A 1,153,433-nucleotide genomic window follows, 5' to 3' on the forward strand; every position below is an offset into this window, starting at 1 on the left:
AGTGGCAATGCCACGTGCGGATCCATTGCGTGGCTTACAGCATCCAAACTCCACAAAAGTCTTAAATTGCAAAGAGGTTGCAGATTTCAGACTGGATAGGCTGGGTCTGTTTTCCTTGGAACAGAGGAGGCTGAGGGGAGACCTTATTGAGGTGTATAAAGTTATCAGGGGCATAGATAAAGTGGATAGAAAGGACCTATTTCCCTTAGCAGAGGGGTCAAAAAACCAGGGGTCACAGATTTAAAATAATTGTGGGAAGGTTTAGAGGGGATTTGAGGGGAAATTTCTTCACCCAGAGGGTTGTGGGGGTCTGGAACTCACTGCCTGAAAGGGTGGTAGAGGCAGGAACCCTAACCACATTAAAAAAGTACTTGGATGTGCACTTGGGATGCTCTAACCTGCAGGGCTACGGACAAAGAGCTGGGAAGTGGGATTAGGCTTTGTTGGCCGGCGCGGACACGATGAGCCGAAATGGCCTCCTTCCGTGCTGTAGTTTTCTATGGTTCTATGATTCTAGGTTGCAAAGAGTGTGATTTTCATATTGCATATAATCAAAACAGAAATTGCTGGAAATACTCAGCAGGTCAGGCAGCATCTAAGTGAATGACATCACACTTGCCTATATTGAAATACATTTTCCACAGTTTTGCCCATTCACTTAATCTATGAATATCTCTTTAAAGTTTTATGCTTCCATCTACACTGCTTACAATGCCACCTATCTTAGTGTAAACTTCTTTACTCAGAGAGTGGTGAGAATGTGGTACTCGCTACCACAGGGAGTCATTGATGTGAATAGTATAGATGCATTCTAGGGGAAGCTAGATAAGCTAGATAAGCACATGAGGGAGAAAGGAATAGAAGGATAAGCTCAACGTAAGCTCGAGGAACAGCACCTCATCTTTCGATTAGGCACTTTACAGCCTGCCGGACTCAACATTGAGTTCAACAATTTCAGATAATTATCCCTGCCCCCATTTTTCATGCAGTATGATTTTTGCCATTCCCATTTGCAACATTTTATCTTTCCTGCCTCTTACAAAAGTACAGGGTGTTCTTTCTATTCCTTCCTCCCCTCCCAAACCGCACCCCCCCCTCTGCACCTGCTTAATATCTGTTACATCTCCAGCTTTTTCCAGTTCTGATGAAGGGTCCCAGACCTGAAACATTAACTCTGTTTCTCTCTCCACGGATGCTGCCTAGCCTGCTGAGTATTTCCAGCATTTTCTGTTGTTATTTCAGAAGGATATGCCGATAGGATGAGATGAAGTAGGGTGGGAGAAGGCTCGTGTGGAGCATGAACACCAGCACGGGCCAGCTGGGCCAAATGGCCTGTTACTGTGCTGTACATTCTATGTAATCTGTGGAGAGAGTAACAGAGTTAACGTTTCAGGTTGATGACCTTTTGTCAGAAATGGAAAAAGTTAGAGATTTAACTGGTTTTAAGTAAATACAGAGGGAGAGGGAGGGGGAGGAAAGAATAAAAAGAAAGGTCTGTGACCGGGTGGAAGGCAGGAGAGAGTAAATGACAAAAGGGATGATAGTACAAAACAAAAGGAGATAGTAATGGGACAAGTAAAGAAAACAAAAGATGAGTCTAGAGGAGGTGTAAATGGGATTGGCAGAATCATCAACAGCTGCCCTGTGAAAAAATAGGGGCAGAGGTTATGGTCTGAAATTGTTGAACGCAATGTTGAGTCCGGCAGGCTGTAAAGTGCCTAATCGAAAGATGAGGTGCTGTTCCTCGAGCTTACGTTGCGCTTCGTTGGAACAGTGTAAGAGGCTGAGGACTAAGAGGTCGGAGTGGAGTGGAGAATTAAAATGACAGGCAACGCTTACAGACTGAATGGAGGTGTTCCGCAGTCACCCAATCTGCGTTTGGTCTCCCCAATGTAGAGGAGACCGCATTGTGAGTAGCGAATACAGTATACTAAATTGCAAGAAGTACAAGTAAATCGCTGTTTCTTTTCAGTCTGATTGCAAATTTATTTCCATACTTTCCCCAGTGTGAAACAAACCCATACAAAACAAGGTCTCGGGTTCTACTGAGTTAAGTAATCTCAGTCGCGGCAGTATTATTTATATGGACTGTGGTGTCAGGAACAATTGACCTATATGTTCCCAGGCACTATTAAAGAAAGAAAGACTTGTATTTATATAGCACCTTTCACAACCTCAGGACATTCAAGCACGCTTTACAGCCAATTAAGTACTTTTTGAAGTGTAATCACTGTTGTAATTTAGGAAATAGGGCACAGCAAGCTCCCACAAACAGCAATGTGATAATGACCAGATAATCTGTTTTAGTGATGTTGATTAAGGGATAAATATTGGCCAGGACACTGGGGAGAACTCCCCTGCAATTCTTCAAAATAGTGCCATGGGTTCTTTTACGTATACCTTAGAGAGCTGACGGGGACTCGGTTTAACATCTCATCTGAAAGACAGCAACTCTGACAGTGCAGCACTCCCTCAGCACTGCAGTGGAGTGTCAGTCTAGATTTTTGTGCTCAAGTCTCTGAAGTGGGACCTGAACCCAGACCTTCTGACTCAGAAGCATGAGTGCAACTAACTGAGCCATGGCTAACACATAGAAACATAGAAGATAGGAACAGGAGTAGGCCATTTGGCCCCTCGAGCCTGCTCCGCCATTCAATGCGATCATGGCTGATCATCCAAATTCAGTACCCTGTCCCTATAGAAGGGTACATCTTACCAATATGTTCCCAGACACGGTTGCATTGACCTGTATGTTCCCAGACACTGTTGCATTGACCTGTATGTTCCCAGACACTGTTGCATTGACCTGTATGTTCCCAGACACTGTTGCATTGACCTGTATGTTCCCAGACACTGTTGCATTGACCTGTATGTTCCCAGACACGGTTGCATTGACCTGTATGTTCCCAGACACTGTTGCATTGACCTGTATGTTCCCAGACACTGTTGCATTGACCTGTATGTTCCCAGACACTGTTACGTCTTTGAATCCTCAAGAAATTCAGCTTCCACTAATCAGTCAGTGATCAATTTCCAAAAGCAACTAATGTGGAAATTGAGTAATTCATCAAAGAAAGAACTTTGCATTTATACAGCACCTGTCACCTCCTCAGGACGTCTCAAAGTGCTTCACAGCCAATTAAGTACTTTTGAATTAAAGTCACTGTTGTAATGTAGGCAAATTACTGTGCATTTGCCTCAAAGAACATGCAAAATATGTTTATAAATCCAGGCGACAGAAAGATTTGAGAGTAGACTCCCCCCCGGATTAATGAGTTGATGCAGTGAACGTCTGAGTCACATAGAGCAGGTAGGTCGATTCAAGGTCTGTGCAGAGTTCTCTGCCATGGAAACAGTAGAACCATTACAATTACTGCACACAAAGGGTGGCGACTCAGGTGAGGTACCAGAGATCAGATGGTGCCTGAGCAACGCAGCACGAGTCAACACTTTCAGGAGAGGAGTCAAAAAAACTGCAGAGGATAGGAGAGATGTTAAGAGTGGAAAAAAAGTAAGCCTTGCTTGGCTCAACCAAAGCTTTCTTAAAATATCCACAACCTTTTATGGATGATGAGATACCTGTGTTTACACCTTTTGCCTTACAATCAGTGTTAATAATGTGGAAAAAATGCAGATGAATAAGAACATAAGACGTGGGAACAGGAGTAGGTCATTCGGCCCCTCGAGCCTGCTCCGCCATTCAATAAGATCATGGCTGGTCTGATCTTGGCCTCAACTCCACTTCCCTGCCCGCTCCCCATAACCCTTGATTCCCTTACCATTCAAAAATCTGTCAATCTCCACCTTGAATATATTCAATGACTCTGCCTCCACAGCTCTCTGGGGAAGAGAATTCCAAAGATTCACGGCCCTCTGAGAGAAGAAATTCCTCCTCATTTCCGATTTAAAAGGGTGCCCCCTTATTCTGAAATGATGCCCCCTAGTTCTAGATTCCCCCACGAGGGGAAACATCCTCTCTGCATCTACCCTGTCAAGCTCCTTCAGAATCTTATATGTTTCAATAAGATCCCCTCTCATTCTTCTAAACTCCAATGAGTATAGACCCAACCTGCTCAACCTTTCTACATAAGATAACCCCTTCATCTCCAGAATCAACCTCGTGAACCTTCTCTGAACTGCCTGCAAGTATATTCTTCCTTAAATAAGGAGACCAAAACTGTACACAGTACTCCAGGTGTGGTCTCACCAACGCCCTGTACAGTTGTAACAGGACTTCCCTACTTTTATACTCCATTCCCTTTGCAATAAAGGCCAACATTCCATTTGCCTTCCTAATTACTTGCTGTACCTGTATGCTAACTTTTTGTGATTCATGTACAAGGCCCCCATATTTGCACCATTTATTAACGGTAACCTTTGTACTAAATCACAGCCTCAGCTCAGTGGTACTTGCCTCTAAATCAGAGGGTTGTGGGTTCTAAGCCCTACTCAAGAGAGATGAGCCCATAATCTAGGCTGACACTCTCGTGCAGTACTGAGGGAGCTGTACTGTCGGAGATGCTGTCTTTTGGACAAGATGTTAAACCAAGGCCCCTTCTGCCCTCTCAGATGGATTTAAAAGAGCAGGGTCGTTCCCCTGGTCAACGTTTATCCCTCAACCAACATCACTAAAACCAATTTATCTGGTCATTTTGTCTCTCTGCTGTTTGTGGGACCTTGCTGTGCGCACGTTAGCTCCAGCATTTTCCTACATTGTAACAGTGGCCACGCTTCATAAAGTACTTCATTGGCTGTGAAATGCTTTGGAATGTTCGGAGGACATGAAAGGTGCTATATAAATGCAAGGTTTCTCTATGATACATCAAGTGTGACAGAAACAGCTTTTTCATGCCTCATATATTTTTGTAGAGTATATATCTATTTTTTAATGACTTTCAAATACTGTAGATCAAAATTGACTTCAGGTAGCTGTGGCTGAGACATAAAGCTTTTTTATCTTGGTGTCGGGGAGAAAAAGAATGCACGGAACTAAAAACAGCCGTTAGTTTCGTAGGAATGGGCCAACCGTTGGCTCGGTGTTACTGCCTGATCAGAAACTATTCCGATCATGTTTATTGGCAAGTCCGTCATGTCTTTGAATGTTAACATATGTGAACTTGCAAACTCCTGTCAGACATTTAAAGTGATTTCTGTTGCAGCCAAGTGTCACAAGCAAGCTATTCAAGGACAACCAAGAGACTGGTGTTCACACTTTATCTACTTAAGAGGCGGAACTAATTTATATTCGAATTGCCTGACTATTGAGTTGATCTTCAGAGGAAACCTGCCCTATGTGGGCCCAGAAGAATTGTATGCCTTTTATAAGACAGAAGAATTGTATGCAGAGTGGGTTTTCTGTGTATCTTCAGTTTCCTATTTAGTCTGCCTGTTTCCACACTCAGGCAGTGAAAGGGGCTCTGTGGTGTGAATTGTCCACATAGCATTTCATCAGAGACTCAATTCAAGTTATTGGAGTTGATTCCTAAAGATTGAGCACTTTTATTGTTTTGGAACAGTTTATGTAATAAGTCTACTACTAATTTCTTGCTGTGTGTTTCTACTTCTGTGTAGTTAACCTGCTTGTAATTAAATTCGACTTACTGGTTTAGCCCGAACACAACGCTCTGCCAATGTGGTATTTACCATCATTTTGAAATGAACAGGAGCATGTGCTGGGCAGAAATATTCCTACATTACAACAGTGACTACACTTCAAAAGTACTTCATTGACTGTAAAGCGCTTTGGGACGTCCAGTGGTCGTGAAAGGCGCTGTAGAAATGCAAGTCATTCTTTTTTTTTTCATCGTCGCTGGGTCAAAATCCAGGAACTCCCTCCCTAACAGCACTGTGGGAGTACCTTCACCACACGGACTGCAGCGATTCAAGGAGGCAGCTCAACACCACCTTCTCAAGGGCAATTAGGGATGGGCAATAAATGACACCCACAAAACATCATCTCTGGCACATCATATCTTGGTTAAAGGGTAATTGTTAGTCCTCCAGCAAGACACCCAGTCACACCACACATTAGGTTTCATATTATAATTGATAGGAAACCGAGTTTGCTTCTGGAAGCTATCTTGTTACTGTTCGAGACAAATATACGCATCACTGTTTATGTTGCAAGATTCTAAGGGGGGAAAATTGGGTCAATTTGCGCCTCTCGTTAGCGCCCCTAATGGGGCACAAATCCCCTAGTGCCCGGACTCGGCGCCACTAACCCCTCCCGCGAAATTCAGCGGGAGGTTAGCGGCGGCGGTAACCAGTAGTGCCCCATTGCGCTGTGCTGCCGGTTATGACGTCATCGCCGTGCGCAGCGCCCCGGCCGCAAACTTCCCTTGCACCCCCTGACCTATCGCCGGACGATATCTCCGACAGGATCAGGGGGCGTTTTTGCAGCGGCGGCGGCGGTAGTTAAAGGGGCAGGTGTCGGGCGGCCATTTTTATTTTGGCCGACTGCCAGCACCTGACCCCTTCCCCTTTTTTTTTCCCGGGGTGCCGGTCGCGATCGCTCAGCCCGGCACTCCTCTTGAATGCCGGGCTGTTTTCACGGCACCCCGCTCCCCGGAGGTCCAGCAGGGCCCCGGTGCGTGCAGCGCTAGGCACCTTTCCTTTAATCAGGGGGGTGGGGAGGCCTGTAATGACGCGGCACTACGTGTCGCCGCATGTGGCGCTGTTGCACGTAGCGTTGCGAACTTCAGTAGTGGTGCTCCACCTCCTGCTTGGGGCGCTACTACTGAATTTCCGGTGGGGGGGCGGCACTAACTTTTTTGGGGTGCTGGCGATGTTAATGCCCCAAAAGGGGTGCCACCTAATTTTTCCCCCTAAGAGAACAGTTTAAAGACGAAAAGGGTAAACCTCTGTTCAAAAAAGCCATTGGATTTCAATCCAAAATAGCTCAAATAGGGAGCCAGTTCTAACTTTTTAAAAATCCCTTAAATTCTTCTTAGTTTCAACATGGCACAGTTGGTAGCACTCTTGCCTCTGAATTGGACGTGGATTCATCCCGGACTTAAGCATGTAATCTAGCTTGGCACACCAGTACAGAAAGAAAGTAAAATATATTTCTATAGCACCTTTCACGACCTCAGGACGTCCCAAAGCGCTTTACAGCCAATGAAGTACTTTTTGAAATGTAGTCACTGTTGTAATGTAGGAAACGCGGCAGCCAATTTGCGCACAGCAAGCTCCCACAAACATCAATGAAAAAAATAACCAGATAATCTGTTTTAGTGATGTTGGTTGAGAGGTACATATTGGCCTAGGACACCGGGGAAAACTCCCCTGCTCTTCTTCTAATAGTGTCATGGGATCTTTTACGCCCACCTGAGAGAGCAGGCGGGGCCTCGGTTTAACGCCTCATCCAAAGACGGCACCTCTGACAGTGCAGCACTCCCTCAGTACTGCAATGGAGTGTCAGCCGAGATTTTGGTACTCAAGTTTCTGGAGTGGCAAATTAACCCACAACTTTCTGACTCAGAGGCGTGAGTGCTACCCACTGAGCCACAGCTGACAGCACAGAACTGAAGGAGGAGAGGTAGAGAGGCGGAGAGGCTTAGGGAGGGAATCCCAGAGCTTAGGGGCTAGACAGCTGAAGGCACGATTAAAATCAGGGATGCTCAAGAGGCCAGAATTGGAGGAGCGCAGATATCTCGGAAGGTTGTAGGCCTGGAGGAGATTACAGAGATAGGGAGGGGCGAGGCCATGGAGGAATTTGAAAACAATGTTGAGAATTTAAAAATGGAGACGTTGCTTAACCGGGAGCCATTGTCAGTCAGTGAGCACACGGGTGATGGGTGAACAGGATTTGGTACGAGTTAGGACACAGGCAGAGTTTTGGATGACCTCAAGTTTACAGAGGGTAGAAAGTAGGAGGCCAGCCAGGAGTGCATTGGAAGAGTCAAGTCTAGAGGTAACAAAGGCATGGATGAGGGTTTCAGCAGCGGATCAGCTGAGGCAGGGGCGGAGACGGGCGATGTTACGGAGGTGGAAACAGGCGGACTTAGAGATGGCACGGATATGTGGTTGGAAGCTTATCTAGGGGTCAAATATGACACCAAGGTTGCGAACAGTCTGGCTCAGCCTCAGACAGTTGCCAGGGAGAGGAATGGGAGTCGGTGGCTAGAGAACGGAGTTTGTGGCGGGGACCGAAGACAAAGGCTTCGATCTTCCCAATATTTAGTTGGAGGAAATTTCTGCTCATCCAGTACTGGATGTCGGACAAGCAGTCAGACAATTTAGAGACAGTGGTTATCGGCCTTTATGTAAAGACTGATTTCTAATGAAAGCAATTTCTATATTGGGCCTAATTAGCATAATTTATTTCATGTCATCTGTATTCGTACCATTTGAGCTTTATGAAAATAGATTATTTGAATTATAATTATAGAGAAAGTCTGTTTTCTAATTAACTCTAACTGAAACGTTGAGGTTAATTAGTATAATGTATTGCACGTTATCACACAGAGTAATCAGGCCTTTGGAATTATTGATGAAAATGTAATAAAGCTATGATATAACTCCACAACCTCTCACCGATTCCACTTCCCTCCACAGCTACTTGCTCAGAGTGAACCCAAAGGTGCACACCCATCACATCCTGCTTGGCCAAGCCCAGCTTCAAACCTCAGGTAAGAAAGGATAGACTTACATTTATATAGCACCTTTCACAATCTCAGGACATCCCAAAGCTCTTTACAGCCAATTAAATACTTTTGACATTGCAGTCACTTCAATGTAGGGAAATGCAACAGTAAATTTGTGCACATGATCCCACAAACAGCAATTAAATAAATGACCAGATAATCTGTTTTGGTGACGTTGGTTGAGGGAAAAATATTGGCTAGGACACTGGGAGATCTCCCCTGCTCTTCTTCGAATAGTGCCATGGGATCTTTTACATCCACCTGAAAGGGCAGGTGGGACCTCAATTTAACGTCTCATCCGAAAGATGGCACCTCTGACAGTGCAGCACTCCCTCAGTACTGCACCGAAGTGTCAGCCTGGATTATGTGCTACAGTCTCTGGAGTGGGACTTGAGCCCACAACCTTCTGACTCAGAGCTGAGAATGTTACCACTGAGCCAAGGCTGGCATCTACATTACCAAGACCATTTCCTTCCACCACTGGAATATTGCCTGGCTCAGTCCCTACCTCACCTCTGCCACCACTGAATGCCATCACCATGCTTTCATCAGCTTAAGCTTGAGCACTTCCGATGCTTGTACTAGTAAACCCGCATAAACTACAACTGATCCAGATCTCCTTGGCCTGTGTTCCATTCTGCACAAAATCCCACACATCACTCAACTGTCTCCCATTGTGCATCAGATCTTCAAATTCTTCCATGGTTTGCTCCACCTTTCCTCTGCAATGTTCTTCAGCCCTGCACCCCAGTATACAACATCTGCACATGTATGTCCAATCAGTCCCTCCACTCTGGTGGTGACGGAACATTCAACCACCAACCCTCTGAACTGACCTCTCTTCCTAGCTTCAAAAACCTCAAAACCTCTTTTTTAGATGCAACTGGGTGGCCCAGTTAGACACCGATCTTTCACCTGCGACCTGGGTTCAAATCCATTTCAGATCACTGGGATGGAATTCTCATCTGTCTCCTGGTTGTTAGGGTCGTATGTGACATTTGCCCAGTACGGGTACGGTAGCATAGTGGTTATGTTACTGGACTAGTAATCCAGATGGCTGGACTAATGATCCGGAGGCATGAATTAAAATCCCACCACGGCAGCTGGGTAATTTAAATTCAGTTAATTAAATAAATCTGGAATAAAAAGCTAGTATCAATAATGGTGACCATGAAACTACCGGATTGTCATAAAAACCCGTCTGGTTCACTAATGTCCTTCAGGGAAGGAAATCTGCTGTCATTACCCGATCTGGCCTATATGTGACTCCCGACCCACAGCAATGTGGTTGACTCTTAACAGCCCTCTGAAATGGCCCAGCAAGCCACTCAGTTGTACCAAACCGCTAGAAGAAGTATCACCACATGGACTGCAGCAGTTCAAGGCGGCGGCTCGCCACCATCTTCTCAAGGGCAATTAGGGATGGGCAATAAATGCTGGCCTTGCCATCCCATGAATGAATAAAAAGAAATGTCGGTCAACGAACACAGGGACGACGGGTGAATGGGACTTGGTGCGAGTGAGGATACTGGCAGCAGAGTCGTGGATGATAAGCTGGAAAGAGCATAGGCTTCGGCAGGTATTTCAAGAGTGTTTTATTCCCCTCTGGAATTTGGCACAGAAGAGTTGAAAGCATACAAGGACAACCACCGACACCCACCCCCCCCAACCAATCCCCATCCCCAGCAGACATGTCTGTCGGCAAGTAAGCTACTCAGCCTTTGCTTTTATGACAGAAGTGCATTCACCTGAACTGCGTTAAAGAGGTTGCCTGGCAACAGGCAGTGTGTGTCGAATAGAACAGGATGAAGTCATGCTCCAGTAGCACCATCAATAGGACAGTGACTGCACTCCTTACTAATGTCATCCCTGAATGAAAAAAAAATCTCGGTTCTTGATCGCTGCAGGGAACATTCCACACAGAACATCTGTTACCTGGTCAGTAGGTAACTAATGAATGAAGCGTGGAACAGAGGGTGAGAGAGACACTGGCAAGTGTACAGATATCTCCTTTTATGTTCAAGTAACTTGCCAGCCCCTGAGCTTCGCATTTGTAGCATTAAGAAGCCAATGTATTATTTTTGTAAGCATCGGGATGTCACTATTTACCAACCCCCTGAACACACAGCACCAAAAATCTAATTGGAGTTTTTGGTGAGGGGAATGGTTTCCTTTTTTGTCATAAAAAATAAATACTGCATTACTAAGAGCACTCACATCGCGAAGAGATCCCATAAATAATCAGTCACGCCACAGGGCTTGCAGATAATTTGCCAGGTGTTCCCACTCTTCACCGGGTTAGACAGGCTTGACAGCAGCTCACACTGGTGCTGAGCGAGAGGGGAGAACAGCAAAGACTGAGTGCTGCGGCAACACATCGCACAGGTGCTGGAATAAGAGGACCTGAATTGTGAATCTGATGGTTCAGTACAAGAATGAAGACTTGCATTTATATAGCGTCTTTTAATGACCTCAGGACGTCCCAATGACAGACAATTGAAGTGAAGTCACTGTTGTAACGTAGTAAAGGCAGCATGCAATTTGCGCACAGCAAGGTTGCACAAACAAGAATGTGATAATGACCAGGTAATGTTTTTAGTGACGTTGGTTGAGGGATAAATATCGGCCCTGCTCTTCTTTGAATAGAGACATGCGATCTTTTACGTCCACCTGAGGGGGCTGGCGGGGCCTCAGTTTAACATCTCATCCAAAAGACGGCCCCTCCGACAGTGCAGCACTGGAGTCAGTCTAGATTTTCTCTGGAGCGGGACTTGAACCCACAACCTTCTGACCCAAGGCGAGAGTGCTGCCCACTGAGCCACGTGTCTCAGGTGCTTCATGGACAGAAGGGCAATTGCAGGTCGCAAGATATTTTGTACTTTCTCTCGGCTCTTATATAGCGAGATGGGCTGACAAGGTAGTTGACATTCTAACTAGTCTCTCCCAATGTCACTCTGTATCAGTACTTCAAGTGTACAAGAGTCGCCAACCTTCCCTTCTTCTGGATTAAACACCTGGGCACAATCGGAGATCTGGGCGCAAACTGCACCTGTTTTGAGAAGTCTTTGGGTTTCCACTCAAACTCATTTGCATAAAACTGAGTCGGGGAAGAGTGGAAAATACAACAAGATCTTATATTTATATCGCGCCTTTAGCATGCTGAAACGCCCCAAAGCGCGTCACAGGAGCGTTATCAAAAAAACAAAATTGACACCAAGCCACATAAGGAGATATTAAGGCAGGTGACCCAAAGCTTGGTTAAAGAGGGAGGTTTTAAGGAGCGTCTTAAAGGATGAAAGAGAGGCGGAGAGGTTTAGGGAGGGAATTCCAGAGCTTGGGGCCGAGGCAGCTGAAGGCACGGCCACCAATGGTGGAGCGATTAAAATCAGGGACGTTCAGAAGGTCAGAACTGAGGAGCGCAAATACAAATATACAACAAATACAGGAGTTTTCAAGAGGAAGGGAAGAGATTTAAAACATTTTTTAAACAGATAATTTTGTAATGTTTTCCCCTTGTATTGTGAATTTTGTGCTCACCAAGGGGAGTCAGTGCTTTAGAATACTTCCTCATCTTGAAATAGTTTAAAACATGCTTGCCAATACATTCTACTCTTAATTCTTAGTTGCTTGATTAGAATTATCTGATAATTAAAAGTTTTCAAGCAGAAATACCTCCTCTGCAGTTTTAATTTCAATAGCTTAAAAATGAACTATTGGGTAATTCAATTTGTTTTTCTCCAAGCAAGATGACTTTGAATCATCAGGAGATGACTGTAAGGGTGAATTCTGCATCAGCGCACCCAATTCTCTGATCCAGGCTTCTGCTGAGTGCGGCTCGCAAAAATTTATCCCATAATTTCATCTGAGCAAAATATCCCCAACACGCGAGACATGCTGGTTCTGTGACTGGATTTAATTTAGAATTAATTACATCTCGTATTCAGCCAAAGTTAACAGCTCAGGTTCTGCACCAATTTACTTTACGACCGGGTTCACAGGATGATTATTTTAACGTTCAGCGACTGATCTCACACAAAAACCAGCTGCTTTACAGCAACAAGCAGCAGGTGACAGGTGCCGATGGGGGATGAAGACGACAAGCAGCAGGGTTTTTTTTTAAGTTGTCTTTTCCCTACAACTCCTGAGGTCCTCAGCCTCCCATCCTATGTGGCACAGCCTCCCCGAGTTGAGTTAGAACCGTGCTCAAATCTCGATCAGTGCTTTGTGTCTCATGACCGTCCCCCTCCACCCATCCCACCTCACTTCCACCCCCCATCCTAAGAATGCTGACCCTTGCTGGGTTACAATTCCCAGCTCACTCACATTGCTGTGCTTCATGTGTGAGGCCAGACTGTGAGTGTCCGCAGGCTGTTTGACTGGGGGAGGGTGGCAGAGAATCACCGCAGAGCCTGAAACTAACTCTCTCCTAGTGATCAGGAGCGAGAATCTTGGCGGATATATTTACCCACCCCCTCCCCAGGCCAGTTGATGAGACCAATTGTAACTCTCCAACTGCTGCCCCAGCGGAAATCAGCTCACTGTCGCTCTGGGAAGTGGCTGACAGGTGGCACACAAGAGTGAGCTATCTCTCCAATGTTCACCCCTTCCCTGCAGGGAAGTGCCTGGTATCTCCCCAGGGCTGCGAGTGAAAAATCCCAGACATCACATCCTAACAGTTAGTGGTGCAAGCTTGTGCTGGGAGCTCACTCGAGGCAGGCTTTGCTAAGAAACACCTTGGATTCAGCACGTATGCTTCAGCACTTTCTCAGCTCCACGAGGCGAGTTAGGTTTTCCTATCATTAGTGAAACATCCCAGTGCTTAAAAATAAATGCACCAAAGCATGGGGCCACCCTTGAAAAGAAATAACTTGTATTTATGTAACACCTTTCACAACCTCAGGATGTCTCAAAGCACTTTACAGCCAATGAAGTACTTTTTGAAGTGGAGTCGCTGTTGTAATGTAGGAAACGCAGCAGCCAATTTGCGCACAGCAAGCTCCCACAAACAGCAATGTGATAATGGCCAGATAATCTGTTGTAGTGATTTTGGTTGAGGTATAAATATTGACCAGGACACCAGGGATAACTCCCCTGTTCTTCGAAATAGTGCCCGTGGGATCTTTTACATCCACCTGAGAGAGCAGGCGGGGCCTCAGTTTAACGTCTCATCCGAAAGATGGCATCTCTGACAGTGTGGCGCTCCCTCAGCACCGCACTGGGAGTGTCAGCCTGGATGATGTGCTCAAGTCTCCTGGAGTGGGACCTGATCTTCACAACCTTCTGACTCAAGGGCGAGAGTGCTGCCCACTGAGCCACAGCTGACACTTGTAGTAAGAGGTGGGTGCTGCACCAGCAATCAGTGTCCCAATCTTGGCCAAAAGTATCAGCAGGGGAGGTGCCCAGACGCACAGTGCTTCATATGGAAGGGTGGGTGTCAGGAATCACGGGTCAAATCAATGCTGGACTCCTTGGCACAGCTCCTAGCAGCTTGTTACAGGACTGAACTAGCAGAGGCCTTGGGGTAGGTTGTCTGCTTGCCCTCTCTTACTTGTAAGGTGTTGACGTGGGGGTGGAGAGGGAACCTGCAATATTACAGAGAGAATAAGTGACTGCAGTGAAGCAGCAATCTCACAGTGCTTTACTTGTGCAACAGGTACTGACAGTATCGGAGGTAAGCAATGAATTACCTATATTTAGCAAACAAATCTACCTTCCAAATTGCATTACAAGATTTACCACTGTTGAATTATGGGTCAAACTGAAGCATAATTTATGCTCATCTCTTTTGAACCAACGAACATAGCCAAGGGATCACCCTGTATTGTTTTTAAGTTATTTGGCAAAGGTCACAAGCCCCTGACACTGCTTTGATCTCCCACTCCTTCACTTCATTCTAGCGCTGACTGAATGCAAGGATTTCCCAAAGCTTCAGAAACACAAAGTGGGCAGGCCAACTCTTCAAGCAGATCAGAGGCTGAGTGTCCAGGTTGTTTCTATTTACTCCCTTAAATTCCCTCATGGCTTCACCTCTCCGTATCTCTGTAGCCTCCCTTAAGCCACCTCTTTGATCAAGCCCCCTCCAAATATCTCCTCCTTTTGCACGGTGCCCATTTTTGTCTGATGACGCCCCTGCGAAGCAACCTGGGACATTTTACTACATTAAAGGTGCTTTATAAAAGAAAGACTTGCATTTATACAGCGCCTTTCACAACCTCAGGTCGCCCCAAAGCGCTTTACAGCCAATGAAGTACTTTTGAAGTGTTGTAATATAGGCAACATTGCAAATGTAAGTTGTTGTTTGTGGTTTCTTTGGGGAGGGAGGAGAGAGAGAGTTCACCTGCTCGCAACGTGACCAAAGACCCCTCAGTGAGCGACGAGAATTCCGTCGCCTGGGGAGAAACTGAGATGGGCCCAGCCACCCAAGGCCTTCTGGGCAGGGTAGTGATGGCAATGTGGATGGGGGGAAAGGAGGGGATCTGTAGGTTCCCACTGAAGGATGAGGAAGATGGAACAAACGACCTCCTTCGTCAGTACTGGGTGAACTGAAATTTAAGACTGAGATTGGTAGATTTTTTTTTAGGTAAGGGTATCAAGAGATATGGATCAAAGACTGGTAAACGGAGTTGAGGTACAGATCAGCCATGATCTGATTGAATGACGGAACAGGCTCAAGGGGCCTACTCCTGTTCCTACGTTATTTTTGTGAACTGTTGGTCGGCAGGATTATCTCACCAGAGACGGTGAGTTGCAACAGCCATTTCGCTCATATGGACGCCCCGCCCCGTTAACTAACAGACCAGCGCTCACACGCAACCCTCACGCCAGGTACCAAGGTGTGTGACCCAGGCAGCCCCTTGCACTCCAGCCTGGAAGCGGGGCATACACTCTTCCTTCCAAGCTTAAAGATCATCTTGATTGTCTTTGGCTCCATTTTGATGGATTTGTTTGGAAACAGAAGATGACAGGAAGTAAACACGGACCCCCTAGAGAGATGCCTGCCAACAGCCTCACAGCAGATGGCTTGATATATTGAACAATAATTTGATATAAAAATCAAATGTTACCTATTAGAGTGGCAGCCACTCCACGAGGTCACACCATCAATCACAGCAGAAGCAGAAACTTACTCTGTTTGTAAAACACAAACATTTTCGACCATTTGAACTTCAAAGTTTTCTTATTTGGTTTCACAACAATTTCAACTCAGTAAGAGCAGCAACAGATTAGTGACTGGGATCTTATTTCAGGACCGAGGTCATTTTCAGTCACTTTCCAAAGATCCAAAACTGAAGTCCCCATTTTCCTCACCTTCACCTGCCGTGCCTAATACTGAGGGGGAAGAGTGAGGATAAAGGGGCAGAGTTCCAAACAGACTGGCTCTCCGTCCCTTTACGTTCTGGGTCTGGCCTGCATGGGCTGAGCAGGGTCTTCACCTGCAGATTCAGTGTGAGGAGGTGTCCCCAGCTCAGCTCCCTGAACTTAAGATTATGGGGTACCCCGAAGAAACCCTGGTTGGGGCTTGTGCCAAGACCCTGTCAGGTTGGAGAGCGGGAGGGGGGCCAGGCCGCAGGTGGACGAGAAGCCCTGAAGGAGGTAGGGTGGGTTTAGCTGCTCCCACCAGTTCTTTGGGCCGCGCTGGTGGCCATGACCAAAGTTGCGAGATTCTCAGGGCTGCACCTGCGCTGCTGGTTCCCGGTGCAAGTCCCTGCCATGGACTGGGGTGCGGGGGGGGGGGGTTGGGGGGGGTGGGGCATGTTAATGTCGCAGGACACCAATATTGTAGGGGAGAGGGGCCTCGGTGGACACAGAGCACCTCGGACACACGAGGGATGATTTTAACTTTTGGCAATGACGGAAAGCAGGTGGAAATTGATCGGCCATTGACTTCAATGGAAATGAAAATTGAGTCGGGGGTGTGTAACGGGCAGCCGATTCGCTACCTTCTGCTTTCCACCACCGTTAAAATCAGCTAAGCTTGTGTCTGGCCGTGGGGAGCAGGAGGAGGAAAAAAAATCAGCCCTCTTGTATGTTTTGTAAATGTGCCGGGGTTTATTTGTCCATGTGACTCAGGAGCTGTGTTTTCTCGATGGGACAACTGATCTCAGTGAAGCAGGTGCTGGAGTCACTTATAGTGCCCTGGGCTAAGGAAGGGAAGAATCAGCCAGTGTTACCATTCCTGATCACAGTCACGGACTCCTGCTGGATGCGTATCCCTTCAAGTGTTGGGCAAGGCCAGAATTAGTAAAGGACGAGTATATGTGAGTGAGGGGTTTCGACTGGTTCCCAGGGCCTCTATTCCAGCCTTTCACACTCTTAATGATTCCAAGGGGCAGAATGTGCTAGGTTGGATATTCTCTACCCCACCCCCCAGTTCCCTGCATTAATAGTCTGGCCTTGTCTCCACTCTCAACACAAATTGACTACATCACATCTCCAAGGAGCTCCAGTAGAAATGCTTTAATGGTACAACCATTTGTGGCTCGAGTTATTTTTTCTGAAACCTCTCCAGGAACTCCAAGTAAACCTGTTTCTGAGGCGCAGAGGCAGGAACAAAATGTCCTCCCGGGTGAGTGAGAATGACAGGATCTACGAATAACGTGGACAGTTCCTGGCTCATTTCCCCAGGGATGACCCGGTCAGTGTCACCAAACACGTGCAAAGAAGGAAGCGTGATGGGCTCCTCGTAGAAACGGTCGTGAAGCTTGCACCTGCTCCTAAAGCCTGCGACAAGGATCGCAAAATCAAACTGGAATCTGGGGTCTCCCTGCTGCTTGAGTGCACAGATCATAGATACGAGAGCTGCTCCTTGGCTGAAGCCCATGATACCGTCGAACGGGCCCAACTCAACCATGGCTTCAGAGATGGTCTCCAGCGATTCTTCCAGCCCTTTGCAGGTCTCCACGTGGTCCAAGGCATTGAAACTCTCCTCACCTGGGTTTGAGAACCACCAACCACAGGCATTTTCCTCAGTTTCCCCCGCTTGAATCCCTGGATCAACGAAACACAACAGAATTATATGATTCTCATCGCGAATTGGTAGGCCAAAGTACAATTTTTTCTTGCTAGTTGTACTTAGGATGTGGGTGATGCTGGCAAGGCAGTATTTACTGCCCATTCTCAGGAAGGATATATTGGCCTTGGAGGGGGTGCAGCGCAGATTCACCAGAATGATACCGGGGCTAAAAGGATTAACTTATGAGGACAGGTTGCACAGACTAGGCTTGTATTACATTGAGTATAGAAGATTAAAGGGTGACTTAATTGAGGTTGTTAAGATGATTAAAGGATTTCAGAGAGAAACTATTTGCTCTGGTGGGAGAGTCCAGAACAAGGGGGCATGACCTTAAAATTAGAGCCAGGCCGTTCAGGGGTGATGTCAAGAAGCACTTCTTCACACAAAGGGTAGTGGAAATCTGGAACTCTCTCCCCAAAAAGCTGTTAAGGTTGGGGGTCAACTGAAAATGTCAAAACCGTGATTGACAGATTTTTGTTAGGCAAGGGTATTAATGGGTACGGAACCAAGGCAGGTAGATGGAGTTAAGATACAGATCAGCCGTGATCTAATTGAATGGCAGAACAGGTTTGAGGGGCTGAATGGCCTCCTCCTGTTCCTTCTTTTCAAATCCCTCCATGCCCTCACCTCTCCCCATCTCTGTAACCGCCTCCAGCTCTGCAACCCTCCGAGATCTCTGCGCTCCTCCAATTCGGGTCTCTTGCGCATCCCCGATTTTCATTGGTGGCCGTGCCTTCAGCTGCCAAGGCCCTAAGCTCTGGAGTTCCTTCCCTAAACCTCCTCGCCTCTCTATCTCTCGCTCCTCCTTTAAGACGCTCTTTAAAACCTACCTCTTTGACCAAGCTTTTGGTTATCTGCCCTAATATCTCCATATGTGGTGTCAAATTTTGTTTGATAGTCACACCTGTGAAACACCTTGGGATGTTTTACTACGTTAAAGGCGCTATATAAAGGCAAAAGTTGCTGTGGTTCCTATGTTCCATCACGAGTTACCCTGCGGATATTAAGAATCAACCCCACTCCAGAGATTTGAGCACAAAAAGCTAGGCTGACACTCCAGTGCAGTGCTGAGGGAGTGCTGCACTGTCGGAGGTGCCGTCTTTCAGATAAGACATTAAACAGAGGGCCCCGTCTGCTCTCTCAGATGGACATAAACGATCCCATGGCACTATTTTGAAGAAGAGCAGGCGAGTTCTCCCCGGCGTCCAGGCCAATATTTATCCCTTGATGATCAACATCACTATAACATTATCTGGTCATTATCTCATTACTGCTTGTGGGGGCTTGCTGTGCACAAATGAGCTGCCACGTTTCCTACATTACAACAGTGACTACGGTTCAAAGGTACTTCATTGGCTATAAAGCGTTTTGGGACGTCCTGAGGTGGTGAAAGGCGCTATAGAAATGCAAGTGTTTCTTTCTCTTAATGTGAGGACCAAAAGTCTCTTGTGGGCCAGACCAGCGGGGAAGGCCATTAGTGAACCAGTTGGGTTTGTTGGACGGAGCTCCCAGAGGTGACAGTCGGGGTTTGAAGGCCGCCTATCCCCGGGCTCGGGCAGGCCGGTTCCCAGGGCTTGTACTCACCGTCCCCGGCGGCGGCAGCGGGAGCCGGGCCCCCCGGAGGCGGCACCCTGAGCGGCGAAGACACGTACAGCAGCTCGGCGCGTTTCCTGAGCGCCTTCCGCAGGGAGCCGGTCCGCTCCCGGAAAGATTTCTCGTTCTGCCGGTAACCGTGAACGCAGAAAAGCCGCAGCGCCGGCGGCGGAGCCATTACACGGACGGCGACAATAACTGGCAGGATCCCGCGGCCAACCCGTCCGACCGGGCAACCGAGAGCCTGCTACAAAGTGCCCGCAGTGCGTTCCCTTGACATCACCACTTCCCTATTGAATTGACTCATTTCAAAACTATTGCTTTGTTACACGATCTGATTCCAACATCAATGATATGTTTTTTCTGTAGAAGTATGAAAGAGAAAGGATATTTTGCCAGATTTCTATTGCACTAGAGAAATATTTAAAGCTGCACATGAATGTGTTATTTATTTCCCCCTCCCCTCCTCACCCAAAGGCACTGAGAATTGTTGGGGTGGAACCTCTATTTCACTCACTCGGTGGGAAGGGGAACGGGCAGGTTGGGGGACCTCCTCGTAGGACTGCTCCTGGGCCTGGCCAATGTGCCGTCAACTGGTCCGGGCAGCGGGTGGTCGAGGGGTCGTTCGGGCCCGACTGCCTGCCTCTCGTCCGCGGCCACGTTCGCGCCCATGTGGCCCTGGAGATGGAGCACGCGGTGTCAGCCGGCACGCTCAAGGCCTTCCGTGACCGGCGGGCACCGCAGGGACTGGAGTGCTTCATCACCCCCGGACACCAAATCTTAATTTAATTTGTTAAGTTTCATTTGATGTATTTTTGTTAAATTACAGATTTTGTTTATTGATCGCACCAAAAGAGCAGCCCCTCTTTCACTCCAGGAGTTGAGCCAATGATGGAAGCTATGCTGATGCTGCAATGCAGTACTGGAATTCCCTCGCTAATCCTCTCTCCCTTTCAGACGTTCCATAAAACCTGCCTCTTTGTCCAAGCTTTTGGTCATCTGTCCTGTCCTAATATTTCGTGTGGCTCGGTGTCAAATTTTATTTAATAATCACTCCTGTGAAGCGCCTTGGGATGTTTTACTACGTTAAAGGCGTTGTATAAATGCAAGCTGCTGTTGTGGTACCCCACTAGTCACTGCTTTCTGAGTGGCAGGCAGTGACTAGTGGGGTACCGCAGGGATTGGTGCTAGGACCCCAGCTATTCACAATATATATAAATGATCTAGACAAGGGAACTAGATGTAATATCTCCAAGTTTGCAGATGACACAAAGCTGGGTGAGCGTGTGTGCTGTGAGGAGGATGCAGAGAAACTCCAGTATGATTTGGACAGGTTGGGTGATTGGGCAGATGCATGGCAAATGCATTATAATGTGGATAAATGTGAGGTTATCCACTTCGGTGGCAAAAACAGGAAGACAGATTATCTGAACGGCAATAGATTGGGAAAAGGGGAAGTGCAACGAGACCTGGGTGTCCTTGTGCACCAGTCGCTGAAGGTAAGCATGCAGGTGCAGCAGGCGGTTAAGAAGGCAAATGGTATGTTGGCCTTCATAGCGAGAGGATTCGAGGACAGGAACAAGGATGTCTTGCTGCAGTTGTACAGGGCCTTGGTGAGACCACACCTTGAGTATTGTGTGCAGTTTTGGTCGCCTTATCTGAGGAAGGATGTTCTTGCCATGGAGGGAGTGCAGCGAAGATTCACCAGACTGATACCTGGGATGGCAGGAATGACGTATGAGGAGAGATTGGGTCGATTAGGCTTATATTCACTAGAGTTTAGAAGAATGAGAGGGGATCTCATTGAAACTTCTAAAATTCTAACAGGACTAGACAGACTAGATGCAGGAAGGATGTTCCCGATGGTTGGGGAGTCCAGAATCAGGGGTCACAGTCTAAAGATAAAGGGTAAGCCATTTAGGACTGAGATGAGGAGGAATTTCTTCACCCAGAGAGTGGTGAACCTGTGGAATTCTCTGCCACCAATTCATTAAATATATTCAAGAAGGAGTTGGATATATTTCTTGAGGCTAAAGGGACCAAGGGATATGGGGAGAAAGCAGGGACATGGTACTGAATTTGGATGATCAGCCATGATCTCATTAAATGGCGGAGCAGGCTCGAGGGGCCGAACGGCCTACTCCTGCTCCTATCTTTTATGTTTGTTGTTGTTGTACTGAAGGAATGCTTTATTCTCAGAGGTACAGTCCTTTGGGTGAAGTCTCAATTTGCCAAAGCCCCATCTGCCTTGTTTCAGTGCTTCAGATTTGGCATTAAGGATTCCATGGGATTATTCAAAGACGTTCTCCCAGAGTCCTGGGTGACATTACTTCATGAACCGGTGTCATCAAAAACAGATTAACTGGTCTTTCATCTCATTATGTGTACTCAGGAATTTGCTGTGTACAAAATGGCTGCCAAATATGCCTGCATAACAACAGCCACTGCACTTCAAAGTGAGCCACTGTATATGAAACCCTTTTGGATGATTGGAGTAACGCGCACCGCCTTTTCATGGCAATTGGAAAGCGAAAAGATCCGATGTTACCGGATTGGATGATTCATGTTGAGCAGCCTTTTCTCCCCATCTCCAATATTTTTATAACTAATAAACAAAGTGTTCAAAGAAAATGAAAAACAAAACACAATTTTTTAAAACGCCAATGATTGTTCTCCCAGGTTGCTCGCAGCAGTGTCCAGGGGGTTAATCTTTCATTCCTGGAGGGTAGGCAATCCTATTGGAAGGCAAAACACACAAAAAGGTCATGACCTTCGGTTGCTCTGTGACAGGAAGTGTGCAACAGGAAACCCACTGAGCGTGTGGACTGAAGGCAAACTTTGATTCAGACAGAAGATTGTTTCACCTGAAAGCATTCTGGTACTTGATTGGGGACAGGACCAAAACATCAATAAAAGGTCATGGTCACAAACAGAACCAATAAGCAGATTAGAAGATGAGGAAAAAAGGCCTTGAAGAACTTTCATTACAGTACAGCAATGAGATACCCCTGCCTACCACAGGAGAAAATGAACCAAGGCTTTCTCTGCGGCACTCAGGCAGCACGTATTAATCGGGATACTTTTGCAAGGGGAAAGGGACATTGCAATTTACTGCATCCCCTCCAATAATGGCAGATCTCTCCTATGAAGGTGGAAAGATAAGAGAATGAGGAAGAATTTTGTATGGTTCTTTTATAATCACTGTGTTAGTCGTGGCTCAGTGAGTAGCATGCTCATCTCTGAGTCAAGTCCCACTCCAGAGACTTGAGCCCAAAATCTATGTCGACACTCCAGTGCAGTGCTGAGGGAGCGCTGCACTGTCGGAGGTGCCGTCTTTGGGATGAGACGTTGAACAGAGGCTCCGTCTGCGCTCTCAGGTGGACATAAAAGATCCCATGGCCACTATTTTGAAGAAGAGCAGGGGAGTTCTCCCCGGTGTCCTAGGGCCAATATTTATCCCTCAACCAACATCACTAAAAAAAAAAATTATCTGGTCACTATCACTGTTTGTGGGAGCTTGCTGTGCGCAAATTGGCTGGCACGTTTCCCACATTACAACAGTGACTACACTTCAAAAAGTACTTCATTGGCTGGCAAGTGCTTCGGCACGTCCTGAGGTCATGAAGGTGCTATATAAATGCAAATCCTTTTCCTTACAGAGATCACAACCAGATGGAACCATGTCATAGTGGGTCAACACAATTTATTTGAACTTAATATATTGATTCACTTGGCTACACATGCTGACATGCGTCCCTCGGCAATTGCTGCCTCACGTTGTAGGGAGACCTTCGCTGACTTTGTCAACTGGCCCAGACCCGCTCCAGCTGCAGAATTGCACCGCTCGCCGTGATCACAGTTATTATCTTAAGTGCTTTGCCTGACGATTATCAAGGCCGAACGGCATTTGCGACACCTCTCCCAGGCTCTCGGCCTCTTGGTCCGAGAAAATGATATCCAAATCGTTGGCAGGTCTTGATTTTCCACACACAGTTCAGTCATCAGAAAAGTCAATCAGTCTTCTCATAATCCGCATAATGAAAGGCTGAAGTCCAAGGATTGATCCCTGTGGAACTCCATTAATCACAGCTGCCCCACTCAAGTAATTCCCATTAATGGATACCTTCTGCTTCTTGCTGTCAAGCCAATTTTCGATCCAATTAGCAATTATACCCTTGATTCCATAAGGGCTTCATTTTTTTCGTGTGAGGGACTTAAGTGAGATGCTTTCTGAAGGTCACGGTTAATTTCCCTCATTCACTGACTTGGTCACGCCGTCAGAAAATTGAAATAATTTTTGTAACTGAGGACGAGTGCCACTTGTTGACTTCTCAGGCGGCTCCGTCCCTTCAATTGTGAAGCCACTTGAAAATACAAATTAGGAGGAGCTGTCCTGGAGGATTTCCCCTCTCCCTAGTTCAAGGACGCTGAGGCCAACTCTAGCACCAAGACCACTTACTTTGGTCTGCATGGCCTAGTACTACACCAGGCAGTCCATGTACCCCCCTAAACCAGCGGGCAAGCGAGCAAGGATCCTATTATTTAAGAGTGAAGTAGAAAGATGTTGCAGAGTACGGTAACATTATTTTATGATATATATATGTATCAGTATACATAGTGATGTTGGTTGAGGGATAAATATTGGCCCTAGGACACCGGGGAGAACTCCCCTGCTCTTCTTCAAATATTGCAGATTTATCTACAATCTTATCAAAACGGTCGCTGGGACTCTCCTTGGGCTTATCCGGATCGGTTGGTGTAACTTCAGCAGAAGATCAGTGGAAATCTCGTTTAGGTGGTTTATATATATCCCTATATACTCTCTGGAGTTTAGAAGAATGAGTGGTGATCTCATTGAAACATACAAGATTCTGAGGGGGATTGACAGGGTAGATGCTGAGAGGTTGTTTCCCCTGGCTGGAGAGTCTAGAACTAGGGGTCATAGTCTCAGGATAAGGGGTCGGCCATTTAGGACTGAGATGAGGAGGAATTTCTTCACTCAGAGAGTTGTGAATCTTTGGAATTCTCTACCCCAGAGGTCTGTGGATGCTGCATCATTGAGAATATTCAAGACAGAGACAGATAGATTTTTGGACTCTAGGGGAATCAAGGGATATGGAGATCGGGCGGGAAAGAGGAGTTGAGGTCGAAGATCAGCCATGATCTTATTGAATGGTGCAGCAGGCTCGAGGGGCCGTATGGCCTACTCCTGCTCCTAGTTCTTATGTTCTTATCCGGGATTTCCGCCGATCTTCCGTCAAAGTTATGGTGGCTGATCGGGAGAATCCCTGAGGAAATTCCCGGCAGGTATGTCCCAGTGGTATTTCCTGTCCGTCAAACTTCAGGTGTCACACTCAACTTCCTGTGTCACACTTCAAAGAAAAATATCATTTGACAAATAAAGTCTTAGAGAACAAAATACCAGGGCCAGAATATTTTCAGCCTCTTAATTGACAGCAGTATAAACTCACTTAGTGTTTACTGAACAGCAGCAGCCTCTTAATTGAAATAACAACAGAAAATGCTGGAAAAACTCAGCAGGCCAGGCAACATCCGTGGAGAGAGAAATAGAGTCAATGTTTCGGGTCGAAACCCTTCTACAGAACTGAGAAAAAGGGCAGGAAATGAAACAAAAGGCAGTTTGGGGGCTGGGAAATGGGGGAGGGGATGAAAGAAGAGACATTAAGAGATATTCAAGGCGAGACGAGATGGTAATAGGACAGGTAAAGAAACAGACAATGGCTCTAGATGAAGTGTGAAATGCGCTGGTAGAGTGAAAGACAGCTGCCATGTGGGAGAGAAACAAAGGAAAAGGCACAAACCGAAAGTGTGGATAAAAAATATAAAAATATAATAGGGGCCGAGGTTATGATCTGAAATTGTTGAACTTGATATTGAGTCCGGAAGGCTGTAAAGTGCCTAATCGGAAGATGAGGTGCTGTTCCTCGAGTTTACGGTGAGCTTCCGTGGAACAATGCAAGAGGCCGCAGACGGTGAGGTCCGAGTGGGAATGGAACGGTGAATTGAAATTGAAAAGCCTCTTAATTGACCTCTGTACGGACAGCAATTAGACCGTACATCTTAGCAGAGCCACACACCTGCACTTTGCATGACCACATTTGAAGTAAAGCACTTTGGGATGTCCTGAGGACATGAAAGGTGCTGTAAAAATGCAAGCTCTTTTACATGGTACCATGCTCCCGACTTTATAAAACAATGCGTCCTCTGACTTGTGCAAACAGCACCGCAGAAGATTTGCCGTTAACATAATAAAAATGCTATGCCCAGCAAGCATTCCTTGTTACTCTTCAAATCACAGTCAAATTTCTGTGTCACGCTGAGAAATCAACAACAACAACTTGTATTTATATCGCGCCTTTAACGTAGTAAAACGTCCCAAGGCGCTTCACAGGAGCGTTATCAAACAAAATTTGACACATAAGAAAAAATTAGGGCAGATGCAAAGAGGCAGGTTTTAAGGAGTGTCTTAAAGGAGGAGAGAGAGGTGGAGAGGTTTAGGGAGGGAATTCCAGAGCTTAGGACCAAGGCAGCTGAAGGCACGGCCGCTAATGGTGGAGTGATTATAATCAGGGATGCGCAAGAGGACAGAATTGGAGGAGCGCAGAGATCTCGGGGGGGTGGGTGGGGGCTGGAGGAGGTTACAGAGATAGGGAGAGGGCGAGAGGCCATGGAGGGATTTAAAAACAAGGATCAGAATTTTAAAATCGAGGCGTTGCTGGACTGGGTAAGAAACAAAGGCAGTTATTTGGAATGTACAGAGTCACTCTCCAGGAACAGAAAATACCAGAGTCAAAATATCTACAGTCTCTTGTTCTTACCGATAATACTTAAAAAACAGACAAACAGAGCTAGGCTTCTGACCTGAATGGCAATCAAACTCTGAATAAACTCACACAGTGTTTACATAGCAGCAATCAGACTTGTAGCCTTAAAGGAACACAACACCTTAGCAGCAGTCCAATATATTGTGTGTTAATACAGCATAACTCCCCTGTCCTCACAAAACAACGCATCCTCTAACTCACTATTAGCAACACCACAGGAGGTTCGTATGTGTGTGTTGTTATAGTCATATCACACACAGCTCCGGTAACACACTGCTTTGTATCTTCCAGACCTCACTCTCCTCTGCTTAAACCAGGCACTACTCCAGGGTCATCCTGGAGAGCAAGGTTAGCCCTAGCTTCTTTCCTCCATGACCAACCATCTCCTCTCCCCGGCTTCTCCAGCCTCACTGCTAACAATAAGTGCGAGGAGCTCATGCGATTCTTTGTTACCAAGATACAGACCATCCGTTCAACTGCCCTCGATGATTCTCCCTCTTTCACTTGCCCGCCAAGCCAAATATCCCCCCACTCCAGGTGCCCCCTTCCTTTGTCCTGAACCCCTTCTCTCTCTAGTTTCTCCCCCATCTCCCCTCATGCCTTTTCCGAGCTCATCTCATCCATGAGACCCGCCTCCTGCTCCTTTAACCTCATTCCCACTAAACTGCTGACCACCTAACGTCCCTTCCTCTGCTCCACGCTAGCTGACAATGTAAAAGGCTACCTCTCCTCTGGTGCTGTCCCACTCCCTTTCAAAACTGCTGACCTCATCCCTCTCCTCTAGAAACCCACCCCTGATCCCTCTGACCGAGCAAACCCCAGCCCCATTTCCAACCTCCTCTTCCTCTCTAACGTCCTTGAACGTCTTGTTACATCCCAGTTCCGGCCCCATCTCTCCCGCAGATCCATTTGATCCCCTCCAATCAGGTTTCTGCCTCTCCTTCAGCACCAAATCAAAGTCACAAACAACATTCGGTGTGACTATGACCATGGCGCTCTATCCCTCCTTGTCTTCGTCAGCTTCTCTCCAACCTTTGACGTGGTCGACCACAAAACACTCTTCCAATGCCTCTCTGTTATCCAGCTCAGTGCGATTGCTCTCACTTGGTTCCACTCTTACGTATCCCTATCATTGCCCGGGCATCTCTACCTATGGCCTCCTGTCAAGCCTCTGCACTGACACTTTGGGAGATCCCAAAGATCCATCCCTTGGCCCCCTCCTCTTCCTCATCGACATACTGCTCCTTGGCAACATCATCCACCAACATAGGGTCGGCCGATGACTTCCAGCTCTACCTCTCCTCCATTGATCTTGACCCCTCCACTGCTCCTGTGTTGTCAGACTGCTTGTCCGATATCCCCTCATAGATGAGTCACAATTTCCTCCATCCAAACATTAGAAAGACCAAAGCCATCATTTTTAACCCCTGCCACAAACTCCGTACCCTCATCACCCGCTCCGTCCCAGGCCACTGTCTCAGGTTGAACCCGATTCTTTGCAACCTCGGCGTTCTATTCGACCCTGAGCTTGGAACCCCATGTCCTCTCCCGTCACAGAGACTGCCTACTTTTACCTCAGTAACATCACCCGCTTTCACCCCCATCTCATCCCATTTACTGCTGAAACCACCATCGATACCTTTGTCACCTCCAGACTCCATTACTTCAGTGCACTCTTGGCCAGCCTCCCATCCCCCACCCTCTGTGAACTTCAGCTCATCCAAAACGTTGCTGCCCATATCCTGTCCCGCTCACCCTCGCCCCGGCCTACATTGGCTTCTAGTCCCCCACCCACCCCATGCCTCCAATTTAAAATGCTAATCATTGTGTTTAAATCTCCTTCATGGCATCACCTGTCCCTATCTCTGTAACCTTCTACAACACTCCAACTGCCCCCCACCCCCCCCAATAACTCTTAAGTTCTTCTGACTCTAACCTTATGTTCATCCTCTCCACCAATGGCGACCATATTTTCAGCTGCCTAGGCCCTACACTCTGGAATTCCTTCCCTAAACCCCTCTTTCTCTTTACCTTCCTCTCCGGCTTTATAGCCCTCCTTACAGCCCACCCCTTTGACCAAGCTTTTCAGCACCCCTCCTAATCTTTCTTTTTTTCGGCTAGTGGTCCATCTTTCTCTTTTACGCCTCTGTGAAGCGCCTTGTGATGCTGTTTAACGTTAAGGGCGCTATATAAATGTAAGATGTTGTTGCTGTTGATAAACTGCCTTCGGTTTTAACAGATTCCTTGGGAAGTCTGTGTGAATCTGGCTTGTTGTGACTGTTTGCCGTAATGTGTGAATGGCTGATGAGCATGCTTTAATTATCCTGCGGTGGCATCTTCACTTACAGAATTAGGCTGCGTGTTGGTGCTAAGCGTCTGTAAAACATTGCCTTCATTCTTTAAAAATAAAAATGATGCAAGTACAAGAAGCTCAGGGCCAAGAGATGGGGGCTTGGCTTCATCATTTAGGACTCATTGTAGCCATCTTCACTTCCCTCCTTATAAAATTCTAACAGGACTAGACAGACTAGATGCAGGAAGGCTGTTCCCGATGGCAGGGGAGTCCAGAACCAGGGGTCACAGTCTAAGGATAAGGGGTAAGCCATTTAGAACTGAGATGAGGAGGAATTTCTTCACCCAGAGTGTGGTGAGCCTGTGGAATTCTCTACCACAGAAGGCAGTTGAGGCCAATTCATTAAATATATTCAAGAAGGAGTTAGATATATTTCTTAAGGCTAAAGGGATCAAGGGATATGGGGAGAAAGCAGGGACAGGGTACTTAATTTGGATGATCAGCCATGATCTCATTAAATGGCGGAGTAGGCTCGAGGGGCCGAATGGCCTACTCCTGCTCCTATCTTCTATGTTTCTATGTTAATGACAGCTTCCATTCTCCGTGCATTCAGCAATATTCATCTCTTTGAATGGAAATACTCAGCAGATCAGGCAGCGTCTGTGGAGAGAGAAACAGAGTTAATGTTTCAGGTCGATGACCCTTCGTCAGAACTGAACCGACCTGAAACATTAACTCTGTTTCTCTCTCCACAGATGCTGCCTGACCTGCTGAGTGTTTCCAGCATTTTCAGTTTTTATTTCAGATTTCCAGCATCCGCAGGACTTTGCTTTTGTTTCATCTCTTTGAATGTTGACCAGTCGCTTCAACGCGGATTATCTGGTTACGTTTCCCCTTCCTGACAATCAGGCCAGTCTCCTCACCCAACGTGTCCATTCCCTTCATGAATTGACGTTTCACAATGTTACAGGCATTATATTAATGCAACCGGCTGTTGTTTTAAACTAACAAACCTCCCCGTGGCCAGGCTCACGGTGAGTTGCAGGGTATGACCTATGCTCAGTATATGTTATACATAGAACCGGTGAGTGATCAGGGCTGGCAAGCAGGGCTACGATTTAGACAGAAGTTTCTGAGAGATGTGCTCAGAGACAGTGAGGTAAGTGTTAAAGTGTTGTTTTATTTTTAACTAGTCAATGCGAAGCCTGATAGATTTTTTGTGTAGCATGGACACGTTTGAAGTAACATGCTTTCAAGCAAGAATGTTTAATATTTAATAAGATAATAGATAATAAATTTCACCCCCACTCACACTTGTCAATCCTCCCCTCCTTGAAAGCACTTGCTGAGGCTGAAGTTTGCTCCTGAATGTTGCAGGCTGCAGTGACTTGTATCTGTCAGCCTCACAATTGCAATAGGTTTTCTATTCAGTGGCTGATCACAGGGTAGAAAGTTCTCGCTTCCAGTTATCTCTCCTCCTCCCTTGAGTGTGTTTTACACTCCTTGATGGGGCAGCACTTCCACAGGTGCCTCGACCATCCCTCACCTCACTCAAGTTTCCAGAGTTCCCGTACGGCCTAGCTGGGTCAGGATTCCTGGTCTTCACCTACCCAGACGGCCTGGGTTTGAACTCCCGCTGTGTCAGGCTTCTCAACTGTCGGCCGTGGCTCAGCCTCTCGCCTCTTGAGTTTAGAAGGTCGTGGCGTCAAGTCCCACTCCAGTGACTGGAGAACCAAATCTTCAGTGCCAGTGCTGAGGGAGTGCCGCACTGTCGGAGGTGCCACCTTTCGGATGAGTCATTAAACCGAGGCCCCGTCTGCCCTCTCTGGTGGACGTAAAAGATCCCACAGACACTATTTTGAAGAAGAGCAGGGGCGTTCTCCCCGGTGCCCCGGGCCAATATTTATCCTTCAACCAACATCACCAAGATAACAGATTATCTGGTCATTACCTTATTGCTGTTTGTGGGAGCTTGCTGTGCGCAAATTGGCTGCCGCGTTTCCTACATTACAACAGCGACTACACTTCAAAAAAAAGTATTTCATTGGCTGTAAAGCGCTTTGGGGCGCCCTGAGGTCGTGAAAGGTGCTACATAAATGCAAGTCTTTCGTTCTTTTTTTTCCCCAGTGAGTGTCGACTGGGATTTTACTGTGGTGGGTGGGGGCATCACAGCGAGCCCGATCCCATCCTCCTCTGACATCCACACGGCAGGCTTTTCAGCAAGGGAGCTTCTAGCAATCAAGAGTGAGAAACCTGGCGGATTTCTTTCCCCATTCTAGGTGAGAAGGTCTAAGACCAATGGTTAGAAATCTACCACCGACCTGGTTGAGATCCATTGACTTAACACAGGTCGATGATTGGACCTGGGCCCTTTCTAATCGGTATGGCTCAGTAGCATTCTGGGAGCCACCTTTACTCACCGAGCCATACGGGGAATATTATATTTAATTCATTTATTTTGTTGACTTCATTTTAGTCTGTGCAATTGCACCCATGGAAGTCTCTCTATTAATTAGCGTATATTTCTAGTTCCCTGACTTTTAGACACTTTTAAATTTAATGAGGCGATGAATGCATTCCATCACTGTTGGCATGGGGCCTTACCGGTAACCATGGGCAACAGGGGCACTACCTACCTCAGTTCCTTCCTGAATTGCCTAATTTAAAATACATTTATATTTATGGTGCCAATGAGTCACAGAGATAGATAGTTAGACAAACGCTGTGAAAGAAACTATTCTTGGGACAGCCTGGGGCTGTGAAAACATCAGAAAATTAATCTCAGTCCACATACCTGAATAAATTATGTAAATGAAAATTCAACTTGTCTTTACCCCTACAGGCATAAATACAGGACACCATATGGGCCCTGGTGCGTTAGGATATTTATACGGATGTTCCTGACCGCACAACAGATGAGTTAACAGCTGGTCAGGTCCATGAGTTGTATAGATTTCTTGTCACTGAGGTGCTTTTCATGTGACTTTTTACTCTTTGCTAAGTGCAAAAATGTGAGCGTCAGCTGTTCCGATCTGGGGCCGCTTGTTAAAAAAAGAAAGGCTTGCATCAGGGCATCCCAAAGCGTTTTGAAGCCAATGAAGTACTTTTTGAAGTGTAGTCACCTGACAGAGTACCTTTCATCTGAAAGACGGCACCTCAGACAGCGCAGCGCTCCCTCGGTACTGCACCGGAGTGGTTTTGTGTTCAAGTCCCTGGAGTGGAACTTGTACCTTCTGACTCAGAGGCAAGAATGCTACCGGCTGAGCCAAGGCACAGTAATTGGTGACTTTCTTCTCCCAGTGGAGAAGCGGGAATTAATATTTTTTGCAGATCTAAGGAACACATAAAGCTTGGGATGAGAAAAGGCCATTATGGCCCATCAAGCTCACTCCTCCTTGCATAGTCCATGCATGGCCACCTCAATCTCGGACTCCACCTCTCCCCAACCCAAGCTCTTTACATGCTCTCCACATGAATCAAGCAGATCCATTAATCTCGCAATAACCCTCAAAATGCTTTCTCGACAGGTACTGATTCAGTTCCTTCTTAAACCATAATCAACGTAAAGAAAAGATCTGATTGGCTGTGTGGGCATAATAATGTGCGATAAAATCCAGCTGTTGGGTGGCTCAGAAGAATGTAGATCAGAGACATCTGGATTTTAGATTAAGTGACTAGTTAATCTGTTTTAATGATGTTGGTTGAGGGATTAATATTGCCCAGGACTGCTGAACTCCCCTGCTCTTCAAAATAGTGCCATGGGATCTTTTATGTCCACCTGAGAGAGCAGACGGGGCCTCGGTTTATCATCTCATCTGAAAGACGGCACCTCCAACAGTGCAGCACTCCCTCAGCACTGCACTGGAGTGCATAGATTATGTGCTCAAGTCTCTGTAGTTCAGCTTCAACCTATGACCTTCTGACTGAGGCGAGGTTGCCATCACTGAATCACGGCTGACATCAAGTGCAAAGTAAGAAGATTAAACGAGCAGCTTTAAGGCTGTTTCTGTACTGATTTTATTTCCTTCATAAGCCTGTGTGATAATTGCTGCTCACCTTTTCCTCCAGCATCATTAGTGCCACCAATGGGTTTCCCAATGGGAATTCTCATACACTTAAGGTTCTGGGAGGCAAAAGGGGAACATCGATTGGGGGGCAGGTCAGACTGTGCTGAGCCCAGCCACTGGTACTGTCACACCCGCTAATGTCACACTCGCTACTGTCACACTCGCTACTGTCACACCTGCTACATACATACCTGCTACTGTCACACTCGCTACTGTCACACTCGCTACTGTCACACCTGCTACTGTCACACTCACTACTGTCACACCCGCTACTGACACACCCGCTGCTGTCACACCTGCTACTGTCACACTCGTTAGTGTCACACCCGCTACTGTCACACTCGCTACTGTCACAACCACTGGAACCATCACACCCACTACTCTCACACCTGTTACTGACACACCCGCTACTGTCACACCCGTTACTGACACACCCGCTACTGTCACACCCGTTACTGACACACCCGCTACTGTCACACTCACTACTGACACACCCGCTACTGTCACACCCACTGGAACTGTCACACCCGCTACTGTCACACACATAAGAACTAAGATGTAGGAGCAGGAGTAGGTCATTTGGCCCCTCGAGCCTGCTCCGCCATTCAATAAGATCATGGCTGATCTGATCTTGGCCTCAACTCCACTTCCCTGCCCGCTCCCCATAACCCTTGACTCCCTTATCGTTCAAAAATCTGTCTATCTCCACCTTGAATATATTCAATGACCCAGCCTCCACAGCTCTCTGGGGAAGAGAATTCCAAAGATTCACGACCCTCTGAGGGAAGAAATTCCTCCTCATTTCCGATTTAAAAGGATGCCCCCTTATTCTGAAATTATGCCCCCTAGTTCCAGATTCCCCCACGAGGGGAAACATCCGCTCAGCATCTACCTTGTCAAGCCCCTTTAGAATCTTATATGTTTCAATAAGATCCCCTCTCATTCTTCTAAACTCCAATGAGTATAGGCCCAACCTGCTCAACCTTTCTTCATAAGACAACCCCTTCATCTCCAGAATCAACCTCGTGAACCTTCTCTGAACTGCCTGCAATGCAAGAATATCCTCCCTTAAATAAAGAGACCAAAACTGTACGCAGTACTCCAGGTGTGGTCTCACCAACGCCCTGTACAGTTGTAGCAGGACTTCCCTACTTTTATACTCCACTCCCTTTGTAATAAAGGCCAACACTCCATTTGCCTTCTTAATTACTTGCTGTACCTGCATGCTAACTTTTTGTGATTCATGTACAAGGACCCCCAGATCCCTCTGTACCTCAGCATTTTGTAATCTCTCCCCATTTAAATAATAATTTGCTTTTTTATTTTTCCTACCAAAGTGGATAACCTCGCATTTTCCCACATTAAACTCCCATCTGCCAGATTTTTGCCCACTCACTTAGCCTATCTATATCCCTTTGGAGATTCTTTGCGTCCGCCACACAATTTGCTTTCCCACCTATCTTTGTATCAGCAGCAAATCTGGCTACATTACACTCAGTCCCTTCATCCAAGTCATTAATATAGATTGTAAATAGTTGAGGCCCCAGCTCTGATCCCTGCGGCACCCCACTAGTTATAGTTTGTCAACCTGAAAATGACCCATTTATCCCGACTCTTTGTTTTCTGTTAGTTAGCCAATCCTCTATCCATGCTAATATATTACCCCCAACCCTGTGAGCTCTTACCTTGTGTAGTAACCTTTTATGTGGCACCTTATCAAATGCCTTCTGGAAATCCAAATACACGACATCTACTGGTTCCCCTTTATCCACCCTGCTCGTTACAATCTCACAGAACTCCAGCAATTTGTCAAACATGATTTCCCTTTCAGAAAACCATGCTGACTCTGCTTGACTACATTATGATTTTCTAAAACCCACTGGAATTGTCACACTCGCTGCTGTCACACCCATTAGAACTGTCACACCCGCTACTGTCACACCCATTACTGACACTCGCCACTGTCACACCTGCTGGAAATGTCACACCCGGATCCACGGACAGAGATGTGCATACCTCATTTTGCCAGATTGAAGAAGTAGGAGAATAAGATTTCTGTAATAACAACAGAAAATGCTGGAAAAACTCAGCAGGCCAGGCAACATCCGTGGAGAGAAATAGAGTCAACGTTTCAGGTCGAAACCCTTTGTCAAGACTGAAGAAGCACAGGAAATGATCAGATTAAAAGACCAGTTAGGGGGCTGGGAGAGAACAAAAGAGAAGTGAAGAGACATTAAGAGGTATTCAAAGCGAGACGAGATGGTGATCGGACTAATGGAGACAAAAGACGGCTCTAGATTAGAGAGTCATAGAGTCATAGAGTTATACAGCACGGATAGAGGCCCTTCGGCCCATCGTGTCCGTGCCGGCCATCAAGCCCTGTCTAATCTAATCCCATATTCCAGCATTTGGTCCGTAGCCTTGTATGTTATGGCATTTCAAGTGCTCATCCAAATGCTTCTTAAATGTTGTGAGGGTCCCTGCCTCCACAACCCTTTCAGGCAGTGAGTTCCAGACTCCAACCACCCTCTGGGTGAAAAAGTTCTTTCTCAAATCCCCTCTAAACCTCCCGCCCTTTACCTTGAATCTATGCCCCCTAGTTATTGACCCTTCTACTAAGGGAAAAAGCTCCTCAGTATCCATCCTATCTATGCCCCTCATAATTTTGTACACCTCAATCATGTCCCCCCTCAGCCTCCTCTGCTCCAAGGAAAACAAACCCAATCTGCCCAGTCTTTCTTCATAGCTGAAGCGCTCCAGCCCTGGTAACATCCTGGTGAATCTCCTCTGCACCCTCTCCAAAGCGATCACATCCTTCCTGTAGTGTGGCGACCAGAACTGCACACAGTATTCCAGCTGTGGCCTAACCAGTGTTTTATACAGCTCCATCATAACCTCCTTGCTCTTATATTCTATGCCTCGGCTAATGAAGGCAAGTATCCCATATGCCTTTTTTACCACCTTATCCACCTGTTCCGCCGCCTTCAGGGATCTGTGTACTTGCACACCCAGATCCCTCTGCCCCTCCGTCTTGCCTAGGGTCTTACCATTCATTGTGTATTCCCTTGCCTTGTTAGTCCCCCCAAAGTGCATCACCTCGCACTTTTCCGGGTTAAATTCCATTTGCCACTGTTCCGCCCATCTGACCAACCCATCTATATCGTCCTGCAGACTGAGGCTACCCTCCTCGCTATTTACCACCCTACCAATTTTTGTATCATCCGCGAACTTACTGATCATACCTTTTACATTCATATCCAAGTCATTAATGTAGACCACAAACAGCAAGGGACCCAGCACCGATCCCTGTGGTACCCCACTGGCCACAGGCTTCCAGTCACAAAAACAACCTTCGACCATCACCCTCTGCCTTCTGCCACTAAGCCAGTTTTGTATCCAATGTGCCAAGGCACCCTGGATTCCATGGGCTGTTACCTTCTTGACCAGTCTCCTGTGCGGGACTTTATCGAAGGCCTTACTGAAATCCATGTATACCACATCCACTGCGTTACCCTCATCCACACACCTAGTCACCCCCTCAAAAAATTCAATCAAATTAGTCAGACATGATCTTCCCTTGACAAAGCCATGTTGACTATCCCTGATTAATCCTTGTCTCTCCAAGTGGAGACTAATTTTGTCCCTCAGAATTTTTTCCAATAATTTTCCTACCACTGATGTTAGGCTCACTGGCCTGTAGTTCCCCGGTTTTTCCCTACTTCCCTTCTTGAATAATGGTACTACATTAGCGGTTCTCCAGTCCTCTGGCACATCCCCTGTGGCCAGAGAGGTCCTGAATATATGTGTTAGAGCCCCCGCAATCTCTTCCTTTGCCTCACACAGCAGCCTGGGATACATTTCGTCCGGGCCTGGGGATTTATCCATTTTTAGGCCTGCTAAAACCGCCAATACCTCCTCCCTCTCGATGTTAATATGTTCGAGCATATCACAGTCCCCCCGCCCTATTTCTATGTCTACATCGTCCTCCTCCATAGTGAAAACAGATGCAAAAAATTCATTTAGAACCCCTCCTACATCTTCCGGCTCCACACACAGATTGCCACTTTTGTCCCTAATGGGCCCTATTTTTTCCCTAGTTATCCTCTTACCCTTAATATACTAATAAAACATCTTAGGATTTACCTTTATTTTGCTCGCCAGTGTTATTTCATGGCCCCTCCTTGATCTCCTAATTTCTTTTTTAAGTATCCCCCTGCACTTTTTGTACTCCTCTAGGGCTTCCTCCGTCTTTAGCCTTTTGTATCTGCCAAAAGCCCTCCTTTTTTTCCTAATCCATTCTCGTATATCCCCTGACATCCAAGGTTCCCTGTGGTTTTTGGAACCACCCTTGACCTTTACGGGAACATGTTGCCATTGTATGATCTCAATCTCCCTTCTGAAAACCTCCCATTGCTCCGATGTGGATTTTCCTACAAGTAGCTGATCCCAGTCCATTTTGGCCAGATCCTGCCTTATCCTATTAAAATCGGCCTTCCCCCAATTTAGAACCTTTATTTCCGGCCCATCCCTGTCCTTTTCCATGACCACCTTAAATCTCACCATATTATGGTCACTGTCACCAAAGTGCTCACCTACTAGCACTTTTTCCACTTGGCCGGCCACATTCCCTAGAATTAGGTCCAGTACCGCCCCCTCTCTTGTAGGACTTTCTACTTGCTGGCTCAAAAAGCTCTCCTGGATGCACTTTAAGAATTCTACACCCTCTGAGCCTTTCACACTTTGACTATCCCAGTTAATATTGGGGAAGTTGAAATCCCCCATTATTATTACCCTATTATTTGCACATTTCTCTGAGATTTGCCTACATATCTGTTCCTCTATCTCCCCCTGACTGTTTGGAGGCCTATAGTACACTCCCAGCAAAGTGCTTGCCCCCTTTTTGTTTTTAAGCTCCACCCATATGGCCTCATTAGAGGAACCTGCTAATATATCATCCCTCCTTACTGCAGTAATTGACTCCTTAATTAATATTGCGACACCCCCTCCTCTTTTACCTCCCCCTCTGTCTCGCCTGAAGATTCTGTACCCCGGAATATTGAGCTGCCAGTCTTGCCCCTCCCTCAACCATGTCTCCGTGATAGCAACAATATCATACTCCCATGTGTTTATCAACACCTTCAGTTCATCCACCTTATTTGCAAGACTCCTTGCATTAAAATAGATGCCATCCAGCCTTGCCCTTATATATTTGCCCTGTCTACCAAGCTGACTTGTTTTTTTCTCTATAATTGGCAGCACATCACCCCCTATTTCAGCTCCCCTCTGTATCCCATCCCCCTGCCAAGTTAGTTTAAACCCCCCCCAACAGTGCTAGCAAACCTCCCCGCAAGGATATTTGTCCCGTTCTGGTTCAGGTGCAACCCGTCCGACTTGTACAAGTCCCACCTTTCCCAGGAGCAGGCCCAGTGATCCAGGAAACTAAAACCCTCCCTCCTACACCAACTCTTTAGCCACGCATTCATCTGCACTATCCTCCTATTCCTATACTCACTAGCACGTGGCACTGGGAGTAATCCAGAGATTACAACCTTTGAGGTCCTGCTCTTTAATCTGTTACCTAGCTCCCTAAATTCTTGATGCAGGACCTCATCCCCCTTCCTACCTATGTCGTTGGTCCCAATGTGGACCACGACCTCTGCCTGCTCCCCCTCCCGCTTAAGAATGCCCTGTAGCCGCTCAGTGACATCCATGACCCTGGCCCCAGGGAGGCAACAAACCATCCTGGAGTCACGTTTGCGGCCACAGAAGCGCCTATCTGTTCCCCTTACGATAGAATCCCCTACCACTATTGCTCTCCCACTCTTTTTCCTCCCTTCCTGAGCAGCAGAAGCGTCCCTGGTGCCAGGAAGCTGGCTGCTGCTGCCTTCCCCTGGTGAGTCATCCCCCTCAACAGTATCCAACTTGGTATACCTGTTTGAAAGGGGGATGTCCGCAGGGGTTCCCTGCACTTCCTGCCTGCCTCTGTTGCTCCGCCGGATGGTCACCCACTTTCTTTCTGCCTGTGCAGCCCTACCCTGAGGCGTGAACAACTCGCTAAACGTGCTATCCACGACCCTCTCAGCATCGCGCATGCTCCAAAATTCATCCACCCGCAGCTCGAGCGCCGCAATGCGGTCTACAAGTAGCTGCAGCTGGATGCATTTCCCGCACACATGGTCGTCAGGGACACTGGCAGCGTCCCTGACTTCCCACATGGAGCAAGAGGAGCAGAACACGGGTCTGAACTCTCCTGCCATGACTTACTCCTTTAATTAATTAAAAAATTTATTCAATACCCCAGTTACAGGTATACTCTAGGGCGCTTTATTTACCAACTGTCCCCACTACACCACAGAGACCCTAGAAATTTAACACCACAGAATTCAAGCTTGTATTGAAAAGAGAGAAATACTCACCAACCAATCACTTACCTGCTTCCTGCTGACGTCACACTTGGACTACTTTTTACCTCTCTCCTGGAACCTGGATTGGTATGCCTCTGACTGCTCCCTTTTAAGCTCCGCCGCCTCGGGCTGCTCCCGCGCAGGTCCGCTGCTTCTCCGGTCTCGGGGCTGTGGGCCTCGGTGCCTCTGACTGCTCCCTTTTAAGCTCCGCCGCCTCGGGCTGCTCCCGCGCAGGTCCGCTGCTTCTCCGGTCTCGGGGCTGAGAAAAAAAAAGGAAGGGGGGAGGGCCAAAATAAAGGTGTGGATAAAAAATCTAAGTAAAAATGTAATGGGGGCCGAGGTTATGATCTGAAATTGTTGAACTCGATATTGAGTCCGGAAGGCTGTAAAGTGCCTAATCGGAAGACGAGGTGCTGTTCCTCGAGCTTACGCTGAGCTTCCGTGGAACAATGCAAGAGCCCGAGTACAGTGAGGTCTGAGTGGGAGTGGAGCGGGGAATTAAAATGACAGGCGACCGGAAGCTCGGGGTCATCCTTACGGACTGATTTCTGTCCTCGGGGAGGATTTAGCTTTTCTTTTGGTGGTGGGGGGGGTGGTGGTTTTGGGGGCGGTTGGGGAGGGTAACCTCACAAGCTTCGTTGGGGTCAGCTCTGTAGGTGACCAGTGGGCACATCCCGGCACTCGCGCTGGGCAGCCCCACCCCCACTGTGGTTTTTTTCTCTCCATTATTTCATTCTACCTCCTACGATGCGTAGGCACCCTCCACCCTTTTTCCAGTCCTGCCCTGGCTGGTTTTTAGGTGTCAGCCGTGGCTCAGTGGGTAGCGCTCTGGCCTCCGGAGACTTAAACACATAATCCAGGCTGATGCTCCCAGCGCTGCACTGTTGGAGCAGCTGTCTTTCAGATGGGACGTTAAACCGAGATCCCATGGCACTATTTCAAAGAAGAGCAGGGGAGTTCTTCCCTGGTGTCCTCAACTAACATCACTAAAACAGATTATCTGGTCATTATCTCGTTGTTGTTTGAGGGATCTTTCTGTGCGCAAATTGGCTGGTGCGTTTCCTACATTACAAGTGACTACACTTCAGAAATGTACTTCATTGGCTGTAAAGCGCTTTGGGACGTCCTGAGGTGGTGAAAGGCGCTATAGAAATGCAAGGTCTTTCCTTTTTTTTTAAGCACTTGGCAAATCTGGGACTGGGATGATCTACACAATGAGAGAAACAGGACAGTCCGTCACCCTGCGCAGTGGCATTCAGAAGAAGAAAAATGCAAACTCAAAGTTCTTAACTGTCAACAGGAAGATATTCACAGGGTACCTGCTAGTGATAAAGGCTGCCCCTGAAGACGGCTGCCCCTGAAGACAAGTATGGTAATGATTCAGCAAAGCCTGACTAGGGGGCAGGGGACCCGGAGCTTAATTAAAGCTCTTGGCTTTCAGCCCTGTGATCCAATTAGCTGTGCGTCCCTGCTGCAGTGCTGAACCTTCACTGCATCCCCGTCAGCGATTATCAAATGTAAAAGCGACGCGACTTCTTCGCCCAGTAAGCTGCTCCGTTACGCCCGTGTTTTTACACCTTGTTATTAAGCGGCGTGCTTCGTATCAGTGTGCCCCTTATCGTCGCACTGAAGTGCCTGCGGCTGCTGTGGATGATTATTCAGCAGCTATAATGTCAGCAGCAGTGGGCCAGGTCTTGTGAATTTTACCGTGGCCCCTGGGACCACTCTGTCTATATAGTCTGTTAATTGCTCTACGCTTGCTGTAGTGGTTCGGATAACGGCACAGCCACCACAAAGAGCTTCATAGTATTCTCGCCCAATTTACAAGTGTTATTACTTGTCAATACTCTCAGTTACAGGCAGTGATTTTATTTCCCATTCTCTCCCCTCCCCCCCTCCCCTCCCACCCACCCACCTTCCCCTTCCTCTCTTGAAGGATTTTGGACTTGCTTTTAAGGTGTCAGCTGTGGCTCAGTGGGTAGCACACTTGCCTTAGGAGTCAGAGGTTTGTGGGGGTCAAGTCCCACTCCAGCGCAAAATCTCGGCTGACACTCCAGTGCAGCACTGTCGGAGGCGTCGTCTTTCAGATGAAATGTTAAACCAAGGCCCTGTCCACCACCTCTCAGGTGGCTGTAAAAGATCTCACAGAGACTATTCGAAGAAGAGCAGGGGAGTCCTGGCCAATATTTATCCCTCAACCTACATCACTAAATACAGGTCTTACATTAAATTACTGTTTGTGGGAGCTTGCTGTGCGCACAATTGGCTGCCATGTTTCCTGGATTACAACAGCGACTACACTTCAAAAAAAATTACTAATTGGCTGTAAAGCCATCTGGGACGTCCTGAGGTTGTGAAAGGCCCGATAGAAATGCAAATGATTTCTTTCTTTAAGGGAGCTGAGAATGAACTTGTTAAGAGGGCAGAACTTGGTTTAAGTTAAAGGAAAGAGCTCAGAACTGTCTGCTTGGCCAATACCATATGGACGATGGGTCATTGCTCACTGGCCAAGATGCCTGTCTTGTTTTGTCAGGAGGCGAGGACAGATAAGCAGAGAGTAACAACGAGCAGCTGCTTCGCCGAACTGTGAGAAACCATCCCTAAACAGCAGCCTGTTCTGCCCAGCCACAAACTTGGAAAAGAAGGTTGCTCTCCCACGCGGTTTCTCCTAAACTTGGAAAAGAAGATACATATACATATATATTTAAAAAAAGAGGCCACAAGGCCAGGGTGCAGTGACTGCTGCAGAGATAAGAGATCAGGCTGGACGAACGGTTAGAATGGAAAACACGGCCAAATATGGCATTCGCAAGCCTGAAGGAGAAAAACGTACAAAAACACTCAATTTACAATGATTTTTTTTAGGAGAAACCACGTGGGAGAGCAACCTTCTTATCTCCCAAAAAAAAAGAACGTGATCACCCCATCGTTCTCGAGCTGCACTCGCTAGAAAGATTGTATTCCGCTGGAGAGCAGTATTCTGCTGCTAAAGTGTAGTGGTGCAGCCCTTTAAGGGTGCAACGCTTCGGTCAGTCAGTCTTTCGTTTTCTTAAGTGTGATTGCTGAAGTCAATTAGCGGCCTCAGACATCCTGACTCTTGTCTCAATGAAGTATTTTCTTCAACTGCAGGAATTTCTCTGTAGGGTGCACACGATTCATTTTCTTACCTCTCTTTTAACTTTTTTTAACCTGTGACACAAATTTGCATAGATAGGTGTGACACTTATGCGTGACAGACAAAACAAGCACGAGGCGCAATGTAGCTTATTTAAAACACTTGCATTTATATAGCACCTTTCACCACGTCCCAACGCGCTTTACAACCAATGAAGTACTTTTTGAAGTGTAGTCACTGTTGTAATGTAGGAAACTCGGCAGCCAATTTGCGCACAGCAAGATCCCACAAACATCAATGTGATAATGACCAGATAATCTGTTTTAGTGATGTTGATTGAGGGATAAATATTGGCCAGGACATTGGGTAGAACTCCCCTGCTCTTCGTCAAAATAGTGCCGTGGGATCTTTTACTTCCACCTTGCTTTAACATCTCATCTGAAAGACGGCACCTCCGACAGTGCAGCACTCCCTCAGCACTGCACTGGAGTGTCAGCTGAGCTTTTTGTGCTCAAGTCTCTGGAGTGGGTACTTTATATATATATTATATATATAAAAAAACCAATACATTTGGCACCTGTTTGGTCTGTGTTTTTATATGAGAAGTAGAAGAGACTCAATTCTCATAAAATGCACACAGATACAAAATTACTAGTAGTACGATGTATGAATGACGCAACGTTAAGACGAATGGGTAGAATATGTCCCTGGAGATGAGCGTTATTGCCTTGGAAGAAACAGGTTTAAAGTCTCTAAGATCCCCAAGTTCATAAAAAGAAGCCATAGTTATAAATCAAATGCGAGTTTCTTTTTTCTAACTATATGACAGCTTTACTAAACCGTGACAGTTATGTCTCCACATATTCAATAGAAAAAAAAATGTCACAAGAGTTCATGTTTTTCGGTTGCCGCTGCCTGTTTACAATTTTCACTCCAGCTTCTTAATTAAGTTAGCGTGTCCACAGAAGCATGACAGACAATTCCCCGTGCACCCACTTTCACAGGAATAAAGACTCGGGTTAGCAGAAGCTGCCGATTATGTCTCGGTGTTGAGGTGAAAGTTTAACGTGTTTCTTTTGCTCCAATTTTCTTGACACAGGTATGGACGCTCTTGTCTCCCAACCCCTCCCCCACACCCATCGCCAACTCCGTGTGCGAGCACAGAATGTGTCAGTAAGCTATTCCACCATGGGGGGGGGAGGGGGGGGGGGAAGCGCCAGAGCTAGTCCTGATCATCTGAGGCCAAAGAGTCATACATTTTCTAAGAGGGTGCCCTGGATCAGTCGAGGAGCTCCTGGCTGTTTATCTTCTCCAGGGACCATAAGGCCAATCACAGTGCCTTTTATTGCTGCACCAATCGTGGTGCTCCTTATTTAGGGTTGCCAATGCTCCAGGATTGTCCTGAAATCTCCAGGAATTGCATGATTTATCTCCTTGACACTGCTGCGAGCAACTCAGGAGCAAAATCATAGGGGGCATTAAAAAAAATTGTACGTTGTTTTCATTTTCTTTGAACACTTTTTGTTTATAAGATATAAAAATACTGGAGGTGGGGGAAAAAAGGCTGTTTGGCCAGGCGGGGAGGGGCAGGGGGCGGTTGGAGGTCATGTGATGAAACGTCTAGGAATACGTCCAACCAGAGTTGGCAACCCTACCCTGTATTGCTGCCACCAATCACGGTGCCCCTGTATTGCTGCACCAATCACGGTGACCCTGTATTGCTGCACCAATCATGGTGCCCCTGTATTGCTGCACCAATCATGGTGCCCCTGTATTGCTGCACCAATCATGGTGCCCCTATATTGCTGCACCAATCATGGTGACCCTGTATTGCTGCCACCAATCACGGTGCCCCTGTATTGTTGCACCAATCACGGTGCCCCTGTATTGCTGCACCAATCATGGTGTCCCTGTATTGCTGCACCAATCACGGTGTCCCTGTATTGCTGCACCAATCATGGTGACCCTGTATTGCTGCACCAATCATGGTGCCCCTGTATTGCTGCACCAATCATGGGGCCCCTGTATTGCTGCACCAATCATGGTGACCCTGTATTGCTGCACCAATCATGGTGCCCCTGTATTGCTGCACCAATCATGGTGCCCCTGTATTGCTGCACCAATCATGGTGCCCCTGTATTGCTGCACCAATCACGGTGCCCCTGTATTGCTGCACCAATCACGGTGCCCCTGTATTGCTGCACCAATCACGGTGCCCCTACATTGCTGCACCAATCACGGTGCCCCTGTATTGCTGCACCAATCACAGTGACTCTTATTGCTGCACCAATCATGGTGCCCCTGTATTGCTGCACCAATCACGGTGCCCCTGTATTGCTGCACCAATCACGGTGCCCCTGTATTGCTGCACCAATCACGGTGACCCTGTATTGTTGCACCAATCATGGTGCCCCTGTATTGCTGCACCAATCACGGTGACCCTGTATTGCTGCACCAATCATGGTGCCCTTGTATTGCTGCACCAATCATGGTGCCCTTGTATTGCTGCACCAATCACGGTGATTCTTATTGCTGCACCTGTATTGCTGCACCAATCATGGGGCCCCTGTATTGCTGCACCAATCATGGGGCCCCTGTATTGCTGCACCAATCATGGTGCCCCTGTATTGCTGCACCAATCATGGGGCCCCTGTATTGCTGCACCAATCATGGTGCCCCTGTATTGCTGCACCAATCATGGTGCCCCTGTATTGCTGCACCAATCACGGTGCCCCTGTATTGCTGCACCAATCACGGTGCCCCTGTATTGCTGCATCAATCACGGTGACCCTGTATTGTTGCACCAATCATGGTGCCCCTGTATTGCTGCACCAATCACGGTGACCCTGTATTGCTGCACCAATCATGGTGTCCCTGTATTGCTGCACCAATCACAGTGACTCTTATTGCTGCACCAATCATGCTGCCCCTGTATTGCTGCACCAATCATGGGGCCCCTGTATTGCTGCACCAATCATGGGGCCCCTGTATTGCTGCACCAATCATGGGGCCCCTGTATTGCTGCACCAATCATGGGGACCCTGTATTGCTGCACCAATCATGGGGCCCCTGTATTGCTGCACCAATCATGGGGCCCCTGTATTGCTGCACCAATCATGGGGCCCCTGTATTGCTGCACCAATCATGGGGCCCCTGTATTGCTGCACCAATCACAGTGACCCTGTATTGCTGCACCAATCACGGTGACTCTTATTGCTGCACCAATCATGGTGCCCCTGTATTGCTGCACCAATCACGGTGACCCTGTATTGTTGCACCAATCATGGTGCCCCTGTATTGCTGCACCAATCACGGTGCCCCTGTATTGTTGCACTATTCACGGTGCCCTTGTATTGCTGCACCAATCACGGTGACCCTGTATTGTTGCACCAATCATGGGGCCCCTGTATTGCTGAACCAATCATGGTGCCCCTGTATTGCTGCACCAATCATGGTGCCCCTGTATTGCTGCACCAATCATGGTGCCCCTGTATTGCTGCACCAATCATGGTGCCCCTGTATTGCTGCACCAATCATGGTGCCCCTGTATTGCTGCACCAATCATGGTGCCCCTGTATTGCTGCACCAATCATGGGGTCCCTGTATTGCTGCACCAATCATGGGGCCCCTGTATTGCTGCACCAATCATGGTGCCCCTGTATTGCTGCACCAATCACGGTGCCCCTGTATTGCTGCACTAATCACGGTGACCCTGTATTGCTGCACCAATCATGGTGACCCTGTATTGCTGCACCAATCACGGTGCCCCTGTATTGCTGCACCAATCACGGTGACTCTTATTGCTGCATCAATCATGGGGTCCCTGTATTGCTGCACCAATCATGGTGCCCCTGTATTGCTGCACCAATCACGGTGCCCCTGTATTGCTGCACCAATCACGGTGACCCTGTATTGTTGCACCAATCATGGGGCCCCTGTATTGCTGAACCAATCATGGTGCCCCTGTATTGCTGCACCAATCATGGTGCCCCTGTATTGCTGCACCAATCATGGGGCCCCTGTATTGCTGCACCAATCATGGTGCCCCTGTATTGCTGCACCAATCACGGTGCCCCTGTATTGCTGCACCAATCACGGTGACCCTGTATTGTTGCACCAATCATGGTGACCCTGTATTGCTGCACCAATCACGGTGCCCCTGTATTGCTGCATCAATCACGGTGACTCTTATTGCTGCACCAATCATGATGCCCCTGTATTGCTGCACCAATCATGGGGCCCCTTTATTGCTGCACCAATCATTGGGCCCCTTTATTGCTGCACCAATCATGGGGCCCCTGTATTGCTGCACCAATCATGGGGCCCCTGTATTGCTGCACCAATCATGGTGCCCCTGTATTGCTGCACCAATCACGGTGCCCCTGTATTGCTGCACCAATCACGGTGACCCTGTATTGTTGCACCAATCATGGTGACCCTGTATTGCTGCACCAATCACGGTGCCCCTGTATTGCTGCACCAATCACGGTGACTCTTATTGCTGCACCAATCATGATGCCCCTGTATTGCTGCACCAATCATGGGGCCCCTTTATTGCTGCACCAATCATTGGGCCCCTGTATTGCTGCACCAATCATGGGGCCCCTGTATTGCTGCACCAATCATGGGGCCCCTGTATTGCTGCACCAATCATGGGGCCCCTGTATTGCTGCACCAATCATGGGGCCCCTGTATTGCTGCACCAATCATGGGCCCCCTGTATTGCTGCACCAATCATGGGGCCCCTGTATTGCTGCACCAATCATGGGGCCCCTGTATTGCTGCACCAATCATGGGGCCCCTGTATTGCTGCACCAATCATGGGGCCCCTGTATTGCTGCACCAATCATGGGGCCCCTGTATTGCTGCACCTGCTAAGATCGGTTAACTCGCCACAGATCAGGGAGGGAACCACCGGGTCCGTATGACTTCATACGGGTACTGCTACGTGCACCTGTCCACCGAGCCATTAGCAGCCATATCCACTTTCCATTGGAAGTTTTTTATTCTCTTACACTCCCAGGTGCCACGGCATGTGGAGACGAAAGTCTCAGTCTCTGAATACTGGGTTGTAGTCCAATACTTGCATCCAATGGGAGTGGAGTGTCCCCTCTTCCCCCCCCGCCCCCCCCCAATCGTAGCCCCAATGAGCAAGAGATGGGAGTTGCGATCTCCATCCAGTGGGGTACTCGCATCTAATGGGAGTCGGAGCACCCTCCCCGTCTTTCTCTGGTAGGGAGTTGTGTGTCAGGCTAAGAACCTGTCCAGGTAAAAAAGACGTAACTCAGTTACAGAAACGACCCAATTCTTAGCTACTGGATCTAAAGCAGTGGAAGAAATAGCTTGCCTCATGTGCTGTTAGGTACAGAAGAAGAGCAGAATTAGCAACCAGTCTCAGGTACACAAACCATCTGTCAGAGAGAGGGGTGAGGATACTCACCTATTGCAGTCACTCAGCTGGATGCAAGAGGAATGGAATGGAGGTCTTTGGGGGGGGGGGGGTGGCGAGGGGAGAAGTCACCAGTCGGAAAACATTTTGTCAGCACCGCCGAGGTGGGGGAACCCGCCACGTTAGGAATCGTGGGCGCAAGTGACAGTTGGAAGAATGTAGCCTGCGCCATCCTTGCATGTTCAGTTCTCACAGGCACTGGCGGAGTGACCAGATCACACTTCCACTTTTCCTTTAAAAACCGGCGTCTGTCTGACGTGCGGCAAACACACAAGTTCGGCAATTGTGGCCTTGTTTATTATTCAATACCAAACACGGCCACTAAATTCCTTCCCTGAGAAACACAGGGCTCCACATCTCTCAAGTCACTGAAAGGATTTTATTTTATTCGTATATGGGATGTGGGCGTCGCTGGCAAGGCCAGCATTTATTGCCCATCCTTAATTGCCCTCGAGAAGGTGGTGGTGAGCCGCCTTCTTGAACCGCTGCAGTCCGTGTGGTGAAGGTACTCCCACAGTGCTGTTAGCGGGGGAGTTCCAGGATTTTGACCCAGCGACGATGAAGGATCGGCGATATACTTCCAAGTCAGGATGGTGTGTGACTTGGAGGGGAACTTGGAGGTGGTGGTGTTCCCATGCACCTGCTGCCCTTGTCCTTCTAGGTGGAAGAGGTCGCGGGAAGAGGTGCTGCCAAAGAAGCCTTGACAAGTTGTTGCAGGGTATATATGAAAATCTGCTGAAGGATCCTGGACTTCTCAATGTGGACTTCTAATACTAATTCTTTTTTTTAAAAAAAGGAAAACTAGAAACCCTGGATTAGTTGCTCAGAGAGCAGAATTTGCTTAACAAAGAACACAGAACTTGGCTGCAATCAGAAGACATGCTGGGAAGTTGACCAAGTTTGAAAGGTATCATGGATATTATTATTGTTGAAGGCTTAACTGCTGTGTTCAAGAGATTTGCTGTACTTTCGGGGGGATAAGGACAATGTGAGAAATAAATGAACCATAACAAATCCGTAAGAGAGAGAAAGAGAAAAAAAACACCAGCAAGCTGTTGTGAAGAAGCAAAGAGAGATATAAAAGCAACAGATTTTATGTGATTTGGAGGAGACAGAATTGGAATCGGTCCACAGAAGATGCCAACAAAGACTTAACTGAGTTGTACTCCCGGATAAGGTTGTAAGCATTTTTATCTGTAAAACTGAGGTCTTAATAAAGAAAGACTTGCATTAACATATTGGCCCAGAAATTCGGGTCCCAACGCGTGAGTATGCACGGGGTACTCACGCGTGGACCCGATGGAAGTGCCGGTTTCTTGCATGCACTACGCATGCGCGGGAAACCGGCATTTCCGATCCTCTGAACCAAGGGGTTCAGAGGTCGAACGCGTGCGCGCAGGAGTCTGCGTGTGCGCGTTGAACTTCCTCTTTTTTTACAGGTTTGCCCGTGCGTGAAGGCCTCCACATTTTACACATTAAAAAACCAGACGTAAGGACTTCATTTTAAAAGGTAAGTGGTCAATTAATTAAAATTAGAACATTTTTTCCACAGGTTTATTATTTTTAAATACTTTACAGTAAGGTAAGTGTATTTTTAGCCCCGATTTTTTATAAAAAAATTTTATTCAAAAATTTTAATTATTGTTTAAAATAGTTATTTAATGTTATTTATAGTTGATTTAAATAGTGTGATTTTTTTTCAAATTTATTTTAAGGTTAAGTACTGTTTTGGGTGCCCGGAGTTTTCATGAGTTTGACAGTTCTTTCTGTCAAACTCATGAATGGACTTTTCCCTCCTCCGATTGGTTGTCCAGTGCTCACGTGATCCCAGCCGACGCATCGCACGAAGTACGCTGCTGGATCACGCAAGCACAGCGCGCCGGGAGCTGGACCGGGCCACAGACAGGAAATTCACGCAGGCCCAGGCCTCAACTGCCGGCGCGCTAGGTAAGTGTAGGTCGGGGGCTTGCACCCGCGCACGGGAAGCCCCCGACACGAATTTCTGGCCCATTGCCTTTCACAACATCAGGACATCCCGAAGTGCTTTGCAGCCAATTAAGTACTTTTTTGAAGTGTAGTCAATGCTGTAATGTAGAAAACGCAGCAGCCAATTTACGCACAGCAAGCTCCCACAAACAGCAATGTGATAATGACCAGGTAATGTTTTTTAGCGATGTTGGTTGAGAGATAAATATTGGCCAGGACACTGGGAAGAACTCCCCTGCTCTTCCTTGAAAATAGTGCCACGGGATCTTTTACATCTACCCGGAGGGCAGGCGGCACCTCTGACAGTGCAGCACTCCCTCAGCACGGCACTGGAAAGTCAGCCTAGATTGTTGTGCCCAAGTCTCTGGAGTGGGACTATGAACCCACGACCTTCAGACTCACCCACCGAGCCCCGGCTGACACGGTCAATAAATATAATGTCAATAAAACCAATGATTTAGAAATGTTTTTCTCAGCCCTCGGTTGATTCTGACCACTCGTACCCTAAAAAGTAGAGTTAAAAACTCGACACTGCGAAATTGGGTGGGGGGGTGGGGAAGAACACAGAACGTTTGCCTCTCTCCAAAAAAACGACAACTGCAAGTTGACAGCCTTGAAGGATTTCAGGAACCTTTGTGACATTCACAGCCAGAAAAGCTTCAGCAATGCTGGAATTAACAGCAGTAAAATGCTCCAGATTCGCAAAGACAGAAGCTGGAGATAGAAAGCAATTGTTATTGGCTTTCTGCAGTAGTGTTGACAGAGGCAGTCAGCATCACTGTCAAACTGCTCGATGTTAAGTGGCAGCTAATCTGAATAACTTTCAGAGCCCAGATATTCGCAGACAGAACACGCAGAGGGAGACTGATAAGTAAGTGTCGGCCATCTTTGCGCTCGCTCACCAGCTGCAGTTTCTCAAAGCGAAGTTCATGCTTCAGATAATTAACTCATTCAATCATTACTGCTCGCTGACATTAAGAGGTTAGCACAGACTCCTTTCCATACAGGTGTGATCTCCCCCTTCTGTACTGAACCACTCCCCTCGTTAAGGTGTGTTCTTTCCTTACACACCCCTCTATACAGCACTAATACCATTCGTGTAGTACATACACTCTTGTACATCTCCATCGCTCTCTCTATACAGTGCAGGGCCCCCTGTACATCTCTATCACTCTCTCTATACAGTGCAGGGCCCCCTGTACATATCTATCGCTCTCTATATGGTGCAGGGCCCCCTGTACATATCTATCGCTCTCTATATGGTGCAGGGCCCCCTGTACATCTCTATCGCTCTCACTATATAGTGCAGGGCCCCCTGTACATCTCCATCGCTGTCTCTATACAGTGCAGGGCCCCCTGTACATCTCTATCGTGCTCTCTATACAGTGCAGTGCCCCCTGTACATCTCTATCGCTCTCTCTATACAGTGCAGGGCCCCCTGTACATCTCTATCGCTCTCTCTATACAGTGCAGGGCCCCCTGTACATCTCCATCACTCTCTCTATACAGTGCAGTGCCCCCTGTACATCTCTATCGCTCTCTCTATACAGTGCAGGGCCCCCTGTACATCTCTATCGCTCTCTCTATATAGTGCAGGGCCCCCCTGTACATCTCTATCATGCTCTCTATACAGTGCAGTACCCCCTGTACATCTCTATCGTGCTCTCTATACAGTGCAGTACCCCCTGTACATCTCCATCGCTCTCTCTATACAGTGCAGGGCCCCCTGTACATTTCCATCGCTCTCTCTATACAGTGCAGTACCCCCTGTACATCTCCATCGCTCTCTATACAGTGCAGGGCCCCCTGTACATCTCTACTACTCTCTCGATATACAGTGCAGGGCCCCCTGTACATCTCCATCGCTCTCTCTATACAGTGCAGGGCCCCCTGTACATCTCTATCGCTCTCTCTATACAGTGCAGGGCCCCCTGTACATCTCTATCACTCTCTCACTGCAGTGCAGGGCCCCCTGTACATCTCTATCACTCTCTCTATACAGTGCAGGGCCCCCTGTACATCTCCATCACTCTCTCTATACAGTGCAGGGCCCCCTGTACATCTCTATCACTCTCTCTATACAGTGCAGGGCCCCCTGTACATCTCTATCGCTCTCTCTATACAGTGCAGGGCCCCCTGTACATCTCTATCACTCTCTCTATACAGTGCAGGACCCCCTGTACATCTCCATCGCTCTCTCTATACAGTGCAGGGCCCCCTGTACATCTCCATCACTCTCTCTATACAGTGCAGGGCCCCCTGTACATCTCTATCGCTCTCTATATGGTGCAGGGCCCCCTGTACATCTCTATCGCTCTCTCTATACAGTGCAGGGCCCCCTGTACATCTCTATTGCTCTCTCTATACAGTGCAGGGCCCTCCTGTACATCTCTATCGCTCTCTCTATACAGTGCAGGGCCCCCCTGTACATCTCTATCGCTCTCTCTATACAGTGCAGGGCCCCCTGTACATCTCTATCGCTCTCTATATGGTGCAGGGCCCCCTGTACATCTCTATCGCTCTCTCTATACAGTGCAGGGCCCCCTGTACATGTCTATCACTCTCTCTATACAGTGCAGGGCCCCCTGTACATATCTATCGCTCTCTATATGGTGCAGGGCCCCCTGAACATATCTATCGCTCTCTATATGGTGCAGGGCCCCCTGTACATCTCTATCGCTCTCACGATATAGTGCAGGGCCCCCTGTACATCTCCATCGCTCTCTCTATACAGTGCAGGGCCCCCTGTACATCTCTATCGTGCTCTCTATACAGTGCAGGGCCCCCTGTACATCTCTATCGCTCTCTCTATACAGTGCAGGGCCCCCTGTACATCTCCATCACTCTCTCTATACAGTGCAGTGCCCCCTGTACATCTCTATCGCTCTCTCTATACAGTGCAGGGCCCCCTGTACATCTCTATCGCTCTCTCTATATAGTGCAGGGCCCCCCTGTACATCTCTATCATGCTCTCTATACAGTGCAGTACCCCCTGTACATCTCTATCGTGCTCTCTATACAGTGCAGTACCCCCTGTACATCTCCATCGCTCTCTCTATACAGTGCAGGGCCCCCTGTACATCTCTATCGCTCTCTCTATACAGTGCAGTGCCCCCTGTACATTTCCATCGCTCTCTCTATACAGTGCAGTACCCCCTGTACATCTCTATCGTGCTCTCTATACAGTGCAGTGCCCCCTGTACATCTCTATCGCTCTCTCTATACAGTGCAGGGCCCCCTGTACATCTCTATCGCTCTCTCTATACAGTGCAGGGCCCCCTGTACATCTCCATCACTCTCTCTATACAGTGCAGTGCCCCCTGTACATCTCTATCGCTCTCTCTATACAGTGCAGGGCCCCCTGTACATCTCTATCGCTCTCTCTATATAGTGCAGGGCCCCCCTGTACATCTCTATCATGCTCTCTATACAGTGCAGTACCCCCTGTACATCTCTATCGTGCTCTCTATACAGTGCAGTACCCCCTGTACATCTCCATCGCTCTCTCTATACAGTGCAGGGCCCCCTGTACATTTCCATCGCTCTCTCTATACAGTGCAGTGCCCCCTGTACATCTCTATCGCTCTCTCTATACAGTGCAGGGCCCCCTGTACATCTCTACTACTCTCTCGATATACAGTGCAGGGCCCCCTGTACATCTCCATCGCTCTCTCTATACAGTGCAGGGCCCCCTGTACATCTCTATCGCTCTCTCTATACAGTGCAGGGCCCCCTGTACATCTCTATCACTCTCTCACTGCAGTGCAGGGCCCCCTGTACATCTCTATCACTCTCTCTATACAGTGCAGGGCCCCCTGTACATCTCCATCACTCGCTCTATACAGTGCAGGGCCCCCTGTACATCTCTATCACTCTCTCTATACAGTGCAGGGCCCCCTGTACATCTCTATCGCTCTCTCTATACAGTGCAGGGCCCCCTGTACATCTCTATCACTCTCTCTATACAGTGCAGGACCCCCTGTACATCTCCATCGCTCTCTCTATACAGTGCAGGGCCCCCTGTACATCTCCATCACTCTCTCTATACAGTGCAGGGCCCCCTGTACATCTCTATCGCTCTCTATATGGTGCAGGGCCCCCTGTACATCTCTATCGCTCTCTCTATACAGTGCAGGGCCCCCTGTACATCTCTATTGCTCTCTCTATACAGTGCAGGGCCCTCCTGTACATCTCTATCGCTCTCTCTATACAGTGCAGGGCCCCCTGTACATCTCTATCACTCTCTCTATACAGTGCAGGGCCCCCTGTACATCTCTATCGCTCTCTATATGGTGCAGGGCCCCCTGTACATCTCTATCGCTCTCTCTATACAGTGCAGGGCCCCCTGTACATCTCTATCGCTCTCTCTATACAGTGCAGGGCCCCCCTGTACATCTCTATCGCTCTCTCTATACAGTGCAGGGCCCCCTGTACATCTCTATCGCTCTCTATATGGTGCAGGGCCCCCTGTACATCTCTATCGCTCTCTCTATACAGTGCAGGGCCCCCTGTACATGTCTATCACTCTCTCTATACAGTGCAGGGCCCCCTGTACATATCTATCGCTCTCTATATGGTGCAGGGCCCCCTGAACATATCTATCGCTCTCTATATGGTGCAGGGCCCCCTGTACATCTCTATCGCTCTCACGATATAGTGCAGGGCCCCCTGTACATCTCCATCGCTCTCTCTATACAGTGCAGGGCCCCCTGTACATCTCTATCGTGCTCTCTATACAGTGCAGGGCCCCCTGTACATCTCTATCGCTCTCTCTATACAGTGCAGGGCCCCCTGTACATCTCCATCACTCTCTCTATACAGTGCAGTGCCCCCTGTACATCTCTATCGCTCTCTCTATACAGTGCAGGGCCCCCTGTACATCTCTATCGCTCTCTCTATATAGTGCAGGGCCCCCCTGTACATCTCTATCATGCTCTCTATACAGTGCAGTACCCCCTGTACATCTCTATCGTGCTCTCTATACAGTGCAGTACCCCCTGTACATCTCCATCGCTCTCTCTATACAGTGCAGGGCCCCCTGTACATCTCTATCGCTCTCTCTATACAGTGCAGTGCCCCCTGTACATTTCCATCGCTCTCTCTATACAGTGCAGTACCCCCTGTACATCTCCATCGCTCTCTCTATACAGTGCAGGGCCCCCTGTACATCTCTACTACTCTCTCGATATACAGTGCAGGGCCCCCTGTACATCTCCATCGCTCTCTCTATACAGTGCAGGGCCCCCTGTACATCTCTATCGCTCTCTCTATACAGTGCAGGGCCCCCTGTACATCTCTATCACTCTCTCACTGCAGTGCAGGGCCCCCTGTACATCTCTATCACTCTCTCTATACAGTGCATGGCCCCCTGTACATCTCCATCACTCTCTCTATACAGTGCAGGGCCCCCTGTACATCTCTATCACTCTCTCTATACAGTGCAGGGCCCCCTGTACATCTCTATCGCTCTCTCTATACAGTGCAGGGCCCCCTGTACATCTCTATCACTCTCTCTATACAGTGCAGGACCCCCTGTACATCTCCATCGCTCTCTCTATACAGTGCAGGGCCCCCTGTACATCTCTATCACTCTCTCTATACAGTGCAGGGCCCCCTGTACATCTCCATCACTCTCTCTATACAGTGCAGGGCCCCCTGTACATCTCTATCGCTCTCTATATGGTGCAGGGCCCCCTGTACATCTCTATCGCTCTCTCTATACAGTGCAGGGCCCCCTGTACATCTCTATTGCTCTCTCTATACAGTGCAGGGCCCTCCTGTACATCTCTATCGCTCTCTCTATACAGTGCAGGGCCCCCTGTACATCTCTATCACTCTCTCTATACAGTGCAGGGCCCCCTGTACATCTCTATCGCTCTCTATATGGTGCAGGGCCCCCTGTACATCTCTATCGCTCTCTCTATACAGTGCAGGGCCCCCTGTACATCTCTATCGCTCTCTCTATACAGTGCAGGGCCCCCCTGTACATCTCTATCGCTCTCTCTATACAGTGCAGGGCCCCCTGTACATCTCTATCGCTCTCTATATGGTGCAGGGCCCCCTGTACATCTCTATCGCTCTCTCTATACAGTGCAGGGCCCCCTGTACATCTCTGTCACTCTCTCTATACAGTGCAGGGCCCCCTGTACATCTCTATCACTTTCCCTATACAGTGCAGGGCCCCCTGTACATCTCTATCACTCTCTCTATACAGTGCAGGGCCCCCTGTACATCTCTATCACACTCTCTATACAGTGCAGGGCCCCCTGTACATCTCCATCACTCTATACAGTGCAGGGCCCCCTGTACATCTCTATCACTCTCTCTATACAGTGCAGGGCCCCCTGTACATCTCTATCACTCTCTCTATACAGTGCAGTACCCCCTGTACATCTCTATCGTGCTCTCTATACAGTGCAGGGCCCCCTGTACATCTCTATCACTCTCTCTATACAGTGCAGGGCCCCCTGTACATCTCCATCGCTCTCTCTATACAGTGCAGGGCCCCCTGTACATCTCTATCACTCTCTCTATACAGTGCAGGGCCCCCTGTACATCTCTATCACTCTGTCTATACAGTGCAGGGCCCCCTGTACATCTCTATCGCTCTCTCTATATAGTGCAGGGCCCCCTGTACATCTCTATCGCTCTCTCTATACAGTGCAGTACCCCCTGTACATCTCCATCACTCTCTCTATACAGTGCAGTGCCCCCTGTACATCTCTATCGTGCTCTCTATACAGTGCAGTACCCACTGTACATCTCTATCGCTCATTCTATACAGTGCAGGGCCCCCTGTACATCTCTATCGCTCTCTCTATACAGTGCAGGGCCCCCTGTACATCTCTATCGCTCTCTCTATACAGTGCAGGGCCCCCTGTACATCTCCATCGCTCTCTCTATACAGTGCACGGCCCCCTGTACATCTCTATCGCTCTCTCTATACAGTGCAGGGCCCCCTGTACATCTCCATCGCTCTCTCTATACACTGCAGTACCCCCTGTACATCTCCATCACTCTCTCTATACAGTGCAGGGCCCCCTGTACATCTCTATCACTCTCTCTATACAGTGCAGGGCCCCCTGTACATCTCTATCGCTCTCTCTATACAGTGCAGTGCCCCCCTGTACATCTCCATCACTCTCTCTATACAGTGCAGGGCCCCCTGTACATCTCTATCACTCTCTCTATACAGTGCAGGGCCCCCTGTACATCTCTATCACTCTCTCTATACAGTGCAGGGCCCCCTGTACATCTCTATCGCACTCTCTATACAGTGCAGGGCCCCCTGTACATCTCCATCACTCTCTCTATACAGTGCAGGGCCCCCTGTACATCTCTATCGCTCTCTCTATACAGTGCAGGGCCCCCTGTACATCTCTATCACTCTCTCTATACAGTGCAGTGCCCCCTGTACATCTCTATCGCTCTCTCTATACAGTGCAGGGCCCCCTGTACATCTCTATCACTCTCTCTATACAGTGCAGGGCCCCCTGTACATCTCTATCACTCTCTCTATACAGTGCAGGGCCCCCTGTACACCTCTATCGTGCTCTCTATACAGTGCAGGGCCCCCTGTACATCTCTATTGCTCTCTCTATACAGTGCAGTGCCCCCTGTACATCTCTATCGCACTCTCTATACAGTGCAGGGCCCCCTGTACATCTCTATCGCTCTCTCTATATAGTGCAGGGCCCCCTGTACATCTCTATCGCTCTCTCTATACAGTGCAGTACCCCCTGTACATCTCTATCGTGCTCTCTATACAGTGCAGTGCCCCCCTGTACATCTCTATCGCTCTCTCTATACAGTGCAGGGCCCCCTGTACATCTCTATCACTCTCTCTATACAGTGCAGGGCCCCCTGTACATCTCTATCACTCTCTCTATACAGTGCAGTACCCCCTGTACATCTCTATCGTGCTCTCTATACAGTGCAGTGCCCCCCTGTACATCTCCATCACTCTCTCTATACAGTGCAGTACCCCCTGTACATCTCCATCACTCTCTCTATACAGTGCAGTGCCCCCTGTACATCTCTATCGTGCTCTCTATACAGTGCAGGGCCCCCTGTACATCTCTATCGCTCATTCTATACAGTGCAGGGCCCCCTGTACATCTCTATCGCTCTCTCTATACAGTGCAGGGCCCCCTGTACATCTCTATCGCTCTCTCTATACAGTGCAGGGCCCCCTGTACATCTCCATCGCTCTCTCTATACAGTGCACGGCCCCCTGTACATCTCTATCGCTCTCTCTATACAGTGCAGGGCCCCCTGTACATCTCCATCGCTCTCTCTATACACTGCAGTACCCCCTGTACATCTCCATCACTCTCTCTATACAGTGCAGGGCCCCCTGTACATCTCTATCACTCTCTCTATACAGTGCAGGGCCCCCTGTACATCTCTATCGCTCTCTCTATACAGTGCAGTGCCCCCCTGTACATCTCCATCACTCTCTCTATACAGTGCAGGGCCCCCTGTACATCTCTATCGCTCTCTCTATACAGTGCAGGGCCCCCTGTACATCTCTATCACTCTCTCTATACAGTACAGTGCCCCCTGTACATCTCTATCGCTCTCTCTATACAGTGCAGGGCCCCCTGTACATCTCTATCACTCTCTCTATACAGTGCAGGGCCCCCTGTACATCTCTATCACTCTCTCTATACAGTGCAGGGCCCCCTGTACACCTCTATCGTGCTCTCTATACAGTGCAGGGCCCCCTGTACATCTCTATTGTTCTCTCTATACAGTGCAGGGCCCCCTGTACATCTCTATCGCACTCTCTATACAGTGCAGGGCCCCCTGTACATCTCTATCGCTCTCTCTATATAGTGCAGGGCCCCCTGTACATCTCTATCGCTCTCTCTATACAGTGCAGTACCCCCTGTACATCTCTATCGTGCTCTCTATACAGTGCAGTGCCCCCCTGTACATCTCTATCGCTCTCTCTATACAGTGCAGGGCCCCCTGTACATCTCTATCACTCTCTCTATACAGTGCAGGGCCCCCTGTACATCTCTATCGCTCTCTATACAGTGCAGGGCCCCCTGTACATCTCTATCGTGCTCTCTATACAGTGCAGTGCCCCCTGTACATCTCTATCGCTCTCTCTATATAGTGCAGGGCCCCCCTGTACATCTCTATCGCTCTCTCTATACAGTGCAGGGCCCCCTGTACATCTCTATCACTCTCTCTATACAGTGCAGTGCCCCCTGTACATCTCTATCGTGCTCTCTATACAGTGCAGTGCCCCCTGTACATCTCTATCCCTCACCATAGTGCCAAGCCATTGGGGGAGTGTGAGGAAGTTTGAAGGTGGAGAGAGAACGAGAGGTGGCGGGGGTTAGTAAAGAATTTCCAGAGAGTAGGATCGAGACAGCTGAAGGCCCTACAACTGTTTGGGGAGTCCAAAACTAGGGGCCATAAATATAAGATAGTCACTAATAAATCCAATAAGAAATTCAAGAGAAATTTCTTTACCCAGAGAGTGGTGAGAATGTGGAACTCGCTACCACAGGGAGTGGTTGAGGCGAATCGCATGGATACATAGAAAGATATGCTGATTGGGTTAGAGGATGTAGGGTGGGAGGAGGCTCATGAGGAACATTAACATCGGCACGGACCAGTTGGGCTGAATGGCCTGTTTCTGCGCTGTAAATTCTGTGTAAAGTACAAAGGTGGGCAGAGTTAGAGGATTCGATGTATATATTAGCCTACAAAGGGCTTGAACTAATGCTGGCATAGAACAATTACAAGGTCCAACAAAATAAATGAAATAATAAATTCAAAAGTAGCCGAGATTAGTCTAATTTTTTTCTGTTTTATTGCAGGTTACATTGTGACCCAACCCAACTCCCGCCCCCACCCCCCACCATCCACCCCAAAAAAAGGCTTTGGCTATTTTCAGTTGGCAGTTTATACCCTGTGACACCCTCACCTGACAGCAGGAGTGTGGAGATCCTTTAAATAGTAACGCCGAAACTCTCACACTGTGTGACCTTTGCACCCGCCATTAACCAGGGCTGAATGAATCTCAGGCCAAACTGAACTGTCCCAATGTCCAGGGGTGACACAGGATGCCCCAGTTTTTCTTGAATCCATTCCTTCTGTTGCATTAGCCTCACTTCTGCTGGCGTTCCCTTGGTGCTCGGGCTAGGACCCGTGACGTCACTGCTTCGGAGGGACAAGCTGTTCCTCGGATTGGCACTTGCCTGACTCCTCTTGCTGACAGCCACAGTCTGCGCACGTGTCTCTCACAGCTGACGGCCGTGTCTCCGCCGGCTTGCCCTGTATGGAAAAATGAAACCAGATCACGTTGCCAAGTCCGCAGTACAAAAACGCCCCACAGTTCACAACCTCTCTCAGTGGGTACTACTCTCGCTTCTGAGTCAGAAGATGGTGGGTTTAAGTCCCACTCCAGAGACTTGAGTATAAAATCTAGGCTGACACTCCAGTGCAGTACTGAGGGAATGTTGCACTGTCGGAGGTGCCGTCTTTCGGATGAGACGTTAAACCGAGGCCCCATCTGCCCTCTCAGGTGGATGTAAAAGATCCCATGGCACTATTGGAAGAAGAGCAGGGGAGTTATCCCCGGTGTCCTGGCCAACATTTATCCCTCAATCAACATCACTAAACCAGATGATCTGGTCATTATCATATTGCTGTTTGTGGGACCTTGTGCGTAAACTGGCTGTTGCGTTTCCTACATTACAACAGTGACTACACCTCAAAAGTACTTCATTGGCTGTAAAGCGCTTTGGGATGTCCTGAGGTCGTGCTAGGTGCTATATAAATGCAAGTCTTTGTTTCATTTTTTAATGCATAATTTAGGCTGCATTCCCAGTGCAGTACCGAGGGAGTGCTGCAGTGTTGGAGGGGCAGTACTGAGGCAGCACTGCACTGTCGGAGGGGCAGTACCGAGGGAGTGCTGCACTGTCGGAGGGAGGGTACGGAGGGAGCGCTGCACTGTCGGAAGGGCAGTACCGAGGGAGTGCTGCACTGTCGGAGGGAGGGTACGGAGGGAGTGCTGCACTGTCAGAGGAGCAGTACCGAGGGAGCGCTGCACTGTCAGAGGGGCAGCACCGAGGGAGCGCTGCACTCAGAGGGGCAGTACCGAGGGAGCGCTGCACTGTCGGAGGGGCAATACCGAGGGAGTGCTGCACTGTCAGAAGGGCAGTACTGAGGGAGCGCTGCACTGTCAGAGGTGGCGACCTTCAATTAAGATGTTAAACTGAGATCTCTTCTACCTGTTCCATTGGTACAGGTGGCCATTAATGATCTCATGGCACTATTTTGAAGAAGAGCAGGGGAGTTCTCTCGGTATTCCTCCCTCAACCAATACCATCATTAACAGATTAATTGGTCATCTATCTCAGTGCTGTTAGTGGGAACTTGCTGGCACCAAATGGCCTATAGCACCCTGTTGGCCTATAGTGACTGCAGTACAAAAACTAAACAACGTGTGAAGGGCTACTGAGATGTTTCACCGAGACACTATATAAATGTGAGTATTTATTTTTCCTTTCTAACTGGCAGCAGGTTAGCCAGTGTCACTCAGAGAGGATACAGGATGGCTGGAGTGGAAAATGGAAATGGTATAGTAGGGGGTGCTGTTCTGAAGTTGGGGTTAAGGCAGATTCTTGGGGTACAACCAGAGGGGAACTAACGCTGTGTCTGGGTATCGCATGTGGACCCTGGATGACAACAAGGGAAAAGTGCTCCATTCCCAGCATTAACACAGTGGCCTGGATTTTGCACTGAGAATAATGGTGAGGCTAACAGCACTCACCGTTATTATGGAGTAAATCGTACAGCAACTTCCGGAGTCCCCAGTTAAATGTGGAAATCCCTAAGTTGCTGTCTGATTTGCCCTAGTTCTCCACAAGCTATGCTATACCAGTACCCCGCCGATAGACTCGGCATTGAGATCAATGTAAGGGCGTGAAGTTGCGGTACTTACCCACTAGTTACCCACTAAAGACGCCAGAAAAGTTAGGGCTGCTGCATTTAGGTGTAAGTAAATTTTTAACAGCATGATATGTCTTAATTACTGCCAAACAACTTCTGGCACTGAAAATTTAATTTTACAAGTGTGGAGTCTCATTCCTTCAGAATTTAATTCATGTTGGAGATACAAAAAAAATTAAAATAATTTTTTTAACTTTTTTCTTTCTCACTCTTTTCTCTCTCTTTTAATCCCATCTCTCTTTCCCTCTTTATTTCGCTTTCGGTACATGATTTTACAATGAATTAAATATTCTAATTTATACTTCCTGGTTTGGACTGTGCAAGCCTCACTGAAGACTCTTCAATCTGATCAAGAGCTGTTGCTTGGCCTGCTCACACAAGCCACAGATCCCCTGTAGAGGGCGCCGTGCTGCATCAGACACCTGAAGACAGCAAGTTGATGCTCAAAAGCAGCTGTCAGCGAAATGAACGGCGAGCACCGTTCCTTCATCGCGAACCGCAAAATCCGGGTTACTGTCTCCTTCCTCCCCCTTCCCCAAATAAATAAACAACATCAACGAACAATAAGGTAACTATGAATTGGGATAAGATGAGAGAATTGAAGGCCTGGTGTCATCAAGGATGCAATTAGAGATATTCACACTTCTGTGGGACATGATAAGATTTAAAAAAAATTATATTCTGCCTTTCCCGCTTGATCTCTTCCTTCCAAGCCTGTTCTCCAGCCCAAATCTTACCTGGGTTAGACCACACTTGTCAGCTGTGGCTCACTGGGTAGCTCTCTCTCGCCTCTGAGTCAGAAGGTTGTGGGCTCATAGTTCCACTCCAGGCACTTGAGCACATAAAGCTAGGCTGACACTCCAGGTGCAGTACTGAGGGAGAGCTGCACTGTTGGAGGTGCCGTCTTTCGGATGAGACGTTAACCCGAGGCCCCGTCTGCCCCCTCAGGTGGATGTAAAAGATCCCATGGCACTATTTCGAAGAAGAGCAGGGGAGTTATCCCCAGTGTCCTGGCAAATATTTATCCCTCAATCAACATAACAAAAACAGATTATCTGTTTATGGAGCTTGCTGTGCGCAAATTGGCTGCCACATTTCCCACATTACAACAGTGACCACACTCCAAAAAGTATTTAATTGACTGTAAAGCGCTTTGAGACGTCCGGTGGTTGTGAAAGGCGCTATATAAATGCAAGTCTTTCTTTTTTCTTTCACACTTAGAGAAAGAGCCAAAAGGATTTACAAGGATGATACAGAACTGAGAGGTTATACCTATCAGGAAAGATTGAACAGGCTGGGGCTCTTTTCTCTAGAAAAGAGAAGACTGAGAGGTGACCTGATAAAGGTCTTTAAGATTATGAAAAGGTTCGATAGGGTAGATGTAGAGAAGATGTTTCTACTTGTGGGGGAAACCAAAACTAGGGGCCACAAATATAAGACAGTTACTAATAAATCCAATAGGGAATTCAGGAGAAACTTCTTCACCCAGAGAGTGGTGAGAATGTGGAACTCGCGACCACAAGTAGTTGAGGCGAATGGTATAGATGCATTTAGGGGGAAGCTAGATAAACACATGAGGGAGAAAGGAATAGAGGGATACGCTGATAGGGTGAGATGAAATAGAGTGAGCGAGAGGAGGCTCAGTTGGAGCATAGACACCTACCTGTTTCTGTGCAGTAAATTCCATGTAATTCGATGTAAGAGTGCCCACATGTGCCCTGCTGCTACCCTCTGCTAATCCCGCTGAATATCCAGACACCAGGAGGTGTGCGAAAGCAGGTCAAGGCGACCTTCGCTCCCTCCTTGATGAAGAAGGCATGGCTTCTGCTCAGTAAACAACATGGCTGAAATCAGGGTACTTGAGCCACTGGGAATCCAAGCAGAAACCCACATTCTACTGAGTGTCGATGCTGCACTATAGTCACGGTGTGTTTGACCATAACTGAGCTCCAAACTTCACACCCTATCCATTGATAAGATTGGCTCCATCTCTCCTGAATCCTCTCCCGCTCTCTCTGTCTATCTTTGAATCCTCTCCCGCTCTCTCTGTCTATCTTTGAATCCTCTCCCGCTCTCTCTGTCTATCTTTGAATCCTCTCCCGCTCTCTCCTAACTCCTCTCCTGCTCTCCATGTGCTAAATCCTCTCCCATTCCCTCTCTCCTAAATCCTCTCCTGCTCTCTCCTAAATCCTCTCCCGCTCGTTCCATCTCTCTCCAAAATCCTCTCCCGCTCTCCCCGTCTCTCCCATGTGAAGTATTTGGGCCATTTTATTATGCTATGGGCACTATATAAATGCAAGTGGTTGTTGTACTCTGTTGGCGTGACCTGCGGTTGTGTGAAGCCGGGGACTGTGAGTCACACGGTGCTGATACCCAAGTTGGCCAATGAACTCCACTCATCGGTGTGTTCACTGGAGCCTATCTCCTTGCAAGCAAGAAAAGAGTCAGGACAGGGGCTTTGTTCTATCTGAGTGGGTCAGGCAATTCCACAGGATGGGAGTGGACAGGAAAGGGGATCAGACACAATAGAATTCTACTCTTCAATCTAGTCTGCAATTTACCTGGAGTTGACTGTGCACGCTCATACTGAACCGATTCGCTGAACATGGCTGAACCTCAGTGCAACTTGCCTGTGATAAGCACATCACAGGAATTAAGGCTCCTTCCAACATACTGCCGCAGACAGATAATGGAGAATATGACACGCCGTGAGATTGCACAGAGAGCTGGCCTCAGAGATCATCCGTCCCTAAATATTATCAGTTACAGTGTTGCATGCAGCATTAGATTGGGAATTCCATTATGGAACAGGCTAAACGAGCCTCCAGCCAAACTGAACTGCCCCGTTGTCAGAATATCGATATGCTTTTACATTACTTTTATTTCTAACAAAGACAAAACAGTAATGTAGACAGAATTGGTTCAAATCATGTTCTCGTAACACTTGTTATTTTCTCCTCAATGATGCTGATAACACACGTAAGCTTTTAAAACCCTGGCTTTTCATCACAGCCGTGGGTTGTTTAAGGTTGTTTACAACAAAGCATGGCTCGGGGAAAAGCAATGATAGGAAGTAACAGTATGGTGTGAAAAGGCATATGGGGCCCTCTCATTTATGTTTGGCAATCGGTTCGGACAACTGGGTGGTCATAAAACATCGGATGGTATTGCATCCAGCAGGGAGAGGATCATAAAAAAGAATGGTATGAAGAGAGATGCCATGTTTTTACTTAGAAAGAAAGAGAGAGACGTGTGGCTAGGCTTGGAGAAGCCATCTTCACAGGCCCTCGGTAAAATCCATGAACGGTAAGTTTTGGACGTGAGGGTAATGTGCGATACTCGCTATGGATGGTTAGGGTGTTTCGGATTAATCTTTTGCCAATCATAAATGAAGTGAATTATCAAACATAATTTCTAGCTTCATGAATCTATTTTATGGGTAAAGGACTTATCCGAGCACCTGCAACCAATCTGAAACGGGACCAACATGTCCCTCAGTTTCTGTTGTAATGTAGGAAACACAGCAGCCAATTTGCGCACAGCAAGCTCCCACAAACAGCAATGACCAGATAGTCTGTTTTTAGGTGTTGGTTGAGGGATATATGTTGGCCCAGGACACCGGGGAGAACTCCCTGCTAGTCTTCAAAATAGTGGCTGTGGGATCTTTTGCACCCACCTGAGAGAGCAGACGGGGCCTCGGTTTGACATCTCATCCGAAAGACGGCACCTCCGACAGAACAGCACTCCCTCAGTACTGGCACTGGGAGTGTCGGCCTGTATTATAGCCTCAAGTCTCTGGAGTGGGGCTTGAACCCACAACTGTCTGACACAGAGTTGAGAGTGCCACCCACTGAGCTACGGCTGACACCTTGGGGCACTTTGAGACACCCTGAAGGCCTGATAAGGCACTATATAAATGGAACTTCTTTCTTTTGGGCTTTGCACAGAAGAGTGAAGACTTGTTGCTCTGCGAATGTTTAATATCACACTTGGAGTACTGTGCACAGCTCTGGTCTCCACATTACGAAAAGGATATAGAGGCACTGGAGAAGGTGCAAAAAAGATTTGCTTGGATGATACCAGAATTGAAAGGCTGTAACTATGAGGACAGGCTGAACAGGCTGGGGCTCTTTTCTCTAGAAACGAGAAGGCTGAGGGGTGACCTGATTATGAAGGGGTTCGATAGGGTAGATGTAGAGAAGATGTTTCCACTTGTGAGGGAGACCAAAACTAGGGGCCATAAATATAAGATAGACACTAATAAATCCACTGGGGAATTCAGGAGAAACTTCTTTACCCAGAGAGTGATGAGAATGTGGAACTCGCTACCACAGGGAGTGGTTGAGGCAAACAGCAGAGATGCGTTTAAGGGAAAGCTGGATAAACACGAGGGAGAAAGGAATAGAAGGTTATGCTGATGGGGTGAGATGAGGAGGGGTGGGAGGAGGCTCGTGTGGAGCATAAACACCGGCACGGACCAGTTGAGCCGAATGGCCTGTTCCTGTGCTGTGGACTCGATGTAATGTGGTTGAAGTGCCAGTTGCCGTCTGTGGATGGCGCTGTTTGCTTTGCAGTGAGCAGATCCCTGGCAGTGCAGGAGGGGAGAGAATAAGTTATGGCAGCAATATACAGTGTCGAGCCAATTTGGGATTTATTTCATAGCAATTAACAATAAAGCAAACACTACTCGAGACCTGAATAAATCTTTAAATGCCAGCAATTCTCCCACTCAACAGCTGCGAAATGGGAAAAATAAATAAAATCTCACAAAGTAGAGAGAGAACAGAGAGGCGAGGACAATGCCAGGGTTTTATTGTCTCCTGGTTTGCTTTCTCCTGCTCAGGTATGTTGAGTGTATCTGTTATGACGTGAATTGGCGCTGGTTTCCCCTCCCCCACCTCAGCTTGTTCCTATTGTCCTCACGCTGTTCAGCTCAATGTCAGACCCACTTTGTAGTTTTCAAAATACATTTGTTTCTGCAGCTGTTTTTTTTAATGAAATGTCCATTAACTGATGTTCCCAGCGTTCCTGTATCTGTAGGAATTCCTGCATTTTACAAGAGAAAGTAACCCCCCCCCCCCGATATGGGATAGGGAGAAAAATAAAGGAAAGCTTGTGGAAAGATTGAGAGAGAGAGAAAGAAAGAGGAGTGAGAGACACAGTGTGGAGAGAGGAAGGGGAGAGGGAAGAATGAAAGAGATAAAGTTGGGGGGCGGGGGAGAGAGAAAAAGTGAAGGAAGGGAGGGAGGGGTGGCCGGAGTTAGAGAGGGAGAGATGGAGAGAGAGAGAGGAAGAGAGGGGGAGGGAGAGAAAATAAAGACTGGAGGAAAGGAGAAAAAGGTAGAGGGGAGAAAGAAAAAGAGAAGCAAGGAAGAAGAGAGAGTGAAGGATATTGAAAGGGAGTGGGGCAGAGAGAGTGAGTGTGGGGGAAAGGGAAAGAGAGCGAGTAAGAGTGAAAGTGAGAATGGGGAGAGTGAGATAGTGTAGAGAGTAAGAGAGAATGAGATGCAGTGAGAGTGGGAGAGAGTAAAAGAGAGATGAGGAGGGGGTGAGGGGTTTGTAAAAGCAGATGTTGTCTTTGGGGGTCAATGTATTGGGAGACGAGGAGCCAGTGCAGATTAGCAAGTGGTGGTACCGGGGGGGAACTTGCTATGGGATGTGGGGTTGCAGACTGTGTCCGGACTGTATTCATCAATTGGCCTCCCACCTCCAACCGCCCAGCCCCCATACTCCCGCCACTGGCCGCTTGGCACGTCAATCCTCGCGGCAAACAGACCCTAATGGTGGCTACAATCCCCTGCACTCCAGAAACAGCTCTATCCGTGGCGTGGTTTTACTAGGGCCGCAGCCTTGCTGTTTGTTGCGAATCCGGTCGGCGCGAAAGGGGAACAGAAGATGTCCCGATGATGTTTCTCCCGGATTGTTCACAGGATCGTCCGGGATATTCCAGGACAATCCGGGAGGGGTTGGCAATCCTAATGGGATAAGGTGCTGGGAGCAGTATTTGGGATACTTTAGAGTTCATGGGATTTGGAAGGCAGGTGAGGAGAGAACTGGAGAAATCGAGCCGAGTGGGGCTGAGGCTTCCAGTAGCAGTGGGGTGAGGCAGGGCTAGGGGTAGGTGTAGGGATAGGGCGAGGGGCAGGGTTAGGGGTAGGGGGAGGGGGAGGGGCAGGGTTAGGGGTACAGGCAGGAAGGGGCAGGTGACAGAGGTATATATTCTTCTGTAAAGCCCGAGGAATTCCAGGTTCATCCCCAACCTGTGCCGAGTTGGCTGATTGCAGCACTCTCACCCGAGTCAGGAGGTCGTGCGGTCAAGTCCCACTTTAGAGACTTGGGTTGGAATTTTAAGCTCCAAAAACGGAAGGGTTTGGGTCAGGTGGGATGTAAAAGTTTTTAAAATCTCAAACCCGACCCCAACCCGCCTCCAATCTGCCCACTTCCGGTTTAACGGAGGCGGAACAGGACGGGGTGGGCGACCAATCCCCTCCCAGGAGGCGGGATGGTCGTTTAAACATTATAATGAGGCTGTGTGCCTCAGATTTAATTCCCATTTTAAATTTCATCCTGGGCAGCCGAGCTTCCTGGGTCTCTGGAAACCCGGCAGCTAAAGGGAGGCGCGAACTGCTGGATCTAGCTTACCTGTTTCCACCCTCTCCCCGCGATCGAACAACACGACGCTTCCAATCTCCCCGCCCTCCCCCCCCCCACCCACCACCTCCGGTCTCCGATCTCCCTCCACCCCAGCCTCCGCCCTCCCCGATGTCTCCGATCCCCCATGTCTCTGACCCTCCGATCAATCCAGGGCCCCTGACCCACGATCTCTCCCTCTGCTCTTCACTCCCAGGAGGAAAGGAAATTGGATGGGGGATGTTCTGACTGGGATGGTGCCACTGGGGCACTAGTGGGAGCCCAGGTCTTCCCGCCCGATAGACAGACAGCTTTTCAATCTGGCTGGTTGTAGCCGGACAACGGAGACAAAAAATGTTACTCAGGTCCTGCCGTTAAATTCGGCTGCCAATCCAGGCTGACATCCCAGTGCAGTGCTGAGGGAGTGCTGCACTGTCGGAGGTGCCGTCTTTCAGATGAGACGTTAAACCGAGGCCCCGTCTGCTCTTTGGGTGGATGTAAAAGATCCCATGTCACTACTTCGAAGAAGAAGATTGGGAGTTCTCCCCGGTGTCCTGGCCAATATTAATCCCTCAACAAACATGACTAATAAATATTTATCTGATCATTACCCCATTGCTGTTTGTGGGATCGTGCTGTGTGCAAATTGGCTGCCGTGTTTCCTACAGTACAACAGTGACTACACTTCAAAAAGTACTTCATCGGCTGTAAAGTGCTTTGGGATGTCCTGAGTTCATGAAAGGCGCTATAAATACAAGTTCTTTTTCTCTTTTGGAACAGAACACACTTTGATCAGGGTTCCTGGGGGGAGAGGAAACATTCATTAACAACTTTGCTGAGATTTTGCATCGTGACGACGCTGTGCTAAGAACTGTGCTTTTCTTGATTTTAAATTACAGCGCTCTCCGGAGACCCTACACCTGCAAGGTTAACTGTCTCTGCTTTACTACAATTAAATGTAGTAACAGAGTTTGGGTCCTGTACACACACTGTCAGTAATATACTATTGATGCTTCATGTGTATGTTTTCAATGTAAACTACCCCAGTGCCTCTGGGCTCTGGTGCTGACAGCAGTCAGACCATTCGTTGCCATTAGTGCCCCAGTGGCACCATGCCAGAGGGCGCTGTGCACCAACCCAGTCAGAACATCCACTATCCAAGTTCCCTTCCTCCTCCCCCTACCCAGAAAGAGGAACTGCAAACTCTGCTCTGAGTGATGGGGCTCAATCTACACCCTCCCACTGTACGGTGCTGTCTCTGTAACCTCCTCCAGCCCTACAACCCTCCGAAATAGCTGCGCTCCTCCAATTATGGCCTCTTGCACATCCCTGATTTTAATCGCTCCGCCATTGGTGGCCGTGCCTTCAGACCTAAGCTCTGGAAATTCCTCTCCCTAAACCTCTCCGCCTCTCTACTTCTCTTTTCTCCTTTTAAGACATTCTTTAAAACCTACCTCTTTGACCAAGCTTTTGGTCACCTGTCCTAATATCTCCTTACGTGGCTCGGTGTCAAAATTTGTTTGATAATCACTCCTGTGAAGTGCCTTGGGACCAATGTCCCCCGTAAGCTACACTGCCTCCTGTGCGGCCTGCCTCCCCCAATACGTGGCCCATTCAAATTTTTGTGCATGTGCGATATCTACAATGGGAAAGCCAGTGAGCGGCCTGCGCGGGACCTCGCAGATGACTGCGCGGCTTAGCGGGCACATTGCTTGGGACGTTTAACTTTGTTAAAGGCACTATATAAATGCGAGTTGTTGTTGTTGTTGGTTATGTCAGTGATTTTTAAAAAATTCATTCTCGGGATGTGGGCGTTGCTGGCAAGGCCAACATTTATTGCCCATCCCTAGTTGCCCTTGAGAAGGTGGTGGTGAGCCGCCTTCTCGAACCGCTGCAGTCTGTGTGTTGAAGATACTCTCACAGTGCTGTTAGGGAGGGAGTTCTAGGATTTTGACCCAGCGATGATCAATGAATGGCAATATATTTCCAAGTCGGAGTAGTGTGTAACTCGGAAGGGAGCCTGGAGGTGATGGTGTTTCCAGCGTCTGCTGCCCTTGTCCTTCTATATGGTAGAGGTCATGGGTTTGGGAGGGCTAAGCAGGGAAAAAATCAGCTGGGGCTCCTGATCCCGATCCGGTAACCACTGCCTGCCCCCCTCACCCCGTGTAAAAGACTTGCATTTCTACAGTGTCTTCAGGACATCCCTTTACAGCCAATGAATTGCTTTTGAAGTGTAGTCACTGTTGTAATGTAGGAAATACCCCAGACAATTTGCGCACAGCAAGCTCCCACAAACAGCAATGTGATAATGACCAGATCATCTGTTTTAATAATGTTGATTGAGGGATTAATATTGACCAGGACATTGGGGAGAACTCCCCTGCTCTTCTTCAAAATAGTGCCATGGGATCTTTTACGTCCATCTGAGAGAGCAGACGGGGCCTCGGTTTAACGTTTCATCAGAAAGACGGCACCTCCGACAGTGCGGCACTCCCTCAGCACTGCGCTGGAGTGTCAGCCTAGAATTTTGTGCTCAAGTCTCTGGAGTGGGACTTGAACCCACGACCGTCTGACTCAGAGGCGAGAGTGCTGCCCACTGAGCCACAGCTGGCACAGCACCGGTCTCGGCTGTGACACCCTCCAGAGTCGAATGACCAGCCGGCAATCACCGTCAGGGGTCCGCACGCGAAGGGTGGGCAGCTGGGGTGTGAGCCTGAAGATCACCGTCGAAGGGTACACCAGGACGAGTCTGAGCCCCCCAGAGGGGTTAGTCAGATACCGACTGCTGGACACAGAGTGTGTGGACAATCGCCCAGGGCCACAAGCGTGTTGTGGAAGATATTTATTCTCAAATTTCCTTTTAATTATTAAGACAGATGTGTTGCTTTATGAAGACAGGAGGGGATACAGACTTAGAAAGACTTGCATTTATATAGCACCTTTCACAACCTCGGGACGCCCAAAGTGCTTTACAGCCAATGATGTACTTTTGAAGTCACTGTTGTAATGTAGGAAATGGCAGCACAGGCCAACCTCTGACCCCGGGATCGCGCTCCCGTGAAGCGCCTTGGGGATGTTTTACTAAGTTGTTGTTGTTGACGAGTTGTTGTTGTTCAATCAGCATCCAAAGGTGACAGAAATTTGTCAAAGGGTTGCCCTTTTCACAAGAAGCGAGAACGAAAAGCTTGCTTTGAAAAGCTAACAACTCGCCCATTCCTGAAATTTTTTATGGCACCAATTCTTTTTCCAGCAATGCACATTTTTCACTAAATTGCCGCCTCTCCTCGTTAAACGTCTTTAAACAGAAGTGATAAATAAAGGCTAACGATGATGGGCAGACGGTGTGGCAGGAGGGCTGCCTGCGATTGGCGGGTCAGGGGCGAGGGGAATTTACTAAGAGCTGTATGTTTGCTTGTCGTTATGTTTTAAAAGGCACCCGTGTTCACACCAAAGCAATGAAGTATCTTTAATAGCTGAAGGGTATTGATTGCTTCGCCTAGTGTTCGTTGCAGCACTTGCTGTAAAATCTAAGAGATGCAGTTAAAAGGCACTCAATTCCAGCTAATCAGGAGTCTGAAGTGAAACATCCCAACAAAGGCTTTATTGATGAGCATGTTTAGAAACAGTTCAGGAACCGATGTGCCACAATTCATCAATCCCTTGGTACTGGGGGAAATCGAGCCCTCTTCACAGCAAATTAACACCACGCACATTATATGACACGGTCCCCCACCACCTAAAAGGTCCACATTTAAAACGGTCGGTCGCTTGTATCGGGCAAAATGCGATCACTATTACCCATTTGGGTAATCTAGGCTGACACTACAGTGCAGTACTGAGGCAGTGCTGCAACGTCGGAGGTGCTGTCATTTGGATGAGACGTAAAATATCCCACGGCAGTATTCGAAGAAGAACAGGTGTGTCCTGGCCAATATTTATCCCTCAACCAACGTCACTAAAACAGATGTTCTTGTCATTTATCTCAAAACTAGTTGTGGGACCTTGCTGTGCGCAAATTGGCGTTTCCTACATTACAACAGAGACTACACTTCAAAAGTACTTCATTGGCTGTAAAGTGCTTTGGGACGTCCTGAGGTCATGAAAGGCGCTATAGAAATGCAAGTCTTTCTTCCAAATAACCTACTAAATGTATCAGTGGGACAGTTTGGATGATATTTTTCATGGCTTGCTGAACCAGTTATGTACTGGAGGTATCTCATCGATGCTCAGACACTGAACACTCAGGGAACACTGTTTTTCTGGGGCTCCTTTACGTCAGCAGCTTCACGCCTGTGTCTGTGTCACAGGCAATCTCTGCAACCTGTCCCACCCCCACACCAGACGGACTGATGACAACCATCCCAGTCACAGCCCTGCTCTTTCGGTTGTGATGACGTGAAGAGCAATCGTGAGTGAGGTCTGGAAATAAACAGCCTGCTGGAGTTAATCTAGATAGAGTGGGGGCTGGTACTATTGATGCAGGGAGTAAATGCACCATGTGGCTCGGTACTGAGCCACACAGGCCGGAAGGCCCAGGTTTCAGGCAATGGCCTATGCCTAGTTGGCTGATCTCAGCGGGCTCTGAGCGCCACACTTAGCCTCAGCACCACTGGGCGCAGCTGGGGATGGTGGACAATGTTCCCTTTAATTTTTTTTGGGTGCACGACCCATTCAAAATACCGTGCATGCGTGGTTTTTCCTAAATAAAAGCCGGTGAGCTGGCTGTGCGGGAGCTGCAGAATGCTGCGCGGGAGCTGCAGAATGCTGCGCGGCTGCACAGCTTAAGGGGAACATTGGTGGTGGAATCAGTCAAGGATCCTGGTCCTGATCAAGTGAGTCTTGGTGGAACTGCAAGTTTGTGTACGATGGGTGAGGAGTGGGCTGAGCTGTGAAGTGCCTGATGGTTAAATAGCCTGCCACACACTCTGTGTACAAAACTGAGCCAAGGGCTGGAGCTGAACTAGGGAACTATACCCAGTATAGGGTCAACACCTTCAGATTTCATATCTCATAAAATGTTTCCACAACTGGACTAAAACTACGCTTAAACTATGCAAGAGTAGGAATAGACTGGATGTTGGGCGGTTCTTCATTTCCCCGAGAGTAGTGAGCCTCTGGAAGCAAAGAGTTGGAATAAACGGGTCGTTTTCCGAGTGGCAGGCAGTGACTAGTGGGGTACCGCAAGGATCGGTCCTAGGACCCCAGCTGCTCACAATATATATTAATGATCTGGACGAGGGAATTGGATGTAATATCTCCAAATTTGCAGACGACACAAAGCTGGGTGGGAGGGTAAGCTGTGAGGAGGATGTCATGAAACTCCAGTATGATTTGGACAGGTTGGGTGATTGGGCAGAAACATGGCAAATGCACTATAATGTGGATAAATGTGAGGTTATCCACTTTGGTGGCAAAAACAGGAAGGCAGATTATTATTTGAATGGCAATAGATTGGAAGAAGGGGAAGTGCAAAGAGACCTGGGTGTTCTTGTGCACCAGTCGCTGAAGGTAAGCATGCAGGTGCAGCAGGTGGTTAAGAAGGCAAATGGTATGTTGGCCTTCGTAGCAAGAAGGTTCGAGTACAGGAACAAGGATGTCTTGCTACAGTTGTACAGGGCCTTGGTGAGACCACACCTTGAGTATTGTGTGCAGTTTTGGTCGCGTTACCTGAGGAAGGACGTTCTTGCCATGGAAGGAGTGCAGCGAAGATTCACCAGGCTGATACCTGGGATGGCAGGAATGACGTATGAGGAGAGATTGTGTCGATTGGGCTTATACTCACTGGAGTTTAGAAGATTGAGAGGGGATCTTATCGAAACCTATAAAATTCTGTCAGGCCTGGACAGATTAGATGCAGGAAGGATGTTTCTGATGGCCGGGGAGTCCAGAACCAGGGGTCACAGTCTAAGGATAAGGGGTAAGCCATTTAGGACTGAAATGAGGAGGAATTTCTTCACCCAGAGAGTGGTGAACCTGTGGAATTCTCTGCCACAGAGGGCGGTGGAGGCCAGTTCATTAAATATATTCAAGAAAGAGTTGGATATATTTCTTAAGGCTAAAGGGATCAAGGGATATGGGGAGAAGGCAGGGACAGGGTACTGAATTTGGATGATCAGCCATGATCTCATTGAATGGCAGAGCAGGCTCGAAGGGCCGAATGGCCTACTTCTGCTCCTATCTTCTATGTTTCTATGAATACATTGCTGGCTGGTGTGGTGGGTGCTGACTCTGTATACCTTCAAGACAAGTTGGACCGGTTCTTGACTGGGGCAGAGGTCGCATCATATAGAAGCTTTTACAGGCGGAGCAGGCTTGAAGGGCCGAATGGCCTACTCCTGCTCCTATTTTTCTAATACTTGGTCCATGTGATCCCCTGGATTGGTTTCAACAGGCAATGTTCTCTTTAAGCTGTGCGCCTGCGCAGTGCTCCAGGGGACCTCCAGGGCTTGCCGGCTGCTCAATGTTAAAGCCGCGCATGCGCTGTGTTTTGAATGGCCTGTGCAACCCCTTGAAGGGGCCAAAAATAATTACAGGAAACATTGCTGAGGGGGTCAGAGAGGAATTTTGGCATGCACAATGTAATAAGGTACAGTTCAGGTCAGTCTCCTCTCTGCTGGCTGCTGCCATGAAATCATTTAAGGACAGTGTGAACCCTGCTGGTTTTAGCTCACAGCAGAAAAACTGCTCCTTAATTTAGCATTGGCACAAATTTGTTAATCTCACATAGAGGCTGCAAGAATGTCTAGTTGAGGAAATAGAGATGTCACGTTACATTGGGGGCACTCTTAGTTTGGGACACTGAGGGCGCTGTTCTCAGTTTGGGACATTGGGGGCGCTGTTCTCAGTTTGGGACATTGGGGGCGCTGTTCTCAGTTTGGGACATTGGGGGTGCTGTTCTCAGTTTGGTACATTGGGGGCGCTGTTCTCAGTTTGGTACATTGGGGGCGCTGTTCTCAGTTTGGTACATGGGGCGCTGTTCTCAGTTTGGTACATTAGGGCTGCTGTTCTCAGTTTGGTACATTGGGGGCGCTGTTCTCAGTTTGGTACATTGGGGGCGCTGTTCTCAGTTTGGTACATTGTTGGGCGCTCTTCCCAGTTTGGGACATTGAGGGCGCTGTTCTCAGTTTGATACATTAGGGGGCGCTGTTCTCAGTTTGGTACATTGGGGGCGTGGTTCCCAGTTTGGTAAATTGGGGGCGCTGTTCTCAGTTTGGAACATTGGGGGCGCTGTTCTCAGTTTGGGACATTGGGGGCGCTGTTCTCAGTTTGGTACATTGGGGCGTTGTTCTCAGTTTGGGACATTGGGGGCGCTGTTCTCAGTTTGGTTCATTGGGGGCGCTGTTCTCAGTTTGGTACATTGGGGCGCTGTTCTCAGTTTGGGACATTGGGGGCGCTGTTCTCAGTTTGGGACATTGGGGGTGCTGTTCTCAGTTTGGGACATTGGGGGCGCTGTTCTCAGTTTGGGACATTGGGAGCGCTGTTCTCAGTTTGGTACATTGGGGGCGCTGTTCTCAGTTTGGAACATTGGGGTCGCTGTTCTCAGTTTGGGACATTGGGGGCGCTGTTCTCAGTTTGGTACATGGGGTGCTGTTCTCAGTTTGGGACATTGGGGACGCTGTTCTCAGTTTGGGACATTGGGGGCGCTGTTCTCAGTTTGGGACATTGGGGGCGCTGTTCTCAGTTTGGGACATTGGGGGCGCTGTTCTCAGTTTGGGACATTGGGGGTGCTGTTCTCAGTTTGGGACATTGGGGGCGCTGTTCTCAGTTTGGGACATTGGGGGCGCTGTACTCAGTTTGGGACATTGGGGGCGCTGTACTCAGTTTGGGACATTGGGGGCGCTGTACTCAGTTTGGGACATTGGGGGCGCTGTTCTCAGTTTGGGACATTGGGGGCGCTGTTCTCAGTTTGGGACATTGGGGGCACTGTTCTCAGTTTGGGACATTGGGGGCGCTGTTCTCAGTTTGGGACATTGGGGGCACTGTTCTCAGTTTGGGACATTGGGGGCGCTGTTCTCAGTTTGGGACATTGGGGGCGCTGTTCTCAGTTTGGTACATGGGGGCGCTGTTCTCAGTTTGGGACATTGGGGGCACATTTTTTGGCACCTAACTGGTGTCACGGCTGACCTGGAATGTTCAATACTAAACAATGGGGTGATAAGGTAGGAAAATGTACCATTCCTCACTGAGATATGGTACTGAATTATACAGACCACGAAGTCCCCGATTCAATTTCTGGTCTATGTTGAGTTAGCTGGTCTCAGGAAGGGGTCTACAACTGGCCGAGTTCCCAAGCTGGATCACTATCTAGTGAACCTTGCCGGAAAGTGTAAGCATGAGTGTGGATGCTAAGTGAGGCCAGGATCAGGTTAAACAGCCCGCATAGTTGAATCATTGAGCGACTGTCCAGCCTACACATGACAATTGACCACTGGATTGGTCTACAGGAAAGATAGGGAAAATGGCAGAGGGGAGTGTGTATAGTGATTAAGGATGAAATCACTTCAATGATAAGAGAGAATATAAAGAGAGGTAAGCAGGCAGTGGTGACTTTATGGATAGAATTAAGAAATAGGGTTGGATTTAAGACTGTAGTGGGAGTTGTGTATAGGCCCCCTGGTAGCAGTTGTGAAGTGCTAGATTGTATAAATGCAGAGATTAGACAAGCATGTAGTAAAGGCAGAGTGGCTTTAATGGGGGATTTTAACTTTCATATAGATTGGGATAAGCAGACTAGCACCTGTCAGAAAGGTAGTGAATTTCTTGAGGGTGTCTGGGATAGTTTTCTACAATATGTCCCAGAGACAACAAGGGGGAAAGCCATATTAGATTTAGTAATGAGTAATTAGCCAGATTTAGTTAACAGCCTAACTGTGCGTGAACATTTATCCAATAGTGATCATAACATGATCGAGTTCAACGTAGCGTTTGAAAGGGAGAAACATGAAACAGCTACTAAGATTCTAGATTTAGGTAAGGCCGACTTCAACATAATGAGGCAGAGACTGTGCACAGTAAACTGGGCAAATCTGTAAATGGGTAAAACGACAGAAGTTCAGTGGGAGATGTTTAAAACAGAATTTAATGTGATACAGAACCAGTTTATACCCCTGAGGGGCAAGAGCTCTAGTTGCCCAAAAAAAGCCATGGACAACTAAAGAGGTAAGAGACAGCATAAAACTAAAGGAAAGGGTATACAAAAATACAAAAATAGCACAGATCCTGGCGAATGGGAAAGATACAAAGAACAGCAAAGGGTCACAAAACAGATAGTAAGAGCTACAAAAAGGGAGTATGAAAAGAAACTTGCAAGGGATGTCAAAATCAATACGAAGAATTTTTACAATTACATTAGGAAAAAGAGGGTGGTCAGGAACAAGGTTGGCCCCTTAAAAACTGAAAGTGGCGATATTGTCGATGACATTGGGGAAATGGCAGACATGTTGAATAATTACTTTGCGTCAGTATTAACAGTAGAAGAGGAAATCCCAAAGAAACTAATATTGTATCGGGGACAGGGACTCAATAAAATTAACGTAAGTAAAATAACAGTAATGAAGAAAATAATGGCACTAAAGAGTGACAAATCCCCAGGACCAGGTGGTTTCCATCCCAGGGTTTTAAAGGAAGTAGGTGAGCACATTGCAGATGCCCGAACTATAATCTTCCAAAGTTCTCTCGATTCATGAACTGTTCCTTTAGATTGGAAAATTGCACGTCACTCTGCTACTTAAGAATGGCGAGAGAGGGAAACCAGGGAATTATAGACCAGTTAGCCTAACACCTGTTGTCGGGAAATTGCTAGAATCTATAATTAAGGATAGGGTGACTGAACACCTCGAAAATTTTCAGTTGATCAGAGAGAGCCAGCATGGATGTGTAAAAGGTAGGTCATGCCTGACAAACCTGATTGAATTTTTTGAGGAGGTGACTAAAGTAGTGGACAGGGGAATGTCTATGGATGTTATTTATATGGACTTCCAGAAGGCATTTGATAAAGTCCCACATAAGAGACTGTTAACTAAGGTAGAAGCCCACGGAATTGAAGGCAAATTATTGACCTGGTTGCAAATTGGCTGAGCAGCAAGAGACAGAGAGTAGGGATAATGGGTAGGTACTCAAATTGGCAGGATGTGACTAGTGGTGTCCCGTGTTGGAACCTCAACTAGTCACAGTATTTATTAACGACTGAGATGATGGCATAGAAAGTCATATATCCAAATTTGCCGATAACACAAAACTAGGTGACATTGTAGGCCGTGTAGATGAAAGTATAAAATTACAAAGGGTTATTGATAGATTAAATGAATGGGCAAAACTGTGGCAAATGGATTTCAATATAAGTAAAGGTGAGGTCATCCACTTTGGACCTAAACAGGATAGAACAGGGTACTTTCTAAATGGTGAAAAGCTACAAACAGTGGAGGTCCAAAGAGACTTGGGGGTCCAGGTACATCGATCATTAAAACATCATGAACAGAAAATAATCAAAAAGGCTAATCTAGAGGACTAGAATACAAGGGAGGTAGAAGATATGCTGCAGCTGTACAAAACCCTGGTTAGACCACACCTGGAGTACTGTGAGCAGTTCTGGGCACCGCACCTTAGGAAGGATATATTGGCCTTGGAGGGAGTGGAGCGTAGGTTTACCAGAATGACACCCGGACTTCAAGGGTTAAGTTATAAGGAGAGATTACACAAATTAGGGTTGTACTTCCTAGAATTTAGAAGATTAAGGGTGATCTGATCGAATTTTTCAAGATATTAAGGGGGACAGATAGGGTAGATAGAGAGAAACTATTTCTGCTGGTTGGGGAGTCTAGGACTGGGGGCAGAGTCTACAAATTAGAGCCGGACCTTTCAGGAGTGAAATTAGGAAACACTTCTACACACATAGGGTGGTAGAAGTTTGGAACTCTCTTCCGCAAACGGCAATTGATGCTAGATCAATTGTTAATTTTAAATCTGAGATTGATAGATTTTTGTTAACCATAGGTATTGAGGGATATGGGCCAAAGGCGGGTATATGGAGTTAGGTCGCAGATCAGCCCTGATCTCTTTGAAAGGCGGAACAGGCTCGAGGGGCTGAATGGCCTCCTCCTGTCCCTAAGTTCCTATGATAGGGTACTGGAGGGTGTCTGGCATTTGTTTCCCTACATTACAACACTGACTACAATTCAAAAATACCTCATTGGCTGTAAAGCGCTTTGGGACGTCCTGAGGTTGTGAAAGGCGCTATAGAAATGCAAGTCTTTTTTTTGTGGATCTGCACCCCAAGAGGCACCAAGGAGAGAAGGGGAAACATGGTGGTATCAACAAGGAGAGTTTAAGATTTTAATCTTAAAATTAAAGCTAGGCCATTTAAAAGTGAAATTGGGAAGCACTTTTTCATACAAAGGGCAGTGGAAATCTGGAACCCTCTTCCCCCAAAAGGTTGGGGATGTTGGGGATCAATTAAAACTTTTAAAGACTGAGATCAATAGATTTTTGTTAGGTAAGGGTATCAAGGGATATGGTAAATGGCGTTGAGGTACTGATCAGCCATGAAGTAATAGAATGGCAGAATAGGTTCGAGGGGCAGAATGTCCTGTTTCTAAGGGGGACACATTCTGGTAAGACGTGTTACATGAATACAAACCTCAGTCTAGTCCTCCCTCCCCACACTTGATCCTATTTGAAAATGTGGCCAAAGCCCCAGTCACACCAGTGACCCAGGCCATTAATGAACTGTGAACAAGCACCTCAAATATAACCAGAGTGCACCTGCCTCGGCTCAGCAGTTCAAGCTTGCCATTGAAACTAAATAAAATATATGAAAATGATTTTTGTTTTGTTCATTTAATTCCAAACTGCGTTCTGTGACAATGAATAATGTTACATTACAGTTGCTAAAGGACACTGCAACAGTGTAATAGATATCAGGCAAGAGTCTGATGTGCTTTTTGCCTGTACCTGAATCTAATGGATGATAATTGCTTACTTATGGAATTCCTCTTGATTGCAGATCTATTATCCAAGCTCAGTGCTTGTGTTTCAATGCACAATTTCACAAAACGATGATTAAGTGGCCCGATCTGTGCTAAATGTCATTACACATTGTCCTTTCTGTTTTCTAATTCACTGTTTTCTTCCTAAACGCCCCTCCCTTTTTTGTGAGTCATTCCGAGCAGCTTGCTTTCAGAGGGAGGGTGATGTGTTGGAGGGAGGGTTCAAGCACGATTCTGGAATCCCTCCATGGCTTCGCCCCACTCCCTATCTCTGTAACCTCCTCCAGCCCCACAACCCTCCAAGGGTAACCACCTCGGGTTCTTTTGCCAATCACCCTAAACCTGTGCCCTCTCGTTATTGACCCTTCAGCCACTGGAAAGAATTTCTCTTTACTCTATCTAAACCCTTCATGATTTTAAACACCTCTATCAAATCTCCTCTTAGCCTTCTCTGCTCCAAGGAGAACAACCCCAACTTAGAACATAAGAATTAGGAGCAGGAGTAGACCATATGGCCTCTCGAGCCAGCTCCACCATTCAATAAGATCATGGCTGATCTTCGACCTCAATTCCACTTTCCTGCCCGATCCCCATATTCCTTGATTCCCCTAGAGCCCAACAATCTATCAATCTCGGCCTTGAATATACTCAACAACTCAGCATCCACAGCCCTTTGGGGCAGAGAATTCCAAAGATTCATAACCCCTCTGAGTGAAGAAATTCCACCTCATCTCAGTCTTAAATGGCCGACCCCTTATCCTGAGACTATGACCCCTAGTTCTAGACTCTCCAGCCAGGGGGAAACAACCTCTCAGCATCTACCCTGTCAATCCCTCTCAGAATCTTATGTGTTTCACTGAGATCACCGCTCATTCTTCTAAACTCCAGAGAGTATCGGCCCAATCTACTCAATCTCTCCTCATAGGACAACCCTCTCATCCCAGGGATCAATCTAGTGAACCTTCGTTGCACCGCCTCCAAGGCAAGTATATCCTTCCTTAGATAAGGAGACCAAAACTGTGCACAGTACTCCAGGTGTGATCTCACCAAAGCCCTGTACAACTATAGTAAGACTTCCTTACTCTTGTCGTCCAGCCCCCTTGCAATAAAGGCCAACATGCCTTTTGCCTTCCTAATTGCTTGCTGTACCTGCATGCTAACTTTCTGTGTTTCCTGTATGAGGACACCTAAATCTCTCTGAACACCAACATTTAATGGTTTCTCACCATTTAAAAAATATTCTGTAGAGGAAATGGAGTAAATAACCTCACATTTCCCCACATTACACTCCATCTGCCACCTTATTGCCCACTCACTTAACCTGTCTATATCCCTTTGCAGGCTCTCTAGTCTATCTCGCTTTCTAGCTTCTCTAGTCTATCCACATAACTGTAATCCCTCATCCCTGGAACCATTCTAATAAATCTCTTTTGCACCCTCTCCAAAACCTTCATGTCCTTCCTAAAGTGTGGTGTCCAGAATTGGACACAATACTTCAGATGGTGGACTGTTGCACACTTGCCATCTGTACTTGCTCTCAAACCCATACAAACCACCAACAGCATCAAGAGATAAAATACGACCCACTTTGAGTCTCAACTCACCTCTGTGGCCTTTTTCGCCCTCCTTACGGGTTGGTGGGTCACATGGTTGACGGTCCATGGACCGAGCGACTGATTGGCGTAAAAGTCCATCGGGTATTGTTGCTGCCACTCGACTTCCTTGAGAACCACAGCTGCCTAAACACAGAGGGAGGAAACCAGAACACATTGAGACCAGGAGCCCATGGGATACACTTGGTCACAACTCCAATAAAACTGCTGGCTTAACACTCGCTTCCTTCCCCTTGGATGTTTCATCATTTTTATCACCTACTGTCCCCAGGTGAGAGGTTGGCTGGGTCAGACTACCTGGCCCCAGACCTCAATAAAAGGCTACCTGGCCCCAGACCTCTATAGATAGTTACCTGTTCCTAGACCTCTATAACTGGCCACCTGAACCCAGATCTCTATAACTTGGCTACCTGTTCCTAGACCTCAATAACTTGGCCACCTGACCCCAGATCTCTATAAATGGCTACCTGGTCCCAGACCTCTATAAAAGGCTACCTGGCCCCAGACCTCTATAGATGTCTACCTGCTCCTAGACCTCTATAACTGGCTATCTGACCCCAGACCTATATAAATGGCTACCTGGCCCCTGTTCCCTATAAATGGGTTCATACTCCTGGACCTCTATCAATGCTGTTCTCTATCTAACTGCTAGGAATTGTTCTGAGGGTTTCCCAGGAGCTGCCCGTGCGGGGAAAACGCAGAACATGGAGCTTTCGCCACCACCATCCTTGTGCAGAATGTTACTGCATCGTCCCGAGCTGGTTTCACCAAGCAGACAGCTGCCCTGGTGTCCTGGGGAGACGCCTATTTTTAGGCCCTGCCGCACTTTATGAAGAATGGCTGCCCCTCGTGCTGGAGACGGCGAGTCGCGAGAGACGGTGAGAGCTCGGCATCACTGCGGAGGATTTATGGTGCTTATCTGATTGGATCAGGACTCCTGGTGTGACCTTTATTTTTAAGCAGCAGAAGCAGTAGATATAATGAATGAATCTGAACTCCTGGCTGCTCTCTCTCCTGGATAGCCTTATCTTGAATAATTGATATAATTAATCTTTTTATTTCATTTCCTCTCCGTGTGCGGTTAAAGCTTAATTATCAATTGTTTGTTGCAAATTACAATTGTGTTATTTCCCCCATATTATTTAACAATCGATGCTCTGCTTGCTGATTGATGTCGTGAGGCTGTGTTGCATTCGATCTTCCTTTTACATCTGTTTGTTTCTAAGTGATTTAAAAAAAAATAAAACATATATTTCTTTCCCTCTCTCGGTATCCTCTGGAATTTCCGCTATCCATTCTCAGATGCTACTGTGGTTCCGCCACCAACCAGCAGGGGGTTGCAGTGGTGCTACCTCGGTTACCATGACAGCACTGAGGCCGCAGGCTGCATCACGGCCTATGTGGAGAGGGTGGCCGCTCAGATTAAGGTTGCCGACCCTCCAAGGATTGCCCTGGAGTCTCCAGGAATTAAAGATTAATCTCCAGGACAACTGCTGCCAGCAAAACCCAGGAGAAAAATCATTGGGGCAATTTTTTTAAATATTCGTTCACGGGATGTGGATGTCGCTGGCAAAGCCAGCATTTATTGCCCATCCCTAATTGCCTTCGAGAAGGCGGTTGGTGAGCCGCCTTCTTGAATACAACTGAGTGGCTTGCTAAGCCATTTCCGAGGGCAGTTAAGAGTTAGGTGTCAACCGTGGCTCAGTGGGCAGCACACTCGCCTCTGAGTCAGAAGGTTGTGGGTTCACAGTCCCACTCCAGGGACTTGAGCACATAAATCTAGGCTAACACTCCAGCGCAGTGCTGAGGGAGTGCTACACTGCCAGATGTGCCGCCTTTCCGAAGAGACCTTAAACCGAGGCCCCGTCTGCTCTCTCAGGTGGACGTAAAAGATTCCATGGCACTATTTCGAAGAAGAGCAGGGGAGTTATCCCCGATGTCCTGGCCAATATTTATCCCTCAACCAACATAACAAAAACAGATTATCTGGTCATTATCACATTACTGTTTGTGGGAGCTTGCTGTGCACAAATTGGCTGTCGTGTTTCCCACATTACAACAGTGACTCCACTTCAAAAAGTACTTCATTGGCTGTAAAGCGCTTTGAGACGTCCGGTGGTCGTGAAAGGCGCTATATAAATGCAAGTCTTTCTTTTTTTCTTTCTTTCAATCACATTGCTGTGGGTCTGGAGTCGCATGTAGGTCAGATTGGGTAAGGACGGCAGATATCCTTACCTAAAGGACATTAGTTGAACCAGATGGGGTTTTACGACAATCCGGTAGTTTCATGGTCATTATTATTGATACTAGCTTTTTATTTATTCCAGATTAATTTTAATTAACTGAATTTAAATTCCCCAGCTGCCATGGTGGGATTTGAACACACGTGTCCGGATCATTAAAAGATTGTGTTTTAAAAAAAATTCTGTGAACATTTTTGTTTACTAATTATAAAAATATCAGACATGGGAAATAAGGGCTGTTTGACTGACAGTCAAGAATCATCAAATCGGGTAATGAGGCGTCTATTCGCTTTCCAATTAGTGAGGGAAGGTGGAGCACTGCGATGATGGGCGTGTCGGGTGACCAATGGCGGGAGTGCGGGGGCGGGGTGGTTGGTGGCAGGAGGTCATGTGACGCCACCTCCAGGAATGTCTCCAACCGGAGTTGGCAATGCTAACTCAGATCGGCAGCACAGATCCTCTGCGGTGACGCCGAGCTCGCACCGTCCCTTTGTGACTGGCAGTCTCTAGCGCAAGATACAGCCGCTTTTGTCGAATGGGCAATGTACCACATAGTCAGTCGCCATCTCAAGAGCCAGCACATACTTTGGGGGAAGGTGGGGTTAGCGGGTGGGGCGGGGAGTGAGAGAGTGTTGTCAATTCTGGTTGGATGTATTCCAGGAGGTTTCATCACATGACCTCCAACTGCTCCGCCCACCCACTCTCCCGCCATTGGTCGCCTGACATGTCCATCCCCGTGGAGTCCCAGCTTAAAAAAAAGAAAGACTTGCATTTATATAGCGCCTTTCATGACCACCGCACGTCCCCAAAGCGCTTTACAGCCAATGAAGTACTTTTTGAAGTGTAGTCACTGTTGTAATGTAGGAAGCGTGGCTGCCAATTTGCACACAGCAAGATCCCACAAGCAACCTTCCCACACCATTTGGAAAGTGAACAAACTCTGGTTGGATGATTCTTGGCTGATAACCAGCCTTTTCTTCTCCCCAACACATCTCCAATATTTTTACAACTAATAAATGAAAGTGTTCAAAGAAAATTAAAGAAACACACAATTTATTTTTAATGCCAGTTATGATTTTTCTCCCAGGTAAACTTGCAGCAGTGACCTGGAGATTAGTCTTTGATTCCTGGAGGGTAGGCAAGCAACCCTAGAGGGAGGGTCAGGGGGTCAGTGCAGGTTTCCCGACCCCTTCAGTTTTTGCAAGCGACATCTCAACCACCTCACGACAGCGAGAGTGGGAAGGGCACAGAGAAGGTTGCAGGACCCTCTCCCTACAGAGACAGGAAGCGCTGTCATCATCACCGCAGACGATGATGAGGGTTGAATCTCAGAGAGATACTTATCAGGCAATTCACATTATTGAGCTCTGAATTCCTATCACTTCTTTAATGGAGTTTCTGCCTGGAACAGAGAAAATTGTTTTTTTTTTCTTCATTGTAATAAGGGGGTTTGTTAGAATGAGGTTTGAACGCACTTTTTAAAAAGAACCGGACCTCCTTGGATGATCCGGCACATTTCTCCGGTCCGACAGGCCAAGATCGATCCCTGGTCTCTGCTAAATTAGCTGATCCCATCTGGTGTACCAACAGAGGGGCCACTGCTACTGACTTCAGCACCCCCTGGGCTAGGGAGGGGAAAATGGGCCAGGCTTCCCACTCCTGATCGCTGTCCCCGGCTGGTAGGTGTATGTGTGTGTGTGTGTGAAAGTCAGGTGAGGACAGGACTTGGCCCCCAGTGTGATGCCCCCAACAGCCAAATAGCTCCCTGTTTAGGTTCACACCCGGAGAATGGCCACTTGGGTGAGGTGTCGAAGGAGGGCTGCTGGCAACCACCCCAGAGGAAGAGTCAACAGCTTAAGGGAAAAGGAGAATAAAACAAAGGCGCTGGATCTGACTCCCACTTTGAAATGAATCACTCACTTCTCACTGTGATTGGGATCGCTGGCACAGACACGATGTGCCTAATGGCCTCCTTCAGTGCTGTATCATTCTATGATTACAATTCACTGATCTATGGCACCCACGGACTATCTCGGAACGCTGGGATCCTAGCAGGTCTCACCACCTTCTCCGCAGCCCGTAGCAGTTCCTGATCCCGTGGGTAGCTATCCCCTTGTTACGCCTGCAATATCCCAAACGCGCAGCTTCCTGTTTCATCAGGGCCGAGGCCGGCTGGTCACCTACCTCGTACGGAGTGAGCAGGGGTTTGGAAAAAGCCTTTCCCCAGTCGATGGAAAGCCTCGGACAGGCAACCTGCACCCACCTAGAAAAAGAACACAGTCCCACACTGAATGAAGGTTGCGTCAGCAGAACAGTGGCTGATATTATACACAAGTAAGAACAACTTGCATTTATATAGCACCTTTAACGCAGTAAAACGTTCCGGGACAACGCAATAACAGAGTGAGTTACGAGCTATGAACGCAAAGACCTTTATTAAAATTGATAAATTAAATCCCAATACCAGTAACAACTTGTATTTATATTGGGCCTTTAATGTAGTAAAACGTACCAAGGAGCTTCACAGGAGCGTAAATCAGACAAACATTTGACACTGAGCCAAAGGACAGGTGACCAAACGCTTGGTTAAATTAATAGCAAAATACTGCGGATGCTGGAAATCTGAAATAACAACAGAAAACGCTGGAAAAACTCAGCAGGCCAGGCAACATCCGTGGAGAGAGAAACAGAGTTAACGTTTCAGGTCGCGGGTGAAGGGTCCTTGACCTGAAACGTTAACTCCGTTTCTCTCTGCACGGATGCTGCCCTGGCCTGCTGAGTTTTTCCAGCGTTTTCTGTTGCTTGGTTAAAGAGTAAGTTTTAAGGAGCGTCTTGAAGGAGATGAGCGAGAGTCGGAGAGGTTTTAGGAGTGAATTCCAGAGCGTAGGGCCTAGGCAGCTGAAGGCACGGACCCCAATGGTGGAGCGAAGGAGGTGGGGGATTCAGGAGAGTCCAGAATTGGAGGAGAGCAGAGATCTCGGAGGGTTGTAGGGCTGGAGGCGGTTACAGTGATAGGGGACCCTCCCTCGCTGTAGGGTTATGGCTGCCTTGCACTTTGCCCCTCCCCCCCCGGATGTGGTTGGACCTCGGCGTTACACTCATAGAAACATAGAGGATAGGAGCAGGAGTCGGCCATTCGGCCCCTCGAGCCTGCTCTGCCATTTAATGAGATCATGGCTGATCATCCAAATTCAGTACCCTGTTCCTGCCTTCTCTCCATATCCCTTGATCCCTTTAGCCTTAAGAAATATATCCAACTCCTTCTTGAATATATTTAATGAATTGGCCTCAACTGCCTTGTGTGGTAGAGAATTCCACAGGTTCACCACTCTCTGGGTGAAGAAATTCCTCCTCATCTCTGTCCTAAATGGCTTACCCCTTATCCTTAGACTGTGACCCCTGGTTCTGGACTCCCCCGCCATCAGGAACATCCTTCCTGCATCTAGTCTGTCTAGTCCTGTTAGAATTTTATAAGTCCCACACCTCCAAGGCGCAGCAGTGTCCCAGCAAACAGCACCCGTTCCCCATTAAGACTCCCTGTCCTGAACTCCCCTGTGACTTTAGAGAGAGGGCTGTGAGGTTTTGCGGACTTCCCCACCCCCCCCCCACCTACCCCAACTTATTCCCCAGACGAGGGCAGGAGACGATGCTGAGACAGAGAGCTGGGCGGCTAAAATGGTCACGAATCAACCAGCTCCCTGCAGACACAAAATATTTCAGAGGCTAATTTAATGGTGCCAACTGTAATCAGGCAGTAAATCATTTTTAGTGCTACAACCTTGCGAGCAGGCAGCTCCTGAATATTTTATACCGACTGTCTGCAAAGGTCCTGGATAGGGAGGAAACACACAATATCCTGACTGTTTACCCTAGGGGCGTGGGCTTGCTTGATCCTTTATTGCCCAGTACTGTGTGTCCTGGTTGTAGCTGCACTGGTAGTATTTATGGGAGCTGTTAGGAGGAGATTATTTGTGTTTGAGTTACAGTCCTAATCCAGTGCTCCCGCACAGGGACCATGCATCTCAGCCAGAGCCAGTCAGTGGGGCGATTCATAAGAACATAAGAATTAGGAGCAGGAGTAGGCCATAAGGCCCCTCTAGCCTGTTCTGCCATTCAATAAGATCATGGCTGATCTGCTATCTCAACTCCACCTTCCCGCACTATCCCCATATCCCTTGATTCCCTTAGTATCCAAAAATCTATCTATCTCAGCCTTGAATATACTTAATGACTGAGCATTCATAGCTCTCTGGGGTAGAAAATTCCAAAGATTCACAACCCCACTGAGCGAAGAAATCCCTCCTCATCTCAGTCTTAAATGGCTGACCACTTATCCTGAGACTATGCCCCATAGTTCTAGACTCTCCAGCCGGGGGAATCAACTTCTTAGCATCTACCCTGTCAATCCCCTTCAGAATCTTATGTTTCAATGAGATCACCTCTCATTCTTTTAAACTCCAGAGAGTATAGACCTAATCTACTCAATCTCTCCTCATAGGCCAGCCCTCTCATCCCAGGGATCAATCTAGTGAACCTTTGTTGCACCGCCTCCAAGGCAAGAATATCCTTCCTCAGATAAGGAGACCAAAACTGTGCACAGCACTTGTCTCTTTTTATATTTTAACTTTGAAAATTCCCTCCCCATCTCTCTCCTGAAGTCCAGATTGGGGTGAGGTTCCACGGCTGCTCCTCCAGTACTCCACCCAAGTGGCCGTACTTCATGTACTGGATGCTAACTGGCTGTTTAACCGTGAAGGCAGCACCCGCTCTCGCTCGATATCCAACACACGCACTTTTCAGCAAGAGTCGCTGGATCGCAGTCAGGAGCTGGAACCTCCCAGATGATTCCCCGCCTCCCCCGCTCTTGAGCAGCAAAAGCAGTTAACTCAGTACAGAGCCAGGATCGAACCCGGCCCTTCTGGTCAGTCTGGCTTAATGTGATGCCTTTACCATCGAGGAGATCCATATCAGGAATCCCTTCATTTAAACAAAACTAAGTGAGGGTAATCCAAGTGACAACCATTGACGGATCGCTGTACTGTGCCACACAGTGTAGGTACACTGGCTCCCTATCTCTGTAACCTCCTACAACCAATGTTCCCATTAATTTTTTTTGGGCGCGCGGCCCCGTGGACCATTCAAAAAAGCCAGCGAGCTGTTAGTGCGGGAGGTCCAGAGAGACGCGCAACTGCGCAGCTTAAAGGGAACATTGCATACAACCCTCCGAGATCTCTGCGCTCCTCCAATTCTGGCCTCTTGAGCATCCCCAATTTTCATCGCTCCACCATTGACGGCCGTGCCTTCAGCTGCCTGGGCCCTAAGCTCTGGAATTCCCTCCCTAAACCTCTCTGCCTCTCTCTCCTCCTTTAACAACCTCCTTAAAACCGACTTCTTTGACCAAGCTTTTGGACACCTGTCCTAATTATGCTGTTATGTGGCTCGGTGTCAAATTGTGTGTGGTTACGCTCCTGCGAGGTGCCTTGGGACGATTTACTACTTTAAGGGCGCTGTATAAAGTTGTCGTATTTAGCAAGTTTCATCGGTGACCTTTGATTGACCTTCCTCTGTGTTTTGGTTCAGTCTAATAAAGGAATCGCCTGCCTTCCCTTTAACAATTTGCTGAAGGACGTCAAGCTGGACATGACCCGACCTTTTCCCCCCTTTCTGACGCTGACCAACCTGTTGTTTCCAGCATTTTCTATATTCGTCTCATTTCTGCTTCCTTGCCTGGCACATCAGACTGTATCTATGCAGTGTCACGCACGCCAGGCTGGTGAAGGTTCTGAGACAAGTATCATCCAGAATAAATAGTCAGCAGAGGCACCACGTTCCAGAAAGTATTCTCAGTGAAATTACAGGGCTTAACCTGGCATTAAGCTGCCCTGGCTCGCATGCCAATCTACACTCTACAAATGCCAAGTTCACTGGGGTGACTTTTCTCAGTGGAATTGTACAAATAGGACAATTTTTTTTGGACACAAGTGTAAAAATACAAAGCTACAGTCTGTGTGATGTGGTGTCACCTTGAACGTTGCCCTTGGCAACTGAGCTTTTAAGTGGCATGATGCTACAATTAACTCCTGTCTCCCTGGGCTAGAGAGAGAGAGGGGCGAGGGGACAGCCATGGTTCCCGCTCCGGATCCCTGTCCAGTGACACCTGCTGGAAAGGGGATGTGTGTCGATGTGGAGTGAGGAAAAGATTGAGATCTTTTGAGATTATTTTAATACGTAAAACGGTTAACACTGTACTCCCGTGAAGTGCAACACCAGGGTTAAGTGTTAATGTACGTTTGGAGGTTGTCATTATCCTCACCCCACATCAGTGGGGTTTTGATGTGTTTGAGCGTAAATTATCTTAATTCCAAGCACAGGTGGTGACGCTCTCTTCGGGCAGCTCATTGGGACTGTGCAGGAGTCGGGTTATAACAGACTGGGTGGAAGCCAGGTTACCCCACTGACTGGGTGGGCACCAGGTAATAGCAGACTGCCTGGGTACCAGGTAATAGCAGACTGCCCGGGTACCAGGTAATAGCAGATTGCCCGGGTACCAGGTAATAGTAGACTGCCCGGGCACCAGGTAATAGCAGACTGAGTGAACACCAGGTAACAGCAGACTGAGCGAACACCAGGTAACAGCAGACTGAGCGAACACCAGGTAACAGCAGACTGAGCGAACACCAGGTAACAGCAGACTGAGTGAACACCAGGTAACAGCAGACTGCCCGGGCACCAGGTAACAGCAGACTGAGCGAACACCAGGTAACAGCAGACTGAGCGAACACCAGGTAACAGCAGACTGAGCGAACACCAGGTAACAGCAGACTGAGCGAACACCAGGTAATAGCAGACTGAGCGAACACCAGGTAACAGCAGACTGAGCGAACACCAGGTAACAGCAGACTGAGCGAACACCAGGTAACAGCAGACTGAGCGAACACCAGGTAACAGCAGACTGAGCGAACACCAGGTAACAGCAGACTGCCCAGGCACCAGGTAACAGCAGACTGAGCGAACACCAGGTAACAGCAGACTGAGCGAACACCAGGTAATAGCAGACTGAGCGAACACCAGGTAACAGCAGACTGAGCGAACACCAGGTAACAGCAGACTGCCCAGGCACCAGGTAACAGCAGACTGAGCGAACACCAGGTAACAGCAGACTGAGCGAACACCAGGTAACAGCAGACTGAGCGAACACCAGGTAACAGCAGACTGCCCAGGCACCAGGTAATAGCAGACTGAGCGAACACCAGGTAACAGCAGACTGAGCGAACACCAGGTAACAGCAGACTGAGCGAACACCAGGTAACAGCAGACTGAGCGAACACCAGGTAACAGCAGACTGAGCGAACACCAGGTAACAGCAGACTGAGCGAACACCAGGTAACAGCAGACTGAGCGAACACCAGGTAACAGCAGACTGAGCGAACACCAGGTAACAGCAGACTGAGCGAACACCAGGTAACAGCAGACTGAGCGAACAACAGGTAACAGCAGACTGAGCGAACACCAGGTAACAGCAGACTGAGCGAACACCAGGTAACAGCAGACTGAGCGAACACCAGGTAACAGCAGACTGAGCGAACACCAGGCAATAGCAGACTGAGCAGGCACTAGGCAATAGCAGACTGCCCAGGCACCAGGTTATGGCAGACACTGGCAACCGCTTTCATGCGAAGAGGGGAAGCATAAACAGCTGAGATTTACAGAGATGAATAAACAGCACAAACATTTGGTTAATGTTCTTCGAACTCAGCGCTGTTGGATGTCTGTACTTTGCGTGTCTCCTGAACAGGAAGCAAGCTGACAGAGGCAAATGGATCTGTTCGAGCCCTCTGAACTATCGGGCGGGGGGGGAGGGCGAGGGAGCCTTCACTGAATGGGCTGACAACATATTGATTGAAACTGTGCTGTTAATTAACAGGAAACATGAGTTCTCTCTTCAGGTAACACAAAAGAATTGACCAAATTTTTTTTTACAAGAGCCATGGTGGCAACACAGAGCCGTGTCTGCCTTGTTCCTGTGTGATTTACCCGCTATACACAGTAATCGAAACTGAAACCCTGTTACACGTGAGCCCTGTGCTGTCTAAACAGCCTCAGCTTGGCTCAGTTGGTATTATCTTCGCCATTGAGTCAGTAGGTTTCTGGGTTCAAGTCCCACTATGGTTTTGAGCAGTTAGTCGAGGCTGACACCAGTACAGCACTAAGGCAGCTCCAGCACTGTAGGGAAGAAAGCAAGAAAGAACTTGCATTTATACAGGGCCTTTCATGACCTCGGGACGTCTCAAAAGCGCTTTACAGCCAATGAAGTACTTTTTGAAGTATAGTCACTGTTGTAATGTAGGAAACATGGCAGCCATTTTGCACACAGCAAGCTCCCACAAACAACGAGATAATGACCAGATAATCTGTTCTTTTAGTGATGTTGGTTGAGGGATAAATATTGATGCACTTCCTCGGTACTGCACTGGAGTGTCAGCCTGGACTATGTGCTCAAGTCCCTGAGTCAGAAGGTTGTGGGGTCAAGTCCCACTGCAAGAGACTTGAGCACATAACCTAGGCTGACACTCCCGTGCTGCACTGTTGGAGATGACGTCTTTCGGATAAGACGTTAAGCCAAGGCCCCGTCTGCCCTCTAAGGTGGATGTAAAAGATCTCGCAGCACCTTTTCGAAGAAGAGCAGGGGAGCTCTCCCCTGTGTCCTGTCCAGTATTTATCCCTGGACCAACAGCACTAAACAAAACAGATTAACTGGTCATTATCACATTGCTGTTTGAGGGATCTTGCTGCGCGCAAATTGGCTGCTGCGTTTCCAACACTACAACAGTGACTACACTTCAAAAAGTACTTCATTGGCTGTAAAGCGCTTTGGGACGTCCTGAGGTCGTGAAAGGCTCGATATAAATACAAGTTCTTTCTTTATCTGATACAAAAGTACCGTCCAACTATAATAGGAAACACAGCTCGATCTATCACGAGAGAACCTATGTCCATTTACGGGCTGGGTGCCTGGGGAATCAGTGCCTGCGGTCAGTGGGTTATAGGACCCAGTAGTTGTTTAACAGTCTGACACGATGGAAGCATCTAATAACATATCAGTGCTTTGACTAGAGAATCAGAAGACATATTGAAATTAGCCTGTGGATATTCTTTGACATGTTTGCTAGCTGCAACTAGCGAGTGGGCTGCACGTTCATTAAATCGCTTTCGGGTCCGGCAGAATCACAGGAAAATATCACGTCCAACTTTCGTTTCTAACAAAACATCTATTGCAACAGTGAAGGTCGTGGAGGCAGCAGTGAAGATATTGGAGGCAGCCGCGATGATCTTCACTGCTGTCTGCTCACCACTACTGCCTCCACTATCTTCACTGATACCTCCATGATCTTGACCATCCCTATCTCTGTATCCTCCTCCAGCCCGACAACCAATGTTCCCGTTAAGCTGCTGGAGATCCCGCGCAGGCCGATCGCCGGCTTTTCAGTGGGACAGTTCGCACATGCGCAAAATTTTGAATGGGCCGCGCAGTCCGTTAAAGGGAACACACACCCAAAAAAAAATTAGGGGGAACATTGCCTACACCCCTCCAAGATCTCTGCGCTCCTCCAATTCTGGCCTCTTGCACATCCCCGATTTTATTCGCTCCACCATTGGCAGCCGTGCCTTTCGCTGCCTGGGCCCTAAGCTCTGGAATTCCCTCCCTAAAACTCTCCACCTCGCTTTCCTCCTTTAGGAGGCTGCTTAGAACTTACCTCTTTGACCAAGCTTTCGGTCATCTGTCCTAATAGCTCCTTATGTGTCAAATTTAGTCTGATAGTCGCTCCTGTGAAGCACCTTGGGACGTTTTACTACGATTAAAGGCGCTATAGAAATGCAGGTTGTTGTTGCTGTATTTCTTACTTGGTGCTTCGTCCTATGACAGTTTGGAGGATTTGGAAATGGGCTTTCATGGTGCTGTTGCCTCATTGGTGGATAAATCCTAAATCAGAACGCCCAGATCTGTTAGTATCAGCGACTCACGATTTATACATCAGTGAGATGGAGATATAAATATTTTATGTGGCCGACGAATTAGCAGCCCAGAAAAAAAGCTTGGCACTCCCTGGTTTACAGTGAATTGCAACAGACAGAGGGGGATGTGCAGTCAGTGTAAAAGCACCGTTAATTTATACTGAGCACCACCATTTCTATGAAGCATGTGTAGCCATCCTTATCCACACTCACCTGGATCACTGAATCGTAGAACTTTAGCACACAGGAAGCCATTCGACCCATCGTGTCTGTGCCAACTCTCTGAATGAGCTATCCCTTATTCCCACTACCCTGCCCATTTCCCATTCAGGCTGCAATACCCGGTGGAACATAGGAACAGGGGGAGGCCATTCAGCCCTTCGAGCCTGTTCCGCCATTCAATTAGATCATGGCTGATCTGTATCTTAACTCCAATTTACCCGCCTTGGTTCCGTACCTGTTAATACCCTTGTCTAACAAAAATCTATCAATCTCAGTTTTGAAATTTTCAACTGACTGCCTCAACAGCTTTTTGAGAGAGAAAGTTCCAGATTTCCACTACCCTTTGTGTGAAGAGGTGCTTCCTGACATCACCCCTGAACGGCCTGGCTCTAATTTTAAGGTTATGCCCCCTTGTTCTGGACTCCCCCCACCAGAGGAAATAGTTTCTCTCTATCTACCCTAACAACGCTTTAATCATCTTAAACACCTCAATTAGTTCACCCCTTAATCTTCTATACTCAAGGGAATGCAAGTCTATGCAACCTGTACTCATAATTTACCTTTAGCCCCGGTATCATTCTGGTGAATCTGCGCTGCACCCCCTCCAAGGGCAATATCCTTCCTGCGGTGCGGGGCCCAGAACTGAACACAGTGCTCTAACTGGGGTCTGTACCATCTGAAAGAGCTATCCCTTTAGTCCGATTCCCCTGCCCTTTCTCTAGACCCTTTGAAGCTTTTCTTTAAAATATTTATCCACTTCCCTTTTAAAAGCCATTATAGATTCTGCTTCCATCAATATCCATTTCTGGTCAGACATTCCATGTCCTAATAACCCTCTGCTTAAAAATATTCTCCTAACCTCTCCCTTTATTCTTTTCATAATGATCTTAAATTTATGCCCTCTAGTTAATAATTAATCCACCAATGGAAATAGATTTTCCCTACTTGCCATCTCAAAAATCTCTCAGAAGTTTATATGCCTCAGCCATGGCTCAGTTGGCAGCACACTCGCCACTGAGTCAGAAGGTTGTGGGTTCAAGTCCCACTCTAGAGACTTGAGCACAAAAATCTAGGCCGACACTCCAGTGCAGTACTGAGGGAATGCTGCCCTGTCGGAGGTGCCATCTTTCGGATGAGACGTTAAACCGAGGCCCCGTCTGCCCTCTCAGGTGGACGTAAAAGAGCCTATGGCACTATTTCGAGCAGGGGAGTTATCCCTGGGGCCGATATTTATCCCTCAATCAACATAACAAAAACAGATTATCTGCTCATTATCACATTGCTGTTTGTGGGAGCTTGCTGTGCGCAAGTTGGCTGCTGTGTTTCCTACATTACAACATTGACTACACTTCAAAAAGTACTTCATTGGCTGTAAACGCTTTGGGACGTCCGGTGGTCGTGAAAGGCGTTATATAAATGCAAGTCTTTCTTTCTATCAGATCGCCTCTTCATCCTCTCTATTTCAGTGAAACGAGCGTCAATTTCTCTAGTCTCTTCTCAAAACTACAGGCTCTCAGACCTGGCATCATCTCAGTGAATCTCTTCTGCACCCTCTCCATGGCCTTGCCATCCTACCTAAAGTAAAGTGCCCAAACCTGGACACAATGTGGTCGAGATTCTGCCTGTTATATCAGCGCATGCCAAGCAAAATTGGCCGAACCAGCGTGAAAGATCGGGGAGTTTTAAACGTAAGCGACTGACGCCCAAAACCACTTACATTCATGTTTTCAATGATCCTTTACACTGGTTTAAGATTTAATTCACCCGGATCAGGCCCCGCCCACAAAGCTGGCCAACATTGTGAGATTCCACTGATGGCGCTGGTTCGGGAAGGCTCTTTAAATTGCGTTCGGTTTCTTAGGCGCACAGACACTAGAGTAGGCACGTTTTAAATTATTAAATATTTAATTTACTGTACACCAATGACACTATTATATGGTTCAGTATAGTTCCTTTTTAAGTCATTTTCAGTGATTTTAAATTGGGTTACTCACAGGTGGCGGACTGGACACTCTTATTAACAATGCTTATTTTTTGAGATAAACCCATTTTCAGCAGTATTAATAAAACTGCACCGAGTGTGTGTGAGGGTATGTGAGTGAGGGTGTGTGTGTGAGGGTGTGTGAGTGAGGGAGGGTGTGTATGTGTGACGGTGTGTGTGAGAGGGTGTGTGTATGAGGGTGTGTTGGTGAGGGTGTGAGTGAGTGAGGGTGTGTGTGAGGGTGTGTGTGTGAGGGTGTGCTGGTGTGGGTGTGTGTGTGAGGGTGTGTATGTGTGAGGGAGTGTGTGTGTGAGGGTGTGTGTGAGGGAGTGTGTGAGTGAGAGTGTGTGTGTATGAGGGTGTGTGTGAGGGAGTGTGTGAGTGAGGGAGTGTGTGAGTGAGGGTGTGTGTGAGTGAGAGTGTGTGTGTATGAGGGTGTGTGTGAGGGAGTGTGTGAGTGAGGGAGTGTGTGAGTGAGGGTGTGTGTGAGGGAGTGTGTGAGTGAGGGTGTGTGTGAGGGAGTGTGTGAGTGAGGGAGTGTGTGAGTGAGGGTGTGTGTGAGGGAGTGTGTGAGTGAGGGTGTGTGTGAGTGAGAGTGTGTGTGTGAGGGAGTGTGTGAGTGAGAGTGTGTATGTATGAGGGTGTGTGTGAGGGAGTGTGTGAGTGAGTGTGTGAGTGAGGGTGTGTGTGAGGGAGTGTGTGAGTGAGGGTGTGTGTGAGTGAGAGTGTGTGTGTGAGGGAGTGTGTGAGTGAGAGTGTGTGTGTGAGGGAGGGTGTGTGTGTGAGGGAGTGTGTGAGAGAGTGTGTGTGTGAGGGAGGGTGTGTGTGTGAGAGAGTGTGTGTGTGAGGGAGTGTGTGAGTGAGAGTGTGTGTGTGAGGGAGGGTGTGAGTGAGAGTGTGTGTGTGAAGGAGGGTGTGAGTGAGAGTGTGTGTGTGAGTGAGGGTGTGTGTGTGAGGGAGTGTGTGAGTGAGAGTGTGTGTGTGAGGGAAGGTGTGAGTGAGAGTGTGTGTGTGAGGGAGGGTGTGTGTGTGAGGGAGTGTGTGAGAGAGTGTGTGTGTGAGGGAGGGTGTGTGTGAGGGAGGGTGTGTGTGTGAGAGTGTGTGTGTGAGGGAGTGTGTGAGTGAGAGTGTGTGTGTGAGTGAGAGTGTGTGTGTGAGGGAGGGTGTGAGTGAGAGTGTGTGTGTGAGTGAGGGTGTGTGTGTGAGGGAGTGTGTGAGTGAGAGTGTGTGTGTGTGTGAGGGTGTGTGTACGACGTGTGGGTGGAGGTAAATGGGTCCGATGGTGGGAGTGCGTGTGCGGCGAGTGTGTGAGTAGGTATGTGTGAGGGTGTGTATACAGTATGTAGGTGGATTCAAATGGTTTCATTGGGGAGCGTGTGTGTGTGCATTGGTGGGTGTGTGTGTGAACATGTGTGAGCGTGTGCATGTGTGAGCACATGTGAGTGAGAGTGTGTGTGAGTGACAGTGTGTGTGAGTGAGGGTGTGTGTAAGTGAGGGTGTGTGTGTGTACGACATGTGGGTGGATGTAAATGGTTGCATTGGTGAGCATGTGTGTGTGCATTGGTGGAAGTGTGTGCGTGTGTGAGCATGTGTGAGTGTGGGTGTGTGCGAGTGTGTGTGTGACTGCGGGTGAGTGTGTATGGGTGTGTGAGTGTGAGAATGTGTGTGCGTGTGAGTGAGGGTGTGTGTGAGTGTTAGAATGTGTGTGTGTGTGTGTGAGGGTGTGTATGAGTGAGGGTGTGTGTGTGTGAGGGGCAGTACTACATCAGGCGGACTGTTCCTTTAAGACCCGCGTTGCGTCAGAAAATACTGCAAACTTTAGCGCTGATATAGGTCAAAGTTTATCGATCTGCAAGACAGCATGGAAAGGTTACTGGCAAAAACCAGCTGACAAGGATTGGTGTGCAGCGAGCGCTGGAGGGTCGGGAGAGTCTCCGGGGGTCTCACATTGGCACGGAGGTCAGAATGTGGAGGGTTGACCTTTGTATGAATGAACGGCAATCTGCTCTGACCCGTGATTGATACGGTGCGTTACACAGCCTGATAGTTTCATGCACATGAACGTAACTCACTCAGCAACAAAGTTTCCCCAAGCAATTTTATTCATTACAAATACCTCTCAATGTACTGAATAAATATTGTTAAGTCTTCAAGTACTGAACTAATCTTGACAACATTCATGATTTTATAATAACTGCCTGTATATTCCAGTTAAGTGGATCATTTTTTTTAAAGGGCAAGATGTTCCTCTTATTCATTTACACTACTGTAAGTACATAAAGCAGACTGATCTCTATTTTCACCCATAGCGTTAATTGTTCCTCTACATTCGCAATACACCGCCAGATCTTTCAAGGCCCATTTATACTGATGTCAGTGGCAAATACACAATACTCCTGCCACCAAGTACTGTCAGAAGCACAGAGAGCAGATGCATTCCTTCCGACTGCCAACGCCTATTCTTTAGGTGTCAGTGTGTCAGATAGGTGATAGGCGGTTTCCATGATACATGTGGACACGGGAATTTAGGGTGGAAATATAACCATGGAACTGAATGCATGTCTTTAAAATAGGGACTGAATTACGTCTGTGCAATGACCTCCACCCTCTAACCCCACTTCACCTGAAGGCGACACTTAGTCTTGACTCCCCGGGGTAGATCTTGACTTTGCGCGATAGTGTACAATGGGTGCTGGCGAGTCTGCAGCCCGATTTACATCTTTCCCGATTTTTATCTCCATCGAATCATTTCGCACAGAAGGAGGCCATTCGACCCATCGAGCCTATACCCGCTCTTTGAAAGAGCTCTCCAATTAGTCCCACTCCCTCCTGCTCTTTCCCCATTTGCTCTACAATTTTTTCCTTTGTTAAGTATTTACCTAATTCCCTTTTTGAAAGTTGCTATTGAATCTGCTCCCATCACCCTTTCAGGCAGTGCATTCCAGATCGTAACAACTCGCTGCGTAAAAAAAGTTCTCCTCATCCCCTTCCTGTTTTTTTTGCTAATTCTCTTAATTTTGTGTCCTCTGGTTACCAATGTTTCCTGTAAGCTGTGCTTTGTTCTGTGCGACCTGATTCTTTTAATGCACGGTCCCTGTAAATTTCTGTGCATGGCCGGTATTTACAATGTAAAAGCCGGTGAGCGGCCTGTGCGGGACCTTTCAGTTACCGCCTGGCCACACGCGTGCGCACCTTAGCGGGAACATTGCTGGTTACCGACCCTCCTGCCAGTGGAAACAGTTTCTCCTTATTTACTCTATTAAAATCCCTCATAATTTTGAATATCTCTATTAAATCTCCCCTTAACCTTTTCTGCTCCAAGGAGAACAGCCCCAGCTTCTCCAGTCTCTCCACAGGGGCAAGCCTGTGATGAGGAGGAATTTCTTCACCCAGAGAGTGGTGAACCTGTGGAATTCTCTACCACAGAAGGAGGCCATTCTTAAATATATTCAAGAAGGAGTTAGATATATTTCTTAAGGCTAAAGGGATCAAGGGATATGGGAGAAAGCAGGGACAGGGTACTGAATTTGGATGATCAGCCATGATCGCATTGAATGGCGGAGCAGGCTCGAGGGGCCGAATGGCCTACTCCTGCTCCTATCTTCTATAACTGAAGTCCCTCATCCCTGGTACCATTTTAGTAAATCTCCAATGGAAATAAAAATCGGGAGTGATGTAAAACGGCCTTCCGACTCACTATCGTCCGCTTTACACCATCGCACAAAGTTAAAATCTACCCCCCACCCCATGTGCTACATCACCGGAGATCGACTTATGTTTAAACAAAGTGTCGGATGAATGAATTATTCTAAAAAAAAACAGTCTGTCCACCTAACTGAAGTCCCTCATCCCTGGTACCATGCTAGTAAATCTCTTCTGCACCCTCTCCAGGGCCTTGACATTCTTCCTAAAGAGTGGTGCCCAGAATTGGACGCAATACTCCAACTGAGGCCTAACCAGTGTTTTAACAGGAAATAAAACCAGACGAACCACTCAGTGGATCAAGAAGAAGATCCACCACCACCACCACCGCCTTCTCAAGGATGAGCAATAAATGCCAGCCATGCCAGCGACGCCCACATCTCGAGAATGAATATTTTTTTAAAAATCCCTCATGGGGACATAACTGGTGCAGGTGTAGCTGTGGAACACGAGAATGGAAACCTGGGGCTGGCATATGATTTTTTTTTTTTTTGCTCCCTGACATTCGAGTGGTTAGGATTTGGAATGCTCCACCTGATAGGGTGGTGGAAACAGATTCAATACTAGCCTTCAAAAGGGAATTGGATAAATACCCGAAGGAGAAAAGCAGGGATATGGGGAAAGGGCGGGGGAGTGGGACTGACTGGAGTGCTCTTCGAAAGAGCCGGCGCAGACTCGATGGGTCGAATGGCCTCCTTCTGTGCTGTACTATTCTATGATTCTCTGATGACAGCAGCACCTGGAATCAAATCCCCTTGAGTGCCAGTGTTTTGGGAGGAGGGGCATGAAGAGGCAGAGGACAATAAACCTGTCACTCACCAGGTCAGGACTCCAGGTTGGGTACCGGGCAAAACCCACTGCTGTAACTGTGAACAGATACGCAGAGGAAAGGGGGGGCGGATGGATACAGAGCGGAAAAGGAATGAAAGGGACAGCGGCTGGCATTTATATAACGCCTTTATAACGTAGAAATATGCCCTAAGGCGCTTCACATAGGCTCTTAAGGTGGCGGTGGGGTGGGGGGGCGGGGGGAAGAGTCAGGGAGGGTTCAAGGGAGTTCCAGAGAGGTGGGACAAGCTAGCTGAAGGCTCTGCCACCAATGGTGGGGGTGAAGGGAGAGGAGGGGGCTGCACAGAAGGTCAGAGTTGGAGGTTTGAAGGGTGCAAAACATATGCACACAAGGGCTGAGAACAGGCAGAACCTGGGGGATGGGTAGGGGATGGGAGGAAGGCGGCACAGTGGGATACTGAACTTGGGCAGGGTCGCCGAGAGGAACTGCAGCAGCGAGACTACTTTATTTGAGGATTCTAATGAAGAATGTGTGGATGGAATTGGCAGCAACACTCCCTCTTAAGCTGCACGGCCTCGCAGCTCTCTGTCAGGCCCGCGCAGCCCGGATCCGGCTTTCCCAATGTTAAATTTCGCGAAACTGTGAATGGGCCGCACAGTCCCTTAAAGGGGCCGCGCACCCAAAAAAAAATTAGAGGGCAACATTGATTGGCAGGACGTCAATATACTGACCCAGGCCAAATTTGTAAGTGTAACTTTATTTTTTTTCTGATCCAATATTGATTGGGGCAGTACAGAAAATAAATAAACTGAACTATTCAGTCACTGAGTGTGGTACCTCAACAATTACCATGTGCAACACCTCACACCCACAAGGCACAGCACCTCATACAAGGCCTCACACTCACCACGCTCACACCATGCACGCATCTCACACTCTGTGCATGACAGCTCACACTTACCATGTGCAACACGTCACACTCAAAGCACAGCACCTCACACTCACCTTGCATGCACTAGGCACAACTCACACTCACCTTGCACGCACTAGGCACAGCAACTCACACTCACCTTGCACGCACTTGGCCCAACACCTCACACTCACTGTGCTCACCATTAGCAACAGAATTTCCCTTGTGCTTTATACCGGGAGAACTTAACAGCGACACTCCAAACGAGGCAAATTATTCCATTCGGGACGCTGCATATTAAGTCCATTAATTTCAAGCTCCGGGGAAACACGGCACTTCTTGTCACAGACTCAGTCTGCTTTACACAATGTGTGGAATTGGGCTGCGATTGGCTTTAACTGCCGAGCGTCACTTAAACTGGGACAGGGCTCATTCCAGGAGTGGCTAACTTACTCCGTCTTTTGAGAAAGGAGCCAGGTTTCTAGTTTTGCTCACAACTTACAGTCTCCACTTATCCTTTCCTTCCTTCCCACCACCCCCGAAAGAAACTTCACAATCTGAGGCCGTTTCCAAATCGTTCACTGGGCGTTAATGAGAAAAAAACAAATTGGACATCTTGGTTGTATTGTAATAAATGTATAATCCAACTGGCGAGACGTTAAACCCATTGGCAATGATTTTAATATGATTGCCTCAAAGTTATTAAAAAAAAAATCTGCAGTAAGCTCTCTTGATATAACTTGCAATTAAACGACTGCGTTATAAATCATTTTAAAATTAACTTCATTATTGTCAGTGCAGAATTTCATGTACTTAAGACACAGCTTGGACATTACACAGCCACTTAGATACCATGAAGCTCTTAATTTGATCAAATAAATATTTTTTAAAAGCCTCTAAGACACCGGAGTTCCTAAATGCCTGTAATTTGATCTTGCACTGCTCTTAACACCTGCAGCCTTCCCTCTATCATTAAGAACATTATACGATGCTAGTCAATCTCCTGTGGCATTGCACATGGGGAGTCAAGACTTGGTGAAAGCGGGTTAAAGGGCAGGGGGTAATTGGACCAGGGCGCACAGACATAACTCAGACCCTTGTTTCAATTCACTCATTCTTTATTTTTAATAATACTTGACAAAACCTACGCAATACCGGAAGCAATGAAGTAGAAATGGTTGGGGGGGGTATCAAAAACTGAGATGTTACAGCGCCACCACTGGTGGGAGGCTATAATCATACCATGACCTGTTTACATAGAAAGTCTCCATTATAAATCTGGACACAGGAATTTATATTGGAAAAAAGTTGACAGGAATTGTGCCCAGAGGATCCTCTGTCTGCTACTTTTAGCATTTAAATTTAATGGGCTAACATGGCATTACATTAGCACAGATTGGAATCAATGACAGTGCATTAAAGCCAACTGTTAAGCACCATTGGCCAAGATAATCGTGGTAGCAAAAGAACCATGACAACGGTAAGAAATAGGTTCCTGTATATTGTATAGAGGGTGTTTCAAGGCACCAAAATGGCCCAGGATTGAGGGGAGGCTGATAAACCTCTGGGGATTTACGATATACTATCACAAGGGGTGCTGCCGGCTTCCTGAAACAAGGGTTGCACAGAACTGGTGCGAACATCGAATGTCTCCCACACTGTCCCTGTCCCGTATCTCCCACACTGTCCCTGTCCCGTATCTCATGCCCTGTCCCGTATCTCCCACTGTCCCTGATCTCACGCCCTGTCCCGTATCTCACGGCCTGTCCCATATCTCACACTCTGCCACTGCGCCCTTTCAGATCTCACTCTCATAGATTCGGGACCCAGGGGATCCTCGGTTACTCCTGGAGCTCGGTGTTGAGAGAATCCAGAACCATGAGGCTGCATGGAACTCCCAGGTATTATCCCCCCAAATGATACAGCTTTCCGCGCACAGTGCCTCTTGCCCAATGGAGATCATGCATTTATGGCTTCTTGCAAGCGCTGGGATCTAAAATGCTCAGTAACACAACAGGGGGTCCTTTGCACTGCCGACCTTTTCTAAATATAGTCGGAGTGCAGATTGCAGCCTCGGCCAGTACGGCCCAGCACCCCTATTGCTCGAAGATATTGGCGGGCTTACAGGTGATTGTTTCATATTCCAATTTACAGCTGATGGACTGATGTCTCTTCATAAAACGCACAATCTCCTGGCAGTTCACTCAATGCCTATAAAACTTTAACTATCTGCTAGAATCTCCCACAGCGCAGTAAATCCTTCAGATGTAGTCTGGCGCGGTGCCTCGTAATATCTCCACATCATCATTTCTTATAACTTTATTTTTTTTATTTAATGGATATTGTTCTCAGAACCGGAAGGATGGCAAAGTCCAGGGTTAAAGGGCAAGTTAAACTCTCTCTCCGCACTCCGCAGTCTCCCGACCTGGCATAGCGTCACCTACTACTAGACTGTTCACTCCCGCCAGACACCCTCGTGGGGCCCTCAGCGTGAGACCCACAATGCTTGTGCTGTGGATACATAAGCATCAGTAAACGGATCGAGGCTCCCCCAAACGCCCAGCCATTTCATCTCAACCCTTTTCCCCAAGATTGAAGGGTCATTATCGTAAAAAGTAAAGAACATTGCACTTAGAGGACGCCTTTCACGACCTCAGGATGTCCCAAAGCGCTTTACAGCCTATGAAGTACTTTTTGAAGTGGTGTAGGAAATGCGGCAGCAAATTTGCACACAGCAAGCTCCCACAAACAGCAATGTGATAATGACCAGATAATGTTTCAGTGATGTTGGTTGAGGGATAAATATTGGCCAGGACACCGGGGAGAACTCCCCTGCTATTCTTTGAAATAGTCATAGAGGTCGATTTTCATTGACCTGTGGAGTCGGGATTGGAGGCGTGTGGGGGGTTAAAGTCCCGAATTCAGGGGTCCTGACACCATCCCGCCCCCAACCCGCCTCCATGTAAGTTTCAAAGGAGGCAGGTACCCGCCCCGCACTGGGATCCGCTTACCCGAGGCGGGAAGGGATTAGTGCCAATTAACTGCCTGTTAACAGGCAGTTTTTAGCCTAATCCCTATTTTAAACCTTGAAGTGTGGGATTCCCGACGGCTCCAAACCACGCCAAGTTAGAGGAGTCGGGCCATCGGCTTGTAGGACTTGGAGGGGTCAAGATGTCGGTGTTCAGGTGAGTGATGTGTGCAAAGGTAAGTGTGTTTGGTGTGTCTAAAGTGTGTAAAGAAGTTTAAATTACCTGTACTTACCTTTACAGCCTTCCTTCCTCTAGGTTTCGGGAGTCCATCATCTAACCGGCACAGAAAGCAGAATGGCTGCGATCTGTCAAAAGTGACAGTCTGCAGCTTTCTGTGCCGGTGAGATTTCTAACTGAGTCTGTGTAGAAGGACTCAGGTTAGAAGTAAGACTGTCAGTGTTTGACAGCTTCAACCAGCTGAGAAACACTGATATTTCATCTGTCAAAAGGTCTTCACAGATGAAATTTCAGTCTGTGACGTCACCTATTGCCGGGTGGCCCTTAATTGGCCCGCTGAGTGGGCTCAACAAGGTCAATCAAGTTAAAATCACGTGGATTGGCTGCATCTCGATGGAGGCGGGACTACAACCCCAAAAGTTGTAGTCCCGCCTCCTTCCCGACTTCGGAATGAAAATCACCCCCATAGAGTTATACAGCACAGAAGGAGGCCCTTCGGCCCATCGTGTCCGCGCCGGCCATCAAGCCTTGTCTATTCTAATCCCATTTTCCAGCACTTGGCCCGTAGCCTTGTATGCTATGGCGTTTCAAGTGCTCATCTAAATGCTTCTTGAATGTTGTGAGGTTTCCTGCCTCTACCACCCTTTCAGGCAGTGAGTTCCAGATTCCAACCACCCTCTGGGTGAAAACGTTTTTCCTCAAATACCCTCTAAACCTCCTGCCCCTTACCTTGAAACTATGCCCCCTGGTTATTGACCCCTCTACTAAGGGGAAAAGTTCCTTTCTATCTACCCTATCTATGCCCCTCATAATTTTGTGCACCTCAATCAGGTCCCCCTCAGCCTTCTCTGCTCTAAGGAAAACAACTCCAGTCTGTCCAGTCTCTCTTCATAGCTGAAGCGCTCCAGCTCAGGTAACATCCTGGTGACTCTCCTCTGCACCCTCTCCAATGCAATCACATCCTTCCTATAGTGTGGTGACCAGAACTGCACACAGTATTCCAGCTGTGGCCTAACTAGCTCCATCATAACCTCCCTGCTCTTATATTCTATGCCTCAGCTAATGAAGGCAAATATCCCATATGCCTTTTTAAACACCTTATCTACCTGTCCTGCTGCCTTCAGGGATCTATGTACATGCACACCAAGGTCCCTCTGATCCTCTGTCCTTTCTAGGACCATTCATTGTGTATTCCCTTGCCTTGTTTGTCCTCCCAAAATGCATCACCTCACACTTTTCAGGGTTAAGTTCCATTTGCCACTGTTCTGCCCATCTGACCAACCCGTCTATATCGTCCTGTAGCCTGAGGCTTCCCTCCTCGCTATTTACCACTCCACCAATTTTCGTGTCATCTGCGAACTTACTGATCATACCTTCTACATTCATATCTAAATCATTAATGTACACTACAAACAGCAAAGGACCCAGCACCAATCCCTGCGGTACACCACTGGACACAGGCTTCCAGTCACAAAAACAACCATCGACCATCACCCTCTGCCTCCTGCCAATAAGCCAATTTTGGATCCAATGTGCTAAATTGCCCTGGATCCCATGGGCTCTTACCTTCTTGATCAGTCTCTCATGCGGGACTTTGTCAAAAGCCTTACTGAAGTCCATGGAGACTACATCAACTGCACTACCCTCATCCACGCACCTAGTGACCCCCGCAAAAAATTCAATCAAATTGGTTAGACATGATCTCCCCCTGACAAAGCCATGCTGACTATCCTTGATTAATCCTTGCCTCTCCAAGTGGAGACTAATTCTGTCCCTCAGAATTTTTTCCAATAATTTCCCTACCACTGATGTTAGGCTCACTGGTCTGTAATTCCCTGGTTTATCCCTACTACCCTTCTTGAATAATGGTACTACGTTAGCTGTCCTCCAATCCTCTGGCACCTCCCCTGTGGCCAGAGAGGATCTGAAAATTTGTGTCAGAGCCCCTGCAATCTCCTCCCTTGCCTCACACAGCAGCCTGGGATACATCTCGTCTGGGCCTGGAGATTTATCCACTTTTAAGCCCGCTAAAACCGCTAGTACCTCCTCCCTCTCAATACTAATTTGTTCAAGTATATCACAATCCCCCTGCCTGATTTCAATGCCTACATCGTCCTTCTCCATAGTGAACACAGATGCAAAATATTCATTTTAAACCTCACCCTACATCTTCCGGCTCTACACACAGATTGCCACTTTGGTCCCTAATGGGCCCTACTCTTTCCCTGGTTATCCTCTTGCCCTTAATATACTTATAAAACACCTTGGAATTTTCCTTTATTTTGCCCGCCAGTGTTTTTTCATGCCCCCTCTTCGTTCTCCTAATTTCTTTTTTATGTACCCCCCTGCACTTTCTATACTCCTCCAGGGCTTCCGCTGTTTTTAGTCCTTTGCATCTGCCAAAAACCTCTCTTTTTTTCCTAATCCATTCTTGTATATCCCTTGACATCCAGGGTTCCCTGGGCTTGTTGGTCCCACCCTTGACCTTTACGGGAACATGTTGGCGTTGTACTCTCTCTATTTCCTTTCTGCTCTGATGTGGATTTTCCTACAAGTAGCTGATCCCAGTCCACTTTGGCCAGATCTTGCCGTATCATATTAAAATTGGCCTTCCCCCAATTTAGAACCTTTATTTCCGGTCCATTTTTGTCCTTTTCCATGACTACCTTAAATCTCACTGAATTATGGTCACTGTCACCAAAATGCTCTCCTACTGACACTTCTACCACTTGCCCGGCTACATTCCCTAGAATTAGGTCCAGTACCGCCCACTCTATGTAGGACTTTCTACATGCTGGCTCAAAAAGCTCTCCTGGATGCGCTTTAAGAATTCCGCACCCTCTAAGCCTTTCACACTCTGACTATCCCAGTTAATATTGGGGAAGTTGAAATCCCCTACTATTATTTCTACACTTCTCTGAGATTTGCCTACATATCTGTTCTTCTCTCTCCCCCTGACTGTTTGGGGGCCTATAGTACACTCCCAGCAAAGTGCTTGCCCCCTTTTTGTTTTTAAGTTCTACCCATGGCCTCATTAGAAGAACATGCTAAGATATCATCCCTCCTTTATAGTGCCATGGGATCTTTTACATCCACCTGAGAGAGCAGACAGGGCCTCGGTTTAACGTCTCATCTGAAAGACGGCACCTTCAACAGTGCAGCACTCCTTCAGCACTGCCCTGGAGTGTCAGCCTAGATTTTGTGCTCAACTCTCTGGAGTGGGACTTGAACCCAGCACCTTCTGACTCAGGGGAAAGTGCTACCCACTGAGCCACGGCTGACACCGGATAAGCCAGCCAAGGTTCTAACACACCTGTTCATTGTAGAGGTGTTCCAAAATATTTATTAAAAAGTGGAAGTTCTGCTCTTTAAATGTTCCATTACTTCTCTCCTTCCATCACTGTGATATTCGTTGTGACCGATTCTTCATAGATATCCGATGACGTGCTCCGGGAGTGGAGCATCACCGGCCGGGAGCACATATCAGGGAACTATAGCCGTGCTTCCCACGCTTTTCCATCCGTTAAGTAGAATGGACAGAACTGGACAGCACTTATCTCTCAACCAAAGTTACCAAAAACCAACCCACTGATCATTTATCTCAAGTCGCTGTTTGCGGGATCTTTCCGCGCGCAAAAAACAGTTGCTGCGTTTGCAATTCCACTAACCTTGAAGGTGGTGTGCGATGTCCCGAGAGTGCGAGAGGTGCTATGTCAATGCTTAGCCCTTTCTTTCTTTACATAGGTTATGAAAACAGCTACGTGAGAACTATAACTGGATCTCTGCTTGGCTGCAGCGGCAATTGGAGTGGGCTAATTGCCAGACTTCCCCCCCCGCCATCCCTCCCGACTCACCAGCCTCCAAACGCCGACTCAGTAACCCTCTCTGGACCTGCCACAACACAGTGAGGTGGCAGTGTCGCTCTGTACAGAACTAATGAAGGACTCAGGAGTCGGAACCGAGCCCCTTCCATTATTATATCTTCTGTTATCCCTTCTCTCAGATACATAGATGATGATGAAATTCTTCTGCCAGTTAAATTTAACTTTAAAAAATACCCCCTTACAGTTTTACATAGGATCATACAGCACAGGAGGAGGCCATTCGGCCCATCGTGCCTGTGCCGGCTCTTTGAAAGAGCTGTCCAATTAGTCCCACTCCCTCCTGCTCTTTCCCCACAGCCCTGCTAATGTTTTCCTTTTTAATGTATATCCAATTTCCTTTTGAAAGTTACTATTGAATCTGCTTCCACCATCCATTCATCCTACTTTAACTGCACCCCACCCCGCCGGCCTTGTCCTCCGCCAGGTGAGGGGGGTGAGGTGGTCAACATCGGGGCCTTTAGTTCGGGGTGTTCCAGGGTTGGAGTTGGCCAATGCACTGTACTACCCAGTCCCACCTTACAGCCAGCTCCCACAGTCAAACAAATAAACAGCAACAGACAGAAAAAAACACCTTCCGTCAAAGCTTGTTAGAACTATTTTTGACTTAGATTTTTTTTTAAACATTCCCACAGTGAGACTCCCCCTCTCAAACCTCTGCTCACGCTGCCTTGTGCCTATTTTAAGGCTGCAGTATTGGAATGTTTTCACATTTACAGCAACTTGGATTTTTGTTTCTCTCTCCCGTCTCCTCCTGGGGTTTGGGTTCACAGGTTCAGCTGCTCTCTGTTAACTCATACAGTGGCCATTCTGCAAACACAAGTCCGCTCAGTGAGTGTTGGCCGGCTATTTGCCCACATGGGCTATCACAGGAGAGCTTGATCCAGTTCTCACTCAACACTGCAGTGGGACTTATACACTTCAAAATAGTGTGTAATTGGCTGTAAAGCACTTTGGGACAGGCTGAGGTTGTGTAAGGCGCTATAGAAATGCAAGTCTGTCTTTCTTTTATCATGTGGTGTTATGTCATTTGGTGGTGATATCTGGGTTTGATCTGGACACAATCTGGATTTGATCTGGATACAATCTGGGTTTGATCCAGATAAAATCTGGGTTCAATCTGGATACAATCCGGGTCAATCCGGATACAGTCTATGTTCAATCTGGATACAATCTGAGTTTGATCCAGATACAATCTGGGTTCGATCCGGATACAGTCTAGATTTGATCTGGATACAATCTGGGTTCGATCCGGATACAATCTGAGTTCGATCTGGATACAGTCTGAGTTCAATCTGGATACAATCTGAGTTCGATCTGGATACAATCTGGGTTCGATCTGGATACAATCTGGGTTCGATCTGGATACAATCTGGGTTCGATCCGGATACAATCTGAGTTCGATCTGGATACAATCTGGGTTCGATCCGGATACAATCTGAGTTCGATCTGGATACAATCTGAGTTCGATCCGGATACAATCTGGGTTCGATCCGGATACAATCTGGGTTCGATCCGGATACAATCTGGGTTCGATCCGGATACAATCTGAGTTCGATCCGGATACAATCTGGGTTCGATCCGGATACAATCTGGGTTCGATCTGGATACAATCTGGGTTTGATCCAGATACAATCTGAGTTTGATCTGGATACAATCTGGGTTTGATCTGGATACAATCTGGGTTTGATCCGGATACAATCTGGGTTCGATCCGGATACAATCTGAGTTCGATCTGGACACAATCTGAGTTCAATCCAGATACAATCTGGGTTAGATCCGGATACAGTCTAGGTTTGATCTGGATACAATCTGAGTTCGATCCGGATACAATCTGGGTTTGATCTGGATACAATCTGGGTTTGATCTGGATACAATCTGGGTTCGATCCGGATACAATCTGAGTTCGATCTGGATACAACCTGAGTTCGATCCGGACACAATCTGGGTTTGATCCGGATACAATCTGGGTTCGATCCGGATACAATCTGGGTTCGATCTGGATACAATCTGGGTTTGATCCGGATACAATCTGGGTTTGATCCGGATACAATCTGGGTTCGATCCGGATACAATCTGAGTTTGATCCGGATACAATCTGGATTCGATCCGGATACAATCTGAGTTCGATCCGGATACAATCTGGTTTCGATCCGGATACAATCTGGGTTCGATCCGGATACAATCTGAGTTCGATCTGGGTACAATCTGGGTTCGATCCGGATACAGTCTAGGTTTGATCTGGATACAATCTGGGTTCGATCCAGATACAATCTGAGTTTGATCCGGATACAATCTGGGTTCGATCTGGATACAATCTGAGTTCGATCCGGATACAATCTGAGTTCGATCCGGAAACAATCTGGGTTTGATCCGGATACAATCTGGGTTTGATCCGGATACAATCTGGGTTCGATCTGGATACAATCTGGGTTCGATCCGCATACAATCTGAGTTCGATCTGGATACAGTCTGAGTTCAATCTGGATACAATCTGAGTTCGATCTGGATACAATCTGGGTTCGATCTGGATACAATCTGGGTTCGATCTGGATACAATCTGGGTTCGATCCGGATACAATCTGAGTTCGATCTGGATACAATCTGGGTTCGATCCGGATACAATCTGAGTTCGATCTGGATACAATCTGAGTTCGATCCGGATACAATCTGGGTTCGATCCGGATACAATCTGGGTTCGATCCGGATACAATCTGGGTTTGATCCGGATACAATCTGAGTTCGATCCGGATACAATCTGGGTTCGATCCGGATACAATCTGGGTTCGATCTGGATACAATCTGGGTTCGATCTGGATACAATCTGGGTTTGATCCAGATACAATCTGAGTTTGATCTGGATACAATCTGGGTTTGATCTGGATACAATCTGGGTTTGATCCGGATACAATCTGGGTTTGATCCGGATACAATCTGGGTTCGATCCGGATACAATCTGAGTTCGATCTGGACACAATCTGAGTTCAATCCAGATACAATCTGGGTTAGATCCGGATACAGTCTAGGTTTGATCTGGATACAATCTGAGTTCGATCCGGATACAATCTGGGTTCGATCTGGATACAATCTGGGTTTGATCTGGATACAATCTGGGTTCGATCCGGATACAATCTGAGTTCGATCTGGATACAACCTGAGTTCGATCCGGACACAATCTGGGTTTGATCCGGATACAATCTGGGTTCGATCCGGATACAATCTGGGTTCGATCTGGATACAATCTGGGTTCGATCCGGATACAATCTGGGTTTGATCCGGATACAATCTGGGTTCGATCCGGATACAATCTGAGTTCGATCCGGATACAATCTGGATTCGATCCGGATACAATCTGAGTTCGATCCGGATACAATCTGGTTTCGATCCGGATACAATCTGGGTTCGATCCGGATACAATCTGAGTTCGATCTGGGTACAATCTGGGTTCGATCCGGATACAGTCTAGGTTTGATCTGGATACAATCTGGGTTCGATCCAGATACAATCTGAGTTTGATCCGGATACAATCTGGGTTCGATCTGGATACAATCTGAGTTCGATCCGGATACAATCTGAGTTCGATCCGGAAACAATCTGGGTTTGATCCGGATACAATCTGGGTTTGATCCGGATACAATCTGGGTTCGATCTGGATACAATCTGGGTTCGATCCGCATACAATCTGAGTTCGATCTGGATTCGATCCGGATACAATCTGGGTTCGATCCGGATACAATGTGAGTTCGATCTGGATACAATCTGGGTTCGATCCGGATACAGTCTAGGTTTGATCCGGATACAATCTGGGTTCGATCTGGATACAATCTGGGTTCGATCTGGATACAATCTGGGTTCGATCCGGATATAATCTGGGTTCGATCCGGATACAATCTGGGTTCGATCCGGATACAATCTGAGTTCGATCCGGATACAATCTGGGTTCGATCCGGATACAATCTGGGTTCGATCTGGATACAATCTGGGTTCGATCTGGATACAATCTGGGTTTGATCCAGATACAATCTGAGTTTGATCTGGATACAATCTGGGTTTGATCTGGATACAATCTGGGTTTGATCCGGATACAATCTGGGTTCGATCCGGATACAATCTGAGTTCGATCTGGACACAATCTGAGTTCAATCCAGATACAATCTGGGTTAGATCCGGATACAGTCTAGGTTTGATCTGGATACAATCTGAGTTTGATCCGGATACAATCTGGGTTCGATCTGGATACAATCTGGGTTTGATCTGGATACAATCTGGGTTCGATCCGGATACAATCTGAGTTCGATCTGGATACAACCTGAGTTCGATCCGGACACAATCTGGGTTTGATCCGGATACAATCTGGGTTCGATCCGGATACAATCTGGGTTCGATCCGGATACAATCTGGGTTCGATCCGGATACAATCTGGGTTTGATCCGGATACAATCTGGGTTCGATCCGGATACAATCTGGGTTCGATCCGGATACAATCTGAGTTCGATCCGGATACAATCTGGATTCGATCCGGATACAATCTGAGTTCGATCCGGATACAATCTGGTTTCGATCCGGATACAATCTGGGTTCGATCCGGATACAATCTGAGTTCGATCTGGGTACAATCTGGGTTCGATCCGGATACAGTCTAGGTTTGATCTGGATACAATCTGGGTTCGATCCAGATACAATCTGAGTTTGATCCGGATATAATCTGGGTTCGATCTGGATACAATCTGAGTTCGATCCGGATACAATCTGAGTTCGATCCGGAAACAATCTGGGTTTGATCCGGATACAATCTGGGTTTGATCCGGATACAATCTGGGTTCGATCTGGATACAATCTGGGTTCGATCCGCATACAATCTGAGTTCGATCTGGATACAGTCTGAGTTCAATCTGGATACAATCTGAGTTCGATCTGGATACAATCTGGGTTCGATCTGGATACAATCTGGGTTCGATCTGGATACAATCTGGGTTCGATCCGGATACAATCTGAGTTCGATCTGGATACAATCTGGGTTCGATCCGGATACAATCTGAGTTCGATCTGGATACAATCTGAGTTCGATCCGGATACAATCTGGGTTCGATCCGGATACAATCTGGGTTCGATCCGGATACAATCTGGGTTTGATCCGGATACAATCTGAGTTCGATCCGGATACAATCTGGGTTCGATCCGGATACAATCTGGGTTCGATCTGGATACAATCTGGGTTCGATCTGGATACAATCTGGGTTTGATCCGGATACAATCTGAGTTTGATCTGGATACAATCTGGGTTTGATCTGGATACAATCTGGGTTTGATCCGGATACAATCTGGGTTCGATCCGGATACAATCTGAGTTCGATCTGGACACAATCTGAGTTCAATCCAGATACAATCTGGGTTAGATCCGGATACAGTCTAGGTTTGATCTGGATACAATCTGAGTTCGATCCGGATACAATCTGGGTTCGATCTGGATACAATCTGGGTTTGATCTGGATACAATCTGGGTTCGATCCGGATACAATCTGAGTTCGATCTGGATACAACCTGGTTTCGATCCGGATACAATCTGGGTTCGATCCGGATACAATCTGAGTTCGATCTGGGTACAATCTGGGTTCGATCCGGATACAGTCTAGGTTTGATCTGGATACAATCTGGGTTCGATCCAGATACAATCTGAGTTTGATCCGGATACAATCTGGGTTCGATCTGGATACAATCTGAGTTCGATCCGGATACAATCTGAGTTCGATCCGGAAACAATCTGGGTTTGATCCGGATACAATCTGGGTTTGATCCGGATACAATCTGGGTTCGATCTGGATACAATCTGGGTTCGATCCGCATACAATCTGAGTTCGATCTGGATTCGATCCGGATACAATCTGGGTTCGATCCGGATACAATCTGAGTTTGATCTGGATACACTCTGGGTTCGATCCGGATACAGTCTAGGTTTGATCCGGATACAATCTGGGTTCGATCTGGATACAATCTGGGTTCGATCTGGATACAATCTGGGTTTGATCTGGATACAATCTGGGTTTGATCCGGATACAATCTGAGTTCGATCCGGATACAATCTGGGTTCGATCCGGATACAATCTGGGTTCGATCCAGATACAATCTGGGTTTGATCTGGATACAATCTGGGTTCGATCCGGATACAATCTGGGTTCGATCCGGATACAATCTGGGTTCGATCCGGATACAATCTGAGTTCGATCTGGATACAATCTGAGTTCGATCTGGATACAATCTGGGTTCGATCCGGATACAGTCTAGGTTTGATCTGGATACAATCTGGGTTCGAACCAGATACAATCTGAGTTTGATCCGGATACAATCTGGGTTCGATCTGGATACAATCTGAGTTCGATCTGGATACAATCTGAGTTCGATCCGGATACAATCTGGGTTCGATCCGGATACAATCTGGGTTCAATCCGGATACAATCTGGGTTCGATCCGGATACAATCTGGGTTCGATCCGGATACAATCTGGGTTCGATCCGGATACAATCTGGGTTTGATCTGGATACAATCTGAGTTCGATCCGGATACAATCTAGGTTCGATCTGGATACAATCCTACAAAAGGACAAGGACTTTGAGCAATTGACCTCTGGGCAGTTATCACATCACCCAGTGGGCAGCACTGGCTGAGGGCACAGCCTGTCCTCTCAAGGAGTCCCTGGCCTTTGGGCTCATGGCTTTTCTGGCTGAGATGGAAATTCGTGAAGTGGGAAACCATGAGCGCGAGTTAGTATTCCTATTGGTCCTTGGCACGACAATCCGCCCAACCCTGGACTTCTGATCACTGATGGAGATTGGCAACGCTCCCTGAAGTCTGGCTGGGTGAATATACAGGGTGGCAATAAACCATATGGACCAGCCAGGCTTGGGCTTTCTGGGCTAACCTCAGCTGGTGGTGGGGGAGAGATGTACAGTTGACCTCAGAGCCACTGCGCGAAGGAGGGGCGGGGAAGGGAGCAGTGTTCCAGCTACTGATCGCTATCTGGTAACCCCCCCGCCAGAAAGTGCGCGTATCTGAGCATCGGGCATGGATGTGATGCTGCTACAGTCAAACAGCCCTGCTGACAATCACTGTCCAGGTTCAAACATGAAAATGGCTGTCTGGATAAGTAACACATATACTTGTCCTGGGTAACAATGTGGAAAGAGCTAACTGCGTGTGGAACGCTTCCAGCTCATGTACATCCTTGGGGATTGCCTACTCCTTATTTCCTTCATCTCCATTTACTGATGACTTCACCCTGTTTAAATCACCATTGATTTTTCCCACAGACTAATACAAATTTTCCAATTAAAACTGAGTCAGAAATTGAAATTTATAAAAACAAAAGGCAGCGTCTTCGTTTAAAAAAAAAAGTCCGTTGTTCTCTTTCTTGTTTGGGTTAGAAGAGATGGTGTAAGTGTCGTAGTTACAGGCCGGCACGGGCCCGATGGGCCGAACGGCCTCCTTCTGTGCTGTAAGATTCTATGATTCTACGATGAGTCATTCAGATGTAATAAACAAACAGAAAATGTTTGGGCCAACAATCTTTCATGAAGATTACGCTCCTTTGAATGCTTCTATAACAACTTTAACGCCCGGATCACTTAACCACAGCAACTAGGCTGAGACGTAGGGACATAGGAACAGGAGGCGGCCATTCAGCCCTTTGTGCCTGTTCCGCCATTCAATTAGATCACGGCTGATCTGTACCTCAGCTCCACCTACCCGCCTTGGTTCCATATCCCTTAATACCCTTGCCTAACAAAAGTCCATCGATCTCAGTTTTAACATTTTCTAATGACCCCCAGCCTCAACAGCTTTTGAGGGAGAGAGTTCCAGATTTCCACTACCCTTTGTGTGAAGAAGGGCTTCCTGACATCACCCCTGAGCGGCCTAGCTCTAATTTGACTAAATCCCCATATTCAACATGGTCGTTGCCCCAAACATTAGGCCAAACAAGACAGGGTTATGAGGTGGGGGCATTATCAGGCCAGAATAATGCCCTCCTAGAAAATAGGGGGAATTTTAACTTCCTCCGTCTGGCGGGAACAAGAGTTAAAATCGAGCGTCTCTTTCTGCTGCTTCCCTTCCCGCTACGCAGCAGGTGTTGTTTGCCAGCGGCTGAGCTGCCTGCCTGACTCGGAAAAGAAAAAAGACTTACATTTCTATAGCGCCTTTCACGACCTCAGGACGTCCCAAAGTGCTTTACAGTCATTGAAGTACTTTTGAAGTGTAGTCACTGTTGTAATGTAGGAAACGCGGTAGCCAATTTGTGCACAGCAAGCTCCCATAAACAGCAAACTCCCACAAACAGCAATGTAATAAAGACCAGATAATCTGTTTTTGTTTTGTTGATTGAGGGATAAATATTGGCCAGGACACCGGGGATAACTCCCCTGCTCTTCTTCGAAATAGTGGCCGTGGGCTCTTTTACGTCCACCTGAGAGAGCAGACGGGGGCCTCAGTTTAAAAGTCAGTCTTTGCCGCTTCACACAGAGCTTCACACTTTTCCCAGCAAGGCAGCCGAGACCAGGAACTTGACAGACCAGGAAGTGTTGCGTCAGCTTGGCTCAGTGGGTAGCCTGTGAGTTAGAAGGTGGTGGGTTCAAGCCCCACTCCAGAATTTGAGCCCATAATCTAGGCTGATGCCCTGCACAGTGCAACGCAATGTAACAGAGCACAAACCATGGAGTGCGCAAAGACAAAAGCTTGGACATCCCTCCAATACAACACCACGCAGTCCGATACAATACAGCACAGCCACATTTCAGCGCGTTACAAAATAGTGCAGCCCAAAGCACAGTACGTTGCACCTAATGCCCTGTACCCTGTCTTATGTGACCTAAGGTTTGGGGCAATGACTGGATGGATCAGAGAATTCGGTGAAAGAAAGAAAGAACTTGCATTTAGACAGTGCCTTTCACAACCTCAGGATGTCCCAAAGCTCTTAACAGCCAATGCAGTACTTTTTTTGAAGTGTAGTCACTGTTGTAATGTAGGGAAAGGCGGCAGTAATGAGATAATGACTGGATAATCTGCTTTTTTAATGATGTTGCTCGAGGGATAAATATTGGCCAGGACACTGGGGAGAACTCCTCCTGCTCGTCTTCGAAATAGTGGCCGCGGGATCTTTTACATCCACCTGAGAGGGCAGATGGGGGCCTCAGTTTAAAAGCCAGTCTTTGCCGCTTCACACAGAGCAACGACCCCGCAGGCACTCTTGACTTGGATGCCCACTAAGCACAGCGACAGAGTGAGACACAGACCCCAGCACAAACCCAGGGGCACATTATTAAAAACATCTAGGCTCAGGAAAGAGGGAAAGAATTCCTCGTTTTCCTTGTTTGTTTTTTTGCTAGTCCCTCTCAAATGCCATTAAGAGATAGATTATATACTTTACTCAGCCTGATTGGTTGGCTAGTGTTTACTAATCTTTACGGGTCCCATATTCTAAGAATGCTCTTTGAATTCGGAAGTGGTGCTCTGAGTGATACATCTAACTAATGCCTGCGGTGTCGACTCTGGCATGATCAAGTCTTCGAGAGGAGCCCTCTGAACAAATTAAAGAGCGGGGCTGCTGGCTTGTTCTCTAATCAGCCGTGTGGCTACTGGAGGCTGTGCCGGAACCTTCCAAAACTAAAGGCCATAAATGTAAGATTGTCACTAATAAATCCAATAGGGAATTCAGGAGAAACTTCTTTACCCAGAGAGTGGTGAGAATGTGGAACTCGCGACCACAGGGAGTGGTTGAGATGATTAGCATAGATGCATTTAAGGGGAAGCTAGATAAACACATGAGAAAGAAAGGAATAGAGGGATATGCTGATCGCGTTCGATGGAGTAGGGGTGGGAGGAGGCTCGTGTGGAGCATAAACACTGGCATAGAACTGTTGGGCCGAATGGCCTGTTTCTGTGCTGTAATTCTAAGTAACCTAGGACATCCTGTCCCAGGATCAACGTCTGCGCGTGAGACCCTTCCCGCACCTCCCCCACACACCACGGTTTCAAGCTGTTTTAACACCTTGTCCCAAATCCCAGGACCTCCTGTGCTGTCCTGATTTTCAGTCTTCACTTCATATCAGCCCATTCATCTCAAAAAAGAACATCTCAATTAATTTCCCTGCGATGTCAGCCATTTTCTCACATTCCGTGAACTCAACCCTACTCCTTCCCCTACCATGATCCTCTTCCCTGCCCCCGCTTCCTGCCAAGCTAGCCCAATTTCTCCTTTCTCTAAAAGAAAGACTTGCATTTCTATAGCGCCTTTCATGATCTCAGGACATCCAAAAGCGTTTTATAGCTAATGAAGTACGTTTGAAGTGTAGTCACTGTTGTAATGTAGGAAACGTGGCAGCCAATTTATGCACAGCAAGCTCCCACAAACAGCTATGTGATAATGACCAGATAACCTGCTTTTAATTATGTTGGTTGAGGGATAAATATTGGCCCTTGGACACTTGGAGAACTCCTCGGCTCTTCTTCGAAATAGTGCCATGGGATCTTTTACGCCCACCTGAGAGAGCAGACAGGGCCTCAGTTTAATGTCTCATCTGAAAGACGGCACCTCCGACAGTGCAGCATTCCCTCAGCACTGCACTGGCGTGCCAGCCTAGATTTTGTGCTCAAGTCTCTGAAGTGGGACTTGAACCCACAACCTTCGAACTCAGAGACAAGAGTGCGACCCGCTGAGCCACAGCTGACTCTAGTCCTGCCCAGTCACATTGCTTCCTCCACTAATTCCATCCTGGCTCCTCCTCAGGCCCCTCTCTGCTCTTGCATGGCCACATATCCCTCCCTCCGGAAGTCACAACCACATTCCCCCCACCCCACAGCACCACCGCCCCCCCAGCCTTAGTGAGGGAGGGAGTGAAGAAGAAAATAAATGAATGGAGTAGAAAAAAAATTATTTCAAGGACTTGTTTAAAGTGAACCCAAATTACAAGCAGTGCCTTTTTAAATGAGATACCCCAAATACTCTGATACATAAAATTACATTGAATTTACAGCACAGAAACAGGCCATTCGGCTCATCAGGTCCGTGCCGGTGTTTATGCTCCACACGAGCCTCCTTCCGCCTTACTTCATCTCACCCTATCAGCATAGAAACATAGAAGATAGGAGCAGGAGTAGGCCATTCGGCCCCTCGAGCCTGCTCCGCCATTCAATGAGAATGAATCATGGCTGATCATCCAAACTCAGTACCCTGTCCCTGCCTTCTCCCCATATCCTTCTATTCCTTTCTCCCTCGTGTATTTATCTAGCTACTCCTTAATACCTCAGCGTATTCATTTCTTAGTGGAGTACCACAAGGATCAGTGCTTGGGCCTCAGCTATTTACAATCTATATCAATGACTTAGATGAAGGGGCCGAGTGCAATGTATCGAAGTTTGCTGACGATACAAAGCTAGGTGGAAAAGTAAGTTGTGAGGAGGCTGCAAAGGGATATAGACAGGTTAAGTGAGTGAGCAAGAACATGGCAGATGGAATATAATGTGGAGAAATGTGAAGTTATCCACTTTGGTAGGAAAAATAGAAAAGCAGAGTATTTCTTAATGGTGAAAGATTGGGAAATGTTGGTGTTCAGAGGGACCTGGGTGTCCTTGTACACGAATCATTGAAAGTTAACATGCAGGTACAGCAAGCAATTAGGAAAGCAAATGGTATGTTGGCCTTTATTACAAAAAGGATTGGAGTATAAGAGTAAAGAAGTCATACTGCAATTATATAGCGCCCTGGTGAGACAACACCTGGAGTACAGTGTACAGTTTTGGTCTTACCTAAGGAAGGATATACTTGCCATAGAGGGAGTGCAACAAAGGTTCCCCAGACTGATTTCTGGGATGGGGGGATTGTCCTGTGAGGACAGATTGAGTAGACTAGGCCTATATTCCCTAGAATTTAGAAGAATGAGAGGTGATCGCATTGAAACAGATAAAATTCTTACAGGACTTGACAGGGTAGATGCAGAGAGGATGTTTCTCTTGGCTGGAGAGTCTAGAACCAGGGGTCAGAGTCTCAGAATAAGGGGTCGGCCATTTAGGACTGAGATGAGGAGTAATTTCTTCACTCAAAGATTTGTGAATCTTTGGAATTCTCTACCCCAGAGGGCTTGTTAGGCACGGGTATTTAGGGATATGGGACCAAGGCGGGTTAATACAGTTAAGATACAGATCAGCCATGATCTAACTGAACGGCGGAAAAGGCTCGAGGGGCTGAATAGCCTCCTCCTAGTCCTGTGTTCCATCGTGCCTGTGCCGGCTCTTTGAAAGAGCTTTCCAATTAGTGCCACGCTGTCCCCATAGCCCTGCAAGTGTTTTCTTTGTCAAGTATTTATCCAATTGTCTTTTGAAAGTTACAATTGAATCTGCTTCCATCTCCCTTTCAGACAGCACATTCCAGATATCAACTCGCTGCGTAAAAAGAAATTCTCCTCATCTCCCCCCAACAAGATTATCTGTGAAACCGCTAACGTACACCCTGCATGCTTACTTCTGCAAGGGATTCAGTGGAGAAGACTGCAGTAAAAGGCTTGTGTCCACTTGTCTGTTGCTGCAGTACCTGCGCTTACACAGACAGCAATCTATAAATACTCATTTTCTTCTCCAGTGTTGCTTTGGAAAGTAAGAAGCAGCCAAAACTCCATATGGTGCATCTTAACAGAATAAAGAGCACAGTGACAGTGCTGTGGATGCTCAGTCGTTGAGTATATTCAAGACAGAGATCGATAGAATTTTGGATACTAAGGGAACCAAGGGATATGGGGATAGTGCGGGAAGGTGGAGTTGAGGTAGAAGATCAGCCGTGATCTCACTGAATGGCGGAGCAGGCTCGAAAGGCCAAATTACCTACTTCTGCTCTTATGTTCTTTGTGTGCTCCTAATGAACCTTCTGAGTTACAGCAGATAGAAGTGATTTAGCTGTGTGTGTTGTTTCTGTTCACCTCATTCTACCGTGTGGATGCATCCATTTGCTTAATCACGGCATTAATTTAATTAACTAAATGGGTACATTACACACAAGAACGCATTCAAAAGGAAGAGGAGAGGAAAGTTCGATTACTGACATCTATCTAACTCAGCAGTGGAAGAAGTGGGAGACAGTTGTTAAAAATGTGATCTAGGTTGTGTGAAAAACAATCACAGCACTGTAGCGTCTCCAAGCAATGAGGGTCACAGGTTCCCCCCGTTAAAGGCATTTTTATTAGTTGCTTTTCAAAAAAATATTATTTCCCCAGTTATGCATGTGCTTGGGGAACAGCACAGCGAGTGATTGGCAAGCATAGACGGAGGGAAGTTAAGAGGGAAAATAGTCTGCGGAAAGAGCGCAGGAGAACATAGAGGGAAAACAGAGAGAGACAAAATAAGGAACAGAGAGGCAGAACAGAGAACAAAGAGAAAGAGAATACAGAGGGGAAACAGAGAGAGAGTGAGAGAGAAAGAGAGAAAAGAGAAAGCAAGAACATAAAGAAGGTGAAAATAGAGAGCAAAAACTGAGAGAGGTAGACTAGGGAGAGATATACAACACAGGAGGGCAGAAGAGAGAGAGAGAGAGAGAGAGAGAAGAGCAAAGCGAGGGATAATAGGGAAAGAACAGAGAGGGAAAACATGTGGCCTGGATTTTGTGTTGTGAATAATGGTGAGGCTATCAGCACTCACCGTTATTATGGAGTAAATGAGACGGCAACTTCTGGAGTCCGCACGTGCGCTGTTAAATGTGGAAATCCGGAAGTTGCGGTCCGAGTTATCCTGCTCCTCTACAGGCTGCGCTATAACAGTATCTCGCTGATAGACTCGGCATTGAAATCAATGTAAGGATGTGACGTTGCGGTACTTACCCACTAGTTACTCATTAAACATGCCAGAAAAACTTAGGGCTGGTGCATTCAGGTGTAAGTGAATTTTTAACAGTGTGATCAGTCATAATTACTGCCAAACAACCTCTCTGGCCCTGAAAATTTAATTTTATAAATGTGGAGTTTCATTCTTTCAGAATTTCACTACATACATGCTTCAATACATTTTAATTTTTTTTTCTTTCTGCCTCTTTTATCTCTCTTAATCCTCTTTATTTTGCTTTCTGTACATGATTTTACAATGGATTAAATATTCTAATTTATACTTCCTAGTTTAGACCCTGCGTGCCTCAGTGAGGATTCTTCACTCTGATTGGTTGAAGAGACACTTGACCTGCTCACACATGCCACAGATCCCCTGTTGAAGGCTCCACGCTGCAAAATATGTCTAAATACTGCAAGTGGCCCCTCAAAAGCCCGTGAAAAGTCTGTGGGCAGCTGTCAGAGTGATGAACGGCGTTCATCCAGGGCTATATCTTTCTGCAATGTAGTCCCTGTACTACGAGGGACACCTCAGACACAGCAATATAACCTATGTACTGCTCTCTACTGAACTACAATCCTCCAGGTTCCCTGATGGCTCACTGAGCCATACAGACTGGAAAGCCTCAGGTTAAATTCTCGGTCGGTGCTCAGTTAGCTGTGGGGCAGTGGGGAGCCCCACAATTAGATTCAGCCTCTCTGGGAAGGGACAGGGAAAAAAATCAGCTAGGGCCCCGTCTCCGGATTGCTTTCCAGTGCACCCTTTTTGGAAAGTGTACATGCGTTGATGGCTCGGCCGCGGTGCCTTATGTGGTCAAAGAGCCTGTTGACGGTCACCGTCAAAGCCTGTGCTTGATGGACAGCACGTTGGGTGAGGTGACAGAGGGCTGCCGGTATGACTGCACCTCAGAAATAATGTCAGTACTGCATCCAGAACAGGGCAGGGGAAAAAATTGAGGGGTGGGCCCACATTTGGTGATGCAAAGGGAGAACGTTTAATCTCTGCACCAGTACAAAAAGAGAAAAGAGCAAATACCTCAGGATGGGTCGACATCAATCGATCAAATCTCAAGACCTGTTTCACTTAACCGTGCACTACACACAAGCTACCACGCTACCCAGTGAAAATCATTAAACCTAGTTAATCAAACGCACATTACAGTGATTAAAACGCACGGAGATTGGAGAGGAGGACGCCTCGTCCTTGGCCAGCAACACAGAAAGGATGGTTTCGGAACATAAGTCACTGTCACTTGGAATCAATACGAATACAAGATCAAATGAGGCTGCTCAGATATGGATTGTGTGTGTGTGTGGTGTGTATGTGTGTGGGGTGTGTGTGTGTAGAGTGTGTGTGTGAGTGTGTGTGTGTGTGTGTGTGTGTGTGTGTATGTGTGTGGAGAGTGTGTGTGAGTGAGTGTGTGTGTGTGTGTGTGGATTGTGTGTGTGTGTGGAGAGTGTGTGTGAGTGAATGAGTGAGTGTGTGTGGGGTGTGTGTGTGGGGTGTGTGTGTGGTGTGTGTGTGAGTGAGTGAGTGTGTGTGTGTGTGGGTGTGTGTGTGTGGTGTGAGTGTGAATGTGTGTGTGTGTGTGTGTGTGGTGTGTGTGTGAGAGAGTATGTGAGTGAGTGTGTGTGTGTGTGTGTGTGAGAGTGTGTGTGTGGTGAGTGTGAATGTGAGTGTGTGTGGTGTGAGTGAGTGAGTGAGTGTGAGTGTGTGAGCGTGTGAGTGTGTGTGTGAGTGTAAGTGTGATTGTGTGTGTGAGAGAGATCATTGGACCATCTCTCTCGCACCGAGGAATCAAAAACCGCTGCATCAAACGTCTGGCTAATTTAATCAAGGTAAACTCAGAGCTGTGATTTACCTGCTGGCTGGGGTCTGGGAGTAGTGGGCACCTGCGCCCCCACACACACACACTGTCCGAGGGTGACTCGCGATTGATCAGAAACCGCAGGCGGCGCAGGTGGCGGGGTCTCCAGAACCACTGGTTCATGGTGGTTTCCAGCACTTCACCTCCATCCCCGCCTCCACAAAAAACAGGGTAGCCAGGGCAGTGCCAACATGGCAGAGTACCCAAGATCCGCACTACCAAGGGGCAAGCTGTGGGCTGGAATATGTTGATTTTCTGATTGTATTTATACAGTTGGAGGTGGGGCCGGGGGAGGGGAACACACTGGCTAAACTTGCCCAGACGCTAGGTTACTTTGTTCCCTTTACTTCTTTTTCCTAGGTTTTATCAGAGCTGTGCGCCATACACTGACTGAGCGAGAGGGCAATGCAGTACTCCCTCTATACTGCACTGATTGAGAGGACAATGCAGCACTCCCTCTATACTGCACTGATTGAGAGGACAATGCAGCACTCCCTCTATACTGCACTGATTGGGAGAGTAGACAATGCAGCACTCCCTCTGTACTGCACTGATTGAGAGAGGGTGCAATGCAGCACTCCCTCTGTACTGCACTGATTGAGAGAGAGGGCAATGCAGCACTCCCTCTGTACTGCACTGATTGGGAGAGTAGACAATGCAGCACTCCCTCTGTACTGCACTGATTGTGAGAGTAGACAATGCAGCACTCCCTCTGTACTGCACTGATTGGGAGAGTAGACAATGCAGCACTCCCTCGTCACTGCACTGATTGTGAGAGTAGACAATGCAGCACTCCCTCGTCACTGCACTGATTGAGAGAGTAGACAATGCAGCACTCCCTCTGTACTGCACTGATTGAGAGAGAGGGCAATGCAGCACTCCCTCTGTAATGCACTGATTGGGAGAGGGTGCAATGCAGCACTCCCTCTGTACTGCAATGATTGGGAAAGGGTGCAATGCAGCACTCCCTCTGTACTGCACTGATTGGGAGAGTAGACAATGCAGCACTCCCTCTGTACTGCACTGATTGGGAGTGTAGACAATGCAGCACTCCCTCGTCACTGCACTGATAGAGAGTGAGGGCAATGCAGCACTCCCTCTGTACTGCACTGATTGGGAGAGTAGACAATGCAGCACTCCCTCTATACAATTCAATTCAATTCAATTTTATTTGCATTATATGCAGCAGACGTGTGTACTGCACAATGAAATGTTGATTTTTACGAGTCCTCCCAACATTGGAATAAATATGGCATAACAATGATAAAATACTAATAGAAATGCAGTAATAATAAATAAAACAACAGTAATAAATAATAATAAATTATTCATTCATGAGTCTTATGGCCTGGGGGTAGAAGCTGTTTCGAAACCTGCTGGTACGAGACCGTATGCTTCGGTATGTCTTACCGGACGGGAGCAGGGCAAAGAGGTTGTGGCTGGGGTGACTCGCGTCTTTAATGATTCTCAGGGCCTTCCCCCGGCACCTCTCGGTGTAGATATCCTGGACAGCAGGTAGTTTAATTCCTATAGTGTGTTGTGCAGCTTTCACTACCATCTGTAGAGCCTTGCGGTTTGTGGCGGTGCAGTTGCCATACCAGGTAGTGATGCAGCTGGACAGGATACTCTCGATGGTGCACCGGTAGAAGTTGGTGAGAATCTGGGGGGCCATTCCAAATTTCTTCAGTCTCCTGAGGAAGAACAGGCGTTGGCATGCCTTCTTGGTTACAATGTCGATGTGATGAGACCACATTAAGTCCTCCGTAATGAATACACCCAGGAATATACTGCACTGATTGGGAGAGTAGACAATGCAGCACTCCCTCTATACTGCACTGATTGGGAGAGTAGGCAATGAAGCCCTCCCTCTGTACTGCACTGATTGAGAGAGGGTGCAATGCAGCACTCCCTCTGTACTGCACTGATTGGGAGAGTAGGCAATGAAGCACTCCCTTTGTACTGCAATGATTGAGAGAGAGAGGGCAATGTAGCACTCCCCCTGTACTGCACTGATAAGAGAGTGAGGGCAATGCAGCACTCCCTCTGTACTGCACTCAAGTGTCAGCCTAAATTATTTCCTTGGAAAGGGGCTCGAACCCACACCTTCTGACTCAAGAGGGGAAAGTGCTATCAACTGTGCCAAGCTGACATGGAGTAGAACAGCACCAGGGTTAGGAAACAGGAAGAGAGAGAAGACAAGGTCACTCGAGAAGTTATAATGAGGCAATGCCAAGCGGGGGAGTGCAGCAAGAAATGCACTGTACTCAGTAAGAGAGCACACACCATCGGGGAGCAACTGTACTGTACAGGCAGTGCAACAGGATGTGACCTGGAAGTAAGTCATCAGCACAGATCTGTTCCGGGATTAAGAGTATCAGCAGCAAGGGAAATGCTTTTTTTTGGGAGAGGAGGGAATTCTGAAATGGTTCTTATGACGGGAATCGACTTGAATGCACCAGGGCTAAATTTGTTTGTTTAGATATCTTGGGATGTGGACGTCGCTGGCAATGCCAGGTTTTTATTGCCCATCCCTAGTTACCCTCGAGAAGGTGGTGGGTTGCCACCTTCTTGAACCGCTGCAGCCCTTGTGGTAAAGACACTCCCACAGTGCTGGAGGAAATGCTCCCCAGGATTAACTGTTCCCACTGGCGGGCTGCCTAAAACTGGTGGTACATTCTGTCTACATTAACACGAGACGGTAAACCAAGTCTTGTCTGCCTGTTCAGGTGCATGAAAAAACAAAGCTCTGTCTGACTGTTCCGGTGTACGTAAAAGATCACACGGCACTTGTGATATCCGAGTGGTAAGGTCAGAAACTGAGAGAAGCGAGATATTAGGAACAAAACCCAACTGTTTATTTACCCGGAGTATGCAGAGAAACATCTCTTACAGGCTGCAAGCAAAACACACAATTCTTACTGCCCAATGGCAAGATGGAGGATTCACCTCTGAGTCATACCCATAATGCAATGCCACATTACCGTATAAACTGGTGTACCAGGACATTGAATACATGACCCATTACCTTAAATACTGGTGAATGTGAATCCTTAATATTTGGCTCCATCTGGTGGATAACTTAAACATTACATCCCAAATTACTACAGCACTATTACAAAATGAACCTGTACAAATGAGCAATCCCTCCCTGGCCTCGCTCCTCCCTATCTCTGTAACCACTTCCAGCTATACAACCCTCCGAGATCTCTACATTCCTCCAATTCTCACATCCCCGATATCCTTCGCCCCACCACTGGCGGCCGTGCCTTCAGCTGCCTTGGCTCCAAGCTCTGGAAATCCCTCCCTAAACCTCTCTCTTCCTTTAAGACGCTCCTTAAAACCTACCTCTTTGTCTGTCTTAATATCTCCTTATGAAGCACAATGTCAAATGTTTGTCTGATTAAACTCCTGTGAAGCACCTTGGGATGTGTTACTATGCTAAAGGCGCTATATAAATGCAAGTTGTTGTTGCTGTCCTGGCCAACATTTGCCTCTCGACCAAGATCGCCAAACAGAAATAGATTAACCTGTCATTTGTTGCTATTTGTGGATCTTTCTGCATGGAATGGCTGCTGTAATAGTTACCTAAACAAGTCACTACACTTCAAAAGTACTTAGTCAGGTGAAGTGCTCTGAGTCGCGATAAATACAAGTATTATTTTTAATCACAGTAGCCCTTCAGTCTACCATTCCTGCAGCTCCCCTTGCACTGCACGTACCGCGCACCTGTCAAGACCTGATATCTCCCCCACAACCCCCCTGACTCCACTCTTCATCTGATCTGACGCAGGACTGAAGATAGAGAGGAGCAGCACAACAGGTAAATTATACGGGCACCAGGCGTCAGAGTGCCAGCTTACAGCTATTAAAGGAGGGTAGTCATTTTAAGAGCGTTCCCTTCTCTTGTATAAATGGAATCAATGGTAATCAAGCATCGCAGATACAGAGCACAGTGCTGGGGCCCAGGGTCAGACTCCTCACCTCTTCACGCTCTATTTTTTTTTCCTGGCGTGGAGGCTGAGTGAAGGGGGGGGTAAATTACAGCTGGATTTCACAGTGGGACACAGGCACCATTCTACAGATCAGACACTCTTCTCGCTTGGATGCCAAAGTAAAATGAGACAAAGAAATCTTACGAATTCAGATCCAGTCCGAGAATCTGCAGCGCAGACGGAATTTTGTTGATTCAAAACAAAATCAAAAACAGCCTGGTGTTTGTGCAGGTTCTGTTCTCGGTGTTTGTGCAGGTTCTGTTCTCTGAACATGTTTCCCCCTTTATCTTCCAATTTTATAAACTTCCCTTCTCTCGACACATTTTTTTAATTCTTAAAGGAATACTCCAGGCTGTGTTGTCGAATGTGAGGCAACGGCAGCAGCTCACCCTTCCAAGCTTCCTTGGAGTTTTGCTTTCCATTCAGTTGTGAGGACTTTGTAAAGTTTATTGCCGATGACAACCGTGGATCCCGCCATTTGGTCCGAGTAAAATATTCTCCCTCAAAATGGCCGACGACTATTCCCAGGCTTAACAAAATGGCAGAATTAATGATCAACCCAAGCTACATTCCTTAGAAATTTCAATCTGTTGTTAAACAGGGGCATGACTATTAGACTCAGTACCCACGAGAAGGCAGAAGGTGGGGGAGGTGAATCAGCCAGTGCTCTTGCTCCTGATTGAAGGTTCATGTGTTTGGACATCAGGGGTGGACAGGATTGAGCTTGGCTCTGAGGGTCCTTCATAGTCAGGCAGTTTGCTGACAGTTTCAGCCAGTGGCTCAGTGCTTAACACTCTCGTCTCATAGTCAGAAGGTCGTGGGTTCAAGTCCCACTCCAGAGACTTGAACACAAAATCTAGACTGACACTTCAGTGCAGTACTGAGGGAGTGCTACACTGTCGGAGGTGCCATCTTTCGGATGAGACATAAAAGATCCCATGGCACTATTTGTAGATGAGCAGAGGCGTTATCCCCAGTGTCCTGGCCAATATTATCACTCAACCAACATTATTATAACAGATTATCTGGCCATTATCACACTGCTGTTTGTGGGAGCTTGCTGTGTGCAAATTGACTGCCGCGTTTCCTACAACAGTGACTACACTTCAAAATGTACTTCATTGGCTGTAAAGTGCTTTGGGACGTCCTGAGGTGGTAAAAGGCGTAATAGAAATGCAAGTCTTTCTTTTCTTTCTTTATCACTGTCTAGACTCACAGATGGAGAATGAACACTTGGCCAGGACACCAGACAACCGTCAATGTCCGTGGTACAGTTCCCCGGCAAGAGCCAACGCTTTAAGGAACGGCTCCAGGTTCAACTAGGGTTACCAACCCTCCAGGATTGCCCTGGAGACTCCAGGAATTGAAGATTAATCTCCTGGACACTGTTACGAGCAAAACGGGGAGAAAAATCATAGAGGCATTAAAACATTGTGTGCTTTTTCATTTTCTTTGAGCACTTTTGTTTATTAGTTATAAACAAAAATTGGAGATGGGGGAAAAAATGGCTGATTGACCATAGAGAGGTCATATGATGAAACCACCAGGAATACATCCAACCAGAGTTGGCAACCGTATAGAGTGTGATTTTTGATTCAGGAACTTACAACCATTATCAGTGCAGGATGTGAAGATGAATTTTAGTGCATAAATTATATTTTGAAATTAATAATTTGGTACAGTCTGCAGTGAGCAGATGGTAAAGGTGTGGGTGTTGTGCGTGACAAATTCTTCTCATTAATTGTCATCTGCTTCATCGATGGGATTCCTTTCTGGGCAGAGCCGTTATCTATCGGGCATTATGACTACCTTATATTTATGGTCCTAGTCCTGGTCTCCACGGCAAGTGGAAACATCTTCTCTGCGTCTACCCTATCAAACCCCTTCATAATCTTAAAGACCTCGATCAGGTCACCCCTTAGTCTTCAATTTTCTAGAGAAAAGAGCCCCAGCATGTTCAATCTTTCCTGATAGGTATAACCTCTCAGTTCTGGTCAGTCTAGTAAAAAAAATTTGCACCTTTTCCAGTGCCTCTATATCCTTTTTATAATATGGAGACCAGAACTGTGCACAGTACTCCAAGTGCGGTCTAACCAAGGTCGATACAAGTGTAACATAACTTCTCTGCTTTTCAATTCTATCTCTCTAGAAATGAATCCCAGTGCTTTGTTTGCTTTTTTTCATAGCCTTATTAACCTGCGTTGCTACTTTTAGTGATTTGTGTATCTGCACCCCCAGATCGCTCTGCTCCTCTACCCTATTTAGACACTTATTTTCCAAGCAGTATGTGGCCTCCTTATTCTTCCTACCAAAATGTACCACCTCACACTTATCTATATTGAAGTTCATTTGCCAATTATACGCCCATTCTGCAAATTTATTAATGGCTTCCTGTATTTTGTCGCAGTCTCCCTCTGTATTAACTACACCCCCCAGGCAACATCCGTGGAGAGAGAAACAGAGTTAACGTTTCAGGTCGAAGACCCTTCGTCAGAACTGGAAGAAAACAGAAAAGGGGATTGATTTTAAAGCAAGTAGGGGCTGGGAAAAGGGGGAGGCAATGAAAGAACAAACGGGAAGGTCAGCGACAGGATAGAAAGCAGGAGAGATTAAGAGACATTAAGAGACATTGAGAGATATTAAGAGATATTCAAGGAACAAATGGCCCTGGCAGAATGAAGGACAGCTGCCATGTGGGAGGGAAGAAAAAAGCCCAGACGAAAGTGTGGATTAAAAAAGGAGAATATATATATATATGTGATAGGGGCCGAGGTTATGATCTGAAATGGCACACTCCCACACACTTGCTTTAAAATCTATCCCCTTTTCTGTTTTTTTCCAGTTCTGACGAAGGGTCTTCGACCTGAAACATTGACTCTGTTTCTCTCTCCACAGATGTTGCCTGGCCTGCTGAGTTTTTCTCGCGTTTTCTGTTGTTATACCGGGGGTCGTACACAGCTTGTGGGAACCCTACGAGCTGGTGTTTCAGGGCAAGGAGTGGAGAATTAAAATAATTTTCTTTTTAGGAACAGTAAATAGAATGTACAAGAATCCAGAAGAGGAGTTGGATAAATCGCCGTGCAGGATTACATGTTGTCACTTCGGTTACCAGGCAAACTCCTCTGGAACTCTTGAACTGAGCTTTTGCAACGGGTGCTGGTAGGAATTGTGCCGGTCTTCGAAAAAATTCACTCACGCAGCAACAGGTGTCCACTGTAGCCTGCTGCTGGAATCCGCTCAGGTATCAGAAATAGAAACATAGAAAAATAAGGGCAGGAGTAGGCCATTCGGCCCTTCGAGCCTGCTCCGCCATTCAATATGATCATGGGGAAATCTATCTATCTCCGTCTTAAATATATTCAGTGACTTGGCCTCCACAGCCTTCTGTGGTAGAGAATTCCACAGGTTCACCACCCTCTGAGTTAAGAAATTTCTCCTCATCTCAGTCCTAAATGTCCTACCCCGTATCCTGAGACCCCTTGTTCTAGACTCCCCAGCCAAGGGAAACATCCTCCCTGCATCCAGTCTATCTAGCCCTGTCAGAATTTTATTCGTTTCAATGAGATACAGTAGAAAGGACTTGCATTTATAAAGCGCCTGTCGGATGAATCTCCAGCCAGTTGCTAGTGAGCATGAGACACAACACAAAACTGTCTCTGATTTGGCACCAATCCCTTCCTGAAACCATTAGCCAGTGTTGAAAGCATTTTGTTGATCTATCTCTCATTATATGTAGTGCAGAATCTGAGATGAAAGGCTGCAAGATGACAATTAATGTCAAGCCGCATGTAATAGAGAGAAGTAGCTGTTTAAAAATATAACAAGGTCTACCTTTACCAGAACTCCTCCAATTTATTATTCACTATCCTGTAATCTTGTATCACAATGCATGATATAGTATTGGTAGCACTCTCGCCTCTGAGTCAGAAGGTTGCAAATTCAAGTCCCACTCCAGAGATTTGAGCACATAATCCAGGCTGTCACTCCAGTGCAGTACTGAGAGAGTGCTGCAGTGTCGGAGGTGCCGTCTTTTGGAACAGAGGTTAAACCGAGGCCCCGTCTGCTCTCTCAGGTGGACGTAAAAGATCCCACGGCACTATTCGAAGAAGAGCAGGGGAGTTCTCCCCGGTGTTCTGGGCAATATTTATTCCTCAACCAACATCACTAAAAACAGATGATCTCACTGCTGTTTTTGGGAGCTTGCTGTGCGCAAATTGGCTGCCGCATTTCCTCCATTACAAAAGTGACTACGTTTCAAAAGGGCTTCATTGGCTTTAAAGCGCTTTGGGACATCCTGAGGTTGTGAAAGGCGTTGTATAAATGCAAGTTCTTTCTTTCATCTCATATTTGCTGGGCAAATAAAGACCAAGGTCCATCTCGTTCCACTTCTACCATCCCGGTAGTCGCATGACAAAATGATAATGGAGTTGTTGACCAATCACAGCAATCAATCTCTTATCAATGCTTCTACAACAGAGCCAGAAATGAGGTGAGGAAAACCCCCAGTGGTGGAGAGCTTTGGGAACCAGGGGTCCAAAGTCACCTGTTCCTCCCAAGCATGCTACACTCACCACACGTCATGTCTCAAATTACTCATTGACTGTATCACAAAATATTATTTTCTGAAAGAAATCTATTGAATTTGAATGAGTCAATACTAACTGCTTCCACGATCTCCCTAGGGAGCTTATTCCATAGATTAGACCACTCACTCACAGAAATATTGCTTCCACAGATTAGTTTTGAATGTCCTTTGGTTCTACTGTTCTGGACAAGGTGAAATAGCTTTCTTTGGTCAATATTGTCGAATTGCTTTCAAATCTTAAAAACAGCAATAATATCACCTCCGCCCCGCCCCCACCCCAGTGAGGTCAACTGACTCACTACAGGGTTCTGCCTTGTATGACTCAAAAGAAAAAGAAAGACTTGCATTTATACAGCGCCTTTCATGACCTCAGGACATCCCAAAGCGCTTTTCTTTTGAAGTGTCATCACTAGTGTAGCATAGGAAACGTGGCAGCAATTTGAGCACAGCAAGCTCCCACAAACAGCAATGTGATAATGACCAGATAATCTGTTTTTTTTAGTGATGTTGGTTGAGGGATAAATATTGGCCTGGACTCCGGGGAGAATCCCCTGCTCTTCTTTGAAATAGTGCCATGGGATCTTTTACGTCCACCTGAGGGAGCAGACAGGGCCTCGGTTTAACGTCTCATCCGAAAGACGGCACCTCTGACGGTGCAGCACTCCCTCAAGTACTGGACTAGGAGTGTCAGTCTGGATTGTGTGCTCAAGTCGCTGGAGTGGGACTTGAACCCGCGATCTTCTGACCTCAGAGGCGAGAGTGCTGCCCACTGAGCCACGGCTGAAACATGACTCAGTACTACCCCGGCGAGTGCACCTGTCCACCGAGCCATCGGAGACCTCTGGGAAAGCTACAGCTTCAGTGACATTGACCTCGCATCGCCCTGACGGCGGGAGGATTCCCCTTCTTCAACCATTAGCCTGAGTTGAAAGCTTTCTGTTGATCTGTCTCTCATTACAGAGCAGAATCTGAGCTCTGATGGGCTGCGAGTCAACAATTTAATGTCAAGCCGCATGTAACGGTGAGAAGCAGATGTTTAAAAATACAACAGGCTTTCCCTTTACCAGAACGGCTCTGACTTAATGTTATTGACTGCTCTGTAATTGTGCACTACAAATGCATGATATCATAGTTAACCCTCCACCTACTGGACTGTAACAGCTAGCGTTACATTGTGTAAACTAACGATCCCAATAGGGTGCTCATTGTTAGTGAGCGATAGCACTTTTGTCTCGTTGACTGTCCTGTAATCTTATATCACAATGCATGATATAGTAAACTGTGTTGGTTGCACTCTCGTCTCTGAGGCAGAAGGTTGTGAACTCAAGTCCCACTCCAGAGACTTCAGCACATAATCAAGGCTGACGCTCCCAGTGCGGTACTGAGGGAGCGCTGCACTGTCGGAGGTGCCGTCTTTCGGGTGAGATGTTAAACTGAGTTCTCGTCTGCTCTCTCAGGTGGATGTAAAAGATCCCATGACACTATTTCAAAGAAGAGCAGGGGAGTTCTCCACAGTGTCCTGGCCAATATTTATTCCTTAACCAACATCACTAAAATAACAGATTCTCTGGTCATTATCACACTGTTTGTGGGAGCTTGCTGTGTGCAAATTGGCTGTCCCGTTTCCTACATTACAACAGCGACCACACCTCAAAAGTACTTCATTGGCTGTAAAGCGCTTTGGGACACCCTGAGGTGGTGAAACGCGCTGTAGAAAAGCAAGTTCTTTTCTAGAGATGTCAGAAGAGATTTGCCTTTGCTATCTATACTCAACCAGGGAAGGCCCTTTGTTGGGAGTGAGCTCTTGTGGGATGATCATGCTGTACAAGCAGAAAGGGAGTCTTGAGATGTTGGAAGTTAAAGGAGCGCCAAGATCAATGACAAATGTGCGCAATCTGCCTGCCAAGCTGGGCGTCTATAAGTGACTGGACATCACGCAGATGGGTTGTTTTTGCAATCACTTAAGGTGCTCTGAGATCTCTGAACTGCTCCAATTCTGGCCTCTTGCGCTTCCCTGACTTCCTTCGTTCCACCATTGGCGGCCGTGCCTTCGGCCATCTAGGCCCTAAGCTCTGGAATTCCCTCCCTGAACCTCTCCGCCTCCTTTAAGCCGCTCCTTAAAACCTACCTCTTTGACTAACATTTTGGTCACCTGTCCTAACATCATCTTATGTGGCTCGGTGTCAAATTTTGTCTCAAAACGCTGCTGTGAAGTGACTTGGGACATTTTAGAACGTTAAAGGTGCTATATAAATGCAAGTTGTTGTTGTCGCTATGCCATGCAAGATGTGAGTGTGGTGTGGCTTTCAAATGTATGTCGCACCTTGACCGGGTGTCCACCCGAGGTATGGGTATGGGGCACAGTCAAAGAGATGAGGCAGTGTGAGGGCTTGGCATTGGTAGGGCGTAAAGGTGGGGCAGGTAATACTTTGTGGCATGCAATGGTAAGCGATCTGCCAAGTATACAGTGCCGCCAGGCAGACTTACCCTGCCAGACTCCGTAAAGTGCACCGTCATTTTATTCATCTATTCCCAGGTCCGACAGGGAGGACACACAGCACTGAGTCTGCCAGGAGTGGAGTGCTGATTACACAAACTAGAGTTGTATTCCCTGGAATTTAGAATGTTAGGGGATGACTTGATCGAAGTTTTCAGGATATTAAGGGGGTGCAGATAGGGTCGATAGAGAGAAACTATTTCCGCTGGTTGGAGAGTCTAGGACTAGGGGGCACAGTCTAAAAATTAGAGCCATGCCTATCAGGAGTGAAGTTAGGAAACACTTTTACAAGCAAAAGGTGATAGAAGTTTGGAATGTTCTTCCGCAAACGGCAGTTGATGTTGGGCCAAATGTTAATTTTACATCTGAGATTGAGAGACTTTTGTTAACCAAAGGTATTACGGGATATGGGGCAAAGGCGGGTATATGGAGTTAGGTCACAGGTCCAATTTCACAGATCAGCCATGATTTCATTGAATGGCGGAACAGGCTCGAGTGGCTGAATGGCCTCCTCCTGTTCCAAAGTCCTCTGGGGCGATGCCATGAAGCGCCAAACCGGGCAATCCTCGTTGCGCCCCTCTCATGTCACGGCACAACCATTTTGCCAGCCGTTACTTGCTCATAAAATAGTTACTGGACTGAAGGGTTATGGGGAAAAAGCGGGGAAGTGGGACTTAAAAAAAAAAAAAATTCTCGGGATGTGGGCATCGCTGGCAAGGCCAGCATTTATTGCCCATCCCTAGTTGCCCTTGAGAAGGTGGTGGTGAGCCGCCTTCTTGAACCGCTGCAGTCTGTGTGGTGAAGATGCCCCTACAGTGCTGTTAGGTAGGGAGTTGAAAGATTTTGTTCCAGTGACGATGAAGGAACAGCCGATATATTTCCAAGTCAAGATGGTGTGTGACTTGGAGGGGAACTTGGAGGTGGTGGTGTTCCCATGGGCCTGCTGCCCTTGTCCTTCTAGGTGGTAGAGGTCGCGGGTTTGGGAGGTGCTGTCGAAGAAAATTGCATAACTCTTTCAAAGAGCCAGCACAGGCACGATGGGCCGCATGGCCTCATTCATTCTGTGCTGTAAGATTCGATGTGTAACTGGGGGCAAAAAAAACCCGAAGCTGGAGGGTTCTGCTACTTGTAGGAAGATTTACAGTGTTTTCATTCGCAGTGTTATCATTGAAATTCAGACATTCTGCAATCGATACCACAACACCAGGAAGATGAGACACGGGATATGTCTGAGATTTTAATAATGATGAACGGCGTCTGATCTGGAGAACAGCAGCATTGTTTAACAGCCCTGTGCCCTTTCTGTGGATAACTGTGGTCCATTTACTAGAATGATACCGGGGAAATGAGGGACCTCATTTATATGGAGAGGCTGGAGAAGCTGGGATTGTTCTCCTTAGAGCAGATAAGGGGAGGTGTTCAAAATTAGGAAGGGTTTTGACAGAGTAAATAAGGAGAAACTGTTTCCACTAGCTGGGGGGTTGGTAACCAGAGTTCACTGACTATTCATCAAGAACAGGAGCCCAGGCTGATTTACCCGTCCCCACCCCCACCACCTAGGCACACTGAGGCTTACTGTTATACCCCAAATGCTGTCCCAGATGAGATCACAGACCCACGACTGATCCTGGGACCCTTCTGATCTGGATGGTTCAGTTCCAATCTTACAGCACAAGAGGAGGCCATTCGGCCCGCCATGCCTGTGCTGACTCTTTGACAGAGCTCTCCAATTAGTCCCACTCCCCTGCTCTTTCCCCATAGCCTTGCAATCTTTTTCCCTTTCAAGTATTTATCCAATTTCCTTTTGAAAGTTACTATTGAATCTGCTTCCACTGCCCTTTCAGGCAGCGCATTCCAGGTCATCACTGAGCAAAAAAAGTCTCTTTATCTCCCACCCTGGTTCTTTTGCCAATGATCTTAAATCTGTGTCCTCTGGTTACCGACCCTCCTGCCAGTGAAAACGTTTCTCCCTATCTACTCTCTCAAAACCCTTCATAATCAACATCTCCATTAAATCTCCCCGTAACCTTCTTTGCTCTAAAGGAGAACAACCCCAGCTTCTCCAGTCTCTTCACTGAAGTCCCTCATCCCTGGTACCATTCTAGTAAATCTCCTGTGCTCCCTTAAAAAAAAGTGTTTGACCTAAAAACAGAGGTGGCTGGATTGCTGGTGTGACACACAACCTTCTGACGCATGATTCAGCTCAGATGAGGACCTCCCACAGCCACTGTGTACATGAAGCCAAGCGTTCACTCTGTCTCATTTGATGGTGCAACCTATAGCTCAGCTCAAACTAAAATGTAAGGGCAGGGGGAGATTGCAGGGAGGAGAAAAAGATGTATAAAATGTTAGCACGCTCACCATTAGACCTGTCTGATCTCAGTTAAAGAATGTAATGGACTAACCCGGGGATAAACACCGTTAGCAGGAGCAACCAGGCAATGTCTATCAGTAGGGACAGGAATGGGGCACTCAGCCACTGAGCCGCTTTTCTTAGCCAAGTTAACTCTATACTTTCAATCCCAATTGCCAGCTTTTTTCTACATCCCTTCCTATCCCTACTTACCATGAAGGTATCGACCTCCTTTCTAAACATTTCAACAATTACGGCCTTCTGCGGCGGTGCATTCTACACTCTCACAACTCTTTGTGTGACAACATCTCTTAGATCTCTTCTTACCCACCTCCATTCTACTGAAAAGAGTCCCAGTTTGTCTAGTCTCTCCTCATTTACTAGATCTACTCATCTTTGCTATCATCGTATTATCCCAATATTTAGCCCTCAACCAACCATCACAAAAACAGATGATCTGGTCACTATCACATCACTGTTTGTGGGAACTTGCTGAGTGCAAATCGGCTGCTGCCTTTCCCTACGTTACAACAGTGACTACACTTCAAAAGTACTTCATTGGCTGTAAAGTGTTTTAGGATGTCCTGAGGTCGTGAAAGGCGCTATATAAATGCAAAACTTTTGTCTCCCTTACTTCAAAAGATTCTTAAAATCTCTCTGTCTGACCACGATTTTTTCTGTCTCCTGCTCAGCACATCCTCTGTCTCTTGTAAATTGCTCGCCGATGTTCTTTGACATGAGAAGCATTGGAAAATTATAGAAATGCAAGTTGTGTTTTGAAAACATTTTTTTGGCACAGTCTGGGAACTGCAGCCTGTTAAAATGACGCAGCCCCTGCTCTCACACGGTTTACCTAATGAGTCCTATCGCTGGTGCGCGCGGTAAACGCAGCTGTACTTACGCATCCACCTCCTGGAAAAGCCGGAGTTTGTCTGGGAAGATCTCGGATAACAGGACATTGATGTATGGCACTTTGAGAGCCTGGAGTTGGGACTCCAAATGCTGAAAAACAGGAATGGAAGAAGAGTCAAAAAATGGGCAGTAGCTGTACAACAACAACATTTATATAGCGCCTTCAACAACAACAACTTGCATTTATATAGCGCCTATAATGCAGGAACACGCCCCAAGGCGCTTCACAAGAGCGTAATCTGGCAAAAACCGACGTCGAGCCAAAGAAGGAGGCATTAGGAGGTGTGACCATAAGCTTGGCAGACATTTCCCTCTCCTCCCAATCACTGTTGGTAACGCTGGCAAGGTTACATTCACATGCCTAAAATCCACATGCTTACTTCCAGGGAGGTAAGCCGGGTGGGGCGGGGCGGGGGGTACTGCAGGGTAGGGATCAGGTGCAGGACTTTTTGTTGAGGCCGAGTGTAACACGTCCCAGCTATAACCAACTAACAGCATTGACCATGGACCAAACCAAGAGGCACCTTCTGCTCTGTATAGGTCCAAGCCACGCCAGGTAGTGCATTGCAGGTATGGTTGTGTAATGGGTCTGGTACTCCAGTGCAGTACTGAGAGAGTGCTCAGTTCGAAGAAGAGCAGGGAAGTTATCACCAGTGTCCTAGCCAATCAACATCACTAAATTAGATTATCTGGTCATTATCACATTGCTGTTTGTGGGATCTTGCTGGGCGTAAATTGGCTGCTGCGTTTTCTGCATTACAAGTGACTACACTTCAAAAGGTACTTAATTGGCTGTAAAGCACTTTGGGATGTCCTGCGGTCGTGAACGATGCTATATAAAAGTGGGTCTTTCTTTTGTTTTAACAACACAACCTCACATTCCATCACGGTGAAAGAACCCAGCATTTTAGAAATGACCTGGGATGTAACGAGAATCTTGCATTCACATAGTACCTTATCACATCCTTAGGATGTCCCCAAGCACCTCAGAATCAATGGATTACCTGTGAAATATTGTTGTAATGTAGGCAAACAGATGTACTGGGAAATGGGGGGGGGAGGAAGAGAAGAAATAACATTGCAAAGAAATGAGCTGTTTGGCCAAACGAGGCAAAATAAATTAAGAACTAAATGGAAACAAGACACAGGACGACATCTCTGCTCTATTGAAACTGACAGTTAATCGTCATTCATTTATTTGCACCAAGCAATTTCAATTAACCATCGTCTACAATACTGTATATAGGTCAGTGAACAGGACCCTAGCAGTCTATTTTTATTGTTAATTTTATTTTATTTTTTTAATTAGGAAAGGGAGGGGGAGAAATAAAGGGACATCTTCATGAAGGAAAGATGAAGATTTGTGTGACATTACAAGCAGACGGTTGGGCTATTTATGTGTGCGATTTATATATCGTTAAAAAAAATCCAGTTCTGACTTTCCTTCTAGAACTACACAGGATTTTACAACACAGAAACAGGCCATTCGGCCCAACTGGTCCGTGCCGGTGTTTATGCTCCACGCGAGCCTCCTCCCATCTTACTTCATCTCACCCCATCAGAATATCCTTCCATTCCTTTCTCCCTCGTGTGTTTATCTAGCTTCCCCTTAAATGCATGCTTAGAAGCTTCTAATTACTCAAGGAAGAGAGCCATGGGGAGTCAGTGGAACGATTCTGCGGCTCATTCGGAGCTGCTGTGAGCACTGAGTGAAGGAGCCTAGGTTACTCTCTTGAGGCACACTACGCGCATTAAAAACTGTGAGGGGAATGGACAAAGGGGGAAGCTTAATAAAGTCTTTATTTATAGAGAGAACAGGACAGCATAATAAATAGTAACGAGGCGGAGATGGGGGAGTGGGGCCTGACAAGGAATGGGTGAAAAGAAAAGAAAGACGTGCATTTATATAGCGCCTTTCACAACTCCCTGATATCCCAAAGTGCTTTACAGCCAATGAAGTACTTTTGAAGTCACATTGTAATGTAGGAAACGCGGTAGCCAATTTGCGCACAGCAAGGTCCCACAAACAGCAATGTGATAACCAGATAATCTGTTTTAGTGATGTTGACTGAGGGATAAATTGGCCAGGACACCGGAGATAATTCTTCTGCTCTTCTTCGAAATAGTGTCATGGGATCATTTACGTCCACCCGAGAGAGCAGACGGGACATTGGTTTAACGTCTCATCCGACAAATGGCACCTCTGACGGTGCAGCACTCCCTTAGAACTGCACTGAAGTGTCAGCCTCGATTTTTATACTCAAGTCCCTGGAGTCTGTCCCCGAGGATGGTAGATGTGTGGAATAAGCAGCCATGGAACGTGATGGATGCAACGAGAGTAAACTCACTGAAGACAAAGCGTGGCTCAGCTCCTTACAGCTGGAGGGCTTGGGAGACTATAAGTGTCGAGTAGATTAGGGTGAGGCAGTTGTCAAGGCTAAGGAGTTGGAAATAAATCAGAATTAACAGGATGAAGCACGGACAGGAAACAGAGATGGAAAGATGTGAGGCTGCACGGTGGGGTAGCCCACAGCCCTTTCAACCCCAAGACCCGGGTTCAAATCCAGCGGGGACCGAGGTCTTCCCTCAGAATGTGACATGAAGTGATTCTGGAGCGGAGCTGACCTTAGCTCCTGGAGGGGAGGAAAGGGGATTCGCAGCAGCGAAAAGCCCACAATCCAGCACACTCTCGCCAAGAGAGAGGCCACAAGGATGGTCAGCCTGGGAAATGGAAATGTCGCTCTGGCGAACAGTGGAAGCTTTACGCTGCGTCTAACTGACCTGGGGGTGCTTGACGCTGAGGCAGATGCCATTGACACCTCAACAAACTCAACAATTTGCCCAAAAAACACCCACCACACATGAATTAGAAGAGTGAGGAGGTACATGAAGGAAAAGGATCCAGTGTTTACGTAGCATGATGTGGCTTATTCCTCACTTCTGTCAGTGTTATGAAAAGGTCGGGGAGGCAGTGAGTGTCTGATTAATTGAAAGGAACTTGTATATTGATGGGAAGGCACTGAGACAGAGACCCGTGAGCCAAAGCCTGCTCTCTTCCAGGTTCAGCAGGGTGCTGCTGGGAGGTGTTGCCTGGGTTTGTCTGTTTCCACCAGCGGCTCTCAGGATGGCTAGACCCTGGTCATCACTGGAGACCAATGTTCGTGTTAAACTGTCGGTGTTTAAGTTGTCAGACTGCTTGTCCAACATACAGTTCTGGATGAGCAAATATTTTCTCCAATTATATATTGGGAAGACCGAAGCCATTGTTTTTGGTCCCTGCCACAAACTCAGTTCCCTAGCCACAGACTCGATCCCTCTCTCTAACATCTGTCTGAGGCTGAACCACACTGTTCGCAACCTTGGTGTCATATTTGACCCTGAAATGAGCTTCTGAGCACATATCCGCAGCATAACAAAGCCCGTCTACTTCCACCTCCGTAACATCGCCCGTCTCCGCCCCTGCCTCAGCTCATCCGCTACTGAAACCCTAATCCATGCCTTTGTTACCTCTAGTCTTGACTATTCCAATGCACTCCTGGCTGGTCTCCCACTTTCTACCCTACGTAAACTTGAGGTCATCCAAAACTCGACTGCCCGTGTCCTGACTCGCACCAAGTATTGCTCGCCCATCACCCCTGTGCTTGCTGACCTCCACTGGCTCCTGGTCCAGCAACGCCTCGATTTCAAAATTCTTATCCTTGTTTTCAAATCTCTCCATGGCCTCGCCCCTCCCTATCTCTGTAATCTCCTTCAGCCCCACAACTCCCCTGAGATATCTGCGCTCCTCTAATTCTGCCCTCTTGAGCATCCCTGATTATAATCGCTCAACCATCGGTGGCCGTGCCTTCTGTTGCCTGGGCCCTAAGCTCTGGAATTTCCTGCCTAAACCTGTCCACCTCGCTACCTCTCTTTCCTCCTTTAAGACACTTCTTAAAACTTACCTCTTCGACCAAGCTTTTGGTCACCTGCCCTAATTTATCCTTATGTGGCTCGGTTACAATTTTTTTGTCTTATAATTACTCCTGTGCAGCGCCTTGGGACATTTTACTGTGTTAAAGGCGTTATATAAATACAGGTTGTTGTTAAGCTGCGCAGGCCGCTTGCCGGCTTTACACTAGGAAAAACTGAGCATGCGCGGAAATTTGAATGGGCTGCGCACCCAAAAAAAAATCAGACGGAACACTGCTTGGGACAACTTCCTTTATATAGTTAATGCGCTGCGAGTAGCAGAGTCCCTGTCCCCGACAGCCCCTACCCCAACACCTTCTGCCTTCCCCTCCGACACTGGAGGGTTTGAGGGGACGGAAGGGAATGAGGGCTCTTGGAGGGGTGGGCTAAACATCCAGATATGCATCACAGGATTTTCTTTGCGAAAAGCTGAGGGAACGGCTGTGAAATGTGAAAGTCTTCACGGTGCAATTGAACAGCAAGAAGGGGCTTAGTGTGCAGTGTGTCGCCACACTGAGAATAAGCTGGGAGATTAATGGATTTGACATTCAGCCTTGTCCTTCACTCGTCTAGCCTTGATGCTCTGTGCACTGCTTCAGAAACACATTGCTGGGGGTCGGGGGGTCACTGTAGTTCTTGTCGCTCGGTACAAATTGCTGATAGCGAATCCGTGGCCCTATTTACACCCCGCCTGAGCTCCTTTCCCAAATCAGACCAGGTGTAAAACAAGCAGCCGATTCGCTAACGCCTGTCCTTCGCCCGACGGTTAACGTTCAAATTACCGCTAATTAGTGAAACGGGTGAGACTCACTGACAGAGCTAAGAGGAAAGATTGGATAGGCTGGGGTTGTTTTCTTTGGAGCAGAGGAGGCTGAGGGGAGATTTAATTGAGGTGTATAAAATGATGAGGGGCCTAGAGAGAGTGGATAGGAAGGATCTATTTCCCTTAGCAGAGAGGTCAATAACCAGCGGGCATAGATTTAAAGTAATTGGTAGAAGGATTAGAGAGGAGCTTTTCACCCAGAGGGTGATGGGGATCTGTAACTCACTGCCTGAAAGGGTGGTAGAGGCTGTAGTGTCCGTGTGTAGATAAAGACACTGAAGCCAGGAGTTGGTTCATAGGTATTTACTAAGCAAGTCTGGGGGGGGGGTTTCTAAAGGATATACACAATACACAGGCTTATATAGCCCAAGTGGCAATCACCGGCATTACGCACACCTGGGGCTCTTAAAGGCACATACACCACAATTGCTCTTAAAGGCACATACACCACAATTCCTCCCCTTCTAGCTAACTAGTACATCATATTTTAAGTAATTATTAATTACATGTTATATGCAAAATAATATACATTGCTGTATTAATTAATTATAAGTTAGTCTCTCAGGAGGCTTCCTGACTCGGTCCGGATAACGCCTCGGGGGTGTAGTAGTTTCTGGTGGTGTAGTAGGTTCTTCTGGCAAGGCTGATTCGGCTTGAAGGCCAGTGTCGGGTTCATCGGGCTCCAGTATCACCGGATCGTAGGTAGATATGGGTATCTCTACTTCATCGTTAGATGTATAGAGTGGTGGTGTAGGTTGTCCCTTTTCGGATGACTTGATGATTTGGTCAGCATGGCGCCTTATTATGCTGTCTCCGATGTCCACGGTATACATCAGTGGTCCTAATCGTGTGCAGATAGTTCCAGGCTGCCATTTCTCGGTACGGTAGTCCCGGGCCAAAACCGGTTGGCCTATCTGGAAGGCCCTAGTTGGCCTTTCATTCATGCCCTGAAACTGCTGGTTCTCCACGTCCCTTCGGATGTTGGGCTTGACCAAATCCAGCCGGCATCTTAGGTTTCTATTGTAGAACATCATGGCGGGAGTTTGGTTAGTAACCATATGCGTTGCATTCCTATATGCAAATAAGAAGTTATCCACCTTGTGCTGAAGTTTTATGTCTTCATTACCCATGGCCTTGATGGCCTTCTTGAAGGTCTGGACAAACCTTTCAGCCAATCCATTGGTGGCGGGATGGTATGGGGCGGACGTGTAGTGCTTTACCCCATTGTTCTTTAAGAACTTTCTGAATTCTTCGGACACAAATTGCGGTCCATTATCAGAACATATCTGCTCCGGCAGCCCATTCCTGGCAAATATGGTCCTTAATACTGTGATGGTTTTTTCCGTGGTGGTGGAGGACATCTTTATTACCTCCGGCCACTTGGAGTGTGCATCAACTGCGATTAAGAACATTGAGTCCATAAATGGACCAGCAAAGTCGATGTGCACCCTTTGCCAGGGAGATGAGGGCCACTCCCATGGATGTAGAGGGGCTTGTGGCGGAGCATTTTGGACCTTCTGGCATCCTAGGCAGCTCTTGGTCATGTCTTTGATGTCTCCATCGATACCTGGCCACCATACAAACGCCCTAGCTAGGTTCTTCATTTTCACTCCACCCAGATGCCCCTCGTGAAGCTCCTTTAGCACTTTATCCTGGAGTTTGGGTGGAATCACCACTCTGGATCCACACATCAAGGTTCCTCGGCACACTGACAGCTGTTCTCTTCTTTGCGAGAATGCTGGCAACAGTGGTTCGCCATGTGCTGGCCATCCCTTCACTGTTAAATCGTAGACCCGTGAGAGAGTAGGGTCATTTCTTGTCTCCCTTTCAATGGCAGAATTTGTCACCGGTAGACATTCCACTATGGTAGAGTGGAATATCTCTACTGGGTCTACTGTAGGTGCCTCTTCTATCGTTGGCAACGGTAGGCGTGATAAACCGTCAGCATTCCCATGCTGTTTTGACCCTTTGTATTCAATGTTGTATTGGTGTGCCCCTAGAAAAAGGGACCACCTCTGTAGTCTTTGTGCCGTCATAATGGGGACACCTTTTTTAGGGTTGAATATGGAGATGAGGGGTTGATGGTCAGTCAGCAAGGTAAATTTTTGTCCGTGTAGGTAATGGTTGAATTTCTTCACTCCCCATACCAGGCTGAGTGCTTCCCTGTCTATCTGGGCATAGTTACGCTCAGCTGAGTTCAATGAGCGTGACGCAAAAGCTATCGGCCGTTCCGAGCCATCAGGGAATCTATGGGACAATACCGCTCCTATGCCGTAAGGGGATGCATCGCACACCAGTCTGATTGGTAGTGATGGGTTGTAATGAGCCAAAATTTTCTCGGATGTGATTAAGTCTTTACATCTATGGAAGGCACGTTTACAGTCTTCGTTCCATTTCCAAATCACTCCTGTCTGTAGAAGATCATTAAGAGGGTGTAGAATAGTTGATAAGTTCGGTAAAAATTTATGATAGTAATTTATTAATCCCAGGAATGACCTTAAATGTGAAACATTTTCAGGTGCTGGGGCTTTTATAACTACTTCAATTTTTTCAGGTGACTTATGCAACCCTTCCTTATTAATTATGTGGCACAATATGATATCTGATTTTGGAAAAATTCGCACTTGGGGCGATTTGCTCGTAGGCCCCGTTCTTTCAGCCTAGTGAGCACCTGCTCCAAATTGGCAAGGTGCTCGTTGTCGTTTTCTCCTGTTATAAGGATGTCGTCTAGGTAGCATTGAGTCCCCGGAATCCCTTGCAGGACTTGCTCCATAGCTCTTTGCCAGATAGCTGGAGCTGATGCTATTCCAAAAACCAGTCGATTGTACTGGTACAGGCCTTTGTGTGTGTTTATTGTGAGATACTTTTTAGAGGTCTCCTCAACCTCCATCTGTAGATATGCCTGTGCCAAGTCAATTTTTGTGAAACGTTTCCCTCCGGATAGTGAGGCGAAAATATCTTCTATCCTCGGAAGAGGATACTGTACCGTGTGAAGGACCGGGTTTACAGTCACCTTGAAGTCCCCACAGATGCGAATTTTTTTCTGTTCCTCAGAGTTATTTTTCAATGTTTTTTTCATGACTGGAACGATGGGTGTTGCCCATTCGCTCCAATCTATTTTGGATAATACGCCTGCCTTTTCCAAATTCTTCAGCTCTGCCTCGACTGCCGGACGTATTGCGTATGGCACCGGTCTTGCCTTAAAAATTTTTGGAATTGCTGTATCTCCCACTTTTATTGAGGCGGTGATGCCTTTCAAGGTTCCTAGTTTCTCTTGAAACACTTCTTTGGCGTTGGCCAAGATGTCTTTTAATCGTTCAGGTATGATGTCATCATTGTTTTTTTCCTTACTGGTCACCGTCAGTGCCTGAATGGAGTGCCAGTCTAAACGTATCTTCCTTATCCATTCACGTCCCAACAACGGTGGACCACCATCTTGTAGAATGTATAAATACAACTTTTGTATTTCTTTGCCGTTGTATACCACAGGCACCCTTATTTTTCCTTTGGGGTAGACTTTCTGCCCCGTATATGTTTTTAAGATAATGGATGTGTCTTTTAGAGGTATATGCAAAAATAGCCTCTCGTAATCTCGTCGATTTATTACGGTTAGAGCTGATCCTGTATCTAGCTCCATTTTAACTGGGGACCCTGCTATTGTGAGGGTAACCCAAATGGTTTGGTAATCCTCTTTGGCAAGTACATTATGTAATTTGAGACAGCTTAGTCTCTTGTTTCCGGAGTCGCTATCGCTATTCTGGTCTTCGGAGCTATTGTCCGTCATCATTTGTACCTTCCTGTACTTTTCTTTATTGATTTTTTGTTTTCTGTCAGTGGATTTATTTTGTCCAGATTGGCATACCCGTGCAATGTGTTCAATCTTACCACATTGCCTGCATGCTTTGCCCTTGAACCAGCAGTCCCTCTGGTTATGGGTGGATCTGCCGCAGCGATAACATCTTCCGAACTCCTGTCATTTTATGGGTGCCGAAGTCCTGTGTCTCTTGTTGTATCTCTGCAGCTCCTTTTGCTGCTGCTTCGTATGATACAGCCATACTGAAAGCTTTGTCCAATGTTAAATCTTTTTCAGAAAGCAGTCTTTTTTGTGTTCCTTCACTTAAGAGACCGCAAACAAATTTGTCTCGAAGATAATCCGATAGTCCTGCTCCGAATTGGCAGTACTTTGATAGCTTTCTTAATTCGGTTAGGTAATCAGCGTTACTTTCATTCTTGTGTTGATTTCTCTTGAAGAACTTGAATCGTTCCGCTATCAGCAGCGGTGTTGGGTTTAAATGCTCCTGCAGGGTATCAACAATTTCTTTAAAAGTCTTGTCCTTTGGTTTGGCTGGAGTGATTAAATTTCGTAACAGCCCGTATGTCTTCGCGCCCATTAAGTTCAGAAGTACTGAAGCTTTTTTTTCATCTGTTATTCCATTTGCAGTGCAATAAACCTCTACTCTTTCCACGTATGTGGTCCAATCTTCTATTTCGCCATCAAAAGCCTCAATATTACCAGATTTAGGCATTTCAGAAAAGATATGGCGCTTCCCGCGCTTTTTTTTTTCTCTGTAGCAACGATATGGCGCTTCCCGCGCTTTCCCGCCGCTGCTACCGATAACAACGCTGTTTTACTGTGGTTTCCGTTTATTCACTGTTGGAGACTCGTTCCCAACGGAGGTCTAAACGCTGACCTGCTTGCCGCGCCGGCCGTCTCTCGAGTGCACCCTCCCAGTCCGTTATTGCTTGCCTCCGATTTCGCTGCCTGTCTCAGCTGTAGAGCCCGCCACTGGAGCTCCAGCCTGACGCCCAAGAAGGATTAGCGCAGTACCACAGTTTCTCTTACTTCCTTGAGTCTTCTGGACGCTGGAGGAATCGATGTCCTTGAGGTGCTGCCGAATTGCAGGTAAGTCCGTTTCCACTTCGTCGCCACTGTAGTGTCCGTGTGTAGATAAAGACACTGAAGACAGGAGTTGGTTCATAGGTATTTACTAAGCAAGTCTGGGGGGGGGTTTCTAAAGGATATACACAATACACAGGCTTATATAGCCCAAGTGGCAATCACCGGCATTACGCACACCTGGGGCTCTTAAAGGCACATACACCACAATTGCTCTTAAAGGCACATACACCACAGAGGCAAAAACCCTCAATGCATTTAAAAAGTACTTGGATATGCACTTGAAGTGCCGTAAACTGCAAGGCTACGGACCAAGAGCTGGAAAGTGGAAATAGGCTGGATAGCTCTTTTTTGGCCGGCGCAGACACAATGGGCCGAATGACCTCCTTCTGTGCTGTAAATTTCTATGATTCTATGAGTCTGAAGATGGTTAAACTCACCTTGTGTGCGCCATTTGTTCCCGATATGCCACAAGCTGGACCCATTGTGAGGGCCGTGATTTTGAGCGTGCACGTACTGATCTCAGCTGTGGTGTCACTAGGAAGTGGGGGAGGGGCTTACAGTTGCCCTCAGTGCCCCTGAGCTGGGGAATTGGGGGGGGGGGGGCTTGAATAATCAGCCTGCATTCCCACTTCCGACTGCTTTCCAGTGACCCTGCTAAAAACAAGTGCATGTTTGCGAAGAGAGGAGGACTGCCCACTGTAGTCAAATAGCATGTTACGTTCAGCGTCCAGTAAAAGGGTGGGGAGGTTGGAGGGGGCGGGGGAGCAGGAGGGGAAATTGTGCACGTGCCTCATTTGCAGATACAGCTTGAGTTCTCCCCACAGGGCAGTGATTAATGTAAATCTGCGAGAGACTGAATGGGTGCAAAACTGCCATGGATCTAATTAACAGGATATATAATCTGCAGTTAAGGGGAGCACGTTGTAAGATCCAATGCAGAAACTAATTAACAGAAAGGGCTCTTGTTCCTTTTCACTAACTAAATGGGTTTCGATGTGCCTGTATCTTTTCCCAGAAAATAGTGGACCTGTGAAACTGGCTGCCGTCTCGTGCGGTGGACACTGTTTCACTGAATTCCTTCAAGCGAGAGCTGGACCTGTTTCTGGCTGGGGCGGAGATCACCTCTTACAAAAGGTAGGCACTGCAGGGAATTCAGGGCCAGAGTGATCTCCTGGACTAGTTCCGATTGCCTAAATGGGTCGGAGAGGAATTTCCCAGAACTTTTCCCCCCCCAAATTAGCCTGGGTTTTTAATCTGGGTTTTTGCCTCTCCCAGGAGATCACCTGAGGTGGGGTGGAGCGTGTGTATGTTGTGATACACAAGGCATCGCCATCGTGTGGGACAGGCTGGGTGGACCAGAGGGTCTTTACTTGTCCGTCATTGTTCGTATCTATGTGTCAATTTTTTAAAATGAGCTCCTCAGAGGTGGGCAAGGCCGCATTTATCGCTCATCCCTCGATTGTTTGTACAACGCGAATGGCCTTACTAAGCCACTCAGAGGGCATTGGGTGTCACTCGATGTCGTGTGCGAGGGAGTCACGAGTAGGCCAGACCGAGTAGGGGCGATCAGCTGGGTTTTTAAAACAACAATCCAGCAGCTTTCCTGCTCACAAATAACTAGAATTTTTTTTTTAATCTAAATTTCACAAATTGCCACAGCAGGGTTTGAACTCATGACCTCCCAGTTTCAGCAGGGTTTCTGCCAGTCACTACAGGACCCACGGCAGGAGGCCTGTGTTTCTGTGCTTCGTATAAGATCCCATGGCCACTATTTCGAAGAGAGTAGGGCAGTTATCCCCGGTGTCCTGGCCAATATTTATCCCTCAACCAACATAACAAAAACAGATTGGGCCAGTGATTCCGGTCCCAACGCGTGAGTACGGACGGGGTACTCACGCGTGGGCCCATTGGAAGTGCCGGATTTCAGCATGCACAGCGCATGCGCGGGAAACCGGCATTTCCTCCAAGGGGTTCAGAGGTCCAACGCGTGCGCGCAGGACTCTGCGCGCATGCGTTGAACTTCCTTCTTTTTGACAGGTTTGCCCGTGTGTAAGGGCCTGAACTTTTTAGAAATGTAAAAAGGAGACGTAAGGACTTGATTCTTTAAGGTAAATGGTCTATTATTTAAAATTATAACATTTTTTCCACAGCTTTATTGTTTTTAAGGACTTTACAGTAAGGTAAGTTTATTTTTAGACCCGATTTCTTAAAAAATTATTTTTTGCAAAAATTTGATTAATTGTTTAAAATAGTTTTTTAAAGTTATTTATAGTTCATTTAATTAGTGGGATGTTTTTTAAAATTTTATTTCAAGTTTAAGTAGTGTTTTGGGCGCCCGTAGTTTTCATGAGTTTGACAGTTCTTACTATCAAACTCATGAATGAAGTTTTCCCTCCCCTGATTGGCTGCCCAGTGCTCACCTGATCCCAGCCGGCACATCGAACTAACTACGCCGCTGGATCAGGCAAGCACAGCACGCCGACAGCTGAACCGGGCCAGTGACAGGAATTCCAAGCAGTCCCAGGCTTCAGCTGTCGGCGCGCCGGGTAAGTGCACATCGGGGGCTTGCACGCGCGGCAAGCCCCCAAACCTAATTTCTGGGCCATTATGTGGTCATTATCACATTGTTGTTTGTGGGAGCTTGTCGTGTGCAAATTGGCTGCCGCGTTTCCCACATTACAACAGTGACTCCACTTCAAAAGTACTTCATTGGCTGTAAAGCGCTTTGAGACGTCCGGTAGTCATGAAAGGCGCTATATAAATGCAAGTCTTTCTTCTTTCTTTCTTCCAACAGCTGCTCGTCCAAGACCATAACCACTGGACTGACTAACCCATCTACTAAATGGTCACACCTTCCCTTTATCTCACAGTGCGTTGCATTTCTTCCCGTTTTCCATATGTATTTCCATACAGTGTCAGCCGTGGCTCAGTGGGTAGCACTCTCGCCTCTGAGGCAGAAGGTTGTGGGTTCACAGTCCCAGTCCAGAGACTTGAGCACATAAAGCTAGGCTGTCTCTCCCAGTGCAGTACTGAGGGAGTGCTGCACTGTCAGAGGTGCCATCTTTCGGATGAGACATTAAACCGAGGCCCCGTCTGCTCTCTCAGGTGGACGTAAAAGATCCCATGGCACTATTTCGAAGAAGAGCAGGGGAGTTCTCCCGGTGTCCTGGCCAATATTTATCCCTCAACCAACATCACTAAAACCGATGATCTGGTCATTATCACACTGCTGTTTGTGGGAGCTTGCTGTGCACAAATTGGCTGCTGCGTTTCCTACATTACAACAGTGATTACACTTCAACAGTACTTCATTGGCTGTAAAGCTTTGGAACGTCCTGAGGTTGTGAAAGGCAAGTCTTTTCATTTTTTTTATTTAATAGCTGCAACAGGAACCTAGGAATTGCTGGATGAAAGACCCAGGTCCACCTAGTTTGCCGTCTGCAATCCTGGTAGTCGCATGACGCAACGATAATGGAGTTTGTTGACTAATCGTGGCAACTAGTGACATCTTGTAAAATTTATAGTAATTATTCCATTGATTGGATGTCTTCAGGTAACTTGAGTCTCTTGATCGGGGCGGGGAGGGTGGGGGATGGTGGTGGTCTTATCTTCAGTGTTTGAAGGTTAGTTGCCTCGACCTCTATTTAGTTAACTCTCAGCTTTGTGTGTTACTGATGGCTTTTGGTCACCACTGTGTCAGCCAATGAGTTGGAGGAGGGGCAGGACTTGGCAGGACTCACAACAAAGTCTATTTTATGGCAAACAAAGTCTATTTACTCAGCAAACATAGTCTATTTAAACAGAGTCTCTACGAACTACAGCAAACAGAACTCATGACCAAAACTACAGCAACGTCTCCCGATAAAAGCAGGATTATTTCTCCAGCAAAATGCAGTGAGTAGAGGATAGTTACATAATGCAAACTCTGTGCGTAAAATCAATCCCGGTCATTTACAGCAGTGCGGTCTCCTGGCGTGATTGACGGGTGAATTACCCAATCATCTCCATTCTGGCCGGGAATCGTGGTGTCACTATAGGCAGCCTTTTGAGTCTCCTTTGTGGGAGATGGGTGGGAAGAAGAACCGGCCAAGGTTCCCACTCTTAAACACTAGGTGGCGACATCCTTCTGGGAACGGGCTTGTGCAGGGATCAGGTGACGGGAATGGGGCTCGGTTGTGAGGCCCCAGCTGACCACGGTCTAACACCACACTGACACTCAATGTCCAGGTCCACACAGGAGGAACACACAAAATTGGCTCAGAGGGTTAAATTATGAGGACAGGTCGCATAAACTTGGCTTGTATTCACTTGAGTTGAGGGTATTGGTGGGTGATCTGATGGAGGTGTTTAAAATGTTAAAAAGATTCGATGGGGTGGATACGGAGAAATGATTTCCTCAGGTGGGGGAATCAAGAACAAGGGGACATGATCTGAAAATTAGAGCTAGGCTGTTCAGGAGTGAAATCAGGAAACACTTCTCCACACAAGGGGTAGTGGAAATCTGGAACTCTCTCCCCCAAGGATGCTGGGAGTCAACTGGAGCATTCAAGGCTGAGATCGATAGATTTTAAGAGTATCCAGGGATATGGAGCAAAGGCGGCAAAATGGAGTTGAGGTGCAGATCAGCCATGATCTAATTGAATGGCAGAACAGGCTTGAGGGGCTGAATGGCCTCCTCCTGTTCCTATGAGGAATTGGAGGGATGGCCAGGCCTGGCAGGGGTCCGCACCCCAGAGGCATCAGCCCCTTGCAAGGGGGGGGGGGGGGGCAGGAGGAATTTGTTTTTAAACGCTAGATGGGGCAACGTCCTCTATCTCTTCCACAGCTAAAAAAGCCATCAGATGTTTGTTTTGTTTACCCCTGGCTTCACGTAGTGCAGTACACATGGAACTAGGCATCCACGTCAGCTGGAATGACAGAGGCCTAATGGTTTCTGTACCAGGCACAGAATTTTTTTTTAAAAACCAACACGATTCAGTGAAAACATTGTAAACTCCTTCAGGCTAATCCCAGGAGCTGATGCAGTTCAAACTCTAATGACTTACGCTGCAAATGTAGTGCGTCACGAATGTATAAGCAACAAACAAGTTGTGTTTTCACCTGTTCATTTCAGGCAACATCTTTCCAGGGGATTTTTTCCAGCGCTTGGCTGCTAATTGATTTGTGGCAAGTGTAATGCAGAGAAAATATGGCAGACGCTTCGAGCGGCTGAGATCCTGAAGGTGACGGATGATCCAACTGCCTCGTGTGCAATGTGCTCCGTCGCTTCCCAGCTGTATCACGGGTAGAAGTCCCGCCCCGCCACGGTCACAACATGGAGCCCCTTGTTTTCTCACTCCCTGCCCAAGGTCAGAGTCATGTTTCAGTGAGTCCCCCACCGTCCAAATATCTGAGGGACACAGAGAGAGAGCAAGGAAAATAAAAGAGGGGTAGAGAGAGAGTAAAGGGGTAGAGAGAAGAAAGAGACAGGTAGGAAGAGGAAAAAGAGAAGTAGAAAGAGGGAGAAAAGGGGTAGAGAAAGGAAAAAAGGGGTAGAGAGGAGAAACAGGTAGAAAGAGGAAAAAGAGGGGTATAAAGAGAAAGGAAAGTGGGATAGAGGTAAGACAGAGATAGTGGAGGTAAGAGGGAGAATGTAGGGAAGAAGATTGGTGTGGAAGAGCTGGTGGGGAAGAAGGGAGTGAGAGCAGGGAAGAGGAAGATAGAGAGGGAGAGTGCACAGTGAAGAGGGAGAGCAGGGGCGACGGAGAGAACATGGAGGGGGGAGAGAGGGAAACAGAGTGGGAAGAGGGAGAGAGCAAGGGGAAAAGGGAGAGAGTAGCAAAGAGTGGGTTAAGGAAGCAGAAATAAAGAGAGAAAGCGGGAGCGAGAGAGACAAAGACATAAAAGACAGGAGTAAAGTAAGAGAGACAGAAGGAGCGGTAACAGAGAGGGAGGAGGTGTATGTATGAAAGGGCTTCACGCAATCCCTCAAGTGGTTTATTTTAAATTCAAAGAATATAAACAAAAGAGGCCCAGCTGAAAATAATATTAAAATAAATTCTGTACTAAGGCATGAAATGAAATGCTGTGAGGAAGCTAAATACCTTTAGCTTGGGAAGAAAAGCTATTTTTTGAAGCCAAGTAAAGCATGTGCTCCAACCTAAACTACTAATTTAAATTCTTATTAAAATTATGCTAATAGATTAACAATCCTGAATACACACACACACAGTGTAATTTTTTCTATTATAAATTTCTAGGTCCACATTGTAAATGGAAATTGCCAATAAAAACTGTCATGCTGTATTCCCATGTTCCCAGTGGGGAAGCCGTGTTTTCCGGGAGTGCGGATCGGAGACAGGGCCGCAACAACGGAGCCCCGATTCCCTCGCACCCACTACTCCCTGTGAGCTCTGCTCCCCTCAGGCAGCACAAGGTCACGGAATCACCCCTACTGCTCACTTCAAAAATACAGGCGGGTGTAATTATCGACCCTCACCCCCCTGCAAGCCCCACCTCACCGACCATCAGCACCAAAGAATGAAAGAACTTGCATTTATATTGCCCCTTTCACAATCTCAAGGTGCGGCCTGACTTGAAGTCAATGGAAATGGAAATTGGGCAAGTTTCTACAACGATCTGCAACGCCAGCTTTATGCCCGACGGCGCTGTGAAAATCTACCCCATTGGCCCTGACATGAATCTTGTCATTCATGGGAAATGACTTATGAAATAATACTGGGCGGCCTGCTGGTGGCGCTGTCCAGGGAGAGTATAAATACTCGGGCATGGGCCCAGCTTGCTCAAGACATTCTTTAACAGGAACTAGTGAAGGACACAACTAGATCTCCATGTTGAAAAACAGTTGATTAAAGCCTTGTTTAATACTCAGACCAAGTGCCAAGTAATTTTATTACATCAGGCCCATGTTGGATTGGGTGTCACAGGTGCCGGCTCGCCCAAGTAGCCGTTAAGAGTGCTGATAGGCTATTTGACCACGGAGGCATTGCAGTTGAGCCCCAAACTGCCCCTCGTCTTTTTTTTATTATTCATTTTTGGGACGTGAGTGTCGCTGGCAAGGCCAGCACTTATTGCCCATTCCTAATTGCCCTCGGTTTAGTACAACTGAGTGACTTGCTGGGCCATTTCAGAGGGCAGTTAAGAGTCAACCTCATTGCTGTGGGTCTGGAGTCACATATAGGCCAGACTGGGTAAGGATGGTAGATTTCCTTCCATAAAGGACATTAGTGAGCCAGTTGGGTTTTTACAACAATCCGGTAGTTTCATGGTCACCATTACTGACACTAGCTTTTTATTCCAGATTTAATTAACTGAATTTAAATTTAAATTCAAATTTAAATTCCCCAGCTGCCATGGTGGGATTTTAATTCACGTCTTTGGATCATTTGTCCAGGCCTCTGGATTACTAGTCCAGTAACATAACCACAATGCTACCGTATATGTACATTGATGCACTGGGGTCACCAGGGCAGGGGTCAGGAGCTGGACTCAGTTGGCAGCACCCTTAGGGGTCAGCTAATTCACATAGGCCATGGCAATGGAAACTGGCACCTTCCTGTTCTGTATGGCTCAATAAAAAAAGAAAGACTTGCATTTATATAGCGCCTTTCACAATCTCAGGATGTCCCAAAAAGCTTTACAGCCAATGAAATACTTTTGAAACGCAGCAGCCAATTTGTGCACAGCAAGCTTCCACAAACAGCAATGTGATAATGACCAGATCATCTGTTTTAGTGATGTTGATTGAGGGATAAATATTAGCCCTAGGACACCAGGGAGAACTCCCCTGCTCTTCTTCGAAATAGTGGCCATGGGATCTTTTACATCTCATCCGAAAGACGGAACCTCCGACAGTGCAGTGCTCCCTCAGTACTGTACTGGAGTGTCAGCTTGGATTTTGTGCTCAATTCTCTGGAGCGGGACTTGAACCCACGGCCTTCTGACTCAGAGGCGAGAGTGCTGCCCACTGAGCCACAGCTGACACCGTGTAGCACTGCGTTTACCCGGTCAGCCCTTGGAGAATCTGGCAGACCTTATGCGTTCGCGGGAAAAATAATCAACCTGACTGTATGGTAAATCTGAAGTTACTGTAAATTGAATCTGAAGGTAAAATAGTCAAACACCCTCTAATTATGCAGTGTTATGCATGATAATCACAGTGCCTGACAGCCTCATACCTGTTAAATATGCACTCTGCAAGCCAACAGAAAGTGATTAATTACAGATCTAAGCAAGGGTTTTACAACAATGTAGTGTTTTACATTAACTGAAACAAGCATGATAAACTGGTTTTGTCTCTCTGCTCCCCACCCCTCCCCCCTTCCCAGGAGAATTAAATTAATCAGAAATTGTACTAGACCATGCCTTTGTTACCTCTAGACTTCACTATTCCAACGCACTCCTGGCTGGCCTCCCACATTCCACCCTACGTAAACCTGAGGTCATCCAAAACTTGGCTGCCCGTGTCCTAACTCGCACCAAGTCCCGTTCACCCATCACCCCTGTGCTCGCTGACCTACATTGGTTCCCGGTTAAGCAGCACCTCGATTTCAAAATTCTCATCCTTGTATTCAAATCACTCCATGGCCTCGCCCCTTCCTATCTCTGTAATCTCTTTCAGCCTCACAGCGCCAGGGACCCGGGTTCGAATCCGGCCTCGGGTGACTGTCTGTGTGGAGTTTGCACATTCTCCCCGTGTTTGCGTGGGTTTTCTCCGGGTGCTCCGGTTTCCTCCCACAGTCCAAAGATGTGCGGGTTAGGTTGATTGGCTATGATAAATTGACCCTTAGTGTTAGGGGGATTACATATGTGGGGTTACGGGGATAGGGTGGGATATGTGTTGGTGTAGGGGTTACGGGGATCGGGTGGGATATGTGTCGGTGCAGGCTTGATGGGCCGAAATGGCCTCTATCTGCACTGTGGGGTTTCTGTGATCCTGTGAACCCCCCAGAAATATCTGCGCTCCTCTAATTCTGCCACCTTGAGGATCCCTGATTATAATCGCTCAACCATTGGTGGCCGTGTCTTCTGTTGCCTGGGCCCTAAGCTCTGGAATTCCCGGCCTAAACCTCTCCGCCTCTCTTTCCTCCTTTAAGACGCTCCTTAAAACCTACCTCAACTGCCCTAATTTATCCTTATGTGGATCAAATTTTTTGTCTTAGAAAACTCCTGTGACGCGCCTTGGGACGTTTTACTACGTTAAAGGCGCTATATCAATACAAGGTGTTGTTGTAGAACATTCTGTTGGAGGGAACCTATACTCAGGAAAAGAACACCAAATTTACAGCACAGAATCAGGTCATTCAGCCCAACTGGACCCTGCTGGTGTTTATGCTCTATACGTGCCTCCTCCTATCCTGCCTCATCTCACCCTATGGACATATCCTCCTATTCCTTCCTCCCCTCCCCCCTTTCCCTGCTCCTACACTTGCTTAAAACTCTGTTCTATCTCCAACTTTTTCCAGTTCTGACAAAGGGTCATCAACCTGAAACGTTTACTCTGTTCTGACTGATCTGCTGAGTATTTCCAGCATTTTCTGTTTTTATTCCTCCTATTCCTTTCTCCCTCATGTGCTTATCTAGCTTCCCCTTAAATGCATCTATGCTATTCGCCTCAATACTCCTTGTGGTAATGAGTTCCACATTCTAACCATTCTCTGGGCAAAGAAGTTTCTCCTGGATTCCCTATTATATTAGTGACTATTTTATATTAATGCCCCTAGTTTTGGTCTCCCCCACAAGTGGAAACATCTTCCATACGTCTACCCTATCAAACCCTTTCATAATCTTAAAGACCACCCCTCAGCCTTGGTGCAATGTGACGTAAGAAAACTACGAGACACTTGGTCTAAGCGTTAAACAAAGCTTTAATCAACTGTTTTACAACATGGAGGTCTAGTTGTGTCCTTCACTAGTTCCTGTTAAGAATGTCCTGCGCAAGCTGGGCCCGTGCCCGGGTATTTATACTCTCCCTGGACAGCGCCACCCATAGGCCGCTCAGTATTATTTCAAAAATCTTTCTTTCATGAATGACTGATTCATGTCACACAGTACATTTGAAACTGCTATGAGGAAGAGCTTCTTTACTCCAGGAGTGAGAAATGTCTGGGATAATCGGCCAGGCAGAGTGGAAGAGACAAAAGCCATTAGGGACATTCAGAATTAACCATGATCTCAAGCTGGCACTTACACACACACACCCACACACCTAACACTCACACACACAAAACACACTGAGCCAGCACACAGGCCCACGCTCACACACACAGGCCCACGCTCACACACACGCTCACCCAACGCACGTGCGCACCCAACACACGCGCGCACCCAACACACGCGCTCACCCAACACACGCGCTCACCCAACACACGCGCTCACCCAACACACGCGCTCACCCAACACACGCGCTCACCCAACACACGCGCTCACCCAACACACGCGCTCACCCAACACACGCGCTCACCCAACACACGCGCGCACCCAACACACGCGCTCACCCAACACACGCGCTCACCCAACACACGCGCTCACCCAACACACGCGCTCACCCAACACACGCGCTCACCCAACACACGCGCTCACCCAACACACGCGCTCACCCAACACACGCGCTCACCCAACACACGCGCGCACCCAACACACGCGCTCACCCAACACACACGCTCACCCAACACACACGCTCACCCAACACACACGCTCACCCAACACACACGCTCACCCAACACACACGCTCACCCAACACACACGCTCACCCAACACACGCGCTCACCCAACACAAAACTCACATCCTTATGCGCATTTGCTATTTCTCTTCTTTCGATTGATGTCCTAACCGTACACATATGTGCAGGCAGCTGGTTAACAAAAGCTCTCAGCACATTCTGCTGCACACTGCAAACTTCATTATATTTCATTAATTGAAGAAAATGGAAAAAATAGAAAAAAGGTTAAACATTAGCATTTTGCACTCGAGAAGGAAATGGAACAAGGAGCAGATGAAATTGATTTCTGGCTCCAGAGGAGAACCTTAACCCTTGGTGGGTCAGAGAGGAAGTGTCCCTGACAGCAGGAAGACTCTGAAGCTGCAAGTGGTCTCCTGTTGACACAAGCCTGCGGAGTTGGCCATCTTTTCTACCCATCGAATGCCGGCTTTGTAATATTTCACCCTCCTGTTTTCTCCATTTTTTTAAACTTCAATTAAGAGCAGAAAATGCTTTGTCGCCAAGCACTCTCCTGCCTAACACTCGCACTTCCCCAGCCAGGGTTACATCACTCACAACAGGCCTGTCAGCCTCTGAGAGAGTTGGGTTGACGCTACATGGGGTAGCCCCTTCGGTAAAACAGTTCAGGCGAAGGGTTTCTACCCGAAATGTTAACTTGTCTTTTTCCTCTTACAGACGCTGACAGGCTGGGAAATGTGTGCGTGTTGTACGGTTTTCAGTATTGGACATGGAATGAGTCCAGCTGGGAAATGTGTGCGTGTTGTACGGTTTTCAGTATTGGACATGGAATGAGTCCAGCTGGGAAATGTGGGCGTGTTGTACGGGTTCAGTGTTGGACACTGACTAACTCCTGCTCCGTATGACTCAGAACCACACTGGGCAGTGCCTCTGGCAGCTCCACTATTACAGGAGCCTATTCCACCTTGTTTAACGATTGCTTCTTGTTCTCAATCTTCTTGTATGTGATTCATTTGCCATTTGCTTGCTGCCTTCGGTGCCCTTTCCCATTACTTTCCATCCATCTCTTTCTGTCCATTGTTTTTCTTGTGCTCTATAAATGTTTACCACAGAATATTGGCTCATAAAAAAGTAATAAGTATCTCCCTTTGGTTTATGAGCCAAGGTCCTTTAGTAGTTTTCAGAGTACAGGTATAGCGCTGACAGTGTAACAATAAAGCTATCCTTCCCTGGGTTCACTGCAGAAATCCATAATGACGTTGTTTTCTCTATTCCTGTAATCAAAAAAAAACCCAAAAAATCTTCTCTCGAACAGCCAGAAGGGTCAATTGGTAATCTCACCCACAGGAGGCAAATTAAAACGTCATACTGGTACAGTAAGAGGCGCTCTTCCCTTTTTTTATTCATTCACAAGATGTGGACATCGCGGGCAAGGCTAGCATTTATTGCCCAGCCCTAATTGCCCTTGAGAAGGTGAGCCTGCAGTCCATCATAGCAGCTTTTTTTGATATGACTGAGTGGCTTGCTAAGCCATTTCAGAGTGCAGTTAAGAGTCAACCACATTGCTGTGGGTCTGGAGTCACATATTATGTACAGTTGTGGTCTCCTTACCTAAGGAGAATATACTTGCCATAGAGGGAGTGCAACGAATGTTCCTGGGATGAGGGGGGGATTGTCCTGTGAGGAGAGATTGAGTAGACTAGGCCTATATTCTCTAGAGTTTAGAAGAATGAGAGGCGATCTCATTGAAACATACAAAATTCTTACAGGGCTTGACAGGGTAGATGCAGGGAGGATGTTTCCCCTAGCTGGGGAGTCTAGAACCAGGGGTCACAGTCTCAGAATAAGGGGTCGGCCATTTAGGACTGAGATGAGGAGAAATTTCTTCACTCAGAGGGTGGTGAATCTTTGGAATTCTCTACCCCAGAGGGCTGTGGAGGCTCAGTCATTGAGTATATTCAAGACAGAGAGCGATAGATTTTTGAATATTAAGGGAATCAAGGGATATGGGGATAGTGCAGGAAAGTTGAGTTGAGGTCGATGATCAGCCATGATCTCATTGAATGGCGGAGCAGGCTCGAGGGGCCAAATGGCCTACTCCTGCTCCTATTTCTTATGTTCTTATATAGGCCAGACCGGGTAAGGATGGCAGGTTTCCTTCCCTAAAGGACGTTAGTGAGCCAGTTGGGATTTTACAACAATCTGGTAGTTTCACGGTCACCATTAACTGCTACTAGCTTTTTATTCCAGATTTATTTAATTAACAGAACTCTGTTCTGAAATGGGAGCTGAGGCAGAGTAGAGGGTGCTCTCTGTGCTGTGCAGTTGAGGAAAATTCATTGTTCTCATTTAGAAGTTGCAGTAGAAACTGCGAGAAGCTGTATATAGGAACAGGCCATTCAGCCCCTTGAGCCTGTTCTGCCATTCAATTAGATCATGGCTGTTCAAATCCAGTTTGAAAACAACTTCATTATTGATTTCAAATGTGGACATTTCATCGATGATGTCTCGTTGTCTGTAATTGGAGTTACAGAGACAATGGCTTAAGGGTTTTTTTTAATTGGCAATTCAGTACATCGGTTGCTCTTTTCGTAGCCCTGCTCACTGCTACTCTTTAACTCTTTATGTGGCTCGGTGTCAAATTTTGTTTGTTAACGCTCCTGTGAAGCGCCTTGGGACGTTTTACTACATTAAAGGCGCGATGTCATGATTCCTCAGACAACCTGCAGCTCCCAACGCTGCTCAAGAACAAGGTTTCAATTCAGTTGATGATGATGTAGAAATAATACACAATGAATTTGAGGGAAACGCTGCTCGTGATGAAACGAAAGATTGCGAGACCGTTGAGGATACTGTGCAGAAATGTAAACAGACAGGGGCTGAGGGATTGGATGAAGAAAAATTGATTTGCTGGAGTATCTCCCGGACCTCACGGTGGTGGAGATCAGCAGGAAGCTTCCGGAACCATCCTGTGACGTAGACCAGTGCAAAATGCTGCTTTTTGATGCCATTGCTAAATATTACAGTCAAAGTTGTTGTTTCTAAAAATGATAACGATAAAATTCCTCCTGATGGTTGTTATGCTCCTGAATGAACACCAGCAGAAAGGGTTTGTGGGATATAAAACCCCTGCATTAAATGAGTTTAGCCCTTAGTGAGCAAAATCCAGCTCCGCAAAACTATGTAGAACAAACCCAAGGTGGTTGCTAAAGCAGCTTAACAACAACAACATCATTTATATAGTGCCTTTAATGTAGTAAAACGTCCCACGGCGCTTCTCAGAAACGTTATCAAACAAAATCGAGCCACGTAAGGAGATATTACAGCAGGTGACCAAAAGCTTAGTCAAAGAGGTAGGTCTTAAGGAGCCACTTAAAGGAGGAGAGAGAGGTAGAGAGCCGGAGAGGTTTAGGGAGGGAATTTCAGAGCTTAGGGCCTAAGCAGCTGAAGGCACAGCCGCCAATGGTGGAACAATGAAAATCGAGAATTGACAAGAGGCCAGAATTGGAGGAGCGCAGAGATCTCGGAGAGTTGTAAGGTTGGAGGAGGTTACAGAGACAGGGAGGGGTGAGGCCATGGACGGATTTGAAAACAAGGATGAGAATTTTAAAATCAAAGTATTGCCAGAGAACCAATGTAGGTCAGCGAGCACAGGGGTGATGGGTGAATGGGACTTGTTGCGAGTTAGAATAGGGAGCAGCAGAGTTTTGGATGAGCTCTAGTTTACGGAGGGTGCAAGGTGGGAGGCTGACCAGGAAAGCATTAATGTTAAATTTTTATTGGAGAGGGATGTCACAGACTCAAATCATTGGGCAATTTTCCCTGTGTCTGTATCACAACTCTCTAGGGGATTAAAGAAACTGTGGAGAGAGTCCATGACGGTGGTCTGTTGTCAGGAATGGGCCAAAAGACCTTTAGACAACTTGTACTGTATTCAGCTCTGGTCACCACATTGCGTAAAGGGTGTACATCCATTAAAGAGGGTGCAGAGGAGAGCACCCAATAGATCTCGAGGGTAAAGAGGACGAGTTGCGAGGAGGGATGAGAGAAGCACAGCTCTACAGTCAAATGGGACAGATAAATTCAACCCATCTTAAGAAAGCCAGGCAACAGGACCAGAGGACATCAGTTTAATTACACAGAATTATAGAGTTTATAGCACAGAAACAGGCCATTTGGCTCACTTGGTCCATGCCGGTGTTTATGCTCTACACGAGCCTCCTCCCACCCTACTTCATCTCACCCTATAGCTATATCCTTCTATTCCTTTCTCCCTCATGTGCTTATCTAGCCTCCCCTTAAATGCAACTATACTATTCACCTCAACCACTCCATGTGGTAGCGAGTTCCACATTCTAACCACTCTCTGGGCAAAGATGTTTCTCCTGAATTTCCTATTGGATTTATTAGTGACTATCTTGTATCTATGGCCCCTAGTTTTGGACTCACCCACAAGTAGAAACATCTTCTCTACATCTACCCTATCAAACCCCTTTGTAATCTTAAAGACCTCTATCAGGTCACCCCTCAGCCTTGGTGCAAAGTACATTTGAAACTGCTATGAGGAAGAGCTTCTTTACTCCAGGAGTGAGAAATGTCTGGGATAATCAGCCAGGCAGAATGGAAGAGACAAAAGCCATTAGGGCCATTCAGAATTAACCATGAGCTCAAGCTGGCAATCTCACTAGTGGGAAATGGGAAATGTCACGCTGGTGCAGTAAGTAGAGAGGGAGCTTTGCTCTGCATCTAATCCATGTTATACCTGCCATGGGAGTGAGATGTGAGAAAGTTTCCCAGTCCTCTTGGCACCGATACTTCTCTCCTCGAGAAACAAACTAACAAAAAAATAATTCCTGCCCTCCCACCTGCCAAAAAACATCACCACTGGTTACACAAAGTACAAGATTTTAGGTAATATTGCGGGAGATGCATTTTTTCTAAGCGTATCTATCTCATACATCAGTTTAGCACTCTGAGCAGAAAGGTTGTCGATTCAAGTCCCACATAATCTCGGCTGATGCTCCGGTGAGGGAGTGCTGCATTGTCGGATGGGCCTCATTTTGGATGGGACATAAAAGATCCCGTGGCACAATTTGAAGAAGAACGAGGGCAGTTCTCCTGTTGTGACTCTTGGTCAACATTCCTCCCTCAACCAACACCACCAAAAAATGGATTCTTTGTCTGCTGCATTTGCCTACATAACAACAGTGACTGTATTTCAAAGAGTAACTCACTGGTTCTGATGTGCTTTGGGAACATCCTGAGAATGTGTTAAGATGCTACAAGGTGTCAGCTGTGACTCAGTGGGTCGCACTCTCGCCTCGGAGTCAGAAGGTTGATGGGTTCAAGTCCCACTCCAGAGACTTGAGCACAAAATCTAAGCTGACGTTTCAGTGCAATAGTGAGGGAGTGCGGTACTGTCAGAGGTGCTGCCTTTCGGATGACCCGTCTGCCCTCTCAAGTGGACGTAAAAGAATCCATGGTACTATTACGAAGGGGCGTTCTCCCCACTGACCTAGCCAATATTTACCCCTCAATCAACATTACTAAAAAAAGATTCTCTGGTCGTTATTGCTGTTTGCGGGAGCTTGCTGTGCGCAAATTGACTGGCACATATCCTACATTACAACAGTGACTACACTTCAAAAGTACATCATTGGCTGTAAAGCGCTTTGGGACGTCCCGTGGTCGTGAAGGGCGCTGTATAAATGCAAATCTTTGTTTCTGAACTGAGACATCCTTTAATATGGCTGCCTCTCATTAAAAAAAAGACTTGCATTTATATAGCGCCTTTCATGACCACCGGATGTCTCAAAGCGCTTTACAGCCAATGAAGTACTTTTTTGAAGTGGAGTCACTGTTGTAAGGTGGGAATCGCGGCAGCCAATTTGCGCACAGCAAGGTCCCACAAACAGCAGTGTGATAATGACCAGATAATCTGTTTTTGTTATGTTGGTTGAGGGATAAATATCGGCCAGGACACCGAGGAGAACTCCCCTGCTCTTCTTCAAAATAGTGCCACGGGATCTTTTACATCCACCTGATAGAGAAACGGGGCCTCGGTTTAACATCTCATCCGAAAGACGGCACCTCCGGCAGTGCGGCGCTCCCTCAGTACTGCACTGGGAGTGTCAGCCCAGATTTTTGTGCTCAAGTCCCTGGAGTGGGACTCGAACCCACAACCTTATTGTGCCTCCAATTCATCAAGCGTATCCCTGGGAATCTCCAGTTGCTCGCGAACGTTCAAAGCAGCAGCTCACAGACAATAATTAAAGCAGAGAAAGTTTTCTTGCATATGGGGCAGGGGGGTGTGGGGGTGGAAGAAGAGAGAAAATCCCATCCAGTCGTGGTCAATAAAAAAAAAGGTTATCAGCAGCCGTAGAACTCGTCTGCCTGATGCTTGCCATCAACAGAGAGAGAGAGAGAGAGACTTTGAAGAGGTCACTTCAATGCACCCTCGCTTCATAAATAAGAAGAAAAAAAATTAATTGCGGAATTATCAAAGCGACAACGTGAAATGAAAGTCATCTCTCTGTTGAGCTGTTTTAATGAGAGCCAAGCTGACTGATCTCCACCCCCCCTCCCCCCCACCCCATCAATAAAGGGTTTCTGAATAGAAGCGTTTAGGCTTTTGCTAATTGTTTGGCTGCTCCCAGCTCTTGGGTGAGTGGCTAAATGAAGCCTGGAATGATTGGGCGTGCAGACTAGCAGAGACTAGTCATTAAGTCTAGTCAGGCAGAATGTAGCCAGAATTTAAAAAAAGACATATCAATTCCATTAAAGATCCACGAGCCTATATCTAGACTAATGAATGGGTTTTAAAATGTTTCCCTTGTGGGAGCGGGGTGGGGGGGAATCGCATTTCATAACAGAAATCGGAGATTAGGAAAATTATTATTTTAATTTTATCAACAGCTATTGTGTGGTTAAAACTGAATTGTGTGGTTTCTCATTTTTTATATATATATATAAAAAATTTTTGAAGTGCGATATCTCTTGGATTTGGAGCACAATTTAAGTCTTACATTCACTGCAGGGCCTTGCAAGACGGGTTATTCAATTACACAATATAAGTGTGTACACTACCGGTGACAGATCCCGTGCTTTTTCTCATTGGGTTTTATAAATGAATCACACAGCACAGAAGGAGGCCATTCGGCCCATCATGCCTGTGCCGGCTCTCTGAAAGAGCTGTTCAATTAGTCCCCACTCCCCTCCTTGCTCTTTCCCCACAGCCCTGCAAATGGCAGAGTTATCTGACAGGAAAGAATGGGGGAATCATAGAAAAAAGACCAGTTGGGCCGGATGGCCTGTTTTTGTGCTGTAGACTTGATGTAAAATGTGCCCTGTTCTGAAAGAAAGACTTGCATTTACAGAGCGCCTTTCAGGAGCTCAGGACGTCCCAAAGCACTTTACAGCCAATGACGTATGGATGGGCAGGTTAGATGGACGAGGTGTTCTCGTGCCCGAAATACATCACTACGTCAGCCAGAGGGGCAACCAACTCCCTGGGCCCCTCCGATGCCACTCCTGCTCCTCTGGCTAAAGGGGGAGTTGATCGCCCCATATACGTTCCCGTCTCCCCGTGGGCAAAAAATCCCTCGCTGTCACTCAGCACCTCTTCTCTAGTTACTGACTCTCCCAGTTATCTGTGAGGGTCCTGGTTGAAACAACTCTCGATCCTGCTCCTGGCGGGGGGGGGCGGAACACACAAGTCTGTAGTGTGCCTACAACTCAGCACCGATTGGCACTGTCACGCTTCTAAGGGTGGGGTTATTGGGACAGAGCAGAGGACACTTTACACTGCAACAACCCATCCTGTAGCTGATCTGGGAGTGACTGACATTGAGTTTGAGTTCCACACTAGGAGTATGAGCTATAATCTAAGCTGACACCAAAGCAGTACAGAGGGAGTATTGCATTCCCAGAGGGGCTGTCTTTCGGATGAGACGTTACATCGGGGCCCCTTCTACCTGTTGAGTTGGATGTCCAATTCTGGGCACCACACTTTAGGAAGGATGTGAAGGCTTTGGAGAGGGTACAGAGGAGATTTACTAGAATGGTTCCAGAGATGAAGGATTACGGTTACGTGGAGAGATTGGAGAAGCTGGGGTTGTTTCCTTAGAGCAGAGAAAGCCAACAGGAGATTTGATAGAGGTGTTTAAAATCATGAAGGGTTTAGTAAATTAAAAGAAACTGTTTCCAGTGACTGAACGGTCAATAACGAGAGGGCACAGGTTTAAGGTGATTGGCAAAAGAATTAGAGGCAACATGAGGAAAATCTTTTTTTTAATTCATTCATGGGATGTGGGCGTCGCTGGCAAGGCCAGCAATTTATTACCCATCCCTAATTGCCCTTGAGAAGGTGGTGGTGAGCCGCCTTCTTGAACCGCTGCAGTCCGTGTGGTGAAGGTACTCCCGCAGTGTTGTCAGGGATGGAGTTCCAGGATTTTGACTCAGCGATGATGAAGGATCGGTGATATACTTCTAAGTCAGGATGATGTGTGACTTGAGGGGAACTTGGAGGTGGTGGTGTTCCCATGCACCTGCTGCCCTTGTCCTTCTAGGCGGACGAGGGTTTGGGAGGTGCTGCCGACGAAGCCTTGGCGAGTTGCTGCGTTGCATCTTGTAGATGGTACACACTGCAGCCACGGTACGCTGGTGGTGGAGGGAGTGAATGTTTAAGGTGGTGGATACGCAATGAGTGGTTAGGATTTGGAATGCACTGCCTGATCGGGTGGTGGACACAGATTCAATACTAGCCTTCAAAAGGGAATTGGATAAATACTTGAAGGAGAAAAAATTGCAGGGATATGGGGAAAGAGCTGGGGAGTGGGACTAACTGGATTGCTCTTCAAAAGAGCCGGCACAAACTCGATGGGCTGAATGGCTTCCTTCTGTGCTGTACTATTCTATGATTCTATAAAGATTCCATGGCGGTATTCCAAGAGCATCGACTTCTCAATACCCGAGCCAATATTCCTCCCTCACAAGGTTACCAAACACAAATTAACTAATCGTTCATCTCAATGGTTCGTCCTTTGGCTCGGTGTCTGATGACATTCCTGTGAAGTGTCTTGGGGCCTTTCACTACGTTAAAAGCACAATATAAATGCAAGTTGTTGTTATTGTTGTTTGTGGGATCTTGGTGTACACAATACGGTTGCCACATTTGCCTCCGTAACAACATATCGCGGCACTTCACAGCACGTGAAGTTTTCCTGAAATATTTCTGACATAAAGCACCGTATAAAGTTTCCCTTTGCTTTCAAAAGTTGGTAAAAGTTCCATTCCCCAGAATTACGAACATACGAACAATGATGGACTGGAAAAGACCCTCTGGTCCATCCAGCCTGTCCCACATAGCTATTAGTACCTTGGGTATCAGGATATATACTCTCCCCACTCCAGCTGCAAGCTGGGGTTGTTGCCTTAGAGCAGAGGCGAAAGACCAGATACAAAACCCCAGACCAATGTGGGGGGGGTGGGGGGGCGAAAAAAATCTGGGACTTCCTCTCTGCCTCCCCCCCGCCCCACCATGGCGATCGAAACTAGCCCAGGAGATCACTTAGGCCCTGATTATTCTATACAGTATCTACCTTTTGTAAGAGGTGATCGCTACCATCACCACCATCAACAACAACAACTTGTATTTATATAGCGCCTTTAACTTGATAAAATGTCCCAAGGCGCTTCACAGGAGCGTTATCAAACAAAATTTGACACCGAACCACATAAAGAGATATTAGAACAGGTGACCAAAAGCTTTGTCAAAGAGGTCGGTTTTAAGGAGCATCTTAAAGGAGGAGAGAGAGGCGGAGAGGTTGAGGGAGGGAATTCCAGAACTTAGGGTCTAGCCAGCTGAAGGCACGGCTGCCAATGGTGGAGCAATTAAAATAGGGGATGCACAAGAGGCCAGAATTGGAGGAGTGCAGAAATCTCGGAGGGTTGCAGGTAATGTTCCCTTTAGGCTGCGCGACTACACAGTGGTCTGGAAGACGCGCAACCAGTTCACGGCTTTTGAATGGAAAAACCGTACATGAGCGGAAATTTGAATGGGCCGTGCACTCAAAAAAAAATGAAAGGGAACATTGGTTGCAGGGCAGGAGGAAGTTACGGAGATAGGGAGGGGTGAAAACAAGGATGCAAATTTTAAAATTGAGGCTTTGCTGGACCGGGAGCCAATGTAGGTCAGCGAGCACAGGGGTGATGGGTGAACAGGACTTGGTGCAAGTTAGGATACGGGAAGCAGAGTTTTGAATGAGCTTAAGTTTATGGTGGGTGGAAGATTGGAGCCTGGCCAGGAGAGCACTGGAATAGTCAAGTTTGGAGGGAACAAAGGCACCATCACTCTGATAAATCACAGATGGGGGGGAAAAAAAACTAGACCTTTATAAGGCTACATCTCAAAACACTACAGATACAACAGATGCTGCAGATGGTTTAGAGTGTCTCCTGGTGTTTAACCCTAAAGGCAAAACCTGCAGGACTTTATATACTGGCAACAGTACAAAGACATACTGAGAGAGGAAAGATCTCCTTCGTGCTGACTGACCTTTTTCTGAGATCAGTTGTAGTGTGGTACAGACTGCAAATCTGCGACATGTGTGAAAAACCATTATCTGAAAGACGAGACACATTAACGACCCAACTATCACAGGACTATTAACAAACTCATCCCTTCCTTTTTCTCCACCACTCCCCCCTCTTTTTTTAAAAGCTCTCACGCGGAAAAGCACGATCCCGAGTCACATATATTTTTTTTTGTACAGAGAATTTGGCAGGTGTACTTAGAACAGGCATGCTGACAGCTGCCTGCCTCTGCCAAGACTCAAGCTGACAGCCAGAGAGGTGTGAAGCTAGTAAAGGATCCCGGCTGTTCCGACACGAATCTGAGAAACTCCTAAAATAAGACTCTTTGCGCGCTCCGCATGGTCCAATGGGCCGGGGGGGAACGAGTCGCTCCGAAGGATCGATTGGACTGGTGAGGTCCCTATTCACGTCTCCCCGCACGGAGAGTTCCTGATCTCATACTGGTTGCTGGGGGCCAAGTGGGAGGGAATGGAAGAAAAAGGGAAAATGAGTTACATGCTCTCCCCCACCCCCCTGGCCTGGCCCCAACACCAGTTACAAGTGGCAAGGCCTGTGAGCTGGGGAGCAATGCTGGAGATCAAGCACAGAGAATAAAGAACACAGAAAACTGTCCTAACATGCTTTATGAGGACTGCACATTTGGACTTCCTAAAGCAATTATAGAATCAATTCTGAAAGCTATTCAATTGCCATTGAGGAAATGGCCTCCTTTCTACTTTTTAATCACTTCTCAGTGAAACACGAACAATGATTTTCTATTTTACAATTTCTAGCTTGCCATTTAATTTTAATAGAAGACTGTTTGAAAGCTGGATTGTGTCACATGGGCAGTAACTCATGGTTAACCTGATGTTGCTGAAGGCACAGGTGTTGCCACTCCTGAGGTCTGGGTACAGAACGTCTCAACGTTTAACTGTCTCCAGGAATACTGGATATATATATTGGATCTCAAAGACCGACAGAAATCTAGTTTCCTGCATCCATCGATGATCACTGAGGCAGATTGTTGGCCGAAATGGATCGAAAAGTTGTTCCTTGTACTAAGCCGAGGGTTTGTTGGCAACACGTTGGGATGTCCTGTAACTGCTCTTCGGAACATAGGAACAGAAGTTGGCCATTCAGCCCCTCGAGGCTGTTCTGCCATTCAATGAGATCGTGGCTGATCATCTTAACTCCATCCTCTTCTCCTTCTTAGGCAGTCCCTTGGAACCGAGGATGACTTAACCATTCACCCACTCCATCCACCCGCCTTGGCTCCATATCCTTGTCTAGCAGAAATCTATCAATCTCAGGTTTAAAATTATTAACTGAGCTAGCATCTACTGCTTTTAGTGGGAGAGAGTTCCACACTTATACCACTCTTTGTGTGAAGAAATGTTTCCTAACCACTCTCCTGAACAGCCTGGCTCTGTCCCCTTGTCCTAGATTCCCATCAGCGGAAAAGATTCTCTCTATCCACCCTATCAATTCCTTTGAAAATCCTAAAAACCTCAATCAAAATGTCTATATTCCAGGGAATACAAGCCGAGTTTATGTAATCCCTCCTTATAATTTAACCCTTGGAACCCAGTGCCCAACTAGATACCAATGGACAAACTCAACACGCTTATTATATTCGAGCAGCTTTGGAAAGACCCGGCGATCAAAGGATGGTTCAGTGAGCATCTTAACCTCTACACGACCAGGCTAATGGCTTCTATTACACAGTTCAAACCTCAGCCGTTGCAGAGCCCTTCGTACCTCCATGATCTTGGGGGATCCTTGCCGCCCAAGTGTTCCGAGAATCAGGCCCCACACCTTTGCCTTTGCAGCTGTTGCTATGGCATCCTTCCTGATTGCCTGCATCGCCTCATGATCGTAGTACTCACGGGAGAGGACTTTGCTGTAGGGATCGTACCTGCAACATCAGAGAACACATGTCAATGAGAAAGTGAAAGAGGCAAAGAATCCACTTCAATGGCCTGGTCCTTGAGCTTTCAATCATACACTACCCCCATTCTCCATTCCTTATATTATATCTAAAAGAAATAACTTGCATTTATATAGCACCTTTCACGATCTCAGGACATCCCAAAGCACTTTACAGGCAATGAAGTACTTTTGAAGTGTCGTCACTATCGTAATGTAGGAAATGTAGCATCCAATTTGCACATAGCAAGCTCCCACAAACTTAATGACCAAATAATCTGTTTTAGTAATGTTGGTTGAGGGATAAATATTGGCCAGGACACTGGGGAGAAGTCCCTTGCTCTTCTTCAACTAGTGCCTGAGAGGGCAGACGGGGCCTTGGTTTAACATCTCTTCCAAAAGACAGCACCTCCGACAGTGCAGCATTCCCTCATTACTTACCCGGTCTGGCCTATATGTGACTCCAGTCCCACACCAACGTGGTTGACTCTTAACTGTCCTCTGTTGTGGCCTAGCAAGCTAACTCAGTTGTACCAAAACCGCCACCACCTTCTAAGCACAATCGCATCCTGAGAATGAATTTTAGAAAAACCCTGTATTGGGTTGAGAGGACTGGTGGAATGATTTCCCGTCCCGCGAGGTTATGCGCCCGAATTCCACTCGGAGCAGATCAATGGGAAAGCCACGAAGTGCAGGAAAATCCTGCTCTGTGATAAGAGAGTTGGGAATGTGTTACACGCAGCATTAGTGGATTCCTCAGAGAGATTGCAACAACAACAACTTGCATTTATATAGCGCCTTTATCGTAGCAAAACGTCCCAAGCCGCTTCACAGGTGCGTTATCGAAAATTTTTGACACCGAGCCACGTAAGGAGTAATTAGGACAGGAAACCAAAAGCTTGGTCAAAGAGGTAGGTTTTAAGGAGCGTCCTAAAGGAGAAGATCGAGCGGTTGAGAGGCGGAGAGGTTTAGGGAGGGGGTTCCAGAGCTTAGGGCCTAGGCAGCTGAAGGCACGGCCACAAGTGGAGGAGCGATTAAAATCGGGGATGCGCATGAGGTCAGAATTGGAGGAGTGCAGAGATTTTGTAGCGTTGTAGGGCTGGAGGAGGTTACAGAGATAAGGAGGGGCGAGGCCATGGAGGTATTTGAAAAGAAGGATGAGAATTTTAAAATTGAGGAGTTGCCGGACCGGGAGCCAATGTAGGTCAGGGTGATGGGTGAACGAGACTTGGTGTGAGTCACGGTACAGGCAGCAGAGCTCAAGTTTACGGAGCGTGCAAGGTGGGAGACCGGCCAGGAGAGGCTGTAATCCGATCGAGGGGGTGTGACAAACCGTTGAGACAGAAGCTCGAGCGGTTTATAACCATCAGCTGCCTCCTCAGATGGAGCTTGCTGTGCAGCTGCGGGGATCTTTTCTTCTGGCCCTCTTCTCTTAGCCAGTTGTGGTGACGCCCAGCAGATGCTGCTGGTTAATGCCTGAGTCCCACCGATACATGGGACACCCACACTGAACGATTAACTCAATCTCTGCAGATTTATCCACTTACAATTCACAGCTGATTACTAGTAAACAATACGGTTAGTACTTATGGGGATGTGACAACATATACAGGAGAGTTACAGCTCCATGATACACACTATTGCTGCTTGTCAGACGTGGCTCAGTGGTACTGAGAGAGCGCTGCACTGTCGGAGGTGCGGTCTTTCGGATGAGACGTTAAACCGAGGCCCGTCTGCTCTCTCAGGTGGATGTAAAAGATCCCACAGGGTAATATTCTGAAGAAGAGTAGGGGGGAGTTCTCCCCAGTGTCCTGGCCAATATTTATCCCACAACCAACATCAGTAAAAAAAAAAATGATCTGGTCATTTATTTCATTGCTGTTTGTGAGATCTTGCTATGCACAAATTTCTGCCACCTTTCCTACAACAGAGACAACACTTCAAAAAGCACTTAATGAAAGATTAATCTCCTAGACACTGCTGCGAGCAACCCGGGAGAAAATATCGTAGGGGCATAAACAAAAATTGTGTGCTTTTCCTCATTTAAAAAAAACTATTTTGTGTATTCGTTATAAAAAGATTGATGAGGGAAAACAAGCCTGTTTGACCTGGTTGGAGTTGGGTGGTCATGTGATAAAACCTCCAGGAATACGTCCAGAGTTGGCAATCGTAAAACACACACACACTGCAAAGAGAGAAGTGCTGGGACATTAATTCCCAGCTGACCACTTCCAGTTGACGGCGATGATAACAGTGTAGATAACATCCAGTGTCCAATTATTATCCACCCACTATTATCTCATCCAGCTACTTACATTGATAGGAATACCAGAGGTAATGGTACGGGAGCGGGATGAGAAGCTGTTGCAGGTGATTCTCTGGCTACGACTAGATAGATAAGAATGGAACCAGGTGAGTGCAGTCCCACTCAGCTGGATGCCGGAGGAGAGACGTTGGAGGAGGATGGAGTGGTCAAACGTGTCAAAGGCTGCAGACAGGTCGAGAAGGACGAGGAGGGATAGTTTATATTTTTCACAGTCACAAAGGATGTCATTTGTGCGTAAGGGGCAGGACTGAGCTAATGGCCCAGAAATTCGGGTCGGGGGCTTCCCGCGGGGGTAAGCCCCCGACCTGCACTTACCTTGCGCGCCGGCAGTTGAGCTGTAGGGCCCCGTGGAATTCCGCTCCGGGGCCTGGTCCAGCTGCCGGCACGCTGTGCTTGTGTGTCCCAGGGGCGTAGTTAGTGCGATGCGTCCCCTGGGATCATGTGAGCCATGGGCAGCCAATCAGAGGAGGGAAAAGCCCATTCATAAGATTGACAGGAAGACCTGTCAAAACGTATAAATACTACGGCCCCAAAATAGCAGTAAACCTTCAAATAACTATTTTTTTTAAATTACACTTTTTAAATAAACTATAAATTACATTAAATAACTATTTTAAACAATAATTTAACTCTTTGGAAAAAATAATTTTATATTCTAACGGTGCTAAAAATAAACTTGCTTTAAAGTATTTATAAAAATAATAAACCTGTGGAAAAAATGTTTTAATTTTAATTAATTGACCACTTACCTTGTAAAAAACAGGCCTTACGCCTGCTTTTTACATTTCTAAATCCGGCAGGCTTACGATCCCTGGAAAACCTGCAAAAAAAACCTAAGTTCAAAGCGCATGCGCAGCCTCTCCTGCGCGTGCGTTCGACCTCTGAACCTCTTCGTTCAGAGGATCGGAAGATGCCAGTTTCCCGCGCATGCGCAGTGCATGCAGAAAACCGGCACTTCCATTCGACCTACGGGTGAGTACCCCGTGCGTACTCACCCGTGGAGACCCGAATTTCTGGGCCATTAACCCTGTAGAAAGAAATTAATTTAATTTAAAAAATCAACAAATCCTCCGCCCAGATTTTGGAAACAAAACAGAAATATTCCTCTCTCTGCCCCAACCCCCCGCCCCACTATCCCAACTCACATGAAGAGTGGCCAAAGACTGGATGACAGCTGGACTCCATCGAACTGTTGGCAAGAATCAGTAGGAGGCGAAGAATGTTTTAACAAAGTAAAAATCAATGCCTTTTTAAAAAATATTTTGCTAAATGGCCAAAGAAACATGATGTTTACACCTGTCAAGACTGCCCTGCCTCATTAAGCAGAAAGTACCACTTCAGTAATAGGCCCAATGCATTAAAATTAGTGATCAGTGAGAGCTGGGCAGATTCCTCTAGAGGATGCATATCCTGTCTTTCCATTTCATGCTCGCAATTTTGATACCACTAAAAGCTATTAATGGGTTGTTAATAGGTCTTCAGGACACAGCCTCTCGCTCAGTCTCTCTCTCTCTCTCTATTTGTCTCCCTCTATCTCAATCTGCCCCGCTTTCACATTTTGACTCATCGTCTCTCTTTTCTTTCTCTCTCTCTCTCTCCTCAGTCTCTATTTCTCTCTCTCACCTTACCTCAGTCTCTCCCTCTCTCCCAGTCTCTCTTTGTCTGTCATTCAGTCTCTCTCTGCCACTGTTTCAATCGCCCCCTCTTTCACGCTATGTCTCTCAGTCTCTGTATTTCTTTCTCTGTCTCTATTTCTCTCTCTTTAGCTCAGTCTCTCCGTCTCTCCCAGTCTCTCTTTGTCTGTTCCTTGCTCCAAGTCTTTCCCTCTCTCCGACTCTCTATTTTCCTCTCTTTCCCTATCTCCCAGTTTCTCTATTTCTATGTGTGTTTCTCTCCCTCCCTCTCAGCTGTAGCTCAGTGGGCAGCACTCTCGCCTCTGAGTCAGAAGATTGTGAGTTCGAGCCCCACTCCAGAGACTTGAGCACAAAATCCAGGCTGACACTCCAGTGCAGTGCTGAGGGAGTGCTGCACTGTCAGAGATGCAGTCTTTCGGATGAGACGTTAAACTGAGGCCCCGTCTGCTCTCTCAGGCGGATGTAAAAGATCCCATGTCACTATTTCGAAGAAAAGCAGCAGAGTTCTCCAAGGTGTCCGAGCCTGGATTTATCCCTCATCCAACATTGGCATGGACCTGCTGGGCCGAATGGCCTGTTTCTCCCTCTATCTCAGTCACCCACTCTCGCATGTAATCCTGTTGATTTTCATTTCACCAATTCTGTCCTGTTTTGAACTGGTGCTAACATCAGAAAATCCGGCACGGGCCAGGCGTCAGACCCAGCATTTCCCGCTGTGTGGCTCAGCACCACAGCATCTGGTGACTGCCAGCTCTCCTTACTCTTCCTAGAATCATAGAATAGGACAGCACAAAAGGAAGCCATTCGACCCATCGAGTCTGTGCCGGCTCTTTCAAAAAACAATCCAGTTATTCCCATTCCCCCGCTCTTTCCCCATAGCCCTGCAATTTTTTCTCCTTCAAGTATTTATCCAATTCCCTTTTGAATCTGTATCCACCACCCTATCAGGCAGTGCATTCCAAATCCTAACCACTCGTTGCGTAAAAAAGTTTTTCCTCATGTCGCCCCTGGTTCTTTTGCCAATCACCTGAAATCTGTGCCTCCGTTCAGTCCGTAAGGGTGACCCCGAGCTTCTGGTCGCCTGTCATTTTAATTCACCGCCCCATTCCCACTCGGACCTCACTGTCCTCGGCCTCTTGCATTGTTCCACAGAAGCTCACCGTAAACTCGAGGAACAGCACCGCATCTTCCGATTAGGCACTTTACAGCCTTCCGGACTCAATGTCGAGTTCAACAATTTCAGATCATAAGCTCGGCCCCTATTACATTTTTACTTATATTTTTTATCCACATCTTTGTTTTGGCCTTTCCAACCCCCCCCCTTTCTTTTTTTTTCTCTCTCCCACATGGCAGCTGTCTCCCATTCTGCCAGCGCATTTCACACCTAATCGAGAGCCGTCTTTTGTCTCCACTAATCCTATCACCATCTCGTCTCGTTTTGAATACCTCTTAATGTCTCTTCTCTTTTGTTCTCTCCCAGCCTGGCCTCTTAATCTATTTCATTTCCTGTGCTTCTTTAGTCTTGACAAAGGATTTTCACCCGAAACGTTGACTCTATTTTCTCTCCACGGATGTTGCCTGGCCTGCTGAGTTTTTCCAGCATTTTCTGTTGTTATTTTGAAATCTGTGCCCTCTGGTTATCGACCCTTCAGCCATTGGAAACAGTTTCTCTTTATTTACTTTATCTAAACCCTTCATGATTCATCACTGTAGACGTTACTTTAACATTTGGAAGACCTGCTGAAATGGGTTCGGGAGCCATGGACAGTATTCGTGATTCCACTGGAATGAGTCCCCCTCATAGTATTTGCTCCCAGGGTGCCTCAGGTGGTTGAACCACAAAAGCAGGCCATTCGACCCATCAAATCTATGCCAGCTCTTTGCTAGAGCAATCCAAAACTATTCCCACCGCCCTGCATTTTCCTCTGCTTCAAACATTTATCCAATTTTCCCTTAAAGGATGCAATAGTCTCTGCACAACTAGTTCCTGTGGCAATGCAATAGATCTAAAAAAAAGTCTGTTTAAAGAAAGTTTTTTTCTAACCTCTCTCAACCAGAGGAAATAGTCACTCCCTATTCACTCTACCAAAACACTTCAGAATTTTAAACACCCTTAAAAAAAATCTCCCGTTAGTCTTACTTAGCAGTGAAAATATATTCAATACCTCAAGTCCCTCGTCATAAGCCTAGTTTCCATCCCTGGAATTATCCTGGTGCATCTACGCAGCTTGCTCTCTATGGCTTTAATATACTTTCTATAATGGAGCACTCAAGACTGCTCACCATACTCTAACTGTGGCTTAAAGTAGCTTGAAAGCATAGACCAAGGTACAAAGGAAGGTCAGTGAGTGTGTACATTTCTCTCGCAATACCATTTGGGATTATACAGCAATTCGAATGAATATACACTTACCCTTTAACAATGCGATGCATTAGGTACAATGTACTGTGCTTTGTTGTAACGCGCTGAAATGTGGCTGTGCTGTATTGTATCGGACTGCGTGGTGTTGTATTGGAGGGATGTCCAAGCTTTTGTCCTTGTGCACTCCGTGGTTTGTGCTCTGTTACATTGCGTTGCACTGTGCTCTGTTACACTGTGCTGTGCTCTGTTACACCGTGCTGTGCTCTGTTACACCGTGCTGTGCTCTGTTACACCGTGCTGTGCTCTGTTACACCGTGCTGTGCTCTGTTACACCGTGCTGTGCTGTCAGCTGTGGCTCAGTTGGTAGCACCCTTGCCTTGGAGTCAGAAGGTCGTGTGTTCAAGTCCCACTCCAGAGACTCGAGCACAAAAATCTAGGGTGACACTCCAGTGCGGTGCTGAGGGAGTGCTGCACTGTCAGAGGTGCCGTCTTTCGGATGAGTCATTAAACCAAGGGCCCGTCTGCTCTCTCAGGTGGACGTAAAAGATCCTGTGGCACTATTTCGAAGAAAAGCAGGGGAGTTCTCCCCGGTGTCCTGGGCCAGTATTTATCCCTCAATCAACATCACTAAAAACAGAATATCTGGTCATTATCACATTGCTGTTTGTGGGAGCTTGCTGTGCATAAATTGGCTGCCGTGTTTCCTATATTACAACAGTACTTTTTTTGTGTGGTTGGCATGGCCCTCGACCGTGTCCGTTCCATTTCCCGCACTTCTGCTCTCACCCTTTCTCCCTCCCAGAACCACGATAGGGTTCCCCTTGTCCTCACCTTTCACCCCACCAGCCTCCACATTCAACGGATCATCCTCTGCCATTTTCACCACCTCCAGCGTGATCCCACCACCAAACGCATCTTCCCCTCCCCTTTCAGCATTCCGAAGGGACCGCTCCCTCTGCAACACCTTGGTCCACTCCCCAATCACCCCCAACAGCCCCTCCCCTCCTCACGGCACCTTCCCATGCAAGCACAGGAGATGCAACACCTGCCCTTTTACCTCTTCCCTTCCCACTGTCCAGGGCCCCAAACACCTCCTCCAGGTGAAACAGCAATTTACTTGTACTTCTTGCAATTTAGTATACTGTAGTCGCTGCTCATGATGCGGTCTCCTCTACATTGGGGAGACCAAACACAGATTGGGCGACTGCTTTGCGGAATACCTCCGTTCAGTCCGTAAGGGTGGCCCCAAGCTTCCAGTCGCTTGTCGCTTTAATTCTCCGCTCCACTCCCACTCTCACCTCTCTGTCCTCGGCCTCTTACACTGTTCCAATGAAGCTCAACGTAAGCTCGAGGAACAGCACCTCATCTTTCGATTAGGCACCTTACAGCCTTCTGGAATCAACATTGAGTTCAACAATTTCAGACTATAACCCCTGCCCCCATTTTTTCACATAGCAGCTGTTGATGATTCTGCCATCCCCATTTGCAACATTTAATCTCTCCTGCCTTCCACCCTAGCACAGGCCGTCCCTTTTGTTCTTCCTCCCCTCCCCCTTTCCCTGCCTCTGCACCTGCTTAAAACCTGTTACATCTCTAACTTTTTCCAGTTCTGATGAAGGGTCACAGACCTGAAACGTTGGCCCAGAAATTCGGGTCCCAACGCTGAGTACGCACAGGGTACTCACGCGTAGGCCCAATGAAAGTGCCAGTTTCGTGCATGCATTGCGCATGCGCGGGAAACCAGCACTTCCATTCCCCTGAAAGAAGGGGTTGACAGGTCGAACGCGTGCGCCGGAGAGGCACGCCTGCGCATCGAACTTACGTTTTTTTTGCAGGTTTCTCCGGGAGGGTAAGTCTCCAGCAGTTACACTTTTAAAAAACAGGCGCAAGGCCTGCTTTTAACAAGGTAAGTGGTGAATTAATTAAAATGAAAACATTTTTTCCACAGGTTTATTATTTTTAAATACTTTAAAGAAAGGTAAGTTTATTTTTAGCCCCGTTAGAAAATGTAATTAATTTTTTCAAAAATTTAAATTGTTTAAAATAGTTATTTCATGTAATTTATAGTTATTTTAAAAAAGTGATTAAAAAAAAAATTATTTGAAGTTTTAGTGATGTTTTGGGGCTTATAGTATTTATAGGTTTGACAGCTCTTCCTGTCAAACTTATGAATGAAGCATTCCCTGCTACCATTGGCTCTCCATGGCCCACGTGATCCCAGGGGACGCATCGAACTAACTGCGCCCCTGGGATACGCAAGCACTGCGCGCTGGCAGTTGGAGGAGGCCCAGGATCGGAATCCCACGCGGGCCCACAGCTCAACGGCCGGCGCGCTAGGTAAGTGCAGGTCGGGGGCTTGCACCCGCGGGAAGCCCCCGACCCAAATTTCTGGGCCGTTAACTCTGTTTCTCTCTCCACGGATGCTACCTGGCCTGCTGAGTGTTTTCAGCACTTTCTGTTACTTCAATAGTACTTCATTGGCTGTAAAGCGCTTTGGGACATCCTGAGGTTGAGAAAGCCGCTATAGAAATACAAGTCTTTCATTTATTGCACTGTGCTTTGCTCTGTTGTACTGTAATAGCTCTCAGTGAATATCAGCAACTACTGCAGCCCCTCTGCCTCTGATTAATATTTAAACACAGATGACTCTGAAGCTAGCTTCATCTGTCCTGATGCATCTGGTGAGTAACAGCAATTCCGTCAGTGACAACGCTGAGCTTGGATGGAAAATTAATCTTCCAGGCAAAGGTCTTCCAGGAAGTCATGAGGCTGCGGATTCACTTGCTGAGCAACAACTCGCGATTATACAGTGGGCCTTGCGCAACAGAAACGTTCGGAGCTCTTAACGAGGTGGAGAAAGGTGGAGAAGCAAAACAAGAAGGTGGAAAAGGTGGAAGACCATAGACGTGGTCCGCAGGGCAGGCTTTTAGGAGGCGGTTGAAGGCAGGAAGGAAGGCAGCAAAGCAAAGTGCTTTTAGCGGAGATTTCGAGAGGTCTGAATGAAGAGCGGGAAAGGTACAATTGGGTAACTGTGAGACCAGCACTAACTGGACTAACACTAACTGGATTGGGTAACTGTGAGACCAACACTAACTGGACTAACACTAACTGGATTGGGTCTTCTGGGCCTTGCCACCCCCGGAAGACCAGGTGCTCACTCTGTTGACCTCCGACGTAAGGGGTGTTCTACGCGGAGTGAACACACGAAAGGCTGCTGGACCGGATAGCATCCCTGGACGGGTACTCAAGGAATGTGCTGATCAGCTGGCTGATGTCTTCACCGCCATCTTCAATCTGTCATTGGCCCAGGCAGTAGTCCCTACATGCTTCAAGACTGCTACCATTATTCCTGTGCCAAAACAAACGGCTGTGACGTGCCTGAACGACTATCGACCTGTCGCACTCACACCCATCATAATGAAGTGTTTCGAGAGACTGGTCCTGGCTCACATCAAAGCCAGTGTTCCCGCCTCTCTTGACCAACACCAGTTTGCCTATCGTGCAAACAGATCAATGGAGGATGCAATCACAACTGCTCTACACTCTGCACTGAATCACTTAGACGGTAAAGAGACCTACATCAGAATGCTGTTCATAGACTACAGCTCAGCATTCAACACTATTGTCCCCAACAAGCTGCCCACCAAACTCCACACTCTTGGCCTGAACACTTCCCTCTGCAACTGGACCCTGGACTTCCTAACAAACAGACCCCAGTCTGTCAAATTAGGTAACCACACCTCCCCCTCCCCTGACCCTGAACACGGGGGCCCCACAAGGATGTGTGCTGAGCCCCCTCCTCTACTCCCTCTTCACCCACGACTGTGTGGCTGTTCATGGTTCCAACACCATCATCAACATTGCGGATGATACCACAGTAGTAGGCCAGATCACCAACAACGATGAGTCAGCCTACAGGGAGGAGGTCCAGCATCTCGTGAAGTGGTGCGCCGATAACAACCTGGCCCTTAACATCAAGAAAACCAAAGAAATCATTGTGGACTTCAGGAAGTCTAAAGGCGGAAGTCACACCCCCATCCACAACAATGCGGCTGTGGTGGAAAGGGTGGACAGCTTTAAGTTCCTCGGTGTCCACATCACGGAAGACCTCTCCTGGTCCCTCAATACCTCCTCTCTGGTGAAGAAGGCCCAGCAGCGCCTATATTTCCTAAGGAGGCTGAAGGGATGTAACCTGTCACCCCTGATCCTCTCTAACTTTTACCGCTGCACAATAGAGAGCATCCTGACGAACTGTATCACAGTATGGTATGGCAGCTGTAGCTACTATGACCGGAAAGCCCTGCAGCGGGTAGTCAAAACTGCCCAACGCATTACCGGCACCCGGCTATCGACCATAGAGCACATATACCAGAAACGCTGTTTACGGAGGTCACGGACCATCATCAAAGACCCTACCCACCCCAGCCACAGTCTGTTCGCCCTCCTGCCATCTGGGAGACGCTACAGATGCATTCGCACCCGTATGACCAGATTTAGGAACAGCTTCTTTCCCAGGGCTGTCATCCTACTGAACTCCACAAATAAACTCTAAAGCCTGCACATCTGCCAATGCACTTTATTATGGTTATGTTTATGTTAATGTATTACAAGCCAAATGTATGTTGAATGTTTAAATCTAAACATTCTAAATGTTTAGTGTCTTAATCTAAATGTACACTCTCGGGAGCCGCAAGCCTACATTTCGTTGTACTGCACTTGTGCACTAACAATGACAATAAAGTTGATTATGATTATGATAACTGTGAGACCAGCACTAACTGGACTAATACTGTACTAACTGGATTGGGTAACTGTGAGACTAGCACTAACTGGACTAACACTAAATGGATTGGGTAACTGTGAGACTAGCACTAACTGGACTAACACTAACTGGATTGGGTAACTGTGAGACTAGCACTAACTGGACTAATACTAATTGGATTGGGTAACTGTGAGACTAGCACTAACTGGACTAACACTAACTGGATTGGGTAACTGTGAGACTAGCACTAACTGGACTAACACTAACTGGATTGGGTAACTGTGAGACTAGCACTAACTGGACTAATACTAACTGGATTGGGTAACTGTGAGACTAGCACTAACTGGACTAATACTAACTGGATTGGGTAACTGTGAGACCAGCACTAACTAGACTAACACTAACTGGATTGGGTAACTGTGAGACTAGCACTAACTGGACTAACACTAAATGGATTGGGTAACTGTGAGACTAGCACTAACTGGACTAACACTAACTGGATTGGGTAACTGTGAGACTAGCACTAACTGGACTAATACTAACTGGATTGGGTAACTGTGAGACTAGCACTAACTGGACTAATACTAACTGGATTGGGTAACTGTGAGACTAGCACTAACTGGACTAACACTAACTGGATTGGGTAACTGTGAGACTAGCACTAACTGGACTAATACTAACTGGATTGGGTAACTGTGAGACCAGCACTAACTAGACTAACACTAACTGGATTGGGTAACTGTGAGACGAACACTAACTGGACTAACACTAACTGGATTGGGTAACTGTGAGACTAGCACTAACAGGACTAATACTAACTGGACTGGGTAACTGTGAGACTAGCACTAACTGGACTAACACTAACTGGATTGGGTAACTGTGAGACCAGCACTAACTGGACTAACACTAACTGGATTGGATAACTGTGAGACTAGCACTAACTGGACTAACACTAACTGGATTGGGTAACTGTGAGACTAGCACTAACTGGACTAATACTAACTGGATTGGGTAACTGTGAGACTAGCACTAACTGGACTAACACTAACTGGATTGGGTAACTGTGAGACTAGCACTAACTGGACTAATACTAACTGGATTGGGTAACTGTGAGACCAGCACTAACTAGACTAACACTAACTGGATTGGGTAACTGTGAGACGAACACTAACTGGACTAACACTAACTGGATTGGGTAACTGTGAGACTAGCACTAACAGGACTAATACTAACTGGACTGGGTAACTGTGAGACTAGCACTAACTGGACTAACACTAACTGGATTGGGTAACTGTGAGACTAGCACTAACTGGACTAACACTAATTGGATTGGGTAACTGTGAGACTAGCACTAACTGGACTAACACTAACTGGATTGGGTAACTGTGAGACCAGCACTAACTGGACTAATACTAACTGGATTGGGTAACTGTGAGACCAGCACTAACTGGACTAACACTAACTGGATTGGGTAACTGTGAGACTAGCACTAACTGGACTAACACTAACTGGATTGGGTAACTGTGAGACTAGCACTAACTGGACTAATACTAACTGGATTGGGTAACTGTGAGACTAGCACTAACTGGACTAACACTAACTGGATTGGGTAACTGTGAGACTAGCACTAACTGGACTAACACTAATTGGATTGGGTAACTGTGAGACTAGCACTAACTGGACTAACACTAACTGGATTGGGTAACTGTGAGACTAGCACTAACTGGACTAATACTAACTGGATTGGGTAACTGTGAGACTAGCACTAACTGGACTAATACTAACTGGATTGGGTAACTGTGAGACTAGCACTAACTGGACTAACACTAAATGGACTGGGTAACTGTGAGACTAGCACTAACTGGACTAATACTAACTGGATTGGGTAACTGTGAGACCAGCACTAACTAGACTAACACTAACTGGATTGGGTAACTGTGAGACTAGCACTAACAGGACTAATACTAATTGGATTGGGTAACTGTGAGACTAGCACTAACTGGTCTAATACTGACTAGATTAGGTAACTGTGAGTCTAGCACTAACTGGACTAACACTAACTGGATTGGGTAACTGTGAGACTAGCACTAACTGGACTAATACTAACTGGATTGGGTAACTGTGAGACCAGCACTAACTAGACTAACACTAACTGGATTGGGTAACTGTGAGACGAACACTAACTGGACTAACACTAACTGGATTGGGTAACTGTGAGACTAGCACTAACAGGACTAATACTAACTGGACTGGGTAACTGTGAGACTAGCACTAACTGGACTAACACTAACTGGATTGGGTAACTGTGAGACTAGCACTAACTGGACTAACACTAATTGGATTGGATAACTGTGAGACTAGCACTAACTGGACTAACACTAACTGGATTGGGTAACTGTGAGACCAGCACTAACTGGACTAATACTAACTGGATTGGGTAACTGTGAGACCAGCACTAACTGGACTAACACTAACTGGATTGGGTAACTGTGAGACTAGCACTAACTGGACTAACACTAACTGGATTGGGTAACTGTGAGACTAGCACTAACTGGACTAATACTAACTGGATTGGGTAACTGTGAGACTAGCACTAACTGGACTAACACTAACTGGATTGGGTAACTGTGAGACTAGCACTAACTGGACTAACACTAACTGGATTGGGTAACTGTGAGACTAGCACTAACTGGACTAATACTAACTGGATTGGGTAACTGTGAGACTAGCACTAACTGGACTAACACTAACTGGATTGGGTAACTGTGAGACTAGCACTAACTGGACTAACACTAACTGGATTGGGTAACTGAGAGACCAGCACTAACTGGACTAATACTAACTGGATTGGGTAACTGTGAGACTAGCACTAACTGGACTAACACTAACTGGATTGGGTAACTGTGAGACTAGCACTAACTGGACTAACACTAACTGGATTGGGTAACTGTGAGACTAGCACTAACTGGACTAACACTAACTAGATTGGGTAACTGTGAGACTAGCACTAACTGGACTAACACTAACTGGATTGGGTAACTGTGAGGCTAGCACTAACTGGACTAACACTGACTGGATTGGGTAACTGTGACTAGCACTAACTGGACTAACACTGACTGGACTGAGGAACTGAGAGACCAGCACTAACTGGACTAACACTAAATGGATTGGGTAACTGTGAGACTAGCACTAACTGGACTAACACTGACTGGATTGGGTAACTGTGAGACTAGCACTAACTGGACTAACACTAACTGGATTGGGTAACTGTGAGACTAACACTAACTGGACTAACACTAACTGGATTGGGTAACTGTGAGACTAGCACTAACTGGACTAACACTAACTAGATTGGGTAACTGTGAGACTAGCACTAACTGGACTAATACTAACTGGATTGGGTAACTGTGAGACTAGCACTAACTGGACTAGCACTAACTGGATTGGGTAACTGTGAGACTAGCACTAACTGGACTAACACTAACTGGATTGGGTAACTGTGAGACTAACACTAACTGGACTAACACTAACTGGATTGGGTAACTGTGAGACTAGCACTAACTGGATTGGGTAACTGTGACTAGCACTAGCTGGACTAACACTGACTGGACTGAGGAACTGAGAGACCCGAGGAATTATTAAACGCACAGCTGCATAGATCTCACAATCTTTTTCTTGTGTACTTATGAAGCAAGATAATAAAACTCTAAACACATCTGAATGTAGCTGCCACACACATTAAACTTCTTCCCCCTTTGATGGAAACAAAGAGCATTTAAGGAACTCTCATCACAATAAAATATTAACACTGAAGGGAGTAATTAAAACACCAGTAAAATGATGAAGAGCTGATGTTCCTTTTTTCCTAATTAACTCTCAACAAATGGCTTTTCAGTGGCAAAACTAATTTACTTTGAAGTATAAAAGCGTAATTTCTCTTTGATTTGTATAATTTACCACAAAAAAAAAACAATTCAGAGTCACTGAGAGGGACGGGCTGTGGCTCATCCCTTCCCTTGTAACCTTTGAGCTCGCCCCATGACCGTTTGCTGCCAACCCACGTGACTCTGACCTCAGTGTAGGTTCAATAAAGTTGAACCATCGTACAATTATTTTAGAAGTTGGCGGGGGGTGGGGGGTTTGAAGAGGGCTTTCAGCAAATTCATCATGAAAGGTTCTTATTTACAGAAGTAGTGGAGGAGCTTGAGTAAGTTACCTCAGTGCGGATAGCCTAATGGAACAAAATGCAGACATGCAACACCATCAAATTCAGTGATGAGGCTACAATTACCACTTGCAGATCTCCCGCGTGGCATTGCTCACAGTGAGTCCGATGATGCGGCGTTTTCTAAGGACACAAGTGTTGCGCCAAGTAACGCACAATGTATTATTCTGCTGCTAAGGTGAATCTGAGTCACTTTAAGGCCACAAAGTTTAACTGTCCAGTAAACACAGCTCAGGTCAGTCAGAGTTTAATTGTTGCATTGTCAGGAACTAGTCTAGATTGGAAAGGGCTTGTAAATTGCAGGTTTCAGGTCAATGACTAGCTTTTTTTTAAAGGTTGCTTTGAATCTTTCATAAAGTGTAATGTCTGGAGTATGATGGCTGTGATACACAATTTCTTTTTATATATAGTAGCAAATCTTTTGTGTGAGTCAGAGGATATGCTGCTTTACAACAATAGACATGTTACTAGTGAAGTGTGACAGGGAAAGTGTAACAGGAAGTAATTGCAACACTTACAGGAAGTGTGTATTTGTGCTTCATACATTACAACAGTGACTACACTTCAAAAGTCTTCATTGGCTGTAAAGCGGTTTGGGACATCCTGAGGTCGTGAAAGGCGCTATATAAATACAAGTCTTTCTTTAAGTCTTTTATCTGGGTCAAAATACTGAAATTCTCTATCCAACACCATCACCACAAGGACTGCAGCTGTTCACCATCTCAGGGCAATTAGGGATGGGCAATAAATGCAGCCTTGCCAGCATCCCTCACATCCCCAGAACAAATAACAAATATAGTTAGTTAAAAAAACACTTTAGATTGAGTTGAAACTTTTCCCAACTAACTTCTCAACTTACACTGTTACTTTTACATAAGAACATAAGAAATAGGAGCAGGAGTAGGCCAATCGGCCCCTTGAGCCCGCTCCGCCATTCAACAAGATCATGGCTGATCTGATCCTAACCGCCAATCTACTATCACAGAACCATCTCCTGAATCTAACATAATTAGACACACGAAATAGGAGCAGGATCAGGCTACACGGCCCCTGGGCCCGCTCCGCTACCCACAGGGCCATGTCCGACCCGAACCTAGACTCATGTCCAAATTCCTGCCCGCTCCCCGTAACCCTTAATTCCCTTTACTTCTACGAAATTGTCTATTTCTGTTTTAAATTTATGTAATGATGTAGCTTCTACAGCTTTTTGGGGCTGCATATTCCATGGACCTACCACCCTCTGAGTGAAGTAGTTCCTCCTCATCTCAGTTTTGAAAGAGCAGCCCCTTATTCTAAGACTATGCCCCCTAGTTCTAGTTTCACCCATCATCGGGAACATCCTCCCTGCATCCATCCGGTCCAACCCCTTCACAATCTTATATGTTTCAATAAGATCGCCTCTCATTCTTCTGAACTCCAATGAGTAGGGTCCCAATCTACTCAACCTCTCCTCATATGTCCATCCCCTCATCCCCGGGATTAACCGAGTGAACCTTCTTTGTACTGACTCGAGAGCAAGTATGTCTTTTCTTAAGTATGGACACCAAAACTGTATGCAGTATTCCAGATGCGGTCTCGCCAATACCTTGTACAACTGAAGCAATACATCCCTATTTTTATATTCTATCCCCCTAGCAATGAAAGCCAACATTCCATTGGCCTTCTTAATCACTTGCTGCACCTGCATACTAACCTTTTGAGTTTCGTGCACCAGGACCCCCAGATCCCTTTGTACTTCAGTACTTTCCAGTTTCTTGCCATTAAGATAATAGCTTGCTCTACGACTTTTCCTGCCGAAGTGCATAACCTCACACTTTCCAGTATTGTATTCCATCTGCCAAATCTCTGCCCACTTACTTAGCCTGTCTATGTCCCCTTGCAGGTTTTTTATGTCCTCCTCACTCACTACTTTCCCTCCCATCTTAGTATCATCTGCAAACTTTGATATGTTACACTCGGTCCCCTCCTCCAAATCGTTAATATAGATTGTAAAGAGTTGGGGACCCAGCACTGACCCCTGCGGAACACCACTAGTTACTGATTGCCATTCTGAGAATGAACCATTTATCCCAACTCTCTGCCTTCTGTTAGATAGCCAATCCTCTATCCATGCCAGAATATTACCCCCAATCCCGTGATTTTTTATCTTAAGCAATAATCTTTTGTGTGGCACCTTGTCAAATGCCTTTTGGAAGTCTAAATACACTACGTCCACTGGTTCCCCTTTATCCACCCTATATGTTACTTCCTCAAAGAACTCCAGCAAATTTGTCAAACATGACTTCCCCTTCATAAAATCATGCTGACTTTGTCCTATTAAATGATGATTATCCAAATGTCCTGTTACTGTCTCCTTAATAATGGACTCCAAAATTTTACCTACCACAGATGTTAGGCTAACCGGTCTATAGTTTCCAGCCTTCTGTCTACTGCCCTTTTTAAATAAGGGTGTTACATTAGCAGTTTTCCAGTCTGCCAGGACCTTTGCTGAGTCCAGGGAGTTTTGGAAAATTATTACCAATGCATCCACAATCCCTACCGCCACTTCCCTCAAGACCCTAGGATGTAAGCCATCAGGTCCAGGTGATTTATCCGCCTTGAGTCCCATTATTTTACCGAGTACCACTTCCTTAGTGATTTTGATCGTCCCCCCCCATAGCCCCCTGTTTGTCCAGTGTTGGGATATTCTTAGTGTCCTCTACTGTAAAGACTGATACAAAATATTCATTCAGTGTTTTTGCCATCTCCATATTTCCCACCATTAATTTCCCGGTCTCATCCTCTAAGGGACCAACATTTACTTTAGCCACCCTTTTCCTTTTTATATAACTATAAAAACTCTTACTATCTGTTTTTATATTTTTTGCTAATTTACTTTCATAATCTATCTTCTCTTTCTTAATCAATCTTTTTGTTATTTTTTGCTGTCTTTTAAAGTTTTCCCAATCCTCTATCCTCCCACTAGATTTGGCTACCTTATATGCCCTTGTTTTTAGTCGAATACTATCCTTAATTTCTTTACTTAGCCACGGATGGCTGTCTTTTCTTTTACACCCTTTTCTTCTCAGTGGAATATATTTTTTTTGGAAGTTGTAAAATAACTCCTTAAATGTACACCACTGATCATGTATCGTCTTACCCTTTAATCTATTTTCCCAATCCACTCTACTCAATTCCGCTCTCATACCTTCATAGTCTCCTTTATTCAAGCTTAGCACGCTTGTTTGAGATCCAACCTTCTCACCCTCTAATTGAATATGGAATTCAACCATGTTATGGTCACTCATTCCAAGGGGATCGTTTACTAGGACATTTTTAATTAATCCTGTCTCGTTACACAGGACCAGATCTAAGGTTGCTTGCCCCCTGGTTGGTTCAGTTACATACTGCTCAAGAAACCCATCCCTAATACACTCAATGAACTCAGCCTCAAGGCAGCCCTGCCCAATTTGATTTGTCCAATTAATATGATAGTTAAAATCCCCCATAATTATAGATGCTCCCTTATTACAAGCCTCAACTATTTCCTGATTGATACTCCGTCCAACATAGTTGCAACTGTTCGGAGGCCTATAGACTACGCCCACTAGTGTTTTTTTCCCCTTATTATTCCTTACCTCCACCCAAACTGTTTCATTATCCTGATCTTTTGACCCAATATCATTTCTCTGTATTACAGTGATTCCTTCCTTTATTAACATAGCCACCCCACCTCCCCTTCCTTCCTGCCTGTCCTTCCTGATCGTTAAATAACCTGGTATGTTTAATTCCCAGGCATTGTCACCCTGCAGCCATGTTTCTGTAATGGCCACAAGATCATACCCATATGTAGTTATTTGTGCCATTAACTCGTCTATTTTGTTACGAATGCTACGTGCATTCAGATAGAGAACTTTCAAAGATGTTTTGTGACACTTAGTTCCTGCTTTTGCCCTTTTTATTACTTTACCTTTTACTCCATACCTTCTGCCCCTTCCTGACACGCTCTGGTTTTTAATTTCCCCACTGCTACCTAAGTCTATGACCTTCTCTGTTGTCATTTTTATTATTTGCTCTCTAGGAACCTCCCCCCCACTAGTTAGTTTAAAGCCCTCTCTACAGCCCTAGTTATATGATCCGCCAGGACTCTAGTCCCAGCACTGGCCAAGTGAAGCCCGTCCCAACGGAACAGCTCCCTCCTGCCCCAGTACTGGTGCCAGTGTCCCAGGAAGCAAAACCTATTTCTCCCACACCAGTCTTTGAGCCACGCATTTAACTCTCTAATTTTATTTGTCCTAGCCAAATTCGCTCGTGGCTGTTACTTTTCCCAACTAACTTCTCAACTTACACTGTTATTCTCTTGATTACCTTTCTTTTTCTCTCCTTCAATTTATTGTCAACTCCCATCCATCCACCCGCTCCCTTCGATTTTTCTGTCAACGAGATTATTTACTTTGGCCCAGTTTTTGTCACATTACTCAAATCCAAAGTGCCAAGATTTAGGTCACATTCAATTGACGAGACCTAGATAGTGCTGGAAGTCAGAATTCAAACTTGTGCCTGGCTTCATCGGTTGTGCATCGAGATGCAGTTCTTCCACCACTTACTGCGCTTTGTGTCCTCTACCGTTTCATGGCTCGGGATTGGTGCAAACCATGGGGAGGACAACAAAAAGGCTTTTCGGATTAAAAGAACAGAAGAAGGAAGCAAGTTAAAGAGTGAATTTGGTGACATGAACCTCAAGAACATCAACAACTTGCATTTATATAACGCCTTTAACGTAGTAAAACGTCCCAAGGCATAATCAGACAAAGATTGACACCGAGGCACATATTGACCAAAAGCTTAGTCAAAGAGGTAGGTTTTAAGGAGCATCTTAAAGGAGGTGGAGAGGCAGAGGGAGGGAATTCCAGAGCCTAGGGCCCAGGCAGCTGAAGGCACGGCCGCCACTGGTGGAGCGAAGAAAATTGGGGATGCGCAAGAGGCCAGAGTTGTAGGAGCGCAGAGATCTCGGAGGGTTGTAGGGCTGGAGGAGGTTACAGAGATAGGGTGGGGCAAGGACATGGAAAGATTTGAAAACAAGCAAAGTAACAGAGTGGATTTGAGGAGGCAGTTGGGATGAATATAAACTGCCGTGCACTAGAAGAACAACAAGAACTTGCATTTATATAGCACCTTTAACGTAGGAAATTGTCTCGAGGCGCTTCAGAGGAGCATAATCAGACAAAAATTGACACTGAACCAAAGAATGAGACATTAGGACAGGTGACTAGAAGCTTGGTCAAAGTGGTGGGTTTTAAGGAGCGCCTTAAAAGAGGAGAGAGAGAGGTTGATCGGGTTCAGCTATGAGGATCTCCCATTAAGGAAGGCCACACTTGGGCCAGGCGCTGGAGTGCAAGCGGTGCATAAACAACTCTCGCCCAGCAAGGACCAGGCACCTTCGGAAGGGAGGGGAGCGAAACTGGGGAAGGGGAAACAATGGCGAGGATCTACAAGAAATGATCCAGTGCGGCCAGCGAGGAGGGGAGTGCATTGCAGGAAATCGCAGGTAGGCAGGACTGTGCTGAGAGTGCGAGATTGCCGAATCATCCCTACTGTGAAACACAATGTTGGCAACAAGGAAAGTAATTGAATTGCAATTTATTCAGGGTAAAATTAGAATAGGGTGAACCAGAGCTACACACTCAGCAAAACAAGGGGGCTGAGCTACTTTAATTACCATCGAGAAATACATTACAATCAATTCCACGCACATTGTGGTAAACAGGGAAATGAATCATCTGTGCAGCAGGTTTCATTAAGAGAGTGCGAGGTGATTGATTGGGGGATTTGTGTACAGTCTATTTGCAGCAAAGCTTCCCCCCCACCACGCCCCACCTCCGTCCCTCCCCGTTGCTTAGCTGCTGCAATCGAGTGAGCCCCCGCTTGTTACTGCTGCCAATGTAGAACAACGCAAATAGCACGTATCGTCACGGGGTCAGCCATGACTCAGTGGGTAGCACTCTCGCTTCTGAATCAGAAGGCTGTGGGTTCGAGTCCCACTCCAGAGACTTGAGCACAGAAATCTAGGCTGACACTCCAGTGCAGTACTGAGGGGGTGCAGCACTGTCAGAGGTGCCGTTTTTTGGACGAGACATTAAATTGAGGCCCCATCTGCCCTCTCAGGTGAACGCAAAAGATCCCACGTAGAGCAGGAGTGTTCTCCTCGGTGTCCTGTTCAATGTTTATCCCTCAACCAACATCACTAAAAAACAGGTTAACTGATCATCATCAAATTGCTGTATGTGGGATCTTGCTGAGCGCTAATTGTCTGTCGCGTTTCCTACATTACAACAGCAACTATAGCACTTCATGGGCGGCAAAGCGCTTTAGGACGTCCTGAGGTCGTGAAAGGTGGCTATATAAATGCAAATTCTTTATTTTCTCTATCATGTGACCTATCCATGGTCATTAAATTGGGGCATAAGGGGCCGACTGCTTGACAGAACGTAGCACAAGCCACATTTCCGTGAGGAACTGGAGTCCCCCGATCTGCACCAGTTAGCGCCTAGACACATTCACCGAGCGGGAACTAGGGTCCGACAGGCTGCACTGTATTCTCACCGATTTACTTTGGCAAAGTTAAGGGTCTAGCTCCTGAACGATCTTGGGTTTAAACTGTTTTGGGATATGTCTCTGATTAATGAAACTTGGTTTGTGTCCTCTACCATTTCGTGGCTCGGGATTGGTGCAAACCATGGGGAGGACAACAAAAAGGTTTTTTGGATTAAAGGAACAGAAGAAGGAAGCAAGTTAAAGAGTGAATTTGACGAGACAGTTTGAGGTGAATATAAACTGCCATGAACCTCAAGAACATCAACAACTTGCATTTATATAACGCCTTTAACATAGTAAAACATCCCAAGGCATAATCAGACAAAAATTGACACCGAGGCACATATTGACCAAAAGTTTAGTCAAAGAGGTAGGTTTTAAGGAGCGTCTTAAAGGAGGTGGAGAGGCAGAGGGAGGGAATTCCAGAGCCTAGGGCCCAGGCAGCTGAAGGCATGGCTTTTCGCTCCATTTCTCAAACAGGATGTTTCTGGATAACCTGCTACACAATTTATCGTATCGGGATTTGCTGGGACAGAAGCCATTAGGGTGGAACCCTGTGCATAAAGCAATTTTAAACACTTCATTGAGAAAGGCCGACACAAAAGGCCAGTCTTTCTGTTAAAGTATCAGTAAAAGGTCCCAGTTCTGACTCAAAGTACAGGAAACTTTTTTTAATCCGGCACCGACGGGACCGACGTGGTGCCAGTTCATCAAAAATTCCAGATAACCGAAAGCTATAGTAAAAGATACGGAGAGCTGACAGCTCCGTATAAAGCAACAAACACTGTTGCTTAGCAACAAATGCAGAACAATGGCCACAAGTTCCAAGCGTCTCTGTAGCTTAGCAACAGCTGCAGCCACACCCTTGCACAGCAACAGATCGAGGAAGGCAAGTACAATATGAAGTAAAACTTACCTGAACCTACTCCTGAATTTTTCCGGTTAACCAAGATTTCCGGTTATTTAGGTGCCGGTAAATCGAAAGTTTCTTGTAGCTCCCGGTAAGAGGATGGGACTGTACCAGGCACTAACTGGCACCTGTGGAACCATAGTGCAAATCACACCTTTGCGAGAGAAGTGGGGAAGAAATTCTCCATGGAACAAAGATGGTTCCTGAGCTGCTGGCACCGTGGAAACGTCACGGCAAAAGAAGTGCCCAGGGTCAGTGTAAGGGGAAGAGAGTTTACTTTCAATTGTGTGTCAGTCGTGGCTCAGTGGGTAGCACTTGGGCATCTGAGTCAGGAAGGCTGAGGGTGCAAGTCCCACTCCACAGTCTTCAGCACATAGACTAGGCTGACACTCTAGTGCAGTACCGAGGGAGTGTTGCACTGTCAGGGGTGTTGTCTTTTGGATGAGGCGTTAAAACGAGGCCCCGTCTGCCCTCTCGGGTGGATGTAAAAGATCCCAGGGTGTCCTGGCCAATATATGTCCCTCAACCAACACCCCCAAAAACAGATTATCTGGTCATTATCACAATGCTGTTTGTGGGAGCTTGCTGTGCGCAAATTGGCCACCATGTTTCCTACTTCAAAAGTAGCTGTACAGCGCTTTGGGACACCCTGAGGATGTGAAAGGCGCTATACTACAAACAAACAAAGTATTTACAACACACAGAAACTGACCATTTGGCCCCACTTAGGCAAGTTTGTTCTTTTTTCAATCCTAGATGACTTTTGGAACTATTGGTAAATGCCTCCAATTTAAAATTCTCATCCTCATGTTTAAATCCCTATATGGCCTCGCCTCTCTGTAACCTCCTCCAGCCCTGCAACCCTCCGGGAAAACACTGTTCTTCCAACTCTGGCATCTTGTGGGTCCCTTCCTTCCGGCCGTGCCTTCAGCCACCCTGTCCCATTGCTCTGGAACTCTCAACCTAAAACCGTCCACATAACCTCCCGCCTCCATCCACCCCACCGCCATTGGTCTACCGACATGTCCATTGTCGCGAGCCACCGCCTTCCCGCGGCCAATAGAAAAGTGAACAGCCTCTTCATTACCCGATTGGATGATTCTCAACTTCAATCAAAACAGCTCTTTTCCCATCTTCAATGTTTTCGAATAATAACTAAAATTATTCAAAGAAAATGAAATAAAAAGTGTTAAAAAAATCCCAATGATTTTTCTCCAGGATTGCGCTTAGCAGTATCCTGGGGATCAATCTTCAGTTCCTGGAAACTCCAGGGCAATCTTGGAGGGTTGGCAACCCTACTCTGGCCCAGGTTTTTTGGTCACCCCTCCCATTGTCTCCTTCTTTGGCTCGTCATCCATTTTCTGCCTGATGTGCCTCTGCGAAGAGCCTAGGGATGTTTTTTCTGCATTTAAGGTGCTATATAAACGGCAAGTCTGTCAGCTGTGGCTCACCGGGCAGCACTCTCGCCTCTGAGTCTGAAGGCCGTGGGTTCAAGTCCCACTCCAGAGACTTGAGCACAAAAATCTAGGCTGACACTCCAGTGCAGTGCTGAGGGAGTGCTGCACTGTCGGAGGTGCCGTCTTTCGGATGAGTCATTAAACCAAGGACCCGTCTGCTCTCTCAGGCGGACGTAAAAGATCCCCTGGCACTATTTTGAAGAGCTTGGGGAGTTCTCCCCAGTGTCCTGGCCAATATTTATCCCTCAATCAACATCACTAAAAACAGATTATCTGGTCATTATCACACTGCAGTTTGTGGGTTGTGCGCAAATTGGCTGCTGCGTTTCTTATGTTACAACAGTGACTACACGTCAAAAGTACTTCACTGACTGTGAAGCACTTTGGGACGTTCTGAGGTTGTGAAAGATGCTATATAAATGCAAGTCTTTCTTTTTTCCAAGTTTGTGTTGCACTAATTTCCCTTTGCAACACCAGCTACCCTGAGGAAATGCAGTTTATTATTAACACATTTTTTTTTTTTACTGTGGTCTCGACCAGGAGGTTAAACGCGTTAACAAAAGTAAAGATTTCAATTTCCTTCCTATATTGAAAGCCCCTCTGCAGGTGGCTGATGTAATTTGAGGCGCTGTATTGGGTGCAAATTATTATTTTTTTACATGAGGTGACAATGTGGGCAGCATTTGCATAAAATGCAGAGACACAAATGAACACAACGTGCAGTCAGATTCTAATCCTGAATTAGATCCGAAATGAGAGAAAGGCAAATTAAATTTGGCAGCACGATCAGCATTTCATTGTTGCCGTGGATCATGGGCCTGCAGAGCTGGCCGCTGTCTTTTTGATCTCTCCGGCCTCTCCCAGTTTCCCACAGCCAGCTGTCTCGCTAACGGAACACGGAGAGACTTCCTCCAGCCCGGGGAGAGTCTTGTCGAGTCTCCCCTCACTCGGCTAAAACTCTGCAGGGTTAAACTCAGCTGCTGCAGTTGGCGAGGGAGCTGTCCTAAGTGTCAGCTCCCTCCCATGTACCGGCATCAATGTACCAGCTCCCTCCCATGTACATAAAAACACAAGAATTAGGAGCAGGAGCAGGCCATACGGCCCCTCGAGACTGCTCCACCATTCAGTAAGATCATGACTGATCTTCGATCTCAACTCCACTTTTCTGCACTATCCCCATATCCCTTGATTCCTTTACAGTCCAAAAATCTATCAATCTCGGTCTTGAATATACTCAACGACTGAGCATCCACAGCCCTCTGGGGTAGAGAATTCCAAAGATTCACAACCCCGAGTGAAGAAATTCCTCCTCATCTCAGTCCTAAATGGTCGACCCCTTAACCTGAGACTATGTCCCCTAGTTCTAGACTCTCCAGCCAGGGGAAACAACCTCTCAGCATCTACCCTGTCAATCCCCCTCATAATTTTATACATTTCAATGAGATCACCACTCATTCTTCTAAACTCCAGAGAGTATCGGCCCAATCTACTCAATCTCTCCTCATAGGACAGCCCTCTCATCCCAGGGATCAATTCAGTGTACCAGCTCTCTCCCGTGCACCCAACACCCTCCATACTTTGCTCAAGTGGCCATTTCCCATGTATGAGTGCAGAGAATGATCAGCCGGGGGGACATCACACCCGAGTCCAATCCTGTCCTCGTCTGGTGTTTAAAGCTGAGATAGATAGATTTTTGGACTCCAGGGGAATCAAGGGATATGGGGATTGGGCAGGAATGTAGAGTTGAGGGCGAAGATTAGCCACGATCTTATTGAATGTCGGAGCAGGCTTGAGGGGCCGTATGGCCTACTTCTGCTCCTAATTCTTATGTACAGCATGTACTTTCCAACAGGGTCACTGCAGCAACCCACAGTCACGATTGAGCAAAAAGAGGACCTGTAACAATGATTAACCGCCTATGAAACGAGACCGACTCGCTACTGACAACTAGAGTTTTTACTTCTCCTAATGCCACCATCTATCAGCCGCCCAATTATACTTAGTGTTATTTGTGCTGTTTTACAGGTCCCTCCACTTAAAAACACAGAGTTAGAAAAAACAGTTACCATGGCTTTCATTTCTGAGAGACCCGCAATTACTGGGAGATTAATCTTGACAAGAGCAGCGCAGGTTAAAAGCAAGTTTATTTATTTCAAATTGGAAAATGATACCCTTTCAAAGGATTCAGTGCATGGCCACAGCCCTGTTTCTGTATTGGCTTTCGCTGATTTGTGAGGCAACAACAGGGGGCCCTAAAACTGTCCATGGGCTAGGGAGGAGAAACATCAGGGTTCCTGCTCCTGATCGCTATCTGCTGACCCCACACTGGGAAAGGGCCGGGTGTGTGTTTGTGTGTGTGGATGTTGGGTGAATTGAATGAAAGAACGAACTTGCATTTATATCGCGCTTTATACAACCTCAGAACGTCCCAAAGCGCTTTACAGCCAATGAAGTACTTTTTAAAGTGTAGTCACTGTTGTATTGTAGGAAACACGGCAGCCAATTTATGCACAGCAAGCTCCCACAAACAGCAATGCGATGATGGCCGGATAATCTGTTTTTTTTTAGTGATGTTGGTCAAGGGATCAATATTGGCCCAGGACACCGGGGATAACTCCCCTGGCTCTTCTTCGAAATAGTGCCATGGGATCTTTTACGTCCACCTGAGAGGGCAGACGGGGCCTCGGTTTAACGTCTCATCCGAAAGATGGCACCACTGACAGTGCGGCACTCGCTCAGTACTGGCGTTGGGAGTGTCAGCCTAAATTTTGTGCTAAAGTCTCTGGTGTGGGGCTCGAACCCACAACCTTCTGACTCAGAGGCGAGAGCGCTACCCACCGACTGACACCTAAAAAGGAACAGACCGAGGCCATACAGCCATGTTTGAACGACGACAGCCAGGCAATCCTTTTCATAAAAAAAGACAAAATAATCAACATAAAAATACAAGGGAAGTTAAAATGAAACAGAGCAGCAGAGGGCCAGGTAGTGTAACCAGAAAGTCATCAGAGACCCATTAATCGTGCCATTGCTCTCACAATGTACCTGCTTTAGTCAGAGACATGGCTTCAGTTTATTATTTTTTGACTCTGCTTTGCATCTCATTTATCAAGATTATCATGGTTTCTATTTATCACTCGATGATACAGTGAAGGTGTCATCATCACGGGATTTACATACTGTGATATATCAAGTGCAGGGCCCAAACCAGTTAATATCTTTAAAGCCATCGCTTGCCCAGGCACCAATTCATTCTGCCAGGGAAAGGAGGAAAAGTAATGGATTATGAGAACAGTTTGTACTAAAGGCTGTTCCTTTATTGGATCGATTGAATGTCAAACCCACGTCTGACCTATTACAGGATTAGTAGATGTAATTACTTTAAGCAGGAGTAATCACCAGTTTTATTTGTGTGGAGCTCAGCAATGTACAGTTTAGTTTTGGTTTATTCACAAACAATTTTTCCTATTTGCTTTCCTGATTTTTCCTAAGATACAGGGAGAGCAGAGAGTGGTAGAGGGAGATAGGGAGATGGGGAGGGGAGAGGGGCAGAGGAGAAATGGAGAGGGGAGGAGAAATGGAGAGGGGAGAGGGAGGGGGAGAGGGGAGGGGGACGGGGAGAGGGGAAGGGAGAGAGGAGGGAAGAGGGGGAGGGGGAGAGAGGGAGGGGGAGAGAGGGAGGGGGAGAGAGGGAAGAGGAGCGGGGTATAGGGGCGAGTGGGAGAGGGTGATGGAGAAGGGGTATAGGGGCGAGTGGGAGAGGGGGAGGGAGAGAGGGGAATTGAGGGAGGGTTAGAGGGGGAGAAGGGGAGAGTGGGAGGGGAGAGGAGAAGAGGCAGGGGGAGGGCAAGAGAGGGAGCGGGGAGGGGGAGAGGGGGTGGGGGAGAGGGTGCAAAGGGGTAGAGGAGGAGAGGGAGAGGGGGAGGGGAGAGGGGGAGGGGAGAGGGGGAGAGGGGAGGGGGGAGGGGAGAGGGGAGGGGAGAGGGTGTGGGAAGTGGGGAGGTGTAGAAGGGGGGAGGTGGAGAAGAGGAGAAGGGAGACAGAGAGGGTAGAGGGGGAGAGGGGAGAGGTGAGAGGAGAGAGGGGGAGGGGAGAGGGGTAGAGGAGAAAGAGGGAGAGGGGGTGGGGAGAGGGGGGCGAAGGAGGGATGGAGAGGGAGGGAGGGGAGGAAAGGGGGAGGGGACAGGTAGAGAGTTGAGGTGGAGAAGGGGCGAGGGGGAGGTGAGAGGGGGAGGTGGAGAAGAGAGGATAAGGGTGGGGGAGAGGGGGGAAGAGGAAATGGGGAGAGGGTGGAGGTGGATAAGGGGGAGGGGTTTGGAGAAATAGGAGGAGGGAGAGATGGGAGGGGAGAGGGAGAGATGGAGGGGGGAGAGAAGGAGAGATAGAGGGGAGGGGGAGAAGGATGAGGGGTGAAGGATGAGGGGGAGAGGGGGAAGGTGGAGAAGGGGTGAAAGAGCTATCCAATTAGTCCCACTCCCCCTGCTCTTTCCCTATAGCCCTGTATTTTCTTTTCCCTTTTCAAGTACAGACCCGATTCCCTTTTGAAAGTCACTATTGAATTAAGCGCCTTGGGATGTTTTACGGCGTTAAAGATGCAATATAAATGCAAGTTGTTGTTGTTGAATCTGCTTCCACCGCCATTTCAGGCAGTGCATTCCAGATACTAACAACTTGCTGTGTACTAAAATGTCTCCTCATCTCCTGATGGTGAGAGCTGGTTGGTCTTACTCATTGAGTTGAATTTGATGCTCATTTTCCTTTTCTTGGTGTCAGTCCTGATCGGTTGCTGGCAATCTCACTACAGAGTCAGAAGGATGCGGGACCCCAAGACTTGAGTACACGGGGTGAGGAATTCAGCTCACAACCGCCTGCTTTTCCCAGTGTAAAATTGGCGTTAAACCTGCTGAATTGCGTTCTGTGACTTGCTGCGCCGGAACTGCGACAGGCGCCATATTGGCTTGGGAAACTTTTACTCGTCCAGGGTACTCGCCTGATACAGGCATTAAGCTCTTTTAATATGCAAATCGGGAGGCTCCGACGCTGGTTGTAGGAACCCAATGGCAAATTCGGGTACAAATGGGCAGATCTTGTTCCGCTGAGTTGTACCAGGCATCGGGCAACCTAACCAGTGGCTATTAAAGGCCGCTCAAAAGAATTTTAAAAAAGGCCTGAAAAATTTTCAGCTTCTATTTTTGTGGGCTCCTCCTAGGCCCAGAAAAAAACTCCAGCCTGCTGCCGGCATGTTTGAGGCCCCCCCTGGGGTGGCCATGAACGTGAATCAGCGTCCTCAGGAGAGAAGGTTACATAAGAACATAGGAATTAGGAGCAGGAGTAGGCCGTATGGCCCTTCGAGCCTGCTCTGCCATTCAATTAGATCATGGCTGATCTTCAACCCCAACTCTACTTTCCCGCCCTATCCCCGTATCCCTTGATTCCAGTCCAGAAATCTATCGATCTCAGCCTTGAATATACTCAACGACTCAGCAGCCACAGCCCTTTGGGGTAGAGAATTCCAATGATTCACAACTATCTGAGTGAAGAAATTCCTCATCTCAGTCTTAAAATGGCCGACCCCTTATCCTGAGACTATGCCCCCTAGTTCTAAGAACATAAGAAATAGGAGCAGGAGTAGCCCATTCGACCCCTCGAGCCTGCTCTGCCATTCAATGAGATCATGGCTGATCTTCTGCCTCAACTCCATTCACCGGCCCTATCGCCATATCCCTTGATGCCTTTACTAGTCAGAAATCTATCGACTTCTGTTTTGAACATACCCAATGACTGAGCCTCCACTGCCCTCTGGGGTAGAGAATTCCAAAGATTCACCACCCTCTGTGTGAAGAAATTTCTTCTCATCTCAGTCCTGAATGGCCTACCCTTTATCCTGAGGCTGTGGCCCCTGGTTCTAGACTCCCCAGCCAAGGGAAACATTCTCCCAGCATCCACCCTATCAAGCCCTGTAATAATTTTGTATGCTTTAATGAGATCCCCTCTCATTCTTCTGAATTCAAGAGAATACAGGCCTAGTTTACTCAAGTTTAGTTCTAGACTCTCCATTCAGGGGACACCACCTCTCAGCATCTAAGGTTGTGGGCGATAGGAGGAAATATAGGTTCCTGCAGCACTGTAACAAAGGTCATCGACCTGAAACATAAACTCTGTTTCTCTCTCCACAGATGCTGCCTGACCTGCTGAGTATTTCCAGCATTTTCTCTTCATATTGCAGTTTTCCAGCATCCGCAGTATTTTGCTTTTGTTTTAGTGTGATGTTAGAGTCTAGTCATGCTGTTCCAAAATAGTAACTCTGGGAGAAAGGGAGAGAATAAAAGAAAGAGGGAGGACTGGTGAGAGAAAGGGATAAAGACAGAATGGGAGGCAGAGAGAGAAGGATAGAGAGAGATAAAAAGAGGAACAGGAAAGGAGAGGGACTTTTAAAGAGAGAGAAAGAAAGAAAGGAAGAGAGAGATAGAAAGAAGGAAAGAAAGGAAGGAAGGAAAGAAGGAAGGAAGAAGGAGGGACAGAAGAGGAGGGGAAGAGAGAACAGGAGGAGAGAACAGGGGCAAGGAGAAAGGGTAAGATTGGATTAGTGAAGCAGATTTAGTATTTGAAAAAAGACTTACTATAAATAAAGAAAAGCGTTTAACACAGATTATTCACGCAAGGTGTAGCTAGCAAATCATTAAAGTTGAGTGATTTTAATTGTGACCCATTAATGACTCCGTTGCAGTGCAGAGAGGGAAGGGTCATCACCTGCTGATGTCTGAACACTGAGACGGCATCATTTGAAGAAGTTGCTGATGGTGTTTGCTGAAAACTGATTAAAGTTTTTTTTTTAACGTTGCCACGGTAACAGAGTCATGCTGTCACACAGACATGCTCCAACATGGGCTCTGCAAGTGCAGAAGATCAACCGAGAACAGCACGAGGAAATTACCTGTCCAGTTTGGATAACATCCCAACAATGAGGAGAGGCAATGAGAATGTGTAAGCAGCATACGGAGTGTTGTCGTTTCCAACAAAACTGCAGGGGCTCCATTGCCTGATGACTCAGTGATGATGCACAGCACCTGCTGTGGTACTGACCAGCGTTGAACCATGGTCAGTGCCGAGTTAGCTGACGTCACAGCTGGGGGCACAATTGGCCTCATTCCCCTTGGGCTAGGAAGGAGTAAAGATCAGCCAGGTCGCCTCAACCTCCAGCAAACCCTCCGCTCCCCACCACCCCCTCCCCGCAGGCTGGAAACTGTGCCTGCCTCTTTGACCAAACTTTTGGTCACTTGCCCTAGTATCTCTTTTTGTGGCTCGGTGTCAATCTTTGTCTGATAAAGCAATCCTGATTTTAATCGCTCCACCATTGGCAGCCGTGCCTTCAACTGCCAAGGCCATAAGGTCTGGAATTCCCTCACTAAAACTCTGCCTCTCCGCCCCTCTCTCTCTGCCTTTAAGACACTCCTTAAAACCTACCTCTTTGACCAAGCTTTTGGTCACCTGCCCTAATTTCTCCTTATGTGGCTCAGTGTCATATTTTGTTTGATATCACTCCTGTGAAGTGCCTTGGGATGTTTTACTATGTTAAAGGTGCTATATAAATACAAGTTGTTGTCGTCGGTGCCATCTTTCGGATGCAACATTAAACCGAGACCCCGTCTGCTCTCTCAGGTGGACGTAAAAGATCCCACGGCCACTATTTCGAAGATAGGGGAGTTCTCCCCGGTGTCCTGGCCAATATTTCTCCCTCAACCAACACAACAACAAAAAAACAGATTATCTGGTCATTTTCACATTGCTGTTTGTGGGAGCTTGCTGTGCGCAAATTGGCTGCCGCGTTTCCCACATTACAACAGTGACTCCACTTCAAAAAGTACTTCATTGACAGTAAAACGCTTTGAGACGTCCGGTGGTCGTGAAAGGCACCATAGAAATGCACGTCTTTCTTTCTCCAGGCATCGTGGTGTGTGGGCCCGACTCGATGGACCAGCTGGTCTTTTCCTGCCCATCAATTTCATCTGATTGTCAGTCGTACGAGGCGGTCGGTATTGTCAAAGGAAATGAAGATTGAAGCTCATGCTCTCAGGTCACAAGAGGACTCCGTGGACAATCTCTATGATGGAAATGGGCCGGAGTCAAAGGATGGGACTGTGGATGTACCTCAATGTTACGTTTTAAGCCGAACCTCTGGGTTATACGACAATCCCAGGAACTCAAAGCTAGGACCCGAGATAGCTACAGAGCACTTGCTTTGTCCTATGGTCGCTATGAATGGGCACAGTGCTTTGTCCCGGGTCGCTATGAATGGGCACAGTACTTGGCCCCTGGGTTGCGATGAACGGGCACAGTGCTTTGTCCCGGGTCGCTATGAATGGGCTGGAATCTGCTGGATCTGAACTACATTCTAGCGAGTCGGAGGTGAAGTCGGCAGGGAAGCTGGGCTCCACCCCTTCAGTGCTTTTTGCTTAATTTTCTAATTTCCTGCTGGTTTTTCCCCATTTCCAGATGGAGCGGAGGTTAGGTGCTTATTTGGAGCATGCAGCCACAACGGCTGAACACATGCATCTTTAATTAATGACTGTCAAGAATATATATTCTACTGACAACTAGTGCACTGGTGGATTGTGACATGACTGGCTGAGATTTACATTTTCCCATTTCTGTTGTTTAACTCTTTGGAGGAAATCATTTCACACATGAAAGGAGCGTGCTTGCAAAGTATTTTTTTTTGCATGCGAGGTTGCTGAACCTGTCTCTCAGTTTTGCTGAGACGAAGATAACAGAGGCCGCTACCAGAAAGGAAGAAAAGGTGAGCTCCAATTCTCAATAACATCAACGACTTGCATTTAGATAGCGCCTTTAACGTATTAAAACATCCCACGGGGTTGCTTCACAGGCGCGTAATCAAGGCTAAAGAAAATTGACACCGAGCCAAAGGAGGAGATATTGGGACAGGTGACCAAACCGCTTGGTCAAAGAGGTCGGTTTTAAGGAGCATCTTAAAGGAGGGGAGAGAGGTGGAGAGGTTTAAAGAGGGAACTCCAAAGCTTAGGGCCGAGATGGCTGAAGGCACGGCCGTCAATGGTGGGGGGGGCGAAGGAAGTCTGTCACATGTAACCACAGGTGCCTTTTAATTAGAGACTGAACTGCTGAGCTGACCGGAGCTATGTCACGTTGCACCATCATGAAGAGAAAAGCAGTTACGAAGAAGCCAATTCTGATAGGCAAGATAGGAAGTATACTATTTCTGAACAGTGGCTGCTGTTTAAATCTTCCTTCAGAAACAGTGTTTATTCTGATGTTATAAGGGTGCGTACGCTTGTGTTTATTTTTTTTTGATTTCCTCGCCTTCCCTTGCAAGATTCAACTTGGTTTATTATTGCCACTCTTGCCTCTGCAAGGCACAAGGTTGTGGGCTCAAGCCCCGTTCCAGGACTTGAGCATATAATCCTGGCTTGACATTTCGTTGTAGTACTGAGGGAGTGTTGCATTGTTGGAAGTGCCACCCATTTAGAAAAGATGTCAAAGGCGAGGAATTGAATGTTAAGTCTAGGCTTACAAAGTATGTTAAAGAGAAGGGAACCTTTTACCTAATCTGGCCCACAACCGACTCCAGTCCCACACTATGTGATTGACTCTTATATGTCCCCTGGCTTGGCCTAGTAAAGACAATCGCTATGGAAGGTCCATCACTATCTTCTGAGGGCAACTAAAGATGGACAATAAATGTCAGTGTCATCCACATCACAAGAACAAATAATAATTTTTTTAAATGTTCTCCTCTGTAACTTGGGTGCTGCTGCCGATGGTAGCACCCCTTGCCACTGTCCCAGCTGTGTTCAGCTAATTTACCCTAGGCCAGGGATCTTCCTGGCCAGTGTGACCCACATAACTGACTGGATAAACTCACGCAGGTGAGATGTTAAACCGAGGCCCTGTCTGCCCTCTCAGGTGGAATGTAAAAGATCCCCATGTCACTATTTTGAAGAAGAGCCGGGGCGTTCTCCCCGGTGTCCTGGCCAATATTTATCCCTCAGCCAACCTCATTAAAACAGATTATTTGGTTGTTGTCACAATGCTGTTTGTGGGAGCTTGCTGTGCGCAAATTGGCTGCCGTGTTTCCTACATTACAACAGTGACTACACTTCATAAGTACTTAATTGGCTGTAAAGCGCTTTGGGACGTCCTGAGGTCGTGAAAGGTGCAAAAAAATGCAAGTCTTTCTTTCACTCAAGTATCATGGGAACATTCATTACTGTACACTGATCGACAGTGAAATCCATTTTCCATCTGCTTAATTTGCCCAGGTCCCGCTGATGTTGCCACTTTGGGCACTTAGTTTGGTGTCATCAGCAAATTTACAGAACATTTTCCGCGTCTCTCCTCCATCATTTATGAGCAGTGCAAACAGCAGCAAAAGACCCCTATGAGCCTTCGTTAGTTACTGCTTCCCTCCCGCCAACCCCCGCGCCCCCCCCCCCACTCCAGGATGGAGCTCTTTGTATTTATCATCACCTTCCATTCGATTGCCAAATCAGTTTTCAATCCAGTTACCTAATTTCTCATTAATTCTGCATTCTTTAATCTCCTTTGAAAGCTTCAAATGCTGACCTTTATCAAATGGCTTCTGAAAATCCAAGTAAATTACTTTCATTGGACAGCTCTTAAGAGCTAATTGAATTACCTCCTCAAAGAACTCCAGTAGATGCACGAGGCATGACCCTATTTCCACTAAAACTACAATGACTATCTCTTCTGGCCTCTGTACTCTGTCAATGAACACCAGCTCTGTAAAATATTTTCCTCGCTACCAATGTTAGACTCAGTAATTGGTAATTCACGGTCTTGCTCATTTTCTTCATGTCAGGATAATGTGTTTCTGTGGTAAACCACTGTTATACCTGTCTGTGTCTGTATGTGTATTCCACTAGGTACAGGTCTGGACATGCCTCGGCTGACTCCTCCCACTGTTCCAGGTATATAAGTGACTACCTCCCAGTCCCTTAGTATTCTGGACGGGTCGACCACTCGAGACAAGACCTTCATTCTTTAGTTAATAAAAGCCTGATTGTTACTCGCTCAACCTCAGTCTTTTGAGTAATTGATGGCGCATCAATTTTATTAACTAAATTTTTTATAATGGAGAAGACCCTCACACCAGCATGCCTGGACCTGGACAGTCGGGAAGCGGACGCTTCCACCAAGTTTCCTCACTGGCTCACGTGCTTCGAGACATTCCTGACTGCCTCCACTGCGGTCGAAACGGATGCGGACAAACTGTCTGTCCTGTTCTCCAAGGTGAACCACCGAGTGTACTCAGTCATCCGGGACGCGACCTCGTACACAGCCGCCCTCCAGCTCCTCAAGACCCAGTACACGCGCCCTGTGAACGAAGTATACGCTAGGCACCTTCTGGGGAGTCGCAAGCAACAACCTGGGGAATCGACTGAGGAATACCTCCAAGCACTGTCCGTGCTTGGCTGGGCCTGTGGGTGTAAGGCGGTAACGCCCACTAAGTACACAGAGGAACTGATCCGGGGTGCCTTCGTAGCGGGCCACAGGTCCAACTACACCCGACAGCGACTGCTGGAGCAGAGTGACCTCACCCTCGACAAAGCCTCCGACATCGCACTAACGCTGGACGCAGCCTTCCGGGGCATGGATGCCTACTCCTCTGCACCGTGGACGCCGCGGGGAACGACAACCTGGGACACGGTAGGACAGCCCCATGGCACCGTGCCACCCCAGCCACAGCCCAACAACGGCCCAACTACCGCAGCAGTGTCCCAAAGCCAGACAGCAGTATCCCAAGGCCAGAAATGCTACTTCTGTGGCCAGGCCAAACACCCCAGAGCGCGCTGCCCGGCGAAGAATGCGACCTGCTCGGGCTGCGGGAAAAAGGGACACTACGCCAGCGTCTGCAAGGCCAAAGCCACTCCGAACGCCAGCAGCGCCGCGTGTGGGCCGTGCGAGCCGCCATCTTGGGCCCCCAACAGCGCCGCGTGTGGGCCGCCATCTTGGGCCTCCCCAGCCATGTGCGAACCACCACAGCAGCAGCCATCTTGGACGACTCCAGCCACATGGGAATCATGGATGCCGCCATCTTGGACACCAGCCGGGACGCAGCAGACCGCCAACCCCCCCCCATCTGATACTCGCAGCGACACACCGACCCCTACGCTGGCCTCTGTGACGCTGGACCAAACGAGACCGCACCAGCTAGCTCGGTCCAAAATGGACGTTAAGGTAAACGGCCATGCAATAAACTGCCTTTTTGACTCCGGGAGCACAGAGAGCTTCATCCACCCCGACACGGTGCGGCGTTGCTCTCTCCCAGTCCTGCCTGCGCACCAGCGGATTTCTATGGCCTCCGAGTCCCAGTCAGCGGACATTGGCGGCTACTGCGTGGTGACACTAGTAGTAGACGGGACTGTGTTCAATAATTTTAAACTCCTGGTCCTGCCCGACCTCTGCGCTGCCGTTCTACTGGGGTTGGATTTCCAGTGCAACCTCAAAAGCGTTACGATGGCATACGGTGGCCCCCTCCCCCCACTCACAGTCCGCAGCCAGCAACTTCCAAATTGCCCGCCGCGCACCAGATGCAACCTCTCCACACTCAGAGTCACCCCCCCCCCCCACTGTTTGCTAACCTCACCCCCGACTGTAAGCCCATCGCCACAAAGAGCAGGCGATACAGTGCCGGGGACAGGGTTTTCATCAAAACCGAAGTGGAACGGCTCCTGAAGGAGGGGATTATTGAGGGCAGCTCCAGCCCCTGGCGAGCCCAGGTTGTGGTCGTTAAGACCGGCGAGAAACAATGCCTGGTCATCGACTACAGCCAAACAATAAACCGCTACACCCTGCTGGACGCCTACCCACTCCCCCGCATAGCTGACATGGTCAACCAGATCGCGCAGTACCGCGTCTTTTCGACCATTGACCTGAAATCAGCGTACCACCAGCTCCCCATCAGCCCTGAAGACCGCCAGTATACTGCTTTTGAGGCAAACGGCCGCCTCTATCACTTCCTTAGGGTTCCCTTCGGCGTTACCAACGGGGTCTCCGTCTTCCAAAGGGAGATGGACCGGATGGTCGATCAAAACGAGCTGCAGGCCACTTTCCCTTACCTAGATAATGTGACCATCTGCGGCCATGACTTGCAGGACCATGACGCAAACCTCGAGAAATTCCTCCGCACCGCCCAACTCCTGAACCTGACATATAACAAGGAGAAGTGCATATTCCGCACAGACCGCCTCGCCATCCTTGGCTGTGTTGTGGAACACGGGGTCATCGGTCCCGACCCGGACCGGATGCGTCCTCTTATGGAACTCCCACTGCCCCACTGCCTAAAAGCTCTGAAGAGGTGCCTAGGGTTTTTTTCCGACTACGCTCAGTGGGTCCCCTACTATGCAGACAAAGCCCGTCCGCTGATCAAGTCCACCTCTTTTCCCGTGACGGCAGACGCCCGCTTAGCCTTCCACCGTATCAAGGAAGACATTGCCAAAGCCACCATGCACGCAGTGGACGAATCCATCCCCTTCCAGGTGGAAAGCGATGCGTCCGACTTCGCTCTGGCCGCCACCCTTAATCAGGCGGGGAGACCTGTGGCATTCTTCTCACGAACCCTCCAGGGCCCGGAGACCAGACACTCCGCGGTCGAGAAGGAGGCCCAGGCTATCGTGGAGGCTGTGCGTCATTGGAGGCACTACCTGGCCGGAAAACGATTTACCCTGCTCACTGACCAGCGTTCAGTTGCTTTTATGTTCAACAACAAGCAGAGGGGCAAAATCAAAAATGACAAGATCTTGAGGTGGAGAATCGAACTTTCCACCTACAATTACGAGATCTTGTACCGGCCTGGGAAGCTCAATGAACCCCCAGATGCCCTATCGCGTGGCACCTGCGCCAGCGCGCAGATCGATAGGCTGAGGGCCCTCCACAATGACCTCTGCCACCCGGGGGTCACCAGGTTCTTCCACTTCATCAAGGCCCGCAACCTGCCTTATTCCATCGAGGAGGTCAGGACCATGACCAAGAACTGCCAAGTCTGCGCTGAGTGCAAACCGCACTTTTATAGACCAGACAGAGCCCACCTGATAAAAGCCACTCGCCCTTTCGAACGCCTGAGCGTCGATTTCAAAGGGCCTCTCCCCTCCTCCGACCGCAATGTGTACTTCCTCAACATCATTGACGAGTACTCCCGGTTCCCGTTCGCTATCCCCTGCCCGGACATGACCAGTGCCACGGTCATTAAATCTCTGAACAGCCTCTTCACCCTGTTCGGTTTCCCCAGCTATATCCATAGCGACCGGGGCTCATCGTTTATGAGCGACGAACTCCGCCAGTACCTGCTCGCTAGGGGTATAGCCACAAGCAGGACCACCAGTTACAACCCCCGGGGGAACGGACAGGTGGAAAGAGAGAATGCAACAGTTTGGAAGGCCGCCCTACTAGCCTTAAAGTCTAGGGGCCTTCCGACCTCCCGCTGGCAGGAGGTGCTCCCCGATGCGCTCCACTCGATTCGGTCACTGCTCTGCACTGCCACCAATGCCACCCCTCACGAGAAAATGTTTGTCTTCCCAAGGAAGTCCACATCGGGGACATCGTTACCGCCATGGCTGACGTCCCCAGGGCCGGTACTACTGAGAAGACACGTGAGGGCCAATAAAACGGACCCCCTGGTCGAGAGGGTCGACCTCCTCCACGCCAACCCCCAGTACGCTTACATTGCGTACCCGGACGGGCGGGAGGACACAGTCTCCATACGAGACCTCGCACCCTCGGGGACCGCTGTAACCCACTACGACACAGTCTCCATACGAGACCTCGCACCCTCGGGGACCGCTGTAACCCACTACCCATTACCACCCCCCCCCACGACCCGATATCCAACCCCAGCAGCCGGCTCGCCTTGGACCGTCACCCACGAGGACTACACTCCAGGACCCCAGCCTACACGGGATGCGACGCCGGAAGCTCCACCACCCCTGCCGTCGATCACAGCGGCAGACAAGACCTCCGGAGAGACTCCAATACACGAACTTTTAAATACACTTCACCCCGCCGGACTCATTTTTAAACAAGGGGTGAATGTGGTAAACCACTGTTATACCTGTCTGTGTCTGTATGTGTATTCCACTAGGTACAGGTCTGGACATGCCTCGGCTGACTCCTCCTACTGTTCCAGGTATATAAGTGACTACCTCCCAGTCCCTTAGTATTCTGGACGGGTCGACCACTCGAGACAAGACCTTCATTCTTTAGTTAATAAAAGCCTGATTGTTACTCGCTCAACCTCAGTCTTTTGAGTAATTGATGGCGCATCAGTTTCCTTGGCCCCGAAGTGCGTCCCCTGTATTTATGAACGAAGGCTAAACACAGCCTCAGCTATTTCCTTACTCAATTTCTTCAATGATGCTTGAATATATGTGGTAAACCACTTTTATCGTTCACTATCGTTACACTATAGTTATCACTGTTGTATTGTTATCACTGTTCTCACTGTTGTATCACTATACGAGGTCGCCTCTTGTCGCGCTGTTATACCTGGGCTGACCACCTCCGACTCCGTCCATGGCTCCACCTACCTGCCCAGGTATAAAGGTGGTCGACTGGCTGGTATTCCTCCTTGTTGGACCCGATCACCCACGAGGGTGGGCTCTGTTATTTAGTCAATAAAAACCTTTAGTTACGTTCCTAACTCGTCGCTTTTTATTGGACGAATTGATAGGTATATCAATATACATCTGCTGTTACTTCCCAAGTGCTTAATTCACCTAGCTCCCATTGAATGTTACATAAGAACGTAAGAGGTAGGAGCAGGAGTAGACCATACGGACCCTCGAGCCTGCTCCGCCATTCAATAAGATCATGGCTGATCTACCACAATTCCACTTTCCCGCCCTATCCCCATATCCCTTAATGGATGCTCAGTCGTTGAGTATAATCAAGACTGAGATCAATAGACTTTTGGACACTAAGCCATGACCTTATTGAATGGTGGAGCAGGCTCGAGGGGTCGTATGGCCTACTCCTGCTCCTCATTTTTATGTTCTTATGTCTACACTGCCAAAGTACTTCATTGATTGATTGGTTGTAAAGCACTTTGGGACGTCCTGAGGTTGTGAAAGGCGCACTATAAATGCAAGTCTTTCTTTCTTTCTTTTAAAGACCCAGGCCCATCTAGTTCACCTTCTACCATCCTGGTAGTAACATGATACAATGATAATGCAGTTGTTGACAAATCATAGAAATCAATCTCTATCAATTAGTCTACAACAGACCCAAACGTGAGGTGAGGAAAACCCCAGTGGTGGAGAGCTTTGGGAACCACAGGTCCAAAAGTCACCTGTTCCTGCCAAGCACGCTACACTTACCTACTCCTGCTCCTATTTCTTATGTTCTTGTGTTCTACTTGGATAAGATCAAGACTGGAAATCATCACGAGGGGGCACCTGTATCCTGCTGGTGGGAGGCTAAGTATTGGCGCACGCTACCCTCTCCTACCGATTTCTGATGCCCAAAATTAAGTGCAAGCTCTTTCTTCCTGCTGCTACAAAGCACTTGACTGTTCGGATTCAATTTAAGGCTGCAGAATCAGGCTGGTTAATGGGACTGCAGCCCTGCCTCAGACTCTCGGGTGTTGTGGGAACTACCGCTTTATATTGCAGGATTGAGAATGGCAGCAACTACTGAATATGAAACAGACATTGCTGGAGCCTAACGTGACCAGGTTAAGCAAGACAGGGGCCAGAGAGCTTCAGGGTCAATGTGAGAATGAGAGAGAGAGGGGGGAGAGAAAAAGAGTGGAAGGGAGAGAGTGAGAGGGAGAGAGTGAGAGGGAGAGAGTGGGAGGTAGAGAGTGGGAGGTAGAGAGTGGGAGACAGAGAGTGGGACAGAAAGAATGGGAGGGAGTGAGTAGGAATGAGCAAGTGGGAGGAAAAGAGTGAGAGAGATAGTGTGAACATACATACGAACAATGACGGACAGGTAAAGACCCTCTGGTCCATCAGTCTTGTCACACACAATGGCGATACCTTGTGTATCACAATATATACTCTCCACCCCACCCGAAACCATGTGATCTCCTGGGAGAGGCAAAAAAGCAAATAAAAAACCTGTTGTGTATGTAACCGTTTACCTTTAAGGGAACTATAGAATGTGACCGTTCGCCTTTAAGAGCACTACTTCAGGGTGGCACTATTTATTGGCTCATGTATACTGTAATACCGATAGTGACCACACCAGTATATAAGGGTTGTGATACGTTAACTAGGGCAGAAATCGCCCAGACCTCTGAATAGTAAAGACCTGTTTTGTTTGTACTTCTAAAGTCTCTAAAGTTATTTACTGCACAACCTACAGACTTTACAGTGGCGACGAGTCCGATCGTACCCTGCGGCAAGACTAACCAGTAGCAGAGAGCTTCAAAAAGAAAACACGAGGCTCCGTCTACTAAAAGTATAGTACTTACTGGAAGCTGGAAGATTAACAGCAAAGCTGCGGCAGCAACAGGCACAGATTACCCTGCTACCACATCTTGAGCGAGCCAATCAGCCTAAAACAAGGCGGCCAAAGAGACTGTGAGTAGTTAAAACAAATAAATTTTAAAAAAAAACGGGGTAGAAGTATTTGGAGAAGGGCAAAGCATTCGGGTCCAACGGCGTCGGGTGACAGCCGGGTCGCGGGCAATGTGAGAAGCCGTGCAGCAACCGCTGCCACGAAGCGCTGAGCCTGCGAGTAGGCGCGGGAGTGTCAGAGCCGAGAGCCGCGCGAGCGGGGGAGCCAGAGCCGAGCGGGAGGCGTTGCAAGCCAGCGATCGCATCTCCAGATAAGGGCCGAGAGCCGCGAGAGCGATCGGATCTACAGATAAGGGCCGGCAGCTGCTTCGCGATCCAGCGATCGCATTATAGATAAGGACCGCACTCGGGCTGACAGACGGCGTCGGGGGACCGGGTGAAGACCGCCAAGCGCGGGAAAACCGCCATTGAAGTGGGCGGGGAGAGCGAGAAGCGCGGGAAAGCCGCCATTTTTCGGGGAAAACCGCTGAAGAAGAAGGAAGAAGCGGGAAACCGCCATCTTGGAAATTATTAAGAATTTCAGAAAAGTAATAAGATTTTTCAGAAAGGCTGGTGTGTTCTCAAGAAGAGAGAAGAAAATTAATAATAAGTAAAGTAATACTTGTACTGTTCTCAAAAAGAGAAGAAGATGCCTAAGCGAGGAAATATTAATGACTTTAATGCAGAAATAGAAGACTGGGCCACGTATGTGGAACGCATAGAAATATATTGCGTAGCCAACGAAATTGAGGATGACAACAAGGCAATAACTTTGTTAAATTCGATGGGAGCAAAAACATACGGGCTTTTGAAACATCTAATAGCACCAGTTAAACCAGTGGACCAGACCTTCGAAGAGATCGTAACAGTGTTGAAGGATCACTTGAACCCCACACCGTTGATGCTGGCTGAACGATTTAAATTTTACGCCAGAACCCAGAGGCAAGATGAAAGCAATGCGGAATACTTAGTCGAACTACGTAAGCTAGCGAAATACTGCCAGTTTGGAGGGAATTTGACAGAGGTGCTGCGGGACAAGTTCGTATGCGGCTTGGCCAAAGAAGGAACGCAGAAGCGACTTCTGGAAGAAAACGACCTCACACTGGACAGGGCTGTCCTCATAGCTTCATCGCACGAAGCCGCAGCGAAAGGGACGGCGGAAATGCAGCTAAAGGCGGCGGCACTCGGGGTGGACCAAATTACAACAAGCACTCCCAAATGCTACCGTTGTGGAAAGACAACGCACGACCAGAATCAGTGCTGGTTTAAGAACCAAGAGTGCAGGAAATGTGGCAAACTGGGTCACATCGCGAAGGTATGCAGGTCCGGAAAGAAGACCAACAAGCAAAGGAAGCCACCACCACAAGGAAAGTACAACAAGGTGCATCAGGTGGCTGAAAAGAGTTCAGACGAACAAAATTCAGACTCAGACCCAAACAGCCAGGAGCTGGATAGTCTGAGAATCCACCATGTGGGTAAAGTAACTGATCTACAGTTGATCTGGGTCACACTAAAAATAGCGGGAGTCCAAGTACGAATGGAGCTGGACACGGGATCAGCTGTATCCGTCATCAACCAAAAGGACTATCACCGGCTATTCTCTCACATACCCTTAAGAAATACCAAATTCGTATTACAGACATACACGGGGCATCATGTATACCCCCTGGGAAAAATACGAGTCAAGGTGAGAGATAGGGGTAAAGAACACCCACGAATGTATCTGTACGTACTACCTGAGGGAGGACCACCACTTCTGGGACGGGAGTGGATCAAGAAAATAGACATGGAATGGCACTACCGACAAGCAATGACGAGTGAGGACTCGGTGCAGACAAGCAGCTCAGACTCCGAGCCGGAAGACGATAAGTCCAGCTTATGTATGAAAAACAAGATTAACATGAACTCACGGACTAAGGTTGGGAAATCGATGGCGTGCATAAAGACAGAGAATTCTGAGTCTGTTCAAGCTACAGACAGATGCATTACGGAGGAACACCGGGCTAGAACTCAACGTTATGTCAAAGTACAACGACAATTAGAACAGTTGAGTGCCCGTCTCCTACAAGAGATGGAAAAGGTGAAAAAGTTCTGGGACACCGAATGGGAGTCCCTGGAAAGACAACAGAGACAGCTCGCTCAAGCAGAGAGCGACCATAGAGCCATCGTGGCCAAGTACCAATCACATCTCCCTGAGGCTGTTCAGGAACTAGAATATACACAGAACGATCCAAAGGAAGAGGAATCTTCAGGAAGTCAGGATGGTATTCCAGTTCACCTCTACGACTTGTTGCAAGCAGAGTGTAACGAGTTGAAAGAACAGTATGAACAGGCTCGGACTACAATCCTGGAAGGGGTTAACTTGGCAACTTCCGAAAAGCTCGTGTTAGTGAAAGAACATGAACGACTAAAGGTTGACCATAAGCAAGAATTACAAAGTCTGCAGGAAATGTTTGATGAGCTTCAGGCCAAGGCTGACTCATCGTTAGGGATTCAATCCATGGAAAAAAAAATTAGTGGTGGAAGACATACCAGAACAGGGAATACAGGATGTCCAAGAACTCGTTAAATTATTAAAGGAAACACAAAATAAATATGAAGCGGCAATGGCCGAGGTCCAACGACTTGAAGAACAGATGCAACTGGAAATCTTTTCAGTGGAAGAAAAGGGAACTGTAAGAAACACAGAGACCGTAAGAATGGGCCATGAACATGAGCTTAAACCGTCAGAGGAGAAGGGTTTGGAGCTCTCAAAAGTTATTGAAATAGCCGAGGTTGCAACACAGACTGAGAAGATGGCAGCAGAGCAACCCTTAGATACCAAAAGTACGCTGACTCATGTCAAGGTTGAACAACAGAACGCTGAAACAACTGCTCCGGTAGAGGGATTGAATAGTCCGATCAATCAATCTCCAAAGGAAGTTGAAGTATTAAAATCACAAATGAGGTCATTAGTAAACAACTTGCTGAAAGCCCAGAAAAAGTTAGAGGAAGCGGAACACGTGAAGAAGTCTCTTCAGGAAAGATGTCTGGATTTGGAACAAAAGCTGGCTGACGTCCAGCTGGGTAGGGAGGACATAGAAGACCCTCTCGCTGGCCTAGCTCAGGACGACTCCGAATATTACTATGTCCTGTCCTGCCCAACTTGTAACTTCGACTCCCACCATACAGAAATCATGGAGGAGCACCGAAAGTCTACGGAACATCGGGAGAAATTGGCTCTACTACGGAAAAAGGAGGAAGAGAAGGAGGAACTGCGCATGCAGCTGGCAGCTGACAGTGGAGCCCAGAGAGTCTCCAAGAAGCAGAAAAGGAAAAGTCGAAACAGAAGATGACCCATCTGAACCATGATTACCTCTACCAGATCACACACGTGGTCCCTCCGAACGGAGCCAATTCAGTTCGGAAGTTCAAACTGTTAAACCCATGGAAGGACTATTGAATGAGTCACTCCAGCAATGTGAACCGACTACACCACAGAGACTGAATCTATGAACTGTTTTCCACAGAGACTGAATCTGTGATCTGTTTTGACATGAAGTTATATATGTTATTATGTTATGTTAAACATGAAGTTATATGACGTTGACTCCATCGAGAGTATATCTGTAAATTGTTATATGACGTTGACTCCATCGAGAGTATATCTGCAACCTGTTTATATAAAATTGAAGATTGTATGTTTAACGGGATTCTGTAAGTAATAAGCTAGGAAGGGAGGAGTGTTGTGTATGTAACCGTTTACCTTTAAGGGAACTATAGAATGTGACCGTTCGCCTTTAAGAGCACTACTTCAGGGTGGCACTATTTATTGGCTCATGTATACTGTAATACCGATAGTGACCACACCAGTATATAAGGGTTGTGATACGTTAACTAGGGCAGAAATCGCCCAGACCTCTGAATAGTAAAGACCTGTTTTGTTTGTACTTCTAAAGTCTCTAAAGTTATTTACTGCACAACCTACAGACTTTACAAAACCCAGGCCAATTGGGGGGGGAAAAAATCTGGGAAATTCCTCTCCGACCCATCTAGGTAATCAAAACTAGTCCAGAAGTTTATTTTTTTTAATTAAAAAAAAAAAAAATTTGTGGGCAAAAGAATGGGAGAGAAATAATGGGAGTGAGTGGGAGTGAGAGACTGGGAGGGAGAGATGACTGAAAAGGCATCAAGAAAGAAAGAAATAGTGTAAGAGAGAAAGAACAGGGGAGAGAGACGGTGAGAGTGAAAAAGAGGGAAGATGTAGGAGAGAGTGTGAGCAAGAGAAAGGAAAAGACCAGGAGAGAAACAGGGCGAGTGGGGAAAAGAGAGAAAGCTTGCGCAGTAGTTTGTAAATAGTACAGTAGCAAAATACTGCGGATGCTGGAAATCTGAAATAACAACAGAAAATGCTGGAAACACTCAGCAGGCCAGGCAGCATCTGTGGAGAGAGAAACATAGTTAACGTTTCAGGTCGATGACCCTTCGTCAGAATAGTGATTTGCTACTCTGTTTCTGGGTACTGTACCTCCTCCAGCGTTGGAGCAGGCCAGTGAGTGAAAAAGCTCATAACTGATCTACATTGACTCCCGGTCCAACAACGCCTCAAATTAAAAATTCTCATCCTCAGGTTCAAATCCCTCCCTGGCCTCGTCCCTCCCTAGCTCTGTAACCTCCTCCAGCCCTACAACTCTCTGAGGTCGCTGCACTCCTCCGATTCTGGCCACTTGTACATCCCCGATTTTAATCTCTTCACCATCGGCGGCCGTGCCTTCAGCTGCCCGGGCTCTAAACGCTAGAATTCCCTCCCTAAACCTCTCCGCCTCGCTCTCCGCCTCTCTACCTCTCGCTCCTCCTCTCTACCTCTCTCCTCCTTTAAGATGCTACTTAAAACCTACCTCTTTGACCAAGCTTTGGCCACCTGTCCTAGTATCTCCTTCTGTGGCTCAGTGTCTAATTTTAGTCTGATAACGTTCCTGTGGAGCGCCTTGGGACAGTTTTACTATGTTAAAGGCGCTATCTAAATGCAAGTTGTTGTTATTGTATCTAAGTTAAGGGCAGACAAACAATGTCATGATATGGGTCTGCCACGTGCATCTCCCTCATTCACGGGCTGTGTTAAGCATCAGCTTGGGTCAGTTAGTCGCACCCTCACTTCTGAGTCAGAAGGCTACAGGCGGTATATAAATGCAAGTTGTTGATGGATGGGGATGGGAGGGAGAGGGGGAATGAACCACACAGCACACCTGCCTGTGATGGCAATAACTGTTTGGTTATCAGGAATGGAACTGCCTCTGGAGGTGGTAGCCATTTCGTTCACCTTACCATGCCTCCGCTGTAGTCAAGACTGGTGCTGGCTGGAGCCCAGCAAAACAACGGCAGAATAAGTGACTTTGTACCCCTGTGTCCATAACCCACTGAAGATCACAGCTACAGCTAGCTATACCTGGTTAGACCTCATCTGGAGTACCGAGTACAGTTCTGGGCACCACACCTCAGAAAGGATATATTGGGCTTGGAAGGAGTGCAGCACAGATTCATCAGAATGTCACCAGGGCTCCAAGGGTTAGATTATGAGGAGAGATTACATAAATTAGGCTTTTATTCCCTGGAATATAGAAGGTTAAGGGGTGATTTGATTGAGATTTTGAAAGGAATCAATAGGGTAGAGAGAGAGAAACCTTTTCTGCCGGTGGGAGAGTCTGGGCCAAGGGGGCATAACATTAAAATCAGAGCCAGGCCATTCAGGAGAGAAGTTAGGAAATACTTCTTTACGCAAAGGGTGGTAGAATTGTGGAACTCTCGCGCACAAAAAAGCAGTAGGTGCTAGTTCAGTTAATAAATTTAAATCCGGGATTGATAGATTTTTGCTAGACAAGGGTATAAAAGGATATGGAGCCAAGGTGGGTGGATGGAGATAAGATACAGATCAGCCATGATCTCTCTTTGAATGACGGAACAGGCTCAAGGGGCTGAATGGCTTCCTCCTGTTCCTATGTAATTATCATGCAAGGGCCTCAAAGAACAGTGAAATGATTCTTCTTCCTCCCCGGCCCCCACCAAATAAGAAAAAGGCAAAAGATGTCAACCGCACAGCATGCTCTTTGACGCCTTGTTCTCTCCAATGCGGTGTTGAGACGAGCTGTCAACAATCTAATCAATGTCCCCTTGGGCTTTTACAAATTGACTGTGCTGTGTTTTTTACAAGTTACTTAAATGGAAGTGGCTTAACAGCAGTTTCCTCCTCTCCAACAGTTTTGAGGTCAATTAGCGCCAGAGAAAGAAACAAACTCCTGATCGGAGCCGTCAGTCAAGGCAATGGTTCATTGGGAAAGAAAGTCCGCCTGCACTTCAGAGGAACCGACTGTAAACAGCTGCAAAAAACGTTCAATATTAACTCTGGATGCTCAGCTCCCTGAGCCTGAAACATAATAGAACGTACTGTAGAAGATGGATGGCTGGTCCTAATGCAGGAATGATGTTATGATACAGCGAGGCACAACAGAACCGAGACACAAGATAAACCCATTTCAAATATTTTAGTGACTTGTCTTCTTACACTAAGAATGATTATTCCCTATTCCAATAGGGAATTCAGGAGAAACTTCTTTACCCAGAGAGTGGTGAGAATGTGGAGCTCGCTACCACAAGGAGCAGTTGAGGCGAATAGCGTAGATGCATTTAAGGAGAAGCTGGATAAACACATGAGGGAGAAAGGAATAGAAGGATATGTTGATGGGGTTAGATGAAGAGAGGAGGGAGAAGGCTTGTGTGGACCTGTTGGGCCAAATGGCCTGTTTCTGTGCTGAGGCAGGAACAAAAGGGACGGTCTGTGCGAGGGTGGAAGGCAGGAGAGATTAAATGTTGCAAATGGGGATGGCAGAATAATCAACAGCTGCTGCCTGAAAAAATAGGGGCAGGCGTTATAGTCTGAAATTGTTGAATTCAATGTTGAGTCCAGAAGGCTGTAAAGTGCCTAATCGAAAGATGAGGTGCTGTTCCTCGAGCTTACGTTGAGCTTCATTGGAACAGTGTAAGAGGCTGAGGTCAGAGAGGTCAGAGTGGGAGTGGAGCGGAGAATTAAAATGACAGGCGACTGGAAGCTCATGGTCACCGTTACGGACTGAACGGAAGTGTTCCGCAAAGCGGTCACCCAATCTGCGTTTGGTCTCCCCAATGTAGAGGAGACCGCATCATGAGCAGCGAATACAGTATGCTAAATTGCAAGAAGTACAAGTAAATCGCTGTTTCACCTGGAAGGGATGTTTGGGGCCCTGGACAGTGGGAAAGGAGGAGGTAAAAGGGCAGGTGTTGCATCTCCTGCACTTGCATGGGAAGGTGCCGTGGGGAGGGGAGGGGCTGTTGAGGGTGATTGAGGAGTGTACCAGGGTGTTGCGGAGGGAGCGGTCCCTTCGGAATGCTGAAAGGGGAGGGGAATATGCGTTTGGTGGTGGGATCACGCTGGAGGTGGCAGAACTGGCGGACGATGCTCTGTTGAATGTGGAGGCTGGTGGGGTGAAAGGTGAGGACAAGGGGAACACTATTGTGGTTCTGGGAGGGAGAAGGGGTGAGAGCAGGAGTGCGGGAAATAGAACGGACACGGTCAAGGGTCATGCCAACCACGGTAGAGGGGAATCCTCGGTTGAGGAAAAAGGAAGACATATCGGAAGCACTAGTATGGAAGGTGGCATCGTCAGAACAGATGCAGTGGAGACGGAGAAACTGGGAGAATGGAATAGAGTCCTTACAGGAAGCGGGGTGGGAGGAAGTGTAGTCCAGGTAGCTGTGGGGTCAGTGGACTTGTAGTGGATGTTTGTCGATAGCCTATCGCCAGAAATGGAGACAGAGAAGTCAAGGAAGGGAAGGGAAAAGTCGGAGATGGACCATGTGAAGGTGAGGGAAGGGTGGAAATTGGAAGCACAGTGAATGAATGCGAGAGCAGGAAACGGCACCAATACAATCAACAATGTACCGGAAAAAGAGGAGAGGGAGGGGACCGAAGTAGGACTGGAACAAAAATGTTCCACATATCCCATGAAAAGGCAGGCATAGCTAGGGCCCATGCGGGTTCGCATAGCAACACCTTTAATTTGGAGGAAGTGAGTGGAGTCAAAGGAGAAGTTGTTCAATGTGAGAACAAGTTCAGCCAGGCGGAGGAGGGTGGTGGTGGATGGGGACTGGTTGGGTCTCTGTTCAAGGGAGAAGTGGAGCGCCCTTAGGATGACCTGGTGGGGGATGGAGGTGTAGAGGGATTGGACATCCATGGTGAAAAGGGGACGGTTGGGACCAGGAAACTGGAAACTGTTAAAGTGGCGTCGGAAGAGTCGTGAATGTAGATGGGAAGAGGCTGGACAAGGGGAGAAAAAATAGAGTCGAGATAGGAAGAAATCAGTTCCGTGGTACCTAAAACAGATTATTTGGTCATTATCACATTGCTGTTTGTGGGAGCTTGCTGTGTGCAATTTGGCTGCCGTGTTTTCTATGTTACAACAGCGTTTACACTTCAAAAAAGTACTTCATTGGCTGTAAAGTGCTTTGGGACGCCGGAGGTCATGAAAGATGCTATATAAATGTATGTTTTTCTTTTCTTTGTTTGATCTCTTGGGTTGAACAGGATATTATGGTGTACCTGTGTGGGCGAGAGAATGAGACTGAGAGAGAGGGAAGGAAAGAGAGGGTCATAAATAAGACAGAGGAAAAGACAGCAACAGTGAGGAAGAGAGAGGAGAGAATGCGCAAGACAGAGAGAGAGAGAGTGCTCGAGACAGAAAGAGGTATACAAAAGGAGCGCAAAATAATCCCTAAACACATCAGGTCCATGTTTAAATGCCATTGTAACAGGTTATAGGTCTGTGTTTAAATAGCCCATTAACAGGTTATAGGTCTATGGTTAAATAGCCCATTAATAGGTTACGTCTCTGCATTAAAATTCACATTAGCAGGTTAATAGGATAGACTAAGTACCAGTTAATGAGTACTACATACAGTATATTAATGGTATACGACAATCAATATCCTGCCAATGGCGTATTTTAAATACACAGCTACAACTTGTTAACGGGTTATTTATACACTCACTGTGTATGAGTTCATCAGCTGGAGAAGAACGGAGTGGGAAGGGGAGGATCCAGTTGTTGTGGTCCACGTAGGAACCAACGACAAATGAGGAATGAGGTTCTGCTGAGAAAGTTTGAGGAGTTGGGGTCCAAATTAAAAAGCAGAGCCTCAAAGGTAATAATCTCTGGGTTGTTACCTGAGCCACATGCCAATTGGCATAGGGATAAGCAGATTAGAAGGTTAAATGCATGGCTCAAAGAGTGGTGTGGGAGGTAGGGGTTTTGCTTCATGGGGCACTGGCACCAGTACTGAGGAAAGAGGGAGCTGTTCCGTTGGAACGGGCTCCACTTAACCGGGCTGGAACCAGTGTCCTGGTGAATCGAATAACTAGGGCAGTAGACAGGGCTTTGAGCTAATGATGGGGGTGTGTGAGGATTCAGGAAAGTGTAAATTTAAAAACAGCGAGAGAAATGTCAAGGCTCTAGAGCAGAGCAGAGTTTTGGGTAAAAATAAGCAGAGTGGGTCAGGTAGGGACAGAGAGAGTAACAAAGGTAATAGGGCATCAGTGACTAAGGTGACATCAGGGAAAAATAGAAAAAGTCAAAGCTAAAGGCACTATATCTGAATGCGTGAAGCATTCGCAACAAAATAGATGAATTAATAGCAGAGATAGAAATAAATAGGTTTGATCTAATAGCCATTACGGAGATGTGGTTGCTAAATAACCAAGGTTGGGAACTAAATATTCCAGGGTACTATTAGAAGAGATAAGTCAAAATGGAAAAGGAGGAGGGGTAGCCCTGATAATAAAGGATGGGATAAAGACAGTAGAGAGAAAGGATCTTAGCTCCGAAAATCAAGAAGTAGAATCAGTTTGGGTGGAGCTAAGAAACAGCAAGGGGCAGAAAACATTGGTGGGAGTTGTTTATAGACCCCCAAACAGTAGGTGTTATGTAGGGCAGAGTATACATCAGGAAATTGGAGGCGTATGTAACCAGGGTAATACAGTAATCATGGGGGACTTTAATCTACATATAGACTGGACAAACCAAATTTGAAGTAATAGTGTGGAGGATGAATTCATGGAATGTATACAAGATAGTTTTCCAGATCAGTATGTTGAACCAACTAGGGGACAGGCTATTTTAGATCTAGTATTGTGCAATGAGAAAGGGTTAATTAATAGTCTTGTATTAAAGGGGCCCTTAGGGAAGAGTGATCATAATATGATAGAATTTTATATTAAGTTTTAAAGTGATTTAGTTAAATCCAAAACTAGGGTCTTAAATCTAAACAAAGTAAACTACGTAGGTATGAGCAGCGAGTTGGCTAAGGTAGATTGGGAAACTACATTAAAAGGTATGACAGTAGACAAGTCATGGCTAGCATCTAAAGAATTCATACATAATTTACAACAAATATACATTCCTTTAAAGCACAAAAGCCCCACAGGAAAAGTGGTCCAACCATGGCTAACAAGAGAAGTTAAAGATAGTATTAGATCAAAAGAAGAGGCTTATAATGTTGCCAAAAAGAGTAAACCTGAGGATTGGGAGGATTTTGGAATTCAGTAAAGGAGGACCAAGAAATTGATAAAGAAAAGGAAAATAGAGTAAGAGAGTAAACTAGCGAGAGATATAAAAACAGACTATAAAAGCTTCTATAGGTATGTAAAAAGGAAAAGATTAGCGAAAGTAAATGTGGGTCCCTTAAAGGCTGAGACAGGAGAAATTATAATGGGGAATAAGGAAATGGCAGAGAAATTAAACAAATACTTTAAGTCTGTTTCCACGGAAGAAGACACAAAAAATCTCCCGGAAATAGTGGAGAACCAAGGGTCTAGCGAGAATGAGGAACTGAAAGAAATGAGTATTAGTAAAAAAAAATAGTACTGGAGAAATTAATGGGACTGAGAGTGGATAAATCCCCTGGACCTGATGGCTTACATCCTAGAGTTTTGAAAGAGGTTGCTATAGAGATAGTGGATGCATTGGTTGTCATCTTCCAAAATTCCATAGATTCTAGGATGGACCCCGCAGATTGGAAGGTAGCAAATGTAATCCCACTATTTAAGAAAGGAGAGAGAGAGAAAATGGGGAACTACAGACCAGTTAGCCTAACATCAGTAGTAGAGGAAATGCTAGAGTCTATTCTGAAGAACATGGTAACAGGGCACTTAGAAAATAATAATAGGATTGGGCAGAGTCAACAAGGATTTATGAAAGGGAATCATGTTTGACGAATCTGTTAAGAGTTTTTTGAGGTTGTAACTAGCAGAATAGATAAGGGGGAACCAGTGGATGTGGTGTATTTGGATTTTCAGAAGGCATTCGATAAGGTGCCACACAAGAGGTTATTAAACAAAGTTAGGGCTCATGGGATTGGGAGTAATATACTCGTATGGATTGAGGATTGGTTAATGGACAGAAAACAGAGAGTGGAATAAACGGGTCATTTTTGGGTTGGCAGGCTGTAACTAGTGGGGTACTGCAAGGATCAGTGTTTGTGCCTCAGCTATTCCCAATCTATATCAATGATTTGGATGAGGGGACCAAATGTAATATATCCAAGTTTGCTGATGATACAAAGCTAGGTGGGAATGTAAGTTGTGAGGAGGATGCAAAGAAGCTTCAAGGAGATATAGACAGGCTAAGTGAGTGGACAAGAACATGGCAAATGGAATATAATGTAGAGAAATATGAAGTTATCCACTTTGGTAGGAAAAATAGTAAAGCAGAGTATTTTTTAAATGGTGAGGGATTGGGAAATGTTGGTGTTCAGAAGGACCTGGGTGTCCTTGTACATGAATCACTGAAAGTTAACAGGTACAGCAAGCAATTAAGAAAGCAAATGGTATGTTGGCCTTTATTACCAGAGGGATTGAGTATAAGAATAAAGATGTCTTACTGCACTTATATAGGACCCTGGTGAGATCACACCTGGAGTATTGTGTACAGTTTTGGTCTCCTTACCTATGAAGGATATACTTGTCATAGAGGGAGTGCAACGAAGGTTCCCCAGTCTGATTCCTGGGATGGGGGAATTGTCCTATGAGGAGAGATTGAGTCGTCTAGGCCTTCTCTGGAGTTTAGAAGAATGAGAGGTTATCTCATTGAAACATACAACATTTTTACAGGGCTTGACAGGATAGATACAGGGAGGGTGTTTCCCCTGGCTGGGGAGTCTAGAACCAGGGGTCACAGTCTCACAATAATGGATCAGCCATTTAGGACTGAGATGAGGAGAAATTTCTTCACTCAAAGGGTGGTGAATCTTTGGAATTCTCTACTCCAGAGGACTGTGGAGGCTCAGTCGTTGAGTATATTCAAGACAGAGATCGATATAGAGTTTTGGATATTAAGGGAATCAAGGGATATGGGGATAGTGCAGGAAAGTGGAGTTGAGGTAGATGATCAGCCATGATCTTATTGAATGGCAGAGCAGGCTCGAGGGGCTGAATGGCCTACGCCTGCTCCTATTTCTTATGTTCTTATACTTAATGTAATCATCACAATCAGGTTAAATTCGGCCAGAGTATGGCTGACAACAGTTTCACTCCAGTTCACCGAGTCATTGTGCGACTTTAGAACCAGTCGAGGAGTGGTTCCTCTGGGTGATGATTTTAAAGGATATTTGCCCCAGAGATGTCCCTCCATAGTACTATCCTCGACACACGGCATGCATAGAGTCATACAGCACAGAAGGAGGCCCTTCGGCTCATCGTGTCTGTGCCGGCCATCAAGCCCGGTCTATTCTAATCCCATTTTCCAGCACTTGGTCGGTAGCCTTGTGTGCTATGGCGTTTCAAGTGCTCATCTAAATGCTTCTTGAATGTTGTGAGGGTTCCTGCCTCTACCACCCTTTCAGGCAGTGAGTTCCAGATTCCAACCACCCTCTGGGTGAAAAGTTTTTCCTCAAATCCCCTCTAAACCTCCTGCCACTTACCTTGAAACTATGCCCCTTGGTTATTGACCCCTCTTCTAAGGGGAAAAGTTCCTTTCTAGCTACTATGCAATACTGGCCACCAAGGCTGGGAGAGATCCTTGAAACTCTTCTCACTTGGATGGAGCACCTTTTAGGCTGACACTCCAGTGCAGTACTGAGGGAGTGCTACTCTGTCGGAGGTGCCGTCTTTCAGATGAAACATCAAACCGAGGTCCCGTCTGCTCTCTCAGGTGGACGTAAAATATCCCACGGCACTATTTCAAAGAAGATTCCTTGTATAGGAAACACAGCAAGCAATTAGGAAGGCAAATGGCATGTTGGCCTTTATTGCAAGGGGGGTTGGATGACAAGAGTAAGGAAGTCTTACTACAATTGTACAGGGCTTTGGTGAGACCACACCTGGAGTACTGTGTACAGCTTTGGTCTCTTTATCTGAGGAAGGACATACTTGCCTTAGAGGTAGTGCAATGAAGGTTCACTAGATTGATCCCTGGGATGGGAGGGTTGCCCTATGAGGAGAGATTGTGTAGATTGGGCCTATACTCTCTGGAGTTTAGAAGAATGAGAGGTGATCTCATTGAAACATGTAAGATACTGAGGAGGATTGACAGGATAGATGCTGAGAGGTTATTTCCCCTGGCTGGAGAATCTAGAACTAGGCGGCATAGTCTCAGGATAAGGGGTCGGTTATTTAAGACTCAGATAAGGAGGAATTTCTTCACTCAAAAGGGTTGTGAATCTTTGGAATTCTCTACCCCAAAGGGCTGTGGATGCTGAGTCATTGAGTATATTCAAGGCTGAGAGCGATAGATTTTTGGACTCTAGGGGAATCAAGTTATATGGGGATCGGGTAGGAAAGTGGAGTTGAGGTCGAAGATCAGCCATGATCTTACTGAATGGCGAGGCAGACTTGAAGGGCCGTATGGCCTATTCCTGCTCCTAATTCTTATGTTCTTAAGAACAGGGGAGTTCTCCCCAGTGTCCTGGCCCATATTTATCCGTCAACGACCATCACTAAAACAGATTATCTGGTCATTATCACATTGCTGTTTGTGGGACCTTGCTGTGCACAAACTGGCTGCCGTGTTTCCTACATTACAACATTATTCAAAAAGTATTTCATTGGCTGTAAAGTGTTTTGAGACGTCCTTAGGTCATGAAAGGCGCTGTAAAAATGCAAGTCTTTCTTTTCCCAGCTTAGAACAGCACAGGCAAGACATTGGATCCAAGACCTGCCTGAGCTCCGAGGCTCAACGCCACACAGGGCGATGTATTCATACACTGAACCAATGGGGAGCTGCATTCTCCTGTTTTCCCTCATCAGCACCACCATCAAGCTGCATCTCGTTGAATTCAGAGTAAAGCCTTCTCTAACTGTGCCAGAGCATTATTTTTAACCCTAGCCTCAGAAAAATTGTCTGCCAAGTTTCTGGGGAGGGTTTTTTTGAACACTTTTCCACAGGAAGGAGCTGGAGGAAGGGTTACTTTGAACGCTGTATTTTACAAAAACAATGTATTCTGGTGAGTTTTATAAAAAAATGAGGCACTCAGATGGACAGCAGCTGTTGATGATTCTACCATTCTCATTTACACCTCTGCTAGACCCATCTTTTGTTTCTTTACTTGTTCCATTACCATCTCTTTTTGTTGCACCATCATCCCTTTTGTCACTTAATCACTCCTGCCTTCCACCCTATCACAGACCCTCCCTTTTGTCCCTTCCCCCCTTTCCCTGCCTCCGTACTTGCTAAAAACCTGTTATAGCTCTAACTTTTACCAGTTCTGATAAAAGGTCATTGACCTGAAACGTCAACTCTGTTTCTCTCTCTACAGATGCTGCCTGACCTGCTGAGTATTTCCAGCATTTTCTGGTTTTTGGTTCCGATTTCCAGCATCCGCAGCATTTGGCTTTTGCACCCAGATGAAAGGTGGTTAGTACACTAATTGGAAGTTGCTTCTCCCAAAGGCTATTGTTAGTTTGTGTATTCGAAAAGACACCTCTTACTATTGTGCTGGAAAACCCCTTCGATTTCTTGTCGGTTTGTGAGAGGGACTGGCTTTAAGGCAGATAGTAAGATGCTTTTAAGAACAGAACACAGAAGATGAAGAAGGGGTAGTTGGGCTTATGGAAACAGGATGCTGCATTGACAAGCAGCAAAAAGCTACAGAAGAAAGGGGACTTGTAGGGAAACTGATTTTGCCCTGGGCTGTAAGACAGGTTGCAGAGGAGTTATTTTTTTTAACCTAAACAAAAGATGACTCACTGAAGTGGGGTAGTGTTGCGTGTTCTTTATTTTGTACCTTCATATGAATATGCTGTACCGATTGAACTAAGCAACTCTGATCCTGCCTATTGCTCTATATATTTCACCTTACTGTTGAACAAAGCAGATTATAATTGAAATCGAACTTCACCTCCTAGTGTTAACTTGATCCACCTTCGGAAAGATTGAAGAGACGATGGGTCGAATGGCCTCCTTCTGTGCCATAACTTTCTATGATTCTATTATTCTATGCATGCAAGACAAATATCTGGTCCAGATCATGAGGGGATGCTATTATTATGGCCTAGAAATTGGGTTGTGGGCTCGCCAGGGCTGTAGCGCCAGAAATTTTGTGCCAGCGTTAATGCGGCAGCGCCCGACGAAAATTCGGTTGCGCCGGCCCCAGAGGGCGGCGGGCGCTAAAGGAGGGTTTTAGCGCCTGAAAACGGGCGTTGAATTGGGTTTCCCGGCGCTAATCCCCCGCTGCGGCACCCGATGCGGTGCGGCAGGCTGGGGAACTGCAGGCCTCCTCCTTCTGTTAAGGAGGAGCTGCCTGCAGCCGACAACTGTCCGGCGGATTCCCCCGACATCTGAGCCCGGCACCTCGGGGAAGTGCCGGGCTCGCAGCACACACTCATCAGGGCTGCGGGGGGGGGTGATGCAGGAGTCCGGGAAGGGAGGTGCGGGCAGGCGGCCGCCGGGAACGCAGCCGGCCGCCGCTCCACCTTTATGCGCCGGCGCAAAGGCGTGTAAGAACACTTTTCACATTCGTTAGTTGCGCCTGCCACGGGCGAGGCGGGCGCAACTGAATTTGGGCTTGGGGCCGGGTTACCACGGCAACCGGGACGCTGCGCACACCGATGACGTCATCGGTGCCGGCGCAGCGCTACCGGCTAACGCCGATGGTAAGGCCCAAGTCAATTTGCAAAACGGCTATAAGTCCGGCGCAAGGCCCTCTAGCGCCACTAATTGGGCGCTAAGCCCACTCAATTTCTAGGCCTATATCTCTATGTTATGCTAGCGTACAGAAAGATATAGGGATGTGTGATTTAGCTCCCAATGTAACATGCTCCCCTTAAGCAAGTGAACACCAGTTAACACGAGAATTCATAACATGATCCCTAATTAAAAGTATCAAAATGTTTTCATTTGAGAAAAGGAAATAAATCTTTAATGCACCCCTTGAGTTTTAGACTGGAGTCTCACACATGGAGACCTTTCAAAAGAAAGGACTTGTATTGATACAGCGCCTTGCACTACCTCAGGATGTCCCAAATTACTTCACAGCCAATGATTTACTTTGGAAGTGCAGTCATTCGTGTTATGTAGGCAAGTATGGTAGCCAATCCGTGCAAAGCAAGGTTCCACACATAGCAAATGAGGTGAATGACTGGGTAATCTTCTTCTCGATTTAAAAATTCTCATCCTTGTTTTCAAATCCCTCCATGGCCTCAACCCTCCCTATCTCTGTAATCTCTTCCAGCCCCACAACCTTCCGAGATCTCGGCGCTCCTCCAATTCTGGCCTCATGAGCATCCCTGATTATAATCGCTCTACCATTGGTGGCCGTGCCTTCAGCTGCCTACGCCCTAAGCTCTGGAATTCCCTCCCTAAACCTCTCCGCCGCTCTACCTCTCTTTCCTCCTTTAAGACGCTCCTTAAAACCTACCTCTGTTTTGGTCATCTGCCCTAATATTTCCGTATGTGGTTTGGTGTCAAATTTTGTTTGATAACGCTCGTGTGAAGCGCCCTGGGACATTTTACTACGTTAACGACGCAGTATAAATACAAGCTGTTGTCGTTGGTGGTGGTGTTGGTTGAGGGAGCAACATTAGCCAGGACACCTTGCTTTTCTTCTAGTAGTGTTGTGAGACCTTTAGTGTCCACCTGAACAGGTCAGCGAGGCCTCAGTTTAACAGCTAATCCGAAAGACATTGAACCAAGGCTCCGTCCGCCTATCTCACTTCGGGTAACCTTTTCCAAAAGGGGCGATGGTGTGTTTACAGGTTTATTTGGCAACACTTTAATATTCAGAAGAAACCTTGCTGCAATCCTGGCTGTGAATTGAAGCAGGGAACGAAGTTGGTTCCCGAAATAATGAGAGGGACGGCAGGCGGTGCTGCTCAGCTCCTCCTTTACATTTTGCAGGGGGATCTAATCACCACTGCGGGAACCATTAGCCTCCCTGAATAATGGAGAGGCTGCATGTGGTGTAAGAAGCATCAAAGTAGACACCACCACGGGGATCCTCACTTGTGCTGTTTCCAAATACGTTGCACCTTGTACAAATTCAGTTCGGTCATTCTGAGATTCTTAATTCACTTAAGCATTAAGCAAAAAAACAATTTTAACCATGAATTAATCTTTCAAACAATTCATATGATCTTTCTGCTAAGTGATTAACTTTTTATGGTTAAATGGTGTTATGATTGGCAGTTCCGTACAGTGGAGCTTCGACCCACTGTGGCACAGAGTGGGAAGGTTCATGCTGATTGAGTTAACAATTCACACAGTAGCTGAGCCTGACTCTGGCCTCATCCAACATGGACCCAAGGGGGGCCACTGGATGCTATTGCATTTATATTTCTTATTTGCTGACTTGTTCTGTTTGAATTTTAGAATCGTAGAATCAGAGAGTTACGACACAGAAGGATGACATTTGGCCCATCGTGTCTGTGCTGGCCGAAAAAGAGCTATCCAGCCTAAACCCACTTGCCAGCTCTTGGTCCGCAGCCCTATAGGTTACGACACTTCAACTGTTTTTCGAAGTACTTTTTAAATGTGATGAGGGTTTCTGCCTCTACCACCCTTTCAGGCAGTGAGTTCCAGACCACCACCACTCTCTGGATGAAAAGCTTCTCAACTCCCCTCTAATCCTTCTACCAATTCCTTTAAATCTATGCCCCTTGGTTATTGACCTCTCTGCTAAGGGAAACAGGTCCTTCCTATCCACTCTATCTAGACCCTTCATGATTTTATACACCTCCATTAAATCTCCCCTCAGCCTCCTGTGTTGCAAAGAAAACAACCCCAACCTGTCCAATCTTTCCTCATAGCTGAAATTCTCCAGTTCTGGTAACATCCTCGTAAATCTCCTCTCTACCCCCTCTAGTGTGATCACATCTTTCCTGTAATGTGGTAAATCACAACACCTAGATCTGTTAGTATCAGCAACTTGAAATCCATGCAAATGAATAAACCATGGATTTAAAGTTTATTTGGGCCCTCCCTCCTGGGTTCCATGGTACACACCCATGAAGACTAACAATGGGATAGCCCTGATGACACATCAATGGAGCACTGCAGGAGTGCTACATTGTTGGAGGCCCTGTCTGCCTGTACTGGTGATTCAGGGGAATGTTAAAAACTCTATAGGAAGAGGAACAAGGAAGTTTCCTTGTGCCGTGGATAGCATTCCTGCCTCAATCATCGCCACCCAAAGCAGATTCGCTGGCCACCCACCTCATGTGCTGTTTATGGGATCTTGCTCTGTGCCATGTTTGTCAACGCAATAACAATGACTGCACTTGGAAACGATTCAGAGCATGTGCAGTGCTTTGAACCATTTTTCAGACCTGATAAGGGGTTACATAAATGCAAGTTGTTCTTTTTACCCGTCAAGCCTGCAGTTGGTGTATGTCCAGGTCAAGAGAGAACAAAATCAAGGTTACCTCACTTCAAATTTAAATAAAACACGCGTGACAGTATAACATATAAAATAAGAACTGTAAAAAGTGCATCTTCTTTACTGAGGCCTGTACATAGAATCATAGAATGGTTACAGCACAGGAGGCCATTCGGCCCTTTGAGCCAGTGCCAGCTCTCTGCAAGAGCACTTCAAGCTAGTCCCACTCCCCCACCCTTTCCCTGTAGCCCTGCAAATTTTTTTCCTTCAGGTACTTAAAAAAAAATTCGTTCATGGGATCTGGGCATCGCTGGCAAAGCCAGCATTTATTGCCCATCCCTAATTGCCCTTGAGAAGGTGGTGGTGAGCCGCCTTCTTGAACTGCTGCAGTCCGCGTGGTGATGGTATTCCCACAGTGCTGTTAGGGAGGGAGTTCCAGGATTTTGACCCGGCGACGATGAAGGAACGGTGATATATTTCCAAGTCAGGATGGTGTGTGACTTGCAGGGGAACTTGGAGGTGGTGGTGTACCCCTGCGCCTGTTGCCCTTGTCCTAGGTGGTAGAGGGCGCGGGAGGTGCTGCCGAAGAAGCCTTGGCGAGTTGCTGCAGTGCATCTTGTAGATGGTACACACTGCAGCCACGGTACGCCAGTGGTGGAGGGAGTGAATATTTAACGTGGTGGATGGGGTGCCAATCAAGCGGGCTGTTTTGTCCTGGATGGTGTCAAGCTTCTTGAGTGTTGTTGGAGCTACACTCATCCAGGCAATCCCCTTTTGAAAGCCATGATTGAGTCGGCCTCCACCTCCCTTTCAGGCAGTGCATTCCAGATCCTAACCACTTGCTGCATAAAAATGTTTTTCCATATGTCGCCTTTGGTTCTTTTGCCAATCACCTTAAATCTGTGTCCTCTGGCTCTCGTTACAGCCCATGAGTGAGTGGAATGGATCAGTCAGAGCACTGCATCTTCCTGAGCGACATTCCCCAGATGGAGGGAAAGATAATGATTGAAGCATGGATTACTAAGGATTCTAACTGTGGGAACAGCGGGATTAAAACCGGATATATCATTCGCTTCCATTGGCAACCCACCTACTCACTACAGGCACTGCCTGTCTATTCAGACATCAACCTTGATGCCATTGCTGGCTTTGTTTGTTTAACAGCAGGTTGATAACCTACACAGACATCATTAGCCTGGTTAGAAGGGAGCAGCTTTATTAGATCAGTGGTTTAGGAGGCTGGTGTGCCCAGTGCCTGACTTGTTAACCTCTGCTGCCAAGCAAGAGGTTGCCATGATGGCAAAAATGGGCCACGGGATCTCGGGTGAACGACCAAACAGTTGGTGGGATTTCTGCTCCGTCTTTGAGTTAGCTGTCCATAGATTTCTAGAAACTTAAAAGGTCTCTTTCTTACATAGAATCATGCAATAGTACAGCACAGAAGGAGGCCATTCGGTCCAGCGAGTCTGTGCCGGCTCTTTCGAAGAGCAATCCAGTTAGTCCCACTCCTCCATTCTTTCCCCATATCCCTGCAATTTTTTTCTCCTTCATTTATCCAATTTCCTTTTGAAGGGTACTATTGAATCTGTGTCCACCACCCTACCCTATCAGATATATCAAATATAGAAAAAAAGACTTGCATTCATATAGCGCCTTTCACGACCTCGGGACGTCCCAAAGCACTTTGCAACCAATGAAGTACTTTTGAACTGCAGTCACTGTTGAATGTTGATATTGCTATACATCTATCATAAAAATATTGTCTTAACAATTTGCATCTCGTGTGCCCCCATCACACTTCAGACATGAAACTGTCACGCATGTATTTTTTATGTCGGTATAAAAGATGGAAAGAGAAGGAAAGCCAACCATTTCTTGCTGGTTTAGGTGTCAGCTGTGGCGCAGTTGGTAGCACTCTCGCCTCTGAGTCAGAAGGTCGTGGGTTCAAGACTCACTCCATGAGACTTGAGCACAAAATCCAAGCTGACACTTCCAGTCCAGTACTGAGGGAGTGCTGCACTGTCGGAGGTGCCGTCTTTCAGATGAGACGTTAAAAACCGTGACCCCGTCTGCTCTCTCAGGTGGAAGGTAAAAGATCTCATGGCAACATTCGAAGAAGACCAGGGGAGTTCTCCCCCATGTCCTGGCCAATACTTATCCCCCAAGTAACACTGAAAACAGATAATCTGTTCATTGCTGTTTGTGGGAGCTTGCTGTGAGCAAATTGGCTGCCGCGTTCCCTACATTACAACAGTGACTACACTTCTAAAGTACTTCATTGTCTGTGAAGCTCTTTGAGATGTCCTGAGGTTGTGAAAAACTTTATATAAATGCAACTATATGTGCTATATAAGAACATAAGAACCAGGAGCAGGAGTAGGCCATTCGGCCCCTCGAGCCTGCTCCGCCATTTAATGAGATCATGGCTGATCTTCTACCTCAACTCCACTTTCCTGCACTATCCCCATATCCCTTGATTCCCTTAATATCCAAAAATCAATCGCTCTCTGTCTTGAATATACTCAACGACTGAACCTCCATAGCCCTCTGGGGTAAAGAATTCCAAAGATTCACCATCCTCTGAGTGAAGAAATTTCTCCTCATCTCAGTCCTAAATGGTTGACCCCTTATTCCGAGACGGTGATCCCTGGTTCTAGACTCCCCAGCCAGGGGAAACATCCTCCCTGCATCTACCCTGTCAAGCCCTGTAAGAATTTTGTATGTTTCAATGAGATCACCTCTCATTCTTCTAAACTCTAGAGAATATAGGCGTAGTCTACTCAATCTCTCCTCATAGGACAATCCCCCCCCATCCCAGGAACCAGTCTGGTGAACCTTCGTTGCACTCCCTCTATGGCAAGTATATCCTTCCTTAGGTAAGGAGACCAAAACTGTAAAAAATACTCCAGGTGTGGTCTCGCCAGGGCCCTCTATACTTGAGATAAGACATCTTGGCCTAGAAATTCAGTTGGGCGCGCCAGCCGTTAGCGCCTTAGGAGGAGTAGATCTCGAGCGCTAGGCGCTTAGCGCCCGGGCGCAGTGTGATCTGCGCCTCGCCCCAACTTCAGTACACATTTAGCGCCGGCACAAAGTCTTAGCGCGCGCCCTGCTGCGCGCGCAGATCATGACGTCATTTACTAGTGCAACGCCCTTTGTGCGCCCCGAACCGGAACTTCACTCACGCCGGGCCATTGTGTGCCGGGCGGCCCTAACGACTGTGAAGTGGAATGGTACACAGCCGAGGCGGGCCGCGGGGAGCGCTAATTAAAGGGCACTTACCCTGCACTATAAAGGCCAGCCATTTTGCAGCATTCACTCTTGTGCAACGGTTTTTTGGAGAGAGACCAAGGAGCAGAGCTTACTGGTTTGGACCAACACTAGGACAGGTATTTTTGGCTCAGGCCAGAGCTTAGCAATTATCTTTGCCTTCATTGAGAGCTCATTATTTGCCAGCATATAATGGGGGCTGCATTGGGTGCCAACGCTGACTTTCAGCCTTATGCCAGAAGGGCTTACAGACGCCGTGAGAGAGTGGCAGCCCTGGCTAGACGCAGAGGGGGCAACAGGCGTCGCCAACTGAGGCCTTACCCACCCAGGGTATACCGCCAGCAGTCCTCCTATCTGACCATGTCTGCCGCGATGTGTGTAAGTAGGCTGCGATTCAGAAGGGAGGTGGTTGCAGACATCTGCCAGCTGCTTCAGAGAGATCTGCAGCCACAGCTGATGCGCAGGACGTCTCTGTCGGTGGCAGTGAAGGTGACGGTGGCTCTCAACTTCTATGCCACCGGCTCCTTCCAATCCGCTGCTGGGGACATCGCTAACATCTCCCAGTTCGCCGTGCATTGCTGCATCCGCCAGGTGACCGAAGCCCTTTTCAGAAGGAGACATCAATTCATCTCCTTCCCCATGACCCTGGACAAGCAGCAGCAGCGTGCAGTGGGATTTGCAAGAATAGCGGGCTTCCCCATGGTGCAGGGCGCCATTGACTGCACGCATGTGGCTTTGCGGGCACCTCTGGAGCATGCCGAGGATTACCGCAACCGGAAGGGCTACCATTCCCTCAACATACAGCTGGTGTGTGACCACAGGCAGCGCATCCTAGCTGTCAATGCCCGCTTTCCAGGCAGCAGCCACGATGCCTTTATCCTGCGACAGACAACTGTGGCTGACATGTTCCAGGCACAGCCTCCCCCAAGAGGATGGCTTATCGGGGACAAAGGCTGTCCTTTGTGTACCTGGCTCATGACCCTGCTCCGCGCGTCCACGACCCCTGCTGAAGAGGCATACAACGAGAGCCATCAAGCGACTAGGAACATCATAGAACAATCGGCGTCCTCAAGCAACGGTTCCGCTGTCTCGATCGCTCCAGGGGAGCCCTCCAGTATTCGCAGGAGCGAGTCTCCCAATTCGTCGTCGTTTGCTGCATGCTGCACAACCTGGCTATCCGCAGGACTCAGGCACTGCCACCTCACGTTGGACCCCCACCTCAGGAGGAGGAGCAGGAGGAGCATGAGGAGGAGGAGGACGAGGAGGAGGACGAGGAGTACCAGCCCAGGAGGGAGGCAGAAGGTCCAAGGGCTGCCCGTCGGCGGCTTATTGAACGTCACTTCTAGGCCCCCTGTCAGGGAATGGCTTGTGCCAATGAAAGAACATGATTGCAGCCGCTCCGCAAGCCCTCAGCCGGTTAAGGCAACAAACACTTCAAAGATCAAACATGGACAATGTTAATAAATGAAATGCTTTATTGTACAAACTCAGGGCCCTTCCCACATGAAAACCAAAAACAGACGAAACCCCCAAAAAACACTCAAACACATTACTCGCTCCCACAACCTGGAGAGGATTAACAAAACAGTGCAACTAAAATGGCCGTCATCCTCGGCCTTCGTAAAATACAAACATCACATCCTCGGCCTTCAAAAAACAAACATCCAATTCTCGGCCTCAAAAAACAAACACCCAATTCTCGGCCTCAAAAAACAAACATCCAATTCTCGGCCTCAAAAAACAAACACAACTGGCCACACATTCGACTTTTTGGCCCGCTAGGGCGATGCCTTGGCCATCTTTGTGTGGCCCCTGCCCGCCCTGCGGCTCCTCCTCAAAGTAAGGCCATTGGCTGCTGCAAGGCTGGGGGCAGGCTCCAGAGGGGCACATGTCGTGACGGCAGATGCCCTTGGGGGTCGGCCTAGTCGAGGTCTGGCCGTCGAGCGGGCGGCTGTTGAATGCTGCAGCTGTGGCTGGCCAGCATCAGTCGCTGCAGCAGCTCCTGGCAGCTCCACTGGGGGAGTGGCAGTGGCGGCTGGAGGAATGGGGGCAAGCTGGCGGATGGCAGGCGCTCGCTGGTCGCCTGAGACACTGGCACGCGCCCGGGCCAGCACTGCAGCATGCGCACCAATCTGCCGAGGGACAGACCGCTGTGCTGCTGCAGCGCGCCGGGTGCCCTGGTGATGCCTGGCTGACACAGCGAGTGTGGCAGCAGTGAGTGCCCGTGTTGACCTGTTCAGTGACCTCATCAGAGCACCCAGTGACTGCACGGCACCACTGATCAGCTGCCCACTCGCTGCCTGAGCTGCCCCGAATGCCGCCCGACTCGCTGCCTGATCTGCCCCGAATGCCGCCCGACTCGCTGCCTGCTCTGCCCCGAATTCCGCCAAACTGATGGCCTGTGAGGCCCCGACGTCGGTGACACTCCGAGAGAGGGACTCGATGGCCTCAGGCAACCGTGCCACTACCCCCATGAGCTCCGTGTGCCGGCACTCCGAGTCCGCGGACAAGTCCTCGAGGCGTTCCATCTCCTCGGCGAAGACCATCTCCGGACTGGAGGCCGGACTCTCCCTCTGGGGAGAAGGCCGCCGAGCTGGCTGACCCTTCCTGCGTTGCTGGACGCCGCTGGGCCCAGCAATTGGACTCCCCTCCGACCCTTCCCCCCTCTGGGGAGAAGGCCGCCGAGCTGGCACCCCCCTCCCGCGTTTCTGCAGGCCGCAGGTCCCATGAGCTCCCCTCCCCTCCGACACTTCCGCGACGCTCCCCTCCAGGGAAGACGTGTCCCCTACGTTGGCATGGGTTGCCACGGCTGAGGGTTCCCCTGATGGGCCGCCTTCCTCTTGCTCCTCCTCCTCCTCCTCTTCTGAGGGGCTGTCACTGGCAAGTTCAGGGACCTCCTCCTCACCATCTGAAAGCAGGAAGGCACAAGAGTAGCTTTAGAGTGAGGAGAGGGCGTCAGCGAGGGATGCATGAGTGGTGGCATTCAGCGCATTGGTCGGACAGTGGCAAAGGATGTAGATCTGATGCGCAAGTGGGACGAGAGAGGTCCAAACGTTGATGTCCTTACCATTGATGCCCAGAATAGGGTCGGCATCTCCACATGCAACGGGGCCAATCACCCGGCCACCCATGATGCGCTCCACGCGATGTTGCAGCTCGGTGAGCGGCTGGATCTGGGGTCGGCCTCCCCCGGTCGCAGTCCGGCTCTTCCTATTATTGGCCAGCTTGGCCTGCAAGAGAAAGGACGGCCTCTAAGTACAGTGTGTAGCCCTGATCTTGTGTGCACTGCCTCCCATGGTGGAATAGCCTGGCCAGTGTGTCGCCCTGATCTTGTGTGCACTGCCTCCCATGGTGGAATAGCCTGGCCAGTGTGTCGCCCTGATCTTGTGTGCACTGCCTCCCATGGTGGAATAGCCTGGCCAGTGTGTCGTCCTGATCTTGTGTGCACTGCCTCCCATGGTGGAATAGCCTGGCCAGTGTGTCGCCCTGATCTTGTGTGCACTGCCTCCCATGGTGGAATAGCCTGGCCAGTGTGTCGCCCTGATCTTGTGTGCACTGCCTCCCATGGTAGAATAGCCTGGCCAGTGTGTCGCCCTGATCTTGTGTGCACTGCCTCCCATGGTGGAATAGCCTGGCCAGTGTGTCGCCCTGATCTTGTGTGCACTGCCTCCCATGGTGGAATAGCTTGGCCAGTGTGTTAAGTGCAGAATGTGCAATTGATGTTCATGCCTGTCCCATAGCTCCTGGATGAGGGCTGGCCATTAGGGCTTTCAGGTCCCTTTGCCCATAATGTGAGGTGCACATGCAAGGATGAGGAGGTCACTGGAAAGGGTACTCACCCTGACAATCCGCGTGAGGTCATTAAACTTTTTGCGGCATTGGACACCGGTCCTGGGGACCTCGCTGTTGGCTGACACCTTGCTGGCGACATGCCTCCAGGCTCTCCGGTAGGCGCGGACCGGCGCCTTCCTGCCATTGTCCGGGTACAAAATATGGCGCCTCTTCTCCACACCACCAACCAGCACACTCAGATCACGCTCTGAGAAGCGCTGCGCTCGTTCACGGGCCTTCTGCATGGCTTCAGGCGCTATTTGGGTCCAGCAGCAGTGTTCAGGCCTAGCTGGAGGGCTCCACTATCCAGGGCGTGGCAGCAGACAAAGTCGACCCTTCCCCCTTAAGAGCTGGCCGGCGCCAGGGTGTCTGCTGTCAATCATGAGATGGCCGCACCTGCGCTGCGCCCGGCCTGGGCGCTCTCGCTCAGCACCTCCGGCTTAGCGCCTAAAGAGAGGCGTCCAGCGCCAGTTTTAGCGCTCGAGCAAACTCTTAGGGCGAAGCTAATGAATATCGGAGAAGTGGCCTCGATTTGGCGGCGGGCACAAACTTTAGCGGCCGCCCGACTTTACCGCCCCAAAAGTGGCTACAATGAATTTCTAGGCCCTTTACTCTTATACTCAAATCCTCTTGTAATAAAGGCCAACATACCATTTGCTTTCCTAATTGCTTGCTGTACCTGCATGTTAACTTTCAGTGATTTGTGTACAAGGACACCCAGGTCCCTCTGAACACCAACATTTCCCAATCTCTCACCATTTAAAAAATACTCTGCTTTTCTATTATGGATACCTTTAATGCGAAGCTTGGTGCCTTTAAGTTGAAGCTAGATAAGTACATGAGGGAGAAAGGAATAGAAGGATGTGCAGATAGGGTTAGATGAAGAGGGGTGGGAGGTGGCTCGTGTGGAGCACAGACGAGTTGGGCCAAATGGCCTGTTTTTGTGCTGTAAATTCTATGTAAGCCTAAGTAACTCTTTCTTGTTTCTGAGAGGAGCCAGGGATTTATAAGAAGCCAGAAATCAGCAGATAAACTTTTCTCAACCTCTCAGCAAATTACTTCTATTATATATAAGCAGAATATCCCTCACGATTAGCCTCTGACTGACTTCAGAGTGACTAGTCAGAGCAATTAAGCAGAATAATACATTAGAGGGCATAATAATCCTATCATCATAAAATAAGTAAAACCAAAACTAATTTAATTCACTGACTCCCACCCCCCACCAGTGAAGGGAGGTGAGGCTCAGTCCTCAGGGAAAAGCACCAAAGCTGCCCGACTCCGGCCCAGAAATTCTGGTCGGAGGCTTCCCGTGGGTGCAAGCCTCTGACCTGCACTTACCTAGCGCGCCGGCCGTTGTGCTGTGGGCCCGCGTGGGATTCTGATCCTGGGCCTGCTCCAACTGCCGGTGCGCAGTGCTTGGGTATCCCAGGGGCGCAGTTAGTTCGAAGCGTCCCCTGGGATCACGTGGGCCATGGAGAGACAATGGTAGCAGGGAATCTGTATTCATAGATTTGACAGGAAGAGCTGTAAAATCTATGAATACAATTCAGCCCCAAAACATCACTAAAACTTCAAATAAATTTTTTAAAAACATCACATTTTTAAAAAACTATAAATTACATAAAATAACTATTTTAAACAATAATTTAAATTTTTGAAAAAATTAATTACAGTTTCTAACAGGGCAAAAAATAAACTTATGTTTCTTTAAAGTATTTAAAAATAATAAACCTGTGGAAAAAATGTTTTAATTTAACTTAATTCACCACTTACCTTGTTAAAAGCAGGCTTTGCGACTGCTTTTTACAAGCGTAGCTCCTGGAGGCTTACCCTCCCGGAGAAATCTGGAAAAAAACCGGAAGTTCCAGGTGCACGCGTTTGCCCTGTGAACCCCATTCTTTAAGGGAATGGAAGTTCTGGTTTCCCGCGCATGCGCAGTGCATGCACGAAACCGGCACTTTCGTTGGGCCTACGCGTCAGTACACAGTGCGTACTCACCCGTGGGGACCTGAATTTCTGGCCCATTATACAGCAGTGCACATCACTGGCCGACAGGAACTCTTCCTCCCTCCAGTTTGTGTTGCTCTCTCTCTCTCCCCCAGTTTGTGTTGCTCTCTCTCTCTCTCTCTCTCTCGTCCGCCCCCAGTTTGTGTTGCTCTCTCTCTCTCTCTCTCGTCCTCCTCCAGTTTGTGTTGCTCTCTCTCTCGTCCTCCCCCAGTTTGTGTTGCTCTTTCTCTCTCTCTCTCGTCCTCCCCCAGTTTGTGTTGCTCTCTCTCTCTCGTCCTCCCCCAGTTTGTGTTGCTCTCTCTCTCTCTCTCGCCCTCCCCCTAGTTTGTGTTGCTCTCTCTCTCCCTCCCCCAGTTTGTGTTGCTCGCTCTCTCTCTCTCCCTCCCCCCAGTTTGTGTTGCTCTCCCTCTCCCTCCCCAGTTTGTGTTGCTCTCTCTCTCTCTCTCTCCCCCAGTTTGTGTTGCTCGCTCTCTCTCTCCCTCCCCCAGTTTGTGTTGCTCGCTCTCTCTCTCTCTCTCCCTCCCCCAGTTTGTGTTGCTCTCTCTCTCTCTCTCTCCTCCCCCAGTTTGTGTTGCTCTCTCTCTCCTCCCCCAGTTTGTGTTGCTCTCTCTCTCTCTCTCCCTCCCCCAGTTTGTGTTGCTCTCTCTCTCTCTCTCTCCTCCCCCAGTTTGTGTTGCTCTCTCTCTCTCTCCCTCCCCCCAGTTTGTGTTGCTCTCTCTCTCCCTCCCCCAGTTTGTGTTGCTCTCTCTCTCTCCCTCCCCCAGTTTGTGTTGCTCTTGTGATGAAATATTTCCATTCATCACTGCCTGTGACTGAGATCGGTTTCAGTGTCATTTCCCTTCCCCCAGACCTCATTGTATTGTGTACTGGAATGTGCTGTATTGTATACTGGAATGTGCTGTGTGTAGGGCTCCGCCCATACCTGGCCCCGTTTGTAAGCTAGCTTTCAGTCTAGCCCCCAATCTCCAGAAGGACGACATCTCTCTCGCTTACGTGTTTCGTTCTAAGTTAATAAAAGCCTTGTTTTGTTCTGCTACCTTCGAGTCTCGGAATTATTGAGGCACATCAATTTTATTAACTTATTTTCAACACTATGGATCAACTCCTGAAACCCGAACGTTTGGATTTGGATCAACATGCTCCGGACGCATCAGCACGCTTCGGACACTGGTTTGAGTGTATGGAATTCTTCCTGGACAATTCCGCAGCCGTCAAAGACGCTACGGACGCTGCAAGGATGAGACTCGGAATTCTGCGGAATTGGGTAAGCCACCGGGTTTACCCCCTGATCCAAGACGCCGAGACGTACCTGGCCGCCTGCGACATCTTAAAGGCGCATTACCAGCAGCCTACGAATGAGGTGTATGCTAGGCACCTGCTCGCCACCCGCGCACAGCGACCTGGGGAATTGGTGGAGGAGTTCCTAAGCACCCTGAAAATGCTTGGCAAAGACTGCAAGTGCCGAGATGTAAAAGCCGCAGTGTACACTGACGAGCTCGTTCGCGATGCCTTCATCACAGGCCTCAGCTCCACTTACATCCGGCAAAGACTGCTGGAAAAAACGGGGTTGGACCTGAAACAGGCTGCGGACACCGCGCGATCCCTGGATGTGGCCCAGAGAAACTCGGACGCCTACTCTTCAGCCCGCGCCGTCCACGCCGCCACGTGTGCACCGCCATCTTGGAAGGCATCTTCCCCGCCCGACAGCCCGACACCGGCTGGGCCCCGCTCTCCCCCCAGAAGCCCTACGACAGCCGCGACGCGTCAGGGACCCAACTGCTACTTCTGCGGGCAGCCAAAGCACACCAGAAACCTGTGCCCGGCGAAAGGCACCACCTGCTTTAAGTGCGGTAAGAAGGGGCACTTCGGGAAGGTGTGCAGAGGGAACCCCGCCGGAAAACCAACCGCCGGAAAACCCGCCGTGGGAGCGGCCATCTTGGACGCCATCTTGCCCGACCTCGTGGGGTCCGCCATCTTGTGAGCAGACAGCGTGGACGCCATCTTGTATCGATCAGGGCCCTACAGTGGCATTGGTCACAGTGGACCAGACCAGGCCGCACCCGCTATCCAGATCAATGGTGGACATCGAGGTAAACGGGTGCCGGGTTAAATGCTTAATTGACAGTGGAAGCACGGAGAGCTTTATCCACCCAGAACTGGCACAACAACTCTCCCTAAAGGTGGTCCCTACTCAGGGTACCATCTCTATGGCTGACAAAACCCAGACATCGACCATTCTGGGTTACTGCACGGTACAATTGTGCGTTAACGGAACTGTATATGATAATTTTAAAGTATTAATCATGAAGAACCTATGTGCGAGCGTGATCTTGGGCCTGGATTTCCAGTGCAACCACCAAAGCATCACGCTCAAGTACGGTGGGTCCCAGCCGCCCCTCACAGTGTGCGGTCTGGCTACCCTGAAGGTAAAGCCGCCTTCGCTATTCGCGAACCTTACCCCTAACTGCCGGCCAATAGCGACCAAAAGCAGGAGGTACAGCTGGGAGGACAGGCGGTTTATCGCGACCGAGGTAGACAGGCTCCTGAAAGAGCGCATTATTGAACGCAGCAACAGCCCGTGGCGCGCCCAAGTGGTAGTGGTAAGGGGTAGCGAGAAGAAACGGATGGTGATCGACTATAGTCAAATGATCAACAGGTACACCCTACTAGACGCCTACCCGCTACCCCGCATATCAGAAATGGTGAACCAAATCGCCCAATACCGGGTGTTCTCCACCATCGACCTCAAGTCAGCGTACCACCAGCTCCCTATCAGACCAGAGGACCGCCCGTACACCGCCTTCGAGGCGAACGGACGCCTCTACCAATTCCTCAGAGTCCCCTTTGGGGTGACGAATGGGGTCTCGGTCTTCCAGAGGGAGATGGACCGCATGGTCGATGACCACCACTTGCAGGCAACCTTCCCCTACCTCGACAACGTCACCATCTGCGGTCACAACCAGCAGGATCACGACTCGAACCTCGAGAGGTTCCTGAAAACCGCACAAAAACTCAACCTCACCTACAACGAGGACAAGTGCGTTTACAACACCACGCGCCTCTGCATACTAGGCAGCGTGGTGGAGAATGGGGAAATCGGACCAGACCCCGACCGATTGCGCCCCCTACGGGAGCTGCCCCTGCCCAACACTCCCAAAGCCCTGAAAAGGTGCCTGGGGTTATTTTCTTATTATTCCCAATGGGTCCCCAACTACTCCGACAAAGCCCGCCCCCTCTTGAAAGCATCCTCTTTCCCGCTCTCTGCTGAGGCCCACGCCGCCTTCAAAAGCATTAAGCAGGATATTGAGCGGGCCACGCTACAGGCAGTGGACGAGAACACTCCATTTCAAGTGGAAAGTGATGCGTCTGACTTCGCCTTGGCGGCCACCCTCAACCAGGCGGGGCGGCCCGTAGCTTTCTTCTCGAGGACCCTCCAAGGGCCCGAGATCAGACACTCCTCCATGGAAAAGGAGGCCCAAGCCATCGTGGAGGCAGTGCGCCACTGGCGCCACTACCTAGCCGGCAAACGCTTCACCCTACTTACCGACCAGCGGTCGGTAGCGTTTATGTTCAATAATAAACAGAGGGGGAAGATTAAAAATGATAAGATTCTTAGGTGGCGGATCGAGCTCTCCACCTTCGAGTACGACATCATTTACCGGTCAGGGGCCCTTAACGAATCCCCTGACGCCCTCTCACGAGGGATGTGTGCCAGCGCCACCGGGGATCGGCTACAGACCCTCCACAACGACCTCTGCCACCCAGGGGTCACGCGGCTGTTCCACTTCATAAAGTCCCGTAACTTACCCTACTCGATTGAGGAAGTTCGGTCCCTGACCAGGAACTGCCGCAATTGCGCTGAGTGCAAGCCTCGGTTCTACCGCCCAGATAGAGCCCACTTAATCAAAGCTACATGGCCCTTTGAGCGGCTCAGCTTAGATTTCAAGGGCCCCCTCCCGTCCGTCGACCGCAATGTTTACTTCCTGAACATTGTGGACGAATACTCCCGGTTCCCATTCGCCTTCCCCTGCCCAGACATGACCAGCGCCACGGTCATTAAATGCCTCAACAGCCTGTTCTGCCTGTTCGGTATGCCGAGCTACATCCATACGGATAGGGGGGCGTCCTTCATGAGTGAAGAGCTACGCCAGTGCATGCTGTCCAGGGGGATCGCCACGAGCCGTACCACCAGCTACAACCCCCGGGGTAACGGCCAAGTGGAGCGAGAGAACGGGACAGTATGGAAAGCAGTCACTCTAGCTCTAAGGACCAAGGGCCTCCCTATCTCCCGCTGGCAGGAAGTCCTCTCGGATGTGCTCCATTCGATACGGTCGCTATTGTGTACGGCCACTAATGCCACGCCTCATGAACGAATGTTTGTCTTTCCCCGGAAATCCACCTCAGGCGTATCCATGCCGTCATGGCTCTCCACCCCAGGTCCGGTACTCGTGCGAAGGCATGTGAGGGGCCACAAGACGGACCCTCTCGTGGAGCCAGTACACCTACTCCACGCCAACCCCCAATACGCATATGTCCGGCACGCCGACGGAAGGGAGGACACCGTGTCCATAAAAGACGTCGCCCCAGCCGGCATCGACAACAACCACGGCAATAGCGGCAACGACGATCACAGCAACTCTTACCCACCCACTACTCTTTCATCACCCCCGGAAGAACACCGACCAACGGCACCCCCACCAACTACCCCTTCAACAACCCTGGCGGCACCCCCGGCAGAGACCCAGGAGGCTACCGGGGACACCCAGCCGACACCCGCGGCACCGCAACAGCCACGTCGGTCGCAGAGGACTATCAAACCCCCGAACAGACTAAATCTATAGAAGGGGTGAATGTGATGAAATATTTCCATTCATCACTGCCTGTGACTGAGATCGGTTTCAGTGTCATTTCCCTTCCCCCAGACCTCATTGTATTGTGTACTGGAATGTGCTGTGTGTAGGGCTCCGCCCATACCTGGCCCCGTTTGTAAGCTAGCTTTCAGTCTAGCCCCCAATCTCCAGAAGGACGACATCTCTCTCGCTTACGTGTTTCGTTCTAAGTTAATAAAAGCCTTGTTTTGTTCTGCTACCTTCGAGTCTCGGAATTACTGAGGCACATCAGCTCTCTCTCTCTCTCTCTCCTCCCCCAGTTTGTGTTGCTCTCTCTCTCTCTCTCTCTCCCCCCAGTTTGTGTTGCTCTCTCTCGTCCTCCCCCAGTTTGTGTTGCTCTCTCTCTCTCTCCCCCAGTTTGTGTTGCTCTCTCTCTCTCTCCCCCGTTTGTGTTGCTCTCTCTCTCTCTCTCCCTCCCCCCAGTTTGTGTTGCTCTCTCTCTCTCTCCCTCCCCCAGTTTGTGTTGCTCTCTCTCTCCCTCCCCCAGTTTGTGTTGCTCTCTCTCTCTCTCTCCCCCAGTTTCTGTTACTCTCTCTCTCCCCCCAGTTTGTGTTGCTCGCTCTCTCTCTCTCCCCCCAGTTTGTGTTGCTCTCTCTCTCCCTCCCCCAGTTTGTGTTGCTCTCTCTCTCCCCCAGTTTGTGTTGCTCTCTCTCTCTCGCCCCAGTTTGTGTTGCTCTCTCTCTCCCCCCCCAGTTTGTGTTGCTCTCTCTCTCTCTCTCTCCCCCCGTTTGTGTTACTCTCTCTCTCTCCCCCAGTTTGTGTTGCTCTCTCTCTCTCTCCCCCAGTTTGTGTTGCTCTCTCTCTCTCCCCCCAGTTTGTGTTTCTCTCTCTCTCTCTCTCTCCCCCAGTTTGTGTTGCTCTCTCTCCCTCCCCCAGTTTGTGTTGCTCTCTCTCTCTCCCCCAGTTTGTGTTGCTCTCTCTCTCTCCCCCCCCAGTTTGTGTTGCTCTCTCTCTCTCTCTCGCTCCCCCAGTTTGTGTTGCTCTCTCTCTCTCGCTCCCCCAGTTTGTGTTGCTCTCTCTCTCTCTCTCGCTCCCCCAGTTTGTGTTGCTCTCTCTCTCTCTCTCTCCTCCCCCAGTTTGTGTTGCTCGCTCTCTCTCTCCCTCCCCCCAGTTTGTGTTGCTCTCTCTCTGTCTCTCCCTCCCCTCAGTTTGTGTTGCTCTCTCTCTCTCTCTCCTCCCCCAGTTTGTGTTGCTCTCTCTCTCTCTCCCTCCCCCAGTTTGTGTTGCTCTCTCTCTCCCTCCCCCAGTTTGTGTTGCTCTCTCTCTCTCTCCCTCCCCCAGTTTGTGTTGCTCTCTCTCTCCCTCCCCCAGTTTGTGTTGCTCTCTCTCTCCCTCCCCCAGTTTGTGTTGCTCTCTCTCTCTCTCCCCCAGTTTGTGTTGCTCTCTCTCGCTCTCTCTCTCCCTCCCCCAGTTTGTGTTGCTCTCTCTCTCCCTCCCCCCAGTTTGTGTTGCTCTCTCTCTCCTCCCCCAGTTTGTGTTGCTCTCTCTCTCTCCCTCCCCCAGCTTGTGTTGCTCTCTCTCTCCCTCCCCCAGTTTGTGTTGCTCTCTCTCTCTCTCCCTCCCCCAGTTTGTGTTGCTCTCTCTCTCCCTCCCCCAGTTTGTGTTGCTCTCTCTCTCTCTCCCCCCAGTTTGTGTTGCTCTCTCTCTCTCTCCCCCAGTTTGTGTTGCTCTCTCTCTCTCTCCCCCAGTTTGTGTTGCTCTCTCTCGCTCTCTCTCCCCCAGTTTGTGTTGCTCTCTCTCTCTCTCTCTCTCTCTCTCCCCCAGTTTGTGTTGCTCTCTCTCGCTCTCTCTCTCTCCCTCCCCCAGTTTGTGTTGCTCTCTCTCTCTCCCTCCCCCAGTTTGTGTTGCTCTCTGTCTCTCTCTCTCCCTCCCCCAGTTTGTGTTGCTCTCTCTCTCTCTCTCTCCCTCCCCCAGTTTGTGTTGCTCTCTCTCTCTCTCTCTCTCCCCCAGTTTGTGTTGCTCTCTCTCTCTCTCTCTCTCCCCCCGTTTGTGTTGCTCTCTCTCTCTCCCTCCCCAGTTTGTGTTGCTCTCTCTCCCTCCCCAGTTTGTGTTGCTCTCTCTCTCTCACCCTCCTCCAGTTTGTGTTGCTCTCTCTCTCCCCCCATTTGTGTTGCTCTCTCTCTCTCTCCCCCAGTTTGTGTTGCTCTCTCTCTCCCTCCCCCAGTTTGTGTTGCTCGCTCTCTCTCTCTCTCCCCCAGTTTGTGTTGCTCTCTCTCTCTCCCCCAGTTTGTGTTGCTCTCTCTCCCCCAGTTTGTGTTGCTCTCTCTCTCTCCCCCAGTTTGTGTTGCTCTCTCTCTCCTCCCCCAGTTTGTGTTGCTCTCTCTCTCTCTCTCCCCCAGTTTGTGTTGCTCTCTCTCCCTCCCCCAGTTTGTGTTGCTCGCTCTCTCTCTCCCCCAGTTTGTGTTGCTCTCTCTCTCCTCCCCCAGTTTGTGTTGCTCGCTCTCTCTCTCTCCCCCAGTTTGTGTTGCTCTCTCTCTCTCCTCCCCCAGTTTGTGTTGCTCTCTCTCTCTCCTCCCCCAGTTTGTGTTGCTCTCTCTCTCTCTCTCTCTCTCTCCCCCAGTTTGTGTTGCTCTCTCTCCCTCCCCCAGTTTGTGTTGCTCGCTCTCTCTCTCCCCCAGTTTGTGTTGCTCTCTCTCTCTCTCTCTCTCCCCCAGTTTGTGTTGCTCTCGCTCCCTCCCCCAGTTTGTGTTGCTCGCTCTCTCTCTCTCCTCCCCCAGTTTGTGTTGCTCTCTCTCTCTCCCCCAGTTTGTGTTGCTCTCTCTCTCCTCCCCCAGTTTGTGTTGCTCGCTCTCTCTCTCCCCCAGTTTGTGTTGCTCTCTCTCTCTCTCTCTCCTCCCCCAGTTTGTGTTGCTCTCTCTCTCTCTCCCCCAGTTTGTGTTGCTCTCTCTCCCTCCCCCAGTTTGTGTTGCTCGCTCTCTCTCTCCCCCAGTTTGTGTTGCTCGCTCTCTCTCTCCTCCCCCAGTTTGTGTTGCTCTCTCTCCCCCTCCCTCAGTTTGTGTTGCTCTCTCTCTCTCTCTCACCCAATTCAATTCAAATTGCTTTATTGGCATGACAAGGTACATCTTATGTTGCCAAAGCACAGAAAAAATGTATGATTGAACACGTAATCGCAGATCTAGACATACAGTGTATAGACAGATATATCCCTGTATACATAAATATACACACATATAATATGCATATAATCTTTTCTTAGATTTAATGGTTGTCCCTCTGCTTATGGCAAGCTGTAACATAGTTTGCCGCTAAAGTTACGCAATTTCTCTGTTCCTCTAATAGATATGGGAGTTTTTGGTGGTCATTCAAATTTTTGAATTCAGGGCATATTTTTATGCATTTTGGGTAGAAATTCCCCCTTATGTCCTGATAGTTTCCACAAGTTGTGAGGAAGTGCATCTCTGTCTCCACCACTCCCTGACTGCAGTGAGAGCATATCCTGTCCTCTCTTGGCAGCCAGGTCTGCCTTTTTCGATGGCCAGGCTATGCTCACTAAGTCTGTACATTGTCAAGGTTTTTCTCAGTTTGCTATCTTTTACCATGGTCAGGTATTCAGCTGTGGTGTATTGTCTGTTTAGGGCCAAATAGCAATCGAGTTTGTTTTGGGTTTTTGTCGTTTCTGTCCAATAGGTCAAATATTTTTCCTTTTGTTTAGTGACAATTGTGTTAGGTCGAATTCTCTGTGCTAGGATGTCACTGTCCTGGAGCTGTTTGTGTTGCTCTCTCCCCCAGTTTATGTTGCTCTCTCGCTCCCTCCCCCAGTTTGTGTTGCTCTCTCTCTCTCTCTCCCCCAGTTTGTGTTGCTCTCTCTCTCTCTCTCTCCCTCCCCCAGTTTGTGTTGTTCTCTCTCGTTCTCCCCCAGTTTGTGTTGCTCTCTCTCTCTCTCTCGTCCTTCCCCAGTTTGTGTTGCTCTCTCTCTCTCTCCCCCAGTTTGTGTTGCTCGCTCTCTCTCTCCCCCAGTTTGTGTTGCTCTCTCTCTCTCTCCCCCAGTTTGTGTTGCTCTCTCTCTCTCTCACCCTCCCCCAGTTTGTGTTGCTCTCTCTCTCTCGTCCTCCCCCAGTTTGTGTTGCTCTCTCTCTCTCTCCCCCCAGTTTGTGTTGCTCTCTCTCTCTCCCCCCAGTTTGTGTTGCTCTCTCTCTCCCTCCCCCAGTTTGTGTTGCTCTCTCTCTCTCTCACCCTCCCCCAGTTTGTGTTGCTCTCTCTCTCTCTCCCCCCAGTTTGTGTTGCTCTCTCTCTCTCGTCCTCCCCCAGTTTGTGTTGCTCTCTCTCTCTCGTCCTCCTCCAGTTTGTGTTGCTCTCTCTCTCTCTCTCGTCCTCCCCCAGTTTGTGTTGCTCTCTCTCCCTCCCCCCCAGTTTGTGTTTCTCTCTCTCTCCCTTCCCCAGTTGCTCTCTCAGAACTCATTGAGTTTCCAGGCGCACTTCATTGAGCCCGATGCCATCATCCTCACAACCAATAACGAAGCGGTGTGTTTCCAAATAACCAGCAGGGTCCAGACAACGCAGTTTGGCTGCAAGCCATGACAGCCACGTTACTGCACAAGTGCGAACCGCATATACAGGGACTGTTTCTCCTGAGCTGCCAGCAGCAACGCTTGGGAGACCAATCGCCCATTCCGGGAGACTCCCACCCAAAGTGGCAGGGTTGGGAACCCTAGTTGATTCACAGTGAAGTTCGTGCAGCCAAGTGTTTGTTTCAACAGCACTCGGTGCAGGTTTCAGTCCTTTTGCAATCCGAGCAAGTAGGGAGATGCTAAGGTTAAGTTCTGCGGTTACTGTGCTCAAGGGCAGAAGGCAAACCAGGCCTCGGCAATCCTCTAGCCGCTCCCGACAGCTGGTTTTACAAGGGCAGGCCCGTGCACTCTCCTCACTCTCTGTGCCAGGCATCAGGCCAGGTTGACACTGAACAGGGAATGAATTACTTCTGAACAGCAGTGACTTCTACACAAAGAAGCAAGGCGGCCCAGCAGGGGCTCACAAACAGCGCTGAGACGGACGGCCAGTTAACCTATCGTGGTGGTGCTGCGTTTCCCGGCCAAAATTCCTCCTTCACCCAAAATCACCATACAAAATGAATGATGAACTGGGCATTCATTTCACTGCTGTTTGTGGAATCTTACCGTGCACAAAAATGGCTGCCACATTTGCCTACAATAACCAGTCATCACCACACTCCAAAGTCATTCATTGTTCGCGAAGCGCTTGGGGATTTTTTTATTTTGAGAGGTGCTGTGTAAATGCCGCCCTTTCCTTTTTGGTACATTTTGAGCTCGTGAAACCCACACACTGAATCAAACCCAATGTGCCGGGAAGTTTTAAGTAACTAACAGGAAGAAGGGAAATGCAGCCTTCAGATGGAGGCCTGACAACCAGCAGAATGCAAGCGCTGTATCCAGATCCTGCGTTGTTGTGAAAGGGTTAACAGCAATACCGAGCTGAGTTGATGTGTTTCTTTTGAAAAAACATATTTCCCCACTTCCCTCCAACACCTTTAAGCCTTTAATGCAGGTGTGCTTTCACTCACCTGTATGCCTGGACGCCAGGGTTCGCTATCATGATGGATTCCAGGTGAAAGCGCCCGTCACCAAGGTAACTAGAAGGAGAAAAGGCACATGCTGAATTAGTGCTGGAGCGTGCCTCCGATCTGCTGCACAGGCACGCACATTAATCACTGCTGCTGCTGCATGGCAAAGTGTGTCGAGAAAACCAGGTCAACTTCACAAACAGCTCCACAGGCTCCAAACAGAGGCCTCACTGTGAGGCCAGCAGGGAGGCGGGGAGAAGAAATCTTCACACCCCCACAGATTAATGTACCATGCCTTTTTCTTCTCTTCCTTGGTATTTAAAATGGATTATAAATCGGCGGCTCCCCTGTTTTGCTTAGTGGTGAAAGTGCGCCCGGTGGTGTGGCGTTGAACCATACGGAACAGGAACGTCCCAGGCTCCATTCCCGGCCTATGCTGGGTCAGGGTGACAGCAGGGCCTCTGCTTCCTTGGAAGGAGGGGAGGCGGTGGTGTCGGGGGGGGGGGGGGGGGGGAGAGAATCAGTCAGGGTTTCTGCTTCTGATCGCTATCCAGTGACCTCTGCCAGAAAGAAATTGGGGAGGACATGGGGACATGCGTGTAAGCTAAGCTAAAGTAGGAACAGACTAGGTGTTGGGCTGTTCTTCTTTTCCCAGAAGGTAGTGAGCCTCTGGGATGCGTTGCCGGCTGGTGCAGTGGGTGCTGACTCTCTGCCTTCAAGAGGGAGCTGGACCGGTTCCTGACTGGGGCAGAGATCGCATCACCTAAAAGGGAAGTGGATGAATAGATAACACTCAATCCATGTGATCTCCTGAGGGGGTTGGAGAGGAATTTTCCAGAGCACCTTTTTCCTTATTGGCCCTGGTGTTTATTCTCTGTTTTCTTTGCCTCTCCCAGGAGATTACATGGCTGCGTGGGAGGGGGAGGGGATGGGGAGGCGGGGCGGGTGGGAGAGAGTGTCTAGTCATGATGCTCCAGTCATCATGAGTGTGGGGCAGGCTCAGTGGTCCAGCTGGTCTTTACCTGCCCGTCATTTTTGTGTGTTTGTAAAGTGAGAATGCGCTAACATGTGGAGACAGTAACTTATACTCTCGTAAGCCTTCACGCCCACCAGAAACCATTGTTACCCTATCAAGTGGCCATTCTTTACAAGTGACCCTAGCCAACGGCTGTTGCTGGGCTATCTTGACATCCACAAACTAGGGGGTAAAGAAATAGAGAGGACTGAAGTCGGAGTGAAGAAACAGACCAAAATTAAAAGCGATCTGGTGCGTTCGTTTAAGCTTTGCCTCTCATCTACCTGGCAGGTGAAATTCTGCGGCCCTTGACGATTCCATAGGTTCCCAGGAAGAAAATCCGCCAAAAACTCGAACCAGCCAGGCCAGCAGGAGTTTAAGTGATGGACGGCCCTTGAAAACTGGGCCAGGCTGCGGTTGGGGTTGGCGCTGGGATGACCCTCTCACCCCATCTATTCACCCACTCACTTCTGACAGTAATAATATGGGGAGTTTGTAGAAAAACGTATTTGGGTTGGGATGGGGCAGACACACACACAATTGATTTCACCCTCAGGCAGTAAACCACAGACAACGGCAGCTCCGCACTTCATTACAATTGCATTAAGATCCTTGTAACAAAGTTCTGCACTATCTGTGTGATGTACATGTAATTCCGGGAATTTAAATAGATGCATTTTACACCTCCTGTACAATTGAAGATTCCAAATGATATCTCAACCCTGGAGAATTATAGCTTCCATATGCCAGGGTCGCACATTTTACTAGCAATCCTGTTCTGACAGTTCAACAGAACAGTTAAAGAGTTTCCTTTGAGCTGCAGCGATGATCCTGCAGTTGACGAGTATAGTTCAGTGTGTTTGGACCGGGGCTCTGCCTGGTATCAGGCCAATACAATGCAGCAACACTCTGAATTGTCGGCAACTGTTCAGTAATGTGAATGGGTTACATTAAGAGCTCGAGTGGCCACTCTGCAAATCACCACCGTGTCAGCCGCTTATAGCTGACGGCTTTCTGCATGGTCTGTCATCCGTTAGAAGCAACTCTGCAATCTATCCTTGGAGGTTGGCAGCTCTTTATTTTAAAGTAATTACAGAGCAGCTCCATGCCTTGTATCATTTTACAGCCCCTTGATGCAACTCCATGCCTTGTATCATCACACAGCCCCTTTCCAACATTACAACAGTGACTACACTCCAAAAGTACTTCATTGGCTGTAAAGTGCTTTGAGCCGTCTGGTGATCGTGAAAGGCTCTATATAAATGTAAGTCTTTCGTCTTTCTTTCTTGATGCAGCGCCTTGCAGTGCACCATGAGAGTCCCTTGAAGCAGCTCCATGCAGTGCACCATGAGAGCTCCCAGTGCAACTTCATGCCTTGTACATTTAGAGTACCCTAATGCAGCTCCATGCCATTACAGAGACTACCAATGCAACAGGGGCTGCTTGTTTAAGTACACTCCAGTGCTTACAAAGCAGAACATGCGCTGAATACGACACCGGCTGGTTACTGCATTAGTTGCTCTTCCATCCAATAATGCCGCATTCAGCTCACAATAACTGCTTAACATGGGAGTTTTGAACTAAATGGCCAAGGAGCTTAGTGGAGTGCCTGCTGACACAGCAACGTGTCTCAGAGGCAGGTTCCGGACGGATCAGCAATGATACGCAGCATGGATTGCAAATTTAAAGGGGGCTGCTTACTCCCTCAAGCAAACAGTTGCACCTAAGAGATCAAAAGGGAATGGCTCAAAGCCTCAGTTTAATGCCCTCAGCCGTAGCTCAGCTGGTTGCACTCTCACAGAAGGCTGTGGGTTCAAGTCCCACTCCAGAGACTTGAGCACGAATATCTAGGCTGACACTCCAATGCAGTACTGAGAGTGTGCTACACTGTCGTAGGTGCCGTCTTTTGGATAAGACGTTAAACGGAGGCCCCGTCTGCCCTCTCAGGTGGACGTAAAAGATCCCACGGCTCTATTTTGAAGAAGAGCAGGGGAGTAATCTCTGGTATCCTGGCCAATATTTATCCCTCAATCAACATCACAAAAAACAGATTATCTGGTTATTTCTGTTTGTGGGAGCTTGCTGTGCGCATAATGGCTGTGTGTTTACTACATTACAACAGTGACTACATTTCAAAAGTACTTCATTGACTGTAAAGCGCTTTTGGACGTCTGGTGTTCGTGAAAGGTGCTATAGAAATGCAAGTCTTTCTTTCTTAGCGCTGGTGGATTTTCCAGTTTCTTCAGTCAGCTTTGTCTGACTGCAAAGGTCTACGAAATGCTGAATTTACTGTTTCCACAATAAGTGCTGGCTTGGTTTTCAGGATTCGGGTGACAGAGTTGCGATTGTCTACTGTAATTCCCTCTCTAAACCTCTTCGCCTCTCTCTCCTCCTTAAAACCTACCTCTTTGGCCAAGCTTTTGGTCACCGTTCCTAATATCTCCTTATGTGGCTCGGTGTCAAATTTTGTTTGATAATCGCTCCTGTGAAGAGCCTTGGGACGTTTTACTACATTAAAGGCGTTATATAAAGGCAAGTTGTTGTTGTAGGTTCTCTACAGGTGCAAGGAGACACACCTCTACCAAGCAGGTGAAGGGCAGAGAGAGTTGCTGCCCACATCTAGAACTGGCCTGAAACAATGCACCCAGCAGCTCTGGGAGCAAGTTTAATGCAGGGGTCACTTCACAGGTTAAGTGGTCATGGTGTCGATCTTCATCCAAGAACACAAATCACTCTTACTTCCAACTATATTCCTTCCTGAATGGGGAGGTAGGGATGAAGGTGGGTGATGCTATAGAGGTTGAAATAGGCGGTCTTGATGCTGGACAGGAAGTGCTACCCGTATCCTAACTCGCACCAATTCCCGTTCACCCATCACCACCCCCCCCCTCCCCCGCCCCCCAACCGTGCTCGCTGATCGACATCAGCCAACGACTGTGGGTGAGGACGGAGTGGCCGACTGTGTTAAAAGTTGCACAGAGGTGAAAGAAAACATCGTGGTTACAATCACAAAGGGTTCTTGTTGGCGAACTCGGTCTTGGTGCTGTAGGTGGGATGGAAACCAGGCTGAGGGGAGAGTGATATCAGCTCGACAGGATAGTAGAGCGGGGAAAATAAACCAGCTTCTGATGGCTATCCAATGACACTGGGGGAGGACAGAGATTGGGCTCGGCCCTGATGTTCCCCTCCACATTCCTCCCATCCCCGCACCACCCCCCCACAGACAATAACTTGCCGACACTCATCATCTAGGCTCACTCATGAGGAAAAGGAAAGAAAGACTTGCATTTATATAGCGCCTTTCACGACCACCGGACGTCTCAAAGCGCTTTACAGCCAATGAAGTACTTTTGAAGTATAGTCACTGTTGTAATGTGGGAAATGCGGCAGCCAATTTGCGCACAGCAAGCTCCCACAAACAGCAATGTGATAATGACCAGATAATTTGTTTTTGTCATGTTGGTAAAGGGGTAACTATTGGCCAAGACACCTGGGATAACTCCCCTGCTCTTCTTCGAAATAGTGCCATGGGATCTTTTACGTCCACCTGAGAGGGCAGACGGGACCTCGGTTTAACATCTTATCCGAAAGACGGCACCTCTGACAGTGCAGCACTCCCTCAGCCCTGCATTGGAGTGTCAGCCAAGACTTTGTGCTCAAGTCTCTGGAGTGGGACTTGAACCCATGACCTTCTGACTCAGAGGCGAGAGTGCTACCCGGTGAGCCATTTGGACGAGATACGGGAGGGCCACCTGATGCCTGAGTTAGCCATAGGGAGCCTTCAGGAGAGGGTCCTCATTGCTCACCAATTATCATTCGATGCAGGCAAGGTTCCCTGCAGTCTGCGTGCAGGCAGTCTGTTATCAGCCGGTGTCTGGGTCACGGGCTATAGAAAAAACTGGCGCAGTAATGATGTGGTGCTCTGGACCTCTTCGCTTGTAACGATGATGTATATGATTATAATATTTATTAAGTGTGCTACTGGCTGCTAGTGATCAATTTGCTAAATACGCCAGTGACATCGCGTGATCAATAGCAGTCGATCGATACCATGCTAACCTTTCTTTTCTTTTATTATTCTATTGACAGGCTATCCAATCTGCACACCTTTGATCTTTACTGTGCTGTCTAATTAGAATGTCATTCCGTGGCTCAGTGGGTAGCACTCTCTTGCCTCTGAGTCAGAAGGTTGTGGGTTCGAGCCCCGCTCCAGGAACTTGAGCACAAAATCTAGGCTGACACTCCTGTGCAGTATACTGAGGGGGCGCTGCACTGTCGGAGGTGCCATCATTCGGATTTTTTTTTATTCGTTCTGGGATGTGGGCGTCACTGGCAATGCCAGCATTTATTGTTCTTCCCTAATTGCCCTTAAGAAGGTGGTGATGAACCGTCTTCTTGAATCGCTGCAGTTCGTGTGGTGAAGGTATTCCCACAGTGCTGTTAGGGAGGGAGTTCCAGGATTTTGACCCAGCGACTATGAAGGAACGGTGATATATTTCCAAGGTAGGATGGTGTGTGAATTGGAGGGGAACTTGGAGGCGATGGTGTTCCCATGCGCCTGCTGCCCTTGTCCTTCTAGGTGGAAGAGGTTGCAGGTTTGAGAGGTGCTGTCGAAGGTGCCTTGGCGAGTTGCTGCAGTACATCTTGTGGATGGTACACGCTGCATGGATGATACTCACTTCCGGATGTGAGGTTAAACCGAGGCCCTCTCAGGTGGATGTAAAAGACCCCATGGCACTATTTCCTTGCTGCTCTACTCTGTCCCAATGGCTAACCCAATGGGTTTTTAATGGCATCAAAGCAGCAACAAATAGTTTTATTCTGCTTATTTGGCTAACAACGGCATTGTGGTCACACACAAAGGAATTTTAAGCTAATGTATGAAGCTCTAAGCTTGCCATTAAATTAAACCTCCAACTGTTTAAAAAATGCATTCTTGAAAGCCTGAGAGGCTTCATTCACTACAACGTGGCCTCTCATTGTGAAAAAAGGAATATTTTTGGAATTTTTTTTTCTTTGTTTAAGCCTTTATTTCGGGTGCTCGAAATTTCAGTTACTGAGAAAAAAATGGCAGCTGAGAAAAAAATTCAGAAAGTATTTTAAGCAATTTGTGGGCACTCGGTGGCCAGGTTGCACAATCACAGTGATGAATTTACACGGGTAAAATCCGTTACAATACTGTTTCCAATGGCTAAAGGGTCAATAACCAGAGGGAACAGATTTCAGGTGATTGGCAAAAGAACCAGAGGCGACAGGAGGAAAAACTTTTTTACACAACGAGTGGTTAGGATTTGGAATGCTCCGCCTGATAGGGTGGGGGGATACAGATTCAATAGTCGCCTCAAAAGGGAATTGGATAAATACTTGAAGGAGAAAAAAATTGCAGGGATATGGGGAAAGAGCAGGGGGAGTGGGACTGACTGGATTGCTCTTCGAAAGAGCCGGCGCAGACTCGATGGGCCGAATGGCCTCCTTCTGTGCAGTACTATTGTATGATTCTACAAGTGTGGACAAAAGAATATATAATGGGAAAACGTTAACAGAAGAAGCGTGACATCAGGAAGTCAGGCTGTGCAGACAGGAAATGCATGCAGATGTCGGATAGATATAGACGGTACGAAACATATGTCAGCTCTTATAAAATCTTGTTAAACTTGCTGCTGCAACGAGATCTGCCATTTCAGGTCTCCTCGATAGACTTTTGTTAGGCAAGGGTATCAAGGATTACAGAACCCTTCAACAGAATTAAGATACAGATCGGCCGTGATCTAATTGAATGGCGGAACAGGCTCGAGGGGCTGAGTGGCCGACTCCTGTTCCTATGGTCCTTTTCTCCTCTGATGTTGGGAATTACCAGCAGGAGCTTCATGAGCCCTGGGGAAGCTCCAATCCTTCAATCGGGGATTGGCCCTGGTGGCTGATCAAACCTGACCCTGGACTAGAGGAACATGATACCAGCTGTAAACTCAGGCAACATAGCCGGTCCCCAATTTCAATGATATTTTATGTTTTGTTGCTCTATTTTTGTTAATATAGCAGCGGGGAAGGGTTGAACGGGGAAGGTAAAGGCCCATATTTTTCATCCCTTTAAGGATACAGATCACTTGGGCCTGCCCGTAGGGTCGCCAACTCTGGTTGGACGTATTCCTGGCGGTTTCATCACATGACCTCCCACCTCCACCTGCCATTGGTCGCCCGACATGTCCATCCTCATGGCAACGCCCCCCCCCACCACCACATTCCCGTGCTAACTAAACCAAGGGATATGGGGATAAGGCGGGAAAGTGGACTTGAGGTAGAGGATCAGCCATGATCTTATTGAATGGCGGAGCAGGCTCGAAGGGCCCGCCGACTCCTGCTCCTAGTTCTTATATTAATTGGAAAACGAACAGACTCTTAATTACCTGATTGGATGATTCTTGACTGTCAATCAAACAGCCACCTCCCAGCTGCAATATTTTTATAAATAATAAATGAAAGTTTTCAAAGAAAATGAAAAAAAAAACCCCACACAACTTAATTAATGCCCCCCCGCCCCCACCATGATTTTTCTCCAAGATTGCTCGCAACTGGAGATTAATCTTCAATTCCCGGAGACTCCAGGTAAAAACCCTGGAACCCTAGCCTGGCCCTTGTGCCCTCACACTCCACTCTCGGTGCAGTGTCCTGTCTCGGCCTTGCGCAGGCCTCAACCAGTTCTGGAGCCTGCCTGACCTGTTGCAAGTTTTACTGCAGACCAGGAGTAGTCAAAAAATCATGGCTGTGGGCTCTTGACTATAAAGATTACAGGCTGTTCTTTATTTACAAGGCGCAGGTTCTATTAAAATTTTATGGCTTTTCATTTTGCAAGTGCGGTGGAGAACTTGCAGGGGGACAAGTGACGAAAGGATGATGTCGTCTTCCTAAATATAGACGCGCCTGCTGTAGTTTTATTGTACTTATCTGGAAGGAACAGTCCATCTGCCATAACTCAGGTTTTATCTTCACTGCTTTTCCAAACCACACAAAGTCTTGTCAGAAGTTACGTGAGGCGAGGAGAGTGATTTCAATAATTGAGCACTGGAAGGGTTCACAGTGATGAAGCTGCAGTTCATCCAATGTTACAAGGATTTTGACCCATGCAATGTTTCACAGATAATCTTCAGCGTCCACGCCGGTTTCCAGAACCCTTCTGCTTAATTAGATTCCTTTCACAAAGTCCGGTTGAATCTCATCGGGGCCCTCACTGCTCTTCTCACCAAGAACAGGACCGTGACCCAGCTTGCTGCAGGGTCTACAGTCCCGTGGGAGTTAGGGGTTGCCAGCCCGCCAGGATTGTCCTGGAATCTCCAGCCATTGAAGATTAATCTCCCCAGCATGGCTGAGGGCAAACACCCGGGAGAAAAATCGACGGGCTGTTACAAAATAAATGTGGGGTTTTTCTTCACTTTCTATGAAGACTTTTGTTCATTAGTTACAAAAAAATATTGGGGATGGGTTAAGTAAAAGCTTGTTTGACTGACAAATGATCTAATTGAGCAATGAAGTGTGCTTGCTTTTCAATTGGCGTCAGAAGATGGATGTGTGGGGCAACCAATGGCGGGAGTGTGGGGGAGGGGCGTCCAACCAGAGTTGGCAACCCTAGTGGGTGTTCTCTTCATCACTAACTTAAGCCATTCCTTCCGGCAGCACTCGCCCTGGTGTACTCCGGCACGACTATCAAGACCGCATGTCAAATCTGTGATGTCCAGCTAAAGTCTACTATAAGAATTATCACCGGTACGCTTTTATCGAGACCAACACCTTGGCTGCCCGTGCTTGCAAACATCGCACCACCACACCTACACTGTGAATATGCAGTCTCCAGAGAATACAACCACTACACCAGCAAAGGCATGCCGATCCAGGCCGACTTGACCAACCTACCACCAACCCGTCTCAAATCTAGAAGGCCATTTTGGACTGTCGCCTCAGCCTTGATGGCCAATGGTGAAATGCTTGGAAGAGCTGCGTCGTACCAAATGGGTTCCTTATAAAGGACGCCACAGTACAACCTGAAGGATCAAACCTTCCTCGCAAACAGTGGACAACCATCAACCGCCTCAGAACCGGTAATGGTCGATGCTGCCACCTTCTCCATAGATGGAAGATTAAAGCTTTCCCATCAAGCAACTGCGGAGCTCCTAATCAGACCCTGGAGCACATCACTGAACACTGCCCTCAGAGGAAATTCGCAGGCAGCCTACAAGATATCTACGCTGTTCCAGAACCTTTGGCATGGATATCTGACTTAGATATTGACATTTGATTTGTTTTTTGCTACTACCATACGAAAGAAAAAGGCATTCCTAAACCTTAATCATCCTATTAACTCATCGTCTGACGCACTGCCAGAATGTTATCAATGTAAAATTAGAATTTAGCAGCAGGCTCTTGCAAACCTAGGCTGAGGACCAGGGCTCATAGCACAGGGCATCAGCAGGGCCGAGGGGAGTAGGAGGAGACATGCCAATCCTACGATCATCCAATTCAGAGGCGAGAGTGCTACCAGTGATCCTAGCTTTGGTTTTAAAAGCCCATATATTGTAGGTGGAAAGGAATGGACATTACCATCACAAACCTTTAAAAAAAAATCATTCTCGGGATGTGGGCGTCGCTGACAAGGCCGGCATTTATTGCCAATCCCTAGTTGCGGTGGGCCTACTTCTTTAACCGCTGCAGTCCGTGTGGTGAAGGTGCTCTCAAAGTGCGCTTAGGGAGGGAGTTCCAGGATTTTGACCCAGCGATGATGAAGGAACGGCTGATATATTTCCACGTGAGGATGATGAATGACTTGCAAGCCAAAAACTACTACACGTAATCACAAGACCGATTTGGAGAAGATTGAAATGGAGATGCTTGCTTTTGAGTCAGCTGCAGTGTTCCAAAATGACTATGTTTCTAAGACAAATTCCTAGCTTTAGGGCTCTAGATCACAACTCTGCTGAAATGCTGAAGATCACGGTGATTACCTGACAAGCTCGTTTCACATTCATAGCAGTTCCTCTGCTTCTGAACTCGCTTGTTACGGACACGTTTATCCACCCTCACAAGAGACAGAAGATGTTAAAAGTTTGAAGGGAGATAACTGACTGGGGATTGTTTGCGCACTGCATTGGGGGATCACTGTGCGGAGCCACACCTCACGGGAGTGTGTGCAACAATGCATTGGAGGGTCACTGTGCGGAGCCACACCTCACGGGAGAGTGTGCAACAATGCATGGGGATCACTGTGCGGAGCCACGCCTCACGGGAGTGTGTGCAACAATGCATGGGGATCACTGTGCGGAGCCACACCTCATGGGAGTGTGTGCAACAATGCATGGGGATCACTATGCGGAGCCGCACCCCACAGGAGTGTGTGCAACAATACATTGGGGGATCACTGTGCAGAGCCACACCTCATGGGAGTGTGTGCAACAATGCATGGGGATCACTGTGCGGAGCCACACCTCATGGGAGTGTGTGCAACAATGCATGGGGATCACTATGCGGAGCCACACCCCACGGGAGTGTGTGCAACAATACATTGGGGGATCACTGTGCAGAGCCACACCTCATGGGAGTGTGTGCAACAATGCATTGGAGGGTCACTGTGCAGAGCCACACCTCGCGGGAGAGTGTGCAACAATGCATTGGAGGGTCACTGTGCAGAGCCCCGCTGTGTGGGGGAAATAATGCATTGGAGGATCACTCTGCACAGTCACGTTGAGTGGGGGGGGGGGGGGGGGCGGGGGGAGAGTTGGGAATAATGCATTGCAGTGGAGTCACATTGTGTTAATCCGAGGCCCCCGTCTACCCTGTCATGTGGACATAAAAGATCCCATGGCACTATTTTGAATTTGGTGTCCTGGCCAATATTTCTTCCTCAATTACCATCACTAAAACAGATTATCTGGTCATTATCACATTGCTGTTTGTGGGAGCTTGCTGTGCGCAGATTGACTGCTGCGTTTGCTACATTACAACAGTGACTACACTTCAAAAAGTATTTCATTGGCTGTGAAGCACTTTGAAACGTCTTGAGGTGGTGAAAGGCGCTTTATAAATGCAAGTTTTTCTTTCTTAGTTAAGCAAAATACCTGGAATCATTTAAGAAACAAGTGGATGGTTGTTTAGGTGGGGGGGGGGGGGGTTACTGACTGTAGGGTCTTTCTGGATGGGCCAAATGGTCCCCCTCATCCGTATGTATTTCGGGCCGGAAAGCAAATGGAGACACTCAACCTCCCCCCACAACCCACCCCCAGAAAAGGCAACAAAACAGGAAAAACAGAAACGCATCGAAATTGAAACCAGTTACAACAGACAGACGCTGTGCTAGAGATTGAATCTCTCCGTGAGTGACGCCAATGCGATCCCTCAGGTTCAGCGCGACACGGGGATTACTGAAAGGGTAACCTCTGTGCTGCTGGTATAATTCCCCTGAGACCAATCTCTCACCACTCCCGCTCCAGTATTGTAACGTTTCAATTTCTCACCTCGACAGCGCGAAGCCAATTGACACATTCACAGCAATTCTACGCTGTAGGCTCCAGTCCACTGGGAGTTGAATTCAGATGGCCTCAGAGTGTTAAGGCACAACTGGAGTCCCTGCCCATGTCTGAAGAGACAGCAGAATTCTATCTTAAAGAATTTATTTGATATGTAGACTGCTTCATTCTATTTCATTTTTTCACCCCTCTCCTAAGTTCTTCAATGGCCAGTAGTTCACATTGTTTCTAGTTTCCAGCACTCTAAATGTGGAGCAAGGGTTTTATTTGGCTTTCAATTGTTTTGTGCCAATCACGGTGAAGGGTGGGTCAAGCACCAATCCAGAGACTTGAGCACAAAATCCAGGCTAACACTCCAGTGCCATACTGAGGGAGCGCTGCGCTGTCGAAGGTGCCGTCTTTCGATGAGATGCTAAACCAAAGCTCCGTCTGCCCCCTCGGGTGGACGTAAAAGATCCCATGGCACTATTTTGACGAAGAGCAGAGTGTCCTGGACAATATTTATCTCTCAATCAACGTCATTAAAACAGATTATCTGATCATTATCACATTGCCGCTTGTGGTCAATGTTCCCTCTTATTTTTTTTTGGGTGCGCGGCCCCTTTAAGGGGCTGCACGACTCATTCACAGTTTCACGATGTGCGAAACTTTACATTGAAAAAGCTGGTCCCGGGCTGCACGGAACCGGCAGAGAGCTGTGTAGCCACATGGCCGCACAGCTATATCGAACATTGTTTGTGGGAGCTTGCTGTGCAGATTGGCTGCTGCGTTTCCTACATTACAACAGTGACTACACTTCAAAAGTACTTCATTGGTTGTAAAGCACTTTGGGACATCCTGAGGTCATGAAAGACGCTGTCTAAACGCAAGTCTTTCTTTTAGAGGATACAACAGTTAGCCACTCTTTGCACCCACTGTGAGCATCAAGTGCCGGTGGGAATTGTTAGCTTTAGCCACCTGTCCAATTAGCCACAACAGGAAGGACCAAAGACGCCCACCGGACCACAGCGTCAATGTAATAAAAAAAGGCAGCAAGGTTTGGCCATTAGGTGTCGCTAGCTCGCTGATCGAAGACTACAGCGGAGGATTTACGCTGTGTACAACAAAATTGTAACCAAGTTCTTTATGGTGTTGTTACACATAGTGTGTACAGGAAGTAAAAGAAAGAAAAACTTGCATCTTTGTGCCTTTCATGACATCAGGGTATCCAAATGAAGTACTTTTGAAGTGCAGTTACTGTCATAATGTAGGCAAAAACAGCAGCTAATTTGCACACAGCAATATCCCACAAATGCCAATGAGATTAATGACTAATTAAACTGTTATAGTGGTGTTAGTTGAGGGATGAAAGCTGGCCAGGATAGCGGTGATAACTTCATCGAATAGTGCCATGGGAGCTTTAACATCCATCTGAGAGAACAGATGGGGGGCCTCGGTTTAACGTCACATCCAAAAAAACGGCACCTCCAACAGTGCAGCACTCCCTCAGTATTGCCCTGGAGTGTCAGCCTGGATTATGGGCTCAAGTCTCTGGAGTGGGGCTCGAATCCATGACCTTCTGGCGCAGAGATGAGGATGTTACCCACTGTAAACTTAGAAATCCAGAGTTGCAGAAACGCTGTCAACATTCAAGATTAGATTGGATAGGTGGACGAAGGAAAAGGGTTTGAAGGGATATGGGAACAGGGTGAGTAAACATGATTAGAACCATCTGCTCGCGTGGAGGGTAAACGCCAACACGGGCTGGTTGGGCCAAATGGCCTGTTTCCATGTTGCAACTTCTATGCGCGCAAATTGCCTCCAACAGTGACTACGCTTCGCAAAGTCATTAATTGGTCGGGAAACATTTTGGGACGTCCTGAGGCCACGAAAGGTAAAACACTAGTTCTCTCTTTCTTGCAAGTTCTTTCCTTCTGAGTCAGAGAGAGCAGTGAGCTACACAATAAAAAAAACTAGAAACTTTTAGAAAGTATGGGGGGGGAGGGGGGAATAAATGAGTCCCAATTAAAAGTGAACATCTAGGAGAGCCAGGAGGCAGAATCTGCTGCAGGGCTCGCCCAACACTGTGGGCTCCCTCTACCTTGACGTGAAACTTACTGTACCTGTGGGACATCTGACTGAACGGCACAGGTGTGACTTGTCAGACGCCGGCGGAAATTCAACCATCCTACTCAACGGGACCAGCCACATAAATACTGTGGCTACAAGAGCCAGTCACAAAGCTGGGTATTCTGCGTCGAGAAACTCACCTCCTGGCTCCCCAAAGCCTTTCCACCATCGACAAGACACATGTCAGGAGTGTGATGGAATACTCTCCACTTGCCTGAATGGGTGCAACTGCAAGCTGCAACAACACTCAAGAAGCTCAACACCATCCAGGACAAAGCAGACTGCTTGACTGGCACCCCATCCACCACCTTGTACTAGCCACCTGATGCACTGCAGCAAGTCGCCAAGGCTTACAAAGTAGTACAAAGTATTTACAGCACAGAAACAGGCCATTCAGCCCAACAGGTCCATGCTGGTGTTTATGGTCCGCACGAGCCTCCTCTCACCCTATCAACATATCCTTCTATTCCTTTCTCCCTCATGTGCTTATCTAGTTTCCCCTTAAATGCATCTATGCTATTCGCCTCAACCACTCCCTGTGGTAGCGAGTTCCACATTCTCACCACTCTCTGGGTAAAGAAGTTTCTCCTGAATTTCCTACTGGATTTATTAGCAACAACAACAACTTGTATTTATATAGCGCCTTTAACGTAGTAAAACGTCCCAAGGCACTTCACAGGAGTATTTTAAGACAAAAAATTTGACATTGAGCCACATAAGGAAAAATTTGGGCAGATGACCAAAAGCTTGGTCAAAGAGGTAGGTTTTAAAGAGCGTCTTAAAAGAGGAAAAAGAGGTAGAGAGGCGGAGAGGTTTAGGAAGGGAATTCCAGAGCTTAGGGCCTAGGCAACAGAAGGCACGGCCACCAATGGTTGAGCGATTATAATCAGGGATGCTCAAGAGGGCAGAATTAGAGGAGCGCAGATGTCTCGGGGGGTTGTGGGGCAGGAGGAGGTTACAGAGATAGGGAGGGGCGAGGCCATGGAGGGATTTGAAAACAATGACTGCCTTATATATTTATGGCCCCTAGTTCTGGTCTCGCCCACAAGTGGAAACATCATCTCTACATCTACCCTATGACCCCCTTGATGTAAAAAGACTACTGAGCACTTGGTTTGAGTATAAAACAAGGCTTTAATCAACTGTTTCAAAACCATGAGATTTCTAGTTACATCACTAGTTCCTGGTTACAGAAACATCCTGAGCAAGCTGGGCCCACACCCGAGTATTTATACTCCTTGGACGGCGCCACCAGCTGGCCGCCCAGTGTTACTTCATGAGTCATGATAAAATTCATGACAACCCTTTCATAATCTTATGTCAGGCCACCTCTCAGTCTTCTCTTTTCTAGAGAAAAGAGCCCCAACTTCTTCGACAGCACCTCCAAAACCTGCGACCTCCACCACCTAGCAGTGCAAGGGCAGCAGGTGCATGGGAACACCATCACCTCCAAGTCACACATCATCCCGACTTGGACATATATCACCGTTCCTTCATTGTCGCTGGGTCAAAATCATCACCATCTTCTCAAGAACAAGTAGGGATGGGCAATAAATGCCAGCCTTACTAGCGACGCCCATATCCCAGGAATTAATTTTAAAAAACATCTCATACTGAAAAGAGATCGGAATGTGATTCTCGATAAAGGTTCAAAAACACACAGGTGTTTTCACCGGAGAAGCTTCAAACGCTTAGTAACCTGCACTTCCATTTTATTTTTATGGCCCAGCTCGGGGTTGATGAGATGCAAATTAAAACGCTGTCCCGTTTCCGCAGAAGTCAAGGAACCACTGGGCTTTTTAAAAATCTTTTCCCCGCAGGAATCATTCCCGTATTAAACATTCCAATCTCCACTTACAATTAAACCGTGAAAAAAGTTTTCCTTTAATTCCGAAACCCTTTTATTAAAACAAATGCTTCTCCAGACGTAGTCCCCGATGTTCCGACAACCAATTAGCCTGCCTCCTTCCAGCTCGGAGTAAACCTCCCTGATATATGTGGCAATTATTAGCTCCAGCAACATTGGGCTGGTCCCAAATCAGCACCTTCAGGAATTTTAATGTGACACCAAAGCCACTTAGAAACATAAAGCCATTAATGTGATGGATGGCAAACAAGAGGAGCTACAGCTGGAAAGGTTCTGGTAATATTATAACCTTCAAAAGCCGACTGGGGATTGAGCTAAAAGTTACTGTTACCAAAGTTCTGGCTCTCGCCAGGCTGCCTCTGAAACCTGCTGCCGTCTGTTGTCTTTGCCCAGCTGCACAGAGAAAATGCGAAATGAAAGGAAGGGAAGGGGAGGGAGGAAGAGAGGAAGATGGAAAGAAAGAAAGGAAGAGTTTCATTTATAGAGCGCCCTTCGCAAACTCAGGACGTCCCAAAGGGCTTTACAGCCAATGAAGTATTTTTGAAGTGTAGTCACTGTTGCAATGTAGGAAACACGGCAGTCAATTTGCGCACAGCCAGGTCCCAGATAATGACCAGATAATCTGTTTTTTAGTTGGTTGAGGGATAAATATTGGCCAGGACACCGGGGAGATCTGCCCTGCTCTTCTTCGAAATAGTGCCATGGGATCTTTTACATCCACCTGAGAGGGCAGACGGGGGCCTCAGTTTAACATCTCATCTGAAAGATGGCACCTACGACAGTGCAGCGCTCCCTCAGCACAGCACTGGAGTGTCAGCCTAGATTTTTGTGCTCAAGTCTCTGGAGTGGGACTTGATCTCACAACCTCCTGACTCAGAGTGCTACCATCCGAGCCACGGTTAACACCATCGCTGCCTTGGAGACAGGAGGAGGAAGACTCCGCCCCATTCATGCAAATCCGACTTCTAGGCATCAAACTGGAGTTCGTATTCCCTTCAATACAGTAATAAGATGGACTGTCACAGGGTAACAGAGCTGTGCAACAGGAAATCACAGAGGAAATCAATTCACAAATCGTCAGAATTTGCGTAAGGTGCAAACACAGACAAGGGGACCGGCCGGGGTGAGGTACAGTCAGACGTCACATACAGGTCAGACTGGGTGAGGGCGGTAGGCTTTCTTACCTAAAGGACATGAGTGGACAGGTTGGTAGCTTCCACCGGAGTGGTGATCGGTGGAACTAAAATCCAGTATTAAGAATGTTGCTAGTCAAATTTACAGACACTTGAAATAAATCACAAGCCAGTCTTACTGACTTTAATTAATCCATTATAGACTTCCTCACATGTATTGTGGTATTTTCTATTAGTTCTGCTTGTCTTTGTTATATCCACTGCTCACTACCTATATCTACAGCTACCTATATCCTTCAATTGATTTTTCAACCAAATGCCTGTTGAAATCCCTCCTAAAATGTTTGACGTTATTAGGCTTGATCTCCTCCCTGGACACTCCATTCTAAACATTTCACTTTGGATACACTTACATAGAATTAAACAGCACAGAGACAGGTCATTTAGCCCAACTGGTCTATGGGGGTGTTTATGCCCAACATGAGCCTCCTTCCACCTTATCTCCTCCCTCCCATCTAACCCTATCAACATATCACAGAAATCAATCACAGAAACCCCACAGTGCAGATAGAGGCCATTTCGGCCCATCGAGCCTGCACCGACACATATCCCACCCGATCCCCGTAACCCCTACACCAACACATATCCTACCCTATCCCCCTAACACTATGGGTCAATTTTTATCATAGCCAATCAACCTAACCCGCACCTTCTATTCCTTTCTCCCTCATGTACTTATCTAGCTTCCCCTTAAATGCACCTATTCTAATCATCTCAACCACTCCATGTCGTGGCTCAGTTGGTAGCGCTCTTGCCTCTAAGTCGGAAGGTTTACGGCTACCTGAGAGGGCAGGCGGGGCCTCGGGTTAACGTCTCATCCGAAAGACGGCAGCTCCGACAGTGCAGCATTCCCTCAGCACTGCACTGGGAGTGTCAGCCAAGATTTTTTGCTCAAGTTCCTGGAGTGGGAATCAAACCCATGACCTTATGACTCAGTGCTACCCACTGAGCCACGGCTGAGAGCCTGTCCCACTAATAGGTTGTTAACAGATGTAGTGATAATAACTGGGACACTGCAGAGTTTGTCAAACATAACAGGCAGGATGTCAGACATGTAAGCAGGCATCACACTAACAACACTCTGCGGAAGTGGCACTTATAGGTTAACAAGACACTGATCCACTCTCCACCGCATGTGGCGATCACAGATCTTTACTGTTTAGTAAAACATTGCGACAATTGGAGGGGAGTGAAAGGGCGGTCAGAAAAATTAGTTTTAGGAACATTTGGAAGGCAGGGAGGTAGGAGGTGAGTTGGAAGGTTTTAGGAAGGGAGGGAGCAAAGTGGCTGACAGCGCAGAAAGTGCAGGGAACAGGCAATAAGGTGGGGTAGGAAAAGGGGTGATGCATGTGGGGACAGGTGATGGTCGGGAATCTCAGAGAAGGGAGGGCAAGTTCATGGAAAGTATGATGGCTGCTCCACTCCTCTAGTCATTCCGCTTTGCTGCCCCTCTCCCCCAGTCAGTCTCTGACACTGTCCCTCTCTCCCAGTCCATCCCCAACACTGCCCCTCTCCCCCAGTCAATCCCCAACACTGCCCCTCACCCCCAGTCAATCCCCAATACTACCCCTCTCCCTGATTCTGTGTGCTACTGACTCTGCAAAAAGACATCTCAACAGAGACTTCAGCACAAAATCTAGGCTGACGTTCCCAGTGCCAGTGCTGAGGGAGCACAGCACTGTCAGAGGTGCCGTCTTTCGGATGAGACGTTAAACCCCGAGGCCCTGTCTGCTCCCTCGGGTGGACATAAAAAATCCCATGGCACTATTTTGAAGAAGAACAGAGGAGTTCTCCCTGGTGTCCTGGCCAATATTTATCCCTCAATTAACATCATTAAAACAGATTATCTGGTCATTATCACATTGCTGTTTGTGGGAGCTTGCTGTGCACAAATTGGCTGCCACATTTCCTACATTACAACAGTGACTACACTTCAAAAAAGTACTTCATTGTCTGTAGAGTAAAGCACTTTGGTATGTCCTGAGGTCGTGAAAGGCGCTATATGAATGCAACTCTTTCTTTCTCTCCTCTTTTGGAGGAAGCCATTTCATGTTAAAGCTCAAACAGTGACACCTCCATTATGGTTCTGAACCAGAGTAAATCCTTTCCTGCCATGGAAACATATCAGTATCACACAGTGACTATCTCGATTCTTATAAATGGGGAATTTGTTTGTTATTCTTATATTGTTCACACAGAATTACGAGAAACTGCACTTGGGATATTCAAATATTCACGTTGTAGGTGGGGCTCAGTGTCTGCAGACTGACTGTAAGTGTGGTTATCTGTATAATTAAATGGTGCGGGTAACATTCGATGGGTTGAGGGCGAGAGGCTGATCATTGAGAAATGAGGGCGAGATGGAAAGACTGTGTGTACGAGCACGACACACCTGATGCTCTCTTATTAGAAATGAAAGATCAGCACGCCAGACACTGCATCTGTGAAGTGGAGCCGAGGTCAGCATCTCATGTACATGAAACGCAGAGTTATACATCTTCAAAACCAATCAGACTGCTTAATCCTCACTGCTTACAACGTACAGGCTCTTAAAGCTTGGCGTCACCTAATCACCGCTCCCTATCTTCTGTGGCTCAGTTGGGAGCACGCTCACCTCTGAGTCAGAAGATTGTGGGTTCAGGTCCCACTCCAGAGGCTTGAGCACAAAATCTAGGCTGACACTCCCCAGTGCCAGTACTCAGGGAGTGCTGCATTGTCGGAGGTGCCGCCTTTCAGATGAAACGTTAAACTGAGGCCTCGTCTGTCCTCTCAGGTAGACATAAAAAAGCCCATGGCGCTATTTCGAAGAAGAGCAGGGCAGTTCTCAGCCAACATCATTAAAAAAAACAGATTTATCTGGTCATTATTACATTGCTGTTTGTGCGACCTTGCTGTGTGCAAATTTGTTGTTGCATTTCCTACATTACGACAGTGACTACACTTCTAAAGTACTTCATTGGCTGTAAACGCTTTGGGACGTCCTGAGGTCGTGAAAGGTTCTACAGTATATAGAAATGCAAGACTTTCTTTTTTCTCCTGGTGCCCTGGCCAATGTTCCTCCTTCAAAAAACAGATTAACCAGTCAGTTACCCCATTGTCGTTTGTGGAATAATTCCATGTGCATGATGGCTACCATGTGATTATACCTCAAAAATAATTAATTATACGTGAAGCCATTTGGAATGTTTCTGAGAGATATGATAAGGTGTTGAATGGTCTACGGCCAATTTTAAATCTCCATTGTGTGGTTACATTGCTAATTTCCACATTCTAAGGTACACACTAAAAGGATTATACGATCCACCCAAAATGGCGGAATGTGACAGTGGTGACCTGGGATTCAGTTCATGATTATGTAAGATTTTTATTTATTTAAAAAAAAATCAAGTTTAAAATTATACACAAGAGGTGCTTCCCCAAAGAGTCAGTGGATCTCCATCAACTCTGGTCAGATTGCACCTTCACTACTGTGTCCAGTTCTGGTCGTCGAGACATGGGGCAACAATCAGGAAATCAGAGGCACATGTAACAAGGGTAATACAGTAATCATGGGTGACTTTAATCTACATATAGACTGGGCAAACCAAATTTGCAATAATAGTGCGAAGGGCAGGTGACGCTGCAGAGGAGAGTCACGAGGTTAATCCCTAGCATCAAGAGACTGAGCTATGAAGACTGAAGAAATTTGGGCTTTTCAGTCTAGTCAGGGGCAACCAAGAGGGGACCTGAGAGGAGATCTAAGAAAAAAACAACTTGCATTTATATAGAGAGGCTCATCACATCCTCGAGATGTCCCAACCAAATAGTTATTTTTTCTGAAGTGGCGCCATGGTTGTTTTATAGGCAAATGTCCAACTTGCTCACGGCAAGGTTCCACAAACTGCAAAGGAGATCAATGACCAGGTCATTTGTTTTCTGGTGGTGTTGGCCAAGGTAAGATGTTGGCGAGGACACGTGGGAGAATAGTACCATTGGTTCTTTCACCTGATCACGCACGCCAATCTTTAGCTGAGTCTTTAACATCGCATCTGATGTGTCATACCTTTGACAACAGTTTTAGTGCATACCTCAGAATATGGAGATTAGCAATGTAACCATTTTATGTGCCAACCTAGATTATATATGCTAATGTCCTTAGTGAGGCTTGAACACGCAACCTTCAGACTCACAGTTGTGTGTCAGCATTGGCTCAGTTGGTAGCACCCTTGCCTCTGAGTCAGAAGGTTGTCGGTTCAAGTCCTACTCCAGAGACTTGAGCACAAAAATGTATGCTGATGCTCCCAGTGCAGTACAAAGGAAGTGCTTCATTGTTGGAGGTGCCGTCTTTTGGATGAAACGATAAACCAAGGCCCGTCAGCTCTGTCAGGTGGACGTATCCCATGGCAACTATTTCAAAGAAGAGCAGGGGAGTTCTCCCCAGTGTTCTGGCCAATATTTATTCCTCAATCAACATCACTAAAACAGATTATCTGGTCATTATCACATTGCTGTTTGTGGGATCTTGCTGTGTGCAAAGTGGCTGCCATGTTTCCTACATTACCACAGTGACTACACTTCATAAAGTACTTCATTGGCTGTAAAGCACTTTGGGATGTCCTGAGGTTGTGAAAGGCGCTATATAAATGCAAGTCTTTCTTTTCTTTCTTTCAGAGACAAGGGCGTTACCAAATGAGCTCAACAAGCTTTCAACAAGTTAGGAAACCGTATACAAAAGATAAATTCAGAGCATTATTTCAAGTTCAACGACAAAGTAGGACAAGGCAAATATAGAATTGCTGTCAGGAAGTTGTTCTTCACACGTTGAGTGATCAACAAATGGAATTGGACTATTTTATGTTGAAGAATGACAATAGGACGAGACACAGGCACAAACTCCTTAAAGGCAAGTTTAGGACTGATATCAGGCAGCACATCTTCATCAAGAGTGGTCTTTGGAGCAGGGTTGTAGAGGCAAAAACTGAAACAGTTTGAAAGAGCGTTGGATGCCAAAGTGGGGCAATGATGAGATTTCTGGCTGGATGAGCCTCTGCTCATTGTAAGCTGTATCTATATTGTGGGGCGTGGTACTGAGACCAGGAAGGTCCCAGTGTCTGGTCTGAGCTGAGTTAGCTGACCTCTGACAGGTCAGGGGGCAGGGAGGTTGCTAACATTGGCCTCAACAGAAGTTGAGGTTCCTACTCCTGCTCGCTAACTGATGCAGGTATGGCTGTCGGGTGGGGAGGGGCCAGAGCTCCTCCTGAGCCTGCAAAGACTCATTATTGGAGTGCATGTATTCAAATAAAAACTGATCGGACATAGCAAGTCCGCTCTGAACATGAAAGCAAAACTCTGCTGATGTAGGACTCCCTTCAGGTGAAAAGGTGGTATTGCAGTTAGTGGCACAAAAAGCCTCTGAGCAGGGCCCATTGTATCCTGGTACAGCTAATAACATTAGAACTGGGCTACCTGGAGGACAATGGGGCAGCACCAAGTTACAGGACACGTGCTAGCACCCACGATTCCCAATATAACTCGATCCCAATGTCAGTCAGGCCTCTTGACTGGAGGTGTGTGAATTACATAGATACATAGAAGATAGGAGCAGGAGTAGGCCATTCGGCCCTTCGAGCCTGCTCCGCCATTCAATGAGATCATGGCTGATCATCCAAATTCAGTACCCTGTCCCTGCCTTCTCCCCATATCCCTTGATCCCTTTAGTCTTAAGAAATATATCCAACTCTTTCTTGAATATACTTAATGAACTGGCCTCCACCGCCCTCTGTGGCAGAGAATTCCACAGGTTCACCACTCTCTGGGTGAAGAAATTCCTCCTCATTTCAGTCCTAAATGGCTTACCCCTTATCCTTAGACTATGACCCCTGGTTCTGGACTCCCCGGCCATCAGAAACATCCTTCCTGCATCTAGTCTGTCCAGGCCTGACAGAATTTTATAGGTTTCGATGAGATCCCCTCTCAATCTTCTAAACTCCAGTGAGTATAAGCCCAATCGACACAATCTCTCCTCATACGTCATTCCTGCCATCCCAGGTATCAGCCTGGTGAATCTTCGCTGCACTCCTTCCATGGCAAGAACGTCCTTCCTCAGGTAAGGCGACCAAAACTGCACACAATACTCAAGGTGTGGTCTCACCAAGGCCCTGTACAACTGCAGCAAGACATCCTTGTTCTTGTACTCGAACCCTCTTGCTACGAAGGCCAACATACCATTTGCCTTCTTAACCGCCTGCTGCACCTGCATGCTTACCTTCAGCGACTGGTGTACAAGAACACCCAGGTCTCTTTGCACTTCCCCTTCTCCCAATCTATTACCATTCAAATAATAATCTGCCTTCCTGTTTTTGCCACCAAAGTGGATAACCTCACATTTATCCACATTATAGTGCATTTGCCATGTTTCTGCCCAATCACCCAACCTGTCGAAATCGTGCTGGAGTTTCACGACATCCTCCTCACAGCATACCCTCCCCCCCAGCTTTGTGTCGTCTGCAAATTTGGAGATATTACATCCAATTCCCTCGTCCAGATCATTAATATATATTGTGAACAGCTGGGGTCCTAGGACCGATCCTTGCGGTACCCCACTAGTCACTGCCTGCCACTCGGAAAACGACCCGTTTATTCCAACTCTTTGCTTTCTGTCCGCCAACCAGTTCGCTATCCAAGTCAATACCTTGCCCCCAATCCCATGTGCCTTAATTTTGCACGCTAATCTCTTATGTGGGACCTTATCGAAAGCCTTCTGAAAGTCCAAATACACCACATCCACTGGTTCTCCCTTATCTATTTTACCAGTTACATCCTCAAAAAATTCCAGTAGATTAGTCAAGCATGATTTACCTTTTGTAAATCCATGTTGACTTTGTCCAATCCAGTCACTGCTTTCCAAGTGCTCTGCTATTACATCTTTTATAATGGACTCTAGCATTTTCCCCACTACCGATGTCAAGCTTACCGGTCTATAATTCCCTGCCTTTTCTCTCCCACCTTTTTTGAATAGTGGGGTAACATTAGCTACCCGCCAATCCATGGGTACCATTCCAGAGTCTATCGAGTTCTGGAAGATGACCAGCAATGCATCTACTATTTCTAGGGCCACTTCCTTAAGTACCCTGGGATGTAGATTATCAGGCCCTGGGGATTTATCGGCCTTCAGTCCCATCAATTTTCCTAACACCATTTCCCTACAAATACTGATTTCTTTCAGTTCCACCCTTTCATCAGACCCTATGTTCCCCGGCATCTCTGGGAGGTTATTTGTGTCCTCCTTTGTGAAGACAGAACCAAAATATGTATTTAGTTGGTCTGCCATTTCTTTGTTCCCCATTATAAATTCCCCCGATTCTGACTGCAAGGGACCTACGCTTGACTTCACCAATCTTTTTCTCTTCACATATCTATAAAAGCTTTTAGTCAGTTTTTATGTTCTTTGCAAGCTTACTCTCATATTCTATTTTCCCTTTCTTAATTAATCCCTTTGTCCTCCTTTGTTGAATCCTAAACTGCTCCCAATCCTCCGGATTATTGCTTTTTCTGGCCAACTTATATGCCCTCTCCTTGGACCTTATGCTATCCCTAATTTCCCTTGTTAGCCACGGTTGGGTCACCTTTTTTGTTTTATTTTTATGCCAAACTGGGATCAACAAATTCTGTAGTTCATCCATTCGGTCTTTGAATGTTTGCCATTACCTATCCACCGTCAACCCTTTGAGTGCCATTCCCCAATCAATCCTACCCAACTCACTCCTCAGACCATCATAGTTTCCTTTATTTAAATTGAGGACCCTACTTATTTATTGCCCATCCCTAATTACAAGCAATTAGGGATGGGCAATAAATGCTGGCCTTGCCAGTGACGCCCACATCCCAGGAATGAATTAACAAAAGACCGCAAGATGGTTTGGACAGAGATGGTCCTTTGGCTCATTTGATATTGTCCTTCCAGAATACCAACACTGCCATTCCACCACAGCTTTAACGCCCACCTGAAAAACTAGGCAGTACTCCATTTTAACGTCTCAGCCAAACAGGGTTGCCAACACTCCAGGATTGCCCTGGAGTCTCCAAGGAAGGAAAGACTGATCTCCACAACGAGTAACCCGGGAGAAGAATCATAAGGGCAATAACAAAACTGTGTTTCTTAAAAATATAAATTCTTTGGACACTTTTATTTATTCATTATAAAAATATCAGACTGGGGGCGGGGAAGAAAGGCTGTTTGACTGACAGTCAAGAATCATTCAATCGGGTATCGAAGAGTCTGTTCGCTTTCCAATTGGTGAGGCAAGGCGGGGCACCGCGAGGATGGGCGCGTGGGGGCGGGGCGGTTGGAGGCAGGAGGTCATGTGACGAGATCTCCAGGAATGTGTCCAACCAGAGTTGGCAACACCTACATCCAAAGGATGGCAACACTGGCAAGCTGCACGTCCTCAGTTCTGAAAGTAAAAAGACTTGCATTTCTATCGCGCCTTTCACAGCCACCGGACGTCCCAAATCACTTTACAGCCAATGAAGTATTTTTGAAGTGTCGTCACTGTTGTAATGTAGGAAACGCAGCAGCCAATTTGCGCACAGCAAGCTCCCACAAACAGCAATGTGATAATGACTGGATAATCTGTTCTTTTTGTTATGTTGGTTGAGGGATAAATATTGGCCAGGACACCAGGGAGAACTCCCCTGCTCTTCTTCGAAAGAGTACCACGGGATCTTTTATGTCCACCTGAGAGAGCTGACGGGCCTTGGTTTATTGTCTCATCCAAAAGACGGCACCTCCGACAATGAAGCACTCCCTCAGCGCTGCACTGGAGTGTCAGCCTAGATTTTAGTGCTCAAGGTCTGGAGTGGGACCTGAACCCACAACCTTCTCACTCAGCAGCGAGGGTGCTACCTACTGAGCCATGGTTATGCACTCAAGATGCAGTCGGTTTCAAACCGCAATCTTCTGACTCAGAGGTGCGAGTGCTGCCATAAACTGATCTAACTCCTCAGAGGGAGGTAAATCCAAATTGGCGTCACTCCCAGAGACCACATTGTCTGGGAGCAGGTGGGCTCTTCACCTTCCTTGGCCAGGGATTGATCGCCATGGGGAATCAGAGATAAAGAGACAAAGCAGCCTATAAAATGTCATGGTTATGTTACTGGACTAGTAATCCAGAGGCCTGGACTAATTATCCAGAGGTAGGCGAGTTCAAATCCCACCACGGGAGTCTGAGACTTTGAATTCAGTTTTAAAAATCTAGAAATAAAAAGCCGGTATCAGTAAAAGTGACCATGAAGCTGTCGGATTGTCGTAAAAACCCAACTGGTTTATTAACGTCCTTTAGGGAAGGAAATCTGCCGTCCTTACCCGGTCTGGGCCTACATGTGACTCCAGTCCCACATCAACGTGGTTGACTCTTAACTGCCCTCTGAAGTGGCCTAGCGAGCCACTCAGTTATATCAAACCTTGGGCAACTAGGGATGGGCAATAAATGCCGGCCTTGCCAGTGACACCACATCCCGAGAATGAATTAAAAATAAATAAAATGCTGGAACGGGTGCGGCAGGAGATGGGATGGCGCTACATTATAGAATAATCTGCTGCTGGACATAAGCAGCACAACTTAAAAATAAAAGGATATTGAAGCAGGCAGATTAATTCTGGTTTATCATTTTTAATTATCATATATTTATTTTCAGCTCGTGTCCCACTGGCTCACAGAGAGCCGCCTTGCTTTGATTTTGATGAGTTTCATCTTGCCTTCCCGTCATTTTAATTGTGCTCCGAGAGTGGTTTATGTAGCGTGAGGCACAAACGTCACCAGGTCAGTGTGAAAGCTGGTGTGCTGCAGCCGGGATCTGAAGTAGAGCTCCGCACTCCGCCCTCCCATACACAAGTGACACGTTGCTCAATCACGGCAGGTTAGCTCAGTTGCTCGGACCCTGAACCCTGGCTCAGGAGATCGTAGGTTCAAACCGCACATTAGAGCGGATAAATCAACAACCACTGCTCCCATTTTCTCGGACAGCAGTTGCTGGTAATCACAGAAGTTTACAGCACAGGAGGCCGCCATTCGGCCCATCGTGTCTGTGCCGGTGGAAAAAGAGCCATCCAGCCTAATCCCACTTTCCAGCTCTGTTTTTTTGTCATTTTCAGCTCCTCCAGGCCCATCTTTTGTTTCTTTACTTGTCCCATTACCACCCACTTTTGCCTCGCACCATCATCCCTGTGGTAAACCACTTTTATCGTTCACTATCGTTACACTATAGTTATCACTGTTGTATTGTTCTCACTGTTCTCACTGTTGTATCACTATACGAGGTCGCCTCTTGTCGCGCTGTTATACCTGGGCTGACCACCTCCGACTCCGCCCATGGCTCCACCTACCTGCCCAGGTATAAAGGTAGTCGACTGGCTGGTATTCCTCCTTGTTGGACCCGATCACCCACGAGGGTGGGCTCTGTTATTTAGTCAATAAAAACCTTTAGTTACGTTCCTAACTCGTCGCTTTTTATTGGACGAATTGATAGGTATATCAATTTTATTGACTAAATTTTAAAGATGTCTACTACTGACCAGCCAGGAGCCCTCCCAGAAGCACAGCCACAGCAGCTTTCAGACACCGGGCTACACCAGCCACACCAGCCGGCTTGGCTGCAAGCCCTCAAACCACCGTACCTGGATCTAAACCCACAGGCAGCAAACTCAGCCCTCAACTTCAAACACTGGCTGGACTGCTTCGAATCCTACCTGGAAGAATCCGGCGTCCCTCAGAGATCCAAACTAAGAGTTCTGAACGCCCAAGCGAGCCCGAGAGTATACGCACTCATCCAGGACACGACTACATACGAGGCCGCTATCAACCTACTGAAACAGCAGTACCGGAGCCCGGTAAATTACATGTACACCAGGCACCTCCTCAGATCCCGCCCGCAACAACCAGGAGAGTCTGTAGCTGAATTTTTAAGGGCGCTAAGAGCACTCGGCAGGAACTGTGACTTTAAAGCGGTGACGGCTATTGAAAATACGGAAGATAATATCCGCGATGCCTTTGTGAAAGGCCTACGGTCCGACTACTCACGGCAAAGACTGCTTGAAGCTAAAGACCTCGACCTGGACAAAGCTGAAGCCCTCGCTCTCTCCCTAGAGGTGGCCCATCAGGACCAGGAGGCGTTTTCCAGGTACTGCTCGCGACCCTGGGACTCGGGCCCGACCCCTACCGCAATACCCTTCGCAGCGCCGCCCCCGGGACCTACCTCAGCGTCGGCGTCCCGGACCCGACCGGGACCGCCACCCCCGGTACCGGCTCCGACATCGGGCACCCGCGATCGGGCCGCCGGCTGCTTCTTTTGCGGCCAGGAGAAGCACCCGAGGTCGCGCTGCCCAGCCAGGAACTCTACCTGCTCTACCTGCAGGAAGAAAGGCCACTTCTCTAAGGCCTGCAGGAGCGGATCTTCAGAGGCCAGCAGTGCCTCATGCGAACTGTGGGGGCGGCCATCTTCTTTCAAGGCAACTGAGGCCAGCATCCCCACACGTGAGTCATGGGGGTGGCCATCTTTGATCAAGGCAACCGACCCCAATAGTGCCTCATGTGAGCTATGGGGGCAGCCATCTTCTCCGCCATTTTGTCCTACCTCGTGGGAGACGCCATTTTACCCACCACGCCCGACTGCCACCGGGCCCCCGGACCCGACGACCGCCTCGCCCGTAGACGACAACGACTCGCTTACCTTCACACTAGCCTCCGTCACTCTGGATCAAGCCCGCCCACACCACCTGTCCAAGTCGATGATGGACATCAAAGTAAACGGCCACGCCACGACCTGCCTGTTCGACAGCGGAAGCACGGAGAGCTTCATCCACCCAGACACGGTGAGCCACTACTCCCTCCCTGTCCTGCCAACGCGCAACCGAATCTCGATGGCATCGAGGTCCCACGCCACGGACATTAGCGGCTACTGTGTTGTGACCTTGTCGGTTAAGGGTACGGAGTATAAAAATTTTAAACTCCTCGTCCTCCCCCAGCTCTGCGCTGCCATCCTACTAGGGCTGGACTTCCAATCCCACCTCCAAAGTGTAACCCTAGCATACGGTGGACCCCTCCCCCCACTCACAGTCGACAACCAGCGAATGTTAAACCGCCCACCGCGTAACACCTGCAGCCTATCCACCCTCAAGGTGCCGCCACCTTCCCTGTTCGCTAACCTCACCCCCGACTGCAAACCCGTCGCCACCAAGAGCAGGCGGTACAGCGCTGGGGACAGAGCCTTCATTAGCTCTGAGGTGCGGCGCCTCCTGAAAGAGGGCATTATCGAGGGGAGCAACAGCCCCTGGCGTGCCCAGGTCGTGGTCGTTAAGACCGGCGATAAAAATCGCCTGGTTATCGACTACAGCCAGACCATAAACAGATACACCCAGCTGGACGCATACCCCCTTCCCCGCATATCTGACATGGTCAACCAGATTGCACAATACCGTGTATTCTCGACCATCGACCTTAAGTCGGCCTACCACCAACTCCCTATCCACCCCGAGGACCGCCAGTACACCGCCTTCGAGGCGAATGGGCGACTATACCACTTCCTTAGGGTCCCCTTCGGTGTCACCAACGGGGTCTCGGTCTTCCAAAGGGAGATGGACCGGATGGTTGACCAGAACGGACTGCAGGCCACATTCCCCTATCTAGATAACGTCACCATCTGCGGCCGCGACCGGCAGGACCATGACGTGAATCTGGAGAAATTCCTCCGTACGGCCCAACGGCTGAACCTCACCTACAATAAGGAGAAATGTGTGTTTAACACCTCGCGCCTTGCCATCCTTGGCTGTGTAGTAGAGAATGGACTCATCGGCCCCGACCCCGAAAGAATGCGCCCCCTCATGGAGCTACCCCTCCCCCACTGCCCTAAGGCACTTAAGAGAACCCTGGGGCTCTTCGCCTACTATGCCCAATGGGTGCCCAATTATGCAGACAAAGCCAGACCCCTCATGAAGTCCACATCCTTCCCCCTCACGGAGGAAGCGTGCGCGGCCTTCTCCCTCATCAAGGGAGACATAGCCAAGGCCACAATGCACGCAGTGGATGAGTCCATCCCCTTCCAAGTGGAGAGCGATGCATCCGACTTCGCCCTAGCCGCTACCCTTAACCAGGAGGGGAGGCCGGTGGCCTTCTTCTCAAGGACCCTACAGGGCCCCGAGATCCGACACTCGTCGGTCGAGAAGGAAGCCCAGGCAATTGTGGAGGCGGTACGGCGCTGGAGGCATTACCTGGCAGGCAAACGATTTACCCTCCTCACCGACCAACGTTCGGTTGCTTTCATGTTTAATAACAAGCTGAGGGGCAAAATCAAGAATGACAAGATCTTGAGGTGGAGAATCGAGCTATCCACCTACGATTATGATATCTTGTACCGGCCAGGTAAGCTGAACGAACCCCCTGATGCTCTTTCACGAATTACATGCGCCAGCGCGCATATTGATAGACTTCAGACCCTCCACAATGACCTCTGCCACCCCGGGGTCACCAGACTTTACCATTTCATTAAGGCCCGCAACCTGACCTACTCCATCGAGGAGGTCAGGACCATGACCAGGAACTGCCAGACCTGCGCCGAGTGCAAACCGCACTTCTATAGGCCGGACAGAGCAAGCCTGATCAAGGCCACCCGCCCCTTCGAGCGCCTGAGCATCGACTTTAAGGGGCCTCTACCGTCATCTGACCGCAATGTGTACTTCCTCAACATCGTTGATGAGTACTCCCGTTTCCCTTTTGCCTTCCCCTGCCCAGACATGACCAGCACCATGGTCATCAAGTGCCTGAACGACCTCTTCGCCTTGTTCGGGTTCCCGAACTATATACATAGTGACCGGGGCTCCTCCTTCATGAGCGAGGAACTCCGTCAGTTCCTACTAGCGAGAGGTATTGCAGCAAGTAGGACCACCAGCTACAACCCCCGAGGGAATGGCCAGGTGGAAAGAGAGAACGCGACGGTATGGAAGGCCGTCCTCTTAGCCTTAAAGTCTAAGGGCCTCCCAACCTCCCGCTGGCAGGAAGTCCTCCCGACAGCGCTGCACTCCATCCGGTCACTACTTTGCACTGCCGTTAACGCCACCCCCCATGAACGAATGTTTGTTTTCCCCAGGAAGTCGACTACGGGAACCACTCTACCAACCTGGCTGACCTCTCCGGGGCCCGTCTTGCTGCGAAAGCACGTGAGGGCCCATAAAACGGACCCCCTGGTCGAGAGGGTGAACCTCCTGCACGCCAACCCCCAGTACGCCTACGTGGCTTACCCAGACGGGCGGGAGGACACTGTCTCCTTACGAGACCTCGCACCCTCGGGCACTCCGGAGACACCACCTTTACCCCCCCCCACCACCCCCCCAATTCCAGCCCAGGTAGACGGCATGCCGGAACCCCACGAGCCTTCGCCGACCACGCAGACACCAGCATTAACACCGGATAATGCAGCACCGCCGCTGCGACGATTGGAGAGGCTTACGAGGCCTCCGGACAGACTGACATACCAGAACTGGTAGTACACTTCACCCCGCCGGACTCAAATCTAAACAAGGGGTGAATGTGGTAAACCACTTTTATCGTTCACTATCGTTACACTATAGTTATCACTGTTGTACTGTTCTCACTGTTGTATCACTATACGAGGTCGCCTCTTGTCGCGCTGTTATACCTGGGCTGACCACCTCCGACTCCGCCCATGGCTCCACCTACCTGCCCAGGTATAAAGGTAGTCGACTGGCTGGTATTCCTCCTTGTTGGACCCGATCACCCACGAGGGTGGGCTCTGTTATTTAGTCAATAAAAACCTTTAGTTACGTTCCTAACTCGTCGCTTTTTATTGGACGAATTGATAGGTATATCAATCCCTTTTGTCATTTAATCTCTCCTGCCTTCCACCCTATCACAGACCTTCCCTTTTGTTCTTTCCTCCCCTCCCCTGCTTTCCCAGCCTCTGTACTTGCTTAAAATCTATTACAGGAAACTTTGGTTTATCCAGAGGTTGTATGTCCGGAATACTCGATCTAACGGCAAAAATCAGGAGCTGTTTTCTATAAGTTTTTTTAGTTCTCGTTCTTTTTTTTTCCCAGTCAGGCACTGCAAGGTCTGTAGCTATAGCAACAGCTTTAGCTAGAGACACTTGCAGCTGCAGCCGACTCTTTAGAAGCTGTTGCTAAGCAACAGTGTGTTGTTGTCCGATACGGAGATGAAAACCTCCGTATGCTTCAACATTAACTTTGTATGTCCGGCAGTTTTGATAGATCGGCAACACGCCGGTCCCGTCGGTGCCGGATATCACAAAGTTTCCTGTACATCTCTAACTTTTTCCAGTTCTGATGAACGGTCACCGACCTGAAACGTTAACTCTGTTTCTCTCTCCACAGATGCTGCCTGACCTGCTGAGTATTTCCAGCATTTTCTGTTTTTATTTCAGATGTCCAGCATCCCTAGTATTTTGCTGTTGCATACTGAAGCTCTGTCTGGTTGCTCGGACAGACAAAGAAGGTCTCGTGATCAACGTTCCCTCTAAGCTGTGTGGCTGCGCAGCTCTCTGCTTGTTCCGCGCAGCCGGGGACCGACCTTTCCAATTTAAATTTTGCGCATGCGCGAAACTGTGAATGGGCCTCACATCAAAAAAATATTAGGGGGAACATTGCTCGTGATACTATTCGAGAGCAGGGAGTCCTGGCCAACAATGTTCTCTCAAGCAACACCGGCAAACTAAATTAACCAGTCATCCAGCTCGTTGCTGTGCATAGCATATTATTAAATATTATAAAAAGGATATAGAGACACTGGAGAGAGTGCAGAGAAGATTTACAAGGGTGATACCAGAAATGTGAGGGTATACCTATCAGGAAAGGATTAACAGGCTGGGTCTCTTTTCTCTTGAAAAGAGAAGGCTGAGGGGTGACCTAATAGATATCTTTAAAATTATGAAAGGTTTTGATAGAGTAACTACAGAGAGAGCGTTTCCACTTGTGGGAAAGAGCATAACTAGAGGCATCAATATAAGATAGTCACCAAGAAATCAAATAGGGAACTCAGAAGAAACTTCTTTACCCAGTACTTGTAGAGAACCCTCCACACTTGGAGTACTGTGCACAGTTCTAGTCTCCATGCTATAAAAAGGAAAAAAAGCACTGGAGAAAGTGCAAAAAAGATTTACAAGGATGGCACCAGAACTAACCAGAACTAAGAGATTACAGCTATCGGGAAAGATTGAACAGGTTGAGACAATTTTCTTTAGAAAAAAGACTTAAAGGAGACCTGATAGAATTATGAATGGTTGGACAGAGTAGATGTGGAGAGAATGTTTCCACTTGTGGGAGAATCCAAAACTAGGGGCCATAAATACAAGATAGTTACTAATAAATCCAACAGGGAAATAAAGAGAAATGTCTTTACTCAGAGAGTGATTAGAATGTGGAACTCGCTACCACATGAAGTGGTTGAGGCAAATAGCTTAGACATTTTCAAAAGGAAACTAGAGGAGTACATGAGAGAAAAGGGAATAGAAAGATATGCTGAAAGGCTGTGATGAGGTAGATGGAATGGGAGGGGACTCGTGTGGAGTGTAAACACCAGCACAGACTGGTTGGGCCGCATGGTCTGTTTCTGAGCTGTATATTCGGAGCTATATATTCTATGTAATTCCAATGTAATCTTAGCCAGGGCAGAAGTCGGAACTCCACAGTTGGCCTCAGTGCCACTGGGTGAGAGAATGGTTGAATCTGCAAGGGTTTTCTCTCCTGATCTGTTCTGCAGTGATCCCTGCTGGAAGGTGAGTGCGAGAACAGGATCAGGCTCACCGGTAATGCCCGCCGGCCCCCCCCCCCCCCACCCATGGAGAGAATAGGCCCACAGTCTAGGCTCACACACAAAGGACTATTTGGGCGAGTTAGGAGAATGTGACCAGGAAACCTACTCCAGAATGAGGTCAATGCTTTAAGAAGTGAAAGGGAGGAGGTGGAGGAGAAGAGAAGAAGGGGAAAAAGGAGGAAGGGGAAATTGGAGGGAGGAAGGGAAAAGGTGGTAGTTGTAAAGTCTGTGGGTTGTATAGCGAAGTAATACACAGACTACAAGAGTAACTTAAACAGGACTTTACTATTCGAAGGTCAGGGCGAATCTGCCCAATAAATTCTGCCACAGCACTTATATACCGGTGTGGTCACCGTCGGTATTACAGTATACAGCAGCCAGGATAAAGTAGTGCCACACCTAAAATAGTTCTCTTAAAGGTGGACGGTTACATACAATAGTTCTCTTAAAGGTAGAACAGTTACATACACTACAATCCTCCCCTTTTAGCTTACAACATACTTATTCCCCATTAACATAACATCATAACATATCCAACTTCATGTTACAACAGTTCACAGAGGTAGTCTCTGCGGAAACAGTTCACAGATTCAGTCTCTGCGGGAAACAGTTCACAGATTCAGTCTCTGATCTTCTTGACTCGGTCCGGACCACGCCTCCGTGGTGTAGTCGGGTCACCTTGCTAGAGGGACTCATCCCATAGTCCTTCCCTAGACTTAACAGCTTTACTTCCATCACTACTGAACCAGCATTGCTGACTTTTTTAAAACAAACAAAAAACAGTTGGATTGCCTTGGGAAATTTTCCTACTTTCCAACTGATTTGGCTCCGTTCGGGGGACCACGTGCGTGATCGGGTAGAGGTAATAATGGTTCAGATGGTTATCATCTTCTGCTTCGTCTTTTCCTTTTTTGCTTCTTGGAGACTCTCGGGGCTCCATTGTCAGCTGCCAGCTGTAACGCCACCATCTCCCTATGTTCCGTTCCTTAGACTTTAAGTGATTCATCCTGATTTCGGCACTTTGGGAGTTCTCGGCACAAGCTGGGCAGACCAGGTCCTCGTAATATTCAGTGTCACTCAACAGATCATGGTAATATTCGGTGTTGTCCTGAGCTAGGCCAGCGAGAGGGTCTTCTATTTCCTCCTTACCCAGCTGGACATTAGCCGACTTTTGTTCCAAATCCCGACATCTGTCCTGAAGAGACTTCATCATGCGTTCAGATTCATCCCGCTTTTTCTGGGCTTCCTGCAAGTCTTTTACTAATGACCTCATTTGTGATTTCAATACTTCAACTTCATTCGGAGATTGATTGATCGGACTATTCAATCCCTCTACTGAAGTAGCTGTTTCAGTATTCTGTTGTTCTACATTGCCGTGCGTCAGCGTACTTTTGGCATCCAAGGGCTGTTCTGCTGCAGACTTCTCAGTCTGGGTTGCCACCTCAGCTCTTCCAATGACTTTTGAGAGCTCCCTTCCCTTTGAAGATTGAGGCTCGTATTTAAGTTTTTCCCATTTTAGAGTTTTATCCCTCAGCATATGAATGAGTTGGCTGACTGTTAACTCTTCTGCCATCATCCCTTTTCCATTAACTACAGGGCTGTTTATACCCTTGCCCTGGAGGAGTTGGCTGACTGTTAACTCTTCTGTCCTCATCCCTTTTCCATTAGCTGCAGGGCTGTTTAGAACCTTGTCCTGGGGCTCCCTTGCTGCTTCTACTTCGCCATCATCCGCAGCCCCCATCATTCGAATTTCCACAAATGAATCGTCCGGTGATGCTGCACCCAACTTCAGTAGGAGCTCGGAAGTCATGTCGACCAACTCAGCTTTTTCTGCCTGCAACCTGCTAACCAGCGCCTTCAGTTGCGGCACATCTTGTTCCACCGGATTGGAGCACGCCCCTTCAGAAGCCGAATCAGCTTTGATTCGTTTGGCCTCCTCGTGCAGACGGTTTGTGCGCTCCTGCTCCCTTTTCTTCCCCAGCTGCTTCTGTTGTCTTTCCAGATTCTCCCATTCGGTATCATAGAACTTTTTCATTGCTTTCATCTCTTGCTCGAGACGGCAATTCAATTGTTCTAATTGCTGTCGTAATCTGAAATAAGTTTGCGTTCGAGCTCGATGTTCCTCAGTAATATATATGTCTGTAACTTGAACAGACTCAGAATTCTCTGTCAAGCTATGTTGTTGTTGTTCAGAGGAATTCTGTTCTGAAGCTTTGTTCTCCCCTGGAGCATAAGCCTTTATGCGCACATTCGTTCTACCAACCTTAGTCAGCAAGTTCATTTTAGACTTGTCTTTCATGCTTGGGCTGGTCTTATCGTCATCCGTTTCAGAGTCTGAGCTGATTGTCTGCCCCGAGTCCTCACTCGTTATTGCTTTGAGGTAGTGCCATTCCATGTCTATTTTCTTGATCCACTCCCGTCCTAGAAGTGTTGGTCCTCCCTCAGGTAGTACGTATAAGTCCATTCCGGGGTGTTCTTTGCCCCTGTCTCTCACCTTGACTCTTATCTTTCCCATGGGGTATACTTTATGCCCCGTGCATGTCTGCAATACGAACTTGGTATCTCTCAAGGGTATATGTGAGGATAGCCGGTTGTAATCCCTTCGATTTATGACTGATAGGGCTGATCCAGTGTCCAATTCCATTCTCACTTGGACTCAGGCTATTTTTAGCATGACCCAGATAGTTTGTAGGTCAGCTTCCTTACTCACATTATGAATTCTCAGACTACCCAGTTCCTGGCCGCTTGGGTCTGAATCCGAATTCTGTTCATCTGAACTCTTCTCAACCACCTTGTGTACTTTGTTGTACTTTTCCTGTGATGGCTTTTTTTTTTGGTTGTTGGTCTTCTTCCCTGACCGGCATACTTTGGCTATGTGACCCAGTTTGCCACATTTCCTACAGTCCTGGTTTTTAAACCAGCATTGGTTCTGGTCGTGTGTTGTCTTCCCACAACGATAACATTTCGTTGCACCCGAAGTAATTTGATCCACACTGAGGACCGCTGCCTTCAGCTGCATTTCCGCAGTTCCTTTCGCTGCGGCTTCGTGTGATGCTGCAATAAGGACAGCTCTATCCAGTGTAAGGTCGTTCTCTTCGAGCAGTCGCTTTTGCGTTCCTTCCTTCGACAACCCGCACACGAACTTGTCTCGCAATGCCTCTGTCAGATTTCCTCCAAACTGGCAGTATTTCGCTAGCCTACGCAGTTCGACCAAGTATTCCGCGTTGCATTCCTCTTTCCGTTGCGTTCTCGCATAAAATTTGAATCGTTCCGCCAACATCAGCGGTGTGGGGTTCAAGTGATCCTTCAGAACAGCAACAATATTATCGAAGGTTTGATCCGCCGGTTTAACTGGTGCTAGAAGATGCTTCAATAGCCCGTATGTCTTCGCCTCCATCGAGTTTAGCAAGGTTATAGCTTTATCATCATCCTCTATTTTATTGGCCTCACAATATATCTCAATGCGTTCTACATACGTGGCCCAATCTTCTACCTCGGAATCGAAATCGTTGATGTTACCACGCTTAGGCATCTTCACCTCCCTGATAAACAACAACGAAATATTTCTTTAACTCTTTTTTTTTCCCAAGATGGCGGTTTCCCCGCGCTTATCTTCTTTCCCCGCCCCTTTCAAAATGGTGGTTCCCGCTTCTGTCTTTTTCTCCGCCTACTGGCGGCTTCCCGCGGTTTCCCGCGCTTATCTTCTTTCCCCGCCCACTTTCAAGATGGCGGTTCCCGCTTTGCTTCCCCTGGCAGGAGGGGTAAGCTTTTCCCTCGGGCGACGGCCGCTGGCTTTCGGGGTTCGCAGCCTGTGCTTTGGCTTCAGCGCGTTCCCTTCTCTCGGCCGGGCAACCGGCTCTGGGTACAACCCGTTGACGGCGAACAGTTTCAGCCGCTGGGCTGGATCTCGCTCAGTCTCCCTCGCTCGGGCTCTGTCTCTCCGGTGCTGGGTACAACCCGTTGACGGCGAACAGTTTCAGCCGCTGGGCTGGATCTCGCTCAGTCTTCCTCGGGCTCTGTCTCTCCCGCTCTCGCTCGCTCTCTCTCGGGCTCTGTCTCTCCCGTTCGCGCGGCTCTCGCTCGGGCTCTGTCTCTCCCGCTCGCGTGGCTCTCAATCGCGCCTCCCAGCCCTCTCGCAGTCCGGTGCTTCCCTCCCCGGCTGCGGCTGAGTTCTCCGCGATTTATTTATTTTATCTCTTCCCGCGCCTTACGATCCGGTCGCAGCGCTTCGTGGCCTCAGTCACTGTCTGGCCTTTTTCACCCCAATCGCGCCTCCCAGCTTCTCGCAGTCCGGTGCTTCCCTCCCCGGCTGCGGCTGAGTTCTCCGCGATTTATTTATTTTATCTCTTCCCGCGCCTTACGATCCGGTCGCAGCGCTTCGTGGCCTCAGTCACTGTCTGGCCTTTTTCACCCCAATCGCGCCTCCCAGCTTCTCGCAGTCCGGTGCTTTCCTCCCCGGCTGTGGCTGAGTTCTCCGTGGCTTATTTATGTTTATATCTTCCCGCGCCTTACGATCCCGGTCGCAGCGCCTCGTGGTCGCGGTATTTGTCCGGCCTTTTTCGCCGTCGCAGTCTAGTCGTCTCACGACGCTCCCCAGCCCGCTTGTACCGCGGCTTCTGCTCCACGCTGCCCCAGTCTCAGCGCCTCTGGGCCCGACTTCTGTCCGGCTCCTTTCCCCCTCGACCGTGGTCGAGTGCACCGCCCTTATCCTCCGTTTATTTGTTTCTATTTTCCCTTTACTCACAGTCACCGTGGCCGACTTGCTTCTCGTGTTGATCGGCTCACTCACCACCGTGGCAGAAGGGACAATCCGTGCCTGTTGCTGATGGAAGACTTCGTGTTTGAATCTTCCTCCTTTCTTGGTCTGCAGACTCGAGTTTTCTCTCAGCAAAACGACGAGGGCGGGTGCCTCTTTTCGACGCTCGTTTACTTCTTCAGAAGTATTGTTGCCGCAGGGTAAGATCGAACTCGTCGCCACTGTAAAGTCTGTGGGTTGTATAGCGAAGTAATACACAGACTACAAGAGTAACTTAAACAGGACTTTACTATTCGAAGGTCAGGGCGAATCTGCCCAATAAATTCTGCCACAGCACTTGTGTGGTCACCGTCGGTATTACAGTATACAGCAGCCAGGATAAAGTAGTGTCACACCTAAAATAGTTCTCTTAAAGGTGGACGGTTACATACAATAGTTCTCTTAAAGGTAGAACAGTTACATACACTACAGTAGTGAAGCGAGGAGGAGAAGGGGAGGGCAAGAGGGGAGGGGGAGAAGGAGAGGGCAAGAGGCGAGATGGGGAGAGCGAGAAGGGGAGGGCAAGAAAGAGAGGGTGAGAGGGGAGGGGGAGAAGGAGTGGGTGAGAGGGGAGGGGGAGAAAGGGAGGGCGAGAGGCGAGATGGGGAGAGCGAGAAGGGGAGGGCGAGAGGGGAGGGGGAGAAGGAGAGGACGAGAGAGGGCGAGAAGGGAGGGGGAGAAGGAGAGGGCGAGAGGGGAGATCGAGAAGGGGAGGGCATGAAGGGGAGGGCGAGAAAGAGATGTTGAGAGAGGTGGAGAAGGGGAGGGTGAGAGGGGAGGGGGAGAAGGAGAGGGGGAGAGAGCGGGGGAGAAAGGGCGGGCGAGAGGGGATGGCGAGAAGGGGAAGATGAGAGGAGGGGGAGAAGGGGAGGGCGAAAAGGGGAAGATGAGTGGAGGGGGAGAAAGTAGAGGGGAGAAAATTGGCAGAAAAAGGAGAAAGGAAAATAAATGAGTGAACTTCATTCCCGTTTACATTGCTGCGATCGATTTACTGACCATTTCTCTTCCAAATCAGCACCAGTATAGTGATGACCGATTTTGAATTTGTGAAATTGACCTGAAACTCACGAGTAAATCACTGGAAAGTGGCTTTTGCAGTTCTGTCACATCCCAGTACAGTACCCTGAGGAATTCTACTCAGTATCAGCAGCAAGTGCAACACCAGGACACTTTATAAATATGTCAAATTCACTCATCTGCAATTCAAATAAATGGAAGATGTGTGTATATTAAAGATGCTGGGTTATTTTTTTCCTGTTTTTTAAATATTTATTCTTCGTCTTTACATTCCCATCCTTTCAGGGATTGCAACATTTCCTGCCCATTGAGCCTTGGCAATCACCTGCGCCCTGGCAACTGCCTGTGACACCAGCCTCCATGTGGCGTCCCCAGGAATGCTGTCAGCCGTGGCTCAGTGGGTAGCACTCTTGCCTCTGAGGTCAGAAGGTTGTGGGTTCAAGTCCCACTAGAGAAACCTGAGCACAAAATCCAGGCCGACACTCCAGTGCCGTCTTTCGGATGAGACGTTAAACCGAGGCCGCCGTCTGCTCTCTCAGGTGGACGTAACAGATCTCATGGCACTAGTTCGAAGAAGGGCAGGGGAGTTCTCCCCGGTGTCTGGAGCAATATTTATCCCTCAACCAGCATCATTTAAAAAACAGATTATCTGGTCATTACCACATTGCTGTTTGTGGGACCTTGCTGCGTGCAAAATGGCTGCCGCGTTTCCCTACATCACAACAGTGACTACACCTTTAAAAGTACTTAATTGGCTGTAAAGCGTTTTGAGGCGTCCTGAGGTTGTGAAAGGCGCTATAGAAACGCAAGTTCTTCATTTAAGGGCCAGCAGTCTATTGATTTTCTCCCTCAATGTCTAGTTTTCCAACTCACTGCCTGCTGTCAGTTCGCTCAAGTCTAGGAACTCAGTGGTGGGGATCAGACAGCCAGCATGTTGGGCCCCAGTACACAAGGCTCAAAAGCCGACTGGGTAATGTGCGTGTGTGTCAACTTAATAGTTATAATGATCTGTCAAAGTCAGGTTAGGAATGCAGCCCTGCAAAAAAACCATAAAACATCACTTCATTCCTGACCCACTTTCAAAGCAGCACTTGCAAAATGAAAGAAAAGCTGGCGAGATTCAGTAATCACCATGGCTCATAGTTTTTGGTTTCACCGATCTTCACGTTCTGCCCTATTTTAAGACTCCCTTTCCAACCACCACCCCCAGCCAAGAGGAAAGATGTGCAGGTTAGGTTGATTGGCTATGATAAATTGACCCTTAGTGTTAGGGGGATTAAATACGTGGGGTTACGGGGATAGGGTGGGATATGTGTTGGTGGAGGGGTTACGAGGATCGGGTGGGATATGTGTCGGTGCAGGCTCGATGGGCCGAAATGGCCTCTATCTGCACTGTGGGGTTTCTGTGATTTCTGTGATTTCTGTGACAACCTCTGCCCAGTGTCATACTGTGATCATCCATCCAGGTGGGAACAAGTGACTCCCTTCATAGCAATACAAGGTAGGAGAAAGAAAATGCCACTCGTTCCAGGCAGCTTGCCTCCTCAGAGACCCGTCAATTTCCTTTTGAAACTTCTCAGCCAAGCCCACTTTCCTTGCGCTGGAGAGCATTCATAGGAACAGGAGGAGATCATTCAGTCCTTCAAGCCTGTTCCGCCATTTAATTAGATCATGGATAATCTGTATCTTAATTCCAATTGCCCATTCCATAACCCTTAATACCCTTGCCTAACTATCAATCTTAGTTTTGAAGTTTTCAATTGAACCCCAGCCTCAACAGCTTTTTGGGGTAAGAGTGTTCCTCAACACCTTTTTTGGGGAGTGTTCCAGATTTCCACTACCCTTTGTGTGAAGAAGTGCTTCCTGACATCACCCCTGAACGGCCTACCTCTAATTTTAAGGGTATGATCCCTTGTTCTGGACTCCCCTACCAGAGAAAATAATTTATCTCTATCTACCCTATTAAATCCTTTAGTCATCTTAAACACCTCAATTAGATCACCCCATAATCTTCTATACTTGCGGGAATACAAGCCTAGTCTATGTAACCTGTTCTCGTAATTTATCCCTTTTAGCATTTGTTTTAACAGATTAACATTTCAAAGTGTGTCTATCTTGTTCACATCTTCTTAGGAGTACTGTGCGCAGTTCTGGTCTCCACATCACACTTAGAGCACTGAGCACAGTTCTGGTCTCCATATTATTAAAAAGATAGAGAGATAACGGAGAAGGTGCAAAAACGATTTACAAGGATAATACCAGAACTGAGAGGTTATACCCATTAGGAAAGATAGAACAGGCTGGGGTTCTTTTCTCTCAAAGAGTGAAGGCTGAGGGGTGACCTGATAGAGGTCTTTAAAATTATGATGAGGGTAGATGTAGAAAAGATGTTTCTACTTGTAGGGAGACCAAAACTAGGGACCATAAATATAAGATAGTCACTAATAAATCTAATAGGGAATTTAGGAGAAACTTCTTTACCCAGAGAGTGGTTAGATTGTGGAACTTGCTACCACAGGGAGTGGTTGAGGCGAATAGCACAGATGCATTTAAGGGGAAGCTAGATAAGCATATGAAGGAGAAAAGAATAGGATATACTGATCAGGTGAGATGAAGTAGGGTGGTAGATATCTGTGCTCCACCAATTCTGGCCTCGTACGCATCCTCGATTATAATCGCTCCACCATTAGCGGCCATGTCTTCAGCTGCCGAGGTCCTAAGCTCTGGAATTCCCTCCCTAAACCTCTCTGCCTCTCTACCTCTCTTTCCTCCTTTAAGACACTCCTTAGAACCTACCTCTTTGATCTCCCCTAATATCTCCTGATGTGGCTCGGTGTCAAATTTTGTTTGATAACGCTCTTGTGAAGCACCGTGGGATGTTTTACTACCTTAAGGGCGCTATATAAATGCAAGTTACTGTTGGAGGAGGCTCGTGTGGAGCATAAACACCAGCATAGACCAGTTGGGTCGAATAGCCTGTTTCTGTGCTGCAAATTCTATGTAATTCTCTGTAAACTCTCCTGAAATTGGCACGACAGCACCTGAAGAGCCACAGATGGCGTGAGGGGCAGCACATGGACACAGAGTCCCATCAGGCCTCACAGAGAAAAGGGCAATCAGTGTGTGCTTTAGATGAATAATGAAAAAATAAATCTCAAGCGTTGAGGCAGGCTGCGTAGAGATGGTGATGCAATGCTCGTCCAATGACTTCCAATTAAAGGCCTTGGCTGCCAGAAAAAAAGCTGCAGGCACCGTCCGCCGGTTTGCTAAAAGCTCTCTTCGTATTTAAGCAAACTCAACGGGTAGCTTCTCCCTTCATTAGCTGTTAACGGCCGCTCTCTGTTTGGACTGTAACATTAGTTGGTGACCGTGTAGCAGTTACTATGTCCCAGTCGCACAGAGTTAGAGACCGGAATAAAATGTCTTTAGGTAGAGGGACGAGGGGGTCAGAACGCAGCATTCTCTAACCACCAACTGTTATTGGAGCAGATACTCTATCATCTCTTTTTGAAAGGAAATGAGATCTTTGCTTGATTAAAGACTATTAGGAGTGAGCAGGAGTGTGGGTCTAGAGTAGGTGGGTCATGCGGAGATAAACACCCGACGGGCTGAATGAGCGACTGTTCCTGTGCTATAACATTCTACGATCCTGGGTGCTCATTACTCAATCGACAAGGAGACCTCCACTGTGAAACATAAGTAATTACACAGGAAACCACACCAATTCTACTTGCCCAATCCCCCGTTCCAGAAGGCGTGGGTTCGGCGGCTTGCTGTGGAGAGAATGCGAAGCGGCCTCCTCGTCTTACTCACATCCTGGAAATACTTTTTGGTTTTTGTTTGGAATATATTTTGCCCGAAGGCGCCGCTTTACGGGCTGCGGTTTGGTTCCATCGGCAGCCCGTAGATGTCTCGCCCAATTCTTCATACCTGAGGCCAGACAATGGGTGTTGACAGCCTATTCAACTGTGAGTGGCATCATAACCCTACCTGTACCCATCGGCATCGGTAAGTATGCACTTTCTATGAAAGAATGGCTGGATAGCCATCAGGAGCTTACTGATTTCCCCGTCCGCCTCCCACCCCCAACCCTCCCTAGTCCAGGAATGATTGAGGCAATCGCAGCACCCCAACTGCTGCTCCAGCTCAATTAGCTAACCCTGGGGGCTAACCCCCAAGACCTCCCTGGTCTGTAAAGCTCACTATCACATCAGGCAGCACGGTGACCCCATGAACATTTTTTGATGAGTTGCATCATGTGCTTTGTTCTGCCGGAAAGTTGTGCAGATGTGGAGTTTCACGGCGTCCCAATTGCAACAGAGTTCCAGTTAGAACATACTGGACAAAAGAATGTGCTGGGATCAGTTAGGGGTTCGTATACTGATGTTGCTCTCACTCTGGTGCTCAATTCCCTCCCTGGCCTCGCCCCATCCTATCTCTGTAACCGCCACCAGCCCAACAACCCTCTGAGGACTCTGCCTTTCTCCAACTCTGGCCTCTTGTTCATTTCCCCCACTTCCTTCACCCCACCATTGGCAGCTGTGCCTTCAGCCCTCTAGGCCCTTAGATCTGGAATTCCCTTCCTATACCTCACCGCCTCTTTGTCCTCTTTTAAGGCCCTCCTTAAAACCTAACTCTTTGACCAAGCTTTTGGTCACCTGTCCTAATATCTTTGGCAAGGTGTCAATTTTTGCCTGATAATACTCCTGTGAAGCACCTTGGGGCCATTTTCATACCTTAAAAGATGCCATATAAATGCAAGTGATTATTGAATTTCTATAGTGCCTTATTACATAATCTGAAAAACATCTCAAAGTGCTTCACAACCAATTAATTATTTTAAAGTGCAGTGATCAGTACGTAGGCACACACGGCAGACATTTTGCACACAGCAAGATCCCACAAAGAGTAGCCCGATGAATGACCCGATTATCAGTTTGAGGCGGTGTTGGTTAAGAATGCTGGCCAGGACATTGGGTGAATTCTTACAAATAGTGTCGTAGGATCTTTAAATGCATAGCCAGGCTGAATCCAGCTAATGTGAATGCGTCAATGAATGGGAGAGTACTGAGCCCGAGGAAACTGAATCAACGTCAGCAGATTTGGCCATTAACTCAGCAGCTGTGTCATTTTAGTTGCGTTCGCACTACTTCAATCCCTCACACTGACTCGATGAGGAACTCCTCCCGGCCACTCCCCCCCCACCCCCAATGATCTCATTAGCACCCAAAAGCTAAAGACAACGCTGGCCAGACAAGAGAGGGGAAAGAAAACAATAAACCAAACAAAAAGGTTTCTGTGACTTTCATTTATACACAGCGTGCTGATGGCAAGCTTTGCTCTTTAACAGATGCTACACACAAGGTAATTACACTTCATAATATTATTGGAGCCCATTATTATTACAATGGCCCCGACACAGTATAAACGCTGAGTGCTGAGCTCTGTGTGAAAATGTTGCACAGCTACCAATTATTAAATCACCTTCCAATGGTATTAACACATGGCCTATTGTAAAGCCAAGATTCTCCTTGCAGCCTCCCGGATTGGCACTTGCGATTCCTTACGTGGCTACTGGTTGACCTTAGCTGCGATGCAAGTCCTTCGGGGGAGGGGCGAGCAACTTCAGAGAACGTTCAGTGAAGGAGCAAGACCCGTTGGGGAAAGGTTTTGAAGATTGAAAAGAAGATGATGAGGTCCATCAACAATCAGCGAGGCCAAGCCTAGGATCTAATCTGAGATGGTTCGAAAGAACGGGGGAAATGTGAGAAGCCCTTTAGTTAGAGGTCCAGGGAAAGGAGGAGTGGTGGGTGACAGAAGGAAGAAAGAAAAAAACATGATGGGCAGGTGAAGCCCGAGGGCAGGTGTTGCATCCAGTCCCTGGTGAGCCACTTCAGACCAGACTGGGTCAGGCACCTGGGACAGTTCACCCCATCTTCTCAATCAGGCAATCACATTGAATGGTCAAAAGGAAAGACTTGCATTTATATAGCGCCTTTCACGACCTTAGGACGACCCAAAGTACTTCACAGTCAATGAAGTACCTTTTGAAGTGTAGTCACTGTTGTAATGTAGGAAACGCAGCAGCCAATTTGCACACAGCAAGCTCCCACAAACAGCAATGCGATAATGACCAGATAATCTGTTTTATTGATGTCGGTTGAGAAATAAATATTGGCCCAGGACACTGGGGAGAACTCCCCTGCTCTTCCTCAAAATAGTGCCATGGGATCTTTTACGCCCACCTGAGAGGGCCGACGGGGCCTCGGTTTAACGTCTCATCCGAAAGGCAGCACCTCCAACGGTGCAGCACTCCCTCAGCACTGCACTGGCGTGTCAGCCTAGATTATAAGCTCAAGGAGTGGGACTTGAACCCACAAACTTCTGACTCAAGAGGCATGACCATTGCCCACTGAGCCACGGCTGACATCTAAACAAAAACTGGGAAAAATGTCAGAGAGATAAAGGGGGAAGGAAAAAGAAAAAGACGATTAAATGACGCAGAACCTGAATGGGAAAACCCGGGATAAACTTACAAAAGATTTTTTTCCATCAGATATTACTCATCGAGCATCTGGTATATTTAGACAATCTCCTGACCCAGGTTTAAATTGCAGCACCCAGCACAGGAGACAGGAGGACTACAAGCTGTCGAAACATGGTACCACACTGGCTCTCGATGCAAGCAGAACAAAAGAGGGGTTAAAAAAAATTAATGAAACAGTGGGGAGTGCCGGCATGTGCCGTGTCTTCCATCCCCCACTCTCCTCTCGAGCCTTTTTGTTGTCTTTTATGCTCCAGTAAAATACAATGCTCTCATCTAAATTGGATCATATTATAAAATATTCAATATGTAATTTGTTTTATCGGTGTTGCTGGTGGCTTGGAGATTTATTACACTCGAACAACATTGCATTTTCTTGCTGCAGATATGAATTAATGTGTTATTGACCAGCGCAGTGGCTTGTGACTGAGAGCGGCGAGGGGGCCTGAGTATTTCGAGTTGTCGTCTGGCAATGCGCACAAGGTCACCAAGGGCTGCTCTGTAGGTGGGCCCCACGAGATTGCACATTAGGGCCTCTCGCCCGCTTAAAATAAAATAAAACTGGCTATCGGAAAAACGGCATTACAGTTTAATACTTGCCATCAGAAACCATTAGCCGCTGAAAGTCTCATCTAAATTGGATATTCCACTTTGTTTAAAAATGGCATACAGTTCACAAGGCATCAGAGGCAGACTCAATCAAACCAACAATGTTTTTAATGGCCCAAACCCACTTGTGGATCACGAGAAGTGAATGAAAATGTCCTGAATCACTTTGCTCCCGCACACGGCCTCCAAAAACGCTCTTGCCACCTTTACGCTGCTTACCCCGATGATTCAGTGAGTGGCTCGGGACCCAGAACTGGGCAGACAATGCTCGTTTTGAACCGGTTCCTCCACCTATCTACGTGGAGGGAATCTAAAAAAATATATAACGCGGCCCTCTCTCTCACTCTTCACAGCGAAACCCACCTGAAGCAAGAGTCTAATGTAGTGCTGGGTCGGGCGGCCTTCATGTGTGGAAAGATAATGGTATTGATGGATTATGCAAAGGTTGAAACCTCCTGCTGTACTGGTGTGTAACAATTACGGCACTGATAAAAAGTGGGTGCTACGTTGGCCTTTCTTGCTGAGATAGATAGACAGTATAAGACCATATAAATGCATGTTGTTGTTAAAGAAATAGATGAATTGAACCCTGGTAATATGCTTGACCTTAAACCACAAACTGTACAAGGAACTCAGGCTCAGAAGAGAAAAGGTGAACAGACTGTCTGAATGTAATGACTTTACACAGAGGACGGTGAATATATGGAACACATTGCCCATAGAGGAGTATCGACGAATTCGAAAGGACAGATATTTGGGCAAAGAAAGAGTCTGAGGGGTACGAGAGTGTTTCAAACTTTGTGAGGCCACCCAGATGGGCCGTAATGGTCTCCACCTGGCCTGTACTTTCCTATACAAAACCGACAGCAAGACCTGCCCCCCTCACTTCCCACCCCCCCACCCCCTACAAAACTCTGCAACTATCCTTTCGCATCCACTGATCTTTCTGTGGAAAAGATCCGGGTTCAGAAGGGCAACTGCGGCAAACATTGAGTATGTTGGCTAGCGCAGTCAGGTTCATGGCAGAGACAGAAAGGATCAACTCATAATGGGCTAATTAGCCAGTCAGAGGAAAGCAGGACAGGGTGGAAGGTGAGCTAATGGTTGATGAAGGGATGCAGAGGAAAATGGGACCATGTACTGGACTAGGAAAGGCGATCTTGGCCCATATAGTCAATCCCAATGTCTAGGGGGAAAAAAACCACATCCCACGAGACTCCTCGTTCCTCTCTATCAAATTTATTGACAGGTACTTATTCAATTCCCTCATTGAGTTTGCTGATACAATCGGTCCGCACTGTCTCCCTGGGCATCTCATTCCACACATTCACCACCCTCTGCATCAAGTAGTTAAATCTAAACGGTCTTTTCATCCTTCCTGCTAAGTTTGAAGCTATGGCCTCTTGTAGAATCTGTGACTGTGTTAAACACATTGACGTTTATCTTGTCAATATCCTTTAGGTGCTTGAATGAATCTATCTAGAGGCCTGAAATCAAATCTGCCATTTTTGGCTTGTTGGTTGAGGCACAAACAGTTCACGGGAACTGGACTGGGACATTCACGGCCAATTAGGGTAACCAGAACTTTTCTTACTTTAAAAACGTTGCTGGGAATCGTAGGTCAGTGATCGGGGTGTTAAAATCCGCACCCGTCATGCGTGGCTGGGATTAATGCAAGTGGGCAATATGACTTCCTGTCTGCTTGCGCATTCCCAATTGTAATTGCTCCCCCATTGGTGGCCGTGCCTCCAGCTGCCTCAGCCTTAAGCTCTGTAATTCCCTCCCTAAACCTCTCCGCCTCTCTCTCCTCCTTTAAGACACTCCTTAAAACCTACCGCTCTGACCAAGCTTTTGGTCGCCTGCCCTAATATCTCATGTGGCTCGGTGTCAAATTTTGTTTGATAACGCTCCTGTGAAGTACCTTGGGACGTTTTACTACCTTAAAGGCGCTATATAAATACAAGTTGTTGCTGTTGCTTGCCCTGCACCAACAGGTAGAGATACCTGCGGAATGTTCCAGATTCAGCTGAGTGACGGTGCTCGCAAACCAGGTTAAATTTTATTTTTAAGGTAAGGCCTTGGAGAGGGTGCAGAGCAGATTTATTAGAATGGTACCAGGGATGAGGGGCTTCAGTCATGTGGAGAGACTGGAGAAGCTGGGATTGTTCTCCTTAAATCAGAGAAGGTTAAGAGGAGATTTAATAGAGGTGTTCAAAATTATGAAGGGTTGTGATAGAGTAAATAAGGAGAAACTGTTTCCACTGGCAGGAAGGTCGGTAACCAGACAGCACAGATGAAAGGGAACTGGCAAAAGAACCAGAGGGGAAATGAGGAGAATTTTTTTTTTTACTCAGTGAGTTGTGATAGAAACATAGAAAAATAGGAGCAGGAGTAGGCCATTTGGCCCTTCGAGCCTGCTCCGTCATTCAATATGATCATGGCTGATCCTCTATCTCAATACCATATTCCCGCTCTCTCCCCATACCCCTTGATGCCTTTTGTGTCTAGAAATCTATCTATTTCCTTCTTAAATATATTCAATGACTTGGCCTCCATAGCTGTCTGTGGTAGAGAATTCCACAGGTTCATCACCCTCTGAGTGAAGAAATTTCTCCTCATCTCAGTCCTAAATGTCCTACCCCGTATCCTGAGACTGTGACCCCTCGTTCTAGGACCCCAGCCAGGGGAAACATCCTCCCTGCATCCAGTCTGTCTAGCCCTGTCAGAATTTTATACGTTTCAATGAAATCCCCTCTCATTCTTCTAAACTCTAGTGAATACAGGCCTAGTCGACCCAATCTTTCCTCATACGACAGTCCTGCCATTCCAGGAATCAGCCTGGTGAACCTTCGCTGCACTCCCTCTATCCTTTCTTAGGTAAGGAGACCAAAACTGCACACAGTACTCCAGGTGTGGTCTCACCAAGGCCCGGTACAACTGTAGTAAGACATCCTTGCTCCTGTACTCAAATCCTCTTGCAATGAAGGCCAACATGCCATTTGCCTTCCTAACTGCTTGCTGCACCTGCATGTTTGCTTTCAGTGACTGGTGTACAAGGACATCCAGATCCCTTTGTACATCTTTCTGTTTTTCCTACCGAAGTGGATAACTTCACATTTATCCACGTTATACAGCATCTGCCATGTATTTGCCCACTCACTGAACTTGTCTAAATCGCCTTGAAGCCTCTTTGCATCCTCCTCACAACTCACAATCCCACCTAGTTTCGTGTCGTCAGCAAACTTGGAAATATTACATTGGTTCCCTCATCCAAATCATTGATATATATTGTGAATAGCTGGGGCCGAAGCACTGATCCCTGTGGTACCCCACTAGTCACCGCCTGCCACCCCGAAAAAGACCCATTTATTCCTACTCTCTGTTTCCTGTCTGTTAACCAATTTTCAATCCATTCCAGTGTATTATGCCCAATCCCATGTGCTTTAATTTTGCACACTAACCTCTTATGTGGGACTTTATCAAAGGCCTTCTGAAAATCCAAATACAGGAAACTTTCGATTAACCGGCCCCTAAATAACCGGAAATGTCGGTTAACCGGCAAAATTCAGGAGTAGGTTCAGGTAACTTTTATTAGTCCATTTGTTGTTGTGCAAGTGTGTGGCTGCAGCTGTTGCTAAGCTACAGAGACGCTTGCAACTTGTGGACATTGTTCTGAAGCTGGGTTTGTTGCTTTATACGGAGCTCTGAGCTCCGTATCTTTTACTATAGCGTTCGGTTATCCGGAATTTTTGATGAACCGGCACCACATCGGTCCAGTCCGTGCCGGATACCAGAAAGTTTCCTATGCACCACATCTACTGGTTCTCCCTTATCTATTCTACCAGTTACATCCTCAAAAAACTCCAGTAGATTTGTCAAACACGATTTCCCTTTTATAAATCCATGTTGACTTTATCTAATCCCGTTGATATTTTCTAAGTGTCCTGTTATCACATCCTTTATAATAGACTCTAGCATTTTCCCTACTACTGATGTTAGGCTAACATTCTCTGTAATTCCCTGTTTTTTCTCTCCCTCCTTTTTTAAATAGTGGGGTTACATTTGCCACCCTCCAATCTGCAGGATCGGTTCCATAATCTATAGAATTTTGGAAGATGACAACCAATGCATCCACTATTTCCATGGCTACCTCTTTTAGTACTCTGGAATGCAGATTATCAGGCCCTGGGGATTTATCAGTTTTCAGTCCCATTAATTTCTCCAGCACTATGTTTTTATTAATACTAATTTCCTTTAATTCCTCCTTCTCACTAGACCCTTGGTTCCCTAGCATTTCTGGGAAGTTATTTGTGTCCTCTTCCGTGAAGACAGAACCAAAGTATTTGTTTAATAGCTCAGCCATTTCCTTGTTCCCCATTATAAATTCTCCCGTTTCTGACTGTAAGGGACCTACATTTGTCTTCACTAATCTTTTTTTTTTTACATACTTGTAGAAGCTTTTACAATCCGCTTTTATGTTCCTTGCAAGTTTACTCTCATACTCTATTTTTCCCCTCTTAATCAATCTCGTGGTCCTTTTTTGCTGAACTCTAAACTGCTCCCAATCCTCAGGCCTGCTACTTTTTCTGGCAACTTTATATGTCTCCTCTTTGGATCTAATACTATCCTTAATTTCTTTTGTTAGCCATGATTGGGCCGCTTTTCCTTTTGTGTTTTTGCGCCAGAAAAGAATGTATAACTGCTGAAATTCATGCATTCGTTCCTTAAATATTAGCCATTCCCTATCCACCGTCATGCCTTTGATATCGAATGCGCTGCCTGAAAGGGCGGCGGAAGCAGATTCAATAGTAACTTTCAAAAGAAAATTGGATAAATACTTAAAAAGGAAAAATTTGTGGGGCTATGGGGAAAGAGTAGGGGGGGGGTTGGCGGGGGGAAGTGGGACTAATTGGATAGCTCTACCAATGAGCCGGCACTGGCACGATGGGCCGAATGGCCGCCTTCTGTGCTGCAAGATTCTACGATATTTTTTTTTCTTGCCAACTTTCGTCCCATCACTCCTGAAGCTGCCAAATCTTGTTGGGGTACCAGTGATCAGTTCCACTGGCACCATTGTACTTCACCCAATGGTGCGAGGCTGGACAGGCAATTCAACCAAGGGAGGGAAGAGGCGGGGTATCACAGCCCAATCACTCCTAGCCGCATAATCTAAAAACAGATGCACTTTCCAGTAGGAATCGCTCTATAGCGAACCTTGGTTTGGTTTTCCTTTAGGGGAACTGAACGCGGGATCTTACTGGTCTGTATGGCTAAGTTCGCAGGGCCATCGCAGGAGCTGAATGCGGCAGTTTTCAATCCATTAGCTGCAGTTGTAGTCACTGCTTTCATCTGACGATTGTACGTTTCTTCAATTATTTAAGGCGGATTTCTATTACTCTCTGCGCATCGCCGTGGGTCACGAGTTCACCAAACACTAGCGCATCGCCGTGGGTCACGAGTTCACCAAACACTAGCGGGCTGGATCAAAGTGCCGTGGATCACAGGAGAAACACTCAACCATCTGTGCACGTTTGCTGCTGCGTCCAGCTATCTGGGACTGTGCATCTGCCTCTGTGTAAATGTGCACTCTCGATGCTAATGCGACCTCATTAAAGCGTAATGCATGCAGATTCGAAGCTGTTCCTTAGGCCCTCCCACCGACCTCCGACCACCACCAAGTAGCAACTGTTCAGATAATGGAATGTAACTGGAATAAAAAAAAGCCTCGCGCTTCCCTCACAGGCTGCAACAAGCTGAGTGAATGTGGCTCTAGGGGAGGATGTTATCGAACTGGCTCACCTAAAACCCAAAACATTGAGTTTTATTTATGTGAAAAACGTTAGCACTCTTTTTCACGAGGACAATGAGATTGCTGGGAAGCTCATGAACAGCACCGAGATCAGAAGTGAAGTTACGCTCAAGATGCTGCTGCACTTCAATTTTTTTAAACCATTTAATATCTTTATAAACTTCACTGAGTTCACTGTGTTTGTGTGCATGTGCGTTTTTTTTAATAGCGCTGTTAGCCGTGGCTCAGCAGCACCCTTGCCTCTGATTCAGACGGTCGTGGGTTCAAGTCCCACTCCGGAGAGTTGAGCACAAAAACCTAGGCTGACACTCCCAGTGCAGTGCTGAGGGAGTGCTGCACTGTCGGAGGCGCCGTCTTTCGGATGAGACGTTAAACTGAGGTCCCGTCTGCTCTCTCAGGTGGACATAAAAGATCTTATGGCACTATTTTGAAGAGGAGCAGGTAGTAGTTCTCCCCGATGTCCTAGGGCCAATATTTATCCCTCAAACAACATCACAAAAACAGATCATCTGGCCATCATCACATTGCAATTCGTGGGAGCTTGCTGTGCACATTTGGCTGTTGCATTTTCTACATTACAACAGTGACTACATATCAAAAAGTACTTCATTGGCTGTAAAGCGCTTTGGGACATCCGGTGGTCGTGAAAGGCGCTATAGAAATGCAAGTCTTTCTTTCTAATACTAAGAGTATGTAACCTTTGCCCTTTTCCTGAGCTATCCAGAGCAGATGAACTTCCCAGGCCTCAGTGCATTTCGCCCCCAAGTGCTCGTCAGTTAGTTAACGACTAACTAGTGACTATTTTCTTTGAGGTGTGAAGCTCAGGTACATGGGGTCTCATTGGGGTTTGAGACTCAGGAGATGGCACACCTGGAAATTATTACCTAAAAACAGCGACTACACTTCAAAAGTAATTTATTGACTGTGAAGCACTTTGGGTCGTCCTGAGGATGGAAAGACACTATATAAATTGAAAGTTTTTTCTTTATTTAATACAGTTCCTACTGCTTACAGCAGGCGTGTTGGTGTTAACGTGCTTTGTCCGCTATACGCGGTGGATGGTAAAACCAAAAAGGTAAGTAATCAACAGGAATCTCACTTCGCAACTGCCTCTCCTAATTGTTAGCAGTTACATCCAGAATCTCATTACTAACGTAATCGGAATGTAACCAGGAGCGAACAGCTGATTGAAACTGCTAGAAATTCCAGGAGACCACAGTGATTATGATGCACATCGATCACTGCAGCAACCACGATCTCAGCCCGTTACACACAGACATGAACTAATTCAGATCGCCCTTTCAAAGAGCCGCCACAGCCACGATGGGCCGGTTGGCCTTCTTCGGTGCTGTATCGTTCTATGACTCTATACCTTTGTAATTTCTGCCCCGAGCCTTTTATTATCCTTTGACCTCGAGGACTTTTGCAATGGTCAAAGATCAACTTGAACCCAAATACCTTCAATAGTAAATTGTGCATCAAATGCACCTTTTTCTAGAAGTGTTAAGTTCTTGTTAACAAATATAACCATACCTCCTCCTTTCTGGCATCCCTCCTGTATCCCTTAAAGCCCATGAATTGGATTTCTGGTCCATCATTAATTACCCACCCCTTGCTATCCCACCCACTTTCAGATTGTGGGTTAAAGAAGATAAAGAGTGCCATGAAATATATTACATTCATCAATCATACAAAACTTCCCCAAAAAAACAATAACTGAGAAAAAGACTGGATAGGGACAGAAGACAGAGGCTCCGATCTATTGGAATCACAGGTTAATGCCAACCCAGAGGCAATTTGCTCAATCCAATCCATAACACAGCTGACGTAAGTTATACACCAAACTCTGCAGATAACAAGAGGATAATTAATTCTGTGTGCTTTGGGCACAGTACTGCATTCTACAGCAAGCCTTAGGAATAGAGGCACCAGAGATGGCCCTGTGTTCAAACTCCAGCCTGTGCTAGCATAGCTGTGACCTCAATCACGGCAGGAGTTAGGGACGGTACAATTGGGTTGGTGAGGGGTCCCCAATACTGACTGCTGGAAAGTGAGCGTTGGATGATGACAGAGTCAGGTTGGATTTGATCATTGCTCCTGTGAAGCACCTTGGGACGTTTCACTACATCACTACTGAGTCAGAAGGTTGTGGGTTCAAGTCCCACTCCAGATACTTGAGCATAAAAATCTAGGCTGACACTCCAGTGCAGTGCTGAGGGAGTGCGTCACTGTCAGAGGTGCCGTCTTTCAGATGAGACGTTAAACCGAGGCCCCGTCTGCTCCCTCAGGTGGACGTAAAAGATCCCATGGCACTATTTTGAAGAAGAACAGGGGAGTTCTCCCCGGTGTCCTGGGCCAATATTTACCCCTCAGAGAACATCACAAAAACAGGTTGTCTGGCCATCATCACATTGCAGTTTGTGGGAGCTTGCTGTGCACATTTGGCTGCCGCGTTTCCTACATTACAACAATGACTACACTTCAAAAAGTACTTCATTGGCTGTAAAACGATTTAGGATGTCTGGTGGTTGTGAGAGGCGCTATATAAATGCAAGTCTTTCTTTATTAAAGGCGCTATATAAATGCAAGTTGTTGTTGTATGCCATTATAAATGTGCACATGAAAAATGACGTGACACAAAATTGTAACAAACTCATGGCAACAGGAAGTCAAACAGCAGAGAGGAAGTGCACGCAGACTCAAGATTTTTAATTCACAAGCAGAAAAGAAATGGAGATAGGACACTGGGACAGGATACTGGGTCTCGTCCACAACCCACCATCTGATGAGGTCCTGATCTCAGTCCTGCGCCCTGGGGAGATGCTGAACAGTGGCCAGCCACTTCCTTACAGGGAAGATGTGACCTCTGGGCCTCTCACTCATGCATTAATGGAAGTTGTTGTTGTTTGAAGAGTTGGAAGGTGGAAGGTTCAACTTGGCAATTCCCTATATGGAGAGCTCTCAATCTTGTTTGTACTCTTTTATTTGGACCCCAAAAAAAACCAATTGGACTGTAAATAAACAAAAGTTCAACTAAAACTTAACAAATCAAATTAAAATTTGGTTTTCCGGGTTGATAATGCACTCCAGTCCCCGCGGCGCCCACCTCAATCTTGTTTGTATGGTCAGATGGAGGTTCAGAGTACAGGCTCAACACTAACCCCTAAGGGAACTCAGTCCCCTTACTCCCCCACGCACCTCCCCAGTCAAGATTCTCCAGAGATGGTTAGGGAAACTTTCATGGGGGGAGGTGAAGTCGCAGAAAAAAAAAATGAAATAAGGAGTAGGAGAAAGAAGAAAGGGAAAATACGAAAGTGATACAGGGGCCAAACAAGCAGCCTGTTAGGAATATCCATCAAGTTATGTGAAATATGAAAATGATAAGCCATATGGGTACCCATAGGGGACAAGTACTTTTTTTCCCAGTCTCCAGATGCATCGATCATCAAGAAAATTGAAGCTGCACGTCCCTGAGAGGGAGCCATACCACTGATTTACACTAACCCTTTCCGGAGAAACTGCATAAAGCAGTCCCTTTACTGTGACCTCTGATAGAACTCACTTTTTATGGCTGCCTCAATAATGGAGAAACTAAATCTCGAACACCCTTTTCCTTAAGGTGGCTCATGTAATAAATCCTGTTGTTCAATTGCAGCTCTCAGAGTTTCACGGAGCAGCTATCTACTGCAGCTGACCTACAATGGTCCCCGTCCGGCAACGCCTGGATTTTAAAATTCTCATCCTCGTTTTCAAATCCCTGCATGGCCTCGCCCCTCTCTATCTCTGTAACCTCTTCCAACCCTCCGAGATCTCTGCACTCCTCCAATTCTGGCCTCTTCTGCATCCCTGATTTTCATTGTTCCACCATTGGCGGCCGTGCCTTCAGCTGCCCGGGCCCTAAGCTCTGGAATTCCTTCTGTCATCTGTCCTAATATCTCGGATCCCCAAGGGTTGAAGCCTGCAGGAAGAAACAAAGGTAAGGAAACTTTTTCTAACACTTTACACTCACCTCTCCACACTTGCACCCATCGCTCACCTCCACAGCGGACCTTTCGATTCCTCTCACCCCCACAGATTGCCTCGCTGACCCTGGCGAGGTTCGCAGCCGTCAGGAAGCCCGCACTCGTGTGGGTAAAATGGGGATAAGCCTCTTAACTACCTGCTAACGGGCAGTTAATTGGCTGTAATCCCCTTCCCGCCTCGAGGAGATGGCCCCATGCGCGAATCGGGGACCCGCCTCCCGGGAAGATGGCATGGAGGTGGGTTGGGTACCTGCTCCCAGTTTCTGCCATTTTCATGGCAGTCCCACCTCCCCAGGGCTGGCAAAACTCACCCCTAAGGTTTTAATCTCCATTATCATTTGTCTGTTCTAAGCTTTTGTATGAACAGAGATGGGGATGAACTGAAAATGTCATGAGGTGGTTAGGACATGAAAAAGCCATTATCGCATCTCATCCCATCAATAAGTCAACTTAAGGGACCCAACTTGGGCTAGTTCCGTCTCCTTCCAGTCCAGCTCCAAACTCATTCCTCTCTACTACGTTGAATCAGGAAAAGGAACAATATGAACAGGAGTAGGCCATTCAGCCCCTCGAGTCTGTTCCGCCATTTAATTAGATCATGGCTGATCTGTATTTAACTCCATCCACCCATCTTGGTTCCATTCCCTTTTCAAATGCTTCATTGCGTCTGCCTTCACTGTGCAAGGTGGCAGTCTATTCTGTAGGGTAACAGTTCAATGTGTGAGATAGGCCAGTCCTTGGGCTATGTTCTCCCAAGGCCACATTACAAGGACTTCCTTCACTCACGATCCTGTCCTCCTGGTTCTATGAGTTGCCTCAGGACTTTTCTCTTCCAGTTTTATTTTATTCTTTACAATCCCCTCCTTCCCCAAAGGCCCACAGCCTCCAAGCACCTGACCCAAGCAGCCATTCTTCATGTGAGGGTATCAAAAGTGAACCCGATCCAGTCCTCAGTTGACATCTGCGCACACATTCACTTTCGAGCAACTTTCCTTTGTGATCTGGCTATCACTGGATAGCCAGATCACGGTAGCGTTCAGGAACAGGAAACTCTAGTTGATTCTTCCCCTCCCTATCCCAGCAGCACGGATATGCTAATGTTGGCACACCCCCTCACCCAGTGCTGCTCCAGCTGAGGTCAGCTAACTCAACACAGATTGAGGAATCTTTCCTCATGGTGTTAGGAGCAGAGACCCTTCCCCAACCAAACTCTTACAGGAAGGTTGTCATGTGAAACTGGCGACACGTGGGCTTGTGATTCTTTCCTACATCACATGGTGCAATTCTTTAGAAAATACTGCATCAGCTCGAGTGCAGCAGACTTAAAAACAGTTCCCTCCGCAGCGGGGCTTCACCAACAAAGAATAGGCTCGCTGACTACCTTTCGCCTGTCTGTGTTTAATGATGGAATGTTTTAACCGAGGTAACACACCGAGTCAAAGATTAGCGACGTTTTGAAATATAAAGCCTCGAACTCAAGCTAACAGGCCCATTTATGCATCCTACAAGCGCTGTGGAAGGGTGGCAAGCGATGCAGGGAGGGGAGGAACAGGCTGACATATGGTTTATCATTGCACAGCGCAGTGACAAGAGCCGGTCCCCACTGAACTCTTGCAGAGAAAAAAAACGAACGTTTCTAATTTTAGACGAGTTCAATATTTTGTGACAAATACCAGATAGCGGGGATGCAGAATACAGCATAAAATGTTTGCTCATCTGAAGTAGATATAAAAACAAGCCATTCACACCCTGTTCATCTAAGCTGACAGCAGCAAATGTTTGGGACACGAGAAGCCATTTAAGAATTGCTTCCAGAGCTGCCGTTTTTGTTTTTGGCCATGCATTAAGCAAACTTCATGTAGGCAGCAAGTACCTTCTGGCAACTAATGGGACCCAGATCATGAAGGAGAGTCGCAACGTTATGTGACCCCAGAGGCGATAATACCGGACTGCAGGCTGAGAAATTGTTCTTGGAACTGACCACAGGAGGGACCAGAGCAAGGTAGCTGGTGCGATCCACCAGAGACGCTACAATGACACATTGACCAGGAATGTTCCTTATAACCTGTCGAGAGCTTTAGTATAGGTAAGTGAATTGTGAATTTCACTAACTTTTGTTGGGGGGCGAGGGGGAGGTGAAGGATGCATTTTGGGGAAGAATTCTTTCACTGGACAAATGATTTGGTTACAGAGGTTTCTTATGTCTGGCTGCTGCAGCACTTGGAGTATATTTATGAAAATCTATTCTGTTACTTCCAGCACAGTTATAAACACTATGGCTTGGATTTTGCGGTGGTAATGACAACAAAATTGTCAGCATTCGCCGTCATTACCCCTCTGAAACTGACAGCAACTTAGCACAGGATTTAGCGCATGCGCAGTTAACCGCAGAAATCCAGAAGTTGCGGTCAGTCATTCCGTGCTCCGCCACAGGTTGTGCTGTGGAACTCCCCAGAGCCGGCAATTAATTCAAATCACACTGAAGGACAAAAACTTCTATTGCACTGGAATATCGCTGATAAACCCCGCCCCCCCCACCCATGAAAAAGTTGAGCCTTGTTAAAAACGGTGTAACTGGGCTTTTAACGGCGTATTGACTGCTGAACAACAGATCTGGCCCTGAAAAACTAATTTTATATTTGGGAATGTCAAATTTTTCCATTAATATGATTAAGAATTACATGGTTTTTAAAACAATATTTTTTTTTTAAAGTTTGTTTATGATATATCAGCTTCCACCTTAATCCTATGTGTAAGTCCCAATCTTTATTTCACTCTCTGAAAAATTTATAAAAAGTAAATTAGAATCTGTGCATTTTACTTCCTGGTTTGCTATCTGTGAGAATTCTTCAATGTGATTGGCTGCTCAGCCTGCTTGATGACATCACTGTTGCTGGAGGCTGGATATTCGCTTGATTTGACGCAAGATGCAAACTAAGGTCGGGGAGAGCTCAAATTCACGCCACAGAGATCGCTAGATCTTTGTGGGCAGCTTTCTCGGGGGTCAGCGGCGAGCGCCATCGCTTCGCCACTGACCGCAAATTCCGGGCCATTTTGTTCTTATGGCCCAGCTAAACATGTCCAAGAGGGTAAATCTGCACAAAAACATTTACAATGTCATTACACATAGTGACCAGAGGAATTCTATGGACACTCTATTAGGGTGGGAGTAGAGGGTACGCTTGAAATGGCCCTCCCAGTGATTGGAAGACTACCCCCTCTTCGACCTGCTCCTGCACACAAGACACAAGTAGCAGACGCCGTCAAGCTTCAGCTCCTTGACATGATACCCCACCTCCCTGCCCCGACACCCCAACCCGAGGTAAGCGCCAAATATGAATTCAAATGACGCAAGGGCCCATGGTGTCAAAGGCTGACTTGTGCACAATGGCCCTTGGCCTCTCAATGCGTCCAGCTGACTTTCCACTAGACAGCAGTGGGAGCCCTGGCTGAATTTTCCTGTTTCTAACCCTGGGACATGGAGGCTAATTGGAATGCCTCCTACTGCCAGCCAGGTTAAGAGCAGTTAACCCAACACAGACCAGTGATCCAACCTGGCAATTACCCTCCGGGGCTGCATGCTCATAACCAACTCTGTTCGGGCGCTGCTTTTTCAGTTCAGCCATGATCTGACTGAATGGCAGAACAGGCTCGAGGGGCTGAATGGCCTACTCCTGTTCTTATGTTCCTATTCCTGATTCAACAAAGTAGAGGGGAATGAGTTTGTAGCCAGATTGGAAGGAGACGAAAATAGCCCAAGTTGGGTCCCTTAAATTGACTTATTGATGAGGTGAGATGCGATGATGGCCTTTTCATGTCCTAACCACCTCATGTTGTTTTCATCTCTGTTCATACAAAGAATTAGAACAGACTAATGTTAGAGTAATGGAGGTGGAAACCTTAGTCATTCAAGAGCCTGTTGGATGCTATGATGGGGAAACTTAAGAATTTTTCTTTTGAAACCAAGAAGGGTTGAATGGCCTTGCTCATCTCTATCTGTCTTGTGATGAACGTATGCAGCTGGAGATGAGATGGGAGGTCTGGACTTCACTCACTGAAGTATCACGGAAGTGCTCAGCCTGACTCGCTGAGAGTGCGGATGAGATTGGACAGAGACCTGCATCCTAACTCACTACGGCGCCTCTAGTTTTATAGATTCCTAAACATTTTAAGGAATCTCATTTGGTAGAATTTTATAGCAAAGTCTTCTCTACGTAAATGAGAAGAGGCACAATTGGCAAAATTAGTTTGCTGTGATCACCAAGGTGCTGGGGAAGAGCACATGAGGTGTCAGCCGTGGCTCAGTGGGTTGCACTCTCGCCTCTGAGTCAGAAAGCGATGGGTTCAAGTCTCACTCCAGAGACTTGAGCACAAAAATCTAGGCTGACTCTCCAGTGCAGTACTGAGGGAGTACTGCACTGTCAGAGGCACCGTCTTTTTCGGTTAAACCGAGGCCCGCCTGCTCTCTGCGGTGGACATAGAAGATCCCACGATACTATTTGAAGAGGAGCAGGGGAGATCTTGCTGGTGTCCTGGCCAATAATTATCTCTCATCCAACACCTAAAACAGATGACCTGGTTATTTATTTAATTTCTGTTTGTGGGATCTTGCTGTGCACTGATTGGCTGATGTATTTCCCTACATTACAACAGTGACTACGCTTCAAAAAGTACTTAATTAGCTGTGAAGCACTTTGGAATGGCCCATGGTCGTGAAAGGCATTGTATAGATGCAAGTTCTTTCATTCTTTCTTTAACTATACCCGACACTGACACCGAGAGCTCACAGGTCAGCTACAGCACAGCCAGCTGCTCAGTAAAGCTCCCTTTACTCCAGCGATCATTCCCGAGTCCCCGCCACGAATCTCAGACGAGCATTCCCCCGCTGGACCAGTGAGAACTTCTCCATTCTCCACACCAGCTCATTAGTGCCGACTGACCACATAAAAAGACTTGCATTTATATAGTGCCTTTCACAACCACCGGACGTCCTAAAGCATTTTACAGCCAATGAAGTACTTTTGAAGTATAGTCACTGTTGTAATGTAGGAAACGCGGCAGCCAATTTGCACACAGCATGCTCCCACAAACAGCAATGTTATAATCTGTTTTAGTGATGTTGGTTGAGGGATAAATATTGGCTAGTACACCGGGGAGAACTCCCCTGCTCTGCTTTGAAATAGTGCTGTGGGATCTTTTACATCCACCTGAGACAGCAGACAGGGCCTCGGTTTAATATCTCATCCGAAAGACAGCACCTCCGACAGTGCAGCACTCCCTCAATACTACACTGGTGTGTCAGCCTAGATTTTTGCGTTCAAGTCTGTGGAGTGGGACTTGAACCCACAATCTTCTGACTCAGAGGCAAGAGCGTTACCAACTGAGCCACAGCTGACACTACCACTGTATAGTAATCCCCTCCAACTCTACACTCACGTGGGCTTTGCCACTTAAACCCATTTCACTCAGGGTCCTGAACAGTCTTCAGACAGAGCATAGGAGCAGGAGTAGGCAATTCAGCCCCTCCAGCCTGTTATGCCATTCAATGAGATCATGGCTGATCTGCAATCTTAACTCCATCCACCTGTCTTGGCTCCATATCATTTTGTACCCTTTGATGCGCCTCACGTCTGTCCGGGGGTGTGATAGTCCTCTGTGACCGACGTAACGGTTGCGGTGCCGCGGGTGCCGGCTGGGTGTCCCAGGTGACCTCCTGGGTCTCTGCCGGGGGCGCCACCGGGGTTGTTGAAGGAGTAGGTGGTGGGGGTACCGTTGGCTGGTGTTCTTCCGGGGGTGATGAAAGAATAGTGGGTGGGTAATAGTTGTTGTGGTTGTTGCTGTTGTTGTTGTAGTCATTGTCGTTGTTGCTGTTGTTACCGGCTGGGGCGAGGTCTTTTATGGACACAGTGTCCTCCCGTCCGTCGGCGTGCCGGACATACGCATATTGTGGGTTGGCGTGGAGCAGGTGCACTGGCTCCACGAGAGGGTCCGTCTTGTGGCCCCTCACATGCTTCCGCAAAAGTACCGGACCTGGGGTGGAGAGCCATGACGGTATGGATACGCCTGAGGTGGATTTCCGGGGAAACACAAACATTAGCTCATGAGGCGTGGCATTAGTGGCGGTACACAATAGTGACCGTATTGAGTGGAGCACATCTGGGAGGACTTCCTGCCAGCGGGAGATAGGGAGGCCCTTGGTCCTTAGAGTTAGAGTGACTGCCCTCCATACTGTCCCGTTCTCTCGCTCCACCTGACCATTACCCCGGGGGTTGTAGCTGGTGGTACGGCTCGTGGCAATCGCCTTGGACAGCATGTACTGGCGTAGCTCTTCACTCATGAAGGACGCCCCCCTATCCGTGTGGATATAGCTTGGCATACCAAACAGGCAGAACAGGCTGTTGAGGCATTTAATGACCGTGGCGCTGGTCATGTCTGGGCAGGGGAAGGCGAATGGGAAACGGGAGTATTCGTCCACAATGTTCAGGAAGTAAACATTGCGGTCGACGGACGGGAGGGGGCCCTTGAAATCTAAGCTAAGCCGCTCAAAGGGCCGTGTAGCTTTGATTAGGTGGGCTCTATCAGGGCGGTAGAACCGAGGCTTGCACTCAGCGCAAGTGCGGCAGTTCCTGGTCAGAGACCGAACTTCCTCAATCGAGTAGGGTAAGTTGCGGGACTATATGAAGTGGAACAGCCGTGTGACCCCTGGGTGGTAGAGGTCGTTGTGGAGGGTCTGTAGCCGATCCCCGGTGGCGTTGGCACACATCCCTCGTGAGAGGGCGTCGGGGGATTCGTTAAGGGCCCCCGGCCGGTATATGATGTCGTACTCGAAGGTGGAGAGCTCGATCCGCCACCTAAGAATCTTATCATTTTTAATCTTCCCCCTGTTTATTATTGAACATAAACGCTGCCGACCGCTGGTCGGTAAGTAGGGTGAAGTGTTTGCCGGCTAGGTAGTGCCGCCAGTGGCGCACTGCCTCCACGATGGCTTGGGCCTCCTTTTCCACGGAGGAGTGTCTGATCTCGGGCCCCTGGAGGGTCCTCGAGAAGAAAGCTACAGGCCGCCCCGCCTGGTTGAGGGTGGCCGCCAAGGCAAAGTCAGACGCATCACTTTCCACTTGAAAGGGAGTGTTCTCGTCCACTGCCTGTAGCGTGGCCCGCTCAATATCCTGCTTAATGCTTTTGAAGGCAGCATGGGCCTCAGCAGAGAGCGGGAAAGAGGATGCTTTCAAGAGGGGGCGGGCTTTATCGGAGTAGTTGGGGACCCATTGGGCATAATACGAGAATAACCCCAGGCACCTTTTCAGGGCTTTGGGAGTGTTGGGCAGGGGCAGCTCCCGTAGGGGGCGCAATCGGTCGGGGTCTGGTCCGATTTCCCCATTCTCCACCACGCTGCCTAGTATGCAGAGGCGCGCGGTGTTGAAAACGCACTTGTCCTCGTTGTAAGTGAGGTTGAGTTTTTGTGCGGTTTTCAGAAACCTCGCGAGGTTTGAGTCGTGGTCCTGTTGGTTGTGGCCGCAGATGGTGACGTTGTCGAGATAGGGGAAGGTTGCCTGCAAGTGGTGGTCATCGACCATGCGGTCCATCTCCCTCTGAAAGACCGAGACCCCATTCGTCACCCCAAAGGGGACTCTGAGAAACTGGTAGAGGCGTCCGTTTGCCTCGAAGGTGGTGTACGAACGGTCCTCTGGTCTGATAGGGAGCTGGTGGTACGCTGACTTGAGGTCGATAGTGGAGAACACCCGGTATTGGGCAATTTGGTTCACCATCTCAGATATGCGAGGTAGCGGGTAGGCGTCTAGTTGGGTATAGATGCTGACTGTTTGACTATAGTCAATCACCATCTGCTTCTTCTCGCTACCCCTCACCGCCACCACTTGGGCGTGCCACGGGCTGTTGCTGCGTTCAATAATGCGCTCCCTCAGGAGCCTGTCTACCTCGGTCGCGATAAACCGCCTGTCCTCCCAGCTGTACCTCCTGCTTTTGGTCGCTATTGGCCGGCAGTTAGGGGTAAGGTTAGCGAATAGCGAAGGCGGCTTTACCTTCAGGGTAGCCAGACCGCACACTGTGAGGGGCGGCTGGGTCCCACCGAAATTGAGCATGATGCTTTGGTGGTGGCACTGAAAATCCAGACCCAAGATCACGCTCACACATAAATCCTTCATAATTAACAGTTTAAAATTATTATATACAGTGCCTTTAACGGACAATCGTACCGCGCAGTAACCCGCAATAGTCGATATCTGGGTTTTGTCGGCCATAGAGATCGTGCCCTGAGTAGGGACTATAGTTAGAGAGAGTCGTTGTACCAGATCAGGGTGAATGAAGCTCTCCGTGCTCCCGCTGTCAATTAAACATTTAACCTTGCACCCGTTTACCTCGATGTCCACCATCGATTTGGACAGTGGGTGCGGTCTGGACTGGTCCACTGTGATCGATGCCACTGTAGGGCCCTGATCGGGACAAGATGGTGGGCCACACGAGGCCGGGTAAGATGGCGTTCACGATGTCTGCTCGCGAGATGGCGGACCCCACGAGGTCGGACAAGATGGCGTCCAAGATGGCCGCTCCCACGGCGCGCACGCGGCGGTGGCGGGTTTGCCTGTGGGGTTCCCTCTGCACACCTTCCCAAAGTGCCCCTTCTTACCGCACTTACAGCAGGTGGTGCCTTTCGCCGGGCACAGGTTCCTGGTGTGCTTCGGCTGCCCGCAGAAGTAGCATTTGGGGCCCCGATGCGTCGCGGCGGTCGTAGGGCTTCTGGGGGGAGAGCAGGGCCCCGACGGTGTTGGGCTACCGGGCGGGGAAGATGTCTTCCAACATGGTGGCGCCCTTGGTGCGTACGAGGCGGCGTGGGCCGCGCGGCCTGAAGAGTAGGAGTCAGAGTTCTTCTGAGCCACATCCAGCGATCGCGCTGTGTCCACAGCCTGTGTCAGATCTAGGCCCGTTTTCTCTAGCAGTCTCTGCCGGATGTAATTAGAGCTAAGGCCTGCGATAAAGGCATCCCGAATAAGCTCGTCTGTGTATACCGTGGCTTTCACGTCTTTGCATTTGCAGTCTTTGCCAAGCACTTTTAGGGTGACTAGAAAGTCCTCTAGCGACTCTCCGGGTCGCTGTGTGCAGGTAGCAAGCAGATGCCTGGCATACACCTCGTTGGTAGGCCGCTGATAGTGGGCCTTTAGAATGTTGCAGGCATCCAGGTAGGTGGCGGCGTCTTGGATGAGTGGAAAAACCCGGTGGCTCACCCGATTCTGCAGGATCCCGAGTTTCACATCTCCGGTGGCTCTAGAGGCTGTGACGGCTTCGGAGTTGGCCATAAAAAATTCCAAGCACTGGAACCAGTGTCCAAACCGTGCCGATGCATCCGAAGCATGCGGGTCCAAATCCAAGCGTTCCGGTTTCAAAAGTTGATCCATCGTTGAAAGTTTGCTAATAAAATTGATGCGCCTCAATAACTTCAAGGCTCAAAGTTAACTGGATAAAACTAGGCTTTTATTAGCAAAGAAAGATGCCTGTGTCTTCACCTAGCATTCTGCTGTTCTGCTGCAAGACAAGCCTGGGCTTGTCTTAAGTAGGGCCAGGTATGGGTGGAGCCGACACACCCAGTGGGGAGAAAGGGGCCGGTGCACTATATACAATACAAGGTAAAAACACAGGAGCAGGCAATATGATATATGTAGTTAAATACAGAGTCTGATGAATGACATATTTCATCACACCCTTGTCTAGCAAAAATCTATCAATCACTGATTTAAAATGATTAATTGAGCTAGCAGCTCCTGCTTTTTGTGGGAGTTTCACACTTCTAACACCATTTGCGTGAAGTGTTTCCTAACTTCTCTCCTGAATAGTTTGGCTCTGATTTTAAGGTATGTCCCCTTGTCCTAGACTCCTCTCACCAGCGGAAAAAGTTTCTCCCCATCTACCCTTTCAAAATTCTAAAAACCTCAATCAAATCACCCCATTAACCTTCAATATTCCAGAAAATACAAGCCTGGTATATGTAATCTCTCCTCATAATCTAACCCTTGGAGTCCTGGTAACATTCTGGTGAATCTGCACTGCACTCCTTCCAAGGCCACTATATCCTTTCTAAGGTGTGGTGCCCAGAACTGTACACAGATGTGATCTAACCAGGGCTTTGTACAGCTGTAGCAATACAGTGGAGAAAAACCCTCTGGTGTGTTAACACGGCCTGGAACTGACCTGGCGGCCCAGGGATGAAAGCCAAGTGTTTAACGCGGATTCACCCAGTCCCCCTACAAATTCCGAACATAAATATACAGCCGATAGGCTTGTCTTTATAAGTAGAATCATTAGAATAAAATGGACTCGCACAGCCCAGAAAGAGTCCATTCGGCCCATCTTGCCTGTGCCAGATCTTTGAAACAACTATCCAATTAGTCCCACTCACGCCTGCCAAAAGTAGTTTACTTTTTCTACATTAAAGCTGCTTAATTGTTATTTTAATCTTCCCCTCAACAAAAAACTCACTACATCCTTAGTTCAGTCAATGTGTGGAATTGGATAAAGGTTTCAGTGATTTTAAACCTGGATTATTTTTTAACTGAATTAAGAACAAGGAGATTAAGTTTCTCTCCATCCTATTAGATCTCACAGGTCAGGTTTAATAATATAACACTTGAATTAATACAATATATCTTACCAGGAAACGAAAGCACAGTTCCATATGTTTGAATGGCTTAGTGACCAGTCTCACTCTTTTGATCATTAATTCCAATCTTAATATTCCCCAATGTTGACAGCTCTGCTTCCTGCCTCCTCACTGCAGTCGGAGCAGCAATGTACCGACGGGCTGTTTACATCTCGCAAACAGGAACGCTTCGGTTTTTTTAGTGTCTGGTAGCAATTCCCTTTTGTTCCATTATTAAGAAAAGACGAGAGTATTATGTGGGGCTGATTTGGTTACAACGGCACGCATCGACACTGCACCCAAAAAAAAACCGCTAAGTACAATTCAGCAAGTCTGCAAAGGACAATGAAGCCTGTAACATAAGGCTTTTTAAAGTTTATTTCAGTTTGCAATTGCCAACTCAGATCTGTCATGATGTTTGTATAATTGCTGCGGGTTTGTGGTACACTATCACACAAAACAATTACACTCAGGAAGCAATTGATTCTACACCTGGGCTATCAGAACACAAACCTATAATTAAGTAGAACATCTGCAATCAGTGCTTATCAAATCATGGGTAGGGAGTTCCAGGAATTAGACCCAGCGACAATGAAGGAACAGCAATCAATATATGTGCAAGTCGGGATGGTGTGTGACTTGGGGGGTGATGGTGTTCCCATATACCCGCTGCCCTTGTACGAGAAAGAACCTGTTTTGGTGGGAAGGGAGGGTAGGACACAGATACATGCAAAAAACATACTGAGGGGAGAGAGAGAGCGGGCAAAAAAAGAGACAAATGCAGAAACCCAATGGAGAAGGGTGGAGAGAGGGAAGAGAGCCAGTGTTGAAGCAGAGGGGAGAGAGAGGAATTTTGGGGAAGAGGAGGTAGAAAAACTGTCTCTGCTAGAAGTAGAGACAGTTGCTGCTAGGCGTTTGTGGAGTCCAGCTATAAAAGAGCGTGCTCACGATGCAATGCTACAGGAGATCGAATTGTCTGTATTAAATGTAAACACAAAACTACTGGCTGCCATTTGGGACCAAGTATAATAACGGTAACGGTAATCTTTCTGAAGATCTTCCGAGAGGTCGGCACCTGTGTGGAAGCACAGCTGTAGGTCAATCTACAGACTAAACTAGCACATGGTAGGCAGGCAAGGGGAGTTGGATGGCCCCGTGGGTGTGAGACACTGCTCTTTTAGCTCTGGGTGTCAAATCCTGCCCAGACGGGACTGGGTGAAAGTCTCTTTCTCCTGTTGGGGTGGAGAACAGGGAGCTATCCCTCTTGTCACGTGCTTTATGGGATGAGGGAGCTGCTGATGCTGGCACGAGGTGACAAAAGCTGGGAGCACGTTGTAGCTCACAGCACTGACATCTCTCAGCTGGATAAATAACAACAACTTGCGTTTATATAGTGCCTTTAACGCAGTAAAACGTCCCAGGGTGTTTCCCAGGAGCGTAATCGGACAAAAATTTGACACTGAGCCAAAGAAGGAGATATTAGGACAGATGGCTAAAAGCTTGGTTGAAGCAGTAGGTTTTAAGCAGAGTCTTAAAGGAGGAGAGAGAGGCAGAGGGGTTTAGGAAGGCAAGTCCAGAGCTTCGAGCCTAGATGGCTCAAGGTACGGCCGCCAATGGTGGGGCGAGAGAAGCGGGGGATGGGCAAGAGGCCAGGATTGGAGGAGTGCAGAGATTGTGGAGGGTTGCAGGGCTTTGTAAGCATGAAAACTAATTCAGCAACTTTATTTTTTAACAATGTAGTAAGGGGAAAAAAATCCTTAAAGGGTTAGAAAATAATGGGGGAATCTTGAGTCGATGGCCCAGAAATTCGGGTCCCAACGCGTTACGCACGGGGTACTCACGCGTGGACCCGATGGAAGTGCCGGCTTCTTGCCTGCACTGCGCATGCGCGGGAAACCGGCAATTCCGTTCCTCTGAACGAAGGGGTTCAGAGGTCGAACGCGTGCGCGCGGGAGTCTGCGCGTGCGCTTTGAACTTACGTTTTTTTTTACAGGTTTTTCCGTGAGGGTAAGTCTTTAGATTTTAGAAATGTAAAAAACAGGCGTAAGGACTGCATTTTAAAAGGTAAGTGGTCAATTAATTAAAATGAAAACATTTTTTCCACAGGTTTATTATTTTTAAATACTTTAAAGGTAAGTTTATTTTTAGCCCTTTTTTTAATAAAATTATTTTTTTCAAAAATTTAAATTATTGTTTAAAATAGTTATTTAATGTAATTTATAGTTTATTTAAAAAGTGTGATTTAAAAAAAAAATTATTTGAAGGTTTACTGTTATTTTGGGGCCCATATATTCATAAGTTTAGACAGGTCTTTCTGTCAATCTTATGAATGGGCTTTTCCCTCCTCCGATTGGCTGCCCATGGCTCACGTGATCCCAGGGGACGCATCGCACTAACTACGCCCCTGGGACACGCAAGCACAGCGCGCCGGGAGTTGGAGCAGGCCCCGGAGCGGAATTCCATGGGAGCCCAGAGCTCAACTGCCGGCGCGCAAGGTAAGTGCAGGTCGGGGGCAGGTCGGAAGCCCCCGACCCGAATTTCTGGGCCATTCATTTATGATGAAAATTCACTTGTGTATGATTGATCAATTTACAAAATGCGAATACATAGATAGGCATGTGTGTAAATAGACTTTTAGTACCTACATCAGGCTGAGAAATACCAGGTGAATTCCAACCAAAATCCGTCACTCCTAAAACAGGAAATGCGAGTTGTAGGATGCAGCAAGCGAGATCCCACCCAGAACCACTGACTGTTCACAGCCTGTCAGCCCCACTAATTCGGAGCAACAGCAACTTTGAGCCGTTGGGTTCCAAAGCGTTTATTATATTAAAAATAAAGCCCCTTAAAATGCTGGGACAAGTGAACGCACCCACCAGCCGCAGGAAGCTGCTGATCATTGAATCATACAGCTCAGAAGGAGGCCATTCGGCCCATCCAGACGTGAGGGTGGAGGAGAGGTGGGGGGGGGGGGCGAAGAATGGGAATGCTTTCTCCCCTTCCTTGTGCAGGGGTCCGAGGCCACCTATAGCCATCTTGATGCTGTCTCAGCTAAACATCAGCACAGACCAGGTATCCTCACTGTCTCCGAGGCTCTGGGACACTCTGCACCCACCGAGTCATCAGGGGAGATGTAAAAGAGAGATGAGGAGGGAGAAAATATATTTAAGTAAGTGGGTCATAGAATCTTACAGCACAGAAGGAGGCCATTCAGCCCATTGTGCCGGTGCCGGCTCTTTGAAGGAGCTACCAATTAGTCCCACTCCCCTTGCTCTTTCCCCATAGCTCTGCAATTTTTTCTTTTCAAGTATTTATCCAATTTACTTTTGAAAGTTATTATTGAATCTGCTCCCACCATCCTTTCAGGCAATGCATTCCAGATCATAACAACTCGCTGTGTGAATTTTTTTTCCCTCATCTCGCCTGTGGTTGTTTTGCCAATCACCTTCAATCTGTGTCCTCTGGTTACCGACCCTCCTGCTACTGGAAACAGTTTCTCCTTAGTTACTCTTTATTTACAAAACCCTTTGTGTGCCTCTGCTTCACATGGCAGTGGCTGTAGGTTAAATTTACCATCAACGCTACAACAAGAAACACTCAAAGCTGCCACTTCAACTCCCGAACAGTTATCGGATTTTCAATTTATTTCATATACAATACGGGATAAATCTGCTGCTTCAATGGTGCAGTTTAATTAAGCCTCATTGTCAGAGGTGAGAGGATTTGTAAAGTGTTCACGCCGAGCTCTCAAACGAGGCGGTGAATTAAGAGCCGTGCGCGGAATTGGGAGGCTTTTGTGCAATTGTTCTCTGCTCAGTAATAGTTTGTCTTGTGCTGCTCAAGATTCAGCTCCCCTTCGTCACCGGACTATCCCTGAGATCTTCCCAGGAGCAGTCTCTCTCCCGCCCGCTCCCGTCCCACTCTCAAAACTGTGGGGAAAAAACGCATGGGAACATCGACAAGTTGGGAGGTAAATGTGAACTCTTCCTGTGCAGTTGGTGAATGATTGTGGTCCATGCAGTACAGTTCATTCCGTTGGGTTTTGGGTGAAAACATTAGTGTTTTAAGTGTAGCATGCTTGGGAGGGTAAGGGTAAAGGTGACTCTGGACCTATGGTTCCCAAAGCTCTCCACCATTTCCTCACCTCATGTCTGGGTCTGTTGTAGACTAATTGATAGAGATTGATTGCTATGGTTGGTCAACAACTACATTATCGTTGTATCATGCGACTACCAGGTTGATAGAAGGAGAACTTGATGGACATCGGAATTGGACGAGAAAAGACCAATGTTCCTAAGCGTTAACTGCGTGGGAATTACGGGTGTTCGAAAGGTCAACCTTGCTTCCCTTTCAGTCTCTTGAGATGGTTCTTCCAGGATGTAGAGAAGACGTTTCTACTTGTGGGGGAGACCAAAACTAGGAGGCCATAAATATAAGACAGTCACTAATAAATCCAATCAGGAATTTAGGAGAAACTTCTTTACTTAGAGAGTGGTGAGAATGTGGAACTCGCTACCACAGGGAGTGGTTGAGGCGATTAGCACAGATTTAAGGGGAAGCTAGATAAGCATGTGAAGGAGAAAGAACTAGAAGGGGTTAGATGAAGAGGGGTGGGAGGAGGCTCATGTGGAACATAAACATCGGCTTAGACCAGGTTGGGCCGAATGGCCTGTTTCTGTGCTGTAAATTCTATGTAATTCTATTGCAGGAGACTCATGCTGGGACGCCGGATCCCGATGTGCGGTAGAACTCACCAGGATGTGGCGGGAAAGACCCATGAATCTTGGCCAAGCTACGCAGGACCTGAACATTGGGAGCAGGCACCACTTATACAACAACAGCCTCCGACTCACTATTTGGAGTCTTCTCTACTTCCCTGCAGTTCTTCAGCAGTAGAATGCTAAGGAAGCCTGGAGGTTGGGAGTTGAAACAACCTAGAACTTTTCTAGCACCGTCCAGCGATGCCACCGGGCAATTATAGCAGTTCGGTACCAGTAAGCCATAAGCACTTAAACCAATACTATAACAGTATGCTCCTCGCCCGATACTCTTAAATAATCACCAAGAAGTGCTCCCACTACAAACACCACCAGAGAGAGACATGTAGACACTAGGATCTACATCCTGGTGGTATACTGCTCGCCAACATAATACAAAAAAAATTGCCTTTATTTAGTGCCTAATTGTGACTCTTGAAAATGTTTGAAGCGTTTCCCCTGCAATTAATTACTTTGAAGCGCAGTCGTTGTATGTAGGGAAACGTGGCAGCTATTTTCACACAGAAAGACCCCATCAGCAGTTCATGCGTTTTTGGTGGTGTTGGTTGAGGGAGGAACTTTGGCCAAGTCACTAGGAGAAATCCCTGCTCTTCTTTGAATAGTGCCGTGGGATTTTCAATGTTCACCTGAACTACCAGACAGGGCCTAGTTTTGACGTCACAGCCAAAGGACTGAATCTCCAATAGTGCATCACTCCCTCAGTTCCGCACTGGAAGTGTCAGCTTAGACTATGTGCTTTTATTGTGGAGTGGGACTTGATCCCAGAACCTTCTGACTCAAAATCAAGAGCGTTACCAACTGAACCAAGCTGAAAACCAAGCTGGAATTGTACTGCTGGGTTTTATTGCAGTTCAAGTGGACACAGGATGGAAACTTCATACGCCCAGCATTACACTTCACTGAGCGACAGCATTGAGGTATGGAATAAAGCAAAGAGCAATTCATTGCATGTAACTTTCAATCAACCGAGAAACTCACTCTCTCTACACCTAAAGATAGATATGAACGTTCAACAAATATGATCCGCAGTATCCCACAAGAATCACGATTCAACACTTGTTAAAGTTGTTCATTCGTTTTTGTGTACTTTCAGTTCTAGCTATGCATAAAGCAAAGACGTGTTAGTGTAGAGTTATGAGCCCGTCTGCCTCCTGCAAGTTTCGGATGAGACGTAAAACTATGAAGATTATTTATGTGCAACAGTGGAACTCATAGCACAGCCTGGAACTCACTTGTGGTCCACCTCCACGTCACCACCAGGTCCCATCGAGCTGCAGCTCTGTGCGTGTTTCTCTGGGCTTTTCACGGAGCTGGGACTCAGCACTGTTCCTTCCCTCAGTTGCTGCCCACAATAAATACCCTCACAGTGGAATCCGCTCAAACGTCCTAGTTGCCGTGGCGTCCTCACTGCCTAAAGTCACGCTGACAAAATGGCACCACCCCCACCCCGTGTGATGCACCTTGGAACCCCACCCAGCACCAGCCAGCGACGTTGGGAGGGGCCGGGCCAGAAAAAGGGGGTATCAGCTTCCGTCAGTGCTCATCAAACCTCTTTTGCTCGTTTGCCAAAGACGTTGACCTCTCGGTTTACATTGAAATGCGCCACGTCACAAATCACGCAAGTCACTCCAGCTCTTCCCCTTCCCAGTGTTGATGACACCACCTCTTTAAACACATCAAACAGTGCCTGTTAGTTTGGGATTTATAGCAGCCTGTGGATTTCCTTCACTGTAACCACTGACTTTCTGCAATTCCAATGCCAGACGTCATAGGGCCTCAAGGTCCATTGATTTTATGATGCGGGACTTCAAGGGATATTGGATTTGTGGCATAGAACACGTAGTATTATCTGGCTGCTCCTGACAGTGAGTTAGAGAAAATTCACTGCCTTGTATACATTATAAACAGGGAATATTGCCCTGATAGGGCAACATCACAAGACATTGCAGTCCATTCTGGTATCATCACTCATCGTGTGCCCAGTCTTGAAAAAGAATTTCTAATCTCGCCAACCAAACACTACTATTGACTTTAAAAAACAAGGAGTGAGTTACAACGCTGTACTCTGATCGAGAGGTTTAGATTACACGGGGAGATTCAAGCGCCATTACCATTATATCCTTGTTTAGATTTAAGTTACATCAATCACTCGCAGGTGCCAACCTCTATCCTTGTAACTCACTCCTGGAGCCCACCTCTATCCTTGTAACTCACTCCTGGAGCCCACCTCTATCCTTGTAACTCACTCCTGGAGCCCACCACTACCCTTGTAACTCACTGCCGGAGCCCACCACTATCCTTGTAACTCACTCCCAGAGCCCACCTCTATCCTTGTAACTCACTCCCGGAGCCCACCACTATCCTTGTAACTCACTGCCGGAGCCCACCACTATCCTTGTAACTCACTGCTGGAGCCCACCACTATCCTTGTAACTCACTCCCGGAGCCCACCTCTATCCTTGTAACTCACTGCCGGAGCCTACCTCGATCCTTGTAACTCACTCCTGGAGCCCACCACTATCCTTGTAACTCACTCCCGGAGCCCACCTCTATCCTTGTAACTTACTCCCGGAGCCCACCACTATCCTTGTAACTCACTGCCGGAGCCCACCACTATCCTTGTAACTCACTCCCGGAGCCCACCACTATCCTTGTAACTCACTGCCGGAGCCCACCACTATCCTTGTAACTCACTCCCGGAGCCCACCACTATCCTTGTAACTCACTCCTGGAGCCCACCACTATCCTTGTAACTCACTCCCGGAGCCCACCTCTATCCTTGTAACTCACTGCCGGAGCCCACCACTATCCTTGTAACTCACTGCTGGAGCCCACCACTATCCTTGTAACTCACTCCCGGAGCCCACCTCTATCCTTGTAACTCACTGCCGGAGCCCACCTCTATCCTTGTAACTCACTCCTGGAGCCCACCACTATCCTTGTAACTCACTCCCGGAGCCCACCTCTATCCTTGTAACTTACTCCCGGAGCCCACCACTATCCTTGTAACTCACTGCCGGAGCCCACCACTATCCTTGTAACTCACTCCCGGAGCCCACCACTATCCTTGTAACTCACTGCCGGAGCCCACCACTATCCTTGTAACTCACTCCCGGAGCCCACCACTATCCTTGTAACTCACTCCTGGAGCCCACCTCTATCCTCGTAACTCACTGCCGGAGCCCACCACTATCCTTGTAACTCACTCCCGGAGCCCAGCTCTATCCTTGTAACTCACTCCCGGAGCCCACCACTATCCTTGTAACTCACTCCTGGAGCCCACCACTATCCTTGTAACTCACTGCCGGAGCCCACCACTATCCTTGTAACTCACTCCCGGAGCCCACCTCTATCCTTGTAACTCACTGCCGGAGCCCACCACTATCCTTGTAACTCACTCCCGGAGCCCACCTCTATCCTTGTAACTCACTCCTGGAGCCCACCTCTATCCTTGTAACTCACTGCCGGAGCCCACCACTATCCTTGTAACTCACTGCTGGAGCCCACCACTATCCTTGTAACTCACTCCCGGAGCCCACCACTATCCTTGTAACTCACTGCTGGAGCCCACCACTATCCTTGTAACTCACTCCCGGAGCCCACCTCTATCCTTGTAACTCACTCCTGAAGCCCACCTCTATCCTTGTAACTCACTCCCGGAGCCCACCTCTATCCTTGTAACTCACTGCCGGAGCCCACCACTATCCTTGTAACTCACTGCTGGAGCCCACCACTATCTTTGTAACTCACTCCCGGAGCCCACCTCTATCCTTGTAACTCACTGCCGGAGCCCACCTCTATCCTTGTAACTCACTCCTGGAGCCCACCACTATCCTTGTAACTCACTCCCGGAGCCCACCTCTATCCTTGTAACTTACTCCCGGAGCCCACCACTATTCCTTGTAACTCACTGCCGGAGCCCACCACTATCCTTGTAACTCACTCCCGGAGCCCACCACTATCCTTGTAACTCACTCCCGGAGCCCACCTCTATCCTTGTAACTCACTCCCGGAGCCCACCTCTATCCTCGTAACTCACTCCTGGAGCCCACCTCTATCCTTGTAACTCACTCCTGGAGCCCACCTCTATCCTTGTAACTCACTCCTGGAGCCCACCTCTATCCTCGTAACTCACTCCCGGAGCCCACCTCTATCCTTGTAACTCACTGCCGGAGCCCACCTCTATCCTTGTAACTTACTCCCGGAGCCCACCACTATCCTTGTAACTCACTGCCGGAGCCTACCACTATCCTTGTAACTCACTCCTGGAGCCCACCTCTATCCTTGTAACTCACTGCCGGAGCCCACCACTATCCTTGTAACTCACTCCCGGAGCCCACCACTATCCTTGTAACTCACTCCCGGAGCCCACCTCTATCCTTGTAACTCACTCCCGGAGCCCACCTCTATCCTTGTAACTCACTCCCAGAGCCCACCTCTATCCTTGTAATTCACTCCTGGAGCCCACCACTATCCTTGTAACTCACTCCCGGAGCCCACCTCTATCCTTGTAACTTACTTCCGGAGCCCACCACTATCCTTGTAACTCACTGCCGGAGCCCACCTCTATCCTTGTAACTCACTCCCGGAGCCCACCACTATCCTTGTAACTCACTCCTGAAGCCCACCTCTATCCTTGTAACTCACTCCCGGAGCCCACCTCTATCCTTGTAACTCACTCCCGGAGCCCACCTCTATCCTTGTAACTCACTCCCGGAGCCCACCTCTATCCTTGTAACTCACTCCCGGAGCCCACCACTATCCTTGTAACTCACTCCTGGAGCCCACCACTATCCTTGTAACTCACTCCCGGAGCCCACCTCTATCCTTGTAACTCACTGCCGGAGCCCACCTCTATCCTTGTAACTCACTCCTGGAGCCCACCTCTATCCTTGTAACTCACTCCTGGAGCCCACCTCTATCCTTGTAACTCACTCCTGGAGCCCACCTCTATCCTTGTAACTCACTCCCGGAGCCCACCTCTATCCTTGTAACTCACTCCTGGAGCCCACCTCTATCCTTGTAACCCACGTCTAGTTACCCACTACTCCATTCAACTCACATTTGAATAGGAATGTAGCTCAGGTACCATAGTGCAAGCCACAGCCCCTAATGCATGTGCCAGCAACCAGGGTCCACCAACCTGCACTGGACCTGGACGTCTGCCAATAAGGGTCAAGGAAGGCACCACCACAAGCAGGAGCTGATTCACCTCCGGTCTTCTCTGGATAGTTTTTTCGGGCTGATATAGAATGTCTTGGTGTCCTGCTCCAGTCATAATGTTGCCAAGTAAGACTTGATAAGGGTGGAACTATATACATTCCACGTACAGTAACTGGGCCCTGAATATCTTGTGACAATACATTTGCCAGCGTTCCATGTTTCCCACATAGAGGGGTGCCTAACACTACATCCCATGGCCCCATTTTGCAACAGCTTACACCCTTAACTTTAAAGAGACCTTTAAAATTATGAATAGTTTTGATAGAGTAGACACAGAGAGAGTGTTTCCACTTGTGGGGAAGAGCAAAACTAGAGGCCATCAATATAAGATAGTGACCAAGAAATCTAATAGGGAATTCAGAAGAAACTTCTTTACCCAGAGAGTGGTGAGAATGTGGAACTCGCTACCACAGGGAGTGGTTGAAGCGAATAGTACAGGTGCATTTAAGGGGACGCTAGATAAGCATATGAGGGAGAAAGGAATAGAGGGTTATGCCAATAGATTTAGATGAGGAAAGACGGGAGGAGGCTCGAGTGGAGCATAAACACCGCATGGACTGGTTGGACCGAAAGGCCTGTTTCTGTGCCGTATATCCTATGTAACTAAATGAATCTGGAGGCCTATTCTACCTGAACGTTGCCTTTTACTATCACTGTATTACTACCAGCAGATTTACCCTGGCATTGCTCACTGTAGGATATACTCGTTCACATGTTAAATGGATGAGAAGGCAATTTGGGCACTGAAAGGATTTGGAAATAAATTTGTAGGAGATCTATTCAGAAGTTGGAAATTTCCTGGGAAATTTGAAGCACGCTGCATTTTCTGTGCTATGCGCATGGTTGATGTGACTGATGCGTGCTAATCCTAAAAAAATTATATATAATACTTGTCGAACTGCCACGCTGTTGCAAATGAGGAGTCAAGACTGAGTCTAGTGTTCAGGTGAAGCTGATTAAAAGGCAGTGGATAATTGGATCAAGGCACACAGATGTAATTCAGTCCCCTGCTTTAAAGTCACAGATTCCGACCTTATTTTTATGTATTTCCATTATAAATTCCTGTCACGGTTTTGATGGAAATTGTCTGTGTAATCCTTGTAATTACACCCCACTTGCTAACGGTGGCACTGCAGCAGCTCCACTGGTGGGAGGCTGTAATTACACTGTGACAAGTGTGCACAGGCAGTTTTTAAAATTTGTTCCTGGGATGTGGGCGTCGCTGTCAAGGCCGGTATTTATTGCCCATCCCTAGTTGCCCCTTGAGAAGGTGGTGGTGAGCCGCCTTCTTGAACCTCTGCAGTGCGTGTGGTGAAGGTGCTCCCACAGTGCTGTTAGGGAGGGAGTTCCAGGATTTTGACCCAGCGACGATGAAGGAACGGTGATATATTTCCAAGTCAGGATGGTGTGTGACTTGGAGGGGAACTTGGAGGTGGTGGTGTTCCCATGCGCCTGCTGCCCTTGTCCTTCTAGGTGGTAGAGGTCGCGGGTTTGGGAGGTTCCCATTATAACAACAACAACTTGCATTTATATAGCGCCTTTAACGTAGTAAGACGTCCCAAGGCGATTCACAGGAGCGTTAGCAAACAAAATTTGACACATAAATGTAGATGCTTGAATCTGAATGTAGGAATTTATAATGGAAAATGCATGCAAACATAAGATTTCTAATTCTTTATAGGTAGATAGCTGTTTCATTTTCACATAACGTCTGCTCGCCAAAACTGGTGGAGCTGAAGCACACCTCCGTGCCAGCAAGGCTGCCTGTTTATAGATTTTATCTGCAGCTTGCACTTAGTCAAATCATGAACTTTTAAATTGCTAAGTTTTCACTTGCAACCTTTTATTATTCAGCACTTCTTTAAAAAAAAATGTATGTCAAATAATTATGGTATCAATTGGGTAACACCCCTCTTGTTTACAAACTCAAGACACTGGACAATGCAGCGAGCTTTCACTGGAACTCTGTGAACTCCAATCTCAGACTCAGGCACAAAGCCACACAGGTACCAGAAGGCAAACATGCGGAAAGAAAAGGAAACGCCAAGAGAACACTCATATGAGCAACAGACAATGACGGGCAGGAAAAGACCAGCTGGTCCATCAGACACTCATTGAATGTCCATCATGTGCAGAGGAAAAGAGGCATACCAGTCCTTTACAAACGTGCTTCTTTTATTGCACTTCCTTCCTTCTGTTAGCTGACAAATTTAACTGGCAGGTAACTGGGAACAGGAGATGCAAAGTTAGCGTCTGAATGTCACTCGATCGCAGCGAATTCCTCTGTCAGTTAATTGACCGAGACTTGAATCCATTTAAAAGAAACAAGTTAACACCTCCGTGGCTCAGTGGGTAGGACCCTCACCTCAGAGTCAGAAGGTTTGTGGGTTCAAGACCCACTCTAGAGTCTGCTCCCTCAAGTGGACCTAAAAAGATCCCATGACACTATTTCGAAGAGCAGGGGAGTTCTCCCCAGTGTCCTGGGCCAATATTTATCCCTCAACAAACATCACTAAAACATTGCTGTTTGTTGGAGCTTGCTGTGTGCAAATTGGCTGCCATGTTTCCTACATTACAACAGTGACTACACTTCAAAAAAGTACTTCATTGGCTGTAAAGCAGTTTAGGACGTCCGGTGGTCGTGAAAGGCGCTATATAAATGCAAGTCTTTCTATTTTTCTTTTTCACTAAAGCTGCTGACCGAGGAATTTGGGTTTAGCATTCCTACGGTCATTTTGCACGTCATCATTTCAAGACCAGCGTCACTGGCCTACATTTTCCAAACTGCAATGATGACGATAAAAGCCATTAAAAATACAGTCGGAAAATCTAGGTCATTGTATGTGCCAGATTTGCTAATACATAATTAGACAAAGGATCTTCTTTGAAATGAATCCAAATGTGTGGCTGTCATACTGAAGCGAGGATTGCTGTACACTTGAACATTGCTCAGTACAGTCACCAATTGACAAGGCCTGGATCACATCAGCCAAGAGTTATTGCGCAGCAGTGCACCTTTTACTCCTTATATCCACAAGGCATGGTACTGTGATAAACCATGAGCAGTCAAGTAAGAGAAGTGGTGACAGGACTGTTTTTGAAATTGGGTCTTTATCCCCAAAATAATGAGCTTTTTTTAAGTGATGTTGGTTGAGGGATAAAACTTGAGCACATAATCTAGGCTGATGCTCCCAGTGCAGTACTGTGAGAGAGATGGCTGCACTGTCGGAGGTGCAGTACTCAGCTGCACTGTCGGAGGGCAGTACTGAGGGAGCGCTGCATTGTCAGAGGGGCAGTACTGAGGGAGCGCTGCACTGTCGGAGGGGCAGTACTGAGGGAGCATTGCACTGTCAGAGGGGCAGTACTGAGGGAGCGCTGCACTGTCGGAGGGGCAGTACTGAGGGAGCGCTGCATTGTCGGAGGGGCAGTACTGAGGGAGTGCTGCACTGTCGGAGGTGCAGTACTGAGGGAGCGCTGCACTGTCGGAGGGGCAGTACTGAGGGAGCGCTGCATTGTCGGAGGGGCAGTACTGAGGGAGTGCTGCACTGTCGGAGGTGCAGTACTGAGCTGCACTGGCGGAGGGCAGTACTGAGGGAGCGCTGCATTGTCGGAGGGGCAGTACTGAGGAAGCGCTGCACTGTCGGAGGGGCAGTACTGAGGGAGCGTTGCACTGTCAGAGGGGCAGTACTGAGGGAGTGCTGCACTGTCGGAGGGGCAGTATTGAGGGAGCGTTGCACTGTCAGAGGGGCAGTACTGAGGGAGCGCTGCATTGTCGGAGGGGCAGTACTGAGGGAGTGTTGCACTGTCAGAGGGGCAGTACTGAGGGAGTGCTGCACTGTCGGAGGGGCAGTACTGAGGGAGCGTTGCACTGTCAGAGGGGCAGTACTGAGGGAGCACTGCATTGTCGGAGGGGCAGTACTGAGGGAGCGCTGCACTGTCGGAGGGGCAGTACTGAGGGAGTGCTGCACTGTCGGAGGTGCAGTACTGAGCTGCACTGGCGGAGGGCAGTACTGAGGGAGCGCTGCATTGTCGGAGGGGCAGTACTGAGGAAGCGCTGCACTGTCGGAGGGGCAGTACTGAGGGAGCGTTGCACTGTCAGAGGGGCAGTACTGAGGGAGCGCTGCACTTTCGGAGGGGCAGTACTGAGGGAGCGTTGCACTGTCAGAGGGGCAGTACTGAGGGAGCGCTGCATTGTCGGAGGGGCAGTACTGAGGGAGCGTTGCACTGTCAGAGGGGCAGTACTGAGGGAGCGTTGCACTGTCAGAGGGGCAGTACTGAGGGAGCGCTGCACTGTCGGAGGGGCAGTACTGAGGGAGCGCTGCACTGTCGGAGGGGCAGTACTGAGGGAGTGCTGCACTGTCGGAGGGGCAGTACTGAGGGAGCGCTGCACTGTCGGAGGGGCAGTACTGAGGGAGCGCCGCACTATCGGAGGTACCGACTTTCGGATGAGACGTGGACCATTCAGAGGGACATAAAAGATCCCATGGCACTATTTCGAAGAAGAGCGGGGGAGTTCTCCCCGGTGTCCTGCGCAATATTTACCCCTCAACCAACATCACTGAAAACAGATTTTCTGGTCATTATCACAGTGCTGTTTGTGGGATCTTGCTGTGCACAGATTGGCTGTAGCGTTTCCTACAATACAACAGTGGCTACAGTTCAAAAGTACTTCATTGGCTGTAAAGCACTTTGAGACATCCTGAGGTCAGGACAGGCGCTATAGAAATGCATGTCTTTCTTTCTTTACACGTTTACTATTTCCCTGTAACTTGAAAGAGTGACAGTGACATGAATGGGAACTTGAAAGGAAATAATGGCAGAACTGATTTACTGGTGAAAAATAAGGAAAATCACAACCCCATGCCAGGATTGAGCTCATAATCCAGGCTGGCATTTCAACGCAATGCTGAAGGCGTGCTGCACAGTCAGAGGTGCCATAGAAACATAGAAACATAGAAACTAGGAGCAGGAGTAGGCCATTCGGCCCTTCGAGCCTGCTCCGCCATTCAACGAGATCATGGCTGATCATCCAAACCCTAGCACCCGGTCCCTACACCGACAGCCATCCCACCCAAGCCCTATCCCCGTAACCCCACGTATTTAATCCCCCCTAACACTAAGGGCCAATTTTTTATCAGGGCCAATCAACCTAACCCGCACATCTTTGGACTGTGGGAGGAAACCGGAGCACCCGGAGGAAACCCACGCAAACACGGGGAGAATGTGCAAACTCCACACAGACAGTCACCCGAGGCCGGATTTGACCCCGGGTCCCTGGCACTGTGAGGCAACAGTGCTAACCACTATGCCACCGTGCTGCCCATGTTGTTGGAAGTGCCGCACACTCATGGTGCCACACTTCAAATAAGCTCTCACCTGCCTGCTCAGTATTAAAAACCCCAAGGCATTACTTGAAGAGGAGCAAGGAGTTCTTCAGTCGTCCTGGCCAACATTCATCCCTCAACCAACACCACAATTAAACGGATAAACCGGCTATTTGATAACAACAACAACTTGTATTTATATAGCGCCTTTAACGTAGTAAAACGTCCCAAGGCGCTTCACAGGAGTATTTTAAGACAACAAATTTGACACTGAGCCACATAAGGAGAAATTAGGGCAGGTGACCGAAAGCTTGGTCAAAGAGGTAGGTTTTAAGGAGCGTCTTAAAAGAGGAAAGAGAAGTAGAGAGGTTTAGGGAGGGAATTCCAGAGCTTAGGGCCTAGGCAACAGAAGGCATATTTCTGGGGCATTGCTGACACAGAATTGTGGCTGCGCTTGCCGACATAACAATAGTGACTGCACTTCAAAGTAATGGAATTGTATGCAAAATGCTTTGGGACATTTCAACAATGATATAATTGTGATTGCGGAGCCATGGCGCTAGGGTGACCAAGACTGGGAATTCAACATCCAGGGGTATTCAATATTCAGAAAGGACAGGAAAAAAGGAAAAGGAGGTGGGGTAGCATTGCTGGTTAAAGAGGAGATCAACACAATAGTAAGGAAGGATATTAGCTCTGATGATGTGGAATCTGTATGGGCAGAGCTGAGAAATACCAAGGGGCAGAAAGCGTTAGTGGGAGTTGTATACAGACCCCCAAACAGTAATGCTGAGGTTGGGGATGGCATTAAACGGGAAATTAGAGACGTGTGCAATAAAGGCACAGCAGTTATCATGGGTGACTTTAATCTACATATAGATTGGGCCAACCAAATTAGTAACAATACTGTGGAGGAGGAATTACTAGAGTGTATACGGGATGGTTTCCTGGACCAATATGTCGAGGAACCAACTAGGGATCAGGCCATCTTAGACTGGGTATTATGTAATGAGAAAGGATTAATTAGCAATCTCGTTGTGCGAGGCCCCTTGGGGAGGAGCGATCATAATATGATGGAATTCTTCATTAAAATGGAGAGTGAAGTAGTTGACTCAGAGACTAGGGTCCTGAATTTAAATAAAGGAAACTATGATGGTATGAGGCATGAGTTGGCTAGGATGGATTGGGGAACGTTACTTAAAGGGTTAACGGTGGATAGGCAATGGCAAACATTTAAAGATCGCATGGGTGAACTACAGAATTTGTTCATTCCTGTTTGGCATAAAAATAAAACAAAAAAGGTGACTCAACCGTGTCTAACAAGGGAAATTAGGGATAGCATAAGATCCAAGGAGAGAACATTTAATTTGGCCAGAAAAAGCAACAAACCGGAGGATTGGGAGCAGGTTAGGATTTAGCAAAGGAGGACAAAAGGATTAATTAAGAGGGGGAAAATAGATTATGAGAGTAAGCTTGCAGGGAACATAAAAACTGACTGTAAAAGTGAATATATGTGTGTGAAGAGAAAAAGATTGGTGAAGTCAAGTGTAGGTCCCTTGCAGTCAGAATCAGGGGAATTTATAATGGGGAACAAAGAAATGGTAGACCAATTAAATACATACTTTGGTTCTGTCTTCACAAAGGAGGACACAAATAACCTCCCAGAGAAGCCGGGGAACATAGGGTCTAATGAGAGGGAGGAACTGAATGAAATCAGTATTTGTAGGGAAATGGTGTTAGGGAAATTGACGGGATTGAAGGCCGATAAATCCCCAGGGCCTGATAATCTACATCCTAGGGTACTTAAGGAAGTGGCACTAGAAATAGTAGATGCATTGCTGGTCATCTTCCAAAATTCTATAGACCCTGGAACAGTTTCCATGGATTGGAGCATAGCTAATGTAACCCCACTATTTAAGAAGGGTGGTAGAGAGAAAACGGTGAATTATAGGCTGGTAAGCCTGACATCGGTAGTGGGGAAAATGCTAGAGTCCATTATAAAAGATGTAATAGCAGCGCACTTGGAAAACAGTGACAGGATTGGACAAAGTTAACATGGATTTACAAAAGGTAAATCGTGCTTGACTAATCTACTGGAATTTTTTGAGGATGTAACTGGTAGAATAGATAAGGGAGAACCAGTGGACGTGGTGTATTTGGACTTTCAGAAGGCTTTTGATAAGGTCCCGCATAAGAGAGTAGCGTGTAAAGTTAAAGCACATGGGATTGGGGGTAAGGTACTGTCTTGGATAGAGAACTGGTTGGCAGACAGGAAGCAAAGAGTGTTAGATGATGTGATCAAGCTCTGGGAGATACGGTTCAAACCTTCTGACTCAGAGGTGAGAGTGCTATGCACTGACCAAGTTGACAATTGAGAAGGCAGAATAAAAAGCTTTCATACAATGCCTCACGAGTACTGGGGGTACGGTAGCATAGTGGTTATGTTACTGGAGTAATAATAATATGGAGATCTGAGTTCAAATCCCACCACAGCAGCTGGGGGGAATTAAATTCAATTAATTAAATAAATCTGGAATTAAAAAGCTAGTGCGCCAGAAATTCGGGTCTCCATGGGTGAGTACGCACGGGGTACTCGCCCGTAAGCCCAATGGAAGTGCTGGTTTCCTGCATGCACTGCGCATGCGCGGGAAACCGGCACTTCCGTTCCCCTGAAAGAAGGGGTTCAGAGGTCGAACGCGTGCGCAGGAGAGGCTGCGCGTGCGCATCGAACTTACGTTTTTTTTGCAGGTTTTCCCGGGAAGGTAAGTCTCCAGAAGTTAGACATGTAAAAAGCAGTCGCAAGGCCTGCTTTTAACAAGGTAAGTGGCGAATTAATTAAAATTAAAACATTTTTTCCACAGGTTTATTATTTTTAAATACTTTAAAGAAAGGTAAGTTTATTTTTAGCCCCGTTAGAAAATAAAATTACTTTTTTCAAAAATTTAAATTATTGTTTAAAATAGTTATTTCATTTAATTTATAGTTTATTTAAAAAATGTGATTTAAAAAAAAAATTATTTGAAGATTTAGTGATGTTTTGGGGCTTATAGTATTTATAAGTTTGACAGCCCTTCCTGTCAAACTTATGAATGAAGCATTCCCTGCTCCGATTGGCTCCCCACGGCCCACGTGATCCCAGGGGACGCATCGAACTAACTGCGCCCCTGGGATACGCAAGCACTGTGCGCCGGCAGTTGGAGGAGGCCCAGGATTGGAATCCCACGCGGGCCCACAGCTCAACGGCCGGCGCTGTCGGTAAGTGCAGGTCGGGGGCTTACAACCGCGGGAAGCCCCCGACCCGAATTTCTGGGCCAGTATCAGTAAAGGTGACCATGAAACTACCAGATGGTCGGAAAAACCCAACTGGTTCACTAATGTCCTTTAGGGAAGGCAATCTGCCGTCCTTACCTGGTCTGGCTTAAATGTGACTCCAGACCCACAGCAATTTGGTTGACTCTTAACTGCCCTCTGAAATGGCCTAACAAGCCACTCAGTTGTACCAAAGCGCTACAACAAAGTCAGCACTGTGCGAGTACCTTCACCACACGGACTGCAGCGGTTCAAGGCGGCGGCTCACCACCACCTCCTCAAAGGCAACTAGGGATGGGCAATAAATGCTGGCCTTACCAGCGACGCCCACATCCTGTGAACAAATAGGGAAAAACGGGACAGTTGATAAAGCGTAAAATTGGATGTAAATAAAATGAAAATAGCACATCCTCTGCTCAAAGCAGTTTCTTGTAACTGCTGTGAATTGGGAAATGTTCACTTGGGACTTGTATTCATGTAATTTGCCACTATTCAAAAGCACCGTTCCTTGCGATGCAAAAGGAAAAATATTCACAAGATGCTCAGATTCTAAATTTGAAGCCGCGTAAACTGTTCATGTCAGCTCCTTAACATGAAAAAAAACCTGCTTCCTCCACCCCCCCCCCCCAGACGCATGACACCATAGATTTTCTGGATCCCACACACACCACTACCTGCTGTCTGCTCCTGGTGCTGCTCAACACTGATGAACTCATCAGTACCACAGCGAGAAATGTTACGCTTGACTCTATAAACTGCCTGTTAAAAAAAATAAACAGAGTGACCCATTTCGTAGTATTCGCACCTCACTCAAGCTGCAGCAGAATCTCAATTAAAAGCACCTCATTGCACATCATGAGAGTTTTTTTTTAAACAAGTTGATAGTGGGTACAGGTACTGTAATAAAATGACTGGTGCGGTGAATCAACAATCTGCAGTTTGCTGAGCAACAGGAATTTGAATAAATAATTTCATCACATTTTGTGCTTGGTATTTTTGCCCAGATCAGAATCTCTACTTAATAGAAAGGATGTATTATTACTGTATTGGAATTCTATACAATGGAACAGGATTTGGTCAGTTGGAATTCTATAGTGACAGAAATTGAAAAACGACTGCAACAAATAAAAAGTGACCTGATAGAGGTCTTTACGGTTATGAAGAGGTTTCATAGGGTAGACGTAGGGAAGATGTTTCCACTTGTGGGGAATCCAAAACTAGGGGTCACTAATAAATCCAATAGGGAATTCCGGAGAAACTTTTTTACCCAGAGAGTGGTGAGAATGTGGAACTCACTACCACAAGGAGTAGTTGAACTGAATAGTATAGATGCATTTAAGGGGAAGCTAGATAAGTACAGGAGGGAGAAAGGAATACTGTAGAAGGATATGCTGAGATGAAGTAAGGTGGGAGGAGGCTCGTGTGGAGCATAAACACCGACACAGACCTGTTGGGCCCAATGGCCTGTAGCTATGCTGTCAAATTCTACATATATAGGAAAATAATTTGTCCATTTGACATCTCCATATAAGAAGTGAATGGGAATGGGTTTGGTCCATTGGGATTCTATACAGGGAGTGAATGGGAAGGGGTTTGGTCCATTGGGATTCTATACAGGGAGTGAATGGGAAGGGATTTGGTCCACTGGGATTCTATACAGGGAGTGAATGGGAAGGGGTTTGGTCCATTGGGATTCTATACAGGGAATGAATGGGAAGGGGTTTGGTCCATTGGGATTCTATACAGGGAGTGAATGAGAAGGGATTTGGTCCACTGGGATTCTATACAGGGAGTGAATGGGAAGGGATTTGGTCCACTGGGATTCTATACAGGGAGTGAATGGGAAGGGGTTTGGTCCATTGGGATTCTATACAGGGAGTGAATGAGAAGGGATTTGGTCCACTGGGATTCTATACAGGGAGTGAATGGGAAGGGATTTGGTCCACTGGGATTCTATACAGGGAGTGAATGGGAAGGGGTTTGGTCCATTGGGATTCTATACAGGGAGTGAATGAGAAGGGATTTGGTCCACTGGGATTTTATACAGGGTGTGAATGGGAAGGGATTTGGTCCACTGGGATTTTATACAGGGTGTGAAAGGGAAGGGATTTGGTCCACTGGGATTCTATACAGGGAGTGAATGGGAAGGGATTTGGTCCACTGGGATTCTATACAGGGAGTGAATGGGAAGGGGTTTGGTCCATTGGGATCCTATACAGGGAGTGAATGGGAAGGGATTTGGTCCACTGGGATTCTATACAGGGAGTGAATGGGAAGGGGTTTGGTCCATTGGGATCCTATACAATGGGAGTGAATGGGAAGGGGTTTGGTCCATTGGGATCCTATACAATGGGAGTGAATGGGAAGGGGTTTGGTCCATTGGGATCCTATACAATGGGAGTGAATGGGAAGGGGTTTGGTCCATTGGGATCCTGTACAATGGGAGTGAATGGGAAGGGGTTTGGTCCATTGGGATCCTATACAAGGAGTCAGTGGAGTGGGGTTTTGGTTCTTTGGGATTCTGTGGTTTGATGAGCATGCTTACAGTTATAGTAACAATAATGCCGCATTATTACGAGTGCTAGGCTCCAGCCAGACATCATTCACAGGGAGGCTGTGACTGATCTTGAACCCAGCTCTCAACAGTAACAGTGGTTCCAGCCTTTACTAGAACTTTCTTACACATTCATTAGCAGACATGGCAGAATGCCAGGTTATCACACAAGCCTTCCAGTCAGCCAGTAGCAAACATCAAGGCCCCATCTGAAATCCATGAGTTACTGAATGTTTTCTGTACAATAGTTTACCCCATTCCAAATTTGGCTGTAAAATCTGAGTCATGAACATAGGAATGTACAGAACCAAACTGGAGCCGAGGTTTTGATCTCCACTGACTCTCACTATAATAAAATGATTGGCAAATTTTAACCAAAGCTTTGCATGAGCTTGTCTACAAGATTACAATAGCTGAAGAGCTAGACCACAACAGGTGGACTGGGCCAAATGGCCTCCTTCTGTCCTGCAATTTCTATAATTCCATGACTTTGCCTCCACTACGCTTACCTAGAAGTTCATTCCATGTCTGATCACCTTATATGTGAAGAGCATCCTACGTTAATCCTAAATTACAGTTTGGCTAGTTTAAACTTATTCTCACGCTTCTGCTTGAAGAACTACTTTTTCAATACCATTTATTAGTTTATGTCGGGACGCTTCCACCAAGTTTGCTCACTGGCTCACGTGCTTCGAGACATTCCTGACTGCCTCCACTGCGGTCGAAACGGATGCGGACAAACTGTCTGTCCTGTTCTCCAAGGTGAACCACCGAGTGTACTCAGTCATCCGGGATGCGACCTCGTACACAGCCGCCCTCCAGCTCCTCAAGACCCAGTACACGCGCCCTGTGAACGAAGTATACGCTAGGCACCTTCTGGGGAGTCGCAAGCAACAACCTGGGGAATCGACTGAGGAATACCTCCAAGCACTGTCCGTGCTTGGCCGGGCCTGTGGGTGTAAGGCGGTAACGCCCACTAAGTACACGGAGGAACTGATCCGGGATGCCTTCGTAGCGGGCCACAGGTCCAACTACACCAGACAGCGACTGCTGGAGCAGAGTGACCTCACCCTCGACAAAGCCTCCGACATCGCACTAACGCTGGACGCAGCCTTCCGGGGCATGGATGCCTACTCCTCTGCACCGTGGACGCCGCGGGGAACGACAACCTGGGACACGGTAGGACAGCCCCATAGCACCGTGCCACCCCAGCCACAGCCCAACAACGGCCCAACTACCGCAGCAGTGTCCCAAAGCCAGACAGCAGTATCCCAAGGCCAGAAATGCTACTTCTGTGGCCAGGCCAAACACCCCAGAGCGCGCTGCCCGGCGAAGAATGCAACCTGCTCGGGCTGCGGGAAAAAGGGACACTACGCCAGCGTCTGCAAGGCCAAAGCCACCCGAACGCCAGCAGCGCCGCGTGTGGGCCGTGCGAGCCGCCATCTTGGGCCTCCCCAGCCATGTGCGAACCACCGCAGCAGCAGCCATCTTGGACGACTCCAGCCACATGGGAATCATGGGCGCCGCCATCTTGGACACCAGCCGGGACGCAGCAGACCGCCAAACCCCCCCCATCTGATACTCGCAGCGACACACCGACCCCTACGCTGGCCTCTGTGACGCTGGACCAAACGAGACCGCACCAGCTAGCTCGGTCCAAAATGGACGTTAAGGTAAACGGCCATGCAATAAACTGCCTTTTTGACTCCGGGAGCACAGAGAGCTTCATCCACCCCGACACGGTGCGGCGTTGCTCTCTCCCAGTCCTGCCTGCGCACCAGCGGATTTCTATGGCCTCCGAGTCCCAGTCAGCGGACATTGGCGGCTACTGCGTGGTGACACTAGTAGTAGACGGGACTGTGTTCAATAATTTTAAACTCCTGGTCCTGCCCGACCTCTGCGCTGCCGTTCTACTGGGGTTGGATTTCCAGTGCCACCTCAAAAGCGTTACGATGGCGTACGGTGGCCCCCTCCCCCCACTCACAGTCCGCAGCCAGCAGCCTCCAAATTGCCCGCCGCGCACTAGATGCAACCTCTCCACACTCAGAGTCCCACCCCCCCCACTGTTTGCTAACCTCACCCCCGACTGTAAGCCCATCGCCACAAAGAGCAGGCGATACAGTGCCGGGGACAGGGTTTTCATCAAAACCGAAGTGGAACGGCTCCTGAAGGAGGGGATTATTGAGGGCAGCTCCAGCCCCTGGCGAGCCCAGGTTGTGGTCGTTAAGACCGGCGAGAAACAACGCCTGGTCATCGACTACAGCCAAACAATAAACCGCTACACCCTGCTGGACGCCTACCCACTCCCCCGCATAGCTGACATGGTCAACCAGATCGCGCAGTACCGCGTCTTTTCGACCATTGACCTGAAATCAGCGTACCACCAGCTCCCCATCAGCCCTGAAGACCGCCAGTATACTGCTTTTGAGGCAAACGGCCGCCTCTATCACTTCCTTAGGGTTCCCTTCGGCGTTACCAACGGGGTCTCCGTCTTCCAAAGGGAGATGGACCGGATGGTCGATCAAAACGAGCTGCAGGCCACTTTCCCTTACCTAGATAATGTGACCATCTGCGGCCATGACTTGCAGGACCATGACGCAAACCTCGAGAAATTCCTCCGCACCGCCCAACTCCTGAACCTGACATATAACAAGGAGAAGTGCATATTCCGCACAGACCGCCTCGCCATCCTTGGCTGTGTTGTAGAACACGGGGTCATCGGTCCCGACCCGGACCGGATGCGTCCCCTTATGGAACTCCCACTGCCCCACTGCCTAAAAGCTCTGAAGAGGTGCCTAGGGTTTTTTTCCTACTACGCTCAGTGGGTCCCCTACTATGCAGACAAAGCCCGTCCGCTGATCAAGTCCACCTCTTTTCCCGTGACGGCAGAGGCCCGCTTAGCCTTCCACCGTATCAAGGAAGACATTGCCAAAGCCACCATGCACGCAGTGGACGAATGCATCCCCTTCCAGGTGGAAAGCGATGCGTCCGACTTCGCTCTGGCCGCCACCCTTAATCAGGCGGGGAGACCTGTGGCATTCTTCTCACGAACCCTCCAGGGCCCGGAGACCAGACACTCCGCGGTCGAGAAGGAGGCCCAGGCTATCGTGGAGGCTGTGCGTCATTGGAGGCACTACCTGGCCGGAAAACGATTTACCCTGCTCACTGACCAGCGTTCAGTTGCTTTTATGTTCAACAACAAGCAGAGGGGCAAAATCAAAAATGACAAGATCTTGAGGTGGAGAATCGAACTTTCCACCTACAATTACGAGATCTTGTACCGGCCTGGGAAGCTCAATGAACCCCCAGATGCCCTATCGCGTGGCACCTGCGCCAGCGCGCAGATCGATAGGCTGAGGGCCCTCCACAATGACCTCTGCCACCCGGGGGTCACCAGGTTCTTCCACTTCATCAAGGCCCGCAACCTGCCTTACTCCATTGAGGAGGTCAGGACCATGACCAAGAACTGCCAAGTCTGCGCTGAGTGCAAACCGCACTTTTATAGACCAGACAGAGCCCACCTGAAAAGCCACTCGCCCTTTCGAACGCCTGAGCGTCGATTTTAAAGGGCCTCTCCCCTCCTCCGACCGCAATGTGTACTTCCTCAACATCATTGACGAGTACTCCCGGTTCCCGTTCGCTATCCCCTGCCCGGACATGACCAGTGCCACGGTCATTAAATGTCTGAACAGCCTCTTCACCCTGTTCGGTTTCCCCAGCTATATCCATAGCGACCGGGGCTCATCGTTTATGAGCGACGAACTCCGCCAGTACCTGCTCGCTAGGGGTATAGCCACAAGCAGGACCACCAGTTACAACCCCCGGGGGAACGGACAGGTGGAAAGAGAGAATGCAACTGTTTGGAAGGCTGCCCTACTAGCCTTAAAGTCTAGGGGCCTTCCGACCTCCCGCTGGCAGGAGGTGCTCCCCGATGCGCTCCACTCGATTCGGTCACTTCTCTGCACTGCCACCAATGCCACCCCTCACGAGAAAATGTTTGTCTTCCCAAGGAAGTCCACATCGGGGACATCGTTACCGCCATGGCTGACGTCCCCAGGGCCGGTACTACTGAGAAGACACGTGAGGGCCAATAAAACGGACCCCCTGGTCGAGAGGGTCGACCTCCTCCACGCCAACCCCCAGTACGCTTACATTGCGTACCCGGACGGGCGGGAGGACACAGTCTCCATACGAGACCTCGCACCCTCGGGGACCGCTGTAACCCACTACCCATTACCACCCCCCCCCACGACCCGATATCCAACCCCAGCAGCCGGCTCGCCTTGGACCGTCACCCATGAGGACTACACTCCAGGGCCCCAGCCTACACGGGACGCGACGCCGGAAGCTCCACCACCCCTGCCGTCGCCACGTCGATCACAGCGGCAGACAAGACCTCCGGAGAGACTCCAATACACGAACTTTTAAATACACTTCACCCCGCCGGACTCATTTTTAAACAAGGGGTGAATGTGGTAAACCACTGTCATACCTGTCTGTGTCTGTATGTGTATTCCACTAGGTACAGGTCTGGACATGCCTCGGCTGACTCCTCCCACTATTCCAGGTATATAAGTGACTACCTCCCAGTCCCTTAGTATTCTGGACGGGTCGACCACTCGAGACAAGACCTTCATTCTTTAGTTAATAAAAGCCTGATTGTTACTCGCTCAACTTCAGTCTTTTGAGTAATTGATGGCGCATCAATGTACCTCTATAAGATCATCTGTCAGTTGCTTCCTTTCAAGGATGGCAAGCCCAAGCTGTCCAAGACTTTCTTCATAACTCCGATGCAATGGCAATCAGTCCTATGGTTATTCCTTGAACTGTCTGCAGGAACTGAATGTCTCAGTGACTGGAGGCAATACTCAAGGTGGAGTCCAACCAGAGCATGGCTTCCTCCTACTTATACCCAACCGCTCTGGCTAGAGTTCAGCATTATAAGATTGAGGTGAGTAAACAATGAAAAGTTCCTTTCTATTTTCATCAGAGGAATACTAACTTCAATGGCACATTTTGAATTAAAATTAGATGGTGTGTTTTTAAAAAGGTACTTTATCAATGTCACGAATTCTATCCAATTACTGCAACTCAGCAAGAAAGGCTCCACCATGCCCTCACAAGTCACTAATTCCATAACAGGAACTCTAAATGCTTTCATGACCTACATCACTTTGGAAGCTGCTGAGTCCAGTCCCTCCATATCTAGTCACCTGTCTGGCTCTCAACTGGGACTGCCTGGTTTTTGGGTGGGCTACCACAAACTTCTAAGATTGAAACTGGACACGGAGGGCGGAATCTCCCGAGACCCCCCCAGTCATGGAGAAGCGCATGTGTTTGCCCTGGAGTTTCCCGATAAGCTGGTTGTGGCATCAGAGGCCAGCGCAACTTGCCCTTTAAGAGAGAACTCCACTCTTTTCCACTTTGCCTCTCTATCTTACGATGTGAGCGACTTAGTCATAAAGGTTAGTCTTGGATTTTCAGCAGCAACAAATAAAAGCAACATCTTACGAGCAATGATCCCAGCCCCCTTGCCCCGTTTGGACTTGTGGCGGGGGGCGGGCGGTGTTGAGAATTTGGAGACTCGGTCGATATAGGCAGTGGATACAACAGGCAAAATACTGCGGATGCTGGAAATCTGAAATAAAAACAGAAAATGCTGCAGATGCTCAGCGGGTCAGGCAGCATCTGGTCGATGACCTTTCGTCAGAACTGGAAAATGTTACAGGCTTTAAGCAAGTACAGAGGCAGAGAAAGTGGGGGGGGCGGTGGGGAAGGGGAAGAGGCAAGAACAGCCCTCTGGACTCAACATCAAGTTCAACAATTTCAGATCATAACCACTGCTCCCATTTTCCAGACAGCAGGTGTTGGTAGTGATTCTGCTGCTGCCATTTACACCTCTTCTAGACCCATCTTTTTGTTTCTTTACTTGTCCCATTACTACCCCCTTTTGCCTCGCATAATCATCCCTTTTGTCATTTAAATCACTCCTGCCTTCCACCATATCACAGACCTTGCCTTTTATCTTTACTCCCCTCCCCACTTGCCCTGCCTCTGTACTTGCTTTAAAACCTGTTGCATCTCTATAACATTTTCCAGTTCTTACGAAAGGTCACAGACCCGAAACGTTAACTCGGTTTCCCTCTCCACACTTGCTGCCTGAGCTGCTGAGTATTTCCAGCCATTTTCTGTCACTACCCTCCAGTGGTAGATTGCCAAGCAAGTGTGAGTCCCAGCCTGTGGTCGAGTCCGATGTGTGAAGAGCAGTTATGTGGGCAAGGTTTGACAGGGCTACTGAAACCGAGCAAGGGTTAGAGACTTTAGGAAAGGGAGAAATCCAAATAAAATGCACAGGGTCATACTAATGACTAACACTCCTGTATCCATCACAGGTACTTTATAGGGAAGGGCCAGAAACTGCTTGTGCGGATGACAATGTCCAATTAATACCTGCACATCTTACCAGTGGCGCCTGATATTAATCCTTGGAGACCAAGAGCAGAAATAAGAGTCAAGCCCATCGAATATCAGGTAATTAATCAAATGAAATAGCAAAGCTTGCAATGTTCAAATTCTGTAATGTGATACAAGAGCCTCTGCGGTTATCGCTGTAGAGACGAACACCGTGTAATATTATGCTAACTGACAGCAAGATTAATTATTGTATATTGTATCATTTAATGATCCTCATTCTACTGAGCAGACGCACAACAGCAGACACACTGCCCGTCCACTCAAACACGTGGACCTGTTTAACCCTCTCCCAATAGAGATCCGAGAGACCAGCCCTCGGCAATACATATGACTGTACATAGTATTTTACATCATTGAAACCAGCCATTCGGCCCAACTGGTCCATGCTGGTGTTTATGGCCCGCATGAGCCTCCTCTCACCCTATCAGCCTAACCTTCTATTCCTTTCTCCCTCTTGTGCTTACTTAGCTTCCCCTTAAATGTGCCTATGCTATTCGCCTCGACGACTTCTTGTGGTAGCGAGTTCCACATTCTCACCACTTTCTGGGTGAGGAAGTTTCTCCTGAATTCCCGATTGGATTTATTGGTGACTAACTTGAATTTATGACCCCCCCTAGTTTTGGTCTTCCCTCCAAAAGTGGAAACATCATCTTTACGTCTACCCTATCGAACGCCTTCATAATCTTAACGATCTATGTTACTGGGGTACGCAATGCTCCCAACAATGTACCCTGAAACAAAGCACTCATTCGCTATGTTTAAAACACGTAGTGCCGATTCTCTCCTGGGGAGTGCGACATCCCTCCGGCACCTCACCCGAATGGCCATTCATCGTGAGGCTTTGACTGTGGAGAAGGGGAAATCACAGGCGAACCAGCTCTCACGTGAGGTGTGGGGGTGAGAGAGGAGAGGAGTAGGGGCACTGCACCGCAATCACAAATGGGAATGCTTTTCCCCCTTCCTTGTGCAGGGGTCCGAGGATACCTATAGCCGCCCTGATGATGTCTCAGCTAAACATCAGCAGAGACCAGGTATCCTCACTGTCTCCGAGGCTCTGGGCCACTCTGCACCCACCAGGTCATTGGGAGGGGCGTAAAAGAAAAAGAGAGACGGGGAGGGAGAAATGTATTTAAGAAAGCGGGTCATTGAATCATACAGCACAGAAGGAGGCCATTCAGCCCATTGTGCCTGTGCCGGCTCTTTGAAAGAGCTAGCCAAATAGTTCCACACCCCTGCTCTTTCCCCATAGCCCTGTAAATTTAGCCAATTCCCTTTTGAAAGTTACTATTGAATCTGCTTCCACCACCCTTTCAGGCAGCACATTCCAGATCATAATAACTCGCTGCGTAAAAGAATTTCTCCTCATCTCCCCTCTGGTTGTTTTGCCAATTGTCTTAAAGCTTTGCCCTCTGGTTACCGACCCTCCTGCCAGTGAAAACAGTTCCTCCCTATCTATATCGAAACCCCTCATAATTTTGAACACCTCCATTAAACATCCCCTTAACCGTCTCTGCTCTAAGGAGAATAATCCCAGCTTCTCTAGTCTCTCCGCGTAAGTGTGGGTATAAAAACTAAAAACGGAAAATGGGTGTGCGTTCCCCTTTAAAGGCTGGTGTGAAAATTTTGCAATTTGCAGCTGGAGTATTTAGGTTGAGGAATTGACTTGTAGAAGAGCGGCGCAGACGGTACTCACACGATGGCATCCACTGGCTTTTCGATGTGCGGGGAGGTGCAGCCTAGAATTTCACCTGGCGACAGCGGTTTACACTGCGGGACGCAGATGTCGTATTCTGATCGCAGCTCCTGGCTGGTGGACTGGACAAAGAGAGAGGGAGAGACAGACAGACATTAAGAGGCAGCGGAAGGGGAATAGTACTTCAGAACTACTGAAAGATTAACCATCGAAAGAGACACAAGTTACAGTCAAACCTCATTAGTTGTTTCCCACTGGGAGCAGCTGAAATGGGCCATCAATGGCAATCCCCATAACACCCAGTGACTGCTTCCGGTATCGCACTAGTATTTCCCTAAATTTTACAGCTAATTAGGTAGCAATTCTTTACATTTTTTCATCACCCTTCAGTAACGCCTTGCTTAATGATTATTAAAGTGGGAGTTTTTTTTCTTCAGTAAACCTGCTGTTGATAGCGATGCAGGTTTATTGAAGAAAAAAACCTTGCTGCGTATTTAAGGTGCTATAAACGGATAGAGAAACCAACCAAGTTGTCTCCACTCCCTCCCTTCCTTCCTCCTTATGGAGAAGCATCTGAGGTTGTGGTCTGCATCTCCCCGGCATGGCTCAGCTGAAACTGACCCTTGCTGGCTGGGGCATCCCTTATCTGTTTCTCTCATAGAAACATACAAGATTCAGAGAGGACAGTGACAGGGTAGATGCTGAGAGGCTGTTTCCCCTGGCTGGAGAGTCTAGAACTAGGGGTCATAGTCTCAGGATAAGGACTGAGCTGAGAAGAAATTTCTTAACTCAGAGGGTTGTGAATCTTTGGAATTAACGACCGCAGAGGGCTGTGGATGCTCAGTCATTGGCTATATTCAGGTCTGAGACGATAGCTTGTTGGACTCTGGGGCAATCAAGGGATATGGGGATCGGGCGGGAAAGTGGAGTTGAGGTCGAAGATCAGCCATGATCTTATTGAATGGCGGAGCAGGCTCGAAGGGCCGTATGGACCACTCCTGCTCCTAATTCTTACATTCTTAACCCTGGCGTAAATCTACGCCTTGCCAAGATGCCGCCAGAGTGCCAGCAAGCCGTGTCGCCACGTCAGCCCTACCTGAGCTACCCGTTGGCCAGTACACCAGGTGATTCAATTACATCATCGCAGACTGATCTCTGTAACGTCCTCCAGCCCTACAACGCCCCGCGAGATCTCTGCGCTCCTCCAGTTCTGGCCTCTTGCGCATCCCTGATTTTAATCATTCCACCATTGGCGGCCGTGTCTTCAGCTGCTGAGGCCCTAAGCTCTGGCATTTCCTCCCTAAATCTCTCCGCCTCTCTACCTCTTCTCCTTTAAGACACTCCTTAAATCCTACCTCAAGGACCAAGCTTTTGGTCACCTGTCCTAATATCCCCTTATGTGGCTTGGTGTCAAATTTTGTTTGATAACGCTCCTGTGAAGTGCCTTGGGATGTTTTACTACGTGTAAGGTGCGATATAAATTTGTTGTTGTTGACGTCAAAGACTAGACAACCTTGCTTTCGAATGAGAATTTTTGTCTGTTAAGTCCAAAGCAAGCACAGTCCCAGTGGCTGAGGTAAGGTCTCCATCTGTGAGCCGCACGGACCAAGCAAGATTTGCAGGTTTGAGCGTGGCAAATTAGCCGAATTCTGTTGTGGTGGTGCTGGTAAACTCACAGGGTCCATGAAACCCTGAAGAGTCAGCCGCGGCTCAGTGGGGAGCACTCTCGCCTCTGAATCAGAAAGTCCAGAGACTTCAGCACAAAATCTAGGCTGACATTCCCAGTGAAGATGTGGAGATGCCGGTGTTGGACTGGGATGGACAAATGTGAGAAGTCACCCAACACCAGGTTATAGTCCAACAGTTTTATTTGAAATCACAAGCTTTCGGAGCGCTGCTCCTTCGTCAGGTGAAGTCACTCCACCTGATGAAGGAGCAGCGCTCTGAAAGCTTGTGATTTCAAATAAAGTTGTTGGACTATAACCTGGTGTTGTGTGACTTCTCACACTCCCAGTGAAGTTCTGAGGGAGTGCTGCACTGTCAGAGGCGCCGTCTTTCGGATGAGACGTTAAACCGAGGCCCCGTCTGCCCTCTCTGGTGGATGTAAAAGATCCCTCGACACTCTCCGAAGAGGAGCAGGGGAGTTCTCACCTGTCTCCTGGCCAATATTTATCCCTCAACCAACATCACTAAAAACAGATGAACTGGTCATTTATTTCATTGCTGTTTGTGGAAGCTTGCTGTGGGAAAATTGGATGCAACATTTTCTACATTACAACAGTGACTACACTTCAAAAGTACTTCATTGGCTGTAAAGCGCTTTGGGATGTCCTGAGATCGTGAAAGGCGCTAATGCAAGTCTTTCTTTCTTTTTTGAATCAGGAATAAAACAATAGTTCGGCCCAGGTTCCCGGATCACTATACGGTGGCGATTACTGGAAGTGTGTGCCTGGGCGTTAAGTGAGGCCGTGATCAGGCTTGACCTATAGGTTCTGATGAAAGGTCATCGACCCAAAACGTTAACGCTGTTTCTCTTTCTCCGCAGATGCAGCCTAACCTGCCGAGTGTTTCCAGCATTTTTGTGATTTTTATTTCAGAGCTCCAGCATCTCGCTCTTGTGACCTGTTGACTTTTTTTAGTCATCAGACAGCCTCCCGACACTCGCTGCGGAGAAGGCTGCATGTGAACAGTGGCCACCGGGGGTGGAGAAGCAGAGCGCGTCTCCCTCCCCCTCGGATCCGTACCCCAGTGAGGGAGTCATTGCCTTCGGAAGAGAAAGAAAGACTTGCATTTATAGCGCCTTTCACGACCACCGGACGCCCCAAAGCGCTTTACAGCCAATGAAGTACTGTTTGAAGTGTAGTCACTGTTGTAATGTAGGAAACGCGGCAGCCAATTTGCGCTCAGCAAGGTCCCACAAACAGCAATGTGATAATGACCAGATAATCTGTTCAGTGATGTTGATTGAGGAATAAATAACGGCCAGGACACCGGAGCAAACTCCCCTGCTCTTCTTCGAAATAGTGCCGTGGGGATCTTTTACATCCACCAGAGAGGGCAGACGGGGCCTTGGCTTAATGTCTCATCTGAAAGACGGCACCTCCGACAGTGCAGCGCTCCCTCAGCACTGCACTGGAGTGTCAGTCTAGATTTTTGTGCTCAAGTCTCTGGATTGGGGCTTGAACCCACAACCTTCTGACTCAGAGGCGAGAGTGCTACCCACTGACACTAGAAGAGTGACTGGAGAGAGATGGGGGGGGGGGGGAGGAATAATAAGTGCACACCGACCCCTCTCTAATCCCGCATGACAACATCAATAGCGCATGCCGATAAACCCGGGCCCTACCCTTCATCCGGGGATAACCTCCAAATGATCACCTGTCAAGTGAAGCACAAGAATAATGGACTTCATCAAGTTACAAGGCAGACGGCTGATAAATGCCCAAAATCACCAGAAGGGTTTTGAGAAATATTCATTCATCTCTCCCAGTTTCCGTTCAATGAGGTCAGTTCAAACCAGTCGAGGCAATCTGTCAGAATGTCATTCTGTGAAGTGCTGGGTGGTTGGGGCCCTGGTGCTGAAAAATGCTGCTTCAAACACCATACCCCGTCCCGCTGTGACATTTCAGCAGCAAGTTTGCTCAGGATGCTGGAGCTAATGGAATGAGAATTGATCACATTGATTGCAAACATTACTGCAGCATTGTTGCTGCTTTGTGACAAAGGCAGAGGCCCCAGTTGTAAAAACTCTAGAAAACAAAATTTGAGCTGCGGCAGAGCCTGGATTTATCTACTGACCTCCAGCTGGCCTACAACGCACCTCAGAGCACAAACATTTCAATCGTACCCAGACGTCCCATTTTGTCTTTTGATCGAAATGCCTTTTGCAGTTCAAAAGGGAGCAGAAATAAAGAGGCACCGCAAAAAAAGAGAGAGGAAAGCAACAACTGTCAGGAAAGGCTGAACAGGCTGGGGCGCTTTTCTTTAGAACAGAGAAGACCGAGAGGTGACCCGATAGAGATCTTTAAAATCACGAAGGGGTTTGCTCGGGTAGACCAGAACTAGAGGCCATAAATATAAGATAGTTACTAATAAATCCACTGGGGAATTCAGGAGAAACTTCTTTACCCAGAGAGTGGTGAGAATGTGGAACTCGCTGCCACAAAAAAAAGACATGCATTTATATAGCGCTTTTCACAAACTCAGGACGTCCCAAAGCGCTTTAAAGCCAATGAAGTACTTTTTGATGTGTAGGCACTGTTGTAGTGTAGAAAGTAGTTGAGGCGAAGAGCACAGATGCATTTAAGTGGAAGCTAGATAAACACATGAGGGAGAAAGGAATAGGAGGATATGCTGATTGGGTGAGATCGTGTGGGGCATAAACACTGGCACAGACCTGTTGGGCCAAATGGCCTGTTTCTGTGCTGTAAAATTTGCTGAGTGAAATGCAACAGCAGACAGTTGCCGAGCCGCCCACTGGCCTCTAATCAGACTCCGTCACAGGCAGAGACAATGGCCTCGATTTTAACTGACCCATGGAGTCGGGATTGGAGGCGTGCAGGGGGTTAAAGTCCTGAATTCGGGGGTCCCGACACCATCCCGCCCCAAACCCGCCTCCATGTAAGTTTCAAAGGAGGCGGGTACCCGCCCCGCACTGGGACCCGCCTACCCGAGGCGGGATGGGATTAGTGACAATTAACTGCCTGTTAACAGGTAGTTAACAGGCAGTTTTTAGCCTAATCCCTATTTTAAAGCTTGAAGTGTGGGATTCCTGACGGCTCCAAACCACGCCAAGTTAGAGGAGCCGGGCCGTCGGGTTGAAGGACTTGGAGGGGTCGAGATGTCGGTGTTCAGGTGAGTGATGGGTGCATAAGTGCAAAGGTAAGTGTGTTTGGTATGTGTAAAGTGTGTAAAGAAGTTTAAATTACCTGTACTTACCTTTTCAGCCTTCCTTCCTCTAGGTTTCGGGAGTCCATCATCTAACCGGCACAGAAAACAGAACGGCTGCGAACTGTCAAAAGTGACAGCCTGCAGCTTTCTGTGCCGGAGAGATTTCTAACTGAGTCTGTGTAGAAGGAAAAGGGTAGAAGTAAGACTGTCAGTGTTTGACAGCTTCAAACATCTGTGAAACACTGATATTTCATCTGTCAAAACGTCTTGACAGATGAAATTTCAGTCTGTGACATCACCTGTTGCCGGGTGGCCCTTAATTGGCCTGCTGAGCGGGCTCAACAAGGTCAATCAAGTTAAAATCGCGTGGATTGGCCGCATCTCGATGGAGGCGGGACTACAACCCCGAAAGTTGTGGTCCCGCCGCCTTCCTGACTTCTGAGTGAAAATCACCCCCCGATGTCTGCGAGACTCCATCCCCCGCTCCTTTCTCAGGAGTTTTTTAAACTTCCAAAATATATTGAGCAACATTCAACAAGAAAAATAACTTGTCTTTATATAGTGCCTTTCTGATAGCAAAACGCCCCAAGGCGCTTCACAGAGATGTACTCAGACAAAAATAGACACTGAGCCAAAATTTAGGAGGGGAACTTGGGTCAAAGAGGTGGGTTTTAAGGAGAGCATTAAAGGAGGAGAGGGAGGTGAAGAGGTGGAAGGGGTTTAGGGCAGGATTCCAAAGCGTGGGCCCTAGACCCCTGAAGGCACGGCCGCCAATGGTGTGGCGAAGGAAGGGGAAAATGCACAGGAGACCAGAGTTGGAGGAGCGCAGAGTTCTGGGGGAGCGGGGGGGAGGTGTTGGGGTGGAGGAGGTTCTTCTTCTTAGGCAGTCCCTCGGAACCAAGGATGGCTTGCTTCCACATTAAAAATTAGTTCTCAGGTGATTGATGAGTCCAAGGTGGGACCTACACTCTCTGTCACAGGTGGGGCAGACGGTGGTTGAAGGGGCGGGTGGGTGGGGTGCTTGGGTTGACGTGCGCTCCTTGCGCTGGCTCCCAGCGAAGAGACTCGAGGTATTCGGCGCCTTCCCGGATGCTTCTCCTCCACTTTGTGCGGTCTTGGGCCAGGGATTCCCAGGTGTCGGTGGGGATGAGGATGGAGGAGGTTACAGGGATGGGGAGGGGCGAGTTTTAAATTGTCGGCGTTAAGGGGCCAGGAGCCAACCTGTCCTCGTAATTTGACCCTTTTAGCTCCTTACTGTTGCTGTACTGTACCATCTGAACGGCGGTGTGCTGAAGGGGTTTCTTCTTGCTGCCGTGTTGCAGGGGATGAATATATTTCCAAGGTAGTAACATGTTTGCATGGGATCGCTCTATTGACTAGGTACTGGCAGAAGTCTGGGGAAGTCGCATGAATTGAGTGGCTCAACGTGCAGGAGACCTTGAGAGGCTGAATAGAGCTTTGCACAAAGGGAGCGCCAGAATTGCTCTAACAAATCTTTTACTTTGGTCATCAATTATTGAGGCAATCGGTCAAATATTCAGACACACTAAACTTTCTTAAACGGTTTAGACTGGTAGACCCTGCGAGGCAGCCCCAGGTACCAGCGGTTTCAACAAACTCCTGCGCCAACTACATTTTTCTATTTGACGTACAAGGTGTCAGATTCCCAGCTAATAAATAAAACAAATTCCATGTTTGTTGTACTGGCGCCGACACTTCAATTTTTCTTGTTCCGGAGGAATATTTTGTCCTTACTGAGGTGAGGGGTGACAGTGCTGGATTGTACCTGTCTTGTTTCTCTGTCAAGCCCCTGGGGATGTTTTGCTGTGTGGTCGAGATTCTGTATAAATGCAACTGGGTGCTGAGAATAGAATGCCCTTCTCTCACCCTTTAACAGTTAATGCCCAGGTCAGGTGCCCATGACGTTGATATACAGTAAAGCTCCTGCTGCTCTGCCTTAGCGACATGCTTTACGTTTCACTCCAGTAGGACGCAGGAACATAGGAATTGCGAGGTAAAAAAAGATCACGGTCCATCTGGTTCACCGGTTGGGGGTGGGATTACGCTGGGATTACCCTGGGATAATGCTGGAGTTACGGAGGGGTAATGCTGGGATTACGGTGGGGTTAAGGAGGGGTAATGCTGGGGTTAAGATGGGGTAATGCTGGGATTACGGTGGGGTAATGGTGGGGTTAAGGAGGGGTAATGCTAGGATTATGGTGGGGTAATGCTGGGATTACTGTGGGGTTAAGGAGGGGTAATGCTGGGATTACAGTGGGGTAACCGTGGGGTTAAGGAGGGGCAATGCTGGGATTACGGTGGGGTAATGGTGGGGTTAAGGAGGGGTAATGCTAGGGTTATGGTGGAGTAATGCTGGGATTACTGCAGGGTTAAGGAGGGTAATGCTGGGATTACGGTGGGGTTAAGGAGGGGTAATGCTGGGGTTACTGTGGGGTTGCGGAGGGGTAATGCTGGGGTTACAGTGGGGTCACGCTGGCTGCTCCCTTACCTGCAGTGCTGCCACAAACTGGATGGTGCTGACCAAAGCGAGCGCCGAGCCCTTGGGGAAGTTGAATCGAACCGTGTCAACGAAGTGCGCGCCGTCGATTTTGATATCAACAAACACGTAGAGCATTTTTATTCCAGCCGTTGCGTCAATCGGAACTGAAAGCAAGAAGAACAATGGCAGGTGAGCCCACTGGAGAAAGTCTGAATACAACAACGGTGGCAACATGCACCATCGCAGAGCCCAGAACCAGGGAGACAGCTCACGTGATCCGTCCACCCTTCGAGATTTTCTTCAGTGCCTTAAGGTCCACCCAGCCTTCAAGGCTCTGCTGCCAAAAGCGCAGCCGCAGGGTCCTGCTGCTACCAGGAGGGGATCGGGGATTGGGGATCGGGGCCGCACCCCCACCGTGACTATGCCACCTGATCATCCCTCGCCTCCACCACAAGGCAACATCAGACTCTAATCAGCAGGACTCGGAGCTCCCACCTCGCAGCCTTCATTCCTTGACCAATTGATAGGGTGGGTAGAGAGAAACTATTTCCTCTGGTGGGGAGAGTCCAGAACAAAGGGGAATAACCTTAAAATTAGAGCCAGGCCGTTCAGGGGTGATGTCAGGAAGCACTTCTTCACACAAAGGGTAGTGGAAATCTGGAACTCTCTCCCCCAAAAGACTGCTGACACTGGAGGTCAATTGAAAATGTTAAAACTGAGATTGATAAGACTTTTGTTAGCCAAGAGTGTTAAGCATTACGGAACCAAGGCGGGTAGTTGTAGTTAAGATACAGGTCAGCCATGATCTAATTGAATGATGGAACAGACTCAAGGGGCTGAATGGCCTCCTCCTGTTCCTATGTTCCTTTAGGTTGAGTCTCACTTGTTGTCGCCGTTGATATATTTACAGGTTCCAAACCGCCTCTCCCACCTTCCCCGATGGCCCACGTTTGTTGCCCTGCGATCTCACGGGCCCCCGGGACACCCTCTTGCACCGTGACCCCACTGTAACCCCAGCGTTCCCTCGCGTTACCCCACTGTGCCCACCGGGTCCAGCGCCTGAGAGTGGGATCTGAGGAGTGACACCAGAGGGGATAAAAGGAGCAGCACCCGAGGCCCGAGACCAGCGGTGAGAGCGGGATCTGAGGAGCGACACCAGCGGGGATAAAAGGAGCAGCGCCCGAGGCCCGAGACCAGCGGTGAGAGCGGGATCTGAGGAGCGACACCAGAGGGGATAAAAGGAGCAGCGCCCGAGGCCCGAGACCAGTGGGATCTGAGGAGCAACACCATTGGGGATAAAAGGAGCAGCGCCCGAGGCCCGAGACCAGCAGTGAGAGCGGGATCTGAGGAGCGACACCAGCGGGGATAAAAGGAGCAGCGCCCGAGGCCCGAGACCAGCGGTGAGAGCGGGATCTGAGGAGCGACACCAGAGGGGATAAAAGGAGCAGCGCCCGAGGCCCGAGACCAGCAGTGAGAGCGGGATCTGAGGAGCGACACCAGAGGGGATAAAAGGAGCAGCGCCCGAGGCCCGAGACCAGCGGGAAGAGTGGGATCTGAGGAGCAACACCAATGGGGATAAAAGGAGCAGCGCCCGAGGCCCGGGACCAGCGGGAAGAGTGGGATCTGAGGAGCAACACCAGCGGGGATAAAAGGAGCAGCGCCCGAGGCCCGAGACCAGCGGCGAGAGCGGGATCTGAGGAATGACACCAGAGGGGATAAAGGGAGCAGCGCCCGAGGCCCGAGACCAGCGGGAAGAGTGGGATCTGAGGAGCAACACCAGAGGGGATAAAAGGAGCAGCGCCTGAGGCCCGAGACCAGCAGGAAGAGTGGGATCTGAGGAGCGACACCAGAGGGGATAAAAGGAGCAGCGCCCGAGGCCCGAGACCAGCGGCGAGAGCGGGATCTGAGGAGCAACACCAGAGGGGATAAAAGGAGCAGCGCCCGAGGCCCGAGACCAGCGGTGAGAGCGGGATCTGAGGAGTGACACCAGCGGGGATAAAAGGAGCAGCGCCCGAGGCCCGGGACCAGCGGGAAGAGTGGGATCTGAGGAGCGACACCAGAGGGGATAAAAGGAGCAGCGCCCGAGGCCCGAGACCAGCAGTGAGAGCGGGATCTGAGGAGCGACACCAGAGGGGATAAAAGGAGCAGCGCCCGAGGCCAGCGGGAAGAGTGGGATCTGAGGAGCAACACCAGTGGGGATAAAAGGAGCAGCGCCCGAGGCCCGAGACCAGCGGGATCTGAGCAGCAACACCAGCGGGGATAAAAGGAGCAGCGCCCGAGGCCCGGGACCAGCGGGAAGAGTGGGATCACAGAATCACAGAAAACCTCACAGTACAGATAGAGGCCATTTCGGCCCATCGAGCCTGCATCGACACATATCCTACCCGATCCCCGTAACCCCTACACCAACACATATCCCACCCTATCCCCGTAACCCCACGTATTTAATCCCCCTAACACTAAGGGTCAATTTTTTTTTTATCATAGCCAATCAACCTAACCCGCACATAAAAGGAGCAGCGCCCGAGGCCCGAGACCAGCGGTGAGAGCGGGATCTGAGGAGCAACACCAGAGGGGATAAAAGGAGCTAGCTGAGGGGGGGGAAGAATCAAAGTGTGACATCACAGGAAAGCAGGTAAGTGATTGGTTGGTGAGTATTTCTCTCTTTTTTCTAAACTTGTGCGTTGGTTTAAGAGCCAGGATTAAAAACTAAACATAGGTAATTGATATTTCAAAACTTGAAAACCTAATTAATTAAAAAAAATATAGTAGAGATGGCAGGGCAGGCAATGTGTTGCAGCTGTTGCATGTGGGAGCAAAAGGTAAATCATGCTTGACTAATCTACTGGAATTTTTTGAGGATGTAATTGGTAGAATAGATAAGGGAGAACCAGCGGATGTGGTGTATTTGGGCTTTGGTAAGGTCCCGCATAAGAGATTCACGTACAAAGTTAAAGCACATGGTTGGCAGACAGGAAGCAAAGAGTTGGAATAAACGGGTCTTTCTCCGAGTGGCAGGCAGTGACTAGTGGGGTACCGCAGGGGTCGGTGCTAGGACCCCCAGCTATTCAGAATATATCTTAAAATCTAAGACGAGGGAACTAGATGCAATATCTCCAAGTTTGCAGATGACACAAAGCTGGGTGGGCGTGTGTGCTGTCAGGAGGATGCAGAGACACTCTAGTACGATTTGGACAGGTTGGGTGATTGGGCAGATGCAGTATAATGTGGATAAATGCGAGGTTATCCACTTTGGTGGCAAAAACAGGAAGACAGATTATTATCTGAACAGCAATAGATTGGGAAAAGGGGAAGTGCAACGAGACCTGGGTGTCCTTGTGCACCAGTCGCTGAAGGTAAGCATGCAGGTGCAGCAGGCGGTTAAGAAGGCAAATGGTATGTTGGCCTTCATAGCGAGAGGATTCGAGTACAGGAACAAGGATGTCTTGCTGCAGTTGTACAGGGCCTTGGTGAGACCACACCTTGATCATTGTGTGCAGTTTTGGTCGCCTTATCTGAGGAAGGATGTTCTTGCCATGGAGGGAGTGCAGCGAAGATTCACCAGACTGATACCTGGGATGGCAGGAATGACGTATGAAGAGAGATTGGGTTGATTAGGCTTATATTCGCTAGAGTTTGGAAGAAAGAGAGGGGATCTCATTGAAACTTATAAAATTCTAACAGGGCTAGACAGACTAGATGCAGGAAGGATGTTCCCGATGGCGGGGGAGTCCAGAACCAGGGGTCACAGTCTAAGCATAAGGGGTAAGCCATTTAAGACTGAGATGAGGAGGAATTTCTTCATCCACAGAGTGGTGAACCTGTGGAATTCTCTACCACAGAAGGCAGTGGAGGCCAATTCATTAAATATATTCAAGAAGGAGTTAGATATATTTCTTAAGTCTAAAGGGATCAAGGGATATGGGGAGAAAGCAGAGACAGGGTACTGAATGACATGAATCAGTCATTCATGAAAGAAAGACTTATGTAATAATACTGAACAGCCTACAGGTGGCGCTGTCCAGGGAGAATATAAATACTCGGGCACGGGCCCAGCTTGCGCAGGACATCCTTAACAGGAACTAGTGAAGGACACAGCTAGACCTCCATGTTGTAAAACAGTTGATTAAAGCTTTGTTTAACGCTTTGACCAAGTGCCTAGTAGTTTTCTTACGTCACTGAATTTGGATGATCAGCCATGATATCATTAAATGGGAACAGGCTCGAGGGGCCGAATGGCCTACTCCTGCTCCTATCTTCTATGTTTCTATGACACCAGTGTGATCCACAGCAACCACATCTGCAGTAAGTGTTGGCGGCTTGAGGAACTTCGGCTCAGGGTTGATGAGCTGCAGTTCGAGCTTCAGACACTGCGATACATCAGGGAGGGGGAGAGTTACCTGGACACTGTTCCAGGAAGCAGTCACACCCCTTAGGTTAAATAGTTCTAATTTGGTCCGTTGTCAGGGACAGGAGGGTGTGACTACGAGTGAGGCAGGTATGGGGATCCAGAAGGTAGCATTGGAGGAGCTTCAGCCCTTGCACTTGTCCAACAGGTACGAGGTTCTTACTCCCTGTGTGGACGAGAGCAGGGGCTGCAGGGAGGATGAGCAAACTGACCACAGGGAGCCATTCAAGTTGGGGGAGTAAAAAGAAATGTAGTAGTGATAGGGGACAGTATAGTTAGGGGGATAGATACTGTTCTCTGCAGCCGAGAGCGTGAGCCCCGAAGGCTGTGTTGCCTGCCTGGTGCCAGGGTTAAGGACATCTCCTCTGGGCTGGAGAGGAACCTGGAGTGGGAGGGGAAAGATCCAGTTGTCGTGGTCCACGTAGGTACCAATGACATAGGTAGAACAGAGAAAGCGGTTCTGCTGAGGGAGTATAAGCAGCTAGGGGCTAAATTAAAAAGCAGAACCACAAAGGTAATAATCTCTGGATTACTACCTGAGCCACGAGCAAATTTACATAGGGTAAATAAGATCACGTGTGGCTCAAAGACTGGTGTGGGAGAAATGGGTTTAGATTCATGGGGCACTGGCACCAGTGCTGGGATAAGAGGGAGCTGTTCCGTTTGGACGTGCTTCACTTGAACCATGCTGGGGCTAGAGTCCTGGCGAATCGAATAACTAGGGCTGTAGAGAGGGCTTTAAACTAAATATGTGGGGGGAGGGTTCAGGTGAGCGGGAATTTAAAAAGTCAAAGAGAAAGGAGAAGGTAATAGAGCAGGTAAGCGATGGGGGTAATGGTAACCAGAGTGTGACAGGAAGGGACAGAACGTATAAAAATAAGAGTGCATCAGAAAGTGGGGTCAAAGCACGGAAAAATAGTAAAAAGACAAAATTAAAAGCTCTTTATCTGAATGCACGCAGCATTCGTAACAAGGTAGATGAGTTGATGGCACAAATAGATACAAATGGATATGATCTGATAGCCATTAGAGGCGTGGTTGCAAGGTGACCAAGGCCGGGAACTGAATATTCAGGGTTATTTGACATTTAGGAAGGATAGACAGAAAGGAAAAGGAGGTGGGGTAGCTCTGTTAATAAAGGATGGAATCAGTGCTGTAGTGAGAAATTATATTGGCTCAGAAGAGCAAGATGTAGAATCAGTTTGGGTGGAGATAAGAAATAACAAGGGAAAGAAGTCACTGGTGGGCATAGTCTATAGGCCCCCTAACAGTAGCTACACTGTTGGACAATGCAGTATAAATCAAGAAATAATGGAGGCTTGTAAGAAAGGTACAGCAATAATCATGGGGGATTTTAATCTTCATATTGATTGGACAAATCAAATTGGCCAAGGTAGCCTCGAGGACGAGTTCATAGAGTGTATCCGGGATGGTTTCCTGGAACAATACGTTGTGGAACCAACCAGGGAGCAGGCTATCTTAGATCTGGTACTGTGTAATGAGACAGGATTAATTAATGATCTCATAGTAAAGGATCCTGTAGGAAAGAGTGATAATAGCATGGTTGAATTTCAAATTCAATTGGAGAGTGAGAAAGTTGGGTCTCAAACCAGAGTCCTGATCTTAAATAAAGGTAATTACAAAGGTATGAAGGCAGAGTTGGCTAAAGTGGACTGGGAGAATAGATTAAAGGGCAAGATGGTTGATAAGCAATGGCAGACATTTAAGGAGATATTTCATAACTCTCAACAAAAATATATTCCAGTGAGATGGAAAAACTTCAAGAGAAGGGAGAACCATCTGTGGCTAACTAAGGAAGTAAAGGATGGTATCAAATTGAAAACAAAGGCATACAATGTTGCCAAGATTAGTGGAAGGCCAGAGGATTGGGAATTAAAAAAAAAGCAAAGGACGACTAAAAAAATAATAAAGAGAGAGAAGATGGATTATCAGAGTAAACTAGCAAGAAATATAAAAACAGATAGTAAGAGCTTCTACAGGTATATAAAAAGGAAGAGAGTAGCTAAAGTAAATGTTGGTCCCTTAGAGGATGAGGCTGGGGAATTAATAATGGGGAACAGGGCAATGGCAGAGACTTTGAACAAATATTTTGTATCAGTCTTCACGGTAGAAGACATTAAAACCATCCCAATAGCACATAATCAAGGAGCTATAAGAAGGAGGGAACTTAAAACAATCACTATCACTAAAGAAAAAGTACTCGGTAAAATAATGGGACTAAAGGTGGATATGTTCCCTGGACCTGATGGCCTGCATCCTAGGGTCTTAAAAGAAGGGGCTGCAGAGATAGTGGATGCATTGGTTGCAATCTACCAAAATTCCCTGGATTCTGGAGAGGTCCCAGCAGAATGGAAAATCGCAAATGTAACGCCCCTATTTAAGAAGGGAGGGAGACAGAAAGCAGGAAACTATAGACCAGTTAGCCTGACATCTGTCATTAAGGAAGCAGTAGCAAGACATTTAGAAAATCATAATACAGGTAGACTATCCCTTATCCGCAATTCCGAAATTCGAAAACCTCTGAAAACCGAAAGTTTTTTCGTGGAGCGTAACTCATGCGCACGACATGACCCGAGTAGCGCCAAACATGACCCGACGCGGCCGATGCTTGACCCATGCAGGTGTGAGGCGTCAGTTGTGTCTCAGCGTTGTCACACGTGCATCTGCTGCTCTTTGATATTTTTTGTTTTTTTGTGATTTGTGAAAATGTCAAAAAAAGCTGCAGATACCCCTATGGGTAACAGTGAGAAGCAGAAAAGGAAGCATCTCTCATTATCGATATCGCAGAAAGTGGAGTTATTGCAGAAGCTTGATCGTGGTGTGTCTGTGCGGCGTCTTACTGAAGAATATGGTGTGGGAACTACCACCGTATATGACTTAAAGAAACAGAAAGACAAGTTGTTGAAGTTTTACACTGACAGTGATGACCATAAACTAATGAAAAGTAGGAAAACATTGCAAACCAAATTATTACTGTACAAATAAACTGTAATACTATTTATAGTCTTTATTTATCCCACTCAGTGTGAATATTCATAAGGTTCGCTGCAGAAATATTAATGTGTTTGCTTACGGGGTGCTGCCCAGACCCCCGCTAGGGTGTTACATACTGATTCTGAATACCATTCTGAAATCTGAAAAATTCCAAATTCCGAAAAACATCTGGTCCCAAGGGTTTCGGATAAGGGATAGTGCACCTGTACAGTCAAGCAGAGTCAGCATGGTTTTATGAAAGGGAAATCATGTTTGACAAATTTGCTGGAGTTCTTTGAGGATGTAACGAGCAGGGTGGATAAGGGGAACCAGTGGATGTGGTGTATTTGGATTTCCAGAAGGCATTCGATAAGGTGCCACATAATAGGTTACTGCACAAGATAAGAGCTCACGGGGTTGGGGGTAATATATTAGCATGGCTAGAGGATTGGCTAACTAACAGAAAACAGAGAGTCAGGATAAATGGGTCATATTTGGTAAATGGTAACTAGTGGGGTGCCACAAGGATCAGTGCTGGGGCCTCAACTATTTACAATCCAAATTAATGACTTGGATGAAGGGACCGAGTGTAATGTAGGCAAATTTGCTGATTATACAAAGATAGGTGGGAAAGCAAGTTGTGAAGAGGACACAAAGAATTTGCAAAGGGATACAGACAGGCTAAGTGAGTGGGCAAACATTTGGCAGATGGAGTTGTGATGAAATAACTGTGTTCTGATATTTGTACTTGCACTTGTAATGTCTGGAATGTTCCACTAGGGGGAACCACTAATGCTCCTCCCTGGCCCCGCCCCTCTTCTGGTATGTTCTACCAAGGGCTCGGTCGATGATGGACTCTGTTAACTCTGCCATGATTCTTATTTAATAAAAGGCTTCTGTCTTAAGCTTTAACTTTGGATTCGGGCAGTTATTTGGCACATCAGGAGTATAATGTGGGACAGTGTGAGGTTATCCACTTTGGTAAGAAAAAGAAAAAAGAAAATTATTTAAATGGAAAGAGATTACAAAATGCTGCAGTACAGAGGGACCTGGGGGTCCTTGTGCATGAAACACAAAAAGTTAACATGCAGGTACAGCAAGTAATCAGGAAGGCAAATGGAATGTTGGCCTTTATTGCGAAGAGGTTGGAGTATAAAAGTAGGGCAGTCCTGCTACAACTGTACTCAGGGTATTGGTGAGACCACACCTGGAGTACTGCGTACAGTTTTGGTCTCCTTATTTAAGGAGGGATATACTTGCATTGGAGGCAGTTCAGAGAAGGTTCACGAGGTTGATTCCTGAGATGAGGGGGTTGACTTATGAAGAAAGTTAAAGCAGGTTGAGCCTATACTCATTGCAATTTAGAAGAATGAGAGGTGATCTTATTGAAACATATAAGATTCTGAGGGGGCTTGACAGGGTAGATGCTGAGAGGATGTTTCCCCTCGTGGGGGAATCTAGAACTAGGGGGCATAGTTCCAGAATAAGGGGTCGCCCATTTAAAACTGAGATGAGGAGGAATTTCTTCTCTCAGAGGGTCGTAAATCTGTGGAATTCTCTGCCCCAGAGAGCTGTGTCGGCTGGGTCTTTGAATATATTTAAGGTGGAGATAGACAGGTTTTTGAACAATAAGGGAGTGATGGGTTATGGGGAGTGGGCAGGGAAATGGAGCTGAGCCCAAGATCAGATCAGCCATGATCTCATTAAATGGCGGAGCAGGCTTGAGGGGCCAAATGGCTGACTCCTGCTCCTATTTCTTATGTTATGTTCACATGCCAGTCCAGACACTGTCTAGCTGTCAGTGTCAGCCGTGGCTCAGTGGGTAGCACTCTCGTCCCTCAGTCAGAAGGTTGTGGGCTCAAGTCCAACTCCAGAGACTTGAGCACAAAATCCAGGCTGACACTCCAGTGCAGTGCTGAGGGAGTGCTGCACTGTCGGATATGCCGTCTTTCGGATGAGACGTTAAACCGAGGCCCTGTCTGCTCTCTCAAGTGGACATAAAAGATCCCATGGCACTATTTCGAGTTATCCCCGGTGTCCTGGCCAATATTTATCCCTCAACCAACATCACTGAAAACAGATTATCAGTCCATTTATCTCATTGCTGTTTGTGGGAACTTGCTGTGTGCAAATTGGCTGCCACCTTTGCTACATTACAACTGTGGAAACAATCTAAAGGGGTTGTTGCTTGTGATCATTGTGCAGTATTTCTGCTAATATGCACACAGACATTGTTTGAAGACGGGATCAGACTTGGCTGTGGTCCCCCTCGCCCCTGACCCGGTCCAATAGCCTGTAGATGCTCACTTTTATTAAGTATGCACACGTGGGTGAGAATTTTTTTTATTTGTTCATTCACGGCATGTGGGCGTCGCTGGCAATTATTGCCCATCCCTAATTGCCCTCGAGAAGGTGGTGGTGAGCCACCTTCTTGAACCGCTGCAGTCCATGTGGTGAAGGTACTTCCACAGTTCTATTAGGGAGAGAATTCCAGGATTTTGACCCAGTGATGATGAAGGAACGGCGATATATTTCCAAATCAGGATGGTGTGTGACTTGGGAGGGGAACTTGGTGTTCCCATGCACCTGCTGCCCATGTCCTTCTAGGAGGTACTGCCAAAGAAGCCTTGGCGAGTTATTGCAGTGCATCTTGTAGATGGTACACACTGCAGTCACGGTGCGCCGGTGGTGGAGGGAGTGAATGTTTAAGGTGGTGGATGGGGTGCCAATCAAGCGGGCTGCTTTGTCCTGGATAGTGTCGAGCTTCTTGAGTGTTGTTGGAGCTGCACTCATCCAGGTAAGCAGAGTATTCCATCACACTCCTGACTTGTGCCTTGTAGGTGGTGGAGAGGCTTTGGGAGTCAGGAGGCGAGTCACTCGCCGCAGAATTCCCAGCCTCTGAGGTGAGGCACCAGAAGACTGTCTGCACCTGTTGAACCCTACCCTCGCAAGAGTGAGTAAATACAGGAGGAGGAGGGGAGGCGTAAATTGGGGGTGGGGGGGGGGGGGGCGTTGATGAAATTCAGTCATGCTGGCAGTAGAAAGAGACCCTAAGATATTGCAGGTGCAGAAATGGAGTGGAGCTCGAGAATCGGCACTGTTCAATTTTCTGAGTAAATAAATGTGGTTCGACCTGACCTTTGCAATTCAATAACTTTCACACTAATGGAAAGTGAACAAAAAATCACTCCGACAAATCGTTTCCGATTCACCTTAAAAAATGACAGCTTCAGCCAAATGCATCCATCAGTTGAAGGGACACAGAAAGGGTGACATACTGTACAAACAATTAAACACATGCACCTGCGCCTACACACACACGCACAAAGTGGTACCTCTATCAAAAGGAGAGGGAATAATGGATGTCTGTAATCTCCTCCAGCCCTACAACCTTCCCAAGATCTCTGCACTCCTCCAATTCTGGCCTCCTGCACAACCCCGATTTCCTTCGTTCAATCATTGGCAGCCGTGCATTCAGCTGCCAAGGCCCTAAGTTCTGGGATTCACTCCCCTAGACCTCTCTGCCTCGCTACCTCCATTAGGCCGTTCCTTAAAACCTACCGCTTTGACCGTGCTTTTGGTCATGTGTCCTAATATTAATAATATAAACAAATGCTGGCATGGACTGGTTGGGCTGAATGGCCTGTTTCTGTGCTGCATATTCTATGTAATATCTCTTTATGTGGCTCGGTGTAAAATTTTATTTGATAACACTCCTGTGAAGTGCCTTGGAACGTTTTACTATGTTAAAGGTACTATATAAATGAAAGTTGTTGAGTTACACACTGGAATCTAATCGAACGGTTCGGATGTTTTATATACAGATTAATGAATACCCGGGAATGACTTCCAGGCTTGAGTCCAAATGGTTTATGTGTAGAACAATGGATTCATGGGAGTGATGACAGTGTCCAATCTAATCAAGGGGTTCAACTGATATCATTGGCTATAAAACGCTGAACCTAAGATAACCTAGGTCTTTAATCACCCTCAAGCACTGTTTTGTTATTTTAAAATGTCAAAAGATGTTCCCATTTAACGGGCCAGTTCTTTATTCTGGTCTCTGTGAGTGCCAGTGGTGTTGGTGCATGTGTAGCCCACGAGTCTACACCTCGTATGTGCAAGCACGCACCACACAGTTAGTGACCCTGGCAGTAACACTGCAGGTTTATCAAGAAATAATAGCAAGAAAGATTTACATTTATATAGCACCTCAGGATGTCCTAAAACGCTTTATAGCCAAGTTGACGTGTAGTCACTGTTGTAATGTAGGAAACGTGGCAGCCAATTTGCACACAGCAAGTTCCCACAAACAGCAATGAGATAAATGACCAGATAATCTGTTGTTTTTAGTGATGTTGATTGAGGGATAAATATTGGCCAGGACACCGGGGAGAACTCCCCTGCTCTTCATCGAAATAGTGCCATGGGATCTTTTACGTCCTTGTATCTTTATGGGGCCTCCGTTTAATGTCTCATCCGAAAGACGGCATCTCCGACAGTGCAGCGCACCCTCAGTACTGCACTGGGAGCATATGCCTAGATTTTATGCTCAGATCCCTGGCGTGGGATTTGAACCCGTGGCCTTCTGACTCAGAGGCGAGTGCTACCGACTGAGCCATGATTGACACTGGTGATTGGCGGGGGAATTTCCAGCGTCGAGTCTGTCAGAGCTAGGGCGGGTTTAGACAGGTTAGGGAGGGAGGGTTTAGACAGGTTAGGGAGGGTTTAGACAGGTTAGGGAGGGCGGGTTTAGACAGGTTAGGGAGGGAGGGTTTAGACAGGTTAGGGAGGGAGGGTTTAGACAGGTTAGGGAGGGCGGGTTTAGACAGGTTAGGGAGGGCGGGTTTAGACAGGTTAGGGAGGGAAGGTTTAGACAGGTTAGGGAGGGAAGGTTTAGACAGGTTAGGGAGGGAGGGTTTAGACAGGTTAGGGAGGGAGTGTTTAGACAGGTTAGGGAGGGAGGGTTTAGACAGGTTAGGGAGGGAGGGTTTAGACAGGTTAGGGAGGGAAGGTTTAGACAGGTTAGGGAGGGAAGGTTTAGACAGGTTAGGGAGGGAGGGTACAATGCAGGTTGCCTCAGAGCCCTGGGGAAGAGAACATGCAAAGCATCAAGGTGCTTGTGTCCCGTTGCTATCCAGAAACACCCCCCGCCCAACTGAAAAGCGCCCTCCTGTGAACATCGGGCGAGCACTGGGTCGGGTTGTGATGCCACGTGTGGTCAAACAGCCGCCACTCCCTGTCCCGGTTCAAACACGAGAGATGGCTAGCTGGGTGTGAAATCAGTTGGGTACTGCTAGCACCGGTGGCCCAAGAACATAGGAAGAGGAGTAGGCCATTCAGCCCCTCGAGCCTGTTCCGCCATTCAATTAGATCATGGCTGACCTGTATCTTAACTCCATCGACCCATCCTGGTTCCGTAACTCTTAATACCCTTGCCTAACAAAAATGCATCAGGCAGCAGAAGAGGGAAGATTCGTGGAGTAAGAGAATACACTGGAAAAAAAACTCAACACAATTTAAACAACAATTGCAGTCTGGGTTTAGCCAGAGGAAACCCAGAAATACACAGCGTTAGTGGGTGGGTGAAGAAGTAAGAGGAGAAGAAAACTGAGATCATCAGTTGAAACCTTCAGATGCACAAGATATAAAAAGCTTCGAAGCTCTGGGAACCATCCTGAGTTAATAGCAGCCCTCAACCTGGACAGACAGTGTCGGCTGTTCGTGGGTGGGAGTGCAATTCGGCCCCACTGCGAGACCCTCCCCAATTAAACAGCTTCCCAAGTCTCACTATCTGGGTTTACAGATAAAGACCGGCCACTTGGGTAAGGTACCAGAGGACGAGTGAACACGTGCAGGAAGAGAGTTTAGAAAGGGATGGGGGGTCAGCACCTTCAGGAGGCAGAGAGAGAGGGGAAACAACAACAACTTGCATTTATATAGCACCTTTAACATAATAAAATGTCTCAAGGCGCTTCACAGGAGTGTTATCGAGGAAAAATTTGACACCGAGCAATTTGACAAGGAGATATTAGGACAGGTGACCAAAAGCTTGGTCAAAGAGGTAGGTTTTAAGGAGTCTTTTAAAGAAGAGAGACAGGTTATTCAACCTCAAAACTGAGCTTAATCTTACATAAGAAATAGGAGCTGGAGTTGGCCATTTGGCCCTTCGAGCTTGCTCCGCCATTCAATAAGATCATGGCTGATCTTCTACCTCAACTGCACCTTCCCGCACTATCCCCATATCCCTTAATTCCCAAAACTTTATCGCTCTCTGTCTTGAATATACTCAATGACTGAGCATCCACAGCTCTCTGGGGTAGAGAATTCCAAAGATTCACAACCCACTGAGTGAAAAAATTTCTCCTCATCTCAGTCCTAAATGGCCGACCCCTTATTCTGACTCTGTGACCCCTGGTTCTAGATTCCCCAGCCAGGGGAAACATTTTCTCAGCATCCACCCTGTCAAGCCCCTTAAGTATTTTATATGTTTCAATTAGATCACCTCTCATTCTTCTAAACTCTAGGGAACCTAGGCCTTGTCTGCTCAATCTCTCCTCATAGGGCAATCCCCTCATCCCAGGAACCAGTCTAGTGAACCTTCGTTGTACTCCCTTCTAAGGCAAGTATGTCTTTCCCTAGGTAAGGAGACCAGAACTGTACACAGTACTCCAGGTGTGGCCTCACCAATGCCCTGTATAATTGTAGTAAGACTTCTTTACTCTTATACTCTAATCCATTTGTAACAAAAGCGAACATACCATTTGCTTTCCTAATTGCTTGCTGTACTGCATGTTAACTTTCTGTGATTCATGTACAAGGACACCCAGGTCCCTCTGAATGCAAACATTTCCCGGTCTCTCACCATTCAAAAAATATTCTGCTTTTTTGTTTTTCCTACCAAAGTGGATAACTTTACACTTCCCCACATTGTATTCCATTTGCCATGTTCTTTCCCACTCAGTCAACCTGTCTAAATCTCTCTGCAGCCTCTTTGCATCCTCCTCACAGCTTACTTTCCCACCTAACTTTGTATCATCAGCAAACTTGGATACGTTACACTCATTAATATAGATTGTAAATGGCTGAGGCCAAAGCGCTGATCCTTGCGGTACCCCGCTAGTTACAGCCTGTCAACCCGAAAAAGTCCCGTTTATTCCTATTCTCATCTGATGTCCAGGAGCCTTGCCTGATTTGTTTCTCCCTCCCTAGCCAGGGTGCTGAGGCCAATTGAAGTTTCCCCCACGTTGATTCTGGACAAGACCAGTGCATTCAACACAAACCAAGGATTGTACCCAGGGACTGGTGAGAAGAAAGGAGTGGGATCAGCACCAGCCACACAGCAGCTCAAAACCTCGGGCATTTAATGAGGGTCATATAACACCAGGCAGATAATTGATCAACTTTATCTTAGGGAGGGGAAGGTTTAGCAGCATTAAACACAGTGGGGGGGGAACAATGAGGCTTGCTCCGGCACTGCGGGTTTAATATTACACAATAAACAGTACTATAAAGCAACTCGGACCTCACGTAGAGGACTTAATGGATCGGCTAATCAATATCAGGAAACGTCACGGGCCCCATTAACTCCTCATTACTACATTAGTAAACCAACATAATACTGCCAGGGCACAAATCAATGCAGAGCCCAGCACTGATGGAAGTCGAGTTCAAAGCTGAAAAAATGAGTTGGAAGAAAAATTTTGAGTTGAAAGTATTTCACACAGAAGGTGGGTATATTCTGACACGAGGCACAATTGGCAGCGGTGAAGGATCGGAGCAGCAGGATTGCGAGTTTGCGCCGATGATGTACCACGCAGTAAGTCTAAGGTGCCAGGATGACCTGTGCCACCCATCACCTCCCCCTGCTCTGCGGGTATGGACAGGGGGGAAAATAAGCAGAGGGCCAGTTGTGTCAGCCGTGGTTCAGTGGACAGCATTCTCGCCTCAGAGTTGGAAGGTCGTGGGTTCAAGTCCCACTCCAGGGACTTGAGCCCATCATCCAGGCTGACACTCCCAGTGGAAGACTGAGGGAGTGCTGCACTGTCAGAGGTGCCGTTAAACTGCGGCCTCATCTGTCCTCTGAGGTGGACGTAAAAGATTCCATGGCAATATTTCGAAGAGTAGAGAAGTTCCCCTCAGTGTCCTGGCCAATATTTATCCCCCAACCAACATCACTAAAAAACAGATAATGTGGTCACTACCACATTGCTGTTTGTGGGAGCTTGCTGTGCACAAATTGGCTGCCACGTTTCCTACATTACCACAGTGACTGCACTTCAAAAACAACTTCATTGGCTGTCAAGCCATTTGGGACGTCCTGAGGCCGCGAAAGGCGCTGTAGAAATGTAAGTTCTATCTTTGCACTGCCATGGAACATGCTGCACATCCGTGAGCCCAGACAGCCTTCCCCCCCTCCCCTTCACTGTACTGGTGTGACATTTCCATCCGGGCCTCATGGTCTCTGTGGGAGAGAACTGCAAAAATTAGTGTCAGATTTGAGGGCAGTGTCTGCACCGTGGACCCAGCCCCGCTGGGAAATGCACCGCGGCTGCCTGAACACATTTCACTTAGGATGCTTAGAAGCTGTCATGAGACAAGAATCCATAATCCCCCCATGGCCTGCGCTGAATCTGAAGCTAAGACGGCAGAGGTCACTGAAAGGTGTTTTAAAACTCCCTGGTACCTAACATATATATACATATATATAAAAAATATCTTCAAATTGTTCCTACTGGTGTGAACGAGATTAAGTTCAGGAATACAGACGGGTGAGGTCAGTAACCTTCACGCAGAAGCAGCTGGTCACCCCTGCCTGCCTGCCATCTCCATTTAATGAAACCTTACAGGGAGCTGTCTGAGCTCGGGGGGCAAGTGGTGAAGGACAGTACAGACACAGCCAGCGGATTGTTGTACCCCAGTCGGCTCCTTATGTTGCACTCTTTCCCCCCCGCACCCCCTCCAATCTTGCCTTATTTTACTGTGCCCGTTATATTATCTTCTAATTTACAACAGAAATTAAAACAGAAATCTTGAGGGCAAACGCCGGTGGCCACATATATTGCAACTGTCTAAAAGAAAATATTACTCTCAAAGGTCCTCCTTCCCCCCCCCTCCCCCCCAAGGAATCTTGGAAATTATAGCCAGTGCTAGATTTTCAACTGGAACTATCTACCCCTGTACCCTTTTATATTCTTCCTTTTCAAATACTTATCCTTTTAAATGCTGTTATAGGCTCTGCCTCAATGTCCACTTGTGGTAAAGCATTCCAACAATAACAACTTGCATTCATGTAGTGACTTAAATGTAGTAAAACGTCCCAAGGCACTTCACAGGAGCGTAAAGCAGACAAAAATTGACACCGAGCCACACAAGGAGATATTAGGACAGGTGACCAAAAGCTTGGTCAAAGTGGCAGGTTTGAAGGATGGCCTTAAAGGAGGAGGGAGAGGTTTAGGGAGGGAATTCCAGAGCTTATGGTCTTGACGCCTGAAGGCACGGCCACCAATGGTGGAGTGAAGGGAGTGGGGGATGCGCATGAGGCCAGAATTGGAGGAGCGCATGAGGCCAGAATTGGAGGAGCGCAGAGATCTACAGTCATACCGTGTAGCTACTGCCGCTGCATTCTAGGCTGGTCCACCCGGGGGTGGGGGGGGAGGAGGGAAAGTTCATGTAAAATGTAAAAGAAAAAGCTTCCCGATGGCTTAGCAGGTTTATCCAGTGAGCAGCTGAACCATACGGTTGACTATGGTTCAAGGCTTGATCCCCAGTCTAAGTTATCCCATCTTGGAGTGGTGGCGGCAGCAGCAGTACAATTGGCCTCGGCACCCCGGGGTACGAAGGGGAAAATCAGCATCAACCACTTCGAATCACCATCCAGTGCGCCCCTGCTGGACGAGGAAAGGACTGGGCTCAGCCTTTAATGGCCAATCCCCCCCCCCCGCAACCCCGTCCCCCAATACAGTCCAGTCAAATGACCCGCTAACAATTATCAAGGCTCACACTACAATTGTGGCCATTTGGGGCAAAGTATTGAAGGGTAGTCCAACGCCCAGCGCCGATTCACCAGAACGTTACCAGGGCACCAAGGATTAGATTACAAGGAGAGATTACATAAACTAGGCTTGTATTCCCTGGAATATAGAAGGTTAAGGGGTGATTTGATAGAGGTTTTTTAGAATTTTGAACAGAATCAATAGGGTAGATAGAAACGTTTCCACAGGTGAGCGAGTCTAGGACAAGGGGACATAACCTTAAAATCAGAGCCAGGCCATTCTTCACGCAAAGGGTGGTAGAAGTGTGGCACCCTCTCCCACAAAAAGCAGTAGATTCTGGGGCTCAATTAATCATTTTAAATCTGAGATCGATAGATTTTTGCTAGCCAAGGGTATAAAAAGAAATGGAACCAAGGCAGGTGGATGGAGGTAAGATACAGAATAGCTACGGCCTCACTGAATGGAAGGACAGGCTCAAGGGGCTGAATGGCCTATTCCTGTTCTTATGTTCCTATCTATACTCCAGCCATCGATTCAATGTCTTTAGGGTGGGGCAGGCTGGCATGGTGAAGGAAGTAAGAAAAATTTAAATTATTCAACCAAAAAACAAACAAAAATGTGGTCAGAAACCTGTGTACAGCTGCACAGATTCAGTAATCTGGTTGCTGGGGAGGAGGTTGTGAGGAGGGGATGTGACTGGCCATATTTTAGAGAAGGTCTTGGAGGATCCCCTTTTTTTTATTCATTCATGGGATGTGGGCATCGCTGGCAAGGCCAGCATTTGTTGCCCATCCCTAATTGCCCTGAGAAAGTGGCCTTCTTGAACCGCTGCAGTCCGTGTGGTGAAGGTACCCCCACAGTGCTGTTAGGGAGGGAGTTCCAGGATTTTGACCCAGCGACGATGAAGGATCGGCCAATATATTTCCAAGTCAGGATGGTGTGTGACTTGGAGGGGAATTTGGAATGGTGGTGTTCTCATGCGCCTGCTGCCCTTGTCCTTCTAGGTGGTAGAGGTCGCGGGTTTGGGAGGTGCTGCCGAAGAAGCCTTGGCGAGTTGCTGCAGTGCATTTGTAGATGGTACACACTGCAGCCATGGTACAAGCGGTGGTGGAGGGAGTGAACGTTTAAGGTGGTGGATGGGGTGCCAATCAAGCGGGCTGCTTTGTCCTGGATGGTGTCGAGCTTCTTGAGTGTTGTTGGAGCTGCACTCATCCAGACAAGTGGAGAGTATTCCATCACACTCCTGACTTGGATCCTGCTTTGTGCCTGTTCTGCTTTGCACATATTTAAGGCCTTATTTTTCTTTATATTCCCAAACATGAATACTTGAAAATCATTCCAGCGCCCACAGATATTCAAAAATTCGATACAAAACATTTGTTCCCTATTAAAAATACATTTTCAGTGACTGTATTTTCACACTTCTCTCTCACTATGGTGCCACATTACTAATGCAACCTGCCCACCTCAATATGGCATCTCAGGCATCCAATAATTGCTTGAAAAATGTTGTCTACACTGATTGGAGGAGTATTAAGGCAGGAACAGCAATGCCAACAGCCATTACAACACTGTTTTATCTATCTTAAATATATCTAAGGAAAAGATACTTGCACCTTCTTCTCCACAGACAAAAAAATTGACACCGAGGCACATAAGGATAAATTAGGGCAGGTGACCAAAAGCTTGGTCAAAGAGGTAGGTTTTAAGGAGCATCTTAAAGGAGGGAAGAGAGGTAGCGAGACAGAGAGGTTTAGGGAGGGAATTCCAGAGCTTAGGGCCGAGGCAGCTGAAGGCACGGCCGCTAATGGTTGAGTGATTATAATCATTCAATAAGATCATGGCTGATCTTCAACCTCAACTCCACTTTCCCGCCTGATCCCCACATCCCTTCCTGTCGAAAAATCTATGGATCTCAGCCTTGAATATACTCAATGACTGAGCATCCACAGCCATCTGGGATAGAGAATTCCAAAGATTCACAACCCTTTTGTGGCAGGGGTTGGGAGGGTGAATTCCAGAGCTTTGGGCCGAGACTGCTAAAGGCACAGCCGCCAATGGTAAAAGATAATTGGCAAAAAATCCAGGGGGGAAATGAGAAGAATTTTTTTGGAAACGCAGCGAGTTGTTGTGATCTGGAACGCGCTGCCTGAAAGGGCGGTGGAAGCAGATTCAACAGTAACTTTCAAAAGATAATCGAATACTTGAAAAAGAGAAATCTGCAGGGCTAGGGGGAAAGAGCAGGGGAGTGGGACTAATTGAAGAGCTCTTTCAAAGAGCCAGCACAGGCCCGGTGGGCCGAATGGCCTCCTTCTGTGCTGTGTGATATCGGACTATCCCGCCCTCACAGGAGCAGCCGTGTGGTAAAGAGCAGTTGAAGAGGCTCGAAAGATATAAAGCGAAATGGACTAAAACACACATGATACATCCCTGAAAGACACAACAATCGCTTTCAGCCTCCAGGTCGAAACCAGCGAGCAAAAAAATAAAATAAAATAATCTCAAAAAAAGTAGTGCTTTGTCACTTGCATCTGATGAATAATTAAAGGAGGTGAGGTCTGTCTACGGATTGGCAATTTCTTAGTATCTAATATTCTTTCCACTTTCACCTCTCGGCAGTCAGCTGCAAGAACGATCTGTCTCGCATGAAAAGGGCAGAAATATCTCGACTATCAAACAAGCTTTGTCATTTCGTAGGACTTTGCAGAAATTACCAGCAACATCAAACTGCATCAGTAATTTCACTCCCGAGCTTCAAAGTCATGGGCAAATAATGAACTGCTGATGCACAGCGACTGAGGAATGAAAAGTCTTGTCGACGGGATTATCTGTGGAGGAGTTTTTTTCTCCCATCCCCGTTAGGAGTATTTAATATTCAGCCACATTTTTTTGTTGTTGAAAAAAAGACACGCACACAACATTCAGCATTTAACAGTCTACTGTCGGGTTGCCAAGCCTCCAGGATTGGCCCGGAGTCTCCAGGAATTAAAGATTAATCTCCAGGACAACTGCCGCCAGCAAAGTCGGAAGAAAAATAAAATCCTAAGGGCAGTAAAAAAAAGTGTATTTTTTTAAAATTTTGGACAAGGGGGAAAAAAAGGGCCGTCTGACTGACAGTCAAGAATCATCCAATCAGGTAACGAAGAGTCTATTCACTTTCCAATCGGTGAGGGGAGGCGGGGCACTGCGAGGATGGGCATGTGGGGCGACCAATGGCGGGAGTGTGGGGGCGGGGCAGTTGGAGGCAGAAAGTCACGTGATGACAGCTCCAGGAATATCTCCAACCAGAGTTGGTAACCCTACCTCTGGCAGCTTTAGTGCAGAGGTACTCACTTTTGAGCTTCAGCCTTGCTCTCATGCTCCTACTATCAAGCACTTATTATTTGAAAGTTCTCTCACAATCTTTCCCTGTTTTTAAAAAAAAATTAATCTCTCATCCTCTTCCTCCCATCGCTGAATCCGAGGTGTCAGCTGTGGCTCAGTGAGCTGCACTCTCGCCTCCGAGTTGGAAGGTTGTGAGTTCATCGTCCCACTCCTGACATCTGAGCACATAATCCAGGCTGACGCAGAGAATCACCTGCAATGGCTTCTCTTCCCGCTCCCACATCGTTACCTCTGGGGTTCCCCAAGGATCTATCCTTGGCCCCCTCCTATTTCTCAGCTACATGCTGCCCGTCAGTGACATCATCCAAAAACATAGCATCAGTTTCCACATGTACGCTGATGTCACCCTACTCTACCTCACCATCACTTCTCTCGACCACTCCATGGTCTCTAAATTATCTGACTGCTTGTCTGACATCCAGTACTGGATGAGTAGAAATGTTCTCCAATTAAATATTGGAAAGTCCAAAGTCATTGTCTTCGGACTCTGCCACAAACTCCGTTCCCCAGCCGCCAACACCCCGACACCATCCCTCTCCCGAGCATCTGTCTGAGGCTGAACCAGACTGTTCACAACCTTGGTGTCATTTTTGACCCTGAAATGAGCTTCCGACCACATATCCACACCATAACTAAGACCGCCTATTTCCACCTCCGTAACATCGCCCGTCTTCGCCCTTGCCTCAGCTCATCTGCTGCTGAAACCCTCATCTATGCCTTTGTTACCTCTAGACTTGACTATTCCAACACACCCCTGGCCTCCCACATTCCACCCTACATAAACTTGAGGTCATCCAAAACTCTGCTGCCCGTGTCCTAACTTGCACCAAGTCCTGTTCACCCATCACCCCTGTGCTCACTGACCTACATTGGCTCCCGGTTAAGCAACGCCTCGATTTTAAAATTCTCATCCTTGTTTTCAAATTCCTTCATGGCTTCACTCCCCCCATCTCTGTAATCTCCTCCAGCCCCACAACCCTCCGAGATATCTGCGCTCCTCTAATGTATCCCTGATTTTAATTGCTCCACCATTGGTAGCCATGTCTTCTGTTGCCTAGGCCCTAAGCTCTGGAATTCCCTCCTTAAACCTCTCTTCCCTCCTTTAAGACGCTCCTTAAAACCTACCTCTTGTCATCTGCCTTAATTTCTCCTTATGTGGCTCGGTGCCAATTTTTTTTGTCTTATAATACTCTTGTGAAGCGCCTTGGGACGTTCGACTACGTTAAATGCGCTATATAAATACAAGTTGTTGTTGTTGACACTCCAGTGCAGTACTGAGGGAGCTCAGCTGCATTGTCGGAGGTGTTGTCTTTCAGATGAGATATTGAACCGATGCCCCGTCTGCCATCTCAGGTGGACGTAAAGCACTATTTTGAAGAAGAGCAGGGGAGTTCGCTCTGTGTATTTATTTATATTTATCCCTCAACCAACATCACTAAAACAGGTTATCTGGTCATGATTTCATTGCTATTTGTGGGAGCTTGCTGTGCGCAAATTGGCTGCCACGTTTCCTACATTACAACGGTGACTACACTTCAAAAGTACTATGGGACATCCTGAGGTCATGAAGGTCACTATATAAATGCAAGTCTTTCTTTTTTCTTGCATATGAGTCATCAGCTGAGGCCAAGAGACAGGTGTATCGGCCGATGAAAGGCCTCTGGTAGGCTACACACAAGCTTATTACTGGTACTGCTGTCTCAGTGGGTGTCAAATCAGCCACAGTTGCTACAAGCAACTTTTTTCTTTTAGAAAACTGGGCTGGTAGATGGCAAATGCAGTTTCACTACAGATAACTGTAAATCTCTGTGTAGAAGTAGAAGCAAGGAACCAAAATGGGTCTAATGAAAGGGAGGAACAGAATGAAATCAGTATTTATAGGGAAATGGCATTAGGGAAATTGACGGGATTGAAGGCTGATAAATCCCCAGGGCCTGATAATCTACATCCTAGGGTACTTAAGTGATGCGCTATCAATTACTCATAAAAGACTGAGAGTTAAGAGAGTAACTAAAGGCTTTTATTAACAAAAGAATGAAGGTCTGCCTCGAGTGGTCGACCGGTCCAGAAATACAAAGGGCTGGGGAGCAGTCACCTTTATACTCGGACTTGTGGGAGGAGTCAGCCGAGGCATGTCCAGGCATGTACACAGTGGAATACAAACAGTGGTTTACCACATTCACCCCTTGTTTAAAATTGAGTCCGGCGGGGTGAAGTGTATTAAAAGTTAGTGTATTGGAGTCTCTCCGGAGGTCTTGTCTGCCGCTGTGATCGGCGTGGCGACGGCAGGGGTAGTGGAGCTTCCGGCGTTGAGTCCTGCGTGGGCTGTGGCACAGGCGTGTCGTCCTCGTAGATGTCGAGCGGGTCGCGGGGCCCAGGCCTGCCGTCTGCTGGGGCTGGATATCGGATCGTGGGGGGGGGGGTGGTAGTGAGTAGTGGGTTACTGCGGCCCCCGAGGGTGCAAGGTCTCTTATGGAGACTGTGTCCTCCCGCCCGTCCGGGTATGCAATGTAAGCATACTGGGGGTTGGCGTGGAGGAGGTCGACCCTCTCGACCAGGGGGTCCGTTTTATGGGTCCTCACGTGCCTTCTCAGTAGGACCGGCCCTGGGGACGTCAGCCATGGCGGTAGCGATGTCCCCGATGTGGACTTCCTTGGGAAGACAAACATTTTCTCATGAGGGGTGGCGTTAGTGGCAGTGCAGAGCAGTGACCGAATAGCGCATCGGGGAGCACATCCTGCCAGCGGGAGGTTGGAAGGCCCCTAGACTTTAAGGCTAGCAGGGCGGCCTTCCAAACTGTCGCATTTTCTCTTTCCACCTGTCCGTTCCCCCGGGGGTTGTAACTGGTGGTCCTGCTTGTGGCAATACCCCTAGTTAGCAGGTACTGACGGAGTTCGTCGCTCATAAACGATGAGCCCCGGTCGCTATCGATATAGCTGGGGAAACCGAACAGGGTGAAGAGGTCGTTCAGACATTTAATGACCGTGGCACTGGTCATGTCCGGGCAGGGGATGGCGAACGGGAAACGGGAGTACTCATCAATAATATTGAGGAAGTACACATTGCGGTCGGAGGAGGGGAGAGGCCCTTTAAAATCAACGCTCAGGCGCTCGAAGGGGCGAGTGGCTTTTATCAGGTGGGTCCTGTCTGGTCTATAAAAGTGCGGTTTGCACTCAGCGCAGACTTGGCAGTTCCTGGTCATGGTCCTGACCTCCTCAATAGAGTAAGGCAGGTTGCGGGCCTTGATGAAGTGGAAGAACCTGGTGACCCCCGGGTGGCAGAGGTCATTGTGGAGGGCCCGCAGTCTATCGATCTGCGCGCTGGCGCAGGTGCCACGCGATAGCGCATCCGGGGGTTCATTGAGCTTCCCGGGCCGGTACAAGATCTCGTAATTGTAGGTGGAAAGTTCGATTCTCCACCTCAAGATCTTGTCATTTTTGATTTTGCCCCTCTGCTTGTTGTTAAACATGAAAGCAACTGAACGTTGGTCAGTGAGCAGGGTAAATCGTTTTCCGGCCAGGTAGTGCCTCCAATGACGCACAGCCTCCACAATCGCCTGGGCCTCCTTCTCAACAGCGGAGTGTCTGGTCTCCGGGCCTTGGAGGGTTCGTGAAAAGAAGGCCACGGGTCTCCCCGCCTGATTGAGGGTAGCGGCCAGGGCAAAGTCGGACGCGTCGCTTTCCACCTGGAAGGGGATGGATTCGTCCACTGCGTGCATGGTGGCTTTGGCAATGTCTTCCTTGATACGGTGGAAGGCTAAGCGGGCCTCTGCCGTCAAGGGAAAAGAGGTGGACTTGATCAGCGGATGGGCCTTGTCCGCATAGTAGGGGACCCACTGGGCATAATAGGAGAAAAACCCTAGGCACCTCTTCAGGGCCTTGAGGCAGTGGGGCAGTGGGAGTTCCAGAAGGGGACGCATCCGGTCGGGGTCGGGGCCGATGACTCCGTGTTCCACAACACAGCCAAGGATGGCGAGGCGGTTTGTGCGGAATATGCACTTCTCCTTGTTATATGTCAGGTTCAGGAGTTGGGCGGTGCGGAGGAATTTTTCGAGGTTTGCGTCATGGTCCTGCAAGTCACGGCCGCAGATGGTCACATTGTCCAGATATGGGAAAGTGGCCTGCAACGTATTTTGATCTACCATCCGGTCCATCTCCCTTTGGAAGACGGAGACCCCATTGGTGACGCCAAAGGGAACCCTAAGGAAGTGGTAGAGGCGGCCGTTTGCCTCAAAGGCAGTATACTGGCGGTCCTCAGGGCGGATAGGGAGCTGGTGGTACGCTGATTTCAGGTCAATGGTCGAGAAGACGCGGTACTGCGCGATCTGGTTGACCATATCAGCTATGCGGGGGAGTGGGTAGGCGTCCAGCAGGGTGTAGCGATTTATTGTCTGGCTGTAGTCGATGACCAGGCGCTGCTTCTCGCCGGTCTTAACGACCACAACCTGGGCTCGCCAGGGGCTGGTGCTGCCCTCAATAATCCCTTCCTTCAGGAGACGCTCCACTTCGGTTTTAATGAAAACCCTGTCCCCGGCACTGTATCGCCTGCTCTTTGTGGCGATGGGCTTACAGTCGGGGGTGAGGTTAGCAAACAGTGGGGGGGGGTGACTCTGAGTGTGGAGAGGTTGCACCTGGTGCGCGGCGGGCAATTTGGGAGCTGCTGGCTGCGGACTGTGAGTGGGGGTAGGGGTCCACTGTACGCCATCGTAACACTTTTAAGGTGGCACTGAAAATCTAACCCCAGCAGGACGGCAGCGCAGAGGTCGGGCAGGACCAGAAGTTTAAAATGATCGTACACGGTCCCGTCTACTACGAGTGTCACTACGCAGTAGCCGCCGATGTCCGCCGACTGGGACTCGGAGGCCATAGAAATCCGCTGGTGCGCAGGCAGGACTGGGAGAGAGCAACGCCGCACCGTGTCGGGGTGGATGAAGCTCTCCGTGCTCCCAGAGTCAAAAAGGCAGATTGTATCGTGGCCATTTACCTTAATGTCCATTGTGGAACTGGCCAGCTGGTGCGGTCTCGCTTGGTCCAGTGTAACGGATGCCAGCGTAGGGGTCGGTGTGCCGCTGCGGGTATCAGATGAGGCGGTGTTGGGGGCCTGCTGCGTTCCGGCTGTCGTCCAAGATGGCGGCGTCCATGATCCCCATGTGGCTGGAGGCGTCCAAAATGGCTGCTGTACCGGTGGTTCGCACATGGCCGGGGAGGCCCAAGATGGTGGCCCGCATGGCCCACACGCGGCGCTGCTGGGGTTCGGCTTTGGCCCTGCAGACGTTAGCGTAGTGTCCCTTCTTCCCGCAGCCCGAGCAGATCGCGTTTTTCGCCGGGCAGCGCGCTCTGGGGTGTTTTGCCTGGCCACAGAAGTAGCATTTCTGGCCTTGGGGCACTGCTGTCTGGCCTTGGGACACTGCTGCGGTAGTTGGGCCGTTGCTGGGGTGTGGCTGGGGTGGCACGGCGCTATGAGGCGGTCCTACCGTGTCCCAGGCTGTCATTCCCCGCGGCGTCCCCGGTGCAGAGGAGTAGGCATCCATGCCCCGGTAGGCTGCATCCAATGATAGTGCGAGTTCAGAGGCCTTGTTGAGGTCGAGGTCACTCTGCTCCAACAGTCGCTGTCGGGTGTAATTGGATCTGTGGCCCGCTACAAAAGCGTCCCGGATAAGTTCCTCTGTGTACACGGCGGCCTTTACATCCTTACAACCACAGGCCCGGCCAAGCACAGACAGTGCCTGAAGGTATTCCACGGTCGATTCCCCAGGTTGTTGTTTACGACTCCCCAGAAGGTGCCTGGCGTACACTTCGTTCACTGGGCGCGTGTACTGGTCCTTGAGGAGCTTGATAGCGTCCGCGTACGAGGTCGCGTCTTGGATGACCGAGTACACTCGGTGGTTCACTTTGGAGGTCAGGACATCCAGTTTGTCCTCGTCCGATTTGATTGCTGCGGAGGCGGTCAGGAATTTTTCGAAACACTTAAGCCAGTGAGTAAACTTGGTGGATGAGTCCGCCTCCCGATGATCTAAGTCCAGGCATGCTGGTGTGAGGATCTTCTCCATTATAAAAATTTTGTTAATAAAATTGATGCGCTATCAATTACTCATAAAAGACTGAGAGTTAAGAGAGTAACTAAAGGCTTTTATTAACAAAAGAATGAAGGTCTGCCTCGAGTGGTCGACCGGTCCAGAAATACAAAGGGCTGGGGAGCAGTCACCTTTATACTAGGACTTGTGGGAGGAGTCAGCCGAGGCATGTCCAGGCATGTACACAGTGGAATACAAACAGTGGTTTACCACATTAAGGAAGTGGCCCTAGAAATTGCTGGTCATCTTCCAAAATTCTATAGACTCTGGAACAGTTCCCATGGATTGAAGGGTAGCTAATATAACCCCACTATTTAAAAAAGGTGGTAGAGAGAAAACGGGGAATTATAGACCGGTAAGCCTGACATCGGTAGTGGGGAAAATGCTAGAGTCCATTATAAAAGATATAATAGCAGAGCACTTGGAAAACAGTGACAGGATCAGACAAAGCCAACATGGATTTACAAAAGGTAAATCATGCTTGGCTAATCTACTGGAATTTTTTGAGGATGTTACTGGTAGAATAGATAAGGGAGAACCAGTGGATGTGGTGTATTTGGATTTTCAGAAGGCTTTTGATAAGGTCCCGCCTAAGAGATTAGCGTGCAAAGTTAAAGCATGTGGGATTGGGGGTAAGGTACTGACTTGGATAGAGATATGGTTGGCAGACAGGAAGCAAAGAGTTGGAATAAACGGGTCTTTTTCCGAGTGGCAGGCAGTGACTAGTGGGGTACCGCAGGGATCGGTGCTAGGACCCCAGCTATTCACAATATATATAAATGATCTAGACGAGGGAGCTAGATGTAATATCTCCAAGTTTGCAGACGACACAAAGCTGGGTGGGCGTGTGTGCTGTGAGGAGGATGCAGAGAAACTCCAGTATGATTTGGACAGGTTGGGTGATTGGGCAGATGCATGGCAGACGCAGTATAATGTGGATAAATGCGAGGTTATCCACTTTGGTGGCAAAAACAGGAAGGCAGGTTATTATCTGAACAGCAACAGATTGGGAAAAGGGGAAGTGCAATGAGACCTGGGTGTCCTTGTGCACCAGTCGCTGAAGGTAAGCATGCAGGTGCAGCAGGCGGTTAAGAAGGCAAATGGTATGTTGACCTTCATAGCGAGAAGATTCGAGTGCAGGAGCAAGGATGTCTTGCTGCAGTTGTACAGGGCCTTGGTGAGACCACACCTTGAGTATTGTGTGCAGTTTTGGTTGCCTTATCTGAGGAAGGATGTTCTTGCCATGGAGGGAGTGCAGCGAAGATTCACCAGACTGATACCTGGGATGGCAGGAATGACGTATGAAGAGAGATTGGGTCAATTAGGCTTATATTCGCTAGAGTTTAGAAGAATGAGAGGGGATCTCATTGAAACTTCTAAAATTCTAACAGGACTAGACAGACTAGATGCAGGAGGGATGTTCCCGATGGCGGGGGAGTCCAGAACCAGGGGTCACAGTCTAAGGATAAGGGGTAAGCCATTTAGGACTGAGATGAGGAGGAATTTCTTCACCCAGGGAGTGGTGAACCTGTGGAATTCTCTACCACAGAAGGCAGTGGAGGCCAATTCATTAAATATATTCAAGAAGGAGTTAGATATATTTCTTAAGGCTAAAGGGATCAAGGGATATGGGGAGAAAGCAGGGACAGGGTACTGAATTTGGATGATCAGCCATGATCTCATTAAATGGCGGAGCAGGCTCGAGGAGCCGAATGGCCTACTCCTGCTCCTATTTTCTATGTTTCTATGAAATAAGGAAGTGTGTGCTAAACGGAACAGTGGGTCAGTATTGCTAGCTCTGTGACCTTCAACAGCCCTACAACCCTCCGGGAACTCTGTGTTCCTCCAATTCTGGCCCAATATTCTTCGCTCCATCATTGGCGGCCGTGCCTTCAGCTTTCTAGGCCCTAAGCTCTGAAATTCCCTCCTTAAACCTCTCTCTCCTCTTTTAAGACCCTCCTTAAGACTACCTCTTTGACCAAGCTTTTGGTCACCTGTCCTCATGTGGCTCAGTGCCAAATTTTGTCTGATAACGCTCCTGTGAAGCGTCGTGGGATGTTTTACTACATTAAAGGCGCTATATAAATACAGGTTGTTGTTATGCTGATCAGGAAGGTAATTTTGGGGGTTATTGAGAAGCAACTGTTGAAACTGTGATGATAATGTTACTGTATAATTCACTGCTTAGACCCTGCCTGTGCAGTACTGGTCTGCACATTGTATACATCCCTTGGGAAGGTGTAACACACAGCAAGCAAGGCAATCCGAAGGAATACCAACCTAAATTCTGAGCAAAGGTTGAGGAGGCTAGGCGGGCTTTTGTTTGAAAGGAGACAACTCCAAGGTAATCTGAGAGAAGTCTTTATAAAATGGAAACAGATGAACGAGTTTTATTAAGGCAAAATCATTTGCGGGTTCAAGAAACGAGGGGCGTAACCAAGGAAATTAGGAGCAAATGAGCAATTTTTTGGCGCAATGGGTCATGACATTTGGGAACAGGTTACCGTGGAAGCAAATAATGGACCAAGAGGTAAAGTGATGCGTTCCTGGAGACAGAAGGCATTGATGGAGATGGCTGGTGTTCTGGCCGACATTCATCCTTCAACCAACATCACTACTTGTCGCTAGCCATAAAGAGAGTGGGCGGTTTCTAAAAAAAAAACTTTACATCCCTACACCTGTAAGGTGAACGTTGCTGGTCAGCATTCCCTTACAGATATTTCAATCACACTGCTGCCCAGGGCAAATCCCCCCCAGGTCTAAAACCAGAGCTGGTTGCTAAGCTCCATGCGCTGTTGCAGGAAATGATGTCACACAAGCCCTTCTTCTGGCTCCCCAATTGGAGTGATTTCTATAAAGAATAGGAGGTGTTTCATATTTTATAAAAACAGCAAGTAAAAGAAAGAACTTGCATTTATATAAGAACATAAGAATTGGGAGCAGGAGTCGGCCATATAGCCCTTCGAGCCTGCTCTGCCATTCAATAAGATCATGGCTGATCTTCTACCTCAACTCTACCTTCCCGCACTATCCCCATATCCCTTGATTCCCAAAAATCTACCAATCTCAGTCCTGAATATGCTCAACGACTGAGCATCCACCCGCCCTCTGGGGTAGAGAATTCTAAAGATTCACAACCTTCTGAGTGAAGAAATTCCTCCTCATCTCAGTCCTAAATGGCCGACCCCTTATCCGGAGACTATGACCCCTAGTTCGAGACACTCCAGCCAGGGTAAACAGCTTCTCAGCATCTACCATCCCTCTCAGAATTTTATACGTTTCAATAAGATCACCTCTCATTCTTCTAAACTCCAGAGAGTATCGGCCCAATCTACTCGATCTCTCCTCATAGGGCAACCCTCTCATCCCAGAGATCAAACTAGTGAACCTTTGTTGCAGCGCCTCTAATGCAAGTATATCCTTCCTTAGTGCGCCTTTCATGCCCTCCAAACATCCCAAAGCGCTTCAAAGAATTACTTTGTAGTGTAATCGCTGTTGTAATGTGATAAGGTGCGGCAGCCAATTTGCGCACAGCAAGGTCCCACAAACAGCAATGAGATAAATGACCAGATAATCTGTGTTGTTTGAGGGTTCAATGTTGGCCAGGACACCGGTGGTGAGGGAGAACTCCCTGTGCTCTTCTCTAGTAAAGTGCCGTGGGATCTTATACGTCCACCTGTACAAGCAGACAGGTTCTTGGTTTAATATCTCCTCCGAAGCGCAGCACGCCTGACAAAGCACTGCTCCCCCAGTCAGTACCGCAGTGTCAGACTTCACCCTGTGCTCAAACACTGTAGCGGGGCTCGAGTCCACCACCATCTGATCGAGGGCGAGAGTGCGACCACAGAGACAAGCTGACACTTGCCAGTCATTACCAATCCCATCCGCAGATGCCTCAATGCTACACAGAGAGAGAAGGTGCACGCACAGCAACACATAACACACGGCAGCAAGCCCTATCAGCTTCACTAAAAATAAGGGCAGACGAGCCAAACCCAATGAATTATTGAGGCTGTAATGATACAATAATTGTGATTAAGTACAGTGTCCAAGCTGGGATAACGGGATCATCTGTTTCTGTCATTAGACTGGTAATCATGAAGTATGAGGTATTATAGCCAAACAAAGTGGATGGTGGTCTGAAGCCTCATATTAAGAAACTCTAATTCAATACATCTACACAAATGCTTTTACAGGAAGGGAGGGAAACAGTGCAAGGAACAGGTCCAACCCTTGGTTTTTAATGTATGTGAAGCGCATTGAGACCTTTCTGAGCAACGTTATATATATATATATATATAGATTCACAGAGGGACACAGAGAGGCCCCAAAGCCTGGGACTCCATTTAAACCGCCCGGCCCAAAACAGCCCTGGCAACGCCGGGCTCCCCCCAGCTAGTATATATATATAAAACCAGCTCTTGCTGCTCCAGTGCAGTACTGAGGGAGGGCTGCACCGTCGGAGGTCCTGTCTTTCGGATGAGAATTTAAATCGAGGCCCCGTCCGCTCTCTCAGGTGGGCGTAAAAGATCCCAGGGCACATTTTCGAAGGAGAGCAGGGGAGTTCTCCCCGGTGTCCTGGCCAATATTTATCCCTCAACTAAGAGCACTTAAAAATAGATGATCTGGTCATTAATCTCATTGTAGTTTGTGGGACGTTGCTGTGTGCAAATTGGCTGCCGCGTTTCTTACTTTACAAAGAAAGACTTGCATTTATATAGCGCCGTTCATGACCTCAGGATGTCACAAAGTGTTTTACAGCCGATTAACTACTTTTTGAAGTGTGGTTATGGTTGTAATGTAGGAAACAATGACTACATTTCAAAAAAAGTACTTATTTGGCTGTAAAGTGCTTTGGGGCGTCCTGAGATCATGAAAGGCGCGATATAAATACAAGTTCTTTCTTTTCTTTTACTGGTGATTCTGCAGGGACAGAGAGGCACTGGATTAATCATAGAAATTCTGGAATTGCCCCTCCAGCAAGGACTTGGAATGATACAGCACAGGAGGAGCCATTCGGCCCATCGTACCTGTGCCGCCTCTTTGAAAGAGCTCTCCAATTCGTCCCACTCCCCTGCTCTTTCCCCATAGTCCTGCAAATTTCCCCCCTCTCCAATTCCCTTTTGAAAGTCACTACTGAATCTGTTTCCACCACCCTTTCAGGCAGTGCATTCCAGATCATAACAACTCGCAGCGTAAAAATATTTTTGCTCATGTCGCCTCTGGTTCTTTTGCCAACCTCCTCAATCTGTGTCCTCTAGTTACTGACCCTTCTGCCACTGGCAACGGTTTCTCCTTATTTACTCTACCAAAACTCTTCATGATTTCAACACATCTATCAAATCTCCTCTTAACCTTCTCAGCTCTAAGGAGAACAACGCCAGTTTCTCCACGTAACTGAAGTCCCTCCTCCCTGGTACCATTCTAATAAATCTCCTCTGCACCCTCTCCAAGGTCTTGACATCCTTCCTAAAGTGCAGTGCGCAGGATTGCACACAATACTCTAGCTGGGGCTTGACCAGTGTCTTATAAAGGTTGAGCATAACTTCCTTACTTTTGCACTCTATGGGGTCGATTTTCCTGGAGCCGTCAGGCGGGGTTTTAGGCGTGTGGGGGGGAAATCCCAAATTCGGGGGTCCCGACACCACCCCGCCCAAAACCCGCCTCCACGTAAGTTTCACAGGAGGCAGGTACCCGCCCCGCACTGGGACCCGCCGACCCGAGGCGGGAAGGGATTAGTGCCAATTAACTGCCTGTTAACAGGTAGTTAACAGGCAGTTTTTAGCCTAATCCCTATTTTGAGGGGTGTCGTGTGGGATTCCCGACGGCTCCAAACCACGCCAGGTTAGAGCAGGCGGGCCGTCGGGTTGAAGGACTTGGAGGGGTCACGATGTCGGTGTTCAGGTGAGTGATGGGTGCATGAGTGCAAAGGTAAGTGTGTTTGGTGTGTCTAAAGTGTGTAAGGAAGTTTAAATTACCTGTACTTACCTTAACAGCCTTTCTTCCTCTAGGTTTCGGGAGTCCATCACTCAGCCGGCACTGAAAGCAAAATGGCTGCGATCTGTCAAAAGTGACAGCCTTCAGCTTTCATTGCCGGTGACCGTTCTAACTGAGTCTGTGTAGAAGGACTCAGGTTAGAAGTCAGACTATCAGTGTTTGACAGCTTCAAACAGCTGTGAAACACTGACATTTCATCTGTCAAGACCTCTTGACAGATGAAATTTCAGTCTGTGACGTCACCTGTTGCCGGGTGGCCCTTAATTGGCCTGCTGAGCCCGCTGGGCGGGCTCAACAAGGTCAATCAAGGGAAAATCACGTGGATTGGCCGGACGTCGATGTAGGCGGGACTAAAACCCGAAAGTTGTAGTCCCGCCTCCTTCCCGACAGCTTCAGGAAAATCGACCTCTATGCCTCTATTTATAAAGCCAAGGATCCCGTGTGCCTTTTTAACAGCCTTCTCAACTTGTCCTGCCACCTTCAAAGATTTGTGGTCAGACACCCCTGGGTCTCCCTGTCCCTGCACCCACTTTAAAATTGTACCATTTAGTTCATATTGCCTCTCCTCATTCTTCCTACCAAAATGTATCACTTCACACTTCTCTGCGTTAAACTTCATCTGTCATGTGTCTGCCCATTTCACCAGTCAGTCCATATCCTCCTGGAGTCTGTTACTATCCTCCTCACTGTTTACTACATTCCTGAGTTTCGTGTCATCTGCCATATCTATATGCAATACCATTAAAACTGTACAAACGGATCATGCCACAACCTTCAGCAAGATCTGGAAAGGCTTTGGTAACGCACTGAACACAGAGGAACAGAATTCAGCGCTTTAGGAAAGATGAGGGGTGCAGCAAGAAGCTGCGATTAAACCCAGGCACACACCCCGCCTCGGGAAAAATACCACAACCGGTGCCTGCCAAAGGGTTTGCTCATCCTGGCACTATTGCAGAAGGCAGTCCATTCGTGCAACTGGTTCTTCAAGTAGAGAGGAGCATCTCAAAGCACTTTGTAAGATAAGGGGCAGACAGACAGAAGGGAATGGGCGGGGTGGAGGGAGAGAGGGAGGGCGGGCGGGGGAAAGAAAGGGCAGGGGTCAAAGACAAGGTTCTCAAGGATGTTCTTGAAGGCAGGGACAAAGGGGTGACAGGTCGGAGGAGCTAGGGGATGGGTGTGCCAGAGGATGTTTGCCTAAAGGAGAATATATTGATGGTAGATTAGAGGAAATGGGGAACAAGGAGTAGGGAGCCCATGGGGGTTGGTGGTTAAAGGCTGTCCTGGAGGGTGCAGGAGATTGCTGAGGTAGGGTAGGGTAGGGTGGAGCGAAGCTATGGGGGGGCGGGGGGTGAGGGTGAGATACGAAAGCTAAGACCTTAAAGTCAACTGACTGGAGCCTAGGAAGCCTGATAAGGATGGGACGATGGAGGGGTGAGGTTGTGGACTGCAGTGCTTTGAATGAATTCCCCATCTGTTTCACACCAGCTTAGCAAACTTGGGATAAGACAGGAACTTGTCTATCCAGTTGGCATTTCTTACAATTAAGGACGAACCCCACTGAAACCAGACAGACTGGTGAGAGGCCGGACAGTCAGTCCTCCTACTGACCACTGCGCCCAGTAGACAGACAGTTTGGATTCACTTGTACCGAAACAGCCTGATTACACACAGAGTCCCTGGAACCCTACAGCTCTCTGTCGGGCAACCCATTGCTGTATTGACGTGCGAAGCCACCAGGGGGCACCCAACCCCACGAGCTGCTGGCACATTTGTTGAGCAGAATCTGTGTACAGTCTTTATTTTCATTCTTGCATACCTTGACCAGGAAACTCAAATTGTTGTGCAGGTTTTAACACCTGTTTCGCTGATCATCTCTCTGTAAAGTACCTCAAAACCTTCTTGTACGTTAAAGGCACTACCTAGATGCAAGTTGTTGTTAAACTGACAGGGGGTGAGAGAATATTAAGCTTAACGACGAGAGATGGAGTGCGAGTCCAGCAGTTGGGGAACACTGAAGAACACGATCCCTTTATGGCAGTGATGCAACACATTTTTCACCTGCTCAGAACGACGCAGCCAAGCCTCTAACCCCCTTGCTGCTTAATCCCACGGGTAGCAGTTGAGGGCTGTGTATTGACAATCAGTCCTGGCAATCTACAGGATTACGCTCCAGCCAGATGCAAATGAAAGAATTGCCATTTGCAACTCACAACATATAGGTGTCAGCCGTGGCTCAGTGGGCAGCACTCTTGCCTCTCAGTCAGAAGGTTGTGGGTTCGAGTCCCAACTCCAGAGACCTGAGCACAAAATCTAGGCTGACACTCCAGTGCAGTACTGAGGAAGTGCCGCACTGTCAGAGGTGCCGTCTTTTGGATGAGACGCTAAACCAAGGCCCCCTCTGCCATTTCAGGCGGCTGTAAAAGATCCCATGGCACTATTTCGAAGAAGAGCAGGGGAGTTCTCCCCGGTATCCTGGCCAATATTTACCCCTCATTCAACATCACTAAAACATTTTTGGTCAGTATCGCATTGCTGTTTGTGGAACCTTGCTGTGTGGAAATTGGCTGCCGCGTTTCCTACATTACAACAAGTAGCTGTAAAGGGTTTTGGGACGCCCTAAGATTGTGAAAGGCGCTATTTAAATGCAAGTTCTTTCTTTTTACTGCAATACTAACTCAAAGGATCTTTACTGACCTAAGATGTTTAGTGAAGGGCGGTGCACTTCATATGAAGCTTGCTGGAGAAGCATGCTGCACCTGGGGAGTGGAGCCCATAGAAGCTTTCACAGGGAGCAATGTTTCCTTGAAGCTGTGCGGCCACGCAGCGCTCTGCAGCTCCCGCACAGTCGGCTCACTGGCTTTTAAATAGGGAAAATCACGCCTGCGCGCTATTTTGAACGGGCCTTCTTCTTCTTCTTAGGCAGTCCCTCGGAACCGAGGATGACTTGCTTCAACATTAAAATTGGGTTCTCAGAGGACTGATGAGTCCAATGCGGGACCTACAGTCTCTGTCACAGGTGGGGCAGACGGTGGTTGAAGGGGCAGGTGGGTGGGGTGCTTGGGTTGACGTGCGCTCCTTGTGCTGCCTGTGCTTGGCTTCTGCTTGCTCCCGGCGAAGAGACTCGAGGTGTTCGGCGCCTTCCCGGATGCTTGTCCTCCACTTTGTGCGGTCTTGGGCCAGGGATTCCCAGGTGTCGGTGGGGATGTTACACTTTTTCAAGAAGGCTTTGAGGGTGTCCTTGAAGCGTTTCCTCTGCCCACCTGGGGCTCTCTTGCCGTGCCGGAGCTCTGAGTAGAGCGCTTGTTTTGGGAGTCTCGTATCGGGCATGCGGACAATGTGACCTGTCCATCAGAGCTGATTGAGCGTGGTCAAAGCTTCGATGCTGGGGTTGTTGGCCTGAGCAAGAACACTGACGTTGGTGCGCCTATCCTGCCAATGGATTTGCAGGATCTTGTGGAGGCAGCGTTGGTGGTACCTCTCCAGTGCTTTGAGGTGCCTGCTGTACATGGTCCATGTCTCTGAAGCATACAGCAGGGCGGGTATCACTACTGCTCTGTAGACCATGAGCTTAGTGCCGGGTTTGAGGTCCTGGTCTTCAAACACTCTCTTCCTCAGGCGACCGAAGGCTGCACTGGCACACTGAAGGCGGTGTTGGACTTCGTCGTTGACGTCTGCCCTTGTTGACAGTAGGCTCCCGAGGTATGGAAAGTGGTCCACGTTGTCCAAGGCCTTGTCATGGATTTTGATAATCGGGGGGCAGTACTGTGTGGCGGGGGCAGGTTGGTAGAGGACCTTTGTCTTACGGATGTTTAGTGTAAGGCCCATGCTCTCGTACACTTCGGTGAAGGTGTTGACGATGGTTTGGAGTTCGACCTCCGAGTGAGCGCAGACGCAAGCGTCGTCTGCATACTGTAATTCGACGACAGAGGATGGGACGACCTTGGATCTGGACTGGAGGCGACGGAGGTTGAACGGGCCATGCACCCAAACATCAACTGGGAGTGCATTCACTGATCTGTCAACGCTGCTGCACTCCCAACTCACTGATCTGCAGCTCCCTGCACGAGTCTTGCACAAATGGAATTTCATACTCTTGGAGCCGTGTGCTGAGGATTGAACCTCGCAGTAGGTTGGCGCGAGGCTCTCTTACCTTTCTGGAGGAAAGGGTTGGGGTGGTGGGGGACGGGAGTTGAACCCAGATCGAACAGACGAGATTGAAGTCTCTGCTCTGTGACAGCAGCTCAGGGTTCGGGAAATGAAATGAATGCACGGAGTCTCGGTGCAGCTAGTTCCCAGTAGATGGGAGTCAATTTAACTGAACTGCTCTCAGATGCTGCAGAATTGACATTAATTTGACAATTTGACTGAGGGAAGCAATAAGGACAGACAGTTTGGGAAAATGAGAAGTCAGACTGCTATAGTCTGTGCTATGGGTTAAACAGGCACTTGGCTGTCCATCAGTACACAAATCAAAAAGCAGATTCATACAATTATGATGATTTTTAATATCTCCTCTTTTTCCCTGGAGTTGATTTAAAACAAAAGGGAACATTAACCTTAAAATTAGAGCCAGGCCGTTCAGGGGTGATGTCAGGAAGCACTTCTTCACACACGGGGTAGTGGAAATCAGGAACTCGCTCCCCCCAAAGAAGCTGTTGAGGCCTGGGGGGCAACGTTCCCTATAAGCTGCGGGGCCGCACAGCACTCTAGAGGTTCCGCAGAACCGGTGAGCCAGCTTTTAAAGGCAAAAACCACGCGTGCATTGATTTTTGAATGGGCCACACAACACAAACAAACATTAGAGGGGACATTGCTGGGGGCGGGGGGGGGGGGCGTTGGTCAATAGAAAATTTCAAAACAGATAGATTTTTGTTAGGCAAAGGGTATTAAGGGTTGCGTAAGATACGGATCAGTCATGATCTAATTGAATGACGGAACAGGCTGGAGGGGCTGAATGGCCTCCTCCTGCTCCTATGTTCAACACCCCCAACCCCCCTGGGCAGCAGTCAGGGGCTGCCCGGTGCAGACGCTGGGAGACAAAAGCAGGAATGCGTTGCATACGCTGGCATTCCCATCCCTCGTCTGGACAAGAACACAACGCCCGGAAAAAGGGAAAGAATCGAGCCGCGTGCGCGATTTCACACGCTGCGGTTTAGATACACCTCAGCACTGTCATCCATCATCTTGACAAAAACAAACACAAACAAATTACAAAACTGATGAACAGAGCGTTTCGCGTTCTGCTTACAAAAAGAAAAAAAGATAAGGGGCATGTAAAACGTGTTATTTCTGCTTCTGATGTGCTCGCTTTGCAGTCTCATCTGAACTGACCCAATCCTCGGGGTCTGGTGAGCTCTCGACAAATTGAAACCCTGGGAGTCCCATTGCCGACTGCGTGCTCTTGATCTGCATGCTGTGCACGTGCCTTATCAACTCGCTGCACTTGTCTCCATCAGAGATCTTATCGCCAGTCCTCTGTGAGTGAAAACCAGCCCCCTTCTCTGCCATTAATGCCGCCTTTTGCAGATCGACGCCAGTCTGCCAAAGTCAGGAGAGTGCCCGCAGGACGGGAAACATCAAACAGCGATACCCCAACTATCACTGAGGCTTTCCAAGGACAAACGGTGCGTTACTAAAGACGGGCGGTGCAGTACTAAAGACGGGCGGTGCGGTACTAAAGACGGGCGGTGCGGTACTAAAGACGGGCGGTGCGGTACTAAAGACGGGCGGTGCGGTACTAAAGACGAGGGGTGCGGTACTAAAGACGAGCGGTGCGGTACTAAAGACGGGCGGTGCGGTACTAAGGACGGGCGGTGCGGTACTAAAGACGGGCGGTGCGGTACTAAAGACGGGCGGTGCGGTACTAAAGACGGGCGGTGCGGTACTAAAGACGGGCGGTGCGGTACTAAAGACGAGCGGTGCGGTACTAAAGACGAGGGGTGCGGTACTAAAGACGGGCGGTGCGGTACTAAAGACGAGGGGTGCGGTACTAAAGACGAGCGGTGCGGTACTAAAGACGGGCGGTGCGGTACTAAGGACGGGCGGTGCGGTACTAAAGACGGGCGGTGCGGTACTAAAGACGGGCGGTGCGGTACTAAAGACGGGCGGTGCGGTACTAAAGACGGGCGGTGCGGTACTAAAGACGGGCGGTGCGGTACTAAAGACGGGCGGTGCGGTACTAAAGACGAGCGGTGCGGTACTAAAGACGAGCGGTGCGGTACTAAAGACGAGCGGTGCGGTACTAAAGACGAGCGGTGCGGTACTAAAGACGAGGGGTGCGGTACTAAAGACGGGCGGTGCGGTACTAAAGACGAGGGGTGCGGTACTAAAGACGAGCGGTGCGGTACTAAAGACGAGGGGTGCGGTACTAAAGACGAGCGGTGCGGTACTAAAGACGGGCGGGGCGGTGCGGTACTAAAGACGGGCGGTGCGGTACTAAGGACGGGCGGTGCGGTACTAAAGACGGGCGGTGCGGTACTAAAGACGGGCGGTGCGGTACTAAAGACGGGCGGTGCGGTACTAAAGACGGGCGGTGCGGTACTAAAGACGGGCGGTGCGGTACTAAAGACGGGCGGTGCGGTACTAAAGACGAGCGGTGCGGTACTAAAGACGAGCGGTGCGGTACTAAAGACGAGCGGTGCGGTACTAAAGACGAGCGGTGCGGTACTAAAGACGAGGGGTGCGGTACTAAAGACGGGCGGTGCGGTACTAAAGACGAGGGGTGCGGTACTAAAGACGAGCGGTGCGGTACTAAAGACGAGGGGTGCGGTACTAAAGACGAGCGGTGCGGTACTAAAGACGGGCGGGGCGGTGCGGTACTAAAGAGGGGTGGTGCGGTACTAAAGACGAGCGGTGCGGTACTAAAGACGAGGGGTGCGATACTAAAGACGAGGGATGCGGTACTAAAGACGAGGGGTGCGGTACTAAAGACGAGGGGTGCGGTACTAAAGACGAGGGGTGCGGTACTAAAGACGAGGGGTGCGGTACTAAAGACGAATGGTGCGGTACTAAAGACGAGGGGTGCGGTACTAAAGACGGGCGGTGCGGTACTAAAGACGAGCGGTGCGGTACTAAAGACGAGCGGTGCGGTACTAAAGACGAGCGGTGCGGTACTAAAGACGAGGGGTGCGGTACTAAAGACGGGAGGTGCGGTACTAAAGACGAGCGGTGCGGTACTAAAGACGAGCGGTGCGGTACTAAAGACGAGCGGTGCGGTACTAAAGACGGGCGGTGCGGTACTAAAGACGGGCGGTGCGGTACTAAAGACGAGCGGTGCGGTACTAAAGAGGAGCGGTGCGGTACTAAAGAGGAGCGGTGCGGTACTAAAGACGGGCGGTGCGGTACTAAAGACGAGGGGTGCGGTACTAAAGACGAGCGGTGCGGTACTAAAGACGGGCGGTGCGGTACTAAAGACGAGCGGTGCGGTACTAAAGACGAGGGGTGCGGTACTAAAGACGAGGGGTGTGGTACTAAAGACGAGGGGTGCGGTACTAAAGACGAGGGGTGCGGTACTCAAGACGAGGGGTGCGGTACTAAAGACGAGGGGTGCGGTACTAAAGACGAGGGGTGCGGTATTAAGGACGAGCGGTGCGGTACTAAAGACGGGCGGGGCGGTGCGGTGCGGTACTAAAGACGAGCGGTGCGGTACTAAAGACGAGCCGTGCGGTACTAAAGACGAGGGGTGCGGTATTAAGGACGGGCGGTGCGGTACTAAAGACGGGCGGTGCGGTACTAAAGGCGAGGGGTGCGGTACTAAAGACGAGGGGTGCGGTACTAAAGACGAGGGGTGCGGTACTAAAGACGAGCGGTGCGGTACTAAAGACGAGCGGTGCGGTACTAAAGACGAGCGGTGCGGTACTAACGACGAGCGGTGCGGTACTAAAGACGAGCGGTGCGGTACTAACGACGAGGGGTGCGGTACTAAAGACGAGCGGTGCGGTACTAAAGACGAGGGGTGCGGTACTAAAGACGAGCGGTGCGGTACTAAAGACGAGCGGTGCGGTACTAAAGATGGGCGGTGCGGTACTAAAGACGAGGGGTGCGGTACTAAAGACGAGCGGTGCGGTATTAAGGACGAGCGGTGCGGTACTAAAGACGAGCGGTGCGGTACTAAAGACGTGGGGTGCGGTACTAAAGACGAGCGGTGCGGTACTAAAGACGAGGGGTGCGGTACTAAAGACGAGCGGTGCGGTACTAAAGACGAGCGGTGCGGTATTAAGGACGAGCGGTGCGGTACTAAAGACGAGCGGTGCGGTACTAAAGACGTGGGGTGCGGTACTAAAGACGAGGGGTGCGGTACTAAAGACGAGCGGTGCGGTACTAAAGACGAGCGGTGCGGTACTAAAGACGAGGGGTGCGGTACTAAAGACGAGCGGTGCGGTACTAAAGACGAGGGGTGCGGTACTAAAGACGAGGGGTGCGGTACTAAAGACGAGCGGTGCGGTACTAAAGACGAGCGGTGCGGTACAAAAGACGAGCGGTGCGGTACTAAAGACGAACGGTGCGGTGCTAAAGACGAACGGTGCGGTACTAAGGACGAGCGGTGCGGTACTAAGGACGAGCGGTGCGGTACTAAGGACGCTTGCTCATTCAGGAGCTGGTCGTTGTCCGGTGCATATATGGTTAGACCCTTGGCTGCTCCCTCAATGATCTTCCATTTTCGTCTGATTCTGTTCTTCGGACCTGCGCTGAGGGTCGATTCCACGGGCACAGGTTGGCCTCCAGCGAGCTGCATACTGGGAATGTTGGCCTAGATTTTTGTGCTCTAGTCTCTGGAGTGGGATTTGACCCCCTGACCTTACGACTCGGAGGTGAGGGTGCTGCCCACTGAGGTGCGACTGGCTCAAGCAGAATGCCAGGGGGGTTCTCAGGACAGGTGGTCGCACGACCCCCTGCCTCGATGTTTCAGACAGCCCTAAGGGGAATATTGTTTGTGCAGCAAATGGACAAGCGTCCCTGAAGTGAAATCAATTTTCCGCTGCTGTGACCTGTTTTCACACTTTGGCTGTTCGATTCATTTCTTCCCCCTGCCTGTTCTCCGCTCAATCCTTTGTCCTCCAAGGCAACAGGAGAAACAAAATAAAATCACCAGAAGCCTGGAAATGCACAGCAGGATGGGCAGCATCTGAAAGGGGATCGTTCCGATGACAAGGGGCCTACACCAGAACACGAACCAGGCTTTTCAGATGCTCGTGGTCCTACTATGCACATCTGGCGTCCTGTGTTTTTAGCCTGTGTCTTGTCTCCTCCTATCTGACTGCACGTATTTGTTATTTAGTTTACAGCTCAATGAAGATGCACAGAGGAACAAGGGAAGAAAGGAAAAGTAGGGTGAAAAAAAAATCTGAAGAAATGAGAGAGAACTGAAATTTAACTGTTACAGTCGACGAATTCAAGAATCCAACCATCCAAGCTCACCCATTCAGACAGACTTTATAATCCCATTCATCACAGCATCCAAAGGTTTCTTAGATACCTAAAAACAGATTGTCTGGTCATTATCACGTTGCTGTTTGTGGGAGCCTGCTTTGCGCAAATCGGCTGCCGCGTTTCCTACATTACAACAGCGACTGCACGTCAAAAAACTATATAAATACAAGTTGTTGTTGTTGTTTATTGGCTGTAAAGCACATTGGGACATCCTGAGGTCGTGAAAAGCGCTATAGAAATGCACATTCTTTCTTTTCTTTCTATTCCACAGTTTTGGCCTCCTCCGCCACTCCCTAGCTAACCGCATTGTGGGAGCACCTTCACCGCACGGACTGCAGCGGTTCAAGAAAGAAAGACTTGCATTTATATAGCTCCTTTCACGACCTCAGGATGTCCCAAAGTGCTTTATAGCCAATGAAGTACTTTTGAAGTGTAGTCATTGTAATGTAGGAAACGCGGCAGCCAATTTGCGCACAGCAAGCTCCCACAAACGGCAATGTGATAATAACCAGTTAATCTAGATTTTGAATGAGCCATAAATATTGGCCAGGGCACTGGGGATAACTCGTGTGCTCTTCTTCGAATTAGTGCCATGGGATCTTTTACTTCCACCTGAGAGAGCAGACGGGGCCTTGGTTTAACGTCTCATCTGAAAGACGGCATCTCCGACAGAGCAGCACTCCCTCAGCACTGCACTGGAAGAAGGCAGCAGCTCATCACCACATTCTCAGGCTGATAAGCCCAAGTTGCTCCAGTCGTTCCTCCTAACATAGACCTTTGACAATCAAGGGCTGAGCATGGAACACGACCACATTGCCTGCCCATTTGCAAGGAGCTTCCTACAAACAGCCTCCCTCTCCTCCTTTAAGACGTTTCTTAAAATCTAGCTCTTTGACCAAGCTTTTGGTCACCTTTCCTAAGGTTTCCTTACGTGGCTTGTTATCAAATTGATAATGCTCTTGTTAAGCATCATGGGGACATTTTACTACGTTAAAGGCGCTATATAAATGCAAGTTGTTGTTTCAAAAATAGAACCCTAATTGCAGCATTAGCAACATGCAACAAATACTTCAAGAGGATTTTTTGGAAGAATGAGAAGCATATTGGAATATGCCAATGATCAGTATAAAACTCTGCACAGCTGGATTCAGACCAGTTTCTCCTCGACAAAAAAAATGGCTATAACAATAAATAGCCTTTCAATTTACTCCTGGTTATAATCAGACTTACGATCCCTTCAGCGCTTATAATGAATACTTTAGCACTATGCAAACCCCTCATCACAGATAATTAACAGCTGCGATGATCAAACAACTTGAAAAAGGGGGGTTTTCGTAAATGAAGGGCGGGCAGCCTAGCATTTGGCAAGGTGCCAACTATTGGGAGAACGGAGAATGGGGAAACTTTGCTCTAGGTGGATATTCCACAGGTTGAGTTACCTTGTCAGGGTGATGCGGAGAGAGGAACAGCCTTGAGAAACCAGGTGTGCTGTTGGCGTGTATAGAGTAATGGGTTTGACCTGCGACCTTCCACAAGAACTTATTTATCTCATTGAATTTCTTTTGCCTCATTAGGCATTTTTCTCCCCCAGGACGGCGGTGGGGGGGGGGTGGGAGGAGAGGCGAGTACTTGTTTTTCACTTTCTTCTCTACGTATGGTATTGCCAACGTGACAGCTGGGTAGAATTAAATGTTCTGGTTGACTGCAGGAACGCGGCCAACCCTGAGAGAGGCTGGGCATTAGAAAGTAGGAATCCACCGCCCACAGGGAGTTTTTTAAAGCTAATGGTAGAAGCAGTGCCTTTCTCCCTGCAGATAACAGTCCTGAGTCTGTCCTTGTGGGCATAATCAGGAACAGTGGTATGAAACCAGGCCTTGCCTTGCCTGGGAGGGTGTGGAACTAATTGGATCGCTTTCAAAAAGCAGACACAGGCACGATGGGCCAAATGGCCTCCTTCTGTGCTGTCTGATTCTATGATATAAGAATATCTACACTGCCCTTCTCAATCAACAGGACAGGGTAATCCAGACCCTGCATATAACTCCACTAGGGGCACCTGTGAGGATTGTGATCAAGCAACTCAGCTTCTGATCTCAACAACAACTTGCATTTATATAGCACCTTTAACGTAGTAAAACATCCCAAGACGTTTCACAGGAGCGTAATCAAACATAATGTGACACCGAGCCACACAAGAAGATATTAGGGCAGGTGACCAAAAGCTTGGTCAAAGAGGTAGGTTTTAAGGAGCGTCTTAAAGGAGGAGAGAGAGGTAAAGAGGCAGAGAGGGAATTCCAGAGCTTAGGACCTCAGCAGCTTAAGGCACGGCCGCTAATGGTGGAGTGATGAAAATCACTAAGTGGACGATGGAGGGGAGGCGTTGGAGAAGGATGCTGTGGTCAACCATGTCAAAGGCTGCAGACAGGTCGGGAAGGACAAGGTGGGATAGTTTACCACGGTCACAGTTACATAGGGTGTCATTTGTGACTTTGATAAGGGCTGTTTCAGTACCGTGGCTGGGCAGGAACCTGATTGTTGGCGGAAATCTCCTTTGAGATTGGGGTTCCCCCTCCATCTCAGTAAAGCTCCAATATGAATTTTAGAGGAGGCTGGGATTTGGATTCAAGCCTAGTAGTGAACTAACCATATTGGTAAATGGTTATTTACTAGTTTGTTTATGTAAACCTTTTAACATAATTTTTTGTTGGGATGAGGGAAAGCGCATATTATACCCAAAGATTTACAGTGCTCAACTACCTTAATATGTCAAAGGGTCATTATCCGAGGATAACTTCCAAGTTTCTGCTCTCATCATTGCAGTGTCAGGGAGGCCTTTGGGACGCCCTGAGGTTGTGAAAAGCGCTATATAAATGCAAGTTCCTTCTTTCTTTGAGCAGCTGTGTTTATCCTGCAGTAAATAGGGAAACACTACTCCCGCAGGTCAGTCAGCGAAGTCGGTGACTAATGGCCTTAATGCCGAGTGGCCTCTTAAAATCTGTGTCACACTGTTGTTGCAGTTCATTGCATCACTTAAGTGTTTTACCTTCTCCAATATTAAAGCATTTAGAGGTAGTTGAAAACAATATGAGCTTGTAGTTTTTAGATTGGTGAATGTGTTTCTCCCGTGCAGCGAAATTTGATGGGAACAATATTTTGAATACATTAAGATAATTTAGTTGTTGTACCGAACCCAACATTGGTCTATTGGCATGGTGAGGAGATGTGAATACTCTTCAACTACTGGTTGACTGGAGGGGCAGTAAAAACAGCAGGCTTAGAGCCACCAGCATCAGCTGACTGAGATCGCAGCACTCTGATTGAGTGAGGCTCCCTCTGTGCAATGTAATGAAGAGCATTAGCATATTGTGCCAATTATACAGATCCCCATCAATAATGTATCAGCATTGGCCTAATTATTAACATAACGCAGCATAATGCCACTCGCTGTTTCGCAATTAGAATCTGCCTGTTGGCTGGATGAGATTTCCTGACTGCTGCACTGTGCGTGTTTGAAGCATTGTTTGGACAGTTTCAAATTGCCATTTTTTTCAGGGCAAAGCCCCTCCGACCGAAGGTCTTATAGTGGCTGTCGGTGGGAGGTTAGTGGAGAGAAGATGGTCTATTATTGGGTTTTTTTTGGAATGGGGGACATGGGGAGCTGCTGATGAAACCATTTCAGTGAGCAATGTTTTGGATCATTGTGATAATTTTATTCAAATATTCAAAGAGAGTGATGCAGCAGCCAGAGCACGAGGGGGACCTGAATCCAAATCCCTGCCTCATCTGAAATTAATATTGGAGCGTTGCGAAGGTGGGCTGAAGGGTTGGGGGCGGGGGAGCGTGGAGGGCGCCAATCTCAAGGGAGGTCACCAGGACAGAAGATCCTTGCCCACGATCCATCCGCACAGGTTCTCACTTGGTGGATCAACCTAGGTTGACACCTATGCAGTTGTTCCCATCTGGGCTACCTGCCCTGAGTAGGACAGTGTAGAGACACAGAGAGATAATGTGAGGAAAGATTGGAGAATAACATAAACCATAAACAAACAATATACTAGAAATGAAAAAAGAAAGGACTTTCATTTATAAAACCTCAGGACATTCCAAAGCACTTTACAGCCAATTAAGTATTTTTTTGACGTGTAGTCACTGTTGTAATATAGGAAACGCGGCAGCCACTTTGCGCTCAGCAAGGCCCCACAAACAGCAATAATGACCAGATTATCTGTTTTTATATGTTGGTTGAGGGCTAAATATTGGCCAGGACATTGGGGAGAACTCCCCTGCACTGGGAGTGTCGGCCTGGATTTTGCGCTCTAGCCTCAGAAGCGCGAGGGACGGGCCAAAACCTGGGGAAAGCTCCCACCCAAACATTAGCATGCCGTTTCCCTTCCAGTGGCTGACTTGACTTGTGCCTGGCTTTGAGTTTTCCAGACAACTTCAGCTGTGGCTCAGTGGGTAGCACCCTCGCCTCTGAGTCAGAAGGTTGTGGGTTCAAGTCTCACTCCAGAGACTTGAGCACAAAAATCTCGGCTGACACTCCAGTGCGGTGCTGAGGGAGTTGCTGCAATGTCAGAGGTGCCATCTTTCAGATGAGATGTTAAACCAAGGCCCTGTCTGCTCTCTCAGGAGGACGTAAAAGATCCCATGGCACTATTCCGAAGAAGAGCAGGGGAGTTATCCCTGGTGTCCTGGTCAATATTTATCCCTCAACCAACATCACTAAAAAACAGATTATCTGGTCATTATCACATTGCTGTTTGTGAGACTTTACCATGTGCAAATTGGTTGCCGAGTTTCCTACATTACAACAGTGACTACACTTCAAAAAGTGCTTTAGGATGTTCGGTGGTCATGAAAGGCGCTACAGAAATGCAAGTCTTTCTTTTTCATTCTTGGCTTGCAAACATTTGCAGTTTTGTCTTGCATCAAATGCTGCAAAAATGACATGGGCGTCGAACTGACGAGAGAATCTACATCAGCCTCCCCGTCACTGGGAGTTGGTGCTCATGTCCCTGATACTGGACCCACTCAGACAGCTGATTCATTTGTTTCATTCGCGGATCGTTTCGAAAACACAACCGGCTCCGGCCGAACTAAATTACCAAAGCGATGCCAGCGTTCCACCTGAACTTTATACTCCCCCCTATCTCCGACCCCCTTGTTCGTCGGGCTTGCTGCTACCGGCAGCAGACTTCAAAAGTTACTGACAGCAGGTTTAGTTGCCATGGTTACTGAAACACTCGCAGCGTAGTGTCTGGGGAACAGCAGAGCCTCTTTCAGATGCAGCTCCGACGAACAAGGCTTGCCGTCATATCTTACCCGAAATAAAAACAAAAGTAGAAATATAAGAGTCACGAATAAATCCAATAATGAATTCAGGCAAAATTTCTTTACCCAGAGAGTGGTGAGAATGTGGAACTTGCTACCACAGGGAGTGGTTGAGGTAAATAGCACAGATGCATTTAAGGGGCAAGCGAGATATACACGAGGGAGAAAGGATTAGATGGTTATGCTGACAGGATGAGATGAAGTGGGGTGGGAGGAGGCTCGTGTGGAGCATAAACACCAGCATGGACCAGTGGGGCCGAATGGTCTGTTTCTGTGCTGTAAGTTACTGTGTATTTCTACGTCATGAAACAACAAGTTGAACGTGACTCCAATTCGCACCATCAGAGCCAGTTCACCTCTCCATGCTGACTCGGTATCATGGCCGCATCATTCACCAAAATGCCCGCGATCGAAGGATATCGGAAGTGGGCGCCCTGACCTGAATTAGTCCTACCTGCGCCCCGCAAAAAAAAAAAAATCAAAAATACCAGCTTGAACTGAATAAAACATGAACTTCAAGTCACCTGCTCCCGTCAGCTCTGTGTGGCTGCTTCGCATCGGGAGTACCATCACACGCAGCAGTGAGCACATGAAAGATTCATGGGTTCAGACTGTGCGTTAATCTGTAGCCGGAGGGCAGCAGCCGAGTGCACTTTCCCCAAAATGCTTTTCATGCAATTTTAGGAGAGTTTCATGAAGAAGGAAGCAAGAGGGGTGGTGGGGCTGGGGGGAATAAATAAAAGGAGTAACCTTTATTAGCTCGGTAATAGACTGGTCATAAAACACGATTAACTGGCGCCGCTTAAAATGTAGTAATCAGCAAATATCTAGCAGCCAACGAGGGGCTATAATTGCCAGCACTGGGTGCCAACGCACTGTGTTATGTTAATAATTAGACCACACTGATGCATTATTGATGGTATCTGGATGATTGGCACAATACACTAATTACAAACATCTTCTTCTGCTGGCTCAAGGATGATTGGCTCGAGATTGTCGGAGCGCAGAAGGGCTGGAGCTGGACCTGGGATCCAGATCGTGATCTGGAGAGCGAGGCCAGGCTCAGGTGTGTTGGGGTAGAGAGAAAACTTGGGGAGAGAAAGAAATAAAGACTTGCATTCATATAGTGCCGTTCACGTCCACTGGACGTCCCAAAGCGCTTTGCAGCCAACGAAGTACTTTTTTTGAAGTGTAGTCACTGTTGTAATGTGGGAAACGTGGCAACCAATTTGTGCACGGCAAGCTCCCCCAAACAGCAATGTGATAATGACCAGATGATTTGTTTTAGCGATGTTGATTGAGGGATAAATATTGGGCAGAACACCGGGGATAACTCCCCAGCTCTTCCTCAAAAAAGTGCCATGGGATCTTTTATGCCCACCTGAGAGAGCAGACGGGGCCTCGGTTTAACGTCTCATCTGACAGACGGCACCTCTGACAGTGCAGCGCTCCCTCAGCACTGCACTGAATTGTCAGCCTAGATTTTTGTGCTCAAGTCTCTGGAGTGGGACTTGAACCCACGACGTTCTGACTCAGAGGCGAGAGTGCTACCCACTGAGCTCAGGTGTGTTGGTGAGAGAGGTCATGGTGAGATCGTGTGTTGGGGAGAGAGCTCGGGGTGAGCTCGGGTGTGCTGCATCGATAGCCTTTTGTTCTGCAAGGACATACTGGTGCTTAAAAGAACACAGAGTGTAGGCCATTTAGCCCCTCGAGCCCGTTCCGCCATTCACTGAGATCATGGCTGATCTACGACCGAACTCCATATACCCGCCTTTGGCCCATGTCCCTTAACAAGAATCTAGCAGTCTCAGATTTTAAATTAACAATTGTTCTAGCATCAATTGCCGTTTGCAGAAAAGAATTCCAAACTTCTATCACCCTTAGTGTGTAGAAGTGTTTCCTAATTTCATTCCTGAAAGGCCTGCCTCTAATTTTTAGACTATGCCCCCTAGTCCTAGACTCAGTAACCAGCGGTTAATATCCCTTAATATCTTGAAAACTTCAATCAAATCACCCCTTAACCTTCTAAATTCTAGGCAATGCAACCCTATTTTGTGTAATCTCTCCTCATAAATTAACCCTTGGAGTTCAGGTATCATTCTGGTAAACCTACGCTGCATTCCCTCCAAGGCCAATATATCCTTCCTAAGGTGCGGTGCCCAGAACTGCTCACAGTGCTCCAGGTGTGGTCTAACCAGGGCTTTGTATAGCTGTAGCATAACTTCTGCCCCCTTGTACCAGACTGTTCGCAACTTCTGCCCCCTTGTACCAGACTGTTCGCAACCTTGGTGTCATATTTGACCCTGAAATGAGCTTCCGACCACATATCCGTGGCATAACAAAGACCGCCTATTTCCACCTCCGTAACATTGCCCGTCTCCGCCCCTGCCTCAGCTCATCCGCTGCTGAAACCCTCATCCATGCCTTTGTTACCTCTAGACTTGACTATTCCAACGCACTCCTGGCTGGCCTCCCACATTCTACCCTACGTAAACTTGAGGTCGTCCAAAACTCGGCTGCCCGTGTCCTAACTCGCACCAAGTCCTATTCACCCATCACCCCTGTGCTTGCTGAGCTACACTGGCTCCCGGTTAAGCAACGCCTTGATTTCAAAATTCTCATCCTTGCTTTTAAATCCCTCCACGGCCTCGCCCCCTCCCTATCTCTGTGATCTCCTCCAGCCCCACAACTCCCCCCTCCCCCCCACTCCCCTGAGATATCTGTGCTCCTCTAATTCTGCCCTCTTGAGCATCCCTGATTATAATCACTCAATCATCGGTGCCCGTGCCTTCAGCTGCCTGGGCCCTGAGCTCTGGAAGACCCTCCCTAAACCTCTCTGCCTCTCGTTCCTCCTTTAAGATGCACCTTAAAACCGACCTCCTCATCTGCCCTAATTCCTTATGTGGCTCGGTGTCAATCTTTTGTCTTATAATACTCCTGTGAAACGCCTTGGGACGTTTTACTACGTCAAAGGCGCTGTATAAATACAAGTTGTTGTTGTTGTATTCGAGCCCTCTAGATATAAAGGCCAGCATTCCATTAGCCCTTTTGATTATTTTCTGTACCTGTTCATGATATTTTAATGATCTATGTACCTGGACCCCGAGTCCATTTGCGTACGGGAGTATCCAGTGTAGTCAATGTTTTGAGGGTGAGCTTCTGCCCAGTCTGATGAGCTTTTACATCTTCATGCGTTTCATTAAAAAAACCTTATTTTGGCCATAAAGTGTTCAGCCATGATGCTCCGGCCATCAGGGTGTGGGGCAGGCTCGATGGACCAGCTGGCCTTTACCTGCCTGTCAATTTTGTATGTTTACAACCGCAGCAATCAATCTCTATCAATTGGTCTATTACAGAATAAAAACCCCCATTGGTGGGGAGCTTTGGGAACCACAGGTCCAAAGTCACCTTTGCCCTCGCAAGCAGACCACAGGGAACGAGTTGGTCCGCGATTCAACGCCGTTAAAATGGCAAACAAGGGACATTCATACAAACGCATTACGAGCTCTTGGGTTAAAATCATACTTAGCCTCCAATGGCACTCAGGTGATGGAGCCTTGTATTTCACAGAACATGACTCAGGTTTATTATCTCTCTCTATCACACACTCACAGCTAATCTTAGCCATCATCTTGCACCCCTCTCCCCGCAAGTCCGAACCTTGACAGCCAAGCAATAGTGCTTATCTCACCAACCAAGTATTGAGGTGAACCTCGCCAACCAAGTATTGAGGAGTACCTCGCCAACCAAGTATTGAGGTGTACCTCGCCAACCAAGTATTGAGGTGTACCTCACCAACCAAGTATTGAGGTGTACCTCGCCAACCAAGTATTGAGGAGTACCTCGCCAACCAAGTATTGAGGTGTACCTCGCCAACCAAGTATTGAGGTGTACCTCGCCAACCAAGTATTGAGGAGTACCTCGCCAACCAAGTATTGAGGTGTACCTCGCCAACCAAGTATTGAGGTGTACCTCGCCAACCAAGTATTGAGGTGTATCTCGCCAACCAAGTATTGAGGAGTACCTCGCCAACCAAGTATTGAGGAGTACCTCGCCAACCAAGTATTGAGGTGTACCTCGCCAACCAAGTATTGAGGTGTACCTCGCCAACCAAGTATTGAGGAGTATCTCGCCAACCAAGTATTGAGGTGTACCTCGCCAACCAAGTATTGAGGATTACCTCGCCAACCAAGTATTGAGGAGTACCTCGCCAACCAAGTATTGAGGTGTACCTCACCAACCAAGTATTGAGGAGTACCTCGCCAACCAAGTATTGAGGAGTACCTCACCAACCAAGTATTGAGGAGTACCTCGCCAACCAAGTATTGAGGAGTACCTCGCCAACCAAGTTTTGAGGTGTATCTCACCAACCAAGTATTGAGGTGTACCTCGCCAACCAAGTATTGAGGAGTACCTCGCCAACCAAGTATTGAGGTACACCTCGCCAACCAAGTATTGAGGAGTACCTCGCCAACCAATTATTGAGGTGTACCTCGCCAACCAAGTATTGAGGAGTACCTCGCCAACCAAGTATTGAGGTGTACCTCGCCAACCAAGTATTGAGGAATACCTCGGCAACCAAGTATTGAGGAGTACCTCGCCAACCAAGTATTGAGGTACGCCTCGCCAACCAAGTATTGAGGTGTACCTCGCCAACCAAGTATTGAGGTGTACCTCGCCAACCAAGTATTGAGGAGTACCTCACCAACCAAGTATTGAGGAGTACCTCGCCAACCAAGTATTGAGGAGTATCTTGACAACCAAGTATTGAGGTGTACCTCGCCAACCAAGTATTGAGGTGTACCTCGCCAACCAAGTATTGAGGAGTACCTCGCCAACCAAGTATTGAGGAGTACCTCACCAACCAAGTATTGAGGTGTACCTCGCTAACCAAGTATTGAGGAGTACCTCACCAACCAAGTATTGAGGTATATCTCGCCAACCAAGTATTGAGGTGTACCTCGCCAACCAAGTATTGAGGTGTACATCACCAACCAAGTATTGAGGTGTACCTCGCCAACCAACTTTGAGGTGTATCTCGCCAACCAAGTATTGAGGTGTACCTCGCCAACCAAATATTGAGGTGTACCTCGCCAACCAAGTATTGAGGTGTACCTCGCCAACCAAGTATTGAGGTGTATCTCGCCAACCAAGTATTGAGGTGTACCTCGCCAACCAAGTATTGAGGTGTATCTCGCCAACCAAGTATTGAGGTGTACCTCGCCAACCAAGTATTGAGGTGTACCTCGCCAACCAAGTATTGAGGTGTACCTCGCCAACCAAGTACTGAGGTGTACCTCGCCAACCAAGTACTGAGGTGTACCTCGCCAACCAAGTATTGAGGTGTATCTCGGTAACCAAGTATTGAGGAGTACCTCGCCAACCAAGTATTGAGGTGTACCTCGCCAACCAAGTATTGAGGTGTATCTCGCCAACCAAGTATTGAGGAGTACCTCGCCAACCAAGTATTGAGGAGTACCTCGCCAACCAAGTATTGAGGTGTACCTCGCCAACCAAGTATTGAGGTGTACCTCGCCAACCAAGTATTGAGGAGTATCTCGCCAACCAAGTATTGAGGTGTACCTCGCCAACCAAGTATTGAGGAGTACCTCGCCAACCAAGTATTGAGGAGTACCTCGCCAACCAAGTATTGAGGTGTACCTCACCAACCAAGTATTGAGGAGTACCTCGCCAACCAAGTATTGAGGAGTACCTCACCAACCAAGTATTGAGGAGTACCTCGCCAACCAAGTATTGAGGAGTACCTCGCCAACCAAGTTTTGAGGTGTATCTCACCAACCAAGTATTGAGGTGTACCACGCCAACCAAGTATTGAGGAGTACCTCGCCAACCAAGTATTGAGGTACACCTCGCCAACCAAGTATTGAGGAGTACCTCGCCAACCAATTATTGAGGTGTACCTCGCCAACCAAGTATTGAGGAGTACCTCGCCAACCAAGTATTGAGGTGTACCTCGCCAACCAAGTATTGAGGAATACCTCGGCAACCAAGTATTGAGGAGTACCTCGCCAACCAAGTATTGAGGTACGCCTCGCCAACCAAGTATTGAGGTGTACCTCGCCAACCAAGTATTGAGGTGTACCTCGCCAACCAAGTATTGAGGAGTACCTCACCAACCAAGTATTGAGGAGTACCTCGCCAACCAAGTATTGAGGAGTATCTTGACAACCAAGTATTGAGGTGTACCTCGCCAACCAAGTATTGAGGTGTACCTCGCCAACCAAGTATTGAGGAGTACCTCGCCAACCAAGTATTGAGGAGTACCTCACCAACCAAGTATTGAGGTGTACCTCGCTAACCAAGTATTGAGGAGTACCTCACCAACCAAGTATTGAGGTATATCTCGCCAACCAAGTATTGAGGTGTACCTCGCCAACCAAGTATTGAGGTGTACATCACCAACCAAGTATTGAGGTGTACCTCGCCAACCAAGTATTGAGGTGTACCTCACCAACCAAGCATTGAGGTGTACCTCACCAACCAAGTATTGAGGTGTACCTCGCCAACCAAGTATTGAGGTGTATCTCGCCAACCAAGTATTGAGGTGTACCTCGCCAACCAAATATTGAGGTGTACCTCGCCAACCAAGTATTGAGGTGTACCTCGCCAACCAAGTATTGAGGTGTATCTCGCCAACCAAGTATTGAGGTGTACCTCGCCAACCAAGTATTGAGGTGTATCTCGCCAACCAAGTATTGAGGTGTACCTCGCCAACCAAGTATTGAGGTGTACCTCGCCAACCAAGTATTGAGGTGTACCTCGCCAACCAAGTACTGAGGTGTACCTCGCCAACCAAGTATTGAGGTGTATCTCGGTAACCAAGTATTGAGGAGTACCTCGACAACCAAGTATTGAGGTGTACCTCGCCAACCAAGTATTGAGGTGTATCTCGCCAACCAAGTATTGAGGTGTACCTCGCCAACCAAGTATTGAGGTGTATCTCGCCAACCAAGTATTGAGGTGTACCTCGCCAACCAAGTATTGAGGTGTACCTCGCCAACCAAGTATTGAGTTGTACCTCGCCAACCAAGTATTGAGGTGTACCTCGCCAACCAAGTACTGAGGTGTACCTCGCCAACCAAGTACTGAGGTGTACCTCGCCAACCAAGTATTGAGGTGTATCTCGGTAACCAAGTATTGAGGAGTACCTCGACAACCAAGTATTGAGGTGTATCTCGGTAACCAAGTATTGAGGTGTATCTCGACAACCAAGTATTGAGGTGTACCTCGCCAACCAAGTATTGAGGTGTATCTTGGTAACCAAGTATTGAGGTGTACCTCGCCAACCAAGTATTGAGGAGTACCTCGCCAACCAAGTATTGAGGTGTACCTCGCCAACCAAGTATTGAGGAGTACCTCGCCAACCAAGTATTGAGGTGTACCTCGCCAACCAAGTATTGAGGTGTATCTCGCCAACCAAGTATTGAGGTGTACCTCGCCAACCAAGTATTGAGGTGTACCTCGCCAACCAAGTATTGAGTTGTACCTCGCCAACCAAGTATTGAAGTGTACCTCGCCAACCAAGTACTGAGGTGTACCTCGCCAACCAAGTACTGAGGTGTACCTCGCCAACCAAGTATTGAGGTGTATCTCGGTAACCAAGTATTGAGGAGTACCTCGACAACCAAGTATTGAGGTGTATCTCGGTAACCAAGTATTGAGGTGTATCTCGCCAACCAAGTATTGAGGTGTACCTCGCCAACCAAGTATTGAGGTGTACCTCGCCAACCAAGTATTGAGGTGTACCTCGCCAACCAAGTATTGAGGAGTACCTCGCCAACCAAGTATTGAGGTGTACCTCGCCAACCAAGTATTGAGGTGTACCTCGCCAACCAAGTATTGAGGTGTACCTCGCCAACCAAGTATTGAGGTGTACCTCACCAACCAAGTATTGAGGTGTACCTCGCCAACCAAGTATTGAGGTGTACCTCACCAACCAAGCATTGAGGTGTACCTCACCAGCCAAATATTGAGGTGTACCTCGCCAACCAAGTATTGAGGTGTATCTCGCCAACCAAGTATTGAGGTGTACCTCGCCAACCAAATATTGAGGTGTACCTCGCCAACCAAGTATTGAGGTGTACCTCGCCAACCAAGTATTGAGGTGTATCTCGCCAACCAAGTATTGAGGTGTACCTCGCCAACCAAGTATTGAGGTGTATCTCGCCAACCAAGTATTGAGGTGTACCTCGCCAACCAAGTATTGAGGTGTACCTCGCCAACCAAGTATTGAGTTGTACCTCGCCAACCAAGTATTGAGGTGTACCTCGCCAACCAAGTACTGAGGTGTACCTCGCCAACCAAGTACTGAGGTGTACCTCGCCAACCAAGTATTGAGGTGTATCTCGGTAACCAAGTATTGAGGAGTACCTCGACAACCAAGTATTGAGGTGTATCTCGGTAACCAAGTATTGAGGTGTATCTCGCCAACCAAGTATTGAGGTGTACCTCGCCAACCAAGTATTGAGGTGTATCTTGGTAACCAAGTATTGAGGTGTACCTCGCCAACCAAGTATTGAGGAGTACCTCGCCAACCAAGTATTGAGGTGTACCTCGCCAACCAAGTATTGAGGTGTATCTTGCCAACCAAGTATTGAGGCGTACCTCGCCAACCAAGTATTGAGGAGTACCTCACCAACCAAGTATTGAGGAGTAGCTCGCCAACCAAGTATTGAGGTGTACCTCGCCAACCAAGTATTGAGGTGTACCTCACCAACCAAGTATTGAGGTGTACCTCGCCAACCAAGTATTGAGGTGTACCTCGCCAACCAAGCATTGAGGTGTACCTCACCAACCAAGTGTTGAGGTGTACCTCGCCAACCAAGTATTGAGGAGTACCTCGCCAACCAAGTATTGAGGAGTACCTCGCCAACCAAGTATTGAGGTGTACCTCACCAACCAAGTATTGAGGAGTACCTCGCCAACCAAGTATTGAGGAGTACCTCACCAACCAAGTATTGAGGAGTACCTCGCCAACCAAGTATTGAGGAGTACCTCGCCAACCAAGTTTTGAGGTGTATCTCACCAACCAAGTATTGAGGTGTACCTCGCCAACCAAGTATTGAGGAGTACCTCGCCAACCAAGTATTGAGGTACACCTCGCCAACCAAGTATTGAGGAGTACCTCGCCAACCAAGTATTGAGGTGTACCTCGCCAACCAAGTATTGAGGAGTACCTCGCCAACCAAGTATTGAGGAGTACCTCGCCAACCAAGTACTGAGGTGTACCTCGCCAACCAAGTATTGAGGAATACCTCGGCAACCAAGTATTGAGGAGTACCTCGCCAACCAAGTATTGAGGTACACCTCGCCAACCAAGTATTGAGGTGTACCTCGCCAACCAAGTATTGAGGTGTACCTCGGCAACCAAGTATTGAGGTGCACCTCACCAACCAAGCGCTGGTGCGAATCTTGGCTGTGAATCTAAGTCAGCAGCCAGTCAGAAAGAAGTAAAAGACGTGTATTTATATCGCGCCTTTCACAATCTCGGGACGTCCCAAAGTGCTTTACAGCCAATTAAGTGCTTTTCCAAGCGTAGTCACTGTTGTAATGTAGGAAACAAAGCAAGCTCCCACAAACAGCAACGTGATAATGACCAGATCATCTGTTTTAGTTATGTTGGTTGAGGGATAAAGGTTGGTCAGGACACCGGGGATAACCCCCCTGCTCTTCTTCGAAATAGTGCCATGGGATCTTCTACGTCCATCTGCGAGAGCAGACGGGACCTCGGTTTAATGTCTCATCCGAGAGACGGCACCTCCGACAGTGCAGCATCCCTCAGTACAGCACTGGGAGTGTTGGTCTAGATTATGTGCTCTGGAGTGGGACTTGAACCCTCATACCTTCTGACTCAGAGGCGAGAGTGCTGCCCACTGAGCCACGGCTGACACCTATCATCGATCTAGCCAGCCAATCGCAGGCCGGAACCTAGTCCGCTGACAATGGAAATGTATTGTCAGAACGTAGCTCCCTGCTTAACCTTTAACCCAAACAACATGCCAGGCTAAATGCCACGCACTATGCAGTTAGCTAGCTCTTGTAGCTAGCAGCTCACGCACTGCACTGTTTATAAAGGAAAAGCATTAAATAATTCAAGGAGAATTGCAACAATCCCCTTGAGATAGCTGTACTGATTCCATTATATTAGATCTGCCAAGTAAGAATAATATGCAAATAAGCCAAATGGATACAAAATTGGCTAAGAGACAGAAAGCAGAGAGTAGTGGTGAATGGTTGTTTTTCAAACTGGGGAGAAGTATACAGTGGTGTCCCCAAGGGGTCGGTTTTGGGACCACTGCTCTTTGATATATATTAATGAAGTGGACTTGGATGTTGGGGGCATAATTGCAAAGTTTGCAGATGACACAAAACTCGGAAATGTAGTGAAACAGTGAGGAGGGTCGTAACAGACTTCAGGAGGACATAGACAGACTGGTGAAATGGGCAGACACATGGCAAATGAAATTTAACGCAGAGAAGTGTGAAGTGATACATTTTGTAAAGAAGAATGAGGAGAGGCAATATGAACTAAATGGTACAATTTTAAAGAGGGTGCAAGAACAGAGAGACCTGGGGTGTACATACCTTTGAAGGTGGCAGGACAAGTTGAGAAGGTTGTTAAAATAGTATACGGGATCCTTGGCTTTATAAACAGAGGCAGAGAGTGCAAACATGAGGAAATTATGCTAAACCTTTATAAATCACTGGTTAGGCCCCAGCTGGAATATTGTGTCGAATTCTGGGCACCACTTTAGGAAGGATATCAAAGCCTTTTAAAGGTTGCACCGGAGATTTACTAGAATGATACCAGGGATGAGGGACTTCAGTTATGTGGAGAGACTGGAGAAGCTGGGGTTGTTCTCCTTGGGGCAGAGAAGGTTAAAGGGAGATTTAATAGAGGTGTTCAAAATTATGAAGGATTGTGATAGAGTAAATAAGGAGAAACTGTTTTCACTGACGGAAGGGTTGGTAACCAGAGGACACAGATTTATGGTCATTGACAAAAGAACCAGAGGGGAGATGAGCAGAAACATTTTTATGTACTGTAGTGAGTTGTTGTGATCTGGAATGCAGTACCTGAACGGGCAGTGGAAGCAGATTCAACAGCAACTTTCAAAAGAGAATTGGATAAATACTTGAAAAGAAAAATTTGCCGGGCTATGGGGGAAAGAGCAGGGGGAGTGGGGCTAATTGGATCGCTCTTTCAAAGAGCCGGCACAGGTACGATGGTCCGAATGGCCTCCTTCTGTGCTGTATGATTCTATGAGGCAATAGTGCCACGTGCCGCATCGTTTCCAATGATACCACATGGTCGGTCAAACAAACAGGATGATGTCAGGCGGGGCAGGTACCTTGTGGCAAAGCATTCCATGACCCACGACCTTCTGACTCGGAGGCGAGAGGGCTGCCCACTGAGCCACGAATTTGGGGTGTGGCCAACGTGGATTGTAGCTGGTACCAATCTGTCACAGGTGAATCAGCCAATTGATATTGAGGGGGAAAAAGGAGATCCGATTTCACCCGATCTCGGATCCGATATTAACCTCCACTTTAAAAAAAAAAAAGGACACACTATAGGTTCAAACCCCAAGATGGCTGATGCCACCCAGGACAACAGCTGAGATGCCACAGTGGGCTTTGGGGAGAGGGGGGAAAAGGGGAAAATGAGACTTCCACGAGGAGACTGGCCACTTGGGCCAGGTTCCGCCGCCCAGATCTCCCAGCCCGTTCCCCCTTTTGTTATTCATTCTCAGGATGTGGCCGTCACTGGCAAGGCCGGCATTTAATGCCCATCCCTAGTTGACCTTGAGAAGGTGGTGGTGGCCCTTCTTCTCGAACCGCCGCAGTCCCGTGCGGTGAAGGTACTCCCACAGTGCTGTTACGGAGGGAGCAATCTTCCCTTTAAGTTGCGCATCCACGCAGTGCTCTGAAGGTCCCGCGCAGCCGGCTTTTAAATAGAAAAACCGCGCATGCACGGAATTTTGAATGGCCCACGCATCCCGTTAAAGGGGCCGTGCGGGCCAAAAAAAAGTTAGAGGGAACATTGGCAGGGAGTTCCTGGATTTTGACCCAGCCACGATAAAGTCAGCATCTTCCAGAGAGGAAGGGAAAAAAACAGCGGGAAAGATAGGCAAGGTCTACAGGAGCAGAGGACTGAATGTACTGTGAAAGCAAACCTGCTCATTTGCCAGTCAGTCACAGCAGGCAGGCTGTAAAGGTTGAATATAAATCATAAACATAGCCTTAGCACCGGAGTTAAGCTGTCACTACAGGTACTATCGGAGAGGCTACACTGGGATTTGGCAATGCAGTAACTCGATTAAATTATATTAAATCAGGAGGGTTTTACACAAAATACAATTTACACGGCAATGAAAGCCTGCCCTCGCCACGTAGGGCTTACAGCCTCTCTCTCCGCTTCCCTGCAGCTACCCATGGAAGTGGCACACTCATCTGACACAGCAAGCCTTCAAAGAGCCCAGCTCCCTTCAGTTCTGGGTGGCATGGAGGGTGGAGGGCACCACCTCGGAGATTATCATCAGGAGAGCGAAGGGGGAAGTCAGAAGGAAGGTTCATGCAGGCAATGCTTTGCCACAAGTGGATATCAAGGCAGAGATTATAACAACGCTTAAAAGGGAATTGGATACGCATTTCAAAAGGATACGGGGCAAAGGTAGGTAAATGGGATTAGACCAGGCAGCGTCTGTTGAAGGGCTAGCAAAGGCTCAATGGACCGAATGTTTTCGATGATGCTAAGGCTCACCTGAATGTCCTAATCTAAAACCGGTAAACATAAAATTCAACAGCTTCTCTGAAGTGCCTGCTGATTCCGGACAACGACACTCGTTATACAGTCATCAGTGGCCACCTCAGTACCAACTCTCCCAGGCTCAGTCCATGTGTCCATACCAAGCCACTCACATAGACATTTCTGTTTCCTTGTCTCCTGAACTTCAAATATGCCTCAATGGATACAGTTTGATTTGTCAGAAGATGTGAGCGAGAGGGTCAAGATCAGATAAGAGAGTTAAGGTCAAAATAGTATTGGGGCATGGAATACAATGCAAAGGAAAGGAGCTGTAAGCATTTGGAAGATTGCACAGGCGGCTGCTTTTACGAATATGGCTCGCTGTCCATAATACACTGTGACCAAGTTCCCGCTAAGCTGCGTGGCCGCACAGCTCTCTGGAGATCCTGCGCAGGCAGCGTACCAACTTTTAGATGGGAGATTTTGCGCATGCGTGAAATTTTGAGTGGGCTGCGCAGCCCCTTAAAGGGACCGTGCACCCAAAAAAAATTTGGGGGGAACATTGACTGTGTATATTACACTCTGTGACCCTCCCGTGTATAACACATTGTGATGCTCTTGCATATAACACACTGCATTTTAACCCAGTATTTCAGCCAATTAGAATCCTGGACTCTGACTCACTGCTGTCAGGGTAATTTAAAGCCCAGGTACCCGACACCTCTTCACAGCCGCATTATCTTATACTTATGTTAATATCCAATCTTAAACAAAGCTATGCAGATTAGTGTGTAGTTGAAACCAGGCACATTATGAAATGATGCCAGGCCTGTCACTGTAGTTGAGTGAGTTGTCCACTCCTGCGGGGAGCTGACCACCATCTCAGTGTCGTTTGTTCGTCAGTTGACCATATTTGCTGCTGACCCTTGAACTTCAGTGACCTTGGGATGCCATGTGACTGGCAGGAAACCAACAAAGATGGATTATTTGAAGGCATGCCAACCTGAATAAATCTGTGTACAGTGAGACCTGTCCCTGTGAACAGTGCACAGTGAAACCTGTCCCCGTGTACAGTGTAGTGAAATCTGCTATGTATATGAAATTGATGTACAGTGAAACCTGTCCATGTAAAGTAAAATCCGCTCCTGTGTATGGCAAAAATATGTGTACTAGTGAAATCTGTGTACAGAAACCTGCTCCTGTGTCCAATCTTCCGCCCTCCATAAACTTGAGCTCATCCAAAACTCTGCCGCCTGTGTCCTAACTCGCACCAAGTCCCGTTCACCCGTCACCCCTGAGCTCGCTGACCCGTGTCCTAACTCGCACCAAGTCCCGTTCACCCGTCACCCCTGAGCTCGCTGACCCGTGTCCTAACTCGCACTAAGTCCTGTTCACCCGTCCCCCTGAGCTCGCTGACACGTGTCCTAACTCGCACCAAGTCCCGTTCACCCGTCACCCCTGAGCTCGCTGACCCGTGTCCTAACTCGCACCAAGTCCCGTTCACCCGTCACCCCTGAGCTCGCTGACCCGTGTCCTAACTCGCACTAAGTCCCGTTCACCCGTCACCCCTGAGCTCGCTGACCTGTGTCCTAACTCGCACCAAGTCCCGTTCACCCGTCACCCCTGAGCTCGCTGACCCGTGTCCTAACTCGCACCAAGTCCCGTTCACCCGTCACCCGAGCTCACTGACCCCTGTCCTAACTCGCACCAAGTCCCGTTCACCCGTCACCCCTGAGCTCGCTGACCCGTGTCCTAACTCGCACCAAGTCCCGTTCACCCGTCACCCCTGAGCTCGCTGACCCGTGTCCTAACTCGCACCAAGTCCCGTTCACCCGTCACCCCTGAGCTCGCTGACCCCTGTCCTAACTCGCACCAAGTCCCGTTCACCCGTCACCCCTGAGCTCGCTGACCCGTGTCCTAACTCGCACCAAGTCCCGTTCACCCGTCACCCGAGCTCGCTGACCCGTGTCCTAACTCGCACCAAGTCCCGTTCACCCGTCACCCCTGAGCTCGCTGACCCGTGTCCTAACTCGCACTAAGTCCCGTTCACCCGTCACCCCTGAGCTCGCTGACCCGTCCTAACTCGCACCAAGTCCCGTTCACCCGTCACCCCTGAGCTCGCTGACCCGTGTCCTAACTCGCACCAAGTCCCGTTCACCCGTCACCCCTGAGCTCGCTGACCCGTGTCCTAACTCGCACCAAGTCCCGTTCACCCGTCACCCCTGAGCTCGCTGACCCGTGTCCTAACTCGCACTAAGTCCCGTTCACCCGTCACCCCTGAGCTCGCTGACCCCTGTCCTAACTCGCACCAAGTCCCGTTCACCCGTCACCCCTGAGCTCGCTGACCCGTGTCCTAACTCGCACCAAGTCCCGTTCACCCGTCACCCCTGAGCTCGCTGACCCGTGTCCTAACTCGCACCAAGTCCCGTTCACCCGTCACCCCTGTGCTCGCTGACCCGTGTCCTAACTCGCACCAAGTCCCGTTCACCCGTCACCCCTGAGCTCGCTGACCCGTGTCCTAACTCGCACCAAGTCCCGTTCACCCGTCACGCCTGAGCTCGCTGACCTACATTGGCTCCCAGTCTGGCAACGCTTCAAATTTAATATTCTCATCCTCGTTTTCAAATCCCTCCATGGCCTCGCCCCTCCCTATCTCTGTAACCTCCTCAAGCCCTACAACCCTCCGAATTCCATCGCTCCATCATTGGCAGCCGTGCCTTCAGCTGCGTAGGCCCTAAACTCTGGAAAATCCTCCCTAAACCTCTCCGCCTCTCTTCCTTCCTTTAAGACATTCCTTAAAAACTACCTCTTTGACCAAGCTTTTGGACACCTGTCCTAACATGTCATGTGGCTTGGCGTCAAATTTTGTCTAATTACGTCCTGTGAAGCGCCTTGGGACATTTTACTATGTTAAAGGTGCTATATAAATGCAAGTAATTATGTACAGTGAAATCCGTGTACAATGAAATATAAGTATAGCGAAACCTATGTTCAGGTCCTTTTCCGCTTTAGTGTGTCAGCTGGTGACTCAGTTGGTAACATCCTCGCCTCTGAGTCAGAAGGTTGTGGGTTCAAGTCGCATTCCAGAGACTTCAGCACAGAATTCTAGGCTGACACTCCCAGTACAGGACCCAGTACAGGACTGAGGGAGTGCTGCGCTGTCGGAGGGGCAGTACTGAGGGAGTACTGCGCTGTCGGAGGGGCAGTGCTGAGGGAGTGCTGCACTGTCGGAGGGGCAGTACTGAGGGAGTGCTGCACTGTTGGAGGGGCAGTACTGAGGGAGCGCTGCACTGTCGGAGGGGCAGTACTGAGGGAGCGCTGCGCTGTCGGAGGGGCAGTACTGAAGGAGTGCTGCACTGTCGGAGGGGCAGTACTGAGGGAGTGCTGCGCTGTCGGAGGGGCAGTACTGAGGGAGTGCTGCGCTGTCGGAGGGGCAGTACTGAGGGAGTGCTGCGCTGCCGGAGGGGCAGTGCTGAAGGAATGTTGCACTGTCGGAGGGGCAGTACTGAAGGAGTGCTGCACTGTCGGAGGGGCAGTACTGAAGGAGTGCTGCACTGTCGGACGGGCAGTACTGAAGGAGTGCTGCACTGTCGGACGGGCAGTACTGAAGGAGTGCTGCGCTGTCGGAGGGGCAGTACTGAGGGAGTGCTGCGCTGTCGGAGGGGCAGTACTGAGGGAGTGCTGCGCTGCTGGAGGGGCAGTGCTGAAGGAATGTTGCACTGTCGGACGGGTAGTACTGAAGGAGTGCTGCACTGTCGGACGGGCAGTACTGAAGGAGTGCTGTGCTGTCGGAGGGGCAGTACTGAGGGAGTGCTGTGCTGCTGGAGGGGCAGTGCTGAAGGAATGTTGCACTGTCGGTGGGGCAGTGCTCAGGGAGTGCTGCACTGTCGGAGGGGCAGTACTGAAGGAGTGCTGCACTGTCGGACGGGCAGTACTGAAGGAGTGCTGCATATAGTACATATAAATGACACGTGGGCAGCCTGGGATAACCCGCTTCTCTTTTTGTCACAAAGCAGCTGGTGGAGCGAGATGGAACTGCTACAGACCACCTGTTGAAAGGCATCCCCACTACACCACCATCGCACGACAAGGAGTCCCTCACCTCCGTCTCAATGATATAATAGAAGGGAGCGGCAGATGGTCAGTAAATCTCTTCTGTCTCTGAGGAATTGTGACCTGTGGCATACTTTCCCAGGCATAGTTGACCCTGTCAGTTACCTTAACGTCATAGCGTTCAACTAGATGCACACACAACCCAAGAGAGAACGCATCTCCCTACACCCTTCAAGCCTGGGCGTTGATTAACCACCCTGAACACACACGCACACACAATATATGCATGTAAAGTATGTACATATAATATAGCAAGACTTTGAAGACTTGCATTTCTATAGCGCCTTTCACAACCTCAGGTCGCCCCAAAGCACTTTACAGCCAATGAAGTACAGTACTTTTGAAGTGTAGTCACTGTTGTAATGTAAGAAACGCGGCAGCCAATTTTCGCACAGCAAGCTCCCACAAACAGCAATGTGATACATGACCAGATAATCTGTTTTTGTTATGTTGATTGAGCGATAAATATCGGTCAGGACAACGGGGAGAACTCCCCTGCTCTTCTTCAAAATAGTGCCACGGGTTCTTTTACATCCACCCGAGAGCAGACGGGGCCTCGGTTTAACATCTCATCCGAAAGTCGGCACCTCCAACAGTGCAGCGCTCCATCAGTACTGCACGAGAGTGTCAGCCTGAATTTTTGTACTTAAACCTCTGGTGTGGGACTTGAACCGACAACCTTCTGACTCAGAGGCAAGAGTGCTACCAACTGAGCCATGGCTGACACACTATAATGCAATTATACACATAATATATATCATGAATATACATATATGATACATATTATGTATATATACATGATATACACATAAAATATAGACACATATATTAGACATATACACACACACAATAAAACAGCTGGGATCTTTCACCCAAAGAGTAGTGGAAATCTGGAACTCGCTCCCATAAAAGGCTGTGGATGCTGGGGCAATTAACTGAGATTGATAGATTTTTGTTAGGTAAGCGTATCAAGGGATATGGAACAAAGGCGAGTAAATGGAGTTGAAAAGCAGATCAGACATGATCTAATTGAATGGCGGAACAGGCTCGAGGGTCTGAATGGCCTCCTGCTGTTCCTATGACTCCTCCTGCCCCCACACGCAGAATCTGTAGGAAGACTAAGCATCCTACCACCAACTGCCCCCCCGCCCCATAAATACAACTCACTCCTCCTCGCAGTCCCCAACACATCAAGTCAAGGCCTCCCGTCTCCAAACACATTCACAAAATCCTCCCACCCAGCTAGGTTGTGACCCCGTCTTCGGAGTGTTATTTAAAAATTAGTATTTTCCATTTGGGAAGTTTGCAACAAGCAATAACACAGCAGCGCCATTTTCTTATGTAATGCTGAATAAAAGCATGCGTTTGATTTCCAACAGGATGCTTCCACTGTCCCCGTCAGCAACATCAACCGCTAGGCAGCAAAGGTTAATTATCATCTACCAGAAAAATTCCAGCCTATTTACGATCACTGTAAACCTTTGTGCTTTCCAGGAAGGGCCCATGATTGATTCAGACAAGAGTTTGCTTTACTACCTTAACCCGTTGAAATATTTATTCGCCAGCCCCTCTCACCTTCCCCCAGCTCAGGTAGGAGTACATAGGAGGCAAGCAACAAAAGCTGAGAGATGATATTGAAATTTGAAAGCCTCTTAGCAAATGAATGCCTAATTTATTTATATGAGTTTTCTCCGTCCGCTGTCTTAAGGCTCACCTGCACGTAATTGTGTTTAGTGTCAAAGTACGCCCACTAATATCACCAGCAGCCAACTCTAGGCCCGCTCTATTGAAGCAGATGCTGTGAAATACACACAAGTGACACAGGGCGCCTTGCATTCCAACAATCTGTCCTTCCCTTGGACAGCAGCCTCTGCACAAGCTCGCCCTCCCTCTCCCCCTTCTGATGGGTGAAAGATCCCAGCTATTTTTGTGTGTGTATGTCTGTATATATATATTTATATATGTATGTAGTATGTGTGTGTGTCCTGGCTGGCCTCCCACGTCCTACCCTACGTAAACTTGAGGTCATCCAAAACATTGGCTCCGGGTTAAGCAACGTCTCGATTTCAAAATTCTCATCCTTGTTTTCAAATCCCTCCATGGCCTCGCCCCTCCCCATCTCTGTAACCTCCTTCAGCCTCAACCCCCCCCCACCCCCCCCAAGATATCTACGTTCCTCTAATTCAGCCCTCTTGAGCATCCCTGACTGTAATCGCTCAACCTTTAGTGGCTGTGCCTTCTGTTGCCTAGGCCCTAAGCTCTGGAATTCCCTGCCTAAACCTCTCCGCCTCTCTTTCCTCCTTTAAGACGCTCCTTAAAACCTACCTTTGTGACCAAGCTTATGGTCATCTGCCCTAATTTCTCTATATGGCTCGGTGTCAGATTTTTTGTCTTATAACACACCTGTGACGCGCCAAAAGCTTGGTCAAGGAGATAGGTTTTAAGGAGAAACTTAAAGGAGGAGAGAGAGGTAGAGAGGTGGAGAGGTGTAGGGAGCAAATTCTAGAGATTAGGGCCTAGCTAGCTGAAGGCATGGCCGCCAATGGGGGAGCGATGAAAATCGGGGATGCGCAAGAGGCCATAATTGGAGGAGCGCAGAGGGTTGTAGGGCTGGAGGAGGTTACAGACAACACCACGAGTTACCCAGGCAACCAGAAAATACCGCACGTTAACTGGGCAACCGCAGATTAGCAAGGGGGCAAGAATCGAAAAGCAACGTGTTTCTCAAAGATGATGATGTTTCACAAAAGCAAAGAGAACATTTACAAAGCAGTGGCCTGGTTTCCCGCGGAGCGCACACACCGGTTTCACACTTGGAAATCTTTTTATCTGCCACATCACTGCTGCCCGCACATCTCCCTCGGCTCCTCCAACACTCTGCTCCATAGCAACCGCTCGCAGTGCACATCAGAGCAGGGCCACTATTTATTAACTTTTAAAATATTTCCTGAGACTCCTGATAAAAGGCTGGAAGTGAAAGCTCTGACTGTTCTGAAACGATTCCAAGAGCAGGAACAGACTCGTGACTCTCCATTCCTCTTCAAAGGGACAGAGCAAGCCTCTTCATTCATGCTGTCAATCTTCTGCCATAAATTTTAAATCACAGCTTTTAAACAAATGCTGCCCAATATATCTCATCAGTACAGCAAAACTGTCTTGACTAACTATAAGAGGAAAAAAATGTTCAGTCCAAAGCAAGCTACCTTTCTGAAGTGGATTATAATTTCGCAAACAATTTATAAAGAAAGGTGGTGCCATTCATTTTTTTTTGATTTATGCTCCTTCCAATCTTTTTACTCTCTTCTGCAGCCAGGAAGAGGGAGACAGAGAGTGACGGGAGAGAGCGAGAGAGAAATGCACACAGGAAGAGAGAAACAGAGAAACAGAGTGAGTGAGAGGAAGCAGATTTACAATTGGTGAAAAAGAGAAGACACACATTGTATGAAACGAGAGCAGGCACACACAAAGAGCAGATTTATAATCTGTGCGAGAGCAGGCTCACACAATCTATGAAAGAGAGAGCAGCACACACACACAGAGCAGATAGACAATCTGTGCGAGAACAGACACACACAGAAAGAAAGATGCACATAGACAGTTAACAGCTGTGCACACACATGCACAGAAAGTGACAAGTGCACACAGGCACAAAGTGAGAGACACAGTGTGTACCTAACCAAGAGGAGCAAGAACAAAGAATATGCTAGGAGCGTACAGAACAAAGATGTTGTAGCAAGAAACACTGTACCTGCAATAACTGAAGAAATGGACAGGGAAGAGACACGGAACACCATCAAAAATGGAATATGAAGAACGACAGAACAAGTTTTAGGTCTCAAAATAACACAAAGAAACATGAATGGATAAGGGAAGCGGTGCTGGAGTTGAGTGAAAAACGAAGAATGCTTAAAAGTTTATAAATTTAAAATGGCTACGGTGAAAGACCAAAATGTTCAGGTAATTGAGGACAAACAGGTTTTGAAGATCTGTACAGAGCATGGTGGATGAATCAGCTCTGGAGAAACCGCCCTGAACAAGTGGAGCCCCACAAGTTCACAACCCTCCGAGATATCTGCACTCCTCCAATTCTAGCCTCTTGAGCATCCCCGATTTTCGTCACTCCACCACTGGCGTCCGAGCTGTCAGTTGCCTAGGCCCTAAGCTCTGGAATTCTCTCCCTAAACCTCTCTGCCTCTCTTTCCTCCTTTAAGATGTTCCTTAAAACCTAACTCTTTGACCAAGCTTTTGGTTATCTGTCCTAATATTTTCTTATGTCGTTCGGTGTCAAATTTTGTTTCATGAAGCTACTGTGACGCACCTTGGGACGTTTTACTACATTAAAGATGCTACATAAATGCACGTTCTTGTTGAGTTGATGCTGGATTTCTTGAAAGACAAAGTGAAGATTTCTATTGATAGCTTGGAAAAAAGAACAAGGCTCCTGGTATCGATTATATAACGGCAGAGTTGTTGCAACAGGGTGAGGAACATACTGTGAAAGTGATGCAAGAGCTGTTTAACAAAACTAATGAAGAGGAGCAAGTACCCAAAGACTGGGGAGAGGCGACAATAACACCAACCTTCACAAATAAAGGAAACAAGAGCAACCGCAGAGGCATCAGTTTATCGGGTATCTCTGGTAAAGTATTTACAAGGACACTGGAGAGGAGAATGAAAAGACGTAGAGGCAGTACAGCATGAGCAACAAGCTGGATTTAGACCAGGACAAAGAACAATAGATCAACTGTTTTTGTGCTACCACAGATTTCAAAGAAATTTGCAGAACACAACATCCATTGTTACAACAACTTCATAAGAGTTGAAGCAGGCCTTTGACAGTGTATGACGAGATGGGATATGGCATGTCTTGAGGATGTTTGGTATTCCTGAGAAACTTGTTAAGACTGATAGAAAACGTCTATAACAAATCCCTGTGCGCTGTTAGAATGGATAGGAAACCAACATGTTGGTTTAGATCAACAGTTGGGGTGAGACAAGGATGCACACCATCGCCAGATTTATTTAATCTAGTACTGGAAGCAGTAATGAACCTCGCACTAAAAGATACATTTAAGGGGAAGCTAGATAAGTAAAAATAAAGCGCTTTACAGTCAATGAAGTACAAGAGGGAGAAAGGAATAAAAGGATACGTTGATAGGGTGAGATGAAGTAAACAGAGGGAGAGGAGACACGTGTGGAGCATAAACACCGGCATAGACCTGTTGGGCCAAATGGCCTGTTTCTGTGCTGTAAATTCGATAATATTGGAGGATTCTTTTTATGTGCCAAGATTTTAAGCAATCTCAGATTTGCCAATGACATTAACCTTATAGCAACATCTAAATCAGATTAGCGGAGACTAACTGACAAGGTGTAAGTGGAAAGTAGAAAATGTGTTACACATTAACATAAAGACAAAGGTCATGTCATTTGGGAAGCATCAGGAAGATGTGCAGATTATAGCAACGTAAGAACAGGAGGAGGACATTTAGCTCCTCGAGCCTGTTAAAAGAAAGAATTACTTTTTATATAGCGCCTTTCACAACCTCAGGATGTCTCAAAGCGCTTTACTGCCAATTAAATACTTTTGAAGTGTAGTCACTGTTGTAATGTTGGAAACGCTGCAGCTAATTTGCGCACAGCAAGCTCCCACAAACAGCAACGTGATAATGACCAGATAATCTGTTTTAGTGATGCTGATTGAGGGATAAATATTGGCCCAAGGATAATTCCCCTGCTCTTCTACAAAATAGTGCCATGGGATCTTTTACGTCCACCTGAGAGGGCAGACGGGGCCTCGATTTAACATCTCATCCGAAAAACGGCACCTCCGACAGTGCAGCACTCCCTCAGTACTGCAATGGAGCGTCAGTCTAGATAAGTCTCAGGAGTGGAGCTTGAAACAACGTCCATTTCACTATTCAATGAGATCATGGCTGATCTGTGACCTAACTCCAGATTACCCACCTTTGCCCCATATCCTTTCATACCTTTGGTTGACAAAAATGTATCAAGCTCAGTATTAAAATTAACAAATGACCCAGCATCAACTGCAGTTTGCGGAACTTCTAACCACCCTTTGCGTAACTTTTAGGTTATGCCCTCTAGTCTTAGACTCTCCAATTATAGTCGGAGGAGTGCTGTCAGACAGGTGGAGGAGTTTATACATCAGCCGTGATCTCATTGAATAGCAGAACAGGCTCAAGGGGCTAAATGGCCTACTCCTGCTCCTATGTTCCTTGGTGGGTTAGTGGCAGAGAATGGGGGTTGTGAAGGAGACACCAACAAAAGGATTGGACATGCTTCTGCTGCTTTTGGAAGACGGAGCAAGATATAGAAGGTTAAAGATACTTTGGTAAAATATAAGAGTTTTTGACGCAATGCCTTGGGGCTTGAACTCCCAACCCAGGGCAAGCCCAGAGCGGACAGTGCTACCTACCAACAACCGAGCCAGGCTGGCTCTCGGATCCCAACAACCATTCGGTCCTCTGGAGAACCAGCGGTCACTTCCAGCAACAACAACTTGCATTTATATAGCACCTTTAGCATAGTAAGACGCCCCAAAGCGCTTCAAAGGACATTATCAAACAAAATTTCCTTACAGCGACTTCTAAATCAGAGGCCAACTGACAAGGTGCAAGTGGAAAGTAGAACATCTGCATTACATATTAACATTTCCTCCCCATATTATTATACAGATCCGACTGCTGGAACATAAGAAAAGTGGATGGGCACAAGGTACCAACGGCAGAGATGAGTCGGTTGAGAGGAATACTAGGGTCTTTCCAGGAGGCAATGAATCAAGAATGGTACAATAAGAACATGGCTTGGACAAGAAAGAAGGCTTATACAGGAGGTCCAAGAAAGACTACAGTGATGGTTTGGGCACGTTTTAAGATTGGAAACGGTGAGAATGCCTTTTGTGGCCCTGCACACTGAGGTAGAACAACAACTTGCATTTATATAGCGCCTTTAACGTAGCAAAACGTCCCAAGGTGCTTCACAAGAGAGTCATCAATAAAAACATTTTTGCCAGAGAAGGCGATATCAGGGCAGGTGACCAAAAGCTTGGTCGAAGAGGTAGGTTTCAATGAGCATCTTAAAGGAGGAGAGAGCGGTAGAGAGGCGGAGAGGTTTAGGGAGGGAATGACAAAACTTAGGGCCTGGGCAGCTGAAGGCACGGCCGCCAATGGTGGAACGATTAAAATCGGGGGTGCACAAGAGGCCAGAATTGGAGGAGTGCAGAGATCTCGGAGGGTTGTAGGGCTGGAGGAGATTACAGAGATAGGGAGGGGGCGAGACCATGGAGAGATTTGAAGACAAGGATGAGGATTTTAAAATTGAGGTGTTGTCAGATCGGGAGCTAGCATAGGCCAACAAGAACAAGCAGCTGAGGAAGACCAAGGAAGAGCTGGATAGACAAGTGTCCAGAGTGAGTCGGCCCCAATGTCATTGCTGAGCTGACTGGACGGGGATTTAGTAGTACGGGTAGTATAGAGAACATAGAGATGCACAGAGGTAGAAAGAGAAAGAGAAGACATAAACAAGAGTGACAGAAAAGTAAGAAATGAGGGGGAATAAATCAAAGTGAAACAAGTTAGGTGGTCCTCACTTACAACTTTCTTACAATGTTTGATTTCAGTTGTTCTTTTATGTATTCCTTTCTATTCTATCACTTTCTTAATATATATTTTTTTAAAGCTGGGGTTAGAGAAGGGATGTGAGCGGGGGCGGGGGACAAAGGGGGCAGGAAATGCGGCACCGAGTCCTCTGCTTTAATGTTAATCAAACAGCGATAGAGAACAGAATTACTCCTGGTCTTAAAAAAAGGATCGTTAAAAAAAATTGACGGCTTTCATGAATGGTTAGCTCTTCCACGTGGGTTAGCTGAAGGACCTGCTACAGTACAGGCTCCATTATTCCATTGATGAAAGGTCATCGACCTGAAACGTTAACTCTGTTTCTCTCTCTCCACAGATGCTGCCTGACACGCTGAGTGTTTCCAAAATTTTTCTGATTTTATTCCATGATTTCACTCCCCTTCGGCTCCCCCGTCTGATCCTTACCGCTCTCCTTATTTGGGAGGCTGGGAGTTTCGATCTTGCGGGCTCTTCCGTGCTCCGCTCTTCGATTCGTCCCATAAGAGGCCGACGCACCTCGTCACGGGGAGCAGAGATCAGTTCCCAACTACAAAATAAACGGTAGAATATTCTGGAACGGCACAGCAGGTTTGTTAGCGTCTGAAGAGAGCAGAAAGAAAGAACTAGAATCAAGTGCTTTTTGAAGTGTGGTCACTGTTGCAAGGCAGGGAAAACGCGGCAGCCAATTTGCGCACAGCAGGATCCCACAAACAGCAACGAGATAATGAGCTGATAATCTGTTTTTAGCGATGTTGATTGAGGGATAAATTTAGGGCCAGGACACCAATCATAACTCCCCAGCTCTTCTTCGTAATAGTGCCGTGGGATCTTTTACGTTCACCTGAGAGAGCAGACGGGGCCTCGGAAAAGGGCAACATTTCTGGTGTAGGCCCCTACCACCAGAACTGTTACTTGTCTCTGCTCTTTTCAGGTGCAGACGGACCTTTGCTGGTTATTTCCAGAACGTTCGGTTTTTAATCCAGATGCAGTTTTTTTTATCATTAGTCGGTCTACTGTCTGAAACCTACACTAATTCCCCTTCATTTTTGATTTGTTTTTTCGTGTACCATCAAAGCAGCAGCTACTTGTCAGTGAAGTAGATGTAAATTCATGAGCGGCGGGGTGTGCTCGGAAAACCTGAAGATGCAGACATATAAAAAATACACTGGATTGTCAAGGCTCTTTACACGACTTCACCGATACAAAGATTACATTTTTCTGACAGTTCTCATGCTGTGGCTAATCAAGCTAGTGAAAAGCTAATTTGTTTCAGAGGTTAACTCGCCCATATGTCTAATACTCACAGAGCCAGCCAGCTAATACAGTACTGCACTTCCAAAGTCATCGTAGAATTTTTCACCCAATAATTCCTGCAATTGTAACCACATGAAATTTATTTTCTAGAGATCATATTCCACTCAACACTGAAGATAGCTGTCCGGGTAATTGAGGCCTTTATGAGATCCCCTGTTATTGAGAAGACACACGCACACACACTCATGCTCACACTCACATACGCTCGCTCACACTCGCACTTGCCCGCTCTTACACACACTCGCACTCGTACTCTCACACAGTATTCCATGGACAACTGTCTGCTGTCTGTGTAGGAACATAGGAAGACGAGTAGACCATTCAGCCCCTCAAGCCTGTTCCGCTGATGGCTGGTCTGCACCTCAACTCCACTTACTCAACTTTGTTCCATATCCCTTGATGCCCTTACCTTGGTGTAGATATCTAAAATATGGCTCTTCATGAAAGGTGCACAGAGACACCATTAGGTCCTGTCGTGCCATCTCCCCCACTGGAACTGCCTACTCTAATCCTACTCTTCGCTGCCCTTTCCCTGTAACCATTAACATTTTTCTCCTTAAGTGTTTATCTAATTCTTCGTTAAATCTTGTGATTAAATTGTCTTCAATAGACACGTAGAGTCAGACAGCACAGAAGGCCCATCATATCCATGCTGCCTCTCTGAAAGAGCTATCCATTTAGTCTCAATCTCCTGCCCTTTTCCCGTAACCTTTTAACTTTTTTTTCTTAAAAGCTTTTATAGATTTTGCTTCCAGCAGTTTCTGGTAGATCGTTGCACGTTCCGACAACCCTCTGTGTAAAAAAATTTTCCCCTAGCCTTTTTCGTATTCACTCTCGGGAGGTGGGCGTCACTGGCAGGGTCGGCATTAGATTCCCATCGCTAGATGCCCTGAGAAGATGGAGACACATTTAGGCTAGACCGGGTAAGGACAGCAGGCTACCTTCCCCTAAAGGACATTTGCGAACTAGTTGGGTTTTTATGATAATCCAACAGCTCTATGGTCACTTTTACTGATACCAGTTTTTTAGTTCAGATTTAAAAACAAACTGAATTCAAATTCTCAAATTACCACAGTGGGATTTGAACTCACGTTCTCTGGATACTAGTCCAGTTACATAACTGCTACACTGCCGTACCACTCCCTTCAGTCCTTTGCTGCTGCTCTTAAGTTTACACAATCCATATTCTAATAATGTTTTTAAATGAAAAAATTCCTTCTACCTCCCTCTTTTGTGCTTCTAGTAATTATAGATTCTTACAGCACAGGAGGTCGTCATTTGGCCCATCGTGTCTTTGCTGGCTCTTGGATAGAGCTATCCAATTAGTCCCACTCAATGCTCCCCCTAATTTTTTATGGGGTCATGCGCAAAATCTCCGATTTGAAAAGCCGGTCCCGGGCTGCGCGGGACCTCCATTCAGCAGTGCGGCTGCGCAGCTTAGCAGGAATGTTGGCCCCATTCTTCCCCATTGCACTGCCAAATTTTAACTTTTCAATTCTCTTTTGAAAGTTATTATTGAATCTGCTTCCACTGCCCTTTCAGGCAGCGCGTTCCAGATCACAACACGCACTGTGTAGAAGAAATTGTTCTCATCTCCCCTCTGGTTAATATATCCTGAATCTATGGACCATTGTTACTGATTCAACAACCAGTTCACTATCCTCCTTCACAAACACCGATTAGATTCCCACCTTAACCCGTTCTTCTCTGGTGACTACAGTCTTGAGTTTTTTTGGAAGTGCATTCAGTCCATAAAAGCACAATTGAAGAATTAATTTAATTAATTTATTGGGCACCACGTTCTCCTTTTTTGTCTGTTACTCTACTATAGTCCGAGAATTAACTTGCAATCAATCTGTTCATGCTCTTCCAATTTCCCCAAATAACCAGTAGCCCAACTCGAGACTGGTGAAACAGCTAATGACGCCAGTCGAATTTTAGCAGCCGTGGACATGATATCATGATTTCCGGTGACCAAGTTCAGCATCCTACAGCTGAAGCTACTGCTTTCTCAAGCAATGAATCTAATCTCACCTCACAGGTCATCCATCGCCTGCACAACATTCCTCTTCTCAGAGAGCAGCACAGGGGCAGTCTGGCAGCTCCATCACTGCCTGATTCAGTTTCAGCGTCCACTAACAAGAGGCATCGCTTTAGACTGGCAGGCTAGTCAGCACCACATTCAGCGTGGAGAGGAAGCTCTCTCAAGGAACAGGACCCGTTCACTGCTGTTGTCTGTACAAGGTTAAATAGTATAGCATTTTATTTATTCATTCAAGGGATGTGGGCACCGCTGGCAAGGCCGGCATTTATTGCTCATCCTCCTAATTGCCTTTAAGAAGGTGGTGGTGAGCCACCTTCTTGAACCGTGTGGTGAAGGTACTCCCACAGTGCTGTTAGGGTGGGAGTTCCAGGATTTTGACCCAGCGACAATGAAGGAACGGCCGATATATTTCCAAGTCAGGATGGTGTGTGACTTGGGAGGGAAACTTGGAGGTGATGGTGTTCCCATGCACCTGCTGCCCTTGTCCTTCAAGGTGGAAGAGGTCGTGGGTTTGGGAGATGCTGCCAAAGAAGCCTTGGCGAGTTGCTGCAGTGCATCTTGTAGATGGTACACACTGCAGCCACGGTACGCCGGTGGTGGGCTTGCCTACTGATTTTTTTGGTGGGGTGGGGGGGCGGAGTGGAAGGGGGAAGAATGAGTAAATGGTGGGCCAAAGGATGGTAGCATCTCTTCCGGGATTGGTTGAGGGACCTCGCCCTGCAAAGCCAGATCCAACAAGAATGAGATGACTCCCATCAGGACCTGCAGCTCAGCACTTCTGAGCTCTCGCCAAAATGTTATCCGGCCAATCGCAATATTGGAGTTACTTTTCAATACGAGGGGAAGAAAGGAGCCTCTAGTTTTCTACACATCAACAACTCGCAATTATATAGCGCCTTTAACATAGTAAAACATCCCAAGGCTCTTCACAGGAGCGTTATCAGACACAATCTGACACCGAGCCACGTAAGGAGGTATTACGATAGGTGACCAAAAGCTTGATCAAAGAGATTATTTTAAGGAGCGTCATAAAGGAGGAGAGAGAGGTGGAGCGGTTTAGGGAGGGAATGCCATAGCTTAGGGCCTAGACGGCTGAAGGCACGGCCGCCAATTGTGCAGCGATGGAAACTGGGAATGCACAAGGGGCCAGAATTGCAGGAACACAGAAATCTCGGAGAGTTGTAGGGCTGGAGGAAGTTACAGAGATAGGGAGGGGCAAGGCCATGGAGGGATTTGAACACATGGATGAGTATTTTAAATGCAAGGCATTGTTGGACCGGGAGCCAATGTAGGTCAGCAAGCACAGGGGTGACGGGTGAACGGAACTGTGCACGAGTCAGGATACAGGCAACGGGGGTTTGGGTGAGCTCAAGTTTACGGAGGGTGCAAGGTGGGAGGCCGCCCAGGAGTGCGTTGGAATAGTCAAGTCTGGTGGCAACAAAAGCATGGATGAGGGTTTCAGCAGCAGATGGGCTGAGGCAGAGGCAGAGATGGGCTATATTACAGAGGTGGAAATAGGCGGTCTTGGTGATGGAGAGGATACAGGGATTCACTAGCCTTCTTTCTTTACTGCCAGTGACTGCTAGCCCCATTAGAGACAGAGAAAGCGATGACTTATTCAATGTAATATTACAGGATGAACAAAACTGCATGTTTTTTCAGTCACTTGTATAATTTCTATCGGCCCCAGGTTGAGGGAGTGTGGGCTGAAACCCTGCACTGTACACATTCCACTCCGGCACCACCCTACTCCTCAACTCTGCCTTGTGCCAGAGCAAGTGAGTGCAGGTCCATCACTGGCCCAAACCATATCCGAGCCACTTCCACCGGGGAAAGGCTGCACGCTTGTGTGACATGTATTCCGTTTAATTTGCTAAATAAATTATTAAATGGGCTTGGAGGCAAAACTCTGTAAATTGGCTGTTTCAGTCTAGGTGATTGAATTCTTGACCAAATCGAACATTTCCTGGGAAAAACGTATCGCACATACTGACATCCCGAGGCATTTCTGTGCAGCACACCACTCCCCATTGGGATATCAATTGGAACCAAGACAGCAGTGTGCCTACTGGGAATTAAAGAGCCTGCATATATATATTTATTATAGCACCTTTCACTGGATGCCCCAAAGCCATTTTTTGAAGTGCAGTAAAATAGGCACAGACATCAGCCAAATAGCGCACAAGCTAGGTCCCACAGACAGCAATGAGATAAATGAACAGATCATCTGCTTTTGGTGGCATCAATTGAGGGATAAATATTGGCCAGGGCACCAGGAGAACTCTTATAAGAACATAAGAACATAAGAAATAGGAGCAGGAGTAGGCCAATCGGCCCCTCGAGCCTGCTCCGCCATTCAATAAGATCATGGCTGATGTGTAGTGCGAAATGTCTTCGAAATAGTGCCATGGGATCTTCTATGTCCATTTGGAGACGCTATAGATGCATTCGCACCCGTACGACCAGATTTAGGAACAGCTTCTTTCCCAGGGCTGTCATCCTACTGAACTCCACAAATAAACTCTTAAGCCTGCACATCTGCCAATGCACTTTATTATGGTTATGGTTATGTTTATGTTAATGTATTACAAACCAAATATATGTTGAATGTTTAAATGTCTTAATCTAAATGTAAACTCGCAGGAGCCGCAAGCCTACATTTCGTTGTACTGCACTTGTGCACTAACAATGACAATAAAAGTTGATTTGATTTGATTTGATTTGATTTGAGCAGCCAGACAGGGCCTCACCTGAAAGATGTCACCTCTGGCAAGGCAGCACTCCCTCAGTGGTGCCTTCAAGTGTCACCCTAGATTATGTGCTCAAGTCCCTGGAGTGGGGGCTTGAATCCATGACCTTCTGACTCAGGGGCAAGAGCATTTATGTCTGGGCCTTTTTTTGATGGACCAATAAGAGTGACACTGAGTTGCCTCAAGATCACCAAACAAGAACCATCACAAGTTACCCCTTTTAGGACACCACTAATATAGGAAAGAAACATATAGAATTACACAGAATTTACAGCACAGAAATAGGCCACTCGGCCCAAATGGTCCATTCTCCACACAAGTCTCCTCCCTCCCTACTTCATCTAACCCTAGCTGCATATACTTCTATTCCTTTCTCCCTCGTGAATGGATCTAGCTTCCCCTTAAAGGCATCAATCTATTCGTCTCAACTACGCCCTGTGGTAGCGAGTTCCACATTCTCACCACTCTCTGGGTAAAGAAGTTTTTCCCGAATTCCCGATTGGATTTATTGGTGACTATCTTATACTTATGGCCCCTAGGTTTGGACACCCACACAAGTGGAAACATCTTGACCCAACATGCTTCACAGAAGCTTTCTGGGGAATGGATACTGAACCACGAAGGAGCGATTAGGAAGGATCACCAAAAGATTGGCTGAAGAGATTGGTTTTAATGAGGTTTCTAAAGGAAGAGAGACGTAGAGAGGGAGGAACTGTACTAGTGAGAAACCTACTGTTGGGAGGTCTGGTACTATCAAACTAAAAGAAGCTAAAACAAGCAACAAAGTCCTAACTAAATCATAATGTTGTTATCAGTGTCTATAAGACACTCTATACCCTGCGGTGCTCATTTATGTCTGGGACAATGCTCCCTATTGGGACAAGAATTGGAACCGTGCATCTAGAAGGAAGGTATACAGACCGAGACAGCTGTGGCCATAATGCACCATGAGGTCAGCTCCAAGGGCCCTGGCTGTGAAATCATCCACACAGCATGCTCCATATGTGACATCGCCCATTATCAGTGTGTCAGCTCCCGTGAACCTGGAAAACAAGCCCAAGTTATAGATCGTGTTCACACTTCTCTGAACATCCGCACAAAGTTTCAACAATACTTACTGAAAGGAACCGCCTAAATCTCAGATGTCACACTATCAACAAGAACCAGTGCTGCACAAGATAACCTATTCTTATATACGTTGGATTAGGATTGGGTTTAATCTCATTTGATTAAAGTTTTTTTGATTTTTACTTGTAGATTTGTACTGTAGCTAGAAATAATGAATTGGATAAAGTTGTTCATTCCCAGGATGCTTTCGAATTTAATGTGTCCGGGTACAATTTAGCTGACTGTGCTGTTTAGCGTCTGCTGAGGTGCAGGACGTGGGTTGCAGGATGTGTGATTCGTGCCTGTTGACTACTTTTTGTGGCCACATTGTGAAACGCGATAGCCAAGACAGTCTTGAGATAGGAAGGGGGATAATAGTCCAGGATGGTGAACAAGTTGGCATCTGGTGTTTTGTAGGAAGTATCTCATTTCTGAGAGTCTTGTTCACAATAACACTTGTCATGCCATAATGAATCAGCAAGGACAGTGTTGCGTGACTAGAGTCCTATAAAGATCTTGAGCTTTCCTTAACAATTTGTATAGAGAGTCAGGATTGAAAAGATCGACAAAGGTTATGTCTCTTCCCAGGGTAAAAATGGGGTAATATCGTTTATTTCTCTGTATGTCTACTGTTCAGCGACATTGCACCCGTCAAAGACTTGGTCGAACACAATAAATTGATTACACTGCAACCATATTTGGTTTGTCAGATTCATATTTTCTTACAGCTGCACCTTCAACTTAGAGAAGCATATCATGGAGCTTCAGGGGAGGGACAGGACATCGAGCAAGGGGTTAGGAACATAGGAACAGGAGGAGGCCATTCAGCCCCTCGAGCTGGTTCCACCATTCAATTACATCAGGCAGATCTGTACATCAACCCCATTTTCCCACCTTTGATCCATATCCCTTGGTACCCTTACCTAACAAATATCTATCGACCTTATTCTTGAAAATTTTAATTGAACCCCCAGCATCCACAAGCTTTTTGGGGGGAGAGTTTTCCAGATTTCGACTACCCTTTGTGTAAAGAAGTGCTTCCTGACATCACCCCTGAACGGCCTGGCTCCAATTCTAAGATTAGAGGGGATAAGCAAGGCTTGGCTCAAAGAGATTGGCATCGAAGAACCTTTTGAAGGTGGGGATGGAGGTAGTGAGGTGGAGGGGATTCGGGAGAGAATTCCAAAGTACAGGGGAGTGATGACTGCAGGCTCAGATGTCAATGGTGCAGGAGTAAGGTGGAGGGAGGGGTACACAGTGCACCAGAGCCAGGAGAGTGCAGGGTGCAACCTGGGGGTGTAGGGTTGGGAAAGACTGCAAATGTAGGAGCAGAAAGGGGGGGGGGGAGGAGGAGGAAATACACTCCACCAGACTCTTAAGAACATAGGAATAGGAGTAGGCCATTCAACCCCTTGAGCCTGTTCCGCCATTCAATGAGATCAGGGCTGATCTGAATCTTAACTCTATCCACCCACCTTGGCTCCATGTCCTCTAGTACCCTTGGCTAGCAAAAATCTATCAATCTCAGATTTAAAATGATTAACTGAGGCCCCAGAATCTACTGCTTTTTGTGGGAGAGGGTTCCACACTTCTACCACCCTCTGTGTGAAGAAATGTTTCCTAACTTCTCGCCTGAATGTAAAATTAGAGCCAAACCAGTCGTGTCCCCTTGTCATAGACTCCCCCACCTGCGGAAAAAGTTTCTCTCTATCCACTTTACCAATCCCTTTCAAAATCCTAAAAACCTCAATCAAATCACCCCTTAACCTTCTATATTCCAGGGAGAGTGCAGGGTGCAACCTAGGGGTGTAGGGTGGGCGAAGACTGCAGACACAGGAGTAGCGAGGCCATGTGGGGATTTGTACACAAGGACGAGAATTTTGAAGGCAATGGGGTTTGGGCGAGGGAGGTGCAGTGGAGGTCAGCAAAGAGATGGGATGTATTATGGGATAGGATATGGGTTGGGGAAATAATGAGCACTCGAGAGCGATTTACAGGCTGGAACCGAATCGAAAGGATCACGTGACATTTATGACTCCCAAGGCTCAACTTCAGCCTCAAAGTCACAACCTGCCAACTGTGACAGATTTCTTCCAACCCCCTCCCCTCCTTTCCGGAACATTCTGACTGAAGCTGGGAGGCAGATCCACGGTTGCTGGAAACTCGCGATAACCACCCCCGCGAAGCTATCCTTTACATTCGAACCGCAATAGTCTACGATAGAGACCCCCTCAACCCCGGAGGGTCCGCAAGGGGACCCTAGTGTGACAGTGCCAATCGCTCGTTCTTGACACTAAGAGGATAGAGGCAGCAAGGCAGGGTCACCCTGAACCGCTTCACATTCCTATTAGAATAAATGGAGAGGAAAAAAAAGTGTCTATATTTACACAGTTTGGAGGATACGATCTTTATTATGCTAATAAGGTCACACCAAATATGCTGAGTGTGATTTACATATGGAAATCGGGCTAATTAACAGCTGGACTTTGCCCTTAATGCAAATAAAAAATAGTTAGACCTGTCTTTCTGAAACTTGCATTGATTCCCTACGCTTTTAAAAGGGAAATTTGCTGAGGGACGTTAGTGCCAGGGAAAGGAGCATGTCCTATACCGTGGGCATCCCCGCTCAGCATTGAGCATTGTCAAGTTTGTGTACGGCAGCCCAATGCAGAGTGAAACTCCCTCGGCACCTCCTCTTCAACGTGCCTCAGTCACAACCTCAGAGGAGCGTCCCCTACTGCACCGGTGTGGCATGTGCCAATTTTCCACTGAGAGGGGAGAATGGGCTAGGTTCAAACTTAGGCCCCGTGGAGTGAGGGGTGAAGCCTGCTAAAGGCCTACTTTTTTGACCGTGTTTTCGGTGTCCCCCGCCCTGCCACCCACTTAAAGTCTTTACTTCCTGCTCATCGCCTGCCTCTCCCCTCTGACTACTTCCAAAACTGAGGTGAATTTAGAAAAACATTCTGGACAAAATCAGATGTTGCCTCAGTTCTAGGATTTTAAAATTCTCATCCTTGTTTTCAAATCCCTCCATAGTCTCGCCCCTCCCTATCTCTGTAATCTCCTCCAGCCCTCCAGGATCTCTGCGCTCCTCCAATTCTGGCCTCTTGAGCAGCCCTGATTTTAATCGCTCCAGCATTGGCGGCCGTGCCTTCAGCTGCCAAGGCCCTAAGCTCTGGAATTCCCTTCCTAAACCTCTCCGCCTCGCTACCTCTCTTTCCTCCTTTAAGATGCTCCTTAAAACCTAGCTCTTTGACCAAGCTTTTAGTCATGTGCCTTAATATCTCATGTGGCTCGGTGCCAGATTTTGTCCAATAACTCTCCTGTGAAGCACCTTGGGACCAACATTCCCTCCAAGCTGCGTGACCATGCAGCTGTCTCTCGGTCCCGCGCAGTCCAGGACCGGCTTTTCCAATGTCCTAGATTCCCCAACCAGCGTTTCTCTCTATCTACCCTATCTGTTCCCCTTAATAGCTTGAAAACTTCGATCAGATCACCCCTTAACCTTCTAAATTCTAGGGAATACAACCCTAATTCGTGTAATCTCTCCTTGTAACTTAACCCTTGCAGTCCAGGTATCATTCCCTCCAAGGCCAGTATACCCTTCCTAAGGTGTGGTGCCCAGAACTGCTCCCAGTGCTCCAGGTGTGGTCTAACCAGGGTTTTGTACAGCTGCAGCATAACTTCTACCCCCTTGTATTCTAGTCCTCTAGATATAACCGCCAGCATCCCATTAGCCTTTTTGATTATTTTCTGTACCTGGGACATTTTGCTACGTTAAAAGCACTGTATAAATGCAAGTAGTTGTTGTTGTGGCTTTCAGCGCTGGTCATGCCCAAAATCAGCAGCTCAAAGGCCTCCAGCCCCACAGCCCCTATTTTTGTTAAGTAAGGGTATTAAGGGTTACGGAACCAAGGCGGGTAGATGGAGTTAAGATACAGATCAGCCATGATCTCACTGAAAGGCAGAGCTGGCTCGAGGGGCTGAATGGCCTCCTCCTGTTCCTATGAGTCGTGGGACCCGTACGGTAGATTGAAACGGTGTAATAGCAGCTTTCTGCCGCTGGAGCGGTTGCGCTCCCGAGTCCGAGCTCACTGTGGGCCCCTAGTGGCAGCCACTCAACACTGCAGCATGAGGCAAAAGCTCACAACTGGAAGACTTTCACACATTGGGAGTCTTTGCCCATCACACCCCGATCCATGCTGGGACACTTTGGTACATCTAGTATGCACGCACATCTGGGATGGCCGTCAGGCCCGAGATCCTGCATTTCAACATCATTTTATCATGTTTAATTGAGCAGCAGTCTCGTTCATCCCGGCTAAGCAGTGATTACTGAGCCCTGTCACAATTCCTAAAACAAACTAGTTTGACCTTGAGTTCAATGTATTTACCAAAACTCGGCGTTTTCCCAGCTAAATATGCACAGTGCAAACAAGAGTGTGTTTGTCAGGTTATGTTCCAGGCATGTGCCTGGAATGGCAGCTAGACTGCAATTATCCAACCGCCTGAAGGGGCTTTCCACTCCATTAATGCCGAAGTGAAGCAGGCATACTAAATGCTAACATTTCTGTTTCACAAGTGCCTCAAAGCAATGCAAGATTGGAACAGAAAAGCACCGACAGGACCAGAGAGACAGAGATATAGGCAGGGAGACAGAAGGGGAGACAATGAGAAAGAAAGACAGAGCGAGGAGAGAGACAGAGAGAGAGAGAGACAATGAGACAGAGAAAGAGAGACAGAGAAAAAGAGAGACAGAGAAAAAGAGAGAGGGAGACATAAAGAGAGACAGCGATGGAAAGAGACGGCAACTCGGAGAGATAGACAAAGAGAGAAACAGAATGAGATAAAGACAGAGAAAGTGTGAGAGAGAAAGGAGACAGACAGAGACAGAGAGGGAGAAAGAGAGCGGGGAAAGTGAGGGATGGCGAAAGTGAGGGGGGAATGAGATAAAGACAGAAAGAAGATAGGGAGAGAGAGACGGAGAGGGGAGAGAGATATGGGCTGAGAAAGGCGAGAGAGGTAGGGAGAAAGAGAAAGAGAGGAGGGAGGGGAGAGAGGAAGAGGGGAGGGAGAGGAAAAAGAGGAAGAGAGGGAGAAGGGAAGGGGAAGAGAGGGAAAGGGCAGACAGAGATATAGGGACAAACAAAGAGAAAAAGAGAGATAAATACAAAAAAAGAGCTACAGAAAGAGAATAGGGAGAAAACAGACAGATCTACAGACAGAGACAGATCTACAGAGTGAGACAGAAAGGAGGAAAGAATAGAAGGAAAGAATAAGAGAGACAGCAAAAGGTAAGAGAAACACAAGCAGAAAGAGACAGCGGCTGATAGACAAAGGAAGATGAACAGAATCGCAAAGACAGACACTGAGGCTTTGGGAAGCAACATCCTACACAGCAAGCGAGGGAAGGACTGAGTAAAGAGTGAAGCCTCGAAACAGCACCCCTCTCCCCCATTCAATGTTACTGTGACAGTGAAAGAAGTTAATTATAGATTGTGGTTAGTAGCCTGCTGAGAGCAGGTCATAATACTTGTTGACGGTTCTTGACTCTTGTTAATAAAGGAGTGTGGCTACACATTGATAATGAGAGTGCTGAAGAATTCCAGGAATCCGACTCAGAGGTTTTAATTTGATTCACCTACAGGTACAAAAAGCCGGGTTCCGCAGTCACATTAGGGCAGCCAAAAGGAAAGATTACCACAATCTACTGTCTGCAGCGTAATCGCAGGGGCTGTCTGTGCAATAAGTGCAGTGTTGTCACTGGGGGTATTCAAAGACCTGTATTCACGTGATTTAGGAAAAGTCACAATTAAATCAATACATTCCTGGTATGATGCTCCTGATTTATTGCCTCAAACTGCTACCATCACCATTCCCATGACCTGTGCCCACCTGTACTTCACCCCAGCATTACACGGCTCAAAATACTCTCAAATTAAAAAATAATAAAACAGCAAATGTTGGGAATCTAAAAGAGAAACAGAAAATGTTGGAAACACACAACAGGTCAGTCAGCGTCAATAGAGCACGTCGACAGAGGGCGGCGATAGAGAGAGTTGCGTCAACTGTCAGTCAACCGCCTTCCTTCTATGATTTGCAACGATACACTTTGAGTAAACACGAGACACTTGATGGCGGAGTATACGGTACATACGTGACTCCAGTCCGACACCAACATGGTTTATTCTTAACTGCCCTTTGAAGTGGCCGAGCAAGCCACCCAGTTGTATCAAGAAGGCGGCCCACCACCACCATCTCCGCTGGGCAGTAATTCCGGTCTCGTGAGCGATGCCCATATCCTGAGAATGAATAAAACTAACATCTAAGGGAGGCCCAAACCCATTCCATGGGAGGTAGCTGAGGCCTTGATTTTTAATTCTGCATTCAGCACCATCACTGGTTTACCCAAAGCCTCCACACTCCCTCCCAACAAACATTTTCCGCCATCTCAGTCTCTATCAGTCAGATCGCCATCATGTATAAATTCTGCTATAATCTGTGTGATCTGAAACTATTTAAAATTCACACCGTGTATTACTGAATAACAAAATCACAGTGATTTTAATCAGCTTAGTTGGACTGAACCAAGATGCATAAACACAGGAAGGGTGAGATTTAAAAAAAAAAATCTACATTCTGAAAATCAGTCAATGACATAGAGACAGTGACACACACAAATAGCCCAGACACACAGGCACACACACTCAGAGACACACACACACAGGCAGTCAGACACACAGGCAGTCAGACACACACACTCAGAGACACACACACACACACACACACACGCAGTCAGACACACAGACACACAGACACACACAAAGGCAGACAGACACACAGACACACACACTCAGAGACACACACACAGGCAGTCAGACACACACACACACACACAAAGGCAGACAGACACACACACACACACACACACAGAGGCAGTCAGATACAGACACTTAGAGAAACACAGACGCGCGCACACACACACACAAAGACATATGGGAACAGAAACACACTGACATACGTAGAGATGGAGACAGACACAGAAAGGCATGTACATAGATGTGAAGACACATACACTTGCAGAAGCAGACAGGCACACACACACACACACACACACACACACACACACACACACACACACACACACATAGGGACAGAGACACAGGCTCTGGATTATTCTGCTCCTTTGGTTGCTGGGAGCAGGCATATTATATTGGAAGAATCTCGGGGATTCAGCCTGTGACTTACACAGATGCAAAGTAATCAACACTGGTTTATCCCTCGCTGAATGTTTGTGCTGGTTTGCAAGAATCTCCTCACAGCGCCGTCAAACTCTGCACCAGTTTGTTAGCTGCCAGTGGCAGCGGGGGTCAGCTGGGGCTGCGTGAACACAGAACATTCCAGCAGAAGTTCGGGCTGGGCTACGAAGGAGGCAAGGACAGAACGGCGCAAGGTGCCACCGCCAAATGTAGCCAGCCGCCGGTGGTCAATTTGTTCTGGCTGTGGAGGGGCAGGAGCTCTCCAATCAGCGAATCAGGCTGGCAGTGCGGATATTATGTCGGTGGGGAGGGGAAGATTGGCACACAGCCACTTGAGGGTCAACTTTAACTTGGAGGGGGGTGATGGGGGGGGGAGTGCCAAAGCGGGCGGCGATCCATCTACCCGCCGAGTGATATTTTACCTCTCGGGCCTCATTTGAAGCCCCTGAAACTGGCTCCTGCCTCAAGCTGCCGGGAATGACATCAGCACCAGCGGGAAAGAGCAAAAAGTCACAGAGGGCCAGGTTGCCTGCCCTGGACGCTCGGAAACACTCCTCAGCAAGGTAAATGAAGAGGGAACATTGGGACAGAAGGAGTCCTGTTCCTCAGGAGAGTCGGTGATGGTGAGGTACACCGGAGGAGAGCAGGTGACGGTGAGGTACACCCGAGGGGAGCAGGTGACGGTGAGGTACACCGGAGGAGAGCAGGTGACGGTGAGGTACACCCGAGGAGAGCAGGTGACGGTGAGGTACACCCGAGGGGAGCAGGTGACGGTGAGGTACACCCGAGGGGAGCAGGTGACGGTGAGGTACACCCGAGGGGAGCAGGTGACGGTGAGGTACACCCGAGGGGAGCAGGTGACGGTGAGGTACACCCGAGGGGAGCAGGTGACGGTGAGGTACACCCGAGGGGAGCAGGTGACGGTGAGGTACACCCGAGGGGAGCAGGTGACGGTGAGGTACACCCGAGGGGAGCAGGTGACGGTGAGGTACACCCGAGGGGAGCAGGTGACGGTGAGGTACACCCGAGGGGAGCAGGTGACGGTGAGGTACACCTGAAGGGAGCAGGTGACGGTGAGGTACACCTGAAGGGAGCAGGTGAAGATGAGGTACACCCGAGGGGAGCAGGTGACGGTGAGGTACACCCGAGGAGAGCAGGTGACGGTGAGGTACACCCGAGGGGAGCAGGTGACGGTGAGGTACACCCGAGGGGAGCAGGTGACGGTGAGGTACACCCGAGGGGAGCAGGTGACGGTGAGGTACACCCGAGTGGAGCAGGTGACGGTGAGGTACACCCGAGGGGAGCAGGTGACGGTGAGGTACACCCGAGGGGAGCAGGTGACGGTGAGGTACACCCGAGGGGAGCAGGTGACGGTGAGGTACACCCGAGGGGAGCAGGTGACGGTGAGGTACACCCGAGGGGAGCAGGTGACGGTGAGGTACACCCGAGGGGAGCAGGTGACGGTGAGGTACACCCGAGGGGAGCAGGTGACGGTGAGGTACACCCGAGGGGAGCAGGTGACGGTGAGGTACTCCCGAGGGAGCAGGTGACGGTGAGGTACACCCGAGGGGAGCAGGAGACGGTGAGGTACACCTGAGGGGAGCAGGTGACGGTGAGGTACACCTGAGGGGAGCAGGTGACGGTGAGGTACACCTGAGGGGAGCAGGTGGCGGTGAGGTACACCTGAGGGGAGCAGGTGGCGGTGAGGTACACCTGAGGAGAGCAGGTGACGGTGAGGTACACCTGAGGGGAGCAGGTGGCGGTGAGGTACACCCGAGGGGAGCAGGTGACGGTGAGGTACACCTGAGAGGAGCAGGTGACGGTGAGGTACACCTGAGGGGAGCAGGTGACGGTGAGGTACACCTGAGGGGAGCAGGTGACGGTGAGGTACACCTGAGGGGAGCAGGTGAGGGTGAGGTACAGCTGAGGGGAGCAGGTGACGGTGAGGTACACCTGAGGGGAGCAGGTGACGGTGAGGCACACCTGAGGGGAGCAGGTGACGGTGAGGTACACCTGAGGGGAGCAGGTGAGAGTGAGGTACACCTGAGGGGAGCAGGTGATGGTGAGGTACACCTGAGGGGAGCAGGCAACGCTGAGGTACACCTGAGGGGAGCAGGTGACGGTGAGGTACACCCGAGGGGAGCAGGTGACGGTGAGGTACACCCGAGGGGAGCAGGTGACGGTGAGGTACACCTGAGGGGAGCAGGTGATGGTGAGGTACACCTGAGGGGAGCAGGTGATGGTGAGGTACACCTGAGGAGAGCAGGTGAGGGTGAGGTACACCCGAGGGGAGCAGGTGATGGTGAGGTACACCTGAGGGGAGCAGGTGATGGTGAGGTACACCTGAGGGGAGCAGGTGATGGTGAGGTACACCTGAGGAGAGCAGGTGAGGGTGAGGTACACCCGAGGGGAGCAGGTGATGGTGAGGTACACCTGAGGAGAGCAGGTGAGGGTGAGGTACACCCGAGGGGAGCAGGTGATGGTGAGGTACACCTGAGGAGAGCAGGTGAGGGTGAGGTACACCCGAGGGGAGCAGGTGACGGTGAGGTACCCCTGAGGGGAGCAGGTGATGGTGAGGTACACCTGAGGGGAGCAGGTGATGGTGAGGTACACCTGAGGGGAGCAGGTGACGGTGAGGTACACCTGAGGGGAGCAGGTGATGGTGAGGTACACCTGAGGGGAGCAGGTGACGGTGAGGTACACCTGAGGGGAGCAGGTGATGGTGAGGTACACCTGAGGGGAGCAGGTGACGGTGAGGTACACCTGAGGGGAGCAGGTGACGGTGAGGTACACCTGAGGGGAGCAGGTGACGGTGAGGTACACCTGAGGGGAGCAGGTGATGGTGAGGTACACCTGAGGGGAGCAGGTGACGGTGAGGTACACCTGAGGGGAGCAGGTGACGGTGAGGTACACCTGAGGGGAGCAGGTGACGGTGAGGTACACCTGAGGGGAGCAGGTGAGGGTGAGGTACACCCGAGGGGAGCAGGTGATGGTGAGGTACACCTGAGGTGAGCAGGCAACGGTGAGGTACACCTGAGGGGAGCAGGTGATGGTGAGGTACACCTGAAGGGAGCAGGTGACGGTGAGGTACACCTGAGGGGAGCAGGTGACGGTGAGGTGCACCCGAGTAGAGCAGGTGACGGTGAGGTACACCTGAGGGGAGCAGGTGACGGTGAGGTACACCTGAGGGGAGCAGGTGACGGTGAGGTACACCTGAGGGGAGCAGGTGACGGTGAGGTACACCCGAGGGGAGCAGGTGACGGTGAGGTACACCTGAGGGGAGCAGGTGACGGTGAGGTACACCTGAGTTCACATTCCCCAAGAATATAAGAAATTATAAATTCCATAACACATCAAATCCGCGTCATAAACATTTTGCAGAAATACAGCAGGAATTAAAACTTCAGCTTTACCAGGGCACCTGGACAGAAAAAGCTTCCTCTCCCGTCTCATCTATCAGCCTGATCATCGTTACATAAACATTCTGCCGTAATCGGGAGTGATCTGGAACTGTTTAAAATTCACACCATGTTTTACAAACTAACAACATCACAGCCATCTTAATCCTTTGAGGGTTCTTACTGGATGTTTGGAAACCCCCCAAAAAATTAAGTAAATAGGAGTGTTAGAATCGGTAATCCTTGATTGACAAAACATTTCTAATAACAGACAGAAACCGTCGCAGACAGGATGGACACAACAAGCGGTTACAGTTTACTGGGTTTTTTTATGAAGTGGATAAAGCAACTTGTAGTTGCTGGGATCGCACTAATCGGATTTAATCGTATGTAATACTAGGATTGAAAGACAATTATTGCACCAGATGCTATTTGGTATTATAGAGGAAGCGTGACAAGGTCTAAAAGCTAAAAATAACTAACCAGGCTCCCAAACTCCGCACTCCCCCGCCCCCTTCTAAAAACGTATAATGATAATCCCCGCTCTCAGTTATTCCCCACAGCGCTGATTGTGTCTTTGATTTTAATCAGACTGACCCTGACTTCAAACAGATGCAAGTTGTTGCGATCTGGAATGCACTGCCTGAACGGGCGGTGGAGGCAGACTCGATGGTAACTTTCAAAAGGCAATTGGACAGATTCTTGACGTGGAAAAATTTGCAGAGCGATGGGGAGCAGGACTAATCGGATAGCTCTTTTGAAGAGCCGGCACAGGCACGATGGGCCGAATGGTATCCTTCGGTGCTGTGTCATTCAATGATTCTATGCTTGCTATCCAGGGAAAGCACTTGCAAAGCAAACTGGGTCCTGGGATTTTTTTTTTTTTTTAAAGCGCTTGTCAATTGAACTTCACGGCAGCACTGCTGGCGGAGAATGTCCTATCATTCTGGGGCTCTTTTCTCTAGAAAATAGAAGGCTGAGAGGTGACCTGATAGAGGCCTTCGGAATTACGATGGGCTTCTCTACCTCTCTCTTCCTTTAGAAACCTCATTAAAACCCATCTCTTCAGTCAATCTTTTGGTGATCCTTCCTAATCTCTCCTTCCTGGTTCAGTATTCATTCCCCAGATGGCTTCTGTGAAGCACATTGGGACAAGATGTTTCCACTTGTGGGGGAGTCCAAAACAAGGGGCCGTAAATATAAGATAGTCACTAATAAGTCCAATAAATAGTTCAGGAGAAACTTCTTTACCCAGAGGGTGGCTAGAATATGGAACTCACTACCACATGGAGTGGCCGAGGTGAACAGCGTAGATGCATTTAATGAAAAGCTAGCTAGCGCATGAAGGAATAGAAGGATTATCTTGAAAGGGTTAGATGAAGTAGGGTGGCAGGAGGCTCGTGTGGAGCATAAACGCCAGCGCAGACCAGTTGGGCCGAATGGCCTGTTTCTGTGCTGTGAATTCTATGCAAGTGCTGGGGAATGGAACACTTCTCACTTCAGGCACCCGGAGTCAGCACAACGCAAAGCACCAGGAGGTCTCGGGGGTTAAATACCACTCCAGTGTGACATCCCACTGAAACTCTCTGTCTGGGGCTGACACGCAAAGGGTAGGTAAGGTACCCACAGCGCAGGCTGCTGGTCAGCACCCATCGATCTGGACTCGCGCACAGGAGGGGGGTGGGGGGGGGGGGGGGGGGGAGAGGATAGAAAATTGGGAGAGAGAAAAAAAATGTGAAAGATTAAAATGGATGGGAGAAGGGGCAACAGAGTTATCAGTCCATGAACAGTCTTTAAGCAAAAGGTTCCTGCGCAGTTTTGAATGTCTCGTTGTGCACTGACAATACAGTAGTAACTTTCAAAAGGGAATTGGATATGTACTTGAGAAAAAGACATCTGTAGGGTTATGGGGAAAGGTGGTTGGGGTGGGGGGGGGTTGTGGGACTAATTGGATAGTGTTTTCAAAGAGCTGGCACAGAAGGGCCGATTGGCCTCCTCCTGACTATGGAAACATTTGACTAAGAGTCTTTTTCATACCTAATTCAGAGAGAGAAAGAGAGTGAGCAAGAGAATAAGAGGGGGGAGATCAATCACATGATTGTGTGTGAGAGTGAGTGTGGGATTGAGAACGTGTGTTGAGAGAAAATGTGAGAGAGTACAGCATGTGAAAAAGAGAGCGTGAGAAGGGAGAGAGTTTGAGTGAGTGTGTGAGTGAGGGAGAGGAAAAACATGAGTGACAGAGTGTGCAAGTGAGAGAGAGAGAGATAAATAGGGAGAGCAATCGGGTGATTGTATGAGAGAGCGAGTGTGTGACTGAGAAGAGAATACGTGAGAGTAGAACCTTTGAGAGAAAGAGAGTGCGAGAGAGGGGAGGGAGTGTGAGTGTGCACCAGAAAGTGAGAGAGGGAAAAGAAAGTGAGTGACAGCGAGTGTGAGCGAGTAAAAGACAACGTGCAAAAGCATGAAAAAATGAGAGAGACCTTACAAAAAAGTAAGTGTATATAATCTGCATCCTTATAGAACTGTATTCAAAGTGTCTCTCTTTTACTCTTGCAATGGATCTTATTTTGTGTGCATCTTAAATTAACCTTTCAAAACACTGCTGAAGCTAGAAATGGTTTTATCGCCTCAATCCCGCTGCCAATGACAGCAAGTCGACAAGATTTATTACTGAGGCAACAAAGGCGGAACGCCTTCTGAACTCTCTCTGATAAAACTGCCTCGTCTCCCTGGCTGCGATTTAGGATCCCTGAACAAGTGGACAGATTCTCGGAGGGTTTGGGTGGGCTGCCCGATTTCAAAAAGGGGAGCCGAGCATGGGATCACAAGGAAGCCATTTGTCAAGATGGGCACGAGTCTGATAAAGATCAATAAAGGTCAGCACGTACAGGAGATATTCAGCAGGTGTGCAGTGACATTTTTTTCTGGGAAAGACTATTATTTTCAGCTTCCCCTCCCCCTCAGGTTAATCTCGGAGAAGTAAGCCGTCTGATTAATCAGTAAGTAAACGGCATCAGCTGTGGCTCAGTGGATAGCGCTCTCGCCTCTGAGTCAGAAGGCTGTGGGTTCAAGTCCCACTCCAGTGGCTAGAGCACAGAATCTAGGCTGACACTCCAATGCCAGTACTGAGGGAATGCTGCACTGTCGGAGGTGACGTCTTTCAGATGAGACATTACACCAGGCCCCGTCTGCTCCCTCAGGTGGATGTCAAAGATCCCACGGCAGCATTCAAAGAACAGCAGGGGAGTTCTACCCAGTGTCCTGGCCAACATTAATCCCGCAACCAACACCTAAAAACAGATGATCTGGTCATTATCTCAGTACTGTTCGTGGGACCATGCCGTGCGCAAATTGTCATTCCTTTTGACGTGTTCCCATGTCACTTGCTGCCACATGGTTTTTGCCCTTGGCTCGCACTGTGGGTGTCTATCAACACCGAGCTGAGAACGGTGGTCTGGTTGGGCCAGTGCAGCACTACGTATGTACATGCCGGGTAGACAGAGAGAGAGAGAGAGAGAGGCGAGTTACCAGGAGGGGACATAAGAACAGAAGAATTAGGAGCAGGAGTCGGCCATACAGCCCCTCGAGCCTGCTCCGCCATTCAATAAGATCATGGCTGATCGTCAACCTCAACACCACTTTCCTGCCCTATCCCCATATCCCTTGATTCCTCTAGAGTCCTATTGCCCCCTCAGTGCAATGCCTTCAGAAGACGAGGGAGATCGGGGGATAGAAAAAGTGCCACAAGAAAAAAAAATCAAGAGGAGGCTCAGTGACCAGAACACTGTGTTTTCACCTGTAAAATGCAATGAGATAGAGTGTTTTACTGAAAACTGTCATTGTTTTACTGGGTTATAAATAGAGGGCTCTGGGCTTTTCAGTTTTGTAAAATTCGAAGTCAGTGTTTATGTTGAAGGCACCATAAATTACACAAAACCCTAAAGGAACACTAGCAGGACAAGTTGTCCACAAAACCACTGGCCTAATTTTGTTTTTTAAATCCACCCTCCTAACCGGGCCCCCACTCTTCCCCCGGCACGAACGCACCAGGAAACGCCTGCTCAAGAGGTACATGGTGCTCAGCCGTGGCGCAGTGGGCAGCACCCTCGCCTCTGAGTCAGCAGGATGTGCGTTCAAGCCCCACTCCAGAGACTTGAGCACATAACCCAGGCTGACAGTCCAGTGCAGTGCTGAGGGAGTGCTGCACTGTCGGGGGTACTGTCTTTCGGATGAGATGTTAAACCGAGGCCCCCGTCTGCTCTCTCAGGTGGATGTAAGAGATCCCACAGCCACAATTCAAAGAAGAGCAGGGGAATTCTCCCCGGTGTCCTGGCCATTGGTGACCCTAGTCTACCAAGTTCGCTTGCTGTCAAGAAGTTTTTGATTTCCACCAGAATATCCGGCTAAAGTACTTGAGGCTGATCAAGGGCCCCGAGATTTAACTTGAGATGCCCAGCTTTCCACAACAACTGATGACTTGCAATTACTGCACTCTTCGCATTCTGAAGCAAAAGTAATAGAGGGACGAGATTTACGGACATGGCAGAGTACTGCAATAAAAAAAACACCCAGAGCAAGTGTTTTGCCACTGAAATGAAACGGCGCAGATTAACTCTCTGGAGTATTGAATGTCTTTTGAAATTGGCACATTTTCCAGCTGTAATCCTGAAACTACCAGGGTCATTTCTTAAAATGTGCAGCCAGCACAAGTCACAATTCGTGACCAGTGCGATTATTTTTTTCCATTCTCAGGATGTGGGCATCACTGGCAAGGCCAGCATTTATTGTCCATCCCTAATTGCCCCGGTAAGGTGGTGGTGAGCCGCCTTCTTACAGCTCAGTAGCTTGCTATTCCACTTCAGAGGGCGGTTAAGAATCAACTACGTTGGCGTGGGACTAGAGTCACACATAGGCCCACACCGGGTAAGGACGGCAGGTTTCCTTTACGACAATCCTGGCTTGGTGGGCACTTTTACTGGTTCCAGCTTTTTATTTCCAGATTTTTATTAAACTGAATTGAAATTCTCATACTGCCATGGTGGGATTTGAACTCTCATTCTCTGGATCATTGGTTCAATAATATAACCACTACACCACCGGACCCCTTCCTCAATGGCATTAGCAATGTCGGCTGTGAAATCCTAGGACCACAGGAACAGGAGGAGGCCATTCAGCCCCTCGAGCCTGTTCCGCCATTCAATTAGATCATGGCTGATCTGTATCTTAAATCCATCTACCCGCTTTGGTTTTGTAATAGTTAACACCCTTATCTAGTAAAAATCTATCTATCTCAGTTTTGACAATTTCAACTGACCCCCAGACTCAACAGCTTTTTGGGGGGGGGGGGGGGGGGGAAAAGAGTGTTCCAGATTTCCACTACCCTTTGTGTGAAGAAGTGCTTCCTGCTCCAGTATGATTGCTGTTGATTTTGTCACTCACTCAGCGCGTAAGCCGAAACGGAATTACTTCACAGTTTGCTGTTGAATGAGTCACAAAGCCAACGGCTCTCATTTCGTGAAGCAGTTGATGTGTAGCATCTCTTCACGGAATGTTTGCTCGGTGAAGAAGCAACTGGAAGGAAATGTGAAGCCGTACATAGGCGCAGGAGTAGGCCATATGGCCCCTTGAGCCTGCTCCACCATTCAGTAAGATCATGGCCCATCTTCGACCTCAACTCCACCTTCGCATTCTCTCCCCATATCACTTGATTCCCTTAGTACCCAAAAATTTATCGATCTCCGCCTTGAATATACTCAACGACTGAGCATCCGCAGCCCTCTGGGGTAGAGAATTCCAAAGATTCACAACCCTTTGATTGAAGAAATTTCTCCTCATCTCAGTCCTAAATGGCCGACCCCTTATCCTGAGACTATGACCCCTAGTTTTAGACGCTCAATCCAGGGACAACACCCTATCAAGCTCTAAGAATTTTATAAGTTTCACTGGGAAAGCAGTGACAGGATCAGACAAAGTCAACATGGATTTACAAAAGGTAAATCATGCTTGACTAATCTACTGGAATTTTTTGAGGATGTAACTGGTAAAATAGATAAGGGAGAACCAGTGGATGTGGTGTATTTGGACTTTCAGAAGGCTTTCGATAAGGTCCCGCATAAGAGATTAGCGTGTAAAGTTAAGGCACATGGGATTGGGGGCAAGGTATTGACTTGGATAGAGAACTGGTTGGCGGACAGAAAGCAAAGAGTTGGAATAAATGGGTCTTTTTCCGAGTGGCAGGCAGTGACTAGTGGGGTACCGCAGGGATCAGTCCTTGGACCCCAGCTATTCACAATATATATTAATGATCTAGGCAAGGGAACTAGATGTAATATCTCCAAGTTTGCAGATGACACAAAGCTGGGTGGGCGTGTGTGCTGTGAGGAGGATGCCGAGAAACTCCAGGATGATTTGGACAGGTTGGGTGATTGGGCAGAAGCATAGCAGATGCAATATAACATGGATAAATGTGAGGTTATCTACTTTGGTGGCAAAAACAGGAAGGCAGATTATTATCTGAATGGCAATAGATTGGGAGAAGGGGAAGTGCAACGAGACCTGGGTGTCCTTGTGCACCAGTCGCTGAAGGTAAGCATGCAGGCGCAGCAGGCGGTTAAGAAGGCAAATGGTATGTTGGCCTTCGTAGCGAGAGGGTTTGAGTACAGGAACAAGGATGTCTTGCTGCAGTTGTACAGGGCCTTGGTGAGACCACACCTTGAGTATTGTGTGCAGTTTTGGTCGCCTTATCTGAGGAAGGATGTTCTTGCCATGGAAGGAGTGCAGCGAAGATTCACCAGGCTGATACCTGGGATGGCAGGAATTACGTATGAGGAGAGATTGGGTCGATTGGTCTTGTACTCGCTGGAGTTTAGAAGAATGAGAGGGGATCTCATTGAAACTTATAAAATTCTGACAGGACTGGACAGACTAGATGCAGGAAGGATGTTCCCGATGGTCGGGGAGTCCAGAACCAGGGGTCACAGTCTAAGGATAAAGGGTATGCCATTTAGGACAGAAATGAGGAGGTATTTCTTCACCCAGAGAGTGGTGAATCTGTGGAATTCTCTACCACAGAAGGCAGTAGAGGCCATAGAAACATAGAAGATAGGAGCAGGAGTAGGCCATTCGGCCCTTCGAGCCTGCTCCGCCATTCAATGTGATCATGGCTGATCATCCAAATTCAGTACCCTGTCCCTGCCTTTTCCCCATATCCCTTGATCCCTTCAGCCTCAAGAAACATATCCAACTCTTTCTTGAATATACTTAATGAACTGGCCTCCACCGCCCTCTGTGGCAGAGAATTCCACAGGTTCACCACTCTCTGGGTGAAGAAATTCCTCCTCATTTCAGTCCTAAATGGCTTACCCCTTATCCTTAGACTATGACCCCTGGTTCTGGACTCCCCGGCCATCAGAAACATCCTTCCTGCATCTAGTCTGTCCAGACCTGACAGAATTTTATAGGTTTCGATGAGATCCCCTCTCAATCTTCTAAACTCCAGTGAGTATAAGCCCAATCGACACAATCTTTCCTCATACGTCATTCCTGCCATCCCAGGTATCAGCCTGGTGAATCTTCGCTGCACTCCCTCCATGGCAAGAACGTCCTTCCTCAGGTATGGTGACCAAAACTGCACACAATACTCAAGGTGCGGTCTCACCAAGGCCCTGTACAACTGTAGCAAGACATCCTTGTTCCTGTACTCGAACCCTCTTGCTACGAAGGCCAACATACCATTTGCCTTCTTAACCGCCTGCTGCACCTGCATGCTTACCTTCAGCGACTGGTGCACAAGAACACCCAGGTCTCTTTGCACTTCCCCTTCTCCCAATCTATTGCCATTCAAATAATAATCTGCCTTCCTGTTTTTGCCACCAAAGTGGATAGCCTCACATTTATCCACATTATAGTGCATTTGCCATGTTTCTGCCCAATCACCCAACCTGTCCAAATCGTACTGGAGTTTCCCGACATCCTCCTCGCAGCTTACCCTCCCGCCCAGCTTTGTGTCGTCTGCAAATTTGGAGATATTACATCCAATTCCCTCGTCCAGATCATTAATATATATTGTGAACAGCTGGGGTCCTAGGACCGATCCTTGCGGTACCCCACTAGTCACTGCCTGCCACTCGGAAAACGACCCGTTTATTCCAACTCTTTGCTTTCTGTCCACCAACCAGTTCTCTATCCAAGTCAATACCTTGCCCCCAATCCCATGTGCCTTAATTTTGCACGATAATCTCTTGTGTGGGACCTTATCGAAAGCCTTCTGAAAGTCCAAATACACCACATCCACTGGTTCTCCCTTATCTATTTTACCAGTTACATCCTCAAAAAATTCCAGTAGATTAGTCAAGCATGATTTACCTTTTGTAAATCCATGTTGACTTTGTCCGATCCTGTCACTGCTTTCCAAGTGGTCTGCTATTACATCTTTTATAATAGACTCTAGCATTTTCCCCACTACCGATGTCAGGCTTACCGGTCTGTAATTCCCCGCTTTTTCTCTACCACCTTTTTTGAATAGTGGGGTAACATTAGCTACCCTCCAATCCATGGGTACCGTTCCAGAGTCTATCGAGTTCTGGAAGATGATCAGTAATGCATCTACTATCTCTAGGGCCACTTCCTTAAGTACCCTGGGATGTAGACCATCAGGCCCTGGGGATTTATCGGCCTTCAGTCCCATCAATTTTCCTAACACCATTTTCCTAGAAATACTGATTTCTTTCAGTTCCTCGCTTTCATCAGACCCTATGTTCCCCGGCATCTCTGGGAGGTTATTTGTGTCCTCCTTTGTGAAGACAGAACCAAAGTATGCATTTAGTTGGTCTGCCATTTCCTTGTTTCCCATTATAAATTCCCCTGATTCTGACTGTAAGGGACCTACGCTTGACTTCACTAATCTTTTTCTCTTCACATATCTATAAAAGCTTTTACAGTCAGTTTTTATGTTCCCTGCTAGCTTACTCTCATATTCTATTTTCCCTTTCTTAATTAATCCCTTTGTCCTCCTTTGTTGACTCCTAAACTGCTCCCAATCCTCAGGCCAATTCATTAAATATATTCAAGAAGGAGTTGGATATATTTCTTAAGGCTAAAAGGATCAAGGGGTATGGGGAGAAAGCAGGGACCGGATACTGAATTTGGATGATCAGCCATGATCACATTGAATGGCGGAGCAGGCTCGAGGGGCCGAATGGCCTACTCCTGCTCCTATCGTCTATGTTTCTATGTAACTCTCAGTGTAGTGCAGAACCGAGGGATTGCTGCCCTGTCAGAGATGCCATCTTTCGGATGAGATGTTCAGCTTCTCGGGTGGATGTAAAAGATCCCATGGCACTATTTGAAGAGCAGGGCTTTCTCCTGCTATATATTCATCCCTCAATCAACACCTCCACAAATAGATTAACTGATCATGTATCTGAATGCTGTTTGTGGAACTTTGCTGTGCACAAGCTGGCTTCAGCATCTGCAACAGAACAACAATGACTACACTTCAAAAGTAATTAATTGGTTGCCAACCACTTTTGGACATTCTAAGGCACTAGCGCAGTGCTGAAGCAGACAGCACTACACAAACATTAACACAGACAGCACTGGAATCGATAGCAGCAGTGCAGTAATGGAGCAGGTGGCACGGTACAATATGAAAACATCTTAATAAGAAGCTGGATGCTGCTTTGGCCGACAGTACGCTTGATATTCTGATAAAAGATGAGGTCAAATGGGCTGATGGGTTTTCTTCATCCAGACCATCTTATGATCGTTTCTGGCGGGAGAACATCAGCACTGGCCGGGATTATAACACTACACTTTGGTGACCTGGGCTTCCCAGGGTCAAAGGCCAATGTTGAAAGATCGTGTTCCCAAATGAAAATCTTTACCAGTCAGAAAGAGACAGCAAAGAATCACTGGAACTACGCAGTATGATTTATTACAAGTACAATTTATGAACAACCTCTAAGTGATATGTAGACAGCTAGACTCCTTGGGCCATTTTAGCAATAAAATCAGTTCATTTATCCGATGTCAGAGGGAAACCTTTTCAAACTTAAGTTTGATTTTTTTAAAAATTGAACTGAACTGAAACTAGAAAGACTTGGATTTCTATAACGCCTTTCACGAGCACAGGATGTCCCCAAAGCGCTTTACATCCAATGAAGTACTTTATGAAGTGTAGTCACTGTTGTAATGTCGGAAACATGGCAGCCAATTTGCGCACAGCAAGCTGCCACAAACAGCAATGTGATAATGACCAGATAATCGGTTTTAGTGATGTTGGTTGAAGGATAAATATTGGTCAGGACACTGGGGAGAACTCCCCTGCTCGTCTTCGAAATAGTGCCGCGGGATCTTTTACGTCTACCTTAGAGAGCAGACTCTGTTTAACGTCTCATCCAAAAACAAACACGGGAAACTAGGAATCCTCTAAATACGCCTACATCTATATATATAAATGAGTCGTTCTGTCTGTCTGTCTATCTGTCTGTCCTTCTGTCTGTCTGTCCTCGGGTGTGCGTCTGTCCGGCTATGTGCTCGAAAGTTATAGAGCCTACCTACGCGTGCGTTACCTCCAAAGAAAGCTTACGGTTCCGGGACGGTCGTAAGCGTATTTACTTTTCGGTCGGACGAAAATTGTTCGCGCCTTATGCAAAAAACCTTCAAAATTAAACTCATTATCTGCTACTTAGCATTGATTGACTGACGTCAAGGTTCGACCAATCCTGTGCCGTCACGATTGACCAATCCTACAGTACGGTCCCCTGATGGTTGGCCAATCGGTGTGTGTGTGTGGGCGGGACTAATCGTTTTCATCTCAGGGATGTGGCAGCCATTGTTTCACTGCTTCCAGCTCAAACTACTTTGATCATCCAGCTTTGAAAAAGTTAGTATCTCTTTTAAAAATAACATAAGATTTACCAAAAACGTTTTATAAGTACTTTCACTTTCATCTTTCAAGGTATTAAAAGGTAGAAATGTTGCCCGGCAGCAGATTGAGAGAGGGACACAGACAGGGCCCAAAAGCCTGGGACTCGATTTAAAATGTTGCCCGGCAGCAGATTCACAGAGGGACACAGAGAGGCCCCAAGGCCTGGTACTCGATTTAAACCGCCCGGCCCAAAACAGCCCTGGAAACGCCGGGCTCCCCCCAGCTAGTATAGATATATATCTGTCACAGTTCAGAACCCCGATACACAGTCTCGTGCTTATTTCTGGGTCACACTTGGAAAGGTATTTGAAATGTACGGAGAAACTCTCAGCACACAAAGTATTGGAGCTACAGTATCTGCAGTCTCTTAATCGACCTGTTTAAAGACTCACCCAGTGGCAGATCAAGTTTTGTAGCCTTAAAATCACACACACTGGCACTTAATCAGCAGAAGAATGTATTGCATTTTACATGCTGTACTGCTCCTGCTCATATAAAACATCCCCTGACTTAGAATGATACAGCACAGAAGGAGGCCATTCGGCTCATTGTGCCTGTGTCGACTCTTTGAAAGAGCGATCCAATTAGTCCCACTCTCCCCTGCCCGTTCCTCATAGCCCTGCAAAAAAAATTCCCTTCAAGTATTTATCCAATTCCCTTTTGAAAGTTCCTATTGAATCTGCTTCCTCCACCCTTTCAGGCAGTGCACTCCAGACCATAACTCGCTGTGTAAAAAGAATTCTTCTCATCTTCCCTCTGGTTCTTTTGCCAATTACCTTAAATCTGTGTCCTCTGGTTACTGACCCTCCTGCCAGTGGAAATAGTTTCTCCTTATCTATTCTGATCAAAACCCCTCATAATTTTGAACGCCTCATCTCCCCTGAACCTTCTCTGCTCTGAGGAGAACAATCCCAGCTTCTTCAGTCTCTCCCCATAACTGAAGTCCCTCATCCCTGGTGCCATTTTGAGTACAGGAACAAGGATGTCTTGCTGCAGTTGTACAGGGCCTTGGTGAGACCATATCTTGAGTATTGTGTGCAGTTTTGGTCGCCTTGTCTGAGGAAGGATGTTCTTGCCATGGAAGGAGTGCAGCAAAGATTCACCAGGCTGATATCTGGGATGGCAGGAATGACGTATGAGGAGAGATTGGGTCGATTGGGCTTATACTCGCTGGAGTTTAGAAGAATGAGAGGGGATCTCATTGAAACTTATAAAATTCTGACAGGACTGGACAGATTAGATGCAGGAAGGATGTTCCCGATGGCCAGGGAGTCCAGAACCAGGGGTCAGAGGCTAAGGATAAGGGGTAAGCCATTTAGGACAGAGATGAGGAGGTATTTCTTCACCCAGAGTGTGGTGAACCTGTGGAATTCTCTACCACACAAGGCAGTTGAGGCCAATTCATTAAATATATTTCTTAAGGCTAAAGGGATCAAGGGGTATGGGGAGAAGGCAGGAACAGCGTACTGAATTTGGATGATCAGCCATGATCTCATTGAATGGCGGAGAAGGCTCAAGGGGCCGAATGGCCTACTCCTGCTCCTATCTTCTATGTTTCTATGTTTCTAAATCTCCTCTACACCCGCTGGAAGGCCTCAACGTCCTTCCTCCAACTCAGTGAGCAATGCCACAGGAGATCGGCTTATATATAAGGAATATGTTCACAACAACACTGATGTCAAGATGGCAGGTTAGCGGTGAAGAAATCGTTACATGGCGCACTCACCAGGTTTATGTAGCATACTGTAGGCAATGGGGGAAATTGCAATTAAACAGAGATGGTTCTTGAGCAACATTCTTAATTCATTACCTCCCAAGTACTCCCTCTGCCAGTGACAGAGCTGTAGCTGACAGTATTACACCCTGGTGTTTACACAGCTCAGAATGCTCCCTCCAGACACAAGCCAATTTTGGAAAGACAAAGTCTATAAATTTTACTGCTGGTTATTTTTCACAGTTCTAAGTGGACATAGTATGAAAATTTTATACGTCCAGAATTTGCGCTTTGTTGAAATCCCAGTGACAACACTAAGCTCTAATTAAAGCGGTAATTAAAGAAACTTCCTCGTTTCACACAGTGATGGGGAGCTGCACTCCTGAGTCCCGGCAAGTTCTATGCAGAGATGAAAGGAAGCCACTTTTGGAAGTGCGCTGTTCAGGCACAGAGCGCCACAGCATTCAAGGCAAGGAGGGAATCTAACTCACTGCAGCGGGGGGGGGGGGAGGGGGCGGCTGGTTCGGGATCAGTGGCGACGGAACACAGGGACCGGCAGCGAGTCTGATCCGTAGCCAGCAGGGAACGAGCTTCAAACCGGTTAGCAAAGCATCAAAGTGTTTTAGAGCTCGGCTCTCATTACTGCAACAGCTGGAAGCTCTCCTGGTATCTCCCAGCTTCCCAAGGCATTGTTGAAAGCTCTTCAACTGATAACATTTCTGACTGATGGATAGAAGTAACCTAGCTCGCATTGAATTTCAGCGGTGGTTTGCAGTCAACACACATGTTTTACTGTCCAATCCCACCAAAAAAAAAATCTGGGTATTTCCAGCATGGAATTAAGCAATAAAAGGCTTGCAGAGTCCAAAAAACCCTGTCCACGTTGACCTCAGATGTCAATCTGTAATAGGTATCAGGTTCCCAGGTTGCAGTCAGTATTGTATGCGTGCCAACTTTATTCAGTTGGCCTCACTCTTGCCTCAGAGTTGTAGGTTCAAGCCCCACTCAAGGACTTCAAAACAGGCCGACAATTCCAGTGCAGCATTATCAGAGGCTCCGTCTTTCAGATGAGACGTTAAACCGAGGTACTCTCTATCTGTTCGAAGAGCTGTCCTGGCCCAACATTCCTCTCTCAACCAACTCCACCAAAAATAGATTAATGGGTCATTCATTCATTGGTCCACTGCCGACACCCCCTACCTCACCCCCAGTGAAACCCCTCAGCCATCGCTCCAAATCCCAACCTAGAACTCTGCCGCCCATATCCTGTCCCGCTCAGCCAGTGATTCCATTCCTCGCTGACCTACTCTGGCTCCTCAACTTCCAGAGCGTAGAATTTAAAATCCTCATCTTCATATTCAAATTCCTCCATGGTTTCGCCCCAATAGGAAAACCTCCTCCAGCCTTATGCCCTTCAGTCCTCCAATTCTGGCCTGCGTGAACACCCAACTGTCTTCCCCCCACCATTAGGGCCAGAGCCTCCTTAGCCCTAATTTCTGAACCTTCCTCTCTAAATTCTCCCGTCTCTCTACTTTTAAAAGTCTTCTCAAGTCCACCCCTCCCACTCTCCTCCATCAGGGATCAGAATTCATTCTTGGTCCATACATGTTTTCCCCTCTGTGAAACACCTTAAGATATTTTTCTACATTAACGATATTATATAAATGCAAACTATTGCTGTTGTCAATGTTGTGGGGTCCCCAGGAGTGTATCAATGTTTTCAGGGGGTCCCCAGAGGCGTGTTAATATTTGCAAGGGCCCCAAACATAAACATTTGAAAGCCACTGCACTAGCACTATGGGATGAAGAAGATCAGCGTGTGGCAATCATTCAAGGAAGATGGGTACAGGAAATAAAAACACACACACACACTGAAATACACACACACTCACTGAAATACACACACATACACACACACTCACTGAAATACACACACACTCACACTCACTGAAATACACACAGTCACACACATCAACATGCACAATTGTAGAAATGATTAAACAAAGTATTTTTATTTTCCTCTTGAAGTCCTCCACTGGTCATGGGGGTGGGGGCAGGAAACACTGGTTTAGCTTAGCTGAAGCTCAAATCTCAAGAACATAAGCCCACCAGCACTTCCCAAATTACAAGACCAGCTGTCTTTCCACAGCAAAAGATCAGTCGAACAGCGAGGGATATCAGGCCCTGGTCTCCCTCACATGTCACCATAGGCCACACAACTCTTCTAACAATCTAACAAGGATGGCGAGGAGGGGTTGTTGTGGGGGGGGGGGGGGGGGGGGCGCGGCGGTGGTGGCAGTAACTCCCTGCTTACCCAATAGGGGATAGAATCACGCCAGTGCAACACTGCTCGGGTCAGCTTTCTCCAGCCCACACGACTGCACTAAGCTGCGGTCCGTACACGTGCCAGCTGGTGATGCCAGCAATCTCTCGCTCTTCTTGTTGTTTAAGGCAGAGCAGCTTATTAAGGATCATAACTGCATTTTCACGATCTTCCAGGATATTTATCACTAAGACGGCAGGAGTCCGGGAGGGAGGTGCAAGCTAACCATCAACGAATGACTGTCTCCGCTCTTTCATCATTAGGCATTCCCTGCACACCATGACCTAAATCAGTCTGATGTTTCTTTTTAAAAAATGGAACACATCTATTTTTAAATTCAGGCTCCTGTAGCAGCTTCCGAGCAGCAATGACCATTCTCTCTCATCTGTAACAGTGCCGCTCAGACAGACAGACAGAACTTGCATTTATGCAGCACCTTTCACCACCTCAGGACGTCCCAACGCGCTTTGCAGCCAAAGAAGTACTTGCTGAAGTGTAGTCATCGTTGTAATGTAGGAAACACAGCAGCCAGTTTGCGCACAGCAAGCTTCCACAAACAGCAATGCGATAAAAGACCAGATCATCTGTTTTTAGTGATGTTGGTTGAGGCATAAATGTTGGCCAGGACACCGGCGGGGGGGGGAGAGAACTCCTCTGCTCTTCTTCGAAAATAGTGGCATGGAATGTTTTATGCCCAACTGAGTGGGCAGATAGTTTAATGTCTCATCCAAAAGACAGCTCACCATCAGTTTAAGTGCTGACAGTGAGCTTCTCTAACCTAAAAGCTGGGCCTATATCACCTGCCGGCATTTGGAGCCTCAGTTATCCTAAACTGACATTTCTGGCGACTAAGCATTTGGGAGCGAGTAAAGAACTAGGATAAAGAGATCAATAAGGGCTCAACTGAGTGAGATGATTTACAGCTCCTATCAGCTGTGGCTCAGTGGGTAGCACTCTTGCCTCTGGGTCAGAAGGTCATGGGTTCAAGTCCCACTCCAGGGACTTGAGCACAAAATCCAGGCCGACACTCCCTCCCAGTGCAGCACTGATGGAGCTCTGCACTGTTGGAGGTGCCGTCTTTCAGATGAGACATTAAACCGAGGCCCCATCTGCCCTCTGAGATGGACATGAAAGATCCCATGGTACTATTTGAAGAAGAGCAGGGGAGTTCTCCCCGGTGTTCTGGGCCAACATTGATCCCTCAACCAACATCACTAAAACAGATTATCTGGTGAGTGTCACATTGGCCCAGAAATTCGGGTCTCCACGGGTGAGTACGCACTGGGTACTCACCCGTAGGCCCAACGGAAGTGCCGGTTTTGTGCATGCACTGCGCATGCGCGGGAAACCGGAACTTCCGTTCCCTTAAAGGGGTTCAGAGGTTGAACGCGTGCGCCGGAGAGGCAGCACGTGCGCATGGAACTTACGTTTTTTTTCCAGGTTTCTCTGGGAGGGTAAGTCTCCAGGATTTACACATGTAAAAAGCAGTCGCAAGGCCTGCTTTTAACAAGGTAAGTGGTGAATTAATTAAAATTAAAACATTTTTTCCACAGGTTTATTATTTTTAACTACTTTAAAGAAAGGTAAGTTGATTTTTAGCCCCGTTAGAAAATAAAATTAGAAACATTTAAATTATTGTTTAAAATAGTTATTTTATGTAATTTATAGTTATTTTAAAAATGTGATTTGTAATGCGTTTCCTACATTACAAGTGGCTACACTTCAAAAGTAGTTGTAAAGCGCTTTGGAATATCCTGAGGTCATGAAAGGCGCTATAGAAATGCAAGATATTTCTTTTCTCCTCGGCATGTCACCCCCTCAACCAATCAGCAAGGTGGACTTGGGGCAACAAGGGAAACAGAAGGAGGGTCTGGGCCTACCCTGGCCTTTCACTCTGCACCCCCGAGAGTTGAGTCAGCCCCACAGCTGTCCATCTCTTTGCCAAAGCCCTCACGCATGGGCCTAGCTAAAGTAATTGGTGATGAGTAAGCTTGGTAGGTGGCACTGGACTTGGAAGGCCAGTAGACGAAGGTGGTCGCCATGTCGCAAGCTGCCCTATGCAGACCCTTCTACCAGGCTCAAGTCCTGGAACAAGTTACCTGACGGCCAGCTATGTCATTACAAGTTCAGATATCCAGGGCTCAATGCAATTCTCCATTGGGTGGCAGAGGCCTGCAACCGTTGCTGAAACTGCACAACTGAAGCCTTCTGGATTTACTCTAAAATGGGATTTGTCCAGTATGGTGAGCTGTGCTGCTTTGCGAGGAGCTCCTGGTTTCTACTATCTGTCCAGCGACTAGTTGGAAAGCCAGACTTTCCAACTAATGACCAATTAGTGACCCCTCGTCTTGATGAGCTGTCTGGTTTGGGACAAAGTTATGGATTCTCTATAGGACAAGAGATCTTTTATTTTTGCAGTTTCCCATCAGAGTGCTAGCTTTCAGACTAAAATGTTATCTCTAGTGCCAATCAAGCATATTGGGTTGCAAGGAGAGGGGGGGGGGAGGAGAAGGTGTAGAGGAGGAGGAGGTGTAGAGAAGGGGGAGGGGTACAGGAGGGGAGGGAGGACAGGGAGGAGGAGGGGTAGGGGGAGGAGAGGGGTAGTGGGGTGAGAGGACAGGATGGGGAGGCAGGGAGGAGAAGTAGGGTGGGAGGGACGAGGGGGAGGACGGAAAGGAGGAGGGGGGGGAGGACGGAGAGGAGGAGGGGAGTAGGAGGATGGGGGAGATGCAGAAGGAGCGGGATGAGGTCCCCAGATCTGCTCCGGAATGAGAATTAAGAACCTCATGTCTCGGCGTTCCAATAGTGACCAGGAGTGGAAAACAGAAGAGAAACTCACCCCCATCGAGATGAGCTTTAGGAGTTTGGGCCTTCAGGGACCAGCTCATGCCATTTTCTGAGCTGGGGGCAGGGATGGAGGAAGGGTGCTGGTCTGGTGCTCCTCGAGTTCAGCTAAACTCCTCACCGGGGAACGTATCACCGAGGACAGCAGTCTGGGCGAGCGAGTGCCACATTCGGAGGTCGAGCATGTTTCAAATTCCATGCTAGGGAGGTGATGCCCCTTTCCATCCTGAATTTCTATTCCAATGCTCTGCTGGCCGGCCTCCCACCTTGCATCCTCCGTAAACTTGAGCTCATCCAAAACTCTGCTGCCCGTATCCTAACTCGCATCAAGTCCCGTTCACTCATCACCCCTATGCTCGGTAACTGTGCCCTAGGCTCCAGAATTCCCTCTGTAAACCTCTCCGCCACTCTACCTCTCTCCTCCTTTAAGACGCTCCTATTATACCTCTTTGACCAAGCTTTGAGTCAATCTCTCCGTATGTAGCTCGGTGTCAATTCTTGTCTGATTAAGCTCCTGTGAAGCGCCTTGGGAGGTTTTACTACATTAAAGGCAATAGATAAATGCAATTTGTTGTTGCTGTAATGCAGATAGATTTCAGATTACCAGAGCACCACAAGGGAATGGGTGCCCCACCATCCTCACCAGTGCAGGTTACAAGAAGGCAACATGAAGGATGGACGCCAGGGATTTGCACATCGTCTATTCTAAGGAGGGGGGGAAAAAATTGCAAGTGCAGCTACTTCAGCGAGTAGCTGCATTTTCTGATGAGACGTTAAACCGAGGCCCCGTCTGCTCTCTCAGGTGGATGTAAAAGATCCCACGCCCACTATTTCGAAGAGGAGCAGGGGGAGTTCTCCCCGGTGTCTTGGCCCAATATTTATTTATCCCTGAACCAATATCACTAAAAAAGATCTAGTCATTTATCACATTGCTGTTTGTGAGATCTTGCTGTGTGCAAATTAGCTGCTGCATTTACTACATTACAACAGTGACAACACTGCAAAAGTACTTCATTGCCTGTAAAGCGCTTTGAGACGTCGTGAGGTTGTGAAAGGCGCTGTATAAATGCAAGTCTGTCTTTTTCCTTTAATCGATGATATAAATGGGGACTTATTGTGTATTTGTTGAACTCGGAATAATTACACCGGCTGGAATTTAATCCATGCCAGTTTCAGTAACAGTGCTTCTCTGCTCCACTAAGTCAGACAGAAAAAGAAAAAAAAAAGACAAGCTCTAGCTTTTGGGAGCTGAAATCGAGTGGATTTTGTGTCGTTCCATCAGGCTCATTACAGGGCGAGTGTCGGTGGGGACTCAGTTCCAGGGAGCTGGGGGCTCAGCTCACTCCTGCTGTCAGTGTAAAGTAGGTCAACAGGCAAGAGTACAAGACCAACTTCACCGAGTCTGCGTTTGCACATCTATCTTCAAATCAGCCACCGATGGCTGCGGTGGAATCAATTCAGTGATTGACAGAAAGCAGCGAGTGGTGGTGAACATTAGTTTCTCAGCCAGTCCCCTTCATCTGCACACATCGGGGCTGGGTGCTGGATTGTTAGTTCGTGAAATTGACAGTAAACTGGATGAGGTTGGACCAAATCAAATCCCGTCACTTCACCTTATTGGGAAGATGTGAACGAGGGGGATGGTTCATCAACTGCTTTCACACGTCAGGTTCAGCCTGGGTAGAGCTGTGCTTTGAAGGTGCTCGGAATCTCAATCTTTACTTAAAGCAGCAATGTATCTTGTTTAAAGCAAATTTATATTCAAGAAGGAGTTGGATATATTTCTTAAGGCTAAAGGGATCAAGGGGTATGGGGAGAAAGCAGGGACAGGGTACTGAATTTGGATGATCAGCCATGATCTCATTAAATGGCGAAGCAGGCTCGAGGGGCCGAATGGCCTACTCCTGCTCCTATCTTCTATGTTTCTAACAGGCCCTCTGGCCTGCAAAATACAACCTCCCAATACATGGAGAGACTAGAGAAGCCGGAGCTGTTCTCCTTAGAGTAGAGAAGGCTAAGTCAAGATTTAATAGAGGTGTTCAAAATCATGAAGGATAGAGTAAATAAAGAGAGCTACATAAATGCAAAGTGTTGTTTTTGTTGTTGAAATAGTGCCATGGCATCTTTTACATCCACCTGAGAGAGCAGACGGAGCCTCGGATTAACATTTCATCCAAAAGACGGCACCTCAGACAGTGCAGCACTGGAGTGTCAGCCTAAGCTTTGTGCTCAGGTCTCTGGAGCGGGACTTGAACCCACAACCTTCTGACTCAGAGGCAAGGGTGCTGCCCACTGAGCCACGGCTGAGACTGAAGAACTTGACAGAAACCGGTTTAAGCCTCCGTAAGATATTACAGCAAGATTTCCAGGTTTAAATTGTTTACTGTCCACTCAGAAAAGTGCAGTCTGTGCACGTGAGGTAAACAAAAGAAAACAAATTCTGTATGGCTCAACTTTCAGGAAAAATGATCAAATCCTCTCCCCAAAACTTTTAGAAACCAGATATAAAAAAAATCCATAGGGGCAAAAAGAGATGACATTCCAGGTTATTGAGAAATAAATCATCAAATTCATATCGTCTTCAGACAGTGAAAAGTGACCCAATGCACAGGTAACTCGATAGTCTTTGAAACCAATCCCTCAATGCGCCACTAAATGTCACTCAAATGTCTCTAAGTTTTAACTGCTGCTTGGACAAGGCAAAGATGATTCCACCTCTTGACGAAGGGTTTCGACCTGAAACGTTGACTCGATTTCTCTCTCCACAGATGTTGCCTGGCCTGCTGAGTTTTTCCAGCATTTTCTGTTGTTATTTATGATTCCACCTGGGTCTGGCTGGTCGTCCTCAGTGTAGTGTATGTACCCGTCTATCTTTAAGGGAACTATTGAATGTAACCGTTCACCTTTAAGGGAACTACTTTAGGTGTGGCACTATTTGTTTGGCTTCTGTATACTGTAATACCGATAGTGACCACACCAGTATATAAGTGTTGTAGCAGGATTGCTGGGGCAGATTCGCCCGGACCTTCGAATAGTAAAGACCTGTTTGTTTGTTACTTCTGAAGTCTGTGTATTTATTAGCTGCACAACCCACAGACTTTACAGTGGCGACGAGTCCGATCGTACCCTGCGGCAAGATTACCAAAAGCAACGAAGAGCGTCGAAGAGAGACAACCGCCCTCGTCGTGCTACCAAAAGAAAACACGAGGCTGCAACAACAGAAAGCAGGAAGACTAACAACAAAAGCTGTATCAGCAACAGGCACTGACTACCCTTCTGCCACGGTGCGGAGTGAGCCGACCAGCAAGAAACAAGGCGGCCGAAGAGACTGTGAGTAGGGGAAGGTGTAGAAGTATCCGGAGGATAAGGGCAGAGCACTCGACCTCGGTCGAGGGGGAGCTGTGCCGGCCAAAAGTCGGGTCCAACGGCGTCGGGTGACAGCCGGACCGCGATCGGCGGGAAAAATCCGGGCAGCGACCGCAGCCACGAAGCGCTGAGCCTGCGAGTAGGCGCGGGAAGAGAAACCCAGCCGCAGCCGGGGAGGGAAACACCGGTCTGCGAGAGGGCTGGGGAGGCGAACGGGAACCGTGCGGGTGAGAGCCAGGTGCGGAGAGAGAGACTGCGAGGAGCCAGTCCAGCGGCTGAGCTGTTCTCCACCAACGGGGTACCCAGGGCCGGTAACACCGAACGTGCGGGTGAGAGAGCGACAGAGCCGGGTACGGAGAGAGAGACTGCGCGAGAGCCAGTCCAGCGGCTGAACTGTCCTCCGTTAACGGGGTGTACCCAGCGCCGGTAGAGCCGTGCGGGCGGGAGGAAAAGACATAGCCGAGTAAGGGGAGCTGTGCGGTAGCCAGCCAGCAGCTGAACCTGTCCGCTGTGGGGGAAGCGTACCCCTTCCACCGGGAAGAAACGCGGGAAGCCGCCATTAGGCGGAGAAGACGCCAGACGCGGGAAACCGCCATTGAAGTGGGCGGGGCGAGAAAGGAAGAGCGGGAAACCGCCATTTTTGCGGGAAAACCGCCATCTTGATTGACATACCGCCATTGAAGTGGGCGGGGAGAGAAGGAAAGAGCGGGAACCCGCCGATTTCGCGGGAAAACCGCCATCTTAGAAACAAACAAATAAATAAGAATACTTAAAGAAATACTGGTGCTGCTCCCAAGGGAAGAAAGATGCCTAAGCGAGGGAATATTAACGACTTTAATTCTGAAATAGAAGACTGGGCCACGTACGTGGAACGCATAGAGATCTATTGCGAAGCCAACAAAATAGAGGAAGACGACAAGGCGATAACATTGCTAAACTCGATGGGGGCAAAAACATACGGGCTCTTGAAGCATCTAATAGCACCAGCTAAACCAGCGGATCAGACCTTCGAAGAAATTGTGGCTGTGCTGAAGGACCACTTGAACCCCACACCGGTGATGCTGGCTGAACGATTCAAATTCTACGCAAGAACGCAGAGGAAAGACGAAAGCAATGCGGAATACTTGGTCGAGCTGCGTAGGCTGGCGAAATACTGCCAGTTCGGAGGGAATCTGACAGAGGCACTGCGGGACAAGTTCGTATGCGGATTGTCCAAAGAAGGAACGCAGAAGCGACTACTGGAAGAAAACGACCTCACACTGGACAGGGCTGTCCTCATAGCTGCATCACACGAAGCCGCAGCGAAAGGGACGGCGGAAATGCAGCTAAAGGCGGCGGCACTCAGGGTGGACCAAATTACTGCGAGCACAACAAAATGCTACCGTTGTGGGAAGACAACGCACGACCAGAATCAATGCTGGTTTAAGAACCAAGAGTGTAGGAAATGTGGCAAACTGGGTCACATCGCGAAGGTATGCCGGTCCGGGAAAAAGACCAACAATCAACGGAAGCCACCACAAGAAAAGTACAACAAGGTACATCAGGTGGCTGAGAAGAGTGCAGACGAACAGAATTCAGACTCAGACCCAAACAACCAGGAGCTGGGTAGTCTGAGAATCCACAATGTGGGGAAAGAGACGGATCTACAAACGATCTGGGTCGTACTAAAAATAGCTGGAGTCCAAGTAAGAATGGAGCTGGACACTGGATCAGCTCTATCAGTCATCAACCGAAGGGACTACCACCGGCTATTCTCTCACATACCTTTAAGAAATACCAAGTTCGTATTACAGACATACACGGGGCAGAACGTATACCCCATGGGGAAAATAAGAGTCAAGGTGAGAGATAGAGGTAAAGAACACCCAAGAATGAATTTGTACGTAGTACCTGAAGGAGGACCACCACTTCTAGGACGGGAGTGGATTAAGAAAATAGATATGGAATGGCACTACCTAAAAGCCATAATGAGGGAGGACTCGGTGCAAGCTATCAGCTCAGATTCTGAAATGGATGACGATAAGACCAATGCAAATATGGAAGACAAGGCTAAAAGGGACTTGCCGACGATGGGGAAGGAAACGCAGACATGCAGAAGGACTTATGTTACCAAGAAGAATAAAGCTGCAGAGCAGAACTCCAGGTTGACAGGGAATTCTGAGCCTGTTCAAGCAAAGGATTCATCCACGACGGAAGAACACCGAGTTCGGACTCAAACTTATGTCAAAGTACGACAACAATTAGAACAGTTGAGTGACCGTCTCATACAAGAGATGAAAAATATGGAAAAGTTCTGGGACACCGAATGGGAGAACCTGGAAAGACTACAGAGACAGCTAGCTCAAGCAGAGAGCGACCATAGAGCCATCGTGGTCAAATACCAATCACATTCCCCTGATGCTGTTCAGGAACTAGAATATTTACAGAATGAACCAAAGGAAGAGGAATCTTCAGGGAGCCAGGATTTTATTCCAGTTCTTCTCTACGACTCCTTACAAGCAGAGTGGGAGAAGTTGAAAGAACAGTATGAACAGGCCCAGGCTACAATTCTGGAGGGGGTTAACTCGGCAGCCTCCGAAAAGCTAGTTTCAGTAGAAGCTTATGAACAACTAAAGGTTGAACATGAGCAAGAAGTCCAAAGGCTGCAGGAAATTCTTGATGAGCTCAAGGCCAAGACTGACTCATCGATAGAAGCTCCATCCATCGATGAGAAATTAGAGGTGAAAATCATGGCAGAGCATGAAAGACAGGATGTCCAAGAACTTATAAAAACATTGAAGGACACCCAAGACAAATATGAGGCGGCAATGACCGAGGTTCAACAACTTGAGGAACAGATTCAACTGGGAATCCTTTCAGTGGAAGAACAGGACACTGTAAGAATGGTCCCTGAACATGAACTAGAGAGCATCAGGGCGCAACTTTTCCGAGCGCTGAAAGCCAAAGTTCAAGAGGAACGTAAGGTGGAAGTATTGGAGAAAGAGGTGGATGAAATGGAGAAGACTCTGATCCACCGTGTTCCCAGGGAAGAGTTAATGGTCAGCCAACTCCTTCATATGCTGCAGGACAAGACTCTGCAAGGGGAACAATCTGAACACGAGCTTCAATCTTCAGGGGGAACGAGTTCGGAGCTCTCAAAAGTCACGGAGATAGCTGAGGTGGCAACACAAATTTTACAAGGATGCCAAAAGTACGTTGAATCACGTCAAGGTGAACAGAAGAATGTGGAAACCGTTACTGCAGTAGAAGGGTTAAATAGCCTGATAACGCAATTACCGATGGAAAGGAAGGTATTGAGCTCACAAATGAGGTCCGTCGTGAAGGAATGGCAGATAACCCAGGAAGAGCGGGATGAATATGAATGCATGAAGAAGGCTTTTCAAGAAAGATGTTTAGGGAAGGAACCACCGTCAGCTAACGTCCAGACGGGTGAGGAGGAAGAAGAAGTCTCTCTAGCGGGCCTAACTCAGGACGAACCCGAATATTACCATGACCTGTTGAGTGACACTGAATATTACGAGGATGTGGTCTGCCCAGCTTGTGATGAAAACTCTCAAAGTGCTGAAATCCGGATGAAGCACTTAAGGTCTAAGGAACATAGAGAATTGGTGGCGCTACAGCTGGCAGCCGAGAAAGGAGCTCCGAGAGTTTCAAAAAGGCAGAAAAGAAAAAGAAGCAGCAGAAGATAATAACTGTCTAAAATATTAGCACTTCTACCATTCCAGGCGGGACATTACGAAAGGAGCTAAATCAGTTGGAAAACTGGAAAATGTCAAGACAGCCAGTTGGTTGTAAAAGTCCGCACTGCTGGTTCAACAGGACGAAAGTTCAAGCTGTTACGTCAAGAAAAAGGCTATGGAGGAGTCACGCTAGCCAGGTGAACCGGCTACACCAAAGAAATGTTGTTCGGAACGAGTCAAGATCAGAGACTGAATCTATGAACTGTTTCCGCAGAGACTGAACCTGTGAACTGTTTCCACCGAGATTATATTTGTAAATTGTTTTATATGACATTGACTCCACCGAGATTATATCTGTAATTTGTTTTATAGGAAGTTGAAGATATGTATGTTTAACGGGGACTCTGTAAGTAATAAGCTAAAAAAGGAGGATTGTAGTGTATGTACCCGTCTATCTTTAAGGGAACTATTGAATGTAACCGTTCACCTTTAAGGGAACTACTTTAGGTGTGGCACTATTTGTTTGGCTTCTGTATACTGTAATACCGATAGTGACCACACCAGTATATAAGTGTTGTAGCAGGATTGCTGGGGCAGATTCGCCCGGACCTTCGAATAGTAAAGACCTGTTTGTTTGTTACTTCTGAAGTCTGTGTATTTATTAGCTGCACAACCCACAGACTTTACACTCAGGACTGATGACTCTATCTGGGTCTGGCTGGTCCACCTCAGGACTGATGACTCTACCTAGGTTTGACTGGCCGTCCTCAGAGGACTGATGACTCTACCTGGGTCTGGCTGGTCGTCCTCAGGACTGATGACTCTACCTGGGTCTGACTGGTCCTCCTCAGGACTGATGACTCTACCTGGGTCTGACTGGTCCTCCTCAGGACTGATGACTCTAACTGGCCGTCCTCAGGACTGATGACTCTAACTGGGTCTGACTGGTCCTCCTCAGGACTGATGTCTCTAACTGGGTCTGGCTGTCCTCAGGACTGATGACTCTACCTGGGTCTGGCTGTCCTAAGAGGACTGGTGACTCTACCTGGGTCTGGCTGTCCTCCTCAGAGGAGGGATGATTTGATATCAGAAAACTCCAAAGATTTCATAGTGATCTTGGTATGTTAGATTTGCTTCTGCGTGATACTAATGTGTGTTGAGGGGCTGGATATCTGGGTCAGAATGAAGACAAACGGATCATGTCATTGCTCTCGACTGAGAAGCAATAACTCTGTCTGAAGCTCAATGATCAGGCTTCTCTTTAAGGCACCAACTCCTCATTGGGATATGGCTCCCAGGCATACACCAAACCCGGCCCAGTACATCGTCCAAGTGCCCATTCTCCATGCATGAACCTAGATGGTGGAGTGTTGTGGGCTATTTCATCATGGGGTGCACCACTGCTCAGCCCCATATTTTCCTGAACTGTTGTCCTCACATGCACACACTGAGTGAGGATAGAAAACATAGAAAAATAGGAGCAGGAGTAGGTCATTCGGCTGACCCTCTATCTCAATACCATATTCCCGCTCTCTCCCCGTACCCCTGGATGCCTTTTGTGTCTAGAAATCTATCGATCTCCTTCTTAAATATATTCAGTGACTTGGCCTCCACAGTCTTCTGTGGTAGAGAATTCCACAGGTTCACCACCCTCGGAGTGAAGACATTTCTCCTCATCTCAGTCCTAAATGTCCTATCCCGTATCCTGAGACTGTGACCCCTCGTTCTTGACCCTCCCTGCATCCAGTCTGTCTAGCCCTGTCAGAATTTTATACGATCAGGAGCAGGAAAACTGCCCGATTGTCTTGCCCCACCTCCCCCCATCCAAGCACAGGGGGCACAGATTCTAACTGCAAGAACCAGAGGACATAGATTTAAAATCATTGCCAAAAGATCTAGAGGGGAGATGAGGAAAAGAATTTTCACTCAGAGAGTTGTCAGTATCTGGTACGCTTGACCTGAAAAGGTGGCGGAAGCTGATTCCATCAATAATTTGAAAAGGGAGTTGGACGGGTTCTCGAGGATGAGGAACTCACAGGGTTACGGACAAGAAGCGGGGATGTTGGGACTGAGCACGACGGCTCTTTCAAAGAGCCGGCACAGGCACGACGGGCCGAATGGCTCCTTCTGTGCTGTAAGTTTCTATGATTCGCTACCCTTGGCTATTAGTTAACTTACCACAGAGTAAGGTAGCCAAGATGGGCCGGGGTGGAGACCACCTTTACATACATAAGAACATAAGAAATAGGAGCAAGAGTAGGCCAATCGGCCCCTCAAGCCTGCTCCACCATTCAATAAGATCATGGCTGATCTGATCCTAACCTCAAATCTTCTATCACTCTGCATCCACCCGAACCCATGTGATCTCCCGGGAGAGAAGAAAAACCAGATAAAGACCCAATGGCCAATTTGGGAGAAAAAAATCTGGGAAATTCCTCTCCGACCCATCTAGGCGATCGAAATTCTTCCAGGAGATCACTCTGTCCCTATTTTTTGTGAAGATTTCTAGACAGAGGGGGAGAATTATCCCCTCCCTCACCCTCACCCCCACCCCTCTGAGCAAATATCGATCAGGAGGGCCGTGTCAGACACTCACAGCACACCACTGAAACCACTCCATGGATCAACTAACTCTCAGCACCGGCCAAGACCAAAGACCTGGACTTTCCTGTCCTGTACGGCTCAGTACCACACTAAACCTGATGAGCAGGGAAACATATAAAGGAGAAAGAAAGACTTGCATTTTCTATAGCGGTTTTTATAACCTCAGGACATCCCAAAGCACTTTACAGCCAATGGAGTACTTTTTTTGAAGTGTAGTCACTGCTGTAATGTAGGAAATGGGGCAGCCATTTTGCACACAGCAAGATCTCACGCACAGCAATGTGATAATGACCGCCTGAGAGGGCAGACAAGGCCTCGGCTTAACGTCTCATCCGAAAGATGGTACCTCCGACAGTGCAATTTTTGTGCTCAAGTCTCTGGAGTGGGACTTGAACCCATAACCTTCTGGCTCAGAGGCGAGAGTGCTGCCCACTGAGCCACGGCTAACACAGCTCTCTGATCCAGGTACCACTAGCGAAATAGGGATTTGTTTTTGTTTTTTCAATTTACAAAGATACAATGAAGAAGAAAGCAATCCACCCATGCCAGTAGCAGACTCGTGTTGTTGAGCAATGATAGCAGACAGTCACAAGTCGCTAAGCAAGCATCTATGTGGGTTAATCCTGTTTTTTTTTAATGCATTTAGAATTTATGCAAATTCTCCAACTCTCCTCTCTCAAACTAAACTGCAGCCAAAACCCAGGAGACAGGAGAAATTTATATCAAATGAATTGAGCATCAGGGCAATAGCAGCTGACAGCAGCCAGACTGGGAGTGAGCACAATTGTATCAGCAGAGTCACTACCCGACCACAACAGCTATTCCTCATCCGACTGATAATTAGCCGCAATTTAATGGCCGTTTACGAACTGCTGCCTCTCACCTCAGAGAGCGGCACTCTCCCGCCCCTCCGTTGCCAAATTACAAAATTGAGCAAATTGCGCGCGTACTTAAATCGGTTTCAAAAACAAAATACTAAGTGCACCATGTACTTCAACACCGTCTAATTGAAAGCCAAGCCAGGTCTGATTAAATTCAAGAGGACTCTTTAGGGAGGTGCTGGCTCCGTGCCAAATCAAAACAAAAACGATAAAAAGTGCACAGGTTGATACCCAGAGTGGAGGCACTCGTGGCCAAGCTAAGCCCTAGCCTTCTCCAAGATTTGGTCAATGAAGAAAGGGGTTGAGAAAGAGGCTTGAATTTTAATAGCGCCAAATCTCTTCTCTCAGAAAGGCAGCAAAACCCTGTGCATACAATTAGGAACATAGGAACAGGAGGAGGCCATTCAGCCCCTCGAGCCTGTTCCACCTTTCAAGTAGCTCATGGCTGATCCTGTATCTTAACTCCATCCACCTGCCGTGGTTCCATAACCATTAATACCTAACAAAAAACGAACAATCTCAGTTTTGACATTTTCAATTGACCCCCCAGCCTCAACAGCTTTTTGGGGGGGCGGAGTTCCAGATCTCCACTACCCTTTGTGTGAAGAAGTGCTTCCTGACATCACCCCTGAATGGCCTGGCTCTAATTTCAAGGTTACGCCCCCTTGTTCTGGACTCCCCCCCACCAGAGGAAATAGTTTCTCTCTGGCTACCCTATCAACTCCTTTAATCATCTTAAACACCTCAATTAGATCACCCCTTAATCTTTTATACGCAAGGGAATACAAGCCTAGTCTGTGCAAACTATCCGCGTAATTTAACCCTTTTAGCTACACTGAAGCGCAGTAGGCAAATACAGCAGCACAGCAACAACAATAACAATAGCGCCTTTAACATAGTAAAACGCCCCAAGGCGTTCAAAGGACAAAATCAAACAAAATTTTACACCAAGCCACGCAAGGAGATATTAGGAAGATGACCGAAAGCTTGGTCTAAGAGGCAGGTTTTAAGGAGCGTCCTAAAGGAGGAGAGAGAGAGGTAGAGAGGCGAAGAGGTTTAGGGAGGGAATTCCAGAGCTTAGGGCCTAGGCAGCTGTAGGCACAACCACCAATGGTGGAGCGATTAAAATTGGAGATGTGCGAGAGGCCAGAATTGGAGGAGCGCAGAGATCTCCGAAGGTTTTAGGGCTTGAGGAGGTTACAGACATTGGGAGGGGCTTGGCCATGGAGGGAGTTGAAAGCCAGATTTCCCAAACAGTAATGGCCAGTTCATGTGTTTTGTTTTGTGCCATGCTGGCTGAGAGAGAATTTTTGCTCCAGACACCAAAGGACCTTCTTTCTCTTCTCTGAATGGTGCCATCTACCATAACAGGTAGAACACCAAAGCTTCAGCTCAACATCTCTGACAACAAAGCACTCCCCCTCAGTGCTCATGAATCAGCCTACACTGTGGGCTCAAGTCCCGGAGTGGGGCTTGAACCCACACCCTTCTAAACACAGAGGCACGAGTGCTACCAATTGAGCCAAGCTGACGTCGGTTAATTTATTTGCTCAGTTGTACAGAGTTTCGAGTCAGTTGGCACCACAGGCTCTTAAATCATGAGTCACTACGTGTTGTCAATTGGAGTTCAGTAAAGTTGGGCATGTGGGATTTATACTTTTGTCCACTTGAATTATGAAAAACACCCAGTGGAATATTCGGTATAGATTGCAGCCTTACACAATCGCAGAGGGCTTTCTGAGCTGTGTAACACTCGGCTGAAGTACAGGTGGTTACAGGTGAATCACAAGGCTAGTGGCGGTGGGAGCGATTTGAGGTGATCAAGAACATGACTCAAGTGTTTGGTTGAGTCTGATTTTTTCCTATAGCATTTGAGTGCCAATAGACTAAATAAGCTCAGTGATGTGCTGCTGTGTAGCTGTTAATTGAGCAGGGTAAGGACTAAAGGGTACTAAGGGTTACGGGATCAAGGGGGGTAGATGGAGTTAAGATACAGATCAGCCATGATGTGATTGAATGGTGGAACAGGCTCGAGGGGCTGAATGGCCTCCCCCGTTCCTGTGTAAAGCACTAACATGGAGTTTCTGTTCACTGAGAGAGGTAAGGACTGCAGTGTTAACTATACAAAGCTTCTGTTGATTTAAGAGATTAAAGGTGAGCACTTTCTAAGACATACGATGAACAAGATGTTAGTGACATCCCTAATGGTAACATCCTCTGGATGCACGAAGCACTCTTGTGGGACAGCAACAATACTCCAGGCTCTTGATCTTTTATGTGAAGTTCCCAGCGACGCACAGCAGGATGCAAAAGGCCATCTAAAAGCATCTCTTCCCCCCCGCCCCCCCTTGCAGAATAAAACGTGTACAAAAGCAAAATACTGCGGATTCTGGAAATCTGAAATAAAAACAGAAAATGCTGGAAATACTCAGCAGGTCAGGCAGCATCTGTGGAGAGGGAAACAGAGTAAATGCTTCAGGTCGATGACCCTTCGTCAGAACTGGAAAAAGCTGGAGATGGAACAGGTTTTTAAGCAAGTGCAGGGGCAGGGAGAGGGGGGAGGGGAGGAAAGAACAAAAGGGAAGGTCTGTGATGGGTGGAAGGCAGGAGAGATTAAATGACAAAAGGGATGATGGTGCGAGGCAAAAGGAGATGGTAATAGGACAAGTTAAGAAACAAAAAATGGCTCGAGATGAAGTGTAAATGGCAGAATGAAAGACAGCTGCCATGTGAGAGAGAGAAAAAATAAATAAATGGAAAAAAAATAGGGGCCGAGGTTATGGTCTGAAATTGTTGAACTCGATGTTGAGTCCAGAAGGCTGTAAAGTGCCTAATCGAAAGATGAGGTGCTGTTCCTCGAGCTTACATTGAGCTTCATTGGAACAGTGTAAGAGGCCGAGGACAGTGAGGTCTGAGTGGGAGTGGAGCGGTGAATTAAAGTGACAGGCCACCGGAAGCTCGGGGTCCCCCTTATGGATTGAATGGAGGTGTTCCGCAAAGCGGTCACCCAATCTGCGTTTGGTCTCCCCGATGTAGAGGAGACCGCATCGTCAGCGGTGAATACAGTATGCTAGATTGCAAGAAGTACAAGTAAATCGCTGTTTCACCTGGAAGGAGTGTTTGGGGCCCTGGACAGTGGGAAGGGGGGAGGTAAAAGGGCATGTGTTGCATCTCCTGCGCTTGCACGGGAAGGTGCCGGGCGAAGGGGAAGGGGTGCTGGGGGTGATAGAGGAGAATAAAACGTGTATTTAACACTTGTTACTCAGCGAAGAAGAGCGGTGGGCTCCCTCAGCGCCCGAATCTCCCAAGAAACTGAAGAGCAGCCCAGCTGGAGAAACAGCAGCATAGGGTAGATCCCAAGTGAACAGTCAGATAGCACTGAGCATCTGAAATCTCCAGGCCCCCACCTGCTACTAATGTTGTTGTCTGGTGTTGCCCAGCCAGTGCGGTTTGTCTCGGAGCCCAATCCTGTACAACTGCGACGCCAATCGTGACAGTGTCTGGCAGGAGGGCAGCACGCACTGACTAAGGGGCCGAACGTTTAATTGTGGGGCTGCCTAAAGACTGTAGCCGAGATGCACATCTATGCCACGTTACGTCATCACCCTGCAGCAATCTGTTGTGGCGTTCCTTAAAAGTCAAGTCCAAAGCTCATCGAATTATACGTCATTTCTGGTTGGGATTAGGAGTATCACACAAGTAATGCCATAGCCAGTTCACTAAAAATGTGTGTATTTCGCAGAGAAGGCCTATAGAACCATATTGGCCGCTATTATTTGAAGTATGGAGCGCGGAGTGTACAAAATTCATTCTCTCCCCCAACCCTCAAAAAAATTTTGCTGGCAAGTTTAAACTGTTGTGCAGTATTGTGACAAAAAAACAACACAGCTTTAAAACTCTCCAGCATTTTGACTTAGAAAGAAAGACTTGTATTTCTATAGCGCCTTTCACCACCTCAAAACGCCCCGAAGCGCTTTAGTCAATGAAGTATTTTTTGAAGTGCAATCACTGTTGTGATGTAGGAAACGGGGCAGCCAATTCGCACACAGTAAACTCCCACAAACAGCAATGTGATAATGACCAGATCATCGGTTTTAGTGAAGTTGATTGAGGGTTAAATGTTGTCCAGGACACCGGGGAGAACTCCCCTGCTCTTCTTCGAAATAGTGCCATGGGGTCTTTTACATCCACCTGAGACAGCAGACAAGACCTTGGTTTAACATCTCACCTGAAAGACGGCACCTCTAACAGTGCAGCACTCCCTCAGTACTGCACTGGAGAGTCAGCCTAGATTTTTGTGCTCAAGTCTCTGGAGTGGGACTTGAACCCACGACCTTCTGACTCGGAGGCGAGAATGCTACCACTGACCCACAGCTGGCACTCGGCTAGCAGGGCAATGGGATTGGTTCTGGATTACTCTAGCAAAAGAACCGGCATGGAAAAACATGCCGAATGGCCTCCTTCAAAAGACAGCACCCTCCGACAGTGTGGCACTCCCTCAGTACTGCACTGGAGAGTCAGCCTAGATTTTGTGCTCAAGTCTCTGGAGTGGAACTTGAGCCCACGGCCTTCTGACTCAGAGGCGAGAGTGCGACCACTGAGCCACTGGCTGACACGTAACAAAACAGAGATTCGTTCTCTTTGACTCTAGGTCTACTGCACTCTTATTCTTATGATTCCAAAATGCATCTATTGGGATGCACTGTATGAAGGAGAAGCAACTTCCCCCCCCCACCCCGCCTCCTCCCACCCCTCCCCTCGCCAGTAAAAGGAAAAATAAATGCGTTTGTATACAAGATGTGACTCTGGAATATTTTACACCAAGTCACAGGGCACAAGCTACCTACAACCAGGGGATGGCGTGGAAGGAAAGATGCGGAAAGCACATTTAGCTCCGGCTCATCGACATGGAATACCGTCACCTTAAGAGTACAGACAGACAGGGAATGTACATAGGGGAGGAAGACATGTTTAGCAGAGGACAACTCAGTCACACAGCATGTGCGCTAGGAAGTAGCAGTAGCAGAGCTTACTAAACATCTTAGTACCAATAGGTTATAGAGAAGAATAAAAATCACACTCCATCTTTAATGTTATGCAGTGCACGTCCTGTGTGATACCAGGGATGGGAAATTATAGTTATCAAGACAGGCTGAGAAACAGAGCGTTTCCAATGGAGTGGAGAAGGCTAAGAGGAGATTTAATGGAAGTCTTTAAAATGACGAAGGGTTTCGATAGGGTAAACGGAGAAAGACTACGTTCCCTGGTTGGGGAGTTGGTGACGAGGAGCCCTCAACATAAAATTGTCACGGAGAGAAAGGAGAGCGGTTAGGAGAACTTTCTTTATGCAGGGAGTTGCAGGAGCTTGAATGATTTGGCGCAGGGTGTGGTTAATGCAAAGACCATTGCATCTTTTATGGGGAAGATTGGATAAATATTTGAAGCAGTGGATGATACAAGGCTATAAAAAAGACTTGCACTTATATCGCACCTTTCGCGTCCTCAGGATGTCCAACAGCGCTTTACAGCCAATGAAGTACTTTCTGATGTGTAGTCACTGTCGTAATGTAGAGAATGCAGCAGCCAATTTGTGCACAGCAAGCTCCCACAAATAACAATCTGATAACCAGACAATCTGTTTTAGTGATGTAGATTGAGGGATAAATATTGGCCACGAAATCGGGGATAACTCCCCTGCTCTTCTTCGAAATAGTGCCATGGGATCTTTTACATCCCAGAGAGAGCAGACAGGGCTTTGGTTTAATCTCATCTGAAAGACGGCACCTCCGACAGTGCAGCACTCCCTCAGTACTGCAGTGCAGTCAGCCTAGATTTTGGTGCTCAAGTCTCTGGAGTGGGACTTGAACCCACAACCTTCTGTCTCAGGCGAGAGTGCTACCCACTGAGCCCCGGGTAACACTCAGACAGCAGGGCAATGGGATTAGTTCTAGAATGCTCTAGCAAAAGAGCTGGCATGGAAAATGGGCCAAATGGCCTCCTTCTGTGCTGTTAGCTTCTAATTTCATCTCCCTTCAAGTGGCTACACCAACCCCAGTTGCAGACCTTTACCCACCAGTGCTTCACCCTAATGTTATACAGTTCGAAACACGCTCTACAGGCACAACCCAGGTCTGGATGGGCAAAGTTAATAACTGCGCTGCCTCTCTACTGTTCAGGATGGTGGAGTGTGAAAATATCACACTTCATAGAAACCCTACTGGCAACGAAGAAGCGTGTCCTCGCTCAGAGCTGCCCAGAGCGAGGAAGGGTATGTTCTTTGTCTGAATAGAGAATGAGCTGGCCTGGGCTGCTATCGCCAGCCTGCTGTAAGGTGCCATTAGCAAGAGGCCTGGGAGTAAGCTGCCTGGTGGCCTGCCCTCTGCCACAAAGCTGGGCTGCTGGGGAGGGAGTGGGAAACATGCAGGAAGAACAGAGATGGGTGCAAGTGGATGAGATGAAAAACATACTGAAGCAAAACCTGATCTAGTCGTAGAATCATACAGCACAGAAGGAGGCCATTCGGCCCACTGATAGATGTTTGTTAGGCACGGGTATTAACGGATGTGGGACCAAGGCGGGTTAATACAGTTAAGATACAGATCAGCCATGATCTAACTGAACGGCGGAAAAGGCTCGAGGGGCTGAATGGCCTCCTCCTAGTCCTGTGTTCCATCGTGCCTGTGCCGGCTCTTTGAAAGAGCTTTCCAATTAGTGCCACTCTGTCCCCATAGCCCTGCAAGTGTTTTCTTTGTCAAGTATTTATCCAATTCCCTTTTGAAATTTACTATTGAATCTGCTTCCATCTCCCTTTCAGACAGCGCATTCCAGATATCAACTCGCTGCGTAAAAAGAAATTCTCCTCATCTCCCCCCAACAAGATTATCTGTGAAACCGCTAACATACACCCTGCATACTTACTTCTGCAAGGGATTCAGTGGAGAAGACTGCCGTAAAAGGCTTGTGTCCACTTGTCTGTTGCTGCAGTACCTGCGCTTACACAGACAGCAATCTATAAATACTCATTTTCTTCTCCAGTGTTGCTTTGGAAAGTAAGAAGCAGCCAATACTCCATATGGTGCATCTTAACAGAATAAAGAGCACAGTGACAGTGCACTTCATTCCTGGTACCGCCAGTCTGGACTCAGTACATCTACATTAAAGGTCGTCAATTTAAATTAGTTTCTCTTACATCTCCCCACCACTTCACTCTCTGAGCTCATCTTGTCCATGTCTCACAACAAAAACTTGCATTTATATAGCGCCTTTAACATAGTGAAATGTTCCCCAGGTGCTTCACAGGAGCGATCATCAAACAAAATCTGGCACCGAGCCACATAAGGAGATATTAGGGCAGGTGACCAAAAGCTTGGACAAAGAGGTAGGTTTTAAGGAGTATCTTAAAGGAGGAGAGAGAGGTAGAGAGGCGGAGAGGTTTGGGGAGGAATTCCCGAGCTTAGGGTCTAGGCAGCTGAAGGCACGGCCGCCAATGGTGGAGCGATGGAAATCGAGGATGCGCAAGAGGTCAGAATTGGAGGAACGCTGTGATCTCGGAGGGTTGTGGGGCTGGAGGAGGTTACAGGGAGAGGGAGAGGTGAGGCCATGCAGGGATTTGAAAACAAAGATAAGAATTTTAAAATCCCAGACCTGCAGCAACAAGAGGATGCACAAGAGACCCACGGACCCACCTTTGGCTGCCTTGACTCCATTCCCACTAAACCGCTGACCACCCATCTTCTGTTCCTTGCCCCCATGCTACCTGACATTGTAAACGGCTCCTCTCCATTTCAGAACTACCATCACACTCTTCCTTTAAAAAAAAAATCCTTGACCCCTTTGTCCTTGAACATGTTGTCGCCTTCCGTTCCCACCTTTCCCACAACTCCACATTTAAATCTGTCCAATCAGGTTTCCACCCCTGCCACTGCACTGAAACAGCCCTAAACATCCTCCCTGCAGCCTTTGAAACCTCCAATTTAAAATTCGCATCCCCATATTTAAATCTCTTCCTATCCTGTCACTGTAACCTCCTCCAGACCTACAACTCCCACCCCCCACCTCTCATTTATCTCATTGCTGTCAGTGGGAGCTTGTTGTGCACAAATTGGCTGTCACGTTTCCCTGCATTAAAAGAGTGACTACGCTTCAAAAGTCATTAACTGGCTGTGAAGGACTTTGGGACGTCCTGTGGTTGTGAAAGGCGCTATATAAATGCAAGTTCTTTCTTAGGTCATCAGGGAGGACCTGAGAAACAATTTAAGAACTCGAGATTTCAGCTGAGGAAAAATACAACAAAAATACTCTTTTCCCAGGATCTACAAAAATATCTTCTAAACTGCATGAATATTAACGATATTTGAGGTGATAAATTATTCATGATTTAGAAAACAGTTTCTAGATTAAAATTCCAAAACTCACTCTATTCATTATTCTTCCGAGTTTGGCAGATATTATTTAAGAATTGCATTTCTAAATAAAGTGTGGCAGGGAGGTTAGCTGTGATCCTCTCCTGTGAATGCTGCCACTTCATTAGGCAGCGGGTCATTCTACTGTGTGCTGTAATTTGGGAAATGTTCACAATCACTGGCCAAGCATTCCGGAGCTGCAGCTAAGAATGGGGGAGGAAAAGATTCACCCATTCCCACGGCAAACACTTAAGGCTTGGGAATGCCAAAACTAAAAACTAGCTATGCCTCAAATTAAAGGGACAAGTTAAGGGTAGGGGCGATGGGTAGGAGGGGAAAGGGAGGGGGAGGACTACGGTTATCTCTCCTCATCCTCTCTTCCGCCTTTGAAACCTCCAATTTAAAATTCTCATCCCCGTGTTTAAATCCCTTCTTGACCTCGTCCCTCCTAGTGTCAGCTCTGGCTCAGTTGGTAGCACTCTCGCTATGAGTCAGAAGGTCGTGGGGTCAAGTCCCACTCCAGAGACTTGAGCACAAAAATCGAGGCCGACACTCCAGGGCAGTGCTGCTCCGTCGGAGGTGCCGTCTTTCGGATGAGGCGTTAAACCGAGGCCCCGTCTGCCCCTCTCAGGTGGATGTAAAAGATCCCATGGCACTATTTCGAAGAAGATATTTATCCCTCAATCAACATCACTAAAACAGATGATCTGGTCATTATCACATTGCTGTTTGTGGGAGCTTGCTGTGTGCAAATTGGCTGCCATGTTTCCTACATTACAACAGTGACAACACGTCAAAAGTACTTCATTGGCTGTAAAGCACTTTGGGACATCCGGTGGTTGTGAAAGGCGCTATATAAATGCAAGTCTTTCTTTCCGTCTCCCTATCTCTCTGTAACCTCGTCCAGACAACACTTGGCTGACTTCGAACCTTGCATCCTCCTCCAGATTACCCTAGAGTTTCCAGGAATTGAAGATTAATCTCCAGGACATTGCTATAAGCAAAACCCAGGACAAAAATCATGGAAAAAATGATTTTTTTAAAATTAACTTTGGACACTTTTGTTTACTAGTTCTAAAAATATCAAACATGGGGAAAAAAGGGCTGTTTGACTGTCAATCAAGAATCATCCAATCGGGTAACGAAGAGTTTACTCACTTTCCAATCGGTGAGGGAAAGCGGGGCACCGTGAGGATGGCCGTGTCAGGCGACCAATGGCGGGAGTGGGGGGGTGGGGCAATTGGAGGCAGGTGGTCATGTGACACCATCTCCAGGAATACTGGCAACCCTAGAGTGGAGATGGGGCGAGTGGGATGAGGGTGGGGTAGGTGAAAGTAGAAGATGGTGAGGAGATGAGAGAAGGGAAGGAAAAGGAGAGGTGAGACCAAAAAAAAGTTCTTCGCTGAGCAATCAAATCAAATCACTTAAAAAAAAAACAAGATGGCAGTGGAGCTTTCAGAGAAAACGCTCAATTGTGCTCCACATGCTACCTAGTGTTCAAACTATGTAACTGCAGCATGACGTGTTTATATGGGCTCTCCTAGTCGGCCTCTCACCTTGCACCCTCCATAAAATTTAGCTCATCCAAAACTCTGTTGCCCGTGGCCTAACTCGCACCAAGTCCCGTTCACCCATCACCCCTGTGCTCGCTGACCTATATTGGCTCCCGGTGCAGCAACGTCTCGATTTTAAAATACTCATCCTTGTTTTCAGATCCCTCCATGGCCTCGCCCCTCCCCTTCCCATCTCTAACCTCCTCCAGCCCTACAAGCCTCCAAGATCTCTGCGCTCCGCCAATTCTGGCCTCTTGAGCCTCCCTGATTTTAACCGTTCCACCATTGGTGGCCGTGCCTTCAGCTGCCGAGGTCCTAAGCTCTGGAATTCCCTCCCTAAACCTTGCTTCCCCTCCTGCTATAAGGCGCAAACTTAAAACCTACCCTTTTGGCCAAACTTTTAGTCACCTGTCCTAATAGCTCCTTATGTGGCTCGGTGTCAAATTTTGTTCGATAACGTTCCTGTGAAGTGCCTTGGGACGTTTTACAACATTAAAGACGCTGTATAAATGCATGTTGTTGCTGTAATTCACATGCAGAAATAAAATGGAGATAGGACACTGGGACAGGATACTGGGCCTCGTCCACAACCCACCACCTGATGAGGTCCTGATCTCAGTCCTGTGCCCTGGGGAGGTGCTGAACAGTGGCCAGCCACTTCCTTACAGGGAAGATGTGACCTCTGGGCCTCTCACTCATGCATTAATAGCCCAGGAGCAAGCTGCTTCTTGGGGCAGGATACCCAGAGAATTTAACAGAGAAACAAGGCACGTTATCACACTGGAAATGTGTCACGGCTAACTGCTAAAAATAGAAACCAGGTGAAACCATCTCACAACTCCCCTCAGAAGAAAAAATCTCATTTTTCCAAATCCTGGCAACAAAGAGAATTTTCAGAGCTATTTTTAAGCCGTTGAAAATGGCAAATTAATTTTTTCCCCCTCTAACACTGAGAGATTGCATGTGTTGTTTATTCCCCTTCCTCCTCTTGTTCTCTCTCCTCTCCCCCAAGGCCCGAGTAGATGGGAGAGATACAGGGAGAGAGAGACTGCCAACAACACACAGCGGAGAAGCTGAATTATTTTTTGTTTTTTCAACCGTAGAAAAATGACACTTTCCGATCCGCTTCCCTCCGCCGCCGCCCCCCCCCGGGACACGTGAAGTATTCAAACACTTCACAGGCCCCCGAATGAAATACGCTCGAATGCCACTAACTCATATGGCTCTCATGTACAGCATGTTGCCTTCAGCTACAAGATCCACAGCACACAAAAAAACAAACATAACACAATGCATACTGTCTCGAGTCACAGAGGGAATGAACTACAAAGGATGGGGTTGGAAGAAAGAGTAGAAACTGGTCGAATTTATAATCCGGGTTGGTGAGCATTTTCCCCTTGCAGAATCAAGTCTCCCCCTCCCCTTCTCACCTATTTGATCCCTTCTGGTACTCTTGTGCTAATGGATGATGGTTTGTGCTAATCCATACACGTAAAAAAAGACTTGCATTTATATAGCGCCTTTCACAACCTCAGGACGTCCCAAAGCGCTTTACAGCCAATGAAGTACTTTTAAAGTGTAGTCACTGTTGTAATGTAGGGAACGTGGCAGCCAATTTGTGCACAGCAAGCTCCCACAAACAGCAATGTGATAATGACCAGATATTCTGTTTGGCTGAGGGCTAAGTATTGGCCAGGACACCGGGGAGAACTCCCCTCTGCTCATCTTCAAAATAATGCCATGGGATTTTGCACGTCCACACAAAAGGGCAGACGGGGCCTTGGTTTAACATCTCCTCCGAAAGACGTATTACAGCCATAGACGCTTACAGCACAGGAGGCCGCCATTTGGCCCCTTGTACCTGTTCCAACTCTTTTCTAGAGCATGCTAAAACTGATCCCACTTCCCCGCTCTCCTGCTGTGGCTCAGTACTGTATAATCTTCTGCTTCGAATATTCATCCGATTTTGCCATAAAAGATGCAATGGTTTCCGGCTCAACTACTCCTTGTGGCGAGGCATTCCTAGCTCCAACAACCCTCCGTAGAAAGGAATGTCTCCTCGCTCTGAGTGACAATTTAAAATTAATAACGACCAACCTGGGGGGGGGGCGGGGGAAATGGTCTTTATCTATTCACCTCGTCAAAATCCTTCAGAATTTTAAAAACCTCTATTAAATCTCCTCGTAGGCTTCTCCACAAATCACTCTAGTCATTACTCGGTTGTTACAGGAGGATACATTGGTGCACTTGCTCAGACAACTGGCCAATTAAGGGGGTCAGAATATCCCCCTTCCAACAGGCAGATGAACTTCACCCAGCGCCATAGATATTGCCTCCTCTGAGTTAAACACTGCCACTACAACTGCCTCCCGCCCCAGGTTTCCCCAGCAATGATCTCCCAACGTCTCAAAAGGCGACTCGTGGTTGTGGGGTCAATTCACAACACTGGAGGCTCAACCCTCCTCCTTTAAACTAGCAGGGTAGATAAAGGGGAACCAGTGGATGTAGTATATTTGGATTTCCAAAAGGCATTCGATAAGGTGCCACATAAAAGATTATTACACAAGATTAGGGCTCATGGGGTTGGGGGGTAATATAGTAGCATGGCTAGAGGATTGGTTAACAGACAGAAAACAGAGAGTAGGGATTAACAGATCTTTTTCAGGTTGGCAGGCTGTGACTAGTGGGGTGCTACAAGGATCAGTGCTGGGGCCTCAGCTATTTACAATCTATATTAATGATCTAGACGAAGGGACCGAGTGTAATGTATCCAAGTTTGCTGATGATACAAAGCTAGGTGGGACAGTAAGCTGTGAGGAGAGCACAGAGTCTGCAAAGGGATATAGATAGACTGAGTGAGTGGGCAGCAAGGTGGCAGATGGAGTATAATGTAGGGAAATGTGAGGGTATTCACTTTGGTAGGAAGAATAGAAAAACAGAATATTTTTTAAATGGTGAGAAACTTTCAAATGTTGGTATTCAGAGAGATTTGGGTGTCCTCGTGCAAGAAACACAGAAAGCTAGCATGCAGGTACAGCAAGCAATAAGGAAGGCAAATGGCATGTTGGCCTTTATTGCAAGGGGGTTGGAGTTTAAGAATAAGGAAGTCTTGCTACAATTGTACAGGGCCTTGGTGGGACCACACCTGGAGTACTGTGCACAGTTTTGGTCTCCTTATCTAAGGAAGGATATACTTGCCTTGGAGGCAGTGCAACAAAGGTTCACTAGATTGATTTCTAGGATGAGAGGGCTGTCCTATGATGAGAGATTGTGTAGAATGGGCCTATACTCTCTGGGGTTTAGAAGAATGAGAGGTGATCTCATTGAAATATACAAGATTCTGAAAGGGATTGACAGGGTAGATGCCGAGAGGTTGTTTCCCCTGGCTGGAGTGTCTAGAACTAGGGGGCATAGTCTCAGGATAAGGGGTAGGCCATTTAAGACTGAGATGAGGAGGAATTTCTTCACTCAGAGGGTTGTGAATCTTTGGAATTCTCTGCCCCAGAGGGCTGTGAATGCTGAGTCTTTGAGTATATTCAAGGCTAAGATAGATAGATTTTTTGACTCTAGGGGAATCAAGGGATATGGAGGTCGGGCGGGAAAGTGGAGTTGAGGTCGATGATCAGCCATGATCTTATTGAATGGTGGAGCAGGCTTGAGGGGCCGTATGGCCTGCTCCTGCTCTTACTTCTTATGTTCTTATGTAAATGGGAGGATAAACTGTCCCAGGTTGGGAAGGAAGGCGGGAAGCTGGTTAAATAGAAAAATCATAAGCCAACGCACAGCGCCTCCAACAAACATGCACGTGGACTGGGAAATAACCAGTGTGGCCATGTAATCATAGACTGTGCCAAGTAATACCAAGTTTAACATGAGCCTGGATGGCACCAGCCAGTGGGTAGCAGTCTCACCCTCTGAGTCAGGAGGTCGTGGGCTCCAGTCCCACTCCAGAGACTTGAGCACAAAAATCTAGGCCGACGGTCAGAGGTCCTGTTTTCCGGATGAGACGTTAAACCGAGGCCCTGACTGCCCTCTCGGGTGGATGTAAAAGATTCCACGACACTATTTCAAAGAAGAGCAGGGGGAGTTCTCCCCGCTGTCCTGGGCCAATATTTATCCCTCAATTGACATCGCTAAAACAAAAAATTGCTGTTTGTGGGAGCTTGCTGTGCACTAGTTGGGTGCCACGTTTCCCACATTACAGCAGTGACTACACTTCAAAAGTACTTCATTGGCTGTAAAGCGCTTTGGGACGTCCCGAGGTGGTGAAAGGCGCGGTATAAATGTGTCTCTTTTTTCTTTTGTTTTTTTGGTACACGCACACACAAATGGCTCCGCTTATTTCTACAGTACCCTTTAGCAGGGTCGACCCCCACTGATCCACCCACCACAATGCCCAGCGGGGCAGAAGGGAGCTGCAATCAACAGCTGCATGGATTCCGTTTGATGTTTAAACCTTCCTCGTCGTGCTCTGCTTTGCAGGGGTCACTCTCCTTAATGAGATATAGTTTGAAGTGTAATCGGCTACTGAATTGCAGTATTTCCAATCAATATTATTAATGGGAATATAAACTCCTGATGCAAACAATTCCTGACAACATCAAGGGGCTTTTTTTTTCTCACTTCGGTTGGAAAATCGAACTTTCTCTGACGTTGTGTTGCATGCTCCCACTTCAGAGAGGGTGGCGCAGAGGTAGGGTCGCCAACCCTCCAGGATTGTCCTGGAGTCTCCAGGAATGAAACATTAATATCCCAGGCACTGCTGCCAGCAACCCAGAAGAAATATCATTAAAAAAATTGGTGTTTATTTTTCATTTTCTTTGAATACTTTTATTACTTCTGAAAAATATTGGCGATATGGGAGGGGGGGGGGGGGGGGGAGGAGAGGTCTTGTGACAGAACCTCCAGGAATACGTCCAACCAGAGTTGGGAACCCTAAGTAGAGGGCAGGTTCCATCGGGCTGGGTCAGCTTGGGTCGCGAGGAAGATAGAATTGATCGTTGGGGGGGGGCGGGCGGAGGAGGAAATGACTCCCACACACCTTTTAAGACCGGGGAGGGATGAATGAAGGCACCCCTTAGAGGGGGTGAAACAAAGGTTCACTAGATTAATTCCTGGGTTCGAGAGGATTGTCCTATGAGGAAAGATTGAATCGAATTCTCTGGCGTTTAGAAGAATGAGAGGTGATCTCATTGAAATGTATAACATTCTTAGAGCACTTGACAGGGTAGATGCTGAGAGGTTGTTTCCCCTGGCTCGAGAGTCTAGAATTAGGGGTCATAGTCTCAGTATAAGGAGTCGGCCATTTAGGACTGAGATGAGGAGAAATTTCTTCACTTAGAGGCTTGTGAATCTTTGGAATTCTCTACCCAGAGGGCTGTGGGTGCTCAGTCATTGAGTATATTCAAGGCTGAGATCCATAGATTTTTGGACTATAAAGGAATCAAGGGATATGGGGATAGGGCAGGAAAGTGGAGTTGAGGTCGAAGATCAGCCAGGACCGTATGGCCGACTCCTGCTCCTAATTCTTATGATATTCTGGGACGCAAATCACCAAAGCGGCCCTCTTGGTCACATCACAGGTGATGCACTAGAGACCAGAGATGACAAAGCGGCTGAGATGGGGAGGGTGGCAATTCGTAAGTACAATCTATGGGGAGAAAAAAATAGCTTTTATTTTTTTCTGATTGCTGAAGTGATACCCTTAGAACTCTCAGGGGTACGATTTCACCTCCCAATCATCAGGATGTTAGAGAGCAAGCTTCATATTAGAGTGCTCTTTGTTCTTCTCACTGCCTATCCCGAGAGTGGCCACCATTGGATTTATGACAAGAGTTGAGCTTCCGACTCCCAGCAACCATGACAACTATAATCTTCTAATTCCCAGACCACTGAGGCTGTAAACAGTTCTCAAGGAAAAAAAACCTAAGCCTGCAACGCTGTCAGGCCTGTGGCTTTTATAGACTGTTTTAAAAGATGGCTAGAGGGTGTTAGAAATGTGGGTTACAGGGTTCACTGTTGGCAAGGAGGGCCTGGTTATGCAGGGAGTTGGCACCCAACGAAGGACCCCAGACGTCATTGCAACGAGAAAAAGGACCCTTTGTCTTCATCCCTGGCTCAGTGGGCAGCTCTCTCACCTCTGAGTCAGAAGGTCGTGGTTTCAAGTTCCACTCCAGTGACTTGAGTGCATAATCCAGGCTGACATTCTCAGTGCAGTGCTGAGGGACGCCGCACTGTCGGAGGTGCCGTCTTTCGGATGAGACGTTAAACCGAGGCCCTTGTCTGCCCTCTCAGGTGGACATAAAAGATCCCACAGGCACTATTTTGAAGAGCTGGGGAATTTCCCCCAGTGTCCTGGCCAATATTTATCCTTCAACCAACATCACTAAAACAGATTATCTGGTCATTACCTTATTACTGTTTGTGGGATCTTGCTGTGCACACACTGGCTGCTACATTTCCCTACATTACAACAGCGACTAGATTTCAAAAGTACTTCATTGGCTGTGAAGCGCTTTGGGACGTCCTGAGGTCGTGAAAGGTGCTATTTAAATGCAACCTCTCTCACATAAGCCTTTCAAACTCGGGTCCCCAACGGAACTTAGAAGCTGGTCGCTGTACAACTAAACGCTCTCCAGAACGAGCACACCGTTTCACTTTGGTTGATCTACTCTTTGGAAAATCAAGGCGGGAGGAGGTGGTGGGGGGGGGGGGGAATGGGGCCCTGAGAATGCGCTGGTATTAGCAGGGGATCCCCCAGCCCTGCAAGCCATGGCCATAGGGCAGTCTTGTCCAATACGTTAGCCACTAGCAACATGTGACTAATTGGGACCCCAGATGTAGCTAATTGCATTTCTGGTTAGTAACTAAAAAATGAGTAATGGACACCGTCGTTAGTCTGTGAAAGGTACCTGAAAGACGGCACCTCCGACAGTGCAGCACCCACCTCAGCGCTGCAATGAAGTGTCAGCCAGGATTATGCGCGCAAGGCCTGAGGCAGGGCTTGAACCCACAACCTTCGGGCTCGGTAGCGAGAGTGCTACCGAGTGAGGCAGACTGGCACGCGGTGCATGGAAGTAGAGTCTCTCGGTGTTGCGGTGACGCAGGTAATGATGTGAGGGATGCCTCTGTCCAGGGGATTTGAAGAACACAGCACGACCCCTCCTCTCATGTCTCATGCTGGAATACAGTCTGAAAACAGCGGTCCTGAGTAACCTCAGCAAAATGGCTGTTCTTAGGACGATAGGAACAGGAGGAGGCCATTCAGCCCCTAGAGCCTGCTCCACCATTCAATGAGATCATGGTTGATCTGTGACCTAACTCCATATGCCTTTGCCCCATATCCCTTAATACCTTTGGTTAACAAAAATCTATCAATCTCAGATTTAAAATGAACAATTGATCTAACACCAACTGCTGTTTGTGGAAGAGAGTTCCAAACTTCTACCACCCTTTGGGTGTAGAAATGTTTCCTAACTTCACTCCTGAAAGGTCTGGCTCTAATTTTTAGACTATGCCCCCTAGTCCTAGACTCCCCAACCAGCAGAAATAGTTTCTCTCCATCTACCCTATCCGTTCCCCTTAATATCTTAAAAACCCCTTAACCTTCTAAATTCCAGGGAATACAACCTTATGTTGGCTCCGTGCATTCGCACTCCTGAATTCCACGTCCCTACACGTCTGCATCGGTGCGGTTTAGGGCTCTGGCACCTGGCAGACGCGGGCTGCGGCTTTTGATGTCGCTCTTTCTTGCTGAGAAAAATGACTGCAGCTGTTGCGAGGCATTGTGGGGAGAGTAGGCAGTGGGGGCACTGGTGGGCAGATTCAGTAGCTAATCAGTCATTTAAATAAATGGTTAAACGATAAAGAGAGCATTCCAGCAGAGAACATTAACATTCCACCGTTAACGCGTTCTACAGGGGAAGCCTAGTTTGCCCTTGAAATCTCTGGCTTTTTACCTGGTTGTTCCTGTTTCCTGGGATCATTGGGGGTGGGGGGGGAGGGTGGGAAGGGGGGAGAAACGACCATGAGAATTAAGCCTTCCCCACCCATTTTTTTTGTTACATTGGTTCCCTACCAACCCCCTCACCCCAATCATTATTCTGGGTTGACATCCAGCGGGATACTTGCGTCCGTGGGTGTGGGTGGCCACCCCCCCCCTCGTATGGGTTGTGGGAGCCCGTAAAACCCTCCCGCCATAGGACTAACCACCCTAATGGCTGGTACGAAGATGGTTACGGTCACGGAAGGAGCCAGAAATTCTTCCACCACTTCATACAGTTCCCCAAAGGGAACACTGTGAAGACACGTATGACGACGACCCCAATCATTGACTTCAAGCGCCACATCCTCATTTACAAATCCCTCCAATAAGTTCATTCAAGACTTGAAGGGAAAAAATTTGCAGGGCTATGGGGAAAGAGCAGAGGAGTGGAAATTAATTGGATAGCTCTACCAAAGAGCCAGCAAAGGCACGGTGGCCCCGTCTGCCCTCTCAGGTGGACATAAAAGATCCCATGGCATTATTTCGGAAAAGTGTGTTGGAGTTCTGGCCAATATTTATCCCTCAACCAACATCACTAAAAACAGATTATCTGGTCATTATCTCACTGCTGTTTGTGGGAGCTTGCTGTGCACAAATTGTCGCGTTTCCTACATTACAAATGACTACACTTCAAAAAAAGTGCTTAATTGACAGTGAAGCGCTTTGGGGTGAACTAGATGGACCGTCGTCTAGCAATTCCTTCGGATTACCTGAATCAGACTCTTTGCAGTGCTAATGCCCCCTTCCCCCACCTTGAGTCTGACAGAAGCAGGCAGAGGCAGGAAGGGGTTAAACTATGAGCCTGACACTTGCAGAGAATCTTTCATCATGAGCAGCCAACCACAGGAGATCTTCAGTTACACAGAAGCCATCCCTGGACTAGCCTGGAGCGAGACCCAGCCTCTAACTGCAAAACATGACGGGAACATTAACTTTCAACAGGACGGCCTGTTGGACCCAAGAGCCTTATGGCCTGTTTCTGCGCTGTAAAATCCTGTATCATTCCAGGTATTATACACAGCTGATGAAGTTTACAGCTTTCACCTTAAGTCAAAAAAAAAATGCAGGGACGGACGGACGGAGCTGGAAAAGTCTCTTTAGCCATTCCATTAAACCATAGAATTCACAGCACAGGAGGCGGCAATTCGGTCCATCGAGTCTGTGCCGACCCTTTGCTAGGGCAATCCAAAACTAATGCCACTGAACTGTTCTCTTCCCTTAGCCCTGTCTCATCATTAGAATCAACTATTTATCTACATTCACCTAAAAATGTTCAATGCTCCTAAATATACAATGTACCCTTAATCATAAAATGACTCTATATATATTTATATATAAAATGAATTTATACCTATATACACACCTTTATGTTTAATAGCATCATAAAATATGTGTGTGAATTTACACCTATATCTACAATAGCTTTACTGAATGCAAACCTATATTCGAGAACCTAATTCTTTTTATATAGATATATATATAATGTAATGGTCTCTGCTTCAATTACTCCCTGTGGGTAATGCATTCCATGCTCTAACAACTCTGCATAAAGACATTTCTCCTAACCTCTCTTAATGACAATTTTAAATTGAAGACCCTAGTCACTGACTCCATTAGATGAAATAATCTTGCCGACCCTCCAAGCATACTAATCTTCTTACTGAAGCCCATCACTCCAGTACTCTAACTCATCCTTTGGAGCTCAATCCATGTAGTACGGAACTTTCTTTTAGGAGCCACCCCTCCAGTACGGAACTCTCCCTTGGGAGCCCACCCCTCTAGTACGGAACTCTCCCTTGGGAGCCCACCTCTAGTACGGAACTCTCCCTTGGGAGCCCACCTCTAGTAAGGAACTCTCCCTTGGGAGCCCACCTCTTGTACGGAAGTCTCCCTTGGGAGCCCACCTCTAGTACGGAACTCTCCCTTGGGAGCCCAATTCTAGTACGGAACTCTCCCTTGGGAGCCCAATTCTAGTACGGAACTCTCCCTTGGGAGCCCACCCCTCTAGTACGGAACTCTCCCTTGGGAGCCCACCTCTAGTACGGAACTCTCCCTTGGGAGCCCAATTCTAGTACGGAACTCTCCCTTGGGAGCCCACCCCTCTAGTACAGAACTCTCCCTTGGGAGCCCACCTCTAGTACGGAACTCTCCCTTGGGAGCCCACCTCTAGTACGGAACTCTCCCTTGGGAGCCCACCTCTAGTACAGAACTCTCCCTTGGGAGCCCACCTCTAGTACAGAACTCTCCCTTGGGAGCCCACCTCTAGTACAGAACTCTCCCTTGGGAGCCCACCTCTAGTACAGAACTCTCCCTTGGGAGCCCACCTCTAGTACAGAACTCTCCCTTGGGAGCCCACCTCTAGTACAGAACTCTCCCTTGGGAGCCCACCTCTAGTACGGAACTCTCCCTTGGGAGCCCACCTCTAGTACGGAACTCTCCCTTGGGAGCCCACCTCTAGTACGGAACTCTCCCTTGGGAGCCCACCTCTAGTACAGAACTCTCCCTTAGGAGCCCACCTCCAGTACAGAACTCTCCCTTGGGAGCCCACCTCTAGTACGGAACTCTCCCTTGGGAGCCCACCTCTAGTACGGAACTCTCCCTTGGGAGCCCACCTCTAGTACAGAACTCTCCCTTGGGAGCCCACCTCTAGTACGGAACTCTCCCTTGGGAGCCCACCTCTTGTACGGAACTCTCCCTTGGGAGCCCACCTCTAGTACAGAACTCTCCCTTGGGAGCCCACCTCTAGTACAGAACTCTCCCTTGGGAGCCCACCCCTCTAGTACAGAACTCTCCCTTGGGAGCCCATCTCTAGTACAGAACTCTCCCTTGGGAGCCCACCTCTAGTACGGAACTCTCCCTTGGGAGCCCACCTCTAGTACGGAACTCTCCCTTGGGAGCCCACCTCTAGTACGGAACTCTCCCTTGGGAGCCCACCTCTAGTACGGAACTCTCCCTTGGGAGCCCACCTCTAGTACGGAACTCTCCCTTGGGAGCCCACCTCTAGTACAGAACTCTCCCTTGGGAGCCCACCTCTAGTACAGAACTCTCCCTTGGGAGCCCACCTCTAGTACAGAACTCTCCCTTGGGAGCCCACCTCTAGTACAGAACTCTCCCTTGGGAGCCCACCCCTCTAGTACAGAACTCTCCCTTGGGAGCCCACCTCTAGTACAGAACTCTCCCTTGGGAGCCCACCTCTAGTACGGAACTCTCCCTTGGGAGCCCACCTCTAGTACGGAACTCTCCCTTGGGAGCCCACCTCTAGTACGGAACTCTCCCTTGGGAGCCCACCTCTAGTACGGAACTCTCCCTTGGGAGCCCACCTCTAGTACGGAACTCTCCCTTGGGAGCCCACCTCTAGTACAGAACTCTCCCTTGGGAGCCCACCTCTAGTACGGAACTCTCCCTTGGGAGCCCACCTCTAGTACAGAACTCTCCCTTGGGAGCCCACCTCTAGTACAGAACTCTCCCTTGGGAGCCCACCCCTCTAGTACAGAACTCTCCCTTGGGAGCCCACCCCTCTAGTACCATAGCTCTCCCATCAAAGCCCATCCCTCTCGAACCCAAACTCTTCCATCCAGTTGTATCCTGAACACCCTTGAAGTCTGTGGCTTTACTCTCCTGCCTGGTAGATTATTCCAGTTATTTCTCAGTCTTTGAGTAAAATTCTTCCTCATACTGATTCTAAACTTACGTTCAACAATATAAACGGATGTCCTCTGGGCCTGCTGCCTGGACTTAATCCAAAGTTAAATTCTGGGTTTAGCACATGATCCTCTCTCTAGACGAGAGCCTGAGCTTTTCTGATCCTTCCTCATCTTTGCTCATGGAACAAAATGTGGCAACAAAAAAAAGGCCAAAGTTAGCGAGAGAAAGAAAAAGAGAGTAAAACAAAGTGAGCAAAAAGTGAGGGGAGCGTGTGAAAACAGAGGGTAAAGCGAGAGCACAACAAGAGAGAACAAGAGAGAGGGAAAGGTAAGCAAACCAAAAAGATTTAAAGGGAAAAAGTGCAAGAAAGAAAAAACAAAACCAGAAAGAGGGAGAGAGGCAGTAAAGTAGAAAAACCAAGACACAGTCAAACGGGCAAGTAAGAGAAGAACTAAGAGAGCGAAAAGCAGCATTGGCAGAGAAACACGGGAAATAATGAAACACGAGGCATTTCCACGTTTAGTGCCCCTGTAGTTCAGATGACGGGACAGAGATGCTGCTTGCCAGCTCTTCCCAGCAACGCTGTTAAAATCAGCTTCCCTATCCCGATGGTGTGAGATTTCTGCACATTATCCTGATGGCAGAATCGCAGTCCAACAGAAATGTAAACACAGGGAGACCTGGCGCTGTCCCGCAAATGGGAGTTGTCCCGTGACCGAAACTGTAGAAGGCCCACGTGTTAAAAAACATCTACAAAGAAAGCGAGAACATGAACAAAACAGTGAGAGAGTAAGAGCGACAGAGAGAGGGAGAGAGAGAGACAGACAGCGAGAGAGGGACAGAGACAGAGAGAGACAGTGAGACAGGGGAAGAAAGAGACAGAGAGACATAGAGACAGACAGAGAGAGACAGAGACAGAGAGAGAATGAGAGAGACAGACAGACAGAGAGAGACACAGAGAAAGACAATGAGAGACACAGACAGAGAGACATAGAGAGAGAGAGAGACAGACAGACAGACAGACAGTGAGAAACAGACAGCGAGAGACAGTGAGAGACAATGAGAGTGACAGTGCAAGAGACAGAGATAGAGTCAGAAAGAGAGGGAACGAGACAGACAGCGAGAGGGACAGAGACAGAGAGAGACAAAGAGAGAAAGACAGTGAGACAGAGAGAGACACATAGAGAGAGACACAGAGAGAGAGAGAGAGAGAGACAAAAAATGAAAGGAAACCAAAGGAAGAAAATATATATTTTTTGAAAAAACAAACTGAATTGAAGTGCGGAGCCCTCACTGTTTGTAACAAGACCCAATAAATCTTGGATTGAGATACAGGGAGCACAGAGAGCAGAAATGAAGCTCGTAGCGCCTGAAATGTTAACGGCAACAAGTAGATTGAATGCGTGTGGAGTGGTCTCCATGAAATACCATTTTTCCCCATTTTAAACAATCCACTACCTGTGACATTAAAAAAGCAAACATATTTTAAATGGAGAAATAGATGTACAGGATTTCTTGTTTAAAGAAAAAATCAAAACCATTTTCTAAGGCCATCACACAGCCATTTAATCGACTTGTTACAGCTGACATTTAGACACTACCCGCAGCAGCTGTGCCAACCTGCTTTAATAGCATTTATTAATAAAGTCGGGCCCTCACTCTCGGCCCTTGTGAAACACAGATAAGTGGAAAAAACATTCTGAAACATGAATAGCCGTAGGTACATATACAGCACAGAGGCACAAAAACAGGAGAACAGCACATGCACACATAGTACACAAAACAGTGCGTATGTGCACACAGTATACACAAACAGTGCACACACAGTGCTCCCACTCCACAGTGCACACATCCCCCAAGGCAAGTGTGTGCGTCCAAATTTAATGTTGGTCTAGAGCCAGATGTGGTCTCAGTCCATGCTGTGGACACACCACCAACAGCGATTCCCTCCCTTCGGAAACGAGCACTCCTCGAGAGCTGTCTGAAACCAGGAGCCGATTGGGTGCTAGCTGGGTACGTGGGACACAGGGAGAGAAAGGAAAGGAACCCAGGTACCAACATTATGCAGTACCGTGCTGTAATCTCACCATTCAGCACCGTGCGATAATCTCGCTATACGGCACCGTGCGGTAATCTCACTATAGGACACCGTGCCGTAATCTCGCTATACAGCACCGCGCCATAATCTCGCTATACAACACTGCGCCATAATCTCGCTATACGGCACCGCGCCGTAATCTCGTTATACGGCACCGTGCGATAAACTCGCTATACGGCACCGTGCGATAATCTCGCTATACGGCACCGTGCGATAATCTCGCTATAGGACACCGTGCCGTAATGTCGCTATACAGCACCGCACCATAATCTCGCTATATGGCACTGCACCATAATCTCGCTATACGGCACCGTGCGATAATCTTGCTATAGGACACTGTGCCGTAATCTCGCTATACAGCACCACGCCATAATCTCGCTATACAGCACCGTGCCATAATCTCGCTATACGGCACCGCGCCATAATCTCGCTATACGGCACCGTGCGATAAACTCGCTATACGGCACCGTGCGATAAACTCGCTATACGGCACCGCGCGATAATCTCGCTATACAGCACCGCGCCATAATCTCGCTATACGGCACCGCGCCATAATCTCGCTATACGGCACCGCGCCGTAATCTCGTTATGCGGCACCGTGCGATAAACTCGCTATACAGCACCGTGCAATAATCTCACTATACGGCACCGTGCGATAATCTCGCTATAGGACACCGTGCCGTAATGTCGCTATACAGCACCGCACCATAATCTCGCTATACGGCACCGCGCCATAATCTCGCTATACGGCACCGTGCGATAATCTCGCTATAGGACACCATGCCGTAATCTCGCTATACAGCACCGCGCCGTAATCTTGCTATATGGCACTGCACCATAATCCTGCTATATGGCACCGCACCATAATCCCACTATATGGCACCGTGCCATAATCCCGCTGTATGGCACCGCACCATAATCTCGCTATACTGCACCGCGCTGTAATCCCGCTATACGGCACCACGCCGTAATCCCACCATTTAGCACTGGGCTGTAATCTCGCTATACGGCATTGCGCTGTGAACCCGCTTTACAGCACTGTGCTTTAATCTCACCATTCAGCACCAAGCTGTAATCTCGCTATACGGCACCACGCTGTGATCCTGCTATACGGCACCGCGCTGTAATCTCACACTATACAATGCGCACAAACGTGCGTACACACAGTGCTCCCACTGGGGGAAGATGGAGGGGGAAAAGATGATGGGGGAAGAGGTTAAGAAGATAGGAGGAGGGGGGAGAAGATGGGGGAGGAGTGTGAAGGGGGAAAAAAAAAATTGAGCTAAAACGGAAAGCCGGGCCTACACGTAGTGGGAATGCAGTGCATCCTGTAGCGTACTCAACACCCCATTCACGTATAATGTGAATTGTATATTTCTTCAGTCCTTTTCTGACATGTCATTCTGCGCCTGAATGAAGTACCTGCTGCGGCACATCCACCTGTCAGTTTATATAAATAATTGGTAACATAACACGGAGCTACTGAAGGTTTTCTTTGGGTTCCTCGGCCCGTTATTTATCTAAACTGACAGGATCACCCAGTAAGTAACTTTGTTGCATCAAGTGGCAGTATATAGTGCAGTTTTAATAAGCGCTCGGCGTGATTGTTTGCCGAGATGAAAGGGGGGGAAAGAGGCAGAGAGGCAATGCTCGAGTATTTTACTGCAAGTCTTGTGTTTCTGCTGAGCTGAAAGAGCCAGGGTAAGCACTTAGTAAAAGATTTTTTTTCCAAATGGCAGTTCGCGAAGGCTGCATGAGCGTGATGGGGGGGTCCGGTCCAGGTCAGCCATTTCCCTGTCACGCCAATTCCCGGACTCCAGCAGGAAGACCTGGCCGCTCAGACGCTCCCACACCCTCTCTCCCGGGAACGGAAGGAAGAAGTGGCTGGGTTAGTCGTCCGTTCTAAAATATGCCTTGGGCTGATCTGAGAACGCCTGGGTCAGGGTGCTCTGCCTACCCTGTCGTTGTCGGCGAATGGTGTGAGTGTGTGTGAGCGTGTGAGTGGGGTGTGTGCGTTGTGTAGGGTGCGTTGTGCAGGGTGTGTGTGTGGAGTGTGTGTTGTGTAGGGTGTGTGTGTGTGTGTCTGTGTGTGTGTGTCAGTGTGTGTGTGGGGTGTGTGTTGTGTAGGGTTTGTGTGTGGGGTGTGTGTTGTGTAGGGTGTGTGTGTGTGTCAGTGTGTGTGTTGTGTAGGGTGTGTGTGTGTGTCAGTGTGTGTGTGGGGTGTGTGTTGTGTAGGGTTTGTGTGTGGGGTGTGTGTGTGGGGTGTGTTGTGTAGGGTGTGTGTGTGTGGGGTGTGTGTGTGGGGTGTGTGTTGTGTAGGGTGTGTGTGTGTGTGTGTCAGTGTAAGTGTAGGATGTGTGTGTCAGTGTGTGTGTGTGTGAATGCGTGTGTGGGGGGGGGGGGGTGGGGGTGTATGTATCCACGCTGCTGGCAAATCAAGGCCCCCCCCCCACACCCCATCATTGCTCCAGTCTGGGAAATGCACCAGCCAGTGTGGAACAGAGCCACACAGAACAGGAAGGAACGAGGTTCGATCTCCCTTCTGGGCTGGGCTGGTGGTGGTGTTTGTCTTCGGGCCCTTGGGCTGGGGGAGCGGGGGAAAGAAAGAAAATTCAGCCAGGGCCCCCCATATGATTGACTCCTGATGGAAAGAGCAGGATGTGTGTGTGCACACGTGTGAGTGTGTGTGTACAGGCGTGTGGTGCGTGCACACAAGCATGAATGTAAATATGTATGTGTACCTCTCCTCCTTAAAACCTACCTCTTCGACCAAGCTTTTGGTCATCTGTCCTTATGTAGCTCGGTGTCAAATTTTATCTAATAATGGTCCTGTGAAGCCTCTTGGGATGTTTTACATGTTAAAGGCGCTATATAAATGCAAGTTGTGTGTGAGCAAGCATGCAAATGAATGTTAGGGAAGAACAGGATTGAGCTTATCCAAGATGTTCTCTTCCAATCCCCACCCGCAGATGAAATAACCACAAAAAAATGGTCACGATGGCATGCCAGTGACGACAGGTCAGATAGATAAATCCACCATGAGGTTTTTTTATCATCACTGCCTCAACCGATTCAAGCGACCACTCTCCTTTTTCCACCCCTGATCAGAGACACATGGCGCAAACAACCACTTGTACCTCCTTAGCAGACAAGGCTGCCGGCCCCTCTCCCCACTTTCAAGGATCCCTCTTTCTGCACTTTGTTGTTCTGCTCCATCTCCTCGGCAGTGCAATCAGGACAGGACGAGTAAGCAATTTTCACATCTGAAGCATGCCAATCCTTCTCCCCCCCGCACCCCCCCCCCTCCACTTGTGCTTTAAAGCAGATGCTTTGTAGAGAGTTAAAAGCTGTAATTTAATCTCATGCTCACAGGCCACTTGAACTGCACTCTGCTGATTTTGGACGTCACCTGAACCCCTCTATTGAATTACAGCCTTAAAACCCTCTGCACTGTATCCAGTAATTCGAGATTTATTAATTGGCCAGAGCCTCAGAGGTCCACACAAAGTGAACTCATAATAAGACAGCGAGCAGCAAAACAAGGCGAGAAAGTTTATGACATAATAAGTGGCGGAGATGGGAAGAGAGAACGAGTCTAAGATAGAGATATATATACACACAGAGAGGGAGAAACAGGGAGAGAGACAGAGGCAAAGAGGGAATGAGAGATAGACACACACAGAGACATGCACACAGAGAGATAGAGAGACAGACCAAGATAGAGAGACAGAGAGACCAAGAAATAGACAGAAACATACAGAGACAAATAGAAACAGAGAGAGAGAGACATATACATAGAGACACACAGAAAGAAAGAGTGATACACATACACAGGCAAAGAGAGAATCAAGTCAAAGAAACAAATACACAGAGAGAAAGTCAGAGAGAGCGAGACAGGCAGAGAAAGAGTCAGAGAGACTTATACATACACAGTGAGAAACAGTCAGAGAGTAACAGTTAGGGAAGTGTACACAGAGCGAAACAGAGAGAAATGTAGATACACCAGGAGAAACAAGACATAATAGGAGAGAGAAAGGAGGAAAATAGAGAAGGAACAGAGAGAATGAGGGAAACAGTCAGGGAGGAAAATAGAGAGGGGTAAACATTCATTCTTCTCCCTAAACCAGGAGTCTCATTACCAAAATGGTATTCACCACACACCATTCCATCACCAAAACACCAGGCCCGTGGTCAAACGCTCGTCTTTAGCAGGCTGCCCGGAAGTGCACAAGAGTGGGCCCAAGGGTGAATATCCTTCTTGCCCTGTCAACCAGAGCCTGGTGTCCCTTTAACACTTCCCCCTGCCCAGACTGGCCGAGGTAAGGAACTATGTGAGAAATCGCAGACATGATAGCACATCGTGACACTATTTATTATTCAAAATGATCCCATCATCTTCATGGTCACCGTGGCTCAGTGGGTAGCACTCTCACCTCTGAGTCAGAAGGTCGTGGGCTCAAGTCCCTCTCCAGAGACTTGGGCTCGTAATCTAGGCTGACACTCCCAGTACAGTACTCGTAATCTAGGCTGACACTCCCAGTACAGTACTCGTAATCTAGGCTGACACTCCCAGTACAGTACTCGTAATCTAGGCTGACACTCCCAGTACAGTACTCGTAATCTAGGCTGACACTCTCAGTACAGTACTCGTAATCTAGGCTGACACTCCCAGTACAGTACTCGTAATCTAGGCTGACACTCCCAGTACAGTACTCGTAATCTAGGCTGACACTCTCAGTACAGTACTCGTAATCTAGGCTGACACTCCCAGTACAGTACTGAGGGAGTCGGATTGCCGTCTTTCGGATGAGACGTTAAACCGAAGCCCTGTCTGCCCTCTTCAGATGGACGTACAAGATGCCCTGGCACTATTTAGAAGACGAGCAGGGGGAGTTCTCCCTGGTGACCTGGCCAATATTTATCCCTAAACAAACATATCTAAATAAAAACAGATTGTCTGGTCATTATCTCATTGCTGTTTGTGGGAGCTTGCTGTGAACAAATTGACTGTGGGTTTCCAACATTATAACAGTGATTACATTTCAAAAGTACTTCATTGGCTGTAAACTGCTTTGGGATGTCTTGAGGTCGTGAAAGGCGCTACAGAAATGCAAGTTCTTTCTTCCTTTCCCACTGAGCCATCAAACCTTTTCCAACCCAGAGCTAACATGTCCACTGAGTTGTGTGTCCTGGCTGGCCTCCCACATTCCACCCTACGTAAACTTGAGGTCATCCAAAACTCAGCTGCCCATAACCTAACTCGCACCAAGTCCCGTTCGCCCATCACCCCTGTGCTCGCTGGCCTCCATTGGCTCCCGGTTAAGCAACGCCTCGATTTCAAAATTCTCATCCTTGTTTTCAAATCCCTCCATGGCCTTGCCCCTCCCTATCTCTGTAATCTCCTCCAGCCTCACAACCCTCCGGAGATATCTGCGCTCCTCAAATTCTGTCCTCTTGAGCATCCCTGATTATAATCGCTCAACCATTGGTGGCCGTACCTTCTGTTGCCTAGGCCCCAAACTCTGGAATTCCCTCCCTAAACCTCTCCGCCTCTCTTTCCTCCTTTAAGACGCTCCTTAAAACCTACCTCTTTGACCAAGCTTTTGGTCATCTGCCCTAATTTCTTATGTGTCAAATTTTTGTCCGAGAATACTCCTGTGAAGCGCCTTAGGACGTTTTACTACGTTAAAGGTGCTACATAAATACAAGTTGTTGTTGTTTTGCCATCAGCATCGCAAGACGACAGGGAGTTCCATTGTAAAGTGTGTGAGGTCTTCTCACATGGCAGGAAGTGAAAGGTGTAATAAAAAGAAACAATCACATTTACCGAGGCTATAAGACGCTTGTAGATACTGTAACAAAGATCAGTTGTTTGCCAAGGAGTCTAGAATATCACACTCAGGGGCATCAAATGATTGCATAAACAGTCTTTAAACCCTGAGTTTGTTGCAGTTTAGAACGCACTTCCAACATTGTTTATAACAGGCTGCTCTGATGCTCCATAACATAATGACATTCCTTTTCCCATGCCAGCTGTACCTATGGTCCCTCTGACTGAGATAGCCAATTTAGTGTCAATTAGTGCAGAGTTATAGGCAATTTTGAGCTGTGTACTCGCGCCCATTAGGACTTGAAAGAGTTCAGGTTGCCTCAATCCATGCAGGAGTCTTGCAGCTGCCAGGGAGAGAAGGTTTGCATCCTTTCAGTGTTGGCTGAATTCAAATTCTAGCCCACAGGTAAAAATAAAAGTATTTAAAGCAATGTTCCTGTTAAGCTGTGCGGCTGGGCCACCAGCTCACCAGCTTTTAAATGGAAATTTGCATGGGCCACACAGACCATTAAATGGGACGCGCACCCGAGCAAAATGAAAGAACATTGATTTAAAGTAACCGTGCCACCTGGACTGAACCCAGTATCCACCCGTGACGTGCCCAATGCCCAGCTAATGTTCATCCAGACAGCACCCAGTGTCCACCCGAACGGCACCCAGTATCCACCCAGATGCAGCAGTTCAGGTTGGGTTAATTAGCTCATTTTTAAAACAAAAAGAAGCTGGCTGAATATCTGATTTGGAATGGTGTTTCAGGTTAACGATCGGCTCCTGTGCGGTCACGGAATATTCTATGCTGCAGAGCGCAGGATGCAAGGTCAGTTGGGTATTCTGGAGCTCTGCGAGGTGTATTGTTGGGGAGAGCAGTGACAGAACTGTTCCTCAGGAGCTGGGTTCGGGAGAGCACAAATTGGAGCAGACTGGAACTGATCGATGGACGGAAGGGATCAATAGCCCATCCTTAATCAGTGCTTTTGTATGTTAATTAGAGGCTGGTTACCGATCCTCATGAGTAATAGGGGCCTTGTAGGATTAGGAGCCAATATGATTAACTCATCTCCAATATCAGGTTTGCCTTGGGTGATACAAGATGATCAATGATCCCACTGAATGCCATGTGACTGGCCTACTGTATAGCAACCTACTTTTCAAAACAAAGTCAACTGTAATTCAGCTCCTGGCAAAAAGCTAGCCAGTTCTCAGCACAAAGGGATACACGTCCCTTTGTTTAATTCTGCACAAATTAAAGAGACTACGGATTTTGATACTTCAGTTAGACAACCTCACAGTGGATCGCCAATAAGAACTGCACCTGCTAAACAATTTCCAATAGAAAATACCCTAAAGAATTCTGCCTGAGAAAATGGTCCCATTACATGGACCTTGTGAGGAGAAAAAGATTGGTGAAGTCAAGCGTAGGTCCCTTGCAGTCAGAATCGGGGGAATTTATAATGGGGAACAAAGAAATGGCAGACCAACTAAATACATATTTTGGTTCGGTCTTCACAAAGGAGGACACAAATAACCTCCAAGAGATGCCGGGGAACATAGGGTCTGATGAAAGGGTGGAACTGAAAGAAATCAGTATTTGTAGGGAAATGGTGTTAGGAAAATTGATGGGACTGAAGGCCGATAAATCCCCAGGGCCTGATAATCTACATCCCAGGGTACTTAAGGACGTGGCCCTAGAAATAGTAGATGCATTGCTGGTCATCTTCCAGAACTCGATAGACTCTGGAACGGTACCCATGGATTGGAGGGTAGCTAATGTTACCCCACTATTCAAAAAAGGTGGTAGAGAAAAGGCGGGGAATTATAGACCGGTAAGCTTGACATCGGTAGTGGGGAAAATGCTAGAGTCCATTATAAAAGATGTAATAGCAGAGCACTTGGAAAGCAGTGACTGGATCGGACAAAGTCAACATGGATTTACAAAAGGTAAATCATGCTTGACTAATCTACTGGAATTTTTTGAGGATGTAACTGGTAAAATAGATAAGGGAGAACCAGTGGATGTGGTGTATTTGGACTTTCAGAAGGCTTTCGATAAGGTCCCACATAAGAGATTAGCGTGCAAAATTAAGGCACATGGGATTGGGGGCAAGGTATTGACTTGGATAGAGAACTGGTTGGCGGACAGAAAGCAAAGAGTTGGAATAAACGGGTCGTTTTCCGAGTGGCAGGCAGTGACTAGTGGGGTACCGCAAGGATCGGTCCTAGGACCCCAGCTGTTCACAATATATATTAATGATCTTGACGAGGGAATTGGATGTAATATCTCCAAATTTGCAGACGACACAAAGCTGGGTGGGAGGGTATGCTGTGAGGAGTATGTCGTGAAACTCCAGTACGATTTGGACAGGTTGGGTGATTGGGCAGAAACATGGCAAATGCACTATAATGTGGATAAATGTGAGGCTATCCACTTTGGTGGCAAAAACAGGAAGGCAGATTATTATTTGAATGGCAATAGATTGGGAGAAGGGGAAGTGCAAAGAGACCTGGGTGTTCTTGTGCACCAGTCGCTGAAGGTAAGCATGCAGGTGCAGCAGGCGGTTAAGAAGGCAAATGGTGTGTTGGCCTTCATAGCAAGAGGGTTCGAGTACAAGAACAAGGATGTCTTGCTGCAGTTGTACAGGGCCTTGGTGAGACCACACCTTGAGTATTGTGTGCAGTTTTGGTCGCCTTACCTGAGGAAGGACGTTCTTGCCATGGAGGGAGTGCAGCGAAGATTCACCAGGCTGATACCCGGGATGGCAGGAATGACGTATGAGGAGAGATTGTCTCGATTGGGCTTATACTCACTGGAGTTTAGAAGATTGAGAGGGGATCTCATCGAAACCTATAAAATTCTGTCAGGCCTGGACAGATTAGATGCAGGAAGGATGTTTCTGATGGTCGGGGAGTCCAGAACCAGGGGTCATAGTCTAAGGATAAGGGGTAAGCCATTTAGGACTGAAATGATGAGGAATTTCTTCACCCAGAGAGTGGTGAACCTGTGGAATTCTCTGCCACAGAGGGCGGTGGAGGCCAGTTCATTAAGTATATTCAAGAAAGAGTTGGATATATTTCTTAAGGCTAAAGGGATCAAGGGATATGGGGAGAAGGCAGGGACAGGGTACTGAATTTGGATGATCAGCCATGATCTCATTGAATGGCGGAGCAGGCTCAAAGGGCCGAATGGCCTACTCCTGCTCCTATCTTCTATGTTTCTATGAACATAAGAACAGGATTAGGCCATTCAGCCCCTCAAACCTGTTCCGCTATTCAATGAGATCATGGCTGATCTGTATCTTAACTCCATCCACCTGCCTTGGCTCCATGTCCTCTAGTACCCATGTCTAGCAAAAATCCATCAATCTCAGATTTAAAATGATTAATTGAGCCCCAGCATCTACTGCTTTTTATGGGAGAGAGTTCCACACTTCTACCACCCTTTGCGTGAAGAAGTGTTTCCTAACTGAATGGCCTGGCTCTGATTTTAAGGTTATATCCCCTTGTCCTAGACTGCCCCACCTGTGGAAATAAGTTTCTCGCTCTCTACCCTATTAATTCCTTTCAAAATCCTAAAAACCTCAATCAAATCACCCCTTAACCTTCTATATTCGAGGGAATACAAGCCTAGTTTATGTAATGTCATTATAATCTAACCCTTGGAGCCCTGTATCTTATAAATTGAAGTATCGCACAGTACGTAGTGGTACTGCAGTGTTGTGGTTATGGTACCTGACTAGCAGGGCCCATGAGTTCAAATCCCACAATGGCAAGTTGTGGAACTGGTCATCCATCAGCTGGTACCAGAGAGAGGGGAAAAAAATGACCATGAAAGCGGCTGGTTCCCTAATATCCGTCAGGGAAAGGAACCTGCCACTCCTACCCTGTGCGGCCAATTTGTGGCTCCAGCTCCATGCAATGTGTTTGACCCTTAACGCTCTCTGAAGTGGGTACGGTAGCATAGTGGTTATGTTACTGGACTAGTAATCCAGAGGCCTGGAATAATGATCCGGAGATGTGAATTCAAATCCCACCATGGCAGCTGGGGAATTTAAATTCAATTAATTAAACAAATAATGAAATGCACTGCCTGAAAGGGTGGTGGAGGCATACTCAATCGTGGGTTTCAAAAGGGAGTTGGCTAAGTACCCGAGGGGAAAAATCTACGGGGAAAGGGCGGGGGTGTGGGACTAGCTGAAGTGCTCCTGCAGGGAGCCGGCGTGGGCTCAACGGGCCGAATGGCCTCCTTCTGTGCTGTAACTATTCCATGATTCTATGGTGACCATGTCGTAAAAACCCATCTGGTTCACTAATGTCCTTTAGGGAAGGAAATCTGCCGTCCTTACCCGGTCTGGCCTATTCGTGACTCCAGACCCACAGCAATGTGGTTAACTCTTAACTGCCCTCTGAAATGGCCGAGCAAGACACTGAGTTGTACCAAACCGCTACAAAAAACATTACTGCAGTGGTTCACCACCACCGTCTCAAGGGCACTGAGGAATGGGCAATAAACACTGGCCTTGCCAGCAACACCCACAAACAAATAAAAAAAGTGAGGTAGCAAGCCATTCATTTTGTAACAATCTGGGAGCATCGTCACCACATGGACTGAAGCCCTGCAGTGGTTCAAGAATGCAACGCTCTCAGAGCACGAGGAATGGGCAGTAAATGCGGCCTTGCCAGCACCCCTCACAACACTAGAACAAACTAGGGGAAGGATATTCTGCAACACGTATTATAAACAGAGGGTACATGTTGAAGCGATTAATGCCCGTGTTATTCCACAGGTGAGACTGACCACAATTGGTAACAATTTGCCTCAGAACTGCATGCTGAGTGATAGTAGGAGCCAGTCTGAGAGCGGGGGCCCGTCTGACCAGTCAATCAGTGTGTTGACATGCCTGTGGCCAAATTCTCCTGTCCCTATTTCACAGAATCATACAGCACAGAAGTAGGCCATTCGGCCCATTGTGCCTGTGCCGGCTCTTTGAACGAGCTGTTCAGTTAGTCCCATTCCCCTGTTCATTCCCCGTAGCCCTGTAAATTTTTCCTTTTCACTGAAGGTGTTCTACATAGAATTACATTACATAGTGTTATCCTTTTTAATGTGCTAACTCTTCTGTTTAAAATAGTGGACGCAGGGATTTCATATGTACTCATAAATGTATTTATTGCCAATAATTGTTCAGTGTGTGTTCAGCCTATAGGTGTCAACATCGAGTGCCCTCAGGTCAGATACCACAAGCTGCCTCACCCCCAACCTCAGCAAGGCGCCCCCTACTGCACCGGTGTGGCATTTCTGACGGCCATATCGACTCCCAGTAGATGAGTCAAGACATCCCCACAAGACTCACTCGAGTCAGACAATTGAAGTTTTTGCGATTTGGAACGGTTTGCATTGTTTTTTTCTTATTGGGATAAAATTCAGGATTTTTCCTTTTGTCCTTTTATATCCATAAATAAATCTGGGACATTAAAACACCAGAGTGATAAACAGGTTTTACTGGATATTTCTTTAATTGCGAACTGGGAAAGAGAGTAAGAACATCAACACGGCACAGAGCGGTCAGGAAGGAAAAGAATTATAGAACGGGGAGGGGGGCTAGACTCAAGAAAGTAAAGAAAGACTTGTATTTATATAGCGCCTTTCACGACCACCGGACATCCCAAAGCACTTTACAGCCAATGAAGTACTTTTTGAAGTGTAGTCACTGTTGTAATGTAGGAAACGCGGCAGCCAACTTGCGCACAGCAAGCTCCCACAAACAGCAATGTGATAATGACCAGATAATCTGGTTTAGTGATGTTGATTGAGGGATAAATATTGGCCCAGGACACTGGGGAGAACTCCACTGCTCTATTTCAAAATACAGGTACACTATCCCTTATCCGAAAGCCTTGGGACCAGCTGAGTTTCGGTTTTCGGAATTTCAGAAGGTATTATTATAAGACTGGGAAATTTGTATTTAATATAAATTGTAAAAGTTCAGGCTACCTCTTGCGACTGTTCCGTGTCTCATTCCCCTTCCTGCTTCTCTGGAAAGCCGGATATCGGCTGACTCCTACTAAGCTGGCCCGCAAATCAGGTTGGGGGTCGGGTGGGGGCGGAGAAAAGAATATCGGACGGGCCGCGGTTCAGGTCGGGGGGGTCAGGAGGGAGTCCGTGGGGGGGGGGGGGGGGTCGGGTCGGGGGGGGAGAAAAGAATATCGGACGGGCCGCGGTTCAGGTCGGGTCGGGAGAAAAGAATATCGGACGGGCCGTGGTTCGGGTCGGGTCGGGGGGAGAAAAGAATATCGGACGGGCCGCTGTATTGTTGGGTTCACTCTCCCGGTACCTCCTTCACACTGCCCGGCTCGGCCTGCAATCTCCTACCCAGGAGGGAACTCTGTGACCCTCTGCCCTGCTCAGCGTAAGTCGTGCGCCACTCTGGTCATGTCGTGCGCACGACTTACGCTGAACAAAAAATCTTTCGGTTTTTTAGAGGTTTTCGGAAGTTCGGATAAAGGATAGTCTACCTGTAGTAACGTGGGATCTTTTGCGTCCACCTGAGAGCAGACGGGGCCTCATCTCATCCAAAACACAGCACCTCTGACAGTGCAGCACTCCCTCAATACTGCACTGGAGGACAGGGAAAGTACCCGAAAAGCTCACCTGGTATATCAGTAACTGTAGCCGTTTCCAACCTCCTTCCTAATTAAACCTGTAATTATTACAGGCCAGCTCTGGGATTAGAGCTGGGGGGTGGGGGGAAGGATTTTACATTTCAAAAGCAAATATCGACAGCTGCTGGGAAGAATGCCATTACTGAAAAAGTCTACTTGTTCTTAAACCTTTTTTAATTTGAATTGAATTAGAAATAAGAGTTTCAGGAAGTAATGAGTGCTGAGTAAATGCCACGGAACAATTCAAATTTAATTCAGACCATAACTGCTCCACTACATGGCGGCTTTGTCATAAAGAAAGAAAAGATTTGCATTTATATAGCGCTTTCCTTGACCTCAAGGTGTCCTAAAGCATTTTACAGCCCAGTAAAAGTACTTTAAAATGTAGTCACGGTTATAATGTAGGAAACTCGGTAGCTAATGTGCACACAGCAAGCTCCCACAAACAGCAATGTGATAATTGTGATGAAATATATTCCATTCATCACTGCCTGTTTTCTGTGTCTTGTAACTGCCTGCTTTCTGTGTCTTTTCCCTTCCCCCAGTCCTCATGTATTATGTATTGGAATGTGCTGGAACTGGTTGTGTGCAGGGCTCCGCCCATACCTGGCTCCTTTGTAATCTAACTTCAGTCGGGTTCAGCCTCCTGAAGGTAGACATCTCTCTATTTTACGTGTTATGTTCTGAGTTAATAAAAGCCTTACTTTTGTTCTGCTAACTTCGAGTCTCGGAATAATTGAGGCACATCAATTTTATTAACTCAATTTTCAACACTATGGATCAACTCCTGAAACCCGAACGTTTGGATTTGGATCAACATGCTTCCTGAACATTGTGGACGAATACTCCCGTTTCCCATTCGCCTTCCCCTGCCCAGACATGACCAGCGCCACGGTCATTAAATGCCTCAACAGCCTGTTCTGCCTGTTCGGTATGCCGAGCTATATCCACACGGATAGGGGGGCGTCCTTCATGAGTGAAGAGCTACGCCAGTACATGCTGTCCAAGGGGATCGCCACGAGCCGTACCACCAGCTACAACCCCCGGGGTAACGGCCAGGTGGAGCGAGAGAACGGGACAGTGTGGAAAGCAGTCACTCTAGCTCTAAGGACCAAGGGCCTCCCTATCTCCCGCTGGCAGGAAGTCCTCTCGGATGTGCTCCATTCGATACGGTCGCTATTGTGTACGGCCACTAATGCCACGCCTCATGAACGAATGTTTGTCTTTCCTCGGAAATCCACCTCAGGCGTATCCATGCCGTCATGGCTCTCCACCCCAGGTCCGGTACTCGTGCGAAGGCATGTGAGGGGCCACAAGACGGACCCTCTCGTGGAGCCAGTACACCTACTCCACGCCAACCCCCAATACGCATATGTCCGGCACGCCGACGGAAGGGAGGACACCGTGTCCATAAAAGACGTCGCCCCAGCCAGCATCGACAACAACCACGGCAATAGCAGCGACGACGATCACAGCAACCCTTACCCACCCACTATTCTTTCATCACCCCCGGAAGAACATCGACCAACGGCACCCCCACCAACTACCCCTTCAACAACCCCGGCGGCACCCCCGGCAGAGACCCAGGAGGCTACCGGGGACACCCAGCCGACACCCGCGGCACCACAACAGCCACGTCGGTCGCAGAGGACTATCAAACCCCCGAACAGACTAAATCTATAGAAGGGGTGAATGTGATGAAATATATTCCATTCATCACTGCCTGTTTTCTGTGTCTTGTAACTGCCTGCTTTCTGTGTCTTTTCCCTTCCCCCAGTCCTCATGTATTATGTATTGGAATGTGCTGGAACTGGTTGTGTGCAGGGCTCCGCCCATACCTGGCTCCTTTGTAATCTAACTTCAGTCGGGTTCAGCCTCCTGAAGGTAGACATCTCTCTATTTTACGTGTTATGTTCTGAGTTAATAAAAGCCTTACTTTTGTTCTGCTAACTTCGAGTCTCGGAATAATTGAGGCACATCAATAATGACCAGATAATCTGCTTTAGTGATGTTAGTTCAGGGATAAACATTGGCCGGACTTGTCACCTTTCTTGAAGATGGTCACGATTACGGCATCTCTGAGATCCCCTGGCATGCTCTCCTCCTTCCAAATAAGAGAAATGAGTTCATGTATTCGCGCCAGTAATGCTTCTCCGCCATGCTTTAGCGCCTCGGCGGGGATTCCATCTGCTCCTGAGGCCTTGTTGTTCTTCAGTTGTCGGATGGCCTTTTCAACCTCATGCCGGGCTGGGGTTGTGCTGAGGTGGTGGCGGGTAGCATGCTGCGGGATGGAGTTGAGGACACTCGCGTCGAAGACAGAGTCTCGGTTAAGGAGATCTTCGAAGTGCTCTTTCCAGCGGGCACTGACTGCGCCTCTGTCCTTGATGAGTACCTCTCCATTCTTGGCCCGCACTGGGGTAGGACCTTGGATGCTTGGGCCTTGGATGCTTAGATGGTCTTGACTGCGTTAAAGAATCCACGCATGTCGTGGTTGTCGGCTAGCTGCTGGATCTCCCGTGCTTTCTCCACCCACCATCTGTTCCTTAGGTCGCAAGTTTTTTGTTGGACCTCGGCCTTCAGGCGTCTGTAGAGCTGCTTTCTTGTTCTCGAGTTGTGTTGCTGTTTCCAGATCAGGAATGCCTTGCGCTTGCGGCTTACTAGCTCCTGGATCTCCTGGTCATTCTCATCGAACCAGTCTTGGTGTTTCCTGGTCGAGTGACCGAGCGTACGGACCGGGGTCAAGCAATTCACGTACAGACCGGGGTCAAGCAAGGCTGTGTCATCGCACCAACACTCTTCCTTGCTGCAATGCTCCATCTCACCCTCAGTAAGCTCCCCGCTGGAGTGGAGCTAATCTACAGAACAAACGGGAAACTGTTCAGCCTCCGTCGCCTCCAGTCCAGATCCAAGGTCGTCTCATCCTCTGTCATCGAATTACAGTATACAGACGACGCTTGCATCTCCACACACTCGGTGGTCGAACTCCAAACCATCGTCAACACCTTCACCAAAGCGTACGAGAGCACGGGCCTTGCACTAAACATCCGTAAGACAAAGGTCCTCTACCAACCTGCCCCCGCCACACAGTACTGCCCCCCGATTATCAAAATCCACGACGAGGCCTTGGACAACGCGGACCACTTTCCTTACCTCGGGAGCCTACTGTCAACAAGGACAGACGTCGATGACAAAGTCCAACACCGCCTTCAGTGTGCCAGTGCAGCCTTCGGTCGCCTGAGGAAGAGAGTGTTTGAAGACCAGGACCTCAAACCCGGCACTAAGTTAATGGTCTACAGAGCAGTAGTGATTACCGCCCTCCTGTACGCTTCAGAGACATGGACCATGTACAGCAGGCGCCTCAAAGCACTGGCGAGGTACCACCAACGCTGCCTCCGCAAGATCCTGCAAATCCATTGGCAGGATAGGCGCACCAACGTCAGTGGTCTTGCTCAGGCCAACATCCCCAGCATCGAAGCTTTGACCACGCTTGATCAGCTCCGATGGATGGGCCGCATCGTCCGCATGCCCGATACGAGACACCCAAAACAAGCGCTCTACTCGGAGCTCCAACACGGCAAGAGAGCCCCAGGTGGGCAGAGGAAACGCTTCAAGGACACCCTCAAAGCCTCCTTGAAAAAGTGCAACATCCCCTCCAACACTTGGGAATCCCTGGCCCAAGACCGCTCAAAGTGGAGGAGAAGCATCCGGGAAGGTGCCAAACACCTCGAGTCTCTTCGCTGGGAGCAAGCGGAAGCCAAGTGCAAATAACGGAAGGAGCACATGTCAACCCAAGCACCCCACCCACCCGCCCCTTCAACCACTGTCTGCCCCACCTGTGACAGAGACTGTAGGTCCCGCATTGGATTCATCAGTCACCTGAGAACTAATTTTTAGTGTGGAAGCAAGTCATCATCGGTTCCGAGGGGCTGCCTGAGAGAGGAACATTGGCCAGGACATGCAGCCCAACGACCTCCGAACTACTTTTTCTGCAAGGTCACTCACTCCAGTGTTGCAGGAAAGAGCGCTTCTTTAATGCATCCACAGGACAATTGGGTTATAAAGGACTCAAGATATGAAGAACAAGTTCTTCACTTACAAAGCCAAAATCGTTTGGATTAATGTCCCAGGCAGAGACAAATACACTAGAAGCATTCAAAATATAGTTGGTGCTAGGCTGAGATAGCTAGGGTTCAAGAGGTATGGGCTTCAATGGGAGAGTTAGGGTACTAGAGGGATGGGCTTTGATGGGAGAGTTAGAATATTTGAGGGATGGGTTTTGACGATAGAGTTAGAGTTCTAGAGGGATGGGCTTTGATGGGCAAGTTAGAGTTTGAGAGAGATGGGCTTCAATGGGAGAGTGAGGGTGATAGATGGGTTTCGATGGGACAGTATGGGTGATAGATGGATGAGTTTCGATGGGACAGTTAGGGTGATAGATGGATGAGTTTCAATGGGACAGTTAGGGTGATAGATGGATGGGCTTTGATGGGAAAGTTAGGCTTTAATGGGAAAATTAGAGTACTAGAGGGACAATGTGTCGAATTACCTTTTCTTGTTCTTGACTTTTTTTTCCAAATTATATAGTTTGTTTAAACAGCTGTCAGCATCAGGGGAACAGGTGTGAGGAGCTACTGAGATGGAGAGGAAGCCACAAACACATCACTGAAACAACACTCCAACTGACCCATCTCTGGGTGAGTGGCTTTAACTCCACTGACATTAATTACTTCCCATCAAGCTCAACCAATCCAGCTGATGCTATCAACGCCTACGTAAAACACAAATTTATATTTTGGAAAACAGCAACAAAACAAAACCCACTGTTAAAGCGCAGGATAATTCTCTGGGTTTGAAGATAAAAGGAAAGATGTTGACTATAAGAAATTGCGGTTGAGGGAGCGCTCACAGCCTATCCCAGATCATCCATCCTGAAAAGTGAGTTACAGCCCCACCCTCCCCCAAACAGCATTCAAGTATCTCAAATGATTCCAGGTTTTTTTCCTCCAATATCCTATCTCCAAGTCCATGCCATGTGTTGACAAGAACTTCCTAGCATTAGTCCTGAATTTGCCCTTCACCAATCAGTGGCCCCTTCTTCTACCTTGAGGTAAAAAGAAATAAAGGACTTGCATTCATATAGCGCCTTGCACAACCTCAGGACATCCCAAAGCGCTTTGCACACAATGAAGTACTTTTTGAAGTACAATTACTGCTGTAATGTAGGGAAATGCGGCAGCCAATTTGCACACAGCAAGATTCCACAAACAGCAATGAGATAAATGACCAGTCTTGGTCGGTTTTAGTGATGTGGGTTGAGCGATGAATATTGGTACCGGGGACAACTCCCCAGCTCTTTTTCGAAATAGTGCCGCGGGATCTTTTATGTTTGCTGAGGGGGCAGACGGGCTCTATACATTCACCTGAGAGGGAAGATAGGATCTACGGTTTAACGTCTCATCCGAAAGACGGTGCCTCCAACAGTGCAGCACTCCCTCGATAGGCCACTGGGAGTGTCAGCCTAGAATTTTGGCTGGAGTGGGACTTGAACCCACGACCTTCCTGAGAGGCAAGAGTGCTATCACTGAGCCACGGATGACACTTACCTTTTCTAGCACTATGTGCTATCTTATATGAGGTCCCTTCAGTCACCTCCTTGCGAGGATGAAGCGGTCAAGCCTTACCCCTAACTCCATCCTCTCTGACACTGATGGAGAGACTTGCTCTATAAGTACAGATTGTACCTGCTAAGTGCTTTTGCTTCCCCCAGGGCAATATCGCTCATTATTTATTACTCTGGATCTCGTCTCTTGTGTATAATTATGCAGGTAATTTCCCATCAATATCCAATATTGCTGCTCACAACCTGCATCCTTGCACAGCAACTTAAATCTAGTAATTGCTCACTGACAGTACTAATTCGTGTGAAAATTGCACTCCTAAGCTTTGCATCAACATTGAACAACTATATACTCTAAATATATTACACAGCCATTTCCAAGTAACACACCTAACTTGGCCTTCCACATGCGGGCAAAAATGCCACCTGCTGCCCACTCCCAACTTACTCAGTGGGTAGTGTCCAAAGGCCTCGATTCTTGCCGATGTTACAGTCCCACCCGTGTCAGCTGCCCTCCAGCATCTCAGACGAGTGGCCACATGTGCAAGACTAGGCAGAAAGCGTCAGCAGAGTGCTCAACCGCCGGGACGGGGACGGGGGCTTGACAATGACCACATCCGATACCCACACACACGTGGAACAGAACCACAGCTTGGGCAGCAATCAGGCACAGAAAACATGGCTGATCTCTTCGCTCTCCAAGCCCAAGGGCATGGAGAACAATTGTAATGTCCCTCCCGCTGGCACAGCCAAGATCACAAACCGTGGCGGGAGCTCGAGACTTGTTTGTGTGGCTCAGTACCACTGTGACAGTGCATTCATTCCCTGAGTTTTAATTGCTACTGATTATAAAAGAAAATGTAGGAGCTCCATTTGGACCCAAACACCATGCAAAGAGTGAACTTGCATTTACATAGCATTTCACGACTTCAACGCTTTACAGCCAATGAAGTACTTTTTGAAGTGTAGTCACTGTTGTAATGTAGGAAACGCGGCAGCCAGTTTGCGCACAGCAAGCTCCCACAAACAGCAATGTGATAATGACCGGATAAATGGTTTTTGTGATGTTGTTGGTTGAGGGATAAATATTGTCCAGGAACGGAGACATCAAGAAACATTGGCAACTGATCTATTGCTTTGGTTGAGGGGTGAGTGAAGGGGTTCAGGGGAAGAGACAAGTGAGGTACGCTGACAAAAAATTCGGAGAAAAAAAAATATTTTAGAAAGGATGATAATTAAAGCTGAAGTGAAATCTGGGCCCGAGATTCCAGCCTCAGCGTGATATATAGAGTCTCGAGAGGGTCGATGGTACTAAATCTGTAGCCAGTGCTGCGCCGAGTATTTAGACGGGCTCTCCAATTAGGAGTGTGCTGTTCAGAATCGACGCACCGCATGCTCACCCCCAGCAGCTGCGCGGTGCCATACACCACACACAACAAAACGAGAGAAAAAAAACAAAGATTACATAGAATTTACAGCACAGAACCAGGCCATTCAGCCCAACTGGTCCATGCCGGTGTTTATGCTCCACACGAGCCTCCTCCCACCTTAATCAAACCGAGCAACATATCCTTCTAATCCTTTCTCCCTCATGTGTTTATCTAGCTTACCCTTAAATGCATCTGTGCTGTTCGCCTCAACCACTCCCTGTGGTAGTGAGTTCCACATTCTCACCACTCTCTGGGTAAAGAAGTTTCTCCCGAATTCCTTATTGGATTTATTCGTAACTATCTTATATTTATGACGCCTAATTTCGGTCTCCCACGCACCCTTACCAAATGAAAACATGTTTCAACAAGAAAGCCCCGGAAGTGAATTCTGACGCAATTCTTTAAGAAGATGATATGATTGTCAGAGCTGGGCAGAATCCCACGACCTCTTTCCTGTTTTGGGCCATTAGCCGAAATCCGACATCTGTTTTCTATGGAATCTTACTCTTTTATCTTGTTCTAACCGCAGAAAGATTGGAGCCGCTACCTTGGGGAGAGTGGAGAACAGAGAAGAAGCCTGCAATTTTCAGTCAGGCAATCATTTATTTATGAATATTTTTATTCCAGATTCATTTGTTTTAAAAGAGGCATTAGTCGATCGGGCTGTGTGCCTTAAAATTATTTCTTGCCAGGTCCATCCAGAGTGTTAGTTGTAACGATCCATGGCGTCAATTCCAATGCTTGCAAGCAGGGCTCTCACTTCCCAAACGGTGCAGTGTGAATGATAGGCCCAGGACACAGATATGTGCCACAGTGTAAAACGAAGCAATGGCAGCGGGTCCCACATACAGCAAATGAGCTGATCAGTTAATCTGCTTTGGGAAATGTTGTTGTGGGAGAGTTCTCTATTCCTCCTTGAATAGTACCATGGGATCGTTTACACAAACACACATACATACATACATACACACACTAGCGTGCACACGTTTCTTTTCCCTGCACGACAAGTAAATCTTTGCATGGCCTGTGTCTCGTTCTTTAACATGATGAGTATTTCAGTGAAATCCCCCAGCCATCTCCCAGCAAAAGACACATTTGTTGAAACAAGAGCAGGCACTGCTAACCGGTGCCCCAGATTTCTGGCGTTTTCAATGCTTGGCTCACGTGACTTTCTATCGCTTTCCACAGTTATTCAGCAGCAGCTTTTTCTTCTCTTTCCCCTCCCTTCCCGAAAGTACTCCCGCAATGGGATGCATTTCCACGGGCACCAGGCACCCTCTGCAGCTCCGCCAAGACTCCGATATTCACGCGAGACCCCGGACGTGGAAGACATCAAGGTCGAGCCCGTTATCCACGCACACCAGCACCTGCAGCAGTGGTCAGGGCCGGGATACCCCTCTCTAACCAAAGGGCACTGCGGCCAATTGAGGTTGTCCTATGAGGAGAGATTGAGTAGATTGGGCCTTTATTCTCTGGAGTTTAGAAGAATGAGAGGTGATCGTATTGAAACGTACAAAATTCTTAAGAGGGCTTGACGGGGGGGGTGCTGAGAGGTTGTTTCCCCTGGCTGGAGAGTCTAGAACATGGGGCCACAGTCTCAGGATAAGGGGTCGGCCATTTAGGACTGAGATGAGGAGGAATTTCTTCGCTCAGAGGGTGGTGAATCTTTGGAATTCTCTACCCCAGAGGGCTGTGGAGGCTCAGTCGTTGAGTATATTCAAGACCGAGATCGATAGATTTTTGGACTCATGGGGAATCAAGGGATATGGTGATCGGGCGGGAAAGTGGAGCTGAGGTCGAAGATCAGCCATGATCATATTGAATGGCGGAGCAGGCTCGAGGGGCTGTATGGCCTACTCCCCTTCCTAATTCTGATGTTCTTTGTTGTATTAATTATAGCACCCCAACCCCTGCCAAGATCTGCTAACTCAGTGCAGACCAAGCTTTAAGAAAGAACTTGCATTTATATAGCCCCTTTCACAATCTCAGGATGTTCCAAAGTACTTTACACCCAATGAAGTTCGTTTTGAAGGGTAGTCATTGTTGTAATGTAGGAAACGTGGCAGCCAATTTACACACAGCAAGCTCCCACAAACAGCAATGTGCCAAGTGACCCGATAATATGTTATCTTAGTGATGTTGGTTGAGGGATAAATATTGACCAGAACACCGGGGAGAACTCCCCTGCTCTTCTTCAAAATAGTGCCGATCTTTAACATCCACCTGAGAGAGCAGAAGGAGCCATGGTTTAACATCTCATCCAAAGGACGGCACCTCCAACAGTGCAGCGCTCCCTCAGTACTGCACTGAAGTGTCAGCCTAGATTTTTGTGCTCAGGTCTCTGGAGTGGGACTTGAACCCACAACCTTCTGACTCAGAGGAGAGAGTGCTACCCACTGAGCCATAGCTAACACTGCTAGTATTGAACCAACCACTATAGTAGCTTTTGAAAAGCATTCCAATACCCCCTCACTCCCTCCCCTCCCAAACCCCTTCAACCTCAAACTTCGAATGGAAATAGAAGGTGACTACAGTGCTTTTATTGTAATTCATTTTTCCAACACACCCTCAGGGCATGAACATCTCATCTTCAGTTTCATGCATATTATTGCAGGCCAATGGGCAGTACATAAACCATAGGAATTGCAAATCAAGAAATGGGCACAGCAAATGTCAAATTTTAAATAGTAAAAAGAAAGACAGACTTGAATTTATATCGAGCTTTTCACGACCTCAGGATGCCTAAGCGCTTTACAGCCAATGAAGTACTTTTTTTTTGAATGAAGTCACTGTTGCAACATAGGAAACGCGGCAGCTAATTTGCGCACAGCAAGCTCCCACAAACAGCAATGTGATAATGACCAGATAATCTGGGTTTTTTTTTAAAGTGATGTTGGTTGAGGGATAAATATTGGCCCCAGGACACCAGGGAGAGCCTAGAGCAGAGACGGTTAAGAGGAGTGTTCAAAATTATGAAGGGTTTTGATAGGGAGAAACTGTTTCCACTGGTAGGAGGGCCAGTAACCAGAGGACACAGAATTAAAATAATTGGCGAAAAAGCCAGAGGGGCGATGAGGAGAAATGTTTTTACGCAGCTAGTTGTTATGATCAGGAATGCGCTGTCTGAAAGGGCAGATTCAATAGTAACTTACAAAAGGGAATTGAATAAATACTTGAAAAGGAAAAAATTGCAGGGCTGTGGGGAAAGAGCATAGGAAGTGGGACGAATTGGATAGCTCTTTCAGAAAGCCGGAACAGGCACGATGGGCTAAATGGCCTCCTGTGCTGCATGATTCCATGAACCATCCCAGAGGCAGCCCAGCTCCTTCATAGTACAAGCAGGTCAACCGTCCAGCTAATAAACTAAAACAAATCGCTCTCTATTCAATAATTTCAGTGCTATTGATTGCGTGTTGGGATTGCAAAGCTCAGTCAAGTCACTGCTTCATATCTTTACAGAATCCGGCGCACCGCTACAGCTGGGCAACCGACGTCAGTTTTATATTCAGCCTTTTAAAATTTCAATCGATAACGTTGATTGCTGCAAATATAAAGCAGGTAGCCCCACAGATTACGGTTAACTATTCAACAGCAGGGTTGCTTTAGGCATCTCAAATGAGGAAAACAATGGTTGGAGTAAAAACTATTCTATTTTTGACACGATACTCAAATTCAAGAAAGATTTGCATTTATGCAACACCTTCTCATGTCTCTCCGCTGGGTCGCAAAGCACTTCACACACAATGGATTACTCTGAAGTGCAGTGACTGTTGTAATGTAGGAGAACATGGCAGCCATACTGCTCAAGGCACCGCCAACTAACAATTCCTACGGTTTATGTGCTGCCCATTGGCCTGCAATAATATGCATGAAACTGAAGATGAGATGTCCGTGCCCTGAGGGTGTGTTGGTTGTGGGAAGAATGCTGGCCAGCACGCCAGGTACCTCTTTAAAACCACAGCGTTAAATCGGCCATGGTGATCGGGAACAGCAGAAGGAGAACAAAATCATACCGCACAGAAGGAGGCCATTCGGCCCATCGTGCCTGTTCTCTGAAAGAGCTATCACATCGTCCCACTCTCCCTGCTCTTTCCCCATAGTCCCGCAAAGTTTTCCTTTTTAAATATATCAGTAACTCGTAGCAACACTGGCAGTGCTTGGAAGGACATCTGTCCACCTTTCAGGTAGGAACTGTTTGCCGGGGGAATCTAAATATAGAACACAAAATGGAAACTCCATAATGGAATGAACCCATTGACATCACCCTCACAGTGCGTAACGGAACTATAACACAACAATTCCTGGGCTAACTACAAGACAATTCACAGAGCACACATAATGTAAAGAAAGATAGATCTTGCATTTATACAGCTCTTTTCACAATCTCAGGATGTCCCAAAGCACTTTACAAGCAATTAAGTACTTTTTGAAGTGTAGTCACTGTTGTAATGTAGGAAACACGGGAGTCAATTTGCACACAGCAAGCTCCCACAAACAGCAATGTGATAATGACCAGATAATCTGTTTTTAGTGATGGTGATTGAGGGATAAATATTGGCCCCAGGACACCGGGGATAACTCCCCTGCTCTTCGAAATAGTGCCACGGGATCTTTTACGTCCACCTGAGAGAGTAGTTGAGGCCTCGATTTAACGTCTCATCTGAAAGACAGCACCTCTGACAGTGCAGCACTCCCTCAGTACTGCACTGGGAGTGTCAGCCTAGATTTTTGTGCTCAAGTCTCTGGAGTGGGACTCGGACCCACAACCTTCTGATTCGGAGGCGAGTACTACCCACTGAGCCACTGCCTGAACTCAAGATTCAGTGCTTGCGGAAGAGGAGGAGACAGAATGAAGATGTCTGCAGTCTGAGGCTTTAAGTTCCTACTTTGTAAAAGTACAGAATGTCCATATGATCAACCGACGACTCCTCTAAACAGCACTAATGGTGATAACTGTATTAGACCAAATTAAGCACATTAATGTGGACAAGCTTTGTAAGCCACAGAGATCCCACTTTCAGACAGTGATGGTAACTTGAATTAATTAAAATTAAAACAACTCAGCCTTTAAATTGCCTGTTGCTTAGGAGAATAGGATGAGCATCTTGCTGGTTACCGTAATATGATGAAATTAATTGTCAATTCATTACAGCTCTCATCTCATTTTATTCACTTGGATTTTTAAATAAAATTAATTTCGGTTATATACCTCATGCACTAATGGAAATCTCAGCATGATGGCAGCTCCACTCCCCAAGAACTCTTACATTACACCAGCAGCTCTGGGGGTGATTTTGCCAGCCCTGGGGAGGTGGGACTGCCGGGAAAATGGCAGAATTTGGGGGCGGGTGCCTAACCTGTCCCCAACGCCATCTTCCTAGGAGGCAGGTAGCTGTCCCGCGCAGGGTCCCGTCTCCTTGGAGGCAGGAAGGGATTAAAGCCTATTAAGAAAATAGGATTATCCCCTCTTTGCCCTCACAAGTGCGGACTTCCCGAAGGCTCCAAAACACGCCAGCTCATCAAGGCGAGTACTGGGTCTGCGGGGGTTGGGGGTGCAAAATTGTGGTGTGAAGGTAAGTGATGGGTGTAAGAGTGTAGAGGTGAGTATCTGAGGTAAGTGCAAAGCGTTAGTAAAAGTGTACTTACCTTTGTTTCTTCCTGCAGGCTTCAGTCGGTTTGTATGCGGAGAGTCTCGGACCCCCGTGTTTCAGATGAGAGATGTCCATTGCATTCTCAGATGCAACAACCATCTAATTTCTGTGAAAGAAAGAAGGTTGATGAGGTCTTGAATGCAAGACCTCATCAAACTACACAGAATGTCACTGTTTGACAGCTTCATAGAGCTGTCAAACAATGACAATTCATCTGTCAAAATTTTTTGACAGATGAAACATCATACGTTGACGTTCTCTGCAACCGGCTTTCCCTTAATTGGTGGGCTTAACAAGGTCAATCAAGGGAAAATAGCGTGGGTTGGCCAGAAGTTTTTGGAGGTGGGACTGAAACCCGACAAGTGGGAGTTTGGGGGGGGGGGGGGGTAGAGAAAGATAAATTAGAGGAGGGAGAAAAATCAATAGGGAGAGGGAGAAAGGGGCAAAGAGAAAGAGAATGGCGGGAAAGAGACAAAGAAAAAGGCAAGAAAGGGAAAAATAAAGATGGGATATAGAAAAAGGAAGGAGAGAGAGAGAAAGGCAGGCGAGAAAGGGGGCGGGAAGAGACTAGCAACCTCAGAGGGTGAGAGTTCAAATCCCACCATCGTAAATTGTAAATCTGGTCATGTGTGAACGAGCACCAAAAAATAACCACAAAAGCTGCCATATTATTTTAAAAACCCAACATTAACATTTTTACTAATGTAACATAACACAATTCAGAAATTACAACTCATCGCCACGTAACAATACAAAATGAAGAATATACCAGGCTCCCCCACATCAATGGGTCATCTCACTTGACAAACAAGATGTTTGCTAACTGTTCCTCCAGCATATCTAACTTTTGAGGCCTGACTAAAGATTTTCACAACTCTTTAAAAGCCAGACTGCCCTTTTCTGCCTTCCTGTTTCAAAAGCCTGTCCCAGCCTCTAACCTTTTATCTCTCTCCGTTCACAGAAAGACTGGGTGTGAAGTTTTTTTTATTACCCAGACAAGCTAAAGAATTGCTCACTTATTTAATTTATGGAGAAAAACTTACATTTGCCATATTAACCACATTTGCCATATTAACCACCTCTCGTCTAGATCCCTTTTGCTTAAACTTATGAGAATACACATTCCTTTAAAATAAAAAACCTTGACATCAAAAGTGACTCCTATTTTCACATCCTTTCTTTGGCGAAATGGTCAAAATTTGACAGACAGCTACAGAGCAACACAGGTCAAAATCCTGGAGCTCCCTCCCTAACAGTACTGCGGGAGTACCTTCACCACAGGGACTGCAGCGGTTCAAGAAGGCGGTTCACCACCACCTTCTCAAGGGCAACTAGGGATGGGCAATAAATGCTGGCCTTGCCAGCGACACCCACGTCCCAGGAACGAATAAAAAAAATTTTTTTTTTAAATAGGTGCTGTGGGCGCAAGTGTCAGGCCAGTCCCACCAAGGGAAGCGCAGCAGCAAGGGAACAAACAGAGAAAATAATATTTTTTTTTAAATAGCAATTTGGGAACCTGAAGGTGGCTCTGAGGAACCTCAGCCCCAGTTGATTGCTCCTTGCACCCATTAAAGGATTGATCAGTCCCAGTAAGATCTCTCCTCGTAGCAGCCAACAAAACACAAAGACGTCCATCCCATCATAAACAATGCTAGACACGCATCCCTTTCCATCACCGCCCCCCCCTCACCCCATCCCAAGCCACCGCTTGGGATTCATTTCCTCATTAATCTCAATGACATCGTTTATGTAAACAATCTAGTGTGTGTGTGCGCTCGCTCAGAAAGCCTCCGGTGGGAACCATATCAATCTTCAGATTCCCCCTAGGGTAGGGCACTGTAAAATCAACCACATTAATGTACGGAAAATATCGCAACCTCTGGTTTCTGTTGCACAAATGTTTTGGGGGAAAGAAAAAAAAGAGGAAGATGCCCTCAATGGACCATAAACTGATGATATATCCTGCACATCACATCACGCACAGACAGAAATATATACAGGACATTAGATGCCTTTGGAGTGCAGTGTGCATTGACTTATGGGAGGAGGCATTTTATTTTTAAATTGAGAATACTGTGTGAAAAGTCAATGCTCAGAAGGCGAGACACCACCAAAGTGTTTTTTAATTCATTCTCCGGATGTGGGTATCGCTGGTAAGGCCGATATTTATTGCCCATCCCCAGCTGCCCAAGGTAGTGGTGGACCACCTTCTTGAACCGCTGCAGTCCATGATGGTACCTCCGACAGTGCTGCACTGGGAACGTCAGCCTGGATTATGTGCTCAAGTCTCTGGAGCGGGACTTGAACCCACAACCTTCTGGCTCAAGAGGCGAGGCTGGTACCAACTGAGTCACGGCTGACACCTAAACAAATTCATCCGTTTGGCGTTTTCTGTCCATTCCTGTTCATCAGACATTCTTAAAAAGGACAAGTTTTGATCTTAGCTATGGGGAGTGTGGGGAGCAGCCAAGCAAAGAGCTGTCCGAAGTGACCATAATTGGGCATTAATTGACAAGTCAAAGAAAGTGGCCGACCCACTGAGCCACGGCTGACACTGGGTAACGCTGCAGAAGTACGGCAAATGCTTTCAACGAGCTGTAGAAGTCGGGGCAGGAATGCAGCTGAAAATTTAACAAACAGTGAAGTGTGCGATGCTCCCGGCCAGATTCCCAATGCTGTGCGTGCAGAACAAAAGTTGCATAAATCATAAAGTCTGGTTACAGAAACATTTCAGCAACTGCACATGTGTAGCCGGGTGCCATTTTCACGTGTACATCCTTTAATAGGGGTTAACATGATTTCATCTGCGGCTATGCAAATTGAACGGAGGCATTTTTTGTTTTCTCAGTTCTCGCCCTCCTCCCCCATCCCCACCTACCCTCGTTAGTAATGCACACAAGAGCATCACACTGCATTCTGAAGAGATTAAAGGTGTTTTTTACAACTCCCAGTCGCTTCCCCTCCTGCTGAAGGAGAATATCCTCGGTCGCTGGCTTTCTCCGTTTTGATTTTTAAGTTCTGGGGGCGGGTGGGAGAAGAGGTGGGAGGGAGGGGGAGGAGTGGGTGGAGAGGGGCAGCTATGCGGCGCTCCATTGTAGAATGCAAAACATCTCAGGCGCTGTACCTTTAGAAATTACTTGCATTTATATACCATCTTATGCATCTACATCGCATCTTATGACATGCTTGGGATGTCCCAAAGTGCTACAGAAACAACAATTTACTGGTGAAGTGTAATAACTGCTGTGCACAAAGGTGGCAGCTAACTGGTGCACAGCAAGATCCCACAAACAGAAGGGAAAGGGAGGAGGAGGCCAGCAGCCCACTTTCACTTCACTAGAATAGAGTCCCAACAGCACAATCATAGACACCCCCAAAGGTGGGTCAGCAACGCTGTCGGCCCCAAGCATGGGGGGCATTTACACACTGGAGGTGGACCCCAGCCCTCCCCCCACCCCCCACCCACATCCATCACCACCCCACACGCACACATCCAATGCCCCAGCAACGCCCCCATCCCCCACCCGGGTGCATCATGTGATATAAAAGGATTCTATTTCTGGTTTCAACTTTTTGTTAACCTGCTTTACCTGCAATGGTCTCAGCAGCTACAGTACTTGAGGTGGGGAAGGGGAGGTGGGCAGAGGCGGATAGAGAACTGGAGTTATCGTCTTCATAAAACATGGTTGAGGAACAGGACTTCTTCTGTGTAGAGTCCGACCAAGACAACAAAAAGTTAATAGTCTTTCCCACCAGAGGAGGAGGGAGAGAATCTCTTTCCTGTGTCCCTCTATGCTGTACAATGCAGGTGATGGGCGGGAAGATTGTTCAAAACCCTACTAACCTCCGACAGAACAAAGTTCCGATTTTGACGGGTTCCCCTCCTAAGTAGGGCTCTGTCAAAATTGCCTTCCCATATCAGTGGCCGAGCAGCCAACTTACCGAAAGGCTGCTTCAGCAGCTACAGTCCTCAAATATAGAGGGCCACCGATACCTACACAACGCAGCCTCCTTGGTCGAGCAGGCCACTCAATAAATTGGCCAGCCAAAACTTTGGCATCACCCCGAGCCAGTGCCATCTGGTGCTGACTGAACCATTGAGCCAATGCATATGTCACTTGCCCGGCTAATAAAAATAGATATCTGTATTTGTTTCATTAGCGAGACAATGTCAACAGTCTTTCGCAGCGAGAGTGTGTAATCACGACCGCACAGTGCCCGCACCAGCTGGCTGTTTGACACCGTGATTACTCGGTTATTTAATTTTCTGCTGATTAAAAAATTGTTCAGCCCTTCTAATCAACGACATGCAGAACAAACACGCACTTAAGCAGCAAGTGGCATGGCTGCAATTCAAGCGAGGGTTTCGGGACACCTCAGCTCGAGTGTGGGAAGTGTACGACTATCACGCCGACGCTGAGGAGGATTCGACCAACTCTTCACACCTCCTCTCCCGCTGACTTATACTGGGTACAGCTCCCTTGGCTCCACCTGCCCTCTTGTTCCCCCTCACCCCCAAGTGCCCTTTCTTTGTGTGGGAGGGAAAGAAAGAAAGACTTGCATTTCTATAGCGCCTTTCACGACCTCAGGATGTACCAAAGCGCGTTACAGCCAACGAGTGCTTTTTGAAATGCAGTCACTGTTGTAATGTTGGGAGGTTTCCTTTGTTACCTCTAGACTTGACTATTCCAACTCCTGGCTGGCCTCCCACATTCCACCCTACGTAAACTTGAGCTCATCCAAAACTCGGCTGCCCGTGTCCTAACTCGCACCAAGTCCCGTTCACCCGTCACCCCTGAGCTCGCTGACCCGTGTCCTAACTCGCACCAAGTCCCGTTCACCCGTCACCCCTGTGCTCGCTGACCCGTGTCCTAACTCGCACCAAGTCCCGTTCACCCGTCACCCCTGAGCTCGCTGACCCGTGTCCTAACTCGCACCAAGTCCCGTTCACCCGTCACCCGTCACCCCTGTGCTCACTGCCCCGTGTCCTAACTCGCACCAAGTCCCGTTCACCCGTCACCCCTGAGCTCGCTGACCCGTGTCCTAACTCGCACCAAGTCCCGTTCACCCATCACCCCTGTGCTCGCTGACCCGTGTCCTAACTCGCACCAAGTCCCGTTCACCCATCACCCCTGTGCTCGCTGACCCGTGTCCTAACTCGCACCAAGTCCCGTTCACCCATCACCCCTGTGCTCGCTGACCCGTGTCCTAACTCGCACCAAGTCCCGTTCACCCGTCACCCCTGTGCTCGCTGACCCGTGTCCTAACTCGCACCAAGTCCCGTTCACCCATCACCCCTGTGCTCGCTGACCCATGTCCTAACTCGCACCAAGTCCCGTTCACCCGTCACCCCTGTGCTCACTGACCTACATTGGTTCCCGGTTAAGCAGCGCCTCGATTTCAAAATTCTCATCCTTGTTTTCAAATCCCTCCATGGCCTCGCTCCTCCCTATCTCTGTAACCTCCTCCAGCCCCACAACCACCCACCACCCCCACCACCAGAGATATCTGTGCTCCTCTAATTCTGCCCTCTTGAGGATCCCTGATTATAATCGCTCAATCTTCTGTTGCCTAGGCCCGAAGCTCTGGAATTCCCTCCCTAAACCTGTCCGCCTCGCTACCTCTCTTTCCTCCTTTAAAACGCTCCTTAAAACCTACCTCTTTGACCAAGCTTTTGGTCACCTGCCCTAATTTATCCTTATGTGGCTTGGTGTCCAATTTTTGTCTTAAAATATTCCTCTGCAGCGCCTTGGAACGTTTTACTATGTTAAAGGCGCTATATAAATACAAGTTGTTGCTGTTTCGGTGTCAGCAGGGCATTTGACTCCGGAGGTCATCACAGGACTGATCTTCCCGTCGCTCCTACATCAAAACCAACACTTCCCATGCATGTGTCACTGGGCACTTTTTTTGTCAACTTACTAAAGTCACTTTCATGGGTAGAGGAGACCGACATCAACATTTTTCAGTTGAGGCAGAAGATCAGCCATGATCTTTTTGAAAGGTGGAGCAGGCCCGAGGGGCCGGATGGCCGACTGCGGCTCCTACATCTTATGTTCTTATCATGCCTCGCAAAAATGATCTTCCTCAAACTGGCTGCCTGGTCTTACAGCGCCACGCAATTGGCGGGAGGACGGTTCCGAGAAACCGCCATTTTGATGCTGAAGATTAAAGTGAGCTGTACAAACGGCAGTATCCATGGATACTGCTGCCTGGCACACACCAAGTCCCAAACAACAACATAGCAGCCGTCTCACTCCAAAAGTAATTCTGTCTGTGAAGTGCTTTGAGAAGTTTTTTTGATGTGCTAAGGTGCTATAGAAATACAAAAGTGTTTTTAATCACCAAAATAGAAAATGTAATCCAAGAGGGAGTCCTTAAGCACAGAAAATTGAGGGGGAGATCTGATCAAGGTGTTAAAAATCTCAAAAGGATTTGACAGGGTAGTTAGAGAGAAATTATTTCCTCTGATGGGGAAATCAAGAACGAGGGAACATAATGTTATAATTAGAGTCAGGCAATTTAGTAGGGAAATCAGAAAGCACTTTTTCACACAAAGGGTAGCAGAAAATCTTTCTCCCAAAAGGCTGTGGATGTTGGGTTGGGACAATTGGAGCTTTCAAGACTGAGATCAATAGATTTTTGTTAGGTAAGGGTATCAAGGGATACGGAGCAAAGGCGGCTAAATGGGTTTGAGGTACAGATCAGCCATGATCTTATTGAATGGCTCGAAGGGCCAAATGGCCTATTCCTGCTCCTAATTCTTATGTTATGTTCAGGACATCCCAAAGCGCTTCACAGCCAATGAAGTACTTTTTAAAGTGTAGCCACTGTTGTAATGTAGGAAAGCACGGCAGCCAATTTGTGCACAGCAAGCTCCCACAAACAGCAACGTGCTAATGACCAGGAAATCTGATTTTAGATTTTAGATAATCTGGCGATGTTAGTCGTGGGATAAGTATTGGCCAGGACACTGGGGACAATGCCCCAGCTCTTCTTCAAAACAGTCCCGTGGGATCTTTTACACCCACCTGAGGGGGCGGACGAGACCATGGTTTAACGTCTCATCCGAAAGACTTATTAAGAGATCACAAGCAGAAGAGGGATTTCCCTACCAAAAGACTTATTGCAAGCAGAGAGATCTTCCGGCCAGCCATAGCTTGCTTCCGCCCTACTGACAATTTGCAACAAATGTTCAGGCATGCTTGGTCTTGAAATGGAGAGGAGGCCTTCAAGCCACTTTCTCATTTGTACTCCAAAATAAACAAGTGCTAAACGTTTGCCGTGACTATTAGTACATATCATTTCTAATAAGCTGCCACGACCCTGCATCCCCGGTTTGGAGTGCACATCTCAGAGCTCTCCACTGCAACTCTCAAAGGATTAACTCTTTCACCAGCACAAGCCCATATTTAGCCTGGAAAAAAAGCCCTTGGACAGCATTAACCTACATTTCAGTTTGTGCCGCCGCTTATTTTCCCCCCTTTTAAACTGGAGTTCCAAGCAATTACCAGCCGTGGAAAGCCACCAACCTGATGATTGGTGATAAGTCCATGATTGGGCAACAGGCGGAGCAAGTGAAGAACATCAAGAGTGAAGCAAGAGGAGGCCGTTCAGCCCAACAAGCCCCCCAAACAGTCACACATTATGGACAATCAGGGAGTCTGCCCCATCCATTTCATCTCCTGAGGGAATGTTTTCTATAAATACACAATGATCTCCAAAGGTAATAAAGTAAGACCCTTAAAAGAAAGAACTTGCATTTATACAGCGCCTTTCATGACCTCAGGACATCCTAAAGCGCTTTACAGCCAATTAGGTACTTGTAGTCACTGTTCTAATGTAGGAAACGCGGCAGCCAATTTGCACACAGCAAGCTCCCACAAACAGCAATGAAATAAATCACCAGATAATCTGTTTTAGGTGTTGGTTGAAGGGCTGGCCAGGAGGAGAGCTCCCCAGGCTCTTCTTTGAATCGTACCATGAGATCGTTTACGACCACCTGAGAGGCCAGACGGAGCCTCGGTTTAACGTCTCATTTGAACACCGGCACCTCCGACAGTGTAGTGCTTCCTCAGTACTGGCGCTGGAAGTGTCAGCTCAAGTCTGTGGAGTGGGACTTGAGCCCACAACCGTCGGACTCGGACGAGCGTGCTGCCCACTGAGCCACGGCTGACCTAATGTCTTCTTTGGGTCATTAGTTGGCTGACTGCACTTCAAAAAAGTACTTCATTGGCATTAAAGCGCTTTGGGACATCGTGAGGTTGTGAAGGGTGCTGTATAAAGGCAAGTTCTCTCTTTTTCTTTAATTCCTTGTCCAAACGCAGATGGTGCCCTCGGACTCGTGAGTTACGAGCCCATCGTCGCTCGGTGGTCTATGTTTCAGCCCCCTCGTGCCATGTCGCAGGCACACGCCAGCGCCTACTTACAGAATTAAATCACGTTGCGGTGGGCTCGCAACTTGCGCTCTTAAACAGCAACGGAAATAGCAAGAGGGTCGCCCAGCAAAAGAGCTGGGAGCTGACAGATGGATAGAAAGGGACCTTTTTAAAAAGACTTTGCAACAGCAGAATACAAATGCAAGCCAGATTTGTAAATTGTTGGTGCTGAGCTGAATAAAACAAAGACCTACACAGGCAGATGATAATTAAATACGTCCCAAGGGGGAGAAGCTCTCCTGTATTGATATGAAATAACAAAATGAGATGCGCTGCATTATTTTAGCTTTATAATCAGGTGCTTTATAACCGAACACGGTTCTGACAGCAGCACCAATGGGAATGCCTTTTATAATATTTCCGCCTTGAAGAAAATTAAAAGCAGCATCGCAAGTTAAAAATGAAACAATCTCCGCAGTGCCACAGAGTGTTAAGTGTGCGTGCCACAGGATGACTAGCTGCAGGTACAATGTCATGATTCAACAAGCTGCGAGCTGTCAATCTCAGCCGCCGTGCCTGGAAGAAGGGGTTAAAGAGCAGAGACTCAGCACCGACTGATCAGGAAGGGAGAGGTGACGGGGGAGGGGGTGGGAGAGGTGGCGGGGGAGGGGGTGGGAGAGGTGGTGGGGAGGGGGTGGGAGAGGGGGAGGGGGTGGGAGAGGTGGCGGGGGAGGGGTGGGAGAGGTGACGGGGGAGGGGGTGGGAGAGGTGACGGGGGAGGGGGTGGGCGAGGTGACGGGCAGGGGGCGGGAGAGGTGGTGGGGAGGGGGCGGGAGAGGTGGTGGGGGAGGGGGTGGGAGAGGTGGTGGGGGAGGGGGTGGGAGAGGGGGTGGAGAGGTGGTGGGAGAGGTGACGGGGGAGGTGGTGGGGAGGGGGTGGGGGAGGTGGTGGGAGAGGTGGCGGGGGAGGGGGTGGGAGAGGTGGTGGGGGAGGTGGTGGGGGAGGGGGTGGAGAGGTGGTGGGGGAGGTGGTGGGGGAGGGGGTGGGAGAGGTGGTGGGGGGAGGGGGTGGAGAGGTGACGGGGGAGGGGTGGGAGAGGTGACGGGGGAGGGGTGGGAGAGGTGGTGGGGGAGGGGGTGGGAGAGTGGTGGGAGAGGTGGCGGGGGAGGGGGTGGGGGAGGGGTGGGAGAGGTGGCGGGGGAGGGGTGGGAGAGGTGACGGGGGAGGGGTGGGAGAGGTGACGAGGAGGGGGTGCGAGAGGTGATGGGGGAGGGGGTGGGAGAGGTGGTGGGGGAGGGGGTGGGAGAGGTGACGGGGAGGGGGTGGGAGAGGTGATGGCGGAGGGGGTGGGAGAGGTGATGGGGAGTGGGTGGGAGAGGTGGCGGGGAGGGGGTGGGAGAGGTGGTGGGGGAGGGGGCGGGGAGGGGGTGGAGAGGTGGTGGGGGAGGGGGTGGGAGAGGTGGTGGGGGAGGGGGTGGGAGAGGTGGTGGGGGAGGGGGTGGAGAGGTGGTGGGGAGGGGGCGGGAGGGGTGGGAGAGGTGGTGGGGGAGGGGGTGGGAGAGGTGGTGGGGGAGGGGGTGGGAGAGGTGGTGGGGGAGGGGGTGGGAGAGGTGACGGGGGAGGGGTGGGAGAGGTGGTGGGGGAGGGGGTGGAGAGGTGGTGGGGAGGGGGTGGGAGAGGTGACGGGGGAGGGGTGGGAGAGGGTGACGAGGGAGGGGTGGGAGAGGGGGAGGGGGTGGAGAGGTGGCGGGGGAGGGGGTGGAGAGGTGACGGGGGAGGGGTGGGAGAGGTGACGAGGGAGGGGTGGGAGAGGTGGTGGGGAGGGGGTGGAGAGGTGACGGGGGAGGGGTGGGAGAGGTGACGGGGAGGGGTGGGAGAGGTGGTGGGGGAGGGGGCAGGAGAGGTGACGGGGGAGGGGCTGGGAGAGGTGGTGGGGAGGGGGTGGGAGAGGTGGTGGGGGAGGGGGGTGGGAGAGGTGGTGGGGAGGGGGTGGGAGAGGTGACGGGGGAGGGGGTGGGAGAGGTGACGGGGGAGGGGTGGGAGAGGTGGTGGGGAGGGGGTGGGAGAGGTGGTGGGAGAGGTGGCGGGGAGGGGGTGGGAGAGGTGGTGGGGGAGGGGGTGGGAGAGGTGGCGGGGGAGGGGGTGGGAGAGGTGACGGGGGAGGGGGTGGGAGAGGTGACGGGGGAGGGGTGGGAGAGGTGGTGGGGGAGGGGGTGGGAGAGGTGGCGGGGGAGGGGGTGGGAGAGGTGACGGGGGAGGGGTGGGAGAGGTGACGAGGAGGGGGTGCGAGAGGTGATGGGGGAGGGGGTGGGAGAGGTGACGGGGAGGGGGGTGGAGAGGTGATGGGGGAGGGGGTGGGAGAGGTGGCGGGGGAGGGGGTGGGAGAGGTGGTGGGGGAGGGGGTGGGAGAGGTGGCGGGGGAGGGGGTGGGAGAGGTGACGGGGGAGGGGTGGGAGAGGTGACGAGGAGGGGGTGCGAGAGGTGATGGGGGAGGGGGTGGGAGAGGTGACGGGGAGGGGGTGGGAGAGGTGATGGGGGAGGGGGTGGGAGAGGTGGCGGGGGAGGGGGTGGGAGAGGTGGTGGGGGAGGGGGTGGGAGAGGTGGCGGGGGAGGGGGTGGGAGAGGTGGTGGGAGAGGTGACGGGGAGGGGGTGGGAGAGGTGGTGGGGGAGGGCTGGGAGAGGTGACGGGGGAGGGGGTGCGAGAGGTGATGGGGGAGGGGGTGGAGAGGTGACGGGGGAGGGGGGTGGGAGAGGTGATGGGGGAGGGGTGGGAGAGTGGCCGGGGGAGGGGGTGGGAGAGGTGACGGGGAGGGGGTGGGAGAGGTGGTGGGGGAGGGGGTGGGAGAGGTGACGGGGAGGGGTGGGAGAGGTGGTGGGGAGGGGGTGGAGAGGTGACGGGGAGGGGGTGGGAGAGGTGGTGGGGGAGGGCTGGGAGAGGTGGTGGGGGAGGGGGAGGGGGTGGGAGAGGTGGTGGGGGAGGGGGTGGGAGAGGTGACGGGGGAGGGGGTGGGAGAGGTGACGGGGGAGGGGGTGGGAGAGGTGACGGGGGAGGGGGCAGGAGAGGTGACGGGGAGGGGGTGGGAGAGGGGTGGGAGAGGTGACGGGGGAGGGGGCAGGAGAGTGATGGGGGAGGGGGTGGGAGATCCAATCAGCCTCTTTCTTCTGCACCTCCAACAGTGCTACTATGAGCATCCCGTGGGTGCAGGAGTGTAGTGGTTAAGGGTGTCAGCCCAGGCTCAGTGGGTAGCACTCTCGCCCGAGTTAAAAGGTCGTGGGCTCACGTCCCACTCCAGCGACTCGAGGACAAAATCTAGGCGGATGTTCTCAGTGCAGTACTGAGGGAGTGCTGCACTGTCGGAGGTGCCATCTTTCGGATGAGATGTTAAACCGAGAGTCTGACTACTTTCTCAGTGGGACGTAAAAGATCCCACAGCACAATTTGAAGACGAGCAGGGGTGTTCTCCTGGGACATCCTGAGGTCGTGAAAAGTGCGATATACAGGAAACTCTTTTTTATCCAGCACCGACGGGACCGGCGTGTTGCCGGTTTATCAAAATTTCCGGATGACGGAGAGGGTTATCTACGAGGCTATTTTTAACAAAGAAAAATTTAAAAATCAAGAAATGTGCAGTATACAGTAATTGGGTACTCACCTACAGAATGTTGTGTTAAATGGATGGTGGAAGATGCTTGATTAAGTACAGTACTGCCAGTTGAGGGTAATGCAATGCAATGACTACCAGCAGCGTGGGAGACACACAGTACCCCTGTAAAATGGCGGATCAGAAGAGACTACCGACAGCGCGGGAGAGTCAGACTCCTGTTACAGGGGTATTGAGGTGTTCGGACTTCCGACAGTGCCAAGAAGCCAAGTAGTGGCAGTTTGGAGAACTACCCCCACTGACTAACTCGGCCACCGCGGGAGACTTGGCAACATTGCCGGTTATTGAGCTGTTGTTTTCGGAGCGAGAATTTTGCCGGTTAATAGAGAATTCCGGATATTTAGGTGCCGTTTAAATGAGAGTTTCCTGTAAATGCAAGTTCTCTTTCTTTCTTTAAGGTCCTCAGTTGAAATCCCACCAAGGCAAGTCATGAAACTGAATTAAATAAATCGGGTATTAGCTCTACCTCACTGCCACCTCTCTCAACCTCTCCACTGTCTCTAAATTGTCTGACTGCATGTCCGACAACCAGTATTGGATGAGCAGAAATTTCCTCCAACTTAATATTGGGAAGACCGACACCACTGTCTTCGGTCCCCGCTACAAACGCCATTCTCTAGACACCAACTCCATCCCTCTCCCTGACAACTGTCTGAGGCTGAACCAGCGTGTTCGCAACCTTGGTGTCGTATTCGACCCCTAGTTGAGCTTCCGACCACATATCCGCGCCATCACTAAGACCGCCTATTTCCACCTCAGCTCATCTGCTGCTGAAACCCTCATCCATGGCTTTGTTACCTCTAGACTTGACTATTCCAATGCATGCCTGTCCTGCCTCTCATCTTTCACCCTCCTTAAACTTGAGCTCTTTCCAAAACTCTGCTGCCCGTGCCCTAACTCGCACCAAGCCCCGTTCACCCACCCCGCTGTGCTCGCTGACCTAAATTGGCTCCCAGTTGAGCAATGCCTCGATTTTAAAATTCTCATCCTAGTTTTCAAATCTCTCCATGGCCTCGCTGCTCCTCCTCCATCCCTACAACCCTCCGAGATCTCTGCGCTCCTCCAATTCTGGCCTCTTGCGCATCCCTGATTTTAATCGCTCCACCATTGGTGGCCGTGCCTTCAACTGCCAAGGCCCAAAGCTCTAGAATTCCCTCCTTAAACCTCTCCGCCTCTCTACCTCTCTCTCCTCCTTTAAAACACTCCTAATATCCTGCCTCTTTGACCAAGCTTTTGGTTATCTGCCCTAATATCTCATGTGGCTTGATGTCAAATTTTGTCTGATAACGCTGTGAAGTGCCTTGGGACGTTTTACTAGGTTAAAGGCGCTATATAAATGCAAGTTATTGTTGATGTAGTCCACACTTGACTCTAATTGCCCTCTGAAGTGGCCAAGCCTACCAGTCAGTTGTACAAACAATCACTACTTGGGCAACAAGAGACAGGCAATAAATGTGGCCTTGCCAGGCTCGCCCGCATCTCACAAACCAACAGAAACAGGAACATGTGGTAGCGAGGGGGGGAAAGAGAAAACAAATAACAAAATGTAAGAGAGCGAGAGCAGGACATTGGCACAATGCTGGGGCATAGAGGAAGCCAAGTGGCTGACCCCTAATACACTAAACTACAACTCATTCATCACAAAACAATGAATAAACCATTCAGCACCGCAGGCCGATTCACACCAGTGAACAAGTGGCAGCTGGTAAGAGGCCCATGGCTCTTCTAGTAAGGTTCATATGTCAGAGCATCAAGCTCTGGCTGTTTTGGGATGCAAGTGCCTGAAGCCCTCTTTCTAATCACAACAACAACAACAAGACTCCCAGTAAAGAGGCGTGGATGGCAAGACACCAAACCAACCTGTATTAATTTTTTTGTGCAAAGCCAATGGTACCAACTGTCGCCTTTAGGTTGAGAAGTTAAATGCACCATAACCGCGCTCTCATATTCTGTCCCAACAGCATACCGTTACCCCCTACCTCAGAATACCTTTAAAAACACTGGTTTGGCCTCAGCTGGAGTATTGTGGGCACTACACTTTAGGAAGGATGTCAAGGCCTTGGAGAGGGTACAGAAAAGATTTACTAGAACGGTTCAAGGGATAAGGGACTTCAGTTATGTGGAGAGACTGGAGAAGTTGGGGTTGTTCTCCTTAGAGCAGAGAAGGTTAAGAGGAGATTTGATCCGAGATGTTCAAAATTATGAATAGTTTTGATAGAATAAATAAGGAGAAACTGGTTACACTGGCAGGAGGGTCGGTAACCAGAGGTCAGATTGAAGGTGATTGGCAAAAGAACTGGAGGCAACATGAGAAAACATTTTTTTACGCAGCGAGTTGTTGTGATCTGGAATGCGTGGGTGAAAGGGTGGTGGAGGCAGATTCAATAGTAATTTTCAAAAAGGAATTGGATAAATACTTGAAAGGAAAATTTTTTCCAGGCTATGGGGAAAGAGCAGGGGAGTGGGACTAATTGGATCGCTCTACCAAAGAGCCGGCACAGGCACCATGGGCCAAATGGCCTCCTTTTGTGCTGTATCATTCTATGATTTTACTCCCATCACACTACTGCGACATTTTTTATTTCCCACACCAGCTGCCTTTATAGCCATGGGAGGTCAAATTGTGCCGATGATGGACAGCTCTGTGCTGTTGGCCTGTGCCCATTGACACTGCTGTCCGCCCAAGCTTATGTCGCTTTGGACTTGGCAAAGAGAACAAAGACTTCCATCTCCCCAGTCTCATCTGGATTCATTCAAACTGTGTGCCATAGGTGAAAGGTCAGGGGACAAACCAATTGCACCAACTAGCTCCCAACACACACCAGTCTCTATGGTAAAAGAGAAATGTCAAGTCAGAGCTGATTTGAAAATATCTTGGGCTGCACTCCCAAAAGGAGTTACTCCTTAAAGTACAGGAAACTTTGTGATATCCGGCACCGACGGGACCGAGCTGTTGCCGTCCCATCAAAACTGCCGGACAAACCAGCGCTAATGTTAAAACATACGGAAGCTTTTGAGCTCCGTATCTAGCAACAAACCCTGTTGCTTAGCTTCTAAACAGTCGGCCATAGCTTGCAAGCGTCTCTGTAGCTAAGCAACAGCTTTAGCTAGACCTTGCAGAGCCTGGCTAGTGAAAAAAAAGCAACGAAAAGAAAAAAAAACTTACTGAACCGACTCCTGAATTTTGCCGGTGGCTCGAGCATTCCAGACAGTTAACCGCCGGATATACCAAAGTTTCCTGTATGTGACTCTCTTGATTCCAATCTGACCATTTACATCATTCCAGACAATTTGTTGTCAATATTTCAGAGTATCCATCTCCATTTAATAGAAGAGCTGAACCTCAGTGCCACGTTTGTTCTTTTCTAAGATTGAGTCCGCTTGAAGGTCTCAGGCCCCTTGTGCAGAAGCTAGTACAATTCGAATAGATAAAAGACCAGTTAAGGCAGATATAGAATCATACAGCACAGGAGGCCGCCATTTGGCCCTCCGTGCCTGTGCCAGCAAGGTAGTGGTGAAAAGCAAGAGTTTGCATTTATATTGTGCCTTATTAAGTCATCAAGACACCTCAAAGTGCTTCACAGCTGGTGAATTACTTTTTGAAGTGCAGTTATTATTTTGCAGACAATTTGCGCACAGCAAGGTCCCACAAACAACAAATTAGGTGAATGACCAGTCAACAGTTTTCGGTGGTATTGGATGGGGCGGTTGAGGGGGCAAATGTTGACCCGGACACCAGAACTCCTCCACTCCTCTTCGAATTGCGCCACGGAGACCTTTTACATCCACCTTAACAGGTAGAAAGGGGCCTTTTTCTTTGCAATGGATCATGTGAAACAACAGCACCTCTTACACGCAGTGCTGCACTGACGTGCCAACTTGGGAGTATGTGCTCAAGTCCTGGAGTGGGGCTCGAGTTCATAAACCTTCTGCCCTCAGAAGCAAGAGTGATGTTAGCCAAGCTAAGCTAACAGGCGGTAGATAGGACATTGAAGGGAAGTGTGGCAAAGAGCCACACAGTGTTAAGATTGCAGGGCGACGTAGAGAAGATGTTTCCACATGCGGGCGAGACCAGAACTAGGGGCCATAGATATAAGATAGTTACTAATAAATCCAATCGGGAATTCAGGAGAAACCTCTTTATCCAGAGAGTGGTGAGAATGTGGAACTCGCGACCACAGGGAGTGGTTGAGGCAAATAGCATTTAAGGGGAAGCTTGATAGGCCCATGAGTGTGAAAGGAGTAGAAGGGTATCTTGATGGGGTTCGATGAAGAGGGATAGGAGGAGGCTCGTGTGGAGCATAAACACCGGCTCAGACCTGTTGGGGTGAATGGCCAGTTCCTGTGTAAAAAGAACATCTTTTTCTGCTATCTTTGTAGGATCTGCATCGGGATAGTTTGCTTTACTTCATGCTAATATTATGCAAGACTTTCCGCTGCTCATAAGCCTGTATGATTTGTATATATTAAGTGAATGTGAGTGCGCCTTGTTTTATGTTAGTTAGCTCGAAAATTGAAATTTGAAGAAAAAAATGTAAGGGAGGATGAATGAAAGCACACCAGCTGATCCCTCAACATAAATTAATATCTCCAAGCTCCAACGCATTTCGATCGGTCACTAGACTGCACCTCCATTTAACTCCACCCACCCCCTACTTTCACCAAGATTGCTGCCTTCACTTTGCGCAAAAATAGACTTGCATTTATATAAACCACCTTTCACAACTTCAGGATGCCCCAAAGCCAATAAAGTACTTTTGAGGTGTAGTCTCTGTTGTAATGTAGGAAAGCAAGGTCCCAGCAATGAGATAAGGACCAGATAATCTGTTTTAGGGATGTTGGTTTTGAACTGCAGTCACTGTTGTAATGTGAGAAACGCAGCAGCCAATATTGGCCAAGACACCGGGGAGAACTCCCCTGCTCTTCTTCGAAATAATGCCATGGGATCTTTTATGTCCACCTGAGAGAGCAGAGGGGGCCTCGGTTTAATGTCTTCTCCAAAAGATGGCACCTCCGACAGTGCAGTACTCCCTCAGTACTGCACTGGGAGTGTCAGCCTAGATTTTTTTGCTTCTGTCCCTGGAGTGGGATTTGAACTGCTACCCACTGAACCACAGCTGACACCTGGAGTTGGAGGATGAACAGATACATGAACCCACTTCCCCTCCTCCTCCCCCAGCGTAACCCTGCCCGCTTTTTCCCTGTATATTCTGTGTCTCGCACTCAAAATTTTTGCCAATTTCACGAGCAGCAATAGACTGAGCAAAACGATATGTGTAACACCCAACTCAGGCCCACAGCTGCTCCAGTTTGCATGGGATCAGAACTTAAGAAGGAGATGCCGATTAGGGGCCTGATCCTTAAATCATTAAGATTACATTTCTATTTAAAACAAAGGGAAAATCCACAGAAACAGAGACTATGATTATTATGGCAAAGAACCATTCCAGTTTTTGAAACTGTACTCTCCTCTTACACACTCTTATACTCAGTTATCCTAACTACAATTCCTTGCTATAATTTGACATCTCGTATTGACAGTAAAGCTTTCCCATGTTGTATAGAACCATGGTTAGACCACACTTGGAGTACTTTGCACAGTTCTGGTCTCCATATTATAAAGAGGATATAGAGGCACTGGAGAAGGTGCAAATTCTTTTTTTTACCAGAATGATACCAGAACTGAGAGGTTATAACTATCAGGAGAGATTGAACAGACTGGGACTCTCTTCTATAGAAAAGAGAAGGCTGAGGGGTGATCAGACAGAGGTTTTTAAGATTTTGAAAGGGTTCATAGAAACATAGAAGATAGGAGCAGGAGTAGGCCATTCGGCCCCTCGAGCCTGCTCCGCCATTCAATGAGATCATGGCTGATCATCCAAATTCAGTACCCTGTCCCCGCTTTCTTCCCATATCCCTTGATCCCTTTAGCCTTAAGAAATATATCCAATTCCTTCTTGAATATATTTAATGAATTGGCCTCTACTGCCTTGTGTGGTAGAGAATTCCACAGGTTCACCACTCTCTGGGTGAAGAAATTCCTCCTTATCTCAGTCCTAAATGGCTTACCCCTTATCCTTAGACTGTGACCCCTGGTTCTGGACTCCCCGACCATCGGGACCATCCTTCCTGCATCTAGTCTGTCTAGTCCTGTTAGAATTTTATAAGTTTCAATGAGATCCCCTCTCATTCTTCTAAACTCTAGCGAGTATAAGCCCAAACGACCCAATCTCTCCTCATACGTCATTCCTGCCATCCCAGGTATCAGCCTGGTGAATCTTCGCTGCACTCCCTCCATGGCAAGAACATCCTTCCTCAGATAAGGCGACCAAAACTGCACACAATACTCAAGGTGTGGTCTCGATAGGGTAGATGTAGAGAAGATGTTTCCACTTGTGGGGGAGGCCAAAACTAGGGGCCACAAATATAAGATAGTCACTAATAAATCCAATAGGGAATTCAGGAGAAACTTCTTTACCCAGAGAGTGGTGAGAATGTGGAACTCGCTATCACAGGGAGTGGTTGAGGCAAATAGCATAGGTGCATTTACGGGCAAGCTAGATAAGCACATGAGGGAGAAAGGAATGGAAGGATATGCTGATGGGATTAGACGAAGAGGGGGGAGGAGGCTCGTGTGGAGCATAAACGCCAGCAAGGACCAGTTGAGCCAAATGGCCTGCTTCTGTGCTGTACATTCGATTGTAACGTCAAGTACAAGATCCGCTCCCCCGCCCTCCCCACCAGCAACAACCCCCACTTTCCACAAAAGAAAAATCGGAAAGCTGCAACAATCTATTTTTGTTCCAGCGAGCGGAAAATAAGGAAAGCAATTTCTTTTCCAGGTGCCTGGTTCGGCTGTCGATAAAGTCAGAGACTACGGGTTGAGGAACAGAGGACCGCCTCATTGGCCCGTCCACCGCACAGCTACCAAGATCAGTCTCCGAGAGATCGAAACTTGAATCAGCTGGCAAGGGACCGTTTTAGAAAAACACAAACATTTCGTCAGCAAGCTCTTGTAGTCTGAGGATTGATAAATGATGAGCATAATCGTGGGGCGTGCAGCTTTAAATACGTGCCTGTGTTTTTCTGTTAACTATCAATCATTGCTCTTTTATCCGTATTTAATCTCACCGCAGGGTCCTCCTCTAAACCAGCCACTTAAGGATAAATTAGGTTAAATGTTTAGAGACTTTGGGAAACTCTTTTTTTTGGAATTGCTCCAGAGAAAGAAGGGAAAGGAAAAGAAAAAAATAAAGAATGAAAGAACCAAAGGAAGGAAGAAAGGGAAGGAAGAACTTACATTCATATAGCGCCTTTCACAACCTCAGGACATCATCCCAAGTGCTTTAGAGCCAGTGAAGTACCTTTGAAGTGTAGTCACTGTTGCAATGTAGGAAATGTGGCAGCCAATTTGTACACAGCAAGCTCCCACAAACAGCAATGTGAAAATCACCAGATAAATTGTTTTTAATAATGTTGGTTCAGGGATAAATGTTGCCCCAGGACACTGAGGAGAACTGCCCTGTTCTTCTTTGGAATAGCGCATGGGATCTTTTACGTCCGCCTGAGAGGGCAGACGGGGCCTCAGTTTAACGTCTCAACCAAAAGACGGATAGGGTATCATGGAGTGTGATAGGGTCACATACGTGTACAGCATGAAGTTAAGGAGCGCTTTTAACTCTGTCCACTCGGTGAAAATCAGGCGGGCGGGCATCATTATCAGCAGAGGGACTCACCGCCACCGAAATCGCAGGCTGTGATTTTAATTTGCTCCTGAGCAGACGAGGACATCCAGAGGGGTCCTTTTTTTTTTAATGTGCAGTTTGGGATCCGATGATGTCATCAGGGCCCTGACTGCTCTCTTAACTTTGGGCCCGAGCTGGGGAAGCGATTGTGACCTTCTTGCCTTGCCAACCGAGTGGGAAGAACAGTCTGGGTCAGAAAAGACCCAAAATGGTAAGTCTTTTTTTTAAAACTTTTCTTGTGGGGTCAGGAGGAGCAGGAGTGTACCTCCAGGCCCCAGAAGGAAAAGTCTGAGCCTCCCCCGTCCCAGGCGTTCCCCCACACCTGCCCCCTCCCCAACTCTACCATCACTTTATCCCAGTGCCAGGGACCATTCCCTTGGTCTCGGCCAGCTTCTGCCATTCTGCTCCCGCCCTCCAGAGAGTTCCCACTTCCCAATTTCGCTGGTGTTGAGCGGCAAACTGATCAGGAGTGTGGGGGGAGGGGGCATGCAGGTAAGGCCTGGGAGGTAAAATTTCCCAGGATAGTTTGCCACCCACCTCAGCCCCTGTCCCTCCTGAGTTAAAATTGGGGCTATAGACAATGGCAAGATAAAGTAAGATGAGCACAATCAGGTACAATAAGGTTAAGAATAGATTGATAAATTGGATAGGTTGAGATAAGGAGGGTTAGAACATAATAAGAACATATGAAATAGGAGCAGGAGTAGGCCAATCGGCCCCTCGAGCCTGCTCCGCCATTCAATAAGATCATGGCTGATCTGATCCTAACCGCCAATCTACTATCACAGAACCATCTGCTGAATCTAACAGAATTAGACACACGAAATAGGAGCAGGATCAGGCTACACGGCCCCTGGGCCCGCTCCGCTACCCACAGGGCCATATCCGATCTGAACCTAGACTCATGTCCAAATTCCTGCCCGCTCCCCGTAACCCTTAATTCCCTTTACTTCTAGGAAACTGTCTATTTCTGTTTTAAATTTATGTAATGATGTAGCTTCTACAGCTTTTTGGGGCAGCATATTCCATGGACCTACCACCCTCTGAGTGAAGTAGTTCCTCCTCATCTCAGTTTTGAAAGAGCAGCCCCTTATTCTAAGACTATGCCCCCTAGTTCTAGTTTCACCCATCATCGGGAACATCCTCCCCGCATCCACCCGATCCAACCCCTTCACAATCTTATATGTTTCAATAAGATCGCCTCTCATTCTTCTGAACTCCAATGAGTAGAGTCCCAATCTACTCAACCTCTCCTCATATGTCCATCCCCTCATCCCCGGGATTAACCGAGTGAACCTTCTTTGTACTGACTCGAGAGCAAGTATGTCTTTTCTTAAGTATGGACACCAAAACTGTATGCAGTATTCCAGGTGTGGTCTCACCAATACCTTGTACAATTGAAGCAATACCTCCCTATTTTTATATTCTATCCCCCTAGCAATGAAAGCCAACATTCCATTGGCCTTCTTAATCACTTGCTGCACCTGCATACTAACCTTTTGAGTTTCGTGCACCAGGACCCCCAGATCCCTTTGTACTTCAGTACTTTCCAGTTTCTTGCCATTAAGATAATAACTTGCTCTACGACTTTTCCTGCCAAAGTGCATAACCTCACACTTTCCAGTATTGTATTCCATCTGCCAAATCTCTGCCCACTTACTTAGCCTGTCTATGTCCCCTTGCAGGTTTTTTATGTCCTCCTCACTCACTACTTTCCCTCCCATCTTAGTATCATCTGCAAACTTTGATATGTTACACTCGGTCCCCTCCTCCAAATCGTTAATATAGATTGTAAAGAGTTGGGGACCCAGCACTGACCCCTGCGGAACACCACTAGTTACTGATTGCCAGTCTGAGAATGAACCATTTATCCCAACTCTCTGCCATCTGTTAGATAGCCAATCCTCTATCCATGCCAGAATATTACCCCCAATCCCGTGATTTTTTATCTTAAGCAATAATCTTTTGTGTGGCACCTTGTCAAATGCCTTTTGGAAGTCTAAATACACTACGTCCACTGGTTCCCCTTTATCCACCCAATATGTTACTTCCTCAAAGAACTCCAGCAAATTTGTCAAACATGACTTCCCCTTCATAAAACCATGCTGACTTTGTCCTATTAAATTATGATTATCCAAATGTCCTGTTACAGTCTCCTTAATAATGGACTCCAAAAATTTACCTACCACAGATGTTAGGCTAACCAGTCTATAGTTTCCAGCCTTCTGTCTACTGCCCTTTTTAAATAAGGGTGTTACATTAGCAGTTTTCCAGTCTGCCAGGACCTTTGCTGAGTCCAGGGAGTTTTGGAAAATTATTACCAATGCATCCACAATCCCTACCGCCACTTCCCTCAAGACCCTAGGATGTAAGCCATCAGGTCCAGGTGATTTATCCGCCTCGAGTCCCATTATTTTACCGAGTACCACTTCCTTAGTGATTTTGATCGAGTTTAGCTCCTCCCCCCCATAGCCCCCTGTTTGTCCAGTGTTGGGATATTCTTAGTGTCCTCTACTATAAAGACTGATGTAAAATATTCATTCAGTGTTTTTGCCATCTCCATATTTCCCACCGTTAATTTCCCGGTCTCATCCTCTAAGGGACCAACATTTACTTTAGCCGCCCTTTTTCTTTTTATATAACTATAAAAACTCTTACTATCTGTTTTTATATTTTTTGCTAATTTACTTTCATAATCTATGTTCCCTTTCTTAATCAATCTTTTTGTTATTTTTTGCTGTCTTTTAAAGTTTTCCCAATCCTCTATCCTCCCACTAGATTTGGCTACCTTATATGCCCTTGTTTTTAGTCGAATACTATCCTTAATTTCTTTATCTAAGGAAGGACTCGAGCAAACTTTGAATTGCTGGTCTGATTTACTTACCAAAGTCATTTATATCCTTCATTTAATTAGCAGCATTATCCCTTCGACATAAAAATTTCGGCTTGCTCCATTGTATAGATTCTTGTTCGTTTAGCACAGGCTTGCAAAGTGTTCCGGAATTAGACTCCATGATATTTGGCACATCGGTTTTTCTTTTGTTAATTGTATATACGCATTAAACACTGTTAAACTTGACTGAGAATTTAATGGAGATTAGAAACTGGGCAACTGTTTTTTTTCCAGAATCCGATGCTCACACTGTGCTTGAGTGACGTGCCAGGACAAACCCATGCAGAATATCTGCGAGGAGAGAGCACCAACTGAATTTACCAAACAGAAACCAATCTTGGTTTGCCATTTATCTCACTCAATCTGAAGTCTCCTTACTAATTAAGTTTTTTTTAAATAGAATAGTTTCTCTCTCAACTATTTTACAGCAGATTCTGCACACAGAAATTGTGACGTAATAAAACTCACTACGCACTTGGTTCGAGTATAAAGCAAGGCTTTAATCAACTTGTTTCAGAACATTGAGGTCTAGTTGTACTTCACTAGTTCCTTGTCTTACAAAATGTCCCTGGAAAGCTGGGCCCACGCCCGAGTATTTATACTCCTTGGACGGCGCCACCAGCTGGCCGTCCAGTGTTATTTCACGAGTCGTTTCTTCATGCTGATGAGATTTATAACACATTGTCCTGTCCAACGTGCAAACTTTGTTTTTAAGTCAATAATCTGCCCTTTGTACAGGTGCATGACACAAGGGTTAATAACTGCACTACTTGCAGTAATTGGTTTGCTGAATTAAACGTATTGTCGAGTTATTCTGCTGCACTCGCTTTGGAATGTTCAATATTAAATTCAGATTACAATAAATATTAATTTACATTCAGATTGAGATATGAAATACTGAACATTCGGCAAAGACCGAACACAATTTTAAACATAAATACAACAACAGGTAAAGCCTGAAATAGGTTAATTATCCTTCGTAAGAAACAACTTAGCAAGTCTCTGAATGGCAAATTCTGCATCAAATCTACCAGGTTCGTGATAACTCATTAATTTCCTTTCCCAGGCCCCAGGATAGAAGAGGGAAGCCAGTCAAGGACACCAATGGCAGAGTAACTTCAGCTGGAGGCCCTTATAAATCAGCGAGTAATAGGAAATGAGAAATAGAAGCAGGAGTAGGCCATTCGGCCCTTCGAGCCTGCTCTGCCATTCAATAACATCATGGCTGATCAACCTCAATTCCACCTTCCCGCACTATCCCCATATCGCTTGATTCCCTTTGTATCCAAAAATCTATCAATCTCAGTCTTGAATATCTCTCTCTCTCTTAGGCAGTCCCTCGGAACCGAGGATGACTTGCTTCCACATTAAAAATGAGATCGCAGGTGACTGATGGGTCCAATGCGGGACCTACAGTCTCTGTCACAGGTGGGGCAGATGGTGGTTGAAGGGGCGGGTGGGTGGGGTGCTTGGGTTGATGTGCGCTCCTTGCACTTGGCTTCCGCTTGCTCAAGGCGAAGAGACTCGAGGTGTTCGGTGCCTTCCCGGATGCTTCTCCTTCACTTTGTGCGGTCTTGGGCCAGGGATTCCCAGGTGACGGTGGGGATGTTACACTTTTTCAAGGAGGCTTTGAGGGTGTCCTTGAAGCGTTTCCTCTGCCCACCTGGGGCTCTCTTGCCGTGCCGGAACTCCGAGTAGAGCGCTTGCTTTGGGAGTCTTGTATCGGGCATGCGGACAATGTGACCCGTCCATCGGAGCTGATTGAGCGTGGTCAGAGCTTCGATGCTGGGGATGTTGGCCTGAGCAAGAACACTGACGTCGGTGCGTCTATCCTGCCAATAGATTTGCAGTATCTTGCAGAGGCAGCATTGGTGGTACCTCTCCAGTGCTTTGAGGTGCCTGCTGTACATGGTCCATGTCTCTGAGGCATACAGCAGGGCAGGTATCACTGCTGCCCTGTAGACCATGAGCTTAGTGCCGGGTTTGAGGTCCTGGTCTTCAAACACTCTCTTCCTCGGGCGACCGAAGGCTGCACTGGTACACTGAAGGTGGTGTTGGACTTCGTCGTCGACGTCTGCCCTTGTTGACAGTAGGCTCCCCAGATATGGAAAGTGGTCCACGTTGTCCAAGGCCTTGTCATGGATTTTGATAATCGGGGGGCTGCACTGTGTGGTGGGGGCAGGTTGGTAGAGGACATCCGTAAGACAAAGGTCCTCTACCAACCTGCCCCCGCCACACAGTGCTGCTTGAATATACTCAACAACTGAGCATCCACAGCCCTCTGGGGCAGAGAATTCCAAAGATTCACAACCCTCTGAGTGAAGAAATTTCTCCACATCTCTGTCCTAAATGGCCAACCCCTTGTTCTAGACTCTCCAGCCAGGGGAAACATCCACCCAGCATCTACCCTGTCAAGCCCCTTAAGAATTTTTATGTTTCAATGAGATCACCTCTCATTCTTCTAAACGCTAGGGAATATAGGCCTAGTCTCCTCAATGGCCACTACAACACAGATAAAGTTGGGCAAGGTTACAGATCCTCTCTCAATTGAATGATCTAGTTCCTGACAGCCCTGAACTGATCTACTACAACCTCCATTTATATATAGAATTACATAGAATATACAACACAGAAACAGGCCATCCGGTCCAACTGGTCCACATGAGCCTCCTCCCACCCTACTCCATCAAACCCCATCAACATATCCTTCCATTCCTTTCTCCCTCGTGTACTTATCTAGCTTCCCTTTAAATGCATTTATGTTATTCGCCTCAACCACTCCCTGTGGTAGCGAGTTCCACAGTCTCACCACTCTCTGGGTAAAAACGTTTCTCCTGAATTCTTTATTGGATTTATTAGTGACCTATCATATATTTATGGCTGGAAACACTCAGCAGGCTAGGCAGCATCCGTGGAGAGAGAAACAGAGTTAACGGTTCAGGTCTGTGACCCTTCGTCAGAACTGGAAAAAATTAGAGATGTAACAGGTTTTAAGCAGGTGCAGAGGCAGGGAAATGGCGGGGGCGGGGAGGAAGGAACTAAAGGGACGGTCTGTGCTAGAATGGAAGGCGGGAGAGATTAAATATTGCAAATGGGGATAGCAGAATCATCAATAGCTGCCGCCTGAAAAAATGGGGACAGGGGTTATAGTCTGAAATTGTTTAACACAATGTTGAGTCCAGAAGGCTGTAAGGGGCCTAATCGAAAGATGAGGTGCTGTTCCTTGAGCTTACGTTGAGCTTCATTGGTGAGAGTGGGAGTGGAGCGGAGCATTAAAGTGACAAGTGACCAGAAGCTCGGGGTCGCCCTTACAGACTGAACGGAGGTGTTCTGCAAAGCGGTCACCCAATCTGCGTTTGGTCTCCCCAATGTAGAGGAGACCGCATCGTGAGCAGCGAATACAGTATATTAAATTGTTTCACCTGGAAGGGGTGTTTGGGGCCCTGGACAGTGGGAAGGGAGGAAGTAAAAGGGCAGGTGTTGCATCTCCTGCGCTTGCACGGGAAGGTGCCATGGGGAGGGGAGGGGAGGGGCTGTTGGGTGTGATTGAGGAGTGGACCAGGGTGTTGCGGAGGGAGCAGTCTGACGAAGGGTCACAGACCTGAAACGTTAAGTCTGTTTCTCTCTCCATGGATGCTGCCTGGCCTGCTGAGTGTTTCCAGCATTTTCTGTTGTTATTTCAGATTTCCAGCATCCGCAGTATTTTGCGATTATATATTTATGGCTCTTAGTTTTGGACTCTCCCACAAGTGGAAACATCTCGTCCCAACGTGCTTCACAGAAACCATATGGGGAAGGTACTGAACCAAGAAGGAGAGATTACAAAGGATTGGCTGAAGAAATGGGATTTAATGAGGTTTCTAAAGGGAGAGGGGGGGAACTGTACTGGTGAGAAATCTACTGTTGCGAGGTTCCGAAAAATATCCCTAGGAATACAACATGCTGCATGTGTTCCAGCTGGAATTTCACAACAACACCACTTTCATTTATATAGCGCCTTTAATGTAGCAAAACGTCCTAAGGCGCTTAACAAGAGCATTGTCAATAAAAAGTGTTGACACTAAGCCACAGATGACAACATCAGGGCAGATGACTATAAGCTTGGTCAAAGAGGTAGGTTTTAAGGAGCATCTTAAAGGAGAAGCGAGGTAGAGAGATTGAACAGTAGTCCAGTCCTTTTACTATCTGGAGGACATGCTGAACAGCTGTGCAAGTGGATTCTAGATTGGGAGCCCTGACTAGATCATCTAGATAGTGGTACAGATGGAGATGCTGCAAGCTGACTTTACCTTATACTGGCAACTGCCCTCTGGAGTTGAATCTGAGGAACTATGAATGGCGCTCCTGAATTGCAACTTGGAAGTACGGATCTCTCAGGTCTATGGAAACGATTACGTGACTCATATATCATACTGGAAGCGGCCTGATGTATTCCCCCTTCCCCCAAACGCCCTAAGCAACCTGCTTCGATCACTCCAAATTGCCACAACTGTGACTCACCCAAAGTGATGATAAATCTTGGGAAAATATTAGTCTGTAAGAGATTTTCAAGGGCTCTATTTTAAGATCAGGATCTCTGGATCTGACACATCATACATTTGACCATCTCCCATATTAAAGGCTTCCATATATTTGGGTTGGTTCCCAGAAACCTTCTGCTGGGACATCCTCCTGGTCTTTTATTCCACTTGGAAGTCCTGCTCCTCTACAGTGGAAGTCTCAACAGTGGCCACTGTCTGGGGTGGCATGGGTGCCCTCCCACAGGGGAAGCATTCCACTGATGGATTCAACCAGAGTGTGAAGAGATATGCCCAAAGAGATGATTTTGTCATGGGAGGTTTCTGTCCATTGGCTGGAGAAGATCAAAAATGGGAGACTAATGGGTCCAAATACTTATTGGACCAGGTCCTCACTTAACAAATCCAGTGGAAAGGGTGATTAAATACAGGAGGGAGCCAGTGGCGATGTCCACGCACATTGTAATAGTGAGGTGAGAGAGGAATGACGTCTTCCCTCAATCTATGACAGGAAAGAGTCTAGATTCCTGAAGATCCCAAGGGTATTTGGAGCCAAGGGGGACCATCATCTCAGTAGGGATTGGAAGATTTGGGGGGGGGGGCGGGAGGTATCATTCTCACATGCTATGGGGAGTCTCCCTGGGTGCAAATACTTAAACACTCACCAGAGTTTACACCTTGTTGGAGCCAGGTTGATACAGCTGGCATGTACCAGGCTCAGCACGATGATTCCACCTTTGTTTATTCTTGGTTACACAGGCCTTTGGTCCAGAGGGGGTATATATCCAGGGTAACAGATGGCTGAAAGTGACTTCCAATATAGCAACTCAATATTGTGCGACAGCAAGATTCAAATTTACATTGGATGCATACTCAAAAACGAATTGCCTCTAATTTGTTAATCTTACTCGCATAAGCAACATAATGGTTGGTTAGGGAAAATGAAAAAATGTCACACAATCAGGTAGTAGGGGGCACTCTTCTGATGATGGGCTGTTCTTCTGATGATGGGCTGTGGCGCATTGTTAGGGCAGCATTACTCTGCTTTACCTGACTTGGGAGTCCTCGAGACAGGTACTGGCTCCTTGAACAGGACCGATATCCCACACCTTGCTAAATATAAAATTCGGCGAAGAAAAATACTTTTAAAACTTTTTCATTCTACAGTTTTTTTTTCCTCCACTGGTGCTGTTTAACATTTGTTGTGCCATCCCATCACGGATTGTTTGCATTGCATGAAGTTTAATTTAGTGTGAAATCACAGAACAGTTAGGACCTTGTCAAGCTCTCAATAATACAACTGAACTAGCCCCCTGCGCGGTTCAAAGATGAGAACACGGTTTACCTTCAACTCAAGTTGTATTTTTCTGGCTGCTCCCAGCCCACATGTGGTTGCTGCAAATAGAGTTGAATCTGTGCTTTGTTTAGGGTTGCCAACCCTCCAGGATTGGCCTGGAGTCGCCAGGAATTGAAGATTAATCTCCAAGACACCGCTGCGAGCAATCCAGGAGAAAGGGCATTAAAAATAATTGCGTGTTTTTTTTTCATTTTCATCAAACGCCTCTGTTTATTAGTTATAAAAATATTGGAGATGGGAAAAAGAGGCTGTTGGGCTGACAGTCAAGAATCATCCATTTGGGGAATGAAGAGTCTTCACACTTTCCAATCACTGAGGGAAGGCAGTGCATCAGGAGGATGGCCGTGTTGGGCGACCAATGGCGGGAGCGTGGGGGCGGGGCGGTTGGAGACAGGAGGTCATGTGACACCACCTCCAGGAATGCATCCAACCAGAGTTGGCAACCCTGCTTTGTTCCTTACACCCATCAAACTAAAACAAACTGGAACTTACCAATTAATCCCACACCCCTGCTTTTTCCTCATAGCCCTGTGAATTTTTTTCCCTTCAAGTATTTATCCAATTCTCTTCTGAAGGTTACTATTGAATCTGCTTCCACCGCCCTTTCAGGCAGCGCGTTCCAGATGTTTTCCTCATGTCGCCTCTGATTCTTTTGGTAATCACCTCTAATGAGAACAATCCCAGCTTCTTCAGTCTCTCCACATAACTGAAGTCCCTGGTACCATTCTGGTAAATCTCCTCTGCACCCTTTCTGAGGCCTTGACATCCTTCCCAAAGTGTGGTGCCCAGAATTGAACACAATACTCCAGCTGAGGCCTAACCAGTGTTTTATAAAGTTTTAGCTTGCAGATACATATTGTCCAGCTTCACACTCGGGCAAGGTAGAGGAAAGGCAAAGGATACTTGTGGGAACAGGACCTCTTCAGGAGAGGTCTGGGTCAACAGAGGGGAGAAAAATAAGCCAGGTCAGTACATCCTGACCAGACAGCTACACAAGACATCAAGTCTCAAGTTGGAAAGGGGAAAGGATAAGGAAAAACAAAAAAACAGGGGAGGGAGCTTGCTTCTGCACCTTCAGGTGAGTCAACCAAGGCCAACCTCCACCTCTGAAGGCTGGACCTGGACCATCCCACCTACTTAGCAGCTGATTGGAGAGGCTCTCCCAAGGACAACAGTGAGGAGCTGAACCATACAAGCCAAGAAGGTCCGATCCTCAGTCTATGTTGAGTTAGATGATAAACAGAGGGATGGATTGGGAGAGAAAGAAGGATTCCAATCCCATATTACTATCCAGCGTGTACAGGTGTCCAGTGAAGACAGGATAGGGCTTAGCCGTATAGTAGAATAGCTTGCTGACATTCATCGGCATGGCAACAGAATGAAGAAAGGGCACTTGGCTGAAGAACTGGAGGACAACTGCCAGACATAGCAGGGAGCAGCAGGAGGGAGAGAAAACGGGGGGTGGGGGTGCGGTGGTCAGGGATAAGAACATAATAAGAACATAAGAAATAGGAGCAGGAGTAGGCCAATCGGCCCCTCGAGCCTGCTCCGCCATTCAATAAGATCATGGCTGATCTGATCCTAACCGCCAATCTACTATCACAGAACCATCTGCTGAATCTAACAGAATTAGACACACGACATAGGAGCAGGATCAGGCTACACGGCCCCTGGGCCCGCTCCGCTACCCACAGGGCCATGTCCGATCCGAACCTAGACTCATGTCCAAATTCCTGCCCGCTCCCCGTAACCCTTAATTCCCTTTACTTCTAGGAAACTGTCTATTTCTGTTTTAAATTTATGTAATGATGTAGCTTCTACAGTTTTTTGGGGCAGCATATTCCATGGACCTACCACCCTCTGAGTGAAGTAGTTCCTCCTCATCTCAGTTTTGAAAGAGCAGCCCCTTATTCTAAGACTATGCCCCCTAGTTCTAGTTTCACCCATCATCGGGAACATCCTCCCCGCATCCACCCGATCCAACCCCTTCACAATCTTATATGTTTCAATAAGATCGCCTCTCATTCTTCTGAACTCCAATGAGTAGAGTCCCAATCTACTCAACCTCTCCTCATATGTCCATCCCCTCATCCCCGGGATTAACTGAGTGAACCTTCTTTGTACTGACTCGAGAGCAAGTATGTCTTTTCTTAAGTATGGACACCAAAACTGTATGCAGTATTCCAGGTGTGGTCTCACCAATACCTTGTACAATTGAAGCAATACCTCCCTATTTTTATATTCTATCCCCCCATGGGGAGGTTGGGGGTGGGGTGAACGTAAGAGGTTTGGAGAAAAGCAAAACACGAGCGCAGAGGAGCAAATCTTCATCAATGAAAATCCACTGAAAACCACAAGGGGACTACATATTATAAACTCGGAGCTGATTAGATGGCCGACATACGCTTCGTTCCCCAGGTGAAATAGAAAGATGCACTCACAACATTATTCAATTACCCGCTGAGCAGAGAGAGAAAAAAAACCATGAATGCATCAAGGTAAACGTGACGCTCCGATCGGGAAATTATGCAGCAGCCCGTTGGTGCTCTGGGCTCCGACCAGCTCGGTGACTATCTGGATCCAAACCCCCCCACTGCGGTTCTCAAAGGGCAACGGCGATGCAAATTGGAAGGAGTTAGAGCAATATCAGAGTTCTTAGTAAGGTCACGCTTTGTCTGTCTTAATTGCTGTTTTGGAAAGGATGGAGTGCTGGGTAGTAGGCAGGGACTGCAAACTCACGAATGTTTGAGTAATTTACTTCCCATTTTGTGAAATTACTCATTAAAATTTGCATCCAGGGAATACTGGATTCTGAGTTTCGCTAATGAGCAAAGATATAAGGAACAGGGGCTGCATGAAATATGTATAAGTGCTGCTCTTAACCACTCTCTTTGGTGCACTGTGGGGATGGAAAGGCTGGCTGCAGCATCTATTCCAAGTTTCCCAGAGGAGGAATCCATGGGATGCTTCCTTCTCTTATATGTCTGCATGTCTGGGATTGGAAATATCCCTGAGACCGCACGGGTCCAGTCCGCTCTTCATTAGGATGAAGGTTTCGGTTCGGCTCGGCTCAGCGGGCAGCACTCTCGCCTCTGAGTCAGAAGGTCGTGGGTTCAAGTCCCACTCCAGAGACTCGAGCACAAAATCCAGGCTGACTCTCTCAATGCAGTGCTGAGGGAGTGCAGCACTGTTGGAGGTGTCGTCTTTCGCATGAGACGTTAAACCGAGGCCCCGTCTGCTCTCTCAGGTGGACGTAAAAGATTCCATGGCACAATTTTGAAGAACAGCAGGGGAGTTATCCCCAGTGTCCTGGCCAATATTTATCCCTCAATCAACATCACTAAAAAAATTATCTGGTTATCATCACATTGCTGTTTGTGGGAGCTTGCTGTGTGCAAAGTGGCTGCCGCGTTTCCTACATTACACTACACGTCAAAAGTACTTCATTGGCTGTAAAGCGCTTTGGGACATCCTGAGGTTATGAAAGGCGCTATATAAATGCAAGTCTTTCTTCTTTCCTCTCTCTCTCCCCACCCCTCGATCTGTTTCTGCACTCCACTCCAACCTCCGACATCCTCTCAACAACAGTGGAGGCTTGGTCTCCACCGGGAATCTTGCTCACTTTGTCTGCTTTCCCAGTTAATCATTAAACAATGAGAGCCCTATATGCCGTACTTACACAACCCATTACAGCCTCACTACAACAGCACAGGAGACAGATAGAAATAAAATTTAACTGCCCGGTGTTAAAAGACACACATGCACCTAATCTAAATCAGCTTTCCCAGATGCCGGTGTCCTTTTTTTTACATGGTGCACTGTTTCCCTTTAGCTTTTCCTCAAGTCTTCTAACATTTTATTGTACGTACCTCAAAAATAAAGGAGCATGAAATGTGGAGCCAATTAAACAAATACAGTACAACAATTGGTTAAATGTGTCGCCCAAATGTTTACTCAGCCCTTAATATCAATCAAACACTTAAATTCTGGCGGCAGAAGTTTGGAAACTGGGCAGAAAACAAAAGCAATCTAAAAGCCCTGTTGATTCCCTATTCTTTGCACCCCCTCCCCTCCCCATAAAGCCCTGGAATCTCTCATACGACTGGACCCATTGCTCGGACAACAGTAATAGGGCTACGATCAAACTGGATTTCAGCCATGCCTGCCGACATGTTTCTGTTGCCCAGTGAATTGTGGGGTCAACTGAGCAACATAAGTGCATCTTACCTCAGAGCAGACCGACGTACACACAAACACCCTCCCCCCAGCCCCCACAACACACTCATTTTCAACGGGACAACTGATATAAGCCACCCAAGTGACCTGATCGCCAAACTACAACTGTTTGTAGACATTTTTTCCCCCCAATTTAAATCAACTATGCAAACCTCACCCAACATACTAGGACATCTTTAATGGGAGGATAGAAATACAGGCCCCAACTTGTGGAATTTTCCACCCTGCTGTGGTTGGGTTTCCGCGTTACAAATCATTAGAAAAACTTGCATTTATATAGCGCCTTTCACAACCTTGGGTGTCCCGAAGCGCTTTACAGCCAATGAAGTACTTTTTTGAAGCGTAGTCACTGTTGTAATGTAGGAAGAATGCTTTTATAGGAACATAGGAACAGGAGTCGGCCATTTAGCCCCTCGAGCCTGTTCCGCCATTCAATGAGATCATGGGTGATCTGTGGCCTAACTCCATATACCCGCCTTTAGCCCATATCCCTTAATACCTTTGGTAACAAAAATCTATCAATCTCAGGTTTAAAATTAACAATTGATCGAGCATCAACTGCCGTTTGCGGAAGGGAGTTCCAAACTTCTACCACTCTGTGTGTAGAAGTGTTTCCTAACTTCACTCCTGAAAGGTCTGGCTCTAATTTTAGACTATGCCCCCTAATCCTCGACTCCCCAACCAGCGGAAATAGTTTCTCTCTATCTACCCTATCAGTTCCTCTTAATATCTCAAAAACTTCAATTCGATTTGAATTGAAATGTCCTTATTCATGACTACAAGACAGTAACTCCAACGAATTCAGTGCATATTTACCTCCCCTGCCTCACCTCCAACTCACTCCACCCGCCCCTTCCCCTCCCCATTAAATCCATGTTAAGTGAGCTTCTCCATGTTGGGAGGGGGTACTCAGCATCTCCTGCTCTGTCCAGGGGGACCAGCCCATGGATTACATCAGTGCAGCTCCCTGATCAACCTGGGAGGCAGAGCGAAAGGGGCATTTTGACCAACACTTGCACAACTGCAAAATGGAAGGCTAGACTATACAACAACAACTTGTATTTATATAGCACCTTTAACCTAGTAAAACGTCCCAAAGTGCTTCACAGGAGCATTATCAAACAAAATTTGACACACAGAATCATACAGGAGGCCGCCATTCGGGCCGTCGAGCCCGTGCCGGCTCTCTGCAAGAGCACTGCAGCTAGTCCCACTCCCCCGCCCTTTCCAAGTACCGAGCCACATAAGGAGATATTAGGACAGGTGACCAAAAACATGGTGGAAGAGGTAGGTTTTGAGGAGTGTCTCAAAGGAGGAGAGGTGGAGAGGCGGAGCGGTTTAGGGTGGGAATTTCAGAGCACAGGGCCGAGACAGCTGAAGGCACGGCCGCCAATGGTGGAGCAATTAAAATACAGGAGAGAAATGAGCTGTTCCAGCCTGTGAGGCTTCACTGGTGGCAACCGTAGGCCAAAGTTGGATAAGAGATGCTGGCCGTAACAAAAATACTAGTCAAGATTAGAAATGGAACTCTGCTCGTCCGTTTGGAAATTCAGCACAAATAGATCAAAAATGATCACTGTTTTTACAGATTTAATAGGAAATCTCACCATCAGTAACATTCGTAAAAAAAAATGATATAGATCCTGGACAGCTGCCGGTGATTTACAAGGTAATAATCCAGTTGAGAATATCGAACTGTTAGGAGTTTGAGTAGATTACATTCAGCATTTGAAGCCCAAGATGAAATGACTGTTTGTTTGTTGGCGCTGAAGTGTCTACCAGACACAGACCAGTGTCTTAACTGCAGATTATTCAGGAACTTTATCCTAGGGCTAATCAAATTAAACAAGGCCAAAATAATAATTAGGTATGCGGGTTAGGTAAGGAAGGTATGAATGGAAATTTGTCATGTTCTTCTATGTACCATTGCATCTTTGAAATGACTTGACTGACAGGTCTCTACGTTCTTTAGCCAATCCTTCCCTTTTACTCAACCTTGATGGTACCCTGCACTCAGAACCTTGGCCCTTTATCTAGGCTTCTCAAAAAATAATTGTAACTGACTGTGCCATTCTGCAGTAAGAAAGAAGAATTTGCATTTATATAGCGCCTTTAACGATCTCAGGACATCCCACAGCACTTCACAACCAATGAAGTGCTTTTTGTAGTGTAGTCACTGTTGTAACGTAGGGAAATGTGGCAGCCAATTTGTGCACAGCAAGCTCCCGCAAACAGTCATGAGGTAAATGACCAGATCTGTTTTAATTATGTTGGTTGATGGACACCAGGAGATCTCTCCCCTGCTCGTTTTCGAATAGTGCCGTGGGATCGTTTACATTCACTCGAGAGGGTTAATGTCTCATCGGAAAGACGGCATCTTTGACAGTGCGGCACTCCCTCACTACTGCACCGAAGTGTCAGCCTAGATTGTGTGCTCAAGTCTCTGGAGTGGGGTTTGAACCCATGACCTTTTGAGTCAGAGTGCTATTATGACAAAGGTGACAACAAACCAGCAATTTTACTCTCCATTTCCAACAAGCCAAAAACAAACAGATAACTCACAAAGCAAGAAAAGCCTAGAGGCATTGACTGTGATTCTTATACTCAATCAGAGATTAATCCTGGAGGCACCGAGTATAGTTGCTACACTCCATCCCGGACGGAGACCATGTGCTGGAGGCACTGGCTGGGGTTTGGACTCTGGGGAGCATGTCTTGTAGGTGGAGCTGCGGTTTCTAAGATTCCTATTACATGACCGTACATCCTAACATTCGGATTTGTTATTCTCTTTTTGTCAAAAGTCATCAATTTCCAGTTGAAACCCTTTCTAGGAATGGGATCATCCTGTTAATACTCTCCGAAAAACATCAATGGACAATTAATAATTCAGTTCCAGCTGGTAAAAAATCATTAAAGGCTTCAAATTGTGAATCAACTCCACTTTAGTGTAACCACGTGTTGAGGTACGCTGAGCACCAACACCTTTGCTCTGTCTTATCTGCCACTCTCTTTTGCTCGTTTAAAATAAGCTGATGCCTGTTTTTTTGGGCAGGGTTGCGGGAGCATTGCATGTCATCAATGAGTTGGCCGAGGTTGGAGGTAGCCTCTGGCGGTACAATCAGAGCGAGATGGAAACATTCCTCGGACTTTTATTAGTGACAGACTCCCTCTTTTTGCAGTCGCTGCTGGTGTGGGTGAATGACAGAAATTTGAATAATTGATCAATTTGCGCCCGCGGTGACGGGAAATGTGGAAATGTGCGAGTTGGCCACTTAGATCCTATTTCACTGACGGCTGCACATACCATCGCAGTTAACAAAAACAAAACCTGTAAGTTATTATTTGGGTCGTGATTTATTGGCTGGGCAGCTGAGAATGCACATACAGAAAATGTAATTGGAACATTTGAAGTGGCATTTAAAGACAATACGCCAGTGATATGGCTTTGCTGATGGCCAGTTGGAGGATACACCGTTTTATCATCAAGGTATGACAGGAACATGAAATAAATACGACACTCACAGGAAGCTCGTGCTAAACTCAAGACATTTTATATGTAAAATTGCTAATTTTGACAAATATTTCTCCCAGCACCACAGACTGTTCCTAACTGCGAGGACGGCCTGACAATCTAACACCACTCTCCTCCAACTTTGCTTTCCTCCTTGCACAGCAGCTCCCAGCCCTTGGCTCGCTATGTCTCCACGCCTGGGAGTATGGCCGAGACTGAAACCTGGTCAAATGGAGCATCGTGCAGGAAGCGGTGACTCTGGACCAATGGTATCCAAAGCTCTCCGACCCCTGGGGCTTTTCCTTGTGTCCTGTCTGGGTCTGTTGTAGATTAACTGATAAAGAGATCGGTCGCTATGGTTAGGCAACAACCTCACTACGGTTGTATCGCGCGAACACCAGGATGGTAGAAGGCAAACTAGATGGGCCTTGGGTCTTTTTTCATCTAGCAGTTCCTATGTTCCTTGGGATGCCACAAAGACTTTGGTGAAGTAGAACAGTGGCTGCAGGAATTTTTCCTACTCTGTCCACCTAAACAGGAAACAATCCGGAACCAAGGTACAATTTGAGACTGATAGAAAGAGAAATGTGAGCGCTAGGGTGAAGTACTGGTGGATGAGGTCCGTCACTGGGGGTGGTAACAGTGGGAATACTCTGAAGGGGTGAATGAGCAGTCAATGGAGAAGGAATCTTACAGAGATACATAAAGAGGATAAAAAAAGATACATCCTGAACACAACTTCAAACTAAACTGTTAACACTAGGGCAAAAGGTCACAGCTAAAAAAGAAAAGCAGAAGGCAAATTTAGGATTGATGTTTGGAAGTTCTTTTTAACACAAAAATTGGTCGATGTGTGGAATGGACTTCCAGATAAGAAAGTGGAAGAAAAACACTAGAATCATTTAACAGTTAGATGTTGTGACCAGAGGACTACTTCTGGATGGAGGAGCTAAGAGAAATAGGCTCGATATTAGGCGGTTCTTCCTTTCCCAGTGAGTAGTGAGCCTCTGGAATACATTGCTGGCTGGTGAGGTGGGTGCTGACTCTCTGTATATCTTCAACAGGGAGCTGTGATGGTCGAGCCATCGTGGTGTGGACAGGCTTGATGGACAAGCAGCATTTTCACTGCCAGTCATTTTCATATGTTCGTATGAATTGAATGGCCTTCCTCATGTGATATCTGAGACGGCAACTCCGACAGTGCAGCGCTCCCTCAGTACTGCCCCTCCAACAGTGCAGCACTCCCTCAGTACTGCCCCGACAGTGCACCGCTCCCTCAGTACTGCCCCTCCGACAGTGCACCGCTCCCTCAGTACTGCCCCGACAGTGCACCGCTCCTTCAGTACTGCCCCTCCAACAGTGCAGCACAACCTCAGTACTACCTCTCTGACTGTGCAGCGCTCCCTCAGTACTGCCCCTCCGACAGTGCAGCACAACCTCAGTACTGCCTGACTGTGCAGCGCTCCCTCAGTACTGCCCCTCCGACAGTGCAGCGCTACCTCAGTATTGCCCCTCCGACAGTGCAGCGCTCCTTCAGTATTGCCCCCTCTGACAGTGCAGCACTCCCTCAGTACTGCCCTCCGACAGTGCAGCGCTCCCTCAGTACTGCTCCGACAGTGCAGCGCTCCTTCAGTATTGCCCCGACAGTGCACCGCTCCCTCAGTACTGCCCTCCAACAGTGCACCGCTCCCTCAGTACTGCCCTCCAACAGTGCAGCACTCCCTCAGTACTGCATCGGAGTGTCAGCCTGGATTACGTGCTCAAATCTCTGGAGTGGGACTTGAACCTACAACCTTCTGACTCGGAGGTGAGAGTGCTACCCACTGAGCCCCAGCTGACAACTAACCACCAATTTCCAACTAGCCAAAAGAAAGCAGAAAAACTAAAAAAGAAAAGGATTATTTTTGATGCTTTCACGTAGCTGAATATTATTCAATTGTCGATTGATTCTGGTGTAACAACCCAATTTACAAAGTAGTGGATTGCTGCCAGTCCAACAAGCCAGTGACATTTATTTCCTATTCTACTCCAGTACTAAGGTTCCTGTTAACCTTTTGCTCTCAACAGGCGCTTGACATCAAACAGAATTTCTGCATCACTAAAACTGACCAGAAGTCTATTTATTCTTTAAATGCCATCTCTCGCTCACTTTACCCCTTTCAATATTTTACCGATACTACTATGGGCAGAGCCCTCGGAAAATTCTCTCTCGTTCTTCCCGAGTTCCAAATACCTCGTCCTACACCGACTTCCTCCTCCCTCCCTGGAAGATGTCAGCCGTGGCTCAGTGGGCAGCACTCTTGCCTCTGAGTCAGAAAGTTGTGGGTTCAAGTCCCACTCTAGAGACTTGAGCACAGAATCCAGGCTGACGCTCCAGTGTAGTGCTGAGGGGGTGCAGCACTGTTTGGAGGCGTCGTCTTTTGCATGAGACATTAAACCAAGTCTGCTCTCTCAGGTGGACGTAAAAGATCCCACGGCTCTATTTCAAAGAAAAGCTGGGGAGTTCTCCCCGGTGTCCTGGGCCAATATAAATCCATCAATCTTCTCTTCTTAGTCTTAGGCAGTCCCTCGGAACCGAGGATGACTTGCTTCCACATTAAAAATGAGCTCTCGGGTGACTGATGAGTCCAATGCGGGACCTACAGTCTCTGTCACAGGTGGGGCAGACGGTGGTTGAAGGGGCGGGTGGGTGGGGTGCTTGGGTTGACGTGCGCTCCTTGCGCTTGGCTTCCGCTTGCTCCCGGCGAAGAGACTCCAGGTGTTCGGCGCCTTCCCGGATGCTTCTCCTCCACTTTGTGCGGTCTTGGGCCAGGGGTTCCCAGGTGTCGGTGGGGATGTTACACTTTTTCAAGGAGGTTTTGGGGGTGTCCTTGAAGCGTTTCCTCTGCCCACCTAGGACACTCTTGCCGTGCCGGATCTCTGAGTAGAGCACTTGTTTTGGGAGTCTCGTATCAGGCATGCGGACAATGTGACCCGTCCATCGGAGCTGATCGAGCGTGGTCAAAGCTTCGATGCTGGGGATGTTGGCCTGAGCAAAAACACTGACGTTGGTGCGCCTATCCTACCAGTGGATTTGCAGAATCTTGCGGAGGCAGCGTTGGTGGTACCTCTCCAGTGCTTTGAGGTGCCTGCTGTACATGGTCCATCAACATAACAAAAACAGATTATCTGGTCATTATGTTATAACTGTTTGTGGGAGCTTGCTGTGTGCAAATTGGCTGCCACGTTTTCCCACATTACAACAGTGACTACACTTCAAAAGTACTTAATTGGCTGTAAAGCGCTTTGGGACGTTCTGAGGTTGTGAAAGGAGCAGTATAAATGCAAGTGTTTGTTTTTGCATCATATATCAGTATTGAAATCATCGCATCATCTCCTACAACTCATTCTTTCCCCAGAGCCTCAAAACTGTGGAGCTGCTGAGCTCCCTCAGTCTTCCTTCCATCCCACAATCATCAAGGCCTTTAAACTGCCAGCTCGTCACCACCACTTCCTGATTTACCTCATCCCTTTCACTCGCTTTAACCCTGATGGTGCCTTGCACCAAGCCCTCCATCTAGGTTTCTCAAATAGGAAATAATGAGTGTGCGTGCGTGTGCGTGCGTGTGCACATGTGTGCATGCGTGCGTGCGCGTGCGTGTGCGCGCGCCGATCTCCAGACATTTTTGCACAACAGCAAAATACAAGAGCGGATGCTGGAAATCTGAAATAAAAACAGAAAATGCTGGAAATGCATGATTTCAGAACTGATGAAAGGTCATCAACCTGAAACGTTAACTTTGTTTCTCTCTCCACAGATGCTGCCTGACCCGCTGTTTTTATTTCAGATTTACTCCATCCGTAGTATTTTGCTTTTGCGAAGGAATAGAAGGATATGATGATAGGGTGAGATGAAGTAGGGTGGGAGGAGGCGCGTGTGGACCAGCTGGGCGGAATGGCCTGTTTCTGTGCTGTAAATTCCATGTAATTATATGTAACACGTTATCTCTTGGCCAGAAATTATCCAGGTAACCAGATTAATCTAATGATATACAATGGGTAAAAGGGTGTTCTCTCTCTCCTCCTTTAAGTCGTTCCTTAAAACCTACCGCTTCAACCAAGCTTTTGGTCACCTGTCCCAATATCTTCTTATGTGGCTCGGTGTCAAATATTTGTCTGACTACGCTCCTGTGAAGCGCCTTGGGATGTTTTACTACACTAAAGGCGCTATATAAATGCAAGTTGCTGCTGTTGACAGCCCGTGCATCACGTGGTCCTCATACTAGACCTGTACACAACATCTGAATGAAATTTGTGCATGAGATGTGCTTCAGGGAAGAAAATTCAGGTCCCAATGACGGGGCGCGGTTCTTTTTTGAGGCAGAAAATCCACAGGACCTTGCTGAATAAATTGAAATGCTGCAGTGCCCGCCGTCTGACACTAGAGGGAGATCTGCTGTCAACCCTCACTCGTGCACTGGTCCCAAGGTTCACAGGACACCAGAGGTGCAAAATGACATTTTGGTGGGTTTGCTATTCTACAGGAGTGTTGCAGTGCCATTAGTACATTTGCATTCTGCTCTGCACAGTGTCCTCTGGCAACAACACAAAAAAAAATCACTTATTTAAAACTACTCCAAGAACTAAATTTGCAAAATAATAACTGTAATAACCTTATGCCATTTAAACAGACAACCACAGCATAATCTGATAAAAACATAAGGTTAGAATTCATAGTCATTTCTATATAATTAAAGTTAATTATAGATTACTAAGTGTTGACTCAGACACCTGCCCATCTCTGCATAAGTGAGACCGACTTCCAGCAGTGTAGACATCCTCAGCAAACTTCAGTTGATTAGGAGCGATTGAAGGGTCATTAGATCCAAATCGTGACAGAGACTGAGTTTAAGGACTGGCAAATAAAAGAAACTGAGAGCAGCACCAGAGCCACTAAAATGGCATCACATTAAGGGCAAGCGTACCAGCCACGAATGGAACTGGAGACCTCCTGACCCCCGGTCTGATAAGGCCTCGATTTTAAAATTCTCATCCTCGTTATCAAATCCCTCCACGGCCAAGCCCCTCCCCATCTCTGTAACCTCCTCCAGCCCCGCAACTCTCCGAGATCTCTGCGCTCCTGTGAAGCGCCTTGGGACATTTTACTACAGGAAACTCTCTCTTTACCGGCACCTAAATAACTGGAAATCTCTCTTAACCGGCAAAATTCAGGAGTAGGTTCAGGTAAGTTTTACTTCATATTAGTGGCCATGTAACCGGGGTTCCTGCACCTGTTGCCATGCAACAGGGACGCCTGGCTCTGTGACCGTGTACGGGGCTCTCGTACCTTAGTAACTATACCTCTCTGTAATCCGGACTTTTTGATCAACCAGCACCACGCCGGTCCCGTCGGTGCCGGATAAAAAAGAGTTTCCTGTACGTTAAAGGCGCTGTATAAATGCAAGTTGCTGTTGTTGACAGCCCGTGCATCACGTGGTCCTCATACTAGAGCTGTACACAACATCTGAATGAAATTTGTGCATGAGATGTGCTTCAGGGAAGAAAATTCAGGTCCCAATGACGGGGCGCGGTTCTTTTTTGAGGCAGAAAATCCACGGGACCTTGCTGAATAAATTGAAATGCTGCAGTGCCCGCCGTCTGACACTAGAGGAAGATCTGCTGACAATCCTCACTCGTGCACTGGTCCCAGGTTCACAGGACACCAGAGGTGCAAAATGACATTTTGGTGGGTTTGCTATTCTACAGGAGTGTTGCACTGCCATTAGTACATTTGCATTCTGCTCTACACAGTGTCCTCCGGCAACAACACAAAAAAAAAATCACTTATTTAAAACTACTCCAAGAACTAAATTTGCAAAATAACAACAATATTAACATTATGCCATTTAAACAGACAACCACAGCATAATCTGATAAAAACATATGGTTAGAATTCATAGTCATTTCTATATAATTCTGGCCTCTTACGCATCCCCGATTTTCATCGACCCTCCATTGGTGGCCATGCCTTCAGCTGCCTGGGCCCCAAGCTCTGGAATTCCCTCCCTAAACCTCTCCTCCTTTAAGACACTCTTTAAAACCTACCACTTTGACCAAGCTTTGGGTCACCTGTCCTTATGTGGCTTGGTGTCAAATTTTGTTTGATAATGCCCCTGAGTAGATTGGGCCTATACTCTCTGGAGTTTAGAAGAATGAGAGGTGATCTCATTGAAACATACAAGATTCTGAGGGGGATTGACAGGGTAGATGCCGAGGGGTTGTTTCCCCCTGGCTGGAGAGTCTAGAACTAGGGGGCATAGTCTCAGGATAAGGGGTCGGCCATTTAAGACCGAGATGAGGAGGAATTTTTTCATTCAGATGATTGTGAATCTTTGGAATTCTCTGCCCAGAGGGCTGTGGATGCTCAGTCATTGAGTATATTCAAGGCTGAGGTCGATAGAATTTTGGACTCTAAGGGAATCAAGGGATCAAGCTGGAAAGTGGAGTTGAGGTAGAAGATCAGCCAGACTGGGATGGCAGGAATGACGTATGAGGAGAGATTGGGTCGATTGGGCTTATACTCGCTCGAGTTTAAAAGAATGAGAGGGGATCTCATTGAAACTTATAAAATTCTAACAGGACTAGACAGACTAGATGCAGGAAGGATGTTCCCGATGGCGGGGGAGTCCAGAACCAGGGGTCACAGTCTAAGGATAAGGGGTAAGTCATTTAGGACTGAGATGAGGAGGAATTTCTTCACCCAGAGAGTGGTGAACCTGTGGAATTCTCTACCACACAAGGCGGTTGAGGCCAATTCATTAAATATATTCAAGAAGGAGTTAGATATATTTCTTAAGGCTAAAGGGATCAAGGGATATGGGGAGAAGGCAGGAACAGGGTACTGAATTTAGATGATCAGCCATGATCTTATTGAATGGCGGAGCAAGCTCGAGGGGCCGAATGGCCTACTCCTGCTCCTATCTTCTATGTTTCTATGATCGTATCAAATGGCGGAGCAGGCTCAAAGGGCTGTATGGTCTACTCCTACTCCTAGTGCTTATGTGAGGAGTGAGCCTTTGGCGCAGTGGCAGCATTCCCGCCTCTAGGCCAGCAGGTGCAGGGTTCGAACCTCACTCCAGAGTGTCCCGGCTTCGAATTCTGGGTTGACATCCGGCGGGGTACCCACATCCAGTGGGTGTGGGTGGCCCCCATCCCCCCCTCGCCTCATCAAATGGGTTGTGGCGCCCATAAAACACTCCCACCGTATAGGACTACCGGCTGGTATAAAGATGGTTATGATCATGGAAGGAGCATTAGGTCTCATCTAGAATATTGTGTTGCAATTCTGGCCCCCTAGCCTGATATTATTTAAAGGCCCTTAGTTACCACAATGGGCTTAGAGTGCTGGGGCTTTTTACTCTAGAAAAGAGGAGACTGTTGAACATGTTGGAAAGTTGAGTGTTAATAAACAAACTGAACTATAGTAACCATAACTGGGCGATAGACCAGCAGATTGTCTATGAAACACATGGAGAAATGAAACATGGAACATGAACAAAGGGTTCTCTTCCACTCCAGATGTCTGCTCATTAACTGGAATGCAAGGGCGTGCTGGCTAGAACAGATATCGCCCATGTGTGATTAATGTTGAACATTAATGTCGGCCACCAACTCGTGGGAAGGAGATAGAGGAGTAAATTTGCTGGCAAATTACAGAAAGATGCAAGAACTACAGAGTAGGGTTAATGTGGGAGCTTCAATTATCCTAATAGAGACTGGGATAGTAACAGTGTAAAGGGCAAAGAGGGGGAGGAATTCCTTAAGTGTGTGGAAGAGAACTTTCTTGATCAGTGTTTTCCCATCCCAATGAGGAAGGAAGCAGTGCTGGATCTAGTTCCGGGGAATGAAGTGGGGTAGTTGGAGCATGTTTCAGTGGGAAAGCATTTGGGGAACAGCGATCATAATATCACTGGGTTTAGAATAGTTATGGCAAAGAACAAGGGACAATCAAGCGTTAAAATACTTAACTGGAGGAGGCTAACTTCAGTGAGTTGAAAAGGAATCTGGCCCAGGCGGATTAGAATCAAAAATTGGTAGGCAAAACAAGAACTGAACAAAGGAGGGCTTTCAAAGAGGAGATGGTTGGGGTGCAGAATGGACACATTCTCACAAGGTGGAAAGGAAGGGCATCCAAAGCCAGAGCTCCCTGGACGACTAAAGATGTTAAAATAGAGTCATAGAGTTATACAGCACAGAAAGAGGCCCTTCAGCCCATCGTGTTCACGCCAGCCATCAAGCCCTGTCTATTCTAATCCCATTTTCCAGCACTTGGTCCTTAGCCTTGTATGCTATTACGTTTCAAGTGCTCATCTAAATGCTTCTTAATGTTGTAAGGGTTCCTGCCTCTACCACCCTTTCAGGCAGTGAGTTCCCAATTCCAACCACCCTCTGGGTGAAAAAGTTTTTCCTCAAATCCCCTCTAAACCTCCTGCCCCTTACCTTGAAACTATGCCCCCTGGTTATTGACCCCTCTACTAAAGGGGCAAGTTCCTTTCTATCTACTCTATCTATGCCCCTCATAATTTTGTACACCTCAATCAGGTCCCCCCTCAGCCTTCTCTGCTCTAAGGAAAACAACCCCAGCCTGTCCAGTATGGCCTGCTGAGTATTTCCAGCATTTTCTGTTGTTATCCCAGCCTGTCCAGTCTCTCTTCATAGCAGAAGCGCTCCAGCCCAGGTAACATCCTGGTGAATCTCCTCTACACCCTCTCCAATGCAATCACATTCTCCCTATAGTGTGGCGACCAGAACTGCACACCGTATTCCAGCTGTGGCCTAACTAGCGTTTTGTACAGCTCCATCATAACCTCCCTGCTCTTATATTCTATGCCTCGGCTAACGAAGGCAAGCATCCCATATGCCTTTTTAACCACCTTATCTACCTGTCCTGCTGCCTTCAGGGATCTATGTACATGCACACCAAGGTCCCTCTGATCCTCTGTCCTTCCTAGGGCCCTACCATTCATTGTGTATTCCCTTGTCTTGTTAGTCCTCCCAAAATGCATTACCTCACACTTTTCAGGGTTAAATTCCATTTGCCACTGTTCTGCCCATCTGACCAACCCATCTATATCGTCCTGTAGCCTGAGGCTTCCCTCCTCGCTATTTACCACTCCACCAATTTTCGTGTCATCTGCGAACTTACTGATCATACCTCCTAAATTCATATCTAAATCATTAACGTACACTACAAACAGCAAAGGACCCAGCACCGATTCCTGCGGTACACCACTGGACACAGGCTTCCAGTCACAAAAACAACCTTCGACCATCACCCTCTGCCTCCTGCCACTAAGCCAATTTTGGATCCAATGTGCCAAATTGCCCTGAATCCCATGGGCTCTTATCTTCTTGACCAGTCTCCCATGTGAGACTTTGTCAAAAGCCTTACTGAAGTCCATGTAGACTACATCAACTGCACTACCCTCATCCACACACCTAGTCACCCCCTCGAAAAATTCAATCAAATTGGTTAGACATGATCTCCCCCTGACAAAGCCATGCTGACTATCCTTGCCTCTCCAAGTGGAGACTAATTCTGTCCCTCAGAATTTTTTCCAATAATTTCCCTATCACTGGCCTGTAATTCCCTGGTTTATCCCTACTACCCTTCTTGAATAATGGTACTACGTTAGCTGTTCTCCAGTCCTCTGGCACCTCCCCTGTGGCCAGAGAGGTTCTGAAAATTTGTGTCAGAGCCCCTGCAATCTCCTCCCTTGCCTGGGGTACATCTCGTCAGGGCCTGGGAATTTATCCACTTTTAAGCCCGCTAAAACCGCTAGTACCTCCTCCCTCTCAATGCTAATTTGTTTAAGTACATCACAATCCCCCTGCCTGATTTCTATGCCTACATCGTCCTTCTCCATAGTGAACACAGATGCAAAATATTCATTTAAAACTTCACCTACATCTTCCGGCTCTACACACAGATTGCCACTTTGGTCCCTAATGGGCCTTGCTCTTTCCCTGGTTATCCTCTTGCCCTTAATATACTTATAAAACACCTTGGGATTTTCCTTTATTTTGCCCGCCAGTGTTTTTTCTGCTCCCTCTTCGCTCTCCTAATTTCTTTTTTAAGTATCCCCCTGCACTTTCTATACTCCTAGAGGGCTTCCACTGTTTTTAGTCCTTTGTATCTGCCAAAAGCCTCCCTTTTTTTCCTAATCCATTCTTGACACCCAGGGTTCCCTGGGTTTGTTTGTCCCACCCTTGACCTTTACGGGAACATGTTGGCGTTGTACTCTATTTCCTTTCTGAAAGACTCCCACTGCTCTGATGTGAATTTTCTTACAAGTAGCTGATCCCAGTCCACTTTGGCCAGATCCTGCCTTATCATATTAAAATCGGCCTTTCCCCCAATTTAGAACCTTTATTTCCGGTCCATCTTTGTCCTTTTCCATGACTACCTTAAATCTCACCGAATTATGGTCACTGTCACCAAAATGCTCTCCTACTGACACTTCTACCACTTGCCCGGCTACATTCCCTAGAATTAGGTCCAGTACCGCCCACTCTCTTGCAGGACTTTCTACATGCTGGCTCAAAAAGCTCTCCTGGATTCACTTTAAGAATTCCGCACCCTCTAAGCCTTTCACACTCTGACTACCCCAGTTAATATTGAGGAAGTTGAAATCCCCTACTATTACTACCCTATTATTTCTACACTTCTCTGAGATTTGCCTACATATCGGTTCCTCTATCTCCCCCTGACTGTTTGGGGGCCTATAGTACACTCCCAGCAAAGTGTTTGCCCCCTTTTTGTTTTTACGTTCTACCCATATGGCCTCATTAGAGGAACCTGCTAAGATATCCCTCCTTACAGCAGTAATTGACTCCTTGATTAATATTGCGACACCCCCTCCTCTTTTACACCCCCCTCTCTCTCGCCTGAAGATTCTATACCCCGGAATATTGAGCTGCCAGTCCAGCCCTTCCCTCAACCATGTCTCTGTGATAGCAACAATATCGTACTCCCATGTGCTCATCAACACCTTCAATTCATCTACCTTACTCGCAAGACTCCTTGCATTAAAATAAATGCTATCCAGCCTTGCCATACTCCCTTGTGCCGTTACATATTTGCTCTGCCTTCCAGGCTGACTTGCTTTTCCTCTATATTTGGCTGTGCATCACCCCCTACTGTAGCTCCACTCCGTATCCCACCCCCCTGCCAAGTTAGTTTAACCCCCCACCCCCCCAACAGTACTAGCAAACCTCCCCACAAGGATGTTGGTCCTGTTCCGGTTCAGGTGCAACCCGTCTGACTTGTACAGGTCCCACCTTCCTCAGAAGCAGACCCAGTGATCCAGGAAACTAAAGCCCTCCCTCCTGCACCAACTCTTTAGCCACGCATTCATCTGCTCTATCCTCCTATTCCTATACTCACGAGCACGTGGCACCGGGAGTAATCCAGAGATTACAACCTTTGAGGTCCTGCTTTTTAATCTACTACCTAGCTCCCTAAATTCTTGTTGCAGGGCCTCATCCCTCTTTCTACCCATATCATTGGTACCAATGTGAACCACGACCTCTGACTGTTCGCCCTCCCCCTTCAGAATGCCCTGCAGCCGTTCAGTGACAGAATGAGACAGAAAAAGGAGGCTTATGACATAAGAACATAAGAAATAGGAGCAGGAGTAGGCCAATCGGCCCCTCGAGCCTGCTCCACCATTCAATAAGATCATGGCTGATCTGATCCTAACCGCCAATCCACTATCACAGAACCATCTCCTGAATCTAACAGAATTAGACACACGAAATAGGAGCAGGATCAGGCTACACGGCCCCTGGGCCCGCTCCGCTACCCACAGGGCCGTGACCGATCTGAACCTAGACTCATGTCCAAATTCCTGCCCGCTCCCCGCAACCCTTAATTCCCTTTACTTCTAGGAAACTGTCTATTTCTGTTTTAAATTTATGTAATGATGTAGCTTCTACAGCTTTTTGAGGCAGCATATTCCATGGACCTACCACCCTCTGAGTGAAGTACTTCCTCCTCATCTCAGTTTTGAAAGAGCAGCCCCTTATTCTAAGACTATGCCCCCTAGTTCTAGTTTCACCCATCATCGGGAACATCCTCCCCGCATCCACCCGATCCAACCCCTTCCCAATCTTATATGTTTCAATAAGATCGCCTCTCATTCTTCTGAACTCCAATGAGCAGGGTCCCAATCTACTCAACCTCTCCTCATATGTCCATCCCCTCATCCCTGGGATTAACCGAGTGAACCTTCTTTGTACTGACTCGAGAGCAAGTATGTCTTTTCTTAAGTATGGACACCAAAACTGTACGCAGTATTCCAGGTGCGGTCTCACCAATACCTTGTACAACTGAAGCAATACCTCCCTATTTTTATATTCTATCCCCCTAGCAATGAAAGCCAACATTCCATTGGCCTTCTTAATCACTTACAAATGTAAGGTTCATAATACAGTCGAGAACCAGGCTGAATACAGAAAGTAGAGGAGAGCTAAGAAAGGGAATAAGAGGGGCAAAGAGAGAATATGAGAATAGATTAGCAGCCAATATAAAAGGGAACCCAAAAGGCTTTTACAAACACATAAATAGTAAACAGGTAGTCAAAGGGTTGATTAGGGACCAAAAAGGAGATCTTTTCATGGAGGCAGAGAGCATGGCTGAGGTACTAAATGAGGACTTTGCATCGGTCTTCACTAGAGAAGATAATGCTGTCAATGTAGCAATAAAGGAGGAGGCAGTAGCGATGTTGGATAGGGTTAAAATAGTTAAACAGGAGGTACTTAAAGGGTTAGCAGTCCTCAAAGAAGAACAGGATTAGATTTGATCCATGTGGGTTAGATAGATTAGGGAGGACCGGGGGAGTGGGTGAGGTGCGGCAGGAAAAGAACATGAATATAAGTTACGTGGTTACATAAACCGAGAGCTGGGTTCGGTGTCAGGAGGTATTTCATTTCGCAGAGAGTCGGCAATCAATGCAACAAGTTACTGGCTCGTGCAGTCAGTTCAGTGTTTAAAAAGAAGCTGGATGACTTCCTGAATGTGGCCAACATCACTGCTTATAGAGGGTACAGAATAAATTTACTAGAATGGTACCAGGGATGAGGGACTTGAGTTACATGGAAATACGAGAGAAGCTGGGGATGTTCTCCTTAGAGCAGAGAAGATCAAGGGGAGATTTAGTAGAGGCGTTCAAAATCATGAAGGGTTTTGATAGGGTAAGTAAGAAGAAATTGTTTCCACTGGCATGGCAGGGGAATCGGTAACCAGAGGACACAGCTTTAAGGTGATTGGCAAAAGAGCCAGAGGGAAGATGTGGAGACATTTTTTTATGCAGCGAGTTACAATCTGGGATACACTGCCTGAAAGGATGGTGGAAGCAGATTCAATAATAAGTTGCAAAAGGGAATTGGATAATTACTTGAAGGTGAGAAAGTTGCAGGGCTGTGAGGAAAGGGCAGGGGGAGTGGGACTGATTGGATAGCTCTTTCAAAGATCTGGTACAGGCACGATGGGCAGAATGGCCTCCTTCTGTGCTGTAAGAGTCTATGATGCTAAGGTAGATGGGGTACTGGGGGATGTGTCTCCTGCAACTTGTTTGATCACCTTCGGGTGTAGAAGAGTTTTTTTTCCCCTAAATTCGGCCAATGTTTTTTTCTCTCTTTCTTGTCTCTCCCAAGAGATTGTACGACTGATTGGTGAGGGGGGGATATCGAGGATGGGGGTCAGTGTGTGTACATTCCACCATGATGGTCTTGATGGACCAGCTGGTCTTTTGCCATCCTCCGTGTTTGAACATAGAAACATAGAAGATAGGAGCAGGAGTAGGCCATTCGGCCCTTCGAGCCTGCTCCGCCATTCAATGTGATCATGGCTGATCATCCAATTTCAGTACCCGGTCCCTGCTTTCTCCCCATACCCCTGGATCCCTTTAGCCTTAAGAAATATATCCAGCACCTTCTTGAATATATTTAATGAATTGGCTTCTACTGCCTTCTGTGGTAGAGAATTCCACAGGTTCACCACTCTCTGGGTGAAGAAATTCCTCCTCATTTCTGTCCTAAATGGCCTACCCCTTATCCTTAAGACTGTGACCCCTGGTTCTGGACTCCCCGACCATCGGGAACATCCTTCCTGCATCTAGTCTGTCCAGTCCTGTCAGAATTTTATAAGTTTCAATGAGATCCCCTCTCATTCTTCTAAACTCCAGCGAGTACAAGCTCAATCGTCCCAATCCATGAAGTTGAGCTCATCCAAAACCCTGCTGCCCATGTCCTAACTAAAACCAAGTCCCGTTCACCCATCACCCCTGTGCTCGCTGACCTACACTGGCTCCCAGTCCAGCAACGCATCAATTTTAAAATTCTCATCCTTGTTTTCAAATCCCTCTGTGGCCTCCTCGCCCCCTCCCTCCTCCAGCCCTACAACCCTCCGAGATCTCTGTGCTCTTCCAATTCTGGCCTCTTGCGCATCCCTGTTTTTCAACGCTCTACCATTGGCAACCGTGCCTTCAGCTGCGTAGGCCCTAAGCTCTGGAATTCCCTCCTTAAACCTCTCTACCTCTCTCTCCCTCTCCTCTGTTAAGACGTTCCTTAAAACCTATTTCTTTGACCAAGCATTTGGTCATCTGTCCTAATACTCCTTATGTGGCTTGGTGTCAACTTTTGTCTGATTGTGCTCCTGTGAAGCGCCCTGGGACGTTTTTAATATGTTAAAGGCGCTCTATAAATGCAAGTTGCAGTTGTTGTTTGTAGGAGCTAGCAGAGGGGCCATGGGCAAACTGTGTGCTGCAATTTCTATGAATCTATGAGCTTCCCGTTCCTATGACAACTGCCACATCTACTGGATTAATTTTTCTCTAATGTGCATTAGTAATGGATAAAATAAAGGTGCAGTTTCAGTGTTTTATACATCAAAGAGTTTTGAAGTGGAGGTTTTCAGGACCCTGTAGAAGCCAATACACATGGTGAGCTTCATCTCCATGGGATTCTCAATTCATACCACAGACTAATATTAAGTTTTTCTGATACATGTACCCCACTGGTTGCAATCAACTTCTTCAGAGGAGATTCACTAATAATGAAAAACAAAATAATTTCAGATAAAGTATTTCTCGCTGATAAAATTTAATTTTCTTTTGCTATTTCAAGAAGCTTGCTTTGAAGATGCATTTGGTGTCTGCATCACTGAATAGATTTGCCCTCCCTTCAAAATGGTTGATTTTTATCGAACTCTGCGGTTTGTTTGTTCCCATTTTCGAGCTGCTAATTGATGTTTTTTTTTCCTCTTCCAATGTCAATAAGGAAATTGAAGAAAATGTCAGGTGTGAGGTGGCAGGGGAATTAAGAGGAGAGACTCTCTCTCTCTCTTGATGGAATACAGAGTATGCAAAGCGGTTGCACGCTTGTGGAGTGTTGCACACTCGCGCTCTGTTCTCTTTGGAGCTGAACCTTCAGAATTCATCAGAAATATGAGCAGGTGTCGGCCACACAGCCACCCCGAGCCTGCTCCGCCATTCAATAAGATCATGGCTGATCTTCTATCTCAACTCCACTTTTCCGCCCGATCCCCATTTCCCTCGATTCCCTTAACTCAACACTTGATGGAACATCTTGGTTCAGTTGGCAGCACTCTCGCTTCAAAAAGCATCAGGCGATTGTGGTTCCAAGCTCCGTCACAGACTACAGCATGTCATTTGGGCTGACACTTCAGGGCAGCAGTGGGGCAGGACTACATTTTGGTGATAGGGTGAGATGAAGAGGGGTGGGAGGAGGCTCGTGTGGAGCAAAAACACCAGCATGAATCCACTAGGCCAAAGGGTCTCTGTTCCTGTGCTGTACATTCTCTGTAATTCTATGTAAATCAAGTCCCTCCCGTCACTTCCCCACCCACATGTGTGGTAGATGTAAATGATCCCATGGCTTTATTTGAAGAGTAAGGTGTTTTCCTGGTAGGCTGACCAACATGCCCCCCTCAACCAACATCAGTAAGAACAGATCAACTAATCATTCATTCATTTACTGTTTGTGGGACCTTGCTGTGCGCACATTTGCCCACAAGACCACACCTCCAAAGTAATTCATCAGCTGTAAAATGCTTCAGGACTTCCTGAGGACATGATAAAAGTGCTATATAAATATACGTTCTTGGTTTCTTAAGCGAAGTGGGGGGGCGACTTGTCTTCTAATTTTAGGGGTTCTGACGGCTACTCAATTGCAGCGAGTTTACAATTCGCCTAGCCCTCACTAGATCAATATCACCTTCCAGAAGATGGAAGAAACGTACACAAGACACATTTGAGATCACAGTATCCAGTACACAACGGGGTTGGGGGGGGGGGGGGGGGAAGGTCTTATTATTACGGCCCCCAGGTCACACTATGGTATGTCCAAACATTGGGCAGTAAAGGCGAAGTCCTGATCGTAGGGAACCCGAGGTCCACTCGCCAGATTGTCTGGTGACACTGAAACCGAATGAATATCTAGTGCCAACCCCGAATTTGTAGCAGGAGGGTTTGCGGAATATAGTGAAAGGGGGAGCTAGATAGGATGGATATGTCACAAAAGGGATAGAATTCTTGTTGTTGTTCTCATCCTTGTTTTCAAATCCCTCCATGGCCTCACCCCCTCCCTATCTCTGTAACCTCCTCCAGCCCTACAACCCTCTCCTCCAATTCTGGCCTCTTGCGCATCCTCAACTTCCTTCGCTCCGCCATTGGCGGCCGTGCCTTCATCTGATAGGCCCTAAAGCTCTGGAATTCCTTTCCTAAACCTCTCCGCCTCTCTATCTTTCTCTCTCCTCCTTTAAGATGTTCCTTAAAACCTACCTCTTTGACCAAGCTTTTGGTCACCTGCCCCAAAGTCTCCTTATGTGGTTCGGTGTCAAATTTTGTCTGATAACGCACCTGTGAAGTGCCCTGGGACATTTTAATACGTTAAAGGCGCTGTATAAATGCAAGTAGTTGTTGTCTAAGGGCCTTTATAGAATCATAGAATAGTACAGCACAGAAGGAAGCCATTTGGCCCATCTAGTCTGTGCCAGCTCTTTCGAAGAGGAATCCAGTCAGTCCCACTCCCCGGCTCTTTCCCCATATCCCTGCAATTTTTTTCTCCTTCAAGTATTTATCCAATTCCCTTTTGAAGGCTCCTATTGAATCTATCTCCGCCACCCTATCAAGCAGTGCATTCCAAATCCTAACCACTCGTTGCGTAATAAAGTTTTTCCTCATGTCACCTCTGGTTCTTTTGCCAATCACCTTCAATCTGTGCCGTCTGGTCATCAACCCTTCAGCCATTGGAAACAGTTTCTCTTTATTTACTCTACCTAAACCCTTCATGATTTTAAACACCTCGATCAAATCTCTTAGTCTTCTCTGTTCTAAGGCGAACAACTTGTTGCAAAAATTCTGATGACTCTTTGATTAGCTTTCCATGTTCCCCACAGTGTTGCAGCAGAGGACCTACAATTCCCCCATCGCTGCAGAGCGTGGCTCCAACGGACTGGCACAACACTGGCATCCTACCCCAAACCAATATCCCTTCATTCCTTGCTGAATTAGGAATCGATCCCAGCAGCTGCTGAATCCTTTTCCCAAATACACGTTGCCCCATTATCTACAAGCATGGGGGTCAGATTCGATGTGTATATCCATCAGACATCAAATCGTAGATAAGCCAATCTTGCTCCCGTTAAATTAGTAAAATCAAAACTGCTATGTTCAGTTCTCACCAGAGACTCCACACACCCTCATCTGATTCCACCCCCCTCCCACCCGCCCAATTCCCTGCTTGCCCAGTCAAGCTAAACCCCAATTCAGGATGACATTTCATCGCAGGAACAAGGAAGGGTGGCATTACCAGAGATGTTGTCCTTCAGGTAAGACGTTAAACAGAGGCACTGTCTGCCTGTTCAGGTGGATGTTAAAGATCTCATAGGACTATTTTAAAGGGAGTGCTCCAGGTGGTCAATATTCCTTACACTCAACAATTCATATCGTGTGTGGGAATTTTCTGTGCGTGCAAATTGATGTTTGCCTGTATAACATATTCCTAGATCAAATCAAATCAAATCAACTTTTATTGTCATTGTTAGTGCACAAGTGCAGTACAACGAAATGTAGGCTTGTGGCTCCCGAGAGTGTACATTTAGATGAAGACATTTAAACATTCAACATACATTTGGCTTGTAATACATTACATAAACATAACCATAATAAAGTGCATTGGCAGATGTGCAGGCTTTAGAGTTTATTTGTGGAGTTCAGTAGCCCTGGGAAAGAAGCTGTTCCTAAATCTGGTCGTACGGGTGCGAATGCATCTGTAGCGTCTCCCAGATGGCAGGAGGGCGAACAGACTGTGGCTGGGGTGGGTAGGGTCTTTGATGATGGACCGTGACCTCCGTAAACAGCGTTTCTGGTAGATGTTCTCTATGGTCGGTAGCCGGGTGCCGGTAATGCGTTGGGCAGTTTTGACTACCCGCTGCAGGGCTTTCCGGTTATAGTAGCTACAGCTGCCATACCATACTGTGATACAGTTCGTCAGGATGCTCTCTATTGTGCAGCGGTAAAAGTTAGAGAGGATCAGGGGTGACAGGTTACATCCCTTCAGCCTCCTTAGGAAATATAGGCGCTGCTGGGCCTTGAGCAGCTTTTGAGGGAGAAAGGTACAGAAGGATATGTTGATGGGGTTAAATGAAGAGGGGTGGTAGTGGGCTTGTGTGGAGCAGAAACACCAGCATGGACCTGTTGGGCCGAATGGCCTGTTTCTGTGCTGGAAACACTTTGTAATAGCGGTAGCACTTCAAAGTAAACGTGAAGCGCTTTCGTGACGTTTCTGACACTCTACTTCCGACTTTTCCTCGCTGCTCACGCGATGAGCACCTGCTTTGTCCCTGGTGCATACACAATAACCGTGGGGCTGGGATCGGGATGAGGATCGGGATCTTGTGTGGGGGCGAGGGCCTGGGGGGGGGGGGGGGGGGGAGATGGGGGGATTGAAACCACAGCCTAACTACAGTCAAAGCGCAACATAATGTTTTATTTTAATACACACGAAAAGTAAATTAACAGGGTGGTTAAATGATAGCTACACTTTAGTGACCCTATGTTCTGAGAGTCTGCCAAAGAAGCCAAGGTGCCTTCCTCCTCCAAAAAGGCAAACACTGAAGTTATTTTCTCTGTTCGGGAGACTGTAATGAAATAGCCTCGGTCTGAGCACAGATCGTTCGCTTCTGGTTAAAAAAAAATGTACCGTGACTGCCTTATTTCTGATGTCCTGCTTTTCGGGATTTTATGCTTGTATTACACTTCCCTGGGAGTGAATGAAAGCAAAATTTAGTTACTGCCAAAAAGACGGCTGCTTAGAATTAATGTGAACAGGGAAGAGCAGCTCGACAGCACAGACCCCGAGCAATGGCCTGCAGGCATTCGATTCTCCGTGCTTTGATTTCATTTGCACGTATTTTGTTAAATAAACCATTTCATTAAAATAAAACCTTCAAACCCCTCTCAATCCTCACAATCCTCCCCTTGTAAAGGTCACTCTCTCACCGTCCTTCTAGCTAGGTGCTATGCTAAATCTTTATACATCACTGGTTTGGCCCCAGCTGGAGTATTGTGTCCAATTCTGGGCACCACACTGTAGGAAGGACGTCAAGGCCTTGGAGAGGGTGCAGAGGAGGTTTACTGGAATGGCACCAGGGATGAGGGACTTCAGTTATATGGAGAGACTGGAGAAGCTGGAATTGTTCTCCTTAGAGCAGAGAAGGTTAAGGGAAGATTTAATAGAGGTGTTCAAAATTATATGGGGTATTGATAGAGTAAATAAGAAACGGTTTCCACTGACAGGTGGGTCGGTAACCAGAGGACACAAATTAAAAATAATTGGCAAAAAAAGCCAGGGAGGAGATGAGGAGAATTTGTTTTTAACTCTGAGTTGTTGTGATCTGGAATACATTGCCTGAAAGGGCAGTGGAAGCAGATTCAATAGTAACTTTCAAAAGGGAACTGGATATATACTTGAGAAGGAAAAATGTGCAGGGCAATGGGGAAAGAGCAGGGAAGTGGGACTAATTGGAGAGCTCTTTCACAGAGCCGGCACAGGCACAATGGGCTGAACGGCCTCCCCACCTGTGTTGTATGATTCCACTCTATGAAGGTGAAACGGTCCGAGATGCAGATTTCTTTGTGACTCTTGAGATGCGCGTTTCTTTCAGACACAGCGGACAGCAATCTTAGGGGGGGTGGGCGGGAGAGAAACTCAAAGTCTTTGTTCTACTCTATCCGCCCCCACAATGGTGCAGTTGCCAAATGCAATGGCCCAAGGTAGTATTAAACCACACCGACCATGAAGGATCCAGAGTTCACCCGCACTCTGCATTAAGTTAGATATTCTCCAGTGGGGGCCATCCTTCATCTAGGTGGTAGGGAGGGAAGGGGGTAGGGGGGTGCGGAGGGAAAGAAGGGTTCCTACTCCTAGTCACAATCCAGCTGAAGTGTGCACAAATGAGCAGAAATTTCCTCCAATTAAATATTGGGTAGACCGAAGCAATTGTCTTCGGTCCCCGCCACTAACTCAGTTCCCTAGCCACCGACTCTATCATCCTCCCTGACCACTGCCACGGCATCCTATTTGACCCTGAGCTGAGCTTTCAACCCCATAACCTCCCCATCACCAAGGCCACCTACTGCCACCTCTGTAACATCGCCTCGCCCCTCCCTCTCGCTAACCTCCTCCAGCCCTACAACCATCCAAGATCTCTGCCCTTCTCCAATTCGGGCCTCCCTGATTTCCATCGCCCCACCATTGGCGGCCGTGCCTTCAGCTGCCTGGGCCCTAAGCTCTGGAATACCCTCCCTAAACCGCTCCGCCTCTCTACCTCTCTCTCCTTTAAGATGCTCCTTAAAACCTGCCTCTTTGACCCAGCTTTTGGTCACCTGTCCTAAAATCTCTAAGTAGCTCGGTGTCAATTTTTGTCCAATTACGCTCCTGTGAAGCACCTTGGGACGTTTTACTACATTAATGGAGCTATATAAATGCAAATTGCTGTTGTTGTAACAGTGTGCGGGTGTGCGTGTGGAGGCAGAAGAGGTAGGTGGGTGTCAATAAATATCAGCCGCAAACTCGATATATATTTGGCAGAAAGAGAGCTTGAGGGGGGGAAGGAATGTGAGAGAGAGAACAGTGCAGTATTCTTCAAATATAGGAGGCAATGGTCTCTTCCCATCCCAGGGCTAGTACTATTGGGAGTAATGAATAGCGCTGTACAACAAGCACATTAAACTGCAATCTTACTCTGTGTGTTGGTTCTAATATAGCAAAATTAGCCCAGTGACCACAATGAGTCTGTACAGGATTTGACTGGAACAAGAAAGGTGACAGATTTATTTTTCTCCTCTCCCTCTCTTTAGGTGAGGTTAAGAGGGCAGCTCACTGTGACGTGCCACTAGCTAGTTCGAGCATTAACACAATTAGCTGTCATCAGTGGGAGGAAGGTTTGAGTGACTGGCAGCCCTGGCACTCGAACAATCAGGCCATCTGGTTGGGAGGCGGACCCCTTACTGTCTTGTACTCCCGGGCCAGCAGAACATTGTCACCGCAGAGGTGAGGGAACAGAAAACCCGATGCTTCTCTCAGAAACTAGGAGGAACAGTCAGCCGTCAGACAGTTAACAATGACGTACCCCGGCTGAAAGCATGCCAGGTGATGATAACACTGGTAGAATGTTTCTGCTATAATTAGGGAGCAGCTGTTCCTTGGTACTTGCACCAGATCCATGTGCAAAAACTCATCATAAATAACAAAACACTCCTGCCCGGCTTCTTTTCTCCGCTACCAACTATCTCCTTAAGCTCCGCTCCCCTGCCCCCTCACCTCCAATAGCAAACACAAGGAGCTCATGGGCTTCTCTGTCGCTGATTACAGGCCATCCATTCAGCTGCCTCTGTTCCTTTCCTTGTCCATCAAGCCCAATCTCCCTCCAGGCTCCCAACACCTAGGACCTGAGCCCACATCTTTCTCTAGTTTCTCTCCTGTCTCCCTGAGTGTCCTCTCCAAGCCCATCCTGTCCATGAGACCCACCTCATGTTCCATCACCCCCATTCCCACATATCTGCTGCCTAACCAGCTTCCCTTCCTGGCCCCCATGCCACCTCACATTGTAAATGGATCCTCCTCCTCAAAACCATCCCTTTCAAAACCACCATCATCGCCCACTCCTCAAAAAAACCTCATCTTTGACCCCTTTGTCGATACTGCCCCGTCTCCAACCTCCCTTTCCTCTCCAAAGTCCTTGAACATGTTGTCCCCACCCAAGTCCGTGCCTATCTTACCTGCAACACCATGTTTGAATCGCTCCAACTAGTACTTCATCCCTGCCACAGCACCAAAATGGCTGTAACTAAAGTCACAAATGACATCCTTTGTCACGGTGACAGTGGTAGACTATCCTTCCATATCCTGCTCAATCTCTCCACAGCCTTTAACAAAGTCGAGCACACCATCTTCACAAACGCCTTTCCTCCATTGTCCAGTCAGTGAAGATGGCCGGCGGGACTCCAGAGGTAACAGAGCATGGTCGGGAAGAGAAGCCATTGCTGGAGAAGCTGTGGCTATTATTGGATAGATAAGAGTGGAACCAAGTGAGGGCAGTCCCACTGAGTTGGGCAATTCAGTGCTGTAGTTTGCAGGGACAGTGTGGGTGCACGGTGCTTGTTTTTTTTGAGGGGGAGGGTGATGACAGGGGTACAGTTCTCTCAGTATTCTTTGTGGGCTTGACAAAGGGAAACCTAAGGGAGGAGGCACCGTTGTGTGGTTCAAATTTAATTCTACAGCCCGTAGTAACACTCAGCATTGGCACATAACTGAAGATCAACTTCTCGTCCCACCAATTTCTCAATGGCTCCAACTTAGGTTCCCAGGAGCCGAACCCATCAAGAACTCAAAACCAAACACAGATTCGGTTTCAATCCATATGAATGTTACCAAATTGAACTCTCAACATTTAAAGACAGACTTCCATTACATTGCGCCTTACCGCATCTCAAAATGTCCCAGAAAGTTTTAGTTACTTTTAAAGTGACTGCTGTTACGTAGACAAACGCACAATCCCACAAACGACAATCAGATGAATGGCCAGACAATCTGCCTTTTGGTGGCATTGGTTGAGGGAGAAGTGTTGGCCTGGACACTAGCAGAACTCCCTGTTCTTCTATGAATTGAGCCGTGGGATCTTTAATGACCACCTGAACCAATGGAACAGGCAGGTGGGCAATGTTTCACCCTCCGATAATTAAAAAGAATTTACAGAACAGAAACCGGCCACAAATATAAAAGCAAAATACGGCAGATGCTGGAAATCTGAAATAAAAACAGAACATGCTGGATATACTCAGCAGGTCAGGCAGCATCTGCAGAGAGAGAAACAGAGTTAACGTTTCAGGTTGATGACCCTTCGTCAGAGGAAAAAGTTGAGGTGTAACAGGTTGCTAAGCAAGTGTAGGGGCAGGGAAAGAGGGGAGTGGGAGGAAAGAACAAAAGGGAAGGTCTGTGATAGGGTGGAAGGCAGGAGAGATTAAGAGACAAAAGGGATGATGGTGCAAGGCAAAAGGAGATGGTAATGGGACAAGTTAAGAAACAAAAGATGACTCTAGATGAAGTGTAAATGCCACTGGCCATTTGGCCCAACGGATCTGTGCTGGTGTTTATACTCCACATGAGCCTCCTCCCACCCTTACTTCATCTACCCCTTTTCTGCATATCCTTCTATTCCTTTCTCCCTCATGTACTTGTTTAGCTTTCCCCTTAAAGCCATCTATGCTATCCGCCTCAATTCTGAGTAGTGCACTGAAGTGTCAGCCTAGGTTATGTGCCGTGGCTTGAACCCTCGGCCTTCTGCCGAGTTGGCACTTAACACCCACTCCCAAAATTCTAATCTTACAAAATATGGGATTTGTACATTCGATATGAAAGGTTACCTGTTTGGAATTCAGGAGCATTGACTGCTTAACCTATCTCAGAGAGTGCTGTCAGATCTACTACTTAATATGGGCTTCACGCTGCACTTGGGAGAGAATCAGAAGTTGCTGAAGCCCGCAGTGACTGAGGCACAGCAATATGTAAACTGGAAACAAGCGATTCCCAGCGTACCTACTAGACGGGGGGCCGAATCGGAAATTCTTCCTTCAACTCAGAGGGAGGCGAAGCGACGTCAATCACCTGGAAAACGACGGCCTTTGCACGTCGGAAGAGCAGTGTGAAGTAGAGATGTGTTTCAGCACTTGGAAGGTTAACGACATTCACGAGGACTAACTCAAATGTCAAGCTTACCGGATGTGGCGGCAACTGGGAAATGCTACAGCGGGGTGCACAGGGTTAATCGCATTCAGTCACCAAACTGACAAATACCAAACTTGTCACACTTGCTTGTTTCACAAGTCAGCTTTATTCATCAATTCAGCTGTAAGGATGCACTTCATTATCACTGGTTAACCAAGGATGTTAACACATCAAAGTTTTGTTTTTTGGGGGGCATGTGGGAGGATAAGAACTCCCTCCCTCTTTCCCCAAGTTGTTTTCTCCTCCTTGTCTCTCAATTGGCTCTCCTCCATTTTCATCCCTGGCCATAAAGAGCTGGCACAGGCACAAAGGGCTGAATGGCCTTGTTCTGTGCTGTAAGATTCTATCTGAGGCTTCTACCAATGTCGCAGGATTGAAAGTTTTGCATTTTATATAGTGCCTTTAACTACCTCAAGATGTGCCAAGGCGCTTTATAGCCAATGCAGTACTTTTCGAAGTGCAGTCACCATTGTAATGTAGAAAACGCGGCAGCAAAATTTTGCACACAGCAAGATCCCACATACAGCAATGGGCTAATGATCAGATAATCTAATTTTTTTTTGGTGTGGAGATGCCGGTGTTGGACTGGGGTGGACAAATGTAAGAAGTCACACACAAATAAAACTGTTGGACTATAACCTGGTGTTGTGTGACTTCTCTAATTTTTTTTTAGTGATGTTGGTTGAGGGATAAATGTTGGCCAAGACACCGGGGAGAACTCCCCTGCTCTTCTTCAAAATAGTGCCACGCGACCTTTGACGTCCACCCAAGAGGGCAGACGGCTTTCAGAAAGTGTGGGAGGCCACCCCTGGATGACTCTCTCCTTCTATGGTGGCTCCCGGCCTCTGCTGGCTGCTTCACTACAGCACTGAGAATGATAACAGTGAAGTGCTTGGGCATGAAGCCACATCCTACCCACTCTGTGGCACAGCACACAAGAGCCTCCAACACGCAGCCTACACATCAAAGCTGCTTACATGGAGACCTTGCTCCCTTCCCATCCTCACATCTCAATAGGTAAATGCACTGCTCAGCATGGTACTGAGCCACACAGACCAGGAAGGTCCCAAGTTCGATACTTAGCCAATCTGCAGTCTGGGTGATGGCAAGAGGGCTACAATTGTCAGCTTGGCTCAGTGGATAGCATTCTCATCTCTGAGTCAGAAGACTGTGGGTTTACATTCCACTCCAGGATTTGAATACAGAATCTAGGCTGACGCTCCCAGTGCTTTACTGTACTGAGGGAATGTTGCACCGTCTTTCAGATGAGATGTTAAACCGAGGCCCCGTCTGCTCTCTCAGGTGGATGTAAAAGATCCCATGGCACTATTTCAAAGAAGAGCTGGGGAGTTCTCCCCGGTGTTCTGGCCAATATTTATCCTTCAACCAACTTCACAGAAACAGATTATCTGGTCATTATCACATTGCTGTTTGCGGGAGCTTGCTGTGCGCAAATTGGCTGCCGCGTTTCCGACATTACAACAGTGACTACACTTTAAAAAGCACTTAATTGGCTGTAAATCACTTTGCGATGTCCTGAGGTCGTGAAAAGCGCTGGAAAAATGCAAATCCTTTCTTTTTTGTGTAAGAACTTGCATTTATCGAGCCCTTGGGACTTCTCAAGTGCTTTACAAACACTGGATTACTTATTCTTTGAAGTGGAGCCACTGTTATTTTGAGGGAAAAGATGGAAGCCAATTTGCACAGCAAGGTCCCACAAAGAGTTAATGATATGAATAGCCAGTTAACTTGTTTTTGGTGACGTTGGTTGAGGGTCGAATGGTAGCCAGCACACAGCAACCTACAACCTCCGACTTTGGTACTCTAATCTCCGAGTCAGAGGTTGTAGGCTGTCGTGTGCTGACCAACATTCATCCCTCAACCAACGTCACCAAAAACAAGTTAACTGACTATTCATATCATTGACCCTTTGTGGGATCTTGCTGTGTGCAAATTGGCTTCCATCTTTTCCCACAAAATAACAGTGGCTCCACTTCAAACAAAAGGTAATCCAGTGTTTGTAAAGCACTCGAGTACTACCCACTGAGCCACAGCTGACGCACTACATCTCTCAGCCTGATCCATACAATCAACGCACAAGGAGCTCGACATGTTTTTTTGTTAATGTTAAATGATGCTTAAATAACTTGAGAGATGGTTTTAATTTGTGCATAAACTTTTGAGACATACCCCATTTTGAAGAGGGTAGGGCTTCCCCCTTAACTTATTAGCCCATGCAGCTTCAATACAATCTGAAGAGTTGAACATTGGTTAGCTTGAAAGATTGACCAGGCAGGATGAAAGCATCCTTACCTCGCACAGTCTGACCGCACGCAGCAAGCACATTGGAAATGTGGAATGCTGCTCCTTGAACCCCTTAGGCTTTGCCGTTCTTTTAAAGAGCATTCAGGCAGGACCAAACCCTTTACTCTTTGTGGGATCTTGTGCGCAACTTGGCTTCCATCTTTTCCCACAAAATAACAGTGACTCCACTTCAAACAAAAAGTAATCCAATGTTTTATCATACTCATGCATTCCAGCAAAATTAGCCCTGAATTTTAAGTTCCACCATGCCACAGAACAGGAAAGCAAACTCTGACTGCACAAGTGCTGTCTCCCATGGTTAAGAACATAAGAATTAGGAGCAGGAGTCGGCCATACGGCCCCTCGAGCCTGCTCCGCCATTCAATAAGATCATGGCTGATCTTCGGTCTCAACTTCACTTTCCTGCCCGATCCCCATATCCCTTGATCTCCTCGAGTCCAAAAATCTATCGATCTCAACCTTGAGTATTTCCCAAGTTGCTCACTTACAAACCCCGGCACCTGACATCAGCACACCATCGACAGAGACATGGTGAAAGGTCAGCATTCGCTTCACAACCGCCGATGGTGCACACCGTGGGGAAGAGAGAAGAAGGAGTATGACCCCCCCCAGAAAGAAACAGTAAGGAACACACTGCAGGGCATTCACAGAACCTGGCTCTGTCACATGCCCATAGACAAAACAGAGCCTTTCACAACCTCAGGATGTCTCAAAGTGCTTTACAGCCAATGATTACTTTTGTCATTGTTACAATGTAGGAAACGCGGCTGCCAATTTGCGCACAGCATGGTCCCACAAACAGCAATGTGAGATAATGAACGGATCGGCTGTTTTTAACAAGATCCCAGCTATGCTGTACCTTAGAACTATCACTATTCTGTCCAAGATGCCTCGACTTTACTGGTACCTGATTTGGGATTTGCCCTGGTTTTACAACAGGACAGTTTGAACTTGGACATTTTTAAAGCAGACACTGAAAATGTCCACTCGTGCCTCGTAATGTGGAGGCATTATTTTTCTTTTGTTATGGACGGTTTTCGATGAAATTTCTCCAGCAGCAAAGCAATTATCAGAACTCAAATAGCAGCCTCACTCCCTGTCCTTGAGTCTGGACTCGGTAAAAGATGGCACCCCTAATTGGTACGCCTTCCCGTGCACATTACTTAGAGTGACATTCGCAGGGAGAGCGCGCATTCAACATTCTACTCACTCGTGCTCAAGAGTCTGACAACTAATTGCATTCAGTTCATCAATAACCTCAACAAAAAAAATGTTAAGCTGTCAAACTGAACAGGCAGGTGTAAAACCGATCCTTCAGTAATTAAGGGTTAACAGCGTGCTGTCAAAACACTGAGGAATGGTAGCTACGCCTTCCAACATCTCCGAGACCTGGCTCCAGGAACACTGTTGTTGGGGTTGGTGGACCAAAACAGTAAGAAACTACGTGGATCGGGTGGGTGGCTGTGATTTGGGGAAGGAGGGTGACGGCAAAAGAGGGAAGCAAGAGAATAAAAAAAGCCAAATACTACGGCTGCTGGAAATCTGAAATAAAAACAGAAAACGCTGGAAATACTCAGCAGGTCAGGCAGCATCTGTGGAGGGAGAAACAGAGTTAACGTTTCAGGTCGATGACCTTTCATCAGAACTGGGAGAAGTTAAAAGAATTAACAGTTTATAAGAAGCTAGGAAAAGCTATGGGGTGGGGGAGGGAGGCGGAGGAAAGAACAAAGGGAAAGGTCTCTGATAGGGAGGAGGGAAGGAGTGATTCAATGACTAAATGCTGACAAAAAGTTCTGATGAGGTGCCATCGACCTGAAACGTTAACTCTGTTTCTCTCCACAGATGCTGCCTGACCTGCTGAGTGTTTCCAGCATTTTCTGTTTTCATTATAACAGACTAAGTCGGGAGCAGCTCGTCAGACTACATCTACATCAACAGGTGTCGAGAAAAACAAAATTAAACATTCAAGAGTCAAGAACTTCAAAGACCAGATGGCAGGATCCGATTAGTTGAGAGTACAGAGGTGGCAGCACAATGACGGTGCATTTGGGGCTAGGTGTACAGAATTTCTCACGGGCATTCCCAGTGAAAATCCCACGTTTTTTTTTTATTCTCTCAAAATTGAAATAAGGTCCTTCACCTTTCGGTCGAACTCCCCACCACACCCCACACATGCAGCACCAAGAAGAACCGCTGATTTGAAGCTGAGTGGCTCTCTCTCCTATCACTTTGCATCAACAACAACAACTTGTATTTATATAGCACCTTTAACATATTGTAGTAAAATGTCCCAAGGCGCTTCACAGGAGCGTTATCAAACAAAATTTGACACCGAGCCACATGAGGAGATATTAGGAGAGGTGACCAAATGCTCGGTCAAAGAGGTAGGTTTTAAGGAGCGTCTTAAAGGAGGAGAGAGAGGGAGAGAGGTTTAGGGAGGGAATTCCGGAGCTTGGGGCCTAGGCAGCTGAAGGCATGGCCGCCAATGGTGGGGTGAAGGAAATCGTGGAAGCGCAAGAGGCTAGAATTGGAGGAGCGCAGAGATCTTGGAGGATTGTAGGGCTGAAGGAGGTTACAGAGATAGGGAAGAGCGAGGCCATGGAGGGATTTGAACATGAGGATGAGAATTTTTTAATTCAGGCATTGCCGGACCAGGAAGCAATGTAGGTCAGCGAGCACATCAGGGTGATGGGTGAACGGGACTTGGTGCGAGTTAGGACACAGGCAGCAGAGTTTTGGATCCCAGGTCTACTGATTATCAAATTTTAATTATAAATGACACAGTAAACTCAACCGCCCACATCTTTGGCAATTATACAAAAACAAGTAGCATGTTTGTAGTGAGGCAGGTTTCACACTATTTGAAAATTCAGCAGCTGCCACAGGGGATCTGGGGAACACACTTTCAAGAACTTAAGATTTAAGTTCAGCCAAGACCAATCTGTCTGCAGGCTGCAAGGGTCCGACACACAATGCTCTTGGGCTGTCTCAATTCACTCACTGCTGGGCACGGGCCACAGCACCCAACAACCCCGAATTGCCCAATAATCGCATTCAAAGAGGCCCCAGCACGCCTGGCGTGGGGAAAATAGTTACACTGGTGTAGGAGGGGTACTCTCCTAATATTCAAGTTGTCTCAACCTTAATCCCTTCCCCCCCTCCTTTGAAGTGAGCCCTAGCCACCTTGAATGAACCCAGCCCCCTCACGAAACATCCCTAACCCCAGTGTATAGAACTGTATAACTACATATACATCACATATTCCTGCAAGTGTTTTGAATCCTGGTTTTAGCATGAACCATGTCCTGAGAAAGATTGTAAACTTGTATTTAAAAAATGCCTGTCTGAATTAATTTCACACAGGACCCTTACAAGCTAGCAGCCGCAGGACTTTTATGATTGTGGGCTGGATTTGAGCCCAAGTTTTAAACTCTCCACCACCAAGTCCCTCCAGGGCTTATAGTGAGGGCTGGTTATAATGATGCCACTATTCCTGGCTAGAATGGAGATGATTGGGTAATTCCCTCATCAATGCACACAGTGCAGCTCATTGGCTAACACAGTGATGTCAATAGACACGCTTGGTCATGCCATTGGGAGGGTGGACTGAGGCTGATGATCACCACCGGTGCCCCTCCGTAACCAGCCTCTGCGGGGTGGGGGAATGGTTAGGGTGCATGAGAGTGGCCCAGAACTTTAACCTTACAAGTCTCCCTTTCTTCCAGTAGAGAAATTGCCTGGTCTCCATTCAGCATCTCTCAGGGAATCCTAGAAGCGACATAGAATCATTGAATGATACAGCACGAAAGGAGGCCATTCAGCCCATCGTGCTTGTGCCAGTTCTTTGAAAGAACTATCCAATTAATCCTACTCCCCCTGCTCTTTCCCGATAGCCCTGCAAATATTTCCCTTCAAGTATTCATCCAATTCCCTTTTCAAAGTTACTGTTGAATCTGTTTCCACCATCCTTTCAGGCACTGCTTTCCGGATCACAACAACTCGCTGCATAAAATAAAATGTCCTTAAGTTTCCATTCAGCCTCTCTCACGGAATCAATTGTGGGGGGGGGGGGGGCGATGTATACCCACACAGCCTTGTTACAGATCTTGCCTTCGATATCTTCATGGGTTCAGAGGAGACGGTCACTCCCCGAAGCGGATCCAGAGGCAGCCGCACAAGGCCCGATACTACTTATACAAGAGTGTAACCCAAGGGATGTAACAAGGCATCCCCCCTCCATCCGACATCCAAACTGGACATTGTGCCTTTCACATATGCACTCACGCACAACTCTTTGACCTTTTCAAACGTGGAACGCACAAACACTTGGCAAAACGAGGCCAGATATGAATCATTAAGCTGCTTTATTTCACATGCAGCGAGTGAACGTACACAGCATACGCTAGGATTGGGTTCATTTAATTCAATCAACTTGTCTGCAAGTAATACAAAATAATGAACATGCTACGCTTCCTCAGATGAGTAGGTTGTCTTACTTGATTTAAACAAAACAACTCCTAACTACACTCCTGCATGTTAAACGCCTGATCCTAGCCAAAGCTTTGCCATACAGCTTTCTGCTTGAAGATCTGACTACCTGTGTCTCTGTAGTTTTTTTAAAAATCTCCGTGTTCGCAGCCAGAAGAAAAGGCATGTCAGGCACCGGAACGTTAGGAACAGGAGAAGGCCATTGAGTCCCTCGAGCCTGTTCCGCCATTCAATCAGATCATGGCCGATCTGCACCTAAATCCCATTTAACCGCCTATGCTCCACATCCCTTGACACCCTTACCTAACAAAAATCTATCGATCTCAGTCTTGAAAATTTCAATAGACCCCCAGCGTCCACAGCCTTTTTGGGGGGAGAGAGTTCCACATTTTCCCCACCATTTGTGTGAAAAAGTTCTTCCTGATTTAGCTCCTAAATGGCCGAGCTCCCATTTTAAGATTGTGCCCCTTGCTCTGGATTTCCCCACCGGAGAAATAGTTTCTCTTTATCTGTCCCACCAAATACTTTGATCATTTTAAACACCTTGACTAGATCACTCTTCAACCTTCTAAACTCAAGGCAAAACAAGCCAGGTTTATGCAGCCTGTCCCCATAATTTAACCCCTTTTAAGCCCTGTCATAATCCTGGTGAATCTGCGCTGTACCAGATATATCTTCCAGCTTTCAAAATAAATAAATTGCATTCCCTTCCCTTCAGCTCACCTGCTCTTTCTTGGCCCTTACATTTCTGTTGGTATCAGAGCATCAATTAACAACACTGCATGTGCCCTGTTGTGTGAGGCTCTGCCGGAGGCTGACTACACATTGGCTACTGAGGCAACATCAGGCTGGAGGGGGTCCCGGGGTTGTCTGTATTGCTCCAAATAATCAATATTCTACTGCTAGGGGCAGTCTTGCCATGCCGAGATCACAGCTGCAAGCTAAATTATTCCACGGGGGGGGGGTTTGTCTTAGTAAGCAGTATGATTGATAATGAACAGGGCGCTCGGAAAGGAGAACGGCCCAGACATGTAGCAGTTTTCAGACCTTTGTTTCCACGAGGAATTATAGAGCAATACAGCACAGAAGGAGGCCATTCGGCCTGTCGTGCCTGTGCCGGCTCTTTGAAAGAGCGATCCAATTAGTCGCAATCCCCCTGCCCTTTCCCCATAGCCCAGCAAATTCGCCCCCTTCAAGTATTTATCTAATTCCCTTTTGAAAGTTGTAATTGAATCTGCTTCCACCGCCTTTTCAGACAGTGCATTCCCGATCACAACAACTCGATGAGGGGAAAAAAACCTCCCCGCCTCGCCTCGGATTCTTTTGCCAATGATCTTACTGGTTAGCGACCCTTCTGCCACTGGAAACAGTTTCTCCTTAATTTGCTCCCATCAAAACCCTTCATGATTTTGAACACCGCTATCAAATCTCCCCTTAAACTTAACAGCCCCAGCTTCTTTAGTCTCTTCATGTAACTGAAGTCCCTCATCCCTGGTACCATTCTAGTAAATCTCCTCTACACCCTCTCTAAGGAATGGGCAAGCAAGAGACTTCAACCGCACGGTGCTACTTTTTCAAGGAAAAAGTATCAGCATTGATGGACTCTGCACTGTGAAATTGCTTTTAATTGAGGTTTTTCTGCGGAGATGCTTCTTGTCTCGGTTTAAAGGTCGTCACGGTGGCTGCATCCAGTTTTCTATCCATCCCTTACAATGATGGCAAGAGGGTCGGGCTAGATAAATTCATTGTGCAGGCAGCCAGTGCTTTGTAGTGCAACAGGATTCAAAGTCAGATGCCTGCACAGCGAGCTCCTCAAGGGCATACATCATTAGCGATGGCACTGTGACAAACATGGGCTATTCTCACCCGTAGTTTATGTGTTTCCTTTCCGTATTACATTCCGTGGCTTAAAAATAGGTTCTTTTAAGACGGAGAGCACATTCAAAATGGCTTCTCATCCTTTGGCTTTGCGTGCAGTGTGTAAGGTGCCAGTCAAGTCAATACAGCTGATAACTGATAGACACCTGGAAAAACAGTAACTAAGCACACCAATGTGCTAGTAATAAATAACATGGATCACTGGGCTATTAATCAATGACATAATCGAATCAGGATAGACATGTGACACAACAACTTGCATTTATATAGCACCTTTAACGGAGTAAAACGTCCTGAAGCAAAACTTGACACCGAGCCACATAAAGAGATATTAGGCCAGACGAGGTAGGCTTTAAGGAGCGTCTTAAAGGAGGAGAGAGAAGCAGAGAGGTTTAGGGAGGGAATTCCAGAGCTTAGGGCCTAGGCAGCTGAAGGCACGGCCGCCAATGGTGGAGTGCTAAAAATCGGGGGTGCGCAAGAGGCCAGAACTGGAGGTGCACAGAGATCGCGGAAGATTGTAGGGCTGGAGGAGGCTACAGAGCTAGGAAGCGGGCGAGGCCGTGAGGGTTTTGAAAACAAGGACGCGAATTTTAAAATCGAGCTTTCCCAGACCGGGAGCCAATGTAGGTCAGCGAGCACAGGAAGCATGTCTGTGTGCATGTCTACTGTCGAGTAAGGTTCCTCAGTCTCATCCACTGACTTCGCAAAGCCAACACTGTACTTCAAATGTAAGAATCGGACGCGTCTGACGTACTGCTTAGTTACGGTTTTCACTGAGTCACAACAAACACAGAAGCAAATGTGCTGCTCCATGGGTGGGAGCACCTATGTAAGGACTGGGTGGCTACTCCACTTCCGAGAAGCATTTGCCCATCATTTTGAGAAAGATCTGCGAAGAAAGCCAAAGAAACTCGAGCAACATTTTTTTTTTCCTGTTCAACCCTTTCATGACTGTGTTATTTGGACTAACTTCAACAACTCTTTGTTACTGCTTGCTTCTGTAAGAGGCCATCTGTGAACAAACTTGTTTGTGACAATCTGTTACCAAACTTTTTTTTTAAATTAATTCTTGGGATGTGGGCGTCTTTGGCAATGTCGGCATTTAATGCCCATCCCTAGCTGCCCTCGAGAAGGTGATGGTGGGCCTTCTTGAACTGCTGCAGTCCGTGTGGTGAAGGTGCTCCCGCAGTGCTGTTAGGGAGGGAGTCCCAGGATTTTGACCCAGCGACAATGAAGGAACGGCCGATATATGTCCAAGTCAGGATGGCGTGCGACTTGGAGGCGGTGGTGTTCTCATGCGCCTGCTGCCCTTGTCCTTCTAGGTGGTAGAGGTTGTGGGTTTGGAGGGTGCTAATGAAGAAGCCTTGGCGAGTTGCTGCAGCGCATCTTGTAGTGTCTAGTGTGATTGATATTAGTTGTCTTCCGAAGTGAGTGGGTATGTGGTGGAAATTATACCTGTGAATCCAAGGGACAATAAACAGGTCTATTGTACTCCTAGGGCACACCGTCCTAGATTACTCTGGTTTTGCTTCAGTTCACAGCAGGCATGGCTTGCCTGTGGGAGCTGGCTCCAACATCCGGCATTAAGTAAAATGTATCTGGAGAAGCCTGAATCATAAAAGGTGCCAAGCAGAAAAGCAAAGGAGGGAGAAGAACTCAGAACAAATCACCCTTCGCTTTACCCTCCACCTAGCAGCAGCTAGGGAGTCAGTTGGAACAAAGGACCAGGAGTAGGCCATTCAGCCCCTCGAGCCTGTTCCACCACCGGCAGAAGCAGGACAACTTGTGTGGTGCAGAAAGCGAAAGGTTGGGGGTAAAGGAGGAAAGAATAGTTTCCATATTCTACTCCTCCAGTATCAGCAATGTGGCATTAGTAAAACGTTACGAGGGCAGGTGTGAGGGAGACTGAAAGGTATATGAATGTTACAGAGCTGGGATGATGAACGTACTCTACAGAACCCTGGTGACCTATGGAATATAACTGGCCAGGGTTTGATATAAAGGCTGACATGTTTCACTGATACCCTGCAGTTTTCAATCAAATCTTTTGGAGGCAGGGGGTCAGGGAGAAATTTTTGCAGCATTATCATTTTGCGATTTGGTCATTTGTAGTAATCGCGTCTCTCAGGAACTGAACTAAATTGCAGAATTCATCAGTGTACGGTACACAGGAAGAGGAAAAAAAGCAGCCACTGCTGGAAGTGCAAAAATACACACGGAAGATTCTGGAAGTGCGCAGAAGGTCCGTCAACAACAACAAAAAAGTTGTTTTTAAGTACAAACCTTTCAATGACCACCCCTCTCAGAGGTTGACTGACCTTCTATGCACTTCCAGCACTTTCTGTTTCATTACAGCGTAAATTGTACACAAGATCATTGGGGGGATTGAGCGCCAATGGACAAGTGACCTTTCTCCATTCCATACTTATCAATTCACCCATTGACAGGGTTATCAGTCCTGATAACTCTTCAAGGTTGGTAGTTCTGCTTATGAAGGGAATGTCTGGGCCCCACGCGGGCACATCCTCAGCGGCTGGAGAACAATAAACCAAAAACAGTCATCAATAACATTCTTCCAAGCGACAGCAGTTGCCGAACCATCGGTTACACATGAAAGTTTTCTGTGGAATATGTCCGGCAATTCAGATAAAGTGGCTGTGAGCATTGGGCTCCTGTATCCACTGCTCTGCAGTAATGGGTAACATTTTTGTTTTAATCCAACGAGAGCTGGACTCTTGATACGCAGGTTGGGGATTTGAAGTTGAACATGTGTAAAAAAAGTCAAAAGCAAAGTTTTGCTGCTTGCTGCTCCTCGGCAGCAAGTTTCCAATCTCAGTTGTACTGTCGAAGTAGATAAATTATGATGGGGAGGGAAGTCAGACAGGTCACCCCTCCCACACATCTCCCACCAGCTGGCTTAAGTGCAGGCGTAGTAGAGGCCTAAAAGTAGCCCAAAACTCAGCAAAAGAACGGCGCAAAACCATTTTTTAAATTCATTCTTGGGAGGTGGGTGTCGCTGGCAAGGCCGGCATTTATTACCCATCCCAAATTGCCCTCGAGAAGGTGGTGGTGAGCTGCCTTCTTGAACCGCTGCAGTCCGAGTGGTGAAGGTACTCCCGCAGTGCTGTTAAGGAGGGAGTTCCAGGATTTTGACCCAACGACGATGAAGGAACGGCCGATATATTTCCAAGTTGGGATTGTGTGTAACTTGGAGGGGAACTTGGAGGTGGTGGTGTTCCCAAGCGCCTGCTGCCCTTGTCCTTCTAGGTGGAAGAGGTCACGGGTTTGGGAGATGCTGTTGAAGCACCTGAAGAGCGGGGAGAAAATATATTTATACTTAATGTTACGTGTTGTGAAAATCTGTCTCTTCCGCTTCGTGGAAAAATAATTACTTTCCACTTTGGGTGGCTCAGTTGGTAGCACCCTCGCCTGAGTCATAAGGTTGTGGGTTCAAGTCCCACTCCAGAGACTTGAGCACAAAAATCTAGGCTGACACTCCCAGTGCAGTGCTGAGGGGTGCTATCAGAGGTGCCGTCCTCCGGATGAGACGTTAAACCGAGGCCCCGTCTGCCCTCTCAGGTGGACGTAAAAGATCCCATGGCATTATTTTGAAGAAGAGCAGGTGCGTTCTCCCCGGTGTCCTGGACAATGTTTGTCCCTCAATCAACATCACTAAAAACAGATTATCTGGCCATTATCACATTGCTGTTTATGGGAGCTTGCTGTGCGTAAATTGGCTGCCGCGTTCCCTACATTAGAACAGTGACTACACTTCAAAAAGTACTTCACTGGCTGTAATGCGCTTTGGGACATCCGGTGGTCGTGATTGTAAGTCTTTCTTTTTTTCTTTATAAGTCAACCTGCTAGTAATAGGCCTGCAGCAGGTAGGTTGCCCACCTTTTGGTTAACAAGAGTGTATATTGTTGGGGGGGCGGGGGGGGGGGAAGAAGAGAACCTCTGGAAAAACTAGACTTATTTTTCTTCACCATTACACAGATACTAGTGATGGGTGTCTGGCTCTTTAATTATTGAGGGGGGGGGAGCGGGGGGACAGATAATCCATCTTACAAAAATTCTAGCAGTGAGAAGTGTAGATGAGAAGGAAAAAATGGCAGGGCTATGGGGAAAGAGCGTGGGGGGGGCACGGAGAGTGGGACTAATTGGGCTGCTCTTCCAAGAGTCAGCACAGACATGATGGGCCAAATGGCCTCCTTCTGTGCTGTATCATCTTATGATGATTCTAATGCTCGTCTTACTCATATGAGTGGCTTTACGATCCTGACTTCATTGGTAACATCTGCTGACATGCTGCAATTTCCCTGGTTAACATAGGGAAGTGAGACTTCACCTGCACGTGTGAATGAGCGATTGTGATTTAATTGGCACATGAGACAGAGAGAGAGGAGAGGAGAAGGGGGAACTGATTATTTCGACAGTGTCTCCATATGGAGTGGGAGTGTGCTATATCTAGTCAAAGTAACACTGAAGGGGTGCGTTCACACATTTCTCACCATTTTCCTGTTTGTGGGGAGGAGGGCGAGGGTAGAGGAAGGGAGAAAGATTATCCAGCGTGGCAGTCATTTAATCATATTATGTCCCCTTGTCTCCTGTTAATTACTGTGAATACTTTTTTAATGCATCTTTATTGCTCTGGTGAAAGTGTACAGCACTCGCTAATTTAGGCCACTTTGGTTGCCATGGCATCATTTTCTGCTAATTATCATCAGTTAAATGATGTAATCGCAGGTTCTCAGTTGCTGTGTGAAGTCCCCTGCTCCCACCAATTACATCAGTTTCACTATTTAAAAAACAATGATGTCATGGACACACGGCATCGCATCGTAGCACTGATTCGCTAGAAGCCCCAGCAGCTGTGGCAATAGGACAAGGGAGCACAGGTTCAAAGGTCAGGACTGATCTCAAGAAGCTCACGACACAAAGAGAGTAATCAATGAACTTTGGGTAGGATAGTGCAGGCAAAACCTATGGAATTATTTAGGAGAAGGCTGGAGGGGGAAGGGGTCTGGATGGATAAGCCAGGATAGGCTGAACAGCCTGTGGCAAAAAATGTAGAATTTTTAAATCAATTTTTAATCTCGGTAGCATTTCCTTTCATTCATGCACAATATATACAGCGTTTAAATAGCAACTGCGTTCAAAATGATGACCCGAGACTAACTTGATACAACAACTTGCCTTTACATAGCGCCTGTAGCGTAGTGAAAACGTCCCAAGGCGCTTCATGGGGACACTATCAGACAAAAGTTGACACCGAGTCACATAAAGAGCTATTTGGACAGGTGCGTGGTCACAGCAGTAGGTTTTAAGAAGCGACTTAAAGGAGAGAGAGACGGACATCGTGAAGGTTGTCTCTGAGGGTAGAGGCCAGAGGAAGGAAATCAAGCCACATTCAAACATCCACACACTGTGTGATTTGCTCAATTAATGTGTATGACTGGCGGTTACTTCTGAATTTAGCTGGCAGCTATTCAAATCCATAACTGCTGGGGTAAACATTTATGATCGTAGACACATCAAATCATTTCAGTCGTTTGGAATGTTTGGAACTGTCAAGGACATAGGTCAGGCCAGCTAGGTCCCGCAGTTAGAAGGCAAAACAAGATTGTGTATATAAACAACAACAACGTCTCAAGGCGTTTCACAGGAGCGTTATCAAACAAGATTTGACACGAAGCCACATAAGGAGATTGACGTAAGAAAACTACTAGGCACTTGGTCTAAGCGTTAAACAAAGCTTTAATCAACTGTTTTACAACATGGAGGTCTAGTTGTGTCCTTCACTAGTTCCTGTTAAGAATGTCCTGCGCAAGCTGGGCCCGTGCCCGAGTATTTATACTCTCCCTGGACAGCGCCACCCGCAGGCCGCTCAGTATTATTTCATAAGTCTTTCTTTCATGAATGACTGATTCATGTCAGAGGTATTAGGGCAGGTGACCAAATGCTTGGTCAAAGAGGTAGGTTTTAAGGAGCGTCTTAAAGGAGGAGAGTGAGGCGGAGAGACTTAGGGAAGAGCTTAGGGCCTCGGCAGCTGAAGGCACGGCCGCCAACGGTGGAGCAACTAAAATCGGGGATGCATAAGACAACCAGATTTGGAGGCTTGTAGGACTGGAGGAGGTTACAGAGGGACGAGGCCATGGCCATATAAAGGTCAATTGTCAAGTAATAATTTAACGTAGAAATTGTGAATATTTATTACTTTCTTTTTAAGCAGTGACTTGATCCATATGTGAAACATACGTCATTACGATGGATATTTACAAACTAAAAGAAACCAGAAGGCAAACAAATCGAATTGCTCAAAATATTTTTTGACATCCTGGGTTCTCCGCTAAGCTGAGGGCTTACGATTGGAAATAAGGTTGGCAACATAATAAAGACATGAAAAATTAAAACATTTCCAAGAAATTCTGTGCCAAAACACTGCTCCAATTTTTATGATTGGAAAAAAGCATGGCCATTCAGTTTGTGCCAGGACTTGCTCCTTGTGAGGTGTGCAATATATCTACTGTAAATACAAATGCTCGATATCACTTATTTATTCGCCTGCTCATCTACTGTTCAATACATTTTACATTAATATCGGAAACTAGGTCAACTGTGATGTTCTGGCACCTTTCAAAGATGTGAAAACTATCCTGTGGAGGCACAGGATACATGCAATGACCAAAGAAAACTTTAAAGCAAGGTTTTCTGTTTGTTATCCTGGACACACCACCAAATCACAGCAAGACAGCAGGAGCTGGTGGCAATGCTCTCGAGAGGCTGCGATGAGCTAAGAACTCACCAATGAGAGAGAGTAAGCTAAAACACTGAAGCCAAAATATCTAAAATAAGTTAGAAAGGACCCAAAATAATAACATAGGTTTCCTTATCCATACCTACCCTGTGACCCCAGGCTAAATAAGTGCTCTGACCAGAGGAATAAGTAACAAAGAAATTCAAAGTATTCGTATCAGAAAGAATGATTTTGCCACTGGGTGCTTTAGGTCACCTGTAAAGGAGCACTGTAACTATTCCGCCCCACAACACCCCCTCCCAGTTTCCATTCGAAGAGCAGGCAGTAAACGGCGCACCGTTTTCGATATGGTGTCTTTATCTGTAAGTGGCACATGCATCATTACATTGCACATTTACAAACTGAAAACAAAAGCGAGAAGGCAAACAAATCAAATTGCTCGAAAAAAATGTTTTAAATCCTTTTCAGCTGCCATGCTGGGTTCTCCCCTAAGCCGAGAGCTTACTATTGGATAAGGTTTGCAACATAATAAAGACGTGAGAAATTGAAACATTTACAAGAAAATCTGTGCCTGAACCGCTTGCACTTTTATGATTGATAGCAAGGGTGGCCATTCACAGTGTGTGCCAGGACTTGCTGTTTGTGAGTCCCACCACTTCCTTTATGCCTTTGTAAGCCTCACTGCCTCCTACACTCTTCCATATTGATGAAAAATTACTACAGATGAAAACCTCCAGGAAATCCATTATTAGAAGCATTCGGTCATTCAATTTATCATTTTTTAATCAAAAACAAGGTACGGCATGAACACTAACTTTATCTGAGATAACTTTGAGGGCTAGAAATTGATTATAGCCCAGGAATGGGCGGTAGCTTTAGAAAAGTTTGAGAATAACTCGGGCGGTAGATAGGGCTTTAAACTAAATACGAACATAAGCGTGCACCAGCAAATAGTTTCAGAGTAGGTAAAAATGGTATAAAGAAAAAATTTAATGCTCTTTATCGGAATGCACGCAGCATTCGTAACAAGATAGATGAGTTGACGGCGAAATAGAAATAAATGGGTATGCTCCGATAGCCATTACGGAGACGTGGTTGCAAGGTGACCAAGGCTGGGAACTGAATATTCAGGGATATTTGACATTTCGGAAGGATAGGCAGAAAGGAAAAGGAGGTGGGGTAGTTCTATTAATAAAGGATGAGATCAATGCAGTGGTGAGAAATGATATTGGCTCAGAAGATCAGGATGTAGAATCAGTTTGGGTGGAGATAAGAAATAGTAAGGGAAAGAAGTCACTGGTAGGAGTAGTCTATCCTCCTTCTTAGGCAGTCCCTCGGAAACGAGGATGACTTGCTTCCACATTAAAAATGAGTTTGCAGGTGACCTACAGTCTCTGTCACAGGTGGGGCAGACGGTGGTTGAAGGGACGGGTGGGTGGGGTGCTTGGGTTGACGTGCGTTCCTTGCGCTTGGCTTCCGCTTGCTCCCGGCGAAGAGACTCGAGGTGTTCGGCGCATTCCCGGATGCTTCTCCTCCACTTTGTGCAGTCTTGGGCCAGGGATTCCCAGGTGTCGATGGGGATGTTACACTTTTTCCAAGGAGGCTTTGAGGGTGTCCTTGAAGTGTTTCCTCTGCCCACCTGGGGCTCTCTTGCCGTGCCGGAGCTCCGAGTAGAGCGCTTGTTTTGGGAGTCTCGTATCAGGCATGCGGACAATGTGACCCGTCCATCGGAGCTGATCAAGCGTGGTCAAAGCTTCGATGCTGGGGATGTTGGCCTGAGCAAGAACACGAACGTTGGTGCGCCTATCCTGCCAATGGATTTGCAGGATCTTGTGGAGGCAACGTTGGTGGTAGTCTATAGGCCCCCTAACAGTAGCTACACTGTAGGACAGAGTATAAATCAAGAAATAATAGGGAAAGGTACTGCAATAATCATGGGCGATTTTAATCTTCATATCGATTGGACAAATCAAATTGGCAAGGGTAGCCTTGAGGACGAGTTCATAGAATGTATTCGGGATGGTTTCTTAGAACAATATGTTGAGGAACCAACCAGGGAGCAGGCTATTTTAGATCTGGTAATGTGTAATGAGACAGGATTAATTAATGATCTCGTAGTAAAGGATCCTCTACAGAAGAGTGATCATAACATGATAGAATTTCACATTCAGTTTGAGGGTGAGAAACTTGGGTCTGAAACTAGCGTCCTAAACTTAAATAAAGGCAATTACAAGGGTATGAAGACAGAGTTGGCTAAAGTAGACAGGGAAAATAGATTAAAGGGTAAGATGGTAGATAAGCAGTGGCAGACGTTTAAGGAGATATTTCATAATGCTCAGCAAAGGTTTATTCCAGTGAGAAAGAAAGACTCTACAAGAAGGATGAACCATCCGTGGCTAACTAAGGAAGTTAAGGATGGTATCAAATTGAAAGAAAAGGCATACAATGTTGCGAAGATTAGTGGTAGGCCAGAGGATTGGGAAATTTTTAGAAACCAGCAAAGGATGACTAAAAAAATAAAGAGGGAGAAGATAGATTATGAAAGTAAACTAGCAAAAAATATAAGAGCTTCTACCGGTTTATAGAAGGGAAAAGAGTAGCTAAAGTAAATGTTGGTTCCTTAGAGGATGGGACTGGTGTGAGACTGGAGGTCTCCAGCGTAGATCCTGGAGGACGAGGTGGCGCCAGTACAGCCCTCATTAATGTTGCCAAGTGTAGCAGTTTGAATCTTTGAACAATAAATGTAGCCACTTTGCACTTGCCTGAAGACTGCTGATAAAAAAGCTTGAAATTACTCATACAAACTCATCCACTGGGTGAAACTGACAAGTAACCACTGAAACTAACCTGCCCTGACAGCTGCGAGTGATTAATGCTGATACCTTTAAATAGCGTCGCTGGAGCCGGCTTCCTGCAGCTGTGCGCCTGCTCTCTCTGTCAGTGTCTGGTTGAGGTGCAAAAGTAAGTGGCGACAATGAATTTTCCAGATCAGGCGCCCAGTCAGTGTTGCACATTCACTGACGACACGTTGAAGTCCCTGGCGGTACCTCGTACCGGCGGCACAACTGGGTGGGGTTGGATTTGCCGTGTGGCGGTGGATTCGCCTCGCCCCGGCGCTACTGCATCAGCGCCCCGTTACCGCCCTCTGCAGGTGCTAACGGGAGGCGTTAACCTACCGAATTTTTCCCCCTGAAAGTAGAAACGGTGTATATAATACACTGACTGATCCGCCACAAATATAGTGGCATAAGAGAGACGGAAAGAGATGCAGCTGAGAAGAAAATAGGCAAGTGGGGAAGAAGCAGACTCTTTATCTTTTGTAATGTATATATCTCAAATGATTACAGCAGCTGCTATTCCTTTTGAATTCTCATAGAATGATACAGCACAGAAGGCAGCCATTCGAACCATTGTGACTGAGCCTGGACACAAATTCAACACCGTTTCATAGACACAGTGGCAAATTCTGAAAGGTGGACTGTACTATTATTCAAGTTGGGTGGGAGGTTCTGAATAAAAGGCCTGATATATGGAATATTTTGGTAATACTAAGTACTATTGCTGAGATTTTTTATTAAATGGAAAATGCAAATTAGATTAATCTGAACTTGAATTTATTTATTGGCAACCTACACCACACGTTCATCTAAAATTTCATATTTATAAAACGGTAAAGTCACACCTAAGCAGATAGGAAACAGATAAAAAATACCAATTGGAAGCAGGCAAATTGGATACAGAAACTACTTTAAAAAAAAGTATGAAAACAATTAACAATGAGCAGCCAGCAAAACATCAGTAAAGAAAATAGATAGGTGACTAATGTATACATATTCTGTCACCTGCTTTCTTCCCTAAGCTGAAGAATTATTGCTGGAAATAAGGTTTCTAACTTAATAATAAAGACACAAATTACAACATTTACAAGAGGATTAAATTTAAAATGGCTCCCCCGGAAAGTCTGCATATGGACACTGGACTGGGGTTAGCTGTGGCGCTCCACACAACTTCTATTTATATACAGTGCCTTAAACGTAGTAAAACGTCACAAGGCACTTCACAGGAGCGTTAGCAAACAACATTTGAGACCAAGCCACAAAAGGAGATATTAGGGCAGGCGACCAAAAGCTTGGTAAAAGAGGTAGGTTTTAAGGAGCGTCTTAAAGGAGGGGAGAGAGGCGGAGAGGTTCAGGGAGAGAATTCCAGAGCTTAGGGCCTGGGCAGCTGAAGGCACGACTGTTAATGGTGGAGCAATGAACATCTGGGATGTGCAAGAGGACAGAATTGGAGGAGCGCAGAGATCTCAGAGGCTTGGAGGAGGATACAGAGATTAGGAGGGGACATGGACCACAGTCCACTAGGATTGTCACTTTCCCAAGCGAATCAAGGAGGTTTGTTCTGCCCTTTCTAAAGCAATGTTGACAACTGTTTGCTAGATGCTTTCAAAGACACCATGACTCCCAAGTAGTTTGCCATAACCATTTTGCTCCCATACCCCCAGGCACTTCATTCGTGAGGTCTTGGTTTTATACGCTAGAGAACCCCTAATTGCCTCAATCACCAGACAAGGTCCCGCCTCCAGAGGGACTCAACCGCACAGGAAATAAACTGGTACCTTGACAAATCTATAATAATGGCTTATCCGTCAGTGTAAACGTCATTGTGCATCAATGGCACAAAGCTCTAAAACAGTCACTGCCAGCAGTGACAGATACTAATGGCGTGAAAACAGACTCCCAACTTGAATTATAGGGAAAAAAATGCAGCTAACCCTGGAGGGATTTCAAGCCAATAATCTAATCTCAGAGCGCGAAGGCTGTTGTAAACCACTCGAGCTTCACTTGCGCAGTTTAGAATGTCATCTGGACCCTCTCGACAATGTGTGCGTTAACTCCCTGTAATTCACTGAAGATTGAATTCCAGCAATCTTGTAGCGATTACATCACAAATTGAATCCTTCAGTCATCGCACATCAATTGAATGCAATGCCCTGTCGACACGCTCAACACCCGCCGGCTGAGAGTTGGGGAGGTGAAATTGCCTTTCAGCCAGCACTCGGTAGCAAGAAGCCAGGCTTAATTGTTATAAATGACACTGGTGTGGATATATATCTATTCTATATAAAAAAAATAATGGGCGGGCGAGAAAGATCACAATGAAAATAATCTCATCTGAGTGTTCACAGGACAATAAACCGCTTGAGCTTCCCTTTCAGTCTAGACAGGAGAAGGATTACTGGGCAAAGCACTTGACTTTCACTAAGTTCTGCTAAGAGAAGTGGGGGAGTTTTATTGCTATCGCCATGGCAACAGCGTATCCTGGTTTCCTGCCATTATGCCCCTGGGGGAGGAGCTGTGAGCACAACTTGTGAACAAAAGCAAGGAAATGAATGGGTTTTTTTCTTTTTCAAACCAGTTCAGATTTAATGCCCAACCCTGGTAATCACTTAACCACTCGGATTTAATTTATCTCCTCTTCTTTTAGAAACCTAGATGGTTGTCCTGTGTTATAAAGCCTTGGCCTTGTCACCTAGGGTTCCAATTTAACAAAGCAGAAAGGTTTCGGACAAAGACAAGAGAGAGACGGGACAGAAGATGGAATGAGTTGGATTTGATGCTGTAAGAACCTGTCTCGAGGTGAAGCAGAGAGTTCCGGCAGACTGGAGATACCCAATATCTCCTCAAAAGCAGACAGGAGAAGGGTGACCCTCTTTGAACAGAAAGATTGAGTAGAATGGGCCGATATTTTCTGCAGTTTAGAAGAATGAGAGGTGATCTCATTGAAAAGTAAATTTGTTTTAAGGGCTTGACAGGGTAGAGGGGCTGAGACAACAACCGAAAACGCTGGAAACACTCAGCGGGTCAGGCAGCATCGCGGAGAGAGAAACCGAGTTAATGCTTCAGGTCGATGACCCTTCGTCAGAACTGGAAAAAGTTGGAGAAGTAACAGATTTTTAAGCAAGTCTGGGGCAAGGAAAGGGAGGTGGGGAGGAAAGAACAAAGGGAAGGTCTGTGACAGGGTGGAAGGCAGGAGTGATTAAAAGACAAAAGGGATGATGGTGCAGGGCAAAGGAGATGGTAATAGGACAAGTTAAGAAACAAAAGACAAAAGATGACTCATCTAGAGGTGTAAATGTCAATGGCAGAATCATCAACAGCTGCCATGTGAGCGAGAAAAGAAAACATAGGGGCCAAGGTTATAGTCTGAAATTGTTGAACTCGATGTTGAGTCCAGAAAGCTGCAAAGTGCCTGATCGAAAGATGAGGTGCTGTTTCTGTGGTTGTTTCAGATTTCCAGCATTTGCAGTATTTTGCTGTTGTAGAGAGGCTAAGAGGCTGTTTACTGCTGGCTGGAGAGTCTAGAACTAGGGGTCACAGTCTCAGGATAAGGGGTTGGCCATTTAGGACTGAGATGAGAAGAAATTTCTTCACTCAGAGGGTTGTGAATCTTTGGAATTCTCTACACCAGAGTTCAGTATATTCAAGACTGAGATTGATAGAGGGAATCAAGAAATATGGCAATAGGGCAGGAAAGTGGAGTTGAGATAGAAGATCAGCCATGAACTTAATGAATGGCGGAAATAACAACAGAAAATGCTGGAAAAACTCAGCAGGTCAGGCAACATCCGTGGAGAAAAATTAGTCAACATTTCGGGTCGAAGCCCTTTTTCAAAACTGGAAAGGAAATAAAATAGATCGAAGGCAGGGCTGCGATAGAACAAAAGAAGTGAAGAGACATTAAGAGGTATTCAAAACCAGACGAGATGGTAATAGGACAAGTGGAGACAAAAGACGGCTCGGATTAGGTGTGAAGTGTACTGGCAGGATGAGAGACAGCTGCCATGTGGGAGAGAGAAAAAAAAGGAGGGGGTGGAAGGGAAGACCCAAAACAAAGGGGTGGAAAAAAAATATAAGTAAAAATGTAATGGGGCCGAGGTTATGATCTGAAATTGTTGAACTCGATATTGAGTCCGGAAGGCTGCAAAGTGCCTAATCGGAAGATGAGGTGCTGTTCCTCGAGTTTACGTTGAGCTTCCGTGGAACAATGCAAGAGGCCAAGGACGGTGAGGTCAGAGTGGGAATGGAGCGGTGAATTGAAATGACAGGCGACCGGAAGCTCGGGGTCTTATGAAAGTGCAGGAGATTGTGAAAGATAAAGGCCCAGAAATTCGGGTCTCCATGGGTGAGTACGCACGGGGTACTCACCCGTAAGCCCAATGGATGTGCCGGTTTCCTGCATGCACGGGAAACCGGCACTTCCGTTCCCCTGAACGAAGGGGTTAAGAGGTGGAACGCGTGCGCAGGGGAGGCTGCGCGTGCGCATCGAACTTAGGTGGGTTTTTTTTTTAATACAGGTTTTCCCAGGAGGGTAAGTCTGCAGAATTTACACATATAAAAAGCAGGCGTAAGGTCTGCTTTCTACAAGGTATTAATTAAAATTAAAACATTTTTTCCACAGGTTTAGTATTTTTAAATACTTTAAAGAAAGGTAAGTTTATTTTTAGCCCCGATAGAAAATAAAATTATTTTTTTCAAAAATTTATATTATTGTTTAAAATAGTTATTTCATGTAATTTATAGTTTATTTTAAAAATTTGATTTTTAAAAAAATTTATTTGAAGATTTAGTGATGTTTTGGGGCCCATAGTATTTCTAAGTTTTGACAGCTCTTCCTGTCAAACTTATGAATGAAGCATTCCCTGCTCCGATTGGCTCCCCATGGCCCACGTGATCCCAGGGGACGCATCGAACTAACTGTGCCCCGGGATACGCAAACACTGCGTGCCGGCAGCTGGAGCAGGCCCAGGATCGGAATTCCACGGGGGCCCACAGCACAACAGCCGGCGCGCAAGGTAAGTGCAGGTCGGGGGCTTACACCCGCGGGAAGCCTCCGACCCGAATTTCTGGGCCAAAGAGTCTTCAAGGAGCAACCTGGCATTATAACTGCCCCATATCTGCCCCAGCTCAACCTGAATTCAGCTGGGCAAGACCACAGGCAACTAATGTTGGAAATCCACTCAACAGAAACTTCAGAGATAATTATGCAGCTTTAAGCCAGAGAGTTGAGCACACAAATCCAGGCCGAACATCCCAGTGCAGGTCTGAGGGAGTGCTGCACCTTCAGAGGTGGTATCTTTCGGATGAGATATTAAACCGAGGCCCCATCTGCCCTCTCAGGTGGATGTAAAAGATCCCACAGCAGTATTTTGAAGGAGAGCAGGGGGATTCTCCCCGGTGTCCTGGGCCAATATTTATTCCTCAACCAACATCACTGAAACAGATTATCTGGTCATTATCACACTGCTGTTTGTAGGGGCTTGCTGTGTGCTAATTGGCTGCCGTGTTTCAACAGTGACTGCACTTCAGAAAGCTTCATTGGCTGCAGAGTGCTTTGGGACGTCCTGAGGGCGTGAAAGATGCTATATAAATGCAAATCTTTCTTTCTTTAACACATTAGTACTTCACAGTTTAGCTGCACTTCAGTGTTTTGAAATTCCTGGATATCGCAATGCAAAAACAAAGCACAAGCTAGTTATTCTGCCACCTCAGAAGAGTACATACTGTATTAAGCTATGGACACAATAAGGCAACAGGTGAGAGGTTAAAGAATCCAGAAATAAGGGCATTCCCCTGGAAAAAGGAGCAGGTGCTTTTTTTTTATTAATTTCTTTCCCCCCCCCCCCACGATCCCAACCCACTAGTCATCGGGTTCCAAGGCAGAAATGCAAAGCCTGCCCACACCAGAGACGTTTCCATGGCTACTGTCATTGCCTCTCGGCAAGCACCCAGCAGGGGCCACAATTTCAGTGGAGCAAGATGCAGATCAGCATTTCCTCCATGCCATCAGTTAGGAATATCTGCCTTTCAACATGGATGCTCCACTAAGCAGCCAAGCTAAGAAGTGACAAAACCTACTACTACTTGATGATGGAAACATCAACTCCCCCACTCAAACATCGACACGCCCTGATTGGAACTCAACCAGTCACATTTCCTGGGCTATTCATCTGGACTACAGATAGATACACTTTACAGGAATGATTACGAGCTACAATCACAAGGCTATTTATGCATTATGGTCATTAAATGAACACTCCATGACGAGGTCCGACAACAGTCTCGTCCTTGAGCACTCACCTGAACAGCATCCAATTAAAAATACATTGCAAGCAGCTCCTCTCCTGGTCGACTGCCCTCTCTGAAACAGGGGCCAAATCTCCACAGCGTTTTCAACAACAAGGAAAGCAATAACCAACAGGGGTCCTTGGCACTTAAAAGCCCAGCAACAAAATGCCCTGACTCGGTACCTGGATTTTGCAATTAGGTTCTTCAAATATTACTGTGCAATGGCATTAGCACACTCTCGTGAAATCCCTTTGTCTGCTATTTTAATCAAAGGCATTAACCAGTTTATTTTAAACAAGTTAAAATAACGGGTATACAAACGCTCTGAGTTTTTGAATGCCATTAATTGAAGAACATAGTTTCCGACCACTGATCTCACTCGCCAAAATGGCGGAAACGTGATACGTCTTCACTGACAACATTCACTTGTTTTTTTTCCACATATAGAGGGATTTTTTTTATAATTAAAAACACACACATTTTAAAAAAAATATGAAACTTATGAAGATCATAGAATCATAGGATCGTATAGCACAGGAGGCCATTCGGCCCATCGAGCCTGTGCCGGCTCTTTTCGAAAAGCAATCCAGTCAGTCCAACCCCCCCCCCCGCCCCACCACTCTTTCCCCATATCCCTGTAATTCTTTCTCCTTCAAGTACTTATCCAATTCGGTTTGAAGGCTACTATTGAATCTGTATCGCCCACCCTATCAGGCAGTGCATTCCAAATCCTAAGCACTCTGATGTCAGGAAACAACAAAAAAATCACATGCCGGCCCCAGGTTTCCATTCTCGTGTTCCACGGCTACACCTGCACCAATTATGTACCTTCAACAATACGCACTGCCTCTCAGAGATATGTCCCAACAGGGTACAATGCCTAAAAGGTTCTCACGATGAGGATCATCCTTGTAAAGCAACAAAGTCTGTTTCTGCTATATTTCTAATTAGCAGCTGTGTATAAGAATATTGCGCTAATTATGGTTCCTGCACCGATTTACCTTCAGGTCCTGGGGGAGTCGGTAAATTAGTGGATGCATCTTGTTTGTTGCTACTTTTGGTCTTCTCTTTACAACTAACTGTTTGTGCGTGTGCCTTGCTTCCACCGCCGTGAGGGACGGGAGTGCGTGTTCGAGGCTGGGGGTCAACTGAACATTTCAAAACTGAGATTGATAAGGTTTCTGTTCGGAAAGGGTATTGAGGGTTTTATGGAACCCAAGGCGGGTGGATGGAATTACGGTACAGATCAGTCACGATCTAACCGAATGGCGGCGCAGGCTTGAGGAGCCGAATGGCCTGCTCCTGTCCCTACGTGCCACCTTTAGCCTCGGAAGCAGTGCGGAGAAGGGGCCACGAGATCAACCGCTAGTGTTAGGGAATCGAGTTATGAGGTACGGCTAGATTAAACTCAGGCACTTCTGCCTTGAAAGGCAGCAAAGGAGGGGGAACCTACAGAGGCATTTAAGACGGTGGAAAATGTGAACGCTGACCACTATTTTAAGTTAAAGGATGATGTCCGTACGAGGAGGCAAACTGGTAAAAGGCAAGCAATGGACTGATTGATGCCTTCTTCACGCACAGAGTGATTTGAACTTAAGAACATAAGAAATAGGAGCAGGAGTAGGCCATACGGCCCCTCGAGCCTGCTCTGCCATTCAATAAGATCATGGCTGATCTTTTACCTCAACTCCACTTTCCCGCCCTATCCCCATATCCCTTGATTCCCTTAGTGTCCAAAAATCTATCAATCTCCGTCTTGAATATACTCAACGACAAAGCATCCAGAGCCCTCTGGGGTAATGAATTCCAAAGATTCACAACCCTCTGAGTGAAGAAATTTCTCCTCATTTCAGTCCGAAATGGCTGACCCCTTATTCTGAGACTATGGTCCCTGGTTCTAGACTCTTCAGCCAGGGGGAAACAACCTCTCAGCATCTACCCTGTCAAGCCCTCTAAGAATTTTATGCGTTTCAATGAGATCCGCTCTCATTCTTCTAAACTCCAGAGAGTATAGGCCCATTCTACTCAATCTCTCATCATAGGGCAACCCTCTCATCCCTGGAATGGCCCACGGGTGGGGCAGTGGAGACAATGATGGCTGGAATCATTAAAGAGGGAATTACTGGTGGATGGGGGGGCGGGGTAACTGTACATGTCTATGGCCACCCTGACCTGTACTTATCTTACATAGAATCAACAGCACAGACACAGGCCATTCGGCCCAACAGGTCCATGCTGATGTTTATACTCCACACGAGCCTCCTCCCACTCTGCCCCTATAGCCCTCACGTATACATTGTCTTCTTTTTTATAGTTTATTTTGATGAGTAAGAAAATTCTACATTTTCAAAGTTGCAATTGTCAAAAAAATTGCAAAATATTCTATACATTTCTCTAATTTTAATTTGTAATGTTCTCCATTAGATATTTACCCGTCTCTCCCTCCTGCCCTTCTAATGTCACATTGGGCCGTAATTTGCGGCCCCTACTGAGGTGCGTATGCACCAGTCAGGGCCGCGCAAGTTCCAGGTTTAGGCATGCGAAGACAATTGCAATGTCATTTACATCTTGTAATTTGACAGGTTACAAGAAGTTAAGCGATTTAAAAATTTTTTTTTTTATTGGTTTCCATTGTAAGTTATTTTATTTCCCTGCCCCTCCCAACGATCAGATCTTCCGACTCCGATATGATTCAGCTTAGATTACTGTACTAAAGCAGATGATCTGGTCATTATCATGTTGCTGTTTGTGGGGCCTTGCTTTGTGTGAATTGGCTGCCGTGTTTCCTACATTACGACAGTGACTACACTTCAAAAGTACTTCATTGACTAAAGCGCTTTGGGATGTCCCGAGGTCATGAAAGGCGCGATATAGTCTTTCTTACTTTTCTTTCTTTCAGAAGGTTGCCAGTTCAGGTGTGCACACAATCTAGGCTGACATTGAGGAAGAGCTGCATGGTCTTTTGGATAAGGGGTTAAACCGATCTGGCTGTTCCAACGTTTCAGGTGGAGTTAGGGATCCCACGGTGCTTTTTGAAGAGCAGCAGGGAATTCTCCTGATGTCCTGACCAACATTCCTTCCTTAAGTAACACCACCAAAAAAAACCAGATTCATTGGTCACTCAACTCATTTTTCTTTGTGGGACCTTGTTGGGCACAAAATGGCTGTTATGTTTGTCTACATAACAACAGTGACTGCACTCGAAAACCGATTGGTTGTGTTTTTGAGATGCTTATGAGAAATCCCATAAGTCATTTGGCACAAGTTTCAGGTTTGCCTGAGATACTCTCTCAAGTTAAGCAACACTGGTCACTCCTGCTAGGCCAGTAATAAAAAATGCATCAAACTATACCCATTAGAAGGCTCACAACGCTATCTGGTCAGGCTTTTATCGTTTAATCTGGCGGTTCGCTCTTAAACAGGGAATCCATCCACCCCCGATTCCCTTACCGGATCAGCCTAGATTGTGTGCTCAAGTCCTATTCCTCATGGACTGGAAATTAGCAGCTGACCTCTGACCCTCTCCCTATCCCAGGGATTGGTCAGTCGGCCTGCCAATTAAACCAGCTGCTGCGCCCCTGGATGTGGTCCCCTAGAAACTGGCTCCTGCTACTCTCAAAATGGATGGCACCATCAGTGGCACAATAACAGCACTATATAAATGCAAGTTCCATAGTATTACAAAGTATTTACAGTACAGAAACAGGCCATTCAGCCCAACAGATCTGTGTCAGTGTTTATGCTCCACACGAGTCTCCTCCCACCCTTCTTCATCTCACCCGATCAACATACCCTTCTATTGCTTTCTTCGTCATGTGCTTATCTAGCTTTCCTTTAAATGCATCTATGGTATTCGCCTCAACTGCTCCTTGTGGTAGCGAGCTCCACACTCTAACCACTCTCTGGATAAAGAAGTTTCTCCTGAGTTTCCTATTGGATTTATTAGTGACTAGCTTATATTTATGGTGGAAACACTTTCTCTATGTCAACCCTATCAGACCCTTTCATAAGGTCTATCAGGTCACCTCTCAGCCTTCTCTTTTCTAAAGAAAATAGCCCCAGCCTGTTCAATCTTTCCAGCATTTATTGCCCATCCCTAATTGTCTTCTTGAATACAACTGAGTGGCTTGCTAGGGCAGTTAAGAGTCAACCACTTTGCTGTGGATCACATATAGGCCAGACCGGGTAAGGATGGCAGATTTCCTTCCCTAAAGGACATCAGTGAACATTACGCCAGCTTTTACCAGGCGTAAGAATTTCACAGGCATTTGCTGGGCAGAAGTTGGGCAAACAGCCCAACTCTCCGCCCGCGAATGCCCTTTTCCCGGGGATGCGTTGGATCTGCCAGGAAAATTCTTGACACATCGCAAGTTCCGAGTTTTCACGCTGCAGTACTGCAGGCCTTCCTCCCCCTGTTAAGGGGGAGGTGCCTGCAACAGCGCGATCCCCGATCGCGAGTGCCGGTAAATGAGCCCGGCACCAAGGAGAAGTGCCGGGCTCTCGGGAAACAGCTGGCAATGCTGCGGGGGGGGGGGGTGGTTAGGAGGCCGGGGACAGAGGTGCTGGCAGGCAGCCGCCGAAAAAGCGGCCGCCCCGCACCTCCACCTTAACTTGCGCCGCTGCCGGCACAGTAAGGCCCCGTGAACCGGGCGCAGGTAGCGAGCGGCGCAACTGCGCCGTTCGCTACCAAATATCGCGAACGGGGCACGAATGGGGCGCTGCGCACACCGATGACGTCATCGGTGGCGGCACAGCGCAAATGCCTAATGCCACCATTAGCGCCCCTACTGAATATCGGCGGAGACGCAGCCAGTGGCGCTACAGCCACTGACTGCCTCTTTAGGCGCTAACAGGTGGCGCTACTCACCCAATTTCTCCCCCTAAGAATAAAACCGGACGGACCACCCGGCATCGACCTCAGCACCGACTACGGACACAACAACGACAACCCTGCAAAGTCCTCCTCACCAACATCTGGGGACTTGTGCCAAAATTGGGAGAGCTGTCCCACAGACTGGTCAAGCAACAGCCTGACATAGTCATACTCACAGAATCATACCTTTCAGCCAATGTCCCAAACTCCTCCATCACCATCCCTGGGTAGGTCCTGTCCCACCGGCAAGACAGGCCCACCAGGGGTGGCGGCACACATGTATACAGTCAGGAAGGAGTGGCCCTGGGAGTCCTCAACATTGACTCCGGATCCCATGAAGTCTCATGGCTTCAGGTCAAGCACGGGCAAGGAAACCTCCTGCTGATTGCCACCTACCTCCCTTCCTCAGCTGATGAATGAGTACTCCTCCATGTTGAACACCACTTGGAAGAAGCATTGACAGTAGCAAGGGCACAGAATGTACTCTGGGTGGGGGACTTCAATGTCTATCACCAAGAGTGGCTCAGTAGCACCACTACTGACCGAGCTGGCCGAACGACATAGCTGCCAGTCTAGGCCTGCGACAGGTGGTGAGAGAACCAACATGAGGGAAAAACCTACTTGACCTCGTCCTCACCAATCTACCTGTCGTAGATGCACCTGTCCATGACAGCATTGGTAGCAGTGACCACCGCACAGTCATTGTGGAGACAAAGTCCCGTCTTCACACTAAGGACACCCTCCATCGTGTTGTGTGGCACCACTGTGCTAAATGGGATAGATTCAGAGCAGATCTAGCAGCTCAAAATTGGCCATCCATGAGGCGCTGTGGGCCATTAACAGCAGCAGAATTTTATTCCACCAAAATCTGTAACCTCATGGCCTGGCATATCCCTCACTCTACCATTACCATCAAGCCAGGGGACCAACCCTGGTTCAATAAGGAGTGTAGAAGAGCATGCCAGGAGCAGCACCAGGCGTACCTAAAAATGTGGTGCCAACCTGGGGAAGCTGCAACACAAGACAAGCTACAGGAAACTTTTGTTTAACCGGCACCTAAATATCCGGAATTCTCAATGATGGTGAAGCCCAGCATGTGAGTGCAAAAGACAAAGCTGAAGCGTTTGCAACCATCTTCAGCCAGAAGTGCCGAGTGGATGATCCATATCAGCCTCCTCCTGAGCCCCCCCATCACCACAAAAGACAGTCTTCAGCCAATTCGATTCACTCCACGTGATATCAAGAAACGGCTGAGCGCACTGGATACAGCAAAGGCTGTGGGCCCCGGCAACATCCCGGCTATCGTGCTGAAGACTTGTGTTCCAGAATTAGCCGCACCTCTAGCCAAGCTGTTCCAGCACAGCTATAACACTGGCATCTATCCGACAATGTGGAAAACTGCCCAGGTATGTCCTGTCCACAAAAGGCAGAACAAATCCAATCCGGCCAATTACCGCCCCATCAGTCTACTCTCAATCATCAGCAAAGTGATGGAAGGTGTCGTCGACAGTGCTATCAAGCAGTACTTATTCACCAATAACCTGCTCACTGATGCCCAGTTTGGGTTCCGCCAGGACCACTCTGCTCCAGACCTCCCGGATGCTTCTCCTCCACTTTGTGCGGTCTTGGGCCAGGGATTCCCAGGTGTCGGTGGGGATGTTACACTTTTTCAAGGAGGTTTTTAGGGTGTCCTTGAAGCATTTCCTCTGCCCACCTGGGGCTCTCTTGCCGTGCCGGAGCTCCAAATAGAGCGCTTGTTTTGGGAGTCTCATATCGGGCATGCGGACAATGTGACCTGTCCATCAGAGTTGATTGAGCGTGGTCAGAGCTTCGATGCTGGGGATGTTGGCCTGAGCAAGAACACTGACGTTGGTGCGCCTATCCTGCCAATGGATTTGCAGGATCTTGCGGAGGCAGCGTTGGTGGTACCTCTCCAGTGCTTTGAGGTGCCTGCTGTACATGGTCCATGTCTCTGAGGCATACAGCAGGGCAGGTATCACTGCTGCCCTGTAGACCATGAGCTTAGTGCTGGGTTTGAGGTCCTGGTCTTCAAACACTCTCTTCCTCAGGCGACTGAAGGCTGCACTGGCACACTGAAGGCGGTGTTGGACTTCGTCGTCGACGTCTGCCCTTGTTGACAGTAGGCTCCCGGGTAAGGAAAGTGGTCCACGTTGTCCAAGGCCTTGTCGTGGATTTTGATAATCGGGGGGCAGCACTGTGAGGCGGGGGCAGGTTGGTAGAGGACCTTTGTCTTACAGATGTTTAGTGTAAGGCCCATGCTCTCGTATGCTTCGGTGAAGGTATTTACGATGGTTTGGAGTTCGACTTCCGAGTGAGCGCAGACGCAAGCATCGTCTGCATACTGTAATTCGACGACAAGAGAACAACTGAGGAACAACAAGGCCTCAGGAGCAGGTGGAATCCCCGCCGAGGCATTGCGGAGAAGCACTACTGGCGCGAATTCATGAACTAATTTCTCTTATCTGGAAGGAGGAGAGCATGCCAGGGGATCTCAGAGACGCCGTAATTGTGACTATCTTCAAGAAAGGTGACAAGTCCGATTGCGGCAATTACAGAGGAGTTTCCCTGCTATCTGCCACAGGGAAAGTCATCGCAAGAATCCTCCTCAATCGCCTTCTCCCAGTGGCCGAAGAGCTCCTCCCAGAGTCGCAATGCGGATTCCGCCCACTAAGGGGCACAATGGACATGATCTTCACCGCACGTCAATTACAAGAGAAATGCAGGGAACAGCACCAACCGCTGTACATGGCCTTCTTTGATCTCACAAAGGCCTTCGACACTGTCAACCGTGAGGGATCATGGAGTGTCCTCCTCAAATTCGGCTGCCCTCAAAAGTTTGTCGCTATCCTCCGCCTGCTTCATGACGACATGCAAGCCGTGATCCTGACCAGCGGTTCCACCACAGACCCAATTCACGTACGAACCGGGGTCAAGCAAGGCTGTGTCATCGCACGAACGCTCTTCTCAATCTTCCTTGCTGCAATGCTCCATCTCACCCTCAGTAAGCTCCCCACTGGAGTGGAGCTAATTTACAGAACAAACGGGAAACTGTTCAACCTCCGTCGCCTCCAGTCCAGATCCAAGGTCGTCCCATCCTCTGGCATGGTTTATCATCATCCTCGCCTCTAAATCTCTCCCACCCTTTCTCCGTAACCTCCTTCAGCCCTCTGATTCCAGTTTCTTATGCAAACCCCCCCCCCCCCCCCAGCTCTTCATCCTACCATTAGCTGCAGAGCGTTCAGTTGCCTGGATCTTACTTGATGGAATTCTCTCCCTGCTTCTTTAAAATCTTCCGTAAAGCCCACCTCTTGAACCGAGCTTTTAGTCAGTTCCAAGTCTCTCACCCCTAGCTCAGTGTATTTTCTGTATGCTTCTCTGTGAAGTGCCGATTGATTTTTAAAAAATATATTAAAGGCGCCACGTAAATGAAGATTATGGTCGTAAGTTACAAAACCACCACCCACTTGACTCCGTCTGAGGTAGCAGTCTGCATTGGCTACAAGGACAGGTTGGAGAAGCTGAATTTTCTTTCATTAGAGCAAAGGTGGTTGGGGGGCGATTTGATAGAGGTGTACAAGGTTATGACGGGTTTGGATAGGCTAGACGGGGAAAGGCTGTTCCCACTAGTTGATGGTACAAGGACTAGGGCACATAAATTTAAGGTATTCGGCAAGAGATACAGGGGGATGTGAAGAAAAACTTTTTTTACGCAGTGAGTGGTGAAGACCAGGAACTCGCTGCCGACGGAAGTGGTGGAAGCGGAGACACTCAATGTTTTCAAGGGGAGACTGGATAGGCACTTGAGGGAAATAAACTTGCAGGGCTACGGGGATAGAGCGGGGGAATGGGACTGACTGGATTGCTCTGCAGAGAGCCGGCACGGACTCGATGGGCCGAATGGCCTCCTTCTGTGTCGTTATAACTATTACATTACATTCTACATTACAGCCTTGGTCCAAACATGGACAAAAGAGCTGAATTCCAGAGCTGAGAGTGACTGCCCTTGACATCGAGGCAGCATTTGACCAAGTGTGACATCAAGGAGCCCTAGTAAAACTGAGGTCAATGGGAATCGGGGGAAAAACTCTCCATTGGCTGGAGTCATACCTAGCACAAAGGAAGATGGTTGTGGTGGTTGGAGGTCAATCATCACAGCCCCAGGACATCGCTACAGGAGTTGCTCAGGGCAGTGTCCTCGACCCAACCATCTTCAGTTGCTTCATCAATGGCCTTCCCTCCATAAGGTCAGAAGTGGGGATGTTCGCTGATGACTGCACAGTGTTCAGCGCCATTTGCAACTCCGCAAATAATGAAGCAGTCCATGCCCGCATGCAGCAAGACCTGGACGACATTCAGGCTTGGGCTGATAAGTGGCATGTAACATTCACGCCACACAAGTGCCAGGCAATGACTATCTCCAACAAGCGAGAGTCTAACCACCGCCCCTTGACATTCAATGGCATTACCATCACCGAATCCCCACCATCAATATCCTGGGGGGTCATCATTGACCAGAAATTTAACTGGACCAGCCACATAAATAATGTGGTAACAAGAGCAGGTAAGAGGCTGGGTATTCTGTGGTGAGTGTCTCACTTCCGGACTCCCCAAAGTCTTTCCACTATCTACAAGGAACAAGTCAGGAGTGTGATGGAAAACTCTCCACTTGCCTGGATGATTGCAGCTCCAACAATACTCAAGAAGCTCGACATCATCCAAGACAAAGCAGCCCGCTTGATTGGCACCCCATCCACCACCTTAAACATTCACTCCCTCCACCACCAGTGTACCGTGGCTACAGTGTGTACCATCTACAAGATGCACTGCAGCAACTCGCCAAGGCTTCTTCGGCAGCACCTCCCAAACCCGCGACCTCTACCACCTAGAAGTCACACACCATCCTGACTTGGGAGTATATCGCCATTCCTTCATCGTCGCTGGGTCAAAATCCTGGATCTCCCTCCCGAACAGGATTGTGGGAGTACCTTCACCACATGGACTGCAGCGGTTCAAGAAGCCGGCTCACCACCACCTTCTCAAGGGGAACTAGGGATGGGCAATAAATACTGGCCTTGCCAGCGATGCCCACATCCCATGAACAAATAAGAAAAATTGGAAAATTTCCACATCGAGGAGAAGGACACCTCAGCAGCAAGAAAAGCAACGCTAAATGGTAACTCACCGTCTACTATACATTACAGACAAGTGCCTTGTGAACTGAAGGTAGCAGCTCTGTCTCCCGGGTTCAGGTATGACAAATATAAACCACTCAAAGCTTCCCTCTCGCAGTTTATGACACTGAACATGTAGCCCATTATCTTCTATTTAATTCCTTCAGCTAATTAGGAACCAAATTGAGTCATTGACAAAGCTGTGAATTGTAACATCTTGACCCATGACTGCTCTGTGAATTTGATGGAAAAAATAACCACCGAACCAAACACATCATCCTTAACAACACACAAACCCAAGCAACCGATGTCCTACATTCTCCACAAGTGCTGGATCTATTCAGATCTCCCTTAATTACTTACAAGTCCAAACTGGCCCTATGGATTTGGTGCTCGAAGCTGCTAATTTAATGAGTTGCTGTCTTACCTTTCTATGATATCAGCAATCGCGCAGGCAAACATCTGGAGTCCTTCAGGCATTTGCAGGGCAACTATACCAGACATGGAAAAGAAAAGAAAGCATGGTTGTTTTCTCTTGTTTTTTTTGTTATTTGGGGTGTTAGTTGGTGATCAGGGTCTGAGCGAGACCCTGCTGAAATGATTGATTCTTCCGCCCCACATTCTCACTGTATTCAAACCATCTCTGACTCTAACTGGCTCCTTCCCAGGACCTCAGAACAATAAATGCTGGCCATGCCAGCGACGCCCACACCCTGAGAATGAATAAAAATAAACTCTTGCCTCCAAGGGCCCTCTCATAGACCCCCCACTCCCAGGTCCCATGGACCTGTTCAAAAAGGCTTGCCACATCCAACCCAGATAAGAAAAGTAAAAGTAGGGGAACATCTAGGCAATAGTGACCATAATATAATACGCTTTAAGATAATAATTGAGAAGGACATAGGTATGACAAAGACCAGGGTAACAGATTGGAGAATAGCACTTGGGAAAATAAAATTGACAACAGTATTGGCAAACAATGATGTAGAACAGCAATGGGAAACATTTAAAATGGTGTTCAACAGAGTCCAGGAAAAATATATTCCGTTAATAAACAAGAACAAACTAAACACTAATGAGACATCGTGGATGAATAAAGCCATATGGGAAAAATTGAGGGTAAGGAAAGAGGCATACATTAAGTACATGGACAGCAGGGGAGAGCATGATAAAGGAGAATATGAAGGAATTAGGCGAGAAGTCCAAAAAAAAATTAGGAAAGCAAAGAGGAACTATGAAATTAAATTATTGTGGTAAACCACTGTTAACCTGTACATGCCTGTGTGGTAAACCACTGTTAACCCTGTACAAGTCCAGGCATGTCTCAGCCCCTGGCTCCACCCCTAAGCCCAGGTATAAAGGTGATTCACCACCCTTCCCCCGGGAGCTCTTAGGATGGATTCACTAGCAGAGGCATGCTCTAGTTCTTAGTCAATAAAAGCCTACTTCATATAAGTCCATTTCGTAGTCTTTGGTATTGTTGATAGCGCATCAATTATCAAGGAACATATAAAAAATAGTAAAATATTTTACAGGCACATAAATAAAAAAAAAGGTCAGGATGGGAATACAGCCACTAAGAGATGGGGAGGATAATACCACAGGCAGCAATAGAGAGATGGCAGAGATATTAAATAATTACTTTGCTTCAGTACTTACCAGGGAGATAGAACAGGTGGCGAGGACATCGGATGATGAGATTAGTAATGAGATAATGGCAATTAAAATAAAACGAGGAGATATACTAAATAAACTAATGAAACTCAAGAGGATAAAACCCTTGGTCTGGATGGATTACACCCGCGCATTTTAAAAGAATCTAGGGAAGAAATAGCAGAGGCATTACTACATATATTTAATAATTCGTTAGAAAAAGGTGTAGTGCCAGAGGACTGGCAGATAGCTAACGTAATACCTATATTTAAGAAGGGAGATAGAACATGTCCAGGGAACCATAGGCCAGTCAGCTTAGGAAAAATAATGGAATCCCTACTAAAGGAGAAAATAGAAGAACATCTAGAAACAAAAAATATAATAATAGTCAGCATGGATTTCAAAAGGGAAAGTCTTGCATGACCAACCTCATTGAATTTTTTTGAAGAGGTAAGAGAGAGTAGACAAGGGTAATGCAGTAGATGTACTTTATCTAGATTTTCAAAAGGCCTTCGATAAGGTACCCCATAATAGACTAATGAACAAGGTCAGAAAATGCGGAGTCAGGGGACAAGTAGCAAAATACAGGAAACTTTCGATTAACCAGCCCCTAAATAACCGGAACGCTCTATCCACCGGCAAAATTCAGGGGTCGGTTCAGATAACTTTTATTACTTTTTTTACTCCATTTGTTGCTGTGCAAGGGTGTAGCTGAAGCTGTTGCTAAGCTACAGAGACGCTTGCAACTTATGCCGATTGTTTTGAAGCTGTTAGGGTTTGTTGCTTTATACGGAGCTCTGAGCTCCGTATCTTTTACTATAGCGTTCGGTTATCTGGAATTGTTGATGAACCGGCAACACGTCGGTCCCGTCCGTGCCGGATACCAGAAAGTTTCCTGTAGCTAGCTAGCTGGCTTCAAGACAGAAAGCAGAGAGTAGGTAAAGGGTAGCTATTCAGAGTGGCAGAAGGTGGGAAGTGGTGTTCCACAAGGATCAGTGCTGGGATCACTGTTGTTCACAATTTATATTAACGATTTAGACTTTGGAATCAACAACACAATTTCTAAATTTGCAGACGACATCAAATTGGGGGGCATAGCCAATACTGAGGAGGACTGCAACAAATTACAAGATGATATTAATAAACTTGCAGAATGGGCATATAATTGGCAAATTAAATTCAACACAGATAAATGTGAGGTATATTTTGGTAAGAAAAGTAGGGAGGTCACATATTACTTGGAAAATAAGAATCTAAATGGGGTAGAGGAGCAAAGGGATCTAGCAGTACAAAATACACAAATCACTAAAAGTATCAACACAGGTTAACAAGGCCATAAAAACAAAAACCAAGCACTAGGGTTTATTTCTAGAGGGATAGAATTGAAAAGTAAGGAAGTTATGCTAAACTTGTATCGAACCTTGGTTAGACCACACTTGGAGTACTGTGTGCAATTCTAGTCGCCATATTATAAAAAGGATATAGAGGCACTGGAGAGGATGCAGAGAAGATTTACAAGGATGATACTAGAAATGCGAGGGTATACGTATCAGGAAAGGATGAACAGGCTGGGGCTCTTTTCTCTTGAAAAGAGAAGGCTGAGGGGGTGACCTAATAGAGGTCTTTAAAATCATGAAAGATTTTGATAGAGTAGATACAGAGAGAGTGTTTCCACTTGTGGGTAAGAGCAAAACTAGAGGCCATCAATATAGTCACCAAGAAATCAAATAGGGAATTCAGAAGAAACTTCTTTACCCAGAGAGTGGCGAGACTGTAGAACGTGAAGCAAATAGTATAGATGCATTTAAGGGGCGGTTAGGTAAGCATATGAGGGAGATGGGAATAGAAGGATGTTCTTGCCATGGAAGGAGTGCAGCGAAGGTGCACCAGACTGATGCCTGGGATGGCAGGAATGACGTATGAGGAGAGATTGGGTCGATTGGGCTTATACTCGTTGGCGTTTAGAAGAATGAGAGGGTATCTCATTGAAACTTATAAAATTCTGACAGGACTGGACAGACTAGATGCAGGAAGGATGTTCCCGATGGTTGGGGAGTCCAGAACCAGGGATCACAGTCTAAGGATAAGGGGTAAGCCATTTAGGACAGAGATGAGGAGGAATTTCTTCACCCAGAGAGTGGTGAACCTGTGGAATTCTCTACCACAGAAGGCAGTAGAGGCCAATTCATTAAATATATTAAAGAAGGAGTTGGATATATTTCTTAAGGCTAAAGGGATCAAGGGATATGGGGAGAAAGCAGGGACAGGGTACTGAATTTGGATGATCAGCCATGATCTCATTGAATGGCCGACTCCTGCTCCTATCTTCTATGTTTCTATGTTATGCTGGTAGGGTTAGATGAGGAAATTGGGAGGAGGCTCGAGTGGAGATTAAACACCGGCATAGACTGGTTGGGCCGAATGGCCTGCTTCTGTGCTGTATATCCTATGTAAACCCATGCCACATTTGACCTGGGATAATGTTTTGCCATCATTGATTGCAAAGAGAAAGCATGTGTCCCTCACGTTGAAATTTCAACTCAGTGAGATGACACTTAAATTACAAGGAAGACAAAGATTCACAACCCTGCATGGAATATTTAGAGCAGTGACACAGATAACAGTGTTGTTGTTGTTTGTTGTCAATCACCAACTCGTTTTACTGTATAATAACTACAATTCCTCGCTCTTCCCACCTCCTACAATAATTTGCATTTTGTAGCGCCTTTAACATAGAACAACATCACAAGACGCTTCATCAGATATGGATGCCAAGTCAAAGAAGGAGATATTAGATGGGGTGGCCAAAATATTGATCAGAGGCAGGTTTAAAGGAGGCTCTTAAAGGCGCAGAGGGAGGCGTAGAGGCAGAAGGGGTTAAGGAAGGAATTCCAAAGACTGGATCCGAGATTGCAAATGCCGGAAGGTTATTTGATTATTGAGAGCCACGTTTGCAGCAGGCTGACTGGATAGCGATCAGGATGGGAACCGTGGCTAATTCTTTCTCCCGTCCCCACCCCCCTTGCAAGGCTAAAGCCATTCTTGCTAATTGTGGTGATCCAACAATATACAGTATATGGTTAAGTACCACACTGTAATGATTTCTAAATATGTTTGTTTTATAAGGAAAAATTTGCCTGGGGTTGATCAATGAACTGACCTTGAAATTAAGATCCACTCCAATTCTGTCTGTATTTTACAAATGGTGCAGAAGGGTTTAGGGAGGCGATTCCAGAGTGCGAAGACTAGGTGGCTGAAGGCACGGCTGCCAATGGTGGAGCAAAGCAAGGGGGTGGGGGGGGGGGAAATATACACAAGGCCAGAGTCAGACAAACGCAGAGTTCTGTGGGGGTTTGTAGGGTTGAAGGTGGCTACAGAGATAGGGGAGGGCGAGCGCCTGAGGGGATTTAAACACGAGAATGAGAATTTTAAATTAAAGGCATTGGGGTCCAGGAACCAGTTATATGCCAGATAACTGTCTGCATCCCTTGGACTTCCGCGTGCCCTACCAACAACAACTTGCATTTATACAGTGCCTTTAATGTAGTAAAACGTCCCAAGCTGCTTCACAGGACCACTGTGGTGGAGGGAGGGGCAGCAACCTCTGACACTGCAGCCACATTACAGCGCTGAGGATTATGTGCTCAAGTTCATAGTGTGGCTTGATACCACAAAAAAACCTTTACTCTCTCTCAGCAGCCCCCACCCCGCCTCCAACCTACCTCTTTGAGCAAGTTTTTGGTCACCTGTCCTAATATCTCCTTATGTGGCTCGATGTCAAATTTTGTCTGATAATCGCTCCTGTGAAGCGCCTTGGGACGTTTTACTATGTTAAAGGCGATATATAAATGCAAGTTAAATGCACCACACAGACTGCAGCGGTTCAAGAAGGCAGCTCACCACCACCTTTTCAAGGGCATTTCGGGATGGGCAATAAATGCTGGCCTTGCCAGCGATGCCCACATCCCATGAATGAATAAATAAAATGTAAAAATTCAGTGGAGCGCGCATTATTCTTGAAGCACAATTTGTTCAGTCAGTATCAGCATCAGGGGTCACGCTGTGGTCACACATCCCTTGTGGTAATAGATCGAAACCGTGGTATTAACTCCATTACTGGCATAAACCTATATACAAAGTTTGAACAAAATGTCCCTAGGGTAGAGCAAGCCTATATTTAGGCTTGTCACCGTTACTTCCTATCTCTGTGCAATCAGTGAAACTTCACAATCACACGCCTGGACTGGAATTTAATTCTTTTTTTTCCATAGGTGGCAATTGTGAGCCAACGGTCATAGCTGTGACTGGCAAGTGTTATATCCTGGCGGTGAGAAACTGGGAAAACTGTACGGCATACAGGGGACACATACAGAAAGCCGCAATGGAACATGGGAGCGCGTATATAAAGCACTGCAATCGAATAGTACACACAATACCCTGCAGATCTACATGGGAGCACAGGCAAATGGTGTGTATGGTACGCTGCAGTATAACATGGAAGGAAGTATGCAATGACTATACAATACCCTATGATATAACATGGGAGCAGGAGAGCTAGAGGGTATAATATGGGAGTACAGGTACAGAGGGTATAACATGGGGGTACAGATACAGAGAGATTCCCCTCCCAAGTTGCACATCATCCTGACTTGGAAATATATCGCCGTTCCTTCACCATCACTGGGTCAAAATCCTGAAACTACCTCCCTAACCACACTGTGGGAGTACCTTCACCACACGGACTGCAGCGGTTCAAGTCGGCAGCTCACCACCACCTTCTCAAGGGCAATTAGGGATGGGTAATAAATGCTGTCCTTGCCAGCAACACCCACATCCCATGAATGAATAAAAAAAACATGGTAGTACAGATACAGAGAGGGTATAATATGGGAATTAGGAGAGGCGATATGGATACGAAATTGGCTCAGTGACAGGAAGCAAAGGGTGGTGTTGGAGGGATGTTTTTCAGACTGGGAGGTGGTTTACAATCGTGTTCCCCAAGCGTCAGATTAGGTCAGTTTTTATAGACTCAGGTGTAGGGAGCAGTATTATAAAGTTTGCAGATGTTATGAAACTTGGCAAAGCAGTAGATAGTGATGATGATAGTTATAGACTTCAAAATGACAGACAGGATGGTGAAATGGGCAGAAGCATGGCAAATGGAGTTCAATGTGGAGAAGTGTGAAGTATTGCAATTTGGGAGGACTAATATGGAAAGACAGTATACTATAAATGGCACAATTTTGAAAAGATGAGGAGAGACTTTGGTGTCCATATACACAAATCCTTAAAGGTGGCAGGGCAAGTTGACAATGTGATTAAAAAAGCATATGGGTAACTTGGGTTTTCAATAGAGGAATAGAATAGAAAAGCAAAGAAATAATGTTCAAACTTTATAAATCACTGGTTAGGCCTCCGCTGGAGTATTGTGGGCAATTCTGGGCACCGCACTTCAGGAAAGATGGAAAGGCCTTTGAAAGGGTTCAGAGGAGGGTTACCAGGATGTTACCAGTGATGAGGGACTTCAGTTATGAGGAGAGGTTGGAGAAGTTAGGACTGTTCTCCTCGGAACAGAGAAGGTTAAAAGATGACCTAATAGAGGTTTTCAAGATGATGAGAGGTTTTGATAGAGTAGAGAGAGAAAAACTATTCCCTCTGGCGAGTGGGTCAATAACCAGAGGTCATAGATTTAAAATCATTGGCAATAGATCTAGAGGGGAGATGAGGCAGAAACTTTTCACTCAGAATTGTGGGGATCTGGAACGCTCTGCCTGAAAAGGTGGTGGAAGCTGATTCCATCAATAATTTTAACAGGGAGTTGGACGGGTTCTCGAGGATGAGGAACTCACAGGGTTACGGACAAGAAGCGAGGGTGTGGAACTGAGCACGACGGCTCTTTCAAAGAGCCGGCACAGGCACGACGGGCCGAATGTTTCTATGATTCTATGAACATGGGAGTAAAGATACAAAAAGAGTATAATATGGGAGTAGAGGTACAGAGAGAGTAACATGGGAGTACAGATAGATACGGAGAGGGTATAATATGGGAGTACAAGTGTGCAACACGCTGCAATGTAACACGCTACTGGCCTGTGTGCGTTGCTTTCTTGTCTTCACGAAAACCGTGATCTGAATGGCCTCCGTGCCCCCAGGCCATGCGAGGAGAAGGGTGATCAGCCAGGGTTTACTTTCACTGTCGCTGTCCAGTAATGGGCTCATTGACATTTATGGACATGCAAGTCCTCATCCTACAACCCTCCGCGATCTCTGTGCTCTTCCAAATCTGGCCTCCTGCGCATCCTCGATTTCCATCGCTCCACCATTGGCGGCCGTGCCTTCAGCTGCTAAATAACAACTTGCATTTATATAGCGCCTTTAACGTAGTAAAACGTCCCAAGGCGCTTCACAGGAGCGTTTTCAGACAAAATTTGACACCGAGCCACATAAGGAGATATTACAGGACAGGTGAACAAAAGCAAATAACTATATCAATTTTTCTTTAGTATGGTTGGTAGTTATTCTGGTGACTGCCTGCACCTCTAGATGCCTTTCCATAGCTGTTCTGGAGCATATCCGTAGTTATTGCAGTTATACCCAGAGTAATCATAACCTCCATATTCAAGAGGTAGGTTTTCAGGAGCGTCTTAAAGGGGGAGAGTGAGGCGGAGAGGTTTAGGGAAGAGCTTAGGGCCTCGGCAGCTGAAGGCACGGCCGCCAATGGTGGAGCGATGGAAATCAAGGATGCGCAGGAGGCCCGATTTGGAAGAGCGCAGAGATCGCGGAGGGTTGTAGGATGAGGACTTGCATGAGGTGCCAGCACCCTGAAACCGAACTCCAGCAGGTGTCAGCACCTTCAGATGAGGAGGAGAGAGAGAGAAAAAGAGCGAGAGCGTGGCATGGGAAGGAAAGCCTCAAAGGGAGGTATAGGTATGTGAAGTACCAGACTGAGGTCCCAAAACTCAGCAAGTCCGCTCTCGAGTTTCTTTTGATGGGGGCCAGTGACTTGTTAGCCACCCGCTGTGGCACGGGCATTCATTTACAGCCAACGGATTCACGCATTTATCCCATACACAGACGTTTCCCTTTAACCGCGGCCTGACAGGCAATCAGCCAGCTCTCTCCCTCCCTCAATCCACTGAGCTCTCATTTTCAATGCGAGAAAGCCGAGGTGGCAGCAGATGCACCTCCCACCCTCCTACTCCAGGTAGTGACATTCTCTCAATAAAAATATAAACAAAGCTCCCCCTGATGGGCAAGTGGGGAAATACACTCAATACAGACAGTTCAAAGACCTATGTTTAATCCCAGGTCTGTGCCGGGGTACCTGATCAGTCAGGACAGCAGTAACTGTGCTATGTAGGTGTCAGTAGTGGCTCAGTGGGCAGCACTCTTGCCTCTGAGTCAGAAGCTTGTGGGTTCATAGTCCCACTCCAGAGACTTGAGCACAAAAAGCTAGGTTGGCACTCTAGTGCAGGGGAGTTCCCCCTGGTGACCTGGCCAATATTTATCCCTCAGTCAACACCACAAAACACATTATCTCATTGCTGTTTGTGGGAGCTTGCTGTGCGCAAACTGGCTGATGCATTTCCCTACATTACATCAGTGACTACACTTCAGAAGTGCTTCATTGGCTGTGACGCGCTTTGGGACATCCTGAGGTTGTGAAAGGCGCTATATCAATGCAAGTCTTTCTTTTCTTTTTAAACAGTCACCACAATTTATACCGCCCATGGTTAGTGTGGAAGACCGTTTACACTGGCCAACTAGCAGTAGTCGTTTGGCATTCCCGTAGATTTCAATTACAAAGGCACTGCTTGTAACGATTTAAAAGCTCCGGTTATTTCGGGCAAAGTCAGGTCTTCAAGCAGCTTTGATCAGCTTTTCGCACCTCGTGAAGGTGTGATTACCATAATTATTTAATCTCCTGTATTAACCGATTTAAAAGCTCTGCTTATTTCAGGAAAACTCTGGTCTTCCAGCAGCTGTTCAATCTGCTCTGCAAACCTCATTAAGATGCGATCGCTTTAGCTACTTACACTTGAGTCTGTTACCCATCACCCCTGTGCTCCATGACCCACACTGGCTTCCGGTCCAGCAGAGCCTCGATTTTAAAATTCCCATCTTTGTTTTCAAATCCCTCCATGGCCTCGCACCCTCCCTATCTCTGTAACCTCCCCCAGCTCTCCAACCCTCTGAGATCTCTGCGCTCCTCCCATTCTTACCTCTTTTTTAAATATTCGCTTTTATGGGATCAGGGCGTCGCTGGCAATGCCAGCATTTATTGCCCATCCCTAGTTGCCCTTGAGAAGGTGGCGGTGAGCCGCCTTCTTGAACCGCTGCAGTCCATGTGGTGATAGTACTCCCACAGTGCTGTTAGGTAGTGAGTTCCAGGATTTTGACCCAGCGACGATGAAGGATCAGCAATATACTTCTAAGTCAGGATGGTGTGTGACTTGGAGGTGGTGGTGTTCTCATGCGCCTGCTGCCCTTGTCCTTCTAGGTGGAAGAGGTCGCGGGTTTAGGAGGTGCTGCCGAAGAAGCCTTGGCGAGTTGCTGCAGTGCATCTTGTAGATGGTACACACTGCAGCCACGGTATGCCGGTGGTGGAGGAAGTGAATGTTTAAGGTGGTGGATGGGGTGCCAATCAAGCGGGCTGCTTTGTCCTGGATGGTGTCGAGCTTCTTGAGTGTTGGAGCTGCACTCATCCAGGCAAGTGGAGAGTATTCCATCACAATCCTGACTTGTGCCTTGTAGATGGCGGAAAGGCTTTGGGGAGTCAAGAGGTGAGACACTCGCCACAGAATACCTTGCGCTTCGTCGATTTCCTTCGCTCCACCATTGGCGGCCGTGCCTTGAGCTACCTAGGCCCTAAGCTCTGGAATTCCCTCTTTGAACCTCTCCTTGGTCAATGGCAGGCGTGTCATTATTGAAGCAGAGAGGAGGAAGCTTTACTCTTATCTGCTCACGCTGAACCTGGCCTGGGAGTGCTCAAGAATGACAAAAAGTTGAGAATTGTTCTATTCCCCATGGGCGACCCCTCACCTCAATAAACCAATATTCGCATTATATTTTTCTTAAAAGTAAAGCAACTTTAAACAAAATAAAAACAGAAAATGCTGGAAACACTCAGCAGGTCAGGCAGCATCTGTGGAGAGAGAAACAGAGTTAAGGTTTCAGGTCGATGACCTTTTCTCTGGGTTGTGAGTCTTTGGAATTCTCTACCCGAGCGTGCTGTGGATGCTCAGTCGTCGAGTATATTGAAGACTGAGATCGATAGATTTTTGGGCACTAAGGGAATCAAGGGATATGGGGATAGGACAGGAAAGTAGAGTTGATGTAGAAGATCAGTCATGATCTCATTGAATAGGGGCCATATGACCTACTCCTGCTCCTATTTCTTATGATCTAGAACTATGTGCTCGCCTGGAGGGTGAACGCCGACACGGGCTGGTTGGTCCCCAAGAGGGAAGACGGAGCCTCGGTTTAATGTCTCATCTGAAAGACGGCGCCTCCGACAATGCAGCACTCCCTCTACTGCCACTGGGAGTGTCAGCCTAGATTTGCTGTTCATGTCTCTGAAGCAAGGACCTGAATCCATGATCTTCTGACTCAGAGGCGAGAGTGCTGCCTGACCTGCTGAGTGTTTCCAGCATTTGCTGTTTTTATTTCAGATTTCCAGCAATTATTCAAATGGAATAACTCGCCCTGCTGTGGCAGATTGAGGCGCACAATCCGGGTTTCTCTCCTCCCACTCCAAAACTCTGAATCACCCACAATATCAACAGAGCAACAAAGGGGTTAAAAAAAACACAGAACATAATTTGTTCACTCAGGAAAAAAATACAGTTAAACCGAGATGAAGAATAAAGAGGCTTAATGGAATGCCAAAACATTGTGATTATCGATCTTTTGTAAAAAAAAATGTGATTATCTCCCTCCCTCCCCCCAGTCTAATCAAATAGAGAAACAAAAACACTACAACATCATCCCTGGAGCTTAGCGCTGTGCAGAAAGCACTTCAGCAAACACAACCCACCTGTGAACTTCACACAATCAGATGGCTCTTGACAAACCCATTAAATTCCTTCAGCAGCTGACACATAAGATAAGATGCAGATGGCAATCCGATTGTACAGTGTTGTATTAGGAAGGCCCAAAGAGACATACCGTGCCTGAATACCAAAATCCCCCAACCCCCGCAACACCAAAAACGTAATTAATTTGCTTCTATATTGAGGTGACAGCCGTGCCTCAGTGGGTAGCACTCTCACCCCTGTGTCAGAAGATTGGGCGTTCAAGTCTTTGCTGCAGAGACAGGAGCACAAAATCTAGGCTGACACTCGCAGTGCAGTACTGAGGGAGTGCTGCATTGTCGGAGGAACCGTCTTTCAGATGAGTCGTTAAACTGAGGCTCCCTCTTCCCTCTCTGGGACCAACCAGTCCGTGTCAGCGTTCACCCTCCAAGCGAGCAAATAGTTCTAGTACGTAAGTAATAGGAGCAGGAGTAGGCCATACGGCCCCTCGAGCCTGCTCCGCCATTCAATAAGATCATGGCTGATCATCGACCTCAACTCCACTTTCCTGCCCGATCCCCCCATCCCTTGATTCCCTTAGAGTCCAAAATTCTATCGGTCTCAGCCTTGAATATACTCAACGACTCAGCATCCACAGCCCTCTGGGGTAGAGAATACCAAAGATTCACAACCCTCTGAGTGAAGAAATTCCTCATCTCAATCTTAAATTGCCGACCCCTTATCCTGAGACTCTGACTTCTAGTTCTAGACTATCCAGCCAAGGGGAAGCAGCCTCTCATTATCTACCCTCTCAAATTTTGTACGTTTCAATGAGATCACCCCTCATTCTTCTAAACCCCAGAGAATAAAGGCCCATTCTACTCAATCTCTCCTCGAAGGACAGCCCTCTCATCCCAGGAATCAATCTAATCACAATTACCCACTCGGGTCCCATATCCCATCAATCCCTTTTTCCTCATTCAACTATCCAATTTAATCTTTGAACAGTGACATCGTTTCTGCCTCAATCACTAACCCTGGAAGTGATCTCCACAACTCATTGTGTAAAGAAATTTCTTCTGCCCACTGTTCTATGTCTCTTACATTTAATCTAGTATCTATGGCCCCTTGCTCTTGACCCCTCAACTACTAGAAACAGTCTGCTTCTACCTACCCCGTCCCATTCTTTCATAACTTTAAACACTTCTCATTTGCATTGTTCCAATAGCAAAAAACCCAATCTTGTCTAAGTATTTTCCTTGTATTTGTAGTAAGGACCATTGCTGGGATGGAGCATGGGGTGCTCAACTCCGCACTTGGCCTGTGCTACAGCAGTGCTCCATACTGGTATTGGGTAATGAAAGGAGAAAAGCATTGCCGTTCAGCCGTGGCTCAGTGGGTAGCACTTTCACCTCTGAGTCAGAAGGTTGTGGGTTCAAATGCCACTTCAGGGGACTCGAGCACTTGGCTAACACTCCAGTGCAGTACTGTCTTGTCGGAGGTGCCGTGTTTCTAACGCGACCGTGTCTGCCCACGGAAGGACGTAAAAGATCCCACAGCACTATTCGAAGAAAAGCAGGAGTGTCCTGGCCAATATTTATCCCTCAACCAACTTCACTAAATCAGAGTATCTGGTCATTTGTGGGACCTTGCTGTGCGCAAATAGTCTGCTGCGTTTCCCTACCTTACTACAGTGACTACACTTCAAAAGTTGGCTGTAAAGCGCTTTGGGATGTCCTGAGGTTGTGACAGGTGCTATAGAAATGCAAGTTGTTGTTGTTTGCCAACACTAACAACCCATGACTTGATAAGAACAAAAAGTAAATAAAGAGCACCGTACACAGCCCGTCAATTTCATGTCTACTATTAGCTTGCCATTGAAAAGCACGTGAGAGAGACAATATCATGGGATATGTGGAACATTCTTTGTTCCAGTCCTACTCGGGTCCCCTCCCTCACCTCTTTTTCCAGTACATTGATGACTGTATCGGTGCCGTTTCCTGCTCTTGACTGGAACTAGAAAATTTCATTCACTTTGCTTCCAATTTCCACCCTTCCCTCACCTTCACATGGTCCATCTCCGACTCTTCCCTCCCCTTCCTCGACTTCTCTGTCTCCATTTCTAGGGATAGACTATCGACAATCATCCACTATAAGCCCACTGACTCCCACAGCTATCTGGACCACACTTTCTCCCACTCCGCTTCCTGTAAGGACTCTCTTCCATTCTCCCAGTTTCTCCATCTCATCTACTCAGACGATGCCACCTTCCAAACTAGTGCTTCCGATATGTCTTCCTTTTTCCTCAACTGAGGATTCTCCTCGACCGTGTCCGTTCCATTTCCAGCACTTCTGCTCTCACCCCTTCCCCTCACTCCCAGAACCACAATAGGGTCCCCTTGTCCTCACCTTTCACCCCACCAGCCTCCACATTCAATGGATCATCCGCTGCCATTTCCGCCACCTCCAGCGTGATCCCACCGCCAAACACATCTTCCCCATCCCTTTCAGCATTCCGAAGGGCCCGCTCCCTCCGCAATACCCTGGTCTACTCCTCAATCACCCCCAACACCCCCTCCCCTTCCCAAGGCACCTTCCTGTGCAAGCGCAGGAGATGCAACACATGCCTTTTACCTCCTCCCTTCCCACTGTCCAGGGCCCCAAACACCTCTTCCAGGTGAAACAGCGATTTACTTGTACTTCTTGCAATTTAGTATACTGTATTCGCTGCTCACAATGCGGTCTACTCTACACTGGGGAGACCAAATGCAGACTGGGTGACCGCTTTGCAGAATACCTCTGTTCAGTCCGTAAGCATGACCCCGAGCTTCCGGTCGCCTGTCATTTTAATTCTCCGCTCCACTCCTACTCAGACCTCTCCGTCCTCGGCCTCGTACACTGTTCCAATGGAGCTCAACGTAAGCTCGAGGAACAGCACCTCATCTTTCGATTAGGCACTTTACAGCCTTCTGGACTCAACATCGAGTTCAACAATTTCAGATAATAATCCCTGCCCCCATTTTTCATGCAGTATGATTTTGCCATTCCCATTTGCAACATTTTCACAGCATATTCTTTCTATTCCTTCCTCCCCCCCACCACCCCCGTCTCTGCACCTGCTTAAAATCTGTTACATCTCCAGCTTTTTCCAGTTCTGATGAAGGGTCCCAGACCTGAAACGTTAACACTGTTTCCCTCTCCATGGATGCTGCCTGGCCTGCTGAGTATTTCCAGCATTTTCTGTTGTTATATCTTTTAGACTCATCTTTTGTTTCTTTACTTGTCCCATTACCATCTCCTTTTGCCTTGCACCATCATCCCTTTAGTCTTCTAACCTCTCCTGCCTTCCGCCCTGTTCTTTCCTCCCCTCCCTCCTTCCGCTGCCTCTATACTTGCTAAAAAATCTGTCACATCTCTAACTTTTTCCAGTTCTGACGACAGGTCATTGACCTGAAACGTTAACTCTGTTTCTCTCTCTCCACAGATGCTGCCTGACCTGCTGAGTATTTCCAGCATTTTCTCTTTTTATATGAGAGAGACAATTGACTGGACAGCTCACGTTCCCATTCTACCATTGAGTGGCACAGCACGGAGGAGAGGCAAGAGCCTGCCCCACAGCACCCGGCCCTGTAGTTTTCTTTCTTGCCAATTTTCTCCCCTTGGGGGTGTTGACGCCTCACTGGGTTCCAGTTCCAGAGGAACCACGACACTAATGTTCCCGCTAAGCTGCGCGGCGGTCTGGAGGCCCCGCGCAGGCTGCTCACCAGCTTTTATATGGAAGAAACCTCGCATGTGTGAAAATTTGAATGGGCTGCACAGCCAGTTAAAGGGACAGCGCACGGAAAAAAAAAATTAGAGGGAACATTGCATGACAACCTCAGGTGCCTCGCCCGAGTGCCAATTGCTCACCTGCAAGCCTTGCCGAAGAGTATCGGCAGATCATTAGACGGCGGGAGCCCAATCCAGACGTCATCCGTACATCCGCACTTCCACAGGGAGTCACCCGACCGAGAGCAGGGTCGGGAACCCTGATTAGTTTTAACCCTTCCTCTAACCCAGGAGCACAGGCCGGGTATAGGGCCCCTATCACCACTCTGGATGAGATCACGCAACGCAGCACAGGCTGGGAATCGAACTTGCGCCTGTGTAACTTTTATCACAGTTCACATGTTTACATAGGACCGCACATCCCTTCACACTTCCTGTGTTTACAGGCAGCACCGTTTGGGGGAGGGCAGGGGGAAACACCAATACCTCTCTTAGCTTCTGCTTGTTTTATTCTCCAGACAGTCTTGTATATCTCAAAGTTGTAGTTACTGGGCAGCGCTTGTACAGCCTCCTGTAGCTCTTTGTCATTTAGGATTTCTTCGGGAATCTGATTAGCTACCCGACGATGGGGACCTAATCCAAAAGAGAGGAAAAAAAAGTTAATGCTGTGTTTATCAACCTTTCCTCATCAGCCCTCCTGAATCAGTTCCAAATGTTTAGTGAACAGCTTTGTTATATGTTAATGAAAGCTCTATCGTACAGTCAGTACATTTAACCCTTGCACTGCTGCATAAACATTCGCACAACAAATTCCAAAACAGATGCCATTAGGATTTACTGCGTATCCTTATTTAGCATACATCATGGGTGCTTCTCTTTCTTTTGTTTTTACACTCATTCACATCTTCCACTGCCCACACCACCCCCCCCCCCCCCCCCCGCCCGACGCAGAGAGCAGGCAAGCCACCTACTCCGAGACCCCTGCATTTTTATACGATCTTTATAAATCAGCCTTGTATCACAGCACAGCTTCTCTCCCCTGCTCCCCGACAGTGTAGCAGGGAGCACTGCTATATCACTCCGTCTGTCCCCCACGCCGCACAGGAAAATGCTGCTCCAATGCAGCACACCTGGTAATCGGTGATACTTCATTGCAAGATGACCTGATGCCAAAAAAAATACTGCATGGCAGAATGAAATACACATGGGTCCCTGACCATCCAGTCGAGGTGCTTCAGCGCAGGTAACGTCACATGTTGGCCACAGGATAAAGAACATAAGAACATAAGAATTAGGAGCAGGAGTCGGCCATTCGGCCCCTTGAGCCTGCTCCGCCATTCAGTAAGATCATGGCTGATCTTCGACCTCAACTCCACTTACCCGCCCGATCCCCATATCCCTCGACTCCCTTAGTGTCCAGCCACTTATCCACTGGACGCTCTCCACATGCAAGCCCAATCGGCGGTGCCAGGCAGCGAATCAAGCCTGAGGCCTTCCTGCCCTGCTTGGCCCGCTTCCACTCGCAACGGCGCACTCACCAACTGAGCCAAACTGCTCGGCTAACTTAACTATCTTCAACGAAAGAAAGTACTTGCATTTCTACAGCGTCTTTCATGACCACCGGATGTCCCAAAGCGCTTTACAGCCAGTGAAGTATTTTTTGAAGTATGGTCACTGTTGTAATGTAGGAAACGCGGCAGCCAATTTGCGCACAGCAAGCTCCCACAAACAGCAATGTGATAATGACCAGATAATCTGTTTTAGTGATGTTGATTCAAGTCAACCCCTTCTTCCCTCCACCAATGCCAGCAGCCCTGCTGTGCCCCCACTCACAGATTGTTCAGCACTTTGTATCGATCATGAAGATGACACCGTCACCAACACTCGGTGCCCAGCGAGCTCCACTCCACATGGACAAACCATGCGCCATTGTGACGGAGAGACATGCATTTATATAGCACTCTATTATTTCCCTCAGAAATCTCCTACAGCGCTTCACTTAGGTGTCAGTCATGGCTCAGTGGGTAGCACTCTCGCCCGAGCCAAAAGGTTGTAGGTTCAAGCCTCACACACAAAAACCTCGGCTGACACTCCCAGTGCAGTACTGAGGGAGTGCTGCACTGTCGGAGGTGCCGCCTTGCGGATGAGACGCTAAACCGAGTCAGGTGGATGTAAAAGACCCTATGATACTATTTCTAAGAGGAGCAGGGGGAGTTCTCCCCGGTGTCCTGGCCAATGTTTATCCCTCAGCCAACATCACCAAAAAAACAGATTATCTAGTCATTGATTGAATTATGATTTGTGGAGCTTGCTGTGCGCAAATCCTACATTACAACAGTGACTACACTTCAGAAAGTACTTCATTGGCTGTAAAGCACTTTGGGACATCCTGAGGTCCTGAAAGGCGGAAGTATTTATGATTTTCTTTCTTTCACATATGATGACTATTTGGAAGTGTGGTTAGTTATGTAGGCAAAGGTGGCAGTCAATTTGCACACAGCAAGGTCCAACAAACAGAAAGTGGATGAATGATCAGGTAATTGTTTTTGATGGTGCTGGTTGTGTTGGAGGGGAAGGGGGGAGTGGGGGGGGGGGAGTGGGAGTGGGGGGAGTGGGGGGGGAGAGGGGGGAGTGGGGGGGGAGTGGGGAGTGGGGGGGAGGGGGGAGTAGGGGGGAGGGAGTGGGGGGGGAGGGGGGAGTGGGGGGGAGGGGCGGGGGAGTGGGGAGGGAGGGGCGGGGGAGTGGGGGGGGAGGGGCGGGGGAGTGGGGGGGGAGGGGCGGGGGAGAAGGGGGGAGGGGGAGCGGGAGGGGGGAGTGGGGGGCGGAGTGGGGAGTGGGGGGGAAGGGGGGAGTGGGGAGTGGGGGGGAGTGGGGAGTGGGGGGTGGGGGGGGAGTGGGGAGTGGGGGGTGGGGGGGGAGTGGGGAGTGGGGGGTGGGGGGGGAGTGGGGGGTGGGGGGGGAGTGGGGGGTGGGGGGGGAGTGGGGGGTGGGGGGGGAGGGGGGAGTGGCGGGGAGGGAGTGGCGGGGGGGAGTGGGGAGTGGGGAGTGGGGAGTGGCGGGGGGAGAAGTGGGTGTGGGCCAGGACACCGGCAGAACTTGCTGCTCTTCTCTGACTAGTGCCACGGGATCTTCACCATCCACCCGAATCACTGAAACAGGCAGACGGGGCATCAGTTCGAAGTCGGACTCAGAGGTAACTGCGCTACCAGCTGAGCCAAGCCGAGCTCCAACTACAAAGCAATGTGAACTACTCGCGCTCCTGTGAAAACAGACTGCCGCATCTCCCTTGGTGCAGTAATAAAGTGCGATAAGACACATGGGCCTAGGTTTACTGATCCTAACAAGAAAGGTAACCCATTCAGACAATGGGGAAACCCAGGCCCCGCAGTCTGCTCCTGATAATTCCGCTGTTTTATTGCCCTAAAACTTAAATATGAATTATCCAATAATTTGAATTAAGCAACGCAAGTAGCTAAAAAAAGATTTGAAATATCAGGTCATTTGAATTAAAAGCAACTGCAAGTTCACTCCTGTGTGTGTGTGCAGCCTCAGTACACAGTGCTTTCATTTCCTTTTGAGAGTACAGTTTTTGCACCTCTTGCACACAACAGACTTTCAACCATCCGATTTTTATCCCTTCCTCGCTGTGCACATTCACCGATACAAATCCTGTCACTGTTTATCCCAACACATCAATTTAACACCTTAGCTGTCAAGAGACACTAAGATTCTGCAGAACCTCCATTATAAAGTATTATAAATAAAACAGTGTGCTTTTAAAATCATTTGTTTTTCAAAGTTTTTTTTGAAAGTTAGAGAAAGCGCAGTTTTTTTGGTGGCTCTGGATCATCCAGGAAAAAATGTCCGAGATTTTTAAAGGTATTGGGAAAGGCAGGGAAATGGGACTAAGTGGACAGCTCTTTCAGAGAGCCAGCACAGGTGAGGTGGGTCAAATTCTATGAGGGTGCTGTACTCATCACTGCAGGCACAATGAAAATTACCATATTTTAAAATATTTTTCTCAATTGTTTAACTACAGCAGTGACATAAAAAGAAAAGACGGACTTGCATTTCTATAGCACCTTTCACCATCTCAGGACGTCCCAAAGCTCTTTACAGCCAATTAAGTACTTTTGAAGTGTACTCACTGTTGTAATGTAGGAAACTCGGCAGCCAATTTGTGCACAGCAAGCTCCCACAAACAGCAATGTGATAATGACCAGATAATCTGTTTTAGATAAATATCTCCCCTGCTATTCTTTGAAATAGTGTCGTGGGATCTTTTACCTTAGCGAGCAGACGGGGCCTCGGTTTAACATCTCATCCGAAAGACGGCACCTCCGACAGCGCAGCACTCCCTCAGTACTGCCCCTCCGACAGTGCGGCACTCCCTCAGTACAGCCCCTCCGACAGTGCGGCACTCCCTCAGTACTGTCCCTCCGACAGTGCGGCACTCCCTCAGTACTGCCCCTCCGACAGTGCGGCACTCCCTCAGTACTGCCCCTCCGACAGTGCGGCACTCCCTCAGTACTGCCCCTCCGACAGTGCGGCACTCCCTCAGTACTGCCCCTCCGACAGTGCGGCACTCCCTCAGTACTGCCCCTCCGACAGTGCGGCACTCCCTCAGTACTGCCCCTCCGACAGTGCGGCACTCCCTCAGTACTGCCCCTCCGACAGTGCGGCACTCCCTCAGTACTGCCCCTCCGACAGTGCGGCACTCCCTCAGTACTGCCCCTCCGACAGTGCGGCACTCCCTCAGTACTGCCCCTCCGACAGTGCGGCACTCCCTCAGTACTGCCCCTCCGACAGTGCGGCACTCCCTCAGTACTGCCCCTCCGACAGTGCGGCACTCCCTCAGTACTGCCCCTCCGACAGTGCGGCACTCCCTCAGTACTGCCCCTCCGACAGTGCGGCACTCCCTCAGTACTGCCCCTCCGACAGTGCGGCACTCCCTCAGTACTGCCCCTCCGACAGTGCGGCACTCCCTCAGTACTGCCCCTCCGACAGTGCGGCACTCCCTCAGTACTGCCCCTCCGACAGTGCGGCACTCCCTCAGTACTGCCCCTCCGACAGTGCGGCACTCCCTCAGTACTGCCCCTCCGACAGTGCGGCACTCCCTCAGTACTGCCCCTCCGACAGTGCGGCACTCCCTCAGTACTGCCCCTCCGACAGTGCGGCACTCCCTCAGTACTGCCCCTCCGACAGTGCGGCACTCCCTCAGTACTGCCCCTCCGACAGTGCGGCACTCCCTCAGTACTGCCCCTCCGACAGTGCGGCACTCCCTCAGTACTGCCCCTCCGACAGTGCGGCACTCCCTCAGTACTGCCCCTCCGACAGTGCGGCACTCCCTCAGTACTGCCCCTTCGACAGTGCGGCACTCCCTCAGTACTGCCCCTTCGACAGTGCAGCACTCCCTCAGTACTGCACTGGAGTGTCAGCCGAGATTTTGTGCTCAAGTCTCTGGAGTGGCACTTGAACCCATGACCTTCTGACTCAGAGGCGAGAGTGCTACTAACTGAGCCAAGCTGACACTGACATATAAAAACAAAACCTCCCCTAAAGGACTTCACAGCCAATGAATTATTGTCATTTATTATGTAGCCAATTTTCACACAGCAAGATCCCACAAACAGCAAATGTGATAAAAGGCCCTTTCTTCCCCCCACCCGTTGAGCGAGAAAACTGAGAGAACTCCTCTCTGCTTCTTCAGATATTGCCATGGGATCTTTTACCCTCATCTGAACAGGCAGACAGGGCCTCGGTTTAATATCTCATCCACCTCTGGCAATGTAGCATTCCCTCAGTGCTGGGAGATGATGTGCTCGAGTCCTGGAGTAGGACTCGAACCAACAGCCTTCTGATTCAGAAGTCAGTGTATCAACAATTGAGCCAAGCTGACAGTTTGGAAGGGTGGGGGCAGCGGAGATGGTTTAATAAGGTCATAAAAAAGCAAATCTGGGGTTGATTTCTAGAGGGACAGAACTGAAAAGCAGCGATGTTACGTTAAACTTGTATAGAACCTTGATTAGACCACACTTGGAGCACTGTGCACAGTTCTGGTCTCCGTATTATATAAAATAGATATAGAGGCATTGGACAAGGTGCAAAAAAGAATCACAAGGATGATACCAGAACTGAGAGGACATACTTATCAGGAAAGGCTGAACAGACTGGGGCTCTTTTCTCTAGAAAAGAGAAGACTGAGAGGGGACCTGATAGAGGTCTTTAAAGTAATTAAAGCGTTTGATAGGGTAGACGTAGAGAAGATGTTTTCACTTGTGGGGGAGACCAGGACTAGGGCCATAAATATAAGATAGTCACCAATAAAGAATTCTGGAGAAACTTCTTACTGAGAGAGTGGTGTGAATGTGCAACTTGCTACAAGGAGTACATAAGGGAGAAGGGAATAGAAGGCTGTGCTGATAGTGCGAGATGAAGTAAGGTGCGAGGAGGCTCGTGCGGAGCATAAACATCAGCATGGAGCAGTTGGGCCGAATGGCCTGTTGCTGTGCTACACACTCGATGTAGATCATACAGCAAATATAATGTGGGAAAGTAGATCTGGTAAAGCACTGAGTGCTTTGGATTCTGGTTTACAATCTGACCTGGTGATGTTTGGCTCAGCTGGAAACACCGACAACAGTCAGATAATTCAGAGTAATCCCGTCAAGCACTTTGGGAACTTTGAGAGATGTAATAAAGCGCTAGGTAAATGCAAGTTCTTTCTTTTAATGTGAAGGTGTCTTATTCAGTACTGAGGGAGTGCTGCACTGCCGGCGATGCCGTCTTTCGGATGAGACGTTAAACCAAGGACCCTGTCTGCCTTTTCAGGTGGACGTAAGGCACTATTCAAAGAGGAGCAGGGCAGTTCTCCCCGGTGTCCTGGCCAACATTTATCCCTCAACATCACAAACAGATTACAACAACATCTTGTATTTATATAGCGTCTTTAACATCGTAAAACGTCCCAAGGTTCTTCACAGGAGTGTTATCAAACAAAATTTGACACTGAGCCACATAAGGAGATATTAGGATAGGTGACCAAAAGCTTGGTCAAAGGGCAGGGTCTTAAAGGAGGAGAGAGGAGCGGAGAGGTTCAGAGACGGAGTTCCAGAGCTTAGAGCCTTGGCAGCTGAAGGCACGGCTGCCAATGATGAAGTGATTAAAATCAGGAATGCACAAGAGGCCAGAATTGGAGGAGCGCAGATATCGCAGAGCTGGAAGAGATTACAGAGAAAGGGAAGGGGCGAGGTGATGGAGAGATTTGAAAACAAGGATGAGAATTTTAAAAGAGGCATTGCTTAACCGGAAGCACAGTGGTGATGGGTGAACGGGACTTGGTGCGAGTTAAGATACGGGCAGCAGAGTTTTGGATGAGTTCATGGAGGGTGGAAGATAGGAGGCCAGCCAGCAGCACGTTGGAGTAGTCAAGTCTAGAGGTAACAAAGTCATGGGTGAGGGTTTCAGCAGCAGATGAACTGAAGCAGGGATGAAGATGGGTGCTGTTACGAAGGTGGAAGTAGGTAGTCTTGGTGAAGGAGCAGATGTGGTCGGAAGCTCATCTCGGGATCAAGTGCGACACCAAGGTTGCAAACAGTCTGGTGCAGCCTCAGTTGCCATGGAAAGGGATAGAGTCGGTGGCTAGGGAACAGAAATTATCAGGTCATTACCTCATTGCTGTTTGTGGGAGATTGCTGTGTACAAATTGGCTGCTGCTTTTCCTACATTACAACAATGACTACACTTCAAAAGATACTTAATTGGCTGTATCCTGAGGTCGTGAAGGGCACTATATAAATGCAAGTCTTTCTTTTATATTCTAAATGACCAGACCTCCAGGAGTTTAAATGACCCCAAAAATCTCCCTGGTACAGGCGGCTCAGCCTTTCTCCCACTCGGTATATCGAGCCAGGGTTGTAACAATTCACAAAGTATGCCCTGTCCGTGTCAGCCGTGGCTCAGTGGGTTGCACTCTCGCCTCCAAGTCAGAAGGTTGTGGATTGAAGTCCCAATCTAGAGATTTGAGCACAAAAAGCTAGGCTGACACTCCAGTGCAGTGCTGAGGGAGTGCTGCACTGTCGGAGGTGCCGTCTTTGGGACGAGGTGTTAAACCGAGGCCCTGTCCGCCCTCTCAGATGGACGTAAAAGATCCCTTGGGCACTATTTCAAAGAGCAGGGGAGCAGTGTCCTAGGGCAGTATTTATCCCTCAAATCAACATCAGATTATCTGGTCATTATCACATTGCTGTTTGTGGGAGCTTGCTGTGCACGCATTGGCTGCCGTGTTTCCCACAACACTACAACAGTGACCGTCAAAGTGGCTATCAAGTGGTCCAGGCAGCGGGTGGTCGAGGGGGGTCGTTCGGCCCGACTGCCTGCCTCTCTCTCTCTCTCTTCCGTGGCCACGGCCAAGTTCGCGCCCGGGTGGCCATGGAGACGGAGCACGCAGTGTCCGCCGGTACGCTCGAGGCCTTCCGCGACCGGTGGGCACCTGAGGGACTGGAGTGCATAATCACCACCCCCAGCAACCAAATTTTAATTTAATTTATTAAAGTTTCCTTTAATGTTTTAAGTTAAGTGACAGTTTATTTGTTTGCACCAAGTGAGCTACAACAGTGGCTGCACTTCAAAAAGTACTTCATGGGCTGTAAAGCGCGTTGGGACGTCCTGAGGTGGTGAAAGGTGCGAATCTGCCGGAGGACCCAGTGACCCGGCCGGGCCCGGGCCTCGCTGCCCGGCCTCCTCCACACGCACCTGCCGCTCTGGCTCTGCTTCTGTTCTTGGTGCCGGCGGGAACCGATAGCTCCAGGCCCGGAGAGGGAGCCCCCGGGCTCGGGCCCCCGCCATGAGCCGCCACTCCAGCCCGGGATCGCGCCGCTCGTTCCTCCGCCATCAGCCAGAGAGAGAGACCGCCGCACTCGCACCGCAGCGCCTGGATACAGGCCCAGCAACCGCGGCCGGCAAGGGGGAGGGACTGAGGGGAGAGGGGGAGGGACTGAGAGGGGGAGGGACTGAGGGGAGAAGGCTGAAGGGAGGGAGGGACTGAGGGGAGAGGGGGAGAGGACAAGGGAGTGAGGGGAGAGGGAGTGACTGAAGGGAGGGAGGGACTGAGGGGAAGGGACTGAGGGGAGAGGGGGAGGGACTGAGAGGGGGAGGGACTGAGGGGAGGAGGGAGGGACTGAGGGGAAGGGGGAGGAACTGAGGGACTGAGGGGAAAGGGGGAGGGACTGAGGGGAGGGGAGAGAGGGAGGGACTGAGGGGAGGGGAGAGGGGGCGGGACTGAGGGGAGGGGAGAGGGGGCGGGACTGAGGGGAGGGGAGAGGGGCGGGACTGAGGAGGGGGAGGGACTGAGGGGAGAAGGACGGAGGGACTGAGAGGGGAGGGACTGAGGGGAGAGGGGGAGGGACTGAGAGGGGGAGGGACTGAGGGGAGGAGGGAGGGACTGAGGGGAAGGGGGAGGAACTGAGGGAGGGAGGGACTGAGGGGAAAGGGGGAGGGACTGAGGGGAGGGGAGAGAGGGAGGGACTGAGGGGAGGGGAGAGGGGGCGGGACTGAGGAGGGGGAGGGACTGAGGGGAGAAGGACGGAGGGACTGAAGGGAGGGAGGGACTGAGAGGGGAGGGACTGAGGGGAGAGGGGGAGGGACTGAGGGGAGAGGGGGAGGGACTGAGGGGAAAGGGGGAGGGAGTGAGGGGAAGGGGAGGGAGTGAGGAGAGGGGGAGGGACTGAGGGGAGAGAGGGGGAGGGGAGGGACTGAGGGGAGGAGGTAGGGACTGGGGAGAGTGAGGGACTCGGGAGGGGTTTGAGGGATTGAGGGAAGGGGGAGGACTAAGGGAAGGGGAGGGAGGGACTGAGGGAAGGGGATTGAGGGACAGGGAGGGGATTGAGGGACTGAGGGGAGGGGACTGAGGAGATGGACGGAGGGGAGAGGAGAGACTGAGGGGAGGGGAGATGCTGAGGTGGGTGGGCAGATACTGAGGGGAGGGGGAGCAGACACACAGGGATTGTAGGCTCACTGGCAGCTATATAGTGTTCTGCAAACCTCAGAGAAGATAAAGATGATATTGTAGGAATTGTCTATTCCTAACTAATAACGGAGGTCGAACTCAGGAGAACAATCAAACAAGTCTTTAATGTAGGTTTAGATGAATTCCAGAAAACAACAAAGATCGATGCAGGAGAGCCATGGAGCAGGTCTTTCCCCAATGGGGATGCCACGAGGACTGACTAGGCAGTCCGGTCATTTGCGTCGTGACGTCATCGCGTTTACGTCGTGACGTCATCGTGTTTGCCAGCGTTTTCCCGTGCTTGGGTGGTCACATGATCTGCAGCGTGACGTCATCGCGTTTGCCCGCGCTCTTGGGCAGTCACGTGGTTGGCGACGTGACGCCATCGTGTTTACCCGCGCTCTTGGGCAGTCACGTGGTTGACGACGTGACGTCATCGCGTTTACCCGCGTTTGGGCAGTCACGTGGTTTGCGACGTGACGTCATCGCGTTTGCCCACGCTCTTAAAGGGGCAACGCCCCGTACATGCAAACTCTATATAAACATCGTTAAAGAGAATTATGTACAGTAAGTAAGGGACACTCGCTGGTACCGCTACATGCGCCCCCCCAGAATTCGCTTTAACGGACAAAGTCAAATGGTGAGATGGTCTGACGAGCCTGTCCGAATGACTCCTGTAGTATCGAGGCGGAGGCTACTGGGCGGCTGGCGGTCTGGCGGGCAGTAGCACTTGGTCTGCCGTAATGACGATGGGTGGCTGGTGGTCTCGGCGGTTGTGCTGTCTCGACGTGGCAGGCGAGGTCTAAAGGTGTTGGTTTTAAGCAGATCCGTATATGCGTCAGGGCGAATAAAACATATTCAGCCTTGTGAAGGACCGCGGAAACGTGTGACCTCTGCGGCCCGTGGCGCGAAGTGGGCACCGGTGCGAAACATCTGGCCGGTTGGCGGTCTGGCGGGTGGTCGCACCTGGTGTGCCGTAACGACGATGTGTGGCCAAAAGGCGGTGCTGTCTGGCGCGCGGTCAAGGTCCATGGCTCTGTCGATGATCTGCGGGGAACGCCGAAATGGGCGATCCTGGAGGTGTTGAACGTGGGTCTTGTCAGATCGGGAAACTCGCCGAGCAGGCGAGCACACTCTTCAGAAGTCGGGAACGCACAGGAGACGGTGCGCGACGTAGTGTTACAGCGGTAACACCAAAGAGAGTGACCAGTTGCTGCGTTGATCTGTGATCAGGGGTGGACAGCAATTGTCCCGCGTGGCCGTTCGCGGCCGCTGGATGCCCGTAGACCCGTACCTCAGTGGTTGCAGTGTCGGTTGTTGTTTCGTTCTTGGGGGAAACTGCCGGGAGGGCAGCAACGCTTCGATTTCGCGCCGAACTGCGCGCGGCAGAAAACACAATCCAGCAGGCTGACGAGCTGGGGCGGCGTCTGCGGGGGATGGTTCCTCGAGGTTTGCAAGGGATGAATCCCCGTGGTTTGTGAGGGGTGAGTCCCCGTGGTTTGCGAGGGGTGAATCCTCGTGTGTTGCGAGGCGTGAGTCCTCGTAGGCTGCGAGGGGTGAGTCCTCGTAGGTTGCGAGGGGTGAGTCCTTGTAGTTTGCGAGGGGTGAGCCCTCGTGGGTTGCGAGGGGTGAGCCCTCGTGGGTTGCGAGGGGTGAGCCCTCATGGCATCTCCGCGGGGGCGCGCTCCGATCTTGTGGGCCCGAAAACCTGCAGTACCCGCGCTTTGAGGGATTCATACTTGCTGTTCCGTTGGGGGTTGTTGAGAAGGCGGACGATCCGAGAGGCGGTAGAGCGGTCGAGTACGGAGACCGTATACAGGTACATGGTCTGCGCTGCATCGATGTTGCACAGGGCGAACGGGGCTTCTACCAGAATAAAGCACGAGGGCAGTTGTTGCTCCCAGAACTGCGGTAGCTTCAGCGAAACGGCTTTTGCTTCCATGGCGTGCTTCTTTTGTGAAAAAACGTTCACAAAAATCAGGGTCCGGCTGCACTGCTTTTGTGAAAAACGCTCACGAAAAAAGGGGTCACCAATGTAGGAATTGTCGTATTCCTAACTAATAACGGAGGTCGAACTCAGGAGAACAATCAAACAGGTCTTTAATGTAGGTTTAGATGAATTCCAGAAAACAACAAAGATCGATGCAGGAGAGCCATGGAGCAGGTCTATCCCCAACGGGGATGCCACGAGGACTGACTAGGCAGTCCGGTCGTTTGCGTCGTGACATCATCGCGTTTACGCCGTGACGTCATCGCGTTTTCCCGCGCTTGGGTGGTCACGATATCTGCGGCGTGACGTCATCGCGTTTGCCCGTGCTCTTGGGCAGTCACGTGGATGGCGACGTGACGTCATCGCGTTTACCCGCGTTTGGGCAGTCACGTGGTTTGCGACGTGACGTCATCGCGTTTGCCCGCGCTCTTAAAGGGGCAACGCCCCATACATGCAAACTCTATATAAACATCGTTAAAGAGAATTATGTACAGTAAGTAAGGGACACTTGGTGGTACCGCTACAATATAATCTGCTGCAAAAAAAATTATAGAAAATCTCCAAGTTTGGAATATCACTGGGATTAACATTAGAGTGGGATCGTGGCTTGCATTTCCCTCATTAGTGGCTTTTCTGCCTAAAGTGGACTACAGCCGTTCTTTGACCTACCGGTGTTATACTCCTGAGAACCAGCCCCATTTTCCTTAGCACACCTTCATTATCTATTCATGGTGGGCTGCAGGCACTATTAGCATATAGAATCACACAGCACAGAAGGAGGTCATTCGGCCCAGCGGACCTGTGTCGGCTCTTTGAAAGAGCAATCCAATTAGTCCCCACTCCCCTGTTCTTTTAGCCATAGCCCTGTAAATTTTCCCTTTTCAAGTTTATATCCAAATTCCCTGCTATTGAAGTTACATCTGTAGGCCGCCCACTTCAGAAGGGGGAGGACATTACAGACAGGGTTTTGGGAACCAATTGGGTCTTCCTTGGCCTTCTCTGCCTTGAGAAGGAGGAGGATCTTGAGGACCACCACTGAGATGCTGGATGAAAGATGCTGGATGTACCCTCCAGCCCCTACTCACTGTTGCTCACACCACTCTGTCAGTAGATCCACCTGGGCTACTTCGCCATCGCCCTGAGCATTCGCTGCCTAAGCAACAACAGAGTCATGCCAGCAGCCACAGGACATCTTTGGTTGACTAAGGCCTGAGCAACCTTAAAACAAAGAACCAAAGGCGACTTGAGGGGAAAAAAATTACGCAACGAGTGCTTAGGATTTGGAATGCACTGCCTGATAGGGCGGTGGAAACAGATTCAATAGTAGCCGTCAAAAGGGAATTGGATAAATACTCGAAGGAGGAAAAATTGCAGAGATATGGGGAAAGAGCGGGGGAGTGGGACTGACTGGATTGCTCTTCGAAAGAGCCGGCGCAGACTCGATGGGCCAAATGGCCTCCTTCTCTGCTGTATGATTCTATGATATAAAATAATGGTAAAAAGTACTAAAGGAAAGGTTCTTTTAAAACTTTACAAAGAAAAATTACAAAAACTTAAAAATAATTAAAAAATAAAACAATTTTAAATAATGCTGCAAAAAAAACATACTCACCTGGTCTCTCAATTGCCAGCAGGTATGGAGCAGTTTACGTAGTATTGCCAATGCTTCAGGATTGGCCTGGAGTCTCCAGGAATTAAAGATTAATCGCCAGTGACCCAGGAGAAAAATCATAGGGACATTACAATAATTGTGTGGATTTCTTTCAGACTAATTTGAACACTTTCGTTCATAAATCTTTTGGCGATTGTAGGGGTGGGGGGGAGGCTGTTTGATTGGACGGGGTGTTTGGCGGCAGGAGGTCATGTGACAAAACCTCCAGGAATACGTCCGACCAGAGTTGGCAACCCTGACCTTACGCCGACCACAAGTAGGCCCCAACACCTCTTCCTCTGAGGTGTGTGTTCACTATAGCCGAAAGTCACTGGGCTGCATTAAACCTTAGTAGAGGGGTCAATAACCAGGGGGCATAGTTTCAAGGTAAGGGGCAGGAGGTTTAGAGGGGATTTGAGGAAAAACCTTTTCACCCAGAGGGTGGTTGGAATTGGGAACTCACTGCCTGAAAGGGTGGTAGAGGCAGGAACCCTCACAACATTCAAGAAGCATTTAGACGAGCACTTGAAACGCCATAGCATACAAGGCTACGGACCAAGTGCTGGAAAATGGGATTAGAATAGACAGGGGCTTGATGGCCTGCGCGATCAGGATGGGCCGAAGGGCCTCTTTCTGTGCTGTATAACTCTATGATTCTAAACCCTGCCCACCTGCCACTATTTACATGTAGCAGGTCAAGGATGCAGAGGGCGAAGATGTCCGCCCACCAACATGGCCAGAGGAAAAGGGAATCGAGGGATATGGGGATAGTTCAGGAAAGTGGAGATGAGGTAGAAGATCAGCCATGATCTTATTGAATGGCGGAGCAGGCTCGAGGGGCCAAATGGCCTACTCCTACTCCTATTTCTTATGTTCTTAAAACGTGGCCCGTAAGTTTTTATGGTGGAAAGCTGCCCACTGAGCTTTTCCACCTAACTCTCCTCCATTGGCCGCTCTGGGCAAGCTTGAAAGTGAGGCAGCTCAAAGGAGGAAAATCCAGCCCCTGATGCTTGCTTTACAGTTTCATCATTTGGGCGTTTGATCTCTGTTAATAGTCTTTCCAACCTAAATACTGAACGCCTCGTGCATCACAATGCACAGAAATGGGGAAAAGCAAGGCTGCTTATTTCTTGGGGAGACCAAACGCAGATTGGGTGACCACTTTGCAGAACGCCTCCGTTCAGTCCGTAAGGGGGACCCCGAGCTCCCGGTGGCCTGTCACTTTAATTCACCGCTCCATTCCCGCTTAGACCTCACCGTCTTCGGCCTCTTGCATTGTTCCACGGAAGCTCAGCGTAAGCTCGAGGAACAGTACCTCATCTTCCGATTAGGCACTTTACAGCCCTCTGGACTCAACATAGAGTTCAACAATTTCAGATCATAGCCTCGGCCCCTATCACATATATATATTTTCTTCTTTTTTTTATCCACACTTTTTGTTTTTTCTTCCCCCCCCTTCAGCTGTCCTTCATTCTGCCAGTGCAATTCACACCCCATCTAGAGCCATCCTTTATTCCTTAACCTGTCCCATTTCCACCTCCTCTCGCCTTGAATATCTCTTAATGTCTCTCAATGTCTTACTCTCTCCTGCTTTCTATCCTATCACTGACCTTCCCTTTTGTTCTTTCATCCCCTCCCCCTTTTCCCAGCCCCCAAACTTGCTTTCCATTTTTTTCCAGTTCTGACGAAAGGTCTTCGACCTGAAACGTTGATTCTGTTTCTCTCTCCACCGATGCTGCCTGGCCTGCTGAGTTTTTCCAGCATTTCCTGTTGTTATTTCTGCTTATTTCTTTGCCCATTTTACATAAGAACCTAAGAATTAGGAGCAGGAGTGGGCCATACGGTCCAAAATTCTATTGATCTTTATAAAGCGCTGGTTAGGCCACAACTAGAGTATTGCGTCTAGTTCTGGTCATCACACTTTAGGAAGGATGTGAAGGCCCTTGAGAGGGTGCAGAGGGGATTTACCAGAATGGTTCTGGGAATGGGGGATCTTAGCTACAAGGACAGGTTGGAGAAGCTGGATTTGTTTTTATTAGAGCAAAGGAGGTTGAGGGGTGATTTGATAGAGGTGTACAAGATTTTGACAGGTTTGGATAGGCTAGACGGGAAAGGCTGTTCCCACTAGTTGATGGTACAAGGACTAGGGGACACAGATTTAAGGTTTTGGGCAAGAGATACAGTGGGGATGTGAGGGAAAACCTTTTTACGCAGCAAGCGGTGATGACCTGGAATTCGCTGCCGACGGAAGTGGTGGAAGCGGAGACAATAGGCTCGATTTTCAGTGTGCCGTGGAGTCGAGATTGGAGGCGTGCGGGGAGTTAAATCCCGAAATCGGGGGTCCCGACCCCATCCCGCCCCCAACCCGCCTCCATGCCAGTTTCAAAGGAGGTGGGTACCCGCCCCGCACTGGGACCCGCCTCCCCGAGGCAGGAAGGGATTAGTGCCACTTAACTGTCTGTTAACAGGTAGTTAACAGGCAGTTTTTAGCCTAATCCCTATTTTTAATCTTGAACTGTGGGATTCTTGACGGCTCCAAACCACGCCAAGTTGGAGGAGTCGGGTCGTCGGGTTGAAGGGCTTGGAGGGGTCGAGATGTCGGTGTTCAGGTGAGTGATGTGTGCATGAGTGCAAAGGTGAGTGTGTTTGGTGTGTCTAAAGTGATTAAAGAAGTGTAAATTACCTTTTCTTATCTTTACAGCCTTCCTTCCTTTAGGTTCGGGGAGTCCCTCATCTCACCGGCACAGAAAGCAGAATGGCCGCGAACTGTCAAAAGTGACAGCCTGCAGCTTTCTGTGCAGGAGAGATTTCTAACTGAGTCTGTGGAGAAGGACTCATGTTAGAAGTAAGGCTGTCAGTGTTTGACAGCTTCAAACAGCTGTGAAACGCTGATATTTCATCTATCAAAACGTCTTGACAGATGAAATTTCAGTCTGTGACGTCACCTGCTGCCGGGTGGCCCTTAATTGGCCTGCTGAGCCCGCCCAGCGGGCTCAACAAGGTCAATCAAGTTAAAATCGTGTGGATTGGCCGCATCTCGATGGAGACGAGACTACAACCCCGAAAGTTGTAGTCCCGCCTCCAACCCGGCTCCTGAATGAAAATCCAGCCCAATGTTTTCAAGGGGAGACTGGATAGGCACTTGAGGGAAATAAACTTGCAGGGCAACGGGGATAGAGCGGGGGAATGGGACCGACTGGATTGCTCTACAGAGAGCCGGCACGGACTGGATGGGCCAAATGGCCTCCTTCTGTGCCGTTATGACTCTATGTCTATCTCAGCCTTGAATATACTCAACGACTCAGCATCCACAGCCATTTGGGGTAGACAATTCGAAACATGTTGAGCATTCCCAAGCAAACCGCTCAAAAAACGGGCTGTCCCAATTCAAGATGAGAAAGGTGACTTTGCTGAATACCACAACTGTGAATTTCAACATCACGGTCACACCAGGGTCATGTCACTCTCACACACACACACACACAATCAGTGGTTTTTAGCACCTCTGTGTAATATATGTACATTCACGTAAAAAAAATCCAGATCACAATTTGTTCACTCAGAAAAAATCCAGTTAAACCAAGAGGAAGAATAAAGAGACTAATGGAATGCCAAAACATCGTGATTATTGATCTTTTTGTAAAAAAAAATGTGATTATCTCCCTCCCTACCCACCCTCCCCAATCTAATAAAGTAGAGAAACAAAAACAGACTACAACATCCCTAGAGCTTGGTGCTGTGCAGAAAGCGCTTCAGCAAACACAACCCACCTATGAACTTCTCGCCATCAGAAAGCTCTTGACAAACCCATTAAATTCCTCAGGCAGTTGACACACAGGATAAGATGCAGATGGCAGTCCGATCGTACAGTGTGTATTAGGAAAAACTGAAGAGACATACCGTGCCTGAATACCAAAATCTCTCCCCATTTACCCACCCCCAAACCGTGGCTCAGTGGGTAGCACCCTCAGCTTGGAGCCAAAAGGTCCTGGGTTCTCTTTAGTGCATCCCTGGCATTTTCTGTCCGTGTTAGCCGTGGCTCAGTGGGCAGCACCCCTCTCTTAGTCAGAAGGTTGTGGGTTCAAGTCCCACTCCAGGGACTTCAGCACAAAATCTAGGCTGACACTCCTAGTGCAGTACTGAGGGAGCGCTGCATTGTCGGAGAGGCAGTACTGAGGGAGTGCTGCACTGTTGGAGGGGCAGTACTGAAGGAGCGCTGCACTGTCGGAGGGGCAGTACTGAGGGAGTGCTGCACTGTCGAAGGGGCAGTACTGAGGGAGTGCTGCACTGTCGGAGGGGCAGTACTGAGGGAGTGCTGCACTGTCGGAGGGGCAGGGCAGTACTGAGGGAGTGCTGCACTGTTCGGAGGGGCAGTACTGAGGGAGCGCTGCAATGTCGGAGGGGCAGTACTGAGGGAGTGATGCACTGTTTGGAGGGGCAGTACTGAAGGAGCGCTGCACTGTCTGAGGGGCAGTACTGAGGGAGTGCTGCACTGTTCGGAGGGGCAGTACTGAGGGAGCGCTGCACTATCGGAGGGGCAGTACTGAGGGAGTGCTGCACTGTTCGGAGGGGCAGTACTGAGGGAGCGCTGCACTGTCGGAGGGGCAGTACTGAGGGAGTGCTGCACTGTTTGGAGGGGCAGTACTGAGGGAGCGCTGCACTGTCGGAGGGGCAGTACTGAGGGAGTGCTGCACTGTTTGGAGGGGCAGTACTGAGGGAGTGCTGCACTGTCAGAGGGGCAGTAGTGAGGGAGTGCTGCACTGTTGGAGGGGCAGTACTGAAGGAGCGCTGCACTGTTCGGAGGGGCAGTACTGAGGGAGTGCTGCACTGTCAGAGGGGCAGTACTGAGGGAGTGCTGCACTGTCGGAGGGGCAGTACTGAGGGAGTGCTGCACTGTCGCAGGGGCAGTACTGAGGGAGTGCTGCACTGTCGGAGGGACAGTACTGAGGGAGTGCTGCACTGTTCGGAGGGGCAGTACTGAGGGAGCGCTGCAATGTCGGAGGGGCAGTACTGAGGGAGTACTGCACTGTTTGGAGGTGCCGTCTTTCGGATGAGATGTTTTCTCAGGTGGATGTAAAAGATCCAATGGCACTATTTGAAGAAGAGCAGGGGAGTTATCCCCAGTGTCCTGGGCCAATATTTATCCCTCAACCAACATCACTAAAGCAGTTTATCTAGTTATTATTACATTGCTGTTTGTGGGACCATGCTGTGCGCATTTCCTTACAACAGAGACTACACTTCAAAAGTACTTCATTGGCTGTAAAGCACTTTGGGACGTCCTGAGGTCATGAAAGGCGCTATATAAATGCAAGTACTTCTTTTTCTGTTCGTATTCCCTTTTTGAAATTGAGTGACATTTCAGGCATTCAAAATTCAGGAAATCCCAGTAACTCTTTTTCCTGCTATATGAAGGAGCTTTTCTGCTCAAAAAAAAGGGTTGCTAGTTGGAAAATCCCATGGGAAGAGCAGTTTCGAAATGCCAGAGAAGCAATGAGGCTGTTTGAAAATCTCAGAATAAACATATTGATATTCCTGATAGACAGAAAGGAACCTTATCGAACACCTTCTGAAAATCCATATACACTACATCCAATGCTTTCCCTTTATCTATCCAATCAGTTGCCTATTCAAAACATTATTACATTTGTCAAAAACCACTCGCCTTTAACAAAGTATTGCCAGCTATCTATGATTAACCCATGCATTTTGTAGTAACCTGGGAGGTTATGAGTAACCTGATCCACCAGGTGGTGCTGTGGCAATTGGTCTCCTGTGTTAAGTCTGGTCTGTACTGGTTGTACTCTTTGTTTTTGCTGCCTCATTGCAGAAGCTTTTATGTGCAAGTGTTGATTAAACCATGTTACGGAGTTAACCTGTGTCCGTCTCCATCTATGGCCACCTCAAGATACCACATATGGCGATGAGAATAAAGGATGGAAAAGTTTTGGTGGATCAGTCATAGTTAGGGAGTATTTGGAAGAGCTGCTCGGGTTGGTTAGCAAACTAGTCTGAAAAGCACAAGGCTAGGCCGCGGGAGTCGAAACGGAGTTTGATTTTTTGGCTGAAGTGACCGGACTCCAAGGATGGCAGGAACGGTAGGCTCCGTGGCACCTTTTGACAGCAAGTCGCAGTCTTGGGAAGAGTATTGTGAAATACTGAGCCATTTCTTCATGGCAAACGAGGTGGACAGTGCTGAAAAGAAAAGGGCCATTTTACTGAGTTGTGTGGGAGCGTAAACCCATACACGGATGAGGAATCTGCTGAGCCCGGAGCGGCCAGGAGAAAAATCTTTTGATGAGTTGGTGAGTCTACTAAAGAATCATTTCAATCCGAAACCTAGTGAAATAGTACAGAGATGAAAATTCAATTCGAGGATTAGGAGGTCGGAAGAAAGCATTACTGAGTATGTGGAGGAGCTTCGGAAGCTCGCACAGGACTGTAATTTTGGAAATGCACTCACAGTCATGTTAAGGGACAGACTAGTATGCGGAGTTAACGATGACAGTATACAGCAAAGGTTGCTGTCAGAAGAAAGATTAACGTTTGAGACGGCAATTAAAAAAGCACAAGCCATGGAGGCGGCTAACAAAGACATTAAGGACTTAAACAGTATGAGCAAGGAGAAATGGAGTAAACCAGTGGGAGGAGCTGTTTTCAAGATGGAAGCTGGCGCAAAAAGTCCACCAGTCGGGGTTGGGGATTGCTACCGATGTGGCGGGACGAGCCATTATGCAAAGGACTGCAGGTTTGCAAAGGCAAAGTGCCACAATTGTGGAAAAATAGGGCACTTAAAGAAAGTCTGTAAAAGGGCAGTGAGTGAGAGAAGCAGTGCTAAAGGGGCAAAGCATGCTAAAGGGGGGAGGGAGAAGTACACAAAGCGGGCAAATTACATACAAGAGGAGGAAGAGTCTAGTGAGGAGGTTTTCACTATATACAGTATAGACACTTCAAGGCCCAACGTACCCCCTCTCACTCAGTATTTGATAGTGAACGGAGGTCAAGTAAAGTTTGAGATTGACACCGGATGTAGTGTAACCATAATGTCCTGCGACGCATCACCCTATGGAGTGGGGGCAGTGTTGGCCCACCGCATGCCAGATGGAGCGGAAAGGCCCATCGGGTTTGTTTCACGCACGCTCACAGCTGCGGAAAAGAACTATTCACAGCTTGATAAAGAGGGGTTAGCCATTATATTTGGAGTAAAGAAATTCCATAAGTACATATATGGGGGGAAGTTTGTAATCAGTACTGACCACAAGCCTCTTATTAGCTTACTGAATGAGATGAAAGTGGTGCCTCAAATGGCATCACAGAGAATAATGAGATGGGCAGTAATACTAAGAGCCTATGAATATGTGATCACATACAGAGCCGGCAAGGAAAACGGGAACGCTGATGCTCTCAGCCGCCTGCCCCCCTCAAAATCTCCTCGCAGTACTTCCCCTGAGGAGTACGTCCTGATGCTGGATCAGGAGATCAGTCCCCTGATGACTTCAGCGCAAATCCAGGGCTGGACAGCCAAGGACCCCGTTCTGTCAAGGGTCCGTGAGTATGTGTTGAAAGGCTGGCCAGATCACCGTGAGGGACCAGAGTTCGCGCCGTACAGACAGAGACAGCACGAGCTCAGTGTCCAAGATGGATGTGTGCTATGGGGAGCACGCATCATAGTCCCAGAGCGGGGACGCTCTACTTTGATGGAACAGTTGCATCAATCGCACCCAGGAATGACTAGAATGAAAGGACTGGCTAGGAGCTACCTGTGGTGGCCTAACTTGGATGCTGAAATTCAGTCAAAGGTAAAGTCATGCACTATATGTCAGGAACAGAGGAAAGCACCTGCCGGGGCACCACTCCATCCCCGGGAGTGGCCCAGCAAACCCTGGAGGAGAATTCACATAGACTATGCGGGACCTTTTATGGGCAAAATGTTTTTGGTGCTGGTAGACGCTCACTCAAAGTGGATCGACGTTTATCCAGTGAGCTCTGCAATGACTGATGCCACACTGGATTGTCTCAGGAACAGCTTCAGCACGCATGGTATTCCAGAAATGATTGTATCCGACAATGCACAGTGTTTTGTTAGTGAAGGGAGCAAAGAATTCATGGTAAGGAATGGAATCACACATGTCACCTCGGCTCCATATCACCCAGCCTCAAATGGGTTAGCCGAGCGAGCCGTGCAGACTTTTAAGGAGCTCATGAGGAAGAGCTCAGGTGACACCCTGGAGACCAAGCTCAATAGAGCCTTGTTTAGTTATCGTATAACACCCCAAGCTACCACGGGGCTTTCTCCGGCTGAGTTGATGATGGGGAGAAAGTTGCGGTGCACGTTAGACCTGATACACCCAGATCTCAAAAGCAAGGTTGAGACAAAACAAACAAACCAAAAAGCGTACCATGACAAACATACTAAAGCTCGCCATTTCGCCATAGGGGACTCTGTGTACACCCGGAACTTCGGCTATGGGCCTAAATGGATACCAGGACTAATCCAGGACATTACAGGACCTGTGTCGTACTCCGTGTTACTAGGGGATGGTCGAGGGGTTCGTCGGCATGTGGATCAGCTTTTCAGCTGGCAGCAGGGGGAACTGCCTCAGATGGAACAAAGGGCAGTAGAGGAGGCTGTTCCAGGACCCAGCACGGCTTATAAGGTGCCAGTGGACACTGGTACTGCCAGGCCACAGCGGGACAGAGTAAAACCAACATCAGAGACTACTCCAATCTCAAGTGCGAGTGAATCTGAGAATCCACCACAAGTGGAATTAAAACGTTCACAAAGGATTCGCAAGCAACCAGAAAGACTTATACAAACCTGTTAAATTAGTCAGGGGTTGACCATGGTTAGAGCATACTGGTTAATTAAAACGTAGTACCTAGTAAGGGTTATTGTTTAAGAATTGCATACGGCAATCTTAAGGGGGGAGGAGTGTAGTAACCTGGGAGGTTATGAGTAACCTGATCCACCAGGTGGTGCTGTGGCAATTGGTCTCCTGAGTTAAGTCTGGTCTGTACTGGTTGTACTCTTTGTTTTTGCTGCCTCATGGCAGAAGCTTTTATGTGCAAGTGTTGATTAAACCATGTTACGGAGTTAACCTGTGTCCGTCTCCATCTATGGCCACCTCAAGATACCACACATTTCTTAATTTTTCCTGGAATTTTGGATCCTAAGAGTTTGCGCACAACTGACGTTAGACTAACAGTTTACTAGAATCACTAAAACAGATAATCTGGTCATTATCATATTGCGGTTTATGGGACCTTGCTGCGTGCAAATTGGCTGCCACATTTCCTACATTAAAACAGTGACTACACATCATTGTCTGTAAAGTGCTTTGGGACGTCCTGAGGTCATGAAAGGTGCTATATAAATGCAAATCTTTCCAGAATGGTGCCAGGAATGATGAGCTTCAGTTATGTGGCGAGACTGGAGAAGCTGGGACTGTTCTCCTTAAAGCAGGGAAAGGTTAAGGGGAGATTTAATAGAGGCGTTCAAAATTATGAGGGGTTTTGATAGAGTAGATAGGGAGAAACTGTTTCCACTGGCAGGAGGGTCGGTAACCAGAGGACACCGATTTAAGATCATTGGCAAAAAAGCCAGGGCGGAGTTGAGGAGCATTTTTCTTTTAACTCAGCGAGTTGTTGTGATCTGGAATGTGCTGCCTGAAAGGGCAGTGGAAGCAGATTCAGTTGTCACTTTCAAAAGGGAATTGGATAAATACTTAAAAAGGATGAATTTGCAGGGATGTGGGGAAAGAGCAAGGGCGAGGGACTAATTAGTTAGCTGTTTCAGAGAGCCGGCACAAGCACGATGGGCCGAATTGCCTCCTTCTGCGCTGCATCATTCTAATATTACACTGTTTATTATTCTTCTCTCGAGTAAAGGTGGTACTTTGGCTGCTCTCCAATTTTGTGGCGCAATTTGCATATTTAAGGCCGGTTGAAATATTTTGGCTGCTTTTATCTCCACTTTGATTTCTTTCAACAGCCTTGAGATCTGCTCCTTTTTTGTGAACCAATTTCGTTTTTTTTTACAGTTTATCTCTAACAATTGTTCTCTATCCTCCTCCGGTACACCTACAGTCTCATTTCCACCATTATTTGTAAAAACGAATTCCAAGTATTTATTTATTAACTATGCCATACCTTCATCCTCCACAGTTAGACTCACTCCTTCATCCCAGAGTGGTGCGACCATCTCTTTAACTCTCCTTTCACTCTTCAATAGGCTTATTTGATGGGTACGGTATTGTCGTGGTTATGTTACCGGACTAGTAATCCAGAGAATATGAGTTTGGCAGTTTGAGAATTTGAATTCAGTTAAAAAGAAATCTAGAAATAAAAAGCTGGTGTCGGTAAAAGTGACGTGACCATGAGTGCTGGAAAAACCCAACTGGTTCACTATTGTTCTTTAGAGAAGCAAATCTGCCGTCCTTCCCCGGTCTGGCCTGTAAGTGACCCCAGTCCCAACTGCCTACTAGCCTATCAAGCCACTCTGTTGTATCAAGCCCCTATCAGCAATTTTTTTTTAAATTTGTTTTTATAGGATGTGGGTATCGCTGGCAGGGCCAGCATTTCCCATCCCTAGTTGCCCTTGAGAAGGTGGTGGTGAGTCGCCTTCTTGAACCACTGCAGTCCGTGTAGTGAAGGTGCTCCCACAGTGCTGTTAGGGAGGGAGTTCCAGGATTTTGACCCAGCGACAATGAAGGATCGGCAATATACTTCCAAGTCAGGACGGTGTGTGACTTGGAGGTGGTGGTGTTCCCGTGTGTCTGCTGCCCTTGTCCTTCTAGGTGGAAGAGGCAGCGGGTTTGGGAGGTGCTGCCGAAGAAGCCTTGGCAAGTTGCTGCAGTGCATCTTGTAGATGGTACACACTGCAGCCACGGTACGCCGGTGGTGGAGGGAGTGAATGTTTAAGGTGTTGGATGGAGAAGTTTGGGGCATTGGCTGAAAGGTATGATGCTGTGAGTATAACTATGTCAAGCTGTTGCTTGACCAGTCTGTGGGACAGCTCTCCCAAATTTGGCACAAGTCCCCAGATGTCGGTGAGGAGGACTTTGCAGGGTCGATTGGGCTGGGTGTGCCATTGCCGTGTCCATAGCCGGTGCCAAGTGGCCCGTCCGGTTTCATATTTATTATTTTGTTTTGTAGCAGTTTGTTACGACTGAGTGGCTTGCTAGGCAATTAAGAGTCAACCACATTGCTGTGGGTTTGGAGTCACATATAGGCCAGACCAGGTAAGGACGGCAGATTTCCTTCCCTAAAGGACATTAGTGAACCAGATGGGTTTTTGCGACAATCCGATAGTTTCATGGTTACCATTACTGATACTAGTAATTATTCCAGATTTATTTAATTAACTGAATTTAAATTCTCCAGCTGCCGTGGTGGGATTTGAACTCACGTCTCTGGATCATTAGTCCAGGCCTCATGGATGACTAACCCAGTGATAGTACCACTATGCTCCCGTTCCTGATTCACGAAGCAGGCCAATCACCACCTTCTCAGGGCAGCTAGGGATGGACAATAAATGCCAGCTTTGCCAGCGATGCCCACATCCTGAGATATGAATAAAAAAAAAAATAAAACCTGCTAGTATTTTTTCATATTCCCATTTGGCCCTTGTCACCTACACTTTCTACATATTCCTCAGCATTTTCTTTAGTATTACGAGCCATTGCTCTGCACACTGCAAGCTCAGGCTCCACGGCCTGCCTGTGAGTCACTGGAGATCCACTGCGATGTATAAATAAGGCAAAATGCAGTGACACTGAAATTAACCCTAACCCTAACGTTATCCTACTTAGTGCATGAAAGGCAATCCCAGAGCTTTACATGCACCGGGCACAGTGAAACACAGCGGGAAGTCAGTCACTTAAACATAAAAAGACTTGCATTTGTATAGCGCCTTTCACAACCACCGGACATCTTTACCGCCAATGAAGTACTTTTGAAGTGTAGTCACTGTAGTAACGCAGCAGCCAATTTGTGCACAGCAAGCTCCCACAAACAGCAACGTGGTAATGACCAGTTAAATCTGTTTTGGTGATGTTGGTTGAGGGATAAATATTGGCCCAGGACACTGGGGAGAACTTTCATTCTGCCAGCGCATTTCACACTTCATCTAGCACCATCCTTTGTCTCTTTACTTGTCCTATTACTATCTCGTCTCGCCTTGAATATCTCTTAATGTCTCTTCACCTCCCAGACCTTTCCTTTTATTCTTTCATCCCCTCCCCCATTTCCCAGCCCCCAAACTTGCTTCTTAATCTGTTTCATTTCCTGCTTTTTTCTCAGTCCTGACGAAGGGTCTGCGACCTGAAACATTGACTCTATTTCTCTCTCCACGGATGTTGCCTGGCCTACTGAGTGTTTCCAGCGTTTTCTGTTGTTATACCGGGGAGAACTCCCCTGCTCTTTTTCGAAATAGCGCCACGGGAACTTTAACGTCCACCTGAGCAGGCAGACGGGGCCTCGGTTTAACGTCTCATCTGAAAGACGGCACCTCCGACAGTGCAGCACTCCCTCAGCACTGCCCTGGAGTTTTGTGTGCCTGGTGCAACAGTAAGTGTGACCGACTCAGATTCCCTCTCCCTTAACCTCCGTCTCTGCTGCTTCTGTCGGCATCACGTGGCTCTGATCATATATTACCCCTGTGCTGCAGCGACTGCCAAACTCTGAGCACAAAAATCATCACAAAATCATTAAAAATTCATAAATTGTGGCAAAAGTTATGAGACTTTACAGTTGCCAAGTAACAGATTCCCTGCCCCTTTCCCCAACAACAACATCCTTCTTCATTTTGAAGTGTTTCTCCCGGGATTCTTTGGACTTACAGCTGCTTCTTTTTTAATGCACTCTTCATTTTTTTTTCCCCAAATTATTTCTACAGTTTTGCAACAGGGTGACGAGAAGTGAGATGTGGAAGAGAGAAGGATAAAGAGAGCGAGAGCAACAGACAGACAGCAAAGTACAAGGAGCGAGGAGATTACACAGTAAATTGTGCAGATGGGAGCAGGAAATTACAAAGGGACATAGACATAGAGTTCAATGTAGAGGAGTGCGAGGTCACCCACTTTGAATTGGAGAAAGACAAATCAGAATATTTTCTTAATGGCGAGAGACTCAGAGCTGTGGAAGAGCAAAAGGAGTTATGTGGCCAGGTACACAAATCACTAAAAGCTAGTGCATAGATACAAAAAAGTAATCATAAAGGCTAATGGAATGTTGGCCTTTATCTCATATGGGTTGGAATAGAGAAGTGAGGAAGTGATGCTTCAGTCGTACAGTGCCGTAGTCAGAGCCCATCTGGAGCACTGCATTCAGTTTTGTGCACCGCACTGCACTTCAGGAAAGATATATTCACAGAGGACGGGGGTACAGCGCAGATTTACCAGAATTATACCGAGGATTAGAGGGTGAAATTATGAGGACAGGTTGCAAAAACTTGGTTTTGCATTCCCTTAGGGGTGAGCTAATCGAGGTCTTTAAAATGATAAAGTGATGCGATAAGGTAGATACAGAGAAATTATTTCCTCTGCTGGGGGAATCCAGAACAAGGGGCTGCAATCTTAAAATTATAGCTAGGCCATTTGGGAGTGAAATAAGGAAGCACTTTTTCCCACAAAGAGTAGTGGAAAATTTCTCCCTCAAAAGGATATAGATGCTGGGTCAATTGAAATTTTCAAGACTGAGATCGATAGATTATCAAGGAATATGGTGTGTAACGGCGGGTAAAAAGAGCTGAGGTACAGTTCAACCATTATCTAATAGAATGGCAGAATAGGCTCGAGGGCAGAATGGCCTACTCCTGTTCCTATAAAGCAAGATGAGAGGTCTCCTGTGACATTGCTCATGGGTAGTCAGTCTTAGGCTTCAAATATGGTTGTGGTGATTAGCTGCTAACATGGTCTGTCCCTTTAAGGTAACTGCTCTAAATAGGCAAGCTGTAGCCACTTAGGGCTGGATTTTCTCAGCCCCGAGGAGGCGGGTATGGAGGCGGGACTGCCGGGAAAATGGCAGAATTTGGGGGCGGTTGCCCAACCCGCTCCCAACCCGCCTCCGTGCCCTCTTGCCAGGAGGCGGGAAGCCATCCTGCCCCAGGTCCCACCTCCTTGGAGGCGAGAAGGGATTAAAGCCTATTAACTGCCTGTTAAAAGGTAGTTAACAGGCAGAAAATAGGATTATCCCCATTTTTCGTTCCAAAGTGCGGGCTTCCCGACCTGGGGGAACCCCGACAGGGTGTAGGAACCGAGTAGGAGGTCTGTGGGGGTCTGAGGGGTCTGAAAGTGCGATGTAGAGGTGAGTGATAGGTGCAAGTTTGTAGTGGTAAGTATGTGAGGTGAGTGTAAAGTGTTAGAAAATGTTAACTTACCTTTGTTTCTACCTACAGCCTTCAGCCGCTGTGGAGCCGGAGTCCCGACATCTCCATTGTAGAGATCACAGACTGGCTGTTGCATCCTCCGATCCAACAGTCATCTGATTTCTGCAAAATAGAAAGGTTTGATGAGTCCTGAACATAAGGCCTCATCAAACTACACAGAATGTCACTGTTTGACAGCTTCACAGAGCTGTCAAACAATGACATTTCTTCTTTCAAAAATTCTTGACAGATGACACGTCATACGTTGATGTGCTCTGTTACTGACTTCCCCCTAATTGGCCTGCTGAGCCTGCTGGGCGGGTTTAACAAGGTCAATCAGGGGAAGATCCCACTGGTTGGCCAGAGGCTGATGGAGGCAGGACTGAAACCAGGCAAGCAGCAGTCCCGCCTCTAACACGTCTCCATTCATAAAATCCAGCCCTAAGTATCTGCTGAGGTTAATCAAAGGATAATAGTAACTGCTTATAAATAACTAGCTCCATATCAATAAATGTCTTTCTTCCTCATTCTTCAAAGATCGTTTTGCATCGATAACAAAGTCTGAGGTCTGGTATGTGACATTTGGAGTGCGACCAATGTTCCCGCTAATCTGCACGGGCGCGCAGTCATCTGCGAGGTCCCACGCAGGCCGCTCACCGGCTTTTCCATTGTAGATACCGCGCATGCGCAAAAATTTGAATGGGCCTCCACAGGTGGATATCCTGCCTCCTGGAATTACACGTGAAGAATAGCCAAACGAACAAGATGTCAGAAGACTGCAGGGTTAGCACCTTCAGGAGAGAACAGGGACAAAAATTTGTTGAAAGATGCACAAATTCATATGAGAGAGAAGATATACTAAGTACAGAAGTAGGCTTGGACCAAGGGAAGGCCACTCCTTCCACAATCCATCTACAGTCTCCTCTATCAGGGACTGATGTAAAAAGACTACTGAGCACTTGGTTTGAGTATAAAACAAGGCTTTAATCAACTGTTTCAAAACCATGAGTTCTAGTTACATCACTAGTTCCTGGTTACAGAAACATCCTGAGCAAGTTGGGCCCACACCCGAGTATTTATACTCCTTGGACGGCGCCACCAGCTGGCCGCCCAGTGTTACTTCATGAGTCATGATAAGATTCATGACAGGGACTGTACCCATGATCTAGGCTGACGTGTCACTGCAGTACTGCGGGAGTGCTGATGTTATACATAACAAATTGACAGGCAGGAAAAGACCAGCTGGTCCATCAAGCCTGCCCCACACACCATGATGGCCGGAGCATCACGACTAGACACTCCTTCCCTCCCCCATCCCCACCGCCAGTTAATCTCCTGGGAGAGGCTAAAAAACAGAGAAAACTCCCAGGGACAAATAATGGAAATAATACTCTGGAAAAATTCCTCTCCAACCCACTCAGGTGATCAAAATCAGTCCAGGAGATCGCATGGACCAAGTGATATCTGTAAGTCCAGTCAAGAACCAGTCCGGCTCCCTCCTCAAGGCAATACAAAGAGTCAGCACCCACCACACCAGCTGCCAATGTATTCCAGAGGCTACGCTGGACAAGGCATAAGAACATAAGAATTAGGAGCAGGAGTAGGCCATACGGCCCCTCGAGCCTGCTCCGCCATTCAATGGCTGATCTGCGACCTCAACTCCACTTTCCCGCCTGCTCTCCATATCCCTTGATTCCCCTAGAGTCCAAAAATTTATGGTGCTATAAACCGGAGCCAATATTAAGAACAAATTACTTAAGGAAATGTCAAATGTAATGCTGAAACTAATGTATTTTCTAACCAACAAAATGGCATCAATTAAAAATAGAAAATATTAGGTACTGCTTGAAAATAAATCCTTCCAGATCTGCTAAATTACAACTTACTTTATTAAGACGTTAAACCAAGGGCCCATCTGTCAGTTCTAAAGGTTCAGGTGGATGCTAAAGATCCCATGGCACTATGTGAAGATCAGGAGGTTCTCCCAGTGCCTCCATTGTCCATCAATCAACATCACCAAAACCAGATTGATTGGTCATTTATCTTCTTGTTGTTTGTGGGATCTTGCTGTGCATTTGCCTACAAAACAACAGTAACTGTACTATATAAATGTTCATTCTTTCTCTGGGGGTAATTTTCGCTTTAAGGCGGGCAGTAAACTGGCGCTTGGCGATCAGCCGCTCTTTATATGCCTGTCCGTTATATGCCCCGCTCGTTAATGCTCTGCCCATTATATGCCCCGCTCGTTATGTGCCCCGCCCGTTATATGCCCCAACTTTATATGGCCCACCCATTATATGACCCACCCATTATATGCCCCGCCCGTTATATGCCCCCCTCGTAATATGCCCCAACTTTATATGGCCCACCTGTTATATGACCCACCTGTTATATGCCCCGCTTGTTATATGCCCCGCTCGTTATATGGCCCACCCATTCTACGTCACGGCTGTTATTACTTTCCATTGATTACCACTGCGCCAAAACTGAAAATTGGCCTCTCTCACAGTTGACGTCCAATAACCTGGCTACCTCTAAACAACAACAACTTGCATTTATAAAGTGCCTTTAACGTGGTAAAACATCCCAAGGCGGTTCACACAGGAGAGATGGACACGAAGCCAAAGAAGGAGACATTGGGACAGGTGACCAAAAGCTTGGTCAAAGAGGTGGGTTTTAAGGAGTGTCTTAAAGGAGGAGAGAGAGGTAGCGAGGCGGAGAGGTTTAGGGAGGGAGTTCCAGAGCTTCGGGCCTGGACGGCTGAAGGCTTAACCAGTTTTGTCTCTCTGCGGAGAGAGCAACAAAGACCAGCGAGAACCAAAGGGAAAGTTGAGAAGAATATGGACTTTAAATGTTATTGTAATAAGTTATGAGCCAGTGATGATTAAATAGTTGGGAGTAGTGGGTGGAGGAAATTACAGAGCCAAATGGTGTAGGAGTTAGCTGATTTAAAGAAAATACTTTTATTTATATAGAGCCTTTGATGCCCCTAGGTGGTTTACAGTTGATGAATTACTTTTGAAATGTATTCACTGTTATATAAGCAAACATGGCAGCCAGCTTAAACACAGCAAGATCCCAGAATAACAAATGGATTAATGACATATGGTGGTAATTTTATCAATGGGGACGTGATGGAGGCGGGAAAGCTGCTTGTTGGGTTTTAGTCCCGCCTCCATCGACGTCTGGCCAACCCATGCTACTTTCCCTTGATTGACCTTGTTAAGCCCCGCCCAGCGGGCTTAGCCGGCCAATTAAGGGAAAGCTTGTGACAGATGACGTCAGCGTGTGATGTTTCATCTGTCAAGATGAATTGGCATCGTTTGACAGCTCTGTGACACTGTCAAACACTGACAATCTGTCTTCTAAGTTGAGACCTAGGACACAGGCTCACTTAGAAAACCTTCCTGAGCAGAAAGCAGAAGGCTGCTCCATTTAAGAATGCAGCGGCCATTCTGCTTTCTCTGCCGGTGAGATGAGGCAGCTCCACAGCCTAAAGGGATGAAGCCTGGAGGAAGAAGCAAAGGTAAGTAATCTTATTAAAACACTTTAGACTCACCTCACACACTTACCTCTCCACACTTGCACTCATCACTCACTTCCACACCGGTCATTTCGGCCCCTCCGACCCCCGCAGACCGACGGCCTGCCTCACTGACCCTGGCGAGGTTCGGAGCCGTCGGGAAGCCCACACTTGAGGGCTCAAAATAGGGATTAGCCAAAAAACTGCCTGTTAACTACATGTTAACAGGCAGTTAATTGGCACTAATCCCCTTCCCGCCTCGAGGAGACATGACCCGGCGCGGGTCGGGTACCCGCCTCCTGGAAAGATGGCACGGAGTTGGGTTGGGGGCGGGATGGGTACCCGCTCCCTGATTCTGCCATTTTCCCAGCAGTCCTGCCTCCAAACCCGCCTCCCCAGGGCTGGGAAATTTGCCCCCCCAGGTAATCTATTTTTGTTGCTGGAAGAACATTGGCCAGGACAACTTGATGTAGGAAAACTATTAGGCACTTGGTCTAAGCGTTAAACAAAGCTTTAATCAACTGTTTTACAACATGGAGGTCTAGTTGTGTCCTTCACTAGTTCCTGTTAAGAATGTCCTGCGCAAGCTGGGCCCGTGCCCGAGTATTTATACTCTCCCTGGACAGCGCCACCCGCAGGCTGCTCAGTATTATTTCATAAGTCTTTCTTTCATGAATGACTGATTCATGTCACAACTCACCTGCTATTCTTCAAATGGTGCCACGGGATCTTTTACCTGAGCAGACAGGACCTCCCGGTTTGATGACACAATCGGAAGGCAGCACCCCGCTTAGTACTGCACTGATGTGCCAGACTAGATTACATGCTCGAGTACAACAACAACAACAACGTGTATTTATATAGCATCTTTAGCATAGTAAAATGTCCCAAGGCACTTCACAGGAGCATTATCAAACAAAATTTAATACTGAGCCACATAAAGAGATATTAGAGCAGATGACCAAAAGCTTGGTCAAAGAGGTAGGTTTTAAGAGCGTCTTAAAGGAGGAGAGAGAGGTGGAGAGGCAGGGGGGTTTAGGCAGGGAATTCCAGAGCTTAGGGCCTAGGCAGCCGAAGGTACGGCCACCAACGGTGGAGTGATTAAAGTCAGGGATGCGCAGGAGGCCATAATTGGAGAAGTGCAGAGATCTCAGAGGGTTGTAGGGCTGGAGGAGTTTCTTCTTCTTCTTAGGCAGTCCCTCGGAACCAAGGATGACTTGCTTCCACACTAAAAGTGAGTTCTCAGGTGACTGATGAGCCCAATGCGGGACCTACAGTCTCGGTTACAGGTGGGGCAGACGGTGGTTGAAGGGGTGGGTGGGGTTGTCCATGAGGGTCCTGACGTTCCAGGTCCCGAACTTCATTTTAAAGGGTGGAAGATGCCTGTGCGTGAATTCTTTTAACGTGGGGTGGCCGTTGCACACCAGCTACCACACGGGCTTGACAGAGCAAGGTCTTGGTCCAATGGCAAGGGGATCCAAGACGATTGGAGACCAGGCTCTGCTACAACGGCCTAGCACTCACACACACACACCCAGTAGCAGTATGTTTGTGGAGGAGTTTACAGAGATAGGGAGGGTGCAAGGCCATGGAGGGATTCGAAAACAAGGATGGGAATTTAAAATCGAGGTGTTGCCGGATTGGGAGCCAATGTAGGTCAGCGAGCACAGGGGTGATGAGTGAAGGGGACTTGGCGCAATCATTTGGGGGCCTGAACAGAGAAGGTTCTAACTCAGAGGGAAGACTGCTACCAACTGAGCCAAGCTGGCACTATTAAAATTAGAGGCACTCCTAATATTGATGAAATAATGTAAGTTTTAAATGAATATTGATGAGACGGTTGGTAGGTGTGAAGTTACTGGGCTACAGTAACATACACAGGTTAATGACTGCACGTTTTTTAGTGTTATTTCAGCTGCCTTGAACTGTTGCACTGAGTAAGTTCCCCCAATCCAGTGACCTGGGTCAAGTCACCGTCACTCACTGATTAAGCAGAAGTATTAAAAAAAATGGACAGAAACAGATGAAATAAAAGGATGTTATAATGAATCAGGATTCTTTAAAACTATTTGATTTATGAAAAAAGCTTCTGATGAAGAGGCTTCCTCGTCAAATTGAAAGGATTAAAAATGAAAATCACAACATCTACAGAAACATGAAACGAGTATTTTTAGAACATGGCTCCTTGTTTTAAACATAAATATTAGATTGGTTTGGATAAAGAAAGCCTGTCAGCCATTTGATCTCAACCATTCAGAATATCAACACTTTCCCAATCCAGTTTCCCAATGCAACCAACTGAACAGGCAGACAGGACCTTGGCTTAATCTCTCATCTGAAGGGCAGGACCTTTGTTTGACCACATACCAGAGCCAATGCATAGGGCATGCTGAACACCAAAAGCGTCAGGCTGTAGACAGAGCTAAGTGGTCCCACAACCAATGGATCAGAGCGAAGCTCTGTAGCCTTACTAGATCCAGTCGAGAACGGTGGTGGACAGTCAGGCAACTAACAGGGGGAAAAGGCTCCATGAGTATCCCCATCCTCAACCATTGTGGAGCCTAGCACGTGAGTGCAAGAGGCAAGGCTTGAAGATTTTACAGCATCTTCGGCCAAAAGGGCTGAGTGGATGATCCTAGTAAGCCTCCTGAGATCCTCACCATCGTAGAAGCCAATTTGGTTCACTCCCCATGAGATTAAAAAGTGGCTGACTGCACTGGAAGTGACAGAAAGAAAAAGACTATGGGCCCTGACAACATGCCATCAGTGCTGAAACCATGTGCACCAGAGCAATCCGCCCCCCTACGGAAACTGTTCCAGTGCAGCTATAACACTGTCGTCTCCTTGATAATATGGAAGTTTGCCGAGTTATATCCTATCTACAAAAAACAGAATAAATCTAACCCAGCCAATTACCACCCTATCAGCTTCCTCCCAAATATCAGTAAAATTATAGAAGGAGTCAACAATAGTGGCATCAAGTGACACCAACTCACCAATAACCTGTTCACTGACACTATGGGCGTGATCTTGCCAGCCCTGGGGAGGCGGGTATGGAGGCGGGACTGCCGGGAAAATGGCAGAATTTGGGGGCGGGTGCCCAACCTGCCCCCAACCCACCTCCATGCCATCTTGCCAGGAGGCGGGTAGCCGTCCCGCGTCGGGTCCCGTCTCCTTGGAGGCGGGAAGGGATTAAAGCCTATTAACTGCCTGTTAACAGGCAGAAAATAGGATTATCCCCTTTTTGCTCTCACAAGTGCGGGCTTCCCGAAGGCTCCGAAACCCGCCAGGTCACCGAGGTGAGCAGTGGGACTGCGGGGGTCGGAGGGGTGCAAAAGTGTGCTGTGAAAATAAGTGATGGGTGCAAGTGTGGAGAGGTGAGTATCTGAGGTAAGTGGAAAGTGTTAGAAAAAGTGTACTTACCTTTGTTTCTTCCTGCAGGCTTCAATCGGTGGGTATGCGGAGAGTCTTGCACTTGCGCGGTAGAGATGACAGATGGCTATTGCATTCTCCAATGCAACAACCATCTAATTTCTGCAAAAGAAAGATGTTTGATGTGGTCTTGAATTCAAGACCTTATCAAACTACAGAGAATGTCACTGTTTGACAGCTTCACAGAGCTGTCAAACGATGACAATTCATCTGTCAAAAAATTTTTGACAGATGAAATGTCATACGTTGACGTTCTCTGCAACCAGCTTTCCCTTAATTGGCCTGCTGAGCCCACTGGGTGGGCTTAACGAGGTCAATCGAGGGAAAATAGCGTGGGTTGGCCAGAAGTTGTTGGAGGCGGGACTGAAACCCGACAAGTGGGAGTCCCGCCTCTAAAAGCTCCCCATTGACAAAATCACCCCTTAAGTGCAGGTTCCACCTGAAACACTTGGCTCCAGACTCCATTACAGCCTTGGTCCAGTATTGGATGAAAGAGCTGAATGTTAGAGGAGAGGTGAGAGTAACTGCCATCAACATCAAAACAGCATTCAACCAAATATAGCACCAAGGGGCCCTACCAAAACTGAGGTCATTGGGAAAACCCTAATTGGCTGGTGACATTCCTGACACAAAGGAGATGGCTGTGGTTATTGGAGGTCCAAGACATCGGTGCAGGAATTCCTCAGCTCAGTCATCTTCAGCTGCTTCCCCAATGAACTTCCTTCCATCATATGGTCAGGATTGGGGGTGTTCTTTGATGATTCCACAGTATTCAGCTCCATTCACAACTCCTCCATTAATGAAGTAGCCCATGTCAGCCTATAGCAGGACTTGGATAACATCCAGGCTTGGGCTGACAAATGACAGGCAACATTTGCACCACATAAGTACCAGGTAATGACAATTGTCTTCATTGTCATTGGGTCAATGTCCTGGAATTCCCAACTAACACCATTGTGGGAGGACCATCACCACATGGACAGTCGCAGTTCAAGGAGAAGGTCCACCACCACCTTCTCGGGGCAACTAGGAATGGGTAATAAATGTGGCTTTGTCAGCATCGCGCACAGTTCAGGAACAAATAAAAAAGTGTATAGATGGCCGAGGAGAATGGGCTTTGTGCTGTGATAACCCCCATATTTGAATAGCTGTATGCTGCCCATCAGCACTGCACTGCAGCATTAGCTCAGCTCATGTACTCGAACTCATGAATTTAGCTTTACAGGTGTGTTATCAGACAAAATTTAACACCGAGCCACATAACGAGATATTAGGACAGGTGTCCAAAAGCTTGGTCAGAGAGGTAGGTTTTAAGGAACGACTTAAAGGAGGAAAGAGAGAGATGGAGGGGCGGAGAGGTTTAGGGAGGGAATTCGAGAGCTTAGGGCCTCAGGCAGCTGAAGGCACGGCCACCAATGGGGGAGCGATTTAAATCGAGGATGCAAAAGAGGCCAGAATTGGAGAAACACAGAGATCTTGGAGGGTTCTAGGGCTGGAGGAGCTTACAGAGATAGGGATGGGCGAGGCCATGGAGGGATTTGAACTCAAGAATGGGAATTTTAAAATCGAGGTGTTGCCGGACCGAGAGTCAATGTAGGTCAGCGAGCACAGGGGTGATGGGTGAACGGGACTTGGTGCGAGTTAGGACACGGGCAGCCGAGTTTTGGATGAGCTCACGTTTACGGAGGTTGGAAGGCGGGGGATCAGCCAGGAGAACATTGCAACAGTCCTCCCTTAAGCAACAGAACAAAAGGACATCTGTCTTGTCATTGTTTCAGTTTGCTATTTGTGAGACCCGGGGGGTTATTTTGATGAAAGCGTGAAAACAGGTGCTGAATGGGTGCTGTGCTAAGACACGCCTGTTTTAAAAGGCTGGTTTTAGCACGCAGTTTTGGTCCTAATTGTTGATTATCATAATTTGAACTTGCCTGGAGGTGCTAAAATAGACACCTGCAGGGTGATTAGACACAGTTTTCACGGGGCAGTGTATGTGGGCTCCACGCATCCACTTCCACTGAAGGTACGGAGTGCACTGGCTGGCACACAGCGGCAGGTTTCAGGGACCGAGGGAGAGGGCGCACAGGTTCTCGGACGCAGCACTGGGGGTCCTGGTGGAGGAGGTCCAGAGGAGGAGGGATGTCCTGTACCAGCAGGGGGGAAGGAAGCCTCCTCGCCCTCCTGGCCCTCTCTCCTGCAGCAGCTGGTACTGCTCTGCCTGGCCTCATGTCCTCCTCCCATTCCTTGTCCAGACCAAGGGGTCCCCCGAGCCTGATGGCCATGACCAAGCACTCCCTTTCTCCCGGTGACTCCTATAAGGTAGAATAGCACAGCACTTGGTGAAGTCCTCAGAGAATTTTTGGAATAAATGTTGATAGTGTTGGTGAAGTCTTGACAAAGGGGGTGATTTTGCCAATGGGGATGTGATGGAGGCGAGATTGCTGCTTGTCGGGTTTTAGTCCTGCCTCCATCGACGTCCGGCCAACCCACGCTATTTTCCCTTGATTGACCTTGTTAAGCCCGCCTAGCGGGCTTAGCAGGCCAATTAAGGGAAAGCCGGTTACAGAGAACATCAGCGTATGATGTTTCATCTGTCAAGATTTTTTGACAGATGAATTGTCATCGTTTGACAGCTCTGTGAAGCTGTCAAACATTATCAATCTGTCTTCCAAGTTGAGTCCTTTACTCAAGACTCAATTAGAAAGCTTTCCTGCCGGTGAGATGAGGTAGCTCCGCAGCCTAAAGGAATGAAGCCTGGAGGAAGAAGCAAAGGTAAGTAATCTTATTAAAAAACACTCTACACTTACCTCACACACTTACCTCTCCACACTTACACTCATCACTCACCTGCACACTGGACATTTCGGCCTCTCTGACCCCTGCAGACCCATGGCTCGCCTCACTGACCCTGGCGAGGTTCAGAGCCATCGGGAAGCTCACACTTTAGGTGGCAAAATAGGGATTAGCCAAAAAACTACCTGTTAACTACCTGTCAACAGGCAGTTAATTGGCACTATTCCCCTTCCCGCCTCGAGGAGACGGTACCCAGTGCGGGTCGGGTACCCGCCTCCTGGGAAGATGGCACGGAGGTGATTTGGGGGGCGGGATGGATACCCGCTCCCAGATTCTGCCATTTTCCAGACAGTCCCGCCTCCATACCCGCCTCCCCAGGGCTGGGAAAATCTCCCCCAAAGTGTCCCAGAAAGTCTCCTGATGTGTTTCAAAAGACCTCTTCAAACCTCTAGCAGCACGTGAACAGTAAAAGGTGATATTGTGGGAGACTGCAGTCTCCCGCGTAAAGAAATAGGCAACACAGCGAGCTACAAGAAATAGGTCTTTACTCCAACTCTCACAATACAGTACTGAATTCGTAAAGCCTGCGAACCTGTGATGACTCACAGATTGGGCACCTGCTGGAACCTGATTGGTTTTCCTTCTCTCAGCAGCAGGCAAGTCTAAACATGCCTTATTCCTCTCAGCTTGCAACTGTCTTGCGGGGGGAGGGGAATACAGCAGTTAAAAGGGGATTATACAGGTTTATCTACATACACACAGTGTTTCCCCAATGTGGTAACGCCACATACGCCCCCCCAGAATCCTCGTTAACTGTAAAAGTCAGTCTCTGCGGAGGTTTGACCAAACGGCCGTAGCGGCGTGGCAGCCACTGGCATTTTTCAGCCGACAGCTGCGCAAGAACGAGCAGGCCTACAGCACATTCGACAGAGAGCTCCTGGCCCTGTTCCTGGCAATCCGGCACTTCCGTTTCCTCCTGGAAGGCCGGCCGTTCACTGCATTCGTGGACCACAAGCCGCTCACTTTCGCCATGGCCAAAGTAACCGAACCTTGGTCCGCGCGCCAACAGCGCCAACTCAACTTCATCTCGGAGTTCACCACGGACATCCGCCACGTCGCCGGCAAGGACAATTTAGTGGCCGACTGCCTCTCAAGACCCTCGCTCCACGCAGTGCACCTGGGCGTCGACTACGCCAGCATGGCGAGAGATCAGGCTGCCAACGCGGAGATCCAGGCCCTGAGGACGTCAACCACCAGCCTCACTCTGGCCGACATCCACTTCCACGCAGCCGGCACAACCCTCCTGTGCGACGTCTCAGTCCCCTCGACTAGGCCGGTCATCCCATCCGCCTGGCGCAAGCGAGTTTTCGACATCATCCACGGCCTCTCACATCCAGGGATGCGTGCGTCTCAGAAACTCATGTCCTCCAAGTTCGTCTGGCCTGGACTCCACAAGGATGTGAGAGACTGGACCAACACATGCGTGGCGTGTCAGCGCGCTAAGGTCCAGCAGCACACCAAGGTGCCATTGGAGTGTTTCCCGGTGCCCGAGAGGCGTTTCGACCACGTCCACGTCGATCTGGTAGGCCCCTTGCCGCCGTCGCACGGTTTCACACACCTGCTCACGATCGTCGACCGCACCACCAGATGGCCCGAGGCGGTTCCCCTCGCCTCCACCACCACGACCAACGTCGCACGAGCATTCGTCTCGACATGGGTGGCCCGGTTCGGCGTGCCGACCGACATATCCTCGGACAGAGGCCCCCAGTTCACCTCCCACTTGTGGAATGCCATCACCGCCGGCCTCGGCACCAAGTTGCACAGGACAACAGCCTACCACCTGCAGGCCAACGGGCTCTGCGAGCGCTTTCATCGTTCCTTGAAAGCCTCCCTCCGCGCCAGCCTGGCCGACACCAGCTGGATCGACAAACTACCCTGGGTCCTCCTGGGATTGCACACCGCGCCCAAAGAGGACCTCCGCGCCTCCGCGGCCGAGATGGTCTACGGCCAACCGCTCAGAGTACCAGGCGACTTCCTCCCCCTGACAACGGAGCCGTGGTCGGCCACCAGACAGCTTTCCCTGCACCAGGACGCGGCCCAGCAATTCTGTCCAGTGCCCACTTCGCAACACGGCCTGCAGCCGTCCTACGTGCCTCGGGACTTACGACATGCGGAGTTCGTCTTCATGCACCGAGACGCGCACAGAGGCCCGCTGCAGGCACCATACACCGGCCCCTTCTCAGTATTGGAGACGGGGGACAAAGCTTTTCTTATCGACGTCAGCGGGAAGCCGGACCTTATTTCGGTAGACCGCCTCAAACCGGTGCACCTGGACCTCAGCTTCCCGTTTCGTCCAGCTCTTCCCCCACGGCGGGGCAGACCTCCCGCGTTGGCGGCGGCCCCACAAGAGGACCAAGACACGCCAGAACCTTACTTCCCGGCCGCCGCCCCACCTTCACCGGCAGCCCGTCCAGCCAGCCCACTGGCAGACCAGCCGCCAGACCAGCCGACGAACCAACCGGCCGACCTCCCAGACAGCCCTCCTCACATGCCAGATGGCTACTACAGCCGCTACGGCCGTTTGGTCAAACCTCCGCAGAGACTGACTTTTACAGTTACCGAGGATTCTGGGGGGGCGTATGTGGCGTTACCACATTGGGGAAACACTGTGTGTATGTAGATAAACCTGTATAATCCCCTTTTAACTGCTGTATTCCCCTCCCCCCGCAAAACAGTTGCAAGCTGAGAGGAATAAGGCATGTTCAGACTTGCCTGCTGCTGAGAGAAGGAAAACCAATCAGGTTCCAGCAGGTGACCAATCCGTGAGTCATCACAGGTTCGCGGGCTTTACGACTTCAGTACTGTATTGTGAGAGTTGGAGTAAAGACCTATTTCTTGTAGCTCGCTGTGTTGCCTATTTCTTTACGCGGGAGACTGTAGTCTCCCACATTGGTAACCCCGAATGTCGGCGGCCGAAGCCCCCGACTCACGTAGCCCTACAGAGGCCAGCAACGACCCGACGGCAACCAGCAGCAGCCCGGTGTCGGCCGGCGCCGCGTCCTTGAAGCTCCCCACCTTCTGGGAACACCAAGCACCAGCTTGGTTCGCGCACACGGAGGCCCAATTCACCCTTCGCAGGGTTCAAGATGATGAAGAAAGGTACCTCCACGTAGTCTCAGCACTAGCAAGCTCCACCGCCGCCGAAGTTCTCGACCTGCTGGGGAACCCACCACAGACCGGCAACTACTCAACCATTAAGGGCCGCTTGCTGCAGGCTTACGGCCTGTCCGGGGAGGAGAGGGCCCGTAGGCTTCTTTCACTACCAGGCCTCGGCGACTCTACCCCGACCCAGTTGATGAGCCGGATGCTTGCACTCCTGGGCTCTGAACCACAGTGCTTCTTGTTTCGGGCCCTTTTCCTCAGCCTGCTTCCGCAGCAGGTACAGACTGCCCTCGCGGGGTCCCCGATCACGGACTGCATACAACTGGCAGCCGCGGCGGACAAAGTCTTCGCCGTCGCCCAACTCGGCTGTGCAGCCGCGAGGCTCCCCGACAGCACCGAGCGCGCGCCGCCACGCCAGGCCGCAGAACTATGCTACTACCACGCGCGTTTCGGCCACAAGGCCCAACGCTGCAGAGCACCCTGCTCTTTCGATCAAACCAAGATGGCCACCCGGCCCAACGCGCCAGCCCCGCGCCGCCATCTAGACCCGCTCGACCGCACCCCTGCCACCACGATGGCCATCGGCACTGCAGGTAAACTGCTGTACATAACCGACTCCCTTTCAGGGCGCAGATTCCTTTGCGACACCGGAGCCCAATGCAGCATAATTCCTGCCTCCCAGCTCGACATCCAGGCAGGCTGCAATGGCCCACCCCTCGTGGTGGCAAATGGCGCAGCCATCGCTACTTTTGGAAAGCGACGGGCTGAGGTTTGTTTCAACGGCCAGCGATTTACGTGGGATTTCGTGACGACCTCGGTGGCACATCCCTTGCTGGGCGCCGATTTTCTTTGCGCCCATGGACTCCTGGTCGACGTCCGCGACAGGCGCCTGATCAACGCAGCAACTTTCACTTCACTGGCCTGCCAGCAGAGCAACAGCCCGGCCCTCGTCGGGTCCTGCTCTGCCTCGGCGGATGACGACTACGCCCGCCTACTCACAGATTTCCCGAGGCTCACACAACCGACCTTCTCAGCCGCGGCAGCCAAGCATGGTGTCGAGCACCACATCGCCACTACGGGACCACCAGTGTTTGCCCGAGCCAGACGCCTGGACCCAGCTAAGATGGCGGTGGCCAAGGAAGAATTCGCCACGATGGAGAAACTGGGCATCATCCGCCGCTCGAACAGCCCCTGGTCGTCCCCCCTCTACATTGTGCCCAAGCCGGGCGGTGGCTGGCGCCCCTGTGGCGACTACAGACAGCTCAACGACGCCACCATGCCCGATAGATACCCCATTCCGCACATCCAAGACTTCTCGGCACACCTAGCAGGAAAGTCCGTCTTTTCCAAGGTCGACCTGATTCGCGGCTACCATCAGGTCCCCGTCCACCATGCAGACGTCCAGAAGACGGCGGTCATCACCCCCTTCGGACTGTTCGAGTTCCTGCGCATGCCCTTCGGGCTCAAGAACGCTGCACAGGCTTTCCAACGGCTCATGGATTCTGTCCTACGGGACCTGAGCTTCCTGTTCGTCTATCTGGACGATATCCTCGTGGCCAGCACCAGCAAGGCCGAGCACATCGCGCATTTGCGCTCTCTTTTCCAGCGCCTCAGCCAACACGGGCTAATCGTCAACCCGGCCAAATGCCAGTTCGGAGCAGCCCAAATTGACTTTCTCGGCCACAGAATCTCGCCAAGGGGAGCCATTCCCCTACCTTCCAAGGTGCAGGCGGTGGCGGACTTTCCCCAGCCCACCTCGGTCAAGGCGCTGCAGGAATTTTTGGGGATGGTCAATTTCTATCACCGTTTCGTGCCCAAGGCCAGGGGCAAAACAGGCAAAGAGCAACTCACCTGGTCCAGCGAGATGGCGACAGCCTTCCACCAGACCAAAAGCGCCTTGGCCAACGCCACACTACTGGCCCACCCCATCCCGGGCGCCAAGACCGCCCTCACCACAGATGCCTCGGATTACGCCGTCGGCGCTGTCCAGCAGCAGTGGGTCGAAGGCGCGTGGCAGCCACTGGCATTTTTCAGCCGACAGCTGCGCAAGAACGAGCAGGCCTACAGCACGTTCGACAGAGAGCTCCTGGCCCTGTTCCTGGCAATCCGGCACTTCCGTTTCCTCCTGGAAAGCCGGCCGTTCACCGCATTCGTGGACCACAAGCCGCTCACTTTCGCCATGGCCAAAGTAACCGAACCCTGGTCTGCGCGCCAACAGCGCCAACTCAACTTCATCTCGGAGTTCACCACGGACATCCGCCACGTCGCCGGCAAGGACAATTTGGTGGCCGACTGCCTCTCAAGACCCTCGCTCCACGCAGTGCACCTGGGCGTCGACTACGCCAGCATGGCGAGAGACCAGGCCGCCGACGCGGAGATCCAGGCCCTCAGGACGTCAACCACCAGCCTCACTCTGGCCGACATCCACTTCCACGCAGCCGGCACAACCCTCCTGAGCGCTAGCAGGCAATTTAAGTGGCAATCAGCCCCTTAACGACCCTCCAGGCGGCCGTTCCCAGTGCAAGCTTATACTCCTTTATCAAGATGGCGTCTTGCGTTAAACTGGTGTTTCAGGTCAAGACCCACATCTTGGCCACCTCAGAGGCTCTTTAGTGCCTGGAGGAGCCGTCGAAAATCACCCACTCAGAGTCGAAAGTGGAAATTATGACTCACAAAGCCAGTCTTATTTCCTCTCCCTCCCAAGTTCTTTCAGTCTGCCTCCCCAAGGCCATTATCGTCCATTTGAAGCCAATCACTATCCAACAAGCTGCTGCTGAAACGATGATTTTTGAGGCCGTTACATACAGAGCTTTCAATCGAGAGAACTCTTTTCTCATGGGATAATAGACATTTGATGCAGGGAAAAAAAAATTGGCAGTGAGTTATGGAACAGATGATACCAAGCACTGCGTGAAGTGCATAAGGTTTGAAAGGCATTGATATGTGAAAGACGTTCAAGGGTGTTTCCAAGTAGCCTTAACAGAAAGGACTGCCTTTTGTAATTTCACCACCCGCCGCTCCCCCGCCCCCACTCTCACTCTAATTTTACTTCCACTTTCTTTTCTTACCTTCTTCTCCAGAGTGACCATCCTGGGAGTTGGACTCTGCGTCAGTCATAGCCCTCCTGTTCCGGGTCCTCAAGCGGCCATTCTTGGATGGTGAGTGACAGCAGCATGCCCAACCTGCTCTCGCCTGGCATCAGTACACACGTACTTTCAGCAGGAGTCAGCTGGGACCCTGGCACCGAGGCCAAGGGGGGTTTCCCAGCTCCCTCGCTCCCAAATCGCAGCCTGAGGGCAGAAGTTAAACCTGAAACTATGACTCGGCCCTCACACCGCACTGTGCCTTGAACATAGGAACAGGAGGAGGCCATTTAGCCCCTCGAGCCTGTTCCGCCATTCAGTGAGATCATGGCTGATCTGCGGCCTAACTCCATATACCCGCTTTTGGCCCATATCCCTTAATACCTTGGGTTAACAAAAATCTATCAATCTCAGATTTAAAATTAACAATTGATCGAGCATCAATTGCCATTTGCGGAAGAGAGTTCCAAACATCTACCACCCTTTGTGTGGAGAAGTGTTTCCTGATTTCACTCCTGAAAGGTCTGGCTCCAATTTTTAGACTATGCCCCCTAGTCCTAGACTCCCCAACCAGCGGAAATAGTTTCTCTCTATCTAATATCTGGAAAACTTCAATTAAATCACCCCTTAACCTTCTAAATTCCAGGGAATACAACCCTAGTTTGTGTTGTCTCTCCTCGTAATTTAACCCCTGGAGTCCAGGTATCATTCTGGTAAACCTACGCTGCACTCCATCCAAGGACAATCTATCCTTCCTTGACCCACTGAGTCACTGTGTAGTGGAGGGGGTTGTTGTCTGTTTATTAAAAAAAATATAGGGGGTGAAATGAATGGAAAAGAAAATCAGGCAGGGTGTAAAATGGATTGCCGATTCACTATCACCCGTTTTACGCTCACGCTGAACACCAATTTCACCCTCATAGCCTCTTGCTCAATGCTAAACTGCAGATAGCTTCGTGCTCTGGGACGATATGTGTTAGAACAGGTTTGAGGCTCCCCAAATATGTTGGCCTAGAAATTTGTTGATGCTGCGCTCGTTCTACAGCCTAAGCATCCACTATGGAGTGCGGTGTGCGTGCCCACATTCCGCACCGGAAGTGCACCACCCACCATATTGGTAACGGCTGGAGTGTTGGCATCCAGAACCCAGGCCTGAAATAGGTTCTAGGCTTCTTTGTGTATGGAAATAGTAGGGGGGGGGGCCCTCAGCCTGTTTCAGGACCCCCTTCTCGAAGTTGGGTTGCCCAGATCTTTACAGGGACCGCTGGAGGCCGAACGTGAAGCCAGGAGGAGCCAGGAGCAGGAGTGCTGACCCCCCCCCCCCTCTCTCCCAGTACCTACCCCGAGGGCCGCTGCCAGCGACGCAGTGGCTTGAAATTTAAATCCGCCTCACCAGCGAGCTGCCTGGGGGTCGAGCAGCAGGCCTCTGCAGCTCACCAGTCTCATTTAAATTAAGGCCTCGGCCCAATATCCAGTGTGCTTCGGGCCTACCTACTCTGGCGCGGGATCGTTCCCTGCACCCAGTTTGCACTGGCAGGCCGGGAGCGATCCAATTTCTTCCCCATTGTACGCAAGACCTTTACTGTTGGCACAGGGAGAAGATTGTCAGCAGGCTTTGTCATACCGACTTCCTTCGCTCCACCTTTGGTGGCCGTGCCTTCAGTTGTCTGAGGTCCTAGGCTCTGGAATTCCCTCCCTTAACCGCTCCGTCCCTCTACCTCTCTCTCTTTCCTCCTTTAAGACGCTCCTTAAAACCTACCTCTTTGATCAAGCTTTTGGTCACCTGCCCCTAATATCTCTTTATGTGGCTCGGTGTCAAACTTTGTCTGATTACGCTCCTGCGTAGAGCCTTGGGACGTTGAACTATGTTAAAGGCGCTCTATAAATGCAAGTTGTTGTTGTTGGCACAGGGAGGAGATTGTCAGCGCAGTGGGGTCGATTTGAATCCAGAGGTGAAAAGACAAAGTCTAACCCACTGCACTACCAAATTTAAAAATCATCTCATTGCTAAACACTGATTTTAAGACTTTGTAAAAAAAAAAATACCCTGTGACATGGAGCAGAGAAGCTCTTACTTAATTTCATTCATTCAGATCAAACTGGTTTATTTTGGGATTGCTATCTGACAGATCTTGTGTGAAAGTTTTGTAATATCACAAGTGATAACAAGACCAGGGCCTTAGTCTGGCTCCCTCGACACTGAAGATACGATTTGACAAGAGTGGAATGGAGTTTCTTTTTGCTGTAATGGAATCTTTCACTGCAGGCAGGAGTTCTGCGGAGTAGCTTGGCACCTTCTGGATGGATATGTCTGCGGCAATAGAGTATCTTCTGATAATTGTATTCCACAGCAGCTACCGGAGAGCTCCATTGACTCTCCTTCCTACTTTGTTTAGTTATCAAGTCTCTGTCAAAGGTGATTTGGGGATTAGTGCATCGTCACCTTAGAATATAACATCAAGCTATCTGCCACAGTTTGGGCTATTTCCAAATGTATTTTTCATCATTAAAATGCCTCAACGGCATTTTGTGCCAGGGATCTCAGCACTTACCAATGGAAAACTTGCGCCTCTTTCTCTCCGCCCAACTGAGTTCTGGTAGCCCAGGCTAGCAATTAACCGCAGTCACAGTAAACAGCTTACTAGAGTATGTGTAGAATGCCCACTACAGTTCCTGTCCAATCAGGAAGATAGAAAATTCACAACACCACTTTGGACAACTATTGAACAAATTATTCACTATTAAAATGATTCAGGGAATCAGAAATATGGGCAAAATGTTATACAGCACAACTGGTACTTTACAATACATCCATTTTAGAGTCCATTGTTCTTGCAGCTTCTCCTGACAGGTCCCAATCTCTGGTGATAATACTTAAGAACTTGCTGACAGAGTTCAATACACTCCAATGCACAGAACTCCAGAGGACTAGAAGATTTTTGGCTTTGAAAGAAGTTACAAACTAACTTGTTTCTCTCTTCACAGATGCTGCCTGACCTGCTGAGTTTCTCCAGCATTTTCTGTTTTTATTACAAACGAATTCTTTGAAGGGGCTAAACGGGTTAGATTATGAGAACAGGTTTCACAGACTAGGCTTGTATTCCCGCGAGTTAAGAAGATTAAGGGCTGATCTCATCGAGGTGTTTAAGATGATTGAAGGAGTTGATAGGGTAGATAGAGAAACTATTTCCTCTGGTGGGGGGGGGGGAGTCCAGAACAAGGTGGCATTACCTTAAAATTAGAGCCAGGTCGTTCAGGGGAGATGTCAGGAAGCACTTCTTCACACAAAGGGTAGTGGAAATCTGGAACTCTCTCCCCCAAAAAGCTGTTGAGGCTGGGGGTCAACTGAAAATTTCAGAACTGAGATTGATAGATTTTTGTTGGGTAAGGGTATTAAGTGATATGGAGCAAAGGCAGGCAAATGGAGTTCAGGTAGAGATCAACAACGATCTAATTGAAGTAGCAAGGTGGAAGGGTGTGGAGAGGGAGTGCCAGGGAGTAGGGCTGAGATGCCTTTAGGTCTCATCACCAATAGTGGAGCAGAGGTTAGAGTAAGAGGGCCAAAGGTCAGAGGTTGGGATGTAGAGCTTGTCGAGGTTGCAGACTTAGGGTGGGGCGAGTTGTAAGCGAGCACAAGGATTGTGAATTCGATGTATTGAGGGATAGGGAGCCAATGCAGCTCATTGAGGAGGTGGGTGCTGAGGAGAGTGAGACTCGGAGCTCTACAGGATGTAGGTGGCAGAGTCTTGGATGAGTTGGTATTTCTGTAGGGTTGGAATGCAGGAGATAATTGGGAAATCAAGTCTGGAGGAACTGAATTCAGTGACCCTCTGCTACGAAGAGCAGGCGTGCAGATATTCAATGGGGATGGAATCGGGCTGAAATTGCCCACCAACATAAGATCACAAAATGGAATATGACTGAAGGTGGTGGTGGTGAGCTGCCTCCTTGAACCGCTGCAGTCCGTGTGGTGAAGGTGCTCCCACAGTGCTGTTAGGGAGGGCGTTCCAGGACTTTGACCCAGCAACGATGAAGGAACGGCCGATATATTTCCAAGTCAGGATGGTATGTGACTTGGAGGGGAACTTAGAGGTGGTGGTGTTCCCATGTGCCTGCTGCCCTTGTCCTTCTAGGTGGTAGAGGTCGCGTGTTTGAGAGGCGCTGTCGAAGAAATCTTCTCACTTGTTCTCTACTGATCTGGCCATATAAGTCAAGGTTCTAATTGCTTTTAGCATTGCTGTGCTGCAGTGACTGGACATATTAAGTGCTGATTTTACTAACACCCTCAGATCTCTTTCAACTTCACTGTGAGCTATTTTTCACTGTTAAGGCTCACACAGAAAGAATGGCCACTTTCGGGTGAGACTCTGGATGGAGGCCAAAATCCATGGAACCATAACCTGGCATTCAGCAAAACAATAAAGAGGAGATGTTGTCAGGAGAAATGATTATATACTCATTACTTTGTTGCAAAAAACACATCGAGATTCCCCTGGGAAGTTTTCTGCACTCATTATATCTTCACAGGAGACCTGTGGAAGGAATATTTAGTTTTTCTGGATTTGATCTTGATGTAACTGAAAATAGTTTAATAATGAATTAACGCAGGCATGGTGCCTTTTCGTCACAGCTTTACTCATGTGTAAATATGTCCTACTCACTTCTCCCCCTCACTGTGTGGAAATCAAGACATTGCATTGTCTCCTACTCCAGTTCATTCTTTCCCAGGACCCTGAAACTATTCTCCTGCCTCCCCCCACATCCCCCCATCCCCATCCATCCCACCTTCCCCCCCACACCCACCAACCCCCACAACCCCCATCCCTCTGTGCCCCCACCCTCCCATCCCCTCCATCTGTCCCATCCACCGACCCTCCCCCACATCCCCAACCCCCCACATCTACCATCCCCCCACTACCCCATCCAACCCACCCCCACCCCATCCACCCCCCTACTACCCCATCCCCCCCACTATCCCCATCCACCGCACCCCCTCCCATCCCCTCCATCTCTCCCATCCACCAACCCTCCCCCACATCCCCAACCCCCCACATCTACCATCCCCCCACTACCCCATCCAACCCACCCCCACCCCATCCACCCCCCTACTACCCCATCCAACCCACCCCCACCCCATCCACCCCCTACTACCCCACCCCCCCACTACCCCATCCACCCCACCACCACCCCATCCCCCCCACTACCCCATCCAACCCACCCCCACCCCATCCACCCCCCTACTACCCCATCCAACCCACTACCCCATCCAACCCACCCCCACCCCATCCATCCCCCTACTACCCCAGCCCCCACTACCCCATCCACCCCACCCCCACCCCATCCCCCCCACTACCCCATCAAACCCACCCCCACCCCATCCACCCCCCTACTACCCCACCCCCCCCACTATCCCCATCCACCGCACCCCCTCCCATCCCCTCCATCTCTCCCATCCACCGACCCTCCCCCACATCCCCAACCCCCCACACCTACCATCCCCCCACTACCCCATCCAACCCACCCCCACCCCATCCACCCCCCTACTACCCCATCCAACCCACCCCCCCATCCAACCCACCCTCACCCCATCCACCCCCCTACTACCCCATCCCCCCCACTACGCCATCCACCCCACCCCATCCCCCCCACTACCCCATCCAGCCCACCCCCACCCCATCCACCCCCCTACTACCCCATCCCCCCCACTATCCCCATCCACCGCACCCCCTCCCATCCCCTCCATCTCTCCCATCCACCGACCCTCCCCCAACACCCCCAACCCCCCATCCCTCAGCACTCCCACCCCCAACCCTCACATCCACTATCCCCCCCACTAGCCCCATCCAACCTACCCCCCACCCCATCCACCCCCCCACCCTATCCACCCCCCTACTACCCCATCCCCCCCACCCTATCCACCCCCCTACTACCCCATCCATCCCAGTTGGGTGAGGTGCCGGTGAATTGGCCAGCACCCATGGAGTCAGCACCTTCAGGTGAGGAGGAGGAAAGAAAGAAAAGAAAGACTTGCATTTCTATAGCGCCTTTCATGACCACCGAACATCTCAAAGTGCTTTACAGCCAATGAAGTACTTTTTGAAGTGCAGTCACTGTTGCAATGTGGGAAACGCGGCAGCCAATTTGCACACAGCAGGCTCCCACAAACAGCAATGTGATAATGACCAGATAATCTGTTTTAGTGATGTTGGTTGAGGGATAAAGATTGACCAGGACACTGGGGAGAACTCCCCAGCTCTTCTTCGAAATAGTGGCCATGGGATCTTTTACGTCCACCTGACAGAGCAGACGGGGCTTTGGTTTAACGTCTCATCCGAAAGACGGCACCTCCGACAGTGCAGCACTCCCTCAGAGACGGTGTGGGAAGGAGGTGCTGTAGGGCTGCAGGAGGTTAAAGAGCTAGGGAGGGGCAAGACCAGGGAGGGGCAAGACCATAGAGGGACAAGCAGAAAGTTCACCGAAAAAGGCCTTATAAATATCCCAACTTGTGAAGGCACTGTGCATCCTCCGAACAGATCGGACCAGGAGAGCACCGGGGCCGAGGATAAAAGGAGGAGCGAGGCGAGGCCCGACCAGATCGGACCAGGAGAGCACCGGGGCCGAGGATAAAAGGAGGAGCGAGGCGAGGCCCGACCAGATCAGACCAGGAGAGCACCGGGGCCGAGGATAAAAGGAGGAGCGAGGCGAGGCCCGACCAGATCGGACCAGGAGAGCACCAGGGCCGGGTATAAAAGGAGGAGCGAGGCGAGGCCCGACCAGATCGGACCAGGAGAGCACCGAGGCCGAGGATAAAAGGAGGAGCGAGGCGAGGCCCGACCAGATCGGACCAGGAGAGCACCGGGGCCGGGTATAAAAGGAGGAGCGAGGCGAGGCCCGACCAGATCGGACCAGGAGAGCACCGGGGCCGGGTATAAAAGGAGGAGCGAGGCGAGGCCCGACCAGATCGGACCAGGAGAGCACCGAGGCCGGGTATAAAAGGAGGAGCGAGGCGAGGCCCGACCAGACCGGACCAGGAGAGCACCGAGGCCGGGTATAAAAGGAGGAGCGAGGCGCGGCCCAACCAACTCAGCAGCGGGGAGAGAGGTAAAAAGTAATCGGAGTGTGACGTCACCACGGAGCAGGTAAGTGATTGGTTGGTGAGTATTTCTCTATTTTTTAAACTTTAACTCTGTGGTTTATAGTTGCTAAGGTCTTTCTGGTGTAGCGGGGACTGTTGGTAAACCATACAAGCGCCCTAGATTATATCTTTAACTGGTGGTATTGAATTAATTTAAATTAATTAAAGGGGTAAGTCATGCCAGGAGAGCCCAGCCCCGTGTTATGCTCCTCTTGCACTATGTGGGAATTCAGGGATGCTGCCAGTGTCCCTGACGACCACGTGTGCCAGAAATGCATCCAGCTGCAGCTACTAGCAGACCGCATGGAGGCGCTGGAGCTGCGGATGGATGGGCTTTGGAGCATTCACGATGCTGAGAGGGTCGTGGATTACACGTTTGATGAGTTGGTCACGCTGCAGGGTAGGGCTGCACAGGCAGAAGGGAAATGGGTGACCATCAGGCAGAGCAGTAGAGGCAGGCAGGTAGTGCAGGGGACCCCTGTGGCCATCCCCCTTTCAAACAGGCATACCAATTTGGATACTGTTGAGGGGGATGACTTACCAGAGGAAGGCAGCAGCAGCCAACTTCCTGGCACCAGGGGTGCTTCTGCTGCCAACCATAGAGCACATATACTAATGATTTGGAGGAGGGGACCGAGTGTAACATATCAAAGTTTGCAGATGATACTAAGATGGGAGGGAAAGTAGTGAGTGAGGAGGACATAAAAAACCTGCAAGGGGACATAGACAGGCTAAGTAAGTGGGCAGAGATTTGGCAGATGGAATACAATACTGGAAAGTGTGAGGTTATGCACTTTGGCAGGAAAAATCGTAGAGCAAGTTCTTAATGGCAAGAAACTGGAAAGTACTGAAGTACAAAGGGATCTGGGGGTCCTGGTGCACGAAATTCAAAAGGTTAGTATGCAGGTGCAGCAAGTGATTAAGAAGGCCAATGGAATGTTGGCTTTCATTGCTAGGGGGATAGAATATAAAAATAGGGAGGTATTGCTTCAGTTGTACAAGGTATTGGTGAGACCGCACCTGGAATACTGCGTACAGTTTTGGTGTCCATACTTAAGAAAGGACATACTTGCTCTCGAGTCAGTACAAAGAAGGTTCACTCGGTTAATCCCGGGGATGAGGGGATGGACATATGAGGAGAGGTTGAGTAGATTGGGACTCTACTCATTGGAGTTCAGAAGAATGAGAGGCGATCTTATTGAAACATATAAGATTGTGAAGGGGTTGGATCGGGTGGATGCGGGGAAGATGTTCCCGATGATGGGTGAAACTAGAACTAGGGGGCATAGTCTTAGAATAAGGGGCTGCTCTTTCAAAACTGAGATGAGGAGGAACTACTTCACTCAGAGGGTGGTAGGTCCATGGAATATGCTGCCCCAAAAAGCTGTAGAAGCTACATCATTACATAAATTTAAAACAGAAATAGACAGTTTCCTAGAAGTAAAGGGAATTAAAGGTTACGGGGAGCGGGCAGGAATTTGGACATGAGTCTAGGTTTGGATCGGTCATGGCCCTGTGGGTAGCGGAGCGGGCCCAGGGGCCGTGTAGCCTGATCCTGCTCCTATTTCGTGTGTCTAATTCTGTTAGATTCAGAAGATGGTTCTGTGATAGTGGATTGGCGGTTAGGATCAGATCAGCCATGATCTTATTGAATGGCGGAGCAGGCTCGAGGGGCCGATTGGCCTACTCCTGCTCCTATTTCTTATGTTCTTATGTTCTTATACCAGAAACGCTGTTTACAGAGGTCACGGTCCATCATCAAAGACCCTACCCACCCCAGCCGCAGTCTGTTCGCCCTCCTGCCATCTGGGAGACGCTACAGGTGCATTCGCACCCGTACGACCAGATTTAGGAACAGCTTCTTTCCCAGGGCTGTCATCCTACTGAACTCCACAAATAAACTCTAAAGCCTGCACATCTGCCAATGCACTTTATTATGATTATGTTTATGTTAATGTATTACAAGCCAAATGCATGTTGAATGTTTAAATGTCTTAATCTAAATGTACACTCTCGGGAGCCGCAAGCCTACATTTCGTTGTACTGCACTTGTGCACTAACAATGACAATAAAAGTTGATTTGATTTGATTTGATTTTGATTTGAAGGGAGGAAAAAGAGTGGGAGAGCAATAGTGGTAGGGAATTCTATCGTAAGGGGAACAGATAGGCGTTTCTGTGGCCGTAGACGTGACTCCAGGATGGTTTGTTGCCTCCCTGGTGCCAGGGTCAAGGATGTCACTGAACGGCTGCAGGGCATTCTGAAGGGGGAGCGTGAACAGGCAGAGGTCGTGGTTCACATTGGGACCAATGACATAGGTAGGAAGAGGGATGAGGTCCTGCAGCAAGAATTTAGGGAGCTAGGTAGCAGATTAAAGAGTAGGACCTCAAAGGTTGTAATCTCTGGATTACTCCCGGTGCCACGTGCTAGTGAGTATAGGAATAGGAGGATAGAGCAGATGAATGCGTGGCTAAAGAGTTGGTGCAGGAGGGAGGGCTTTAGTTTCCTGGATCACTGGGCCTGCTTCTGGGGAAGGTGAGACTTGTACAAGTCAGATGGGTTGCACCTGAACCAGAGCGGGACAAATATCCTTGCGGGGAAGTTTGCTAGCACTGTTCGGGGGGTTTAAACTAAAATGGCAGGGGATTGGGAACCTGAGCAAGGAGACAGAGGAAAGGAAAACAGGGATAAAAGCAAAAGATAGGAAGCAGAAAAACAAAAGTGGCAGTCAGAGAAATCAACGGTTTAAATCAAACATGGCCACAGTAAATAATAATTCTAATAGGCCTAAGAGCGTTAAAAAAACAAGCTTGAAGGCTTTGTGTCTTAATGCGAGGAGCATTTGTAATAAGGTGGATGAATTGGCTGCGCAAATAGAGGTAAACGAATATGATTTGGTTGGGATTACGGAAATGTGGCTCAAGGATGGCCAAGACTGGGAACTCAACATCCAGGGGTATTCGATATTCAGGAAAGATAGGCAAAAAGGAAAGGGAGGTGGGGTAGCATTACTGGTTAAAGAAGGGATTAATACAATTGTAATGAAGGACATTAGCTCTGATGATGTGGAATCTGTATGGGTAGAATTGAGAAATACTAAGGGGAAAAAAACATTAGTGGGAGTGGTATATAGACCTCCAAACAGTAAGGCGGAGGTTGGGGTGGCATTAAAAGAGAAATTAAAGAAGCGTGCAATAAGGGCACAGCAGTCATCATGGGTGACTTTAATCTACATATAGATCGGGCCAACCAAATTAGTAACAATACTGTGGAGGAGGAATTCCTGGAGTGTTTACGGGATGGTTTCCTGGACCAATATGTTGAGGAAGCAACCAGAGATCAGGCCATCTTAGACTGGGTATTATGTAACAAGAAAGGATTAATTAGCAATCTTGTTGTACGAGGCCCCTTGGGTCGGAGCGATCATAATATGATCAAATTCTTCATTAAGATGGAGAATGAAGTAGTTGACTCAGAGACAAGGGTCCTCAATTTAAATAAAGGAAACTACGATGGTCTGAGCGAGTTGGGTAGGATTGATTGGGGAATGGCACTCAAAGGGTTGACGGTGGATAGGCAATGGCAAACATTCAAAGACCGAATGGATGAGCTACAGAATTTGTTCATCCCAGTTTAGCATAAAAATAAAACAAAAAAGGTGACTCAACCGTGGCTAACAAGGGAAATTAAGGATAGCATAAGATCCAAGGAGAGGACATATAAATTGGCTAGAAAAAGCAATAATCCTGAGGATTGGGAGCAGTTTAGGAGTCAACAAAGGAGGACAAAGGGATTAATTAAGAAAGGGAAAATAGAATATGAGAGTAAGCTTTCAGGGAACATAAAAACTGACTGTAAAAGCTTTTATAGATATGTGAAGAGAAAAAGATTGGCGAAGTCAAGCGTAGGTCCCTTACAGTCAGAATCAGGGGAATTTATAATGGGAAACAAGGAAATGGCAGACCAACTAAATACATACTTTGGTTCTGTCTTCACAAAGGAGGACACAAATAACCTCCCAGAGATGCCGGGGAACATAGAGTCTGATGAAAGGGAGGAACTGAAAGAAATCAGTATTTGTAGGGAAATGGTGTTAGGAAAATTGATGGGACTGAAGGCCGATAAATCCCCAGGGCCTGATGGTCTACATCCCAGGGTACTTAAGGAAGTAGCCCTAGAGATAGTAGATGCATTGCTGGTCATCTTCCAGAACTCGATAGACTCTGGAACGGTACCCATGGATTGGAGGGTAGCTAATGTTACCCCACTATTCAAAAAAGGTGGTAGAGAAAAAGCGGGGAATTATAGACCGGTAAGCCTGACATTGGTAGTGGGGAAAATGCTAGAGTCCATTATAAAAGATGTAATAGCAGAGCACTTGGAAAGCAGTGACAGGATCGGACAAAGTCAACATGGCTTTACAAAAGGTAAATCATGCTTGACTAATCTACTGGAATTTTTTGAGGATGTAACTGGTAAAATAGATAAGGGAGAACCAGTGGATGTGGTGTATTTGGACTTTCAGAAGGCTTTCGATAAGGTCCCACATAAGAAATTAGCATGCAAAATTAAGGCACATGGGATTGGGGGCAAGGTATTGACTTGGATAGAGAACTGGTTGGCGGACAGAAAGCAAAGAGTTGGAATAAACGGGTCGTTTTCCGAGTGGCAGGCAGTGACTAGTGGGGTACCGCAAGGATCGGTCCTAGGACCCCAGCTGTTCACAATATATATTAATGATCTGGACGAGGGAATTGGATGTAATATCTCCAAATTTGCAGACGACACAAAGCTGGGTGGGAGGGTAAGCTGTGAGGAGGATGTCGTGAAACTCCAGTATGATTTGGACAGGTTGGGTGATTGGGCAGAAACATGGCAAATGCACTATAATGTGGATAAATGTGAGGTTATCCACTTTGGTGGCAAAAACAGGAAGGCAGATTATTATTTGAATGGCAATAGATTGGGAGAAGGGGAAGTGCAAAGAGACCTGGGTGTTATTGTGCACCAGTCGCTGAAGATAAGCATGTAGGTGCAGCAGGCGGTTAAGAAGGCAAATGGTATGCTGGCCTTCGTAGCAAGAGTGTTCGAGTACAGGAACAAGGATGTATTGCTGCAGTTGTACAGGGCCTTGGTGAGACCGCACCTTGAGTATTGTGTGCAGTTTTGGTCACCTTACCGGAGGAAGGACGTTCTTGCCATGGAGGGAGTGCAGCAAAGATTCACCAGGCTGATACCTGGGATGGCAGGAATGACGTATGAGGAGAGATTGTGTCGATTGGGCTTATACTCACTGGAGTTTAGAAGATTGAGAGGGGATCTCATCGAAACCTATAAAATTCTGTCAGGTCTGGACAGACTAGATGCAGGAAGGATGTTTCTGATGGCCGGGGAGTCCAGAACCAGGGGTCATAGTCTAAGGATAAGGGGTAAGCCATTTAGGACTGAAATGAGGAGGAATTACTTCACCCAGAAAGTGGTGAACCTGTGGAATTCTCTGCCACAGAGGGCGGTGGAGGCCAGTTCATTAAATATATTCAAGAAAGAGTTGGATATATTTCTTGAGGCTAAAGGGATCAAGGGATATGGGGAGAAGGCAGGGACAGGGTACTGAAATTGGATGATCAGCCATGATCTCATTGAATGGCGGAGCAGGCTCGAGGGGCCGAATGGCCTACTCCTGCTCCTATCTTCTATGTAACTGTGTGACCTCCTTTGTGTTGAGGTTAATCACGGGCCAAGACCAACCTTGACATATACTTTATTTAATTACTCAGACTACATATATATATATTTTTTTTAACCATCCACGAATTAATTTGAAGTGAATGCTCAAAACGTGAACATTCGAGACACACCACCGCTTAATGAGGCCTCGGCCTCCCCCTAGGTTCACCGGAACCAGGACCACACAGGAGTACAGAGCACCAGGAAGCCTGCCTTTCTTTTACCTTTTCACCTAATTAACGTTACCTAATTCTTACCCTAATTAATTTTTAATGTGTGGTAAAAAAAACAGAATAGATAATGAAGACCTGTGGGATATCATTTAGATTGCAACTCCTGCCGATGACCATTACATGGGGGGCCATCGGGCCAGTCCATTCATGGCAAGTATTTTCTATTTATCGTGTTATGCAGCCTATTCCTCAGTTAGAGCTGATTTCCATACTGTTTACTATAAATATATATATATTGGCCACCTTTTGGAAATTAATGCTGAGCTCAACTGGAAGCAATTCTACTGGCTATTAATGTTCAAAAATGTCTACTGGGCACAATTAAATATCAAAAAAGAAACATTAAGAAAACGAGTGATACAAAAAGCAAGAGTTTGCATTACAGGAAACTTTTTTTTTATCCGGCACGGACGGGACCAACGTAATGCCGGTTCATCAAAAATTCCGGATAACCGACACTATAGTAAAAGATATGGAGCTGAGAGCTCCGTATAAAGCAACAAACCCTGTTGCTTAGCAACAAGTTCAGAACAATGGCCACAAGTTCCAAACATCTCTGTAGCTTAGCAACAGTTGCAGCCACACCCTTGCACAGCAACAGATGGAGGAAGGCAAGTAATAAAAGTTACCCAAACCTACTCCTGAATTTTGCCGGTTAACCGAGATTTCCGGTTATTTAGGTGCCGGTAAATCGAAAGTTTCCTGTATTAGAGCATCTTTCATGACCTCAGGATGTCCCTAAGCACATTACGGCCAAACTACCTTTTGAAGTGTGGTCACTGTTTTAATGTAGGAAGCACGGCAGCCAATTTGCGCACAGCAAGCTCCCACAAACAGCAAAGTTGTTTTTTTACTGATGTTGGTTGAGGTTGATAAATATTGGCCCCAGGACCGCCAGGAAGAGCTCCCCCCCCACCCAGCTCTTCTTCCAAATAGTGGCCGTGGGACCTTTTACGTCCACCTGAGAGGGCAGACGGGGTCCCTCGGTTTAACGTCTCATCCGAAAGACGGCACCTTCCCTCAGCACTGGCACTGGGAGCGTCAGCCGAGATTGTGTGCTCAAGTCTCTGGAGGGAAAAGGAAAGCTCGTCAATCATTAAAATGACAGGATCTACAGGACCGGAGAAGCAGGCGGCAGGATCACAGAGAAAGCTGAACGGTAAACTCTGTATCAGAAACTGCTTCCTCGCACCGAGTTGTGAATGTGGGGAACAAGAGCACCATCGAGTGTCACAAATGCAGTCCGAGTTAAAGCATTGAGGCCGATTCCTGATACAGCAGGGAGTCGGTGAAAAATGATCCTTAAAACAGGAGCTGGATGACAGAGGTCTGATTGCTCTGACTCTCGTTTCCTCATTTCTTATGAGAAAGAAAGTAAATGAGGAGCAGGAAGAAAATGTCAGAGGCTGGTAGAGTGAAGACTAACGGCCCTCATTCTTCACAGGGCTGGTATCTGATCACAGCCAAGCCCTCGGCAGATGCTTTAGGCCAGTGGACTCCCACAGGAAAGAGTGGAAAAATCAGGGGACCAATTCATCATAATTCATTGGCCCAATTTTAACTGCGGGCCAGTTCCTTTGCGGGCGAGTTAGAAACTGATTCGCTGCTCCACCAATGTGGCCTGAGGTATTTTAACTCCCGGCCCCCATTTAAATCCTGCCGACTGACTTCCCACCCAAGTTGGCGGGAAGCAGCAGGAAAGTTGCGCGGCCCCCCGAGACCCGGTCAGTGGTAGGACGGGCTGTTGGTGCCGTCCGCGATGCTCTCACGATCAGGCAGGGGTGGCCTAAACTTTTTGTGTGGAGCACGGACGAACGTTCCTGCTCTCCCTGGCCCCAAAAGGAAAGTAAAACAAACAAAAAAAATAATAATTACACTTTTGAGCCTCTTCTGACCCCAATCCTCTTCCCGGCTAGGTTGGTCTGGGGGGAAACTCGCTGCGACTTCCCGCTCAGGCCGGCGTGTTAAAATTGCAGGCGGGACGGGCATTGTTGGAGGCCCCTGGGGGTGGGGGCTTGGGAAGGTCACCAACTTGAGAAAGGGGCAATGGGAGAGAATCTCGAAAACCGCAACTACAAGCGAGATAAGAAGTTTGCTAGCACAACGATGAAGAAAGATAGACACGGAATGTGGCTGGTAATAAAATAATGGACAGCCCGCCTGTCAGGCACGTGCATCAATAGAGAGCCTGGAGCCGCACAGACCCTCGGAGCTAAGAGCTTTAGAGGAACAGAGATTGCTCGCCATCGCTGTTTGAAGAGAATTAGCAACAACTATCCGGAGAGATGAAAAGTCCACAAGAAATGTAGGAAACCTGAAGGAAAGTTGATTTAGCAGAAAGTACAGCAGCTACTCAATGGAGTGAATAGCTTAAACCCACTCACCTCCTCCATGAGGCTGCTTCATGGTACTGACATGCACACAGCTGCTGGTCTGGGAGGGGTAGCAGAGCCATGGAAAGGGGACAGTGAATGATACCAGGAACAAGAGCTTATAAAGGAAAGCTCAAAAAATAGGACGCAGAAAATACAACAAAGGGTTTCACACTTTTGTTTTTCAGTCTTGGAAGGTTGGCGTTGCTGGCATTTATTGCCCATCTCTAGTTGCCCTTGAGAAGGTGGTGGTGGGCCTTCTCTCTTGAACTGCTGCAGTTCGTGTGGTGAAGGTGCCCCGCACAGTGCTGTCAGGTAGCTATGAAGGGTTTCAGAGGCATGATTGTTTGCACTGGTTGGCGAATTGGTAAAGGGAGGGGAGGGTGCAAAAGGGCATTAACACCAGAGAATGAAGGGAAAATCTAGGAGAAAGGTTTTCACACAGAAAGTTACTAGAACATGGAATGCTGTACCACAAGTGGACAGTGAGATAGAGATTATAACGTCATTTAAAAGGGTATTGGATAAGTATTTGAGAAGGAAAAATATGAAAGGATACAGGGGAATGGGATTAGAGTTAGGCAGCTTCAGCTGAGGAGCTAGCACTGGCATAGGCAGTATTGTCACAGTTGTAATGCTGGAAATGCGGCAGCCAAATTGCACACAGCAAGGTCCCACAAACAGCAATGAGATGAACGACCAGATAATCCGTTCTTAGTGATGTTGGTTGAGGGATAAATATTGGCTAAAAAACCCCTGCTTTTCTTCGAAATAATGCCATGGGATCTTTTTCATCCACCTGATAGGGCTTTTGTTTGATGACCCATCTGAAAGACAACACCTCCAGACAGTGCAGCACTCCCTCAGCACTCCCCTGGAGTGCCAGCTAAGATTTTGTGCTCAAGCCTCATGGAGTGGGACTTGAACCCATGACCTTCTGACTCAAAGGCAAGAGTGCTACCCACTGAACCAAGACTGACACCTAATGGACAGAAGGCTCTCTCAGAAGGAATTTCATTATGCCTGTAGAAGATTGGGGGTTTTGATGCAATTGAAAGCCCTGGCGCTGGGTGCAGTTACTCTTGTGATGGAGTGACCCAACCCTTCCAGATCTCCAAGGATATTTTACAAGCAAACAGCAAAACCCTGAAGTCAAGGGGGATGCACCCAAAAGTGCCTGCCTCCTGGTTCCAAAATATGAAGGCACCATAGGTACACTACCTAAATAATGCCACAACCTGGCATATTAACTGGTTTTATCTTTCTTTCTTCCATTTGTTTCATCCCCTGGTTGGAGAGTCTGGAACTAGTGGTCACAGTCTCAGAATAAAGAGTCAGCCATTTAGGACTGAGATGAGGAGAAATTTCTTCACTCCAAGGGTTGTGAATCTTTGGCATTCTCTACCCCAGAGGGCTGTGGATGCACAGTCGTTGATGTAGTGTATGTACCCGTCTACCTTTAAGGAAACTATTGTATGTAACCGTTCACCTTTAAGAGAACTACTTTAGGTGTGGCATTACTTGTTTGGCTTCTGTATACTGTAATACCGACAGTGACCACACCAGTATATAAGTGTTGTGGCAGGATTGCTGGGGCAGATTCGCCCTGACCTTCGAATAGTAAAGACCTGTTGTTTGTTATTCCTGAAGTCTGTGTCGTTATTAACTGTACAACCCACAGACTTTACAGTGGCGACGAGTCCGATCGTACCCTGCAGCAAGACTACCAAAGCAACTAAAGAGCGTCGAAGAGAGGCAACCGCCCTCGTCGTTATGCTGGGAGAAAACACGAGGCTGCAGCAATAGAAAGGAAGAAGACTTAGCAACAAAAGCTTCCATCAGCAACAGGCACTGACTACCCTTCTACCACGGTGCGGAGTGAGCCGATCAGCAGGAAACAAGGCGGCCGCGGAGACTGTGAGTAGGGGAAAGTGTAACGAAATCCGGAGGATAAGGGCTGTGCACTCGACCACGGTCGAGGGGGAGCAGAGCTGGTCAGGAAGGCGGGTCCAACGGTGTCGTGAGATAGCCGGACCGCGATCGGCGGGAAAAGCCGGGCAGCGACCGAAGCCACGAAGCGCTGAGACCGGGAGCAGGCGCGGGAAGAGAGAAAGTCAGCCGCAGCCGGGGAGGGAAGCACCGGACTGCGTGAGGGCTGGGAGGCGAACGGGAGCCGGGCGTGTGAGAGAGGCAGAGCCGACCAAAGGAGGCTGCGCGAGAGCCAGTCCAGCGGCTGAACTGTTCTCCACCAACGGGGTACCCAGCGCCGGTAGAGCCGAACGTGGGGGAGAGAGAGACAGAGCCGAGCAAGGGGAGAGAGACTGCACGAGAGCCAGTCCAGCGGCTGAACTGTTCTCCGTGAACGGGGTACCCAGCGCCGGTAGAGCCGTGCGAGCGGGAGAGAAAGACAGAGCCGAGTAAGGGGAGCTGTGCGGAAGCCAGCCCAGCGGCTGAACCTGTCCGCTGTGGGGAAAGCGTACCCCTCCCACCAGGGAAGAAACGCGGGAAGCCGCCATTAGGCGGAGAAGACGACAGACGCGGGAGACCGCCATTGAAGGGGCGGGGAGAGAAGGAAAGAGCGGGAAACCGCCATTTTCGCGGGAAAAACCGCCATCTTAGAAATAAATAAATAATAAATAAGAATTTAAAGAAATACTTGTGCTGCTCCCAAGGAAAGGAAGATGCCTAAGCGAGGGAATATTAACGATTTTAATTCTGAGATAGAAGACTGGGCCACGTACGTGGAACGCATCGAGATCTATTGTGAAGCCAACAAAATAGAGGAAGACGACAAAGCGATAACATTGCTAAACTCGATGGGCACAAAGACATACGGGCTCTTGAAGCATCTACTAGCACCAGCTAAACCGGCGGATCAGACTTTCGAAGGGATTGTGGCTGTTCTGAAGGACCACTTGAACCCCACACCGTTGATGTTGGCTGAACGATTCAAATTCTATGCAAGAACGCAACGGAAAGACGAAAGCAACGCGGAATATTTGGTCGAACTGCGTAGGCTAGCGAAATGCTGCCAGTTCGGAGGGAATCTGACAGAGGCACTGCGAGACAAGTTCGTATGTGGATTGTCCAAAGAAGGGACGCAAAAGCGACTACTGGAAGAGAACGACCTCACACTAGACAGGGCTGTTCTTATAGCTGCATCGCACGAAGCCGCAGTGAAAGGAACGGCGGAAATGCAGCTAAAGGCGGCGGCACTCGGGGTGGACCAAATTACCTCAAGTACAACAAAATGCTATCGTTGTGGGAAGACAACACACGACCAGAATCAATGCTGGTTTAAGAACCAAGAATGTAGGAAATGTGGCAAACTGGGTCACATCGCTAAGGTATGCCGGTCAGGGAAGAAGACCAACAGCCAAAGGAAGCCACCACAAGAAAAGTACAACAAGGTACACAAGGTGGCTGAGAAGAGTTCAGATGAACAGAATTCAGACTCAGACCCAAACAGCCAGGAGCTGGGTAGTCTGAGAATTCACAATGTGAGTAAGGAAGCTGACCTACAAACTATCTGGGTCATACTAAAAATAGCTGGAGTCCAAGTAAGAATGGAGTTGGACACTGGATCAGCTCTATCAGTCATAAATCGAAGGGACTACCACCGGCTATTCTCTCACATACCCTTAAGAAATACCAAGTTCGTATTGCAGACATACACGGGGCGTAAGGTATACCCCATGGGGAAGATAAGAGTCAAGGTGAGAGATAGGGGTAAAGAACACCCAAGAATGAACTTGTACGTATTATCTGAGGGAGGACCACCACTTCTAGGACGAGAGTGGATCAAGAAAATAGACATGGAATGGCACTATCTAAAAGCCATAATGAGTGAGGACTCGGTGCAAGCTATCAGCTCAGATTCTGAAACGGATGACGATAAGACCAACTCAAATATGGAAGACAAAGCTAAAATGAACTTGCCGACTATGGTGGAGAAAACGAAGACATGCATAAAGGCTTATGCTACCGAGAAGAATAAAGCTTCAGAGCAGAACTCCAGTTTGACAGAGAATTCTGAGCCTGTTCAAGTTAAGGACTTATCCACGACGGAAGAACACCGAACTCGGACTCAAACTTATTTCAAAGTACGACAACAATTAGAACAGTTGAGTTACCGTCTCGTACAAGAGATGAAAACAATGGAAAAGTTCTGGGACACCGAATGGGAGAACCTGGAATGACAGCAGAGGCAGCTAGCTCAAGCAAAGAGCGACCATAGAGCCATTGTGACCAATTACCGATCACATCTCCCTTATGATGTTCAGGAGTTAGAATATTTGCATGATCTAGAGATACAGCATAAAGGCAAACCACGCTACACTGAGGATTTTGTTCTGCAATTGGAGACGGAGCTAGTGCAAGCAAGGTTAAGAGAAGCTGAATCGTAGTGTGCACTTAAAGATATGCAGAAAAAAATCTTGGACATGGAAAAGAGAAACGCTTCTTTACCTGATGTGAATAATGTGGCCATGTTGCAAGAGGAGCTTATAGGGGCGAAACTGAAAGAAGCTAAGCAAAGGATGTTGGAACTTGAAACACAGAACCAAATCAGCAGTAACCAGCTATGTCGAGCAGAGAAGGAGTGCTATGGTCTACATGAGAAGGTGCAATATCTCTCAGCCCAGAATAAGGGACTACTCACTCAGTTAAATGAAAGTAATCGGAAAATGGCTGAGATAGACTGCAAGAATAAAGAAGATTTGATGGCAGTGAGACTTCGAGAGGCAGATAGCATAGCAGCCTTGGCTGAACTCCAACAGGAAATTGCGAAAGAAGCAAATGAAGAGGAATCTTCAGGAAGCCAGGATGTTATTCCAGTTCTTCTCTACGACTCCTTACAAGCAGAGTGTGAGAAGTTGAAAGAACAGTATGAACAGGCCCAGGCTACAATTCTGGAGGGGGTTAACTCGGCAACCTCCGAAAAGCTAGTTTCAGTAGAAGCATATGAACAACTAAAGGTTGAACATGAGCAAGAAGTCCAAAGGCTGCAGGAAATTCTTGATGAGCTCAAGGCCAAGACAGACTCATCGGTAGAAGTTCCATCCATAGATGAGAAATTAGAGGTGAAAGACATGGCAGAACATGAAAGACAAGATGTCCAAGAACTCATAAAAATATTGAAGGAAACCCAAGACAAATATGAGGCGGCAATGTCCGAGGTTCAACAACTTGAAGAACAGATTCAACTGGGAATCCTTTCAGTGGAAGAAAAGGAAACTGTAAGAAACACAGAGACTGTAAGAATGGTCCCTGAACATGAGCTAGAGAGCATCAGGGCGCAACTTTTCCGAGCGCTGAAAGCCAAAGTACAAGAGGAACAGAAAGTGGAAGCATTGGAGGAAAAGGTGGATGAAATGGAGAAGACTCTGATCCACAGTGTTCCCGTGGAAGAGTTAACGGTCAGCCAACTCCTTCATATGCTGAGGGAAAAGACTCTGCAATGGGAACAATCTGAACATGAGCTTCAATCTTCAACGGGAAGGAGTTCGGAGCTCGCAAAAGTTTGGGAAATAGCTGAGGTTGCAAAACAGACTTTACTGGGATGCCAAAAGTACGCTGAATCGCGTCTATGTGAACAACAGAATGTTGAAACAGCTGCTCCAGTAGAAGGATTGAATAGCCCGATCAATCAATCCCCGAGGGAAGGGGAAGTATTGAAATCACAAATGAGGTCATTAGTGAAGGATTTGCAGGAAACCCAGGAAGAGCGGGATGAAGATGAATGCATGAAGAAGTCTTTTCAAGAAAGATGTCTAGGGAAGGAACCACAGTCAGCTAACGTCCAGATGGGTAAGGAGGAAGTAGAAGGCCCTCTCGCTGGCCTAACTCAGGACGAACCCGAATATTACCATGACCTGTTGAGTGACACTGAATATTACGAGGATCTGGTCTGCCCAAGTTGTGAGGAAAACTCCCAAAGTGCTGAAATCAGGATGAAACACTTAAGGTCTAAGGAACATAGAGAGCTACAGCTGGCAGCCGAGAAAGGAGCCCCGAGAGTCTCAAAAAGGCAGAAAAGAAAAAGAAGAGGCAGAAGACAATAACTATCTAAAATATTATCACTTCTACCAGCTCAGGAGGGGACCTACGAAAGGAGCTAAATTAGTTGAAAAGTGGGAAATTATCAAGACAGCCAGTTGGTTATAAAAGTCGGCACTGCCGGTTCAACAGGACGAAAGTTCAAGCTGTTACGTCAAGGAAAAGGCTATGGAGGAGTCACACTATCCATGTGAACCGGCTACACCAAAGAGATGTTGTTCGGACCAAGTCAAGATCGGAGACTGAATCTGTGAACTGTTCCCGCAGAGACTGACTTTGTGGACTGTTTCCCACCGAGATTATATCTGTAAAGTGTTTTATATGAAGTTGAAGATATGTATGTTAATGGGACTCTGTAAGTAATAAGCTAAAAAGGGAGGATTGTAGTGTATGTACCCGTCTACCTTTAAGGAAACTATTGTATGTAACCGTTCACCTTTAAGAGAACTACTTTAGGTGTGGCACTACTTGTTTGGCTTCTGTATACTGTAATACCGACAGTGACCACACCAGTATATAAGTGTTGTGGCAGGATTGCTGGGGCAGATTCGCCCTGACCTTCGAATAGTAAAGACCTGTTGTTTGTTATTCCTGAAGTCTGTGTCGTTATTAACTGTACAACCCACAGACTTTACAGTTGAGTATATTCAAGATAGAGATTGATAGATTTTTGGATACTAAAGGAATTAAGGGATATGGGGATCGGGCAGGGAAGTGGAGTTGATGTAGAAGATCAGCCATGATCTTATTGAATATCGGAGCAGGCTCGAAGGGCCATATGGCCTACTCCTTATGTTCTTATGTTCAAATCACGCCTGCTCCTATTTTATTTTTAATTTTTTTTTATTCGTTCATGGGATGTGGGCGTCGCTGGCAAGGCCAGTATTTATTGCCCATCCCTAATTGCCCTTGAGAAGGTGGTGGTGAGCTGCCTTCTTGAACCGCTGCAGTCCGTGTGGTGAAGGTACTCCCACAGTGCTGTTAGGGAGGGAGTTCCAGGACTTTGACCCAGCGACGATGAAGGAATGGCCGATATATTTCCAAGTCAGGATGGTGTGTGACTTGGAGAGGAACTTGGAGGTGGTGGTGTTGCCATGTGCTTGCTGCCCTTGTCCTTCTAGGTGGTAGAGGTCGCGGGTTTAGGAGGTGCTGCCGAAGACGCCTTGGTGAGTTGCTGCAGTGCATCTTGTAGATGGTACACACTGCAGCCATGGTACACCAATGGTGGAGGGAGTGAATGTTTAAGGTGGTGGATGGGGTGCCAATCAAGCGGGCTGTTTTGTCCTGGATGGTGGCAAGCTTCTTGAGTGTTGTTGGAGCTGCACTCATCCAGGCAAGTGGAGAGTATTCCATCACACTCCTGACTTAAGCCTTGAAGATGATGGAAAGGCTTTGGGGAGTCAGGAGGTGAGACACTTACCACAGAATACGCAGCCTCTGACCTGCTCTTGTTGCCACAGTATTTATATGGCTGGTCCAGTTAAGTTTCTGGTCAATGGTGACTCCCCAGGATATTCTTATATTCTTACGTTCTCCCCTCCTCCTCCTCCCCCGTTGGAGTCGGCTCTATCCTCGGCCATAGTTCCATGAGGGCCAGATATCCTCCAGTACCCCACCTCCCCCCTCGAATGATCATCACTCATATATGTTTAGCACATGAGTGCCATCAGGGATATTCAAAGGAAGGGGAGCATCACGGCAGCAATTTCTGGATCTAGTACCAAGGCTTCTTCCCAATTGATTAATGCTTCCTAATATTCTTCCACACTAGTCGATCTCCCATGGCCTTCCACACAGAGGGGTCGATTTTCCTGAAGCTGTCGGGAAGAAGGCGGGACTAAAACTTTCGGGTTTTAGTCCCGCCTACATCGACGTCCGGCATATCCGCGCGATTTTCCCTTGATTGACCTTGTTGAGTCCGCCCAGCGGGCTCAGCAGGCCAATTAAGGGCCACTCGGCAACAGGTGACGTCACAGACTGAAGTTTCATCTGTCAAGAGTTCTTGACAGATGAAATATCAGTGTTTCACAGCTGTTTGAAGCTGCCAAACACTGACAGTCTGGGTTCTAACATGAGTCCTTCTACGCAGACTCAGTTAGAACTCTCAGCAGCACTCAAAGCTGAAGGCTGTCATTTTTCACAGATCGCAGCCATTCAGCTTTAAGTGCGGGCTGAGTGATGCGCTCCCGACGCCTACAGGAAGAAAGGCTGTTAAGGTAAGTACAGGTGTGGTAAACCACTGTTAACCTGTACATGCCTGTGTGGTAAACCACTGTTAACCCTGTACAAGTCCAGGCATGTCTCAGCCCCTGGCTCCACCCCTAAGCCTGGGTATAAAGGTGACTCACCACCCTTCCCCCGGGAGCTCTTAGGATGGATTCACTAGCAGAGGCATGCTCTAGTTCTTAGTCAATAAAAGCCTACTTCATTTAAGTCCATCTCGTAGTCTTTGGTATTGTTGATAGCGCATCAACAGGTAAGTAAAAGTTCTTTACACACTTTAGACACACCAAACACACTTACCTTTGCACTCATGCACCCATCACTCACCTGAACACTGATATCGCGACCCCTCCAACTCCTTCAACCCGACGGCCCACCTGCTCTAACCTGGCATGGTTTGGAGCCGTCGGGAATCCCACACGACACCCCTCAAAATAGGGATTAGGCTAAAAACTGCCTGTTAACTACCTGTTAACAGGCAGTTAATTGGCACTAATCCCTTCCCACCTGGGGTCGGCGGGTCCCAGTGCAGGGCGGGTACCCGCCACCTCTGAAACTTGCGTGGAGCGTGGTTTTGGGCGGGATGGTGTCAGGACCCCCAAATTCGGGATTTCCCCCCCCCACACGCCTGAAACCCCACCCGACGGCTCCAGGAAAATCGACCCCAAAGTGTCAAGACCAAGTATAGCATTCAGGTGAAGCAGGGTTAGAGGGTGTGCGGGGGTAATTGGATCACGGCACGCAGATGTAAATCAGTCGGCATTTTAAAAACATACATTCTGACCTTACTTTTATATAATACTTTGATTTGCTATCATTTTTATAGTTCAGTAGCAAAATGTACAGCAATTTGGGAAGTAGAGTTGGTTGGAGCATAAGAGTTTCTCTGCTGTATAGCCTGAGGAACTGTAAGGTGCAAAACTGAGACGCAACAGCACCGCCACTGATGGGAAGGTGTAACTGCAGCATGACAAGTTTACATAGGCCGTTCTATTACAGACTAGCTGGGGGGGCCCGGCGTTGCCAGGGCAGTTTACAGGGCGGCGCGGTTCACGGCCGCCCGCTGCCGCTCCCCTGCACTGTGTCTCGGGCCGAACGGTTGTGAGGCCCGACCTGAGTGACCCCAACTCACCTCCCGCTCTGGCGGGCTGACGCAGCTGCCCCGCTCGCTGTTGAGGAAAAGCAGGGGAAAAAATGGCGGCTACGTTTCGGGAGGCTGCAGGATTAGGTCCCGCCCGTGACACACCGATTGGTCAACCATCAGGTCACTGAACTGTAGGATTGGTCAACCATCACGTCAGTCAACGCTAATGAGCGGTAGGATTGGTCAACCATTAATGAGCGGATTTTTGAACGTTTTTTGTATACTGTCTGAACAATTTTTGTCTGACGAAAAAGTAAATATGCCTATGACACTCCCCTGATCATCAGCTTTCTTTTGATATAACATATGTGTAGGTACGCTCTATAACTTTTGAGTGTATAGCGGACAGACAGACAAACCAACTGCTTTATATATATATAATAAATAAATAAATAAAGATAGATGTGGACATAAGGTTTTATAATGAAGGTTTTTATTTTATATATATATGTAGATGCTTTGTGTAAAATACTATGGGTCACAACAGAAACATGATAGAACATTGCTCCCGAGGTGCAGTCAAGATTACAATGTGCAAGTTACGTGCGGGTGCATCAGATGTGAGGGGCGGGACGGAGGGGTGAGAGGGAGGGAGAGGTGGCATTCGTTATTAAGGCACTGTGGAAATCTCCAGATTTAGACCACACTCTTTTCTCATGTAGCTCCAGACAACAGTCATGAGTTAATTGTAGATTAGACATTTCTGGGACTCAAAAGACAGATTGACAAGTGAAATCCCGCTTGGCTGTGATGTATGGCACACAGTTTGATGTACAGCACATTCTCTGACCATGTAGATCTCTCTCAGCAAATTCAAAGATAGATGATGTTACATAAACGGATCCAAGGGCACTTTTATTTGGATAGTTTGAGTCCGTGGCTGATGCTAAAAGACCTGGGCTATTTCAGAAGAAGCAAAGACGGTGGGGGGTCGCGGTGAAAAGCTTCAAAGAGACAGGTCTGCAAGATGGCAAGAAAATGCGACACCGGGCTAGGTGATGCAGTGGAGTTCTGATTGTCTGTGCCTCCGAGTGTTCAGGAACAGATTCATGCTCCTGAGTCCCCACAGCGTCACGTTCCAATCTCAGTCACACCGTCGGGCAAAAGGAGGTGCAGATAGGGAGGGCAAATAATCCCTGGTCTTCTTGAAAAGAAAGGACTTGCATTTGTATAGCGCCTTTTCACGACCTCGTGAAAAGTATTTTTGAAGTGTAGTCACTGTTGTAATGTAGGGAAACATGGCAGCCAATTTGCGCACAGCAAAATGAATGACAAGATCATCTGTTTTTGGTGATGTTGGTTGAAGTGTATATACATTGGCCTGGACACCTGAGAGAACTCCCCTGCTCTTCTTCAAAAAGTGCCATGGGATCTTTTACATCCACCTGGGAGGGCGGACAGGGCCTCGGTTTTAACATCACATCGGAAAGACGGCACCTCCGACAGTGCAGCACTCCCTCAGTACTGCGCTGGAGTGTCAGCCTATGATGCTTCGAGTCTCTGGAGTGTGGACTTGAACCCACAAACCTTCTAGACTCAGAGGCGAGAGTGTGACCCACTGAGCCACGGCTGACCTGTCTTGTTGAACTCTTGGCTGATAGGTGGGCAGAGCAGGAATTTCAGAGGCTGGCGGCTGCCCTGCTCACTAAACCAAGGGACGGCGGGTGACTGACAGCGGAGGCCTGAATGAAAGGAACTGATTACAGGGAAATGCCTTGTAAAAATAATAAAACCCGTGGTGCTCCAATTCACACTTCTGAACTTTTAGCAGAAAACACGAGGGAGGTCACAATGACAAGATGAATAGTTTGACTCTCAGGGTGGACTCATAAACACCCTGGCCTCAAGAGTTATGGCAAACTAATAAAACGCTTTGACACACTGTATCTCGGAAGCTGGCCTGGACCTTTTGGAAATTGAATAGAGAGCTGCAGTGATCTCCAGATTATGGGAAAGATTGAAAGCGGGCAAGTGAGGCAGCCTCGGTGATTCTGAGCTCACAAATAAAGTCTCAGGCCTAGAAAGCGGACGATGTTGAGGCCATTTTACAGGAACGGCAAAAAAAAACAGGCGCCAAAGCGTCCAATATGGTGCACCCGCACGCATTCTAAGCCGGAAGTGCGGCGCCTGCCATATTGGCGCAGGCGTCAAAAAGAGGCGTCCAAGGCCCATGCCTGAAACGGGTGTTAGGCCCTTTGGGGGGAAAGATTGGGTGGCGCCCATTTTGGGGCGTTAACGTCGCCGGGGTGCTAATTTTAGCGCTCCGAAAAAGTTAGCGCCCCCCCCACTCTAAATTCAGTAGTAGTGCCCCAAGCAGGAGGTGGGGCGCTACTGGAAAGCGCTCCCCCCTTCCTGCTTGGGGCGCTACCACTGAATTTCGCGGCGCTACGTGCCGCCGCACCATGTCATTGCAGGCCTCCACCCCTGATTAAAGGGGAGGGGCCTAGCGCTGCGCGCACCGGGGGCACTAACAAGAGGCACAAACCAACCTAATTTTTCCTGAGGCCTAACACCCGTTCGATGCCTCCATTACTAAATTAGTTTGTCCTGAACGCAGGCAGCACCTGGCTGGGTGGGTTCAGGAAAGCCAGGTCTACATAGAATCACGGAACCATAGAATGATACAGCACAGACGGAGGCTGACATGAATCAGTCATTCATGAAAGAAAGACTTATGAAATAATACTGAGCGGCCTGCGGGTGGCGCTGTCCAGGGAGAGTATAAATACACGGGCATGGGCCCAGCTTGCGCAGGACATTCTTAACAGGAACTAGTGAAGGACACAACTAGACCTCCATGTTGTAAAACAGTTGATTAAAGCTTTGTTTAACGCTTAGACCAAGTGCCTACTAGTTTTCTTACATCAGAGGCCATTTGGCCCATCATGCCTGTGCCAGCTCTTTGGTAGAGCTATCCAATTAATCCCACTCCCCCATCCGGCCTAACTCGCGGGTCCTTAAAGGGACTGCTGCAGGCTCACCCACCCCATTCACGACCTCACCCCTCCCGATCTCAACCTCACTGCACTCGTGATCGGGGTCATGAATTCATCTCCCCTCCCCTCTCGATTGCGACCTTGCCTCGCCTCCTGATCGTGGCCTCATCCCCTCCCATTTCAATTGTTCCCCCCCCCCCTTCCTCCCAATCTCCTCCCTCTCAGGGACCTCCTGCAAATTAAAAAACTACCTGGGACCCCCTGCAAATATTAACACACTCCTGGGACCCCTGAAAAATGTTAACACACTCATAGGACCCTCTGCATGTTTTAACACACTCCTGGGTCCCTGTAAAAATATTGACACCCAGCCTGGGCAGCTCAAGAGAAGTGTTAACATCGCAAAAAAAGAAAAAGTTTAATTAAACGAATGTAGCAAACTTCCGAAATCAGCTGCAGAATATCTGGAGAGAAGTGTGATGACCCGAAAGGAATCCAATAATCCCCTGGCAGTCCAGCTAGAATCCAGTCCTCCCAGCTTGAAAACCTATGCGCGAAATGATTGGCCCACAACAACCAGACTGATGCACGCAAAGTTTTTAATGTCTATTAAGCACGTTAAAAAGCAGAAAGTGATTAATAATATATCCACCTGAACCAGCTGCTGTGACAGAACGAGACAACAAGCACTGACTTAGACATAATAAATATTTTATTTTAAAAAAAACACATGTTCAGCAGTTTTTTATTCCCAGAACTGAAACGCTGTCTCTTTTAATTTTAGTAAAGAAAGAACTTGCCTTTCTCTAGCGCCTTTCACAACCTTGGGATGTCCCAAAGCACTTTACAGCCAATGAAGTACCTTTTTTGAAGTGTAGTCACTGTTGTAATGTAGGGAAACGCGGCAGCCAATCTGCGCACAGCAAGATCCCACAAACAGCAATGTGATAATGACCAGATAATCTGGTGTTTTTTTAAATGATGTTGGTTGAGGGATAAATATTGGTCAGGACACCGGGGAGAACTCCCCTGCTCTTCTTCACAATAGGTATTTGTGATTCAAAAGTGGTACTTGGTCATCAGTTAGATGGCTGACCCTAGAATCAGATTAAGCATCCAGTGACAGCTGGAGGGAATTATGGATCAACTTATTATGAGATGATATTATGATTTTACTTCTGCCTGTGATTTCCGTAAAATTAAATGTCGCCCACCTAATGATTTTGTTTTTGTTGAATTTAGGAGTTTAAAAGAGCATGTCAGCTTAAACTGCCGATTGGAGCCTAAAAATAAAGCTTCTGTAAGTGAAAATGGTCTCAGTAGATTTAGCCATAACTTCTATCTGTCAGGTGTGTGTGAGGCAGTGAGCAACTCGCGGGCTGATTAAACGCTGAGCCCGCTGGCTTGGGGCCACAGCGGAGGATGAAATGCTCCATCAAAAGTACCAGGAACGTCAACTGGGACAATCTGCTGCTACGCTGTCAGTCCCTGTCGGTGTCGCAGAATTGACCCTCGAAATGCAGGACGAACGAACGACAGTGACGTTAGATAGAGGAAAGAAAGAAAGACTTGCATTTGTCTGGCGCCTGGTCCTGCTTGCTCAACAGCGACACCTGTTGGGTGAGTGTAAAGAAAAACAAATTTGCATTTCTATAGCGCCTTTCACAAAACCTCAGGAAGTCTCAAAGCGCTTTATAGCTAATGAAGTACTTTTTTTTTTAAGTGTAGTCACTGTTGTAATGTAGGAAACGCAGTAGCCAATTTGCGCACAGCAAGCTCCCACAAACAGCAATGTGATAATGACCAGATAATCTTTTTTAGTGGTGTTGGTTGAGGGATAAAGGCCCTAGGACACCGGGGAGAACTCCCCCTGCTCTTCTTCGAAATAGTGGCCGCAGAATTTTTTACATCCACCTGAGAGAGCAGATGGTGGCCCGGGTTTAACATCTCATCCGAATGACTGTACCTCCGGCAGTGCAGCACTCCCTCAGTACCTGCACTGGGAGCATCAGCCTAGATTTTGTGCTCGAAGTCTCTGGAGTGGGACTATGAACCCACAACCATTCATGACTGAGAAGAGAGGGGTGCTGCCCACTGAGCCACGGCTAACAGGGACAGAAAATGCCAGGGATGCACTAAAGAGTGGTCAAAGGAACACTTTCACTGTAGCACACTGATACTAAAATCCCTTACATTAACCCACATCTACTTTATGCTATTGCACTCTTCGATTTATGCTCCCTGTCAACAAGCTGAGACTGACAAAACTCAACTCGCTTTATGGCTACCCAACTTCCAGTGTAGAGCAGACTTTTATTGTAATTAATGAGTGTATATATGTATCACACACATTACATAATGCATTGCCTTGAATAATACATTGTATAATAGCGAGAGATGAACCGCTAATGCCTATTAAATTATTTTTTTTCCAAATAAACCCGCTTAGTAATCCTTTGCTGAAGTGTCAAAGCTCTCTGCTTGCATAAGACTGCACTTTTCTTTCTGTTTCTAGTTTGTTAAAATAATGAGCTCCTGGGGAAAAAAAAAGTAGAATAAAAGTCGAGTTGACTAATACCCTGAGCAGTGTCTGCTGCGTTTACCGCATAGATGAGGAAGATTCCAATCTCTGGTCCGTACTATGAACTGAATTTAGTTCGGGGGTGGGGGGGGTGGTGGTACGTGTTATTATCGGCCACAGTGTCTGTTCCCCGGCTAGGGAGAGGAGATAATTGCTCAGGATTTCAATAACAACTTGAATTTATACAACGCCTTTAACATATTAAAACGTCCCAACGAGCTTCACAGCGTTATCAAACAAAACTTGACACCGAGCCACATGAGAGGAGATTATTAGGACAGGTGACCAAAAGCTTGATCAAAGAGGTAGGTTTTAAGGAGCGTTTTAAAGGAGGAGGAGAAGAGAGGGAGAGAGGCGGAGAAGTTTAGGGAGGGAATTCCAGAGCTTAGGGCCTCAGGCAGCTGAAGGCGCGGCCGCCAATGGTGGAGTGAAGAAAATCGGGCTGTGCAAGAGGCCAGAACTGGAGGAGCGCCGAGATCTTGGAGGGTTGTAGGGCTGAAGGCGGCTACAGAGATAGGGAGCAGGCGAGGCCATGGAGGGATTCGAAAATATGTTTACCCTCCTAATCCCCGCCCATTGGTGCACGCTGGGCAAGTGTATGTTAATGGTCGGCAGGTGAGACAGTCGGAGTCCGACTGTCCCTGAGGGAATGTGTTCTGCCCCACCCTCATCCCCCAGGCACTGACTTCCTTTACCTCAATCGCTTAAAAGAACACTTATGAAAAAAAGTAACTGAGGAAGGCATTGCAGAAACAGGTCAGTGGAGCGTGTGAACAGGTGGAATACCCCCAGTGCTTGTGTGAAAGGTGAGTCCCACCTGCTTCCAACTCAGTTGTGTCAATACTCACTCTGTAAAAAATAACATAGGGGGGAATTTTCCCAGCCCTGGGGAGGCGGATATGGAGGCAGGACAGCTGGGAAAATGGCAGAAACTGGTAGCGCTGACAAATCATCTGTCAAAAAATTTTCGACAGATGAAGCGTCATACGCTGATGTCATCTGTCATCGACTTTCCCTTAATTGGCCGGTAAGGGCGGGCTTAACAATGCCAATCAAGGGAAAATAGCGTGGGTTGGTCAGGCATCGCTGGGGGTGGGACTGAAACCCGGAAACCAGAAGTCCCGCCTCCAGCACGTCTCCATTGATAAAATCCAGCCCATAGTCTCTTTTTGGGGAAGAGAGTTCCAGATCTCCACTACCCTTTATGTGACATCCTCACATCACCCCTGAACGGCTTAGCTCCAATTTTAAGGTTATGTCCCTTTGTTCTGGACTCTCCCACCAGAGGAAATAGTTTATCTCTATCTACCCTATCAAATTGCTTCGAACGCACTGATTGGGGCATGTTTGCCCATAATGACATCGAGGAATACGCATCCACAGTGCTATTCTACATCAACAGCTGCGTCGAGGTCGTCACGACCCACAAAAATATCAGGTCATACCCCAACCAGAAACCCTGGATGAACGGAGAGGTCCGCTCACTGTTGAAAGCACGCGACGCAGCATTTAAATCTGGCGACGCGGCGGCTTACAGTGCAGCTAGGACCAACCTAAAAAAGGGTATCAGGACTGCCAAAAGGAAACAGACACTGCGGATAGAGGATCACTTCCGCAACAACTCGGACCCCCGGCGCATGTGGCAAGGCATCCAATCCATCACTGACTACAAGGGCAAAAACACCAGTCCCCCGGTCAGCGACGCCTCCCTTCCGGAGGAGCTTAACAACTTCTACGCTCGCTTCGACAGGGACAACAAGGAGCCGGCTACCAAAGCCTTGCCACCCCCGGAAGATCAAGTGCTCACTCTGTCGACCTCCGACGTAAGGGGCGCTCTACGCAGAGTGAACACACGAAAGGCTGCTGGACCGGATAGCATCCCTGGACGGGCACTCAAGGAATGTGCTGATCAGCTGGCTGATGTCTTCACCGCCATCTTCAATCTGTCATTGGCCCAGGCAGTAGTCCCTACATGCTTCAAGACTGCCACCATCATTCCTGTGCCTAAACAAGCGGCTGTGACGTGTCTGAACGACTATCGACCTGTCGCACTCACACCCATCATAATGAAGTGTTTCGAGAGACTGGTCTTAGCCCACATCAAAGCCAGTGTTCCTGCCTCCCTTGACCAACACCGGTTTGCCTATCGTGCAAACAGATCAACGGAGGATGCAATCACAACTGCTCTACACTCGGCGCTGAATCACCTAGATGGTAAGGAGACCTACATCAGAATGTTGTTTATAGACTACAGCTCAGCATTCAACACTATCGTCCCCAACAAGCTGGCCACCAAACTCCAAACTCTTGGCCTGAACACTTCCCTCTGCAACTGGACCCTGGACTTCCTAACAAACAGACCCCAGTCTGTCAAATTAGGTAACCCCCCCCCCCCCGACCCTGAACACGGGGGCCCCACAAGGATGTGTGCTGAGCCCCCTCCTCTACTCCCTCTTCACCCACGACTGTGTGGCTGTTAATGGTTCCAACACCATCATCAAGTTTGCAGATGACACCACGGTAGTAGGCCAGATCACCAACAACGATGAGTCAGCCTACAGGGAGGAGGTCCAGCATCTCGTGAAGTGGTGCGCCGACAACAACCTGGCCCTTAACACCAAGAAAACAAAGGAAATAATCGTGGACTTCAGGAAGTCCAAAGGCGGAAGTCACACCCCCATCCACATCAATGGGGCGGAGGTGGAAAGGGTGGCCAGCTTTAAGTTCCTCGGAGTCCACATCACGGAAGACCTCTCCTGGTCCCTCAACACCTCCTCTCTGGTGAAGAAGGCCCAGCAGCACCTATATTTCTTGAGGAGGCTGAAGGGATGTAATCTGTCACTCCTGATCCTCTCTAACTTCTACCGCTGCACTATAGAGAGCATCCTGACAAGCTGTATCACGGTATGGTATGGCAGCTGTAACTCCCATGACTGGAAAGCCCTGCAGCGGGTAGTCAAAACTGCCCAACGCATTACCGGCACCTGGCTACCGACCATAGAGCATATATATCAGAAACGCTGCCTACGGAGGGCACGGTCCATCATCAAAGACCCTACCCACCCCAGCCACAGTCTGTTCGCCCTCCTACCATCTGGAAGATGCTACAGATGCATTCGCACCCGTACGACCAGATTTAGGAACAGCTTCTTTCCCAGGGCTGTCATCCTACTGAACTCCACAAATAAACACTAAAGCCTGCACATCTGCCAATGCACTTTATTATGGTCATATTTATGCTAATATACTGCAAGCCAAATGTATAAATGTATGTTGAATGTTTAAGTGTCCTAATCCAAATTGTACACTCTCGGGAGCCGCAAGCCTACATTTCGTTGTACTGCACTTGTGCACTAACAATGACAATAAAAGTTGATTTGATTTGATTTGAAATCCTTCAATCATCTTTAACACCTCAATTAGATCACCCCTTAATCTTCTATACTCAAAGGGAATGCAAGCCTAGTCTATGCGACCTATCCTCGTTATTAACCCTTTTAGCCCCGGGGAGGGACGCTTTGAGAGGCAGCCATATTATGCCATTCTCGAGGCACCCACTGGTGACGGCAGCGCACTACATGCGATCCTGCATTGCAGTGCGGAGCAGTTAGCTGAATATTAGTTTCATTGTGCAGTGAACCAGCCTGCAAAATAGTTCTGCACCAGCCATCTCATGAGTAGCACGCTCTGTGCACTAAGCGGAGCTGCTCGACAAAAAGAAGCGCCGTCTCAGTCAGGGGAAAGAGCAGGGGGAGTGGGACTAATTGGACAGCCCTTTCAAAGAGTTAGCATAGGCGGGATGGGCTGAGTGGCCTCCTACTGTGCTGTATCATTCTATGATTCTAACTCTTGGCAGATTATTGGAGTGGCGAAAAAAGGGAAGGCTTGCCCAGTGGAATAAAATATATTAAAAAATTTATTTTCACTGGAATTTTACTGAACTGTACATCTGAGACAAACATAGAAACATAGAAACATAGAAGATAGGAGCAGGAGTAGGCCATTCGGCCCCTCGAGCCTGCTCCGCCATTCAATGCGATCATGGCTGATCATCCAAGTTCAGTACCCGGTACCTGCTTTCTCCCCATACCCCTTGATCCCTTTAGCCTTAAGAAATATATCCAACTCCTTCTTGAATATATTTAATGAATTGGCCTCTACTGCCTCCTGTGGTAGAGAATTCCACAGGTTCACCACTCTCTGGGTGAAGAAATTCCTCCTCATTTCTGTCCTAAAAGGTAGCTTATGGAGAATCAACTGGGAGTCTAAAATTAAGTTGGGTTGTGACAGGTAGATCCAGAGAGCATTGGAATGTAGGTCTGCTCCCATGATTGTCCGATCTCTGCTGTGCCACCATCCAGGCGCTCAGCAGAGGCTTGACATCTTCCGCACGAGATGGGAGGAAATGCTGACAGCCAGAAGCCACCTCCCCCAATATCTGGACCCCTCTCCTGCACCTCCTAGTTACAGTCTAGGAAGCAAGGCTCCTGCTTCGACCGTCGGTCGGGAGATGTAGCACGAGAACAAAAAGGAGAGAAAATAAAACGCCTTCAAGATGGAAGTAGGGAATAAATTTTTTTTAAAAATAGTTTAACCTTTGTTGCATGCAATGGGATGAGTCTACCCATAAATAAAAGATGTATTCACAGTTTTTTAAAATTCCCACAGGCATGTCATTCTAATGAGTACTCTTGCACTAAAATAAAAATGTTGGGGTCACGCAACTGAAAATTCAGATGGAATAAAATAATCTCTACATTAGTATGTGTGCAATGTCTCTAAGTGTCCTTTAATAATTGGTACTTTATGATAAATGAATGCTGTACCTAAATAATATGAACAAAACCATTAGGCTGGTTAAGTCTTTTTGCACAAATACGACTAAACTAGATGAATGGCGCTAAATTAAGTTGTCAACTTGAGAAAGGGGCATTTATTTAATTTTGTGGTTTTTTAAAAACAAAATCAGGATATTTTACCATCTTTTTTTCTGTTTATATTAGAATCTGATTGGGTGCCCGCTCCAAGACACCTGTTAATGCCACTTGGAACAGATCGGGAGACAGGAGCCAAATGCAGCTCTGGGATCAACTCTTGCTCCTTCTTGATTGCATTTATACAGCGCCTTTTATCGACCTCACAACCTCCCAAAGCACTTTACAGCCAATTAAGTACCTTTTAAAATAAAAACAGAAAATGCTGGAAATACTGTACACCACAATGCGGTTGACGTGGTGTACATGGACTTCCAAAAGGCGTTTGATAAAGTGCCGCACAATAGGCTTGCCAGCAAAGTTGAAGCCCATGAAATAAAAGGGACAGTGGCAGCATGGATACAGAATTGGCTAAGTGACAGGAAACAGAGGGCAGTGGTGAACGGTTGTTTTTCGGACTGGAGGAAGGTATAGAGTGGTGTTTCCCAGGGGTCGGTAGTAGGACCATTGCTTTTCTTGATATATGTTAATAACTTGGACTTGGGAGTACAGGGCATGATTTCAAAATTTGCAGATGACACAAAACTTGGAAGTACAGGAAACTTTGGTTTATCCGGAGGTTATATGTCCGGAATACTCGATCTAACGGCAAAAATCAGGAGCCGTTTTCTATAAGTTTTTTTAGTTCTCGTTGCTTTTTTTTTTTCCCAGTCAGGCACTGCAAGGTCTGTAGCTATAGCAACAGCTTCAGCTAGAGACGCTTGCAGCTGCAGCCGACTGTTTTGAAGCTGTTGCTAAGCAACAGGGTTTGTTGATTCACACGGAGCTTTTCAGTTCCGTATCTCTCAACATTAACGCTGGTATGTCCGGCACTTTTGATGGTACAGGTAGACTATCCTTTATCCGAACTTCCGAAAACCGAAAACCTCTAAAAACCGAAAGTTTTTTCGTTCAGCGTAAGTCGTGCGCACGACGCCGACCCCCGCCCCCGACCCCCCGCCGACCCCCCGCCAACCCCCCCGCCGACGCCGACCCCCGCCGCCGACGCCGACCCCCGCCGACCCCTACCCCTGACCCCCCGCCGACCGCCCCGCCGACGCCAACCCCCGCCCCAACTCCCCCCCCGACCCCCCGCCGACCCCCCCACCGACGCCGACCCCCACCCCCGACCCCCCCGCCGACGCCGACCCCCCGGCCAACCCCCACCCCCGACAAATTTCCCAGTCTTATAAAGTACCTTCTGAAATCCGAAATTTTCCGAAAACCGAAACACGGCTGGTCCCGAGGTTTTCGGATAAAGGATAGTCTACCTGTACGGCACCAGCTCTGTCCCGTCAGTGCCGGATATCAGAAAGTTTCCTGTATAGTGAACGCTGAGGAGGATAGCGATAGACTTCAAGAGAACATAGACAGGCTGGTGGAATGGGCGGACACGTGGCAGATGAAATTTAATGCAGAAATTTCAGAGTGATACATTATGGTAGGAAGGACGAGGAGAGGCAATATAAACTAAAGGGTACAATTCTAAAGGGGGTGCATGAACAGAGAGACCTGGGGGTACGTGTGTACAAATCGTTGAAGGTGGCAGGGCAGGTTGAGAAAGCGTTGGGATACTGGGCTTCATAAATAGAGGCAGAGAGTACAAAAGCAAGGAAGTTATGATGAACCTTTCTAAAACACTGGTTCGGCCTCAACTGGAGTATTGTGTCCAATTCTGGGTGCCGCATTTTAGGAAGGATGTGAAGGCCTTAGAGAGGGTGCAGAAAGATTTACAAGAATGATTCCAGGGTTACGTGGATAGAATGGAAAAGCTGCAGTTGTTCTCCTTAGAGCAGAGAAGATTGAGAGGAGATTTGATAGAGGTGCCTGTTTGAACAAAAGTGTTAGCTGATAGCCCTCTCACCTCTGAGTCATTGAGGCTGTGGGTTCTAGTTCCACTCCAGCACTTGAGCATCTAAACTAGGCTGAAATTCAGGACTGAAGGAATGCTGCATTGTTGGAGGTGCCGTCCTTCTGATGAGATATTAATACAGGGATGTTAAAGATGTTGAGTGGAAGTTGAGGCAAAGATCAGCCATGATGTGATTGACTGGCGGAACAGGCTTGAGGGGCTGAATGGCCTACTCCCGTTCCTACAGACGCAATGGCCTCTTTCTGTGCTGTAATTCCTATGATTATATGAATGGATTCTACATGTTGCTGAACTGGTCTAATTTATGGGTTTTATTTCCATAGACGCTGGAATTCCCTGGTAATCACTGCCATCTGTCACTCAATAAACGGGCACTGCTTACAGCACAATTGTCAATGATCCAGTATTTGGAGTGCGCGGAATCTGTAACTGTACTGCCTGCTGTAGAACTGAGCTATCCAGGTTCAATTCCCCACTCTGTGCTGAGTGAGCTGATCTCAGCTAGGGTAGGAGCAAGGGGTCTACAATTGGTCTTAGCCACAGTTGGATAAGATGCTGACACTCAACGCTGAGCACCATGCGGGACTTCGGTTACGTGGAGAGACTAGAGATGCTGGGGTTGTTCTCCTTCGGCAGAGAAGGTTAAGGGAAGATTTAATGGAGGTGTTCACAATGTTGAAGCGTTTTGATAGAGTAAACAAGGCGAAACTGTTTCCAGTGGCAGGAGGGTCGGTAACCAGAGGACACAGATTTAAGGTAATTGGCAAAAGAACCAGAGGCAACAATAGGTAACGTTTTTTCACACAGCGAGTTGTTGTGATCTGGAATGCGCTGCCTGAAAGGGTGGTGGAAGCAGATTCAATAGTAAATTTCAAAAGGGAATTGGATAAATACTTGAAAGGGAAAAATTTGCATGGGTTTGGGGAAAGGGCAGGCGAATGGGACTAATTGGATAGCCCTTTCACAGGCATGATGGGCTGAATAGCTTCCTTCTGTGCTGTATCATTCTATGCTTGTGCCTCAAAGGTTGTCCACTTTGGGTAAGATACCAGAGGGCAGCTTGGAGCCTATAGAAATGTACCTACCAGGTGTCCTCAGGAAAGGAGAGAAGATTGGAGGGTTCTGTTTAAATAGACCGTGTTATTTCCTGGTTATTACTCGCTAAATGTCCCCGGGTCAAGTCAGAATCTTTGATCATCCATCAGCAAGAAAGGGAAGGACCAAGAATGGAGTACAGGCACCCTTAGGTTGATTGGCCATGATAAAAATTGGCCCTTAGTGTTAGGGGGGATTAAATACATGGGGTTACGGGGATAGGGCTTGGGTGGGATGGCTGTCGGTGTAGGGACCGGGTGCTAGGGTTTGGATGATCAGCCATGATCTCGTTGAATGGCGGAGCAGGCTCGAAGGGCCGAATGGCCTACTCCTGCTCCTAGTTTCTATGTTTCTATGTTATGCATTTCACAGTAATTAATCATAAAAATGATTTTAAAATATCATGAAATGATTTTAAGGCCGCATTCTCATCAAATGTGGGTCAGACAGAGCCTAAACCTTGCTCAGATCGCCTGTGACCAGCTAAAGGCCTTGATGAGATTATTGCCTTGTAATCACTCCCATGTGTTTATTATTCTCTATCTACTTAACCCTCAGATCTGAGGATTAAACTTTCATTTTTCTTTTTAATTATCTCATACATTCTTGTGCCCAAACTGCTAATGCAAGTTAACTTTCTATTTTCTCTTTCTATTCTCATCCTCGATTTCAAATCCCTCCATGGCCTCGCCCCTTCCTATCTCTGTAATCTCCTATGGCCCCACAACCGCACCCTCCCACCCCCTGAGATATCTGCGCTCCTCTAATTCTGCCCTCTTGAGCATCCCTGATTATAATCGCTCAACCATTGGTGGCCGTGCCTTCTGTTGCCTAGGCCCTAAGCTCTGGAATTCCCTGCCTAAACCTCTCTGCCTCTCTTTCCTCCTTTAAGTCGCTCCTTAAAACCTACCTCCTTGACCAAGCTTTTGGTCACCTGCCCTAATTTATCCTTATGTGGATCGGTGTCAAATTTTTTGTCTTAAAATACTCCTGTGCAGCGCCTTGGGACGTTTTACTATGTTAAAGGCGCTATATAAATGCAAGTTGTTGTTGTTCTGTTCTAATTGTTTTTATTACAAATGGTAACCCAGTACATACTTAATCATCAATTGTAGACCCCTTCTGCCTATGAACTCCCAGACTGAAGATAGGGTTGCGGTCATTAATGCAACAACAACTGCCCCTACCTTCCCCCTGCCCCCCTCCCCCCCCCCCACCCAGCAAATCTGAAATTAAAAGAGGCCTGCCAGCTTCCGCAAAGGAGGTGGGCAGATCGATGGGTGCGGTGTTAACCTGTTCCCTCTTTAGATACTGGTGGACCGCCATACATCTCCAGCACCTCCCCCTGAGCAAGTTCCACCTTCATCGCTGGTGGTTTGGATGGCCCGCCTGACGTAAGAAAACTACTAGGCACTTGGTCTAAGCGTTAAACAAAGCTTTAATCAACCGTTTTACAACATGGAGGTCTAGTTGTGTCCTTCACTAGTTCCTGTTAAGAATGTCCTGCGCAAGCTGGGCCCGTGCCCGAGTATTTATACTCTCCCTGGACAGCGCCACCCGCAGGCCACTCAGTATTATTTCATAAGTCTTTCTTTCATGAATGACTGATTCATGTCATCGCCCGTGATAAAACTCACCCCATTTTCACCTCCGTCCAAAATCCAATGGAAATGAAAATCGAGCGGGTTCAATAATGGCCGCACGAGTTTACCAGCCAAGCGTTGGAGGTGAAGATGGATTTTGCATGGGGTATGTTTGAAAAAAAAAAGAAAGGCTTGCATCTATATCGAGCCTTTCACCACCTCAGGACCTCCCAGAGTGCTTTACAGCCACTGAAATACTTTCTTTAGAAGTGTAGTCGCTGTTGTAATGTAGGAAACGTGGCAGCCAATTTGCCCACAGCAAGCTCCCACAAACAGCAATGAGATAAATGACCAGATCATCTGCTTTTAGTGATGCTAGTCGAGGGATAAATATAGCAGCCATGAAATCCCTGCTCTTCTTCGAAATAGTGCCATGGGGTCTTTTACATCTACCTGAGAGCAGCAGACGGAGTTTCATTTTAACATCTCATCTGAAAGACGGCACCTCTGACGGTGCAGCACTCCCTCAGCACTGCACTGGGAGTGTCAGCCTAGATTTTTGTGCTGAAGTCTCTGGAGTGGGACTTGAACCTACAACCTTCTCTCTTGAGAGACAAGAGTGCTGCCCACTGAGCCACGGCTGACACCAAGGTTCCCCCTAACCTGCGCGGACACACCTAAAATAAAAATTAGAGGGAACATTGGCTGACACTTTGACTGCACAATCCCATCTTCAACGTTCTTCCAGACAAAATGTTCCGGAGTAAATTTCTTCCCAACATCTCCCACCTTCTGGAAACAAAGGCCAACAGTCTGTGTGACATACAGTCACCAGCAGTAACAGCACGGCGGGAACATATACTTGACGTTAGTGTTGCTCTTATGAGCGTATTCTTCAGATTTGCAAGAAGACTGAAAGACAGCAAGGATCAATGGACAGTTCAATCCTCTTAATTGGCATCTCCTGTTGGATATTAACCTGCTTAATGTGTTTTTAATTAGCATTCTAGTTTTTATAACTGTTCCATTTTGAAGATGAATCTTAAGGTGGATGGGTAGCAATGAGTAGTACAGGGCCAGCTCACGGGGCCATGGGAGATGGTGGGGATTAGATGCAGATTTTTGTCCTGCTTCTCTCAGTTTGAGGTCTGGAACCATGACAGGCGAACATTGCACCATCTCCCTGCAGACAGAATGGAACATTGAGGGGATGTGGTGGGGGCTGGGTTGGGGGGGACCGGGGGTGGTGAACCAATGTTGCAACCAGGGATGTGGTGGGGGCGGGGTGGGGGGGACCGGGGGTGGTGAACCAATGTTGCAACCGGGGATGTGGTGAGGGCTGGGTTGGGGGGGGACCGGGGGTGGTGAACCAATGTTGCAACCAGGGATGTGGTGGGGGCGGGGTGGGGGGGACCGGGGGTGGTGAACCAATGTTGCAACCGGGGATGTGGTGGGGGCGGGGTGGGGGGGACCGGGGGTGGTGAACCAATGTTGCAACCGGGGATGTGGTGGGGGCGGGGTGGGGGGGACCGGGGGTGGTGAACCAATGTTGCAACCGGGGCTCCCCATATCAGCTCCTGGCAGCCAGCTACATAGGGCGATGGTATTGACAGCAGCCTTGGAGACGGGTGTGTGCTCACCCTCTCAGCTGCAGTAGTGGCTTCGCCAGAATGATACCGGGGCTAAAAGGGTTAAATTACGCGGACAGGTTGTACAGACTAGGCTTGTATTCCCGCGAGTATAAAAGATTGAGGGGTGATCTCATCGAGGTGTTTAAGATGATGAAAAGAGTTGAGTTGATAGGGGTGGATAGAGAGAAAATATTTCCTCTGGTGGGGGGAGTCCAGAACAAGGGGGGCATAACCTTAAAATTAGAGCCAGGCCGTTCAGGGGTGATGTCAGGAAGCACTTCTTCACACAAAGGGAGGTGGAAATCTGGAAAAGCTGTTGAGGCTGTGGGGAGGGGGGAGGTCAATTGAAAAATGCAAAACTGAGATTGATAGATTTTTGTTAGACAGGGTATTAAGGGATACGGAACCAAGGCGGGTAGATGAAGTTAAGATACAGATCAGCCGCGATCTCATTGAATGGCAGAACAAGCTCGAGGGGCTGAATGGCCTCTTCCTGTTCCTATGTTCCAGAGGGGCAAAGAAGAGGTCTCACCTGACCATGTTGTTCCCTGGCCAAGAGACGTGTAAGATTTCTGACACCAAAGGGGGAATTTAATCCCCAAAAACGGGTGAGTTTGGGTCGGGTGGGATGTTAAAATTTTAAAAATCTGAAACCAGCCCACTTCCTTTTTAACGGAGGTGTGACAGGGTGGGCAACCAACCCGCTCCTAGGAGGCGGGTTACTCATTTAAATATTATAATGAGACAGTGCGCCTCATATTTTATCTGTGTTTCAGGTGTAACCCAGTAACTAAAGGGAGGCGAGGACTGCTCCATGGAAGAGGTATGCGCTTTTCCGGCATTGCTTGTGGGCCAGGAGGAGCAGGAGTGCTTCCCCTCGGCTCTTCAAGCCGACCTGCTTCCCACCCCGTGATCGGAACCGCCCTCCCCCCGTGATCAGACACGCCCCCGCAATTGGACACCATCCCCTGCGATTTGACACCTCCCCAGCGATTGGACACCATCCCCCCGCGATCGGACACCCCCCCCGCGATCGGACACCCCCCCCCGCGATCAAACCCCCCCCCGCGATCGGACACCCGCCCCCACGATCAGACCCCCCCCAAGATTGGACACCACCCCCTGCGATTGGACCCCTCCCCGTGATCAGACACCCCGCCCCCGATCGGACACCCCACCCCCCCGCGATCGGACACCCCCTCCCGCGTTTGGACACCTCCCCGCGATCAGACACCACCCCCTGCAATTGGACACCCCCCCCCCGAGATCAGAACCCCCCCGACCCCCTGCGATCAGACACCATCCCCTGCGATTGGGCACCCCGCCCCCTGCAATCAGAACCCCCCCGACCCCCTGCGATCGGACACCCCCCCTGCGATTGGAACCCCCCCCCCGACCTGATCCCCCCCCAATCCCCGTGATTGGGACCTTCGCCCCGCGATCATATCCCCCTCGCAATCTCCGACCCCCCCAACACCCCATCTCTGCTCCCGATCCCTCTCCGACCCCCAACGATCAGCCCCTGACCCTCCAAGCCACGCTGTACCCAGCCCCACCCCTGCAATCTCTACCTCAGCAGCACGGACCTACCTGCTCCTGGGCTGGGGCCTCTTCTACAAAGTTGCTCTCCTGACGGATGCCAAGCCTATCAATCAGGCTGGCTTCCGGGCGGGGATCCTGTTGAAAAATAAACACACATGCCATGGAGTTAAAATTCCACATCGTTCAGGAAAACCTGGACTTCCGGGTTTCCTTACCAGAACTTCTCCCCCCCCCCCCCCCCCCCACTTGGAAATCCCACCCCAGTAAATATCGGGGCCCAAGTTTCTGCCAACAGCACTCCTGAGTCAGTCACTTGGAAGTGCACTGAGATGACTCAATCTTCGACTTTCGCTTTTTTCCATCTGGGGATAAAGCAAGTTCCCGATCTCGACCAGGCTGTTGGGGTTTGGGACTCACAATGATGAGTGAACCTGTGCCTTGGGCACCTCATAGTAGTCAATTGCTTCATTGGACTCTCCCTCAATAGCATGTCTGAGATCATCGTGTGGGGAATACAACTGCGAGCGTTCGGTGGCACTCACCATTAGAGAGCCAATGCACTGCGTCACCACATCCCTCTGACGTTCTTTTATTGGAGAATGAAGGGACCCAGAGAACCTCACAAGGCAGTAGACTGGACAGCAAGATGGTGTAGTGTGTTGGCACAAAATTGGGATGGCCATTAACCACAGCCTGCAGCCACCCTCCTCCTATAAGCAGAGTCCAGGGAGCAGGCCTCCAGAATGTCCTCATCATTAACCATCCCTAGAGACTGCACCATGACATGGTGGGTCGGCTTGCGTGCTCCTACGACCCTGAGAGCTATGCTGGCGGGAGTATAGCTCCTGGTAGGACCAGCCAAGCCAGACAGGTCAAAAGGTAGGGGCCAGACTAAAGGCCAGCCCACCGGTCCACCAGAGCGGGCGTTGTGAGTCAGGCTAACGGACCGTCCACGTAAAAACGCCTTACGTTACAGAAACAACCCAAAGATAAGACGAGTCTGTTACAGACTGGCCAATATGAATATTCATTGTGGAGAACCATACGCTGCTGCATGTAAGACAAGGCGATATTCCGATTGGAGTCTGTAAGGGTAACCGGAAGAACTTCTTCTCCCCGAGACGGACCCTCTGATATAAAGGGTCGACGTCCGCCTTATTCCCAATCAATCACTCGGAGTCCGGAGGTTCGTTCAGTAAAGCAACTTTATTTTACAAGTCGACAGGGGAGTCATCCATCCTGGGACGAATGCTCTCCGATCGCTAAGATCCCCTGCCTTATATACAGTTTTTTGTTCTAAGTCGTGGCTTACATCATACAGTTGATTTCAGGTGTAAATTCTTGCGACCCGTGTGCACATTTTGACCATTTACATAGTCCTGTGACCCCCATACGTTATCTTTACCACATTCCTCAATTAGTAACTAACGGTTTGTGCACTTTATTCAATTAGCAACTGATTGTTTGACCATTTGACCACATTACATCGTACTTCCCTATGGGACTTGTACATAACAACTCCTTATATGGTTGGATGTCTGCTCGGTTCCTCAATTCCCTTATTTTAGCCCTTATAACTCTTTCAGAGTCAAGTCTCTTGTGCTGGACAGATACCAGTGAAAGAAATGGGATGCCTCATGTGCCTCTCACTAACTACCTACCTCATCATTAAAATCTCTTCTAACTCCATGGCAATTGAATGGTCCCAAATAGCTCTAAAGAGGCTTCTGTGCCCAAAGCATTAAGCCGAGCTTCACCCCTTTTCAGACACCGACAGCCTTTGCTGTGCATTTCCTGTTTTTATTTCAGATTCTCACTGTGTTTTCTCGCTCTCTTAATCCTATGCTGCAGTCACTTTTTCTGATAAGGGAATCAGAATCAAGTACCCAATAGAACAGCATTTGCTTTGATCGACCATTTGATAGAAATTTCTTAAACCCTGAGGGTTCAATACTGCTTAACTGTCCCAATTGACAAGAATAAAGCTCAGTTTGATTCTCGCAGGTTGTCAGCCACTTTCCAGCTGCACCTTCTTACTACAGTCGATCATTGACTATTATGACTCTCACTCCATCATCTTAAAGAATCTGTAATAAGAGCAGCTAGGAGATTGGTGGAACTTCAGGTGAAACTGAGATATAACCAGGGCATTAAAAAGGCCCAAGTTTTTAGAATTGGTTTCTCTCAAAAGCTAAAATAGTGAAAATATAAGACAGATCAACATAAAGGAGCAAAGATGGGAAAAGACTAGATGGATCATTAATCTTGCCCCATCTAGACATGGTACAGCCATGTACACCATTGACTACCCTCACCCTGTCTGCCATGCGATCGCCTGGGAGAGGTTAAAAAAAAACCCGAGTGCAATGTAAGCTTAGGAAATGTGTCTCCAAATCTCGAAGACAATCAAGTAAAGCTCCAGTAGACTGCAGTAACCTATACATCCTTCCAACCCCAGAAAGCTCACAACTTTCCCTCTACAACTGGAAATGGATCTGGCTAAGGGGTCGGACAGTGCCAACTTGGTTCCACTGGTTTGAGCCCCGGTCCAAGACTTGAGTACGCGATCGAGGCTAACACTCCACGGCAGTACTGAGGTCTTGACTTGCTTGTTCAGATGGATGCTGGAGAGCCAGGGCAGTATTTTTGAAGAGCAGAAAGTTGTCCCAGTCTCCTGGATAACATTACTTCCTCAACCAAAACCAGTTAGAACATATTGATTAATCATGTTCTTCTTCTTAGGCAGTCCCTCGGGACCGAGGATGACTTGCTTCCACATTAAAAATGAGTTCTCAGGTGACTGATGAGTCCAATGCGGGAGCTACAGTCTCTGTCACAGGTGGGGCAGACGGTGGTTGAAGGGGGTGGGTGGGTGGGGTGCTTGGGTTCTGCTTGGCTTCTGCTTGCTCCCGGCGAAGAGACTCGAGGTGTTCGGCGTGTGTCCCATTGGTGCCTGTGGGATCTTGCTGTCCACAAGTTGCAGTTGCCCAATTAACAGCAGCCACTGCTCTTCAAAGTAATTCATTAAGTGAAGCACTTTGAGATGCTTTTGAGAGATGTTATGTCAACCCCAGTCTTTTTCTACACGCAGTTATGTCTCCTGTCTCCACACAATGAGCTTTTCTCAGTCTGGCCATCAATGGGGTGGGGATTAAGAGATCGAGTCAACCTGGGCGGCATCTGTGCACCCCCTGCTGGCCGATTACGGAGTGGCAACGGGAGCAGGGGTTGCTTTCCTGTGCTCTCAGCTGGAGAAAGATGTGACGCAGCTTAAAAAGTTGTCAAAAAATAACATGGGGCTCCACTAATGGCTCAGATGAGAAGTGCACCGTGTGCTGTGGCACTGTGGGAGTACCTTCACCACACGGACTGCAGCGGTTCAAGAAGGCAGCTCCCCACCACCTTCTCAAGGGCAACTAGGGATGGGCAATAAATGCTGGGCCTTGCCAGCGACGCCCACATCCCATAAGCGAATAAAAAAAAATCTAAAGCCATACAGCCAAGGAAAGCCCCAATGTTCAATCCCTGACCATAGGCTCATAGGGCACAGAAGGAGGCCATTTGGCCCATCGTGCCTGTGCCGGCTCTTTGAAAGAGCTTCCAATTAGTCCCACTCCCCTGCCCTTTCCCCAGAGCCCTGCAAAATTTTTCCTTTTCAAGTATTTATCCAGTTCCCTTTTGAAAGTTACTATTGAATCTGCTTCCACCGCCCTTTCAGGCAGTGTATTTGTGCTACTAAAATGCTTCACAATTGAGTACTCAATTGATCTACGCTGAAGTAGTTGTTCTCATCCATAATGACAGCGTGAACATACAATTAGCCTCAGTGCCTCCACTCTGCGAACATAAGAACATAAGAATTAGGAGCAGGAGTCGGCCATATGGCCCCTCGAGACTGCTCTGCCATTCAATAAGATCATGGCTGATCTTCTACTCAACTCCACTTTCCTGCCCGATCCCCATATCCCTTAATTCCTCTGGAGTCCAAAAATCTATTTATCTCAGCATTGAATATACTCAAATTCAAATTCAAATTCAAATTCAAATTCAAATGCTTTATTGGCATGAAAGTTTACAGAGAACCATATTGCCAAAGCTTACATAGCAAAAAGGTACATTTTCAAACATTCTGTAGGTGTCAATCGATTTGACATTTGTTGGGTACATACAATATTACTTTTAAACAATATTAATTTTAAACAGTCTTTGTACTTCAATGACTGAGCATCCACAGCCCTCTGGGGTAGAGAATTCCAAAGATTCACAACCCTCTGAGTGAAGAAACTCCTCCTCATCTCAGTCTTAAAAGGCCGGCTCCTTATCCTGAGACTTTCCTCCTTAGTTCTAGACTCTCCAGCCAGGGGAAACAGCCTCTCAGCATCTACCCAGTCAATCTCCCTCAGAATCTTATACGTTTCAATGAGATCACCTCTCATTCTTCTAAACTCCAGAGAGTATCGGCCCATTCTACTCAATCTCTCCTCATAGGACAACCCTCTCATCCCAGGGATCAATCTAGTGAATCTTCGTTGCACCGCCTCTAAGGCAAGTATATCCTTCCTTAAATAAGGAGACCAAAACTGTGCGCAGTACTCCAGGTGTGGTCTCACGAGAGTCCTGTACAATTGTAGTAAGACTTCCTTACTCTTATACTCCAACCCTGTAGCAATAAAAGCCAACGTGCCATTTGCCTTCCTTATTGCTTGCGTACCTGCATGCTAACTCTCTCTGTTTCTTGTACTAGGACACCCAAATCTCTCTGAACACCAACATTTAATCGTTTCTCACCATTTAAAAAATATTCTGTTTTTCTGAGGAAGGGCTACATCTGATTGCTACCCACTGACACATAGAATCATAGAATGAATGATACAACATCACAGAAAGAGGCCATTCGGCCCATCCTTCCTGTGCCAGCTCTTTGAAAGAGCTATCCTATTAGACCCAATCCTTTCCCTCCACCCCCGTTTTTTCCCCATAGCCCTCCACATGTTTCCCCTTCAAGTATTTATCCAATTCCCTTTTGAAAGTTACTATTGAATCTATTTCCACTTCCCTTTCAGGCAGTGCGTTCCTGCTGTAAAGTATGTGAGTGCAGACATTGGTCGACATTGGTGGCATAGTGGTTAGCACTGTTGCCTCACAGCGCCAGGGACCCGGGTTCAAATCCGGCCTCGGGCGACTGTCTGTGTGGAGTTTGCACATTCTCCCTGTGTCTGCGTGGGTTTCCTCCGGGTGCTCCGGTTTCCTCCCACAGTCCAAAGATGTGCGGGTTAGGTTGATTTGGCTATGATAAATTGACCCTTAGTGTTAGGGGATTAAATACGTGGGGTTACGGGGATAGGGTGGGATATGTGTCGGTGCAGGCTCGATGGGCCGAAATGGCCTCTATCTGCACTGTGGGGATTCTGTGTGATTCTGTGAACAGGATTGGCTTGGCTGTGATGCTTCTCATAGAGGAATAGCCTGCTGACACAAATTGTAGGGGGTTTTGATTTCATAATGTCGGTCCTAGTTGACAAATTCTCCCCAAGACCTGGCCCCACCCTATCTCTGCGAACTTCGCTATTCCAACACACACTCATTGCTCTCTCCTCCTCCACTCCACTCCACCATCAATGGCAGAGCCTTCAGCCATCGTATTCCCGCATTCTGGAATTCCCTTCCTAAACCCTTCCTCCTGACTGCATTTCTCCCTCCATCAAAAGCCTCCTCAAAACCGGCCTCTTTTTCAAAGATTTGCTCTAGTTTTTCTCCCAACTCCTGCTTTGGCGTCAATCCTCCCTCCCCTCTCTGCCACCCCTCCCCCCCCCCCCCGCCACCTTAACATGAATTGGGAGATATTGTTATGTTAAAGGCACTACGCGAGTGTAAGTTGTTATAATTCCTCACACAAGAGCATGGGAGGGCCACAGCACAGAAACAGGCTAATCAGCCCACAGTCTGTGCCATTGACTTTCTCCATGAGTCACCTATAGTCTGATCTCCCTCTCTTTGCTCCCCCGTGCCCTTTAATCTAGAAACAATTTAGTTCCCTTTTAAATGCAGTCTTGAGATGTTCCAGTTTAAAGATCGCATGAAGCATGGCCACTTTTTGCAAGGTAATGGAGAATTATTGATGGGCATGCAATCACACCTCAGCACGAGTCACTGCTTTCAGCAGGAGAAGGGAGGAACTTAAAAAAAGAATTCATACAAATATGAGAAGGAGTTGCACCAATCTTGGGTTGCAAACATATTATTATTAAAGTAAAACATTTTGCTTGCACAATTTGCATTGACAAAGTCCTTTATCAATCACTCTTTTAAAGTTTTTTCAGCAGTAGGAATTTATGGAGTTGCTTCTCTTTAAGGTCAAATTTTTACTGCAATAAAGAAAAGGCAAAAATTCTATCTCTATTGAATTCCCATTTGCTCGAGATAGGGATTTGCTATTAATCTTAATCAAACGATTCACCCAATCTGAAGAAAGTGCTTTCTCCCAGTTTATTTCCCTCTCTTTCAAATGGCCTTCGGTTGTTCTGCAATACCTTGGAATAACACTACTATCAAATATTAACTTGAATTTCATTCTCCACCATAATGAAAAGAAGCTGATCTCTGAAGCTGGATGCACCTCCCGCTATTCCTTCAGGGACAGACACATACGCTTAAAATGACTGGTGTAATCGCGATTCAATTAGATATAATGAAATCTCTCAAGATGCCATGCTACAATTTTTATTACAATCAATATAGTTTTTTTTTCAGGCTTCGGATTCCCCCCCCCCTCCATTTTCTTCCCTCATCTTAGTTCCACCCGCACTGCATGTTGTTCCTAAGCAAAGGGGGACACGAAGAGTGAAACAAACATGATAAGGAGCTAGGGGTGGAGCAAGGATGTCAGCAGTAATTCCTGGATTTGGAGCAGGGGCAGAGGGGAACACAACTCGTGCCTTGACCCTGCTTGACCTGCAGCCATAAGATTTCAGGGGGTCTAGAGTCAATGTTGAGGAATCCCAGAGCTATGCCCAGATGACTATATCCCACTATGCCCTCATCACTGATGGGTCTTTCCTCCCAGTCCTGGGAACTCCTGTAAATACTGATACACTCCTGTGGACCACCTGTAAATACTGATACACTCCCAAGGACCACCTGTAAATACTGATACACTCCCGAGGACCACCTGTAAATACTGTTACACTCCCAAGGACCACCTGTAAATACGGATACACTCCCGAGGACCACCTGTAAATACTGATACACTCCCGAGGACCACCTGTAAATACTGATACACTCCCGAGGACCACCTGTAAATACTGATACACTCCCGAGGACCACCTGTAAATACTGATACACTCCCGAGGACCACCTGTAAATATAGATATACTCCTGAGGACCACCTGTAAATATAGATACACTCCCGAGGACCACCTGTAAATACTGATACACTCCCGAGGACCACCTGTAAATACTGATACACTCCCGAGGACCACCTGTAAATACTGATACACTCCCGAGGACCACCTGTAAATATAGATACACTCCCGAGGACCACCTGTAAATATAGATACACTCCCGAGGACCACCTGTAAATATAGATATACTCCTGAGGACCACCTGTAAATATAGATACACTCCCGAGGACCACCTGTAAATATAGATATACTCCTGAGGACCACCTGTAAATATAGATACACTCCCGAGGACCACCTGTAAATATAGATATACTCCTGAGGACCACCTGTAAATATAGGTACACTCCCGAGGACCACCTGTAAATATAGATATACTCCCGAGGACCACCTGTAAATATAGATATACTCCCGGGGACCACCTGTAAATATAGATACACTCCCGAGGACCACCTGTAAATATAGATACACTCCCGTGGACCACCTGTAAATATAGATATACTCCTGAGGACCACCTGTAAATATAGATATACTCCCGAGGACCACCTGTAAATATAGGTGATGCGCTATCAATTACTCAAAAGACTGAGGTTAAGCGAGTAACTAACAGGCTTTTATTAACAAGAGAATGAAGGTGTGCCTCGAGTGGTCGACCAGTCCAGAATACAGAGGGACTGTGGAGCAGTCACCTTTATACCTGGACTCGTGGGAGGAGTCAGCCGAGGCATGTACAGACATGTACACAGTGGAATACAAACAGTGGTTTACCACATTCACCCCTTGTTTAAAAATGAGTCCGGCGGGGTGAAGTGTATTAAAAGTTTGTGTATTGGAGTCTCTCCAGAGGTCTTGTCTGCCGCTGTGATCGACGTGGCGACGGCAGGGGTAGTGAAGCTTCCGGCGTCGAGTCCCGCGTAGGCTGGGGCACTGGCGTGTAGTCCTCGTGGGTGTCGAGCAGGTCGCGGGGCCCAGGCGTGCCGTCTGCTGGGGTTGGTATTGGATCGTGGGGGGGGGTGGTAGTGGGTAGTGGGTTACTGCGGCCCCCGAGGGTGCGAGGTCTCATATGGGTACGCAATGTAAGCGTACTGGGGGTTGGCGTGGAGGAGGTCGACCCTCTCGACCAGGGGGTCCGTTTTATGGGTCCTCACGTGTCTTCTCAGTAGGACTGGCCCTGGGGACGTCAGCCATGGCGGTAGCGATGTCCCCGATGTGGACTTCCTTGGGAAGACAAACATTTTCTCATGAGGGGTGGCGTTAGTGACAGTGCAGAGCAGTGACCAAATAGAGTGGAGCGCATCGGGGAGCACATCCTGCCAGCGGGAGGTCGGAAGGCCCCTAGACTTTAAGGCTAGCAGGGCGGCCTTCCAAACTGTCGCATTCTCTCTTTCCACCTGTCCGTTCCCCCGGGGGTTGTAACTGGTGGTCCTGCTTGTGGCAATACCCCTAGCGAGCAGGTACTGGCGGAGTTCGTCGCTCATAAACGATGAGCCCCGGTCGCTATGGATATAGCTGGGGAAACCGAACAGGGTGAAGAGGTCGTTCAGACATTTAATGACCGTGGCACTGGTCATGTCCGGGCAGGGGATGGCGAACGGGAAATGGGAGTACTCATCAATAATGTTGAGGAAGTACACATTGCGGTCGGAGGAGGGGAGAGGCCCTTTAAAATCAACGCTCAGGCGCTCGAAGGGGCGAGTGGCTTTTATCAGGTGAGCCCTGTCTGGTCTATAAAAGTGCGGTTTGCACTCAGCGCAGACTTGGCAGTTCCTGGTCATGGTCCTGACCTCCTCAATGGAGTAAGGTAGGTTGCGGGCCTTGATGAAGTGGAAGAACCTGGTGACCCCCGGGTGGCAGAGGTCATTGTGGAGAGCCCGCAGTCTATCGATCTGCGCGCTGGCGCAGGTGCCACGCGATAGAGCATCCGGGGGTTCATTGAGCTTCCTGGGCCGGTACAAGATCTCATAATTGTAGGTGGAAAGTTCGATTCTCCACCTCAAGATCTTGTCGTTTTTGATTTTGCCCCTCTGCTTGTTGTTAAACATAAAAGCAACTGAACGCTGGTCAGTGAGCAGGGTAAATCGTTTTCCGGCCAGGTAGTGCCTCCAATGACGCACAGCCTCCACAATAGCCTGGGCCTCCTTCTCAACAGCAGAGTGTCTGGTCTCCGGGCCCTGGAGGGTTCGTGAAAAGAAGGCCACGGGTCTCCCCGCCTGATTAAGGGTAGCGGCCAGGGCAAAGTCGGACGCGTCGCTTTCCACCTGGAAGGGGATGGATTCGTCCACTGCGTGCATGGTGGCTTTGGCAATGTCTTCCTTGATACGGTGGAAGGCTAAGCGGGCCTCTGCCGTCAAGGGAAAAGAGGTGGACTTGATCAGCGGACGGGCCTTGTCCGCATAGTAGGGGACCCACTGGGCGTAATAGGAGAAAAACCCTAGGCACCTCTTCAGGGCCTTGAGGCAGTGGGGCAGTGGGAGTTCCATAAGGGGACGCATCCGGTCGGGGTCGGGACCGATGACTCCGTGTTCCACAACACAGCCAAGGATGGCGAGGCGGGTTGTGCGGAATATGCACTTCTCCTTGTTATACGTCAGGTTCAGGAGTTGGGCGGTGCAGAGGAATTTTTCGAGGTTTGCATCATGGTCCTGCAAGTCATGGCTGCAGATGGTCACATTGTCCAGATATGGGAAAATGGCCTGCAACGCATTTTGATCGACCATCCGGTCCATCTCCCTTTGGAAGACAGAGACCCCGTTGGTGACGCCAAAGGGAACCCTAAGGAAGTGATAGAGGCGGCCGTTTGCCTCAAAGGCAGTATACTGGCGGTCCTCAGGGCGGATAGGGAGCTGGTGGTACGCTGATTTCAGGTCAATGGTCGAGAAGACGCGGTACTGCGCGATCTGGTTGACCATATCAGCTATGCGGGGGAGTGGGTAAGCGTCCAGCAGGGTGTAGCGATTTATTGTCTGGCTGTAGTCGATGACCAGGCGTTGCTTCTCGCCGGTCTTAACGACCACAACCTGGGCTCGCCAGGGGCTGGTGCTGCCCTCAATAATCCCCTCCTTCAGGAGCCGCTCCACTTCGGTTTTAATGAAAACCCTGTCCCCAGCACTGTATCGCCTGCTCTTTGTGGCGATGGGCTTACAGTCGGGGGTGAGGTTAGCAAACAGTGGGGGGGGGGTGACTCTGAGTGTGGAGAGGTTGCACCTGGTGCGCGGCGGGCAATTTGGAAGCTGCTGGCTGCGGACTGTGAGTGGGGGGAGGGGTCCACCGTACGCCATCGTAACACTTTTAAGGTGGCACTGAAAATCTAACCCCAGTAGAACGGCAGCGCAGAGGTGGGGCAGGACCAGAAGTTTAAAATTATCGTACACAGTCCCGTCTCCTAAGAGTGTCACCACGCAGTAGCCGCCAATGTCCGCCGACTGACTGGTCGACCAGTCGAGGCACACCTTCATTCTCTTGTTAATAAAATTGATGCGCTATCAATTACTCAAAAGACTGAGGTTAAGCGAGTAACTAGCAGGCTTTTATTAACAATAGAATGAAGGTGTGCCTCGAGTGGTCGACCAGTCCAGAATACAGAGGGACTGTGGAGCAGTCACCTTTATACCTGGACTCGTGGAAGGAGTCAGCCGAGGCATGTACAGACATGTACACAGTGGAATACAAACAGTGGTTTACCACAATAGGTACACTCCCGAGGACCACCTGTAAATATAGATACACTCCTGTGGACCACCTGTAAATATAGATACACTCCCGAGGACCACCTGTAAATATAGATATACTCCCGAGTACCACCTGTAAATATAGATACACTCCCGTGGACCACCTGTAAATATAGATACACTCCCGAGGACCACCTGTAAATATAGGTACACTCCCGAGGACCACCTGTAAATATAGATACACTCCCGAGGACCACCTGTAAATATAGATACACTCCCGAGGACCACCTGTAAATATAGGTATACTCCTGAGGACCACCTGTAAATATAGATACACTCCCGAGGACCACCTGTAAATATAGATATACTCCCGAGGACCACCTGTAAATATAGGTACACTCCCGAGGACCACCTGCAAATATAGATACACTCCCGAGGACCACCTGTAAATACAGATACACTCCCGAGGACCACCTGTAAATATAGATACACTCCCGAGGACCACCTGTAAATATAGATACACTCCCGAGGACCACCTGTAAATATAGATACACTCCCGAGGACCACCTGTAAATATAGATATACTCCCAAGGACCACCTGTAAATATAGATACACTCCCGAGGACCACCTATAAATATAGATACACTCCCGTGGACCACCTGTAAATACAGATACATTCTGGGGGGCTCCTGTAAACGCTGATATACTCCTGGGAACCCCAGTAAATATTGATATTGTCCTGGCGACATCTGTGAATATTGATCCACTGCAGGAGAACTCTTGTCCTAAATTGAGGACAATCCAATAATTGCAGATTTTTTTTATTCGTGTGCCGCAATAGATTTTTTGCGCTAGTATGTCAACAAGCACAGAAGGATACAGATTACTCCTCTTAATTCAAAGTCACTTTATTCAAATCATCGGAATTTTTTATAGCACTAAATTCCCACTTTTCTGGGTTATTTTAGCTGTTTAATTCACACTATTGGGTAATTCTGGGTTTTTGTCACGCTAAGATACGATGAGTTACCAGGAGTAGATGGTACCAGAAATCTAACAATGGGCAAATCAGGAATTTGTTTGAATAGTTCCGTGAGACCCGAGAGGGCAGACGGGGTCTCGGTTTAACATCTCATCCAAAAGACGGCACCTCCGACAGTGCAGCACTCCCTCAGTGCTGCACTGAAATGTCAGCCTAGATTATGCGCTTAAGGCTTTAGACTTGGGCTTGAACCCACAACCTTCTGACTCAGAGGCAAGGGTGCTACCCGCTGAGCCAAGATAAGCTCTTCCTAGTCATGGTGCAGCCATGCAAATAATGAGTTCGGCACAGATGACGTTATCACTCCTAAATTCCAACATTTACGCCCGTGACCTGCCAATCGAACATACCACTACAAAGCCGGGATAACTTGGATCAGCGGTTCAGGAAGTTGTATGCTGGGACTTTGAAGTGCATTCCTGTGTTTCATTGTGCTTTTGGATAGAGGCTCATAAAATCATAGAATGATGCAGCACAGAAAGAGGCCATTCAGCCCATCGTGCCTGTGCCGGCTCTTTGGTAGAGCGATCCAATTAGTCCCACTCCCCCTGCTCTTTCCCCACAACCCTGCAAATTTTTCCCCTTCAAGTATTTATCCAATTCCCTTTTGAAAGTTACTATTGAATCTGCTTCCACCGCCCAGTGCGTTCCGGATCATAACAACTCGCTGCGTAAAAAAAAAAAAATCTCTTCATCTCCCCCTCTGAATTGGTCTTTTTGGGATTTTTTTTGTTCTTTATTTTGGAGGCTTCTAGCTTCATTTGGAAGTCACCCTTGAGTCTGTTTCTTGTTTGGGAAATTTCCCTAAAATATCGGGGAGGACTGTAATATCGGGGATGTTTTCTTCGTAGGTGTTCCCATCTTGATCATTTATTTGTTGGAGGAGGAACAGCAGGTTACCCAGGAAGTCAGGCTCATAAGGCCACCCACCATAGGAGATCCAGACCCTTCCCCCGATACCCAGCCACCGTGGTGTAGAGTCCCAGAGGATCTTATTGGAATGTCTCTCTGGAGTTAGATGTAAAGAGGCTGTGGCTCACTCCAGAAGCCCCGGAAAAAGCTTTGCTCCATCTGAGATTGACAAATGTCCTCCAGGAACAGGACAGTGGTTACTGTGGCTCAGAGTGTCACTGCGACATTTAATTTCTTGGCCACTGGCTCATTCCAAGAGGCAATAGGCAACTTCAGGTAGGTCAGACAGTTTGCTGTCCATTCTTGCATAAGGCAAGTCATTAATGCCCTGTTTGCCAGGGCTGCCCAGGTCATTACATGTGACACAGGAGAACACTAATTGAGTGAGCGGGCCATTAATTTTAATCAGATCGCAGAGTCACCATGAGTGCTTGGAGCTATAGGTTGTGCTGATGTGGCCATACGTGCCCCTACTGTCAGCCCACATTACATCAACAAAAGGGGATGTTCACCCCCTTATTATCCAATTAGTGTGTGATTACAGGTATAGGTTTCTGCGTGTCATTGTCCATCTCCTCTCCTGCCCCAGCTCATCTGCTGCTGAAACGCTCATCCATGCCTTTGTTACCTCCAGACTTGACTATTCCAATGCTCTATGGCCGGCCTCCCACCTTGCACCCTCCGTAAACTTCAGCTCACCCAAAACTCTGCTGCCCATATCCTAACTCGCACCAAGTCCCGTTCACCCGTCACCACTGTGCTCGCTGACCTACATTGGCTCCCAATCTGGCAACACCTCAATTTTAAAATTTGCATCCTTGTTTTCAATTCTCTCCAGGGCCTCGCCCCCTCCCTATCTCTGTAACCTCCTCCAGCCCCACAACCCTCCGAGATCTCCACGCTCCTCCAATTCTGGCCTCTTGCACATCTCCGATTTTAACCGCTCCACCTTTGGCGGCCGCACCTTCAGCTGCCTGGGCCCTGAGCTCTGGAACTTCCTCCCTAAACCTCTCCGCCTCTCTCCCCTCCTTTAAGGTGCTCCTTAAAACTAACCTCTTTGACAAAGCTTTTGGTCACCTGTCCCAATATCACCTTATGTGGCTCGGTGTCAAAGTTTGTTTTATGATACTCCTGTAAAGTGCTTTGGGACAATTTAATACTACGTTAAATTCACTGCATTGTTGTTGTTGTTGTATGCAGACAGCTGCCATGAATCATTCATCCTTTGGCAGACAACTGTCTGTGCATTCTTTCAGAATCAAGGGCAATGTTTTGGCTGGCTTCTTGGAGTCAAGAGGTATCCCATACTACCGCGGCTGCGAACAGCATTGCAGGTGGCCACCAGTGAACCAAGAGGAATGCTATGAGACTCACATACAAACGGAACTTCGAATTGAACAGGTCACTGGCACGCTGAAAGGGAAGATTTAGCTGCCTAGCTCGGTTTGGGGGCTCCTTCCAACGTGCTCCCAATGTTGTGGTGACCTGAAAAAAAGAAAAGAAAGACGTGCATTTCTATAGCGCCTTTCACGGCCTCAGGATGTCCCAAAGCACTTTACAGCCAATGAAGTACTTTTTGAAGTGTAGTCACTGTTGTAATGTAGAAAACACGGCAGCCAATTCGCGCACAGCAAGCTCCCACAAACAGCAATGTGATAATGACCAGATAATCTGTTTCAGTGATGTTGATTGAGGGATAAGTATTGGCCCAGGACACCGGGGATAACCCCCTTGCTGTTCTTTGAAATATTGACATAGGATCATTTACGTCCACCTGAGAGAGCAGATGGGGCCTCGGTTTTACATCTCATCCGAAAGACGGCACCTCCGACAGTGCAGCACTCCCTCAGTACTGCCGTGCCCTTCACAGCTTTGCTCTTCAGAATAGGGCCTGGAAATTGAGATCCCTGAAGAGGAGACGGAGTTAGAGCTGAACCCCCCTGAGACAGGGACTTGGACATAAGGAGGGCACAACAGGGTCACAGACGGCTGCTGGGGGAGAACTACAAGACAAACGTAGCACAGAGACTTTCAGTAACGTATGATTAGATTATTCCACATTACAACAGTGACTACACTCCAAAAGTACTTCATTGGCTGTAAAGCGCTTTGAGACGTCCGGTGGTCGTGAAAGGCGCTATATAAATGCAAGCCTTTCTTTTCTGTTATAGCTGTAGAATGCCTGTAACAACTAGGATGATCCACATAATTTACATGCATAACCCTTCAGAACACTCCATTCATTATTAAAAGAAAAAGTCCTATGGGGGCCCCCAAGTTGACAAAAATATTTTCAGTTTCCATTGCAACTTTATGTATTCACCCGAAAAACAGAAACATCACCTGCACCTTCGAAAATAAGAAACTGAATGGGGTAGAAGAGCAAAGGGATCTCAGGGTACAGGTGAACAAATCATTAAAAGCAGCATCGCAAGTCAGCAAAGCAATTAAAAATGCTAACAAAGCACTGGGATTTATTTATAGAATTCAAAAGTAGTGAAGTTATGTTAAACTTGCAGAGGACCCTGGTCAGGCCACACTTGGAGTGCTGTACACAGTTCTAGTCTCCATGCTATAAAAAGGACAAAGAAGCACTGGAGAAAGTGCAAAAAAGATTTACCAGGATGGCACCAGAACTGAGAGGTTACAGCTATCGGGAAAGATTGAACAGGTTGGGGCTTTTTTTCTTTAGAAAAAAGACTTAGAGGCGACCTGATAGAGGTCTTTAAAATTACAAATGAGTTGGGCAGGATAGATGTGGAGAGAATGTCTCCGCTTGTGGGAGAATCCAAAACTAGGGGCCATACAATAAGGGCCAACTAATAAATCCAATAGGGAAATGATGAGAAATGACATTACTCAGAGAGTGGTTAGAATGTGGAACTGGCTACCACAGGAAGTGGTTGAGGCGAATAGCTTAGGGGTACCGCAAGGATCGGTCCTAGGACCCCAGCTATTCACAATATATATTAATGATCTGGACGAGGGAATTGGATGTAATATCTCCAAATTTGCAGACGACACAAAGCTGGGTCGGAGGGTATGCTGTGAGGAGGATGTCGTGAAACTCCAGTACGATTTGGACAGGTTGGGTGATTGGGCAGAAACATGGCAAATGCACTATAATGTGGATAAATGTGAGGTTATCCACTTTGGTGGCAAAAACAGGAAGGCAGATTATTATTTGAATGGCAATAGATTGGGAGAAGGGGAAGTGCAAAGAGATCTGGGTGTTCTTGTGCACCAGTCGCTGAAGGTAAGCATGCAGGTGCAGCAGGCGGTTAAGAAGGCAAATGGTATGTTGGCCTTCGTAGCAAGAGGGTTCGAGTACAGGAACAAGGATGTCTTGCTGCAGTTGCACAGGGCCCTGGTGAGACCGCACCTTGAGTATTGTGTGCAGTTTTGGTCGCCTTATCTGAGGAAGGATGTTCTTGCCATGGAAGGAGTGCAGCGAAGATTCACCAGGCTGATACCTGGGATGGCAAGAATGATGTATGAGGAGAGATTGTGTCGATTGGGCTTATACTCACTGGAGTTTAGAAGATTGAGAGGGGATCTCATCGAAACCTATAAAATTCTGTCAGGCCTGGACAGACTAGATGCAGGAAGGATGTTTCCGATGGCTGGGGAGTCCAGAACCAGGGGTCATAGTCTAAGGATAAGTGGTAAGCCATTTAGGACTGAAATGAGGAGGAATTTCTTCACCCAGAAAGTGGTGAACCTGTGGAATTCTCTGCCACAGAGGGCAGTGGAGGCCAGTTCATTAAATATATTCAAGAAGGAGTTGGATATATTTCTTGAGGCTGGAGGGATCAAGGGATATGGGGAGAAGGCAGGGACAGGGTACTGAATTTGGATGATCAGCCATGATCTCATTGAATGGCGGAGCAGGCTCGAAGGGCCGAATGGCTTACTACTTCTCCTATCTTCTATGTTTCTATGTTTCAAAAGGGAACTAGAGGAGTACATGAGAGAAAAGAGAATAGAAAGATGTGCTGAAAAGGTTGGGCTGAGGTAGATGGAGTGGGAGGAGACTTGTGTGGCATGTAAACACCGGCACAGACTAGTTGGGCCAAATGGCCCGTTTCTGTGCTGCATATTCTATGTCATTCTAAAGGTTGTGACTGCTGCCAACAATATAAAGTAATTGTGCGCGTGTAGTTCCAGTGGTCTTTTGGTCGTTCTTGTTGGACTTCCCACAGACTGGTGAGAGAGAGGGGGGCGGGGGGGGGCGGAAGGGGTCGCTGCTGCCGAACTGAGGAGAAGAAAATAAAAATTAAAAGTTGAATTGGTGTCTCTATGGGCTTGTGAAAGTTAGGAAAGTTAACATTTACGCGCAGAATGTTTCTGCGCAGCTTTCAATTCGTTGGCAGCAGTTACAGCTGTACTCTCTAAAAACATCTTAGCTTTATTTCTGACAACAATCATACAAGGGTTCTGGAAGTTTAATAACTGAGAACTCAATTAGAATCATCACTGTACATTTTGTTTCTTCCTCATTGCTAGGCTAACACTTCTTCTCAGTGAATCTGAGGGTGCAGGCTTGGAGATGTGGACGGTTGCTGTATATGACTAAAAGCCTCTTGGGATGGAGGTGGCCTTCATCTCAGGACCAGATAAGTCCTGGGAGGGACTGCTGATAGATTGCTTTTCTAGCCTTGGAATTTTCTTAGCCTGCTGACTTCCTTCCAACTATGAGGAGACAGAGCAGTGAACCTCTGTCTTGCGGGAAGGCAGAAATATTGGAATATTGGATCTCCTGCTATCCCATTAGGGGGTGAGGTGAAAATATTGGTTGTCATTGATATGCAGGAGAACAGATCTTGTGGAAGTGCTTGTGTCTTTTAATCCCTGGGAGAGAGCATCTCAGAAATCCTGCTAACTCTCTGTATGTGTGTCCTGGACATCTCGGATTCCAGTGGATATTGGTCTCTCCATTCTGTCACCCAAGGTGCTGAGTCGCCTCCAGGCCTCTGTGATCCGTGTCATACAAACTAGGCTTGTATTCCCTGGAATATAGAAGGTTAAGGGGCGATTTGTTTGAGGTTTTTAGCATTTTGAAAGGAATTGATAGGGTGGATAGAGAGAGACTTTTTCTGCTGGTGGGGGGAGTCTGGGACAAGGGGACATAACCTTAAAATCAGAGCCAGGCCATTCAGGAGAGAAGTTAGGAAACACTTCTTCATGCAAAGGGTGGTAGAATTGGGAAATCTCCCCCACAAAAAGCAGTAGATGCTAGATCAATTAATAATTTTAAATCAGAGATTGATAGATTTTTGCTAGTCTAGGGTATAAAAGGATATGGAGCCAAGGTAGGTGGATGGAGTTAAGATACAGATCAACCGTGATCTCATTGAATGGCAGCGGAACAGGCTCGAGGGGCTGAATGGCCTCCTCCTGTTCCTATATTCCTATGTCATGCCAACAGAGACTTGTGCAGCTTCCAGTCCTTCCAAGCTCTTCTGCATTGCTGAGGAGCCCTCTCTGACACTACCACAAAGGAGGGCATTGGACGCTGACGCCAGCCCTGCCATCTGCTACACATTTTCGGAGAGGCTTTGCAGCGTCTTCATATGAGTTTGATGCTCTGGCAGCATCCTTCCTTTCACAGCAGGACTGCTGAGATCATCATCCACGCACTCTTGAAGCCAGGGGCTGATATTTCCTCAGCCTCTGTTCAGGAACATCCTTCTCCACTTCCACTACCTCCTCCTCTGGCTACCTTGTGTATCGTTCATCATCCAGTGTCCACGCCTCATCTGGACTATCTCTATCTGAGATGGGTTGGAGGGGAATTTCCCAAGTGGTTTTCTCCCAAATTGGCCTGGGTTTTTACCTGGTTTTGCGCCTCTCCCAGAAGATCACATGGTTTCAGGTGGGGTGGAGTGTATATATTGTGATACACAAGGCATCGCCATTGTATGGGACAGGCTGGATGGACCAGAGGGTCTTTACCTGTCCGTCATTGTTCGTATGTTCGTATCCAACCCTTCCGACTGACTCTACCTGCAAGCGAGAGGTTGGATGATGGTGTGGGCCAATTTCTGCTGGTTGACCAATTCTGTTTAGGGCCCTGCCATTGGCTCCCTTTCTCTCGTCTGCCTGCATCCAGCTCTTGTGGAAAGAAAAGAGGAGAAATTCAATGGCCTAGAAATTGCTGGGCGCACAGGAGAGGCAGGGGGTGGGTAGGGGTGGTGGAAAGGTGGGGCAAGGAACAATCCCTGCGCCTGAATGGTGAGGCCCAAGGTGCCTTCGATATTGAACCTCGGGCTTCATTTCCATCGAACCGGTGAACTGCGGTGAGTAACAGGCCGCTCACCAGTGAAGCATTATTGAAGATTGGGCTGGAGGGTGAACCAATCCCACAGTGGGGTCCTCGGCGTGGTCCTGCTCCTCCCGGCTCCACATTCAGCCAAGTGTTTTTTTTACAAACTTACCTTGTTGGTTGCGACCGGCAGTGGTCCCTTTAAGGACGGACCACCTGATGTAATAAAATTCACTACACACTTGGTTTGAGTATAAAGCAAGGCTTTAATCAAATTGTTTCAAAACATGGAGGTCTAGTTATCTTTCACTAGTTCCTGTTTACAAAATGTCCTGGGCAAGCTGGGCCCACGCCCGAGTATTTATACTCCTTGGACGGCGCCACCAGCTGGCCATCCAGTGTTATTTCATGAGTCTTCTTCATGGATCATAAGATTCATAACACCACCTGTTAGGCTGCATGTAGACTTGGTTTTCTTGAGTGAAGATGCTGCTGGCTGCCTCGGGGCAAACTAATCGTGCAGCGAGGGCCTCAAAACAAGCCTTAGGCCCCTTATTTGCATATGCAAAGGGTATAATGCCTGTTTCAGGCGTGGGCCCTGGATGCTGATTATTTGGCCTTTACCAATATGGTGGGTGACACAGCTCGGGTTTGTAATTAGCGTGCGCCTCCTACCCGCCATATTGGAGGCTTAGGAGGCGGTGCAGCCAAATTTCTAAGCCTAAGAAAGCTCCTTTTACTATCAAATACAAGTTGAAGTTAATGATCCAAACCACAGTGAGGTGCTACGTGGAGACTGTTGCACTGTGATCCAGAGGAGCAAAAAAATATCACCACAAAAAGATAGTAAACGATCCCACGGGCTTATTTCAAAGCTGTAACCTCATCTCCAACATCAGACATCCAGATGAGAATAACTCACATAATTGGTATCCCTCAATTAGATCTCCCTGGTGCCCTGGCCAATATTTATCCCTCAACCAACATCACTAAAAAAACAGCTTATCTGGTTATTATTATCACATTGCTGTTTGTGGGAGCTTGCTGTGCACAAATTGGCTGCCACGTTTCCTACGTTAACGCAGTGACTATGCTTCAAAGGTACTTCATTGGCTGTAAAGCGCCTTGGGACGTCCTGAGGCCATGAAAGGTGCTATAGAAATGCAAGTCTTTCTTTCTTTTACCTCCTTATAATGTCTCCCATGCAATGTTACATCAAGTTACATGTCCAAGGGTTAAAACTGTGCCATGAGAAAAATAGTAATCAGTTACCATAATTGTATACAATTCATCTGGCCACTATTTTAATGAAGATGGATCATGCCTTCAATAGAATAGTGAACAGAAGCATTTCATATCAATGCTTTTATACCATAATTACAAAAATGTCACAATGCAATTTCAACCCTCAAGTCTTGAGTGGATGGATGAGGTTCCAAGTGAAAATCCCAGAGCAAGGATTCAAACTGGCTAGCCTGTCATCCCTTTGCAGTCTCCTCCAGCCCTCTATCCCTCCTCGTACCCTGTGCTCTTCCAATGCTAGCCTCCCTCTCTCTGCTCTGCATCAGTGACAGAACCTTCAACTATCTTGCCCCCCACACACTCTGGAACCCCACCCGAAACCCCTTCCTATTACCATCTTCAAAATCCTCCTTAATGACATCCTCTGTGACTGTGACCATGGTGTACTATCCCTCCTCACCCTTCGCAACCTTTCTGCAGCCTTTGACACGGTTAACTACACCACCCTCCTCCAATGCCTCTCCTCCACTGTCCAGCTGAGTAGGACTCCCCTCGCCTGGTTCCGTTCTTACCTAGCCAGTCATAGCCAGAGAATCTCCTACAATGGCTTTTCTTCCTGCCTCTGCACTGTTACCTTTGTTATCCCCCTATAATCTATCCTTAACTCCCTCCTATTTTTCATCTACATGCTACCTCTTGGCGACATCATCTGAAGACATGACATCAGGTTCCACGTGTACGCTGATGACACCCAGCTGTACCTCACCACCACATCTCTCAACCCCTCTACTGCTTTTGTGTTGTCAGACTGCTTGTCCAACATCCAGTCCTGGATGAGCCACATTTCCTCCAATTAAACATTGGGAAGACCGAAGCCATTGTCTTTGGCCTCCCCCACAAACTCCGTTCCCTAGCCACCGAGTCCATCGCCCTTCCCTGGCCATGGTCTCAGGCTGAACCAGACTGTTCACAACCTCTGTGTCCTATTTGACCCTGAGCTGAGCTTCCGACCACATAATCCTCTCCATCACAAAGATCGCCTCCATCAACCTCTATAACATCGCCCATCTCCGACCCTGCTTCAGCCAATCTGCTGCTGATACCCTCATCCATGCTTTTGTTACCTCCAGACTTAAATATTCCAATGCTCTCCGGGCCAGCTTCCCATCTTTCACCTTCTATAAACATAAGCTCATCCAAAACTCTGTTGCTCGTATCCTAACCCGCACTAAGTCCCGTTCACCCATCACCCCAATGCTCGCTGACCTACACTGGCTCCCGGTCCACCAATGCCTTGATTTTAAAATTCTCATCCATGTGTTCAAATCACTCCATGGCCTCACTCCTCCCTATTTCTGTAACTTCCTCCAGCTCTACAACCCTCTGAGAACACTGCGTTCCTCCAGCTCTGGCCTCTTGCGCATCCCCCACGTTCTTCGTGTCACCATTGACAGCCATGCCTTCAACTGTCTAGGCCCTAAGCTCTGGAATTCAACAACAACAACAACTTGTATTTATATAGCGCCTTTAACGTAGTAAAACATCCCAAGGCGCTGCACAGGAGTGTTTTAAGACAAAAATATTTGACACCGATCCACATAAGGATAAATTAGGGCAGGTGACCAAAAGCTTGGTCAAAGAGGTAGGTTTTAAGGAGCGTCTTAAAGGAGGAGAGAGAGGTAGTGAGGCGGAGAGGTTTAGGGAGGGAATTCCAGAGCTTAGGGCCTAGGCAACAGAAGGCACGGCCACCAAAGGCTGAGCGATTATAATCAGGGATGCTCAAGAGGGCAGAATTAGAGGAGTGCAGATATCTCGGGGGGTTGTGGGGCTGAAGGAGATTACAGAGATAGGGAGGGGCGAGGCCATGGAGGGATTTGAAAACAAGGATGAGAATTTTGAAATCGAGGCACTGCTTAACCGGGAGCCAATGTAGGTCAGAGAGCACAGGGGAGATGGGCGAACGGGACTTGGTGACTACCTAAACATTTCTGCCTCTCTCTTCTCCTTCAAGACTCTCCTTAAAACCTATCTCTTTGGCGCTGTGTAAATTTTACTTGATGACGTTCTTTACTATGTTAAAGGCACTATAGAAATGCTAGTAGCTGTTGAACCTTGCTGTAGATGCAGGGAGGATGTTTCCCCTGGCTGGGGAGTCTAGAACCAGGGGTCAGAGTCTCAGGATAAGGGGTCAGCCATTTAGGACTGAGATGAGGAGAAATATCTTCACTCGGAGGGTGGTGAATCTTTGGAATTCTCTACCCCAGAGGGCTATGGAGGCTCAGTCGTTGAGTATATTCAAGACAGAGATTGATGTATTTTTGAATATTAAGGGAACCGAGGGATATGGGGATAGTGCAGGAAAGTGGAGATGAGGTAGAAGATCAGCCATGGTCTTATTGAATGGCGGAGCAGGCTCGAAGGGCCGAATGGCCGACTCCTGCTCCTATTTCTTATGTTCTTATGTTCTTCAGTAGTCCCTGTGGCCATATTTCAGTCCTATTCCTGCTGGAGTCTAACTGCCCCCCACCCCCCAATTGTGAAGTGCCTTGGGATGCTTGCTACAAAAGCCATGTGTAAATTCAAGTTGTTGTACAACACGGCTTGTGGCAAACCATTGATAGCCGACCACTAGATGTCCCTAGCTATTGTATTACAGTAGCTGTCCTCGTATATTTACAAAGCCTGACTAGCTAAACGCATCAATATTCAGTTTTATTCCCGAATCCATTTAATCTGTTACTGGTCCCGGAGCAGTTAGAGTCTCTGCTTTTGGAACCAGGAGAGATGCGAGCTCGCAACCCAGCCCGTCATCGATCCAATCACTGTGCCCAGGTAACAGTAATTCTATATTTAAAACCATGACTGTTAACCTGGCGAGCTATGAACATACTAATATGGAACGCAGTGGGGGCTGGATACAGGACTGTGGCAATCAGTTAGTCCATTTCAGATAACTTTCTCAACTTTTCTTTTTTTTTAAATTAAAAAAGGAAATTGCCTCTGACTGTCCCCTACATTCGCAATTCTTGAATCACACACACACACACACACACGCACATAATGTACCTCTCCCACAGTCACATGCCTGTGCGCAGGGTTCTGAGCGAATTGGCGGATATTTTGGAACTCTCTCCAGCCAGAAGCGACTTCTTCCCATAAACTGTAGATGGTGCAGATCGCGCGGAATATTAAAAGTGCTTGAGGTAGGGGAGCGGGACGGGATCTCTTTCTCTATTTCTCTCTTTCTCTCTCTTCTGTGCTCCCCTCCTGTCTTCTTTATTTTCTCTGTGCAGTGTTGGAGCAGTTTTTCTAATTTTTTTAATAGATATATCTAAACGATTATTGACTGTATTGGTGAGGAGTGGGGTGGAGGGCGCGGGTCTGGCCTGGGCTGCTGTTGTGGGGCGGGGGGGGGGGGGGGTTGTGAAATTCAACGGGTGGGGAGTGAGGTGTGTGTGTGTCTTTTTATATAAAAAGAGAACGAGTCCATCCCTCCTTATAAGGAAAAGCTTGCTATTTCTCCTTGTACCAGGCGCTGGATGCGCGTCAGCTGACCGCCCCCCCCCCCCCCTCCCTCTCCAGTCTGAATTAAACATTTCAACACTGAACCTTGGGTTCACAGTCCGGGGGAAGGCGTGTTACCAACCGCTTTTAATTATATATATATATATAAATATTTTTAATCTTTTTTTGTTGCAAAGAAGAGAAGAAATTGGGCTGGTTTTGCTGTACCAACACCCCCCCCCTCTCTCTCTGCCACTACCCCTCCTCCGAATCTAACAACCCCCGGGTCGGAGCCACCTTCTGTAAGCCGGGCTCGGTGCGTCTCCTGTCGGCTGCAGCTCTCTCTCTCTCTCCCTCTCCCCCTATCCCTCCCTCTCCCTCTCTCTCTCTCTTTCATTTAATGCTCTCAGGATGCGAAAGAGCTGGTTCAGGATATCTGTGCAACAACCCCAGGACTCGCTTCCCTCTCCCGGATCGTTGGTAATTCGAGGTGATTTATTCCATTAAAAAAAAACACCCGACAACTTTTATCTGGCTGGACAGGGGCGAAAATGAGCAGAAAAGGTAAGTCACATAATTTTTTTTCTCCCCCCCCCCCCCACCCCTCACCTCCCTCTCATTTGGTCGAAATTTTAATTTTAATTCTAGTGCAATTAAAAAAACCAGAAGCGGTGTATTTTTTTATTGCTCTTGCTAACACTGATTTTGCAAAAAAATATTCTTCCTATATCGACATAGGATTCAATGCATAAAATATTCATATATATAATACGTAACATTTATTAAATATAGCAAGCATCGCCGCAGTGCGAGTTTTTAAGATTGCGCGGAATGCTCTCTTTATATTTTGGATCTGGTTTTGTGAGAGATTGCGGACTTTTAATATAAGTTTTCGGGCTGTTTGAAGTGCCGTTTGGAAGCTGTTAATTGAAAGCGTCTAAAACGGAATCTTATTTCGGCAAGATAGACGCGGTGCTATTGTTTTTTAAAATATATATATTATTATTTGGCCGCCCTCTCGCCTTGTCCATCTACCTTTATCTCTCCTGGTTGGATTTCAAGGATCAAATCGGTAATGGTACTGATTTTTTAAAAGAGAAATAACATCGGCACCGTCTCTTATTCTCTCTTACTCCCTCCGCCTTAATAGATGGAGAGGTTTCAGCACCTCCACGGAGATCAGCTTTAGCCAGCAGATAACATGATCCTGAAGCTATTTTAAAAATATTTATGCATCGTTATTTGACAGTTGGTTTACTTTTATACCGAGAAAAGGGGGGTTGAAAGACACCACTCGATTCCTAACTCCCAAGTTTTTTCCCCCCTCTCTGAATCAAGGTGTCGCCGATCTACCAGGAAGTATCCCAGTGCGTGTGTGTGTGTTTAAAATGATGCCCCGAATGTTGTAGCTTTGTTGATGTTTGTCTCCCGCCTGAGACTCTCCCGGGCTGTGTGATCTGCTATTCTCTGCTATCGAGCGCCTTCAGTGGCCGCAGTGCTGACAAGGAGAGGATTATGTGGATGAAAGAAAGTTGGTCAGTGCGGGTGCCATCCTGGATGTCAACAGCCCACCCTGGTCCCCCTCCCCTCCTCTCCTCTCCTCTCTCACCCAAAACAAGAAACTGCCGGCCGCCAAACCCTAAGGAGGCTGCGAACCCACTGATCTCGGCCAGTCTGCAGACAGCAATAATAAATAATAAATAATAAATAAATTCACCAATAACCCAAATAAAGGCTGCCGTGTTTAACCCTTTAGAACCCAACAACCCCTCCCTCACAGCGTGAACTGGGGGGAGGGGGGTTACCAAAAAAAAACCCTCAAGGGAATCGCCTCGGTTTATGTCAATTAAGCTAAACTGAACCAATGTTGACAACAAAATAAATGCCAAGATAAGTTTGATATCAAGTAAATATCAGTGTGCGGCTGTCGCAGTTCCTCCAATGTGTGTCAGCCCAATATGGAATAGAAAGGTTGGGGGGGGGGGTAATTCAGTGATCCGGTTTTAATTACACTTTTGGATAACGATTGATATATATATATATTTTAAAAATTCCAAATTCTAGTTAAAACGTAACGTTACATTTAAGAGCAGAATTTAACACCTCCCCACACACACACAAAGAAAAAGGGTTCCTTCGATGAGAATAATCGGTTGTGGAAATGCTTTGAGTATCGATTTGTGATCGCCGATGCCTCCCTTTATTCAGAGATCTCGGGTTAAAAACGAAAGGCTGGTCATGGACTGGGGACTCCGTCAGAGACAAGAAGCTCACGCAACAAAAACAAAAATCCCAGCCCCGGAGTCTCGGTACTGACCAAACCAGGTGCCTGGTCAGCACCAGAAGTGTTTAATATTGGTCACTCAGACAGAAACCTGAAGGATCTCTCTCCCTCTCTCTCTAAAGGGTCTGACAGGGCTCCCACCTCATTATTACGACCCCAAATACGGCTCCGTGTCTTGCGGTTCACCATGTGGAGATTTAAACTTCCCTGGTGATTACAATTGCTGTTTCTACACACACCTTGGCCAAGATTGTAAGAATGAGAGCTTTAAAAAAATACTGTAATTTATAATAATGGGATTTAAAAAATATATAAGGCGGCTGTAGCCTTAAACCTTCCATAGTGTCAAGCCCGAAAGAACACATTGCTCTTGTCAAAAGTAAATCTTGATAGTGACAGCAGCATAAATATTGGTATGTATAAATCCAATACTGCAGACAGACCTTTAAGATCATAAGATAGATACGGGAGAGGCCCATCATTGCTCATCTATCAGGACAAACCCTACAGCCCCCTAACAGCATCCGACTCTGAATTTTTAAAAGAACGGTAGATTATCACGAATTGAATCTAAACAGTGCAAGGTGCAGACGGCGCGAATTGACAATGAGTAGAAACGATGCGAAGTTTAAATGCTCAAGTGTTTAAGAAAATCAGCTGCCGTATCCTCATACAAACTGCGATTTGGTAAAGAAGTGCCCGTTAATTTAACATATAATGTGGTGTAAAGCGGACACGGTAGAAGAGCTGGCTGTCTGTGTGACTCAAGAGTGGTGTCTGAGCCAATGGAGTTCTGATGATATAAACTGCAAGAGCGAAGTTCAACCATTTTTCAGAAAATTGAGCTTAAATCACCGGCCTGTATCTCATTACCGTCCTGTTTGTCCCTGGTATGTAGAATACATATCAGGCTGCGTTCATGTTTATTAAAGGGTGTTTCAGTTGGCTCCAGGCTTTTGTTTTGATGTCGCTAGTGTTCCCTTTGGGGAGTGAAAATCTTGAATGAGATGGGCGATGGGTATTACACACAGAATGGAGGTGGAAAGTGTTATGGGACTGCCGCTACAGCAATACTGAGAATTAACTGGAAGCAAAAGACAGGGCAATCTGGTTCATTATGTATTGGGTGGTATAGTAAACGTGGAGTGCAATGGACGGTGTAGACAATAGTGGAGTGTGTTAGATGGTGTGGGCAATAGTGGACTGTGTTGGATGGTGTGGGCAATAGTGGGGTGTGTTAGATGGTGTGGGCAATAGTGGGGTGTGTTAGATGGTGTGGGCAATAGTGGAGTGTGCTAGATGGTGTGGGTAATAGTGGAGCGTGTTGGATGGTGTGGGCAATAGTGGAGTGTGTTGGATGGTGTGGGCAATAGTGGAGTGTGTTGGATGGTGTGGGCAATAGTGGAGTGTGTTGGATGGTGTGGGCAATAGTGGAGTGTGTTGGATGGTGTGGGCAATAGTGGGGTGTGTTAGATGGTGTGGGCAACAGTGGAGTGTGTTGGATGGTGTGGGCAATAGTGAAGTGTGTTGGATGGTGTGGGCAATAGTGGAGTGTGTTGGATGGTGTGGGCAATAGTGGGGTGTGTTGGATGGTGTGGGCAATAGTAGAGTGTGTTGGATGGTGTGGGCAATAGTGGAGTGTGTTGGATGGTGTGGGCAATAGTGGCGCGTGTTGGATGGTGTGGGCAATAGTGGAGTGTGTTGGATGGTGTGGGCAATAGTGGAGTGTGTTGGATGGTGTGGGCAATAGTGGAGTGTGTTGGATGGTGTGGGCAATAGTGGAGTGTGTTGGATGGTGTGGGCAATAGTGGGGTGTGTTAGATGGTGTGGGCAACAGTGGAGTGTGTTGGATGGTGTGGGCAATAGTGAAGTGTGTTGGATGGTGTGGGCAATAGTGGAGTGTGTTGGATGGTGTGGGCAATAGTGGGGTGTGTTGGATGGTGTGGGCAATAGTAGAGTGTGTTGGATGGTGTGGGCAATAGTGGAGTGTGTTGGATGGTGTGGGCAATAGTGGCGCGTGTTGGATGGTGTGGGCAATAGTGGAGTGTGTTGGATGGTGTGGGCAATAGTGGAGTGTGTTGGATGGTGTGGGCAATAGTGGAGTGTGTTGGATGGTGTGGGCAATAGTGGCGTGTGTTGGATGGTGTGGGCAATAGTGGAGTGTGTTGGATGGTGTGGGCAATAGTGGAGTGTGTTGGATGGTGTGGGCAATAGTGGAGTGTGTTGGATGGTGTGGGCAATAGTGAAGTGTGTTGGATGGTGTGGGCAATAGTGGGGTGTGTTGGATGGTGTGGGCAATAGTGGAGTGTGTTGGATGGTGTGGGCAATAGTGGAGTGTGTTGGATGGTGTGGGCAATAGTGGCGTGTGTTGGATGGTGTGGGCAATAGTGGAGTGTGTTGGATGGTGTGGGCAATAGTGGAGTGTGTTGGATGGTGTGGGCAATAGTGGAGTGTGTTGGATGGTGTGGGCAATAGTGGAGTGTGTTGGATGGTGTGGGCAATAGTGGAGTGTGTTGGATGGTGTGGGCAATAGTGGAGTGTGTTGGATGGTGTGGGCAATAGTGGAGTGTGTTGGATGGTGTGGGCAATAGTGGAGTGTGTTAGATGGTGTGGGCAATAGTGGAGTGTGTTGGATGATGTGGGCAATAGTGGAGTGTGTTGGATGATGTGGGCAATAGTGGAGCGTGTTGGATGTTGTGGGCAATAGTGGAGTGTGTTGGATGGTGTGGGCAATAGTGGAGTGTGTTGGATGGTGTGGGCAATAGTGGAGCATGTTGGATGGTGTGGGCAATAGTGGGGTGTGTTGGATGGTGTGGGCAATAGTGGAGTGTGTTGGATGGTGTGGGCAATAGTGGGGTGTGTTGGATGGTGTGGGCAATAGTGGAGTGTGTTGGATGGTGTGGGCAATAGTGGAGTGTGTTGGATGGTGTGGGCAATAGTGGAGTGTGTTGGATGGTGTGGGCAATAGTGGAGTGTGCTAGATGGTGTGGGCAATAGTGGAGTGTGTTGGATGGTGTGGGCAATAGTGGAGTGTGTTGGATGGTGTGGGCAATAGTGGAGTGTGTTGGATGGTGTGGGCAATAGTGGAGTGTGTTGGATGATGTGGGCAATAGTGGGGTGTGTTGGATGGTGTGGGCAATAGTGGAGTGTGTTGGATGGTGTGTGCAATAGTGGAGTGTGTTGGATGGTGTGGGCAATAGTGGAGTGTGTTGGATGGTGTGGGCAATAGTGGAGTGTGTTGGATGGTGTGGGCAATAGTGGAGTGTGTTGGATGGTGTGGGCAATAGTGGAGTGTGTTGGATGGTGTGGGCAATAGTGGAGTGTGTTGGATGGTGTGGGCAATAGTGGAGTGTGTTGGATGGTGTGGGCAATAGTGGGGTGTGTTGGATGGTGTGGGCAATAGTGGAGTGTGTTAGATGGTGTGGGTAATAGTGGAGTGTGTTGGATGGTGTGGGCAATAGTGGAGTGTGTTGGATGGTGTGGGCAATAGTGGAGTGTGTTGGATGGTGTGGGCAATAGTGGAGTGTGTTGGATGGTGTGGGCAATAGTGGAGTGTGTTGGATGGTGTGGGCAATAGTGGAGTGTGTTGGATGGTGTGGGCAATAGTGGCGCGTGTTGGATGGTGTGGGCAATAGTGGAGTGTGTTGGATGGTGTGGGCAATAGTGGGGTGTGTTGGATGGTGTGGGCAATAGTGGAGTGTGTTGGATGGTGTGGGCAATAGTGAAGTGTGTTGGATGGTGTGGGCAATAGTGGGGTGTGTTGGATGGTGTGGGCAATAGTGAAGTGTGTTGGATGGTGTGGGCAATAGTGGGGTGTGTTGGATGGTGTGGGCAATAGTGAAGTGTGTTGGATGGTGTGGGCAATAGTGGGGTGTGATGGATGGTGTGGGCAATAGTGGGGTGTGTTGGATGGTGTGGGCAATAGTGAAGTGTGTTGGATGGTGTGGGCAATAGTGGGGTGTGTTGGATGGTGTGGGCAATAGTGGGGTGTGCTGGATGGTGGAGTGTATTGGAGAAGTAGCACTAGTGGTGCATTCAGAAGTATAGATCTTAGATGTAAAATGCATTAGGTAAAGTGCCATCATTCTGATGTGTATAAACTATTAGATGCTGTATAATGTAATAGATTATGTACAGTGCATTAAGTGGTGTTTGATGTTGGTGTGCATGGTGTAATGGAGCCCAGTCTCCGCCGATGAGCTACACGTGGCCCCTTCTCGCATTTCAGTCAGACCCCTTCCTGTGCATGATTCTTATTCCTTGGGTTGTCCTGTTTGGATTTCGTGGGCCCGGAGGTTTTGGAAAAGGACTGCTCCCAGCGCTGCCTCCTCGTCGGTGGATACATCCTAAATCCCAACAGCCAGTACTTGAGATATACACAAATTAGTGGGACGTTAAATCGCCGAGGCTCCACCCTACACACTTACGCTTCCTACAATGACCCTGGTGTATTTTAGATGGCTACCGTTTTTAAATGGTGTATATTTCTTAAAACTGGTATTGCTGCAGTTTCAGTTATGTGATGGTATCTGCCGCCAGATCATTGTCACTGCCAGTCCTGAGCTTATGGGTTAAGGGGGGAAAAAACGATTGTTTTCTTTATATTATAAGGAACAAAAGAATTTCTATCGATGGGTTTTAGCCAGTCGCTCAGTGTTGAGGTTCTGCTCGTGCTTATAAACCGCTCTATATTTACTGTTTACAGTTTATAACACCTGGCATTGACTGCTGTTGTCATTGCCAAACGTCTAGTGTCCTGTGTAGCTGCACATTCGGCCACTTTGAGTGTTTCTGTAAGCCTGTCGCCCCCAGGTTGTACATGCGGTCGACAGGCCCTCGCAACAGATCACCGGGACGTTGGCGAGTTAGTGCAGTTAATGTAGAATGAGTCCTTTCACTGGAGTACTGGAGACTATAGTGATCTCCGATTGTGCAAGTGTGGTTGGTGGGTGGGTGGTGAGTAGGTGCATGAGGTGTGTGTGTGTGTGTGGGGGGGGGGGGGGGCGCGGTAGGTGCTTGGTGTGTGGGATGGCTAGGAGGCATACTCTTTCTAGAGAGAACCAGAGACGGGTGATCTGACCGATTAATCTGCTCTGAGGAGAGAAAACAATCGGAAGGGAATGGTAAAAATGAGACTCAAGCAGAATACAAAGGGACGTCAATGGGCACACATTTTATATAATGATATTCATTGTATCGGAGAAAGAAAGCAAACAACACTTGGTGTTACTTCCTCACTGACTTGCAAAGATGTGTCTTTTGAGAAGAGTGCCATCTAATCATTTCGTTTACACAATGCAATTGTTACGAGCCTGCGGAACCGAGCTCCTCGCATAATGGGTTGGTGTCTCTGCCCATTGTTGTAAGAGTTTCGGCGAGGAAAGGGTTACAATGGATGAGTACGAGCAGTCTCATCTACACGGGTACATTGTGTGGTACATGTCGTCCGGTGCACAGGCACATTCTACAGCTGAAACCCTCCCTCCCCGCCCTCTTTCACCTTCCTCACTCGCCGCTTCCCCCAAATCACAGAATTGTCAATTTCAGAAAAACTGACCAGCGGCGGGAGCGGGTCCACCCAACAGCCGGGAATTAAGGGGAGGAGAGAGGAGGGACGGGAGAGGGGAGAGGAGGGAGGGGAGGGAGAGGAGAGGAGGGAGGGGAAAAGAGGAGAGAGGAGGGAGGGGAGAAGTGAAGAGGGAGTGGAGGGGAGGGGAGAGGAGAGATGGGGAATGGAGGGGAGAGGCGAGGAGGGAGGGGAGAGGAGGGAGGGGAGGGGAAGGAGTGAGAGGAGAGGAGGGAGGAGAGAGGGGGAGGGAGGAGAGGAGAGGGGGAGGGATGGGGAGGGGAGAGAAGGGAGGAGAGGGGAGGAGGGAGGGGTGAGGGGAGAAGGAAAGGTGGGGAGAGGAAGGAGCGGAGGGAGGGGAGGAGAGGAGGGGAGTGGGGAGGGAGATGAGGAGAGGGGAGAGGAGAGGAGGGAGGAGCGGAGAAGAGGGGGAGGGGAGAGGGGGAGAGAGAGGGGAGGGGGCAGAGGGAGGAGAGGAGGGAGGGGAGAGGAGGAGAGGAGAAGAGAGGAAGGAGGGGAGGGAAGAGGAGGGAGGAGAAGGGAGAGGAGGGGAGGGGAGTGGAGGGGAGGGGAAAGGAGGGAGGGGAGGGAGGGGAGAGGAGGGAGGGGAGGGAGGGGAGAGGATGAGAAAGAACGGGTCACCGGACAAAAACAACCAGCTCGGAGGCAGGAAACAATATTCGGGAGTTATTTATCCATCCGGACGAGCGCAAATGGGTCACAATTGGAACGAGTTTAAAGGCGTTTTAATACCTCCCAATTTTCAGGCACTATGTTCGTGTGTGAAACTAGGGCAGAGGGTCCCAAGGGAAGTTAGAAAATGCCCTCTCCCCTCCCCAACAGCTCCCGTCTCTCCTTTTTTTAAATATGGATGTCTGAAAATACTCCACACCCCATTCAGTGAGTAGATTTTATTTAAACTTTGAGAGAGAAAACAACCATGTTGAATTTCACTGTGAGACAGACAGCTGGCGGACCTGGGGTGTGTATTTTCTAGGGGAGGAGAGGAGCGGTTCTGCTGTGTTCACCTATCAAACCCCATAACCGACACTATTAATAAAACGATGTAACTATCGTGGGGCTGTTGCTAAGCCGGCGCAGGTTGTGATTTCTGATCTGAATGGGTGACAGCAGGAGCGATCGAGATAGAATGATGCATTAGTTCTAACAAGGTCACTTTAGAATGAAGAGAAAGGAGGGATGTTGAAATGAGCGAGGGACCCCTGTCTCCATCACTTGCATCGGTAAAAAAAAACCAGGCAGTTCTAATTATTTTCACGAAGGAAACATCAGGGCATCTAACCAGATCTGTGCTCTTTAATATGTAAAAAAAAATCTTTCAGCATAATTGACTTTTCACCAGGATCCACTGCCAGGGTTCAAACATCTGATTCCCAGGAATAAGTCAAGAGTTGTAACAAGAGAGTGGCTGCAAAGGCTATCAGGCTGGTTTTGTTTCAAATGATTTAGAAATCATTCCTAGAATGACCTTATTGTCTCTCCCCCTCCCCCTGTTTTGGTCTTTATTCACAAAAAAAGACTAATAATATTGCTTTTAATTCAAAGACACTTAATTCAAACTAACTGATAATTTGACAGCTTTTTCGCCCTAAATTCCCATTTTTGCTGCTTAATTCACATTATTGGATAATTTTATTTGTTTTTAGTGCAGAATATGACTTTCAATTATTGGCAGTAGACTGTAAAAGGTTTTTCTTTATCCCCTAAGGGATGGGATAAGAGGGGAGGGGTCCCTTGTTGGGGTGGGGGGGGGGGGGGAATCTCTCTTTCATGGTCCGGCTCCTGGCTAGTTGTTTAGGGGGCTCAGTAACTTAAATTGCACAGAAACAAGAAATCTACATAAAGACCTAAAGAATAGAATGATTCACATCACAGAGGGCCGCAGGAGCGATCTCCTCCACACTGGCAGCACCAGTTGTCATTATTTGTACAGCGCTGTTACATACCTTTCTTCATGACCTGTTTCCTAAGTGTGTTGTCTCATTGTCACCAAACCTGCCTGGGAAATGACTGGGGTGTAAGAGGAATGAAAGAGTCACTCAGGCAGAGGGGATTGCAGATGGAATCAGTGTCCTGATTAGATTTTTTGGGGGGAGTTTGGGGGAAGGCTGTATGTAGGTCAGACAAACAGAATACAGTCTCTGAAGCATACTTGCGGATTAGCTCGGAATCTTTAAAACTGAAGCTCTTGCTATATGGTAAAACTCCGCTGTGCGGTTTTTTTTGCAATTGGATTTTTTCCCTCCCAAACACATCGCTTGCAGCAATCACAGCAGTTTGCAGAGAGGGGCTCAGGCCACCTACTGACTCTGCAGAGATGGATTCTACCTCTTCAATGTCCAATCCTGCATCATCAGAAGATAGTATTTTCTCTCTTGCTGTACGCGATTAACATCAAAGTCGGCAATTACAGCAGGAAAAGAGGTACTAAACGTTGGCGCTCACAAGATAGACACAGAGGAGGAAGGGCATTTAGCTCAATTTAACTCACCCACCCTGAAAAACCCAACAGCTCCTCACCCCACCCCACGTCCCCCCATCACACGATACAACGGCTTCTTAAATGATTCCAAGGGTTTTACCTCCACTACCCTACCATTCCATGTGTCCCTTAATCTTTGAGTGGAGACCAACTTCCTGATATCACTAATAAATCTGCCTTTTGTTAGTTTGGACCCGTGTTCGCTTGTCCCGTTGTCACGGTTTAGTTTGAAGTGATGTTCTGGAATGGCCCTTCTCCACACCATTTATTATTGTCTCTACCTCGACGATATAAACAGTTAATATCTGGGATAAAGGGTACGCCATTTACTAACCCCCCCACACACACCAATTCCTTCTAATTGACACGCTGATTTGCTTTTTAATTAACTGCGTCCATGTAATCCCACACTGCTGTGTTTTATTTTACCATCTGCCTGACTGTCTATCTTTATTTGCATTTTGGTTTAAAAACACATTCGTCATTATTAGTGAGAAAGGTCGACCATCTTTGTAATTTTAAGTCCTGCGGTGTCTGTGAAACTTGCCCCCTACCACCACCACCACCCTCCCAAGCGACCATGCTCATTTTGGAGATCTGGGACGATCACTAAATAAACCTGCACATTCCAGGCAGGTACATCAGGATGCTGTTGGTTTCTCGAACCATTCTAAAACGAGCCATCCATAATCCCAGTCACTAACCGGTCTAGAGCTGCGCAGTTAACCTGCCTCGAGAACAGCGCCAGATTTATAATACTCACCGAACTCCGGACCTGCTCCAGATTCCCGCCGAGAACCAGCTTCAGAGAGCAGCTCATCCCACAGTGGGACTGTTCCAGATTTTGGAAGCTGGCCAGCTTCTGTGACAGTTCCAGATTTTTGCAATTGAACAGCCACTGGAACCATTCTAGATTATGTGAACTAACCCACCTCTGTAACCGTTCCAGATTGTTGCAGTGAACCCGTCTGTAGAATTGTTCCAGGTTTTTACAATCTCTGACTGCCCATTTTAAAGATGTGCGTTAAAAATTATAAACACCCTCGGGAATTTTTAAAGTTTTTTTTCCAAATCACTTGATTTTGTCAATTCTCCCCCCTTTTTTTTCCTGCAATGTTTTCCCTCTCTTGGCCAACTCGCAAGCTGCCACCAAGTAGCCCGGAGGCACTAGGGACCACCCAGAGGGGGCTCTCCAACTCCCAGCTTTGCTCCCCAGTGCAGGGGGATAACACAGCCTCCAGTTGGCAACTCCGCACGCATTGCAGCGCAAACCGAGTACGCATAAGATGAGGGGTATCAGGGCAATTCTGGGGATTTGGTCCATCGGGGGCGGGGAAATGGAGACAGAAACCCTTCCCAAAAAAATTGTGGGGGGGGGGCGCGGGGGTGGTGCTAGTGGTTGCAGTTATGGACAGCAGACTCCCACCTGCTTTGTGACACTGGGTGTTAATATATAATTTATATAAATAGTTAATATAATTTGAATTTATCAAATCAATCATCCAGCTGAAAGTTGGGAGATTGATGCTAAAAAGGGTGCAAGAAACTCGATGAGAAAAGAATAAATCTCAGTAACTTTCAAATAGTTCAATACCTGAACCAGCAACTCAACAGATTTCGACTTGGAGTTAGTGGATTGCTCGCACACCCTCAACCACAGAATTTGCATATGGGGTCCAATGTGTAGACCATTGGTCCATCCAGCCCACCCTTCCAAACCGCCCCGAAATTGAGCTCTTTCTCAAAATTTTAACGCTTTCAAAAAGCCAGCATAGGCACGATGGGCCGAATGGCCCCTTCTGTGCTGTAAGGTTCGATTCTATGACAGTTTCCTTTCCGTTCTTCTGCAACCAGTAGCCCTGGTGATTGTAGCTTTTCCCTTGGTAAATCCAACTGTTCACGCTCCCTGAGCCTCCCGTTCATTCCTCAAGTCAGGATTCCCCATCCCTTGATCCTCAGTTGTCAGAAACCTTCACCACGCAGGCAGGAGGTGGCGTAAATCTGCAAATCAGGGCAGTTGTAGGTCTGATTGCAATTTTCGGGTACCAACAGGCGGAATGTGTGCTTCACACACTCCACCTGCTTGTCCCAGCTGTTGAGCAGTGAACTTTCCTTCTTTGGCGAAAATTGAAGGCCCCACAGTGTCTTGCCAGCACCAGGACATGTGCCGTGCCAGAAAGCCTGCCAGGACTGCATTATTCCTTCATGTTTGTCTTGAAACATACAAAATTCTTACAGGGCTCGACAGGGTAGATGCAGGGAGGATGTTTCCCCTGGCTGGGGAGTCTAGAACCAGGGGTCACAGTCTCAGAATAAGGGGTCGGCCACTTAGGACTGAGATGAGGAGAAATTTCTTCACTCAGAGGGTGGTGAATCTTTGGAAATCTCTGCTCCAGAGGGCTGTGGAGGCTCAGTCAGTGAGTATATTCAAGATAGAGATCGATAGATTTTTGAATATTAAGGGAATCAAGGGATATGGGGATAGTGCAGGAAAGTGGAGTTGAGGTAGAAGATCAGCCATGATCTTATTGAATGGCGGAGCTGCCTCGAAGGGCCAAATGGCCGACTCCTGCTCCTATTTCTTATGTTCTTATGTTTAAAGTGAACCAAACCTCCATGCTTCTACACATTCCATGACCCTCCTGCATAATCTGCCCAATATGAGTTCGACCTGTCCAGTTTTGAGTGGTCGGGCTGGAAACCAGCCATCCATAGTCTCTCTGTTTTTAAAAAGAAGTCAGTTTTATCCCACTTACTTACGCCTCTTGTTATGTGGAGGCATTAATTATTAATTGTTGTGACTGTTGAAGCTTCCAATGAATTTTCCAAATTCAAATCCAAAATTGCAGCTGACCCCTTGGTTCTGGATTTGGCAAGAGCTGGTAAACCTACTAGGAACAGGAGGAGGCCAGTCAGCCCCTCAAAGTTCAAAGCCATTCAATTAGATCATGGCTGATCGGTATCTTAACTCCATCTACCCACCTAGTTTCTGTATCCCTTAATATCCTTGCCCAGCAAAAATCTAGTGATCTCAGTTTTGACATTTTCAATTGAAACCCACCCCGCACCGCCCCCCCCCCCTCCCCCAGCCTCAGCAGCTTTTTGGGGGAGAGAGTTCCAGATTTCCACTACCCTTTGTGTGAAGAAGTGCTTCCTGACATCACTCCTGAACGGCCTGGCTCTAATTTTAAGGTTATGCCCTCTTATTCTGGACTCCCTGCACCAGAGGAAATAATTTCTCTCTATCTACCCAATCAATTCCTTTAATCATCTTAAACACCTCAGCCAGCCATTTGTTGCTGATGTCAGGAATTCCACCTCCCTTACTTCTCATTTACTGAGCAGCTCAATGGGGCTGGGGTCCCAGTCTTGCAATGAGGTACTGAGCCAAGGTCTGCAGGGACCAGCAGATATGTTTTCATTTGATCATTATAGGAGCCAAAAAGACCGAGAATATTGTTATCACGAAAACTGAATGACCGCGAGACAAAGGTACGGAGGTCGTCTGAAAGTCTCTCATTCTTTGCTAAGGTAGATTTTTTAAAGGCATCATTGCTGGGCTTGGTTATTGTGATAACAGAGAAAACAACTAAAGCATGAAATATCAGTTGACCTGGAGATTGTGCGAGGGCCATCCTTCAAGGGGCTGGTGGTAGTTAAGATTTGTTTTTCATATAAATCCAACAGAAGAGAGCAAAGCTCATTATTTACATAAAAGAAATGGCTTCATATTTCATTTTAAAATGAAATTCGCACTAGAGAAAAAAATGTTCCAAATCTCGACCGGTAATTGTTAACTATGTCAATAAATAAGGAATATTATCTGATTGAATCTTTGCTATTGTACCAGTCAGAAGTGCCAGTACATACTAGGAGCAGTATTAATATATAGCAGGAGCAATATGGGTACATGTCAGCAATAGTGTAGGTACATATCTAGAGCATTAGGGGTACATAACAGATTTATTGATAGAAACCGGGAGAAGTATGGACACACACTATGTGATGTATGGACACACACTATGAGATGTATAGACACACACTATGAGATGTATAGACACACACTATGAGATGTATAGACACACACTATGAGATGTATGGACACACACTATAGAGATGTATGGACACACACTATGAGATGTATGGACACACACTATGAGATGTATAGACACACAATTTGAGATGTATGGACACACACTATAGAGATGTATGGACACACACTATGAGATGTATGGACACACACTATGAGATGTATAGACACACACTATGAGATGTATGGACACACACTATGAGATGTATGGACACACACTATGAGATGTATGGACACACACTATGAGATGTATAGACACACACTATGAGATGTATAGACACACACTATGAGATGTATAGACACACACAGGAGATGTATGGACACACACTATGAGATGTATAGACACACACTATGAGATGTATGGACACACACTATGAGATGTATAGACACACACTATGAGATGTATGGACACACACTATGAGATGTATAGACACACACAGGAGATGTATGGACACACACTATGAGATGTATAGACACACTATGAGATGTATAGACACACGCTATGAGATGTATAGACACACACTATGAGATGTATAGACACACACTATGAGATGTATAGACACACACAGGAGATGTATGGACACACACTATGAGGTGTATAAACACACACTATGAGATGTATGGACACACACTATGAGATGTATAGATACACACTAGGAGATCTATAAATACACACTATGAGATGTATGGACACAGTATGCGATGTATGGACACACACAATCAGATGTTTAAAATCTCGACTGGTAAATGTTATCCAAATGTTACACATTAGTAGATCTATGTGTGTGTCTATATATCTCATAGTGTGTGTCCATACATCTCATAGTGTGTGTCCATACATCTCATAGTTTGTGCCCATATATCTCATAGTATGTGTCCATACATCTCATAGTGTGTGTCCATACATCTCATAGTGTGTGTCTATATGGTCACATACTATGAGGTGTATAGACACACACTATGAGATGTATAGACACACACTATGAGATGTATAAGCACACACTATGAGATGAATAGACACATACTATGAGATGTATAGACGCACAGTATGAAATGTCTAGACACACAATATGAGATGTATAGACACATACTATGAGATGTATAGACGCACACTATGAGATGTATAGACACACACTATGAGATGTATAGACATAAGAACATAAGAAGTAAGAGCAGGAGTAGGCCATGAGGCCCCTTGAGCCTGCTCCGCCATTCAATAAGATCGTTGCTGAACAACGACCTCAACTCCACTTTTCCGCCCGATCTCCACATCCCTTGATTCCGCTAGAGTCCAAAAATGTATCTATCTCAGCCTTGAATATACTCAAAGACTCAGCATTCACAGCCCTCTGGAGCAGAAAATTCCCAAGATTCACAACCCGCTGAGTGAAGAAATTCTTCCTCATCATAGTCTTAAATGGCCTACCCCTTATCCTGAGACTGTGCCCCCTAGCTCTAGACACTCCAGCCAGGGGAAACAACCTCTCAGCATCTTCCCTGTCAATCCCCTTCAGAATCTTGTATGTTTCAATGAGATCACCTCTCATTCTTCTAAACTCCAGAGAGTATCGGCCCATTCTACACAATCTCTCATCATAGGACAGCCCTCTCATCCCAGGAATCAATCTAGTGAACCTTTGTTGCACTGCCTCCAAGGCAAGTATATCCTTCCTTAGATAAGGAGACCAAAACTGTGCACAGTACTCCAGGTGTGGTCCCACCAAGGCCCTGTACAATTGTAGCAAGACTTCCTTATTCTTATACTCCAACCCCCTTGCAATAAAGGCCAACATGCCACTTGCCTTCCTTATTGCTTGCTGTACCTGCATGCTAGCTTTCTGTGTTTCTTGCACGAGGACACCCAAATCTCTCTGAACACCAACATTTGAAAGTTTCTCACCATTTAAAAAATATTCTGTTTTTCTATTCTTCCTACCAAAGTGAATAACCTCACATTTCCCTACATTATACTCCATCTGCCACCTTGCTGCCCACTCACTTAGTCTATCTATATCCCTTTGCAGACTCTGTGCTCTCCTCACAGCTTACTGTCCCACCTAGCTTTGTATCATCAGCAAACTTGGATACATTACACTCAGTCCCTTCATCTAGGTCATTAATATAGATTGTAAATAGCTGAGGCCCCAACACTGATCCTTGTGGCACCCCACTAGTCACAGCCTGCCAACCTGAAAAAGATCCGTTAATCCCTACTCTCTGTTTTCTGTCCGTTAACCAATCCTCTATCCATGCTACTAAATTACCCCCAATCCCATGAGCCCTAATCTTGTGTAATAATCTTTTATGTGGCACCTTATCGAATGCCTTTTGGAAATCCAAATATACTACATCCACTGGTTCCCCTTTATCTACCCTGCTAGTTACATCCTCAAAAAACTCTAATAAATTTGTCAAATACGATTTCCCTTTCATAAGACTACAGGAAACTTTCGATTTACCGGCACCTAAATAACTGGAAATCTCGGTTAACCGGCAAAATTCAGGAGTAGGTTTTACTTCATATTGTATTTGCCTTCTTCCATCTGTTGCTGTGCAAGGGTGTGGCTGCAGCTGTTGCTAAGCTACAGAGATACTTGGAACTTGTGGCCATTGTTCTACAGTTGTTGCTAAGCAACAGGGTTTGTTGCTTTATACGGAGCTGTCAGCTCTCCCTATCTTTTACTATAGCGTTCGGTTATCCAGAATTTTTGATGAACTGGCACCACGTCGGTCCCGTCCGTGCCGGATAAAAAAAGTTTCAATGTATGTTGAATCTGCCTAATCATGTTATGATTTTCTAAGTGACTTGATACCATTTCCTTAACAATGGATTCCAGCATTTTTCTGATGACTGATGTCAGGCTAACTGGCCTGTAGTTCCTTGCTTTCTCTCTCCCTCCTTTTTTGAATAACAGTGTTACATTTGCAACCTTCCAATCTGCTGGGACCATTCCAGAATCTAGGGAATTTTGGAAGATCAATACCAATGCATCCACTATCTCTTCAGCCACCTCTTTTAGAACCCTAGGATGTAGGCCGTCAGGTCCAGGGGATTTGTTGGCTTTCTGTCCCATTAGTTTCTCTAGTACTTTTTCTCTACTTATATTAATTACGTTAAGTTCCTCATCCTGATTAGACCCTTGGTTCCCCACCATTCTTGGCATGCTTTTTGTGTCTTCTACTGTGAAGACAGATACAAGATATTTGTTTAACGTTTCTGCCATTTCCTTATTCCCCATAATAATTTCTCCTGTCTCAGCCTCTAAGGAACCAAAATTTACTTTAGCTACTCTTTTCCTTTTTACATACTTGTAGAAACTCTTACAATCTGGTTTTATATTTCTTGCTAGCTTTCTCTCATATTCGATTTTTTCCCTTTTTATTAATCTTTTGGTCAACCTTTGCTGCTTTCTGAAACTCTCCTAATCCCCAGGCTTACTATTATTCTTTGCAATATTATAGGCTTCTTCTTTCAATCTAATGCAATCCTTAACTTCTTTAGTTAGCCACGGTTGGATCACTTTTCCCTTGGAGTTTTTGTTTCTCAATGGAATGTATTTTTGTTGAGAATTATGAAATATTTCTTTAAATACTAACCACTGCTTATCTACCGCCATACCCTTTAATCTATTTTTCCAATGTACCTTAGCCAACTTGCCCCTCATACCAATGTAATTGGCTTTATTTAATTTTAAGACTCTAGTTTCGGACTTAGGCAAGTCACTCTCAAAATAATGTAAAATTCTATCATATTATGATCACTGCCCCAGAGGATCCTTTACTATGAGATTGCTAATGAACCCTGTCTCATTACACAATACAAGATCTAAAATAGATTGTTCCCTGGATGGTTCCATGATATATTGTTTAGGAAACTGTCTTGAATGCATTCCATGAACTCGTCCTCCAGACTACCTTTGCCAATTTGATTTGTCCAGTCTATATGAAGATTAAAGTCCCTTAAGATTACTGCATTACCTTTGTTGCAAGCTCCAACTATTTTTTGATTAATATTCTGTCCAACAGTATAGCTACTGTTAGGGGGCTTATATACTACTCCCACCAGTGTCTTCTGCCCCTTGTTATTCCTTATCTCCACCCATACTGATTCTACTTCCTGATCTTCTGAGCCGAGATCCTTTCTCGCTACTGTCCTTATGTAATCCTTTATTATCAGGGCTACTCCCCCTCCTTTTCCATTCTGCCTGTCTTTTCGAAATGTCAAGTACCTTGGAACATTTAGTTCCCAACCTTGGCCACCTTACAACCATGTCTCTGTAATGGCTATTAGATCAAACCCATTTATCTCTATTTGTGCCACTACGACACACTCTATGAAGTGTATGGACACACACTATGAGATGTATAGACACACACTATGAGATGTATAGACACACACTATGAGATGTATGGACACACTCTATGAGATGTATAGACACACACTATGAGATGTATAGACACACACTATGAGATGTGTGGACACACACGATGAGATGTATAGACACACACTATGAGATGTATAGACACACACTATGAGATGTATAGACACACACTATGAGATGTATAGACACACACTATGAGATGTATAGACACACACTATGAGATGTATGGACACACTCTATGAGATGTATAGACACACACTATGAGATGTATAGACACACACTATGAGATGTGTGGACACACACGATGAGATGTATAGACACACACTATGAGATGTATGGACACACTCTATGAGATGTATAGACACACACTATGAGATGTATAGACACACACGATGAGATGTATAGACACACACGATGAGATGTATGGACACACTCTATGAGATGTATAGACACACACTATGAGATGTATAGACACACACTATGAGATGTATAGACACACACGATGAGATGTATGGACACACACGATGAGATGTATGGACACACACTATGAGATGTATGGACACACTCTATGAGATGTATAGACACACTCTATGAGATGTATAGACACACACTATGAGATGTATGGGCACACACTATGAGATGTATAGACACACTCTATGAGATGTATAGACACACTCTATGAGATGTACAGACACACTCTATGTGATGTATGGACACACACTATGAGATGTATAGACACACACTATGAGATGTACAGACACACACTATGAGATGTATGGGCACACACTATGAGATGTATAGACACACACTATGAGATGTATAGACACACTCTATGAGATGTATAGACACACACTATGAGATGTATGGGCACACACTATGAGATGTATAGACACACACTATGAGATGTATGGACACACTCTATGAGATGTATAGACACACACTATGAGATGTATAGACACACACGATGAGATGTATAGACACACACTATGAGATGTATAGACACACACTATGAGATGTATAGACACACACGATGAGATGTATGGACACACACGATGAGATGTATGGACACACACTATGAGATGTATGGACACACTCTATGAGATGTATAGACACACTCTATGAGATGTATAGACACACACTATGAGATGTATGGGCACACACTATGAGATGTATAGACACACTCTATGAGATGTATAGACACACTCTATGAGATGTACAGACACACTCTATGTGATGTATGGACACACACTATGAGATGTATAGACACACACTATGAGATGTACAGACACACACTATGAGATGTATGGGCACACACTATGAGATGTATAGACACACACTATGAGATGTATAGACACACTCTATGAGATGTATAGACACACACTATGAGATGTATGGGCACACACTATGAGATGTATAGACACACACTATGAGATGTATAGACACACTCTATGAGATGTATAGACACACACTATGAGATGTATGGGCACACACTATGAGATGTATAGACACACTCTATGAGATGTATAGACACACACTATGAGATGTATGGACACACTCTATGAGATGTATGGACACACACTATGAGATGTATAGACACACACTATGAGATGTATGGACACACACTATGAGATGTATGGACACACACTATGAGATGTATAGACACACACTATGAGATGTATAGACACACACTATGAGATGTATGGGCACACACTATGAGATGTATAGACACACTCTATGAGATGTATAGACACACTCTATGAGATGTATGGACACACTCTATGAGATGTATAGACACACACTATGAGATGTATGGACACACTCTATGAGATGTATAGACACACACTATGAGATGTATGGACACACTCTATGAGATGTATAGACACACACGATGAGATGTACAGACACACTCTATGAAGTGTATGGACACACTCTATGAGATGTATGGACACACTCTATGAGATGTATAGACACACACTATGAGATGTATGGACACACACTATGAGATGTATGGACACACTCTATGAGATGTATAGACACACACTATGAGATGTATGGACACACACTATGAGATGTATAGACACACTCTATGAGATGTATAGACACACACTATGAGATGTATGGACACACACTATGAGATGTATGGACACACACTATGAGATGTATAGACACACACGATGAGATGTATGGACACACACTATGAGATGTATAGACACACTCTATGAGATGTATAGACACACACTATGAGATGTATGGACACACACTATGAGATGTATGGACACACACTATGAGATGTATAGACACACACGATGAGATGTACAGACACACTCTATGTGATGTATGGACACACACTATGAGATGTATAGACACACACTATGAGATGTATAGACACACACGATGAGATGTATAGACACACTCTATGTGATGTATGGACACACACTATGAGATGTATAGACACACACTATGAGATGTATGGACACACACTATGAGATGTATAGACACACACTATGAGATGTATGGACACACACTATGAGATGTATAGACACACACTATGAGGTGTATGGACACACACTATGAGATGTATGGACACACACTATGAGATGTATAGACACACACTATGAGATGTATGGACACACACTATGAGATGTATAGACACACACTATGAGATGTATGGACACACACAGGAGATGTATGGACACACACTATGAGATGTGTGGACACACACTATGAGATGTATGGACACACACTATGAGATGTATGGACACACACTATGAGATGTATAGACACACACTATGAGATGTATAGACACACACTATGAGATGTATGGACACACACTATGAGATGTATAGACACACACTATGAGATGTATGGACACACACTATGAGATGTATAGACACACACTATGAGATGTATGGACACACACTATGAGATGTATGGACACACACTATGAGATGTATAGACACACACTATGAGATGTATGGGCACACACTATGAGATGTATGGACACACACTATGAGATGTATGGACACACACTATGAGATGTATAGACACACACTATGAGATGTATGGACACACAGTATGAGATGTATAGACACACACTATGAGATGTATGGACACACACTATGAGATGTATGGACACACACTATGAGATGTATGGACACACACTATGAGATGTATGGACACACACTATGAGATGTATGGACACACACTATGAGATGTATAGACACACACTATGAGATGTATAGACACACACTATGAGATGTATGGACACACAGTATGAGATGTATAGACACACACTATGAGATGTATAGACACACACTATGAGATGTATAGACACACACTATGAGATGTATGGACACACACTATGAGATGTATAGACACACACTATGAGATGTATGGACACACACTATGAGATGTATGGACACACACTATGAGATGTATGGACACACACTATGAGATGTATAGACACACACTATGAGATGTATAGACACACACTATGAGATGTATGGACACACAGTATGAGATGTATAGACACACACTATGAGATGTATAGACACACACTATGAGGTGTATGGACACACACTAGGAGAGGTATGGACACACAGTATGAGATGTATAGACACACACTATGAGATGTATAGACACACACTATGAGATGTATAGACACACAGTATGAGATGTATAGACACACACTATGAGATGTATGGACACACACTATGAGATGTATAGGCACACACTATGAGATGTATAGACACACACTATGATGTGTATAGACACACACTATGAGATGTATAGACACACACTATGATGTGTATAGACACACAGTATGAGATGTATGGACACACAGTATGAGATGTATAGACACACACTATGAGATGTATGGACACACACTCTGAGATGTATAGACACACACTATGATGTGTATAGACACACAGTATGAGATGTATGGACACACACTATGAGATGTATAGACACACACTATGAGATGTATAGACACACACTATGATGTGTATAGACACACACTATGAGATGTATAGACACACACTATGAGATGTATAGACACACACTATGAGATGTATAGACACACACTATGATGTGTCTAGACACACACTATGAGATGTATAGACACACACTATGATGTGTATAGACACACAGTATGAGATGTTTGGACACACAGTATGAGATGTATGGACACACACTATGAGACGTATAGACACACACTATGATGTGTATAGACACACACTATGAGATGTATAGACACACACTATGAGACGTATGGACACACACTATGAGATGTATGGACACACACTATGAGATGTATGGACACACACTATGAGATGTATGAGCTATGGTCACAGACCCAGAGTTGGAAGTCCCACAGGTGCTTTCTGGAAGGATGCATATTGAATCATACAGCTCAGAAGGAGGCCATTCGGCTCATCGTGCCTATTCCAGCTCTCTGAAAGAGCTGTCCAATTAATTCCACTCCCCCACTCTTTCCCCCATAGCCCTGCAATTTTTTTCTTTTCAAGTATTTATCCAATTCCCTTTTGAAAGTTACTGTTGAATCCGCTTCCACTGCCCTTTCAGGCAGCGCATTCCAGATCATAAGAACTCACTGAGTAAAGAAATGTTTCCTCATCTCCCCTCTGGCTTTTTTGCCAATTATCTTAAATCTGTGTCCTCTGTTTATCGACCCTCCTGCCAGTGGAAACAGTTTCTCCCTATCTACTCTATCAAAACCCCATATAATATATTAGAATTGTCAATTTTTGCACCGTGCTGATGAAGGAGGTAGTGTGTGGGGGTGCGTTGGGGGTGCTGATCATGGCTTGAGTTCTGATGTTTGCTTTGCTGCTGATTAAAATTCATTGAAAACCTTAAGTACTTAATGCTGCCACGTTATACGACGGGGAAGTAAGCAGAAAAAAGGACTCAGAGTCCCTGAGCTAGTGAGAGAGAATAAAATATCAGCCCAGGTTCCTGCCCTGATCAGAATCCATTGCCTCACGTTAGAACGTGTGCATGTGAATGTTAGGCGAAGACTGACTCAGGTTTGCTCGTGATGTCCGCCCATAGTTGAATCGAGAAAGGGTGGGTGGTACCTGAACTGATACACTGAATGGAAAATCTGGGATGGTGAATAATGGCTGGTTGATCCAATATTGCCTGCTTTACACCATTTTTTTTACAGCGTTTTATATTCATATAATGTTTTAGTTACCTCCAGTCTAGACTTGGCTATTCCAATGCTCTCCTGACCAGCCTTCCATCTTCAATCCTCCATAAACTTGAGCTCATCCAAAACTCTGCTGCCCGTGTCCTCACTCGCACCAAGTCTCGTTCACCCATCCCCCCTGTGCGCACTGATCTACATTGGCTCCCGATCCGGCAATGCCTCCATTATAAAATTCACATTCTCATGTTCAAATCCCTCCATGGCCTCGCAACCGCCCCCCCCCCCCCCGCTCCCCCCTATCTCTGTAACCTTCTTCAACTCTACAACCCTCCAAGATCTCATCGCTCCTCCAATTCTGGCCTCTTGTCCATGCCCCACTCCCTTCACCCCAACATTGGTGGCCGTGCCTTCAGCCGTCTAGGCCTTTAGCTCTAGAATTGCCTCCTCAAACCTCTCCACCTCTCGCTCATCCTCCTTAAAACTTACCATTTGACCGAGCTTTTAATCACCCCTCCTAATGTCTCCTTCTTTGGCTCGGTGTCAATTATCGTCTGATTATGCTTTTGTGAAGCAGCTTGGGACGTTTTCCTATGTTAAGGGCGCTATATAAATGCAACTTGTTGTTTACCTATCACCCTGACAAAAAAAATATAACTACACTGGCTTTCCTTAACCATAAAACGTGGCTGTTCATCCACGCACTGAATTTTCTTCCCTCCTTTTGTGAAAATATTGACACCCTCTGGGGTATAATCAATGGGCCCCCGTGAGTCCTCCCTGTACCTGGCTCAGGTGGCCATTCTTCACGTGTCAGGCGCGATGGGAAGAGTTGAGCTATTCCAGCATGAGAGGGGGTTCACCAATGCACTTCTGATGCTTCTTGCCTTCGTCCAACACCCACGCATGTACACGTTACCGTGGCAGTCGCTGGACGGTGATCATAGAATCATAGAATAATACAGCACAGAAGGATGCCATTCGGCCCATCAAGTCTGCGCCAGCTCTTTCGAAGAGCGATCCAGTCAGTCCCACTCCCCACTCTTTCCCCATATCCCTGCAATTTTTTCTCCTTCAAGTATTTATCCAATTTCCTTTTGAAAGCTACTATTGAATCTGTTTCCGCCACCCTATCAGGCAGTGCATTACAACAGTGACTACACTTCAAAATGTACTTCATTGGCTGTAAAGCGCTTTGGGGCGTCCGGCAGTCGTGAAAGGCGCTATAGAAATGCAAGTCTTTCTTTTTTTCTCTTGTTTCCCAGATCCTAGCCACTCGTTGTGTAAAAAGGTTTTTCCTCCTGTCGCCTCTGGTTCTTTTGCCAATCACCTGAAATCTGTGCCCTCTGGTTATCGACCCTTCAGCCATTGGAAACAGTTTCTCTTTATTTACTCTGTCTAAACCCTTCATGATTTTAAACACCTCGATCAAATCTCCTCTTAGCCTTCTCTGCTAACAACCCCAGCTCCTCCAGTCTGTCCACGTAGCTGTAACCCGTCATTCCTGGAACCATTCTAGTAAATCTCCTCTGCACCCTCTCCAAAGCCTTCACGTCCTTCCTAAAGTGTGGTGCCCAGAATTGGACACAATACTCCAGATCTAGTTTCCTCTGGTTACCGACCCTTCTGCCGGTGGAAAGTTAGGAACACCAACCCGGAACGGCCTCTTTCCCTTCTCTCTGTCTCCCTCTCTGGCTTAGGAGCTTCGAGACCAATTACAGCGGCCCCCGTACAACCTGCCTTGTGATCAGTTCAGTCAGCAGCAGACCAAAGAGCAAATGAACCAGTGGCCTCGCTGATCCACATGGCTCAGTACAACACCGCATGGTACAGTGAACCCACTGAGCAGAACTGCCGCCAGGGATACTTTCTTCTATTTTGAAAGACAGCTTTAAAAAAAAAATACAACAAATTAGTATAATTCCTTCTGAAGCTGGTTGTGTTTCTCAAATCATCTTGTGTTTGCACAGAGATCGCACAGCGACTGACTCTGGATGTTTGAAACTAGCAGAACAAAGGAGGGGATCTACGGATAGAAAGAGGCTTTCAACCAAACCACAGTCTGGGGATTTTGTTTTGCTGTGCAGTATTATTTTTCCGACACGTTCCTACTGAGTTCCTTTCTCCAGTTGTAAACAGGCATGAGCCTGCTTAATATAATCAGGTCTGTGGCTCCGTCAATGCGGCAGATGGAGGAATTTGATAAGAACCCGTTAAGTGTTCCGTAGGATAACGCGGCAGGATTTACACAGGCAAGGTGCAAACATAGTGTAGTCTGACAATTAGTGAGTCGCCTGGTGAGAGTTCTCACACAAAGCAACACTGACTTAACACTGGGAAAAAAAACACTTGCAACACCTCAGCACCTGTTCTGTTATTGGTGAGGTCTGGAGTTTAGAAGAATGAGAGGTGATCTCATTGAAACATACAAAATTCTGAGAGATTGTTTCCCCTGGCTGGAGGGTCTAGAACTAGGGGGCATAGTCTCAGGGTAAGGGGTCGGCCATTTAGGACTGAGATGAGGAGAAATTTTCTCACTCGGAGGGCGGTGAATCTTTGGAATTCTCTACCCCAGAGGGCTGTGGAGGCTCAGTCGTTGAGTATATTCAAGACAGAGATCGATATATTTTTTGGATACTAAGGGAATCAAGGGATATGTAGATAGGACGGGAAAGTGGAGTTGAGGCAGAAGATCAGCAGTGATCGTAATGAATGGCGGAGCAGGCTCGAGGGGAGGTAAGGCCGACTCCTGCTCCTATTTCTTAACATTCTTATGTCTGAATTTAGGAAATTAGGAACATAGGAACAGGAGGAGGCCATTCAGCCCCTCGAGCCTGTTCCGCCATTCAATGAGATCACGGCTGATCCTGTATCTTAACTCCATCTACCCGCCTTGGTTCCTTAATCCTTAATACACTTACCTCACTAAAATCTAGCAATCTCAGTTTAGAAATTTTCAATTGACCCCCAGCCTCAACAGCTTCTGGGGGAGAGAGTTCCAGATTTCCACTGCCCTTTGTGTGAAGAAGTGCTTCCTGACATCACCCCTGAACGGCCTGGCTCTAATTTTAAAGTTATGCCCCCTTGTTCTGGACGCCCCCCACCAGAAGAAACTGTATCTCCCTATCTACCCTATCAACTCATTTAATCAGCTTAAACACCTCGATTAGATCAAAATTACAGCAAAATGTTTTTAAAGAAATGGGGGGAAAATTTGGTTGCTTTGCACCTCCCGTTAGCGCCCTAAGGGGGCGCTAACAGGGCGCAAAGCAACTCGCGCCCGGACGCAGCACCGCCAACGCTGCCCACGAAATTCAGCGGGAGGTTAGTGGCGGCGCTAACCGTTAGTGCCCTGTGGTGCGGTGCCGCCGGCGATGACGTCATCGCCGTGCGCAGCGCCCCGCTCGCACCCCGGCCATGATTTTTGGTAGAGCCACTTGACTTACCGCCGGACATTATGTCCGATGGGGTCAGGGGGGCCTACCTGCGGCCGGGGCGGCGCTATTTAAAGGCGAGGTGCCGGGTGGCCATTTTTGTTGGTGGCCGCCTGCCAGCAGCTGCCTCCACTGCCGTCCCCGGCCTTCTGACCCGTCCCCGCCACCCGCGGAGTGCCGGCTGCGCTCCGTGAGCCTGGCACTTCTCTTGCGTGCCGGGCTCTTTTGCCGCTAAAAGTTGCGCCCCGGCAAAGTTAGCGCCCCAAAGGGGGCGCAACTCAATTTTTCGCCCATAATGTCATGGGAAGTGCGGCCCAGTCAGTAAATAACACTGTCTGGCAGGGGACTGAGCCATTTAAGATTCTCAGCTCTGAGCACTGGCCCGTGCTGAGTCAACTGATCTGAGGCTGGGCAACAGTTGAGATGCTCCAGTTGATCTGGGATTGTGGGCTTAGGAGTGGGGGGGGGTGGTGGAAGAGGGAGGGAGAGAAAGAAAAAGAAAGAAAGACTTGCATTTATGTATCGCCTTTCCCGGCCTCAGGATGTCCCAAAGCGCTTTAGAGCAATGAAGTACTTTTGAAGTGTAGTCACTGTTATAATGTGGGAAACGCGGCAGCCAATTTGCGCACAGCAAGCTCCCACAAACAGCAATGTGATAATGACCAGATAATCTGTTTTTTTTATAGTGGTGTTGGCTGAGGGATAAATATTAAACCAGGACACTGGGGAGAATTCCCCTGCTTTTCTTTGGAATTGTGCCATGGGATCTTTTACGTTCACCCGAGAGGGCAGACAAGTCCTCGGTTTAACGTCTCATCAGAAAGACGGCACCTCCGACAGTGCAGCGCTCCCTCAGCACTGCACTGGGAGTGTCAGCCTAGATTTGTGTGCTCAAGTCTGTGAAGCAGGACTTGATCTCACAACTTTTGAACACAAGAGGTGAGAGTGCTGCCCACTGAACCACGCTGACACCAAAGGGCATGAAAATCAACCCAGGGTTCCCACTCTTGATTGCTATCTGGTGATTGCTGCCGGAGAATGCAGGAGTGCGGACATCAGGTGTGGACAGGATCACGATCAGGATCAACTGCTCTGCTCCTAACAGTCAAAGTTGAATCACACTTGGAATAATGTGAACAATTCTGATCGCCATATTATAAAAATGATATAGGGGCACTGGAGAGGGTGCAGAGAAGATTTACAAGGATGATACCAAAACGCGAGGTAATACCCATCAGGAAAGGATGAACAGGCTGGGTCTCTTTTCTCTTGAAAAGAGAAGGCTGAGGGGTGACCTAATAGAGGGCTTTAAAATTATGAAAGGTTTTGATAGAGTGGATACAGAGAGAATGTTTCCACTTGTGGGGAAGAGCAAAACTAGAGGCCATCAATATAAGATAGTGACCAAGAAATCCAATAGGGAATTGAGAAGAAACTTCTTTACCCAGAGAGTGGTGAGAATGTGGAACTCGCTATCACAGGGAGTGGTTGAAGCGAATAGTATAGATACATTTAAGGGGAGGCTAGATAAACATATGAGGGAGAAGGGAATAGAGGGTTACGCTGATAGACTTAGATGAGGAAAGATGGGAGGAGGCTCGTGTGGAGCATAAATGTTGGCATGGACTGGTTGGGCCGAATGGCCTGTTTCTGTGCTGAATATCCTATGTAATCCTATGTAAGGTTCACACAACATGAATGGTCACACGGACGAAGTGACAGAGGAGTTGGCAGTGCCAGTGGAACCACACCCCAAATAGATCAACAACTTCGGCAGAAAAGGGTTGAAGATGTGAATAAGCAAGACAGGTTAAATTAACTGAACCTGCGTTTTTGTGTTACAAATTCTTGTAACATAATTCAATATGTTGCCTTCAAAGAGGATTGAAGACGTCACGTGTTGTACAGTAAACAGGCTCGTATTGGAAATGTCACCGTGACCAAACTAACAAACACTGCACCATACTCTCAGCAAAGGAAATGATGTACATTCAATTAAGGGAAAAATCCATAACTTTATAGATTTAAATAATAAATAACACAAAGCAAATCAAAATTAATTACAAAATCCATTCAATCCGGCCATCCCGGCCAGAGAGGGCAATGAATAATATCTATCTGCAGGTGAATGACACACAGGACACTGGAGTTTAGGGTGTGTTTCAAGTCAGAAGAAAAACGCTGGGAATTGGAAATTAAAAACAGGCCCATCAGCATCTGAAAGGAGGGACAAGTTAATGCTTTAGATATGAATCCTTCATCTGTTCCCACCCAAAGCAACCTAACAGGGTCAACCTGGCTCAGTTGCCTCTGAGCCAGAAAGTTCTGGGTTCAAACCCCACTCTATACTCATTATCCAGGCTGCCACTCCAGTGCAGCCCCCGCAGGAGTGCTGCATTGTTGGAGGTGTCATCCTTTGAGTGCAATGTTCAATGGTTCGCTAGCAATGATTTCATGGTATACTATCTCAAGAGCAGGGAAGACTCCTGGTGCATGGACAACACTTGGCTCTCAAACAACTGGTTATTCAATTCTTTGCTGTTTGCAGGATCTTGAGTGTGTGCAACATAATTTCCTTTGCATAGCGCCTTATCGTGTCTCAAAGCACTTCACGTCATTCTGAAAAGCAATGAACTACGTTAAAGGCGCTATATAAATGCAAGTTGTTGTTGTGATCCAGCACCCCCTTGGTGGAGGCGCCCCAGTAAGAACTGGAGCAGACTCTGATGTCCTGTGTGTCATTCACCTGCAGATAATTGTTATTCATTGCCCTCTCTGGCCAGAACGTTTCCATTGAATGGATTTTGTAATTAATTTTGATTTGCTTTGTGTATTTTATTATTTAAATCCGTAAAGTTATGGATTTTTCCCTTAATTGAATGTACATCATTTCCTTTGTTGAGAGTATGGTGCAGTGTTTTGTTAGTTTAGTCACGGTGACATTTCCTACATACCAGTCATTACTCTTCAAAATGGTGTGAAGTCTTGAGGCGTGATAAGACGCTAGAGTCAGCCTTTCTAGCACCATCTGTTTTTATTTCAAGGGTTTGAGGTGACATCATAGACTACAACAGGCAAGCCCATGGGACTTCCTTGCAACATGGCGCAGTTATTTATTTTGTTCTTCTCCCCATTTTAGCCCCTTCCCATCCTTTCCTCTCCTGAAGGGGGTCACCTTCCTTCCTTGAACATGTTTCTACAGTCAGTGCTGGTCCTCAGGTGCCTCGCCCAGGTGGCCAGGCTTCATGGGTGAGCTTTGATGCGATGTGATATCAGGAGCCGATCTGACTGAGGCGGATATCAGCAGCTGAGCCTGCTCCCAACCTTACTGGGACACCTCCACCAAGGGGGTGCTGGATAACAACAACAACTTGCATTTATATCGCACCTTTAACGTAGTAAAATATCCCAAGGCGCTTCGCAAAATTATCAGACAAAATTTGATACCGAGCCACATAAGGAGATATTAGGGCAGGTGACCAAAAGCTTGGTCAAAGAGGTAGGTTTTAAAGAGCGCCTTAAAGGAGGAGAGAGAGGTAGAGAGCCGGAGAGGTTTAGGGAGGAAATTCATGAGCTTAGGGCCCAGGCAGCTGAAGGCATGGCCGCCAATGGTGGAGCGATGAAAATCAGGGATATGCAAGAGGCCAGAATTGGAAGAGCGCAGAGATCTCGGAGGGTTGTAGGGTTGGAGGAGGTTACAGAGATAGGGAGGGGCGAGGCCATGGAGGGATTTGAAAACAAGGGTGAGAATTTTGAAATCGAGGCTTTGACGGACTGGGAACCAATGTAGGTCAGCGAGCACAGGGGTGATGGGTGAAAGAAAGTGCTGAAGCAGTAATAGCCTTGACTGATTTTACCCTTCCCTACCCATGAGCGCTGGAGCCATTGATACCAGCCCGAGCTGAGACCACTAAGTCAGCACAGATCTGCAATTGAACCTGGGGCTTTCCTGCTCTGTATGCCTCAGAGTTGGGGACTTTACTCAGAACCATCAGGGATCCTGGCTTGTGCTACTTAAAATCGGGAATCTTGTGGGCAGCAGTTGGGGCAATATAATTGTCCTCAAGTGTCGCTGGGTTAAGCAGGAGAAATCAGTCAAGAGGTTCTTACTCTTCACTGCTACCTGGCAATCAATGTAGGCAAATGTGAGGTCATCCGCTTTGGACCTAAAAAAGATAGAACAGGGGACTTTCTAAATGGTAAAAAGTTAGAAACAGAGGCCATAGATCATTAAAATGTCGTGGACAGGTACAGAAAATAACCAGAAAGGATAATGGAATGCTGGCCTTTACAGCTAGAGGACTAGAATACAAAGGGGTAGATGTTATGCTGCAGCTGTACAAAACCCTGGTTAGACCACACCTGGAGCACTGTGAGCAGTTCTGGGCACCGCACCTTAGGAAGGATATATTGGCCTTGGAGGAAATGCAGTGTAGATTCACCAGAATGACACCCGGACTCCCAGGGTTAAATTATGAAGAGAGATTACACAAACTAGGGTTGTATTCCCTGGAATTTAGAAGGTTAAGGGGTGATTTGATTGAAATTTTCAAGATATTAAGGGGAACAGATAGGGTAGAGAGAGAGAAACTATTTCCACTGGTTTGGGAGTCTAGGACTAGGGGGCATAGCCTAAAAATTAGAGCCAGACCTTCAGGTGTGAAGTTAGGAAACACTTATACTCACAAAGGGTTGTAGAAGTTTAAAACTCCTTTGCGCAAATGGCAATTGGTACTGGGTCAATTGTTAATTTTATCTGAGATTGATAGATTTTTGTATTAAGGGATATGGGGCTAAGGCGGGTATATGGAGTCAGGTCACAGACCAGCCATAATCTCATTGAATAGCGGAACAGGCTCGAGAGGCTGAATGGCCTCCTCATGTTGCTATGTTCCTATGTAATCTATGCTGGAAGTGTGTGTGTGTGGAGAGGGTTTTTAAAAAAATTCTCAGGATGGGTGATGTTGGTCAGGCTATATTTATTGCCCATCCCCAGTTGGGTTGAGAAGGTGGTAGTGGGCCTTCTTTTAGCAATTGTTTTTACAACTATAAGTGGCTTTCTAGGTCATCCCATTTTCTCTTTCTTTCTTAGGCAGTCCCTCGGAACCGAGGATGACTTGCTTCCACATTAAAAATGAGTTCTCAGGTGACTGATGAGTCCAATGCGGGACCTACGGTCTCTGTCACAGGTGGGGCAGACGGTGGTTGAAGGGGCAGGTGGGTGGGGTGCTTGGGTTGACGTGCGCTCCTTGCGCTTGGCTTCCGCTTGCTCCCAGCGAAGAGACTCAAGGTGTCATCCCATAGGTCATTAAGAATCAACCACATAGTGTGGGACTGGAGTCACGTGTAGGCCAGAATGGGTAGGAATGACAGGTTCCCCTCCCTGAACAACATTAAAATGGTTCACAACAATGACCAGGTAGTTCTCATGGTCAGCTTTCCTGGTGCTAATTCATGGATTTATTGAATTTATTTTCACTGCTTGCTATGGTGGGATTTGAACGCAGGACCTCAGCTTCATAACCACGACACTACGTGGCCCAGCAGTGATGCATATGCAGTGGAATAGCCTGTTGCCATTCACTGCCGAGGCTTGCGTATGAATAAATGGCCACTCGGGCACAAGAAAAGAAAAAACTTGCATTTCTATAGCGCCTTTCACAACCTCAGGACGTTCCATAGCGCTTTACAGCCAATGAAGTACTTTTTTTGAAGTGTAGTCACTGTTGTAATGTAGGGAAACGTGGCAGCCAATTTGCGCACAGCAAGCTCCCACAAACAGCAGTGTGATAATGAGCAAATAATCTGTTCTTTAGTGATGTTGGTTGAGGGATAAATATTGGCCAGGACACCGGGGATAACTTTCCTGCTCGTCTTCGAAATTGTGCCATGGGATCTTTTAAGTCCACCTGAGAGAGCAGACGGGGCCTCGGTTTAACGTCTCATCTGAAAGACGGTATACTGGGAGGTTTCCGTGGAACTGTAACCCAGAAAATAGGATTTATTTTTAGTAACGGAAGGAGACAACTAGAGAGGGGGTGAGAATATCTTACCATTTGTAGCATGTCTGGATATAACCGGTAGTGCACGCACTTCGATTTTGAAAATGTGCCACACCGTTTGACCAGCAGTGCTATCGGGATTTATCACAGTCCAAGTTAGAAGGAAATAACATAACCCTTATCTGCTGTAAGGCATTAGTCTGGGCTTGGGTTCAAAAGGCGAATAGAAAGTAGTCAAAATTTGCTCCCGCAGTTCATGCTTGCTCACAAATTGGCTGCCGCGTTTCCTACATTACAGCATTGCCTACACTTCAAAGAGTACTTCATTGGCTGTGAAGCGCTTTGGGGCATCCTGATGTCATGAAAGGCACTATATAAATGCAAGTCTTTCTTTCTGTCTGGTTTTACAAATATATAGATACTGATTATATCTATATTAAAACATTTTACATCTGTGTGTACTTCCTGTTAACCAGTTTCCATTCTAAATTCCTATGCTCACACTTACAATGGCAAATTTCTATGTAAACTTTGTCCAATTGTAATTCCACCCTCCTCACAATAGAGGTCCTGCAGTGCCGCTACTGGCTGCAGGGTGTAATTACAGCTGCAGCACTCCTCCAGGACACCACCCAAAGGACCTTTCTTCAGGTGAGAGCCTGCACAGGCTATTCAACCACGGGGGGTATCACAACAGAGAGCCACCCGACGGCCACGTCCGCATACTTTCCAATGGGAGTCACTGCAAAAGAAGTCACCGACCAGAAATCAAGAGCAGAAATGTTGCGTTTGCAAAGATAATCCAGAGACCGTAAGCAGAGTTCAGTTCATGTTGCTTTTTAATGCTGCTCCACACACACGCTTCCAGGCAAAAGCAATCGAATACCTATACACAATACAATGATAACAGCACTATCAAACTCCATGTGCTCAGGCCAAGGCAATCGAGTACCTATCACCAATGTCAGACATAGCAAAAAACACTGGCCAATTTTCTATCTTTGTAGTCTAGTTGTAGCACTCCTACTTCTGTCAATGGCTAAGGCCACAAGCCAGGGATTAAAGTTGGGCCCTTCCTGCTCTGTATAGCTTAGTTTCATGCCTGCCAACTGAGCTAACTTTCTCCACTCCGTGCTCCTGCTCCTTCAGGCAGCTGCCTCCCACATTCCATTCTGCATCAGTGGCCCGAACTGCTCACATTGGCCTCCTCTGGTGAATTGCTTGCAGTGCCCAACACCCTCATACTCTCTGGCCTCCAAAAGCTGCTTCTCCTGCTCCCCACGCCTGCCGTGTACCTTCCTACCCAGCAGCATGAACGTGGCAAGAAATAAACCCTTATTCCTTAAGGGAATGTATATTTGTTGCGAATTAGGAATTGTTTCTTTAAATGTTTGCCATTGCTTATCTACCGTCCTATCTTTTAATGTAGTTTCCCAATCTACCTTAGCCAACTCGCCCCTCAAACCTACATAGTTTGCTTTGTTCAGATTTAAGACCCTGGTTTCAGGCTTAAATAAATCACTCTCAAACTCAATGTAAAATTCTATCATATTATGATCACTCTTCCCCAGAGGCTCCTTTACTACAAGGTTATTAATTAACTCAGTCTCATTGCACAATACTAGATCTAAAATAGCCTGTTTCCTAATTGGTTCCGTGACATACTGATCTAGAAAACCATTTTGAATGCATTCCATGAACTCGTCCTCTGCGCTATTACTGCAAATTTGGTTTGCCCAGTCAATATGAAAATTAAAGTCCCCACCATGATTACTGTATTATCCTTATTTAAACGGAGTAAATTGGACAGCAACTTCTGGCGTCCGCACATGCGCAGTTAAATGCGGAAATCCGGAAGTTGCTGTATCAGAGATACCCTGCTCCTCCACAGAGTGCGCTGTAACAGTCCTCGCTGATAGGCTTGGCATTTAAATCAATGCAATGGTGTGAAGCTGGAGCCCTTGCCAGCAACGCCCCTATCCTGTGAGTGAATTTAAAAAAAAGTTTGGGATATCCTGCAAAAGTGGTAAGGTGTGTTCCCTGTGCCATCCTTTGAACTCGTTGATCATTACTACATCCCTGTGACCAGTTCCCCGCCATATTTCTGTGCGCGATGGATTCCTGCGAGTCAGTTGATGTAGTGACTGAATAGTTAATCCTGACATCACAGTAGCTGCTGGATATTCAATCCGTGTAATTTCAACTCTGCGTTTAACGGTCATTAGCACTGTTTTGGTTTTATCCAGATCATATTATATATTACAACAAGAATAACGGATGATAAGGAAGGAGTAAAAGGCTGTAATTTAATCGAGGGGTTCAGATTTCTTCCATAAACCTGTCATCCAAGGACTCAGATTAAATTACAGCCTTATTACTTGCTCTGGATCATCAATAATCCTATATATACACACATTCACACACTCACATTCACACTCTCACACACTCACGCATTCACAGTCACACACTTGCACTCACTCACACTCACTCACACGCACACATACTTGCACACACTCACACACACTCACACTCACACACACACACATTCACACACACACACACTCACTCGCACACTCATCGACTCTTGCTGAGTGCAGTGCATGGGTCTTGACAACCCCCTGGTTCCTTAAGTTGGTTAGTTTTTGCACGTGTGAACCTAGACAGCAAGTGGCGTCTGCTTATTATATGAAAGACTGGGTGGGCTGGGGTGGGGTGGGTGGGTGGGATGGGTGGTTGCGGTGGGGTGGGTGGGGCGGGTGGTTGTGGTTAGGGAGGACAGCACAGCTGAACCTGACCCGACCCTCACATGACATCCACACATGCACTTTCAACAGGAGTCATTGGCTCGCGATCAGGAATGGGAACCTTGGCTGATCTTTCTCCCCTTCCGAGCCCAGGAGCCTCGAGAACAATTATAACGCTTGTTACCCTTGTGCCAGTTAACTCGGACCAGCAATTGAACTTGAGACCTCCTGGACTGAATATCTCAGTCACTCTCATTGGGGGGGCCTTTTTAACAAAAAAAATTAAAAGAACTCAAGTCTGTTTTGATTAAAGTCTTAAAACCTCTTACAGATTTGACAATACGGGTCCCGGCATCTTTCCCAAAAGTCTTTGCCAAAAAGTTTCCCCTCTCATTCGATTCAGTCTCCAAACCTGCGCCTCTGTTCTAGAGCTATCTCGGCCCCTGGGAGCTTTCTCCGATGTGTGTTGTTCTCTAGTTTATCCACCCCCTGGCAGAGTGCCTGAGCGCCACTCGCTGCAGCCAGGGCCTCATCGCAACCTGGGGGAACCAGAGTTGCAGACCCCACGGTCCACATGGGGTGTTAGCCATGGCCCAGTGGACAGCACCCTCGCCTCTGAGTCCACTCCAGAGACTTGAGCACAAAAATCTAGGCTGACACTCCCAGTGCAGTGCTGAGGGAGTGCTGCACTGTCGGAGGTGCCATCTTTCGGATGAGATGTTAAACCGAGGCCCCGTCTGCTCTCTCAGGTAGACACAAAAGATCCCATGGCACTATTTCGAAGATGAGCAGGGGAGTTCTCCCCGGTGTCCTGGGCCAATATTCATCCCTCAATCAAGATCACTAAAACAGATTGTCTGGTCATTATCACATTGCTGTTTGTGGGAGCTTGCTGTGCGCAAATTGGCTGCAGCTTTTCTTACATTACAACAGTGACCACACTTCAAAAAGTACTTCATTGGCTGTAAAGTGCTTTGGGACGTCCTGAGGTTGTGAAAGGTGCTATAGAAATGCAAGTATTTTCTTTTTCCCAATGAGCTGTTGCTGGGCGTTGACATCGATGGCTCCGTGGACTGGTAATGAATTGCTGATGTATCTGTGAGAGTCTAACTGTTGGAGGGAAGAAAATGACTCTTAAAGTCTTGGAAAAGATACAGTCGTATTAAGGGTACCAGAACACGACGTGATTGCCAGTAAATTGGGCTGCGTACTGCAACATGCTGCACATTTACCGCTCTTAGACATGGACTCCTAACAAGTCTTTAACGAACCATTGTTAAGAATTACTCATACAGTTAATAGGATGAGGTGTACCTCCATGTTACTTAAATTCCCGTGGGCCGCTGCAGATGTAAACAGAGAGCGTGGGCTTCACTGTGACTGAAATGAAAATTCTCTGCTAATTAACCAACTGTACGGACCTGTTGCAAAAACTTCTTCTGCACAGCTTCTTCACTGCTGCACTGTGGCCCCGCTGGTGAAGAAACACCCACGTACACACAGCCCACTTCGTGTTGGCCTTGCACTATTTGTAAATCCCTGGCCAACTCGCTTTCTAGTGAGGCATTCGGCTGAGATGCAGGAACACTGCCGAACCGAGCCAAGGGAGGTCAGTGGGGAGCGAGCCCTTTCCCAGTGTGCTGCACACTCCCAGGTCAGCTATTGTACAAGTTGCCTAATTAAAAAAAAGAAAGACCTTGCATTTCTATAGCGCCTTTCACGACCTCAGGAAAGTCCCAAAGCGCTTTACAGCCAATGAAGTACTTTTTGAAGTGGAGTCGCTGTTGTGATGTGAGAAATGCTGCAGCCAATTTGCGCACAGCAAGCTCCCACAACCAGCACTGTGATAATGACCATTGTTTTATTAGTGATGTTGGTTGAGGGCGGGGCGGGGGGGGGGTAAGTGGAGGCGGGGTGGGGGGTGGTGGGGGAGTGGGTGAACCAGCAGACAAAAGGCGGTGCCCACGCCAAGTCAATCGTTTCTTTAGAACCGGGAGGTTATAACTATCAGGAAAGTTTGTACTCGCTGGGGCTCTTTTCTCTAGAAAAGAGAAGGCATAGGGGTAACCTAATAGACATGCTTAAAATTAGGAAGGGGTTCGATAGGGTGGACGTAGAGAAGATGTTTCCACTTGTGGGGGAGACCAACGCTAGGAGCCATAAATATAAGATAGTCACTAATAAAACCCATAGGAAATTTTGGAGAAACTTCTTTACCCAGAGAGTGGTGAGAATGAGGGACTCGCTACCACAGGGAGTGATTGAGGTGAAGAGCACAGATACATTTAAGGGGAAGCTAGATAAGCACATGAGGGAGAAAGGAATGGAAGGATATGCTGATAGGGTGAGATGATGTAGGGGGGGGAGGAGGCTCGTGTGGAGCACAAACACCGGCACGGACCAGTTGGGCTGAATGGCCTGTTTCTGCACTGACGGGGGTGTCGTCTTTCGGATGAGACGTTAAACCGAGGCCCCGTCTGCCTGTTCAAGTGGTTCAGGTGGATGTTAAAAGGTTCCACGGCCACAGCTGAAAGAAGAGCGGGGAGGCGTCACAACCAACATTACTCACCCAAAAAAATTAAAACCCAATTGCTGACGGTGGAATTTGTGCTGTGTGCAAAATGGCCGCTGCCTTTGCCTGCTGTTCAGAGATTAAGATTGAGAATTAGTAAAGGAAACCATTTTAAGCAAAATAATCTCTTATGATAGGTTCCATTTTATATTGTGCAGTTAAATCTTAGAATTAAAAACTGCAAAAGCAACTAACGGTACAATATCTGTACAAGAGGCCAGGCTGACACATGCTTACATTTAGATTCGCTTCATCACTCTAAACTGGAGACTCAATATCGTTGTTTTGGTGGCGTGACCCCTTTTGTCTCACGCTGACCCTAAAACACCAATGTCTTTCTGTACAACTCGAGACCATAAGGTGTCAGAGTAGAGATCGGGAGCGGATAAGGGGGTTATGGAATGCAGATGCCTCGATGATTAGTGCAGCTCGAAGCGGTATAAATGGTGTAAAATCATAGCCGTGGGTCGGGAGATAAAGAAGGAAGGCAGCGGAAGGGTTGAGCTGCATCTGCTGTGGCAAAGCATTCCTTGTAACCTCGGGTGCTGGTCATGAGTGTGTGTAGTGTTTAATCATTAATAAATCTTCAAGCTTTTGACTGCATGATGAATCCATCCTTAGCTTATAGGCACAGGACTGCAGCGTCTTGTCTGCATTATTACAAGACGTACATTCCCAACACTACGAGGCAACTGTCACTGTAATTTGCTGCATGCAAAGTGATCCGAGATGTTTGGGAGATGCGATTAGACCCCGTACAGTCTGCTCCGATTTATCCCTCAACCAACATCACTAAAACAGATGATCTGATCATTATAAGAACATAAGAACATAAGAAGTAGGAGCAGGAGTAGGCCATACGGCCCCTCGGGCCTGCTCCGCCATTCAATAGGATCATGGCTGATCCGAACATAGACTCACGTCCACATCCCTGCCCTCTCCCCGTAACCCCTAATTCCCTTATCTGCTAGGAAACTGCCTATCTCCGTTTTAAATTTATTTAATGTTGCAGCTTCCACAGCTCTCTGAGGTAGCAAATTCCATAGATTTACCACCCTCTGAGTGAAGAAGTTTCTCCTCATCTCAGTTTTGAAAGGGCAGCCCCTTATTCTAAGATTATGCCCCCTAGTTCTAGTCTCACCCATCAGTGGAAACATCCTCACCGCATCCACCCGATCAAGCCCCCTCACAATCTTATATGTTTCGATAAGATCGCCTCTCATTCTTCTGAATTCCAATGAGTAGAGGCCCAACCTACTCAACCTTTCCTCATAAGTCAACCCCCTCATCTCTGGAATCAACCGAGTGAACCTTCTCTGAACTGCCTCGAGAGCAAGTATGTCTTTTCTTAAATATGGAAACCAAAACTGTACGCAGTATTCCAGGTGTGGCCTCACCAGTACCCTATATAACTGAAGCAAGACTTCCCTGCTTTTATACTCCATCCCCCTTGCAATAAAAGCCAAGATTCCATTGGCCTTCCTGATCACCTGCTGTACCTGCATACTAACCTTCTGTGTTTCATGCACCAGGACCCCCAGATCCCTTTGTATTGTAGCACTTTGCAGTTTCTCTCCATTTAGATAATAACTTGCTCTTTGATTTTTTTCTGCCAAAGTGCATAACCTCATACTTTCCAACATTATATTCCATCTGCCAAATTTCTGCCCACTCACTTAGCCTGTCTATGTCCTTTTGCAGGTTTTTTATGTCCTCCTCACTCACTGCTTTCCCTCCCATCTTTGTATCGTCGGCAAACTTGGATATGTTACACTTGGTCCCTCCCTCCAAATCGTTAATATAGATTGTAAAGAGTTGGGGTCCCAGCACTGACCCCTGCGGAACACCACTAGTTACTGATTGCCAACCCGAGAATGAACCATTTATCCCAACTCTCTGTTTTCTGTTAGATAGCCAATCTTCCACCCATGCCAGTATATTGCCCCCAATCCCGTGATTTTTTATCTTGTGCAATAATCTTTTGTGTGGCACCTTGTCAAATGCCTTTTGGAAGTCCAAATACACCACATCCACTGGCTCCCCTTTATCCACCCTGTTTGTTACATCCTCAAAGAATTCGAGCAAATTTGTCAAACATGACTTCCCCTTCATAAAACCATGCTGACTCTGTCCAATTAAATTATGCTTATCCAAATGTCCTGTTACTGCTTCCTTAATAATGGACTCCAACATTTTACCAACCACAGAGGTTAGGCTAACTGGTCTATAGTTTCCAGCCTTTTGTCTACCTCCCTTTTTAAATAAGGGTGTTACATTAGCAGTTTTCCAATCTGCTGGGACCTTTCCTGAATCCAGGGAGTTTTGGAAAATTACCACAAATGCATCCGCAATCCCTACTGCTACTTCTCTCAAGACCCTAGGATGTAAGCCATCAGGTCCAGGGGATTTATCCGCCTTTAGTCCCATTATCTTACCGAGTACCACCTCCTTAGTGATTTTAATCGTGTTTAGCTCCTCCCCCCCTATAGCCCCCTGTTTGTCCAGTGTTGGGATATTTTTAGTGTCCTCTACTGTAAAGACTGATACAAAATATTTGTTCAGCGTTTTTGCCATCTCCATGTTCCCCACCACTAATTTCCCGGTCTCGTCCTCTAAGGGACCAACATTCACTTTAGCCACCCTTTTTCTTTTTATATAACTGTAGAAACTCTTGCTATCTGTTTTTATATTTTTTGCTAGTTTACTTTCATAATCTATCTTCCCTTTCTTAATTAATCTTTTAGTTATTCTTTGCTAGCTTTTAAATGCTTCCCAATCGTCTATCCTCCCACTAGATTTGGCTACTTTATATGCCCTTGTTTTCAGTCGGATACTATCCTTTATTACTTTACTTAGCCACGGATGGCTGTCTTTTCTTTGACGCCCCCTTTTCCTCAGTGGAATATATTTTTCTTGAAAGTTGTGAAATATCTCCTTGAATGTACACCACTGCTCATGTACCGTCTTACACCTTAATCTATTTTCCCAGTCCACTTTAGTCAACTCTGCTCTCATACCTTCATAGTCTCCTTTATTTAAGCTTAGTACGCTGGTTTGAGATCCAACTCTCTCACCCTCCAACTGAATTTGGAATTCAACCATGTTATGGTCACTCATTCCAAGGGGATCCTTTACTAGGACATTTTTTATTAATCCTGTCTCATTACACAGGACCAGATCTAAGATTGCCTGCCCCCTGGTTGGTTCAGTAACATACTGCTCAAGGAACCCGTCCCTAATGCACTCTATGAACTCTTCCTCAAGGCTGCCCTGCCCAATTTGATTTATCACATTGTGGGAGCTTGCTGTGTGCAAAGTGGCTGCCGCGTTTCCCACATTACAACAGTGACTACACTTCAAAAAAAGTACTTCATTGGCCGTAAAGCGCTTTGAGACACCCCGAGGTGGTGAAAGGCGCAAAACTTCCTTTCTTTTCTTTTTTTCTCTTAATTCAAAGTTAGATAGTCAGTAATAAATCCAATAGCGAATTCAGGAGCAAGCCAGAGAGTGGTGAGAATGTGGAACTCGCTGCCACAGGGAGCGGTTGAGGCGAATAGCATAGATACATTTAAGGGGACGCTAGACAAGCACATGAGGGAGAAAGGAATGGAAGGATATGCTGATAGGGTGGGATGAAGTGGGGGGGGGAGGAGGCTCGTGTGGAGCACAAACACCAGCACGGTCCAGTTGGGCCGAATGGCCTGTTTCTACACTGTCGGGAGTGTCGTCTTTTGGATGAGACGTGAAACCGAGGCCCCATCTGCCTGTTCAAGTGGTTCAGGTGGATGTTAAAAGGTCCCACGGCCACAGCTGAAAGAAGAGCAGGGAGGTGTCACGACCAACATTACTCACCCAAAAAAATTAAAACCCAATTGCTGATGGTGGAATTTGTGTTGTGTGCAAAATGGCCGCCACCTTTGCCTGCTGTTCCGAGATCTAAAGGCAAGTTTGTTCATCTTTTCCTTTGTTTTTCCCCTCTTAATTCAAACTTCCTGCATTTAAGTTATCTGACGGTTGAATTTTTAATTAGGGCTAAGCTTCCACTTTGCTGTGTGATTTATATCGTGTGCTATTGAATAATTTTTAAAAAAATTAAAGGGCGTAAAGGACTTTGAATTATCAGGAGTGTAAATGCAAGTGTGGAAAGATAGAGCCAGTCTTTCAGCATGTGGATGGAAAAAAGACAGGTTACAGCATTTTGTGTGTGTCTGCGCGATCAATTCTGATGAAGGGTACGGGCTGAAAAGTCATAACCTGTCATTTTTCTTTTCAGAATCTGACTGACCTGTTATGTATTCCAAGTGGTTTCTATTTTTATTTCAGAGCTCTAGCAATTCTCTTTTTATCTTATTTATATATATATATATGTATGTATATTTTTTCCCAGTTAAAAACGCTTAATCGATTTTAAACGGTACATACTGTTTATATATTCTTGCAGCATTTCAGGTTTAAAATATGTAAGAGGATATATAAAAAAAGCCAAGAATGTCTCTTTAATAATTCAAAACAATATTGTTTGCTTCACAAGGTGCATGGAGCTGAAAGGTAGCAGCCTCCTGCGTGCTGACAGTCAGCAATATCTTTGCCGTTACTCCCAGTCTGCCTTTCACAAGGCTCTTGTATACAATCCCTCTGGCTTTTCGTCCGCCCCCCGCCAATCATCCTCTGCAACCCTGGGATGTGTGCAACAACAACTTGCATTTATACAGTGCCTTTAAGGTAGTAAAACGTCCCCAGGCGCTTCACAGGAGCGATTATCAAACTAAAATTTGACACCGAGCCACATAAGGAGATATTAGGACAGGTGACCAAAAGCTTGGTCAAAGAGGTAGGTTTTAAAGGGAAGAAAGACTTGCATTTCTATAGCGCCTTTCACGACCACCGGATGTCTCAAAGCACTTTACAGCCAATGAAATACTTTTTTGGAAGTGTAGTCACTGTTGTAATGTGGGAAACGTGGCAGCCAATTTGCGCACAGCAAGCTCCCACTAACAGCAATGTGATAATGACCAGATAATCTGTTTTTTAGTGATGTTGATTGGGGGATAAATATTGGCCAGGACACCGGGGATAACTCCCCTGCTCTTCTTCGAAATAGTGGCTTGGGATCTTTTACGTCCACCTGAGAGAGCAGAGGGGGCCTCGGTTTAAAGACTCATCCAAAAGGCGGCACCTCCGACAGTGCAGCATTCCCTCAGCACTGCACTGGGAGTGTTGGCCTAGCTTTATATGCTCAAGTCTCTGGAGTGGGACTTGAACCCACGACCTTCTGACCCAGAGGCGAGAGTGCTACCCACTGAGCCACAGCTGACAGAATTCAGGAATTCATCCTGGAGATTAAAACCGATTTTTATTTTAGGATATCGCCCCATTGTCTTTCCCTTGGGCAGCGTAATCAAGGCCAGGAACACGGCTGAACGGGATGGAGCAAGGCAAGGGGACAAATCAAACCTGCCTCTGGTCACTCTGAGGCTCCCTAATGCTACAGTGTGGCCACTCCATTGTCTCGTCTCACTCCTCCCTCTTCCTCACTCCCAAGACTATCTTCACCCGAGCTGTAGTGCTCCATTTTTCTTTAAATTTGATTCTTCGAGCATTTAAATAAACAACTTCTCATCCTTCCTGGTTCACCCCCCACCCCAGCCACCCCACCTCACCTCCACCAGGTGCTCTGCATCTCCAGTTCTCCAGATAGGAGTCCAGCTGTGTGACAGCTACTCTGGTAGCCAGCATATGCACGAGCAGTGCCGTTCGAGTCAGCCTTTGTTATCCTCTCCTCTTTTCCCCCCGCACCCTCTCTCATCAGGCTGACGTGCTCGAATTAACGACACAGCACAAACACACAGGTGTGACCCCCCTTCTATCCCCACACACGATGCCACAACCCGTTGCTTTGCCAATGCACATATTTTTAAGCGATTCCTCAGAGACGTAAAGTAATTTGAGAATAATTCATGCTCCAACTTCAGCTTGTCCAGCTATCTAAACCTGCCCGCAGCCTCCTGCAATCACATGGGCCGTGTGTACGGCTCCCAACTAAACACGTTTTTAAAAAAACACAACAAAAAGGCTTTGCAGGCGCGCAATGGCTGGTTTACCAGACTCCGATTATGAAGAGTACAGCTTGGTGCTGAGATTGCACAAATCTAGCCCGCAATCACCCTTGGAAAAAGAATTCTGTATTTTACAATAGAATTCCCTCCACGATGGTTCTGTGACTCAATGCATCATCAGTTGTTCTACTGAACCATACAAGACCCAGAAGGTCCCTGATTTGATCCCCACTTTGTGCTGCATTAGCTGCTTTTAGCCGGGTGTCAGTAAGGGGGGCGCTACAACTGCCTTGGCTGCACTGGACTAGGGAGGGAAAACAACCAATCAGGGTTCCCGCTCCCGACTGCGGTCCAATCACTATGAGCTGGAAAGTGGGCGTGTCAGCGTGCGGTGAAGGCAGGATTGGGTTTGACTTTGCCAGCTCCTCCCGTGTCAGCTGTGGCTCAGTTGCTAGCACTCTCGCCTCTGAGTCAGAAGGTCATGGGTTCACAGTCCCATTCCAGGGACTTGAGCACATAAAGTCTAGGCTGACACTCCAGTGCAGTGCTGAGGGAGTGCTGCACTGTCGGAGGTGCCGTCTTTCGGATGAGACGTTAAACCGAGGCCCCGTCTGTCCTCTCAGGTGAACGTAAAAGTTCCCACGGCCACTATTTCGAAGAAGAGCAGGGGGAGTTATCCCCCCCGGTGTCCTGGGCCAATAATAACCCCTCGATCAACATAACAAAAACAAACTGATTATCTGGTCATTATCACATTGCTGTTTGTGGGAGCTTGCTGTGCGCAAATTGGCTGCTGCATTTCCCACATTACAACAGTGACAGTAATTCATTAGCTGTAAAGCGTTTTGAGACGTCCAGTGGTCATGAAAGGCGCTGTATAAATGTAAGTCTTTCATGGTTGAATAAGAAAAGACTTGCGTTTAGATGATGCCTTTCACCTCAGGACGTCCCAAAGCACTTTAGTCAAATGAAGTACTTTTTGAAGTGTAGTCACTGTTGTAATCAAGTAAACACAGCAGCCAATTTACGCACAGCAAGCGCCCACAAACAGCAATGTGATAATGACCAGATAACCTGTTTTAATGATGTTGGTTGAGGAATAAATATTTGGCAGAAAGCTCCCCAAGCTCTTCTTCGAAATAGCGCCACGGGATCTTTTACATCCACCCGAGCGAGCAGACAGAGCTTCAGTTTAACATCTCAGCTGAAAGACAGAACTTCCAACAGTGCAGCGCTCCCTCAGCACTGCACTGAAATGTCAGCCTGGATTATGTAGACAAGTCCCTGAAGCGGGACTCGAACCCACAACCTTCTGACTCAGAAGTGGGAGCGCAGACCACTGAGCCACGGCTGACACTTAAGCCACTGACGCACACTGTCTCGGTTCAATTATGTAAGGCAGCTTTACAGCCTTCCGGACTCAATATCAAATTCAACAATTTCAGATCATAACCTCGGCCCCTATTACATTTTTATATATTTTTTATCCACACCTTTTGGTTTGTGCCTTTTCCTTTTTTTCTCTCCCACATGGCAGCTGTCTCTCACTCTGCCAGCGCGTTTCACACTTCATCTAGAGCCGTCTTTTGTCTCTTTACCTGTCCTATTACCATTTCGTCTCGTCTTGAATACCTCTTAATGTCTCTTCACTTCCCTTTTGTTCTTTCATCCCCTCCCCCATTTCCCAGCCCCCCAAACTGGCCTTTTAATCTGTTTCATTTCCTGCGTTTTTTCTCAGTCCTGACGAAGGGTTTCGACCTGAAACGTTAACTCTGTTTCTCTCTCCACGGATGTTGCCGGGCCTGCTGAGTTTTTCCAGCATTTTCTGTTGTTGTTTTGGATTTCCAGCATCCGCAGTATTTTGCTATCATGTAAGGAAGGCAGCTTAACCCGGATAAAATGTACGTGATGTAGGAAAACCTTGCTAATGGCCGACCCTTACTAGCTGTCGCAGGCCAGCCTGGAGAGGGTCCATTCCCCCGATGAAGGGTAACAGCCAAAGTGAAACAGTGGCAAGGGAAATAATAAGAAATACTTTCGTCGCCATTTAAATTTAACCTTGCTGCAATATGATCAGGAACATATCGGGTTGACTCACCTCCCTGTCAAAGTATGGCTGACCTTGGAAACTGAGAAGAAAACAATAGATAAAACCTGCTGGCTCCTGATGCGCAAGAATACCCTTTTTGTTCATAGCAAGCATAGGAAAAGGCTAAGGTTGAAAAGTGTAGGAATGGAAGACGATGCAAATTAAGAAGTAATAGTGAGATGACACGGAGGTTGGGCTTTAGATTCTGAAGGCCGGGGGTGGGGAGGATCCTCAATAGTTTTTGAAGTTCTAGGAAAGAGTTGGAGTAGGAGATGGTGAGAGAGCAAGAGAGAAAGAGATTGACAAACAGGGAAGGTTGCAATGGGGAGAGAGAGGGAGAGGTTGGAGGCTAGAGGTGAGAAGGATCAGGTATTAAGATGTCCAGGTTTTGCTGCATCTGCTTCACGAGTGTGTGATAAATGCTAGAGGCATGCCAGATATAACATATTTCCATTTTGATTCACCACACCATTATACTGCAATAATATAAATTATTTTTCAGGTGCTTTTTTCTGACTAGTTCTTAAAGCAACGTCACTTCATATGATCGGACTGTATATGAAGGATATCGTGACTCAACATGTGTGTTTTCTCTTTTTGCAGGGTGTAACCTCGAGCTGTTCCTGGTGTTGCTCGGATTGGAGCTCCATATTTCAGTCTCTTGCCCCAGACACTGTGTTTGTTATCCTTCTCCTATGACTGTCACCTGCCAATCGCATGGATTCACCTCCATCCCAGAAGGAATTCCTGCCGACAGCGAGAGAATATTCCTCCAAAATAACAGGATAACTCTTCTACTGAGGAACACATTCAGCCCGTCCACAGTCACCCTTTGGTTGTACTCCAACAACATCACTTTCATTGACCCAGAGGCCTTCCGTGGATTCAGTCTCCTCGAGGAGCTTGACCTTGGGGACAATCGATATCTGAGGTTCCTGGACGCAGAGACCTTCAACGGTTTGGAGAAGCTTCATGCTTTGCATCTCTATCGCTGTGGATTGACCTTTCTGCCCAATGGAATCTTTGAAGGCCTTCACAACTTACAGTATCTCTACCTACAGGAGAACCACATAGAGTATCTCCAGGATGATCTGTTCCTGGAGCTGGTCAACCTTACTCAGCTCTTCCTGCATGGGAATAAGTTATTGAGTTTGTCCCAAAACACCTTCAGAGGGCTGATCAACCTTGATCGCCTCTTGCTGCACCAGAATCGGCTTCATTGGGTTAACAAACGAGCTTTCCATGATCTTCGGAGGCTAGCCATTTTATATTTGTTCAATAACAGCCTGAGTTCGCTTCCTGGGGAATGTCTGGCAGAGCTTGGGTCACTTCAGTACCTCAGGCTCAATGGAAATCCTTGGGAATGTACCTGTAAAGCTCGATCCTTGTGGGAATGGCTCCAAAGGTTCAGAGGATCAAGCTCCAGCGTCATTTGCGAATCCCCCCGGGATCTACAGGGGATCGATCTGAAGGTTCTCTCTGCCCGGCTCTTCAAGAACTGCACAGGGTCAGAGTCGCTCAACCAGATCCGAACGAGCCCCAAGCAGCAGCACCCCCATCAAGCGGGCAAGGACGAGCTGGAGCCCGGGCACTCCTCGCGGGGCACGGCTCCGGGACCGGAACGCATCCCGCCCGGCAAGAACGGCACAAGCCAGCGAGACGACGGGCGGGCGGGCAAGGAGCACGAGCACCTCGACGGGGTGTGGGACAACGATTACCTGCCCGACACCGGCCAGAAACCGCAGACCATCCGCCCGTTCCCCACCCGGCGCCGGCCGCGGATTAAGTGCACCCGCCGCACGCGGTTGGAGCCCCCACCCGGGATCCAACAGCCCGCCGGAGGGGGGGGCAGCCCCAGCCCGTGGGCCGGATCGCTCACCCTCCTGGCGGCTCTAGTCCTCGTCGTCCATTGAGCCCGCCACCCCCAGTAATGAGAAGGGCAAAAACATTCTAACACTGCCGTCAATCCAGTAGGGACCAAAAAAAAAGAAAAAAAAACAACAAAAATTACAATTTTTTAAATTACAAGCGATTTAAAATTACTGTTACTATGTGCATAGGCAGACCACGGATTTGTTGGATGGCATTCTGTTTTGGACCATTGGAATATAATTGGAAATCGTTGGAATAACACACCCAATGGAAATGAATCGGCAAGACGGGACGACACGCCTAAGGGTTCCCTCACTACCTACTAGGCAGCAAGAAAAATGCATCGAAGAGAGTACTCGGAAATACTATGATTAAAAAAAAAAAATTTAAACTCCCAGCGTCGATTTGACATTCCTGTTGCTAACTGTCGCCCTGGGAACAACCCTAAAACTCTTGACCACACCATTGTTTCCCATGGAGGGATTCCGCTATCTTGCACGGATGAGCGATGGTAACCAAAGCAGTGGTGGTTCCAGAAGTTTTCTGCGTACACACGGGCAAATTCCTCAAACCCTAACAAAACCAAAGCTGGCATCGCCCACCTTCTAATAAGGTCTCATAAGATCCCAGCTGAATAATATGCATTGTATAATCGCAAAGGATGAACATGGTCTAAAACCCAGAGCTTGATTCATCCAAGTACCAAAAACTGGAGGCCAGATAATTGTATGAAAAGATTCGTGATGGAAATTTTTTTTTTTCAAGTGTCTACCTATCATTTGGACAATGTGCAGCCCTTATATTATTGACGTATATTAATTTCTGGAAGTATATGTTTACAGATTATATTGCTACCCTATTACAGCTTACGCTAAGATGTTTTTTTTTTCTCTCCGTCTCGAGGAGATGGTGGATGGTTTGTACACGAGCCACAAATCCAGATAGGATGGACGCAGGAGTCTGTGCTGTTCTGGTTTAACTCGCTGGCTTCCACTTTGTCTCTCCCTAGGTTCGGAGTCAACATTGAATGGAAATAAGACGCTACCCTTTGGTGTTCAGGATGTGGCTCCATTTGACGAGGAAACGAAATCCTCTCCATTTATTTTATGTTTTTCTGTACTAAATAGGAAATTTGTTGTACCTGAATTTACAGAATTGCTTTAAATATACATATATATATATAAAAAAACAGAAACATTTTTTGGAAGAAATCAAGGTAACAAGTGCAGTATCCCTTTTTGTCGAAACAGTTGAAAATGTAAATCTGCATTGCTTCTTTCAACACAGTGATGTTCCCACAAGTCTAAAGTACTTCCTTTTGGGTGGAGTGAGAAGGACTAAGCTTCAGTACTGAGGCAGTGCTTGCAGTGTGTATGGAGGGGGCATAAAGAGGACAAGATTTCTCTTCCCTGAAGCCAAGTCTAAATAATTACCCTTCATGTCAAATCCTAAACCTCAGCTGTATTAAAACAACATTGACTGGACTCACCTGTTCAATCTCATCCCTTTTCATTTCTAAAATCCCTCCATTCTAAATGGGCCATTTAATATTGCAGAACACACAGCGAGAGCTTGCGAACAGCACTAGATTGAAGATAATACTTACAGAAGCGTGGGTGGTGGGGAGCTGGTTGGCACAGTGGGATAGACATTGCTTCTTTTCACCTCTGGGAATCGAGGATCAAGTCCAGCCCAGGTTGCTGGGGATGAAAGCTCTCTCTCTCTCTCTCTCTCTCTCTCTCTATAGAAGCTTCAGGGTTCAATGTGAAATGGGGTTGGGCAGGCTCCACCTAGCTCAGCCCACTGGACATCTACCCCTAATTTGGTACAAACTGGTATCCTCACCAGGCAGACCATAATGACAGCCGGTGTGGGAAGTTGGGAAAAGCTCAGTGGTTCTTACAAGGCTGGGGATGATGCATCATTGGGGAGAACAGAGGGAGTGTTACTCTTAAATCTCAACATGCTATGCCCATGTAGCAGTACTTGACATTGTCATGGGGAGCGGGCAATTGCTCTGGTCACCCTGTGCATTGACATGCTCACATAGAATGACATAGACTGTACAGCACAGAAAGAGGCCATTCAGCCCATCTGGTCCATGCCGGTGTTTATGCTCCCCACGAGCCTCGTCCCACCACCTCCCCTCTTCATCTCACCCCATCAGCATAACCTCCTATTCCTTTCTCCCTCATGTGCTTATCTATGTTCTAAACATGTTCTTTCTCGATGCACTTAAAGACGTTGTTACACGTAGCGATCCTCCCCCTTCGGTAACAAAAGCGGTAATAAAAGGTTCCATTTTCCAGCACCAACGGTTCTGATAAATAAACATCTTCACCTTATAACAAAAATGACACAAGAAAAAGCAAGAGGTGACACCCGATTGCAGTAATGTTTTGATGTTTATTCTCTGATTTGATGGAATTGAAAGGTTTTAAACACTTTGATGAGGAGCCCCTTCCCCCAAATAAAGAGGGCTGAGGACTGTTACTACCCATGGAGCACATCCTCCCCCGTAACACTCTTCCAGTGAAAAGGTTCCACTTACCATATAATGAACAAACAATTTGTACAGCACTCGCCAAATAAAATGGTAGCGCCAACAACAGCCGTACCTAATTTTATTTACTGCTTATGCGGTTGGTTTTCTCTTATATATAAATAAAAGACCATAAAACGTTATTGGGCAGAGTAAATCATAGGAACTGGAGTAGGCCATTCAGCCTACTGGGCCTGCATTCAAGAGACTGTTCTCTGACATCCAGAAAGCTTTCCGAATATGTGAGATTATTTAATTTTCCCGGCACAAATTATTTCACGGCAGTTAACTTTTAGAGCAGAAAGGTTTTATTTGGAACGATTACATTTTAGTAGCTTGGATGGGCTGTTGATTGCTCAACCCGATAGCCTGGTAGGTAAGGGCATTCCCCCCTCCGATATAGTATGAAGCTATACAGACCAGGTTAAACCCTTGATCTTAGCTGGGGCGCACTCTACAGATAGCCTCAGCACACCTAGGGTTAGGGAGGGGATAGATCTGAGCCAGGGCTCCTTCTCCTGAGTGCCATCCATTAAGCTCTGCTGGAAAGCGAGTGTGTGTGTGTGTGTGTGTGTGTGTGGGGGGGGGGAGTGTGTGTGGGGGGGGAGTGTGTGTGGGGGGGGGAGTGTGTGTGTGGGGGGGGAGTGTGTGTGTGTGGGGGGGGAGTGTGTGTGGGGGGGGGAGTGTGTGTGTGGGTGGGGAGTGTGTGTGTGGGGGGGGGAGTGTGTGTGGGGGGGGAGTGTGTGTGGGGGGGGGAGTGTGTGTGGGGGGGGGAGTGTGTGTGTGGGTGGGGAGTGTGTGTGTGGGGGGGGGAGTGTGTGTGTGGGAGGGGAGTGTGTGTGTGGGGGGGGAGTGTGTGTGTGGGGGGGAGTGTGTGTGTGGGGGGGGAGTGTGTGTGTGGGGGGGGAGTGTGTGTGTGGGGGGGGAGTGTGTGTGTGGGGGGGGAGTGTGTGTGTGGGGGGGGGAGTGTGTGTGTGTGTGGGGGGGAGTGTGTGTGTGGGGGGGGGAGTGTGTGTGTGGGGGGGAGTGTGTGTGTGTGGGGGGGAGTGTGTGTGTGGGGGGGGAGTGTGTGTGTGTGGGGGGGAGTGTGTGTGTGTGTGGGGGGGGAGTGTGTGTGGGGGGGGAGTGTGTGTGTGGGGGGGAGTGTGTGTGTGTGGGGGGGGAGTGTGTGTGTGGGGGGGGAGTGTGTGGGTGGGGGGGGAGTGTGTGTGTGGGGGGGGGAGTGTGTGTGTGGGGGGGGAGTGTGTGTGTGTGGGGGGGAGTGTGTGTGTGGGGGGGAGTGTGTGTGTGGGGGGGAGTGTGTGGGTGGGGGGGGGAGTGTGTGTGTGGGGGGGAGTGTGTGGGTGGGAGTGTGTGGGTGGGGGGGGGAGTGTGTGTGTGTGGGGGGGAGTGTGTGTGTGGGGGGGGAGTGTGTGTGTGGGGGGGGAGTGTGTGTGTGTGGGGGGGAGTGTGTGTGTGGGGGGAGTGTGTGTGTGGGGGGGAGTGTGTGTGTGTGGGGGGGGAGTGTGTGTGTGTGGGGGGGAGTGTGTGTGTGGGGGGAGTGTGTGTGTCTGTGGGGGGGGGAGTGTGTGTGTGTGGGGGGGGAGTGTGTGTGTGGGGGGGGGAGTGTGTGGGTGGGGGGGGGGAGTGTGTGTGTGGGGGGGAGTGTGTGTGTGTGGGGGGGGAGTGTGTGTGTGTGGGGGGGAGTGTGTGTGTGGGGGGGGGAGTGTGTGTGTGGGGGGGGAGTGTGTGTGTGTGGGGGGGAGTGTGTGTGTGGGGGGGGAGTGTGTGTGTGGGGGGGGAGTGTGTGTGTGTGGGGGGGGAGTGTGTGGGTGGGGGGGGAGTGTGTGTGTGGGGGGGGAGTGTGTGGGGGGGAGTGTGTGGGTGGGGGGGGAGTGTGTGTGTGGGGGGGAGTGTGTGTGTGGGGGGGGAGTGTGTGGGGGGGAGTGTGTGTGGGGGGGGAGTGTGTGTGTGGGGGGGGAGTGTGTGTGTGGGGGGGGAGTGTGTGTGTGGGGGGGGAGTGTGTGTGTGGGGGGGAGTGTGTGTGTGGGGGGGAGTGTGTGGGTGGGGGGGAGTGTGTGGGTGGGGGGGGTAGTGTGTGTGGGGGGGAGTGTGTGTGTGGGGGGGGAGTGTGTGGGTGGGGGGGGAGTGTGTGGGTGGGGGGGGGAGTGTGTGGGTGGGGGGGGTAGTGTGTGTGGGGGGGGAGTGTGTGTGTGGGGGGGGAGTGTGTGTGTGGGGGGGGAGTGTGTGGGTGGGGGGGGAGTGTGTGTGTGGGGGGGGAGTGTGTGTGTGGGGGGGGAGTGTGTGGGTGGGGGGGGAGTGTGTGTGTGGGGGGGGGAGTGTGTGTGTGGGGGGGGGAGTGTGTGGGTGGGGGGGGTAGTGTGTGTGGGGGGGGAGTGTGTGGGTGGGGGGGGAGTGTGTGTGTGGGGGGGGAGTGTGTGTGTGGGGGGGGAGTGTGTGTGTGGGGGGGGGAGTGTGTGTGTGGGGGGGAGTGTGTGTGTGGGGGGGGAGTGTGTGTGTGGGGGGGGAGTGTGTGTGTGGGGGGGGAGTGTGTGTGTGTGGGGGGGAGTGTGGGGGGTGGGAGACATTGTTATGACAGGAGCAGGCTTGGGTGTGATGCCCTATGTGGTTGAATTACCTGCCTACACTCATGAAGAAAGGCCAATTGGGAAAAACGTAAAGGATACCCACAGAATTGTGGCCCTGGATGAGTCCAACCTTCAAGGGAGGTTCAAGAAAATTCAAGGGAGGGAGGAGAGCGAGAGAGAGAGTGAGTGGCTCGTTCTTTCAGCCTACAATGTATTTTGTGCTTGATTCATTAAAGAAATAAAAGGGATACTGCAACTTTAATCGTTTTGTCAGTGGTCTTTGCTGCAGAGTTAAGCAGTGACCACATACAACAGGTAGGCCTCCAAGCCAAGCAACTCCCAAGCAGTCTGGAAGTGCACTGGTAGCGCCCCCTGGAGGTTGCAGGGAAAAGAAAACCTAAAAAGTGGAGATGGGGAAATGGTCAAATCAAGATTGAAGCTTTATAACAAGAGAATCATCAAAACACTGTTAAAACAGCTAATTGTAGCTTCTTATTGGAAACAAGGCAAAAAAAAAATCACACTCAACAAAAAAATCTATTCTTTCATTTCTGCAAGACATCCTACTAAATTTCCACATGATTTTAAGGCACGTTTCCTATGAGCAGCTATTGGTTCAAATCTTGCCGGCTATGACTGAGAGAGTAGAGAGATACAGCTTAACAAAAAAAAAGCATTCTCCAAGAAGTACAAAAGACTCTCTCAAGTTAGCACACATTACACATTTCCATTATAGAATCCTGCTGGACCCTGGAGTTTTAACAAAGTATCTCTCCGCCATACCCCCACCCCTCTCTCTCTCTCCCAAGGGTGCTGACTCGCATGGCACAGTTCTGACAGGCACTTGCTGTTTTTCCAGTACTTCATCCAAGTAGCCAACCTTCATGTCCAAGTGAGTGGTCAGCGGGTCTCCTGACCGCAGGGGAGAGGGGAAAGGAATGGGGCCTCTTCAATCGGGTCCAATCCTATCCTCATCTGACATACAGCATTGGGTCACTGGACATTAATCAGGAGCAGCGAACACCCCCCACCTTCCCCTCCACCCCCCCCCCCGACCCCAGTCGCTTTCCACCCTCCCTTGCCCAGGTGCGCTAAGGCCTATCGCAGTATCCCACAGAACCTGAAAGGGTGTCGGCATTTTCCTTCTTCCTGCTCATCCCCAAAACGTCCTCCACCATCTTGGCATTGGGACAGTGCGAGCCACGGACCTAGATGCAACTACCACCACCACCCAGCTCAAATGGCCGGGGGGGGGGGGGGGGAACGGCTTGACCCTGGCAGAGCGAGTTGGACCAGTGCATTTATTTTTTTATTTAGCCTGCCAGGGTCCAGTTAAGACTGGGCATAAACTCATCCAATGGGGAGGTAGGGGAGTTTAGATGACAGGCAGTCCTCTGCCAGCCTGGACCTGCCACTGTCCGGTTTGGAGTCTAGCATGTTTACATTGCTGGGGGACCTCATCGTGCTGTTACATTTAACTGTCTCTGTGTCTTCAATGGCACTGTTACACTCCCTGTGAGTACTGAATAAAACATGTACCATAACAGATTTGACCAGTATATTGTGCTAGTGGTCTATCATTTGCCAATGTTTCATTCTTTAGTAATTTGCCATCACATGTTCATGTTTACTCCTGTTCGTTTTCTAGAGAGATTCAGCTGAAACCTGTCCTTTGAGCTTGGGGTTAAGGGTTAGAAAGAAATGGAGAAACTTGCATTCATACCGCGCGCTTTATCACATCGCAATGCCCTTGGGACATTCACTTTGAGGTCCATTGTTGTTGTGCCAGCAAAGGCAGCAGCCATCTTGCACACAGCAAGATCCCACAAAGAGCAATGCGACGAATGATCAGTGAATGTGTGTTTTTTTTATTGATGGTACGCTGGGTGAGGGGAGGAATGTTGACGAGGATGCTCCTTGCTCTTCTGCGAATAGCGCCGTGGCATCTTTAGCGCCCACTGTAACACCCAGACAGAGAGGGCCTCAGCTCACTATCTCATCTGAAGGTTGGCCCCTCCAGGCCCGCAGTCTCAAATTTAGCCCAGACAGAGGGACTCGAGATCGTTCTGATGGGGGACAAGGAAGAAGCAGGGCACTGGAATACGTCCTTTCCCTCTCTGGACGTTGGTTCAAATAAAGGCGAGACAGAAGACATGAGGGTCTCCTTTGTGCAGTGCATCGTAATGCTGTCCTTTCACCTCTGGGACTTGGGTCCACCTCCACCTCTTGTGAATGTAATAAGGGTTCCTTCTCTACTGTTCTCTGTTAATGATCCTCAGTAAAATTAATTCAATGCCATATATATATATATTTATGGGCAAAAGGAAAAGATGTGCTGCAATTTTTGCATCAGTTGACACTAGTTCCACGCTCATTCTCAATGCTTGTCATACAGGTATAAGTTTGAGCAACGAACATCTTAATTTGGTGGTAGAGAGCTCGATTTTCACTCTCTGCCTGGCGTTAGTGGGGCTGTAATGGTCTCAGAATGGGGTCGGAGGCCTCACCACCCCCATAACACCGGCGATGCGGCCAGCTCCATTTCAAAAGGGTCCTACCATCTGGTGCCTAAAGTGCACGCCTGTTTCAGGTGATACATCCCTTTTATTATGGGAATCAGGGGCCTACGATGTAAATTAGACCCCGACTGCCATTTTAAATTGGTACTGGTTAGAGCCTGCGCCAGGCACACTCCGGCATGTTCCGTGGGCGATGGAACCGAAAGGCTCAGCTGAAGTTCAGTGCCGAATTAGTTTTGCTAATCTCGCTACAATTACTGAGAACATGTGTCCGAGTCTTAGGAAGATAGGAACAGGAGTACATAGGATCTACGGCACAGAAACAGGCCATTCGGCCCAACCAGTCCATACCGGCGTTTATGCTCCACTCGAGCCTCCTCCCGTCTTTCCTCATCTAAATCTGTCAGCGTAACCCTCTATTCCCTTCTCCCTCATATGCTTGTCCAGCCTCCCCTTAAATGCATCTATACTATTCGCTTCAACCACTCCCTGTGGTAGCGAGTTCCACATTCTCACCACTCTTTCGGTAAAGAAGTTTATTCTGAATTCCCTATTGGATTTCTTGGTGACTCTTATATTGATGGCCTCTAGTTTTGCTCTTCCCCACAAGTGGAAACATTCTCTCTGTATCCACTTTATCAAAACCTTTCATAATTTTAAAGACCTCTATTAGGTCACCCCTCAGCCTTCTTTATTCAAGAGAAAAGAGACCCAGCCTGTTCATCCTTTCCTGATATGTATACCCTCGCATTTCTGGTATCATCCTTGTAAATCTTCTCTGCACCCTCTCCAGTGCCTCTATATCCTTTTTATAATATGGCGACCAGAACTGTACGCAATACTCTAAGTTTGGTCTAACCAAGGTTCGATACAGGTTTAACATAACTTCCCTACTTTTCTATTCTATCCCTCTAGAAATAAACCCTAGTGCTTGGTTTCCTTTTTTACGGCCTTGCTAACCTGTGTCGCAACTTTTAGTGATTTGTGTATTTGTATCTGAGATCCCTTTGCTCCTCTACCCCACCTAGACTCGCACTCGCCAAGTAAAATTCTTCCTACCAAAATGTAACACCTCACATTTATCTGTGTTGACCTTCATTTGCCAATTATTTGCCCATTCTGCAAGTTTATTGATGTCCTCCTGTAATTTGTTGCAGTCCTCCTCAGTATTGACTATCCCCCCTAATTTGGTGTCATCCACAAATTTAGAAATTGTGTTTTTGATTCCAAAGTCTATATCATTAATATAAATTGTGGACAACAGTTGTCCCAGCACTGATCCTTGTGGAACACCACTACCCACCTTCTGCCGCTGCCTTTTGCCCCATCTCTGCTTTCTGTCTTGAAGCCAGCCAGCTATCCATTCTGCTACTTGTCCCCTGGCTCCGCATTCTCTGACCTTGTTCATCAGTCTATTATGGGGTACCTTATCGAAGACCTTTTGAAAATCTAGATAAATTACATCTACTGCATCACCATTGTCTACTCCCTCTATTACCTCTTCAAATAATTCAATGAGGTTGGTCAAGCAAGAATTTCCCTTTTGAAATCCATGCTGACTATTTATTACTGTGTTTTTGGTTTCTAGATGTTCTTCTATTTTCTCCTTTAGTAGGGATTCCATTATTTTTCCTACCACCGATGTTAAGCTGACTGGTCTATAATTCCCTGAACATGTTCTATCCCCCTTCTTAAATCTAGCAGGTTCAAGGGGCTAAATGGAAGAGGCCATTCAGCCCCTCGGACCTGTTCCGCCATTCAATGAGATCATGGCTGATCTGTGACCTAACTCCATTTACCTGCCTTTGGCCCATATCCCATAATACCTTTGGTTAACAAAAATCTATCAATCTCAGGTTTAAAATTAACAATTAATCTAGCATTAATTGGTGTTTGCGGAAGAGAGTTCCAAACTTCTACCACCCTTTGGGTGTAGAAGTGTTTCCTAATTTCACTCCCGAAAGGTCTGGCTCTAATTTTTAGACTATGCCCCCTAGTCCTAGACGCCCCAACCAGCGGAAATAGTTTCTCTCCATCTACCCTATCCGTTCCCCTTAATGGTGTCATCTAAACCATTGCAGCTGACAGTTATAACTCTGCTCTACATGGCACTGTACCAGAAAGGTCTTAATCAGGGCATAAGATCTAACAAAGAGTATATAGCTCCTGATTTAGAAATTCTAAATGCAAGGTTAATCTACGCTGCCTTGGAGGGAGTGCAGCATTGATTTACCAGAATGATACCTGGACTCCATGGGTTAAATTACAAGGAGAGACAACACAAACTAAGGTTGTATTCCCTGAAATTTAGAAGATTAAGGGGTGATTTGATCAAAGTTTTCACGATGTTAAGGGGAAACTGATAGGGTAGATAGGGAGAAACTTTTTCCGCTGGTTGGGGAGTCGAGGACAAGGGGATATAGCCTAAAACTTAGAGCCAGACCTTTCAGGAGTGAAATTAGGAAACACTTTTACACACAAAGGGAGGTAGAAGTTTGGAACTCTCTTCTGCAAATGGCAGTTGAGGCTAGATCAATTGTTAATTTTAAATCTGAGATTGATAGATTTTTGTTAACCAAAGGTATTAAGGGATATGGGGCAAAAGCGGGTATATGGAGTTAGATCACAGATCAGCCATGATCTCATTGAATGGCGGAACAGGCTTGAGGGGCTAAATGGCCTCCTGTTCCTAATCTCCTCATCCATCCTACAAAGTGCAAAAGTGTCAAATTATTTACAGCAATCCTGTAAAGCTGTGCCGAGCCTACAGGAAAGGGAATGAGTGCGGGACATGGACTATGGGAGAGAGGGCAAGTTTTTTTTTACTAATTCCTGGGATGTGGGCATCTCTGGCAAGGCCAGCATTTATTGCCCATCCCTAGTTGCCCTCGAGAAGGTGGTGGTGAGCCGCCTTCATGAGTCGCTGCAGTCCGTGTGCTGAAGGTGCTCCCACAGTGCTGTTAGGGAGGGAGTTCCAGGATTTTGACCCAGCGATGATGAGGATCGGGGATATATTTCCAAGTCAGGATGGTGTGTGACTTGGAGGGGAACTTGGAGGTGCTGGAGTTCCAACGCGCCTGCTGCCCTTGTTCTTCTAGGTGGTAGAGGTCGCGGGTTTGGGAAATGCTGTTGAGGTATAGTACATGGACTATGGGAAGGGGGGAAAGAGTGTAGGACAGAGCCTATGGGGTGTGGGTGGCTGTAGGACAGGGTTGGAGTAAATGCCAATGCTCTTTGCTTAGAGTGACTTTTTTCCCTGGAAGAATGCAGCACGGAACTATTTTTCCATTTCTCAAAACCCAATCAACACAAACAGGCAGCAAGCAGATCCCAAGTCTCTGCCAGTGCTGTTCCTGCTCCTCTGGTAACCCACAAAAATAATCTGAGCCATCGTCACCCCAGGACCACCCCCCCCCCACAACTTACCCTGAGGCCTCAATCCGGTGAGCTGCATCGGGACAGCTGCTCACTAACCCGCTGCTCTCCTGCTGAATTTAAATGGGATCATAGAATAGTACAACACAGAAGAAGGCCATTCGGCCCATCGAGTCAGCGCCGGCTCTTCCAAAGAGGTCGAGGCTTCAAAATCACGGGGGTCAATCGGCACACTCCGCTGATCGGTGCCCCAAATCGATCCCAGAGAGTCCAGTTTTCCGGGTTTGGGAGAGAGGTGCATTGTTAGGAATGGGACATTGTCCCTGCACTGTATTTGGTCTGCACCTTGCTGGATGATGCCGAAGGAATACTTCACATATCCTTGGGAAGTGGATGAATGAAATGCTGCATTCCATTACTTACTGTGACAAATTGTCCAGCCTTTTCACTTCTGCCACCTGGGTTTGGATCCAGTGTGGACTGATGAGGTGAAGAAAGAAAGCTAAAGAAAGAAAGACTTGCATTTATGTAGCGCCTTTCACAACCTTGTCTGCACTGGACTAGGGAGGGGAAACGACCAATCAGGGTTTCCGCACCCAACTGCGGTCCAATCACTGTGAGCTGGAAAGTGGGCATGTCGTTGTGGGGTGAAGGTAGGATTGGGTTTGACTTTGATAGCTCCTCCATGGTTGAATAAGAAAGACTTGCATTTATACAGTGCCTTTCTCAACCTCAGGACGTCCCAAAGCACTTTACAGCCAATGAAGTACTTTTGAAGTGTAGTCACTGTTGTAACATAGCAGCCAATTTGTGCACAGCAAGCTCCCACAAACAGCAATGTGATAATGACCAGATAACCTGTTTTAGTGATGATGGTTGAGGGATAAATATTGGCCCAGAACAATGGGGAGAACTCCCCTGCTGTTCTTCGAAATCCCATCACAGGATCGTTCGCATTCACCTGAGAGGATAGACAGGACCTTGGCTTAACGTCTCTTCCGAAAGACGACACCTCCAACAGTATGATAGCAAAATACTGCGGATGCTGGAAATCCAAAATAACAACAGAAAATGCTGGAAAAACTCAGCAGGCCAGGCAACATCCGTGGAGAGAGAAATAGAGTCAACGTTTCAGGTCGAAACCCTTCGTCAGGACTGAAGAAACACAGGAAATGAAACAGATTAAAAGGCCAGTTTGGGGGCTGGGAAATGGGGATGAAAGAACAAGAGAGAAGTGAAGAGACATTAAGAGGTATTCAAAACCAGACGAGATGGTGATCGGACTAGTGGAGACAAAAGACGGCTCTAGATTAGGTGTGAAATGCGCTGGCAGAATGACCTCCAACAGTACATCACCCCCTCAGCGCTGTATTGGGAGTGTCAGCCTAGATTTTGTGCTTAAGTTTCATGGAGTGAGAGTTAAACCCACAACCTTCTAACAGAGGCGAGAGTGTTCCCCAACTGAGCCACCGACTGATACCTGCCCTGATGTGAAGGTCTCCCCTGCTGTGGTTAGGATCCGATGTGGAAGTGAGTTTGGGCAGGCTTAAGCCAGCCATCATTGGACAACAAAACTGTCCCTAACGTGGCAATGTCACTCAGTGAGGCCGCTGGATGGTTAAGTGTGGGAGTTGGGAAAAATGTTGCGCTGGCCGAGTACGTGGTCATCAGTTGAGATCGGAGAGAAGGAATGTTGTTGGCGCAGAATGGGGGGAGGGGGGAGGAAATACTTTGCATCCAACTCGTGCTATAGTTGACCTGGGATTACTTGGAAGTGTGAAATACTGAAACAGCAATCTGTTCCGTTTTAGGAGAATTAACATCCCTCAATCTTGATGAGCACAAAAATTAACACATTTTTATTCAGAATAGAGAAAACCAGCCAGTTTCTGAAGGCTGACTTAGAGTGAAACTTGTGGCTGCATTAGTGGTGTTGCTGCCAGATGCTGAACAGTAATGTTATCCCGCAAACATCTGCTGTTGTTTCGTGCTGTTTCTTCCAAACTCACTCTGTCTAATCAGATCAATCAACCCATTAATTCACGTCAATAAGTGTGGGATGTTGTGGGCTCCAGCATAAGGCTTCATTAAAAAAGATTATGCCGTGAAATGGAAGTATGGAGCTCTCAAAAGACTTTCCCTGACGATTGTTAATGAATATTCACGTGCGAGCAGAAATAGCCTTGGATGCCTTCATTTTTTCCGTGAACTTTTACGCTTATCAAGTCGAGGAGCGTTAGCGTTGGGACTATGGAACAGTTTGTCATTTTCTGGCTTCTAGCGTCAGCACCAAGCCAAGATCGGGTATAACACGTGTCTGATGCAGATAAAGCTCCTTCTACAATGCCCCAATAATGTATTTCAACCCCAACCTCGAAGAGTGCCCCTACTGCACCAGTGTGACTTTGTTCAATTCCCATTTCGGCCATCTTTGAGTGAGCCCACCAACTCAGGAGTTGAATATAGGGCGCTGCTCACCAGCTACTGCCTTAGCATTGCCTCGACCCATTTTACATAGAACCCTTACTTACATCACAGTGGTGACATGCCAGTCCAATCCCCAAGCCTCACCTTCATTTTTCTATGTTGTTTGAACAGCCATTTTATTTTGTTCTTTTTGCAGATGGACTTAACTTGAAGCTTAACTTTAAAAAAAGAAAATTAAATAACATTTCTTAAGTAGCAGAAAAGTGTTAGGGTCTTTCATTCACAAATCATACAGCGCAGAAGGAGGCTATTCGGCCCGTCGTGCCTGTGCCGGCCCTGTGGCAGAGCTATCCAACAAGTCCCACTCCCTCGCTCTTTCCTCATAGCCCAGCAATTTATTTCCTTTCCAGTATTTAGCCAATTCCTTTTTGAAAGTTACTATTGAATCTGTTTCCACCGCCCTTTCAGGCAGTGCATTCCAGATCACAACCACTCGCTGCGTTAAAACAATGTTTCCTCCTGTCGCCTCTGGTTCTTTTGCCAATCACCTTAAATCTGTGTCCTCTGGTTACCGACCCTTCTGCCAGTTTCTCCTTATTTACTCTATCAAATCCATTCATGATTTTGAACACCTCTAACCTCTTAACCTTCTCTGCTCTAAGGAGAACAACCCCAGCTTCTCCAGTCTCTCCACATAACTGAAGTCCCCCATCCCTGGAACCATTCTAGTAAATCTCTTCTGCACCCTCTCTAAGGACTGGACAACCTTCCCAGAATTGAACACAATACTGCAGCTGAGGCCTAACCGGGGTTTTACGAAGCCTGAGTTTTAATTGTGGCCTCAACTGCTTGTCGTCATTTGGCAAATTTCACAAGTTTATTAGCCGGGCCCAGTAGTAACAGTTAATTTCATCTTGGGCGGGGGGGGGGGGGGAATTGGGGAAAGAGGACCAATAGGGATGCTCTCCCTCGCTAACATAGAAACATAGAAACATAGAAGATAGGAGCAGGAGTAGGCCATTCGGCCCTTCGAGCCTGCTCCGCCATTCAATGTGATCATGGCTGATCATCCAAAAGAGCTTGCTTTGAACCAGTTAATTTATAGAGGGCCCTAATGGCAGCAGTGCAACTCAGACCTACCCTCGCATAGTCCCAACACTTCCACAGCGTTCCTCAGATGGCGGAAGGCGTCTCAAAGCACAATTCTGAGGAAGAGGGGCAGTGGAAGGAAGGCGAGGGACAATGAAGAAGGTTAGGGTGGTGGACCAAAGGCACAGCAAGGTAAGGTTTTGAGCAAATTTTCACGTCTCACAAAGAAAACATCAGAACTCGAGCCAAGGTCACCCTTTGCCCCATTCAGGTTTGAGAGCAGCAACAAGTTCCAGCACTGAGATAGGAGGATGTCCTGGTGCCCAACTCGACTGGGAGAATTACACAGTATTTAAAAAGTGAATGGGGGTAATTCTGACTTTGTGCGCTAGTGTAAAACTATGGGCGATAGCGGATAGGCCACCTGCTATACATCTCTCCAGATTGAAGCCAATGTAAGTGATCGGGAGAGAGGTATAACGAAGTATAGCGGCCCCTTTTACACCCAAATTCAAGTTGATCTCCCCCAATCTGCCCTGTGACCAATAGGGTTGGGATTTAACAACAAGAAGCAAAATACAAACAGGGGGCTCTAGGGGGGGAGGAACTAAATACGATTAAAATCACTAAGGAAGTGGTACTTGGTAAAATAATGGGACTTAAGGCGGATAAATCCCCTGGACCTGATGGCTTGCATCCTAGGGTCTTGAGGGAAGTGGCGGTAGGGATTGTGGATGCATTGGTAATAATTTTCCAAAACTCCCTGGACTCAGCAAAGGTCCCGGCAGATTGGAAAACTGCTAATGTAACACCCTTATTTAAAAAGGGTAGTAGGCAGAAGGCTGGAAACTATAGACCTGTTAGCCTAACATCTGTGGTTGGTAAAATGTTAGAGTCCATTATTAAGGAGACAGTAACGGGACATTTGGATAAACATAATTTAATAGGACAAACTCAGCATGGTTTCATGAAGGGGAAGTCATGTTTGACAAATTTACTTGAGTTTTTTGAGGAAGTAACATACAGGGTGGATAAAGGGGAACCAGTGGACGTAGTGTATTTAGACTTCCAAAAGGCATTTGACAAGGTGCCACACAAAAGATTATTGCTCAAGATAAAAAATCATGGGATTGGGGGTAATATTCTGGCATGGGTGAAGGATTGGCTCTCTAACAGAAAGCAGAGAGTTGGGATAAATGGTTCGTTCTCAGATTGGCAACCAGTAACTAGTGGTGTTCCGCAGGGGTCAGTGCTGGGTCCCCAACTCTTTACAATCTATATTAATGATTTGGAGGAGGGGACCGAGTATAACATATCAAAGTTTGCAGATGATACAAAGATGGGACGGAAAGTAGTGAGTGAGGAGGACATAAAAAACCTGCAAAGGGACATAGACAGGCTAAGTAAGTGGGCAGAGATTTGGCAGATGGAATACAATACTGGAAAGTGTGAGGTTATGCACTTTGGCAGGAAAAATCATAGAGCAAGTTATTATCTTAATGGCAAGAAACTGGAAAGTACTGTAGTACAAAGGGATCTGGGGGTCCTGGTGCACGAAACTCAAAAAGTTAGTATGCAGGTGCAGCAAGTGATCAAGATTCCAATGGAATGTTGGCTTTTATTGCTAGGGGGATGGAATATAAAAACAGGGAGGTATTGCTGCAGTTGTACAAGGTATTGGTGAGACCGCACCTGGAATACTGCATACAGTTTTGATGTCCATACTTAAGAAAAGACATACTTGCTCTCGAGTCAGTACAAAGAAGGTTCACTCGGTTAATCCCGGGGATGAGGGGGTGGTCATATGAGGAGAGGTTGAGTAGATTGGGACTCTACTTATTGGAGTTCAGAAGAATGAGAGGCGATCTTATTGAAACATATAAGATTGTGAAGGGGCTTGATCGGGTGGATGCGGTGAGGATGTTCCCAATGAAGGGTGAAACTAGAACTAGGGGGCATAATCTTAAAATAAGGGGCTGCTCTTTCAAAACTGAGATGAGGAGAAACTTCTTCACTCAGAGGGTGGTAGGTTTGTGGAATTTGCTGCCCCAGAAAGCTGTGGAAGCTACATCATTAAATAAATTTAAAACAGAAATAGATAGTTTCCTAGAAGTAAAGGGAATTAAGGGTTACGGGGAGCGGGCAGGAAATTGGACATGAGTCTAGGTTCGGAATGGTCATGGCCCTGTGGGTAGTGGAGTGGGCCCAGGGGCCGTGTAGCCTGGTTCTTCTCCTACTGTGTTCTAATTCTGTGTTAGATTTCAGGAGATGGTTTTATTCCTGTTCCTGGCTGGGGTGGAGATCGCCTTTACAGAAGGTAAGTACTGTAGAAAATATAGGGGCAGAGTGATCTCCTGGAAGAATTTCGATCACCTAGATGGGTCGGAGAGGAATTTCCCAGATTTTTTTCTCCCAAATTGGCCATTGGGTCTTTTATCTGGTTTTTCGCCTCTCCCGGGAGATCACATGAGTTCGGGTGGATGCAGAGTGATAGTAGATTTGAGGTTAGGATCAGATCAGCCATGATCTTATTGAATGGTGGAGCAGGCTCGAGGGGCCGATTGGCCTACTCCTGCTCCTATTTCTTATGTTGCTGCAGGGTGCTGCCGAGCTGAAATAAAAACAGAAAACACCTGCTCCTGCTCAGCAGGTCAGTCAGCACCGGTGGAGAGAGGAAGGTAGGGTTAACATTTCAGGTCAGTGACCTTTCATCAGGGTTCAGCCCTGAAACGATAAGCCTACACTTTCCCTTGGAGGGAATGCAGCATAGGTTTACCAGAATGATACCCGGACTCCAGGGGCTAAGTTACGAGGAGAGATTACACAAATTAGGGTTGTAGTCCCTAGAATTTAGATGGTTAAGGGGTGATTTGATCGAAGTTTTCAAGATATCAAGGAGGACAGATAGAGTAGATAGAGAGAAACTATTTCCGCTGATTGGGGAGTCTAGGACTAAGTCTAAAAATTAGAGCCAGATCTTCCAGGAGTGAAATCAGGAAACATTCCTACACACAAAGGGTGGTAGAAGTTTGGAACTCCATTCCGCAAACGGCAATTGATGCTAGATCAATTGTTAATTTTAAACCTGAGATTGATAGATTTTTGTTAACCAAAAGTTATTCAGGGACATGGGGCAAAGGCGGGTATGTTGGAGTTAGGTCGCAGATCAGCCGCGATCTCACTGAATGGCGGAACAGGCCTCGAGGGGCTGAATGGCCTCCTCCTGTCCCTATGTTCCTCTCGCCACAGATGCTGCCTGGCGCATGGGAGTGTTTCCAGCATTTTCTGTTTTTTTAACTTGAGATTTAATAAAGGTGTTGCCGATGTCGCAGAGTACAATGCGGCACCCAGAGTCACATATCACACACTCCTACCTCAGACTTGCAGATTGTCACGCATGTTAATCCTGACGCTCATGAATCTGCTGCAGTAGCGTCAGGGCTCAGTCTGGCATTAAGGAGGCCGCCATGGCAACTTAAGCAGGTTATTCAACCAAACAAAGAATCGTAAACCGATTTTATGCACTGAGCTCTGTAGAATTTAAATCATCTTTCATTCTTCAACCATTGGTATTATTTCTGAGATGATTACTCACCACCTGAAATTTGTTCTGGAAATAACTGGAAGCCACAACATGACCTCCCACTTCTCAGAAGATCCTCTGCTCTTGAAAGCCCCTTCAGCTAGGGCACTAAAAACATGCCTGCAGTATAAACTACTTCTCAAATAACAAGACGATGAATTGCATAGAATTACATACTACCTAGAAGGTGGAGCACAGAAACAGACCATTCGGCCCAACTGATCCGTGCCGGTGTTTATGATCCACACGAGCCTCCAGCCACTCCCTCTTCATCTAATGCCATCAGCATATCATAGAAACATAGAAAAATAGGAGCGGGAGTAGGCCATTCGGCCCTTCGAGCCTGCTCCGCCATTTAATATGATCATGGCTGATCCTCTATCTCAATACCATATTCCCGCTCTCTCCCCATACCCTTGATGCCTTTTGTGTCTAGAACTCTATCTAACTCCTTCTTAAATATATTCAGTGATTTGGCCTCCACAGCCTTCTGTGGTAGAGAATTCCACAGGTTCACCATCCTCTGAGTGAAGAAATTTCTCCTCATCTCAGTCCTAAATGTCCTACCCCGTATCCTGAGACTGTGACCCCTCGTTCTAGAACCCCCAGTCAGGGGAAACATCCTTCCTGCATCCAGTCTGTCCAGCCCTGTCAGAATTTTATACGTTTCAATGAGATCCCCTCTCATTCTTCTAAACTCTAGTGAATACAGGCCTGGAAGGAGTATCCTTCTATTCCTTTCTCCCTCATGTGCTTATCCAGCTTCTCTTTAAAGGCATCTATACTATTCGCCTCAACCACTCCCTGTGGTAGCGAGCTCCACATTCTCACCACTCTCTGGGTAAAGAAGTTTCTCCTGAATTCCTGAATTCTAAAACAGCTTATGGGCAAAAAAATGACACTGGACCCACGTGACTAAAGAAGGAACAGACGCACAAAACTAGCCAGCTCTTCATTTCAGTAAAACATGATCGGTAAGTCCATTGTCAGCAAATGAAATGCAAGATTCATTCTTGGCTTGTTACAATATGCCCCTTTAGACTGATGACTTTTCCGATATGAATGAACATAAAGAACACATGAAATTAATATTTATGAAACATCAATGTCTTTAAGCAAAAGGAAATAGCAAATTAAATATTCTAATATATTTAGCAGTGAAGAGTTCTGAGGTATGTCTCAAGGGCATTTGACTAGGAGTCGATAGAATATTCTAACCTCGTATAAATCACACCTGGAATACTGTATGCAGTTTTGGAACTCCCACCTTCAAAAGGACATTGATATATTGGAGAGAGAAGGAAGGAAGGAAGGGAAGAAGGAAGGGAGGAAAGAAGGAAAAAAGGAAAGAAAATCCTTCAGCACTGGCACTGGAATGTCAGCCTAGATTTTGTGCTCAAGTCTCTGGAGTGGGACTTGAACCCACGACTGTCAAACACTGAGCCACAACTGTCAGGACTGCCTCAAGGATGCCCTTGGACTCAAGCTCGAAGGCCAAAGTGACTGCACTCGGTGCAAACTCAAACTGGCTTGAGACGTCCTCCTGGAGGGAGCCTCCACTCACACGGCTCTGTGGCGTTCAGTCACCTCCTGCATTGTCCTGCTAATTCTGTGTTAATGTGGGCCCAGAACTGCTTTGTTCAGCTGCAGTTGTGAGGAGGGGCTCACGGAGCTGAATTTATTCTCACCGGAGAAAAAACAAAACGATTGAGGTGGGGAGGCAGGGGAGCGGGGTGGTGGCAGAGGGGCGGAGTCACAATCCAGGGATAGAATTCCCACACAGGTCCTTGCGATCTCCCGCCATGACTTTGGTGGAAGCCCTGCAGGAAACGCCATTTCTCCACCTTCACCTCATCAGGTTTGCACTGCTATTCCGCTGAAGTTACAGCGGGAGAGCGGGAGAACCCTCTTGGAAATTTCAGGCGATGGTTTTTAGAACGCCGGGAAGCACAGATGGTGTAGATGGAGGTGGGTCATTAGATGCAGACTGCAAGCTCAGAATTAGTGGGCACAGGTCCAAAACGAACAAGTCTCAAACAAGACTAGAATTAACGGGCACAGCGCCATAACCCAGGGCTTAACGGGCTAAATTACGAGCACAGGTTACCTAGACTAGGCTTGTATTCCCTTGAGTATAGAAGATTAAGGGGTGATCTAATTGAGGGGTTTAAGAACATAAGAAATATGAGTAGGAAATTCGGCCCCGCGAGCCTGCCCCGCCATTCAATAAAATCATGGCTGATCTGATCTTGGCCTCAACACCACTTTCCCGCCTGCTCCCCATAACCCTTGACCTCCCCTGTAGCTTAAATGTATGTCTATCTCCGCCTTGAATATACTCAATGACTCCACAACTGTTTAAGATGATTAAAGGATTTGATAGGGTGGATAGAGAGAAACTATTTCCTCTGGTGGGAGGAGTCCAGAACAAGGGAGCATAACCTTAAAATTAGAGCCAGGCCGTTCAGGGGTGATGTCAGGAAGCACTTCTTCACACAAAGGGTAGTGGAAATCTGGAACTCCACCCCCCAAAAAGCTGTTGAGGCTGGGGGGTGGGGGGGGGGTCAATTGAAAATTTCTAAACTGAGATCGATAGATTTTAGTGAGGTAAGTCAGATTCAGATTCCGATTCAGATTTAGATTTATTTGCCATATGTAACAAGTACAATGGAATGCTTGTTCCCCGTCGGGACGCATCAGCTATACATACAGCGCCGCATTCAGAGTCAATACAATGGCTTCCCGTGACAGTGGGAGCACGATGTCCCTCAGCCGCTCCGTCCTCCTCTTCACCGCGGCCTCCTCCTCACTGTTGCCGGCTCCACGTGTGGTGGCCTGCTTCTCCCGCTCTGGCCGCCATGCCCGGCTCCCATCCGGACTGCGAGTTACCCGAAATGGAGCTGCCGGCAAAGCGGGTAGATGGAGTTAAGATACAGATCAGTCATGATCTAATTGAATGGCAGAACAGGCCCGAGGGGCTAAATGGCCTCCTCCTGTTCCTATGTTTCCTACGTTCCTAGATGTGAAGTAGAAACCAGCAAAATATAGTTGAATATCCAATGGGAAGCGGAGATTTACCTCAATGATATCGGAGCTGAAAGGGTTAAATTATGAGGACAGGTAGTATTCACTTGGGTTTAGAAGGTTGAGGGGTGATCTAGTCGAGGTGTTCAAAATGATAAAAGGATTTGATAGGGTCGATTCAGAGAAACTATTCCCTCTGGTGGGGGGGAATCCAGAACAAAGGGGGCACAATGTTAACATTACAGCCAGGCCATTCAGGGGTGATGTCAGGAAGCACTTTTTCACCCAAAGGGTAGTGGAAATCCGGAGCACTCTCCCCCCAAAAGGATGTGGATGCTGGGGGTCTATTGAAACTTTCAAGGTTGCAATCGACAGATTTTTATTAGCTAAGGGTATCCAGGGATACGGAGCAAAGGTGGGTCAATGGAGTTGAGGTGCAGATCAGCCATGATCTCATTGAATGGCGGAACAGGCTTGAGGGGGCTGAATGGCCTCCTCCTGTTCCTATGAGAGACCGGAACTGATGGGGATAAGTACAGAGTGAGATGATCAAATACTCCGCAGGACATGATGGTTCTTTGTTGGAGCTGAAGGTGGGATTTAAGGGGTGGGGGGGATAGGAATGTTGTCTGTGGAGAGCAAGAGACCGGGGTTGAATAGTTTGGATGTGAGGATGAAACATATAAAATTCTAACAGGACTAGACAGACTAGATGCAGGAAGGATGTTCCCAATGGCGGGGGAGTCCAGAACCAGGGGCCACAGTCTAAGGATAAGGGGTAAGCCATTTAGAACTGAGATGAGGAGGAATTTCTTCACCCAGAGAGTGGTGAACCTGTGGAATTCTCTACCACAGAAGACAATTGAGGCCAATTCATTAAATATATTTAAGAAGGAGTTAGATATATTTCTTAAGGCTAAAGGGATCAAGGGATATGGGGAGAAAGCCGGGACCGGGTACTGAATTTGGATGATCAGCCATGGTCACATCGAATGGCGGAGCAGGCTCGAGGGGCTGAATGGCCTACTCCTGCTCCTATCGTCTATGTTTCTATGTAGGATGGGTGTAGATATTCAGGAGCTTTTCCATACTACTCCTGAGGAACAGAGAGTGTTTATGTCCTCCCTTTAGAAGAGTCAGCAATCTCGGGGAGGACCAGAGGCTGTTGTTTGCAATGTCACCACGTGAAGTTAATGAAAAGATTCACACACTGAATTATTTTTTTTGTGTGATGTCTGCTTTGTCTGGATGGTTTTTGGAGGAGCCGCTGGTTGGGAAAGGTCTGCTCCACATGGGTTTAAGGTGAGCACCTGGTTTAACACTTGAGCCACACAGACCACCAGCTCCAAGATCCTCGGTCGATGCTGGGCCAGCTGGTTTGGTGCTGCCTTTGGCTTCTACAGCCCTCATTCAGGGAGGGCAAAGGGCAGCCAGGCTTCCTCTTCCTGGCTGTTAATCAATCAGCGGGTGTGAGGGCCCGTCTGGCTTCAACAAGTTGTAAACACCACCACCACCCCACCCCACGGTCGGATTGCCGGTGGGCACTCACACTGCCCCAGGCTCTCCACCTAACAAGGGCCACTTGGGGGCAAGAGACTGGTAGCGAAGGTACACCATCAAGAGTCAGTGTCCGCAAGAAGGGAAATCCGGGAGAGAGAGAAAAAATACATAAATCATCACGGTCAAGGGTTCAAAGTAACTGTCAGTACATTAGAAATTGATCTGCGTGGACTAGGAACCGGTGTGAGCAACGCTAACAGCAGTCTGACGATACAAGGCAAGCTGAAAACCAAAATGTTGTTTCCAGGGACTGTATAGTGTTGGCCTTGTCCAGAGCAGCAGAACCAGAGGACACAGCCAGCACTTGAAGGGCGCTGGGGAGTAAATTCAAAACGAACCCGCGGAAGCAGTATTTCAGTCAGCGAGTGGTCAATCTATGGCAGGGGTTCTCAACCTTTCTGCTTCTGTGTTATAAAAATTCCAGGGACCCTCCCCCTGCAACACAGCACAAGTATTTTTAATGTGTAAAAAAATGAGTTATACAATTAAACATATTTTTATTTATTACTATTTTTTGTTTTACTTACTTAACGTGAAAAGTGTTGCTGGTGCTGAAGTTGAGACTGTCTCCGAGGTTGATAGAGTTCCGCTTAAGTTAGTAGACTGTTGCCGAGGTTGGTAGAGTTATACTGAAATTAATGAACTGTCACTGAGGTTAGTGAAGTGTCACTAAATGTTGGTAAAGTGTCACTGGAGCTGATAGAGCTGATGTGACCCTGACGCCGTCTGCTTGAGAACACTCCGTTGACCAAGAGCCTCTGAGACTAAGCAGCGGCTTCCAGTTCCTCGCGTCCAATGCGGCGGGCCGGGGACGAAGGGGATGCTTGCTTTGGATACTTGCTGGGGAGGTCAGTGGGCCGTTCAAAACATGGCCTACAGGCCAGGAGCTCTCAACCGTGGGTCCGCCGACCCCTGATCTATGGAGCACACTCCCTCGGGAGACTGCGGAAGGAATTAGTATTGACTCACTCAAATGCTAATTAGATAGATTCCTTTCGGAAAATAATAGAAACATAGAAGATAGGAGCAGGAGTAGGCCATTCGGCCCCTCGAGCCTGCTCCGCCATTTAATGAGATCATGGCTGATCATCCAAACTCAGTACCCTGTCCCTGCCTTCTCCCCATATCCCTTGATCCCTTTAGCCTTAAGAAATATATCTAACTCCTTCTTGAATATATTTAATAAGTTGGCCTCAACTGCCTTCTGTGGTAGAGAATTCCACAGGTTCACCACTCTCTGGGTGAAGAAATTCCTCCTCATCTCAGTCCTAAATGGCTTACCCATTATCCTTAGACTATGACCCCTGGTTCTGGACTCCCCCCATCGGGAACATCCTTCCTGCATCTAGTCTGTCTAGTCCTGTTAGAATTTTATAAGTTTCAATGAGATCCCCTCTCATTCTTCTAAACTCTAGTGAATATAAGCCTAATCGACCCAACCTCTCTTCATACGTCATTCCTGCCATCCCAGGTATCAGTCTGGTGAATCTTCGCTGCACTCCCTCCATGGCAAGAACATCCTTCCTCAGATAAGGCGACCAAAACTGCACACAATACTCAAGGTGTGGTCTCACCAAGGCCCTGTACAACTGCAGCAAGACATCCTTGTGCCTGCACTCGAATCCTCTCGCTAAGAAGGCCAACATACCATTTGCCGCCTTAACCGCCTGCTGCACCTGCATGCTTACCTTCAGTGACTGGTGCACAAGGACACCCAGGTCTCGTTGCACTTCCCCTTTTCCCAATCTATTGCCATTCAGATAATAATCTGCCTTCCTTTTTTTGCCACACAAAGTGTATTTTGCGATACAGTCAATGAGCAATTTGAGACATGACGTATGGCAAGTGAAGCAATGCTCGGGAGGAACAGGTGACTTTGGACCTCTGGCTTCCCAAAGCTCTCCACCACTGGGAGTTTTCCTCGCCTCATGTCTGGGTCTGTTGTAGACTCATTGATAGAGATTGATCGCTGTGATTAGTCAACAACTCCATTATCATTGTATCGTGCGACTAACAGGATGGGAGAAGGTGAACTCGATGGACCTGGGTCTTATTTTTTGTTCAGTGATTCCTATGTTCCTACACCCTTGTTAATCCCAGCACGCAGATCCAATTTCAAACACTCACCAACATACACAGTGCAAACACAATGGGCTGGGAAATGCTTTCGTTGCCACACCGCCTTATCTTTGTGCGTTTTTAATTTGAAAAATATATAATTTCACACCAGGACTCTGTGTAGATGTGGAAGCTTGCAGATGTGTTCTCCTGTTATCGGTTGCGTTTTTCAAACGGTGGTGCTTTGTCAAGAAGAAATCATTCTCCCAGCTCCAGCCAACTTTCTATCAGTCATGAAACTAATAGAATATCACCAGTGAACACTTTGAAGTTTATCAATAACCCACGGGAGCCAATTGTGAATCAAGAATAAAACTAAAATCCATTATATGTTTGACATTTTACACGAGAGAGCTGCTACCCCTTTATGTTGGCTCTCAGCTGCATATCAAAGCTAACGCCCCACACAGCAATCCTTGAAGAGATCAGAACTTTGAAATATTCAAAAATAATAATTAAACTCAATTTTGTCCCGCTCTCCCTGCCAACCAGCTCTCTGGGTAACTTCACTGCATAGTGCAGTATTGAGATGCACAGATTGGAAAAGAACCAGCTTGAACCCCCCAGTCTGTGTTGAGTTAGCTGGTCTCTGCTGGGAAATAATGGGGGTCTTCAACTGGCCTCAGCGTTCTCTGTGAAAATAATCAGCCATAGGGCTCCTGTTCCTGCTCAACAAGTGAGTCCTGTTGGAAAATGCAGTTGTGTGGCTATTGGGTGAGAGCAGGACTAGGCTGGGCAGGAATGGGCTGGGTTGGGGCTGAGCTGGGCTGGGCTTGGCAGGGCTGCGTTGGGCAGGGCTGGGCTTGGGATGGGATGAGCATGGCTAGGCTGGGCAGGGCTGGGCTGGGCAAGGCTGAGCTGGGCTGTGCTGGGCTAGGCTAGGCTGAGCTGGGCTGGGCTGAGCTGGGCTGGGCTGAGCTGAGCTGAGCTGGGCAGGGCTGGGCTGGGCTGAGCTGGGCAGGGCTGGGCTGAGCTGAGCTGGGCAGTGCTGAGCTGAGCTGGGCTGGGCTGAGCTGAGCTGAGCTGGGCAGGGCTGGGCTGGGCTGAGCTGGGCAGGGCTGGGCTGAGCTGAGCTGGGCAGTGCTGAGCTGAGCTGGGCTGGGCTGAGCTGAGCTGAGCTGGGCTGAGCTGGGCTGTGCTGGGCTAGGCTGGGCTGTGCTGGGCTAGGCTGGGCTGAGATGGGCAGGGCTGGGCTGAGCTGAGCTGGGCTGAGCTGAGCTGGGCAGGGCTGGGCTGAGCTGAGCTGGGCTGTGCTGGGCTGAGCAGGGCTGGGCTGGGCAGGGCTGGGCTGAGCTGAGCTGGGCTGTGCTGGGCTGAGCAGGGCTGGGCTGAGCTGAGCTGGGCAGGGCTGGGCTGAGCTGAGCTGGGCTGTGCTGGGCTGAGCAGGGCTGGGCTGAGCTGAGCTGGGCAGGGCTAGGCTGGGCAGGGCTAGGCTGAGCTGGGCTGTGCTGGGCTAGGCTGGACAGGGCTGGGCTGAGCTGGGCAGGGCTGGGCTGAGCTGAGCTGGGCAGGGCTGGGCTAGGCTGAGCTGAGCTGGGCTGAGCTGGGATGTCAGTTTTGACAAGCAGCCTAGAGCCAAGTTGCCAACATAAAGGGGTAGCAGCTCGCTTATGCAAAATGTCAAACAAATAATAGATTTTAGTTTTATTCTTGATCCACAATTGGCTCCCGTGGGTTAGTGATAAACTTCAAAGTGTTCAGTGTTGTTATTCCATTAGTTTCATGACTGATGGATATTTGGCTGGGGTTGGGGGAATGGTTTCCTCTTGACAAAGCGCCACCGTTTGAAAAACGGAACCAATAACAGGGGAAAACATCTGCGAGGTTCCACATCTACGCAGAGTCCTGGTGTCAAATTCAATTTATAATTAAAGACACACAAAGATATGGCACGCTGATTTCTGTCGCAACTGAAGTACATTCCCAGTCCGTGCGTTTACACTGAGTGTGTTGGTGAATGTTTGAAACTGATCTGCGTGCTGAGATTAACAAGGCTGTCCGGATTGTGTTGAATTGGGAACAGTTTCCAGCAATCCTTGCATGGTGAAACTGCTGTAAGCGGCTGCTCACACTGGTTCCTAGTCCGTGCTGACAGCTACTTTGAGCCCTCGACCACGATGTAGGTTTTTTTCCCCCAGATTTCCTTTCTTGCAGACACTGGGGATGAAATTCGATGTGGGGACGAGGGCGCAAAACATGCGGAATCGCATCTGCCGACCCTTATAGGACGTGGCCGATAGTCAGTTGGGAATGGAAGTGAATATTGGGCGCGGCGTATAACAGGCGACTGATGTAATTCCATCTGTTCTGGGTTTCTGGCCCATGTCCATGTCCCCAGTGACCCTGGTACCGTGCCCCAAGTGGCCATTGCCACGTGGCGAGCCTTGGACAGTGTGAGTGCCCGCGGGCAATTCAACCATGGGGGCGTCGCTGAGTCCGATCTTGTTGAAGCCTGACGGGCCGCACGCACCGATTGATTAACAGCCAGGAACAGGAAGCCTGGCTGACCTTTGCCCTCCCTGACCTAAGGGCTGTTGAGGCCAAGTGCAACGCCACCCAGCTGGCGCAGCATAGAGCGAGGATCTAGGGCCTGCTGGTTTGCATGGCTTAGTGCTAAACCAGGCATGCTCGCTGACCTACATTGGCTCCCGGTTAAATAACGCCTCGATTTTAAAATTCTCATCCTTGTTTTCAAATCCCTGGATGGCCTCGCCCCTTCCTATCTTGGTAACCTCCTCCAGCCCCACAACCCTCCGAGATCTCTGCACTCCTCCAATTCTGGCCTCTTGCTCAACTCTGATTTTAATCACTCCACCATTGGCTGTTGTGCCTTCAGCTGCCAAGGCCCTAAGCTCTGGAATCACCTCCCTAAGCCTCTCGGCCTCTCTTTCCTCTTTTAAAACGCTCCTTAAAACCTACCTCTTTGACCAAGCTTTTGTTCACCTCTCCTCTAATATCTCCTTATGTGGCTCGGTGTCAAATTTTGTCTGATAACGCTCCTGTGCAATGCCTTGGGATGTTTTACTACGTTAAAGGCGCTATATAAATACAAGTTGTTGTTGTTGACCTTAATCCATGAGGAAGCAGACCTTTCCCAACCAGCGGCTCCACCGACACCATCCAGGCACGTCAGAAAAAAAAACTAATTGAGGAAATTTTACCTTAAATTTGCATTACAACCAACTGACCCTGGGCTCCACTAGATTGCTGACTCCTACGTCAGTAGGATTCGCTGGACTAAAACAGCAAGTGGAGAAGACAGCGTCACTGGATCTGCAGATGGTAATAGAAAGAAAGAACTTGCATTTCTATAGCGCTTTTCGCAACCTCAGAACATCCCATAGCGCTTTACAGCCAATGAGGTACTTTTTGAAGTGCAGTCACTGTTGTAATGTAGGAAACGCGGCAGCCAATTTGCGCACAGCAAGCTCCCACAAACAGCAATGTGATAATGACCGGATAATCTGTTTTAGTGATGTCGATTGAGGGATGAATATTGGCCCCAGGACACCGGGGAGAACTCCCCCTGCTCTTCTTCGAAATAGTGGCCGTGGATCTTTTACGTCCACCTGAGAGACAGACAGGGTTTAATGGCTCATCTGAAAGGCAGCGCCCCCTCTGTACTGCACTGGGAGTGTCAGCCTCGATTTCTTGTGCTCAAGTCTCTGGAGTGGGACATGAACCCATGACCTCAGGAGGCATGAGTGCTACCTACTGAGCCACAACTGCCACCCGCCCCATTGTCCCAAGGATCATCTCGTGGCTGGTTGCGCCACTGCCCAGTTTCAATCCTCCCGGGGTGAGTTCCCAATCCTGCCTTGCGATGGGGAAGAGTGCTTATCAATAGGGAGTCACCCCAGGCCGCTCTTCCTGGGCTTTGCTGAGTTATCTGAGCTTAGGAACATAGGAAGAGGAGGAGGCCATTCAGCCCCTCCAGCCTGTTCCGCCATTCAATTAGATCACGGCTGATCTGAATCTTAACTCCATCTACTTGCCTTGGTTCGTATTCCTTAATACCCTTGACTAACAAAAATCTGTCAGTCTCAGTTTTGACAATTCCAATTGACCCCCAGCCTCAACAGCTTTCTGGGGGAGAGAGTTTCAGATTTCCACTACCCTTTGTGTGAAGAAGTGTTTCCTGACATCACCCCTGAATGGCCTAGATTTCATTTTAAGGTTATGCCCCCTTGTTCTGGAACCACCCCCCCCCCCCCCACCACCAGTGGAAATAGTTTTTCTCTATCTACCCTATCAAATCCTTTAATCATCTTCAATATCTGTCCATTTAATTTTAACAGATGGAATTGACAGTTCTTCCATGTCCGATAATGACCGGGAAAAGATGGTGAATATTCAAGCATGGGTGTACAAGCCTGACATTAAACACCACTTTCCATGTAATGAGGTGCAAGAGACGGGGGCCATATGTTTCCAAGGTGTGTAATGATCGATGTACCGGTTCAGGTGTATTTTAGGTGCTTTCAAATGGCATATAGTTGCAACAAAATCCTACTTAAGAGGTTTGAAATGTCTACATTCCTGAAAGGTTTGTTGCCTTTTCACCTCAGCCTTAATTTAGGTATTCCCGATATAGCATGAAAAAATCTGTTGGAACTCTTGATTATTAAGTTGCTCAATATGAAGTCTGGGGCACCGTCTTTAAAAAGGGCGTTGAAAAAAAAATCACGTCATTGGTCAAGTTATTTGGCAAACTGTCTGTCATTCATATTCAATGTTAGTATCAGTTACATTGCAGACCCTGGTCCCAGGAAAAATCTGGAGGATATCATTAACTTAGATATGCAGAATCGAGTCAATAAGACAGAAAGAAAAACTTGCATTTTTGTAGCGTCTTTCATGGCCACCGGATGTCTCAAAGCACTTTACAGCCAATGAAGTACTTTTTTGAAGTGTAGTCACTGTTGTAATGTGGGAAACGCAGCAGCCAATTTGCACACAGTAAGATCCCACAAACAGCAATGTGATAATGACCAGATAATCTGTTTTTTTGTTCTGTTGGTTGAGGGATAAATATTGTCCAGGACACCGGGGATAACTCCCCTGCTCTTCTTCGAAATAGTGCCATGGGATCTTTTACATCCACCTGACAGAGCAGACGGGGCCTCGGTTTAACGTCTGCTCTGAAAGACAGCACCTCTGACAGTACAGCACTGCCTCAACACTGCACTGGAGTGTCAACCTAGCTTTATGTGCTTAAGTCCCTGGAGTGGGACGTGAACCCACAACCTTCTGACTCGGAGGTGAGTGTGCTACCGACTGAGCCACAGCTGACTTCACAGTGAGCTTGTATGGTGAATTAATGGTGACCATGTAAATACTGGATTGTCGTAAAAATCCATCTGGTTCACTAATGTCCTTCAGGGAAGGAAATCTGCCGTCCTTACCTGGTCTGGGCTATATGTGACTCCAGACCCATAGCAATGAGATTGACTCTTAACTGCCCTCTGAAATGGCCCAGCAAGCCACTCAGTTTAAACTGCTACGACACACCACACGGACTGCAATGATTAAAGAAGGCGGCTCACCACCATCTTCTCAAGGGCAATTAGGCATGGGCAGCAGCACCCACATCCCATGAATAAATAAATAAAAATTTAGTTCGAGGAGCCTTGTGTCGAGCATAAACACCAGCATAGACCTTTTGGGCGGAATGGCCTGTTTCTGAGCTGTAAAATTCTAGGTAGTCTCAACTAAATCACCCCTTAATCTTCTATATTCAAAGCAATATAAGCCTAGTCTATCTTAGCTAGGGCGGTGGTAAGAAAGTGTAATTGGCTCCAGAGGGACAAATCAACAAGTGTCATCACTCCGAGCCCTCCTAGAAAGCGCAAGTGTGTGGACATCAACTGAGAACACAACTGGACTCGGCCGTCACGCTGCTTCAGGTGCCGCTAACATTCATTATTTATGCGCCCGTGTGAAGTATGACGACTTGGGTGGATATCTGGGCCAGAACCTTACCCCAGCAAGGAGTCAGTGCCATCACGAGGGAGGGAGGTAGGGAGAGAAAATTGGAAGGAGAGTTTGAAAAAGGAATTTGGAATGAAACAAAAGAAAAATCACCATATTTCTGGTTAATCGGGGATACCGAGAATGCAAAACATTCAGCAAGGTGACAAATGACCAGATTTTATTGATGTTGGTTGAAGGAAAGTCCCTTAGCTCTTCTTTAAAATAATTCGAAAAGTGGTCTTTTACAATACTGAGAACGCAAAACATTTTTAACACATCATTCTTCATTTTCCTGTGGCAAGTGTTGGAAGAGACAGTACCTGTCCCACACACTGTGTGTAGGTTCAACAAGGAAACCCAACATTTGAATTTGGGCAAGGTTTTGTGATTGTTTGACACAGATGTACTGACAGTTCCACTGTCTACTGGATGTGCAGGACATTCATGAGCTGCTACGTTAGAAGCGATATCCTATGTCATCCTTGCCTCGGTGGTAGCACTCTCACCTCTGAATCATGGGTACAAGCCTCACTCCAGAGACTTGAATGTATAATCTAGGCTGTCACTTTAGTGCAGTACTGAGGGAGTGCTGCACTGTCAGAGATGCCGTCTTTCAGATGAGACATTAAACTGAAGCCCTACATAGAAACATAGAAGATAGGAGCAGGAGTAGGCCATTCGGCCCTTCGAGCCTGCTCCGCCATTCAATGAGATCATGGCTGATCATCCAAATTCAGTACCCGGTCCCTGCCTTCTCCCCATATCCCTTGATCCCTTTAGCCTTAAGAAATATATCCAACTCTTTCTTGAATATACTTAATGAACTGGCCTCCACTGCCCTCTGTGGCAGAGAATTCCACAGGTTCACCACTCTCTGGGTGAAGAAATTCCTCCTCATTTCAGTCCTAAATGGCTTACCCCTTATCCTTAGACTATGACCCCTGGTTCTGGACTCCCCGGCCATCAGAAACATCCTTCCTGCATCTAGTCTGTCCAGGCCTGACAGAATTTTATAGGTTTCGATGAGATCCCCTCTCAATCTTCTAAACTCCAGTGAGTATAAGCCCAATCGACACAATCTTTCCTCATACGTCATTCCTGCCATCCCAGGTATCAGTCTGGTGAATCTTCGCTGCACTCCTTCCATGGCAAGAACGTCCTTCCTCAGGTAAGGCGACCAAAACTGCACACAATACTCAAGGTGTGGTCTCACCAAGGCCCTGTACAACTGCAGCAAGACATCCTTGTCCTTGTACTCGAACCCTCTTGCTACGAAGGCCAACATACCATTTGCCTTCTTAACCGCCTGCTGCACCTGCATGCTTACCTTCAGCGACTGGTGTACAAGAACACCCAGGTCTCTTTGCACTTCCCCTTCTCCCAATCTATTACCATTCAAATAATAATCTGCCTTCCTGTTTTTGCCACCAAAGTGGATAACCTCACATTTATCCACATTATAGTGCATTTGCCATGTTTCTGCCCAATCACCCAACCTGTCCAAATCGTGCTGGAGTTTCACGACATCCTCCTCACAGCATACCCTCCCACCCAGCTTTGTGTCGTCTGCAAATTTGGAGATATTACATCCAATTCCCTCGTCCAGATCATTAATATATATTGTGAACAGCTGGGGTCCTAGGACCGATCCTTGCGGTACCCCACTAGTCACTGCCTGCCACTCGGAAAACGACCCGTTTATTCCAACTCTTTGCTTTCTGTCCGCCAACCAGTTCTCTATCCAAGTCAATACCTTGCCCCCAATCCCATGTGCCTTAATTTTGCACGCTAATCTCTTATGCGGGACCTTATCGAAAGCCTTCTGAAAGTCCAAATACACCACATCCACTGGTTCTCCCTTATCTATTTTACCAGTTACATCCTCAAAAAGTTCCAGTAGATTAGTCAAGCATGATTTACCTTTTGTAAATCCATGTTGACTTTGTCCGATCCAGTCACTGCTTTCCAAGTGCTCTGCTATTACATCTTTTATAATGGACTCTAGCATTTTCCCCACTACCGATGTCAAGCTTACCGGTCTATAATTCCCCGCCTTTTCTATACCACCTTTTTTGAATAGTGGGATAACATTAGCTACCCGCCAATCCATGGGTACCGTTCCAGAGTCTATCGAGTTCTGGAAGATGACCAGCAATGCATCTACTATTTCTGGGGCCACTTCCTTAAGTACCCTGGGATGTAGATTATCAGGCCCTGGGGATTTATCGGCCTTCAGTCCCATCAATTTTCCTAACACCATTTCCCTACAAATACTGATTTCTTTCAGTTCCACCCTTTCATCAGACCCTATGTTCCCCGGCATCTCTGGGAGGTTATTTGTGTCCTCCTTTGTGAAGACAGAATCAAAATATGTATTTAGTTGGTCTGCCATTTCTTTGTTCCCCATTATAAATTCCCCCGATTCTGACTGCAAGGGACCTACGCTTGACTTCACCAATCTTTTTCTCTTCACATATCTATAAAAGCTTTTACAGTCAGTTTTTATGTTCTCTGCCAGCTTACTCTCATATTCTATTTTCCCTTTCTTAATTAATCCCTTTGTCCTCCTTTGTTGAATCCTAAACTGCTCCCAATCCTCAGGATTATTGCTTTTTCTGGCCAATTTATATGCCCTCTCCTTGGACCTTATGCTATCCCTAATTTCCCTTGTTAGCCACGGTTGGGTCACCTTTTTTGTTTTATTTTTATGCCAAACTGGGATGAACAAATTCTGTAGTTCATCCATTCGGTCTTTGAATGTTTGCCATTGCCTATCCACCGTCAACCCTTTGAGTGCCATTCCCCAATCAATCCTACCCAACTCGCTCCTCAGACCATCATAGTTTCCTTTATTTAAATTGAGGACCCTAGTCTCCGAGTCAACTACTTCATTCTCCATCTTAATGAAGAATTCAATCATATTATGATCACTCCGACCCAAGGGGCCTCTTACAACAAGATTGCTAATTAATCCTTTCTCGTTACATAATACCCAGTCTAAGATGGCCTGATCTCTGGTTGGTTCCTCGACATATTGGTCCAGGAAACCATCCCGTAAACACTCCAGGAATTCCTCCTCCACAGTATTGTTACTCATTTGGTTGGCCCAATCTATATGTAGATTAAAGTCACCCATGATGACTGCTGTGCCCTTATTGCACGCTTCTTTAATTTCTCTTTTAATGCCATCCCCAACCTGCCCCCTATGGGGAACGTAAAAGATCCCATGGCACTATTTGAAGAAGAGCAGGTGTAAGATATCCTATTTTTATATACATATATACGTAGGATTAGGATTTGGTTTAATCTCATATGATTAAGGTTTTCATTTTCTTTTCATTTATAAATAGTTTGTAGACTAGCTAGAAATAATAAAATGGTAAATTTGCTCATTCCCAGAATGCTTCAGGGGATGGATGACATTTAGTAGGAAAAAGCTTTGCCAGCAAGGAGAGGTTTTTAGTTAGCAAGGAATCATGAATAAGGATGATACCAGAAATGCGAGGGTACACCTATCAGGAAAGGATGAACAGGCTGGGTCTCTTTGCTTGAATAGAGAAGGCTGAGGGGTGACCTAATAGAGGTCTTTAAAATAATGAAAGGTTTTGATAGAGTGGATAGAGAGAATGTTTCCACTTGTGGGGAAGAGCATAACTAGAGGCCATCAATATAAGATAGTCACTAAGAAATTCAATAGGGAATTCAGAAGTAACTTCTTTACCCAGAGTGGTGAGAATATGGAACTCGCTACCACAGTGAGTGGTTGAGGTGAATAGTATAGATGCATTTAAGGGGAGGCTGGACAAGCATATGAGGGAGAAGGGAATAGAGGGTTATGCTGATAGAGTTAGATGAGGAAAGACAGGAGGAGGCTCGAGTGGAGCATAAACGTTGGTATGGACTGGTTGGGCTGAATGGCCTGTTTCTGTGCCCTATATCCTGTGTAATCCTATGTAATAAGGGGTCAAAGGTCTACCAGTTAAGAGGATAGCCTATATCACAAACAAACAAGACAGTGATCAAAAGATTAGTTAGGAAAACTGTCATAATGAATAATAAAGGTTACAAGGAATCATCAATGTTCCCTTTTTTTTGTGCACGGTACCTTTAAATTTGCTATATTTAAATTTAAATGCACGCGGTATCTTAGGGGGGGCAGCTTGTGAGCGGCCTGCCCGGTACCTTCTTGATTACTGCATGGGCCGCGCCTGCGCACAGCTTACCGGAAACATTGGATGGGTGTACTGACTAGAGCCCTATAAAGATCTTAAGCTTTCCTTCACAATTCGTAGAGAGAGACAAGAACAAAAGAATCGACAGTGGGTTACGTCTCTACCCAGAGTGAAAGTGGGTAACATCATCTATTCCTCGGTATGACTGTTGCCTAAGACATTGAATGTGCCAAGACTCGGTCGAACTCAATAAAGATTGTTCGCAAACCAAGGAATTGGTGTCAAGTCTAAGAAACTTTCACAGGGGAATTGTCCCCGGTGTTTATCCCTCAACCAACATCACTAAAAACAGATGATCTGCTCATTAGCACATTGCTGTTTGTGGGAGCTTTCTGTGCGTAAATTTACTGCCGCGTTTCCAACATTACAACAGTGACTACACTTCAAAAAGTACTTCATTGTCTGTAAAGTGCTTTGGGACGTCTTTCTTTGTTTCTTTCCCACTCGCCGGGGCTGTGTCGAATGTGACCTCAAACCAACCCTCCTGACTCAGAAGCCGGAACGCTGTCACTGAGCCAGTGGACAGGCTGTCCAGGCTGAGTCCCCCCGCCCCCGCCCGCTGGATGTCAACCCAGTATTTAGAGCTAAGATGGGTTCAATTTGCAAAAAAAAAACATACTGTAAATAATGTGCAGAAATTTCAGGTTTCAGAAAGGCTGACTGGTCACACTCTGTGCCACAGCTGTTATCTGAATCCTTGCAGTAAAGAAACCAATTTAAATATTTTAATCTCTTGCTGGTGTCACTCAAACATGAATGAGGAAAGGCACTGGGACATCAGGTCTAGTGCCGAGGTTAAGGGAGAAGCAGCTTTAATTCTTTAGAAAAGAACTTTACTATAAAGAACTTTAATGGGAGTTTTTAAGATTATGAAAGGAATTGACAAAGTTTCCCAAGCAAATTGTTCACCATGGTAAAGGGCTCAAATCAAGTGGAACGCTTTCACCCAAAGTATGAGGTAAATAAGCAAGATCCTGCAAATCCATTGGCAGGATAGGCGCCCCAACATCAGTGTTCTCACTCAGACCAACATCCCAAGCATTGAGGCTCTGACCACACTCGATCAGGTCCGATAGACGGGCCACATCGTCCGCATGACGATATGAGACTCCCAAAACAAGCGCTCTACTCGGAGCTCCGACACAGCAAGAGAGCCCCAGGTGGGCAGAGGAAATGCTTCAAGGACACCCTCAAAGCCTCCTTGAAAAAGTGTAATATCCCCACCGACACCTGGGAATCCCTGGCCCAAGACCGCACAATGTGGAGGAGAAGCATCCGGGAAGGCGCCGAACACCTCGAGTCTCTTCGCCGGGAGCAAGCGGAAGCCAAGTGCAAACAGCAGAAGGAGCGCACGTCAACCCAAGCACCCCATCCACCTGCCCCTTCAACCACTGTCTGCCCCACCTGTGATAGAGACTGTAGGCCCCGCATTGGACTCATAAGTCACCTGAGAACTCATTTTTAGTGTGGAAGCAAGTCATCCTCGGTTCCTAGGGACTGCCTAAGAAAAGAAGAAGAAGAAGAGGTAAATAAGCAGAGAAGGTTGCTGAATATGAGAAAGTTTGCAGTGACTAGTAGGAGTTTGACCCATCAAGGCCTGCTCCATCAAGAATATGTTTATTCTATCTTGGACTTCACAACCATCTGTTAATTTCTGTGAGGGTTTCTCCTAATCTCCGGTGGAATCTCCAGAGAAACGCGGTAAATGATTGAAAATGGCCCTGTTCGCTGTTTCTCCACAGGTTCTGCTGGTCTCCCATCATCAGCATCTCTTCCGAAAGACGGCACCTCCAACAGTGCAGTACTCCCTCAGTAACTGCACTAGAGTGTCAGCACTCCTTCAGTGTCAGCCTAGATTTGGTGCTCAACTCTCTGGAGTGGGACTTAAACACACAGGCCTAGAAATTGGGTTTTGGCGCAGCGACGGCTTTAGCGCCGGAAGTTAGTGCCGGAGCTAAGTCGCGCTGGGCGGGCCAAAAATTCACTACTTCTGCGCCCAAACGGCTGCCGGCGCTGCTGAAAGCTGTTTGCGCCTGAAAACTGGCGCTACACGCTGAATTGCGGCGCTATTCCGGCGCTGCGGCGCCCGCTGCGGTGCGGCAGGTTCGGGAAGTGCAGGCCTCCTCCTTCCCTTAAGGAGGAGCTGCCTGCACCCGGCCGCGGCCCGCGAAAATCATTGTAAAAATGAGCCCGGCACCTCGGACAAGTGCCGGGCTTGCATCTGTCCCGGGGGGGGGGGGGGGGGGGGGGGAGAAGTCCGGGGAGGGAGCTGCGGCCAGGCGGCCGGCGGGAAAGCGGCCGGCCGCCGCGGGGCCTTTAATGCGCCGGCGCAAAGTCCAGTAAGGCACCTCTGCCAGAACGTTGCTTGCGGCTGCCACGGGCGAGGCGGCCGCAAGTCAATTTCGGAGTTCGGGCGGGTTACCATGGCAACCGGGACGCTGCGCACACCGATGACGTCATCGGTGCCGGCGCAGCGCTAACGGCCTAACGCCGATTTAGGGACCCACTCAATTTCCAAACTGGCCATAACTCCGGCGCTAGGCCCTCTAGCGCCTCAAAAGCGGCGCTAAGCCTACCGAATTTCTAGGCCACAATCTTCTGAATCAGAGGTGACAGTGTTACCCACTGAGCTGACGAGGCCACGTCTGCCCTCTCAGGTGGACGTAAACTATCTTTGGAATTCTCTACCTCAGAGGGCTGTGGAGGCTCAGTCATTGAGTATATTCAAGACAGAGATTGATAGATTTTTGAATATTAAGGGAATCAAGGGATATGGGGATAGTGCAGGAACGTGGAGTTGAGGTAGAAGATCAGCCATGATCTCATTGAATGGCGGAGCAGGCTTGAAGGGCCCAATGGCCTACTCCTGCTCCTATTTCTTATGTTCTTATGTTCTTATCCCATGGCACTATTTCGAAGAAGAGCAGGGGAGTTCTCCCCGGTGTCCTGACCAATATTGATCCCTCAACCAACATCACAAAAACAGATTATCTGGTCATTTCACATTGCTGTTTGTGGGAGCTTGCTGTGCGCAAATTGGCTACTGTGTTCCTTACATTACAACAGCGACTACACTTCAAAAATAGTTTCAACTTGGGTGTGTGACTCTCAGCTTCCTTCCCTTTCCCACCACCAACCCCGTGCACCTAAATTAGCATCATGAACGAGTCACTTGTCTCCTCTATTCACCTTAGCGTTTTCAAGTCTGGTAAATAGAAGTAAAAAAATGCATGAAATTTACAAAGCAGGAAGTAAGCAGGAAGGACCTTGCAGACTCAACATAACTTGTTATTTCCAGTTAAAACAAGCCCTCTCCCTCTCCCCGAGTGTTATGTAATGGTAATTTAAGGGTATTTTTAAAGATTTCCTCTGGCTAGCAAATGTCTTTGAAAAGTACATGTTCTGGAATTAGCCATTAGAGGAAATGGGCTTAAGAAGTCGCTAGCACATACTGACCAGAGGAGTTTATCTTTCCTCAAAGATCATCCTATGCCACAGGCTATTGCTCGTTCAGAGGGCAGGCAAACTAGGGACCATAAATACAAAATAGTTACTAATAATTCCAATAGGGAAATAAGGAGAAATTTCTTTATTCAGAGAGTGGTTAGAATGTGGAACTTGCTAACACAGGAAGTGGTTGAGGCAAATAGCTGAGATGCTTTCAGAAGGAAACTAGATGAGTACATGAGAGAAAAGGGAATAGAAAGATATGCTGAAAGGCTGAGGTGAGCCAGATGGAATGGGAGGGGACTCGTGTGGCGTATAAACACCGGCACAGACTAGTTGGGCCGAATAGCCTGTTTCTGTGCTCTACACTCTATGTAATTCCATATAAAATGAACTGAGCCCCAGGCCTCAGGCAATGCTGTTGCTCGACAGGGCGTTGGGGAGCGCAGAGATGTTGCTTAGGCCGACTCTCCAATTTATCCTCCGAGGGGGGGCAGTGCCTGTCTTCCACTCTCACGGCAGCCCGGGTGAGATTAGAGAGGGGCACCAGACCACCTCCAACCGCACTGTAGCACAGCATCTTGGAACGGCATGTTAAAGATTTAAGGCAGGTAGGTGGAATTAAGTTGCAGATCAGCCATGATCTAATTGAATGGCGGGACAGGCCCGAGGGGCTGAGTGGCCTCCTCCTGGTCCTATGTTCTTAAAGAAGGTACTCAGGAGTCCAACTTGGCATACCTTGTACAAAAGCAAAATACTGCGCCTGCTGGAAATCTGAAATAGAAACAGAAAACGCTGGAAACACTCAGCAGGTCAGGCAGCATCTGTGGAGAGAGAAACAGAGTTAACGTTTCGGGTCGATGGCCTCTCGTCAGACTTGGCATACCTTGTATCCGGTGTAACGACCTGCATTTCCACCTTTCCACCGGTGTCTTTAGAAAATGTTGTTTAAAGAGGTGAACTGAAAATGCGATTCAAGTCTGTTAATGGCTTTTCGTGCTGCAATCAATCAGTGCAAGTTAGATCCTTGGAAATGTGTAGCTGGTTTGCCGAATGACTGTTTGCAAAACTAGGTGGAAATTATGCTGGGGGGATCAGGGTCTCTGTATAAAGGGAGTGAATGGGAAAGGTGCTTTCAAATGCAAAGCTCGGAACGGAATTATGAGTGGATTAGGTGTGTTATTACCAGTGCTAAATACATCCCTGACTTCTCAACAGCTGTTGCAGCTGTGTGTAATTCTTTGGAAATCTGGTGTCTAATCAGGCGAACTGATGCACTAATCCATGTCAGTAATCATGAGTGTTTGTGGATGTCACTTGGTGGATTAATTAAAATGGTGGATTGCATTTTTAAAGGGTATGAGCTGATCTTTACTGCTCTTTTATTATACCACCCCTGCTTAAAGCCGAAGAAGTAATTAATCACATGCACACGCAGGCTAAAACTAAACATGAACAAAAACCAAGGCTTTGCCCTCCATTGGTGTCACTAGTTTTACATGTTGGTTTTACATTCTTTGTTGTGTTTTTTTTTGCGAGGCGGGGTGGGGTGAGGTGGTAGTTAGTGAGGAATCAATTTTTGTGCTCATTGGAGTGGGGGAGCCAGCATTAAAAAAAATCCAGATTAGACATCCCACAATTTCCATATAGAATTAAGGTCCCTCTACTCGTCCCCCCAAAAATGTGCCGTTACTCCTTAAAAAGGATATAGAGGCCCTGGAGAAGGTGCAGAAAATGATTTAGACGGATTATACCAGAACCGAGAGGCTATAACTATCAGGAGAGACTGAACAGGCTGGGGGCTCTTCTCTCTAGAAAAGAGAAGGCTGAGGGGTGACCTGATAGAGCTCGTTAAAATTATGAAGGGGCTCGATAGGGTAGACGTAGAGAAGATATTTCCACTTGTGGGGGGGAGACCGGAACGATGATCCAGAAATATAAGATAGTCACTAAAAAATCCAATTGGGAATTCAGGAGAAATTTCTTTACCCAGAGAGTGGTGAGAATGTGGAACTCGCTACCACAGGGAGTGGTTGAGGTGAATAGTATAGATGCATTTAAGGGGAAACTAGATAAACACGTGCGGGAGAAAGGAATAGAAGGTTTTACGTTCTTTGTTAGGGTGAGATGAAGAGGGGTGGGAGGAGGCTCGCGTGGAGCATAAACACCAGTTGGGCCGAATGGCTTCTTTCTGTGCTCTATATTCTATGTACATTTTATGTCATTCTATGTACCTCTAAGCTCATCAGAGTACTTCCTACTACACCACTGTGGCATTAGACATTTCCAACAGCGAGCAGCATTGTGGCCTCTCTGAGTAAGGCTACAGATTTAGTGTTTTAGACTTGCATACACTATGGAATCAGTCCAAGCTGGCCAGACAGGTTGCTGTTGTTGTTACAGCATATCACATGACTGACTCAAGGTTAAAAATATTGCACAACCTACTGATACTGAAAGATCTCACAGTTATATTGGCAACACAATTTACCTACCACTTTTGAAAATTTGCTTAAGATGCACGGAAATTTGTGTTCCCCTCCACCCCCCTCAACCTCTTATTCTCAGTTACAGTTCCCACCACTTAAATCACCCGCGTTTAAATCAGGCAACTAACGCTAACCATTTGCCATTATTACCATTATAGTCAATTACAAAGTCTTAGTTTACAGTGTGTTAAGCATGTCACCAATTATGGGCCAGAATATCTTATTGACACCACTGTGCCAGCCGATGAGTTGCAGGCAGGGCGGGACTTACGGCAGAACTCATAATAGGCAGTCTATTTGACAGCAAACAATCTATTTACTCAGCAAACCTCGGGCTAGAAATTCATTACAGCCCAGGAATGGGCGGTAAAATTAGAAAAGCTGGAGAATTAGCGCCAGGCACTAATGTTTTAGACTGCACGCAAAATTAAGTCTCACTGCTCAAAGAAATGATTGGGGCGCTAATTCAAATCTTAAAGCCCAAGCTCATTGGCATTACACTCAAAGGGTGAACCAATATCTGGTGCAGTCTAATCGCTAGTCATCATTGCCACAGGCTTTTTCCAGTTCTTAAAAGGGAGGTTCATTGATGCTGCAGAATGTCATTCTCAGCATTGTCGGCTGTGCAACTGCCTCAGCAAGCAGCAGGTCAAGGAGAAGGAGCCGGACGACTCAAACAACTGTACTGATGGCAGATCCACGCCACAGGGAGAGAGCCCGCAGATTCTGCGATCAAGCATTGGAGGCGTTGGTGTTCGCTGTGGAGAGATGGAGGGCGGTGCTCGACCCAGCAAGTGGCAGGAGGCCCTCGCCGCAAGTCTTCCGCACATCTCAGGCAGCACTGTGGTCCCCAGGACCCACACACAGTGCAGGAAGAAATTTAACGACCTCACTCGGGTGGTCAGGGTGAGTCAATGCTTCAGCAAATGCTACATACTACAATCTGAACCACAGTCTGCACACACTGCCCAAAGCACCGCATACCCAGCACTCACCCACCAACAAGCTCTACCTACCAACACTCACACCCACATCTCACACCTTGCACACAATGACAGCTATTCAACTATGGCAGGTACATTACCCAAACACATTGCTCCACACTCACACACACACTTCCCATTCTCTTGCAGACCAAGGTGCCTCACAACAGGAGGGAGCAGGAGCACACAGGCGGGGGACAAGCCGACACCCAACCACTGTCTGCACTTGAGGAAAGACTGCTGCAGATTATTGGGTGCCAGGTGGTGGGTGCTGTGGCCACCGGCAACGTTGACCCCCTTGGGGACAACAACAGTATGTTCATCCCTACCCCCTGACATGAATCAGTCATTCATGAAAGAAAGACTTATGAAATAATACTGAGTGGCCTGCGGGTGGCGCTGTCCAGGGAGAGTATAAATACTCGGGCACGGGCCCAGCTTGCGCAGGACATTCTTAACAGGAACTAGTGAAGGACACAACTAGACCTCCATGTTGTAAAACAGTTGATTAAAGCTTTGTTTAACGCTTAGACCAAGTGCCTATTAGTTTTCTTACATCACCCCCTTCTTCTCATATCCCACTTCCCTCTCACCCCACAAGCGTTTCATATTTTCCAGCTAATCATGCTGTATGCATGCATTTCTCCCTTCCTGCCCCCCTCCCCTCACCTTAACCCAACTCTTGTGCCTTTATGCTTTCAGATAATGAGCAAGTACCTGGGCAGCCTGTCCCTGAGGGCACCGTTGAGAGCGAGGTGAGAGAAGAGGAGGAGGAAGAGCACACTGCATCACTGCATGTCTCACCCGCAGGCAGCAGCTCAGATACTGGCACTACATGTTCTTTAGAGGCTAGTATAGTAGCGGGATCTGCACAGGGTGAGGCATCGGGGATGAGTGGGCTGCAGCAAGGCCAGGGGGAAAGGGTCGCTCGGAGGCCAGCTCCCTGGAGGGCGAGTTTACACGTGAGTTCTGCTGCACAGGATTCAGATGAGGACCTCGATGGGGAGGCGTTTAGAAGAAGGGTGATGGGCATGCACGTGGAGATGGTAGGTGCAATGGTAATGGTGCCCAAGAGCCTCTCGGCAATGATAAGGAGCATGGAGGAGTCCGCCTCTAACATTGCACAAGGCTCTGCGCACACCATGGAGCCCATCATTTCCAGTCTGCAAAGGATGGTAGACTCCCAGAGAGACTGTGGCGCCCCAGATCTGATGCTGCGTGTGCTGATCGATCTGGTAGCTTCCATTGCAGCACAGGTGGAAGTGACGCAACATCTTAGTGCTGTAATGCAGTCTATACTTGGTGGCATCCAATCTCAGACTGCTCTCATGCAGTCTTATCTTGATGCCACGCAAGCTCTGACTGCTGCCATCGTGGCTGTGTTGACCACCGTCGACCAGGGCTTTCACGGTGCCGCAGCAGGCCAGCAATCTTTGCTCCAACAGATTACTAGGGATGCTGCCCTGGGGGAGTGGCAGGATGACAGCATTCCTGCTCTACAGCCGGGCCTTCCAGGCCCAGTGCTGGTCAAGGGCGCCCTGCAAGGCCATCTGAAGTCTCCCGCACGGACACTCAACAGCCTTCCACCAGCCCTGCTGCAGCCACTGGGCCAACACTTCGTAGGAGCACTAGAGTAGGCAAAGGCACAGTAACGAGAGGCACTAAGGGATTGCACAAGACTGAATTAAAATGTTGCACAATGTCAAACTGACAAGAAAGCACTGAAACTCCACTAACCTGACAGCTGCAACTCGTTACTCATGATCCCTTAAAATAACATCCCTGGAGCCAGCTTCTGCCGGCCTGATGCCTGCTCTCCCTGTCGCAGTCTGGTCGAGACGCAAAGGTAGGTGGCAAAAATCAATTTTGCAGATCTGGAACCCAGTGAGTGTTGCACGCTCACTGACGTCACGATCTTCCTGGCGTTGAAGTCCTCGGCAGTACCTCATACTGGTGGTGTAATGGGGGGGGGGTCTGGATTTACCGTGCGTTGCTGGATTTGCCTCACCCCGGCGCTACTGCATCAGCACCCCATTAGTGCCAGCTGCTGCTGCACATTGCTACATTGGAACATTTAGGGAACAGTGATCATATTTTTAGATTAGCTATGGAAAAGGACAGGGAGCAATCTAGAGCAAAAATACTTAATTGGAGGAAAGCAAATTTCAGTGGGTTGAAAACAGAACTGGCCCAGGTAAATTGTAATCAAAGATAGGCAGGCAAAACTGTAATCGAACATTGGGTTGCCTTTAAAGAGGAGCTGGTTCAGGTACAGTCGAGGTACATTCCCACGAGGGGGAAAGGTAGGGCAACTAAAGCCAGAGCTCCCTGGATGATGAAAGAAATAGAGAGTAAGATGAAGCAGGAAAAGGGCGCATATGACAGATGTCAGGTTGAGAATACAAGTGAGAATCAGGCTGAATATAGAAAGTTCAGAGGGGAAGTGAAAAAGAAAATAAGAGGGGCAAAGAGAGAGTATGAGAATAGATTGGCAGCCAACATAAAAGGGAATTCAAAAATCTTCCATAGGCATATCTATATATATAAAGTGGTACTTCTGTCATTCTGTCTGTCTATCTGTCTGTCATTTCCTGTGCGTCTTACGGGTATGCACTCGAAAGTTACAGGGCGTACCTACGCGCGCGTTACCTCCAAAGAAAGCTTACGCTTCAGAGACGGTTTTAAGCGTATTTACTTTTCGGTCGGACGAAAATTGTTCGCGCCTTATGCAAAAAACCTTCAAAATTAAACTCATTATCTGCTACATTGATTGACTGACATCAAGGTTCCACCAATCCTGTTCCGTCATGATTGACCAATCCTACAGTACGGTTCCCTTGATGGTTGGCCAATCGGTGTGTGTGTGGGCGGGACTATTCGTTTTCATCTCGGGGAGCTGCCAGCCATTGTTTGACTACCAGCTTCCAGCTCAAATGACTTCACCTTCCAGCTAAAACGACTTTCAAAGTTAGTTTCTCTTTTAAAAATAACATAAGATTTACCAAAAACGTTTTATAAGTACTTTCACTTTCATTTTTCAACCTTTTAAAAGGTAGACATACAGGGACACAGACAGGGCCCTAAGCCTCCCACTCGATTTATAATGTTGCCCAGCACCAGATTCACTAAGGGACACAGACAGGGCCCCAAAGCCATAAGTAGTTTCACTTTCATTTTTCAACCTTTTAAAAGGTAGACATACAGGGACACACACAGGGCCCTAAAGCCTGCCACTCGATTTAAAATGTTGCCCAGCACCAGATTCACAAAGGGACACAGACAGGGCCCCAAAGCCTGGCACTCGATTTAAACCGCCTGCCCCAAAACAGCCCCGGCAACGCCGGGCGCCCCAAAACAGCCCCGGCAACGCCGGGCTCCCCAGCTAGTAAATAATAAACGGGTAGTAAGAGGAGGGGTGGGGCCGATTCGGGACCAAAAAGGAGACCTATGCATGGAGACAGAGGGCATGACTGAGGTACTAAATGAGTACTTTGCATCTGTCTTCACCAAAGAAGAAGATGCTGCCAAAGTCATAGTGAAAGAGGAGGTAGTGGAGATACTGGATCAGATAAAAATTGATAAAGAGGCTGTCTAAACTTAAAGTTGATAAGTCACCAGGACCGTAAGGGAGGTTAAGGAGGAAATCGCGGAGGTACTCGCCATAATCTTCCAATCCTCCTTAGACATGAGGGTGGTGCCAGAGGACTGGAGAATTGCAAATGTTACACCCTTGTTCAAAAAAGGGTGTAAGGATAAATCTGGCAACTACAGGCCAGTCAGTTTAACCTCGGTAGTGGGGAAGCTTTTGGAAATGATAATCAGGGACAAAGTTAACAGTCACTTGGACAAGTGTGGATTAATTAAGAAAAGCCAGCATGGATTTGTTAAAGGCAAATCGTGTTTAACTAACTTGATCGAGTTTTTTGATGAGGTAACAGAGAGAGGGTTGATGAGGGCAATGCAGTTGACGTAGGGTATATGGACTTCCAAAAGGTGTTTGATAAAGTGCCACATAATAGGCTTGCCAGCAAAGTTAAAGCCCATGGAATAAAAGGGACAGTGGCAGCATGGATACAAAATTGGCTAAGTGCCAGGAAACAGAGAGTAGTGGTAAATGATTGTTTTTCAGACTGGAGGAAGGTAAACAGTGGTGTTTCCCAGGGGTTGGTTCTAGGACCACTGCTCGGTCGGGCTCTAGCCCTCCGTTCTCCGGGAAAGGTCTGCGCACTACCTGTTGCCAGCCCGTTTCGCTGGACCACCTCGACTGGAAAGCCAAGCCTGGCTCTCGACAGCCTCCCCCGCAATTCTCGAGTCTCTGCTGGATGACTGGGCGGTGGCCCGTGGTTGACGCCCGAGTCTCTGGCCTTGACCTCCAATCCACTGATCTCCAGGAATGAATCCCCGGGAGGTGATGCAGAGTTGCAGGTAGGTTCGAACTTGCCTCGTCGTCAATGTTGTGTCCGTGTATAATAAGATACAGACCGCAGCAGAAACGGTACAACAGGTGTTTACTCAACGTGGCTCACAGTTGAACTGACTGTACAGATTACTACTCAGTGCTATATACAGGTGTGGTCACTGCCGGTACTACAGTATACATGAGCTGTAAAAAGTAGTTCCCCCCCTTAAAGGTATATACATTACAATACTTCCAAGTTTTGTGTCATCTGCAAATTTTGAAATTGTACACCCAAGTCCAAGTCATTAATATAAGAACATAGGAACATAAGAAATAGGAGCCGGAGTCGGCCATTTGGCCCCTTGAGCCTGCTCCGCCATTCAATAAGATCATCGCTGATCTTCTACCTCAACTCCACTTACCTGCACTATCCCCATATCCCTTGATTCCCTTAATATCCAAAAATCTATCAATCTCTGTCTTGAATATACTCAACGACTGAGCCTCCATAGCCTTCCGTGGTAGAGAATTCCAAAGATTCACCATCCTCTGAGTGAAGAAATTTCTCCTCATCTCAGTCCTAAATGGCCGACCCCTTATTCTGAGACTGTGACCCCTGGTTCTGGACTCCCCAGCCAGGGGAAACATCCTCCCTGCATCTACCTTGTCAAGCCCTGTAAGAATTTTGTATGTTTCAATGAGATCGCCTCTCATTCTTCTAAATATAGAATATAGGCCTAGTCTACCCCAACGAAGCCAATGGAAAAGAGTTTTGAAGACATAGTAACGATACTACAGGAACATTTAAACCCCACACCGCTGCTGATAGCAGAAAGATTCAAGTTTCACAAATGGAACCAGCATAAGGATGAAAGCAATGCTGATTATTTAACAGAACTGCGCAAACTATCGAAACACTGCCAGTTGGGACAAGTTTGTGTGTGGGCTTCAAAGTGAAGGAACCCAGAAACGGCTTTTATCTGAAAAGGACCTTACGCTGGAAAAGGCTTTCAGCATTGCGGTATCATATGAAGCAGCAGCACGGGGCGCTGCAGAGATACAACAGAGACCGCAAGAATATGGCACAAACGAAATGTCATTTGGAACAGAGAAGTGCTATCGCTGCAGCAGAACAACACACGACCAGAATGATTGCTGGTTCAAAGACAACGTGTGCAGACAGTGTGGAAAAGTAGGACACATAGCACAAGTCTGCAGGTCGGGAAAGAAAACCAGCAATAAGAAACCTACCAAAGGAAAGTACAAGAAGGTACATAAGATGACGGAGAATAGTTCAGACGAACAAAAGAGTGACAACGACTCCGAAAGCAGGGAACTGAGTTGTCTGAAACTACATAATGTGATCACAACAGAGGATCACCGAACCATTTGGGTCACTCTCAAGATAGCAGGAGTCCAGGTAAAGATGGAATTGGGCACAGGATCAGCCCTAACAGTCATAAACCGACGGGACTACGAGCGGCTATTCTCACACATACCCTTGAGAGACACAAAAATTATTTTGAAGATGTACACGGGGCAAAAAGTCTACCCCAAAGGAAAAATAAGGGTGACCGTTATATATAACGGTAAGGAAACACCAAAACTAGACCTGTATGTATTGCAAGATGGAGGACCACCATTACTGGGACGTGAATGGATCCGGAAAATACAACTGGATTGGCATTCCATACAGGCACTGACTGTGGCTGACAAAAAGGATGACGACGTCACACCTGGGCGACTGTCAAAGATCCTAACTGACGTGAAAGAAGTGTTCCAGCAAGGACTCGGAACACTAAAAGGCATGACAGTGACGATTAAAATTGAAGAAAACGCAAGCCCAAAATTTTTTAAGGCCAGACCAATACCTTATGCGATCCGCCCAGCCGTCAAAGCAGAGCTGGAGAGTCTGAAACGTTCAGGTGTACTGTCCAAGGTAGACTGGAGCGAGTGGGCTACACCCATCGTCCCTGTGATGAAAAAGTCGTTGAGCAGCACGCCTGGGGAACCAAGGAAGGTTTGCATCCGTGGGGACTTTAAGGTAACAGTGAACCCGGTCCTTCACACCGTATAATATCCACTTCCGCGGATTGAAGATATTTTCGCCTCGCTATCTGGAGGGAAACGCTTCACTAAGATTGATCTGGCCCAGGCGTATCTGCAAATGGAGGTAGAAGAAGCATCAAAAAAATACCTCACAATCAACACCCATAAAGGTCTCTACCAATACAACCGGCTGGTATTCGGGGTAGCATCAGCTCCGGCTATTTGGCAGAGGGCAATGGAACAAGTCCTGCAAGGGATCCCAGGGACCCAGTGTTATTTGGACGACATCCTGGTCATGGGCGAAAATGACAGTGATCACCTTGCCAACCTGGAGCAGGTGCTCACTAGATTGCAGGAATATGGGCTCCGAGCTAACCGCCCCAAATGCGAGTTTTTTAGAAAACAGATCTCGTATTTTGGCCACGTTATCGATAAAGAGGGGTTACATAAGTCCCCAGAGAAGATTGAGGCAGTAGTCAAGGCTCCAGCACCGGAAAATGTGTCACAACTGAGGTCGTTCCTTGGGCTGGTAAACTACTACCATAAGTTCTTGCCAAATTTGTCTACAATACTACACCCACTGAACACCCTACTGCAAACTGGGGTGCCATGGAAGTGGAGTGACGAATGTAGATGAGCTTTCCAGAAGAGCAAAACACTAATCACATTGAAAGAGGTATTGGCCCATTACAACCCGGCATTACCAATTCGGTTGGCATGTGATGCGTCACCCTACGGCATTGGAGCGGTGCTGTCGCACAAATTCTCGGACGGCTCAGAGAGGCCAATAGCCTTTGCGTCACGATCACTAACCTCAGCCGAGCGTAACTACGCCCAGATTGACAGGGAGGCCCTCAGCCTAGTGTGGGGAGTGAAAATGTTCAATCACTATCTGCACGGGCAGAAATTCACCTTGCTGACTGATCACCAGCCTCTTGTCTCCATTTTTAATCTGAAGAAGGGCGTTCCGGTGATGACTGCGCAACGACTACAAAGATGGTCACTTTTTCTAGGGGCGCACCACTATGAGATTGAATATAAGGGCACGAAACAGCATGGAAATGCTGATGGGCTATCACGCCTGCCACTGCCTACTGCGGAGGAAGCACCAGCAGTGGATCCTGTCGAAATATTCCATTCGACTATAGTTGAATACCTACCGGTAACTAACGCTTGTATCGAAAAGGAAACCCGAAATGACCCGACACTGTCTCGGGTATATGATTTGACGGTGAAGGGATGGCCAGCACATGGCGACTCACTGTTGCCAGCATTCTCGACAAGGAGAGAACAGCTGTCAGTGTGCTGGGGGACCTTGATGTGTGGATCCCGAGTGGTAATTCCACCCAAGTTAAGGGATAGAGTGCTCAATGAGCTTCATGAGGGTCATCTGGGAGGGGTAAAAATGAAAAGCCTAGCCAGGGCTTATGTGTGGTGGCCGGGAATCAATAAACAAATCGAGGACCTGACCAAGAGCTGCTCAGGATGCCAGAAAGTCCAAAATGCACCACCATAGGCCCCTCTACACCCACGGGAGTGGCCCTCATCTCCATGGCAACGGGTGCATATTGATTTTGCTGGTCCATTCATGGACTCAATGTTTTTAATAGCCGTGGATGCACACTCGAAATGGCCTGAGGTCATCAAAATGTCCTCCACCACCACGGAGAAAACTATTACAGTCCTATGGACCATTTTTGCCAGGAATGGCTTGCCAGAACAGATTTGCTCCGACAACGGACCACAGTTTGTGTCAGAAGAGTTCCGGAGGTTCTTGAAAAAGAATGGGGTAAGGCATTACACATCCACCCCGTATCATCCAGCCACAAATGGATTGGCTGAGAGGTTCGTACAAACCTTTAAGAAGGCAATAAAGGCTATGTACAATGATAACATTCCGCTGCAGCACAAGGTGGACAATTTCCTGTTTGCCTACCGGAATGCGACACATGCAGTCACCAACCAGGCCCCAGCCATGATGTTCTTTAACCGAAGGTTAAGATCTGGCCTGGATTTGCTCAGACCAAACGTACGAAGAGATGTTGAGAGTAAGCAATTCCAGCACATCCATGAGAAGCCAACAAGGAGCTTCAAAATAGGGCAACCAGTCTTGGCCCGCGACTACCGAACAGAAAAATGGCAGCCAGGAACGATATGCACACGGCAGGGCCCACTAATGTACACAGTGGACGTTGGGGAGAGCATCGTGAGACGCCATGCTGACCAGATCCTAGAGTCACAGGAACAAGTCAACCCCATGCCTCGCCCATACGTACCTGGTGATGAACCCGACGTACAGGTCGCATCTACCCCAGAAACAGTAGCATCGGAAGCTGATGAACCAACCGACAACAGGGGGCCAGAATCGTCTCCGCACCAAGAGCAAGACACTCGGGAAAGGCGCTATCCAGAAAGGATCAGGAGGCCTCCCCAAAGACTGAATATATAAATAGACTATTTTCAGCTAATGTTGCATGTTAAAAGTGTTCATTGTAATTAGTTTGATATTTAATTGTTAAATGAGTGTTATGGTACTGTTAATCTAAAAGGGGAGGAATTGTAATGTATATACCATTAAGGGGGGGAACTACTTTTTACAGCTCATGTATACTGTAGTACCGGCAGTGACCACACCTGTATATAGCACTGAGTAGTAATCTGTACAGATCAGTTCCACTGTGAGCCACGTTGAGTAAACACCTGTTGTACCGTTTCTGCTGCAGTCTGTATCTTATTATACACGGACGCAACAAGTATAGTGAACAGTGAGGAGGATAGTGATAGACTTCAAGAGGACATAGACATGCGGGTGAAATGGCAGGTGAAATTTAACGCAGAAAAGTGCGAAGTGATACATTTTGGTGGGAAGAACGAGAAGAGGCAATATAAACTAAAGGGTACAATCCTAAAGGGGGTGCAGGAACAGAGAGACCTGGGGGTATGTGTGCACAAATCGTTGAAGGTGGCAGGGCAGGTTGAGAAAGTGGTTCAAAAACCATACAGGATACTGGGATTCATAAATAAAGGCATAGAGTACAAAATCAAGGAAGTTATGATGAACCTTTATAAAACACTAGTTCGGCCTCAACTGGAGTATTGTGTCCAATTCTGGGCACTGCGCTTTAGGAAGGATGTGAAGGCCTTAGAGAAGGTGCAGAAAACAGTTACAAGAATGATTCCAGAGATGAGGGACTTCAGTTACACGGAGAGACTGGAGAAGCTGGGCTTGTTCTCCTTAGAGCAGAGAAGGTTGAGAGGAGATTTGATAGAGGTGTTCAAAATCATGAGGGGTCTGCTAAAGAGTTGGTGCAGGAGGGAGGGCTTTAGTTTCCTGGATCACTGGGCCTGCTTCTGGGAAAGGTGGGACTTGTACAAGTCGGACGGGTTGCACCTGAAGCAGAGCGGGACAAATATCCTTGCGGGGAGGTTTGCTAGCACTGTTCGGGGGGGTTTAAACTAAAATGGCAGGGGGTTGGGAACCTGAGCAGGGAGACAGAGGAAAGGGAAACAGGGATAAAAGCAAAAGATAGGAAGGAGAAAAACAAAAGTGGCAGTCAGAGAAATCAACGGTTTAAATCAAACGTGGCCACAGTAAATAATAATTCTAATAGGTCTAAGTGCGTTAAAAAAACAAGCCTGAAGGCTTTGTGTCTTAGTGCGAGGAGCATTTGTAATAAGGTGGACGAATTGGCTGCGCAAATAGAGGTAAACGAATATGATTTGGTTGGGATTACGGAAACGTGGCTCAAGGATGGCCAAGACTGGGAACTCAACATCCAGGGGTATTCGATATTCAGGAAAGATAGGCAAAAAGGAAAGGGAGGTGGGGTAGCATTACTGGTTAAAGAAGGGATTAATACAATTGTAATGAAGGATATTAGCTCTGATGATGTGGAATCTGTATGGGTAGAATTGAGAAATACTAAGGGGAAAAAAACATTAGTGGGAGTGGTATATAGACCTCCCAACAGTAAGGCGGAGGTTGGGGATGGCATTAAAAGGGAAATTAAAGAAGCGTGCAATAAGGGCACAGCAGTCATCATGGGTGACTTTAATCTACATATAGATTGGGCCAACCAAATTAGTAACAATACTGTGGAGGAAGAATTCCTGGAGTGTTTACGGGATGGTTTCCTGGACCAATATGTCGAGGAACCAACCAGAGATCAGGCCATCTTAGACTGGGTATTATGTAACGACAAAGAATTAATTAGCTATCTTGTTGTACGAGGCCCCTTGGGTCTGAGCGATCATAATATGATCGAATTCTTCATTAAGATGGAGAATGAAGTAGCTGACTCAGAGACTAGGGTCCTCAATTTAAATAAAGGAAACTATGATGGTCTGAGGAGTGAGTTGGGTAGGATTGATTGGGGAATGGCACTCAAAGGGTTGACGGTGGATAGGCAATGGCAAACATTCAAAGACCGAATGGATGAGCTACAGAATTTGTTCATCCCAGTTTGGCATAAAAATAAAACAAAAAAGGTGAGTCAACCGTGGCTAACAAGGGAAATTAGGGATAGCATAAGATCCAAGGAGAGGACATATAAATTGGCCAGAAAAAGCAATAATCCTGAGGATTGGGAGCAGTTTAGGATTCAACAAAGGAGGACAAAGGGATTAATTAAGAAAGGGAAAATAGAATATGAGAGTAAGCTGGCAGGGAACATAAAAACTGACTGTAAAAGCTTTTATAGATATGTGAAGAGAAAAAGATTGGTGAAGTCAAGCATAGGTCCCTTACAGTCAGAATCAGGGGAATTTATAATGGGAAACAAAGAAATGGCAGACCAGCTAAATTCATACTTTAGTTCTGTCTTCACAAAGGAGGACACAAATAACCTCCCAGAGCTGCCGGGGAACATAGGGCCTGATGAAAGGGTGGAACTGAAAGAAATCAGTATTTGTAGGGAAATGGTGTTAGGAAAATTGATGGGACTAAAGGCCGATAAATCCCCAGGGCCTGATAATCTACATCCCAGGGTACTTAAGGAAGTGGCCCCAGAAATAGTAGATGCATTGCTGGTCATCTTCCAGAACTCGATAGACTCTGGAACAGTACCCATGGATTGGAGGGTAGCTAATGTTACCCCACTATTCAAAAAAGGTGGTCGAGAAAAAGCGGGGAATTATAGACCGGTAAGCCTGACATTGGTAGTGGGGAAAATGCTAGAATCTATTGTAAAAGATGTAATAGCAGAGCACTTGGTAAGCAGTGACAGGATCGGACAAAGTCAACATGGATTTACAAAAGGTAAATCATGCTTGACTAATCTACTGGAATTTTTTGAGGATGTAACTGGTAAAATAGATAAGGGAGAACCAGTGGATGTGGTGTATTTGGACTTTCAGAAGGCTTTCGATAAGGTCCCACATAAGAGATTAGCGTGCAAAATTAAGACACATGGGATTGGGGGCAAGGTATTGACTTGGATAGAGAACTGGTTGGCGGACAGAAAGCAAAGAGTTGGAATAAACGGGTCTTTTTCCGAGTGGCAGGCAGTGACTAGTGGGGTACCGCAAGGATCGGTCCTAGGACCCCAGCTGTTCACAATATATATTAATGATCTGGACGAGGGAATTGGATGTAATATCTCCAAATTTGCAGATGACACAAAGCTGGGTGGGAGGGTAAGCTGTGAGGAGGATGTCGTGAAACTCCAGTACGATTTGGACAGATTGGGTGATTGGGCAGAAACATGGCAAATGCACTATAATGTGGATAAATGTGAGGTTATCCACTTTGGTGGCAAAAACAGGAAGGCAGATTATTATTTGAATGGCAATAGATTGGGAGAAGGGGAAGTGCAGAGAGACCTGGGTGTTCTTGTGCACCAGTCGCTGAAGGTAAGCATGCAGGTGCAGCAGGTGGTTAAGAAGGCAAATGGTATGTTGGCCTTCGTAGCAAGAGGGTTCGAGTACAGGAACAAGGATGTCTTGCTACAGTTGTACAGGGCCTTGGTGAGACCGCACCTTGAGTACTGTGTGCAGTTTTGGTCACCTTACCTGAGGAAGGACGTACTTGCCATGGAAGGAGTGCAGCGAAGATTCACCAGGCTGATACCTGGGATGGCAGGAATGACGTATGAGGAGAGATTGTGTCGATTGGGCTTATACTCACTGGAGGTGAAACTTATAAAATTCTGTCAGGCCTGGACAGACTAGATGCAGGAAGGATGTTTATGATGGCTGGGGAGTCCAGAACCAGGGGTCATAGTCTAAGGATAAGGGGTAAGCCATTTAGGACTGAAATGAGGAGGAATTTCTTCACCCAGAGAGTGGTGAACCTGTGGAATTCTCTGCCACAGAGGGCGGTGGAGGCCAGTTCATTAAATATATTCAAAAAAGTGTTGGAAATATTTCTTAAGGCTAAAGGGATCAAGGGATATGGGGAGAAGGCAGGGACAGGGTACTGAATTTGGATGATCAGCCATGATCTCATTGAATGGCGGAGCAGGCTCGAAGGGCCGAATGGCCTACTCCTGCTCCTATCTTCTATGTTTCTATGGACAGAGTAGAAAGAGAGAAACCGTTCCCATTGGCAGAAGGGTTGAGAACCAGAGGACGCGGATTCAAGGTGATTGGCAGAAGAACCAAAGGCGACATGAGGGAAAAACTTTTTTACGTAGCGAGTGGTTAGGATCTGGAATGCACTGCCTGAAAGGGTGGTGGAGGCAGATTCAATCACGGCTTTCAAAAAGTACCTGAAGGAAAAAAAATTGCAGGGCTAGGGGGAAAGGGCGGGGGAGTGGGACTAGCTGAAGTGTTCTTGCAGAGAGCCAGCACGGGCTCGATGGGCCGAATGGCCTCCTTCTGTGCTGTAACCATTCTATGATTCTATGATATGCAGTCATTTTGGGCAGAAACAGGTGTTCAGCGAACAATTCGCACCTCATTAAGGTGCAATTACCTTAATCGCCTCTAAGTGGTGTCGGCGAAGACTGAAGGTGTTTGACAAATGGGTGAACAGGGGCAGCTTTCATGCCCCAGTTAGACTGGTTTTAATTAGTCACTAGTGGAGGATTTCACATGCTGCAATGATATCCAAAAGCCACGTTCACTTTCAGTGCTTCCCGACTCAAATAATTCTATGTTGAGTTTATTTATTGGCAGCGGTTTGCTATTAAAGCTACTCCTTTAGTTCCCCTCATTTACTCGCACAGAAAGCAACATGTCAAGTTTTGCATGCAATAATGAATATTGTGTCAGACGTCTTAGCTTAATGTTCAGCTTTATTAGGCAGCATGAGAAGCAAATGTGAGGAAATGATTCATCTGTAGCACTGTACAGGGTTATAAACAAACAACACAGATTCATATAAACCGCCCACCATGTACAGCGTGCAAATCGTGTTAGGGCCAGCATGCCCAGTATAAGCAGTGGGGACTTTACATTTTATCTTGTGGTTTACATTGCATGCTGGATTTACGGTACATGCTTAAGAAAGAAGAAAGACATGCGTTTCTTCAGCGTCTTTCACGACCTCAGGACGTCCCAAAGCACTTTATGGCCAATGAAGTACTTTATGAAGTGTAGTCACTGTTGTAATGTGAGAAACAGGGCAGCAAATGTGCGCACAGCAAGCTCCCACAAACATCAATGTGATGATGACCAGATAATCTGTTTTAGTGATGTTGGTTGAGAGATAAATATTGGCCGGGACACCGGGGATAACTCCCCTGCTCTTCTTCGAAATAGTGCCTTGGGATCTTTTACGTCCAGTTGAGAGAGCAGACGGGGCCTCGGTTTAATGTCTCATCCAAAAGACGGCAACTCCGACAGGGCAGCACTCCCTCAGCACTGCACGGGAGTGTCAGCCTAGATTTTTGTGCTAAAGTCTCTGGAGTGGGACTTTGAACACACAACCTTCTGACTCAGAAGCGAGAGCGCTGCCCACTGAGCCACGGCTGACACTTAAGATCTGGGTGTTATAGATTACAGTGAAACCTACAACTCCCATGATGCATGCTTCTTACACATGCACCAATGGCCCAAGCTCTGGGATTGAAAGGGAAACTCGGGCCCCAGACCCTCAGAAAGCAGGTTCGGCCTGTGTAGGCGAAATGTCTTACTGGCATTCCGAAAGTTAAATGACTTACTTTATGGGAACATTTAAGATAGAAAGTAGCTTGCATTTATATAGCGCCTTAAACATACTCAGAACACCCCAAATCCAATGAATTACTTTTGAAGTGCAATCACTGTTAGGTTTGCTTGATTGTTTGTTGTTCCTGCCACTGGACTCAATACGCACCCTCTCCACAAACGGCACACTGTGGCTGCAGTATGTACGGTCTACAGGATGCTACCAGGGTTACTTCAACAGGACCTCCCTCCCCTACAACCTCCAGCACTAAGAAGGACAAGAGCAGCAAAGCTGTGGTAACACCATCACCTCCAGGTTCCGCCCCGAGTCACACACGGACGTATATCGGCGTTTCTTCAACGTCGCTGACTCAGGATCCTGGAATTCCCTAACTAACATCGAACATTGATGACCATCAAGACAAAGATTACAGCGGCTCAAGGAGAAGATCTACCATCACCTCAGAGCACCTAGGGATAAAAGACAGAAAGAAAGACTTGTATTTCTATATGGCCTTTCACAACCTCAGGACGTCCCAAAGCGCTTTACAGCCAATGAAGTACTTTCTGAAGTGTAGTCACTGTTGTAATGTAGGGAACGTGGCAGCAGATTTGCGCACAGAAAGCTCCCACAAACAGCAATGTGATAATAACCAGAGAATCTGTTTTAGATGTTGATTGAGGGATAAATATTGGCCCGCAGACACCTGGGAGAACTCCCCTACTCTTCTTCAAAATAGTGCCATGGGGTCTTTTGCGTCCACCTGAGAGAGCAGACGGGGCCTTGGGTTTAACGTCTCATCCGAAAGACGACACCTCCGACAGTGCAGCGCCCCCTCAGCACAGCACTGGAGTGTCAGCCTAGCTTTATGTGCTCAAGTCTCTGGAGCGGGACTGGATGGGCAATAAATGTGGCCTCGCCAGCATCCCGAGATCAAAGAGAAAGAAATTGTAGGCAAATGTGGCCGTGAATTTTCACACAACAAAATCCCACAAACAGCTCATGAGGTAAATAATCAGTTAATCAGTTTAAGGGGGTGTTCATTGAGGGAGAAGTCTAGTGGGGTTTTTTCAAAATTATGTAACTTTGTATGTATTTGTTATATTATAAATATTATTATCGTTAGAGTTATCTTAGATGGATGTAAAAGATCCCTATTTCATAAAAGAGCAGGGAAGTTCTCCCCGGTGTCCTAGCCAGTATTTATCCCTCAACCATCATCACTAAAGCAGATTATCTGGTCATTATCACATTGCTGTTTGTGGGAGCTTGCTGTGCGCAAATTGGCTGCCGCGTTTCCCTGCATTACAACAGTAACTCCGCTTCAAAAAAGTACTTAATTGGCTGTAAAGCGCTTTGGGACGTCCTGAGGTTGTGAAAGGCGCTATAGAAATGCAAATTCCTTCCTTCGTTCTTATATGCTAACCCGAGCGAGAAAGGAAAATGGCGGCCTAAAGAAGTTTGGAAAAGATTATGGCTCAGAAATTCGGGTCCCCACGGGTGAGTACGCACTGTGTACTCACGCCTAGGCCCAATGAAAGTGCCGGTTTCGTGCATGCACTGCGCATGCGCGGGAAACCGGAACTTCCGTTCCCTTAAAGGAAGGGGTTCACAGGTCGAACGCGTGCGCCGGAGAGGCAGCGCGTTCACCTGGAACTTCCGTTTTTTTCCAGGTTTTTCCGGGAGGGTAAGTCTCCAGGAGCTACACTTTTAAAAAGCAGTCGCAAGGCCTGCTTTTAACAAGGTAAGTGGTGAATTAAGTAAAATTAAAACATTTTTTCCACAGGTTTATTATTTTTAAATACTTTAAAGAAAGGTAAGTTTATTTTTAGCCCCATTAGAAACTGTAATTAATTTTTTCAAAAATTTAAATTATTGTTTAAAATAGTTATTTTATGTAATTTATAGTTATTTAAAAAATGTGATTAAAAAATATATATTTGAAGTTTTAGTGATGTTTTGGGGCTGAATTGTATTCATAGATTAGACAGGTCTTCCTGTCAAATCTATGAATACAGATTCCCTGCTACCATTGGCTCTCCATGGCCCACGTGATCCCAGGGGACGCTTCGAACTAACTGCGCCCCTGGGATACGCAAGCACTGCACGCCAGCGGTTGGAGGAGGCCCAGGATCGGAATCCCACGCGGGCCCACAGCTCAACGGCCGGCGCGCTAGGTAAGTGCAGGTCGGGGGCTTGCACCCGCGGGAAGCCTCCGACCCGAATTTCTGGGCCTATGAGCGTAATCTGGTTGGTTTGACGGTAGTTCGTTCCTCGTGCTTGAATGGTAGTGGCAGCAATTGAGCAAGTCAGAATGCTTCATTCAGCAGATCTTATCCTGGTTATTATTTAAAACAATCACTAAAGTGTGACAGATGGATTTAGCGTGTGGCAAATTTAAAGTGATACCTGTAACCAATCTTTAAAGTGTGGCGTGTATTTTACGTGAGATGATCTCGCCTGCGGCAGTGCTGATCCAGTGACAGTCACCTCATGAATTTGAAGGTCTGTCGGTTTAGGAATGCAATGGCCGCAGGGCTGAAATGCTAAATTGCTCATTCTGTACAGGTTATTGGTTCTTCACTGTCACTTAGTGTTGGGGCATCCAAGACAGGGGCCTGCACGATCCTTTTACCAAGCCTGTGGATCCTATCTTCTTAACATGCTGTGTACAACGCCAACGGCTAACATTGTCAGCTGGGGCTCAGTTGCTAGCACTCTTGCCTCTGAGTCAGAAGGTTGTGGGTTCACAGTCCCACCCCAGGGACTTGAGCACAAAAATCTAGGCTGACACTCCAGTGCAGTGCTGAGGGAGGGCTGCACTGTCGGAAGTTCCGTCTGTCGGATGAGACGTTAAACCGAGACCCTTGTCTGCTCTCTCAGGTGGACGTAAAAGATCCCGTGACACTATTTCGAAGAACAGCAGGGGAGGTCTCCCTGGTGTCCTGGGCCAATATTTATTCCTCAATCAACATCGCTAATACTTTATTGGCTGTAAAGCGTTTGGGATGTCTGGTGGTCATGAAAGGTGCTACATTTTACAAGCCTTTCCTTTCGCTTTGTACCATCATCCCTTTTGTCATTTAATCTCTCCTGCCTTCCACCCTATCACAGACCTTCCCTTTTGTTCTTTCCTCCCATCCCCACTTTCCCTGCCCCTGCACTTGCTTAAAACCTGTTACATCTCTAATTTTTTCCAGTCCTGAAATCTAGAAAAAGGAAGGCAAAGAGTTAAATACATTAAAAAAAATATCTATTTAAAGGTCATTTGCATCATTAAAACCGTAAGTTTATTTCATAAACCCAGGCATAGATTTCTCAGACAATGGATACATTTATATTTTGTATAAAATATACAAACCAGAACCCAGCCTGACCATCTTGACTGAAGCCTGGATGCGAGTGATTTTTTTCGCCTGTTTTTGTGTTGCCCTTCCCAATTTTCTCCCCACCTCTCCTCTCCTGAAGGTGCTGGCTCCTGCCGGGACACTGCTCCATAAGCACCTTGTCCAGGTGGCCATCTTTCGTGTGCAAGTCTAATCTCTGAATGTCAGCACGCTATTCAACAAGGGGTGGCATCACTTCGGAGCCTGCTGCTGATGTCCTCCAATGCGCAAACACTCGCACGTTCCAGCAGGGAGTCCCCGGATGACAACGAGGCACAATCCCCTCCCCGATCCCTGCACGATGCTATAGGATGGTGAAATGCAGGCTTTCGCATGGGGGTTCCCCACGGAGTGAATTATCGACAACAATTTGCATTTATATAGTGCCTTTAATGTAGTAAAACGTCCCAAACTACTTTGGTGTTCCCAGTTTAAATTTGAATTGAAGTTCCCCACTAAATTGAGCACGAAAAATCCAGGCTGACACTCCCGGTGCTGAGGGAGTGCTGCACTGTCGGAGGTGCCGTCTGTCGGATGAGACGTTAAACCGAGGCCCTTGTCTGCTCTCTAAGGTGGATGTAAAAGATCCCACGGCCACTATTTGGAAGAAGAGCAGGGGAGTTATCCCTGGTGTCCTGGCCAATATTAATCCCTCAATCAACATCGCTAAAAAACAGATGATCTGGTCATTATCTCATTGCTGTTTGTGGGAGCTTGCTGTGCGCAAATTGGCTGCCGCCTTTCCTACAAGTGACTACACTTCAAAAAGTATTTCATTAGCTGTAAAGCGCTTTGGGATGTCCAGTGGTCATGAAAGGCACTATAGAAATGCAAGTCTTTCTTTTTTATTGTTTTCATATACCCGTTTTATCTCTTCATAATGTAACTTGTCTTCCTCCTCTTAACCTGGTGCTCTGTAACATACCCCTCCTGTTAACTTTGTCCTTTTCACATTTAAAGGTGTTCAAGCTGGGTCATTCATCGAGTAACTTTATAATCTCCCAGATGCCTCTAACATATAGGTTTCCACCAACTCCTTTCTATCTTTCCTGAACACTACGGGCTTGAATTTCCCAGGGCCGTGGAGGTGGAAATGGAGGCATGTGGGGGGCAGAATCAGGGGCACGAACCCTTCCTGCCCCCAACCCGCCTCCATGCCCGTTTCCCAGGAGGCGGGTACCCGACCTGTGCTGGGACCCGCCTCCCCGAGGCGGGAAGGGGATTAGTGCCAATTAACTGCCTGTTAACAGGTAGTTAACAGGCAGTTTTTGGCCTAATCCCTATTTTTAGCCCTGAAGTGTGGGCTTCCCGACGGCTCCAAACCACGCCAAGTTAGCGAGTCGGACCGTTGGGTTGAAGGGCTTGGAGGGTTCGAGAAATCCGGTGTTCAGGTGAGTGATGGGTGCATGAGTGCAGAGGTAAGTGTGTTTGGTGTGCGTAAAGTGTTTAAATAAGTTTTACTTACCTTTACTTACTAATGCAGGCTTCCTTCCTTCAGGTCTCGGGAGTTCCTCATCTCACCGGCACAGAAAGCAGAATGGCCGCGAGCTGTCAAAAGTTGCAGCATTCTGCTTTCTGTTCTGGAGAGATTTCTAACAGAGTCTGTGGAGAAGGACTCAAGTTAGAAGTCAGATTGTCAGTGTTTGACAGCCTCACAGAGCTGTCAAATGCTGATATTTCATCTGTCAAAAGGCCTTGACAGATGAAATGTCAATCCCTGACGTCACCTGTAACCGGGTGTCCCTTAATTGGCCTGCTGAGCCCGCTGGGCGGGCTCAACAAGGTCAATCAAGGGAAAATCGCATGGGTTGGCCACAAATCGATAGAGGCGGGACTACAACCCAAAAAGTGGGAGTCCCGCCTCCATTACGTCCCCATTGACAAAATCCAGCCCTACATCTCTGCGTGCTGTACTCACTGCATTATCAAAATTTGACACTGAGCCGCATAAAGAGATATTAGGATAGGTGACCAAAAGCTTGGTCAAAGAGGCCGGTTTTAAGGAGCGTCTTAAAGGAGGAAAGAGAGCGGTAGAGAGGTGGAGAGGTTTAGGGAGGGAATTCCAGAGCTTAGGGCCCAGGCAGCTGAAGGCACGGCCGCCAATGGTGGAGCGATTAAAATCGGGGATGTGCAAGAGGCCAGAATTGGAGAGACGCAGGAATCTCGGAGGGTTGTAGGGCTGGAGGGGGTTACAGAGATTGGGAGTGGGGGGCGGTGCGAGGCCGTGGAGGGATTTGAAGACGATGAGAATTTTAAAATCGAGGCGTTGCCAGATCAGTAGCCAATGTAGGTCAGCCATACTACCAGTTGAAGAGTTGTTATTCTCTGCCAGAGACAATGGGAGTGACGTTCAGACATCACCCAGGACTGTATCTACATCCTCTCTTATCTTCAGAGTGAGTAGCCTGGATTAGGATATTGTACATTAATCAGGAAGACTTGGAAAAGTCAGTGGGGGTTAAAAACATCAAACAGTCACCCTATTAAATACTCATGATGTTCCTGTATGATGGACCTAATAATGAGCCAGTGTGCCTTATTCTGAGTGTTGCTCCTACCATCTCTGTGGGAAAACATTAAGCCTTCATCAGGTCAAGATCGAGAATTCAGTGCAGTGGAGGGGAATAAAGGGCCAGGATTCCTACCCAGTGGCTCTTGCAGACATCATGAGGAGGGTGGATTAGCTGTGATGTATCCCATGATAAATTAGCCAGCCAACACCCACCATCTAGACACACATAAATAATGCCCTCTGAAGGTGAAGTATTGTAGTACTGCTGTTGCATGGGCACTGTGCCTCAGTACCTTCAGGGCTGGAGGAGGGGCACAGTGCCTCAGTACCTTCAGGGCTGGAGGAGCGGGACTGTGCCTCAGTACCTTCAGGGCTGGAGGAGGGGCACTGTGCCTCAGTACCTTAAGGGCTGGAGGAGGGGCACTGTGCCTCAGTACCTTCAGGGCTGGAGGAGGGGCAGTTAAAAAAATCAGGAGAAAAAAGGAACAACAACAACTTGCACTTATATAGCGCCTTTAATGTAGTAAAATGTCCCAGGGCATTTCACAGGAGCAATCATCAAACAATATTTGACACCGAGCCACATTAGGAGATGTTAGGGCAAGTGACCAAAAGCTTGGTCGAAGAGGTAGGTTTTAAGGATGAACTTAAAGGAGGAGAGAGAGGTAGCGAGGTGGAGAGGTTAAGAGAGAGAATTCCAGAGCTGTGGAGCCCAGGCAGCTGAAGGCACGGCCGCCAACGGTGGAGCGATGGAAATCGGGGGATGCGCAAGCGGCCGGAATTGGAGGAGCGCAAAGATCTCAGAGGGTTGTGGGGCTGTCAAGGGGTTAATAACTTGAGATTTCAGAAAAGCGTATCTCAAAATTCAAATTACGGAGTGTTTTCCTGTTTACAGCTTTGGCTCTGAGGAACTCTCTCAGGATTTAGTTATGCACTATAAGCTCTGTCTTGTTCCCAATTTCACAGTCACAATTGCTGAAGAGGTCTCTCCTCTCCAACAACTGTTCCATTTTCCTTTTAATTGTTCTATCCCTTACTGGAAGTAATTGTTACTATTTGTGTGCAAGAAGATACCCAGCGAGTTTGCTGTTTGCAAATATAGATTTAAAAAATATATATATTTGACACAATTTACTTTGGCAGTCAACACAGCTTCTTATAAAGAAATCCAACTGTGCTTGCAGTGTGAAGTCCTGATAAGAGACGGCTGCATTTTCATCAAAAAGGGTTAGTAATCTCAGTGGCACGGGACTTGATGTACAAACATGCTGTACTGTGGAATCACAGGCTAGCGTCCTTTGCCTGCAATTCCCCATACGGTGAGTTTCATTTGCCCTGAGCGTAGGGAAGTAGTCAGGAAAATAAAATCCAGGTATCCTGCGCTATCCCGTTTTTTACACTCCAGCTGCCTGTTACAGAATAGAAACATCGAAGATAGGAGCAGGAGTAGGCCATTTGGCCCCTCGAGCCTGTTCCGCCATTTAATGAGATCATGGCTGATCATCCAAATTCAGTACCCTGTCCCTGCTTTCTCCCCATATCCCTTGATCCCTTTAGCCTTAATGCTAGCAGATATCCGATTAGGATATCAGTTTGGTCTCCGAAATCGTTACATAAGAACATAAGAATCAGGAGCAGGAGTCGGCCACACGTCCCCTTCGAGCCTGCTCCGCCATTCAATAAGATCACGGCTGATTTTCGACCTCAACTCCACTTTCCTGCCCGATCCCCATATCCCTCGATTCCCCTAGAGTCCAAAAATCTATCTGTCTCAGCCTTGAATATAGTCAATGATTCAGCCTCCACAGCCCTCTGGAGTAGAGAATTCCAAAGATTCACCACCCTCTGAGTGAAGAAATTCCTCCTCATCTCAGTCTTAAATGGCCGACCCCTTATCCTGAGACTGTGACCCCTGGTTCTAGACTCTCCAGCCAGGGGAAACAACCTCTCAGCATCTACCCTGTCAATCCCCCTCAGAATTTTATTTGGGACAATTAACTTACTTCTTCAAGTTATTTTCTGCCTGTTGCTTACACTCATCTTTCTAGTCTCAACCCTGTATCTCAACCTGCAGGCTCCACTCTTCTGGACTATGAACGCCCCAGACTTTTTGGCCTTGCACTCTAGAATTTTCTCCCTAAGCCCTTCCCACCTTTGCTTTGTATCTCTGTAAAACTTACCTGTTCCGTTACCCCTTTGGTTATTTCCTTAATCCTCTCAATTCCTGCTTGGCATCCGATTTAGGAGGTTTTGCCACGGTAAAGGTTACATTACATCAGTGCAAGTTGTCTCACTCGACTGTGACTCAACTGCAACAACAGAGGAGATGCAAAAGCCAAATGCTGCGGATGCTGGAAATCTGAAATAAAAACAGAAAATGCTGGAAATACTCAGCCGGTCAGGCAGCATCTGTGGAGAGAGAAACAGAGTTAACATTTCAGGTCGATGACCTTTCATCAGAACTGGAAAAAGTTAGAGATGTAACGGGTTTTAAGCAAGTACAGAGGCAGGGAAAGGGGGGAAGGGGAGGAAAGAACAAAAGGGAAGGTCTGTGATGGGTGGAAGGCAGGAGAGATTAAATGACAAAAGGGATGATGGTGCGAGGCAAAAAGAGATGGTAATAGGACAAGTTAAGAAACAAAAGATGGGTCTAGAATAGATGTAAATGGGATTGGCAGAATCATCAACAGCTGGCATGTGAACAAATAGGGCAGAGGTTATGGTCTGAAATTGTTGAAATTGACGTTGAGTCCAGAAGGCTGTAACTTTAATTCTCCGCTCCACTCCCACTCTGACCTCTCCGTCCTCGGCCTCTTACACTGTTCCAACGAAGCTCAATGTAAGCTCGAGGAACAGCACCTCATCTTTCGATTAGGCACTTTGCAGCCTTCTGGACTCAACATCGGGTTCAACAATTTCAGACCATAACCTCTGCCCTCTGACCATAACCAATTTCCCTGTCCCTGCACTTGCTTAAAACCTGTTAAATCTCTAACTTTTTCCAGTTCTGACTAAAGGTCATTGAACTGAAACGTTAACCCTGTTTCTCTCTCCACAGATGCTGCCTGACCGGCTGAGGATTTCCAGCATTTTCTGTTTTTATTAAAGGTGATGCAGCCTGCTCTAGGACCTCTGCCCAGGCTGCTCTGGATTTACTACAGCAAAGTGCATGAAAATGGTCTGGTGACAATTCACCTCCTAGTTTTTCCTGTCCCCTTGTTGTAGAGAATCACCTGGTCACCTCCATAGGAGATTGGAGTTGCAAGCTCATGTCCTACCATTCCAAAGCACTATGCATTGATGTGCCAATGAACTGCAATATCCAACCAACAACAACAGCTTTTATTAATATAGAAACATAGAAACATAGAAGACAGGAGCAGGAGTAGGCCATTCGGCCCTTCGAGCCTGCTCCGCCATTCAACGAGATCATGGCTGATCATCCAAACCCTAGCACCCGGTCCCTACACCGACAGCCATCCCACCCAAGCCCTATCCCCGTAACCCCACGCATTTAATCCCCCCTAACACTAAGGGTCAATTTTTATCATGGCCAATCAACCTAACCCGCACATCTTTGGACTGTGGGAGGAAACCGGAGCACCTGGAGAAAACCCACACAAACACGGGGAGAATGTGCAAACTCCACACAGACAGTCACCCGAGGCCGGATTTGAACCCGGGTCCCTGGCGCTGTGAGTACCTTTTAACGTAGTAAAACGTCCCAGGGCGCTTCACAGGAGCGATTATCAAACAAAATTTGACACCAAGCCACATAAGGAGATATTAGGACAGATGACCAAAAGCTTGGTCAAAGAGGTAGGTTTTAATAAGTGACTTAAAGGAGGTGGAGAGGTTTAGGGCGGGAGCTCCAGAGCTTAGGGCCTAGGCAGCTGAAAGCACGGCCGCCGATGGTGGAACGAATAAAATCGGGGATGCTCAAGAGGCCAGAATTGGAGTAGCGCAGAGATCTTGGAGGGTTTTAGGGCTGGAGGAGGTTGCAGAGATAGGCAGAGGCGAGGCCATGGAGGGATTTGAAAGCAAGGATGAGAATTTTAAAATTGAGGGTTGAAAACCCAACTTAAAAGAGATGGGAAGTAGGCCGAGAAGCATTGGGGATCATTTTTACTTTTGCTGATGGTATAAAATGGGCGATATTGAATTGGCCACTCATTATACACTCCGCACGATTTTCCTTTCCACTGAAGTCATTAGGCAAGGAAAGCACTCAAGTCTTTTAATGCTATCTTTCAACATCAATTCACAGCAGCCAGAGCCTAATGTCACAGTAACAGATTTCTGACAAATCTAAGGGCCGATAATGGGATCAAGTCTACAAGATACTGGTTGGAGGTAGCGACTGAAAACAGTGCTTTAAAAAAAATTTGAAATCTAAGACCGAGAAGTGAATTCTCCTTCGACATAGTTGTGGCTCAGTTGGTATCCCTCTTGCCTGAGTCATGAAGGTTGTGGGTTCAAGTCCCCACTCCAGAGACTTGAGCACAAAAATCTAGGCTAACACTCCCAATGCAGTGCTGTGGGAGTGCTGCACTGTTGGAGGTGCTGTCTTTTGGATGAGACGTTCAACGAGGCCCCGTCTGCTCTCTCAGGTGGACGTAAAAGATCCCATGGCCGCTATTTCGAAGAAGAGCAGAGGAGTTCTCCCCGGTGTCCTAGGGCCAATATTTATCCCTCAATCAACATCTAAAGCAGATGATCTGGTCATTATCACATTGCTGGTTGTGGGAGCTTGCTGTGCGCAAATCTACTGCCACATTTCCCACATTACAACAGTGACTCCACTTCAAAAGTACTTAATTGGCTGTAAAGCACCTTGGGACGTCCTGAGGTTGTGCAAGGTGCTGTATCTTTCTTTTGACATTATCACCCCTTACTAGAAGCTAAAGGCTTATTGTAGTGTCCGCGTATCAATAACACACGGACTGCAGGAGAACAATAATAACAGGTATTTACTGAATAGAGGGTATGCTGAAACTGAACAATTCCTCCCCTTTTAGATAAACAGTACATAACATTCATTTAACAATTAAATAATAACTAATTACAATTACAATTTTCTCTGTACTATATACATCAACTGAAGTAATCATTTATAAATTCAGTCTTTGAGGAGGCTTCCTGATCCTGACTGGATAGCGCCTTTCTCGAGTATCCTGTTCTTGCGGCGGAGTCGATTCTGGCTCATTGTCATTGGTTGGTTCGTCAGCTTCCAATACCACTGATTCTGAGGTAGACGCAATCTGTACTTCGGGTTCATTACCAGGTGCGCATGCTCGTGGTATGGGTTTGGCTTGTTCCTGTGACTCTAGAATCTGGTCAGCATGGCGTCTCACGATGCTCTCTCCAACGTCCACTGTGTACATTAGTGGTCCCTGCTGTGTGCATATCGTTCCTGGCTGCCATTTGTCTGTTCGGTAGACGCGGGCCAAGACTGGTTGCCCTATCTTGAAGCTCCTGGTTGGCTTCTCATTGATGTGCTGGAATTGCTTATCCTCAACATCTCGTCTTATGTTTGGTTTGAGCAAATCCAGGCAACATCTTAGCCTTCGGTTGAAGAACATTATGGCTGGAGCTTGGTTGGTGACTGCATGTGTCGCATTCCGGTAAGCAAACAAGAAATTATCCACCTTGTGTTGTAGTGGTATGTCGTCGTTATACATCGCCTTTATTGCCTTTTTGAAGGTCTGAACAAACCTCTCAGCCAATCCATTTGTGGCTGGATGATATGGGGCAGGTGTGTAATGTTTTACCCCATTATTCCTCAGAAACCTCCAGAAATCCTCGGACACAAACTGTGGTCCATTGTCGGAGCAAATCTGTTTTGGCAAGCCATTCCTGGCGAAGATGGTCCGTAGGACTGCAATAGTTTTCTCCGTGGTGGTGGAGGACATTTTGATGACCTCTGGCCATTTTGAATGTGCATCCACGGCGATTAAAAACATTGAGTCCATAAATGGACCAGCAAAATCAATGTGTACCCGTTGCCATGGAGATGAGGGCCACTCCCATGGGTGTAGCGGGGCCTGTGGTGGAGTGTTTTGGACCTTCTGGCATCCTGTGCATCTCTTGGTCATATCCTCGATTTCTTTATCGATTCCCGGCCACCACACAAATGCCCTGGCTAGGCTCTTCATTTTTACCCCTCCCAGATGACCCTCATGAAGCTCATTGAGCACTCTATCTCTCAACTTGGGTGGAATTACCACTCGGGATCCACATATCAAGGTCCCCCGGCACACTGACAGCTGTTCTCTCCTTGGCGAGAATGCTGGCAACAGTGAGTCACCATGTGCTGGCCATCCCTTCACCGTCAAATCATAGACCCGAGAGAGTGTCGGGTCATTTCGGGTTTCCTTCTCTATACTTGAGTTTGTAACAGGTAAACATTCGACTATGGTCGAATGGAATATCTCAACAGGGTCCACTGCAGGTGCTTCCTCCACTGTAGGCAACGGTAGGCGCGACAGCCCATCAGCGTTTCCATGCTGTTTCGTACCCTTGTACTCTATGTCGTATTGATGTGCCCCTAGAAAAAGGGACCATCTTTGCAGCCGTTGCACCGTCATCACCGGAACGCCCTTCTTTGGGTTAAAAATGGAGACCAGAGGCTGATGATCAGTCAGTAGGGTGAATTTCTGCCCGTGCAGATAGTGATTGAACTTCTTCACCCCCCACACCAGGCTGAGGGCCTCCCTGTCAATCTGGGCATAGTTACGCTCGGTTGAGGTTAACGAGCGCGACGCAAAGGCTATTGGCCTCTCTGAACCGTCAAGGAATTTGTGTGACAGCACCGCTCCAATGCTGTAGGGAGACGCATCACATGCCAACCGAATCGGTAGTGTTGGATTGTAGTGGGCCAATACTTCTTTTGAAGTGATTAGGCATTTACATTTCTGAAAGGCACGCTTGCACTCATCACTCCATTTCCATGTTACTCCAGTTTGCAGCAGGGCGTTCAGTGGGTGCAGAATTGTAGATAAATTCAGCAAGAACTTATGGTAGTAGTTCACCAACCCGAGGAACGACCTCAGTTGCGACACATTTTCCGGTGCTGGAGCCTTGACTACTGCCTCAATCTTGTCTGGGGACTTATGCAACCCCTCCTCATCAATCATGTGGCCACAATACGAGATTTGTCTCCTGAAAAACTCGCATTTGGGGCGGTTGGCTCATAGCCCATATTCTTGTAATCTAGTGAGCACCTGCTCCAGGTTGGCAAGGTGTTCACTGTCATTTTCGCCCATAACCAGGATGTCGTCCAAATAACACTGGGTCCCCGGGATCCCTTGCAGGACTTGTTCCATCGCCCTCTGCCAAATAGCCGGGGCTGATGCTACCCCGAATACCAATCGGTTGTACTGGTAAAGACCTTTGTGAGTGTTTATCGTGAGGTATTTCCTAGATGCTTCTTCCACCTCCATTTGTAGATACGCTTGGGCCAGATCAATCTTCGTAAAGTGTTTCCCTCCAGATAGTGAGGTGAAAATATCTTCTATCCGTGGAAGTGGATATTGTACTGTGTGCAGGACTGGGTTCACAGTTACCTTAAAGTTCCCACAGATGCGAACCTTCTTCGGCTCCCCAGGCGTGCTGCTCAATGATTTCTTCATTACAGGAACGATGGGTGTGGCCCACTCGCTCCAGTCCATCTTGGACAGCACACCTGAACGCTCCAGACTCTCCAGCTCTGCTTCACCGGCTGGGCGGATCGCGTACGGTACCGGTCTGGCCTTAAAAAATTTTGGGTTTGCGTTATCTTCGATTTTTATCATTGCCGTTACTCCTTTTAGAGTCCCAAGTCCTTGTTGGAACACCTCTTTCGTGTCAGTTAGAATTTTTGACAGTCGCCCAGGTGTGACGTCGTCATCCTTTTTGTCAGCCACTGTTAGCGCCTGAATGGAATGCCAATCCAATTGTATTTTTCGGATCCATTCACGTTCCAATAATGGTGGTCCTCCATCTTGTAGTATATCACAGAAGTGATCACAGAAACCCCACAGTGCAGATAGAGGCCATTTCGGCCCATCGAGCCTGCACCGACACATATCCCACCCGATCCCCGTAAACCCTACATCAACACATATCCCACCCCTATCCGCGTAACCCCACTAACACTAAGGGTCAATTTATCATAGCCAATCAACCTAACCCGCACATCTTTGGATTGTGGGAGGAAACCGGAGCACCCGGAGGAAACCCACGCAAACACGGGGAGAATGTGCAAACTCCACACAGACAGTCACCCGAGGCCGGATTCGAACCCAGGTCCCTGGCGCTGTGAGGCAACAGTGCTAACCACTATGCCACCGTGCTGCCATGCAGCTACAGTTTCTGTGTTTCCTTGCCGTTGTATTTAACTGGCACCCTTATTTTTCCTCTGGGGCAGACTTTTTGCCCCGTGTATGTCTTCAATACAATGGACGTGTCCTTCAAGGGTATGTGTGAGAATAGCCGCTCATAGTCTCGTCGATTCATGACAGTTAGGGCTGATCCTGTGTCCAATTCCATCTTTACTTGGGACCCTGCTATCATGAGGGTGACCCAAATGGTTCGGTGATCCTCCTTTGCGATCACGTTGTGTAACTTTAGACAACTTAGTCTCCTGCTCCCGGAGTCATTATCACTCTCCTGATCTTCTGAACTACTGTCTGTCATTTTTTTTTACTTTCTTGTACTTTTCCTTAGTAGTTCTTTTAGTGTTGGTTTTCTTCCGCGACCTGCAGACTCTTGCTATGTGTCCCATTTTCCCACATTGCCTGCATACTTTGTCCTTAAACCAGCAGTCCTTCTGATCATGGGTTGTTTTGCCGCAGCGATAGCACTTTTCTGCTCCATATGCCATTTCGTTAGCGCTATATTCTTGTGGTTTCTGTTGTATTTCCGCAGCTCCCCGTGCTGCTGCTTCGTAGGATACTGCCACGCTGAAAGCCTGTTCTAGCGTCAGGTCCTTTTCCGAAAGTAGTCGTTTCTGGAGCCCGCAGACAAACTTATCCCTTAAGGTATCTGCCAGTCCTGCTCCGAACTGGCAGTGCTTCGATAACTTGCGTAGTTCCGTAAGATAGTCAGCATTGCTCTCATCTTTGTGCTGGTTTCTTTTATGGAACTTGAATCTTTCTGCTATCAGCAGCGGTGTAGGGTTTAGGTGTTCCTGTAAGATATTAACAATCTCTTCAAAACTTTTCTCCATTGGTTTAGCTGGGGTAATTAAATTCCGCAATAGGTCGTACGTTCTCGCGCCCATCAAATTTAATAATACCGACGCCTTCTTTCCATCGGCCGCCTCATTTGCCTTGCAGTACACTTCAATTCTTTCCACATACGTGGTCCAGTCTTCTATTTCGTTGTCGAAAGCAGTGATACTGTCACTCTTCGGCATCTTAGGTGGTTTAAAATGGCGCCTCCCGCGCTTTTCCTTCTTCCCCAATGGATTAAAATGGCGCCTCCCGCGCTTTTCCTTCTTCCCCAACGGAATAAAATGGCGCCTCCCGCGCTTTTCCTTCTTCCCCTTGCTGCCAACGCTGCTCCTAGCGTTCTACAGGGTAATGGCGGCGCCCCGCGGCTTCGGCAGTCTCTCTTTTCCTTCCCCTCGTTTTATTTTCTCTACGCTGCCCGGTTCTTGAGCACCGGCCGCGCCCTGTGCGCTCCACCCTCTCTCTCTCTCTTTTCCTCTCGACGACGCTGCACGGCCCCTTTGCAGAGCCGCTCGATCGAGTTCGAGCCCGCCGCAGTCCGGAAGGGTCAGCGCACTACCTGCTACCAGCACGATTTGCTGGAACACCTTGACTGGGGAGCCAAGCCCAGCTCTCCACAGCCTCCCCTGCGATTCTCCGAACTCCGATGGATCACTGGGCGGTTGCCCGCGGTCGACGCCCGTTGCTCTGACTTCGACCTCCAAGAAGCTTCTTTTCAGGGAAAGATCCCCGTGAGGTGATGCAGTACTGCAGGTGAGTTCGAACCTGCTCGTCGCCAGTGTAGTGTCTGCGTATCAATAACACACGGACTGCAGGAGAACAATAATAACAGGTATTTACTGAACAGAGGGTATGCTGAAACTGAAAGTACAGAAGCCTGCTACGGCTTTATATACAAGTGTGGTCACTGCCGGTACTACAGTATAAAATCAGTTCTCTCTTAAAGGTACATACACAACACTTATGAGCCTGCCTTTTTCCTTTTTCGCCAGGAAACGCGAGAAGATGATTTGCTCCAATCCAGGCTGTGCAGGCACTAGATAAACAATTAAAAGTTCATGCAACTCATTAGATTTCTTTTGATCCTAAAGGAATTAACTTCCCCAGGTTCTGCTAGCCACTTTCCAATGCTTTGCTGACATAATAACTTGTATTTATATAGCACCTTTAATGTAGTAAAACATCTCACTGGAATCTAGAACTAGGGGGGTATTGTTTCAGAATAAGGGGTCGCCCATTTAAGACGGAGATGAGGAGGAATTTCTTCTCTCAGAGGGTCGTGAATCTTTGGAATTCGCTACCCCAGAGAGCTGTGGAGGCTGGGTCATTGAATATATTCAAGGTGGAGATAGACAGATTTTTGAAAAACAGGGGAGTCAAGGGTTACGGGGAGCGGACAGGAAAGTGGAGTTGAGGCCAAGATCAGATCCGCCATGATCTTATTGAATGGCGGAGCAGGCTCCAGGGGCTGAATGGCCGACTCCTGCTCTTATTTCTTATCCCAAGGGGCTTCACAGGAACGTAATCAAACAAAAATTGACAGTGAGCCAAAGAAGGAGATATTAGGACAAGTGACCAGAGGCTTGGTCAAAGAGATAGGTGTTAAGGAACGACTTAAAGGAAGTAGAGAGGCACGAGCCCAGACAAGGCTGGGGGTGGCGGGGAGACGCAGCGGGATGACTAGCCACAGGAGCTCTCCCGCACGTCCGGCATAACCTTGGCAGGAGAGCCACAGAAACCCCGGGAAAACAGCGTACGGTCTGTTCAGGATTGGACGCTGTGGGGTCACCGCGGCCAACTCTGGTTGTGTCCACTTTCCCACGGGTGCCGTTGGACAGTAATTTAACACCACTCCCGAATCCAGGGGGCACTGATGTCAGTTGTGGCAACCCTGCCCCGCCCCCCCCCCCCCAGGAACTGAATCTGAGCCATTGCGAGGTGGCGGTGTGTTTACCCATAGGGCACGAGGGCGGAGAGGTGCCTCAAAAGCATGTTCCTATAGCTGGTTGATTGAAGCATTCAATGAGATCCAAATGACTACCTTCTTGACAGAGTCATATGTCATGGCATGGCAGGAAAAGGACGGGAGCCCTATAGCAAGCAAGGTTTCACTTGTCAGTCTTAAGAGTTGATTTTCTTTTTTTTTTAAAAAGCACCGTTTTCAGTCTCTGCCTCCAGTCCAGTATCATGCAGACTTAATCCCTTTATCGACCCTTGGCTTTCATGGAAATCTGTTACTGTGACACTGGGCTCTAGCTTCTGGGAATTTATGGCTGAGGTTCACTGTTGTTTGGCCCATGATTGATTTTTCTTTTCAATTATTTTCTTATGTCTTTGTTGAGCTGCGGCTATTTATTGTGCGCTCTGCCCTAAGAATATCACACAGACCAGATCATTTATTAGTCGCACATAAAAATAGCTGAAGTCTAAATGCTGGCTGGTGATCTGGAGTCATTTCACTGCGTCCCATTTACCGTGAGGAATCGGTTCATGGCAATAAGAGTAAAAAAGATTTTTCATTCCTCCAGTCATTCATTTGAGTTAAAACTGGAACTTTCTGTCGGTGTTACAGATTGTGTTCAGCTTAAACCCACACATTACACATGTTACATTCCTTATCTTTTAAAAAAAAATATCTGCGTCCACAGGGACAGTGTTAGAGGACACTGCTGACGGATAGTAGATAAAACTGACATCGTCTATTGCATTAACATGATCCGCTCCGTGGCTCTGACACCTTCACGTAACCTTCTTCTGTTACACTAGAAGCTACAGGCAGTGAAATCAACCACCGCAGGCCACCAGCATAAGGCGTGGCGACTCCAGCACGTTTCGGCTTCCTCTGGGGTAACTAACTCATTCCAATATGGAGTGAAGAGTCACCACTGCAGTGACGGACCGGCAGAGCTGGTGACTCCGCAGATCGGCTGCAAGCATCTCGCCTGAACGGTGGAGCTTCATCCCAAGGTCATCATTTCAAAAAAAAATTGTATTTCCAGTTTTCTCGCACCCGGTTCTTGCTGTCGCACCGTCCCACCGGCGTTGGTGGCCCTCCAGCACTACGTGAACTCGTGTCCTTATCCACATGAAGAAAGAACTTGCATTTTCTGCAGCGCCTTTCACGACCACCGGCCGTCCCAAAGCACTTTACAGCCAATGAAGTACTTTTCTGAAGTATGGTCACTGTTGTGATGTAGGAAACGCAGCAGCCAATTTGCCCACAGCAAGCTCCCACAAACAGCACTGTGATAATAACCAGATAATCTGTTTTTGTTATGTTGGTTGAGGGATAAATATTGGCCAGGACACCAAGGATAAGTCCCCTGCTCTTCTTCTAGTGCCATGGGATCTTTTACGTCCACCTGAGAGGGCAGACGGGGCCTCGTTTTAACGAAAGACGGCACCTCCGACAGTGCAGCACTCCCACAGCACTGCATGGGGAGTGTCAGCCTAGCTTTATGTGCTCAAGTTCCTGGAGTGGGACTTGAACCCACAACCTTCTGACTCAGAGGCGAGTGTGCACTTTTCAGTAGGGATCAATAGAGAGGACTAGGTCCACTGGTGTTTCTTTTCCCCGACGCAGGGTGCAGAGTAATTAACAGAATACAGACTGGGGAACAAACCTGGGGCTTTATGGCTCAGTAGAACACAGCTGAGCTAGCAGGGCGATCCTAGAATCATTTTCAAACACATTTGAGCTCCTGCAGCATATGAATTGATCAAACATGGATTTTTTTTTTAAGGCAAGAGTCCTTTTACTTTTCTTTGAAGGTATTTTCTCTTTTAGGCCTCCCTACGCCGTTTACAATATCCTGCTACGCTGGCAGATGGAGACACAGGCTTCTGGCATTGTCACCTTGAAACCGACTGCAAGCGGCATGAGAATGGCTTTCCCTTCCTAGCTGTAGAAAGCATCTGGGCTACCGATGGTAGGGATTCCTAGTGGGTGGATTACACTGGGTGTTATGTCCAGGCTTTATCCATGCCACACACCTGTGGGCACTATTTTAAACAAAAGATTACATGTGCGCTGAACACACAATGCAAGTCAACAAGACTAAAATGAAAAATACAAAGGTCAGGTACAGCAAATTCTGCTTCAAAGCATTATTGATTCACAAACTGTACAGCTCTTATTCTATTTATATATCCGTGCTGAACCTGTTGTTAAAAAAAATAATAATTCTAAAGGAGTTGGGTATTACATTGAACTGGACAGATCCTTTCACTGCTGAAATTTAGATTCAAAACCTGCAGGGATTGGGTCAAAGCTGAGGCGGAGTAGAGGACGTTTTTACCCTGTCCTGGGCTTGCTCTAACAATCAGTATCAAAAAGAGAGAATGGTTCCATTGTCCAATCACTACAGCCCCCTTCCCCGCTTATAAGAATTCTTCAGCCAAAGATGTTTGCACTATTTGAACTTTCCAAAAATTATACTCTTTCACATCATACAATGCAGAATGAAGGAATGTGAAACACACATACACAAACCAATACACTTGAATTAGATTAGATATGCAGTCATAAGCTTGTAGAGCAGAGATACCATATTGATGGCTCCCCTACGGTGCACTGCAGTGATAGATCATACTTCGATATTATGATGGTCTGTTGGGCCTCCAGCCATTGAATGTATCTATGACTTACAGTAAGGCACAAAATTCAGCCTGGAAATTGGTTATGTATTCAATTACCTGTTGGCATCTTAGTGACATTGCAAGTAGGAACACCAACGGTGCTGCAGGTTAATATTACTCACATGCTACCGCAGCACACTACCAATCTTGGGTTAGTCATTCGAGGGTGTGATAAGAACACAAGAACCTAAGAAATATGAGCAGAGTAGGCCGTGCGACACTTCGAGCCTGCTCTGCCATTCAATAAGATCACAGCTGATCTTCGATCTCAACTCCACTCCGATCTCCATATCCCTTGATTCCCCTAGCCCAAAAATCTCTCTCAGCCTTGAATATACTCTAAGTCTCAGCATTCACAGCCCTTTGGGGTAGAGAATTCCAAAGATTCAAAACCCTGAGTGAAGAAATTCCTCCTCATTTCAAGTCTTAAATATCCTGAGACTATGCTCCCTAGTTCTAAGACTCTCCAGCCAGGGGAAACAACCTCTCTGGAAAGAGAGAGGGACTCATTCCAGACCACTTTTGCACATATCCCAGTGACCAGTTCAAAGCAGTGCGAGCATTCCTCGGCACGTGGCCTGCAGGAACCAGAGGAGGGCAAAGAAAATATAATCTTCAAAGGCATGTTCATCTGAGGATTTCCTTAATACTGTAGTGTATGTACCTTTAAGAGAGAACTACTTTTACAGCTCCTGTATACTGTAGTACCGGCAGTGACCACACCTGTATATAACCCTTGAGCATGCCTCTGTACTGTCAGTCTTGAGACTACCCTACTCCAGTAAACACCTGTTGATTGTTAAGTTACAGCCTCCGTGTAGTTATTGGAAAACATCATACTTTAAGAATCACGGATTCAACAGTGGCGACGAGGATGGGATTCGAATCTGCCTGCAACTCTGCATTTCCCTTCAAGGATTTGCTCCGGGAGGGCGGTGGAAGAAAGTCAAGGCCAGAAGCACGAGCGTCGACCACGAGCAACCGCCCAGTCATCCGGCAGAGAGTGAACATCGCAGGGGAGGCTGTTGAGAGCCGGGCTTGGTTCCCCAGCCACGACGATCCAGCAACAGACTGACAACAGGTACAGCGCAGACCCTTCCCGGACAGCGGCGGCTGGAGCCGACCGACGGCAGAAAAAAAGCCGAGCAGCGTCGACGGGGTAAGAGAGAGGGTGAAGCGCACAGGGCGCAGCCGGGGGTTGAAAACCGAGCGGCGTCAAGGAAAAACAAAACAGAGAGGGTAAAGCAGCAGCCGGGTTCAGGACCGAGCGACGGCAACGGGAACGGCGCACAGGAGAATGCGCAGAGCACAGCCAGGGCTCAAGGGCTGAACTGCGTCCGTGGGGAGAAGAAGGGAGAGCGCGGGAGACGCCATTAAGCCGCGGCGAAGAAGGGAGAGCGCGGGAGATGCCATTTTTAGAAGCCGCAGCGGAGAAGAAGGGCGAGCGCGGGAAGAAAGGAAAGCGCGGGAGACGCCATTTTGAGCCAGCGGAGAAGAAGGGAGCGCGCGGGAGACGCCATTTTTAGACAGTTAAATCACACCCAGGGATGCCGAAGAGTGGTAGTATCACTGAGTTCGACAATGAAGTCGAAGATTGGGTGACATATGTGGAACGCATTGAGGTGTACTGCAGGGCAAATGAAGTGCCAGATGCTAGGAAAGCACTGGTTTTGTTAAATTCCATGGGTGCAAAAACGTATGGCTTACTGCGAAACCTAATAACCCCAGAGAAGCCCGTGGATAAGAATTTCGAAAGCATAGTAGAAATCCTACAGGACCACTTAAACCCCACACCGCTGCTGATAGCAGAAAGATTTAAGTTCCACAAAAGGAACCAGCATAAAGACGAAAGTAATGCTGAGTACTTAACGGAACTGCACAAGCTATCGAAACACTGCCAGTTTGGAGTGGGACTAGCAGATACGTTAAGGGACAAGTTTGTGTGTGGGCTTCAAAGTGAAGGAACCCAGAAACGGCTTCTATCAGAAAAGGATCTTACGCTGGACAAGGCTTTCAGCATGGCAGTATCACACGAAGCAGCCGCACGGGGCGCGGCAGAGATACAACGGAGACCGCAAGAATATGGCACCAATGAAATGTCATATGGAGCAGGGAAGTATTATCACTGCGGCAGAACAACACACGACCAGAAGGATTGTTGGTTCAAGGACCAAGTATGCATACAGTGTGGAAAAGCAGGACACATAGCAAGAGTCTGCAGGTCAGGGAAGAAAACCAGCAGCAAGAAATCTCCACAGAAGTACAAAAAGGTACATAAGGTGATGGACAGTAGTTCAGATGAACAGAAAAGTGATAGAGACTCCGGAAGCAAGGAGCTGGGTTGTCTGAAACTACATAAGGTAATCAAAATGGAGGATCACCAGACTATCTGGGTCACACTCAAGATAGACGGAGTCCAAGTGAAAATGGAATTGGACACTGGATCAGCCCTAACAGTCATAAACCAAAGGGACTATAAGCGGCTATTTTCACATATACCCTTGAAAGCTACAGAGATTGTCTTGAAGACATACACGGGGCAAAAAGTCTACCCCAAAGGAAAAATAAGGGTGAAAGTGATATACAAAGGCCAGGAAATATCTAAAATGGACCTATATGTATTGCCAGATGGAGGACCACCACTACTAGGACGTGAATGGATCCGGAAGATACAATTAGATTGGCATTCCATACAGGCACTGAAGGTTGAGGCCAAAAAGGATGACGACGTCACACCTGGACGACTGTCAAAAATGCTAACTGACGCACAAGAAGTGTTCCAGGAGGGACTCGGAACACTAAAAGGCATAACAGCAACGATTAAAAGAGGAAAATGCAAGCCCAAAGTTTAAGGCCAGACCGGTGCCTTATGCGATCTGACCAGCCGTCGAAGCAGAGCTGGAAGGGTTGGAACGTTCAGGAGTACGGTCCAAAGTAGACTGAAGCGAGTGGGCTACACCCATCGTTCCTGTAATGAAGAGGTCGTTGAGTAATACGCCTGGGGAACCAAAGAAGGTCCGCATCTGTGGGGATTTTAAGGTGACAGTGAACCCAGTCCTTCACACGGTACAATATCCGCTTCCACGGATTGAGGATATTTTCGCCTCGCTATCTGGAGGTAAACGCTTCACCAAAACTGATCTGGCCCAGGTGTACTTGCAAATGGAGGTAGAAGAAGCCTCGAAACAATACCTCACGATCAACACTCAAAGGTCTCTACCAATACAACCGGTTGGTGTTCGGGGTAGCATCAGCTCCGGCTATTTGGCAAAGGGCAATGGATCAAGTCCTGCAAGGGATTCCAGGGACCCAGTGTTATTTGGACGACATCCTGGTCACAGGCGAAAATGACAGTGATCACCTCGCTAACTTGGAGAAGGTGCTCACCAGATTAAAGGAGTATGGGCTACGAGCTAATCGCCACAAGTGCGAGTTTTTCCAGAAGCAGATCTTGTATTGTGGCCACGTTATTGATGAAGAGGGGTTACATAAGGCCCCTGAAAAGATTGAGGCAGTAGTCAAGGCTCCAGCACCGGAAAATGTGTCACAACTGAGGTCGTTCCTCGGGCTGGTGAACTACTACCATAAGTTCTTACCAAATTTGTCTACAGTATTACACCCACTGAACACCCTACTGCAAACGGGGGTACCATGGAAGTGGAATGACGAATGTAAACGAGCTTTCCAGAAGTGCAAAGAATTGATCACATCAAAAGAGGTGTTGGCCCATTTCAACCCAGCACTACCAATTCGGTTGGCATGTGATGCATCACCCTATGGTATTGGAGTGGTGCTGTCGCACAAATTCCCAGACGGGTTGGAGGGGCCAGTAGCCTTTGCGTCTCGGTCACTAACCTCAGCCGAGCGCAACTATGCCCAGATCGACAGAGAGGCCCTCAGCCTAGTATGGGGAGTAAAAAAATTCAACCACTATCTGCATGGACAGAAGTTCACCTTGCTGACTGACCACCAACCACTTGTCTCCATCTTTAATCCAAAGAAGGGCGTTCCGGTGATGACTGCACAATGGTTACAAAGGTGGTCCCTTTTTCTAGGGGCGAACCAATATGAAATAGAATATAAAGGCACGAAACAGCATGGAAACGCTGATGGGCTATCACGCTTGCCACTGCCTACTGTGGAGGAAGCACCAGCAGTGGACCCTATCGAGATATTTTATTCGTCAATAATTGAACGATTGCCAGTAACTAACGCGGATATAGAGAAGGAGACCCGCAATGATCCGACACTGTCTCGGGTATATGATTTTGACGGTGAGGGGGTGGCCAACACATGGCGACTCACTGTTGCCAGCATTCTCATCCAGAAGAGAACAGCTGTCAGTATGCCAGGGGACAGTGATGTGTGGATCCCGAATGGTAATTCCACCCAAGTTAAGGGAGAGCGTGCTCAATGAGCTTCACGAAGGTCATCTGGGAGGGGTGAAAATGAAAAGCCTTGCTAGGGCTTATGTGTGGTGGCCGGGGATTGATCAACAAATTGAGGACCTAACCAAGAGCTGCTCAGGATGCCAGAAGGTCCAAAATGCACCACCACATGCCCCTCTACACCCATGGGAGTGGCCCTCCTCTCCATGGCAACGGATGCATATTGATTTTGCTGGTCCATTCATGGACTCAATGTTCTTAATAGCAGTGGATGCGCACTCGAAATGGCCTGAGGTGATCAAAATGTCCTCAACCACTACAGAGAAAACGATTGCAGTCCTACAGACCATATTTGCCAGGAACGGCTTGCCAGAGCAGATTTGCTCTGATAATGGACCACAGTTTGTGTCCGAAGAGTTTCGGAAATTTATGAGAAGGAATGGGGTAAGGCATTACACATCCGCCCTGTATCATCCAGCCACAAATGGATTGGCTGAGAGGTTCGTACAAACCTTTAAAAAGGCAATAAAGGCCATGTGCGATGATGAAATTCCACTACAGCATAAGGTGGACAATTTCCTGTTAGCCTACAGAAATGCGACACATGCAGTTACCAACCAGACCCCGGCCATGATGTTCTTTAACCGAAGGTTGAGATCTCGTCTGGATTTGCTCAGACCAAATGTGCGAAGAAATGTTGAGGATAAACAATTCCAGCACATCAATGAGAAGCCAACAAGGAGCTTCAATGTAGGACAACCAGTCTTGGCCCGTGACTACTGAACAGAGAAATGGCAACCCGGAACGATATGTACACGGCAGGGGCCATTAATGTACACAGTGGATGTCGGGAAGAACATTGAGACGCCACGTCGACCAGATCTTAGCGTCACAGGAACGAGTCAACCCCATGTCTCGCGTACCTGGGGACGAACCCGACATACCGGTAGCATCTACCTCAAACAGTAGCAGTGGAAACTGATGAACTAACCCACGAAAGGGGGCCACAATCGCCTCCGCACCAAGAACAAGAACTTCAGGAAAGGCGCTATCCAGGAAGGATCAGGAAGCCGCCCCAAAGACTGAATCTATAAATGGACTATTTCGGTTTAATGTGCATGTTAAAGTGTTAATTGTTATTTGAATATTATGGGTACTGCTAATCTAAAAGGGGAGGAATTGTAGTGTATGTACCTTTAAGAGAACTACTTTTACAGCTCCTGTATACTGTAATACCAGCAGTGACCACAGCTGTATATAAGCCTTGAGCATGCCTCTGTACTGTCAGTCAGTCTTGAGACTACCCTACTCCAGTAAACACCTGTTGATTGTTAAGTTATAGCCTCCGTGTAGTTATTGGAAAACATCATACTTTAAGAATCACGGATTCAACAAATACCTTTGAATTTAAATTTCTGGACTCCTTTAATGGATGGGCTGAGTAGTTTTTTTTTGAAAACCGGTATCTATTAAAGTATGTCAGGTCGTGCTGGTAGGATACCTGAAGGGAAGTGTAATTACTGTAGAATTCAAGGAAGACGTTCTTCGTATGCCACTTTCATATCTGCTAAGGGGTCCTGTCAGTAAGATGAACAGGATCTTTCACTAATTTCAACTGACGGGCAGGTGAACAATCACTTACTCCAGGACCCGTGGAGAGCAAAGGAAGTGGAAAACTCATCCATTTGGTGAGGAGTTTGCTGGACGAAGACAACCTATTCTTGCCAATAAAACCAAATTTATGTCAGTCAAATATTTAATTATACCCATGAATTCAATTAGACAAAAAGTAGTTGTATCTGTTCCCCCCCCCCTAAATCAGCACTTCGATATTGTGCTACACTTCAGACAGCAACTTTGGATGCTATTCAAGGATGAGATTGATGTTCTCAAACCCTGGGCCAGGAGTCAAGCTGGTGTTAACTAGATGTTTTAGCTTTCTTGCTTCATTAAGGATCCTCAACAATGTGAAGAACGATAGGAAAGTGAGAGAAAAAGATAATTAACGTAGCAACAGGAGTAGACCATTCAGCCCCTCGAGCCTGTTCCGCCATTCAATTAGAACATGGCTGCTCTGTATCTCAACTCCATTTTATCCGTTCCAAATCCCTTAATATTTTTACAGTAGCAAAATACTGCGGATGCTGGAAATCTGAAACAGAAAATGCTGGAAACATTCAGCAGGCCAGGCAGCATCCGTGGCAAGAGTTAACGTTTCAGGTTGATGACCCTTCGTCACAACTGGAAAAACTCCTTGCCCAACAAAAATCTGTATCTCAATTTTGAATTTTTCACTACCTTTCCTCTCTTTCACATTAGTCTTCAGGAAGCAGATAAGTATAATGTACCAATGCAGCACCTGACTTAACTGAGAATATACTCACTGTAAACCAGTTTGTTGCCCCCTTCAAAAGGTGCAGAGCTTAACTCCCAAACTTCAAAATCAAAAAAAGGTAGTTAGGAGTGTCATACAATTTTGGAATTTGAATCTCTGACCTGCATCTTATGCTATCAGTTTTATATCCAACTCCTCTAAAAAGGACAAGTTAATTTTGAAATCAATCAGTCTCCATATAGTTTTATTAATACACAATTGAGACTCTGTCTCCTCTTTAAAAAATTGGGCACAAAAAAAATGGTGCTAACAATACCTTGAATGGGTTAGAACCTCCTTTTTACTGGTAGCTTCACCAAGAAACAGGAAAATCTAAAAATTGATAAAAGGTTATTCTCCTGTTGACTTGCTTAGATACAAGGGTAGAATCATTTCAATCCCATCAAATGCCCCTCAGATTGCAATTGACCCAAGTCTACTTGCCTTGGATGGCTTCCAGTTTGTTGTAACGTTTTTCATTAAGCACTTGGCACCATGTGCTCTTTGGCAAAAATAGACGTTATGTAAGTTACCAGATCATGGGACAGGCTTTTGTCACAATCAGAACATGAAGCCTGGTTTGACTAGTTCGCAAGACAAATGTCAGGTGCTAAATAATTCTGGTTCACTAATGTCCTTTAGAGAAGGAAATCTGTCGTCCTTACCTGGTCTGGTCTATGTGACCCCAGACCCACAGCAATGTGGTTGACTCTTAACTGCCCACTGAAATGGCCTCGCCTTGTTTGGACCCAAGATAAAGCTGCTTTTGAGAGGAGATATGAATCCTGTTTTGTAGTCTAGACTATGAAATTGAAGGACGTGCTCTGAACCAGCTACTAGTTGGAGTGTTGCGGTTCATGGAGGAAAATCCCTCCCATTGTTCCCTCTTCCAAATGGGGAGAGGCAACAACCTCAGACAGTGCAGCACTGGTGTGTCAGGCTGATGATGTGCTCAAGTCTCTGGAGTGGGTTTGAACCCACGACCTTCCAACTCGGAGGCAAGAGTGCTACCCACTGAGCCACCCGAGAGGATAAAGTTGAATACAGACAGACAGTGATACAGAAAGTCAGAGTAGGAAAGGAGAGAAAAATGTATTTTTGCTCCTTAAGCAATGCCACAGGAAAACAACTGCAAGTATTAAAAATAGGCTGTTAAACAGATAGTTTACATCACTGCATTGTCATTTTGATGTAGAATCGTTCCAACAGATACACTCAAGTCTCATAAGCTATTTGTCAATGTTTATTAGAATGAAGCACTGAAACGTTGTACAAGTATGAAGGGGGGGTGGAGGGGAAAGAAAAGAAAAATGGTTTTGCAGTCCACCCAGTGATTTACAATGTTACTTCACATCGGTAAACCATACCGTGGCAAGAAAGACTATATACAGAAACGCACACTTGTATTCAGTCTCATCATTCAACACATGTTGATTAGAATGAAACATCTCTAGCTCTCTAACCCTCACGGGGTGGCACTTCTATAGTAGCTCTTGAAATGCAGAATTCTGCAACTGATTCTAAGTTTAAAAACATCTTAGGTTTTCAAAGCACGATAGAAAGTGTTTTTAATTGAAGATCTAAAGCATCCAGTTTCCTCCAGTGCTCATTCTTCACGTCTACTCAGCATTCAGCAAGCTTGTGTAGCTGCATGTTTCCTAATATTCATTATCAGTCTCTTGCTGTACTCCTTATGGTCCACTGGTTTCACATCCATCATCGTCGCTTTGATGCGAGATTCATCCTGCAAATATGAACCAGAAACAATTAAAATCTGTACCACAGACTTGCTCTCTCTCTCATTGCCTTATTATCATAGATCACCTCCAGTTGTTCAAATTGCATTAAAATCTTTTTAATGCATATAAAAGATAACAAGTGGTAATTTTTTGTCCCATTCAATCCACTTCTAAAGAATGGCTGCTGGTATAAAATGTTCAGGCAAGCTGCAACAGCTTAATAAGTTTGACCTAAATCACTATTCATCTTAAAAACTTTTACAATTTCTGCACTTTGACTTATTCCTCGAGGTTAAGCTCCTATATCCATACTCTTACTCACTAGTGAGAATGACTCAGCCCATTTAAATTTTATGCAGACGCCATTCATGTCATCAATCAGCCTTCGGGACAGAGTCCCTGGAGGGCACAGGAACCAAGTCTATTCCTCTACCACCATTACACTTACGCTCGACCTGCGATATGGCACAATCAACATGCTGGCATGAGCTGTGGGACGATACTCAAACTGTGGCACAATCCTGCCCGTTTCGCCATACTGTATACACACACACGGCTAAAAACGGAACTTCTGCGAGCTGCAGTTGGTGCTGTATAAAGCAAGCCTCGAGTTGGAAAGTTATAATAGCCACTCTGCCCGACATTCCTACTACCCAACCCAGCCAGGTTGATGCTTAGAAAGAACAGAAAAAAATAATCCACCCCCCTTGCACCCCCTCAGTAAACATTGTGGTCATTCTTGTCCTTGCTTGGCCTGCAGATTGGTCCAAAAAATTGATACTAATTACATGTCCTTATGAGGTGCTATCCAAGGAATCATTTTTCCACTTATATACAATTGGACACAATTAGCAAGTAAAAGGGCAGAATGGAGATTTAAAGTCTCGTCTCCTGGTTTGGGAACAGGCTCTAGGAATAGATTGCAAGTTTAATTGCCGACATATTTTCTTCTTTAAGCTCTTGAAGATTAATTTCAGCAGAGCTGATCACTGCCACAGATATTTTCCATAACCCAAACAAACAACTGTGATTTAAGGCACCCCAGCAGTACAAGATTTACAGCAATGCCTGCAAATAATCAAATAATATTCGGGACAGATACTCTGAAAAGGTTCCAATAATAAACAATTATCAAAGCCCTGGAGATATAGTTATATAATCCAGTACGTCAAAGCACCTCCCAGCTGTTAAAATAGGGAGAAACACACAGTAAACAACTTGCATTTATATAGCACTCCATATGTTGGAAAGGCATCTTGGAAAAGTGCAAAGAAATGCATGCAAGATGGGAAGGGAGAACAAGTATGTGGAATTAGGCAACACAAGCAAAAAGGTTTGAGAAGACTCTTGAAAGCAGGTAGGGAGGAGGTAAAGCAGAGGGATTATGAGAGAGAGAGAGAGAGAGAGAGGGAGGGAGGGAGAGAGAGAGGGGGGGGGGAGGAGAGAGGGGGGGGAAAGAGAGAGAGAGAGGGAGGGAGGGAGAGGGAGAGTAGGGGCATGGTGATCAATGGAAGACAGGGAACACAGCAGATCAGTGTCAGAAAAGCTAGTGGAGGCATAGGGCTCAATTAAATCAGAGCTAGGTTAGGTTGAGGCCATAGAGGGAATTGAAGGGAAAAGATAAACGTTTTTTTGAAATGGATACAGAAATGAGGTGGAATGCATGGCTTTGAACGAGTAAGGATGTGGATGTTAGCAGCATTCGGAATGAGTTGCAATTTATGGAGGTGGAAGCAGGGGGGCTAGTTAGGAGAGCATTAGAGAAACAATCTTGGTGCTAAAGGCATGGATTAGAGTCTTGGCTGCAGTGGGGTGGGGGGAAGACGAGGAGGAGGAAAGGGAGAGATAGGAGCAGAGGCAGGCAATGTTTCAAAGATTAAAAAGGGCACTGATTAAACAGATGTGGGGAAGGACGCTAAGCTCCAGATTAAACAATAAGGTCCCAAACTAATGGGTTCAGTCCGAGATAGCAATTAGGGACACGGATGCAGTTAAGGATGGACACATGTAGGAGCTGACAGAAGGCAACAGGACAGCTTCAGTTGGAAGAAATGTTAATTCACCCAAGTCATTTGGAGAGTTGAGCAGCCGCCGTTGAATCAAAACAGGAGGTAGAAAGGTAAAATGCGTATCCGCATAAATCTGGAACCTGATCTCATGCTTCTGGGTGTCACCAAGAGGGTGCATTTGTATGAAGAGGAGGGACCCGTGACAAAAATGAAGTACTTTTGTATAACATACATCATGGCTTTGGCTTCTTTCTTTCAAAGTACACAAGGTTAAAATACCAGCTTCAACCACATTAACATATCCCAAGTTATTTTGATCAAATGCTAGATTTGCATGATTTTGTTTCAACTCAGCATCTGAAGCAGGGACCAAACCTTTTAATTCAAATACAAACATCACGTGGGATTTGTTCAAATAGGTGTTTGACTGGCACCTTTTCAAAGTTTAACAGACAATTATTTAAATCTGCTCAATCCCAGTTGGTTTTCTGGAAATTAATTCTCAGCCTGGCTGGTTCAAATGAGAGAGAATGATAGTTGGGCCAGATACAGCTTCCATGGACACAGAAAAACAACAAATGAACTGCCACTTAATACATATTTTGGTGCCGTAGTCACAGGTATTTTCTACTTGCTGAAGGAGCTAGTTACATTTAATAACTACTGTAACAAAAAAAATCTATGTTGTGTGAGTGTTACTGTTCAATAAATGTTTGACAGTTAAAGCTCAAGTCATGGTCTACTGTAGTGTTATTATGCTGCCTTCTAATGTCAAGGAAGATCACTCAAGGGCACAATAAATCTAGAAAGCCAAAATTACAGTGAAGCGAGTTCTCTGCTCAATTGTTCAGCATTTTATAAGCTACCTAGTAAAAACACTATGGGACGTAGGTCGGAAACCTTACCTACAGGAGGGGTCAAAGACACTGAACCCAAACGGCAAATATATTAAGAGCAAAAGCCCAAGAATGTAACGGAGACCAAGGATGGAAACCTGGAGTGCATCTATGGTGACTGCACAGGCAGGGGGAACAAAAACCCATTGGAAGATATGCAAGGCACCTTCGAGGCAGGCAAGAACAGAACCAGGAGAGAGCAGCACCACGTTGGCGGACTGCTGAGAGACATTGGAAGAAGATGGAAAGATCAATGGCATTAAAGGCATTGGAGAGATAAAGTACAAGGACAGCCGCAATCAAAATCAGCGGGTGTTATTAATGACTTTAGCCAGGTCAGCGCTCGCTATGGGCGGAGTGGAAAATACATTGCGGGGTCTCTTGACCTGTGAATCAAACAGCTGCCTTCCTCTGAATGGGGCATTTGAGGTCAAATGTGATTCTAAAGTCTATTTCTTTTCGTTAAATTCTGTTCAAGTGCAATTCCAAGGACAGCGACAGACACTAAACATTCAGCAGATCGCTCCAGTGAAATACAATCCAACGTGAGAAGGGAAGAGATTTCCCAGCAGGTGGTGGGAACAGTTTATATATTTCCACAGTGTAGTTTAAATGATTTTTTTTTGCACTTTTGATATTTTGTGCCAGAAATGTGTCCTGTTCTTGCTTCCCAAATCATGTCATATCAAAGATGTCCCTTTTCAAATAGGGTGAATCCCTAAAGGGAATGGGGGTAAATTTACCAGAGGCAAACACTATTACATTTCATTGGTAAGGCAAGTGATTTTGTGCAGCTTGACCTCCTGCAAATATTCTACATTCACGGTGGTTGCAGACAGAGTACCACAATTTTAAAAATCCAGACCCCATCAAAATGGCAATTTCAACAGCTTGCATTCATATAGCGCCTTTAAGCGTAAAGTATGTTCTTAGACACTTATAGAAGAAACTGGCACCAAGCAGTTGAAGAGTTAGGGAAGAGGCCATTTAGGAGTAAAAAAAAACCCCACTTTTTTCACACAAAGGGCAGCGGGAATCGGGAATTCTCTCCCCAAAAGGCTGTGGACAATGGGTCAACTGAAATTTTCAAGATCTACAGATATTTGTTGGGCAAGGTTAACAAGCAATGTTCCTGCTAAGGTGAACATAAGCTGTGCAATAATCTCAAAGATCCAGTGTAAGCCACTCTCCAGCTTTTACACTGTAAATACCTCGTATGTGTATAAAAATAAAGAGGCCACGCAGAACAAAGCCCAGCTTACAGGGAACATTGGTAGCAAGGGATATGGAACAAAGGCGGTTAAATGGAGTTGAGGTGCAGATCAGCCATGATCTAATAAAACGCAGAACGGACTACTTGTGTTCCTATGATTTGGGTGAACAGATGGGGTTTAAAAACAAAGAAAGTACTACAGATGCTGGAAATCTGAAATAAAAACAGAAAATGCTGGAGATACTCAGCAGGTCAGGCAGCATCTGTGAAGAGAGAAACAGAGTTAACGTTTCAGGTCGATGACCCTTCATCAGAACTGGAAAAAGGCAGGAAATGGAACAGATTTTTAAGCAAGTGTAGGGGCTGGGAAAGGGGGGGAGGGGATGAAAGAACAAAAGGGAGGGTCTGTGATAGGATAGAAGGCAGGAGAGATTAAGAGACATTGAGAGATATTCAAGGCAAAAGGAGGTGGTAATGGGACAGGTTAAGAAACAAAGGATGGCTCTAGATGAAGTGTAAATTGCGCTGGCAGAGTGAAAGACAGCTGCCATGTGGGGGAGAAGAAACGACAAACAAAAAGGTGTGGATAAAAAATATATATAGGATAGGGGCCGAGGTTATGGTCTGAAACTGGTGAACTCTATGTTGAGTCCGGAAGGCTGTAAAGTGCCTAATCGAAAGAGGAGGTGCTGTTCGAGTTTACGCTGAGCTTCCGTGGAACAATGCAAGAGGCCGAGGACGGTGAGGTCTGAGTGAGAGTGGAGCGGGGAATTAAAGCGGGGTTTAAAAAGCTTTTGAAGATAGGGAACGAGGCAGGATGACAAGTGAAATTTAGGGAGAAAATAGTCCCAAGACAGCTGAAGGCCTTCCAACAATGGAGTGGAGGAGAGAACGTGGAGGTACTCTGTGGGGAATCATGCAAGGATGGGAAAGAAAATGTTTGTAAGAGATGCAATGTCTACAATGGGATGGAACCAAGTGAGGGAAGTGCTATAGAGATGGCCCATGAAAGAACATCTAACCACCACCACGTGATCTACCGTTAAGAAGCTGGGCACTTTGGGATCTCTCGCTCAGAAATATCACAAGAGTGGAGCATTCTCCATTTAAAAGGCCACTACTTTTGGTGTCCATTTTAAAGAGACAGTAGAAATACAAACAATGATGGACAGAAAAAGACCCTCTGGCCCATCGAGCCTGTCCAACACAATTGTGATACCTTGTGCATCACAATATAGAATGGAGCAGCTGGCCATACTTGGAGCAGAGGGCAAAGAGCAATAATGATCCATAATCACGGTCACAAATGCACATCTTTGGCCAGGGTGGTTTCGGTGCGGTGGTCAGGGTGGAAACAGAACTGGTGGGATTCCAGCAGGGAATGTGGGAAAGGTAATTGCAGAGCTGGATGGTGACAGCGCATTGAAGTTAGGAAAGCAAGGTTAGAGAGCATTGCAGGGTCAACGATGGACTTTTTGAAAAGGGATTGATGACAGTAGTTTAAGAGAGATGACAGTGCAAATGTGAGAGGAGCCATTAACAAGGTCAAGTGAGCAAGAAAAAGGTATTTGTGCAGTCATGAATTGGGTCAGAAGGGGACCTAAGGAAGCAGAAAGGGAATCTCATGAAGTTGAGTCTAGTAGGCTGGGGGAAGAATAGAGGCACCAATCAAGGGAGAGATGGATCCAAGGAAGCTATTTTGAGCAGCCCCAGAGGCAGTGATGTATTGGCAGGTGGAGGGCCAGAAGAGGAAGCTCAGAGTTAAAGTGTGTTGGTTGGCAATGGCAGGGAGGAGAAAGAAAGTAAGTGTCCCCCCCCCCCCCGGTGAGGTTAGCGGGGTTGGAGGTGAGCACAGACAAGACGAGGGAAGACAAGGAAGTGATTAGAGATGGCCTGATCAGTGTAGAAACCTCAACAGGTGACACGGTGTGCAGAGTTACTGTGCAGAATGAAGTCGAGCAGGGACGGGAGGGCATAAAAACAGGAGGAGACAGGACTGGGTTGGGGCAGGGGCAGTAAATAATGTGAAGACTACAATCATGGACAATGTGGCTAAATTAAAAAAAATCTCAATGAAATCGTTAAGGGATTTGGGAAGTTGGTAGACAAGATGTACTTTAACAGAGCAGCAGGAGCAGTCAAAGATGGCAAGGTGCTGAGTATTCATGAGTCAGCTACAGCCTCCACGACCCCTTGTTGCATGCTTAACAGTGAGGGGGCCTGGATCTGATGCAGACTGATGAAATGTTAAGATACCCCATCCTCTCAAATGGCAGGCTTCAACCTCAATTGGGAGGCTAAACATCAGATGCAAGAAGTGAAGCACCTTTAAAGTATTTTTTTTTGTTTCCTAATTACTGACTGAGGGGTCTGTGGGGATGTGTCCTGGTGTCTTTCTTTGAAAGAAAAAACTTGTCCACATTATAGAATACCTACTCCAGATTAAGTCACTCACATTGTATGTTTCGAGTTTGACACGGATCCTGCAGATGTAGGACCGGAAGTTTGCATTCTGGAAGATTTCCTCAAAGGCTTGTTCGTTCTATGAAGAAAAGAAGAATCATTTTTTAAAAACAAATATTTTGCTGATCCTAGGCATGCAATTTCAGGTCACAAGCAACCCCCAGGGAGTTGAGCAGAAAGGTTACTTCATTCAACTGTGTCTTTAAAGACTTTAGGTATGGCGGCAAAGTCCCAGCACAATGAGCTCTCTAACTTTCTCATTGTCAACGTGACTTAACACTGTTCCCCTTCCACCCCCCATCCCCATGGGATGCGAGGAGAGAAGGAAAAGGGGGAAACTAGATGCACTGTGCAAATCCTCCAGGAATCTGCTCAAAAACACAAGAGGCTTATGAGGCCCACCTGTCCATCCGCTCAGGACAAGTAATGACATGTGGCTACCTAATATTTTTATGCACAGTTAAAAAGACTCACACCTCAGCCCTAAACCAGAAAACCATCACCAAGCAGCTGCATACGTTTCTCCAGCACGCACTACAATGCAATCGTATTTCACTTTAATTGTTTTTTATTTATTGCCATTTGTCATTTCTGCCTCATTGGTTTTGTGTTTATATGAGCATGAGTGCAGAAACTATAACTCAGGATCACACCGATGTCTGTTATTCCATACAGTACTGCTACCGAGCCAAAACACTCACCTGGACATGAGTAAACTGCACTGAACATCTTTTCCTGATTGTGCAAATAGGTGAAGGGAATGTAAAGTGCAACTTGGGCTAGAAAGTTTCACTCGCACACCTTTCTTTCCAGTTTTACTCAGCTATAAAGGCAAAGTAACTCACTAGCTAGCAAGCAATGTGAGCTTCTCCCTCCATCTTGGATCAATTGCTGTTTTCTCACCTTGAATCTTTTCTGGCCCATTACATATCTTACCCTTTCTACCTTCCCACTGCTAAAATGCAAACACACACCAGAAAGACTACAAACATAAGATCATACTGTGGGTAGATTGAACAAAAAAGGAAAAACATAGCGAGGGCGCAGAACACCCCAAAATTCAAAACACATTAGCTACCTTAAAAATTCAGATAAAGTTTGTTCATGGTGGGAGGGGGGTCTCATGTGACTTTGTAAGCTGTTCAAACAATGCTGTCGTTACAAGATCACCCACAATCAGGTTAAAAAGAAAAATACCAGATTTTGGAAATATTAAAACAAAGTGCCAGAAATGCAACACAGGTTAGTTATTATGTGAAAGAGAAAGACAGGTCAGCGTGGAACCCGTCGCTGGTACAGCCTTGAATACACTAAATTTTAAAAACTGTTCACTTGCCAGTGCTTCAGTTTTCATTACTACAGGTAGACTATCCTTTATCCGAAAACCTTGGGACCAGCCGAGTTTCGGATAAAGGAGAATTTCGGATTTCGGAAGGTGGGTCGGCGGGGGGGGGGGGGGTCGGGTCGTGCGCACGACTTACGCTGACGCTCAGCGTAAGTCAGTCGGGGTCGGCGGGGCCGGCGGTTGTCGGGGCCCGCCGGGGGGGGTCGGCGGTTGTCGGGGCTGGCGGTTGTCGGGGGGGTCGTCGTGCGCACAACTTACCCTTTATCCGAACTTCCGCAACCGGAACCCTCTAAAAACCAAAGGTTTTTTCGTTCAGCGTAAGTCGTACGCACGACTTACGCTGAACGAAAAAACCAAAGGTTTTTTTTTTTTTTTTTTTTAATATAGAGGGTTTCGGTTTTCGGAAGTCCAGATAAAGGGTAGTCTACCTGTATTAGTTTTTCTACTTGGCTATGTGACCAGGAAGAATGTTTTTAAGACAAAGAGAACTGGACAGGGGGCACTATAATCAGGTTAGTTGACAGGAAAAAATAAGGAGGATTACCAAGAATGAACACCATTTTACAGGAAGTAAATGCAGCGCAAGTGCAGCACTAGTGCCAGATATGTAGTCCCCAAGCCCTGGCAGTTCAGGCCGTGAAAGACCAAGCAATTCAGTCTCATTGCGCTGGTTTGCTCGGTTTGAATTTTATGGGCCTGGAGGGTTGGAAAGGGCTGCTGCCTCACTGGTGGATAAATTCTCAATTAGAACACCAATATCAGTTAGTATCAGCATCTCGAGCTATATGCAAATTAATATGTACATGAAAATAAACTTTATATATGGCACCTGATGCTTCATGGAATTCACCCAAGCAGTCCATAAAAACAAAAGCTTGTACAAAGCAGATTCACGTCAGTGAATGGCCAATCAAGGGGTTCAGAAAATGCTCAACTAGGAGATGCTCAAGCATTAGTCAGAAGCCCCAGATTGAATTACTGCCTTAAATACACCAAGCACACAGCATTTGAAATATACACGAGGGAATTTTCACATCAAAGCAAGTCTTGTGGTAACTCGCACTTGTCGCTACCTACATACTCCCATTTACATATTTTTCTTCCACAGCACCTGATTTCTGTAAAACTCAACTTTCGAAGTATTTAAAAATTGCAGAGATAAATCTGGACAAACCCCAGAAGTGTCAAAACCAATTATCTCTAGTGCAATGATACTGGCTTTTAAAAGCAAACATTTTTATTTCAAGAACCCCACTTAACTACATTTTGGGACTGAATAGTAATTGGAAAGACAAAGTTTCAACAATAGTGTTTAACTGTGCCTTGGAGACAGCAGGTATACTGGCAGCAAATGGTCTGTGACAATTTTACAGAAGTTAGGGAGCTGGAAAGGAAGACTAAAGATACAAAAATAGTAGAGAGAAGTTCAACTGCTCCTGTCCAAACCTAAAGCTGCAACAAGTTTAAGTAAACTAATAAACCACTTACCGAATCCTTCAGCTCTCCAAGATAAGTGGCATTCTGACCAAGGATTGCCTCGCCAGTCTCCTGGAAACATGTCACCCACTGGTTTTCTCCAAAGTCTGCTAGATTTATCTAGAGGACAAAATTGAACACTTAATTTTTTTAAAAAGTTAGACATTTTATTTTATATATTAAAAGTATATTTTTTAAAAATCAAAACATTACTGGGAAGAAAATGGTAAAATAAAGCTGTAAATGAAGTTTCACAAGCCTAATTCTAGACAATTAAAACCTTTAGATAGAGCATTAAGAAAAATTGCAACATACGGATCCTTTGTTAGTCGGTTTAAACTATTTTGTGCCGGTCTTAATGCAAACTTCCAGCAGTGGTTCTGTCGGACTAACAAAATGATAAGACGAAGCGTGCTCAGGAGCTACGTGGGAAGGGCACTGTGGTTTATTATTTTTTTTCAGCCTCCAAGAGACTTTCCAATCCAGGCCTTAAACACAACAGCTAGGCTCTAAAATGACAAAACATGAGCGAAGTCACTGAGCTGCTCTGTATACTCCACTGATTACTAGCATCCCTTTCAGTTCTGTACACCCATCAGGATGCAACAGGCTGGAAAGTTCAGAACGTGCTGTGCATCACAGGAATAAGATATTTAGTAAAACAGTTGAAACTAAATCTTCCGCAATGTTCTCTGATTGTACTTACCGACAAGATCATACGATATTTGAAGTTGGGGAACTCGCGATCACACTTTTCACACCTATAAAGGCCATTCTGTTGATCCACAACCTTCTTGTTGCACTCTAGTGTGGGGCAGGCCTGGTACATGCAGTTTTCCTTCTTCAGATACACAATTGTACCTACAGTGGTGTAATAGTCAGCCTGCAGAAAAGATAGATAAAAGTTATTGCACACTACAAAATGCTTAAATGTCAAGTTTCAGATCTCCATCATGACACCAGTATGGACCAACAGGAGATGCACACTTCTAAGGGTCTGACTATCCAGGTGCAACACTTCAAATGGCAGGCAATGCAAGTTGTCCACAGTTGCTCAGCTTGATCGGCAGTGCTGGATTCTAACTCTGGCCTTGGAGTGGAAAAACACACGCTCAGTGGACTCATTCTTCTTACATTCCCCTTCCATTTCATTTTTGAATGTTTTTGTTTTTCTTTCCCTCTTTCTCCTGGGCAACGGAGATCAAGGTAGGCAATCTGTTCGCATGCACTCATTATGCCTGAATCAATTGCTAGGTGTGCACCAGCTGCATGATTTGGCAAAATTTCAGATTTATCCTCTCTCCAGGAAGCACAACTAAAATTAGTACCCTTCTTGGGAAAAAACCCAATTAAAGTGGCGAGTTCAATCAGGGGAAGGGGGGCCACAGCACAAGAAAATCACATCTGCACACATTTCCAGTCTACAAAACGGTACTTCACGTTGTCCCATTATTGCCCTACTTTTGTATCAACTTTTGCCATTATAAATTCCTATGACCACATTTGGAGACCAGTTATGTAAAGTCGCCAACCTGCAAATGCACAGCCAGGCCAATGTGTGACACTATTATCCTTCCCCCCTACAAAGTCACTCAAAAAGAAATATTGGCCCGGACTTTGCGGTGGTAATGACAGCGAAACGGTCAGCGTTCGCAGTCATTACCCCTCCAAAACTGACCACAACTTCAGGATTTAGCTTGTGCGCAGACAAACGCGGAAATCTTGAAGCTGCGGTCAGTCATTCACTGCTCTGCCACAGGTTGCGCTGCGGAACTCTCCAGAGCCGGCAATCAGTTGAAATCACATACAAAGATGAAAACATCACTTTTTAATGATTGAATATCGATGTTTAAAAAAAACCCCCAAAACTTTAAGCCTGGTTGAAAGAGGTGTAACTGGGTTTTTATACAGCGCACTGACTGCTGAACAACCGTTCTGGCCCTGAAGAAGCTAATTTTATATGCGTGGAATGTTTTCCATTAATATGATTAAGAATTACAAGTTTTTAACATTTTTATAAGTTTATGATATTTCAGCTTCTAGTTTAATCCTATGTGTGTATGTCCCAATCTTTATTTTGCTCAAATTTATAAAAAGTAAATTAGAATCTGTGCGTTTTACTTCCATGTTTGCCATCTGAGAATTCTTCAATATGATTGGCTGCTTAGCCAGCATGATGACATCACTGTTGTTGGACACTTAGGATTCGCTTGATTTGGCACCAGATTCAAACTAAGGTCGAGAGAGCCAGAGATCACTAGATCTTTGTGGGCAGCTTTCTTCAAGGTCAGCGGCAAGCGCTGTTGCTTCACTGCTGAGCACACATTCCGGGCCATTAATATTTTCCATTTGCCATTTTTTGCCTTAGAAACTTAAGCTTCTAAAAAGGTCCTAAATAAGGGTTTATTCAAAATAAAAATTATATTTAATAACATGGTTAAGTTTAACAATTGCATTCATACATTTTTTTTTTTTTTTTTTTTTTTTTAAAACTTGGAGCAGTCTCTCCCAAAAGCCTTCATATTTTTGCCCAGAGCTAGGATTCAGGTAGAAGGTGCAGTCTGAGCATGTTACCATTCAGTAGCTGAACAGCTGTAATATTTTTCTTTAGCCTTTAACAGTTTCTGCTCAGTTGTTTTACAAAATTATTGGGAGAAAAGCTGGATAACAAATTTTAAAAGGTTTATTTGGGAAAAAAGTGAGTTTTCAGTTAAAAACAAGTTGCATGCGAGTGGAAAAAAAAGACTTGATTATATATTTATAACTTTTATTTTGCATTCTATAAACTTCAGAAAGTGCAATTAAGCCGAGTGAGTGAGCGAAAGTGCATGCGAGAGCTGGAGACAGACAAGCACACGAGATCCTGTGAGCGATAGCAAGAAACAAACAGACAACACACACAACCATAAATTAGTTGAATTTTGAAGCAGTTTTTAGTCACCTGGTTTTTGTTGATGCTAGAAAATGTAAACAATCCAATTACCAACAGCTGCCATGCATAGAGCAAAACTTTCCTCATCTTAATTTGAGTTAATTCCCTGAATTAAAAACAAAAAAAGGGTTGAATCTTGAATGCTCTAATTATGTTTTGTTGATGAAATTAGAATGTTTATATTCTCTAACAGCTGTCAGACAGCAGGAGAGACAGAGACACAGATAGGAACCAATCACAACAGACCAAGTTCAATATGTACAGAGCTCCCTTAGAAAGTCACAAACTAAGACTGCCAGCCATGGGATACCCGCCATCTAGAGCTGTCAAGCCCATGATCTGCCCCCATCTGTGCTGCTGACAAACTCCTGCTGGAAGCAATTATCAGGTAAAGATGGTCCAGTTTGACTACAAAGCTCTTTACAGTCAAATAGCCTGCAACACTCAGTTCAGACTCTCACACAGTCACTTAAGCAAGACACTTGCGTGTGCCAGGCATCCATGAAAATGTATTCCACAAACAAGTCAAGCATTTCGGTAGGGAAAAAGGGGCAGCAAGTTGAAGGGAGAGGAAGAAAAAAATAGTAGTTGGACAGCAGTGTTATGGGAAAACACAAGCTATTGCACTATACAAGTCCCCAGAAGTCCTGGGGATAAATTCTCAGCATGAAACCGTTAAGTGAAGTGAATATACCAATTCATTGATAATGTCAAGCTTGCACAGCCATTGTGGCCAGCTGGGCTACATGTCAACAATCAGCCTGGAATCTGAACTCACCTTATCTCCATGACCCAAGTTCCCATTTTTAACCTCAAGCAGCAACTTCCAGTTTGTGTTCCCTCCACCAAAGGAACCACCCTTTACATCTGAAATGGATGTCCCTTCGATCACTTGGCCCTCAGTATCAAACCTGCGTGACAAACATCACAACATATACATGAACCTCCACAGCATGAAATTTCCTAAATCCAACTTATGCCATCCAGGTCAGATGTAGGCACAGCAGGTCCCAGGCTGGTGTTGGGTCAAATGTTGGGCATGGCAGGTCTAGGATGGGGCAGGCAGATGAGGGGCAAGGCCAAGCTCGAGCTACACCTGATAGTCAGGGATGAGTGCAGGTGAGGGGGATGGGGAGAGAAAAAGAAAAGGCTCCTGGTTAAGTTCTGGCAGTTAGGCTGAAAGTAGAGAGAGGGTGGGCACCAATGTTCCCTGTAAGCTGTGCTTTTTTCTGTGCGGCCTGTTTCGTTTAGTGCGCAGTCCCTTTAAATTTCCACGCATGCACAGTATTTTCACTGGAGAAGCCAGTGAGCGCTCTGTGCAGGATCTCTCCCTTTACTGCACGGCTGCGCTGCTTAAAGGGAACATTGGTGGGCACAGACTAGGTCTGGTAGCACTAAATGTGGAATTAAATATGGTCAATAGAGGACAGCAACAACTTTAGCAGCGACCAATGAGAATATTCCATGAAGGAGTAGAAACCAATTACTAAGTTGTAGAAACCAATTACTAAGTTATAAGGGACAATGGGAGCTTTGGCACTCGCATGCTTCCACAGTCCAAATCAGATTGCTAGAAAAAGGGTAGACACGGATGGGCGTGGCTCTACATTTCTTCTTAAAAAGGCAGTAATTTCAGGCAACTTACTACTGGGGCCGGTGAGGACAAAAATAATTAACATGGCCTTATTTTTCTTGCCAATTTTCTCCATTTCCTTCTGAACACATGGACTTCTTACTGGGGCATGGTTCCACAGGCTCAGTACCTTGTCTAAGCAGATGTTCATGCGCAGGCCTAGACAGTAAAGACCAACTGCCTATTTGACTTCAGGAGCCTCACTGTGGTGCCCAATTCAGTCCTCACTCGACACCCACACCTTCAACAGGGGTGCATCAAATAGCGATCAGGACAGGAATCCTGGGGATTTTCCCCTCACTAAACCAGGGATATTCATGCCAACTGCTTGATACTGACAGTCACTCTGGTTGGGATCAGTCGAATCAGCACGGCCTGGGGGATGGAAGCTAAAAATTGCTGTCGTGTACGATTTCATTCTGAAAACCCACTGATATTGAGGAGCCGAGAAAAAGAAATTTAAAAATGAAAAACAGAACACATGCTGGGAGTAAATAGCATACAAAGTATTAAACTATTCCAGTCCTGATTCAAAGGTTTTATATGAGGGGGTGGTGAAGAGGAGATGACAGATATAAGCTACCAGCATAAATTCCAGGTGTATTAAACACATTTTTATAGATTCAAATACATTGCCCAGCAGACAACAGAAGTCCTCACAGAACCAGATGTTTGGATTCAGCATGTTAGACTGGATGGCATAAGCTGATAAAACAGGAAGTCTTTTACCTCTGGGAGGAAGGGCTTGAAGTCAGACCAGGTGGCACAAAATGTGTCTGGGGAGCTTCACTGAATTCCTGGGAGTCCACAACATAAAACTGCCCACAACTCAGCACCAATCTCCTGAGAAGGCGTAGGGCTGACTGATGTGAAAGAACGGTGCCACTGGTGGTACTTATTGAGGGCGGTGCCTCAGGCACCTTTGGAACATTGTACTGGGAGCTTTGCCCTGGATTTAGCATTTGTTGTACCTGATCTGGGAGTGCTCCAAGCAGCAAGTCAATGCGTACAAACTGGAACACCTACCACCAAACCCTTTACTAGCATACAAAATAACAGAAAAACATCTTTAAGCATAAGATATTCAGAACTATATATAGCTTTTAAAAAAGCTTAATTAATTCCAGTAACATTTGATATATAACCTTTGTGCTAGTTTACTTAATTCCAAAACAAAGCCTACAAAAAAACGCTATAGGGAAAGGGCACAGCTTGGTGCTTACAGCGTGGATAAACCTGCTTCACACTTCCATGGTCACAAGTTTGCATTCCGCAAAGAAGCTAGGTTCACATTAGGGTCATCTAAACGTTGAATTTGCTGGCTCAGAGGTATTAATGTTCTCTTTCAGTGCAATTTCCCAAATATGATAGCACAATTTCACAGATGCTCCTGTGTGTACCGTTAGGTTTCCATATCCACATCAGTCAATATAATGCATCTGTTATACAAACTGAAAACAATCTTCCTACCCCCACTATTGCATGCGAGCAATGGAAAAAAAAAAGAGGCTTGCATTGCGTGTCTGTAAGCTGAATTATTGATAGAGATCCTATAAAACTACAAGAAAGATTTTCACTGTTGACACCAACTGTCAGTTGGCTGCAGTTTCCTTAGATGTACTGGCAAGACAAATGGGTCCTCTGTAGATTAACATACATCTAATCCAAAACAGAATTTCAGAGAGTCAAATCAATTTCCCTTCACTCACTGTTTTAAAGATGCAATTTTCCCCAAGTTGCTGCAAAAGTATAAAAATAGACGTGTGTATATAATGCACCACTTTTTAAAAAATTCTTCCCAGTACCATTCACTCTGAAATGGGAGAGATCAATTTCAGAAATGTACGTCGCTGACCTCTGTTCTTTAGCCCCTGCTAGTCATAAAACCAGCTCCTGAGGGCAAAGATCTGAGGCCAGTAGGGCAAGTACGCATGCCTTGAAAATTAATCTTGTTCTGCAGGAAAACTTTTAACATCTTCATAATGACGCTGCAGATGCTGCTTTACCTTCAAACGTAGCAGTCAGTAAAATCAATGCGGCAACTGAGGCTCTGCACAGTTAAACGCACAAACTGTTTTCAACAGCTGCCACACGGTATCACGAGTTTGTACATTTGTGTAGAATAGGCATAAGATCTGCTCACATCTCTTAGCATCCTACAGCAACAAGTTAGGGATGCGCAATTTATTTTTCTTCCTTTTATGGGGTGAATGAGTTATGTACACCCAGCTCACGAGAGCAGTTGCAAATACTGGTAATTGCACGTTCATTCATACAAGTATAGCATCTGCGTGAAGCAGTTTCAAAAGTGCTAAACTTGTTTAAATCAGGTGTTGCAGCCCAAACTGACTACAGAGAGAGTCTCACTCTAGAGCCAGATTCAGGTTTCATTTATATTGGTTTTCACCAATGCTGCAGTTACAAGACTGTTTTGCACAGACACTATAGTTGTAGTAAAAAACAGAACATGCTGGAAATACTCAGCATCTGTGGAGAGAGAAACAGAGTTAACATTTCAGGTCAATGACCTTTCGTCAGAAGTATACTGTAGTTGTAGTGCCCATATACCCATACATACATGTACAGCACATTGAAGTTCCAAACACTATGCATTGGTTAGTTTCAGGGAGAGGGATCAAAAATCAAAAACAAAATCTTAACGCACCATGACCTCAGTTTGAAAGCCTCTGGAATATCAGGGTTGATCATTACGGTGCTGGATGACAAAACAGAGAGAGATCTGCCACCAAAATCTGAAAGACGGGCTCCTTTAATAGCCACCACCGGCTGCTCTGATCCATCAAATTTCTCAGCCTAGAAACAGAAAATAAGAGACAAGGTTGGAAGTTCTCTAATTCTCACTAAAGACCATTTAAGGCAAGAAATTTCAGCGTTCTCTGGCACAGAAAGCAGGCAGGCAGGCAACTATTCCAGGGCCTCGGCAACTGGTGGCCTTGAGCCGGGCACTCGTGATAAAATGGCCAAAGGTAGCGCTTATGAGAATCTGCCCCTTCCTGTCGGGTAAGCACCTTGCTACTGTTCAGTGTCTCTCCCAACAGTACAAGCCAGAAATCACAAAATTGTCACGTTAGGAATCAGATACAATACCATCTGCAAATCATAGAATCAATGTACTGACACAGCAACTGACCATCCAGCCTGTGCCAGTGTTATTCTGCACAAAGCCTCATCTCGCTCTTTTGCAGGCAGCCCATACCCTTTAATATTCCTCTTTTCAAGCAATTATCTAATACCCTTTTAAAAGTCTGTATGGACACTGCTTCATCAGTTTGTGGCAGAGATTGCCACATTCTAATCACTCCATTTTTTGTCCTACCTTTCGCTTGGAGTATTTTTAAATTAGTGCCCTTGTCACAATCTCTCTGATCAGTGGAAACAACCCATCACTGAGGAGCTTCATTAGGTCACTCCATAGCCTTCGCAGCTCCAACAAAACAAGACCAAGTCTTTCTTCTCAATTATAATCCCTCATCCATGGTAACATGTTAGTGAAACTACACTGTACCTTTTCTATTGCTTTTATATCCTTGCTATAACAGGATACCAAAAACTGCAACATAAGTTCAATATTACTTATCTTTATATTCTATGGCTTCAGAAACAAAACCGAGATATTCGGGTTGCCGTTATGGTCTTATCAACTTGTGCTGCCATCTTTAATGACCTGGGTATCTGCATACAAAGGTAACTCTGCTCCATTTAAAATCTTAAGGTGTACTTCCTTTCCCCATTTTTATTTTCAAAATTTGTTACTTTAAATCGGCACTTGCCACCTATCTGCCCATCCTGCTTGCGTATCCATGTGCTCCTGCAGTCTTTCACAATCTGTGATATCCCCAAATTGGTTCCAAAAAATCTTGATATTTTACTCTCAATTGCAAAGTCCAGCTTATCTATACATTAGCAGTGTCTTCTACCACTACCTAAAAAACAAATTAATTTGTCTGGATATTGCGGATACTGTAGTTGCAAACTGGTTTTATATCCATCTATTTCAAAAAGGATGACAATCTTCCAATTGTATGAAATTCTATAGCACAGAACCCACAAGATGAGATGTAATACACAAATCAAGGGTGAATTGATTGGAATACAGTGTTGGGATGATGACTGGGTGCTTCCTACCCTTGGGCTTAAATTGATGCAGGACAGGACACCTTACTTAGGCACACACAAAAGGGACAGTTAGAAATGTCTCAATAGTTGGCTGAAATTGTGTGAACTTAACGTCCAGTGACTGACTTTGCTGGGAAGGGCCCAAGGAAGAATGAGATGCAGAACACCACCCACCCTATCGCAACTGCACCTCCGAGGAGAGCACTGTATTGGTGTAAGCCACGATCAGAAGACTGATGCCCATTGCTTCCCTCCCAAAAGGCTGCAGCACAGAAGTATGCAAAGTTATCAGAATTCAGTCAATAGCCAATATAACCAATTAGCATAAACTCTGCTGCAAGAATATTCACACAATTTCAAGTACTGAAAAACTATTGATTCATTTGATCCAAAAAAAACTTACATATTCACCCCACAGCGTAGCACTGACAATTTTCCCAGTCATATCCAACAGATAAACATTTCTTTTGGATACCTCTCGATTGTTTGACCTCACTGTTATCTTAGTGACTTCTTCAAATGACTTGCAGACTCCGATAACATCTAGAAAGAGACATTTAAAAATTGACTAAAGGATATACTATCAGAACAGCACAGGAGCACAAATACAGTACAAGAACAAGTGAAATGCCCAGCGATTAGTGGCCCAGGACTAATCTGGGTTGAAAGCTGCTCACCCCAACTTCAAGTCACAACAGCACAGCCTCCTTTTTCTAAAAAAGAAGTTTTTGGTGCTCATTTTTATTTTGTTTTACAGGAAAAAGCTGCCAAATTACTAGGTACCACTTTAATCTACTTCCTAGTGGACAGATATTAAGTTGCACTAGCAGAGACTTAACAGGAGATGAGGCATCCAACACATTTCCTTTTTTGTTAACTAGTTTCCAGACAGCACCATCCAGTGACTAGAAGCAGTACTATAGCAATACGTTGCAAATTACTGGCTTGTACCAAACTTCCCCCTAAAAAAAAACCCTCACCAAGCATTGTATCTTTGTTCTTGTTTTCCAGCTGATCTATCGGTATAAACTCAAACTGGACTGTGGGCAAGTCATCTGCATCATCACAGGGGATCACAGTGGTTTCATTATTAAACGTCATCTCATAATCATTCTTCACAGATGTATACTGTTTGTTGGCAGTCTTCAATGATCCTTTCGACACAAAATATACCTGAAATGACAAAGCAGATGCAGCATTTCACTCCACTGCTTTTTATACCACTGACGAAGTTTGATCATCTCCCCGCACCAAATCGCACATTTAAAATCAAACTAAACCTCCACATGTAGGTCATAAATAAAACAGTTCAATGAGGTGAAGTTCGCCACTTGCACAAGCAGACCATAACTATTCACATTACTTGCTGCAGGCCTCACTTCTTGCATTTTATTTTTGAGAGCACTTCGCACCTCCTCCGAATCCTCAACATGCCTCTGGCCAAAAAAGCCCCTTCTCAAGAGGCACAACGCAACAGCTCAATGAAGACACCTTTCCTGATCCACTGAATGGCAGAACAGGCTCGAAGGGCTAAATGGCGTACTCCTGTTCTTATGTTCCACCTCCCCTAGTGAGCAGATGTCCAACTCTCACCAAATACTGGGGTGATAGAGAAATAAGGAGCAAAAAGTTTAGTGACCCCCCCCCCCCAAAATATGGTGCTGTAACATGCTTACTGCCACCTCATATTTAGCATTTCTCACTGCCAGTCTATATTTAAGCAGAAAATAAATGGACTCTGGACACTGATCTGATGTCTGAAGCATTTTCAGAGTAATCTATGGCTTTTGACAAAGGACATGACTGCTGTCAATGAAATAAAGTAGATGCGCCTGTGCCGCTGCAGTGGTTTTTTGGTTGTTCTCGCCAGACTTCCCAGATTGGTGAGAAAGGAGGGGAGGGAGTGGGGAAGAAGAGATCATTGCTGCCGAACTGAGCTGCGTTGGGGAAAGTGATCGTTGCTGCCGAACTGAGCCACGTCAGATGAAAAGTTGATTGCGTGTTTCTATCGGCTTATGAACTTTAGCATTTATGCGCAGAATGCTGCTGCGCAGCTTCCAGTTCGTTAATAGCAGCTTCTGGTTCATTGGCTGCAGTCACTGTTTGACAAAAGACAAGGACAGCACCTCTACCGGCGAGAGGGTGTAATTACAACGTGGAAAGTTTACACAGGCAGTTTTCGTTATGAATGTGGACTCAAGAATTTATAATGGAAAATGTTGACAGGAAGTGTATACAGATACAAAATCTTTCATAATATATAGATTTATACCCTAGTTCGAATAGGGACTCCAAAGCAGGCATCAAAAGTACGGCTTCAAAACTTCACCCCACAATCTCAACTTCAATTATATTGTTAAAATGGTCACAATCCACTATATACCATACCATATCCCCTTTGCTTTCTCCACACTCATATCACATTTAGACATTAGGACACAAGACAGAAGTATCTACAAGGTAGGGGACACAAAGTCTTCTCTAAGAGAGACATTTAATCCTGAACCTCTGATCTTCCAAGGAAGTCAATCAGCACAACTGTAGTGCTGGTGTGAAGAGTTTGACTTTCCAGTGATGCTAAAGTTGTCGTGAAAGTTCACTGTCAAGGTCCCAATGGACTCCAATGTGAAGTGGAGACTCTCACCCTGGGCAAGGGACTATTGCTACACTTGAGTCACCCGGACTCCAGATTTACATTATAAATTCTTAGCGTTGTTGCAAAGCAAAACTACTTTTCAGTTGCAAGTATAAATGAATTCCACAATATTAAAGCTATTTTCTTTTATATAAACGACTATGTTCCAGGCGCCATCTAAATAAAGGTAATCAACACCTTAGTACAACAGTATTATATAGAATTCACATTGAATATACAAGTACTCCTCCCCCTTCCAAGGTCACCTTCACTTTGGAAACAAACAGTCTGCACACAAATCTGCAGTTTCTCCAGGCCAGAACATGCATCATGAAATTATTTCAAGCTTAGGCTTAAGAGATTTTAGGAATACAGTCTAATGACCAAGTCTGTAGTTCTCACATATATTAAGTGTTGTGGTGCATTTCTACAGAATTATAACATGGGTCTCTTTACCTTATTCACTTCAATGAGTGGGAAGTACTTATCCACCTGCTCAGTGAAAACAGTGGCTCGAATTTCACCCTGCAAAACCAAGCAATTAAAATCAATAGGAATTCTGCATCGACTCAAAGAAGATTTCTACATTAAGATCAAAATGAATGAACTTTGATTGCAGCCAGCAATAACCACCAGCAAGCTCCGTGACACTCGGTCTCATTCGCCCCACCACGCTCCTCCCATTCGGTGGCCAGAACACAACTCCTCCATCAGGAACCTTCCCACAGGGTCTCCGCTGAGATCAAGAAATTACGGTGCAGGGAAGTCACAGGTGAGAAACCATGTTCCAATTGTGTCAGTGGGACAGTCTAACTTGTGCTGTTTTATGGTTAGTGCAATTCATTGAAAAATCAATGCTACCAAACTATCCCATTAAATCGTCAGCTTTGAGAAAAATCACTTCCATTTACTTTTTAAATGGAAGTTCATTGTATTTTAACAAGCAGTAGTAGAATCTATTTTAGATATTGCTGTTCTTTCAACCAAACAGCTCCTGATTATCTGTTGGAAGAAATTAACAAGAGAACAGAAAAAAATACAAGACTCAGTTTTACACAAAGTGTTTGTAGAACATTAAGAAATACCAATAGCTATCAAAAGAAGTGAAAAATTGACAGCTGAAATTGTAAGCACTAAGTTTCAACCAAAAAACCCTGCAACTTCATGCTCGCCGATCCTGCTACATAAGTGAAAGGACAATGTTCAGAAGTGGCCTTAGTGGATCTTCCTGTTAGAAGCCTTTGTTTACGGGTGGAGAGAAAAGAAGGGTCTTCGTAGCTGTAAGACAACATTACTGGATTATACAGATCCAAACCAACATTTCTCTGCACACAGAGTGTGTCACATGGGATCCACAACTGGGTGGAAAGTGGTCCAAAAGGAGCATCAGACTTTTAAAAACATCACCAAGGCAAGAATATTATGTTCAAGTAGCAAGAAAAGACAAATATGGATATGAATATAACAGTGCTCATCATGATAGATATACAAAAATTGCTGCAGTCAGAAATGAAGAATGGATTTGCAGATGCAAAATTAGCCTGCAATCATATAGAGATGAACAACATATATGGATGTAAAGTTAAAAGTATTACTAGTTATAGATGGATCAAACCAATACCACTCAGAAATGTTAAGGAGGCCATAATTTAAAAAAAAATAGCAGGAACAATTGAAAGTAACAGGTTAAAGCAAATGACATTACATCAGGATGGCAGCAACAAGAAGTCCTGAAAATCAGGCAGGTTTGATGAAGAGCGTGCGATCCATTCTTCCAGATTACAGCCCAGGCATTAAAGATGAAAATTCACACCATGTTTAAATGTCAAACTCGGACATAGCAAGGGTAAAAAAGAAACACAGCTCATGGATCCCTCACGGAGAAGTATTTAACCACCTTTGAACACATTTAGAGCGTTAATGCAGAGAGTTGCTTTAGGCCTACTTAGGTTCGGGGAGACGCACACCATAAGTATGCTACATTATTTAGTTTCTGCATGACTTGCGACTTATGTTACAACAACTGATCCAGGATGAAGCATACGGTCTGCGGCTTACAAGAGGTATGGACTTCAGAATAAGGGGGCATAAATATAAGATAGCCACTTACAAATCAAATAAAGATTTTGAGAGGAATTGCTTTACACAGTGGTGGGAATGTGGAATTCACTGCCACATGGAGAGGATGAAACAGATAAATTTGAGACAATTGAGGGGAGGCTTGATGCATACACAAGGAAGAGAATAGAGGAATATGCGAGTAGTGTGGAAAAAGGCCCCTTGGGGAGGAGCGATCATAATATGACAGAATTCATTAAGATGGAAAGTGAAGTCGTTGACTCAGAGAATAGGGTCCTGAATTTAAATAAAGGAAACTACGATGGTCTGAGGCACGAGTTGGCTAGATGGATTGGGGAACGTTACTTAAAGGGTTGATGGTGGATAGGCAATGGCAAACATTTAAAGGTCACATGGATGAACTACAGAATTTGTTCATCCTGGTTTGGCATAAAAAAACAAAAAAGGTGACTCAACCGTGGCTAACAAGGGAAATTAGGGATAGCATAAGATCCAAGGAGAGGACATATAAAATTGGCCAGAAAAAAATCAGCAAACCTGACGATTGGGAGCAGTTTAGGATTCAGCAAAGGAGGACAAAGGGATTAATTAAGAGGGGGGAAAATAGGAGAGTAAGTTTGCAGGGAACATAAAAACTGACTGTAAAAGCTTCTATAGATATGTAAAGAGAAAAAGATTGGTGAAGTCAAGCGTAGGTCCCTTGCAGTCAGAATCAGGGGAATTTATCATGGGGAACAAAGAAATGGCAGACCAATTAAATACATACTTTGGTTCTGTCTTCACAAAGGACGACACAAATAACCTTCCAGAGATGTCGGGGAACATAGGGTCTAATGAGAGGGAGGAATTTCAATGAAATCAGTATTTGTAGGGAAATGGCGTTAGGGAAATTGACGGCATTGAAGGCCGATGAATCCCCAGGGCCTGATAATCTACATCCTGGGGTACTTAAGGAGGTGGCCCTAGAAATAGTAGATGCATTGCTGGTCATCTTCCAAAATTCTATAGACTCTGGAATAGTTCCCATGGATTGGAGGGCAGCTAATGTAACCCCATTACTTAAAAAAGGTGGTAGAGAGAAAATGGGGAATTATCGACCGGTAAGCCTGACATCAGTAGTGGGGAAAATGCTAGAGTCCATTATAAAAGATGTAATAGCAGAGCACTTGGAAAACAGTGACAGGATCGGACAAAGTCAACATGGATTTACAAAAGGTAAATCATGCTCGACTAATCTATTGGAATTTTTTGAGGATGTAACTGGTAGATTTTTTTGACTTTCAGAAGGCTTTCGATAAGGTCCCGCATAAGAGATTGGCGTGCAAAGTTAAAGCACATGGGATTGGGGGTAAGGTACTGACTTGGATAGAGAACTGGTTGGCAGACAGGAAGCAAAGAGTTGGAATAAACGGGTCTTTTTCCGAGTGGCAGGCAGTGACTAGTGGGGTACCGCAGGGATCGGTGCTAGGACCCCCAGCTATTCACAATATATATTAATGATCTAGACGAGGGAACTAGATGTAATATCTCCATGTTTGCAGACGACACAAAGCTGGGTGGGCGTGTGTGCCGTGAGGAGGATGCAGAAAAACGCCAGTATGATTTGGACAGGTTGGGTGATTGGGCAGATGCAGTATAATGTGGATAAATGCGAGGTTATCCACTTTGGTGGCAAAAACAGGAAGGCAGATTATCTGAACGGCAATAGATTGGGAGAAGGGGAAGTGCAACGAGACCTGGGTGTCCTTGTACACCAGTCGCTGAAGGTAAGCATGCAGGTGCAGCAGGCGGTTAAGAAGGCAAATGGTATGCTGGCCTTCATAGCAAGGATTCGAGTACAGGAGCAAGGATGTCTTGCTGCAGTTGTACAGGGCCTTGGTGAGACCACACCTTGAGTATTGTGTGCAGTTTTGGTCGCCTTATCTGAGGAAGGATGTTCTTGCCATGGAGGGAGTGCAGCGAAGATTCACCAGACTGATACCTGGGATGGCAGGAATGACGTATGAAGAGAGATTGGGTCAATTAGGCTTATATTCGCTAGAGTTTAGAAGAATGAGAGGGGATCTCATTGAAACTTATAAAATTCTAATAACAGGACTAGACAGGCTAGATGCAGGAAGGATGTTCCCGATGGCAGGGGATTCCAGAACCAGGGGTCACAGTCTAAGGAGTAAGCCATTTACAACTGAGATGAGAAGGAATTTCTTCACCCAGAGAGTGGTGAACCTGTGGAATTCTCTACCACAGAAGGCAGTTGAGGCCAATTCATTAAATATATTCAAGAAGGAGTTAGATATATTTCTTAAGGCTAAAGGGATCAAGGGATCTGGGGAGAAAGCTGGGACAGGGTACTGAATTTGGATGATCAGCCATGATCACATTAAATGGCAGAACAGGCTCGAGGGGCCGAATGGCCTACTCCTGCTCCTATCTTCTATGTTTCTATGTTAATTAGAGCAAGAGGCAGCTTATGGGGAATATAAACACCTGCATAGACCAAATGGCCTATTTCTGTGCTGTAGATTCTATGTATGTAATTCTATGCCAATCTCTTATCCTATTGCATTAATCAAAACACTGCAGACTAAATTCCAGAATCTTGCATTGTAATAAGGATTATCCTACTGAGTTGCCTTCCTAATAGAAAGACTATGGCTGCACTCTAGATCCTTTTACCTTGTATGTGCTAACATTCAAATTACTCCAGGAAATGAGATTTTGTTATATAATTCATTGCAGTCTGTTATATTTTGTGATTAGATGACGCAGCAAGACCATACATAATTTATTGTTTAAAACCCTTAGTATAATAGAGACAAAATTATTGGAATCATGAAGAGTCAGGTACGAAATGCATCCCATACGATTCTCTCAAGTTGAGGTCAACTGCTTAATGGAGATCGTGATTTGCATAGTTAACTAAGTGCCTACTCTGCTGGGTATATAGTTTCTGTTCAATATTGCTCATTAAAAGTTATATCATCAAAATGTGTTGCAAATGCACTCAAAGCAGCCGGATAGCTTCAATGCTGCAGCACTGGGACTCCGAACTGGAGGCAACAAACCAGCTCCTGTTTGAGCAGCATTCTCACTTGGGCTTCAACAGCTATGGGCGGCAGGGGGGAAGAGACATTTGCCAGTTCTGGACACAATGTGCTGACAGGAGTGACAGCTGACTAGGAATGTGGAACAAGAAGTGGCACTGGATCAACAGAGCCTTAGAAAGTACAGCGAGTTACATTGAGTCTACAGCACAGAAAGAGACCATTCTGCCCAACTGGTCTATGCCAGTATTTACGCTCCACACGAGCCTCTTCCCACCCCTCTTCATCTCGCCCTACCAGCTTACTCTGCTACTCCATTCTCCCTCATGTGCTTGTTTAGTTTCCTGCTAAATGCATCTATGCTATTTGCCTCAACCATTTCATGTGTTAGCAAGTTTCACATTCTCACCACACCTCTGGGTAAAGAAGTTCCCCCTGAATTTCCTATTGGACTTATTTGTGACTATTTTATATTTATGGCCCCTAGTTTCAGTCTCCCCATCCCAAGTGAAAATATCTTCTCTACGTCTACCCCATCAAACCCCCTCCATAATTTTCAAGACCTCTGTTAGGTCAAACCTCAGTCTTCTCATTTTGAGTGAAGAGAGCTCCAGCCTGTTCAGCCTTTCTGGATAGTTATAACCTCTCAGTTTGTAGTGTGGACATAGGACGCTGAAGGAAAGCAATATATCTGGGGCACACAACCACTAAGAATTAGAGCACGCAGCGCTAGAGTGGGTGGGATATGGGTCTGACAGGCTCCAGCATCTCCAATGGGTGGGGAGAAAGAGGGGGAAAGCAAGAAGGAAAATCAAAGGGCAGTCAAGACTGAGCAACAGCTTGAGCGATGCCCCCTGGCAGGAGAGGCAGGGTGGAAGCAGACTGCCTGCCCACTCAGCTGCAGTGTTGTTCAAACTGTCGTCTCTCCAGCCAGAAGTCCCAGCGCTCTGGGATTGTAACAAGCAGTGGCGGCTGCTGATCTTTCAGACAGGTGAAGCACAGCTACATACCTAGCCATGCCAGCACGTTACCATGGCAACAGGCACTCACTGTGTAATCTCACCACCAACCTCATAAGCTGCAGATTATCTTTTTCTAACTGCATTGCTCAACGGTTGTTTTCTTTTAAACTTTTACATGCAGGAATGGACTTTAAAAAAAAAGTTAGTTTTTTTTTAAAGTTGGAAAAAACCGAACTGGAGTATCACCAGATTGCTTGGATAAGTTTAGCTGCTTGCGGTTGCCCAAAATACAGTGACAAACATACGCATCCTGGGAACTTTACTGTGCAACGTCATCCCTCACACTGCCTATTAGTCAGGAGAAGATGATCAGGCCAGCTGACAGGGCTTAAAACAGGACAGCCAATCCGCCTCCGCCCTGCGGTTAAAATTGAATTTAACAGAAGGGTCAGGATCTTTCCAGCGGGACATCCTCCCTCACATTGCCATGGTAACTCGGTTTGGGGGGGGGGGGGGGGGGGGGGGGAGGGCAGCGAGAAAAAAAAAAAAAAAAAAAAAAAATCGGGCGGTTGATAAATTTAGATACCTGGAACTTTGTCAGGAAGCCTGTGCAGGATTCTAGTGCCTGACCCGATGGGCCGCCTCTGGTAATAATCAAAGACCAGGTGGAGTTGAAGATAGGAACAACTGACACTAATGGCAATTCAGCACTTGCACTGAAAGTATGTGAGCCATACAGGGCAAGTTCCGTTCTCAGTCAGCAGAGTTAGTTCATCTCAGTTTAAATATCTTCAACACTCTTGGGCTGGGGGAAAAGACGGATATCTCCACTCTTAATCCTTACCCAGGGCAAGGACTGGACTGAGCTCAACTGTGATGCTTCTCCATGATCAAATAAGCCTGCTTACACTCACCACCATCATACATGGGTAATTGCTTGAGGTATCAAAAGGCGATGGTGTTTGCTCAGCACGGTGGCATAGTGGTTAGCACTGTTGCCTCACAGCACCAGGGACCCGGGTTCGAATCCGGCCTCCGGTGACTGTGTGTGGAGTTTGCACATTCTCCCCGTGTTTGCGTGGGTTTCCTCCGGTTTCCTCCCACAGTCCAAAGATGTGCGGGTTAGGTTGATTGGCTATGATAAATTGACCCTTAGTGTTAGGGGGATTAAATACGTGGGGTTACGGGGATAGGGTGGGATATGTGTTGGTGTAGGGGTTACGGGGATCGGGTGGGATATGTGTCGGTGCAGGCTCGATGGGCCGAAATGGCCTCTATCTGCACTGTGGGGTTTCTGTGATTCTGTGATATCCACACAATGAGTTAGCATTTTGGGTAGAGAGAAAAAAAATGGGGCATAACATTAAAAACACTTCAAATAATTATACAATTTAAAAAATAAAAAAAATCACATTTGTAAAATTGGTCTTGCATGTTGCCATTTCAGGTGAGGTAAGCACGCAGTTAACAAAGACTCACATTCCTGCAACTCCATGCATTCTGAATTGAAGTCAGTTAATATAAAACATTTTCACATAAACCACAAAAGATCCAGCAGCTGGGAACAATTCACCAGCCCACTTGTTAGAAAATGATGCAAAGGGCCATCATAAATTACACCATTGAAAACCTTTCTGATATTAGCAAAAGGGTCAAAAGCCTCATTTGCATAAGATAGCTGCCTTTAATTGTAGCATTCTTTGCAGCTGCTAAAACTACATTGTAAATTAGTGGGGAATATATAAATTCAGCATGTGCACTCAAGCCTTTGGAAAATGTTAACAGGTAGGCAACAGCACTGGATCAACTAACAAGACTTCGATTTTTTCGCAGATATTTTTGGCATGGCAATACGAAAATGATATCTGAAAGGCGGTTTGTCAAATCAATTAGAGAGTAGCTCTAAATCCCTCCGTTAAGTGCAATAATCAGGATAGTCTGAAACCTAATGTTGGATCAGTACTGGCTGTGCCGACCACAGAAAATCAGCTCATGGCAGGTCTTCAGAAAGCATGGGACAGTCTGGTGCCATGCTGTGAAATTTTTGACCTGCGCAGTGCTCTAACATACAAACAAGTATTTGAAAAACTATTACCAACAAATCATTTAAAATAGCATACTGGATTTTTTTCCTGAAAAAAAGCCTTAATGATAAACCCAACATGGCTAATACAAAAAATTAAAACAAATCAATACACAATTTTAAAAAGGTTTAAAAAATAAGTCCATCAACTCAATCAATAAGTTGACTTTAAAAATGCTCTAAATACAAACCGTCCTAACAAAGATGGATTGGTTTAGGTCACCATGTACAAGGATCTCCCTTAAGGTCTAGTCAAGCAGCAACTGAAGATTGCCCCCTGCTGACCAACACAAGGTTTGCTGCTGAAGATGAAGCAGTTTGCTGGGAACACCCCCTTGTGGCAAGTGAACAAAGCACAAAATTGAGTGCACAGAAACATTCACAGAAAGGATTCTTACACTCTCATCCAGCAGCTCCATGGAAAATAGCTTCCCTTCTCCACGGGAGTTGCTCCATGTTCTAATCTGACTCTTATTGGTAACACGAGCCCGGATGGTCCACCTAGGGAAAAGGCGAGATTTAATAGAGCCTTTTTATTTTGCAACTTAAAGCCAATTCAACAGAATAGACTCTGCAGAGAGATTATACCCGACAGCCTTGTTAATACTCTGGCACGACAGACAAAAATCAATTTGTAGAATATTCTAAAATGTTTAGCTACTTGTGAAACATTGCACTGGATTAATGCAATCAACACAAGAGAAGCAGGACTTCCTCAGGAGACAAAACAGAAATTCTTTATTCTGTGTGTCGCACATCTTGAAAACTTTCTTCAAAGTTACCCATGAACAAGCACTCTTGGAACACTGAAGCTGTCTGAGGTGGCAGCAATGCGATTACAAACAATTGGCGGGGGGGCTCTGCTCAGCCGATGCTTTTTCCCCACCCCCATGAGAACTTGAATACACGCACAAATATTTGAAGTCTGATCAAATCTTCAATTTTGTTCTGCCCGAGTACTCGCCACATTTAAAACAAAACATCCATTTTATTTGCTCATCTGAAAATTCCCCAAGGCCAGGTCAAACTCAGTCAGTAGCGACATTCCTGGCAGAACAGCATTAACATTCAGAAACATTCTTACACGTAGAATACAGCAACTTCTACATATTTTATGTTGTATCCGAGTTAATAAAGGCAGCAAATAATATACTGACTTCACCCCCCCACCCTCCCCCAATCCAGAGTGTTACCCAAAGAATCACTGCAATTTAGTGACAACGCCAGTGGCTGCTGTAAAGTACGTGCACAAATCTGTAGATGTGTGGAGGTGTCCTGAACTCTCCACAGTCTCTTCATTCCACCCCACCCCCACACACTTAGTTGAGAATGAGTTCTTCCTCGGAGGGAAATGGTTTTTTAATTATTTATTTTGTATAAAGTGACAACCAACTTGTTTGGAAATTGCACACATCCTAACAACGAGCTAAGAGACATTTACCAGAGAGCAGGTCTCCTGCCTAAATCAAATCAGGAGTAAAGGATCGTATGACACATCTCAAAAAAAAACCTTCCTCCTCTCTTCCCCTTGGTCTTAGACTCAAGAAAAACAGCCCTTTTGTTAAGATACAATAAAAGTCCTCCTTGATCTTGAAATGGCTCAATTACCTCAGTTTTGGACAAACTTCAACACAGGGCTTAAAGACAAAAATTATGGCCATTTTTCTTATGAGCGTAGTTCAGACACTCACTTCCTCTTACCCATCTTACAATTTTTCTCTGTTTGACATTTCTCTCCTCCATCATGTACCTCCAGCAGAGGGCCAGATGATATACACTCAGGCTTCTAAAAACAGCTACAAGGAAATATACAAAGGCAAGCAAAGTGACCTGCCCTGCCATTTTCAGTTGCTGTGGAAAAGTGCAGCCCTTGCTCACTGCAAAGTGATACCATTGGCGAGATTAAGTGTGTTGTTACTAGCTTTTTGTGGTATCACAGTATTATGCTATAGCAAAACAAAGACACACAAGGCAACATTCATCAATGTCGTTCCAATATACTTCTTACATATTACTATTAATTAATTAATCACCTCAAAATGCTCCCACTGCTACCAGCAACAGACCTGTAACCCCCAACTTCCTCCAGCCCTCAGAGTACTCTACTTTCCTCCAACTCTGCCCTCTTCAGCACCAGCACCGCGCCCCCCCCCCCCAGCACCGCCCCCTCCCAGCACCGCCCCCCCCCCCCCCACCCACAATCGGCAGCCGTGCCTTCAGCTGTCTGGGCCCCAAGTTCTGGAATTTCCTCCAAAAACCTCTGTCTCTCTCCTCCTTTAAGACACCAGTACCTCTTTGACCAAGCATCTGGCCACCTGTCCCAATATCTCATGTGGCTCAGTGTCAATTTTTGTCTGATTACGTTTCTGTGAATTGTCTGTTTTACTACATTAAAGGCGCTATATAACTGCAAGTTGTTGTTGTTTATGCTACATTTGGATAGAAGGAACTTTTAAGGTAGGGTGGTATACAGGCAATCTGGGGAGCCAAGCGGTTAACACAAAACCATGAATCAGCAATTTATTTAATATCAAGATTTGGATGGTGAAGGAGCTAATCTTTTGGTTTGTCTCTGTTGTGGCTCAATGAGTAGCACTCTGAGCCAGGAGGTTGTGGGCTCAAGTCCCATTCCAAAGATTTGAGCACAAAAATCTAGGCCGATATTTCAGTGTTGTACCACTGTGCTGCATTGTCAGAGGTGCAGTCTTTTGGATGTTACATTAATCCGAGGCCCCGTTTCTCCTCGTGTGTAAAAGATCCCATGGCACTATTTTGAACAGCTGGGAAGTTCTCCCCGGTGTCCTGGCCAATATTTATCCCTCAACCAACATCACTCAAAAAACAGATTATCTGGACATTATCTCATTACTGTATGTGGGACCTTGCTGTGTACTAATTGGCTGCCACATGTCCTACATTGCAACAGTGACTACGCTTCAAAAAAAAACGTACGTAAAGCGTTGAGATGTCCTGGGGTGGTGAAAGGTGTTATATAAATGCAAGTTCCTTCTTTAACAGATGCCTATGGCTATCCACATGGTAGGAGGAAAATTTCAAAGAAAAAAAAGTAATACAAGGTAAAAGGTTTCAAATAGAAATAACAAAGTGGAGAAGGGCAAGATTCAATGCTTTAAAGTATTAGGAATAAACTATTGAAATTAGGTTCATGGAACTGGCAGAGAGATATTAATGGGATCACAAACATGGCTGTAAAGGAGGATTAAAAAGTCATGGCACAAAATGTGATAATAGAGACCTATTACTAGCAGAGGTGTGACATTATTAAAAGCAACAGTGCATCTTTCAAAAAGGACAGACCCCAGAAGCAAAATGGGTAGATTAAACAATTAGGACAACAAAGTAATAACTTCTCAAAAGCATTTTGGGTGAGGTGCTGCAGACGTTTATCTACATTGGGAGTAATAAATTTGGCTTTAAAAGCAATAAATCATGGCTCAAATTTACTCGAATTCTTTGAGGTGGCAACTAAATTAGCAGATGATTATCGAGATTTGGATTTTCAAAAGGCATTGATGAAGATCCACATGCAAGATTGAGGCTAATAGAATTACCAGAAAATCAGCTAGTTGAACTGAAGACTAGCTAAATAGGATTCAGAAGGTGACAAAAGAAAAAAGTCTTCATCTGTATGGCTTGTTTTTTTTTTAAAACAAAGTGGGGAGTGTAGTACAAAAGTGAGGAAGTCGTCCATAGCCAGTGTCAGACCCCCATCTGGTGCACAGAGTTCAATTTTGAACATTAAACCTCAGGAAAGATGTATTGCCTTGGAGGGGTTACAGCGCATATTCACCTGAATGATACCAGGCTTTAAGGGTTAAATTATGAGGACCGGTTGCATTAATTGGTTCGTATTCCCTTGCCTTTGACGGGCGATCTAATCAAGGTCTAATGATAAAAGGATTCGATAGCTTCACTGTGTCTACCCTATCTCCTCTGTTGGGGAGTCCAGAACAAGGGGGCGCAGCCTTAAAATTAGAGCTAGGCCGTTCAGGGGTGATGTCAGGAAGCACTTTTCCCACACAAACGTTACTGGAATCTGGAACACGCTCCCTCGAAGGCTGTGGATGCTGGGTCAATTGAAATTTTCAAGACTGGAATGCATCAAGACATTTGATTAACATTAGTAAGTCCACATAAATAGTTCAATGGTAGGACACATTATCTTCAAAAATTACACCAACATATTAGAGGAGGCTCATGAAAGAGTGGCAATGAAGAATTTATTAATCAGGGCACAATGAGAATGACAAATACATTTCATCATCACTGGGGAAATATTGAGTAATGTTGGAAGGGAGGCATGATTCAGACCTTCAAAATGACAGGCAACGATGATGTAGTTGTAATTACATTATCTGGTGATATGGATGTTAATTTATTTAAATTAGCAGATCTCCCATGGTGCTGCCTACACTATTTTATAAGTGACAGCAGCATTGTGTCATGTTCCACACAATGCATTATATAACAAAGGATATATGTTTGTCTTGATAACCCTTTCCCAACTGGCATAATACCCTTATTACTGCTTTGGGGATAGCTGTCTGCTGCAAGGTGTTTAACTTGGCCTATTCCTTTAAGGCTACAAAGAGCCACAGGAGCACAGCAGACCAGACAAGTGATCTTCGAACTGCTATCTTACTCCCAGTGTAGAAATGCTCCAAATTAGGCACATTCCAAGCAATGTTCCTTTTTTTGGGTGCGCTGCCCCTTTAAACAAGCTGCGCAGCCCATTCAAATTGCCGTACACGTGCAGTTTTTCCTATTGTAAAGCCGGAAAGCGGCCTGTGTGGGAGCTCCAGACAGCTGCGCGGACTAGAGAGAACATTAATCCCAAGGTTAATTAGAGGCTGATTGCAGAGGGAAGTTTGTGTGCGTGTTTTAAAAAAAAAATCAGCAGCAGTTCCCGCTTTCCTCCCGATTCAGCAGGAAGGGTTCGTTCATTGGACCCTTGATGCTCGAGATCAGTAGCTGCTTGTAAATCCTCAGCATCTCCCTTTGGGCCGAGGCCAGGCTTTCCAGGTCAGCAGAAACCAGCAGCAAATAATTGGCTCATTTTCCATTTAAAAAAAGATTCAATTGTGATTTGTAGCTAGGTTATATGAATGCCTGATTTGGCCCAAATATCAAGTACGATACTTTCAATAGTGTAGGACGCATGTGACAAGACAGAGATTACAGAACTAGAGGACACAAGACTAAAAAAAACTTAAATGAAATCTCCCTCTGTTCAGGTAGTAAATACAGAAAGGACGCCCAGTAAAAAGCAGCGAATGCTAATTTGATTCTTAAGTGGATATATATTTGCTTAAGACAGTTTGAAGGTTATAGGGCCAAGTGTAGATAAAGGTGATCACATACTCCATGTATTCCTGTACTGCTGGGACGATGGAAATGTCATCTGTGAAATGCAACTTGCCATATTGATATCCTACAATTCTGCAAGATTACCCTTGGGAGTTAGAGATTAGCCACAGATGTTGATCTTCCTCAAATTTTTTACCTGTTATTCACATCCCTCAGGAGATTCAATAAGTAGCATACAGTCCATGAAAGAGCAAATTATATCTGGGCTATTGAAATAATGGGCTTGATGAACCAAATAGCTTCCTTTTGTGTCCTATGCTGTTATTTACGGAGATGGATTTTGCAACTTACAACGTATGCATGACATTTTACCATGGACAGAATTGTTAACCAAAACTGTAGATGTTGCAAAGCAGAAAAGTGTGGAGAATGACCTAGCTAAACAGATTACAATTTTAATGTAGAAAAGTACTGTAGTGGGATTTAAACATCCATCATCTAAACTGAAGACCAAATTAATTGTGCACTTGCTATCAACTAGGTTGCGTTTGAGAGAAGGCAAGACATTAATTATCAGATTCCTGTGAAGAAATGTGGACGTACCGTTAACCTCAGATAAACTGAACCCTAACCCAAGTGGTTTACCAGTACACTCTTAAGTAGGACCAAGCCACCCACCCACAATCATTCAATTTGGAACCAGAACAAGTTGAGCTCACTTACTTGGACTGGTAGGGGTTAAGGCAAGCGATGGGCACCACTTTCATCTGCAATGCTTCACTGCTGTTGGGTAGTCCTCTGATACCGCCAGGTTTGCTAAATATCCTGCTCTCACTTTTTGCTGGGGTAGTGTGGACTATAAAAGAAAAAAAGACTTGCATTTATATAACCACCTTTCACAACCTCGGGACATCCCAAAGCATTTTACAGCCAATTAAGTACTTTTGAAGTGTAGTCACTGTTGTAAGGTGGGAACAATATTTTGTGCACTTTATGCCATCCTTTTTTTTTTTCTTTTAACAGTTAATACTTATGCAAGGCTCTGGGCTGTGTTCATGGTCGATTTTAAAAATTCACATTCAACAAAATGAAGTGTGCTAAACAGCTGGAAGAATCGGAGCAAATTAAGACTTTCCTTTTAAGGTTTCCTCTTCATTATCATTTACTAATTAGAATGATAGCACGTTACAGCACAGGAGACAGCCATTCAGCCCATCATGCTGACTCTCTCCAAGAGAATTCCACTTACTCCCATTCTCTGGCCTTTTAATTTAATTTATTTTTTAAATACTACTTTTTAAAGTGAGGAGTTTGCGCTTATTAGGGTTAGGCTCCAAAATGTTAATTAAGCTTTTTAGAAAGGAGTTCCAACATATGTATCATTACAACCAGAAGTCAGCATTTGAAAAAAAAAAATAACCATGTGTCAGGTACCAAGAGGGGGTCAGTCGCAACCCAATTTACATTGGGAATGAGCCATAGTATAAAAGTCAATTATTCCAATTGTGCTACCCATTAATTCAGCATAAGCCTGTTAAACCTCATGAATAGGCCAGGATAGATAGCATGGCAACTGGAAATCTCACACCAGGAAGTGCTTGGGGAAACCATTAAAAAAAAGCCTCGCACTGCACCGAATAAATGCCTAATAGTAGGAGCTTGACACTATAATTTCTCACCTGAAGCAGCTTCAGATGCATATCCATTTTGCACTGGTTTGACGGTTGATGGGTTGACAGCAGCTGACTGCTGTGTCTGACCTGTGTAATCCAAAAATTAAGAGTGTTGGTGATCTACATCAATTAAGAATGAAAATATTCTCACAGCCTTGCAGAGACCAACCATTTTGGATCTGAAAATTTCCAAAGAAAAAGAAAGCACTTTGCTACTTAACTGTAGATTTACCTCATTTTAACTGGAACATGGCAAAGAAAGATAGAATACACACAAGTCGCACCGTTACATCATTCAATCAGAAGTTTCTTCACATGCCGAGCTGCTTTAAATGCGCAAACATGCTTTAAATGGGCCAACATCCCCAGCATCGAAGCTCTGACCACGCTCAATCAGCTCCGATGGATGGCTCATATTGTCCGCATGCCCGATATGAGACTCCCAAAACAAGCGCTCTACTCGGAGCTCCGGCACGGCAAGAGCGCCCCAGGTGGGCAGAGGAAACGCCTCAAGGACACCCTCAAAGCCTCCTTGAAAAAGGGTAACATCCCCACCGACACCTGGGAATCCCTGGCCCAAGACCGCACAAAGTGGAGGAGAAGCATCCGGGAAGGCGCCCAACACCTCGAGTCTCTTCGCCGGGAGCAAGCGGAAGCCAAGCGCAGGCAGCGCAAGTCAACCCAAGCGCCCCACCCACCGGCCCCTTCAACCACCGTCTGCCCCACCTGTGACAGAGACTGTAGGTCCCGCATTGGACTCATCAGTCACCTGCGAACTCATTTTTAATGTGGAAGCAAGTCATCCTCGGTTCCGAGGGACTGCCTAAGAAGAAAAAGAACCTTAACAGACTTGGGAGAGTGCAGGTTTAATCTCAGTTCTGTGCCAAGTGGCTGCAGGGATACTACAACTGGAATTAGCATCCCTAGGGTAGGGAAGGGAAAAGGGGTCAAAGCTCCGCTCCTGATCACCGACCAGCAAATTCTGCACAAGCTAAATGGGTGTGGACTTTGCGCAAAAAAATGGGATTGGCTTGACTGTAATAACTCCATAAATAGCCTGCCAACACTCAAGGGTCTAGGCTAGCCACTTGGGTGGAGTAGCAGCATGTATCCACAGAACCATACCCAGCAAGGAGTCAGTGCTTTCAAGAGAGGTAGGGAGGGAACTATATTCGAGAGAGAGAGAAAAATGAAAGCTCAGCTTAATTTATGATTTTTTGCATACATACACACCTATAATAAAAATTAAACTATGTGAAAAACATTCTATTAAATGAGACTTACCTTCATTGATTGGTACTGGATTACCAATTTTCCCGTTCACCTGATCGGCTGTTCTGATAACTTTCAAGTCAACGATCACCACTGCACGTCTAGAACGGAAACAAATCAAGTAATAATGACCTCTTGTTTAGCCTACTAAATTGCAAATATTTTAATTATATGGATAGTCACATGTGGTCATATTTTGAAACATTCCCAGCAAGAGGCGAGACAATCCAATCTACAGCAAAAGATTGAAATCCTTTTTATAACTACTTTAGAGGAATGTGAATTTTTAAAATAAAACTTGGCACGGAGACAGTAGGTTTCTTGCAGGAAATAAGGTAGCAATCTAATGGAATAGGTTTAACAAATTGGAGGAAAGTAATTTCAGAACTGAACCCCATACCATTAGCAATGTTAACTTACTAGATAAATCTCATGATATTGCCCACAGTAAATCAGAGGATAGTCAAGTCATTTTTGCGTCCCGAACGCCCTGTTGAAGCCACCTGCGTTGCTCTCATTAAATGCACTCTCGTCTGCTGCTTCTCCCCCCCCCCCCACCACATCGTTGCCCTGTTGCACCACTCGACCACTGCCAAGCTAATCGACTGCTGCCCCACAAGCATACTGCATTCTGTCCTACAATATCACCCATGTGCTGCCAGCTGTGTACTGTGCTTCAACATTCTGGTGTGCGCCACTCACCCCTAAAAACACTGCTCCACGGTTCGTCGCCCTCCAGAACATCACCCAGCCCCAAGATGCAACTCCTGTCCAATCTCCAACACATGACTTATTCCTAATGAGGATGTGAGGGTGTAATTACAATATGGCAAGCTTTCCATTAAGTCAAGACATAGGAATTTATAATGGAAAAGGTTGACAGGAAGTGTGTACAGATACAAGATTTTTAAATATTTTAAGAGGGAAAAAGGAAAGGAGAAAATGAAAATGAGGCAGATTGAGCAAAAAATGAAGAGCGAGCTTGCATTCATATACAGGAAACTTTGTGATATCCGGCACCGAACTGTTGCCGATCTATCAAAACTGCCAGACAGACCAGCGCTAATGTTGAAGCATACGGAGGTTTTCAGCTCCGTATCTGGCAACAAACACTGTTGCAACAGCTTCTAAACAGTCGGCCATACCTTGGAAGCGTCTCTGTAGCTTAGCAACAGCTTCAGAGAGACTTTGCAGAGCCCGACTGTTGAAAAAAAGCCACGAGCAGAAAAAAAACCTAACAAAACGGCTCCTGATTTCTGCCGGTGGATCGAGGTTTCCGGGCATACAACCTCCGGATAAACCAAAGTTTCCTGTAGTGCCTTTCACCATCCTAGGACTTTTCAAAGAACTTAACAGCCAATTAGCACACAAGATCCCACAATCAGCAATGAAATAAATGACCAGCTGATCTGTTTTACAATGGTGCTGGCCAGGACGCTGGCAAAACTCCCTGCCCATCTTTAAATAGTGCTAACTGAGGGGGCAGATAGGGCCCTTGGTTCACATCTCATCTAAAAGATAGCATGTTCAACAGTGCACCACTCCTCAGTATTCCACTGAAGTGTCAGCCAAGGTTATGTTACTCAAGTTCTGGAGTGGGACTTGAGCCCACGTTCTTCTAACTCACCAGCGAGAGTATCATCACAGATCCAAACCCGACCACTTGTAACTGGCGCTGGAACATTGTACAGGAAACTCTCTTAACCGGCACCTAAATAACCTGAAATCTGTTAACCGGCAAAATTCAGGAGTAGGTTCAGGTAAGTTTTACTTCATATTAGTGGCAGTTCCTGGATCGGTGGCTGTGTAACTGGGGTTCGTGCACTTGTTGCTAAGCAACAGGGACGCTTGGTCTGTGGCCGAGTTCCTGCACGTTGCTAAGCAACAGGGAAGCCTGGATTTGTTGCTGTGTACGGAGCTCTTGTACCTTTTAAACTATACCTCTCTGTAATCCGGACCTTTTGATAAACCGGCACCACGCTGGTCCCGCTGGTGCCAGATAATAGAGTTTCCTGTATCTTGTTCTCATTTCAGGTATTCGGCTAATACTGAGCCAAATGCAAGTGAGTCACAGCACTGAAAAGATTCCTAGGTGAGGATTTGACTATTTTCATCCTCGTCATAGGGCGTACTCTACTTTTGGGTTAGTCTCCCAATAAGGAATGTTTCATACTGGATACATTTGTTCTCGTCTAGTGGAATTATTTTTGGACTTTTCAGTGTTATACACTTATATGTTCCTGTAAATATGCAACTGGAAGCATTGGAACAGCACTGTTGAGAGACCAGTTTCATGAAGAGCCTGAGGAATCATTAGATTGTGTATAATATTGGCGACACCTGATGTACACAAAAGAGCTTTTGTGATCCAGTAGGATAAACTTGCAACAAAATGTGACAGGTTATCCAAGCAGTAAATAAAAGCAGCTTGTGGCATTTAACAGAGCAATGTATATTTAATCTTTATGGGGCGTGTTAGGTTAAGTGCTGTGTGTGGAATGGTGCATGGCAGCTAAAGAGAGAATATGATCCTTTTCTCATGTTTCAAATTGAGTTTGAATCCAGCATAAATTTTTTCATATGTGCAGTGTATATTAGAGCTAGCTATGGGCATGGCTAGATTCAGCACTGAGTAGGTAGTCTCCATTGTCAGTGGGTCTTTGTAGTCTGATACCAGGGCCTACTTCCAAGGGAGAGACAGCTACTCTCAGCACGATGGTGGTTCCTTCAAGCCCAAGTTATCTTTCTCCATTACAAGACTGGATATTGTACATTAAATGCAGCAAGACAGGTGTTGGAAGTTATGAAGTTGAGCCAGTGTCAACCTCTGAAGATGAAATGCTGCAGAACTGAACTTTGTCCTTTACAGGTTGGATAACAACATTATAATTGGGGAGTGTGGTGTGGTACAAGGTATGGAAGTTTTTTTCTGGCTGGGGGAGGGTGCAATGTTCACACTAAGCTGCGCAGCAGACTGGAAGTCCCACACAGGCCACTCACTGGCTTTTACATGGAAGAAACAGCGCATGCGTGAACATTTGAATGAGCTGCGCAGCCAGTTAAAGGGACCGCGCACAAACAAAAATTAGCGGGAACACTGGGTGGGCAGTGGTAAATGGAAGAACAGGGTTCAGATAAGAAAGCAATGAAAGAAGTTCACATTCTCAATTATGGCAAGTTGCTAAGCAACCATCACATTAACAACTGGCACAAGTAATCCACCAGTGGACTGGAGTGTTCTCCCTTACAAATGAATGTTAGCACAAGTCCAAATGGACTGCAAAATTGTTCAGTGAAATATAGCCAAATAAAAAGAAAATCAATGTCATGCTTGTTGTGGTTAATTAATTCCTGCTGTACATAACAATTCCCCCATTGTAGTCTGTCTGCTGCAGACAGCCAGCCCCATCTTCAATTTATCTGGGGCTGGACAAGTCCAACCTCCACTCGAGCAGCTCCAGGGAATTTCTCACTGACACGATAGATCAGTCATGGATGCTAAAATAAAGTTTGTACTTTTAGTATTAATTCTTAGCTACTCTCAGAAAACGGTTCATAATTTAAAAAAAAATATGTATGAATGGTAGTTGTCTGGGGCTTGTTCACTATTTTCTCCTTTTATTTGAGTGCAATAAGTGGTTAGGCTAAGACTATATTTTTGTTGGCTCTGGAAATACAGTATTGAGGAAGTTTGTTTTCATTGCTGTGTCCAAACTGAGAAAGCTGTCTCCAGAAACAGACACAATTACTTTAATGTATTGGTTTCAGACAGACATTCATTGGCTTCTCCAGTTTATCCAAATGTCTGGTTAAACCACATCTGCTGTAAGGCAGCTCACTGTACCTCTTGGCTCCCATCTTAAATAGTCTTAACTCCCTAGAGGCAGGTTTTAAAAAAAAAAAGATAAACTGAGATTTCAAATTGCGATTGCATATTTCATTCAAAGTTGAATATTGGAAATGTACAGTGCCACAACACATCAGCACTTCCAATGACAGGACATGTACCGTTTTATTATTTTGCAGCTCTTGTACTAAACACTATTATTTAAATCTTACCTGTCTCAGTGGGTTCAAGGCCTATTCCAGAGCTTGTGCACATAATTTAGGCTGACATTTCAGTGTAGTATTGAAGGACTGATGCATTGTCAGAGGTGCCAAAGACCGTCTGCCTGTGCAGCTTAAGAATCCATGGCTCCATTAAAGAGCAACAAGGGAGTTCTCCCAGTGTTTTGGGCAATATTATCTGTCAAGCAATACTACCAGACTAGCCGGTCATTCAGGTTTGTGGGACCTTGCTGGGTTTAAATTGGCTGTTGTGTTTGCCTGCATAACGGACTAGAAAGAAAAAACTTGCATTTATGTAACACTTTTCACGATCTCAGGATGTCCCAAAGCACTTTACACCCTTAAGTACTTTTAAAGTGCACTCATTGTTGTAATAATGGAAAATGCAGCAGACAATTTACACACAGCAATGAGATAATGACAAGATAATCTGTTTCAGTGAGTAGGTCGAGGGATAAATATTGGCCAGAACACCGGGGAGAACGCCCCTGCTCCTCTTCAAATAGCGGCATGGGATCTTTCACATCCGCCCGAGGGGGGGGGCAAACGGGGCCCGGTTGAACGTCTCATCCAAAAGACTGCACCTCCAATAGTGTACCACTCCCTCAGTACTACACTGAGTCAGCCTCGATTATGTGCTCAAGTGCCTGGAGTTGGACTTGAAGCCACAACCATCCTCAGAATGAGTGTGCTACCTCGAAGCTTTGGGACATCCTGGGGACATGAAAGATGCTACATAAATGCAAGTTCTTGCTTTAAACTTATTCGCAGATTGGATCCAGATGCACTGTCTCTGTCAATCTTCTTTGCTGTTCTTGAATCAGACATTAGGAAGTAAATTTGGCACTCATCCTCCAATTTTCTCCTCCTCCACTCCAGGTGAGAAGTACCCCATATTATATAGGGAATATCTCTACCATTTTAAGCATTAATGTATTTTTCACTGCTCACAAATACTACACATAGTCTATACATTGTACCTTCCATCTTTCATTGTATTACAGATGAACCGGTTGATCTGGCAGATGCAGTTTACGGCAATAAGGCCCTCATCGCCCATGTAGTTCAGTTGAGTTGCAAGTAGGAAAGCTAAAAGAACAAGGATTTTATTTCAAATCGATCATATCAATGCTTAATATCCAACTTCCCAATACATTGTAAAAGTTGCTGCCTCGCTAATATTTCAGGGGTATCTCTAACCACTCATCAATTTATCAAATGCTAATACTCTTTTCAAGTAATACTGTGCAGTGATTATATTAGTCAGAATTTTTATAGTATAATTACAGAATTGGATAGGAAGGGAAAATTTTGACTAACTATTTTTCATAAAATATTCCAAGTATTAGCAGGTAAATGTTCATAGGAACATAGAAGATAGGAGCAGGAGTAGGCCATTCAGCCCCTCGAGCCTGCTCCACCATTCAATGCGATCATGGCTGATCATCCAAATTCAGTACCCTGTCCCTGCTTTCTCCCCATATCCCTTGATCCCTTTAGCCTTGAGAAATATATCTAACTCCTTCTTGAATATATTTAATGTATTGGCCTCAACTGCCTTCTGTGGTAGAGAATTCCACAGGTTCACCACTCCCTGGGTGAAGAAATTCCTCCTCATTTCTGTCCTAAATGGCTTACCCCTTAGCCTTAGACTGTGACCCCTGGTTCTGGACTCCCCCGCCATCAGGAACATCCTTCCTGCATCTAGTCTGTCCAGTCCTGTCAGAATTTTATAAGTTTCAATGAGATCACCACTCATTCTTCTAAACTCCAGCGAGTACAAGCCCAATCGACCCAATCTCTCCTCATACGTCATTCCTGCCGTCCCAGGTAATTCATGCAATTCATTAACAATTAAACTTCTCACCAGTGCAAATTGCTCCATGCAGTACTTCTGTTAGAAGTATTGGTTACCATGATACATGTTAATGATCACCTTCCTGTTTTTCTTTGGAGTCTTGCAGAGCACCAATCTCCAACTAAAAAGGCCAGCAAAAACAACAACTACTACCACCAGTTAACGTATAAAACCGTCCCAAGATGCTTCACAACTGTGCAATCAGGTAAAAATGGACACCAAAACAAAAAAGAGATATTAGAGTAACCAAAAGCTTGGTCAAAGAGGTTGGTTTTAAGTAAGGATTTAAAGGAAGAATGGGAGGTGGAGGCAGAAGGGAATTCCAGAGCATGGGGCAGCTGAAGGCAAGACCACCAATGGTGGGGCGAATAGGGGTGCACAAGAGGTCAGAGTCAAGGGCTTAGAGTGATTTGGGACAGGGGAGTTAGAGATATGATAGGACAAAGCCATGAAAGGCTTTAAACACAAGGATGATAATTTAAAATTTGAGTCATTGGGGGACCACTGGCCAAATGTAGGTCAGCAAGGACAGGAGTGATAGGTGAGTGGGACTAACTGTGGGACTGAACATGGGTTGAGGCAATGTTGGGGGTGGAAGTAGGCATCCTTTATGATGGAGAGGACATGGGGTCAGAGGCTCAACTCGGGGTTGAATAGGATACCAAGATTGCGAATAGTCCAGTTCAGCCTAAGACACTTGCCAAGGAGTGGGATGGAATTGGTGGTGAAGGTATGGAATTCATGACAGAAACTGAAGACAATGAATTCAGTCTTCCCAATGTTTAACTGGACAAAATTGCAGCTCATCCAACACTGTCACATTTTTTGTCTTTTAATACTCCTGTGAAGCACTGTGGGACGTTTTACCACGTTAAAGGCGCTATATAAATACAAGTTGTTATTGTTGTTGGATAGCAGAACCAGCTCACATGAGCAATGCAGGTTGACTTTATCTTTGGCAAAGACTGGGAGCTCACTGCCTCTCAGCAACATTACCTGGAAACATGGTGCTCCCTTCCATATGTATATACTGATGACTTCCAACTATACCTTAACTACACAACTGCTGCCGCTCGCCAAACGTCAAGCTGTGGATAAGCCAGAATTTCCTCCAGCTAAACATTCGCCAGTTCAAAGCTAATTAGCTCAAACCATAAAAGTCCACACCCAGTTACTCGGTTAGGCTGAACTTGAAAATCCATGTGCAACCTCAGTGCTCTGCTCGACTTGGAGTCGAGTTTCAAACATCCAGTTATCACCAAGACCCTCTATTTCCACTGCCAAAATAAATCACCTGTACCGTCCCTACTGCACACCCACCATTGCTGAAACTTCATCCACATCGGTCACCTCAAGTTAGCTTTTTCCAAGCTTGAAGGTTCCACCTAACAAACTCCACCTCACCTCCCACCCTATTTTATCCCTCACAAAATGGCATTCATCCATCATCCCAGTCCCTGTCGAGCTGTGGCCGACCATCCTCTAGTGCAATGATTTCAAAACTGTCATTTACAAATCCTTCCACGTTCCATCTGCAACCCGTCCCTGCTCAACATCCGTTCTTTTAGGTTTGGACTATTGTGTGCTTCCTCCCCTCCATCCAGCTCCACTACAAGGCAGTCAATCATCACTGTTCTGCACTCAAATTACACAAAAAAAACACACTTGAGCTTGGCACATTTATCCCATTCTTTAAAAGCCTCCTCAAAATCTACATCTGCAGGCACGTTTTGTCATCAATTCCTGCTCCGTGTTTGTGAAGTGCCTTGTCATTATGTTAAAAGCATCAAAGTGGTGGAAGTAGTAGTTCCAGTTTAAAATTGCAGGAGCAAATCCATGAACCATTATTAGCATACTAATATGTTGCATAAAATTCAATGAATTGGTTGAACAATTAAATCATTTTTAGTTAGCTAATGCAAACAAATTCTGCTCTGCAATACTTACATGACAGCGTATGGATTCCATCACTCATTAGAACACGATACCTTGGGGGACCATTTGTAATTCGGCGGATACTCTATATAAAACAAGATAAATTGCTTATATGGTAGAAGCAATATTGGCTGTAAATAACAACTACATACTGAATTACAATTGATTTGCGCGAGAGTAGGCAGAAGGGGCCCTTTCCAATCTGCATATTCATCCAAACTAACTGGGATCACCAAAACTTAAGCAATTTAATGCTGCAGTTGCGGCAGGTGTGTTGGACCCCAATTTGGAGCCCACAAGCCAGAATCACAGGGGTAGAGTTTCTGCTGGTTTTTTCAGCCCAATTCTTCCGAAATAGGCATAACACGGACAAAAGATGGAGTAATTTTAAGCGCAAATTACGTTCAGCACGAATAGTTTCCACAATCGTTTGCACTAGTTTAAAAACCATCGCGCCAGAAGCCGGCCCCGCCCCAAGATGAAATAATCACCATTGGAAGTTTCTGCTAATTGCGCTCGTTTGGGGGGGCTTCGAGGAGGCTGTAAAAATTAAGCTGGTTCTTTTGGGTGCAAGGACACTAACAGGCACATTTTAACAGCTTTGCATGTAATTTTTTTTAATTTACTAAAAAAAAAGACAACTGTACCCCAATGTAACTAGCAAATGGTTGTGATTAGTTTTTTTGAAGTCCATTTTCAATCATTTAAAAATTGGGTTACTCGCAGGTGCTGGACTGACCGTGATTAAACATGCTTATGTTTTGTGATAAATCTATTTTCAGCTGTATTAATCAAACTGCACCAAGTTACCACTCAAATATACCAAGGAAATTTTTTTTGTTTTTGTTTTTTTTTTTAAAGCAATTTTTTTTAAATTACATTTTAAAACGCTGCCCAATTGCGCTGGTTCATGGCAGATTTTGCGTTTGCAATACGCGAATGAGTTTGAGCGGAAACTTGAGAAACAAAAAGAATTTCTCAAAACTAGTGCAACTTTGAGCGCAATTCGCGTCCGGATTGCCAATTGCGCCCAAAGCAGAAACTCTACCCCACAGTTTGAGGTCTATCCCCCCCGTGATGTCTCAGCTGCTCTAAGCTAGCCCACTCTGTTGAGCTATCTATGGTAATGAAAGAAAGACTTGCATTTATATAGCACCTTTCATGACCTCAGAACGTCCCAAAGCGCTTTACAGCCACTGAAGTACTTTTTGAAGTGTGGTCACTGTTGTAATGTAGGAAACGTGGCAGCCAATTTGCACACAGCAAGATCCCACAAACAGCCACGTGATAATGAGCAGATAATTTTTTTTTCTTCCAGTGATGTTGGTTGAGGGATAAATATTGGCCAGGACACCGGGAATAACTCCCCTGCTCTTCAAAATAGCGCCACGGGACCTTTTACGTCCACCTGAAAGACGGCACCTCCAACAATGCAGCACTCCCTCAGTACTGCACTGAAGTGTCAGCACAGCAGGGAAATATGAAAATAACTGAAGTTTCCCACAAAAAGAGGAACAAAAGAACACCCACACTCTGCTCATTGACCACAAAATATCTGCAGCAACAAAACCATTTTTTTAAAATAAGAGCATACTATCTCAAATACTTCTTTGTGGGCGAGGCGGGGAGCAAACAGGGCCTGCGAGGGAGCAGCGGCTGTGGGAGAAAATAAAGGTCGGTGATTTTCAGGCCCAGTGGAGCAGCGGCAGAATTCGAGAGTGACGTCACAGTACAGAAAGTGACTCCGGCGCAGGGGAAGAAGCTGATTGGCGAGTAGTGGGGGAGTGCTTTTTTCTCCTTCAATTTTAAGTTTATTTCTTTTAAGGTAGTTCATAGTTAAGGTAGTTCGGGAGAGCGAGAAACCAAGAGTTTAAATTTGAGGTAAGAGTTTTTTTTAATTTATAGTATGGCAGGGGACCTCAGTCCCGTGCATTGCACGGCCTGCAGCATGTGGGAATTCCTAGACGCTTCTTGCAGTCAGGATGACCACATGTGCAGTAAGTGCCAACGGTTTGGCCAACTTGAGATCCGGTTTTCGGAGCTCAAGCATCAGCTGGAAGCACTGCGGTGTATCCGCAAGGCTGAGAGTTACGTGGATAGCACGTTTTTAGACATGGTCACCCCGCAGCTTAAGAAAGTGAAGTCAGAGAGGGAATGGGAGACCACCAGTCAGAAGGGGGGCAGGCAGGTAGTCGGGAAAGCCCCAAAGTGCATCTCACTCAACAACCGTTTTTCTGTGTTGGAAAACGGTGAAAGTGACGGTTCCTCTGGGGAGTGCAGGCAGAGCCAAGTTCACGGCACTGTGGGTGGCTCAGCTGCACAAGGGAGGAGGAGTAAGAGTGGAAGGGCAATAGTGGTAGGAGACTCAATAGTGAGGGGTGCAGACAAGCGTATCTGCAGCCACAGACGTGACTCCAGGATGGTATGTTGCCTCCCTGGTGCCAGGGTCAAGGATGTCACTGAATGGCTGCAGGGCATTCTGAAGTGGGAGGGTGAAGAGTCAGACGTCGTGGTTCACATTGGTACCAACGACATAGGTAGAAAGAGGGATGAGGTCCTGCAACAAGAATTTAGGGAGCTAGGTAGCAGATTAAAAAGCAGGACCTCAAAAAGGTTGTAATCTCTGGATTACTCCCGGTGCCACGTGCTCGAGAGTGTAAAAATAGGAGGATAGAGCAGATGAATGCGTGGCTGAAGAGTTGGTGCAGGAGGGAGGGCTTTAGTTTCCTGGATCACTAGGTCAGTTTCTGGGGAAGGTGGGACCTGTACAAGTCGGACAGGTTGCACCTGAACCGGACCAACATCCTTGCGGGGAGGTTTGCTAGTGCTGTTGCGGGGGGATTAAATTAACTTGGCAGGGGGATGGGATACAGAGTGGAGCTATAGTAAGGGGGTGATGCACAGCCAAATATAGAGGAAAAAACAAGTCAGTCTGGAAGGCAGAGCAAATATGTAACGGCACAAGGGAGTATGGCAAGGCTGGATTGCATTTATTTTAATGCAAGGAGTCTTGCGAGTAAGGCAGATGAATTGAAGGTGCTGATGAACACATGGGAGTATGATATTGTTGCTATCAGAGAGACATGGTTGAGGGAGGGGCAGGACTGGCAGCTCAAGTATAGAATCTTCAGGCGAGACAGAGGGGGTGTAAAAGAGATGGGGGGTGTTGCAATATTAATCAAGGAGTCAATTACTGCAGTAAGGAGGGATGATATCTTAGCAGGTTCCTCTAATGAGGCCATATGAATAGAACTTAAAAACAAAAAGGGGGCAAGCACTTTGCTGGGAGTGTACTATAGGTCCCAAACAGTTAGGGGGAGATAGAGGAACAGATATGTAGGCAAGTCTCAGAAGTGTAGAAATAATAGGTTAATAATAGTATGGGATTTCAACTTCCCCCAATAATAACTGGGATAGTCAAGAGTGTGAAAGGCTTAGAGGGTGCGGAATTCTTAAAGTGCATCCAGGAGAGTTTTTTGAGCCAGCATGTAGAAAGTCCTACAAGAGAGGGGGCGGTACTGGACCTAATTCTAGGGAATGTAGCCGGGCAAGTGGTAGAAGTGTCAGTAGGAGAGCATTTTGGTGACAGTGACCATAATTCGGTGAGATTTAAGGTAGTCATGGAAAAGGACAAAGATGGACCGGAAAAGGACAAAGATGGACCGGAAATAAAGGTTCTAAATTGGGGGGGGGGGGGGGGAAGGCCGATTTTAATATGATAAGGCAGGATCTGACCAAAGTGGACTGGGATCAGCTACTTGTAGGAAAATCCACATCAGAGCAGTGGGAGTCATTCAGAAAGGAAATAGAGAGAGTACAGCGCCAACATGTTCCCGTAAAGGTCAAGGGTGGGACCAACAAGTCCAGGGAACCCTGGATGTGTCAAGGGATATACAAGAATGGATTAGGAAAAAAAGGGGAGGCTTTTGGCAGACACAAAGGACTAAAAACAGTGGAAGCCCTAGGAGTATAGAAAGTGCAGGGGGTACTTAAAAAGGAAATTAGGAGAGCGAAGAGGGGGCATGAAAAAACACTGGCGGGCAAAATAAAGGAAAATCCCAAGGTGTTTTAGAAGTATATTAAGGGCAAGAGGATAACCAGGGAAAGAGCAAGGCCCATTAGGGACCAAAGCGGCAATCTGTGTGTAGAGCTGGAAGATGTAGGTGAGGTTTTAAATGAATATTTTGCATCTGTGTTCACTATGGAGAAGGGCGATGTAGGCATAGAAATCAGGCAGGGGGATTGTGATATACTTAAACAAATTAGCGTTGAGAGGGAGGAGGTACTGGCAGTTTTAGTGAGCTTAAAAGTGGATAAATCTTCAGGCCCTGACGGGATGTATCCCAGCCTGCTGTGTGAGGCAAGGGAGGAGATTGCAGGGGCTCTGACACAAATATTCAGAGCCTCTACATGAGCTCCAGTAAGGCTTTTGACAAAGTCCCGCATTGGGAGACTGGTCAAGGTGGTAAGAACCCATGGGATCCAGGGCAATTTGGCACATTGGATCCAAAATTGACTTAGTGGCAAGAGGCAGAGGGTGATGGTCGAGGGTTGTTTTTGTGACTGGAAGCCTGTGTCCAATGGTGTACCGCAGGGATCAGTGCTGGGTTCTTTGCTGTTTGTAGTGTACATTAATGATTTAGATATCACGGTGGCATAGTGGTTAGCACTGTTGCCTCACAGCGCCAGGGACCCGGGTTCGAATCCGGCCTCGGGCGACTGTCTGTGTGGAGTTTGCACATTCTCCCCGTGTTTGCGTGGGTTTTCTCCGGGTGCTCCGGTTTCCTCCCACAGTCCAAAGATGTGCGGGTTAGGTTGATTGGCTATGATAAATTGACCCTTAGTGTTAGGGGGATTAAATACGTGGGGTTACGGGGATAGGGTGGGATATGTGTTGGTGTAGGGGTTACGGGGATCGGGTGGGATATGTGTCGGTGCAGGCTCGATGGGCCGAAATGGCCTCTATCTGCACTGTGGGGTTTCTGTGATTTCTGTGATATGAATGCAGGAGGTATGATCAGTAAGTTCACAGATGACACGAAAATTGGTGGAGTGATAAATAGAAAGGAGGGAAGCCTCAGGCTACAGGACGCTATAGACGGGTTGGTCAGATGGGCAGAACAGTGGCAAATGGAATTTAACCCTGAAAAGTGTGAGGGGATGAATTTTTGGGAGGACTAACAAGGCACAGGAATACACAATGAATGGTAGGACCCTTGGAAGGAGAGGATCAGAGGGACCTTGGTGAGCATTTACATAGATCCCTGAAGGCAGCAGGACAGGTAGATAAGGTGGTTAAGAAGGCATATGGGATATTTGCCTTCATTAGCCAAGGCATAGAATATAAGAGCAGGGAGGTTATGATGGAGCTGTAAAAAACGCTAGTTAGGCCACAGCTGGAATACTGTGTGCAGTTCTGGTCGCCACACTATAGGAAGGATGTGATTGCATTGGAGAGGGTGCAGAGGAGATTCACCAGGATGTTCCCTGGGCTGGAGTGTTTCAGCTATGAAGAGAGACTGGACAGGCTGGGGTTGTTTTCCTTGGAGCAGAGAAGGCTGAGGGGGGACCTGATTGAGGTGTACAAAATTATGAGGGGCATAGATAGGGTAGATAGAAAGGAACTTTCCCCCTTAGTAGAGGGGTCAATAACCAGGGGGCATAGTTTCAAGGTAAGGGGCAGGAGGTTTAAAGGGGATTTGAGGAAAAACTTTTTCACCCGGAGGGTGGTTGGAATCTGGAACTCACTGCCTGAAAAGGGTGGTAGAGGCAGGAACCCTCACAACATTCAAGAAGCATTTAGATGAGCACTTGAAATGCCATAGCATACAAGGCTACGGACCAAGTGCTGGAAAATGGGATTAGAATAGACAGGGCTTGATGGCCGGCGCAGACACGATGGGCTGAAGGGCCTCTTTCTGTGCTGTATAACTATGACTCTAAAAATCACTGGATTTCTCCATTCTACTTTGCAACTAAACAGAGATCTCAACTGGAACCATTATTAACATGGCACATTTCAAGCAGACCTGGGTGTTTTTCTACAGGGGTAAAGAGAAAAACACACTGAGCTGCTCAAGAACCCCAAGTACGAGTGTCAAGAGCACCACTGGCAGTGGGCTGGGAGTAGTATGCCTCCTCACCTTTTTCCTATGAATAGTATGATACTACACAAATGGGGGCGGGGGAGAAAACTAGAACACGCAACTCTAACATTTTATGACAAAAACTATTTTTCATTTCGTGAATTAAGTCCACTGCACCAAAAAGTGGAAGAAGTTAGCAGCAGGTTACACACTGGGCAAAAGAACTGTCGTGACGAGTGGTGTATTATTGTTCACACTCAGAATCCAGTATTTTCATTGCTTCTGGGACTTGGTTTTATGCTAAACTGTGGTACTGAGCTGCAAATCATGTTGCACACAGTTAACTGGAGACATTTACATGATGTGCAATGCCAAATCAGTTGACCTAATTATAAGGCAGTAACACGCAATAGAAAATAACATACTTACAATAACTTGTAAAAGTGGCTGTGAAGGAGTTCCACCTTGAACAATTGACTGTAAAACAAAGTTGAAGAGTTATTACTCAAGGGATGAGAGTTATCCTTTTCACAGGGATTACAAACTAACAGTCCTTTGAGTTGCCATAAAGATGTTTTAACACGAGATTATTCACAAACATTACACCTCAGTGCTTTAGTTGCTGCAGCATTTCTTTTCCAGTTAGGAAGGCACTGCCCACCCTTGAGCACCTCCCCCAAATCCCCATCATCAGAATTCAGATTGCAGACATGAATCGAAGTCTCATCACTGCATGCCACTGCAAAGCAGGGCATAAAAACTATTGCACCACTGCCCCTTTCATTTTCACAAGTATCTGGATTTTCACTCAACTGACACATGAAATTAAGTAAAAAGGTTTTCTGCAATGTGTTGTGCCTAAATGCTCTAATTAGAACTTTCAAATTACTGTACATTTATGGCTCCCATTTAGATTGCATTCACTAAAGGATTGTTGACATTTTCCTACAGTAATGTCCAGTACATTTTCAGCTTTTAACACTAGATACTTGGTTTCAGAGTGGATGATCACTCCCTAAGCAGACTTCACATCTCCTATGATCTGCCCAATGTGTCGGCAAATATAATGAGACACACAGATTTTGAACAGAAACCCTTGCCACTATTGCAGCTTACTGGAATATTTCACATGCCACTATTGCAGCTTACTGGAATATTTCACATGCCACCATGTGACATCCATGTCTTCATTAGGTAGTTGAAATTTCAGCTAAAAAGACAAATTTATTTAACACTAAACAGGTAAATGAACAGTGTCCCTTCAGCAACCTGGGCCCCAAGCTCTGAAATTCCCTCCCTAAGCCGCTGTCTCTCTCTACCTCTCTCCGCCTTAAGACCGACCTCTTTGACCAAGCTTTTGGTCACCTGTCCCAATATCTCCTTTTTTAAATGAGCTGACTTTTGTTCCTCAATATTTCAGAATCTCCCATCATGTTGAACTGGATAATTCTGTGATTGCTGTCCCCCCAAAGCTGCCACGACTTCCATTCCCTGGATGAGGTCTGGGCCACCTATTACCCAATCAAGGAAGCCACTAAAGGTGGTGCACTTGCATAGTTTCATGAAGCAGCTGTGCATTACATTTGCCAACTTGGACACCAAACTACTTTGGTATTCCCAGTTTAAATTTGAATTGAAGTTCCCCATTAAAATAACCTTACAGTTTTTATATATCTGTTTTATCTCTTCATAAATGTAACTGTCTTCCTCCTCTTAACCTGGTGCTCTGTAACATACTCCTCGTGTTAACTTTGTCCTTTTAAAGATGTTCAAGCTGGGTTGTTCATCGTGTAACTTTATAATCTCCCAGATGCCCCCAACATATAGGTTTCCACCAACTCCTTTCTATCTTTCCTGAACACTACATCTCTGTGTGCTGTACTCGTTGCGTTACCAAAATTTGACACGGAGCCGCAAAGGGGCTAGCTTCAAAGAATTGAGGGAAGAGCTTAAGCAAACTAATTAGAGATGGGGAAAAAGCTGGGGTGTGGGGCTAAATTGGACAGCTCTTTCAAAGAGCTGGCACAGATGTGACCGGTCAAATGGCCTCCTTCTGTGCTGCAAGATTCTGTTCTATGACCCTAAAAGTTTCTGAACAACAAACTCATCTTTCTCTTTCAGATACTTGACTAACCTATAGGGCCATAGAAGGTCACAGCACAAAATAAGCATATGCAGCCCATTGTATCTGTGCACGATCTTTGCCAGAGCAATCCGAAACTATTTACTATACCTTTGTGTGCAAATTGTCTGCCATGTTTACTGACATTAACAAGTGAGGACACTTCAAAAGTTCACTCACTTGTTATGGCTTTTTGGTATGTTGGGAAGTCCTGAGGACATGAAAGGCACTACAGAAACAAAATCTTTCTGTCACCTAGATTTTCCAATCAGAAACTCTTGTAGTTAACCATTTATTTTAAAATAACCCTAAAACAGAAAAATCTAGGCCTTTATCTACAATTGCATATTTTCTCATGCAAAAAAAGTCCAGCAATATTACTGGTGTGTGTTTTCTTTTTTAAAAAGTTTAACAGGAAAAACTGGAAATTCACAATACTTGTAAAAAGGAACAAAAAAAAACTTGCATTTCTATCACACCTTTCATGACTACCGGATGTCCCAAAGCGCTTTACAGTCAATGAAGTACTTTTGAAGTGTAGTCACTGTTGTGATGTAGGAAACGCAGCAGCTAATTTGCGCACAGCAAGCTCATAGAAACATAGAAAAATAGGAGCAGCAGGCCAATTGGCCCTTCGATATGATCATGGCTGATCCTCTATCTCAGTAACAAATTCCCGCTCTCTCTCCATACCCCACAAACAGCAATGTGATAATCACCAGAAAATGATAGGATTTATACCTGAAAGATTAACCTAATTCAAGAGAATTGTGAGGTTTTAAAGGTGATTAATTTTGGCCAAAATTAAACTCTTGCTGTGGCTGCTCCTCTGGGGCCTGGTGCAGAGGCTTCATTCGGTATCCGACCTCCCATTTACAGCAAGCAACAATAACTGCACCATTTTATAATGTTCTTGTGCTTTTTTTTAATGCCACCCCCTTCCCCTCTCTCAAAGCATCGGCACATTTGGCCAAATATTAATTACATGAAATACTAATTGCGACACCGATCGGTTACATGACGAAGTAATGGTGGAAATAAAACAACCGAACTGGATTTTTCTGAAGGTAAAATTTTTTTTTGCTGCGGACGGTACGCACCGCTATGGCTCCTTCTGACAGTCTGATCGCCATCCTTTCGCCCGCTTTGAAACTCCTCTCCTTCCAAACGTATTAAAAATTCTCGAGAGCGCTCTCACTTTCACTCTGGCGCCAAAAATCACCACCCCGACGCGCGCTCGAGCTGTCCGGCGTCGCACTCACTGGCAACGCGCAAGCGCACTGAGTCTTCCTGGCCGCCAGGTCGACTTCATTTCCTTTGGTGCGCATGTGTGGTGCCTATACCTCGAGGGAGGGGGGACGTACATTGCGTGATGACGTTTCAGCAGTTGGTGGAAGCGTGAGAGTTTTGCTCGACGTCATGTCTGAACTGTGAGAAGAGGAAAAAAAAACACAATTTTTCCCCATCTTTCAGTTCTGGTACCATCCTTGTAAATCTTTTTTTGCACTTTCTCCACTGTGCTATTTGACAGCTGTGCCATCACCCACCTAGATCCCATGTTTGAATTCCTCTAAACCACTCCACCTCTACACCTCCCTTAAACCCCACTTCTTTGACCAAGCTTTTGGCGATTCTTTCTAATGCCTTCTTTGCCATGGCATCTATTTTGGCTTATGCCTGGGTCATCTTTATGCATTAATAGTTCTTTATAAATACCAGTTGTTGATGGAGGCTCTGCTGATTAAGTAGGCAGTGTTGCTTCCCCCGCCCCCCATCCGCACCCCAGTTTTGTACTTATTGGACTTTAGTCAACAGTCAATTATTTATGGGGGAAAAAAGAAAACCTACCAATGTTTTACATTGTGCAACTTATTTTTTTTAATTTATTAATTCAAGGGAGGTGGCGTCGCTGACAAGGCCAGCATTTGTTGCCCATCCCTAATTGCCCTTGAGAAGGTGGTGGTGAGCCGCCTTCTTGAACCGCTGCAGTCCGCGTGGTGAAGGTGCTCCCACGGTGCTGTTAGGGAGGGAGTTCCAGGATTTTGACCCAGCGACGATGAAGGATCGGCGATATATTTCCAAGTCAGGATGGTGTGTGACTTGCAGGGGAACTTGGAGGTGGTGGTGTTCCCATGCATCTGCTGCCCTTGTCCTTCTAGGTGGAAGAGGTCGCAGGATTGGGAGGTGCTGTCAAAGAAGCCTTGGCGAGTTGCTGCAGTGCATCTTATAGATGGTACACACTGCAGCCACGGTGCGCCGGTGGTGGAGGGAGTGAATGTTTAGGATGGTCGATCGGGTACCAATCAAGCGGGCTGCTTTGTCCTGAATGGTGTCTTGAGTGTTGTTGGAGCTGCACTCATCCAGGCAAGTGGAAAGCATTCCATCATACTCCTGACTTGTGCCTTGTCGGTGGTAGAAAGGCTTTGGGGAGTCAGGAGGTGAGTCATTCGCCGCAGAATACCCAGCCACTGACATGCTCTTGTAGCCACAGTGTTTATGTGGCTGGTCCAGTTAAGTTTCTGGTCAATGTTGCTGGTGGGGGATTCGGCAGTGGTAATGCCATTGAATGTCAAGGGGAGGTGGTTAGACTGTCTCTTGTTGGAGATGTTTTTTGCCTGGCACTTGTGTGGTGCAAATGTTATTTGCCATTTATCAGTCCAAGCCTAGCTGTTGTCCAGGTCTTGCTGCATGCGGGCACGGACTGCTTCATTATCTGAGGAATTGCGAATGGAATTGAATACTGCAATCATCAGCAAACATCCCCATTTCTGTCCTTATGATGGAGGGAGCTGAAAATGGTTGGGCCAAGGACACTGCCCTGAGGAACTCCTGCAGCGATGTCCTGGGGCTGAGATGACTGGCCTCCAATAACGACAACCATCTCCCTTTGTGGTAGGTATGACTCCAGCCAATGGAGAGTTCTCCCCCTGATTTTACTCGGACTCCTTGGTGCCACACTTGGTCAAATGCTGCCTTGATGTCACTCTCAACTCACCTCTGGAATTCGGCTCTTGGTCCATGATTGGACCAAGGCTGTAATGAGTTCGGGAGCCAAGTGGTCCTGGCGGAACCCAAACTGAGCGTTGGTGAGGAAGTTATTGGTGAGTAAGTGCCGCTTGATAACACTGTTGACGACGCCTTCCATCATTTTGCTGATGATTGAGAGTAGGCTGATGGGGTGGTATTTGGCCAGATTGGGATTTGTCCTGCTTTTTGTAGACAGGACATACCTGGGAAATTTTCCACTTTGTCGGGTAGGTGCCAGTGTTGTAGCTGTACTGAAACAGCTTGGCTAGAGGCATGGCTAGTTCTAGCACACAAGTCTTCAGCACGACAGCCGGGATGTTGTTGAGGCCCATAGCCTTTGCTGTATCCAGTGCGCTCAGCCGTTTCTTGATATCACGTGGAGTGAATTGAATTGGCTGAAGACTGGCTTTTATGATGGTGGGGACCTCGGGAGGAGGCCAAAATGGATCGTCCACTCGGCACTTCTGGCTGAAGATGGTTGCAAACGCTTCAGCCTTGTCCTATTATTGGAACAAGGATGTGAAAGGCACTGTATAAATGCAAATTCTTTATATCAAATTGATCATTAGGTTCTCTGCCTGGTTGTCCTTTGAATTTATTAAACTAATGAGTGGTTAGGATTTGGAATGCACTGCCTGATAGGGTGGTGGATACAGATTCAATGCTAGCCTTCAAAAGGGAATTGAAGTAGAAAATAATTGCAGGGATATGGGGGAAGAGCGGGGGAGTGGGACTAACTGGATTGCTCTTTGAAAGAGCCGGCGCAGACTCGATGGGCCAAATGGCCTCCTTCAGTGCTGTACTATTCTGTGATTCACCAGGTCCACAAGTGGACAAAATGTAAGATGATGCAACAATGCTTGGTGATGTGGCATGGTACGCTACTTATTCACTGCAAAGCATAAAATAAGAAAAAGCCAGTTGGTCCATTCATCTCGCTCTTTGCACAGACCATTAATAATCTGCTGTATCATTAACCAAACCCATTTAATCTGAAGGCAACTTCTCCCAACCTTTGCCCAGCTGCAAAACTCAATCATTGCTATCTAACCTTTCATTCTACATTATTCATCCCTGACTGGTTGCCTTTCTTGGCGTGACATTTACATAGCCTCTGAAGCTCACCAACTGCACAGAATTGGGGTCCTTATAATCCTCAATCCTGTCCCTAACCTTTTAAAATTAACTGACACACGTTTAGCTGGGAATCTATTTTACATATCAGCCACGCCCCTTGGTACACTATCCTATTCCTTCCTCATCCGCACATCTACTGTCACCTTTTTCATTCTCGGTTCCCAAGCACCCTCTTAAATTTTCGAATGCCTCTCGTATTCTGCTACAACGTCCAGATTTGAGCCTACGTCGGCCTATTGTTTTGAAGTTACTTATGTCACAGGTTGCATGGAATGGGAGAAGTCGGGGCAATCCTATGAAATTTATCAATGAATTTTATCAATGTTTAGTGATTTTAGGGAGCACTGATGAATATTATAGTGTCAAACTTCCTGAAACTCGAGGGACTGTGTACAGCCTGTGAGAAGCGTACAGCAATATTTATTGTGTCTCTTCTCTCTCCCTTAGGCAGTCCCTCGGAACTGAGGATGACTCAGTTCCACACTAAAAATGAGTTCTCAGGTGACTGATGAGTCCAATGCGGGACCTACAGTCTCTGTCACAGGTGGGGCAGACGGTGGTTGAAGGGGCGGGTGGGTGGGGTGCTTGGGTTGACGTGCGCTCCTTCCGCTGTTTGCGCTTGGCTTCCGCTTGCTCCCGGCGAAGGGACTTGAGGTGTTCGGCGTGTAGGATTCGCAAAATTGGACTTTATATTAATAAGGGTCAAATGGCAGAAGAGGCCATGATTTTAAAGACTGTTTTAAAAGAAGCCCAGAAAAAGGGGCATACAAAATGGTCGCCATACCATGTGACCAGCTTATTGGGACACTTTAAAATGGTTCCTGCGCAACCTCAGACAGCTTTGTGGATTCAACCTACAGCAAGTTCTGGAAGCCGTTTCTGAGAGAACTGTGATGAAATATATGCCTTCATCAGCCCCTGTGTTTTACCTGCTTTGTATTGTGTGTACCGCCCCCTTTTTCCTATTGTGTGTATTGGCTACGCCCCTGTCTTTTGTCATATAAAGGTCTCAAGAGCTGTATGAGTCATTCTATCAGACGAACCCGATGTGTAAAGACCTGCAATGTTCTTAGTGATTAAAAGCCTTTAGTTGAATCCTTTAAACTCCTTGGCCTAGAAATTGAGGTTGCGCTGCGCCGGGGCTTAACGCCGGAAATTTAGCGCCGGTGCTAAGTCGTGCTGCGTGTGCCAAATATTCAGTAGCGCCGCGCCCAAACGGCTGCCGGCGCTACTGAAGGCTGTTTGCACCTGAAAACTGGCGCTACGCGCCGCATTGCGGCGCTATTCCGGCGCTGCGGCGCCCGATGCGGAGCGGCAGGCTCGGGAAGTGCAGGCCTCCTCCTTCAGTTAAGGAGGAGCTGCCTGCACCCGCCCGCTGGCCGGTTAAATCGACACAAAAATGAGCCCGGCACCTCGGGGAAGTGCCGGGCTCGCAGCCGAGAAGCATCTGTTCCGCGGGGGGGGGGGTGGGGGAGTCCGGGGAGGGAGGTGCGGGCAGGCGGCCGGCGGGAAAGCGGCCGGCCGCCGCTCCACCTTTATGCGCCGGCGCAAAGTCGTGTAAGACTCTGTTGCCAGAGTCTTAGTTGCGGCTGCCACGGGCGAGGCGGCCGCAACTGAATTTCGGCGCTGGGGCCCGTCACCACGGCAACCGGGACGCTGCGCACACCGATGACGTCATCGGTGCCGGCGCAGCGCTACCGGTGTAACGCCGATGTTGGGCCCTAGTCAATTTCAAAACCGGCTGTAAGCCCAGCGCAATGCCCTCTAGCGCCGCAAAATGGGCGCTAAGCCCACTCAATTTCTAGGCCCTTGTCTTTGAGGTTTCGATGGCACATCAATTTTAATCACTAAAACACCAAGATGGATCGACTCCTGAAACCAGAGCGCTTGGATCTGGACCCCCATGCCTCAGACGCAGCCACACAGTTCGGACACTGGTTCCAATGCTTCGAATTTTTCATTGCAAACTCATCCACCGCCATAGCAGCCGCAACCGCCACCGGAGACGTCAAACTGGGAATCCTGCGAAACTGGGTGAGCCATCGGGTCTCCCCTCTCATCCAAGATGCCACCAGCTACGGGGATGCCTGCACCATTCTGAAGGCCCACTACGTGCGGCCAATAAACGAGGTGTACGCCAGGCATCTTCTGACTACTCGCACGCAGCGGCATGGTGAGTCACTAGAGGACTTTATGCTAAGCCTAAAAGTACTGGGCAGAGACTGTAACTGTAAGGCCGTGTCTGCCATCGTGTACACGGAGGAGCTGATCCGAGACTCCTTTATTGCGGGCCTCAGTTCAAATTACATTCGGCAGAAACAGTTTGAAAAGGAGGGACTGGACTTAAAACAGGCTATGGGTATAGCGCGATCGCTGGATATGGCCCAGAGGAACTCTGAATCCTGTTCCTCAGGCCACGCGGCCCACTCCGCCTCGTGCGCGCCATGGGGGCCGCCATCTTGGAAGCCATCTTCACCTCCCAGGTCTCAGGCCAGCCCAGCACCATCGGCGCCCCAGCCCCACCCAGGAGCCCCACTACTGCCGCGATGCATCAGGGCCCGAAATGCTACTTCTGCGGCCAGGACAAACACTCCAGGCATCTGTGCCCAGCGAAGGGCACCACCTGTTTTAAATACGGGAAGAAAGGACATTTCAGCAAAGTCTGCAGAGGGAACCCCGCCTCCAACTCCACCACCGCCGCGTGCGCGCCGTGGGGGCGGCCATCTTGGACGCCATCTTGTCCACCCTCATGGAATCCACCATCTTGCCCCGATTACACGGACCTCCAGGACCCACTGGTGGCCTCGATCACAGTGGATCAATCCAGGCCGCATCCGTTGTCTAAATCGATGATGGACATAGAGGTAAATGGGAACAAGGTTAAATACTTGATTGACTGCGGGAGCACCGAAAGCTTTATTCATCCTAGCCTGGTAAAACGACTTTCACTAACGATAGTCCCCACACAGGGCAAAATCGCCATGGCTGATAAGACTCATACCTCAAAAATTACAGGTTTCTGCGCGGTTATGTTGTCGGTGAAAGGCACTGATTACAGAGATTTTAAACTATTGATAATGCCAGATCTCTGTGTGAGCGTGATCTTGGGTCTGGACTTCCAGTGCCACCACCAAAGTATCACGCTTACCTACGGTGGGTCCCAGCCGCCCCTCACAGTGTGCGGTCTGGCTACCCCGAAGGTCAAGCCGCCCTCTCTGTTCGCCAACCTCGCACCCAACTGTCGACCCATAGCGACCAAGAGTAGGCGGTACAGCTGGGAGGATAGACGGTTCATTGCGTCGGAAGTAGAAAGACTCAAGCGGGAGGGTATCATCGAATGCAGTACCAGCCCGTGGCGCGTCCAGGTAGTAGTAGTTAAGGGTAGCGAAAAGAAGCGGATGGTGATAGATTATAGCCAGACGGTTAATCTATACACCCAGCTAGACGCCTACCCTCTGCCCCGCATAGCAGATATGGTTAACCAAATCGCGCAATACTGGGTGTTTTCCACCATCGACCTAAAATCGGCATACCACCAGCTCCCCATTAGGCCGGAGGACCGTCCATACACTGCCTTCGAGGCGAACGGACGCCTCTACCACTTCCTCAGAGTCCCCTTTGGGGTAACGAATGGGGTCTCGGTCTTCCAGCGGGAGATGGACCGCATGGTCGATGAGAACCAGTTAACAGCCTACCCATACTTAGACAACGTCACCATCTGCGGCCACGACCAGCAAGACCACGACTCGAACCTCGCGAGATTTCTGAAAACCGCCCTCAGACTCAATCTCACCTACAACGAGGATAAGTGTGTCTTTAGCACCACGCGCCTCTGTATCCTGGGCTGCGTGGTGGAAAACGGGGAAATCGGTCCGGACCCCGACCGATTGCACCCCCTACGGGAGCTACCCCTACCAAACACTCCCAAGGCCCTGAAAAGGTGCCTGGGGTTCTTCTCCTATTACACCCAATGGGTCCCCAATTATTCCGACAAGGCCCGTCCCCTCCTGAAATCAACGTCCTTCCCGCTCACGGCCGAGGCCCACACCGCCTTCAACAGCATTAAACACGACATTGAGAAGGCCGCACTGCGGGCAGTGGACGAAAACATCCCTTTCCAGGTCGAAAGCGATGCGTCCGACTTCGCTTTAGCAGCCACCCTCAACCAGGATGGGCGGCCCGTAGCCTTTTTCTCAAGAACCCTCCAAGCGCCCGAGATCAGGCACTCCTCGGTAGAGAAGGAGGCCCAGGCCATAGTGGAGGCAGTGCGGCACTGGAGGCACTACCTAGCCGGCAAACGCTTCACCCTGCTTACCGACCAGCGGTCGGTAGCCTTCATGTTTAACAACAAACAGAGGGGGAAGATCAAGAACGACAAAATTCTCAGGTGGCGGATCGAACTCTCCACGTTTGAGTACGACATAATATATAGGCCGGGGGCCCTCAACGAATCCCCCGACGCCCTATCACGAGGGATGTGTGCCACCATCCAGGGGGACAGGCTACAGGGCCTCCACAATGGCCTCTGCCACCCGGGGGTCACACGGCTATTCCACTTTATAAAATCCCGTAACCTGCCCTATTCCATCGAGGAGGTCCGGTCTATGACCAGGGACTGCCGCACCTGTGCGGAATGCAAGCCCCGTTTTTTCAGGCCCGACCGAGCCCACCTGATCAAAGCTACACGGCCATTCGAGCGCCTGAGCTTAGATTTCAAGGGACCACTCCCCTCCACCGACCGCAATGTGTACTTTCTCAACATTGTGGACGAGTACTCCCGCTTCCCATTCGCCTACCCCTGCCCAGACATGACCAGTGCCACGGTCATCAAGTGCCTCGGCAACCTGTTTTGCACGTTCGGCATGCCTAACTACATCCACACTGACAGGGGGGCGTCGTTCATGAGCGACGAACTGCGCCAATACCTGCTGTCAAAGGGGATAGCCACGAGTCGGACCACTAGTTATAACCCCCGGGGTAATGGGCAAGTGGAGAGGGAGAACGCGACAGTGTGGAAGGCGGTCACCTTAGCACTAAGGTCTAAAGGCCTCCCCACCTCCCGCTGGCAAGAGGTCCTCCCAGACGTACTCCACTCGATAAGGTCGCTACTGTGTACTGCTACTAACGCCACTCCTCACGAGAAGATGTTTGTTTTTCCCCGCAAATCAACCTCAGGAGTGTCCCTACCCTCGTGGCTCTCCACCCCAGGGACAGTTCTATTATGAAAGCATGTGAGGGGCCACAAAACGGATCCACTCATGGAGGCAGTACACCTACTCCACGCAAACCCACAGTACGCGTACGGCAAGCACGCCGACGGGCGTGAGGACACCGTGTCCATAAAGGACCTCGCCTCGGCAGGAAGCGACGACGACCCATCACCACCACCCCCAGAAGAACCTCCACCATCCCCAGGCTCACCACCCCCAGAAGTACCTGCAACACCCCCAACACATGGGTATGCCCAGGAGGGCGCCACGGACTCCTGGTCGGAACCCGAGGTACTGTTGCGACGTTCAGGAAGGACTATCACACCCCCGGACAGACTAAATCTGTAGAAGGGGTGAATGTGATGAAATATATGCCTTCATCAGCCCCTGTGTTTTACCTGCTTTGTATTGTGTGTACCGCCCCCTTTTTCCTATTGTGTGTGTTGGCTACGCCCCTGTCTTTTGTCATATAAAGGTCTCAAGAGCTGTATGAGTCATTCTATCAGACGAACCCGATGTGTAAAGACCTGCAATGTTCTTAGTGATTAAAAGCCTTTAGTTGAATCCTTTAAACTCCTTGTCTTTGAGTTATCGATGGCACATCAAGAACGAAACCAGACCCACACGTATGCATATGGATTAGATGCAGATCTAGTCAAGATCGGCCTGGAGACAGAGGCCATCAAAATGTTGACCCAGACAAAAGGGGACAATTTCATATTCATGAGAACAGCACCCAGGACTAGATAACGAGATCAGCAGGACATTAAAAACAATGAAGGTAATTCCAGACCAGAGATGGGGGAGAGCAGAGGCGCGACTGGCGGCACTTAAAAGCGGCGGCAGCGAACGAGGCCTGACCAGAGAGCTTGGACCTGGGGGAGAGCAGAGGCGCGACCGGCGGCACTTAAAAGCGGCGGCAGCGAACGAGGCATACCAATTCAACAGCAGTGGAGAGAGGTCAAAAGTAATCCAAGTGTGACGTCACCAGGAAGCAGGTAAGTGATTGGTTGGTGAGTATTTCTTTTATTACAAGATTAAATTCTGCGGTTTATATTTTCTTGGGTCTCTGTGGTGTAGTGGGGACAGTTGGTAAATAAGCGCCCTAGAGTATATCTTTAACTGGTGGTATTGAATTAATTTAAATTAATTAAAGGGGTAAGTCATGCCAGGAGAGCCCAGCCCCATGTTATGCTCCTCTTGCTCTATGTGGGAATTCAGAGACGCTGCCGGTGTCCCTGATGACCACGTGTGCCAGAAATGCATCCAGCTGCAGCTACTAACGGGCCGTATTGAGGCGCTGGAGCTGCGGATGGATGGGTTGTGGAGCATTCACGATGCTGAGAGGGTCGTGGATTACACGTATGATGAGTTGGTCACGCCGCAGGGTAGGGCTGCACAGGCAGGAGGGAAATGGGTGACCACCAGGCGGAGCAGTAGAAGCAGGCAGGTAGTGCAGGAGACCCCTGTGACCATCCCCCTTTCAAACAGGTATACCAATTTGGATACTGTTGAGGGGGATGACTCACCAGAGGAAGGCAGCAGCAGCCAACTTCCTGGCACCGGGGGTGTTGCTGCTGCTCAGGAAGGGAGGAAAAAGAGTGGGAGAGCAATAGTGGTAGGGGATTCTATCGTAAGGGGAACAGATAGACGGTTCTGTGGCCGTAGACGTGACTCCAGGATGGTTTGTTGCCTCCCTGGTGCCAGGGTCAAGGATGTCACTTGAACGGCTGCAGGGCATTCTGAAGGGGGAGGGTGAACAGGCAGAGGTCGTGGTTCACATTGGGACCAACAACATAGGTAGGAAGAGGGATGAGGTCCTGCAACAAGAATTTAGGGAGCTAGGTAGCAGATTAAAGAGCAGGACCTCAAAGGTTGTAATCTCTGGATTACTCCCGGTGCCACGTGCTAGTGAGTATAGGAATAGGAGGATAGAGCAGATGAATGCGTGGCTAAAGAGTTGGTGCAGGAGGGAGGGCTTTAGTTTCCTGGATCACTGGGCCTGCTTCTGGGAAAGGTGGGACTTGTACAAGTCGGACGGGTTGCACCTGAACCAGAGCGGGACAAATATCCTTGCGGGGAGGTTTGCTAGCACTGTTCGGGGGGGTTTAAACTAAAATGGCAGGGGGTTGGGAACCTGAGCAGGGAGACAGAGGAAAGGAAAACAGGGATAAAAGCAAAAGATAGGAAGGAGAAAAACAAAAGTGGCAGTCAGAGAAATCAACGGTTTAAATCAAACGTGGCCACAGTAAATAATAATTCTAATAGGTCTAAGAGCATTAAAAAAACAAGCCTGAAGGCTTTGTGTCTTAATGCGAGGAGCATTTGTAATAAGGTGGATGAATTGGCTGCGCAAATAGAGGTAAACGAATACGATTTGGTTGGGATTACAGAAACGTGGCTCAAGGATGGCCAAGACTGGGAACTCAACATCCAGGGGTATTCGATATTCAGGAAAAATAGGCAAAAAGGAAAGGGAGGTGGGGTAGCATTACTGGTTAAAGAAGGGATTAATACAATTGTAATGAAGGATATTAGCTCTGATGATGTGGAATCTGTATGGGTAGAATTGAGAAATACTAAGGGGAAAAAAAACATTAGTGGGAGTGGTATATAGACCTCCAAACAGTAAGGTGGAGGTTGGGGATGGCATTAAAAGGGAAATTAAAGAAGCGTGCAATAAGGGCACAGCAGTCATCATGGGTGACTTTAATCTACATATAGATTGGGCCAACCAAATTAGTAACAATACTGTGGAGGAGGAATTCCTGGAGTGTTTACGGGATGGTTTCCTGGACCAATATGTCGAGGAACCAACCAGAGATCAGGCCATCTTAGGCTGGGTATTATGTAACGAGAAAGGATTAATTAGCAATCTTGTTGTACGAGGCCCCTTGGGTCTGAGCGATCATAATATGATCGAATTCTTCATTAAGATGGAGAATGAAGTAGTTGACTCAGAGACAAGGGTCCTCAATTTAAATGAAGGAAACTACGATGGTCTGAGGAGCGAGTTGGGTAGGATTGAGTGGGGAATGGCGCTCAAAGGGTTGACGGTGGATAGGCAATGGCAAACATTCAAAGACCGAATGGATGAGCTACAGAATTTGTTCATCACAGTTTGGCATAAAAATAAAACAAAAAAGGTGACTCAACCGTGGCTAACAAGGGAAATTAGGGATAGCATAAGATCCAAGGAGAGGACATATAAATTGGCTAGAAAAAGCAATAATCCTGAGGACTGGGAGCAGTTTAGGAGTCAACAAAGGAGGACAAAGGGATTAATTAAGAAAGGGAAAATAGAATATGAGAGTAAGCTATCAGGGAACATAAAAACTGACTGTAAAAGCTTTTATAGATATGTGAAGAGAAAAAGATTAGTGAAGTCAAGCGTAGGTCCCTTACAGTCAGAATCAGGGGAATTTATAATGGGAAACAAGGAAATGGCAGGCCAACTAAATACACACTTTGGTTCTGTCTTCACAAAGGAGGACACAAATAACCTCCCAGAGATGCCGGGGAACATAGGGTCTGATGAAAGAGAGGAACTGAAAGAAACCAGTATTTGTAGGAAAATGGTGTTAGGAAAATTGATGGGACTGAAGGCCGATAAATCCCCAGGGCCTGATGGTCGACATCCCAGGGTACTTAAGGAAGTGGCCCTAGAGATAGTAGATGCATTACTGGTCATCTTCCAGAACTCGATAGACTCTGGAACGGTACCCATGGATTGGAGGGTAGCTAATGTTACCCCACTATTCAAAAAAGGTGGTGGAGAAAAAGCGGGGAATTATAGACCGGTAAGCCTGACATCGGTAGTGGGGAAAATGCTAGAGTCTATTATAAAAGATGTAATAGCAGAGCACTTGGAAAGCAGTGACAGGATCGGACAAAGTCAACATGGATTTACAAAAGGTAAATCATGCTTGACTAATCTACTGGAATTTTTTGAGGATGTAACTGGTAAAATAGATAAGGGAGAACCAGTGGATGTGGTGTATTTGGACTTTCAGAAGGCATTCGATAAGGTCCCACACAAGAGATTAGCATGCAAAATTAAGGCACATGGGATTGGGGGCAAGGTATTGACTTGGATAGAGAACTGGTTGGCGGACAGAAAGCAAAGAGTTGGAATAAACGGCTCGTTTTCCGAGTGGCAGGCAGTGACTAGTGGGGTACCGCAAGGATCGGTCCTAGGACCCCAGCTGTTCACAATATATATTAATGATCTGGACGAGGGAATTGGATGTAATATCTCCAAATTTGCAGACGACACAAAGCTGGGCGGAAGGGTAAGCTGCGAGGAGGATGTCGGGAAACTCCAGTACGATTTGGACAGGTTGGGTGATTGGGCAGAAACATGGCAAATGCACTATAATGTGGATAAATGTGAGGTTATCCACTTTGGTGGCAAAAACAGGAAGGCAGATTATTATTTGAATGGCAATAGATTGGGAGAAGGGGAAGTGCAAAGAGACCTGGGTGTCCTTGTGCACCAGTCGCTGAAGGTAAGCATGCAGGTGCAGCAGGCGGTTAAGAAGGCAAATGGTATGTGGCCTTCGTAGCAAGAGGGTTCGAGTACAGGAACAAGGATGTCTTGCTACAGTTGTACAGGGCCTTGGTGAGACCGCACCTTGAGTAGTGTGTGCAGTTTTGGTCACCTTACCTGAGGAAGGACGTTCTTGCCATGGAGGGAGTGCAGCGAAGATTCACCAGGCTGATACCTGGGATGGCAGGAATGATGTACGAGGAGAGATTGTGTCGATTGGGCTTATACTCACTGGAGTTTAGAAGATTGAGAGGGGATCTCATCGAAACCTATAAAATTCTGTCAGGTCTGGACAGACTAGATGCAGGAAGGATGTTTCTGATGGCCGGGGAGTCCAGAACCAGGGGTCATAGTCTAAGGATAAGGGGTAAGCCATTTAGGACTGAAATGAGGAGGAATTTCTTCACCCAGAGAGTGGTGAACCTGTGGAATTCTCTGCCACAGAGGGCGGTGGAGGCTAGTTCATTAAATATATTCAAGAAAGAGTTGGATATATTTCTTGAGGCTAAAGGGATCAAGGGATATGGGGAAAAGGCAGGGACAGGGTACTGAATTTGGATGATCAGCCATGATCACATTGAATGGCGGAGCAGGCTCGAAGGGCCGAATGGCGTACTCCTGCTCCTATCTTCTATGTTTCTATGTTACCAGCCGTTTAAGACATTTTAAAATATAATAACTACCCCACTGCGCTCCCAGCCCGCCAAAAATAAAACAGAGACTAACCTGATTTTGGGCGGGAGACGGAGGTTTCTGGAAGAAAGTATATCTGGAAGACTTTTTCGGCAGTTGAAGGTCAGACACGCCGGGTTGGAGAGCTGGAAACACGCAGCTTGAATCCGGACACCCAGAAGAAGAAGCAGGCAATCGCAGGAGGAAGAAGAAAGCCAACATCGAAAAGGCCGTCTCGAAACCAGCGTTCCGCCCCAGGGAAACACATCGGGAGATCATCGACCATCCCCGGGCCGTTGCCGGAATGAGAGGCCATCGACCCAACTTGGGAGAAGAGACAAAAAAATGAAGGTCCCAAGCGAAGAAACCTTCCAGCCACCCCGGCTCGGGAGAAGAGAGAAAAGGAAACTGAAGAAGCGATGGGAGCCAGCCCAAGGCTCCTCTAACCAGGGTCGAGCTGACGATCCTCGACCCCGCCGACATCCAGGCCCGCCGGTGTCCAGCCGCCCCCGACCTCCACCTCAGGAGAGAGGTGTGGCGCAGCTCGCAGGGGCTCCATGATCCACGTGGAGACGAAACGCCTGAAAGGACCAAACACAGACTCGATTTCAAAACCTTGCACTTCCTAGTGGGATTGGTGAGCATGTTTCTGGCCCTTCACAATCAGATCTAGATAGGTTTAATAAGGGGGTGGATTTAAGGGTACAATTAACATGAGTTGTTGTCCCTCGATGTTCCGTGTGTTTCCTTATTTCATAATGATCTTTGTAGAGTATAAGATGCCTGTATTTGCCTTAGTTAGTACTGTGTCGTTATGATTTGTTTGTGTGTTTTTCCCTCCCATGTACTCCCTTATCTGCTTGCATTTGATTTGATATTTTTCCTTATGCAATAAAATTTCATTTTGTTTCATCAAACTTGGTCTACAAGAGTTTTCTCTACATTGTAGTTCCTGCCCTTAAGTCCAGAGTATAGAATCTAAGGGGCAAGTGGGTCGAACCACTCAAGGTTTTACTGTGCAAGAGAGAGAGGCCTCTGGAGAGAGAAACCTCAGGGAAATCTCTCAAGGAAAACCCCTTACAGGCGCCTTCCCGGATGCTTCTCCTCCACTTTGTGCGGTCTTGGGCCAGGGATTCCCAGGTGTCAGTGGGGATGTTGCACTTTTTCCAAGGAGGCTTTAAGGGTGTCCTTGAAGCGTTTCCTCTGCCCACCTGGGACTCTCTTGCCATGTCGGAGCTCCAAGTGAGCGCTTGTTTTGGGAGTCTCGTATTGGGCATGCGGACAATGTGACCCATCCATCGGAGCTGATCGAGCGTGGTCAAAGCCTCGATGCTGGGGATGTTGGCCTGAGCGAGAACACAGACGTTGGTGTGCCTATCCTGCCAATGGATTTTTTGTGTACCTCTGATGTAAGGAGCAGAGTTTTTAACACAATAAGGCAAAAATAATCTTGTCTCTCCCTGTGTAGGAAGGGGAATCAAACTAGAGCTTCAGGACTGAGCAGCAGAGTGACTAGGCCCTGGGAGTGAGCAGGTGCAGGGTTTGGGAGCTTGGGTTGAAATAATTCAATATATTGAACAGTTGAGTTGCAGTCCTTTTTTATAAAAAGGAAAGACTTGCATTTCTATAGCGCCTTTCACGACCACCAAACGTCCCAAAGCACTTTACAGCCAATGAAGTACTTTTTTTGAAGTGTAGTCACTGTTGTAATGTAGGAAACGCGGCAGCCAATTTGCGCACAGCAAGCTCCCACAAACAGCAATGCGATAATGACCAGATAATCTGTTTTAGTGACGTTGACTGAGGGATAAATATTGGACGCGACACCAGGGATAACTCCCCAGCTCATCTTTGAAATAGTGCCAATGGGATCTTTTACATCCACCTGAGAGGGCAGACGGGACCTCGGTTTAACGTCTCACCCAAAAGACGACACCTCCGACAGTGCAGCACTCCCTCAGCACTGCACTGGAGTATTAGCCCATTCACACTACACAAGTGCCAAGCAATGACCATCTCCAACAAGAGAGTGTCTAACCACTTCCCCTTGACATTCAACGGCATTACAATCGTCGAATCCCCCACCAACATCCTGGGTGGTCACCATTGATCAGAAACTTAACTGGACCAGCCACATAAATACTGTGGTTACAAGAGCAGGTCAGAGGCTTTGAGGGCAGCCAAATTTGAGGAGGACACTCCATAATCTCCTCAAATTCGGCTGCCCTCAAAAGTTTGTCACTATCCTCCGGCTGCTTCACGACGACATGCAAGCCATGATCCTGACCAAATGGATCCCCCACAGACCCAACTCACGTACGGACCGGGGTCAAGCAAGGCTGTGTCATCGCACCAACGCTCTTCCCGATCTTCCTGGCTGCAATACTCCATCTCACCCTCAGTAAGCTCCCCGCTGGAGTAGAGCTAATCTACAGAACAAACGGGAAACTGTTCAACCTCCGTCGCCTCCAGTCCAGATCCAAGGTCATCCCATCCTCTATTGTCAAATTACAGTATGCAGACGACGCTTGCGTCTGCGCACACTCTGAGATCGAACTCCAAACCACCGTCAACACCTTCACCGAAGCGTACGAGAGCATGGGCCTTACACTAAACATCCGTAAGACAAAGGTCCTCTACCAACCTGCCCCTGCCCCACAGTACTGCTCCCCGATTATCAAAATCCATGACGAGGCCTTGGACAACATCGACCACTTTCCATACCTCGGGAGTCTACCGTCAACAAGGGCAGATGTTGATGACGAAGTCCAACACCGCCTTCAGTTGCCAGTGCAGCCTTCGGTCGCCTGAGGAAGAGAGTGTTTGAAGACCAGGACCTCAAACCCAGCACTAAGCTCATGGTCTACAGAGCAGTAGTGATACCCGCCCTCCTGTACGCTTCAGAGACATGGACCATGTACAGCAGGCATCTCAAAGCACTGGAGAGGTACCACCAACGCTGCCTCCGTGAGTTCCTGCAAATCCATTGGCAGGATAGGTGCACCAACGTCAGTGTTCTTGCTCAGGTCAACATCCCCAGCATCGAAGCTTTGACCACGTTCGATCAGCTCCGATGGACAGGTCACATTGTCCGCATGCCCGATACGAGACTCCCAAAACAAGCGCTCAACTCGGAGTTCCGACATGGCAAGAGAGCCCCAGGTGGGCCGAGGAAATGCTTCAAGTGCACCCTCAATGCCTCCTTGGAAAAGTGCAACATCCCCACCGACACCTGGGAATCCTTGGCCCAAGACCGCATAAAGTGGAGGAGAAGCATCCAGGAAGGCGCCGAACATCTCGAGTCTCTTCACCAGGAGCAAGCGGAAGCCAAGCGCAAACAGCGGAAAGAGTGCACGTCAACCCAAGCACCCCACCCACCCGCCCGTTCAACCACTGTCTGCCCCTGTGACAGAGACTGTAGGTCCCACATTGGACTCATCAGTCACCTGAGAACTAATTTTTAGTGTGGAAGCAAGTCATCCTCGGTTCCGAGGGACTGCCCAAGAAGAAGAGCAGGTCAGAGGCTGACTCCCCAAAGCCTTTCCACCATCTACAAGGCACAAGTCAGGATTGTGATGGAATACTCTCCACTTGCCTGGATGAGTGCAGCTCCAACAAAACTCAAGAAGCTCGACACCATCCAGGACAAAGCAGCCCGCTTGATTGGCACCCCATCCACCACCTTAAACATTCACTCCCTCCACCACCGGCGTACCGTGGCTGCAGTGTGTACCATCTACAAGATGCACTGCAGCAAATCGACAAGGCTTCTTCAGCAACATCTCCCAAACCCACGACCTCTACCATCTAGAAGGACAAGGGCAGCAGGCGCATGGGAACACCATTACCTCCAAGTTGACCTGCAAGTCACACACCATCCTGACTTGGAAATATATCGGCCGTTCCTTCAACGTCACTGGTTCAAAATCCTGGAACTCCCTCCCTAACAGCACTGTGGAAGCACCTTCACCACACGGACTGCAGCGGTTCAAGAAGGCGGCTCACCACCACCTTCTCAAGGGCAATTAGGAGTTGGTAATAAATGCTGGCCTTGCCAGCGATGCCCACATCCCATGAAGGAATAATTTTTTTAAAGTCTTGTATCTAGCACACGTGTATCACACAACAGATGTCACTCTTCAATGTCTATTGCAAAGATGTGTCTGAGCAATCTGGTGCAATGTGCAAATTAGAAAAATAATTGTCACACGTTTGCTGCATTTGGCAATTAATTGCATTATTTCACTCTCCTGGAAATATGCCCCAAGGGAAGGCCACAATTAAAAAGAGAGCAACCAGTTAAAAGCAGACCAGTTGGAAGTACAGGAATAAATACAAGTGCGTCAAAATGCCGAATCCAGGATATAAAGGAATGGATTTTGTCCACTAGAAAAGTGTTTTTTGACAAAAGCTACAATTTCTGCTGCAGCATATTTACAAACTGTATCTATCACATAATGAAAATGACAGCAATTTAAAAAAATTCCTTTTTGCACCTATGTTGAGCTTCACAGAAGCATACCTAATGATACTAATGGAAATTGATCTGAAAATAGTCTAAATGAAATGTCAACAAATTTTTTTAAAACTCTCTCAGGCTTTTGAAAATTCTCATGCTTGTAAGTGGCAACGTTAGCATTAGCTGGAGATGCTGGTCGCGCTTTATCCACTAGGTGGCTTCTTTATTCGTGATCTTGGTTCCAGGGAAAAGACTGATTAAGACAAATTTTAAACTAGGTGCGTGCTCCTTTTATCCCTGTGTTTAGCTATGTTCTGTTCCTCATCCCCTAACCCTAACCCTCACCCCAAGGTCTCGCCGAAGCCAAATAACGTTCACTAGCTGAGAGGGCAGAGGGGTAGACGGCGCTGTTGTGTAATTGTTGGGAGGTCAGGGTTGGTCATAGGGCTCGATTTTCCAAGTCCCGAGGAGGCGGGCATGGAGGCGGGACAGCCGGTAAACTCGGAGAAATTGGGGGCGGATGGCAAACCCGCCCCCATCCCGCCTCCGTGCCCATTTGCCAGGAGGCAGGGAGATGTGCAGCTTCGGGTCCCGTCTCCTGGAGGCGGGAAAGGCATTTAATCCTTTTAACTGCCTGTTGACAGGTAGTTAACAGGCAGAAAAAAGGATTAGTGCCATTTTACCTTCACAGGTGAAGGCTTCCCGACCTCGGAGAACCCCGCCGGGTTGGAGGAGACGTGGAGGAGGTCTGCGGTGGTCGGAGACACCTGAAAGTAAGAAGTAGAGGTGAGTGATGGGTGCAAGTGTGGAGTGGTAAGTATGCAAGGTGAGTGATAAGTTTAAAAAAGTGTTCACTTACCTTGTTTTCCTTCCATAGCCTTTAGCCGCGGAGGATGGGGAGAGTGGACATCCTGCTTGTCAAATTCAGGTAATGGCTGATGGACCCTCCGATCCATCAGACATCTGAAATTTACTAATTTGCAATGTTTGATGAGTCCTCACCGCAGAGACTCATCAAACTAAAGAGAATGTCAGTGTTTGACAGTTTCACAGAGCTGTCAAACGCTGTCATTTCTTTTTTCAAGAAGTCTTGACAGATAGCACGTCTGACGTTGATGTGCTCTGTCAGTGACTTCTTCCCTAATTGGCCTGCTGAGCCCGCAGGGCGGGCTTAACAAGCTCAATCAGGGGAAAATCCCTTTGAATGGTCAGGCGAGGATGGAGGCGGGACATTGACATGACAAGCAGCAGTCCCGCTTTCAACTCGCCGCCATTCACAAAATCCATCCCATAGAGTTATACAGCACAGAAAGAGGCCCTTCGGCCCATCGTGTCCGCGCCGGCCATCAGGCCCTATCTATTCTAATCCCATTTTCCAGCACTTGCTCCGTAGCCTTGTATGCTAATGCATTTCAAGTGCTCATCTAAATGCTTCTTGAATGTTGTGAGGGTTCCTGCCTCTGCCACCCTTTCAGACAGTGAGTTCCAGATTCCAACCACCCTCTGGGTGAAAAAGTTTTTCCTCAAATCCTCTCTAAACCTCCTGCCCCTTATCTTGAAACTATGCCCCCTGGTTATTGACCCCTCTACTAAGGGGAAAAGTTCCTATCTATGCCCCTCATAATTTTGTACACCTCAATCAGGTCCCCCCTCAGCCTTCTCTGCTCCAAGGAAAACAACCCCAGCCTGTCCAGTCTCTCTTCATAGCTGAAGCGCTCCAGCCCAGGTAACATCCTGGTGAATCTCCTCTGCACCCTCTCCAAAGCAATCACATCCCTCCTATAGTGTGGTGACCAGAACTGCACACAGTATTCTAGCTGTGGCCTAACTAGTGTTTTGTACAGCTCCATCATAACCTCCCTGCTCTTATATTCTATGCCTCGGCTAATGAAGGCAAGTATCCCATATGCCTTTTCGGTGAGTGATCAAAGTTGGCTTTTCCTCTAATCCCCTTTCCTTTCCCTGGAGTGCCATGCTTACTTACATCTGCTGAATTCTTCTGATGGCCGGACTGAGTTCTGGAGTTTGCTGACCTGAAAGCTGTGAAGCCAGTGTTCTTAGCATCAGTTAAATGTTGAAAGACTCTGGCTTCTTGCGCAGCCCCCTCTTCCTTAGCCCCACCATTGGCGGCCGTGCCTTCAGCTGCCAAGGCCTTAAGCTCTGGAATTCCCTCCTTAAACCTCTCCACACCTCTCTCTTTCCTCCTTTAAGGCGCTCCTTAAAACCTACCTCTTTAACCAAGCTTTTGGTCTTCTGTCTCAATATCTCCTTATGTGGCTCGGTGTCAAATTTTGTTTGATAACCGCTCCTGTGAAGCGCCTTGGGACATTTTACAGTATTACATTAAAGGTGCTATATAAATGCATGTTGTTGTTAACTGAAAGTAGGTACTCTCTGATGGCTCAGCAAGTTTACCCAGTGAGGAACAACTGAGTAACAAATAAGGAAAGACTGGATAGGCTGGGTCTGTTTTCCTTGGAACAGAGGAGGCTGAGGGGAGACCTTATTGAGGTGTATAAACTTATGAGGGGCATAGATAAAGTGGATAGAAAGGACCTATTTCCCTTAGCAGAGGGGTCAAAAAACCAGGGGGCACAGATTTAAAGTGATTGGTGGAAGGTTTAGAGGGGATTTGAGGGGAAATTTCTTCACCCAGCGAGTTGTGGGGGTCTGGAACTCACTGCCTGAAAGGGTGGTAGAGGCAGGAACCCTAACCACATTAAAAAAGTACTTGGATGTGCACTTGGGATGCTTTAACCTGCAGGGCTACGGACCAAGAGCTGGGAAGTGGGATTAGGCTGGATAGCTCTGTTTTGGCTGGCGCGGACACGATGGGCCGAAATGGCCTCCTTCCGTGCTGTAACCTTCTATGATTCTATGAAACCGTACAGACCCAGAAAGGCCCAAGAAAGATTGAACCTTGGTCTGCGTTATATTAGCTAATCCTTGCTAGGCTAGCAATAGGGGTGTTTATAATAGGCCTGCAGTGCTTCAGGATTAGAGTGCTGGAAAATTGGCGAGTCTAGTGACCCCTGCTGGAAATGCACGTGTGTGGACCTTGGGAGAGAACAAGGTCAGGCCCAGCTGTGATGACCCCGCTGCTCAAACTGGCTATCCAGGTTCACATGTGAATAATGGAGTGTCAGCCGTGGCTCAGTGGGTAGCACTCGCCTCGGAGTCGGAAGGTTGTGGGTTCAAAGTCCCACTCCAGAGACTTGAGCACAAAAATCTAGGCTGACACTCCCGGTGTAGTGCTGAGTGAGTGCTGCACTGTCGGAGGTGCCGTCTTTCGGATGAGATGTTAAACCGAGGTCCTGTCTGCCCTCTCAGGTGGACGCAAAAGATCCTATGTCACTATTTCGAAGAAGAGCAGGGGGCGTTCTCCCCGGTGTCCTGGGGCCAATATTTATCCCGCAACCAACATCACTAAAACAGATTATCTGGTCATTACCACATTGCTGTTTGTGAGAGCTTGCTGTGCGCAAATTGGCTGCTGCGTTTCCTACATCACAACAGTGACTAAAAAGTACTTCATTGGCTGTAAAGTGCTTTGGGACGTCCGGTGGTCGTGAAAGGCGCTATAGAAAAATGCAAGTCTTTCTTTCTTTAGGTGATGTGCCAAACAGTGAACAGAGCCTATGGAACTGCATTTGATAAGAAGTCAATGCCTTTAGAAGGGGACGGGGGAAAGAAATAAAATTATGCTACAGAGCTGCTTTAATGCGGGTCTAGATATTTGTGATATCCGAGTGGTAAGGTCAGAAACTGAGAGAAGCGAGATATTAGGAACAAACCCAACTGTTTATTTACACGGTGTAGCAGAGGAACATATCTCTTACAAGCTGGAGGCAAGGCACACAATTCTTACTGCACGAGCCAAGATGGAGGATGAACCTCTGCTACACCATGTAAATAAACAGTTGGGTTTGTTCCTAATACCTCGCTTCCCTCAGTTTCTGACCTTACCACTCGGATATCACATATTGGCGACGAGGATAAACAGATCACATCTTGACGGAAAAAAAAAGGAACACTGAATAACGGATCATGGCTGCTACAGTAGGAAAGATCTCTGCTTTTGATGTTCAGACGCAGACCTGGGATGAATACTGCAAGGTGTTGATGCATTTCTTTGAAGCAAATGATATAAATGATGTTGGAAAAAGGAGAGCTATTTTGCTCACTTCCGTGGGAAGTCAGACATATAGTTTAATGAGAAACTTATGCAGTCCTGCAAAGCCTGGAGACAGATCATTTGCTGACTTAGTGGCCTTGCTAAAGGACCATTTCAATCCCAGACCGAGTGAGATGGTACAGCGTTTCAAATTTAATTCACGGAACAGAAAACCGGGAGAGACTGTATTGGATTATGTAGCAGTGTTGCGGAAATTGGCACACGATTGCAATTACGGCAACAACCTGAAAGACATGCTGAGAGACAGGCTAGTTTGCGGGATAATGGATGATCGAATGCAGTGGAGATTATTGTCTGAGACTGGGCTTACGTATGAAAAAGCGTTGGACCTTGCTCAAGCCATAGAGACAGCGAACCGAGATGTAAAAGAAATACAAGGTTCAGACTGGGCTACTACAAAGCAAGTTGCAGGTCAGGTTATTGTGCACAAGTTAAACATGCGTCAGAAACCACAACGTGAGCATGTAAAGGCATGTTATAGATGCAATGGCGATCACCTGGCGAGGGAATGCAGGTTTCTGGAGGAAAAGTGCCACAAGTGTGGGAAAAAAGGGCACATAAAACATGCATGCAGGGCAAAAGCAATCGTGGAGGAATACAAACCAAAAGGGGGAGGAAAGCAAAACCTAGGAAGAGAAGTGAAAAGACAGGGAGCACATCACATCAGCGGAGAAGCTGAGAAAGAAGACAACATGTTCATAATGCATAGTATGGTAGAGAACATTCCAAAAGTGGATCCTATCACTTTGCAACTGACAGTAAATGAATCTAAGGTCAACTTTGAAGTGGATACAGGATGCGGGGTAACCATAATGAACAGGGAGGAGTACTCAAAATTGTGGAACCGTGCAAAAGTTCCAGAGTTAAAGCCTTGCTCTATGCAGCTTAAAACATATACCGGTGAACGAGTGGCGACATTGGGTACAGCTACTGTAACTGTGCAACACAGGGACACCGTGGAACAGCTACCTGTAGTTGTAGTATCGGGTTCCAGACCAAACCTGTTAGGTCGGGGCTGGATACAAGAACTTAAATTAGATTGGGGTGCAATAAATCAAATAGAGGGAGGCAAACAGTTGTCTTTGCAAGAAGTGTTGATTGAACATGAGGACGTGTTCAAGGAAGAACTTGGCACATTTAATGGCCCCCCAGCTAAGATTTATGTAGACAAGGAGGCACTGCCAAGGTTTTTTAAACAACGACCTGTGCCTTATGCCATGAAGCCGAAGGTAGAGGCTGAGCTTGACCGTCTTTTGAGAGAGAACATACTGAAACCCGTGAAATGTTCAGAATGGGCAGCTCCCATTGTACCTGTTTTAAAACCGGATAATTCGGTAAGACTCTGTGGAGATTATAAATTGACAGTAAATAGGGTATCTAAACTAGAACAGTATCCTATTCCCAAAACAGAGGATCTCTTTGCAAACCTGGCTGGAGGGAAGAAATTCACGAAGCTGGATATGAGTCACTACTTGCAGATTACACTAGATGAGGAATCCAAGAAGTATGTAACCATAAATACGCACAAGGGTTTGTTTACCTATAACCGCTTACCATTCGGTGTCTCATCTAGTCCAGCTATTTTCCAGAGGACTATCGAGGGTGTACTGCAAGGGATCCCACATGTTTCAATCTATCTGGATGACATTCTGGTGATGGGAAGAACCGACCAGGAGCATCTGAGCACTCTGAGAGAGGTACTACAAAGATTGGATAAGGCTGGGTTACGGCTCAAGAGGAGTAAGTGCACTTTCCTGGGGAATGAGGCCGTGTTCCTGGGACACAGAGTGGATGCCACCGGGCTCCATCCAATCAAGGAGAAGGTACAAGCACTACAGCAGACCCCAGCTCCTACCAATGTGACTGAGTTAAAAGCTTACCTGGGACTGCTAAACTATTATAACAGATTTTTACCAAACTTGGCAACAGTGTTAGCACCTCTTCACAAACTCCTGCGCAAGGAGACACAGTGGCAGTGGGAAGAGGAACAGAGGGTTTAATTTGAACAGTCCAAGAAACTGATGCTGTCCTTGGATGTGCTGGTTCACTACAATGCAGAGAAAGACATCATTCTCTCTTGTGATGCTTCACCTTACGGGGTGGGGGTGGTTCTTTCACACAGCTTGGAAGATGGAACAGAAAGACCAATAGGGTTTATGTCTCGAACTCTGACACCAGCGGAAAAAAACTATTCCCAGTTAGATAAAGAGGGGTTAGCAGTAATGTTTGGGTTACAGAGGTTTCACAAGTACATATATGGCAGGAAATTCACCATATGCACCGATCATAAACCTCTTCTATCTCTTTTTAATGAAATGAAAGCAGTACCACAGATGGTGTCACCCCGGATCCAGAGGTGGGCAGTGACGTTGAGGGCATATGAGTATGTCATCATTTACAAAGCGGGCAAGTACCATGGGAACGCAAATGCCTTGAGCCGTCTTCCACTGCCAGGTACACCTATCCGTGCAGCTCCAGAGGACAGAGTTTTGATGTTGGAGGACACGGACACGGCAATTGTGACCGCAGAACAAGTAAGGACATGGACCGGTAAAGATCCAGTACTGTCTAGAGTCCGAGAATATGTGATGAGGGGTTGGCCACAGCATCTGGAAGGGACTGATTTCACACCTTACAGTGTCAGGAAGGCAGAGCTGGGTGTGCAGGATGGTTGCGTGTTGTGGGGAGCACGAGTGATTATTCCACAGCCAGCACGACAGTCTATCCTAGGGCAACTACATCAGTGTCATCCTGGAGTTTCGCGTATGAAAGCCTTGGCAAGGAGTTACTTGTGGTGGCCAAAGCTAGATGAGGAGATAGAAAATCTAGTCAAGACATGCAGCACTTGTCAAGTACACAGGAAGGCACCAGCAGCGGCTCCTCTCCACCCCTGGGAGTGGCCGGATAAACCATGGAAAAGATTACATGTAGATAATGCGGGTCCATTCATGGGAAAGATGTTCCTCATAATCATGGATGCCTATTCCAAATGGATGGATATTTATCCTGTAAATTCTGCTTCATCTACTGTTACTATAGACTGCCTGCGTAGGAGTTTTAGTAATCAAGGGCTACCGGAGATCGTAGTAAGTGACAATGCCACGTGTTTTGTGAGTACAGAAACAAAAGAGTTCATGAGAAACAATAGCATAGTGCACGTGACCTCAGCTCCATATCATCCGTCTTCAAATGGACTTGCGGAGAGAGCCGTACAAACATTTAAGGAGATGATGAAAAAAAGTGCGGAAGGGAGTTTGGCAGCCAAGGTGTCACGAGTTCTGTTCAGCTACAGAATAACACCTCAATCTACCACAGGACTCTCTCCTGCTGAGCTGTTGTTAGGACGTCGACTACGCTCCACTCTTGACCTGGTTCACCCAGATCTAAAAACGAAGGTGGAAAACCGACAAATCAAACAAAAGGAGAACCATGACAGAAGGACAAAGAGCCGCAGTTTTGGAGAAGGAGATGCGGTCCTTACCAGGAATTTCAGTTATGGTCCAAAATGGATTCCTGGTGTCATAGACTCAATGACCGGTCCAGTATCATATACGGTCATGGTGGGAACTGGCCAGATCAGATACCGACCAGACAAGGGGAAATCAAAATGGAGGTTCCAGAGGAGATGTCGGAGGACAAGTTGGCCCCCAGTTATCCAAATGCATCGGTGGTACCACCACCACGAACAGAGCCAGTTCCACCTGGACCCCTTCGTCAAGAGGAAACCATCGTAGCAGAGTCAGATACTCTGAGTACTGCTCAGGAGCAGCAGGTGGCTCTACCACAACCAAGCAGGGGCTTGACTGTAAGACGTTCACCAAGGTCTCACAAGCCGCCAGAGAGATTGATAACGACCTGCTAGATTCGTTCAGTATGGACTATCGTTAAAGAAGTTTCCTTATGGGACTTTTTAAGAATGTTGTTAAGAAATTAATGTTCAACTTAAGAGGGGAGGGATATAGTAATCTGGGATGTAATGTTTAAGTTATCCACCAGATGGAGCCAAATATTAAGGGTTCACATTCACCAGTATTTAAGGTAATGGGTCATGTATTCAATGTCCTGGTACACCAGTTAACACGGTAATGTGGCATTGCATTATGGGTATGACTCAGAGGGATCCTCCATCTTGTGCTCGTGCAATAAGAAGTGTGTGCCTTGCCTCCAGCTTGTAAGAGACATGTTCCTCTGCTACACCATGTAAATAAACAGTTGGGTTTGTTCCTAATATCTCGCTTCTCTCAGTTTCTGACCTTACCACTCGGATATCACAATATTGATTGTCAACTTTGGTCCGTGTTTTGGGGAGACCCAGACAGAGAAAATTATATACAGTATCTTCCAAAAAAAAGTAAGTGCGGTAACTAGTGGGGTGCCGCAAGGATCAGTGCTGGAGCCTCAACTATTTACAATCTATATTAATGACTTGGATGAAGGGACCGAGTGTAATGTAGCCAAATTTGCTGATGCTACAAATATAGGTGGGAAAGCAAGTTGTGAAGAGGACACAAAGAATCTGCAAAGGGATATAGACAGGCTAAGTGAGTGGGCAAACATTTGGCAGATGGAGTATAATGTGGGACAGTGTGAGGTTATCCACTTTGGCAAGAAAAATATAAAAGCAAATTATTATTTAAATGGAGAGAGATTACAAAATGCTGCAGTACAGAGGGACCTGGGGGTCCTTGTACATGAAACACAAAAAGTTAGCATGCAGGTACAGCAAGTAATCAGGAAGGCAAATGGAATATTGGCCTTTATTGCAAGGGGGATGGAGTATAAAAGCAGGGAAGTCCTACTACAACTGTACAGGGTATTGGTGAGACCACACCTGGAGTACTGCGTACAGTTTTGGCCTCCTTATTTAAGGAGGGATATACTTGCATTGGAGGCAGTTCAGAGAAGGTTCACGAGGTTGATTCCTGAGATGAGGGGGTTTACTTATGAAGAAAGGTTGAGCAGGCTGGGCCTATACTCATTGGAGTTTAGAAGAATGAGAGGTGATCTTATTGAAACATATAAGATACTGAGGGGGCTCGACAAGGTAGATGCAGAGAAGATGTTTCCCCTCATGGGGGAATCTAGAACCAGGGGGCATAGTTTCAGAATAAGGGGTCGCCCATTTAAAACTCAGATGAGGAGGAATTTCTTCTCTCAGAGGGTTGTAAATCTGTGGAATTCTCTGCCCCAGAGAGCTGTGGAGGCTGGGTCTTTGTATATATTTAAGGTGGAGACAGATTTTTGAACAATAAGGGAGTGATGGGTTATGGGGAGCGGGCAGGGAAATGGAGCTGAGCCCAAGATCAGATCTCATTAAATGGCGGAGCAGGCTCGAGGGGCCAAATGGCTGACTTCTGCTCCTATTTCTTAAGTTCTTTAAGATGCTCCTTAAAACCTACCTCTTTGACCAAGTCTGTCCTAATATCTCCTTATGTGGCTCGGTGTCACATTGTGTCTGATAACACTCCTGTGAAGCGCCTTGGGATGTGTTACTGCGTTAAAGGCACTGTATAAATGCAAGTTATTGTTGTTGTTGGGTGATGTGCATGTAAATGGAAAACAAGGGAGGTGGGTGAGCAGGACTTGGTGCAGATTAGGATATGTGCAGCAGTGTATTGGATCAGCTCAAGTTTATGGAGGGTGGAAGATGGGAGGCCGGCCAGAAGAGCTTTAGAATAGTCGAACTGGGGTTAATAAAAGCACGGAGGAGGGTGTCATTCGCAGGTGGGCTGAGACACGAGCCAAGTAGGCCCTTAAACCAAGCCAATCAGATCACAGAACCATCATTGCTAACTGCTTCAGTCACAAAAACATTTTTGTGGCGTGCAACCGCCATGAAAGGTTCCCACCTGGCCGACTATATACTCTTAAAAATAAAATTTATAATGGAATAAATGCACAAAAAAAATCAGCAATTCATTAAAGAAAAATCACAAACTTACTCATAAACCCGCCACTGCATAGTCTGGTCCTGCTCACGGGTGCTCCTGCAAGGCCATCTGAATGATACCCACCTCATCTCTAAATCACGTTGAACCAATTGGCTGTAACTATCTTCCCTTTACGTTATCCTGTACGATGATTTGGTAAAGAATTGAAAGCTGTCCCAAAAATGTCAATGTTATGTTCGCTTCAATGTAAGGGTTTAGATATCACTGAAAATGTGATGAGCTTTATAGAAGGTCCTTTAGTTAGTAAAACTGTAATGATGCATTTTAAATGAAGAGAGTAAATTACATTGATTAGTACCATAATAATGCTTATAAAACAGTTCTGACGAAGGGTCATCGACCTGAAACTTTAACTGTTTCTCTCTCCACAAATGCTACCTGACCTGCTGAGTATTTCCAGCATTTTCATGTTTTTATTTCAGATTTCCAACATCTGCAGTATTTTGCTTTTGTGCTTGTAAAACAGTTGTTTTTGAATAGGAGAGTGAGCAAAAAAAATCATAGACAAACAGATAAAGATATGACAATAAGAGAAAACGTTAGTTTTATAACTCGAGACGGAGAAAAGGGAAGTTGGACAGAGTGGGAGGTAAATGGAAAGAGAGCAGGAGACAGAATTAGTGAGTGGGAGACAAGCAATAAAAGGGGCAATATTTTCACTCTCTTTAGCAACACCACAGGAAATCAATGCTGATACTAATGAAATCAATTAAAACTTCAGTCATCATTAAACAACTGTATTCACATTAAAATTCACCAAGTGTTCTAATTACAGAGAGCTGTTACTGATACAGTACAGTGGTTAAACACAAGAAAAAATGAATTAACATTTATATCTAATTTTCAGAGAAGTGGGTTTTTTTGAACCTAAAATACAATCTTCATTTTACAGACCAGTGAGGAAACATAAAAAGGTTTTTGATGCATGTGTTTTAGAAAAATTACAGCTTGCAATTACCAAAATAAGCTCATTGACTTCTCGACAGTGAGGGCAGCCACTGATCACAGAACAGATGTGTTTCTTATGATTGACATGCTCAGTATTTGTTTTTTCATTGCTATTATTAACACAAACACCATTTTGCAAAAACTCTTTTTCTCTCTGCACCAGTACTGAACCTTGCCCTGCATGTGTCACACACATTTGTGTTTTTTAATATCCTTTGCTTTATATTAATACCTGCAGGAAGTGGAGCTGGGCGGTATAATACGTTGGAATGCTGTCCTTTTGCTCTGGGACTAGAGTTCAAAAAGCCGTGTCTCTCTTTTTACCAGCTGCAAGAGCCTTTGCTGTGTGAAATGAGTCTGGGCCAGTCTCTGTCCACGTCCCGAATGGATCTGGGTCACAGTACAAAGCTGGCAATAACTCTGCCATAAATTGGCGACCACATTTAAAATGCCACGGCGCTCCCAGGGGTGGGGAATGGAAATAGCGATGGTGAAGTGCGGGCACTCCTTTGAAGTTGGCTTGAGTTGCATTGTTGGGAGCAGTGCATTTAATGCTTCTTTTTTATAGGTGCAAATAAGAACCAAGTCAGCAGAAAAGAATTAGGTGGTTTTGTTTCTGTCGGTGACTGCAAACATCTTAAAAGTAGTCTCTGACATAAGAAAACTACTAGGCACTTGGTCTAAGCGTTAAACAAAGCTTTAATCAACTGTTTTACAACATGGAGGTCTAGTTGTGTCCTTCACTAGTTCCTGTTAAGAATGTCCTGCGCAAGCTGGGCCCGTGCCTGAATATTTATACTCTCCCTGGACAGCGCCACCCGTAGGCCGCTCATTATTATTTCATAAGTCTTTCTTTCATGGATGACTGATTCACGTCAGTCTCTTTTAGTGCATTTCGTTTATTCTAAAGGGGCTGCACTGAGAGATTCCCACCATTATAGATGCTGGCAGGTTACAACTTCTGAGTTTGGGATGACAAAAGAAACATGCTCTCTCTCTTGTAGCCTTTTACTGCCATTTAATTTGAATAGGACTCTTTTAGAAACCTCAACCTGGATTTTTCGATCAGCATCATTTTAATGCCAGTGCTGATTCATTTAAAATGTTAGCACCAGCTTTAAGATAAAGCCAATCTGAAAACCTAGGTAAAAATACTTTAATCTCTAACACGATTATTGGTGCTGAGAAGTCAGATTTTAAGCAGTGAGTACTAAAACTGCTGATGAGGGGATGCAACGAAGGTTCACTAGATTGGTTCCTGGGATGTGAGGGTTGCCCTATGAGAAGAGATTGAGTAGATTGGGCTTATACTCTCTGGAATTTAGAAGAATGAGAGGTGGTTGTTAGATCCGTGTATCTTAATGTTGTGTCCTTCAATAATCAGACAAAATACTGCAGGGAACGATCAACAGGTGTTTACTGAATGAGGGTTACTCTAGAACTAACTGTACAGATCACTACTCAGGGTTTATATACAGGTGTGGTCACTGCCGGTACTACAGTATACAGGAGCTGTAAAAAGTAGTTCTCCCCTTAAAGGTACATACATTACAGTGGTCTCACTGAAACATGTAAGATTCTGAGAGGGCTTGACAGGGTAGATGCTGAGAGGCTGTTTCCCCTGACTGGAGAGTCTAGAACTAGGGGGCATAGTCCCAGGATAAGGGATCAGCCATTTAGGACTGAGATGAGGTGCAATTTCTTCACTCAGAGGGTGGTGAATCTTTGGAATTCTCTGCCCCAGAGGACTGTGGATTGAGTATATTCAAGACTAAGATCGATAAATTTTTGAACTCTAAGGGGATCAAGGGATGTGGAGATCAGGCAGGAAAGTGGAGTTGAGGTAGAAGATCAGCCATGATCTTATTGAATATCGAAGCAGCCTCGAGGGGCCGTATGACCTACTCCTGCTCCTATTTCTTATAATCTTATGAAAGACAGGGAAGGTTAAGGGGGGTGTGATGGAAGTGTTCAATACTTTCAAAGGGTTTGGGAGGGTAAATAATGAAAGATTTTTTCCACTGATTGGTGAATTGATAACAAGGGGGCATAAATTCAGGATTAGTACTAGAAACATAATGGGGAAGGTTCGAAGAATATCTTTTCAGACAGTGTATGGAATGTGTTACAAAAAGTTTCTATTGAAACTGAATCATTCACAACATTTGAGAGGGAACTAGATACACACTGGAAGAAGAAAAATAGTTACAAATAAGGGGGGGGTGGAAAGGCAGGGAAATGGCATTAAGTAGTTTGAGGTTTGGATTATGCACTGGCGTAGGACTGATGGGCCAAAGGCTCCTTCTGTCTGAAACTTCTATGATTCTGTGATAGTCATGGGTGCAACCATTTCCTTTGCCCCCACGGACATGTTACCTCCTGCCTGCCCCCTTCCTCTGGTGAATCTACCCTGCAGGGTAAACAGGATGGTTTAATAGCCAGGAAATGGTACATCCATATACTTAACACCAGATTCCAAGTCTTAAATCTGCACATGACTTGAGACTGCGGTTAACTTGATAAAAAGAAATAGAACCTAAGATGCTCGACGCCATCCAAGACAATGCAACTCGTTTGATTGGCACCCCATCCATCACCTTAAACATTCACTCCCTCCACGACTGGAGCACCGTGGCTGCAGTGTGTACCATCTAAAACATGCACTGCAGCAAACCCGTGACCTCTTCCGCCTAGAATGACAAGGTCAGCAGGCGTATGGGAACGCCACCATCTCCAAGTTTCCCCCCAAGTCACACATCATCCTGATTTGGAAATATATCGGCCGTTCCTTCCTCGTCACTGGGTCAAAATTCTGCAACTCCCTCCATAACCACATGGACTGCAGTGGTTCAAGAAGTCGGCTCACCACCACCTTCTCGATGGCAATTCGGGATGGGCAATAAATGCTGGCCTTGCCAGCGACGCCCACATCCCATGAATGAAGAAAAAAAAGATGCCCCACATTGTCGAATAGTCTGCATATACTCACTGTCGAAACTCAGGTGCAAAAATGGTCACTTGAGCAAGGTAATAGAGGGTTACGAGCTTCCGTGCAAACATACACCACTGTGTTTTCAGGAGGGAAGAAAATTTGCAAAAAAAAAAGTTACTTTATTATGCAATCAATCAATGTCAGCTTCAAGACTTACAAGCCACTATGCAAATTTACAAAGACACTGTAATATTTGCTCAGATGCGCATGTTGAAAAGACAAATAATCCTTATTTGCTGCCTGATCACCTCTCTGTTCCCTCAGCTTGGATGGCATCAGGGGTCCCAACAAATGCGGAAGTGAGAAAATATTTAATGTCTCGCAAAAATAAATAAACTCTAAAAGCTCCAAAAGAGCAGCAGAAGGCTGAAATTAATTTCTTCTTGTCTCTGTGGTTCTCTCGTCGATTTTCTTCCCTCTTCTCAATGCATTAACTCCTCACTGGGGCACATCAGGCTCCTTTCCAGTACCTTGCCCAAGTGAACATTCTTTATGTGTGAAAGAAAGACTTGCATATATACAGTACCTTTCACCATCGCAGAACGTCCCAAAGCGCTTTACAGCTAATGAAGTACTTTTTTACAGCTAATGAAGTACTTTTGAAGTGTAGTCACTGTTGTATTGTGGGAAATACGGCAGCCAATTTGCGCAAAGCAAGCTCCCACAAACATGAATGTGATAATGACCAGATAATTTGTTTTAGTGATGTTGGTTGAGGGATAAATATTGGCCGGGGAGAACTCCCCCTGCTCTTCTTTGAAATAGTGCCATGGGATCTTTTACGTCCACCTGAGAGGGCAGACGGGACCTCGGTTTAACGTCTCATCCGAAAGAGAGTGAGGTCCAGATACACGCACTTACAGTCACACCTACACTTCCAGGAGGGATCGATCCGAGATCTGAAAGCCTGGCTGATTTCCCCTCTTCCTACCTTAAACCAGGAGTGCTGAGGCCAACTGAGGTTAGCTAGCTCAGCATGGACCATGAACTGAACAGGAGATTTGCTGTTTAACAGTAAACCGCGTTACTGTGACACTGTTGTATGTTATCTCTCTGCACTAGACCCATATCTGCCTTCTAGCCCCTGGCAAATCTGTTCCCACCAGTCAAGCTGAAATGAATTGTGTATTGCACATGCACTTATTTTGGTGCAGTAGGGTGCAGCTGGATGAAAATGTCTCATGAATTTATCCCTGGTCCTTGCTGGAAGCTCACAAAGACCTGCACAAATTCTACTAGGGTGGCAATGGGCAAGTCACTGATTTTCCACAGCCTAATGGTCCAGGAACCCTGGTTCAGAAAATGATGGTTAAAGCAACTGCTCCAAAGAGAAACTTGGGTTGGGCAAAGTGAAGGTGCATAATATTTTCTACAAGACACCACAAAAACTGTGTTTTCCCCTAGATTAGTATTTTAAAATCATGGGTTCCTGCCTCCACAATCAGCAAAAGTGTAAGAAAACTAGTACTTTTGCTCGTTACAATCATAGACGTTCACCATTCAGCCCATCATGTCTGTGCCAGCTCTTTGGTCGAGCAATCCAGAACTAATCCCACTATCCTGCTCGCTCCCCATGCTGCTGCACCTTCCTCCTCTTCAACTATTTATCTACTCCTCTCTTAAAAGATGTAATGGTCTCTGCCTCAACCATTCTTGTGTGGCGAAGCATTCCATGCCCTTAACAACTTTCTGCTTAAAGAAATTTCTCCTAACCTCTCCCGGTGACAATGGCCCCGAAATTAGGATCGGGGGCTTGCCGCGCGTGCAAGCCCCTGATGTGCACTCACCCGGCGCGCCGACATCTGAAGCCTGGGCCTGCTTGGAATTCCTGTCACTGGCCCGGTTCAGATGTCGGCGCGCTGTGCTTGCCTGATCCAGCGGCGTAGTTAGTGCGATGTGCCGGCTGGGATCAGGTGAGCACTGTGCAGCCAATCAGGGGAGGAGAAACTTCATTCATGAGTTTGATAGTAAGAACTGTTAAACTCATGAAAAGTACGGGCGCCCAAAAGACTAGTTTAACTTTAAATAAAATTTTAAAAACATCCCAATAATTAAATAAACTATAAATAACTTTAAAAAACTATTTTAAACAATTAATCAAATTTTTGAAAAAAATAATTTTTTAAGAAATCGGGTCTAAAAATAAACTTACCTTACTGTAAAGTCCTTAAAAACAATAGAGCTGTGGAAAAAATGTTATAATTTTAAATAATAGACCACTTACCTTAAAGAATCAAGGCCTAGAAATTCACTTGGGCGCGGGCAGCTCGCTCGCGCCCAAAAGTTAGCGCTGGGCAGGGAGGCATTAGCGCACGCCGTATATTCGTCTTCTGCGCCCCAATTCGGAAGCGGGCGCTATACCAGGGTGTGCCCGCCTCCGTTTGGGGCGCTGCAACTGAATATCGGCGCGCTAGTTGCCGCAGCGCCACCCGATGCGGTGCGGCAGGCTGCGGTACTGCAGGCCTCCTCCTTCTCTTAAGGGGGAGGTGCCTGCAACGGCCGGAGCCCCGATCGCGAGTGCCGGCAAAAGAGCCCGGCACAACGGAGAAGTGCCGGGCTCCACGGAAACCAGCCGGCAATGCCGCGGGGGGGGGTGGAGGAGGCCGGGGAAGGAGGTGCGGGCAGGCGGCCGCTGAAAAAGCGGCCGGCCGCACCTTCCGCTTTAAAGCGCCCCACTATGGCAGCAGGACGGCCCCGTTTTCTGGTCGCTGTTTGCGCCCGCTTCGGAGGAGGTGGCCGCAAATAAATATGGGGATCGGCGTGGTTTCGGGGCGTTACGGGCCACCGCGCACACCGATGACGTCATCGGTCCCGGCGCAGCACTAACGGCTACCGCCGCCAATACCGCTGCACTCAATTTCCGCGCTACCACCCCGCCAGCGCAAAAGACCTCTTTAGGCGCTAAGTGGGCGCAAGGCCCACTGAATTTCTAGGCCCAAGTCCTTACGCCTCCTTTTTATATGTCTAAAAAGTTCAGGCCCTTGCACACGGGCAAACCTGTCAAAAAGAAGGAAGTTCAACGCGTGCACACAGAGTCCTGTGCGCGCACATTGGACCTCTGAACCCCTTGGAGGAAATGTCGGTTTCCCACGCATGCGCTGTGCATGCTGAAATCCGGCACTTCCAACAGGCCCACGCGTGAGTACCCCGTCCGTACTCACGCGTTGGGACCGGAATCACTGGCCCATTATTTAAATCATAGAATCTTACAGCAGAGAAGGAGGCCATTCAGCCCATCCTGCCTGTGCTGGCTCTTTGCAAAAGCTATCCAATTAGTTTCACTCTCCTGATCTTTCCCTATAGCCCTGCAATTTCTTCTCCTCTGTCAACTACTGTATATATTACTGTTGAATCTGCTTCCACCACCCTTTCAGGCAGTGCATTCCAGGTCATAACCTTCAAACAAAGTAAAGAGCGTGTAATACTGAACCATAAAACGAACCCAAGAGACATTCGGAATGCTGACCACTTGTTGCTGCCTCTCCAGCCCTAGGAAGTAGTCTCAGTAAAAAGCAAAATACTGCAAATTCTGGCAATCTGAAAGCAGATCATTCAGCATCTGTGAAGAGGACAGACAGTCGACATTTTGGGTGCGTATACTTCAAAACACTTACCCTATCAAAACTCTTCATAATTTTAAAAACATCTATTAAATCTCCTCTTAGTATTCTCTGCTCCAATGGATATCGGCCCAGTATCTCAATTCGCTCCATATAACAAGTTTCTTATCCCTGGTATCATCCTGGCGAATCCGCATTGTATGCTCTCCATGGCTATGAAGTCCTTTCTATATTGCGGCCCCCAAAACTGCACACAGCATTCTGAGGTCTAACCATTGCCTTGCACAAGTTTCTTGTAACCTCTACACATTTATCATAACCTCATTGGAGGAAGTCCTATTTTAAGTGGACCAGTAAATTAGGGCCAATCACACAGGGGTACATCATTAATTGCCTCCTCTTGCAGCGAGGATGCCAATAATTACAAATGTTTCCCATCCTTTACCATTAGTATTCTTCAGGGAGGGTGGCTTGGTATTGGCAAGACCGTGGCTCAGTGGGTAGCACTCTTTCACCTTCTGAGTCAGAAGGTTGTGGGTTCAAGTCCCACTCCAGAGACTTGAGCACAAAAATCTAGGCTGACACTCCAGTGCAGTACTGAGGGAGTGCTGCACTGTCAGAGGTCAACAGTCACAGAAGGCATCCAGGGAGTCTCATTGGAAGAGGCAAACTGGCAACAGAAAATGGGGCAAGCAGAACAACTTGCTGTCTACTAAAACTTGCCTACATCTCTAACATTTTCCATTCCTGATGAACGGTCACCAACCTGACACTGCCACTTCTCTTCCACGAATGCCCAACTTGAAGAAGTTCTGCTCTTATCTCCGACGGATTTCCGTTTGTCTCATTTCCCTTGTTCACCTTCATTGCTTTCTGTTTCCCTTCTCGTGTTTGATCAGGTATCTACTAAAATTCGCTTACATCTCTAACATTTTCCAATTCTGATGAAAGGGCACCAACCTGAAATATTAACTCTGTTTCTTCTCCACAGATGCCTGACCTGCTGAGTATTTCCAGCATTTTCTGTTTTTATTTTAGTTTGCCATCTTGTACTTTCTTCACCCATTGTGGCAGAGGACCTTTAAAATTATATATTTTTTTGTTGCAGTTTACGTAAGAATATAAGAATTAGGAGCAGGAGTAGGCCATACAGCCCCTCGAGCCTGCCCCGCCATTCAATAAGATCATGGCTGATCATCGACCTCAACTCCACTTTCCCGCCCGATCCCCATATCCCTCGATTACCCTAGAGTCCAAAAATCTATCGATCTCAGCCTTGAATATACTCAATGACTGAGTATCCACAGCCCTCTGGGGCAGAGAATTCCAAAGATTCACAACCCTCTGAGTGAAGAAATTCCTCCTCATCTCAGCCTTAAATGGCCGACCCCTTATCTTGAGACTGTGCCCCCTAGTTCTAGACTCTCCAGCCAGGGGGAAACAGCCTCTCAGCATCTACCCTGTCAATCCCCCTCAGAATCTTGTATGTTTCAATGTGATCACCTCTCATTCTTCTAAACTCCAGAAAGTATAGGCCCATTCTTCACAACTTTGTGCTACTTCATCTTCTGAAAGTTGAGTTTTTGCCAGTGCTCTTTTTCAGCTCTATTTCAAATTATCCCAAATGGACCCCATGTGTCCGAGGTGGATTTCAGTGAATCTCTTTCTGATTAAAGTGATATGAGGAGCTGGATGAAGGAAAGCAGATGTACTCTTTATCTGAACCAGCTGTTTCACAAATTCCTGCATGTATCTGACTGCCATAACCATCAAATCTCCCATATATAAACATCAACACAGCAGCCGTTCCGCTTGGGTTTAGCTGGAGATCACTACTGTCTGATCCATAAACCACTTATACTCTCATGCTACACGGCGGTGATGTCTGTCTGGTTGTAGAGAGGAGACGGAGGCTGTTTCAGATTGGTGTTCAGCACAACCACGGTTTTGTTTTAATGTGTGCGTGTTGGACTAACAACAACAAGAGCAACTTGTATTTATATAGCGCCTTTAATGTAGTAAAACGTCCCAAGGCGCTTCACAGGAGTATTATAAGACAAAGAATTTGACACCGAGCCATATAAGGAGAAATTAGGGCAGATGACCAAAGGCTTGGTTAAAGAGGTAGGTTTTAAGGAGCATCTTAAAGGAGGAAAGAGAGGTAGAGAGGCGGACAGGTTTAGGCAGGGAATTCCAGAGCTTAGGGCCCAGGCAACAGAAGGCACGACCACCAATGGTTGAGCGATTATAATCAGGGATGGTCAAGAGGGCAGAATTAAAGGAGCGCAGATATCTCTGAGGGTTGCAGTGCTGGAGGAGATTACAGAGCTAGGGAGGGGGCAAGGCCATGGAGGGATTTGAAAACAAGGATGAGAATTTTGAAATTGAAGCGTTGCTTAACTATGAGCCAATGTAGGTCAGCGAGCACAGGGGCGATGGGTGAACGGGATTTGGTGCGAGTTAGGACACGGGCAGCCGAGTTTTGGATGACTTCAAGTTTACGTAGGGTAGAATGTGGGAGGCCATCCAGGAGTGCGTTGGAATAGTCAAGTCTAGAGGTAACAAAGGCATGGATGAGGGTTTCAGCAGCGGATGAGCTGAGGCAAGGGCGGAGGCGGGCGATGTTACTGGAGGTGGAAATAGGCAGTCTTAGTTATGCCGCAGATATGGGAGAATTCAAATCCAGTCACAGAGGTGAAAGGACATGTTCTTTTGAATTTTACTACCTAGCTCCCTATTATTTATTATTTCATATCCAGCTAATATCAGCAAATTAAAGACTGCTTAAAAAATAATTTAAGGCTTGCTAGAGGGAGTGCGGCGAAGGTTCACCAGACTGATTCCTGGGATGGCAGGACTGTCGTATGAGGAGAGATTGGGTCGACTAGGCCTGTATTCACTAGAGTTTAGAAGAATGAGAGGGGATCTCATTGAAACGTATAAAATTCTGACAGGGCTAGACAGACTGGGTGCAGGGAGGATGTTTCCCCTGACTTTGGGGGGGGGCCTAGAACGAGGGGTCACAGTCTCAGGATACGGGATAGGACATTTAGGACTGAGATGAGGAGAAATTTCTTCACTCAGAGGGTGGTGAACCTGTGGAATTCTCTACCACAGAAGACTGTGGAGGCCAAGTCACTGAATATATTTAAGAAGGAGATAGATAGATTTCTAGACACAAAAGGCATCAAGGGGTATGGGGAGAGAGCGGGAATATGGTATTGAGATAGAGGATCAGCCATGATCATATTGAATGGCGGAGCAGGCTCGAAGGGCCGAATGGCCTACTCCTGCTCCTATTTTTCTATTTTTCTATGTTCTATGATAACGTCGTGCGTCATTAACATGTCGTTATTTTTCCAGGAAGATTTGGCCCATTAGCTCTGCCCACGCCACCCCCTCCATTCAAAAGACAATTCCCAAATAAAAACAGAATATTGGAGCAGAACCAGAATCTACAGGTTTACATTGAAAGTTGAACAAATGATATCACCAGGTTCATTTTTAAAAAAAGAAAATGACTTTGGATTGTAATTTTCATTGATCTGCTTTGATTTTTACAATTACAGAAAAGATAATAAAAGTTGGAATGTTGAGGCTTGCTAGTGCCGCATTTCATCCATTTACTTTTACGGACAAGGTCAATCAGCGTCTGAAAGAGAAAGACATCTCAGCGTTTCTGGCAGGGCCCTTCCTTCAGGAATCTGAAATGTTAACCCATCTTTCTATTTCAGATGCTGATCAATCACCTGTGCATTCCTTGCATCTTTCGCAAATATCCCAGACCAGGTAAAGATAGTCTTGTGTTATGTTTCTGTAATGCAAGAAGGGCTGTGGATGCTCAGTCATTGAGTACACTCAAGACTGAGATCGATAGATTCTTGGGCACTAAGGGAATCGAGGGATATGGGGATCGGGCGTGAAAGTGGAGTTGATGTCGAAGATCAGCCAAGATCTTATTGAATGGCGGAGCAGGCTCGAGGGGCTGTACGGCCTACTCCTGCTCCTAATTCTTATGTTCTTAAGAATCTTCTTCGTATCTTGGTGCATGGAACAGGAAACTTGCATGAAGCAGCTGAATTTCAGGGTCCGCTCACGGGAATCTCATGAATCGTGTAGGGTTACTTTTCTATTGACCAATTTCCTCATTTTGACAATAATTTGAATTATGCACTTGTATGAGGTGGTTTCAATTTTTTTTAATACTTTTTTTTAATGATATGATCATTGTTGGTGAATGGAACATTAACCACTCTTTGCCTCGAAGTGTCTGCGTGAAGTGTTCCCAAGGTTAATGGTTGGGCGCAAAGCAGAGCTGCCTCTGCACTGCTCCAACAACGTGCCTTAGTCCCCTCCCAACCCCAAGACTGCACCCATAACACACCAGTGTACTATTTCCATTTCTCACACGACCCATCCTCCTGGCATCTCTGAGACTTATTGATGATTTAATTACATTTAGTCACAATTTATGCTTTGCCCATGGACTCTCACCCACTGGGATCTGGGTTTAGACTATCCAAAGCCATTGCATTTCGTACCATTGGAGTCAGCAGAGAGAAGCATTTTGTAGTGTATGTGCCTTTAAGAGCCCCATGTGTGCTGTAATGCCGGTAATGGCCACTCGGGCTATATAAGCCTGTATATTGTGTTAGATCCGTTAGTACCGCTCCAGACTTTGCTTAGTAAACACCTATGAACCAACTCCTGTCTTCAGTGTCTCTATCAACACACGGACACTACAGTGGCGACGAAGTGGAAACGGACTTACCTGCAATTCGGCATTCCTCGGGCGTCCAGAAGACTCAAGAAAGTGAAAGAAGCTGTGGTTTCACCAGCTGGCCAAGCTGGTGGCAGGTACTGCGCTAATCCTTCCTGGGCGTCAGGCTGGGGCTCCAGCGGCTGGCTCTACAGCTGGGACAAGCAGCGAAATCGGAGGCAAGCAATAACAGACGGGGAGGGAGCACTCGGGAGACGGCCGGCGCTGCAAGCAGGTCGGCGTTCAGACCTAGAGGGAAAGTCCGGCAGGAACGAGTCTCCAACTGTAAATAAATAAATAAATAAATAAAAAAAGAACGGAAACCGCGGGAAACAGCGTTGTCATCGGCAGCAGCGGCGGAAAAGCACGGGAAGCGCCATATCTTTTCTAAGATGCCTAAGTCTGGCAATATTGATGCTTTTGATAGCGAAATAGAGGATTGGACCACATATGTGGAAAGAGTAGAGGTATATTGCACTGCAAATGGAATAGAAGATGAAAAAAAAGCTTCAGTACTGCTGAATTTAATGGGCACAAAGGCATACGGGCTGTTACGAAATTTAATCACTCCAGCCAAACCAAAGGACAAGGATTTTAAAGAAATTGTTGATACCCTGCAGGAGCACTTAAACACAACACCGCTGCTGATAGCGGAACTATTCAAATTCTTCAAGAGAAATCAACACAAGAATGAAAGTAACGCTGATTACCTCACCGAATTAAGAAAGCTATCAAAACACTGCCAATTTGGGGCAGGACTAGCAGATTATTTTTGAGACAAATTCGTCTGCGGTCACTTAAGTGAAGGAACACAAAAAAGGCTGCTTTCTGAAAAAGATTTAACACTAGACAAGGCTTTCAGTATGGCTGTATCATACGAAGCAGCAGCAAGAGGAGCTGCAGAGATACAACAAAAGACACAGGACTTCGGCACCCATGAAATGACACAGGGTTTCGAAAGATGTTATCGCTGCAGCAGATCCACCCATAACCAGAGGGACTGCTGGTTCAAGGACAAATCATGCATGCAATGCGGAAAGATTGGACACATTGCACGGACGGGTATGCCGATCTGGACAAAATAAATCCACTGACAGGAAAAAAAAAATCAATAAAGAAAAGTACAGAAAGGTACAAATGATGACGGACAGTAGCTCCGAAGACCAGAAGAGCGATAGCGACTCCGAAAACAAGAGACTAAGCTGTCTCAAATTACATAATGTACTTGCCAAAGATGATTACCAGACCATTTGGGTTACCCTCACGATAGCAGGGTCCCCAGTTAAAATGGAGCTAGATACAGGATCAGCTCTGACCGTAATAAATCGACGGGATTACGAGAGGCTATTTCCGCATATACCTTTAAAAGACACATCCATTATGTTAAAAACATATACGGGGCAGAAAGTATACCCCAAAGGAAAAATAAAGGTGCCTGTTGTATACAACGGCAAGGAAATACAAAAGTTGTATTTATACATTCTACAAGATGGTGGCCCACCGCTGTTAGGACGTGAATGGATCAGGAAAATACGTTTAGACTGGCACTCCATTCAGGCACTGACGGTGACCAGTAAGAAAAAAAACGATGATGACATCATACCTGAACGATTAAAAGACATCTTGGCCAATGCCAAAGAAGTGTTTCAAGAGAAACTAGGAACCTTGAAAGGCATCACCGCCTCAATAAAAGTGGAAGATACAGCAATTCCCAAGTTTTTTAAAGCAAGACCAGTGCCATACGCAATTCGTCCAGCAGTCGAGGCAGAGCTGGAGAATTTGGAAAATGCAGGCGTATTATCCAAAATAGATTGGAGCGAGTGGGCAACACCCATCGTTCCAGTCATGAAGAAAGCATTGAATAATAATAAATCTGAAGAACAGAGAAAAATTCGCATCTGTGGAGACTTCAAGGTGACGGTAAACCCGGTCCTTCACACGGTACAGTATCCTCTTCCGAGGATAGAAGATATTTTTGCCTCACTATCCGGAGGGAAACGTTTCACCAAAATTGACTTGGCACAGGCATATCTACAGATGGAGGTTGAAGAGGCCTCTAAGAAATATCTCACGATAAATACACACAAAGGTCTGTACCAGTACAATCGACTAGTTTTCGGAGTAGCATCCGCTCCAGCTATCTGGCAAAGAGCTATGGAGCAAGTCCTCCAAGGGATTCCGGGTACTCAATGCTACCTGGACGACATCCTTGTAACAGGAGAAAATGACAACGAGCACCTTGCCAATTTGGAGCAGGTGCTCACTAGGCTGAGAGAACGGGGCCTACGAGTAAATCGCCCCAAGTGCGAATTTTTCCGAAATCAAATATCATATTGTGGCCACATAATAAATAAGGAAGGGTTGCATAAGTCACCTGAAAAAATTGAAGCGGTCATTAAAGCCCCAGCACCTGAAAATGTTTCACAATTAAGGTCGTTCCTGGGATTAATAAATTACTATCATAAATTTTTACCGAACTTATCAACTCTTCTACACCCTCTTAATGAACTGCTACAAACAGGAGTAATTTGGAAATGGAACGAAGACTGTAAACGTGCCTTCCATAAATGCAAAGACTTAATCACATCCAAAGAAGTTTTGGCTCATTACAACCCATCACTGCCAATCAGACTGGCGTGCGATGCATCCCCTTACGGCATAGGAGCAGTATTATCGCATAAATTCCCTGATGGCTCGGAACGGCCGATAGCTTTTGCGTCACGCTCATTGAACTCAGCTGAGCGTAACTATGCCCAGATCGACAGGGAAGCACTCAGCCTGGTATGGGGAGTGAAGAAATTCAACCATTACCTACACGGACAAAAATTTACCTTGTTGACTGACCATCAACCCCTCATCTCCATATTCAACCCTAAAAAGGGTGTTCCCATTATGACGGCGCAAAGGCTACAGAGGTGGTCCCTTTTTATAGGGGCACACCAATACAACATAGAATACAAAGGATCAAAACAGCATGGGAATGCTGACGGTTTATCGTGCCTACCGTTGCCAATGGTAGAAGAGGCACCTACAGTAGACCCAGTAGAGATGTTCCACTCTACCATAGTGGAATGTCTATCAGTAACAAATTCTGCCATTGAAAGGGAGACGAGAAATGACCCGACTCTCTCACGGGTCTACGATTTAACAGTGAAGGGATGGCCAGCACATGGCGAACCACTGTTGCCAGCATTCTCGCAAAGAAGAGAACAGCTGTCAGTGTGCCGAGGAACCTTGATGTGTGGATCCAGAGTGGTGATTCCACCCAAACTCCAGGATAAAGTGCTAAAGGAGCTTCATGAGGAGCATCTGGGTGGAGTGAAAATGAAGAACCTAGCCAGGGCGTTTGTATGGTGGCCAGGTATCGATGGAGACATCGAAGAAATGACCAAGGGCTGCCTAGGATACCAGAAGGTCCAAAACGCTCCACCACAATCCCCTCTACATCCATGGGAGTGGCCCTCATCTCCCTGGCAAAGGGTACACATCGACTTTGCTGGTCCATTTATGGACTCAATGTTCTTAATCACGGTTGATGCACACTCCAAGTGGCCGGAGGTAATAAAGATGTCCTCCACCACCACGGAAAAAACCATCACAGTATTAAGAACCATATTTGCCAGGAATGGGCTGCCGGAACAGATCTGTTCTGATAATGGACCGCAATTTGTGTCCGAAGAATTCAGGAAGTTCTAAAAAAACAATGGGGTTAAGTACTACACGTCCACCCCATACCATCCCGCCACCAATGGATTGGCTGAAAGGTTTGTCCAGACCTTCAAGAAGGCCATAAAGGCCATGGGTAATGAAGACATAAAACTTCAGCACAAGGTGGATAACTTCTTGTTCGCATACAGGAATGCAACACATATGGTTACCAACCAAACTCCCGCCATGATGTTCTTCAATAGAAACCTAAGATGCCGGCTGGATTTCGTCAAGCCCAACATCAGAAGGGACGTGGAGAACCGGCAGTTTCAAGGCATGAATGAAAGGCCAACTAGAACCTTCCAGATAGGTCAACAAGTTTTGGCCCGGGACTACCGTACCGAGAAATGGCAGCCTGGAACTATCTGCACACGACTAGGACCACTGATGTATACCGTGGACATCGGAGAAAGCATAATAAGGCGCCATGCTGACCAAATCATAGAGTCATCCGAAAAGGGACAACCTACACCACAACTCTATACGCCTAACGATGAAGTAGAGATACCCATATCTACCTCCGATCCGGTGATACTGGAACCCGATGAACCCGACACTGGCATTCAAGCCGAATCAACCTTGCCAAAAGAAACTACTACACCACCAGAACCTACTACACCACCGAGGCGCTATCCGGACCGAGTCAGGAAGCCTCCAGAGAGACTGACTTATAATTAATTAACTACAGCAATGTGTATATTATTTTTCTTATAATATGTAATTAATAATTACTTAAAATATGATGTACTGGTTAGCTAAAAGGGGAGGAATTGTAGTGTATGTGCCTTTAAGAGCCCCATGTGTGCTGTAATGCCGGTAATGGCCACTCGGGCTATATAAGCCTGTATATTGTGTTATATCCGTTAGTACCCCTCCAGACTTTGCTTAGTAAACACCTATGAACCAACTCCTGTCTTCAGTGTCTCTATCAACACACGGACACTACACATTTGGTCCCATATTTTTGAGCTGGGTTCAATGCCAGATCTTAGAGCTGAAAGGACAGTGCTCTGACTCAATTTATCACTCAGTTCCCCATTTTTCATTAATTTCCCATTGGTAATAAATAATGGTTAATTCTTCGACAGCACCTCCCAAACACGCAACCTCTACCGCCTAGAAGGGCAAGGGCAGCAGGCGCATGGGAACACCACCATCTGCAAGTTCCCCTCCAAGTCTCACACCATCTCAACTTGGAAATATATCACCGTTCCTTCATCCTCGGTGGGTCATAATCCTGGAACTCCCTCCCAAACAGCGCTGTGGGACTACATTCACCTCACAGACTGCAACAGTTCAAGAAGGCGACTCGCTGTCACCGGCTGAAGGGCGATTAGGGATGGGTAATAAATGCTGGCCCTGCATCCCATGAATTTTTAAAAAATTAAAAAGTAAAGAATTAAACATTTCAGATGAAGCACTGCCTTCTGTGCTTATTTTGTGACCCTCCCACCCTTATCTGGGTCTCTCCTCCTTCACCCCACCTTCTCCCCAACAGGTCCTCTCTAACTCTCTCTTCATCATCCCCCGCCCCCCCCGCACCCCCGCACATAGACACAAGGATGTTTGTGTATGTCTCTCTCATTCCCTCCTCAGCATGGTCTCTGTCCATCTTTCTATGGCCTTGTTCAAAATGGTTTGCGTGCTTTTGTCTCTGCACCTTCCCCCCAGTGGCAGCGGCTTTCTCTTATTGACCACCCCCAGCCGCCTCCAATTTGCTCTCTAGTAAAAATTGTTGGCACTGGTTCCGCTTCACTGAGGCCACGATATATATTATAGATAATGCCATAAACTGCTGGAGTTTCAGTGTTGTGTCTCCGGATGTCATTGACACACCAGGGCTTCTAAACTCTCAATGGCAGATGTTCTGCGATGGCATTTTCCAAGAAGTTGTTTTGCTAGCCAAAGCCCAAGGTCAACGTATTATTCAATAATTCTGTGTATTTGTCATCTCTCCATCCCACCTTTTGCCTGCAGCAGGGTTATTCTTCCCGCTCACAAAGAACAAGGTTTCTCCTGCACGTGTGTTAATTTATCTACGTGATGTTTCTGTTTTGTTATGTGCATGCTTAATGTCCATATATATTTTGTGTCTCTTATTTGTGTATGTTTTGTGCACGAATTTTTTCTGGATTAAAAAATGTATTAAAACCAATAGCAAGTTTATAAAAAGATCCTAATTCAAAAGCAAAATACTGCAGATGCTGGAAATCTGAAATAAAAACAGAAAATGCTGGAAATACTCAGCAGGTCAGGCAGCATCTGTGAAGAGAGAAACAGAGTTAACGTTTCAGGTCGATGACCTTTCGTCAGAACTGGGAAAATCTGGAGATGGAACAGGTTTTTAAGCAAGTGTAGGGGCAGGGAAAGGGGGGAGGGGAGGAAAGAAAAAAAAGGGACGGTCTGTGACAGGGTGGAAGGCAGGAGAGATTAAGAGACAAAAGGGATGATGGTGCGAGGCAAAAGGAGATGGTAATGGGACAAGTTAAGAAACAAAAACAGACCTTCCCTTTTGTTCTTTCCTGCCCTCCTCCTTTCCCTGCCCCTACACTTGCTTCCATCTCCAACTTTTTCCAGTTCTGACGAAGGGTCATCGACCTGAAACGTTAACTCTGTTTCTCTCTCCACAGAAGCTGCCTGACCTGCTGAGCATTTCCAGCATTTTCTGTTTTTATTATTAAAAGATCCTGATGCTTTTATTTTATTGTAGCGCCTGCCTTAGTCCATACACCAGACACTTAACATCAGTGCAAAAGAATTATGAATGCCTTCCTTGTTAATGAATGCTTTAAATTTTATACATAACTCACACACACAGCTCCTTTGCACGGGCATGCAATCAAACACATTTTCTCAAATCTGCTTTTTTTGTTTGTTTAATTCCCGTCTTGCCAAAATAGAAACTCAATTGGAATGTCAGAATTATTGGGGAATGGAGAAGACAATCACTGTGAGTGGCTGGCTGTGTGAAGCGCTTGGATTTTGTAATCTGGTCTCAACAGAATTGATGTTGGCTTCAGCTATTGTACCAGTGAATAAAGAGATTCAGCTTTATCACTGGTTCAGCTCACAGGTCACAGAAAGTGATGATCAGAGATGTTCATTTTTTTCCCCCCAGTATAGATTTTTTGTGGCTATTTTAGTTCATTGAATCATACGGCACAGAAGGAGGCCATTCGGCCCATCGTGTCTGTGCTGGTTCTCTGAAAGAGCTACCAGTTAGTCCCTCGCCCTTGCTCTTTCCCCATAGCCCTGCAATTTTTTTTCCTTTTTAAGTAGCGATCCAATTCCCTTTTGAAAGTTACTATTGAATCTGCTTCCACCGCCCTTTCAGGCAGCGCGTTCCAGATCAGAACTCGCTGAGTAACATTTTTTCTCATCTCCCTCCTGGCTTTTTTGCCAATTATTTTGAATTTGTTACCGACCCTCCTGCCAGTGGAAATAGTTTCTCCTTATCTACTCTATCAAAACCTCTCATCATTTTGAATACCGCTATTAAATCGCCCCAGAACCTTTGTTCTAAGGAGAACAATCTCAGCTACTCTAGTCTCTTCAGATAACTGAAACCCCTCCTCCCTGGTACCATTCTAGTAAATCTCTTCTGCACCCTCTCCAAGGCCTTGATGTCCTTTCTAAAATGTGCCTAGAATTGGACGCAATTCCCTAGCTGAGGTCTAACCAGTGATTTGTAAAGGTTTAACATAACTTCCTTGCTTTTGTACTCTATGGGCTGGATTTTCCAAGCCCCGAGGAGGCGGGCATGGAGGCGGGACAGCCGGTATATTCGGAGAAATTGGGGGCGGATAGCAAACCCGCCCCCATCCCGCCTCCGTGCCCATTTGCCAGGAGGCGGGAAGATGTGCAGCTTCGGGTCCCGTCTCCTGGAGGCGGGCAAGGCATTTAATCCTTTTAACTGCCTGTTAACAGGTAGTTAACAGGCAGAAAAAGGATTAATGCCATTTTACCTTCACAGGTGATGGCTTCCCGACCTCGGAGAACCCCGCCGGGTTGGAGGAGACATGGAGGAGGTCTGCGCTGGTCGGAGGCACCTGGAAGTAAGGTGTAGAGGTGAGTGATGGGTGCAAGTGTGGAGTGGTAAGTATGCAAGGTGAGTGATAAGTTTAAAAAAGTGTTCCTTCCATAGCCTTTAGCCGCGCTGGATGGGGAGAGCGGACATCCTCCTTGTCAATTTCAGGTAATGGCTGATGGATCCTCTGATCCATCAGACATCTGAAATTTACAAATTTGCAATGTTTGATGAGTCCTCGCCACAAAGGCTCATCAAACTAAAGAGAATGTCAGTGTTTGACAGCTTCACAAAGCTGTCAAACGTTGTCATTTCTTCATTCAAGAAGTCTTGACAGATAGCACGTCTGACGTTGACGTGATCTGTCAGTGACTTCTTCCCTAATTGGCCTGCTGAGCCCGCAGGGCGGGCTTAACAAGCTCAATCAGGGGATAATCCCTCTGAATGGCCAGGGGAGGATGGAGGCGGGACACTGACACGACAAGCAGCAGTCCCGCCTCCAACTCGCCTCCATTCACAAAATCCAGCCCATAGCCTCCATTTGTAAAGCCAATGATCCCGCAGGCATTTTGAACAGCTTTTATCAACTTTTCCTGCCACCTTCATCAAGTTATCAAGGTCCGGAAGTTTGTCAAAGTGCTAAAATGTTTAAGCTTTTTACAAAGAGCAGAAACGGCTCAGTAAATTAACAGCAACAAGAAGCACAATACCAGCAGCAGCAAAAAACTGAACTCAATAGGATTACACAGAAAATACAACAGAAACAGGGGGGGGCAATTTTGTGAATGGGGGCGCGTTGGAGGTGGGACTGCTGCTTGGCGGGTCAATGCCCCGCCTCCATCGATTTGTGGCCAACCCACGCTATTTTCCCTTGATTGACCTTGTTAAGCCTGCCGCTGGGCTTAGCAGGCCAATTAAGGAAAAGCCGATTGCAGAGAACGTCAACGTATGACGTTTCATCTGTCAAAAATTTTTGACAGATGAATTGTCGTCGTTTGACAGCTCTGTGAAGCTGTCAAACAGTGACATTCTCTGCAGTTTGATGCAGTCTTGCATACAAGACCTCATCAACCTTCTTCCTTTTACAGAAATGAGATGCTTGTTGCATCTGAGGATGCAATGGACATCTCTCATCTGCAACATGGAGGTCCGAGAGTCTCCACATACAAACCGACTGAAGCCTGCAGGAAGAAACAAAGGTAAGTACACTTTTAAAAACACTTTCCACTTACCTCAGATACTCACCTCTCCATTCTTACACCCATCACTTACTTTCACACCACACTTTTGCACCCCCCCCCCCCCCGCCCCCGATCCCCGCAGACCCAGTACTCACCTCGCTGAGCTGGTCCGTTTTGGAGCCTTGGGGAAGCCCGCACTTGTGAAGGCAAAGAGGGGATAATCCTATTTTCTGCCTGTTAACTACCTGTTAACGGGCAGTTAATAGGCTTTAATCCCTTCCTGCCTCCAAGGAGATGGGACCCTGCGCGGGACGGCTACCTGCCTCCCAGGAAGATGGCATGGAGGCGGGTTGGGGAGCGGGTTTGGCACCCGCCCCCAAATTCTGCCATTTTCCCGGCAGTCCCGCCTCCCCAGGGCTGGCAAAATCGCCCCCAGAGCTGTTTGACTCCACCAGTTCGTGTTGGCACTTATATAACACTTCAGTAAAATATCCCAAAGCGTCTCACATCGGCGAAAATAGCCGGACACTGAGAAGTGGAGGGAGATGAATTAAGGATAGTAGCTAACGTCAAGATCAGAGCTAACAACAGAAAACGCTGGAAAAACTCAGCAGGCCAGGCAACATCCGTGGAGAGAGAAATAGAGTCAATGTTTCGGGTCAAAACCCTTCTTCAGAACTGAAAAAAAAGGCAGGAAATGAAAAGATTAAAAGGCAGTTTGGGGGCTGGGAAATGGGGGAGGGGATGAAAGAAGAGACATTAAGAGATATTCAAGGTGAGACGAGATAGTAATAGGACAGGTAAAAATCAGAGAGGTAGGTTTGGAAGGGGGTGGCGGGGAGAGATATAGCAAGGCCACAGGGGTTTATGGAGAGCTTTCCAAAGTGGGGTCGAGATGGCTAAAGGCTGTACAGTCAAAAGTGGAGCCTTGGGGGGTGGGTACATGTATAGTTTAAATCAATATTCCTGTTCATTTGCACATATCTCAGGCTGCAGATAATAACAGATCCTGAATGAGGATTTATTCCACCAATGAGGCAGCATCACTAAGAGCAGCCTTTTCTAAACCTCCAGACGCTCAATTAAAACTGGACAAACCTGCGAATAAGAAACAAGTGCAAATAGGGCTGAGTTGCCCTCTGCTTTGTGGCCCAGATTGCCAGGGCTTGAGGGATGAAAACGGACCGCAGACTGCACTTTGCACCCCCCCCCCCCCCCGCCGCACGAAATGAAGCATCTGTGTTTTTTTTAAGTTAAAGTTAGAGTTCACCATTAAGATTTTGCAGTGTCCACTTGCATCATAGGCCCAGAAGTACCAGAATTATTCAGAGTTTGAGGTTTATTGTCAAAATATGATGATCTGTTGACTCAAAACATCAACGACACACAAACAGGCTAGAATTTCTCTTTATCATATTTATTGATCAGATTAAATGCAAGTTGAGAAAGAAACTAGCTCAATTGATTTAATTTAAATAGAGCCATTGATCCTTATCACAGAGTCTTTGGAACTAGAGACCGGGGCTTGCAGTGCCTCTTTGTACAACGAATTCTAGGAAGGCAGACATCTTAAATCATCATTGTCAGCTACAACTTTTTTTTAAATTTTAAAACTTACACAAAACATACATGAAAGTAAGTTCAAGATAAGTATTTAACAAGCAATACAAATACAGCCTCAACCGTAACCGGTTGCACGAATAAGGAAGTAAACTGAACCATGGTGGTCCTTGTCTAAAAAAACAGCAAACTGGATGTACCTAAGACACCAACTTGAACAGTTGTGCTGGCCAATCTCCCTGAAATCTATTCTCCTATGCTGTAGAATATATATATTTTATTAAACTAAAACTATGTATATTTTTGGACCGTACAAGTCAATAATGTGTTTTTCTTTCAAGTCATAGTTCTCTGGAAAGGTTTTACAATCATGGCTACAGGGCACAGACTGGTGTGGGTGATGCCAATCTCCCCTGGAAAGATACTTTAAAACAAAAAAAAGTGACGTCTGCAAAGTCCAGATGATTATCAAAGATGTGGGTGATGCAGTCAGGGCCACCTCCCTGGCTGTCCCGAGAAGCTGGTGATGGCCAATTGGTTTTGAACCACTGAATGGCTTGCTGGGTCATTTCAAAGACCATTAAGAGTCACCTACCTAGTGTGGAACTGGAGTCCTGTATAGGCCAGACCGTATAGGGGTGGCAGGTTCCCCTCCCTGAAGGGTATTAGTGAACTGGTTGGGTTTTTGGCTTTTCGACAGCTTTCATGGCTACTTTCCTGGTGCCAGTCCCCAAATCAGCAGATTTATTGAACTGAATTGAATTTCACCACTTGCCTTTGAGGGATATGACTTTATGACCTTTGGGTTGCTAGTCTAGCATCCTAACCATTACACAACCCATCTTCATAAGATGGTCAAATATCGCTGAAAAAGATTTGAAGCGATTGCATGTCTACTAGAAAGTCCACAAATTAAAAATATCAACAGCCCTTTGTAAGGAGTACAATATAGAAGGAATATACTTCAATACATCACATACCCTGTCCAAAACAAAGCTATTTTCCAGTTTAACTGTTACTCAATTGCTCCAAAGATTTGCCCAGATATTCAATAAAATATGAGTCTTAACTTGCAGGGACATGGTTGCATAATTGCTGGTAGCCCATTCAGTACCTCACCCAAGTGGACGTTCTTCAATCTGTGAGTCTACGCGGTGACCGTCAGCAGGCTATTCAGCCGCGGAGGACATCACAGGCAAGCTCGATGCTCTCCTCACCTGACATCCACACGCACACTCTTCAGCAGGAGTCACTGCACAGCAATCGGAAGCAGGAGTCCTGGTCGTTTATTACCCCTCCCTAGCTCAGGAGTGCTGAGGCCAGTTGTAGCACCCTAACTGCTCCTCTGGCTGAGATCCGATAACTTGTCACAGACTGGGAATCAAACCTGGGAGCTACTGGTCTATATGGCTTAGCACTACAGCAAGCAGTGTTTTTAATTAACTATATGACCAGAATAAAAACGCAACGAAAGTCAAGGGTGAGACGAGGACATTCAGCCCATCAAAGCTCATTACTTTAGTACCCTAATTGCCTCATCATAATATCTAACTATCTTGAACAGTCTCAATTTACCTTTACTATGCTGTCTGACAGATCATTCCAAAGAGGTATCACTTTTGAGTAGTAAGAAAGAGTTTGCATTTATACAGCAACTTGCACGACCTCAGGATGTCCCAAAGCACTTCACAGCCAATGAAGTTATTTTGAAGTGTGGACATATGTTGTAATATGGGGCAACACGGCAGCCAAGTTACGCACAGTAGTAATGTAAATGACCAGACCATTTGTTTTAGTGAGGCCGGTTGAGGGATAGGTGTTGCCCAGAACACCGGGAGGAACGGCCTTGCTCTTCTTCGAAAAGTGCAACGGAATCGTTTGCACCCGCCCGAGAGAGCAGACAGGGGCCTCGGCTTAACGTCTCATCCGAGAGACGGCACCTCTGACAGTGCGGCACTCCCTCAGCACAGCACTGGGAGTGTCGGCCTAGATTATGCGTTCAAGTCTCTCAAGCTTGACCTCTTGACTCAGAAGCAAGAGTGCTACCCCCGAGCCACAGCTGACACAAAAATAAAGAAATCCTTCCTAATATCTTTTACATTTATTTTTCATTAATTTCTATTTATGTCCTCTGGTATTACTCTGCCAGTTTACTTTGAAGTATTAATCTGTGTTCACTTTATGCATACCATTTTAGATTCTATATGCTTAAATGAAATCCATTCTTAACCACCTACCTTCCAGACTGTAAAACTTAAGCTCCTCTAATCTTTTCTCACAGCTCATCCCCTTTGGGATACATTTCTCCGTTGTGTTGCTGCATAAGCAGTCTTGCTTCACACTAACACTAAATTTGTAATGTAAATATGGAGTCAGGCTCGTTCTGACTCCTTTTTTATTCGTTCATGGGATGTGGGCGTCGCTGGCAAGGCCAGCATTTATTGCCCATCCTTAATTGCCCTTGAGAAGGTAGTGCTGAGCCGCCTTCTTGAACCGCTGCAGTCCATGTGGTGAAGGTGCTCCCACAGTGCTGTTAGGGAGGGAATTTCAGGATTTTGACCCAGCGACGGTGAAGGAACGACAATATATTTCCAAGTCAGGATGGTGTGTGACTTGGAGGTGGTGGTGTTCCCATGTGCCTGCTGCCCTTGTCCTTCTAAGTGGTAGAGGTCGCGGGTTTGGGAGTTGCTGCAGTGCATCTTGTAGCTGGTACACACTGCAGCCACAGTATGCCGGTGGTGGAGGGAGTGAATGTTTAAGGTGATGGATGGGGTGCCCAATCAAGCGGGCTGCTTTGTCTTGGATGGTGTTGAGCTTCATGAGTTTTGTTGTAGCTGCACTCATCCAGGCAAGTGGAGAGTATTCCATCACACTCCTGACTTGTGCCTTGTAGATGGGGGAGAAGCTTTGGGGAGTCAGGAGGTGAGACACTCGCCGCAGAATATCTAGCCTCTGACCTGCTCTTGTTGCCACAGTATTTATGTGGCTGGTCCAGTTAAGTTCCTGGTCAATGATGACCCCTAGGATGTTGATGGTGGGGGATTTGGTGATGGTAATGCCGTTGAATGTCAAGGGGCGGTGGTTAGACTCTCACTTGTTGGAGATAGTCATTGCCTGGCACTTGTGTGGCACGAATGTTACCTGCCACTTATCAGCCCAAGCCTGAACATCGTCCAGGTCTTGTTGCATGCGGGCATGGACTGCTTCATTATCTGAGGCGTTGCGAATGGTGCTGAACACTGTGCAGTCATCAGCGAACATCCCCATTTCTGACCTTATGTTGGAGGGAAGGTCATTGATGAAGCAGCTGAAGATGGTTGGGCCTAGGACACTGCCCTGAGGAACTCCTGCAGCGAAGTCCCAGGGCTGTGATGATTGACCTCCAACCACCACAACCATCTTCCTTTGTGCTAGGTATGACTCCAGCCAGTGGAGAGTTTCCCCCCTGATTCCCATTGACTTCAGTTTTCCTAAGTGAGGACGAACTCCTAGAGGGAGTTAGGTTGGACTCTTGACTCTGGAATTGCATGACAACTGATTAGTGTTGGTCCAAACCGAAATCCTTTCACACCAAGTGCTAGTTTTACAAGAATGATTCCAGGGATGAGGGACTTCAGTTACATGGATAGACTGGAGAAGCTGGGGTTGTTCTCCTCAGAGCAGAGAAGGTTGAGAGGAGATTTGATAGAGGTGTTCAACATCATGAGGGGTCTAGACAGAGTAGACAGAGAGAAACTGTTCCCATTGGCAGAAGGGTCGAGAACCAGAGGGCACAGATTTAAGGTGATTGGCAAAAGAATCAAAGGCGACATGAGGAAAAACTTTTTTACTCAGCGAGTGGTTAAGATCTGGAATGCACTGCCTGAAAGGGTGGTGGAGGCAGATTCAATTGTGGCTTTCAAAAGGGAATTGGATAAGTACCTGAAGGAAAAAATTTGTAGGGCTACAGGGAAAGGGCGGGGGAATGGGACTGGCTGAAGTGCTCTTACAGAGAGCCGGTACGGGCTCGACGGGCCGAATGGTGGTCTCCTGTGCTGTAACCATTCTATGATTCTATGAGCTGGAGTTTAAATGCAGCTTTACACTTGAGATCAGTTGTGTTGCTCTTCTGTTTACCCTTTTCTATAAATATATTTTTTTTTTGGGTCATAGTTTAAAAAAAATCTGAACACAGTACCATAGGTGTGGTCTGATGAGTGCTTGTAAAATTAGCACAGTTTCTATAATCTTGCATTCTACTGCTCTGACGATATCTCTTAGCAATGCATTAGCTTTTTTAATTATTTCGCCATTGTCTAGACACAGTGACATGTCTATTACCTCCATGCCCTTTTCTAAGCCTCCTGAAACCTAAGTTATTTGTATTCTGTGTGCCCAAATGCACAACCAATCCACATCCTGTTGCAGATCTTTAGCTGTGTCCTTTGCCTTTATGGTTCTCCCTATTTAGTGGCATCAGTCAAATTTCACAAACTAACTCTTCCAACTTCTGTTAAGCGTCCATTCAGCCCCTCTGCAAAATGCCTTGCGACCTTTTTGCTACATTAAAAGCAGCATTTCCATTTCCATTGACATCTGAGTTACAACTGCATTTGATCCAGTTTCATGCTGGTTGGTAGAACAGGAACATGTTTAATAAAGTTGCGCCTTTATGATTTAAAGTCCAAAGCCTGTATCAAGGTACAACATTCACACAGCGAATTTTGCATTAATTTTATCCTTTTTGCGGGGGGGGGGGGGTGGTGGAACTACTGATACGAAAGGCAGATCATTGCTCATCTTTCATCATTCGTTAATAACATAGGAACAGGAGTAGGCCATTCAACCCCTTGAGTCTTTTTTAAAAATTCATTGTGGGCATTGCTGGCAAGGCCAGCATTTATTACCCATCCCTAATTGCCCTTGAGACAGTGGTGGTGAGCTGCCTCATACAATTGAGTGGCTTGCAAGGCCATTTCAGAGGGCAGTTAAGAGTCAACCACATTGCTGTGGGTCTGGAGTCACACACATAGGCCAGACCAGGTAAGGACAGCAGATTTCCTTCCCTAAAGGACATTAGTGAACCAGATGGGTTTTTATGACAATCTGGTAGTTCCATTACTGACATTAGCTTTTTATTCCAGATTTATTTCATTAACTGAACTTAAATTACCCGGCTGCCATGGTGGGATTATGAACTAATTTCCCCAGATTATTAGCCCAAGTCTCTGGATTACTAGTTTCCTATGCCACTGTACTCTGGAATGGCCATTCAATGGGATCATGGCTGATCTATACCTTAACTCCATCTACCCGCCTTAGTTCTGTAACCCTTAATACTCTTTGCCTAACAAATATCTATCAATCTAAGTTATGAAATTTTCAATTGACCCCCCCAGCCTCAATTGCATTTTGGAGGAAGAGTTCCAAATTTCCACTACCATTTATTATTAAGTATATTCATTATAATTTTAATAGTTAATATAAATCCCCCTAACACAGATTAAAAATAATTATTAGAATTGATTTTTTTTTTAACGGTGTTTGAGCACAGAGGGGTCGGTTTTAGTCTTTGGGCGGCCGAATGGCGGAGCGCGTTGGCAGCCCGCCCGTTCCGGCAGCCACTTTAAGAGCCGGGCTTCTTTTAAATAGAACCGGTGGGTGCCAAAGGGGCGTCCCGCCAGATTTCAGGCCTTGCGCACTATTGGAGGCCGCCCGTTCCGGCAACGAGGTAAATCCCGGAAAAGTGGGGGACGCGGAGGCTTGGGGCAGCAGCAGCCCAGATTATTTCTGTGGGGGCCTGGAAGGGGCGCCCTTCCTCCCCCTCCTCCCTCCTGGCCCCACAAAAGTAATAGAAGTTTACCTGCACGGGGCCTCTTCTGCTCTGTCGCCAGTGAAAATGGTCGGAGGGAGCAGAGCACAGCACAGGCTCCCATCAGTTCTGGCCTAAAATGACATTCGATTGGCATATTTAAAAAGGGGCCCACTGCCCGAAACAGGCAGACACCTCAGCCACTTAGCAGTAGGCCCGTGTACTCTTTTTGATGGGGTGGATAAACAAGTTAGCTGTAAATCAATAAAACTTTAAATAAAACTTAACAAATTAAATTAAAATTTGGTTGGCTGGGGTGACGATGCACTCCAGTCCCCACGGCACCCACCGGTCGCGGAAGGCCTCAAGCGTGCCGGCGGACACCGCGTGCTCCATCTCTAGGGCCACCTGGGCGTGAACATGGCCGCGGAAGAGAGAAACATAGAAACGTAGAAGATAGGAGCAGGAGTAGGCCATTCGGCCCCTCGAGCCTGCTCCGCCATTCAATGAGATCATGGCTGATCATCCAAACTCAGTACCCGGTCCCTGCTTTCTCCCCATATCCCTTGATCCCTTTAGCCTTAAGAAATATATCTAACTCCTTCTTGAATATATTTAATGAATTGGCCTCAACTGCCTTCTGTGGTAGAGAATGCCACAGGTTCACCACTCCCTGGGTGAAGAAATTCCTCCTCATCTCTGTCCTAAATGGCTTACCCCTTATCCTTAGACTGTGACCCCTGGTTCTGGACTCCCCCGCCATCGGAAACATCCTTCCTGCATCTAGTCTGTCTAGTCCTGTTAGAATTTTATGTTTCAATGAGATCCCTCGACCGCCCGCTGCCTGGACCAATTGATGGCTATTTTGGCCAGGCCCAGGAGCAGTCCTATGAGGAGGTCCCCCGATCTGCCCGCTCCCCACCGCACCCGGGTGACCAAAGATCAGGAGCGTGGGACTGAAGTGCAGCCAAAAATCGAGGAGCAGCCCCTTCAAATAGTGAAAGAGGGGCTGCAACCTCTCATACTCCGTGTAAACATGAAACACGGACTCCTCCAGGCCGCAGAAAAGGCAGGCGGCCTGGGAGTCCGTGAACCTATTTAAAACCATATTGCACAGGACTGCTCCGTGCAACACCCTCCAGGCCAAGTCCCCAATAGAACAAGGGGGTAGGCCCGTGTAAAAAGTGGCTGCGGGCCAATCGGTGGCTTTAATCGGCGGTAAGTCTACTGACCCGACTTTGAGGCAGCGGGCGGTTGAGGGGGTCGTTCGGCCCGATTGCCTGCCTCTCTTCCGCAGCCATGTTCGCGCCCGGGTGGCCCTGGAGATGGGAGCACGCGGTGTCCACCGGCACGCTTGAGGCCTTCTGCGACCGGTGGGCGCCGCGGGGACTGGAGTGCATCATCAACCCGGTCAACCAAATTTTAATTTAATTTGTTAAGTTTTATTTCAGCTCGTTAAAATCAACTCGAGATTGCCTAAAAGGACCGTTTTTTTCAATCCTCACAGATAATCTCACGTAATTTGTAATGTATTGAACCATGCTGTATTCAGCAAGTTCAAAGTTAAATTAATGTTATGGGGATTAAAATAAAAGAGGGTCTCTTTTAATTTGCTTTTTGGGCTAGAGGAATACAAATGAGTAAATAAAAATGCGCCAATTGTAAAATACAGTGTAGAGCACTGAAAAGGATGTAATATAGAATAACTACTGAACAGAAGATTCTTTTTACCCTCCCTATCTTTGTAACCTCCTACAACCCTCCAAGATCTCTGTGCTCCTCCAATTCTGGCCTCTTGCACACTCCACCATTGGTGGCCGTGCCTTCAGCTGCCTGAGGCCCCAAGCTCTGGAATTTCCTCCCTAAACCTCTCCGCCTCTCTCTCTCTATCCTCCTTTTAAGATGCTCCTTAAAACCTACCTCTTTGACCAAGCTTTTGGTCACCTATCCTAATATCTCCTGCGGCTCGCTATCAAATTTTTGTTTGATAACGCTCCTGTGAAGCGCCTTGGAACGTTTTACTATGTGAAAGGTGCTATATAAATGCAAGTTGTTGTTGTTGTATGCCCACTCCAGTGATCTGTACGATGTTGTCTGATGTCCACTTCTTATACAGTCCACTCCTGTTAATTCAATGTTGTCTTTTGCTTGAAAGAAAAAGGGAATTATCCAGTAGTTCAAATTAAGCAATTTTAATAAAACAGCATATGAGGTGTTTTTGCAATGATTTCAATTCAAATTAACAGAATACTTGAGTTGAGCAACTTTAAATTATGAGGCGTGGACTGTATTCTCTATTTCCTCCTACTTTAACAATTTTATTTCTCATTTTCCTTCATTAAGAAGATGGGTAACTAAAATCAAAATCCGAGCTTGGCCTCGACTAACCACCACTTCTTGGTCTACCATATAAGGAGCTGGGCGCTTTGGGATCTCTCTGTTCCTCCCTCTCTTAGAAGTATCACATGAGAGTGGGGCATTCTCCATTTAAAAGGCCACCTCTTTCGGTGTCCATTTTAAGAGACTGATTGAGTAGAAATATGGACAATGACGGATTGCCACGCAATTGCGATGCCTTATGCGTCACAATATATGCACTGCCCACCCCACCTGAAGCCATGTGATCTCCTGGGAGAGGCGAAAAAACAGATAAAATAGCTTACTCTGCAAAATGAAAAAATGTTTGAATTATATTTGGAAATGTTCAAATGCATATACATGCATAGTGCATTTAGGGGCACTGGGGAGTATGATTAATCACCTGCATTGTCCTGTACAGCAGTGCTGGGATGCAGGTTTGGTTCCCCATTCTGAGTTTCCAATCTCAACCATTCTGGTGTAAAAATGGCCAGGTACCTCCTTTTAAGGTTTGGAAAATAAGAAGCTTCAGCAATGCAGCTACCTGGACATTGCCATCTGTTGTGAATGTAACATGGACATTAAGAATGGACAATGAAAAGTGAACAATTAAGTTGTATGGTGTTTAGTTTGGGAACTCGCTGGGCTCTGTATTTAACATAGTGTGCCTTTACCTCTGCTAGAATTTACATAACCACGTCTGTTGCCTTCTCTCTATTGGTTTAAAGGGTTCATCACTCGCCCCATGAAAAGCAGCGACTGGGTGTGATGCTCAAAGATGAGGAACAGGAACGGACGATCAGCCATAAATTTGGCCTGTGAAGAAAGAGGCATAAACCCAGAAAGCGAGACGGCAGCAACTTCACTTCCTTCTTCATCCACCTTCAGTGCAACATGTTGCTTCAGCTGTGGGACAGAAGGGAAACAAAATATGATGAATACATCATGTGGGCGAGGGTGAAGTCAGCCAGTGTTCGAACTGCATTCTCAGCTCACTGGATAGCCCAGCTGGTGCATATCTCTAACCAGTGAGGAACAGAGCTATCTGGATCAGGGAGGTGCCAGGTTCCTGAATTAACGCTTCTGAATTAACTAAACTCAGCTGGGACAGTGGTAGAACCCCTGGGCTAGGGAGGAGAAAAATTAACTAGGGTTCATCTTCCTCATCATAGAATTATACAGCACAGAAGGAGGCCATTCGGCCCATCGTGCCTCTGCCAGCTCTCTGAAAGAGCTACCAACTAGTCCCACTCCTCTGTTCTTTCCCCATAGCTCTGCCAATTTTTCCTTTTTAAGTATATATCCAATTGCCTTTTTGAAAATTACTATTGAATCTGCTTCCACCACCCAGGTTGTAACAACTGGCTGTGTAAAAAAAAATTCTCCTTAACTCCCCCATAGTTTTTTTTTGCCAATTATTTTAAATCTGTATCCTCTGGTTACCGACCCTCCTGCTAGTGCCTTCTGTTGCAAAGTGCATGCATGTGAATATCGGATGAGGATAGGGTCGGACTTGGCTGTGAACGTCCCCCACTCCCTTCAGCCAAGTAACCTCCCAACACTCATACCCATGTCCATAAGTGAAAGATAGCTACTTGGGCGAGTTAGCGGAGGGCTGCCGCCATCCATACAATCAGAGTGAGTCAGGACCTTGCCATGCAGGGAAGGTTGGGGCAGACTTCCGCCCTGTTGCATCTCATTGGAACACACTCCATCATCATTTACTTTTCCGTGAAACCTGACCAGCACAAACCATCCTACACTTAATAGCCTTCCCCCCCCCCCCCGCCCCGGCCATCGCAGGGGAAACTCGCCCCTCGGTGAATTGAAGCCCTGATGGTGAACTACTTCGTGAGCCCCAGGGTATGGCTATCAGTAGGATTCCTGAGTTGACAAATCACCTCCTCTACTTGGTGGAATTTGCATGCAGCGTTTGTATTGCCAGAACATATGGTGAAAGCACGACGGAAATACTCACTGAACTAACGCGCAGGTTCCCCTGTTCACAAATACCAGACAAATCTGCTTCATTGTGGAAGAGATCCATCACGCCCAGGTCTTGAAACATTTCAATTAAGTCATAGTTGCTATGTAGAGTGAACTTTGGAATATAGACCTCTCTTGTCCTGTGAAATAGCAGGCATAAATCACTCAGACATCAAACACTCATCGAATTTATGCTTTTGGTTAAAATATTTCATTTAATGAAAAAAATACACCATAAAGTTTTAATTTGTTCCTGAACCCTCACTCATCGCACCATCTCGTTTTTTTAAAAATTGCTTTTTTTGGTTCTTCTGTTGTTCTCTGTTCTTCATTGTCAATGTTCTCTGCCCCCTCCCCCACTCCGAAGGCACTGACTCCTTATAGTGGATAAAACTCCATCCGCACCAGGCCCCTTCCGAACCATTGCAAAAGAGGCTGTTATTGATGTCTGTGTCGTGGCAATGTATGAGGCAGTCTGTACATCAATATATCAACCATGCCTAATCGCACCAAGTCCCATTCACCCATCACTCCTGGGCTCGCTGACCTACAGTGGCTCCCGGTTAAGCAACGACTCGATTTTAAAATTCCCATCCTTGTTTTCAAATCCCTCCATGGCCTCGCCCCTCTCTATCTCTGTAATCTCCTCCAGCCCCACAACCCTCTGAGGTATCTGCGCTCCTCCAATTCTGGCCTCTTGAGCATCCACAATTTTAATCGCTCCACCACTGGCGGCCGTGCCTTCAGCCACCTGGGCCCTAAGCTCTGGAATTCCCTCCCTAAACCTCTCCATCTCTCTTCCTCTCTTTCCTCCTTTAAGACGCTCCTTAAAACCTACCTCTTTGACCAAGCTGACCTAATATCTCCTTATGTGGCTCGGTGTCAAATTTTGTTTGATAACGCTCCTGTGAAGCGCCTTGGGACATTTTACTACTTTAAAGGTGCTAAATAAATACATGTTCCAGTCCCCACCAGACATTTACACTTTCCAAGAGGGGTTGCTGGCTAGCAATTAAAAGCCGGAACCTAGGTTGATTTTTTTCCCCCCTCCCTAACCCAGGGAGACTGAGGTCAGTTGTAGCACTTCTGACACGGTGGCATAGTGGTTAGCACTGTTGCCTCACAGCGCCAGGGACCCGGGTTCGAATCCGGCCTCGGGCGACTGTCTGTGTGGAGTTTGCACATTCTCCCCGTGTTTGCGTGGGTTTCCTCCGGGTGCTCCAGTTTCCTCCCACAGTCCAAAGATGTGCGGGTTAGGTTGATTGGCTATGATAAAATTGACCCTTAGTGTTAGGGGGATTAAATACGTGGGGTTACGGGGATCGGGTGGGATATGTGTCGGTGCAGGCTCGATGGGCCGAAATGGCCTCTATCTGCACTGTGGGGTTTCTGTGATTTCTGTGATTTCTATGATTACTGTTTGAAATCAGCTAACTGAGCACAGACCCCGAATCAAAACACTCTTAACAGATTCTTGGCCAAGACCTCAAAACTGTCAAACTCCTTGGGCTGGATTTTCTCAATGGAGACGAGTTGGAGGCGGGACTGCTGCTTGTCGGGTCAATGTCCCGCCGCCATCATCTTCTGGCCAACCAGAGGGATTGTCACCTGATTGACATTGTTAAGCCCGCCCTGCAGGCTCAGCAGGCCAATTAGGGGGGAAGGTGCCATCTGTCAAGACTCCTTGAAAGAAGAATTGTCAGTGTTTGACAGCTCTGTGAAGCTGTCAAACACTGACATTCTCTGTAGTTTGATGAGTCCTTGTGTTCAGGACTCATCAAACCTTTCAACTTTGTAGTTAAGGAGGCATTGGCAGAGATCTGAGAGAAGTTCAACTAACTGGCTTCTTAGCCAGAAATGAGTAAGTTGCGCAGGAACATCTACTGATTAGTAAAAAAGCCATGGATCAGAAACATGTTGTGTGTTAATGTCTCCACCTATTGTATATTTGAAACCAGGGGGTAGTAGCAGTGGGCACAGGATACCATACAACTTACTCAGTTGAGCCACTTATTTAAAAACATCTTTTCAAATAAATGTGTTCTTGGGATGTGAGAGTCGCTGGCAAGCCCGGCATTTATTGGCCCGTCCCTAGTTGCCCTGAGAAGGTGAGCCTTCTCCTTGAATCGCTGCAGTCCTTGTGGTGATGGTGCTCCCACAACAGTGTTGGGGAATTCCACGACGTTGACCCAGCGACGATGAAGGAACAGTGATGTACGTCCAAGTCAGGACGGTGCGTGACTTGGAGGGGGCTCAGAGGTGGTTGGCCTTTTCTTAGACCTCTGCCAAAGAAGCTTCCTCGACACTGCTACTCTTGTCTTCCTTGGTTTGTAGAGCTCACAGGGGAGGGGAGGTACTGTCGAAGTAACCTTGTTGAGTTGCTGTAGGGCAACCTATACACACTGCCGCCACAGTGCGGGGATGAGGGAGTGAATCCAGTTGCAGCGGCACTGATCAAGTGACCTGCTCTATAACTTTGCAGACCTTTCAAAAGAAAAATCCAACATGTCAGCTAATCCAGAACCATTACCTAATGTCTCAATCTTTTGATGTCAGCAGTATACCTGAATCCACGAGTTTTGTTACCCAATTTGGACTGAAAGTCAGATGTGTCCAATAAATAAATCTGCGCCTTATACACTGGATAGTAAATTAAAAATCATGTAGTTCAAAAATACTGTTTTCAGATTTCTAATGCTACTCTGTTTTGTATTCCCCTTTCAGTATCTAATTTTAATGAGATGGTGCCTACATTTCAGTTTCTTGACAGCATCTAGCTGGTGAGTAATCCAGCCTTTGATGTTGTATGAGAAGATTTCAAGAACCAGGCAGCAGAATTCAGCTATAAATAAACTAAAAGAAAAGAAAGATTTTCATTTACATAGCACCTTACCAAGTCTCTCGGAAATATCTCAAAGTGCTTCACGTCATGCGTTACATTGACGTGTTGTGACTGTTATGTAGGCAAACGCGTCACTGGATAAATCTGTCAGCCTCTGGTGACTCCTTATTGAGAAGCAATTATGACAGGCTTAACAATTCCGGATGCTATCAGCTGGTTACAGAGTAAAATATCAGCTCTGAAGGATTGTTGCTCCGGTATTGTAATAAAATGAATATTTGTTATCATGACTTGGTGTTTGCATTCCCTGAGGGAGTTGCATGTTCAGTCAGTAATTCACCCAATAGGTCACAAGTTACCAATTTCTCAATGAGCACGAGATGCTCATCAAGGGTTCAAAAATGTGGAGGCTACCTTTTTGCTGGGGCTCAAGAGAACCAGTCAATTTCTGCAGTCTTAGAAAGGATGCAGAGGAGATTTACTAGAACTCTACCAACAACAACAACTTATATTTATATAGCGCCTTTAACATAGCAAAACGTCCCAAGGCGCTTCACAGGAGCGTTATCAATCAAAATTTGACACTGAGCCACATCTTAGAATCATAGAAAGTTACAGCACGGAAGGAGGCCATTTCGGCCCATCGTGTCCGCGCCGGCCAACAAAGAGCTATCCAGCCTAATCCCACTTCCCAGCTCTTGGTCCGTAGCCCTGCAGGTTAGAGCATCCCAAGTGTACACCCAAGTACTTTTTAAATGTGGTTAGGGTTTCTGCCTCTACCACCCTTTCAGGCAGTGAGTTCCAGACCCCCACCACCCTCTGGGTGAAGAAATTTCCCCTCAAATCCTCTCTAAACCTTCCACCAATTACTTTAAATCTGTGCCCCGTGGTTTTTGACCCCTCTGCTAAGGGAAATAGGTCCTTTCTATCCACTTTATCTATGCCCTTCATAATTTTATACACCTCAATAAGGTCTCCCCTCAGCCTCCTCTGTTCCAAGGAAAACAGACCCAGCCTATCCAGTCTTTCCTCATAGCTAAGATTCTCTACTCCCGGCAACATCCTTGTAAATCTCCTCTGTACCCTCTCTAATGCAATCACATCTTTCCTGTAATGTGGTGACCAGAACTGCACGCAGTACTCTAGCTGAGGCCTAACTAGTGTTTTATACAGTTGACATAAGGAGATATTAGGGTAGATGACCAAAAGCTTGGTCAAAGAGGTAGGTTTTAAGGGGCGTCTTAAAGGAGGAAAGAGAGGTGGAGAGGTTTAGGGAGTAAGTTGCAGGGGAATTCCAGAGCTTAGGGCCGAGGCAGCTGAAGTCATGGCTGCCGATGGTGGAGCGAGTAAAATAGGGGATGCTCAAGAGGCTATAATTGGAGAAGCGCAGAGATCGCGAAGGGTTGTAGAGCTGGAGCAGGTTACAGAGATAGGGATGCGGGACTTCAGTTACGTGGGGAGACTAGATCAAATGAGGTTGTTCTCCTTAGAGCAGAGATGGTTAAGGGGAGATTTAATAGAGGTGTTCAAAATCATGAAGGGTTTTGATAGAGTAAATAAGGATAAACTGCTTCCAGTGGCAGAAGGGTCAGTAACCAGAGGACACAGACGTAAGGGAATTGGCAAAAGAACCAGAGGCGAGATGAGGAGAATTTTTTTTACGCAGTAACTTGTTATGATCTGGAATGCGCTGCCTGAAAGGGTGATGGAAGCAGATTCTATAATAACTTTAAAGGGGAATTGGATACGTACTTGAAGGGGAAAACATTGCAGGACTACGGGAAAAGAGCAGGGGGGAGGGGGGAATGGGACTAATCGGAGAGCTCTTTCAAAGAGCCGGCACAGGCACGACGGGCTGAATGGCAGCCTCCTGCGCTGTATCATTCTATGGTTCTATGATAGGGTTGAGAGTATCAGAAGTTCGCTGTGATCCAGTCAGATGTTTGTTGTGATGGAGCATTCCCAGCAGTTTTTAATTCTCTGTGGTCTCCATAAACCTTGGCACAATTGGCAGCAAGAACACTACAGCTAATGGGGTCAGACTATAATCCCTTTTCAATGGCAGTCATGTGAAAGCAGAGTTCCATGATGCAAAATGTTGGTATTATGTTTTTTTCCTATGGAACTTAAGACTGGCCGGAATACTGAGAGCGCAAGAAGTGTCTTCAGGACATGGTATTGTTTTGAAATAATTCTTTGGGCTAAAAATTGAGGGGAGCGCTAACTTTGCCAGGGCGCTACTGGAAGCGCCCCGCATCCCTCTTGGGGCGCTGCGACGGAATATCGCGGCGCTACATGCTGCAGCACCACACGCTGCGGCACGTCGCGCCACGGTATTGCAGGCCTTCCTCCCCTTCTTAAAGGGGAGGGGTCTTGTGCAGCGCAACCCGGGGCCCAGCTAGGCCTTCCGGGATCGGGAGTGCCGGCAAAAGAGCCCGGCACTCAAGAGAAGTGCTGGGCTCTTGGAGCGCAGCTGGCACTCCGTGGGGTGGGGGGGGGGTGGGATTCAGGAGGCCGGGGACAGGAGCGCAGGCAGGTGCTGGCAGGCGGCCAGCAACAAAAATGGCCGCCCCACACCTCGCCTTTAAATAGTGCCTCTCCGGCCGCAGGTAGGTCCCCCTGACCCCGTCGGACATTGCGTCCGGCGGTAAGTCAGGGAGCGCTCCCAAAGATCGCGGCCAGGGCGCTGCGCACAGCGATGATGTCATCCCCGGCAACGCAGCACCACAGGGCGCTACTGGTTACCGCCGCCACTAACCTCCCGCTGAATTTCACGGGAGGTGTGGGCAGCTCCGCGCCCGGGCGCTAGTTGCTTTGCGCCCTGTTAGCGCCCTCTTAGAGCGCTAACGGGAGGCGCAAAGCAACCAAATGTTTCCCCCTTTGTCTTGTAACTTGGGAAACAAGACACTAAAGTGGAGGTGTAATAGCGCCAGACCATTTAGGTTAACCAGTTTCCCACAGTGCTGTACATTGCCTGTACTTGTATGTTAATAGCTTCAGAAATTCCCTCATGTATTTAGTATGTTAATGCAGGCGAGATTTCAGGATTATTATCTGTGCTCTACTAGCTGATCGATTGAGGATGGCACAGCTATCTGAAAGAAAGAAAGACTTACATTTATATAGCGTCTTCACGACCACCGGACGTCCCAAAGCGCTTTACAGCCAATTAAGTATTTTTTGAAGTGTACTCATTGTTGTAATGTGGGAAACGCGGCAGCCAATTTGCACACAGCAAGCTCCCATAAACAGCAATGTGATAATGACCAGATAATCTGTTTTTGTTATGTTGGTTGAGGGATAATTGTTGGCCCCAGGACACCGGGGTTAAGAACCTACTCTTCTTTGAAATAATGGCCGTGGGATTTTTTACGTCCACCTGAGAGGGCAGACGGGGCCTCGGTTTAACGTCACATCTTTTGGTCTTAATGGTGTCAAAAGCAGTGATATGCTGGAAATTTGTGGATCACTCTATCTGACTGAAAGGTAAATTTGATTAATCCTATGACTACACTTCAAAAAGTGCTTCATTGGCTATAAAGCGCTTTGGGACATCCAGTGGTCGTGAAAGGTGCACTCTCCTCACTAAGACACACACCACCTACCTGAATCCAGAGAGCTTAGACGTAGAGCTATCCCAAGTGTGCGTAGGGATACTGCTGGGGTTTAACAAGCTAAAATCAGGACAGAGTGCTGGTAAATTTCCTGCTGTCAAGCTAGGGCCACCCCATCAGTTAGGGAATTGGCTTGAAAGGTATCTGGAGAAGAATGGGAAGAATCCCAACCCCCCAGTGACCGGTCTACCCCTCCAGGCTCCATTAGTGAGCCAGGCTGACTGGTCAATTATCAACAGTGTTTTGGAGCACTGTGGACCTCCCTGGTGCAGGTTTCAGATTACCAGCTCTACCACAGGACGATCGACTTGGTTCTGAACATCCATTGCCAGACTTTTTATGTTGGAGACACCTGGACTCCAAAGAAACCCGCTTACATGAGGGGCAGAATATCATAAAATGCTATAAAGGGTAAAATCTATGTTTCCCCAATGGCCCATCGTGTAACTGCACTGCCGGGTAGGGTATTGAGCCATACAGAAAAGGGAGGTCCCAGGTTCAATGAAATTACGTTTCATTCATTATCTTGTCTCACAGGTAAAGAATAGCCGCTTGAGCGAGGTATCAGAGGGTTGCTATTCCCCATCGAATTAAGTGTCAGCTTGGCTCAGTAATTGTACTCTAGCCTCTGAGTCAGCAAGGCCAAGTCCCACTCCAGGACCAGAGCGCATACTCTAGGCTAACACTTCAGTCCAGTACTGAGGGAGTACTCGCACCAAGTCCCATTCATCTATCACCCTGTGCTCGCTGACCTACATTGGCTCCCAGTTAAGCAATGCCTCGGTTTTAAAATTCTCATCTTTGTTTTCAAATCTCTCCATGGCCTCGCCCCTCCCTATCACTGTAACCTCTTCCAGCTCCACAACCCCCCGAGATATCTGCGCTCCTCTAATTCTGGACTCTTGAGCATCCCCGATTATAATCGCTCAACCATTGGCGGCTGTGCCTTCTGTTGCCTGCGGCCCTAAGCTCTGGAATTCCCTGCCTAAACCTCTCCGATCACTACTTCGCTTTCCTCCTTTAAGACCCTCCTTAAAACCTACCTCTTTGACCAAGCTTTTGGTCACCTGCCCTAATATCTCCTTATGTGGCTCAGTGTTAAAGTTTGTTTGATAAACGCTCCTGTGAAGCGCCCTGGGACGTTTTACTATGTTAAAGGTGCTGTATAAATACAAGCTGTTGTTGGTGTGCTGCATTAGTTGAAGTGTCTCATCTATTAAACCAAGGTCCTGTCTGCGAGGAATTCTTCCAGTGTGGAGGTCCACATTTATCCCTCAATCAATACCACTAAAATAAATCATCCAATCATTTAATTTGCTGTTGGTAGGACCTCAAGTTTCCTATATAACAACAGTGACTACACTTCAAAAGTAATTCATTAATTGTGAAGCTCATCCTGAGGACAAGAAAAGCACTATATAAATGCAAGTTCAGTCTTTATACTTCCACATCAGTTGCTGTCTTGGGGGAGGGGGCGATCTTGTAAAGAAACACAAGAAGACCTATTGGGCTAATCACATGACTGATTTTAATAGCCAAAGTGTTTCTTTTAAATAGTTCAGGGAACTGAAGTAAAGAATGAAATTGCCTGTAACCATAAGATGAATTGTCTCTCTCTATTGCTCATCCTTTTCAAAAAAAAATGTTTAATAAAATACCTGCTCCTAGCAGCTTGATGTCGGCCTATTAAATTGAGTCCTACATTAGTATCTGTACCATTTTAAAGTAGGTTGTAAATGTTAATTGGGTTTTAAATTTCAATTGACTACTCTAAATTTTAAATGTTAAAATTATAAATTTTTTATTTATCCCTCCACAGGGACCTGCTGCAAACTACCTTACATATGAACAGTCGGGTTATGTGAATCTTTTGCTCTATTTCCACTGTCTCCAATTTTCTCGCGTCCTCTCCTGAAGGTGGTGCCTCGTAGAAATTCATCGTAGTGACAACACGGAATCAGGCTATTCGGCCCAACCAGTCCGCGTTGCCGTTTATCCTCCATGTGAGCAAATAGTTCTAATCAGATTTACCCACCCTGTTCCCATATCCCTTCAACTCCTTTTCCTTTCATCCACCTGTCCACTCTAGTTTCTGCCCACTCTAGTTTCTGCCTCAACCACTAACCTTGGAGGTGAATTCCACAGCCTCATAACTCTCCGTGTAGAGAAGGTTGAGGCCCAGTTCCACAGATTTGCCCATGTATGAATGAGTGCCGACAGACTATGCAAGTCATCAAAGCAGAAGCCAATCCTGCACTCACCCCACATCTGCACAGTGTGATATTTTTGTGCAGTCATTGAATACTGAAAAGGAGGGAAATTCCTGTCCCACCTCCTTAGTCCAGAGATTACATAGGATACACGGCACAGAAACAGGCCAGTCGGCCCAACCAGTCCATGCCAGCGTTTATGCTCCACTCAAGCCTCCTCCCGTCTTTCCTCATCTAAATCTATCAGCATAACCCTCTATTCCCTTCTCCCTCATATGCTTGTCTAGCCTCCCCTTAAATGCATCTATACTATTCGCTTCGACCACTCCCTGTGGTAGCGAGTTCCACATTTTCACCACTCTTTGGGTAAAGAAGTTTCTTCTGAATTCCCTATTGGATTTCTTGGTGACTATCTTATATTGATGGCCTCTAGTTTTGCTCTTCCCCACAAGTGGAAACATTCTCTCTCTATCTACTCTATCAAAATTTTTCATAATTTTAAAGACCTCTATTAAATCATCCCTCAGCCTTTTTTCAAGAGAAAAGAGACCCAGCCTGTTCACCTTTTCCTGATATGTTTACCCTCGCATTTCTGGTATCATCTTTGTAAAGCTTCTCTGCACCTTCTCCAGTGCCTCTATATCCTTTTTATAATATGGCGGCTAGAACTGTACGCAGTACTCCAAGTGTGGTCTAACCAAGGTTCGATACAGGTTTAACATAACTTCCCTACTTTTCAATTCTATTCCTCTAGAAATAAACCCTAGTGCTTGGTTTGCAAGTGGTAAGTGACCTCCCTATTCTTCCTACCAAGATGTAATACCTCACATTTATCTGTGTTGAACTTCATTTGCCAATTATATGCCCATTCTGCAAGTTTATTAATGTCCTCCTGTAATTTGTTGCAGTCCTCCTCAGTATTGACTATCCCCCCCAATTTGGTGTGATCTGCAAAATTAGAAATTGTGTTTTTGATTCCTAAGTTTAATCGTTAATGTAAATTGTGAACAGCTGTGGCCCCAGCACTGATCCTTGTGGAACACCACGACCCACCTTCTGCCGCTCAGATGCTGAGGCCAACTGCAGTGACCTTGGTTGAATTAAGCTATGGTGTTATAGTTTAGTGCAACCTAGGAGCATAGGAATAGGAGGAGGCCATTCAGCCCCTTGAGTCTGTTCCACCATTCAATTAGATCACGGCTGATCTGTATCTTAACTCCATCTAACCGCCTTGGTTCCATATCCCTTAATACCCTTGCCAAACAAAAATCTATCAATCTCAGTTTTGGAATTTTCAATTGACCCCCTGCCTCAACAGCTTTTTGGGGAGAGAGTTCCAGATTTCCACTACCCTTTGTGTGAAGAAGTGCTTCCTGACATCACCCCTGAACGGCTCTAATTTTAAGGTTATGCCCCCTTTTTCTGGACTCTCCCATCGGAGGAAATAGTTTCGCTCTACCTACCCTATCAAATCCTTTAATCATCTTAAACACCTACTGCTTGAACCACATATTAAAACAATGGTTAAAAGGTTTGGTTCAGGTACAGTATAGAGCTCCCCACGGAGATGGACAGGATCTGATAACTAGTGAAGGATATTCACATCAGCAGAGGAGAGAGGAGGTGTGGGGAAGAGAAAAACATACCAATTAAGGGCTACATTTTCAGACAAGTGACTGAGATTGGCTGCAAAATTAAGCCCGAATACAGACATTGTGTTCCTCTAACGCTGCTCTGCAGTTAGGTCACCATAAACTTCCCGAACCCGTACTTTAACTTGATTATCAGAACCGCTTAAGAGCTCAGGTGTCAGCCGTGGCTCAGTGGGCAGCACACTCGCCTCCGAGTCAGAAGGTCATGGGTTCAAGTTCCATCCCAGGGACTTGAGCACAAAATCTAGGCTGACACTCCAGTGCAGTGCTGAGGGAGTGCTGCACTGCCGGAGGTGCGGTCTTTCAGATGAGACGTTAAACCGCGGCCCCGTCTGCTCTTTTAGGTGGACATAAAAGATCCCATGGCCACTATTTTGAAGAAGAGCGGGGGAGTTATCCCCGGTGTCCTGGCCAATATTTATCCCTCAATCAGCATCACAAAAAACAGATTATCTGCTCATTATCACATTGCTGTCTGTGGGAGCTTGCTGTGTGCAAATTGGCTGCTGTGTTTCCTACATTACAGCAGGTGACTACTTCAAAAGTACTTCATTGGCTGTAAAGCGCTTTGAGACATCCGGTGGTCGTGAAAGGCGCTACAGAAATGCAAGTCTTTCTTTCTTTCTTTCTCACTTTCCCCACCCCTCTCTCATCTCCATCCATTTGTCTCTGGGTAAGACAATCCAATTATAAATCATATATAAGTGCACCGCACCAAACCTCCAGTACCACTGAGAGATTGTGAGGATAATGGGTGTGGGGATTGGAAAGCTAACAGCAACACTGTTCGCACTGCCCTTTAAAGGTTAGGAGTGAGGCGTATTGGGCTGGATTTTTACTGCTGCCGATAACTAGAAACGTGTTGGCAGCAGCAGGTTTAAGGTTTTCAATCTTGTAGCTGGCGTGAGCGTAAATCCTTCCACCGTTGGGAATTGGGTTCAAATCGAGCTCAGACCGATGAAATTGTTCTTGCCATGGAGGGAGTGCAGCGAAGATTCACCAGGCTGATACCTGGGATGGCAGGAATGACGTATGAGGAGAGATTGGGTCGATTGGGCTTGTACTCACTGGAGTTTAGAAGAATGAGAGGGGATCTCATTGAAACTTATAAAATTCTAACAGGACTAGACAGACTAGATGCAGGAAGGATGTTCCCGATGGCGGAGGAGTCCAGAACCAGGGGTCACAGTCTAAGGATAAGGGGTAAGCCATTTAGGACAGAGATGAGGAGGAATTTCTTCACCCAGAGAGTGGTGAACCTGTGGAATTCTCTACCAAAGAAGGCAGTAGAGGCCAATTCATTAAATATATTCAAGAAGGAGTTAGATATATTTCTTAAGGCTAAAGGGATCAAGGGATATGGGGAGAAGGCAGGAACAGGGTACTGAATTTGGATGATCAGCCATGATCTCATTGAATGGCGGAGTAGGCCCAAGGGGCCGAACGGCCTACTCCTGCTCCTATCTTCTATGTTTCTATGTTTCTATGTAAATGCAAGTCACTCATTGAAAGCTGCAGGGCACCTCAGTACCTGAATTTGGCCAGTTCCTAGGTGCTGTGATTTAAAACTAATCATGATTGGCAATTTCGCTCATAGAGACCATGAGGGTGGCTGGGCGAGAGAAACAGAAATGGGATAGAGCGAGGTGAGGTTGGGCATGAAGTACGCCAGTAGGGCACAGTAAAGGGAGCTTCAACCTACATCCAGCCTATCGTGTGGTTAACCTAGCTGAGAAAGAAAGACTTGCATTTCTATAGCGCCTTTCACGACCTCAGGACCTCCCAAAGTGTTTTACAATCAATCAAGTACTTTTTGAATCGTAGTCACTGTTGTAATGTGGGAAACGCAGCAGCTAATTTGCGCACAGCAAGCTCCCTTAAACAGCAAGGCGATAATGACCAGATAATCTGTTTTGATTGAGGGATAAATATTGGCCTGGGCACTAGGGAGAACTCCCCTGCTCTTCTTCAAAAAAGTGCCGTGCAATCTTTTATGTCCATCTGAGAGAGCAGACGGGGCCTCGGTTTAAGTGCACCAAGGATGCAAAAAGTGAAATATATTCCATCCCCCGGCATTGTTATTCCTCCGTTTATGAGTTCAAAATATGCACCAGCCTCCCAGGGGGAAAAAAAAAGGTCTCTGGAATCATCTGGAAAGTATAAACTTGCAGATACACGCACGGACACACAGATACATGAATGTCCCATTTTCTCAGTTATTAACATAGATCGTTTCGGGGAACAGACAATTGATGAGATCATTTAAAGAGAGTGCACTTTGAATGCATCCTGAACGCTGCCACGCTACCTGTTGGTCATGCCCTTGAGCCAGTTGTCAACCATTTCCCAGCTGAGTTCCCTCTCAATGTGCCTCAGGCCAGAGGTTTTGTAGGGGACTACGACCAGCATGCTGGCGTTGGCGCTGTAGGGGAGGCTGATGACGTCGCACTCGTGGGCGTGATCCGTGGTGGCAAGCATGGTCGCTCTGACGTACATCATCGGCACCTTCACCGCCGCCGCCTTGCCGGTGTGGAAATGGAGCATGGCGGTCTTGCTTTTAATAAATTTATGCTCCCACGAGCCTGCAAACAGAATGGATTTGCAGAGTAATAACAGAGTCTTGTACCATTGCACTGCGAGCTAAGATTGATGACAGCACCAAGGATGATAACGCTGTGGAAAATGATCGCATTAGTTACTGCAATGATCCAGATGATAGTCGAGATGTCTCAAAGCGCTTATAGTGTTCAAAAGAAACGGCTCGAGTTGCCATTACAATCGCAGCAGCCCATAAGCGTTTTTGAATTGTTTTGTGATACAAACCCCACCCCCCCCCCAATATTTGCACTATCAGAAGTACAGTTCTTGGTTGCATTAAGGTCCCTGCTTGGTGTTTTTTTTCCAAGTAAAAAGGAAGGCCCGTAGGGAAAAAGCGAGGGGATTGGGGCCAATAGGCTAGCTCTTTCAAAGAGCCAGCACAGGTACGATGGGCCGTGTTATAAATCTCATCATCATGAAGAAACGACTCATGAAATAACACTGGACAGCCAGCTGGTGGCGCCGTCCAAGGAGTATAAATACTCAGGCGTGGGCCCAGCTTGCCCAGGGATATTTTGTAAAACAGGAACTAGTGAAGGACAACTAGACCTCCATGTTTTGAAACAAGTTGATTAAAGCCTTGCTTTATACTCGAACCAAGTGCGTAGTGAGTTTTATTACATCAACCCCCTTGTGCGCTGTGTGATTCTAATTTTTTCTACATTTTCTCCAGTCCTATCCTGAAAGCTGGCAGCTCCCACAATGTCTCGGGGCACTAACAGCTCCCCAGTAACCGGATCCCGTCCCCGCCCCATCTCCAGACACTTTGTAGTCGGCGTCGCTGGATAGCAAGCAGGGGGTGGGAATTCTAACTCACAATTTTCACCGACATAGTCTGGGGACGTTGAGCAGCCAATTATTATCTCACTAAGGTCAGCTAATTCAGCACAGAGCTGGACATTGAACCTGGGGGGGTGGGGGGGGGGGTGGGTGGGAGTAGGGTCAGCCATGGCTCAGTGGGCAGCACCCTCGCCTCTGAGTCAGAAGGTTGTGGGTTCACAGTCCCACTCCAGAGACTTGAGCACAAAAATCTAGGCTGACACTCCAGTGCAGTGCTGAGGGAGTGCTGCACTGTCGGAGGTGCCGTCTTTCAGATGAGATATTAAACCAAGGCCGCATTTGCTCTGTCAGGTGGGCATAAAAGATCCAATGGTGCTATTTCAGATTATAGAAACATAGAAACATAGAAGATAGGAGCAGGAGTAGGCCATTCGACCCCTCGAGCCTGCTCCGCCATTCAATGAGATCATGGCTGATCATCCAAATTCAGTACCCTGTCCCTGCCTTCTCCCCATATCCCTTGATCCCTTTAGCCTTAAGAAATATATCCAACTCCTTCTTGAATATATTTAATGAATTGGCCTCCACTGCCTTCTTTGGCAGAGAATTCCACAGGTTCACCACTCTCTGGGTGAAGAAATTCCTCCTCATCTCTGTCCTAAATGGCTTACCCCTTATCCTTAGACTGTGACCCCTGGTTCTGGACTCCCCGACCATCGGGAACATCCTTCCAGCATCTAGTCTGTCCAGTCCTGTTAGAATTTTATAAGTTTCGATGAGATCTATTCTCATTCTTCTAAACTCCAGCGAGCACAAGCCCAATCGACCCAATCTCTCCTCATACGTCATTCCTGCCATCCCAGGTATCAGCCTGGTCATTATCACTTTGCTGTTTGTGGGAGCATGCTGTGCGCAAATTGGATGCAATGTTTCCTACAGTGCCTACAAAAGTACTTCATTGGTTGTAAAGCGCTTTGGGAAATCCTGAGGTTTTTCTTTTTCCTGATCTGTGTGCCTCAGTCTACCCACTGAACCATCAAGGAAGCAGGCTAAAAATATTTTTTTAAAGAAATCGTTTCAGAACTATTCTGTGGTTCTGGCACATAAATACGTATCTTATTGCAATCGGCATGATTAACGTTCAGGAAACAATTGCTGCAAATGTTTACATGATGGCAGTGTGGGTGGTGTCTTGTTTCGAAAGTTGCTGACAAGTCAGTAGGTCTGAGAGAGGGTGCAGAGCAGAAGTGCCAGAATTCTAAGAGGGATGAGGGACTTCAGTTATGTGGAGAGACCAGAGAAGCTGGGACTGTTCCCCTTAGAGCAGAGAAGGTTAAGGGAAGATTTAATAGAGGCGTTCAAAATTACGAGCGGTTTTGATAGAGTAGATAAGGAGAAACTGTTTCCGGTGGGGTGGCTGAAGGGTTGGTAATCAGAGGACACAGATTTTAAGATTATTGGTGAAAGAATCAAAGGGGGAGATAAGGAGAAATTTATTTAATGCAGTGAGTAGTAATGATCTGGAATGCGTTGCCTGAAAGGGTGGTGTAAGCAGGTTTAATAATAACTTTCAAAAGGAAATTGGATATATACTTGAAAAGGAACATTTTTTTTTGCAGGGCTGTGGGGAAAGAGCAGGAGAGCGGGACTAATTGGAGAGCTCTTCCAAAGAGGTGGCACAGGTACGATGGGCCGATTGGCCTCTTTCTGTGCTGTCTGATTCTATGAGGGTTTGAACGTGTTCTGTAAATGTTGTGAACAGGTTACCTCAGAACAGCAGGCAAACTGAGAATATCACCGGTTTACACCCGATGAAAACAAGGGGCTACTGTACTGGGACAAAACGTTTGAAAGAAATTTGCCACCCAAGAATTCTGTGAAATCTACTGTTGTGGGACACTCTGCCAGCTGTTTCCTGCCTCTTATCTTGTTGCTCTTAAATCTCCTCTTGCTTTTTTAAAACATTCATGCCTTGAAATTACACTGTGGGAATATTAATGCTTCAGGTGATCCCACACAATCCCTCTGCCTGCTATTCTCCCAGCGCTGAAGCCTCTGTTAAAACAGCAAACAATGGAACTGCAGACCGATGTGGTTTTTGTGTGTGGAAGCTAATAGTCGTGCAGCGCACAACATCAAGATATTGGAGTCAAAAAGAAAGACTTGCATTTATATAGCGCCTTTCACGAGCACCGGACGTCTCACAGTGCTTTACAGCCAATTAAATACTTTCTGAAGTGTAGTCACTGTTGTAATGTAGGAAACGCGGTAGCTAATTTGCACACAGCAAGCTCCCACAAACAGCAATGTGATAATCTGTTTTTTTAGTGATGTTGATTATGGGATAAATATTGGCCAGGACACCAGAGATAACTCCCCTGCTCTTCTTCCTAAATAGTGCCGTGGGATCTTTTACATCCACCTGAGAGAGCAGACGGGGCCTCGGTTTAACATCTCCTCCAAAAGACAGCACCTCTGACAGTGCAGCACTCCCTCAGCACTACCCTGGAGCGTCAGCCTAGATTTTCATGCTCAAGTCTCTGGCGTGGCGACTTGAACCCACAACCTTCTTCGACTACAAGAGACAAGGGTGCTACCCACTGAGCCACAGCTGACACAAAGAAAAATAAGCTCTTCCGTGGACCCACTGCTTGACGGCCTTACTGAGCCCTGCAGACCAGGAGGCCCCAGATCCTGGGCTGCAGGGTCTATGCTGAATTAGCTGTGTTCAGCCTGGGGCACCACAGTTAGCCTTTAGTGCTCTTCGACTCGGGAAGGAGAAGAAGAAAAAGGATCAGGATTCCTGCTGCTGATCGTTCTTTCCTTATGGAAGCAGTGGATGGATGTGGCAACACGATTGGGCACCAATACTGCATTGGGAGTGCCAGCCTAGATTTTGAACTTATGGAAGTGGGAATTGGAACCCACAAACGTCTGAGTTCAGAGACACCTAATTAAGGTTCCAGAACTGGTGATGCTTTTATTTATTCATTCATTGGCTGTGGGCGTCGCTGGCAAGGCCAGCGTTTATTGCCCATCGCCGATTGCCCTTACTGAAATGTTTCCCAGCAAAAGTCCATGCCTTTGGGAGAGAAGGAAATTAAATTGGAGATTAAAAAAAGAAAAAATGTTTTCAAAGTTACACTTTGTCCCCCATCTCGAGTTTATCAGAGACAGCACATAAATATATTGCAGTAACATCTGTGAAATTTGGACCCTGTCCAACAGTAATATATGATTAGAATTTTCCATGTTTCTCAGATTACACTATAAACAGATACGTTCGATGTGCCGCTGCCTTGTTCTCTACACCCATGTCCGTGTTTCTGGAAATAGCACTTTGTTTTAATTCCTCCCATTTGATGGCCCCCCTCTAGATAACATCGCACTGCGGCTGGAAGTGGCCCAGTAACGCGGATTGTAGACAGTGTGTCTCACAACAAGAATGAAGCAAGGCCGAGTGTCAGAACCTGCGCTTGTCCTTTAGACTAAGTTAAGCCAGTTCCTCTGCTGGTGAACGCAATGCGAAACTGAACCATGGGGACCAGTGCCATTTAAGTTGGATATCAAGCACTCCCCAAGTGTCAGGAAGAGACACTGTGAACCACACTTCTGCATTCCCTAATGGACATTACGACAACAGCAACAACAATTTACATTTAGGTCACACCTTTAGCGTAGTAAAGCATCCCAAGGCGCTTCACAGGAACGTAATCGGACAAAACGATTGACACAGAACCAAAGAAGGTGACATTAGGACAGGCGACTAAAGAGGTCAAAGAGGTAGGTTTAAAGGTCGCAAGGCACTTGACAGGAGCGTAATCAGACAAACATTGACACCGAGCCAAAGAAAGGAATATTTGGAGTGGGGTCAAAGAGGTAGGTTTTACGGAGCATCTTAAAGGAGGAAAGAGAGGTGGAAAGGCGGAGTGGTTTAGGGAGGGTATGCCAGAGCTTCGGGCCTGGAAAGCTGAAGGCACGGCCGCCAACGGTGGGGTGAAGGGAATGGGGGCACACATAGGAGATCAGAATTGCAGGAATGCACAGTTCTCAGAGGGTTATAGGACTGACGGAGGTTACAGAAATATGGAGGGGTGAGGCCATGAAGAGATTTAAACACAAGGATGGGAATTTTAGATTTGAGGCATTCAGGGACCGGGAGCCGATGTAGCTCAGTGAGCACAGGGGTGGTGGGTGAACAAGACTTGGTGCAGGTTAGGATACGGGCAGCAGAGTTGAGCTCAAGTTTACGGAGGGTGGAGGCTAGGAGGCCGGCCATGAGCGCGTTGGAACTGTCGAGTCTGGAGGTAACAAAAGCGTGGATGAGGGTTTCAGCAGCCGATGGGCTGAGGCAGGGGCGGAGACGGGCGATGTTACGGAGGTGGGAGTAGACGGTCTTTGCAATGATCCCAGCCCCCATTTAGATCTCCTTGTACTACCCATCCATACCTGCCCAATAGTGCAGGCAGGCACTGGCCTATTTCCAGTCTTCCACCATTGCTTCTGGAGAGCCTGAGATGACTCCTACTTTATTGTTTCTACTACGCCCTCACCCCTCCTCATTCCTTTCCCTGTGGGTAAAATGTCTGGCTTCTGCTTGGCATTTGATTCATTGCAAACATAGCCTCATGCACTGCCATGGGGCACAACATGTTGACACACTAATATACCATCATAATACTTGGAAATGTCACACGCTCCACAGTGCAATACATTTACTATGGATCCGGCAACCTTGCTGCATGAAAATGTTCCTGCTTTTTTAATAATGGGACGTAATTTGCTGTGGCAGGGCATCTAATGGCATCTGCCATTAGTTAGACTTGCCCTTGCACGTTTAGTGTTTTTTATAACATTTTCTTTTTGGCATGGCAAGTTGCTGAAAGTGCGAGCTGATACCGTCGCAGCGAGGGAAACACAACATCTGGGACCTGAGTGGACAGGGCAACTGTGTAACTCCTTAATCAATTGGATTGTGAAATTAACAATGCAAGGGCTGAGAAGGAAGTGTAAATGGGAGTGGGTGAATTCAATGTCAAATCAGATACAGAGAGAGAAATAGAGAGAGGGAAAGAAAGATTGGATTAAGAGAGAGAGAAAAAAGACAGAAAGGAAAAGGTAGGGGCCAAATTAAAAAACAGAACCACAAGGGTAATAATCTCTGGATTACTACCTGAGCCATGAGCAAATTTGGCTAGGGTAAATAAAATCAGAGAGTTAAATGCGTGGCTCAAAGACTGGTGTGGGAGAAATGGGTTTTGCTTCTTGGGACACTGGCACAAGTACTGGGACAGGAGCGAGCTGTTCCGTTGGGACGGACTTCACTTGGCCAGTGCTGGGACTAGAATCCTGGCGAATCGAATAACTAGGGCTGTAGCGAGGGCTTTAAACTAATTAGTGGGGGGGAGGTTTCAAGAGAGCGAAAAATAAAAATGTCAGCGGAGAAGGCAATAGAGCAAGGTAGCAGTAGGGGAATTAAAAACCAGAGCGTGTCAGGAAGGGACAGAATGTATATAAAGATAAAGGTAAAGTAGTAAAGGGGGTAAAAGCAGGAATAAATTGTCACAAAACATATTTAAAAGTTCTTTATCTGAATGCACGCAGCATTCGTAACAAAATAGACGAGTTGACGGTACAAATAACTACACATGGGTATTGTTCGATCCGTGATTCTGAGAGTATGATGTTTTTCAATAACCACACGGATGCTGTAACTTAACAATCAACAGGTATTTACTGGAGTAGGGTAGTGTCAAGACTGGGGTACAGAGGCATGCTCAAGGCTTATATACAGGTGTGGTCACTGCCGGTACTACAGTATACAGGAGCTGTAAAAGTAGTTCTCTCTTAAAGGTACATACACTACAATTCCTCCCCTTTTAGATTAGTAGTACCCATAATATTCAAATAACAATTAACACTTTAACAGGTACATTAAACAACAATAGTCCATTTATAGATTCAGTCTTTGGGGCGGCTTCCTGATCCTTTCGGGATAGCGCCTTTCCTGAGGTTCTTGTTCTTGGTGCGGAGATGATTCTGACCCCTTTTCATCGGTTCGTTCATCGGGTTCCACTGCTACTGGTTCGGAGGTAGATGCTACCGGTGTGTCGGGTTCATCCCCAGGTACGCAAGACATGGGGTTAACTCGTTCCTGTGACGCTAAGATCTGATCAACGTGGCGTCTCACAATGTTCTCCCCGACATCCACTGTGTACATTAATGGCCCCTGCCGTGTGCATATCGTTCCAGGTTGCCATTTCTCTGTTCGGTAGTCACGGACCAAGACTGGTTGTCCTACATTGAAGCTCCTTGTCGGCTTCTCATTGATGTGCTGGAATTGTTTATCCTCAACATTTCTTCGCACATTTGGTCTAAGCAAGTCCAGACGAGGTCGCAACCTTCGGTTAAAGAACATTATGGTCGGGGTCTGGTTGGTCACTGCATGTGTCGCGTTTCGGTAGGCTAATAAGAAATTGTCCACCTTATGCTGTAGTGGAATTTCTTTGTCGCACATGGCCTTTATCGCCTTCTTAAAGGTTTGTACGAACCTCTCAGCCAATCCATTTGTGGCTGGATGATACGGGGCGGATGTGTAATGCCTTACCCCATTCCTTCTCATAAATTTTCGAAACTCTTCGGACACAAACTGTGGTCCATTATCAGAGCAAATCTGCTCTGGCAAGCCGTTTCTGGCAAATATGGTCCGTAGGACTGCAATCGTTTTCTCTGTAGTGGTTGAGGACATTTTTATCACCTCAGGCCACTTCGAATGAGCATCCACTGCTATTAAGAACATTGAGTCCATGAATGGACCAGCAAAATCAATATGCACCCGTTGCCATGGAGAGGAGGGCCACTCCCATGGGTGTAGAGGGGCCTGTGGTGGTGCATTTTGGACCTTCTGGCATTCTGAGCAGCTCTTGGTTAGGTCTTCGATTTGTTGATCGATTCCCGGCCACCACACATAAGCCCTAGCAAGGCTTTTCATTTTCACTCCCCCCAGATGACCTTCATGTAGCTCATTTAGCACTCTCTCCCTTAACTTGGGTGGAATCACCACTCTGGATCCACACATCACTGTCCCCTGGCATAGTGACAGCTGTTCTCTTCTGGATGAGAATGCTGGCAAAAGTGAGTCGCCATGTGTTGGCCATCCCCTCACCGTCAAATCATACACCCGAGACAGCGTCGGATCATTGCGGGTCTCCTTCTCTATATCCGCGTTCGTTACTGGCAACCGTTCAATTATTGACGAATAAAATATCTCGATAGGGTCCACTGCTGGTGCTTCCTCCACAGTAGGCAGTGGCAGGCGCGATAGCCCATCAGCGTTTCCATGCTGTTTCGTGCCTTTATATTCTATTTCATATTGATTCGCCCCTAGAAACAGGGACCATCTTTGTAACCGTTGTGCAGTCATCACTGGAACGCCCTTCTTAGGATTAAAGATGGAGACAAGTGGTTGGTGGTCAGTCAGCAAGGTGAACTTCTGCCCATGCAGATAGTGGTTGAATTTTTTTACTCCCCATACTAGGCTGAGGGCCTCCCTGTCAATCTGGGCGTAGTTGCGCTCGGCTGAGGTTAGTGACCGAGACGCAAGGGCTACTGGCCTCTCCAACCCGTCTGGGAATTTGTGCGACAGCACCGCTCCAATACCATAGGGTGATGCATCACATGCCAACCGAATTGGTAGTGCTGGGTTGAAATGGGCCAACACCTCTTTAGATGTGATCAATTCTTTACACTTCTGGAAAGCTCATCTACGTTCGTCATTCCACTTCCATGGTACCCCTGTTTGCAGTAGGGTGTTCAGTGGGTGTAATACCGTGGACAAATTTGGTAAGAACTTATGGTAGTAGTTTACCAGCCCGAGGAACGACCTCAGTTGTGACACATTTTCCGGTGCTGGAGCCTTGACTACTGCCTCAATCTTTTCAGGGGACTTATGTAACCCCTCTTCATCGATGACGTGGCCACAATACGAGATCTGCTTCTGGAAAAACTCGCACTTGTGGCGATTAGCTCGTAGCCCATACTCCTTTAATCTGGTGAGCACCTTCTCCAAGTTGGCGAGGTGATCACTGTCATTTTCGCCCGTGACCAGGATGTCGTCCAAATAACACTGGGTCCCTGGAATCCCTTGCAGGACTTGATCCATCGCCCTTTGCCAAATAGCCGGAGCTGATGCTACCCCGAACACCAGCCGGTTGTATTGATAGAGACCTTTATGAGTGTTAATCGTAAGGTATTGTTTCGAGGCTTCTTCTACCTCCATTTGCAAGTACGCCTGGGCTCGATCAATTTTGGTGAAGCGTTTACCTCCAGATAGCGAGGCGAAAATATCCTCAATTCGTGGAAGCGGATATTGTACTGTGTGAAGGACTGGGTTCACTGTCACCTTAAAATCCCCACAGATGCGGACCTTCTTTGGTTCCCCAGGCGTGTTACTCAACGACCTCTTCATTACAGGAACGATGGGTGTAGCCCACTCGCTCCAGTCTACTTTGGACAGTACTCCTGAACGTTCCAACCCTTCCAGCTCTGCTTCGACAGCTGGTCTGATCGCATAAGGCACTGGTCTGCCCTTAAGAAACTTTGGGCTTGCATTTTCCTCTATTTTAATCGTTGCTGTTATGCCTTTTAGTGTTCTGAGTCCCTCCTGGAACACTTCTTTTGCGTCAGTTAGCATTTTTGACAGTCGTCCAGTTGTGACGTCGTCATCCTTTTTGGCCTCAACCTTCAGTGCCTGTATGGATGCCAATCTAATTGTATCTTCCGGATCCATTCACGTCCTAGCAGTGGTGGTCCTCCATCTGGCAATACATATATGTCCATTTTAGGTGTTTCCTGGCCTTTATATATCACTTTCACCCTTATTTTTCCTTTGGGGTAGACTTTTTGCCCCGTGTACGTCTTCAAGACAATCTCTGTAGCTTTCAAGGGTATATGTGAAAATAGCCACTTGCAGTCCCTTTGGTTTATAACTGTTAGGGCTGATCCTGTGTCCAATTCCATTTTCACTTGGACTCCGTCTATCTTGAGTGTAACCCAGATAGTCTGGTGATCCTCCATTTTGGTTACCTTATGTAGTTTCAGACAACCCAGCTCCTTGCTTCCGGAGTCTGTGTCACTTTTCTGTTCGTCTGAACTACTGTCCATCACCTTGTGTACCTTTTTGTACTTCTCCTGTGGAGATTTCTTACTGTTGGTTTTCTTCCTAGACCTGCAGACTCTTGCTATGTGTCCTGCTTTTCCACACTGTCTGCACACTTGGTTCTTGAACCAACAATCCTTCTGGTCATGTGTTGTTCTGCCGCAGCGATAGCACTTCCCTGTTCCATAGGACATTTCATTGGTGCCATATTCTTGCGGTCTCCGTTGTATCTCTGCAGCGCCCCTTGCGGCTGCTTCGTGTGATACTGCCATACTGAAAGCCTTGTCCAGCGTAAGATCCTTTTCTGATAGAAGCCGTTTCTGGGTTCCTTCACTTTGCAGCCCACACACAAACTTGTCCCTTAACGTATCTGCTAGTCCCGCTCCAAACTGGCAGTGTTTCGATAGCTTGCGCAGTTCCGTTAGGTACTCAGCATTGCTTTCGTCTTTGTGTTGGTTCCTTTTATGGAACTTAAATCGTTCTGCTATCAGCAGCGGTGTGGGGTTTAAGTGGTCCTGTAGGATTTCTACTATGCTTTCGAAATTCTTGTTCACCGGCTTCTCTGGGGTTATTAGGTTTCGCAGTAACCCATAAGTTTTTGCACCCATGGAATTTAACAAAACCAGTGCTTTCCTAGCATCTGGCACTTCATTTGCCCTGCAGTACACCTCAATACGTTCCACATATGTCGCCCAATCTTCGACTTCATTGTCGAACGTAGAGATACTGCCACTCTTCGGCATCCCTGGGTGTGATGTAACTGTCAAAAATGGCGTCTCCCGCGCTTCCCCTTCTTCTCCGCCGGCACAAAATGGCATCTACCGCGCTTTCCTTCCTTCCCGTGCTCACCCTTCTTCTCCGCTGCGGCTTCTAAAAATTGCGCCTCCCGCGCTCTTCCTTCTTCTCCGCGGCTCAATGGCGTCTCACGCGCTCTCCCTTCTTCTCCCTGCGGACACTGTTCAGCCCTTGAGCCCTGGCTGTGCTCTGCACTTTCTTTTTTTTTTTTTTTGTGCACCTTTCCCGTTTCCGCCGCTCGGTCCTGAACCCGGCTGTTGCTTTACCCTCTCTCTCTCCGTTTTGTTTTTCCTCGACGCAGCTCGGTTTTCAACCCCTGGCTGCGCCCTGTGTGCTTCACCCTCTGTCTTACCCCGTCGACGCTGCTCGGCTTTCTTTCCGCCGTCGGTCGGCTCCAGCCGCCACTGTCCGGGAAGGGTCTGCGCTGTACCTGTCGTCAGTCTATTGCTGATCGTCGTGGCTGGGGAACCAAGCCCGGCTCTCCACAGCCTCCCCTGCGATGTTCACTCTCTGCTGGACGACTGGGCGGTTGCTCGTGGTCGACGCCCGTGTTTCTGGCCTCGACTTTCTTCCACCGCCCTCCCGGAGCGAATCCTCGAAGGGAAATGCAGAGTTGCAGGTAGATTCGAATCGACACTCGTCGCCACTGTTAGATCCGTGATTCTGAGAGTATGATGTTTTTCAATAACCACACGGATGCTGTAACTTAACAATCAACAGGTATTTACTGGAGTAGGGTAGTCTCAAGACTGGGGTACAGAGGCATGCTCAAGGCTTATATACAGGTGTGGTCACTGCCGGTACTACAGTATACAGGAGCTGTAAAAGTAGTTCTCTCTTAAAGGTACATACACTACAGGTATGATCTGGTGGCCATTACAGAAACATGGCTGCAAGGTGACCATGACTGGGAACTAAACATCCAGGGGTATTTGACAATTAGGAAGGACAGACAGGAAGGAAAGGGAGGTGGGGTGGCTATGTTAATAAAGGATGGAATCACTGCAATAGTGAGAAATGATATTGGGTCAAAGGATCAGGATAGTGAAACAGTTTGGGTGGAGATAAGGAATAATAAGGGGAAAAAGTCACTAGTGGGCGTAGTCTATAGGCCTCCTAACAGTTGCAACTCTATTGGTCGGAGTATAAATCAGGAAATAGTTGTGGCTTGTAATAAGGGAACAGCTATAATCATGGGGGATTTTAACTTTCATATTGACTGGATAAATCAAATTGGGCAGGGCAGCCTTGAGGAAGAGTTCATAGAGTGCATTAGGGACGGGTTCCTTGAGCAGTATGTTACTGAACCAACCAGGGGGCAGGCAATCTTAGATCTGGTCCTGAGTAATGAGACAGAATTAATAAAAAATGTCCTAGTAAAGGATCCCCTTGGAATGAGTGAGCATAACATGGTTGAATTCCAAATTCAGTTGGAGGGTGAGAGAGTTGGATCTCAAACCAGCATACTAAGCTTAAATAAAGGAGACTATGAAGGTATGAGAGCAGCGTTGACAAAAGTGGACTGGGAAAATAGATTAAGGTGTAAGACGGTACATGAGCAGTGGTGTACATTCAAGGAGATATTTCACAACTTTCAAGAAAAGTATATTCCACTGAGGAAAAAGGGGCGTCAAAGAAAAGACAGCCATCCGTGGCTAAGTAAAGTAATAAAGGATAGTATCCGACTGAAAACAAGGGCATATAAAGTAGCCAAATCTAGTGGGAGGATCGAAGATTGGGAAGCATTTAAAAGCCAGCAAAGAATAACTAAAAGATTAATTAAGAAAGGGAAGATAGATTATGAAAGTAAACTAGCAAAAAATATAAAAACAGATAGCAAGAGTTTCTACAGTTATATAAAAAGAAAAAGGGTGTCTAAAGTGAATGTTGGTCCCTTAGAGGATGAGACCGGGAAATTAATGGTGGGGAACATGGAGATGGCAAAAACGCTGAACAAATATTTTGTATCAGTCTTTACAGTAGAGGACACTAAAAATATCCCAACACTGGACAAACGGGGCTATAGGGGGGGAGGAGCTAAACACGATTAAAATCACTAAGGAGGTGGTACTCGGTAAGATAATGGGACTAAAGGCGGATAAATCCCCTGGACCTGATGGCTTACATCCTAGGGTCTTGAGAGAAGTAGCGGTAGGGATTGCGGATGCATTGGTGGTAATTTTCCAAAACTCCCTGGATTCAGGAAAGGTCCCAGCAGATTGGAAAACTGCTAATGTAACGCCCTTATTTAAAAAGGGAGGTAGACAAAAGGCTGGAAACTATAGACCAGTTAGCCTAACATCTGTGGTTGGTAAAATGTTGGAGTGTAGGAATGGCTAGATTCCTAACTAAAGGACTGAGGTCGGGTCAGTCTATCTAACAAACGATGTTTAATACTAATCAACAGAGTTTAAAACGAAAACACAGGAGAACTACATTACAGGTCTGTACTCTTTGCTGGCTCCACGAGGACTGGCTAGGGCGGCTCCCCAGCCTGACGTCATGACGTCATCACGTTTTCCCGCCGCTGGAGGATCACGTGATCAACGTGATGACGTCATTGCGTTTGGTCTCATTCTTAAAGGGACCGCGCTATGTACATGCAATGATATGAACAAAGATACAGATTCATTCTGTAGCTAATAATTTGTTAAAGATAATTATGTACATTAGATCAGAGTCCCCTTGGTGGCTCCACCACATGTACCCCCCCAGAATTGTCTTTAACAGTAAAAGTCCATCGACTAGGAGGTCTGACAAGCCTATCAGAGCGACTCCTGTATCCTTGGAGTGGACATTGTTGAACAGCGGACGGGCTGGCGGATGGAAGCCTTCAGTCTGGCGTGGATGCAGCAGGAGGTCGACCACGTCGTGGTGGGTGTGCGGTCTCTACTGGCCGGTCGATGTCCAGGTGTGCCGGTTTGAGACGGTCAATGGATATGTGGTCGGGTTTACCACTGATGTCTACAGAGAAACTCTTGTCGCCTGTCTCCAGTACGCGAAAAGGGCCTGTGTAAGGGGCCTTGAGCGGATCCCTATGGGCATCATGACGAATGAATACAAATTCAGTATTCTTTAGCTCCGCTGGTACGTGTGAAGATGGAAGGCCGTGATGCGAAGTTGGGATAGGCGCAAAAGCCCTGGCTGTTTCCTGGCGGCTGCTGAGTTGGTCGGCTGCGGACCACGGCTCAGTTGGAAGCGGCAGGAAATCTCCCGGTACGCGGAGTGGCTGGCCATACACGAGCTCCGCGGCGGACGATTGCAGGTCCTCTTTGGGTGCCGTGCGGAGACCCAACATGACCCACAGAAGCTTATCCACCCATCCGGCGCCTTGGAGGCTGGCCCTCAGCGATGCCTTTAACGATCTGTAGAAACGTTCGCACAAACTGTTTGCTTGCGGGTGATAGGTCGTGGTGCGGTGAAGCTTGGTGCCGATAACCTGGGCCATAGCATTCCAGAGCTCGGAAGAGAACTGTGGACCGCGGTCTGAAGAAATGTCCGCCGGAACGCCAAAACGTGCGACCCACGAGGAGAGGAATGCTCTGGCGACATCAGCGGACATAGTAGACACCAGAGGAACTGCCTCTGGCCATCTAGTAGTACGATCGACCATGGTGAGGATGTGTGTGAACCCCTGCGACGGTGGAAGCAGCCCGACGAGGTCCACGTTGACATGGTCGAATCGACATTCTGGTACTGCGAACGTGGCCAATGGGGCCTTAACGCGACGTTGCACCTTAGACATTTGACAGACGACGCAGGTGTTAGCCCAGTCGCGGATATCCTTACGCATTCCTCTCCAGACGAACTTAGCTGACATTAATTTTTGAGATGCCTTCACGCCAGGATGCGAAAGCCCATGTATGGCGTCGGAAACTTTGCAGCGCCAGGCGACTGGAACGATCGGGCGGGGATCTCCCATGGAGACATCGCAGAGTAACGAGTTGCCTGCAGCGTGGAATTGCACATCGGTCGGTTGGAAGCTAGAGGTGTCGGTGCAATACGCCTGTGTTTCAGGGTCGGATGCCTGATCGGTAGCCATGAGGGCATAATCGATGCCCAGCTGGACCGCCCGTACGGTCGCACGAGAAAGGCAATCAGCTACCAAGTTGTCCTTGCCAGCTACATGTTGGACGTCTGTCGTGAATTCTGAAATGAAAGTTAGCTGTCGCTGCTGTCGAGCTGGCCACAGTTCGGCGGTCTTGGCCATGGCGAAGGTCAGTGGTTTGTGATCTACAAACGCAGCGAAGGGACATCCTTCTAACAAAAAACGGAAATGGCGGATAGCCAGGAACAGCGCCAGCAACTCCCGGTCGAAAGTGCTGTATTTGCGTTCGTTGCGCCGGAGTTGGCGGCTGAAAAATGCCAGTGGTTGCCACGTCCCGTTGACCCACCGTTCCTGCGCAGCGCCTATGGCATAGTCGGAAGCGTCGGTGGTAAGGGCGATGGTGGCACCTGGCAGAGGGTGCGCCAACATAGTTGCATTGGCTAGAGCGGTTTTTGTGTTGTCGAAAGCGTTGTCCATTTCGACCGTCCAGGCTATTGTATCCTTTCCGGCCTTGCCTTTGAGGACCTCATAGAGGGGCTGCATGAGTCGTGCTGCCTTGGGCACAAAGCAGTGGTAGAAATTCACCATGCCCAGGAATTCTTGAAGAGCCTTGGTGGACTGCGGCCTTGGGAATGCCGTAATTGCTTCGACCTTTGACTGCAGCGGAATTGCGCCCTCTGAAGTAATGCGGTGGCCCAAGAAGTCAATCTGTTGTAGGCCGAACTGACACTTGGCTGGGTTGATTATGAGGCCATGTTGGCTGAGGCGCCGAAAGAGGGTGCGGAGATGGCAGACGTGTTCCTCTTTGGTAGAGCTGGCTATCAGGATGTCGTCAAGGTAGACAAATAAAAAGGGAAGATCCCGCAGGACCGAGTCCATTAGTCGTTGAAAAGCCTGTGCGGCGTTCTTGAGCCCAAATGGCATCCGTAGAAACTCGAACAGTCCAAAGGGAGTGATGACAGCCGTTTTCTGGACGTCCTGCGGGTGTACGGGAACTTGGTGGTAGCCACGGACGAGGTCGACCTTGGAGAAAATTGAGTTTCCCGCCAAATGGGCGGAGAAATCCTGTATATGCGGGATCGGGTACCGATCGGGAGTAGTGGCGTCATTAAGGCGTCGGTAGTCCCTGCATGGCCGCCATCCACCACCGGGCTTCGGGACGATGTGGAGAAGCGAGGACCAGGGACTATTCGACCAGCGAATAATCCCCAGCCGTTCCATCGTGGCAAACTCTGCCTTCGCAGCCGCGAGCTTGCCGGGTTCCAGGCGCCGAGCTCACGTGTAAACCGGAGAGCCAGTCGTAGTAATGTGGTGTTCGACACCATGCGTGGTGGCCGAGGAGGAGAAAGTGGGCTTGGTCAGCTCTGGGAATGCACCTAATAGGCGAGTGAACTTGTCCGGCGAGGACAACGCGCAGGAGACAGTGTGCGACATTGCGGAACTGCGGAAGCAAGGGATGGAGTGGAAGGTGGCCGCGTTGACCAATCGACGATTTCTTACATCCACCAAGAAGCTGTTGGCGCATAAGAAATCCGCGCCGAGGATGGCTTGCGAAACCTTGGCTGTAATAAATTCCCACTGAAACCGTTGCCCGCCGAAGCACACCTGGACCCGCCGTTTGCCAAAGGTACAAATGGCCCCGCCATTAGCTGCCTCGAGGGAGAGGCCGTGCATCCCAGACTGAATATCGAGTGCTGAGGCAGGAAGGATGCTACACTGCACCCCGGTGTTGCATAAAAAGCGCCGGCCTGAGAGGGAATCTGTAATGTAGAGGAGCTTCCCGGAATTTCCAATCGCCATCGCGGCTGCGGAACGTCCCTCAGACTCGGTCCTCCTTTTCTGGAGTTGCTGCTGGTGTTGATGTCAGTTTTTTTTAGGCGTGAAACTGCAGGGAGGGCGGCAGCCTCTGGCTTTCGCGCCGAAACGGGCATGGTAAAAACACAAGCCGGAGGATGGAGGCGTCGGGGCGGCGCTCGCGGGGGAGGGGTGCCTCGTGGCGGCGCAGGTTTGCTGCGTGACCGCATAAATCGTATCTGCTTCTGCAGCAAGTGCTGCGCAATCTGTGGCTTCCGATCTGGCGAGGGCAGCCTGAACCTGCTTGGGTAGTTGACTCAGGAATAGCTCCCGAAAGAGGAAACATTGTGGTTCTGAGCCAAGGAGCGTGAGCATCTGGCTCATTAACTCAGATGGCTTGGAATCGCCAAGCCCGGGCAAAGCGAGTAGCCGGCGGGCACGCTCCGCCTTCGTGAGCCTGAAGACCTGTATTAACCGCGCTTTAAGAGTATTATACTTGCTGTCAACCGGGGGATTTTCGAGCAGGCTGATGATCCGTGAGGCAGTGGAGCTGTCGAGTGCGGAGACCACGTAAAGGTAACGGGTCTGATCCGCAATGATGTTTCGGAGATTGAATTGTGCTTCTGCTTGGACGAACCAAGAGGCCGCCTGTTGTTCCCAAAACTGTGGGAGCTTCAAAGCCACGGAGTTCGCTTCCATGTTTCGTCGCGCTTCGCTTCTTCCGCTAAAATTGTTCACGAAAATTCTGGGTCACCACTGTAGGAATGGCTAGATTCCTAACTAAAGGACTGAGGTCGAGTCAGTCTATCAAACAAATGATGTTTAATACTAATCAACAGAGTTTAAAACGAAAACACAGGAGAACTACATTACAGGTCTTTACTCTTTGCTGGCTCCACGAGGACTGGCTAGGGCGGCTCCCCAGCCTGACGTCATGACGTCATCACGTTTTCCCGCCGCTGGAGGACCACGTGATCAACGTGATGACGTCATCGCGTTTGGTCTCATTCTTAAAGGGACCGCGCTATGTACATGCAATGATATGAACAAAGATACAGATTCATTCTGTAGCTAATAATTTGTTAAAGATAATTATGTACATTAGATCAGAGTCCCCCTGGTGGCTCCACCACAGGAGTCCATTATTAAGGAAGCAGTAACAGGACATTTGGATAAGCATAATTTAATCGGACGGAGTCAACATGGTTTTATGAAGGGGAAGTCATGTTTGACAAATTTGCTCGAATTCTTTGAGGACGTAACAAACAGGGTGGATAAAGGGGAACCAGTGGATGTGGTGTATTTGGACTTCCAAAAGGCATTTGACAAGGTGCCACACAAAAGATTACTGCACAAGATAAAAAATATCACGGGATTGGGGGTAATATACTGGCATGGGTGGAAGATTGGCTATCTAACAGAAAACAGAGAGTTGGGAGAAATGGTTCATTCTCGGGTTGGCAATCAGTAACTAGTGGTGTTCCGCAGGGGTCAGTGCTGGGACCCCAACTCTTTACAATCTATATTAACGATTTGGAGGAAGGGACCAAGTGCAACATATCCAAGTTTGCCGACGATACAAAGATGGGAGGGAAAGCAGTGAGTGAGGAGGACATGAAAAACCTGCAAAAGGGCATAGACAGGCTAAGTGAGTGGGCAGAAATTTGGCAGATGGAATATAATGTTGGAAAGTGTGAGGTTATGCACTTTGGCAGAAAAAATCAAAGAGCAAGTTATTATCTAAATGGAGAGAAACTGCAAAGTGCTACAGTACAAAGGGACCTGGGGGTCCTGGTGCATGAAACACAGAAGGTTAGTATGCAGGTACAGCAGGTGATCAGGAAGGCCAATGGAATCTTGGCTTTTATTGCAAGGGGGATGGAGTACAAAAGCAGGGAAGTCTTGCTTCAGTTATACAGGGTACTGGTGAGGCCACACCTGGAATACTGCGTACAGTTTTGGTTTCCATATTTAAAAAAAGATATACTTGCTCTCGAGGCAGTTCAGAGAAGGTTCACTCGGTTGATTCCGGAGGTGAGGAGGTTGACTTATGAGGAAAGGTTGAGTAGGTTGGGCCTCTACTCATTGGAATTCAGAAGAATGAGAGGCGATCTTATCGAAACATATAAGATTGTGAGGGGGCTTGATCGGGTGGATGCGGTGAGGATGTTTCCACTGATGGGTGAGGCTAGAACTAGGGGGCATAATCTTAGAATAAGGGGCTGCTCTTTCAAAACTGAGATGAGGAGAAACTTCTTCACTCAGAGAGCTGTGGAAGCTGCGACATTAAATAAATTTAAAACGGAGATAGACAGTTTCCTAGCTGATAAGGGAATTAGGGGTTACGGGGAGCGGGCAGGGAAGTGGACGTGAGTCTAGGTTCGGATCAGCCATGATCCTATTGAATGGCGGAGCAGGCCCGAGGGGCTGTATGGCCTACTCCTGCTCCTACTTCTTATGTTCTTATGTAATTAAAAATTTAAAAATTGACATTTTTACATTAATTAAAACCTGAAGGAATGAGTCTGCACACTTGCAATAGTTAATTTACAGTGCCAGAGAGGTTGGCTGGTAAGTAATTAACACTTATCACGCAGTACTTAGACTGAAACGGACAAGACTTAACCTTGTGTGGAGAGTTTAGTTCGTATCTACCGCGCAAATACAGCAACCTCATGCCATTCAATGCATCTCAATGGTGAGCCAGGCGGCGAGAAAGTGGCAGAAAACGTTAGTGGGAGTGGTATATAGACCTCCAAACAGTAATACGGAGGTTGGGGATGGCATTAAACGGGAAATTAGAGACGCGTGCAATAAGGGCACAGCAGTCATCATGGGTGACTTTAATTTACATATAGATTGGGCTAACCAAATTAGTAAAAATACTGTGGAGGAGGAATTCCTAGAATGTTTACGGGATGGTTTTCTGGAACAATATGTCGAGGAACCAACCAGAGATCAGGCCATCTTAGACTGGGTATTATGTAATGAGAGAGGATTAATTAGCAATCTTGTTGTACGAGGCCCCTTGGGTCAGAGCGATCATAATATGATAGAATTCTTCATTAGGATGGAGAATGAAGTAGTTGACTCGGAGACTAGGGTCCTGAATTTAAATAAAGGAAACTACGATGGTATGAGGTGCGAATTGGGTAGGATTGATTGGGGAATGTCACTCAAAGGGTTGACGGTGGATAGGCAATGGCAAACATTCAAAGACCGCATGGATGAACTACAGAAGTTGTTCATCCCAGTTTGGGATAAGAATAAAACAAAAAGGGTGACTCAACCGTGGCTAACAAGGGAAATTAGGGATAGCATAAGATCCAAGGAGAGGGCATATAAATTGGCCAGAAAAAGCAGTAACCCTGAGGATTGGGAGCAGTTTAGGATTCAACAAAGGAGGACAAAGGGATTAATTAAGAAGGGGAAAATAGAATATGAAAGTAAGCTTTCAGGGAACATAAAAACTGACTGTAAGAGCTTTTGTAGATATGTGAAGAGAAAAAGATTAGTGAAATCAAGTGTAGGTCCCTTGCAGTCAGAAGCAGGGGAAGTTATAATGGGGACCAAAGAAATGGCAGACCATTTAAATGCATATTTTGGTTCTGTCTTCACAAAGGAGGACACAAATAACCTCCCAGAGATGTTGGAGAACATAGGGTCTGATGAGAGGGAGGAACTGAAATAAATCAGTATTTGTAGGGAAATGGTGTTGGGGAAATTGATGGGATTGAAGGCCGATAAATCCCCAGGGCCTGAAAATCTACATCCTAGGGTACTTAAGGAAGTGGCCCTAGAAATAGTAGATGCATTGCTGATCATCTTCCAAAATTCACTGGAATCTGGAACTGTACCCATGGATTGGAGGGTAGCTAATGTTACCCCACTATTCAAAAAGGGTGGTAGAGAGAAAGCGGGGAATTACAGACCGGTAAGCCTGACATCGGTAGTGGGGAAAATGCTAGAGTCCATTATAAAGGATGTAATAGCTGAGCACTTGGAAAACAGTGACAGGATCGGACAAAGTCAACACGGATTTACAAAAGGTAAATCGTGCTTGACTAATCTACTGGAATTTTTTGAGGATGTAACTGGGAAAATAGATAAGGGAGAACCAGTAGATGTGGTGTATTTGGACTTTCAAAAGGCTTTCGATAAGGTCCCGCATAAGAGATTAGCATGTAAAGTTAAGGCACATGGGATTGGGGGCAAGGTATTGACTTGGATAGAGAACTGGTTGGTGGACAGAAAGCAGAGAGTAGGAATTAACGGGTCTTTTTCCGAGTGGCAGGCAGTGACTAGTGGGGTACCGCAGGGATCGGTCCTTGGACCCCAGCTATTCACAATATACATTAATGATCTAGATAAGGGAACTAGATGTAATATCTCCAAGTTTGCAGACGACACAAAGCTGGATGGGCGTGTGTGCTGTGAGGAGGATACCAAGAAACTCCAGGATGATTTGGACAGGTTGGGTGATTGGGCAGAAACGTGGCAGATGCAATATAACGTGGATAAATGCGAGGTTATCCACTTTGATGTCAAAAACAGAAAGGCAGACTATTATCTGAATGGCAATAGATTGGGAGAAGGGGAAGTGCAACGAGACCTGGGTGTCCTTGTGCACCAGTCGCTGAAGGTAAGCATGCAGGTGCAGCAGGCGGTGAAGAAGGCAAATGGTATGTTGGCCTTCATAGCAAAAGGGTTTGAGTACAGGAGCAAGGATGTCCTGCTGCAGTTGTACAGGGCCTTGGTGAGACCACACCTTGAGTACTGCATGCAGTTTTGGTCACCTTATCTGAGGATGTTCTTGCCATGGAAGGATTCCGGGGAAGATTCACAAGGCTGATCCCTGGGATGGCAGGAATGACGTATGAGGAGAGATTGGGTCGATTGGGCTTATACTCGCTGGAGTTTAGAAGAATGAGAGGGGATCTCATCGAAACTTATAAAATTCTGACAGGTCTGGACAAACTAGATGCAGGTAGAATGTTCCCGATGGTCGGAGAGTCCAGAACCAGGGGTCATAGTCTAAGGATAAGGGGTAAGCCATTTAGGACAGAGATGAGGAAGAATTTCTTCACCCAGAGAGTGGTGAACCTGTGGAATTCTCTACCACAGAAGGCGGTTGAGGCCAAGTCTTTAAATATATTCAAGAAGGAGTTAGATATATTTCTTAGAGCTAAAGGTATCAAGGGATATGGGGAGAAGGCAGGTACCGGGTACTGAGTTTGGATGATCAGCCATGATCTCATCAAATGGCGGAGCAGGCTCGAGGGGCCGAATGGCCTACTCCTGCTCCTATCTTCTATGTTTCTATGAGATGCCGTTCTCGCGAAGCTAATGGCGGAGCGGCACAACTCGGACTTTTGGATTTCCACGTTTAACCGCGCATCTGCCCCTCACCTGAAGTTGCTGTACCATTTGCGCATAAATAACGGCGAGCACCATTAGGCTCATTGTTACTTTGATAACAAATTCTGGCCCAATATATATCTGTACAAATGTGTCTTAATGAATAGTTAGAGTGACGACTTGTATCCTGAAACACTGACCTTTGAAGTGAAGTGCCTGGTAGATGAGCATCACCGTTTGAGGGTCAATGTCCTCCACCACATCCTGAAGTCTCCCCTTTGTGACCTTGGAAATGAGTTGGTTGAACTTGGTGATGGTTTGGGGGTCCGAGAAGTCCACAGACTCTGCGTGCGCTCCGTAGTAATGTTTTAACCACTCCTTAAAGGTTTTCCTGATCTTCAGCCCTTCCTTGATGTAGACGCCGGAGAAATCTTTCAGCGTGTATCCAAAGTCGTGCTTGAAGAGCCTGTGGATGAGCTTGTGGAAGACATCATGCAGGATCTCGCTGCCAAACCCTGGCTTGGTGTTGACAAAATGATCAAAGCCGAGAGCTCGGGAGATCTGCTCCTGGGTCCTGTTACCAGCCCCCACCGTTACCATGGCCATCATGCTGGAGAGCCCGAACGGAGAGAAGACCACATTCTTGGCACCTGACTGGGACCTCAGCAAGCTCCTGTAGAAATTGAACGCAAAATCGGTGTTGACCAAGGACAAGCGCTGGACCCGAGATTTGCCCCTGAATTGTTTACGTATGGAATCTGAGTTCTTGGGAGCTGAAAATTGCTTCTTGTTTACAAACGCGTCTTCCGGAAAGCCATAGTTGTCTTCTTCATCTTCGTAGTCTTCAAATTCAGCGTAGTCATACTCTTCCAGTTCAGGGACGTTGAGCTCTCTGGTCAGAGTGTTGCTTTCTATCGGCCCCACATGCCCAGTATCTAGGCTAGCGGCAGCTGTTGTTGTGCTGAAGAAACACAGGCCACACAGCAGAAAGCAAAACCAAGTAAACGTCATCTTACTTTCTTCAAGCACTCACCGATCGGTTAGCAGCACCCCCGCTTTGTCCCAGGCTTTAAAGAAAAGAAGTCTGTAATTTTTGGGGAGAACCTCCTTTTAAATCCAAACAGCAGAGAGCATTCCACTCCCTCCAGCGTGGAACTGAACTTAAGCTCCACTTCCCAAATTATCTTGGTTTTTTTTTTAATCACAGCTGTTGCACAACATGAGGTGACCCCGTAGGCTAAATAAATCCCATAGGTTAAAGGCAGGCGCACAGGAATTCCCTAAACTGCGCCAAAAAAACTGAAATTAATTAAGAGCAGAGTAAGACCCTTCTACTCACTGTTTTGACAGAAAGAAGACTTCCTTACTTTAAAGTGTTTCTAGCATTTGGTGCAGGATTAGATAAAGTTGTAGGTTTCTTTTCCATCACTAACCGTTTCCATGTGTAGGGTGTAGTTACTTTCTCGAAACCAAAGAAAACAGCTGCCAAATGTTTTCTGCTTTGGCATAGCCTTGACAATCTCTTTACAACAAATGTTACTGAACAGAATTCTGTTGGCTGTTGGTTGTAAAGCACTTTGAAGTCCATGAAAAGCGCTATGTAAAATGCAAGTCTCTCTATCTTACTTTTTCTTGATTTTGAATAGTTTCCACGATATTTCCACTGTATTCACTAGAGTTTAGAAGAATGACAGGGGATCTCATTGAAACGTATAAAATTCTGACAGGGCTAGACAGACTGGATGCAGGGAGGATGTTTCCCCTGGCTGGGTGGGGAGTCTAGAACGAGGGGTCACAGTCTCAGGATACGGGGCAGGGCGTTTAGGACTGAGATGAGGAGAAATTTCTTCCCTCAGAGGGTGGTGAACCTGTGGAATTCTCTACCACAGGAGGCTGTGGAGGCCAAGTCATTGAATATATTTAAGAAGGAGATATAGATTCCTGGACACAAAAGGCATCAAGGGGTATGGGGAGAGAGCAGGAATACGGTATTGAGATAGAGGATCAGTCATGATCATATTGAATGGTGGAGCAGGTTCGAAGGGCCGAATGGCCTATGACGTAAGAAAACGACTAGGCATTTGGTCTAAGCGTTAAACAAAGCTTTAATCAACTGCTTTACAACATGGAGGTCTAGTTGTGTCCTTCACTAGTTTCTGTTAAGAACGTCCTGCGCAAGCTGGGCCCGTGCCCGAGTATTTATACTCTCCCTGGACAGCGCCACCCGTAGGCTGCTCAGTATTATTTCATAAGTCTTTCTTTCATGAATGACTGATTCATGTCAGCCTACCCCTGCTATTTTTCTATGTTTCTATGTTTTTTCTATGTTTCCGCAGTGACTCTGTGACACATCATATTGAAATAGAAATGGGCAGCGCAGGTCATGGACTCCGACTCACAACCCTCCACTAGAACATTAGAATATAAGAGCAATCGAATTAGGAGCGGGAGTCGGCCATACGGCCCCTTGAGCCTGCTCCACCATTCAATAAGATCATGGCTGATCTTCGACCTCAACTCCACTTTCGCCCCCTCATCCCCATACCCCTCGATTCCCCTCGAGTCCAGTCTGGGCCGTGTTGTTGCGGGGGAAACGATGGGCAGAACTGTCTGCCACTTCCTGAAGGGGAGGGAAAATAGGAGGTAGAGTTGTTCAGAGGAAGAGACATTCCTGGGCACTGCTTACACATAAATAGGTGATGCCCTTTGTAGCAGAACCGTTCAGGTCAAGATTGGGAAGGTTCAAGGTGTGAGAAAGAAAGATTTACTTGCATTTATGTGATGCCTTATCACGACGTTAAAATGTCTTAAAATGCTTCACTCAGCGAAGAGCTTTTTTTTACATAGAATGTACAGCACAAAAACAGGCCACTCGGCCCAACTGGTCCGTGCCGGTGTTTATGCTCCACACGAGCCTCCTCCCACCCCTCTTCATCTCACCCCGTCAGCATAACCCTCTATTACCTTCTCTCTCTCATGTACCCACCTAGATTCCCCTTAAATGCATCTATACTATTCGCCTCAACCACTCCCTGGGGTAGCGAGTTCCACATTCTCACCACTCTCTGGGTAAAGAGGTTTCTGCTGAATTCCCCAGTGGATTTATTAGTGACTTTTTGACGTGCAGTGGCTGGAGGCATTCTACACCAGTAACATCCAACAGATGTATGACCACTTAAAGTATATTCTGGTGGTATTGAATGAGGGAATAATGTTCGGCATGTACAGGAGGTCAGCCTGCTCTTCTTCCAGTGTTGCCGTGGTATCTCTGACATGGAACCTAAACATGCAACTAGGACTTCAATTTAATGTCTCCTCCAAAGGAACAATGGACAATACAGCACTCCCTCAGTACTGCACTTCAGTGTCAGCCTAATTTATGGCTCAAGTCTTGGTGTGTGCTTGGGTGGGAGGGGGATTGGGAGCTACTGCATCAACTCCACCATCTACCTGAGGAGCAAGCACGTTGTTAAAGAAGTAGAAAGAAAGAACTTGCATTTATATAGCACTTTTCTCGATCTTGGGACATCCCAAAACACTTTGCAGCCAATGAAGTACTTTTGAAGTGCAGTCACTGTAATGAAGGAAACGCGGCAGCCAATTTACGCACAGCAAGCTCCCACAAACAGCAATGCGATAATGACCAGATCATCTGTTGTTATTAGTGATGTTAGTTGAGGGACAATTATTGGTCAGGACACCCAGTAGAACTCCCCTGAAATAGTGCCTTGTGATCTTTCACGTCCACCTGAGAGAGCAGACGAGGCCTCGGTTTAACGTCTCATCTGAAAGACGGCCCCTCCGCGCAGCACGCCCTCAGTCCTGCGCTGGACTGTCAGCCTGGATTACATCCCCGAGTCTCTGGAGTGGGACTTGAATGCACGATCTTCTAATAACCAATAACTAACCATTAGAAAGATTGGTGACAGTAACCACTATATATAACCAGACCGGGTCCTTCTTAGATCAACGAATAATAAAAGTTAATGGTCGGGTCTGTCCGTGCTCTGGGCCACTCCCAGCTGTTTCCAGAACAGCAGCCAGTCCTTGGGCATCTGTTTTGGAATTTAAGTCGGAAAAATGTTTATTAATTGTGTTTCGTTGGATGGAGAACAAGAGTGCCTCATTTTTATAAAAATACCTTTTCTTTGTGAATTTGTGCTCTTCATGAGATCTGATGGGAGGGGAGCCAGCAGAGCTCAGGAAGGGGTTAATGATGATATTCTCCAGTGATTCTCTGTTCCACAGAAGGACGTTGCTGTCAGCTTCCCCCTGATGGCTTAATGGGTAAATGCACCACCTGGTGTGTTACTCAGCAATGGGAGAGCCCAGGTCTGATGCCTGGTCTGGGCTGAGTTAACGTACCTCAGCTGGAGCCTCAGTAAGGGTGATAGGGCTAGGGAGGGGAGAATCAGCCAGGATTGCCACTCCCGATTGTTCTCTGGTGACCGCTCCCCCTGCCCACCCCCCGCCACCACATAGTGTGTGTATGTGTGAGTTTTTGTGGTGCACAACTGTTGAGTATTTGTGTGTGTATATGTGTGTGTACATGTATGTGCGTGTGTGTGTGAATGTATGTGTGTGCAAGTGTGAGCGTTTGTGTGTGTGTATATGTGTGGGCGATTGTGGGCGTGTATGTGTGAATGTTCGAGGGTGTTTATCTGTGAGCGATTTTGTGTGTGCAAGTATAAGCATTTGTGCATGTGTGATTGTATGTATGTGTGCGTGTGTGTGTGCATGTGTGCGTGCATGTGTGTGAATGTGTGTGTGTATGTGAATGTTTGTGGGTGTATACCTGTGTGCGTGTATGTGTGCGTGTGTGTGTGTGCATGTGTGTGTGTGTGCGTGTGCGTGTGTGTGCATGTATGTGTGAGTGTGTATGTGTGTGTGTGCGTGTTTGTGTGTGTGAATGTTTGTGGGTGTATGCCTGTGTGTGTGCATGTTTGTGTGTGTGTGTGTGTGCATGTGTGTGCGTGTGCGTGTGCGTGTGTGTGCATGTATGTGTGAGTGTGTATGTGTGTGTATGTGTGTGTGTGCGTGTTTGTGTGTGTGAATGTTTGTGGGTGTATGCCTGTGTGTGTGCATGTTTGTGTGTGTGTGTGTGCATGTGTGTGTGTGTGCGTGTGCGTGTGTGTGCATGTATGTGTGAGTGTGTATGTGTGTGTATGTGTGTGTGTGCGTGTTTGTGTGTGTGAATGTTTGTGGGTGTATGCCTGTGTGTGTGTGTGCATGTGCGTGTGCATGTGTGTGTGCGTGTATGTGTATGTGTGCGTGTATGTGTGTGTGAATGTTTGTGGGTGTATGCCTGTGTGAGTGTGTGTGTGTGTATGCCTGTGTGTGTGTGCGTGTGTGTGTGCATGTATGTGTGTGTGTGTGTACGTGTGTGTGTGCGTGTTTGTGTGTGTGAATGTTTGTGGGTGTATGCCTGTGTGTGTGCATGTATGTGTGTGTGTGTGTATGCCTGTGTGTGTGTGCGTGTGTGTGTGCATGTATGTGTGTGTGTGTGTACGTGTGTGTGTGCGTGTTTGTGTGTGTGAATGTTTGTGGGTGTATGCCTGTGTGTGTGTGTGTGTGTGTGTGTGTGTGTATGCCTGTGTGTGTGTGCGTGTGTGTGTGCATGTATGTGTGTGTGTGTGTACGTGTGTGTGTGCGTGTTTGTGTGTGTGAATGTTTGTGGGTGTATGCCTGTGTGTGTGCATGTATGTGTGTGTGTGTGTATACGTGTGTGTGTGTGTGTGTGTGTGTGTCTATATCTATGTGTGTGTGTGTATGCATGTGTGTATTTGTGCGTGTATGTATGAGTGTTGGGTGTGGCTATGATCAGACATGACTGTGATGTCCCACCCCGCCTCTCGCTTACTGTCAGGGCTCACACACCAACAGCATCCGCCTGAATAAGGCCAGTGCCCATAGAACCACCTTCATGAAATGAGGAGAGAAAATTGAGGGGAGGTGAAATCCCTCTATTCCCGTGTGCTATAAATAACAGCGCACTCTAAGTTGTGTTCGATGGCAGTAATAAATCTTGGGGGTTGAGATCCCAGATACAAAGCAGACATCATCTCAACCTGTCAACATGTTATATTGCCTTGTGTCGGTCTCCAGAGTGCGTGTTAGCTGCATGTAGGCTCGTCTCCACATATCCATTACTCTCTATATAACTGGGCTTGAAGCTTAGCAGCTTAAGATGCATGGGCTGCGCGATAAGTGTTATCAGTCCAGCACTCAAAAGATTATCGATCCTGGCTGATAAAATACTACTGTATAATGAACTGTGCAGATGGCCAATTCGCTGTTTTTTCTGAAGCTGTTTTGAGCTGACTGTTAATTCAGTGGAAAAGCGATTCTTCTGTTTTTGTTCCCCTCTTATCCTGCAGCATCTGACTCTTTTTTTCCGCCAGCTGCACTTCTTGGCTGCTACTAATGGAATCTGGCAGCGCAACCGCATGAATAAATGCAGCACCGGGTTCTCTTGGGAGCGGTACTGAAGCCTAAGAAGGAACCTACTCTGTCGCCACAACGTAAAGGGTGATCATTCCATGTGATGGGGTTTATGCCTCGTACTTGCACAATTCCCAGCAGGAAGCACTGGATAGCCATCGGTAACAGGAAGCCAGTAGGATTTTGTTTTGCCCTCTAGCTAGCAGACACTAAGGCTAATTATAGTACTTAACTGCTGCTGGGGCAGAGATGTGTCAACAACTACAGTGCTTGCATTGGCCGTGTCAGCCGTGGCTCAGTGGGTAGCACTCTCTCTCCCTCGCCTCTGAGTCGGAAGGGCTGTGGGTTCAAGTCCCACTCCAGAGACTTGAGCACAAAATCTAGGCTGACGTTCCCAGTGCCAGTACTGAGGTTGTGCTGCACTGTCGGAGGGGCAGTACTGAGGGAGTGCTGCACTGTCGGAGGGGCAGTACTGAGGGAGCGCTGCACTGTCGGAGGGGCAGTACTGAGGGAGTGCTGCACTGTCGGAGGGGCAGTACTGAGGGAGCGCTGCACTGTCGGAGGGGCAGTACTGAGGGAGTGCTGCACTGTCGGAGGGGCAGTACTGAGGTTGTGCTGCACTGTCGGAGGGGCAGTACTGAGGGAGTGCCGCACTGTCGGAGGGGCAGTACTGAGGGAGCGCTGCACTGTCGGAGGGGCAGTACTGAGGTTGTGCTGCACTGTCGAAGGGGCAGTACTGAGGGAGTGCTGCACTGTCGGAGGGGCAGTACTGAGGGAGTGCTGCACTGTCGGAGGGGCAGTGCTGAGGGAGCGCCGCATTGTCAGAGGGGCAGTACTGAGGGAGTGCTGCACTGTCAGAGGGGCAGTACTGAGGTTGTGCTGCACTGTCGGAGGGGCAGTACTGAGGGAGTGCTGCACTGTCGGAGGGGCAGTACTGAGGTTGTGCTGCACTGTCGGAGGGGCAGTACTGAGGGAGTGCCCCACTGTCGGAGGGGCAGTACTGAGGGAGTGCCGCACTGTCGGAGGGGCAGTACTGAGGGAGTGCTGCACTGTCGGAGGGGCAGTACTGAGGGAGTGCTGCACTGTCGGAGGGGCAGTACTGAGAGGTGCTGCACTGTCGGAGGTGCCGTCTTTTGGATGAGGCATTAAACCGAGGCTCTACCTGCCCTCTCAGGTGGACGTAAAAGATCCCACGGCACTATTTCGAAGAAGAGTGGGGGAGTTATCCCCGGTGTCCTGGCCAACGTTTATCCCTCAAGCAACACCTAAAACTGATGATCTGGTCATTTATTTCATTGCTGTTTGTGGGACCTTGCTGTGCGCAAATTGGCTGCCGCGCTTCCCTACATTACAGCAGTGACTACACTTCAAAGGTACCTCATTGGCTGTAAAACACTTTTGGATGTCCTGAGGTCATGAAACGTGCTATATAAATGCAATTTATTTCTTTATTTATAGCTGTACAACACTCATGACTTAGAATAAGTCCCAAGGTACTTCAGAGAGGCGAAACAGACACTGAGTAATAACGGGACAGCTAGAGGACATGAACGATAGAAGGGTCAAAGAAGTAGAGGCTTTGAGGAAGCTTTTGAAGGTGGTGAGAGTGGCACCTCAAGAGGGAGTTCTGGAGAGTAGGGCCAAGACAGCCAAAGACTCTGCCACCAACGGTGAAGAGAAGAAAGGGCTGGTGGAGGTAGAAAAGCTATGGTGGGATGAGGCCATGCAGGTATTTGTAAATGAGGATGAGGATTTTGAATTCAGTGAGTCAGGCCAAAGGGTGACGGGAGTTTGGCGAGGCTGGCGATGAAGAGCGAGTGGGACTGAGTGTGGGATAGGATGTAGGCGGCAGATTTAGGTTGAGCTGGAGTTTAAGTATGCTGGGGACCAGGAGCCCATCAAGGAGGGAACATAGGAACATAGGAACAGGAAGAGGCCATGTAGCCCCTCGACTCTGTTCCGCCATTCAATGAGATCACGGCTGATCTGTGATCTAACTCCATATACACGCCTTTGGCCCATATCCCTTAATACCTTTGGTTAACAAAAATCTTATCAATCTCAGAATTAAAATTAACAATTGATCTAACATTAATTGGTGTTTGCGGAAGTGAGTTCCAAACTTCTACCACCCTTTGGGTGTAGAAATGTTTCCTAACTTCACTCCTGAAAGGTCTGGCTCTAATTTTTAGACTATGGCCCCTAGTCCTAAAATTCCCAACCAGCAGAAATAGTTTCTCTCTATCTACCCTATCTGTTCTCCTTAATATCTTGAAAAATTTGATCAGATCAACCCTTAACCTTCTAAATTCTAGGGAATAAAACCCTAGTTTGTGTAATCGCTCCTCGTAACTTAACCCTTGGGAGTTCGGGTGTCATTCTGGTAAACCTACGCTGCACTCCCTCCAAGGCCAATATATCCTTCCTAAGGTGTGGTGCCCAGAACTGCTCACAGTATTTCAGTTGAGTGTGGAGGTAATAAAGGTGTGGATAAAGGCTTTTCAACTGCGATAGGGGTATGGTAAGGGCAGGCATAGACAATGTTGCAGTGGTAGAAGTAAGTGGTCCTAGTGATAACTGTGATATGGGATTTGAAGCTCAGCTCTTAGTCAAATAGGACACCAAAGTTATGCACTGCAAGCTGGAGAAAGTTCCAGCTCAGTCATAACTTGATGTTGGACAAGCTAACTGACAGGCAATTTCTGCGGATTCGAGAATGTTTGCAGAGAGGTAGGGCAGCATGTCATTTGCATATATATATATATATATATGTAAACTGACCTCGTGCTTATCGTTAATATTGCCAAAGGTTACAAGCAGACGAGGAAAAAGAGGGGACCAAGGATAGACTGAGGCGACTACGTGGAGTGGGGTGGGGTGGAAAAGCCATTGCTTGGGATGTTCCAGCTACAGTGGGACGGGTAGGAGCAGAACCAAGCAGGAGAGGCCAACAGAGGATGTCTGGTTGAAGACATTAACTGGATACTGTCCCACCATTGCAATCATGGCGAATGCTGTGGTAACTTGGATCAGGTTGGTCCTGGTTCTGTGCACATAGGAGGGGGAAGGAAACCAGAGTGAAGGGAATGGTGAGAGGGTTGAACACAGAACTGGGTGATGGCGAGGTGCTCAAAAACCTTAGGAAAGATTTGGAGATGGGAGGTACTTTATAGAGGAATCTAGGGTGGGCTTTTTGAGCAGGGAAGGTGATGGTGGCAATTTTGAAGGGGACGGGAAGAATGTCTGTGCAAAGGGATCTCAGTAACCACGGGAGCACCAAGGGTAGCATTGTCAGCGGTTGCGTTAAAAGAACGGAGGTGGTCTGATGGAGGAAATGAGCCTGGTGAGAGCTGGGGAGAAGCCACAGAGTAACGTGAGGTTGAGGTTCAGACTGAGGATTGATTTCTGGGACTTCCTGGCAGTCTGTCTGTCTCAATATGAGATCACACGCCGAGTCTACCCACTCAGCTATTGGGGGAGGCCCCTCCAATTGGAGTTTTAGCGAAGAGCCAAGCTCCTCAAATGGCTCTGTGAACAAAGGCACTGCCTGGTGTAACCCCAAGCCAATAGATACCAGGAAGGTCCCAGGATTGATTCCTGGCCCATGTTAAGTTGGCTGATCCTGATCAGTCCAAGAGTTGGAGCGGTATAACTAGCCTCGGTGCCCTGGCTATGTGGAGGGGGGAAATCAGCACGGGTTCCTGTGGGAACGAAAGTTCGCATTACCTGAGTACCACAAATGTTCTTTCTGGGCAGTCTGTGGGATCAGCACAGCACGTGTTGTAAATTGTGTAAACAGAACTAAAAGCGAGGATATCTTCACAGGAAAGTAAAATAGTAGAATGTGTAAGAGTCATTCAGCCATATCTGTAATGGTCTGGAATATGTCAGCTTGGTCACTTGTGTTTAGGGGAATGGGAAGAGTTTATGACAGCAATCAGGTCACTTGTGTTTGTGGAAGTGCCTGTTTGTTTAGTTTATGTTGTTATTCTGTTGTCATGTATATGTGCTTTTGATGTACTATGATTTATTGGTAGTATGCATGGAATGTAGTGATCAAAGGTGACATTTGGTACAGGAAACTTTTTTTTATCCAGCACCGACGGGACCAGCGTGCTGCCGGTTGATCAAAAAGTCCGGATTACAGCGAGGTATACTTACTAAGGTTTCAGAGCCCTGTACAAGGCCACAGATCCAGGCATCTGTTAAGTCTGTGTGTTATAGTGAGAATTACTACACAGACCACAAGAGTAAACTTTAACAGGACTTACTAGTCGAAGGTCAGGGCGGAACTGCCCAATAAATCATTACACAGCACTTATATACCGGTGTGGTCACCACTGGTATTACAGTATACAGCAGCCAAGATAAAGTAGTGCAACTCTTAAAATAGTTCTCTTAAAGGTGGAACGGTTACATACACCACAATCCTCCCTTTTTAGCTTAACAGTATATATTCCCCATTAACATAACATAATAACATATATACACAACTTCATGTAAAAACAGTTCACAGATTCAGTCTCTCTGGAGGCTTCCTGACTCGGTCCGGATAACGCCTCGGTGGTGTAGTAGTTTTCGGTGGTGTAGTAGGTTATTTTGGCAAGGTCGATTCGGCTTGAATGCCAGTGTCGGGTTCATCTGATTCCAGTATCACCGGATCGGAGGTAGATACTATGGGTATCTCTGCTTCATCATTAGGCGTATAGAGTTGTGGAGTAGGTTGTCCCTTTTCGGATGACCCTATGATCTGGTCAACATGGCGCCTTATTATGCTTTCACCAATGTCCACGGTATATATCAGCGGTCCTAGTCGTGTGCAAATAGTTCCAGGCTGCCATTTCTCGGTACGGTAGTCCCGGGCCAAAACTTGTTGACCTATCTGGAAGGTTCTAGTTGGCCTTTCATTCATGCCTTGAAATTGCCGGTTCTCTACGTCCCTTCTGATGTTTGGCTTGATCAAATCCAGCCGGCATCTTAGTCTTCTATTGAAAAACATCATGGCGGGAGTTTGGTTTGTAACCACGTGTGTTGCATTCCTGTACGCCAACAAGAAGTTATCTACCTTATGTTGTAGATTTATGTCTTCATTACCCATGGCCTTTATGGCCTTCTTGAAGGTCTGGACAAACCTTTCAGCTAATCCATTGGTGGCGGGATGGTATGGGGCGGACGTGTAGTGCTTAACCCCATTGTTTTTTAAGAACTTCCTGAATTCTTCGGACACAAATTGCGGTCCATTATCAGAACAGATCTGTTCCGGCAGCCCATTCCTGGTAAATATGGTCCTTAATACTGTGATGGTTTTTTCCGTGGTGGTGGAGGACATCTTTATTACCTCCGGCCACTTGGAGTGTGCATCCACCGCGATTAAGAACATTGAGTCCATAAATGGACCAGCAAAGTCGATATGTACCCTTTGCCATGGAGATGAGGGCCACTCCCATGGATGTAGAGGGGCTTGTGGTGGGGCGTTTTGGACCTTCTGGCATCCTAGACAGCTCTTGGTCATTTCTTCGATGTCTCCATCGATACCTGGCCACCACACAAACGCTCTGGCTAGGTTCTTCATTTTCACTCCACCCAGATGCCCCTCGTGAAGCTCCTTTAGCACTTTATGCTGGAGTTTGGGTGGAATCACCACTCTGGATCCACACATCAAAGTTCCTCGGCACACCGACAGCTGCTCTCTTCTTTGCGAGAATGCTGGCAACAGTGGTTCGCCATGTGCTGGCCATCCCTTCACTGTTAAATCGTAGACTCGTGAGAGAGTCGGGTCATTTCTCGTTTCCTTTTCGATGGTAGAATTTGTTACTGGTAGACATTCCACTATGGTTGAGTGGAACATCTCCACTGGGTCCACTGTAGGCGCCTCTTCTACCGTTGGCAACGGTAGGCGCGATAAACCGTCAGCATTCCCATGCTGTTTTGATCCTTTGTATTCTATGTCATATTGGTGTGCCCCTAGGAAAAGGGACCACCTCTGTAGCCTTTGCGCTGTCATAATGGAAACGCCCTTTTTAGGGTTGAATATGGATACCAACGGCTGGTGGTCTGTCAGCAGTGTAAACTTCTGGCCCTGCAGGTAATGATTAAACTTCTTTACTCCCCACACCAGGCTGAGAGCCTCCCTATCTATCTGAGCATAGTTGCGCTCAGCGGAGGTCAATGATCTGGATGCAAATGCGACTGGCCTTTCCAAGCCATTTGGCAACTTGTGTGAGAGTACTGCTCCAATACCATAAGGAGAAGCATCACAAGCTAAACGAATAGGTAGCATTGGGTTGAAATGAGCCAACACTTCCTCTGAGGTGATCAATGCCTTGCTTTTGCGAAAGGCCTTCTTACAGTCCTCGCTCCACTTCCATGGTACTTCTTTCTGCAAAAGAGCATTCGGCGGGTGCAGCACCGTGGATAGATTTGGCAGAAAATTATGGTAATAGTTAATCAACCCTAGGAACGACCTCAACTGGGATACATTTTCCGGAGCGGGAGCCTTCACAACAGCTTCGATCTTGTCAGGTGACTTGTGCAGCCCCTCCTGGTCAATGACATGACCACAGTATGAGATCCGTTTCTGAAAGAACTCACATTTCTGGCGATTAACTCGAAGTCCATATTCCTTCAATCTGGTGAGCACCAGTTTCAAATTTGCAAGGTGTTCCTCATCGTCATCTCCTGTAATCAGGATATCGTCCAAGTAACATTGAGTGTTTGGAATTCCCTGTAATACCTGCTCCATGGCCCTCTGCCAAATTGCTGGAGCCGAAGCCACTCCAAAAACCAGTCTATTATATTGATACAAGCCTCTGTGCGTGTTGATTGTGAGATACTGGCGCGACTCTTCTTCAACTTCCATCTGTAAGTACGCTTGCGCCAGGTCTATCTTGGTGAAGTGTTTCCCGCCAGACAATGAAGCAAAGATATCCTCAATCTGCGGAAGCGGATATTGCACCGTGTGAAGCACCGGATTAACTGTGATCTTGAAGTCTCCACAGATGCGGACCTTCCCTGGTTCCCCTGGCTTGTTACTCGATGAATGCTTCATGACGGGAACAATGGGCGTGGCCCACTCACTCCAGTCCACCTTAGACAGTACTCCTGAACGTTCTAGCCCTTCCAGCTCAGCTTCCACAGCAGGTCGTATCGCATAAGGTACCGGTCTGGCTTTGAAAAATTTTGGGTTTGCATGTTCTGCAATCTTGATTTTTGCCTTAATTCCTCTTAGTGTTCCCAGTCCCTGTTGGAACACCTCTTTAGCCTCATCCAATATTCTGGACAATCGTTCAGGTTTGACATTTTTTTTCCCGGGATCTACCGTCATTGCTTTTAGGGAGTGCCAGTCCATATTTATTTTCCTGATCCACTCCCGTCCCAGAAGTGGTGGACCTCCCTCAGGTAGTACATATAAGTCCATTCCTTGGTATTCTTTGCCCTTGTGTATCACCTTGACTTTTATCTTTCCGATGGGGTACACTCTTTGCCCCGTGTATGTCTGCAATACTATCTCCGTATCCCGTAGGGGAATATGTGTGAATAACCTTTTGTAATCTTGCTTATTCATGACCGTCAACGCCGATCCGGTGTCCAATTCCATCTTCACTTGGACTCCTGCTATCTGCAGTGTGACCCAGATAGTTTGTAGGTCAGCTTCCTTACTCACACTGTGAATTCTCAGACTACCCAGTTCCTTGCTGTTGGAGTCTGAATCCGAATTCTGTTCATCCGAACTCTTCTCAGCCACCTTATGTACCTTTCTGCACTTTTCCTGCGGTGACTTTTTGTTGCTGGTCTTCTTCCCTGACCGGCATACTTTAGCTATGTGACCAAGCTTGCCACATTTTCTACATTCCTGGTTTTTAAACCAGCATTGGTTCTGATCGTGTGTTGTCTTTCCACAACGATAACATTCCGTTGTACCCAAAGCCATTTGATCTACGCTGAGTACCGTTGCCTTCAGCTGCATTTCCGCAGTGCCTCTCGCTGCGGCTTCGTGCGATGCTGCAATAGTGACAGCCTTATCAAGTGTAAGATCATTCTCTTCAAGCAGCCGCTTTTGTGTTCCTTCTTTCGACAATCCACACACGAATTTGTCTCTCAGTGCCTCTGTCAGACTTTCCCCAAACTGACAGTATTTCGCTAGCTTACGCAGTTCAATTAAATACTCCGCGTTGCTTTCCTCTTTCAGTTGCGTTCTCGCATAAAATTTAAATCGTTCCGCTAACATCAGCGGTGTGGGGTTCAAATGATTTTTCAGGACAGCAACAATTTTAGCGAAAGTCTGATCCGCCGGTTTAGCTGGTGATAGAAGATGCTTCAATAGCCCGTATGTCTTCGCACCCATTGAGTTTAGTAAGGTTAGTGCTTTATCTTCATCTGATATTTTATTTGCCTTACAATATATCTCTATGCGTTCTACATACGTGGCCCAATCTTCAACATCGGGATCGAAATCGTTGATGTTACCACGCTTAGGCATCCTCGCAATCTTCTTGAGAAACAAAAAGAAATTTTTCTTTTCTTTTTTTTTCAAAATGGCGGTTTCCCGCGCTTGTCTTCTTCCCCCCCCCCCACGAAAATGGCGGCTTCCCGCGTTTGCCTTTCTCCCCCGCTGGCTGTAATGGTGATTGCCGTATTGCTGCGTTCACCCTCCCCAGCGGTTTTCAAATCGTGCCTCCCAGCCCCTCTTGCAGTCCGGTCCTTTCCCCCCGGCTGCGGCTGAGTTCTCCGCGGTTTTTAAAAAAAATTTCTCCCGCGCCTTACGCTGACCCGGTCGCTGCGCCTCGCGGCCTCGGTAGCTGCCCGGCCTTTTTCACCGGTCGCGGTCGAGCTCTCTCTCGACGCTGTTGCGTCTCCCAGCCCGCTTGCAGCCCGGTCTTTTACACCGGCTGCGTTTGCATTCACCGCGGCTCCCGTGCCTTACGCTGCCCCAGTCTCAGCGCCTCTGGCCCCGACTTCTGTCCGGCTCTTTTCCCCGGCCGTGGTCGAGTTCTCCGCCCTTATATCCTCCGTTTTTCCCTCCCCTACTTCACAGCCAACGTGGCCGACTTGCTGCTCGTCGCTGATCGGCTTACCCACCACCGTGATAGAAGGGATGATCACTGCCTGTTGCTGATGGAAGACTTCGTGTCAGGATTCTTCCTTTGCTCTTCAGACCTGCGTCTTTTCTCAGCAGGATGATGAGGGCGGATGCCTCCTCTCAACGCCCGTCAACTGCCTTGGATGTATCTCTGCCGCAGGGTAAGATCGTACTCGTCGCCACTGTTAAGTCTGTGTGTTATAGTGAGAATTACTACACAGACCACAAGAGTAAATTTTAACAGGTTTTTACTAGTCGAAGGTCAGGGCGGAACTGCCCAATAAATCATTACACAGCACTTATATACCGGTGTGGTCGCCACCGGTATTACAGTATACAGCAGCCAAGATAAAGTAGTGCAACTCTTAAAATAGTTCTCTTAAAGGTGGAACGGTTACATACACCACAGCATCCCTGTTACACGGCCACTAATATGAAGTAAAACTTACCTGAACCTACACCTGAATTTTGCCGGTTAAGAGAGATTTCCGGTTATTTAGGTGCCGGTAAAAAGAGAGTTTCCTGTGTAAGAGATGTGAGGGAACGACTGTTCAGCAGCTCACACTGGAATCGTGAAGCGTAATGTCTCACAAAGTTCTCATACTGGTTTTGTGAAGTATGCAGTTTCAATAAAGTTCCGATCCTTCCTTGCTACAACTGTGAATGTGTGCAATCCGGCGTTTAAAGTAACGAGACAAAAAAGAACAAGGAAGCAGTCCAATGGATCCCACTCCTGACTGCTTCCCCCTTTGATGCCTGCTGGAATGTGTACACGTCTCGATGTTAGATGAGAATGGCATCAGCCTCGGCTGTGATCTCCTCCCGACAGTCAAACAGCCTGCCACAGTCTCGGGCCACACTTGAAGACATTTCAACTGGGGTGAAGTACCGGAAGGGGCCTAGTGCCCGTGGAACTGTACCCCTGCCTGAGTCAGGAGCAGAGGGGGTTGGGGGGAGGCTTTTTTTGGATTAAAAAAAAAAGAATCCTGCCAATTTGAATCTGTGTCAGATTATGCCAAGACTCTGACCTTTCGTGTGAGGCTGGGCTCATGCGGTGCTGTTTGAGATTGTGTGCTGGTGCAGTTATCTGTGTCAACAGAAGCAGGCCGCTGTCTCCAGTGGCTACATCCCCATCTGTTCCAACTTAAAAAGCACAGTGCAAGCAGACAATACAGACAAGGGCGATCTAGCCAAATCTGCTTCTCTGCTATAGATTTGGGGAAAGAGCAGGGGGGAGTGGGACCAATTGGATCGCTCTTTCAACGAGCCGGCACAGGCACGATGGGCCGAATGGCCTTCTCCTGCCCTGTCTGAAGGAAATACATTTAAAAATGGGAGAAGGTGGCATTTTTCTTTATTTTTCTCCCTCCCCCGCCTTGTGAAGGGGGTACAGCTCCATGGGTGTTGGCGGCCCGCTGGTATCTCACCCGCCTGGCCATTCTTCATGTGCGGCACACAGGAACAGGAGTAGGCCATTCAGCCCCTCAAGCCTGTTCCAGCAAACGTGCGTGTGCAGGCAGTGTGTGTTGGGTAGGGAAATATACACTAAACCTAGGGGGTCCCACCATTTCGGTGTTGCTTCTGGGTCACAGAGTAAAGAAAGAAAGACCTTGCATTTCTATAGCGCCTTTCACCACCTCAGGACGTCCCAAAGCGCTTTACAGCCAATGAAGTACTTTTGAAGTGTAGTCACTGTTGTAATGTAGGAAACCTGGCAGCCAATTTGCACACAGCAAGCTCCCACAAACAGCAATGTGATAATGACCAGGTAATCTGTTTTAGTTCTGGACTCAACATCGAGTTCAACAATTTCAGACCATAACCTCTGCCCCTATTTTTCACACGGCCGCTGTCGATCATTCTGCCATCGCCATTTACACCTCATCTAGACTTGTTTCTTAACTTGTCCCATTACCATCTCCTTTTGCTTTTTACTATCATCCCTTTTGTCATTTAATCTCTCCTGCCTTCCACCCATCACAGACCTTCCCTTTTGTTCTTTCCTCCCCTCCCCCCTCTCCCTACCCCTACACTTGCTTAAAAACCTGTTCCATCTCCAACTTTTTCCCAGTTCTGACAAAGGGTCATCGACCCGAAACGTTAACTCTGTTTCCCTCTCCACAGATGCTGCCTGACCCGCTGAGTGTTTCCAACATTTTCTGTTTTCATTTCAGATTTCCAGCATCCGCAGTATTTTGCCTTTGTAATCTGTTTTAGTGATGTTGGTTGAGGGATAAATATTGGCCCCAGGACACCAGGGAGAACTCCCCCCGCTCTTCTTCGAAATAGTGCCGTGGGAGCTTTTACATCCACCTGAGAGAGCAGACGGGGCCTCGGTTTAACGTCTCATCCGAAAGACGGCACTTCCGACAGTGCAGTACTCCCTCAGTACTGCACTGGAGTGTCAGCCTAGATTTTGTGCTCACATCAGAATAGATCACCTATTGCCTCGGCCCAGACCATAATCAGACTGGCCACACTAAAACTCCTTCTTTGTCTGTTTTCCCTCCCGCCTCTGGGATGGTTTTCTACATGAAAGGTGAAATTTAATTCCAAGATGCTGTTGCATCTTGTCCTTTGGCCCCTGGAATGTACTGGAAATTCCCTTTCCCGATCAGAGTGATTTATAATTCTAGCCATGCGATTCTGATGCAGGGACGTGGAGCCAGTACTCGACCCTGTTCTGTGAAGCAGATCGCAACAGGAAGAATTTGCTTATGGCAGGACTGCCTACACTATTGCAGTTCATGCATAAAGTATTTATTAGGACGTCGGCGGACTTGCAGAATTTTTGAGTCTGTCCAGATCTTTAACCGTCTGACATCCAGCTTCTGTTAGTGATGGAAGCTGAACACAGCGGAAAATGGCCCCATGGATATCTCAGTGCAACGTGTAGTGAGTTCTGATCTCAGGTATGACATTGCATGCAGTTGGTCTAGTTATATATAAATATTTTTATAGCAAGTCTCTCTCTCGCTCTCTTACTGTCTCTACGTTGCCCATGAGATTGCCTGCAGTCAATTGAGAATATGTTTCAGTTATACTCTAGATTGCGGCAGAGTACTGAGAGCGCTCTCTAGTGGCCAGAACCTGCAACTGCATTGTGACAGTCGACATAGAAAAATTGAATAGGAAATGTTGACATAGCCATTTACAATGGTAAAAGTCGACAGAAGCGTGTGACAAAAGAATCGTGACCAGAGGAAGTGGACGGGAAGTTGCACCCTGTACAATATATATAATAGGTCTCTCTCAAAATAGGTATATAGACAGTAGATCTCTGCACCATGCATTAAACCCCAAGGCTGTCTGCTTTCAGGCTGCTCACGATGCTGCTCTTTAGCTGGCTACCAGGAGATGCACGAGGCGAGCCGGTGATGAGCCAGTGCTCGCACACTTACTGTGTTCAGTTCTGGGCACCACGACTCAGGAAGGATGTTTTGGCCTTGGAGGGGGCGCAGCGCAGATTCACCAGACTGACAGCGGGGCTTAGAGGGTTAAATCACGAGGACAAGTTGCATAGACTTGGGTTTGTATTCTCTGCAGTATAGAAGATTGAGGGGTTGATCTCATTGAGGTGTTTAAAATATTGAAAGGATTTTACAGGGCGGATAGAAACTATTTCCTCTGGTAGGGAAATCTAGGACGAGAGGGAAAACAATCGTACAATTAGAGCTAAGCTGTTCAGGAGCGAAATCAGGAAGCACTTTTTCACCTGGCATTCTGTAAAAAGCTGTAGATACTGGAGGTCAATTTCAAGACTGAAATCGATAGATTTGTGTTAGAGATCTACTATCTATATACCTATTTTGAGAGAGACCTATTATATGTATTGTACAGGGTGCAACTTCCCGTCCACTTCCTGTGGTCACGATTCTTTTGTGACGCGCTTCTGTCGACTTTTACCATTGTAAATGGCTATGTCAACATTTCCTATTCAATTTTTCTATGTCGACTGTCACAATATAGTTGCAGGTTCTGGCCACTAGAGAGCGCTCTCAGTACTCTGCCGCCATCTAGAGCAAAACTGAAACATATTCTTGATTGACTGCAGGGGATGTGGAGCCAAGGCAGGTAAATGGAGTCGAGGTACAGATCAGCCACGATCTAATAGAATGCGGGGCAGGCTCGAGGGGCTGGATGGCCTGCTCCTGGTCCTATGAATCGCCCTCCTCCTCCTTTCCCCGACAACCTCTGGCTGACGGTGCAGCTGAAATCAGGAACTCGGCCCCGTGGGGAATCCTCCAACCCTTCCCGGATCTAGGGGCTTCAGCACAAGGAACGTGGCCACCCACACAAACGGACTCTCAGCAGGAGGCGGCATCCGCGGAGGCGAGCGAATAGCAAAAAGAGAAGGGATATAAAGCTATGGTGGTGGGGCACGAGGCAGGGCGGACAGGAAATAGCTAAATTAAATAAATAATTCAGTAGAATGAATTGGGACATGGAATGAAAACAAATGAAAGGAGACCGAGACTGTCTTTCAGTTCTTTGAGCATTGTTTGGTGAATGTGTCATTCATTTTGAATACAATTGTTAATCAGGAGGCTTTCTGCTGGATATTAGGGACGACTTGTCAGCACCACTAGTGTTAAAGCCTCAGCCCTTGCCACTGACGCTATTGAGCGACACAGCCCAAATACACGTTCTTTATAATAACCATCTAATTCTAATCTTGTTAAGGAGGACCTAGGTGTGGGTAAAATGTCCCCTCAACCAACATCACGAAAAAACAGATTGTCTGGTCATTTATCGCACTGCTGTTTGTGGGAGCTTGCTGTGCGCAAATCGGCTGCCGCGTTTCCTACATTACAACGGTGACTACACTTCGAAAAGTACTTCATTGGCTGTAAAGCGCTTTGGGACGTCCTGAGGTTGTGAAAGGCGCTGTAGAATTTGGAAGTTTTCTTTCCCTTTTAATAGGAAAGTCTGTAACTCTCAAAATTAATTGAGAGTCATAACAGCACAGAAGGAGGCCATGCGGCCCATTGAGTCCATGCTGGCTCTCTGCAGAGCAATCCAGTCAGTCCCATTCCCCCGCTCTATCCCTGTAGCCCTGCAAGTTTATTTCTCTCACGTGCCTAGCCAGTCTCCCCCTTGAAAACATTGAGTGTCTCCGCTTCCACCACTTCTGTCAGCAGTGCTTAAAATAAAATAAAAAGGAATATGGACAGATTAACTAAAATTACACAGGGCAATTCCAATCTCAAAATGTTTACAGAACGCTCATCCCTTACAGGGCATTCAATCTACTTTCAAGCAACTGATTTTGATCAGAGGACGTGACTTGCATAAGTTACCCCCACCCATGGAAACTGAGAAACGTGTTTGTCCTGTAGGTGGTGTGAGGCTGAAGCTGAACTCTACATCAACAGGATTCCAGGCCCTGCTCGAGGAATAAAGCAGAATACTTAGTGAACACTGCCACCCACTGGAGAAGAATAAGATATGCATGTTTTTAATCAAAAAAGTTGGTGGAAATGAGAACTTTTTTTATTCGCTTATGGGATGTAGGCGTCGCTGGCGAGGCCAGCATTTATTGCCCATCCCTAGTTGCCCTCGAGAAGGTGGTGGTGAGCCGCCTTCTTGAACCCCTGCAGTCCGCGTGGCATTAGGAAGGGAGCTCCAGGATTTTGACCCAGCGACGATGAAGGATCGGTGATATACTTCAAAGTCAGGATGGTGTGTAACTTGGGGGGGAACTTGGAGGTGGTGGTGTTCCCATGCGCCTGCTGCCCTTGTCCTTCTAGGTGGAAGAGGTCGTGGGTTTGGGAGGTGCTGCCGAAGAAGCCTTGGCGAGTTGCTGCAGTGCATCTTGTAGATGGTACACACTGCAGCCATGGTGCAAGCGGTGGTGGATGGAGTGCCAATGAAACGGGCTGCTTTGTCCTGGAAGGTGTCGAGCTTCTTGAGTGTTGTTGCAGCTGCACTCATCCAGGCAAGTGGAGAGTATTCCATCACACTGCTGACTTGTGCCTTGCAGATGGTAGAAAGGCTTTGGGGAGTCAGGAGGTGAGACACTCGCCGTAGAATACCCAGCCTCTGACCTGCTCTTGTTGCCACAGTATTTATGTGGCTGGTCCAGTTAAGCTTCTGGTCAATGGTGACCCCCAGGATGTTGATGGTGGGTCATCATTGCCTTAACAGAGCCTTTCACAACTTCAGGACATCATAAAGCGCTTTTCAACCAATGAAGTCACAACCAGACTGTTCACAACCTTGGCGCCCTATTTGACCCAGAGATGAGCTTCCGACCACATAACCGCTCCAGCACCAAGACCGCCTACTTCTGCCTCCAAACTTGAGCTCATCTAAAACTCTGCTGCCCCGTGTCCCGTTCACCCGTCACCCGCGTCCCGTTCACCCGTCACCCGCGTCCCGTTCACCCGCTGTGCTCCATTTTTAAAATTCTCAACCTTGTTTTTCCAAATCGCTCCATGGCCTCGCCCACTCCCTATCTCTGTAACCTCCTCCAGCCCCACAACCCTCCGAGATCTCTGCGCTCCTCCAATTCTGGCCTCTTGAGCCTCCCCGATTTTAATCGCTCCACCACTGACAGCCGTGCAGTCTGTGATGAAATATATGCCTTCATCAGCCCCTGTGTTTTACCTGCTTTGTATTGTGTGAACCGCCCCCTTTTGTTCCTATTGTGTGTATTGGCTACGCCCCTGTCTTTTGCCATATAAAGGTCTCAAGAGCTGTATGAGTCATTTCTACCAGACGAACCCGATGTGGAAAGACCTGCAATGCTGCAATGTTCTTAGTGATTAAAAGCCTTTAGTTGAATCCTTTAAACTCCTTGTCTTTGAGTTATTGAAGGCACATCACAGTCAGCTGCGAGCCCAAAGCTCTGGAATTCCCTCCTTAAACCTCTCTTTCCTCCTTTAAGACACTCCTTAAAACCTACCTCTCTGACCAATCATTTGGTCACCCACCCCAACATCTCCATATGGCTCAGTAACGCCCGTGAAGTGCCTTGAGACATTTCACTGCGTTAAAGGCACGATATAAATGCAAGTTGTGATGTAGGGAAATACGGCAGCCAAATTGCACACAACCGTCCCCCAAACATCAATTAAATAAATGATCGAATAATCTATTATTTTAGTGATGTTGGTTGAAGATTAAATATTAACCAGGAGATCTCCTCTGCTCTTGTTCAGATAGTGCTACTGGATCGCTTTTGTCTACTTGAGAGAGATCGGTGGTGTGCTGCCTAGCGACAGCATTCCCACCCAAACAGCTGCTGAATTATATTCTGGTTTAGAAGGCGAGGGTCTTGGCGTCTGCTCACTACCCCCTCCTGGTGGCAGAGCAGAGGTCCTACATGGCACACAACGCATGTCCCTGCACACTGGGAGTGACAGGACAGTGTCCAGTCCAAGCTCATCTTCAAGATCCTCAGGAGGAGCCTTGGAGAGGGTACAATGCAGATATCACCGGGGTTTAAAAAGTTAAACTACGAGGACGTAAACTTGGTTTGTATTCCCTTGTGTTTGAGGGGTGATCTAAACAAAGGTGTTTAAAATGATCAAAAGGGATTTGTTAGAGAAACTATTTCCTCTTGTGGGGGGGCAATCCAGAACAAGGGGGCATAATCTTAAATTAAATTAGAGCCTGGCCATTTAGGAATGAAAGACTTGCATTTCTGTAGCGCCTTTCACAACGTTGGGACGTCCCAAATCGCTTTACAACCAGTTAAGTACCGTTGCAGTGCAAGAATTTCAGCAGCCAATTTATGCACAGCAAGCTCCCACAAACAGCAATGAGATAATTAACCAGATCTATTTTTAATGATGTTGGTTGAGGGATAATTATTGGCCAGGACATGGGGGAGAACTCCCCCGCTCTTTGTCCACCCGAGGGGGCAGACCGGGACCTCGGTTTAAACGTATCATCCAAAAGACGGCACCTTTGACAGTGCAGCGCTCCCTCAGTACTGCACGGGGAGTGTCGGCCTAGATCTTGTGCTCAAGTCTCTGGAGCTTCTGATAAAAGTGCACTGACCGACACGCCTTGTGACAGCAGAGTCTAAAACTGGGCGGATTCTCACTAATGAGTTTCTGGATTACAATTGGGGAAAAAACAAACCAGAAATTATAACAAGTCACAGTTGGCTGAGCGAGCAGTCGACCTGAAAGATAAACAACTGCAGTCAACGATTATTTTCTTTTTAGATACATGTCAAGTTGATTTGTGCAAAGCTCAGTGATGGACGGAAGCTGCACTAAAGGCCGGGGGGGGGGTCCAAACAGCCCTTGAAGTCCAGCCAACTCCGTCCTTTCTGCTGCTTTGCCATGTCTGAATTCCGTATGTTTGTTTTTAGTGCTGTTGGTGGATAAATTGTAAAATCAGAACACCAAGATCTACTATCTGAGATACATTGAAATTTAATGGACAAGGTAAATCCTCAATAATACTTAAAAAAAAATGGCAGGACCAAGCTCATAAGCAGTGTGTTCCTCCTAAGGTGCGCAGCAATGCCAAAAAGAAGTCCTGCGCAGGCCAAGCACCGGCTTTTAAATTGTTAATCCCGCGCACGCGCAGAAATTTAAAGGGACCGCGCACTAAAAGAAACAGGCCGCGCAGAGCAAAGCGTAGCTCACTGGGAACATTGGTCATATTGAACGGCCCAATAAACTCGGATCAGATACTGGAAGAAGTATTTCTTCCATCGATAACTGTCTGGAATATTCCGCCTGTCCAAGTGAGAGTGTGAGAGAGAGAGAGATTTTCCGCCCTCGGACTTTCGAAGAGTTTGGATGCCAAGGCAGGAGAGTTGGAATGGGGACCGAGCGATCGTTCCTCACCTTCTCTCAGGGGGGTCCTTATTCCCACAAATCTTAGCTTCTGAGCTGCTGCACCTCCAATTGTTGCGTCCCGTTTGAGTCGCGTGTCTTTTGCCCAGAGAGAAAGAGAGAGAGAGAGAGAGAGAGAGAGAGAGAGAGAGAGAGAGAGAGCAGAGATGAATGAGAAGTGCTGGACAGGAGAAAGTGCGAGTGAGCGAGCGAAGTGAAATTCACGGGCGGCTTGGCTACGATCAGCATGATTCTGAATTCAGCTGCCCCACATTTACAAAAAAAAGTCTACTTAACAATACAGTGAGAAGTTATAAAATCAATAGGCTGCGATCCTAGTGAGGGACGGCTGGCCTTGGTATTTTTATATTACAAGTGAATCAGTGATTAAACCTTAGTAATAATAACCATAGTTCAAAAATAAGTGTTATTATTAGTTGCACAATCAAATTTAAATCAGATGTATATCAGATGAAGAAAAATTAGAGAAATTACAGCTTCGGAGGCAATTCAGCCCACCGTGTCGGTGCTGATGCTAACTCTTCAAATGGAGCCGCCTTCATCGGGCGAAGTGTGATGGGAGCTGGTAGTGGTTTACTGGGGCGCTCAAAATGGAAGAGTTAGGGTACCAGTGAGACGCACTTTGGTCAGAGTTTTCTGAGACCTCGGTTTCTCCCCATGAATCAGAGACCCTTGCACACGTCATCTCCTCCCAGGTCTCAATCGCAGCAGGTCAATGTAACGGAGTCGCATCGCTCATCACATGAAGAAAAGCTGGAAAAAAAAGATGCAGAATTAGAGAGAGTTGTTCTCTACCCACTGGGTTTATAAAGGGGGACCGTTTGTCCTCCTCTCCCGGATGGGTTAGCTTGTTGCTAGGCCACGACCCTCGGGTGCCTCACCCAAAGGGTCACTCTTCAGTCTCGAACCCAAGAGAGTGGCGGTCAGCAGACTCCTTGACCGTGGCTCGTCCAGCACAAGTCTCACACACACACAATGAGATAAGCAACTGCCACACTGCATTAGCCAATTAACAGTGTACAAGATCAACACGTAAATACCGGTCTCAGTCACGGCATCCCCTCCCTCCGAGATGCCAACTCAGATCAGTGGACGAGATGGCTGGGCCAACATGTAGTTTTCTTTGGTCCTGGAGAGGACCGTTCCATTTGCTACCGTCACCAGGAGGTCGATTTAACAACAAGTTTGGTGACCTTGGAGATGACATTAGTTGTGATCAAAGATCACGGTACAGGGTAGGCCGCAAAAGACGGTCACCTCGACATTCCACCTCAACACCCATCAAGAAAACCAAGCTTTGAAAGTCTCCTTTTGCATCGCAGAGGTAAACCATGCCAAAAAACCCTCCTATTTAGGAATCACACTTGATCACACCCTGTCATATAGACAACATCTCCAGAACCTTGGGAAGAGTAGGGTCATCTTGATCCAGAAACTGGCCGGATCTACATGGGGAGCAGACGCTCAAACCCTCCGTACGGCAGCACTCGCCCTGGGGTACTCTGCAGTGGAGTACTGCACTCCGGCCTGGCTATCGAGTCTGCAGGTCAAGTCCATTGCTGTCCAGCTGAATTCTACTATGAGAATTATCACCAGTACGCTTTTATCGACACCAATGGCTGCCCGTGCTTGAAAACATTGCACCACCACACCAACACTGTGAATATGCAGTCTCCAAAGAATACAACCGCTACACCAGTAAAGACATGTCGATCCAGGCCGACTTGAACAACCTACCACCAACCCGTCTCAAATCTAGAAGGCCATTTTGGACCGTCGCCGAAGCCCTTCAGCGATCTCCCCTCAGCCTTGATGACCGATGGCGAAATGCTTGGAAGAGCTGTGACATACGGAATGGATTCCTTATAGAGGACGCCACAGTACAACCTGAAGGATCAAACCTTCCTCGCAAACAGTGGACAACCATCAGCCGCCTCAGAACCGGCCATGGTAGATGCTGCCACCTTCGCCATTGATGGAAGATTAAAGCATCTCCATCATGTGACTGTGGAGCTCCTAATCAGACCCTGGAGCACATCATTGAGCACTGCCCTCAGAGGAAATTCGCAGGCAGCCTACAAGATATCCACACTGTTACACCGGAGGTTTTGGCCTGGATATCTGACTTAGATATTGACATCTGATTTACTTTGCTACCGCCATACGAAAAGAAAAAGTGGATGAGAAATCACCAAAGCAAACCTCTGTCCTCTCGCTTCCCAACACAGCAAAATCAATAAACCTTGAACAACATTCAGTCCACAAAAAAAGTCCACTTGATTGGCACACCCTCCATCACCAGGGTTTTGAGGCTACTGTGTGGACCATCTACAGGATGCACTGCAGCAGCCAGCAACCGCCACCACCTAGAAGGACAAGGGCAGCGGGCGCACGGGAACACCACCACCTCCAAATCACACACCACCCGGACTTGGAAATATATTGGCCGATCCTTCATCGTCGTTGGGTCAAACTCCCGACCCAACAGCACTGTGGGGAGTACCTTCACCACATGGACTGCAGTGGTTCAAGAATGTGGCGCACCGCCACCTTCTCAAGGGGCAATTAGGGATGGGCAATAAATGCTGGCAACGCCCACATCTAGAGAATGAATTTTTAAAAAACCTACCTTCATCGCTATGGCAACCAGCACTCCCAGTAACGCAATCGCAATGTGTCACATTTTCCCGCTTCCTCCGCGTTTCTTCAGCAGCCAAAGTACCCATTTTTGCTTCGACTCGGTGGCGGGCGCGTAGCGGATGCTATTCGCCTTTTCGAAGCCCAACGACTTCAACACGCAAGCACGGCGGTGGCTGAAAGTTTCGAAGCTGAATTTGCCATGGTACGCCCCAATGCCACTTTTACCTGGGATCAGGGAGAAATCAGAGAGAGAACACCGTATGAAACACCAGCATATCATCCGCGGTGTTGCCCCATCTGAAGGCACAAAGTATTATTATGCTGCTAAGCTGGAACTCTGTCCCTTCAGGGCCACAGAGCTTAATTGTTAAGTAAACACAGGCTCAGGTCAATAAGAGTTTCATTGGGCCAGGGTAAAGTGGCTAGATTGGAAAATGCCTCTAAGTTTCAGCCTGCGGGTCAGAAGTACCCAGCATTGGAAACAACCCGAGAGTCTTGCATAAGCCGGTTGGCTGGATCCTGTGATGGCAGCTTTGTAGGTTTTTTCTCTAGTTGGGCAAGCCACAATGGGCCGAATGGCCTCCCTCACCTGCGTTTAGTTTGTGAGCAGCTCTGTACACAGCCCGAGCCCGAGCCCTCTTCCGGGAAAATGGAATCGTCTGCTGCAATCAGCACATCCCCGAATGTGGGGGGAATATACACAACTGGACTGACGGGAGCAATGGCCCAACCACCGTCACTCGTCGCACCTTCTCAACCCGGGCCGGGAGGGAAGGTCAAACAGCTGAAAATATCTGGAGTAAAAGAGCAGCTTCTCATCCCTTGTATTGTTGCACAATAATCAGAAATAAATTGTAGGAATCAGAATCATTTTCTTCCTTTTCTCCTTGACCCAAGTGTCACACACACACACCATTATTCCTAATCGAGAGAGAAAAAAAGTAGTCACTGTTGTAATGCAGGAAACACAGCAGCCAACTTGTGCACAACAAGCTCCCACAAACAGCAATGTGATAATGACCGTATGAAATAAAGAGTAGATTTGAAATAAAGAGTAGATTTGCCTTTCTAAATCTAGGCTTTATTAACCTTAAAAACCCAGCAGCACATCTTCAACACCCAGTCCCAACCAAGGCTGTAGAGAACTGAATTTAAGATGGCCACCACAAATCACATGACATAAACTACCAATGAGTTTACAGCATATATCTCAAGGCAGGAAACAGGCAACCAATTACAACGCTTCTTACGACACAAGAATAATCACCACACCGTATAATCTGTTTTAGGTGTGGCTGAGGGATAAATACTGGCCAGGATACTGGGGAGAACTCTGCTGCTCCTCTTCAAATAGTGTACCCCAATAAATGAAAGAATTAGAGTGTTGTCCTATCCCTATTCTCGCACCCACCCACCCCCGCCACCCTGAGGCATTGCTCCCTTATAGCCCCTGGTACCAACATGGGGATCCAGCCCTGCAACAACATATTGGGGAGGTCTTCCTTGACCTCCTTTACTCCAAGGGTCTTTCCTTTTCTTCCCAACATTGTTCATTCAGTCCCACCTATCCCGTGGGGCGGAGAAGAACCTAAATAAGTGTTTTTGGAACTCACCCACACCCCCGAACGGCAGTGTGCCGACGGTGTAATGGATCATGCAGTCGTTGACGGTTACACCACCACTGGAGGTCTCCGCGATCATCTTCTTTATCAACTGCAGGGAGAGAGAGAGAGAGAGAAATAAACCTTGAGTTGTAACCTACCACGATCTGGTTACCCGGGGCTGTAGATGGCCAGTTGTACAGGTTTCCTCAACAAGATTTTCCAACTTGAACTCTACCACTGCATGATGAGGATTAAGAAAAACACCACCATGCATTTATTGAGCACCTTTGACATAGTAAAATATCCCAAGGGGCTGCACAGGAACGATTATCAGCCAAAGACTGACACCGAGCCAAAGCAGAAGACATTAGGACAGGCTTGGTCACAACAGTACGTTTTAGACAGACAGAGAGACAGAGCGATGGTGGGTATAGCCCCGCTTGGGGCGTTAGAATTGGCGCAGTGCAAAGTTTATAGCCAGATGCAACTTATCGCCACCTGGCGCGATATTGGGTTGCATCGCCCCTAAAGGTGATTGAGGCGCGAATTCAGGCATTACACGGGACTCCCAAGGCACTAAACTTCCGGCGCAACCCAATATCGGAGCGGACAGGCGCAGCGCAGGTACTCTCAATTACTGATGACCATGAGACTTCCAGGCGCCGGCCAGCTCTTAAAGGGGTAGGTCAGTCAGCTTCAGCATCCACACTCTGCGCCTTGCAGGCCTCAGAATCGGCGCAGGCCCTTCTCTGGTGCTAAAAACTTGGACCAGATGGAGAAGGTGAGACAGAGAGCAGAGCACTTCACCAATGAGGCTCTGGAGCAATTGGTGGCCGCAGTGGAGCGCCGTCGAGATGTTCTCTACCCAGACAATGGCAGGAGGCCGAATCATAAGGACTACCGACGAGCTTGGAGGGATGTATGCCAGAGGGTCAACTCCAGCAGCATGGTGACCAGGAGCCCTGTCCAATGCAGAAAGAAATTCAACGACCTCACTCGGGTCGTCAGGGTGGGTGTTGTTTCTGCAAACTTCTGCATCCCTTCATTTGCACCTGACTTTATGGCTACAGGGTGGCCTGTGCCCCATTGGCCATCTGCCAGCAAGCACCAATGGCCCTTTCTGGGCACACACATGCACATTTGGCTCAAGGCGTCATGTAAGGGCTCTTGCACCATGGGGGGCATGAGATGATCATTCAGGGCATTAGGTAAAATAACTTCCCCTCCTTTCCCCTGCAGTCCAAGCTGGCGAGGATTGGCAAAGACCAGCTTCGCACTGGTGTAGGACCTCCACAAGTGGTCACTCTCACGGTTCTCGAGGAGAGAGTCCACCAGATTCTTGGAGGACGTCTGAGTGGTCCTGTAACCACTGCAGCTGCCGACCCCATTGTCGACAGCGATGGTAAGGTTCTCACCTTTTACAACTGTCTCCTTCCACTTGTTCCCCCCGCCAGCATGCTTTCTCACTGTGGACCCATGTCATAGCCTTGCTGCAATCTGGCATCCCTTGCTGCCAAGCTGTCCTTTTGCTAAAGCCACTCTTCCACCTCCCTGCTTTCAGATGCTGCATCACCAGCTCGGGAGCCGGGCCCTCAAGCTGCCAGTGCCAGTGCCTCCAAAGGCTCAATGAGAAAATTACTGTCCAACAGAAGGTCAGCAAATCTCTCCAGCAACGATCAGAATGGTAGCCCAAATGGCTGCAGCTTTTATACTAGTGCTGTCCCCTTTAAATAGCGCCCCGAGTCCGAGAAGGGCCTGGGAACGCTCCATCCAACTGTCACTAATAGCGCCAGGCGAAAAGGTTGCGGGCGCCACCGAATATCCGGTCTGGGGCGCCAAAAAGGCGTTGCACTCTGAAATGATGTCATGATCAGCCTGCGCCCGCGGGCGAGCGAAAAGAGTTAGCGCCGGCGCTAAAAGGATACTCAATATGGGAGGTGGCGCTATATTCACTGCGCCCGCCCGAAAATTGGGTAACGCCCCAATTCTCGGGCTCTTTAGGCGCTAATCGCTGGCGGTACCAACCGAATTTCTAGGCCAATGACTTTGGGGAGTTTGTAGGGATAAAACAGGACCTCTAAATGGGCTTTTGCTTCACTCCTTTCCTGAAGTCATTCAGTCCTTGCTGGAATATAGTTCTCCAGGCACCAGACACCCAGTGGTATCTCGCCCATTCATTTGGGCTCCGACAGGGAGTCACCAGGTGACATGAATCAGTCATTCATGAAAGAAAGACTTATGAAATAATACTGAGCAGCCTGTGGGTGGCGCTGTCCAGGGAGAGTATAAATACTCGGGCACGTGCCCAGCTTGCGCAGGACATTCTTAACAGGAACTAGTGAAGGACACAACTAGACCGCCATGTTGTAAAACAGTTGATTAAAGGTTTAACGCTTAGACCAAATGCCTAGTAGTTTTCTTACATCACCAGGCTATTCAAGCATGGCTCACGCAGCAGGGATTAGGGGCAGGAACACTGGCTAATTTGCCTTTCTCTAACCCAGGGCCGCCGAGACCCACCAGGCCCGAGATCAGCTACCTCAGCACAGACCAGGGATCGATCCTGGGGCCTTTCCCTGGTCTGTCTGGGTTAGCCACTCACTGGATCAATTGGCTTCTAAATTGTTATCTTCCCTGTTTTGTACACACGCCACAGCAAAAGTTGGATCAAAGAAAACGTTGAAATACATGTTGTATTTTTAATCATAAAAGACGGCGGCTAGAGTGTTAGAGGTCTCGGAGACCAAGACGTGAAACACAAAATCGAAAGCAGCCAGTCAGAGAGGCCGCAATCCTCACCTTTTTGTTGTGAGAGAAGATGTAGAGAGCCAGAGGCTTGTCTCTCTGGTTGATGAAGCCAATGGCCTCGTCTGCACTACTGGCCGTGACTATAGGCAGCAACGGGCCAAAGATCTCCTCCTGCATAATCTTGGAGTCGGGGTCCACGTCAGTCAGGATTGTGGGAGCTGAGCAAATATTAACAAGAGGCTGCGTTTAGTAATGGGAAGGACCATTGATGACTGAAGGATCTAAAATCGACGACCTGTGGACTGAAATCCTTCTCGGGCCCACCTGTCCCCAGGCCTCTGCCAACTCCACCTGGGGTCAACCAGCTGGTTACATCTGCGAGTGGTTCAGAGATCTCCCTCGCTTCTCTACACAGGGAGCTTCTCTCCACTCGATGCCTCTCCACGACAGCTTACTCAGGACTGGGAAGTGAACGGATTGGGCCATGGGGACGGGGTGTGGAAACACCACAGCCCCTCCATTCAAATTCTTGACCTCGGTACGATGTTCATGGAGAACCCAACAAGCCAAGGACGGGTAATGGCCCATGGGGTGGGGTGGGGATAATGTTCAGCTAGCATTTTGACCAAGTGCATGCTATTGTACGATGTCCAGTCTCTACTCTTCCTCTTCCACCCCCTCAACCTCCCCGTTCCTGATCCACAGCCTAGCCCACCCTCAGCCTGTGCTCCAGTCTGCTCCCTGCCACCCCAAGCCTTGGCCCTGCCTCTGCTCCTCTCTCCAGCCTGCAGCACTGGAGAAAGGCACAAAGTTCATTCAGCCCGACTTTATTTCCAAACTCACTGCTGGCGAAATAAGGGCACAAAGTCGGGCGAAATAAATTCACAACGTGACTCACTTACTTCACCAATGCTGGAGCTCAGGGGGCTGGAGAAGGGAGAGAGAGACCCACAGAGATGGACACTTTCAGAGAGGCGGAAGTGACGTGGGCCCTTTGGGGGGTGGGGAAGAGAACGGGGATACTCTCAACTTGGGGCCAGAGAAAAAAAGTTGGGAGGATGACAACTGGGGTCATCTCAGCTTGGTAAGAGAATATTGACCTAGACTGCATTGTCCTGATATTCGAGCGTGGGGATACTGTGTCTACCCGGTGTCTGGATGTACCAGTGTCAAAGTCAGTGTGCAGCTGGGTCAATGGTTACACTTGACCTCCCGCAGCCACAACAAGTACCTATGTAGAGATCCGCTTCATCATTCTGACCGCCATACGCCACCTTCGCCCCCTCCAGCAGAGACATGACTCTCTGAAAATGCTGCAGGTTGACAATGCGCTCATAATCCGGGGATTTCTGGGGATCAGCTCCATAGAATTCCTGGAATGCACCGAGGCAAGAGTAGTCAGTTAGAGAACACACTTCAAAGGCCATCTCGATGCTACGACATGAGGAGACAGCGTCTAATCCAATGATCAATAATAAGGAATTATACACACAAGAGGGCAGGAAGTGCGGGCATCAGTAAAGCCTTTTCCCCTTTTAACAATATTAATCCTTTATATAAAGTGAAATCAACGGTGACCACACACATTCCAGATTTGTATAAAGTTGTTCAGTTTCTCTCAGCAGTTTGAGAGTTTGAATTCCGTGTAAAAGTTCTGGAAATAAATAAAAAGCTGGTACAGTGCCAGTAAAAGTGACCGAGAAGTGTCAGATTGTCGTTTTCGGGAAGGAAACCTGCCATCCTTACCCGGTCTGGGCCTACAGGTGACTCCAGTCTCACACCAACGTAGTTGACTGTTAACGGCCTTCTTGAAATGGCCTGGCGAGCAATGCTCCCCGTGAGCTGGGCTTTGCTCTGCGCAGCCCGTTTCTTTTAGCGCGTGGTCCCTTTAAATTTCCGCGTCCGCGCGGTATTTACAATGGAGAAGCCGGTGGGCGGCCTGCGCAGGACCTTTCCCCGTTACTGCGCGGCTGCGCTGCTTAGAGGGAACATTGCTGGTAAGCCGGGGAGTTGCATCAAACCGCTACTACCGGTTGAAGAATGAAGCCCACCATCACCTTCTCCGGGCACCTCTGGGTGGGCAATAATCGCCGGGCTTACCCAGCGACACCCACATCCCCGAGGATGAATTAAACAGAAACTAAAAACAAAAAAAGGTGCTCGTGGCATCGACCCCCTCCTCTATTCAAAGGATCCCATTTCCATTCAGATCCCTCGAGCTGCAGGAATGGGCGAGTGACTGGCGGCCATCTCCACGACTGCAGCACCAAGCAGTCCACAGATACTTGAAGAATTGGGGCCGTGTTCGCTGGGGTGATTGGATGGGAGATGTTTAAAATTATGGAGGGATGCGACAGGATCTAGTGGTTGAAGGTCTAGAACGAGGGGGCATCGGAATAAAATTAAATGCAATGATTTCGGGCAGAGCGATGGAGAAACTGTCGTTTGTTTTGCACGGATGGTTTTGAGGCTGTGGAATGCACGACTGGGGTTAGTGATTGAATCAGAGGCCACGTCAACATTGAAGAAGGTTACACAAGTGGTTGACTCAGAGACTAGGGTCCTGAATTTAAATAAAGGAAACTACGATGGTATGCGGCACGAGTTAGGTAGGATGGATTGGGGAATGTTACTTAAAGGGTTGACGGTGGATAGGCAATGGCAAACATTTAAAGATCGCATGGATGAACTACAGAATTTGTTCATCCCTGTTTGGCATAAAAAAACAAAAAAGGTGACTCAACCGTGGCGAACAAGGGAAATTAGGGATAGCATAAGATCCAAGGAGAGGACATATAAATTGGCCAGAAAAAGCAGCAAACCTGAGGATTGGGAGCAGTTTAGGATTCAGCAAAGGGATTAATTAAGAGGGGGAAAATAGAGTATCAGAGTAAGCTTACAGGGAACATAAAAACTGACTGTAAAAGCTTCTATAGATATGTGAAGGGAAAAAGATTGGTGAAGTCAAGCGTAGGTACCTTGCAGTCAGAATCAGGAGAATTTATAATGGGGAACAAAGAAATGGCAGACCAATTAAATACATCTTTTGGTTCTGTCTTCACAAAGGAGGACACAAATAACCCCCCAGAGATGTCGGGGAACATAGGGTCTAATGAGAGGGAAGAACTGAATGAAATCAGTATTTGTAGGGAAATGGTGTTAAGGAAATTGACGGGATTGAAGGCCGATAAATCCCCAGGGCCTGATAATCTACATCCTAAGGTACTTAAGGAAGTGGCCCTAGAAATAGTAGATGCATTGCTGGTCATCTTCCAGAATCTATAGAATTTTGGAACAGGTCCCATGGATTGGAGGGTAGCTAATGTTACCCCACTGTTCAAAAAAGGTGGTAGAGAGAAAATGGGGAATTATAGACCAGTAAGCCTGACATTGGTAGTGGGGAAAATGCTAGAGTCCATTATAAAAGATGTAATAGCAGAGCACTTGGAAAACAGTGACAGGATCGGACAAAGTCAACATGGATTTACAAAAGGTAAATCATGCTTGACTAATCTACTGGAATTTTTGAGGATGTAACTGGTAGAATAGATAAGGGAGAACCAGTGGATGTGGTGTATTTGGACTTTCAGAAGGCTTTCGATAAGGTCCCGCATAAGAGATTAGCATGTAAAGTTAAAGCACATGGGATTGGGGGTAAGGTACTGACTTGGATAGAGAACTGGCTGGCAGACAGGAAGCAAAGAGTTGGAATAAACAGCTCTTTTTCCGAGTGGCAGGCAGTGACTAGTGGGGTACCGCAGGGATCGGTCCTTGGACCCCAGCTATTCACAATATATATTAATGATCTAGACAAGGGAACTAGATGTAATATCTCCAAATTTGCAGGTGACACAAAGCTGGGTGGGCGTGTGTGCTGTGAGGAGGATGCCGAGAAACTCCAGGATGATTTGGATAGGTTGGGTGATTGGGCAAAAGCATGGCAGATGCAATATAACGTGGATAAATGTAAGGTTATCCACTTTGGTGGCAAAAACAGGAAGGCAGATTATTATCTGAATGGTAATAGATTGGGAGAAGAGGAAGTGCAACGAGACCTGGGTGTGCTTGTGCACCAGTCGCTGAAGGTAAGCATGCAGGTGCAGCAGGTGGCTAAGGCGGCGAATTGTATGTTGGCCTTCGTAGCGAGAGGATTCGAGTACAGGAACAAGGATGTCTTGCAGTTGTACAGGGCCTTGGTGAGACCACACCTTGAGTATTGTGTGCAGTTTTGGTCGCCTTATCTGAGGAAGGATGTTCTTGCCATGGAGGGAGTGCAGCGAAGATTCAGTAGACTGATACCTGGGATGGCAGGAATGACGTATGAGGAGAGATTGGGTCGATTGGGCTTATACTCGCTGGAGTTTAGAAGAATGAGAGGGGATCTCATTGAAACTTATAAAATTCTAACAGGACTAGACAGACTAGATGCAGGAAGGACGTTCCCGATGGCGGGGGAGTCCAGAACCAGGGGTCACAGTCTAAAGATAAGGGGTAAGCCATTTAGGACAGAGATGAGGAGGAATTTCTTCACCCAGAGAGTGGTGAACCTGTGGAATTCTCTACCACAGAAGGCAGTTGAGGCCAATTCATTAAATATATTCAAGAAGGAGTTAGATATATTTCTTAAGTCTAAAGGGATCAAGGGATATGGGGAGAAAGCAGGGACAAGGTACTGAATTTGGATGATCAGCCATGATCTCATTGAATGGCGGAGAAGGCTCGAGGGGCCGAATGGCCTACTCCTGCGTCTATCTTCTATGTTTCTATGTTAGACAAGTGGTTGAAGGAAAAAGGAGGGATAAAGGGAACAGGGCGGGCACATGGGATTAGGACTCGTTGGGAGGATAAACACCAACAAGGACTGGTTGGACCAGACGCCCTGTTTTTGTGTTATAATTCTGTGATATATTATATACGCAAGAACAACGTTCCTGCGAAGGTGCGCGAGCGCACATCAATCCAAGGTCCCGTGCAGGCCGCTCACAAGTTGGAAGAGATACTGTGCAGCAAATTGAAAGGGACCACGCATGGGTTGGGGGCGGGGGGGGGAAACGAACATTGTTCAAGGACTGACTAAACTCCATGATTGGTGCAGCAGCAAGTCCGCACTGAGATTTAAACCTCAACTGCAAATGGTAGGTTATCTTTTGTTCCAAAGGGATTAGGAGTAGAAGAGTAAAGAAGTCTGACTACAATTATACAGGGCATTGGTGAGGCCACACCTGGAGTACTGTGTACAGTTCTGGTCTCCTTACCCAAGGAAAGACATACTTGCCTTTGAGGGAGCACAGTGAAGGTTCACTAGACTGGTTCCTGGGATGAGGGGATTGCCCTATGAGGAGAGATTGAGTAGGCTAGGCCTATATTCCCTAGTGTTTAGAAGAATGAGAGGTGATCTCATTGAAACATAATATTCTTAAAGGGTTTGACAGGGTTAAATTCTGGGGAAATGTTTCCCCTGGCTGGTGAGTCTAGAACACGGGGTCAGTCTCAGAATAAGGGGTCGGCCATTTAGGACTGAGATGAGGAGAAATTCTTCACTCAAGGGGTGGTGAATCTTTGGAATTCTCTACCCCAGAGGGCTGTGGAGGCTCAGTCATAAAGTATATTCAAGACAGAGATCGATCGATAGATTTTTGGGAACTAAGGGATATAGCGTTAGTGTGGGAAAGTGGAGTTGAGTTAGAAGATCAGCCATGATTTTGTTGAATGGCAGAGCAGGCTCAAAGGGCCAAATGGCCGACTCCTGCTCCTAATTCTTATGTTCTTATGATCTTCACACAACTGGTTGGCCTCTTAACAGTGATTGAGGCAAATCATTGTGAACACAGCTCACTTCACAGGACAGCTTCCACCCAAACCTGAACCAGACCGTCCTCGTTCAGGCGCTGACTGACCGGCTGTGCGCTCCCACCATTTCTCAATTATTTTTTTAACTCACTGTAATATTTGTGCTGATCTTTTTCACCACTTCATCTTGGATGCTTTTATCACACAGGATGTAGTCTGGAGCGATGCAGATCTGACCACAGTTAGTGTACCGTCCCCATGCAATACGTCTAGAAAGAACAAACAATTTATTCACAAGAAGAACCTGTTCAAAGCTAATGTTTGCATAATTCAAGCTATACTTCTAGAACTACAAGTGATTATAGTATTTAAGGATGCCATTCACCCCTTTGTATCAAATCCTACTTCCCAGCTCTCTTTCCCATATCTAACCCATGCTGTACACACTCTGGGAGTGTTTGATGGGACAGCATAAAGCTCCTTCTACAGTGTCCTATCAAGCACCACATGCGTTAGATACATGATGCCACAACAATCATTGTGTTTAGTCGGTCCCTGACTAAATGTCTTTGCCAGCACCTCCCAAACCCACGACCTCTACTACCAAGTCACACATCATCCTGACTTGGAAATATATCGGCCATTCCTTCATCGTCGCTGGGTCAAAATCCTGGAACTCCCTCCCTAACAGCACTGTGGGAACACCTTCACCACACGAACTGCAGCGGTTCAAGGTGGCGGCTCACCACCACCTTCTCCAGGGCAATTAGGGATGGGCAATAAATGCTGGCCTTGCCAGTGACGCCCACATCCCATGAATGAATTACAAAAAAAGTGAAGCTCCCTCTACACTGTCGCAAGTATGTGCCTTAAACCCATACTCTGATCACCGCCTACTGCAGCAGGCGGACACTTTCCATTTCTTTCACCAGCCATCCTCACCTCACACTCGACAAGAAACCAACCTGCAGGCAACGTCCAGATCACAGTTGCCATCGATGTAACAAGGACTTTTTCCTCCAAGTTCCAGGGTCACTGGGGTCAGATGTTTGGCAGCAGCCTCCATGACAACTCTGCCTACGGTGGTACTGCCGGTAAAGAAGATGTGATCAAACCGTTGCTTCAACAGTTCGGTTGTCTCCTCTACTGCTCCGTTAATTACAGGGTAAAGGTCCTTGATGAAGGAAGACATTTTAAGATTAAAAAAAACACACTTGACACTCCAAGCCTATTCACTCCTGCACCAAAGACCACAGTTATACTGTCACTTTCTCATCAACATGAAGAGGAGCTTTTATAGGAAGAGGAGTCAGCCATTCAGCTAGATCATGTTTGATCTGTACCTCAGCTCCGCATCTCGATAGATTGACGCGAAAGTGTAATTATAACTTCACGCCCATTTTTCTGCAGTGTGCAAAATTCAACAATAGTTTCGACTGAAGGGTGACAAAAGAAAATGGGGAAATCAGGTAAACTTTTTTTCAGTAAGCATGTTACAGGACTAGTAATCCAGAGAACACGAGTTGAAATCCCATCATGGCAGTTTGAGGAAAAAAGAATACGGAAATTTAAAAAATCTGATGATAATAGGAAGTGACCATGAAGCTGTTGAACTGTCGTAAAAACCCAACTGGTTCAATTATAGTCCTTTACGGCAAGAAACCTGCCATCTTTACCCGGTCTGGGCCTATACGTGACTCCAGTCCCAGACCAACATTATTGACTCTTTACTGCCCTCTGAAGTGGCCCAGCAAGCCACTCCGTTGTGTCAAGCCGCTACTGCAGCAGTTCAAGAAAGAAAGACTTGCATTTCTATAGCGCCTTACACAATCAGTAATCCCAAAGCGCTTTACAGCCAATGAAGTACTTTTTCAAGTGCAGTCACTGTTGTAATGCAAGGAAACGTGGCAGCCAATTTGCGCAAAGCAAGCTCCCACAAACAGCAATGTGATAATGACCAGATAATCTGTTTTAGTGATGTTGATTGAGGGATAAATATTGGCCCCAGGACACCGGGGAGAAATCCCCTGCTCTTCTTCGAAATAGTGGCCGTGGGGTCTTTTCCGTCCACCCACGAGGGCAGACGGGGCCCCGGTTTAACGTCTCATCCGAAAGACGGCACCTCCGACAGTGCAGCACTCCCTCGGTACTACACTGGGAGTGTCAGCCTGGATTATGTGCTCAAGTCTCTGACGCAAAGGCGAGAGAGAGTGCTACCCACTGAGCCACAGCACAAGATGACCCACCAGCACCTTCTCAGGGGACAACTCAGGATGGGCGACAAAAGCCAGCCTGGTCAGTGACACCCACATCCCGAGAATGAATAAAGAAAACATGGCACAGGTGAGCAGCAAGGGTCTAAGACAAGGGGCATAAAAAAAGGGACTGGAAATGTTCCAGTCAGCAAATAGGTTGCTGATATATTAGATTTAGAAAGGGATCAATGGACTCTTGTGGTAAGTTTGGATAGGTTGGGAGATGGATCAATGATCTACCCTGCCCGGAAAAAAAAATCAGTGCAATGTAATAAAAGTGCACTGATTTATTACAATATAGGTGACAATCACAGCACAGGTGGGTAAACTGAAAGCAGCTGTAGCACATAACACTGATAGGAGTGTGCAGCGACCGAGACTGTAGAATCACTTTTCTGAATGGCAAGGTCGCTAGAATAGCAGCTTGTATTACTGTCCCTTCATTCACCGTTAGATTACATGTTGAAAGCAACACTTAAGCACCAGCCAGAACATCCCTACCCTGCCGACATAAAAAAACCCAGAACAAGCTGCAAGAGCGCCAAAGGCGGGCCAGAGCCCAAGACACGTACATCTTTCGCCTGTTGCCCCTTCCAGTTGGGAGAATCAACACCCAAGAAACTGTAACCCGACCTTTACTCTTTTCAGAGGCCGAGGGACCTACTGGGTGTCCCAGCATTTTCCGCTTAGATTTCCCTCTCTGGTGCGCCCAGATGTACCCACTGTCAGGGCACAAAGCAGAAGTAAAATGGTACACTGGTTAGATCAGGTCTCTGCTCTCCCTTGCTGACCTCCAATCGCACTTTGACCGGGGGCAGAAACAATTTCTCGCTCTGCACCCGTCAGTTTTTCCTCTCTATAAAACAGCAGCAGTGCCAGAGAGCAATGTTAAAAATCGAACGAATTGTCCTCAATCGCTGAATCGTTTTACCCGACGAACTCCAGTCACCGCGATACCCGGCCCGGCCCGTACTCACCTTGTCCAAGTACTGAGGGAGGAGATCCCCCAGCAGCTGGGCGGTGTTCCCACTCACTTCAGACGGCTTCAGGACTGCAGCGTTTCCTGAGAACGGGAGCGTGACACAAAAATAATCACTGGCAACCGGAAAATTATTCCGTAGAATTTTACAGCACAGAAACAGGACACTTGGCCCAACAGATCCCGGCCGGTGTTTGTGCTCCACATGAGCCTCCTCCCACCTTACTTCATCTAACCCCATCAACATATCCTTCTATTGCTTTCTTCATCATGTGTTTATCTAGCTTCCCCTTAAATGCATTTATGCTGTTCACCTCAACTACTCCCTGTGGTAGCGAGTTCCACATTCTCACCACTCTCTGGGTGAAGAAGTTTCTCCTAAATTCCCTATTGGATTTATTAGTGACTATCTTATATTTATGACCCCTAGTTTTGGTCTCCTCCACAAGTGGAAACATCTTTTCTATCAAACCCCTTGATCATTTTAAAGACCTCTATTAGGTCACACTTCAGCAATCTCTTGCCTAGAGAAAAAAAAAGAGTGCCAGCCTGTTCAGCCTCCTCCCACTCTATCAACAAATCCTTCGATTCCTTTCTCCCTTCCTCTACCTAGCTTCCCCTTAAATGCATCAACTTTGACAAACAGAATTGACCAAACTAAGCCCGGCCAATACAAACCATCGCAGCTTCTAATTGGAGTCACCAGATCGTCAAGAACTTAAGAACACTTGTAGATGTGAAAAAGCCATTCGGCCCATCACAGCTCGTCCCTCTGGTACCCAAACTCCCACTGGAACATATTGAACAGCCCCAATGTTTAATGTTTTTGTCTACCGCTCGGTCTGGTGGATTACTCCAAACCTTTATTAATTGATGTCCTCTGATCCTACTCTCCTGGATTATGGTGAAGTGATACGCTGGGTTCCTGAGGCATACAAGGATGATCCCGCGTTCAACCAGTCTTCTGTGTCAAAGGAGCAGCTGGGGCATGTCAGTGGGCCTCAGTGCCGCTGGGCCTGGGAATGGAGGGTGGGGCAGAGGGAAGGAAATCAGCCAGCCTTTCTGCTCCTGATCGTTCTCCAGACTCCGGCTGTGTGCAAGTGCGTGAGCACAAGTTCTGAGGGAAAAGCAGGACCAGACTGGGCTGCAATGCCCCCCCGCCCACCGCCACGATCAAACAGCCGGCCGAGATTCACCGGCCCCGATTTTAACCCAACCCGAGCAGGAAATCGGGCAGGGTCTAAAACTGTGCGCCAGACCCAAACCCACCCCGTTCCCGCTGGGAGAGTTCGGTTAAAATCGGGGCTACCGTCTCAAGAGCACAAACTGAGACGACCCCCCCACCATGAATCGTCACCTTCAGGAGAGAAGAGCAGAAAAACTGGAAAATTCATAAAGGAAGTAATCAAAACAGTGATTGAAAAATATTCCAGGGCACAGGAAAATAAGTCACTTATTATCAATTGTAATATTTCTGGCAGAGATTGGGAAGTAAATAAACTGAAGTTCACCTGCTGCGATTGCCCCAATTAAAGGCTGGATCACGAGGGCCAATGGGTAGTTCCAGGCCCCGATGATCAGAACCACACCAAGAGGCTCTCGGTGGATGTAAACACTGTCCATCATTGTCATCATACTCTTCGATACGTACTCTGGCGCAGTCCACTCGGGCAGTTTGTTCAAGGCCACAGTAATGTCGTTCAGAATGCCTACCATTTCGTAGATTTCCACGGCAAATTGATTCTGCAAATTCAAAAAAAGGTATAGTCATTTTAAAGCATCTCTTCCCCTCCCCGCCCCTCCCTCCCCAATTTTCTCCCTTCAAGACACTGATTTGTGCTTGTGGGGGCCGGGGAAAACAGACAGCCTTGTGGTCTCTCACTCAGGGGACCACTCTTGGGGGGGGGAAAAAAAAAGAGACTGGTTGTCTAAGCAGGTTGTCATATGTGGCATCATAGCCAAGCCCATTGCTGTCGTCACACGATGCCCCCCGCGAGATTATGGCTTATTTCCTTATTAACTCTTTATTCAGCGTTCCTCGAACCACTGCTCTCGCCGCATCCCGAGCTCCACACTCAATGCCACGCGCCACCACACGCACACTCTCGCCCTCTCTCCTGCACTTGCTTAAAAACCAGTTACCCCTCGAACTTTTTCCAGTTCTGACGAACGGTCACCGACTTGAAATGTTATCTCTGTTTCTCTCTCTCTCTCTCTCTCTCTCTCTCTCTCTCTCTCTCTACAGATGTTGCCTGATCTGCTGAGTATTTCCAGCATTTTCAGTTTTTATTCCTCAATAACGCATTGATTTGCTTATTAATAATTAGTTTATATAAACACACACATATATGCAATCGTAATTAGCTCACAAAGGAAAGTAACCAGCTTAGCAGCAGGGGTAGATGGGAAAATAATGGCCAACTTGACTAAACAAACAACGGTCATCACAATATACGTATAACTGAGCAATGGTGAATTGAACTATTTCAGCAGGACCTTGGAAAAGGGCTGGCAACTGCTTGAGCAAGAACTAGATCGATAACATAGCAACCAGAAAAATAAGGGGCCTATGCACGTAGAACTTAAATAAAACTAATGCTTTGTTTTTAAAATAGCTTAGCTACTGTGGGAAACTGGACAAGAATGAACCTGGGTAAGGTAGGGTGACACAGGAGACCCTGTGGAAAGAAGGTGAAGTACAAGACAGTGATTGGTCCAGGGAACCTCCATAGGTTTGAATAAAAAGAAAAAAAAGTATAAAAAAGGGAGATCCCAGAAAGGGTTAATTGTAAAGGACTGGGGCCTGACACCTGGAGGAGAGAATAGCGGACTTGGGGTTTTTTTGCCAGAGGGTGCCCAAGGCATAACGGGGTAGTATGACAATGCGTGGTTTACCGCTGCTTAAGACACCATATGGGATGTTGATCCTTGCTCATACTGAATAAAATTGAATAAATAAAGTTTTAATCTCTGGTACCAATTTGGGTCAATGTCAAATCTTTTGGAATCAAAGCTCTCACAAAGAGAATCGAGCACCCACCCCCACACGTACACATGGGTCACTGGATAGTAAACAAGAGTATTAACACTGGCTGTTTTTTGTCTAGCCCTGGGACCCAACTGCACCTCCCCGACCACCAACATGGCCGAGATCAGCTGGCACGATAAAGACCGAAGAGCAAACCTGATCTATGTGGCCAAGTACCACCCTAGGTAATGTCGGAGCTGCCTTTGTAGGACAACTCCCACTGTAACTCATTTACAACAGGAATCAACAACAAAAAACTAGCTCTTCAAAGACGCCAGTTCTGTTTTTGAAACTCTCTCTCTCATGTTCATTTCACAATGCTCTCATTTTATGTGTCAAAAACAGGAAAACAGATTAGTATCTGAATATCTACCGGTGAGAGGGTGATGTTAAGTATCTCAAGAACGTCAAAACACCTGGAACACCTTGATAGAGACAACAGATCTTACAAAAAACAGCAAGAAGGCATGGTCTCTCATACGCAAACTTGGAGGTGATCCCAAGAAAGCTGCCCAACATCCAAATGTGTCTGCTAACCAAGTTGCACACCAGTTGCTCCTAAATGGAAAAATCAACAAGAAACAACCAAGAGCACAACTAGATAGGAAGAAGTACAGCGATGATCCTGGCTTCACTAGACCATTCACCATGGAAGAGCTGGAACCTGGTATATCTAGTCTAAAACACGGGAAAGCAATTGGTCTTGGCAACATAGCAACGGAGCAGATAAAGCACTTTGGACAGAAAGCAAAGAAATGGCTTCTACAATTGTTCAACCACTGTCTGGCAACACACAAGCTACCTAATATCTGGCAGAAAGCACATGTAATAGCACTATTAAAGCCTGGAAAAGATCCCTCAGATCCTAAGAGTTTTCGGCCAATTTCACTGCTTTGCCACACCTATAAGCTGTTTGAACGCCTGATACTCAATAGGATAGCACCAACTGTAGCTGAGAAGATCATTCCAGAGCAAGCAGGTTTCCGCCCTGGCAAATCAACAACAAGCCAACTGCTCAACCTCACACAACACATCGAAGATGGTTTTGAGCAAGGGATGGTAACAGGTGCTGTTTTTGTAGACCTGTCAGCAGCATACGATACAGCGAACCATAGACGTCTCCTCTGCAAGATTCTAGAGAGGACAAAAGAGATTCACTTAACAGAGCTGTTAGAAAGCATGCTTCAGAATCGCCGGTTCTATGTTGAACTAGGTGGGAAGCGCAGCAGGTGGCGTATTCAGAAGAATGGTCTTCCTCAGGGAAGCGTGCTTGCACCGCTGCTGTACAACATCTACACGAATGACCAACCTATAGACGGTGTTACACGCCGTTTTATATATGCTGATGATGACTTATGGAAGTCACTGCCCAAAGCACTGATTTTAACACCATGGCGAAAACGCTTTCTGAAGCCTTGGAGGGACTAAAATCCTACTATGAAGAAAACCACCTTCGCGCAAACCCATCAAAGACGCAAGTTTGTGCATTCCACCTCAGAAACCATGAAGCCAAACACCAGCTGAAAGTAACCTGGTGTGGAGCAACACTGACGCATTGCGAGCACCCTATCTACTTAGGAGTCACTCTTGACCGATGCCTCACCTTCAAGAACCACATCGAGAAGACAAAGGCAAAAAAGTGAGCTTACGAAACAACATCCTGAATAAGCTCACTAACACAAGATGGGGAACAAGCCCGAAAACATTGCGAACCAGTGCACTTGCTCTTTGCTATTCCACTGCCAAATACGCCGGCCCTGCATGGGAAAGGTCTACTCATGCCAAGAAGATGGATGCCGTTCTGACTGCAAGCTGCCGATTTATCACAGGTTGCTTAAAACCAACAAACACCAACAGCCTATATATCCTGGCGGGTAACGCTCCCCCTGATATAAGAATGGTAGCCAGCAAGAAAGAACAACTCCGTCAAACATCAGATGAGAGACAACCTCTGCATTGTCATACACCTACACCCAGCTGCCTAAAGTCAAGAAAGAGCTTCATGAACAGTGTTGTTCCATTACAATCAACCTCATCTGAAGCCCGCATCGCCTTGTGGAAAGACCGGCTCGCCAGTCTTGAACAACCCCCAGTGATGGAAATTTTACTTGATGAAAGCCTTCCCCCAGGAGCTAATTGCAACTGGGCAACCTGGAAATGCCTTAACAGACTTAGGACCGGTGTAGGTTGCTCAAAGGTGTCACTAAGCAAATGGGGATATTCAACCAGCCCGACAACTTGTGAATGTGGAACTGAGGCACAGACTATGCAACATCTCCTGCAATGTCCATCATTAGAGGAACCCTGCACTGTTGCAGATCTTGCCGAATTCAACAACAAGGCGCAAAAATGTGTCCAGTTCTGGCTGGGCTATGTATAGACTGTCCATGAACACGATAAGAAGAATCTGAATGGCAATAGATTGGGAGAAGGGGAAGTGCAACGAGACCTGGGTGTCCTTGTGCATGAATCGCTGAAGGTAAGCATGCAGGTGCAGCAGGCGTTTAAGAAGGCAAATGGTATTTTGGCCTTCGTAGCGAAAGGGTTCGAGTACAGGAACAAGGATGTCTTGCTGCAGTTGTACAGGGCCGTGGTGAGACCACACCTTGAGTATTACGCGCAGTTTTGTCACCTTATCTGAGGAAGGATGTTCTTGCCATGGAGGGAGTGCAGCGAAGATTCACCAGGCTGATACCTGAGATAGCAGGAATGACGTACGAGGAGAGATTGGGTTGATTGGGCTTATGCTCGCTGGAGTTTAGAAGAATGAGAGGGGATCTCATTGAAACTTATAAAATTCTAACAGGACTAGACAGACTAGATGCAGGAAGGATGTTCCCAATGGCCGGGGAGTCCAGAACCAGGGGTCACAGTCGAAGGATAAGGGGTAAGCCACTTAGGACAGAGATGAGGAGGAATTTCTTCACCCAGAGAGTGGTGAACCTGTGGAGTTCTCTACCACAGAAGGCAGTTGAGGCCAATTCATTAAATATATTCAAGAAGGAGTTAGATATATTTCTTAAGGCTAAAGGGATCAAGGGATATGGAGAGAAGGCAGGGACAGGGTACTGAATTTGGATGATCAGCCATGATCTCATTGAATGGCGGAGCAGGCTCGAGGGGCCGAATGGCCTACTTCTGCTCCTATCTTCTATGTTTCTATATACAATTCCCAACGCATCCAGATAGGAAGGAGGGAGAGATGGTGCAGTACAGTTCCTCAGGCACTGGCTACCTTTCAGTACAGTTCCTCAGGCACTGGCTACCTTTCAGTACCTCATCCAAATACCCATTGTTCACCGGAGCCGAGACAGTAACTGTGGTCAGGTTGTTTGACCCATGAAGTAGCAGGGGGAGGTGGAGCATGGCCAAGCCTCATTGGGTCCTCACCTGATGTCCATAGATGCACAATTTCCAGCAACAGCCACCATATAGTGACCAAGAATGGAAACCCTAGCTGACTGACTGTTTGTCCCCTCTGGTTAGGTCAGAGGCACTGAAGGTAGTTGTATCTCTTCTACTGCCACCACGGCTGTGTTCAGCTAATTCAACACAAACCAGGGACAAAACTGAAGACCTTACTGGTCGACCATCATCTCCCCCTGATAAGCTAAGCAAATCACATAGTGCCTTACAAATGCCTTGCAAGGCATGATGGACTAGTTGACATGGGTTAAAAGTTTAAATGTAAAAAAACTGATGCAGGACTATGGGAATGCAGTAGAAGTAGATAAGAAGGAACAGAAGGAGCAGCATGTTCTACTCCCTAACCACACTCAAGGAGACATAAGATAACTGTAGCAGTCTCATGGTCACTATTTGTTGAAAGTTAAATGTGAAACTTAAGCAAAACTCTGTAAAAAAGTGACTCGTGGAGCGCGTGATCGCCTAGTTTTCTGTTTTCACATGACTTGCAATTTATGAAAATGTATAAATATTGTAGCCCCGTGAGTCTCGGGGCTCACTCTTTGGGAGGCATACTTGTGTGTAGACACAAAGGGTTTCTCAGAGTGAAGTCCAGGTACCTTAATAAAACTTTACTTATTTTACAGTTTCTGACTTTGTGTATTACTGAGAAAGTGATAGACTGACCGGCGTGTTTAGTCTCCTAAAGCAGCGAACCCTGACCCCCCAAGTTAGGGGTAGATCTTCCTCACAGAAGCGAGGGGTTAACAATTCTGGTGACGATGATGGGATTCCAAAGCACTTCGGTCTGAATCACAGCGGTCTAGGCTGACGAGTCGCTTTCGGACGATTGAGCAAATCAGTGGCCACAGGTAAGATTTTTACCTTTTTGCTCTGTCTGTTACGAAGTGACTTAGCGCATTCGCTGGTGATCCTGGCCTTGTGCCGACGGAATCCTTTAGGTAAGAATTCGAGTGATCACACTTTCTCAAAGTCAGATATGTTAGGTTAAAGAGGTTATATTCCTTTGGGTGAAAGTCCCATAAAGTGTTGGGTTAAAGAGGTTATATTCCTTTGGGTGAAAGTCCCATAAAGTGTTAGGGGAAAGAGGTTATATTCCTTTGGGTGCGAGTCCCATAAAATGGGGAAAGGGTTAAGCGCATTAAACCGGTTAAATCAAGTACGTACAAAAAAATTGGGGGAAAAAAAATCAAGTACGTGCAAAAATTGGAAAATGGGGGCAGGAAATAGTAAATTGACGGAGATCAGGGGTCCGAAAACTCCGTTAGATATAATAATTGAACAAAATAAGATCGAAGAAAAATTAGTGACTAAATATTGTAAGAAATGGGCTAAAGGGAAGGCAGGCTGGCCACAAACAGGTACCTTTAATCTGGAAATAATACAGAAACAACAAGTCGAGCTCAGAAGCCAGGTGCCGAAATTGAATCAAAAAGAATGGGACGTATTGGCAAAATGGTCAAAAGAATCCAATGATCGGGTCCAACAGTCCCAATGTGCCTCATGGCAAAGTAATGCCCAAGCAAAAGGAATATTATTGCAAGATGAATTTGGTGTGCAAAAATCCCTAGACAGGCTTAAAGCAGAATGTAAAGCCGACAATTTAAAACTGAAACAAGATCGTGAAAAACATAAATTAGAAAAGGGTATAAAAGATCGAAAGGAAGGAATGTACCCGATGGCTGAGAAATCGGCTAAAGACGCGAAGGCAACTGCGGGTAAAGTAAAGCAGGATATGTTAACTATGAAACAAGCTTTTGAACAACTGCCATACGATGAAGCATCAGAGGCTGATGAAATTCTCACTCAAACGTTGGTAAAATTGGGGGGATTATTGGCTTCAGCTCAGTCTCGGCAACAACAGCAACTCCAACCATCTTCACCAGCACAGTCACTGTCGGAGCAGTCACTTCGGCAACCACTTCCATTTCCCCCATTATCACAAGTTCAATCCACCCCCTACTTAAACTCTCAGAATTTAGGGTCTAACCCTCATGTGGCCCCACAGCGGCATGCTCCCCTAGATGTTAGTTCCCCTTTGGTCCCACAATTTTCGCCCTATGTAACTCCTACAGCATTAGCTCCAGGAGTCAATCTTTCCCCTGGATCTCCACAATACGATCCCTCGCATTATACGGACCCTAATGATTCCACCAATCCTGCTCCTCCCTTGACACCCTTAGGAGCTCAAATGGCCCCTACTGGTGGAACCCTAATTGGTACTCCTAACCACGGGTCCCCAGCGACACCACGAGGACGGTCCCGAGGACACGGAGACCCTACAATGGTCCCCATTAGGGAATTCCCCGATGGATTAGGGCGTACGGTAGAAATGTATAAACCATGGTCACCAGGAGAATTGTGTGCTCTCAGAAAGGACTGCCCAAATTTAGAAACCAAGGGAGCAGAAAGAACATGGGATTGGTTACAACAAACGGTTGTAGCTTATCAGGGAAATGCAAAAGATATGTGGGACTTGATCGCACATTGCCTAACTAGACCACAATTTAATGCTGTTAAGACGGAATTAGGAGACACCTCATGGACAGACTTTGAAATAAGTCATCCAACAAGCGCGGTTACAGACTGACAGAGAATTGATTATTTGGGAGGTGCATTTAGGGATGGATTGAAGATGAAGATTAACTATTCTAAAATAATAAATACTAAACAGAAGAAAGAGGAATGGGTAGAGGACTTTGTTCAGCGATTCTCTCAGGTCTATAGCAAGTACTCAGGAGATGCCGATTTTGATGAAGACGAAAACTCTCCTCAGTATAATGCCTTGATTCTATCTTGCCTTAAACCTGAAATTGCCTCTGCCTATAAATTAACCACTGAAAATTGGGAGGAGAGAACTACAAATGCAACCCATAAACAGCTTGTACAGGTTGAAGAAAGTTTGGGAAAAGAGAAAAACAGTAAGGGAGAGAATAAAGAGACAATGTTTGCCCAGGTTCCCAAGCAACAGGGCCCCCCAGACGAATGCGACATGGGTTTCCCCAGCCTACTCTGGATGTTTCACTTGTGGTAGTCCTCATCATCGGCACAGGAATTGCCCGTCCCGACCACAAAATGTATGGTCAGTTCCAGGGGCAAGACCGTTTTTTAATCCAGGCCAGAGAGGCAGGGGCAGGGGAGGTTTTAGAGGACGTGGCGGATATAGGGGAAGAGGGGGTTACATTCAGGATGATCAGGCCTGGCAACATCAACAGGAATGTTGGAACGGCGGCCAGTACACACAGGAACCATTGCCACCCCCACCACCACCGGCGGCCCCACATTATGAGGGAGGTGCGTGGTATCCCCCTAATAACCAGTTTTGACTACCCAAACCCTTAGGAACGCTGAGTTTGCCACCAAGAGATCTTCCCTCCTTTCTCAATGATTTCAATCTCAATTTTCCTTATCCACTTCCTCTACCCCAGGAAAACCTCTGCCCCAAGTCACTCAATTGCGCTTTCAAACTTCCAATTCATCACGATACTCCTGCAATTGTCCTCCTGCTGAATCACTCCCTCACCTCCACCTTTGATGCCCTTGTTCCCAGTAATACCCTTGCTGTCTGCCATCCCAGTGGTTCCCTCATTATGTGTTCCAATCAGCAGTCTCTGTCAAGTAAAAGATCAGGCAATCCTTCTTCTCTTCTTAGGCAGTCCCTCGGAACCGAGGATGACTCGCTTCCATGTTAAAAATGAGTTCTTGGGTGACTGATGAGTCCAATGCGGGACCTACAGTCTCGGTCACAGGTGGGGCAGACAGTGGTTGAAGGGGCGGGTGGGCGGGGTGCTTGGGTTGACGTGCGCTCCTTCTGCTGTTTGCGCTTGGCTTCCACTTGCTCCCAGCGAAGAGACTTGGTGTTCGACACCTTCCTGGATGCTTCTCCTCAACTTTGTGCGGTCTTGGGCCAGGGATTCCCAGGTGTCGGTGGGGATGTTGCACTTTTTCGAGGAGGCTTTGAGGGTGTCCTTGAAGCGTTTTCTCTGCCCACCTGGGGCTCTCTTGCCGTGTCGGAGCTCCAAGAAGAGCGCTTGTTTTGGGAGTCTCGTCAATCAAGGTGCCAGCAACTATAGCACTGACGTTGAGAGCAGCCCAAGACAACAGTAGAGGCTCAACCGACAGATACACATCCCCTTTTCCTTCTCTACATCTTGGCATTCTGTTACTACAGAAGATCTGAAAACAGCAACAACACAGACAGGGCCAGACTTCAGAACACGAGAAGAAATTAAACACATTTTAAGGATGGACAGATACACGTTAAATAATCACGGCATTGCAGGTTAAGACCGTGTGGGGGGATGTGGACCCTGGTTAAGACACTGATCGCATATTAAGAGATTTGTTTCAAACCTTGTGCAAGTCCTTTTTGAGCGCCAGTAAGAATTCATCCTTTTTCACGGTGAGCATTCTCTCCAGCGCCTTTAGCTGCTGAACCCGGAATTCCAATGGCCGGGTTTTCCCCAGATTGTAGGCGGCTCTCGCACCGTCTACAGCAAGCTTAATTTGCTCCATGATGTGCCAACCTGCCAAGGAACATAAAGCAATGGTAAGTTATCTCCACTGGCACGGAACAGTGCCAAGATGAAAAAAAATGAGAGAGAGGACCTGTTGTGTATTTAAATGTTGTTGCGTTTGGACATCTCGGTTAGGGTGTCATTTTGGTTGGTGATTCAGGAAGTGGCAACACTATATAAAATAGGTGATGTAGGTAATGCTGGGCCATGTTATAAAGCAATAAATGAGGACCATATTTGGATAAGGGCTGTAACTAAAACAGGAAATGCTGGAAATTCACAATTGATCAGTCAGTATCTGTGAAGAGCAACGAGAGGTTAACATTTGAACTCTAACCCTTCACCATAACCATATACCCTCACCCGAAGGAATTCCGAGCTCAACACGATTCCGAGCTCTTCCTCCGTCACTGCCTCCACTTCTGTGCCTCTTTTTTCAGCAAGAAAGCTCTTCCTCACACCCACCTCTGTAAATCTGACCCTTTCTCCCATCTCCAGCCTTCTCACACCTCCTGGAACCTTCCCCCAACCAACAACCTCTAGCCTTCCCTTGATCTTTTCATTGAGAGCTTCCACAATCATATCAGCCATCTGCACTCTACTCCTCCTTCTTAACCTATTTGAATTGACGCTCAGCATTCTCTCACTTCCAATCCCAACATCATCATCAAACCTTCTTCTCCAACCAAGTCCAGAAAATTCAACCGGATCCATGGTGAAGCTCAGTAAACAATCCTGTAAGATTCATTTGGTGCAATTTATCAACAACAAAGACCATCATAAGACAGGCAATCAGGGACAAATCTCTCTTTCTCCCCCAACAGCATAAACCAAGTTTCTTCTCCACACACCACCTCTTCTTCCCAATTTCCAGATCCCTTTTTAAAAAGGTTCACAGTCTCAATAGTTATGGCTCCATTTTACAAATATTTTTCTTCCCCTTCAGGTCCTTCTCCATTAACCAATGACCAAGTCAACGGGGCCCCAGACAATCTGCTCCCAAGCCTCTGCTGACACACCACAATATAAATGGCCGACTGTAGGTGGGCTGGGGCACTCTGAGCAACTCTCCCTCCAATTTTCTCTCCCAACTCAAGGATGGGAACCAGACCTCCAATTCCTACCAGAGAGTCGGTGCCCCAACACATCTCCATCTTTGAAAGAACAAACCCAATTCCTACCGTTCTGTTGCAGAGTGTCGGTGAACCAACAAACACATTCCTACCCTTGAAAACATTTAGTTACTAATAGAAAATGTGGAAAGATAACTTATCAACCTTCGCAGACATCTCAACAAACTTATAAAATATAGGTATCTTACTGTCCTAGCTCGGAGATGAGAACACAGGATACATTAACTTCACTTAAAGCGACATTAATGACGCAACTTAGTTTAAGCAGGTGATCTTGAAGTTATCGCAATGACTTTTCTTGTAACCTCACCCCCTCAATTTCCAACCACTTCTCTCCTGAAACGGTTGTTTTGCACTGGCCCATGGCTCTACAGCCACTAACCAGCACTTCCTCCTAGTCCGCGTCTAGGCAACGAGCGTGGGCAGGCTGGGGTGGGTATCACAGCCGAGCATCACCCCATCAGTCAGGAGCAGGACACTTGGATGATGCAAGTGTGAGTATAGAAGATTAAAGGGTGATCTAATTGAGGGGTTTCAGATGATTAAAGGATTTAATAGAGCGAAATTATTGCCTCTGGTGGGGGGGGGGGGGGCAGCAGAGATTCTGTAGGAGTGCAAAAGTTCAACAGTAGTTAGGTGATAGTGCAGAAATGCTAATGATTATTATTAGCTCTTATCTGTTAACAGGACAATATAATTTCCAAATCAAGATTCATTAGAACAAAGGGACACTGTTACAAGAGAGCCAGGAAAAGATGCAAAGACTCAAAAGATAGAGATAATGATGAAGGAGGAACCGTCGGAGCTGGCCTGGTTCTCAAGGATAAGGGGCTGGCGGGCTACACAAAAGTACGCGCTGGATGATAAAGGTGTTCGAACAAGGCATGAAATGCAGGAAAAGAAACATCGAACACGGCACTTCCTGTGAATCGATGAGTGCACGGGAACTTAAGGCAAAAAGCTAGTGTGAGAAGGTAGAAAGCAGGAACAGATGTTTCATCTCATCGTTGAACGCAAGAGTAATGATGGACAGTAAAATACCCACTGTCACATCCAGCCTGTGGCACACAACTGCGATGCCTTATGGATCATAATATACACACACACACCCCAGGCGAAAGCCATCTAATCTCCTAGGAGTGGCAAACACAGAAAGAACCACATCAATTACCGGGAAATAAAAATCTGGATAATTGCTCTTAAACCCATTAGGCAATCAAAACTAGCCTAGATCATCACTGTATAACATTAATCAGGGCCAAAGTGCTTACTTTTCGCAACAGGTGATCTCCGCCCCAGCCAGAACAGATCCAGCTCTCGTTTGAAGGAATTCAGTGAATCAGTGTTCACTGAACGAGCTGGCAGTCTGTTCCAGAGCTGCACTATTCACTGGGTAAAGAACCACCTCCTGACATCTAAACTAGATCTGGCCTTTTTTACTTGAAATTGTGGTCGCACCCCGTCCCCACCACCCCCCCCCCGGATCTCCCCCTGTCTCTACCCCCCCCCCCCCCCCCGGATCTCCCCCCGGATCTCCCCACCCCGCCCCCCGGATCTCCCCCCCCCCCCGGATGTCCCCCCGACCCCACCCCACCCCCCCGGGTCTCCCCCCGACCCCACCCCCCCCGGATCTCCCCCCGACCTCCCCCCCGTCCCCACACACCACCCCCCCCGACCCCACACACACCCCACCCCCCCCCCCCAAGAAGGTGGAGCGGGGCAGGATGAGGTTGGCCGGAGCGGGGCGGGATGAGGTTGGCCGGAGCGGGGCGGGATGAGGTGGGCCGGGGCGGGGCGGGATGAGGTGGGCCGGGGCGGGGCGGGATGAGGTGGGCGGGGCGGGGCGGGATGAGGTGGGCGGGGCGGAGCGGGATGAGGTGGGCTGGGCGGGGGCGGAGGCGGGATGAGCGGGGCTGGGCGGAGGCGGGCTGGGCGGGGCTGGGCGGGATGAGGTGGGCTGGGCGGAGCGGGGCGGGATGAGGTGGGCTGGGCGGAGCGGGGCGGGATGAGGTGGGCTGGGCGGGGCGGGATGAGGTGGGCTGGGCGGAGCGGGGCGGGATGAGGTGGGCTGGGCGGGGCGGGATGAGGTGGGCTGGGCGGGGCGGGATGAGGTGGGCTGGGCGGGGCGGGATGAGGTGGGCTGGGCGGGGCGGGATGAGGTGGACTGGGCGGGGCGGGATGAGGTGGACTGGGCGAGGTGGGCTGGGCGGGGCGGGATGAGGTGGGCGGAGCGGGGCGGGATGAGGTGGGCGGAGCGGGGCGGGATGAGGTGGGCGGAGCGGGGCGGGATGAGGTGGGCGGAGCGGGGCGGGATGAGGTGGGCGGAGCGGGGCGGGATGAGGTGGGCGGAGCGGGGCGGGATGAGGTGGGCGGAGCGGGGCGGGGCGGGATGAGGTGGGCGGGGCGGGGCGGGGCGGGATGAGGTGGGCGGAGCGGGGCGGGATGAGGTGGGCTGGGCGGAGCGGGGCGGGATGAGGTGGGCTGGGCGGAGCGGGGCGGGATGAGGTGGGCTGGGCTGGGCGGAGCGGGGCGGGATGAGGTGGGCTGGGCTGGGCGGAGCGGGGCGGGATGAGGTGGGCTGGGCTGGGCGGAGCGGGGCGGGATGAGGTGGGCTGGGCGGAGCGGGGCGGGATGGGATGGGGTTGGCCGGAGCAGGGCGGGATGGGGTGGGGTGGAGTTGAGTGGGGTGGAGTGGAGTGGAGTTGGATGGGGTGGAGTTGAGTGGGGTGGAGTGGAGTTGAGTGGGGTGGAGTGGAGTTGAGTTGGATGGGGTGGAGTGGAGTTGGATGGAGTGGAGTTGAGTGGGGTGGAGTGGAGTTGAGTTGGATGGGGTGGAGTGGAGTTGGATGGGGTGGAGTTGAGTGGGGTGGAGTGGAGTTGGATGGGGTGGAGTTGAGTTGGATGGGGTGGAGTTGAGTGGGGTGGAGTGGAGTTGGATGGGGTGGAGTTGAGTGGGGTGGAGTGGAGTTGGATGGGGTGGAGTTGAGTTGGATGGGGTGGAGTTGGATGGGGTGGAGTGGAGTTGAGTGGAGTTGAGTGGGGTGGAGTGGAGTTGGATGGGGTGGAGTGGAGTTGAGTGGGGTGGAGTGGAGTTGGATGGGGTGGAGTTGAGTGGGGTGGAGTGGAGTTGGGTGGAGTGGAGTTGGATGGGGTGGAGTGGAGTTGAGTGGGGTGGAGTGGAGTTGGATGGGGTGGAGTTGAGTGGGGTGGAGTGGAGTTGAGTGGGGTGGAGTGGAGTTGAGTGGGGTGGAGTGGAGTTGGATGGGGTGGAGTTGAGTGGGGTGGAGTGGAGTTGAGTGGGGTGGAGTGGAGTTGGGTGGGGTGGAGTTGGATGGGGTGGAGTGGAGTTGGATGGAGTGGAGTTGAGTGGGGTGGAGTTGGATGGGGTGGAATTGAGTGGGGTGGAGTTGAGTTGGATGGGGTGGAGTTGAGTGGGGTGGAGTTGGATGGGGTGGAATTGAGTGGGGTGGAGTTGAGTTGGATGGGGTGGAGTTGAGTGGGGTGGAATTGGGTACAATCCATGACAAGACCTCACTGAACAACTAATTGCAATAACACCCTCCCAAGACAGTTGATAAAATGATACTTACACGTCTCACAATGAATCAAAGACGGAAGTGGGGGAAAGAAGAGGCCCCTTACAGTCCTGGGGGAAAAGATCAGAAGTTGTCAGCAACAACCAGAGAAGCCCGGGGCTCCCGGGCAGCGCAGGTCCCGCTGTGCCGCTTTCCTGGGCTGATTCCGCTGCGATTGTTGTCGTTTTAAATCGCCTTCGGCAACAAATAAAGTGCAGAGCAGCGGCAGCCGGAGAGGGACAAACCAGCAGCCAACTCAAAATGCGATCTTTTTTCTTGCAGGGCTCCTCCTTCCTGTTGCAATAACTTTGTTTTCACTCCTGAAAGTTATTTAAATTATCCCCCTCCCCCCCACCTCTTCTCAACAGCATTTTTTTAACTGACCAGAATTTAAAGTCAAGCTGACGAACAGGCCATTCGGCCCATCAGGTCTATGCCAGCGTTTCTGCTCCACAGGCGCCTCCTCCCACTCCCACCCCTCTTCATCTCACCCTATCAGAATATCCTTCTATTACCTTTTCCCTCATGTGCTTATCTCATTTATGGTCGCTGCCTCTGCTTTTCTTTTTGTTTTAAAGCTAATTTTCCGTCCAGCTTCACAGTGTGGTTTCCTATTCATTATTGGTCAATGTGGAACCTTGCCAAAAGCATTCCTAAAGGTCGCTTCAGTTCTGTGTGGCACATGTCAGTGCTTGAGATCGATGTGATTTCCAGGCACCACCTCCATCGTTTTTTAAAATTCATTCATGGGATGTGGGCATCACTGGCAAGGCCAGCATTTATTGCCCATCCCTAATTTCCCCTGAGAAGGTGGTGGTGAGCCACCTTATACAACTTCTTCTTCTTCTTCTTTCGTATGGTAGTAGCAAAGCAAATGAAATGTCAATATCTAAGTCAGATATCCAGGCCAAAGCTTCCAGTGTAACAGCGTGGATATCTTGTAGGCTGCCTGTGAATTTCCTCTGAGGGCAGTGCTCAATGATGTGCTCCAGGGTCTGATTAGGAGCTCCGCAGTCACATGATGGGGATGCTTTATTCTTCCATCAATGGAGAAGGTGGCAGCATCTACCATGGCCGGTTCTGAGGCAGTTGATGGTTGTCCACTGTTTGCGAGGAAGGTTTGATCCTTCAGGTTGTACTGTGGGGTCCTCCATAAGGAATCCATTCTGTATGTCACAGTTCTTCCAAGCATTTCGCCATCGGTCATCAAGACTGAGGTGAGCTCGCTGAAGGGCTTCGGCGACGGTCCAAAGTAACCCTCTGGATTTGAGACAGGTTGGTGGTAGGTTGGTCAAGTCAGCCTGGATCGGCATGTCTTTACTGGTGTAGCGGTTGTGTTCTCTGGAGACTGCATATTCACAGCGTAGGTGTGTTGATGCGATGTTTGCAAGCACGGGCAGCTTGGTGTCGATAAAAGCGTACTGGTGATAATTCTCATAGTAGAATTCAGCTGGACATCAATGGATTTGACCTGTGGTCGTGATAGCCATGCCGGAGAGCAGTACTCCGCTGTAGAGTACACCAGGGCGAGTGCTGCTGTACGGAGGGTTTGCACATCTGCTCCCCAATATACAACTGAGTTTCTTGCTCGGCCATTTCAGAAGGCAGTTAAGAGTCAACCACATTGCTGTGGGTCTGGAGTCACATATAGGCCAGACCGGGTAAGGACAGCAGATTCCCTTCCCTGAAGAACATAAGAACATAAGAAATAAGGGCAGGAGTAGGCCATACAGCCCCTCGAGCCTGCATAATAAGATTAAGGCTGATCATCGACCTCAACTCCACTTTCCCGCCCGATCTTCATATCCCTTGATTCCCCATGAGTCCAAAAATCTATCGCTTTCAGCCTTGAATATACTCAAAGACCATTAGTGAACCAGGTGGGTTTTTATAACATCTAGTTAGTTTCATGGTCACCATTACTGATACTAGCTTTTTATTCCAGATTTATTTAATTAACTGAATTTAAATTCCCCAGCTGCCAGTGATGGGATTTGAATTCATGGTTCCAGGTTCAATTGTCCACTAACAATAATCACTATGCTGGAGACTCACTATTTAGATGAACAAGTGAAGATGATCAAGAAGCTTGGAGATCACATCACCAACTTGAAGAGACTGGGAACCCCTGAGAATGGCATGGGAGAGTACCTGTTTGACAAACTCACTCTGGGAGAGAGCGATTAAAGTGACTACTGGGATCAAGTTTATTGTGCTTAGTACCTGTACTAGTGTTTATATAATTGTGAGTGAGACCCCTGCCTTGTCGGGAATGATGGCTTGTGACTTTGTACAAAGAGCTGAGACCTGGGCTCTGTAATGTCATTAAATAAATTGTTCAATATTAAAAAAAATAATAATCACTATGCTACCGTACCCGATACATTGATAGTGCTCTAGATCAATGTGGTTCAGTACAGAACAACAACATACTCTGGATGTGTGTTTGTGCAACACGACACAGTGCCCTCAATAAATACACCGCGGAATATAGTGTGATTCTCTTGAGCATAATAATGTCATGCTGCAGATCAACACAATTCTGGGCCAATGAATCGGTGCGATTCTGTCCAGCAAGATTTTGTGATACGGGTGAAGAAAGTGAAGTGAAGAAATTATGTACAAGCAGATTCGAATCGAATCGAATCACTTGTGATATGTTAAGGCTGTTTCATCTTGACGGTGATCAACCTGGGCAACCCACATGCAGCATGTCAGTAAGGTGAATTAGCAAAGCACGTCTATAGGTGGTGAGGGAATAATCAGAGGCTCAGCCTCTCTTTTCAGCAGCCCTTTAAGTAGCGCCTGTCATTATGCATCGGCTGAATTGAGATTTTGATCCGATGCACAAACAGCTCACTGATTCCCCGCACTCGGGAACACCACATCTTGTCACAAGCACTGTTTTTTTTTAAATCTTGAATTCCAGCGATTTGTATTTTAAATTAAATTAGTTTAAAAAAAACACACCACAATAATTGCCATGTTATTTTGGTGACTTGCAAGAATTCAATGAAAAGGCCAGGGGGTGAATGAAGAAGCCAATGAGCCATTCAGCAAAGAATAAAAAAAACATTGCTCATCTCAGTTTTAAAATGAATTTGTAAAACAATGACCAGATGAGAAAAGTTATTTTTCTTTATAGAGAATGGAGACTCACCCTGTCTCGGCTTTTTCCAATATTGATATCATGGAGATGTGTTCCTTTGTGTTAGCAGGCCCCGAGGCTGTTAAAAGGCAAGTCTTTCTGTTTGTGCCTATCTTGATAGTTTCCAGTGCTCTCTCCATTTAATTTTCATTCAAAAGATACGGCCCTTTTTTTAGTTTTATTTCTCCTCTATTTCTATTTCAGTGATAGCAGCTCTGACCCAGATTTATTGTTCCGATGCCAGGAAGGTTTGCTCCCAGTGAGGAGCTACCTCTCTCGATCCACTGGAATCTGATCAGCAGATGTTCTGATGCACAGCCACTTCCAACACCTCCTCTCGCTTCTCTGGGACCTGAATCCAGCCCCGAGCCAGACACTCAACGCCCTCCTCTCTCTCTCCCAGCTATAAAAAGAGTTTGACTGCTCCCCCCCTGCCGTTTCTGATCATCACTAAATCTCAAGGTTTCACCTCCAGAGGCCACAAGGATGGCTGGAGTGGGAACTGGAAACGTCACACTAGTACAGTTGGGGTCCTTTCCTGAGGATGGGGGTAAGGTGCATTGTTGGGGCAATGGGCGTTTCACCCAGCGTTTGATCAAGGTTGCAAATGAACGCATGATCTGGAGACACGAGTTTAAATCCCACCACAACAACTGGGAAATTTAAATTCAGTGAATTAAATAAATCTGGAATAAAAAGCTAGTATCAGTAATGGTGACTGTCATGAATCTTATCATTCATGAAGAAATGACTCATGAAGTAACACTAGGCGGCCAGCTGGTGGTGCCGTCCAAGGAGTATAAATAGTCGGGTGTGGGCCCAGCTTGCTCAGGACGTTTTTGTAACTAGAATCTCATGGTTGTGAAACAGTTGATTAAAGCCTTGTTTTATACTCAAACCAAGCGGTCAGTAGTCTTTTTACATCAGTGACCATGAAACTACCGGATTGTTGGAAAAACCCATCTGGTTCACTAATGTCCTTTTCGGGAAGGAAATAAGAACATAAGAAATAGGAGCAGGAGTCGGCCATTCGGCCCTTCGACCCTGCTCTGCCATTTAATGAGATCATGGCTGATCTTCTGCCTCAATTCCATTCACCGGCCTTATTGCCATATCCCTTGATGCCCTTACTAGTCAGAAATCTATCGACTTCTGTTTTGAATATACCCAATGACTGAGCCCTCTGGGGTTGAGAATTCCAAAGATTCACCACCCTCTGTGTGAAGAAATTTCTTCTCATCTCAGTCCTGAATGGCCTACCCTTTATCCTGAGGCTGTGGCCCCTGGTTCTAGACTTCCCAGCCAAGGGAAACATTCTCCCAGCATCCACCCTATCAAGCCCTGTAATAATTTTGTATGCTTCAATGCAATCCCCTCTCATTCTTCTGAATTCAAGAGAATACAGGCCTAGTTTACTCAATCTCTTCTCATACGACAGTCCCACCATCCCAGGAATCAATCTCGTGAACCTTCGTTGCATTCTCTCTGTGGCAAGTATATCCTTCCTTAGGTAAGGAGACCAAAATTGTACACAGTACTCCAGGTGTGGTCTCACCAAGACCCTATATAATTGGAGTAAGACTTCTTTACTCCTGTACTCAAATCCTTTTGTAATGAAGGCCAGCATACCATTTGCCTTGCTAATGGCTTGCTGCACCTGCACATTCACTTTCAGTGACTCATGTTCAAGGACACCCGGGTCCCTTTGAGCATATGCATTCCCCAATCTTTCACCATTTAGGAAATACTCTGCCTTTCTGTTTTTTCTACCAAAGTGGATAACTTCACATTTATCCACATTATATTCCATCTGCCATGTTCTCGCCCACTCACTGAGCTTGTCAAGATCCCCTTGAAGCCTCTTCACATCCTCTTCGCAACTGACACTGCCACCTAGCTTTGTGTCATCAGCAAATTTGGAAATGTTACATTTAGTCCCTTCATCCAAATCATTGATATAGATTGTGAATAGCTGGGGCCCAAGCACCGATCCTTGCGGTACCCCACTAGTCACAGCCTGCCATCCTGAAAAAGACCCATTTATCCCTACTCTTTGTTTTCTGCCTGTTAACCAATTCTGAATCCATGCTGGTATATTACCACCAATTCCATGTGCCCTAATTTTGTAAATCTGTGTGTGACCTTATCGAAGGCCTTCTGAAAATCCAAATACACCACATCTACCGGTTCCCCTTTGTCTACTCCACTAGTTACATCCTCAAAAAACTCCAATAGGCTTGTCAAACAGGATTTCCCTTTCATAAATCCATGTTGACTCTGCCCAATCTTACTATTAGTTTCTAAGTGCCCAGTTATTGCATCCTTTATAATAGATTCCAGCATTTTCCCAACTACTGATGTGAGGCTAACAGGTCTGTAGTTCCCCGTTTTCTCTCTCCCTCCTTTCTTAAATAGCGGGGTTACATTTGCTATCCTCCAACCTGCAGGAACTGTTCCAGAATCTATAGAATTTTGGAAGATGACAACCAATGCGTCCACTATCCCAATGGCCACCTCTTTCAAAACCCTAGGATGTAGGTTGTCCGGTCCTTGGGATTTATCAACTTTTAGTCCCATTAATTTTGCTAGTACTGTTTTTTTACTAATAATAATTTCTTTAAGTTCCTCATTCTCGCCACACCCTTGATTTTTTCATATTTCTGGGAGGTTTTTTGTGTCTTCCTCCGTGAAGACAGAAACAAAGTATTTATTTAATTTCTCTGCCATTTCCTCATTCCCCATTATAAATTCTCCCATCTCTGACTGTAAAGGACCTACATTTATCTTCGCCAGTCTTTTCCTTTTCACATACATATAGAAGCTTTTACAATCCGTTTTTACATTTTTCGCTAGTTTGTGCTCATATTCCATTTTCCCTTTATCAATTTCTTGGTCCCCCTTTGCTGATTTCTAAAAAGATCCCAATCCTCAGGCTGATAGCTTTTTCCAGCAACTTTATAAGCTTCCCCCTTTGACTTAATACTAGCTTTAATTTCTTTTGTTAGCCATGGTTGGATAACTTTTCCCTTTTGGGTTTTTATGCCCTAGAGGAATATATGTTTGTTGCAAATTATGCAACTCCCACCAATGTTTTCCGCCCTTTGCTGTTTCTTAGCTCCACCCAATCTGATTCCAGTTCTACATTACAATCTACCAAGCCAAGACCATACCGATCTCATCCCTTATTAACAGTGCTACGCCACCTCCTTTTCCTTTTTATCTGTCCTTCCTAAATGTTGAGTATCCTGGAACATTCAGTTTGCAGCTTTGGTTAACCTGCAACCATGTCACTGTAATGGCAATTACATCATACCCATTTACATAAGAACATAAGAAATAGGAGCAGGATTAGGCCACTTGGCCCCTCAAGCCTGCTCCGCCATTCAATAAGATCATGGCTGATCTTGGGCTCAAAGCCACTTCCCCGCCCGCTCCCTATAACCCTTCACTCCCTTATCTTGCAAAAATCTGTCTATCTCCACCTTAAATGTATTTAATGACCCAGCCTCCACAGCTCTCTGGGGCAGAGAATTCCACAGATTTACAACCCTCTGAGAGAAGAAATTCCTCCTCAGTTCTAAAAGGGCGACCCTTTATTCTAAAACTGTGCCCCCGTGTTCTAGATTTCCCCATGAGGGGAAACATCCTCTCTGCATCTACCTTGTCGAGCCCCCTCAGTATCTTATATGTTTCAATAAGATCACCTCTCATTCTTCTAAATTCCAATAAGTATAGGCCCAGCCTGCTCAACCTTTCCTCATAAGTCAACCCCCTCATCTCTGGAATTAACCTAGTGAACCTTCTCTGAACTGCCTCCAATGCAAGTATATCCTTCCTTAAATAAGGAGACCAAAACTGTACGCAGTACTCCAGGTGTGGTCTCACCAATACCCTGTACAGTTGTAGTAGAACTTCCCTGCTTTTATACTCCAACCCCCTTGAAATAAAGGCCAACATTCCATTTGCCTTTTTGATTACTTGCTGTACCTGCATGCTAACTTTTTCTGTTTCATGCACAAGGACCCCCCAGGTCCCTCTGAACTGTAGCATTTTGTAATCTCTCTCTATTTAAATAATAATTTGCTTTTTTATTTTTCCTGCCAAAGTGTATAACCCCGCACTTTCCCACATTATACTCCATCTGCCAAATGTTTGCCCACTCACCTAGCCTGTCTATATCCCTTTACAGATTCTTTGAGTTCGCTGCACAACTTGCTTTCCCACCCATCTTTGTATCATCCGCAAACTTGGCTACATTACACTCGGTCCCTTCATCCAAGTTATTAATGTAGATTTTAAATAGTTGAGGCCACAGCACCGATCCCTGTGGCACCCCACTAGTTATCGTTTGACAACCGGAAAATGACCCATTTACCCCGACTCTCTGCTTTCTGTTAGTTAGCCAATTCTCTATCCATGCTCATATATTACCCCCAATTCCGTGAGCTCTTATCTTATGCAGTAACCTTTTATGTGGCACCTTATCGAATGCCTTCTGGAAATCCAAATACACCACATCTGATGGTTCACCTTGGTCCACCCTGCTCATTACATCCTCAAAGAACTCCAGCAAATTTGTTAAACATGATTTCCCTTTCATAAAACCATGCTGACTCTGCCTGATTTTCCAAATGCCCTGCTACTGCTTCCTTAATGAAGGACTCCAGCATTTTCCCAATGACAGATGTTAGGCTAGCTGGTCTATAGTTTCCTGCTTTCTGTCTCCCTCCTTTCTTAAATAGGGGTGTTACATTTGCAGTTTTCCAATCTGCTGGGACCTCTCCATGGACCAGGGAATTTTGGTATATTGCAACCAATGCATCCACTATCTCTGCAGTCACTTCTTTTAAGACCCTGGGATGCAGGCCATCTGGTCCAGAGGACTTGTCATCTTTTAGTCCCATTATTTTACCAAGTACTATTTCCCAAGTAATAGTGATTGTCTTTAGTTCCCCCCTCCCTGTGGCCCCTTGATTATCCATTTTTGGGATGTTGTTAGTGTCTTCTACTGTGAAGACAGATACAAAGGGGTCAATTTTCCTGGAGCCGTCAGACGAGGTTTCAGGCATGTGGGGGGGAAAAATTCAGAATTCGGGGGTTCTGATACCATCCCGCCCAAAACCCGCCTCCACGTAAGTTTCACAGGAGGCGGGTACCCGCCCCGCACTGGGACCCGCCGACCCGAGGTGGGAAGGGATTAGTGCCAATTAACTGCCTGTTAACAGGTAGTTAACAGGCAGTTTTTAGCCTAATCCCTATTTTGAGGGGTGTCGTGTGGGATTCCCGACGGCTCCAAACCACGCCAGGTTAGAGCAGGCGGGCCGTCGGATTGAAGGACTTGGAGGGGTCGCGATGTCGGTGTTCAGGTCAGTGATGGGTGCATGAGTGCAAAGGTAAGTGTGTTTGGTGTGTCTAAAGTGAGTAAAGAAGTTTAAATTACCTGTACTTACCTTAACAGCCTTTCTTCCTCTAGGTTTCGGGAGTCCATCACTCAGCCGGCACTGAAAGCAAAATGGCTGCGAGCTGTCAAAAGTGACAGCCTTCAGCTTTCATTGCCGGTGAGAGTTCTAACTGAGTCTGTGTAGAAGGACTCAGGTTAGAAGTCAGACTGTCAGTGTTTGACAGCTTCAAACAGCTGTGAAACACTGATATTTCATCTGTCAAGACCTCTTGACAGATGAAATTTCAGTCTGTGATGTCACCTGTTGTCGGGTGGCCCTTAATTGGCCTGCTGAGCTTGCTCGGCAGGCTCAAAAAGGTCAATCAAGGGAAAATCGCATGGATTGGCCAGACGTCGATGTAGGCGGGACTAAAACTCGAACGTTGTAGTCCCGCCTCCTTCCTGACAGCTTAATGAAAATCGACCCCAAAATATTTGTTCAGAGTCTCTGCCATTTCTCCGTTCCCCATTATTAATTCCCCAGTCTCATCCTCTAAGGGACCAACGTTTACTTTAGCGATCCTCTTTCTTTTTATATACCTGTAGAAGCTCTTACTATCTGTTTTAATGTTTCTTGCCAGTTTTCTCTCATAATTCATCTTCTCTCTCTTTATTATTTTTTTAGTCATCCTTTGCAGGTTTTTAAAAGTTCCCAATCCTCTGGTTTCCCACCAATCTTGGCAACATTCTATGCCTTTGTTTTCAATTTGATACCATCCTTTACTTCCTTAGTTAGCTGTGGATGGTGCTCCCTTCTCTTAAAATCTTTCTTTCTCACTGGAATATATTTTTGTTGAGAGTTATGGAATATCTCCTTAAATGTTCATCACTGCATTTCAACTGTCTTACCCTTTAATTTATGATTCCAGTCCACTTTAGCCAGTTCTGCCCTCATACCATTGTAATTGCCTTTATTTAAGATCAGGCATTGGTTTGAGATACAACTTTCACACCCTTCAACCGAATTTGAAATTTGACCATGCTATGATCACTCTTTCCTAGAGGATCCTCACCAATCTACCTGTCGCAGATGCATCTGTCCATGACAGCATTGGCAGCAGTGACCACCGCACAGTCATTGTGGAGACGAAGTCCCATCTTCACACTGAGAACACCCTCTATCGTGTTGTGTGGCACTACCACCATGCTAAATGGGATAGATTCAGAACAGATCTCATGGCTTCAGGTCAAGCATGGGCAAGGAAGCCTCCTGCTGATTACCACCTACCGACCTCCCTCAGCTGATGAATCAGTACTCCTCCATGTTGAACACCACTTGGAAGAAGCACTGAGAGTAGCAAGGGCACAGAATGTACTCTGGGTGGGGGACTTCAATGTCCATCACCAAGAGTGGCTCAGTAGCACCACTACTGACCGAGCTAGCCGAGTCCTGAAGGACACAGCTGCCAGTCTGGGCCTGCGACAGGTGGTGAGTGAACCAACAAGAGGGAAAACCCTACTTGACCTCGTCCTCACCAATCTACCTGTCGCAGATGCATCTGTCCTTGACAGCATTGGTAGCATTGACCACCGCACAGTCATTGTGCAGACAAAGTCCCGTCTTCACACTGAGGACACCCTCCATCGTGTTGTGTGGCACTACCACCATGCTAAATGGGAGAGATTCAGAACAGATCTAGCAGCTCAAAACTGGGCATCCATGAGGTGCTGTGGGCCATCAGCAGCAGCAGAATTGTATTCCACAACAATCTGTAACCTCATGGCCCGGTATATCCCTCACTCTACCATTACCACCAAGCCAGGGGACCAACCCTGGTTCAATAAGGAGTGTAGAAGAGCATGCCAGGAGCAGCACCAGGCGTACCTAAAAATGAGGTGCCAACCTGGGGAAGCTGCAACACAGGACTACATGCATGCTAAAAAGCGGAAGCAGCATGCTATGGACAGCGCTAAGTGATCCCACAATCAACTGATCAGATCAAAGCTCTGCAGTCCTGCAACATCCAGGCGTGAGTGGACCATTAAACAACTAACGGGAGGAGGAGGTTCCAAGAATATCCCCATCCTCAATGATGGTGGAGCCCAGCACGTGAGTGCAAAAGACAAGGCTGAAGCGTTTGCAACCAACATCAGGCAGAAGTGCCGAGTGGATGATCCATATCGGCCTTCTCCCGAGGTCCCCACCATCACAGAAGCCAATCTTCAGCCAATTCGATTCACTCCACATGATATCAAGAAATGGCTGAGCGCACTAGATACAGCAAAGGCTATGGGCCCCGACAACATCCCGGCTATCATGCTGAAGACTTGTGCTCCAGAACTAGCTGCGCCTCTAGCCAAGCTGTTCCAGTACAGCTACAACACTGGCATCTATCCGACAATGTGGAAAACTGCCCAGGTATGTCCTGTCCACAAAAAGCAGGACAAATTCAACCCGGCCAATTACCGCCCCATCAGTCTACTTTCAATCATCAGCAAAGTGATGGAAGGTGTCATCGACAGTGCTATCAAGCAGCACTTACTCACCAATAACCTGCTCACTGATGCCCAGTTTGGGTTCCGCCAAGACCACACTGCTCCCGACCTCATTACAGCCTTGGTCCAAACATGGACAAAGGAGCTGAATTCCAGGGGTGAGGTGAGAGTGACTGCCCTTGACATCAAGGCAGCATTTGACCGAGTCTGGCATCAAAGAGCCCTAGTAAAACTGAAGTTAATGGGAATCAGGGGGAAAATGCTCCACTGGCTAGAGTCATAGAAACATAGAAGATAGGAGCAGGAGTAGGCCATTCAGCCCTTCGAGCCTGCTCTGCCATTCAATGAGATCATGGCTGATCATCCAAGTTCAGTACCCTGTCCCTGCCTTCTCCCCATATCCCTTGATCCCTTTAGCCTTAAGAAATATATCCAACTCTTTCTTGAATATATTTAATGAACTGGCCTCCACCGCCCTCTGTGGCAGAGAATTCCACAGGTTGACCACTCTCTGGGTAAAGAAATTCCTCCTCATTTCAGTCCTAAATGGCTTACCCCTTATCCTTAGACTATGACCCCTGGTTCTGGACTCCCCGGCCATCAGAAACATCCTTCCTGCATCTAGTCTGTCCAGGCCTGACAGGATTTTATAGGTTTCGATGAGATCCCCTCTCAATCTTCTAAACTCCAGTGAGTATAAGCCCAGTCGACACAATCTCTCCTCATACATCATTCCTGCCATCCCAGGTATCAGCCTGGTGAATCTTCGCTGCACTCCTTCCATGGCAAGAACATCCTTCCTCAGGTAAGGCGACCAGAACTGCACACAGTACTCAAGGTGCGGTCTCACCAAGGCCCTGTACAACTGTAGCAAGACATCCTTGTTCCTGTACTCGAACCCTCTTGCTATGAAGGACAACATACCATTTGCCTTCTTAACCGCCTGCTGCACCTGCATGCTTACCTTCAGCGACTGGTGCACAAGAACACCCAGGTCTCTTTGCACTTCCCCTTCTCCCAATCTATTGCCATTCAAATAATAATCTGCCTTCCTGTTTTTGCCACCAAAGTGGATAACCTCACATTTATCCACATTATACTGCATTTGCCATTTTTCTGCCCAATCACCCAACCTGTCCAAATCGTACTGGAGTTTCACGACATTCTCCTCACAGCTTACCCTCCCACCCAACTTTGTGTCGTCTGCAAATTTGGAGATATTACATCCAATTCCCTCGTCCAGATCATTGATATATATTGTGAACAGCTGGGGTCCTAGGACCGATCCTTGCGGTACCCCACTAGTCACTGCCTGCCACTCGGAAAATGACCCGTTTATTCCAACTCTTTGCTTTCTATCCAAGTCAATACCTTGCCCCCAATCCCATGTGCCTTAATTTTGCATGCTAATCTCTTATGTGGGATCTTATCGAAAGCCTTCTGAAAGTCCAAATACACCACATCCACTGGTTCTCCCTTATCTATTTTACCAGTTACATCCTCAAAAAATTCCTAGCACAAAGGAAAATGGTTGTGGTGGTTGAAGGTCAATCATCACAGCCCCAGGACATTGCTGCAGGACTTCCTCAGGGCAGTGTCCTAGGCCCAACCATCTTCAGCTGCTTCATCAATGACCTTCCCTCCAACATAAGGTCAGAAATGGGGATGTTCGCTAATGGCTGCAAAGTGTTCAGTGCCATTCACAACTCCTCAGATAATGAAGCAGTCCATGCCCGCATGCAACAAGACCTGGATGACGTCCAGGCTTGGGCTGATAAATGGTAGGTAACATTCGCACCACAGAAGTGCCAGGCAATGACTATCTCCAACAAGCGAGAGTCTAACCACCTCCCCTTGACATTCAATGGCATTACCATCGCTGAATCCCCCACTATCAACATCCTGGGGGTCACCATTAACCAGAAACTTAACTGGACCAGCCACATAAATACTGTGGCAACAAGAGCAGGTCAGAGGCTAGGTATTCTGCGGCGAGTGTCTCACCTCCTGACTCCCCAAAGCCTTTCCACCATCTACAAGGCACAAGTAAGGAGTGTGATGGAATACTCTCCACTTGCCTGGATGAGTGCAGCTCCAACAACACTCAAGAAGCTCGACACCATCCAGGACAAATCAGCCCACTTGACTGGCACAGCATCCACCACCTTAAACATTCACTCCCTCCACCACCGGCGCACTGTGGCTGCAGTGCGTACCATCTACAAGATGCACTGCAGCAACTCGCCAAGGCTTCTTCGGCAGCACCTCCCAAACCCGCGACCTCTTCCACCTAGGACAAGGGCAGCAGGTGCATGGGAACACCACCACCTCCAAGTTCCCCTCCAAGTCACACACCATCCTGACTTAGAAGTATATCGCCGATCCTTCATTGTCACTGGGTCAAAATCCTGGAACTCCCTACCTAACAGCACTGTGGGAGCACCTTCACCACACGGACTGCAGCGGTTCAAGAAGGCGGCTCACCACCACCTTCTCAAGGGCAACTAGGGATGGGCAATGAATGCTGGCCTTCCCAGCGACGCCCTGATCCCATAACGAATAAAACTATGAGATAATTTATTAATTTAGTCTCATTACACAGTACCAGATCCAAGATAGCCTGCCCCCTGGTCGGTTCCATTACATACTGTTCTAGGAAACCATCCTGGATGCACTCTATGAACTCCTCCTCAAGACTACCACGGCCAATTTGATTTGTCCAATCAATACTTCTATTGGTGCCATTAATTCATCCACCTTGTTGCGAATGCTACGTGCATTTAGATAAAGTGCCTTCAACTTTGCCTGTTTAATATTTTTCTGCACTTTGACCCTCTTTACTGTTGGCCTTTGTTTCTGCTACCTACTAGTTTTGCTGACTACTTTTCTAACTTGCACTTCCAGCTTTGTTTCTCTCTGTACTGGGCCCACACTTAGGTTCCCAGCCCCCTGACAAACTAGTTTAAATCCTTCCCAACAGCACTAGCAACCCCCCGCTGCCGTCCTTACCCGGTCTGGGCCTATATGTGACTCCAGACCCACAGCAATGTGGTTGACTCCTAACTGCCCCTCTGAAATGGCCCAGCAAGCCACTCAGTTGTATCAAAGGGCTTTTAGGGATGGGCAATAAACACAGGCATCCTGTGAATGAATTTTAAAAAAAGAACTAGGACTCCTCAATACTCAGGATGTCCCAAAGCGCTTTCCAGCCAATTAGGTACTTTTGTAGTCACTGTTGTAATGTAGGAAACACAGCAGCCAAATTGCGCACAGCAAGCTCCCACAAACAGCAATGTGATAATGACCAGATAATCTGTTTTTAGTAATGTTGGTTGAGGGATAAATATTGGCCAGGGCACTGGGGATAACTGACCTGCTCTTCTTCAAAATAGTGCCACGGGATCTTTTACGTCCATCTGAGAGAGCAGACAGGGGCTTCGGCTTAACATCTCATGTGAAAGATGGCACCTCAGACAGTGCAGCACTCCCTCAGCACTGCACTGGGAGTGTCAGCCTAGATTACATGCTCAGGTCTCTGGAGTGGGACTTGAACCCACAATCTTCTGAATTGTTTGATCTCTGGTGTCTTTAGGCCAAGCTGTCCACAGGCCACTAGGTTGTCCTATCTTTTATGCTCACTAGTATACAAACTTCTGTCACCTGACAGTCTCGAGCTTCGTGACTCTTTCACTGTGAAACCAAAAAAGGCATCTCCCCATCCTTATCTGTGCTTCAAAAGGCCGTGTTCCTTGCTGCATCGCAGATCTAAGATCCTCCCTTTCACTAATTTCCCACTAATCCTAGGTTGACTTGCCCCTTGTGGTAAACCACTGTTTGTATTCCTGTTTGTCCTGTTTGTATTCCACTGTGTACATGCCTGGACATGCCTCGGCTGACTCCTCCCACAGGTCCTAGTATAAAGGTGACTGCTCCCCAGCCCGTTGTATCCTGGACCGGTCGACCACTCGAGGCAGACCTCCATTCTGTTGTTAATAAAAGCCTTTAGTTACTCTTCTAACTCTCAGTCTTTTATGAGTAATTGATAGCGCATCAATTTTATTAACAACATTTTTATAATGGAGAAGATCCTCACACCAGCATGCCTGGACTTAGATCATCGGGAGGCGGACTCATCCACCAAGTTTACTCACTGGCTTAAGTGTTTCTAAAAATTCCTGACCGCCTCCGAAGCAATCAAATCGGACGAGGACAAACTGGATGTCCTGACCTCCAAAGTGAACCACCGAGTGTACTCGGTCATCCAAGACGCGACCTCGTACGCGGATGCTATCAAGCTCCTCAAGGACCAGTACACGCGCCCAGTGAACGAAGTGTACGCCAGGCACCTCCTGGGGAGTCGTAAACAACAACCTGGGGAATCGACCGTGGAATACCTTCAGGCACTGTCTGTGCTTGGCCGGGCCTGTGGTTGTAAGGATGTAAAGGCCGCCGTGTACACAGAGGAACTTATCCGGGACGCTTTTGTAGCGGGCCACAGATCCAATTACACACGACAGCGACTGTTGGAGCAGAGTAACCTCGACCTCAACAAGGCCTCTGAACTCGCACTATCATTGGATGCAGCCTACCAGGGCATGGATGCCTACTCCTCTGCACCGTGGACGCCGCGGGGAATGACAGCCTGGGACACGGTAGGACCGCCTCATAGCGCCGTGCCACCCCAGCCACACCCCAACAACGGCCCAACTACCGCAGCAGTGTCCCAAGGCCAGACAGCAGTGCCCCAAGGCCAGAAATGCTACTTCTGTGGCCAGGCAAAACACCCCAGAGCGCGCTGCCCGGCGAAAAACGCGATCTGCTCGGGCTGCGGGAAGAAGGGACACTACGCTAGCGTCTGCAGGGCCAAAGCCACCCCGAACCCCAGCAGCGCCGCGTGTGGGCCATGCGGGCCACCATTTTGGACCTCCCCGGCCATGTGCGAATCACCGGTACAGCAGCCATTTTGGACGCCTCCAGCCACATGGGGATCATGGACGCCGCCATCTTGGACGACAGCCGGGACGCAGCAGGCCCCCGACACCGCCTCATCTGATACCCGCAGCGACACACCGACCCCTACGCTGGCATCCGTTACACTGGACCAAGCGAGACCGCACCAACTGGCCAGTTCCACAATGGACATTAAGGTAAATGGTCACGATACAATCTGCCTTTTTGACTCTGGGAGCACGGAGAGCTTCATCCACCCCGACACGGTGCGGCGTTGCTCTCTCCCAGTCCTGCCTGTGCAACAGCGGATTTCTATGGCCTCCGAGTCCCAGTCGGCGGACATCGGCGGCTACTGCTTGGTGACACTCGTAGTAGACGGGACCGTGTACGATCATTTTAAACTTCTGGTCCTGCCTGACCTCTGCGCTGCCGTCCTGCTGGGGTTAGATTTTCAGTGCCACCTTAAAAGTGTTACGATGGCGTACGGTGGACCCCTACCCCCACTCACAGTCCGCAGCAAGCAGCTTCCAAATTGCCCGCCGCGCACCAGGTGCAACCTCTCCACACTCAGAGTCACCCCCCCACCACTGTTTGCTAACCTCACCCCCGACTGTAAGCCCATCGCCACAAAGAGCAGGCGATACAGTGCCGGGGACAGGGTTTTCATTAAAACCGAAGTGGAGCGGCTCCTGAAAGAAGGGATTATTGAGGGCAGCACCAGCCCCTGGCGAGCCCAGGTTGTGGTCGTTAAGACCAGCGAGAAGCAGCGCCTGGTCATCGACTACAGCCAGACAATAAATCGCTACACCCTGCTGGACGCCTACCCACTCCCCCGTATAGCTGATATGGTCAACCAGATCGCGCAGTACCGCGTCTTCTCGACCATTGACCTGAAATCAGCGTACCACCAGCTCCCCATCCACCCTGAGGACCGCCAGTACACTGCCTTTGAGGCAAACGGCCGCCTCTATCACTTCCTTAGGGTTCCCTTTGGCGTCACCAACGGGGTCTCCGTCTTCCAAAGGGAGATGGACCGGATGGTAGATCAAAATGCGTTGCAGGCCACTTTCCCATATCTGGACAATGTGACCATCTGCGGCCGTGACTAGCAGGACCATGACGCAAACCTCGAAAAATTCCTCCGCACCGCCCAACTCCTAAACCTGACATATAACAAGGAGAAGTGCATATTCCGCACAAACCGCCTCGCCATCCTTGGCTGTGTTGTGGAACACGGAGTCATCGGCCCCGACCCCGACCGGATGCGTCCCCTTATGGAACTTCCACTGCCCCACTGCCTCAAGGCCCTGAAGAGGTGCCTAGGGTTTTTCTCCTATTACGCCCAGTGGGTCCCCTACTATGCGGACAAGGCCCGTCCGCTGATCAAGTCCACCTCTTTTCCCTTGACGGCAGAGGCCCGCTTAGCCTTCCACCGTATCAAGGAGGACATTGCCAAAGCCACCATGCACGCAGTGGACGAATCCATCCCCTTCCAGGTGGAAAGCGACGCGTCCGACTTTGCCCTGGCCGCTACCCTCAATCAGGCGGGGAGACCCGTGGCCTTCTTTTCACGAACCCTCCAAGGCCCGGAGACCAGACACTCCGCTGTTGAGAAGGAGGCCCAGGCGATTGTGGAGGCTGTGCGTCATTGGAGGCACTACCTGGCCGGAAAACGATTTACCCTGCTCACTGACCAGCGTTCAGTTGCTTTTATGTTTAACAACAAGCAGAGGGGCAAAATCAAAAATGACAAGATCTTGAGGTGGAGAATCGAACTTTCCACCTACAACTACGAGATCTTGTACCGGCCCGGGAAGCTAAATGAACCCCCGGATGCGCTATCGCGTGGCACCTGCGCCAGCGCGCAGATCGATAGACTACGGGTCCTCCACAATGACCTCTGCCACCCGGGGGTCACCAGGTTCTTCCACCTCATCAAGGCCCGCAACCTGCCTTACTCTATTGAGGAGGTCAGGACCATGACCAGGAATTGCCAAGTCTGCGCTGAGTGCAAACCACACTTTTATAGACCAGACAGGGCCCACCTGATAAAAGCCACTCGCCCCTTCGAGCGCCTGAGCGTTGATTTTAAAGGGCCTCTCCCCTCCTCCGACCGCAATGTGTACTTCCTCAATATTATTGATGAGTACTCCCTGTGGTAAAAATGCTAACTTCCGGGAAGTTATGTCATCACTTCCTGTGAACTATGAACTATGAACTGTGTACATACCTCACTTCCTGTAAATGTCACTTCCTGTTGGACTGGTATAAATACTGGTCTGTTCAGTATTGTAAGAGGCTTCTACCAGAGGCATGGTAAAGACCTCTCTTGTATATAGTGTGTTTATAAGTTACTTAAAGCTTACTTTAAAGTTACTTGATGGTCAGTCTCCTTTTCTTACATCAATTTAAGTAACTTAGTATTTACACTGACAAATACTAGACCTTCAGACAAACTCGGAAGTTAAGGATCCAGGGAACCACCCATCATGGATAAAATCCTTAGACCTATTCGTCTGGACTTGGACCCGAATACACCAGCAGCTGGCAGGGTATGGAAGCATTGGTATCGTACTTTTGAGAATTTTCTGGATGAATGTAAAGTGGATGCTCCTGCTAAATTGAAGATACTTGTCAATTATGTGACCCCAAAAGTGTTCGAATATGTTGATGAATGGGATAATTACGAAGAGGTGATTCGGGCACTTAAGAAACTGTATGCGAAGACCCCAAATGAGGTCTATGCTAGACATCTACTGGCCACAGCCCGACAAGGGCCAGGGGAATCAATTGACGAATTCCTGCAAGAACTTCGCAGGCTCAGCGTAGATTGTAACTTTCAGGCAGCCTCAGCTGAGCTGTACCGCCAAGAAATGATTCGTGATGCTTTCATCTGCGGGATTGCCTCTCCATTTATACGCCAGCGTCTACTAGAAAGTAAAACACTTGAGCTACAAAAAGCTTTTGACCTAGCTTGTTCACTGGATTTGGCAAAGAGAAATGCAGACCTCTATCAGCTGCCCAGATCTCGATCTGCTGCTGTAGCTGCAACCAGACAATTCAAGCGGTCTCAGGTGAACCCTATCATGGGGGAATCTAATTCTGATAATTCTGATGAAGAAGAGGAGGACGACCCCACTTTAGCAGCCTCTTGGCAATCTAGGAAGGAATGCTTTTTTTGTGGAGATGCTTTTCACCCTAGGAAAACCTGCCCTGCTCGCAATGCAATCTGCAGTTATTGCGGGAAAAAAGGACACTTTGCTAAAGTTTGCCTATCAAGGGCCTCTACGAGGGCCAATCCAGCTAAGGCCTACCGAGCTGCCCCAATTAGGGCCTATCAAGATGCTCCAGCTAGGACCTATCAAGCTTCCTCTCGAGCTCTCTCCCGAAGAAGCACACCGAGAGTTTTAGCCACTCTCTGTGCAACGACACCAATTACAGCTGCTTGCCCACAGAACCTGTCTCAGGCAGCCACAAAAATTTCAATTAAAGGGCATACCTTAGATGCCTTAATTGACTCAGGAAGTACTGATAGTTTCATTAAGGAACAGATTGTTGCGAAATTGAAACTACATGTCTTCCCATCGGACCAGGCAATTGCGATGGCCCAGTCATCACTTAATACCAGAATCTCCGGCTTTTGTGTTGTTGATATGACACTTCATGGTCGTATGTATCCCTCCACCCGACTTTCAGTGCTCAAAGACTTATGTAGTGATCTCCTCTTAGGGCTGGACTTCCAAAAACAGCATAAGAAACTCACCATTGAGTTTGGTGGATCCAAACCCGGACTTACTATTTCTAATATACCATCTAAATTACCATTTTGTGCATTATCAGCAGCTTCACTTGATGAACCCTCATTATTTGCCAGTATTCCGCCTCAATGCCAACCGATAATAACGAAATCGCGGCGCTTTAATCAGGGAGACCAATCTTTTATTGCGGCTGAAATCTCTCGACTTCTAGCAGAGGATATCATTGAACCATGTTCGTCGCCCTGACGGGCTCAAGTCGCCATTGTCAAGAACCCTCTAAAACCTCACAAACAGCGACTATGCATCGATTATTCGCAAACCATCAATCAATATACCGACTTGGACGCCTACCCATTGCCACGCATTGATGATATGGTTAATAAACTGGCCGAATACAAAGTGTTCTCAACTTACGATTTAAAAAGTGCCTATCATCAGTTACCCTTGAAGGTCTCAGATAAGCAGTACACAGCCTTTGAGGCTAATGGACGGCTGTACCAATTTCGTCGCCTCCCATTCGGGGTTACTAATGGAGTGGCTGTCTTTCAACGGGCAATGGATGGCCTGGTTAAGCAGGAAAACCTAAGGGACACTTTTCCCTATCTTGATAACATTACCATTGCAGGTCACGATCAACAGGAACACGACTCCAACCTCCAAAAATTTCGGGATGCCCTCCATCGCCGTAATTTGACCCTGAATGAATCCAAATCTGTTGAGTCGCAACCGACCATCAACATCCTTGGCTACTGCGTAGGCAATGGTATCATTAAGCCAGACCCAGAAAGACTTCGCCCGCTCCAAGAGCTCCCGTCACCTAAGAATCCGGCTTCTTTACGTCGGGCTCTCGGTCTGTTTGCATACTACGCTAAATGGATTCCTCATTTTTCGGACAAAATCCAACCCTTGCTGCATGCTAGATCATTTCCACTGGGAACAGCAGCTGTTGCAGCCTTTAACCTTCTCAAAAAACAGTTGGAGAAAGCGGCTCTTCACTCCATCGATGAGAATCTCCCTTTCGTGGTTGAATGTGATGCCTCGGAGGTGGCGATCTCGGCTACTCTGAATCAGGAAGGTCGTCCTGTAGCATTTATGTCCAGGACCTTACAAGGTGCCGAGCTACATTATCCTCCGGTTGAGAAAGAAGCCACAGCCATCATAGAGGCAGTACGGAAGTGGAACCATTTTCTAGCTCGCCAGCACTTTACATTGATCACGGACCAACGATCAGTCGCCTTCATGCTCGATAATCGAAAACGAACCAAAATTAAGAATAATAAAATACAACTTTGGAGGATGGAACTGGCCTCTTTTGGTTATACCATTCTCTATCGGCCTGGCAAGGAGAATGTGGCCCCGGACACCCTCACACGGGCATTCTGCTCCACTATGTCATCCTCCACTCTCATGGATGTCCACAATGGTTTGTGTCATCCTGGCGTTACGCGCATGCTACATTTCGTACGATCACGGAATCTCCCTTTTTCCACTGGAGATGTAAAGAAAATATGCTCAGAATGCCGGCTTTGTGCGGAATTAAAACCTCAGTTCTTCCGCCCCTCAGATGGTATACTCATACATGCAACCCAACCGATGCAACGACTTAGCATCGATTTTAAGGGCCCAGTGCCCTCTTCAACTCGGAACACATATTTGCTCACCATGATCGACGAATATTCACGTTTTCCGTTTGCCTTCCCCTGCTCCAATATGCTGGCGTCCACAGTAATCTGCTGCCTTGAGCAGGTATTTTCTCTCTGTGGCATGCCGGCTTATATTCACTCAGACCGGGGTCCATCCTTTATGTCAAGGGAACTCAAGGACTACCTCTCAGAACGGGGAATTGCTGCAAGCAAAACAACACCATACCATCCCATCGGAAATGGGCAGGTAGAGAGGTATAACGGTATCATCTGGAATTCCGTACGTCTCGCTTTAAGATCTCGGGGCCTACCAGACCAGCAATGGGAAACAGTGCTTCCGGATGCATTGCACTCTATACGGTCCCTGCTTTCTACAGCCACAAATACTACACCTCATGAGCGGTTCTTTGGATTCCAGCGTCGCTCATCTCATGGAACATCACTCCCGTCATGGCTAACTACTCCTGGACCTGTATTACTCCGAAGATACGTTCGGACGTCTAAAAATGACCCTCTTGTAGACGAGGTCGAACTAACCGATGCCAACCCCACCTATGCAAATATACGATATTCCGACGGCCGAGAATCTACCGTATCATTACGGGATCTGGCTCCCTGCCCACCAGGACCTAGTGGGACATCGGGTGATGGCATTTCACCAGGAAACTCTTGGGACCTATCGGGTACCCCTCTCCAGGATCCTGATCGGACACCAACTAGCTTGGTGCCGGCAGAACCCCGGGCTCAAGGTTGCGACCCTCCCAGTACCGTGCATGAAAGTACTGATCCGCCACAGACCAGCTCTGCACCTCCCTCTGAACAGAGGCAGTCCGACTTTGAACCTATTGGGGCTCGCACTCGAAGCCATGATCTCCCCGACCCTTCACAGGGCAATCCAGGCCACACAGACTCTGACCAATGGCCAACCGCATGTAAGCGGACCAGCGACCCTCTACGACGGGAATCCAAACGGGTACGACTCTTCCTTGTTCGGCGGCTGCGGACCAAAAGGTAGACCACAGCCTCCTAATCCTGCAGGAGGGAAGAATGTGGTAAAAATGCTAACTTCCGGGAAGTTATGTCATCACTTCCTGTGAACTATGAACTATGAACTGTGTACATACCTCACTTCCTGTAAATGTCACTTCCTGTTGGACTGGTATAAATACTGGTCTGTTCAGTATTGTAAGAGGCTTCTACCAGAGGCATGGTAAAGACCTCTCTTGTATATAGTGTGTTTATAAGTTACTTAAAGCTTACTTTAAAGTTACTTGATGGTCAGTCTCCTTTTCTTACATCACTCCCGTTTCCCGTTCGCCTTCCCCTGCCCGGACATGACCAGTGCCACGGTCATTAAATGTCTGAACAACCTCTTCACCCTGTTCGGCTTCCCCAGCTATATCCATAGCGACCGGGGCTCATCGTTTATGAGCGACGAACTCCGTCAGTACCTGCTAACTAGGGGTATTGCCACAAGCAGGACCACCAGTTACAACCCCCGGGGGAACGGACAGGTGGAAAGAGAAAATGCGACAGTTTGGAAGGCCGTCCTGCTAGCCTTAAAGTCTAGGGGCCTTCCAACCTCCCGCTGGCAGGATGTGCTCCCCGATGCGCTCCACTCTATTCGGTCACTGCTCTGCACTGCCACTAACGCCACCCCTCATGAGAAAATGTTTGTCTTACCAAGGAAGTCCACATCAGGGACATCGCTACCACCATGGCTGACGTCCCCAGGGCCGGTCCTACTGAGAAGACACGTGAGGACCCATAAAACGGACCCCCTGGTCGAGAGGGTCGACCTCCTCCACGCCAACCCCCAGTATGCTTACATCGCATACCCGGACGGGCGGGAGGACACAGTCTCCATAAGAGACCTTGCACCCTCGGGGACCACAGTAACCCACTACCCACTACCACCCCCCCCCCCACGATCCGATATCCAGCCCCAGCAGACGGCAGGCCTGGGCCCCGCGACCCGCTCGACATCTACGAGGACGACACGCCTGTGCCACAGCCTACGCTGGACTCGACGCCGGAAGCTTCACTACCCCTGCCGTCGCCACGCCGATCACAGCGGCAGACAAGACCTCCGGAGAGACTCCAATACACTAACTTTTAATACACTTCACCCCGCCGGACTCAATTTTAAACAAGGGGTGAATGTGGTAAACCACTGTTTGTATTCCTGTTTGTATTCCACTGTGTACATGCCTGGACATGCCTCGGCTGACTCCTCCCACAGGTGCTAGTATAAAGGTGACTGCTCCCCAGCCCGTTGTATCCTGGACCGGTCGACCACTCGAGGCAGACCTCCATTCTGTTGTTAATAAAAGCCTTTAGTTACTCTTCTAACTCTCAGTCTTTTATGAGTAATTGATAGCGCATCACCCCTTTGTTAATTATGTTAGTTCATTAAAACCTTACTTTGTTAACCTAATCGAGTTCTCTTATTTGCTCATTCTTAATCTAGTTTACGTTGTGAATAACCATAGTGTGATGAAATATTTCCATTCATCACTGCCTGTGACTGAGATCGGTTTCAGTGTCATTTCCCTTCCCCCAGACCTCATTGTATTGTGTACTGGAATGTGCTGTATTGTATACTGGAATGTGCTGTGTGTAGGGCTCCGCCCATACCTGGCCCCGTTTGTAAGCTAGCTTTCAGTCTTTCAGTCTAGCCCCAGTCTCCAGAAGGACGACATCTCTCTCGCTTATGTGTTTCGTTCTAAGTTAATAAAAGCCTTGTTTTGTTCTGCTACCTTCGAGTCTCGGAATTATTGAGGCACATCAATTTTATTAACTTATTTTCAACACTATGGATCAACTCCTGAAACCCGAACGTTTGGATTTGGATCAACATGCTCTGGACGCATCAGCACGCTTCGGACACTGGTTTGAGTGTATGGAATTCTTCCTGGACAATTCCGCAGCCGTCAAAGACGCTACGGACGCTGCAAGGATGAGACTCGGAATTCTGCGGAATTGGGTAAGCCACCGGGTTTACCCCCTCATCCAAGACGCCGAGACGTACCTGGCCGCCTGCGACATCTTAAAGGCGCATTACCAGCAGCCTACGAATGAGGTGTATGCTAGGCACCTGCTCGCCACCTGCGCACAGCGACCTGGGGAATCGGTGGAGGAGTTCCTAAGCACCCTGAAAATGCTTGGCAAAGACTGCAAGTGCCGAGATGTAAAAGCCGCAGTGTACACTGACGAGCTTGTTCACGATGCCTTCATCACAGGCCTCACAGCTCCACTTACATCCGGCAAAGACTGCTGGAAAAAACGGGGTTGGACCTGAAACAGGCTGCGGACACCGCGCGATCCCTGGATGTGGCCCAGAGAAACTCGGACGCCTACTCTTCAGCCCGCGCCGTCCACGCCGCCACGTGTGCACCGCCATCTTGGAAGGCATCTTCCCCGCCCGGCAGCCCGACACCGGCTGGGCCCCGCTCTCCCCCCAGAAGCCCTACGACAGCCGCGACGCGTCAGGGACCCAACTGCTACTTCTGCGGGCAGCCAAAGCACACCAGAAACCTGTGCCCGGCGAAAGGCACCACCTGCTTTAAGTGCGGTAAGAAGGGGCACTTCGGGAAGGTGTGCAGAGGGAACCCCGCCGGAAAACCCGCCACCGCCGCGTGTGCGCCGTGGGAGCGGCCATCTTGGACGCCATCTTGCCCGACCTCGTGGGGTCCGCCATCTTGTGAGCAGACAGCGTGGACGCCATCTTGTATCGATCAGGGCCCTACAGTGGCATCGGTCACAGTGGACCAGACCAGGCTGCACCCGCTATCCAGATCAATGGTGGACATCGAGGTAAACGGGTGCCGGGTTAAATGCTTAATTGACAGTGGAAGCACGGAGAGCTTTATCCACCCAGAACTGGCACAACAACTCTCCCTAAAGGTGGTCCCTACTCAGGGTACCATCTCTATGGCTGACAAAACCCAGACATCGACCATTCTGGGTTACTGCACGGTACAATTGTGCATTAACAGAACTGTATATGATAATTTTAAAGTATTAATCATGAAGAACCTATGTGCGAGCGTGATCTTGGGCCTGGATTTCCAGTGCAACCACCAAAGCATCATGCTCAAGTACGGTGGGTCCCAGCCGCCCCTCACAGTGTGCGGTCTGGCTACCCTGAAGGCAAAGCCGCCTTCGCTATTCGCGAACCTTACCCCTAACTGCCGGCCAATAGCGACCAAAAGCAGGAGGTACAGCTGGGAGGACAGGTGGTTTATCGCGACCGAGGTAGACAGGCTCCTGAAAGAGCGCATTATTGAACGCAGCAACAGCCCGTGGCGCACCCAAGTGGTAGTGGTAAGGGGTAGCGAGAAGAAACGGATGGTGATCGACTATAGTCAAATGATCAACAGGTACACCCTACTAGACGCCTACCCGCTACCCCGCATATCAGAAATGGTGAACCAAATCGCCCAATACCGGGTGTTCTCCACCATCGACCTCAAGTCGGCGTACCACCAGCTCCCTATCAGACCAGAGGACCGCCCGTACACCGCCTTCGAGGCGAACGGACGCCTCTACCAATTCCTCAGAGTCCCCTTTGGGGTGACGAATGGGGTCTCGGTCTTCCAGAGGGAGATGGACTGCATGGTCGATGACCACCACTTGCAGGCAACCTTCCCCTACCTCGACAACGTCACCATCTGCGGTCACAACCAACAACTTGAACCTTGAGAGGTTCCTGAAAACCGCACAAAAACTCAACCTCACCTACAACGGGGACAAGTGCGTTTACAACACCACGCGCCTCTGCATACTAGGCAGCGTGGTGGAGAATGGGGAAATCGGACCAGACCCCGACCGATTGCGCCCCCTACGGGAGCTGCCCCTGCCCAACACTCCCAAAGCCCTGAAAAGGTGCCTGGGGTTATTTTCTTATTATTCCCAATGGGTCCCCAACTACTCCGACAAAGCCCGCCCCCTCTTGAAAGCATCCTCTTTCCCGCTCTCTGCTGAGGCCCACGCCGCCTTCAAAAGCATTAAGCAGGATATTGAGCGGGCCACGCTACAGGCAGTGGACGAGAACACTCCATTTCAAGTGGAAAGTGATGCGTCTGACTTCGCCTTGGCGGCCACCCTCAACCAGGCGGGGCGGCCCGTAGCTTTCTTCTCGAGGACCCTCCAAGCGCCCGAGATCAGACACTCCTCCGTGGAAAAGGAGGCCCAAGCCATCGTGGAGGCAGTGCGCCACTGGCGCCACTACCTAGCCGGCAAACGCTTCACCCTACTTACCGACCAGCGGTCGGTAGCGTTTATGTTCAATAATAAACAGAGGGGGAAGATTAAAAATGATAAGATTCTTAGGTGGCGGATCGAGCTCTCCACCTTCGAGTACGACATCATTTACCGGCCAGGGGCCCTTAACGAATCCCCTGACGCCCTCTCACGAGGGATGTGTGCCAGCGCCACCGGGGATCGGCTACAGACCCTCCACAACGACCTCTGCCACCCAGGGGTCACGCAGCTGTTCCACTTCATAAAGTCCCGTAACTTACCCTGCTCGATTGAGGAAGTTCGGTCCCTGACCAGGAACTGCCGCACTTGCGCTGAGTGCAAGCCTCGGTTCTACCGCCCAGATAGAGCCCACTTAATCAAAGCTACACGGCCCTTTGAGCGGCTCAGCTTAGATTTCAAGGGCCCCCTCCCGTCCGTCGACCGCAATGTTTACTTCCTGAACATTGTGGACGAATACTCCCGGTTCCCATTCGCCTTCCCCTGCCCAGACATGACCAGCGCCACGGTCATTAAATGCCTCAACAGCCTGTTCTGCCTGTTCGGTATGCCGAGCTACATCCATACGGATAGGGGGGCGTCCTTCATGAGTGAAGAGCTACGCCAGTACATGCTGTCCAGGGGGATCGCCACGAGCCGTACCACCAGCTACAACCCCCGGGGTAATGGCCAAGTGGAGCGAGAGAACGGGACAGTATGGAAAGCAGTCACTCTAGCTCGAAGGACCAAGGGCCTCCCTATCTCCCGCTGGCAGGAAGTCCTCTCGGATGTGCTCCATTCGATACGGTCGCTATTGTGGACGGCCACTAATACCACGCCTCATGAACGAATGTTTGTCTTTCCCCGGAAATCCACCTCAGGCGTATCCATGCCATCATGGCTCTCCACCCCAGGTCCGGTACTCGTGCGAAGGCATGTGAGGGGCCACAAGACGGACCCTCTCGTGGAGCCAGTACACCTACTCCACGCCAACCCCCAATACGCATATGTCCGGCACGCCGACGGAAGGGAGGACACCGTGTCCATAAAAGACGTCGCCCCAGCCGGCATCGACAACAACCACGGCAATAGCAGCAACGACGATCACAGCAACTCTTACCCACCCACTACTCTTTCATCACCCCCGGAAGAACACCGACCAACGGCACCCCCACCAACTACCCCTTCAACAACCCTGGCGGCACCCCCGGCAGAGACCCAGGAGGCTACCGGGGACACCCAGCCGACACTCGCGGCACCGCAACAGCCACGTCGGTCGCAGAGGACTATCAAACCCCCGAACAGACTAAATCTATAGAAGGGGTGAATGTGATGAAATATTTCCATTCATCACTGCCTGTGACTGAGATCGGTTTCAGTTTCATTTCCCTTCCCCCAGACCTCATTGTATTGTGTACTGGAATGTGCTGTATTGTATACTGGAATGTGCTGTGTGTAGCGCTCCGCCCATACCTGGCCCCGTTTGTAAGCTAGCTTTCAGTCTTGCCCCAGTCTCCAGAAGGACGACATCTCTCTTGCTTACGTGTTTCGTTCTAAGTTAATAAAAGCCTTGTTTTGTTCTGCTACCTTCGAGTCTCGGAATTATTGAGGCACATCACATAGTCAGCCACATCTTCTCCTGTTTATAGCTTCTCAATCTTATCTTTCCTTTTCTAGCTGACTTGCTCAAAGGTATGTTGCTTATCTATGCTGGCTCAACAACAACTTGTATTTATGTAGCACCTTTACCGTAGTAAAACGTCCCAGGGCGCGTCACAGGAGCGTTATCAAACAAAATTTGACACCAAGCCACATAAGGAGATAATAGAACAGATGATCAAACGAGGTCGGTTTTAAGGAATGTCTTAAAGGAGGAAAGAGAGGTAGAGGGGCATAGGGGTTTAGGGAGGGAATTCCAGAGTTTAGGGCCTTGGCAGCTGCAGGCATGGCTATCAATGGTGGAGCGATTAAAATCAGGGATGCTCAAGAGGCCAGAATTAGAGGAGCACAGAGATCTCGGAGGGTTGTGGGGCTGGAGGAGATTACAGAGATAGGGAGATACTAACTCAGGCTAACTTAATTTATCCATAATACTATATAAGTCATTGTCTGTTACTGGCTCTAAAACATACACCAATGAATCTGCTTTTTACTCTCTCTAAAGCCTCAATATCATTCCAGTTCAGTACTGAGGGAGTGCTGCACTGTCGGAGGTGCCGTCTTTCGGGTGAGATGTTAAACCGAGGCCCTACCTGCCCTCTCAGGTGGACGTAAAAGACCCCACGGCACTATTTCGAAGAAGAACAAGGGAGTTATCCCCCATGTCCTCGGGCCAATATTTATCCCTCAACCAACATCACTAAAAACAGATTATCTGTTCATTATCACATTGCTGTTTGTGGGAGCTTGCTGTGCACAATTTGGCTGCCGCGTTTCCTACAATACAACAGTGGCTACACTTCAAAAGTACTTCATTGGCTGTAAAGCGCTTTGGGACATCCCGAGATTGTGAAAGGTGCTGTATAAATGCAAGTCTTTCTCAGTTTCTGTTTTGAGATAAAATCTAAAATTTCATGGTCTCTTTTTTTTACAATCTTATCAGCCTGAGGTGTTGCTTTTAATGTTTTGTGAAAATCTTTTCCCCAATTCCCATTCCTCTACAATGGCACTGAGCCTACTTCCATTCAGTGTATAATTACTGCTGTTTTTTGTTTATACTTTCCTTGTGGGACCAGGCGTGCTCCTCTGTCGTTCACAAGCAAAGTTTAGGGCTCCCCCTCCCCTGTCCCGAGCGTCCCCCACTTCCCCCCGTCCCTGTCGCAAGACCCTCCCGAAACATTCTCCCCGCAGCTTATCCTCTTGCCGGTGAACCTTTCTCTGGTGATGGCCCGAACGCCCGCTCCCTCCCACTCACCATCCCCTGGGCGTTCCACCGCTCCCACTCTCCAGCCAGCTGACCGGTGGCATGCAGGTGAAGCCCAGGAGTTAAAATCGCCCGTGCCTCAGAACTGCCGGCATTGGGCGAGTTTAGCGCTCGCCCTTCCCCTCCCAGACCGGCCCAAGTCCCGCTCTCGGTTAAAACTCCCCCTCGAGTGTCTACGCTCACATAGCTCCCTGGATGAAATATTGGTAGGTGACCAACACCCAGGATCCCTGGGAAGCATCTCCCCAGCAAGGGGTCGACACCTTCAGGAGAGGAAGGAGAAATCTGTGGCTGGAGGGAGGGAATTAAATTCCTGGATATATTCCTCTCAGTGTAAGAGGTATTTAAATCAAATTGTCAGGAGTCATTGCGTCACTGTGAATTGATAAGTTGCCAGTGTTTGTGGGATTGTACTCCACGATTCTCTCTGTTCTTCCATGAAAACCAGTGGCCTTGCCCTTGAGGGGACATCAATCAATTTAGAATGTAGACTGTGGAAAGAGGTGATTGTACAGTGAGACTTATCACTGGGAACCTTATCAGTGTAATCACTGCTGTGCTCATCAGCCTCGCCTTTCAATCGCTGCACAAAGGCTGATTGAGGACAGCAATGACACTCTGAGATGCTGGCACTGCAAGTGGAAAGTGCGCCAGTTGTCCAATGCTAATATCCCTCACCGTGGCCAAGTTTTCATTGTCCTCGCGCTGCCGGCTCCCAGCACGTGGGTTTAATGCAGCTGATGGCGACTCCAAAGTAAAATTGCCAGATTCTGCAAGGCCGATGGCAAGGAAGACCCGGTTACAAAAAAAGACCTTTCCAGCCACTGGCCTCAGGGAATCCGGCAAGTTTTGTCACGCACTGGAGCAATGTGAAAGCAGCTCCCGATGAGCAAGACGTTCCCTTAAAATCAGTTACCCTATGGAACCAGCACCTTGTTACACCGTGGGACTGGCACTCCCTCGTGTCCTGGTTAATGTGTTCCTCTTTACGCCATTTTCACAAAGCCATCAACTCATTTCGCCCAAACTAAGCAATTATAAGAACGAGGAGCAGGAGTCGGCCATTCGGCCCCTCGAGCCTGCTCCGCCATTCAATAAGATCATGGCTGAACTTCTACATTAACTCCACTTTCCTGCCCGATCCCCATATCCCTTGATTCCTTTAGTGTCCAAAAATCTATAGATCTCAGCCTTGAATACACTCAATGACTGCGCCCGACAGCCCTCTGGGGTAGAGTATTCCAAAGATTCTGAGCGAAAAAAAATTCTCCTCATCTCAATCCTCAATGGCCGACCACTTACCCTGAGACTATGTCGCTAAACTAGCGCATGCAGAAATTTGACACAAACCCACAAAGCAGGGCTCTACAAATACGGCACAGAGTCAGGTTGCCAACTCTGGTTGGACGTATCCCTGGTGGTTTCATCACGTCACCTCCCACCTCCAACCGCCCCACCAGGTCAAACAGCCATTTTTTTCCCATCTCCAATATTTTTATAATTTGTAAACAAAAGTGTTAGAAGAAAATGAAAAAAATACACACAATTTTATTTAATGCCGGTATAATTTGTCTCCCGGGCAGTGACTAATATTTAATTCCTGGAGACTCCAGGATAACCCTGGAGGGTTGGCAACCCTAGCATAGAGGCCATTATTTTCTGAGCTGGGCTGTTTTTATCTTGGGTTTAGTGAAGTACCGGGGTCCCGACTCACAGGGCCTCGCACAACTGGTAGTAAACCCCAAATTAAATTTGCCGGATTTAGGAAGCCTCCAGGGCCCATTCTTCCCCAGTCGTCGGCCTTAATGAATCAGGCGGTTGTGCTTTGGGGTTGGCTGTGACCCGGCCAAACCCAATCTAAACACAGCTTCAGCGACGTTGCAAGTGTAGGCTCCCGACCAGCGCATTGCGTTTGTGAGAAATTCTGTCATTAAACAGGAGCGCTCCGCCAGCACCCTCGCTGTGGTCCTGTTGTTGTACGGTTGGGAGTCCAGAACAGAAGAACCAAAGGACAGGGCCTGAGCTTGAAGACGGGCAAATTCAGAACGAGTCTGCGGAAACAATATTTCAGTGAGCGAGTGGTCAATCTATGGAACAGACTCCCTAGGGAGATGGTGGGAGCAGTTAGTGTTGATTCATTCAAATGCAGGTTAGATAAATTTCTTTCAGAAAATAACATTTTGGCGCCCAGCACTGGGGCTTTCTTCGTGTCATTTCTGTGTCTGCTGTAGACTAATTGATAGAGATTGATTGCTGTGATTGGTCAACAATTGCATTATTGTTATATTATGCGACTACCAGACTGGTACAAGGCGAACTAGATGGACCGTGGTCTTTTCTCCTCTACCAATTCTTATGTATAGCACTTCATCACAAGATGGACGTGTGTTATTGTGCGTGTTTTTTTTAATATTCATTTGCAGAATGTGAGTATCACTGGCAAGGCCACATTTAATGCCCATCCCTAATTGCCCTTGAGAAGGTGGTGGCAAGCTTCCACAACTGAGAGGGCAGTTAAGAGTCAACCACATTGCTGTGGGTCTGGAGTCACATATCGGCCAGACCGGGTAAGGACGACAGATTTCCTTCCCTAAAGGACATTAGTGAACCAGATGGGTTTTTACAACAAATCTGATAGTTGCTGATAATAGCTTTTTATTCCAGATTTATTTAACTGAATTTAAATTCCCCAGTTGCCGTGGTGGAATTATGAACTCTCGTCTCTGGATCATTAGTCCAGGCATCTGGATGACTAGTCCGGTAACATAACCACAATGCTACCGTGCCCATCATTCTGTGACATGGAACAATCAGGATCCAAGGTCCAGCAACTGAGTAAATAGAGACAGCAGTGAAATCAAAGGGCTCTAATACATTGGTTGTCAAGCAGAGCTTGAAGGCTGCACTGTCTGCCCACAGAGTGGATCAAATTACACAGGGGAGGGGAGGTGGGAACTAACTTTCAAAGAGCTGACACAGGAACGGTGGGCTGAATGGCCTCCTCCTGTGCTGTAAGATTCTCTGAATGCAGGCTGACTGATGTCCAATTACTCCTCCCACTTTCTTGCTCTCTCCCTGAACTAGAAAATTTCATTCAATTTGCTTCCAATTTCCATCCTTCCCTCATCTTCACACGGTCCATCTCCAACTCTTCCCTTCCCTTCCTCGACTTCTCCGTCTCCATCTCTGGGGATAGGATATTGACAAACATCCATTACAAGCCCACTGACTCCCACAGCTACCTGGACTATACTTCCTCCCACCCCGCTTCCTGTATGGACTCTATTCTATTCTCCCAGTATCTCCGTCTCCGCCGCATCTGCTCTGACGATGCCACCTTCCATACCAGTGCTTCCGACATGTCTTCCATTTTACTCAACCGAGGATTCCCCTCTACAGTAGTTGACACGGCCCTTGACCGTGTCCGTTCTATCTCCCGCACTTCTACGCTCACCCCTGCCTCTCCCTCCCAGAACCATGATAGGGTTCCCCTTGTCCTCACCTTTCACCCCACCAGCCTCCACATTCAACGGATCATCCTCCGCCATTTCCGCCACCTCCAGCGTGATCCCACCACCAAACACACCTTCCCCTCACCTCCCCTTTCAGTATTCCAAAGGGACCGCTCCCTCCGTGACACCCTGGTCCACTCCTCTGTCACCCCCAACACCCCTTCCCCTTCACCCAGCACCTTCCCATGCAAGCGCAGGAGATGCAACACCTGCCCTTATACCTCCCTCCTTCCCACTGTCCAGGGCTCCAAATACCCCTTCCAGGTGAAACAGCGATTTACTTGTACTTCTCACAATTTAGTATACTGTATTCGCTGCTCACGATACGCCTCCTCTACACTGGGGAGACCAAACGCAGATTGGGTGACCGCTTTGCGGAACACCTCCGTTCAGTCCGTAAGGGGGACCCTGAGCTTCCGGTCGCCTGTCACTTTAATTCTCCGCTCCACTCCCACTCTGACCTCACCATCCTCGGCCTCTTACATTGTTCCACTGATACGTAAGCTCGAGGAACAGCACCTCCTCTTTCGATTAGGTACTTTACAGCCTTCTGGACTCAACATAGAGTTCAACAATTTCAGACCATAACCTCGTTTCCTATCATATATATTTTTTTCCACAGCTTTTTTTTTGATTTGTGTTTTCTTTTCTTCTCCCCCACATGGCAGCTGTCTTTCACTCTGCCAGCGCAATTCACACTTCATCTCGAGCCATCCTTTGTTTCTTAACCTGTCCCATTACCATCTCCTTTTGCCTTGAATATCTCTTAATGTCTCTTAATCTCTCCTGCCTTCTATCCTATCACAGACCTTCCTTTTTTGTTCTTTCATCCCCCCCCTTTCCCAGCTCCTACACTTGCTTAAAAATCTGTTCCATTTCCTGCTTTTTTCCAGTTCTGACGACAGGTCATCAACCTGAAACGTTAGCTCTGTTTCTCTCTTCACAGATGCTGCCTGACCTGCTGAGTATCTCCAGCATTTTCTGTTTTTATTTCAGATTTCCAGCATCTGCAGTATTTTCTTTTTGTACACCTTCCACTTGTCTGTGCACTGGAGGACAGGACCTTGCTCATGGGCACATCCTTAAGATATACAGAGTAAATATGCTATAATAACAACAGAAAGTGCTAGAATTTTATTGTATTAGAGTAAATATGCTGCTGGCAGAGAGTTATTTTACAAAATATATGTTTTCCTCTTTTGCCCTTCCAAGGGACCAGATGTTAAAGAATGGGTTTGAAGCCTTTGGATGGGGGATGGGGGGTCTGAAATATGTTGGGAAATGATGCCGTTTGGCCTCCCAGCTGCTGGGAGCCAGAAGGGGCGCTCTCGGCACTTTCCCTGGAAGGACAGGGGGAGCGAGAGCGAGAGCGGATGATCTTGCTGACATTGCCACCTCGGGGCCGCACGGTTGCTGTGGGAGCCAGGCCCAGGCCGTGTGCTGCTGTTGTTTTCTGAAAGGTTTCATCGCCATCGGGTTTTGGGCGTTCGCTGTCGGGGCGCCCACACCATATATAGCGCGAGTGCTTGCAATCCCGGGCTGAGCACCTCGCCTCCAGCCGCCGGATTTCTCGGGTTAGTAACCAGGGAAAGCAGCTTGAACTCGGCCAGCGTCTTAAACTCTGGCCAATGCCTCCCTCTCTCGCACACCTCGTCCCCGTGTATATTTAATCAGCTTTGCTTCTCAGGAGACGGTCCCTGGCGGTCTCTACACCTTCGCCCGGCTCCTTGGAATCCTGCGACCGGGATTGTAACAATCTCAACTGTTACTGTTGCCACATTTTGATACAGTAACAATCCGAGTGCCCACGTGTCCACACACACACACACACACACACGTTGCTCCTCACTCGTTCTTTTTTTAAACCCTCCTCCCCCCACCTTCCTCTTCTGCAATCTGGGATACACGGGGCTGTGATTGCCCTCTCTTACTGGTGCCAGCCGTGGCTCAGTGGGCAGCACCCGCTCCTCCTGAGTCAGAAGGGTTGTGGCTTCGAGCCCCACTCCAGAGACTTGAGCACAAAAAAACCTAGGCTGTCGCTTCCGGCGCAATGCTGAGGGAGTGCTGCACTGTCTGAGGTGCCGTCTTTTGGATGAGACATTAAACCCCGAGGCCCCGTCTGCCCACTCGGGTGGACGTAAAAGATCCACGGCCACTATTTCGAAGAAGAACAGGACAGTTGTACCTGGTGTCCCGGCCAATATTTATCCCTCAATCACATTGCTGTTTGTGGGAGCTTGCTGTGTGCTAATTGGCTGCCGTGTTTCCTACATTACAACAGTGACTACACTTCAAAAAGTACTTCATTGGCTGTGAAGCGCTTTGGGATGTCTGGTGGTTGTGAAATGCAAGTCTTTTTTCTTTTTGTAGGTTGCGACACTTCAGGTGCATATCCAAGTACTTTTTAAATGTGATGAGGGTTTCTGCCTCTACCACCCTTTCAGGCAGTGAGTTCCAGACCCCCGCCACCCTCTGGGTGAAAAAGGTTCTCCTCAACTCCCCTCTAATCCTACTACCAATTACTTTAAATCTATGTTACCTGGTTATTGACCTCTTTGCTAAGGGAAATAGATCCTTCCTATCCACTCTATCTAGGCTCCTCATAATTTATACACCTCAATTAAGTCTCCCCTCAGCCTCCTCTGTTCCAAAGAAAACAAATCCCAGCCTATCCAATCTTTCATAGCTAAAATTCTCCAGTCCTGGCAACATCCTTGTAAATCTTCTTGCTCGTCCTTTTTAACCCCCTGTGCCAAGTTTCCTCCCCCACCTTCCTCTTCTGGAGACCGGGGTACACAAGATTCAGATTGCCCCCCCCCCTTACTTTGCCCAAGGGGCCAGTATCTGCAGGTGAGCTCTGATGATGAGACTACTTGATTGAGTCTGGTGTCCTCACCAACAGGTCCAAGCACCCACCTACATGAGCCCTTTGGCAGTCATTGTCTCACGATTAAGGAGCCGGAACCCTGGCTGATGTTCTGCCACCTCGCCCAAGGGAGCTGAGGCCAATTATTAATGCTCCGAGCACCTCCCCAGCTGAGCTTAAGTTAACTCTCTCGTCTTGTCTCGGCATATACAGTCTAGCTGTACTCCACCAACCTTTGTAAGGGATTGGCCCGGGACACCGGGTCCCCTGCTCTTCTTCGAAATAGTGGCCGTGGGATCTTTTACGTCCACCTGAGAAAGCAGACGGGGCCTCGGTTTAACGTCTCATCCGAAAGACGGCACCTCCGACAGTGCAGCACTCCCTCAGCACTGCACTGGGAGTGTCAGCCCAGATACTTGTGCTCAAGTCTCTGGAGTGGGAACCTTGGGATTAGTGTTACTGGGCACCCTGTAGATGGACCTCGTGTCCCCAGTAAAACACAGTGTGTCTTTTACTTGCCCGATATCTAGGTAAATGCAGTGAGCCCAGGGTTCTAACTGGGTATGCTTGCCACAAAATTCTGTTAATTGGACTACTGCACGTGCTGCCGCATAATCATATTTATTTCAGTAAACACTCTGTGTAACTTGGGCTATAAACCAACATATATGTCTGTTTAACAAGTGTCTGACTTCCTGACCCCTGAAAGCTTCTGCACTGCCTATAAGGCCCAAGTCAGGAGTGTGATGGAATACTTGCCACTCGCCTGGATTGGCGCAGCCATGTCAACATTCAAGAAGCTCGACACCATCCAGGACAAAGCACTTTGCTTGATCGGTGCCCCAGCACTGGATTTAACATCCACCCCCTCTGCCACTGGTGCACGGGGGTGGAAAGGCCTCCTTCTGTGCTGTATCATTCTATGATTAGCCAGCCTTTTGTTGTTGGATACTGATTGACTTGCTGGTCATACCCAGCATTTCTGTTTTATTTATCATTTCATGGTACAACAGCAACAACAACTTGTATTTATATAGCGCCTTTAACGTAGTAAAACATCCCAAGGCGCTGCACAGGAGTATTATAAGACAAAAAATTTGACACCGAGCTACATAAGGAAAAATTAGGGCAGGTGACCAAAAGCTTGGTCAAAGAGGTAGGTTTTAAGGAGCGTCTTAAAGGAGGAAAGAGAGAGGTAGCGAGGCAGAGGTACGGAAGCATAGTGGTTATGTTACTGGACTAGTAATCCAGAGGCCCGGACTAATGATCCAAGAGACGTGAGTTCAAATCCCACCACGGCAGCTGGGCAATTTAAATTCAGTTACTTGAATAAATCTGGAATTAAAAAGCTAGTATCAATACCGGATTGTTGTAAAAACCCATCGGGTTCACTAATGTCCTTTAGGGAAGGAAATCTGCTGCTCTTACCCAGTCTGGCCTATATGTGACTCCAGACCCAGAGCAATGTGATTGACTCTTAACTACCCTCTGAAATGGCCCAGCGAGGCACTCAGTTGTACCAAACCGCTACAAAGAAGTATCACGGACTGCAGCGGTTCAAGAAGGCAGCTCACCACGACCATCTCGAGGGCAGTTAGGGATGGGCAATAAATGCTGGCCTTGCCAGTGGCGCCCGCATCCTGTGAACGATTTTTAAAAAAAACCACATATTCGTATTTTTTGCATAACTGATCGTATTCTCAACAGCTTGCAGAAACGGCTAGCATTAACTGACTTTAACCATCAGTGCGCTGTGACCAGCAAGACCCGATCCCCCAAGTTATCCATCATTGGGAAAAATGCTTCATTTTTGTGTCACAAATCTTCTCGATTGTCCCTGATGTCCCCTCTGCACCCAGCTCATCGTATCATAGAATGGTTACAGCACACAAGGAGGCCATTCGGCCCGTCGAGCCCGTGTCGGCTCTCTGCAAGAGCACTTTGGCTAGTCCCACTCCCTCCGCCCTTTCCCCGGAGCCCTGCAAATCTCTTTTCCTTCAGCTACTTATCCAACTCCCCTTTGAAAGCCACTTTTATATCTGGAGCAATAGCAAAATACTGCGGATGCTGGAAATCTGAAACAGCAACAGAAAATGCTGGAAACACTCAGCAGGCCAGGCCGCATCTGTGGAGAGACAAACAGAGTTAACGTTTCAGGTCTGGGACCCTTCATCAGAACTGGAAAAAGTTAGGGATGTAACAGAATATAAGCAGGTGCAGAGGCAGGGGGAGGGGAGGAAGGAATTGAAGGAACATTCTGTGCTAAGGTAGGAGGCAGGAGAGGTAAAATGTTGCAAATGGGGATGGCAGAATCATACCGCCCGAAACATGGGGGCAGGGGATGGCAGAATCATACCGCCCGAAACATGGGGGCAGGGGATGGCAGAATCATACCGCCTGAAACATGGGGGCAGGGGATGGCAGAATCATCCAGCCTGAAACATGGGGGCAGGGGATGGCAGAATCATACCGCCCGAAACATGGGGGCAGGGGATGGCAGAATCATACCGCCCGAAACATGGGGGCAGGGGATGGCAGAATCATACCGCCTGAAACATGGGGGCAGGGGATGGCAAAATCATACCGCCTGAAACATGGGGGCAGGGGATGGCAGAATCATACCGCCCGAAACATGGGGGCAGGGGATGGCAGAATAATACCGCCCGAAACATGGGGGCAGGGGATGGCAGAATCATACCGCCCGAAACATGGGGGCAGGGGATGGCAGAATCATCCAGCCTGAAACATGGGGGCAGGGGATGGCAGAATCATACCGCCCGAAACATGGGGGCAGGGGATGGCAGAATCATACCGCCCGAAACATGGGGGCAGGGGATGGCAGAATCATACCGCCTGAAACATGGGGGCAGGGGATGGCAGAATCATACCGCCTGAAACATGGGGGCAGGGGATGGCAGAATCATACCGCCTGAAACATGGGGGCAGGGGATGGCAGAATCATACCGCCCGAAACATGGGGGCAGGGGATGGCAGAATCATACCGCCTGAAACATGGGGGCAGGGGATGGCAAAATCATATCGCCCGAAACATGGGGGCAGGGGATGGCAGAATCATACCGCCCGAAACATGGGGGCAGGGGATGGCAGAATCATACCGCCTGAAACATGGGGGCAGGGGATGGCAAAATCATACCGCCCGAAACATGGGGGCAGGGGATGGCAGAATCATACCGCCTGAAACATGGGGGCAGGGGATGGCAGAATCATCCAGCCCGAAACATGGGGGCAGGGGATGGCAGAATCATACCGCCCGAAACATGGGGGCAGGGGATGGCAGAATCATACCGCCTGAAACATGGGGGCAGGGGATGGCAGAATCATACTGCCTGAAACATGGGGGCAGGGGATGGCAAAATCATACCGCCTGAAACATGGGGGCAGGGGATGGCAAAATCATACCGCCCGAAACATGGGGGCAGGGGATGGCAGAATCATACCGCCCGAAACATGGGGGCAGGGGATGGCAAAATCATACCGCCTGAAACATGGGGGCAGGGGATGGCAAAATCATACCGCCTGAAACATGGGGGCAGGGGTTGGCAGAATCATACAGCCTGAAACATGGGGGCAGGGGTTGGCAGAATCATACAGCCTGAAACATGGGGGCAGGGGTTGGCAGAATCATACAGCCTGAAACATGGGGGCAGGGGATGGCAAAATCATACCGCCTGAAACATGGGGGCAGGGGTTGGCAGAATCATACAGCCTGAAACATGGGGGCAGGGGATGGCAGAATCATACCGCCCGAAACATGGGGGCAGGGGTTGGCAGAATCATACCGCCTGAAACATGGGGGCAGGGGATGGCAGAATCATACCGCCCGAAACATGGGGGCAGGGGATGGCAAAATCATACCGCCCGAAACATGGGGGCAGGGGATGGCAGAATCATACCGCCCGAAACATGGGGGCAGGGGATGGCAAAATCATACCGCCCGAAACATGGGGGCAGGGGATGGCAAAATCATACCGCCCGAAACATGGGGGCAGGGGATGGCAAAATCATACCGCCTGAAACATGGGGGCAGGGGATGGCAGAATCATACCGCCCGAAACATGGGGGCAGGGGATGGCAAAATCATACCGCCTGAAACATGTGGGCAGGGGATGGCAAAATCATACCGCCTGAAACATGGGGGCAGGGGATGGCAGAATCATACCGCCTGAAACATGGGGGCAGGGGTTATGGTCTGAAATTCACAGAATCACAGAAACCCCACAGTGCAGATAGAGGCCATTTCGGCCCATCGAGCCTGCACCGACACATATCCCACCCGATCCCCGTAACCCCTACACCAACACCAACACATATCCCACCCTATCCCCATAACCCCACGTATTTAATCCCCCTAACACTAAGGGTCAATTTATCATAGCCAATCATCCTAACCCGCACATCTTTGGAAATTGTCAAAATAATCAAAAGATGAGCGATTTACTTGTACTTCTTGCAATTTAATATACTGTTTTCGCTGCTCACGATGCGGTCTCCTCTACATTGGGGAGACCAAACGCAGATTGGGCGATCGCTTTGCGGAACACCTCCGTTCAGTCCATAAGTGGGACCCCGAGCTTCCGGTCACCTGTCACTTTAATTCTCGGCTCCACTCCCACTCTGACCTCTCTGTCCTCGGCCTCTTGCATTGTTCCAATGAAGCTCAACGTAAGCTCGAGGAACAGCACCTCATCTTTCGATTAGGCACTTTACAGCCTTCTGGACTCAACATTGAGTTCAACAATTTCAGACTATAACCCCTGCCCCCATGTTTCAGGCGGTATGATTCTGCCATCCCCATTTGCGACATTTTACCTCTCCTGCCTCCTACCCTAGCACAGAATGTTCCTTCAATTCCTTCCTCCCCTCCCACCGCCCTCCCTGTCTCTGCACCTGCTTAAAATCTGATACATCTCCAGCTTTTTGCAGTTCTGGTGAAGGGTCCCAGACCTGAAACGTTAACTCTGTTTCTTTATATCTGGAGGTTGCCTTTCCTGTTCCACAAAGAGCGCTGTGTAATGTCATATGGCTACAGTTAGTCCAGTGTGTCATATATTTGTGTTGAATGGAAACTAGTGGTGAGCTGGGAGTAAATACAGGGTTGCCTATTCAGGGGGCTCAGAGATAGTCATCCACCAATGCAGAGATTAGATTCGCGTCTCAAATTCAGGGAGTGATGTCTGTTATTGTGCATCATTTCTGTAAGTAAAGTCTGGAATAGTGGTTTATAATATTATCCAGTAGAAGCTTTCTAAATGGCCTGTCAACAATATATTACAATGCGTGTGACCGTGAATGCAATGCATCGCCTCACTTCTATTATGTTACATAGAGTTTTACAGCACAGGCCATTCGGCCCAACTGGTCCGTGCCGGTGTTTATGCTCCACACGAGCCTCCTCCCATCCTACTTCATCTCACCCTGTCTGCATTTCCTCCTATTCCTTTCTCCCTCATGTACTTATCTAGCTTTCCCTTAAATACACCTATGGCATTCGCCTCAACCACTGCCTGTGGTAACGAGTTCCACATTCTCGCCACTCCCTCTGGGTAAAGAAATTTCTCCTGAATTCCCGATTGGATTGATTCGTGACCATCTTCTGTTTGAGGCCCCTAGTTTTAGACTCCCCCGCAAGTGTAAACATCTCTACATCTCCTCTATCGAACCCCTTCATAATTTGAAAGGCCTCCATCGGGTCACGTGTGGGGAGGGTGCTGGCTCTTTGAAAGAGCTCTCCAATTAGTCCCACTCCCCCTGCTCTTTCCCCACAGCCCTGTGAATTTTTTCCTTTTCAAGTATATATCCAATTCCAAGTTGGAGTGAGTTATCAAGGACTCGCTCTTCATAGCCACCTATAGTGGCTAGAGCGACAACTATATCGTGACTTTTTTTTTTACAGGACTTCCATTCTAAACGTTTACATAGAAAGTTTCATTGTTAAATGGTGACATTAAAAACGTGATCAAAAATTGTGAAAATAAGATGTTGTACAGGATTTGCACACACAAGATTTTTTAATAATACAGATGTAGTGCCAGCCGTGGCTCAGTGGGTAGCACTGAGTCAGAAGGTTGTGGGTTCAAGTCCCACTCCAGGTACTTGAGCACAAAAATCTAGGCTGAGGCTCCCAGTGCAGTGCTGAGGGAGTGCTGCACTGTCGGAGGTGCTGTCTTTCGTTAAACCAAGGATACGTCTGCTCTCTCAGGTGGACGTAAAAGATCCCATGGCACTATTTTGAAGAAGAGCAGGGGAGTTATCCCCTCCTTGGTGTCCTGGCCAATATTTATCCCTCAATCAACATCACTATAACAGATTATCTGGCCATTATCACATTGCTGTTTGTGGGAGCTTGCTGTGCTCAAATTGGCTTCCACGGTTCCCACATTACAACAGCGATCACACTTCAAAAAGTAATTCACATTGGCTGTAAAGTCTTTCTTTTTATAGATATAATAAAATAATGGATTCCTGGGAACAACCGGTTAAGCAGATTGTTTTCCTATCCCTTACAAAAAGGAAATTGCAAAAAAACGAAAGTGTTAACTTTTCCATTTTTGCCAGTTTCTGTCAGTATGATAGTTTTGCTTAAAAGGGAGTGGTGCTGCTATCAAGAGCTTGGATGTGTGCGAGGTGTCTGATCAGCTTCTCTCGCTTGCTCTATTTTCCAGCTCTCCCACAGTGTTCAACAATGAAGTCGGACATCCAGCGGCTGCTGGTGCAGTTCAAGGATGAGGGCGGGGAAATCCTGGGCTCGACTTTCGATGTCCCAGTTGACATCACACCTGACAAATTGCAACTCGTGTGCAATGCTCTGTTGCCTAAGGTAAAAGCATTTTAAAATACTTTTATACAGTTATATTTTAGGGACTGTGACACTTAATGTGACCCTTGTGCGACCCCACTCCCCTCGCCCCACCATTGGCGGCCATGCCTTCGGCCGTCTAGCCCCTAAAGGCTGGAATTCATTCCCTCCCAAAACCTAATACAGAAAACTCTCGTTTAAACGGCACCTCAATATCTGGAATTCTCTCTTAACCCGCAAAATTCTCACTCCGAAAACAACACCTCAGTAACTGGCAATGTTGCCGAGTCCGAGTCCCCCGTGGTGGCTGAGTTAGTCAGTGGGGGTAGTTCTCCAAACTTCCACTACTCAGCTTCTTGGCGCTGTCGGAAGTCCGAACACCTCAATAACAGGAGCCTGACTCTCCCGCGTTGCCGGTAGTCTCTTTAACACAACATTCTGTAGGTGAGTACCCAATTATACTGAACATTTCTTGTTTTTTAAATTTTTGTTTGTTAAAAATAGCCTCGGTAGATAACCCACTCCGTCATCCGGAATTTTTAATCAACCGGCACCATCCCGGTCTCGTCGGTGCCGGATACCAAAGAGTTTCCTGTACAAAATACTGCGGATGCTGGAAATCTGAAATAAAAGCAGAAAATGCTGGAAATACTCAGCAGGTCAGGCAGCATCTTTGGAGAGAGAAAAACAGATTTAACGGTTCAGGTCAATGACCTTTCCTCAGAACTGGAAAAGGTTAGAGATGTTGTGGTGGTTGGAGGCCAATTATCACAGCCCCAGGACATTGCTGCAGGAGTTCCTCAGGGCAGTGTCCTAGGCCCAACCATCTTCAGCTGCTTCATCAATGATCTTTCCTCCATCATAAGATCAGAGGTGGGGATGTTCGCTGATGATTGCACAGTGTTCAGTGCCATTCACAACTCCTCAGATAATGAAGCAGTCCATGCCCGCATGCAGCAAAACCCAGACAACATTCAGGCACCCAGACAACATTCAGGCTTGGGCTGATAAGTGGCAGGTAACATTCGCGCCACACAAGTGCCAGGCAATGACTATCTCCATCAAGCGAGCGTCTAACCACCGCCCCATGACATTCAATGGCATTACTATTGCTGAATCCCCCACCATCAACATCCTGGGGATCACCATTGACCAGAAACTTAACTGGACCAGCCACATAAATACTGTGACAACAAGAGCAGGTCAGAGGCTAGGTATTCTGTAGCGAGTGTCTCATCTCCTGACTCCCCAAAGCCTTTCCACCATCGACAAGGTACAAGTCAGGAGTGTGATGGAATACTCTCCACTTGCCTGGATGAGTGCAGCTCCAACAACACTCAAGAAGCTCGACACCATCCAGGACAAAGCAGCCCATTTGATTGGCACCCCATCCACCACCTTAAACATTCACTCCCTCCACCACCGGTGCACCGTGGCTGCAGTGTGTACCAGCTTCTCCGGCAACACCTCCCAAATCCGTGACCTCTTCCACCTAGAAGGACAAGGGCAGCAGGCGCATGGGAACACCACCACCTCCAAGTTCCCCTCCAAGTCACACACCACCCTGACTTGGAAGTATATCGCCGTTCCTTCGTCATCGCTGGGTCAAAATCCTGGGACTCCCTCCCTAACAGCACTGTGGGAGTACCTTCACCACACAGACTGCAGCGGTTCAAGAAGACGGCTCACCACCACCTTCTCAAGGGCAATAAGGGATGGGCAATAAATGCTGACCTTACCAGAGACGCCCACATCCCAGGAAGGAATTTTAAAATTGTAACTGGTTTTAAGAAAGTACAGGGGCAGTGGGAGGGAAGGAAAGAACAAAAGGAAAGGCCTGTGACAGGGTGCAAGGCAGGAGTGATTAAGATGACAAAAGGGATGATGGTGCAAGGCAAAAGGAGATGGTAATGGGACAAGTAAATAAACAAAAGATGGGTGTAGAGGAGGTGTAAATGGGAATGGCAGCATCATCAGCAACAGCTGCCATTCGAAAAACTGCGGACAGAGGCTCCGTGTCTCTCCCTCTCCTTTTACGACTCTCCATTGAAACTTTCTGACCAAGCTTTTAGTCACCCATCCTAATATCTCCTTCTTTGTCTCGGGTTCACTTTTTGTCTGGTTGCGCTTCTGTGAAACACCGTGGGACAGTTTACTACGTTATAGGTGCTATATAAATGCAAGCTGTTGTTAATGGAATAGTTGATTTTGTTTTTTTACTGATCATAAAATTGTGCCAGACGGGCTTGCTGGACCAGAGCGTCTTTACCTCTCTGCCATTGGTCGTATGTTTGTAACAAAATCCGAGGAATTGAGCGGGGGAGGAAAAAAAGAGCAGCATAAATGGGGCAACTTTCTTTTGGTCTCATATTTTCAGGATGATCCATTGCCTTTGGCTTTCTACGTGAACGAGACGGAGATTGTCACCTCGCTGGAGAAGACGCTGCAGGAGCAACAGCTGGAGACGGAAAAAGTTATCGACATTATTTATCAACCGCAGGCAGTGTTTCGGGTTCGGGCTGTGACTCGTTGCACCAGCTCACTAGAGGGACACACTGAGGCTGTCATTTCTGTGGCCTTCAGTCCCACTGGAAGGCAAGTCTCTTGAAGAGCATATTCCTAAAAAAACATATTCAGATCTCTTCCTTTTATGATGCTTTGTTTAAAGGGAAAGAAAAAAGTACTTGTAGTGAGAGGTTTGCCCTATGAGGAGCGATTGAGTAGATTGGGCCTATATTCTCTGGCGTTTAGAAGAATGAGAGGTGATCTTATAAGATTCTGAGGAGGTTTGGCAGGGTAGATGCTGAGAGGTTCCCCTCCCAAGTCACACACCATCCTGACTTAGAAGTATATCGGCCGTTCCTTCATCGTCGCTGGGTCAAAATCCTGGAACTCCCTCCCTAGCAGCACTGTGGGAGCACCTTCACCACACGGACTGCAGTGATTCAAGGAGAAGGCGGCTCACCACCACCGTCTCAAGGGCAACTAGGGATCGGCAATAAATGCTGGCCTTGCCAGAGACACCCACATCTCATGAACGAATTAAAAAAAAAAAGGTTGTTTCCCCTGGCTGGAGAGTCTAGAACCAGGGGTCACAGTCTCAGGATAAGGGGTCGGCCATTTAAGACTGAGATGAGGAGGAATTTCTTCACTGAGGGTTGTGAATTTTTGGAATTCTCTACCCCCAGAGGGCTGTGGAGGCTCAGTCATTGAGTATATTCAAGGCTGAGATCGATAGATTTTTGGACTCATGGGGAATTAAAGGATATGGGGATCGAGCAGGAAAGTGGAGTTGATGTCGAGGATCAGCCATGATCTTATTGAATGGTGCAGCAGGCCCGAGGGGCCGAATGGCCGACTCCTGCTCCTAATTCTTATGTTCTTAATATGTAAAGCTTTCTCACATTATCAGAATGCCTGAGTGCTGCGTGCAAGAAATTATTTTCTCTGTAGGGAGTGCAGGGCCTTTTCTTGCAGCAACAACGCCTCACTAACAGCGGTCAGTTTATTTTTGATCGAGGCAGAAATCATTGACCAGGACACTGGGAGAAATCTCTGCTCTTCTTTGAATCTGCAACCCCCTCCCAGCCTTGCATCTCCTCCCACACCCTTCATAGGACCATAGGCACAGGACAACATAAGAATTAGGAGCAGGAGTGGGCCATACGGCCCCTCGAGCCTGCTCCGCCATTCAGTAAGATCATGGCTGATCCTCGACATCAAGTCCACTTTCCTGCCCTACCCCATATCCTTTGCTTCCCTTAGTGCCCGAGAATCTATCGATCTTAGTCTTGAATATACTCAACGACTGAGCCCTCTGGGGTAGAGAATCCCAAATGAAGTAGGCTGTTCAGCACATCGAACCATTCAATGAGATCATGGCTGATCTATATCTTAACTCCATCTACCCCCCTTCAGTCTTCTGACTCTGGCCTTGTGGTGATCTCTCCACCGTGCCCCCACCCCATTGGTGTCAGAGCCTTCCCCCACTTTCTCTGAAACACCCTGTCTTAATCCCTCCACCTTTCTTCTCTCTCCTCCTTGGAAAAAAACCCGCCAACCCATCTTTTGCACAGCGTTTGGCCACCTCCTCTTCTCTTCATTGGCTTAGCGTTTGTTCCTTATTTATTTCTGCTCTGCCCTCTCCCGAAAGCTCCTTAGGATGTTTTCTGCGTCGAAGGTGGTAAATGCAAGTTGTTGTTGTGCCACGGCAGCTTCCAACATCCATCTGAAGATGAGATTCAACCTCCTCTGAAAAGTGGCACCTCCAACAGTGCAGCATTCCTGCTGTATTGGACTGTGTCGTCGGCCTAGATTGCGCACTCAATCCACACCCTTCTGATCTTGGAAAGAGAGTGTTACTGAATCACCGCAGGGAGTTTGATCACAGATTCCATCCCCCTCCCTGTCCTGGTCAATATTGATCCCTCAACCAACATAACAAAAAAAACAGATGATCTGGTCATTATCACATTGCTGTTTGTGGGATCTTGCTGTGTGCAAATTGGCTGCCGCATTTCCCACATTACAACAGTGACTCCACTTCAAAAAGTACTTAATTGGCTGTAAAGCGCTTTGAGACGTCTGGTGGTCGTGAAGGCGCTATAGAAATGCAAGTCTTTCTTTCCCTGGCCACTGTCTCAGGCGGAACCAGACTGTTCACAACCTCAGCCTCCTATTTGACCCGGAGCGGAGCTTCCGACCCCAGCTCCTCTCCGTCACCAAGACCACCTACTTCCTCCTCCGTAATCTCGCCTGCCTCAGCCCAACTGCTGCCGAAACCCACATCCGTGCCTTTGTTGTCTCCAGACTCGACTATTCCCACACTCTCCTGGCCGGCTTCCCACCTTCCACCCTACATAAACTTGAGCTCATCGAACTCTGCTTCCCGTTCACACATCACCACTGTGCTCGCTGACCTACGTTGACTCCCGGTCCACTAACGCTTCAATTTTATCATTCTCACCCTCTTGTTCACATCCCTCCGCGGCCTTGCCCCTCCCTATCTCTGTAACCTCCTCCAGTCCTTCAACCCTCCGAGACCTCTGCGTTCCTCCAAATCTGGCCTCTTGCGCATTCCCCGACTTCATTGGTGGCTGTGCCTTCGGCCGTCTCGATCCTAAGCTCTGGAATCCCCTCCCTAACCCTCTCCGCGCCTCTACACCTCTCTCTCCTTTTAAGACGCTCCTTAAAACCTACCTCATGGATCTTGCTTTTGGTCATCTGCCCTAATATCTCCTTATGTGGCTCGGTGTCATATTTTCTTTGTTAACTGACGTGAATCAGTCACTCATGAAAGACTTATGAAATAATACTGAGCGGCCTGTCCAGGGAGAGTATAAATACTCGGGCATGGGCCCAGCTTGCGCAGGACATTCTTAACAGGAACGAGTGAAGGACACAACTAGACCTCCATGTTGTAAAACAGTTGATTAAAGCTTTGTTTAACGCTTAGACCAAATGCCTAGTAGTTTTCTTACGTCACCCTTATTCTGAGACTATGCCCCCTAGTTCTAGATTCTCCAGCCAAGGGAACCAACCTCTCAGCATCTACCCTGTCAATCCCCTTCAGAATCTTGTATGTTTCAATGAGATCACCGCTCATTTTTGGATAAGTGGAAACAGTAGTTAGATTGGTTTTGGCAAACTTTGGGTTTTCAAAAGTCTTTAACTGCGTTAAGGGTGAGAGATCACACTTTTTGTTGTAAAGTGCACCAACTATGTGGTACCGGTAATGGTTTGTATAGCTTATTGTACACACTGTTTTTGTTGCTGCTAATGGTCGGTTTAGCTTATTGAGCACTGCTCTGTTACGCTATTGGTTTGTTGTGCGCAGTATTGACCCGATGTCTCTGATGTTCAAGGTATCTCGCAAGTGGATCAGGGGACACCACCGTACGGTTCTGGGATCTGTCGACAGAAACTCCGCACTTCACAGCTAAAGGCAGGTTCACTTTGAGCATTTGAATATTAGTTTTCCTACACAAAACACAATCTCCCCCCACCCTCACGGCAGCACCTTTCCATTTTGGTTTGCGATCCTGAGGCACTCGGCCCCTCCCGGGAATACTGAGCGGGAAGGTTACTGGCCTTCTCCTGGGCCTTTGTTCCCGAATGTGCTACTTTTAAATAATACCAGGAAAGTGAGACCAGAGGTCATCAATTTCATTGGTTAGTTTATACCCGGCAGCTTGGCTCAGTCGGTAGCACTCTCTCCTCTGAATCACCAAGTTGGGGGTTCACGTCAGAAACACGTCTATTGGCTTCTTGATCTCATTTATTTATGTAGTTCGATTTAATGGCCTTCCTTGGTAAATGAGTCCACAAGTGTATTACTGTCTCGCTGCTAACTTCATATGTTTTAACTTGTGTATTCTGATCTGTCTTTTTGAACCTTCCAAAAAAGCACAAGCGTGCGCGCACGTACACACACACTTGTGGGGGAAAAGCAAAACCAGGGGCCATCAATATAAGATTGTCACCAAGAAATCCAATGGGGAATTCAGGAGAAACTTCTTCACCCAGAGAGTGGTGAGAATGTGGAACTCGCTACCACAGGGAGTGGTTGAGGTGAATAGTGCAGACACAATTAAGGGGAAGTGAGATAAGCTCATGAGGGGGAAGGGAATAGAGGGTTACGCTGATAGAGTTAGATGAGGAAAGACGGGAGGCGGCTCGAGTGGAGCATAAACGCCGACATGGACGGGTTGGGCTGACTGGCCTGTTCCTGTGCCGTAGATCCTATGTAACACAAGCCCAACTTCCTAAACCATTCCTCATAAATAAAATCCCTGATACTTGGCATCAGGATGGTGGGGTGAGATAGAAAAATATCAGGCCGATGCAGCAGGTGGCGCTCTTTCTCCACTTGGGGCTGAAGTACATTGTTGACCGAGAAGAGGGAGCTTTACTCTGCATCAAACCGTCCTGTACCCTATCTGGGAGTGCTTGATGCAGAGAAAACACAGAGCGTTCCATCTCCCAGCACTGACTTCATCGTGATGAGTGGATTATTCACCAAAAAAAAAAGGAAAAGTAAAGTTCTTTTGATGCAGCTGGCCATTTCGGGATGGTTTGTGGCATTTAGTCTTGGCTCAGTGGGTCGCACTCCACCTCTGTGTCAGAAGTTGTGCTTTCAGGTCCCACTCCAGAGACTTGAGCGCATACTGCAGGCTGACAAATTTTGCTTGATAACGCTCCTGCGCGCAGCGCCTTGGCGTTTTACTACGTTAAAAAATGCGCTATATCAATACAAGTTGTTGTTGTTGACACTCCCAGTGCCGTACTGAGGGAGTGCTGGCCTCTCAGAGGTGCCGTCTTTTGGATGAGACGTTAAACCGAAGCCTTGTCTGCCCTCTCGGGTGGACGGAAAAGATCCCACGGCCACTATTTCGAAGAAGAGTTCCAACATTTATCCCTCGCCCGACACCTTAAAAAAAAAAGCAGGTGATCTGATCATTATCTCATTGCTGTCTGTGGGAGCTTGCTGTGCGCAAATTGGCTGCCGCATTTGCTACGTTACAACAGTGACTCCACTTCAAAAAAGATTGCTTCGTTGGCTGTGAAACGCTGTGGGACGTTCTGAGGTGGAAGGCGCTGTAGTAATGCAAATTCATTCTTGCTACACAGCACTGAAACTTCTCTGCATTCGCCATGAAAAGACATAAAAGCATTGGATTGGGCTCCCGCCCCCCCCCCCCCTCTTTTTTGAACATTGCCATCCGAAGACATAATTTGTGTGTATCAGATTCCGTTGCTTTATAATGGAGGCGTCAACCCATTTAAAATAGTGGAATCCCGTCCACGCTGCTGTTTGAAGAGCCTAATTTCAAGGCAGTAGTGGTCCCACACTCTGCAATTACAAGTTCAGCTTCCCCTCAGCGCTCGCCGACGCCCTCCATTTCTGTACCTTCCCTTTGATTATCCGTCTCGCTTTAATTCAGCACAATTTTTATGGCAGCAAAATGAAATGAGATTGAGTCCTTGCAACTATTAACTAACCAAAAACAAATCGCCGTGATTGAAATAATGTCCCATTTGAGTAATGTGTTTCATTAATAATTCAAGAGTCGGAAGTATTGTCTTGAGCTAATGTGCTTGCAGTGAGTTTAATTTCTTTCCTCAGGTCACAAGCACTGGGTATTGAGCATAGCCTGGTCTCCCGACGGGAAAAAGCTGGCGTCTGGGTGCAAGAACAGTCAGGTACTTCAGCTTTAAAAACTCTTCTTCAAGGTTCATGGGATCAGGAGGAGGCCATTCAGCCCCTCGAGCCTGCTCCGCCATTCAATGAGATCATGGCTGATCTGCGACCTAACTCCATATACCCGACTTTGGCCCATATCCCTTAATACCTTTGGTTAACAGAAAGCTATCAATCTCAGATTTAAAATTAACAATTGATCTAGCATCAATTGCCGTTTGCAGAAGAGAGTTCCAAACTTCTACCACCCTTTGTGTGTCGAAGTGTTTCCTAACTTCACTCCTGAAAGGTCTGGCTCTAATTTTTAGACTATGCCCCCAGTCCTAGAATCCCCAACCAGCGGAAATAGTTTCTCTCTATCTACCCTATCCGTTCCCCTTAATATCTTGAAAACATCGATCAGATCACCCCTTAATCTTCTAAATTCCAGGGACTACAACCCCTAATTTGTGTAATCTCTCCTCATAATTTAACCCTTGAAGTAAGGGTATCATTCTGCTAAACCCACACTGCACTCCCTCCAAGGCCAATCTATCCTTCCTAAGGTGCGGTCCTCAGAACTGCTCACAGTGCTCCAGGTGTGGTCTAACCAGGGTTTTGTATAGCTGCAGCATAACTTCTACTCCATTGTATTCTAGCCCTCTAGATATAAAAGCCAGCATTCCATTAGTCTTTTTGATTCGTCTATATTTGTCAAACTGTCAACAGGTGTTAATTTTTTTCCTGGTCATTAATTACCGTTTTACATTCAAACCTCTTTTCCCCCCCCCCCCCCCCCCCCCCCACCTGCCCTGCCACTTGTCCATACAAAGGGGGAGAAGATGCCATAAAATATGAGGGGGAGAATTGTTTTTTTAAATTGCGCATTTTAACATATTGCCACTACATTTTACGTTTCTCTTGAACACCTGCTTGTCTCAGTAAAACAGCTGGATGTTGAACGATTTGACTTGTCAAATGTGGCCTGAATACGCTAATTGGAGTCGGGGGGGCGGGGTATGTATGGCAGGTCATTTTTGAAGTATCCGCCAGTGTGTGCTTTTTTTTTAAGTCGTACGTATCTCTGGGTAAAGTTGTACGTTCGTTGCCTGTGTAATTTCAGATATTCCTGTGGGACCCCAGCACAGGCAAGCAAATCGGAAAGGTTCTGACAGGACACTCTAAGTGGATTACATATCTCTGCTGGGAACCACTACACATGTGAGTTGAATAATTCATAGAGGCCTGAGGCCAGCGACAAAATGTAGTCGTCCCGCCAGCAGTGCTTTTAATTCTAGTAGCCGACAGCCACTGGTTCCAGTGTTTTATGTGCAGACAGAACTTGGTACGCTCAGTGACTTGCGTGACCAAAGTGTTCTTTTTACATAGAATTACAGTACCCAGAATTTACAGCACACAAACAGGCCATTCGGCCCAACTGGTCTGTGTCGGTGTTTATGCTCCACACGAGCCTCCTCCCACCCTACTTCAGCTCACCCCATCAACATATCCTTCTATTCCTTTCTCCCTCATGTGTTTATCTAGCTTCCCCTTAAATGCATCTATACTATTCACCTCAACCACTCCCTGTGGGTAACGAGCTCCACATTCTCACCACTCTCTGGGTAAAGTAGTTTCTCCCGAATTCCTCATTGGATTTATTAGTGACTATCTTATATTTCAGGTCCCTAGTTTTGGTCTCTTCCCCGCCCTCCCACCCAACAACATCTCTCTGTCTACCCTATCAAACCCCTTCATAATGTTAAAGACCTCTGTCAGGGTCACCCCTCAGCCTTCTCTTTGCCTGTTCAATCTTTCAGGGACTGTTTCTAGAACGTGACAACAGTGACTACACTTCAAAAGGACTTCATTGGCTGTAAGGGGCGGTTAGATAAGCACATGAGGGAGAAGGGAAGAGAGGGCTATGCTGACAGTTAGATGAGGAAGGATGGGAGGAGGCTCGTGTGGAGCATGGACTGGCTGGGCCGAATGGCCTGTTACTGTGCCGGATATCCGATGTATGTAAAGTGCTTTGGGACACCCTGAGGTGGTGAAAGGCGCTATATAAATGCAAGTCTTTCTTTCTTGTGCCTAGTTTACCGAGTCTTGACTGCATCATTTTAGTTAACAGCCGAGGTCCTCCTCTGTTTATTCGGTGACGGGTTACTTTGTTTTATTTGGGAAGTTGTGACTTGGGACACTGACTCCCACCTTCTATCTCAAGCCACTCGTCAGAATAACAACGCTTTTGCCTCAATGACCATGTTGCCCATCAGAGAGTCCATCAACACCAAAAGCTGCTTTTTACCAAAGTTACAATTACAAAATAAATAGAAAAAATCCCCTCTCTTTTCGATATATTTGTGAATCTTGGCCTTGCCGTCTGACTGAGCTTTAGGGACCTTGGGTTCCGAGTTCAGATTCCATGACGCCCAACAAATAGAATGCTTTTTGAAATAGTGCTTGGTGTCTTTTTTATTGAAGTCTTGCGTTCCAGCCACAGCTTGCATTTATATAGCGCCTTTAATTTAGCAAAACATCCCAAGGCGCTTCACAGGAGCGTAATCCATCAACGAGCCACGTAAGGAGATATTAGGCTTGGTCAAAGAGGTAGGTTTTAAGGCACGTCTTAAAGGAGGAGAGAGTGAGGCGGAGAGGTTTAGGGAGGGAATTCCAGAGCTTAGGGCCCGGGCAGCTGAAGGCACGGCCGCCAATGGAGGGGCGATGAAAATCGGGGATGGGCAGGAGGGCAGATATCTCGGAGGGTTGTGGGGCTGGAGCAGGTTACAGAGATAGGGAGGGGGCGAGGCCAGGGAGGGATTTGAAACCAAGGATGAAATATTTTAAGTGATGAACTACTGATATAAACAATGGGTGGTTTTGTAGGCTCTGTAAAGGAGTGGAGCCCAGGGCATCAGAGCGAGCAGGACGAGCAACATGACTAACAAAATAAATTGAAGGTGCATATTGAGGATTTTAACTTTAGTGAGGGATTCATTAGTTGATTGAATGAAAGGTTTTCATAGTATCTTAGAATCATAGAAAGTTGCAGCACGGAAGGAGGCCATTTCGGCCCATCGTGTCCGCGCCGGCCAACAAAGAGCTATCCAGCCTAATCCCACTTCCCAGCTCTTGGTCCGTAGCCCTGCAGGTTGGAGCATCCCAAGTGCACACCCAAGTACTTTTTAAATGTGGTTAGGGTTCCTGCCTCTACCACCCTTTCAGGCAGTGAGTTCCAGACCCCCACAACCCTCTGGGTGAAGAAATTTCCCCTCAAACCCCCTCTAAACCTTCCACCAATTACTTTAAATCAGTGTCTCCTGGTTTTTGACCCCTCTGCTAAGGGAAATAGGTCCTTTCAATCCACTTTATCAAGGCCCCTCATAATTTTATACACCTCAGTAAGGTCTCCCCTCAGCCTCCTCTGTTCCAAGGAAAACAGACCCAGCCTATCCAGTCTTTCCTCATAGCTAAGATTCTCTACCCCCGGCAACTTCCTTGTAAATCTCCCCTGTACTCTCTCTAGTGCAATCACATCTTTCCTGTAATGTGGTGACCAGAACTGCACGCAGTAATCTAGCTGAGGCCTAACTAGTGTTTTATACAGTTGAAGCGTAACCCCCTGCCCTTGTATTCTGTGCCACGGCTAATAAAGGCAAGCATTCCGTATGCCTTCTTAACCATCTTATCTACTCTGGATGGTGGGCGGCATTGAGCGTTACGTTGGTGAAACAATGTGCTGTTAACGTGGTCGGGCGCCATTACGTGTCAGATGTTTTCTACGTGGTGGGCTGGTCTCCAAGAACGTGCTGTCACAGAGTGAGCTGTGGAGCGAAGGGGTTGCAGCGAAACATCAGAAAGAAAGAAAGAATGAACTTGCGTTTTATGTTGCGCCTTGACGCGTTCTCAGTGCTTTACAACCAATGAATTACTTTTGCCGTCTAGTCCCTGTTGTAATGTAGGGAAATACAGAAGAGAAAAGCCAATGCATGGTAATAATAGAATATATGGCGTTGAGCGGTGCGATAAGATTGCTCTGAATGCAATAAATTTGTGTCTTCTGACAACATGCAAGCTCAGCAAGATCCCGTCAACAGCAATGCGATAAATGACCAGATAGTCTGTTTAGGTGGTGTTGGTTGAGGGATAAAAGTCGAGGACACTGGGAGAACTCATTTGCTCTGATTAGAATAGTGCCATGGGATCTGTTACATCTATGTCGACATGCAGAGCGGACCTCGGTTTAACGTCTTCTTGGAAAGACGGCACCTCCGACAGGTGGTGGATGGTCAGCCATGCTCTTATTGAATGGCGGAGCAGGCTCGAGGGGCCGTGTGGCCCACTCCTGCTCCTATTTCTTCTGTTCTTGTGACAGTGCGGTGGAGCGCTCCCTCAGTACTGCATTGACGCGCCAGCCTAGATTATGCGCTCCAAGTTCTTGAGCCCACAACCTTCTGATCCGGAGGCGAGAGTGATACCAACTGACCCTAGCTGACACTTCAAGTTGGATGATTGCTTCCTAGCGGCAGAGGTTTGGGAAGAGGTTGCTTTCCTTCCATCTGCTCTTGTGGGTGAGCGATGGTGCTGAGGGGCCCTGGGGGGTGGTGGAGGACACACGAGGAGCGTGGTTTATGTACCAGTGGTTCACTGACCTGTGTTTACAAGTTGTCAGAGGACACCAATTTGTTGCATTCAGAGCGGGATACAATCTTATCGCACCGCTCCACGCCATATATTCTATTATTACCATGCATTGACTAAAATGTTTTATTTAAGTAGCAATGACAAGCTGGATTGGTGTTCGGAATGGGTCTGATAAAGTCACGGTGAACTCACTGCTTTGTGCCCTTAACTTTCTCGTTCTCATTCGGTCCGACCAGTGCTTACAGTTTATTTTTCTTCATAGATGCCGATTAAGGTTCGAAGCTGGCTTTTTTAATGAAGTATTATCTATTCTTCTCCCGCGCTGCTAGAAATCCACAGTGTCGTTACCTGGCCAGCGCATCCAAGGACTGCAGTATCCGGGTATGGGACACGGTGCTGGGACATTGCGATAAAATCCTGACTGGGCACACGCAGTCAGTTACCTGTGTGAAGTGGGGCGGTGACGGTCTCATCTTTTCCTCATCGCAGGACAGGACTATAAAAGTGTGGCGAGCCCAAGACGTGAGTAGGATTCACTGTTTAAAATGGCAAGTCTGAAATGTAGGAAAGATGTGGTCGCACTAGAGAGGGTACAGAGGAGATTTACGAGGATGTTGCCAGGACTGGAGAATTTTAGCTATGAGGAAAGATTGGACAGGCTGGGGTTGTTTTCTTTGGAACAGAGGAGGCTGAGGGGAGACTTAATTGAGATGTTTTAAATTATATGGGACTGAGATAGAGTGGATAGGAAGCACCTAATTCCCCTAGCAGAGAAGTCAGTAACCAGGGGGCATAGACTTTAAAGTAATTGGTAGTAGGATTAGAGGGGAGTTGTGGAGAACTTTTTTCACCCAGAGGGTGGCGGGGGTCTGGAACTCACTGCCTGAAAGAGTGGTTAAGGCAGAAACCCTCATCACATTTAAAAAGTACTTGGATATGCACTTGAAGTGCTGTAAACTGCAGGGCTACGGACCCAGAGCTGGAAAGTGGGATTAGGCTGGATAGCTCTTTTTCGGCCAGCACAGACACGATGGGTCGAATGGCCTCCTTCTGTGCCGTAAATTTCTATGATTCAATCTAGGAGACTAGGGGTAAAGGGTGGTGGTCTTGTTGATATTGGGTGGAAAGGGGTTTGTGCGTTGGAGTGAGTGATGTTGATGGCAGGAGAGATGATGTGTGTTCCTGTGCAGTCTTTCACACTGCCGAACCGTGCTGGTTTGCTGTAAGATTTCCAGAGTTCGACATGAGAACAAGCTATCGACTGGGAGCATTAGGATCCCTCATAACCTGTGCAGGAGTTGGGTGGAACAGTAAACAGCCTGAAACGATAATGCCCTTCGCTGGTGGAATCAGACTTTCCGAGGAGTGACCATTTTGATGCTTAAAATTCTACATTTGGAGAAAAGGGGAGAGGAAATGGAAATACAGGGACCGCATTGTGTGGCAGCCAGCTTTGTATCAGGTTTTACGCAGAATTACATAGAATTTACAGCACAGAAACAGGCCATTCGGCCCAACTGGTCTGTGCCGGTGTTTATTCTCCACACGAGCCTCCTCCCACCCGATTTCATCTCGCCCTATCAACATATCCTTCTATTCCTTCCTCCCTCATGTGCTTATCTAGCTGCCTCTTAAATGCATCTCTGCGATTCACCTCAACCCTGTGGTAGCGAGTTCCATGTTCTCACCACTCTCTCTGGGGTAAAGAAGTTTCTTCTGAATTCCTTATTGGATTCATTAGTGGCTGTCTTATACTTGTGTCCTCCAGTTCTGGACTCCCCCCCCCCCCCCCCCCCCCCCCCACAAGTGGAAACATCTTCCCTACTGCTTCCCTATCAAACCCTTTTATAATTTTAAAGACCGCTATTGGGTCAGTTTGGTCCGGTTGCTAGACGGCAAGGTGGATTTCCCTGGATAGATTCTCATGGTCAACAGTCTGAGTTCTTCAGCATCATTCAAGACCATCTTTATCTGGTTTGTGGGTTAATGCTCGAGGAGTTGGGGATCCAGGGTGTGTGTTGTGTGTCGAAATGGGATAATTTGTGCACAGACTGTTTATGTACATATTGTGTTCTAGATTACACGCATGACCTTGTGAATGTGCTGCGCTGTATATTAAGTTCTTGGTAATTTTTTTTTGGTTCTATACCAAATAAATTGCGACCAGTTTGGTAATTGTTTCTACGGTCTGTTTTCAGGGGGTCATGTGCAGAACGCTGCAGGGTCACGCTCACTGGGTCAACACAATGGCACTCAGCACAGACTACGTATTGCGAACTGGAGCTTTCGAACCAGCCGAAGCCACAATTGTCCCCCAGGACAGGAATGATTCTTGTAGGTCGCTGCCTTGCCTTGGCATGTTTCCTTAACCAATATTAGCACTCAGATTTACGTAGAAAGACAACCTCCTCTATTTACTCACTCCTACCGTTCCACGATGCTGGGATCTGCCTGCAAATCTACAGTCCTTCACGCTCCAAAATAGCAAAAGATGAGAGTCCGTCGTTGACCTGGAGCCTGACATTTACAGACGGTTACAGCTGCCCTGTAAATGAACTCAGCGGTTTACAACTGTACTGACATGTCCAGGTAGGTTGTGTGTTTTAGTCTCTGGAGTGGGACTTGAACCCGCAGCCTTCTGACTGTTGGATATATTGTTGACCAGCTTATGTTTACAGCCCCTAGTTTTGGTCTCTTTGCACAAGTGGAAACATCTTCTGCACATCTACCCTATCGAACCCCTTCATAATTATAATAAAGACCTCTGTTAGGTCACCCCTCACCCTTCTCTTTTCTAGAAAAAAGAGCCCCAGCCTGTTCAGCCTTTCCTGGTAGCTAATAGCAAAATACTGCAGATGCTGGAAATCTGAAATAACAACAGAAAACGTTGCAAATACTCAGCAGGCCAGGGCAGCATCCGTGGAGAGAGAAACAGAGTTAACGTTTCAGGTCGAAGACCTTTTGTCAGTCCTTGTAAACCTTTTGTACACCTTCTCCAGTGCCTCTATATCCTTTTTTATTGCGGAGGATACGATGCATATTTAGTGCTTGCCTCCCCTTCAGTTTCTGATCTCGCCCGCGCTGCCGTGGGGAGACCCGTGATCCAGGAGCTGATTTTATCATCGGCCCTGTTTAATTCGGACGTCCGAGAGCCTGGCGTACACGCTGCTAAATCCGAACCATGGAAAAGCTCGGGCTGCGAGTCTGCCGCCCGGTTAACGGCGCTGAGAGTAGCAGGATGAACGCTCCCCTGGCCGGCCGGCCTCCCACCTTGCTCCCTCCGTAAACTCGAGCTCATCCAAAGCTCGGCCGCCCCCGTGTCCTAACTCGCACCAAGTCCCGTTCACCCATCACCCCCTGAGCTCGCTGACCTACATTGACTCCCGGTCCGGCAGCGCCTCGATTTTAAAATCCTCATCCTTGTGTTCAAATCGCTCCATGGTCTCGCCCCCTCCCTATCTCTGTAAAATCCTCCAGCCCTACAACCCTCCGAGATCTCTGCGCTCCTCCAATTCTGACCTCTTGCGCATCCCTGATTTTCATCGCTCCACCATTGGTGGCCGTGCCTTTAGCTGCCTAGACTCTGGAATTTCCTTTCACAACCTCCCCATCTTGCTCTCCCCCTTTTAAGACAGCCCTTAAAACCGACCTCTTTGACCAAGCTTTTGGTCAGCTGCCCTAATATCTCCTTATGTGGTTTCGGTCAAATTTTTCTTTGATAATTGCCATGGAACTTTTTAACTATGCTGAAGGAGCTATATAAATGCAAGTTGGTGTTGTTGTTGAGCCAGCATCGACCTGTATAAAAAGCAGCGAGAGGCAGGAGTCTCTCCCCTTCCCCCACTCCACAACACGGTCTAAATATAGCCCAGCTTAGTCACGTCATGCAGGGAACTAGAAAACAATGCAGGTAGGAGGCCTCTTCCCTGCATGTTGGCACAATTAAATGTTTTAAAATTCATTTGAGGAGCTGCGATGTTGTTCAGTGAGTGGCAGTCAACCGGGTAAAGGTCTATTGATGAAACTACTGGAGCCTCCCCTTCTCATTTTCTCTTAATGGTTTATTTTTTGCAGTGGAAGAACTGAAGCAAAAAGCTTTGCAGAGATATGAGCACACCAGGGTAAGGGAGCAGCAGAATAAAAGTTCAAAGCTATTGATTTCTAAGCGCTGCTGTAGGTGGCCTGACATTTAGCTTACATTTGATGAGGTTCAGCACAAGAAGCTATTGGCAAATATGTGGGCGCACGGAATTGAAGGTAACCTTTTGAATGAGGTGGATTGGTAATTGGGTGGGAGTTAGGAGACGGAGAGTGGGCCTAAAGGGAACGCATTTTTATTAGGTAAGGGTATCTAAGATAATGGATCAAAGGCAGAATTGGAGTTGAGGTCCAGATTAGCCATGATCTAATTGAATGGCGGAACAGGCTCAAGGGGCTGAATGGCCTCCTCCTGTTCCAATGTTTCCTACATTACAACAGTGACGACACTTCAAAAAGTACTTCATTGGCTGCGAAGCACTTTGGGACGTCCTGAGGTCATGAACTGTTGCTATCCAAGCTCATTTCTTTTCCACTTGAGCGGGCCGAACTGTCACAAGGCCGGATGCTGAGATACAGCGTGCTATCCCATAGGGCGATGAGGGCGGGCTTGTTCCTTCCCCCTTGCCTCCAGAACGATGAGATCCCAACCATCGTCTGTCCCATTGGAGCAGCGCAGCGAGTGGAGGTTGGGTGCCTCCTTACGGAGAAGTTTGATCCGTTACCCTAGAGCAGCCTGATGTGCTTGGTGGCAGAGACATAGGAGCGGCTTTATACTTTTTCTTTCCCCAGTGGGCCAATCGTGTGGTATGGTGAGAATCTAAGGAAGATGGGAAGACTGAAAGCCAAGGGTGGGAATGTTGGATCCCATGTCGGAACTGACTTTTTGATATTGAAGTCTTTATTTTTGGTGCACTGACCCCAATGACCTCTTCTCTTTCTCTTCTTCAGGGTCAGGGGCACGAGAGACTGGTTTCAGGGTCGGACGACTTCACGCTTTTCCTCTGGACGCCCGCAGAGGATAAGAAGCCCTTGGCGCGAATGACAGGCCACCAGGCTCTGATAAACGAAGTCTGCTTCTCCCCCGACACCAGGCTCGTCGCCAGTGCATCATTCGACAAATCGGTGAAACTCTGGGACGGCAGGACTGGCAAGTAAGGATGTTAACCCGCTGCAACAAGTCTGTCCTCAAAGAAAGAACTTGCATTTCTACAGCGCCATTCACAACCTCAGGACGTCCCAAAGCGCTTTGCACCCAATGAAGTACTTTTTGAAGTGGAGTCACTGTTGTAATGTGGGAAACGCGGCAGCCAATTTGCGCACAAGCAAGCTCCCACAAACAGCAACGTGATAAATGACCATTTAATCTGTTTTAGTGATTGAGGGATAAATATTGGCCCCAGGACACCGGGGATAACTCCCCTGTTCTTTTTCGAAATAGTGGCCGTGGGATCTTTCACGTCCACCTGAGAGGGCAGACGGAGCCTCGGTTTAACGTCTCATCCGAAAGGCGGCACCTCCGACAGTGCAGCGCTCCCTCAGTACCGCACTGAGAGCGTCAGCCTGGATTTTTGTGCTCAAGTCTCTGGAGTGGTGCTTGACTCAGAGGAGAGAGTGCAAACCACTGAGCCAAGCTGACACTTACTTAAGCATGGCTTGGAATCGGAAATGAGAAATTACGCCTACAAACAGCGTACGGTGTGGGGGAAATCGTTACAGTGGTAGCACGATGTGTTGGTGCATGCCAACCGTTGGTGGCATGGAATGGTTGAAGACTGGTCCAGTGTCCGTTGTGATCGAACTGCTCTGTTCAGTGATGGCAGCAAACCCCATCTCTTGGGGTTAGGGGGGCATGGCAACTCTCCAAATACTTGGATTAAATTCTATCCCAGTTTATCATAGGGACTATGGTGCAGGTAAAAAGAAACAAAACTGAAAATGCTGAATGTAAGACCAGCAAATGTTGGAAATGCATAGCTGATGCCATCAGCGTCTGAAAAGCTAGGTTAATGTTTTGGGTGGACATGTCCTGGGCCAATATTTATCCCTCAACCAACATCCCTAAAACAGATTATCTGGTCATTATCACATTGCTGTTTGTGGGATCTTGCTGTGTGCAATTTGGCTGCCGCGTTTCCTACATTACAACAGTGACCACTTCAAAAAATGTATTTCATTGGCTGTAAAGTCCTGAGGCCCGTGAAAGGTACTATATAACTGCAAGTCTTTCTTTATGTCTTATGGAAATCCTGTCCAAATGGTTTAAAAAGAAGCAATGGGTGAATTGGATGTGATGGGTTAGCAAAGCACCCCTTCACCTCTGAGATGTTGATTCAAATCCAGTTGAATGAGGTGATCCTCTCCCATGGTGCCTGCAAGGTGAGATGAGCTTTTGACTTTCTCAATCCAATGCCTACTGTCTGTAGACCCAGAGTCCAAAACTGGTCTTCCTTCAACACAGACTTACTCAGAGAGGTCAAGATGAGAGTGACTGGTGGGGGAAATGGAAAATATCACCTCTGGGGCAGCAGGGCTGGTTGACTGAGATTGGGGGTGTAGGTACATTTTTTGGGGCAGAACTGAGTGAATTCTACTCTGCAGTCAGCCCTACGACCCCCCCAGCCCGAGATCTCTGTGCTCCTCCAATTCTTGAGCATCCCTGATTTTGATCACTCCACCGTTGGCGGCCGTGGCCCGTGCCTTCTGCTGCCGAGACCCTAAGCTCTGGCATTCCCTCCCTAAACCTCTCTGCCTCTCTCTCTCCCCTCCTTTAATACGCTCCTTAAAACCTACCTCTTTGGACACGTTTTTGGCCACCTGTCCTACTATCTCCTCCTGTGGCTCGGTGTCAAATTTTGTTTGATAATTGCTCCAGTGAAGCGCCTTGGGATGTTTTGCTATGTTAAAGGCGCTGTATAAATGCAAGTTATTGTTGTTGTTGACCCAGTGGTTTGACACTGATGTTGGTTGACATGGGAAATTGGTCGATGACCCAGGGCTAGCGTCTTTCCATTTCAAATTTTTTTTTTGTAAATGTTCGAGTGATCTGAGCTTTCTGTTTGTTTCTAGATACCTGGCGTCTCTCCGCGGTCACGTGTCAGCGGTGTACCAGATTGCGTGGTCAGCGGACAGCCGACTGCTGGCGAGTGGCAGCAGTGACAGCACGTTGAAGGTCTGGGATGTGAAGACGCGGAAGTTGTCCGTTGACCTTCCTGGTCATGCAGATGAGGTAAGGTGTCTTAAATTTTTTTTTAAATTTGTTCCTAAGATGTGGGCAAGGCCAACATTTATTGCCCATCCCTAATTGCCCTCAAGAAGGTGGTGTTGAGCCGCCGCCTTGAACCGCTGCATTCCGTGTGGTGAAGGTGCTCCCACAGTAAGGGTTTGGTACAACTGAGTGGCTCGCTGGGCCATTTCAGAGGGGTAGTTAAGAGTCAGCCACATTGTTGTGGGTCTGGAGTCACATATAGGCCAGACCGGGTAAGGACGGCAGATTTCCTTCCCTAAAGGACATTAGCGACAATCCGGTAGTTTCATGGCCACCATTATTGATGCTAGCTTTTTATTCCAGATTTTTATTTAATTAATTGAATTTAAATTCCCCAGCTGTTGTGGTGGGATTTGTACTCGTGTCTCCGGATCATTAGTCCAGGCCTCTGGGTTACTAGTCCAGTAACGTTACCACTGTGCTACCGGACCCTGTCAAGTGCTCTTACTGAGCAGCAGATGTGGTTTCCCATTAAACTGAAGTGATGCATGGACAGGAGTTGAAAGAAACTTCTAAAATCGGAATGGGCGTAGACCGATCTGCCATTTTGTTAACATGGCAGCTCCTTATTACATAGAATTTTACAGCACCATTCGGCCCAACAGGTCTATGCCTGTGTTCAGATTCCGCACGAGCATCCTCCCACCTTACTTCATCTCACACTATCAACATATCCTTCTATTCCTTCCTCCCTCATGTGTTTATCCAGCTTCTCCTTAAATGCGGCTATGCTATTCACCTCAACCACTTCCTGTGGTAGCGAGTTCCACATTCTAACCACTCTCCGAGCAAAGAAGTTTCTCCTGAATTCCTTATTGGGGGTTATCTATATATATAAAGGGGCTCTTCTGTCTGTCTGTCCCGATGTCTGTCTGTCTGTGTTCTATACGTTTGAAAGTTATAGAGCGTACCGACGTGGGCGTCGCCTCAAAAGAAAGCTTGCGATTCCGGACCGGGGGAGAGCCTCGGGAAATCGTGGGCGGGGGGGAGCTTCTCTGTTTCCCCCCCCCAGTCTCTCTCTGTTCCCCCCTCCCCCCAGTCTCTCTCTGTTTCCCCCCCCAGTCTCTCTCTGTTTCCCCCCCCCCAGTCTCTCTCTGTTTCCCCCCCCCAGTCTCTCTCTGTTTCCCCCCCCAGTCTCTCTCTGTTTCCCCCCCCCCAGTCTCTCTCTGTTTCCCCCCCTCCCAGTCTCTCTCTGCCGCCCCCCCACCCCCCCAGTCGCTCTCTCTCTCTCTTCCAACAACAACATGCTCTCGAGAAAGCCTCGGCAACGCCGGGCTCACCCCAGCTAGTCTTATATAAATGGCCTCTAGTCCTGGTCTCCCCCACAAGTGGAAACATCTTCTCTACGTCTACCCTATCGAACCCCTTCATAATTTTAAAGACTTCTATCAGGTCACCTCTCGGTCTTCCCTTTTCTCGAGAAAAGAGCCCCAGCCTGTTCAGCCTTTCCTGATGGTTGTGCTCTCTCAGTTGTGGTATCATTGGGGGAGTGTGACCAGCTCAAATGCTCCTGCAGAGAGCCGGCATGGGCTCGACGGGCCAAATGGCCACCTTCCGTGCTGTAACCTGTGGTAAACCACTTGTTGTTGTTGTTGTTGTTACACACTGTTGTACCTATGCATGCCTCAACATGTCTCGGCTGGCTCCACCCACACAGGCCCGGGTATAAAGGTGATTGACCTGCAGCCCCCTGCCTTCTTGGAACCCAGTCAACCACGAGAGGCATGCTCTGTTCTTTGCTAATAAAAGCCTTTAGTTACTCTCTTAACTCTCAGTCTTTTATGAGTAATTGATAGCGCATCAATTTTATTAGCAAAAACAAAATGTCGACATTTGCTGAACAGCAGGCTGCTGCACCAAACGCTGAACAGCAGGCTGCTGCACCAAACGCTGAGCAACAGGAGCTGCTGCGAGCCCTCAGACCAACATGCCTGGACCTAGACCCCCAAGAAGCGGGTTCGGCTACCAAATTCGCGCATTGGCTGCGTTGCTTCGAGGCCTACCTGCAAACCTCAACTGTGACCCTGGACGAAAACAAGTTGGAAATCCTGGCCTCAAAGGTGAGCCACCAAGTTTATACAATAATCCAGGACGCGACGACCTACGCGGCGGCTATCGGTCTGCTAAAAGGGCAATACGCACGCCCGGTAAATACGGTCTATGCCCGGCACCTCTTAAGATCCCGCAGACAGCAGCCCGGGGAATCGGTGGAGGCCTTCCTACGGGCACTACGGATACTCGGCCGAGACTGCGATTGCAAAGAAGCATCAGCCGCAGCACACACGGAGGGACTGATCCGAGATGCTTTCGTTGCGGGTCTAAGGTCCGACTACTCCCGGCAGAGACTGTTGGAAAAGGGAGAAATGGACCTGAGAAAGGCAGTGTCCCTCGCGCTCTCGCTCGACGCGGCCCACAGGAATATGGACGCCTTCTCCCCTAACCGCTCCGCAACGTGGACGCCACAACCTTGGGTCATGGGACCGCCACCTTCAACTGCTGCTGCGATGTCCAAGGCACAGAAATGTTATTTTTGTGGCCAGGCAAAACACCCCAGAGCACGCTGCCCGGCGAGAAACGCTACCTGCTCCGGCTGCGGGGAGAAAGGACACTATGTCAGCGCCTGCAAAGGTAAAACCGCTAACGCCAGCAGCGCCGCGTGCGAACCGTGGGGGCAGCCATCTTGTCCGCCATCTTGGGCTCCCCCAGCCGCGTGGGGATCGGGACCATGGGCGCCGCCATTTTGTCCGCCATCTCGGACGTCTCCAACTTCAACCACGGGGGACCCGGACTCAACCACCGCCTCATCTGACGACCACATCGACTCGCTCGACCATACGCTGGCCTCCGTGACGCTGGACCAATCTCTCCCTCATCAACTGTCCAGGTCCATGATGGACATTAAGGTAAACGGCCGCGCCACTACCTGCCTTTTTGACAGCGGGAGCACGGAAAGCTTTATCCACCCCGACACGGTGCGGAGTTACTCTCTTCCGGTCCTGCCGACGCGACATCGGATCTCTTTGGCTTCCAAAGCCCAGTCAGCGGACGTCGGTGGCTACTGTGTAGTGACCCTTTCAGTAAGGGGCACAGAATACAAAAATTTTAAACTCCTGGTCCTGCCCCATCTTTGCGCTGCCGTTCTACTGGGGTTGGATTTTCAGTGCAACCTTAAGAGTGTCACATTAGCGTACGACGGACCCCTCCCCCCACTCACAGTCTGCAGCCAGCAGCTTTTAAATCACCCGCCGCGCACCATTTGCAGCCTCTCCACCCTTAAAGTCCCCCCCCCTCCTTGTTCGCTAACCTCACCCGCGACTGTAAGCCCATCGCTACCAAAAGCAGGCATTACAGTTCCGGGGATAGGAGCTTCATTAAATCCGAGGTAGCAAGACTCCTGAAGGAAGGGATTATTGAAAGTAGCACCAGCCCATGGCGAGCACAAGCGGTGGTAGTGAAGACTGGCGAAAAACAGCGCCTAGTTATTGACTACAGCCAGACGATCAATCGCTACACCCAGCTAGATGCATACCCACTCCCCCGCATATCTGATATGGTCAATCAGATAGCACAATACCGGGTGTTCTCGACGATTGATCTGAAGTCGGCATACCACCAGCTCCCCATCAGGGCTGAGGACCGCCAGTACACAGCTTTTGAAGCCGACGGTCGTCTCTACCACTTCCTCAGAGTTCCCTTTGGCGTCACCAACGGGGTTTCAGTCTTCCAACGGGAGATGGACCAGATGGTCGACCAGAACGTGCTCCAGGCCACTTTCCCCTATCTAGACAACGTCACCATCTGCGGCCGCGACCAGCAGGACCATGATGTTAATCTAGAGAAATTGCTCCGTACGGCCCAGCGGCTGAACCTAACATACAACAAGGACAAATGTATGTTTCGTACCAAGCGCCTTGCCATTCTTGGCTGTGTAGTGGAGAACGGAGTCATCGGCCCCGACCCCGACAGGATGCGCCCCCTTATGGAGCTCCCCCTCCCCCACTGCCAAAAAGCACTGAAGAGATGCCTAGGGTTTTTCTCGTACTATGCTCAGTGGGTGCCGAACTATGCGGACAAAGCCAGACCCCTCATCAAGTCCACCTCCTTCCCCCTGACAGCAGAGGCCTGTGCAGCCTTCACTCTCATAAAAGGAGATATTGCGAAGGCCACAATGCATGCAGTGGATGAGTCCATCCCTTTCCAAGTGGAGAGCGACGCTTCCGACTTTGCCCTAGCTGCAACCCTTAACCAGGCGGGGAGACCCGTGGCCTTTTTCTCAAGGACCCTCCAGGGCCCCGAGATTCGACACTCCTCTGTCGAAAAGGAGGCCCAGGCCATTGTGGAAGCTGTGCGACATTGGAGGCATTACCTGGCCGGAAAACGATTTACCCTGCTCACTGACCAGCGTTCAGTAGCTTTTATGTTTAATAATAAGCAGAGGGGCAAAATCAAGAACGACAAGATCTTGAGGTGGAGAATCGAACTCTCCACCTACAATTACGATATCTTGTACCGGCCCGGGAAACTCAATGAGCCCCCAGATGCCCTATCACGTGGTACATGCGCCAACGTGCAGGTCGATAGACTGAAGACCCTCCACAATGACCTCTGCCACCCGGGGGTCACCAGGTTTTTTCACTTCATCAAATCCCATAACCTGCCCTACTCCATCGAGGAGGTCAGGACCATGACCAGGAACTGCCACATCTGTGCCGAGTGCAAACCGCATTTTTATAGGCCAGACAGAGCAAGCCTGATCAAAGCCATGCGCCCCTTTGAACGGCTGAGCGTCGATTTTAAAGGGCTCCTCCCCTCCTTCGACCGCAATGTGTACTTCCTCAACATAATTGATGAGTACTCCCGTTTCCCGTTTGCCATCCCTTGCTCAGACATGACCAGTACCACGGTCATTAAATGTCTGAATGACCTCTTCGCCTTGTTCGGTTTCCCTAGCTATATTCATAGCGACAGGGGCTCATCCTTTATGAGCGACGAACTCCGGCAGTACCTGCTCTCGAGAGGTATCGCTACAAGCAGGACCACCAGCTACAACCCCCGGGGGAATGGCCAGGTGGAAAGGGAGAATGCGACGGTCTGGAAGGCAGTCCTTTTAAACTTGAAATCTAAGGGCCTTCCGACCTCTCGCTGGCAGGAAGTCCTCCCTGCGGCGCTCCATTCCATTCGGTCACTGCTCTGTACAGCCACCAATGCTACCCCTCACGAGAGAATGTTCTCCTTCCCCAGGAAGTCCACATCGGGGATCTCGTTACCGACATGGCTGACTTCTCCAGGACCCGTCCTACTGCGGAAGCACGTGAGGTCCCATAAGACGGACCCCCTGGTCGAGAGGGTGAGCCTCCTCCATGCCAACCCTCAGTATGCTTACGTGGTGTACCCGGACGGGCGGGAGGACACAGTCTCCATACGAGACCTCGCACCTTCGGGTGCTCCTGAAACACCTCCCTCGCCACCCACCACTACCCACGCCTACCCCCAGTACGCTTACGTAGCGTACCCGGACGGGCGGGAGGACACAGCCCCCACACGAGATCTAGCACCTTTGGGTGCCCCTGAAACACTACCATTGCCATCCACCACTACCCACAACCCAACCCCGCTAGACGGCATGCCGCAGCCCCAGGACCCGTCATTGACCACCCAACCACTCAATGAGGCGCCAGACTCAACGTTGGATGCTGCACCATCACCGCCGCCACCACGACGATCAGGACGGCATACAAGGCCAACGGCTCCAAACCACGCCAAGTTAGCGAGGCGGACCGTCGGGCTGAAGGGCTTGGCGGGTTCGAGATGTCCGGTGTTCAGGTGAGTGATGGGTGCATGAGTGCAGAGGTAAGTGTGTTTGGTGTGTGTAAAGTGTTTAAAGAAGTTTTACTTACATTTACTTACCTTTACAGCCTTCCTTCCTTCAGGTCTCGGGAGTCCCTCATCTCACCGGCACAGAAAGCAGAATGGCCGCGAGCTGTCAAAAGTTGCAGCATTCAGCTTTCTGTTCTGGAGAGATCTCTAAATTAGCCTGAGAGGAAGGAATTAACTTGGAGTACAGATTGTCAGTGTTTGACAGCTTTTGACAGATGAAATGTCAATCTGTGACATCACCAGTTGCCGGGTGGCCCTTAATTGGCCTGCTGAGCCCGCTGGGCGGGCTCAACAAGGTCAATCAAGTGAAAATCGCGTGGGTTGGCCACAACTCGATGGAGGCGGGACTACAACCCCGAAATTTGTAGTCGCACCTCCTACACGCTTCCTCAATCAAAATCCAGCCCATGGTTTTTATTCCAGATTTTAAAAAAATTTTAATTAACTGAATTTAAATTCCCTGGTTGGGATTTGAACTCACGTCTCCGGATCAGTAGTCCAGGCCTCTGGATTAGTAGTCCAGTAACATAAC

At 47.5% G+C, this 1,153,433-nt stretch overlaps 7 protein-coding genes and 2 long non-coding RNA genes across 14 annotated transcripts in view; 3 read left to right on the forward strand and 6 right to left on the reverse strand.

Annotated features, from left to right (window-relative positions):
* Positions 1-17,087: 17,087 nt before the first annotated feature.
* ovca2 (OVCA2 serine hydrolase domain containing) lies at positions 17,088-20,289 on the reverse strand. The gene is made up of 2 exons (XM_085964752.1): positions 19,243-20,289; positions 17,088-17,633 (listed from the first exon to the last, which is right to left on the reverse strand). Exons 1-2 carry the CDS (start codon positions 19,427-19,429, stop codon positions 17,131-17,133), a joined length of 690 nt encoding a protein of 229 aa, XP_085820878.1. The 5' UTR covers positions 19,430-20,289; the 3' UTR covers positions 17,088-17,130.
* Positions 20,290-59,276: 38,987 nt separating this feature from the next.
* On the reverse strand, positions 59,277-642,453 carry dph1 (diphthamide biosynthesis 1). 4 transcript variants are annotated; one of them, XM_085964754.1, is made up of 13 exons: positions 642,097-642,452; positions 633,829-633,975; positions 618,336-618,399; positions 434,511-434,632; positions 355,358-355,512; positions 347,959-348,080; positions 251,651-251,719; positions 171,300-171,456; positions 138,606-138,706; positions 86,038-86,116; positions 81,602-81,736; positions 62,121-62,355; positions 59,611-59,703 (listed from the first exon to the last, which is right to left on the reverse strand). In XM_085964754.1, the coding sequence occupies exons 1-12, from the start codon at positions 642,233-642,235 to the stop codon at positions 62,140-62,142; spliced, it is 1,506 nt and encodes a 501-aa protein (XP_085820880.1). In that variant the 5' UTR covers positions 642,236-642,452; the 3' UTR covers positions 59,611-59,703; positions 62,121-62,139. The 4 variants fall into 4 exon arrangements, with proteins under 4 accessions (XP_085820881.1, XP_085820880.1, XP_085820882.1 ...); XM_085964755.1 differs by lacking the exon at positions 62,121-62,355 and having other exon boundaries at positions 59,277-59,703; positions 642,097-642,447; XM_085964756.1 differs by lacking the exons at positions 434,511-434,632; positions 618,336-618,399 and having other exon boundaries at positions 642,097-642,453.
* On the forward strand, positions 65,996-82,874 carry LOC147102381 (uncharacterized). Its single transcript, XR_015073250.1, has 2 exons — positions 65,996-66,226; positions 82,263-82,874. It is a non-coding gene; the product is annotated as an uncharacterized LOC147102381 (long non-coding RNA).
* Positions 642,454-744,404: 101,951 nt separating the features above from the next.
* On the forward strand, positions 744,405-796,370 carry LOC147102382 (reticulon-4 receptor-like 1). The gene is made up of 2 exons (XM_085964758.1): positions 744,405-745,043; positions 791,978-796,370. The coding sequence occupies exons 1-2, from the start codon at positions 745,031-745,033 to the stop codon at positions 793,285-793,287; spliced, it is 1,323 nt and encodes a 440-aa protein (XP_085820884.1). The 5' UTR covers positions 744,405-745,030; the 3' UTR covers positions 793,288-796,370.
* Positions 796,371-813,971: 17,601 nt separating this feature from the next.
* Positions 813,972-816,985, reverse strand: LOC147102383 (uncharacterized). The gene is made up of 2 exons (XR_015073296.1): positions 816,460-816,985; positions 813,972-814,248 (listed from the first exon to the last, which is right to left on the reverse strand). It is a non-coding gene; the product is annotated as an uncharacterized LOC147102383 (long non-coding RNA).
* Positions 816,986-877,448: 60,463 nt separating this feature from the next.
* On the reverse strand, positions 877,449-932,499 carry rpa1 (replication protein A1). The gene is made up of 17 exons (XM_085964759.1): positions 932,310-932,499; positions 929,517-929,564; positions 923,014-923,086; positions 920,189-920,297; positions 915,153-915,241; positions 913,875-913,955; positions 912,919-913,051; positions 907,266-907,368; positions 899,156-899,224; positions 897,045-897,237; positions 896,468-896,607; positions 894,593-894,741; positions 891,073-891,205; positions 888,069-888,245; positions 887,375-887,482; positions 884,534-884,620; positions 877,449-877,965 (listed from the first exon to the last, which is right to left on the reverse strand). Exons 1-17 carry the CDS (start codon positions 932,340-932,342, stop codon positions 877,852-877,854), a joined length of 1,839 nt encoding a protein of 612 aa, XP_085820885.1. The 5' UTR covers positions 932,343-932,499; the 3' UTR covers positions 877,449-877,851.
* Positions 932,500-991,111: 58,612 nt separating this feature from the next.
* Positions 991,112-1,029,333, reverse strand: LOC147102385 (heparin cofactor 2-like). The gene is made up of 4 exons (XM_085964760.1): positions 1,028,328-1,029,333; positions 1,005,906-1,006,179; positions 993,272-993,419; positions 991,112-992,199 (listed from the first exon to the last, which is right to left on the reverse strand). Exons 1-4 carry the CDS (start codon positions 1,029,136-1,029,138, stop codon positions 992,008-992,010), a joined length of 1,425 nt encoding a protein of 474 aa, XP_085820886.1. The 5' UTR covers positions 1,029,139-1,029,333; the 3' UTR covers positions 991,112-992,007.
* Positions 1,029,334-1,052,021: 22,688 nt separating this feature from the next.
* LOC147102386 (aldehyde dehydrogenase family 3 member A2-like) lies at positions 1,052,022-1,084,424 on the reverse strand. The gene is made up of 11 exons (XM_085964762.1): positions 1,084,177-1,084,424; positions 1,079,290-1,079,462; positions 1,069,994-1,070,225; positions 1,068,481-1,068,566; positions 1,066,214-1,066,422; positions 1,065,400-1,065,517; positions 1,060,690-1,060,831; positions 1,059,510-1,059,676; positions 1,056,720-1,056,819; positions 1,055,096-1,055,331; positions 1,052,022-1,053,219 (listed from the first exon to the last, which is right to left on the reverse strand). The coding sequence occupies exons 2-10, from the start codon at positions 1,079,449-1,079,451 to the stop codon at positions 1,055,144-1,055,146; spliced, it is 1,404 nt and encodes a 467-aa protein (XP_085820888.1). The 5' UTR covers positions 1,079,452-1,079,462; positions 1,084,177-1,084,424; the 3' UTR covers positions 1,052,022-1,053,219; positions 1,055,096-1,055,143.
* A 34,146-nt stretch (positions 1,084,425-1,118,570) lies between these two features.
* Positions 1,118,571-1,153,433, forward strand: part of nle1 (notchless homolog 1 (Drosophila)) — a 37,113-nt gene continuing 2,250 nt past the window's right edge. For 2 of the 3 annotated variants that reach the window (XM_085964763.1, XM_085964764.1), the window contains exons 1-11: positions 1,118,571-1,118,786; positions 1,126,762-1,126,916; positions 1,129,273-1,129,490; positions 1,132,760-1,132,839; positions 1,135,021-1,135,097; positions 1,136,198-1,136,295; positions 1,140,048-1,140,240; positions 1,141,917-1,142,052; positions 1,143,793-1,143,839; positions 1,144,708-1,144,910; positions 1,146,826-1,146,985. In XM_085964763.1, the coding sequence (XP_085820889.1) occupies positions 1,126,782-1,126,916; positions 1,129,273-1,129,490; positions 1,132,760-1,132,839; positions 1,135,021-1,135,097; positions 1,136,198-1,136,295; positions 1,140,048-1,140,240; positions 1,141,917-1,142,052; positions 1,143,793-1,143,839; positions 1,144,708-1,144,910; positions 1,146,826-1,146,985 (1,347 nt within the window). In that variant the 5' untranslated portion in view covers positions 1,118,571-1,118,786; positions 1,126,762-1,126,781. Of the gene's footprint in view, positions 1,118,787-1,126,761; positions 1,126,917-1,129,272; positions 1,129,491-1,132,759; positions 1,132,840-1,135,020; positions 1,135,098-1,136,197; positions 1,136,296-1,140,047; positions 1,140,241-1,141,916; positions 1,142,053-1,143,792; positions 1,143,840-1,144,707; positions 1,144,911-1,146,825; positions 1,146,986-1,148,249; positions 1,149,928-1,153,433 lie in introns of those variants that run through there. The other variant, XM_085964765.1, reaches the window with a different exon arrangement.

The sequence above is a fragment of the Somniosus microcephalus genome, chromosome 22 (genome assembly GCF_052327205.1).
Source record: "Somniosus microcephalus isolate GS21.2 chromosome 22, FLI_Smic_1.0, whole genome shotgun sequence".
In the NCBI taxonomy this organism is placed as follows: Eukaryota; Metazoa; Chordata; class Chondrichthyes; order Squaliformes; family Somniosidae; genus Somniosus; species Somniosus microcephalus.

Excerpts from the sequence above, each read along its gene's own strand:
- LOC147102385 (XM_085964760.1), bottom strand. The coding sequence starts at position 1,029,138 with ATGACGTTTACTTGGTTTTGCTTTCTGCTGTGTGGCCTGTGTTTCTTC. Across the intron at positions 1,006,180-1,028,327 it reads CCAGGCACTTCACTTCAAAG|GCTCGTGGGAGCATAAATTT; the intron begins GTCAGTGTTTCA and ends TTCTGTTTGCAG. Across the intron at positions 992,200-993,271 it reads GGAACCTGCGCGTTAGTTCA|CTGAAGCAACATGTTGCACT; the intron begins GTGAGTATTTCC and ends TCTGTCCCACAG.
- ovca2 (XM_085964752.1), bottom strand. The coding sequence starts at position 19,429 with ATGGCTCCGCCGCCGGCGCTGCGGCTTTTCTGCGTTCACGGTTACCGG. Across the intron at positions 17,634-19,242 it reads CGCTGCCGCCGCCGGGGACG|GGATTCAAGCGGGGGAAACT; the intron begins GTGAGTACAAGC and ends TCGTTGATCCAG.
- LOC147102386 (XM_085964762.1), bottom strand. The coding sequence starts at position 1,079,451 with ATGGAGCAAATTAAGCTTGCTGTAGACGGTGCGAGAGCCGCCTACAAT. Across the intron at positions 1,068,567-1,069,993 it reads AATTGGGGCAATCGCAGCAG|GAAACGCTGCAGTCCTGAAG; the intron begins GTGAACTTCAGT and ends TCCCGTTCTCAG. Across the intron at positions 1,066,423-1,068,480 it reads TCCCTCAGTACTTGGACAAG|GACCTTTACCCTGTAATTAA; the intron begins GTGAGTACGGGC and ends TCCTTCATCAAG.
- rpa1 (XM_085964759.1), bottom strand. The coding sequence starts at position 932,342 with ATGGCGATCAGACTGTCAGAAGGAGCCATAGCG. Across the intron at positions 899,225-907,265 it reads TGGAGCTGCTGGATGAGAGT|GGTGAAATTCGAGCCACTGT; the intron begins GTAAGAATCCTT and ends TTGGTTTTGCAG. Across the intron at positions 891,206-894,592 it reads GCTTTCAAACTGAGGTCATG|GTTTGATACTGAGGGCCAAG; the intron begins GTGCGTTAAGAT and ends TTTGTCACGCAG.
- dph1 (XM_085964754.1), bottom strand. The coding sequence starts at position 642,235 with ATGGCGGAGGAACGAGCGGCGCGATCCCGGGCTGGAGTGGCGGCTCAT. Across the intron at positions 434,633-618,335 it reads ATTGCTGATATCATAGAAAG|GTTCACGGGAGCTGACACAC; the intron begins GTAAGACAGCAA and ends CTTGTTTTCCAG. Across the intron at positions 348,081-355,357 it reads AGTTTGTGGCAGCACTGCAG|TCCACCAGCCAGGAGCTGCG; the intron begins GTAAGGGAGCAG and ends CTCTTTGTCCAG.